General features: G+C 35.6%; 1 protein-coding gene and 2 pseudogenes across 2 annotated transcripts; 1 reads left to right on the top strand and 2 right to left on the bottom strand.

The window, feature by feature from the left end:
* Positions 1-3,617: 3,617 nt before the first annotated feature.
* Positions 3,618-4,841, bottom strand: LOC113183600 (heterogeneous nuclear ribonucleoprotein H2-like; annotated as a pseudogene).
* A 427,930-nt stretch (positions 4,842-432,771) lies between these two features.
* Positions 432,772-976,922, bottom strand: Unc13c (unc-13 homolog C). Of its 2 annotated transcripts, XM_026391056.2 has the most exons (32): positions 973,931-976,922; positions 865,869-865,891; positions 865,227-865,291; positions 795,250-795,328; positions 794,198-794,203; positions 792,966-793,037; positions 782,913-783,132; positions 771,169-771,396; positions 769,060-769,201; positions 735,815-735,984; positions 732,726-732,841; positions 731,157-731,320; positions 707,237-707,393; positions 695,993-696,061; positions 694,218-694,307; positions 687,196-687,324; positions 632,704-632,837; positions 614,070-614,155; positions 556,836-556,962; positions 550,067-550,163; positions 549,250-549,393; positions 540,561-540,638; positions 535,723-535,800; positions 517,462-517,550; positions 511,360-511,509; positions 508,760-508,883; positions 506,032-506,088; positions 501,684-501,764; positions 490,417-490,564; positions 438,419-438,511; positions 437,054-437,213; positions 432,772-434,461 (listed from the first exon to the last, which is right to left on the bottom strand). In XM_026391056.2, exons 1-32 carry the CDS (start codon positions 976,920-976,922, stop codon positions 434,176-434,178), a joined length of 6,654 nt encoding a protein of 2,217 aa, XP_026246841.1. In that variant the 3' UTR covers positions 432,772-434,175. The 2 variants fall into 2 exon arrangements, with proteins under 2 accessions (XP_026246841.1, XP_077655725.1); XM_077799599.1 differs by lacking the exon at positions 794,198-794,203.
* A 107,315-nt stretch (positions 976,923-1,084,237) lies between these two features.
* On the top strand, positions 1,084,238-1,085,247 carry LOC113183480 (interferon-stimulated 20 kDa exonuclease-like 2 pseudogene; annotated as a pseudogene).
* Positions 1,085,248-1,153,433: the final 68,186 nt, after the last annotated feature.

Below are 1,153,433 nucleotides of genomic sequence, written 5' to 3'. Positions count from 1 at the left end.
CTGTCACATAGTAAGTGTTCAATAAATGTTAACTGTTATAATTACTATTAGCAAAGGTATGGTCAGTTTTATGGAAATGTAGCAGCAAAACAAACAAACAATAATCAAACAAAATGTGTTAAAGAAATGAAGTAAAGCCAATGGCTTTTCAACATTGGGACTGAAGCTTATAGGGTTTCTCAACCTGAGCACTACTGACATTTTGGTCTGGGTAATTCTATGTTGTGGGATTGTCCCATGTATCATATGATAGTCAGGAGCATCCCTGGCCTCTACCCACCAGAGACCATAACACCTCTCATGGTTTTGGTGACCCAGAAACTTTCTAGATATTACCAAATGTCCCTGGGGGCAAAACTGTTCCCTGTTTTGAGAACTGCTGTTACAGGTCAACCTAGCAGAGGTTATAACTAATAATTGGTGACATAATCACCCTCTTCAATGTGGTCTTTAGACATGTGTGAAAAGCCTGGGGTGGTTAAAGAAGCACAGGCTTTGGAGAGAACCAAACCTGAGTTTGGATCCCCGGGCTCTAGCTATGTGCTGTGTGATCTTGGCTAAGTTATTAAATCTCTGTTTCCTCATCTGTAAAAAGGAGCAGCAGTGCCTGTCTGCTTACCTGAGTCATGTGAGAAATGTCCCCAGATGGTGCCAGTTCAGGCTGTATGTTTATCCCCATTCTTCTTCCCTGTCTTCTTCCCCTTCCCCTAGGTAGACTGTGAAAGAAAGAGAATCAGGGGTCTGAAAAAGTGGAACCTTCTGGTCCAGATGCTTACCCTTATCCAGAATAGAGTCTGTGGTCTCTACAAACCTTGAGAAGTGGAGCTTTTCAGATTTGGCCACAGGAGTACAGAAGAGTGAGCTTTGCAAATTGAGACCTTTAAGAATAAGAACATGTATATTAATATATATTTACAGTATGCTGCTGAAGCCATGTGAGATGGAGACTGTCACAAGAGAGGCAAGAACAAAAGGTACACATGCACACACGCACACACACACACAGAGCATGATTTTTCCTTCTACATATACTGATCTATTATCTCTATCAATCTATCTATCTATCTATCTATCTATCTATCTATCTATCTATCTAATCTATCTATCTATTATCTATTGGTGGGATAAAACCCAGGGCCTCATGTATGCTAGGCTAACAGTCTACCACTAAGATACATCCCAGCCCTTTTTAATTTAAATTTTGAGACAGAGTCTTACTAAGTTGCCCGGCTGGCCTCAAACTTGCTATCCTCTTGCCTCAGCCTCCCTAGCAGGTGGAGTTTTAGGTATGAACTACCATGCCAGGTGCCTTTGTACCATATTTCTAATGGCATCAATATAGAACTGAGGCAACAATAAACATATCTGCAGTCAGCTATTCTACAGATGTGTGGACTGATTGGCATGGTAGTCACACTTTAAGGGGCTGACCTTGCAAACATCTTGAAAACTCTCACTATCTGGACCATTATTGCCAACCCACTGCAAGTACACAGCTCTAAGCCCGGGCTTTGACTTCCCGGCTGACATAGGGCTTTTGCTGTACAAGATAGGTGTGGAGATGTGCTGCAGATGACCAAAGGAGAGACAGCTTGTTAGATAGTGTGCAGGAAGGTGTAAGGCTGTCACCATGAGAAGTGTGGGAAAAGAAACATGGCAATAGGACTTAGCACTACGAGGTTTGTTGAGGAGCTACACAAACAGGAAAAAACCATGTTACACAGGGAAACCAGAGACAGGATGAATAGCTGCCAGGTGGAGAGACAGTAAGAAATATAGGACTGGGAATCAGAGCTTGCCTTCTGAACTTTGGTGCTTAATAACTGTCTTCAGTCTTCAAATCACTTTGTCTCTCACACCTCAGTTTCTAGCTCTGTAAAACCATAAAGCTCTCTCTGCCCACTTCGCAGGGTATTGTCAAGATCAAAGGAGGTGGCACATGTGAGTGAAAAAGCAAAACCCTGAGTGTGGCAGGTGTTATCTTTCTAGTGAGGCCTAATGTAGCATTATAAACCAAAAAACAAGAAGTCAAGAGGCAGCAGGCCTCCTGAGTGACGGGTAACGGTAATAATGACTAAGGTATCGAATACCCATGTGCCTGGGGATTTACATGCATTATTGGTAATCTTTACCATTCCGGGAAACAGTGTTTTCATTCCTATTTTACCTCCAAAGTTAAGTGATTTGTTCAAAGAAGGAACTAAGCTCAGCCCAGACTATTTCTAGAAATTGTGCTCTTTTCACTAGCTCCCAGGCTTCCCCTAAATTCCTTTTAGATTCATAGGCAGTAAGTACAGGGAATCTGAAGTATGGTTTTACTTTTAATCTTTCCATTCTCTGTAACTTAGTTCTCAGCCCTGTAATTCCCCGTCTAAACGTCTGCTGGCTTTGATCTAGCAAATCTGTTGTAAAAAAGCGTTAGTCTCTCACTGGCTGTCCCACTTGCCTGCATACTGAGTCCTGACCATGCAGGATTCATACAGCATTGTTATGACCCTGGGGGTGGCAAGAAAGACCCCCTGGGCATGGATTTTTTTCATTCCCATGGAAAACCACTGCAACCACAACAAGGCTAAGTTGGGTTTATGTGGTTGTGTGTGTGTGTGTAGAATGTGATTTTTTTTCTAGGTTTCAAAAGGAAGATTTATCTGACAAGTTTCACTTAAATCACAATACAATGAAGATTTAAATCAAGACCTCAGAATTTCATATAAACAACAAGATCAAAACCTCGAGTATTGGTATTGTGTCTCAAATTTTTCCTATTAACTTAAAAAAACCCTTTAAACTTATGTGCATTACAGGTCATCAAATAAAACTAGAATTAACAAACATGCCAAATGTTTCACTTTCAATTGTGATAGACACAGCTCCTATATTGAGTTTTACAAAAAAAGCATTTCTTTCAACAGGCATCCAAATGGTGTTCAGTGTCATGTAGTATAAGTGCAACATTTAACATAACTCAACTTCTTTAATCTAAATGCTTGCTGTTTAAGTACATCCCACAGTATAACTAACTTGAGAAAAGCTGAAAATTGTTTATTTTATTTTATTTTTTTTTAAAGGAAGAAAGTAGAGAAGAGAGAAAGGAAGGAACACATTTTTTTTTTTTTTAGAGAGAGAGAGAGGAGAGAGAGAGAGAGGAGAGAATTTTAATATTTATTTTTCATTTTTTGGCAGACACAACATCGTTGTTTGTATGTGGTGCTGAGGATCGAACCCGGGCCGCACGCATGCCAGGCGAGCATGCTACCGCTTGAGCCACATCCCCAGCCCTGAAAATTGTTTAAAAGTTACAGTTTACTCAACACTGCTGTTACATCCTGGATGACTGCTGTGTTAAAAAAATACTGAATCTTAGTCTTTTAAATAATCTTGATTCCTGCTTATATAGATTAAGCGTAAGTCACAAGCTTGGATTGCAAAAACTGTTAAACTAAAGTTTTGTTTTTTTCTTTAAAAAAAAATTGACCAAGAGTCAGTGATCAGGATCAATTACATTTCTCATCCACCACTCATACTGGATATGCTAGACATCCACCCCATTTTATTCACATGCATAGATGCATAGCTTCTGCCACTGTAGTAGCTGCTGTTCATTACTGCTTGGCTACCTATGTAATGTTTGATTGCAAGTCACTGGAGTTTTCCTGTAAAACATGGTCATATCCACTCATGCTGCTCTGACCACGACAGTCACCTCCGTCACCACCACTCAGCTGATGTTAGCTGGGCCTCCATAACTGGATTGGATTGACAAGCCCATGACTCCCATCATTTGGCTATCATAAGCACTAATACTTGCTCCTCCTGTAGAATTCAGGAAGAGTGCTACATATCTGTGTTGTATCTTTGCTTTGTCTTTTGACATAGCTGCTGCGGCATCTTCATGAGTAGCAAACTCTGCCGTCAGGACCAGTCTCAATGTGTACTCTCACAGGATTGAATGGTGAAAAAAAAATTATGTTGTTCTCAGTAGCTCTGTAAGATAATTTGTGCATGTATACACAGTGCCTGTTGTGTTTTGGAAGGTAGAGCCACCATCCTCATATCTGTGATTAGACATTCCTGAAAAACAGTAATCGAGATCTCTTTCAAATCTATAGCCATCATTGTAGCCATTAGAATCATCATAGCCTTGATAGCCTCCACCCTAAGCACTGTGCCTCATCCTCTCAAAGCAAGCTCCTCTGCCAGTGCTCTCATACCTTCTGCCAGCTCCTGGTCTGTCACAGGGACTTGGCCACTGTGTGGCCACCAGCTTTTGTGACAGATCATAGTGAGTTCTAACTTCAGCTTGACTGCTCTTAAATATTTTGATATACCTGTGCCCTATTCTTTCCTTGTGTTTCTTTCGAGCCTTTTAAGCTATTTCCTATGAAGCAAACTGCATGAAGGGCGCCCCCCGCCCCATACTGCTCCCCTGGTAGTCCATTGGCAATGTTATCCCATTCGGCACAATTTCCAATCCTGAGAAGAATTCTTCCCTGCCACATCCATTGGGGAGCCTTCTAAGCCATCACTGGTCGTGCCAGGACTATTTGGACCAGTATGCTTCAACACCCAATCCATTTCAATGTTGTTTGACTTGAATTCTCCCTCGTATCTGTGTCCCATAGTTTCTCTTTTTTCAGGGCCAATTTGACTTCATCTTCTGATTCAAGTTCATCAAAAGCCTTGCCACTCAGTCTGCCTTCTCTGGTGTACATGAAATGAATACCTTGAGCCTGGTTCAGTGTCCTGGAGTGAGAACATGCAAAGAAATGACTGAGTGGGGATTTCCCACCTGACATAACTCCTTCTCCCAGGATGACACCCAGGTTTGTCATCCAAGTCATACCCAGCTCTCCTGAAGAGGGGTTCTCACATTATGTCTTATGGGAGGACAGAAACGGTGCATGGAAATGGAGCTTTAAATTAGGAGCATCCTGTTGTTATTGGTGGGAGAAAGTCTAGATTTCAGGTCATTTCTGCAGGGATTGTAGCATTCTGTTGCGATGGCTGGTTCTCATTTTCTCTCTGATTGGCTTAAAAGCAAGTTCAAGTTAATTGATGCGGCAGAAACTAGGAGAGCTAATTGCCCTACCAGAGCCACCAGGATTGCTGTGTGATGATGTGGTTGTATAATCCTTTCAGACATGGGATTGCTATTTCGGGTGATTTGCAATGATCAAGTAAGCCACCGAAAAATCTAATGTTCTCTTTCTCTTCAAATATGTTTAATGAAATAGACATGTGTCTTAGTATATTGGGGATGTTATCAGAATATTACCATAGACCTTGGCTTATAAATGGCAGAAATTTATTTCTCATAGTTCTGGAGGCAGAAAGTCCAAGATCAAGATGCCAGGAGATGCAGTGTCCAGTGGGGGCTTGCTTACTGGTTACAGAACACTGTCTTCTTGCTGTGTTCCCAAAGACTACAGGGCCAAAGGCACTCTCGGGGATCTCCTTTATAAGGGTACTAATTTTGTTCATAAGGGCTCCACCCTTGTGACCTCATCACTTCCCAAAGACCCCGTCTCTAAATGCCATGACTTTGGGGGTTAGGCTTCCAGATATGACTTGGCATCGCAGTGGGATACAAATATTCAGTCTATAGCACTGAACTCTCTATAAGTGGAATTAAATAATTCCTTTACAGTGTGCATTTACTTTGGTCAATTATTTCAAGATGATTGTTTCTGCCAGATTATTTTACTGTTGGTGTAAACTAACCCAGACTATTGTTCATAGGTCTGAGATGGACTATGGTTATGGTATATAGAACCTGGCACAGTCATAGATTTGTTATTAGATTTCAACAATTCTCCTACCATTTTTAAGCTAAATTTGGAGGTGGTCTAAACTAATTTTGGAAGTTCTTTAGAAATAGTGCAAGTGTGTTTTGTATGACCATACGGGGTGTTCTCTAATGAATGGTAAAGAAATCAATGGAACATACCATGTGGTTGTATTGCCACCCTTGGTCTCATTGTTATTCTCCTAAATTTATTCTATCAGATTGGCTAATGCTATTTGAACTTAGCCTTGTGGATTTTGATTTTTATGCATTCACAGAAAATTTTGGTCTCATGGTGGTTCTCAGTCAAGCAGTAGGAGAGGAATAAAAAATAGCTTTACCTTCTGCAATTTACTTTCTTAATCAACATTTATAAGTAAACAAGGTAGAAGAAATCATGAATGACTCCCTGTGATTTGTCCTGAGGCTTAATCTCTAAATCATTTGTAAAGGGCCAACTGTGAGAATTACCTGTAGCAGCAAAATCATAAAAAAGATGAGGTTGTTGGAATGCAATGAAGTATTCTTGCAAGAATTCTCTTGTTCTGTCAGAATATGTTTCAGAAATGAATAAGAGTCTCAGCTAACATAGATTCATATAGACTGGAAAAAAAAAGCATAGATTTATAATTACCCACTCATCAATTTGACCTGAAAAACAGCAGGTATCTGAAGATTAGATCTTCATTTCAGGAAGATAGAGGTGACAAATTTAAGGAGAGATGCAACTATAGCAAATTTAAATTTTCTTTTCAAGACAAGAAGTCAGCTGTCAGGAACTACTGCTGGGATAAGCAGTAATGGAGAGTTCCATGGGCCAGCTCCTCAGTAAAACAAGGACAACTACTGAAAATACATCCTATTTATTTATTTATGCTTTTTAAAAATTTTATTTATTTATTTATTTTTATTTAAAACTTTTTTTTTTTTTTTTTACTGATGACAGAATTTTTACTTACAAAATAAAAGGTGTTAACAAACAATAAAATAAATCTGGTGCTGTGTATCATATGATAAATGAGAGAATGAGCAATTGAAACAAAATCATCTTCTCTCTGAGCCTGACAGCAGGACTAGTCAACCTACTTTCCAGAAATATTTCATCATCAAACCTATCATTTACCCAATTTTCTACTGACCTTCATGTTAGGTGTTCTTTTCTTTTTTTTATTCAAATATGTTGATAATTAATTTAAATATAAATGAACTAGATAGTGTAACTAAAAAGCATAAATGTTCAACATATTTAAAAAACAAGTACTGATTCTATGCTGTATACATATGTCACACTTTAAATATCAATACATCAATAGGTTAAAAGCAAAAGATGGGGAAAGTAAGCATGAGAAATCTGAAGTAGAGCTATTAATATAAAATAAATTTCAAGAAAAAGTATTTTCAGAGATAAAGGGAAACATTTCATAATAGGGCAACTTCTTCAAGAAAGTGTAACAATCCTAATTGTGTGTGTACCTAATAACAAAATTTCAAAATACACAAAGTACAATTTAATAAAAGTACAAAGTCAAATCCACAATCATATTTGGAGATTTTAAACCCCCTCATTTTGCTGGAAGGAGTAATGATACAGAAGGCTTAACAACATTATCAGCCACCTTGGCCTACTTGTTATTTATACAGAACTATACACAAAAATAACAAGTAGAAAATTAGTAAGGCTAGACTATATTCTGTCATAAAATAAGCTTTGAGAAATTTTTTAAAACTTGAAATCATGCAGACTGTGTTTCCTGCATGATTTATTACATTAGAAAACAATAACTTTAAAATATACAGAACCCCACCACCATGTCTCAACTACTACAAAATTAAACAACACCCTTAGAAATATCTCATAGGTCAAAGAAGAAAGCACAAGAAATAAAATAATAATTGCTTTGAACTAAGTGATAATAAAAGCTTAAAATATCAGAATCTCTGAGACGAAACAGTACTCAGATAAACACTTATAACTTAAAGTACTTGAATCAGAAAGAAGCTAGATTAACAATCAAATTATTTTCAAATTAGGTAGTAGGAAGGAAAAAATAAGAGTAGGAGCAGAAATATATGAAATAGAAAAGAAATAATGCAGCTCAAAGTTGATAAAGATCTAACAAGTCTAATCAAGAAAAAAGCAAGAACACAAAAATTATTTTAGAGAAGGATCTATGTGTTGCTGAGAAGAAAGTGTATTCAGTCATTGATGGATTATTCTATATATGTCTGTTAAGTCTCAATTATCAATTGTATTTTAAAAATACATTTTTAAAGTCTGGGAATTGGCCTAAGTTCATACAGCAAATGAAGAAATATTTATTAAAAATTAAAAGAAAGAAAATCTATTAAAACATGGTGGGAATAGCAAGAGCCTATGGCACCTGAGCCCTCTCCAAGTTCCTTATTCCCTGATAGCAGATAGCTCAACTTGACAGACTGTCTGCTTCAGGTGAGTGTTGCCAAGAAGTGGGCTCTTCTCAATTTGCTCTTGTTCAAGGAGTATGATGTTTCACCAGGAAGCACAGGCTTTTAGCATTTTTCATCACCTCAAACTGAGTTGAGCCACCCTGATAGAGTAGAGGAGCTATCCCAGATGTGACAGGTAAGAACACTGGGGTCCCAATCATTCCTAGCTCATTTATTTGGCAGAGTTTTCAAGCCAGGGAGGGGAATCAAGACCAGAGTTTACCATACTTGTCTCTAGTGCTTGGAGACTTTGTCCATGGGGGAGGTAGTCCATTCAAAAATAGAGCTCTGAAATTTTCCCCCAAATTTATTTAAAACAGAATACGGGCAAGTTTAAAACTAAGGGTGCTATCAAAAGTAATGTGTTGGGGCTGGAATTATAGCTCAGTGGTAGAGTGCTTGCCTGGCATGTGTGAGGCACTGTGTTCGATCCTCAAAGGTATTGTGTCCATCTACAACTAAAAATATATTTTTAAAAAATGTGTCTTGCTGGGGCTCAGACCCTGGGAAACAGATTCAGGATCCTGGCAGGTGAAAGAAGATGTAAAATACAGTTGGGAGAGTAAACATGCTTTATTCCAGGTGGCAGCAGACCCCAAGTCTGCTTTTTTGTGTGCAGGGCACACAAAGAAGGTCCAGTGCCAAAAGGTTACATAAGTGAACACATGCTCACAAGCAGATAGTTATGACCTTGAGTAATATGCTGAATCAAGTTTATGACCTTGACTACATAACTAAAACAACCTGTTGGTATAAGCTAAGGAGTGGGATAGCTGGGTCATATGGTGGTTCCATTCAAAGTTTACTGAGGAATCTTCATACTGCTTTCCAGAGTGGTTGCACCAGTTTTCCGTCCCAATAGCAATATATGAGTGAGCCTTTTCCCCAATGTCTTCACCAACATTTATTGTTACTTGTATTCTTTTTTTTTTAGAGAGAGAGGGAGAGAGAGAGGGGGGGGAATTTTTTAATATTTATTTTTTAGTTTTTCGGCAGACACAACATCTTTATTTGTATGTGGTGCTGAGGATTGAACCCAGTGCCCCGGGCATGCCAGGCGAGTGTGCTACCGCTTGAGCCACATCCCCAGCCCTTGTATTCTTGATAGTTGCCATTCTGACTGGAGTAAGATGGAATCTCAGTGACATTTTAATTTGCATTTCTCTAATTGCTAGAGATGTTGAACATTTTTTCATACATTTGTTGACCATTTGTATTTCTTCTTCTGTAAAGTGCCTGTTCAGCTCCTTTACCCATTTATTGATTAGGTTATTTGGTTTTCTGGTGTTTTTTTTTTATTAGTTATAGGTGGACTCGATACCTTTATTTTATTATTTTATTTTTTTATGTGGTGCTGACAATCAAACTCAGTGCCTCACACATGCTAGGCAAGCACTCTACCACTGAGTCTCAACCCCAGCCCTGGAGTTAGGTTTTTTTGAGTTCTTTGTATATCCTGGAGATGAATGCTTTGTCTGAGGTGCAGATGGCAAAGATTTTTTCCCATTCTGTAGGCTCTCTCTTCATGTGCTTGATTGTTTCCTTTGCTGTGAAGAAACCTTTTAGTTTGATACCATCTCATTTATTGATTCTTGATTTTACTTCTTGTGCTTTAGGAGTCTTATTGAGGAAGTCTGTTTCTGAGCCGATATGATAGAGAGTTGGGCCTACATTTTCTTCGAGTGTGAGCAGGGTCTCTGGTCTAATGCCAAGGTCATTAATCCACTTTGAATTGAGTTTTGCGCAGGATGAAAATTAGGTTTCAGTTTCATTCTGCTACATATGAATTTCCAGTTTTCTGAGCACCATTTGTTGAAGAGGCTATCTTTTTTTCCAATATATGTTTTTGGCACCTTTGTCTAGTATGAGATAACTGCATTTAAGTGGGTATGTCTCTGTGTCTTCTATTCTGTTCCATTGTGGGCATTCAATTCTATTTTTGTGCCAATACAATGCTGTTTTTGTTACTATAGCGCTATCGATCATAAAATTTAAGGTCTGGTATTGTGATACCTTTGCATTGCTTTTCTCACTAAGGATTGCTTTGGCTACTCTGGGTCTCTTATTTTTCCAAATGAATTTCACAACTACTTTTTCTATGAAGAATACCCAAAGGACTTAAAATCACTTATACTATAGTGACTCAGCCATATCAGTATTTATAGCAGCTCAATTCACAATAGATAAACTATGGAACCAACCATAGGTGGCCTTCAACAGATTAATGGATAAAGAAGATCTTTTATATATACACAATGGAATATTATTCAGTTATAAAGAAGAATGAAAGTGTGGAATTTGCTAGTAGATGGATGGAACTGGAGAATATCATGCTTAGTGAAATAAGCCAGTCAAAAAACCCCAAAGATTTAATATTCTCTTTGATATGTGGATGCTAACCCACAACAAGGGAGGGTGTGGAGGGGAAGTATAGAAGTTTATTGGATTAGACAAAGGGGATAAAGGGACGGGAGAGGGGCTGGGAATAGGAAAGACAGTAGAATGAATCAGACATAACTTTTGTATGCTCATACATGAATACACGACCAGTTCATCACCACATCATGTTCAACCACAAGAATGGGATCAAAATTGCAATGGGTTGCACCCCATGTATATATAATATGTCAAAACACACCCTACTGTCATGTATATTTAAAAACAAAACAAAATAAAATAACTGGCTGGAAGTCTCAGTGAGGGAGCACAATGATATTTATCTTGGGTCTGCCCCACACAGTGGAAATTTTCTTGGTAATCAGATAAGTGGAGGCTGTTAACTCCTTTAACTTATGAGTAACAAGGTAAACCAAGGCCAGGTTTATTAGGGAGAACTGGAGAGAAACAGATAAGAAGAACTCTCTTCTGATCAGAACAAATCTCCAAGAGTGGTTTTAAAAACTATCGCCATCTAACTGATTAGAATAAAACAAAATAAAACAAAACAAAACTATCATAGCCTAAATTTAATCGAATAAGACTGTGGAACAATTTGTGCCCAAATTGAAAACAATGGAGCCACGACCTGGCAATTAGTGGAGCCCAACAGCTGAAAGTGACACAAAGTGAGGCAGAGATCAGGGAAAGAGAGATCAGGAGAGTCCTGCTAAAACCACTGTCCTCCCAGAGATTTCATCATGGTTAGGGAATTAGACTTCACTCAAACAGTCTATCCAAGTCACTAAGCAAAGAAGAAAGAGAACAATAATAAAAATAAGCCCCAGACAGGGCATTGGAATTAGGGGGAGAGAAATCACCAGTTAGAGTTGTGATAATGTTACCTAAAATACCCAATTTTCTATAAAAAGTTATGAGACATGCATAGAAACAGGACAGTTTTACTTCTCCATGGGTGTGGGGAGTAGGCAACAGAAATTGCCTGTGAGAGGGCCTAGGTGTCAGATTTAACAAAGACTTCGAAAACAAATATGTCTAAAGAGCTAAAGGAAACCATGCCTAAAGAAGGCATGATGACAATGTCTCATTAAATAAAGGCTATCAATAAAAAGAAATTATAGAAAGAACCAAATGGAAATTAGGGAGTTGAAAAGTATAATTGAATCAAAAAATTTACTAGAAGTGCTCAACAGTAGATAGGAACTGGCAGAGGGAAGATCAGTGGACTTGTAGACAGATTGGTAGAGAATATACAAATTGAAGAAAAAAGAATAAAGAAAAAATATAAATTAAAAATAAAAGTAAAGGATAGAAATAAAAATAAAAGAATAAAGAGTGTCAAGGAAATATGAGATACAAAAAAAGTACACTTCCACACATAATGACAAAAATAGTAGGAGAGAGAAAGGAGGAGAAAAATATTTTAGTAAATATGGATAAAAGCTTCTCAAGTTTGATGGAAATCAATTCATCTAAACATTCAGGAAATCCACAGAATGTCCAAGTAGGATACATTTGAAGAGGTCCAAATCCAGACATATCATTGTAAAAATGCTGAGATCAAAAGCCAAAGGGAAAACTTTGAGACAAGAGATAAATATTGGGAACAGTAAGGAGAAAAAGTACCATTGTTTACTATCGGTAAGAATGTAAATTGGTACAACCACTATGGAAAATAGTATGGAGGTTCCTTGGAACATTAAAAATAGAACTACCTTAAGATCCAGAAATTGCACTCCTGGATCTATACCCAAAGGAAATTAAATCCGTATGTTAAAACGAAACCTGTACTTCATGTCCATGGAAGCATTATTCACAATAGCCAAGATATGGACACAACCTAAGTAAGCGTCCATAGATGGACAAATGGATAAAGAATGTGTTTGTGTGTGTGTGTGTGTGTGTGTGTGTGTGTGTGTGTTTGGTGTATTGCAATATTAGTCATTAAAAAGAAGGAAATCTGCCATTTGTAATAACATGGATGAACCTCAAGGGCATTATGCTAGGTGATATAAGTCAGGCAGAAAAAGACAAATGCTCCATGATTGCGCTGGTTTATGACATCTACAGAAGCAGATGAAATTCAGAAATAGAGAGTAGAATAGTGGTTTCCAGAGGCTGGGTATGAGGAGGTGGAGAGAAGTTAGTTAAAGGACACAGACTTTCATTTAGGAAAGGAGTAGGTGCTGAAGATCTATAGAGCATAGTGACTACAGCTAATAGCTTTATATTGAATACTTGGAATTTTCTAAGAAAGTAGATCTTAGGTGTTCTTACCTCATATAAAAAAATGGTAACAGAGAGGTAAGGAATATGTTAATTAGCTTGATTGTGGTAACCATTTTACAAATGTGTATACATATGTACATATCCATTTAAAGTGAAAAACACGATGATAGCCAAGATATGGATACAACTCAAGTGTCCATAGATGAATGAATGAATGGATAAAGAATATATGGTGTGTGTGCGTGTGTGTGTGTGTGCACGTGCATGTGTGTTTGTGCACACACACATTGCAATATTACTCAGTCATTAAAAAGAAATATTCATTGTCCAAAATCATCAGATTGTCCACCTTAAATGTATGCAATTTTGGTCAATTATACCTCAATAAGACTGAAAAAAGGAGAAAATCTTGGAGAAAGATGATTGTGAGAAAAATGATCTGTTATGTTTGTGGGGTCATCAATAGGATCAACAGTGGACTTCTCACAGAAACAATGGAGGCCAAGAAACAAGCAATCCTGATTCAGTAATGCTAAAATCAGAGGCTTACAGATCTGCAGCCCCAGAGAGATACTTCCACATATGGTCAATTATGTGCCATTACTTCCTAATCCTGTGTGCATGGCAGATATCACTAATCAATCATGATCCTTCTTCCCTTTGAACACAGTCTCAGCCTCAGAATATTCATAAATGACCATCCATCCAGGAAGCCACTGCCAGTCAACCAGAGCATGCACATGATAGAAAGTACAACATTTGCCATTCCAGCCTCATTTCACAGGTGAGGAGGTCAAAGGCTGGATGTTGCAGAGTTGGAGGTAGACTCCCAGAAGTGTCCAATCCTCATGAAAACTGGTCCTGAGCACCGTGCTGCTTTTGTTCAGATCCAGCCAGTGTTACAGGTCCTTCTAGATTTCTACCTCAGGAGCTTTTTAAATTTTAATAACTTGCTGTATTCCACATGAACAGACAGCTGTAGGACTGCAGTGTTCATGCTTGAAAAGGTAATGATTAGTTCGAGAGAGCTTGTTATAATATTTCAGGTTTCCCTGGGATTTTGCTGGGATTTGAAGCTATACTCTGGGCAAAGGCCTCTCAGTCTTCTTGCAGGATTTGAACTCGGCTGAGGTGAGGAAGTAGCTTCCTGTCAATCCTGCCCTGTCCTAGGCGCAGGAGTATCTTGCTGGCAAAACTGAGTATCACTGGCACCCTGAAGGGGGTTCTAAATTTTCTTGGGTACAGCCTCTCATCTGTCTCTAGTTTAGAAGATGGTACTAGCCAGACCCGTAGCTGCCTCAGGTGAGTGAACCATAACAAGTGTGTATTTGGCTCCTACTGATTGCAATGGACAGCCAGGAGTTGACAACACAGTGTACCCTAACCCAGCCTTAGGGTTTTCAGTTATTTAGTTAGGATTTCCTTTTTGCACCCCCACCACTTTCCTCTTTTAGTAGAGCATCAGCTGTGAGAGCTCGACTGGCTTGGGAAATCGGTTCTATAACAGTCTCCTGCTCCTGCCCAAATCTGCTGGGAGATGTCTGCCATTGAGATAGTGTGAATCACAGCTTCCAAGGAAGATTCAACTGAGCCTCTTTCTCCTGTTCCCACTTTTTCTCTTTCCATACAGTTCTCTGTCCTCCGCAGGTCCATCCCTCTATCCTGAAATTGTCTCCTTTTCCAGCTCTGCCACTGGATGGGTGTAGTGTTGGCATTCAGAAAACTCCAAGTGCGACGGCTTTCTCTGGTTATACCAGGTACTGCTGCCGCTGCCTTCTACTCTCCAATCTCCTGTCTGTCTTACTGATTTTACTGAGACCAACTTACAATGAGAACTACTAAATACTGTCTGTCTCCAAGGATTGCCTGGAAGTACTCTGTAAAGTGCTGTATTTTATTCATTTTGCCTAAATCCACTCAGATTGTTCCTACGAACACATTTATGAGAAATCTGATAGAAATGTAGAAACCTCATCTGCTTGTTGCTTTTTGATGCCATTCTATTTTTTAGAACATCGCTCTTCAGGCTCGGGGAGAACTGCAGTGTGGTTTGGAGGAAGGAAGCAGGCACCAGGGGCTTCAGATGAGCCCAAGGATCCTTGCACTGAGACCTGGTTGCCTCGTCCAGCGCCCTGCACTGGCTGTAGTAGAGGTTGTTTTGGAGGCTGTTTGGCTTTACCAACTACAGAGTGCTGTAGCCATCTGTCACTTATCTTTTGTGAAACTTTTCTGTGGTGTAACTATAACATCATTATTTCATTCAGTGCATTGCTCTGGAATACTTTCGCCTTTTATTTTACTTATAAGTGGAAACATACATTATTTTGCACAATTCAGGGGATCATTCTTTGCTGACCTTGGGGTGGTTGTGGAAATTTAGCACGGGAACAAGTGTTTGCTTTATAGGAAACCTCTGCAAGTTTTTTGAGTTAATTCCTGACCCAATAGAGTCTCCTTTGAAGTTAAAGGAAGAGGTTCGTGACTTAGGTCTTTGTGAATGCTAAAGAATATTCATTGTGGCCTCAAGGTTCACTAGCCCAGTTTCAGTATTTTCATGACTAGGCTCTGGGTCAATCTAGATGCCAAACCCAAATTCTCTTTAGGGTCAATAGAAACAAAGGGATGAAATCTTTCTGATTGTATAAGATAATCAATGATTGAAGTAGAAAACTTTGAGGAAGGATAGGGGAGGGGAATTATAAACCCTATCACAAGCAACTTTAAAAAAATCCTCTTCAGACATGTTTGCCCTCTTTCAATGCCCTTTCTCAGTTACTTTGTCCCCAGGAGTTTCTTTTTTCTTCCATTTTCTGAGTAGCTTCGGGTCTCCTCTTTGTTGCAGCTCATTCAGATGTCCAGTCAAACAAAGGTTCTCCAGTAAACATGGGCCTGGGCTCTTTGATTACTTAAAATTGCTTGTTTTCACTCCAGATGATAAAAATACTTTCTCCAAATACAAGTTGCATTCTCCCTAAGAGGCAGTCTGGCAATCAAAGAGCTCTCCATCTTGTAATAATAAATCAAGGGAGCAAAGGACAGATGTTATCAAGACTTGAGACTAACAAGGCAGAGATTCTCAGCCTCTGCACCATTAGCAGTTTGGGCTGGAAGGCTTGGCTTGTGTACTGTAGGATGCTTAACATCATCTCTGATGTCTACCCACTAGATGCCCCTTACCTCCTATTTATGACAACTAAAATGTCTCTAGTTATTGCCAAAATGTCCCCAGGGGAATGAAATTGCCCTTGATTAAAAAACAATGATAATAAGGAATTCTAATAATTCATACAGGAGAACATAAATGAACTGTTAGAGGGTTGTTGGTGGTACCTCTGACTTTTCTGAATGACATCTCAGTGTTGGTTACTATGAATAACTGCATATTGGCACATTATGTATTTATAGCTCTATTTATTCCCAGATAATTGATTAGGTTATTTGTGTTATCACAAATCTTTCTGATAGGAGCCAGCTCTACTGATCAAATAAAGGAAAGCTGGGATCTTCAAAATTCAGCATTGAATTTATCAACTTGACATTTTTGCCTTGCTAATGGGAGGTATCAATTACTTGGATGGAAATGGAGATAATTGTAACTTTGGGACTTTTACAGTATTTGTAAAAGTTATTCTCTTTGGCTGAGGATGGCAGGTGAATTGTTGGACTTCAAAATATGGCAGATATCATGTAGACAATAAAATCTGATACTTTTCATTTACTCACTTATTCATCCAATCATCAAAGATTATTGAACTATTATGAGGCATATGGACAACCCAAATCAAATGGGCTGTGGTGGGTGTGGTGGCCAATGCCATGAAGCCAACCAGCACCTGTTTATACTCCATCATGAGAGAGGAGAGGACAATCAAGAGAGGGGTGCACAGCCTGGTATATGGGGCTGTTTATGTGCTGACCTTAAGAAGAATTTCCCCCTCAAGTCCTAGGATCTCATCCTTAGTTTTTGTTTCTCCATTGTCCTAAAAATGGCTTTACAAAGTGCATGGGATGGGGACATGTGAGCCTGTGCTCCTTGGGGCTTTACTTTCAGGAAGAGAGACCCAAGTGATCCTGATTTGGGTATAGCTTTGTTTGCTTTTTACTTTGGAGTTTGTTTTTCATTTTAGGTATATATGTCTGTCTCATTATAAACTAGATCAAGACTTCCCAATTGTTTCCTTGTCCTGGCACATATGGATAATAGATTAGAAGTGTGGATGAGGCACTAAGGGAAATAATTTTAAAATGTTCCCCTTCCCTGACAGTTAATCAGAAGCCATGAAATAAGTTTGAATTTTTTCATTCTTTCCTGCACTTAGGGCGGGAGCTCATGGACATAATGATATAAGCCAAACCGAACTGTCTTTGGAAAATCAGAACATCTGGTTGTTTATAAACCCAACATTTTCTGTACTTGCCTCGAAGCTCTTTTTTAATCATTCCCCCTTTTGTGAAATGGTGATATTTCTGCGCCAATTGTTGTCACTATCATGGCTACATACCATTAAGTGGGACCAGAAAGCCTGCTGATGGTGGCTGTGCTGGTGAAAGAAAATGCTCTCAGCTTTTCAGAACATCGGCAGAGAGAAGCATCTAAAGCTTTCAGTCTTCAAGTTTAGAGGCTAAAATACTTTATGATCCAGGGGTTAAAACGAAGCAGCAGATGGTTACAGGTATGATGGCAGGGACTCAGGAACCTGCACAGTGAAGGCCAGAGAAGCAGCTTAGATCTGCTGGGGAAAAGAAAAAAACAAAACAAAACAAAACAAAAAACCAAAACACTGCTTATTTGGAAGTTTTCTCTCTTCCCATATTTTGCTTTTTCCTTGATGATGCTGATAAATGAGTATCTTGCTTGATCTCAGTGAAGGTGACAAGTGGCATATAGCTACAGCAATATGGCTTTGAAAAGCCTAAGATTATTTAAAGATGAGGGACCATTTTTGTTACTTTTTTATTGGTGCATATTAATTATACAGAATAGTGGGTTTCACTGTGGCATATTCATACATGCAAATAATGGTTTGATCAGTTTGACCTCCCCTTGGTCTCCCCTCCTCTCTCTCCTCCTTCCCTTTCTCTATCCCAATGTCTGCCTTCTGTTTTCATGGGAACCCTTGTTTTGAGGGGCCACTTTTGGAAACATCAGAGTTGAGTTTTCCTTGGAGATAGCTGGTACACTGGTGTGAGCTCTAGGGGAGAGGATGGCATTTAGTGACTATTTAGAAGTCATCAGAAAATAGGCAGGAAATGAAGTTATAGACATGAGTATAATCATCCAGAGAAGGTGATCTATATGAGAGATCTGCAATGTCTGTCTTAGGTTGGGTTCCCCAGGAATAGTTCTAGAGAAAAGGTTTTATTCTGTAAAAATGAGTTAATTGCAAGACAAGTGAGGAAGGCGGAAAGTGGGTCAGGAAAAGGAAGTCTAAGAGTGTAATATTAACTAGGATTCCAAGGAGGTTCACCTTGCCTGGAACCCCAGGCAAGCTCTGGAGACAGTGTAGGTCCCACTTAACCATCTGCCTTGGTGCAGCCAAGGGACTGGAGTCTGTATGATCCTGCCCCTATCAACATTGGCCAAGGCCTGATTTTAGGAGATGTGAATTGCCAAGCACTTCCAGGTGTTACTACAGGCAATGCAAAGGGACTTGTGCCTTCAGCAGTCTCCTATCAAAGAGAAGCAGAGCACTTTCTGGGAGTGTGCACAGAAATAGCAGAGAGAATGTGGTAGGTCAACCAAGAGAACATCAGGAAGAGTCACCATTTAATGCAGGTCAGAGGCAGGGGAGTTGAGGCAGCAAATGAAATTGAAATAAGAATTAAGACTAAGAAATAATAAGACATAAGAATTGCAAGTAAAATGAGGTATCTAATGAGTGGTGTCACATGCAGCAAAGCAGTCCAGAATCTTAGCAGGGTCAGGAGATTTAACACTGAAGGCCTCCAGTGATCTTTGCTGAGTGATGTGGAAGTGTTGGTATTTGAAGTCTCAGTGCAGTGAGTTCAAGAGCAAATTGGTATAAGAAAGTAGAGATAATTTAATTCTCCTAATAAAGTTGGCAGTGAGAGGGTGGAGCCCTAGGAAGGAAGCCTGAGAGGGTTACATGGCTGAAGGAGGGGTTCCCCCCACTTAAGACTTTGAAGGAGATAAGAGGAAAGAGAGCTAAGAAAACGGAAAATGGAGGATAATTCATAAAGTCAGATTGCAGCCTTAGAGAAAAAGCAAAATATGGGAAGAGAGCAAACTTCCAAATAAGCAGTGTTTTTTTCCACCCCCAATTGTCTAACCAGTGAAAATACTTCTTTTAAAATCTGCATTATAGGATTGGGGGAAGCCTGGAGAATGGAGTGCAGATGCTGGTACCCTGAAGCTATGGGGACAAGAAGACAAAGGCACTCATGTCTTACATTTCAGTTTTTCTCTGGGTCTTCTGCTGGCATTTGAATTATGCTGCTTGGAGCTTTATTTTTTACACCAAGGATTTTTGTTGTACTTGAGTTGGGATTATGGTGTAGGAAACAGAGTATTTCCAAAGTTTTATTTCATGTAATGATCTTCTGGTAAAAATTCAATAAATGTCAGAAGGAGCATAGAGTTGTAACACTAAATTATTATTAACGGGGTTCATTATATAGTGCAAGATGGTTTTACTAAAACATTTTCATTTCAAGGCCGTTTTTATTTGATTTGTAAAGATATTCCTAAACTTGCAAAACTAAATGACAACCTGCAATATTATTTCAATATAAGTTTAAATTTTGAATCCTTGGTATTAAAAAACATCATAAATCAATGAAACTAATAGACTCTGATCATACAGCATTTACTGTGCTAAGTGTAGTGTGAGGTATTTTAGATAACTTGCCTAATTTTTCTCCTAAACTGTTTGTATGTCCCCTTTCCATTCCTGGGAAGAAAATTGCCTTAGATGGCATGCTAGTGAGGCTCAGAAAACAGATTTATCCATTTCTTTAGTGGTGCTGGGGACTGAACCCAGGGCTTCGCAATGTTAGGTAAGTGCTCTACCACTTAGCTACACCCAACCCTATAATGCAGATTTTAAAAGAAGTATTTTCATTGGTTAGAAAATTGAAAAACCAACCAAACCAAACCCAAACACTGCTTATTTTTTTTAAAAAGCAAAAAAATGCAAGCAATGAGGAATATACACAATTGAGGTGACTGTTATTAAGAGTTTCGTAAGGCTGGGTGCAGTGGGGCACACCTATAACCCTAATGGCTCAGGAGACTGAGGCTCAGATTCATGAGTTCAAAGCCAGCCTTAGCAATGCAACAAGGCCCTAAGCAACTCAGTGAGACCCTATCTCTAAATAAAATATCAAAAAGGTCTGGGGATGTGGCTTAGTGGTTAAATGTCCTTGGGTTTAATCCCAGTACCAAAATAATAATAATAATAATAATAATAATAATAATAATAATAATAATAAAGGGGTTTGGTAAGTATTCTTTCAGGCAATTATCGTTCTCTCTCTCTTTTAACACATGTGCACTTGGGCGTGCACACGTGCGCGCACACACACACACACAGATATATTTCTTTGAGGAGGTCAGGTTCAAGACATAGCCTGGTGCTGGTCATGGGGGGCATGGTCCAGGTGTGATTTACAGCTGAGGTGGCCTCCTGGGTGGATCTGGCGATGCTGCCAGGTGTGGTATTGTTGCTCAGCACAAGTGCCATGGCTGCTGCCTCTGCCTTCTACCCAGAACTCTTGGTGCCTGTTTCTGAAGAGCCTTTCAATTCCAGAGCGGAGATGGCCTGGTTAGCTGTGGGCAGCTGTGGGATTGAACCTAAGGGCACCTCCCTCTTCATCTCTGGCTTCTTGTACAGAGATCTTTCCTCTGTTGGTGTGGCCACTAGCATCTGCGTTCCCACCAATGGGCTCATGGCCTTCTGATGACAAGAGTTCAGCAGTGTTCTTTTCATTCTGTTCTGTGTCTTTGAAACCAAAGAAAGAATTTGGAATGAACCTCAGCCCATTTTAAGGGATGATGACAGCCCTTTTCTATGAGTGGCTGCCCCTTCTAGCTGGATTGGCTTAGGGATTTGAAGAATATATATATATATATATATATATATATATATATATATATATATATATTGCATGCATATTATATGTATGCATTATACTGTAACATTATACTATAACATTATAGCATAATGTATCCATATTATATATTGTTATATATAGTACATAGTATATACAGCAACATGTAATCAATATTTTAAAATGTGTATTGATTATCTATAATAATATATTGATTATATATAAACTTATTAAACAGTAATCATACTATATATACAATTTTGCAATTTGTTCACCCAGACAGTATTCATAATATTTTTCCCTTTTTTATGCTTGGACAATTTAAAATAGAAAATAATTTTACCTATTACTATTCCCTCCATCCAGCAACTTATTTTTTTGTTCAAATGTCAATTAACAAGATCAAGGACCAACTTCACAAAAAATTATAATCATAAACTGGTGTTTTGATAAACAGTATTTGTTACTGGGAGCAGTGAGGTTTTTGTCACCTTTTTGGAGTGCTGTTTCAAAGACGAGCTTGAGCCGTTAAGTAATCAGGTATGTCAAACTTGCCTTTGCCCAAATTGAAACCATAATGGAGAGGTGCTGGGAGATGATCTAAAAATAAAACAGTGTATATAGAAGTAGTCCCTGGGTTTTGTTCAGAAGGCCATAAATTTTCATAACTTCGTGCCTTTTACTGTTCATAGCTCCCTGTACTGTGATTTATACTCTGCTTAGTAGACAAGGTTAGGGTGGCCAGATGTCCCAGATTTAGATGTAGATAAATGGCAAGGTTTTGCCCATCATCATAACAAAGAACCACTCCATGATGTGTAAGATAATTATTGTGATCATGAGATTAGAATTTTTTCTGTTGTGCAGTCAGGACCATGTCTCTCCTACCTGCCATGTTGATTAGCCTCAGAGGTGTTATTTGTTGGGACACTGTCAACAGCCTTGAGCTAACATTTCCTTATGGATTATTTTTAATGGATAAGGAACAGCTGATAAATGTCAAACTGTGATCTAATGGTTAATTTGAATTTTAGGAGGAAATGATGACAAGTAGTCAGAATCTTCAGAATATCACAGTAGTTTGCTTATATTCCAGAACTGACAATTTACTTTTTAAAGATTTTTGCTTTTGTGTCTGTCTTATTTCTCTCCTTCCATTTAACATTCTGTAAGTTGATCTTTTTTACTCCTCTGGTTTTGACTCTCATGACTCTTGTGTCTTTGCCCTTTCTGTTCTCACCGTGGGATGTCATCCATGCTTTTCCCTCTGGTTTTGTGGCCTGGTGTAAAAAAATTTTCTCTCACTTTTTTTTTTTTTTAACCTGAAACCTTGGTCCTGGGAAAATGCCCTAATGCTTGATCATTTACCATGAAAGAACATTAGAGAATTTTCTCACTTTGGTACCTGAGGAGGAAAAAAGAAACAGGTTTTTCCCTGGAGCTTGTGGTGGAGCTCAATGTCTGGGGACCTTGGCCAAGTAGGAGACCATCTTTCTTTACCTGGGCTTGCTGTCCTCACTCCGTACCTTGTTTTGGCTCTGCTACTTCCTGTTATATCCATTTTCTATGTATTGACTCTTGTATCCATTTTCTGTGTATTGAAGTCGTACAAGAGACAGTTTAAATCCCTTTTTAACATCAAAAAGAAAGTGAGATTTAGAACTGAAACCTAGCTACCCTCCATAATATATTTATTTTTATTTTTATTTTTTAGGTGTAGATGGATACAACACAATGCCTTTATTTATTTTTTTTAATGTGGTGCTGAGGATCGAACCTGGGTCCCGCCCGCGCTAGGCAAGCGCTCTACTGCTGAGCCACAATCCCAGCCCCGTCCATAATATTTTAATAGCAATCATTTCCGTAATTTTTAGAAGTGAAGGAGAGTGTCAGTGTGAATTTTGAGGTTGGTATGTAACTGGTAAATTGAACTGGCATGATGTGTGGGATCCAGCCTGTGACTGACACATCTTTATTGTTGTCTCCCATTTTCCTTACAAGAGGTACCCAGTGGGAGTAATCTTTGCTGCCGCTGGATGAAAACTCTGGCCAACCCATGACTCTTCTGGTTATACACAGGTTATAACAGTGTCACAGTTGCTTTAAGTTGCAACCACAATCTCAATTCAGCAGCTAAAATGCTTAGTGCAAGGCAATAAATCACAACCATGACAAATTAAGATATAAAACAATTTCACCTAGAACCATTCGTGCTAGGGTATTACATTTTCTCTTCCCACTTGGTTACTTGTAGGGGAATAGTGGATATGGCTCTTCACTTTTCTTCTGCTTTGCATTTCCCCCTAACTTCAGCTTACTAAGCAAGTTTTTTTGATCTCTCCTAGATGAGGCTTGGAGGTGGGGTGGGGAGAGAATTAGAGACTCAGACTGAGGGACTGTAGAAATCATGGGCTGAACCCTCTGGTGGTGGGTGTTTAAACCCTGGGCTATTCTGAGGGCTCTCTCACTGGATCAGCCTTCTCTTTTTTTCAGCCCCTGGATCCATCCAGACATCTCTAGTCTGGATGTCACATGCACCTTCTTCTACTTCCTTTAAGAAGCCAGTGTGCATTCTGGCTTCTGGCTGCACAGTTTTCTCCATGATTCTTGGTGGCTTTGTCAGACATCACCCAAATGGAGCCATCTCTGCTCTCTTTTACCCATGAACTACCTCTGGCCCAGGGGAAATAGTCATTCATTTTTGTGCATATTCCATTAGCAAAGAAACTGTCTCTTGCCCACTAGTTTTCCAGGTAAGAACCAGACTCTTCTTTGTTCTGCTGGGCCTCAGCAAAGGACATGTGCAGCTTTTCAAGTGGATCTGTAGAACCTTCTGCTTTACCAGGACTGTGGTTAGCTGACCACTAACCCCTACTTCCTAGGGTAGAGGAAGGGGTTTTATAGAATAGTTTTCTCTTACTAAATCTTTACTTCTAATGCTACCTGTATTTTTAACCTCTCCTAAGGTGAGTATCAGAATTTTTGAATTGGATTTTCATCATTTTCTTTGGAAAAATCTGCCTTTTGGTATTTTCTTCTCCTTGCTGCATGTTGGTGCCTCTTTAGAAATGTAAACGTAAACTCTGATTACACACACCTTCAGATAGACTGGTGATTATCCATAGACCAGTTCCCAAAGTTCTTGCTTATTTGTGCTATTTCACTAGTGTCCAATATGTAAGTATTCCTGTAGTTGGATGTTTTAAAGTATATACTGCTATATGGTGTGATCTTCTTTAACTTCATGGTAAGACTGCAAAATAAAATAAACTAACAAACACAGCAGCTCAATCCCTAGCCCTACAAAGGCGAGTGATGTTGAACTTTATGGCTAGTGCCCTTTGTGGCTGAGACTCATGAAACAAGTCTATTTTTTGGGAAATCTATTTATTTCTTGCTCCTGGAGAGGTAGAATAGTTATAGTCTGGTTAAGACTATGGATGCCAGTGTTCCCTTTGGGATTAAGTTATTAATTTGGGGAAGTTTCCTTCTTCAAAAATGCAGTTTTTCATGTGTTAAATAGAAATAACATTAAATAAGATTAAATAAGTTATCAAGTGAGACCAGCTAAGTAGGGTATCTTGCAGATATTATTTGCTCAGAAAGTGTTCACTATATGGCATTTTCTGATGTGATACACATTTCTAATTCTTTCTCATATCTATTTCTCCTTTTCTTTTGGGTCTAGTAGCAATATATATATATATTTTTTCTGTTGACATTATTAATCTGGGAGGATGATTCCTTTCAGGCCTAAATTGGAGCAGGTGGCTAGAGGCAGACGCCATCAGGGCCTACCCATGTCCATTGGCATCTCTCATTTCCACGTGGTCCAGCCCAACTCTCAACCACCAACCCCACGACTCTTTGCTTGAAAACTTTCTCTGGCAGCTTTAGCCTGCTCTGCGTGTGCATGGTGTAAGCCAGCTGTGCAAAGAATTATGACTGTAATGGATCAACAGCTCTGCATTCTTTACCTTTGGTGTGGGATAATTCTGAGGCACATATTCTACCTGGTTTCTCAAAGCTAACTGGTGGAGCTGAGTGTCAGTTACTCATGGTGGTGAACTGCCTGATAACACCCTGTATTTGCTTCTTTTTCTTCCCTCTTGTTGCAGGGAGGGTTCACCAGGAGGCAGCATGCAGGATATTTATCAGGGTGTTCTCTTGGGATCCATATCTGTAGAAGGCAGGAAGAGGAAGCAGAATGGCAGCGGGAGAAGTTGGCCTGCTTGCAACGTGGTCCAAACAATGGCCTCGTCTGACTTGTCGAGGCTCCAGAGCTGAAGTGGTGCTTCAGAGTGGCCCTGAGCAGGGGTGAGAGTGATGGGTGTGTATAATCCCACAATGAGTAGTTGCTGCCTGTGGACTGTACCTGAATGGGGCCTTGACCTTGGGAGAGGCAGTTGTCTTCAGCCCAGGTGGTCTCCAAAGAAGGTTTACAGCTGAGGCTCTTTGTAACACTCCAGCCTTCCTTCCCACGGAGCCTGGGCAGATGGTCACAGCTTTTACCACACATCTGGGCTTCCCACTCTTCCACCAGTGTTTCTGAGATCATCCCCTAAAATTACTTGCTGTGGAGTATGTATCAACATCTGCTTCCAGGGGATAAAAGCTAAAGCCAAACTTTAACTGCCCAACTTTGGAGCTTGCTTTGTGCCCCCTGATCCTTCCAGGTGTAAGAAATAGGGATGTGACTCCTGCCAGGGAATCTGAAAGGAGACGGGAGGCAGCAGAGGGATTACTCATTGCCTAGAAATGAATCTGTACCTCAGAGTTTGTTGGGGAAAAGGAGAGGATGGGTCTTGGGTGAGAGAAGCCTCTGTGGGGTTTGCCCACCTGGCCACCCTTGCATCAAGAAACTGAGGATGGTCACCAAATTCCTGGGGGCTGTGGAAGGAGGCACATGTGAATACGCAGTGGAATGAATCGAAGATTTTTTTTTTAAAGGCTAAATCCAATTCTTTCTACCTACATTAATTATAGAAAATCTAATTTATTTGAACTTTCAACGAACAATGTCCAGGGGTTTATCTGGACTGCTAATCTTTTCACATTCATCACTCCAGCTATTTGCATTGTAGTAGCCAATCCAGACTCGTTATGGGGAGGATTAGCTATTCCATTTCAGAGTTATGCTTCCTAATTTTGCGTTCATTTGATTGAATCCACCAGAGAGAATAATAGGATAATCAAAGCTGTGCTACCTCTGGTCATGATTATACTATTATCCTAAATCAGGGCATCACAAAAGTACATATTAATGATTTATGTTCTCTACAGTCAATATCATCAAACAACAAATTTCCTAATAATTCAGTATCTCTAATTATATGATGTTCAATCAGATATTTGGCAGTCTATCATTTATCTAGCTTCGTCAAGTCAGGTTAATTGGAGCCCCAAAGTGTTTAATCCTGTGCACAAGTGTTCAACCTGGTTGGGATGCCATTTACCAAGAGCACAAATATTGTGTCAAGTTGGGACAGCAATTAAAACCAAATTCAGTCATGCCATGGAAAGAGTTCTTTTTTTTTTTAAATTAAGATTTATTCTCCAACTTTACAACTTTGGTAGTAACATTAATGATCTCTGGATATTTTAATTTCTATCTGAAGTTATAGTAACCTTAAAATGTTTTTTTTTTTTTTTTTTTTTTTAGAGAGAGGGAGAGGAAGAGAGAGAGAGAGAGAGAGAGAGAGAGAGAGAGAGAGAGAGAGAGAGAATCTTTTTTTGTAGATGGACAAACACAATGCCTTTATTTTTATGTGGTGCTGAGAATTGAACCCGGGTCCCGCCCGTGCTAGGCAAGTGCTCTACCGCTGAGCCACAATCCCAGCCCCAGAAATTTTTAAAGTGTTTAAAAAATCAGTTTAACCTCAATTTTCCATTATATTTTTAACAAGTGAATAAAATTTTGGTGAGTTATTAAGTAAATGAATTCAGATGTCTAATTATCCAATATCTTAAACACAAAACAAAAAGGGTAGAAGTGCTTCTCAAACTTGAGTGTGCCCATTATCTAGGGGTCTTTGATAGGGTTCTGATTCCATGGGGACAGGGATTCTGCATTACTAATGAGCTCCCAGGTGCTGCTGAAGCTGCAGATTTGTGAGCTGTATTAAGTAGCAAGAACCCAGAAGACTTTTTTGAAACTCATATGATTGCAAGAGAAACATTCACTTTAACTTGTCTTCATAAGCCAATTTGTATAAAGCCCGGCCATTTAGTTGCTTCAGAGTAGGGACTAACTCATTAACCTAAGGTGTCATTATTGTTAGATGAAGTACTGTTTTATGTGCTGCTAAGAGGGAAAATGCTGGCAAACTATGATGCATCCTGATTTCTGAAATGTTAAAATAAGAGTTTTAGAATGGAGAAATAAGGTGCTTTCTTAGATTTCTTCCCAGTTTCTATACAAAGTATTTACTCTATGTTAAATACTTTTTCTACAAGGCAGATGCTATGATTGTCCTATTTTACAGAAGCTTGGAGTGGCTGAACTTTGAACCCAGGTGTCTAAGACTGGAAAGGCCTATGGGAAGGGCTCTCACCCCTCAAGAGTATGCATCTCTGTGCTGTCTCTCCTGGTGCTCACTTAAACTAAGTGCATAGAATAGTCTCTGTGCTTGCTGTGTTTATTTTCCTTCAACACTTATCTTCTTTTAGCCGGGATTTTTTGTATTCATTACTGTATTGAAGTGGCTGTCTTGAACTCAGTGTGACCTTGCTCCTGCCAAATGCAGCCATCTCCTGGTCTGAATTTTCCTTGACCTCACCTCTATCGAACATATCTACTATGCTCTTTTTGAAATTCCCTTTGTGTTTCTGAATAGACATTTATATTCAATGATTGTTTGATTCTGAGTTAATCATACTTTTTTTTATCCTTGACAACCAAGTATCAGAAGTATATTAGAGGAATGCAGGCGGTATCTAAATCCCCACTGAATGAAAGTGAGGAATTTGGGAGTGCAATGCAAATGACAACTTTGAAATCACGGGTCTTGCTAGAATCTTTGTTGCTCCTACTCTGCATATTTTTATTGTTGAGTTTATAGTGTTATATCTAATTATGTTCACTAATCTTTGTATCCTATTAGACTGAGTGTCCTGTGGGAAGGGACTATGTTTTATTTATTTTTGTTCCTCCAACTCCTGTCCAATGCCTAGTATATGAATGATTCAGCACATCTGAGGCAAGACCACCAGTCACTATTTTGCTTGAGGAGACATTTTCTGATATCTGTCTTGTGTTATAGAGGACTCTTACTTACGAAGTCTCTAGCCCCGGAGTGGATCCATTGGAAAGAGGGGTGAGGAGGCTATGGTGATTGGTGATGCTCTTTGTTTTACATGGAGACCAACCTGGTCCCAGATTGAAGTTACTCTTGGATTATTTACTTTTTTTTTTCTTGCAGAAAATTTGTATATTCTGATTTTTCATGTGTTAGGTTTCTATTGCCAAGACAAAACTCTTGAGATTAAAAAAAAAACCTAAAAGGAGGAAATGCTTATTTTGGCTCAGGGTTTCAGAGGTTTCAGTCCTTGTCACATGTCCCTGTTGCCTCTGGGCCCATGGCAAGGCAGCAGACCCTGGTGAGAAGCATGTGGTAGAGGAGGCTGTTCACCTCATGGTGGCCCAGATACATGTATATACAGAGAGGACTGGGGGTCCCAACATCCCTTTTAAGGGTACATCCCTAAACCCCAACTTTCCTTCAACTAGGTCCCACTTACCCTAAAGGTTCTACCACCTACCAATAGTGCCATTGGCTGGTGACCATGCCTTCAACACATGGGCTGTTGGGGGACATTTAAAATCTGAATTATAACATCACATGGGGGGTAAAATGAACTTTTGTATGGAGGACTATGTCTTATATTGAAAAATATAAAATACCAACAAGGGTCATCCTATATTGTCATGTAAAATACAGTCCTCAGGGCCTAGGACTGAAGGGTTAGAGGTTCTCTAGGACTTGAATGAGTTGATCTCTGAAATGCCCTCTTGTTCTCCTTGAGAATCTCTCCCCTTTGCCCAGTGACTCCTCAGTCTATTCCCAGATCAGTCCACAGGGACATAAGCCTGGAGAGTTAGGTTTTCCCTCTTATTGGCTAGCGCGACTGTCTCTGATCCATCGTCTCCAGTCGTTGCCCTGGCTGCTGGAGCTGCTGGGTCATTTTGCTTAGGTTTGAGTCAGTTCACATTCTTCTTCTGAAAGAAGTCATGTAAAGTCATGGTTATTGGTAATTCAGCCATGTAGCCAAGCAGTTTTTAAGAAAAATCAAATTTAAAGAGCAAAATGACATAATCATTGACCCAGCCATAAATAATGTTACTGCTTGATTTTAGAGTCCATTATACCTATTTCTCCTTTTGTTTATCAAATGATTTGTGTTCAATGCAAACAGCACTTTTCTTAAGCCACTAATTTATCACTTTGGCAGAGCTGTGGTTGCAGAATGTTTGAAAGCACCGAGGTGGATGCAGAGGCCATTGGGAGGCAGTGTGACAGTATGGCCAGCAGAGGGCACTGGACTATTTGGGATAGATTTGACAGGGTTAGAGAAGCCTGTTTACCAGCTTTTGGGTGGAATAAATAAGTAAATAAAACTGCAAAAGAACACAGCATTATTTTTTATCTCACTAATTCCGTTAGAGGCACAATGAAATTTTAAAGAATGAAAATGGAAAAATTTATCAGCTTTCTCTTTAGGTCTGAATTCTATGCAAAGACAGTTTTCTGCCTTGGCTGTTGATCACTTACAAAGGGCTCACACAGCCTAATGCGCATGCACTCTCCATCTTCCTGATATATATCAGCTTGCCCCTGGGGGCGATGGGGAAAGTACTTAAATTATCCAAAGACTGGGTTTGAAAGTGATATGGCTTTTTTAACTTTGGGGAAGGCTTCAAAAATAAAGGAAATGCTGATGATACCAAATCTAGTTTCTAATGAAATTTTGTTTTTATTCCCCTCTGGATTTCTGATTCACTCGTTCCTTCCTTCATTCTTTTTATTTTTTATTTTTTTTATTGGTTGTTCAAAACATTACATAGATCATGACATATCATCTTTCATACATTTGATTCAAGTGGGTTATGAACTCCCATTTTTGCCCCAAATACAAGTTGCAGAATCACATCGGTAGGGGATAGGAAAGGTAGCAGAATACAACAGTCACTAATATGGCATTACGTAAAAATGTGGATGTGTAACCTTCCTTCATTTTTTACTCCCCATCTTCCTGCTCTCTCTTTACTTCCTACGTTTCTCCCTGCTAGGTGTTTAGTCTTCAGTCCGTGTTGTCTCCTGAAATTGTTTCAGCGTTATCTCTGCAGGTCGTGCCCCACTGTTACAGCTGGCTGTAAGAAGGTAATTTTCATTGCTATAGGTATAAACAATCTCATAAAAACAACTTATATTATTTAAAAGAAGCAAAAACTAGCAGTTATCTCAGGGCTTTCAAGTCTGTAATAGCAATGTAAAAGTACTCTTCAACACAGAGTGCTTAAACTTTTCCCTCTGAATTAATCTGTCTTTTATTTGTTAATTTTTTTAATTAAACCAAATCCACCTGTTTTTAAACAGTTAAAAGCATTTTAAACCCTTCACTGCAATGATTACTCCAGTGGATCTTGGACTTTTTAGGAATCATAATTTGTCTGTCATTTTGAAAAGGTTCACATGACTTAAAACAGGGAGGATGTTAATTTATTCATGTGAAACTGGTGGCAGAAATGTGGGCCAGGGCAAGCCAGAGGAAACAGAGGCAAAGGGCTTCAGTGAAGGAGAAGGTTGAGGAAGGTTAGTAAGACCCACCGAGGAATTGGAAGGAAAAAGGCACAAGAATGAGGAAAGCAAATAAAGCAGTCAGATTTGTTTGTTTTAAAGAATTTATCCTAGTGCATACCGAAATCTTTATAAGAGAGATAATTTGTGTAATATATAAATGAATACAAAAGGTCAAGGAAAGATGGTGATTTTTCCCTACTCCATATTAGTAAGAAAAGATAAAGGGTATAGGCCTCGTTGTAATTTCCTTCACTCCTAAAGCATACCTGCACATTGATATGAAAACCTAACATGTTTTCACTCTTTATGAATGCATTAATATATATTGTTTTATTATTATTATTTTTAAATTTTTTGGTACTGGGGATTGAACCCAGGGTTGATTAACCACTGAGCCACATCTCCAGCCCTTTCTAAATGTTTTATATTTTGAGACAGGGCCTCACCAACTCCATCAGGTCTTGCTAAATTGCTGAGGCTGGCTTTGAACTTGTGATTCTCCCGCCTCAGCCTCGTGAGTTGGTGGGATTACAGGTATGTGACACTGTCCCCAGCTAGACTGTTTTATTTTATTTTATTTTTTTTTTAAAGAGAGTGAGAGAGAGAGAGAGAGAATTTTTAATATTTATTTTTTAGTTCTCGGCAGACACAACATCTTTGTTGGTATGTGGTGCTGAGGATCGAACCCGGGCCGCACGCATGCCAGGCGAACGCGCTACCGCTGAGCCACATCTCCAGCCCCAGCTAGACTGTTTTAAAATGAATTTCCAAAAAGTTGCCCTTTACTGTGCTTCACAGAGTGCTGAATTCAATAGGCAATCAAATCATTGTTGGTTAAGGTTGACATACAGAAGAGACCTCTCTCTATGGATTACATATAATTGAGGTTTGGTATAAATTCTTACAGTATCTCTACTCTTCCATTTTGTGATCTTTGTACTACTAATCACTGGGTGCTGGTTGTGTGGGAGTTTGGTGGGCGATCTGGTCTATGCAGTAGAAGGACCACCATAGACAAGAGACAGGGAGCCTCAGGAATCCCTCTGCTGCATTATTACGGGGCCCCTATGCCTGTCTCAGACATGGTTCTTGAAGATGTTAGTGTCTTACAGATGGCAATGGAGGAGTATTGCCCTGTACATAGTGGCCCATGGTAAAAGCTGTGTCCTAGGATGTGTATGGTTCACCGAGAGCCACATCACTCTAGAGGCTTAGGAGAATGGGTCCAGTCAAAGCCATGGGAGTCACCATTGTTAAGCTGCATATTTTCTTCAGAAGGCTGAGATACTGAGAAGTAGTTGTAAGGAAGAGGCAGAGGAATGGTAATTATAAAGTCAGAGAGAAGGAATTTTCCTCCTGATAGAAGCTTGAAAGATTTGGAGGACATGGCAGATGCTTTAGTTTTAGAAATAAGGCCATTGGTGTAGTTAACATTGACTATAATCCTTCTATTATGAGAGTGGAGTTCTGAGGAGGGCTGGGTCATTTAACTGGTATTTTTGCAGGAGTGCAGGGAAAGGAAAGGCAGTAACACTAGTAATGTTATTCTTTAGCTCCTCCCTCCTCCTCAAGTTTAAGGAGGGATGGCTTCAGAGTGTGCCAAAAAATGGGTAGAGCCAAGAGTTCTTCTGCTACAGGTGGGAAGGAAGTCTTGCTGAGGAGTTCCCACCATTTCCAGGGAAGTCATGAGTGGCAGAATAATAGCTATGTTAGTAGGGCATCTCTAGAGAAACAGAATCAATAGAAAAAAATATATATATTTATTTATTTATAACAGGGAACTTATTAGGTTGGTTCACAGGATCAGAGGCTGATTAGTCCCACAGTAGCCATCAGTTTACTGGAGAGCTGGGAAAATTGGTAGCTGCTCCATCCAAGAAACTGGATCCTCAGAACAAATGCAAGATTGCATCTAAAAAAGAACCTGGATTCTAATGGCCACAGGTAACATGAACAGGAAAATGAACCTGCTGAAGAAGGGTTGAGCAAAGGAGAGCTAACTTCCCTCCCATGCTCTTTTGTTCCACTTGGGTCCCCAGTTTATTGGGTGACACCACCCACAAGCAGGGCAGGTCTTCTCCACACAGTGTGTAATATTTCCAGGAAACACCCTCACAGACACTCCCAGAAATATACTTTACCAATTTTCTATGCATCCCTCGATCCAGTCAGCTTGACAACCAAAGTTAACCATCACAATAGTGAAATGCATGAGAACAGACCTGCCAGAAGATGCCTGAAAACAGTGATGGATGTCTCTGGGGAAGGCTTGTCACTGGTAGTGGTGACCCCTACCCTTTGGCAGAGTGTGTCTGACTTTGGCTGGTTGCAGCCATGACTAGTGGACCGCGAAGAAGCCCTAGAAGCCCCCTGGGCAGCTGTGGTAGCAAAAAAAAAAAAACTTCTTTTTCTGCCAGAGACCCTGACCTTTAATTACTCGTGGGTGCTTGCTTAGCTTCCATCCAGATGGCGACGCCACTTTATGATGACCTCTGCGTAAGTGTGATACTATGGTGCATATTTTAAGGATTTCTAAGGGATTTAGTAATCAAAATACACAATCTATTTCTATCTGCTAAGTACTCAAACTTATTACTTTGGTATATGGAATGAAAGATAAATTTGACACAATCAAAAGAAATGCATATTTGATTTCAGATTAATTGAATGGAAGGTAGAAAAATGAAAATGCTCTAATAGTAGCTTTAAACAGAATAAACTATGGACTTTTCAAAGGCTTATGATTATCCTTAATCGTGCCAAAATGAAGCTTGAAGCAATTATGGGTAATACAGATGTATGATTAATACCAGCTGTACCCAGGTTTTGATTATATAAGAAAACAGGCTTAAACTTTTGGCAGATGGTGAACCTGAAAGTTCAAGTAAATCCAAGTTTTAAAATACTCAGGATGTAGGGAGCAGTTTTGTTTGGAGAATTTATACTTTCTCTCTCCACAGGGAATGCATTGAAACTGGTAATCTCCAATTGTGCCTTTGTTTTTTTCTGAATCCTCAAGCTTATCATTTTCCCAATGCATTGAGTTTGTCAAGAGAGACATTTTTTTCTTTTTTCTTTTGGTTTGACACGTGCAGACTTCCATTAGCCTCTCTTCACTTTCCTCAAGCTTTCTTGACTCTCCTGTGGGAAGGCTCTCTCTCAGTCGCTGTAGTGCAAATGGGCATCATGATTGTTGGGAGACTCCTTCTTACTACAGCAATGTGATCTCTCTCTTGATCTCTCTTCATCTGGGGCATGGAAGCAAGGGGCAAATTAAAATACTGTCATTTCCAGGTATAGTGGTGCACACCTGTATTCCCAGCTATCTGGGAGGTTGAAAGCTGGAGAATCGCAAGATTGAGGCCAGCCTCAGCAACTTAGTGAAACTCTGTCTCAAAATAAAAAATAAAAAGGACTAGGGGTATAGTGCCGCACTCCCAGTCCCAGGGGGTGTTGAAGGAGATGGAGCTGAGAGAATGGTGACTTATAGCTTCAATGAGGGCAAGAAAGAAACTGGCTTGTCAAACCCTCCCAGCAGGACTGCAGAAAGGGCCAAGGACATCAGCACTGCTGTCTCACCATCAGGCCCAGAGTTTTAGGGTGGGGTTCCACAGTGCTTGTTTACATTTCCTGATAAAAGCAGCAGATCCCTCCTCTTCAGGAGGTGGGTGGGGTAGATATCAGGGCCCTTACCTTGTTATCCTTCATTAGTTAGGCATTTGGGTTTTATGGGAGAATGTGATTTGAGTTTCATGTGATCACACCCAAACCAGTGGAAATGGTTGGGCTATAAATCTCCAATGTGACTTTTGGAGTAGGGGAAATGAAATCAGAGATGATAGCAAAGTGGAGAAAAAAAATAGAAACATAATGTTAGGGATCAGAATATTACCTGAAAACAACATGCAGGCGTACAACCCACCAGTCTTCTCTGATGGCGCCATCATGGAATGCTCTCCTTCAGAAAACGCTAAGTGGAGATTTCCAATCTAGGATGGATGGAATGGCTTGGAGGGAGTATACTTTTCAGACACTCTGTTACTTAAAATGAATCATTATTATGGAAAGTAAAGACATGGTTTCTTCCTTTAAGGGATTGCTCTTGTCAAAGGGTCAAAAAGGACAAATGCAGATAAGTCAGGAAAAATGTAACATTCATTAAACATATCATCTGCTAGGAATTATATCAAGTGCTTTGTATATGTCATATTCATTTCATCACTATGAGCTAGGTGTTATTATCCATATTTTTCTGATAAAAATGGAAACTGAAGAGATTAAATAGCATGGCCAAAGTCTCGCCAAAATAAAAAATCATATCCCAGATCTGAATCATGGGGTCTGACTTCAGATCACTTTAACCACTATTTGCTAGCTCATGGACACTCTCAGTGCCCCTCTGTTCAAGAGGCAGCAAACCATCTTCACAGGTACCTAACTAATGGTTGAACAGCTAGAACACAAAGGCTAGGCAGCATGGCTTGTCTGATAAGTCAGATGGGGCTGAAAAGGGATGGCTTTATGCTCAAAAGGTATTTTAAGAGGAGGGGAGAAAATATGCATTCATCCTATGCAAAGGCAGTTGAATAATTTCCTGGATTGATTCCGCTCTTTATTTCCTCTTTTAAAACAAGTAATTTTCTTAATTTGCTAGACCATCTCTAATTATGGGGCTCAAAGACGTTTATTTGTTATATTAAAAATGCAAGTTTTAATGGTTCACTCTTAAGAGGCTCAAACAACAAGAAACAATTAGCTCTGTGGCTCTTGGCCAAGCAGTGCTAAGGCCTAATTTCATCTAATATTTCATTTGGCCGGAATGTAGGCTGGAGTTCTCTTAGAGTAATTTTCCTTGCTTCTTGACTCTCAGCAGTAAATCGTTCTACCAAGGAAATGAGCAACTATCTGGGCCTCTTCTTCCTTGCACTGGTTGGTTTTAATGACACTTGCAGTCTTCCCATAATTTCCCAGGATGATGTGCTGCTTCTGTGGAGCCTGTTCATCTATCCACTCATTAGTCACTCAGTTTTTTCATCTTCCCTCCTTCCTCTCTCCTTTCCTTCCACTTATCTTTTTTCTTCCTCTTTCATTCTCTACTACTTCTTTCCCTATCCTCCCTTCAACAAATAATTGCTAGGTTCTCAAAAATTCCAGGCTCTGTACTAAGTACTGTGGGGATATATACACAGATGGATGAATAAATATTATAATTGATTTGTTCATTCATTCAATGAATATTTATTGAGTATTGTGCTCCAAGTTTTAATTTGCAAGATAGAAATAAAGCCTCTTTTCTCAAGAAATTGTATTCTTGGGTATGCATGGGAGAGGGATGGGGTGGGGGCAGCATAAAAAGAAAAAAACAATCCAAACAAATAAATATATCATATGTCAAGCAGTAGTAAGGGCTAGGAAAAAAACCTAAGCAGGGAATGGGAAGACAAGTGCTGTGGAGAGTGTCTTGCTTTTACAGAGGCTGGTTAGGGCAGGTCTCACTGGTATGATGACATTTGAGCAGAGAGACATTTATCTGAGGGATAAATGTATCGGGTATCAAGGGAACTCACTTCTAACAGAGAAAGTGAGGACAGATAAATAACTAAGGGTAGAAAGAGGCAAAATGTGGAAGTGAGGTAAATGAAAAGCTCTGGGTGAATTTAGAGGAATGATCTTTCCTTCTTCTGTCTCCCGGGGATGGGGTTCTATGCAGAGCAAGCTCCAATTCTTAGGGGGTAACTTGCATATTCTGATACCTCATAGCAAAGCCTGTCCCTTCAGGCCCTCTTTTGAAGAGGGACCAACCTCCTTGGTTATGAGATAGTTGGGCTGCATGCCTTAATCACGAGGCTGAGATTCTAACAGAGTGGAAAATAGTTCAGATCACTCACATATTTTTTTCTTCTGGTGTTAGACTCCTCTAAATCGTATTTTGTATTTAGAAGAAGACAAACCTTCTGTTCTTACCCAGTGTTGGGCACCAAAGACAGGGAGGCAAAGGGATTGCTCTTGTTACTAGGTAAGTGGGCCTCTGCTCAGATGTGGGATGCCTCCATTTGTATAGGTTTTGGTCAGTTTGTCAGGGCCCTTGCTCTTCCTCTAGAGGGAGGTACCCCAGGGAAAAAGGAAATGCCTCAACACAGTGTATGTTCACATTTGACTATGGCCAGAGAGAAAGCAAGGCACTATGAAGAGGAAACATAAAAGATCACACAATTATTTTTAAATGGGACAGTGACAGGAGGGGATATAAGACACTAACTGGGGAGGCAATGAATGGAAAGAGTACATACAGGGCAGGAGAAAGGATGAAAAAAAAAAGGATAATATTTTCACAGAACAAATGCATCCAAATCTTAAAATTGATCCAGTGGCGATCTCCTGAGATAACAGCTGTAGACATGTTTAGAAAGAGAAGAAATATGTGGATAGCTACTGGAAGCAGTGAGTGGTGCATGGGGGTCTGCAGGAGCCAAGGCAAGCTCATGATGGTGGAGCTAGGGTGCTCTGGAGACAAGCATGATTTTTAGGGGGGCTAAAGGTGGAAGGAGAGTCAAAACAGAAGAGGGAAAGAGGAGAGAGATGGGTGCCCAAGTAGAGGAAATGACCAAGGGAACTTTAGCTGTACAAATATTTGATGTTGAATTTTAAATTATTTAGGTTGCTGCAACATAGACTTTTCTTCTCAAAATCTTCAGTAATATTTTCTGTTCCTTGATATATCTTGATTGGAAGTTGTGTTGGATAGAAGTTAAAGACAAGAACAACCCAGGGAAGAGCAGGGTGGAGACAGATGGCAGTGGGTGGTGTGAGGACCCCCAATCTTAAGCATTTACTCAGCAGAGGCACAGAAGTAGAGGCATCCTCCAGGGAGCCAGAAATGGGCAGAAATCCTGAGGCTGCCACTGTTCTTTCCTACTATCCATAAAAGGGAGACTTTAATCTACCTCTACCTAGATACTAGGGGATAGGTCAATGCCAGCTAATATTTGAATTACATGTATTTAAAAAATTATTATAAATTTTCATTAGGATGTAGGTGAATCAGAACTTTAGAAGTGAGGATGAAAGCTAAAACTCCAGTGTTCAACATGAAGGGGAAGTCATTGTTTGAAGTACTGCGCTAAGCGGCTCATCCTTTTAATAGCTGGGAATAAAGGCTGTCCTTAGTTGAGAATCATCTAATTTGTCTGTATCTCAGGAGGGTCTTTTATAAAATTGGGTCTTTGTTATGGGGACTCTGGAAGTGGAGGGATTCTATGCTATTTTTTTTTTTTCTTTTCATAGCCTTGAGTGAACATCTGCCACCTTTAAATGTCCTTCTCAATTTCCCTGCTTTTGAAGCTATGGAAAACCCCAACGATCAACAGGAGAAAACTTGTGTGAGACTGAGCCAGGAGATGACTACTTTTTACAAGGCTTGCCCTTTGATTTTAATTCTGACTGACTAAGAACAGTGTGTGTTCCGAAACTCCCTCGTCTCATTTGGAGACTTCTGATTTTTGATAAGATGATGAACTGAGGTAGGTTAGCTGTTTCCTTCTCTCTAATCAACACTAAAATGCTGCAGAAGTGAGAGGAAAGCCAGTGGGGCTGGTAGATTACAAAAAACAAAAAAAAGGCAAACAAACAGGCAAATAAACTCTTAGGGCCCCAAGGCCAAGAGTAGGTCTGGGTTTCAGGGTGTGGGAAATGGCAGCCTGCTTTGGAAGAGGGCTGGATGCCAATATGTGCACTAGGGTTGCCAATAGCCTCAGAGGTTGATCATGCACTCACAGAGTGGCTAGTCCAAATTCAGATGTGCTGTCAGTGTGCCATACATTGCCCCATTTTGAAGACTCAGTCTAAAAAAGGAAGGTTAGATATCTCAATACATCTATATTGCTTACCTGTTGAAATGATGGTATTTTAGTTACACTGGCATAAATAAATAAAGCATATTATTTGTTTTAGTTCACTAGGGCTGTCATAACAAAGCACCATTAGTTTTCTCAGAATTTTGGAGGCCAGAAGTCCAAGATCAAGGTGTCAGGATGGTTGGTTTCTTCTGAGGCCTCTTTACTTGGCTTGTTGATGGCCATCTACTATCAGTCTTCACAGAGCCTTCCCTCTGTACACGTCTGTGTTCCAATTTCTTCTTATAAGGACACCAGTCATATTGGATGAAGGCCCATCCCAGTGACATCATTTTGACTTAATTACCTCCTTATATACCGTCCTTTCTACTTTCTTTTCTTCTCTTTTTCTTTTTGCAGTACTGGGGGTTGAACCAATGGGTACTCTATCACTGAGATATATCAGTCCTTAGAAAAAAAATTTTCTTTGAGACAGGGTCTGGCTAAGTTGCCAAGGCTTGCCTGGAACTTGTGATCCTTCTGTCTCAGCCTCTCAGGTAGCTGGGATTATAGGCATGTGTCATAGCATCTAATCTTAAAGACCCTATTTGTAAATATAGTTGTTCTTTCATACCCATGGGTCTGTATTCATGGATTCAACTAGATAAGGAAAGAAAATATTTGTAAAAAGTGTGTCTGTACTGAACATGTACATGCTTTTTTTGGGTAATTATTCCCTAAACCATACAGAATAACAACTATTTATGTAGCATTTGTATTATATTAGGTATTATAAGTAATTTAGAGATGAATTAAAATATAAGCAAGGATCATATGCAAATAATTACTAACATGACACTATGTTATAAAAGGGACTTAAGCATCTGTATGTTTTGGCATTTGGAGGGGATCATGGAGCCAATCCTCCACAGATATCAAGGGGCAACTATATAGTCATTTTGTGGGTTAGAACTTCAACCTATGAATTTTGGGGGAACATAATTTAGTTCATGGAATTATTAAATTAATTTCACCTGTATCTTTTTACTTTTTAGAATGTGATTACCAGTGGGTGCGATGGTGCACACCTGTAATCCCAGTGACTCGGGAGTCTGAGGCAGGAGGATTGCAAGTTCAAAGCCAGCTTCAGCAAAAGTGAGGCACTAAGCAACTCAGTGGGATCTTGTCTCTAAATAAAATACAAAATCGGGCTGGGGATGTGACTCAGTGGTCAAGTGCCCCTGAGTTCACTCCCCGGCCCCCCACCCCCTGCAAATGTAATTACCAGAAAATTTAAGATTACATGTGTGGCTTGCATTTTATTTCTGTTAGGGCTGCACTAGACCATAACTCCAAAAGGTCATGTTCCTTTGTATGTTGTTTACGGCTAGATTTTCTGGTACCCTGAACAGTGGCTGCCACAGATGCATGCTTAAAACTATTTGCTGAATGTAGAAGTATGGACACAATGGACTGTAGATATTCTAGAAGAGAATTTTAGCGTGAGTCTCTAGGTACTGTTCCTTGCCCTGGTGTTAACCCAAGTATCTCACTGTTGGCCCTGTTTCCACTATAAGTCAAAAATACAGTAGCTATCCTGGCACCTGCATAACATCTGTGGAAGTCAGTCTGGCCAAGCTTGGGGAGTTCACAATAGGTGGGGACATCCACTGGTCTTGGGACCCTCGCTCCCTCCCAGCATCTTTGCTATCTTGACTGGTAGGTGCTAGACAGGCAGGTCTTGAAGAAGATTCATGCCAAGAGGGGCATAGACAGTCATCTGAGGACTTCCGAAAGGTCCCTGGAAACCTGTAACTTAGTCGCTCTACAAAATGATTTTAAAAGATGATTAGGGAATATTTTTGAAAAAAACTAGATGAATTAGATTTCTTGAGATATACAAAATTAGAAAATTAGTGAAAGAAGAAAGATGGAATTTGAATTTGGAATGGTAATCAAAGATCCTCACTTCTATCCCAACTCCCCAAAAGCCCTGGACAAAGATGGCTTTATGGGAAAGTTCTACCACATTTTAAGAAAAGAAATTAACAATTTTTTGGGCTGGGGATGTGGCTCAAGCGTGCAGCCTGGGTTCAATCCTCAGCACCACATACAAATAAAGATGTTGTGTCCGCCGAAAACTAAAAAATAAATATTAAAATTCTCTCTCTCTCCTCTCTCACTCTCTCTTAAAAAAAGAAAATAACAATTATATGTAAATTTTAGAAATAAAGAAAGAGAGAAAGCTTCACAACTCATTTTATAAATAAGAATGACCTTAAAGCCAGATAAAGATGGCACAAGGAAAGGTAATTACAGGCTCATTTTACTTATGAACTGCATGTAAAAATCCTAAATAACATATTATATAACTCAATCCATTAGTGTATTACAAATAAGAATGATTTAGCTTCAGAATTTTATCAATGTAATTCACTATATTAATTAACTAAAAATGAACCTTCCATTGTCTTGATAAACTTAGTGAAAGCTTTTGATAAATTTCAACCTCTATTAATGATTAAAAAAATACTTCCTGTACTTGTTCCTACCAGTTGAGTTATATGCTTCCCAGGACTTGGCTGTGTTGTTCCCAGAGTTGTTGTTTTTTTTTTTTAATCAGTTGTACTTGCTATTGTGATTATGTAATTTAGTTAAATATTATGTGAATTAAAGAATTCTAAGCGTGAAAAGAGAATTATTTCCTTGAGAGTTCAATTGAACATTCTAAAAATACTTGCTAAAGGCAATCTACTAATAAATACTGCTATTGGTTTGGTAGAAATGCCCTTCATATTAAAAGCAAAGGCCTTTGTCCTATGTAAAAAGATTGGTGAATGATTACAGATTCATGTATTTTAAGTTAAAATAAGAATTTTAATGATTGCATCCCTTAATGTGATTCCCCTTTTTACTGTCTTTTGTGGTATTAATTGGTTCCAATTATGTCAGATAAGAAAGTTCCTACTATATTCTTTTGGAAAAAACAAGCAACACTGCCTGAATTCCCAGGATCACCCCTTTTATTATTTTTAACCTCTTGTTGGATTGTGAAGAGAGGACTTCTAAGTCCTACTCACAGCTGAATCACAGCTTGGATGAGAGATGAGCCGGGCTGCCTCTAGGAGGTCTTGGCCTCTGTTTCTCTTGCCCTTTTATTCTATCTGCCTCAATTTTGCTTCATCCCCCTTCTCTTTCCTTCAATTAACTAAACCTACAAAAGGTCATAGATTTAAGGATCCTAACTGGATTTACTTGTGGACACATATGTTGGAGTCCTTCTGCCTATCCATCACTTTTTTTTTAAATGTGAAAATTGTACATCTTCACCCCTCACAGTATAAATCAGAAATAGAAAGTTAAAATAGAAGATAGAGAAAATCAGAAATGGAGAGTTAAAGATGGTCATGGTACAAAGTTTCTTACAGGGTATTTCCTGTTTCCCCTTAAGAAAACATAAAAAAAAATTTATGCAGGGTTATTTTCATTTCAGAGTTGAGGCACAATACATGTACAACAAATATCACCATGCTTAATGTGTGGTTTAATGAATTTTACCAGATTCATGTTGTCATGTAACAATCACCATAATCAAATTAGAAAACACCTCCAAAGTTTTCTCTTGCACTTTTGCAGTCAAGCCTCCCTCTCTCCTTGTTCCCTTCAACTACTGATCGATGTCTGTCCCTCAAACTACACAGGTTTCTGTGTGAACAAATATTTTTCTTGTTTTAGTTTTTATGGATAACTAGTATTCCACTTTGTACATACACTATAATTTATAATCCATTCATCTGTTAGGGGTATGTGGATTGATTCTGTCTCTTCACTATTACAAAATAATGCCGCAATGAACAAGGGAGTCTAGATATCTCTGTAACATACAGATTTCAATTCCTTCAAATATAATACCCAGTAGTATAAATGCTGAATCATATGAAAACTCTGTTTTTAGTTTTTTTGAGAAAACTCCATGCTATATTTTATAATGGTGATACCAATTTATAAGACTTTTCCCCCTCTGTATCCTCATGAACACTTGCTAAATTTCACCTGTTTGGTAATGGCTATTTTAATACCTGTGAAGTGATATCTCATTGTGATTTTACTTTGCATTTTCTTTGCTAATTAGTGATGCTGATCACTTTTTTTTTTTTACATACCTTTCGGTTATTTGCACGCCTTCATTTGAGAAATTTTTATGCTGGTTATTCGCCCATTTTTAAATCAGGTTATTTATTTTCTTATAATTGAGTAGTGTTTTAATCATCCTTTTCACTGCTGTGACCAAAAGACCTGGCAAAACAATTAGAGGAGGAAAGGTTTTTGGGGGGCCTCATGGTTTTGGAGGTCTCAGTCCATAGGTGGCTGACTCCATTGTTCTGTGCCTGAGGTGAGGCAGAACATCATGGTGGAAGAGTGCAGTGGAGGAAAGTGGCTCAGGAAATCACACCAGGAAGGAGAGATTGAGAGAGATTGGGGGGAGGGGCGGGAGAGGGTGAGAGGGAGAGAGAAAGAGAGAGAGAGACAATAAGGTCAGCTCACCAAATATATATCCCCCAAAGTCATGCCTATCCCCAATGACCCACCTCCTCCAGCTACACCCTACCTGCCTATAAACAAATAGTTTTAGCGGTTCACATATTTGGAATATTAGTCCTTTCGTTGATGTATTTGCAAATATTTTCTCCCAGTCTTTGGGTTCTTTCTTCTCTCTTTTGTTTCCTTTGTTGCGCAGAAGCCTTTTATTTTGATGCTCTCCCTTTGTCTCTTCTGGCTTTTGTTGCCTATGTTTTGGGTCATATTCAAGAATAATCGCCTAGAACAATGTCATGGAGCTCTCCCCCTGTGTTTCCTGCTAGTAGTTTCACAGTTTTAGATCCTATGTTAAAGATTTTAATTCCTTTGAGTTAATTTTATATGTGGTATGAGATAATTTTGTTCTTCTGCATTTGGATCCAGTTTTCCTAGCACCATTTGTAGAAGAGACTGTTCTTTCCTTCTTGTGTGTTCTTGGCTCCTTTGTTGAAATTCAGCTGGCTGAGGGTGTGGCTTTGTTTATGGGTCTCTTTGCCGTCCCTTTGGTATATGAGTCTATTTCTGTGGTAGCACTGGGCTGTTTTGATTGACATAGGTCCATAGTGTGATGCCTGCACCTTTGTTCTGTTTGCTCAGGTGCTTTGGCTACTTGAGATTTCATATGAATCAGGATTTTTTTTTTTTCTATTTCTTCAAAGAATGTCCTGATAGGACTTACTTTGAATTTGTAGCTAGCTTTTCATAATATGGATGTTTTCCCAATACTAATTCTTCTGATCCATGAACACAAGATATATTTCCATTTATTTGTATCTTCTTCAATTTCTGACATCAGGGTTTTATTCTTTTCAGTACACAACTCTTCAATTCCTTTGGTTAATTTATTCCTAAGTGTTTTGCTTACTTATTGTACATATGGTAAATGGAATTATTTTCTTAATTTTTTTTCAGATGGTTCACTGTTAGTATATGAAAACGTTACTGATTTCTATATAATGATCCTGTATCCTGCAATTTTACTGAATTTGTTTATTAGTTTTTTGGTTGGGTTGGGTCTTTAGGGGTGATCATGTCATCTGAAAACAGGAAAAATTTAACTCCTTCCTTTCCGATTTGTATACCCTGTTTTTCTTTATTGTGTCTAATTACTCTAGCTAGAACTTTCAGTACTATGTTGAGTAGATGTAGTGAGATTGCGTATCCTTGTATTGCTTTTGATCTTAGAAGAAATCTTTCAATTCCCCACCTCCCTTGAATATGATGTTAGCTGTGGGTTTGTCCTATATGGTCATCATTGGGTTAAGGTTAATTGCTTCTATATATAATTCTTATAGATTTTTTTTAATCATGGAAAGGAGGTAAAACATTTGCTGCATCTACTAGGTGATCATATAGGTTTTGGTCCCAATTTTTGGTGTTTCCCATTTATAGATTTGTGTATGTTGAGCCATGCTTGTGTCTCTGGGATAAATCTCACTTGATCATCACGGCAAATGATCTTTTAAATGTGCTGTTGAGTTTAGTTTGATAGCATTTTGTTGAGGATTTTTGCATCTATACTGTGCTGAGACTGTCCTTTCTCCATTCTGTGTCCCAGGCATCTTTGTTTTGTTGAAAATTCGTTCAGCATGATAGATTTTGCATATCTCTGCAATTTTCTTTTTGTAATATCCTTGTCAGCTGTGGTATTAGGGTAATTATGGCTTCATAAAATGAGCTATGAAGTATTTCCTTTAATTGTTGGAGATTTTGAGAGGGATTAGTATTAGTTCTTCTTTAAATGTTTGGTAGAATTCCCCATGGAAGTGTTTTTTCCGTTTCTTGGTTAATATCCCAGAGTGGAATTTGCTGGGCTGTATGGTAAACATATATTTAGCTTTATAAGAACTACCAAATTATTTTCCAAAGTAGTTCTACCATCTTGTACTCTTGTCAGCAATGCATAAAAATTTTAAATTTGAGCTATTCTGATGCCTGTGTTCATGAGGGATATTTGTAGTTATTTTTTCTTATGATGTCATTGTCTGATTCTGCTATAATGGTAAAGCTGGGTTCATAAAATATTTTTTTAAATATTTATTTTTTTAAGTTGTAGTTGGACACAATACTTTTGTTTTATTTATTTATTTATTTGTTTAATGTGGTGCTGAGGATCGAACCCAGGATCTTGCACGTGCTAGGCGAGTGCTTTACCGCTGAGCCACAATCCCAGCCCTCATAAAATATTTTGCGAAGGAGTTTCTTCTATTTTATGAAAGAAAATTTTCTTTCTTTTTTTGGGTAAAATAATAAACTATGAATTGAACCAAAGGATTTAAGACTATTAAAATAATATTTGTTTTTGAGTGGGCTTAAGTATTTTGTGAGATTTTGTAAGATTTTGAGCATTTCATGAGTTTTTTCCCATTTTATTGAAGTTGTCAAATTTTTGGCACAAAGTTCTTCATTTCATCCTTCTATTTTCATTTTATTGTTTGTAGAATCTTTACTAGTGATCAAGATCCTGCAATTCTTGATATTGGTAGTTTGTGTCTTTCCTTTTGTTTTCTTAATTGGCCTGGTTTATAAAATTTATTGATCTGTTCATGTAACCAGTTATTTGTTTCACTAATTTTTTCTGTAGTATGAAAGCTGAAATAGGAAGGCCAAATGTCACATTAGTCATCCTCAGCTATGAAAGGGAACATTGGACAACTCCTTTTTTTTGGCACTCTGAGTATATACATGAATGAGTCTTATTGACTTTGGTGTTACTAGTAATTATTAGCAAGTAGTCAAATTTGCAAATATGGAATCTGCAAACGATGAGGATCAGTTGTGATTTGTTATACTATTTTTTTTTGCTTAATGCTGCACCTAGACTATTTTTAAAATTTTTTAAAAATTTGTTTTGTTTAGTTATACATGACAGTACAATGACTGATATATCATACATTTGAATCAGATACTATTGATAGAGAAGGATCTTGGCATGGAGTAACTTGGGGGAGAGACAGTGCTTTCCAGAATCCATAAAAAGTGAACAGAATGAGGTAGGTAGAAATAATAAATAGGTAGCAAGAAGACATAAAGAAAGGACAAGCCAAATAAACTTTTAATTCAGAAGTATAATATACTTTTTCTAGGCTTACTACTTCCTAAGTCAGTCTTTCTCCCAGGTGTGTCACTCCCAAATTTCTGAGAAATCTGTAAATCTACCTGTGAACTATTAATTAGCCCCCTCTCAATAAAAAGATTAAGTAGAGAGAACTGACATTTTAAGAAACATATAATTTATGAGGACTTTCCAGTGCTATCTATTGATTAGATAATGAAGAACGCATCAGTTTAAAGATCCTGAGAGGGCTGGGGATGTGGCTCAAGTGGTAACGTGCTCGCCTGGCATGTGCGGGGCACTGGGTTCGATCCTCAACACCACATAAAAATAAAATAAAGATGTTGTGTCCACCTAAAACTGAAAAATAAATATTAAAAAATTCTCTCTCTCACTCTCTCTCTCTCTCTTAAAAAAAAAAGATCCTGAGATTGACCAGACCACTATAAACCATTTTGCCATCACCACTCTGATGTCATTCCCACATCCCTTCTTTTATCTACCCTCTCCAAGTTTCCTCCACCCACCAGATGTCCTAAATTCTTCCTTGAATGTGTATTCCTCGCTTTACCGCCAAAGGCATCTCTCCCTTGAGATTGCCCGTATTCTCCCTTGAATGTGCACTTACTTTCCCAAGTAAACCTCTGTCCATATCTCTGGCTCTTGCTAAAATCGTTTCTTATCACATAAGCCAAGGTCCCCATTGGTCCTGAGTGGCATTTCCTCTTTTCTCTGGGAACTTCTTGGACCCTTCTCTAGAGACATCTCTTTTCCCATGAGAAGAATACTACCCATATCCTTCCCAGGTATGAGATGGGGGAAGAAATAACAATTGTAGCTCTTTTTCAGCAAGACCTTGGTTACATATTTTTGAATGAAGTGGAATTTTTGGCCTTGGTCTCATATGCATAAAGAGTTTCACATGTAGACTTTTTTTTTTTTTTTTGGTACTGGGGATTGAACTCAGGGGCACTCAACCACTGAGCCACATCACCAGCTCTATTTTGTATTTTATTTTAAAGACAGGGTCTCACTGGGTTGCTTAGTGCCTTGTTTTTGCTGAGGCTGGCTTTGAACTTGCAATCCTCCTGCTTCAGCCTCCGGAGCCTCTGGAATTACAGGTGTATGCCACCATGCCCAGCACATGTAGACTTTTGATGGTATTTTCAAATAAATTTATCCCTTTAGTTTCAAAATATTTAGAATTGAGCCAAAGTGCTCATTTGTGTGTGGCTTTAAACACATGCTTCCTTGTGGGATCGCACTTTGTATTATACACTACCAAGTGATCTTTAAAAAAGTTCTGTAACTCTGTTATGATTGCATTTTTGTCATTAATGCCTTCAGTTTAAACACTTAATATATGATGGTTTTTATAACTTGTTTTACAATTTATTTGTTTTGTAATAAATCTCAAAAATGTAAGTGGCCAGGCCTGACTTGATTTCTAAGAGCATCTCCTTTTCCTATTGTTTTCTGAGGAGGAAGAAAAGGGAGAGAGGAACAAATGTAAAGGAACTTCTTGCAGTGAATATTGGAGGGAGAAAGCTGTCAGCATAAAGTGACCTTGAACTCACAGAAGTGTACATCACAGCTGCTTCTGAAATCAGAGGCTGGCTAAGGGACCATGATGCTGATACCTGAGGTAGCCGCTATGGTATTAATACCTCCAAGGATTAGAGAGGCTAAGCATTTTGTCTAAGATCACACTGTAAATAAGGGTAGAGAATCTTTATATATTTTTGCTGGAAGTCAAAAAGCTTGGATGCAGTCCTAATTTGCTACTACTTAGCTATGTGACCCTGTGCAAGTCATTTAAGCCATGCAGACATTTATTTGTAAAATGTAAAGTGGTGATCTTCAGGGTCCTTTGCATGAGATACATGCATTTAATGTTAAAGCAGCAGAATTTAGAAAACTAAATAAGCAGATGAGGTGCTTATTTCTTACTTGAACAGAAAGAATATTTTCTCTTCTAGTGGAGTCCAAATGATTTTCCATTTTAAATGGAGAAAGTAGATCTTATTAAGTATTTATAGCAACTGCAAATTGCTTAGATACAATTCAATATCTCATTTGATTCTGGCAAGAAGCAAATGATGCCTCAAAATTTAACAAATGCTTCAGCCAGTTTAATGCACAAAGGGATATCTGATAGCAGTTCAAGTTTAAAGAAAGCTGAACATTTCTTAAATGATATAGCTTTGAGGTCTGCTTGAGAAAATTTGTACATTTTCCTGAAATATTCATAGTTAAGGTCTAAAGCATGCACCCTTCTAAAGTAATTTATCTTAGTCATCAGAGGTGCATCTTGGATCTATGACAACTACATAAGGAAGAGAAATGGTTATCTGGAAATTGTTGATGATACCCCTTGGTGAGGACACATGGTGACCATGGAGACCCATAATCTTGTTTTTGTTCCCATTTCTTTATTTTGAATAATTTCAAACACAGAAGAGTTGAAAGAAGAGTGAAGGGATATCTGTATGCCCTCCACCTGTATTCAACAATTATTTTTTGGGGGGTCATAGTTGTTTTATGTATCTAATATTTGGTAGAACTATTTGAAAGTAAGAGTCCTATATGCATTAGAATGTGTCACTTAAAGACCAAGAACATTCTTCTACACACATATAATACTCTTAACTAAATTAGCAGTAGGTCTCCAATTTGATGTTCACATTTGTCAATACCCATTCCATATCAAATTTCTCTAATTGTCCCCAAATAACTTTATATTCTTATCTTTGAATCAAAATGTAATCATGGTTTACACATTGCATTTAGCTGTTATAGATATTTAGTGTCTCTTAATCTAGAACATTAACCCCCCTCCACTCCCTGCATTGGCTTTGAAATGGTCCTAGGCAGTTGTCATGTAAAATGTCTCCAATTCTGGATTTTTCTGATTGCTTCCTCATGGTGTTATTGAACTTGTACTGCTATTTCCTTGATGTCTGTAAATCAAAAGTTAGGTTAAGGGCTGGGGATGTAGCTCACGCGGTAGCGTGCTGGCCTGGCATGCGTGCGGCCCGGGTTCGATCCTCAGCACCACATACAAAGATGTTGTGTCCGCCAAAAACTACAAAATAAATATTTAAAAAAAAAGTTAGGTTAAGAGGCTTGATTAGATTCAGGTTAAACCTTTTGGCAAAGACATTTTATACACAGTTGTTTATCATGTGTGAGAAACACAAGATTAGGTTGTCCTACTATTAGAACCTCAAGGTTGGACACTTGATTATTAAGATGGTGACTAGCACATTACTCCATTGTAAAGATATATTTTTTTTCTTTGTGAAGTAAGTATTCTGTGGCACCCAATGAGGAGAGAATGTTCTCCATTTCAACTGAGAGTACCACTACTTGAGTTCCTCAGGGACTGGACGGTTTGGACACACAATCAGCCAAGTTGGGTGGACTCTGCTCTTCTCCTGGGTCACTTCACAGAAGCTGATGTAGCTCAGATGGTTTCAGCATCCACTAAAGATCCTTGCCTAAATAGGTGTAAATAGTAAGGGTAGCTGTTTTAGTCAGCTTTTTCATTGCTGTGACTAAAAGATATGACCAGAACAATTGTAGAGGAGGAAAGGTTCATTTGGGGGCTCATAGTTTCAGAGGTCTTAATCCATGGACAGCAGGCTCCATTCCTCAGGGCTTGAGGTGAGGTAGAACATCATGGCAGAAGAGTGTGGTGGAGGGAAGCAGAAAGGAGAGAGAGAGAGAGAGAGAGAGAGAGAGAGAGAGAGAGAGAGAGAGAGAGAGATATCACTTTCCAGATACAAATATACACTTCGAAGCCACACACCAATTCCCACCTCCTCTGGCCACATCTTACTACTTCAGCCACCACTCAGTTAGTCCCTACCAGGGGACAAATTCACCAATTGGGTTAAGGCTCCCACAACCCGATCATTTCTCCTCTGAACCTTCTTGCATTGTCTCACATGTGAGCTTCTGGGGGACACCTCACATCTAAATCATAATAGTAGCAATGTGGTGATTTTATTTACTCATTTAGTTTTTATTACATGACAGTAGAATGTATTTTATATGCATGGAATATAACTTCCCATTCTTGTGATTGTACATGAAGTGAAGTTACACTGGTCGTGTATTCATATAAGAACATAGGAAACTTATGTCTGATTCATTCTACTCTTTCCCATTCCCATCCCCACTCCCTTGTATCCATTTCCCATCCCCCCTTCCAATCCAGTGACCCTCCACTCTTCCCCCACTGCCCCGCCTATTGTGTGTCAGCATCCACATATCAGATATTTTTGGGATTAGCTTATTTCACTTAGCACGATATTCTCCAGTTCCATCCATTCACTGGCAAATGCAATAATTGCATTCTTCTTCACAGCTGAGTAATATTCCATTGTATATATGTACCACATTTTCTTCATCCATTCATCTATTAAAGGATACCTAGGTTGGTTCCATAGCTTAGCTATTGTGAATTGAGCTGCTATGAACATTGATGAGGCCTCATCACCATAGTATGCTGATTTTTAAGTCCTTTGGGTATAAACCTAGGAGTGGGATAGCTGGGTCAAAAATGGTGATTCCATTCCAAGTTTTTTTTAGGAATCTCATACTGCTTTCCATAGTGGTTGCACCAATTTGCATTTCCACCAGCAGTGTATGAGTGTACCTTTTTTCTCACATCCTCACATTTATTGTTACTTGTATTCTTGAAAATTATCATTCTGACTGGAGTGAGATGGAATCTCAGTGAAGTTTTAATTTCCATTTCTCTAATTACTAGAGATATTTAACATTTTTTCATATATTTGTTGATCACACATATTTCTTCTTGAAGTGTCTGTTCAGTTCCTTTGCACATTTATTGATTGGGTCATTTGTTCTTTTTTTTAAGTTTTTTTTTTTTTAGTTGTAGATGGACACATTATCTTTATTTTTATGTGGTGCTGAGGATTGAACCCAGGGTCTCATGTGAGGTAAGTGCTCTACCATGAGCTACAACTCCAGCCTGGGTCATTTGTTCTTTTGGCGTTAAGTTTTTTGAGTTCTTCATGTATCCTGGAGATTAAAGCTCTATTTTAGCTGCAGGTAACAAGAATTTTCTCCTATTCTGTAGGCTCTCTCTTCATGTGCTTGATTGTTTCCTTTGCTGTGAAGAAGCTTTTTAGTTTGATTCCATTCCATTTATTGATTCTTGATTTTACTTCTTGTACTTTAGGAGTCTTGTTGAGAAATTTGTTCCTAAGCCAACATGGTCGAGATTTGGGTCGACTTTCTTCCAGTAGGCACAGTTCTCTGGTCTAATGCTTAGGTCCTTGATAGACTTTGAATTGATTTTTGTGCATGGTGAGAAATAGGGGTCTAATTTAATTTTATTACATCTGGATTTCCAGTTTTCCCAGCACCATTTATTAAAGAGGCTGTCTTTGCTCCAATGTATGTTTATTGCACCTTTGTCTAATATAACTGTATTTATGTGGGTTTGTTTCTGTGTCTTCTATTCTGTACCATTGGTCTTCATGTCTGTTTGGTGCCAATACCATGCTATTTTTGTTACTATAGCTCTGTATTTTATTTATATATATTTTTGGTGCTGGGGATTGAACCCAGGGCCTTGTGCATGTGAGGCAAGCACTCTACCAACCGAACTATATCCCCAGCCCTGTATCATAATCCCTGTATTATAATTTAAGGTCTGATTTTGCAATGTCTCCTGCTTCACTTTTCTTTCTGAGGATTGCTTTGGCTATTCTGGGCCTCTTATTTTTCCAAATGAATTTCATGACTGATTTTTCTATTTCTATGAAGAATGTCATTGGAATTTTAATAAGAATTGCATTAAATCTCTATAGTACTTTTGGTAGTATGACTATTTTGACAATATTTATTCTTCCTATCCAGGGACATGGGAGATCTTCCCACGGTCTAAGGTCTTCTTCAATTTCTTTCTTTAGTGTTCTGTAGTTTTTAATGTGGTTATTTTCTAATATCCATTATTACTTTTGCATTAAGTTTGAAATAAGAGTTGTTTCATTTTTCCTTCCTGTCCTGTTTATTTTTCTCTTTTGAATTTCATTGTGAGTTCATGGATGTTTGTTTGTTCAGTGCATTGCAATGATGATATTCATTATTTTTGGTGCTCACATTTGTTTCAAAGGCTAGTCAAAGCCCCTGCAATCTCACTTCTGGGTTTTTTGGATATGACCCTATTAGTTTTTGAGTGCTTTCTTGTTTTTGGCATGACAAAAATGTCCTTGGCTCATCTTGTACTTTTCCTAAAATCAACTATTTTTTTTTAAAAAATGAAACTCAGTATATTATTGGAGAGTTAGAAACCAGGAGCTGGGGACTAGCTGTCCTTATTCTTGCTGGATTGTCATTGCTTTTTGACCCTATTCAGTGGACAGCAATAAGAATATATGTATTTTAGAATCAAAAGTTCATGTTGATGTTTGTAATTAAAATGCAACATTATAGCATTTTTATTTCTTTTATCATGTTTTGTCTTACATTGAAAATCCTCCTTCCTAATAACATTAAAATTTTCTTATTTGTTTTACCCAAAATATATGACAAAAATAGTTTCAAGATTATAATTCAAATATATTTACTAGCAATGAATCTATGGAGTATATTTTCAAGATAATTGAAATAACTCTTTTCTCTGGGTGGAAATTTTATCAACTTGTAATAAAAGTCAGATAATTTGTTTCCACTTGGATTCTGTTTTAGAGAGTGCCTTCTTCTGTTTTTGTTTATTTTCTGAAATGCAAAACATTTATGTTTTTCCCCCTAGTTCTGGGGATTGAAACCAGGGCCTCATGCATACTATGCAAGTACTCTACCTTTGAACTACATCCCCAGACATTTATCTTTTAAAAGTAACAACTGTATAAGAATTATTATTCCCATTTCTCTTTTTTCTCCTCATTTTAATTTTATTTTTCTAAAAATAAAATTTATGGGCTGGAGTTGTGGCTCAGTGGTAGAGGGCTTGCCTAGCATATGTGAGGCACTGGGTTCAATCCTCAGCTCCACATAAAAATTAATATAAATAAAATAAAAAAAGGTATGTGTCCATTCACAACTAAAAATATTTTAAAAATTTGCGTTCCATATATATATTTTTTGTATTATAAGATCTTAATATGTAATATGTGCATATGCATATATATGTGTATATATGTACACATATTTATAAAATTTCCCTTTTTTATATAAAACACGGTACAGAGTAAGGATAGAATTTTCTTCGTTTCAGCTGAGGGCTCTGATACTTGGTTCTTTGAGGACTGAAAGGTTTGGACACACAATCACTGAACTTGGGTGGACTCTCTTGTTCTTCTGGGTCACTTCACAGAAGCTAATGTAGCTCAAAGTTGGACCCAAATGGTTCAGGAGCTGGAGCCCCAACTTGTCTGTGGTATCTTGAAGGGGAATATTATCTGGCCCTCAGGCCAGTGGTTAAACGCTACAGACAGAAACTCTGTTTTGTTTGCTTCTATATCCCAGTTCTCAGTCTGGAATGTCTGTCAAACGAATAAAAGAATAAAAACAGGCACATGGTATAATTTTGGGGATATAAAAAGAGAGTCTAATTTTATTTTGTGATCTATGAGCTACTGAGACCTGGAACATTCAGGGTACAACTATGTTAGGTCAGGTTCCCTAGAAGCTGATTCAGGAACAGGGTTTGCTTGCAAGGGAAGACTGACAAAAGAGTGGAGAAAGGACAGGGAAGGGGGGAGCCAAATACGGGCATGATTTTTGCAAAGCCCACAGAGGGAATCATCTGTTGATCCTGCAGAGGTCTCTGGAAGTTAAGTTAATCCTGAGGTGGGGGTGTCACCAGCACCTGCCCAGATGGCCAGGCAAGGGAGCTAGACTCTTATATACTATACTTGCCAGGTCAAGGGCTGAGCCAGGGAAAAGTAAATTTTTAGGTGCACCTGACTCTTCCTGAGTGCAAGGTAAGTGATATTGTCTGCTACAAATTATAATCTGGTTTAAATAGGAGTTATTTTATAACAAACATTTTATAAAAATGACCATAAATATTACTATCTATATTAAATAAAACTTTCTAAAGTGCGTTTAAACCAAAGTGCCAAGTAATCACATAACTGTGTATGTGATTTCGGGTGCCACCCATCATTGTGTGTAATACACAGTGCTCTTTTCTAATTCCTGCTTTATGTTTTACCATAACAAATCAAAATTCAATTTTGTTGAGATCATGATATTAATAAGAGGTTCTCTCTAAGGAGAATTTTGTTTTGTGACAGGGGTGGGGCTGATTTAGGACAATTTGGTGTGTTTTGAAAAACAGATTTAGAAATTTCTTTATTGTATTCTCATCTGATTTCCCTATAGAAGAGATGCAGCTAATGTCACTCACTGGCTCTTCCACGTGGCCCTGGAAATAGTCCCTGGATTTCCTTGAAATGCCTCATCAGTGATGGCAGCTTCACCTCTTTCCTTGACATGGTATAGGTGATCCATCCTCAATTTGCATGAGTCGAATGATTTGCATTGATTTTTCTCATTCTTTGCTCCTACCATATACTTAGGGAAAATTTAGCTCTTAAGTCTCTGAATCAAAACCTTCCTTTTTAGCTTCAAATTTCTGTCTGTTTTCCAAACAGAAGATTGGCATCGATTCTTTAAAAGACTAAAATGCATAACATATTGAAGTTGGCTTTTTTTTCCTTTCTCAAATGACATAAATGACTTCCTTATCTTAGTAAGCCATTTTCTTCAAAGCAGTTCTCTTGCAAGTCCATTTATTCAGAATGATTTAGGAATGGACTCTCCTAAGAATCATCCTATAAAATATCTTAGTTTTGGTTCTCTGTAAGCAGATGCTTCTGGCACAATTTGGGCAGCAGATGTTCATCAGGGCTCACCCGGGAAGCAGGGATGCAGGATTGGGCAAAGGGAGAAGCTGAACAGAGATGCAGTCCTGACAAAGCCTCCACCAACCTGGGGTGGGCAGCTGTGGGGAAATATTGTCTTTAGGAGCTCTGCTTCAGACCCCAGTGGCTGTGCCTGTCTAACCCTCTTTGCTCCTTCATGAGAAGTTTGCTGTCCCCGGAAGGACATGACCTTGGGTGAAGCAGCTCTCTGGAACCGGACTTGGAGCAGCTGACAGCTAGAAGCTGTCCTGCTGGTCACGGTTCCCAGGCTGGGCAGCAAGTCCTTGGATGAAAGGGAGTGTGGGTGGGGGATGTGTCCTCATGCCGCACCGAGAAAACCATCATGGCTATGTGGCGTGATCAGCTTTCCAGAGTGTTAAGATTGGGAGGTTTATAGAGATTTTCGTTCAACCTCCATGCCCTGGAAACATCTTTTACAGATGTCTGATCATTCCCACCTGAACCACTGCAGGGAAAGATAGAAGGTGGCTTGACGCTTTCCCTGTCTCCCTCTCCCACCAACCACTGCACCTCCTACTCACCTCCAAAGAACAGAAATGGCTTCACTGTCTCACAGGTGTCTCTCCTTGAGTCTGGAGTTAGAAAGGTCAGTAATTTGAAGGAAAGAAAGGAAGAGGAAGGTGAAAAATCTGGAAGAAAATCCTTCCTGAGAGTGATAACTATTGTGCAAGAACAATCCAGAAAAGCCTGACCAGCCCTGGAAAGCTGATGAGTAGAGGGAGGCCTCACTGAAAGGTCCTCTGTAATCTTCCCCTGGAGAAACTCTTGCAAGACTTACATAGAGACATGATTGGGAGCCTAAGGAAAGGATGTCTTCAAGGGCCTCCTTAACTGGTCTTTATGGCCACATGCGTGTGAGTAGACCATCTCCGGCACCATTCCCTCAAGAGTGTCTGTGCAATGACTCCTTCAATCATTCATTTATCATTTATTATCAATATTAAATATTTTGGGTATATGTTCAACCCCAGGACTGCCAAGGGCTGAGTGGACTGTTCCCAAAGGAAGAATCCCAAAGGAAGAACTTGGAGGACTCAATGAGAGGATTTGAACAATTTATTTCTCACTTGTGCCTTGGTGGTGGGCCAAGACAGAATGGAAGGTTGATCAGCTCCTATAAGCAGAGGAAATACACAGGATGGGTTGGATGCCTGCTGTAAATCTGGGTTTACTCAGATGTTTTATAAGTGTATATATTTTTTATAAGTATATTCTTTTACTTTACAAGCAAATTCACACTGCTTTGGTCTCTACCTAAAAACTGGAGATAAGGGAAATGGCCCGTTTCCTTCTTCCTTCCCTTCTTATCTCATTGCCAGGAACAAGACTTCCTAGGCACTGACTGGTGTTTTCCCCAGCTGGGTGCCTACTATGTGCCAGCACAGGGTGGGCAATAAAGAACTGTAACATGGCATGAAGTGCTTTACAGTAAAAGTTGGCTAAAGACTTCAGCCACTGCTCCTTCCTACTTCCCTTTGATTTTGACATTTCTTTCTAGGTGGTGCTGAAGTTATTAATTCACATGAAGGTGTTCTAAAGCCTAACATGGCAGTTGTATTTTCTTTTTAAACATTTTGCTTTTCCTACTCAACATCTCTCCTTCCTGGGTCTAAGGGAAGCTGAGGGCTGGCTGTCACTGTTGATTTCCTTCCCTGTCTGATTCTCTCTCCTTCCTTTGCTGTTTGGGCTCTTGAGCCAGGATTCTTAGGAGAGACTGAAGATTATGCGCTCTGGAGGGAGTGAGGGGTGGGAGAAGGAAGGGAGCCTTCCATTAGAGAGCCAGTGGACTGATGAATCCCATCAGGTCCATTCATGATAATTGCTAATGTTTGTCTAGCACCAACCACATGCCCAGCACTTATATCAAGCTCAGGCAAGCTTGCTGTCAGGAGAGGCAGTTAGGATGGGTTTGTGATGACACAGGCTGAGGGTTAACCATTTTGTTAATCATTTTGTTCTGATTGCTCAGTGGGATGAACAGTTCAGCTAATCGTTCTTTTTGAGGCAAAGGATGGAAATTTTGAATGTCTTTGTCTGGCCTTGTCATGGCTGGATTAGGGAGCACTCTTGAGTCTTATCTCAAGCATTTGGGGAAGGCTGTTTCATTGCAGTAAGATCTTTTCAGAACACAAAAAAGTGGGGAGATTTCCTTAATTGCCCCTGTTTTCTGGGACCACAGGGCTCAGGTAAAAAGCAGCATTACAATTTTGGTAGACATAGGAACTGTGTTATATAGTAACAGTATTTATTTAAATTAACAAATCCTTAGACAGGTCATGCACATTTAAAGTTTATTTCTCATGTATAAAGTCCAATTTGATGTCCTCCAAATGCTAATTAAGAAATTCATTCAGAAATTGAGGATTCTGATCTCTCTATCTCTTGTGGTGCTGGTGACTTAACTCACAGCATTACGTGGGCTAGGTGATCACTCTTCCACAGACTCATATTCCCTACCCAGGATTATGATATCTTGTGGTTCTTTCCTCTTCTGCATGGACTTTCTAAGCACATCCTGCTCATTTGCATCAAATTGGTAAAAGGGACAAGAGCACAAAAATCAGATGTTCATGGATCAGGCCTGGAAATGGCAGCTATCATTTCTATTCTCTTTTGGTCACTGGGAACCCAGTCCCATGGCTACACCTATGCGTTCAAAAACCTAAAATGAAGTCTATCTTTGTGACCAGGAAAAAGAAATAAGTTTGGTGAACAGAGGGCTGATTTAGCACACACCCTTAATGTCTATCATTTGTAGTACAAAGTTAACAGTTAAATAAAAATGATGAATGTGTAGCATTTAATTTTTTTGTACTGATATACAATAATTTCTAAGTGTTTTAAATGTGAAGAAAGTATCACAGTGTATATCCCTTAGGATCTGACTCCCCCCACCCCCCTAAAAAAGAAAAAGGTATTCCCAAGCATCTGCCCCATGCATAGGATATTCTTGGAAGCATCCTCTGAAACTTGCACCAGTTTTGCCTGTTCACTTGTGGATAGTTAAGTGTTCATTCTTCTGGAACCATTCCCTGTGTTCTTGCAAGAATGACTGGGCATATTTTCCATTATGAGTTCTTTTTAAATCTCTGTGATTTAGCCATGTGACCTCACATAGTTTTATATTAATACTTAGGTATTTTTTATTCTCCCTTCTGATTTTTAATAGCAAATGCTTTTAAAATCATGTTCTTAAGTTTTTTTGCCAAATGTTCTTCAGTCTTTGTGAGATGCCCTCTAGTAAACAGCATATAAATGAACAAAATAAGTACTCAAATTTCATTCTTTGGCATTAAATAGACTCTTCCTGACCACACAGCCTAAAATAGCTCTTACCACATTACCTTGTTTTGTTTTCATTATAGTACTTATCACTACCTGATATTTAAAGGTACATTTGATAATCTTCTCTCTCCCCCAGTGGAGTATAAGATACCTGTGCAAATGGCCACAGATTCCATCCATTCTTATGGTGTTTTGTGCTCAGGATAATGCCTTGCATCTAATGGAGGTCAATAAAAGTTTTCTGCATCTGTGTGAATCTTCATAGCTTGATGGTTATGCTATTTGATGTTTACCTTCCTTCTTTGCTAAACTCCTACCCCTTTGTATTACAAATTCTCTGGTTTCCTACCCAGAATTTCAAGGTACTTTGCTCACATTTGAACAATGGACAATGACCACATTGTACTGAAATTGCTAGCTGACACATCTGTCCCTTAGATATGAACATCTCAAGGGTGGAGATCTCTGATCAATCATTGTATCTCCAGTTCTTTGTGCCTACTAGACAAATGAAAATACTGAAGAAATATTCCAGATTTACTGGTAAAATTCTAAGAAAAGTGACCCTGAAGAATCTCCATCCTTCGTACAGTTCAAAAGACAATATTTATTGCCTGTTAATTTGTTATCAGCATTAAATCAAGGAACAAGAGTCATTCTTTAAGGCTACAGAGATAGTGAAGATGCAGATATGAACATTGACAAACCAGAGAGAAAGAAAAGCTTTCAGAGAACCAAGGAAGTAGGATTAAGGGGGAGTTTTTATTTATTGAACCAAAAAGAGGGAGTTCTAGTTTGTAACTGGAATCTAAGAAGAACATAAATCTAGTTGTTAAGTGGAAAACTTTTGAATAGGCCACAACAAATTCCAGTAATGAAAATCCATTGTCAGTTCCTTGGCCATAACAACATGAGAACCCAGGTGAACTCAGCTCTCCTGCTGCAATGTGAGACGACCGTCAGGATGAAACTCAAGAAGAATTTATAATGCTTTGGTCAAAAAACCCTATTCGTAGAGAAGGAAGATGTTTTTAGTTTAGTTTTTAGTCTGATCTTATCTCTAAAAGCTTAGCTGGGGAGTTCAAGTAAAAGCAACTCCAGCATTTCTTTGGAAAAAAAAACTTTTTTAAAAAAATTATTATTATTATTATTATTTTTAGCATTGCTGTTACCCTTGTGGCACTGAGGTTCTTTCCAAAAAAATTCTCAGTGATTCACTTAGGAGAAAGTATAGGTTTAATGATTATATTCTAGATTTGTAGCATTTCTCAGAATGATAGAACATGAGTTAATTTAATTTTATTGCCTTTAAATTTTATCCAATTAGGTAAGACAACAGAGGAGGATATTGATTTTGAAAACCCTCCATCAACTAGAAACTATGCTAAGGCCAGTGGCTTTTGTAATTATGATCACTGTTGTTCTACTGGTGAACTTAGGAAAGGCAGTAGTAGGGAGCCTGGAGAAACGAACTTTTCTTTAAAATTGAGTTGACTGACTTGTCTCAAGCTCATGTCTAACTAAAGCACCTGCTTGGTTGCTGGATTAGTGGAGCCTGGCCCTGAGATCACCCTCTGAAGAGACTCCTGCAGAGTCTCTGGACTGTCACACCATGGATGACAGCCAGGCTGCTGGATCCATTTCAAAGTGACGCAGCAGGTAGGGAACTATTAATACATTTGTCACCACAGGTTTTAGCTTTATGTCATTATTGAGAAACTGCTACAGAGCATTACTTTCTGTCCTTTTCTTTGTTTAATCATATATAACCTATTAAAATTTTATTTGTACTCATGGGTTTGTTTTGACCATAGGCATTTTTATATCTGAGAATCTTCCAAATTTGACAATTTGGAAAGTAGGTAGTAAGAAAAGATTCATTAGAAAGTAAGTGAAAGATACAAAGAAACATTTCACCAAAGTCGATACACAGGTGGAAAGTAAGCACATGAGATTTTCAACCTCATTAGTCCCAAAGGAAAAACAAATTAAAGCCATAGTGAGCTATTACTACACGCTTATTCAAGTGGTTAAAATAAAAAATAGTCACAACTCTAAAATGCAGCAGAAGATGCAGAGAAACTGGATCATTCATTGCTGGTAGGAATATAAAAGGAAACAGGAAATTGAACTCACAGTGATATAGAAATCTATATAATAGATAACCAACAGACATGAATGGTGGAAACAGAAGGTTAAAGGGATAATTCTATAAACTGAGCTCACTGTGATGACCCCCCACACACATGCTTTCTTTTGAAGGGCAATTAGCCTGAGGCTGCTCTGGTCTTGTTTGACTTAAGTCAATAGGATATATTATATTCCGGAGCAAACAACCTGTTATCTACAGGAGAAATGCAGGCCCAAAAGGCTTCTCCTTGTTACTAGGAATGGAAGTTACCTGGGGAGGGGGTGGGGTTTGTGACCTTTACACGGGCCAGATTCCAAAACTCAGGGATATAGGATAATTAGAAGCAAACCCCCCACAAAATCTGGAAGAACATGTTCCAATTAGAACTGGTCAGGATGGGCAAAGGTGACTCGGAATTGTCTTGGATCTTTATCATGTCATTATATAGCAAACTCTCCCCTACATGGGTAAGACCAAGTGTAGTAGCGACTTGGAAGCTTGATGCAATCTTACTGCCAGTCAAAAGTCAAGAGGTGGACCTGTGTGGGACTCCCTGGAAACTTCCCTGGGACCCCCAGGGCAGAAGAGAGATGCTTTCTCTCTCCTCTCTGAGAGGACCTACTCTTTCCCCTTTTCCCTTGAGAGTGTTCCCTTTTTCTCTTTTCCTATACCTTTTAATAAACTCATGCCTGCTACCATATGTGATTCATCTGAAATCCTTCTGGTGTGGTTGCAAGAGCTGGTGACTGAGGATATCTGTGGTTGCTTTAGCTCTGAAGATGGCCTTGCTTTGTGCCACACTATATATGAATGTTTGTGGCAACCATCAGTTAAAATAAAAAAATTATTTGTGGTAAAAATACACATAACATAGACTTTACATCTTAACCATTTTTAAATGTAAGGTTCACTAGTGTTAAGTATATTCATATTGTGCAAACTTCAGAATATTTTCACCTTGCAAAACTAGAGCTCTCTCCTTACTAAACAACAGCTCCCTATTTCCCCCTCCCCTCTTGTCCTGGAAACCATGATTCTACTTTATGTTTCTATGAGTTTGAATACTCTAGTTATCTCATATAAATGGAATTACATAGTATTTGTCTTTTTTGCAGTTGGCTTAATTCCCTTAGCTTAATGTCTTCAAGTTTCAGCCACATTGTAGTATGTGTCACACTTTCCTTCCTTCAAAAGTTTGAATAATATTCCATTGCATTTTGTTTATTCATCTGTAGGTGTACACTTGAGCTATTTCCACCTCTTGGCTATTGTGTACAATGCTCTTATGACCATAGTTATACAAATATCTTTTTGAGTTCAGAAGCGAAATTGGTAGATTGTATGATAATTCTATTTCTAATTTTTGAGGCTCCATTGAACTGTTTTTCATAGCAGCTGCAACATTTTACATTCCCACGAACAGTGCATAAGGGTTCCAATTTTTTCCACATACTTACCAATACTTGTTAGTTTCTACTTTTTTGGGGATACCGGGGATTGAATCCAGGGGTGCTTAACTAATGAGCCATATATTTTATTTAGAGACTGGGTCTTGCTAAATTGCTTAGAACCTAAATTGCTGAGTCAGGCTTTGAACTTGTGACCCTCCTGCCTCATCCTTCCAGGCTGCTGGGATTACAGGTGTGGCTTTCACACCTGTCTTATTTTCTGTTCTTTTGAAAGCTGCAATCCTAGTTTATATATTTTTTTAAATTTTGATTTGCATTTTCCTAATGATTAGTGATGCTCACATGATGATACATATGTATCTTTATGAAACTAACATCATAACATTGCTCACATCCATTACCCCAACTGTTTACTTATACATCTTAATCTTCTCCTCTTGTCTTTCGTCTCCACCTCCCCATACCCTGTCTCCTACATCCATTGATATGCTTTTAGTCACCATGGTTCAGTTTCCATTGTCTAGAACTTTATGTAAATGAGACCACAGAGTATGTACTCATATTTTTGGCCTGGCTTCCTTCACTCAGCATAATTATTTTGAGATTCATCCATGTTATTTTATTTATGAGTAGTTTATTCCTTTTTATACCTGAGAGCATCTCATTTCATGGGTAAGCCACAATTTAATTATCCATTCATTTGCTGATTGCCATGTGGATTGCTTATAATTTTTTTTTTGGCTGATACAAATATCACTGCTGTGAACAATCTTGCACAAGTTTTTGTGCAGGTATGTGCTTTGGTTTTTCTTGGGCAAAAACCTAAAAGTGGAATGACCCTTATATGGTAAGTATATATATAACTTCTAAAGAAACTACCAAATTATTTTTTTTCAAAGTGATAGTACCACTGATCTTTCTGCCAGTAGTGAAAGAGAATTCTATTGCCCCACTAGTTAGCTGATGCTTTATTCAGCTAACTGATTTGTTAATTTTAGATATCCTAACAAAAGTGTAGTGGTATCGCACCATGGTTTTAAAATTGTGCTTAATGAATGATGATGTTGAACATCTTTTAATGTGCTTGTCATCCAGATATCCTGTTTAGTGAAATGTTTGTTCAGATCTTTGTCCCCTTTAAAAAATGAGATGTTTTTCTCATTATTGAGTTTTGACTTCTTCATATATTGTAGACACGAGTCCTTTATTAGATATTTTATTGGCAAATATTTTCTTCTGTCTTCAATGTTTCCTTTTATTCTCTTACCAGAAGTTCTTAACTTCAATGTATTCCAGTTTGTCATTTTATTTTTTTTCTTTAGATTTTCTTTTCTTTTTTAAAAAAATTTTTATTGTTGGTTGTTCAAAACATTACATAGTTCTTGATATATCATATTTCACACTTTGATTCAAGTGGGTTATGAACTCCCATTTTTACCCCATATAAAGATTGCAAAATCACATCGGTTACACATCCACTGATTTACATATTGCCATACTACTGTCTATTGTATTCTGCTGCCCTTCCTATCCTCTACTATCCCCCCTCCCCTCCCCTCCCCTCCCCTCCCCTTCCCTCTTCTCTCTCTACCCCATCTACTGTAATTCATTTCTCCCCCTTGTTTTTTTCCCTTACCCCTCACTTCCTCTTGTATGTAATTTTGTATAACCCTGAGGGTCTCCTTCCATTTCCATGCAATTTCCCTTCTCTCTCCCTTTTCCTTCCACCTCTCATCCCTGTTTAATGTTAATCTTCTTCTCATGCTTTTCCTCCTTACTCTGTTCTTAGTTACTCTCCTTATATCAAAGAAGACATTTGGCATTTGTTTTTTAGGGATTGGCTAGCTTCACTTAGCATAATCTGCTCTAATGCCATCCATTTCCCTCCAAATTCTATGATTTTGTCACTTTTTAATGCAGAGTAATACTCCATTGTGTATAAATGCCACATTTTTTTTATCCATTCGTCTATTGAAGGGCATCTAGGTTGGTTTCACAGTCTTGCTATTGTGAATTGTGCTGCTATGAACATCGATGTAGCAGTGTCCCTGTAGCATGCTCTTTTTAGGTCTTTAGGGAATAGACCGAGAAGGGGAATAGCTGGGTCAAATGGTGGTACCATTCCCAGCTTTCCAAGAAATCTCCATACTGCTTTCCAAATTGGCTGCACCAATTTGCAGTCCCACCAGCAATGTACAAGTGTACCCTTTTCCCCACATCCTCACCAGCACTTGTTGTTGTTTGACTTCCTAATGGCTGCCAATCTTACTGGAGTGAGATGGTATCTTAGGGTGGTTTTGATTTGCATTTCTCTGACTGCTAGCGATGGTGAGCATTTTTTCATGTACTTGTTGATTGATTGTATGTCCTCCTCTGAGAAGTGTCTGTTCAGGTCCTTGGCCCATTTGTTGATTGGGTTATTTATTATCTTATTGTTTAATTTTTTGAGTTCTTTGTATACTCTGGATATTAGGGCTTTATCTGATGTGTGAGGAGTAAAGATTTGTTCCCAGGATGTAGGCTCCCTATTTACCTCTCTTATTGTTTCTTTTGCTGAGAAAAAACTTTTTAGTTTGAGTAAGTCCCATTTGTTGATTCTAGTTATTAACTCTTGTGCTATGGGTGTCCTATTGAGGAATCTGGAGCCCGACCCCACAGTATGTAGATCGTAGCCAACTTTTTCTTCTATCAGATGCCGTGTCTCTGATTTGATATCAAGCTCCTTGATCCATTTTGAGTAAACTTTTGTCCATGGCTAGAGAAAGGGATTCAGTTTCATTTTGTTGCATATGGATTTCCAGTTTTCCCAACACCATTTGTTGAAGATGCTATCCTTCCTCCATTGCATGCTTTTAGCCCCTTTATCAAATATAAGATAGCTGTAATTTTGTGGATTGGTCTCTGTGTCCTCTATTCTGTACCATTGGTCCACCCGCCTGTTTTGGTACCAGTACCATGCTGTTTTTGTTACTATTGCTCTGTAGTATAGTTTGAAGTCTGATATCCCTATACCGCCTGATTCACACTTCCTGCTTAGCATTGTTTTTGCTATTCTGGGTCTTTTATTTTTCCATATGAATTTCATGATTGCTTTATCTATTTCTACAAGAAATGCCCTTGGGATTTTGATTGGCATTGCATTAAACCTATAGAGAACTTTTGGTAATATGGCCATTTTGATGATGTTAGTTCTGCCTATCCATGAACAGGGTATATTTTTCCATCTTCTAAGATCTTCTTCTACTTCTCTCTTTAGGGTTCTGTAGTTTTCATTGTATAAGTCTTTCACCTCTTTTGTTAGGTTGATTCCCAAGTATTTTATTTTTTTTTTGAGGATATTGTGAATAGAGTGGTTGTCCTCATTTCCATTTCAGAGGATTTGTCGCTGATATACAGGAATGCCTTTGATTTATGCGTGTTGATTTTATATCCTGCCACTTTGCTGAATTCATTTATTAGCTCTAACAGTTTCTTTGTAGACCCTTTTGGGTCTGTTAGGTATAGAATCATGTCATCTGCAAATAATGACAATTTAAGTTCTTCTTTTCCTATTTTTATGCCTTTAATTTCTTTCGTCTAATTGCTCTGGCCAGTGTTTCGAGAACTATGTTGAACAGAAGTGGTGAGAGAGGGCATCCCTGTCTTGTTCCAGATTTGAGAGGGAATGCCTTCAATTTTTCTCTATTCAGAATGATGCTAGCCTGGTTTATTGCTTCCTGCATTTCTAGGATTTCTGTTTGTTTTTTATAACCTCTATCTCCCTGTATAGTTGATCTTTTGCTTCTTGGATTTGTTTATGTAATTCATTGTTGAAGTGATCTTTCATTGTCTGATTTTGCTGTCTAATGTCTTCCTTGAGACTCCAGATCATCTGAAGCATGCAAATCCTGAATTCTTTATCTGACATTCCATTTGCTGCAGCTATTACCTCTTCTAAAGTTGAGTTGACCTGCATTGCTTGTGGTCCTTTCTTTCCTTGTCTTTTCATACTGCTCGTGTTTCTTTCTGCTTGGTGAAACTGTTGTGTTATTGAATTCTCCCCTTATATATTTATATTGCTCTTGTATAGTTGCAAAGTCTCCCTTGCATGGGCGGGCGGCGGCTGTGCTCCTCCTCCAATTGGGGTGATCTGTCTATCATGCTGGCGGGCCGCTGGGCCCCTTCTCCAGGTCGCGTGGTCTGCCTACCTTGCAGGCGCGAGCGGCGGCTGTGCCCCTTCTCCAATTGGGGTGATCTTTCAACTAGGCCTGCTGGCCACTGGGCCCTTTCTCCGGGACGCACGGTCTGCCTACCTTGCGGGCGGCAGCTGGGCCCTTCCTCCAATTGGGGTGATGTGTCTACCACGTCGGCGGGCTCCTGGGCCTGTTCTCTCGGTAGGTTGCAGGTCTGCCTACCTTGCAGGTGCAGGCGGCGGCTCTGCTCTGCCCTTCCTCCAATTGGGGTGACATGTCTACCACACCGGCGGGCCGCTGGGCTTGTTCTACTGGTTCGTTGCAGGTCTGCCTACCTTGCAGGCGTGGGCGGAGGCTCTGCTCTGCCCCTCCTCCAATTCCAGTTTGTCATTTTAAATCACATATTGATTTTTTAATTAATTAATTAATTATAATTAGGTGTATATGACCTTGGAAAGCATTTTGATTCATTGTACAAAATTACAGCACAACTTTTCATTTCTCTGGTTGTACATGATGTAGCGTTGTACCATATGTGCAGTCATACATGTACCTAGGGTAATGATGCCTGTCTCATTCTAACATCTTTCCTGCCTCCATGCCCCTTCCCCACCCTTCCCTCACCTTTGCCCAATCATAGTTCCTCCATCCTCCTGCCCCCTTATGGATCAGCATCCACTTATCAGCGAGAACATTTGACCTTTGGGTTTTTGGGGATTGGCTTACTTTGCTTAGCATGATATTCTCCAACTGCATCCATTTATCTGCAAATGCCATAATTTTATTCTTTTTTAATGCTGAATGATATTCCATAGTGTATGTATACCACAGTTTCTTTATCCATTCATCTATTGAAGAGCATCTAGGTTAGTTCCACAGTTTAACTATTGTGAATTGAGGTGCTAAAAACATTGGCTGGCTGTATTACTATAGTAGGCTGATTTTAAGTCCATTGGGTATAGACCGAGGAGTGGGATAACTGGGTCAAATGGTAGTTCCATTCCAAGTTTTCTAAGGGATCTCTATACTGCTTTCTAAATTGGCTGTGCTAATTTACAGTCCTACCAGCAACGTATGAGTGTGCCTTTCTTCCCACATCTCCGCCAGCACTTATTGTTGCTTATATTCTTGATAACTGCCATTCTGACTGACATGAGATAAAATCTTGGAGTAGTTTTGGTTTGCATTTCTCTAATTACTAGAGATGTTGAACATTTTCTCATATATTTGTTGATTGAATGTACATCTTCTTCTGAGAAGTGTCTGTTCAGTTCCTTAGCCCATTTATTGATTGGGTTGTTTGTTTGTTTTTGGTATTAAGTTTTTTGAGTTTTTATATATCCCGGAGATTAGTGCTTTGATGTGCGTGTGGAAAAAATTTGTTCCCAAAATGTAGGCTCTCTGTTCACCTCATTGATTGTTTCTTTTCCTGAGAAGAAGCTTTTTAGTTTGAGTCCATCCCACTTATTAATTCTTGATTTTATTTCTTATGCTTTAGGAGTCTTGCTAAGGAAGTGGGGGCCTAATCTGATGTGATGAAGAAGTGTGCATCAAAGTTCATTTTTTTTTTTGCAAATAAATATCCAATTGTTCTAGTACCATTTGTTGAAACGATTCCCTTTCCCCTTTACATTACCTTTATACTATTGTGAAAAAATTAGTTTTCCATATATGTATGGATCTATTGTTTGCCTTTCTATTCTGTTTCATTGATCATTTTGTCTATCATGGCACTAATACCACACTGTCTTGATAATTCTAGTTCCATACTAAGTCTTGAAGACAAGTAATGGAAGTTTCCCAAATTTGTTCTTTTTCTACAGTAGCAATTAACAAGTTGATTTTAAAAATTGTATTATAATATAAAGGAGAGAATAGCAAAAATAATTGAAAATGAGCAGAGTTGGAGGATGTCAAAACAATATTACACTTTTTTATCCTGGATCACACAGTAACTTTTGGTTTATTTTGTTCTCTAGTTTCTCTTAGCAAAATTTTGTAATTTGTATGGGATTTATTCATGATTTTTCAAATTTGCCCTATTTCAGATTTTTAGTGCTATTTTAAATGGTATTGCTTTCTAAAATTTCAACATCTAATTTGTTAGTGGTATATAAAAATGTTATGTCATTAATTTTTTTTCATTTGTGTTCTTTAATAATGACAAACTCATTTTTAGTAACATTGATCTACAAATTCCTTCCTTCCTTCCTTCCTTCCTTCCTTCCTGCTGGGGATTTTACTCAGGGCCTCATACATGCTAAGCATGTTCTTTATCACTGAGCTACACCCCCAGTCCCTCTCTCCTTTTTCCTTCCTTCTTTCTTTTTTTTGTGTCTATCTTTTTTTTTATCAGAGTAAAAATCCTTCTGTTTTTCTAAAAATATTTTTATTTCACCTTCCCCTCTGAAAGATAATTTTGCCAAGCAAAGATTTCTAGGTTAATAATATCATTTACTTTAAATATGTTATTCCATTATCTTCTAGGTTGTAGCTATTGCAATGAGAATTCTGCTGTTAGGTTTCTTTGTTCCTCTGTACATATTTATCTTTTTTTGCTGGATTAAATCTTTCTATTTATGATAGAAATAAGCAATTTGATTAAGGCCTACCACATTACAATTTTCTTCATTTTTTTGTTTGTGTTTTATAGAACTTACTGAAGCTGTAGATGTTTATTTGTTTTCAAATTTGGAAAATTTGGCTATAATTTCTCTAAATATTCTGTTTATCTTCTCTCTTTTGTTGATTTTGGTTTTGATTTATTTGCCTGTATTCTCATTATAGGGGTATATTTTCCTCTTTCATTCTTTCTTTCGATTGGATGCCAGACATTATGAATGTTACCTTTTTAGTGCTGGATATTTTTGTACTCCTATAAATATCTATGTGCTTTATTTTCTATGGGGTGGTTCAGTTATTTGGAAATAGTTTGATATTCTTGGGACTTTTAAAAACGTTTTGCTAGGTAAGACTAGGGCTGCATTTAGTCTTGGATTAATATTCTTTTCACAGAAGTGAGACTTTCTTTGTATCCTGATTGATGCAATGTAGATTAGGAAATGGGCTCACTCTGGGTTTGTGAGCACACATTTTTCCTTCTCTCTCTGAATTCAAAGCACTGTTTTTTCTACTCCTTTCATGTTGCTCTTTGCCCAGTATTTCTTTCACCTGTAGTCTCATCAGTACTCAGGTGATATGTTAGATTCTCTTTTTCATGATAGTCTGTCCCATGAATCCTAGTTGCTCTGAGTTCCCCAGACTTCCAGCTTTGTCTCCTCAGTTCAAGGAGACCTCTGGGCTCTCAGTGAGTCTCCCCTCCCCATGCCATGGTGTGGAAACTTTCCCCAGGCAGTGAAGATGGGGCAATAATATGTCTCACCATGCTTATTTCCTGTCTTTCTGGGATCACTGTTTTTTGCTTTCTAATATCCAATGTCTTGAGAGTTGCTTTGTATATTTTTTCTCCTTTCTAGTTGTTCAGCAATAGAATAAATTCACTCCTGTTACTCCATCTTGGTTGGAACCAGACGTTCTTCTGTTTCATTTTTATGTAACCGTTTTATAAACTTTGCCTGGTAAACTGGGCACAGTGGTACATATCTGCAATCCCAGTTACTTGGGAGTTTGAGGCAGGAGTTGCCAGCCTAAACAACTTAGGGAGATCCTGTTTCAAAATAAAAATAAAAAGGGATAAGGAAGTATCCCAGTGATAGAGCAATAAATGTGCATCCTGTTGACATTATGCACTACTTTACTGATAAACTTTGAATACGTTGGTAATGCACATGCTTCATTCACATTTAATGTCTTACAGATTTTCCTGGAAGCCTTGTGCAGGCTGGTTGGGGCAAGTAGGGGTGACATTTTGATAGATGAGGAGACTGAGGCACAGCTAAGTTAATTGAATAGCTCAAAAATTTACAATTACTTTAAGAACTGAGATTAGGTCCTAAAAACCCCAAATCAGAATCTGTGGACTTTGTACTTTATCAGGCTGCTATAGTGATATTTTTAAGAATAGAGTTAGGCTCTGGGCCATTTAGTTATTTAAATTTCTATTTTATTTTAGTTATTTAAATCTTTTACTTCATTAGTGTATAGATCTTCTGTGGGTAGGGTTGAGTCATCAAGTGGAGACAATTGGTTCCATTATGTGGAGAATTCATTCATTCATTTTATAAATATACACAAATCACCATGATATGTAGCCATTTGAGAAACTGGCAGGCCTCACATGAGTTGGAGAAAACTTACTTCTGTTTTCATTTCTTATTTTCCTCTCCTAATTCTCACTCCATTCAGCTCTAGAAATAGTTTAAGTTTATATCTATTGGACATATATGACCTCTTGTTACTCTATTTAAATGTTGTAAGGAAATGCATTTCTGACCTGCATAAGGAAAGATATGAAACCTTAAAAATTCTTCTCTAAAGGTCTATGGAAACATTATTTGAGAATGATTTAGGTTCTGTCCTTCCCAGAGGGGATGTAAAACAGAAGGAATAGCAGCTTCTTTCTATATCTTGAATTCTATCTGTGTCAATTTTATAATCTATTTTTATGGCAACCATCCAATTTTTGCCTCTCTGTGGTTTAGGTTGTACCTAATAGTATCTTGGCTTTGAGTCAGGCAGGGTAGGAAGAGCTTGCTGTGGGATGAGTTGACCTGGCCAAGCACAGACTCTTATGCCACTTAAGACATTATAAGAAATGGATGAGGGCATATCCTGCACTGGTCTTGCATTCGCGGGGCCTACGTGTGCAACACACACAAACACAGAATAAATTCTAACTCATTAGTTGGAGCCCTGGGGCATGTAAACAGGCATAGGGAAATCTCCCATAGGTTTACAGGGTGGGGAGAGCGACCTGTCTCCCATGTATTAGCAGAAGTGGCAGATGGCAGCTTTCTCCCTTAATAATCACCAGATGGCATGAAGTTATGTCCTGTGGTGCAGGAAGGAGGAAACTGGGTTGATCATGTATTTTCTATACTTAAGCTCTTCTTACTTGATTGAAATTTGTCTGTGCTACTGGTCCTATATTTACATTAGAAGAACTTAAAGAAAGGGACTAGAACTTTACTGTGGCTGCAGAGAGCATTGATTTGAATTTCATGAAGTTTAGTACTTTTTACCAGCCTGTAAAGCAGACTCATAGATTTCTGTTCACTTGTCTCCTGGCCAATGAATGATCTGTTTGTACCCGGCTCTGATCCACTCTAAGCCTCCTTTTTCCATCATTTTTCAGGACCGATAAAACGTCTGAAGAATTGAAGTTTAATCTTTGGTGTAGCAGAAGCTTTATTGTAAAATTTAAAATAAACTATGCTAGCTGGGTGTGGTGGCTTTCTGTATTAGGCTGAGACAGGAGGATTACCTGGGCAATTTAGTGAGACCCTGTCCTTTGAAAACAAAACACCCCCAAATCCTTGTCTTATTAGAGACGAGAAAAGTTAGTTATGGTACAGGTGCAGTTGATATAGAAACAAATGAGATCAGAAGTAGAAAGGCTTTTAATTTTAGAGTTGTAGTTTGGATCTGAAATGTCCCCAATGTGTTGAAGGTTTGGACTCCCACTGTGCCACTATTGGGAGGTGGCAGGAACTTTAAGTGTGGCCTATTTGAAGTGTGGCCTATTTGAAGGAAGTAGGGCATTGGCAATGAGCCCTTGGAAGGGTATATTGAGACCCTGGCCCCTTCTCTTTTTTTGCATCCAAGCTTCCCAGAAACATGGACTAAAATCTCTGAAAACATGGCCAAAATAAATCTTTTCTCCTTTTAGTTGTTTTTCTTGGGTATTTCGTCACAGTGACAGAGAGCTAATAAGAGTTGTAATTCCATAACAAAAGTTCTCTGCAATTATTAAATAAGTTGTAAGTAGATGGTCTTTTAACTAACAGGTTATAATGATTTATTGGGAATGAGGCACTTAGCTTTATAACCAAAACCAAACTATAACAACTTTTATCTGATGTTTCAGTGGGTTCCAAAATCATCGAGGTCCTCAATGATAATTAGACATTAAGACACATTTTTTTCTTGTTTTTATTTGACTGGTGGGTTTAATTTCCTCTGACTAACATATAGTGCTTTTAATGTATAGAGATGAAATATGGGATACTGAGAGATCACTGTGTCACTGGCAAGCCTTTCTGAACTGCTTTTATGTAAAGACTGACCTTTTATTCTGTGGTTACATTTCCTGATTAGCATATTTGCCTTGTGGGCTGGCCTCAGCCTTTTCTTCTCATTAGGAACTCATTTGTCTTTTAATTGCATCATCTTGATTTTTGAATGGTTATGTATTTTAATGCACATCATCGTGCCTCTTATGTTTGTATGTCATGTAGGTTACATGGGCAAAAGATGACATGTAAGAAATACTGGAATGTTCAACAAATGGTGTTGGGAAAACTGGATACAAACATGCAAAAGAGTGAAGTTGGACCCTTAGCTTATACTACATGTAAACATTAACTGAAAATGAATCAAAGACCTAAACTATGAAAGTCTTGGAAGAAATCATAGGTCAAAAGTTTTATAACATTGGATTTGCAATTAATTCTTGGACATAACACCAATAGCAGAAGCATTAAAAGTAAAAATAGAAAATTGGATGTGTTAGTCATTCTGTCACTATGACAAAACCACTCAATTAAAAAGGAGTTGAATAGGCATTTCCTCAAAAATGATATGCACAGTCAACAAACACATGAAAAGATGCTCAGCAGCAGTCGTTGTTAGGGAAATGTAAATCAAAACCTCAGTGATCTCCTCATACATCTCCTTTAGGATGGGTGACCAGTACCCAAATAAATAAATACAACAAAGGAAAATAATAAGTGTTGGCAAAGATGTGGAGAAAAATGAGAGAGAAAGAACAATGAACCCCTAATTATTTTAGGTTGTGAAAGATAGAGGATGAATGAATCTGTGTATGTAAAGACTGTGCAACCCAGATGTTTACTTCTTGCTTTTTATATTGGTTAACTTTTCTCAACTCATTCCATCATCACCCTTTCATCAGTTGGTAGGGTGAGCTGTGATCCTTAAAACAGTCCCTGATTGTTCATAGTTTCTCCGGAACCCTTGGGACACAATCTCTGCCATGCCATGCAAGTATTTGAGGTGTTCTTATTGCTTGCCTTTATCTTACCACCCAGCTTTTAAAAAGAGGAATCACTTCTGGCCATTTCTGTTTTCCTAACTCCCATTCGACCTTCTGGGGAAAGCCGGCTCTTCTCTGGACCTGGTCCAGGCTCCTTATTTTTGAGATACTTTTCCCAGCTTTAAAATCCCATGATTCCTTTATCATGCAGCATCATGATGGGCTGATTCCCTCGAATCTCATTCTGTAATCAATTACATTTTTCCTAGCATCCTAAACAAAGCTGTCAGTCTAGTTATTATGTTGTGACAAATTTCATTTCAGAATTCAGCAAAACCTTTTTATTTTGCCATTGTAGAATTCCATTAAGAAACAATTTAAGCTGGGAATGAAGTCTGCCTCTGCATCCCTGGGGGGCTTCTCTCCCAATGCTTGACTGCATACCGATGCTCTTCCAACTAGAGGTTGCCCTATATTAATGGAATAAATGTTACCATGTCAGAATGCAAGGTTATAGGAACTTCAGAACAGATGTACCCATGACATGATGGCTTCTAAGAGTTTCAGGTTGTGAATAGCTTTCACTTTTAGTTGTGTATTTATGTATTTATTTTTCATATTGATTATCTTTTTTGGGCTGAAGAGAAACCACACATCATCTCACCAGGCAAAGCAAAACAGTTTCCCTTGGAGAAGACTTTATTAGCCTATTAAATATTTGAAATTACTTCATAAAATATTTCAGGCAAGATTTTCTGTAATTTAGTTTATAACAACCACTGAGGGGATCTGACTCTGGTAGATTGGGCTCCAAAAGCTTTCCTGATTATTCCAGAAAGACCTGATTATCTCCTGTTCTGTGGGAGAATGTCTAATGGAGGAATGCTAAAATAAGGTGTGATCAGGGAAGGGTTGCCTCAGGTCTTGTATTAACTGGTAATAAGTGAAGAGATAATACAACTTTATTCATTTCCACATTTCTCAATATTTTGTACCAGTGTCTGCCCTGAACTCTCAGTAGGGATATAAATTAAACACAACTTGGTTTTCAAAGGGCTTCAAGTCTGTTAGCATAGAAAGATGTGTAAACATCATGTAAATGAATAGTGTGTGTGTAACAGAGAGCCATGGATGCTGTCTGTCTAGTCTGTTTGTGCTACTGCAGCAGAATGATTGTGACTGGGTAATTTCTAAAGAAAAAAATATTTTTTCATAATACAGAGACTGATACATTCAAATTCAAGTTGCTGACATCTGGCAAGGGCCTTATGTGGCAGAAGACAGAGGTTAACAGATCTGAAAGCTGCATGAAATCTCTTTTATGAGGACTTTAATTCCACTCATGAGGGGAAGAGCCACAATGACCTAATAATCTCTTAAAGGCTCCACCTTCTAATATTATCCCATTCCTAACCCAAATTTGAAAGGAGATAGATTCAAACCATAGCAGATGCTACTGAAGTGCCTACCTGGTACACAGTGGGGGCAAATCCATGATTTCATCATGAAGGAGCATGACTTGTTGTCATTGTGTGATAGTAGGAGCAAATGTGACTCCATTTTGTTTTATGACTTCATCCTGTAAAACAACCATGCCAAGTAGAAGAGTCATGACTGGAGCAAGATGTTCTTTTCCATTTTCTATAGAAACCTTTAAGAACATGGAACTACCTAATGGGGTATTGTTTCTGAACTAGGGTAACGGGGCTCTGTTTCTGTAACTGGGGTGACTGGGCTAACTGTGATTGGTTAGGCTACCCTCCGCTTGACTACACTCTCCTGCTTCTGTAACCTGGTTTGCTTGCATTGGCTAGACCCCCTGAACATCCCTTTTGCGGTTTTCAGGCTTATAAGGAGTGCCCTTGCAATTGTTCGGGGCTGATCAGGGGAACAGCTTTATGTTCTGGTCAGCCGCCACTGGTGTGCTTCAATAAAGGCTTGATTCGATTATACGTGAGTGGTCTGGAAGTCAGTTTATGAAACCCTGGGACGAAGCTTTAACTATAACAATTGTAAGTTCTCACCCAGGGCAGGAGATGTATGGATGAAAGGCATTCTGAAGGAGGCCTTGTATTGTCCAGACTTCGGCTCAACAACCCCCAAAGTATTTATAGAGTAACTGTCATAAACTAAGAACTTCTTGATGGTCAAGAATCAATGATTGAATGATCAAACAAAGAAGAGAACAATTACAAGAAACCCGAAGAAGAGTTTTCTTTGCATAAGAAGAAAGAACAGGGATATAAAGAAGTAGTAAAAATTCAAGGGACTTTATTATTAAATATTACAGGTTGAAAGTTTTTCCATACTCTGGTCAGTCTTACCAAGTTTGAAACGGTAACCAAATAAATGCAAAAGTATGAGATACTTTTTGGTGGTCTTTCTGTGGTGTTAAAAATAGGATATGTGACTTTAATTTTTATAATATAGGCTTTATAAATCCATGGGGAAAAATTGGAATTCTCAAGTGGTTCCTGTATCTCCTGAAAAAGATTTTTTTTCTATTAGTCATTTCAAGCCAAAGTAGCACCAGATAATTTAATAAGGGAAAAACAATAACTCAGTAGAAATACAGCCAAAAGAATAGAAACAGTAGGTTCACAGAGAAAGAAATATAAGTGGATTATACAAATACAAAAAATATTCAGAATTATGTAAAGACTTGCAAATCCAAATAAGAAGATACCTATCAGATTTCCAGTATTTAGATGTCTTAGAATATCCAGTGTCAAAAGGTGAAGAAACTGTTAATCTCAAACATTATGAATGAGAGAAAAATGGTTGCAACTGCTTTGGAGAGGTGCTGGATGCTTTCTAAAAAAGCAAAAAATGTATGTGTCTCTTGACCTAGTTATTCCATATCTGGAAATTTATCCTAATATAAGTGATTAGAAAAGTCATATACAAGGATGTTTCTGAAACCTTATTTCAAAGAACAATAGCAAAATTTACCTATCAATTGGAGATTAATTAAGTTGTAGTGGATTCATAATTTCAATTATATGATTTAAATACAGCTTATTTTGTGGGATACTATGTTAATATTAAAGAGAAAGATAAAAACACATTTGTGCTAACTTAAAACTCTAATTAATAAGCAAGCTACACAGAGTGTGTATTATGCTTATAAATAAAAAAATGTTTTAAAAATGTATGTACACAAGAAACTACTAAGAGTGGTTTTCTGGGCAGTGAAACTGGGAGGATTTGGAGTAAGAAAGAAACTTAATTAATTTTTATTTTAGGAAAATTGGATTGTTTCACAAAGTACATATATTAATTTTTTCAATTAAAAACTGGAACTAGATAGCAAAACAGAGGAACTCAGAGACCTGGTAGCCACTTGGAATACAACATCAGAAGCCTCTTTGTAGTCCTGAAATAGTAAGAACAATTCTTAATTTGAGCAACTTCAGCTCCATCAATATTCTTAGTTCTTTTTCTGGAGCTGCCAGTGAATCAGGGAGAATTCACCAACATCTACCATATTCCAACCATGGCCAGGAAGGGAGAATGTTTTATTGAGTGACTAAATGAAAAGCTAGGATGGGGCTCCAAGATGGGGAGAGATAGGATTTGGATCACCTATTTAGTGATGGAGAATCCAATCATGAGGACACTATCATGCAAATCTGAATTTATGTTTACTCTGAGAAACAACAGACCTGGCCTCTTAAAAAAACACTGGTGTTGTGACAGTGAAAAAAAGACAAGAGGGGACATTACAATAGGACAACTAAATGTGGTGGGTGATGTTTGAGTGAATGTTGATTTGAAAAAGCTTTTTTTTTTTTTTTTGTGGTGCTGGGGGTTGAACCCAGGGCCTTGTGCATGTGAGGTAAGCATTCTACCAACTGAGCTATTGAACCTAGGGATGCTCTACCACTGAGTTACATACCCAGCCCTTTTTATTTTTATTCCAAGACAAAGTCTCACTGTGTTGCCCAGACTGGCCTTGAACTTGCAATTCTGCATTGTAAGCCTTCTAAGTACAGGTAGGTGCTACCAAGCCTGGCCAATTGAGTAAATATATGGATTGTATATGAGATAATCATGTTGTACTTATAAAAGTGTGACTGTTGAGTGTGACTGCTGTATTCTAGTTCTGTAGGAGAATGCTTTGTTCACAGGAGATACATGTTTAATTATTTATGGGTAAAAAATGAGGTCTACAATTTACTCTTAAGTGAGTTAACAAAAAATGAATAGGCATGTTCATCCATGTACATATCAAAAGGGAGAGCTGAAGGAAATATGGCAAAATGTTAGGAATAAGAGGATCTAGAATAGGGAAATGTGGATGTTCATTTTTTTTACAGTTTCTGTTGATTTGAGAAATTGTAAAATAAAAAGCAACCAGATGAATGTAAAATGTTTATGATTTAAATATCAGAAGAGTTAGAAACACACTTTTCATTAATTCCCTTAACACTGAATGAGATGAGCTTTTGGAAAACTTTGAGTGAAGTGTCACTTGATCTGAGGCTATAAAAGGATCATTCTGAATTGACCTTAGGTGGCCAATGCTGGATGGAGCAAGCCCAATTACAAGGTGACTACTTCTCAGCAAGAGATCAGCATAGTGGCTCACACCTAGGAAGTAGAAGTGGAGATGGTAGAAGTCACCTGATTCTGGAAATATCTTAAAGTTAGAACCAACAGAATTTGCTGACCAATCAAGGTTAAGGATAAGAAATAAAGAGAAGATTGAAAGATCACTGCAAATGTTTTTGTCCTGAGCAACCAGAAGGATAAAAATATCTTCAACTGAATTTGGAAATATTCTGGAAGCTTAGGGTTCAAAGGGTAGGGAAGCTTAGGAATCATTTTTGGATATGGTATATTTGAACTGTTAGACCTCTGAGCAGAGATGTAAAGTGGGCAATAGTTTGTATTGGTCTAGAATTCATTAGTATAGAGGTACAGGCTAGAGAGGTAAATTGAAGGTTGTCACTAAGGGAGTGAATCTAGTTAGGGAAGACAGCTGAGCTCTGGGGATTTCAGCACTAAGAAATCAAGGGGCTGAAGAGGAATCACCAAAGGAGACTGAAAATGAACAGCCACTGAGCTGGTGGGAAACCCAGAGAGTGTTTTCCCTCAGAAGCCAAGTGAAGAGAGTACTTCAAAGAGGAGGAAGTGTTTCACCATGTCAAATGCTGCTGTTGGGTCAATTAAGATAAGGCTTAAGAACTGACCATTGGATTGAGCAACATGGAAGTCATTGGTGACCTCATGTGTCTAACCAGAGTCACCATGTTTGGAAGATTTTGGCTGCAAATACAGAAACATTCACAAGGTCATAATAATGTTGATTTAAACAAAGAGGAATTTTTTTTTCCACATAAGAAGAAATCTAGGATGCTTGTTGCTGGAATTGTTTCAATCAGGTTAATGATGCCAGATCCATCCTTTCTAATTCTCTTGGCCTTTGCTCATGGTTTCAAAAGATTGCTTGCATTCCACTCAATATATTCACATTTGGGGAAGGAAGAGGGAAGAACAATATTATGAATAATGTAATTTTCTCAAACATATAAACAAACAAACAAAACAAAACCAAACTCCCAACCAAAAACTAGAAATGGAACTGCCATATGATTCAGCAATCCTACTATTAAATAAATATCCAAAGAAAATGAAATCAGTATGTCTAAGAGACATCTGTACTTACATACTAAATCATAATAGCCAAGATAAAGGAATCTACCCAAGTCCATTGATGGATGAATGGATAAAGAAAATGTGGCATATATATACAATAGAATATTTTCAGTCATAAGTAGAATGTCATTTGCAGAAATATGGATAGAACTGGAAAGCATTATGTTAGGTGAAATAAGACAGGTGCAAAAAGACAAACATTGTATGTTATCCTTTATATATAGAAGCTAAACGTTAATCTCATAGAAGTAGAGAATAGAATAGTGATTACCAGAGACTGGGAAGGGTCTGGGAGAGTCAGGAATGGAGAGTTTATGGTCAATGAATATAGGGATGCAACTAGATAGGGGGAATAACTTCTAATGTTTTATAGCACAGTAGACCAACTATGGTGGACAACAATTAATTAAATATTTCAAAATAGCTAGTTGAGAGGATTTTAAATGTTCCCAACACAAAGAAATGATAAAGGTCTGAGGTGATAGATGTGCCAATCTACCTGGTCAGATCATTACACATTGTACATGTTACAATGTACCTCATAAATGTACAATTACTAGGTATCAATCAAAAATATATTTAAAAAATATCGCCAGATCCATCCATTGCGCCTGCCTAACCTCTTACTCTGACATGTCTGTTCATGTCTTATTGGCTGAAATCATGTCACATGACCATCACAAACTTCAAGAGAGATCAGAAAGTAAGTTCATTTTGTATGGGAGTATCCTGAAGTCCTAAAGGAGTTAGAGTACCACACTGTAATAAACTGTAACTAGAGAGGTTACAATAACACACTGTTATAAAGCATGGCCAATACAAACTCTCTCCAAAGTCTGGATTCTTTCTGGTGTACAGTGAAATTTCAATTATCTAGAAAAATGATAACTAAGATCTAAATAAGAACAATTGCAGTGATTCAGGGTGATTTTGAGATTATATTAAAGGAAGAATCAAAATATTGCTGACCAATTAGGTATAGGAGTTAAAGTAAGAATGTCAAGGATCCCAGAAGGCAGGTAAAATTCTTAAAAGACAACAGGTTATTCAAGAAAATTGAATCTATTTGAACATTGGATCAAACTAAGGAATGTTTATGTAGTACCACTTCCTGAGTCTTACCTATGGTGATACAAAGAACAGATAGAAATAAATTCAAAGGTGGTTGGGGAGAAATTTTGTTTCCTTAGTCCTACAACACCATGAAGAATATTGAGATGAAAAGTGTAAAAGGGCCCATTATGTTTATGACATACATCAAAGTCTCAATAAATATTTCATTCTCATCTCTAATTGGTTTTGTGACTTAATATCTTCCTTGTCCTGTCTACTCTCTTTACTGCCACAGAGCTATCATACAGATCCAAATTTAATCTAGGGAATCCTTGTTTATAAAAACCATCAAATACTCCCCATTGCAAGATAGATAAACTCCAAAATTCATTGTTGGCCCTGACATCCCTACCTAGTTTCATGCCACTGAATTACTTATCCTGGAATATAGTGGGTTTCTATGTATCCTTTTTGCTTTTTTGTGTCTAGAAACTTCTGTTTCATTCTTCAAGACTTGCTTTATGCCATGTCAACTTGAAGTCTAATCCCATTTCCCCTGGCAGAGTTAGTTACTTCCTCAGTACTATAACACAGAGCTTTATGTTAGTTTTTATTTTGATATATTGCAATTGTTTGTGGGTTTGATTTCTACTAGATGAAGGTTTCTGATGTGAGGAGTTGCTTTTTATTTCTATTAAGACTCTTTGCCCAGCACCGTTACTGGCACACAGTAGTTTACTGGCAAATGAAAGAATGAAGAGGAGAATCAGGGATTCTAATCAGTGATTGCCCTGAGAAGCATAATCTCTGGTAGAGAGATCTGAAGCGAACCTGAGCTCTTTCTTTGGGTGGATGTGTCATTAATGGTGCAGAGTAATATCAAGTAAGCAAACATTTCTAATTAAAGTGACTTAGGCTGTGGCTTTAAGGCCATCACTAAATCAAAGTGGAAATAAAATTAGTCAGTCTAAATTGCCATAAGCCCTTTTAATAATGACAGGATTGGAGCTTCTGAGTATCTCAAGCGTGATTTGGCTGTATTTATGAGCCAGTCTCTTTCAAAGCAGCATAATTTTACTTTATTCCAATTAGCATAAAATTTAGAACAGAATTGGAATACTCAGTCACCTAGTCCTCCATTCCTCAAGTGGGGCCAGCTGACAGGAATCCTACGAGGTGTGTGAAATAAGTTCAAGGGTTGAACTCCATCTACAGGTCAGAACAAAGCATGGATATTTACTGGGGCTATCCTTGTGCTCACAACATGGGGAAGCCAGAGAAACACCATAGATGAGTTCAGAAGGGAGTTAGGAGGACCGACTTCGTTGACTTCTACAGTGCTCTGAATATAAGAATAATGGACTGAAGGTCAAAAGGAAGTTTTGGATGGGATGATTTTAAAAATCCAACCCAACATTGGCATTTTGTTTGTGAAGGAACATGAAAAGAATTTCCTGGAGGAACACACCATCTTTTTGTATCACTGCCAGTGGCTTTTTGGTTGTTTTGCTATAGGCAAAACATTGTATTTTTCTATCTATTAGCCCTTTTGATCTCAAGAATGTTTTGAGACAGATATTATCACCTCCATTTTGCAGATGAGGAAACTGAGCCTCAGAGAGATGAAATGATTTACACATGTTCCCATGTGGAAGAGCCAGCATTCAACACAGTTTGGTAAAACAAACACAATTTAGAAAAGAACCTGTTGGACATAGTTATTCATAGATTTCCATGGCATAGTATTAAAGTTTGGTAGTGATCCGAAGCAGTGACTGTAAAATGCTATGGCTGATGTGAAAATAGCTGCATTTATACCCTTGACCCAGCTATCAGAGCTGGTTCTCCCAGGAAACTAGTACTCTGCATCGAAATTTGTTTGCTGCAGTCACTCATCTGAATTTCTTTTTTCAGAATCCTAGTTTGAACCAAGGGTATCACACAGCTTGGAAGTGCTCTACCACTGAGCTACATCTCCAGCCCTGAAGGAAGATACTTGATTGTGAAATTGCTAAGCAGGTTGCTTGTTTTCTGCAGCATTGGAGAGCAAACCCGGGGTGCCTCAGTATATGATAGCTAAATGTTCTACCACTCAGCCTTCATCTGAGCCTTTTTGAGAAAACTGTGGATTCACCAAATACTTACGATTGATTAAATCTTGAATATCCAAGGCTCAGATTGCTTTTCTCTTTAATTAACTGACAAGACACTTTGTCAGTCTTCCTGGTACTCAATAGTTCTCTTGAGCTGGGGGAAGAATGTATTCACATGGAAGTTTAATCTCCGTGATTTAGGGACCTCTGTAACAGAAAAAGGACTTTCCTGACCCTCTGGGTATCTATGTATCTATCTTCTTATCATATGTTAGGCAGACAAATAAGTAAGTCTGAATGAATCAAACTTCTGAAGTGAATCTTCATTGACATGTGAATAACTAACCATCAAGTATAGACATCTGTGAGGCTAAAGAGATCACTGTCAGATGTGTCACAAAATTCATACAGGTACTGAGGAAATCAGAATGTTTTGGGAGGGGTGTTAAGGTCTGGATATAAAGTGACCTCCCAAAGCTCCTGTATCAATGCAGAATGTTCAGAAGAAAAGTGATTGGATTATAAGAGCCGTAACTTAATCAGTCCATCCTAGTTTGAATGGACAAATTGGGTGGTAACTGTAGGCAAGTGGGGTGTGGCTGGAGGAGGCAGGTCACTTGGGTTGTGTGCCCTGGAAGTGTTCATCTTCCCTGTGGCCCCTTCCCCTTCCTCTTTCTCTGCTTCCTAGTTGCCATGAGCTGAGCAGCCTTCCTCTGCCAGACTCTTCTGCCATAATTTTTTGTCTCACTTTGGGCCCAGAGCAAAAAAGTTAGATGGACGTGGACTTAACCTCTGAAACTATGGACCAAAATAAACATTTCTTCTTGTAAGTTGTTGGCTATTTTAGTCACAGCGACAAAAACCTAATTACCACAGTAATTGCTACAGAGAGTGGGGTTGTTGCTGTGACTACGCTGACCACGTGGTTCAAAGGCTTTTGGAACTGGCTTGCAGGAGGAATTTGTAAAAGTTTAGAGATTCAGGTGAGAGAGAGGCCATGTGGACTGCAACCAGCAAGGCCATAGGGGTTTGGGATGCCAAAGTACTTTGGAAAGCACATCTCATGAACAGTTCTCTGGATGTAAGATATGGAGTTACAGAACCTAATGTTTGCCCAGTTAAGTCCAGTCTTTCTTTGATCCAATCCCTTCTTTCTATGCCCCTACTCCACCCTTTTGGAATGGGACTGTTTACTCTGTTTCTGAAATTAAAACTTAACTAAGTGTATGTAATATGTAGTGATATTCACCTCATTAAAATGGGTATGTAGGGCTGGGGATGTGGCTCAAGCAGTAACGGCTCGCCTGGCATGCATGGGGCACTGGGTTCCATCCTCAGCACCACATAAAAATAAAGATGTTGTGTCCACTGAAAACTAAATGAAAAATGTCTCTCTCTCTCTCTCTCTCTCTCTCTCTCTCTCTCTTTAAAAAATGGGTATGTAGTGAGTTCTAGCATTTGGTGCTATCATAAAAGGAAAGCAGGTCAGAACCTGATGAGTAGTGGTGGACTTGTCTGGTTCACATTTGATGCGCAAGGCCTTTGGACTTTTCATTTGTGAAATAAATAGGAACCATTGAGAGTTTTAAAGTAAAACTGTGAGATGATATTTACAATAAAAATATTGCTTTGGTTGATGAGCTGAGAATATTTTGAAGGGTAACATAAGTGGAAATGCAGAGGCTAGTGAAAGCAATTGTAGTGGTCCAGGTAAGATATAATGATAGCTGCTGGCATCTGCTCATGAGAGAGGTAGCTAGAGGTAGATGAATTTGAAATATATTTTGGAGATGATATCATCAAGAAATGATGAAAAATTAGACAAAATACATATGCAGGTTATCAAGGGTAATTCCCAAATTTATGGTTTGAAAAGCCAGTGCCATTAACTGAGTTGGGGAAGAAAAGAGGGTAAGCAGATTTAGAATGCTTCCAATATATATATATATATATATATATATATATATATATATATATATATATATATATAGATCATTATAATCTTGTCCAAGAGTTACTTCCTTCTTAGAGCTCAGGAGAAAAAAATGTATTCTCTTGCTACTGCATGAATAACATAGGTAAACACCACTCCAGTTGCAGACATTCAGGATGATTCTGTTGAACTATGTAACATAATATATTGTACAGGCTAAATTAAATACACTTAATTACATTTGGTTTTGTGTTTCTTTTTGGTTGGACTGAGCTCTTTGAGGACTGTATCTCTTTATTACTTATCTTTGAAATCCTAATGCATAGTGTGGAATTTGATAATAAACACTTATGTGTTGAATAAATGCATGGAGAGGATATATAGTAAAATGTTAAAACTGCTATGTTGATATGGAAAAAGAAGAGGGAGAGAGAGAAAAACTTATGGGCAACAACTCAGAGATTCAGGGGGAGGATGGGATCTAAGCATAGGTCCACAGAATGGTGATATGCAAAAGAAGTAATCACTCTTCTTTGGAGGAAGAATAAAGGACTGCAAAGGTAGAAGGTAACATGGAATGTTCATGAAACTGAAATAAAGGACATAAGGGTTCTCGGAGATGGGTGAAGGCTTGTGGGTTGGATATGGAAGTTGTTACAGAAGGTGGTAGAACTTTGAGATGGAGGGATTTATTGGGAGAGCACAAATAATCATTCAACGGAAAGGTCAGTAGGCTTCCCAGTCCCAAGAATGGAAGGCCCTTTATGAGAAAGACCCTGTGCATATTTCAGCTCCATGTTTCACCAATTTCAGTTTCACGAACACTCCATGTTACCTTCTACTTCAGGTACTTATACATGCTATTCCCTTTGCCTGGGGTTCCTTTTTCATCTAGTCCTTTTAGAAAATTCTACTCATTGTTCAGGACTCGTCTCTGGTCTCATATCTATTTGGAAGCCTGTCTGTTCTGCAAACATAGCTTAATGTTCTTCCTGTGAGATCCGATGAATCCCAAATTTATCTTTATTATAGGCTCAGTCGACTTCTGCTGTATTTTCTTTCTATTGGATTCCATTTTCTTCTGTAGACTTTGATCTCTTTGAGGACAGGACCTCTGCTTTTCTTACCCCTCTACTTTTAGCACCTAACCTAACAGTAGGTGCTCAATGAATACTTGGTGAGTGTAGGCATCTACTCTTACACAAGAAATAGAACGTTTCCAAAATAGATAATGTGTGCATTGGTCATCTCCTTAGACCATCATTTGGATATACGACTCAGTGTTCCTTAGCTTTATAAGTGATTTTAATATTTCAGGAGAAGTAGGGGTAGTAAAAGATACACATTCTTTATTTAAAAGAACTAAGTACTGCCTATAGTTTAGTCTGGTTAAATTCCTTCAAAAAGAGCCACATACACAAAACACATCAGTCCTTTCCCATGTGAAGAGTAATTAGTATGTGGAGACACAACAAGCAAAAACATTCATCTTCAGTATTTCATTTTCGTTCATGTTTCCCCCTCTCCATCATGTACTCTATTTTTTTAAAAAAATTTATTTATTTATTTTTGTTGCTGTAGATGGACAGAATGCCTTTATTTTATTTGTTTATTTTTATGTGGTGCTAAAGCTCAAACCCAGTGCTTCACATGTGCTAGGCAAGTGCTCTGCCCATGAGCTACACTCCCAGCCCCTATCTTGTACTCTTAAGGGTGTATGTGACTTTGGAGGAAAAAGTGGCATGATTTTGATTTTGAACTCTGCTATGTAGGAACAGCTTTGTTACCCAGAAATCTTTTTATGGGATTTTATTAGTGTCTCTAAAATATTGATGAATGTATTAAAAATCATTTATAGCTCTAAACTACTTGGTAAGCCCTAACTGTGGGAGGCAGCATGAAGAGGGGGCCCCCAGTTTTGCCTCCAACTAGATCTGTGACTACAGGCAAGACTCTGAATCTGTTTCACTACCTATGAGTCATAAACCAAGTGGAGTGGATGCTCCCTAAGAGGCCCCAGCAGCGGAAGCCTGCGGTGACTGGCAAGGGCTATGTGCTTCTGTGTGTGATTCTGCAATAGAAAAATAGGTCTCTGTAAATGTCAAAGGGTTACATATCTGTACAAGCAAATTAGAGTTATAACTTATTGATTCAAGCTCCAGTTATTCAAATTCCCTATGCTATGACTGTGAATCAGTCTTCAGCAGAATAGCTATTCATTTGAGCTTCTAAACATGAAGAATAGGGGGCTCTGGAAACAGCCAGATCTGGTTTGAATCTAGGTTCTGCTACCTACTGTGCCATCTTGGGAAAATTTTCTAATCTCTTTGAGTCGGATTCCTCATCTACAAATGGGATCAATAATAGTTATCTGCCCCTATAGTGTTCAAGGGAATGAAATATTAATGAAATATTTAAAAATACTTAGCACAGTTCCTGGTCCATTGTAAGTGCTTAATAATGTGAATACTTTTATTTCAGTTTATGTAATTATACTGTATTGCCGTCATTTGTCCAGGAGGGAATCTTTTGAGGATGTATGAGGAAAGAAGAGCTAAGATGAGATTATATAAATTCAGATTAAGAATAATCTGAGTTTTTCATTATTCCAGATGAGGAAAGAATGTCCCAAAGTAGTTTTGACACATCCAAGGTCACACAGATAAAGTTACAACAAAAGTGCAATAGAAGATAAAAGCATGGCATGATGTTACACGAGGCCACTCCCGCCACATCATGGTGTCTCTGAGACGCTTATCCAGGTGGCTGAACTGGGTAACAGTGGGTGAGCTATGGAACTGGGTTCATTCCTATCCTGAGTTTGGGAATCTTAGTTGGAGAGTGGCAGCTGCTGAGAAGTTTCTGGATTGTGTTGTTTTTCAGAAGTGTGGTACTGAAGAGCCTACCCATCTCATGCTCTGGGGCAGCAACTACAAGAGGCTAAGACTCTCAACCTAGATGGGTCGGGATTGCCTGAGAAGGTTTAAAAAGTACCAAATTAATAGAGTTCATTAACAGAGTCTCTGATATTTAGGTTGGGAGAGAAGGTAGGGTGTCTCAGAATCATATTTTTTTTGTCTCACTCTTAATTTCATAAAAATATCCAGAAAATTAAAATTATACATGTGAAAAATAGGTTGAATAACAATTAGCATTTAAAAATGGTTTTATAAAATTTTAGGACTGGTCTTCAAACACTTCTGTATTACATTTTTTTTTGAATAATGACCATCTTTCAAGAGAATCACTGTGCTGTTAAAAATAAACAAAATAATTTTTATTAATTTGCAGAGAATATCTTTAGGATCAGAATTTTTATATGCAATGTAGTCCACTGTTTTTGTTGGATCTTTAAGGCTACCAAAATCTTAAAATTCTGTTAAAAATCTCCTCTGGTGGTGCTGTTGCCTACTGGGATTGAGACCCCAGGTTGTAGGTGATTAGTCTCAGGATTCAGTACCCATTTCTTAGGTTCATCAATTATAGATTCCTCATGATTTCTGTATTGTTGGTATTTAAGGGTTATTTCCCCTAGTTGGACAAGAGTACTTGATAAAAAAAGGACAAAACAAAACAACCCTTCCCCTACCCCGCCCCCCAAAAAAGAAAGAATATATTCTCATATCTTAAGAGACACTTATATGATGTCAATTCCCTAGCTCAGGAAATAAAATGCCTTCTATTTTATACCCTGTGGGTGACAATTGTGAGTGAATGACTGATTGTCCAGGGGAGGTGATGTGGCATCAAGGAAAGAGCATTAAACTTGGAGTCAGGAGGTCAGGAGCCCTGGGATCTGGTTCCAATCCTGATGCTCAATGGACTCTGTGATCTTTGCAGTTTATTTTACCTTCTTAGATTTTTTTCCCCTCATCTGCAAATTGAGGGGGAATTGAACTAGATTTTATCTCAGATTCTATCAATCTTAAAATTCTGTTTATTCAATGATACATTTTAGTAGGTGCAACGGAAAGCTAAGTTCTTATTTTGCATTCTAGAGTCAGGTTCCTGAATACTTGAGAGTAAAATGGTTGTAGAGATTGCTGTATTGTAAGAAGAAAGTCTGTTAACCATGTCATTCTCAGGACTGTTCATGCCCAGTGGGGTCTAGTCTGAGTAGGATAGGCTCTAAATCTAGATGGCTGTTACCTGGGAAAAACTGGAGGGTTCAAGGTAGTAGAGACTGTGGTACAGTTGAAAAATAAGTGTGATAGGGGAAAAGGTGATAGGCCATCAGAGTGGAGCAGACGTTTTGGTTACAGAATGGAATAATGGAGTCTGATTTCAGAAGTAGAACAATTATAAATTATGACTAGGAAGGCCCAGGGTTGGCCATAGGAATGGTGTAGAAATGAGGTCAAGATCTCTGGTACTGGGGAGAACAAGGAATTATGTGACTCAGACCTGCATAGGTTGTCCAAACCAATTTTGGGATATACTGGAATGGTGGCAGTATTAGAAATAGAGAACACAATTGTAAGCCAGGTGTCAAAATTCTCAGTGAAGGCAATGTCGTAATCAGAGGGTGGTGGGTAGCTGGTCTCTCAGTCCATTCAAACTGCTATAAGAAAGTGCAGTAGACCCTTTTCCCACAGTTTCACTTTCCATAGTTTTAGTTACCTATGGTCAGGAAGAGTACTACATATTTACTGAGAGCGACAGCAAGAAAGACCCTTTTACATAATTTTTATTACAGTATACTGTTATACTTATTTATTGTTATTATTATTATTAGTTATTGTTGCTATTTTCTTACTGTGCCTAATTTATAAATTAAACTTTATTATATGTATAAAAAATAATATATAGAAATTGATACTATCTGTGGTTTCAGGCAAAACTGTGGGTTTTGGAATGTATCCCCCATGGATACGGGGGGGGGGATTATTGTACCTTTGACTGGTGTTATGGTTTAAACATGAGATATTCCCCCAAAAGCTCATGTGTGAGATAAGGAAGAAACGTTCAGAGGTGAAATAATTAGGCTATGAAAGCCTTAATCTACTGGTATGGATTAACTTGGGTGGTAACTGTAGCAGGTAAGGTGTAGCTGCAGGAAGTAGGTCTCTGGGGATGTGCCTTTAAGGTGTAGGTTTTGTCCCTGTGAGTGGAGATCTCGCTCTGCTTCCTGGTTGCCCTTTCCTGAGCTGCTTTCCTCCCTCACACTCTTCTGCCATAATATTCTGCTTTACTTCAGGCCCAGAGATATGGAGTTGGCCAGCAGTGGACTGAACTTCTAAATTGTGAACCAAAATAATTTTTTTCTTCTTTACATTGTTCTTTTCAGGTCTTTTGGTCACAGTGGCAATAAAACTAACTAAAACAATTGGTTAATTATAAACAAATAGAAAGCTTTTTACTCACATTGGCTGGGTAGTCCAAGATCAAGGCACTGGCAAATTCAGTGTTTTTTTTTTTTTTTTTTTTTTAGAATTTTAATATTTATTTTTAAAAAATTTTTTGGTGGACACAACATCTTTGTTTGTATGTGGTGCTGAGGATGGAAGCTGGGCCGCACGCATACCAGGCAAGCATGCTACCGCTTGAGCCACATCCCCAGCCCCGAAATTCAGTGTTTGATGAGGGCTCTGTGCTTCATAGATGGTGGCCTTGTGGCTATATCCTCCATGGCATATGGGCAAAATCTGTAGGAGGCATTCTCAGACCTCTTTTATGAGAGTATCAATCTTGTCTATGAGGGTAGAGCCCTCATGGCCTAATTACCTTCTCAAGCTCACGTTTCTTAATATCATCACATTGGAGAATAAGTTTCAATGTATGGATTTTGTGGGGCACAGATATTCAGACAATAGAAGTAGGACAGTGATGTTTCTTAGGGGAAGAATGAGATAATCTGAAGGGTTTTTTATTTGTTTATTTTTTTTAAAGAGAGAGAGAGAATTTTTTTAATATTTATTTTTCAGTATTCGGCGGACACAACATCTTTGTTTGTATGAGGGGCTGAGGATTGAACCCGGGTCGCACGCATGCCATGCGAGCTTGCTAGCGCTTGAGCCACATCTCCAGCCCCATCTGCAGGATTTTTAAAAGAGAGTGGAAGAGTAAGTCTGGAAGTGAAAGTGGAAATGAGATGGTACTTATATTACATCCTCCCTGAGTAATACTTTGGGTAAAAAGCAGTTCCCATTTGAGAGCTGGTATCATACAGTTATTATTATTATTATATTAATGTTATATTATGTTGTTATTATTTTTATGATGATGCTGTTCTACCAGAGATCATCACTTCCACTTAGGGGTCTGCCAGTGCAGACAGAATTTACTTTGAACCTTTCAAAAACCTTGGTTGTCCCACCTTTAAAGAAAATTTTTTTTTCAACCTAATTTCCACAACATTGACTTCTTCTGAGACTTGCATAGCCTCTCCAGTCCTCAACTTTTGAAGAGTGGTAGATATTTGGTTCCTTAGTCTAAACAGAAGCTGATTTCTTTGAATGGGAAGTTCAGCAAATTATTGCAGTAATGTGTATTGATTCCTTCTGCTTCAGCAGCTAGATCAATGTGAGGAGTGAATGTCATTATATTCTATGCTGTCTACAGTCCAAGATGTATGAGAAGTCACTGGCAAAAACTCTCAAGTTTTCCTTGGAATAATTGTGAAAAATTCTGTATTATTTCTGGAAAACTCAGGGAAGTTATCTGGTTATGCCCATTTGAAACCAATATCAGAAAGTCTAGGGTCTTTGATTCTATTTGGGGAACCAGAATTGTTGGCTTTTGGGTTTTTTTTTTTCCTTAGTGTTGTGGGGATTACGGGCCAAGATACTAATATATGTAGTCCCCTTGAATTGTTTATCTGTGAATATGCAGAATCAATACCTATGTTTTCTGAAGAGAATATAACCATTTTACATTGGGATAGAGGTAAATATAAAAAAGTGCTTAGTTTTACGGTAAATAATATACTATAGAAACAAAGCAGTTAAGATCTTAGTTTAGCCTCAATGTTTTACAACAAAGTAAATAGCCAAGAGAAGAAGTAAAGAGGCTTCCCCTAAGTTATCATCCAGTTAGAACTCAGCCAAGCAGAGGACCCAGGAATACAAGCTTTGGTTGTTTGTGATTCTCAGTGGGGTGTATATCTGTCAGTGGAAACTGTGTAGTTAAAAAACCAAGTAGTGCTTTGTCCTATGTTTTAATCTTTCTTTAAACATGGTATTTGGTTTCTTCTGAATTTTAGATAATATTTAAGGCAGACTCAAAAATGTTCAGAAGACAGACTTATTTTGGTAAGGATGAAGGCATTGATAACAGGAGGCATTTCTCTGGGAGACAAAACAGACATGATCATTTACAACCCAGGGAAATGTAGTTGGAAGATGAAATTGAGAAACTAGGCTAAATTGAGAAATGGAGTGTAAAGGTAGGGTTTCCAAAGTGTCTTGGGCTTCTTTGACATGAAATGTCACAAAATTTCTGATTAAGCCTTAACAACTGTCATGGAATTTTTGCTTTCTTGTGTGTGCATTTTTTTTAAAGAGAAAATTACTGAGGAATTTAAAGAGATGGAGTGGAATAGCTAGAATTAACTTTCTGAGTATTTTCAAATGGTGTCACTAAAATGTGGTTTATTTTGCCCAAAGAGCAAATATGATGTTGACGGAAAGAAAGAGTCTTCAAATCACCCTCTCAGGGAAAAGTTTACTGTCCACAACTCTATATACTTTTCTCTATCATGGGGATAATACATTTTCAGTGAGCAAATATTTTTTAAGGAATATATCTTTTCTTAATGCTGGTTGAAAAAGAAAAATTTAATTGGAGGAACATATTGGTCATAAACTGTGGAATCGGTGAACTTATTTTTACTGATTTTTTCCCCCCATTGAATTTACTGATTTCAGAACAAAACTGGCTGGCTACTTTGGTACAATTCTTTCAGTCATAAGCTAGTCTTTCCAATTGTCTCAGTCCATTTTCTGTTGCTAATCACATAATACCACAGACTGGGTAAGTCATAAAGAAAAAAAGGTTCATTTTGGCTCCTGGTTCTGTTTCAAGGTTGAGGGTCCACATCTGGTGAAGCCCTGCCAGCAGAAAGGTGGTGCATGACATCACATGAGAGAGAGGGAGAGCTTGAGAGACCTAGTGATTCTCCATTAATCCATTAATCATATAAATGGATTAACTCATTCGGGAGGGCAGAGCTCTAGTCACTCCTTAAAGGTCCTTCCATTTAATATAATGATGAGGATTGAGTTTCAACATGAGTTTCCGAGGGGACAAACCATATTCAAACCATAGCACCAGCCAACACAAAGCAAATTAAAATAAATTCAAAAATTATTCAGGAATGCTATATTCGTGTGAACTAACAGTTATTACTAAGATAATAAATAGATATGCTCCTTTGAGGAAAAATCAGACATTGAAATTTACCCAGCATAAACCTTATGTTGACAGTAGTATATTTTTTCTAGGTTCAAGTACTGATTTGGTCCATCAAGGTGCTTAGAAGCATACACTGGAAGCTGAGGCTGACTAAGCAGAAAAATAATATTTAAAAAAGCTCATAGAATTATTGGCCTGAAGGGAGAAGCTGTACTGAGGTTAAGATCCTAGGAACTATGTATAAAACCATTCCTTTGTAGCATCATTGGTACTTGCTTGAGTACCAACCCTACTCATGCACCAGAAATTTGGCATGGCAATAGCTCCCAATGCTTAAATCTGGATACCTGCTGTGGTCCATGAAACAAGAAATAGGCTCCTCATGAAGTATCCTTTATATCAAATTTCTCACTTTTGAATCTTAATTTCACAGGAATCCAGGGCACATATCCACATGTTAGCTTCAAAGGACATTGGAGTAGTGCAGAAATCTAGAAAGATTCCACCTTGGGAGTTACAACTTGGAAGATTTTCTAAACACAGCAAAGGTGTTCAAAATGTGCTGGGCTTCTGGAAAGCATTAAAAATACTCACTACTTTGTATGTTCTTGAGCAGATCACATCTCATTAATCCTCAGTTTTTCCTTTGTAAACTGGAATTTATTGTTTTTCTACAAAGCAGGCATTTTAGCAAATGGACTCTTATGCAAATGAAATTCCAGGGTCCAAATTATATTCTTACTTCTGGGACCTAATGATTAGCCATGATAGGCCTGATTCTCATGTGGACTTCCAAACTATTTAGAAGTTAATGATAATATATGTGGGAAAATTTATAATGTATTCTGTGCCCTACTTATCACCAGGTTTCCCACTGTAGAGTAGTAGCCTACTAGAATAAAGGACATGGGTAGTTCTTCTTTGTTTATTATAGTGAGGTTCAGGCAAAAGAGTGTGTCTTCTCCAACTTAGGAGGATTTTGTAGATATGTGTCCCACTTCATGAATATTGGGAAGTGAAAGTTTTAGCTAATCACATCACAGAGCTTTATGTATAATAGATTATCCGAAACTGATCTGAGGGACATTTGGTTCTGAGTGTGGGGAAATATAACCAGTAAGGCTTGGGATATTTTATAGCTATATTGAGCATTTACTGTGTGATAGAAACTGTGTTTCACACGCATGGTCTCATTAAATTCTTACTATATAATTCCTTGATGTATACACTGTTGTTATCTCCATTTCATAGATGAGGAAATTGAAACTCATGAAGTAATTATTCAGAAGTGACAGGAATGTAAGGGCACATCCAGGACTTGAATTAAAGTCTATCTGAACCTGTCACTGGTACTTTTAACCATCATATCTGGTTTACTGTGAAGTCCTGTGTTCACACAAAGGGCTACTCTTCCCTGGAGTGCAAAGCACTCTACATTCCACTGACACCTCCAAACAGCATTTGGTTCCAGTAGCCTTGACCCCAATCTTTACTTTTTGGGGTTATCTGTTCTAAGGGTCATCTTTACTTCCCATTTGACTTTTTCTTATGACATAACTCAGACTTGGGCTTTCTCTTCTTCTGTCCTTCCTACCTTACATGACTCTTGTCTTGGTTGAGATTTTTTTCCTCACACCTCATTAACTTCTGACCATGAATCTCCTGGGACTTCACTCATGTACCTTCAGGAACTGGCCTGGTAGGAGTTGTTTGTAACTTACGTATGAATATGTAATGATAAATCCTATAAATTAAAAAAACAACACTAGGTCAGTGAAGCAGAACATTCCTCAGCCACGGGAAGCACTGTCTCCATTTCATCAGCATCATGATAACATGAGCTCCCCTTTCTCCACCTCCCCTCTGCATTCTCCATGGTCCAATTGAAGACCTCAAATACTTTATTTATAGTCTCTCATCTCTGAACAGGAAACACTATTCATTGTTAGGGTTTCAAGCAGATTCTATATTGAGGACTTGGTTTCAGTCTCTTTTGCAAACCCCATTTCTATACTTCCATTGCTAGTGGATATTTTCTTGTTTTTGTATTTTTTTATTGGTTCTTTTTAGTTGTACATGACAGTAGAATAATAAATAAAAGCATGGAATATATCATGTTTTTAGTTCAGACCCCAGGACCTGGATATTTTCAATTCTCTCCTGCAGCATGATAAAAGCAAAACTCTTCACCTTTTCTTCTTCCAGCTTGTTACCTCTTTTCCAATTCATTTTCAACTATCTTAACCCATTATCGGAACCTCTATTATTCCTATTAGCATGCTAGGTACAGATATTTTGAACTTGAATAGTTAAGTGTTTTTCACAAAAGGATAATAAATTCCTATCTAATAATTTCCATTTCTATCTTTTTCTTCTCAGTTTTAGTAAACAGGGAATTTATAGCCAAGGGCAGAGTTTATCTTGGCAATGTTGATAGGTGAAATCTGAAGGTTTCATCACATCCATGAAACACACCAGGTTGGAACAACCAGATAACAATGCAGAACATTATTAGTTTTATTTAAGGTGTGCTGCTGATATAATCCCCGGAACTGACTTTGGCCATGCATTTAGGTCACCCTTATCATCCCATGTGATTAAAGATCAGGCTTTTCTCCTGTCCCCCCAATTCTGTTTTCTTTCATTCTAATGTATTTTTCATTCTGAAAGTAAACACGTAGGGCCGTTCTGGTGGGAGCTGTGAGGTTATATCAACTTTGTTAGCTATAAAAACTACTGGATTGGCTGTTAGATTTTAAATGGATTTGTCATCCACCTTGACAGATCCAAAAGCAGATTTTATGACTTGCTTTAAAATAAAGTTAAACTTAATTCTTCCATCATATCCCAGGAGTCTTGTCCTTTTGAATTATTTAAGTCTTGCTAACAATCCCATGACATATTATCCCTTAGTTGTGATGGATTGAGATGGAATAGATCGACTCCTAGTGCCAAAGAATCCCCAAGACACTGCTTCAGATCAAGTTCATGAATTATTGTCTCCTCTTTGAGCCCATCGCAACATTAATTAGAATCAGAAATAATTTAGATGTCTAATCTGAAATCAAGAGTTGTATTCTTGGTGTTGAGAATTATACCATATTATGTGATATGGGGCCACGTGTCCATGGCAATAGAAATATTGCATTTGTAATGATTAGAGTTGTTGAAATCTCTAAGAGTCCTTACTAAGTGTGGAAAGGACATATTCTGTAATTCTAATGGGTGAAAATTAATAGGGGATGCTCAAAACTTACGTGTAACTTGAATATTCATGTCCTTATGTGATGACAAAATGAGATCATATTTGTATTTATATTGCATATGCATAATATATAATGTATAATATAATTTGTAATTATAATTAAATGCAATTGATATAAGTATACTCTTACATTAATTCCCAAATAACAATGATTTTTGAAAGTTTTCCTGACATTAACTTAAACCCTTAAAGTATTTCCATAGATATTTCTGAATCCCAAAGATATATCTCACATGCACACACCAACTGGTCCATCAAATGCAATGTCCAGCTGATAATTGCTCCAGTCTCCTCTACTGATTGTATACACAAAGCTGCTTGAAAAGAGCCTTGCCACTCTCCATGTTGCCAGTGCCACCATGAACAAACCATTGACCCCTCTTTATGTTCCCCAAAATATCATGCTCAGAGTACCATACTGTTTTCACCTCCTCCACACCGTCTCCAGGCTATTTTGTTTATGTGCCATCTCTCCAAGTACACTTGTTCCTGATAATCAGCTCTTGAACAGAGTACCATGAAGACCCCCATGAAAAGCAGTTGCATTAGCTATAGGGAATTTACCCTTGTAATTATGTGGTTCAAATTCAGCAGAAGTACTTTCCAGTAAGAAATATCCTGAGGTTGTGTGTGTGAGTATGTGTGTGTGTGTGTGTGTGTGTGTGTGTGTGTGTAAGACATACACCATAAACCTTAACCCCATTGGAGAGATTGCCTGTCTCATGGAATATGTTCAACCATAATAAATATGAATAAATATATATATATATTCCTTGAGTTGTGAATCTAAGTGGGGTTAGTTTATGGTAGAAACAGTGTGAGCTTCAGGAAGAGAGAGGGGTGGACATCTCTTATTTCTATGCAGCTTCTATCTAACTTGAATGGACCAGGAGATTTTGTGCAGCAGAGAAGGGGCCCAAGAAGGTTGGAAAATCCTCAGTGCTCTGGAGATCCAAAGTCTAAAAGTAATCAATTCAATGGATGCTAAGAGAGAGATTTTTCTTCTTGGCCAACATAATATTTTCTGATGTCTATGTATTGGGGATGTTTATTTGCAGGCTTTGCAGTCCTGGGCCTCCCTGACCTTCTCTGGGCATGTTGATTGCTGGGAAACAGGCAGGCTGCATGCCAGTGCCTAGATATGCTCCTCAAGGAGGCAATGGGAGCTCAGCAGAGTTTGGGAAGTGCCTATTTCTGAAAATAATGAAGGTAGATATGATTACTTTGCCAGCTTGCTGGCCTAGAGCATGCCATATCCCAATTCCTGCCCATTTGGGTATTAAGCCAGATTATTATTAGGGTATGAAATGCATATGTTTAATTTCTTTGAGAAGTGCCAAGTTATTCCCTCTTTGCCCTTCATGTAGGTATAGGAACATGCTTCTGGTTGGGAACCTGAATCAGGTTTATAATTCATCTAAATATGATTTGACTCTCTAGATGTGAAATGTTGAAAACATATTTTTCCTTCCAGAATAACTTTTCAAGACTAGTTCCCCAGAATTGAATTGAGAAAGGCAATACATTCACTGCAGCAGAAAATTGATGCAGTTGAGAGCGTGATATACTGGACATCTTAGGTCATAAACACGACTGGTATTGGGAAGAGAAATTCAATTCTTCCATAATTAAAAATAAGTCATTGTGGATATTGGTTCATGTAATTCATTTCTCCTACCATTTTCTTATGCACAATTGATTAGAAGAAAAAAGTGAAGTCACCACAAATATCCAGCAATTTTCCCACTGGAAATAAAACCACCAAACTATTGCATTTCAGTGGCAAAATATGTTCAGACATGCTAACAGAAAACTAATGGAAAATAAATGGTTTCTTTTCCAATTTAAGTTGAGTTTAGATAGAGTGTTTGGCATGCATTCCTCATATACCATATACTGGGTACATCTCAATTATTCCAGATGATTTCACTAGCAATGGCTATAGCACCCAGCTGACTATGACAGCTGAGAAGCAGAGCAATCAAAGATTTAGCTCAAAAAGAAAGGTCAAAAGTCTGCATCATGCTTTAGAAATGGTCATTCTCTCTGTCCTGATTAATCCAACGACTATTTTTTTGAGTTCCTATTGTATACCGCATCCTTGCCAGGCACTGGGGAAATGAAAACAAATGAGAATATTCTCAGAAAATAGTCCTTTGAGAAACTCCAAGTGTTAGCAGAGAAACACATACACGGATAGTAAAGATTGTATTAACAAGGGTAAACCATAATGCTAGGTAGTTGGCTTACCATATCTTAGCACCATTCTAAGAACTTCATGTGTATTAACTAATTTAAACAATCAACTTACATTCAGTGTGATAAATACAGAAATATATAAAGTATGGGGGGCAAAAATGAAGGGTCAATTACTTTTATCTGTGTGGATGAGAAGATGAGGAAAAACTACATAACATTTGAGCTAGGTTTTGATGAATGACTGAGTTCAACTGGTCGACAAAGGATGGAGTGGGAGGTGAGGGCCTTTGAAAGCAAGGTAGAACTCAAGAAAAGGCTTGAAGGTACACGGGGATTGAGGGGGGTTAGGACGTGGCGGAAATGTTGCTTGGTGTTGTAAATAATTGTTAGGAAACTTTCCAGGGAAGTATTGGAGTGGGTTGGGGAAGAGGATAAGGAAAGATATTTCTTTCCTACCATCCAGTAATACCATAAAGTCGGTAAGTTCTAGGATTCTGAGCATTTCAGAAAGTGAGTTCTCCTCCCCTCACATTAGCCACAGCATGAACAAATTCTTAGCAGAGAATTTAAAGCCCTTTTTCATTGGTGACACTTGTTCTTCATAAGCATCAGGTTCTCTTGGAGCTGTATTTCCTGAGTCATATAAACCTGCATTCCTCAGGTGAATATGGTTTTGGAGCACTCTCCTATTTTCATAATCCTGACTCAGACCACAGGATCCTGATATATGACACTGAAGAATATGACAGCAGAACAGAGAACATGCTATCAGGTGGCAAGAGTTTCCTCTGTGACACTACTCCTACTCTGCCGTTCCCTTGGTTTCTCTTAACGGACTCTGGGATTATCATCCTAACTTATTTATATTTCAAACATTACTCTCTGGGAAATAATGAGTTTTGTTAGTTTATCAGATATTCAAAAAGCTTATCAGAGGAATATATTATTAAATCCTTTTTCGTTGCTTAGGTATGGTTCCTTTTATTTTAAATTTTTAGCTTCCAATTTTTATTAACACATATTTTAATTGACACATAATAATTGCACCCAGCATAACATACACAATATACAATTTGTATTATAATTGTGTATATCTCCAAACGAAATGGTGACCTAACCACCATCATTTCAGTAATACAGTATTCTTTTTAAATTCAAATAATGATACTTAGAGTCCCCAAATTAAAACAAAAATATTACAATTTTAACTGTTTACCTTTGTGCTTTTAATTTCTTACTTTAAACATTTTTCAGAACTTTCATAAGATACAGAAATACACATAATAGTCTTGGTTCAGATGGTGTATTTTTGTGGATGGGGTATAATATTTTATTATTTTGAAGTCTTTCCCAATTTTTCTTAATATTTTCTTGGCCTTTTTATCAAGACAACTCTATTGAATTGCTGTCTTATAAATATTTTTTTTTGTCTGTAATGTTTCTTGGAATTTTTTTCTAATCTAGCCACGTCTTGGAGTTCATCAACTTATTATAGGCATATTTGGGTTCATTTTCTTTAAACAAATATCTTTAATACTGATCCATATTGAAGTTCACATGTCAATTTTCATCCGACTTACACAATTTATTGCGGTTGGCTTAGCATTTACTACCTGGAAGAACTTAATATCGTCCACAAATTTGTCTAAATTGCCTTTCTTGATTCCTTATAAAAATGCTAAATAATACAATTCCATGGGAACTCTATTGTTAATTTTCCTCTCTAGAGAAGTGTCTGTTTTTTATTTTTAATTTCCTTCTTCTTAATGTTCTGCTCACGTACAGTCTGCCTATCCTGCCTGGTCTCATGGTATATTTTGTTGTTGTTTTATGGAGTCTTAGCTATTGAACCCTTTCAGATTTATCTTTAAAACTAAATAAGGTAGACTCAGGAAACCAAAGGTTGAATATTTTCTCTGCTATGTGGAAGTTAGTCCAAAATAAGAAAAAGATGAAGAAGGAGAAGAAGAAGAAGGGGGAGGCGGAGGGAAGGAGGACAAAAAAAGAGGGGTTGTAGGGGGAGAGAGAAGGAGAGAGAGAGAGGAAAAGTGTGTGTGGGGAGTGGGCTTCCATTAAAATAGAAGGAAGACTGGTGGACTAGATGAAGGAGAATGAGGCAGGGGTCAGGATGTTGGGGGATAAAGGAAGAAGAGAAGAATCAATCTAACTTGACTTTGCTAGGTACACATATGAATATATATAGTGAATTTCACCATCATGTATATCCACAAGACACTAATCAAAAAGGGAATATGTCTATATAAAATAGCAGAAAGATCATTAGCATAGGGGGAAGGGAACAGAAAATATTGAGCAAATATTGAGCAAATTATATTAAACACTTTTTAAATTGTCAAAATGAATCCTAATATTTATGCATAACTAAGAAAACCCTTGTCTTATTAAAAAAAAAACTAAATAAGCTTCAGTTGTTGCTTTATTTGGGATTTGTGGGTATTTACGCACTCAAGGGAACTCTGGTAGTCATTTTAAAAATAACTGTGTCAGTTCTTAGTTCTCTCTATCCCCTTCTGTATAGTTTGCATTTGCCCAATAAATTGATGCTTCACTCTGTTTACCGTCAATTTAAGTTTCTTACTGATTTGCCTGTGAAAACAGTGCATTTTAAAGTCAGTGGTCACTTTCAGATTGTACCTTAGCCAGTGTATAAGTGTCATATGTCATCATGACTGTGTCTGTGCTGATTGGCCAGGGCCTAATCCCTGGGTTAATATTTCGAGTTTTGCCTGGGTATATAAAAACATATATTATCCTGTGAGTGAGGGAGACCAGCTGAAGAAGGAAAATTTAATGATGAAACGGATAATAGTATTAATAGTATTGAATACTTATTGAGTGAGATTTGCCAAGTGAGATATGCGCTTTAATACATACCATCTCCTTATGTCCTTAAAACAACACTATGAATAGAATAATCAGACAGGGAGGATGTGAGACTCACCCAGCTTCACATAACAGGTAAGGGGTGGGGAGCAGACGTGAACCTGTTTGGAGCCTGAGCCTAACTGCAGGCTGTACTGCCAGTTATCCCACATGTCCTGCTCCAGTTAAAGAAACAAAGGCACAAAGAGTTGGGAAGTGAATGTTCCCCAACACTCTCAGATCAGAACAGAAAAATTCTTTCCACTTTGGCTGACTGGGGAGTCCTGTTCTGATTTTTTCCAGAATGCAAACAAAGGAGAAGAGATCTAATCTTAACCTACATCTCACCTTAACCTCTATTTCAATCTATTTCCCACTTCCTACATACCCCATGTTGTTACCAAACTGATTTTTCATGTTCCACATCCACATTGTGTTTTAGCTTTTATGCACTGTTGCTCCTGCTTTTGCCTAGAATGACTTCCTGACCTATAAAAGTCCCTAATTCATCCCTCAAGGTCCAGGTGAAGTTGTTTCCCCCATGACAATTTTTCAGATTGCCCAACTAGAAGTAATCTCTTTCTTTCTCAAATGGCAGAAGAGATTTACCAGTACCTCTTTAAGCTTGCATGCTGTTTTCTTTGGATCATTGATACGTATGTTTAGTGCACAGGCAACGGAGCTTAACCATCTAGGTTCAAGTCCTGGCTTTGCTACTTGCTAACTAGACAAAGATACTTAGCCTTTAGGTACCTCAGTTTGCTTCTCTATAAAATTGGTACATACCTTACAGACCTGCTAGGAAGATTAAACAAGTTTAACAGATGGGTGTTTAAAGTGCTTAGAACAGTGCCTGGCACAATAAATGCTCTATGTGTTGGCTATAATTGTCAGCCTCCTCAGTTTATTGCTAGCATATTTTTCCTACTAAATTTTAAAAGACCTGTGACTGATCTATCTTTACATGTTTTAATTTGCTCCAAAAAGTGCTCAGCATGTGAGAGGCATTTAATAGGGTTTTGTTGCTGGAATGAAGAGGAACATGAAGGCAATAGAACACTTTGATTAAAAGTGTGGGTTTTCGAGCTGATTTTGAGATCTGGTGCTACTTTTACCACTTACTTAATGCCTCTAAGCCTCATCTTCCTAAGTAAGGAATATAAATAGAAATGATGATGAATATAAATAGAAATAATGATGAAAATAATAGCATCTCACAGGGTAGTTGAGAGGATTGATTGAGATAACGTGTGAAGTGCTTGGTCAACAATCATATGTGGTAAGTATTTAATGAAGTTTCCTCCTGCTTTTACTAAGCTTTTAGTCAAAAGGTGGCCGGCCTGAGGAGGGCGAATGAACCTTTGGACTGCCATCTAGGAGCAGTGGATTTGAGCTTGCATGGACATGGGTAGGACAGCCACCTGAAGGCTGACAGGGGATAAACAACGTCTTTGACTTGATGCCAAGATTCAGAGTGACTTATAAAGTTTAACATTCTCAATTTCTAAATATTAGATTTTGAAAAGTGAAGAAATCTGTGTTCTGGGCTTCACATTTTTCTTGCTTGTGAAGAAATCTGTGTGATGGGTCTTACATTTTACTCTGCTGTAATCTGTTTTGATATCCTTTTACATCTGACTATTTCCAGTGCAGTCTGTGCTGAAAGGAAGTTGCATTTCACTGGGGTCTTGAGGGAAGTGCATCCTCCTAGATCTGAGTGGAAGGGAAATCACATTTGTTAAGCACCTCCTTTGTGCTTTTCAGAATCCTCTCATTTAATCCTCAGAAGTCTCTTGTGCACATTTAATGGGCAAGGAAAGCAAACCTGGTCTAGCCCACAGGCCAGTGGGGACAGCAGGGATTTGAACAAGTTCTCAGTCTCTCTGCTTCACCACGTGCTTCCTGGAACCCTGCTCTACATGGCCTGGCTGTCCTTCCATCTCTCCTGACCCCATTTCAGGCTTTAGAATAACTTTGGGACCAGGATGAAGAAAACAGTGTCCTGTGCCCTGCTGGCCTCCTGCGGTGATAATGTGCTTGGGTGTTTCTTGCCAAGGCCTGAATTCAGGTTCTCTTTCTGCCTCCAACCCTGTCTGCCTTTTCCTTTTTCCTTGTTATAAACCTTTCACATGGGAAGATCATCACAACTATGCTGGGGAAGTGTCATTTCCCACAAGGAAATGATTGAAAAACATAAACTGGGTCTATCCCTGGCAGAAAAATGGATCTAGAAATTTCTAAATATTGGTGAATAGACAGGGGGCATGGACATCACATGAAGGGAGTTTCTTAAATACTGCATCCCTGTTCCTGCTCCTGAAGAGATTAATTCAGGAGGTCAGTGATGAGACCAGAGAATATGACCTTTAAAAGACCTAACCATGATAATTCTACCACACAACCAGGCGTATAAACTTGTGGTGTAGATAAAACTTACAGACTAGTATTAGGGAGGAATGGATTTCTCCACTGCAACTCCAGAGCACAGAAAGCCTTGCTCCTTCTTAGAATACGCACACCAGGATCCAGAGTGTAAGACTCCTCTGTGCCAACAATACCCACGACTGACTAATGAGACAGCAGGAAGTCTTCTGAGAGGCTCTTGGTGTGAGCTAGGTTTTGCCCTAGTTGATTAAAAAGGGAAATAAATCATGATTTGTGTCTTCAAGGAGTTTGTAATCTTGCTGAGAAAATATGCTCAGCACACAGGATAAGACTAGTGATTTGTAAATAATTTAAAGTTCAACATTACAAGGCCCAGACACTAAAAGTGGGAATTCAGGGACACAAAAGTAATTAAAATTAAATAGTGGGTGTTTTTATCTAGGGGGAGAGCAAAACCGGTTTTGACACACTGCAAGGTTTTGGGCACATCCTGGAGAGGGAGACAATCTCAAGGAGAATTGGGAAGTGAATTGGGAAGCCCTGTGGCTGGAATGTGTAGTTGGAAAGGTGACTGCTGTCGTGTGAAGAGGGATTTTCACTTGTCAGTGGACCCACAAAGCTGTGAACTAGGACCTGTAGGTGAAAGATGCAGGAAGCACATGCCTGGTTAAAAAGGGAAGGGGATTTTCAACTCCTCTGTCTGGAAAATCATTTGGAGGGAATGTTACAAAGAGGATTTAAAGATCTCATGGTGCTTTACATAGGTTCCAATTCTGTAGTGCCATGACTCTCTAAAGGAAGTGATGAGAAAGATGAAGTGTGTTAGTTACTTTTGTGTCGCTGTGACAACTAGCTGAGAAAAACAACTTTGAGGAGAAAAGATTTTTTTTTTTGCTCATGGTTTCAGAGATTTTATTCCCTGGTTGACCAGCTCCAAGGCAGAAATATCATGGTGGAAGTGGTGATATGGAAGAAAGCTGTCAGCTGATGGCAGCTAGGAAATTGAGAGTGAGAGGGGTCGGGGACAAGATACAGTCCCCATGGACATGCCCCCAGTGAACTACTGTCTCCAGCCACGCCCCACCTGCTTACAGTTCCCACCATCTCCTTGTAGTCTACTCAGCTGTCAGTAGATTAGTCCACGGATGAGATCTGAGCCCTCGTGATTCAACCACTTCCCAAAGGCCCTCTCCTGGACATTGCTGCAATAGAGATCAAGACTTCAGCACTTGAACCTTTGGGTTACTCTAGATCCCAATTACAACAGGAAGGAATGAGAGGGAGTGAGAGGGAGATAAAAGGAAGATGTACAGAACATGTGAGAGGAGACCATCAGAGGGGAGGCACCGAGGTTGAGAATGGATGTATCCAAAGGCAGCAAAGGGGGCAAGGTTAGGGTTTGGGAAGCTTTGTCGTAGCCTCTGGGGTTTAGGCTGAAGGTGGACTTATGACCAGGTGGGAATCTAGGCAACCAGAAATGGGTTCATGGACCAGGGAAGTGAGAGGTGTTCCTTCGTTGATATGGGGTTTTATCAGATTCCATTGAATTTCATCCTTTTGGTGAGTGTCAAATTATATGTTTTGGCTCAACCTTTCCTTAATATGTAATCACTACTGCTCTTTGTGTCAGGAAGGAACACGATTGCTGAATTTAAATTGACTGTTATAAAAAAAAGAAAAACCTAAGGAAGCACTTACCTAAAAGGAGAGAGAATAAGGAGAAAGATTTATAAGGAACTCGTCTTTTTACTGTCAACCTGTAACACTCTTAAGCAAAACTCTAGGGCATATGAATGTGAGAGGTTATTTCAAATGACTAGATGTTTATTTTAAATACAGTTTTTTTTTCTTTTAGCAGAAATGGTGAAAAGGGTAAAGCACATCCTTAAACCGTTGTAAGGTATTTGATTGTGAAAGAGCAGTGTGTGCGGTGCAGGGAATTAACTGCTCAGGGAATGGCTTTGGAGACTTTCTTCTTTAATTATAGATTAAAGCAGACCTTGACAGTGTCCTTTTGGATCAATATGAAATACAGCACATAAATCAATAGCATTACACAGCACAGTGTAAGAAATTCCTAAAAAGAAAATAGAACTTACAAATTGTCTTAGACAAAAAGTGATTTTTTTCCTTGAGAATGAATTCATTTCAACAAAATTAAAAGTCTTACCATATAGATGCATCTGAATTTGATTTTCTGGTTTGTTTAATACAATGTGCTCATTTTTCTCTTTGTTAAAATGGTCCAGGATTTGATATCAGAGTCCACTTCCAATTCTTCCATTAATTAGTAGGAAAATTATTTTAATTTTCTTACTTTTAAGTGAGTTGGACTAAATGATCAGAAAGACCCCCCCCCCCGTGTCTCAAATATGTTATGATTCTGTTCTGTTATGAAAAAAACTTTCAAAATTTACTGGGGCCAAAGAGTATGAAGAAATATTAGTATATATGAAATCTCTAGGCTGAGAAGAGGGAAATTTGGTAAAAAAGAATGAAGCTGTTTACTTGCCTACAACAGAGAAGAAAATTTGGAGTGTAGGAAAATACCATCTCAATTGGTGGAGACTCTGAACCTTCCCCATTTTGAATTCACACTTTGCAAAGATGTTTCTCAGAAAACTCTTGATAAGGAGCTTTCAATTCAAAAGGCAACTGGGAGCATCTTAGGTATCTCAGGAGGATGATGTGTTTGAAATGATGCTTGAGCAATTCTGTGACTTCTAAAGGTAGCATCTTGAAAGCACTTAGAATACTACCTGGCAGGTCTCAAGTATCTGTGAAATAAAGCAAAATGTGTGCCTTGGGAAGAAGAGGGAGGGCTGGCCAGGAAGAGAAAGCAAGTGAGACTTATTTTCTGAAGTTTGCCCTAGGGCTCTTCATTTCTTAGTTCCTCTCCCCAGGCTCTCTTTCCTCTTTTCGATTTTTATTAGTAGACTCTAGATATTATTTATTCCTTTGTAACCATGGATACAACTAACTGGATCCATCTAGCCATCTATTTTTTTCCTTGCCTGAATATCTTTTTTAACTATAAGGGAACTATAACTGAAAGTACAAAGACAGGCAAACTTTTGTTTTCAAATAAACTGACTTATTTTGAACAATTTTGGTTAGAAAAAGCATAGTTTGCAAAGTTTGGATAATAGGAAATATGACCATGAGTTAGGAGCCTTTGTGCTAGTCCTTGCTTTGCTGTCAAATGATTTTGTGTGATGTTGGGCAAATTCTGGGGTTTTTCTGAGTCTGGGTTAAGTCATCTGTGAAGAAGAGTTGATAATCCCTAGTCTCCTGTTACATGGGACTATTAGCACCACATGTTTAACATAGTCTAAATAACTGATAATGTGTGATTGTAAGTACTAATCTGTAAATAAAAGTTATTGTTAATGTAACAGATCCCTTATAACTTGGAGAGTCTGGAACCTCCTGCATGTGACAGTACCCTAGGTTTTTGTCATTTCATCCTACCCCTTTCCAGAACCTGATTTCAGGATGGCATGAGGCATTGACTTCTCTAAAACGCTGCCAGATGCCTTGAGCAATGTGGCAGTTACCGAGGACTTTTCTGGGACCAAGAGGAGACATTTAGCTTTGGAAGAAAAGGGCAGGACTCTTGGCTTACCCATCCTTCCTTGTTGTGGGACTTGAGGAAATTCCTTAAACTCACACGCTTGGGAGTTCTCATCTGTAAAAGGAGATTTTTAGTTAGCCCAAGACAAAGGGAAACTTTAAAGAGATAGAGGTAGACTTTGCTGTTGGCTGAATTCCAGAGAGTACAGTGAACTGCTCTCAGGAGTTGGGAAGAGCTGGAAAAGACAAAGAAATAGGGAGTGTGTAGAGTCTTAGATGATTAGAGTGTGGTCAATGAGGAGTGTTCTTGGATTCTGGAGGCTCTTTTTTCGGTGATTGATATAATCAAGGATAAAGAGTTTAATGAGATTAGTACTGGTCGATTAAGTAGACTATGAGAGTTGGAGAGTAGGGAAACGAATTATTGACATATTTTTGTTCATTTCGGTATACCCTCAGCCAAGTTAAACACAATCCAGTCTATGAGAAACAAATAAGCCTCACTTGCACAATTAAGACCCTAGTAGAAATGCCAGTTCCCCAGTGGAACATCACCAGAAGCTCAGGTCCCAAGCAAAATGTCAGATACTTGGTTTGTTTCTACCTAAGAAAAAAAGCAGAGAAATGGAGTTTCCTTTTGAATCATTTGTCTCTGGACAGGCTATTGAACCTCAGATTCAGGTAAGAGATGATCAGAGAGAAATAAGTCCTGTGGGTGTGAGTGACATTTCACTATGTAGAAGTGGGGGGTTGTCTCCCTGCTGTAAGGCCCAGCTAAGTCTGAGATGTTGCAATAAGCCCACATGGGTACATTTTTACTTTTCTGGGAAACCTTCTAATTTTAGCAGTTTCTGTTACTTCCATAAGAAACCTTGTCACAATCTTATATCAAAAACCATGGAAATTTTTCTTGAGTGTGACTACTCACAAAAATGTGGGTAGAAGCTCCAAATATGAGATCTGAGAAGGGCCTTGATGATAATTGCAGATCATATAGTTTGGCAGTTTCCAAAGTTTTACATTTTTCAGGGGGAAACGTTACCATATTTCATCTCATCTATCTATCTATCTATCTATCTATCTATCTATCTATATCTATTTATAGAAACATGGAAAGCCACAATGTACATAGAATAGAAATGAAAGGTCTTTGGATTTTTTGATGAATTCTCCTGCTTCTTTATTCTATTTTATGAGAGTTCCTGATCAACTTGTTGGAGGCTTGGGGGCTGCATAACACATGGTCTTCACAACTATTGATCCAAATGCCTTGTTTTGCTTGGGTTCTGCCCAAAAGCATGCTCTGTGATGAAGATTTTCATGTTAGTTCTGTTTGGCTGGTGGTCCCAGGGAGGAAATTGGAGAATGAGACAGAAAAGGGAAGAAGCCAATATTAGGTATACTAATGAGTAGGTTACCCTGGTGGGCAATAGAGAAGACATGCCTCACAGTTGCCTTACCTGAGACTACAGGAAACCAGGTATTTACCAACTACCCTGTGACATTAAGAACTGCCCTGGGGCACTAACTCCTGGGCACTTTTTGCCACTCTGTGTAGCAAAATCTCACCTCTGTGGCCAGGAAAAGACTTGAGGCAGAGTCTCAGGTGATTGAGTGAGAAGCCACGGGAGTGCACTGGATGTTATGAATGAACCATGGGTTTGTACCGAGTGTCAAGTGTGTGTGCATCCACAATGTCTGCAGCATCCATCTTCTGAAAAGTGGAAAAGGGAATGTCCTGAAGAGGTGGGAAACAATGAAAAAAGATCCAGGATGCTGTTTTTGACTGTGTGTGTGCCATAGGACTCTCAAAAAAGCACACATATCAAAAGATATGTGAAATTGTCTAACTAATATTTATTATGCACCTAGTATGTGCTAGGCACTATTTTAGGTACCTGAGAAATATCAGTGAGCAAAATAGGAAAAATTCCTGGTCATTATACATGTGCATTCTAGGAGGAAAAAACCAGGAAACAAATAATAAGTGTAAGAAATAAGTTAAAATAATAAGATGTTGTGAGGTAATGGTAAAGGAAAGAACAGAAATGCAAGGGTGGTTGCTAAGTGCGAGAGAACTAGATTCTGGATGTAGTTTAATGGTAGAGGTAACAAGGTATGGGAATGGTAGGTGGGTGAGGGAGGACTTAATTAGGGTTGGACAAAGAAAATCTCAGTAAGGGCCATCATTCATGAGGGATGAAGGAGGCAGCTGTGTGGGTATATGTGCTGTTCCAAGCAGAGGGAACAGCACAGAGAACGAGCTTGCTGGATCTGTTTCAGTAGCAGTAGGGAAAACGGAGTATCTACTTGGAGCAGTGAGAGGGCAGGCAGTATACAATGAGGTCTGAAAAGAGCAGGGAGGCCAGGTAATGTGAGGCTTTATAAGATTTTTAAGTTTGCTCTGAGTGGAGTGAGATGCATGAAAGACAAGTGACATTATTCAGCTTAAATTTTACAGGGATCACTCTGGTTTTATTTTGGGGGTACACTTTAGGGACCAAGGGTGAAAGCAAGGAAGATATATTAAGAGACTTCATTGTAATCCAGGTAAAAGATAAGTGTGCCTTGGACTAGGGTCACATGAGTGAAAGTGATGAGACGTGGAGAGATCTGGCACACATTTGATGGTAGAGCCAGTTATTGTAGATAGCTTTGGATATAGAATATGAGAGAAAGGAATTAATGATTATGCTAAGTTTTTTGGCCTGAACAAATATAGTCATTGAATGAGATGGTGAAGACTGTCAGTGGAGTAGTTTTCTGGAAGAGCATCAGGAATTTGGTTTTGAACTTTCTGAGTTTAAGATGTCAAGTAGACATCAAATAGACACATTGAGTAGTAAGTTGGATGCATGAATCTAGCATTCTGAAAGAGATGCCTTGGCTGTAGGCTCAAGTTGAGAGATGTTGGCATTATATATGCTCTGAAGAGCCCCAGACTGGATAAGATTCCCTGATGAACATGGAGAGCTAAGGAAGAGTTCTGAGGGCTCTACCAAATGAAAAGGACTGCAGTGAGGGGAGGAATGTACAAGGAATCTAAGGAAGAGGGACTTGTGAGGTAGGAGGAAACCCAGAGGTGTGCTATTAAAGCAGAAGGAAGACAATTTATCAAGAAAGAAGAGTGATCAACACTGTGAAATACCGATGACAGATCAAAAAGATGAAGACCAAGGCACACTTATATTTGAGTTAGCATCATGGGAGTCACCTGTAACCTTGGCCATTAACCTTGATCCACAGGACCAATTAACCTTGGGGTTGCACGGGACACATTTTATTTCAGTGGGTCTAATTGAAAGTGGGAAGAGAGATTTATGAAAAGAAGCAGAGACAACTCTTTTGGGGCACTTTTTGCTCCAAAAGAGAGCAGATAACCGGGCATAATCTATCAGGGGAAGTGAGTTCAACAGAGGAATCAATTTTCAAAGGTGGAAGAAATAAAACACATTTTTGATGGGAAAGATCCACTGGATTGGGAAAACTGGTAAAGGAGAGGATAGTGAAAACTGCTGGAATGATGTCTTCGAATGGACTTGGAAGGGCAGCATCTAGTGGATAAGGGGAAACACTGGCTTTTAAGACAGGATCATAGTTGAACTTAGGAACATACAAGAAGATGAACTATGTGAATAAAGATACTGCAGATGGGTAAAGTACCATCTAAATGAGATAAGAACAAAGATCAGTGGTTGATAATGAGGATAGCAAGTGTAGAGTTTGGTAGTTGAGAAAAGTAGATATGAAACAATCATGTAGGTTTATAATAGAACTGATTAAGAAAATAAAGTGTGATTGTTGGGCAGCATTGAGAGCCTATCTGAAGTTCGTGCTTATAGATTTTTTGGTGATTATGGAATGAATGTTTTTCTCTAATTATGTTTGGCTACACAGAAACAGGCCTTATGTAGGAGAAAGTTGGATTTAATTAGTATTGTGGTTTAGCCACAGCAAATATGGTGGAGCAAGAGAAGAGCAAGGAAGATGAGGAAATATGTGAGCAAATTAATTATGTTATTACCACAGAGTAAGATGAGTAAGGAGAGGTGATGTCAATGGATGAGGAGAAATTAAAAGTTTGTAGGGGCAATGAATTGGAGGTCTTGTTTAGCTCTTAGTATTGATACAGTCTGGGCAGCAGAGGATGTGAAGTGGAAATGTGGATGTCAGCCAGACAGAGGGATGCATGGAGAAGAATTCATGGAGGGGTTGCAGTTATTGGTACTGACAAGGTCATTGTGAATGTGGCTATGAGAGCAAGTGACTGAGGTAAGAGAGAGGAAAAGTTCATTGGAGAAGATGAGCCTTAGGGTCTCGAAACCATCTGCATTTATATTGCAATCATCATGAATTAGAATAGGAACAATCTTCTGTGGAAAGAGGGTAGAATAAAACGTATCACTATGTGTATGAAGTAATATCTGAGTGGTGTGTTGTAGTTGCTTTAAATTCATTTTTTATATTTCATGTATTACTTTTATAGTCTGAATCGATTATATGTATTACATAGTGATTATGATTAAAAAGAATAAATAGTTTCCATTGGGGTTCAGTCAGCAAAACAGGAATTTTATCTAATTTTTATATAATTTTGTGGAGAGATTTTGGGTGCTTACAGACCACTGTCAATCCAGGAAGAGTGACAGAGGATTAGCCATCAGTTTCCAGGTTTGTCACCCTCCTGTGGTCCAGGGTCAGAGTAGAGTCATCTGCAGGTCAGGAACCTGTAGAAAATTTCTGGTGACTTCACAGCTTCTTGGCATCCTGAGACCTGTGAATGGCAGGGGAATGCAGAGTGCTGAGAAAACTCGTTTGTGCAGAGCCCATCTATCTGGTGTCACTGATGGAGGGAGAAGAAAATGGCTTCTACTTCCTTTCAGATCTTATGTGTATGCACCTAAAAGACAGAAAGTCAATCACATCGAACACTTTGCAGTCAGGGGAATCTGGGAACTGTAGTTCTAGGCGTCTAGCCTCTGTCACACAGGGTAGAGGAATGGGAGTGGATGCTGATTAACAATCAGCAAAACCAAACCAAACCAAACCAAACCAAACCAAAAGGGACTAGCAAAACCCTGTCCAGCCTAGCAAACAGAGTCAAGCACTTTCCATACCTCAGTTGGTACTCTCCTATTTGGGATTATGCCTTTTTTTTTTTAAAGAGTTACATAGTTTTGCCAGGCATAAGCTATTTTTTTTGTTTTTTATTTATTTTTTTAAATACATGACAGCGGAATGCATTACAATTCTTATTACACATATAGAGCACAATTTTTCATATCTTTATATATAAAGTATGTTCATACCAATTCATGTCTTTATACATGTACTTTGTTTTTTGTTTTTTTGCATTACAATTCTTATTACACATATATACCACAATTTTTTATATCTCTGTTTGTATATAAAGTAGGTTGATACCCAATTTGTGTCTTCATACATGTGATTATGCCTTCTTAATTAAAAATTTCCCTCTTTTTTTGTGTTCTGAGTTCTAGAGAGAAGGATCTTTCTCTTTCCATGACCTTGTTTTGAGTCCAGCATTAGTGAAGAAAAAACTGCCCACATAGGAAAAAGGTGCACTCATACACTGCTGGTGGGACTGCAAATTGGTGCAGCCAATATGGAAAGCAGTATGGAGATTCCTAGGAAAACTGAGAATGGAACCACCATTTGACCCAGTTATCCCTCTCCTTGGTCTATACACAAAGAGCTTAAGCATTCCACAGGGACACAGCCACATCAATGTTTATAGCAGCACAATTCACAATAGCTAAACTGTGGAACCAACATAGATGCTCTTCAGTAGATGAATGGATTAAAAATGTGATGTATATATACACAATGGAATATTACTCAGCAATAAAAGAGAATAAAATCGTGGCATTTGCAGGTAAATGGATGGCGTTGGAGAAGATAATGCTAAGTGAAGTTAGCTAATCCCCAAAAAACAAATGCTGAATGTTTTCTCTAATATAAGGTAACTGACTCATAGGGGTTAAGGAGTGGGAGCATGGGAAAAATAGATGAACTCTAGATAGGGCAGAGGGGTGGGAGGGGAAGGGAGGGGGCAGGGGGTTAGCAATGATGGTGCAATGTGATGGACATCATTATCCAAAGTACATGTATGAAGACATGAATTGGTGTGAATGTACTTTATATACAACCAGAGATATGAAAAAGTGTGATCTATGTGTGTAATATGAATTGTAATGTATTCTGCTGTCATTTATTTAAAAATATCAATAAAATAAGAAACAAAAACAATAACAAAAAACTGCCCCACATATGTGTGTGTTCAGTGCACAGGTGTGTTCATAAATATTCCTTAGATCAAAAGGAAGGAAGAGGCTGAATTTCATTTGAGGGCAGTTGAGGTATCCAGATGGAGCTTAAAGAGAAGTGGAGTATATGGAGAGAGAAAAGTAGGCCAGGATAGTGAGAGCCAATTTCCAGAAGAAGCTGGAATCTTATGTAGTCTTTGAAGGATAGGGAAATAGAGAAACATATCAATAAGGTATTCTAATTTTGGCTCTGCCCTTAACTAGCTGTGACTAGATTTCTACTTTTGGCTCTGTTCTTAACTAGTTGTATGACTCTGGTTGTCATTAGCCCTGTTCGCAAACATTGATACTCTCTTCCTTTTGGCTAGGTACCAAGTTTGCACTTCTCTAACCTCTTGAAGTCAGCTGTGGCCGCATGACTTTCTTTGGCTGATGAAACGTGACTGGAAAATGCACGTGTCACTTGTGGGTAGAAGCATGGACTCCTCTGTGTCTGAGGCCAACTTTCCTTTTCTTTGCTGTGGAAACCATGCAAGTGTATTTTAAGATCTATCTGTCTCTGTCAGTCTGGGTCCCTCAGGGATTATGAGGAGATGCATTGGGTGTGTGGTGTGAGAAAGAAAGAAATCTTTGCTGGGTAAAGATGCTGGGGGCATTATTCTACTCATCTTCACTATTAGAGTGACTTTGCATGAGCCCCTTCATGTGAAGGTACCCCAGTTTCCCACAGGTAAAATTAAGAATCTAGAATAAACAGATCATTTACAAGAATTTTTCTTTTTCTGCAACTGATTCCAATCCATCAGGAAACCTAAAGTATAAATGGATGCAAAAAGATCTGGGGTCCACGGGGCCAAATCATTGACTAGAGACTGTTAATGTTTCTATCATTCCTAAAGCACTAGTTGTTTATCTGGTGACCCAGGTCTGACTAGTATGAATTTTGGTAGCAAAACCCCATTTTCCTGGGATTTTCACTGATAGGTTAGGTGAATGTTGGGATTCTGGATTTCAGAACAATCTATAGGCCTGACTTGAGTGGTGTCTGTTTCCCCTGGACATACAGTGATGAAGGCAGACAAAATGACTTACTTGTTTCTAGGAAACTAGGCATGTATGAGACTGGCAGGTGATGCTGGGGATCCACCACTGAATTTCATCCCTATAGCTAATATTGACTCAAGCGACATTAGCAGGGGAGAAAAATAGAGAGTTTTATATTGAGCATGATGATGTTTCATAAGCTGGGAAAAGAAGTGTTAAATCGTCATCATATGGCCATTGGAGTTATCATTGGTTTGACTAAGGGAAATGGACAATGAATTATGAACTTTTTGAAAAAGAAGGAACCTGTATGATTCCTAACATCTCTCTCCTTTTCTTCTCTTCCTCAGTGGTAAAATGATTACTGGATTCAGACCTGGATTTGAATCCCAATTTATCTATTAGTTGATCCTGAGCAAGTCCCCTAATAACTCTGTGCCTAAGTTTCTTCAGTTGTAAAATGGGACAGGAGTAACTACCTGGCTAGGTGGTTGTGGGAATTAAATGAGATGAGCTCCGTGTAACACTTGCTTACACTTTCACACGCCCAATCTCCTGTTCCCTTTTGTTTACATCTATTTGGCAATGCTTAAGATGTACCTTTCCTGCTTAATATACTGGCTATATCCTCAGAAGTGTTAAATGTTTATTTATTTGAAGTTTTTGCATAAAATTTGGTAATCATAGATTCAGAGGACTTTGGAAAGCTCTGTCTGGAGGGAATGTCCAGATTCAGTGGTGTTTTCCCTTCATTTGTTATGGGGGTAAAAATGTCACCAAGAGAGTGGGCCAGAGATGAGAGAGGGCCCTAAATTCATAATGACATGGGGAGATTACTTTAATTTAAAGAAATAGAGGCACATCTAATGGAAGGGCCTGATGATTTTAGGAATGGGATGGATGGAAATGCAATGAAACAGAGCAGGATTCAGAATTAGAGGACTTGGACTTGTTCCTTGACTTCAATACTGACCTGAAAGAAAAATGTCTTTGATCTTCATTTAACTCACCTGTAAAAAGGAAATGATATTATTTAAGAGCAACATTATGGGCATTAAGGAAGATAATGTATGTGGAAAATACTTTGTGCACTCTAAATTATTGTACAATAGTTAAGTGTGTGATCATCAGTCACAAGTCTGTTTCTGATTGAGTGGATATAAGACAATACCTCTCAGGAGGTCCAAGGTTCACATTAAACAATAGGTCCCAGGGATACTGTCTCTGAGGCATGGCTATTGCCTTTGGCTTTCCTCTTTGCCTGACATACTTGATGTAACTCCTGTTTGGTGGTTGTGGGGTCCAAAGTACAGTTGAAATGAGTAACTTGATGACTTTCTTGTAGAAAATTGGTGAGAATGCTTAGACTAGAATTTATACCAGGTGATTTGACTTTGGGCATTCCTATGTACTGGTTAGTCAGCTGGTGATAAGAGGGTGAATGAGGTTATATTTGGCATGGATACCTAATAGCTCTGTAGTAATGTAGATAGTGGCTGTGTTGATTAAAGGCAAATTCACTCACAATGGATATTGGTAAGATTTGGAGAAAGAATCAGAGCATCTCATTTTCCTCAGGTCTTGTCTTATATACCCATTGTTTAATCCTCTTGTAGACTCAATAGACACATCAGCTATTTATAATACAGCTCTTTCTGTCACTGGAAATTTTCAATCACACACTTGTGGTTTTAAACCAACAAACATGCATTGAGCCTCTTCTATGCTTAAACCAGAACATCACAGAAGAATTTTCCCCCCTAACCTTCTAGTATAAAATTTCACCCATTAAAGAAAAACCAAAAGAATTTTCTAGCCAGCAACTGGTTGATAGAATTCTGTATCTAAACATATTTATTTATTCTTCTGCCTATCCATCAATTCATCTTATTGTTTTGAGTAAATAAGTTTAACATGTGTATCAGTAACCATGGAAGGTGTTTGAGCAGAGTTATAATAGGAATGAAGTTGCACATTATGCAAATGTTTGCCAAGATACTATGTATGTGATAGTGTTATTTTTGATGTTTGTGCCTTTCTTATTGCATCTGTTCTTATTTTCAGAATCAGTCATTGACTAATACAGTGAGAAGGGCAGGAAGATTTTATAAAATGAATGGGAAAGACAAGGAAGGTTCTGATCTACGTATGCAGACTTTTGCACAGGTACTAGAAAGATGATATTGGGCTGTGGTCATGTGGTATAGGGCTAACTTAAAAGTTCTGGGTCTAATTCAACAGCTGAACTTTCTTTTTTTTTTTTTCCAGTGCTGGGGACTGAACCCAGGGCTTTGCTTTTGCTAGGTAAGAACTCTGTCACTGACCTATTTTCCCAGCCCCCAGATCAAAGTTTTCCAAGCTATGATTTATAGAATATTAGTCCAGGAGGATGTGGACTCACAAATGGAGGCTGTACCTAAAAAATCTTTAAGAAATGTTCTTTTTTGGAGAGATTTGCAATAAAAGATTTCATAATCTATGTTCAAGATATTTGTTTTACTATGTTTTAGAGGTTGATTTTTGATGAGGCATGGGGTTTGTATTTGTGTATGTATATTAATATTTCATGGGACTAACATTCATTGGGGCAAACATTCAGGGATATCTAAATGGAATAAAAAATGTGCCAGAGATGGCTATGGAGTGACAAGCTGGTGTTATTTTGATGCTTCATACTTTTACCAGCTGGACCATTTTCGGGGTTGTGGAGACCCAATATTTAATGAATGGGTGACTTCTCTGAGGAAGATGTTGTGATAAAAGTTTTATCCACATCTCTATGTTGTTTTTGTCTACAGGTATTACAATTCCCGTTTTTCTGATGTATCTATTGAGTCTCCGAAAGTTTAAGTCACTTTCTTGAATTACTCGGCCGGAAGATGACTCAACTGAATTTGGACTTTATAGGCAATGTTATTTACCATCATTGGCTGCTGCCCAAAGCTGGCACTTACTCTACCACTGGTCACAGTGCTTCAGAAGGAACAGTTATAAAAGCAAAGACAATTAGCAAAAATTATATCTCTTCTAATACACAAATTATAGGATTCCACAGTCCCATGGCAGCAATTCTCCAATGCTCCTTTCAGTCTGTGGACATTAATGAGGAAAGATTTCCCTCTTGGACAGCGTAGATTTGCTGTTGTTGACATGGGTGTGGATCTCTTTCCTGGCCTGGCCTATGCTATCTGATTGTCCCCCTTCTGTAATGATCCTTCCCCATCCATCTAAGATACTCACTGCCCCTCCTGACAAACCCACAGGAAGTCTTGGAGATTTTCCAACCTCATCAGGGATGACAGCTCTTTCTGAATGTTCATGTCCCAGTACTGTGATGTCACATTAGGAACCTGTTTCCTGAGGTCCATCCTCTCAACTTTTGGGTCAATTCTTCTTGTTTCATGTAGGAGATTGGAATAAATAAGGAGAGCTTGTTATTCTGAAGAGGTAGACATATGCCTCTTTTTTTTTGATATGATAAAAAACACCACATAAAACTATCTAAGCCATTTTTAAGTATACAGTTCCCCTAAGTTGTTCAGTAGTTCTCCAGAACTTTTTCATTTCGCAAATTGAAACACTACACCCATCGAACAGTAACTTTCTGTTTCCCCTTCCTTCAGCCTGTGGCAGCTTGTTTCTATGAATTTGAATGCTTTACATACCATATGTAAGTAAAAAGGTTCTGTATTTGTCTTTTTGTAACTGGCTTATTTCATAATGTCCTTAATGTTCAGCCATGTTGTAAAATTTCCTTCTTTTTAAAGGGTGGATAGTTTCTCATTTTGTTTATCCACTAGAGTACATTTTTGTTTATCCATTCATCTGCTGATGGACACTTGGATTATATCCATCTGTTACAGGCTATTGTAGATATAGTTGCTATGAACATAGGTATGCAAGTATCTCTTTGATACCCTGCTTTCAATTCTTTTGGAAATAATTTGAGAAGTTGGATTGTTGGATTTTATAATAATCCTATTTTTGATTTTATAAGGAGCCTCCTTACTGTTTTTACTGATGGTTCAACATACATTTTTTTTTACTTTATGAAGGTACAAAAGTTATATGAATTAAGTAGAAACTGAGCTTTGAATTTTGATCTTTTTCAGGGCTGGCAATACACAGTACTATACTCTCTGGAGATGCTGGGCAGTGGCAGTGAGTAGGAACTGTGTGTCAGCCATGTGATCATGAGAGTAAACAACCAGTATTTTACTGTGTACTATGATCTTAAGTAATCACATGCAGTAGATTAGGTATATTAAGTATGTTTTCTAATTGTAATAATTTTAATTTATGATGGGTTTATTGGAAACTATAACCCCATTGAAAGTCAAGGAGTATCTATATGCATTGTGGAATGATCAAATCAGGCTAGTTAGCACATATATTATTTCAAACATTTATCATTTCTTTGTAGTGAAAACATTTAAAATTTTCTTTTAGTAGTTTTGAAATTTACAATGCATTATTATCAACTCTAGAATGCCTGACCTTATTCTTCCTTTCTAACTGTACTTTTGCACCTCTTATTCAACTTTCCCCCTTTCCCTATTTACCTCTGTCACCACCACTGGTAACCATCATTCTACTCTCTATTTTCATGAATTTAATTTTTTTCTACAATACATGCCCATGATATCATGCCTTTGCTTATACTTAAAATATTTTTTATTGTTGAGTTGCAGGAATTGCTTATATCTTTGGAATAGTAACCCTTTATCAGCTATTATTTGCATTTTTAAAATTCTGTAGAGTGATTTTTAAAATGTCATTTATTGTGTCCTTTGATGCATACTTGCTTCTTTTTTGAACATCAACTTATGTGCTTAGCAATAGAAAAATCTCCTATTGCTCATTAACTACCTTTGGTATATATAGCACCTACTACATTTAGCTATTTATCATTGTTATGATTTCGATGTGAGGTGTCCCTTTGCATTGTGGGACAATGCAAGAAGGTTTGGGGGAGAAATGATTGTTTTATAGCCTTAACATAATCAGTGAATTAAACCCCTGATTGGTATTAACTGAGTGGTAACTGAAGTGGCAGGGTATGGCTGGAGGAGGTGGAAATTGGGGTGTGACTTTGGGGTAGATATTTGTATCTGTCCAGTGGAGTCTCTCTCTTTGCTTCATGAGCATCATGTGAGCTGGTCCATCTGCCACACTCTTCCACCATGATGTCCTGCCTCATCTTGAGCCCTAAGGAATGGAGCCTGCTGTTTATGTATTGAGATCTCTGAAAAAGTGAGCTTCCAAATAAACCTCTTCTCCTCTACAGTTATTCTGGTTGGATCTTTCAGTCTCAGCAGCAAAAAGCTGACTAAAACAATCATTTAATTAAGAGTTATAAAGGCAGGGTCTGTGTACTCTTTAACTCAGTCTTCCTAGTACCTAGGTCAATAAGAGAAAGAAAACAAAGTGAAATTAGTCTTCTTCTCTCCTCCTATTTATAGATGTGGCCTTCCTACCCCCAGAGACAACTCTCTGCTGAAGCTACCAGAGCTGCTCTTCAGTCCGACCTTGAGGGGAGGGTTTGGCAAGGAGGACTCTACTCACCATCCATGTCCATGGCGAAGCAGTTTCTAAAGCTTCCAGATTCTGATGATTTGACTTCAGTTCTCTGTGGGTAATAGCGAGGTCAAAGTTCAGAGTTATTTCTCTAAGAACGTCTATATTAGCAAGAGAGATCTACTAAACTCTTGGTTGGCCACCATTGGATTAAATTAATTTTTTCAGTTATTTATAGCACCCAGGCCTAGAGGGTGCCAAGGAAGTAGCAAGAAGTCAGAAGATTTGAATTAATTTGGGAGATGTCCCTTACTTCACTTGTGATCTTGGGCAGGTCATTTAACCTCTCACACAAATCATTTCCTTTTTTATAAAATAACAAGTGAACTCTAGGTCTCTTTCAATTTTCATGATTATTCCATGATTATCATAGGTGTTTTCTAATTGTTCACTATGGCTTTGCATTGTTTAATTGAATTGCTGACTTGCTTTTTTTTCTTTATTCACATTTGACATTCTAGGAGTTCCTGAACTTGTCTGTAATCTTTTATTATATTTCTAAAGAGGAAATAGCTAGAGTTGTTAGGGTGATATATTTTCTCTTAGTAATATTAGTATAATTTTTTCAAGTATAATACTTAATATTCTTAGTATATATATGTATGCATATCTTTCTGTCTATGATACAGCATTCCTTTATGAAGGAAATTGATATTGTTTAACTTATTTTATAGCTACCTGTCCTATACCTTTAAAATGGGCTTAGAGGCTAATAAATTCATTCCAACTACAGCACTATTTTTTTTATCTTTTTCTTATTGAGTCTGGAAAACACTAATCATGATTTGGTCTAGGCTGGCATTTGTTTACTTCGTTACCAGACTTTAAGGTGTCTGGAGAGACTGGCTAAAAAGTCCCCATGTAGAGTTAGTGTTGATATATTGAGTCATTTTTTTTCTTTTGCCCCTCAGATTCTGGAATATCATATGTAGTGTCTGAAATGTCTCAGAGGTCTAGAACTACTTCATTAGTCTTTCAAAAGGACTGTCAGATGGTGTGATCTGGACAGCAGAGAGTTCTTAGCTGTAGTTGCTGTTCTCCATGGGACCCTGCTGCTGTCGATTCTATTAGGGAAGAGTGCAAAGTCATGGTGCATCATTGCTAAAAATAGACCAGACAATGGATCAGCTCCAAGTCACTGCTGATGCTGCAGCTGCATACCCAGGCTTATTCTGTTTCATCTGAACCTAGGAAATCCTGAAGCCAGGAATTCGTCATGAGACCCCTTTCCCCACATACAGCGCGCGCACACACACACATACACAGTACAAACATTGCATCGCATGCCACACACACACACACACACACACACACACACACACACACACACACACAGAAATTGAAAAATGTGGTGTTCCATAGAACACCTGGGTGTGAGATAGGTGGCTGATGAGCAAAGACAGCTAATTAAGGCAGCCAAGTTGCTGCCAGGGATCTGTCGGTTACTCTCCCTGCCCTCCTCCCTCCATCTTTCTGTGTTCTTAAGGTCTTTGTCATTGTCTGACAACTTTGTCAGAGTCTGTAACTGAATTTCCTTTCAGAATTAAAGGGTCTTTGGGCTCTAAAACACTCCTCTGCAACCTGGTGTGAATTATGATGTGTGCAGGGGTCAGCAAAAAGCCAGCTGGGTCCAGTCTTCTATTATGCTCTGAACGCCACATCTGGCTACAGCAGGGCTGCCTGATAAACAATTTAGTTTTCCTTGAGTGACTGACACTCTTCCTAGGAGCTTCATCGGCAAGTCCTTTATTGTACTTAAGGGAAATGTTTTCTGAAGTCTTGAACAAGAGGATCCCTGCCGAGGAATTTCAACTCCCTGTCAATTTGGTCCAATCCCCTAGTAATCCAGTTTCATGGGTTTTTGGGCTGGTGGGGGTGGTGGTGGTGGGTGAGAACTTTCATGTCATCTAGGGCATGAAGACAGACCCATTCTGCATGCATTCACCTGTCAGATGGTGAGTGACGGGAGGTGGGACTGAGGCTTAGAGCACATCAAGCAAGTTTTATTTTTCAGTTACAACATTTTACACCTTAAGGTGGGTGTATGGGGGGAGAGTCCTGGGACGAGTGTGGCAAAAACAGCTTTGGCCGATTCTTCACAGTTTCTGCACAGATGGTGTATTTTGTAGGGCTGCCGTAACAAATCACCACAAACAGGGTTTCTTAAAACAATAGAAATTTATTCTCTCACAGCTGTGGAAGCCAGAAGTTGTTGGCAGGCTAATGTTCTCTCTGGAGGCTCAAGGGGGGAATCTGTGGTCTGATTTTCTCTTAGTTTCTGGTGTTGCTGGTAATTCTTGGCATTTCTTAGCTTGAAGATATGTTGCTTATCTTTGCCTCTGTCCTCACATGCACTTCTCCTTGTGTGTTTCTGTCTTCAACTTTCTTTTCTCTTACAAGGACACAGGTCATTAGATTCCACCCTGATTGAGTATGACTTCATTTTAGTTTGATCACATATGAAAGACCCTGTTTCCTAAAAAGGTCATATTCACAGGTACTCCATGTTGGATTTTTAATACATCTTTTAGAGGACTTGATTTAACCTACAATACATGGATTGGCAGGTGTGGCAGCCATATACAGTCTTGGCGCTTCTATCAATACCTAGACAGAAATAATTGCAGTTTCTTTATCTTGAGATTATCAGATTTATCGGATCTATGAGTTTATAGCTTTCATAGGAAAAATTTTGGCCTTTGTTTCTTAATATATTTTTCCATGCTTCCCTCTGTCTTCTCCAGGTTCTCCAATTACATGTTTATCAGGCCACTTGAAATTGTTCTATAGTTCGTTGATGCTTTGTTAGTAGCATCTTGCTAGTTGTGTATTTTATTTTTGGATACTTACCAATACATCTTCAAGTTTACTAATATTTTCTCCTTTGCAGTTGTCTATTTTGTTGTTAATTTCATTGGGTATTTTTCATCTTAAACATAGTTTTCTCTCATCTAGAAATTCTATTTGGGTCTTTTAAAAAATATATCTCCTGTGCCTTTGTTTAATACTCTCAATCTTTCTTCCAGCTTCTTCAATATATGGAATACAGTTATAATAACTTTTAATACCTTTCTCTACCAATTTATTCATTTTATTTCTTTTTTTTAGAGAGAGTGAGAGGGAGAGAGAGAGAGAGAGAGAGAGAGAGAGAGAGAGAGAGAGAGAGAGAGAGAGAATTTTTAATATTTATTTTTTAGTTTTCGGTGGACACAACCTCTTTGTTTGTATGTGGTGCTGAGGATCGAACCTGGGCTGCACGCATGCCAGGCAAGCTCGCTACCGCTTGAGCCATATCCCCAGCCCTCATTTTATTTCTTAATTGTTTTTGACTACTTAGATTTTTCAGATTCATTATGAGTTCTGTTTTTTAGCTTATTTGTATTCCTGAGATTATTTGATTAGATGTCAGACATTGTGAATTTTAAATTTGGGGTTGTTGTATATTTTTGTATTCCTACAAATGTTCTTGAGATTTGTTATGGAATGCAATTAAGTTATTTCAAAATGGTTTAATCCTTTTCAGTCTTGCTTTTAAATTTTTTAAAGGTGGAATTAGAAAAGCATTTAGTTTGAGGCAGAGCCCCTCAACCTTATCACTATTGACATGTTTGAGTTGGATAATTCTTAGTTGTCTGGAAGGGATATCTTGTCTATTTTGGGATGTTTAGCTGAATCTCCGTCCTCTACCCATAGATGCTAGTAGCATCTTGCTAGTTGTGATGACTGAAAATATCTCCATAGTCAAATGTCCTCTGGAGATAAAATGGCCCCTGACTAGGAAGAATTGGTCTAGGGCTATTTTTTTTTCCATTACCGAGGTAAACTAATTGAGAGAGCACTATACCAGATGCTTCAGTAAATACAAGGTTTTCCACTCTAGTTGCTGGGAACAGGACCTATTTCTGGCTCTGTATGAACCCAAACATTAAAAAAAATTTTATTTGTTATTTTTACTTATACGGGACAGTAGAGTATATATTTTAACATATTTATACAAACATGGAGTACACTTTATTCCAATTAGGGTCCCAGTCTTGTGGTTGTACATGATGTGGAGATTCACTATGGTGATATTTATATATGTACATAGGAGAGTTAAGTCAGATCCAGCCCACTGTCTTTCCTATTCCTGTCCCCCCTCCCTTCTCTTCATTCCCCTTTGTCTAATCTGCTGAACTTCTGTTCTTCTCTTCTTTCCTTTGTTGTGTGTTAACATCCACATATCAGACAGAACATATGACCTTAACTCACAAAATTGTTCCCTCTAACTTTTGCATTTTTTTTCTAGATCAGGAAGTTACTTTACGTGAGTGTGTGAATTAGTATTCAGCCTGAAACTCAAGGGAGATAGTCTGAAGATCTCCAGAGTGCTCTTGCTCTCTGTCTCTGTCTCTCTGGGACTCTGTAAATTTTGGATAGCCCCCTCTCCCAGTTGTGTCTCATAAATGAAGAACATCAACCAGGCTCATTACGTGTTTCCTTTTTTTCACCTGGAAACTTTCTGCAAGCAATAAGTTGGGTCTATCATGGAGTGCACTTTGTTTAATATCTTAGTGCCTGAGGTCCAATACCTTAAAAAATGTTAAAGTTGTTTTTAAAGTTGTTTCATGTGGGAGGGTATCATCAGAGAAATAGTCATCCTATTGGCTCTATATTATATATATAATTCTAGTATTTCCCAACCTTCATAATCATGTGAGCCAGTATCCTATAATAAATATCTTTATATATTTGTGTTTGTATATTCACAATTTACCATCTGAATGCTTAAGATCCAGGAGGGCTGGTGATGCAGTTTGAAAGCCAGAGCTGGAAAGATGATGACATAGATTCTAGTCTGAGTCTGAGGCCTGAGAACCAGGGGTGGGTAGAAATCAGTGTCTCAGCTCAAGAAGTCGAGCAGAATTAATTTATCTTTTTTTAAAAAAAATATTATTTTTTTAGTTGGCACAATATCTTTATTTATTTATTTATTTATTTTTATATGGTGCTGAGGATCGAACCCAGGGCCTCGCATGTGCTAGGCGAGTGCTCTACTGCTGAGCCACAACCCCAGCCCCCGTTAATTTATTTTTACTCCTTATTTTTGTTCTATTGAGCCCTCAGTGGATTGAATGATGCCTACCCATATGGGGGAGCATAATCTGCTTTACTCAGAACACAAATGTAAATGCTCATCTCTTCCAGAGTAACTCTTACAGATACAACCAGAAATAACTTAAACCAGGTAGATGGGTATCTTACAGGCCAGTCAAGTTGATGCATAATATTTATCATCACAGAGGGTGGTTCTGGTCTCTGTTACTCCATATAAGCTGAAAGCAGAAGTCAAAACTATTACATTTTAACAGATGTATTTACCGTGTAAATAGGCATATACCTGTACACATATGTAAAGTACAAGTGATAGTATTTCTTAAGGTTCCAATCAGAACTCATGCCTTTTTTCACTCAAGAGCCATGCTGTCCAATACAGTAGCCACTAGCAACATGTGGACATTTAAATTTAAGGAAGTCAAAATTAAATTAGATAGAAAATTCATTTCCTTGGTTGTCCTACTCTCATTCCAAATGCTCAAGAGCTACATGTGTCTGATGGCTATTGTCATGGACCAGGCAGGATGCAAAACATTTCTATCATCACAAATATTTCTATTGGTTAGTGATTTTTTTAAGAGTCTCTCTTTTAAAGAAATACTTTGAGCTATAACTATAGTTATTACTTATTTTCAAAATAACCGTGAATCTATATTTTAAGTGTAGGCTTTCCAGAGTTCCAGACTTGTACATTCAATTGCCTTTTATACATCTCTATGTGCCACCTCAAACACATCTCAAATTAAACTCACCAGGGTCCTTCTCCTGCCCAATTATGCTCCCATTCTTTCTCTCAGTGAATGGCACTGTCTACCTCCATCCAATTACTCGGGCCAGAAAACTGAACACAGTGTCTTATGCTATTAGTGCAAAGATCTATCATTTTACACTCTCCAGAAGCCACATGCTCTACTATATTACTCCTGTTTCTGCTTTAGTTAAAGTCCTCTTTTCTTCAGACTTTAATTTGTGCATATGCCTGTTGATTGGTTTCCTCCTTTCCAATTTCTTGTCTGTCACTAAAGTGCTGCATGTTTCCCACCATCCAAGATGTGGAGTAGTGCAGTCCCACCAAGCTCCTGGAGGAAAGAGAGCCAGACTTCTCCCTAAGTATGACTAATGACCTCCGAAGAGATCGAGAAGATACCTACTGGTTCTTTGATATCCTGGACTTTGAGTGGGTTTTATTTCTAGATCTAAGGAATGAATTGTCTTTGATTATTTCTTAGTTCTCCCAGTGTTTAATGTCACCCCTCCTTGGTTTGGCTTGCTGGTGTCTGCAATCAAATTGTCATCACTTTATTAAGTATGGTGGGGCATGTTATTCTATGAAAAGAAACAACTGATATTATTTGATTTTCAGTCCGATGCTCACAGGTGACACATCAGAGAAAAAGCACCCTTTCAAGAAGCTTGGAGCACATGGATGCTAATGGCTACAGCAACTTCACCTTTGTCATTATAATGAGAAAGTAGGCAACATGATATGTAGACAAAGGGGTGTACTCCCACAAAGCTCTACTTACAAAATCAGGCAGTTGGCTGGTTTTGGCTCACATGCCATCACTGATGGTTTACCAACCTCTCTTTTAAAGGAAGAGAGGATTGAGATAAAATTAGCCACAAACTAGGACTCCACCAATCAGGGCTGCCAGAAACAGAGACATCCTCTGCATTCAGGAGATCTCTGTGATGTGCTCTTAGCTCCATGTGATGTCTGCAGCATAGGAAACAACACCTGGGTATTTCCACAAGCCACAGAGGACCAGGCAGACCACTTTTTTGGGGATAAAAATGTGACTAATAAATTCAGCCAATTAAAGATCTCAACTGATACACCTGACTTTGGACATGTTAAACAGAGGTGAATTCAGTTGTTACCACCCACTCACACAGAGCTGATGAGGAGCTCAGGCCAGGCAAGGCCAGACCAGCATCAGTCTAGCTGCCTTGATGTTTATTTACTCTTCTGACATTTTCCTGTAGGTTTTGCAAGGAGTTTATAGCATTCCTCTGTAATTGCTTTGTGCCTGTGGTTTTGTCAAAATCCCTGCAAAACTCATTGTTTAGATTTGTTCTTTTCCTTTGGGAAGTTTCTGACCTGAGCTATGTTGGGTTCAGGGTCTCCCCTGCTCTCTTCCTTCTCCTTCCCACTATCATGACTTTATGTTGTTGGACTGTAAGTGATTCTTATGAGCTATATCCTTGATGCTATTTCTCTCATGGCTGCTTTCTCATGGCACTCATATCAGATAGTCTTTCTTTTTAACTTCTAGGGACTCTTAAGCATATAGAGGATGGCTCAAGAGCCACCTTCTTAACAAACTGCACAAAAAGCAATGGCCATTTATTTCCCTCAAAATAACCTGTAGGTTTGGAGTAAAATGTCTGAGCTCCTATTAATGTTCTGCAAGGGCAAAAGAAAGACTTTCCCCACTGTCCTAATTCTAAGACATTTCCTACTCTCTCTTTTTTTTTTTTTCATTTCCTACTCTCTTGATTTCAACCTTGAAAGATGAGAAAGATCAAAGAGTTTAACAGCCTCCTGGCTGTTAGCAGCTGTCGAAGAGCTGTTCTCTTGTAGTTCTTTATTGTGTTACTATAGCTGCTTCTACTCTTTTATAGGGTGGACTTAGGAAATGAAGATGTTCTGATGCTGTGATATTGAAGCCTAGTAAAGGACCCCTGGGTCTTGGCTGTTGCAGCCTGGAGAATACCAAGCTGTGAGTACACCTTTGTTAGTGTTCTGAAAGGGTCTAATAGAGGTTGAGGAAACTTTGTTCTCTGGAATGGCATGTCATAAGATCTTAAAAGTTTTTGCCTTCCAGGAAAATCTCCCATTGCCAATACTATTTATGTGGGTCTAAGTGTCATTGTATATACCTAAATTGTAGTGTTTTTCTAGCTTTCAATATAAACTGAGGAATAATAAAAAACACTGATCAGCTTTTTCAAGTTTATGTTCTAAAATGCTTTCTAAATGGGCAATGATTGGTAAGAGGTCCATTAGTATTGTGTCTTAGATCAACTTGGAGGAGAACCAATATTGTACCAATGTAAAGTGTCAGAAGGTTTATGAAATAGTCTCTCTGGGACTCATCCCAGGACATGACCAGAGAAGAATGGCATGGACTGAAACTCTTCACTCATCACAATGTTTAGAAGTGAGTTCTAGAGCACAAAGCCCTACAAGTCCTTCACTTCCTGAGGAGATGTGATTGGTCTGAGAAGAGTCTGTGAAATTCCCCAGAAGAACTTCCCTCAGTCTTGGGTAAGGAGTAAGGCTGCCCTGGGTTTCCAGTGTTGACCATGAAACTCGAAATTATAGGTTTTGACTTACAACTTGAGCTTGGTGTCATGAATATTTAGTCAACTTCATGAGAGTGACAAGGAAGCAGTGGTGAGTGGCCAGCATGAGGCTGGATGTCATATGGTTCATGTCAAGCTTTCCCCTACCTGGTGAGGAAGATGCTGGGCATGGTGCACTTAATCTACCTAGACAGACAGCCCTGTGAAACAGGGACGGGATAAAGTCTGACAACAGTTTGTGAAGAATGCCCACATCACAGACCCCCAGGATAGTAGACCTTCTCATCATCAAGGGAAAGATGAAACTGAAGGGAACCTAGTATGGAAGCAGTGGACACATGTTGTGTGGTTCCTCCATGAAACAGAAGCTTCCAGGCCAAAGGGTTTTCTGTTCAAGTTCTATGTTGGGCATGACCCATGAACCTACTCAATGGAAAGGTACATTTTGATGTTTAATTATTTTAGAGTGCAAATAAACTCTTATGATGTTAGCTTAAAAGAAAAAGAGTAAAGAAGAAACTGAATCATAATAGGTCATGAGAGTACTATATTTTCTCTATGTTCTGGAGCACTAGGGATAGAAGATGAGGACTCATGAGAGATTATATCTAAGATTCTGGAGAGCTTAAAGCCTAAAGGAATGGGGAGTTGGTCAGGCTTGGAGGGGGGAAACTACTGTTTTTGGGTTTGGCATCAAATGGCAGACATGGGGTGGAGCCTTTTCTCACAATGGGAGCCTTATCCAGCCTTCTGTTGGGACTATGGGTATCTATGAAGAGCAGGTACCTGGTTCTTATATGCATCATGGAACAGCCAGGCCTAGTGGCACATGTCTATAATCTCAATTTATTGGGAGGATGAGGCAGGAGGACCACAAGTTCCAGGTCAGTCTTACCACTTAGAGGGAACCTGTATTAAAGAAAGAAAGAAAGAAAGAAAGAAAGAAAGAAAGAAAGAAAGAAAGTGAGAGAGAGAGAGAGAGAGAGAGAGAGAGAGAGAGAGAGAGAGAGAAAGAAAGAAAGCACAAATAAATAAGTAAATAAATAAAATAAATAAATAAATTGCATGTTGTTTTCCTGTCCAAGCCAAGTCCTTCAAATATTAAACTTGGAGAACTATTGAAAAAAAAATGTCTCCTTTCCAGTCTTCTCAAAATTTGGCTTTGTGTTTGTTGGGTTCTTAGGGTGAAAACTTAGCATTCTGCATGCAATAGCCCATGTCAGTGTTTGACATCTAGCCAGTTACAGTCATTTCTTGGCTTTCTCTTGTAGACAAGGCAATCTATACTCTGTCAATAGGTCTAACCAAAGCATGACATATACAAGGAGCTTTTATATTAGGAAAAACAAATACAGGGCCTAGGGGCTGCTCTTCCCTGCTTCTATGCTCATGACATGACTTCAGAATCTTCCTCAACCCAGTGCTTCAATCACTCCCCCAAATGAAGCTGGCTTGTGACTTTAAACTCATGCACCATTTGTATTTTCTGACTTAACATTGAATGACATCTCTGATAACTCTTTCTTTATGTTAAAAACATACTGGTTATTGACCACAGGGAACTTAGCTTTCCATAACTCAGTAAGATTTCCTGTGTTTTCATTACCACATGGCCATTTTTGTTTTGCTATTGTGTATGTATCAGAATGATAACTAGCTATCCTCTAATATGATGGTTAGGCTATACCTCTCAGGGAGAAACATTACCTCTACCAACAAATAAATATCTGTCAAAGGACAATTACTATTGATTTGTAGTAGCTGAGGGAAGAAAATACATTGCCAAATAGTTTCCATGGTTTCAAATGAAATGTTTTGTTAAAAAGGATAATAATTTCAGTAGAGCACAGTGATTATTCTGTTATGAAGACTGCAACTGTTTAACATTCAGATATACCAATGAAAATACCTGAAATGATTTTTTTTTGTCCTTTTGGAAAAATTTCACATGTCATTCCAACACTATTAAAAACATCATAATCTTTTGCTTCCAAGGTAGAAACTCAACTTAAGGCCAATTCTGACCTTTACTTACTTGGAATCAAATAATAACAACAAAAAACCCTATTCTCAAAAATTTTAGTATATCAGTTTCAAATACAGCATTGAAATGTCAGCTGCTTAGATTTGATAACACAACACTCCCAAACTAAGTGCACTCAAAGTTTTCTTCTTTCCCAGTAGGCATAAGCTTGTCTGAAGCATTCTGCCACAAAGTGTCCTTTGTAGATGTTTTGAAGTTTGAAGATGTTAATTTCCAATGAGTCAGCAGGAAAGGAGTATTTGGCACCAGTTGGAGAAATATATTAAAAACAAAATCTTCTCCCAATCTAGCGATCTTCTCCCTAAAGGTGATAGAGAAAGAAAATGCTTTTGTTATTGAATAAATATTAAACCAGAATGTATTTTATATCACAAGCAATCTGCTAAGAGATTTCAAAGACAGAAAGAAATCCCAGTCTTATGTAGCCAAGCAAATACAACCCATTGCAAACATGTTTTCAAGATGAGCAATAGCTTGTCTTCCAGTACAAGGACTTGACAATACCATTTGTCACACACAGTTCTTCCAGATTTCACCTGCTAATAGGAGTGACTATATGTGTTAGCTAATTAATTTTATCTGGAGAATAAATAAACTCATCCTTTTATAGTAGGAGGTAGTTTTGTAACCTGGAGCGAGGAGCCCACTGACGTTAGCTTCCTACTCTGCAATAGAAACCGGGACATAGGGATGGTATTTCTCTTGATGCTTTCATTTCAGAGTTGACTCTCAGCTTCTTGAAAGACATTCCTGGGTCATAAATTAGATGAAGTGCAGTGGACAAGAGGCCAATCTAGTCTTCTAATGGATTTATATATATTTCAAAGAGAAAAGGTAGTATTTTGCAATCAATCTTTCTAAGATAAATGCTTTGAGAAAAAAGAGGGGAAGAAAATTATGCCCCTGTTTTCAACAGGCAGAGTTCAGCCTTAGTTAAATTTCTATTTGTCTTTCTGTACCTAAACATGTTAGAGGTAGAGGACTCTAAGAAGTTTGACAGAGTAATAGGAGCTGGGGTGGTATAAGAAAAATAATTCATCTAGGTAACAAGTCTTAGGAAGAAGGAGGTGTCCATGTATGTGAATCACTCACATACAGATCCAAATACACTCCCATAAAGAACTCTGCAGGATGGGAAAGGAAACTGAAACTCAGGGAATGAGTGGTGGCAGTGTCAGGGTGAGGCTTTCACTGAAACGGGCCTCCTACAGTTTCCACTCTTGCTCCCTTGTCTACAAGTGCCAGCTGATATTTTGTAATTGATGTCTCCCTTTTGATGTTGAAGACATTCCAATATGTGCCTTCCCTACATACTTTCTATATTTATTCTTCATACTTTTGCCCCAGTTTTTCTTCAATTCTTGGTTTTCTGCAAGACTTTGGCCAAACATGCCTTTCTTCCCTGCCCCCTAAATTGGAGACTTTCTATTTATACTTGAGTATGCATCTTATTTTCGACTTTTGCACATTTTAAACAATTCTGAGCTCAGTAGGTGACCTTCATGGAAGTCTCTATTGGTGTAGTCTTCTCTCCTACTTATTCATATTTCAAAAAAAATTTCATACAACACTTATTTGAACATATTTTCATCCTCTTAACCAAGATTTGATGTTATATAATAAAAATTATTTTTAAAATCTTCCAACTTGGTGAGTCACTTTCATTTATAAATACTGGAGTATGTCATCAATCTTTTCTTTCTTTATAATGTTTTGGAATTTGACTTCTGAGAGGGTCACATCTTGTCACATACTTGAAAGGGTCAGCTTTCCCTTTTCCCAGCTATTGCAAATGCAAGGTTATGTTGTTAGTTTTCCCCAAGATTTTCACATTTTAATTTAACCAATTCTTTATTTCCTATTAGAGTGGCAGTTTCCATAGACTACTTTTCATATTTTTTAAAGAGAAACTCATTGTGGAAGGAAAGTCCTGGGTTTCTATCCCGCTTGTGTAACTTGTGCCCATAAAGTTTATAATCTGTATCAAGATTCAATCATGCATTTACTCAATATGTCAATTGGTCTGTTAAGTAGATTTTTTCAATCAGTCAGTTAGTCTTCTTTCCCTTCCCCACCTCTTCCTAAAATCAAATATTCTGAAGCATCTCCTCACTCTTCAGTTTATGTGTTTTTCTTTGAAACATATTTGCTCAACAATAAAATTTACTGCATTCTCTTTCCTAATGAGCTATTTTTCTTGAATCTGGTCTCTGTTTCTTCTATTTTATTCCAGCTGTTTTTTTTTTCCAACAGCTATTGATAAAATTCATGGGGTAGCTATACCACTTTCTGTCTCATATGACATGTGTTTTAACACATTTGTTAATATGCTGCAAATGAAATAATGAATAGGAACTGTCTTCATTTTAAGTTTTCCCCGATTGTGACTCCTATAAGGTTTGATACATAGGTGTTTGAGAACTATAAATAAAGGAATGAGGCATATCTTGATAATCTTATTACAGATTAACACAAAACTAATATTTTAGGTTATTTCTTGACTTTCCTCTTAATAAGACTTAATAGAGCAATCAGATAAGAAACAATAATTAATTTAATAGCAAAAATGGGATAAACAGTCCTAAGTCATTTGACAAATCAGACAAAGATCATGTTAAAGAAATTAGGAACAAATAAAAATAGAAGTAAATTCAGGTCAGAGTGATTTAAAAACCAAAAAATAGTTTTGTAAGTCTTTTATAATTGGTTATTCTGTCTGTAAATTAATGCATGAATGATTATACAGAAATAGTGAGTGAGGTTAGCACCCTGCTCACTTATAATCCTGAATAGAATATCATGTGATAGTCCTGTGCTTTGGGCTTTCTAACTTCTAACCCCTCAATTACTTATTGTGGTTTAATAGGATGATAAATGGAATAGACAGTTGGTGCTTTTTTTTTTTCTTCTTCTTCTTCTTAGAGAAGGATGCTGGGAAAATACCCCCTGGGCTTTAAAAGGAATTTTTAAAAAAATAATTAAACAAAACAAAGTTCTTCCTTTGAATATTCAGCCAGTTTAAGGCCACAGCTAGCAAGCCCCATTTGTTTCAAACCTGTTGTGAACATGGTGTAGGTCACTTGAATGGGGAGGAGTTGGATATGCTCCTCTGGGATTTTGTGCCTGCCTCTATATTAAAACAATTATTGAAATATTTTAAATTAAAAAATGCACTAAAAGAAAGGACATGAACACCATGTAAAATGAGAAGTACTGACTTTTAAGGGGGTTGTGCTTTAGTAAGGGGAATTTAGTCATGGCCAGTGGCTGGGAGGCATTTGGGAAGAGACCTAAGAAATCAGCAAATTTGGGACTTGAATACAGTCATCAAAAATTTCAAAAACCCTTCAGATAATTCTGGTGTACACTCAATTTTTAAAAAACTTCAGTATACATTAAAAGCAGAAAAAAATGTATAAACTTGTGATTTCTATTGACAATAATGACAAAGCCCTAAGTTTGAAAATCAGAGAAAAGTGATCATCAGAACTTCTTGAGGTGAACATAGGTTGGAAAGCATCAGACCAATTTTACTATGTCTTCAGAGAGAAGGAGAGAGGAAAGAAGAGTTTTACTTAGACCTGGAGCTTTAAGCAGACTTAGTCTTAGTAGTTTATGGTGTAAATGGAAGCCACCTGAGATTTGGATGTGTGACTCCCATTTCAAGTCCTAGAATGGTCCAGTATCTTCTCAGTAATCCTGTAATTTCCTCATGGAGTTTGCCTTTATTATTTACATTTTTTTTACTTAAAAATAGATGTTTAAAGAATGTTTTTAGAGTTACAGAAACATTGAACAAAAGAGAGTTCTTCTGAACCATTCCTCTGAACCATTCCTCCAACTTCCCCTATTATTAACATTCTACATTATAATGCTACATTTGTTACAACTAATGAAACACTTTTGATATGTTTTTGATAGTCTATAGTATATTCATATTTTCTTTCCTCTACCCAATTTGTTCTTTCTGTTCCAGAATCCTATCCAGGATACCATATTATATGATAGTCAGGTCTCTTTAGGCTCCCCTTAGATGTGATAGTTTCTTAGATTTTCTTTTTCTTTTTTTTTTTTTTTTGAGGGGCAGGAGGAGTACTTGGGATTAAACTCAGGGGCACTTGACCATTGAGCCACATCCCCAGCCCTATTTTGTATTTTATTTAGAGACAGGGTCTCACTGAGTGCTTAGTGCCTCACTTTTGCTGAGGCTGGCTTTGAACTCCTGATCCTCCTGCCTCCTACCTCAGCCGTTGGGATTACAGATATCTGCTACTGTGCCCGGCAGATTTTCTTGTTTTGATAACAGTTTATTTTTATTTCTTGGTGATGCTGGGGATTGACACATGGGCCTCACACATGCTAAACACATGGTATACCACTGAGATAAACCCTAGCAATAGTTTTGAGGGGTAACTGTCAGGCATATTGTAGGATGCCCTGCTAGTAGAATTGTGCAACATTTTCCTAGTTATTAGGCTTGGGTTATGCATTCTATTGAGGAAGACCATAGATTGAAGGGCCACTATTATTAGAAGTATGTGTTATCACCATGATTTTTAACTGTTGATGATGACCTTGTTCACCTGGCTTAAGTAGTGTTTGTCAGATTTCTCCTTTCAGGCAGCATATCTACATCATTTACTTGGAATTCTTCTGAATGAGACATTTGTCTTTTTTTCTCATTTATTAACCTATGCAATCATTTATTTTTTATAATCAGTATGAACTTGTGGATTTTTTTACATTTTGGGTTATAGTCTAGCATTGCTTTATTTTGTTACTCAAATGACTCTAGATTTCGTCACTGGAAATTCTTTTAGTTGGCTCCTGTGCCAGGCTCATCTTGCATATTTCTTGTCCCAGTTATAGAAACAGCCACTTGACACGCAAGTTTGAGAACCATTAGTGTCATGTAATAGATACCCATATATACATACATGGGAGGAAAACATAAAGGTCACCACATTGGCAATGTAGGCAAAGTGGAGTTAGATGCTATTTCAAATATAATTAAATGCCATGGAAGTTTTAGTCAGGGGAGAGATATTCTTTGATCTATCTGTCTTTGATCTATTAACTGAATAGATAATAGATTGTAAGCAAAAGCAAGGCTGAAGGAAGAGGCAATCTAGGAGGCCATTATATTTAACCTAGAGAAAACTGACAGGGCTTTGGACTAAAGTGATAATAATGGAAATAATGATGACTGGTTTCTGTTCCAGAGCTAGAACCCAAAGTATCAGCTGATGGATTGATGAATGGCATATGTGAGAAGGAGATGAAGGGGTGAAGGAGATAAATCAAGGATAAAAATGAAGGACCAAAAGTCAAGGAATCAAGAGCAATGGTTAAGTGATGTAGGAAGCTATCAGAGGATCAAGAGTTCTGTTTTAGACATGTTACATTCGAGATGCCCATTAAATATACAAAAACATAATACATAGTTTCAGGTTTCTAAGTAGACATACAGGCTTGAATTTGGAGAGAAGTTAGGGGTAGAGATGTGGGTTTGGGAATGCTTATCACCTAGTTGACGTTGAGACTATATGGATTTTGGGGAGAGCATTTTAATAAAGTAGACAAATGTGTGAGGAATAACAGAATTAGGCAGAGGAGGAGAATCTAAGAACAGAGATTAGGAAGGAGAAGCCAATGAAGGAAAAATATGGAGTCTAATATCACAGAAGCCAAGGTAAGAATATGTTTCAGGAAGGAGGTAGTAATAACACTGTAGGACGCTGTGAGAGCTGGAGGAAGAGACAGCAGAGATTGCCCTTTGACCTCAGTAAGGAGGAAGTAGTTGGTAATTTTGAGGAGAGCTGTTTCAGTGGTGTAGTGGGGTAAAAGTTGATTTGGAGTGGTTCCTAAGTGATAGATGGTGAGTGGATAGAGAGCTATCAACAACTATTGACTCTTGACAACTCTTTAGATTAACTTTATTGTAAGGGGTGGACAAACAATAAGACAGACTAAAGGAAATATGGGCCAAAGGAAAAATTTTTAAATGTGGGCTAAAGGAAAACATTTTTAAAGATATGAAATATTGGAAAGTATTTGTGTGCCAGTGGAAATTAACAGCTAAAATGATAATGTAGAAAAGGGAGAAGAGTATTGTTATTTAGCAAAGAACAAAGGACTTAGTATGGGATGGTTACAATTTCATAGGGATGGAGGAAGAGGAAAAGGTCTCAATAGTGAGAGTCCTGGAGACTACAGAGAATAAGTGTAGCATGCCAAAGGCAAACTTCAGCTAATACTAAACTTACACGTAGCACTTGGACTTGTTATGATTCTGACTCTAATCATATCTATGCCTTGGTGCATATCTTCTCTATAAGTGTGTTAAGCTGAAGGATGGGTTGTTGAAGAAATGTAAAAAGGCACAAGTGAAATTTAGTTAAATTAAAAACCATCCTGGTTAATGAATTTATCAAGGGAGCTTACAGGAATTAACTACAACAAGATAGCAGAAGTAGTACAAACAAGAAAAGAGATACATCTGAGAAATCAAGTGACAATTGTAATTGGTTTCTGTAGGAGAGATAACTTGGATCAAATTGAAAGACAGGGAAGGTAGAGGAAGGTTAATTGGAAATGGTTATTTATAGGTTTCTATCTCTTACATTCTGTAGTCTATGAAAGCACAGACTATGTAATGCTTATGTAGGCGAGAATTGTACATAAAAAGTAAGTACATTCTGGAGACTTTTCAGAAATGCCTTGACAGTATCACCTTTGAAAAATTTTGTTGTGACTCTCTAGGACAGGACTGTGCCAGTTACAATTGACAACTTAGCCTGAGGGAAGAGAAAGAGCAGGATAACTCCTAGGATGACACAGCCATGTGCCATACCACATCACTAAAGACATTCTTCTCTCCCTCCCAGTGCCTCATTTCCACCTCATATATACTTTTGTCTTGAACGACAGGGAAGAAGGTAGCTATTTTAGAGAGGATGTCAAATAGGATGGTTAACAATTGGGGTTCAGGGTTGGATAACCTACGTTTGAATCTAAGCTTTGTTTCTCATTATTCAGCTGTAAAAAATGTTTCAGTTTTTTCCTCCATCAAATTGGATGATATCAAATTGCCTTATGGGATTGGTAGGAGGTTTAAGTCTGATAATACCCTAGTTAATACATTAGCCCATTTTTTTGGGTTGCTACAACTGAATACCACAGATTATTTAATTTATCAAGGATAAAGGCTTCTCTGCCTTGTAGGAACATAGTGCCAGTATCTGCTTGACTTCAGGAGAGGGTCTTTTTGATGCATCATGACATGGTGCAGAGCATCACACAAGAGACAGAGCAAGTGCACTAGCTCAGGTCTCTTCCTCTTATAAAGCTACTGATGCCATCATGGAGGTCCCACCCTCATGACCTCATCTCTTCCTAATTATGACTCAAAGGCTTCACCTCTGAATACATTAAAAAATATTAATTTGGAAATTTAAGTTTCTAACACATGAAATTTGAACACGTTCAAACCATAGCCTATACTTCCAAGCAAGCAAATAGCATTGCTTTCTACACTGTTCCTAGAGGAACCGTGTCTAAGGTACATTTGATCACCAACAACAATTTAGACACATGATAAAATTTATTATCCTTATAACCATTTGAGTTAGTTTTTATGGATTTTTATGAATGAGGAAACAGAAATTTATCAAGATTAGTATTTGCCCATGTGTCCATGTAGCCACTGAGTTAAAACTCAGGTCTGTCTGATTACAGACTTATACTTTTTTTTTTTTTTTTGGCTCGTATGATGCTTTGGTTCACCCAACTGAGTTTGGAATTGAGGCCCAAAATAAATAATAATGATTATAAAGCCAACATAGTTGCAACTTGTATTTGTTTGGGGATACTATTATTCTGACACGTCCACTGCTGTGTTCACCATTTATTTGGTGGCTGGATGTACATTAGAATCATCTGAGCCGATTAACACACCATTGCCCAGGTCTAGCACAGAGATTATCAATTAATTATTCACAGGACTTAGGCATTGAGGCTTTTAAAGCTCCCCAGATGATTCTAACATGTAACTAAGACTGAGAAGCATTATACTAAAGGATACTTCATTCCCTACAGTTTTTCTGAGTAGCAGTGGTTGTATTTGGGTCCTTGTCTTTCCCACACAATTTATTGGATTAGGATCAGTCAACCCATAGAATAAAGACCAAAGGAATTCCTTAATATAAAAAGATACAACAGGATAATAAAATTTTATTTTTGAAACTTGTGAAATACCAAGAAAGAAGATTGTAAGCTAGTAGTTCCCATTCTTTTTTTTTTTTTTTTTTTTTTTTGGCATTAGATCCACCTGGAAGATTTTAAGCCTTCTAATGGCCTAGTTTGCCTTATATACTTCAAATCAGAGTGTCTGGGGTGGGAGTGGCATTGGTATTTTTAAACCACCACAGGCAATTACAAAATGCATCAAAATCTGGGAAATTCTACCGTAAATAGTGATGGCTTAAGCCTAATGGGCACAATATAGAGCAGAATTTCTCAAACTTAAACACGAACTTTGATTCAGTAGGTCCAGGGTGGCACCCAAAGTTCTGCATTTCTGATGAGTTCTCAGGTGATGCTGATGATGCTTTCCACAGATCACATTATGAGTAGCAATGAGAGAGTTTGAGAAACCCTGGAAGGAGGCACAAACCATAATAAAGAACTAGACATTTGGAGATCACAACAAAAGTTATGGAATAGAGCAAGATCAGGCTGGTCTATGGGAAGAAAAGCGTGGAATAGATAACTGTTGAGTTAGCCTGATGGAGAAGCACTGCAGGAAAGATCCTAGAGCCTTGGAAGCTGAGATTCCTCGAACCTATTGAAGCTGTAGGTTCTTTGGATATAGACAGACCTTTCAGTTCATGCTATTCCTTAAAATTCAGTTTGGATTTCCTAAGTTCCTAGGCAAATGTATTCTTATACCAAAACTTCATTAACTGAGACAAGTGGCACCAGACACTGTTGATTACTCAAGATGTTTTCTCTCAATTTTGATCAGATATTGCATAATGCATAACAATTCACCCTCAAAATTTATTGTTTTAAAACAACAAACATTTATAACTTTGGGTGGTCAGGAATTCAGGAGCAGCTGAGTTGGGAGTTTCTGACTCAGTATCTCTCCCGAGTTTGCCACGAGGGTGATGGCGAGGAGTACAGGCATCTGATGACTGGTGCTGGAGGGTTTGCTTCGAAGAGGGCTTGCTCACCTGGCTGTTGCCTGGGGTTTCAGTTCTTTGCCATAGGGGATTCTCCCTAGAGTGTCCTTATAACGTGGCCATTGGTTCTTCCCTAGAGTGAGAGAGTCAAGAAAGAGAGGGCTAAGCTGGAAGCTACAGGGCCTCTCCTAGCCTACCGATCAAGTCATGCACCATCACTTTCACTTCATTCTATTTGTTAGAAATGAGCCATTAAGTCCAGCCTGCATTCAAGGCAAGGGGAATGAGGTCACATATTTTAAAAGAGTGTCAGAGAATTTGTAGGCATTTTTAGATGCTTACAGGTATTTCTCCCTTTTTTGCACAGTTATGTGCTTTAGAGAAAGCTGAACAAATTCTCAGCAGGTGAATCCTCACTGATTGAAATCAGTGGCTCTCAAAGTACATTGGTATCAACTGGGAGTTGAGTATGCAATTATCTGAGTCTTACTCCAGGTTTACTAAATAAGAAACAGGGGTGTAAGGCTCCGTGCCCTTTTAACATGCTTTCCTGGTAATTGTAGAACACGCTCACATTTGAGAACCACTAGTCTCAAATTGAATTGGTGATTCTATTACCTTTGCTTGCTTGGAACCCAGTTCTAGGCAATGAGCTGTGAGTGCATATTCACTGGGGTTTCTGGGAGAGTATTCATTGCTATAAAAGCAGCATTACTAGAGATGATCAGCTATGAGATGTTGAAGTGGCTTTAAGCTATCTTGTTACCAGCCTGAAGTTAAAGGCATCAGAGCCAAAGTATAAGAAGTTTGGTGACTTGGAGGAATCTGTATGGAAGCCACTCTGCACTGTGGACTTGTGATTAGGTGAGCTATTGAATTCTCTTATTGTTTATGCCAGTTTGAGGCAGTTTTCTGTTATTTGAAAACGACATCCTAACAACCCAAGTGAGTCCTTGGAGCCAAAGTGTTTAGCTCAGTGGTGTCCATGTCTGTCAGCACCTTTGGGAAATGTGTGAGATTTGATGATAAACTTGTGCTAACTCCTAGAAATTCATTCTGCTTTTAGTAGGCCACCATGGAGCTGTGACTTGGGAATTTTTCAATAGGTAATTCTAAGATGCAGATGGTGCTGAGAACTGTTGATGAATAAAACCACTGCCTTGTTCTCGAAGCATTGAAAATAGTTTTTCCCCCCACTTCTGATATCACTCTCCTAGAATGAGAACTATATAAAGTACAAGAAGCAGATGGGCAGTATACTGGGAAGTGGGGTAAAGCTAACCTTTTTCTTATACAGTTAATACTAAAATAGCATTTGTTAGGTCAACATGACTACTTCTCTATATCTATAAATGAATTCCTTCTAATTAATTTTCTGATATTTCTAGTTTCTTCTCAGTCTGAAGGTTCTGTGTGGGGCATACCTGTGAACATCACTTCCTACCAGTTTCTTGAGGGACTCACTTTTGTAGCTCTTTGCTTACATTGAGAGGGTGAGGTGATTCCAGCAACATTTTCTCTAACACCATTGAGATATGATTCATTTATGTGTAGGTTTCAATTTTTTGTTTTTTCTGTCTCCTTCCTACTGACACTTCTCATTGTATAATTTCAGCTGAAGTAACCCAGAAGACATGTATCATGATTTTCATTATAATCTTGGGCATCAATGATAACCTAAGAATCCATTGTTAGGGGAATAGAAAAACAATGGGGTGGATGCACTCCAAGGAATACCTTGTTATAGTTAGAAGCAATGGGTTAGAAGTGCATTAAATAGTTAGAACTTAAAGCACTGTTAGGTGAAAAACATAAGAAATAGGGAAAAGTTTGCAGCATGATGTTAATTTTGCAAATTAGAGCACATTGACCTCAAGATAGCATGAGTCCCTTTTTCAAAGGATTCTGTTGGTGTGTGTTACAACACGCATATACATTTGAATATATAAGCATATACATATGAATATATGCAAGTGTATGTGTATATCTGCACACAAACATGAACATGATCTATCCCTTGCCTTATAAAGCCCTCTAAAAACTTGAAATACACTGTGGGATTTGAATATGCATAATAGAGTCTGAGAATTGCATGTTATGTAACTTTAGGGTTAAGTTGAAGCTTAAACTAAAGGCTATTTAAACAGGAAATTCTCAGCATGACCATTTGTGTATGTTTACAATTACACAAGGGCCCAACCCAGGGTCAAAGAGGAGTCAAAAATCCTGCCAGTTTTCCACTTGTTTTATGGAAAAGTTTTGTAATTTACAAAAGGGCACATATGGACTCATATGTTGTTGGGACTGCAAATTGGTGCAACCACTCTGGAAAGCAGTATGGAGATTCCTCAGAAAACTTGGAATGGAATCATCATTTGACCCAGTTATCTCACTCTTAGGTTTATACCCAAAGGACTTAAAATCAACATATTACAGTGAAGCAACTGCATAAATGTTTATAGCTCAATACTAAATTGATATTTTTTTTAAGTTAAGGAACATTAAGTTTCAAGTTAATTTGTTTTGACTAATGAAAGCAGTGACTACCCATTAACATGATGTAAAACGAAAATCACCTCTCACTGCCACAAACCACAAACTTCTCTGAAGTGAAAATTTGTTTTTTTATGGATGTTCATGTATGTCTCAGTGTTGCTTATATTCCACACTGACTGTTGTATACCCCACCTAACTCCTTGAATAGTCAGTATTGACTTTGGAAACCAGCTGCTAACATTGAATAAATCAATTTTATTAACTGGTGTGCTATCATCGTTGGCCAACATAGGCCTCTTCTATTATTTTTCCTTTTATATCTTTCTCCAACCCTCTTCCACTCTTAGGCAACCATTCTAGTGTGTTTTATATATACTGTCTTTTTTTTGGTAACATTTATATCTTGTACACATTTATTTCAAAACATTATGCAAGAATTTGCATAGGAAAGTAGAGAAGATTATGAGAAACTTTCTCACACTTACTACTAACCTCAATAGTAATCATGGCCCAAGTTATTTTGTCTATAACTTATTCCAATTTCCCACTCACCTTTACCCAGATTATTTTGAAGCAACTTTCAGATATCTTATGCACCAACTTTAGAGCATTTTGCTTGTTTCATGGCTTAATACAAAAAAATTGGTGATCTACCTGTGGTGTGGGTGAATCTAGCCCATTACTTCTAACTGCCACATGGTTCCTATGGCTGTTTTACATATTGTACATCCACTTGCCTCGGAGATGGGGGTGTGATGCCTGGCTTGCCTTCATCTCTCCTGCCAAAACCAGAACTGCAATAGACATCTTTATATACACCCCCCTGATGGACTTGTGTGAAAATTTATTTGGCATGTATGCTCAGGTGCAGAATTTTGAAGTCAGATTATATTCCTGCTTTATTGAGTTCTGCCAGGTTGCTGTGGGTGGGCATTCTAGAGGGCATCCTACATGCTCGGCACAAATACCTGATGTTACCCAGATATTTTCTTCCCAGTTTATTAGACCTAGAACAATATCGCACTGTTGTCTTCATGCACATTTTCTGATTACTAACAAACACGACCATCTTTTCATGTTTATTAGCTTTTGGGTTCACTCTTTAAATTGTTGATAAACTCTGCTCATTTCTGTAAATTATTGATATCCTTTGCCATTGGGGCTTCTTAGTGATTTATAGAAAGATTATTATCTCATGTTATAAGATTTTTGGATATTGCTAATGTCTTCTTTAAATTCGTCATCTGTTTAACTCTTTCCAAAGTGCTTTTTTGTATAGAAATTCTTAATTTTGTTGCAAATTCATAGTGGCTTTTTTCCCCATTATGGTTTATGTTCCTGTTTTAAGAAATTCTTCTTCCCTTGTGCCTTTCATAATTTATCTTATTGATTTTATGGTTTACCTCTGATGTTTAAGTCTACTGTTTGGAGCCCACCCTCTGCATCTGGAATTAAATAGGAACCTTTATATATATATATATATATATATATATATATATGTGTGTGTGTGTGTGTGTGTGTGTGTGTGTGTGTGTAATATATATATATATATATAAAATATTTAAATTCAGTGAGGCAGTTTCCGCAGCTTTATCTAAATAACCATCCTTTCAACATTGATTTCTGGTGTTGTTTTTATTATACATGAAGTTCCCATTTGTAAATGAGCCCGTCTCTGAGCTCCCCACTCTCTTCCATTAGTTCTTTTGTCTGCTTTGATGCTAGTTTTAGTGTATCTTTGTGGTATCATTTTCTTAGTTTCTTTTTGAGGCTCAGTTTATTATTCATCTACCTTTATTTTCACATACATTTTAGAGTAAATGAATTGATTATGTTAGGGTTACATTAAATTCACTACTCTGAGGATGATAGTATTTCATAATGATTCTTTTCCTCTCACCTGAGATATAATCCATTTATTTATATTAATTATTTTTCTATATTCTTTATCTGGATTAAAGTTTACTCCACTGAGGACTTATTTCTTTAGTTAAAGCCTAGGTACTTTGTTTTCATGGATATGGAAAATGGTTATTTTAAAAACAGTTTCTAGATGATTGTTGCAATTTAGAGAAATTCTATTTATTTATTTTTGGCAACAGGGATTGAGTAGGGTGGGTGGTGGCTTAACCACTGAGTGACATCCCCAGCCCTTTTTATATTTTATTTAGAGACAGGGCTTTGTTTAGTTGCTTAGGGCCTTGCTAAGTTGCTGAGGCTGGCTTTGAACTTGCCTCATGAGCCACTGGGATTACAGGCATGTACAACCATGCCTGGCTCTTTTTTAATATTTTTAATAAATAGAAATTGTGCTTTTACAGCACACAATGATTTGATATATGCACACACTGTAGTATGGCTAAATAAAGCTAGTTAACTTATGTAATAGTATATATTTTTGTGGTGAGAACACTTAAAACTACTCTTAGCAATTTCAAGCATATAATCCATGGTAATTAACTGCAATCACATGTTGTCCAACAAATTTCTTGAACTCATTCTTTCTAACAGAAGTTTGGTGTCCTTTGCCAACATTTCCTTCTCCTCCTTACCCCAAAATCCATACTTGTATTTATTCAGCTTTTGCCATAATAGTTTCAAAATGTTCTGATTCATACAATGCCACCTATTTCTATTTTTTTCAATACTGGGGATTGAACCCATGGCCTCCCACATGTTAGGCAACTACTCTACCACTGAGCTATGCCACTCCCTCCTTTAAAAACCTCTAAAATTGTACTGTCATGTGTAACTAATTAAAACAAATAAAAATAAAAACCCCCAAACCTCTAAAATTTGATAAGAATACTCAACACAAGATGTACCCTATTGACAAAATTCTAAGTGCCCAAGATAGTATTGTTAATTTTAGGTTCAATGTTATACAGAAAATCTCTAGAACTTGTTACTCTTGGAACAGCACCTTTTCATTTTTCCTTTCCCTAAACCCCTGGCAATCACTGTTCTATTGTTCTCTTTGAGTTTGACTCTTTTCGATCCCTCATAAGTGATATGCAGTATTCTTTTCTGACTGGCTTATGTCACTTTAGCATATGTTCATCCATGCTGTCACATATGGCATAGCTTCCTTTTCTATATGGAATATTCCATTATATATGTGATGATTAATTTGATATGTCAATTTGACTGGGTTAAGGGATACCCAGACAGATGAGTATGTCTGTGAGTGTGTTTCCTGAAGAGATTAGCATTTGAATCGGTATCTGAGTTTAGTAGATCTGCCCTCATCAAAGCCAACAAGAATTCTCTAATCTGTTAAAGACCTAGATAGAACAAGAGGAGGAGGAAAGGTCAAATCTCTTGAGTTGGGATATTCATCTTTTCCAGCTCTCACATGTTGGAACTGTTGATTCAGGGTCCTTCAGATTCTGGGTCTTGTTTTACTGCTGTGCTCCCTTTTCGCACTCCAATTCTCAGGACTTCAGATTCGGACTGAATTACAGCATCATCTTTCCTGGTTCTCTTGTACAGAGAGTTATTATGGGATTTTTTGGCCTCCATAATTGACTGAGCCAAATATCATAATAAACCACCTCTTAGATTTTTGCATATATCATGTCAATTATGTTTTGTTGGAAAACTCTTTAAGTATATATACACACCACATTTTCTTTATGCATTCATCTGTCATTGAACAATTATTTTCTCTATCTCAGTGATTGTGAATAATGCTACAGTGAACGGGAATGTGCACAGTGCTTTGAGATCTTGAGTTCAATTCTTTTGGGTATATACCCAGAAGTTCAGTTGATAGATCATATAATAGTAATATTTTTAATTTTTTGAGGCACGTGCATTCCATTTTCGTGGTGGCTCTACCATTTTATACTTCTAACAATAGTTCCAGTTTCTCCACTTCCTGGCCAATACTGTTCTCTCTTTCTCTGGTATTAGCATACTGAGGTTATAATTTATGTCTTGTGGTTTTGAGTGACATTTCTGATTAGTGATGTTGGACATCCTTCACATACCCACTGGCCATTTGTATATCTTCTGAAAAATGTTTAATTTCTTTATTTTTATTTGATGGTGATGGAGCTTGAACCCAGGGCCTTTGTATGTGCTGAGCACATATTTTACAATAGTGATGAAGGGTATTGAAATGTGAAATGATCATTTTGGGGTTTTAGATAAGTAATAACCGATAAACAAATGCTTAAGGATGGCTGGCTTATTCCCTTTCTTCAGGAGGAGATAATTACTTACCTCAAGAGAGTGTTATGGTTTTATATTGTCTATAATGTCCCCTGTGACCTGATTATGATGTCTAGTTATATTCTGGCCACTTTGCCAAATTTTACATGGGTTATTTTTTTATTTACTATCGAGTTGTGTGAGTTCTTTATATCTTGGGTATTAATTTCCATAAGATATGTGATTTACAAATACTTTTTCTTTCTCTTTCTTTTTCAGTGCTAGGGATTGAACCCAGGGCCTCACACATGCTAGGCACATGCTCGACCACTGAGCTCCTCCCCCAGCTTTACAAATATTTGCCTTATGTTTAGGTCTCTAATACATTTTACATTGTGTGTGTGTGTGTGTGTGTGTGTGTGTGTGTGTGTGTGTATTCTGTAAGATAAGGGTCCAATTTTATTTTTTTCACATGTAAATGGCAAGTTTTCCCAGCATAATTTGTTCAGCAGACTATCCTTTTCCATTATGTATTCTTGGCCCTCTTATTGAAGATAAGTTCTCTATACAGGTGAGTTTACTGCTGGGCTCTTTGTTCGGTTCCATTAATCATATGTATGTTTTTATGCCAGTACTTTAATCTTTTAATTGCTGTAGCTTTGGAGTATATCTTTAAATTAGAAAGATTTATGCCTCCATTTGGCTTTGTTCAATATTTGTTCTTGGTGGTTTGGGATCTTTTGTGGTTCCAAATGACTTTGAGAATTTCTTCTAATTCTGTGGGAATTTCTATAGGGATTGCATCAAACTATAGATAACTTTGAGTAATGTGGCATCTTAACAATCTTGCTTCAGTTAGTTTCTTCCCCATTACCTTAACATATGTAACAGGCATATTAAAATAAATTATCAGTTCAGTTCTATTTCAGGTTAAGCATCGCTAATCTGAGAATCTGAAATCCAAAATTCTTAAAAACTTTCTGAGCAAGTTTATGATGCCCAAGTAGAATATTCCACACTATGAAACCTTGTTTCATGCATAAAATTAAAAATATTCTATAATCTTACCTTTATTTTGTGTCTAAAGTATATATGAAACATAAATGAATTTGGGTTTCATCATATACTTTTGTATATAAAACCATTCTAAAATCTGAAAAAAATTGAAATCCAAAACACATTCCAAGCATTTCAGGTAAGGGATAGTCAGCCTGTATTATTTGGTTTCTTTAATTTTTAAAGTCATCCTCTTCAGCTGTATTGTTATTTGCATTTATTTCACTAATCATGTTCCCCTGCAGGTACCTATTTTCCTAGGTAAATATTATTGAGGAAGGGCCAAAGTCCAAATTCTACTCTGCATTCCTTCCAATGAATTTCCCCCTGTGGTTCTGGGGATAGAGCTCAGGGCTTTGCACATGCTAGGCAAATGCTCTACCACTGAGCCATATCCCCTGCCTTCTTCCTGTGAGCTTAAAGGACACAGGAAGAAGGGGTCAGAGTCAAAGTACTTAAGCCAGTGTTTGCTTTCACTACCCTTCTATGCAAAGGTTGGTAAGGCTTTTGCTTGGAGACAGTGATGCAGGGTATTGGAATGTGACATACCCATTTTGGGGTCTTAGACAAGTAATAAGCAGTGAACAACTGCTTAAGGATGGCTGGCTTATTCCCTTTCTTCAGGAGGAGATAATTAATTACCCCAAGAGAGTGTTATGATTTTATATTGTCCACAGTGTCCCCTGTGACCTGATTATGATGTCTAGTAATAATTTTTCCAGTGCACTGTCGGGAGAGGGACAAGGAGAACTTAATTCCAATTTATCCTCCCACTTCCACCCTCATTTTGACACTCATCCTGCAGAGAATTTTATCCTGTGGGTGCATAGCCATGTGAGAGGAAAAAAAAAAAGTGAAGTTGATGGCAGTCCAAGAGTAATAATCTGTTTCATGATTCCAATAGTGAGAAATTCAGGGTGGCTATGAGTTAAGCTTAAAGAAGGAATCTGTTTTCTTTGGGAAATATAATATCAATCATGGGACTTAAGCATAATTTCTGTTTTTTGTGGATAAAAACTCAGGAACAATATATTCAGCAAATACTGCCGAATCTGATTATAATGTTCTGACTCAAAACACATTTTTTGGGTGACATGAGATTTGGTGGAATTGATTTTTGAGAGGGATTCATGAATGCAAAAGAGAATTGTCAGGGATGCTAAATCTAGGGGGACATTGAGGAGTTAGCACAGAAAATTGTAGGCTTGGGGGAGCAGTGTGTGGGAGCCTAAGAGCAGTGTGCAGCATACACACAGACTAACTAAACGTGGTGAGTGTGGCTGGGTAAGAAACAACATTGGGGAGTGAAATTGAAGTTGAATTAGGATGTGCTTATTGTAACAAGCTAGAGATTGGCTGATATTGATTAAAACATATAATAGAAAAGTGGAATTTATTAGGTTAGTATATATGGGTAATATACCTTGTAAATGGCTTGGACTTAAAACAGCATATAAATAATTGTCTTTATTTTTTTCTATAGGTAGTTATGTTTTTAGCAGGTAGGTGTGTTCCAAATATTACACGCCGTGTGTTCATACTACAATTATCAGATTCATATTTAGATATTTTTATTTGGCAACTCTAGTAGTAAAATATATGAAGTGAATGGAATCAGTTAAACCTGATCCAGTTAGAAAGCATGTCTTTATCAGTAAGATACCAGAGAGAGTTGTTTGAAGTGATGGTCCTTGATACTTTGGACTACAGAAGAGGGAGGGTCTGGCTTAGAGTTTGGAAAAAAATTTGTGCAGAAGACGGTGATCAGACTGGGGTGTAAGGGGAGGTAGAAGCCAGTGGGTAAATGTTCCCCCATTTCTTCCTCAGAGCAGCTGGTCTTGAGATACATTCTGTGAGTCTCACAGGGTGGAGCAGCCAGTCCCTCAGTGGTAGCCAGTTCTGCATGTCCTTGTCCTCCACTTTTACTGTTTGTTACCTGAGGATATTCGCAAATAAAGTGCTCACACATAAGAGAAGGTGAAATGAGGGGCAAAGACTCTCTTCAAATAGACCACAACGTAATATGGTAGGAATAAATTCAAATATTTAACCAGTAATATGTGTAAGTAGAGTGAATTCATATTAAAGAGATAGATGGTTAGACTAGGTTAAAACAAATCCCTATTCTGTCTAGGAGGGATAAGATACGCCAGCTATAGAACAATAAATCTATGGTAGCAATATATCAGACAAAAAGTGGGCCTAAGGATATACAGGATTCCTATAATTTTAAACTTGGGCAAACCCCGTAGCTCTACATATTAAATTTAAAAGAAGGTACACCCAACGAGACTGTGATCACCATCATCGTCAATTGGGTTGAGATGACATCAAAATGAACATGGCTTTATGTGGCTCTAACTGAATCTCATTCCTTAAGGCCAACAAGGAAGAGTGAGATCATCTGAAGTTTCAGGTAGAGAGGGCAGGTATCAATTGTCAAATGTTGAGGAGCATTCAAAATAGGATAAATGCTTAAAAATGAATAAAAATAGATTATTACAGACACTTGTAAAATTTATTCATTTATTTATTTTTTGCGCATTACTGGGGTTTGAGCCCAGGTGCTTACACATGCTAGGCAAGTACTCTGGCCTCAGCTCCTTCATGTAGTTTTAAAGAGCAAAACTCCAAGAGTAGAAAGGGCTGGATGTGGTGACACACTCCTGTAATCCCAGTGACTCAAAGTGCTGAAGCAGGAAGATCCCAAGTTCAAAGTCATCTTCAGGAACTTAGCAAGACCCTCAGCAACTTAGTGAAACTCTGTCTCAAAAAAAAAAAAAAGGAGTGGGGATTTAGCTCAGTAGAAAATTGCCCCTGGGTTTAATTCCTAGCACTCCCTCCATTAAAAAAAATTAAAAATTAAAGAGTAAATGGAAACACTGGCATTTTTTTTCATGTTGCTAGTTGCCACAAGAATCCAGGGACTGGTGATGTACCTCATGGGCCTGGATGTACCAGACTGCTATTACTGTTGCTTTCACCAGGCTCAGATGAGGTCTTGGCCCTGGGGAGCAGCTCGGGATTCCCAGCCATCAGTAAAGCACAAATCCACTTGGTTCTCAGATTTCCAAACTTGGAGGGCAATGTCTTTTTCTTTTAAATTATCTTCCCCCAGTCATCACTTGGGTAAGGACAGTAATTAAACAGAGGAATATATCAGTAAGGATCTATGCAGGAAAACAAAAATTCACACCAGAGAATTCAATGGAAGCAATTTAATATAGGAAATTGGCTATGTTGTCAACAAGAGTGGTAAAGGAGCAACCAGGGAATGGCATAGAAATTCAGGGCTGTCTTGGGCTATAGGGAGGTGGGCGGGGATGTCTAGAACCCTGTAGAACCATCTGAGAGCTGCCTCATGGGAACTGGGACTGCAGAGAGAACTAGCAGTCCAGTGGTGGTTGGAACCAAGGAGTAGGCAAAAATCACTGAAGCAGCACTGAGTTTGAAGAGGAGGCAGAAATAATCTAGCAGCATTCCTAACTCCTCTAGTCTTTCCATCAATGCTTTCCACTGACTGACAGTTGGTGAAGGCAGATGGCAAGGGAGAAGAGGCTGAAGGATGGGGAATGGATCTGGCAACAGACGGGCAAATGACCACCCCAGGAAGGAGTCCAGAGCATGTGCCTCTTGCCTTTCTTTCTTGCTTCTGCTTTAAGATCCCTCTTTTCCTCCCCAGATCACTAGAGCAGGAAAAAACACTTTCTCTCCTTATTTGTAAGATACAAATCCTCCCCATCTCCTACAGCCTTTCAAACTTTGGAGCTAGGAATGAAGCTTTTTTTTTTGTTGTTGTTGTTAGTTGATCCCATCCCACTAAACTGTTCCATTACTATCCCAGAGAGAATAAAAAAGTAGGGCTACCTAAGGACAATTTTGGTCTCAGAGCCTGGGCAGGGCTTGAAATCAAAGGTGGTGTTTTATGATTTTAAATCACAAGTCCAGCACCCAAAACTCCACAACTCTCTTGCCTGCTTATGGGTATCTGGCACTTCCATTAAAACCATCTTTCTGGAACTATAGTTCCATCAGAACATGATTATTTTGTTAAATTGGCTGGATTATACTAGTATTTTTAGGAGTTTCAACAGAGCTACTTTGAGTTTGTTTTTTTTTCTCCCCAGAACTAGGAAATAGTATCAAGCTTGATTTCATAATTCTTGAATATTTTATTGTTGGTTGTAAAAGCAAGTTTCTTTTAATTAACTATCTTTGAGAGATTGTTTTGAATCTTTCATATAATTAAGTGTTCCTCTGTGTCTGCAAAACTGATAAAATGTAGCTTCTTAAAAATATTTTTCTAGAATGTTGATAAAATATTGATGATATTTGATTTTCTAAATATCTCTTAATTAGCCAGCACTCTTTGGGCATAGTTTTTCAAACCTGTCCAATTACATTTATTGCCAATCCATATTTTTCCATCTTACCCAGGGATGAGATCTGCAACCTGTTTACAATCTATCAATGTCACAAACCTATTTGTTAGGTAAAGCCATTAGTTTGACAGAATTTCTTTTTAATGAATCCATACTGCTTTATAGTGACGACTACTTTCTGTAAGTACCCACAAATAATTTATTTCATAGCCTATTAATAGAACTTCATGAAAGAATGTAGTAAACATATGGTGTATTGCTTTCAGAAAACATATTAAGCATTTTCTCTAGTCTTTTAGAACCATTTTCATTCTCTATATTCCCCCCTATTAAAATTTTTCTGGAAACTCATAGATGGGGTCTTTTAAAATTTATTTTTTGGTAAATTTTGTTTCCCAAAATGCTATGTATGACTATAACATAATGAATCTGTGTGTGTGTGTGTAATGCACTAATATAATACAAGAGAGATCAGTAGATTAGAGAAAGCATATCAGGATGAAGGAGGAGGAGAGAAAGGGAAGGCACTAGGGAATATAATTGATCCAAATAAGTTATATGCATATACTAATTATGGCATAATTGATCTAACTATTATGTACAATTATAATGCACCAATAAAAATAAATTAAAAGTATTAGGGATTGAACCCAGAAGCACTCTGTCACTGAACTAAACCCCCAACCCTCTTTATTTTTTAAGAAAGTGTCTTGCTAAGTTGCCCAACTTGGCCTTGAACTTGTCTTCCTGCTGACTCAGGCTCCTGAAGAGCTGGGATTACAGGCATGCACCGCCACACCTGGCAAGGTCTTCAAGAATTATAAATTAATAATATAAAGTAGTAATATCAATTATCCAGGGGTGGAAATAAATGAATTACTCTTTACATATAGGGCTTTTTTAAATTTAGAAAAGTGGCAGACAAAGCAAATCACATTACTGGGTAGTGATCTCATTTAGTGGTAACAAAAACCTGAAAAATTATGAGTGAAATTTGGGTACTTAGAGGTTCTACTAAAAATAAGAACCTAAAGATGTGCAGCTGAGAGCTGATGTCACACCCATGATGCTGCCAGGGATCCAGGCTTGTTCTATTGTTCTGATCATTCATTTCATAGTGGCCAGATGGTCACTCCACTCTTAGCTTTGTGTGCCCTTCTCAGGCAAGAAAATAGGTATGTGCTCACTTTTCAGGCATACAGTGGAAATAAATAAATAATTGTAGTCTCATCTTATTCTAAGATTGTAGGCATTAGTACTCATGTAAAAATAAAATAAAATGGAGGTTCACCTTCCCAAGATACAAAGCTGATGAAGCGGGAAGTCTGACGTTCAATTTATATATTTCTCTAACTTCCAGGTCCATGCTCTAACATATTGGGTTTTTTTTTTTTTTTACCATTTTTACCATTTTGCTGGTAGTAAAGTTGTGTATGTGCTTTACTTTTAGATGATACCAAAGCTCTTGTTTTGTTTTCTTATTTTACCCAAAATTCAAATTTTGGTATCACATGTGATCCTCATATCTCATTCATGTCAGAATTGGCTCTTCCCTGGAAAGAGCTTCACATGATGTGGCCAGGAAACCACCTCCATCAGGTTTGCCTGGATTTGGTGATGATAAGGCTTGATAATAATTCCTGGACTCAACCTAGTAAATCTGGGTAGAAAATGTATTTTTAATCAGTCTGAAGAGAGAACTTCATGACCATTAAACATTCAGAACCACTGTCTTAGAGGGTAATTTTTCACTGAGAACAAATTTGTTTTCTGAGCTATTTCTGTTTCCAGGTCATATGGTATTTTGTGTGAAATTAAGCAAGCACCTCATCCTATCTTGCAGCAAAAGGTTTTGTTTTTTAACCCATTCATCAACTTTATTTTTTGTTTTTTTTAATTGCTTTTATTTTTTAAATATGACAGTGGAATGCATCACAATTTTTATTACACATATAGAACACAATTTTCATAGTTTTGTTTGTATATAGAGTATATTCACACCAACTCATGTCTTCATACATGTACTTTGGATAATGATGTCCATCACATTCCACCATCATTGCTAACCCCCTGACCTCTCCCTTCCCCTCCCAGCCCTCTGCCCTATCTAGAGTTTGTCTATTCCTCCCATGTTCCTTCTTCCTACCCCATTATGAGTCAGTCACCTTATATCAGAGAAAACATCCAGCATTTTTTTTGGGGGGGGGGATTGGCTAACTTCACTTAGCATTATCTTCTCTAACTCCATCCATTTACCTGCAAATGCCATGATTTTATTCTCTTTTATTGCTGAGTAATATTCCATTGTGTATTTATGCCACATTTTTTTTTATCCATTCATCTACTGAGGGGCATCTAGGTTGGTTCCACAGTTTAGCTATTGTGAATTGTGCTGCTATAAACATTGATGAGGCTGTGTCCCTGTAGTATGCTGTTTTTAAGTCCTTTGGGTATTAACCGAGGAGAGGGATAGCTGGGTCAAATGGTGGTTCCATTCCCAGATTTCCAAGAAATCTCCATACTGCTTTCCATATTGGCTGCACCAATTTGCAGTCCCACCAGCAGTGTATGAGTGTGCCTTTTTCCCCACATCCTTGCCAAAACTTATTGTTGTTTGTCTTCATAATAGCTGCCATTCTGACTGGAGTAAGATGGTTTCTTAGAGTAGTTTTGGTTTGCATTTCTCTAATTGCTAGAGATGATGAATATTTTTTTTAATATATTGTTGACTGATTGAATACCCTCTTCTGAGAAGTGTCTGTTCATGTCCTTGGCCCATTGATTCAAAAGGGTTTTTTATCACTCCTTTGGAAATCCCATTCCTCCTGGAAGTCATGAGAAAGCAATATGTGTTGGAAAATGTAGTTGGTGAGACTGTTTTGTTTTTTGAGATAGTACAGTGCCTTGGTTGAAATTGTGAACTCTGAAGTCAGAGTGACTAGGTTCAAATTCTAACTGCCCTACTGAACGAGCTAGAAAACCTTGAGCAAAGAACTTACCTCTCTGTATCTTATTCTCTTATCTATAAAATGGGAATAAAATCATGCCTACCTGCTATGATTGTGGTAGAGATTCATAGAATTGATACATGCAAAGCCCTTGGAATAGCATCTGGTATAAGTTCTCAGTAAATATTAGCCATATGCTCTTATTAGACATATGATGTTATGACGATCAGAATTTTAATACCTGTGTGGATACCGTGTCAACACCTTGTTGTAAGGTCACATATCATCCTTGTACCTGGTATTCTATTTTTTTTCCCTAATAAGATGTTTGTTTGGGGGGGGGGTGACAAAAAGATAGGCTAGATCTGCTTGATTATCTTTTACTACACAACAGCTTAGGCCAGAGATGCCTTTGAGGAACTGACATTCTTGTGCAGACTGCCCTTGTAGCAGAGCTCAGTTTAGAAGAGTTGGGTGATTCTTTAGCCGCCAACTCAGAGCAAGTGGGAGGTTGAAGGGTGGGGTCACAACTTTTCTGAATATAAACTCTTCATTGAGGAGTGCTTAGAGCATCTCCACCTATTTCAGAGGAAAGTCAAGGGAATACTTAAGCTCTTTCTATGTTCAGCATTTTAAGTTCTTAGGGGAATAAGCGAAAACATGACCACTGCAGCCTGTGGTTTATGTAAGTTCAATCCCTGGAACTCTTACTGCTTCCAGTTGGAACATGTACTATCATCCAAAATGCATAAAGGTGGGTTAATTGTCAGGTGGTGAGTTACTGTTATGCATGGGCAGAAGCAGTGCACTTGGCAATTTAGGTCTAAGGATTGGTTGAGCAGAAGGCAGAATTCTAGGGCTTAAATAGCCCTACTGCTAAACTAAATCCCCACCTGCGGGGGGGGGGTCCAGCCCAGTTGGGGGGAGGGTCCAGGGGTCCTGAAGTAGGAGTGGCGTCAGCGAAAGGAGAGATGGGACAACAGGTTGCAAGTTACGAGCTGCCTCCAGAAAGAATCTTTTGCCCCTAGAGGGACCTTTATTTTATACCTTTTTAACAGATGTTTTATACCTTTTTTTCAGGTAGTTAATGGATAGCTTCAAAGCCTGAAACTTCTTTGATTTACATAATTTTCAAGAGTTATAATCTTTTCTGACATATTGATTACTTAAGATATTGAGTGCATTGTTAAAAATATTTTCCTGTAACCTTAGCCAACCATGATTTAGCTTTTACGTTTTTCACCTCAATCACTAGGTGCTAGGTGAAGCAACTAGACTACATGTCTCCTGACCTATTATTCACATTAAACTTTAAAGCATATCTATAGTTATTTCATTAACCTTTAACTTTAAAGCATACCTATGATTATTGGAAGCTTTCTTACTTCTGAACTAAAATCCCAGTTAAAATAGTGAAAGTCTGTTACTTAAAAGCCTACTACTCTGAAGTACCTCTAAAATATATCTATATTAATTTTACATTATTCTATTTTTAATTTTCAAGGTAATTTCCTTTTTTCATATGGCCTGTTTAACTGCTTTCTTTTTTTTTTTTTTTTTACAGCAGAGATTGTGATTTATTTATTTATTTATTTATTTATTTTATTTTTTTTTTTTATTGGTCGTTCATAACATTACATAGTTCTTAATACATCATATTACACGGTTTGATTCAAGTGGATTATGAACTCCCGCTTTTACCCCGTATACAAATTGCTGTATCACATCAGTTACCCTTCCATTGATTGACATATTGCCTTTCTAGTGTCTGATGTATTCTGCTGTCTGTCCTATTGTCTACTATCCCCCCTCCCCTCCCCTCCCCTCCCCTCCCCTTTTCTCTCTCTACCCCTTCTACTGTAAATCATGTCTTCCATTTGTATTCTCTTGACTTACCCCTCCTTACCTCTTATATGACATTTTGTATAACCCTGAGGATCGCCTTCCATTTCCATGCAATTTCCCTTCTCACTCCCTTTCCCTCCCATCTCTCATCCCTGTTTACTGTACATATTCTTCTCAAGCTCTTCGTCCCTACCCTGTCCTTGTTTACACCCCTTATATCAAAGGAGTCATTTGGTATTTGTTTTTTAAAGATTGACTAGCTTCACTTAGCATAATCTGCTCTAATGCCATCCATTTCCCTCCAAATTCTATAATTTTGTCATTTTTTAATGCAGAGTAATACTCCATAGTGTATAAATGCCACATTTTTTTTATCCATTCATCTATTGAAGGGCATCTAGGCTGGTTCCACAGTCTTGCTATCGTGAATTGAGCTGCTATGAACATCGATGTAGCAGTGTCCCTGTAGCATGCTCTTGTTAGGGCTTTAGGGAATAGACCGAGAAGGGGAATAGCTGGGTCAAATGGTGGTTCCATTCCCAGCTTTCCGAGAAATCTCCATACTGCTTTCCAAATTGGCTGCACCAATTTGCAGTCCCACCAGCAATGAACAAGAGTGCCCTTTTCCCCGCATCCTCTCCAGCACTTATTGTTGTTTGACTTCCGAATGGCTGCCAGTCTTACTGGAGTGAGATGGTATCTTAGGGTAGTTTTGATTTGCATTTCTCTGACTGCTAGCGATGGTGAGCATTTTTTCATGTACTTGTTGATTGATTGTATGTCCTCCTCTGAGAAGTGTCTGTTCAGGTCCTTGGCCCATTTATTGATTGGGTTATTTGTTATCTTATTGTCTAATTTTTTGAGTTCTTTGTATATTCTGGTTATTAGGGCTCTATCTGAAGTGTGTGGAGTAAAGATTTGTTCCCAGGATGTAGGCTCCCTATTTATCTCTCTTATTGTTTCTTTTGCTGAGAAAAAACTTTTTAGTTTGAGTAAGTCCCATTTGTTGATTCTATTTGTTAACTCTAGCGCTATGGGTGTCCTATTGAGGAATTTGGAGCCCGATCCCACAGCGTGTAGATCATAACCAACTTTTTCTTCTATCAGATGCCGTGTCTCTGATTTAATATCAAGCTCCTTGATCCATTTTGAGTTAACTTTTGTGCACGGGGAGAGATAGGGATTCAGATTCATTTTGGTGCAAATGGATTTCCAGTTTTCCCAGCACCATTTGTTGAAGATGCTATCCTTCCTCCATTGCATGCTTTTAGCCCCTTTATCAAAAATAAGATAGTTGTAGTTTTGTGGATTAGTTACTGTGTCCTCTATTCTGTACCATTGGTCCACCCGCCTGTTTTGGTACCAGTACCATGCTGTTTTTGTTACTATTGCTCTGTAGTATAGCTTGAAGTCTGGTATCGCTATACCGCCTGATTCACACTTCCTGCTTAGTATTGTTTTTGCTATTCTGGGTCTTTTATTATTCCATATGAATTTCATGATTCTTTTATCTATTTCTACAAGATATGCTGTTGGGATTTTGATTGGCATTGCATTGAACTTATAGAGAACTTTTGGTAATATCGCCATTTTGATGATGTTAGTTCTGCCTATCCATGAGCAGGGTATGTTTTTCCATCTTCTAAGGTCTTCTTCTATGTCTTTCTTTAGGGTTCTGTAATTTTCATTGTATAAATCTTTCACCTCTTTTGTTAGGTTGATTCCCAAGTATTTTATTTTTTGGGGGGATATTGTGAATGGAGTAGTTGTCCTCATTTCCGTTTCAGAGGATTTGTCGCTCATATACAGGAACGCCTTTGATTTATGCGTGTTGATCTTATATCCTGCCACTTTGCTGAATTCATTTATTAGCTCTAATAGCTTCTTTGTAGACTCTTTTGGGTCTGCTAGGTATAGAATCATATCATCTGCAAATAGTGATAATTTAAGTTCTTCTTTTCCTATTTTTATGCCTTTAATTTCTTTTGACTGTCTAATTGCTCTGGCCAGTGTTTCGAGGACTATGTTGAACAGAAGTGGTGAGAGAGGGCATCCCTGTCTTGTACCAGATCTTAGAGGGAATGCCTTCAATTTTTCTCCATTCAGAATGATGCTGGCCTGTGGCTTATCATAGATTGCTTTTACAATGTTGAGGTATGATCCTGTTATCCCTAATTTTTCTAGCGTTTTGAACATAAAGGGATGCTGTACTTTGTCGAATGCTTTTTCTGCATCTATTGAGATGATCATATGGTTCTTATTTTTAAGTCTATTGATGTGGTGAATAACATTTATTGATTTCCGTATATTAAACCAGCCTTGCATCCCAGGGATGAATCCTACTTGATCATGATGTATAATTTTTTTGATATGTATTTGAATCCGATTCGCCAGAATTTTATTGAGGATTTTTGCGTCAAGGTTCATTAGAGATATTGGTCTGTAGTTTTCCTTCTTTGATGTGTCTTTGTCTGGTTTCGGAATCAGGGTGATGTTGGCGTCGTAGAATGAATTTGGAAGTTCTCCCTCTTTTTCTATTTACTGAAATAGCTTGAAAAGTATTGGTGTTAGTTCCTCTTTAAAGGTTTTGTAAAACTCTGCTGTATACCCATCCGGTCCTGGGCTTTTCTTAGTTGGTAGTCTTTTGATGGTTTCTTCTATTTCCTCTATTGTTATTGGTCTGTTTAGGTTGTCTATATCCTCCTGGCTCAATCTGGGCAGATCATAGGACTCAAGGAATTTATCTATGCCTTCACTATCTTCTATTTTATTGGAGTATAAGGATTCAAAGTAATTTCTGATTATCTTCTGTATTTCTGAAGTGTCTGTTGTGATATTGCCTTTTTCATCCCGTATGCTAGTAATTTGGGTTCTCTCTCTTCTTCTCTTCGTTAGCATGGCTAAGGGTCTGTCAATTTTATTTATTTTTTCAAAGAACCAGCTTTTAGTTTTGTCAATTTTTTCAATTGTTTCTTTTGTTTCAATTTCATTAATTTCAGCTCTGATTTTAATTATTTCTTGCCTTCTACTTCTTTTGCTGTTGTTTTGCTCTTCTTTTTCTAGGATTTTGAGATGAAGTATGAGATCATTTATTTGTTGGTTTTTTCTTTTTTTGAGGAATGAACTCCAAGCAATGAATTTTCCTCTTAGAACTGCTTTCAATGTGTCCCATAGATTCCGATATGTTGTGTCTGTGTTTTCATTTAACTCTAGGAATTTTTTAATTTCCTCCTTGATGTCTTCTAAAACCCATTGATCACTCAGCAACCTATTGTTCATTCTCCAGGTGATGCTTGCTTTTTCCTTTCTTCTTTTATCATTGATTTTCAGTTTCATTCCATTATGATCAGATAAGATGCATGGTATTATCTCTACCCCTTTGTATTGTCTAAGAGTTGCCCTGTGACATAGTATATGGTCTATTTTTGAGAAGGTTCCATGTGCTGCTGAGAAAAAAGTGTAGCTACTTGATGTTGGGTGGTATAGTCTATATATGTCAATTAAGTCTAGGTTGTTAATTGTGTTATTGAGTTCTATAGTTTCCTTATTTAACTTTTGTTTGGAAGATCTGTCCAGTGGTGAGAGAGGTGTGTTGAAGTCTCCCATGATTATTGTATGTTGGTCTATTAGACTCTTGAACTTGAGAAGAGTTTGCTTGATGAATACAGCTGCACCATTATTTGGGGCATATATATTTATGATTGTTATGTCTTGTTGGTGTATGGTTCCCTTGAGCAGTATGAAGTGTCCTTCTATATCCCTTTTGATTAGCTTTGGCTTGAAATCTATTTTATTAGATATGAGTATGGACACTCCTGCTTGTTTCCGCGGTCCATATGAGTGATATGATTTTTCCCAACCTTTCACCTTCAGTCTATGTATATCTTTTCCTATCAAATGCGTCTCCTGTAGACAGCATATTGTTGGGTCTTGTTTTTTGATCCATTCTACTAGCCTGTGTCTCTTAATTGGTGAGTTTAAGCCATTAACATTTAGGGTTATTATTGAGATATGGTTTGTTCTTCTATCCATATTTGTTTATTGATGTTACTAAACCTGATTTGTTATCCTCTATGACTACTTTCCCCCCTTTACTGTCCTACCTCCCATTGTTGGTTTTCAATGTTGTTTTCCATTTCCTCTTCCTGTAATGTTTTGCCAAGGATTTTTTGAAGAGATGGTTTTCTAGCTGCGAATTCTTTTAACTTTTGTTTATTGTGGAAGGTTTTAATTTCATCTTCTAACCTGAAGCTTAATTTCGCCGGATACACGATTCTTGGTTGGAGCCCATTGTCTTTCAGTGTTTGAAATATGTTATTCCAGGATCTTCTAGCTTTCAGAGTCTGTGTTGAGAGATCAGCTGTTATCCTGATTGGTTTACCCCTAAATGTAATCTGCTTTCTTTCTCTTGCAGCTTTTAAAATTCTCTCCTTATTCTGTATGTTGGACATCTTCATTATAATGTGTCTAGGTGTGGATCTCTTATGATTTTGCACATTCGGCGTCCTGTAGGCTTCTAGGATTTGGGATTCTGTCTCAATCTTCAATTCTGGGAAGTTTTCTCGTATTATTTCACTGAATAGACTGTTTGTTCCTTTGGAATGGAGCTCTGTGCCTTCCTGTATCCCAATGACTCTTAAATTTGGTCTTTTGATATTGTCCCATAATTCTTGGATGTTCTGCTCATGGTTTCTTAGCAGACTTGCTGAGCTGTCTATGTTCTTTTCCAGTTGAAATACTTTGTCTTCATTGTCTGATGTTCTCTCTTCTAAGTGATCTACTCTGCTGGTAGTATTCTCAATTGAGTTTTTAAGTTGGTTTATTGTTTCCTGCATTTCTAGAATTTCAATTTGTTTGTTTTTTATTACCTCTATCTCCCTGTGAAATTGATCTTTGACTTCCTGGATTTGTTTGTCAATGTGATCTTTCATTGTCTGATTTTGCTGTCTCATGTCTTCCTTGAGACTCCAGATCATCTGAAGCATATATATCCTGAACTCTTTATCTGATATTCCATCTGTTGCAGCTATTACCTCTTCTAAAGTTGAGTTGACCTGCATTGCTTGTGGTCCTTTCTTTCCTTGTCTTTTCATACTGCCCGCGTTTCTTTCTGCTTGGTGCAACTGTTGTGTTTTGAAATTTACCCCCTATTTATTTATGTTGCTCTTGTATACTTGAAAAGTCTCCCTTGCAGGTGCGGGCGGCGGCTGTGCCCCTACTCCAATTGGGGTGACGTGTCTATCACGCTGACGGCTCTCTGGGCCTGTTCCGGGAGTGGAAGGCGGCTCTGCTCTGTCCCTATTCCAATTGGGGTGTCGTGACTACAATGCTGGCAGATCACTGGGCCTCTTCCGGGCGTGGGCGGTGGGCTTGGCTGGTGGGATTCCACCTAATGGCAGTCCCTAACCTCCCTGCTTGCTAATTAATGGCTTCTCTGAGGCGCCACGCCTTCTGTAGCTGCGGGGCAGGCCGCGCGAATCAGTTGGCCTGGATCTCCGGGGTCCTGCTGCTGGCTGTTTTGATGCTACAAGCTGTTGGAGAGTGGTGGTGTATTCTTCAGCTTTCCCGGATGGTGGCCACTGACTGCCTGGATGGAGTGTCCGCTGTTTTGATGTTGCACTCTGAAGGAGAGTGGCGGTGTATCCTTCAGCTTTCCCGGATGGTGGCCGCTGACTGCCTCGGTGGAGTGTCCGCTGTGGGGGATGGGACTGTGCCGCTTTCTTCCCCTTCTGAGAACCCGAGCTCGGCCCAAGGGTCCGTGTGGGCTTGGCTGGTGGGATTCCACCTAATGGCCTTCCCTAACCTCCCTGCTTGCCAATTAATGGCTTCACTGAGGCGCCACGCCTTCTGTAGCCGCAGGGCAGGCCACGCGAATCAGTTGGCCTGGCTCTCCGGGCCCTGTTGCAGGCTGCTGGGATCCCTGGCACTCTATCACTTTGATTCTTTCTGCTTGCCCCTCCCCCAGCGCTGGCTAGCCAGGTTTCCTTTTGGCTGCTACTGGGAGGAGGGGTTGGAGGTCAGGTGTCTCTGGTTTCCCCCTAGCCTGTATGGAGGCTCAGCTTGATACTCCCTCTCCCGGCAAGCCTAGGAGAGATTTTATGCGAATTCCCGCTGTCTGGGGGGTGAGCTGAATGACACCGACCTGTTTTGATGTCGCACTCTGAAGGAGAGTGGCGGTGTATCCTTCAGCTTTCCCGGATGGTGGCCGCTGACTGGCTCGGCGGAGTGTCCGCTGTGGGGGATGGGACTGTACCGCTTCCTTCCCCTTCTGAGAACCCGTGCTCGGCCCAAGGGTCCGTGTGGGCTTGGCTGGTGGGATTCCACCTAATGGCCTTCCCTAACCTCCCTGCTTGCCAATTAATGGCTTCACTGAGGCGCCACGCCTTCTGTAGCCGCAGGGCAGGCCACGCGAATCAGTTGGCCTGGCTCTCCGGGCCCTGCTGCAGGCTGCTGGGATCCCTGGCACTCTATCACTTTGATTTTTTCTGCTTGCCCCTCTAACTGCTTTCTTAGAGTTTCCTTGATCCTTGGTCAAAGCACACCAATTCTTATGTCTTTGTAATCTTTAACTAAAGGGCAGGCTTTACACCTCAACCCATTTGTCATTTATATTAACTATGTGTTTCCCATTTTCATCATAAGTTTCTGTGTAAGGCAAAGGAGGGTGTGTTGGTGGGGAGAAGATATTTTTATTAGTCTCTTACCCTCCAGTGGGATACTACAAGCTACATATGGTGGTCCTTGTATTGTTGGCACAGCAATTGTTTTTCTGTAGCTAGGTGTTGTATGGGTAGTGGCTTTAGGATCAGGGTTGCAGGGGGGTAGTGTAAATTGTTAACCATGGGATAAATATTTCTTGTTGCTTAGGCTTGAGGAATAACACTGTTTATATCCTGAGAGAGACTGAAATGCACCTCATGACATGTCTTAATTGTATCCTTAGTCTCATTCCAGGAATTTTCCTGCAATCTCAGGCAATACGTACTTTTCTTATTGATTGATGTATGCCCTGATATCCATATCATGAGTATCATAAACAAAACACTTAACATTCCCAATGGTTCTGGTTTCCAGATGGTGCGGCCCTGCCACAGCATCCCCCACGCTGTGACCCTGTCAGACAGCCGGTGCAGGAACGCCTTCACCACCCAACCTCTTTATTTTTTAAGAAAGTGTCTTGCTAAGTTGCTCAAGTTGACCTTGAACTTGTCTTCCTCCTGACTCAGGCTCCTGAAGAGCTGGGCTTACAGGCATGAACCACCACACCTGGCAAGGTCTTCAAGAATCATGAATTAATAATATAAAGTAGTAATATCAATTACCCAGGGCTGGAAATTAATTTAGATGTGTTAAAAGAGAGACTTTGTTCTTGGTGTGATGCTGTGGACAGCTGAACACATGACGCTGTCAGGGACATAAGGGAGGAATGACAGGTGGATGCCCTGTTTGTGAGGGGGATGAGGCTTTTCAGGAATAACATGTCCCCCGCCCCACCACCATCTGTTTGATGCATTACTTCCATGACACCTTGACCTTCTGCATGGCTGCTGAACAACCCTAGGAGCTGCTCTGTGATGGCTATAGAAACTCTGTGCTACTCTGAAGGTTGGTGTAAGAAAGCACCACATGGCAATTGTTTCTACACTGCTCTCCAGTGGCTTCCTTTCATCTCCTCTCTCACCCCATGTTCTCCAAATTTTGGAATGTGGTCAGTGTTGTCCTTGTTCACTGATGCTGCTTCTCAACCATGGGTCATATTTCCTTCACATCCCCTCGTCCCAGGTCTTTTGAAGCACCTGGTTGCTCAACTCTCCTTGTAGTCATCTATAAATCGGTCATTTTTGCTGCTGTTTTGATTTTTAACATCTAGTTTACTGTCTCGCTCACCACTATATGTGCTATTCTTGAGCATTTCAACGTCCACCAGGGCAATTCATGCAGCATCTGGGCCTCTGAGTTCTTTGAATGCCTCACTTTTTTGCTTTTGTTCTCCATCCCACCTTAACACTCATCTTATTATCATATGAATTTGAAGTATCCACTTGGACCACCCTATCCTACTCTTGTGCTTTGTGGCCTAAGATGAGCCCCTAATAAACCTCACTACCCAGAGCATCCTACATCTGCTCTCACAGGGACTTGCTTCCCTTTCTGTGAAGTTCACATTCCATCCTCTATAATCTGTACTCAATTCCCTTGACTGTCCTTACACCTAACCAATTTCACACTTGTACCCAAATACCTAAAGCAGGCTGGAAGAGCAGCCCGTGACGAAGCTGACTCATGTGATGTTAAATTCATGTTTATCAAATAAATGTGCCAGGCAATCCTATTGCATTTCCTCTGCCAATCCACCATTGCATTGCTACACTTAGATTATCTCAGACCCTTTCTGTCTCCAATATCCCTTCCCTGTCCTCACTCTCAGCTGATGATCTTATTTCACTATACAAAGTACCCAAAGGGAATACTGTATCTTCCTAAGCACAAAATCTACCAGTATATATGCATTTACACCCTTGAATGTGCTTTCCACCCATCCTCCTGTCCAAAGCCAGCTTCTCAGCTTGCTGGATCTCATTCTTCTTATCTGAAGGATGGGATCTTGCATGTGTTCTATTGTGTGGTCTTCCCTTTAACATGAGCATAAGATATTTCCCATATTAAAATATCTCCTATTCGATCTCTGCACACTATTTGAGTAAACACCTCATTTCTCTGCTTGCTGTACAAAGGTTCCAAAGTGTTGTTTATAGTAGTGCATTTTATCTCCTATTATCTCTTGAGTACATCAGTTGAATTAGGTCTTAGCTGTACTAAAACTTTATTTCAAAGTTACTAATCATCTCTTCTCTTTATTATCAAATCAAGTTGTCATTTCTCAGTTCTCATTTTCAGCATTGTCAGAAACTGCTGATCATCTTCTTCTAGAATACAAAAGGAAACTTTCCTTCTTTTGGCTCCTTTCACTTCACCCTGTCTTAGAAATCCACCCTCCTCACTGGCTCAGTCACCATTTACTGAAGCCTCTTCATTTTTCCTAACCTCTAAATTAGAAATATCTTAGGTAGAAATGGTACAGCTATTAAGGAAAACAGTATATATGGTATATTTACTTCACATCCCCTTAGAAAAAATCAAACACAGAACTACGGTATAATCCAACAACCCAGTTAAGGAGCTATCTGTTCTCCCATATGCATTGCATTATGAATATTATTATATTCATAACAGCCAAGACACAGAAACAACCTAACAGTCCTTTGATGGATGAACAGGTAAAGAAAATGTAGATGTATGTACACAAAGGAATATTATTTGGCCTTGAAGAAGAAACTTTGTCATTTTTAACATGAATGAACCTGAAGTACATCATGCTAAGCAAAATGAGCCAGGACAGCAGAACAAATGAAGTATGATCCCACTTGCATGTAGAATATAAAAGAGTCAGACTCCTAGAAGTAGATAATGAAATGTTGGTGACCAGAATCAGGGAGGAGGAGAAAATGGAGAGAGATTGGTTAAAAGGTACAAAGTTTCAGTTATACACCAAAGTCCTTCAGTTCTAATGTGCAGCAATGTGACTAGAATTAACAATGCTGTATTTCATGCTTGAAATTTGCTAAGAAGGTAATCTTAAGTATTCTCACTGAATACACTAAAAATGGTAATTATGTGAGATAATGAACATTATTAACTTGATTGTGATTATTTCACAATGTATACATATGACAAAACACGAATTTGAATAACCTTAAATATATACTATTTTTGTCAATTATATCTCAATAAAGTTAGCAAAAATTTGAGTGTCCTTAGACCTCTTTTCTATTTATACACATGGATGATCTCAAGGTCTTAAAATTTTAAATATCATCTGTACGCTGATGAATTAAACATTTATAGCCCAACCTTCCCCCTCAACTCCAGAAGTTGGATGGCTAATTGTGCCTTGCTTATCATGGCTAAAATGGATTCCCACTATGCATAGCTCATTTTTCATTCTGTCTTTCTGCCTGCTTCAATGACAGCTCCATTTAGCCTTTTGCTCAGGTTAAAAAGCCTGTGGAGTTATCCTTACTCCTCTCCTCTCATACCCTCCTCACATCCTACCAGCTAACCCTGTTGGTCAACATTCAAAACAAGGGCCAAATCCAACCACTACTCCCACTTCTAATACCACTCCGCTAACAGGTCACTTGCATCCCTGCATGGATGACTACAAAGCCTTCGTAACTGGTCCTTTCGAGTCTGATCTTGTTCTAGGAGCAACTGCTCTTTCTAATTTTTTTCACTGTAGTGAGCAGAGTGAGCTTTAAAAAAGACTATTCTTTTGAGATAGTCACAGATTCACAGAAGAAATAAAGTTAATACAGAGAGGTCTTATGTATACTGTGGTTCCCTCAAGGTTACATATTCTATAATTACACTAAAATGTCAAAACCAGGAATTTGGCATTGTTGCAATGGGCATAGTTTTGTCATATCACCACCAGGTATAGATTCAAGCAACCACCGCTGCATTTAAGATGCAGAACCATTCCATCATCTGAGATCTCCTTCATACCACTTCCTCACAGCCAGACTTGCCGTCAGCAGGCCTAAGTCCTGGCAACTGCGAATCTGTTTTCCATCTCTATAATTTGATCATTTTAAGAATGACATATACACGGAATTGTGAGATGTCATCATGTGATAGTCTTTCCTTTTTTAGAAGAATGTTCTTGAGAGAAATCTGAAGTATCAATTACCAATTTCTTTTTATTGCTGACCAGTTTCATAGTGTGGATGGTACCCCCAATTGCCTATTGAGGGGAATTTTCTGCTGGTTTTAGCTGCTTTAAGTAAAGCTCCTCTCAACATTCATACACAGATTTATGTAAGGGCATAAATTTCTATTTCTAAGATAAATGCCCGAAAGCACAAGTACTGAGTTGCAGATAAGTGTGTGTTTAGGTTTTTTTTTTTAAATTTCTAAACCATTTTTTAATGTCCACCAGCAGTATACAGCATTCTAGTTTCTCTGTACCCTCATCAACATTTGATATTGTCCTTTTGAAATTTTCAGTCATTCTCATTGGTATATAATGTTAGTTCCTCATGGTCTTAATTTCTATTTCTCTGATGGCTAGTGGTGAACATCCTTTATGTGCTCATATGTATTTGTAAATCCTTTTCAGTAAAATATTTGCCTTTCCTCTGTAATTGCATTGTTTTCTTTTTTACTGTTAAATTTTAAGCATTCCACACTGTCTACCATAAATATGTACAATTATCATGTCCTAATAAAGCAAAAAAATTTTAAAACTTCAAGGGAAATACTTATTTTTCCTAAAGAACTGGTGTATTGGTCTGTTTCTTATGAAAAACTGATGATAATTTGAGAAGAGTTTAATATATGAATTATTAATAAAGATTTGGGCAGTTCTGAGAAACAGATACTGAGGAATGTGCCAAGATGCAGGTGAGAGACCTCTGAGAGCTACTGCATCTGGGCTTGAAGGCAGGGAAGAGGGTATGACCAGAGCTGCCATGACAGGAACTGTGATGTTGGGTGCAAGGGGTGTCATCAGCCTGCGATGAACCCCCAACAAGGGATCCAAGAGTGGCCTCACTGTTCTTCATGTCCCTGATCTGTCACCAACTCTTCAGGACTAAACTACCAGAAGATTGAAGGAAGTAAACCCACTGGTGGAGTGCACACAGGCCAGTCTCTAAGCACAGAGCAGGATGGAAAGTGGCAGAATTCTGGAGGGGCAAATGGAAGAGGTGCAGCTTAACTATGATGCTACTCTCTCTTGTGTCTCTGGCTGCAACTGCCATTAAGTGTGACACATTTATAATTGTATGACGAGTTTTAGTGTTCTGAGAAATCTCCCACTTGATTAACAAGAATCCAGTCTTATCTTCTACAGTCATTGGTGTGCACAGAATGTGACCTGAGCTGCTACCTGAGGGGTTGTCTTCCCTTTGCTCTATAATTTTTATGACTATTTTGTGGCCTTGGGCTGCACCAGGATCTTTACCTATGTGGCTTGTAAGCATATCTAGACATTAATCCCCAGTTCCACTTAGCAGCAAGGCAGGCTCGACTCTGTGGCCAGCTTTTTCTGAAGGGTGCTTCAGCAGAGATGGTGGATCCTGGTGGCATGGTCTCTCCTTTCCTATTTCTCTCTTCCTTTGGTTGAAAGTTGGTAAGGTTTAGCTGAAGGTTGGTTGAGGAGAGAGGGTTTTAGAGGTGGTCATGCATAGCCTCACCCTGGACCTGGAACTCTCATTTCCTGAATCTGCAGGTCTTTTTTCCCTGTGTCTTCCATCCAACCAGGCTTCATTTTTCATATTAGTTGTCTTTCTAGGGTTCAGTTGTCTTCCCTTTTCCCCAAGTATTCTCCAAATAACTTTTACTTGCTTTTACTCAGTATAGAGTGAGGTACAAAGGATAATATCTCTCAATGAGCTGAGATAAAACCTCTACAAAGAATGGGTGAGTGGGGCTAAACTAGGAGTATCCCATTTAATGTTTTTTGTTGTTGGTGGTGCATATTATACAGAATTGCATGTTTCATAGTGGCACATTTAGATATGTGTATGTCATTTGATCATTTTCTCTCCCCAGAACCTCCCCTTACCTTCCCCTCCTCCCCCCCTCAATCTCCTTCCTCTACCCTAAGGGTCACCATTCAACTTTCAGGACATATCTCTCTCTCTCTCTCTCTCTCTCTCTCTCTCTCTCTCTCCCTCCCTCCCTCCCTCCCTCCCCCCTTCCTCCCTCCCTCCCTCCCTCCCTCTTTTAGTTTCCACATATGAGAGAAAACAAGATACTTGTCTTTCTCAGTTTGGCTTATTTCACTAAACACAATGCTATCCCTAGTTCCATTCATTTTCTTGCAAATGACATAATTTTGTTCTTTATAGCTGAAAAAAAACTGTGCATGTGTGACATTTTCTTTATGCATCCATCTGTTGATGGACCCATAGGCTAATTCCATAACTTGGCTATTCTGAATTGTGCTGCAATAAACATTGGTTTGCATGTATCTCAGAAGTATGCTTACTTTAATTCTTTTGGATGAACACCAAGGATTGGTGTAGTTAGATGATATGGCAGTTCCAGTTTTTCTCTTTGAGGAAGCTCCATACTGATTTCCATAGTGGCTTTGCCAATTTACACTCCCCCAAACAGTGGCTAAAAGTTCTGCATCATTGCCAGAATTTATTATTTGTATTCTTGATTGCCATTCTGACTGGGGTGAGAAGAAATCTCAGTGTAGTTTTGATTTGCATTTCCCTGATGGTTAAGAATATAACCAAAATATTTTTCATATAATTGGCCACTTGAACTACGTCTTTTGAGAAATGTCTATTTGGCTCATTTCTCCATTTATTGCATGGGTTATTTATTTGGTGGTGAATTTTTAGTGCGTTGCATATTCTTGATATTAATCCTCTGTCAGAAAAGTAGCTGCCAAAGATTTTTCTCCTGTTTATAGGCTCTCTCTTCTTGCTCTTGTTTCCTCTGTTTTCTTCTAGTAGTTGCAAAGTTTCTGGCCTAATTCCTAGAACTTTGATCCATTTTGAGCTGACTTTGTGCAGGGTGAGAGACAAGGGTCTAGTTTCATTTCTCTGTAGGTGGTTATCCACATTTCCCAGCACCATTTGTTAAAGAGGCTCTTTTCTCCAGTATGTTTTTGGCACTTTTGTCAAGAATAAGATCACTGTGTCTGTGTGGGTTTGTCTCTGTACCTTTTATTCCATTGGTCTACATGACTGTTTTTATAACATGCTCTTTTTGTTGTTATAGCTCTGTAGTATAATTTGAGTTCAGGTATTGTGAAGCTTCCAGCATTGCTCTTTTTGCTCAGGACTGCCTTGGCTATTCTTTTTTTTTTTTTTCTTTTCTTCCATATACATTTTACTCTTTTTTTCCTGTTAGGAATATGATTGGTATTTTGGTATGGATTGTCTTGAACCTATGGATTGCTGCTTTGCTGAATTTGTTGATCAGCTCTAGAAGTCTTCTGTGGAACATTTAGGATCATCTAATATGCAACCATATGATCTTTAAATGGGGAAAATTTGACTTCTTTCTTTGCTATTTTTATCATTTTTCTTTTTCTTTTGCCTAATTGCTCTGGCTAAATTTTCAAGAACTATATTGAAAAAGCACTAAAAGTAGACATCCTTGTTTTATTTCTGATTTGAGGGGAAATGCTGTTTCCCACCATTTAATGATTTTTGGCTTTGGGTTTGTGTTATGCAGGCTTTATGATGCTGAGACAAGTTCCTTCTATCCCTAGTTTCCTCAGGTTTTTTTTTTTTTTGTTGTTGTTCTATCATGAAGTTGTTGAATTTTGTCAAAGACTTTTTTTCTGCATCTATTGATTGTGTAGCTTTTGTTTTTGGTTCTATTTATTTGGTATATGACGTTTACTGATTTGCAAAGTGCACTATCCTTGCATCCCTGGAATAAAACTACTTGATCATGGTGTATGATCTTTTTAATGTTGTTGAATTCAGTTTGCAAGAACATTACCAAATATTTTTGCATCTATGTCCATCAAGGTTATTGGTCTGTAATTTTTTTCCCCTGATGGTATCCTACTCTGGTTTTGGTATTAGGGTGATACTAGTCTCATAAAATGAGTTGGGAAGCTGTCACTCCTTTTCTATTTCATATTTCATAGAAAAATTACAGAATTTTTTGGTGTTAGGTTTTCTTTAAAGCCCTGGTAGGATTCAGTAGTGAATCTGTGTGTTCCTGGGCTTTTCCTTTTTTAAAGGCTTTTTATTACTGCTTCATTCTCATTGCTTGTTATCAGTCTGTTTATGTTTTCTATATCTTCTTGGTTCAGTTTTGGTAGGTTATATCTAGAAATTTGTCCATTTCTTTCTAGATTTTCAAATTTATTGGAATATAAATTTTTAATCTAGTTCCCCAATAATCCTCTGGATTTTCATGGTGTCTGCTGTAATATTTCTCTAATTTTATTGATAAGTTTTGCTAAGAGTTTATCAATCTTTATTTTTCAAAGAACCAACTTTTTGTTTCATTGACCCTTTGTATTCTATTTAATTGATTTTGGCTCTGATGTTTATTATTTCCTTCTATTAGTTGTGGGATTGGTTTGTTCTTGTTTTTATAAAGCCTTAAGATAGACCATTAAGCTATTTATTTGAGTTTTTAAACATGGTCAGCTATAAGCTTACCTCTTAGAACTATCTTTATCCTCCAAATGTGATGTTGTGATTCTAAAATTTTTTTATATTTCCCCACTTATTTCTGCAGTGCCTTATTCCTATTCAAAAGTATATTTCAATCTCCATGTACTTGAATAATTTCTATAGTTTTTCTTGCTGTTGATTTGTAGTTTCATTCCATTATATCTTAAAGGATGCAAGAGTTTAATTTTTTTTTTCTAACACTCACCTTATGGTGTAACATAGGACCAGTTTTGGAGAAAAGTTCATGAACAGCTGAAAAGAAAGTGTATTTAGCTGCTGTTGTGTAAAATATCCTCTAGATATCTTTTAAGTCCATTTGATCTGCAGCATAGTTTAAATTTGTTGTGTCTTTTATTTTCTGTCAGGGTGACCTATCTGTTAGTGATAGTAGAGGACTTCAATATTCCATTTTATTGGTGTTGGAATCTACCTGTTCCTTTATATTGAAGAATATTTGTTTTATAAAATTGGGTGCACCATTGTTTGGGGCATAAATATTTAGTTTATTTAATTTATCTCTATATCTCTATCTATCTATCTCTATATATATATCTGTGCTAGTTTGAACCTGAAGTTCTTTCTTGTTTTTTTGTTCCATTAACCAGAATTTCTGAGTCTCTCCAAGTCTCTGACAGTCTCGTAATAAGCCTCATTACATTTCTTCTATGATTTCTCCTCATTGAGTAGCTGTTCTCTTGCTGTTTTGATTCCAAACTGTGGAGGAGGTGGGGCGTGCATTCTATGCTGCTGCCTTGATTCCTGTCTAGGAGTATCCCTATGTAGATATATTCCAATATATAAGTTTCAGTCCACTTTGTGTTGCTAAAACAATACCTGAGACTTGATGTTTTGTGAAGAAAGAAGGTTTATTTGCCTCAGTTTCAAAAGTTGAAAGTCCGAGAGGTGGATATGGTGGTGGGCCATGTGAGAGTGATCACATGGTGAGAAAGGGAGCAAGAGTAAGCTGAGGAAGCCAAATTCACTTTATTAAAAAAAAATAACATTATCAAGGGAACAAATCCAGTTCCACAAGATGTGACCTGCTTCATCCATTTATGAAGGTGGAGACCTCATGACCTAATTTCACTTGATGAGGCCCACCACTCTGAGGACCAAGCTTCTAGTACATGAACTGTTAGGGTACAAGCCGTATTCAAACCATAACAATATGGAAATACCATTGTCTATGTTGAATAAACTATAAGACTAATTCTAATTCTGTCATTAAAATGATCCTATGAATATTCTTTTACACATATCTGTGCATATGTAAATACATTATAGAAAACTTATTGAAGGCGGTATTGCTGAGTCAATGATATGTGCGTTTGTACTTTTGATAGTCAAATTATTTTCCTATTTAATATATGTAAGGCTGTCCTAATCTTTACCCATTCCCTGGACTACTTAGCTTAATAATGTTAATGTTTACATGCCTTTCAGAGGCATTTGGTACCTCTAGATCTTGCTTCTAGTTGCTAGGACTATTGAGGGTTCTGGAATGTGAAGTGGTTTTCTAATGTTTGGATTTAACATTATTTAACTATCCACTTTTTAGTTTCTAAACTTTTGTTGGCAATTCTAGTTCTTGTACATTTTTTCCATGTGAGTAATACATTTTTATTCCTTTATAGTTATTTTACTTATTTTAGAGGATTCAAAATGAAATTTGACAAATGCGTTTAATACATCATGTTTAACTAGACGTGCACATACGTCTATTTATTCCTAAGCATTTTCTTTTTTCTTGTAAAAAAAAAAATTCAAATTTTCAAGTTGTCACTTTCATGTATAAAATATTTTTTATTCCTTATGACAGTACTTTTGAGATATTAAATTCTAATCTAATTTTCTAGTTGTCATTTGAAGGTTATGAGATCTAGTTTAAAAGAAGCTTTCCAGGTTATTATGAAAGATGTCCAGGTTGAAGACTATTGACTTACACATCCTTCTCCCTACACTTGGAAAAATTGAGGGTTCTTATTGTCAGTATGGATTATCTTAATGTAAGCTAAGAACTAAGGTCATATTTTATATTCCCGGTAAGTACCTAGTTTGATTTATCTACTCATCCATTTATCTGTATGACACATAAGGCCTCTGAAAGTAAATGAACAAAAGGGTTTCACACATTAAAGGACTACTAAAGGACTATTAAAATCAATAACATGTGCAAAGTAAACCTTATTATGCTAAGTAGTCCAGGGATATTTGTATTCAAGTATAACACTTAACAAATAGACACAAAGGAGGGACTTGTATCACAGGTATCTGGTCTTGTAACTGTTTATGCTGAACCCTTTAGATGTCCTCAAGTCACTCCATGTCCCTGGCCATGTGGACAGTAGATTTGGTAATCATTTCTGGACAGATGATCATTGGGCTCTGTTCATCGGCCCTTTATAGTGATGCTACTGCTGAGGAGCTGGCAATGGATGGAGCTTTGTCACGTGGTGGAGGAAGCACAGCCTCAGAAGTCGCATCTGGTTTAAATTGTACTTTCGCTAATTGCGGACAGTGGAAACTTAGGTCACTTGACCTCTGTAAAATTCACTTCTCCTGACAGCAAAATGGAGATTATAATTGTTGTGAGTTTAATTATGCCCCCAGAAAGACGAGTTGAAGTTGTAACCTCTGGTCCTATGAAAGTGGCCTTGTCTGGAAGAGTCTTTTTTTTTTTTTATTGGTTGTTCACAACATTACAAAGCTCTTGACATATCATATTTCATACATTAGATTGAAGTGGGTTATGAACTCCCAATTTTACCCCAAATGCAGATTGCAGAATCACGTCAGTTATACATCCCCAATTTTACATAATGCCCAATTAGTAATTGTTGTATTCTGCTACTTTTCCTATCCTCCTCCCCTCCCCTCCCATCTTCTCTCTCTACCCCATCTACTGTAATTCATTTCTCTCCTTGTTTATTTTCCCATTCCCCTCACAACCTCTTATATGTAATTTTGTATAGCAATGAGGGTCTCCTTCCATTTCCATGCAATTGCCCTTGTTCTCTCCCTTTCCCTCCCATCTCATGTCTCTGTTTAATGTTAATCTTTTCTTCCTGCTCTTCCTCCCTGCTCTGTTCATAGTTGCTCTCATTATATCAAAGAAGACATTTGGTATTTGTTTTTTAGGGATTGACTGGCTTAACTAAGCATAATCTGCTCTAGTGCCATCCATTTCCCTGCAAATTCTATGATTTTGTCATTTTTTATTGCTGCATAGTACTCCATTGTGTATAGATGCCACATTTTTTTATCCATTCATCTATTGAAGGGCATCTGGGTTGGTTCCACAGTCTAGCTATTGTGAATTGTGCTGCTATGAACATCGATGTGGCAGCATCCCTGTAGCATGCTCTTTTAAGGTCTTCAGGGAATAGTCCGAGAAGGGCAATAGCAGGGTCAAATGGTGGTTCCATTCCCAGCTTTCCCAGGAATCTCCAAACTGCTTTCCAAATTGGCCACACCAATTTGCAGTCCCACCAGCAATGTACAAGAGTACCCTTTTCTCCACATCCTCGCCAACACTTGTTGTTGTTTGACTTCATAATGGCTGCCAATCTAACTGGAGTGAGATGGTATCTTAGGGTGGTTTTGATTTGCATCTCTCTGACTGCTAGAGATGGTGAGCATTTTTTCATGTACTTGTTGATTGATTGTATATCCTCCTCTGAGAAGTGTCTGTTCAGGTCCTTGGCCCATTTGTTGATTGGGTTATTTGTTATCTTATTGTCTAATTTTTTGAGTTCTTTGTATACTCTGGATATTAGGGCTCTATCTGAAGTGTGAGGAGTAAAAATTTGTTCCCAGGATGTAGGCTCCCTATTTACCTCTCTTATTGTTTCTCTTGCTGAGAAAAAACTTTTCAGTTTAAGTAAGTCCCATTTGTTGATTCTTGTAATTAACTCTTGTGCTATGGGTGTCCTATTAAGGAATTTGGAGCCCGACCCCACAATATGTAGATCGGAGCCAACTTTTTCTTCTATCATACGCAGAGTCTCTGATTTGATATCAAGCTCCTTGATCCATTTTGAATTGACTTTTGTGCATGGCGAGAGAAAGGGATTCAGTTTCATTTTGTTGCATATGGATTTCCAGTTTTCCCAACACCATTTGTTGAAGATGCTATCCTTCCTCCATTGCATGCTTTTAGCCCCTTTATCAAATATAAGATAGTTGTAACTTTGTGGATTAGTCTCTGTGTCCTCTATTCTATACCATTGGTCCACCCGCCTGTTTTGGTACCAGTACCATGCTGTTTTTGTCACTATTGCTCTGTAATATAGTTTGAAATCCGGTATCGCTATACAGCCTGATTCACACTTCCTGCTTAGAATCGCTTTTGCTATTCTGGGTCTTTTATTTTTCCATATGAATTTCATGATTGCTTTATCTATTTCTACAAGAAATGCTGTTGGGATTTTGATTGGCATTGCATTAAACCTATAGAGAACTTTTGGTAATATCGCCATTTTGATAATGTTAGTTCTGCCTATCCATGAACAGGGTATATTTTTCTATCTTCTAAGATCTTCTTCTACTTCTCTCTTTAGGGTTCTGTAGTTTTCATTGTATAAATCTTTCACCTCTTAGGTTGATTCCCAAGTATTTTATTTTTTTTTTTTTGAGGATATTGTGAATGGAGTGTTTTTCCTCATTTCCGTTTCAGAAGTTTTGTTGCTGATATACAGAAATGCCTTTGATTTATGCGTGTTGATTTTATATCCTGCCACTTTGCTGAATTCATTTATTAGTTCTAGTAGTTTCTTTGTAGACCCTTTTGGGTCTTCTAGGTATAGAATCATGTCACCTGCAAATAGTGATAATTTAAGTTCTTCTTTTTCTATTTTTATGCCTTTAATTTCTTTCGTCTGTCTAATTGCTCTGGCCAGTGTTTTGAGAACTATATTGAATAGAAGTGGTGATAGAGGGCATCCCTGTCTTGTTCCAGATTTTAGAGGGAATGCCTTCAACTTTTGTCCATTCAGAATGATGCTAGCCTGAGACTTAGCATAGATTGCTTTTACAATGTTGAGGTATGCTCCTGTTATCCCTAGTTTTTCAAGTGTTTTGAACATAAAGGGATGCTGTACTTTGTCGAATGCTTTTTCTGCGTCTATCGAGATGATCATATGGTTCTTATCTTTAAGTCTATTGATGTGGTGAATAACATTTATTGATTTCTGTATATTGAACCATCCTTGCATCCCAGGGATGAATCCTACTTGATCATGGTGCACAATTTTTTTGATGTGTTTTTGTATTCGATTCGCCAGAATTTTATTGAGGATTTTTGCATCTAGGTTCATTAGAGATATTGGTCTGTAGTTTTCTTTCTTTGAGGTGTCTTTTTCTGGTTTCGGAATCAGGGTGATGTTGGCCTCATAGAAAAAGAGGGAGCTCTTCCAAATTCATTCTATTTCCTGAAATAACTTGAAAAGTATTGGTATTGATTCTTCTTTAAAGGTTTTGTAAAACTCTGCTGTATACCCATCCAGTCCTGGGCTTGTCTTGGTTGGTAGTCTTTTGATGGCTTCTTCAATTTCACCCATTGATATTGGTCTGTTCAAATTGTGTGTATCCTCCTGACTCAGTCTGGGCAAATCATATGACTTAAGAAATTTATTGATGTCTTCACTATCTTCTATTTTATTGGAATATAGGTTTTCAAAATAATTTCTAATTGTCTTCTGTATTTCTGTAGCATCTGTTGTGATATTGCTTTTTCATCCCGTATGTTAGAAATTTGAGTTCTCTCTCTTCTTCTCTTCGTTAGCATGGCTAAAGGTCTGTCAATCTTATTTATTTTTTCGAAGAACCAACTTTTAGTTTTGTTAATTTTTTCAATAGTTTCTTTTGTTTCAATTTCATTGATTTCCGCTCTGATTTTAATTATTTCTTGCCTTCTGCTACATTTGCTGTTTTGCTCTTCCTTTTCTAGGGCTTTGAGATGAAGTGTGAGCTCATTTATTTGTTGGTTTTTTCTTTTTTTGAGGAATGACCACTAGGCGATGAATTTTCCTCTTAAAACTGCTTTCATTGTGTCCCATAGATTCCGATATGTTGTGTCTGTATTTTCGTTTATCTCTAAGAATTTTTTGATTTCTTCCTTTATGTCTTCTGTAACTCATTGATCATTCAGTAACATATTGTTCATTTTCCATGTGATGTAGGATTTTTCCTTCCTTCCTTTTATCATTGATTTCCAGTTTCATTCCATTATGATCAGATAAAATGCATGGTATTATCTCCACCCCTTTATATTTACTGAGGGTTGCCCTATGGCATAATATATGGTCTATTTTTGAGAAGGATCCATGTGCTGCTGAGAAAAATATCCATTTCATGATGGTTGATATATTCTATATATGTCAGTTAAGTCTAGGTTATTGATTGTGGTATTGAGTTCTATAGTTTCTTTATTCAACTTTTGTTTGGAGGATCTGTCCAATGGTGAGAGAGGTGTGTTGAAGTCACCCATAATTATTGTGTTGTGGTCTATTTGATTCTTGAACTTAAGGAGAATTTGTTTTATGAATGTCGCAGCGCCATTATTTGGTGCATAAATATTGATAATTGTTATGTCTTGTTGGTGAATGGTTCCTTTTAACAGTATATAATGTCCTTCTTTATCCCTTTTGATTAACTTAGTCTTGAAGTCGATTTTATTCGATATGAGGATGGCCACCCCTGCTTGCTGACGAGGACCGTGTGCGTGGTATATTTTTTCCCATCCTTTCACCTTCAGCCTATGTATGTCTTTTCCAATCAGATGTGTCTCCTGGAGGCAGCATATTGTTGGATTTGTTTTTTTAATCCATGATACCAGCCTATGTCGCTTTATTGGAGAGTTTAAGCCATTAACATTCAGAGTTACTATTGATATATGGTTTGTACTTCCATCCATGTTTGATTATTTATCATTTTTTAAAAGAATTTAGTTTGTTTCTCCATGATTATCTTTCCCCTCACCCTCTGTCTTTATCGAGGCACTTCCCTCTGATGGTTTTGGTTATTGTTTTTCATTTCTTCCTCGTGTAGTGTTTTGCTCAAAATGCTTTGCAATGCTGGTTTTCTGGCTGCAAATTCTTTTAACTTTTGTTTATCATGAAAGATTTTTATTTCTTTGTCATACTTGAAGCTTAATTTTGCTGGATACAGAATTCTTGGTTGGCATCCATTGTCTTTCAGTGTTTGAAATACATTGTTCCATGACCTTCTTGCTTTCAGTATCTGTGATGAAAAATCCGTTGTTAACCTTATTGGTTTACCCCTGAATGTAATCTGTCTCCTTTCTCTTGTAGCTTTTAATATTTTCTCTTTGTTCTGTATATTGGATATCTTCATAACAATGTGTTTTGGCGTTGGTCTACTGTGATTTTGTGTTCCGTGTCCTGTATGCATCTTCAATTTGTATATCTGTTTCCTTTTTTATTTCTGGAAAGTTTTCTGTAATTATTTCATTCAGCAGGTTTCTCATTCCCTTGGTTTGAATCTCTGTACCTTCCTCTATCCCGATGACTCGTAAGTTTGGTTTTTTATGTTATCCCATAACTCTTGGATGTTTTTCTCATGATTTTTTACCAGCCTTTCTGAGTTGGCTAGACTCTTTTCAAGATGATATATTTTGTCTTCATTATCTGATGTTCTGACTTCTACTTGATCCACTCTGTTAGTGATACTCTCAATTGAGTTTTTAATTTGGTTTATAGTTTCCTTCACTTCTAGAATTATTGTTTGATTATTTTTTATAATCTCTATCTCCTGATAAAGATGCTTAACTTCTTCTTTTATCTGTTTATGTAATTCATTTTCAATGTGTTCTTTCACTGTTTGGATTTGCTGTCTCGTATCCTCTTTAAGGTTCCTTTCCATCTGTCTAAGGGGTTCCATGAGTTCTTTATATGACCATTTTTCTGATGACTCTAGGTCCTCCTGAATATTTAGGCTGTCCTGCATTGTTTGTACTCCTTTTCTTCCTTGCTTTTTGAAGTTGCTCATGTTACTTCTTGTTCTGTTTGACTGCTGAGTTACTGTTTACTCCTATAAATTTATTTTATGCTTGTGAGGAAAGGTATTAGAAGGGAAGGGAAGAAGTCACTAAAGAAAATGAGAGTAAGCAGGTAGAATTCAAGGAAGGGGGGATAAGATAATTGAAAAGAAATGAAAAGACAAAAGAAGAAAAAAATAGGAAATAAAAAAAAATAAATAAAAATAAAAAAAATTAAAATTAAAATTGGAAGAAAAAAAATTAAAAAAAATAAAAAAATTTAAAAAACAAGAAAGAAAAATGAAAAATGAAAGAAAAACCCAAATCAAAATAAAAAAAAAGAGAAAAGAAAAAAGAAAAAAACCTAATAAATGGAGTCTTAGAGTTTGATTAACTTCTCTTTCAGTAGGTGGCGCTGTGCCCACCAGGCCAAGTTTCTCCTGTCAATATGCGGGAACCAATCACTGTGCAGCAGCTCCTCCTCCCAGACTGGGCGAGTCTCCAATCCTGAGTGCCTAGGGCCTCCTCTTGTGTCTAGTCACTTCCCCACTTTTCCTCTAGCCAGGCCCCTCTCACGGGTGCCGCTCACCACAATACTGGGTACACGCCAGGTCTGCTGCTCCCGGGAGCCCTGTTTTCATGAACGACTGGGCACACTCTCCCAGATTGCCATTCCCTCAGACCCTAAGTTTGTAGAGCTTGGGGCTGAGAACCCTCAGCGAATTTTACTTGACCTCTGGTAGCCACGCCCCCGGTAGCTGGTGCAAGAGACTTCAGCTGTCAGCTCTGGTGGGAGCGGTAGTTCCGCGCCGCGGGTCCTGCGCCACCTCTAATTCCCTCGGTCTGGCTACCGCACTTACGGGAGAGCTGGGAGGGGCCCTTACGGGAGAGCTGGGAGGGGCCCTTAAGGTTTCCCGGATGTGTGGAGAGGGAAGGCTAGGGAATTACACACCTGTACCGCAGGTTTCAATGAGGGTATCTCCTCCGCAGCAGTCTGATGACGTCAGTTCTCTGCCATGGTGGTATCTCTTGCAAATGGCGACAGTTCGGTTCCCTTTTACGGTGACCAATGCAACGGGTGGGTCCTTACTGTCTCTCCCAAGCCCCATTTCAAACCTGTGGCCACTACCTATGAAGGCTCGGTTGGCATTACCTCCGTAGGATCAGAAGGGCCGACCAGTTGTTTCAACCAGATGGATTAGTGCTGAGTTGCAGCTGTTTGTCTGTGGGAAGCAGGCGAACGGGAGCTTGAAATCAGCCGATCCGGGCTCTGTGTGTGTTCTGAGAGGCCCAGACTGTTCCCCCCAGATCCACGTCAGCTCAGCATTGCCTAGTGATCCTGAGCAAACAGATTTAGGCTGTTTACGACTCCCTATGCCTGCACAGCTGAAGAGGTCAGAGACTTGATCTCTCTGCGCCCGCCACCATGTTGGAATCCCTGCTTAGGCTCTGGAAGAGTCTTTAGGTATATCAATATGAGGTTGTTGTGGTAAGCCCTAATCCAATATGATAGGTGCCTTTAGAAGAATAGAGCACCATGTGAGGCAGGGCCATGTAGAAGAACACAAGGCTATGAAGATGGCATCGGAGACTGAAGTGATACAGCCACAAGCCACGGGATACCTGGGGCTACCAGAAACTGGAAGAGGCAAGGAGGGCACCTAGAGATTTTGAGGGAACACGGCTCATGCTAACACCTCTTTATCAGATTGTTAGCTTCTAAATGTGTGAAAGAAAAAAAAATCTGTTGCTCTGAGCCATCCAGTTTGTAGTCATTTGTTATAGTAGCCCTGGGAAATAGATATGATGATCACTTGTGTTCACCATGTTTTTGCAAGGAATGAATAACAGTGTATGTGAAAGCTGTCACATACTATAAAGTTAAGAACAAGAATTTACTGTCATTCTCAGCAGGAAGATAGGGTTCACATTTCCAACTCTGCTCCGGTACATCTCATCATTGCCTCTCGTCTGCCTCCATTGTGTCATGTATATCTCCATCTCTGGCCATTCTGATGAACCCCTTCCTCTAGGTGCAGGTGAACCAAGAGAAGATTATGTCTGTTTAATTCTCACAACATTCTTGCCCTCTGATATTTACTCTGAACTAGTTTTTTTTTCCTCCAGTTAAGTGCATGCTGACATCTGTCTAGAGGAAATTTTTGCCTTCCATCTAATGCACTAAGGAATAAAAATAGCTTATTCAAAAGATAAGACCTGTGGGTGATTCCTATTTTGAATATTCCTGCAAAAGAACTTGTGTGAAGCGTTTCAAGGAAGTAGGATTAAACTGGGTTGATTTCAGTGATGCTGGTAAGTTCATCCCAGATCCTTTCTCTTGGAGGGTTCTTCCATGCTTGGCAAATTCTCTCAAGTCATCTTAGCTGATTGTGCTGTTAGAGAGCTTATAAAAAGGACACACATCTGCATGAGTATCTAGGCTATTTCAATAGAACTTTGTCAATCAGAAATTACCATCTTGTGCCATCTTGCTCTTGGTTGGCACATGGGTAATAGCTGGATGTCTAATTCTTTTTCCCAACTTCTACTATTAGGTGACTTCTCCTTAGTTTTCAGTGTTGTAGGCTACTAGCAAAGACAGTAAATGTAATGAGGGGAAAAATCTGTTTCATTCAGTTTTCAAGTGTATATGTAATTCTTACTGTCTGGCCATTGGGAGGAGCATTATGGAATGCTTAAGAAGGAAGTAGGGGCGCTGGGGTTGTGGCTCAGTGGTAGAGTGCTTGCCTAGCCTGCGTGAGGCACTGGGTCCGATCCTCAACACCACATAAAAATAAAGATATTGTGTCCACCTAAAACTAAAAAAAATATTTTAAAAAATATGAAGGAAGTGGGAAATGTAAAAGCAATGTCTGTTGTATTTGAAGGTGAAATATGTTGAGAGGAATGGTTAAAATGACTTTTCTTCAACTAGAGCTCTTTTTCTTGTTCTCTTTGTGGTGGAGGGTGTCCTTTGTTAAGAGCCTCCACCAAAGCCATTCAAAGCTGAGTTTCTTTTAAGGCTTAATGGGATACTGATAGGTAGAATAATTTTTTTTTTTTTTTAGATTTTCTTACCTATATTAGCTTAGAGTTCAGGAAACCAGACAGGAATATGGAGAAGAAGCTTAAATCATGAATAAAAATTGGTATGTGTACATATGAATCAGCTTTTGATACTAATGATTAATTACCAAAATTCATTGGTTTTACCAAAATTAGAATGTATTTCTCATTTATGGATTTGTAGGTCTTATTACAGCTTTCCTGAGAATGGCTTGAATAGACAGGGTTGGCTTTAAACAATGACTTGGATTCATGTCTTTCTCATGTATCTTTTTATTCTGGTCTCAGTGGTTACTTAAGGCATTTTCCCCCTTTATAGCAGATGGCAGAAGGTCTCAGAAGGCTTAAGAAACCCTGACAGGCCTCCTTAAACACTGAACTTGAAATTGGTGTACTGTCCCTTCTGTTCATGTCTCATTGGTTGAGGCCAGTTCATAGACAACTTGATTCAGGGGGTAAGAAAGTGTTTGCCATTTAAACTAATGGGAGGCACTTGTAAACTCATAACGCAAAGAACATGGATTATGTGTTTATGATTGGGAGGAACTGAAGAGTTGAGAACAGTGAATGTCTCGGGCTGTTTCTGAAGAACTTTAGGGGTGAGGTGTTGGTCCAGTGAAAGTAAAGGGCTTCAATCACTGGCTTTATAGCCACCTACGTCATAGTCCTAGGGATCCCCAATAAAGTACCATAAACTAGGTCAAATTGAACATAAAGATAACCATCACAGGTGTAATAAAGAATTTGGCTTCCAGAGAGTTCTGGCCTTCTCCCTGGTCCCTGGTTTGAGGTTACCTCTAGGTCCTCGGATTTTCTGAGTAATAATAGTATCTTTTGTTATCCATATCCATGATGAGACCCTTCAGAATATTTGATATCAGCCTGACCTCTTGGGGGAAAGAGGAGATTGAATTCATCCATGGGAACAATTAATCACTCCTGCCTGTGTAATGAAGCCCTACTAAAACTCTAGACCCTGAGCTCAAGTGAGCTTCCTGGCTTGGCTCTACTCCATGGGTATTGTCACAGACTGTGAGGATGACTTGTGCTGAGGACAATCAAAGCTTTGTTTGGAGTTCCCCTGACTTCTTCCTAGCTTTCTCTCTGCTGGTTCTAATTTGTGTCCTTTCTCAGTAATAAATGTAACCATGTGTCTAATAAGGATTATTCAGTTTTGTAAGTTTTCTTGGGAATTATTAAAACAGATGATTTTGGAGAAACTCCCAAATTTAGAGCTGGTATTAGAGGTGGGGGGTTTTGAGCGGCCTCTTCTCCCATACTTTGTGAGTTCATGGACCCCTAATACCTTGCTGTTGGAGATCAGAAATCTCAGGCCAATTTGTCAGTCTGGAGGATTCTGTTTTTCCCCTCGCAGTTTGGAGACCTCTGGATAGATGATGTAATAAAAGCTCTGTTAAGAAACATGGAAGTTTTAATATGGGAAAAGTAAGAATGAAGATAGGAGGGATTAAAGGCACATTTTAGGAATAGAAGCAAAAAAACCTCCAATCCTAATCCAGTAGATGTGTGATTATATGAGAACATTGGGGTGTAAAATATAGGGGAGTGAAATAGAAAGATACAGCCATGTTTTTACTCCTTAACAAACTGGCCTCTCTGTGCTTCGTAACTTTGCCTTTCTAAGAGTTCTTGATATTGTCACCTTCATTTTCCATTTTTAGTCATTCTTGAAATCTGTCCAGTCTGGAATTTACTCTTCACACTCCACCTAACTGCCTTTGCTAAAGTCAGAAGTGACCTCTGTTTGTCACATAGAGTGAATCATTTTGAGTCCTCATTTAAATGGCTGAGAATTTCTAAACTCTTTTCCCTTATTGAAATATTGGCCTCTTGTATTCTGCTTCTCCCATTCCCCACCCCCAGCCCCCACCTTTCTGGCTACTTCTTAATCTTACTTGTCAGCTCCTGTTCCACCACAATCTGACCGTTAGCATTCTTAAACTCTTAAACATTGTTTGTTTTTTTTTTTCATCTGCTTTTTTTTTTTTTTTTTGCAGTAGTGGGGATTAAACACAAGGGAGCTTTACCACTGAGCTATACCCCAGCTCTGCCCCTCCCCGCTTTTCTTTTAATACAGGGCCTAAGTTGCTGAGACTAGCCTTGAACTTGTGATCCTCCTGCCCCAGCTTCATCAATCAATGGAACTATAGGTGTGCATCACCAAGCCCAGGTATCTTCTCTTTACTTAAGATTATTTAATTCCAAATACCTATGATGGCTAAATTTATTTCTAAGCCATAATGTTAGCTTTAGACTCACATCCAATTTGTCATCTGATCCTCTTTTTTTGGATGTTCTATAGGTCTACCAAATATAACACGTCCTAAAGAGATCTATCTTCTACCAGTCTTTTCCCCTGCTCACTGTCTTTCTCATTAACTGCTTTGCTTCACAAGTTAGTCATTTGGTCACTTTTAGCTCTGTGCTTTCTTGCTGTCTTTGCATTCTACCAGTTATCAATTGCTAAGCCTGGAGCCCAGACCAATCCTATTTCCACTGTGATTTCCTTTTGCTTGCCATTGAGTTTTCTGTTAACTACTAAAATAGTCTCAGTGGGTCTGCTTGCTTCCATTCTTCATTTCTCAGCCCTCATCCATCTTCCCCCCAGAATCCAGAGGGATCAAACTGAAATATAAACACATTTCCACTGGATAACAGATTTCAAGAACATTCTGTTGCATTTAGAACATAATTCAAAGTATTGAACATAGTCTCTAAGGTCCTGAATAGTCTGACCCTGAAACTTCTTCACCTTCTCTTCAGTACTTTGTCCCTCGTTTGCTATGTCACATCCTCCTGGCTTGCTTTTCTAAAATGAATCAATGTCTTCACTGCTTCAAAGTTTTGGAATGTACTGTTCCTTCTGCCTGGAATACATTTCTTTTTTTTTTAACCTATGTCCTATTTATCTTTTGAATCTTTGCTTAAAAGTCCTTCTATATTCTATCAGGAGAAGCTAGATCATTCTGGGTTAACACTCTGAAATATCAGTAGCTTAAAACAACATAGGCTTTTTTTTTTTTTTTTTTTAACATTACACATCCATTGTAAATTGGCAGGGCGTTCTGCTCATCTGTCACCCAGGGATTCTGTCTGAAAGATTTCACCATTATGTGATGCTGTTTTAATGTGAGGCTTCTTGCTGCTGAAACAGGAAGAGCATGTGGAGGACTGTGAACTGATTCTTAAATGCCTCTTCCTAGAAATGATGCATCGTTTTGGCCTGCATTTCACTGGTCAAAGCACTGCCCATAGAATTGGTCACATGTAATTTTAAGTGGGCAGGGAAATACAATTGTCCTATAGGCCTGGAAGGGGAAGAGAACTGGCAATATTGATGATCTGAACCCTGGTGTTCTACTATACATGCTATGCCTGTTCTTCACTAGGTCTTGTAGCACTCTGTCCCTGGACATAATTTTTAGTACTACTTCTCACTACTTAAAATTATATATTTATCTGTGGGAATTTGTAACATCTTCCCATTGGACTCCGAACTCCTTGAGGGCAAGACCCACACCTACTTATTAACACTACTTATTGCCTAGCACAATGCCTAGAATTCAGTAGCTATTTAATGAATACTTGGTTGATGTTGAATGATTATTTTAGATATTTAGATAACTAAGCATAATCCTATTGAGCCCAACTTTTTTTTTTTTTGGTACTGGGGATTGAACTGGGGGGCACTTGACCACTGAGCTTATCCCCAGCCCTATTTTGTATTTTATTTAGAGACGGAGTCTCACTGAATTGCTTAGTGTGTCACTTTTGCTGAGGCTGGCTTTGAACTTGTGATTCTCCTGCCTCAGCCTCCTGAGCCACTGGGATTACAGGCGTGTTCCACAATGCCCGGCTGACCCCAACTTCTCATCCTTAGTTTTACTGTTATATATTTGACACTTTGACACTGTTTCATATCTAACATATAGTGAATTTATATTAGCAGTAATCAGGATGATGTAGCATTGGTGAAAAATAGACATGTGTATCAGTGGAATAGAGTAGAAAATCCAAAATGGATCCACACAAATATGGTCAGATTGAATTTTGACAGTGGCAACAAGGTAACTCGAAAGGGAAAGGATAATCTTTATTATAAATCGTATGAAAAGAGTTGGTCGTTTCATTTATAAAATAGTGAACCTGACCCATATTTCATAATATACAAAATTGACATTAAATATATAACAGTCGTGAACATGAAACCTAAAACTACTAGAGGTATTAAAAACATTGGAGAAAAATCTTTGATTTTGAGTTTGATAGTTTTTTTTTTTAGAAAGCATAAAAAGCATAAACAAAAATTAGAAATTTGAGTTTATCAAAATTAGACACTTTTGCTATAGTTTAAAAGTTGAATGTTCCCCAAAGGCCCATGTATTAAAAACTTTATCCCTAGGATGATTCTATTGGGGGATGGATAACTTACTTTCTAGCAGTTATTCTATTCTAGAATAGAATATTCTAAAATATTCGATTCCACTGATACACATGCAATTTTGAGAGTGGGCCTTGGTGGGAAGTCATTGGAGACATGCCCCAAAGGGAATTGTGGGATCCTGGCCTCTCTTCTTCTTCCTCTTCATCTGGTGCCCATGCAGTAAGCCTTGTTCCCCCCTCAGTCATGTGCTCCCACCATGATGTGCTGCCTAACCATGGTTTTAGAGGTTCCAGTCCACAATTATGGGGCAAATAGGTTATTGATTGGAACCTCTAAAATCATGAACCAAAACAAATCTTTTCTCTCTGTAAGTGCATTATCTCAGATATTTGTTATTAGTGAAGGAAAGAACTGCTACTTTTTGAAAAGCATTGGACAAACCAAACGCTGTAGACTGCAAGAAAAAATTTACAAAACATTTATCTAATAAAGGAGATGTGTCCAGAACATATACATAGAATTCACACAACTCAATAAAAAATTGCACAAATTTGAGCAACAAAGAGATGGAAGGCAAATTAACACATTAAATGAAGCCTAATATGACTAGTCATCAAGAACTTGAACCACAGTGAGTTGCACTACATTATTGATTACAGTGGCTTAAATTAAAACAATAAGTGTCAAGAGGATACAGAGCAACTAGAGGTCTTAGAGCTCTTTGATGCTGGGAATTTAAAATGGTACACCTACTCTGAAAAACAGTTTGGCAGTTGATTACAATATTGAATATATTGTTTTTTTAAAGAGAGAGAGGAGAGAGAGAGAATTTTTAATATTTATTTTTTAGTTCTTGGCGGACACAACATCTTTGTTGGTATGTGGTGCTGAGGATCGAACCCGGGCCGCACGCATGCCAGGTGAGCGCGCTACCGCTTGAGCCACATCCCCAGCCCCCTGAATATATTCTTATGTCATTTAATATTTCCACTTCTGGGTATTTGTCCAAGAGAAAAGAAAATGCTTGTCATCAGAGAAGCACTTGATAGATTTTCCCGGCAGCTTGATGAATAATTGCTAGAAAGTAAGTTATCCAAATTCTCATCAATGTGCAAACAGATAAACAAATTGATTCATCATACAGTGAAATACTGTTCAATAAAAGATTAATGATATATGTAACACACATGAATATTATATGTATTATGCCAAAAGAGAAACTGAATACAAGAGACTGCATAAAGTATACCATAGACAATGTTTATGTCTACCACAAATTGATATGTTGAAATCTAATTCCCACAGTATTGGAGGTGAGGATCCTTTAGGAGTCTCGGGTCATGAGCATGGAGCTTTCATGCATGGATTGGTGTCCTAAAAAAAGAAATAAGAGAACTCCCTTGCCTCTTCTACCTTATGAGCTAAGATGGGAAAAGATACTGATCTATAAGAAGAATGCCCTCACCAGACACCAAATCCTCCAGCATTTTGATCTTGGACTTCTTAGTTTCAGACAAAACTGAGAAATTTCCATTGTGTATAAGCCATCAAGTATGTGGTATTGTGTTTTACCAGCCTGAATGAACTAAGAACACTGTGATTCTACTTATATGACACTGTAAAGGCCAGACTGTAAGGACAGAAATCAGACCATGTTGCTCCATTCCTGATGGAGCTTCAGTGAGAGTGGTGATTGACTACAAGGGGGCATGTGGGATTGTATTTTGAGTGCAGTGGTGATTACTTCTCAACTCATCAAACTCTATACCTAATACAGGATGAACTTCACTCTATATAAATTATACCTGAGTATAATTTATATAATACTGAATAAGTCTGACTCTTAAAAACTGATTCTGTGCTGATATAAACATGCCATACACACCTGAGCATGCAAATATGTGTATATGTATTATTACTGTAATATTTTCCCATTTCTTCCCAGTCTTCTGACCTCCATTGTTTCTGATGAAAAATTTATTTTTATTCTCCAAATTGTCTGCCTTCATGTAAGAGTGTGTGTGTGTGTGTGTGTGTGTGTGTGTGTGTGTGTCCTCCCAACTCCCCAAATAGCTTTTGAGACTTTAATTTTTAGCAATTTGACTATGTTATCAGTGTGTTTTTCTTTGCATTTTTCTAGCTCGGAATTTTAGGCTTATGTAATTTTCAGCCAATGCTCTTCCATATATATTTTGGTTCTACTTTCCCCATTGCATTTGAGACTGATTGTGTATATGCTGCTTTCATAATTATCCCGTAGGTCTTTTTATCTCTCTCTGCTTCAGCTTGGCTAACTATTATTGATCTACAGTTAAGTTCACTGATCTTTTCTTTTGCAGTGTATTACTTACCTATTACTGCTACAAATCTTACCAAAACTTAATGATTTAAAACAGGTATGTTATTGTTTGTCATATTGTCATATTATTTGCTGTTGGCAGTTCAGCATTTGTGGGCTGACTGTACATATTTTTGCTGATTGCACCTAAGTTCACACATGCAGCTGTCTTTAGGAGGTAAGCTGATTGGAAGCTCATTGGAGACAGGTGAGATGGTTAAGCCACACTCTGCTCTGGGTTTAATCTCAGGCTTCTTTATGACACAAGTTTCAAGATATCATTACAAGAGGGGTCAAGCAAAAATTTCAGTCTCTTTAGGTCTAGGCTCAGATCAAGGCATAGCCTCAGACTAAAGGCTAACCTAACCATTGCTACAATTTCTTAGTCAAAAAAAAGATGCAAAACCAATTTATATGTAAGGATTGTTTGAATATGAGGCATTCCCCTGCAAAGATCCTGTATTAATTCAGGAATATTTAGAGGTGAAATGATTATGAGAGTTGGAACCTAATCAATCCATCCTAGTTTGAATAGACTGATGGGTGGTAACTATAGGCAGGTTTGGTATGGCTGGAGAAGATGGGTCACCAGGGGTGTGCCCTGGAAGGGTGTATCTTCCAAGGGTTCCCTTAACCTTTCTTTCTCTCTGCTCCCTTGCTGCCAGAGGGGAGCAGCTTCCTTCTGCTGCACCCTTACCCCATGATATTCTGTCTTGACTTTGGCCCAGAGCAATTCAGCTGATCATCTATGAACTTAGACCTATGATACCAGAAGCCCAAATAAGCTTTTCCTCCTCTAAGTTGTTCTTTAAGGTATTTTGGTTATGGTGTCAAAAAACTGACTAAAACAAGGGGTATAGAAGTAGTCATCACCTCTATATGAGCAGAATGGGAAGGTCATACTACAAAGGGTAGTGCCTACCAGATTGGGAATAATTTCTGACCGTTGTATAACCTTCTAGATGCAGTGTTCATGTGGCCTTTAAAGTATTGAATGAGGGTTTATTTCAGATTTTATTTTTTAGCTCTAGAATTTTATTTTTTCAGTTTCCATTTCTCTTCTAAAATACCCTAAGTGCACATATTACATTCACATTTTCCTATAAATTCTTCAGCATACTTATAGTTGATTTAAAGTTCTTAGCTTCTAGTTCCAATGACTGGGTCATCTATAAGTCAGTTTTTACTTCCTGTTTTTCTTTGATTATGGGTCACATTTTTTACTTTCCATATCACATACAATTTTATTGTGTATGAGAGATTGTGCATAATACAACAATAATTATTACACACACACACACACACACACAAATAGTTTTGTCTCTAGGGAATATAGGCCTTTATCCAGGATGTAGTCAGGGTAAATGGTGGATTCTTTCCACAGTCCAGTTGAACTGGAGCTGATAGCAGGTTTGAGTAATTTGCCTTTATCTCTGAACAAAATCCCAACCTCCTGTACCACTACTACTACTTTAATCTGAGCAGTAGTTAGACTGGGAAGGGATAATATTTTTATATCAAGTATTGTTGGTCTACTTTTATATGAGAATCTAGCAAAGTATAGAATCCAGGGTTTGTGAGATTATGCAAGATTATTTTGTTTCTTTCTACTTTATAACCTTTAAACCCATGTCTGTTTCTAGGATAGAAAAAGAAATTTGGTTAAGTGATTTCTTTTTCCCCCATTTTGGGTTATTCCAGATGCCAGTCAGTGTTGCCATATAGATGTATTTATCTGTGCAAAATCACCTAGGCTACAGCAGACCTGGATGAGATGTGTCCTCCCAGGTAAGGAAGCTGTTTCTGTTCCCTGCTCACTTAGGAAAACATCTTTTCTTTCTGGACTTTGGTTCATCAGTATTTCTTTGCTTCCATTCCTTTTTCGTAGTCCTGTAGAAAAACAGAACTCTGTTATTTGGGTTTATTCTGTTACTGCAGAAGCAAGGTTCTTATCTTCTACCATAACTGGAAGTGAACTGGTTGATTTTTAACATGACTTTATAGGTAGAAATAACTATAAAACTATAGATGTAATGATCAAAGTCCTGGAAGATCTGTAATTTCAATGTTAGTGATTATTGAATTTCTTTCTGTAGTTTAATACTGTAGCATGTTTGGGTGAAGTTAGCAAGAAGTTTTGAAGCAATAATAAATACACCTTTCCCTTTATGCAGCCTGTGGATTTCAAAAACAGTTTGAGAAAGTAAAAGAAAAATGGAGAAAATAAAGTAGAAATTATAAATACCTTTGGCTAGATGACATAGGAGCTAATATTATTTTTTGGTAAAATTTCCATGGATACAAAGCTAGAAGAATTGAACTGCAGCTATGTATTATAATGATAAGAAATGATCCGTAACATATTCAGAACAGTTTTTTTTTTCTGCCCTTGACCCTGAGAGGTAACTCTGGAAAACGTTCTTGTCTAATACATAAAGCTAGGACCTTTGTTTCACACCTGACATAGGCACTTGGCTGAAGGTTCTCATAATTATCCATGTGATTGTTGGAATGAGTTAGAGATCGAAAACTATAGGATACATCCAGAGGAGGGAGGCACTGGGCACCAGAGTGTATGGCAAGAGGATAGCCTTGTCATCAGAGTCGTCTTTGGAGAAAGATGCTGGTGATACCACAGGTTACTGGTGACAAGTCCTGCTTCCTTAGAGAAGCACGCCAAGGCAAGCATATAAAGCAAGGTAAATTTTAAAAAGGGGTAACATAGACTTCTCCTGGGAGGGAGAAGTGGGCCATAGTTGGTATCCTGTTATCCCCCAAGTGAGGGTGCTCTGCCTTTTTATATGTCCTAGGCTTTCTTTGTTTTCCTGCTCTCTTCCTCTTTATCTCTCTCCTTCCTGCATACCTGTCTAGGCCCAGGAAATGCTTGGTGGGATGGCCAAAAGGTGAGAAGCAGATGGGCTGGAGGGGTCAAGGTGTGGAGTGATCTGGGCAGGAAGGGAGTGTAATTAACAGCTCCCTATAGGGAGGAACAATTCCCTATGGACAGGTTACCTTAGCAACAGGTAGGAGCAGAGGCAGGTTATCTTGATAAGGGTGGAGAAAGGGCTCTGAAGGAATTAACATTTCTTTCAATTTCTCCATTCTCTGGATCTGACCCTTGCCTATCTGCCTAATTCTGGCTTCACTGGAATAAGTGATTTTAAATTGTGCAGAGATAGTCTTTTCAGAATACATGACAGTCCCACTGCTAATCTTGGGCTCTTTGAGATGTATTTAACACAAGACCTAAAAAAAAAAAAAAAAAAGGGCTAAGGTTGTTTACAAATACTCCTCCTTAAAGAGCATATGTGCTGGCACCTTGTACTTTCCAATTGCCTGCCATTACTTTTCATTTAAAAAAAAAATAAAATTGAGGCCTTAGTAATATGAATTACTCATCCCTCTCCTCTCCTGTCTGGAGGATTATATGGACTTTAGTTCTGGGAGGTCCTATTCCAGGCCTTCTTTTTCCCAGTCCTTGCTGACAATATCAGTTTTACTTGGGCCAGGGCCCCACCTTCTCTCTTCCCATTTCTTGCCACTCTTTTAATGGAAATTTCATCGTCTACCTGCCTGGTTATTGTCCTTTTGTTATGTCAGTCATGAAGATGGGTGGAAAGAGCTAGAAACTTGAAGCAAAGCAAGAAATTTCAAGCAGAGGAAAGAAAAGAATCCTAGAAGGTAGAAAGGGTCAGCAAGTCCATGTTCTGATAATATTTTATTTTGTTTGGGATTGAGAATTTTGGAGGAGAGTGGTAATGCCATTAAAAGGAGAGTGATAATAGCCAAAATGAACTAAATCATTTAATTTTTAAAATTATTTATTATAGAGGTAGTTATGCCTCTTGCTACAGAATAACTTTATTTTAATTTGTAAAAATTGTGGAAATGAAAATTTTATTTCTTCCAGTTGAAACCATTCCATATGTGGTCCCAGTTATATGCGACACTACCTTTGTGCTATAATTGATAAAAGTGACTTAAACTTTTCCTTTTACCTCTTTGTTAAAAAAAAAAATTCCACTTGTATGTACCCCTTTACCTAAGGACAACTGAATTTCCACTTTAAGAACTTAATCCATGTATTTTAAGCTGCATTTGCTTTATTTGAAAGTGTAGTCTTCGCAGGACTTTAAACTAGTGTGAGCTATTTATACTTCAGGGTAAAGGATGACTTTTAAAAAATTTACTTAATTATACATATTTATGGGATACAGTGTGATATTTCAATACATGCATATAATATGTACTACTTAAGTCAGGGTAATTAACATTTTCATCTTATCATTACTTTGTGCCTGAAGTCTGTGAGTTTCTCTCTTCTAGATCTTCATAAAATGATAGTTTCTTGTGAACTGTAGTCACCCCTCTGTACTATAGAACACTAAGATTTATTTAACTGTCTTCTGGTACCTTTTATCCAACTTCCTTCTATCCCTACCTTCCCCTTCTCAGTCTCCATTAATCACTATTCTAGGGTCTGATTGAGTATATTTAACGTCCATATCTATAAGAGAACATGTATTATATGTCTTTGTTGACTTACTTCACTCAACATCCTCCAATTTACCCATGTTTCTTCAAATGATAGACTATCATTCTTTTTTTATGCTGAATAATATTGTATGTATATATATATATAATCTATAACATTTTCTCTATCCATTAATCCATTGATGGGCATCTAGGCTGATTCCATCTTAACCATTATCAGTAGTTCAGCAATGAAACATGCGAGTGCAGGTATCTTATATGATCTCCTTTGGATATATATGCAGAAGTAGCATCTCTCTATCATACAGTAGTTTGATTTCTAATTGTTTTGGAGGAGCCTCTGTACTCTGCTCTGTAGTGAGGCATACCACTTTACATGCCCAGTGACAGTTCCCTTTTCTCCATATCCTAGCCAGCTTTTGTTACTTTTTATCTTTTTGATAATAGCCATTCTGAATGGGGTGAGAAGTTTCTTTATTGTGGGTTTATTTTTAAATGTTTTTCAGGTTTTTAAAATAGCTTGTATTTTTTAAAAGGTAATATGTGTATTATAGGAAAAATAAAAACACAAGCAAAGAACAAAGTCATCCAGTCACAAGCATGTGGTTTTAATTTGCATTTTCTTGATGGGTAATATATTGAGCATTTTTTAAAAAAGAATTTGCTGGTGTTTTGAATTCCTTCTGTTGAGAACTACTATCTATTCATGTCATTCACTCATTTTTTTTAAAAAAATATTTTTTAGTTGTAGATGGACACAATATCTTTATGTATTTTTATGTGATGATCGAACCCAGTGCCTCACACGTGAGAGGTGGACGCTCTACCACTGAGCTACAGTCCCAGCCCTCATTCACTCATTTTTATTTTTATTTTTTGAGTTTTTGAGTTACCTACATATTATCCTTTGTCAGGGGAATAGTTTGCAAACATTTTTCTCTCATTCTGTAGGGTGTCTCTTCCCTCATTGTTTGTTTCCTTTGTTGTGCAAAAGCTTCTTAGAATGATATAATGCCAATTGTTGATTCTTGCTTTGCTTTTCTGTGCTTTGGGGTCTTATAAAAATCATCCACTATCCTAATGTCTTGAATTGTTTCCCCCATGATTTCTTTTAGTAGTTTCTTAGTTTCAGCCTTATGTTTAGATCTTAAATGCATTTTGAATTGATTTTTGAATAGGGTGGAGATAGGGTCAAATTTTAGTCTTTTGCATGTGAATATCCAGTTTTCCTGGTATCTTTTATTGCAGAAGCTATCCTTTCTTCAACATATGTTTTTGGCACTTTTGTTGAAAGTAAAGTTAGCTATAAATGCATGGGGTTATTTTGGGGACTCTTTTCCATTGGTTTGGGTAACATCTATATAAAAAGTTACAAATCTGTGAAATAACACACACACAATGGAAAGACTTTCTATGTTCATTGATTAGAAAAATTAATATTGGTGAAATGTCTAAATTATCCAAAAGTAGTTTATAGATGCATTGCAACCCTCATTGAAATACAATGGCATTCTTTTTATTTTTCCACTATTTTGTTTCCTGCATGGCTTTTCTCCTTAGTCATAGTCCATAAGACTCTGAGAAGTAGTAAAAATATACAGGTGACAATAGCATTCTTCACAGTTTAAGAAAACCTAAAATTCACGTAGAAGCACAAAAAGACTCCAAAAAGACAAAGCAATCTTTAGCCAAAAAATAAATAAACAAGCTGGAGGCATCACATTACCTGACTTCAAAATATAGTACAAAGATATAGTAATCAAATCAGCATGGTGTTAGGATAAAAACAGAAATCTCTTTTATATGGTGGTGTAAAACAGAGTTCAAGACACACTATAAATGGGACTATACAGTGTAGGAGAGAAGAAAAAGGATGCCAGAGAAAAGAGGAGAAATCCTGCTGATCTCATGTTGTTGCCAAGAGCTGGTTATATTACCCATGTTTAGATTCTAAGACTCTGAAACAGCATTATGCATTTATTGTTTTGTAAAAGTTAGAGGGCATGTTGGAACAAAAAGGAAATGAGGAGGAAAGGAATGGGTAGGACAGCTTTTCCCACAGGGACAAGTTTAACCTCTATTTTGGGAGCCACTTAGAGAAGAAACTAACTTTAGGCTACAGTAACAAATAATTACAACAATAGCATAAACAGTAATCACTAGACCTTGAGTTTCTATGTGCCTTGCACTGCTAAGCATCAGGCTTCCTGCCAGGCTTTGAAATTCAGCAATTTAAATATGTATAAGTATGTGTTTCCCTGCAGTGACAGAGAATCCAAGTTAAAACAATACTCCTATTTTTACATTCCCTCTGTAATTTTTCTTTTGTAAGATTATTTAAACTTGCTATATTGTGCAACTCTTTGTAAACTGCCTTAAACCTTTTTTTTTGAACAAGTTAAGATATAAATAAATAAACTATATACAAACTAGGAAAGTTGCAGATGTGTGGGTATTGAGACTTGCTATTCTTCACAATTCTGCTTACCAACTCTTAAGTAGGAGAGTCTGATGTGTTCTCCGGGCAGTGTCCTCACACTCCTCCAAACCCCAAATCACCATTGCTCTCCTTTTCTGGAATGTTTCTTTGGTTATTGCTCATGACCTCTTAGTACCTGAGGTCTCTTGACTTTAAAATGCTATGCTACTCCTAATATTGGCACAAACTTTGGTGGTCAACTTCTTCCAAATACTTAGAAAGTGCCAAGAAAGTTACCAGGAAGACGCAGATGAAGTACAAAATAAAAACTGAGTCAAGCATAACTTCTTCTAATTCTCTACCCTGAATTTTTTAAATAATTGTTTTTTAGTTGCAGATGAATATAATACCTTTATTTTATTTGGTTTTTATTTCTATGTGGTGCTAGAGATTGAACCCAATGCCTCATGCATGCTAGGCAAATGCTCTGCCATTGAGCTGCAACTTTGGGCCTCATCTACCCTAAATTTTTAAAGGACTCCTCTAAATACTGTTATGTCCTTGGCTTTCTATTTATGTTTTTATAATACAAAATTTTCTTTGCTTCTACTTTTAAAATTAGCTGGTGGAAGGAGGCCATGAGTCACCAAGAAGCAGGAAAATTATTCATGGGGAACAAGGTGTTAGATATCATGGAAATTGTAGATGCACAAGATATAGCTAGAGTTGAACCAAATCTCTTTATTTATAATAAGTAGACTGAGGCACTCCGTGTGTCAATGGCTTTGAGCTGTGTGAGAGATGGGAAACTTTGGACTGGCCTTTGTTCTGAGCCTGTCCCTCCTATAGAGTGGCCTTAAAGGAGTCAGTTTCCTACACAGCAATATCACTGGAGGCAGCCTCATGGAGTGGTCGCTAGGTCACAAAATCAGTGAGAAAAAAGTTTGTGTCTGTCCGCCAGTGAGAATAAGCTCTGTGCAAGTACAAAATGTTATTATTGTGACTTGAGGTGCTTGAGAGCACATATGACTGTTCACAAATGAAACCCAAAAATACTCCAGTATGTGGGATGTAACTTTGTAGGTGTCTATGACTATAAACGCAGAGCCAGAAATAGAACTGGGGGTACATGGTGTTGCTTAGCAATGCAAATGGAGGTGGGATGAAAATAGAGTCCTTTGCAGAGAAAAAGTTGTTTACTAGAAGTGAAGACGCACTGGTAGCTGATTTTTTTAACTTGATCTGCAGTGAAGAGCAGGCACATTGTTCTCTGAAGATCTGGGTTTATTGTTGGCACTAGCAACATCTGTAGACATCTTTTATCCCTTTTTGATTTTTTTTTTTCCCGTGTGTGTGTGTGTGTGTGTGTGTGTGTGTGTGTGTGTGTGTGTGTGAGTGAGTGAATGGAGTTGGCCATAGGGACTTAGGAGATTTGGAGAGATGGTTTCTTTCTTAATGGACTTAGCATCTATTGGAACCACAACATGTAACACACAGCTTTTGAAGGTGCACACATCTCAGCATGAGGGAAAATGAATGGTTATAAAAATCTTTGTTGTGCTGGTTATTGAATGTGTTAGTTTATTTGTCTTAAAATAATTTTGTGTGACAAACAGTATCCTGGGGAGACAAGTTTTTCTGACAAAAAATTGTGTTCTGGAAAATTATTGTCTGAGTATCTCAATGAAATCTTTCATTATCATTCAGATTTCTCCCAGTTAACTAAATCATAAGCACGGTGGGTGCAATGATCTCTTCTCAAAAGTTACAAAGTGTTTTTCTGCCAGACACTCGTTATGTTTGACACAACTTGAGGCACAGCCTATAGATTTTTAGGGAAGGGCTGAATATGAGCATTTGCCATGGCCATCTTCTAGTCAGGGAATGAGCTTGACATAGAGTAGAGGTGACAGAAGTGGCCTTTTGCAATCCAGTTTGATTTGATGTGCAAATAGTAAAAAGGCACAGGTCAAAAAGCAAGAAGAAAAATTCCATTCCAGGAAAGAATGAGGCATCACACTGTGCAAGGGCATTCCTTTGTCATTGAAGACAATAACAATGTTCAAAACATAAGTAAAGTTGTCTATACTAAATCTTGCTCGAGACTGTAGCTTTCTCTATGGCTTAGCTATGGGTTTATCAAGACATTTGTTCATGCAACTGAGAAGTGACATTTGAGTGTCAAGCACTGGAACTAAGAGCAAGATAAATACCCCCTACTCTTAGGATACATGTCTTGTAAACAAGTAGGTATAGACAGTGTCGGGTGTTCAGTGGGGTATCACAAGTATGTAGTATGAAAAGTTAGTTGAAGTGTCCCAAAGGACCCTTGGAATGTCTTGGTAGAAAACAATGGTGATAAGAGAATGCTTCTCTGTGCCTTGCATGAGAAGCAAAACCCCAAATTAGCTGCCATCTGTATATGTATTTTCTGCCTTTGGAAAGTTCTCCGGAAGACATTTAAATACCTGTTCCCTTTTAAATAGCTACAAATGGAGCCCTTGAATGTTGGCTTTGGAGAAATTGTTCTAGTTTTGCTCTATTAGGTATTCTAAACAGCTTGACTCTTGAAAAAGGGAAAAAATATCAGCCCAGTAGAGGCTGAGGAACAGAGTGGGTAATAATTAGTTTTTATTATTTTAAGAAGGGAGAGAAGATGCTTTAGAAAGACTCTCTTGATTAATATCTGTTTCATGTACCTTAAAATATGTTTCATTTTATTTTGTACCAAAACCCAGATAGACCTCACAAAGAGAAGAAAGTCATTTATGCTCTTACAAAGATTCTGAAACAGCAGAGGTAGGAATGGTTTGAAGGATGAGGGTGAGGAGCATGGTTTTCAGAGAACCTATTTGGAAGGAGGTATTTTAAAGGTCAGGTAACTGTGCCTTCTTGGGTTTCATTAGTAACAAGTTTCAGGTATAATCAATAACTAAGTCATAAAATATGTAATCCTATTATTCTATAATGAAAGTAGAGCAAAACAAAAAAAAAAGGTTGCAAAATTGGTTTCCCAGGGCTGCTGTAATTGTACTGAAAAATTCAGTAGTTTAAAATAGATTTATTCTCAGATTTGAAGGTCAGACTTTTGAAATCAAGATTCAGCAGAATTATACACCCTCTGAAGGCTCTTCATCATATCTTTTTGGGGAACACAGTTCAACCTATATAGCAGGTGAACTGGGGTATTAAATAAGGGTATACCAGTGTCTTTGTCAGAGCAACTATGAGAGAATTCTTAAGAATATGAATATTTATGTTGTCAAGAATATCCCTACAGAAAGGAAGAGTGGTTCACCAGGCTGTTTCTGCTAGATGGAAGGATGTGTTATCCAGTGCCTTCTGCTATGTTGCCATATTTTCCAAGCAAATATTGATTATCTATGAGATTGATGTTTTTCAAACTCAGGCAGGGTATGTACTGCCCAGTGGTAACAAGCTTGCTAATTTTTAGACAAGTCACACACACTTTGGTTATAGCAGGTGACTGTAAGCATTTTTTTAAATTCTACTTAGTTATACATGACATCAGAATGCATTTTAATACACCATATATAAATGGAGTATAACTTCTCATTCTTCTGGTTGTATATGATATAGGATCACACAGGTCATGTAATCATATATGCACATGGCATATTAAGGTTCAATTTATTCTCCTATCCTTCCTGCTCCAAGACCCCCTCCCCTGCCTTCACTCCCCTCTGCTTAATTCAAAGTACTTGCATTCTTCCTTACTGGTTCCTCTTAATTGTGAATTACCATCTGCAGTGTGGCTTGGCCGTAGAGCACTTGCCTAACATGTGTGAGGCGTTAGGTTTAGTCCTCAGCACCACATAAAAATAAATTAAAAAAGGTATTGTGTCCATCTACAACTAATTATATATATAATATATAATATATATTATATATATATAATATACATACATACTGAATTTGACTATAAGCATTCTTTAAATTGATTTGGCTAAGCCTCTTGAAAAATTATAAGCTGGTGTAAATTATTTTGTTTGTATGAACTCAAATGATAGGAGTCTTCAGAGGGAATAGGGTCCTGCTGACATTTTGACTTCAAATGTCCAAAGGACTTACACTTGGAGAAGCTGATCATCATGATCAGATCCCCAGGACTATGAGAAGTCTTGAGTTCTTTTCAATTGTATTTTCTGGGGTGGTGTGAAAGGATTAATTGTCCACATAGGAAGTATATTGTGGTATCTACTATGTGTTAGGCTCTGAGAAGATAGGAGTAAATGAAATCCCTGTGGTTTCTGCCCTCAGTGGAGCTAGCAGGAGCCAGGAATGAATAGAACCCAGATCCTGGAAATAAGCATCAGGAACCCACAGCTTCCCTGAGCAAGTTTGTTATCTTCTAACTTATTTGCTTCTGAATATTTTAAGTTGATTCACTGACATCTTACAAGGTCACTTGGAATTTTGCAAGAAGGAAGTAACTTCAGGATGCATTGAGCATCAGCAAAGCGTGACTTACTATATAAGCACAATAAAGAATAAATGCAGCCAATGAGGTGCTGGGATACAATCAAACCTCCAGGATCTACCAAAGTTCTTAATTCAGGCAGCTTCTATTACAATAAAACAAGATCAAGTCAACTTTGGGGAGAAAAATGAGTTCACTTAATTAATCATCTCTAATTGTGCAATTAAAATTAATATGCATGATAAATTACTCCACAGAAATATTGAAGAGCTGTAAGTATTCAGGGGCTGCATTGCCTTATTTTGGGTAGTTTCTGTAACTAATATGCTTCAGAGTAAGGATCCCAAAACAGCATAGAATAACTGTTAGTTTTTTTTTATATATATAAACTACCCATTAAAAACATGGCAAGACCAAAAATGTTGTGGTGTTTAAAATGAGCAACAACAAAAATACCAAAGGAAAAAACCAAAAACCCAAACAAAACAAAAAGCCCATAAAAAGAAACTGCAGTCTCCATCTAGAGATAGACATTAATATATCCAATTAAGCTAAAATTGTTCAGATCCTTCATAATAACTTTACTTAAAAAGGAATTTGAATTTGAATTTATTTTGACTGAGAAAGTGATTCTAACAAAACCAATCGGTAGTTGTCTTTATTTTAAAAGGCAAAAATACTTAAATAATTTTGTGTACCCATGATAGAAGTTGCGATTTCCACTAATATATAAGACAAGATTTTAGCCATGCAAGTAAGTATAGATGTGTCTTGCAGAATCATACGTTTAACTAGTTTATGAAGTGTCACCTGTCATCCAGTGCTACTAATAGTAACAACTACTATGTTACTAGATTTATTAGATGATTCTGTTTTAGAAGTTCCTTTCATCACCACAAATTCAGAATATCCAGTTGGACATCACCATAGTACCTTATTATCAAGTTAGTTTCTATGTGTTATTTTAAGTGGTTTAAGACTAAGTAATCAATTACTGATTTTTACATAAAATATAAAACATTTCCGTCAATGAAAATGTATGCATTTGCATTATCTGCTTGCTTGTCCCTTCTCTTCCTCTTTTATTAATTTAAAAAATGAATGTCATGGAATATCTTGTCCAACCAGTCCTCACCAGGCTTGTTTTTTTTCCTGTGTTTTCTTCTGCCCAAATCCATGATAAGTGCACCAGAGAGATGGGAACAAACTGCAAGATCACCAGATTGGTTTGTTGTTGTTGGGTAATACTGAGTTTGAAACACAGTTCTCAGAAAATAGGTCCTTGCTTCTGGCAGATAAGAGGGAGTGCTCCTAAAAGCATATGTTCCTATAAACCTTTCGGGTGGTAAAATTTCACCTTGTGAGATGTGTTCTCACTCAAGACTTCCTGCAGAAGTTCCTTTCTCAGTAGTTCATCTTCTCTGTCCAATATGCATCCTCAGTTTATTTCCATGTCTTTGAATTGCAAATGACTTTAAAACTTCAGCCATGCTCCAGTTTTTCTGGATTTTGTCACAGCAGCTGGACCATCCTCTTTTTCTGGAGCTCTTTACCCTCCTCTGTAGCTACCACACAGGTAGTGTATCCCAGTAGTTATGGGGATGCATGAACTTGGGCTATACCATGGGCTGATGCTGAAAGAATTTCATAGTTCTCTTTGAAGTCCATTATTAGTGTCTAAACTGTTCTAAATAGTTAATTTCCTTTGAATAACCCCTTACTGCTTAAAAATCACATATCTCATTAATAAAAGAAGTTGAAAAAGAAATTAACTTGTTTCCTGAGTGGAGCTGCATTCTCAGGGACACTGAGGAAAGTACCAAGTTTCAAACATGAACTTGGTCTCTCATTTCACTGGAAGGCCAGAAAAATCAACAGGAAATGTCCCTGCAGGGAGTGCTTCTATTGCTAACATTGGTTGACCCATTGATATCTTAATGCTTCTACTACTCTCATAATCTGTTTCCCAGCATCACTATCCCGACAGGCACATCACTTACTCTGAGAGAAGGTGAAGGTCAGGTATTTGTCCAGTTTCTGTACTTTGTTTAGGCTTTTCTCCAGTGTTGCTATAACAGGTATGGAGCTATGAAGCCCTGAAACTTCATTATTTTCCTTTTTGGGGGAAAAAGTTTTTTTTTTTAAACAGTGACAGATTCAGAGCAACAGTAAAAAATGACTCCAATATTTTCATTATAGAATCCAAACTCTCCCAGTCACTTGGCTTTTGATCTTGCTGAAGGGCTATAGGCGATTCTTCGTGCCATTTTTCTTTCCCAGAGGTATCAAAAGAAGTTCACTTAGAAATTCAGTTTTTAGTCTTAGCATTGGACACTGCCGCTTCTCCTTTACTTGCGAGTGTGGTGTTTGTTGGGAGTCGCCCTGGCTCCAAAGACCAACTTTCCCATCCCCCAGAAGACCCGTCTAATGGTGAGCCCTGCTGACTCACATGATCCTTACCCACCAATCAGAAAGTACCCCATGCCAACTGTCAACCCGTTAAACTGTTAAACTATCATAACTGTCAAACCACCCCCGGCTCTATAACTATGCAGAGCTGTTCCTCAATAAATGGGCATTTTCTCTGACGAGCCTTGTTCGTTCTTTCAGTGTTTATTTTTGTAGCTGATTAGAAATATTTAGGTTATTTCAGTTTGTCATGTAAGGGGTTACATTTGAGTCACCTTTTGTTAAGTGAGATGATGACATCTGCCATGTGGATTGTAATCAAAGCAGTATTGTACATGTATTATTTTTTTAGATAGGAGATGTTCCCCTGAAAGCTCATGTTTGACACAGTGCAAGAAAACTTAGAGGTGAAATGATTGGGTTATGAGAACTTTAAACTAATCTGTGCATTAAACCTCTGATAGAGATTAACTGGGTATTAACTTTAGGCAGGTAGTGTGTGGCTGGAGGAGGTAGGTCATTGGGGGTGTGCCTTTGGGGTATATATATTGCCCTTGGTAAAAGGAGAACTCCCTTTGTTTTTTGATGCCAAGTTTCCTGCTGCTTTCCTTCATGACATTCTTCTTCCATGATGTTCTATCACACTTTGGGCCCAGAGCAATGGAGTCGGCCATCAATGGACTGAGACTTCTGAAACCATGAACCTGCAAATAAACTTGTCCTCCTCTAATTGTTCTTGTCAGGTCTTTGGTCATGCAGCTACAAAGCTCATTAAAACATCATGTCTTCTTGTTGAGTGGCTTTTCAGAGTAGCAGGATCTCTAAGGGGTTAATGGCTAGTAACATTTCGAAGACGGTAGTTGGGGTAATCTACTCATGCTTTAAGTTAATCTTACTATATCCTTCAAAACAGTAGGATTCACTGTTTTACTTACGGAATATTTTGCCTTGGTATTCTTCAAAGGAGCAACATTTTGGCACTTCAAGTACAAACTTAGGACAGTTCCCACAGAAGGCCTTTCTTTGGCCTTTATCTCAGTGTTGCTGAGTTTTGTCAGCTTTGATCTGAATCCTTGCATATCCATGCCAATCTTCCTTCAAAAATTAAAAGCATTTATCTTTTTTTTTTTTAAAGTTTTATTAAACCCATATTCTAGGTTGGCTACTTCACAAAAGCAGCAAGACAGAGCTCACATATCAAGCTTATGATTATAGGATTTATTTGGGAGCTCATGCAGAGAAAAAGGAAATGTTCATGGGTCTGGCCATGGTGAATTACTTACCACTGCATAATTGTCGGGCATCTTGCTTTGATGATGATCCTATTAAAATGACATTTTGAATTTCTAGTCATGGTGACTAGAGGGTGCTTCATTAAAACTGTAGGGCCATGGCTATAACAACACCACTACATCATGCCCCCTGATTACCTCATAAAAGTCATCCCTTCCGTTCCTTGATTTCTTTAAATAGATTTCCCTCACAGAAACCTACAATGAGATAGAATCTTGGTATTTAAAGCATGTCTAAGGACCAGTATTACCCAGAAGTCCATGCCCCACTCCAGACATTCTCATTTAGTATCTGTATGTAAATATTAAGGTTTGCACTGATTCAAGCAAAATATCTTATTTCCCCGGGTACTGCTTATACATAACAAAACTGATGGATTCAGCTAGGATCAGAGCTGAATTTTCTGTTCAGCAGCTGGGGCGCATTTCAAGGGTTCCATTTGTGTTCTGTTTTATGCTCTGTGCCTGAAAAGTGACCTTTTTCTTTAAAGATCTTAAATTGGTGGACCACGCAGCCCTATCATGGCATCTGCAACATGTATAGTTCTAAAAGGGGTCTTTATGCGATTTGAAGTAGAACAAGACTGAAATTCCTTCTGTTCAATTCTCTTAAAACCTGAAACTAAACTGGCTATGTTGGGCATTTGATTTACTTTCTCAAAATGTCTGGGGAAGCTTCATAAACGGTTTTGTTTTGGGAGATTTTCCAGTTTGGACGTTAGCACGGCTCTCATTGGACATCCTGTTCTGCTGAAGGGCTGCAGGCCAGCCTGACACCACCCTGCAGACCTGAGCACCTGGGGATCTGACTCAAACTGAGTCCTGATTAGGCATCCATTCTTATGATGCTGCTGGCTGCCTGGAGACAGCTGGGCTGCAGATGAGAAAGCTTTCCTGACTAGCAACTTTTCAAATGCACCTGTCTTCTTGCCCACTAATGTAGAACAGCAGGCAGAGTAGCAGCTTGCATGCTGGAGTTCTAGTTTAATACTATGTGTTCTGAGAGTTTGGGTAAGTCTGTAAACTCTCTGGGCTTCAGTATCTTGTTCTTTTAATGAGTGAATGGAGCTCTGTTGTTTTTATCTGAGATTCTCCAAGTCCAACACACCCTTGGGATACTACCTAGAGACATTAGAATTTGAAGCTGCTCTGTGCCTTAAATTAAAAAAAAAATCCTGTTCCTCAATAAGTTGTTGGACATGTTATCTCAGATGGTCACATCCGCAAGTTCAAATTGACCTGCAGAGAGTTTGCTTTCCCAAAGATATTCAATTGATTGATATAAGCATGATATCAGGGGACGATAGAAGTGTCAAGAGTAGGCAAGGTGAATGATAATGGAGAGAGGAATGGAACAAAGAGTCACCTAAACATAAGATTGGGCACTGATTCCACTGAAAAGGTCTTTTCAGAAATCGAAGAAGTGGTTTTAAGGAAAACCACACCTTTTCTATTGTACCCAAAGGAGCACCTCTCTGGCATAATGGGTAAATTGTGGAAAGCTGAAATGTTTTATGAGATAGTCAGATTATGGTTGCCTGCTTTTTTTTTTTTTGTTCCTGCTGTGCGTTACTGTGAGCCCCTATTTTTTAATTTCTTCTAATTAGTTATACATGACAGTAGAATGCATTTTGACACATCATATATAATTGAGTATAGTTCTGGTTGTACATGATGTAGAATCACACTGTTTGTGTAATCATATATGTACATAGGGTAATAATGTCTGATTCATCTACTATCCTTCCTACCTCCATACCCCCTCCCCCTCCCTTTACACCCTTCTGCCTAATCCAAAGTACCTCTATTTTTCCCTAGCCACCCCCTTTTTGTAAATTAGCATCTGCATATCAGAGAAAACATTTGGCCTTTGATTCTTTGGGATTGGCTTATTTAGTTTAGCATGCTATTCTCCAGTTCCAACCATTTACCTGGAAATGACATAATTTCATTCTTCTTTAAAGCTGATTAATATTCCATCGTGTGTGTGTGTGTGTGTGTGTGTGTGTGTATACATACATTTTTTTTTTAATCTGTTCATCTGTTGAAGGGCATCTAGGTTGGTTCCACGGTTTAGCTATTGTGAATTTAGCTGCTATAAACATTGATATGGCTGCATCACTGTAGTATGCTGGTTTTAAGTCCTTTGGATATAAACAGAGGAGTGGGATAACTGGGGCAAATGGCAGTTCTATTCCAAGTTTTCTGAGGAATCTCCATACGGTTTTCCTTAGTGGTTGCACCAATTTGCAGTACCACAAGCAATGTAAGAGTGTACCTTTTTCCCCACATTCTCGCCAACATTTATTGTTGTTTGTATTCATGATGATTGCTATTCTGACTGGGGTGAGATGAAATCTTAAAAGTATTTTTGATTTGCAATTCTCTAATTGCTAGAGATGTTGAACATTTTTTCATATATTTGTTGATTGTATTTCTTCTATGAAGTATCTGTTTAGTTACTTAGCTCATTTATTGATTGGATTATTATTATTATTATTATTATTATTATTATTATTATTATTATTTTTGGTGTTAGGTTTTTTGAGTTCTTTATATATCCTGGAGATTAATGCTCTGAGGTATGTGTGGTAAAGATTTACTCCCATTCTGTAGGCTCTCTCTTTACATTATTGTTTCCTTTGAACTAAGAAGTGGTTTTAAGGAAAACTACACCTTTTGTATTGTACCCAATAAAAAAGTATCTGAGAAGAAGCTTTTTAGTTTGATTCCATCCCATTTACTGATTCTTGATTTTACTTCTTGCACTTCAGGAGTCTTGTTAAGGAAGTTAGACCCTAAGCCAGCGTGGTGAAGATTTGGGCCTACTTTTTTTTTATCAGGCCTAGGGTCTCTCTTCTACTGTCAAAGGCTTTATTCTACTTTGAATTGAGTTTTGTGCAGAGTTAGGGGTTTAATTTCATTTTGCTACATATGGATTTCAAGTTTTCCCGGCATCATATGTTGAATAGGCTGTCTTGTCTCCAACGAATGTTTATGGTACTTTTGTCTAATATGAGATAACTGTATTTATGTGGGTTTGTCTTGTTGTCTTCTATTCAGTACCATTGGTCTATATGTCCATTTTGGTGCCAATATCATGCCGTTTTCATTTCTATGGCTCTGTAGGATAGTTTAAGGTCTGGTCTTATGATGCCTCCTGCTTCACTTTTCTTGCTAAGGATTGCTTTGGCTACTCTGGGTCTCTTATTTTTCCAAATGAATTTCATGATTGCCTTTTCTGTTTTTAAGAAGAATGCCATTGGATTTTTAATAGGAATTGCATTAAATCTGTATAATGCTTTTGGCCGTATGGCAATCTTGCCTACTTTTTATAATTGTTTTTGACATATGATTATACCTATTTATGGGGTACAGTGTGATGCCTCCATACTAAATATGAGGTGATGACTGCCTATTTCTAATAAAATCAGAAACTTTAAAAGTTCCCGATCCATGTTCCAAACTCATCAAAATAATGTTGATTGAGTTCTCTTTCTTGAAGGTCCATTTCGGGTGGAGAGCATTGGCCTGTGAGAACAGGTGTTGAAATAATCAACATAGGCTGATCTGTGTGTGGAGAAGGCTGGAGTAGGGAGTAAGAGGAGAATCGTCTACTATCCAGTTCCACCCGCTATCTTTCTATATCAGACCATCCTGTAAACAGAACACTGGGCGCAAAGGCAGAAAGCCTAGTTTGTGTGTGCTGGGTGGTGCTGATCATAAGAAAACCCCACTGTACCATGAGGTCAAAAAGATTTAGACTTAGAAGGTGATCAAACTGTGCAGAGAGAGACTCAGTCATTGGTAGCACCTGTAGGTCATATGACAATGATATGCTACTTTTGCTCCTCGGGCAGGTGAGCAGTAGAGTACTGTAATGCCCAGTGTCAGTGGTGGGTTCTCAGGACCCCTTTGTATCATGGGTTGTAATGATGCCTGGAGAGGGCACTCTGGAAAGAAATCTGGCAGCAAAACTTGGTGCATCAAAGCAGGTGTATTTGGCTTGAGGAAGGGGGAGGGCAAAGAACGTGAGACTGCATGGATTGATACCAAATGGCTCACCACTAAGGAGTCAAAGAATTTCAGAAGCAAAACATGGACTCGGTGGACTGGGAGCTAGATATTTCAGCAAAATATTGGGAGAACTCAGGTGAGATGAGGAGGGGCAGGATCACAAACGAAAATTAGAATCCAACCAAGAGGAACAGAGGCTTCACTGGACTGAACTGTGTGGGTGAATACTTCCAGAGGCCTCAGTTATCATGCCCTTTTCTCCTGCTGGTGATTTTAGAAAGTGACAAGCCACATGAATGTCCAATAAACACTAGTTAGGGAAGAGCATTAATTAGCTTCAACTTTGTCAAGATTGTGTACACCAGACAAAAAATGAGATGGATTCTGTAGACTTGCTGTCTCCCAGTTGTGGTGGCTACAGTGTAAACTGACCAAATGTTCAAGACTGTGCGGTACCTCACTTATTATGTTGCTGCGTGGAAGGATGCCCCAGGAATGGAGGGACCACATGTCTTATGTAGAGTTCCTTGGGAAACAATCAACTCTGGCTACCCTAGGCTGTCACCAAGCAGGCTTCATTCACCCAAAGAGGTTAGGATAGTGAGATGGGGGAATCAGGAGCTCTCTTATATATTTTCTTCATTATAAAACTCATACACAAAATTTTTGGTATTTAAATTTTATAAACCAATAACCATTTTACCTGTTGGTATTTGTTTTTGAGCGTTTTTTACATAGAAGAAAGTCTGATTTTTTTTTTTTACTTGATATTAAATCATCTGTGGTTTTAAATTTTCAACTGTTAATGGCATCAATATAAGTAGGAGCATATTGTTCCAGAGAGACTTGAGTTTTTGAGATCTAGAGCTGCTGCTTTACAATGGTGGGATCTTTGCATTCTCAGTACCTGGCTTTCCACATTTGCAAGACGAGAAAGTTGAACTAGAAGAAAGTGTCCGTTCAAACTAATATTCTGTCATAATCATTGTGAAGCTGGGATTAAACTCAAGTTTTCTCTTCTTTTATCACATAACCATAGCATGGAAAAAGATTTCAGAAACTATTAAATTCAAATGCCCTAGACATTTAGGAATTCCTTTGCCATATAATTGACAGGTGGTCCTTCCAGACTCTGCCTGAATATTATGCCAGGAGAATTTAAGCTTTATGAAGCAGTCCATTTCTTGGTATAGAAGCCCAAATCATGAGCATGTGCTTCCCTACTCTGAATTAAAATTGGCTTCCACGTAATTTCTTTCTCTGGCCCTACATTTGTCGTGGCAGCAGCAAAGTTGGACTAACTCATTTTACATTCAACCATATTTCAGATATGTCTCCTCCTCTCCAGGGAAAGCAACCTTGCTTCTCTGAAAAAAAAATCTCTAATGTTGTCTTATAGGGTTTCTTGATCATTCAGGATTTATTCTTTGCTTAGTCTCCAGTTGTGGTCAATCCTCTGAAACTCAACCCTGTAGAAAACATATGTGGTCTGATCAGCACAAGGCACATTGGAACCATTTCCTTTTTTCATCTGGATATCACAATTTCAATGATGTAGCCCAGCCACATAAAATTTTTCATAGCTGGATTATGTTGCCTCATGTGAAGCTTCCAGTCAAAACTTTCTCAATGCGACTCGTGTGCTCTTACACTCTCTCTCTCTAAACATGAACAGCTGTGCATAATATTTTTTAGCCCAGATAGAAAAAGGTACATACATCACTGCAAAATTTCCTGCTGTTCATTTTGATCCATGCTTTCAACCTAATGAGGGAGATTTTTGAATTTGGATTCTACTTTCAGCTGTGATATTTGCAACTAAATAGGCATACCATCCAAGCCTTTATTCCAAACTACTTGACAGTAGTAGTAAGTTGGGACCAAGGATACAGCCTTGTGATTTTTTTTCCCCCCATTAGAGAGGTCAGTACCATCATGAGATGATTTCCAGGTTGCGTTGTCCTATTAAAAGTGGTTCAAGAATCAGGAAGAAAAAGGGTGCATTTAAGCTAGGGATCCTCCAGGAAACTGATGGGTACCTCCCTATGAGGTTAACGCCAATTTGTTAGTAGTGTGGGGGGAGGGACGGAGAAAAGAATAGAAACTACCAAGTCAAGCCAGTGTGGCTTCAGGGTGTGTGTGTGTGTGTGTGTGTGTGTGTGTGTGTGTGTGCGCGCGCGTGTGCTGGGTACTAGTAATGTAGAAAATTGAAAGGAGAAAAATTTCCTAAAAATTCATGGAAAGAAACATTTTCCAAAGCCAAGAGAAAGAATTAATTCATCACAGTGATCCAGAACTTCATGTTTAGTGGAAGTGGAATTGGAAAAGTACTGGTTAATAAGGTTGTGCAGATCTTTCTTGGAGAATAATCTTTAGCTTTGCCAAGTAAGGTCTCCAATACATTTCTGTCAGAGGTGCTGTCTCTTCTGAGGAAAAAAAAAAAAAGAATTCATAGAGGTAGGGCTATGGTCTTCCAGGGAGGAGTAATCTTATCTGGAGAGTTTGAGAAGCGATACACTTTACTTGATAAGCAACCAGCTAGTTTTCCTGTACTTTTATCCTAACTATAACTTTAGTTCTGTAGAGACAAAGAGTCTTCATGTAGATTGAAAATATGTGTGTTGGGAGTATTTTATCCTGAGAAAAAGCCACAGGATCTCTGAGTGTTTAAGACTTTATGCCTTTTATGAAAGCTTTAGTGGAATTTGTACTGTAAGTTTTGTTAGTAGATATTTAGTTCCCCTAATGTTGGCAGTAAAAAATAAAGGATTTGGGGGGAGGTAGGGAATTCAATGAAAGTACTGGGTATGCTTTGTATTACCCTGTAGCCAGTTTTCATAATGATAATGGAAATAGGAAAGCTGCTGACCATCTGGGACCTTTAGGGAATGATAAATAGGGACTCTTCTTCATATAAAGAAGTGTCTTAGAGTTTGGAGGTTCTTAAAAATAAATTTGAGGTTGCCTTACTTTTTTTAACCACAGTAGTTCAACAAATATTAGATTTTAGTTATTATAAGCTTAATTCTTCTTATAGATCAGAGATTGAAACCTAAAGGGATGAAGTAACTTTGCCAAAGTCGTGAAAATGGTAGAATGTAGTCCAGAGCTGGATCTTCCCAGTTTCTAGGCTGGTCCTGTTCATACTAGCTACACTGTACCACACCATTTTCCATGTCTTTCTTTCTTGTTCCATGCTTATTGCTTCCTGTAAGCCATAGGCACAGAAGAAGAGAAAAGAATGGAATCTTTTTATGTGCTGGCGGGTGGCATCATATATAGACTTCAGCCTATGAGGTTCGCCATCTGATCACCCTATTCTCTTCAATTTTCACCCCAGCCAGCCCTGGGCTCCACTTACACAAGACTTGGGATGAATGACCAGAAGTTTAATATAGAAATTTTAAATTCCAAGGACTGTCCATCCCCCACCTTTTTTTTTTGCACATTTGAAAAGAATTTTCTATAAGTTTTTGAAATATGTAGCTGCACAGTCCTTAGAATATATAGGCTTTGTAGCAAAACCTGTAGCTGTGGGGAGAAATGTGAAACGATAGAGGACTGTGGGTTATTCTAGAATAAATGTTAAGCAGATGGCAGGTCAAGCAAAAAATCTACATGTTTACTGCTACTTGATTAACTTTATTGTGCAACACATCGCTTAGGTAATAAAGTACCTTCTGTGCTCTGTAATTTTCTTTTCAAATTAAAAAAAAAGTCTGAGTGTTTCTTCATTGGACAGTTTTGAGCTTCTCTCATTTTGGGCCATGTGACATCTGTCATGTGTTGCAGGATCAGTTCTGTCTGTACATACATTGGAAAGGGTGAACATTTTGGAAAGTGTCTTCTCATTGGTTCTCCATAGTTACGACTTCCCACCCTTTTGGACTTGGTCACCAAGAGTCTTCCTGGAGTCTATAACTGCAGGGTGCTTAGTGATTATCAAATTCCATACCTTCACCTTTACAGTTGGGAAAGGTAAAGTGGCCTCAAGTAATTTATGTTTATTGGTGTAAGGGAGACAACTTTTTCCCCCACAAAATTCTGATGAATTTCATCTTTTATTGCTAGGTTGTTCCCAGTTTATGGCCAACTAAGGGAGAGGTTCCTGAAAGGACTATTGTCATTTATAAGAAAGGCAGAGACCCCTAGGGATGATGTGTCTTGCTCATCTATTCAGGAGTGTGTTGTGGTTTCTAGTTCCATCACTTTCTATCAGTGGGTCCCTGAGAAAGCTTCTGAAATCACCAGGAAACCGATTCTTTGTGTGTGGATTGGACTAATAGTAATTTTGCAAGGTTGTTTTGACAAACTAAACAATAGAAGTGGAAAATCTTATGATCAACAGACATTTAATTCATGGCAGCTCTCCCTACAATTTTTATCCACCAGATGAATTGTGGTTATGCTGAAGGGCTGTGCTCTCCAGAAGCACCTTGTGTCAGAGCAGATGGCAGCAGGGTTTGATCCTCCAGAGGAGACTTCTAGACGTTTTGGCATCAAAGTTTCTTTTTTCAGTTGACCCAGTTTCTCTTATGGCTGGGAGAGAGTCTCTGAAGAGGATTCTTAGAAGGTAAATATTGTGGTTTGGTCTCACTGGATTATTACTTATTGCCTTTCACTTTGCTTTCAAGAAGTGGTGGCAAGAATACCCTTTATTAACTTTCAGTTTATTAGTGCCTCTCATATACAGGAGCTGGCTCCTACCTGTTGTTAATTTTTCTGTGCATGGATGTACTCTTGGCACTGCATTATTTATAATCTGTTCGCTTTTATGTAACATTATTAAGGCTTGATTTTTCAAGCTTTCTATGTGTTTCTTTTTTGAGCAAAATTTTAGAAAATAAATTTTATATTTAATTTCATATTTACCTTCCTCGAGGAAATAGACTATCATGATATCTAGATATCTAGAAAAAGACGCTGTGGGTTCCCCCCCCCCAAAAAAAAAAAAAAGCTAAGATTGTTCCTAGCAGTTAAAGAGCCCCATTTAAACTTTGGACTGAACTAGGTTCCTTTGAACACACTTGATGATGGAATTTTCTCCAGTAGGAGATGGAAAATGTAGTCATTGACATAGAGCAAATCAATGGCTAAGATTCCAAGACCAGAGAATGAAACCGTATGGCATGAACAAATGAGTATTTCTCATGTTTTCATTCTTTTAGGAATTTTGACACATTTACTTGCTCATTTTTTTTTTTTTTTTAGTGTTACTGAACCAGAACCAGGCCTGTATTTTCCTATTGCACAGCATGCTAATCACTGATACAGGGGTTACCAATACAGTTTTGCAAGGTGGCCAAGCATGGAGTTGGGAGACCCAAGTCCCAAAACTGCCTCCCTAAAGATGGTGTTTGAGATCTTTATTGGATAAAGAATCAGTAATTTAAAGCATGAGGAAAGGTGATTGAGGTGATCAGTTGTCTGCACAGGCTCCTCATGGGATGCATATTTAAAAAATGGCTGTTAGCATGATGTGAGGGGGCAGTCTTCAGCTTGTTGATGTCAAAAGGTCATCCCATTGGACCCCTGCACAGGCCCAAGTGAAGTTTCTAGTTCTGACAGAATCACTTTCAAGTCCCTGAAAAGTGACCTATGGCAACCATTATTATAATCTTCACATCAAAGGTGTCACCTGTAGTAAAGTTAGTGGGAGACTAATGATATATAGCTCAGCTATGTGACCTCCAGAATTAGTGATTTTTTTTTAAGGTCAATTAAAAGCAAATAACTAAAGGGGTCCTCAGAGGTTCAGTCAGAGAAGTAATGCATACAAAGAGTTGATGATTATAAATGGGAAGAGAGCAAATGTGTTGGCTGGTAATTATCAGTTAGGGTTCTGTCCTCCCAGGGAGTATTGGAGACAGAGGTCATGTTCTTTCGATGGTTACATTCTTGAGAATGGCTCTCAGGTTCTTGAGAGATGTTTTGAGCTACAAGCGATACATATTTATTAGTGTAAGTCCTTTTGTTAGTAAATGCCCAGCAGATGACAGAGGCCCATTGAGTAACGGCTTGGTTTTACTGTCTGAATGAAATATTCAAGGGCTTTTATATGAAAAACACCATGTGTGGGTACTCTGGAAAATAGGTGAATCAATTATGAATGTAGGGTTCCTTTAGAGGGGCCTGAGAGTCTGGCCATTTCTGTATTGTTGTTGGTTAAAAACAAACACAGTAGCTTATCCCTTGTGCTGGGAATACTGTTTCCACGCAGATGGGCTCAATAAAGGAAGAAGAACCTTTCCTGCCAATGGGTGGCTTACTCTCACTAAGAAGCAATTCATTCTATACATACACTTTTTCACAAGAAAATCCTTTATCCTTCCCCTGACATTATGCACTAGCTGTGTGTACTGGAAACTGTACTGGTAAACTGGCCACAGGTCATTGACTGGCAACATAGCAGTTGTAGTTCTGTTGGCCGGAAACACAAAGATAACATCAGCCGAAGGAATGGTTGATAAAGTTTACTATCAGTGTCTTAAAATGATTTTTAGCACTTGAATTTTGATGGTGGTAATTTAATATTTAGGTTTTCTTTTTGTAAAATGTGACAAAATGCAGAAGTAATACAAGACTAGTTGGAGAAAAATTAAAAATAGGCAAAAGCTAAAATCACTTATAATTCCATAACCTGGGAATCAGAAGAACTCTTTGGGTATAAACCCATACTATAAATACACATTTTTTCCACAAATATGCAGCACCATTATTCTATTTTTTATTAGAGCATCATAGTTATATACAGAGTAGTTGGGTGCCTTTTGCCAAAATCAGACATGCAAGGGATTTGATTCCCATCTCCATTTTCCCTCCTTTCATTTCCCTCCTCTCTAACCCTAATCTTCCTCTACCTTACTGATCTTCCTTTTGCTCCCTTATTTATACATAAAGGTGAAATTTCCTGTGGTACATTTATATATAAATATCACATGATTTTATTAAATCCATTCCATATTTCCTCTGCTTTCCCATCCCTCTTCCCTCCTTCTTGTTCTCTACTTTCTACTCCATTGACCTTCCAGTATGTTTATGATATCCAGTCCCTGCACCCCACACTTGCTTCTTTCCCTTACTTTGACCTGTCCTGCACATATGAGAAAACATATGACCCCCGATTTTGTCTGGCTTATTACACTGAGATACATGTTCTCCAGTTCTATCCATTTACCAGCAAATGCCCTTATTTCATTCTTTATGACTGAGTAATACTCCATTGTGAATGTGTATCACATTTTTGTTAGATAAGGTATCTATCTAGTTTGATTCCATAATTTGGCTACTGTGAATTGTGCTGCTATAAATACTGAATTGGGTGTATCACTACAGCATGCTGATTTTAGATCTTTTGGGTAAATACCAAGGTGTGGAATAGCTGGGTCATATGGTGATTCTATTCCTAGTTTTTTGAGGAATTTCCACATTGCAGTCCAGAGTGGTTGTACTATTTGCAGTACCACCAACAATGTTTCAGTGTATTTTCCCCTACTTCCTCACCAGCATTTATTAGTGTGTTCTTGATAATTGCCATTCTGACTGGAATGAGATGAAATCTTAGTGTAGTTTTGATTTGCATTTCCCTGATTGCTAGAGATATTGAACAGTTTTTCATATATTTGCTGACCATTCTTCTTTTGAGAAATGTTTAGTTCTTTTACCCATTTATTGGTTGGGTTATTTGTTTTTTGGTGTTGAGAATTCTTATAATTCTGGATATTAATCTGTCAGAGGAGAAGCTGGCAAAGATTTCTTTTCTTCTGTGGGTTCTTTCTTCATGCTCTTAGTTGCTTCCTTTGCTGTGCAAAATTTTAATTTGAAAGTATTCCATTTATTGATTTTTTTGGTCTTATTTCTTGAGCTTTAGGGGTCTTATTTAGAAGTAGATGCTAGCACCCATGTAATGGATGACTGACCCTATGTTTTCTTATGGCAGCTGCAAAGTTTCTGGTCTAATTCCTAAGTATTTGATCAATTTTGATTTGACTCTTTTGCAAGGTGAGAGATAGGGGATCTATTTAATTCTTCTACATGTGGATATTCAGTTTTCCTTATACCACTTGTTAAAAGGTTGTCTTTTCTCCAAAAAATATTTTTAGCACCTTTGTCAAGTATCAGATGGCCATAAGTATGTGGGTTTATGTCTTTTTCTTCTGTTCCATTGGTTTTCATGTCTACTTTGATGCCAATACCATGCTGGTTCTGCTACTATGTCTCTGTAGTATGATTTCAACTCGGGCATTGTGATACCTCCTGTATCAATCTTCTTGCTCAGAATTGTTTTGGCTCTTCCTGTTCTTACCAAATGAATATAAGGACTATTTTTTTTCTAGTTCTGTGAATAATGTCCTACATATTTTTATGGGGATTACATTGAATCTTTTTTGGTAGTATGGTCATTTGACAATATTCTGCTTGTCCAAGAACATGGGATGCCTTTTCATCTTTTAAAGTCTTCTTCAATTTCTTTCTTCAGTGTTATATAATTTTCATCATAGAGATCTTTCACTTCCTTACTTAGATTAATTCCCAAGGTAGGTAGGTAGGTAGGTAGGAGTGAGTGTGTTCGTGTGTGTGTGTGTATGTGTGTGTTATGTTTTGAAGTTAACTTTAAAAAAATGGTTTTCATGATTTGTTTCTCAGCAGAATTGCTGTCAGAACATAGGAAAGCTATTGATTTATGAGTGTTGATCGTATGTCATGCTTCTTTGCTCAATTCATTTATCAGCTCTAACAGCCTTCTGATAGAATTTTTTGGGTCTTCTAGAACATGACAACAACATCAGCAAATAGCTCATTTGACTTCTTTTCCTATTTGTATGTCTTTAATTTTCTCATCTTGCCTGATTTCTCTGCTAATGTTTCTAGAATTACATTGAATAGGGATCATGAGAATGGATATTCTTGTCTTGTTCCTGGTTTTAGAGGAAATGCTTTCAGTTTTTTCTCCATTTAGTATGATGTCAGCTTTGGGTTTGTTATAAACAGGCTTTATAGTGTTGAGGTAAGTTCCTTCTATCCCTAGTTTTTTTTTTTTTTTAGCTTTTAAACATGAGTGGGTAGCACCATTATTTTAAATGACTGTAAAAGTAATCTGAGCACATGACACAATTAAATGACATGAAATAAAAAAATTAATCTTTAGGCTAATACCACCTCATACTGCGAAAAGAAACTTAGCTCATATATTGTGATGTCCACCTATCAGCCAATCTCCAAATTTTCTTCAAATATTCTTCACTTGGTTTACTATTACAATTTTAAATGATAAATTTATGTCTCTTCTTGATATAATAACCTTAGAGATACAGTTTGACTTCCCATTAGGCAAAATGTACAACTGTGCTTCTTCAGCAATCCTTCCTCTTCTATTTTTTGGGGGGGTTAATTCACAAAGGGCCATTGTTTGTGGTTATGGAGGGAGATCCAGGGTTCACCATTCTTTCGCAGTATCCCAGAGTGTCAGGTTATTGTAGTGATGTGTCATGAGGATGGGGTACTATTTTATAATTCACACAAAGAATGTAGTTTGAACTAAGAAAAGACAAGATGGATAGGTTCTACACATACAATTCTGCAACTGTAATGAAGTGTTTTGTCTGTTTGTTTATTCTAAAACCTGAAATCCAATAATATGTGACAATTTGTATACTTATTCACCACAGAACTGTACAGTGTGATATGATCTTTCTGGAAATATAGATGCCCATGTGAATAAAGCTCTGCTGCTTGCAGAGGAATGTCCTAATGATGTAGGTCAAAAGCATTGTCTTTCTCATGTGCTTTTACTCAGTTCCAAATCAGGTAATGCTTCAATTTGCTTCACACATTTTTTTTTCACTTAAAATATTTTTCATAATGTATAATTTACGTACAGTAATATTCACCTTTTAAGTGTACTGTTCTGTGAGTTTCTACTAACTTATAATTCGTGTAATAATAACCCAAATCAAGATATGCTTCATTATTCTCCTACACAAAATCACTTATAGTTCTAACATTTAAAACTTCTCAGTGTTCCACAGGAAGGATACTTCCCTAACCCTGATATATGACCTGACCTAGCCATATATTTGTGCCTTTTCTAGACAGTCACATAAGTGAAATCATACAACATGTAGCTTCTTGACTCTGACCTATTTCCCTTGTATTACACATTTGAGATTCGCCCATTTTGTTAATAGTCAATAATTTTGCTTTTGTTGTTTTAGTGTCTCCAAGTGATATTTTATATTTTAGAGTACCACAGTTTATGCATTCACAAGTTGAAGGGTATTTGTGTTCTTCAAATTTTTTTTTAGTTATTCCAACTAAAGCTGTTAGGAGAATTCACGCACAAGTGTTTATGTGGACATATTCTTTAACTTCTCTTGGTAAATTAAGATTAATGGATTATATACATATTATTAACTTTACAGTAAATTTCCAGACTGTTGTCCAAAGTGGTTGTACCACTTGGCTTCTGCAGTAGAAATCCTCACAAGAACTGCAGTTGCTCTCTATCTTTCCTGACTGTTATTGTCCCTTAAAAATTTTAGGCATTCTAATAGGTGTGAGGTGGTAGGTCACCGTGGTTTTAATTTGTTTCCTCAATGACTAATGATGTTAATCATCTTTTTTATGTATTCAGCATTTTCTCATGAAGTCTTTGGTGAAGTGTCAAAATCTTTATCACCCACCCTTTGTGATAGAGGTTGTTTTCTTATTATTTAATGTGTTTTGAGTGGTCTTTGTGTATTCCAGATACAAGTCTTTTACTAGAAATGTGATTTGTAAATATTTATAAACATTTTCTTTCAGTTTGTAGCTTTTTTTCTTCTCTTAAAATGTCTTCTGAAGATCAGAAGTTCTTACTTTTGATGAAGTCCAGTTTATCCAGTTTTTTTTTCTTACGTGGATCATGTTTTTGTTGTTGGAAAAGTGAGTTTTGTACATGGTGCTAATATAGAATTGAAGTTTTAAAAAAGAACATGAAATTGTTTTAGCACTATTTATCGAAAAGACTAATCTTCCTTCGTTTGCCTTGTATATTAATTGAAAATAAACCATATATGTGTTGATCTATTTCTGCACTCTGTTTATAGGTCTATTTTTTCAGCCCTTATTCCCATATCACACTGCGCTATTATAAGTGACACTTAAAACATTCTCATTGTTCATTGATGGTACATAGGTATGACTAATCCAGGTAAGGTAAGGTATTCAGTTTTACATCATTAAGTAGATATTAGCTGCTAATTGGCTATTTAGAATTTCTGTTATACCTTTTATCATTTTGAGGAAATTCCCTTCTAGTTTTCTGAGTAGTTTTTTTTTTCCTGCACAATCTTAAATTTTGTCAAATGCATTTTCTGAATCTATGGAGATGATAATATTGTTTTCCTTCTTTAGCCTTTTGATACTCAGATAACATTTAAAAAACATTTAAACACCTTTGCATGGCATACCATGCTTGGTCAAGAAACTTTATAATTTTTATAAATTATTGGATTGATATGCTAAAATTTTTTTAAGCTAATGTTTATGATCATAGAGAGTGCTCTCTGTAGTTTCCTTGATTCCTTTTGTTATTAAAATGATGCATATTAGAATGAACTGGGAAGTATACCTTGTTTTCAATTTTGTGAGAGTTTGTGTAGATTTGGTAGGTCATATTTCTTCCCTCAATATTTGGTAGAGTCTGTTGATGAAACTGCATGGGCCTAGAGCTTTCTTTGTGGGAAAGTTTTAAAATATTTCAATTTTTTACATTAGATATAGGACTATTTAATTATTCAGTGTATTTTTGTAGTTTGCACCTTTGAATTAAATGTATCATTTAATCTAAGTTGTTGAACTTTTTGACATAATTTTCATAATAATCCACTTTGTTGTTGTGATGCCTGTGGACTGTATAGTAACCCTCTTCTAAATCCTGATATTGGTAATTTATGTTTCTTTTTCCTTACTATATTCATCTAGCTATAGTTTCATCAATTATTCTTAAAGAATAGTTTCTGGTTTCATTAATCTTCTATATATTTTTGTTCTATATCATTGATTTTCTTATATTTCCTTCTGCTTATCTTGCATTTATTTTAGCAATTAAGTTATTAAGTAATTACTAAATAATTTTGTTAGAAAATAGTTGGGCTTTAGTCTAACTTTGAAAATTATCTTAAAATTACAAACGACTTTGTTCTTCTTTCCCAATTTCTTTTGTTCCCCAGTTTTTTATTGATAGTAATGATAAAATTTACTATCTTAGTCATTTTTAGGGATACAGTTCAGTAATACTAAATACATTCAAAATGTTGGGCAACTATTACCACCGTCCACTTCCACATGTTTTCATCAATTCAGAATGAAACTCTACACATTAAATAATAGCTTCTCCTCCCCCTCATTCCCCAGCAACCATTATTCTACATTTTGTCTCTGATTTTGACTCTAATTACCTCATATAAGTGGAAAGATCTAGGATCTTCCTGTGACTTGTCTAGTTTCATCTGTGTTGTAACATATGTCAGTATTTCCTTTTTTTATTAAATTTGGACAATATTCCATTTATTATGGAACACCTTTTGCCTATTCACATTTGTCAGTAGACTTTTAGGTTGCTTCCATATTTTAGCTTTCATGAATAATGTTCCTGTGAATATGGTCAAACACATATTTCTTTGAAACCTGTTTTAATTTTTTGCCCAAATTTGAATTGCTCTATCATATGGTAGTTCGTTTTTTAATTTTTTAAGGAACCACCAACTTTTTTCACAGCAGTTGAACCATTTTATATTTCTGCCAATAGTGCATGAGGTTTACAGTTTTTCCATGTCCTTGTCAACACTTATTATTTTCTGATTTATTGATAGTTTACTTCAAATTTTGACCATAATCTTTGTGTCTGCTTTTGTAGAGTTTTTAATTTCAATTTTTGTGGTGGTTGAAAACTCATCACTAAATTTTAAACGAGATATTTGTTAACATGGCTTTCTTAAAAACTTCTTTCTTAGACACTTCTGACTTCTTGTTTACTCTGGACTGTTTGGATATAGATTTCTAGATCTACAGTTCAGTTTTTCCTATGATTTATGATGTTTCTGACCTTCTCCCCCACTTTGATTATGTCTGTATTTTCTTGGATAGCATGTGTCCTTGATTTTAAAACTCTTATTTTGTTTGCTAGAATATGTCCTTAAGTAGTTTTGTTAGAAAATGTGTATGAGAAGAAACTGGGTGGCACATACCTGTACTCCCAGCAACTCAGGAGGCTGAGGCAGGAGGATTGCAAGTTTAAGGCCAGACTTGGCAGCTTAAAAAATAAATAAATAAAGCTGCAGATAGACGTAGTGGTAGAGCACCCTTGGATTCAATACCTAGTGTACATGGGATAAGGGGTAGACAGGAAAATGTGCATAGGCGATAATGTTGAGTCCTTAGATAAGTTTTTCCTCTATTCTTACTCCAGTGATGTAAGCAGAAGCTCACTCTAGAGTGCTACTTAACCCATTTCAAAGGCCTAATTATTCTAGTGGTCAGCATATTTTTTAAAAGCACATTTTTTTTAGCCTGGGCATGACTACACTGCTGCTGCCTTCTTTAAGCAACATGGCCATGTGCATTATTTTTAGTGGTTTCCTAGTAGACTTGTTATTTATCTGATTAAATGATCAATGGGATTTAGATTTTATTAAAAATTTCTTCCTATCAGATACTGTGTTATGCTGAAACTTCTTATCCTAAATTATTTAACAACTAACTTTTCTATATGCCAGGACCCAGGTATTTGTATGAATTACCTTATTTATTCCTTTGAGAACCCTAGGATGTTGTTTACTGTTTCTATTGTCCATCTTATAGATGTGGAAACTGAAGCACAAGGAGGGTAAATGCCTTATACAAGAGAAAAGTTTGTAAATGGCGAAATTAGGGTATAAATTGAAGCTGTTTGGCTCCAGAGTCCCTGATATTAACACCTTTGCTGTTATTTATTTAACATAAATCCCTGTAAATGGAATTGAGGGGTCATAAAGATGAGGTCCTATTTTTATTTTTGCAATTATTATGTGTCAATTAAAAATAAAAAGGAAAGAAGAACTGGTAACTACTTGCTAGCACATAAACAATAGAACTTTAGTGATAAGGTCATCTGTAGTTTTGAGTTTTATAATGAAAAATCCAGAGATGGGCTCAAGGGTGGCTCAGAGGGATTCAAAGTGCTAAAAGTACCTAGCTCTGAGAGTTCAAGGAATCCTGTCCACTTACAATTCCATAGTGGAAATCTCTCTCGGTTAGCAAAAGTCGATTTGTCTTCTCTGATTGTGAGCTTTATGCTGTCCTGTCTATTTCCTAGAGAGGGAGGAAAAATAAGCAGAATGAAAAATGAGAACGATAGCCTTGCAATTGCACCATGTTCAAGAGTCATTAAAACACCTCATTGAGCTTATGCTTGTAGCTACCACTTTATAATGTATATATTATACTTTTAAATATATACCATATAATATATATTCACATATATAATATATTAATACACAATATATTATACGATTATATAATATTCATATATAACATATTTTATATATATTTGTATACTTTGTATACAAATATAATTTTTTTTAGTTGAAAAAAGTACTAATGTGTTTGTGGAAGTAGAACCCAGGGCGAAATGGTATTAACAAAGGTCTGTGAGAACATACCACTCAGTAATCTGATGTTTATATTGAGATTAAGTGGTCATTTAAAGAAAGTTTATAGCTGAATTGACCTTTTGTTTTTTGAGAGGTAATGAAGGAGGATTTGATGACTATTATTTATTGCAGTTTCTCCTGCCAGATTTCTCCATACTAAGAGATGAAACTTTCAGAGGCTGATGCTATAAGACTATGGCAATCATTGCATAATGTCTGCTGTTTCTATTTATTTGATATCAATCATTTGTTAGCAATGGAATGCTATTGAAGATGAAGGAAAAGGAACTCCCAGTATATTCCATCTAATTAAAAAGCCATTTGGTAGGGTTAGTGTTCAAAAATGTGAAAATTAAGATTCTCAAAGAAAGTGTTCCAGGGAAGCAGTCATGACCTGGAATACCATCACCAATCCCCACCTTTTCCTTTGTCACTGATTTGAAGCTAGATTTCAGTTATTGGTACTGAACCAAAGCAAGTTTTTTTTTTTTTTGAGAGAATATTCTGAGAGAGATGCACAGGAATATAGAGAGAAAAGAATCAACATGTTCTTGAAATATGGAAGGATGGGATGAGCTTTGTTTTGTTGGACCAGGCTCACCAATGGGATAACAGAGGAGAAAGAGCCCAGGGGTGGGGAATGTAATAATGGAGGAGAAAGGGCCTGGGGGTCAGGTGGGAGGTAGAGATTCTCTGTATCTGCTTCAAGCCCTCTGCCTTTTTTTTCCCCCTGTTTTGGAACTCCTATCTCTATTCTCACTTGTACACATAGTGCACTGTTGTCTGAATAATTTCTCCTGGAAGTGTGCTCCCCAAGTGGTAAAATAAAGCCTGGCATATTCTTTCTTTGGTATATTTTAGCTCCAATAAACAAGTATGAAGTTAAAAAAAAGAGTTGAAGTCAATAAAGTTTTGGAAAAATAGTTAAGAAATTTGACCTAACAAAAATATATTTAACATTTAAATGATTTCTATTTCCTTCTTCCTTCAGTTATCCTAAAAGTCAATGGTGTGGAAATTTTATTAGTAAAAGATATTATCTTTTCAAATATAATGTATTCTCTCTCTTCAAACTTCTGTCCTCATTTTAACTGAAACACTAATTAAAAGGTTAGCAGAATTTCTTAAAACTTTTTCCATAGCTAAATATTGACTTACAATAAATTAAATTATCGATTTTTTTCTACATAGTATATTTGCCTCAGAAAACTTATAGTTGATATATTTATAGAATAGTTAAAATATGATTTTATCAAAACACTAAAAAATTCTGTTTTCACCACTATAACCAAAAGACCTGACAAGAACAATTAGAGGAGGAAAAGTTTATTTGGGGGCTCAGTTTCAGAGGTCTCAATCCATAAATGGCCAACTCTATTCCCTGGGGCATAAGATGAGGCAGAACTTGGCAGATGGGCTTTGTGGAGGAAAGCACTAGGAAGCAGCACTCCCCTCACCATTGACAAAATATATACCCCAAAGGCATGCCCCCAGGAACCCACCTCCTGCAGCCAAGCTAACTGCCCATGGTTATCACCAAATTAATCCCTATCAGGGAATTAATGAACTGATTAGGTGAAGAGTCTCATTTTACCTCTAAGCTTTCTTGTGTTTTCTCACACATTAGCTTTTGGGGGACACCTAATATCTAAACCATACCAGTGTCTAAATGAATCAGTATTAAAATATTATAAAAATATAGGGAGAAGAGAGCATCTAGATAGGGCAGAAGGATGGGAGGGGAAGGGAGGGAGCAAGGGGTTAATAATGATGGTGGAATGTGATAGACATCATTATCCAAAGTACATGTATGAAGACATGAATTGGTGTAATCATACTTTATATACAAACAAGAGATATGAAAAATTGTGCTCTATATGTGTAATAAGAATTGTAATGCATTCCACTGTCATGTATTTAAAAAATAAAATTAATTAAAAATAAAAAATAATAAAATCTAATAAGGCAAAAAAAGTTATAATTTGTTTCACTAAAGTAAACAAATATTAAGACATTTGGGTATTGCAGTAGGTATAGACAACGAGATCAGAGGAATTGTATAAATCTATGAGCAGACATGCATATATATGGAAACTTGATATATAAAAATGGTATAAGGGAATATATGGCAGACATAAGAATTGATTGAAAGTTTAATTTGGAAAACAGAAATTAGAATAAAATAGAAGAATGTCTTTATGACTTTAGGATAGAGAAGAGGTTTGTTTTTAAACACAAAAATATAATTCAAAGGGAAAGTATTGATGACTTTAGGTAAATTAAAATGAAAAAGTGCCCTTTGTAAAAAAATAAATAAATAAATAAATAAATAAATAAAAATAATAATAATTAAAATCAAAAGACAAGAAATGTCTATATAATGCATAAAATTGATAAAAAATAGTATCCAGAGTATATTAAAGAATTCTTATTAATTATTAAGACTAATGACTCATTATAAAAGTGGGCAAAAGATATAAATAGGTGCTTCTCAGAACCAGAAAGCCAAAGGATGAATCTCCTCCGACCACGGCCTTAATGTTTTGCTCTGAATGACTAAACTTTGGGCCTGTTTCTTGCTGATCTTAAGCCCCAACCTCCCTTTCCTTGGAGCAATTACTTTAGAAAACACTTAAAATAAATCCTTCCTCTGCCCTTTTATGATATGCATCCTCAAGCCCTCTCACCAATTTTATAGTCTAGGAATATCTTTTTTAAGGGCCTGGGAGTCATTGCTTTGAAGTGTAACCATGAATGAAGATGGAGCTCCATCTCCCTGTCTTCCTGCAGGACAGGCACCTAAATTCTACAGGTACCAGTTAGCAAACCTAGTGATCTGGTCATAGAGAAAAATGTTTGCAAACTTGGGAATAAATCAGTTTCATTGACATGTCCCATCAATCAACCTCTCTAACGTCCTCAAGAACTCTTTCACTAGCTCACTCCATCATTTTAAAACCTGCTTGCCCTTTGTTTCATTGGAATTGAGTTCAGACTGCACTTTTTTTCTCTTTGCTATTCCAATAACCTTGAAAAATGTCTTCCTTAATTTAACTTTGCCCATTCAATTTTTGCTTTGACACTTCTGATAAGAAAAATTCAAAATAAAACTATACACACATTCTATTTCAAAGTCATCAGAATGGTAAATGTTAGAATGGAGAGCAATAATAGCTTTTCTGCAAACCTGATGCAAATATAAATTGTCATAATCCTTTTAGGGTGTAATCTGGCAGTGTCTAGAAAGACTGGAGCTGTGGCAATGCTGTAATGGAGCAACCTCATTTCTAGATACACATTCCAAATAAACTCCCATTTAGGTGCACAAGAAGATGCATAGGGTAGTATTTATAACAGCTATGTGTGTAATAAAAAAAAAAAACCCTGAAAACAACACATCAATCAGAATGTTCATTAACTAGAGAAATTATGGTGTGCCTATAGAAGAACAAATAACAGAGCAGTGGATAAAGTTCATACATAAGTAGTAGACCAAAAAAATGCATAAGAATGCATGTAGTATCATAGCACAAATATAGAATTTTAAAAGGTTAACATTGAATAGGGACCCAGACATATCACAATGTATTTGTTTATGTTTTTACTATATGTTAAACATCTAATTCTGAGAGTGGTTACCTCTTAGGACAAGGGTGGGGAGGGAGAGCCTGATCTACCAAGGAGAAACACAAGGAGAATTTCACATTGACTGATAATGCTTAATTTTTTGAGTGAATGGTAACAACATGGGTGTTTTAATATGCTTTAAATATTTTATGTATAAAATTTTATAATACATTACAAAATGATTCTTGAGGAAAAAGAGGTGAAGCACTTCTGTTTCATTATTTCAACATCTGGATGTCATTTGAATTTTTTCTTTTTTTGGGTACTGGAATTTAAGCATCCCAGGGGTGCTTAACCACGAACTATATCCCCAGCCCTTTTTAGTTTTTGTGACAGGGTCTTGCTAAATTGCTTAGGGTCTCACTAAGTTGGAAAGGCTGGCTATGAACTTGTGATCCTTTTGCCTCAGCCTCCCCTGCCACTAGGATTACAGGTGTTTGTCATTGCACCCAGCTCATTTGAATTTTTTACAGTGTCCTTGAAGTAGCACATCCTTACATCTGTGAATGGGATTCAACTATGTAAGCGCCAACAGTTGGATGTAATTCCTGTCCTTCCTCTGCTTCTGGAACACAGAATGATGTGAGTTACTTTCTGGACATCTGGGCTTCTTTCAGGGAAAAATGGAGATTCCAATACTTGGCACACCAATACTGGGAGTAATATTTGGTTCTGTGAGAAAAAAAATACCCTGAGAGGAGGTGGATGGAGGTTTGTTAGTGTTGGTGGGGGAATGCTGATGCACTCATTTCCTGCTCATTGTTAAACATTAAGACAAACCATGCAGAGTGATTTGGGATGAACAGAGAGGTGTAGCATCAATGCCTATTTTAGAAACCTATCATAAAAAGCTTTCAAAAATTATTAGAGTGAAGCATAAAATTAATAGGTATGAATAGAAATCCCTGCACTTGTTTGAAAACAAATACTATAATATATTGAGAAGACTGGCTCATCAACAGTCATAAAAAAGGATTTGATAGTTTTTGATTGATGAAAAAATCTCAAAGTAAACCAAGAAGGTAGCACTCCACCAAGGCTCCTTCTACTTTAGATAGCACTGATATGAGTGTGATGCATAAAGTGGGAGAGGTGATAGTCCTCACCAGACTGTGAGATATGCAGAAAATATGATATGGTCAGCTCCAGATAACATATTTTAGGATGTATATTAATAAATCAAGGAATCTCCAGAAAGGCATTTCCCAAGCTTGTCAAAGCAGTCGACTGCTTACATCCCAAATGAAATGTTACTGAGGATGGTAGAGGGGCAGAACAGTGGTTCCTGGTCCTGGTGGGCCAGGCCAGCTCTAGCCTGAGGCATGGTGGACCAGCACGCAGGTGAGCCAACCTGTTACCACATGGTGCCAGGCCTGGGCATGGTGTGGATGCCTGCTGCAGAAGCTCACTCTACAAAATGCTGCAACTCTGGAACCTTTAAGCATGCATGTTCTTCTGACCTGCAACCTCCAGCTTCCTGAGCAATGGGAAAACATTGGGACAGATCTGAATGGGGTCGCAGGACTAACCAATACTTTTGGTGCCTTTCTAAACCCTAATTAGCATAATTTTGCATCAATAACATTCGTAATTTTTTCAAACCCTGATTAGCATAAGTTTGGTTCAATGCAGTTGGGCCAAGGGCTACATAAACCCTTTTGACTAGCACACACTCAGACAGAAAAGCCACTATTGGGTCCCATTTTGCAGAGAGAGTTCTGTTCCTGTTTCTGTTCTCCAGTAAATCTTTCTCTTACACTCACTTAGCCTGTCTGTGGATTTCACTATGTAAATTTGTCAAAGAAGAACCCAGAAAGAAGAAATTGATGGCGAGCTGTTAGGGTTTGCTATAGCATTGGAGGGCATAGTACACCATTAAAAGCTAAAATACTTCTCAACTACAGAGGTCTACAGCTTGTGCAGACCCCACCTACTAGCAGAAGCAGAGAAACTTTGGTTTCACTATGACAAGAGACTATGTACTAAAACTTTTCCCTATATTAAGGGATTAATCTGGTTCTGCTTTTAAAAAGCTCATTTATTTGGTCCTACTTTAAAAACTCATTTGACTGTTAAGCTATCCAAATATTTTCTGAAAATAAAATCTTAAAAAGTGGTTTCAGATATTTAAGAATCTTAACATATTATAAGGATCCTCATTTCAGGGCAGTTGTATAAATCCCCAAAGAAGGGGAGAAGCAATGTGTGCAGAAGGCTCTGTACTTGGTCTTATCGTTTTTTTCTTTTAAATTTGTATTATAGAATGGCTTTTTATTATCAAGAGAAATTAAAGAAAGGCTTATCAAGTCCCTGTAGCTCACTCACAGTTTCAATTGAGCACACAGCAGATGCTAAATGAAAGAATAGAAAAAAATTAAGAGGTTTTATGTATACAGCAGGAAAATGTAAATGTGGCCCTGATCACACTTATTCCAGCCCTTGGACTCTTGGTCTATGATTCTGTTTGTCAGAAGGTGAATCTCCACGTAAACTATTCCTCACATCTTGTAGAAAAATTAAGATATGGATAAAGAAATCCCAGAAAAGCATCAATACAAGTAATGTAAGAGTAAAAACATAAACATCAAACATAAATATTTAGTTTCAAACCTACTAAACAGGGTAGAAGGGGATAATTGTCAATATTGGGCAATACTGATAAAGAAGATGTGATGGTCATGAAATGAAAGTACCCAACTCTGTAGTAGCTGAAAACACAAACTCTTAGTTATGTTGGAAGAACTTGATGAAACATTATAATGTAGGAGATTTTCCTATACTTTTTAAAGTATCAATACAGTAAAAAAGTACAGCAATGATTGATTAATATAAAACAATCTAATATTTTACATATATAGACGTGTGTATATACTTTTTATATATAGAACTTTGCAGCCTCTGAAAATATATGCTATTTTTTCTGTACACATGGAATATTTTAAAAAGTCCACACACTTGAACCAAATGACAATGTTAACTGCTAATTTCATGAAACAAATTGGGGTGTGTGTATGTGGTCTGTCCATCTTTTTCTATTTTCTGGTGTATGCATAAATCAATTAGAAAAAATGAGTATGATACACTTTTGGTATGATCAGAAATACACATGATGTCCTATTGAGGGAAAAAGGCATGGTACTGAGTAATAGGAAGAATATGTTTCTATTTTGGTTAAAACAAAGCAAAGAAACTTACCAAATTTTACAAATAAATATGCAAACATTTGTGCAAGGAGAGTGAGTGGAAGAATACAGATTGTTATTGATGACCTCAAAATGTGGGAAGGAGTAGTGGGAAGAGGATTAGCATTTTATTCACACATTTTCCCAATGTTTCATGTTATACTCATTTATTATAAATCAGAGTAAAAAACCTTAAAATTGCAAATGATATGATGGATGTAAAGTTTTAATACTTGATAGATAATACTTTAGTTGCTATTCTTTGTCCTTGGGTGAAACCTCTCCTTTGTCTCTTCCTATTCCCTACCAGAGTTCTATATAAATGGGAATGTTCTGTTACAAGGGAATTATAGACTTGTACACAGTCCTGAGCCTGAAATTTCAGATTAGATCCTTATTATAACACACACACATATCTTTTCCAGTCCTCACTTTATTCTATAAATGTCTGTGTGAATGCTACATTCTAGATGCTCTGCTAGACCCTCGAGATATAGTGGAGGAATAAAGTAGGTCCAGTTCCAATCTTTAATGGGGCTCTGTCCTGGTGGATATATAACCAGAGAGGACAGGAGGGGTTCCAAGAAGAGAGATTCAAGTCATTGCCTGAAAGGTAACCTGGGCTAATGCCCTATTCAAAGTTCTGAAAACATATCAGAATCTAATATTCAACAGAAGCCTTTATGCTAAGAAAAGAAGATTTTCAAGCTAAAAAAACTTCTTTCTCATACTAACTGAAGCGGAAGTCCCATTCAGTCTCATCAAGGAATTTAGTGCTTAGAATATTAACCTCATTCTCCAAATTAAATCTATCAATGGTAACAAATGGCAACCATCATTATTCAACATGAACACTTAATTAGAACTTGAAACACAAGGAGCTATGCATATGGGGCTTCTGCTTCAGCCGAGTGGGAGACCATGCAGCATATGCAGTCTCTCTGAGACCCTTGTAACCCACAAAGGAAATAACAGTTGCTTTATGAAATCTCCCTGTTCTCATCAAGTGCATTCTACTGCAAGAACTTCATTCAGCTCTATGTTAGAACTTCTTTGAGGTCAGCAGATGTCACTAGTCTTAAAATGCCCATTTTATGCTTCTATTCATAGTCTCTTGTGGCTACACACAGTAGTAACATCCAGATTACTAGAAATACCCCCAAAGGATGTGCAAACTTGGAACAAGTTGGGATGTTTAACTCAAATATCTGAAGTTACCCTGCTATCTCAGGGAACCTGAGAAAATAATCATTTGGCAGAAATCAAACAGTAGCCCAGAAAGAGATTTGAGGGGCTGAGGATATGGCTCAAGCAGTAGCGTGCTCACCTGGCATGCGTGGGGCACTGGGTTTGATCCTCAGCACCACATAAAAATAAAGACATTGTGCCCACCAAAACCTAAAATAAATAAAAGAGATTTGACTCATGTTAGTACTATGGATATATTGAAGAAAGTTGGATGGGAGACCCATATGCTTCATGTAAATAAGCTATTCGGAAAATAAGGTACCTAGTTGCACAGATTGTACAACTTGGAGATTGTTGGAGCTCTGCATTTAAGTTTTCCCAGATCCCCATTTGTGTTTTTGTTTTGTATCTTTAGATCAAACAAGTTTTGGACTTAAAAGAAACACTTATCAGGAAAAACTGTAAAAGATATTGAAGTAGGCAAAGAAAAGATTCATGAGTGCCTTGCCTATTTCATCTATCTGGTTATATTTGTCTCAAAACAATTTTGTCATTTTGAGTTGTTTTATGATTTCAAAAATTCTAGAAAGCTGATAATACAAAAAATTCTTGTATAGTGGAATGCAAAAGAGTTCAGTGAAATTCAATTTTTTAATTGCCTTCTGGATAGCCTATTTTGCAATATTTGTGAAATCATTTCAGAATTCTTTGTTTCTAAAACACGTGTCTGATTTTGTGCATTTTCTCTTTGAGTTATGACATCTTACTGTCTTCATTAATGAATGAAGAAAATAAAATGTGATATGTGTTCATGTTTACATGGAAATCATTGTTTTCTTTTTAAAAATACCCTTAACATGCTTCTGGGAAGGATAAATCATTAAGGTTCTACTGCATATCCCAGAGAATGTTCTACAAAATATTGGCATAGCTGTTACGAGAGATCAAATGTGGGAGAAAAGTGGCCAGACATATAATCAACGGTATTTGGAAACACAGGATTAAACAAAATTTTTACTGGGACCTTTTATGCTGATGTTCAATATCTCTGGGAAGAAGATGTAAAATTTGCAGTTTTACCAAATCTTTTGGTCAAGGAATGCTTTGTGAAAAGCACTTCCAGAAATACTGTTTTGGGGAAGTTGTCACAGGAGTTCACTGAGGGTGTGCTGATACCAGCTTGGCTTTGGTGGGTAAAGGCAGAAAAAGGTACAAAATTGAAAAGAAGGAACTAAATGGTGGAGAGTAGCCAAAATAATCTTTACCTTTGTGGAATTTTGTCTAGTATTGGCATTGATTAGTTATTGTCTGAAATGATGTGCTCAACCCTTGAACACTTGGAATCAGGGGAATGTGTGTCTCTTATCACGCAGTACCGGGTCTGTTATGGGTGTTCATAGAGTATCTGGGACCACTGAAGCAATTCCAGAGTTTGGATTCATTTAGGATAAAACCAGGATAATTTAGGATAATTGGGTGTAGGTGTTTGGAGGTATGATGAAACCTGGTGTGTCTTCTGCTCTGGGCCATTCCTAACGTCTGGCAGGTTCCCCTTCATCAGGTCATCATGCATCTGGGACTGGATGGAATTTTGTACCCAGAGTTGCTGGGGGTGGTGCTGGATGGAGGCTATGGATTAAGGAACACAAATTCAGGGATTACTATTTTCAGGAGTCCCTCAGGGACTTTCTTAGGCCCTGATGACATGATCATGTCATGAATCTAGTGTAGACTTTCTGGCCTGATAGACTTTTACACCTAAAGGTCTTCTAAGTTCCTTGACACTTCTCTCTGGGACTGGGATTGGGCTAAGAACACAGAAATCTAATTGCACAGCTCCAGTGTATTCTTCACTGGCAAATGAAAAATACCTTTCTGGTTCCCACCAATGGCATCTTGTGAGAGATGAATACCTATCTTCTCTACACTTTTGACTGTGTAAGTGGGTTGGTGTATTACCCTTGAAAATCTGTTATCTTCACCACCTTGGATTATTTTAGAAGACATAGCAGGATTGACACTGTAGGCATAGTGGTAGTCTCCTGCATAATTAATGGATTCCAAGAAGCTCTGGGTGCTAAGCCTGGAGAGCTGATGTACAGAGACCCAGGGAGAGCTCTGGGGGAAAGTGGTGATGACAGAAACAGCAGCACAGTCTTCTGTCTGGAGAGGTGTGAGGAATTACCTGCTCTTTGCCCAGCTTTTAGGTTTTCCTTTCAAATTCAAGCAGATACTCTGCTCCAGATATTAAATACTTGAATTTTGTGGAGAAAGCATGAGATTTGAGGCTTGAATTATTTTTTTTGACAGTCAAAAGTCATCTTTTCTTGCTTTAAATTTCTTTTCATTCACAATTAAAGTGTTCAACTCACTAAAAAATGTTTTTCTTCATTCAACATTTATTTAATGGGTATATATAATGTGCTAGTTATTAATCATGTTCATTTAAACTATTTAGGAAAATACTGAAAGAAAGCATAAAGACATAAATTAACATCACTGATCATTCCCACTATAAAAAGAAGTCAATACTAAACATTTTGTGCTCTTTTTCTATTTTCCTTATGCATATATGTTATATGTATTTTTTAAAAGAGCAACCATAGTATGTTAAATTTTGTTTGCTGATTTTTCAGTTGAATTATGAAAATATTTATAGTATTAAAATATTGGTCAGCAGTATATTTTTATGCTTAATATTTAATTTTGTGAATCTAGTATAATCCTCTATCAGAATTGTTTCTAAGTCTTTGTTCTCATAAATAATAATTCAACTAAGACCCTTTTACATAGGACTCTGATGATATCTCTGATTACCTGAGGATAAATTCTTTAATGCAGAGTTTCCATGTCAGAGCACACTCAGAGTTCTCATCTTTTTAAAAAGTTAGGCCAAATTATACTCTCAAAAATATAGGAAACCCTATTTCACTACTTCTGATATTTTCATGGCTTGGCTTTAAAAATATAAGATCACTGTGCTGGGAAAACTTTGAGCAAGAAAAGGGCCTAGAAATTGACTATTCTTTTCTTGCTCAATGTGGCTCAGGTCTTTGGGAAGAAAAATATGACTGTAAAGCCCCATTATGTCCTCCCTGTTCCCCTGCACTGTCTACCCCTTGACTGAGAGCCCACTGATTTGTGAGGGTACCTGGGGTTTTGGAGGTTAGGGGTTATGAGGACTCAGCCTGTGGATGCCCAAGGCTAGTTACTCTCTTGATGAGCCTTGAAGATGGGGCTCCTCCCCAGGCTGTCCCTGGATTCCTGCTTACCTTCTAGCTAGGGCAGATCCCCAGCTGCTCTGATATTCAGACTGGCTTCAGATTATCCCTGCCATACTCTTTGAGGGGTGCTGAGCTCTAAGGAAGGCCGGAGAAGTGAAGAACCCACACTTCACTAGCTGAGCAAAGAAAAATCATAGTGTATTAAGAGGGCCCAGGAACAGTGGTACCCAGGGGTTTTTGCATATTGGGTTTTGGTTTTCAGGTGTGAGGCTTGGGCTATGCATTTGCCACATCTCTGATTCTGATGTTCTCGAGAGAGCTATATTGTTACTTGTTCTCTGCATTCAAGTATTGGTAATTGGTGTCACTTGCATTATATTTCTTTGGTATGAATGCTGAAATAGGCATAAAATCTTGTGCAGTGTTCAGCGGTTAGTCAGCAGAAACCCATGAGAATCTTCTGGCAGATTTGATATAAAGTGTTTTTCTGCATTATTTTATTAGGCATCTTTTATAGGCCACTGTTTTGACAAGCTACGTTGCAAAGGTAATTTACCAGGAAAGTTCATTGTGTTATTGAAATTTTCCATATATAAGATTATTTTCTGTGCTCCTTTTTAAAGTTTTAAGCTCAACTTCAAAATATTTTCTGAAGCACAAGATGAAGTTTTGTTAGTTTTGAAAACTTACACATCATTGTGTGTATATAGATGTACATTTGTTTATTCAGTAACTTATGAAATGATCCACTAAGAAAATTTTTTAACACCCCAAACCATTCTCTCTGTAAATATAGCAAGAGCTTTCCTTTATCTTTCTTTTCTTCTCCCATCACCCTTCTGTCCCCAGTCCCCACTGAAATTATGGCTGTAGATATATTTGATATAAACAAAGACAAAATGAGCATTTTTGCCATTTTTTCTAAGATATGCCTAATACGTTTTTTAAAATTAGAAAAAAATACTTAAACTTGATTAACTTTTGTCTTTAACAGTAATTAAATTTATTTTTGGTTTTGATAACCTGAAAAATCAGAAAAAAAGAATAATGCACATGCAGAATCGTAGAACTCAAGGACATTTGAGAGTCCTTAGGAATTATCTAGTTTAAGAGCTCTTGTTTTTATAGATGTAGGAAACAAGTCCAATTCTTTGTATAATTTCATATGCAAAAACAAAGATGAAGTTTTCTATCAGATTCATTTTGACTCTCTCAAATTCTCCATGAAGCATTTTCAATATTTGCATAATAAACTTCAGATACTTTTTTGATTTAGTATTTCTGGACTGTCATTAACAAGCTCAATTGTATGCATTTGAAATACTGGACATTTGTTCTGCAATTGTTCTGGGACTGAAATACAGTATACACAATCGAATCAATATTCATTTTTTAAAAATATATTTTAAATATATGTATATATAGTATATTTTAAATATATATATATTTAAATATATGTTTTTATACCTTTTATTTTTAAAAAATTTTATGTGGTGCTGAAGATCAAACCCAGTGCCTGACACATTCTAGGTGAGAGCTCTACCACTGAGCTACAACCTCAGCCCCTAAATGTTTTTTATAAAAGTATTTTTATAAAAAAAGAAAAAAATATATATGTTAAGTATAGATATTAAAGGGAAGGTTTATAAAGGCCCTTACTCAGCACTTAACACAAAAATCTTACTGGTTCCTTGAATTTGTGCAATAGATTTTAGAGACTGGGCATTAATTTACCAAAGGACTCCTCTGAAATAAGAGCTTTACAGTGAACTTCCTCTGACAGGTGGTAGAAGTTGATCTCCCCACCCTCACTCCTTTATTCCAGGTCTAGCAGAGAGAAAATCATGAGTCAATTCAGGACAGTGCTTTTGCAGAAAATCTTGAGCTTCTATTAGATAATCACAGATACATAAATCCACTTTAGAGCAATTATTCCTGATACAAATATGAATTTTGTGCAAAAGAGAGTTGTGTTGTTAAGAGGCATATTAGTGTATTTTATCCCTAAAATCATGGTTTTAAAGACAGCTCATTACTTAGCTGTTTTTTAAAATTTAGAGTTATGCTTTGTGAAAAAGGAGTGCAGAACTTTTCAAGACATTATAGGTAAAGCTGTTTTTGAGTTAAGAACTATTAAGGAAAGTATTTTCAAAATGAAGAATTGATCATTAAGTAAGTAACCATGGAGATGTTATCAGTTGAAGGCAAAAATTGGCATTGAGAGTGTGAATTCTTAAGGATTATGTTCTGGTGCTGGGGTAGTAGACATATATTTGTAAATCCCGTAGGTGAGTCTAATATTTAACATATTTTAGGAACCACTTTCTATACTTGCCCATCATCTTCTTTTTCTTCTTATGGCATAAAAATATGCAGGACTTCTTTGAACTTTAAAAATTAGGGGGAAATTACCCCCACTCTTTTGGTAGTTCAAATCATGGCTTTCTCTAATGCCATCTTAAAAAAAAATCTGCTAAAGAGTTCAGGAAAATTTTATCTTCTTTTTTTTATGCAAAACAGGCCTAAAGCTCTGCATTTTTCTGTGAAGGTGTCTGAATGCAAAATATCCATTAAGAAATACTATTTAGGCTTGGAAGAAGAACTAAGAATATAGTTTTTAGTGTGCAGAGATTGATGGGTTCATTAAGTGAGAAAGAATAAATTATTTCCAGGTTTTCATATTTTAAACTTCTGTGTATTAGCTTTGGAAGGATGGTCATAAGTTTCATGTTTCTTGTTCAGTGAACCACACCTGATTTTTCTGACACAAGGCCATATCTGAGGTAGCTTTTCCTCTGCCCAGAAGGCTTCCTTCTCAGCACAAATTTTGCTGGTAGCAGCATCTTCATTTTAAAAATTATTATTATAGAAATTAGCCCTGTCAGTTTTGCCAATCACAACTAAACCTGTACCACTCTCTTCTCTCACCTACGAACACATGTTTCATGTCTGGCCAACTCCAGTCCTCTGTGGGGTTTCTCATGTGGAACTGGGTGGGATTTTCTTTTTCCCTTTAGATTGTGAGCTCTTAGCATGTGACTTCAGAGCCAATCAGCAGCTTTGTTCTCTGTGGAAGGGAAGCAGAGGAGCACCCAGGGAAGCTGAGAAGAGACAGGACAGGGCAGGGGTCCTAATGCTCTTTGAGTCCTGGGATACAACTGATCTTAAAGCCAACCTGACCTGTGTTCTTAGGGTTTGATTGCATGCACCTTTGTGGTCCCCTTTTTGCTTAAGAGAGTTTAAATGGCTTTTCATTCAATGCAAAAAGAATTCTGAATTCTATTTGAGAGCTTATTCCATTTACACAATCAGTACTGTAGATAAATACACCAACCTTAATCAACAAGCAGATGGCAGTGAGAAAAGGTAAATCCTACCCTGAAACTCTTGGAAGATGAAATTGGTGCTTCTCTCAGCCTTACTCGGTTCTTTTTTTAATTTTTAAAAATTTGTTTTAATTATTTGTACATGACAGCAGAACACACTTTGATACAGAACACACACATACACACACACACACACACATAATGGAGTATGATTTCTCATTCTTTTGGTTGTACATGATGTAGAATCATATCAGTTGCATAGTAATATATGTACACAGGGTAATAATGTCTGATTCATTTTACTATCCTTCTTACCCTCTAACTTCCTCCTTTCCCTTCATTCTCCTCTATCTAATCTAAAGTAACTCTATTCTTCCCCAGCTGCTCCCCCATTGTGAATTAGGATCTGCATATAAGAGAACATTTGGCTTTTGTTTTTTGGGATTGTCTTATTGCACTTAGCATGATATTCTCCAGCTCCATCCATTTACCTGCAAATACCATAATTTTATTCTTTAAGACTGAGTAATATTTCATTGTGTATATATACCACATTTTCTTTATTCATTAATCTGTTGCAGAACATCTAGTTTGGTTCCAGAGTTTAGCTATTGTGAATTGAGCTCCTATAAACATTGATGTGGCTGCATCATTGTAATATGCTGATTTTAAGTCCTTTGGTATAAACCAAGAAGTGAGATAGTTGGGTCAATGGTGGTTCCATTCCAAGTTTTCTGAGGAATCTCCTCACTGCTTTCCATAATGGTTGCACCAATTTGCATATCCTTTTCCCCACATCCTCACCAACATTTATTGTTATTTGTATTCTTGATAATTGCTATTCTGACTGGGGTGAGATGAAATTTTAGAGTAGTTTTGATTTGCATTTCTCTAATTGCTAAAGATGTCAAATGTTTTTTCATATATTTGTTGATGTATTGTATTTCTTCTTCTGTTAAGTGTCTGTTCAGTTCCTGAGCCCATTTTTTGATTGGGTTACTTGTTTTCTTGGTAAGTTTTTTGAGTTCTTTATATATCCTGGAGATTAATGCTGTACCTGAGCTACACGTGGTAAAGATTTTCTCACATTCTGTAGGTTCTCTCTTCATGTTATTGTTTCTTTGCTGAGAAGAAGCTTTTTAGTTTGAATCCATACCATTTTTTTGATTCTTGGTTTTACTTCTTATGCTTTAGGAGTCTTGTTAAGGAATTCAGACCCTAAGCCAACATGGTGTTTTGGGCCTACTTTTTCTTCTGTGAGGCGCAGGGTCTCTGGTCTAGTGCCTAAGTCTTTGATCCACTTTGAGTTGTTACTCGGTTCTATCTATGAACTCTTTGTTATGTATAGTTAGATTTTGGCAAATGCAATTTGACAAAGGTAGGTAGGAACCCTTGAAATGATGAGTCATGTTTTTCAGAAAGGTGCTGGATGAGGCAGGGAAATAGGATGTCAGTGAAAGACACACGTGCTCTTGAGTGTGTGAAGAACTCTCCTGAGGAAACGGACGACTTATCCGAGATCTCTTGTTCCTGTTATTTCAGTCAGTGGCTTAAACAGCTGGCCAGTGCAGCTCTGCCTCAGCTCGTCTTTTTCTGCCCTTAGAAGTAAAGAATGGATCTTTAGTTATTTTTGTTTAGATAAAATTTTAAGTAGAGGAAGATAAGATTAGATCAGTGGAAGAAAACCTTGAGTTTCCCAAGATAGTTATTGGTATCTAAGAGTTCTTTTCAATATTTCTAAAATCCTAAGGCTAATGCATAATAAAGTAGTGTGCCTGGTAGAAAAAATACTCTACAACTCCAGAGTGTTTGGGGGACACAATAAAAGGAGTTCAGAGAAAAGTTTGGAATTACAACCAGATGACCTCCAGTAACACATTCTTCTTCATTAAGCAGATTTAATTAAAGCCAGGAAATTTTCAGGAAGTCTTCACTGATTTACACAAGGAAGTTTTTAAAATAAAATTGTTCTTTTTGACTCAAACTATACTTTGTCAATGTTGATCTTCATGGGTCTGGGGAAACAGATTAATGAGTGAATGAAAATTAATCAGATGGATTCATTTTTTTTTGCTTCTAAAGCCATTTACGCAGGCTTGCACATTGACTCACTTTTGTGAAACAGGTTGGAAGGAATTGAGTTTGCTACATGGGTAGGAGAATGGGCCCAGATCTGCAAGTGCTGAGTAAACTTCTGAGCAAGATTGTGTAGTTGGTGGCCAGTAGCCCTGGGCAGCAGGGAAATTGTGTGGATACAGAGCAGGCCAAGAGCGAGGGATGCTTGACTGACAGGGAAACTAATTTGTATAATGAGGTTTGGGACATGTACAGAGTATGAGGGGAGATAACAGCTAAGATAATAGCTCTGAGAGACAGGCAGAGGTAGGTTGTTTCATGCAGGTATTTAGGGTTAATCCAATAGCTAGCCTCCTGAACATTAAAGAAGGAGCTGGAAGTCATGAGTGCAGATAATAACATTGCTTGGGGGTACCTGAATGATTTAGTTGTCAATCATCCTTTAAGCATTTGATTATATCTTTGGATCATACATTTAATAGGATAGATATTGTAAAGCAAACATGCTGTATCTTATTTTGTTCTGAATCTAATTGTTTTCAATCTCCACGGTCAAGTACAGTTCTATTTACTTCTGTAGTACAATCTGTGATGTTTTCTGGTCAAAATACAGTAGCAAGACACAGTCCTCTAGAAACTGAGATAACTTTAATGGTACCATGTCCAGGAAGATGTTATACCTATTCCAAGTCCAATTAGGGATGATGTGCATACGGAATACATAAACTGTTATGTTTCTCAAAGTGTGGCTTCCAACAGCCTACATTAGAATCACTTGTATATTCTTCTGACAAGTAATATTTTTTAGTCAGGAAGCTAAGGCAGGACGATCACAAGTTCTGTGCCACCCTGAGCAACTTGGTGAGAACTTGTTCCAAAATAAAAAATAGAAAGGACTGGGAATGTAGCTCATTGGTAAAGTGCCCCTGTGTTCAATCCATAGAAATCCCCCATTTCTCTTCAAATTCACCTTCTTGTACTTTCATCCAGATAATAATATATTGGGGAATGTAAATCTAAAAAAAAAAAAAAGAAAAAAAAAAAGAAAAAAAATCCACAAATGAATCTGAGTCATATTATGTTTTTTCTTTTTTGTCACTGTTACCAAAATGTCTGACAAGAACAACTTGGAGAAAAGAAAGTTTATTTTGGCTCATGATTTTATGATGCTCCAAGACAGAAATATTTAATGGAGGGAAGCTGCATAGCTCATGATAGCTAGGAAGAAAAGAGACAGAAAGGGACCAGGGATGGATATAGTCCAAGGCCACACCCCCACTGGCCCATTTCCTCCAGCCACACTCTACCTCTATAGAGTTACCACCCAGTAGTTCATTCAAATTATTAATTTATCAAACTGATTAACCCACTAATGAGATTACAGACCTCCTGTCCAATCATTGCTTCAATCCTTACTTCTAAACCTTGCTCCCTTGGAGGACCATGCTTTCAACACAAGAGCTTTTGGGGGCACTTTTCTGATCCTAATCATAACACATTACAATTTGAGAACCTCCATTCTGGAAAACCAGTACATTTTAAATAAAAGAGAGCTCTTTATTAAAATAAAAATACCATCCATGTCTACTTTTTTCTACCATGAAAATCCAGAATAAGAATGGTAAAATTGTACAGTTTTGGTGCCTGAGAAATGGGAATAAAATTTGTTTCCCAATATACCACTATATCTCAAGATTGGCATAAAATTATATTGAAATCCAAATTACCCTAAGCAATAATTCAGAGAATGTGACATGAAGATAGTTGATCCTCTTTCCCCTGTGTCTTAATTCTTGAGCTTTTGAATTCTCATCTCACAGCTTGTGATTCCGTGACTCTGAATTTGGATTATCCCTTCCAAGGAATACTCTTCTGCTACAAACTCCATCAGTGGTTTGGGTGGTGATGTGAAGAGGGTCCATCCTTGCTGGTGTGTGTACATTTTCTCTTCTTAAATTGGATTGCTTCAATAGATGGGCTAACCTTACCTCTAGACAAATTTTTCTCTTTGTCAAACCAGAAACTATGGACAATACATGCATTGACTTACTCTTAATTATCATCTCTGCTATTTTTATTCAAGGATGTTCTCCCTGAGTGTCCCCAGGAAGGAGGTTTCTCAAGCATCTTATGGGTCTTCACTTAGGAATCCTCAAAGTTGTCTCATGAAAACCTTCTCAGGGACTCTCCAGGTTACTTCCTGAATCATTTCTGCTTACAGTTCTTGTCTTTAATTATAAATAAACACAATTTTCAATGTTGTCTATGGAACTTGAGGGAAAGTCCTTGTACAGATGTGCAGGAGCTACCTCTCTGGTACTTGCCCCAGGTCTGTCTCAAACTCCTGTGAGAGTAGCTGAGCCTGCTTTGGCCTGATTACAGACCAACATCTTTTTAAATTGGTTTAAAAATCTAGTCTGGAGTCAAAAATTTTGTCTCCAGTAAAAGGAAACAAACCGCAGAACTTGCTTTCCCCAAGCACTTCAGCTGGGGGCTCAGTCGTGATTTGGAAACATCGATATCTTAGCAGCTCTCCGGTTTCTCCAGTGCATCATCAGCAGTTTTTCTCTTCTTTGATTTAAACAGCAGGCTTTGTTTAAACTTAGTAATGATCCCAGTTAAGGGAATTTTTAAAACATATTTTTGCAGTATGTTTTTAATTCACTTTAAATCTTCAAAACTTTTTTTTTTTCTTCTGTTCTTATACATGGGACCTACGCCAGGGGAAGCTTTTGTCCAATGCAAGAGGTGATTTTTTTTTCTCTTGGGCATAGAAAATAATTTCAGACCTTCTCTCATTTTATAAGTTTACTTTGTGGGAAAGGACAATGTCATGTATCACAGCTCCAGGAAGCTCCCCCAAAGTGCATGTTAAACATCTTTCAGAGTGCTGTCTGGACAGCCCTTAGTGCAGTTCTGAACAGAATTATTTTAATCAGAATAATTTAACTTCCATGAAATAGACATCTACAATTTTGAAGTCATGATTGTTTGCTCACGTAGCTTCTGAATTTGGTGAACAATTTTCCTGAGGAAGAGTAAAGAGGGAGTCATAATGATAGAAGTATCTCATTGCAAATTCTTAACAAATTCAACTTTAGAAAAGAAGTAGGTTATGCCAAACCTTTCCCTAAGATGTTCAGGAAAGAGGAGCAGTAGAAAATCCTTAAATAATTAGAACAGCGTTTATACTGATCTACTTCTAAAACAAGTCTAAACCTTATGATCTCCTCCATTAATACAGAACCTGAAATGGATCTCATATTTAGCTTTCCTAACTCATTTCTCTCATCATGAAATCCAACTATATATTGGGAAGGGTCATACATAGTCCCTGCCTGTTCTCTGTGGCTGAGAAGGAGCTTCAGCACAAAGGCAATCATGGGTCTGTTGAGTTATGCCACAATCTGAACAAAAGGCCCCAAACATTACCTGATATTTCAAGGATTGATTGAATGCTGCACCTCTCAAAATAAGGACCTTGAAATATGTTTTGATTCTACTAAGTTCTAGTCTTCCATGAAGGAATTTCACTGAGTTCTGGTCTCTTGGTATTAGAAGAGATTTGAAGCTTGGGTCCCTTCTCTATCTCAGTTAAGTGAACAACCATCCTCTATTGGAATATATTCCTTGTGCAATGGAAGTAATGTTTCATGGGTCATTGAAAGGTCTAGCTCAAGCTTGATGGGACTGTGCAAACATATTTTTTTTGCTTTTTGTTTGTAGAATATACCAATGAGGTCAATAGATGCAGAGCATCTGACCTTTCAGTGGATAAGTGATTCTGCAGGTGTCTTGAGCTGGAATACTTTCCTGCATATCATTGTTTTGCTCCCCCTTTCCCATTCCTACCCATATTCTTGATCTAATGAGAAGTCCTAGTACAAAGCATCTCATATTCTCCACTTGGTAGATGTAGCATCTGAAACTTGAGTGGCAGCATTATTTGTCTAAGGTCATGCAGATAAGCAGTGTTAAGGCTGGATATGTCTATATTCTTTAACCATCCAATAATTCTGTGAGAAAAAATACTTTTTATTCAGGTAACTTTTCAGGGAATTATTTGAGAGACACTGGGATGGTGACTGAGATATGGACAACCCTAGGAGAGGAAACAACTATGAAGATTAGTCAAAATAATAGATATACATTGACAATAGAGTGGGAAGTGTTGCTCTTTCCTATGTTAAGAGGATCCCAAGTAATACTATTTATTAGCACATATATAGTGCTTATAAGATGCCAGGCAGTGTCTGAATGCTTTGCCTATATTGTCTAATGTCAGTCTCGTATCAGTTCTATGTGGACACCACTATTAAGCTAAAAAGTAATTTTTAGCAAAAAGAGAAATAGAAAGGAAATTTTCTTGATCAGCGAGGGAAGGTATAGAGAAATGCTCCAGGTGGTGGGTCCATTAACGAGGATACCTGGCTGCTGATGAGATTAGATCAAAGTAATTTTGTTTTTCAAATAATTGGAACAAAAATATCTCCAAACTGAGAAACTGGTTGGTGAAAATGTTTCAGACATATTCAGTGAAGGAAAGGAATATGAACCAGTGGGTAGACAAGAACTCTTAGGGTGTGCAGCCACAAGACATCAGGACAGAACCGTAAATTGACTGCAAGTAAGTGGGGAAGGATTTAAAACCCAGCAGAGGAATAATTGAGAATCTGTTAGGGAATTGTCCTTCTTAACAGGCATTAGGGCAGAACCCACTGACATTAAAGAGACAGTAGAGCATCTATTTAATGCATTCCAGAATGAGAGGGAGACCTGTCTTGGGAGGGGTTGGAATAGAATGACCAGGGATGCTATTCTTCAGTTGAAACTCTATTAGTGTTTACTGAGTGTGTCAAAGTACAAAGAGGAGGAGTGGACACTTGTGGCTTAGAAATTCTATATGCCTGAGGTATTTTTTGTTAGCTATATGAGTTTTAAAAAATTTTGTTCTTAGCTGATACATAAGAATACAAAAAGTACACCTATTCTTGGAATGCCACGTTATGTTTTGATACATGTGTACATCACATAATATTTAAATCATATTAAACATATCTACGCAGGCATTTATCATTTCATTATGGTGAAAACTTCCCAAATCCTTTTTTAAAGGTGTTTGAAATGCAAAGTACATCATTGTCACCTATAGTTCACCTATTGTGCAACAGCACATCAGAATTTTTCCTCCTCTCTAACTATAACCCAGTATCCATTGGTCATCCTGTTCCCATGCCTCTCTGACCCTCAGCCTCTGGTAAATGCTGTTCTATTTTCAACTTCTATGAGATGAACTTAAAAGAATATTAATTTCTAAAACTGTGCTTGTTTTCCTCAACATCGTTGCCTTATGCTGTCTCTGTTCATTCTTGTCTCTATGAATGCTGTTAGTATAAAGCAATCTAGATTTTTTTGTCCCTCCCCCAGAGGATAAATTCATGACAAAGTATATATAACATAAAATTAAACAGTTTTACAACTTTCGGTGCATAGTTGAGTGGCATTATGTGCAGTCCTATTGTTGTACAACCTTCCCTACCATACCCCAATTTGGTTTTACAAATTGCCATTTCCCTAATAAGTGAAAACACTTGGGTGTTGTGCCAATTTGTTTTTACTTTAAGCTCTCCTATCACTTAGCCAACTACTTTGAAAAAGAAATGTAATTGTTTATTATGAATAAAGCTGTCATAACATTTGGGTACAAGCCTTTGTGTGGAAAAAATTTCCATTTCTCTTGGGTCCAAACCCAGCAGTGAAGTTACTGGCTTGTATGTTGTGTGTATTTTGCTTTTTTTTTTTTTTTTTTAGACAAAGGATTAAACCCAGGGGCACTTAACCATTAAGCCACATTCCCAACCCTTTTTATTTATTTATTTTTTATTTTGAGATCGGTCCTCACTAAGTTGCTGAGGCTGGTCTCAAACTTGTGATCCTCCTGCCTGAGTAACTGAAATTACAGGCATGCACCACTGTACCCTGGCATGTGTATTTCTCTTTTGAAGAACTTTCAGAATAGTTTACAAAGTGGTTGTACCATTCATATTTTTACCAACAGTGTGCATAAATTTCAGTTGCTTTTGCCACATCTTGATAATTGATCTGATGAATTTTAGCCATTCCTGAAGGTGTATAGTATGGTATCTCATCATATTTTAATTTAATTTCTCTGAGAAACAATTAAGTTTAAGCATCTTTCATGTGGTTATTGACTTGTTATAAATTTGAAGTCTAATGTTTTAATATATTTTTTAAAATTTATATATGACAGTGGAATGCATTACAATCCTTATTACATATATAGAGCACAATTTTTCATATCTCTGGTTGTATGCATAGTATATTCACATCAATTCATGTCTTCATACATGTACTTTGGATAGTAATGATCATCACATTTCACCATCATTAATTACCCCATATCCCCTCCCTTCCCCCCCACCCCTCTGCCCTATCTAGAGTTTGTCTATTCCTCCCATGCTCCCTCTCCCTATCCCACTATTAATCAGGCTCCTTATATCAGAGAAAACATTCCACATTTGTTTTTTTGGGATTGGCTAACTTCACTTAGAATAATCTTCTCTAACTCCATCCATTTTCCTGCAAATGCCATGATTTTATTCTCTTATTGCTGAGTAATATTTCATTGTGAATATATGCCACATTTTTTAATCCATTCATCTATTGAAGGGCATCTAGGTTGGTTCCACAGTTTAGCTATAGTGAATTGTGCTGCATAAACATTGATGTGGCTGTGTCCCTGTAGTATGCTGTTTTTCAGTCCTTTAGGTATAGTCTGAGGAGAGAAATAGCTGGGTCAAATGGTGGTTCCATTCCAAATTTTCCAAGAAATCTCCATACTGCCTTCCATATTGGCTGCACCAATTTGCAGTCCCACCAGCAGTGTATGAATGTACCTTTTCCCACACATCCTCACCAACACTTATGGTTGTTTGTATGGTAATTGCTGCCATTCTGACTGGAGTGAGATGAAATCTTAGAGTGGTTTTGATTTGCATTTCTCTAATTGCTAGTGTTGATGAATGTTTTTTCATGTATTTGTTGATCGATTGTACATCATCTTCTAAGAAGTGTCTGTTCAGGTCCTTAGTCCATTTATTGATTTGGTTATTTGTTTTTTTGGTGTTTAGCTTTTTGAGTTCTTTATATACCCTAGTGATTAGTGCTCTATCTGATGTGTGAGAGGTAAAGATTTGCTCCCAAGATGCAGGCTCTGTATTCACCTGACAGATTGTTTTGCTGCGAAGAAGCTTTTTAGTTTGAGTCCATCCCATTTATTGATTCTTGATTTTAATTCTTGGGCCACAGGAGTCTTATTAAGGAAGTTGGGGCCTAATCCCACATGATGGAGATTAGGGCCTACTTTTTCTTCTGTTAGATGCAGGATCTCTGGTTGTATTCCTAATTCCTTATCCATTTTGAGTTGAGTATTGTGCATGGTGAGAGATAGGGGTTTCATTTCATTTTGTTGCATATGTATTTCCAGTTTTCCCAGCACCATTTGTTGAAGAGGCTATCTTTTCTCCAATGTATGTTCTTGGCACCTTTGTCTAATATAAGATAATTGTAGTATTGTGGGTTAGTCTCTGTGTCCTCTATTCTGTATCATTAGTCTACCAGTCTGCTTTGGTGCAAATACCATGCTGTTTTTGTTACTATTGCTCGGTAGTAGAGTTTAAGGTCTGGTATTGTGATGCTATCTGCGTCACTCTTCCTGCTAAGGATTGCTTTAGTTATTCTGGGTCTCTTATTTTTCCAGATGAATTTCATGATTGCTTTTTCTATTTCTATGAGGAATGTCATTGGAATTTTGATTGGAATTGCATTAAATCTGTATAGTGCTTTTGGAAGTATGGTCATTTTGATAATATTAATTCTGACTATCCTAGAGAAAGATAGATCTTTCCATCTTCTAAGGTCTTCTTTGATTTCTTTCTTAAGGGTTCTGTAATTTTCATTATATAGATCTTTCACCTCTTTTGTTGATTCCCAAGTATTTTACTTTTTTTTGAGGCTATTGAGAATGGGGTAGTTTTCCTCATTTCCCTTTCTGAGGATTTGTCACTGATATACAGAAATGCCTTTGATTTATGGGTGTTGATTCTATATTCTGCTACTTTGCTGAATTCATTTACTAGTTCTAGGAGTTTTCTGGTGGAACTTTTAGGGTCTTTCAGGTATAGAATCATATCATCAGCAAATAGTGCCAGTTTGAGTTCTTCTTTTCCTAAGCGTATCCCTTTGATTCCTTTTGTCTAATTGCTCTAGTCAGTGTTTCAAGAACTATGTTAAATAGAAGTGGCAAAAGAGGGCATTCCTGTCTTGTTCTAGTTTTTAGAGGGAATGCCTTCAATTTTTCTCCATTTAGAATGATGTTGGCCTTGAAGTCTAATTTTTTAATGTATTTTAAATACAAGTTGTACATCAGGTATCTACATTGCAAATGTGTTCTCGTACTCTGACTTGCTTTTTCATTTTCCTACTGATGTCTTTCAAAGGGCAGAATATTTTAATTTTGATGAAGTCAAATTTATCAAATTTTAATTTATGGTTTCATGACATTGTTTCATCTAAGATATCTTTAACTTCTAAAATTTACAAAGGTTTTCTCCTAAGCTTCTTTCAGAAGTTTTATAGTTCTATGTCTTTTGTTTAGTCCTGTGAGCCACTTTGAGTTAGTCTTTTGTTGTTAATAGTACAGCTTTGAGGTTGAAGTTCTTTCTTTTGCCCCAATAAATGTCCAGGTGTTACTGCATTTTCAGTGAAAAAACTACTCATTTCTCATTGGAAATCAATTGACCATATATGTGTGGATCTTTTTTTGAAGTTTGTTCTGTTTCACTGATATACAACAAACCGACTTTGTCTTCCTGCTATAGCTTTGTAATGTTTTGAAATCGGGTAGTAGCATTTCAGCACTTACAAAATGTTTCATGGAGACTTGATCTTTTTATTTTATTTTATTGGTTCTTTTTAGTTATATATGACAGTATAATTTCATTTTGATATAATTATAAAAGCACGGGATATATCTTATTCTAATTAGGATTCATAGTTATGGATGTTCATGATGGTGGGATTCACTATGCTGTGTTCATATAAGAACAAAGGAAAATTATTTCAGATTCATTCTCCTGTCTTTCTTAGCAACATCTTAATGATGTTCAGGCTTCCAATTCATAAAGATGGTATTATATCTCCCTATTTATTTAGATCTTCATTAACTTCTTTCAACACTTTTATCATTTTCATTTTGTAGATGTCTTGCACATATTGTTATATTTTGAATCAACAATTTTTAAAGCTTATTGATGTTGTTATACAAGGTATTTAAAAATTATTCCTAATATTCATTGCTGGCATATAGAAAAATGATATATTTCTGATTAACTTTGATTTATGTATCCTTACTCACCTCTTACTTCTATTTATTATTGTTTGCATAGATTTTTTTAGAACTTTCTATGCAAATGTATGTCCTGTCATCTGAAAAATAGAATTGTTTTCTGCCTTTTTGTTTCCTTCCCTCCCTCCCTTTCTTTTGCTTCATTACATTGGTTATATCTCCTGTACAATGCTGCATTAAATAAAAATAGTGAGAATAGACATTCTTTTCCAATCTTTTAAGAAATAGTTATAACTATTGTGGCCATTAAGTATGAGAGGTAGAACTCATAATGTTAATCTGTAGGACTAGTATTGTAGGTGCTTTTTTTAAAAAAAAAAAAAAAGTTTGCTTTTTCTGTTCTTAATAATTAATTTTTTTTCTCCAGTGATCATGGTTAATTACATTAATTATTTTTTAAATGTTAAACTAATGCCACCTTTATGACATGAATCCTACTTATTATCATATTTAATATATTGCTTGATTGTATTTGCCAATTTGTTGAATTTTGTATCTACATGTCTGAGATATTACTATGCAAATATTTTCTTGATAATATTGACTTGTATTAAATTAGAATAATATTGGCCTGCTACATGTTACTCTTGGGAATATTATTTGGAGATTTTTCTTATATATTTTGTAATAATTTATGATTGGTAGAATTTATCAATGAAGTCATCTGGCCTGGTGTTAGACTCTTTTGGGGTGACAGGGGGAGGGTTTTAAATTATGAATTCAATTTATTCAGCTATAAGTGAATTCAAATTTTCTATATTTCAAGAAATTTATTCTATTTTATCTAATTTATTACATTTATTTACATGAAAATTTCAATGATATTCTCTCAATATCTTTTCAATTCCTGAAGTATCTATAGTGATATCTTCTCTTTAATTCCTAATATTAGCAATTTGTCCTCATATTCACTGAGTTTTAACTAAAAATTTGACATTTTGATCAATCTTTTCCAAAACCCACATTTTTGTTTAATTAATATACATTTAGTTCCTGCTTAGTGTTTTTTGTTATTTAGTGTCCCAATCATTTTACTTACCTTGGTTAATTTTGCTCTTGATTTTCTATCTCATTGGGATAGAGCTTAGTTTTCCTAGTTTGGATAAATTTTCCTTTTTAATGTAAGTATGTAAAGGCATAGATTTCATTTGAAACATTGATCTAATTGCATTTCAACATTTTAAAATATATTTTATACTTTCATTCAGTTTAGACTATTTTCTTTCTTTCTTTTTTTTTTTTTTGTACTGAAGATTGAACTCAGTGGCACTTGACCACTGAGTCACACCTCCAGCCCTATTTTGTATTTTATTTAGAGCCAGGGTCTCACTGAGTTGCTTAGGGCCTCACTAAGTTGCTGAGGCTGGCTTTGAACTCAAGATCCTCCTGTCTCAGCCTCCCAAGCCACTGGGGTTACAGATGTGTACCACCATACCCGGTGTTTTCTGACTCTGAATTTATTTTTTAACTCATGGGTTATTTGGAATGGTATTATTTAATTTCTAAATATTTTATGAATTTCCTAGATATCTTTTTAAAAGACTTTAAAAATCAACCCAATGTAAATGGATCTATAGAATAATTTCAGTCTCTTTAAATGTCTTGAGATTTGTTTCAGGTACCAAAATGTTTTCTGTTCTGTTGTATGTTTCATTTATATTCCATTCTTACTGCATGGAATGTTCTATAATTGTCATTTAGATCACCTTGTTTTATAATCTTAATGTTTTATTTTTCTGTACTGACTTTCTGTCCACTTTAGATTACTAAGAATAGTTATATCTATAATTATTGTGTATTTATCCTTTAGTTCTGCCAGTGTTTGATCATGTATTTTGAAGTTCTGTTAGTGAGTTACCCCATATTCATGATTACTATCTTTTTTGATGAATTGTGACCCCTTTGTCATTATAAAATGTCTCATTTTATCCTTAATATTTTTTGAACTGAAGTCTACTTTGTAGCTGGTCTAGCTTCTTAGGATCAATTTTTAAATGGAACATATTTTTCTATTTTGCTTTAAATGTTTTGTGTCATATTTGAATTGGGTTTCTTATAGTTAGCTGATAATTAGGTCATGCTTTTTCATGTATTCATACAATCTCTGTCTTTCAAGTGAATCGTTCATAATGTTTATATTTCATGTATACTCATTTTAGAGAAATTTTTTGGTAATTACTATTATTTTACTTAAGGTTTAATAACATGATAATTTGATATACCTAGTGAAATGACTATAGCTAAACCAAATAACATGGTCATCATCTCATTACCTTTTCTTTGTCTAGTAAGTGTACCTCAAATTTACCAACTTTCCAGTAGGCAGCAATATTATCAACCATAGTCTTCATAGGTGTGTTCATCCTAGGTAACTGCAACTTATGCCCTTTGACTTGCATTTCCCCTTTTTCCTCCCACCCTCCCCCACTGATCACTATTGTATCATTTCTGTGTTTTTTACTTTTAAGATTCCATTTATGTGAGGTATGCAGTATTTTTCTTTGTGTATGGTTGGGTTTACATCTACTAAATAATTTGTTTTTGGTTGAGGAAATTTGTTTTTTGTCTTCCTTTTTCTCTTTTCCTATCTTCTTTTATATTAACTGAGTATTTCATAGTATTCTAATTTACCTTCTATTGAATTATTAATCATATCTCATTGGACATTTTTAGTCATTGCCAAAGATTTAGAATATTCATCTTTAATTTTCACAGTCCACCCTCAGAAATAACCTGTCACCTCATGTATAAGTAACTTGCATGAGTATATTTAATTGACCTCTCTCATCTTTTGTTCTACTGTCATAACTATTCCTTCTACCTGTTATAAATGCCATAAGATATTGCTTTGAATAGGCATTCTCTTTTAAAGAAAGTTAAAAGGAGATAATGTGGTTCATACATAAGTAACATATTAATCATTTCTGATTCTGTTCTTTCTTTTTTGTAGGTCTATGTGTCCATTTTATATAATTTTATTTTCCTGGGGAAGTTTCTTTAATATTTCTTGTCCCACATGTATAGTGGTGGAAGGTTTGGCCTTCATATTTAAAGAATATTCTTGCTGGCTACATAAATATGAGTGTATGGTTGTGTATTTTTCTTTTAGCATGTTAACAATGTTTCCTGGTTTTCTTCCTTGACTAGCTTTGGTTTTAAAATGTATGTGTTTCTTATTTTTTAAAAATTTTTTAAAGATAGAAAAGAGAGAGAGAATTTTTTTAGTATTTATTTTTCAGTTTTCGGTGGACACAACATCTGTATTTTATTTTTATGTGGTGCTGAGGATCGAACCCAGTGCCCCACACATGCCAGGCAAGCGCCTTACCGCTTGAGCCACATCCCCAGCCCTGTTTCTTATTTTTTATCAGCATTCTCCATTCATCTACTTTTGTGATTTTTCTCTTTATTTTTGCTTTTCAACAATTTGATTGTGATATACTTTGGTATTTTTTTCCTTGTGCTTATTAAGATTAAGTCTCATTGATCTTAGATATACAGGTTTGTATATTTCATCAAATTTTGGGAAAAATGAATATTAATATTTTTGTTTCTCCTTTTCTTTCTGGAGCTCCAATTGCATACCAATTCGATGGCTTGATTGGTCCCACCAATCACCAAGGCTGTTATTTTTCAGTCTTCTCTCTGTCCCTACTCTTACATAATTTCTATTGCTCAAATTTTGTTGAAACTGATTCTGTTGTCTTCAGTTTGCTGAAATTACTAAATTTTTAATTTAGTAAAATTTTCATTTCAACTACTATAATTTTCATCTCTGAAAGTTCACTTCCATTCTTTGGAACATCTTCCATTTCTGTTTTCGCTATTTGTTTTCCTTTAAATCCTTGATCGTTTTTCTCTCCCATGTTCCCATGACACTTTGTACTTCTCTTTCTGTGATATCCAGGGCAACTTTTGATTCGATTAAAAAAATAACGTTCATTGGTTGTAGCATCATGAAGATGGTGACCAAGCCTCTCTTGTTCACCAAAACACACTTAGAATTTCTCAGTCTATAATACAGAGTAAAGCAAGTGTATATGCAGTATTAAAGACTTTAAAGAAGTCCTTTCTTTTCCCCCCTTATTTTCTGTTTCTAAACCCCTAGCCCTACTCATGGGGATTTTTAACTATAGCATAAAGCTGCCACACAGGCCAAGGATGGATAAATGATTCATCCTGATGATTAAATACAGTGAAAAACATTTCCTTACCTGGGACAGAAGATTGATACTGTTGGGGCACAGGTTAGCAGAGCTGCAAAGAAAAGGCAAATTTTGTTACGTAAGGAAGAAACTGGAATCTAGGGCTGTGGGGAGGGCAGAGGGAAATGAGGAAGGAGAAAAGACAACTGAACAACACTGCTGTGGTCTAGACTTGAAACACAAAAGGCCAAGAGACTTTTTAAATCATACATTTTATTGTGTATATTTGAGGTTTACAACATGATCTTATGGAGTACATATATATAGCAAAATAGTTACTATAGTGAAACAGATTAACATCTTATATAGTTATTTTTTTGGTGACTAGAACAGCTAAAATCCACTAATTTAATGGAAAAAAAAAACTATACAAAGTGATTTCATTAACATTAGTCTCCATGTTATATATTAGATCTCTACACTTGTTCGTCCTACTGGGAAGGATAGTGAATGTTTTAACAGCTGCTATTTGGTATGGGAAAGGAACCAATGAAAGATTGGTGCCGAGTAGCACTGAAAACCCAGATGAGGATGGAGATCATAAGTTGACAGTAGAGCAAATCAGTTTGTTAATGAAGTTTTCTCCAGTGGGGCTGTACAGGTGAGAAACAGAGCACAGTATGAGGACCATGGGAATGCTCCAAAGCTGGGGGATTAGCAGAGCAGCTGCTGTGGAAGAACCCAAGCCAACGGAATTAGCAGTTCCAAGATTCATAGTCATCATTACTTTTATTAATAACAACAACTGATATTCTTTGGTGTTTTACCTTCCAATACTTTTTAAAAGTATAATCTCATTTGATATACTTTTGCAAAGGGGGTTATTAATCCTACTTTACTTTATGAGGAAATGGAGACTCATGAAATTCACACAATCTCTTCAACCACTTATTATTGTCTCTCATTTTTTAAACTTAACATGCATTCGTATGCCTGATTCTACTCTAGGTGCTGAGGAGAAAACGGGGAGATAAGGCTGGAAATATAGGTATGAGCTAGACCATAGTCATGTGGAGGAGTCTGGATTTTATTCTAAAGAATACTGGATACTGCTGAAGCAGTTTAGGGAGAAGAGAGATATGATCATACTTTGCAAAATGTGAACAATGAAATGTGTGAAAGAAGATTTGGCAGCATTTTTATGCTTGAGATAGAGAAATGAATTAGAAGATCATATTACTCTTGGAAGAAGTGAGGAGTGTGGTTTAAGAGGAGGGGAGGACTTTGAGAACCATCTAAAAAGAACTGACTAAATTTGCTAATTGGGTGAGGGTAGCAAGAGAGGGAGTTGATATGACCTACATTATGAGGCAAATTGAAACACCAGCTACAATTCCAGTAACAGGAGTAATTTGGGAACTTAAAATTGGTGGCAAGTTCTTTCCTTGATACCAAACAAAATGATATGTTAAAGGCATCAGAAATGGAGAGAAGAATCAACTCAAAGCCTCATGTAAACGACACATTAATGTCAGTAACCCATCTGATCATGCAGGATTTTCTGTCCCTGAAAAGTCCCCTTGGGACTTCTGGGAATTCCTTCTAAAACAGACTGCCCTCCGTAATCTCATAGAGACCCTCAGTTTTCTTCTACAGTGCTCCAAATTTAAAAACAACTCCAAATAAAGAGGCTTCAAATATATTATCTCATGCAAAGATATTTCAAAGGGGTTTTTAGATCTCCAGCAGTGGAACAAAAATGCAAGTCCCATTTAGCTCTTCTGAAGCATCGTGGTACATTTCATTTTCCTGTTTCATCTCCAACACCACCTCTTCCACAAGTCTACCAACCCATCCACATCTTCCATTTCTGACTTCTCCTTTAGAACATACTTTCATACTGACAGCAGATACTCCCTGTGGGAGCATGCCTTCTCCACTGCAGATTCCCAGGGAAGAAAGGACTGCTGTGTCTCTTGTAGAAGTGTCTTCTACAGCCTCTGGGAATTATTCTCTAAAAATGCTGTGGCTATTTTTTGACTCTTGAGCAGCTGGTGGGAAGCTGTTGTAGTTCACTTGCAGCCCATAGAGTATTGGTGTTGTGAGAAGTTCCAGAGAGCACCCTAGTCTACCACACCCCTCTTTCCTCCCTCTATTTATAGATAAGAACTTCAAAGGAGGAAATGAAACAACCTTGAGACTAGCATCAATCCCCTTAACCCCCATACCAGTGCTGTCCCACTGCATAAGAATCCGATGAAGCAAATCAAGTTGGATCCTCACAGTAGCCTTGTGGACAAGGCTCCATTTACAAGGGAAAAAACTAGAGACTGAGATATTGCTTCTCCAAGTTCATATGGTGGGTTAGTGATGGAGCCACTCTAAGTCCATGCTCTTCACGATGGTTCTCTCTGACATTATGAAGACTGGAGAAGCTGATTTTAAATTAAATTCATAATCTGAAATCCACATATCCAAACAGATATAAGTACATTTTTTTTGGTCCAACATATTTCCTGAAATCTGGAGTGTTCTTATGAATTTGCTGAAAGAGAAACGACCTGTTAATTTATATTTAAGCCTTAAAAATGGCAGTGAAGAAAAACCTTAATAAAAATCTATCAACTTGGCAGGAGGAGGTTTTATTATTGCGAGCTCACCTGTCTGTGCTAGATGAACTTGGAGGCTAGAGACAGGATATTTAAAGTTTATTATTTGCATTTTTTTTTCACCAGAACTAGAATTCTTTTTTTCTGATTTGTTCTGGCTAGATTGTCTGTGACAGGCTGATTGACATACCTACTTATAAGAAAGAATTTTTGTATTTTTTCATTTTTGAGGAAAATTAGATCTGTTCCTCATAATATAGGAATGTTCAGACATTTCTATCAAACCTTCTGTGTAGTTAGGAATCTAACCAATAAAGTATCCTGCAAATTTAGTCTCCTGTGGTGGGATGAAGCACACTTTGACTTTATATAAATAATGAGTTAAAATAGAACTGACTTTTCCCTTTACCAGTGCAGCTGATGAGGTATTTTACCTTGGGAAAATCTGAGGCTTCTTGGGCCTCATTTTGTGTTCTCAGAAATTAGATAAAGTCTGAGCTCCCTTCTAGCTCAGGAAGGAGGAAGAGGAAGTAGAACTGAAAGTCCCCCAACCTTTCCTTTATATTTACCAGAGAAGTCACAGGTCCGTCTTGACCAGTTAGAAACTACAAAGTGGCTATAAAGAATAAATGAGGTAATGGATGTGAAACTGGTTGAAAAGTATGAAGCAATTGATATACATTATGGTCAAGTAGTCACATTATTTTCCCCCTTTTTCTTTTTCTCTAAAAGGAACTAGATGCTTAAGTAACACTTTTTCTAAGAAGACTTGATATAAAAAATGATTTTCTCTGCTTTTGGGAGACAAAGGATTAACAAAGGGTGGACTCTTGTGCAAAGTCTATAATACCTTCAGTTGTTATTTTACAAAACCTTAGAATGGATGGAAATGAATCCCACCTCCTGCCCATGAGGCTGTGTGGAGGACTGGGTTCTGGAGGCTTAGATGCATGCAACTAAGCACATTCTGGGCTCCTGAAGGGATTTAGAAACAGCTGTGCAGGGACAGTGTATGCGTGAAATGAAGACAAGGGTTCATAAAAGTTTCAGCAGAGGAACCCTACCAACCATCCGGTAAGGTTCATAGAGTCAGACACCTCTGGGAACAAATGAATCACGCCAGTGAGTAAGGTGAGCCAGGGAAGGGCTGTGTGCTGATGGGCTGGCTCTATCCCTTTGGACTGATTGACACTATGCTGAGGACATGGGACCAGTGTTGCTGGTATTTGGGGGTGACATTGCCTGATTTCTAAATGTTGGAAGATGTACTACTCAAGTGATGGCAAGATCTTGTCTATGGACTACTGATTGAAGACTTCTGATACAGACCATTGCTTTCACTTAAAATAATGTTTTATTCCTTACTAAGTGTTTGGAACTTTCCCTAGAGCTAGGTATATGATGAGTAGTGAAGTCCAGTTCTGTGAGAGATGGTCATGTAAATAAGTAAGGTTAATCATATAATATGGATGGGTCTACTATTAGAGGTGTGTCCCAGGTAGAGTGGGAGAGCATACTTGCATAGAATCTATTGTACTCTCAACCCAGTTTGGGTTAATATAAGTCTATCATTGCTGAAGCATTGTGTCAATGCTTCAATGAGCTTTATGCTCATTGTTACATGGTAAGTATAATGAGAGACAGCATCCCTGTTTCATCAGGCATGAATGTTGTTGAATATAACAGTATTTTGGATAGTGCCTCAGGGTACTTGACATATGGATGCTAATCTTAAAGCTGCAGTTACACTAAGACAGCTGCCACAACTTCTCTCCTGCCCTCCCACAGTGGATGTTTTCTGCCCAATAAGCTTCCTGACAGTACCTCAGAATTCCACTGTTGACAGTTATTCTCTCTCGAGAATGCCAGTGTGTCTTAAGGCTGCCGTCTCCTCCTCTTTCGTCACTACCACTCAGGTTTTAAAATACTATCTTTCAAGAAGAAACAGGGACAGGATCCCTGTTTCATCAACATGATGATTGCTAAGTAAAAATTAACTTCCATCTATCTTGAGAAAAAATACTTTTATCTATGGAAAAATAAAAGAAGAACCCAGAACACCAAGCCTCTCAAACCTTGGTAAAGAATTGTAGCAAATTCTTATGGTTTTATGTTTCCTGGCATTCACTTTGAATATAAGCTTAACTTTCCGTTCTAGAAGCAGGGCTTAGTTACCATTGACAATTTCCAGTTCTTTGCTCCTCTAGTTCTCTATTATGGTTTGCTTTATGCAAATACCTCCTGGTGACCACTTCTCTAAGGGACAACTAGATATAACCTATTTGACTTTCCTCACTGAGCCCACTTGCTGCATGGGCCTGCAGGAAAAACTCCATACCACCTCAGTCACAGTGTAACTCCATAGAACCCACCAATTAGAAGTCCCTATGTGGGCTGGGGATGTGGCTCATGCGGTAGTATGCTCATCTGGCATGCGTGCGGCCCAGGTTCAATCCTCGGCACCACATACAAACAAAGATGTTGTGTCTGCCAGAAAAAAAATATTAAAATTCCCCCCCCGCCCCCCGCAGGCTGAGTGTGTATGTCCTGTTGACACTAGGAGGCATCCTGTTCTTTGCTTTTGAGGGTCTGTAAGTAACAAACTGCTTCTTTTTTTTTCATGTTTTGTTGAGTTGCCTCCTCTGTCTCACCTCACTAACATACTTGAACCTAACTTCTTTCCTAGTCAGGGCTCTCCTAAATAATATCTTGGTAGGTCAGAAGAGAGCCACAGGATGCCTCCCAGTATAAATAAGTATCAGGAGAAGAAGACCTGATTGCAGTTGGATTAGATTGTCTGCTGCATAAGGAAATATTCTGTGAAAAGCTCCCAGCAATCATCTATGACCAAATCCCTGGAGCCCCATCAGGAAAGGGCGAGAGTTTATTGAAGGTACTTTAATGAGAGAGACCACATGACCAAATTAGGAAGAAAACACACACACACACAATCAAATCACAATAGTTGATATTTATAAAGTGCTTTGTAACATTTGTAAAGTACTGTCTTATTATTTATTTTTTAAAAAATAACAGTAGTGAAAACTAATTTGTAGTTGGCCACATTTTTGAAACGTTTGGAAACACTGGTAGCATGGCTGGCAGGTGGTACCAAGGGAGCTCCATGGGGTGACTGTATCTGATCTAATTCCAAGGAATATAAAGGAGATTTCTTTTTCTTTTGACAAAATTAGAGTATATTATGTTTCCCAGCTTCTGAAAAGCATGGGAATAGAGGGACCAATATGATCAACCCCATCAGCTTTTTATTTCTTATTTCACTGAATAAATATTCTAAACAAATTCGAGTAAATCAAGCCATTTTCTTTTTCTTTTTTCTCTAGTATATGGATACAACCCAGGGCCTTGGATTTGCTAGGTGTATGCTCTACTGCTGAGCTACATCCCCAGCATTCAAACCATTTTCTTGAAAGAACATTGGCTGTTGAGACTCAGGCAAGTTGTGTAGGCCCACCAAGAAACAAAACATGGCATGAAGTAAAATAGGAAACATTTTCTGCTGAGGGCCATTGCCAAGTAGGAATGACGCATCGATATTTCCTTGCCAGCGTACCCCATGTTAAATGGACTTGCCTTGGAAATTTGCTGTGACCTTGCATGTGTGTTTGAGAAAGGTGACCCTGCTCAAAGACCAGGGCGGATCCGGGTTTAGAGCTGATCAGGTTTGAGGAAGTTTCCCCACTCCTTGAGTTTAAGGCGTTCCCGGTTTAAGACAATAGGGGTTTTAGGGAAGTTGGAGGTTGAAGATTATTGCTGCTGGGATTAGGGTGTTCCTGCTGCTTGTTCCCGTTGAGTTCTCGTGAGATTCAAATGGGATTTGGAAAAAGCCTTGTGGAGTAGGTAAATTGGGCGGAGAGATTTTAGATTGCCCCTGAACCTGTGTGGAGGCGGTGTGAGTTCGGGAATAAAGAATTGCTGTTTGAATCTACAAGTGTATGGTGGCTCGTGATTCTGTGCCAAGCCGAGACCTTGGCAATTTTCCTGGTTTCTTCTAGACAGACCATACCTTGAAACCTGAGGAGCAGTGATGAAGGAGACATGGAGGAGACAGCAGCCTTGACACACATTGGCATTCTCTGGAGATGATGACTGTTAGCAGTGGAACTCTGAGTTACTGTCAGGAAGCTTAGTGGGCAGAGGACATCCACTGTGGAGGGCGGGAGAGAAGTTATAGGCAGCTGTCTTAGACTAACTGCATCTGTTAGATTAGCATATGTATGTTAAACAGCCTGAGGCACTTTTCAAAATACTGTGTATCAGCAAGGGGAGATTTTTGGAATGGAAATATTCTTCATAAACAGATGAAACAAGGTAGAAAGTTTCACTTGTACCTGTGAATATCACTTGATTTGTACTAATAAATGAAGTATAGCCTAGAGATATCTAGATCATGTTAAATTTATAGAGTATATTCCAGTTTTGGTCCCAGCATTGCTGTCAACACAGCACACCTAAGGTTCATGTACTTACAATAAAATATTACATAATTTCCACATCTTCTACTCTTTTCTAGATGCATAGAGCAGAAATCACCCATGATAAATGATGGTGAAAGACTGCCTTGACTCAACATTTGAAGAATTAGGCTGCCTGAATCACTCGGCTTCATTAGGGCGCTACATTTCTTAGTTGAGGTTTTAATAAATGATTTAGAATCTCTTGGGAAAAGGTTGGTGGACTGTGAACACTTGATAGCACCAAGTTAGCACAGTCTTCATCTCAAGAGGTGCTGTGGGGTCACTCCAGGCTTTTGCAGTTATAGTTCACATGGAAACGTTAACAGGTGGTTGCTTGACAGAGATTTATGAAAGCTATTAAATGCTGGCACATTTACCTGGAAGGAAGAGAAATTATTTGTGATGGTGTGAGTTTATTTTCTCTTGGAAATATGGTGAGGTTAACAAAATGTAGGTGTCCAGTCAGTCCTCAAGTGAGTTCTTCCCTTGGAGGCAGTGCATTTAAAACTTTCCTTTGTCTGAATGCAGTGCATTGCTTCTATCTCAGATGTTTCTTATTTACATATTTACTTCTTCCTTTTCTTCCCCCTCCTCCATTCCCATGGGATCCTAAATGTCTTAGGAGTAGACCTGGACCTTCCCTGTCTTGGTTATAATTGTATTCTCATCAGGTGATGCCTGGCAATGATGTCCAAAAATATGCATCCCAAAATACTTGTTAGAAAACTAATAATTTTGACCCACTTGGCAATATTTCAATAGGAAACTTGGTAAACAAAAGTGTTAGTTGCATTTTACCCTGATTTAAAGAAGTTTCTATTTTGAACTAATTTTAGAGCTTAGTAAAGTTGAAAATATTGTATTAGTCTCTGTAAACCTTCACCTATTGTCCTATTTCAATTTCTTACGTAAATATAGGTGTAATCCTGTTAACAAACCCATAGACCTTATTTAAAATTTTTCAGTTTTCTTACTAAAGTCCTGGGTTGGTTCAGGCACTAATTCTAAACTTATATGTAGTTATCAGGCCTGAGTCCTGAAAATCCTTGGATAGGTCCTTAGTCTTTTTGTTGTTGTTGTTGTTTTGTATTTCATGATTGTGATCCATTAGAAGAGTACTGGTCAACTATTTTGGAGATAGTCAAAAAATCAATTTGGAGGACAGTCTTTTTATAATTAGATTTAAGTTATACATTTTAGGCAAAAATGCCATGAAAGTGACTTCCTTATGTATTATTTTTTGGGGGACATGATGTTGACCAGCTTTTTAACTGTGATGTCACTTGGTTAAGGAGGTGACTGCAAACCTGGTTGTGGTTTAGTGTCCTGTGAAGAGATTGAAATTCTATGAATTTACTCTTTTTCATCACCTTTTTACATCCATTGATTGTTTTTACGTGCCTAGAAGAAATGAGGAAATGTTTTATCCTGGTGGTATTTGCCTAATGGTGGTGATTTTATTTCCTTTTTTTTTTTGGTACCAGGGATAGAACTCAGGGAGACTCAACCACTGAGCCACATCCCCAGTCCTTTTCTATATTTTATAGAGAGACAGTGTCTCACTGAGCTGCTTAGCACCTTGCTTTTGTTGAGGCTGGCTTTGAACTCATGATCCTTCTCCCTCAGCCTCCCGAGCTGCTGGGATTTCAGGCGTGCACCACTGTGCCTGGTTTGTGTTTTTATTTTTTATTTTTCATTCTTTCTAGTTGTATATGATAGTGGAATCCATTTTGATATAATTATATAAACATGGAATATATCTTATTCTAATTAGAGTCACATTCTTATGGATGTACATGGTGGTGGGATTCACTTTTTTTTTTTTTTTTTTTGTAAAAGTACATGGGAAAACTGTCAGATCCATTCCACTGTCTTTCTTTTGCTTATCTCCATTACCTTCCCTCTATTCCCCATTGTCTAGCTTACTACATGTCTATTTCCTCCCCCTACACTTACTGTGGGTTAGCTTCTACCTGTCAGAGAAAACATTTGAATTTTGCTTTTTGAGACTGGCTTATTTTAACTGAGCATGATAGTCTCTAGAGCCATCCATTTTCTGGGAAATTTCATATTATTTTATGGGTGATTAATACTCCATTGTGTATCCATTTATCCATTTATCTGTTGAAGAGCACCCAGTTTGGTTCTATAGTGAATTGATCTGCTATAAACATTAATGTGGCTGCATCACTGTTTTATGATGATTTTTAACCCTTTTGGATATATAATATATATATATATATATATATATATATATATATATATATATATATATATATATATATATATCAAGGAGTCAGATAACTGGGCCAAATTGTGGTTCCATTCCAAGTTTTCTGAGGAATCTCCATACTGCTTTCCAGAGTGGTTGAACCAATTTGTGGTTGCACCAATTTGCAGTCCCACCAGCAATGTATGAGTGTACATTTCCCCCCACATCCTTGCCAACATTTATTGTTACTTGTACTCTTGATAATTGCCATTCTGACTGGAGTGAGATGGAATCTCGGTATAGTTTTAATTTGCATTTCTTTAATTGCTGAAAATTGAACATTTTTTTATATACTTGTTGATCATATTTCTTCTGTGAAGTGTCTGTTCAGTACCTTAGCCCACTTATTGATTGGGTTATTTGGTTTTCTTTTAGTGTTAAGTTTTGAAAAAAAAATTGGTACTAGGGATTGAACGCAGAACCTTGTGCATGCAACAAGGCAAGTACTCACCTACTGAGCTAGCTCTTTTGAATTCTTTAAATATCCTGGAATTAAGGCTCTGAGGTGCATATGGCAAAGATTTCTCTCTAATTCTGTAGGTTCTCTGTTCATATTCTTGATTGTTTCCTTTGCTAAGAAAAGCTTTTTAGTTTGATGCTCACTTATTGCTTATTGATTTTACATCTTACACTTTAGGGGTCTTATTAAGGAAGTCAGTTCCTGTGCCAAAATGTTGGAGTGTTGGGCCTACCTTTTCTTCTGGTATGTGCAGGATTCTGGTCCAATACCTAGGTCCTTGACCCACTTTGAGCTGATTTTTGTGCAGGCTGAGAGATATGGACCTCCAGTTTTCACTGCACCATTTGTCAAAGAAGATATCTTTTCTCCAAAGGATGCTTTTGGTGCCTTTGTCTAGTATGAGATAAATGAATTTTTATGGATTTGTCTCTGTGTCTTCTATTCTTTTCCACTGGTATTCTTGGTTGTTTTGGTGCCAATACCATGCTGGTTTTGTTACTATAGCTCTATAGTATAATTTTAGGTCTGACTGGTATTGTGATGCCTCCTGCTTTAGTTTTCTTTTTCCCACTAAGGATTGCTTTGGCTATTCTGGGCCTCTTGTTTTTCCAGAAGAATGGCATGACTACTTTTTCTATTTCTATGAAGAATATCATTAGAATTTTGATGGGAATTACATTGAATCTCTATAGTGCTTTTGGTAGTATGGCCATTTTGATATATAAATTTTGTCTATCTTAGGACATGGGAGGTCTTTCCTAATGGTGATTTTCTATTTCTATTATTTCTCCTACGTGGAATCCTTCTGTAAGGAATCATTGTACATTCTCCCCCATTTGTTTACTTGTTCAATTATTTACTTATATTTTCTCAGTGGAATTACACATATTTGTTCTATGGGCTATGATCCAAAGTTGTTATTTATTGCTCAAATTGTCCCAAATGTTAGCATTAGGACCTTTGTGGGTTGGCTCTTGTTACCTATCAAAACGGGCCATTGAGTTTTGAGTGCTTCCTTACTTTGTAGTAGCACCAGATATTGCAAGCTTATTTTCTCAGCCTTAGTTATGGTTTCAACTATTTCCCCCAAGAACTTCTGGTTGTTTATAAACTGATATTTATAAACCCATGATCTGAGTTTGCTCATTGCTCTTGAGGTTTCACTGTTCTTAAGCCCTTTCAGTAGATAGAGCTGGCATACATCTGTACTTATTTGTCTATTCATAAAAAGACTGTGTTTCTTTCATTGAGGTAGTATTACAATATCTTCCAAAAGCTAATTTAAAAATGTATCTTTAAAATGCTGCAATCATTTCTAGTAACAGTTTTATTTTCTTCTATTTGTTCAATCCATTTTTGTGTATTTAATTGGTATTTAACAATTATCCTCATAGATTTTGTGTTTATTAAGTATGCACATTTAGTAAGCCTGCAGTTATTGTCCCTGTTGCAAATGGGATTTTCTCTACCATTAAGTCTGCTGTTCATTATGTGTGAAGGGGAAGGTTAAGATGCCCTTATTCTGGAGCTGGTTTTAGATCACCTACAGATCATCTTGCTAGCTTTCCTCCTGCATTCCTGGCAGTTTTTTTCTTCCTCCAAACTGTTCTTTCTGACCACAAAGTTTCAAAGGAAAGCAAGAGTGTGGCAGGAACATTAGGATTTGTGCACTAAATTTGGTGATATTTCTCTTTTATGTTAGTTTGAGATATTGGCATTCTGTCTTTAAGTAATGCTGACTGTGGTTTTTGTGTAGATTTGTTTTTCCCTTCTTGTGCTTCTGTATTGTTTTCTGTAAGAAATATTGAGAAACAAGTAGTTAGGTGGCTGCCATTTTTTTTAGCTACCCTGAAGTCATAGACTGAATTTACAGCTTAAAAATTATTTTGATTGACAAATCATAATTGTTTATGCTATGGGGCATGATTTGACTTTTGATATATGTCTACAACACAGAACAATTAAATCAAGCCTATTAACACATCCATCACCTTACTTGTCTATATGGTGATACATTTTAAATTTACTTTTAATATTTTGAAAAGTACAATACATTATTATGGTCTCCAGTCACCTTGCTGTACAATAGATCTCAAAGCCTATTATTCCTGTTTATCCAGAACTCTGCAACCTTTCATGAGCAAATCCCCATTCCCTCCTATCCCAGCCTCTAGTAACCATCATTCTACTCTTTTAATTTTGAGTTCAACTTGCATAATGTTCTCTGGACCCCCTTTTTAAAGTTAAATAGTGTTCCATTGTGTACACATACCACAACTTCTTTATTTGTGAATCCAGTGATGAATACTTGGGTTAATTCTGTATGCTTATGATTGTTGATAGTCCTGCAATGAACATGGTCCTGCAGACATGCCTGAGACATACTGATTTCATCTCCTTTGGATGTAGACCTAGTCATGGAATCACTGGATCATATGGAAGTTCTTTTGATTTTATTTGGCAGCAGGGGCAGGAGGAGAGTGTGATGCCATCTTCCATAATGGCTGTATGAATTTATGTTCTCACCAACAATGTATGAGAGTTCTCTTTTTTCATATTTAAATTTCATCCTTTAATAAAAGCATTTCTAACAGAGGTGAGGTGATAACTCATTGTGAGGTTTTAAAAACCAAGACAATATTTGTATATCTTTACGGGGTGCATTATGATAATTTGATACAGGCATGCAAGGTATAATAATAAAATCAGAAAAATAAGGAACTCCAACTCTTTAAACATTAATAATTTTAGTTATTTTAATTTTTTGTCATTTTGAAATATATATAATATATATTATATATATTATATATAAATATATATAGTTTAATCAATAGTTATCTTACCATGATACAGAAACACCAGAGATAATTTCTCCTGTCTGTTCTTTGGTGTCCCCATTGAATGTCTTTCCATTACTTCTCCCCATGCTCTTCCTAATTCTAGTGACTATTCCATTCCATTCTTCTACAATATTGACTCACAAATGAGTGAGGACATGTGGTATTTGTTTTTCTGTGTGTCTTATTTGACATAATGATTTCCAGTATTTTTGTATTGCTGCAAAGGACAGGATTTCAGTCCCTTTTATGGCTGAATAACATTCCATTGTATATGTGCCATATTTTCTTTATACACCCATCCACTGATGGGCATCTAAATTGATTCTATATTTTAGCTATTATAAATAGTACTTCAATAAGCATGGGAGTGCAAGCATCTTTTTGGTTTAAAGACTTCATCTCCTTTAGATATATACCCATAGGTGGAATTTCTGGATCATATGGAAGTTCTATTTCTAGTATTTTGAGTAATACTTCCATACCATTTTCCATAATGGCTGTATTAATTTACATTTTCCACAACAATGTATAAGAGTTCCCCTTTTTTCACATCTTCACTAGCATTTGTTTTTTTTTCCTTCTTGATGATATTTATTCTAACTGGAATGAGATGATATTGTGGTTTTTGATTTGTGTTTTCCTGATGGTTAGTAAGGTTGAACAATTTTTTTTCATTTACTTGTTGAATATTTATAAGTCTCCATTTGAGAAATGTTTATTTAGTTCTTTACCCCATTTTAAAATTAGATTATCTGTTCTTCTGGTGTTCCTCTTTTCAAGTTTCTTATGTGTTCTGGATATTAATCCATTGTCAGATGAATAGCTTGCAAATATTTTCCCATTCTGTAGGCTATCTCTTAATTCCATTGATTATCTCTTTTGCTGTGCAGAAACATCTTGATTTGACGTGTCCTCATTTGTCTATTTTTCCTTTTGTTGCTTGGGTTCTTGGGGTCCTATCTAAAAAGTTATTCCCTACACCAAAGTTTTGAAGTGTCTCCCATATGTTTACCTGTGGTGCTTTCATATTTTCAGGTTTTACATTAAGTTCTTGATCCATTTTGAGATGTATTTTATATACAGTGAGAGAAAGATATATAGTTTGATTCTTCTGCATGTGGATATCCAATTTTGCCAGTGCCACTTATTGAAGAGGCTGTCTTTTATTCACTGTATGTTCTTGGTGTTTTTATTTATTTTTTTTGGCAAATGTAAGTTGATTGTATAAATGTGAATTAATCCACGATTTCTCTATTTTGTTCCGTTGGCCTAGGTGTCTGTATTTTTTAAATGCTATTACTCATACTATTTTTGTTACTATAGCTTTGTAGTATGTTTCAGTGTGGTTTTAATTTGCAGTTCCCTAATGATTAGTCATGCTGAGAATTTTTCTAATACCCATTGGCCATTTGTATGCCTTCTATTAAGAAATGTCTACTGGGCTGGGGATGTGGCTCAAGCGGTAGTGCGTTTGCCTGGCATGCGTGTGGCCCAGGTTCGATCCTCAGCACCATATACAAACAAAGATGTTGTGTCCGCCAAAAACTAAAAAATAAATATTAAAATTCTCTCTCTCCCTCTCTCCCTCTCTCTCTCTCTCTTTCTCTCTCTCTCTCAAAAAAAGAAATGTCTACTAAGGTCTTTTGCCCACTTAAATAAATTAAAATATTTTAAAATGTCTTCTTGCAACTGAGTTTTGATTTCCTCTATAGCTTGGATATTAACCCTTATCAGATACATGGTTTGCAAATATTTTCTCCTGCTCTATGGGTTTTCTCTGTAATTTGTTAATTGTTTCCTCTGTTTGCCAAAGCTTTTTTGTTTTGTGCTATCCCATTTGTCTAATTCTGCTTTTTTGCTTGTGTTTTGAGGGTCATATCCAAGAAATTGCTGGCCAAACTCAGGTCATAACATTTTCTCCTGTTCTTTTTTTCTGATAGCTTTACAATTTCAGATTCTATAAGTCTTTAATCCATTCTGAGTTGGTTTTTGAATATCATGTAAGAGTCTAATTTCTTTGACATGTGGATATCCAGTTTTCCCAACACTATTATCAAAGAGACTGTCTTCCATTATGTGCTGTTGGTGCCTTTGTGGTTGAATGTTTGTCTCATTTGCAGAAACTAAAGCAAAACATGGGAAGAAGGTGGGGGGATTGGATATAATAAAGATAAAGGGAAGATTAGTGGAGTAGAAGGAGATAGAGTGGGAGGAGAAACAGGATAGGAGATGAATTTGACAAAATTACACGATGTGCATGTATAGATGTACAATAGTGAATTCACCTTTATGTATATTTATAAAGTACCATTAAAAAATAAATGAGTGAAAGGAACACAGTAGTGTAGAGGAAGAACAGGTGGAGGGAGAAGGGAAAAGAAAGCAGTGGGGGAGGGGTATAAAGAGGGCACCAGAGATTGAAATGGAGTAAATCAAATTCAATGCATGTATGGTTTTGTCAAAATGAACTCAACTATTATGTTAAACTAAAATGTACTAAAAAAAGAAAAAATCAGTTAACCATAAGTGCATGGGTTAACTTCTAGGTTTTCTATTTGTTGATTAATGTGTCTGTTTTTATGCCCGTACTAGGATGTTTTGATTATAATAGTTTTACAATATGTTTTGAAATCAGGGAGTATAATGTCTTCAGGTTTCTTATTTGCTAAATTTTTATTTTATTTTACTATTCAAGGTCTTTCACGGTCCTATAGAAATTTAAGGATTTTTTTTTTCTATTTCTGTGCAATAGAGTTTTGGTACAGATTACACTGAACCTTGGATTGCTCTGGGCAGTATGAAAATTTTACATCATTAGTTATTCCAATCCATGAACCTAGAATATCTCTCCATTTCTTTGTGTGTGTTCTTTAATTTCTTCTCTCGGTATTTTTGAGTTTTCAGCATACAGTTATTGTATCTCCTAGTTTGAATTTATAACTAAGTATTTGACTTTTTATTGACATTGCAAATGACATTTTTCTTAAGTTCTTTTTTTAGATAGTTCATTATTAGTATATAGAAATGCTTCTAACCTTTGTTGAATTTTGTAGTCTGAAATCTACTGAATTTATTTATTATTTGTGAAAATTATTCAGTGGAGTCTTTGTATAAGACTGTCACATCAGTAGAAAGAGACAGTTTAACCTCTTCCTTTCTATTGTGGGCACCTTTTATTTCTTTCTCTTGCCTAATTGCTCTGGCTGGGACTTAAATTGAAAAGAAGTGAGAGTGGGGGTCCTTGCCCTTGGCAGAATAGAATTCAGCTTTTCACCATGGAGAGTGATGTTAGCTATGGGTTTGCCAGGAGTGGCTTATTGTGTTGAGGTATTTTTCCTTCATACCCAACCTGTTGAGAGTTTTTATCATGAAAGGGTGGTAAGTTTTAATCAATGTATTTTCTGCATCTGTTGATATATCTACCTTTATAGATTTGTATATGTTGAACAGTGTTATACCCCAGGGATTAATCCTGTCTGGTTATGCTGAATGATTCTTGTACTGTATTGTTGAATTCAGTTTTCTAGTCTTTTGTTGACTATTTTCATGTCTATGTTCATCCCCTGATGTTGACCTGTATTATTCTATTCTTACAGTGTTCTCTGGCTTTGGTTTTATGACTATATACTGGCCTTATAAAATGATTTTGGAAATGTTCCCTGCATCTCAGTTTTTGGGAAAAGCTTGACAAGAATTGGTATTAGTTCTTTAAGTGGTTGATATAATTCAGCAGTGAAGCTCTTCCATCCTGGGCTTTTCTTTGATGGGAGACTTTTTATTACTGATTCAATTTTCTTACTCATTATTGGTCTGGTCAGATTTTTCAATTTGATTTTTTTTTTCTGAATCAGTCTAATGCTGTCTGTGTCCAGGAATTTGTTCATTTCTTTAAGGTTATCCAATTTGTTGGTATATAATTGTTTACCATATATGACTCTTTATATGTCCATTATAAGTTGTAAGGTACCCTCTTTTATTTCTGACCGTATTGACCTGATAGTCCTCAGTTTAATATTTAACTTTTAAAAAGTTTTTAACATTAGGCTTGGCAAGATTATGGTTTATTGTAACCTGTAGTGTTTCTGTGTCTCCTTTCTTGCATTCTTTTCATATGTGGGTAGAGTAAAATATAAATAGAATTCAGTTTGGGACCTAAAGCTTAAAATTCAAAACGTTTGACAGGGTTAGAGAATAAGAAAACAGTGACAGAGTTGTAGGAAGAGCTATTTAGACAAAATTGAGAATAGTCTGAAAATAGAATTTCAGAGCAGGAGGAAAAGGCTTGTGTAAGTTTGATGGGGAAAGGGAGGAAAGCACGGAGGGAGACAGGCAGCTGATGTGCTGTGCTCCTTCGTGTCCTCTTCGGGTGTTGACGCTCAGGGCTGTGTCCTCATCTGGCCTGGCATTGTCTTCTTCCCTGACCACCAGTTCCTTCACTAAGAACCAGGCTCTTGACTGTCACCCAGAGGAAGTCCTGCCGGATATTTGGCATTTATCCATCTCCATCGAAGAATTGCTTTTTCCCTAACACATGCTTCAATAATCCCAGGTCTATGCAACTCCCTTATTACTTGACTACCCCCTTCTTAAGTGGACCACCCCCTGGCATTATGTACCTTGTATTAATTTGTTAATAATCGATGAGTTCTCACAAGCCAATTAAATGTCAGGCTGTCTGCTAGTAGTACGATGAACATAGAAAAGAATTATGCCCAGTTTATACTTTCATATATATTATGAGACATAAAGCATAACCATTAAGAATATAGTACAAAAAATGTACAAAAAAGCCTTAATAGTCTCTCCTCTTTTATATTGCCTATGCCAAATTTTGGAAAGGGGAAAATGAAGATATGGGATAGTTTTGGGAAGGAGGTGTCAACTTTTCCATCTCTCCCCCGCCCCTGCCCAACCCCAATTAATCTTGAACTATAAGTTTCTTTCCTTTGACTATTTGACTAACTTCTCTAATTAACTGGCTGGGTCTTGAAATAATTAAGACCTAGCCTGCCAGCATTATTTGGGCCCCTTAAACTATTTTTATTAATGCTAGGGGAGGGGCAGAATCCTCAGCCCTCAAGCAGGGTATTAAATGGATGTCTAACAAAATGTTGGTTTCTCTGAGTTTGAAGTAATGGGTTAGAGACTGAAAGAATCTCATGAAATCAAAGAACATTCCCCATTTGACACTTAAAAAATAGTGTTTCAGATAGATTAGAAGATGTGACTTAGGTTTGAGGGTTTCTATATTCTTTTCACCTTTAAATTTAGATTGGTGGGGGTGGCAGGGGCCGTGCTAGGGGAAGCCCATGTGTGTAGAGCAGGCTCCAAGCATTTACTCCTAGCCACGTGAATTTACAGTCTGCTCCACTATGCAAGCATGAAAGTTGATGGGCCATTGGTTTTTCAATGCAGTAGCTTCCTACTTAGATAGTGGACTCCAAAACACATTTCTTTCTCATTGGTCTGCATTGTCTCTACAGTGCTGCCATTGGTTGGACAGTTGGATATGGAAGGGAGGACACACGTGGAAATACGGCTTCTTCTAGCCTAATGGAGCCCATGAAGCTCATCTTCCCTACTTGTGCACATACTGCTTCCCTGTATCTCTATTAAAAAAAAAAAAACTGAAGCCATACCTGTTAACTTTTCTTTCTGGGCCAATATACAACTTTATTTTTATTTTTCTTAACTCAGATATGAACTCTTTCAGTGGCTTACCTCGCAATAAATTATAGACTTGAATATAGCTGGCTTAATTATGAGACCAGCAGCAATGTGTAATATTGTTTTTCACAAAGAGTGATTTGGAATGTTTATGTATTTCAGAGGGGAATGAGTAGGTACCATATCTACTTTCACATTCATCATTCCTAGATGTGCCTTGTGGAACTTGATAACAATTGTATAGCTAGGATGTGCAGAATCTCATCTCCCAGGCCTTGATATTCTTTTTGTTCCCCCCTCTTTGGTATTGGGGTTTGAGCCTAGGGTTGCTTAACCACTGAGCCACATCTCCAGCCCTTTTTATTTTTTTATTTTGTGACAGGGTCTCACTAAGTTGCTGAAGCTCAGTTGCTGAAGCTGGCTTTGAACTTGCAATTCTCCTTCCTTAGCCTTCTGAGTTGTCGGGTTTATAGAAACGTACCACCATCCCCAGTTTATGCCTTGATATTCTGTGGAGTAAGGAATCAGGGAAAGCAGTTACAGTTTCTAATGGTTGTAGTCATTCTGGACTGAAGTTCTCTTTGCTACAGAGCCCCCAAGCGTGTCCTGTGTGGATGCTTGCTTCTTTCCAACTCTAATCCTTTGTATCTTAATTTATCTTTATATTCCTTCTTTGTCATCTTTTGCAATTTCTGATGACCTCAGCCCCCACTTCTTGACTTGATTTCCGTGTTTCTTTATGTGAACTTCTCTTCTCCATAGTCAAGGATGCAATCTAGTCCTCTCTCCCATCTAATGCCTTTGTAATCAGGTATTAAAGAGAGCTTTACTGTTTCCGGGCTTCTGCTAGTTTCCAAGTGGGAAGTGTGGTATTGTACTATAAATAATAAAGAAAATGGGCTTTGAGTTTAGCTCATTCTTCCTGCTGTAATTCCTAAGTTGCTTTGCTCATAAATTAGTAAGTTCTTTGAACCTAAAGAGACATTCACCTCTTCACCTGCTGCTGATTTCCCACTTTAACTGAAAGTGCCAGATTTCCCACTTTACATATAGGTTTAAGCTTTATAAGACAATTGGCATAATCCCTAAATAGATATCAGTTTATTCCCTATATTTCTTTGTTTGAAGGTGGTGTGTGTGTGTGTGTGTGTGTGTGTATGTGTAAGTCATGTGAGTGTGTAAGCTATCAATTCCAAGAATATATTGAAAGTACAAGGTTTTAGTTACAAAGGAAAAAAGATTCTTTATCTCTTAAAATTATAGTTTTGGTGGGGTCTTTCACACACACACACACATATATACATATATACACATACACACACACATATATATGTGTGTGTATGTATATATATATATATATTATCACCGTTAAGTGGCATTTACTGGGTTCTTGAAGATGAAGTCATATAACTTACTTCATCATCTTCAAGAACCCAGTAAATGCCACTTAACGGTGATAATCATGATTCAAAAGAACTGAATTACACATGTGAAATAAAATCACTACTAAAGATTCAATATAAAGTATCTAGGAAAATAGTTTTACTGGAACTGAGACTTTTATCTTTAGATTGCTTTCCTAGAAAACTATTTTAATCTATTGTTGAGAGTTATTCTTGCATTATGCAATCTTTTCACAAGGGATGTAAATTAATATATTGGATCCCTAGCCTATAGAAAGAAAATTTCTTGCTCATTTGGGAGCATTTTGAGTGATGGTTGAAACATTTAAAGGACTTTCAGTGCACGATTAATTCTATCCCTCTATGTAGATAGAGATAATAGAAATGGATCATTTGATAAACGTGAGGAGAGTTAAACTTATTCTTACTCCTCATTTACAAGCAAAGCAGTGTTGCATCAATACTAATTCAGATTGATATCTTGAGTACTAATTCTTGGTGCAAGAATCTTTCATATTTTTACACCAAATACAGTTTTATAATGTGTTGTAGAAGTTAGAATAACAGAATGTCCTTTTGCCATCCAGAGTTTGAAAGACTGACAGTTCCAGCTCATTATTCAAAATTGAAAAAAATGGAATATGTTTTTCCAACAGAGTTTTAAAATAAGGTTGTAAATAAAACAATAGTGTGCATGAAACAGTGTGATATCTATGATGAAATTCTTTTTTTCTGACCATGTACTTCAATATTTAAAAATTGTAACTTACCTCAGTATATTTTATTTGACTATTTATAAATTATATACATTAGCCCAGTTGTACCCAAAATAGAAGTGAAAATAATGACATAAAATCATCAGATAAAGAATTTCTAGTATTTTTTCTTTTCAATTCCCTGGTAGCTTACCTTCTGCATTTTCTGGGATGAGTAAAGTTTGTGTTTTGGACATATATTCAATATGTCACGTCCCAAAATTTCATGTTATATTGGATTTTCAGTAAACTTTCCCTAAATGTTATGAAATTTTTATGGGTAGAAGGTAAAAATGTTAAGAACATTTAAAATTTTTCATTTTAAGGATTATTCTTACATATCTTCTTTCTCTTAAAAATTATTTAGCATTCATTTGTTGTACAAAGTTGTGGGTTTCACTGTGACATTTTCATATGTGCACATATCATGCTTTGATCATGGTCATGTTTACCTTCTCTTCTATCCTCTTTTTCTCTTCTCCCAGTCCCCTTCCCTTTCTGTAATAGTTCCTCTAGTTCCTCTTCTACTTTAATATGTTTTTTTTTTTGTTAGTTTTCACATATGAGAGGAAACACATGATACTTGTTTTTCTGTGTTTGTCTTATTGTGCTTAATGATATCTTTTGTTCCTATCAATTTTGTTGTAAATGACATAATTTCATTCTTCATTATGGCTGAGTAATATTCCATTGTGTTTATGCACTACATTTTCTTTATTCAATTGTTGACAGGCACCTAAGCTTATCTGGGCTATTGTGGGTAGTACCATAGGAAACACAGGCATGTGGATGGATGCGTCTTTGTATGCTGACTTCATTTCTTCTTTTTTTTTTTTTAATGTCTGTGCACTTTATTTAGTATCACTGACTTCATTTCTTTCAGATAAATATCCAGAAACTCTATAGCTAGATCAGATCGTAGTTCTATTTTTAGTTTTTTAAGGAACCTTCATGCTGCTTCCAATAGTAGTTGCACTAATTTACATTTACACCAACAGTGAAAATAGGCTTCTTTTTCTTCCACAGCCTTGCCAGCACTTGTTGATATTTGTTTTCTTAAATAGTCATTCTGACTCTGGTGAAATGGAATTTCAATGTAGTTTTGATTTATATTATCCTAATGGCTAAAGGTATGGAGAATATTTTCATTTATTGAAATATTTGTACTTCTGAGAAATGTCTGTTCAGACTATTTGCCAATTCTTTAAATTGAGTTACTTGTTGGTTTGTTAATTGGAGTTCTATAAAGAATGGTCTGGGTTAATCCTTCTTGGATAAATAGTGGCAAATATTTTTTCCCGTTCTGTGGATTGTCTCTTCAAACTGTTGATTAATTTGCTGTTTAGAAACTTTTTAATTCAATGTAATCCCACTTGTCAATACTTTTGTTTCCTGAGTTATTTGGTGTCCTTTTCAGGAAATTGTTACTTGTGCCAAATCTTAAAGTACTTCCTTTATATTTTCCTCTAGTAGTTTCAAATTTTCAGGTCTTAATTGAGTTTATTTTCATAGAGTGAGAGCAATCTGGTTTTAGTCTTCTACATGTGGTTATTCACTTTCCCCAGCACAAGTGGTTAGGCTGTTTTTTTTCCCAATGTATGTTTTTGACAACTTTTTTTTTTTCAAAAATCAGATGACAGAGCTCTGTGGGTTGTTCTCTGGGTCCTCTATTCTATTCCATTGGACTATATGTCTGTTCTTACAGCACCAAGCTATTTTTGTTGCCATGACTCTGTAGTATACCTTAAAATCAGGTATTATGTTTTCAGGGTTGCTTTTTTTTGCCTGGAATTGTTTTGGCTATTTGGGGTATTTTGTGCATCCATTTGAATGTAAGGATTTTTTTCCACCTAGTTCTGTGAAGAATGTCATTAGGATTTTGATGGAATTACATTGAATCGTATAGATCATTTTGGGTAGTATGGTCATTTTAATAACATTCTCCCAGGGGTAGTCTTTTCATATTCTAAAATCTTCAATTTCTTTCTTTAATGTTCTAAAATTTCCATTGTAAAGGTCTTTCATCTTCTTAGTTAGGTTAATCCTAACTAAGTATTTGAAGTATATTATTCCTGCTTTCTTGGCCTTTGGAGTCTCTGCTGAGAATTCTAACATTCTAATGGGCTTGCTTTAAATATGACTTTGCAGTTCTCTCTTGAAGCTTTTAATATTTTTTCTTTGTTCTAACTTTTGCTATTTTGTTTTTCTTTTAGACAGTGGAATTACTTTCCAGATTTCTTTCTCTGAAAGTTCATTATTGTCATATAGAAAATCTGTTGATTTTTGTATGTTGATTTTTATCTCCTACTATTGTGCAGCACTTACCATTGCAAGAGTCTTTTGGTGAAATCTTTAGCTTTTCAATGTACATGATCATAATCTGCAAATAGGAGTGATTTGACTTTCTCCTTTTCCTTTCATTTCTTTCTCTTGTCTACATGCTCTGGCTTAAACTTCAAGTACTACATTGAATCTGAGTAGTGAGGGTGGATGTCCTTTTCTTGTTCCTGATTTTAGAGGATATGCTTTTAGTTTTCTCTGTTCATTATGATGCTGGCTCAGGGTTTGTCATACACAGCCTTTGTTATATTGAGGTATGATCCTTCTATATCTAATTTATTAAGGGCTTTAATCATGAAGGATGCTGACTTTTATCAAAGGTATTTTTCAGTGATGATCTTGTTTTTTTGTACTCAATTTGATTTAGGTGCTGTATTATACTTATTGATTTGAGTATGTTGAGCCATCATTCCATGCCAAGAATGAAATCAACCTACTTGTGGCATATAATCTTTTTAAGGTATTGTTGAATTTGATTTAGAATAATTTTATTAAGGATTTTTCATCTATATTCATCAAGGATATTGGTCCATAGTTTTTTCTCTGTTTCCTTAACAAACTTAGGATCAGGGTAATATGGACTTTGTAGAATGAGTTTGGAAGGGTTCCTTTCTATTTTATGAAAATTTGAGGAACATTAATGTTCTATATGTTGTTGGATATTCTTTAAAAAAATCCATCTAGGTAGTCTGCATCTTTTAATTGGAGAATTAAGACCATTCATACTCATGGTTATGATCAAAAGGTGTATACTCTTTCATGTTATTTCATTGTTTTTCTTCTGATTGTTTTGAATACTCTTTCTTTCTCTCGTTGTCTTAAAAGTTCTGTATTAATAATGTTTGATTTTTTTTTATTAGTTTTCATTGATTTACCTATTCTTCTAGGTGGATTTATTCTCATTCTTACAGTTCTCAAGTAGGGTTCCCTTAAGTATCTTCTTTAATGTGTATTTAGCAGTCACGAATTTCCTTTGCTAATGATTATCATCTTTATTTCACCTTCTATTTTGAATTATAACTTTTCTGGGTATAGTAATCTCAGTTAAATGTTGTTTTTGTTCAGTATTTGAGATATATCATTCCTGCTTCCTTGGTCTTTGGAATATCTACAGAGATTTTAACATTCTGATGGGTTTGCCTTTAAATATGACTTTGCAGTTCTCTCTTGAAGCTTTTAATACTCTCTTTGTTCTAACTTTGGCTGTTTAATTATAATGTATGTGAAAAAGTTCTTTTCAAATCATGTCTATTTTGGGTTCTATATGCATTAGAGGTTTTCATTTCCAAGATTTGTTTGGGTCTTTGTCAAAAGTCTCTCTTTATTGAATTGCTCATTCATATCTTGCATTGTCTTAATAACTTCAGCTATTTATTTATATACTCTTGGAACTCACCAAGCTTTTTAAAAATGATCCTCTTGAGTTCTTTGGCATTTCATCCACCTTGATATTTGTGGAATCGGTTATTGGAGTTATGAATTTTAGGAGCTGTCATGTTGCCTTGATTATTCACATTTTTTCATGTTCCTATGTTGAGATCTGCTCATCTGTTGGATGGCTATTTCTTCCACTTTAATGTGAGGGCCCTCTTTACTCTTACTTTAATGTAAACAGCCCTCTCTTGATAATATGCTCTGGGATATTAGGGTGTTTTGTAGTATTGACTTAATTTCCACCTGGACTTCATAGTGGAGTTTCCCTGTGGCTTCTTAGACTGTGATCAGTGGGTTTTGGCACATGTCATTCAGTGTTGAAGCCTGAAGGACCTATATTCTTTTGGTCTCAGAAGAGTGGTATTTCAGGCAGGAGTGGTGGAGACAGTGATTGTGTATATGGGTGTATCCTCTGTGGTTACTTCCATGGTGGGAATGGAAGCTTCTATCAGGTTTTTCCTCTGTTGGTCTTGTCTCTGTTACTTGAAAAGAAGTTGTACAACTGGCTATTCCAATGGTGTTGACAGGCCTGGAGATCTTATCCTGTCTTTGGACAACTGATGATGCTCCATTTGGTTCATGGAGAGAGGCAGGGACTAGGCACACAGCTCCCCTTCTGTGTCAGTAATGTGTTATCTGACAGGACATGTGAGTAACTCATACTGAGGTCCCTGATAGGTGTGATACACACTGCAGTTGTGTTATTTCTCTCTGTTGTTGCTATAGGAATGAATGTTTGTGGGAACAACTTCAGACTTCCCCTACTTACTGTAACTACTTGGGGAGGGGTCATTGGCTGGGAGATTTCTACCCCTATTCTTTAAGTTGATGTATCCACCAAGGTTTGAGTGGGACTAGTAGTGGTTAGAATAAGGTACAATTCCTGTCAGCTGGGCTGGGAGTATATTTCAGCAGCAGAGCACCAAACATGGTCAGTGTGCCAAACTCAATTCCCAGAACCACAAAGAAAGAAAAGAGAAAAAAAATAATAAAGTAAAAAACGACTAAAAGCAGCAACAGCAGTAAACCCATTAACAACCAAAAAGAAATGGAAAAAATAATAAATTAAAAGTTAAAAAATAATAAAGGAGAAAAAATAGAGAAAAGTGAAAAGGCCAGAAAAAACAAAAAAGAGAAAAAATACTAAAAAGGAGAAAATAGAAAATGTGAAACAGCAACTACAAAAATGTATTAATAAAAAAAACAATTTTCTCTCTATTGAAGTGCTTGAGTGGTCTGGCAAGAGTGGGAACGCCACCTTTGCTGATCTCAGCTTCTTTACTTGTCATCTTAGGCTATGCCTCTCTTGGACTGAGTAAAGGCTAGGGGATATTCACCCCCTTCTTTACTTTGTGGTGATAGTTCGATGATTAGTGGGAGTGATTTGTGACTGGAGTCAATTGGGATACCTCTCAGCTGCTTTACACACTGGAAAGAATTACAGTATAATATAGATATCCCTAGAAACAAACTATGTCTGGAACTTTTTGTGTTGTGCACTTGAGCAGAGTAGGCTCAATGCCTTGCCATGACAGAATGTGCAGCTCCCCAAAGGTGCTCTCCAGAGCTATGTACTTACAGGGCTCTCATACAGGTTCTGTGTATGACCTCCTCCCACAAAACCCCTGAGGGTGGAGAGAGGCTATGGCGTCTCACAGATATGGGTTGGGGTAATGGAAAAAGGCTACGTGTGGTCTACTGCTGATGTTTACTGGTGGTCCAATTTCTGCCTCTCTTGCACCATCATATGTAACTGCTCACTTCTCCAGACTCTGATAGCTGGCCTGGAAAACTGCAGATTCTGAAGGAAACACCTTTTGGTTTCCCACAGGCTGATTCCTGAACCAGTAAACTAAGATAGTAAAGACCTTCTCAAGAAGGCTCCCAGTTATTGTACCATGAGCATATGCTGGGAATTACAGAGAACTTTTTCAGAGCCAGTTCACCATGCAAATCTTGGACTGTGATTTGTTTAGACTGTATTTATCCAAGGTGCTGAATCCTGTGCTGGTGATGTTCACTAGGACACTCCTTTTTCCTCTACCCCTATCAAAGGAACACTCCCACTTTTCTACACTTTGGTATTGGTATGTTTTACTCTCTATTCCACTCTTTATTCTACTATTGTCTCTGGATTTCTCCAAGTCTCTGTCCATTATAATATCCCGTAATTCTCCCCATGATCACCCACCCCAATGAGCAGCTACATTCCAGCTGTTTTAATTCTATCTTGTGGAAATTCAGAAGACTGCTGGGTGTTCTAATCCTCCATCTTGGGAAGCTCACCTTTTTTTTTCTTTAAGAGATTAAAAATATGATAATAGTGGTATATTTATAATCCTAATTGAATTAAATGTTTGCAGCTCTATGCTTATGTCGAACTTGTTTTCTTTTAAACCTCATTCTGTTTCAATAAATTTAAAATAAATTAGAAATCCCTAGATTATAGGTTGTCTACAGGCTTTCCTTTAACCTCTAGCTTTCTATGATCATGAAACACAATGAAAGCAATTACTACAATTAATATGCCTGAAATTCAAGCATAAATTTTAGCAATAATTTCCAAATGTCAGTATAGGGATAGCAGAGGCAATGACAGTAGTTGGGTATCTGACACTCTTCACACAGGCTACCCCCACTCCTAGCCCAATTACTCTAATCTGAAAGAAGATAAAGTTAAATATATTGAATTTAGCATATGTACTTACAGATTATTATCTGAATAACAGCTGTGTTTTTTCCTTATCCTGCTTTACTTGATTATTGATCAGTTTCCAGTGGTTGTTAGAAAAGCAAGAATAAACCAGGTCAACATTTCATCTTGTATTTGCATAGTGGCCATCTGATATAAAAGGGTAATTTCAAATTTTATGTCTTCAACTAGGTTTTTTTGGGGGGAGGAGTGCATTGCTGGGGATTGAACCCAGGGTTTCACACACAATGGGCAAAATGCTCTACTAAGCTACATTCTTTGCCCTAAATATTATACTTTTAAGTGGTAGAAAGAAGATTAATATTTGTATCACTTTTGGCCAACATTTTAATTGTAACTTGTTTTTCTTTTCTCTCTCAAATTAGTCTTTAGGAAAATCATTATTGCATGAATACATGTTTTATTTGGCACATTTGTAAGGTGTTTTTTCTTTTCCATTTCAGTTCTTTATAGTCTAATAATTGTCTTTCCAGAAATATGTCTTTTGTAATTCCTTTAGTAATTTATTATTAAACTCATTTAACTTTTGTCTGGTGTCTTAATTTTGCTACTCTTCATTATATCAGTTAGGCAGTAATAGAATTTGTAGTTGATAGTACTTCTTTGGTTACCATCCTAAAGATATCTTTCTGTTTGTTTTCCAGCATGTTTATAACTTTCATGGTCCCACCAGAACTTCATGAGAGTTCCATTTTCTCCACAACTTTGCCAGCACTTAGTATTTTTATTTTAGCCACTCTTTTTGGTATATAACTCATTGTGATCTTAATTTGTCTTTCCATAAAAAGGATATGGAACACATTTGCATGTGCTTGTTTTTTTAATTTCATTTTAGTTATATATAACACTAGGATACATTTTGACATAATTACAAAAGCATGGAATATAATTTAATTTAGTCCCTAGCACTGCCCCTTCCCCTCCCCACTCCCTACACTCCTCTCTCTGCTCTACTAATCTTTCTGCAATTTATACTATTTTTAAATTAGTGTCTTGTGGAGATGCTTGATGTTGGGAATCATTTTGAATGAATGAACACACTGTCTGCTGTCCTCTTATATTTTATTTCTGTCAGCTTAATTATACATACTCTATAGGCCAACCATTTTAGTTTTAGGAAAATAAAGAGGAAGACAGATTTCCCATATGCCTCTTTGCCCTCATACATGCATAGCCTCCTCTATTATCAATAGCCCCCAAACCAAAGTAGTACATTTATTAGAATTGATTAGCTTACATTGATACATCATATTCATGCGAGGTCCATAATTTATATTAGGGTTCACTGTTGGTGTTGAATATTCTATGGATTTGTACAAATGTAAAATGATAGTTATCTGCCATTATAATATCACATAGAGTATTTTTACTGACCTAAAAATCCTCTGTGCTCTGATTGTTCAGCCCTCATACCCCCTACCCATGGCAACCAGTTATCTTTTTACTGTTTCCATAGTTTTGCCTTTTACAGAACATCATATAATTGGAATCATGGAGTATGAGCCTTTTCAGACTGATTTCTTTTGCTTAGTAATTTACATTTATGGTTCATCTATGTTTTTTCATGGCTTGGTAGCTAATTTCTTTCTAGTGCTGAATAGTATTTCATGGTATGTACCGCAGTTTTATCCATCCACTTACTGAAGGACACCTTGGTTGCTTCTAAGTTTTGGCAATTGTGAGTGAAGCTATAAATACGTTTGTAGGCTTTTTTGTGGACATAAGTTTTCAGCTCCATGGGGGAGATATCGATATGATTCCTGGATTGTATGGTAAGAGCACATACAGTTTTGTAAGAAATCATTGAACTGTCCTCTGAAATGACTGTTGTATCATTTTACATTCCTCCAGCAACAAATCCGAGTTCCTGTTGCTGCACATCTTGCCATCACTCAGTGGTGTTTGTGTTCTGGATTTTGACCATTCCTTGGGTGTGTAATGGGAGTTCATTGATGTGGAGCATCTTTTCATAGGCTTTCTTTGTGTCTCTTTTTTTAAATTTTATTTTTTAGTTTTAGGTGGACACAATATCTTTATTTTTATGTGGTGCTGAGGATTGAACCCAGTGCCCCGCACAAGCCAGGCAAGTGCGCTACCACTTGAGCCACATCTCCATCCCTCTTCGTGTCTCTTTTTGATGAGTGTTTGTCTGCAACATTAGCCCATTTTTAATTAGATTTTTAAAAAATTGATCAGCTATCTTTACCTCCACCTGCTTTAATGGTATTATCTTTGTACTTGGTGTTGTACATTTTCATTGTGATTTAGACAGGTGTAAGTTTTTAGATATTCATTTTGCTTAAGATTTGTGATTCATATTAGATTATTCATGTTTTACTAATTCTGGAAAATACCCAAAGCAATATCTCTTCAAATATCTCCTAATTATCATTTTATTCTTTTCAGAAACTTGGATTAGTGGTATGGTATTTCTCTTTCTGCTCACTGTTGTCCTTTATATTTCTTTTTATAGTTTCTATGTCTAGCTCTCTGAATTACATTCTGGGCAATTTATTCAGTTACGTGTAAACCAGATAATCAAAGCACTGTGAGTGGAACAGTGCTGGCTCCTGGGTTATTTGTCCATGAGATAAATACAGAAAACACAAGTAAGCATTTAGAAACCTTTATAATTTAACAAGGCTGTGAGATTTTCATCATCACTTCTTTAAAAATAAAATATCAGCCTGCAATGGATTGAATATTAAAGTTTGGTTCTTCATTACATTTTGAGGTGCACAGCTCGTGTGTGTGTGTGTGTGTGTGTGTGTGTGTGTGTGTTGAACAGTGATTACAATTTTATTCAGGGATTAAAATAGATATTTAATCTCCTTTTTTAAAAAATTTATTTTTTAGATGTAGTTGGACACAATACCTTTGTTTTATTTTTTATGTGGTGTTGAGGATCGAACACATGCTAGGCGAGCACTCTACCACTGAGCCACAACCTCAGCCCAATGTCCATTATTTTATCTGTTAGCATTTTAATGCTTTTTTCTTTGTTATTTCGGTTTTTCCTCAATTTTCTTGCCCTGATTTTAGTGGTGTTTACCCTGCCTGTGCTTTTTCCTAATGTGTCTTCATCTGTATAATCGTTTTAGTTTTCCCGCTTAGCTGGTTTCTGTACTTGGCATGTGCAGATTCTCCTGCTGTGTTTTTACCATATATTTCTATAGCAGTTATACATCTGTATTGCGCTATTTTAAGGAGGCACTAGTTTCAGTATTTTTAACTCACTTGCCAACTTTGATAATTTTCATTTTCTCTATGGCAGTGCTCTTATGATAATTTTTTTATATGGTTCATTTTTCTTATTCTGTACTCAGAACATTTAAAAAAGTTGTAACCTGCTTGTTCAGCTCTGGAGTGGTTCCTTTTATTATTCATCTTTGAGCCTGATGAATTCTGCCTGGCCTACTTATTTGTAGGAGAGGTTCATGCTGGGATAGAACTAAGATTGTATTTTAGGCTGGCCACCAGAGGCCTTATAGTTTACAAGAAGTTGCCATAATAAACCATGGGAGGGAAGTTTTGGGGTCTGGCAGACATGGCAAGGATTAGCTCTCCTTCAGTTTTAGTCAGTTTCCTCTCTTGAGCATCTACCCTGGTCTAGTGATGGTTCTGCCAATGACCTCTGGATTCTTTGCCTATTGCTAACCTCCAGGTGTTACTGGCACCACCTATAGGAGGTCTCGGACTTGCCAGCTTTGAGGTGGCAGTTTCAGGGGCTCTCTGGGTATCTTTTCATATACTTATTTGACAGAGGATCTTGGGAAGCTCTTTCATATATTTGTCTGATACTGACTTTTAATTTAGTTTCATCAAAGATGATTTCCATTTGCTTCTTGTAATACTTGTTTCAGGATGATTTCTGAAACAGTCTCTTATTTTGTAACTAGAAATCTCATATTTTCTTTTAAATGTGACTTTTATGATGCCTCAGGTAAATTATTAGTAAAAATAAAAGTAGGATTCAATTTGTAAAACTTTGGGTAGACTACAAATATTAATACCTCTGTTGCCTAGCACAACACAACTATTTATTTTTATTATATTTCTTTGGATAGCTACTTCCAGGTGGAAAACATCTTTATTGCTTTTTCAGGGACACTTTATTTCCTAGTCATCTAGAAAAGTGTGTCATTTATATTAACATGTGAATTATACTTGCCAGGGAATTTGTTGATAATGAAGAGGCATACAATTTGATTGGCTTGAATACATCACTAGTATTGTTAACCCAAATTTCTGTCAGCTTCCTTTGAATACTTTCATGTATTTCCTATATGCATCAAAATCTTGCTTGTCCTCTTAGAATTATGCTGACTAAGCCATGTGGAAATTATTAAGGAATGAAGAGTCGTTACCTAGTTTGACAATGGGTGTAATCATGATAGAGACCTGTGAGCCTTGTGAGATGTGGACAGGATGAAGAGTGGAGAGAATCTCTAAGAGGTTTGGCAAATTTCGGTGATGCCAATTTTTGATAGGAAAGTTGGGTGACTGGGCACTTGAACCACAGATTAAAACAGGGGGCTTAACAAAGACTGGTTTCAGATTCACAAACAGTGGTTGGATGTTTATTATATACTTGAAGTTTTCATAAAATCGTATTTAATCTATATAGCAATCTTTAGGCTCAATGCTGTTATTCCCACTCTACAGATAAAAAAAAAGTGAGATTCAGAGAAGTCATGATCTGTGTAGAGTCACATGGGCTGGTTCTTGGCAGGGCTGGGGTTGGATCCAGTTTTGAGACTTCCAGGCCTTTGCTCTTTCTAACTCTCATTCCTTGCCTGGGCAGCTTCCTGGTTCCCTGCTACAAGATTTTCACACCAAATGTACCCCTTTAACCTAGTTTAGTTTCCATTAATTTTACATCAAGCTTTGACTTTCTGACTCTGGGCTTTTGTCTGACCCCCAGCAATGATAGAGACCTAAACACCATGCTGAAGTTAAGTGATTGAACCTCTTCCAAAGAGGCTATATGGGGTCAGGAAATGACACTTTCCCTGTTCAATCTTGATGTGCCTGGGGCTGCCTCGATTATGATTCTTTTCTTGGGTCCCTTAATGTCTTAGAAATTGTGTGCATGAACAAAGATGCCTTTGAGGCACCATGGACATTTTTAGAAATAAAAGAAATGTGAAGCTATCACATTTTGAACAGGTAGCAAGCAGGACCCAAAGAAAGATAACTTGATACAGGGGCAGATGGAATGATTGTATGATTCTCTGTAATGAAGTCCAGGAAAGAAAACCCTGTTTAAGATTAAAACAAAAAAACAAAAAAATAAAAAAATCAATAACCAACTGCAAGTGAAAGAGCTTTAGCTTTGATGCCTTCTAGTTCTAGAAGCTCAGGTGCGGCTTGTTTTGATTGTGTTTTTAAGTAAGGGAGTTCTCATTTATCACTTTTCTCTGGTTATTAGCATGTGTGACTTGAAATAAAAGGTTTGAAAGACAATGTTAAATGAATGATAAGACCCAGTTTTCCTCTTCCAAATCCCTTCAGAGGGATCACTGCCTGGCCACAAGTCACCAGTTTTGGGGGAATACTGATGGGTACGTTTGTGTGTGTCGGCTGTGGAAAAGCAGGGAGAAAAAGCACATTACTCCTGTGATATTATTGCACTATACCCTATTCATTCCAAAAGGTTCTATTTCAGTTCGAAAAGCCAAATTCTTCTGCTGCTTCTCGGTAATCTAAGAGTTTAATGGTCTCTCCTGATTTTTATTGTTGTTGAGCTCTGAGTCACCAATAAGGGGACATATTTATAAACATGAGGATATGACCTTTGTATAACCTTCTGGTGTGAAAAAAGGAAGTTACTGGAGGAATTTGGGGAGTTATGAAGCTGATTTGACTTGCAACAAAGTTTTCTGAGCATCATAGGTGATGCTTTTTTGGTTCCAAACCTTGTATTTAGCCAGGCACCCTGCCTGTTCTTTCTTTACCATAAGCCCTTGGATTTTTAAGGCTGCTAAACTCTTTTTAGGGCATACTTTCTAGGGCACTAGGGTCATCTGTCTTTTTAGAATTTTTATTGAGGCATAGGGAAGATTACACTTTGAGACATTTATTCATCTTCCCACATTACCAGCCCTGCATTATTATGAGTGAAGTGTCATGATTATGAATGCTACATCTTCTATCTCCTCAGCAAAACACTATTGAGTGACTGTTTCATAGAGAACATTTTTGGTCACAGTATTAAGGCATCCTTGTTTTACAGATCTACAAATTCTCTTTAAAATAAACTTCATTTATCATTTTAAATCAAAGTTTACAGAAACCTATTTGAAAATAAATCCAGATTCTCAGGCCATGCAGGTCAAGAGTTGGTAAGATGGAGTGTTAATTTCCTGGCAAAGTGTTAACTTCCTGGAACTGTTAAGTTCTTCAGGCTGCTGGAATAGCTTTTTCCTGAAATATCTGAGTAGCCTGAGCTCTTATTCCATGTGGTAAAGGAAATACAGCTTCTTCACCAAGATCCCCAAGGAACTTAAGTGGCTTGTGTGCTTGCTGATCACTTCCTGTTCTTTGGTCTTTTTCATCAAAACAACTATTTTTAAAATATATTTATCATGTAAAACATGTTTTGAAATATGTATATATTTTGGAATGGCTAAATTGATAAAGTACATGCTCCATCTAATATTTTTTTGTGGTAAGAACACTTACTAAAATTTTATGGAATGGATTGCGATCACTGGTCAATGCACAACAGACAACAAGTTAAAATTGAGTACTAAAAATTGCCCTAAACCTTCATGTGTCACTATTCTGACAGAGAAAGATTCCTGTTTGGTTGTAGGTCCTCGGTGCTGCCATTATCTTCTATATCTTTTTCTTTCTCCCTTGAGATTTTTTTTTTCCTCTTGGCACTAGCTGCCAGTCCCATTCTCTCAAATTATTGTTATTTTCTTGTTTAGAGCAATTTAGGTCTCTACTCTCTCCAAACTATGTCCCTGATTTCCTTTGGTATACTCCCAAATTACTTCAGCTGCTTTGTATAACAAATAAAACTTTCTACTCTTACTAATGCAAAACTTTGATATTAAATTTTTTTCTTTACCGTATTTCAGAGAAAGTTCTTGGAGCTTGACTACTCTTAGCCAAGCAGTAAAGAGCTTGGGGATTTGTGGGTGTAACTGTGACTATCAATCATTAACTAACTTGGCATTTTACATGACATTTCATTTAAATCTTTTGAATTATTTTTTTGTAAAAGAAAATATCTACAAGGTGCACAAAATATAAATGCACAGTTGAATAAGTATCATAAAGCCAATACCTATGTAATCACTGTTCAGGTCAACAAATGAAACAGTGTTAGCTCTCCCTCAAGACCTGCCAGGCAACCATTTCTGATCATTGCCTCTTCCTTCCTCCATTATCTTGACAAGGATGTTCCACCCTAAATACTGCACATGAATTTTGACTGTTTTTGAAGTTCCTATCAATGGAATTATATAGTATACATTTTTTACATAGTTTTTTTGCTCAACATTTTTGTGAGATTCATCTATGTGGTTTGTTACATATAGCTACATCTTTTTTATTTTCTTGAGTCTAGAGCAGTCTAATGTGTGAACATACTGCAGCTTATCCATTCTATTGATAATGTAAATCATATTAATGGAACTAAGGTAATTATTAACATGATTCCAGGAACACATGTGCATGGAATCTTTATGATATATACTTTTGTGTAGAATTGCTGTATATCCAGTTATCCCTGTGGAGTGGTAGGAAATATTGAGGTGGGCACTGATTCGATAGGAGGTGGAATATAAATCTGAAATGTTAGGTTTATTCTTTTTATTCTCAGTTACTAATCCTTCAATAATTGTTTATGAGAACAATGTACTAGTAACTGAAAATTATTGAGAACAAAAATAGACACTCTTTGTTCTCCTGACTTTTACAAACCAATGAGTAAAGCTGGGTGTGATGGCATATGCCTGTAATCCCAATAGCTCAGGAGGCTGAGATGGAAGACTGCAAATTTAAGACCAGCCTCAGCAACAAAGTAAGATGCTGTCTCAAGGTAAAAATTCAAAAGGACTGGGGATGTAGCTTAGTAGTAAAGCACCCCTAGGTTCAACCCTTAATACCAAACAAAAACAAAAATGAAAAATAGTAAGCTATATATTAAAGAATCACATAAGTAAATGTATAATAATGTATACAAGTAAATATACAATTAAGACTATAATAAAGTCAATAAAAGAATAGGATGTGGTCTTCGGATTGGTACCCGAGGGAGGTGTTGAACTAGCCATGAGGTCATAGAAAGCTTTCATGAAAAGATCTGAGGAGAAGGTCTGAGTTAACTGAACAAGGGGAGCAGAGAGAAAGTTTCTTTGAAGTGGGAGGAGTGGTACAAAGGCCTTTTGGAAGAAGGAAGCCTGTGTGGTTGAGCTGAAGGCTAGAGTAGCAAGCATGAGGGGCGTGGTAGGAGGAGAGCCTGCAGAGGTAGGGATAGGCCTTAGGGTCTATCCCAGTGACAACCAGGAGTTGATGAAGACTTGTAGTCTGGCAGAGGCAGGGCTAGGTGGTGGTGATTTGAAGTATAATCTGTATTTAGAAGACAGTGCCTGTTATGGATAAACATTAGAATTTTACACCATGGAAGTAGATTAGATTTTGTTCACAGTGGTTTGTAGGGGTATCATCAGTTAGGTGGTTAGTGAAACCCTATAGAAAACTTACAAAAATAAGTGACAAAATAGACCCCAAAGGAAAGTTTCACTCATTTTTACTAGATCAATATAATACAGATTAGGTTGCATGACTATGAGTAATGAGACAAAATTAGAAGTGTGTTTGTGTGTGTGTGTGTGTTTATGTGTGTTTATGTGTGTGGTTCTGGAAGTTAAACCCAGGGATGCTCTACCACCGAGATACATTCCCAGCCCTTTTAAGTTTTTTCATTTAAGTTGCCGAGGCTGGCCTTGAACTTGTGATCTTCCTGCAAAACCTCCTGAGTTACAACAATTATAGGCATGTGCCACCATGCCCAGCAAATCCGAAATCATTTTTAAGAGCACATCCAAGGATTATATGTTTTAAAATTACATTTTATAAAATAAGCTTGGGTGTAAGAGAAATTTGAGTAGTACTTAGAACTAGTATATAATAATATTTACTATATGATAGTATTGCTAAGCACTCAATCAATAAATTAGAAGAACAAAACAGAACTAAAAGGCATAGGAAAGATGGAAATACAAAAAAACCTGGCTGAAACCTGTGAATTAGAGAACAACAATAATAAAAAGCTGATTCTTTGAAAGCAATTAGTATTATAGACAGACATCTCCCAAAATTGAACAAGGAGAAAACCTATAAAAATGCAAATAAACAATTACAAAGGGAAAATTGATGAAAATATCAAAAATAGAATTGTAATGATTTTTTTAAAGATTACATGAAATTGAAACTCTAGAGAAACAATTTATCATGTATGGAAGAGAAAATATGGAAGTTGAAATGAGCTATAAACTTAAAGTAATAATTGAAACTTCTCTCTGCTTCTAAACACCCAGCCAGCATGGTTTTCTAGATGATTTCTACCAGGATTACAAGGACCAGTCAATTCTTAGTTTATTACAGTTGTTATAGATTACAGAGAAAAGAAAAAGGCAACAACCCTATTCAAAAATATTTGGAGGGCTGGGGATGTGGCTCAAGCAGTAGCGCGCTCGCCTGGCATGCGTGCGGCCCGGGTTCGATCCTCAGCACCACATACAAACAAAGATGTTGTGTCCGCCGAGAACTAAAAAATAAATATTAAAAATTCTCTCTCTCCCTCCTCTCTCACTCTCTCTTTAAAAAAAAATATTTGGAGAAATGATGCTCCACACATAGCTATTTCTATGTTGGACTATTTTAGATGCCTCATGTAAGAAGAATCAAGTAGTCTTTGTCTTGTGACTGGTTTACTTAATTTATCTAACATTAGCTATTAAAAACAGACATTTAACATTAAGAAGTATGACCTGATTTTTTAAAAAGTGTGGTCCTTTGAATTCTTGCCTCGTCTATTAGTACCCAATGGCATATTGGGAAGAGAAATCCAATGTAACAATTAAATTAAAACCAAAGCTCTTGTTTTTAGATGACTAAATTTTAGAATCCTTACATACTTGACTACTTATAAGTCAGGAAGGAGGATTCTGTGTTCCATGTTTTCTTTCCCTGAAGACTTCAGCTAAAGTACTTCCATCAAGCAGAGCATTATTACTTTGTGAATAATGCATTATGCCTTTTCAGAGACAGAAAAGATGCAAAGGACCAAAAAGCAATCTTTTTCCCTCCTCAAAATAGGATTAGGTAAATAGGACTAGGAGCTCAATTAATTTTATTTTCTTCCTGTGGTATGTTTAGGGGGGACTTTGTCTCAACTAGCCCTTTTATATTAATTCCTTTGCAACTGGATAAGTAGAAAAATGTCAATACCCACGTCATATCCCCATTTTTTTTTTCTGCTAAGAGTCTGCACATTAAACCACTAGATTATTCTTGGTTTCCACTTAAAATGGTTTCACCTGTGTTATGGGTTGATTTGTGCTCCCCCAAACTCCTATGTTGAAGTCCTAATCCGTAGTACTTTAAAGTGTCACTGTCACCTTTTTTGGAGATAGGATCTTTACAGAGATAACAAATTAAAATGCTGTCATTAGGATGAGTTCTAATCCAGGATGGCTTGTTTCTAATGAAAGGGAAAGATGGATACATACACACAGAGAACACTCTGTGAGGTAAGTGTGATGCCTCTGCGAGCCAAGGAGTGCCAGCAAATCACCAAAGCTAGGGGAGAGGCATGGGACAGCTTCTTCCTCACAGTCCTCAGAAGGACCCAAACCTACTGACACCTTAACAGTGGGCTTCCAGCCTCTGTAGATTAGAGACAATAACTTTCTGTGGTTTAAGCTCCAACCATTTTATGGTACTTTGTTACAGCAGCCACAAGAAACTAATACAGCCTTTGTGTAGTCATCTGAGAAGTGGCATCTCAGCAGAAGCTCCAGACTTGTTTTTGTGTTCCAGTTCTGCTGTGTCCTAAGCTATGTGATCTCAAGCAACTAAGCAACTTTGGAAATCCATTTCCTTACATCTTTAGTGGCCTACACGGCAGTGGCAGCCATTCTTCATAATCCTTGGTTTTTCTTTGCTAGTAGTAACTCTGCTTGTGTATGAGAATCTAGGTACTTGCTTTCCCAGCCTCCTGTATGGTCTGAAGAACATAATGAAAGGTTTTCTTCCTCCTTAATATGAAAAGCACAAAGAGGAACAATCCCCTTATAAAAATTACATTTTGGTTAAATGCTATTTCTGCACGCGGTGCCTGGAACTCTGGCTGCCATCTTGTCATGTGAGACTGACAGCCCATGTGCTGAGGTTGTGGGGAGAGCAGCACAGAAAGCTCTTAGTCCTCACTTGGTGTTACAGAAGTAGCAAATCCTTCCTGGGCTCGCCTCGCTCCAGACTAGTGCGTGTTCGCCTCTCTTCTTTATCCTCACAGTAATTCTAGGATGAAATTACTGTTATTTTCCCATTTTATAAACAAGGAAGCCAGTGCATACAGCATTCTAAGTAAAGTGCCCCAAGTCACATGTACTAAATAGGAAAGCAAGGTTTTGAAAATAGGCATTCTGTCTAAAAATAGTTTGTGCTCCTAACCACTACACAAAAATTCCTTAAATCTCTGTCTGTTGGGGATTTTATGCTGTGTTGAAAAGATCCTAATGAAACCCCCCTCTAACATAAGAGCAAAACCCTACTCAGATTTGTGAGGATTTAATGAGAGAGCTTGCTAAATGCTTGTCAAAATACCTAGCACGCAGTAAGTACTCAGTAAATGTCTAACCGGTTTTATCTTCCATCCTGGGAGCAATTGAAGCTGTAGAAACTGGTGGAACTTCTGCTGCTCCCCTCTCCCAGGGTACAGAGCTCTTCAGTGAGGTGGGACTTCTGCTTTTGCATGGAAGTGCTTGACATTAACAGCTTCTCCTTTCAGATGTGGTCTTTGGCAGCCTCCTATTACTCCATGCCCAGGAAGTGACTAGGAGAATTGGCCTTTGAGTCTTTATTACTGTTGCAAGAGTTCTAGAGCAATCTGGAAATAAAGTGGCCTGGAATAGTTTGAGAACTTTCTGAAAAGAGGCTATTCAAAGGAGCCTGGAAAGGCCAAAGCATCCTGTCCTCATATCCCCAAATGCATTCCTTTTATTTTTCCTAATTTACAGGGCTCACATGTTGTTGAACTCCATACACAGGGTGAAAGGGAACACACAGACCCACCTTGATATGAGGACAGAGTCAGGTCTTAGGAAAACTGAAAGGGACATTACCTCCAGGGATTTCCTCTTCTTTGTGGTAGGAAATCTATCTGGCACCACAGGACTTATTCTGAAAACATAATGTAGCCCTTACATGTTGACATCTTTAGAATGTGATTTGAACCAGTTATTGATGAACATCTCTTATAAATGTGTTAAGTTAGTTATCTCAGATTGAGTACTTGGGAATAATTCCCTGTTCCTTGTGTTCTAATTGAAACTCTAGCCCCTTCCCAATTCAGATGGGAGAAGTCATGGTCTTGCCATTATTTCTACAAATCCCAGCCCCTGTACCTTTCAGTTTTAGAACCTCAAGCCTTTATCTGTTTCCAGAAGGAGTTCAACTAGGCAAACTGCTGTATAAAGTCTAGCAATTTCATTCCTTTATTCATTGAACAGACCCTACATTAGAGAACTTAGATTCAGATTCCTTGTCCTTGAAAATCTCTATTATTTTAGGAAAAAAAAGGATAAATCAATTCTAATATAAGCAATGGGTTATCATATTAGAGGAATAGACATAGTATTCTTCTGATAATGGATAAGTTAAGAAAGTATTTGTAAATTAATTTCCAAATGAGTGATCTATGGAGTTGAGCAGGAGTTTTCAGGGTACTGAGGGGGTAGAAAAGAATCAGATAAATACTTTCATATCTGGCAAAGATGGGAGTTTTGTGTTTTTGCTTTAATTTTTTTCTATAATATTTAGAAACCACTTTTAATTGCAAAGGTAATACACAACTACTATGCCACTGTAAAAATTACAACAGGAATAGACAAGATGAACATCCCCTCTTTATAAACCCTTCCTCCCAGTTCCCTAATCTGTTATTTACTCAGAATGAACCACTGTTATTAGTGCCATCAGTATCTTTTCTGCATTCATTTTAAAATATAAAATAGTTATTTTTCAATATGTGTGGTTCTGCAATTTGCCTTTTTTACTGTCTAATTTCTTTTTAATTCTACATAGTATGAGTACATAGGATGTGTGTATGATGATTTATTTAACCATTATGTATCTTTATTCAGCTATTACAGATATGAGGTGAATGTCTCTTTGTAAACAGGCGAAAGTATATAGATACCATCAAGTGGAATTTCTGGGTCAAAATGAGTATAACAAGTATACATTAAAATGCTAAGAGATGCTGACAAATTGCTTTCTTAAGTGTTCTCCATTATACTCCCTGAGCAAATAATGAAAATACTTATTTCTCTACATATTACTAAATGCTAGTGATATTAAACATAGTTTCACATTTTTTTTTGGTCATTTGGATTATTCTGTGAATTTCCTGTTCTCATTTTCATGCCCATTTTAGTATTTAGTCCTTTTCTATTTTTTTAATTGTAGAATTGTATAGAGACATTTGTTCCTAATAGAAACAGATTATTATGTTGCAAACATTGTTTTCCAATCTACCTTATCTCCCTTGATTTTTTTTTTTTTTTTTTTTTTTTACAGTGGACTTTGAAATTTTCAACTTCAGTGTAGTAAAATATCTTCCACTCTGGTTTTTGTGTTCTGGGATGTTTAAGAAACTTTTCTCTACCCCATGGCCATATTCCTCATTTTAGTTGTGAAGTGAAAACTGATATGGATAGTTCAACCTATTTTCCAAAGCTGCAGAATTCCCATTAGCTTATACAAAAATAAAATCGAATGTAAGGGAAGAGGATGTGGGGGAGTTAACAATGATATATTGTCCATCTGTTTCTAAGAACTAATTAAATAGTTTTAGTTAGTTGAATTGATGAATCTCAATGATGATTTGACCTACTTTTAAAACAATTCTCAAGTAAAAAAGAATTCCAGGGACAAATACAGGCATTTTATATCATTGTCAATATTGCTGACTGTGTGCAAACATAAATCTCACAGATTTGGCTTACAACTTTAGGTCCCACATTGAATTGGCTCTTGGCTCACATGGAAAGGTGCCTAATCACGGGAAATAAAATAAGTTTCATTTTCCACCTCTTTCTCTCATTGTGAATGGGAATAAAACTGAACTAGACTCTAGATAAACATTTAAAAACTGAATGAAAAGACTAAATCATCCAGGAAAATTTTCTAAATACATAATGCTGCCTTAAAATCCTCAAAAACTTCAGTCATTTAGTAGTAGACTTCAAATTGAGGCATTTGACCTCTCAGTGAGGTCCAGGAGCAGGAAGGAGCAATAGTGTGCGAGTATGTGGTGAAGATGAAAATATCTGGCCTTATTGACCAGAACAATCCAGTGGGTATATCATCTTATCTCCCTTGATTTATATTCCTGCAAGCACTTTTCGAAATGTAGAATGGCTTATTTTGCTGTACTAATTCCTCTTTAATTTGAAATGCCTGCCTGAGCCTTCAGTGACTCAGCTGTGTCTCTCTCTCCTCTCTCCCTCCTTCTCCCCCTCCCCAGTCTGAGGGTGTCAGTCAGTAAATTTCTTTCTTCTCTTCCTCTGACCCCAGCCATGGCTCTTCTCAACTTCCCAAGGATAAACTGTCTTGTCTGCAGCGAAAGTCCTCTAAGTTGAAGGGGTGAGAGAGGAAAGGACAAGCCATGAGGAAGTCTAGGTGGAGGCAGAAGGTGGTGAGAGTGTGGGAAGGGAAAAGGAAAAGAGCCAACCCCTCAAAGAAGCTCTCCTCATTTCTTCAACTCCTTAAATTCTTCTTAAATTGTTATGGCGAGATTGCAATAAAAAACTGAGTCCATCTTAAAGCAGGAGATGGAAACTTAATTCACCAGCTGGCCAGTCAAGGGGTAGGCTGAAAGTCTACACCCTTCAACCACCTCCTGAGGTTTGAGTACACCTTTTATAGTCCAAAACCACATTAATCATAAGTGGCTGTTGCTATGATTCATAAACCATAAACAAACATCATGAGATCTAAAATCATAAGCAGAAAAGAGGGGGGAGGCAAAATGTCCCTATCTGAGTACAAGTTAAAGAATGGTTACTAAAGTCTAGACAATCAATCTCTGACAGGGTACATTGTCCAAGAAAAATGGAAACCAAAGAACAATTTTACATTGTATAAGAATTGCCGTTTTGTATTGACAAACATGCTCTGCTAAGCAATGGTTGATGTGTTCAGAGGTGGGGCTTTGCCATGGGAGAATCAGTTTTTACATGATGTGGAGTGTCAGGGTAAGATGGAGTCTGTTTGGTCATTGCCCATATAGCCTGGCCCCAAACACTATTCCCATGTCTTATAATTTAGACTTGAGCAGAATGAAGGCAGAGAGAACTGTATTCTTTATCATGGTAGACTTTCTTTTACTTTTTGTCTTTCACAAAACGTAAGAGTGGTTTCTCATCACCCTTCAGCCTGTTTGGGGCTTCTGGGGAGGGAGGTGGTAGGGACCATAATCTTAATTTATGTAACATTTCTAGTCAATTTATATTACATGAGTTAATGTAATTTTCACATGCACTAGGCTTTAATATGTTTTATATTTGGTGTAAAGAAAACTATTAAAGAGTTTGGGAGAGTTTGAGAACTTATTTGAATTCCTATGATGAATAAAAGTGATCCAAGATTAGGGTTCAGAGCAACAGACTCCATCCAATTCTGTCAACCCTGAGCTCTTTGTTAATGAAAACATCCCTGGATTTGGAATCGGAGAGAATGCAGGACCAACAGCAAATTGGGAGGACTTCTCGTATATTTTCTGACATTTTTATGACTCTAGAAATATATTATAGATGACATTCCTGGAGTGCTCTGGTGAAGTACTTTGTCTATGGAATTAAACTGAATATTTAAAATTAATTAAAAAATCTAAAATAAAAGGTCACACATTACATTACATTAGCTATAATTTAATCTTTGACTTCAACATCTATTTAGGTCTAGCTGCATCTCATCATGAAGGTTCTTTTCAAAACTTCATTTTGCTAGAAGATAAATTAAAGGACTTATGGGAAAAATAGGGCAGTGATCAAACCATGAGTTTTAATTTGTGAAAAACCTTCTCAGTATGGCATTATGTGTTAACTAAATTAAAACAATTAATACAACAAACTAAATAAAAAAATATGGTTTCACACATCTTAGATTAGTGATAATGGGTTAAGCCCAATTAAATTCCTCCTACTCTTCCTTGCTTGGCAGAATATTATTTTTTTCTTTTAATATCATGTTTATAAATTCATTTAGTACTGCTTCAAACAATTTGCAGATTTTTTTTTTCAAAATGTTGCTTATTCTTTTGTTTATTTATTCAAAGATTTGTTTTGTGGCAGAGTTGTTGATCTGTCCCCTAGTCCTATACTGACCACAGAAATGAAAGCATTTTTGATGTTTGAGATGGGAAAAGCTTTGGACATGTTGATCTACTTGTTAGGGAGGAATGATTCTCAAATTATTTTTTCCAAATAAAAAACCTAAAATGCATTTATGCTACTCACTCTGTGCTACATACTGTTCCAAACATTCGTTTTGAACATATTAACAGATTTAATCCTTATAACAATATTTTGAGCTAATTGTACTTATCCCATCTTACAGATGAGGAAACGGGAACAGAGAGGTTACGTGGCTCATACAGGGCCACAGGTGAGCAAGGAGTCAAGTCCGGGATCCCACCCACTTTGCATTGTGCTCTAGCTGTAGTCCACAGAGCCTCCCTTAAGTTGCTGAGTCCAGGCATCTTTCTCCTCTCCTAGCAATGCTGGGGGGTCATTTAGGATGAACTTGACTGTCTTTTGGCTTTCGGTGCTTCTCTTAAAGTCTCACAGTTAAAATTCTCCCTTGGTTCTCTTTTGTAGTCCTAATTCCTGGTTTGTCTTTTTTTTTCCTAGCAACATGTTACAGAAAGGACTCCTAGATCCTCTACACTATTATGGAATGATACTTCATGTAAAGTTTTAGTGGTAAAACCTCTATAATAAACAATATGAGATAAGAAATATATCTAAAGTCAAAGGGGGTAACTGATTTGGTATTTTCTCAATCATTTATATTCTAAAAGTGCTCTTAGGTTCAAACTACTTAATTTTTAAATAAAAATGGATCTTTTTTTCTTCTGGGCTTGGTGGCACACACCTGTAATCCCAGCTACTTGGGTAGCTGGATCAACCTGAGCAATTTGGTGAGACTCTGTCTCAAAATAAAAATTGAAAAGGGGATGGGGAGAGCTGGGGCTGCATCTTGGTGTGAGAGCACTTAAGTGCAAAGTCTTGGGTTTAAATCCCAGTATTGCAAAATAAAATAAAACAACAATAACAAAAAGGCCCACAAAAACAAAACCCCAAACACCTTGTTCTAATTGTAAAAACAATACATAATTGTATTAAAGAAATTCAGGCCATTCATAAAAGTACACAGAGGATTGTTAAAAACTTATCCCACATTCCTACCCCCCAGTACACCCACTTTTAGCATCTGTTGGTGGAGTCACAGGAAGTACTAACAGTGACCCATTAGGCAGCTTCCCTTAATGTGTGCTTCCAGTGAAAGGGAAGCTGTCAGAGTTGCCCACATTCTGTCAGAACAGCTTTCATTGCTAGAATTCTCTATGGAAGATAAATAGAAATATCTGACACTTGTGCATTCATTCTTCCTCTCCACACCTTGGCAAACATCACGAATAGCTCATGATGCTTTATCACTGATCCTTTAGGCAACCACTACCAAGAGTTGGAGTTTGTACACAGGATGAAACTTTTTTGCCACCCTTGCTCCTTGCCGACACTGAGACATTAGTCTTTTTGGGGGAGTTTTATTCAACTTTTTGCCAACATTTCTGTGTTCTGAGTTATCACCCCTAGATATACTTATGTGCTTGGTGTCTTTTTGTAGGAATAGAGTGGTGACTTAAAGGATTTTTTTTAATAGCAAGAAAGTATTTAGATTTTTATCTTTAAGTGACCTTTTAGGACTTGAAAAGCAACAAATAATGTGACACTTGTGTATGATAAAGGGCTAGTTCACGCTCAGCTGTGACTTAGTTCTCTCAGATGTAGACCTCCTCTAGATGTGCTTCATATCTGTACAAGGGGGAAAATCTGGGCCTCTCTCAAGGCTGACAGGAAAGCCTGGTCAATATTGAGTTCTGCATAGAAGAAAGTGCCAATTGCAAAGAAATTCAGTCCTCTTCTAAGATAGACTGCTGACGAGTTTATTCCTTAGCTTCAATGCCAAGTTTATTTGGAAAATAATGAGTTTTTCTGTCTTGCTCACAAAGGAGAAGTTAGGAACCTTTGAGTGGCTTGCCTCGGGGCAAGTCATTCCAGGGGTATTTGCAGACACTATAAGGGGGCATTGGAGACTTGCCTCATCTTTTTTTTTGGGGGGGGATGCACCGGGGATTGAACTCAGGGGCACTTGATCACTGAACCACATCCCCAGCCCTATTTTATTTTTTTAAATTTTATTTAGAGACAGGGTCTCATTGAGTTGCTTAGCACCTCACTTTTAGCTGAGGCTGGCTTTCAATTCACCATCCTCCTGCCTCAGCCACCTGAGCCACTGGGATTACAGGCGTGTACCACCAGGCCCGGCTCATCTTTGATATCTCTTTCTCTCGTACTCCACAGCAAGTCCAATTAAATCTACCTCATATCTGAGCACTTTTCACTTAAGCCTTCCCAGTTCATTTCTTAGCTCCTCTTCTCACTAGCTTTGCAACCTGGGGAAAGTTCCTCAACCTTTTACCGCCTCCCTCATATGCAAAATGGGAGTAATAAAGTTCCAACCTCTTAGGATTGTATGAAGATTAAATGAGTTAATACAAATAAAGTAATTAAAAAGAGGGCCAGTATCTCCAAGTATAATTATGGGCACAATTTTTCAAGGCTTCACCAAGCCTACATGTCAAGTATGGAATGCAGAGTATAAACATGGGAAGGGACTGCAAGGAGGAGGTAGCTTAATATTCCTTATACTTCTATAAGTAATCTGAAGTAGAGAGACAGAAGAGAAATGTCTTTGGATTCACATCATAACTTCGGTAAGTTTAGAGTGGGATGGAGATTTTTGGCATGTATTGAAAAGGGCACTAGCTCAGAATTATGAGTTCTTTATCTCCAAGATTTCCTGGCTTGTCTAACAAACTTCTTGACCTTCAGTATTGGTAAGGAATTTTGAGCACTGCCTACCCCTTTCCTACTCCTTAAGAGCCTGCCCCATCCCTTTATCCATAGGATACCATAGGATACCTCTGGGCCTGTTAAACTCCTGATCTGATGGTCTCAATCCCAGCTGGCACCCACTCTGCATACTGCTTTGGTGACAGACCATATTTCCAGTTCCATATTTTTCTGCTTCCTGATTAGGAGGAGCCCTTGGACCCCTTCCTCCACTGCTTCAGTCTTTGAAGACCCTGTTCTTCAATGAGTGTTTCTAATTAACTTGTCCCAGATTTGCATGTGATACCCAGGCAACCTCGTAGGTGTGCCTGGCATGAGCTAGAGGCTGGCAGAGACAAAAGGCCCAGGAAACTCTAACACTACCTTCGAGTGGTTTCCTCACAGCAAAGTTCTAGCTTCTTACTATGATTTTCAGGGTTCTTTTTCATGAAATGAACAAGTCATGGTTTGGGCTGAACAAATGGTATTCCCTCCAATTTTAATTTTATGCTGTAGTTTATAGTCTAGACCTTCTTTCCATATTTATAACTCCTTCAGCAGGAAGAAATTTTGTTCCCCTTAATGATTTTTGAAAATTAACGTTGGGCTTTCACTGAATTTTACACATGCATCAAAGTTGTAGAGACAATACAGAGTTTCTCTACATCTCTCACCCAGTCTCCCTTCTTGTTATCATCTTGTATAGGTAGCTACGACATATTTGTCAGAAGCAAAAAATCAACATCAGTACTAAGACATTCTTATGTACCATTTTTTCCACTGAAGCTCTTTTTCTATTCCATGATCGGAACCAGGACTCTACATGGCTTTTAATCCTCAGTATTTTTTAAGGTGTTGTCCAAACAGTGTTGGTGCCACAGCTGAAAGGGAAGTCCTGAGCCAATTTCCAGTGTCCTTTTACATATGAAAAATCGAACCTTGTAGCCTTTATGAATAGAACTGAATTTTGATATCAGTTTGAAGCACAAGATATTTAGAAGTGTCAAAACACAGTGCAAAGAAAACACAATGTGAAACAGGTAATTTCTTTCTTATGCTTAATGAAACTTTAAGATCCCAATATTATTTTCATCACAAGAACATGAGCAATGTGAATGGTGCCTTTATTATCCCTGAGCATTTTGTTGGGCACATGTTTGAGTCAATTCGTGTTTTAAAATTCTAGACACGGAGAAAATCGACTTGGCTACAGCAGCCAAGGAGAACTCAGCTTCCTGCAAATTGTACTTTTTCTTTTCCCTAAATCAGCTAAGCATAGTACTAGAAATATTTATACACTTTAAAACCTGATATGGTTTTTTTCTTCAGTTTTGGAGATGGGAACATTTAGCTACAAAATATTTTTGAAAGTCTCTCAAAATTAAATAGCATGCCAGCTCCAGGAGAGGAGATGTTTACTCCAATTTCCCTGATTCCAAAACTGGACCTTTCCCATGTTGCCCGGCCACCCTAACCCTGGATAAACAAGAGTATTGTGTGTGTATGTGAAGGCACTTGTAATCTTCAAAGTGGCAGAAAATAGGATGATAATCATTGCAGATGTTAATAGTTCTTAATTTGTTCTAAAAATGTTTTTAATCCTGCATGTGTGGATTTCATGTAGGTAAACCCTACTTAGAAAAACATAATTTGAAGAGGTTTTGAGCAGATAACGTTGTCCTAAAACATAAACCTCATTGTCTTATGCATTAGCATAACAGAGGAGCCTCTATTTTTACATGTTGTGAGTTTCTACAAACTTATATAACACCCGAAAACTGAACAACAGAGTTAATATTATAAGAGGATTTCTTTTCACAGAATGCTAAAAATGTAAGATGCCCACTTGTGTTTTGACTTTCAGACATCATGTAAGAGGATTAATTATAATAATTTTTTTTTAAATCTGTACGTTCTTTTTCTTACCAGTGAGTGCACAATTAACTGCTTAAATCTGATGAGTCTCCAGTCGAAAATAAATACACTCAGCTTCCAGCACATCTAGTGGTTTATATCCTTCTTTGATTTATATGCCACCCCATTACCTTAAGGAAGATGTTTAACCTCTCTGGCCTCAATTTACTCATCTGTAAAATGAGATGCCACAATACCTACTGATAGTTACTGTGATGATTTAGTAGGATATTACCTGTAAAGCTCATTGACTAGTGCTTGGCACATAGTAAGCTACATAAATTGTTTGTTAAATCAGTATGACTTGAGCTTCATTATAACAACGACAAAGGTAATAAACCTTCATTGATTTCTTATTACATGACATTCTTTATTAGAGACCAGCAAAGGGAAACCACTTGTCTAAGTTATACTAATAGGTAGTGGTAAGAGAATTCACACCAGGCACCCTGAATCTGAAACCTAATATCCTTCACTCTTAACCTCCCACTTTCCTAATAAAATTAAGCAAATTTCTGGCTTCTCCAACTTCCCTCCTTGTAATGGCTAATCTGAATGCATTGCTCAATTTGATTGGATTAAGAGATGCCTAAGATTAAGACGTTTGTGGGTATCTCAGGGTATTTCTAGGAGGGAGTGACATGTGAGACAGTAAACTGAAGTGGAGATCTATCCTAAGTGTGGGCAACACTGTCCAATAGGTTGGAGGCTTGGATGGAACAAAAGTTGGAAGAACAAGGAAGCAATAGCACATCCAAATTCCATTTTTTGGAACAGGTTCTTGATTGTTACCAGGATTGCCGGAAGACATCAGACTCCAGCTCCTTCACTCTTCTAAAGCAGACTCTGTCCAGTAATTCTTAAGGGGGTTTCTAGGCCTTCAGTCCTAGACTGGGGCTCCGTCATCAATCTCTCTTGTTTGCAAATATCTTGTTTGTCTCTGAGGCTCCATCTTCTTAGACTGAGCAGCTACTGATTCCTCCAGCCTGCAGACGGTCACTGTGGAGCTATCTAGCTTCTGGTTGTGTAAGGCAATCTAATAAATCCTGTTTTAATTTCATATATAGATGAATGTATATATAAATATGTATATATAACTGTTGGTTCTGTTCCTCTAGAAAACTCTAGCACAGGAGTTAGAAGACTCAAGTTCTAATTCTAAGTCTGCTTCTATGTTCATTTTGACAAGCCACTTTGAATTTTTTGAGTTCAGCTTATTTAAAAATGCTGTAAGGGACTGGTAGGTCCTATTTTACTGCTGGAATTCTGGACAAGAGTCCCTCTCCCTGTATTCCCTGGAGGCTTGGGGTTGGGGGTACCTAGACTTGCGCTGATGTATATCTACGGACCCTGGCCTTGCTACCTTTTTGAGTCTCTCATGACAGTCAGTTTCACCTTCTCACCAAGATTTTCAAATCTTAGCAAAATGTTTCCAATTCATTGGTTATGTAGAGCAGTTTAACTTATTGTCTAAACCTTTTACATCTGAACGATGCCTAGAGGCAGTGGCTTCACCATTCATGACCAAACAGTTGTCTTCCTGTGACTGCTCAGATCCAGCAGGTTTTCTCCTCCTGAGATTATTCCACTGGCCTCCCTTCCAGCTGGTTCAGTCTGCAGCCATCCTTTCTCCAGCATCTTTTTTTCTCCCTACATCTTTTGGAGATGCAAACTATCATGGTTTGGTGCTTCAAAATGCACGTCAGAATACTGTTAGATTTTAGAAGACTGACAATAAGGAAGTATGTTCTACATTGTTCTGACTACCATTTTCTGAATATATTTGCCCACTGGATTTTTTTTTGCATTAAGCTAATTAATGTATTATGATTCACCAGAGAAACAGAAAAAAAGGGGGGCAGGGGAAGATACAGAGAGAAAGAGAAATGTATTGATTGGTTTTGATTGATTTTGATTGATTTAAGGGATTTATTTACACAATTGCTGATAAATCCAAAATCTGCAGAGTGGGATAGCATCCTCAAGAACTGGGGAAAAGCTGTTGTTACAGTTCAAGTCCAAGTGCAGTTTGCTGGCAGAATTACTACTTGCTTGGGGAAGTCAGTCTTTCTTTTTCAATCAATCAATCAATCAATCAATCTATCTATCTATCTATTTTAAAGCTTTCATTAAGGTCTCTGATTGGAGGGGGCCCACCCACAGTATGAAGAATCTCCTGCTTTACTCTAATCTGTTGATTTAAATGTTAATCTTATCCATCCAAATGATACTTTCATAGAAATATCTTATTTGACCAAATGCCTGGTCAAACCTATTATTTGGTCAAAACTTTGCCCTAATCAAATTGATGCATAACATTAACCATCACACTAATTAATGTAAAAATAATATTTTTATTCCCTTAATGCTGGGCTAAGGGAACTTGAACTTTATTTTATAGGTAAAGAAGAATTCTAAGTTTTGAGCAAAGGTGACTCGTGTACTCTGGGAAGATTGTTTTGAAGGTAGATATGTGTAAGATGGATGGAGAAAGGGGAGACTAAGCTGGTAGAAAAAGCAGGAACCTATTTTAAAGGTCTAGGCCAGATGTATTACAGGGTAAGTAGAGGGAGTGTTCATGGAAGTGAAGGAGGCAAAGTCAATTTCAAAAATACTGAATGTAATTATGAGAATGTGTCAAATGCCTCAGTGATGAGAGAATAGCAGTGACACTGGGAGTTAAGAACATTGGCAGACCAGAAGATTCTGTAGGTGCTGGTGGGTTCTCATACCTGGAGAAGTATGCATTTTGTGTCTTCCTAGTTTGACATTCAACAGTTTGTAAAGAAATTGAGACTGGAATTAATAACTTTACAGGAGCTCCATGAGGATAGGACAGCTGGGCATATCGCTTATCATTGTGTTAGACTGTTCTGGCTTTTTGTTTAGAAATGAGGAATAGAGTAGAAATGGGCAAGAAAGCCGAGTGTCCCACAGTCACTAGCTCTTTGTTCAACACTGATGAATGCTGACAAATGGACATTCCTAAAGCTAGCCCCGTCCCTTAGTTGTCAGGTAGGGCTGCTAGATTCATCACAGTAAACATTTCTGAGGCTGTGAGGATCAGGATCCAGAGGCTTATCAGGGTTTGATACAGAAAGCCAGTGGTCCATAGTCATAGTACTTCTATTTTTCTTTTCAATTTGTTTCACCTGTGTTGGTGTTCACTCTAGCTGCAATGAACAATTCCCTAAGCCTATTTTAACCCTCTAGCTCTAACAGAGAGAGTATTTTCATTTTCTACACATTTCTATGTTGTTTTCAGTTATATATATATTTTTTGCTTTTGAAAAGGTAACTTCCATCTGTGATAAATCCTATTAGCAAATTTGCTCAAAAGAAACTGTATCAACTCTAGAGTTTTAAGATGAGGATTATTTGCAATAGTGATCATGGGTTCAAAAAAGCCACAAAAGCCATCAATTAAGGGTCCTTGGGGTCCTCATGGCCACCCATCTTTTGCTGTGCAAGAGGGGGAAGAGGGCAGGGGAAGGTATCAGATTGTGGATAAGGCAGAGCCAGGGCTGGGAACAGGAAGTGTGTTGCATGACTACGAGTCCAGGGGTGTTTCACTGTCCTGCAATGACATGTGCCCCAAGCATTATGGGGAGGAAATGAGACAAGATCTTTGCCCTCTGAGAATTATATATTTGAACCAAAAGAAAAACAAATCTCTAACATCATAGAAGGCACTGGCCCTTGTCATTCTTTACGAGTTAGAAAAGCTATAGATTTATTTTTGCCAGATCATCTCACTCTGAATTTTTTCACAAGATGTACACAACATCATAACCATTTTACAATCCTTTTCCTTATCAAAACCCTAGATTAGGTCCAGAGTTATGACTACTGTTATTTAGTTTACAAAAGCAAAACAAAAACACGAGTTGCTTCATCATTTTGTTCTTTTCTTAATTTGTCACATAAATACTAGCAAAATCGTTTTATTTCTGTTCTGTACAGGATGTGTCATCAGTAATTACATCTGTCAGGCACTCATCACCGACATTCCTACATGCAAGTTGCTTCTGCACCATGGCATACTTTTGGTTCTAGGGGATGTTTGCAATTACGGACATCTGTTGACACCTACTGTTTAGCTGGAGGTTTTTTTTTTTTTTTCCAATTTTTTTTTATTACTAAAAACAACTATTGAAATGGGTTTATGGGCTGCAGAGTCATTGTGACCAATAATGTATAAATGATCTAGAAATAGGTTGGGATTTGCTTTGCCTATTTATATGGAAAGAATGCATCAAAAACATTTCATTATCTTTGGTTGGGACTTAAAATGTGAGCTATTTTCATGTGAAAACATGTTGAAGGACAAAAAATGAGAGAGGAACAGGTTAGCTTAAAAGCCTAATGTTTACATTTATTCATGAAAAGAATGTATAAAATATGAACATGGAGGGATACTGAATTCTTGGGCAAGTGTAGCATTTGGTGGTTTGGGTATCTGGGAAGCTAAGGAGGGAGAGGTGTGGTTTGATGTTGCCTGAATAGATTGCAAAAGGAGGGCTCAGGAGCCAAGGAGAACCTCTGAGATGTCCAAGTACAGACTGGATCAGCTGCGAAGGCGCTGCATTTAGGGTTAGCAAGGCCAAGAGAGCAGGTATAGGTCAGTGGACCAGCACAAAGCAGAGCTGGAAGGCGCCTTTCATACAGTACGTGTAACCATCCATGGGAGGCATGGAGGTGTGGGGCAGGACAGTAGGCATACCAAGCTTTTTGAAACAATGAGAATCAGGTTTGGGGTTTAAATTCTGTGACATGGAATTATAATTAAAAAAATTCATACAAAAGTCATGCCTTCTCTGAGTCTTGCTCTCCTGATTTGTGATATGAGTATAATGAAGTTATTCTGAATTAAGAGAATTAAATGATCATGTGAAAGCCCTTCGTGGCTTGTAACAGACTATAATATGAAAGGCATTTTTGATTTATTATAAATTAAATGTGAAATATGGCTTTCATTTATATGTGACCATTCAGTTCCAATAAAACTGTCAAAATAATTGTAAACTTTAAGTATGCTCATTGCAAGGTGGGGAAATGACCACGAGAGGCTGGTTTTTGTTCAAGGGCTTCCCTGATCAGAGAATAGTTCCTAAATTTTGAATAGCAGTACTTGTCTTAGATTCCTTTCATTCCTTAAAACAAGAGGGCATAAGTATATAATGATAATATGAGAAGCAGAATCTATGTATTTCTTTTGTAGAGAAATCATCATTATTACCCCACAGCATCAGTAGAATCTATCATCTCTGCAACTTTTATAGACTCATTTGGGAAATGTCACGGTTTATCGGACACACATAAATCAGTGTTTGCTGGATTTAAACCAATCTTCAAATGTCACCTGGAGATGAGGGATAATGTTGAGTCGACTCTTGTGTATGTGAGTCTAAATAAAAAAGCAAGTGGAGAAATTGACTAAAATTTGAGAGAGAAATGACCTGAGCTAGGAATAGATAGCACTGGATGTAAGGAATTAAAATTTTCTTAAAATGTCAGTTTACACACAGAGGGCACTTATTCTTTTATGTTTTAAGGAATATCAGTTTTGAACTATTGCTCTTCCTAAATGTAAGTTCTAGAATTCTCTCTATTCATCTGCACTATCTTCCATGTTACATATTCAAATTCTGCTGTATCAGCCAAGACAGGCTGAATTTTATGCCACAGTGGTGACACACCCTGCCTCTCAGAAACGTACATTGACACAGGTTTATTTCTCCAGTCATGTCACAGGCCCATCTTGGCCTCACCATTGTTTCCATTCAGGGAGGAGGAAGTCCCCTTGGCCTATGGTGAACTTGACAAGGCCAATCCTGACGGAAGGAAATGTTGGCAAATGTGGCCAGTGGATACTGCCTTCTAGTGAGGGCAATAAAAAATGAAGAAAAAAATAATTGCAATCTATAGCCTTGAGAGATCATCTTTTCCTGGGTTGATGGCCTTGGCAGGGCCTTAAAAATCAGTCAAGCTGATCGGGCAGCCCCTGTTCAGTCATTACTTGCATTCAGTGGCAAAAGCAAACCATGCAGAAATTTCTCCATTTAAGAGGGCAGGGATATGGGAAATTAAGTGTGTACCCTTTGATCTGTCCTTCAAGTATTATCTAGAGTGGCACCATATCCATGAAGTGGTCCCTCGTCCTCCAGAGACAAGTTGGGACACATGTATTTTCCTCCTCTTTTTCATGGCATGGCCTTCCTCTTGTTCTCTGGCTGTTTGTGGCTACTATGCTCTGAATATTTATAACTCATAAATGATGATATTGAGAGGTGATTAGATCATAAGGACAGTGCTCTCATGAAAGAGACCTCAGAGACATCTCTCATCCTTTTGCCAGATGAGGATACAAGGAAAAGTCAGCAACTTCAACCTGGAAGAGGGTCCTTACCAGAACCTGGCTAGGCTTGACACCCTGATCTTGGACATCGAGTCTGTGAGAAATAGATTTGTTTTTTCTTATAAGCTATCCAACCTATGATATTTTGTGTTAGCAGTGTGAGTGAACTAAGTCAGTGAATGTCATATTTCTCCTGATCAGTGGGAGATGAGTTTTGTGGAGGTATAGATCATATTTTATTCGTTGACCTATGTTTAGTAATAAGCATTTTGCTTGGAATGCAATAGCATTTAATACTTTTAATGAGTTAATGGGTCTGAATTTATGCTTTTAATAAATTCTGGGGGGAAAAGGCTTTTGTGTCTCTACACATGTATAATAGAAGGCATCTTATATCAGTTATGCCCAGGTATTCTGAATTACATGAAAGGACAGTGGTCCTAACAGGAGTGTAGAGGAATCTCCCCGTTACTCCATATTCTTGCCTTCAAATATTAAGTGGGGAACTAAGGAGTGGGTAAGAATATTGCAAATGTTGAGTCACCTTGGAGGAGATAAGAGGTGCTATATTTTATCATTTCTTATTTGGCTTTAGATTGGGAAAGATGCCTTCAGGGCTCTGTATTATAGCCAGATGGGTGCTGCTAATGACCACAGCTAGCAGAGAATCTTGTATCTCAGGTCTGAGCAAATGAGGTTCTCTTTATCTGCCAGTATATTCAAACCTTGCTACTTTAAATTCTATTATTATTAATTTTTGTTGCTGTTGTTTGAGAGCAATGTTAGTTTTATAGCAAAATTAACTGGAAAATATAGAGTTCCATGTAATCTTCCTCTCTGTTCCTATTAATTTTTAACTTATTTCTCCATGCTATTCAGTGAATAGGTTGATTTATAGGCAGCAGGTTGAGTTAGTCCTTCACTAGGCTTGCTAAGGTTTGGTAGGAGAAAAACAAGATTTAAAAAAATTGGCTACTTTTGAGATAATGAAAATGAGGAGACAAATGGCTATGTGGGGGTAGGGTGGGTAGGTAGAAGTTGCTGCTAAGCAGAGCCTTGGGGAAATTTGTTCACCCCAGTGAGTGGACTGGGTGATGGGTTTAGGGAGGTGGGAATGTGGGTTGAGTGTGGGCTGGGGAGAAGGTTTAAGAGACTGCAAGAAGACTAAAAGTTTTAAACACAATCCCGTAACCTTCTTTTCCCCAGTTACCTCTCTTCATCTTTGCCCTAATTCTTGCTATTTACCTTTCTTCCTTTCTTGCTTTTTTTCTTGGAAGCCAAAATCTCTCTCCACTGCACAGATACAAAGGCTGTGTTTGTCAGTATGAGACTTTTCTTCTACTCTTAGGCAGCATTTCCCTGGACTGACACCCCATCAGCAATGGTTAATACTACTTCAAATGCCAAATCCTCGTTGGTTCTGGAAGTTGTGCTTAAATACACATTTTATTTGAGTCAATGTAATTACACATGTTAAGGCTCAGAGTGTTGTGTTAAGCTTGGAACATGTATCAAAAAAGGATAACTTATATGTATTCTATCTGTAAATCTTAAACCATCCTATCAATAATGTGCCCAGATAGTATAGGACCATGTCTTGAAGTAGCACTTCTGTAATTTACTTTTTAAATTATTTTTAAAATACCCAGTATTTTGCTAGGATCTTAGGGACACATCATAATGAGACAGTGCTTAGCATTAGATCTCAAGAAACTTTTCTTTGGAGTCAGAGAATTAGAATTAGAAGCTGGCTAAACGGAGTGGAATGAATTTGTGCTTCCTCCCTTGTGGGTTTTGGATGGATGATAGAGGAAAGAGTACAATTTCTGTACCTATAGGTTTTATTTCTTATGGAATGCTGAAAGCATAACTATTTCCATTTAGGGTGAGATCATGATTTTTAAAAATTTTATTGAGACAGGGTCTTCCTAAGTTGCCCAGGTTGGCCTTGAACTTGTGATCCTCCTGCCTCAGCTTCTTAAGTAGGTAGGACTACAGGTGTGTATCACTGGGCCAGGCACAGATCATGATTATTTTCATGTTAAAGGGGGCTATTGGAAAACTTTAGCACAGAAAACAACACTTTTTTTTCAAGAAGAAAATTTAATAGGAGATCAGAAAAGAATGAGATCAAGGTACACTGAAGTCATGGAGGAAGTTTCACACAGAAGGCATTTGAATTGGGTCTGAAAGGTTGAGTAGGATTAGAAAGAGAAAAAGGAATGAGAAGTTACAGGTGGGGACTTCAATAGACAGACATAACCCTAGTCGTATTTATCTCATTCAGAATTTCTATCTTATCCAATTCCAGAAGATATTGAGGGAGATTTTTAAATGTACCTATTATTTCCACTTAAAATAGTATTAAATAATAGTGAGAAATTGGTCTTACATTAGCTGTTGACAAAGAAATACGAGAGTTCAGTAAGTGGAAGAATTCTAACTCTTCAGGTGATACATGATTTTGTCTTCTCCCAAATTACAAGACATGAGAGACACACTGGGAAGTGTAACGAACCATGTATTTAGTAGTAATTTTAGGAGAAAACAAAATTCAGCTTGTGGTTCTGTTTCCCTTTTGAAAAATTAATTGAATTTTGAATTGAAAAATAATAGTTGTATATATTTGTGGGGTATATTGTGATGTTATAGTCTAAGTGTACATCATGAGATGATTAAATCGAGCTAATTAACATATCCATTGCCTCAGGTACTTGTCATTTTTTCAAGTCATTTAAATCTACTTTTGAAAGTGCCTTTTTTATTTTTTAAATTGATCCTTGAATTCCTTTTAATTCAGTCAGTGAGTTAAGGGAATGATCATTTACAGAAGATTTTATGAGCCATACTGAATTTGATTCACAAATGAACATAGTTCATTGTTAAGCATTTGGTCCTGTGGCTAAAGATAACGTACAGGGAGTTTTGGAAATGCAGTCTGGTGGTGAGCCTCTGAAGATAGGGGAATGGGTTGGTGAATTGGATAGAAATTTAGAGGTAGTCGGCACAAGACATTTTGTGCCAGTGTTTGAGCTAGGTCCAGATACTTTTAATGTCAGATGTTTGTGTGAAAATGCTCTTCCTTTGCCACAGAGAGCCATTCCACTCTGATTAAGCTGGGTGGAGGTGAGGAGGTGGGTGTCTTTGTTAAGAACCAGCTTTTCTCTGCCTCAAATTTGTCTTTGTGCTTCTCTTCATTTCCTTTGTTATCCACAACCATCATTTGATAATAAGAATGGTGGGAGTGATGGGGGGTTCCAGAGAGTCTGGATTCATCCTGAATCTCTAGCATGCTGTCTCTTAACACCCTAATTTCCTCCCTGATGTGCAGGGGCCCCAGACAAACTTGCTCTGGTGCCCCTGGACACTAGGCCAGCTTGCAGATACAGGGCTGGGGGTCTCAGATTCAGTACCTTCCCCCCACCTCTTCCAACATCTTGGCCAACCTACATCTAGTTTCTTCTTTTCCTCTTGGCAGTGAATCCTGAATCTCTAATTTCTAGCATCAGTTTTTTTCCACAGAGACTGAAATCACTTAACATTATTATTTCAACTCTTTGTTTTTCTTCCTCTGCTATTTTTGTGTGTTATATTTTATTCTTTTTGAGAGTCTCAGCAAAGAATTTAAAGTATAGTTGATATAATAAGCCTATTATCTAGGGGCTGAAACAATTTACAAAGTACAAAAATAGGCATGAATGAATAAAATGGTAGAATTTGATTTAACAAATTATGGGAATCTTATGAATGATTTTCTGTGGGGAATGCAGTACTTTGGACAAGACTGTTCTGGAAAGAGTCTTATGAGATTTTGGGGTGAGTAATACCAGTTGTCATGACAATTTTCCTCTGACTGGAAAAGAAAGCATACTGGTGATATTTCAAGTGGTGTTTACATTTGGAGATGGAGCCCCTTCCATGTTGGATTGGCAGTAGCCCTGGGAGTGATTAAAAACGAGTGTGATATAAAAATTGCCAAGAGCTTTTAATATGTGACAACTGTAAAAAATTCTTCTTGTTATAAAACAACTAGTCTCTTGGTAGTCTGTGAATTTTCCCTTCCTCAAGTCTAGATTAGTGGTGCCTCCAGGATTTCTATGGGAGAAGACTTTTGGTTATCAAAAATGGTGGCACTGTCAGGGTGGGGTTCCAGGAAGGTTTGGGGGCTTGTTCAAAAGTTGTGTTTGTTGCTGAAGCAGATTCCTTTTAGAATGTTATTGATCAATAAAAATATTAGTTTGCTTAGTAGAGAAATGAGGAGACCTTAGTTATCTATATCTAATAATGTTATCAGGGTGTGTTGGGGACACTGCTATAGGAGATGAGAGGGGGCTGACCTCATCCTCATTGCTGCTGATGTGGGCTGAGACACGTTGCTAACACTGAAAATGTTGTCTTTGAGGATTTTTAAAAAATTTCTTGTTCCAAAATATTGGTTTGTTCCCCTCTTTTTGTTTTCTTCCTTCCACATTAAGAGACAAATAGGAAAGAATGGCAAGGGGTCTTGGAAATCTCCTGGTCCAACCTCTTCATCCTGTACTAACTAATGTGAAAAGTGATCGAGGGTGATTCTGATGACCTCTTTACTGCTCCTAATATGGATTCTCTAATTTTTATCTGTTGTTGGAACTCACTGGGAAATGCCCTATTACCTCTTGCCATTGATAAATGCCTCAGAGGGAGTGTTCATGTGATTGACTTCTAACTAAGAAGGCAAAGTGGTGTATAGTACTTCTGAGGTGCTTTCAAGAGGGGTCTGCCCTTCATCCTCATTTCCTGTTCTGCTGCTGGAATATCATAGAACCTTAAAGTAATGGCTGGAGCAACTGGCTTCCATTTTAAACGATGAAGATAAGAGCCACATCCTAGGGTTGGTGCATTGCAGCTGAGAGCTTGGAGGAGGTTGAGTCCTGATGACAATGACTGGAGAACTGCTTGCCTTATTGGCAATGGAGTCCCTAATGCTGGACTTTTGTCATAAAAGAGAAAAAACATTTCTAACTTGCTTGAGCCACAGTTACTTGTTTTTTTTTTCCATCACATGAGTCATTCTATACCTACTAGATTTTATTGACATGAATTCAATATTTTCTTATCTCTTATTTGATGTCACGCTCTATGCTATGTGCCAGCAGAGCAGAGACTGATAAGACATAATACACACCTCAGCAAGCTCCCAGACCAATAGGGGAGACCGATGTGTGAACAGACAACTGGAAGGTGGTCACAGCAGCACAGGCAGGTACAAGTGCTGTGGAGAGTGAAAAGGGAGCTGAACTGATTGGAGGGTTCACAGGGTGGGGTCCCTGGGCTGGCTCTTGGATGATGGGAATTCTCTAGGTAAGAATGGGGCAGATGGGGTAGGAGAAGTAAATTTCCTCTACAGAAAACTTGGATAAAGACCTGAAGAGGTACCGCACATTAGCGGAGCACTAAGGACTATAGGATTAGTAGAAATTAGAGTTGCTGGGGAGTGATAGGAGATCACGTGGTGAAGAGCCAAGATGATTATTTCTGGTAGACATATTTGTCATGTCTTAATTTACTTTGGTCCAGGGTGGAAAAGAGAACCTGTTGGAATCTGTGTATAAATTATAGGTTTGTTTGAGCTATCATAAGGTAGCAGCGAGGCTACTTTTCTGGGGATTCCTGGGTGAAATTCCTTGAGAAAGCCCTGATCCTGCTGGCTCCCTGCCCTGGCTCACAGCCCTAGGTTCACACACAGTCACATGGAGGTAAGGATCACCTGTCAAACCCCCAACAACTTGTTTTCCCCATTCTTATCCTGTTTTCCTCAAGAAGCCTGCCACGCTGAAACTTTGTATTTCCCCTTAAATAAAGGATTTGGGCTTTTCCCCTTTGTTCAGTTCCTGTTCCTCTCAGGGTTGGAAAACCCACTAGGGTCCCCGCTTTTAAAACCATTTTCTGTCTATTGTCTTCTGTTCCTTATTGATTATTTTCAGACTTTTTATTTTCCTAGCCAGTTCACACCTCCAAGCAGCAATCTGCTCTACCAGGGTGCTGGTAACCCTGGCAGGTACCACCTGTAAATTGAGCATCAGCACTTCCATAGAGATTTTGCATTTTGGAACACTTGATGCTTTTAATGAAAGGGTTAACATTTACTCAGCACTCATTATGTGCCAGAATTGTGTATTTAATATGCATTATCTCATTAAATGCAGCACCTTTCAGAAATGAGTACCATTGTACTCATTTACAGACGGAAATATAAAGGCTAAGAAACAAAGACTAATTTGTCCAACATTATATATTATATATATTTAGCAAGTAATTGTTATTGGGATTCCAATTAACATTTCTCCACTTTCAGAGGCCACCTTCTTATCTGCTAAGATTTAATCTATTTTTGTGTCTTTCTGTTGATCTACTTATCATCTCCCTATCAATGATAACTCCATTTCAACAAAAGAATATCACTTATTTAAACATCGGACACTTTCATTATGATTAATCCTGTTGAAGTTGTTATTTCAAGGGATTCAGTACTTGAGAAGTAGACCCCATCATTCAAACACTGATCATTAAGATGGCAACTCGAAATTACTATTAGACCAAACTTGAAAATTTGTAAAAGTATATCTACATTTATGAGTATCTCTGTTTATTTGTATGCCTCTATATCTGCCATCTAATCACAGGAATGTCAACCTAGAAGAAACTTATCTAGTAACTCTCTAAAGCTATAGGGGAAAAAAACCCTCGATGTTCTAAGACTAAGATGAATTTTTAAATCTTGGGCTTTTTTGGTAAATGGCTTGCTGTTAATGAATACCTAAGGAGAATGTATGAAGCTCAGGCATAATTTATTGATTTGCTGATACAGGTAACTCAGACACTTGGAAGAGGAGGAAGCATTTACAAAAGCATAAATAATGCAGATTAGTGGAGATGGTGACAGGATGAGGAGGCTAGATCTGTGGGATCCAGGGAGTTATTACCCATCAAGCAGTGTTTTGGTTCCTTCAGGAGAAGGCAGACTCCTAAATAAGATTGGAAATGTCCAAGCAGGCAGGCTGATTCTGGAAGATGTTAGAATCCTCTTATGACAGAGGTTGGTCTATGATAAAGAAGCAAACAACAGAAACTCTTGGTCTGTTATGGAATCCTAGATCTGTGCCTCTAGTCTTGCATCAGTATTGTGACAAAATATTTAATACTTCATTACATTCTGTCCTCTATTGTTTTGTGATTATGCTCTTGCAAAGCTTAAACTGCAAAAAGATTGGAACTCCCTTGAGGGTACTGATTGCATATTTGCTTTGTTCTATTTTTTTGGCTTTGGTTTTTTATATTTTCATGGTTTCTAGAACAAAACTCAGTCGTAACCATTTCTGTTTTTTAGTTTAACTCCCCAAAATTTGAGACAATTAGCCTGTATACCACATGAAAAAAAATTTACAAAGAGAAATTTTAAAAAACTATTGTTTTGATTCCTTTATTATTCAAGTTTTCATTTGTTCATTCCACAAATACATATAGAATCTGGTATATAAAGGACACATTTGCCTCCCTTGAAGTAGAAACAGACAGCCTCTCCAAGGGAGCAAGAGGTCTTGGTGGAAATGAGTGTATAGAGAACTGTTATCGGGTAGAAAGTGCTATATGATTCCTTGTTAGGGTGTTCGGGTTGGGGCTTTCATAATAGTGAACTCATTTCTGCCTCTCTTTCTTCTTGAAAACCATCCAAAGCAACAGGCAGAATAGACAACAGAAGTAAAAATATCATTATAATGAACATGAACTGATATTTATAATCTTGTGTTATATTACATCATGGCAGAAGTGAGAAAATCAAAATGTAAATTCCCCTTTGGTTGGTGTGATGGTTAGTTTTATTTAGTCAGCTTTGAAGGGGCAAGGGAGGCCTAGCTAACTGGCAAAACATTATTTTGGGGTGCGACTGTCCAGGTTTTTCTGGAGAGATGAGTATTTGAATTGGTAAACAGAGCCCTTTACTGTAAGCTGAGAATACCTATCTTTTCTTCCTTTGAACACTCGTGCTTCTGAATCTTAGCTCTCTGGACTTGGACTAAGACTTACACTATTGCACCTTTCTCCCCTCTTTCTCAGGGGTCTTAAACTTGAGCTGAATTGCTTCACTCACTTTCCTGGGCTCCAGTCTGAAAACAGTTTACCAGTCTCCATAATGGTGACACATTTTCCATGATAAATTTGTCTGTCTCTCTCCTCTTTCTGTATATGTACACACACACACACACACACACACCTCTGATATTCTGATTTGTGTATATGCATAGATAGATAGATTGATCCTATTATTTGTTTCTCTGAAGAACTGTAATACAATTGGGTGACACTTAACATTCTGACCAGAAATAAGACAGGCAATAAGCCCTGGAGATGCTTTGAAAATATGCATAAAAAGTGATTATAATCCCATGCTTCAACATATGCAGTTATCCATCCCTCTTCCCACTACCACAGAAGACTGGGGATTGAAAGGAGAGTCACAAAATGATTCTAATATTGGGAATATTAGAATAATATTCTAATATTATTAATAATGAATAAATGGAGGAGGAAGGGATTAGATGTCATTTTGAAAATGGGGGAATTAGGGATTAGGTCTGTCTGCTGAATGGAAAGCCCCGGGTCCATTTTTTTCAACCCATCTCCAGAATTCTAGCATCCATGTTATTTATGCCCTCCTCCTCCATTTATTCAGCAGAGGTTCACTGGTATGTTTCTGCTTCTTGCACCTCTACTGCCATGACCCATTTCTAGTCCCTATGCAACTAAAGTGGTAATAGCCAGCACAGCAGTTGACTATCCTAATAATGGCCATCTTCCTTGGTGGTTTCCGGAGCTGTGCCAGTTAAGTGTTTTGAATATTTTGCCCTCTGCTTTCACCATATCTCCCAGTGAATAGAGGGATTTTTTTCCCCTGGAGAGTCTTTTCCACAGAAAGACTTGTAGATACTGACATTTATATTTGCAGATAGAGTCCCAATAAGGATGCCAGGTGGTCACACCATCACCGTGTGATCCAGACTAGTTTAAAAGCTCTACCAATCACAATGTAGAACATTCAATCAATTCTTTAGTCCACAGAAAAACAATGACACTCAAAAAATATCTGATATGAAAAGAGGAAATCAAATATTAGAAAAAAAAAACCACCGAAGGGAAAAGAGGCAGAGCACAAAATATTTTAAAATCATAAAATCAGTATTCACTGAGACTAGAATGTATTTATTCCTTGAAACATGAACACTATTCTGAATGAAAATAGAGAATAAGCAAATGCTTAGAAATGAAAAATATAAGTTCTAATATGTAAAAATTCATCACACCTATTAGAAGAAAATACTTAGAATGTCTACTAGCTTGGTGAACTGAAAGAAAGGCATGAGAGATTAAAGAAAACATGAAAACTTCTAATAGGAAGAGTATGAGAAAAGAAGATTAAAGGAAATACTGGGAAGAAAGTTATCAAAGAAATTTTGTTTCCTACAGCAAAAGGACATGAGTTCTCAGAATGCAGAAGTCTAGAATCCTAGCTTAGTGACTGCCCGTGTTTGTGAAATTTGAAACACCCATAATAAAGAGACAATTTTTAAGATTCTTGAGAAAGGAAACCAGGAAATTCGTAAGTACCAATGACATCCCATTTGTTAATACCAACATTGGAAGCAACATCTTCAAAATCCTGAATAAAAATACCCTTCAACCTCTAATTCTAAATCCAGTTTCTTTACAAGTCACTTTGAGTCATGCAAATAATCTATAATTCTTAAGTGCCTTTTTCAAGAAGTTACTGGAAAAAAATGTCTCAGTGTCTGAGTTCAGGTTCCAATTTTACCACTCATAGCAGTGGGAAATGGAACAATTTGCTTACTCACCTAGCACTCCAGTTTCTTCATCTATGATATAGGGATAATATTAGTTTCTATATCATTGAGTTGATGTCAGAATTTAAATGATAAGTAAATGTCCAAAATAGTGTGTATCATATAGTTAAGCATTCAATATGTTATCAGTTGTTACTTGTCATTATGAATGCTCTTATAATGAAACAGTTTTTATTAGGTAGGAAATTGTGCCATGAGGCATACTTAAAAAGCTGTTAATAGGTCTGAGAGGGTCTGAACAAAACTGACTGAAAAAAGAGAGAGAATTATTGATAGGAAAAGCTCTACAAAAATAGAAATGTTAGTACATAGGGCTGCGGATATAACTCAGTGGTAAAGCACTTACCCAGCATGTGTGAGGTCTGTTTTCAATCCTTAACACTGAAAAAACACACAAAAAAGAAATGTTAGTTTACCAGTTGGCTCAGTAGGATGCAATACTACCACATTCATTATGAATAATAAATAAAAATAGTAAATGATTATGTTGGGAAGATGAGAATATGGGTTTAGATGATAAAAAATTCTTATGTACCATAAGAAATCAACAAAAAAATTGCAAAATTGAGTATAGAAAGAGCACTATAATAGTTTTATTGAAAACTATATAAAGATGTATGTGTGTGTGTTCAAGATGAGGTCCGACTATATTACCCAGACTGGCTTTGAATCCCCCATCTTAAGTGAGCCTTCCTCTTCAGCCTCTGAAATAGCTGGGCTATAGGCTCATCCCACTATATCCGACTTATATTGCTTATTTTTAAGAAGCTGCAAGTGAGGATTTTTTAAAAAAGAAAAGTGGTAATTTTATTATTAACTACTAATTCTAAATCCAGTTTCTTGACAAGTCACTTTGAAATATGCAAATAATCTATAATTCTTAAGTGCCTTTTTCAAGAAGTTACTGGAAAAAATGCCATAAAATTCATACATCTTCACTTCTTCCAATCTTTGCTTTTTTAAAAAATCTTTTTAGTTGTACATAAAAGTAGAATCTATTTTTATATATTTATACAAGTATGGAATATATCTTATTCTAATTAGGAGCTCAGTCTTGTGGTTGTACATGATGTGGATATTCACTGTAGTGTATTCATATATGTACATAGGAAAGTTAGATCAGTTCATTCCACTGTCTTCCCTATTCCTGACCCCCTCCCTTCCCTTTATTCCTCTTTGTCTAATGCACTGAACTTTGATTCTTCTCCTCTCCCCTTGTGAGTTAGCATCCACATATCAGAGAGCACATTCAGTCTTTGGTTTTATGGGATTGGATTATTTCACTTAGTATGATAATCTCCAGATCCATCCATTTACTGGCAAATGTCATAAAGTCATTCTTCTTTCTGACAGAGTAATATTCCATTGTGTATCTATATATCACAATTTCTTTATGATTTATCTGTTGAAGGGTATTTAGGTTGGTTCCATAGCTTACCTATTGTAAATTGAGCTGCTATAAACATTGATGTGGCTGTGTCACTGTAGTATGCTGATTGTAAGTCCTTTGGGTATAAATCGAGAAGTGAGATAACTGGGTCAAATTGTGGTTGCATTTCAAGTTTACTCAGGAATCCCCATACTCCTTTCCAGAATGGTTGCACCAATTTGTAGACCTACCAGTAATATATGAGTGTACCCTTTTCCACACTTTCTCACCAACATTTATTGTTACTTGTATTCTTGATAAATGCCATTCTGACTGGAGTGAGATGGAATCTCAGTGTAGTTTTAATTTGCATTTCTCTAATTGTTAGTGATGGTGAACATTTTTTTCATATAATTTTTGACTGTATATTTTCTTCTATGAAGTGCCTATTCAGATCTTGGCTCATTTATTGACTGAGTTACTTGTGGGTTTTTTTTTTTGGTGTTAACATATTAATTTCCAGAATACACAAGAACTCAAAATGTTATCTGAGGTGCAGGTGGCAAAGATTTTCTCCCATTCTCTAGGCTCTCTCTTCATGTTCTTAGTTGTTTCCTTTGCTGTGAAGAACCTTTTTAGTTTGATATCATCCCATTTATTGATTTTTGATTCTACTATTTGTACTTTAGGAATCTTATTGAGGAAGTAGGTTCCTAAGCTTACAAAGTGGAGTGTTGGACCTACATTTTCTTCTGGTAGGTGCAGGAGTTCTGGTCTAATATGTAGGTCTTTGATCCACTTTGAGTTGAGCTTTGTGCAGGGTGAGAGATGGGGGTTAAATTTCATTCTACTACATATGGATTTCCAGTTTTCCCAGCACCATCTGTGGAAGAGGCTATCTTTCTTCCAATGTATGTTTATGACACCTTTGTCTAATATGAGATAACACAGAGACAAACCCACATAAATATACAGTTTTCTATTCTGTACCATTGGTCTCCATGTCTGTTTTGGTGCCAATACCATGCTGTTTTTGTTACTATAGCTTTGTAGTATAATTTAAGGTCTAGTATTGTGATGCCTCCTGTTTCACTTTTCTTGCTGAGGATTGCTCTGACTATTCTGGATCTTTTCTCCAAAGTACGTTTTGGGTGCCTTTCTGTAGTATGAGGTAACTGTATTTATGTTAGTTTGTGTCTGTGTCTTCTATTCCATTGATCTTCATGCCTGCTTTAGTGTCAATACGATGTTCTTATTATTATAGCTCTGTAGTATAATTTAAGTTCTAGTATTGTGATGCCTCCTGATTCACCTTCATTGCTGAGGATTTCTTTGTCTCTTGTTTTTCCAAATGAATTTCATGACTGCCTTTTTTATTTCTATGAAGAATGTCATTGGAATTTTGATGGGAATTGCATTGAATATGTATAGTGCTTTTGGTAGTATGGATATTTTGATAATATTAATTCTTCCTATCCAAGATCATTGAAGATATTTCCAACTTCTAAGGTCTTCTACAATTTCTTTTTGTAGTGTTCTGTAGTTTACATTGTAGCAGTCTTTCACCTTTTTTTGTTAGATTGACTTTCAAACATTTTATTTTTATTTGAGACTATTGTGAATGGGATAGTTTTCCTAATTTATCTTTCAGCTGATTCATCATTGTTTTATGATCTATTTGATTCTTGATATTTAGAAGGGTTTATTTGATGTATGTAGGTGTTCCATTGTTTGGAGCATAAATATTCATGACTGTTATTTCTTGTTGTTGTAGAATTCCTTTAAGCAGTATGAAATGACCTTCTTTCTCTTCTGATTAACTTTGGCTTGAAGTATACTTTGTCTGATATGAAAATAGAAACACATGCTTGTTATGAGATACATGTGAATGATAAGTTTTCCCCATCCTTTCACCTTCAGTCTGTGAATGTCTTTATGAGGTGAGTCTCTTGGAGATAGCATATTGTTGGGTCTTGTTTTTTTAATCCAATTTGCTAACCTATGTCGTTTGATGAGTTTAGTTCATTTACATTCAATGTTATTATTGAGTGATTTTTATTCCCTGACATTTTGATTAATTTTAGTTTTAATTGACTTAGTTTCTCATTTGATTGACTATTCTATATACTTCCTCACTCTACTGATTTTCATTTTTATTTTTTATTTGTTCTTTGTGAAATATTTTTATATGTTTTATAGATCAGGCTTTCTGTTGTGAATTATTTTAAGTTTTGTTTATGGTGGAAGGTTTTTATTTTGTTTTCAATTCTGAAGCTTGATTTTTCTGGGTATAGTTCTCTTGGTTGGAAACCATTATCTGTCACAGCTTGGTAAATATTATTCAAGGCTACCTAACTTTTAGGGTCTGGGATAAGAAATCAGCAGAAATCCAGATTGGTTTACCTATCAATATGATCTGTCATTTTCTCCAGCAGTTTTTAAAATTCCATTCTTATTCTTTGTGTTTGGCATTTTCATAATAATGTGCGTTGGTATGAATCTCTTGTAATTTTGTATATTTAGAGTCCTGTAAGTCTCCTGTATTTGATTTTCCATTTAATTCTTAAGGCTTGAGAATTTTTCTGATATTATTTCATTGAAAATATTGTGTATTTCTTTAGTTTGTATTCCATAGCTTTCATCTATCCTGATAAATCTTTTTTAAAAAATATTTTTTAGTTGTATATGGACACAAAGTCTTTATTTTTATTTTTTATGTGGTGCTAAGGATTGAACCCAGTGCTTCACACATGCAAGGCAAACACTTTGCTGCTGAGCTATAGCTCCAGCCCCTATCCTGATAAATCTTAAATTTGGCCTTTTCACATTGTCCCATATTTCTTGAAAATATTGTTCATGATCTGTTAACATCTTTACTACATGGTCATCTTTATTTTTAAGATTTTGTATCTTTTCTCTATTGCCTGAAACTCTGTCTTTTGAGTAGTCTAGTCTATTGGTGATTCTTTCCTTTGAAATTTTAATTTGTTTTATTGATTTCCTCACTTTGAGGATGTTTGCTTCATTTTTTTCCTCTTTATTGAAGTGATCTTTCATGTCCTGTATTTCCTCTCTGATTTCAATGCTTACATTGCCTTTTATCTTGCACATCTATTTAACTATGAACTTTCTAAATTCCTTCGATGATATTCCTCCATTGTGATGTCAGTAGATCTCTGTTATTGAGGCATTTTGGTTTATTTTGAGATAATTTGTTTCCTTGCTTTTTCATGTTATTTGTATATGTACCTATTTATCAATATGAATATGAGGCAGCAAGAATTTCTACCCTATGAACTTATAATGTATCTGAAGATTTCTAGTAGCTCAGTTTAGGAGGAGACAAATAATAGCAACAACCAATGCAAACAATATACAGCATTAAATTAAATAATTAATCTATATTATGACATCTACCATATCAGTTGGCACAATAAACAGAAATGGTATGATAAGCAATTGCCAACAGTGAAAACAGTAAGTTTGCAAAAAGGGTTTGCAATTTCAAAAGGTGAACAGAGAGAATGCAGAGAGATGTAGAATGTGATTTTCAAGTAGAAGAGAAAAATAGAACTGAAAATTAAAGGAAGAGTGAAAGAACAATAAAACTTGGCCCTTAGCAAAAGAAGAGGGAGAATTGGAATCAAGAGAAACAGAGAAGATAAAAAACAAAACAAAACAAAATATACTAATAAAAAAATCTAGCCCACAAAAGACAGAGTCATGAGAACTATCTACCTTCAAAAAATGCTAGAAATGAGAAAAAAGAGAGACAAATATTTAGATGTATGAATGTCCATGAAGCACTGAGCACACAAACAATAACCAAAAAATAAATAAAAGAAATAAACATAAAAAAGAAAAGGAAAATAAAGAAGATAGAAAAAGAAAAGGTTTCTTTATGGAAAAAAAAGGAATTGTTTCTATTGCAGTGATTAAAATTGTCCATGAAGATATATGTTTGTTGTCGCCAAATGTCTTTTTTCCCATTTTTTTCCCTTGAGGTATGTACTGTGCATAAGAGTACCAGCTACAGACTGTCAAATTCTTCCTCTTTTTGTATTGCTCATCAAGTTGTCAGTAGGAGTTCCAAGGTTCTGACTTCCCTTCTTGGCAATAGGAGGTGGCCAGGTTGGTGGGTGTTGTCTGCTCCACTCTAGGGTGGGGTCACTGCAGAGTTCTGTGAGAGGAGCACCACCTGTATGTGGAGCTCCTGAAGGCAGGGTTTAGGTCTAGATGGGCTGTTGAGTGGCAATTGGTTTGAGGATTTTAAATCGGTGCACTTCCAGGGCCTAACAGCTTGCATCTATGCTGGGAGACTGTACTCCTGGAATCTCCCCTGGTTTCCATTCTTGTGGCAGAGGAGCCAATCCTCTGTCTCTTCTGCCACCTGTGGATCCCAGCCTTCCCACCCAACCGGGCTCAGTCCCTGAGCACAGAGTCACTCCTGCCCACCAGATTGAATGACCAACCTGCCCTAGCTGGTACTGCAAGCTGCCAGACTCAACAGGAGGGAGGAACCTGGGATCTCTTCAGTCTCAATGATTCATGTTCCCCTGACTGATATTCCTCTCTGCACCTGAATTTCTCCTGGACTCTTGTGGCGGGTGTTTGCCAGATCTGGTTTTTAGACCCAACTCAGATTTCCCAGCAAGCTCATGGACATCAGTTGCCAGCCATCTTAGCCTGGCAGAAAGATAGCTCTGCCATGGCTCACCATGGACAATCAGGAAATGCACAGTGTCTTTCCTGTGCAGGGATATAGTGTAGCTCTGGATCAGTCTGACAGTGTCCTTGATCTCTGAGTTATCTATACCAAAACACGCCAAGGTGCTACCTGAAATGTGGGTTCTCTTAGTCCCTCTCCCCACTTTGCCCATGGCAGATCAGCTCTGGCAGCTGCAAGCGCTGGTAGTAGGTTTTCTTCTTTCATATTATTGTATTCAATCTCCGAGTCTCCAAGCTGTTTGGAGATCCAGTGTTGAATCTCAGTAAAAACCTTCTTTCACCTACCTCACAGAGAAGCTATTTATCCCCTTTCTTGGTCTCATGACATGGAACCCCTTGGAAAGCAACCTCCTCTATTCCACCATCTTCCACCTTTTTTGTTTTTCCTTTCAAAGGAAGGGTTTTAAATGTTTTCACTTAAAGGAAAGGAGAAAGATATATTTAATGCGATTTTAGCATTATACCATAAATACATATATCAAAACATCACATAGTATTCCATGATTTGTATAGTTTTTAATCTATCAGCAAAAACATTAGTATAATTTAAAGTATGATTTAAATGTCAGGAAAAAAAAGTTAAATAAGTTAAAGATTACTCTGCTATAGACATGTTTGATTGACTTTACATAAACGAAAAATAAAATCCTCTCCAAATACGACCAAATTTTAACTTTTTTTAAGAGAAAAAGATTTCAATGATCTAAAAACTCTTATGTGTAGATTTAATTATCAAACAAGAAGCTGTTCTGTCCTTTAAGCGTCAATTATTTAATATTTATATTGGCATGGTCTTTCTGCTCATCTTTAAAGAAAGGTGCAGGATGCCCTCTGCCACCCTATGGCATGGGCAAAGAACTTACTGGAAAGGGAATGTGAGCTCAGTTTCCATGGTTGTTATTTTATCTTGCATGGCCCCTCTGTGTGGTTTAAGAACAAAACTAATAAACAGTTGAAAACTATTGCCTATTCTCCTCAGATACTAGGCATAAACTGGCTTTAGGGGACAGATTAATGTAAGAAGCAGGATTTTAGAATGTGAGGTTACTGTGCTAGCCTAGAGAAGAGAAGAGGTAATTTGAGAGTGCTGTGTGTTTTCTAAAACATGCTCTATAATTTATTGACAAATATTGTAGAAATCTGAATTTATTCAGAACATAAAGTTCCCTTTTTTCTTACTTCCTTTGTATTTTGCATCCAAATGCACTCATATCTTGTGTATAGCTAAGCGCTAACTCAGACTAAGTTTAATATACAATTTGAGTTCTAAAAGGGCTTATGGATCATCTTTCTCACCTGAAAGAATGCCTAACACCACTATAGCACTAAAATCAATTACAAAAATACAACTGTTCATTTTGATTTTAGAAGATTAGAATTGCAATGAAAGAATACTTATTGTTTTTAACAAATTTCAAAGTACTGATTTATGAAAAAAGGTATGCTCCTCGTGATGTGTCAAAGATTCAATCAGTATCACCACTTGCTGTCATGATTTCTATGATTGCCACCTGCCATTAATAGTGGCATAAGTGAACAGTCTCATTCACCCAGCAATACCACGTTTCAAGCTTCATGGAATTTCTAAAGCAAAACATTTAAAGTTACTGGCATTTAGTAAATAGTTCTACATTTATCCAAAATATATAATGGATTTTCCTTCTTGACATGTTACAGATAAGTAACATATTCAAGGGGCCCAACCAACTTCCCCCTGGTCACAGAACATGTAAGAATCAATTTAGTGATTTAAATTAACTCTTTCTGCAATAAACGATAGTAGCTCCATTAAGGACCTTGTCACACTGCATAGAAATTTCCCCATAGGTTATCCCAGGATTCCCTACCTCTTATGGGCTAGGCCATGATATTACCTCTGTATCTGTAGTAGACGACTAAGTGTTTGACATCTGAGAAGCACTTGATGCATTTCTGTGGAAAGAGTGGAAGTATGAAGGAATAAATGCAGTTACACACTTAGCCCCAGAGCATGCACTTGACCAATGTTTTCCGTTGGTGGAGTATATACTGTGTGCAGTTCTGTGTATATTCTAGGGCTTCAGAAATGACTACTTCCTTGTCTCTGAATTCTAGATGATCTTAGTTCACAGTAGAGACATTTAAAGAGATAAATATCTGAAGTGCCTGGTTATCTTCTTAGAAGATACAGCATTCAGGTTGAATCAAGAACATGGAGCTGTGATTTGTCAAGAAGAGAAAGGAAGACAGTCAGGTTAGGCAAAGGGAACAGGGAATGAAAAAAGCAAGTGTAGTTAGGATGAGGAATTGAGTATCGTTAATTCTTGAGAGTATACTGGAAAAACATTTTAGATGTTTTTGACAGAAAACATTTTATTTAAGACATCCTTTTTTATAGTTAATATTGGTGACTTTTTTGTCAAATGTAATCAGCACGTTTTTTTTTTTTTTAGCCTGGTTATCTGTGCATCCTTGTGTGAAAATAGAACACCTCAAAATTTTTTATTAAAACTATCCCCAAGTTCATGTTGGAAACATTAAAGTAAAGTGATAGCAGTATGACAGCATTAAAAAAAAACTTTTACAATTTGAATTAGCTCTGAATGCCAACAAGCTTATGCACTCTATTTTGCTCCTTCTAATTTCCATTTTAATTTCTAAGTCGAGTCTTAAAAATAACTGCCTGAAAGAAATCTCTGCTGTGTCAATTAACACCTTAAATTGTGATTAAACATTTAAAAATTAAATTTCTCTCCAGGGAGCCTTACATCTGGGGCTCCTGTCTTCTACAGACATCTGTTGCTATGTAAACGTGTCCAACATATTCAAATACAAGGCACAGAAGAACAATAACTCAGCCTATGTCACCATTCCAATCAGGTAGGGGTTGAACCCTGGCTACCTGGAACAGGACAGCAAAAATGCCCTATTCCCATGGATTTTACAGTCAAATGGGTCTCGGGGAAATGCAGAAAACCATAACGAAGTCAAGCATAAAAAGTAGTGTTTCAGTTGTGGTAAGCTGCAGGAAGGGGGCACAGTGCTAAGGGTGGCTATGGTTGAAAGACTTGAATTGGCTAAAGCAATATGAGGGCTGGCTGTTGCCCAAGTTGTGGAGAATGCATAGACATCAACTAGATAAAGTTGGGGTGAACAGTGTTTTAGGCAAAACCCCCACCATCTGCCAATGGCCTGTAGCAGAGAGGCACTTAGATGGTGTAGGAGGACAGGAGGAAAGCTATTGCAGCTAGATGAGAAGAAGAGAGGGGAGTTTAAGCCCAAATTGAGGCTGAAAAGAAGGTGGGAGTCAGGCCTCAAAGGGCACTGAGGATGTGTTAAAATTTCATATTTCCCTAAGAGTGATGGGCAAATTGTTTTTGAATATTATAAAATGTGTATATATTGAAATATCATATTGTATCAAGATGATACAGAGATGGCAAACACTCACATGAAAAGAGACTCGACAGCAGGTCATTAGGGATCTGCAAATAAAAGCAATGCAATATTACTATGCACATGTGAAATGAGTAGAATACAAAAAAGAATTAATAAAATTAAATTTTGGTGAATATATGGAACAGAAACTATGGTAGAAATTCAAGATGGTTCAATTCTTTTGTAAGACACTTTGTTAGCTGCTTTTAAATATAAACATAGGGCATAATTGTTGAATCACATGGTGAGATCAAGTATTTACCTGAGGTGAAAATTCATGTCCACTGAAAAACTTTCACACAATATTTAAGATTTACTTATAATCACCAAAATCTGGAAATAAGGGTGAATGAATAAATTATGGCATATACATAAAATGAAACATTACTCAGTGGATTAAAAAAATGAGCTGTCACCTTGGAAAAAGGAGGAAATGTGCATATTGCTAAAAAGTCATCTGACAATGCTGTATAGTGTCAATGCAATGATACATCATTCTGGAACAGGTAAAATTTATTTGATTAATTTTTAAAGAAAAATTTTAAATTTAAAAAAATTTAAAATTTTAAATACATGATGGTAATTCAATACAGGTATACATTGTACAATTATCAAATGGGGGTAATAAGCATTTCTGTTCCTTCAACATTCATCATCTTTACGTGGAAATTTCATACTTTTCTAGTTATTTTGAAATATAGGTTGTTTTGGCTGGCAGTTCCTCTGCTGTGCTAAAGAAGAATCACTCCTGTTTCCTCTGCTCTATTTTTGATGCCCATTATTGAATTACTTTCTGTCTCTCCTTACTCCTGCCCCTCCCAGGATCTAGTGACCACTACTATACAAGGTTGACTTGCTGGTTTCTGCAAATGAGTACAATCACTCAGTACTTGTCTTCCTGTGTCTGGCCTGCTTAATTTAACATAATGATCTCCAGCTCTATCTACATTGTTGCAAATGATAGAACTTCATTCTTTTTAGGACCAACCAGTGTTCCATTGTGTAAATGTACTACTACATCTTTCTTTATCTGGGTTGTTCCACAGTTTGGTTATTATGCACAGTGCTCCAATAAGCATGGGCGTGTAAGTATCTTTTGGTATAATGACTACATCTCCTTTACTGGTACACATAGCAGTGGAATTGCAGGATCACCTGGTCATTCTATTTAGTTTTTTTGAGAAATCTCTATACTGCTTTCCATAATGGCTGTATTGATTTAGATTGCCACCAACAGTGTATGAGAATTCCTTCTCTCCACATCCGTATATGGGCAATATTTTAAATCTAGAGTGACATGATCTGATTGATGTTCCCAATGATGGCTCTAATGGGAAAATAGATTGGAGAAAGGCAAGAGTGGAAGCCAAACACTGGGTGAGAGGGTACTGCAGGAGAACTGAGGCTTGACATTAGCAGCTTGAACCAGAGCAGCAATGGTAAGTGGTTAAGCGAGATGAACAGAAGTGTTTGAAAGGTATTTAGGAGGTTAGAAAAACAAAATAAGAGGCTGGGGTTGTAGCTCTGTGGTGGAGCACTTGCCTAGCATGAGTGAGGCACTGGGTTTAATTCTCAGCACCACAATAAGTAAGTAAAATAAAGATACATTGACAACTAAAAAATATTGAACAATACAAAAACAAACCCTTTTCTAATTAGGATGCTGGTAGGAGAAGGAAGCAGATTCAAAGGCCCCAATGTGTATTTATTTCTTTTGTCCTTTTCCTTTCCCATTCTTTCTGGGGTTCATTAGAATGTCCTTGAAGTCTTGTGTTTCTTAAGCTGGGCTCTTGATCCTGTCTATTTCTGTAGAGCTCCTGATTCAGGAGATCTGGCTTGAGGCTCTGGAATTTAGAAATTCAGATTTCTTTTTCTTTTGGTTGTTAAGTACCTCATTTCAACATTCTTATGCTCAAGCAAGTTTGGGGGAACTCGGATATAGAAAGTGTTAAATACTTAGTAGTTCTTAACACCTGCTGCACTTACAATCACCTGGGACTTTTTGGAAAATTTTTATGCAAGGGCCCTAACTGAGACAATTAAATGAGAATCCAATTTAATTGGTCCTGGGCATTGGTGTTTTAATAGGTGATTATAATATGCAGCCAGTATAAACCTCTAAATTGCTATTCTAGAGAGAGTGTCAGAAAAAAACCCCATAAAAACCTGGGGTAAAGATAGACATATGTCAGGTATATGCTAAAGATGATTTATAAATCCAAACAAAGACAAATTATTCAAAATAAAATTGGTAAAGTAGTAAAGGAACTGAATTATGCTACATCCACTGGGATGTTTTCAACCCTTTCCAAACAACTGCATAAAATTATCCTTGCTTCTTCCAGCAGTAATGATTAACTAGTGTATCAAGCACTGTACACCCGTGTTTTCTTTAAGACAGACATAAAACAAATATATTAAAATTTAAGGACCACTTCATAAAAAGAACCAAAGCATTCAAATGAAGGTAAAGCAACTTTGGACACAATCATTAGCATGATCTGAAGTTATTTTACACAATGAATTAGGCAGAACCATCATCTCTGTACTTGTAAATTTTATATTTTGACTTCTCAAAATAGTAAAGCACATTAAAACCTACAGTTTGTTATTAGATATCTGTGTTCATTGTTGAGAGGTTTTGTATTTAAAGCAAAGCATAAATAAGAATATAACTACAAAATTGAATTCTGTAATAATTATATTTAAAAATAAAAATACCAAAGGCCTAGTAATTTAAAGGGGACAACCTAGTTTTGTAAAGAATCAAAAATGCCACGCAAACTTTAAAGATGCAAAGACCTAGGGATCCTTGGTTTTCCATTCCTGCCTATATTACTCTGTTATATTTGATATATAAAAGCTTTATGTATTTAAAATGTGCAGTAAATGTTTACATTTAAAACTTATAGATTAATATAATTTTCATACTTATGAAACCCTCACACAAAGATTATAAACATATCCTTTACCTCCTGGTTTCCACATGTCTGTCTATAATTCTTTTCTCCTATATTTCCTTGTTCTCCATCTCCACATGTATAAAATGTACTCCTCTTCATCTGGCTTGTAAAGAAATGTTTGAAATTCATTCATGTTTTGCTTATACCAGGAATTCATTTCCTGCTGTTGCTGAGTAGTATTCCATTGTATAGAATCACCATAGTTTTTCTATTTACTGTGTGTGTGTGTGTGTGTGGTTGAGGATTGAACCCAGAGCTTCATGTATCTCATGCATGCTAAGCAAGCATTCTACCATGGAGTTACATGCCGAGCTCCCCCATCCCATTTTTTAAAAAATTTGAGACAGGGTCTCACTAAGTTGCCCAGAGTGGCCTTGAACTTCATCCTCCTGCCTCAGTTTCCTGAGTAGTAGCAATTATAGGTGTGCATTACCATGCTCAGCTTTTATTCACTTCTTGATGGACATTCACAATATTTCCAATTTGGGGCAATTGCAAACAATGCTGCTATGACATCATTAGTGCACATGTCTTTGTAAAGTGTTTGTATGGATATGCTGCTTTTCTTTTGGAACTTCAGAATAGAATGACTGGATAAAATGGTTAGCATGTGGGTAACTTTTAAAGAGACTGCCCAAATAGTTCACAAAGTAGTGGTATCATTTTACCTGGCGCCAATGTTTTCTCCTAAGACTAACCCTCCAAAGTCCTTCTTGGAGGTAAAAATCTGAATGTTTCAGAATGTGGATGGGGAAGGGGACTGGATCCTAGTACTTTCACTAAATCCTCCCTCTTTCTCTAATGGAACCTCACTTTGACTTTTATTGTTTCTCTCTGACCCAGATTCTGGGATAATTTGATTTAATTCATCCAGAGAACAAATCAATTATTTCCTGGGAATTGAAGAAAAGGGCAATCACTTGGTTGCACAGGGTCAGGGAAAAAGACATGAAGTCTAACTGCTCTTACAGATTTCCAGGCAACCTTTCAAGTCAGTGTCATCCCTTTTCCCCACATTCACAGAGACCTGGAATCTCCATTGTCTGAAAATGTCCAGGGTTCTGGAAGCTGTGGCAGTGCGTTGTTCATGGGCATTTTTCTTTAGCATCTACTTAGGCAACTCCTTTCTCCTCTATGTAAAGTTAACTGTTGCTTGCCTTGAAGACGTTAGAAGGAAGGAAAGGCAGGATGACATTCAGCCTGTGTGCATTGTTATAGCCATCGGCATTAGTATAAGCTACTTTGAATCAGGTTGGCTATTAGCAGCTACCCCGAACCTATTACCCCATGGAAACCCCTACACCTTCTGTGAGACTGTAAGTATCTGTCATGATTTAGCAGCTGATGAGGTAATGCCTATCGTTATCCTGAGCTCCCAGCATTTCTCTTGTTGTTTAGACAAGGGGCAGTGTTGACGTGTGTTCTGAGTGATCTTTCCTGATGAGTGACCATCTGACTCAGACTGATCAATGTCTATAACATATATGCTAAATAATTTTGATACCATCCTTGAATGAAGGAAGGAACTCTAACCCCACATATCTGAAAGAAATGAATTATTCTGTTTGAAGTAGAGAAGATTCAGGAAGGATGTTTTAATTAGTTTGAAATATAGGAGGGCTGATTGACTTGTTTTAGATAAACTGCAGGTTTAGATATAGGACAGATTTAATCTCAATACAAACATGAACCTTCTAAAGGTTAAACCTTGTAAATTCAAATGAGCACTTTTATTTATTCTCTAACATTGGGAATGATTTTATTATTTCTGTACCTATATTTTTCTATGATGTTATATATAACATAATTTTAAGATATGATTTATTTTGATTATAAAAGCAGGATGATGCATGCTAGAAAAGTTAAGTTGCTATAAACAAATAAGGAGACAGAAAATCCTACTTTGTAATCCAGAGGTAATTGTAACATAGTATTATTTCTGTGTAGTTTTTTCCTAAGTAAAGGAAATAAATTTGTCCTTGTTGTTCTTCCTGTCCTTTAAAGTTCACAGTTGATGGCTTCTTTTAAATATCTACATTATGTTAATTCAGACCAATCCTTGGATCCACTTTTGTATCCAAGAAAATTTTGGAAATCCCCCAAATATATGTATATACTAGGTAAACTAAGCACTGCAAATCTACCTTTTGGTTATATATATTGGGTGTTGTTTTAATGCATTGTGCCTACTTTTACTTTAAATCTCTGTAATTCTCAGGTCTCCTCATTATCTCCGGTGACTTCTTTAGATTATATTTCCCTTCTATCAATTCACTCACAAGATGAATACAAATCCCTTTTTTAATTTCCCCAGATTATATCTAGGATGAGTTTACAGTGAGTCATAAAACGTTTGTAGATACTTAGAGTATAATTAAAGGATGTATATTGCACTGCTATTAGCACTAGTTTCTCTTCGTGTGTAGACATGAAGACAATCAGCCTGGTCCTGGTAGGCCGCTGCTTGGACAGTTATATCTCAGCCCCGTCGCTGACTAATCTTAGCTGTCCGTGTCTTGGATACCAAGAAGCAAACTATCTGGATGCCAGAGGGAGATGCTGGTCCCCTCTCCTCTGGTCTGACGAGGTCTTGCTCACTTAATGACAGGGCTGATACCCACTCCTTTGTAGAAGCCTACCTCCCACCGACTGTGGTGTGGTTACTTTCCTGGCCCAGGAAACACATTCATGATATTTGCCCTTGCATTTGTCCAAAGGTGAACTATTTACTCTTCACATATAATTCCAACAGTTCAAACTAAGTATGTTTGTGGGGAAAATTGTTTTAACTTTCCAAAGGGAGATGATCCTGAAAATAAATATACAGAATTTAAATTTATGTTCACATGCAGAATAAATAATAATGCAACCTTCAGTTTCTGCATTGCAGTTTGTTGGGATTTCATGGGTTTCCTGAATTTAAAAGTATGTTCTTTCTTTATATTTGTGTAACTGAAGCACTGAGAGAAGAAACCAGAGAAAATTCCACATAAATGAGGGATGGGATTGGGTTTCAGGAGGCCTGTAGCCACGGAGTCTGTTTGAAAGGTAAATTAACATTGTTACCCAGGGAAAGATAACTGCTCCTAATGCAAGTGCTTTTTTTTTCTTTTAAAATTAGTTCTAATGAGCTATAATTCTCATACCATTCAATTTATTCATTTAAAATGCACAATTCAGTGGTGTTTAGTATAATCAATCATCGCCCCAGTCAATTTTAGTTTTCCTCCCCTTAAAAAGAAACACTATTCTTTAGTTATCCTTTATGCCTCCATCCCTCCCATCTCTAAGTGAATGCTCATATATTTTATCTCTATGGATTTGTCTATTCTGGGCAGATAATATAAATAAGGTCTTACATTATGGGATCTCCAATGACTGCTTTCTTTCTCACTTGACAAAATATTTTCAAAGTTCATTTATGTTGTAGTATGTCAGGGGCCGCCATGCGCAGGAGCTGAGCACTTACTCTTAGCCTTGAGTGATGAAGGTGTGGAGCTGGCTTCTGTTCACCATGTGAAAGCAGGTGGACCTCACTTTTTCCGCAAGGAATTACAGCTCTGGGAGTGGGCATCACCCAGTGGGTCTGGGCTACACCCCCCTGAAACCCAATCCATCCCTCATTTGTGTGGAATTTTTCCAGTGTCTTCTCCCCACAAAATAGGGTGGTTTCAGATGTGCGCTCTCTCTTTTGCCTGTATCTCTTACCTCTCTGTGGGAACTGGGGCAGAGGAGCCGTCACTGAATGTCAAGTAAAAGGTACTTTCTGTGTGATTATTTAGTGCCAGCCCAATTCACCTGGAGTGACCCTGTGTCCGGCAGTAGGATATACTTCTACTTCATTCCTCTTGATGGCTGACTAATATTTTACTGTATGGATACCACATATTGTTTACCCATCAGAGGAACATGTAATTGTTAATTACATGTTAGCTATTATTAATAATGGTGCTGCAACTGTATATGTGCAAGTTGTTGTGAAGGAATACATTTTTATTTCTCTTGAGAATATACCTAAGTGTATAGTTTCTGGGTTACACATTCTATAGTAACATAAGCCCCCTTTTTAAAAGTAAAGTTATGGTGATTACTCTGGTAAAAATTATAAGTATATATTTTGTGTATAAAGAGAAGATGCCCAAATCTTCATCATGTTGGATTAGGCCTTGACTTCCTTAATAAGACTCCTAAAGCACAAGAAATAAAATCAAGAATCAATAAATGGTATGGATTCAAACTACAAAGTTTCTTCTCTGCAAAAGAAACAATCATTGAAGTGAAGAGAGAGCCTACAGTATGGGAGCAAATTTTTACCACACACACATCATATAGAGCACTAATCTCTAGGATATATAAAGTACTCAAAAAACACCAAACACAAACAAAAACAAAAACAAACAACCTAATCAATATGAACTGACACTTTTCAGAAGATATATAATCAATCAACAAATATGTTGATTTCAACAAATATATGAAAAAATGTTCAGCATCTTTAGTAATTAGAGAAATGAAAATCAAAACTACCCTAAGATTTTATCTCACCCCAGACAGAATGGCAATTTTCAAGAAATCAAGCAATAATAAATGTTGGAGAAGATGAGAGGGAAAGGGTACACTCATGTTGGTAGGATTGCAAATTGGTGCAACCACTTTGGAAAGCAGTGTGGAGATTCCTCAGAAAACTTGGAATGGAAACCCATTTGACCCAGCTATCCGACTCCTCAGTCTATACCCAAAGGACTTAAAATCAGCAAACTATAGTGACACAGCCACGCCAATGTTTATAACAGCTAAAGTTACAACATCTAAACTGTGGAAGCAAGCTAGATACCCTTCAATAGATGAATGGATAAAAAAACTGTGATACACACACACACACACACACAAACATGTGTGTGTGTGTGTGTGTATTGAATATTACTCAACATTCAAAGAGAATAAAATTATGTCATTTGAAGGTAAATGGATGGAGTTGGAGAATATTATGCTAAGTGAAGTGAGCCAATCCCAAAAAACTAAAAGCCAGATGTTTGGGGGGGAGGAGCATAGGAAGAATGGAGGAACTTTGGATTGGGCAAAGGGGGTGTTGATGGGGGTAGGACAGATGGTGGAATAAGATGGACCTCTACCCTAGGTACATGTATGACTGCATGAATGATATGTCTCTGCATCGTGTAAAACCAGAGAAATGAAATGTTGTGCTCCATTTGTGTACAATGAATTTAAATGCATTCTGCTGGCATGTACAACTAAGTTGAACAAATTGAAAAAAAATAGGAGAAATTTTAAAAAATGAAGTATTAGTTTTATGGGCAGTATATTTAGGAGGATATATATACATATATACACACACACACACACATATACGATATATGCTGTTGATGATTAAAGATAATGAAGGATAAAAATAATAAACAGCAATAAGCTTACCACTCAGTGATAAATACTTTTAACCCCTTGGTATGCATGTTCACATATAAATGCATCTGTTTATATCTTGATGTGTATAGTTTTATGAGCTGCTTTTGATTCTTTTTTTAAAAATATTTTTTTTAGTTGTAGTTGGACACAATGCCTTTATTTTATTTATTGTTATATGGTGCTGAGGATCGAACCCAGCGCCTCACACGTGCTAGGCCAGTGCTCTACCGCTGAGCCATAACCCCAGCCCCTTCCTTTGATTCTTAACATTGCTTTGAGCATTGAAGGCATTACTCATCACATAAATGTATCCTAACTTATATAACCAATCTCCTATTACTAGACTTTGTGGTCCTTGGTTTTATGAATACCTATTTTATTATATAAAAACAACACATATTTTGATCCTTGGGATAAGTTATTAAGAGTAGAATTAATGGTTCAAAAATTATAAACATATTGCTCCCTATTGCCAAATTAAATTCCATGCATTTAAGGTCTTTTAAAAGGTAGTTTTGTGAGAATTAAACAAATCCATGAAAGATCGATATCAGAGTTGTCCTCATTTAGTGATTTTGAGTAATGGAACTTGTGTGGGGGGGTGGTGGGAGGTACTGTGATAGATATTAAACAACAACAACAAAAAAGATATTATGGGACTCAACCAAAGTAACTGGAAAACAACAAGAGACAACAGATGTTCAGCACTGTTAGACCTGGACCCAAAGGATGGTAGGAAATAAATGATGAGAACGTATGTGGAGTTGGCTGCAGTAATCTTTTTTTAATCTTGGTTTAGAAATATACAAAGGAAACATTTGTGTTCTTTTTAATATAACCCACATTTATTTGGGTGCATATGAGCATAAAAACTTATAACAATCATTCTTTGAGCACGTGACAGTGGTTCTTTGGGATTGTCCACAGAGGAAATGCTTACCCTTTCAGAATATAGGTAAAATGGAGTTGAAATATATCCTTAGGAACCAAGGTAATTGGCTAGGAAGTCAAACAGTGACAAAAACTTTTCCTTTGCAGAGACGGATGAAACAAAACAAAGGAAAACACTCTTGCAAGGGACATTAATTTAAAAACCAGCAAGCATTTGTTTAAGGGCCTCCCAAAGAAGCAAAATGGAAAAATTGGGGGAGCACATATCTTAGAAGACTGTAATTGTACTTTTATCAAAGATAAAAATAATAATTACTGGTGAGGATGTGGGGAAAAGGTACACTTACACATTTTTGGTGGGACAGCAAATTAGTCCAACTACTACAGAAAGCAGCATGGAGATTCCTCAAAATATTAGGGATGGATCCACCATATGACTCAGCTATCCTACTTTTTGGTATTCACCCAAAAGAAGTAAAATTGGTATACTTTAGTGATACAGCCACATCAATGTTTATAGCAGTACAACTCACAATAGCCAAGCTATGGAACCAGCCCAGGTGCCAATCAACAGATGGATAAAGAAAATGTGGTATTTATGCACAATGGAGCATTAATCAGCCATAAATAAGAATGAAATTATTTTATTTGTTGGTAAATAGATGGAGCTAAAAAGTGTTGTACTAAGTGAAATTGGCAAACCCAGAAAATCAAGGATTGAATATTTCCTCACAATTGCATAAGCTAGAGGGAAATAAGGAATAAAAAAGGATGGGGTACGAGGAAATCTCATGAAAATAGAAGGGAGAACAGTAGAGTGGAGAAATGGGGTTAAAATGGATAAAAGGTGGAAGAATGGAAAAAGGGAGGAATGGAAAAATGAGATTGACCAAATTATGTTATATCAATTTATCAAAATGAATTCTACTTTTATGTATAATGCACTCATTACAAAAAATATTGTATTTCTTAAAGGCCTGAAGAAGCTGATTTGGGAGACAGAATACAGCAGAGAAAAATCATTAAAGTCAGTCAATCTGTTTTGTTTTGACAGTAGATAGCCTTCAGTATTTTTATCTGCACTTCTGTACCTGTCTCACACATGCAAGTGCATGTATTTAGTGCCATTTTCATAACTTTTTCTCTAACCCTTATGTCATTAGAATTTGAATTTGTCAGTCACGGCTTTCACACATTTAGTCCATTTTAGAAATATAATCTCTGGGTTGGAAGAGCTGGTAGTTGAAAGAATTCTTCCCAGAGGAAGGAAGGATTCAGGTGCACCTTAAGGATGCATTTGTAGTGCCAGCCTGAAAATTGAACAGTACCCGAAACAAAATCCTCTTTGCAAATTTGGAACACAGCACTTCTGGGACTGCTTTGTGGCTGCCTCTGCAAATATACACAAGCACATATTGGGAAATTCTAGAAGTCAGTGGTCAGAAATGAGGCGGGGTGGAAGGTGATCTGATGGAGCTGATTACTGGAAAGTGCAGTGCTCGGGAAGACAGGAAAGGGGAAGTATTTCGCTGTGGGAGGTGACTCGAGGGGTATTCTGATCTCTCTTCTGTGTGCTTATTGTCTGGGAAGCTTTATGCCATCAGCTGGACAGCCACCATATGTCGGCAAGCAAGCATGGCTGAAGGGCTTTCTGGATGTCTCGGGGCATGTGATTGTCAAAGGGCTTATGATTTTTCCCCAATTCACGTCTCTTACTTGTCCCCAATCTGTTTTCTCTGACCATACCACTCCATTGCTTCCTTCCTCAGTGCATGCATTTATAGGCTTCCTACAAAAGGGTAGGAATAGGAATCTTTTTTTCTGTTAGATCACTGATTCCCAGGGAACAACATAGACCTGGTTAAAGGATCGTATTGAAAAGGAAGTTACTGGTTATTTTCTTAGCTACACTGATAACATATTTTGATGTTTCATCATACAAGCAAAGAATGTAGATCTTTAGCTCATAATTCACGGTCTGATCTCTGAATTGAAGGTATTTGACCAGATGTTCTATTGAATTCATGTTAGCTTTAAATTCTGATGGGCCTGTGTGACTTATTTTCCTAAAACAAGCATGGGTTTGTCCAGTTGAGCGTTGGACTCCCTTATCAAAAATGTTTAGTGACTTGCAATTGCCCCAGTTTTTAGCTTGTCTTCAGATACCTTGGACTAATGTGTCCCCAGTTTATGGCCTCAGCTTTCTTCCTAGCATTCTTCAATGCGAATCCTCCGCTGGCCTCATTAACCTCCCAGTTATACCACAAATGGGACTTGCCTGTTTTCTCCTCTTCCCAGCCCGTGTTTTCTCTTTTTTCTTGTAACTCCTTTTATTTTCTATTATCCGAAGGCTACTTAACACTATGATTTCAAGGCCACCTAGTCTCTATTTTATGGCTTGGAAAGACTGCTACTCTGGACTGATAGGAAACTGATACTTACTAGCATAGGGACCCTGGACCAGTTAATTTTAGTTTCATTTGTAAGATGGGGTTCATGAGTGCATGGCTCATAAAGGTTTTGTGAGGTTGCAAAGCACTAACCTGTTATTGGCACATAGGGAGAAGCTCAGCAGGCGATGCCGAGGAAGAGTGAGGAGCATTAGTTATTTGAATTGCATATACGGTCTTGGTCATGGTGGACCTCTCATGTTTTACTGCATATCAGGTTGAAAGACCTCTTGAGTTAGAACCTACTCTTTAAATTGTCGTGATTTCCTCCTTATATGTACCCTCTCTTTCTGAGTAAATCAAGCCAATTTCTGGGGGAGAGAACAGGCTCCTGGTGTCTGAGAGCCCAAGTGGCTTCATAGCTGGATCTCCTCTGGCCATTTGCCTTCGCTGAGCTTTGTTTCTCTGGGAGATTTTTGTCCGTTTTGCCTTCCCCTCCTCCCTAGCTCACGGTAGTAGATGGGAGAACACTTTATTGAAGTAAAAAGGAATAATTATATCATCCTTCTGATCTCCCAGCTTATGAGTTCTGACGCATGTCAGGAGGGATATATTAGAGGGGCAGGTGATTGGCAGTCAACCCACTCTGCCTCATTAGATGGCATTTAAATACACTCAAATCCACAGTAACTAGAGAAGAGACTTCTGGTGAATTATTGAGCATTTACTTCATATCAAAATTTAATGATTAGGTACACAGATAAATTCAGGAATGTTTTAATGAGATCCATGCTACTGAGTGCACGTTATGAGCACATAGAACTCATCCTAGTTTCTAAAAATTCCTACGGTTATTAGTGAACAAAGCAACACATCTGAATGGGAAGATTTTCTTTTCCAGGTTTGGATTGTCTAGTGGCTTATTTTTAGAAATTCCTAGGACACTAAAATGATAGATGATTCAGAGGCAGATTCTTTTATGCCTTAGTATTTATGTCCACCCAAATTAGTCCCCCCCCCCTTTAATTTTACCTGGACTTCCAGAATATAGTCCCTGCAGATTTTCCAGTAGAACAGAACAGGCGTTTTTTTTCTTTTCTTTTTATTTGTATTTGGCTTAACATGTGTTATGTTTATTTATATTCACCATATTAACAGTTAACATTCCTTATGGTAATAGTTAACTGTTTTAAAAAATTGTAAAGTAATTTAAAAATAATAATGTAAACATTACATGTTGGATCAATAAAAACTTTATGAAAAAATTTTATTTTCTAAACAAAAATACTTGATAAATATTTTTACTGTGTAAATTTAAAGTGTAAAAATGTTTTAATGTACATATATATCATATATTTTTTATTAGTTGCTCAAGACAATACAATGATCTTGACATATCATACATTTGATTCAAATAGGGTATGAATTCTCATTTTTCCACGTGTACAGATTGCAGGATCACCTTGGTTATACAGCCATGTGTATACATACAGCAATCCTAGTGTCAGTTGTATTCTGCTGCCCTCCCTATTCCCCCTTCCCTCCCCTCCCATCACTATTCTCTACCCATTCTACTGTGACACTTATTATCTTTCTCTTTTTTTTCTTCCCTTCCCCCTCACACCATCGTATATATATTTTGTGAACCCATGAGAGTCTCCTTCTGTCATCCATGCAATTCCCCTTCTCCCTTCCTTTCCCTCCCTTCTCTTTTTCTTGTTTCGTGGTAATCTTCTTATGCTCTTCCTTCCTATTCTGTTTTGAGTCACCTCCCTTATATCAGAGAAAACATTCTGCATTTGTTTTTTAGGGATTGGCTAACTTCACTTAGCATAATCTGCTCTAGTGCCATCCATTTCCCTGCAAATGCCATGATTTTGTTATTTTTTAATGCTGAGTGATATTCCTCTTGAAGTGATTGCTACAGTCATGCAAATTATATTAGTTATGTCCCCTAGCTACCATTTTATTTGTGGTGAAAGTACCTAGACTATATTCTTTTAATAAATTTGCCCTATACAATATGATTAATCATAGTCCTCATGCTGTGTATTAGATCTCTGTACTTAATCATCCTTTATAACTTTTTAACCCTTTGACCTACATCTCCTCAATTTCCCCATGACCCTACCAACAATTCTACTCTGTTGCTTATGTTTTCTAAAAGTAGGAGTGAGTTTATGCACATGTGAGTGAATTTATGCAATATTTTTTCTGTCTGGTTTATTTCACTTAGCATAATATCTTTTAGTTTCATCCATGCCAATGCCAATGGCAGGATCTCTTTTAAAGGCTGAATAATATTTCAATGCATATGTGTACCATTCATCCAACAACTGATGACTTAGCTTGTTTCCATATCTTTGCCAAAAGAAGAGAGATTGCTGGGTCAAATGTACTTCTATTTTATTTTCTTTAGAAACCTTCATACAGTTTTCCAGAATAGCTGCACCAATCTTCATTCCCACCAACAATGTGCAAAGCTGCCCTTTTCTCCGTACTCTCACCTCCATTTCTCTTTTAACTTTTTGATAATAGCTATCCAGCTGGTGTGAGATGATATCTCATTTGTGGTTTTGAATTACATTTCTCTGATGATTCATGATGTCACATACCTTTTAATTTACCTGTTGGCAATTTGGATATCTTCTTTGGAGAGATGTATATTTAGGTCCTTGCTCATTTGGTGTTCATTCTTTAATGATTTGATAGAATTCATTAGTGAAGCCATCTGGTCCTGGGTTTTTCTTTGATGGAATGTTTTTAGTTACTACTTTAAACTCTTGTTACTGGTCTCTGCAGGCTTTCTACTTCTTGATTCAAGGTTTTTTGTTTGTTTGTTTTGTACCAGGGATGCTTAACCACTGAGCCACATTCCAGCTCTTTTTATTTTATTTTTCTAGAAATTTATCCATTTCTAGGACATTATTGGTATCTGGTTGTTTATAACAGACCCTTATGATTCTCATTTATTCCTAAGGCATCCATTGTTGTGTTTATACTTTATAATTATAGTTATTTAAATACTCTGTTTCTCAGTCTAGTTAAAGGTTTGTCAATTTTATTATTTAATTCAGTTTATATTTTTATATGGTTTTTTAATTCTCCACTTGATTTATTTCTCCTCTGTTTTTTTTAAAATAACTTTTTAAATTTTTTTTAGTTGTAGTTGAACACAATATCTTTATTTTATCTATTTATTTTTGTGTGGTACTGAGGATTGAACCCAGTGTCTTGCATGCTAGGCAAGTGCTCTACTGCTGAGCCACAACCCCAGCCCTGCTCTGGTTTTTATTGTTTCCATTTTTTTTCCTTAAGTTGGGTTTAGTTTGTTCTTTTACTCAAAATGTAATGTTAGGTTATTTGAGATCTTTTTTGAAAAAAATGTGTTGTTTGTCCCTATAAATCTCCCTCTTATAACTGCATTTGCTCCATCTCACAGGTACACAATGTTTGCCTTTAATGTTTATCTCAAAAATTTTGAAAGTTTCTCTTTCAGTTTTTTCTTTGATTCATTTTATTCATCAGGAACATTTTCCTAATATACCTGTGTTTAGAATTTTCCAGTTTTCTTTCTGTTATTGATTACTAGTTTCATACCATTGTGGTTTGAAAAGGTACTTGATGTGATTTGTCTTCTTAAACTTAAGACTGGTTTTATGGCTCTAAATATGATCTATCTTGGAGAATGTTCCTTGTGAGATTGAGAGGAATGTGAATTCTACAACTGTGGATAGAATGTTCTATGGAGGTTTCTTAGGTCCATTGGTCTACAGTGTAATTCACACACTGTGTTTCCTTATTGATTTTCTCTGTAGATGAATTACCCATTGCTCAAAGTGGTATATTGAATTCACCTAACATTATTGTATTGCTATCTATTTTCCACTTCAGATCTATTAATATTATTTACTTTTTATATTTAGGTATTCCAATATCAGGTGCATGTATACTTATAATTGTTATATCCTCTTGAATTCTATTCTCATTAAATAAAGAACTTCTTTGTTTCTTTTGACAGTTTTTTAACTTGGTCTAATTTATCTGACAAGTATAGATACTCCTGATCTCTTTTGGTTTTTGTTTTAATAGGTGTCTTTTTAAAATTTTTTCACTTTCAGTCTATAAATGTTTATACCAGTGAAATAAGTCTCCTGTAGGCAGCATATAATTGGCTCTTTTTATTTTTCCCCTCTGTTCAGATATCCTATGTATCTTGACTAGTGAATTTAGACTGTTTACATTTAAAGTAATTATTAATAGGTGAAGATATACTTTTGACCTTTGTTGTTTTCTGTTTTGTTGACCCTGTTTTCCTTTCTTCTCTTGCTGTCTTCTTCTGTGAATGCATGATCTGCAGAGATATATTTTGATCCTTTCTCTTGTTTGTATATCTACTACTTTTTTCTTTTGTTGTTACCATGAGGCATATAAAAAGCATCTTAAAGTTGTACCAGACAATTTTAAGCTTAAAACAACTTCACTTGCATAGACAGGCATTTTTTAAAAAATTAAATTTACAACTGGGCCCTTAAGTGTTCATGTTTTAGGAATCATTTAGAGTTTACCAGATCTCTACAGTGCTGAGTATCATTGTGATGAGCTGAAAGGACCCATTCCTGTCTTAGGGTAGCTGTATCATCACTTACTTGTCATCTCTTACTCAGCTATTTCTCCAATCATTCATTCACCAAATATGCATTAAACTGCTGAGTGTCAGATGCAAGAGAGGATGATAAGTTTGGGTGTACACATAGTGAACAATGCCAATATAGTATTTGTTTAAAAACTGCAAAGGCCTGGTAGTCTGTTTGACTTCCAAATATTCTTCAAGTATCCAGCTTGGTAGAAAACCAGGGCAACTTTAGAATATGAGAAGGCTCAATCCATCTTGTGTATTTTAAAACTAGCCTCATCACTAGAACTGTTGCAAAAAAGCACATGAATAATATGGAACTTAGACCTTTCAGAAAACAAGTGATAGAAAAATATATCCTTTCAAATATTTGATGTTCCTATTATAAACTTTCTTTTATTTTCACAAAGGGAACATGATTTTGCATCTTCAACTTTATAACTCTGAAAATCATCCAGCAAGTTCTGAATTTAACATGCTTTGACTTTCTGAGCTACTTTTTACCTCTCCATTTGTTGCATCTTTGAATATGAAATTCATGAATACATGCTGTTTTCAGATACCCATTTGCTTACGGAGTAACTTGTTTTCTCATTGGTAACATATTGAATTAATATATTAAAACACTCACAGAGCTTGGTAAATTTATGAATTTGAATATATCTGACCCCAGGGATATTTTTTACAAATGTCCAATAGGATAGTAAGAAGTATACTGAAAAGAACTGATGCTAGCATAATGTATCTGGTTATAATTTATTAAAAACACTTTGCCCAGATTAATTACTGAGTAAATGAATTTTAAAATGTCACATAAGTAATGAACCTGTATAATTAAAATGTTTACCAATTTCTTTCTTCATGTTATAAATTATTGACATAGTGATTGAATTAGATCAACTGTGTTAATTCTCTCATGTTTAAAGTCTGCCCACAAGGGTAGATTTTCTTACAACATTAATGAGTCAAGAGAAGGGTAGTGAAACTTTGCTGCCAGGGTTGATTTGATTTGTAAAATGCTAATATATTTATGTGAATTCAGTATCACATTTATTTTTCTCTTCTATCTTATAATCCAGTAGCTACATTGAACTGCACATGCTTTTGGAGGTCAATACCCACACAAAATAGCCCTGCTGGATACCAGACATAGGCTATTAAGTTGGAGTAGGTTTAAATTTGTAGGTGGGTAGAACTGTTGTAAGTGGAAATATGTAAATAGAAATAGTCTGGAAGAACTGAAACAGTCATATGGAGTAAATGCAGAGACAGGGTTTCAGCAAGCTGTGTTTGCACAGGTCTTGCCACCTGCTAGGGTTAATTGATCTCATGGTTATCCTGTCCATGTCAAATTGACTAAATCAAATTATATGTATGCATTTCATTTGCAAGAATTAGATTATATTCCATGACCAATATAAATGAACCAACAAAGGAAAAACAATCAAGGAAAAATAAATGTTTAAATCATGTAGGTCAGTCAACCTGTGGTTTCTGTCATGGGCAAGAACAGCCTTTCCTTTAGTGGATCTGAATCTCTCATGCCTTTCATTGTGTCAGTACGTCACAAAACTAAGAGGAATGTCAGTATCTAAAGGCAGTACTGATTTGGACACTGTATTCCTTTAAGTGAAAACCAAACTATTCATAAAAATTGGTTGAAATGCCAAAGGAAAAATACAGCAATGCATTTATTGTGAGAAATGTATATTTTTCTATTCCTATGGGATTTTCAAGAGTAATATCAATGATATGATATTTTTCACCCTAGAGACGGATGTCAGAATTTAACTCAGGTGTAAGCTGTGCTAAAACTAAGAAGCAATAAAACAGTTATCCAAGCCAAGGAGTTTAAGGCAGTGTCCACCACTGGGTACTGCAGGACTAGGTAGTGCAGGACCAGGTATTTATATTTATATTATTAGGCAGTGGTTGCTTCAAGCCAGCTGATAGCTAGTAGAATGAGAGGCTGGCATGTTCAGGGTGCTAAGCAGGTTTCAGAAATGAACAACAGGTAACAGAGCAGAGAATCTCAGGCTTGAGAACAGTTCCCAGAGAGAGATAAATGAGAGGAAATTGGTAGAAAAGAAACAAGCAAAATACAACAGTAAATAGTATTACAATCTTATTGTAATATAGAAATCTCTTGATTTTTGATGTCTTGGATCAATTTGTTATGTGCCAATTAAGTACAATAAACATCTCTGCACTTTCTTTGCTAACGTATTCAGATATTCTACTCCATAAAAGATTGTCCTTGGCCTGGTTCTTGAGCAAGGGAACCAGCTGATAGGGACTGAAACCGTGAAACTGTGAGCCAAAATAAATCTTTTCTCCTTTAAGTTGTTCATGTCAGGTATTTTGGTCACAGCAACACCAGTTGTTCATTCATATGCCATTTCCACTTTTAAAAACAAGATGAACAAGCAAGCATCTTATTTTAGGAAGAGATTCAATATTAAATATTAATTCAGGTTCACATTTATTCTCAGCTTGATAATATTTATATAGAGAGAATTTTTTTTTTACATTGATAGATACCGAAGTCAGTGCCATTCAGAGTTTGTGTCCATTGCTCTGTGTATGTATAATCTAAATGGAAGAATGCCACATAAAGCTCCCAAGAGCATAAATATACAGAACCTGCCAGAGCATATAAAAAACTCTGTTGATGGATACAATTTCCCAGTGCAAACAATACACTTTATATGTTCTAAACTTTTCAATCTGGGTTTGTTCCACAGGAGAATTAGAATTGAAAATAGGTGTCTGCCAATTCAGGAAAGTTCAATTGTGAGTAGAATTTCTGCTTTTCTAAATTCTTAAATTTAAAAACAAAAGTGTCAGAAACTCCCTTGCAAAGGTGAGGGCAAAGAATGTTGCTTGGATGGTTCTGTTGAAAGAGTGCAGTCTGATGAAAGGTGACTGAGATAGGGAATGTGGATCTTAAGTTACTTTGATTTACAGGAAAATACAGTAAATCTTGATCAAACGAACCCTGGAACCTAAATGAATGCCTTCCCCCAGTTGCCTGAACATTTTTTGGTTTTCCTACATTTGAATTTCTTCACAAGGGTAGTAAGTAGTGGTGGTGGGTGGGGGGCAAAGCATATTAAAGAGATCATGCTTAAGATTTAGTTCCCTCAAGAAGTCACCTTCCAGGAATGCACAGGCTCTTTATAGATTTGGTTCCATGTTCACATCTCATGTTGACCTTCCCTGTCTGAGGTGATGATGTTTAAAATAATGACTTGGAATTATCACAGGAGAGAAAATGATCAAAGGAGGGTTTGGGAATATTTAGGAGACTTCTTATTTAGAAAGCAAAACTTGGTTGTGTATATATATATATATAAAGAAAACACACATCACTTTGAATAGTAAAGAGTGAGACTGAAGGTTTTCTATATTAACTCAAAGTTAATCAAGTAATCAATTTCCCAAGCATTCTGTTCACTTATAGTCTGCCTTTGAATTAATCCCTACTTCACTCACTTGATGGCTGACATTTCCTCAAAAGTTTAGGCAAAGTTTTCTTAAAGCCCCAATTCCATGGTTTTGGGGGGCATTTCTTCCTCAAGATTCACTCTTTTCCTATTGGTGGGGCCTTTTAAATTTCTATTGCTACCATATTAAAAATATGACTCCTTTTTAGAGTTTATATTAAAAAAAACCTATTAATATAATCCTACCAAATGCATAAAAATTTCTGAGCCTGTGGATAGAGAAGTCCCATCAGATGACAAGAAGTCAATGGAAATCTTGCTGATCCCATCTAACCCCCACACTTTCTCTGGTGCCATCTCTCATCCAGAATTTTCTAAGGTTGGCCCTCTGGCCAAGTGATATTGCTTACAAGGTGCCGCCCTCTAGTCTAAAAGGGAGTGATTCCATTAGGCTAATACATTTTATCTACCATCTGGTCTATTGCTTTCTTCATCCCATTGAATTCTAATTAATAATATCTATATCAAATTGAACTGCAAATTTAAATTTTTTTGTTTCTGTTTTTGGGTTCTGGGGATTGTACCCTGGGCACTCTATCACTGAGCAATGTCCCCAGTCCTTTTTGCTTTTTTATTTTGAGATAGGGGCTCTCTGAGTTGCTGATGCTGGCCTAGAACTTGCAAACCTCCTCCCTCTGTTTCCTGAGTCACTGGAGTTACCTGGGTATGCCACTATGGCCAGTTTTAATTTTAATTTTTCATAAAATTAAGTTATCATGTTGTCCCCCAGTTTTTGAAAAATGAATAGCTTTTGATTCTGCACTTCTAACTCTCTTAATTTAGTTTACCTGCTACATTTTACAGATGAGGAAACTAAAATAAGTGAAGGGGGTAATTACAAAAAACAATGGGCCATTTAAGAGCAGAGCTAAAAGCCAGTGTCTCTTCTTACACCTAACTTTTTGCTCCACTTTAGATTGAGGTGATTGTAATGGTCAGAAGTGACAGGGTTGCTTATGCACCATGTGTGCTTGTCTATTAGAACTATAAACCTGAGTGTATGTTTCCTGATATATTTAATCATGTAATAGAAAAATATAATGTGATTTCTTGTCCTGTAAATTATGAAAAAATACCTCCTGCATCTTCTTTTATTAATGTCTGACATATTCAGAGTATAAAAAATTTGCCTCAGTGTAATTGCCCATAAATTTCTGCCTGTTTGTTTCTTCCTGTTAATAAATGCTGACACAAGGCAATAATTGGTTTCTTTGCATTGGAAGAATGACAATTTATAAGAATATCACTTGCCAATAAGTAATTTTGGTGTTATTTTTCTTATACACTAGAAAAAAAAATTGGGGCTTTTGTGTTTGCCCTGATGGCTTATTTTCTTTTGTGGGTAGGGTTACTTTACTGGTAAGGCAATAGAGAGGCATGAAAGTAGTAAAGAACTACAGGAAGTCAAAAGCTAGCAAATAAATATGAAGATAATGCTCATTCTGAATAAATAAGTGCCTTTAATGTTTTCTAACTTTTAATTAAACTTTAAACCCACAGAAAAAGATGAAAAATAGTACAATAAAGATACATGCGTCCTTCACCTGTGGTCATCAATTGTTAACATTTTCTGCCATTTGCTCCTCCCCCTTTGCCCCACCCTCTCTGAGGACACACAAGTTTTGGGGAGAGGAAAAACTTGAAAATGAATTACAATTAAGAATTTTTGAGGGGAGGATCCAACATGGCGGCCGGTGAGGAAGCAGCGATTCCAATGTCTCCACTTTAACGGGATAAGAAAGACCCATCTGAACAGCTGCAGCCTACCTACGGAGGAACTTCTAGCATAATTCCCTTAAGAGGAGAGCAGCCGTGATCTGGTAGGTTTATTGGAAGTGACAGTTTGTCCCAGAGAAGTGGATCTTGGACGGCCACTCGGGCACAGAGGTCTAGTCCCGCAGCCATCAGCCACCCCGGCAAGGGGCTCCCCGGGAGGCCTAGCTCTCATTTTACGAGCAGCCACCTCACCTGCCCGGTTCCTAACCACGCGGCCGCAGCTACCTGGCTCCACAGGTGGCCCCACGGCGGGTACAAAAGTCAAGTCCCAGAGCCAGCAGCCGCTTTTGCAAGCGGTGGACACCCTGAGCGGCTTGGGCTGCCCCGCCCTAACAGGCAGTCGGCCTCCGCCATCCGGGCTCCCCCGGGAAGCCTAGCGCTCGCTCTGGGAACAGCCGCTTCTCCCGCCCGGTTCCTAACCACGAGGCCGCAGCTACCCGGCTCCACAGGTGGCCCCACGGCGGGTGCAGAAATCAAGTCCCGGAGCCAGCAGCCGCTTTTGCAAGCGGTGGACACCCAGAGCGGCTTGGGCGGCCCCGCCAGAACTGGCAGTCGGCCTCCGCCATCTGGGCTCCCCTGGGAGGCCTAGTGCTCTCTCTGGGAGCAGCCGCCTCTCCCGCCCGGTTCCTAACCACGCGGCCGCAGCTACCCAGATACCCGGCTCCACAGGTGGCCCCACGACGGGTGCAAAAGTCAAGTCCCGGAGCCAGCTGCGGCTTTTGCAAGCGGCGGACACCCTGAGCGGTTTGGGCCGCCCCGCCCGAACCGGCAGTCGGCCTCCGCCATCCGGGCTCCCCCGGGAAGCCTAGCGCTCGCTCTGGGAACAGCCGCCTCTCCCGCCCGGTTCCTAACCATGCGGCCATAGCTACCCGGCTCCACAGGTGGCCCCTCGGCGGGTGCAGAAGTCAAGTCCCGGAGCCAGCAGCCGCTTTTGCAAGTGGCGGACACCCAGAGCAGCTTGGGCCGCCCCGCCCGAACCAGCAGTCGGCCTCCGCCATCAGGGCTCCCCCGGGAGGCATAGCGCTCGCTCTGGGATCAGCCGCTTCTCCCGCCCAGTTTCTAACCACGCGGCCGCAGCTACCCGGCTCCACAGGTGGCCCCGCGGCGGGTGCAGAAGTCAAGTCCTGAGGAGGGAAGATGGCAGCGAAGGGAGTGCATCACCCCAGTGCGCCGCGTCACTGAGCGGGAGAAAGATGATGTGAATCGCCTGAAGGCTATGTTGTAGGGAATTTCCAGTGAAATTGAGGTGCTCCAGAATCTAGTGGACAGATTTCCATTGTGCGAAGTTCGACTAGGGAGCTCCATTTCTCCGCATGGAGGGTCGCATAGCCTGATAGGCAATCGCCCCGCGGCTGGAGTCTGTGGCGCGCGCTGGGGAGCGGCAAGGTTCCGGAGTGGGGGAACAACGATACCTGCGGCCCACTGGAAAGACAGGCCAGGTAGCTTGGCAACGTGGTGGACACGTAACACCGAGGCAGTCCCGTCACACTGGTTGGAGTGGGGGTGGAGCAGGGTTGCCGACCGGGTCCGGAGGGGGCTCAGCGACCCGTTGGAGAGGTAGTCAGGTACCCCCATTGGGAGTGGGGGCTGTGCAGAACAGCGACCCACCGGCCTAGAGGCCTGCCAGCGTGGTAGACGCGTCACACCAATTGGAGTGGGGACCCAGCAGAGCCACCACCCACATCCAGATCAGGACCAACGACCCCAGGGCGTGGTAGTTACGTTACCACAATTGGAGTGGGGGCAGAGTAGAGCCCCCACCCGTGCCCGCAGGGGGGGCAGACATGCGACCGATCAGCATGGTAGACAGATCACCCTAATTAGAGGAGGAGCACAGCCACTACCTGCCCTGCAAGGGAGACTCCCCAACTATACAAGAGCAATATAAATAAATAGGGGGTAAATTTCAAAAACACAACAGTTGCACCAAGCAGAAAGAAACGCCAGCAGTATGAAAAGACAAGGAAAGAAAGGACCACAAGCAATGCAGGTCAACTCAACATTAGAAGAGGTAATAGCTGCAACAGATGGAATATCAGATAAAGAGTTCAGGATATACATGCTTCAGATTATCTGGAGTCTCAAGGAAGACATGAGACAGCAAAATCAGACAATGAAAGATCACATTGACAAACAAATCCAGGAAGTAAAAGATCAATTTCACAGGGAGATAGAGGTAATAAAGAACAAATAGAAATCCTAGAAATGCAGGAAACAATAAACCAACTTAAAAACTCAATTGAGAATACTACCAGCAGAGTAGATCACTTAGAAGAGAGAACATCAGAGAATGAAGACAAAGTATTTCAACTGGAAAAGAACATAGACAGCTCAGCAAGTCTGCTAAGAAACCATGAGCAGAACATCCAAGAATTATGGGACAATATCAAAAGACCAAATTTAAGAGTCATTGAGATACAGGAAGGCACAGAGCTCCATACCAAAGGAATAAACAGTCTATTCAGTGAAATAATAAGAGAAAACTTCCCAGACTTGAAGAATGAGACAGAATCCCAAATCCTAGAAGCCTACAGGACGCCGAATGTACAAAATCATAAGAGATCCACACCTAGACACATTATAATGAAGATGTCCAACATACAGAATAAGGAGAGAATTTTAAAAGCTGCAAGAGAAAGAAAGCAGATTACATTTAGGGGTAAACCAATCAGGATAACAGCTGATCTCTCAACACAGACTCTGAAAGCTAGAAGATCCTGGAATAACATATTTCAAACACTGAAAGAAAATGGGTTCCAACCAAGAATCGTGTATCCAGCGAAATTAAGCTTCAGGATAGAAGATGAAATTAAAACCTTCCACGATAAACAAAAGTTAAAAGAATTCGCAGCTAGAAAACCATCTCTTCAAAAAATCCTTGGCAAAACATTGCAGGAAGAGGAAATGGAAAATAACATTGAAAACCAACAATGGGAGGTAGGACGGTAAAGGGGGGAAAGTAGTCAAAGAGGATAACAAATCAGGTTTAGTAACATCAATAAACAAATATGGATAGAAGAACAAACCATATCTCAATAATAACCCTAAATGTTAATGGCTTAAACTCACCAATCAAGAGACACAGGCTAGCAGAATGGATCACAAAACAAGACCCAACAATATGCTGCATACAGGAGACGCATTTGATAGGAAAAGATATACATAGACTGAAGGTGAAAGGTTGGGAAAAATCATACCACTCATATGGACTGCGGAAACAAGCAGGAGTGTCCATACTCATATCTAATAAAAGAGACTTCAAGCCAAAGTTAATCAAAAGGGATAAAGAAGGACACTTCATACTGCTCAAGGGAACCATACACCAACAAGACATAACAATCATAAATATATATGACCCAAATAATGGTGCAGCTGTGTTCATCAAGCAAACTCTTCTCAAGTTCAAGAGTCTAATAGACCACCATACAATAATCATGGGAGACTTCAACACACCTCTCTCACCACTGGACAGATCTTCCAAACAAAAGTTAAATAAGGAAACTATAGAACTCAATAACACAATTAACAACCTAGACCTAATTGACATATATAGACTATACCACCCAACATCAAGTAGTTACACTTTTTTCTCAGCAGCACATGGAACTTTCTCAAAAATAGACCATATATTATGTCACAGGGCAACTCTTAGACAATATAAAGGGGTAGAGATAATACCATGCATCTTATCTGACCACAATGGAATGAAACTGAAAATCAATGATAAAAGAAGGAAGGAAAAATCAAGCATCACTTGGAGAATGAACAATAGGTTGCTGAATGATCAATGGGTTTTAGAAGACATCAAGGAGGAAATTAAAAACTTCCTAGAGTTAAATGAAAACACAGACACAACATATCGGAATCTATGGGACACATTGAAAGCAGTTCTAAGAGGAAAATTCGTTGCTTGGAGTTCATTCCTCAAAAAAAGAAAAAACCAACAAATAAATGATCTCATACTTCATCTCAAAATCCTAGAAAAAGAAGAGCAAAACAACAGCAAAAGAAGTAGAAGGCAAGAAATAATTAAAATCAGAGCTGAAATTAATGAAATTGAAACAAAAGAAACAATTGAAAAAATTGACAAAACTAAAAGTTGGTTCTTTGAAAAAATAAATAAAATTGACAGACCCTTAGCCATGCTAACGAAGAGAAGAAGAGAGAGAACCCAAATAACTAGTATACAGGATGAAAAAGGCAATATCACAACAGATTCTTCAGAAATACAGAAGATAATCAGAAATTATTTTGAATCCTTATACTCCAATAAAATAGAAGATAGTGAAGGCATAGATAAATTCCTTAAGTCTTATGATCTGCCCAGATTGAGGCAGGAGGATATAGACAACCTAAACAGACCAATAACAATAGAGGAAATAGAAGAAACCATCAAAAGACTACCAACTAAGAAAAGCCCAGGACCGGATGGGTATACAGCAGAGTTTTACAAAACCTTTAAAGAGGAACTAACACCAATACTTTTCAAGCTATTTCAGGAAATAGAAAAAGAGGGAGAACTTCCAAATTCATTCTACGAGGCCAACATCACCCTGATTCCGAAACCAGACAAAGACACATCAAAGAAGGAAAACTACAGACCAATATCTCTAATGAACCTTGACGCAAAAATCCTCAATAAAATTCTGGCGAATCGGATTCAAATACATATCAAAAAAATTATACATCATGATCAAGTAGGATTCATCCCTGGGATGCAAGGCTGGTTTAATATACGGAAATCAATAAATGTTATTCACCACATCAATAGACTTAAAAATAAGAACCATATGATCATCTCAATAGATGCAGAAAAAGCATTCGACAAAGTACAGCATCCCTTTATGATCAAAACGCTAGAAAAATTAGCGATAACAGGATCATACCTCAACATTGTAAAAGCAATCTATGATAAGCCACAGGCCAGCATCATTCTGAATGGAGAAAAATTGAAGGCATTCCCTCTAAGATCTGGTACAAGACAGGGATGCCCTCTCTCACCACTTCTGTTCAACATAGTCCTCGAAACACTGGCCAGAGCAATTAGACAGTCAAAAGAAATTAAAGGCATAAAAATAGGAAAAGAAGAACTTAAATTATCACTATTTGCAGATGATATGATTCTATACCTAGCAGACCCAAAAGGGTCTACAAAGAAGCTATTAGAGCTAATAAATGAATTCAGCAAAGTGGCAGGATATAAGATCATCACGCATAAATCCAAGGCATTCCTGTATATCAGCGACAAATCCTCAAATCCTCTGAAACGGAAATGAGGACAACTACTCCATTCACAATATCCCCCCAAAAAATAAAATACTTGGGAATCAACCTAACAAAAGAGGTGAAAGATTTATACAATGAAAATTACAGAACCCTAAAGAAAGACATAGAAGAAGACCTTAGAAGATGGAAAAACATACCCTGCTCATGGATAGGCAGAACTAACATCATCAAAATGGCGATATTACCAAAAGTTCTCTATAAGTTCAATGCAATGCCAATCAAAATCCCAACAGCATATCTTGTAGAAATAGTTAAAAGAATCATGAAATTCATATGGAATAATAAAAGACCCAGAATAGCAAAAACAATGCTAAGCAGGAAGTGTGAATCAGGCGGTATAGCGATACCAGACTTCAAACTATACTACAGAGCAATAGTAACAAAAACAGCATGGTACTGGTACCAAAACAGGCGGGTGGACCAATGGTACAGAATAGAGGACACAGCAACCAATCCACAAAACTACAACTATCTTATATTTGATAAAGGGGCTAAAAGCATGCAATGGAGGAAGGATAGCATCTTCAACAAATGGTGCTGGGAAAACTGGAAATCCATTTGCATCAAAATGAATCTGAATCCCTATCTCTCACCATGCACAAAAGTTAACTCAAAATGGATCAAGGAGCTTGATATTAAATCAGAGACATGGCATCTGATAGAAGAAAAAGTTGGTTATGATCTACACGCTGTGGGATCGGGCTCCAAATTCCTCAATAGGACACCCATCGCGCTAGAGTTAACAACTAGAATCAACAAATGGGACTTACTCAAACTAAAAAGTTTTTTCTCAGCAAAAGAAACAATAAGAGAGATAAACAGGGAGCCTACATCCTGGGAACAAATCTTTACTCCACACACTTCAGATAGAGCCCTAATAACCAGAATATACAAAGAACTCAAAAAATTAGACAATAAGACAACAAATAACCCAATCAATAAATGGGCCAGGGACCTGAACAGACACTTCTCAGAGGAGTACATACAATCAATCAACAAGTACATGAAAAAATGCTCACCATCGCTAGCAGTCAGAGAAATGCAAATCAAAACTACCCTAAGATACCATCTCACTCCAGTAAGATTGGCAGCCATTAGGAAGTCAAACAACAATAAGTGCTGGAGAGGATGCGGGGAAAAGGGCACTCTTGTTCATTGCTGGTGGGACTGCAAATTGGTGCAGCCAATTTGGAAAGCAGTATGGAGATTTCTCAGAAAGCTGGGAATGGAACCACCATTTGACTCAGCTATTCCCCTTCTCGGTCTATTCCCTAAAGCCCTAATAAGAGCATGCTACAGGGACACTGCTACATCGATGTTCATAGCAGCTCAATTCACGATAGCAAGACTGTGGAACCAGCCTAGATGCCCTTCAATAGATGAATGGATAAAAATATGTGGCATTTATACACTATGGAGTATTACTCTGCATTAAAAAATGACAAAATCATAGAATTTGGAGGGAAATGGATGGCATTAGAGCAGATTATGCTAAGTGAAGCCAGTCAATCTTTAAAAAACAAATACCAAATGACTCCTTTGATATAAGGGGAGTAAACAACGACAGGGTAGGGACGAAGAGCTTGAGAAGAAGATTTACATTAAACAGGGATGAGAGGTGGGAGGGAAAGGGAGTGAGAAGGGAAATTGCATGGAAATGGAAGGCGATCCTCAGGGTTATACAAAATGACATATAAGAGGAAAGGAGGGGTAAGACAAGATAATACAAATGGAAGAAATGATTTACAGTAGAAGGGGTAGAGAGAGAAAAGGGGAGGGGAGGGGAGGGGAGGGGAGGGCGGATAGTAGAGAATAGGACAGACAGCAGAATACATCAGACACTAGAAAGGCAATATGTCAATCAATGGAAGGGAAACTGATGTGATACAGCAATCTGTATACAGGGTAAAAGCGGGAGTTCATAACCCACTTGAATCAAATTGTGAAATATGATGTATTAAGAACTATGTAATGTTATGAACGACCAATAAAAAAAAAAAGAAAAGAAAATGAATGACAGACGTGAAGATAATTCACCCAGGAACACTCGGGTTTTCCTAATGAGCACATTCTCCTGAAAAACCGACTATGATGAGAAGACATTTGCCACTGGTGATTAACTTTATGTAGTATGTAGTCTAAGTGTAAATATCTCCAACTGTTTCCAAATATTCTTTATTTCAGTGAGGGATCACTCATTGCATTTTCTTGATGTATTTCTTCTTTAATCTAGAACATTGCTCACCTCCGCCTTTCTCTCCCATTTTGCCAAAGTTGACCTCTTTTGATGTGCTGAGGCAATTGTCTTTTGCAGTGTTACTCAATCATTTGTCTCCTTGGACCCTTTGGGTTAGAGTATGGTTGAAATATTTTGGTTATTTACTACATACATTTCCAACTGTGTAAAATCAGAAGGTTTGCTACTTCAGTTATTGGTGTTGAGTCCTGCTTCTTACATGTTGAAGTATAACATTAGAGAAGCACGCTGAGGCAAGCAGGATTTATTTAAAAAGGGGTAGTAAAGACTTCCCCTGGGAGGGAGAAGTGAGCCATGGCTGATATCCTGGTATCCCAAGAAGTGAGAGTGTTCTGCCTTTTCTATATGTCCTAGGCTTCCTTTGTTCTCCAGCTCTTCCCCTTTTTTCTCTCCTTCCTACATATGTGACTAGGCACAAAGATGCTCTGGTGGGATGGCCAAAAGGTGAGAAGCAGACTGGCTGGAGGAGCCAAGGTGGAGTGATCCGGGCAGGAAGAGGGCCCAGGATGCATTAACAACTTTTATAACTCCCTCTAGGGAGGGACAGTCCCTGGGTCACCTTAGTAACAGGTTGGAGCAGGGGCAGGTTATCTTGATAAGGATGGAGGAAGGGCTCTGAAGGCATTAGCATTTCAAGCTTTCAGGGGCAGTCTCCAATTTCTCAGACTCAAATTGACCTCCTTGATCCAATCTGACCTGATTTACCTATCTATCCTGACTGCCTCTTTAATTTTAGCTTCAAGTTTATGACAGTCTGTCCCAGCATTGGTGATGCTGTTTGAGCTCTTCATTTTAACTAAGTTTCTGCCTTTGTGATTAATAAAAATAATAATAAAAGATGGTGTGATAATTAGAGAGTATATGAACATAATTTTTCTAATCTTTAGACCTATGAGTTTTAAGGTTAATTTCTTTCCTCTATTTCTCATTACATTGGTTGAAAAATGTGATTTTTAAAAATTTAATCAGTCTTCTAGCTCAGGGGACAGCAAACTTTTTCAGTAAGGAACCACATATTGAATATTTTAGGCTTCATAAGCCACATAAAGGCTCTGTTGCATATTCTTTTTTTCTTCTTTAAAAATTAAAAAAAAAATATTCTCAGTTCATAGACTACAAAAATAAGCAATGGCAAGATTTGGGCCCTGGGCAGTAATATGCTGACTCCTTAATTATGAACAGAGCTTTTCCTTCACTTGCAGCATTTCAAAGAGAGAGGGAGGGAAGCTGAGATCCTATGATAGCTTCCTCCATTTCTTATAGTTAGCCTAAGATTTTAAACAAAATAATTCACTGTGATAAATAGCAGTTTCTTTAGAATATGTCAATTTTACTTTGTTCTATGCCCTCTGGTCTGGTAACCATTAGCTGTAGAAGGATATTAAAATTTGAAATTTGGAGGTCCAAGATGGCAAATTAGCATGAGACAGCATTTTCTCTTAGCTCGGCTACCCAGAACTTAAGCAGTGGGAACACAATGTTTCCCTGAGGTTTAGAGTGAAAAATCCTGAGACTGGAGGGACAGTCTGTCCTAACTGAATTAGAGACTGTTTGACTCATTAATCGGATATTAGAAAAAAGTCTCCACTGGAGTTTATCAGTCATCTGTGGAGAGCCGATCCAGGAGCCATCTTGGGAAGCCAATGGAAAGTGGAAACCCATATCTGTGAGTTTGCAGCTCGGTCTGCATGGGCCTGTATAAGCCCAGCAAATCTGCAGAAAGTCAGAAACTAAGAGCAGTTCACCTAGGAGGAACACAAGTTAGAGAGTCTTGAGAGAGCCAGGATCTTCTCAGCTCAGTGAGTCCTGCGGCTGGCAGGGACTGATGGGACAGGCTGGAGTGGGTCCGAAGGTTGGAAGAGAGGGTATGTGGACAATTAGTTCTCAGCTCACCCAGCCACCCATTCTGGCACCCACTGGATTCCTGGGGCCCACCCAGCATTGGCTTGGGCCCAATACTAGTCTGATTTCCACCTCCCTCCCCAGTCTGGTATCTACTGGTCTCTGGGATCCTCCAGGTAGCCATCTATCTGGCACCCAACATGGCCCTCTGGTTCCCAACCTGGGCTATTGCTCCACCAACTAGGCCTGCAGATTACCTGCTGTCCCTAGCCCTGCATGACAGGCCACTGATTCATTGCCATACCCACTCAGTCCAGACAATGGCTTCACAGCCGACTTGCAGGTCCCAGCATCCAGCTCTGACCCACCTGGTGCAGACAGCTGGGTCCCTGACAAGGCAGGGCCCTACATGCAGCTTTGCTGCCAGACCCACCTGGTCTAGCACACAGTCTCACTGCTGGTCCCCAGATCCCGAACTAGGCCCTGAACTACTTGCCACCTGGACATGGCCAGCTACTTTGTTGCCTGCCTGCAACCCAATTTCCCCTGCACTCCCGGTCTGCAGCCTAGCCCACCCACACTAATCTCCCAAGAAGGGAAATTAGGAAGACTTAAATCCCAAACTTCAACTCAGTGAGCAACTCAATAAAAGAAAGGACACACAACCCATGGCCCATCCTTCTAAGCTTAGATCATACCTCAAGAAGAAGCAAAATGAGGACCAGGTGGGCACAGACAGTAAACATAAACACTCACTATTTTGTCCACCATAGTGGACATGACTCCTTAATTTCTTAGCATTTCACCATGATTTTTCTTTTCTTTTTCTTCTTTTTTTGGTGTTGCTTGTTTGTTGTGGTAGTAGTTCTGTTTTTCTTTTTGATTTTTGGTTTCCAAATTGGATTTTTGTTTTATTTGAATATGGAATGACTAATTCAAGGACTCCTACACATACTTATACTTTTTTCTCATTTGTAGCCTTTTAAATTTTTTTTCTTTTTTTTTTGGTTTCTTTTCCTTCCTTTCTTCATCTTTTTGTTATTTTTGTTTGTTTTTTTGAAGGTGTTATTTTCCTATATTTTGAGCGTTAGAGTTTCTGATTAGCTTATTTTGATTTTGTTTTGTAACATCTTTATTACTACTTTATCTCCCTTGTCTCAATCTCTCTCTTCTCTATTCCTGGCACCCAAACTCTATTCTATCTCTCTTTCTTTATGTTGTAGTTTTTGTTTCCTTTCAAACTAACAAGGTACCCTAAGTTACCACTCTGCATCTGTCCTATTCACGTTTTAACACTTTTCTTCTTCACACATACTCATCTCTATCCTTAACATTTGTTTTTTCTTTTCTTTTTAGAGAGAGAGAGAGAGAGAGAGAGAGAGAATTTTTTTGATATATAGTTTTTAGTTTTCGGCGGACACATCATCTTTGTATGTGGTGCTGAGGATCGAACCCAGGCTGCATGCATGCCAGGTGAGCATACTACCGCTTGAGCCACATCCCCAGCCCAACATTTCTTAATACTAATTGAAGTATACAATGTCCCCTCCTACTACGAATGTCACAGCAATAAATAATACAATAGAAGGCATGGACAACACCTATTTTTTTATTTTAAGCCAGATATAACACATGATTATGTACTGATCCTATTATCCCTGTGTATTCTATCATTTAACACTAGATCAAAATAGAAGCTAAGGACCTATTCTACTGCTATATATTTTTTCATACATTGTTGAAGGAGATGGAAAACCAAATTCAGGAGACTTACAGGACCCCAAATATAACAAAGTTACAAAAGATCCACACAAAGGAACATTATTATGAAAATGCCATAAAGAATAAGGATAGAATTTTAAAGGCTGCCAGAAAAAAAGCAACAGGTAACATTTAGAGGGAAACCAAATCAGATATTAGTTGATTTCTCAACCCAGACCCTCAAAGCTAGAAGGTCTTGGAATAATACTAAGCTCTGAAAAAAAAATGAATACTAGTCAAGAATACTATATCCAGCAGTATTAAGCTTCATAATTGATGATGAAATAAAAACCTTCCATGATAATCAATAGTTAAAAGAATTCACAACTAGAAAGCCAGGACTAAAAAACATTCAATAAAATATTTCATGGAGAAGAAAAGTTTTTTGAGTGTTATTCATACACAGAAAATTTAAACAAATTAATTTCAAGTAATGAAATTGAAGATACCATTAAAAGCCTACCAACAAAGAAAAGTCAAGGACCAGATGGATTCTCAGTTGAATTCTACCAGATCTTCAAAGAGTAAATTACACCAATACTCCTCAAATTATTCCATGAAATTGAAAAGGAGAAACTCTTCCAAACTCATTGTATGAAGCTAGTATCATCCTAATACCAAATCCAGACAAAGACACATCAAGAAAAGAAAACTTCAGACCAATATCCCTCATGAACATAGATGCAAAAATTCTTAATAAAATCCTGGCAAACTGCATGCAAAACATTAAAAAGATAGCGCACAATGACCATGTGGGGTTCATCCCAGGGATACAAGGTTGGTTCAGTGTACAGAAATCAATAAATGTAATTAATCACATCAACAGACATAAAGACAAGAACTACATGATTATCTCAATAGGTGCAAAAAAAGTGACAAAATTCAGCAGCGATTTGTGTTCAAAAAGCTAGAAAAACTAGGGATAGTAGGAACATACCCCAACATTGTAAAAGCTATGTATGCTAAACCCAAGGTCAACATCATTCTAAATGGAGAAAAATTGAAAGCATTCCTTCTAAAAGCTGGAACAAGATAGGAATGCACTCTTTCATCATGTCTATTCAACACAGTCCTTGAAACTCTAGCCAGGCAATTAGATAAAAGAAAGAAAAGCAATATGAATATGAAAAGAAGCCCTCAAACTGTCCCTATTTGCAAAGACATAATTCTATATTTAGAAGACACAAAGTCCACCAAAAAGCTTCTTGAACTCATAAACAAATCCAGCAAAGTTGCAGCATATAAAATTAACACCCATAAATCAATTGCATTTCTATACAACAATGATGAATCAGCTGAAATCGAAATCAGGAAAACTACTCCATTTACAATAGCTTCAAAAAAAAAAAAAACAAAAACTTGGGAATAAATCTAACAAAAGAGGTGAATGGCCTCTACCATGAAAACTACCGAACATTAAAGAAAGAAATTGAAAAAGACCTTAGAAAATAGAACGACCTCCCATGTTCTTGAAAAGGCAGAATTAATGTCGTCAAAATGGCCATACTACCAAAAGCACTATACAGATTAATATGGTTTCCATGAAAAGTCCAGTGATGGTCTTCATAGAAATAGAAAAAACAGTCATGAAATTCATTTAGAAAAAAATAAGAGGTCCATATGAGCCAAAGCAATCCTTAGTGAGAAAAGTAATTCAGGAGGCATCACATTACCAGACCTTAAGTTATACTGCAGAGTGATAATAACAAAAATGGCATAATATTGGCACAAAAATAGAAATGAAGATAAATGGAACAGAATAAAAGATACAGAGACAAACCCACATAAATATAGTTATCTAATACTAGGCAAAGGTGCCACAAACATACAAATGGTGCTGGAAAAACTGGAAATCCACATGTAGTAGTTTGAAATTTAACCTCTATATCTCATCCTGCACATAATTCAAAGTGGATCAAGGATCTTGGCATCAGATAGACCCTGCACATACTAGAAAAAAAAAGTAGGCTCAACTCTCCATCATATTGGCTCAGGAACAGATTTCTTCAATTAGACTCCTAAAGCACAAGAAGTGAAAAAAATCAAGAATCAATAAATGAGACAGTATCAAATAAAAAGCTTCTTTACATCAAAAGAATCAATTAAGAACATGAACAAAGAGCCTACAGAATGGGAGAAAATCATTACCACCTGCAACTCAGATAGAGCATTAATCTCCAGGACATACAAAGAAATCCAAAAACTTAACACCAAAATCCCCAAATAACTCAATCAGTAAATAGGCAAAGGAACTGAACAGGCATTTCACAGAAGAAGAAGTATGAATGGTCAAAAAATATATGGAAAAATGTTCCAAATTTCTAACAATTAGAGAAATGAAAATTAAAACTACACTGAGATTTTATCTCAGAATGGCAATTATCAAGAATACAAGTAACAATATATTTTGATGAGATTGTAGAGAAAAAAGTACACTCATACATTGCTGGTGGGACTGTAAATTAGTGCAACCACTCTGGAAAGCAGTATGGAGATTCTTTAGAAAATTTGGATAAAACCATCATTTGACACAGTTATCCCAGTTCTGATATGTGGATGCTAACCCATAAAAAGGAGAGTATAGAGGGGAAGTATAGAAGTTCATCAGATTAGACAAAAGGGAATGAAAGGAAGTGAGGGAGGATGGGATTAGGAAAGACAATAGAAAGAGACATAACTATCCAGTACTCATATACAGATACACAACCAGTGTAACTCTACATCATATTCAACTACAAAAATGGCATCAAAATTGTAATGGGTTTCATCCCATGTATGTGTAGTATGTCAAAATACACCCTATTGTCATTTATATTTAAAAGCAACAAATAAAAAAATTTCATTACAATGAAATAAAATAAAAAATTTTCTCAGTCAAACTAGTCATTTTAACTGTTCAAGTGCTTAATACACACATGTGGCTAGTAGCTATTATGCAGTTTTAGGACTATTCTGTCATTGCAGGAGTTCTATTGGACAGCTATAGACTGGGATTTTAAATTTGTTTGTATAGAGTTAACTATACAAAGTAGTCCCTTACAGTTAAAAGTGTAAATCATTATTTGCTTCCTGTCATTGCTTTTATGTTTTTCTATTATTATTTATTTTATATACTCCAGGAATCAATAATTCTATAATATCTACTATTTTCCAAGTATTTAAAATTGCACATTTTCTTTTTCTTATGTCTTTTATTTTAATTTTCTTCCTTACCACGTCTTTTCAGTTGATAATTTAACATTTTTATTCTTTCATTTTTATTCTGTAGGTATTTAGGCTTGACAGTTTTTCTTGACCAATGCTTATACTTTATCCCTTAGATGTGTAGAGTTTCCATTATCATTAATTCCAGAAGTTCTAAATTCTGTTATCTCCCTATTTAAGAAGTTGTTTTGACTTTGAGGTGGGAGAGGTTGTAAATTTTTATTTTCTATTTCTGTTGCAATGTGATAAGATAAATGTTTGTATTCTATTTTGTACTTGAGACTATTTTTGAATTCAGTTTTTATTATGTTTGGTTAAGAGCAAGTTCTGAAGATCTAATCAGTATTCTGATTATTAATCTGTTAATTTAATTGTAATAATTACATTATATTTGTATGTCAAATCATATTGTACACTTTGAATATATGCAATATTTGTCAATTGATTTTTAAAAATGTTTTTAATTTGAAGTTTATACACTTTTATAGATATTCATGACACATACCTTGTTGATACCATTTAAATCTTATATATTTATATTTCATCATTTGACTTGTGTCAGGCTGAGTTATGAGTCCATTTATGTCACTTTCTCTTTGCATGCCTATAGTTTCAGCTTTATAACTTCTCATATCTTTATTGTAAATTGTGGTGTTTGGCATTATAAAGCTTTCTATTTTGTTTCACTGAATCATTGTTGGTGTGAATCACACTTGTGTAGATGATAACAATATGGCAAATCCTGCTTTTTCAATGTTGCATTTATTTCATATACATCTATTTGTTGCCCTTATTCTTAGTCTTTCTTGTCATTTTGATTAAGGCATAGCTTCTGTATATAGTATAGATCTTCATTTGATTTTGAGAGCTATCCTGGAAATCTTTTTTTGTTTTGAGTTAAGCCCATTTACAGTTATTGTTATGGGTTGTAAGTGTGGTCTAAACTTCTTCATGCTATTTGTTATGTTTACTGCTTGTATTAATTTTTGCTAACTTTATTCGTAACCTTTACGAAGTATGTTCTTCTCTTTATTCTCTATTGAATTGACAGGTTTGAATATTTGTTGTAGTTGTTACTATTACACTGATACATTTTGCAGCATGTTCTGAACTCTTATTTGAGATTGATGTATTTTGGATCTTTGGCTTTTCAGTTTCAAAGGAATATATTGTGGTTTCCATCTTGTATCTTTGGGACAATCATTGTACCTATTTGCTTTTCCTCTTTTTCCTTTCTCTTGTTTTAATTGTTATTTCTACAGTGTCAGAATGTATGGCACTTACATTTGTTTTCCAGCTGTATGGCTAGCATTATCTTATGCTTACATTTCTTTATGAATCTTAATGATTGGTAGAATTAATGAGATTAAAACCTCATCAGCTTGGGGCTTGGGGTTGGGGTTGTGGCTCAGTGGTAGAGCACTTGACTAGTATGCGTGAGGCACTGGGTTCGATCCCATGCATCACATAAAAACAAACTAAGTAAATGTATTGTGTCCATCTAAAACTAAAAAATATTTAAAAACAAACAACAACAAAAACTCTTCAGCTTGTACTTTCTTTCCTCCAGTTGCTTGAAAATATTACTGCACTGTGGTCTTACTCTCTGTTGCTACTGAGATATGCGATGGAAAACTGATTTCCCCCCTTTTTATAGTCACCTGGTTTTTTAAAATTAATGTTTTAGTACAAAATGGCTATACAAAATACTGGGGTTCAGTTTGACATAATCATGCATGGAATATAATTTATTCCATTTAAGTTCCCCATGCTTCCTCTTTCTCCCCACTCTTCTCTCTTCTTTTCCCCCTCCGACTCCAGTGGTCTTCCATTTATTTGTTTTTTAAATTGGTGCTTTATAGATATACATAAAAATGAAATTCACTGTGGTATATTCATGTATGTACATAGCAGGATGTAAATCAATGGTAGAGCACTTGAGCATGCTCAAGGCCCTGGGTTCAATCCCCAGTACTGAAAAAAAGCAAACAAACAAATCAGTTTAAGTTCCATCTTAAGTTCTATGTCATCTCTGTCTTTTCTGTCTAGAGGCCAAAGGATTATCTTTGTTTTTTAATTATTTATTTATTTATTTATTTTGAGTGGAAACTCTGCCTGTCCTTTTTTTTTAATGTTTTTTTATTTGTTGTTCAAAACATTACAAAGCTCTTGACATATCATATTTCATACATTAGATTCAAGTGGGTTATGAACTCCCATTTTTACCCCGTATACAGATTGCAGAATCACATCAGTTACACATCCACATTTTTACATAATGCCATATTAGTAACTGTTGTATTCTGCTACCTTTCCTATCCTCTACTATCACCTCTCCCCTCCCCTCCCATCTTCTCTCTCTACCCCATCTACTGCAATTCATTTCTCTCCTTGTTTTTTTTTTTCCCATTCCCCTCACAACCTCTTATATGTAATTTTGTATAACAATGAGGGTCTCCTTCCATTTCCATGCAATTTCCCTTTTCTCTCCCTTTCCCTCCCACCTCATGTCTCTGTTTAATGTTAATCTTTTCCTCCTGCTCTTCCTCCCCGCTCTGTTCTTAGTTGCTCTCATTATATCAAAGAAGACAATTGGCATTTGTTTTTTAGGGATTGGCTAGCTTCACTTAGCATAATCTGCTCTAATGCCATCCATTTCCCACCAAATTCTATGATTTTTGTCACTTTTTAGTGCTGTGTAATACTCCGTGGTGTATAAATGCCACATTTTTTCTATCCATTCATCTATTGAAGGGCATCTAGGTTGGTTCCACAGTCTAGCTATTGTGAATTGTGCTGCTATGAACATCGATGTGGCAGTATCCCTGTAGTATGCTCTTTTAAGGTCTTCAGGGAATAGTCCGAGAAGGGCAATAGCTGGGTCAAATGGTGGTTCCATTCCCAGCTTTCCCAGGAATCTCCATACTGCTTTCCAAATTGGCCGCACCAATTTGCAGTCCCACCAGCAATGTACAAGTGTACCCTTTTCCCCACATCCTCGCCAGCACTTGTTGTTGTTTGACTTCCTAATGGCTGCCAATCTTACTGGAGTGAGATGGTATCTTAGGGTGGTTTTGATTTGCATTTCTCTGACTGCTAGCGATGGTGAGCATTTTTTCATGTACTTATTGATTGATTGTATGTACTCCTCTGAGAAGTGTCTGTTCAGGTCCTTGGCACATTTGTTGATTGGGCTATTTGTTATCTTATTGTCTAATTTTTTGATTTCTTTGTACACTCTGGAGATTAGGGCTCTATCTGAAGTGTGAGGAGTAAAGATTTGTTCCCAGGATCTAAAGGTCTTTTCAATATGTGGATTTGAATTTTCTACTATTCCTATGAAGTTTAATTGGATTATAGTTTTAAACAGTTCCTTCCTTTTTTTTTTCTTTTCTTCAGGGACTCTGATAATTTCTTAGATCGTTACTTATCTATTTGTGTCTCTTTCTCTCCATCATACCCTCCCCTTAACATCCTTATCTTGTTTTGGTTTTCTTAAGTGTTTCATTCTTGTTATCCCTCCTTACTATATTTTAAGTTGTATGTATTTTCTTGTACACATTGTAATTAAATTTAGCTTTCATTTCTGAGATGATTTTGTGTTGTTTTTCAATTTCCTTAGAGTTCAATTCATTCATTTCATAGCTTCTCTTTGTAGTCCATTTATATTTTGATATTTAAATATTTAATTCAGAACTTTAAAAAATGTCTTTGTGTGTGTAAAGACATTTAATTTAGGTTGGGATATTATGTTGCAGCTTTTCTCTGCTTTGAGGTTTTTTTTTTTTTAATGAGCTAAAATATTTTTAGTCTTCTTTCTGCCATAGTTCTGTAAGATGGCTTCTGCCATTTGTCACTTATTTTCAAAGTCTCATGTTTTCCTGGTCTAACAATAGCAGATGATTCTATCTGTTTTTTGAGGTTTTGATGGTTAACTAAAGCTTCTAGGGATAAAATCTTTCATTTTGGTGTATGAAAGTTTTCAGTGATTTTGAGGGGAAAGAGTGAGGAAAGAAGGGAATGGTATGTCTTCTGATTTTTCCTCCCCCGCTATTTCCACTGCTCACATCTGTTCCCTGAGAAGCCTTAAGAAATGTCCCTCCCCATGGAGGCTGCCATCAGTTCTACCAAGTTTTTAATCTCCTCCTTCCTTTCAGCTTCCCAGGATCTCATCCCCTAGCCCACAGTCTCAGACTTGTTTTTAATGGTTTCTTCCATTCAGTGTGCATTTCCCTCTGGTGTGAGTTTTATCTGGGTTCCTCCAGGTTTTAGCCCCCATTGCCCCTACCACCATGTGCTCCCTACCTGACTATCTACTCCTGAGTGGGATCCCAGGCTGCCCCACTAGTTTCAGATATTTATGGCATCGCTTACATGTCCATTGTATCATATTGTCCTGTGTTCTTTGTCTCTGAGTTTAGGCTTTGATGGGTAGTCTTACTTACCCTCTCTGCTTCTCTATGTGGTGATAAGATGGTAGGTAAAGAGATTCGATTTAGGAGGCTGCCATTATTCCATTGGAGTCCTGGATTCTTTTATGAGTTTTTTCTCTGCCCTTCAGCTATTGTGTACAAAGTTGGTTACCTCCTTGGTGTAGCAATGTCTTGGTGGCGAGGAAGATTGCAGAGTCTGCCTGGGAGGATAGGAAATTACAGTTGTTATGATCTTATAGATGCACAATGTGAATATTGTGTTTGGTTTTTTTTTATTTAAAAATTTCTGATGCCAAGAGAAACCAAATGACTTCACAGTCCTGAGCTTTACAGTAGCAGTTATTATCAAGGACTATTGATGGGTAACTAGTTCATTAAGCTCTCTGTAGTCAGGCAGTCAGGATGTTACATACCTAAACATAGCAGACACATTCCACCTTTATAAGTACCATATTAAAATGGTTAGTTAGTTGTAAACACACAGAATTTTCTCATCTTTTTCAGTATCATACAGTACTTTGAAGTATACATTAAAAAGATTCAGTATTAAAAATAGTAGCAGTTAAAAATTAAGTTCAGTGTTAGGAAGAATAATGCTAATGATGGCAATGACTCAAGTGATGGTCTGTTATGTTCAAAGTGAATAATATCACAATTATGAAACTTATTACCTAAGAATATATAATTTCACTATTAAACCCATAATAAATGATTTAGTTTTAACAAAGTATAACATTATGCTTTCAAGTAGTGAAGATATTTGGAATTCCGTTGGTCTTATATTTTTGGTTTCTGCTAATTCATAATTTTTATGATTTCTAGTTGTGTAAGATCCACATGTAAATAAAAGTAATTTAAGTTGATGCTAGGAGTTCATGAGAATTGTTTTCCTTTAAAGTGTGATTGCACCATTCAAATTTGAGGAACACTAATGTGCAAATAGTGGTGGCTTTCACATTCAATAGAGCTGAATTCAATTCACTGCCCTGTCATGGGCTTGGCAAATTGCATAAGCTTTCTGAGCTTCTGTTTCCTTCCTACATGAAGAGTGGAAAATGATTTCAACATCATAGAGCTATTGTAAGGTTTAAATGAAAAGACATGATGCATGTGCAGTGAGAGTAGGAGCTCACAGAATTGTTGCAGTTATTTTTAAATCTGTGAACAATTTAATTTGGAATGATTTTAATTGAGAATGACTATACTTCCAAATTCCACTGTGATTTTCAGGCAGGCTCTCTCTAATCTTCATTTCAAATCTTTCATGGCATCCCTTCACACATTTGTGGAGTCATTTCAACCATGAAGATGGAAGCCACCAGAGAAAGAAAAAGCCCTCTCTGATGTGTTTTCCCTCAGTTTTTCTCACCTCAGTAAATAGTCATCTACTCAGCTGCACAAGCCAGAAACTTGGTAGCAATAGTTTATTTCTACTTTTCTTTGCCTTTTGTAATCAATTACTTAAAAGGTTAGTTTTAAACTCTAATCTTTGTTTCACAGTCATCTCTTCTATTCCCACCACCACCATTTCATCCAAGCTTCCATTACTCTTCCTTTTGACAACTAAAATTGCCTCCTCATGAGTCTTTCCAGATGTGTTACTTTCTCCTGTGTGTGTTCTCCCATAGAAGTTGAGGTGAAGTTTTCAAAGCACAAGTTAGATTATGCTCCCTGGGCTGCGTCCCCATCTCATTGAGCAGTCCTAACTTTCCTGGGTAAGAGTAAGGACAAGGTGAAGAGGCTTAAGCAATAAGCCTTAAAATAGTTCTGATCCAAGGCCAACTTAAAAAAGCACAAATGTGAAAGACTTTTTCCACCTGAGGTTTCTTGCTGAAAAAAAAGTACCAGACTCATCTCTGTTTTTCCTTTCTTTCTTTCTTTTTTTCGTGTGTGTGTGTGTGTGTGTGTGTGTGTGTGTGTGTTGGGGTACTGGGGATTGAACCCAGAGGCACTTTACCATTGGGCCACATCCCCAGCCCTTTTTATATTTTACTTTGACACTATTATGTCTCTTTTTTAAAATTGTTGATAGGCCTTTATTTTATTTATTCATATGTGGTGCTGAGAATCAAACCCAGTGCCTCACACATGCCAGGCAAGTGTGCTACCACTGAGCCCCAGCCCCAGCCCCAGCCCACTATTATGTCTCTTTATTGCATACCTTTGACCACACGTTGAGAACCACCAGTAGAGATCATCAAACATCTGTTGAGTGGAAGTGCCATATTCTCTTCCTAGACAGGACTAAGGAGTTTAGGTGAGAACTCAGGCTGTAGGCATAGGTACCAGTTAAGAGAGCCAGATCCAGCCCAAGTGCTACCCCAACATATAGCATCACCCATGTCTATTTTGTTAAACTCCTATGGCTTTAATTTCTTCTTGTGTAACATGAATGTAGTTATACCTCTTGATTCCCTCTATGGTAGTAATGTAATGTAGCAGTAAAGTAGCTGGAAGATGAGTTAGCAGAGGCAGACAAATGCAAGAGAAGGAAGAAATATTGATTGGACTCAAGGAACCAGTGAAGGAAAAAGACAAAATTATTTAAGAAATAAAAGCTAAATTATAAACGTCCAAAGGAAAGAGGAAAAAAAAATCAAAGTGAATAACAATGAAATAAGGATAAAAAAAAATGGTTAGGAAAAAAAAGTTGTGAAACTATAAAACAAAGGAGGTCTATGTAAGTGGCCTCTCTGAAGAAGAAAAACTACACAATGGATTAAAGCCAATGTGAAAGCTTGTCCATGGCATACCAGTATAATAATCCCAGAGACTGGGAAGATCACAAGTTCAAGGTCAGCCTCCACAATTTTGTGAGACCTTGTCTCAAAAAATAAAAAGGATTGGGAATATAGCTCAGTGGCAGAGCAGCCTGGGTTCAATCCCCAGTACTGGGGGAGGGACCCTGCAAAAAGCTATAATCTAAATAAACTCCCTAGAATAAAAATAAACTGAATCTTACATTTGAATGTACTCAGAAAATTGATTTAAAATCATCAACTCCAGAACTCATCATAGTAAAATTGTTAAATATTGAATGTAAAGAAGTGATCAAGGTCTCCAGATGAAGAGACAAATAACACAAAGGTAGAAGAATTAGACTGGCATCAGACTTTCTCAAACTACATAAAGTACAAGGCAGCAGTGGAAAAGCATTTCAAGAAAACAAGGAAACCAAGAATAGTGTATGTGAATATTTGTGTGAACCAATAACTGTAAATTGAATGGGACGATGGCTATTAAGAACAAATATAGGGAGGCACGGGAATATCCTTGAGTTACTGCCTAGTGATCCAACCTCTAGGTCATAACTTATTGAATAGAGAAGAAAGGATTCAAGCCAAGTAGACCACCTAGTAGACGACCTGGTTTTTCCCCTTTGCTCCTATACCTTTAGCCCCATTTTCTAGAATCTTCTTCATGTTCCTACCTCCTCCTGCAGCCTTTTCTGCCCTGCTTTCTACTCATTTAGCTGGCCCTGTAGACCTCATTACTGGGGGTACCTTGCTATCTGGGTCCCAGTAGGTTTTGGAGAATGGGGTAGGGGTCAGAGAGTGGGTATTTCTTTTCTTAGTCTCTTTCTGTCTCATTACTACATCTTGACAGTGGTCATCTTATCTTGTTGGAAAATCTTCCCCCAGACTCCTTCAAGATTAGGGGTGCTGAAGGCCTCTTTCTGTTGCTAGATACAGGATCCCTCAACCTTCCTTATTGGTTCCTTTAATTTTTTGCCTCAATTTCTGAAACTACTCCCCTAATTAAATTCTACTGAAAAGTAAGAGACAAGGAAGCCTACTGTTTTCTTGTCCAGTGAGACACAGCAGCATCCTTCTTATAAAGTTAGCCCACTTTTTCCCTCAGTATAGTCTAACCTGGCTTTATTTTTAGTCGCCATGAAATTTTTTTTTTTTTGTGTGTGTGTGTGTGTGTGTGCTTGGATTTCTGCTTGCTGTTTAAAAATTTACAAGCTGTACTGAAATAGTTCTCAATGTTCTTCTATGAATGTTTTCAGTTAGAATAAAAATTTAAAATAAAGCAAAGTTATTTTTAAAAATAGCCTAGGAGGATATATAACCAACTATTAATAGTATGTTTTCCTCTGGGTATTGGAGTACACCAGGATTTATCTTTTCCCTCAATTTATTATAGATAATAATCATGTTGTTAGTATCAGAAAAATAATATATACTCATTTTAAAATTCAGCTAATTTCTACATGAAAACTATACTTTCAATTTTGTATGGAATGCTTATTAGAGGAAGTAATAGTAGATATAATTTTACTTAATCCACTTAATAGATAAGAACAAACTAACAAATATGAGCAAAAATAATCTATTTTGCATTTCAAAATGAATAATATATACATTAACCTATCATTTTATGTAATCTAGTATATATAAAATGGATATATTCCCTACCCAGTTAGAGTGTTACCATGGCTTCAAAATTTAAGGGAATTTCTTATTGCTAATTATGTGTATTTTAAAGCATTTTCTACCTAAATGGTTGGCCTACAACAGGTCTCATGAATCGTAACTTAGTGAGACAGGGGAGTAAATTTCATCTACTGTAATTATAGAAATAGAATTAAGCAAATGTATTTTTAAATTACAGGCACCTACATGGTGTCTTAATGGGTTGTTGTAAATCTACAAACAAGTACCTGTAAAAACTTCGTGGAAGTTCATGTGGTGGAGGGAGACTTGCACTCACTGTGCTAGGATTAGGCACTGGCCTCTCTGTGTGTCATCAGCTCATGAGCTTCAGTTTTTCCATCACTGCACAGAGTCTCCCTGCCTATTTCATCCAGTAATTTTGAGGCTGGACAGTGAGTGTATCAATCTGTGTTAACTTCCTTGCAGCCAAGTTGATCTTTGACATTCTCTTTTACTTGCATATACAAATCATCAATCAGGAAAGTTTAGTTCTATGCAGTCTATTTATATTTCATATTTATGTCAGACTCTACCATGCATGCTATAATTTTTATCCATAATATTACTTTTTCTTGCAAGAGCTCTGAGATATAGGTAGAAAGGAATCATTCTTCCTTTTCATATTGTGAAAATGAGGTACAGAGGTTGTTACAATAGAAGGACAAAGGAGAAGGCTATACTCTGACAGCAGGGACTGGTGATCATATCTGAAGAAGGAAGAGGTAGGAAAAGATAATCTCCCATTTGTGTCTATAGATCAGCATATAGATAGCAACCTTCAAAATTCTCATTGTGTACTCTGATAAATAAAACGTTTTGGCCATACCTCTCTATATTTCAGGTTTAAGCACCGGTTATGTATTTTCCCCCTCTATGTGTGTAGTATGTTTCCATCTTCTCCTCTATCTTTTGGTTACTTATTCTTGCAAAGTAATCAGAAACTGCTGCCTTTTTACATTTTTATGTTTGTTTGTTTTGTTTTTTTAACAAGTTATCCCAGGACCCATTGAAACTTTCTGAAATACTTTGAAATAAGATTTGTGTATTCACTTTCCAAATTTTTAAAGTGAGCATATATGACAAAATTTTAAATAGGTAGTGTACCTAGATTGTTTTTTGAGCCAAAAATGATTCTATGCTAGAAAAATTTCCAAATATAAGTTTCCAAAAATTTCTTCCCCTTTTTTTGAATGAAGAATTTTTCTCATTCACTATTAAAATATCATCTTTATTTTGAAAGATCCAATTAATTGTATATATATATATATATATATATATATATATATATATATATATATATATATATATATTTTAAAAATCTGCTTGGGACCCCTTTTAAAAATGAAAGATCAAGAACTATTTGAAAGAATGTGGAACTTATCTATATGTTCTTCAGCTCTTTTAAGTTCTTTGCCATGAGCAAAAATTCTGTGCGTATAAAGTTTTAATGTTTTCTCTTCATCTTGTTATCAGATATTTAAAAGTTCAACATTTTAAAATTCTAATTTTTACACAATTATCTATGACACCCTGTAGCACTTGGCATATTTGGGGTTGTAACCTTTTGCTGCACCTGCTTGACTATGTGGTAAAAGAATATAATATCACCTTGGGACAAATGAATGGATGAATAATAAATGAATGCAAATTAGCTATCCAGGTCATTATATGGATAAATGATAAAAGATTAATCATTAAAGATTCTAGTTAAAGTATATCTTCAATGGTTATACTTGCATTTTTATAAATCCTTGAATTTTTTAAAAAATTAAAGAATTTTATTTTTGAAAATGTTCAGCATATATGTACTCTTAGTGTTTCATGAGCAATAGTTCTTGATGTATTACTGAAACAATCTGGGAAATACTATATGCTGAGATGTTAGAGAAATTGTATAACTCATGCAATTCCATTCTCATGCAATTTAGTCTAATGCTTGTTTTTCCAAATTGTAGCAAAGTATCTTTGCATTATCTGGTAAAGAGTATCATTACCTGGAAAAAGAATGAATTTAGTGTGCTGATGTAGCCATGTAGCCATTGAATTTAGTGTACTGATGTAGCCATGTAGCTGTTTTTATTGCTTCAGATAGAACAAGTGCTTCTGTTAAAGCCAAGGTCTCTCTCTCTCTCTCTCTCTCTCTCTCTCTCTCTCTCTCTCTCTTTTTTTTTTTTTTTTGGCTTGTACTGTGAAATAAGAAATGCCAAAAGAGGTTTTTATCTTTTTATTGCATTTCATGAATTTTTGTTGTATCCTGGATTACATGACTTGTTGTAACATTGTGGAGATTTGTGTCTGGATTACGAATGATTACTTCTTCTGTGTTTTTAATCATGATGGCTTCATACATTTGTTAGCTACATCTCCAGGCACAAGTAAGTACATAGTGTGCAATTAGGGAAAAATTCATTCTTAACAATAGTGAATGTATGTGTAGATCATATTTCAAATAATCTTGATAAAACCAAGGTCTTCAAGCCTACTTCTTATTGTATGTGATTATATCATCAATTTTTACACTTCAGAGCTGACAAAGAGCTTTCATTCAGGATAGAAAAAGCATCAACTCTGCTTTTGTAGCTTTCTTGTGCTTTCATATTAGTATTATACACAAACTTTATTTATTATTATTTGCAGGGGTGGGCAGGGATTCTTTAAAGTCCTTATTCCTTTTTGTATTGTTCAGTTTGGTGAAAAATGGTTGGCATAAGCTGAAAATCCATCCAACCAGCCTTATATGTGATAAACTATGTTGCAGTATATTGAAAGTAATTAATGTTAGGATACTGCTATCATCTCCTCTGTGTGGGAGACTCTCTCCCTCTTGGTGGCATAGGCGAGAAATATGATGTCTGCAAAGCGATGTGGTGAAGATCCATATATTAAATATATTCCTGTGTTTATTTTTCATACAAATACATCTTTAAATAGAAGTACAATTCCAATGCTTTCTTAAGCTAAAAGGTGACATCTTGTCCAACACTAGGACATGAGATAGCCTGGTTTCAGACATGCCTACTCTAGACACCTTGCTATGGGAAAGAGCAACAGCAGCATGTACATTGAATTATCAACAATGAGGAGTTTGTTACCCTCCAGGTTCCTGGTCAGTTTTGTGATGCACCCACATATTTCTTTCTTTCTTTCTCTCTCTCTCTCTCTCTCTCTCTCTCTCTCTCTCTCTCTCTCTCTCTTTCTGGGAATTGAACCCAGGGACACTCAACCACTGAGCTACATCCCCAGCCCTTTATTAGATTTTTATATAGAGACAGTGTCTCACTGAGTTGCTTAGGGCCTTGCTAAGTTGCTGAAGCTGGCTTTGAACTTGAGATCCTTCTGCTTCAGCCACCTGAGCCACTGGGATTACAGGTGTGCACCACCACACCCAGTTATAGCTACATATTTCTTAAAGCACAGAACCTACAGAAGATATCCTTGGTAACAATTATGAATGTTACCCTAAAAGAGGATGTGTGATTTGTTGAAAATCCCTTGCCCCCAAATTTGCCACTCTAGGTTTAATTTTATACTCTTTCATGGCAGTAGTGACTCTCAGCACAGAGGAATCATCCCCTATGTAAAACTATCTTATTTTACTGATCCCACTCTACAATAATATTCATACATGAATATTTTCTATACATAATGTTTCCTATGTTAGGCCAGTCAGGCTATAAAAATTAGAACTACATAAAACCATATTTTTCCTGTTTAGGTTTATCTACTCAGTATCTAAGATTAGTCTTAAAAAGTTCTGGTAGGCTAGAACATCAAACATCATGGCTACCTCTTAATCCTCTCTCTTTTTGTTACTTACATAGTTCTTGGTTTTATTGATGACTACTTGTCCATGATGCCAGTGCCCTTCAAAGCCACTCCCTTCAAAGTCTGAGGTCTTGTCTCTGTTGTCTGCCAGCTTATTGCCCAGACCACAGTGGTTTCTGAAATGAAGGCACTAAATCTGCCTGTTGTCATCGCAGAGGGTACTGTGGCTTTTTCCAACAGTATTATCCTGGAGGCTGCAAAAGATTGATGAAGAGGGTGGGTGCTATGCCCAGGTCAAGCAGCTTCGCAGTTCACTTTGAGGTCTATCACAGCAGAGTGTCTAGACCAAGGAGATGCTCACAAAATATCTATTGACTAAATAAAGGATTTTTTAAAGAAAATATTGCATTAAAGGTTTTGGGGAGTAAAAGTTTGTTCCCAGGATGTAGGTTCCCTATTTACCTCTCTTATTGTTTCTCTTGCTGAGAAAAAACTTTTTAGTTTAAGTAAGTCCCATTTGTTTATTCTTGTATTTAACTCTTGGGCTATGGGCGTCCTATTAAGGAATTTGGAGCCCGACCCCACAGTATGTAGATCGGAGCCAACTTTTCAGCACTAAAATTATGGAATTTGCAGGGAAATGGATGGCATTAGAGCAGATTATGCTAAGTGAAGCTAGCCAATCCTTAAAAAACAAATGCCAAATGTCTTCTTTGATATAAAGAGAGCAACTAAGAACAGAACAGGGAGGAAGAGCATGAGGAAAAGACTAACATTAAACAGAGACGAGTGGTGGGAGGGAAAGGGAGAGAGAAGGGAAACTGTATGGAAATGGAAGGAGACCCTCATTGTTGCACATAATTACATATAAGAGATGATGAGGGAAAAGGGGGAAAAAGGGAGAGAATTGAACAACAGCTGATGGGGTAGAGAGGGAAGATGGGAGGGAAGGGGAGGGGGGATAGTAGGGGATAGGAAAGGTAGCAGAATACAACAGTCACTAATATGGCATTATGGAAAAATGTGGATGTGTAACCGATGTGATTCTGCAACTTGTATTTGGGGTAAAAATGGGAGTTCATAACCCACTTGAATCAAATGTATGAAAGATGATATGTCATGAGTTATGTAATGTTTTGAACAACCAATTAAAAAAAAAGGTTTTAAGGACCCCATGTTTTGCTTTTAGGATTTGCCAAAATTGTAATTCATTGGATTTATAAGTAATAGTTCATTTAATGCTAGCCACCTCTCCCTTAAAACGACTCCTCTTCCAAGTAAGCTGCTTGCGTCCAGAGACCCAAGTCTGTGGGACCAGAAGAGCTGATGCCCCTGACTCTAGATATCTTGAGGCTATTTTGCATTCAGCTTGCTCTTCTACCATAGGCCCTCAGAGAGGAGTTAAAGGAGACGGCCACTGAAACCTGTTTTGTAGAGACTTTCACTCCTGGAATGTAACTGACAAGTCTGCTCTCCCTGAAATCCAAGGCTATGTTTGCACTGAGGCCGTCCACACCAGTGACTTAGTTGCAAAGGCAAACCAGTTTTAGGGATATGCAGAACTCCCTGATAAACCACTTTGCAAAGGTTTACAGAGGTTTCTGACACTGCATGGTTTTCTGCAAGGTGTTCACCCAACTTTCTGTCTCTCTTTCACCCTGGATCATGGTGATTGGTGTGAAGGCTCTCCTGACCTTCTGTGGAAACTTTGCTATGTCCCTCAACATAGGCATTTCCCTTAATAAAATCATGCATGCTACATTCCATCTTTGTGTTTATTTCTTGGAAGAACCTGATCAAAAGAGTAGGGTAATTAGAATTTTTCTTCTGTCACTGGTCCACTGCATGTGATGAAATGTGTATGCTTCAGCTTTTGCTTTTTAGAGTAGGATTTTTCCCCCCATGAGGCTGTTGGTTCTTCATGTTCCTAAACCTGTGAAGTGCTTTCTTCCAAATTTTACTCTACTCGCCTAACATCCTATATCCATGGCCTGGGTATGCACGGTGACTATAAGTGTGGAAGCATTGACTTCTGATTACTGATGAGACAGTGAAAGAAGACAGAAGACGATTGATCTTGAACCATTGGGAGCAGAGAGAAGAAGGATGGGAACAGCTGTAGGAAATTTGAGAAATCACAATTTCATAAATTATTACTAGTAAAGAGGAAGTAGGGGTTTTTTGTAACACTTTTCATTTTTACATTGCTGAGAGCAGAGAGAGAAGATTTTGTAAGAAGAAAAGGGTAAAACAAATGCACGTTGTGAGCAGCAAAATAACAAAACATTAGTGGCCTAGATGAGAATGTATGGGAGAACCAACGGCACAGTTAACATGATGGAAAAATACAGAGCACCAAGGATTTGTACTGATAATTTTGCTCTGTGAAATTAGAACTCTGTGGGATAGCTTTCTAATTTACATCAAATACTGGCTTGTATTGGTCTATTACAGTTATCTTCTTATGTCACATAAATTAGATTTGACCAATCAGATCTTACTTAAAAATAAAACTATAGTGTAGTGAATTACAATTGTATTGGGAAGGCAAGGAACTACTTAGTGTAGAAGCCTTATAGAAAAAAATCAGCAGAATTTAGACAAGGTGAAAAACCAGCTTGCAAAACATGTCCATCACTCATTGCTAAAAGTACACAGGAAGCCTCACTTAAAGTGAGTGATCTGAGGTCAATGAATTTTCCAGTTAACTCATATTGCACCATATGAAATGAGCAACTTTTAACATTGTTGTTGTTTGGTGTGTGCTTAGGATGTATTTTCAAAACATAGTGAAACATTTAGACTCGATAAGAGAGGGGATGTTAGGAAAATATTCTCTTTGTAATGAGGACCAAAAGTCTGTGCTGTTGAGCAGGCATAAATCTCCTTGAGAATGATCTGAAGGAGCTGACTGACTTATACTCTCTCACAGTACCTCTGTTATCACTCTAAATCTAGAAGGGGGTCCTCTGAGTGGAAAATATGATATATGGGAAACCACAGCATCATGTCATGACTTACATATTTTAACAACCTGTTAATGAAGTGAAATGTGGGCTCTAATAGGGCATGTGGTGATACCCAAGACTTGAAATCAGAGAAAAATAGACAGGACCAGAAACTAAAACTCATGAGAAGATATAGTAATTGTGTAGCACTGAGCCATTTTTTGCTGCTCTTATTGTTTCCTATCAGACTATCAGGTGACTCTAGTTCCTTTCAGGTAAAGTTAGGCCTTCATTCTTGCAAAGTCTGAGTGAATGGTGTCAGGCTAACAGGGTGTCAAGACAATGGATTAAGTCAGCAGACATAAGACCTTTATGGAAGATTCTGTTTCTCATGACCATAAAATCTTTGATAAAAGTACCAACTTGCAAGTGAAAGTAACATTTGTTGTGATGTGTTTGATGTATTGCTGTGGTAAATATAGCAACGGCGACTGGACTGATGCTAGATTCAAGAGGACAGTTTCCTTCAGGGTCTGCCAGTGATTCAGAATGGATGGCTGATTTTTTTTAAGGTAGTAAAAAAGGTACAATGAAAGGAAAAAGGTAAGAATGGAAAGGAGAGAAGAATAAGAGAAAAGGAAGGAAAGAGAGCAAAGAAAGCACTATAATGAAAATAAAGGGAAAATAGGGTGGGGGAAAAGACAAAATCACACATTATCTTTTCCCCTTATTTTCCTAGAAAACTTCCAGATGTTGGAAAAATTTAATTATTTACTTTTTACTTTTCAGGATATTTTTTCGTGTTTCTCATGTTAGGAATCCATTTTGTGAAGGGTTTTGTCTTCTAAATACCCATTGTAATTTGAGACACTATTTCTGTTAGGTTTTTGAAATATTGAACATAGCTTGGGGATGATTTCTATTCAGAAACTCTCAATTGAGATCATTGCTTCTAACTTAAAGAAATTAATTCTGTAAACTGTAGAGCCACAGTGTGGCACAAAGCCCTGTCAGGAACCCTCTGCATCTGTGACAGCAGGCTTTGGACCTTGGGTACCACCTCAGTCTGTTGTTCACATGCAATTGCTGATTTGTCTTCTCCAAGGGTCCTTCTGGTCCCCATATACAAGAAGATCTGAGGCAATGACTCTTTCTCCTTCCCAGCCTTTGAGTCATGAGAGTCTAATGGTATTCTTTTTGGCTCCTAGATGATCTTCTTTAGCATTTGGTATTATAAATTTAGAAATTAAATTGTTAAAAGTTTGATAGCTATACTATTGTATTCTATTTTATGTAATTATTTTTGGTAATCCAGCCAAGGAAAATGGATATTTGACTCTTGAAATTACATTCTAAAATTGTATAGTCTTTGAAAAAACAATTTAATTTATGTTGTTTATCACTGCATGTCTATAAAATTATTCAGCATATCAATAGAAAGGTCTTGGGTGAAATTAGCCTGGAGGTGTAAATTGGATGCCACTGCATTGTGTCTTGGGTCTTTGAAATTAAAAGGGAAATGTTCCAAAATCATTTTTTTGTGAAGAGCCCAAATACCCTCTGCTCACTTACAACTTATTGGATTGTAGGCTAAACATTTCCTTGACTACTTTTCCACTGTATGGAATAATTAGTTGTACCTTAAAAATCATTAGCGCTTGCTTATAATTTTGAGTAAGAAAAAGGATGTTTTATTACCTTATGTTGACATTAAATTGTTTTCCATTTAAAACTGGTGAAACTGAGCTCACGTAACATTCGCATGAAGATTTTAAAAATTGGATTTCAGATATTTCCAAATATCTTGATGTTTTAATATTAATGGAAAAAGTATATGTGATAAAAAATTTTTAATCTTTTCTTTTTCTACAATATCTTAAAATACATAAGAATACAAGTCAAGAGTCTTTTGTTAACTATAATAATGGAGTTGTAAAAAGAACATAATGTTCTGACACCAACCCTCTTTGGAATATTTTGTTTACATTAATTTCCAGCTCAGCAAGCCTTCTTGATGGCAACACCAAATGTTTCATGTTAATTCAATGTGTGATTCATTTCAGTTTCATTAATCTTGTCATGCATAGTCTTAAAATAAAGCCAGATGCTGCAGAATTATTTTATTCAAAGTACAAAACAAACTTTTATAGGTGAAAAGTTTTAGTGGAAATGCAGGGGAATAATAGGTAACGATTGCTTACAATCATAATTCTTTATAATTTTACAAAGAACAAAATGGAAATTCACATCACAAAAGAACACAAACAGAAATAGAACTATGGGTAGGAAAGAGGAGAAGAAAACACAGTTGCTTGCTATTAGAACAAGTGTATCTGAACTCTAGGTGCTTGTCTGTGGGTCACTCATTCACTCCACAGGTAGGTAGGTGTCAGAGTGTAGCCTCCCTCTTGACCACATTATATATTCATCCATGGAGAAACACCATTCTATTTGGTATAAAAAGAGAAACAAACCTTCTTAATGTCATTCAAATTCATAATTTAATGAGTCCTCCAGGGTTAGAATAAAAAAAGTTTAGGACTTCAAGAGATCTTGGAGATGATGTGGTTTGACCATTTTACCTTGGAAGAAGTCAATCTCCAGAGTGTGACTCTTCTGATTATGTTGACTTCAGTCAGGAAGAATTGGGTTCTGACTCTGACAAAAATCCTTTGTTTTACTTACAGATGAACAAGTGTTCCACAGATACCAGAGTAACATCCCCCACTTCATGCATGTGTGAGGATTATTATTAACACAAAGCACTGAACTATAGTAACAATGAGCATTACTTACTGAGTGTCTTGTATATGCTATCCACTTAACCTAAATTATTTATAATTCCAATGACAACTTTGTGAGCTGGGAGTTATTGCTTCTTATTTTACTGATGGGCAAATTAAAGCTCAGAAAGGCAAATTATCTTCTTGAAATCCATACAAACAGCAAGTAGCTGAGTCAAGATGGGGTCTGATTCTGAAGGTTTCGGGAGAAGAGTTTGGGGGAAGAGCAAATAAGAGTTTGTTCATAAATGTATAAACTATCACTATGGTGGGGATCTGTATAAATAATAGAAGAGTTGGTGGGGATCGGACTTCTGGTGGTGGCAGATAAAGCATCAATGCCAGACACAAAGACATTAATTTTTAAAAGTCAAGTCTAAATTTAGGACATGAAATTGATTATATATCATTAATGATATGTAAAAATTAAAGCATATTTGTGGCTTTAGAATTTTATTTAAATGGAAATTTAAATAAAATTTAAAGTAATGCATATTATAGCTATAGTCAATTCACATTTTCAGCATTTCATTTGAATCTTTTTTCCATAGGTTTTTAATCTCTCTGATGAGATTTCCTAGCCGTTCTTATATATTGCCTGCCTTTTGTACTTACTGTTTAAGATATGAATCATATGATAATTACCTGATAATTCCAATATCTGGATCAGTTCTTCTGACTGATTTTTTTTACTTGACAATATCATTTTTTATTCTAGACTTTTCAGTGTCTTGTACTTTTCAGTTAAATGTCAGGCATTGTATAGAAGGATAGTAAAGGATAGAATGAATAATACTTAGGCCTGGGCATGTGCCTACCCTCTTCCAGTTCATTCATGTGGGAATTGAGTCAATAGTTTAGCTGGATTTGAGTTTTGTTGTGGTATTAATGCAACACAACCTTCAAATATTTCTCGCAGTGGGCTGCTCCTGCCTGTGCTTAGTTTAGGGCTTGGGCTATTCACAAAGTTTTTCTCAAGTTGCATGTTCCACTTGCATACCTGGACTCATACCTGGAGCTCTCTCTCCACATTTCTCTGCCTCCCTCAGCAGTGGCAGCTTTAACCTCTCTTGCTGCTAAGGGTGGTAGGATTTCCTAACTTTCTCCTTATGTTATCTCTTGATATATGGAAAGAATGGTTCAGAGATTGGTGCATTCTATGTTAGGGGACCTCTCTTGGATAGCCACTCTCTGGCCTCAGTCTCTGGGAAGCCATAATGGGGGCTTATGGAACCGTGCTTGTGAATTAATGTAGATAAACCTTTGGGTCAGCTCCCTGTCACAATAATCTCCAGTCAGCTTTTAAGAATTAGTTTGGTGATTTCTTTGTACTCTATTCATGGAAGTTACTCATTTCTCCTACATTTTGTCAGAAGAAAATGAAGTCTTTAAAACATCAGGGAGATAAGAGGAACATTTTAGGCTAGTGAACAGCAAAAATAATGCCCTGAGATGAAATGAGATTCATGTATTTTAGCAACAGATAACCAAGCTTGGGTGCAACTTAGTTGACAGAGTGAAATGGGATAGTTTGGAAAGGGAGGCAGGAGTCAGATTGTGTAGGATTTGTCAGATGAGGTTAAGATCTTACAACCCCAAGACTGTTAAAAAGTGAGTATCCAAGAGATGTCAGTTTCTTTACAATTTGGTCATCTCCATGGATCATGAGTGTATCTAACCTCAACAAAGAGCAAAGATGGGGTGGCGATACCCCATCTGTAACTGTGCAAATGAAAAAATTAACAAAATACAAAGTAAAATTTGGGATTCCTAAAATTTTTGTCCTCCAATTTGGACCTGATACACTCACTACTCATCTCTATATTGGCTGCAATTGGCATTCTAGACAAAATTGGAGAGCAGTCAGGAGTTTGTGTCTTGATGTCCTAACTCCTTCAATTACTCTTCTGCCCTGCCCTAAAGATATTAAGTGTCTTTCATATAACTCCATGTAAATGCTCATTCAAACCACCATTATATTAATTTGGAATTGAAATAAAACTGAAGCAAGCCAGGTGTGGTGGCTCATGCCTGTAATCTCAGCAACTCAGGAAGCTGTGGCAGGAGGATTGCAAGTTCGAAGACAGTCTCAGCAGCCTAGCAAGGCTCTAAGCAATTTAGTGAGATCCTGTCTCAAAATAAAAAATAAAACAAACTGAGGATGTGGTTCAGTGGTTAAGCACCCCTAGCTTCAGTCTCTGGTACCACTGCCTTATAAAAAACAACAAACATTAAAGTAGTAGACTTTTACACTGTGAAAACCTACTCTATGCAATACATTCTACACTGATGTCTGTGTTTCAGACTAAAAGATGTTAACCAAAAGGTAGTTATAACTGTTAGAAGATATGATAAAATATATTTTTGAGTAAAGTCATCTTGCATACTCACACTTATTCATTCGTATTCTGATTCTGGAAGCATATGAGGCATTTAGCATATTTAATATGTAGTCCCCTGCCCACTCTTCCTTTATTCCCTTTAAGAAATCTTAGCATTAAAACAGTAACAAAAGTTACTTATTGTTGTAGGTAGGGAAATTGGCCTAGCACACCAACCGCATTTCTTTTCTATTTTAATATTAATTTCATGCATACTGAGAATTGAGAATAAAATCCTAGAACCAAGACTGAAAGGTAACAGAGGTCATCTTGTCCTTCCATCCTCGAAGTCTTCTCCTCTCTGGTTCCTGCTGCAACACCCCAGCAAGACCACCCACTTACACCAGTAGGACACATTCCTCTAGTCACAGACATCTGGGAATCCAGTGTCTTAAGAAATGGCACATTTAATCTTGGATTCTTTAAAGCTCTTTATACACCTTTTATAATAAACATTGCAAATTGGATTCTGATAAACTCTGTGGTCCTAAAATACTGATGTTCATCCTTCCATTTTTTATCTTCCTCTTTTTTTATTATGTATCCCACTCTCATGAGTAAATGTTATGCATTTATCATTCTACATTTTTGCAAAATTGTCAATGTTGTGATTCCTTTGTTCTTAGTAAAAGAACATTTTTTTTTATATTATCAATTGTGCTGTCCCTAGAAAACATAAATTCATTCATTAAGTCCATCCATTTGTTTGTTCATTTATTCATTCAGTGCTCATAGCCAAGCATTCTTCTAAACCCCAATGTTACCAGAGTGAGCAAAGGGAAGTTTGTGACCCAAGCATTTTGACCCCTGACTATAGGTCCACCAATTTACTTTTTAAATAGTAGCCCCCAAAGTTTACACTAGTCCTCTGAACCTATATACATATTTAATCACTTGCAGGTTAAGAATGATAATATTATGGAGTTCTTTAATTCTTGGGTTTTTAATTATCATTATATTATAAATATCAACAAGATTAATGTATAGAACCTCTCTGTATAGACCTTTTTTTTCTTTTTTCTTTTTTTTTTTTTTACTGCTGAGAATTGGGTGCTTCCCCTCATCCTTCCAGGATCTCAGAAGATTCATCTTCAACTCTGAGATACAGAGTCCTAATGCTTAGTCCACCCCATCCTCACCCCATCCTATAATGATGCTGTCTCTTCCCATTTCAGAAAATCAGAACCTTATTCTGGTTTGAACTAGAATTTTCAAAGCAGGATTCTCCATGTGGCATCTTTGCCCTGAACTACCTCTTAAATTTCCTTACTGCTAAGAACATTCTAATCAATATCTATTTGATAAGCATTGAAGCCCTCTTTATTACTATTATTATTTGGTGTAATCCTTTGTGGTTTTTCTTTTAAATCTTGGGGTTCATTTCAAACACATCACTTTTTTCACTTTGTGTGTTGTCTGTTTGGAAAAACATTTCCTCTTTAGTGAAAAGTACTAGTTTTATGGAGCAAGACCTACAATTATTACCATCCTCAGCTTTTTAATGAGGAGCACTGAGCTCCACTACACTGATTTTATCCAGTATTGCTTCCTCTAGTTGCAGATACCTGATGGATATTCCGGTCAGTTGGATCCTGAATTTCCATAAAGTTATAAAAAATGATCCTGATGGCAGAAGTTGTCCAAAACTAAAATCACACAAGAATAAAAGTTGAGCACAAATATATTTACACTTTGTATTGGCTAGTAAATTCCCTATGAATATCACTTTTTTTTCCTGTTTCACTCATTTCCATTTCTTTTCTACCACAAGAGAAAAAAGAATCATTTTTGACTGGTCTACTGGTTTTGCTTCATTGATGCCATTGCGCTTCTTTTCCATTTTTTTTTTCTATTTTGTAGTTTTGAATTTTATCTTTGCATCTCTTGCCATGCCTCTAACATTCTTCTTTTGATTATGTCTAGAGAAACATGCATGGTCTGAGCCATTTTTGGACTGTCTGCACCTGGACACCTCCATTCAGTATGCATATTGGTGTTTGTCTCAATTTTAATAAACATGTTTTATGAAGTGATCTTGGAACTTCATGTGGACGTCAAGGGGTTACTAGAGCAACCTGTTTCCTTTCTCTTTAGTTTTCTTCACATTCAACCTAGAGAGGTCTGGGGATGCTGGTCATGTACCAACAGCTTTTCAGGCAAAGGTTATTTTGACAGACTTGAATAGGAAACCATCTGTTAGATCAATAGCTTTTAGACATTTTCTTCATATTTTGCTCCCCTGTCATGTTCTGTGATTTTACCAAAGTTCAAACAATCAGGTACTTTCTGCTCCTTTGTGACACCTAACACTCTGTGTGTCACTGAAAGGCTCTGTAAGGACAGCATTTATGAGTCCAGCCACTGTCTCCTTCAATCATTGTGACTCTGTTCATTAGGAATGGTCTCTCATCTAATCCACCACTTTAGTTCATTCTACACGTGTGAGTCTTATATAGGTTGAGGCTTGCAGTGTTTACTCTGCTCCATGAACTGTTGGGCTTTCTCCTTTAGTTTTTTTGTAGATTATTATTACTCTTCATCATTATAATTTCTCTCAAGTCATATAAATTTGTACTTTCTTTATACTATATCTTCCTGTAAAATGTATCATCTTTTGGAGACACAAAGCCATTATTACTGCCTGATCAGAAAGGCAATTTTTTTTCTGTTTTGTTTTTCCCTCACCTGTGCTTGCTACTTGTGTTTTGAGTCACTTTGCTTTGGAAAGTATGTTGTTTCTTTGAATTGATATAAACATTTGTATTATTTGGACCCTCATAAGGTTCTATACCAGACCCTCCCCCTTTAAATCCTTCTAACCTCAAATACAACTTTTTTGGGGGGGGGCAGTGCTAATAAAAACATCTTACATTCTTAGATCATTTTTCTTTGGGGGGGAACAAGTCACCATCTAACTTAGGATATCCTTGATTTTTTTTGTTTACTTATTGAAATCTAGACTGTGTGTTAAAAAGCAACACTGGATCCTGACTTTCTGTGGGTATGGCATGAAGTTCCCCACAGGCCTCAGTGTGTTTGCTGGCTGATAAGTAACAATGCCTGAATCTTAGGATAACGTGACATTCTTCATGGGAAAAATCATTCTATGTGAATATTTCCCCATTTTTAATGGTCTTAGTTCTTCAAAATTCGTTACAAGTGCTTTCTTCTCTTCCTGTTTGTGGTCCCTCATCTTCTAATATCTGTTTCTTAATTTCTTCCCCAGTCTTGTCTGAATATTGCAGTGTGGTGACAATGGCCCATTCTCACACTTTCAAGATCTTCTTTCTGAATACCCTCTGTCCATCTGCTTTCATTCCTAATTGATCAAATCAGCTTTCTTGGGGCATATAATTTATGTATATCAGAATTCTGTAATTTTAAATGGAGAACTTGATGCATTTTTACAACTATATAGTTATATAGCTACCACACCAATCTTGATAAAAAAGAAAAAAACATTTCCATTATACACACAAAGTTCCTTCATATGGTAATTGACTAAATAAGAGTTTCTTTTAAGGAAGTTTCCTCTGGCTCTTTTCTCGGAAACCTACCTACCTTTGGTGTCTCTTTACTGAATGACAATCTTTCAGATCCCCTGTTTAATGGTCTTTCTTATCCTCTCATTCCCATACCATAAATCCATCCTCAGTGTAATCCCTCCATCTCTTTCTAAAGCCCTCTTTTGAGATTTTCCTGTCTCACAGGAGACTCTCAAACTTTACCTGCTTTCTTGGTTCTTTTGCTTCTTTGTTCTGCATCCTGAACATGTGCATCTTGTGCCTGTTTTTATTATTTCATGGTCTTTGGCAATCTAACGCACAGAACTGTGTAAGATTTCACCCACTCCTTTCTTTACCAACAAGAACAGCGGTGAACTTGTTTTTAAAACAGCTAGGATGTTTTAAATTACTATTTGTTTAAAAATCAAATAGAAATAATAGAAAGCATGCTTTTCTAACCCTTAACTGGTCCTAAGTGAAAACCATCCAGTATTGATTAATCCTTCCTTGTCTTGCCACAGTTTGACTCCATCTTTATATTCCTCAATGGAAACCTGACAACTTTTACTTAAGCCATTATTGTGTGATTAATTGTTTTTTTACTAGTCATACAACAAGCTTTTTGTTTCAAAGAGGATTAAAAAGATCTTCTTGGGCTTTCTTGCCACAGCTCCCCAAATTACATGTATGCTTATTGCCAATCCAGTGTTGTTTTGAGTGTTTTAACCCATAAGCATACCTGAGGCTGGGGAAAGAACTTGGATATTGGGGACAGAGTGCAACTCCAAAAACAAAAATGTCCTGGGTTGTGATCACAAGGAATTGACATGAGGCTTCTTCAAATCTTGCTTTCTTCTTTTATAAAATGCAAATAATGACTTTCAGGACACCGTATTGATAAAAATTAGAGTATATATAAAGGATGATTGTAATATATATATATGTCCTAGAGATAATATACATAGAACATCTAATACAACATCTGGCTCATAGAAAGTGTCCTAATGATTGGTATTAATTTAGCAAATGAGAACTCTGGATGAATTCTGATTTTAAAGTAACCATGAGCAGATAATACCTTAAAAATAGTGTCACAACTGATTTTTTCCTCCTGTAGAAGTTTCTACAGATTTCTTTTTCTTTTTTAAAATAATTTAACCTTTATTTTTTATTTGATTTTTTATGTGGTGCTGAGAATCCAACCCAGTGCCTTACCTGTGCTAGGAAAGTGCTCTACCCCTGAGCTACAACCCTAGCCCTCTACAGATTTTCTTGATTTTGGTTTCTTGTATCCTTTCTTCATTACAAATTCCAGGATTCTAGAGACTAGAGCAGGCAAACCAGATCTTCACTCTGGGTTTTTTTTTCCTCCCTGCCTTCCTTGGTTTTGATTTTCTTTTTCCTCTTAATTAGGTTTCCAGCTTTGTTTTCTGTCTTTTGTGTTAGTCAGTGTCCATTTTCAAGTGACCCTGATCTTGCCTTTCACAATAAGGGTGGAAAAGGTAGGGTAAAGAAAAAGATAATCTGAAATCTTAGTGGACCAAATTTTCACCAATTTATGTTTTTTTTTACATGTTGTACTCTGAGATTAAACAGAAAATCCACAAATGTCACAATATAACCTCTGAATCTCCCTGTCAGGGAGGGAGATCACTTAGGTTTTTTTTCAGATAAAACTTACTGGTTTTTTAGACACACAACTATGTGCAAGTATGGCTATTACTGTCCTGTAAGTTAGAAAATTAGGATCCATACAAGTTATTTGCTGCTGACTAATAAAGCTGTCAAGTATATCGAAATCTCATCTGATTTCCATGGCAGGACTTTTCTACCTGACCAATAGGTCTCTCTAATAGAGTTTCTGAAAAATCTGGCTACTTATAAGAATAATCTGAGGAGGTTTAAACCACACTACATGCTTGAGTTATACCAGGCATAATTCAGAATCTCTGAGAGAAGAGCCCAGGCATCTGTATTTTTAAAAAGCTCTCCAAGATGTTTCCAGTATGTAGCCAGAGTTGAGAAGCACTGCAGCAATTAGGTATCTATTCTCCAATCTCACTTGTATTTTTAAATTTAATTTTAATGATCCTAAAGTCAATGAAATAATTTTCAAAGTAACATTTCTTTTTTCTGTTGTAATATTTTATGTAACAAAATGAGGAGCAGTAGAGTTGCTTTGGGTGAGAGTGTGGAGGTCTACTTAACTAGGGTCCCTCAGGCTGTCTCAAATCTTAGGGCTACTCACATTCTGTCTGACCATCCTTAGCCAAGCCAGGGTGTACAGCAGTGTAAGGTGTATAGTGAGTGCATTAGTGGGACATCTGGCAATTTAACCTGCAGTCTGTGGGTCAACTGTGCAGGACCAAGAAAACAGATTCTGGCCAATTGCCTCCAGTGGTTTAGTCTGGTATTGTAAAACATTACCACTTTCTACCTGTGCTATGGTAGGAAAAATGTTGAAATCACAGTTCTAAGAGATTGTGTTTGTGGTTGTTTTGGTTCCAAGGCACCTCATACATGGTTGGCAAATCCTCTACCACTGAGCTACATCCCCAGTCCTTCAGTTAGTTATAGATTTCACAGCCAAATCCTTCAACAATTAATAGTCTAAGGAACAATTTTTAGCATCTTCATGAAAAGTTTTCAAGCTTGTCTATTCACTACTTTTGCTTTGTCTTCTTTACACTGTTTCTTCAATATATTTTAAAAACAGTACATAAATAAAAATCAATACATAACTGGTTATAACAGGTGACACTCAACCAAGGAACCATCTGCCATTTTCCATCACAATTGCTCAGGATTTCTTAGTAGGTACTATCCTCATTTATGTTTTCTTTTTTAAACAATAGAAAACTTTCTAACCAGAATTATTTTCTTGCATCTGGCTTGCCACATACTTGCAGAGGATTCCCAGAAGACAAGCACACACTCTGGGTCATTGATTCTCATCTCATTTCATGCATATAATGAATTGCTGTTGGATATAGTTTTGGGGTATGAGTGAATTTCAGCTGTCATCTCCAGGGCAGCTTACCTCAAATTAGATCCTGCCATTTCAAATGCTATTTGTCTTCATTAATCTTCATTCTTGCTCCATTTGTCCTATACAGTCAACGTGACTTGAATAGTGTAATAGTGCTTGTGTGCTGGCAGGCAGGTTGTATTGACACACTCCAGACACTGATACCTGAAAATCTAACCAATATTAAATCTATTATTTTGTCATTTTGTTGTTAAATTAGTTCTGTTATTATTTTCTTGGTAAGTTTCTACCAAGATTACTTCTGTTTATACACACACACACACACACACACACACACACTTTTATGTGTGTGTGTGTGTGTGTGTGTATTTTAATAGCACAAGAAACCTGGGTGACAAAGGACCCGCTGGACAGTTTCCTGCATCTACAAATCAAAACATTCCTTTTTAATTCAACAACTGTCTTTTGGAGAGTTTTTCTTCCAAATTAAAAGTAATTTGAGGTCAAAGAGAATGTCTTCAGCATTTTGAGTGGAAGCATAGAGATTGATCCAGACCCTTGAATAGATAAAAATTTTACAATAAACTAATGAGCTAGAGAACACAAAAGAAGTACATTACAGGCTAATTGTCCTTAAGTACTACAAAAATCTCTTTGCAGAGGAGATAAGTCTATATACTAGAAACTTTATGTACATTGTCTCTTAATCCTCTTAGCATCACTATGAAGTAGCTATTTTAAATTATAGGTGGATAAGAAGGTTCAGAGTGGTGAAGAAACTTAGTCATAGTGTCTTAGTGGAAGAACTGATTAATCTGAAATACAGTTCATATGGAAAGGTAAGATCAACATTTAATTTATTCTTTTAGCTTGCAGAATTAATTTGTTGGCTTTAATTAATTAGCTTTCAGACTAAGTTCTAATATTCTGGAGACTTTCCAAGGAGACTAACAACTTTGGCCTCCTCAAAATTCTCATTATGACTTTATGGAGTGAAGTGATATTTAAATCAGTAAAAGACCTTATATTTTTATGTTTTGGATAAATGTCCCCCAAAGGTCCAAGTGTTAAAGGCTTGGTCACCAGGGTAGCACTATTAGAAGGTGGTAGAACTTTTAAAAGGCCAGGCCCAGTAGGAGGTCCTTAGGTCAGTGTGTGTGCCCTTGAAGGGGATTGTGGGACTCTGGCCTCTTCCTCGTCCCACTCTTTGCTCCCTGGATCATGATATAAGTGGGTTTGCTGTGTTGTGTGATCCTGCCATGACGTGCTTCCTGGCCATAAACCCAGAACAATGGGATCAATAGATCATGGTTGGAACTGCCAAGACTATGAGCCAAAATGAACCTTTTCTCTTTACAGCTAGTTATCTCAGAGATGTTGTTATTGTGGTAGAAAGCTGGCTAGAACATTATTCATTTTAATTTTTAACCTTTCCACTTTTTGCCACTGTTTCTTGAAGATGGATTTTTGAAGTCCTTTTAACAGTAGTGAAGTATTCTTTAATTTTTGTTTCTTACACAAAGATATACACCAGGTTTATTTTATATATTCCTTGTTCAATATCTGAAATTAGCTATTTCTTCAAAGAGCCCTGGTTCTAGTGGACTGATGTTTATAGGTCATAATCTCAGCAGATGTTATGCTCACAGCTTCTGGGTTTTTATTGCTTCTAGGCTATTTCAGTGAGCATGACTAGGAAGCACATTTTAAAGGAAGAAAGACATAAGTTAATATTGATGTTTACAAATTTAGATTTAAGAATGCAAGTTTTAAACTTGATTTAAAAACACTTATCTCCTCTTTAAATGAATATCTTATTTCCTAAGAGTGTTAGCATAATTATATATTTGTCTTATTCCACCATAAAAACTATTTTATATCTTATTTTCACTTACTATGTACTGAATGGAAATCCCTATATATTCAGCTACTCCTCATAACGTTTTTCTTAATGTAGCTGCAGACATTTCAGACTACATTATAGTCATGATAGCAGTACAAATGCCTCTCATTCTCCCATAATTCCTCTATGAAGTACTCTACTTGTTCCTGTTTTGCCAAATATGCTTCATCATCTGCCCTTTCCTTCTCTTTCTCTATAGAGGGTGTGGGGTGTGTGTGTGTGTGTGTGTGTGTGTGTGTGTGTGTGTGTGTGTGTTTATTGGTACTGGGGACTGAACTCAGGGACACCGTACCATTGAGCTACATCCCCAGCCCTTTTTATATTTTATTTTGAGACAGAGTCTCACTGAGTTTCTTAGGGCTTTGCTAATCAGCTGAGCTTGAACTTGTAAACCTCCTGCCTCAGGCTCCCAAGCTGCTGGGATTACAGATGTCTGCCCTGCTCCGGGGCCCTATAGTATATATTTATATGAATGTATATCTATTTTCATTGGGTTTTTTTTCCTGAACTGTTTGAAAACAAATTGCAATTATTCCTACAAATTATTTGCCTGTTTTTCCTCCCCCCCCATAAACTCAGTACAATTATCTCAAACAGGAAATCAACAGTAATACAGTACCACCCTCTAACTCACAGAACCCATTTAATCTCATCAACTGTCCTATCAGTGTATCTTATTTCTACCTGATCATTGGTTCAATACAGATCATGCATACATTGTAGTTGTCATGTTTATGTCTCTTTCAAACAGTTTCTTGGGCTTTCTCATGATTTGAAAATTATATAGAGGCCCTCTGAATCTGTCAGATGCCCCACCACCTGAGTTCCTCCATTGTTTGTTCATGAATGTATCCAAGTCATGTGTTCTTAGCAAGAATATGATAGACATCATGCCATGCCCAAGTCAGCAGAGACTGTTCACTGTTGGATATTGCCTATTTCCTTCGTTCTTTCTTCTTGCTTAGTTGGACCTCTAATGGAAAGAAGGACTCATCCATCTTCCCCTTACCCTTTCTTTCTGTTCTTTCTATTAGTCCTTTTTTCTCTTTTCCTTTCCATTTTTTTTTCTTATTTATACTTAAGTTGTCCCTCCTTCAGTCCTTGGGAAATCCTTCAAGATCAGCTGCTGCATCCTTAAAGGCCATCTTAAAATCCTTTTATTATTGTCTCTTATCCACTTTTTTTTATTGGGTTTTAAATTCTGTATTCCTCAAGTCTTAGCACCTCTTAATGTATGAGGGATATTTCCTTTTTTATCTCTAGTACATGATCCTAATATTTTATTGTTTGGGGAGCCGATTTTAGGTGCTCTTGCCACAAAAAAAGGGTAACTGTGAGCTGATGGAATGTTAATTTGACTGTACTAACAATTTCACTGTGTATTAAAACATTATGTTGTACACCTTAAATATATGCAATAAAAATATAAAGTAATAAAGGAAAAACTCATTTCTCAAAAGAAATAACATTTACAAGATAGAATATAATAGACTTTTAAAATGATGTAGGTAATGTGAATTTATCTAAGCTTACACGAGGGCTTGCTTTTGGAAGCAAATCTTCCTGGGAGTTTTTTTTTTTTTTTCTCTTTCACTTAATGCCCAGATGAAAACAGGCTATTTCTTTGCCATCTTTCTTTGTTATAGTTTTTTTCCCTGTCTTCCCTATTCTGAAGGGATGTCCCCTTTGGGTTTCTGCATAGATGAAAGTGTCTGTATTTAAATCCTGAATTGACCGCAGGCTTTTTCTTTGTCATGGTCACCATCTGTAGCATGGAGTACCCTTGATTGATCATGAGGCTGAGAGAGAGATGGAAGATCCCACATCAGGTCTTAAATTCCTTGGCCCAGGCACATAACACCTTCACTCATGTGCATCATTCAAAGCAAGTTAAAGAGCATCAATGAACTGTCAGAGGCTGGGAAGAGTGGGGCATCTCATGCGTATTCAGAAAGGAGAAGTTCTCTGCCCATGCCCATCCTTCAGATCAACATTTTGCTGCCTCCTTCCTACTATAGAGCACTAGATACCCCCACAAGTTGATTTTAAGCTGCAAAGGCAGAATTTTAGTATATAATTTGGCACATTAAGATATTAAAGAAAAAATGTGATGAACTCATATTTTAAGGGAAAATTTAAGATAATTATAATCATATTTATAAATTTATACTTATTATAAATGATTTATACTAATTATAAATAAGATAGCAATAAGCTCTTGTGTGGGGGTAGAGATATTGAACTTTATAGTAAAAAATAAGCATGCAAGAAAACTATGGTGGAAGCTAACATACCAGACACGAATACATAGTAGGAACACTATACACAGAGTGGATGGTACACTGTACATGGAATAGACAAATAGACCAATGGAATAAAATAGACAGCCCCAACATGGTGCATATATGAATTTAGTATATAATAAAAGATGCATTCCAAGTCCCCACAGATGGATTTCTTTAGATAAATGAATCTAGGGCAACTGAGTGTTATTTGGGAAAAAATAAAATTAGATTCATAGTTTACATCTTACATAAGAACAAACTTTCTTCATCTTCTGGTCACTAAAACTCAATAAAACTGCATAATTAGCAGTATGAAAACTTCAGATGAGACCTTCTTCTGAACTTCCCATTCAGGTAATGAATTACCTAGGTAGTGTCTTCACTGGGCTCTCTCAAAGTATCTGAGATTGAATGCTTCTGAAACTGAGCATTTGATTTGCTTGCCTATACTCAGTCTTCCTCCGTCTTCCTATTCTCAAGTTTACTGACACCATCCATTCAGTTACTTGACATAGCAACTGCTAATTACCCTTTACCCTTCATTTCCTTTCATGTATCTGATCTCTAGGTCAAGTATATACTTTGACATCTAAATGTATCCACAATACAATTCTGTCCATTGACTCTGGACTGGAATAACCACTTTTTTCCATAGACCATTTTAATAGCCCACAACAGGTTTTCCTTCCCCCTTCTGCTCTAGAGCTCTCTGGTCTGCAATCCACGGGGCACAGAGGCATTCAACAAGAGAAATTCCATCGCTACTCCCCTCTAAGGATTTTTCATCATACTTAAAGTATAATTTCTCTATTGTTTCCTAAAAAGGACTACATTACCAGCTTCCTGTGTGTGTGTGTGTGTGTGTGTGTGTGTGTGTGTGTGTGTGTGTAAACTGGATTCTTTCTCCTCCTCACCTCTTCAAACCACACCTTTCACCAATATGTCTTGAGCCCTTTGCTCCCAGCTGTTTCCACTAGAGAAAAATAATTCAAACAACTGCGTTAGGAAAGCCATGTATTCTTTGCTGTTCAGCATAAATGTCCTTTCTTTCTTTTTTTTAAATTTATTTATTTATTTATTTATTTTATTTTTTTTTATTGTTGGTCGTTCAAAACATTACATAGTTCTTAATACATCATATTTCACAATTTGATTCAAGTGGGTTATGAACTCCCAATTTTACCCCGTATACAGATTGCTGAATCACATCAGTTACCCTTCCATTGATAATACAAATCGAAGAAATGATTTACAGTAGAAGGGGTAGAGAGAGAAAAGGGGAGGGGAGGGGGGATAGTAGAGAATAGAACAGACAGCAGAATACATCAGACACTAAATGTCCTTTCTATAGAAATTTCTTCTCTCACCACCTTACCTAAATTAGATCTGAGTCTAACCCTCTTGCTTTGGTATTACTTTTCATCATATCTTGTTGGTTTTCTTTGTAATATTTGTGATATTTTGCACTTATGTGTTGTTTTAGGGATGTGTGTGTGTGTGTGTGTTTTTAGACATTTAGAACTTTTTCTTACACTTCACCAGTGTTAGAACTTGAGGGCTGGAACTGTCTAGTTTGCTCTTACATTCCCAGTACCTAGGATTGTACCTTGCTCATAGTAGATGCTCAGCAAATATTTGTTAAATAAATTAATGCTATTAATTTTGGCTGGAACATTAATTTCTACAAACATCACTAGACTTCTCTTTGGAAAGACACCGTTTATAAATTTGATTCAGAATTCAAAGTCAGAGAAATGAGTTTGGTTTCCTTCTCTCAGCACCACATCACTCACATCTCCGGTTCCCTGTTCCATGTGTAAACTGATTCTTAGGCACTCCAGGAGTCAGAATCATTCTCTCATTAACCAGTCACCCTTAGGACTTTGTAATTTTGTGCTGAAGAAAAATTAAAGTATCCTGTTTTCCTATGTGACCCCCCCACCCCCACCGCCCATGCCGTGGGAATGAGAGTGTGTTGGTCTAAATATGTCTTGCAGGAAGTTCCATGAAGATACATTTATAAGTGCAATAGTATTTCTCATTTTTCAGTTGGGTCCTTTTTCTATCTCCATGTTAACCCATACAACAACGACTAGGGAAAAATCCTGTTTGTCCTTAGAGAACTTTCTATTTGATATTCCATGATTTATGACTTTATTAAATAGGCCAAACATAAAAAATCACAACTGACTCAGATTTTACCTGTGATAGAGCCTTCTTCTATCCCTACTGCTGTTCATGGAGGACTAATTGGTTCCAAGAGAGGTTGGGTGGCCAGGGTAATCTCTAGCAATTAACAGGCACTACTAGAAAAACTTTCAGCAAATATATGCCCCTTCAAGTGTATAATGCCTTGAAGATATAAATTTTAAAAATAATCAGGAAGTAAGATAGGGTCAAACTCCAAGTTTTCCACTGGATTGCATTCCACTTCTATTTTAACACTTGAATTCATAATTAATATTTGTACATTCTAGTATCAGGCCTTTGACATTTACAATTTCAATATCTTAGTAATGTCTGACCCTAATATATTTTATTCTACTTGAAGTACACATAATGAATTTTTAGTAAAACTGACTTTTAAAAGTTATTTAAAATATAAAGCATGTGTTAATAACTTATATGTTGACACATCAGTTAAATCAGAGGTAAGTCAAATTAATGGCTTAATAAGAACTATAATACAATGCAAGGAACTCTTCAATCTTAAAGTATTATCATGTATGTTTTATAGTTTATTATAGTGGAAAGAAAATATACTATCAAAATAATAATTTACATTTGAATTTTATGTTTATAGTTTACTGGTTAAGTGTCCTATCTTGAAAGACCTGAGTGAAACATTGATTCTATCTACCAGAGTCTTACAGGGTTTCCTAGTTTACTTTTTTCTCAAAATAAGTACATTTAAAATCAGTATTAACAGCTTTTACAGTCCCATGTCTAGGAGTTAACAAATAGACTTGAATTGTTCCATTTATTGTTTAAATTACTTAACATATTTGTTATTTTGGAGGACTGACTTTTATTTCCATTTTACCCCATTCTGAACCCCATGTTTGCTCTGCAAAGCTCTGGTCAATCTCTCAGAAACCCACTTTTGTACTTGGTATTAATTATGTCTTAATATATTGAATGCATGTCTTGAAACAAGTTGTATAACCTCTCTAAAGTTCAGAGTTTTGTCTGACTAAAGATCATTGAGCTCTTTTTCTCATGCATGTGCCATGAGAATTAATAATATATAGTATCTAAAGGCTTACCATAGTTTCTGATATATGGTAGGTATTCTTTAACAGGAGCTATTATTATTAGAGGAAAAAAATAGCTCAGTCCTTTAAATCAAGATTCTCTAGGCTCTGTTTTAGAGTAGTTTATAAACAAATGAAAGAACCTCACACTAACATTGATGATAGTCATATCTCTAAAAACATATTTTTCAAATCCAAAATATTTATTTTTTCCAAAATTAACAGTCATTGAAAGTAGTAAATATTTTAAATGGAACCATCCCCAAATAGAACTAGATTTAACTTCCTGGTATACAAACTAATTCCCTTTCATCTTAAAAAAAAAGCCAGTGTTGATCAACACCCATTACAGGGGAAACTTGATTTATAGCAGCTGTAAGTAGACCTCATTACACAATTTCCCATTGGTTCTCTGAAAGGGCTGCATTTGAGGTGGTCAGAAGGGATTGTACGCAATGCTAGACCATTCGTTGGCTGAATGGTCCTAACAGCAGCGACATGACAGCCCACAGCCTATCATGTGTGCTGACGGGCTTCCTAGATTTCTTCTCTATTTGTGACATGCATAAAGCCACAGTGAGGGCAAAACAGATACATTCTATCATGGTTTCTCAATGCCTTGGAAAACACTTGGGTGTAGATACCCAGCTGTTTTTAGAAGTTGAGCTATGATTGTCTGGCATGGTACTGTTGAAAATCCAGGGAGAACTAACAGCTCTGCAGACTGAATTAAGCAGCTTTTAAAGGAAGAGTAAATGCAATTTAGTAATACATTTCAGATCCCTGTGTCAATCAGGCAGGCTTAACAGGAGCCTAAGAACTGAGTTGGGCAGGAAAAAATACATATTGTTAATACCAAGGGAAACAATATCTTTTGTTGGTTCCACCTTTATTCAAAAGAAGTGTCCACAGAAGTGATCTCATTCAGTTCCTTCAAAGCTGATGAATTCAACAGTAAGGATTGGAACCTGATTCATAGCATGTGGTTTTTGCTGGAGATTCTCTCCCTCTCTCTCCCTCCATTGCTCCCTCTCCTTCTCTCTCTCTCTCTCTCTCTCTCTCTCTCTCTCTCTCTCTCTCTCTCTCTCTCTCTCTGATTTATACCCCACCTTTGTCTTGTTCTGTGTTGTAGGAGTTTGACTTCTATGGATTCTATGCTCCTTTGCCAGTCAGCAGTTGGAATTAGCCCATGGGAAGAAGCATAGGGAAATTGGGGTATGGGAAGGAGAGGTGGGAGTGTTGTGCTTTGTCCCCTTGGTCACAGGCTGTACATATCCACCCATGGCCACAGCTCCTATTGGATGGTTTGGTGGTTTCTGAAAACTATTACCTCCACTTGCCTCCTGATGCTGCTTCTGCCAAGATGCTTTCATTCTTTGTGGTCTCCTTTACCCCTGCCTACATTGTTTTTTGTAAGTATTCCCTTTAGTCAACTCTCTTTGGAGTGGGCCATCTGTTTCTAAAGAAGCTGACATTGTTTCTAAAGAAGATGAATATGGAAGAGGGATGGCTCCATTTAATCATGGATTTCTATCAGCTCTCAACAAATATCTCTTAGAAATTAGAGCAGTTGGTAACCTCAGCCTTGTATATGTCTCTGGGGTCACAGGCTGAGAGGTATTGTACACTACAGTAATTAGCAGGATGGTGCAGTGAGCAAAAGACAGAATTGAGAAAATCACACGTTTATCAATGACTTAAGGAACAAAAAAGGCCTCATGAATGAAATTAGAAAATATTTTCAATTGAATCAAAATGAAAACCTTACATAATAAATTTTAATATTTTTGTAGGATGAAATTTACATTTAACATTTATTTAACAGTTATACTCAATAGAGTAGAAGAAAATCGGCAAAAAAATTTTTAAATTACAATTTACACTGGGCATGGTGGTGGATGCCTATAATCTCAGTGACTCCGGAGGTTGAGGCAAGAGGATCATAAGTTCAAGGTCAGCCTCAGCAAGTTAGTGAGTCCCTGTGTCAAAATATAAAGGACTAAGGATATAGCTCAATGGAAAAGTATCCTGGGTTCAATCCCCAGTACAAAAACAAAAACAACAAACAAAAATTACCATTTACAGGGGCATCAATAACCAAGATTTACTTCAGGATGCATTGAACTAAATATGCATTTAAGATAATATTTCTGAGAAAAATGCATAAATTTTTCTACAAAAATTTCATAGATCAGTTACATAAATATTCATAGATCACATAATTCAATATTGTTAATATGTCACTTGTACTAAAATATTCTGATTAATCACCACTACAGTTAGTACATGAATAGTCTTTTTGGCAGTTGCTTTTGGTGAAAATTGAGGAGCCATTTTAAAATATTTAAAAATATTTTTTAACACATATTCCATTAATATTTTATTGATACATATTAATGGAATTCAGTGTGATAGTTTCATATGTGTATGCAGCATGTGTTGATCCTATCTAAGTACATCTCCTACACCCTCATTTCTGACCCCCAGTGGCACCCTTCTAGTCCCTATTAACTATTCTCCTTTCAAGTCAACTTGTTTTACTTCCATGGACAAGAAATCACATGGGGTACTTGCCTGTGTCTGGCTTATTTCACTTAACATGATGTCTTCTAGCCCCATCCATTTTTCTGCAAATGACAAGATTCCATTCTTTGTGGATGGATGCTATTTAACTGTGGATATATATACCACATTTTCTTTATTCATACATCCATTTATTTATATATAAGTTGAATCTATCTTAGCTATTGTGAAGAGTACCACAATAAAAATGGGCATGTGGGTATAATTTTTATAGCTTGATTTCATTTCCTTTGGATATATACCTTGGAGTGGGATAACTGGATCATATGCTAGTTCTATTTTTAGTTTTTTTTTAAGAACCTCCATATTGTTCTCCATTAGTCATTGTACTAATTTATATTCCTACCATCAATGTATGAGAGTTTCTTTTTTTCTACCTCACTAGTATTTGTTATTTTCTGGTTTATTGATAATAGCCATTTTAACCAGGTTGAAATGGTATCTTATCATAGTTTTGGTTTGCATATTCCTAATAACTAATAATTCTGAATTTTTTTGTGTATTTGTTCATCATTTGTATTTCTTCCTTTGAGAAGTGTCCACTTAGATCATTTATCTATTTTTAAATTGGATTACTTGTTTTTAAAGTTATTTTTTCTTTATACATTCTGGATGCTAATATTTTGAATTAATGAATTGATCTCCTTACCTGTTATTAGTTTATTCAGATTTTTTAAAAAAATATTTACTGGTTTCAGTTTTTTTTTTCTGTACAGGGAATGTTTAAACCCAGGGGTGTTTAAACACTGAGCCACATTTCTAATCCTTTTTAAAAATAATTTATTTTGAGACAGGATCTCAGTAAATTGCTTATGGTCTCGATAAGTTATTAAGATTGGCTTTGAACTTGTGATTCTTCTGCCTTAGCTTCCTGGCCACTGGGATTATAGATGTGCACAACCATGGCTGGCTCTACGTGGTTCAATTTTGATAGGTTATTATATGTCTAGAAACCTGTCCATTTCTTCCATGTTTTCCAATTTGTTAGAATATAGTTTTTGAAAATGATTTCTAAAGAGTCTTTGACTTTCTTCATTTATTATTTATCAATTGCAATGACTTTTTTAAAAAAAATTTTATTTATTTTGACTTTCTTTTTTTGGTTAGTGTAGCTCAAGATTTTCAATTTTAATCTTTTCAAGAAGTTTTTTGTTTTGTTATTTTAGTCTAAAGATCTTTTGTTTTGCTATTTTAGTGTCAATTTCTGCTCTTATTATTTCTTTCTTTGTACTAATTCCTCATTTGGTTTGTTCTTGCTTTTCTATGATCTTGCATCATTGAGTTCTGTTTGAAGTCTTTCTAGTTTTTTTTAAAGGTATTCATTGCCATAAACTTTTCTATTAATACTGATTTTAATGTATAACAAAGATTTGGTAAGTTGTATTTCCATTTTCATTCACTTCGAGAAATATTTGAACTTCTCTTTTGACTTTCTCAGTGACAAACTGTGTATTTCAGAATGTGTTGTTCATTCTCAATGTATATGCATGATTTATAACATTTCTTTGGTTGTTCACTTGTAATTTCATTCCATTGTGATCAAGAGAGAGAGAGAGAGAGAGAGAGAGAGAGAGAGAGAGAGAGAGAGAGAATTATTCATTTGTTTAGACTTTTTTATGGCCTAATGGATAGTTTAGAAAAATTTTCATATACTGATAGAAAGTATTTGTATAATATAGCTGTAGAATGGAATGCTCTGCAAATATCTGTCAAATCCATTTCCTCTATGGTATAGTTTAGGTCTGATGTTTAACTATTGACTTCTTTTTGTCTAAATGATCTGTCCATTGATCAAAATAAGGTGTTAAAATCCCTATTATTGTATTGGAGCCTGTCTCTCCCTTTAAGTCCAATAGTATTTATTTTATAAAATTGAATATCTTGACATTAGGTACATATAGATTATAAACATTTATATCTTGTTGAATTGATCTCTTTATCATTATATAGTGACCTTCTTTGTCTCTTTGTACAGTTCTTGTCTTAAAGTCTCATTTGTCATATATAATATAGCTATTCCTGCTTGCTTCTTGATTCCATTTGCTTGGAATATCATTTTCCATCCTCTCACTTTCAGTCTGTGTGTCTTCACTGTTGAAGTGAGTTTCTTTTAGGCAACATATTGTTGGACCTTCTTTTTTTGACCATTCAGACAATGTGCATCTTTTAATTGGAGAATTATTTCATTTATATCCAAGGTTATTATTGATAGGGACTTCATCCTATAATTTTGTTGGTTTCCTTTTAGTTGCTTTTAATATTCTTTTTCCTTCTTCTCTTTGTCATCAGTGTGGTTTGATGTTTTACAACACTGATGACATTTAATTCTTTTCTACTTTTCTTTACTCTTTTCATGGGATTTATATTTTCACATGCTGTCATGATAATAGTTATCTTTCTTTAACTTCTGGATATAGAACTTACCTTATTTTGTAAGGCTGGTGTGGCAATCATAAATTTTCTAAAATTTTGTTTATAATGAAAGGAATATATTTTCCCTTTTTTCTGAAGGATGGCTACACTTGGAATTGTAATCCTGGTTGGTGGTTATTTTCCTTAAGGACTTGAAATACATCATTTTATTTCTTTAATTTTATCAGTAGGGTTTCTTCTGATAAAACTGCTGTTAGTTTAATGGGGTTGTACTTAAATGTCACTTGGCACTTTTGCTGATTTAAAAATATTTTTCCTTTTTCTTACACATTTGACAGTTTGAGTATAAAATGTTATTGTGAAGATTTTTTTTAGTCAAGTTTTTTGAAGTTCTATAGTCTGCTACACGTAGATGTCATGTCTTTCCCAAAATTAGGGAGATTTTCTCCTATTATTTTATTGAATAGGTTTTCTGTGCCCTTAATCTTATCTTAATTTCTATATCCTCAGATATTCAAATACTGTGATTAATTGACAGTTTAATGGAGCCCCAAAGATCTTAATGCTCTCACCTCTTTCCCTCCCTGCCTTCTATTTCCTTCTTTCCTTCCTTCCTTCCTTCTCTTTTTTCTGTCTCATTCTCCTCTCTTCCTTTTCCCCCTAACATTAATCTCCTTCTTTATTTTGTCTGAATGGAACATTTCAAAAGCCCTGTCTCTGAGCTCAGATGTCATTTCTTCTGTTTGTTTCAGTCTGATTTTTAGATTTTTCAACTGGTTTTTTATTTGCTCTATTGGTTGTCCTTTCCAAGATTTCTCCTTGGTTCTTTCTCCAAATCTTTTTGATAATGTTCTCATTATCTCATTGCCTTCCTAATTTTATTTAAATGTTTTCTATATTATGTTGAGTTTCATTTATTTTTTTAATAATCACTCTTGAATTATTTAGAGGCATTTCATACATTTTTTAATTTTTGGACTCTGTTTCTGTAGAGTTATGATTTTTAGGCATCTGGAATGTTCCACCACAGGGTCAGAATCAATGGAACCAAATTATCATGGACTAAAAACCTCTGAAACTGTGAGTCAAAATAAATATTTTTTCCTTTATGTTAAATTTTCTTAGGTACTTTTCCATAGCAAAAAAAAATTGACTAATTTTTTTTGTCATATTCTCTTGCATTTTCATGTTTCTTGTGTTCCTATGTTGATCTTGGTACATATAGTGGATCAGAGATCTCGACTACTTTTATGGGATTGCTTTCTTCTAAAGAGGTGTCTTGGGGTTTCAGTGTTGGCTTTATTTTCAGTTAGGCATTATGTGGTTTTCTTGTAGCTTCTTTGGGTGCGATTAGTGAGTTTGGATGCAGTACATACCTTGTTGGAGTCAGAGAGACCCTGACTCTGTAGGCCCTAACATTTTAGGCAGGTGTGGTATAGACAGTGGAGTATGAGGGGTATATACTGTATAGCTAGAGCTACAGTGGAAGTGATGGCCCCTGTCAGGTGAGTGGAGTTTCCTCAGGAGTTGTTGGTGTTGGCTCTGTTACTTGTAAAGCTCTTGCACTGGCTGTACCTGTAGCAGTGAGGAATGTGAAACACTTGTTCTTCAACCAGTTGTACAAGCTTAGGAACTTCACTAAAGCATGTAGTGGTGGGGTTTCTGTGGAATTCACACCAAGTCCTAATAGCAGTGCATGGTTAGTCCAGAGTTGGAACTGTGTAGTTGTGGTGGAAGCAGGAAATGTGTTATCTTCTGCTATACCTGCAGCAGTGCCTATTTAGGAGCAGGATCTTGGTTTCTTCTCTTCCCCATTCATGTATGCCTAGTGATGGGGAAATCACAGGTTTTTTCTCTCTCCGACTCTTTTAACTGTAATGCCTACCAGGGAACAATGGGGAGCTGGATGCATCCTGAGCTGGGCAAAATTCTTCTTGGCATCTCTTTGGTCGTGTGTTTCCAGGAATGGGGTGATAGCTGGGTCTTTTCTACCCTGGACAAGAGTCTGTGGGAGTGAATGTGAGTGGGACATGGCTATAATAGGACAAATTTCTCTTCAGACCTCCTTTGACCATGTGCCCTGGGGACACCGGCAAGGATGTGGAACAACTTGTATATGTTGCTTTTAAGAATGTGAAATAATACAACCATCTTGTAAAACACTCTGGAAAATTTTTATATGATTAAATAAATGTACATTTACTATAAACTTCAGCAATTCTACTTTTGCGAATTTATTCAAGAAAGACAAACACGTGACTACACTTAACACTGACCCTTATTAATAGAAGTATTATTTATATTATTTATAGCAGCCTAACACTGGGGTATAGCAACACCAAGGATTTTTGAATGTTGATTATTTTTCCCCACAGCTTTGCCAAATTCATTTTCTAAGTATTAATGTTTGTCTTTTTTTTGTGTGTGTATAGTTTGGATTTTCAGATGATCATCATTTGTAGATCATGTCATTTGTAAACAGTGTTGATTGAACTTCTCATTTTCCTATTTTGATGCCCTTTATTTCTTATTATGTCTTATTGCTCTGTCTAGAAGTTCTAGCACTGTTGAATAAAAGTGGTGAAAGTGATCATCATTGTCATGTTTCAGGTCTTAGAGAAAAAAACTTTCAATTTTCCCCAATTCAGTATAATGTTAGCTGTTGGCTTATTAAAAATGGCCTTTATATAGAGAGGTATGTTCCCTCTGCCTTTAATTTGTTCAACATTTTTTTATCATGAAACAATGCTGAATTCTATCAAATGCATCTTTGCATCTATTGAGATGATCATAATTTTTGTTCTTCATTCTGTTGATGTGGTGTATCATATTTACTCATTTGCATAAATATTGAACCATCTTTGAACCCCAGGATGAGTCTCATCTTATCATGGTGAATAATCTTTGTAATGTGCTATTGGTTTTTGTTTGCTAGTATTTGAATGAGGAACTTTGCATCTATGTTCATCATGTTGACTTCTAGTATTGTGTGTGTCCTTTCTTATCTGTTTTTAGTATCAGGGTAATGCTGGCCTTGTAGAATGTGTTTGGAAGCATTCCTTAATTTTCTATTGTAGAAATAACTTAAGGAGAATGAGTATTAGTTCTTTAAATATTTGGTAGAACTCAGCAGTCAAAACATCTGGTTCTGGGCTTTTTTTTATGAGATGCTTTTTATTACTGATTCAGTCTTGTTACCATTTGTTTAATTTTCTTTTCATGATTCAGGCTCAGAGGAATATGTTTAGCAATTGTCCATATCTTCCAGGTAATAAAATCTGTTTGCATATAATTGTTTATAATAATTTCTAATGATTCTTTGTATTTCTGTGATATCAGTTGAAATGTTTCACTTATTATCTCTGATTTAATTTACTTGAGTCTTCTCTCTCTCTTTTAGAATACTTAAGAGGTTGTCTATTTTGTTAGTCTTTTCAAAGAACAAGATCTTTAAAAAATCTGTTGGATTAAGTTTTTAGTCTCCATTTATTCCTGCTTTAATCTTTAATAATTCTTTTCTTCTACTAATTCTGGGCTTATTTTCCCCCCTCATTTTTCTAGTTACTTGAGAGGCATTAACAGGTGTTTGTAGGCTATTTGTGATGTTTGCACCTTTGGATATACACACTGGTTGCTATAATTTCCTTTTTCCAGCTGCTTTTTCTGTGTTTCCTAGGTTTTGTTATGTTTTGTTTCCATTTTCTCTTGTTTTAAGAAAGATTCTAATTTCCTTTTCAATATCTAACTTGATCTGTTCATTGTTCAAAGTAAGTTACATTTTCACATATTGTACATGTGGTCAGCAAAGATACTTGATAGGATTTCAGTTTTTTAAAAATTTGTTTGAAGTTTGGCATAAAAATTTGAAGTTTGACCTTTCCAGGTGAGTGTAGCATGAGATGATGAGAGGAACGTACTCAACAGCCATCGGATGGAGTGTTCTGTAAATGTTGGTTAGGTCCACTTGACCTGGGGTGCAATTTCACTCTGCTGTCTGTTGATGTTATGTCTGGATGATCTGTTGTTGAAAGTGGGTCTTAAAGCCCCCAAGTATTATTGTACTGGAGTCTCTCTTTCCCTTTATGTTTACGAATATTTGCTTTATATTTAGGTACACCAATTTGGGTGGATATATATTTAGAATTAGTATTTTATCTTGCTGAGTTGACCCCTTTATCATTGGATAATGACTTTACATTTTATTGCTTTTGATTTAATGTCTGTTTTATCTGATATAAGCACACCACTCTTGATTTCTTTTGGAATCCATTAGCAGGAACTCTCTTATTCCCGTCCTTTCCCTTTTAGTACTTTTGTATCTTTAGAGGTGAAGTGAGTTTCTTGTAAGCAATACAGAGTTGGTTCTTGTTTTCTATATCCAATCTGTCATGACACATTGTTTAATTGGAGAAATTAATTCATTTATATTCAAGGTAATTACTGACAGGTAAGGTCTTACTATAGTCTGGGTCGCTTTATTGTAGTTCTATTTTTTTTTCCTCACTCTTTCATAGTCTTACTTTGTGGTTAGGAGATTGCTCTTACAAAGTGTGTTTTGAATCCTGGATTATTTATTTTGGTTTGTATATTATAGATTTTTGTTGTTAACATGACACAAAAATCTTTTGATTATAATAAGCTGTTCTTTAATGAGAGCAATTTAACATGACCATGAAGATATCCCTCCCCTTCTCTAATATACTAATGTAGTCCATTCCTTCCCACATTTTGAATTTTTTTTATCTTATTTTTGTGTTTTCTTGCTGCTAGGGATTGACCCTAAAAGCCTATGCATGCCAGCTACACAATCTATTACAAAGTTATTCTCCAAGCCTCTCCATTGTACATCTTTCTATAGTGCTTATCTCTTTATATATTGATGTAGTTATTTTTATTTGTTTTGCTATTAGTCTTCATATTAAATATATATTTTAGTCAGGTTTCTTTTTTTCTGTTGTGACTAGAACACTCACCCAGAACAGTTGTAGGGAAGGAAAAATTTATTTGGGGGCTCATGGTTTTAAGAGGTCTCAGTCCATAGACAGCCAGCTCTATTCCTCAGGGCTTTTGGTAAAGCAGAACATCATGGTGGAAGACTGTGATGGAGGAAAATGGCTCACATGATGATTAGGAAGCAGAGAGAGAGAGATCCCACTTGCCAGATAACAAAATATATACTCCAAGGCCACACCCCCCCACGGACCCACCTCCTCCTGCCATGTTCTACCTGCCTTCAGTTACCCCTCAGTGAATCTCATCAGAAGATTCATTCATTGATTGGGTTAAAACTCTCATAACTCAATCATTTCTCCTCAAAACCTTCTTTCATTGTATCACACATGAGCTTTTTGGGGATATCTCACATCCAAACCATAGTAATATATGAACAGTTTCTTACCATATTTATAATATTAGAGCATTCTGAGTTTGTATAGTTGTTTTTACCATGAATTTTATACTTTCTCATATTTTCTTCTTACACATTCATATTCCTTTCATTCAGCTTAATGAATGTCATTTTATGCATGTATGTATGTATGTATGTATATATTTGATATGAGATCTTGCCATGTTGCCCAGACTGGTCTTAAACTACTGGGTTCATGTAATCCTCCTGTCTTACCCTCCCAAATAGCTTAGACTATAGGCATGTGTCACTGTGTCTGGCTGAGAACTTCCTTAATTTTTTTTTTAAACAGGTCTGATGGAGCTACATTCTCTCAGCTTTTATTTTTCCTGGATATCTTCATGTCTCCTTCATTCCTGGATAATACCCTGGGTACAGTAGTTTATTTAAAGTTTATTTTTTCTTCAGCACTGTGCAAAGCTCATGTTACTTTCTCCTAGTCTGTAAGGGCTCTGGTGAGTAGTTTGCTGTCGGGTAAATTGGGACATCTATAGATGATCTTTCTTCTTGAAGTCTTGAGTGTCTTCTCTTTCCTTTCATCTTTGAGAACTTGATTATTAGATAGATATCTTGGGGTGAACTTGAATTAAATATGACTCGTGGCATTTGAGCCTCCTGTACATGGATCTCTGTATCCTTCTCTAGGTTGGGAAGTTTTCTATTATTATTTCTTTGAATAAGCTTTCTATCCCCTTTGGCTTCCTCAAGTCCTCTTTAAACCCAATAACCAAATATTTACTATCTTAACACTGTCCCAAAATTCCTGTAAGATTCCTACTTTCTGTGTTGCGTTTTCTGTCCTATGATTTTCAGATAGTCTATTTTTTAAAAATATTTTTTTTTAGTTGTCAATAGGCCTTTATATTATTTATTTAAATGTTGTGCTGAGAGTATAAGTTCCACCAGGCAAGTAGTTTTTGTCTATTTAGTTCACTGGTGTGTCTGCAGAGCCTAGAGTCATGGCTAACACATCAAAGACACAATAAATGGCTGATATAGGAATAAATGAATGAATACATCTGTGAGTGAAGCCAATACCTGCTACGTAGGATAGCTTTAAGGTTTAAATACAATAATACATCTACTATCATTATATACTGCAAACACTCAGAAAACACGAACTTTCCCTTGAATTTTGAATCGCCATGTTACACAAATTTCAGCTACAATTCTAAGGATTGGAATTATATTGGAATTATATATTATATTGGAATAATATATATATATATATTATTGGAAACAATAATAATTATAATAGATCAAGAGAAATTAGTGTGACAGTTCAATGGCACAAACATGGTATGCTTTATTTTTAGTGGAAGGATTATCAAGATCCACCCACCCTGTGCTTTTTTCTTACCAAAGAATCCATCATCATGGAAGGACTAAGTTATTTAAGTTGCTGTGTGAACTGTGAAAAATGTGTGATAGAGCACTATACTAATACTATTTACTGTTATAAATCAGACTCTGTATGAGTAGAGTGGGTATTTATGAAGATGATGGGAGATATTTAGTTCTTAGAGTTATCATGTTAAAATTTCATAAGGACAAAAGTGATCTTCCCAGGCAAATCATACACATTGTTTATTTATGCAAAACTTAATTAATACATTTTTTCTGTCCAAACTGTCCACTCCTACCTTACCCTACCTTTGTTTGTTATGCAAATGAATTGGTTAGAGAAGTTGATAAAGCTTTGCAAAATTTTAAGTGTATTACATTATCAAATCCCATTTCTCATTAATATCAATCTATTTAATTGGGCATTTAACTTTATGTTCTGGGAGCTTTTGTGAAACAGTGTGGTCATTCAAAATGTAGTGGATTCAATTATTTTTCTGGAAAATCACTGGAATGTAAGTTCTCAAAATAGAAAGCTAAGATTTAGCCTGAAGAGCTTTGAAAGCAAGACAAACATAGAATTTCAGTGCACCAAGTAGGTATCAGATAACTGAATTTATATGGATTTGTGTCTGTGTCTTCTATTCTGTTCCATTGGTCTTTATGTTTGGTTTGGTGCCAGTGCCATGCTGTTTTTGTTACTATAGCTCTGTAGTGTAATTTGAAGTCAGGTATTTTGATGCCTCCAGCATTGTTCTTCCTATTCAAGATTGCTTTGGCTATTTTGATCTCTTATTTTTTCTAAATACATTTTAGTGTTGCTTTTTCTAGTTCTGTGAAGAATTTGGCTTGACTATCTCCTTTGCTGAAATATGGTAAAATCACATGATCAAAGGACTACGTGAATGGCTGACCCTGGAAGCTGCCCATCAGTCAGGAGAGACCCCTTCAGGTGGGCACTTTCGCCCATAGAGGAGGGCCTTCAGTTTCTATAATGTTCTACCTCTTCCCCAGTCACCATCATTATGAAAGCCATGTGCTCATTGGGTTTGTTCATGAATGAGCCAGACTGAACCATGTGGATGGGTACTCAATCTTGACAGTAGACATGATTTAGATGAGTAGAGAGGCCTGCCAAATAGATGAACACGTAAAAATTACACAAAGGCACAGAGGTAGGCTCAGCGGCACATGAGCTATGGGGAATGGGGAAGGAGTAAGAATAAGTGTATGAAAAGTAAGCTTATTACTGGTGGGGCATATTTCATTCAGAATTTAATTCTAGGTAGTAAATTTTAATAAAGAGTCTAGGTAGTCCCTCAGGATGTACTAGAAAAACTAAAAAGTAGAATATATAGAAAGACCAATATAGTACAATTATCATATTCCAGGCTAAAAACAATGAGAATATGACTTGAGGGAAAAAAAGAAAAATGTAAAAGTCTTTTTTTATTATTATTCAAGAATATAGCAAGAGTTAGTAGCTCACATATCACCAACTCGTAATCAATATGTACCATGCCCCTTATTGTATTTAAGATCAGAATTTTCCAGTAGGAGAGTTGTCATTGTGATTGAGGAACTAAAATCCAGTGTGCTAAATGGGATTCTGTTGGGGAAGTGGCCAGTGTGTGGAGGGTTTATTATTATTATATATGTAATGCAGACCAGAGAGAGGACAGTTTATGTGGAACTTTGGAAAAGGAGGGAAACAAAGCAGACATGTTTTTCTTGCTCTTCCAACTCACTTCTTTGCCCCCCTGGGCCACAGCTGCCCCAGGCCTCCTTAGCTTTCAGACTTCTCATCCTGGTGAGACAGAATCATCCTGAAGGACTGTAGGTCACTCACTTGGAATCAAAACTTTACTACATTGGCAGCTGGGAGTTTGAATGGACTAGAGTTGGCAAAAAACCCCATAGATATAATAAGGAAATAAAATTTCTGAAATGTATGACTCATATTAGTTTTATATAACTGAATGCCACAAATATGAGTCTTAGGACATTTCTCAGAGGACATTTGTCAGGTCACTGATAGATTCAGTGTTTGGATGAGAAAATGTGCAAACCTCTGGGGTTTCTTTGTCCTGTCCTCTGGGCAACTGCATCTAATGGAAGCTTCTGGCTTGTTATTTGGATGTTTGTTCGTACATTCAAGAAACTCTGAGAGCTATCCCAAGCCCTTCAGGTACAAAATAAAGGTTCAATGGGAGAAATAGGCAAGTAAATGGGTGTCTGTGCACATGTGTGGAGGCAGGGAAAATAGTAATGTTTCCTACAAAAATATAAACTTAAATGAAATACTTCTGGGCATAAATTAAGGGAAGATCAGTGAGAGACAGTTAGGCAAAGAAAAATGGATAAAGGCAAAGGAATTCTAGGCTCAGCACAGAGCTTGAAGCCAAATTGTACTTGGAAATTTTAGAGAGATGTCTACAATATCATCAGTACATAGGAAAGGCCCTTTGCTCCCTGAGAGCTTTCTTTATCTCTCACTCAAAAATAAGTGACTTATGGCCCCAAATGAAAGCTGACTATTTTAGACACTATCTGAAGGAGAAGGGCTCCTTGAAACACTTCGTGTGACAGGTAATAGGACTGTGCCCTCCGGAACGGTGGATGCATTGATGACTCTGCAGTTTTACTAGGTTCACTGCTAATGAAGGAAGCCTCTTGAAGGAGGAGGAAGGGCTTGGCATTCTCTGTGGACTCCTTAAGCCAGCCTGGCTTTCTCTGTTTTAAAGGTGATATTGTCTACTGGGTGAGGAGGTGTGAGGTCCCTCACCAAGGTTCAGCGAGAAGGCAGGAGCACTGAAACGGGGTTAGGTGTCCAGCGGGAAATCCATGTGACTCCATTGTCCAAACAAAATGTCACTAAGCATCAGAGTCCAGAAATATCAGTCTTCCATAAGAAGAACATCTATTCCAGGACCTTGCACCCTTTCCCTGACTTGGTGTGAGATTTTTATGTGGTCTTTCTACATAATAATTATGTATACGAAAAGTCAGAGTCTCACACCAGCATGAGGAGTCATTAAAAAAAAAAAGAATCAATAAAGAAAAACCTAATGTTTTCAGTATGAGGAAACAAAGTCTGTTTAGTGAATAACTTAACTAATTAGCTGATAGATAATTGCTACCATTCTGTTACAGTTTCATTAGGTTTTCTCTGTTCAGCAGTGAAAGACCCAAGAAATCCTTGATGGCAACTAGAAATATGATATTAAATTAAAAGCCATCTTCAGAGTGTTGTGTGACATTTTCCTTTGAGATGCCATTTGGCGATCCCAAGCTCTGCTCCCTGCAGACTGTGCTTCATCCTGTACCTCACATGTCAAGCTTCCTATGGTATTTGTGAAGTGTCTCCAAGCACATAATGTTCTTTAAACCATGCAGTTATTTTCGCTTTTTCCTGTTTTCTAACTTGCCATTCCATGTTTAACCAAATAATTTCTTCATAAGACAATAAACAGAGACTTATTCAAATCTCGATTTAAAAATTCCATAAATTCCTTAACATAGTTTTCTATAAAAGGGGAGGGGGATAATATTTAATGCATGCTTATTGGGTGCAGGGGGAACAACATGTATATTTCCAATAAATTCTCAGAAAAACTCATGACGTAGATATACTCAATTTATGAAAGGTGACATTAAAAACTGAAAGAGGTAAAATAATTGCTCAAGGTCATAGAGTTCCTGATGAGCAAGGATCTGAGCCTGGGTCTGCACAGTGACACAGTTCTTCCTCGTTCTCTTACACTTGCTATTTGTAAATAGGGAATTCCAAAATGGTAGGGTGCCATAGACCCTCTAACTACAAAGCAAGGTATTTTTATATTTGTCTTTTAATAAGCAACTTTGTAACTAGAATTTCAAAGTGACTTAAACAAATAACACCACAAAGTAAAGAAGCCACAAAACTCAGCCTAACAGAAGTTTTCATTCTGACAAAGTATGACATCTGAGATGTTAAGGGGAGATGGTTTTAAAATACCAACCAAAAGCAATGGGGCTTTAATTTCAGAAATAAAAAATAAAATGATTAAAACAAATAAATGATGATATTCATTCCCACACAATACTTAAAGAAGGGGAAATGTTGTTTGAATTAATTATTTTTCTCCACGAGGATTCGTAGAATTATTTGCATTTTGAAAACAGTTTTAGTAACTCATACCATGTTTAATAATAAGAATTGCAAATGCTAAAAATCCCCAAAGTAATTATAGACATGTAAGAAAACTACATAAGCACTCTTGTGGGATGTGCTTCCTCTATCATGGATGATTAAATATTATACTAACCAGCACTTAAAAATATGTTAAATACCCTGAGTTGATTATTATGCAATGTACACATGGATCAAAACATCATAATGTATCCCATAAATACATACAATTTTGTGTGTCAAAAAAACCTTAAAAATCATGCAACATTTTCCCATCACAAAAGGCATTTACTGAGTATTTAAGAGAGATGCATTTCATAGCAAGACTACTGTGAACTCAGTGAGAGGGAGGAGGTACAGAAAAGCAAAGCAGAGGTCAAAATCAGCAACAGAATCTTAGCTCAGGAGCCAGGAACTCCACATAGGGAAAAACAAACAAACAAAAAGAAACAAAACAAGCTATTTGACTTTACCTACACAGGAATATTTAGTGCAAAATAAGCAAGTTCCCTGGGAAAGCTTGAGGTAAGATAGCATTTAAACTACAAATATCAAGACAGGATCTCTTGAAATCTAAGTGCTATATCTTATTGAGTGCTATATTTTATCTTGAGTTCTTTTATTCTCAGGAGAGTCCTCTTCCCTCCTCTCCCTCTCCCCTCCTCTCCCTCTCCCCTCCTCTCCCTCTCCCCTCCTCTCCCTCTCCCCTCCTCTCCCTCTCCCCTCCTCTCCCTCTCCCCTCCTCTCCCTCTCCCCTCCTTTTCTTCCTTCTTAAGACATTGAGTGAAGATGGACTCATTTTACACACAGAGATCCTCGAGGTCTTGCTTTAAAAGAACTGGAGTTCTTATTTATAGCTCAAATATGGGCTAACATGTTCATTAGGCCAGAAAATGTCAGATTTTGTGTCCTTTTCTGGTCACTTGTTCATTTTTCTGTGGATTCCTTAGCTTTTGTAAAGGCTGCTATAATCAAGGGGTAAGAGAGAGCGCCATTGATTCAGTTAAAGTAAGTTCCTTGACAAAAATCTAGGTGTTTTGTGCTTTTCATGTTTTAAAAAAATATAGAAACTATTACTCTTATTATTTCCTATTTGTAGAAGTTTCAAAAGTTAGAAAAGCTAGAGAAGGCAAATATCCATGATCCTACCAAAGATAGTCTGTCCCTATTAATACACTGAAATATTTATGTATTTTTCATTTATTTTATCTATTATTTATATATAGATAGATACATGTAAATGTAAACATTTATTATATCTATTTCCACTGTCAACACTACTTTGTGCTAACTACTGCTTTGGAATATAGAGGCTGGGGATGTGGCTCAGTGGTACAGTGCTTGCCTGGCATGCATGAGGTCCCGGGTTCAATCCCCAGCACTACAAGGAAGGAAGGAAGGAGAAAAGAATTAGTATACTTTAATATAATAATGAACAAAACAGATATAATACATGCTCTCAGTTCCTAATATGTATTTTGGGTGAGAACACATGCAGATAGATATTGACCAAACATTCACACACGTAGCTAACTTACACTGTGATTTAGGACTGTGAAGAATTTATGACATGAGATACTATAAGAGAGAACTGCATCTTAGCAGATCACTGGGAATCAGATAGTTCCTCACTAAAGGGGATTTGTGATGAGATCTTGAATTTGAGTAGAAGGAAGGAAATGAAGAGAAAAATGTGGAGTTAAAAAGAGGAAACAAGAGAGTAAATTCCAGGCAGAGGAAGTGACCGATGTAGAGTCTCGATTGGGAAATGAAGACCATGTGATTGGCAAACAAGCAAGCATCTGAGATGCAGCAGCCCCCACCATGATGTCAAACAGGTACCAGATACCAGACCATAGTTTTTCTTTTAGATTGTATTATTGATTTTAGTTTTTATCATTAAGACAATAGGAAGCCATTGTATTATTTTAATCAAGGTACTTATGTGATGAGATTGGCTTTTTAAAAAGCCACACTTGGATGCAAAATTGTCTAGGAGATTGGAGGGGAGGCCAATGGATTCAGTGGAAAGATTCTGTGGTTTTGCTAGTACTTGAGAGCTAGAGCAATGGCATAGACCTGGCTGGTAGTGGAGAAATCAAAAGGTGGGCAGGCTTAAGAGATACCTAGAAGCTTAAGTAGACAATGCTTTCAATTGACTGACTGTGGGAAGTGAGGGAAGCATCCCAAGTGACCCTAAAGTTCTTGGCTTGTTTAACGCAACAGAAGGTAATTGCTGCTATAGGAGAGGTTTAAAGTAGTCAGGTTTGAAGAGAAGCTCAAACTGAGTTCAGTTTGGGGCATGCTTAATTTAATCCTTCAGACTTTTATGGTTGAAATATAGGTAAGCAGTTGAGTGTGGTAAATACATCTTGGGGTCCTGGGGGCTAGTGGAATTGAAGCTATAGGTTGAATAAAAGTATACTGCTGGGATCTCTTTGTTTCTCTCTCTTTTGTCAATTCCTCATGAAAGTGATGGTACCCAAAAAAGAATGTCTAATAAGCTTATGATCTGATGCAATTTAATTTTTCCATAGCTGTTTCAAGAGATATTGCTGTTCCTCAGGTAAGGAAGGTTGCATACAGGAGTAGGGTAATCAAAACTGTTTTAAATATTTTTGTCTCATGCTTATACTAAAGTTTGATCACCTTGTCTATGGTGTAGAGAAAATAGCACACATCAATTAGGATTAGGTCTCATTCATAAAACAGTGACCTGAACACACAAGGGGTTGTTTTTCTTCATGTGGATAGAATCTAACCATTGCCATCTGAGGTCAGTCAGTATGTTGGCTCCACAGTTATCAGGGTTCTAGGTTTAAAACATAGTTTAGGATATTAAGGTCATTTCATGATCCACAATGGCTGCTATAGTTTCAGCTGTCACATCTCTGTTCCTGGAAGCAAATATAAAATAGAAAAAGGGTACTGTCTACCCAAAACTACAAGAGAAGCTGAAACTATCCTTCAAGAAGACACTTTGCCACCTGAAATATCTACTTTCCTTTTCTGTCAGTGAGAAAAAAGAGTGTGTGTATGTGTGTGTGTGCGTGTATGTGATATATATGTATGTGAATGTGCACACACACACACACACACACACACACACACCTTGACCTCTCTGAACATGTGGAGACTAGGTTTAATTTTGGGATATGTTGTTAATGATCTTTGTTACCTTTACAAACCACTCTATGAAGAATAAATGGTATACTATGTGAAAAGGGCGTTTTATAAATATTAGTATAGTGTTACCTATCATCATTTACAGTATAATTGGCACTATAGACACTTGAAAAATAGTTCAATCTTTGTTATAAGAATTGAAAGCCTACCTGGATTTTAAAATTATGATTCTATAAATATTAGTTATTCTCTTAAATGGATGAGCATTGCTTTTCCATAGCTATACTAAAATACAATTTTGTGTCTTCCTTTCTTTGCCTTCTAAGCATTGTCTCATATATCTATGTAATATGCATAGCCATCAATTTAATAGCTGCATAATACAACAAGATTATTTTGTAAATATGCTATTTTAGTAATTTATCTGAGGGAAGCAGAGGCCCCATTTTCCTTTTTGATTCGTGCTTTATTGTGTTATTTTACTATTCCAAAAAAGTATGAAATATTACTGAAGGTAGGGAATTTTGTATTAATCCTGATTTTAAAGAGACCTATTGGTTTATCTCTTATTTTCTTTAAACTTTTATCTCAAATACTTGTTAAATTTCAATTTGTGGCATCTACTACTATGATTATTTAAATTTTATATGTCAGCATAATACATTTTGTTAATGGATTTTTTTATTAGATTTTTGTATTTCTGGTAGGACTTTATTATGTTTGGTAGATAATTTTCTTACTGTATTATCAAATACAGTATGAAATAAGTTTATTTACAATTTAAATTTTATTTAAAGTTGATGTTAGTCTGTTGACTTATGGCATGATAATAGTAACATATGTTACTCACCATGTGCTATTTACTTTTTAGTTTTTTCCCTAACTTCAACATTGGGAACAGAATATCCTGAAATTAAACCTGGTCTCTACATGTTCAGAGAGGTCAAGTTGCATGTATTCAACATTATGGAACTATAGAATATAGAAATGAACTGTTTCTTAAACACTTGAATGAACTCATCCCACAAAACCAGATCCCTCCAGAACTTTTTTTGGAGAAGATTCTTTTAAAATGCTTCAAGGTCACAGGTGGTATTAGCCTCTCCGGTTTATTGTTGCTTTCTTATGGTTCTATGTTGAGATGCTGACACTGGCTAAGATGCTCAAGGCTGCTGAGCTTACTTCACTTGCAAGGAGCCACAGCTGGGGGTCCTGCAGCTGAGCAGTGGAATGTGAGAGGAAATGATAGGCACCATTTCTGTGGCTGCTTTGCACTGATCCCTGTGACTTCCACAGTCATCTCTCTTGTCTGCCTGGCTGCAGATGGATGGATGCCCAAGTCACTGCCCAGAGAAAAGCTGCTCAGGAGTCAACCAGCCCACAAGGGGCTTGCTGTACATAAAAATAAACTTTTATTTAAGATTTTCACATTACTTGTTACAGCAGGTAATATTATTTACTCTAATATATTTGGTTAAAAAAATGTTTCCAAGAAAAGTAGACATTTTATCTATATTTTCAAATTTATTAACAGGTTGTAAGTTTCTTAAAATTTGAAGTCTTTGTATTGTTTTAGTTTTCTTTGTAAAAAACAAAAACAAAACACAAGACAATGCCTTTCCCATTCCTAACTTATTTTTTGCCAATATTTTTCTTTTCACTCTGCTACAGGGAAGTTAGTTTTAGTATTTTCATTATTACCTTTTAGTGTGGCTATAGCATAGCATGTGTGTTTCCTACCCCTTTCTCCTCTCCTCCCTCCTATTTAATGACATTTCCCTTGTGGCAGAATATTTGGTCAATATTTTTAAATTTTCTATATAGTGTTGAGAAATAAGTTCTTTATAATATTTGCCAGTTTCAATAGGAGCTTATCAAGTTGTTGCTGTTTTAGTGTATTATTCAAGTGTTATATATTTTTCCATTCTAATTCATTGTGAATATCTTAAAATTTCAATCAGTACTTGCTGGATTTACTAAGTTTATTCTTATGTCATGGTACCTATATTTAGGGAACATAGGGAGTTTTTGTTTTCACTAAACAAAAATAATTCTAAAAAAAAAAGTTAAAAATATATTTCTGCCAGGCACAGTGGGGCACACCTATAATCCCAGAGGCTCAGGAGGCTGAGGTAGGAGGATCATGAGTTGAAAGCCAGCCTCAGCAACTTATTGAGACCTTAAGCAACTTGTTACATACCTGTCTCAAAGTAGAAGGTAAAAAGGGCTGGTGATGTAGCTTAGCAGTTGAATGTCCTTGGGTTCAATCCCCATTAACCTCCCACCAAGAAAAAAAAAAAATGTGTGTGTGTGTGTGTGTGTGTGTGTGTAGATTGGTTTTATGAAGAAAAGGGTTACAAAATGAAGTTGAGCAAAAGGAGAGAGGTTTAATTATTTTTGTTATTCCAAAAATTTTATTCTTCCTTGAATGCACAAACAATTCTTTAACTTCTTTAATAACATTTGATTCAAAATTAAGTATAAAAGCAATGTAAGCTAATAACATTGATTACCACTGTGCTAACTCTAAAACCAGAGAACTGAGTAATAGTACAGATCTGATTTTTTTCCCGGACTTTCCTACAGTGCAAAGATGAGGTCCATTAGGGAGGAGCAGAGGAATCAATGTGAAGAAACTGTGAACTCTAATATTTTAGTGAAATCTGAAATTTTTTCCAAAATAATAAAACCATGGCTAAGAAATCCATTAACTTTTATGTAATTTAAAGTCAGTGAATGTTTGAGAGCCAAATAATTTGGAAATATAACAGAGCGTTTTTAGATTAACCTTTTTTTTTTTCAAGAGCATTTATCCTAAAATTAAAATACTGGTAGAGTTTTTCCTTTAATAGGGCAATCGAGTCTAGTAAACATGTTGTGAGTCAAAATGAAGTTGAGCAAAAGGAGAGAGGAAAGGATATTTTGTGTTCTTTCTAAAACATGTTTATATTCTAAAAGATTTTTAAATTTATTTTTTAACCTTCAGTCTCCATTCCCATTGTATACCCCAACCCCTGTCATCCCAAGGTATTGATTTTATATCTGCTATTTTAAAACAGGTAGTTTTGAGTACATGTTTTTGATTCTTTTGATTAAATAATATTATGCCCTAGATTATGTCATTCCATGCTTTTGAAAACCATCAGTGGGTAGCTCCACCCCTGCTGCCAACACCTTCAGGCTGTCTGTTCCTTTAATGCTCCACAGTGAGGTGTGCTTGGTGTCCACCTGTCATCTTGGTCCTCCCCAGTGATGGCCGCTGTTTCCTCACCTCTGGAAGCACTGCTCTTCCTTTCTCCACTGGGAACTGTGCAAGGACTTTGTTGACATATAAAGCCTAGAAGTGGATATGCTGAGTTAGTTAACTCCAAAGAAGTGCTACCATCTTGCTTTCCTGAGTGGCTGTGCCAGTTGACATACCCACAGACATTTTTGGGAGGTGGATTTTTTTTTTTTTTTTTTAAGAAACAGAGAGAGGGAGAGAGAGAATCTTAATATTTATTTTTTAGTATTTGGCGAACACAACATCTTAGTTTGTATGTGGTGCTGAGGATCGAACCCGGGCCACATGCATGCTAGGCGAGCGTGCTACCGCTTGAGCCACATCCCCAGCCCCAAGGGAGGTGGATTTTTAAAAATAAAATTAAAATATTTAAAAACAATGCTTAAGCATTTGTTTATATTTTATACGTTTTTCTGCCAATTTTGTCATTTTTATTCTTTCTAGGAACTTATTCATGTCATCTATTTTTAGAGTATATTTTATTTGTTCATCATTTCCTTTTTTTGCATCAGAAATTGAACCCAGAGGCACTTAAACACTGAGTCACATTATCAGCCCTTTTAAAATTTTTATTTAGAGACAGGGTCTCACTGGGTAACTTAGGGCCTCACTAAGTTGCTGAGGCCAGCTTTGATCGTGCAGCCTCCTGAGTCCCTGGGCATGTGCTACTGCGCCAGGACATCATTTCCTTTTATATTATATTTATCTTTAGTCCATCATTAGGTCCCCCTTTCTATCTGCATTTCATGTTGTAATGAAATGACTACATCACTATAGCATACTGATATTAGTATATTGGATAAATATTGAGGAGTGGCATTACTGTGCTTCCATTCCTAGTCTTTTGAAGACTCTCTATACTGCTTTCTAAAGTGGTTGTATCAATTTACAGTCACAGCAATAATGTATAAGGATACCTTCCCCCAGTCTTTGCCAACATTCATTATTATTTGTATTCTCAATAATCACTATTCTGACTGGAGTGAGATATAATCACAATCTAGTTTTGATTTTAATTTCTCTGATAGTTAGGGATGTTGAACATTTTTAAATATATTTGTTGACCATTTGTATTTCTTCTTTTGTAAACCTGTTTATTTCTTTTGCCCATTTATTGTTTGTTGGTTGGTTGGTGTTAAGTTTTTTGAGTTATTTATATATTCTGGTCACTATATTCCTGTTTGAGAAGCAAGAGGCAAAGATCTTTTCCCATTCTGTAGGCTCTCTTCGTGGTCTTTGTTATTTCTTCTTTGCAGAAGCATCTTAATTTTTTGTTGTCCCACTTATTGATTCTTGGTTCTATTTCTTTTGTTTTAGGAGGTTGGATAAGAAAGTTGACACCTCTACCAATATATTGCAGTGTTCAGTGTTGTTTTCTTGCAGTTGCAAAGTTTCTGGTCTAATTCCTAAATCTTTAATTTGTTTTGATTTGACTTTTGTGTGGAGTAAAAGACAGGAATCAAGTTTTACTATGTATGGATTTGTAGTTTTAGCAGCACCATTTGTTGAAGAAACTATCTTTTCTCCAATGTATGTTTTAGTACCTTTGTCTGATATCAGATAACTGTACTTATGTGGGTTTATCTCTGTGTCTTAAATTGAATTCCACTGGTCTTAAAGTCTGTTTTGGTGCATGGTGCACCATGCTGTTTCTGTTACTATAGCTCTGTAGTATAATTTCAGGTCTGGTATTGTGATGCCAGCATTGCTCTTCTTGCTCAGAATTGTTTTGTCTATTCTAGGTCTCTTATTCTTCTCAATAAGTTTAAGGATTGTTTTTTCTAGTTCTGTGAAAAATGTCATAGGTATTTTGATGGAGATTGCATAGAATCTGTACATTGCTTTTGGTAGTGTGGGCATTTTGAAAATATTAATTCTGCCTATCCAAGAACATGGGAAATCTTTCCTTCTTCTAAGGTGTTTTAGTCAGCTTTTATACTGCTGTGACTAAAAGATCTGACCAGAACAACTATACAGGAGGAAAGGTTTATTTAAGGGCTCACAGTTTCAGAAGTCTCCATCCATAGACAGGAAGCACCATTCCTCTGGGCGGAAGAGGGTGGCAGAGGGAAGCAGCTCACATCATGGTGATCAGTAGGCATAGGGAAACTTCACTCTCCAGATACAAATATATACCCAAAGCCATGCCCCAATTCCCACCTCCTCCAGTCATACCTTACCACTTCAATTAACACTCAGTTAATCCCTATTGGGATTAAATCATTGATTGGGTTAACTCTAACAACCCAATCATTTTTCCTTCTTGCATTGTCTCACACATAAACTTGGCGGACATCTCATAGCCAAACCATAACATAAGGTCTTTTTCAATTTCTTTCTTTAGTGTTCTGTAGTTTTCATTGTCTGTCTTTATTCATTTGACATTACATCCTCTAGGATCATCTTGTTGTCACAAATGACAGTGTTTTCTTTTTATGTATTCCATTATATACACACACACACACACACACACACTACATTTTCCCTATCCATACAATAATGGACACTTGCGTTGATTCCATATCTTGACTATTGTGAATATGCCATCTCTTCAACATACTGGTTTCATTTCCTTTGGATATATACCCCCTAATGGAATCACTGGGATCATATGGTAATTCTTTTTTAAATTTTTGAGAAACATTTTTCCTGTTTGCCATAGTTACTACAGTGGTTTACTGTTTTCTCATATCCTTAGAAATAGTTATCTTTCGTCTTTTTAGAAAACAACCATCCTTACAAGCATGAGGTATTATTATCTCATTATATTTTTTTCCTTTAAATTTATCAGTGTGATGTTGGCGGATGGAGAGGCTGGAGATTGAAATAGGCCTCACTCATGCTCTACCACTAAGCTATATCTCCAACCCTAATTTAAATTTATTTCTGAACTTATATATAAAAACATGAATTGGCTGGGCATGGTGATGAATGCCCTTAATCTCAGTGACTAGGGAGGCTAGGGCAGGAAGATTGTGAGTTCAAGGCCAGCTTTGGCAACTTCGTGAGACCCTGTCTCAAAATTAAAACAAATAAAACACAAAAAGACCTGGGAATGGAGCTGAGGAGTAAAGTGCCCCTGGGTTCAATCTCCAGTATAAAAACAAAAGTACATATTAAACCTTAATGGGGCACCATGTAATGTTTTGTACATGTATAGACTCTGACAGGTTAAACAAGTATCTCCTCTAACATAATTGGTTTTTGACCTCTTCATACACAGTGCTGCCACTGGGTCTGGATCTAAACTGTGAGTACTGGTGGGGCAGCTGCTGTTCAGGCTTCGGTATTCCTAGGGTGGAGAGAGGGGGCCACTCCTTTATAGAAGCAGCTCGATAACAGTGTCTTCTTATATGAATGAAGGTCATGGGACTCTCTTTCTCTTGGAAGTTTCCTGTCAGGAATGGCTACTGGATGCCTCAGTGGCAAAAGAAGCTCTTCCGTGGGCCAGCCTGCTGTGGGGAACATTTGTTCCTGTTATGTGGAAGGCAGCAATAGCCTCTGCCTTTCTTCTTTGTTCCTAGCTGTCTCCTGGTGTGTCAGGTATACCAGTCAAATTTTTCCAGGTGGGTAATTTAATTTTTTTTTCAATTATTTTGCTGTAGATTCTTTAGCTGGTGTTTGAGCCCTCTAAGAGCTGTTTTGGCTTGCATGACTGTCTATATTTCATTTTATTTTAGAGAATGTTAAGTCAGCTTTGCATTACTAAAGCAAAATGCCTAATAAAAACAACTTAGAAGAAAGATTTATTTTGGCTCCTGGTTTTAGAGATTTTAGTCCATGGTTAGCTGGCTCCATTTATTCTGGGCCTGGGCTGAGGTAGAACATGGTAGGAGTGTGTGGTGGAGCAGAGCTGCTTACCTCATGGCAGTTGGGAAGCAGAAACAGAGAGGAGAGAAGGGGGAGAATGGGGCCAGGGACAATATATATCTTTCTAGGGTGTACCTGCAGTGATCTACCTGTTTCAACTAGGCCCCACATCCTATAATTTCTACTACCTCCCAACAAAGTAATCACCCATGAATTAATCTATTGATGCAGTCACAACTCTCATGATCCTATTGCTTCCTACAGGATCTCACCTCTGGGCATTGCTCCACTGGGGATCAAACTTTCAATGCATGATACATTGGGGGACATTCCAGGTCCAATCCCTAAAAAGGAATGAGAGCTAATAACTCCAAGTCCCTCATCTTGGTGATGTTGACCTTTCAATCTAGCCATCATTTTAACTTGTGTCTCCCCATCCAATCTTATTTTTTAAAGTTTAAAAATATGGCTCTTAGTAAAAGAAATAACTTGGCTTTAATCTTGTATGAGTATAGAGAGATTTATCATCTATACATTTATCGTCTTAATTTTCACGCTCATAGTCTTCTCCTATGCTTAATGATTTTATTGTCTCCATATTACTATTCAATTTTCTTTTATTATTTGGATAGTTTGTTGGCTTTTCTTTTTTATTTATTGGAAATATATTCCATTTTTAATTCTATCAGTGATTAATAGTTTCCCACAAACATGCATATATAATCATTTTCAAATACCCATGCTGTGACACTTATTTCAAACAAAGTCAAGTAATGCAGCACATTTATTTCCTATCTTTAAAAAAATCTGATTTCCTAGCTTTCCCTGGATTTTATCAGTTTATTCTGGAGCAGAGAATTCCATCATTTGGAAATATGATCTTTAAGAATCAACTATCAATCAATCATGTTTTCATCATCACTTTTGTTTACCTTATCGGCCTTTCTCCCATGAGTGGTTATTTCTTTAATTTAGTTGTCCTTTGTTCAATTAGCTTAATAGTAAATTGATACCATTATTCAAGTACTTACCAATCACTATTCTAAATATTCCATGTGCTTTGGCCAGTATCACTCCCCTTATATTGTATGTATGTATGAATATGTACCTATGAATCCTACCATTATGTACCACTATAATGTACAGATAAAAACATGGAAACAATAAATATTGCATATGCATTATCTTATTTAAATGTCAGTACTGTTATGAGTGTGACACAATGATAAATTGTATAGATGAGAAAATTGTGGTTCAGGAGAGCTGAGCAACTTGTGTAATCGCATGAAGCTACTGATGACACCTAGGCATCAAGATTTCAACTCTGGCTAGTGTCAATCTAAAACTTGTGGCCTTAACCTCTACAGCAATGGCTTTAAGCTGTGCTAATTTTGCTCTTACAGGCAACAATTAGCAACGTCAGAAAAGAAGATAGTTTTGCTTGTTATCATTGAAGAACTGATGGTGTGTCTCTGGCATCTATTGGATAAAGTCAGTGATGCTGCTAATCATCCTGCAATGCACAGGACAGCCTCCACAACCAAGGGTCATTTGCCTGAAAGGTAACATTTTCCATCATTATTTCCTTCTCATTTCTGTCATCATTATAAAGCATGCTATCTCTTGCATCCAAAACATAATTTCTTTTAGCTTGGGCTGTTACATTATAGTTCACTGATGCAATGTCTTCTTGAATCTTGTTAATAACATTGAGGAAGATGGGCTCAAATATTATGTTATTTATTGAAGAAACTTTTAAATATTTTGCCAGTTTGAGTGTGAGATAGTTCTCATTCTCATTTTTCCCTTAAGAGTAATCTTCTCTAAATATATTTTTTACCATTTATGTTCTTCCTCTGAGAATTGCTCATTCATAATTTAATTTTTCTTTTCTGTTGTTGAATATTTATTTTATTAATACACATTAATTGTACATATTAATGGATTCACTGTGACATTTCCATACATGCATACAGGATGCATTCATAGTGTCCCTTCATCTTTGTTTCACCCCCACTCTCCATCCCCTCAGCATAGTTCCTGGTTCCTAATAATCACTGTTTGATTTTTAGGTTGACCTCCTCTCCCCTCCCCCACACATGAAAAGGAACATGCAATTCTTGCCTTTGTGTTTGGCTTATTTTACTTAACATGACATCCTTCAATTCCATCCAGATGCTACAAATGACAGAATGTTATTTTTCTTTGTGACTAAATAATACTTCATTGCTTTTATGTATATCATATTTTCTTTAACTGATTTTTCTGTTGATTGGCACCTAGGCATATTTCAGTTATTGTGAAGAGTGCTACAATAAGTATGGGTATGCAGGTATCCTTTTGTATGCTGACTTCATTACTTTTGAATCTATAATCCAGAAGAGTGATATATGGATTGTATGGTAGCTGGTTTTCTTATTTTTTATTTTTCAGAAACTTCCATAGTTTTCTCCATAGTGGCTGTAACTTTATCTCTATCTTTATCTCTAACTTTATTTCAGTCTTCTGTTAGTCTGGCTCAAAGCTTATCAATTTGGGTCATCTTTTCAAAGGTCCAACTTTTTGCTTCATAGATTTTTTTTGCATTGCTTTATTAGTCCCTATTTCACTTATTTCTGCTCTAATCTGTATTAATTTTGGATTTTGTTTCTTCTTAGTTTTATAAGTCCTTGAGATATATCATTAGGAGGCTTATTTGACATCTTCTGTTTTTTTTAAAAAATAGACATACTTCTATGAATGCACTATTGCATTTGTTATGTACTATAGGTTTTTGTATTTTGTGTTTCCATTATTGTCTATTTAAAGAAAATTTTAATTTTCCCTCTGTCATCCTCAATGACTCACAGGTTCATTAAAAAGTGTGTTGTTCAGTCTCTATATTTATATAATTTCTAAAAATTGTTACTTTTGATTTTATTCAGTTATGATCAGAAAAGATATAGAATATGATTTCAGGTTTGGTTTTTATTGATTTGCTAAGATTTAAGCATTTGTCTGGATGATTGATCCATTGACAAAAGTAAGATTGAAATCCTCCACAATTATTGTATTGGAGCCTGTCTCTTAGGTCTAATAGTGTTTGTTTCATAAAATTGGGTGCTCTAGTCTCAGGTACACATAGATGTAAAATCATTTTTCTTGTTGCATTAATCCCTCGTTCATCGTACAGTCACTTTTTTGTTTTTGTCTTAAAGTCCATTTTTTCATATAAAAGGATACCAACTCCTGTTTACTTTAGTTTTCATTTGCTTGGAATATCACTTTCCAACCTTTCACTTTCAGTCTCTGTGTGTCTTTACTGGTGAAGTGAGTTTCTTGTAGGAAGAATGTTGTTGGGTCATCTTTTTAATGCATTTGGTCAGGGTGCTTTTTTAAATTGGAGAACATAATTCATTTACATCCAAGATTATTATTGACTGGTAGGGACTTAGTCCTGTCATTTTTCTGGTTTTCTTCTAGTTGCTCTGAATAATCTTTATTCTTTTCTTTTCTCGTTTCTTGTTTTGGTTTGATGCTTTACTATATAGGTAATATCTGACCCTTTTCTAATTTCCTTTTGTACATCTGCTCTTTTAGTGGGAATTATGATCATGAAACCATGTAAAAGTATAATTATCTTTCACTTCTAAATGTAAAACTCAAGCAGTTTTTTTAAAAAGACTGATCTTGTGTGGCATTAATTCCCTGTTTTTGCTTACGTTGGAAGGTCTTGGTTCCTGAAGGACAGCTTGCTAGGTATAGTATTTTTGGCTGTTGGTTATTTTCTTGTAGGACTTAAACTATATCATTCTGCTGAAAATTTTTGTTAGTCTAATGAGGTTACCCTTAAATGTAACTTGGGCTTTTCTCATATTTTTAAGTTCTTTCTTGGTCCTGTATTTTAACATTTTGACTATAATATGCCACAGTGATGTTTTCTGATAATGTCTATTTGGGGTTCCTACTGGTCTCCTGTATATGGATGTCCTTCTCTTTTCCAAGATTAGGGAAGTTTTCTGTGCTCTTACCCTCTTGTTTCTCCCCTTTGGACATGCCAGTGATGTGGAGTTTGATCATTTAATGGTGTCTCAACTACCTTGAATCCTACCTTCATACTGTTTTTATTCAATGTGATATTTTGAAATATCTTCCTTCAGGTGTCAGTATTCTTTGTTCTTGATCTTGTTTGTTGCTGAGGGTTTCAACTGACATTTTGTTTTGATTTATAGAGCCCTTTATTTCCAAGTTGTTTGACTTTTTTTCAGAAACTTTATGAAATTTCTTATTCATATCTTACATTATTTTCTAATTTTATTTATCTGCATTATTATGGATCTCATCAAGCTTTTTTGTAATCATTCTTTTAAATTATTTTTTAGACATTTTATCCATATCTTTGGAAACTTACTATGGAGTTATTTATTGCGCCCCCCCCCCCTTTCTATCTCTCTTATGGGATGGCCTTCTTGGTGGCTTTCTTCTGAAGATGTATCTTAGGGGATCAGTTTCTTATGCAATGTTGAATTTATTTCCAGTTCAACATAATGCAACTGTTCTATAGTTTGAGTTTTTGTGAGTTTGGGCATAGTATATACTGTGTAAGAGAGCCACACTGTCTCTGTAGGTCATGCAAGAACGAGGCTCTTCTAGCAGTTCAGGCAGGTGTGGTGTAGATAATAGGGTACACCCTGTGTTGTTACTCCTGCAGTTGGAACGGTCACCACTATTAGGTAATAGAGGTTTCCTCAGGCACTGTTGATATTGAATCTATTACTTGTAAGGGTCTCTGGTACTGGAGGTGCCTGTAGTGGCGAGGTGTCTAAAACTCTTGTCCTCTGGCTAGATAGCATGTGTGTCCACACAGCTTCATGGGGAGTGATGGGGACAAGATTCACTGCATACCCTTTGTGGTATTTATACCAAGTCTTGTCAGCAGTGCAAGATCAGAGAAGTTGTGGCCAGTGGGTGGACCTGTGGCAGTAATTGTTGTTTTCCTCTCTGCTTTGACTGTTGGAATGTCCATGTAGGAGTGGGGCCTTAGCCCTCCTAAGTCATGCATGCCTAGGAATGGGTTGACAGCTAGGGGTTTTCTCCCCCCAACCCACCCAATTAATTCAGCTGTAGTGCCAGCCAGGGATTGAGTGGGAGAAGAATGTGGCTGTCATGAGAGAAATTTTCTAGACCTTCTTAGGCTACATGCCTTGGTGGGTAGGTTAGCGGTGGAGCCACAAAGTTCTTTCCCTACCTTATTAGTGACAGGTACCTGTGCTTACCTCTGTTGGTGGAGGTGAGGGCAAGAAACCATGGGAATCTCATGGATAATTGCCTCTGGTCTTGGAACTGGTGTGAACTCATATACTCACCTCGCCACACCCTTGTCCTCAGAAGGCAGGATCCTGGTCCTCTGGTTCTTAAAGGTGACGTCCTTCCCTTTCCCTCACCTGTTGCAATACTCATCCCCTATGGTGCGGCAATGTCAGTGGTTTTATGTCACTCACTCTACCTAGCCAACATGGTTCTTGAGGCAGAGTTTAAACACTGAGTACAGTGGGATGTCTGTGGCCTCCAAGATGTGAAAAGGCAGGATTTTCTGACCCCAAGACCAGCTCAAACTCAGATAATAAGTCCTTCTCAAGATGGCTCTTGCCTAAACATCCTGGGGGGTTGCTGGGATATGAATCCCTCTTCCAAAGCCAGGATACTACACCAATTTCAGATTACTTACCTGGTCAGACTGTTTACCTGTATGGGTTGTAAAGCCTTCCAGTAGCTGGGATCGCCAGGATTCATACTGATAGAATTTGCTGGGATTCTTTCATCTTGAGCCCTGCAGAGGGGAGACGCCCCCTTCCCCTGCTGGTGCTGCAGGTGCAGATCCTGTGTTTCTCTTCCTATGCTGCTGTCCCAGGCCTTTGGATATCACAAGGTTCCCCCTGATATCCAGTGCTCTCCTCTGACCACTCACATCAATATGCAGTTTTGATCCGATTGCTTTGGTTCTTTTTGTGAAAGAGCAGGAGAGGACTAGGTGCCTCTATTCAGCCATGCTTCCCACAGATTTCTATTAGATTTTTAAAATTATTTATAAAAATTTGTGCCATCTAGTCTAAATTTTTCTTCCAGTGGGGCTGTGCATATAATTTTCACTTGTCTTAGGAAAGTTTTAAATTTTAATTTGGTCAAATCGATTTCTTTGTAACTAAAAATTATTCTTTAATCCTAGATTGTGCAGACAGTTCTTCTGAACCATTGCATTTTGACTCAATTGTGAGGTATGAAATTCATCTAGATTTCATTTTTGTTATGCATTGAAATCTAGTTTTATATATTTCTATATAATGTAGAATGTATACTTTATTATATATTAATATGTACACTTAACTATTCAACCCCAAATGATACCAGTGTCTCAATATGAATAGCCATGTTTCTTAGGAACCTATTTAAATTCGTTGTCTGTTTATATATTTCTATGCAAATAGAAAGTCATTTCATCCCTCTCGGTCTCCAGTTCTTAAGGGAAACATTTAAATAAAATGATTTGACTCATGAAGTTTAAGAGCTAAAAGAAAATCTTATCTTTCTCAGGAAATATCAATGTAGATGCTGACAATATAGACCTGCATTAACTTGTCAAACTTGAATGCTTTTCCATAAAGGAGACAAAAATATCATGGGCTTTTCATTTTAGCCTTTTTGGGTTGGAATTTTGACAGTCAAGTAAAACCAATATAGTTAAATGATCTAAATACACACAAACCATGCAGAGATTGGCCTTAGGGTTTTTTTTTTTTTAAGATACTGTAATTGTAAAAATTATAGGTAACTCAAACCCAGGTTAAAAGAAAGCTATACCAGTAATGGGGTATGTTAGACATTAGAACAGCAAAACACTACTAAGAACAAGGAGCAATAATGCATGGAAGGGTCAAGTCGCCAAGAAGTTGTCATAATCTTAAATGTGTATATCTAATAACAGCTTCACAATTAAAAGAAAAACAACAGAAATAAATTCACAATTATGTTTGGAGACATCCACAATTTTTCTCAGTACTAGTGGAAAATCAGAATATTGAAGAACATTCTCTGTCAACCAACTTCACTTTGCTGTAGAACACTTCATCCAGCAAAGAATATATTCCTTTCTAGTGCATTTGAAACATTTAGACTGAAACCATACAAAGTGAATGCTTTAACCATGATGGAGTCAAACTGGAAATAAAATATATTTAGAAAACTCTCTACATATTTGGAAATTTTATCAGATACTTACATATAACCAATCCATCTAAGAAGTTACCTGGGAAATTACAAAGCACTTTTAAAAGAATGAACACTAAATCCAGCATAGCAATTTGTGGAATTTATTTAAGGTAGTGCTTTCAGGAAAATTTGTGATATTATGTCATTTATTTAAAAAGACAAAAGGAATAATCATCTAATGTCTCACTTTAATAAACCAGAAAGAAAATTAAACCCAAGTTAGGCAGGTGAAAGAAAATAGGACCATTAGTGTATATCATAAAGACAGGAGGACAAAAACAGTAACATGCCAACTGATTTTAAAATGTACTCTGATGCTGCGTGTGTGTATATGTATTTCATAGATTGGGATTTATCTAGCATCAGGAACCATGCCCTAGTTTGAGGTTCTGTAAAACTAACACTAGAAGCCTGTAGCAGTAATATCACTGACCTGGGAGATCCAGGAGTGCGAGGAGCAAAGGGGCCAGCTGTTTCAAAGACTGGGATGATCACAGAAGCAGGTAGTGCCAGGGGAGGGCAGTCTCTTCCCTGAGTGCCCAAGAAGTCTTCCAAATGAAGGGAGAATCAGACATGCATCCAGGGACATTCCCTGAGTCTTGGGTTAATATGATTATTTTCACTGTTTGTGGCAATCACAGGTGCTATATTGGGCTAGGTAGTATAATATCATCTTTATGTAGCTTAAGCAAATTAAGAGGAGAAAATAAACCTTACGTCAAACTTTTTTTTAAAAAAAAAAGACTCAATGAAAGATATTACACTAGGATTGTCATTCTTTGAGATAAATTCAATATATAAATTATAAAAATAAGTGAATTAGAGGTTCTTAAGGATATGTGATTACCTTAAATAATAATTCTTCAGAATTCCTTTGAATAGTAAATGCTCCATTAAGGTTTTAAATACTCTGGCCAAATTTGATTTCTGTGCATATCTTTAAGTACTTGTAATGTGAGGTTTAGATGTGCAGAGCTTTTATCTAGAATGAATAAACTGCCACATGTGTTAATGGAGCATTAAAGTTGACAGAGCTTACTGCCAACCTTAGAGGGATTTTGGAAGTAATACAAGAGGTATTGTCCTGACTACAGCAGAAAACACTTAGGCCTTTGGAGAAAAACAAATGACAGGATTTATAACCATTTGAAAATTACTATCATAAAATATAGGTACTAATGAGTAGACATATACTGTATATTTTGAAAAGAATAAATAAATTGATCCAATTAAATATATACTGCAAAAATCTCAAAGCAGTCCTGAACTGCCATTTATTCAAATGTTTCATGCTTTATAAAATTGATGTGCTCCTAAAGTGTTTGTCATATCCTGTAAAACAATAAATCATTTTAAGATAAATCTGACTTTTTCAATTAATTGATGAAAACTTTTATAATTTTTAATTGAAAGTGTTGCATTTTCTTCACAGGTTTAACAATGTTCTACAAGATATAGGTAAGTACACTAGTACTTCCTTATTTTCAGTGTCATGTTCATGGAAGCAGCTATACATTATAAGAAAATAATATCTGTTGAATGAAAATTAGAACTAAATAATGTGAAGAGTGTTATATAGGGTAAAAAGGGCATGGTGTTTTTATTAGTAAGTAATTATTTGCATAGATAAAATAAGAAGGCAAAAGTGTTGCAAATGCTTAGTATACATCCATTTATTAATGCATATGCCAGAGATCGCATCATACTATGCATTTGGAAAAGTCATTAACAAAGCAATTGCCTAAGAGTTTAACACAAATTAGTCAATCTCACTGGTCTGGGTGTTTTCACACCCAGTAGCAGAATGGTTCTGAGCAAGATGACACTACTCAATCTGTTCTTTAACATATTAGGCCAGCTTGTTTACAAAACAATCAATGTAATAGGTTCTTGTTTCTGCATGTGTAGGTAGTCCACTAACAGTTATGACCATAAATTACAATTACTATTCTGTAACCAAGGAGTTAGGCACAGATTCCAAAAAGGCAAATCCTAAAACTCCAGAAAATGCAATATTCATAAGCTATTTCATAATAAAAAAAATCAATGTTGGGATATCAATGTACTAAGCTGTGTTGTTTTCCTATTGAATATGATGCATTTTGGACTTATAAATAACAAACTGAAGAAACTGCTTACAATTTTGCATTTTGTCCTTTCACTAAATAGATGAATACGTGAATTTTGGCTCCAGTGCAATATATAGTAATGCTGCATTCAGTATAAATCACTGAGGTTTTTTTTAACAAAAGAAACATTTAACTGATTATAGTCATAACTGTCAGAGGGAAATTACTAACAGAACAGTTATTCCATAACATTTCTAAACCATTAAGCCTATGACTTTCCAAAGAATAATTATGGTAAAGCTGAGACATAATGCTATGTGGCAAATGCATCAACTTACCTTTTTTTTTTTTTTTAACAAATGTGATGTGACCTTGGCAGTTTTAAAGAACATAGGTTTGTCAATATATCAAATGTTAACAAACTATTTAGCATTGCTTTGTGTAAGTTTGCTTTAATAGCATTTCTTCACAGTGATATTTCAGAAAGGTTGGAAACTGGTCAGCATAAAATATTTCCCACCTTTTCTATTTTAATTTGTATGCAAAAATCATCACAATATCTGCAACTATAAAATTACAAATACTTTCTAGAAGTCACTGCATTTCTAGTTATGGTAGAAAAGGGTATTTACTCAGATGAATGAGGTAAGGCTAAAACAGAAGTTGAGTAATAAATGATTGCTGATGGTGCCATATAAACTAATGTAACAAAGATAACTAATGGACAAACTTAACTTTTCATTTGTTTCATGGCTAAGAAATTGGTAATGAGATGAAATAAACATTTAAAGAGAATCTTGATATTTCACTTTACATCATAATTTTGGCACTTCATGGAACATTGATTTCCCAAAGACCAGAATTGGTATAAAAGTTCAGCAGGTCTTGCACATACCTTGTAGACATTGTACTTGAGTACTGGCAAACAGTGAAACGTAGTGAAATAAACATTCCCATGTATTTGCACATGCATGCAGTAGTCAAACAATGAGAGTTTATGGATTCTCAAAGATATTTCAGTATTTGTTTCAAGCACTCTCTTCAGTAGATCTTGTTTCAGATTTAAGTCTTACAAATTCTTTAGCAACATCATCGTTGGTCCTCTGAGAGAGTATTCTGAGGATAGTCAAACCAGTTTCATCCATGGAGACATTTTTCAAAAGAGGATACCAAGCCCCGTAGCTTCCTTTTTCAGCTATGTTCTGTAGTTGAATTACTGTCATTCCAATAACTCGATCTTCTCGGGCAAAGCAGTAATCCTTAACTGACAGGTGAAGTTCATAAGCCCCTGGACGGTTTTCATTACCTAGAACGCTGTGTGAATTAGAAATACAAATTGAGCAGATTTTACTTAGAATTATAAAATACTAACATTGTGTACCTTGCTCAAAAAGGTTATGGTGGCAAATAGAGAAGCAATGTATTTTAACCATGACCCTTAAATTTTAATGGAAAATCTTAAGTAAAATTTAATGACAGTAACCTAACTTACTTGTGCTTTCTCTAGATAGAAAAAAAAATATGCTTTACTGCCTTAATGGTAAGCATAGTGATCAAAATGAGAAGTTAAATACTGTGTTGTTTAATTATTAAAATCAGGATTTCACATATCCTCATCGATAAAGACTGTGGCTAGGATGGGGAGCTAGTTTTGAAGGGTACTCTTTGAGGAATCTCTATGCTAATTCAACATCAGCAACTATTATATCTAAGTGCCTTTACTCAGGGGAATAACGATGCTACATTAGATACAAATCTCCAGCGTACATCAGTTCCAGCAGAGTCTGGTGTTTCAATGCCAATTCCTTCCTACAGTTAGGCCTGTCAAGTGTGTAGCTGAGGGTGGCCTCTACTAGCAACAGCCTACGACAACCTGTCAGTGTAGAACTGCATATTTTGAAGAAGGTTGAGTGGTGATATTCTGGGAATAGTCTTCTTCCACCCATTATTTTAATTCACTCACAGATGTTCTTGACTTTTTAATGAATGCACATATATCTGTCGGCAGTACCAGCTTCCAATATTTTTTCCAGGTGATATTTTTCAGAATCAAATTTTGTCACCAGATTACATTGATAACTAAACTGTGCACTTGTTTTAGAGACAATCTGAATGCAAAATAAATTGGTGGCTTGATAGGGAAGAACAGGAGAGCAAAATCTGATAGCAGTCATATGTGTACATTAAAATTCTGCCTTTCCAAGAGTAGTGGTTGTGGTAATTCAGTGTTGACATGTAGACTTTCACACAATCTAAGTGATTTTTTAGTACTTTAGAAAACTTGTGTAACTTGGAAGAGCAGACAGGTGGAATTCTATGAGCTGGTTTATTACTAGGAATTATTGTGAGTAATCTATTAGACTCTTGATACATACTGTAGAATAGTAAGAAAGTGAGATATTCAGAGAACAGAATTCTTAAAGGTGCATGAAAAACCAAGAGAACCAACCAGATCAGTAAGGAACTATTTGGGTATATGGAAATTTCTAAGGTTTTTGTCCTGGATCTCCTTCTCTATCTCTAGGTTAGCTCATTTAGATTTATGGAATTGCATAAGATCTATAGAAAGACAGTTCTAAAATTATACCCAACTGAGGATTTGACATCTCCTCTCAGGTGTCCAATAGGCATCTCCAAAACAAAATCCTTGATGTCCTTTCCCTGTTTTACCATTTAAATAAATCACAATTTGCCCAGGTTCTCATGCCAAAAACCTAGGGTGGTTCTTGTTTTCATCAGTGTCAGGTATCTTGGTCCCACCTGGATCCATTCTCCACCCTTCAGTCCTACAGGTCAGCATTCTATTGCAGTGATAGCAATTTTTTCTTGTTCAAGCCAGAACAAGAAAAAACCCTTTTGGACAAAATGAAGCCCCAGAAGCGTTCAGAAACACTGAAGTCAGAGTCTTTACTTGCTTGGTTTCTTGGATCTGAGGCTGCCTTGAGAGCTATTTCTGTCCATGGAAAGTTGCTGCTCCCAGCTGACGACACATGGAGCTTTTACTTTCCCAGTGTTACTAATGTCCTAATGGCTCTGTGTCTCCTCCCTTCAAGATGTGGAGAGAGCCCCAAATCCCATCACTGTAGTCTAAAGTCCCCCGTACGCACATGTTTGTAAATTCCTTTTTAAGTAAGCATATCCTGAATTATCTTAAATTGAATGTTCCCAGGACTATGACATGTCTTTCTACATCCAATTCATGCAAGAATATAATTCCAACATGTATCTAGAATTTTTCTATTTCTTTCCTACCATGAATTAGTCAATATTATAATGTTATCCTGGCAAGCAATAATAATCACAATAACCTTATTATTTATCTTTACCTGTTTGTTCTTAGTTCCTTGTAATCATTCCTTTATGCAACAGAATAATCATTTAAAGATTCAATATTCATCCCTTCATCTGAAAACCCTCCAAAGGGTTTTCTTATGGAGAGACAATTGCAAACCCTTAATACCTCTATAAACTCATCTTACTCTGAGCCACTCTACCCTACTAAATAAGCCATGCTTGCTTCTGTTTTAGACTCCTTGCATCAGCTCTTTCCCTTGGCCTGAAACACTCTGGACTCTCTTCCCTATAGGACTGTTATTTCAGGATTCAGTGAAGCTTTCCTGACTAGCAACTAGCCATAGTACTTATTGCAAAGTTCTCTGCATAGTATTTACTACCCTATGACAAAAATCTTAAACAAAAATATCGTGTTTTTTATCCATAGCTTACATGTAACAGAAGGTCTTTGTCATGTATCTCATAACTACACATTGCCTGATACACAGTCACTAAACCAAGGGAACCAGAATGGGCTTTCTTCATTGCAACCTACAGAATACTTACACCAAGAGGCTTTACTTTAGAATAGCCATTGGCTGGTTGAATAAATAAATAAGGTTTATGACTTACAACTGAAATGTTTCATTGTACTTTGGTGACCATGTGTTGCTTTTTGTCTTTGTGCCTTGTTTTCTCTTCTTGTCTCCAAGGTTGGGACCCAGTAGGCAAACTTCCACAAAGGGGCGGAACATTGCTGAGGTCTGCCAGTTTAGGTCATTAATAGCAATCACTAAAATCCAAAAAGGAAAAGGGAAGGGATTATGTTAGCAAATAAAGGTGTGGAAACTTAGCTTCCTCCGTGTGGTTATTATGCTGAATTTTTATTCTAAAAAAGTAATTTCATTTGATAGTGTCCTAATCCCATTAACAAGGAAGTGACTTTGAAGGAAAAACAATTTACTCTCCAAAATGCACTCCTGACACGAATTTCTAAGCTGTGTAGCACTGGCATGGTGAAAAATTAGGTACAACTGATATGGCTTCTGTTACATAACAAGGAATGCTGACTTGTCATTAGTAAGACCATGGTGTTTTTCACATCAAAATTAACATGTTCATCATGAAATATGTATAAAATATATAGGAAATATATGAAACTCCAATTTTAATTCTCAGACTGACAATATTTTAGTGTGCATATTTTCAACATTTAAGTACAAAAACATTAGCTTTATTTTAAAAAGTGAATCATGGACATTTACTTCATTATTTTTCAAGTGCAAATATATTCCACTGTATGGATATACCACCTATACTTAACCAGTCACTTTAAACATTTAGGTGTTTCCTAATTTCAAATGAATGTTCTTATTTGTTTGCTTATGCTTTGATAATATCATTAGGAAAATGTCTTGGAATTGCTAATGCAAAAGACACTTTATATGCATGCGCCTTTATCTGTATTCTTACCAGTTATCTATTATATTCTAAAAGAAACATAGCTACAGTCTATAAGATATTTTAAATTTGTTTTACATAATGTATCAGGATACCATGGTTTCGATCATGAGTATATTGAGTAAAATGCTAACTCAAATTTTACCTTTTAAATTATTATTGCAGTGAGACTGCTTTTACAATGTAAAACTAATAGATTGAGCCATATATTAGTTCAAAAAATTGTTGAAAATCAAAGAAATGTTGATAGGTTCTTACTATTCGCATAGACTTAACATTTAGCTTTGAGAAGTTATGAAGCCAACCATAGTACTAATTTCTAATTAAAATCATAATACCAACCATGGAATGTACCTAGTTTGGTTTAAATGCACAGGTATCTAAATTTCCATTCACATGTTTTAAATAATTGTTTTGGTTTTCTGAAGAAATTGAGCATGACCTATATATTAAAAATTAGATGAGAAAAATTATATTTTCATGTTACTGCTATGGCTGTTTAATAGGTTGTTTAATTTATCTGAACATGAACCATACCTTTTACAGTGACCTTATGCTCTCCAGTTCCTGGGGTTGCAGTGACATCCACGTGAACAGATATCTGACCCACTGCATCTTTGGAGGAGCGACCTGCGAGTAAGCAGAAGTTAACTGGCCTGGAATTTTAAATGTTCATTAAGTAGTCTATGTTCTGTGCATAAGTTACAATATGTTATTGGAAATAAATGGTTCTTTCCATTAGTAGATCATAAAAATTGTTTTCTATACAGGTTTGTGTATAATTATACTTAGCCTTTTGAGCTAAAATTTCATAGGGTCTACAAAAGTTATAAGATACATTATTTCTGTTACATGAACTTGCAGTTGATTTACTCTGAACTTAATAAAGTTGTAGTCACTGCATATATACAAGGATGCATCATTGCTTTCATTCTTTTAAAATTTTTTTCTGTGATTTGACAGACCAGCATAGTAGAGACCCAAAGATGATTCTGGAGAGCACTTGCTTTCATGAAGCTCACAGCAGTACAGGAAGACGAAATACAAAAGTGTTATTGGAATAGGGTAAATGTATGATAGATACATTTGCAATGTGTATATATGGCATAAATAAGAGTAGTCAACTCTGTGCTGGTGAAGATTAATTCAGAGTTAAACATGTTGTATTGGAAAGTACCTGTGATTTAGAGTCAGATAAAACTTGAATTCAAGACATAGTTATGTCACTACTGGTTCTGTGATCCTATATAATTTACTACATTCTTCAGTCTTAGTTTTCTCTTTAGAAAAAATGAGATCACCAGCCTTGAACATACACATTTTTTCCCCATGAATCAAGGCACATGCAGTAATAATTAATCTTACCTTTTATATTTTCACCTAAAATGATTTATGATGGTCATTCTATTCAGTATTATATAAAGTTGCCATATTCTTTTCTATAACCCAGAATGCTACAGCACTAACTACAAAGTAAATGTTCAATGGATATACATGCTTGAAAAAAATCAAAGAAGATTGCAAATATTTAATATTAAACACATGAATTACAAGTTAACCATTTTTCAATTGTTTCCAGTTTATCATGAATTAGTATACTATGAATCTTGTATAAGTGAAAGATACTGAGTGGGAAATCTTTGTCAAAGTTACAAAATTTTAGTTTGTAGCCCTTTACATTCTCATTTGTAATGTGTGAGATTAACAAGAATCTTATTTTCATAGAAAATATTCTCATAAAATGGTTAATTCCTAAAGCTGAAAACAAAATATTCTGAAAATCATCAGAATTTGGGCCAGAAACTTTCAAGAAGACCTGTGGAAGAGCCTGTTCACTTCTAGGGCCTCCTTTACCCATCATAGCCATTTGATAATAGATTGAAATTATAAAGTGGTCATTCTGGGCATAAGTAAAGGGACTGGCTATTCTCTGCTAGAAGGTGGGGAAAGAAAAGGGGAAAAGTTCCCTACCCCTGAAGGGGAGAAAACTGAAATTGCAGTCCAGACAGTCATTTTGTTACAGGACTGGTTGTCTACTTAGATATTTGACTTGAGCAGTCTCAAATGGGTGAAGAAAAAAAAAAAACCTGCATGTGCCCAGACTACCATCTAAAGTCCGTAATTCCCAAGTATGGGGGACGGTTCCTGAATGGGCTTTATGTGCTAGATCTGGACATGAGATATGGAAAAGGCCGTTGTGGGCTCTGTTCTTGTCAGGGATGGCCAGGCTGGGTGGAGCAGAGGCAGGTACCTTAGAGGACTGTGGATACTAACATTACAAGAGGCTGAAAAGGAATAAGTAGCCAAGTGTCCAGCCTTGTGAGAGCCCATTAAAGCCTATGGGAACTATTTGGAAGTGAGTCTCACACCAGCTGCTCTAGAGACATCTTTCCCAAAGTCAATGACCTAAGACAAATGGATAACAACCTTTGGCCACTAAAGGTTGCCATCAAAGTTAAAATACCATTTTCCATTGTCTTCCTTTTCCTTCCTTCCCAACACCAGGGAGACTACCCCAAGGAGGAGGAAAGGTATACACCAGAGAAGATCACACTTTACTCCTCTTCTCCTAGAGACACTGTTTTAGCTTGCATTTAGAACAGATGAGGAAGGTGGATGAAACTGATAAAACTCAAATTTTCTAGTATCACCAAAAACAGTTGCAATGGAGGAAGGATAGCATCTTCAACAAATGGTGCTGGGAAAACTGGAAATCCATTTGCATCAAAATGAATCTGAATCCCTATCTCTCGCCATGCACAAAAGTTAACTCAAAATGGATCAAGGAGCTTGACATTAAACCAGAGACACGGCATCTGATAGAAGAAAAAGTAGGGTATGATCTACATACTGTGGGATCAGGCTCCAAATTCCTCAATAGGACACCCATAGCGCAAAAGTTAACAACTAGAATCAACAAATGGGACTTACTCAAACTAAAAAGTTTTTTCTCAGCAAAAGAAACAATAAGAGATAAACAGGGAGCCAACATCCTGGGAACAAATCTTTACTCCACACACTTCAGATAGAGCCCTAATAACCAGAATATACAAAGAACTCAAAAAATTAGACAATAAGATAACAAACAACCCAATCAATAAATGGGCCAAGGACCTGAACAGACACTTCTCAGAGGAGGACATACAATCAATCAATAAGTACATGAAAAAATGCTCACCATCGCTAGCAGTCAGAGAAATGCAAATCAAAACTACCCTAAGATACCATCTCACCCCAGTAAGATTGGCAGCCATTAGAAAGTCAAACAACAATAAGTGCTGGAGAGGATGCGGGGGAAAAGGGCACTCTTGTTCATTGCTGGTGGGACTGCAAATTGGTGCAGCCAATTTGGAAAGCAGTATGGAGATTTCTTGGAAAGCTGGGAATGGAACCACCATTTGACCCAGCTATTCCCCTTCTCGGTCTATTCCCCAAAGACCTAATAAGAGCATGCTACAGGGACACTGCTACATCGATGTTCATAGCAGCACAATTCACGATAGCAAGATTGTGGAATCAGCCTAGATGCCCTTCAATAGATGAATGGATAAAAAAATGTGGCATTTATACACAATGGAGTATTACTCTGCATTAAGAAATGACAAAATCATAGAATTTGGAGGGAAATGGATGGCATTAGAGCAGATTATGCTAAGTGAAGCTAGTCAATCTTTAAAAAATAAATACCAAATGACCCCTTTGATATAAGGGGAGTAAACAAGGACAGGGTAGGGACGAAAGTTTGAGAAGAAGATTTACATTAAACAGGGATGAGAGGTGGGAGGGAAAGGGAGTGAGAAGGGAAACCGCATGGAAATGGAAGGCGATCCTCAGGGTTATACAAAATGACATATAAGAGGAAAGGAGGGGTAAGACAAGATAATACAAATCGAAGAAATGATTTACAGTAGAAGGGGTAGAGAGAGAAAAGGGGAGGGGAGGGGAGGGGAGGGGGGATAGTAGAGAATAGGACAGACAGCAGAATGCATCAGACACTAGAAAGGCAATTTGTCAATCAATGGAAGGGTAACTGATGTGATACAGCAATCTGTATACGGGGTAAAATTGGGAGTTCATAACCCACTTGAATCAAACTGTGAAATATGATGTATTAAGAACTATGTAATGTTTTGAACGACCAACAATAAAAAAAAAAAGTAGGAACCCCAACTATGATATTAGTAAGGAGGGTGTCTACTGTGTAAAAAGCAGGGTGCCTGAGAGAAAATTGATAGTAATCTTTGGAATTGTTCCACATTGCTGAATTGATGATATCCTTAGGAAATGGAGTCTTCCTATTCAAGAACACAATAAGTGTATCTTCCCATTATTCTAGTCTTTTTGCGTGTGTGTGTACATTGAAAACATTTTTTAATGTACCTATCATGCTTTAAAAAAAATCTAGTCCTAGGTATTTTATCCCATTTTAAATGGACTAGTTTTTTTTATAACATATAATAAAAAAGTGAATAATTTTCTACCTTAATTTTTTTTTTTACTCGAGGCAACTAAGTTTTTAATGAAAGATTTTCACTTAGTTCTTAAGGGTAAAATAAAAGAAACAATTAGCTGGTCTTGCTTGCTTTGGCTGATTTTATTGGCTTGTACTTCTATGGTTTTAATGCATGCTATTGTTAAAAGTGGGTAGGTTTGTTATCCTCCATTGGGCTCTCCACATTTGTTTTCTACCTCATCCATCCTGCTCTATGCCCTCAGACTAATCTGTATGAACAATCAGTGATGCCCTCTAGTCTAACATCCAGTTTTTTGGCCAGATGTGTAGTCTGTCAGTCCCCTTTTGCTGGCTGAATCCTGCAAACAAATTTTCCTCAAGCAGCTATTGTTAGGTGACAGTCTCTTTTCTGACCCTGGTAACTTCTTCCCTTCCCCTTTTACTTTTGTCATAGGGAGGTTAGTCTACTTTTCCTTCTGGCTGTCTAATATCCTGCCCATGCCTTTTACCTGGTTCCTTTATTAAATTCTCTTCCAATTGGGGTGTGCCAATTGAATCCTGTTGGGACAGGAGTTAATATCATTGATTTGCTCCTATCAGGACATTAACTCCAACAGAAATGCTTTTAGCATTTCCTCAATAGCCTTGTGTTTTGAGGATCAACGAGCTAATATTTGGTGGAGTAGGGAGGGCTTAAAATATGAACCTTCACTGCTTTGCCACAGTGGGGGACATGCCTAAGGAGGGTCTTGAAGGTTGAATTGGAATTCATCTTGTAGACAAAGGTAGCAGAAGAAATAGCAATATACACAAATGTAGATGCATAAAGCAGAAAGGTATGTCCTAGAAACTGCAAAGAATTTAGTATGGATGGAGCTTAGATTCAGGAATGACAAGTGGAAATGCTAGAAAGTTGAACTCATCCTAGAGCTGATGAAAATTTAGTTTCTAGTCATGAGATTAGAGGCAGGGATTTTAAGAAATCCTCTCACCTGTATAAAAGATGGATCTTTCTTTTCACCCCATTCTCTTCTGCAGAGCTTCACAGTTGCATTTCACTATACTGAGGATCAAACTTTAAAACCTAACCTTTGACTAGGATGCCTTTTATTCCATCCACACTGCTGGTACCTGCTGCTATCATTGAGCTAATTCTTCAGAACCTCCTACTTTAATTTAAAAAAACACTAAGTTTGGAACATTTTCCATATTCTATGAAACCCTGTCCAAATATCTGTATTATTAAATTCTTTTTACATTATAAATCTTTAATTACATTCTTGATTGCCTCATACTATGTAACATGGTACAAAGACTTGTGGCAATAGAACAAGACTGCCCTGAATGTTTTCTGTTGCTCATTAACAGTTAATTAAAACTCTGTGGACTTTCATTTTCTTATTTTTAAATGGTGAGAAAACCACATATATAGAAGCATTATTGTAAGGGTAAAAAATATTTTTTAAAAAATGTGGATTATATGCCCATAATAGCTGCCCAATAAATGGAATGTGTTTAATACTTTAATCCCTTAAAGTTTCATGAATAATGCCATATATGAAAATTATGTAAAACCCCCATGAATATTATAGTTATCTAAACCATAATATTATATCTTTGAAGGGACTCGAGTTTTCCCTCAATGACTTTGTAATTCTTTTATCTGTAAAATTTCCTTCGTTGAGTATAATAAAGATGTCAGTTTTTCAAGGACCTCCAAATGGGAAAAGCCCCTCCCCGCCACTGTCATAAAACATCAATCCTGTCAAATGTATTTTCTCAATAGTTTTTTAAAACTATTGTTGAAACCAGGGATAGCAAAAAAATTCCTTCAAACAGAAAATGCATACAGCTTGTGACTTTTAAGACAAAAGATAACAAGTACTGATGAAGACTTGAAGGGAATCTTTATGCACTTGGTAGAAATATAAATTAGGAGTCATTATGAAAAACAGTATGGAGTTTACTTAAAAACAGAGCTACAATACAATCTAGCAATTCCATTATTGGCCATACATCCAAAGGAAATGAAATTAACCCATCCAAAAGACATCAGAACAACCCTGTTCACTACAGCACTATTCACAATAGCCAGGAAATAGAGACAACCTAAGTGTTCAGCAGCTGAGTGGACAGAAAGTGCACATATACACCATGGAATAACATTCAGTCATAAAAAATGAAATCCTGCAATTTGCAACAACATGGATGGAATTGAGAGATCATTATGTTAGGTGAAATAAGCCAGGCACAGAAAGACAAGAGCTGCATGACTTCACTCATGTGGAATTTTATAATATTGATCTCTTATAAATTGAGAATGGTGCTTTCCAGGGACTGGGGAGTAGGGGAGAGGAAGACAGAAAGGTAGATCAATGGAGACAGAGATGGGAGCAAGATGTTATATAAAAAATGAAAATCAAGACTACAATGATTACCATCTGACCCCAGTCAGGATGGCTATTATCAAAAATTTTTTAAAAAGGCTGATGAGGATGAGGAGAAAAAATAACTCTTATACCCTGTTATAGGGAATGTAATTCAGTGTAGCCATTATGGAGAAAATTATGGAGGTTCTTCAAAAAACTAAATACACATCCACCATATGATCCAACTATCCCAGTTCTGGGTAGATATCCAAAGGAAATGAAATCATTATACAAATAGGCCACCTGCATGCCCATGCATATTGCAGCACATTTCACAATAGCTAAGGTGTGGAATCAGCCTAGGTGTGTATCAACAGATGAATGGATAAAAAAAAATGTGGCATACATACAAAATGGAGTTTTATCCAGCCATAAGAAAAAGTAAAACCTGTCACTTGCAGCAAAATGGATGGAGCTAAAGGACATTATTTTAAATGAAATAACCAGATACAGAAAGACAATTACCACATTCTCTCATATGTGCAATCCCAAAGGATTCTACCTCAAAACAGAATAGAGATTGTGAAGGGTATGTGGAGGGAAGGTAGGGTGGTTGAAATTGATAAGCATACTCTGTAAAAATGTATGGAAATATCACCCTGAACCCCTTTTATAGATTTAATCAACATATTTTAGTTAAAAAAAATCACAAAAATGAAACAATGAACAGCTAAATAAATGTGCCTAAAGGCCTGGGGATATATATAGCTCAGTGGTAAAGTTTGCCAGCACACACAAGGCCCTGGGGTCGATCCCCAGAACTGGAGGAAAAAATGTGACAAAACCCTTTTTAAAGTGTAGCCTTTAAATACAGAGAATGTTAAGTTTTCCCCAATTTGCTCCTTTGTAGCTTTTTACTTGTAAATTCTATGTATGCTGTATGCTTTTTTCTGAAGAGATACACAGAGCTGCATGGGGACTGGGATGGTAAATGTCTCACTTAGTACTCAGCAGAACCTGAACACTTCTGAAACGTCCTGGGTGGAAACATTTACTAGACTTCCAAAATACACAGTTCTTTTTCCAAAACAAAATTGTGAAGTTTACTGCTTAGTTAAAAGAAATATAGTGATGAGAAGTGGCTGCTTCCACTACCTGAAGAGTGGAATTAGGTCTGAGAGTTTTATGACAGTTATGAGTGTATCAACCAGTTAATGGGTCATCGTTCTTAACGTTAAGGATCATGCTGTTTGGAACTGCATTTTAGAACTATGTGTTCGTGCTTTCATGGCCTCTCTCTAGCACCCATCTTATGTCCAGTGTTGTAGATGATTGTGCACATTTTCCTCCCTGGCCATGTACTCTAGCATCAGGAAACTTCTATTACAAGCTCCAGTGAGTTCCCTGATCCATGGGTTCACTTTGCAGTTTCAGTCATCTGTGGTCTACAGTGATCCAAAAAATATTAGATCAACAATTCAAGAAAAAAAAAAACAGTTCATAAGGTTTAAATAATGAGTATACCATGCTATAATAACAGCTGTTCTATTTTGAATTATTAATACCTTACTATGCCCAATTTAAAAATTAAGCTTAATCATAGATATGTGTAGGAAGATATGGTATACATAGGATTCAATGCTGTCCAGATTCAGACATTCACCAGAAGGAGTTGAATGTATTCCCCATGAAGAAGGGGAGAGAGCACTGTAATAATCCATATTTCTTCTAAGACAATTAACTCTATATCCTATTAGTATATATTAAGTGGCCAATTAAATATTTGCTAATTTAATATGAAGAAATCTTCATTTTACAAGGTCTCTCTATATGCCTGAACTGCAGCTCTTACATTTTAAAATATCTTCCAACAAAAACTTTAAGTTTCAGTTACCAAAATATATTAATAAGGTACAAACTTCATAGCCTGGTTCTTTGGTCTAAAAATCACTATGTAAATCACAGGAGAGCATTTTCAGTGACCAATAACAATGATTAGTCACTGTAAGTCTATGCAGTTTATACAGACAAGATGTGTAGTTGTATTGACACCTTATTTCCCAGTTATAAACCCATATATTGGGACTGTGGTTGTGGCTCAGTGGTAACGTGTTTGCCTAGCATGCATGAGGCACTGGGTTTGATTCTCAGCACCACATACAAATAAAAAAGGGTCCATCAACAACTAAAAAAAATAATAAAAAAATAAACCCATATATTTTACAAACATGGATAATTGCAAGAGGGAAATGACTAGAAAAGATCAAAGTGCCACAAAGAAAGAATAATAATGTCAAGATGCAATTTGCATAGAATATCAATAGTTAATAGAAATTACTGACCCTGAAAAATTACTCGATTCTGTTATCCTTGCCGAGTGTCTAGATAGCAGCTAAAACTTAGTGGAATTGAGTCCACTGACATAAATGGGGACAATATGAAGATATTCTAATAGATATGTTGTCATAGAAAATCCTTACATTAAAAGTCCTTTCAGAACTATCATGCTAAGTGAAATAAGCCAATCCCAAAACACCAAAGGCAGAATGTTCCGATTGTGGATGCTGACTCAATAGGCTGTGGGGAGGGAGAAGGAGAGGTTCCCTGGATTGGACATGGCAAAGTGGTAATGGGGGGCGGGGATGGGAAAGACAGTAGAACGAATTGGATATAACTTTCCTATGTTCATATATGAATACATAACTAGTATAACTCCACATCATGTATAACCACAAAAATGGGAAATTATACTCTATGTATATGTATATGATATGTCAAAATGCATTCTACTGTCATGTATAACTAAAAAGAATTTAAAAATTAAAAAAATTCTCCTTTTGGAGAATGTGTTACAGATGAGAACATAGCTCAGTGGTAGAGCACTTGCTCAGTATGCACCAAGCCCGGAGTTTGATCTCCAGCACCACAAAAACAAAGCAAGAAACCTAAAGAGATAACACCAAAAGCAGAAAGGATAGAAAGTTACAAACTCAGGAAGTAATATGACAACCCACCAAGGCACAGAGAAGTTGCTTGTTCCTTATACAATAAGAAAAATAAGTGTCATTCAAAATACTCTTGGTAAAATTAAATCATTAGAAACATTAGGAATAAAAGTGTTTTAAGTTATAGTACACTGTGTATTAATTTTACTACATTTCAATTTCCCTGTGTACTTATAACTGACAGAAATTTGGTGTTTGTTTCTGACAAGATGTTTTTAAAAGTCATGATAGAATAATAATTTTTCCTTTTAGTTTATTAATATTGCTGTGCTGTTTCATCTGCAGTTTTTTTTACAGTCCTCCATTACTATGCAAACTGACAACTGTACATTTATTTTAGTGGGTTCATGTAATCCTTTTGCAGATGCTAAAACTTTAGAAGTTTAAATCGGTCAGACATGAGCAATGTGTGCTAGACTATGCAATACATTTTATCTCCCATCTGGAGAAGTATGATTATCCAGCATGTGTGTATGTTACAATGTGTCAACCATCCTAGGACAAAAATGAAATGGGACAAAGGAAATTTGAAGTATATATGCAGTTATTTGCTAGAATAAAAATTAATATGTAAGATTAATATCTAAGATTAATATTTCTCAAATTACTGAATATGAAAATCTATGGTGCTCTTTATTCGTGTATTTAACAATTTAATGAATACAGTAAAAACTTGGAAACTGCTTGTTATAATCTTTTCTATTTAAGCAGATAAAAATTAGACTAGTTATGTCTGAAATCACCACATGGGTATCTAGAATGTGTCCTTTGTCACAACATTACTGGATCATGAGTATTTCAAGAATGAGCAATGCTTATGTAAGTCAACATTGGCAAAGGGCAGGAAGCTGAAGGAACCAATTGTCTGCTTATTTGAAGTCCATTCAGGAGGGCATCTTTTGAAGATAAAAAGGTCCTGATTACTATCAGATTTTGATACAGCATAGAATAAGCTCCTTAACACAGTGAGTTTTTCACCTACCATAATTTTAGTATACTTTGTTAGGTAATTGATCCAGTAAATATTTTATAATAATTACCCATATAATACATTTGATAATTATCTCCAAGTTCTCAATCAGCATGTTTTAAAATATCAGTTTCTCAAATGACCTCTATAGGTTAACCACATTGCATAAGTGTGTGACAAAGAGGTTTCAATCTGTTCTCATGGACATTTTCTGGGCACCATAGAAGATGACTATTCTGATATCAGAGTCACTGAAATCTCTGCCCTACAGCTTCTCCAGATTTAGCTCCAGGACCCTGGGTATGAGTGATTCTGTGTCTAATTCTACAAGTCATTAGTTCTATAAATCAAAGATGGTGGAAGGTGAATAAGCCAGAAAGACTTACACTCTATTTCCTTTTATCCTTTGTTATGCTTTCCTACTAATTCTTCCCTGTTCTTTGCTCATTGTCTTCATTTTACCATACTTAAAGTATATTGGCAGGAATTCATGGGATAACCATGGCTACAGTATTTGACCACCTGTATGTAGCAGGCACTGTGCTAACTGCTTTTGATAGAAGGTCTTGCTTTGTTATTAAATGGTATTAAGCACATTTTACAGACAGTGAGACTGCAGTCCAGGTGTTTATTACCTGTTAAAGTTAATAAAGGGCAAAACAGATTTAATCTTGGAGCTATGACTTATATTGTGTATACTATGTTATGATCCTTATTGAATAACTTCATTTTTTTCTACATCAAGGGAAGAAAAAAAGCTGTGTGGATTTTCCTTTATTTAATTTAAAATCTTGAATTAATAGACAGAAATTAATAGACAAGAAATCAAAAATAAACTGCTTTAGACAGTGTCTAGATATCTTATATTTTTATGACATTTAGCTGACATTTACAATTATCACATTTTAACTCCCCGTTTTATATATTAAACTCCATAGCAATCATCCAAATATTTGAATTAACTTAGCCTCACTGGAATTTATATTTCATAGCTCTCCAAGCTTTATCCTTAAATACTTTTTTGATGCTTTAATATGAATGGGTCTCCCTGGCTATAGTATGTAGAAGCTTATTGCTGAAAAATTAATCAGTAGTTAATAAGACTGAAGTGTCAAATCTTTAAAGTAAGTCACTATGCTTGTTAGGTATCATTTTAGCATTCCTTTGAAAAGTTTATCTTTCCTGACTTGAAATATTTTAGGATTGAAAATACATTATTTTAGAATGTCATTTCCAAGGGAAACTTGGAAATGACATCTTGATCCAATCTCTTGTTTCAGACATAAGGAAGTTGAGGTTAAGCATGTTGAACAAGTCCCTCATCTAAGCAGAATTCAGTGACAGGTCTCATTTTAGTTTAAGGGTTTTTTTTTTTTTCCACTGACAGACTTAGCTGCTTCTTAAAAGGTCTTTTGAAATCCATACAGTGGGAGAGGCTGCCAAAAAACAGGATTCAGGAAGTAGGTAGCTTGTGGATTTGGTCAATCATTGGAAACTTGACAGTTACCAAAAAGAAAGAGAAAAAAATCTGAAAACCAAATTTTCAACCCTGCTAGTATCTGAAGAGTATTTCTAATGTATCTAGTATTATCTATTTTGTCTGACTCAGTTTCTCTTCCAAAAACCATGATCAGGGAGAAGTGGGATAAGAAGGGTTATGTCCACGTGGCAGTGTGCATTCCCATCAGGCTTTATAGGCAGGAGGAGACTTGGGGACGATGCATCTAGAAGGAAGAGAGCTTCAGGATATATTTTTTCTTCTTGCCAGTCACTGAAGCCAGTGTACAGCAGCAGGAGCAAACCAGTACAGATGAGTGGAGTCAGACTCTGTTAGTAAGAAAGAGTTAAGAAGCAGGCAGGGCAATCCAGGCTGCTTCTGTGCTGAAAAATCTATCAGAATAGATACTCTAATTTGAGGATGAAAAAAATGTAAAAAGAGGCTTCTGAAAAAATTTAAAACACAAGAAAAAGGTAACAGCATCTCTCTGGAAATGCTGTTCCTGAAGAAGCCAGCATTAAAAAATGGAATCATAATCAAAGCAAATTTCTTGTGTTAAAAATCTCGAATTTTTTTAAAAAAAATCAAATTGATTTCAGAAAAATTAATAAAGTACAGACTACACCAATGTACAAGTAGGTGAAATGATTAGTTTTCAAAGACAAATGGTAAAATGTGCTATCAAAATTTAATAAATTGGGCTGGGGATGTGGCTCAAGTGGTAGCGCGCTCGCCTGGCATGCGTGCGGCCCGGGTTCGATCCTCAGCACCACATACAGACAAAGATGCTGTGTCCGCCAAATACTGAAAAATAAATATTAAAGTTTAAAAAAAAATTTAATAAATACCAAGAAAATGGAGAGGATTCCAGCTAGCCTGCAATTTTCCTTACAAACAAAATTCAGAAGGAAATGGAGTGATGCCTACAGAGTTAAGGAGGAGAATTTTAAATCCAGCCAGTTTTTTTTTTATGTGTAAATGCAACAAAGTCATTTTCAAAGATTTAAGATCTCAGAAAATTTTTAGACATTTCCAGAGAAAATGACACATATTTCAACCAAAAGAACCTAAAACGGAAGATTTCATGTTACAAAAACTGATGGTGTGGGTATTGGTACCATTTAATGAGAGTATATGCTGTACTGTAACTTCCAGGGGCCTATCAGAGAGACATGTCTCACCTAGTGGACTCGAGCTTATGAGGGCAAGAACAGTCCTAGCTTTATATTCCAGGTGCCTAGCTCTTCACCTGGCACAATGAAGGAGCTCCATAAAAGAAGTGACCATACAGAGCTAATCTGTGGATTGAACAGAAGGGTAGGTGCCAAGGAGGGGTAAATTCTTTAATAGAAAAGTGTCTTTGAAAGGTTTGTTCTTTTGGTTTTAATAATGAATCTCATGAATATTTTCTCTGAGCGAGTATTGATCTTTGCCTAGTTTCTATTATACATGGTTATGTATTTCTCTCTTGAAATATAATAGCCACAGGAGTTAGGGTTATTATTATATTTGCAGAAAAAAATTGTGTATTCAAATATATATTTAAAAACAGTCCTTTGAATAAATTCTGAGGGAGTCTAAAATTTGTTTTGAAGCAGTTCAGAGATGCTCATGGAAACCCCTTGATTATGGAAGTTTGTGGTTATGGGTATTAGCTGAGCTCTATTCAATATGGTATCCAAAATAGGATGGATAATAGCAATAATGAGAGAAGAACAAAAAGAAATCCTGGGAAGAAAGTTTTTAAATGACAGAGAAGGTATACAAAATTGATCCAAAATCCACCTGAGGTATTGACACTATGTGATGTTTTGTGGGAGGAAATAGAAAAACATGAAAATTATTAAGTCTGATTAAGATTTAAAAGAAGAAAGCAATATGACAATTAACAATCATCATTCAGCAAGTCCCTCCAGGGAACTACTTTATTGTTAGAACAGCTGAAGCACCAGAAAATTGGGATGGAGGTTTTACCCCATTTTATTTTTCTTCAAGCACTTCTCTGATGTCACAATATCTATTTGCTTTTAGCTTTTCTCTCCCACCAAAACACAAGTTCTGTGGGGAAATGATTTTTGCTGTGATACAAATGTTTAATGAGCAGTTGAAAGAGGAGTGCCCAGTTCAATGTTTGTGCTCAATATTTATTTGCCAAATATACAAAGTTATGAAATTTTAAATAAATCTTGGGAACAATGTTTAAAAGTCTTAAATAACCAGAAACAATAAACTGAGTTTATAATTCTGGAATTTTATCGTTGTTTACATCTCTCTTTTGGCAACTATTAAAAGAGGTAAAAGATTATGAATACAATCAAGAACCCAAGAATACTCCTCCCTGGTCTCATTCTGTTATCATGGATTTAGAAATTATATTTGAACTTGTATTTTCAAGCCACACATATTATGTATTCATAAGTATCATAATTTTGGATTTTAAAATGTTTACAAATGGTATTATTCTACAGCTTGCTATATTTTGCTCAATTGGTTTAGAACTTCATCTGTTTTAAAGACACATTGCTTTAGTTCACTCATTTTAAACTATGTAGGATAACAATATGAATATTTGTTAAACACTGATTTCTAATAGTTTCTATAAAGAATTTTTTTTGCTTTTCTATGTAAATAATTTTGTTGCCAATTTTTTTTTATCTTTCAATTCTTGTTTTTTTGAGTAAAGATAAGAATCTCACTAATTTTGTGTGTTTGTAACCTTGAGATAAAACTGCCATGGGAACACAAAGGAGGCTAGTAAATAATTCATGAAACTTCAAATATCCTAAATAAAATACTGATAAAAATGGAACCCTTTGACCAAGCAGGGATTATAACAGTAAAAGGTTAAAATACGGCCCTAATAAATATCACCAGAATTTTTCTCACATTCTGATAAGTTCCAATGATAACCCATGATGAAAGTTTATATTATGTAGACTTGGAGGACAGTATCTAAATATGATAAAGGCCATTTAAAATAGCAACCAATATCATGCCCACATGTAAATCATTATAAATTTCCTTTTTAAATAGAGAAAATAAGACTATGAAAAATAATACTCTAGTATGCAAATGTATGTGAAAGTAGTGATTAAAACTTAGAAAATGGAGTATGAATCTTACAAATAACATTTGGTATCAATTCTTTTGCAGAATTTTGCAACAATATACTTGTATAAAAAACTAACAAGTGAAAAGTTTAACAAGGTTTCTCATTTTAAGAGAAACATGGTTCAATAATTTTGGGTAACTATATATTATTCTCAAAGATTATATATATGTATATACACACACACACACACACACACACACATACACACACACATTGCTTTAGTTCACTCATTTTAAACTATAGGATAACAATATGAATATATGTTAAACACTGATTTCTAATAGTTTCTATAAAGAATTTCTTTTGTTCTCTATGTAAATAATTATGTATATAATCATGTATATATTTCTTTTTTTTGTTAAGAATACCTTTATTTATTTATTTATTTATTTTTTGCAAACATCACATTCAACACTTCTATTTCAATACCAGGAACACAACAGAAAAAAATTAATAATCACCAAATCAATTCAACAATGATTAAAAAAACCAAAGCAGTAATAAAAGTACAAAAATATATAAACATTAAACATGGAAGCAACACTATCAGTCTTTGGAAAAATTATGATAGCCTTCAAAAAAAAAAGTAAAAGGAAAATCAGTAGAAAAATATTAGAATTACTGAGCTCTGAAAATTGTTAGATGTAAAATTAACATAAGATCCCTTCAACCTTAATAGCAGTATATATTTCTATGTAAATAATATATATATTGCTTTGAGAATTTATATATATTATTAAAAATGTGATAAACATTGCTTGAATCAATTTTCATGGTTTTATCTCTGAAGTTAAGATGAAAATATCTTTAGGATGTCACTTGTTCACATACTTAGTTATGGGATTACTGCAATTCCATCAGAACCTCCACATTTTGAAAATGGAGCAAGATGGTAACTAAAAGCAAGAGCCTCTAGTGATCATTTCTCCATAGGAAAATAAAGTTGAATGGCTATTAACACAACAGACCACCTTCACAAAAGCTAAATAAATCAGGTGAGAGACTAACGTGTTTGCTTTTATATTATAAAACCTACTGGAAAAGGCAGGGAAAAAAAAAAAAAGATGCTTCTATGAGGTCTCTCAACTCCAAGCCACCCAGCATGGAGAAAGATGCAATTAAATCCAGGCCCTGAACTTGAAACTCACTACCAAGCCTGTTGTCGTGAAAATTCATGAGGTCAGTGTCCCACAACCTGTACTGCCAGGTCAATACCTACAGATTGAGCCACTGGAACTGTGTTAGGCTAGGCAGCTGACAGCTTTTACCACCCCTCATTTCATTTTAGGTGACAGAGCCGGAACCAGGCATGAAAGCTAGTACATGGCTTTGTTTTAGAGCCCAGTGCCAGACTGTCTGCTGGCAGACCCAGCACCCACAGAAGTATATGCCATATTGTAACCTAAAGCACACAGGTTTAATGTGCTACAAGAATCTTTAGAGATGAATACAGCTGGAAAAGATCAAGTTCTTTACTTGAAAAATACACTTTGGGAAAATTAAAAATGTGATAGAAAATATCGCTAGCAGGATGCCAAACAGAAGAAAGAATGAGTAATCTTGAAGATGGGCTAATTGAAAATACACAGATGGGGAAAAAAATTAAAAGAATGAAGAAAGTTTATAGGTGATTTGGTAAAGTATTAAAAGAGTACATATTTGAGTTATTGAGGTTCTAGGACTAAGAATGTCAAAGGGGTAGAAAAGTCATTCAAAAATAACAGAAAACTTCACAATAAAGGATTAAACAGTCAGGTATAGCAAAGTCAAAAGTAACCAGTTAAATTTAATTCAACCAAATCTACCCCAGGACATATTATAATCAAGCTTCTAAAGGTGAAAGGAGATTTTCAAAGTTGCTAGAGAAAGGGTATAACATAAGGGTGTCCAAATTTGCCTGATCCTAGACTTTCTCAACAGAAATCAGTGGCATGAGATTTTCTAGAACTGAAAGAAAAGCCAACAAATAAACTATAGCCAGAAAAGACCATCCTTTACCAATGAGGGAGGGATAAAGACATTACCAGAAAAATGAAAATTGAGAGACTATATTTCCACAATATTTGTTCTAAAAACACTAAAAGAAAGTTTTTCAAACCAAAAGAAACATTAATAAGAAAACATAGAAAGATAGAGGTATACAATACAAAGTCAGAATGTTCTAATATTCTAAGTGTGGTGCATAAAACATTCATATCTGCATTCATTTTATTAAAATATATTAATATGTTAAAAGAAATCAGAATGATGTAAAAACAGGGTATCCAAAATCAAAATGGAAAAGAATGGAATGCCATTGGAGAGTTTTCTCATAAGTAGATTTTCTCTTGCTTTATTATTTGTATTCTTTATAATTATGTTAAGTTTCTATCATTTCAAAATAGCTTGCTATAATCAAAATATTTTTGTAAGCCTCATGGCAACTCCAAAGCAAAAATCTGTAATAGATAAACCAAAAAGAATAAGGAATCAGAACATAGTATCAGAGGAATTCACAGCCACCAAGGAAGATGGTCAGGGTAGGAGGAGCAAGAATTAGGATAAAATTATAAAACAAGCTATATAATGGTTGTAGTAAAACCTTATCTATCAATAACTATATTAAATAAATTAAATCCAATTATAAAATAGTCCCTGAATGGATTAAAAAAGAGGAACCATCTACATCTTAGTGAAAAAGAAATGAACATGTTAATATTAAAACACTTTACTAAACAAATAAATTAATCTTGGAATGTAAATGTTTAAGTAGACTAAACTAGCCAAGATCAGAGTTCTAACAGGTTATTATTGTAGAGAAAAAGTTTAACATCCTTACTATATATACCAAAAATTAACTTTTAATTTACTGTAATTTAAGTTGAAAAACAAAACTATGCAAACAAATGAATTTTCATTTGATATATTTATGTGGAAAAAATTTAACAGCAAATAAATCATAAATGGATTTTAAACTTGTATGTCAGTAGGCATTCTGTACAAAATTTAAAGTTAATTCATGAACTGGAAAAAGGTTAGCAACAGATTATTAAAGATAGAAGGCTACTGCCATTAATGGATGAAAAAGCTGAATACACTTGGAAAATAAACTCTGACAGTAAATAATCAAATTATAGATAATTCTCAAAAAGTAAACCAGTTAACAAATGTGGAAATTGTTTAGGTCTAACTTGTTTTGTAATCAAATTTATGTATATTGAAATAAGAGGCCTTAGTTTTGCCTATCATGTTATCCAACATTTTAAATAGATTTCATCTAATGCTAGAGTTTAGTGAAAAATCTAATACTTTAATCCACTATTGGAAAGGGAAACTGGAACAACTAGTTAGGTGATAAACAAGTTGGATATTATATAATTTCTGATCCTCATAACCTAGTCCCACTTATGAAATTCTATTAAAAATATAATTTTAGATACAGAAGATGGCTATATAAGGCAATGCATATGATTTAAATGCTCACTTTAAAATGGGAAGCCTAAGTACTATGAACATAAGAAATCAATAAATTATGAAATATCCGTGTGACTGGCAAGGGCACCTGCAAACAATGATTTTTGTCAATAATATGTGAAATCATTATGTCAAAATGTTACATGAAGGGCTATGTGATTATATATAAACCTTCTAAAATATTCAAAATATAAGATGAAATTGCAAGAAAAACAATTCCCGTGAGCATTCTTTTCCCTTTTTATACTCTTCTGAATTGGCTATTTTGTAATATGCATATATTACCTCTATAATAAAAACAAAATAAATGCAGTTCAAGCATTTTAAAACATTGTCAAGACCAGAATTTAATGCTGGTTAAAGCACAAAAGATTTTTTTAATTCAGCTATTTGTAACAATATATTCATACACTATTTCAGAATTATTGGGTCAAGTGATTAAAGTTCCTCTAGAGATCTTTTAAAAACTCAAATAGTCTACATATTCACCTTCTGAATTTAGATATTATTTATCATATTGCATCAGTTTTTAATGATTTTCCATATCTATATTTGGTCCTAAGTCTTCTGTTCCTCTCCTGTCATCTTGGAGCATGATTCTCCTGAAAATTTTTATCCATAAGCAATCGATTATTAAACCAATCTCTCTCCTTCTCCCTCTAGCCCCTTCTTTGAGCTCCTTGGTATTTGCTCTGCACTTGGCCTTGACGTAGCTGCTCACCTTCCTGTAATCCTTCCCTGAGCTTTCCTTTACTAGTGACTTCTCCAGGTTTCTCCTTTGTCTTTATTGCCTTCCCTTTAATACTTTAGCTTTTGTTAGATGATGCCTGCCAATTTTAGTTCTTAGCTCTCTATTCTCCTTTCTCTACCTTTTTTTTCCTTTGTAAACTCTCATTTATTCTCTTATGAAATTATATATTTCTGGCCTTGATCCTAATAATTCAACTAAACTACCATCTAATTGTCTGATGGTATCTTTGCTTGATGTTTTCATTTCAGCTTTAACTCAAGTTCAAAATTAATTTGTGTTCTCCAAACTCCTCCAGTTCTCAGTGTCTCCATTTCCAACCTTAATCATAATATTCTTCCCACTCTGCAAGCTCAACTCACTGAAACACCATGAAACTTATTTTCTGCTCTTACTTGCTGATCCTAACCAATAACTAAATTTATTTTCTTAACCTAGCTTTTTTTGATTCTCTCCCTTGCCATTCTATATTCTTCATTTAAGCCGTCCACATCTCAAATCTAAAGATTTATGTCACCTTTGACGACGTCACATTGCTTTCGGCAATGCAGCAGAACTAAACTTCCCAAAGACATTCTACCCAGCTACCCTTCCTGAAATCAAGGGCTACTGCTACTTTGAGGGGAAATTACAAATTCCCTAATTCTAGGCTTTAGAAGTTATTTTCCAATCAATCTTTTCCTCTCACTATGCCCACTAATGTCCTTTTCCACAAGTCTTCCATTAGTTCAATTACTATCCTATCTTCCAGTTGTGTTCTCTCCAGCTGCCCCAGTCCCTCCACTCTGCATTGTTCGTCACCACCCAGAGCCACTGTGTTCTTACCCACACCCCCCTTTTGTCAACGTTCTGCTTTGTTGTGTATTCCCATGTTATTTGTACAGACCAAATCTTCTTGTGCCATGAATTTACACTAAGATTAAAATAATTCCAATGTAAAAAGTACTATATTAAAATTTTAATAATCTCTATTATTCACCAAGTTGGTGGGATAATTAGTACAAAAATATTGTTAACTGGAAAACAAATTTTGGAGATACAACATAATCATGAAGCAGTGTGCCTAGAAAGTGAGGGCTCAGTCTCTCCATCATGCTGCCTGGGTCTGAACTCGGGCTCTGTCACAGCCAATAAGCTGGATAACCTTGGGAAAGTTACTTAATCTGTTTCAATTTCCTCATCTGTACAATAGGAATGAAAGTAATTGTCTTGTTCAATTGCTATAAAAATTATATCGCATATAGAAAGTCCTCCATAAATGTATTTTTATTATTATGGTGGTTTATTAAAGTTTAAACCATTCCTTCCCTTTGACAAAGCAATTTTCTTTCTATAAACCTGTATATTGAAAATTTGCACAAACACACACAGGCATATGCCTAACGTTTTTACAATGGTTAAAAAAATCAGACAACCTATATGTTAATAGGTAGTAAAATATGAGTACATCATGATATATCTTATGAAATACTATGAATACATACTAGAAGAGTGAAGTAAATCTAAGATAAAGCAATGTATTAAAAAATAACAAACAGGATGGGGTTGTGGCTCAGTGATAGAGCACTTGCCTAGTATGTGTGAGGCACTGGGTTCAATCCTCAGCACCATATAAAAGTAAATAAATAAAATAAAGTTATTGTGTCCATCTACAATTAAAAAATAGCTGCATGTACATTACCAATTTGGGAAGAAGGAATACCGTGTCAATTTTATACAAGCATGAATGAAGTTCTGGGAGAATAAATATGAATGTGTACAAAGACAGTTGACAATGGATCAGCTTTTGCCTCTCACACTTTTGTATTAGCCGAATTGTTTTCACTGACAGCTGTTTGTTAAATAAATGCTTGAATATACCAAGAAAGAAACAGATAATCAGAGCAAGGAAATGGAGATTACAAGTTCAGATCACCAATATTAATCCCTGTGCTTTTCCTATCTAGAAGGGTATCCAGTTCCCCCATGAAACTCACTCCCTTTGACCAAGATATTATCCACCCTGCCAAGCAGATACTGTGTTCAAATTGCTGAATGCAGCATGTGAGCAAGTAATTGAAGAGTGTTGTGAGGAAAATTGGTAATGTGCTTTGATGGGTGGATTGAGCGATGTCCAGAGTGATCTGATAATAGGTACCTAGGTGATGGCAGAAGCCAGAACCGACTTCCCTCCAGTAATCAATCAAAGGTGCTCACCCAGCAGAATGCCCAAGCAATAGCAGGGAAGAAAAAATATAAATCAGCTTTTTGTGACTGACCACCTTACCCTGGTTCAGAGCATATTGCCGAGACTTTACTTAATACACAGGGTTTTATTGAAGAAAAAAATCCTGAAAAAATTAGAAGTTTATGTTAAAATAGTCAAATGTAACTCTCACTAGCACTTTGAAGCTGCTACTCTGCAGGAGATGGGCATCTACAAATTCATTCCATTATAGACAAGGCAAATGGGGCTTGGTAATAAAGTGCTCTGACCTTTTTATCAGGAACTGGTATAATCCAACATAATTCATCAAGGACAATATAACAAGGGAATTGTAATGGACAGAAAAATAACATTTATCAGAAGAGAAATGGAGACTAGATATGGCTCTACTTCTTGCACACAGAGTGAACATAAAGAACATATTGTAAGAAATCCTCTGCCGTTTCCTTTTATTTTTTCCTTTATTAGTTTCTTTTGTCTATTGATCGTTAACACAGTACTAAGTGAGACTTTGGAATCTGGAGTATATAAAAATATAGAAGAAAAATAAATATAAGACACATGATTTCTTCCTGTGTTTGTTATGTTAAGCCTACCACATGAGTAGGTATTTTGGGAAATAAAAGGTACTAAATAAATACATTTCATGCCATTTCTCCAGAGAAACAGAATATATACACACATAACTATACCAGAAGATATTGCCTCATAAGACTTGGGTTTGAACCCTGGCTTCACCATTTACTAATTATTGCCTTCGGCAATCACTTTAGCATCTGAGACAGGTTCTTCGACTGTAAAACTTAGATATCACATTCCCTTTATGAGATGATGAGGGCAAAGTGAAGTAACCCTGGCTAAGCCATTAGGTGGTCATAAATGTTAATTCCTTTATATCTTTTTGTTTTGATTGGATAAAATAATAATTTTTAAAAAAACCTGTTCTATATTTACAGGAAACTCAAAAGCCTGTATATATTTTTTAAGGGAAACTATCTGGAATACATTGATTTCTTGACTTAAGTGTTGGATTTTATTAAACAGAATAATTTAATCATCTACTCATATGGTAAAACATTTTCTCCCTTAAATCTTGAACTTCATCAGATATGTAGAAAAAATGGCATTATTTTAAAGAATGCAAGGAGAACACATACCTTTTGAGACCTTAAGTCTTGAAGTAAAAATAAATACAAAAGCAACTGTCTGAAACCATTAGGAAAAAAGAAAAAAAAATTCTCAGAAATAACTTCCAAAGATCCATTCTTTACAACTACTGTTGCTAACAACTTCATAAATTCATATGATGCCGAGGGATGCCCAGATAGAAAATATTTTTAATGCTATTCCCTCTTTCTAAAGAAAATGTTGAAGTCAACTCTGAATACAGCTAACATGCACAGAGAAGAAAAGATAAGATGGTGTTCTGAAGAAGCAGTTTAAATGCTGGCTTCTAGTTATTTTTATGTCTCAGTACATCAGTACATTGATGTGTCTTATAGCTCGGTTCTAACTTGAGACTTGCCAGCATTCTTCCAATTCATTTTCCTCTTTGCTTAAACTTTGAAGAATTAGACCTCTGTCAGAGCCCACCAGTGGTTCCATTTATAATGCAGGATTTGCCACTAACTGGATACTATTCTACTTTAAAATTAGTGAAGCTTAATGTATAATTTTTTAAAATTTAAGAAAACCTGGGAATCAAAGTAGAGGTCAAATTCCATCTTCTCTGATCCCTCCATATAGAAACATAACTGATAGAACTTCAAATAAGTTTACAATGAAGTTGTAAATATTTTCTACTTTTATTTTAGTTATTTCTACAAAATACACTTTATGATTCAGTAAATTGTTAACTTCCCCAAAACAGGGTATCTAATAAAGTCATCTGTGTGATCCCTTTGCCTAACCCAGCATCTTGAACTCAAAGTGAGCTCAATGATGGAGCATGGTAGAGAGCTTAAGAAGAGTTAAGGTCAGAAGCCCAGGGTTGGAAGTTTAGCTCCATATCAGCATGTGACTTTGAACTGTTCCTGAATTTTCTTAACTCTTACTTTCTCACTTGAGAAATGGGATAAAAATAGTATTTACACATTATGGCAAGGATTGGACAATGTAAAGCACTTAGTATAAGGCCTGGCACATAGTAAGCACTAAAATAGTAATGGCTAACATTGTCTCTAAAGTACCTCCAATCAAAAAAAAAAAAAAAAAGATACATTCAGAATTCTGAGCTTGGGTAAGGCATTTGCATAGCTGAAATTTACTTTTTTTTCCCCCTTTAATTAAAGCTGACAGCATAACAAGTTTAATCCCCTAGGTTTTCAAAAATGATTTTCTGGGTTCAAATAAATTTATTTTTAGTGAAATAAAATCTTTGAAGTAGTCTACTGATCAAATATGTAGCACATACATTTTCAGGTTGTTTTTTAAATACATCTCTTCAAGTTGGAAATGTGTCTACAGAGTTTGTGAAACTTTACAAAAAACCAAGAAGGCGATTCAATACTATCAGAGATTTCATCTAGAGTCTAGAAAGGCTTCAATGACTTCTAATGACTCTACCAGTTACAACAGAATGTTTGCCTAATAAACGTGCTTCTCTTTTGTAATTTAACAAAATTCCAAAATATTAGCCAAAGACAGATTTTTGTTTTATTTACAACGTTCTTCTCACAAGAATAGTGAAATAGGGGGCCTGGTAATGCTGTGCAGTGTTTTTTGGTTTTTTTTTTTGTTTGTTTGTTTTTTACATACTTGATTTTTGCTTTCCAAAGAAAGTGGAGAGAGTCCTCTGCCCAGGGTATGACAGCCAGCTCTCATTTATTCTCCCTGTCTGCAAAGACCTGTTATCAATTCTTGCAGGCAGCACTGGCCCACTGTCCATGAATAATGCTTCTGCTTAGAGGCAATACTTATGAATTTTGTCTGTTAAGAGAGAAAAGGAGCACATTGCTTCCAAAGCATTTAAGCCATGAAGTAATGTAGGTTTGACTAGTTCCTGCTCTGTCATAGCAACATTCTAGTTGATGAAATCCAGGACTCAGTCGTTCATTTACTCATTAGACATACATCAAACATTTACTAGGCACCTAAATCTCTAGCACTAAAAATCATAGTGGTTGATGATTCATGACCCTTGCTGTATATTAGAAATGCCCAAAGAACTCTAAAATATGTGTGGATCCCATCCCAGCCAATTATATTAGAATATGTGGGGTGGAGCTCAATCATATTCAATTTTTACAAGTGGTATAAATAATACAGCTAAGACTATTATCTATAGGGAGAGCTCCCTGGGTTCAGGGCTTTCAAGCAATACATAAACATTTTTTCATGAGAGCCCTTATACTCAAAAGGGGCAGAGCTATAGGCAGGCAATTAGATTCAGTAGGAACAGTGCTATGATGGTAAACAGAGGGCTCCATAAGAGGAACACTTCACTTAGTCTGTGTACACGTGTGGGAGGTGAAGGGTGGATCAGAATGCTGGAGTAGGCGTCTCAGGGACTTGGCTCTGAAGCAGGAACTCTCAAACCAATTCCAATGGTCCCACTTTGCACTGTTGAAGATGACATCTCCCCAACACTCACCTTCTTGGATGTTATTCACACTAGGGCCAAGTGTGCTGTCTTGCTAAGAGGGATCAGTTTGGCCCTCCCCTGGTACTATATTCTGCTATATCCCGGTGGGCTTTCCATGGATTCCTTCTCTCCCAACTTTACCAACCAGCAAATGCTGGGTCTTGAGTCTCAGGCAGTGAATCCTAACTGGGGACAAACACCAAGATAAGTTCTCCTGATGATGCACTGTCCTTTGGAGATGAGGAAATTATTCAACAGAGAACAAAGCTGTTTTGATTTACGTAGACTTGAGTCCAAATGGCTTATTAAGCTTGTCAGTATGTGTATGCATGTATCAATCTTAGGAAGAACTCTTTTGCTCATGCAATTATAATGACATTCTTCTTCAATGGCCTCTCAACAACTGAATGGTCTCCAGGACATCACTGGCACAGTACTGCCCTGTTCTGGCACTAGAAGGAAGTGTTGAGATGGAAATATTATGCTACCAGAAATAACATGGTCTTAGGAAGAATTGCTAACTTCAAACATGGAAAGATTCAAGAAGTTTGCCCTCACAGGGGGGTAGCCTCTTTCTGAAAACCATGTTTGGGACTGGATCTTCTTTTGGGGAATCAGGGAATTCTCCAGGAAGGTGAACACCTTGAGGATGGAGATCCATGATTCCTACCAAAGTGTTTAAGTAATTCTGCACTTCAACTTAGGCGTTGCAGGTGTGACCTTTTCCTGATTTAATATTTGCATTTCCAAATTTTTATTTTTGTTAATTAAAAGTGACCTACATGTGTTAGATGCATAGCTTGATAAGTGTATTTTGGCTTATTTATATGATGGTAAACTATATACTCTAGCTTACATTTTTAAGTATTTTTAAGGAACATGTAAGCTCCTGTATTATGTAATTGGAAAAGAGTAGGCCACACTACGATATGATAAATACAATGCCAAGGCATGGATGAACATGGGAGCCATCAGGACAAGGGTATGACGACGAAAAGGCAGATTCCATAGGGAGATGGGCACCGGTTCAGGTCTCAGAGCCACAAGCTGATGCTTAAAGCATGAGACAGATCAAAGGTCTGGAAATCGAGATATTAGACACACATGTCCAGGAGAGATCAAAAGATCTATAAATTAGTGAGAGTGAACATTTAGATTTTGATAGTGAAGATACTGGAAAGGTTACATTTAGAAAGTCAGACAGATCCAATTAGAATAAGATATATTCCATGCTTGTATAATTATGTCAAAATGGATTTTACTGTTAGGTATAACTAAAAAGAACCAATAACCCAAAAGACTTAAAAACAGCATACTACAGGGACACAGCTACCTCAATGTTTATAGCAATGTTTATATAAATTGTGGAACCAACCTAGATGCCCTTCAGTAGATGAATGGATAAAAATAAGTGGCATATATACACAATGGAATACTCCCAATAAAAGAGAATAAAATCATGGCATTTTCAGGTAAATGGATGGAGTTAGAGAAGATAATACTAAGTGAAGCTAGCCAATCCCCAAAAACCAAATGCCAAACGTTTTCTTTGATATAAGGAGGCCGATTCATAGTGGGATAGGGAGAGGGAGCAAGTGAGGAACAGACAAACTCTAGATAGAGCAGAGGGGTGGGAGGGGACGGGAGCGGGGATGGGGTAACTAATGATGGTTGAATGTGATGATCATTATTATCCAAAGTACATGTATGAAGACACGAATTTATGTGAGTATATTATGTATGCAACCAGAGATATGAAAATCGTGCTTTATATATGTAATAAGAATCGTAATGCATTCCACTGTTATATATAAATAAATAAATTAACCAATAAAAAGTCAATTAAAAAATAAATCAATAAAAAAAAAGAGTCAGAAACCAGCTAAGTTCAAGAGTGAGTTTTGACAATGTCTATCCAGATAGAAGTTCTTCATCATCCTGTGAAGTGTCTTAAGGTGGTGGTGGTCATAAACCTGTACTGAAAATATTAGCTATATACAGAAAATCTTGTTGCTAAGAATTAATGTAAGGCTACAACTCATTCCTGGCAGCAATTTTTCACTCTTAGATGATAACCAGTTTAAGCATCTCTAACTATACAGAATAAACATGCTTTCTAAAAGTTGCCAGTAAAATGATTTTCTGAGTATAAAATATTTTTCTCATTGAAAATTTAAGAATCTCGGCCGAGTTGTGGCTTGCTGTTATGGCGCTTGCCTAGCATGTGTGAGGCACTGGGTTTGATCCTCAGTACCACATAAAAAATAATCAATAAATAAAATAGTTAAAAAGAAAATTCATGAATCTATTCCTTTAAAATGCATACAATATGATAGAGGAGAGTCACATTTAATAGAATTTTGGGAAGATGGCCCAGATGTGGCAGTCTGATTTTTGTTCTTCCCAAATCAATATGAAGACATAACTACTTAGTACAACTAAAAATTGAGGAAAACATTTGCCATTAAACAGGTGTTGAGGCAGCTGATTATGTTCAAATATGAAGGAGATACCACAAACAACTCTGAGGTCTGTATAACTGGTGTCCATGTGGAAGAGAAGCAAGAGGGACAGAGAAAGGACTGAGGGTCAGGGACTGGCTGATCCCTATGAAGTCTCCAAACTAATTACTCCCATTTTCTCACCTAAGGGATGGAACTTTAGTTGAGTCTCTGGACCCAACAGTCATTTTTCAGGAACACAGAAGGATTTTTTGAATCAAACACTTTCTACATTTAACATGTCATGTAGAGAAGAGCCATGCTCAATTACAAAAATCCAGGATACTGGAGACTATAATCCAGCAACCCATGTTCTTGAAAACGTAGGTTGTAAAGAAAAAGGGATGAGGAAGGAGCTTGTATGTTGAAAGGCTATGGACACCAAATTCAAAAGTGAACGGGAAGAAACTACAGTGTCGTGTCTAAGGATCCACTCCTGGCTATTAAACTATGAAGAAATGCAAGAAAGATGACCATAAAAGTCAGGATAGTGGTTGGAGAGCACATGGGGGTTATGGCTGAGATTGGGCATGTGGAGGAACTTCTGGAATGGCTGGCAAAGTTCCCTTTGTTAAGCTTTGGTGATCCTTACTTTTGTTTTATGTGGCTCTGTGTTCTATGCTATATTTTACAATGAAGTTAAAATGATAATACGCTCTCAGAAATGTCAAAATACTCTAAAGTATGCTTGTGTTTTATTTTATAAAATAAAGTTAAATACTTAAGAATAATACTTATTGACAATATACTCTCAAGATAAAAATATTATTCTACCTACTTGATGTGACACTGTGGTGGCCTCTTAACATATATGACTGTCTCATTTCCATGGAAGGATGGTGGGGGTTGAGGACTCTTCCTACTCCTAATTCTCTCTAACGCCATTTCACTTTCAGTTCAGTGAAATGAATCTATTGTTCTCATGGAAAACAAAAACAATTGTGTTTATTACCATGAGTAGTGTGTTAATGAGCTATTATGGTAATTAAAGTGTTTCAGGAATAAAGTTATCTCCTCTACCTCAGGGCTGGGAAACTCCATGGAAACCACCTACAGGTTTGCTTCCTTTGGATGCCTTCTTGGTCCTTGGAGGCCACTGAAGGGCTAATCTCTTCTCAACAGATGCTAATTGATGGAGAAAGAGTTGCCTGTTGAATTTAAGCCAGGATAAACCAGCCAGGAAAAGAGCTAGTAAGGGATGGGGGGGAGCTGGCTATGGAGTCACAAGGCAAAATGAAGCCAAGGGAGATTTTAATCCAATCCTTTCATTCTCCTCAGATGTGGCTGTGGGTGGGGAAAGCAAGAAGTCTATGCAACAGATTGCAGACATCAGGTGACTCTATCCCTATTTCTTTACTTTTGCTTACTTCTGTTCCCCCAATTTGAAATGGAACCGTGTATTAAGTGAATGGTGGTGACCCTGGGATGGTACCTGGAGGATTTTCCTTCCTTCTGCTTGTTGCTAATTCATTGACAACACACCTTGGTGAGTGTAGATAGAATTCTGTACCATCAGCCATGCACCAAAGTGAAAGAGCAGACTGGAAAGGAGCAGATGTTTTCCTCTATGATCACCAAAACTTTAATACTTTTTCTAGCTGACAGCCAGCAAAAGTCAATTTTTATTAGCTGCCTATGAAAAACATGAATATAAACAAGGCAATTGCTACACCACTTTGCCCACCTTCTACATCTTTCTTTTCTCTATGCTGATTACCATGTAAGTCTTACCAAAACTTGGTCTCTGCTCCCCTAGTATCTTCTCAATCCATTCCTACCATCAGGGACACTCTCCTTTCACTAGATATTCTTATCAGTCTGGCTTAAATTTAAGTAATCTTATTTGTGGCCCATTTTCCCAAGATACTTATCTTCTCGTTGACTAGAGACCATATTTTATTGTCCTCAGGATTCTCTGGTATAAAGACCCTCAAAACATGTTTATTGCTTATTTGACTAATTTTACTCATATTCATTGCATGATATAGCATGTATTCTTTGGAACCAAAATATTGCAAGGAAGAATGTAGTTCACTCTAATCTAATCTAACCCCTTAGACCATAAATTACCCAAGAGTAGGGGCTTAAGTATTGAATACTGTATCATCAATATCTAGAAGAGGGCTTGATCTATGATAACACCCAGCTAACATTGGTCTCATGAATGAATAAGTAATCTATGGAGTTATCATAAGGTATAAAAGAGGCGTTTTTTCCAAATCAAACCAAAGACAAGCAAACACTGATAAGGTGAGAATGATGTTCTGAAATTCAGAAATATTATCAGTAAACACCTGAAAAACAAGGCACCATAAAAGTGAATGACAAGTGTTCAGATGTTGCAGTGAGTGTGCATCCAGCAACACAGAAGCACCCAAGACAAATCCATCTGGAGGTATCCTTGAATCTTTCAATCTACCTGATCCCATCTTGTTCCAATATTGGAACTTTGTTCCACTGCCTCTGGGATTCTCCCTCATATTCTGAACACAGCATGATCATTCCTGCCTCTTGGACTTTGGTGATGCAATCTTATGTTCGTTCACAGAAGCTCCCCTCTCCCCAAGTCATGTGGCCAATTTAGAATCCCTCCCTAGATTGACCTTTTCCATACTGTGTTCCCTGGATAATGACTATTCTTTTGGAATTTAGGGATATCTCACTGTACTTGCTAAATAGAAAAATGAATAGTCCAGGGCCTGCCATGTTCTCAACAAATATGTGCTACCTTGATATTACCCTCTTCTTGCCCCACATTTATTCATTATGGCCTGATGGATTATGCATAAACTACTTTGAAGTAGGAATGGTGTTTAGTATTCTTTTTGTTCCAAAGCATCTCGTAGAATGAGGGTTTAATAAATAATCATATATTTCTGTTAAGTTATATCTAGGGAATTTTTCCTTAAAAACATAAATATATAAAAATTATCTCCAATGCAAGAGAAGGTAACTTTTCTAGGCCCTCTAATTTTAACAGAATAGATACTTATGGTACTCTTCAAGTTTACTTGCAACAATGATGGGAGCTGGGGTTGGGGAAGAGTAGGGATGAGAAGACCACCATATTTTTCTTCATTTTATAAGAAAAGAACCAGATGTTCTTCGTGTCCACAAAGGATAGAAACATGATAGCATAAGCTTAACAAGTACTCAGAAAAATTTTATAGATGTAAGGATGAGTTTTCAACTGGGTAAGTGACTAAACATGAAAATAGGTTACTTAAAAGAGATTGTTAAAAACTGTGCAAAAAAACATGTATTTTGAGTGGTTTAAGCCTTTAACTATGTAGGAACAATTACTCTCTTGAGGTTCATGCGGTGCCTGGATCCATTATGCTCAAATATCATTGGGGAATCTTATTCAAAACTTTAACAGTCATATTTAAGTTAGAGAAAAGATTCTTACCTTTTATGCTATTTGCAGATAAAAATAATGATTTCAAGCAGATATTGAGAAAACACAGATTAGATTGCAGGTTTTAGAAGATACTAAGTTAAATAAAAATCAAGGAAAAGGCACCAAAGGCAGAGGAAATTGTTCTGGCTTTATCTTTTAATGATTTGTAACCCTGAATCTGGCATAAACACTCAAGTTTAGCAGAAAATGTGCTGGATTTAGAATCTTAAAACAGGGATTCACATCCTAGTCACTAGTTTTTTAACTTTGATTAAAAGACCCAAACATTTTCTCTTTATAAACTGATTGTCTCAGGAATTTTGTCATAGAGATAGAAAGCTTACTAACAGGCCAACAAATATCCCTGCCATCATTTTTAAAGGAAAACAACTTCCTGTTTCAAATATATGCATATTTGTGTCTCAATATGGTCACCATTTACTGAGTGCCCAGTAAATGACATGCTGCATAAATGATTTTACATTTTAAGCTTTAGGGGCTTAAAGTAGTGTCTGATAATGGAACAGCCAGTTGTTCTAGAGCCAGAGGGACAAATTAGGATAGTAAAAATTACATAATCAAATCAATAGAAATGGATTCATGATTCAGGCAAGATGGCAGCCAAGTAGATTCCTCCATCAGTTGTCTCCTCACAAACACACCAATTTGACCAATTACTCAAACAAACTAGCTTCACAAGAGCTAAGTAAATCAAGTGAGAAACCAGAGTGCCTGCTTTTAAAATTTTTAAAAAATTAAGTGACACATTAAAGAAAGCAGGAAGGAAAGAAGTTTCTTGACTTACTTCTCCAACACCAAGCACCTAGCATGCAGAAAGACACACATATCTGGTGAAGGGGAGAGAATTAAATCTACGCCTTAGACTTGAAACATGGTACCAGACCCACCACAGTAAATCCAAGCGCTGGGAAAAATCCCCTTAATCTCTAATGCCAGGTCAATACAGTGGTCCAAGCCATTGGAACTGCCTAAGGCCAGATGGCCGACTGCTTCCCCAACCTCTATGCTAATCTTTGGTGGCTGAATAGGAAGCAAGACTTGACCTACTATAGGGAGCAGGGCAAAAAGCTTTCATAGGGCTTTGTCTTAGAGCTCAGACCCAGCCTGCTGCAGTGAACTTCAACATCTGGTAGAAACTGAAGGCCCTCTAAGCAGGCCGGATGGAGCCTTTAGATAGGACCTGACATCAGATGGAGACCTGTGCACTGGTGGGACACACTCAAGTTTGGTTTTCTACATTGGATATCATGATTCCAATATATGATATTTTCAGGGGGATACTTCATATTCAAACCATAACATCTGGCAAGGGGTTAATATCCAAGAGTGTATAAGGAACTCCAAACCCTAAGTCACATGAGGAAAAAAATACAAAAGCAAAATACCTCCCCAGCCAAAGGGGGGCGGGGACCACCAACCAACCAAACAAACAAAACCAAATAAGCAAGCAAAACAAGAAGCCAAAAACAAGCAAACAACCCTATTATAAACTGGGCAATAAACCTAAACATACATTTTTCAAAAGACATAAAAATGACGGGATAGTACCAAAAAAAGAAAATGCTCAACATTACTAATCATCAGGGGAATGTAATTAAAAGCCATCATGAGGTATCATCTCATCCCAGTAATAATATCTATTATCAAAAAAGTTAAAGATAATAAGTGCTGATGAGGATGTGGGGAAAAGGAAATGCTTGCCCACTGATGGTGTAAATGTAAACTAGTATGGCCAGTATGAAAAACTAGTATGGAGGTTCCTCAAAACTCAAAAAATAGAACTACTGTGTGATCCAGAAATTTCACCACTAGATGGTTACATCTCCAAAGGAAATGAAATCTGTCCAAGAGACACCCGAAATCCCACTTTCACTGCAGCACTTTTTTCAATAGTCAAGAAATGGAAACAACATAAATGTCCATTAAATGAAGAATGGATAAAGAAAATGTGGTAAAAATACTCAATGGAAAACTATCCCATTAGGAACACAAATGAAATTCTACTATTGTGACAACATAGATGGAACTAAAGGTAATTATATGAAATGAAATAAACCAGGCACAGAAAGACAAGCACCACATGATCTCATCCATGAGGGATCCAAAAACGTTGATCTCATAGCAGTTGAGAGTAGAATGGTGGTTACTAGAGACTGGTGAGAGTAGAGTATGTAGGGGACAAGAGAGTTTCAGCAATGTATACTGAGTTACAATTAGAAAGGAGTAAGAAGCTCTTGTGTCAGGGATGTGGTGGTCAGCTCAGGAGTTCAAAGCCAGAAACATAGAGAAGCCCTAAGCAACTTAGTGAGGCCCTGTATAAAAATAAAAAATAAAAAGGGCTGGGAATGTGGCTCAGTGGTTAAGTGCTCCCAAGTTCAACCCCTAGCATTGGGGAAAAAAAAAAAAAGAAAGAAAAAGTAGTTCTGGTGTGCTATTACACAATGGGTAACTATAGATAATAACGTACATTTCAAAAACTAGACATGATTTAAGTTTTTGTCATAAAGAAGTGAAAATTTTTGAGTAGATATATTTAATCTGATTTAAACATTGCACATGTGTTTATGTTTCAAAACATTATATGGCACAATTCTGATGTTTTATGTATCAGTTAAATTTTAAAAAATAGACTCAGTTCCTCAATTCACACTTTAAAGTATTTGAGCTAAATCAGTATAAATTAAATTCATGGAACTGTTAATGACTATCTCCCAGTGCTTTTTCCTTCAGCTTGAACAGAACTATATGCACCCACATCATATGTACTGTGCCTGGATGTGCCTCTGTACTCAGGTCCTGGTCAAGTGTTCCATCTAAATTTCTAAGATTCCCACACAATATCATAGAATCTTGGTATTAAAAAAAAAAATCTTAGAGGTTAAACTCTTCTTCTCATTACTGGAGTCCTTTGTATGGTATGCCTGGAAAATGTTAACCAGCCTTAGCTTGACTACTTTCCATCATGTGGATATTGCTATCCAGAAAGACATTCCATTCCTTTACTAGATGGGTCCACTGGTTCATACATTTTCCCCCTAATATTAAGACAAAATCTAATCATCAAATGCCTCATTTTTTTTTTTTGTACCAAGGATTGAACTCGGGGCACTCAACCACTGAGCCACATCCTCGGCCCTATTTTGTATTTTATTTAGAGACAGGGTCTCACTGAGTTGCTTAGTGCCTTGCTTTTACTGAGGCTGGCTTTGAACGCGTGATTCTCTTGTCTCAGCCTCCCAAGCCACTGGGCTAATGCCTCAATTTTTTAAAAAAGTCATCATTGTGTTTCATGAAAATTATATTCAACTGGAAAATGTTTTCTTTTTTTGATTCATACATTTTTATAATTCAAAATAAAAATTCCATATAATGTATTTGCTTTTCTAACACTGGAAATTTTCATGAATGTGGTCTGTGAAATCTCTCACACCACATGTTCATACATTATTTACTAATGTATTTGCTCAATATTTTGAGTTTTTAGTTTGTCAGGCAATAGATCAGATCATAGAATGATCAAATTCCTATTCTTTATTGTAGTGATTACATGTCAAACAGTGGGGTTTCTCTTGTACCCTTCTGCAGTGCCTTAGGAAATGAGATGATGCTCCAGGCCTGAAGATCTTCCATTCCCTTCCATGTCTTCCCCAGATACATCCCCAGACACATTCATAAGCAGAAGAACCAAATCCCTTGGCTAAGTATGATAACTCCTTTTTGTGTGCAGGAACTCTGGCCTGAAGTTGTGGGAAAGTGTCTGTCTACCAGAAAACCTTGGGTCCTAAAAAATAGATCTAAAAAGAAGGATTATTTTCAATGAGCTCCTAATAAACCTGTTGTGATTCCTCTGGTGTACTGGTACTGCCCTTGGCTCTTGCATGCCTGAGGACTGGGCTTCCTGATCCTGCTGTCCATGAAGCATCTCATGATGTGATCCTGTTCAACTCTGCTGGCTACTGTCATGTGGTCTCTCCAGCTGTTGTCTGTGTGTGCACATGCACAGCAGAGGGCATCTCCTGAGGGTAAGCCTGGGGCCTAAGGTCATTTAGGTTTGCATCATGGTCATGCTCTTTACTTATATTTCAGTTCATAGATGAAAACCCCCACAAAACTAAACACCAAAATTGGTTGGCTTCTGTAGTCAACCCGTTCATGGTGGATGAGTTATCTAAAATTCACAGGAAGGCCTGTTTGGCATATGATGTAGGAAACAACTGTAGTACTTCTGGTAGAAAAGATGCCCACAGTTGGAGATCGACACTAATTATATGCCATGAGAAATATGACTTTCTGACAAATATAATCTCTACACTGGAACTTGCACGTATTTCTGGTTTGAACTTTTGGATTTCACTTTAAACCCTGCCAATTCAGCTAGACTCAGTCATACTGAGTATTTGACCAAAATTACCAGTTTGTTCAGTTGAAAAACAGAAACCAAGCCCTAAGATGATTATAACTGCTACTGAAGTCATATATATCATTAAAGATTTCTAAGTCATTTTGAGGCTTAATATTTTTATGCTTTGAGTAAATATATTGACTACTTTATTTGAGAGAGTGAGTGATTAATAAAATGAATAGAAAATTATTTTTTCAATTTTGGGGGGGCAAAATTTTTACATAATATCAAGTGAAAGTCATTGGAAAATTGAATCTGTACAAAGAAGCGAGAGAATGAAAAATGACAGTTGCTTACGAATTTCAAATTATTTCTGGAGAAGATGTTATTCATTTGTATCATTAACACCACCCTTATAAGTAGTAAGAAATGTATTTCCGTATAGTTTGAATGACAAAGTTAGAGGTGAAGACACAATTGCCCCAGATAATTTAAACAAAACAGCATTACAAATTCCATAATTAAGAATCCACTTCTACAGTATGTTGTAGGCATTATTCTAGGAGCTCTAATAAATATTCACTCATCTAATCTCACTAACCACTCAGGGATACTAATATCCTCTTTGTACAGGTGAGGGAACTGAGGCACAGAGAAGTTAATGAAAATTATTACAGCTAAAAATGGCAAAGAAAGAACCTAAAAAAATAGAACCGTATTTGAAAAAAATGTTCAATATATTTGAGAAAGTAAATTTTAAGTCAATTAATATTTTCTTGGTATTTGAGCAGAGAATGTTTTGGGCCCTAGGGTCCCAAATGAAGCAAGGTGAAGCAGAGTTCCACACAAACCCAAAACATCACTGTGCCATTGGAGCCGGTGAGGGGGTTGTCTGCAGATCATAGATGTTAATGCCAGGAGTCAGAGAAGGGTATCCTAGCCTTCTTTACCTCTTTCCTAGGATTTTCTAATCCTCTCTTCAGACTATATCACACTACAAAACCCATCTTACTACTACTAGATTGATTCATCCATGCTGGATATCTAGGACCAATTTCATTTTGTCCTGAAAATTAGTAAAATAAATAAATAATGGATTATCATCATCTCATTTCTTTAAAAAAAAGTGACTCAATTACTCATTAACGCCTGTTCAAATTGACTCTGTCAAATATTTTATTATCAAATATATCAATATCTTGTATGAGGACATCTGCTCTTACCTGACTAAAGTAAAAAGACACTTGCCACTTTAGAGGGGTTGAATAGGATAGAGAACCAGAGGACAGGAAAGGGAACTGGATGGAGAGGCTCTTTATCATATGTTTCCTTACCTCCCCTCCAAGTTTGATTGCTTATGGAGAGGAACTGAGTCATAGCTATTTCTAGGGATGAACTCCCACCGGGCCAGAAATGCTTATAAACTGAGTAAATGGCAGAGGGTAGATAGCGGACTCAGGACAAGTCCTGATCTCCTTGTAAGGTTAGGTATGTGATGTACCCATCTGTTGACTCTTACAGTATTGTATAATCTATACTTTGTACTCTTCTATCAGTTATATTGAGTGAATCTTACTGTATGAATTAGTGTTGGTTGTTTCTAAGAAAAATAGAATTCCTCCTCACAATAGACTCTGAGCACACAGAAAGTTCCAGGTTTATATCATTTCATGAGATTTTTTTCAAACTATACTGATGGAAAAATTCTGCCATATAACAGAACATGTATTTGTTTACAATCAACATGACTTAAAGTCTCACACTGAAATATAAATTTCAATCCCAATCAATAGTTCCATAAAATCTATAGAAATAATAAATTATTGCTGGAAGGAAACAAATTATCTGGGGAGATTTTAGTCATATTGGTATGTAAAAACAAATCTACAAATGATTAAATGTTCATTGAATGAATAACTGAATTAGTAAGTGGCGTGCTAATAAATGATTTTTGATCGATGACCTTAATTTGTACAACTCAGTGACATCACTGAAGGCCTAGGTAATTCCATTCCCACAGGATTACCTTTTTAGTTTCTTTCTTCACAAATACTCAGAAACAATTTACTCCCTGGCTGACCAGGAGCTGACTGCTCTAATCCTTGAGCCAATGCCCTTTACCCATCATCATGCTTTATTGACTGTCATTTCTGATAAATAATCATAGTCACAGGATCATTTATGATTTATCTCCCTTGACAGAATACATACCCCACAATGATAAAGGCTTAGCCCAACTTATTACTCTCATAAAAGGAAATGCCAATTAAAAATAAGCTAATCTAAGTTATTAAGGAGCACACAATAAAAAAGCAACACAGTAAGGCAAGAATATGAATTGTGCTTGTGGGAGGGTAAATGTCTAGATCAAAGTTATCACTTTATAATAGTCTATTATAACAATAAAATTCCTCATGTAAGTTTCTTATACTCACAAACCATTAAAAATTAATAGCAGCAGATACATACATCAGAAAGGGAAAGGAAATAAGACTTAGTGCTACAGAAAAACCATTCAACCACAAAGTAAACAAGTAAAAAATAATCTAAAAAACAACAAGAAAACAATAAAATGGCAGAGGCCCTGAACTCTTAATAACGATCTTGAATAAAAATGGATTAAATGAATAAAAATGGATTAAATTCTCCAATTGAAAGATAGAGTGGCTCACATGCAGGGCAGACAGAGCACTAATCTCCAGGATATACAAAGAACTCAACAAACTTAACACCAATCCAGATGCCCTTCAACAGAGGAATGGATAAAGAACTGTGGTACATATACACAATGGAATATTACTCATCATTAAAAGAAAATAAAATTATGGCATTTGCAAGTAAAGGATGGAGTTGGAGAATATCATGCTAAGCAAAGTAATCCAATCCCCCCACAAAATAAATATCAAAGAATGAATGTTTTATCTGATAAGTGGATGCTGACTCATAATGAGGGCAGGGGGGAGGCATGGATAGAATGGAGGAACTTTGGGCAAAGGAGTGAGAGGGCAGGGGAGAGGGTGTGGTGGTAGGAAATGTGGTGGAATGAGGTGACTATCATTGCCCTAGGTACATGTATGACTGCACATGTGGTGCAACTCTACTTTGTGTACAGAGAAATGAAAATTTGTGCTCCATTTGTGTACAGTGAATCAAAATGCATCCTGCTTTCATGTATAACTAATTAGAACAACAACAAAGAAATAAGCCAATCCCCCAAAATCAAAATCCAAATGTTTTCTCTGATAAGCAGATGCTAATTCCTAATTGTGACGGGGCGGGGGGAGAGGCTAGGGAAAAACAGAGGTACTTTGAATTAGGCAAAAGGGAATGAAGGGAGGGGAAAGGGTATGCAGGTAATAAATATAGTACAATAAATTGAACATTATTACCCTATGTACATATATGATTACACAACTGGTGTGATTATACATCATGTATAACCAGAAGAGCAAGAAGTTATACTCCATTTATGTATGTGTCAAAATGCATTCTTCTATCATGTGTAACTAATTAGAACAGATTTAAAAAGAAAAAAAAAACTAGACAAAGGTAACAAGAAGTACAGACCCATATCACTGAGGAACACAGATGCAAAAATCATCAATAAAATCCTAGCCAACCAATTCCAACAGCACATCAAAAAGGTCATCCACCACCATGATCAAATGGAATTCATCTCAGGGAAGGAAGAATGGTTCAATATGCACAAATCAGTAAATAGGATACATTGCATTAACATAATTAATGACAAAGTCAAATGATAATATATTTAGATGTAGAAAATGTATTTTATAAAATCCAACATTTTGTCTTAAGGGAAAAAAATCAAATTAGGTGTAGAAGGGATGATCTCTACATTGAAAACTAAAACATTAATGAAAACATCTAAAGTGAAATAAATCAAAGACATCCTGTGTTCACAAATTGCAATAATATCATAGAAATATTCGTGCTATATCTTCTTTGGTGTAGACACCAAGGTGACCTAGAGATTCAATAAGATTTCTGTCAGAATACCAATAGGATTATTCACAGAAATTGAAAAAAATATCCAGGATTTTGTATAGAACCATACACACATACACAAATCTCAAAAAGACAAATCTTAAATAAAATGGACAAAGCCGGAGGAATCACAGTACTTCAAAATATACTACAAAGATGAATATGGAAAACAGTGATACCAGAGAGTGGGGAAGGTATTGGAGATGGGGAGACAGAGGTGGGTTAAGAAGTAGAATGTTACAATTAGGAATAAGTTTTGATGTTCTGCTGCACAGTATGGAGATGCTAGTTAACACCAATGATTATACAAAATACCTGAAAGGTAGTGTTCTGAATGCTCTCACCACAAAGATATGGTACATTTATTAGTACAGATATCCTAATCATTGATTTTTATCATTACATAATGCATACATGTATTGAAACATCATGTAGAACCCCAGATCTGTATATTTTATGTAAATTTATTTATACACATACACACATACATATAATTATGTGTTGATTAAAAAGAAAATAAAGATGCTTAATTCTTTGTTATAGACTGAATTCTCTCTCTCCCCGTCTCCAAATTCATATAGAAAAGCCCTAATTCCAATGTGACTGTATGTGGAGACAGGGCTTTTAAGGAGGCAGCTGAAGTTAAATGACATCATAATGGTGGACCCCTGATCTGACAGGACTGGTTTCCTTGTAAGAACAGGAGGAGACACTAATTGCAAAACTATTTCCTTTCATAAAGATATGAGAGGTTTATTCTTTGGACAAAGCCAATCTAACACATCTGGTTACCTCAATTTTTCAGTGAGTTTAGGATGGGCTCTGTGAAGATGGTGCTCAGTCCTCTTAAGGACAAGTTCATGTCCACCTTTAAAACATGTATGTAACGGGTCATGATTCCTTGGCTAGAGGGAAGGGTGAAATTATTTTTATGTCTTTGCAGTCTCTTAGTGGATTTCCTGTGATGCACATTACCTTCTGGTTTAATGCTTATTCAATAATAAAACTTTTTCTCTCCTATCTTTGTGCAGAAGTTTTCTGAGTTGGGAAGAAATTTTGTTTTTAATTATATTTCTCCAACACTTTCCAGTACCAAATTAAATAAAAGACAATATACAAACATCTGTTGAATTAATATCTATGGTTTCATATCTGTTATTACTGCAGCTACTCAAAAAGTAAGGGTTCTAATAGAGTTTATTAATTTTAATTCTGATGCTCACATTAACTAATGGTAGGCTAAGATAAATATTAAATATTTCAAAATAAAATGGTTTTACTCAGATGCTTATAGAATCATTTTAAATGTTTGGAGAAATTACATTTCTTTGGTTAGAGGAAAAAAGTCATATACCCTAAAGACCAGTCTCAGCTGAAAATGTCTCATGATCCTTATTGGGTCACTAGGGGGACCAAGGAGAATGTCACAGTTGTACCTTGTATTATGGAAATTTGGACCATAATGTTTACCTAGAATTTACTAACCTTGCCATCTAAATAAACTGTAATAGGTAAGCCAGTTTGGAAATTAGTGGGTATCACAAAACAAAAGAAACTGGAAATTCTTTTCCATTTCCAATTTAGTTGCCTATAGTCTACTATTAAATTTCTTCGTAGTGGCTTTTCTTTTGACACAATTTTATTTCTTTTTTAAATGATGGAGGACACGGTATTATTTGCTCTGTTTAATTTGGTTTTGCATTGGGGGTTATGGTTGCTAAGGGGGATATGCTATCAAGTTACTTTGTCTTTTCAGTAAAAGGGAATTCAAGGTGTTTACAAACCAAAAGAATGAAATGACTTCAAGTAGAAAATAAAATGAAATGAGGCATAACTGTATACTACAAGATAGCAATGCAATTTAGAGCTGGAATGGGTCTAGTATGTTCTCAATCTATCATAAACACATTTTACATTATAAACATGTATTGGAAGCAAACAGCCAAGCCTTTTGTTGAGATTTATATGTTTTGGATTTTTGTTTTTAATTTGTTATTGTGATCTCTCTGCAGCCACAGGCCACAACAATCACTCTCTAGGAGAGCCCTAGCCAGGGGAAAGTTAGGTGTGTTTCTCAGGGGAAGAACCATAAGGTGAAAGCAAAATGCACACAACAGAACAGGCATTACTCACAGGTCCTGGAGAGGTTCTGGTGCCAAAGAAAGCCTAGAGGTGACAAGATGTTCAGCCTGGGAGTGTGCAGGAGAAGATTTGCCCTTTTTAAAGGTCTGATGCTTTAATCCCTTAGGCTGTCTCACATGGGTGCATATTGGCTAGTTTAAAGGGAGCCTCGTGAAGAAGGGGAATGTGTTTATAGGACTCTGGTGTTGACTATTAGGTTTTACTGTGGTCAGCTGCTGCAGATTGTGTTGGGTTGGAATCTGTGGGATAAAGAACAGAGGGGCTGTATCCCAGATGGCCACTTAGAAAGGAAAATTTTAACTAGACCAAAGGTGATAGGTACAACTGGGTTTCTAGACAACTTGTATCAGGCCTAAAAATGGATGCCATGACAATAAATATAACGACACTTTCCCATAGAACCTGGCTTTTAAATTATTTACATGATATTGCACATGAATAGAAACTAAATTGAAAACAATCCCTTTGTTTTAGACTACTAGGCAAGAATCAAGTTTTTTTAGGTTCTTACATGTATAAAGGCAATGCCATTGAAGTGGGATACTGGGGACTGAACCCAGGGTGTTCTATCACTAAGCTACATCCCCAGCCTTAGGTCTGCACTGCCACACCCCCTCGCTAAGGTAATGTCATTGAAAGAAAAAGTTATGAGGAGAAATGTGAGGGCAATACATACAGGCCTGAACCTTGACTTTGGCAAGCATGGAAGTCTTTATAGTTTTCTTTCATAAAAGCCCTTTTTTATTCTAGCTTCACCTTTTGTTCTTCCTTGTTTTAGTGCGGTCTTCAGGAGGATCTTCTGAGGGTGTAAAACACACGCTTTCATTTGGAAAAGAACATTTTTATTGACTATGTTTTGCTGTTTTGATTTTGGAGTGCTTCTTTTTTTCTGGAGGTTTCAGTCTGTACACACATTGCTAAAAAAACCAATAGCCTGAGATTATAGTGTTGCAGCCAACGAATTAACCCTGTATTAACCACAGATGGCCCTCATTAGAGGAGTTTCTCTGTATAAGACTTAACAATAAGTTTCAAAATATGGCCCCTGGGCCTGCAGCATCAATGGCACCTGGGACTTGTTATAAATGTGAATTTCCAGACCTCGCCCAGCCCTTCTGAGTCAGAAACTAAGACTTAGGCCCAGCCCTCGGTGTTCCCCAAGGTAAGGTGATTCAAATGTGCATTGACATTAGAGAAGCACCAGTTCATTGTTATTGAAACCATAAAGGATGTAGTGCATTACTTAAATACATACAAATGGCCAACATCTATAAGTCTTTAGATGATGCTGAAGGCCATTACCCTGTTTAACACTGGGCCAAGCTAATTGTAGTGATGATCATAATTCACATTTTTGGCTAGTTGGTTCTGTTCATGAGTACAATGATTTACCCACAGGATTCAATTAGACACACACTTCTCCCTTCTGGAGTGCTCAGATTCAATTAGAGACCTTTGGAGGCATTAGCCCTGAAGGTACTTACATGGAATGAGCACTTATCCTTCCCTGATATTCACTTCTTTCTGGACTACCTTTTTTTTAAATGGTGGCTTGCTCTGTGACTTCTCATATTCTACCTTCCTGTGGTACTTTTTCAGAGTTTGCATTGACTCCCTGGCTTCCAATAATCACCTTACCAATGTAGTTTCAGAATCCACTGCTCTGTTAACTATATCTCCCACCTGTCCAGTGCACAAGGTCACTTAGACGAGAACAGTGAAAAGGAGTCTGTCTGCAGGCTAGAAGAGATTCTTCACTTGGCTGGCACTTGAATCTTGGATTTCCCAAACTGAAGAGCTGTGAGAGGTAGACTTCTGTGTTTAGGCCACCCAGTCTGGAGTTTTGTCATGGCAGCTGAAGCTGACTGCGTGGCTGCTCCTGTGACCACAATTTGAGAGTGCTTCTCTATTTCACTCTGATGAGTCTCCTGGAGCCTAGATCTCTGTCTTGCTGATATGCCTCACTTGTCCCTCAGACATCCTTTAAAGCCAATTTTGAGTTATATCCCTTCTCTGAAATTTTTTTTAACCTTTTTATTTATTTATTTTTTTTAATGGATCGAACCCAGTGCTTCTCACATGCTAGGCGAATGTTCTACCACTGAGCCACAATACTGGCCCCTGAAATCTTTTGACTCCCTTGATCATAACAATTTCTCTTTCTTCTGAAAACCTTCATCAGGTTGTCTTTAGACTCATCTGTTATCTAGCACAAATTATTTGGTATGATTCCTTTTCTCGTCACATGGTAGATTCATTTCCACTGTAAGCTCCTTGGAGCACAGAAGTCACTTCTTGTCTTTTGAATAGTGCTTCGCACACAGCAGGGATTTAATAAGTGTATGATTTTATCTAACAACCACGGCATGTTCATTGAGACTTCGAATGTGAGTCATGCTGGTGTCCAGGTTTCTCAATCACTCTGAAAGCCTCTTAGGAATGTACAGCTTACAGTGGAGCAAACAGCTATTGACTTTCTGGCTTAGGGCTGCATCCTGATGGGATCGCTTTTTAAAAATATTTTGTAGTGGAAAGACGTATTCTTAAGATAGAATACATATAGAGACGATGATAATACAAGAAGAATGAACATTTACTGAGAGATGTCTGTGTGCAAAGTGCTTTATAGGTATTACCACTTGTAGTTCTCCCAGCAACCCAACAGTTAAAAATTATGTCATCTATTTTAAAGATGGAGAAACTTTGGGGTATGGAGGTTGAATGACTTATGCCAAGGCCATCTAGCAAAGCAGAGGGAGGGCAGATGCGTGGGCCACGATGCAAACCTGCAAGGCCTCATTTCCTTGTTTAAACAACACACCCATTTCTTGCCTCTCCTCTATAAACAAGATACTTTAATGCCAGAGGTTTATACAAGTTTAACTCCCAACTTTTGAAGATGTAGATTTACTATTTATATGCCACTTAACACAGTTCATACTCCCTTTTCTAAGATAAATTAAACACTTAATAGCAAGGCTGAACTTTTAGTGTCAAAGGATAACTGAAGGAAAACATATCCTGTGTCTTCTCTTGGAAGTTAGTTGTAAAGGACATATTCAGGTTGTGAGGCAATAATCTGCAGTTTTCGATTAATGCCCTGACCCCATTACTCTATAAACCCGTTCTGAGTAAATTTTTTTTTAAAAAAAAGCATTTTATCTCATTTTGCTTTCTAGACTCAATGATTTGAAGAATGTTTTTTTGACAAGTCAGTAGTCCCATGAGATTTCCAAACAACTGACTCTAGTTTCTATTTTACTTTCCAATCAGACCTAAAACAAAGGTAACAACAATAACAAAAACATTGACAAGTATCACAGGTATTCTAAGAAAGAATTACACAATTTGAACACACCTACTTTATCTTCAGAATTGCTTCATCTTAATCAGTGCATCATAAAATCACTGGTAATTTTCCTCGCTAAGTTTCATAAGTTACTAGTACTAGCAATGCAGTTTTGAGATCCTTTGACATCTAAAGAGAAAATTTAATTGGGCAGTTTATGTAAAGCCACAGATGAAAATACAAAGCCCTGTATGACTTCAAAATCTATTGCTTTGAATTAATAACAGCTTTGTAATCAATTAATCTGATTTACCTTGTATAGCAAAGTGTTTTTCATATTTATTTTTAAAAGAAGTATGATTCATAAAAGCCTGGACATTTGGCGATAATTGAACATTTGGCAAATTATAAGCAGCAGGAAAAAAAATCTATCATAATTTACTGCACAGAAGTAATTTATTTTGGAATCCTGTAAAAGAAATTTTATACACCAATCTTAATTAATTTAATAACTTTCACCTATTCTATTGCTGAACTCTATCTCAGGTGTGCCCTTAACTCCACCCCTATTCCTGCCACTCAAGCCCACCACAACTCTCACCTGGGTATTTTTACAGCCTCTAGCTTGTCTGCCTGCTTCTGTCTCATCTCTGATCAGTCTGTTTTCTATACTGCATTCTTCCTCAAATCATGTAATGACATTCAATTGCTCTTGGGTGTGATGACTGTCTCTAAAGAGCACCCAGAAGCAAAGTGGAATACTAGACCAAGAATCTGAAGCTCTCTGACTCTGTAGAGTTGTTTTGGGGCTAAAGTCAGAACAAAATTATTCGAAGGCACTTATAAACTGTAATAAACTATAAGTATAGGTGGTTGTTAGATTGTCATTTCAAGTTTTTGTTTTGCTTTGTTTTTAAAATAGGATATACAGTATTCACTTTCATAATTATCTAGGCCAATCTTAGTTTTTGAAGGCAAGTAACAGAGAAAACCATAAGTCTGAAAACGGATTCCAATACCATTAATACTCACTATAACCTTGGAATGAGATCTGCCTTTCATCCAATAGAGAAATAAAGAAATGTACCCCCCTCCATACACAGCTGTTCATTTAATATGGGTAGTGCTATGATAAAAATGAAACTTCCAAATAATCATGCCATAAAAAGAATGAAGAAACAATGGAACTACACCTGTTTTGAGTTAGAAATATGGATAGCCAGTTACTAGTTCAGTAAAAATGATGATTTTTCCTGTTGCATGACAAACAACAAGCACCTGCTTATTCCATGTTGCAAAAACTCTTAAATTTTACAACGTTCTTACCAATGACTCCCAGTTGTTTCACTCTGATTTCAAATTTCCAAAAAAGATGAAATGCTGAGCAACATAAATTGCATTGTAAGGAATCGAATCTGGGATTTTGATGTCCTGCCCAGAATGTGATGGAAATATTCCTATGAAAAGCTCTTTTTTTTTTTCATTCTGGACAAGTCAGTCATCAAAATTCATTATTTTGTCTCACTCTGAAGAGATAGTCTGATGCTTACTTATTTAAACATGATAATCTTTGATGATCCAAATGACAAAGAGTTGTAATCAAAAAAAAAGAAAAAAAAAGAAACTAGCAAAAAAAAGAAACTTGTATGATATCTAATAAATAGTATCAGCCACAGAATTATAAAAAAAAAAAGAAACTAGCAAGGCCCTAGAGATTTGTATCATATCAGTCAGTATTAATGGAAACAAAATTCAAAGTAATGCTAGGGTAGTTTTAAAAAGTGTTTTCAAAGGGTGTGGGGAAACTACAAGGGATTATGGAGCTACTAACACCTCTCACCCATAAGGGGTGAGGGATGGAAATAGTTACTGGCATTTGGAAGGAGGGAGTTCTTGAGATAAGCTTGAGATAAGTTCAGGACATAGTCAGCCTGAGGGAACCATGTTCAGAGGGGAGATTGGAGAATGCATATTTGGCCTCACTTTTCCTCTTATAGGGTTTCGGAAGGAGTGCTTACTGTCTGACCCAAATAGGAAATAGAAGGAATCTGTAATCCATGCTGCTGCGCCTCCTGGGAAGAGAGTAGAGTGGATCAGGAGGAGCAAACAAATATTCAGCACAGCCTTTCCTTTTACTGTGTCTAGCACTTAGCACCAAGTCTGGCACAAGGTAAATGCTCCTAAAACTGAAGCAAATGAAAGGATACATGAATTTTTCAGTGACCTAAACTGAGCATAGTAGCACACTTCACTTTGTCCTAGTTGCTTTTGAGTTTTATTTAACAGACTTAATAAAATATCATCATTTTAAAAGTTTGATAAAAATAATCTTATTCTTTCTAACTTTATATACCCCTCCAGTGTCACTTACTATTTCTTCCCTTGTATGATAACTAATAAATAGTATCAGCCACAGAATTATAAGCTATTTTTTCCCTAAGGGTGCAACATATGCATATACACACTTTGGGTGCTCCAGATTTTAGCGCAAGGCCATGAATATACTTGCTTTTGATAAAGGCTTGTGGTCCCATAAATTAAAACTGAGAAACCACGTTATATCACACAATTAAAAATTTTTGACATTTTATTTAATAGTATTCGTTTGTCCTAAAATTTACTAAGCATTTACTTGTACCCTGCATTGTACTGAACACAGATTTCAAGGATGTATTAGCAAAGTGCCTCTTTTCTGTAAGAGGAGAGAATTATCAGTTACCAACCATGATATGACTCACTGTGCTCAGGGAGGTTACAATACGAACACTTGGGATGATGGAGATGAGGGTAGAGAAGAGTAGGACAAAGAGGGAAGACCAAAGTAGCAATATTTTGTAAACAACCACACTAGATGCCAGAGGAGTAGAATCAGGCTTTGTTTGAAGGGTTTACTGGAAGCAGGATGCATTTTCTTGCACTCAACTTGGATCACTACAATATAAATTCTTCTAATTAGAGTTCAAAAGTTTCATAGCTCTTAAGCATGTCTAGCAACTAGGGCTAGAATGATAGGACATTGGGAAACAAAGAAAGAAGTAAGAAGGATCTAGAAGGAGTTTGTTGTCTGCGTAAAAACAAAAGTATCAATTTGAAGAAAATCTGAATAGAGGAAGATTAGTCACATAAAAATGTAAAGTAAGGTGGGAGTTTGCCCAGTTTTCAAACCTAGGGAGAAGGAATCCTGGGCTGGGGTAAGCCAGACTAAGACACCATATTTCTTTGCTGATGAAAATGAGAGTGAGCTGGGAGTGGTGGCACATGCCTGTAATCCAGGTGGCTCTGGGTGCTTAGGCAGGAAGATCACAAGTTGGAGGCCAGCCTCAGAAATTTAGGGACACTCTAAGCAACTTAGTGAGATCCTGTCTCAAAATAAAAAAATAAAAAGGGCTGGGGATGTGGTTCAGTGATTAAGTGTGTGTGGGTTCAATCCCTGGTACCAAAAAAAGAAAAAAAGAAAATGAGAGTGAGATAGTGGTGTGTGTGTGTGATGGATGGATGGATGGAGAGGATTGTCTCTGCTACTTATTATCTATGTGACTCACACTCCAGTAAGTTTCTGAACCCATCTGTGACTTAATGCCCTCATCTGAGAGGTGCAATAATGCTACTGGTTTTGCAGGATGATTGGAGGAATAGCACAGAGGTAGACTGCTTGCTTGGTGCACAATAGATGTTTGCTCAGCATTACTGTTAACCTTATTCACTTGCCATTTCTACTTTGAAAAGGGCGTCAGCATTTTCAGAAGCATAACCCTTCCTATTCAAGTTGTTTGTGTACAGCTTTTTGACTGCACAGAGGATCTTCACCCAGATTTGTGATGTGAAAGTCATCAGACTGACTGCAATGTATGAAGAGCCAAACTTTACAAATTCTCCTTCTTTTTCCACTTCTGACTCAAAATAAAGGCTAACCCTTGGTCTTGAAAGGCTGTACTAGCTAGTCCAATAGTCCCCAGGGAAAGGACAGTGACAGATCGATTGGACAGGATTCCTGATCCCTGCTTATTTCTGAAAGACTTGCAAGCTAAAACAAGAAACCACTTTCTGACTAGGTTTTCAAATCAGCATTAAATTGAAAATGGCTGAGTGGATTTTAATATTGCTTCCCCAAATAAGCTGAAGACATTTCTCAGCATTTTCTTCCACAGGTAGCTAACCATTTAAAGTTTCAGTTAAGGCCAATGGCTCCAAATCTCAGTATTTAATTTTAATGTCAGTTTCTTTTGTCAACTAAATGTGATTAATATTTAGTTTCTCTATATTTCTGATTAAGAAAAGACCCTTACTACAGTGAACCATTTTATAGAATGGTTTCTTTTCCACTTTGAGGTATATACTTTTTATTTTGAGGAACACAATTAGAGACAATTAATACCTCTCTAGGTAAACTGACCCCAAAAGACTATATTTGAAGGATATTTCCAAATTTTACTATTGAGAATAAAAATTTCTTAGATATGTAATCTGGCATTTAAGCTTTCCATACTTTATGTTAGATGGTATCAGAAATAACACTTTTTCCACTTAAATTATAAAAATCATAAAAAAATAAGAGGGACCAATTCCCTCATTGTATTAAAGCATTATGATTGTACTGAAGTATATTAATAGATCCAAAAATGTGAATCTGTAGCCCTCTGCTTCCTGTTTTAAATTAAACTCAACTTCAGCAGGATACAGGTTATTAAAATGACCAAAATGGTGTGATTTAAATTTTAAGAAACTTCAGATAAGCAGTGACTCAAGGATTTTACTAATAAAAAGTAAAAAAAAGAGGATAGATAATAGAATAAAAACATTTCAGCTTGTATATTTTAATTAGTACAGTTATCAACTATAAAGTTTCATTTTCTTTATGAAAGTTATAACTTATAAACATCTCTTTTCTGTGAAAAGGTTTTATGATTCAGGTTTCTTATGCTTTAATAAAAACTCACATAAGGACAGATGGCTCAACAATTATTATTCTATGTTTCATTCCAAATTGTATTACCCATTGGAAAAAAAAGTGACTTAATATGTTAAAGTTTTACACATTTTTCACTGTCTAAAACTGCATGAAATATTAAGGGAGCCCTTGGTATAATGATATAACTGTTAGGAAAAACTTCTCTTTTCCTGATGAATATTGTAATAAAGATTCAAGAAATGCATTTTATACCAGTTTATAAAACTGTAAGTAACCAATCTTTGAGAAGCAACAACAAAAAGTATGAATTTTCAAGTTAACTAGCTAGTTTAAACCACTGAATCAACTTCTAACTGAGGAATATGTAAAAATTCTTACAAATAGTAAAATAATTTCTGCAAATGTTACCTAAAAACCTGGCACAGTATCTCTGTATATTTTAATGGTGCAGAGAAACCCAAGACTGATTTTAATATTTATTGAAAAAAAATATGTGGTGATGTGGTGAGTAGTTTTACTTTAAAAGCAAAATAACCTTTTTCCTCATAAGAATATATCATCAATGTGTGTGCTGCATTGGGATTCTGAAATAAAGAATGTAAGTTATACCTTCTTGGACAGCATCTGCATCCAGAACACCTTTCTCTTTTTATATTCTCATGGCCCAATCTACTCACTTGCTTCTCGGCCTTTCCTTTCTCTTCAAGCCAAAATTTCCATTCTTCTAATGTGATCTACTTTATATAACTTCTTTCTTTTTAGCTTATGTTAGATAAAGGTGTCCCAACCTCCACACTATTGCCATTTGGAGCCAGATATTTTGTTGTTGTGTTTTGGGGGCTTCTCTGTGCATTTTAGAATGCTTAACAGCATCCCTGGCCTCTACTTACTAGAGGCCAGAGGCCAGCAAGGCAACCTCTAGTCCCAGATGTGAAAATGAAAGCTCCCCAGATGTTACCAAAAGTCCCCTGGGAGACAAAAAACACCCCTGCTTGAGTATCATCATGTTACAGCCACTTGTATACAAAACTTCATCTTTACCTTTGAATATTCTTGTTTGTAAGAGACAGAGTTGAAAGGTGATGCTTAGTAAATATTTGTTAAATGAATGCAGAATAAGATGTTGTCTTAGTATTGGGGTATATTGGTAAAATAATAAACACATTACTCATATATTGAGCTCAGTTTCACTTATGTACTTCAGAAATTCTGCGTCTGTTTTGGATTTATGTTTTTTTTTTTTTTTCAGTGTATGGAATAGAGAAAGAAGAAAAGGTAGTATTTTTCCAATATGACAGATATCATTTGAACTCTGTGGTTCATAAATTTTTAATGAGATTTGAAGGACCTTGTACTTTTTAATTTCCTTCTTTTATTTTGTTTATTTACTTATTTGCTACTAGAGAAAGATGACATTCAACTCTTTTCCAAAAAGAGAACAAAGAAGGAAGAAGGCAGGGTAAAAATAGGAAAGAAAGGAGCAGGGAAAAATTAAGAGAAGAGGAAGAAAAAAAAGAATAAATGATCAAGCTACAGCAGGCTCCTCTATACTTATAAACACACCTATGAAATAGTTAAATTCAAATAAAAATATCTTTTTATCTTATTTTTATTTTTTGCCATGCTAGGAATTGAACCTAGGGTCTCTCGTATGTTGAGCAAGCATTCTACCACTGAGCTACATACCCAACCCTAAAAAATATTTTTAAAGGAACTTGTATTGTTTGACTTCAACACAGTCAAAAGAAGTAATTAATTAAAATGTCTTTTCCCCTGTATATACTACTACAGTTAATCTAACAGACAGACAAGGAAAAAAATAGAAAAGGATGAGGCAAAAAAATTTTTTAAAGAAAAGTTAATTTCATTCAATAATTCTGTATTCCCAAGTTAAGGAAATATGAGAAAAAGTACAAGTAATCGGGAAAAATTCATTCAAGGTATTTAGCCATGGTACTTATCATCAAGGACATGTGTACACAGTAGATGAGAACTTAGAACCTATATCTGGACTTGTTGAGTTTGTATCTGGCTCTCTATTCTTCAGCCATGTGACCTCAGGTTTGGATTGTCCCAGAAGCAGAACCTAAGACCAGCATTCAAAGGTAATGAGTCTACTTGGAAAGTATCTGGGAAACACTGGTAATAATAGCGAGAGATGTAAGAAAAGGAAAAGAAACAATAGTAAAGAAGGACATGCCATCAGGCCAGCCTACTGAGGGGAACTGGAACCCTCTCCCCAGGGGAACTCTGGACTGATGTGAGTATAGAATATACATCAGGGTTGTCCCAAATACAGGAGATGAAAGTTGTTTTCCTTTCTCTTTTTGTAACTGGCCAACTTCCTGTTCCTTTCAATTATAATTAATGAATGCTAAAATTCTGGTACTCTCTATTAACCATAATTCTCCATTCCTAATGATGCTTCAGTTTACTCTAGCAAAAATATTAACACTATAATAATTCTGAGGTTGAATTTTAGTTTAGTGTTCAGTTTACCTTATTCTCAGGTCGAATGTGTTAACTTACTCTGTGAGGTTTGAGTGTCTATGAATTTCTTTATCAAGGCATCAGTAGTTTGGGTATAAAGACTGAGAGCGTATCTCAGGGACTGAAGATCTGGGCTTTTCTCCAGGAAATTCTTTTTCAGGCCATTTCCTCCTGCATGAAAATATTGCTAAAAAGGGGGGAAAAAGTCATATAAGCAGAGGGAAGTAGTACTAGAAGATAATAAAATTACTTTATTACTGTAATAGAGAAACTCAAAATAATAATACAGTATGATAAGTGACAGGTAGGTACAATATATAATACTAACATTTGTACAGTGCTAACTCATCATCATCTAATTCAAGTTCCTAAGAAATAAGATTTTTGAAGGTCTATAGTTTTTCCTTTCATTCAAAACTTTAGTTAAACAAATAGGTTATGAAGTTATTATAGTGTTACAATTTTCCAATTGTTTATTCATTTCAAATTCTAGAGCATGAGAAAAATAGGGTTATTAAAATTTCACAGAGAAGGTAGCTCCTGGTCACCTAATTTGCAGATACTAATTTAAAATTCTAGGTTAAAGCCTACCACTCCATCTTTCCCAACCTCTAATCACACAATTGTTTAGACACAGACCAACCTGATGAAGCAGCATGGTACTTGGAAATTCAATAACCCCCAAACTATGTATATGATGACCATAAAAAAAATAGATTTTGGTGTTGTTGTTTGTTTGTTTGCTGTTGTCTTGTAAAAAGTTCAAAACATTTTAATATTTGTATATAAGAGGTGGCACACTCCTATAATCCCAGCAGCTCTGGAGGCTGAGACAGGAGGATTACAAGTTCAAAGCCAGCCTCAGAAATTTAGCAAGGCCCTAAATAACTCAGTGAAACCCTGTCTCTAAATAAAATACAAAACACACACACACACAAAAAACCCCAAGCAAACAAACAAACAAACAAACAAACAAAACGCCTAAGGATGTGGCTCAGCGGTGGTTGAGTATTCCTGGATTCAATCCCCAGTACCAAAATACAGCATTTCATGTTGTATTATACACAAACACCTTTTTGAAAGGCAGAATGTCTAGAAATAGGTGATAGAACTGTGGATGTTTTGTAAAGGTCAGGGAAAGGGTTCTCTTTTCCTGTACCAATAATACTAGAGGGAATTGAGTATTTACTAGTTATCTGTGGCTCACTATGATCTATAATTCTGACAGAATGAAATATTTTGAAGATGCTCAACAAATGATTCCTATACACCCACTTAAATGGATATGTGTCATCCTTTCGTCTCAGTCCTTAAGAAATTCTGAGGTGGAACAATTCAATGAACTAAAAAAAATCATAATTATCTCAGATTTCTCCCCTATTCAAAGGGAGATGCAAAAAATTATTCTGGGAATTTATAAGCATCTGCAGGTACTTTGAAAAAGTAGAATTAGAAGAGATTCAGGGTGTAGGGCAGAGGAAGTAGGCAATAGGGCTATAACCATAAGAAAGATTGCTACAATTGCAGTTCTTCTTCCCAAGAAGAAAAACTTATAATTGTGTAAAATTTGACTTAATGATGCTGAGTACACTATAAAATGCAAGCTGTAGCAAGAGCTGTGTGTGTCTCTGAAGAGAAAACAGAGAGAAATGGGAAAGGCCTTTTCTTCCTCTGTAAAAGAAGAAAAAATATGATATTTAAAATCGTTCTACACTTGGATCTTCTTATAAAAATGATAAAATATCCTCCCATGCAGACAATCCAGAATTGTTTCAAGAACCTCAATGGATGGAAAAAATATACTTCTTTTCATCAAGAAACATGGCAAAAATGATAAGGTGTATTGATGGGGAAGGTTTTGCTTGGTCCTGACTGTGTCACCTGGAAGAGGGGTGGGGTGTCTTTGGAGGTCTATTTACATAATGAACCAAGAAGCTACCAGAACTGATAGCTTATCTTAAGATAAGAAGAGAGAACTCTGGAAGGGAAGGCATTCTCTCTGCCAGTGTCTCTCAGGTAAGCCCCAGTCTTAACAAACCTGAGCATAACTGCTAGAAGATTATAATACGAGAGAGGAGGCGGGGAGACCAAGGTGACAAAGTAATATTTTGCCATTTGTCAGGAAAAAATGGACAAAAAAGAAACATGAATGTTCTCTCTACTGTACTCATCTGGATTATTTTTACTTTTTACTGTCTTTGAGCTATTTAAAAACTGTAAATTATAGAAAATTTCTAATAATGTAAATGACTTTTTTTATCCATAGAAATGTAAATAAACTATCTTCTGAGGTATGCAACTGATTATTGTTCTGTAGATAGACATGTTTTACATCTATTTGTAAAGTTATTTTAGTTCTCTTGTTGCTTATATATATGTGATTCTTGTAATTCCATTGAGCCAGCTGCAATATATTACTGCTTTCCTCATTAATTGATGAGTTAGAAAACATTTTGACCCATTTCATAATTGCACCATTATACTCTCTTTTAAAAACTATTCTTTAAGAGTGTTTAAAAGTCACATAGGTGACAAGATTCGTAAGGCTGACCATAATTCTTACCATCTAATTTGTGAGGATTGGGTCATGAAACTTTTTATTAAACTTGTGTCATGAGTCAGACCTTGTGCTGGAATCCAAAGAAATAAAACAGAAGTACAGTGATAGTTCTCAGAGGGATTATAATCTGGTAGGAAAATAAAACCAACATGTGAACAAATGACCCCAAAACCACATTGCAGGTGTAATAAAAGTTAGTTGAAAATACAGAGTATGTGGGGAGGCAAGTGTTTCTACTGAAGAACACTTTAGTTTTCTACTAAAGGCTTCCAAAGAAGTGATCTCTGTGGTATTTTTTCAGTACTGCTACTTTTAACTTCAGCAGCCACCAGTTAATTCACTGCAGTGAACCTGGCAGGGAGGATAATCCCATGAAGTAACCAGAGAAATCCTGGGAGTCTCAGCATCACCTAGATAGAGCAGAGGTACTTGTTGTTCTCACAATATATTCTGTTGATGAAGTTTTGAAAAAACACTGCTTGCTATTGTTATTCTATTCTCATCACTAAATTTGGGCTGCCTAGAAGCTACACGGTGCTTCTAGGCAGTAGAGGTCCTAGAAAAGAGATGACACAGTACTTTTGGAGATTCACCATGCTTATTAGTACAGTAAAGCCTAGTAAAGTGAGCCACAGTGGTAAAGCAATCTTTCTAACCTTTTATTAATATATCTGGGTTATTAAAATCAGTTGGTCAGAAGATACCTACATCACTGGATGTCTATCAACTATTTCGAGGAGGCAAGTGTTCCATAGAATATGATTTGGGAAAACCTAGGAAAGAAGAATGTGTTGAACTTCATATAATTGACATAGTTTTGAGGACCTAGAAGGCTATGTAAGAAAGAACAAGAGTTAAGGTGTAAAGGCATATGTAACACATTTACCCTTTTATCCATTTTTCTATAATAACTCTATAGGAAGAAGTGTTTTTCTACCAAGACATTATTTTGTAGGTGTTGGGACTTAGGGGACTAATCATGAATTAAAAAAAAATCACAAACTTTAAGGTGTAATTTTTTCCTGCGTAAAGCCCAGGGGCCTCCCTAGAGTTTTGGGGTTATGGTATTCACCTGACTTTTTCCTTTTTAGCCACAGAGTCTTATGAGTAATTCTGTTGAAAGCTGTAGCAGGATATCTGGTGAACAAAAGATCTCTAAGGGCAGAAACAGTGCCTTTGTCTTTTGAGGGTGTTTTATAATTGGAGATGTTGCAAAAAAGAAACCTAGGATAGAGGGTCATTATGTCAGGAGAGAAAACAAATTGCAATGGTGCTAAGAATGAAAGCTGCCTATTCAGCGGACACAGGAAAATAACACATGCCATAGACTCCTCAGTCAAACAGTAAAGGAAGTGATTTCTATGGCTATGCAAATGCAAGGTCTCTGAGAATGCTTTATGGAAGTCTTTCTCAGGGTGTTTAGATATCAGGTGACAGCACCCAAAGCACTGATAATCAGGAGAAAGAGGGCTGTGGTTAATGCATGGACTTTGGCCCTCAGAAATTTCACATTCAGTTTTGACTCTTTGAAACTGACCCTGAAGGAACAGGGAAGAGAAATTTTTATTTTGCTGAGGCTTGAATTTGAAGAACAGAAATGTGGGACTGATGTTTGGGGCTGGATGTCTTAAGTATTAAAATCCACCATCCACAGTTTAATACAGTTCAGTTGATTTCCACTCATTATAGTGAATTATATACTAGAAGAAAATTATATGCTAGAGGGGAATTATACACTAGAGGGAAATTTGTAAATGTGGGGTTTTGAAGCTTTCTGAATGTCTCCCTTATGCATGTGAAAGTGGATTACTTTCCATTGGTTCTAAACAAAAGATGGAGATTCAATTTCTTATTTTTCCTTTATGACCTGCGGCATAATCTAAAGACTCTCCAGTTTGATCTGCTGTTTCCTTCAATGTCTGAAAGACCATCATATAATAAAGGAATTAGAATTATTTTACAGTAGTTCAAAGGACAGGAAGAGGGCAAAGACATAACTAGAAGTAGTGGGGAAGTAGATTTTGGTTTGATATAAAGAAAACATTTCTAATTATAGTACATCTTAAAAATCAAAACTGTTACATGTGAGTTAGTGAAAGCCTACCACTGGTCATTAACTAGTGATGGCCAGTTGACCAAGGGCTAACAAGGGCTAACTACCCTATAAGATGACATCTCTCTATAGGTGATTGACAAGGTGTTGAGTCTTGGGTCTGAAATTTTGAGATTCTACAATTCTCTTTACTTTATTGGCCACTCATTACAATATCTCAGAAGATATAATTATTCTGACTTCTGTACAATGTGAGTTTTCATATAGGTTATTTAACCTCTCTAGAAGTTTGTTCATTTATAGACCAGTAGCAGAGATATCCATATTGCCTGTTGTGTTATAAATATGTAATTAAATACTTTATCTGGAAGACCTATTGAATGGTAGAGTTCTTTTCACTTGTCAAAAAAAAAAATATTTAGTTGGTGGAATAATCTCCAAATCTATAGTCTACCTTGGTCTCCTAAGCACCAGCTTATGTCTCAGGCAGATGGATATGTATTTCCATGTTCCTAAAACCATATCTAATTTCAACGTGGCAATGGGAAGGAAGTCCTTCTGCCTGATTTATTATTTTTCTTAGTAGAACTATGCTTTCCCAGTCACCGAAACCACTGAGTTCACCTAGGCTTCTTCTCCCTCTTGCCTCATATTGAATTGCCAAGTTCCAGTGACTCTGCTTTTATTTTTTCATCATATCCATCTTTTATTTTCTACTTCTGTAACCATCGTCTTGATGAAAGCCCTCATCATTTATGAATTAAATAATTGTGATCTCTGTGAGTATAATCTTGAACTATGAAATCTATTTTGCACATTTCTATAAGATTTTATTCTTATAGAAATGACATTTTTAGCATACAGTATTTTCAAAATCAGGAATGAGTTCTCTTTTGGAGAATATACTTGAGGCACAAAAGAAGCTTGGTATTTTCAACCCAGGCATTCTCCCTCAACCTCATTTTACACTGTTTCAATATGCAAACATTCAGTAAGTTCACTCCAGGCCACCCTGGGGTCTAGTCTTGACTTCCAGAACTTTCTTTTTGTGCCTTTCCATGGTAAATTTTTTTTTCCTGTTTATGATCCTGTCATGAATCCTCTGAAGAGAAATGTCCTATGCAGCAAGTGAATTCCCATGTGTCCTTGAAAACCATTCTAGCTTTCCCTGATCTCTTGAGTTCTACTGGTTGCTCACTTCCTGTAAATCCTTATCACTTTTTGTCTGTGCCCTTCAATCAACATTTGTAGCAACCTGTTGGCATCTCTCACACATTTGTCTTATAAATTAATACATTATTATTTAATATTCAATATGCCTCTATCATGTTTTAATCTTAAATGGAAACTTCTTGAGAGAAGGAACAGTGCTGCTTCCCAAAAGAGTGTCTCAGAATGCTGAAGAATCTTGGAGGGTTTGTGCCCTTGTATTATAGAGTGAGAAGGTGCTGTGCACAGTAAATAGAAAGGCAAGAAAGCAAGGTCATCGGAACTGAAACCAGTGCTTGTGGAAAGAGTAGATTCTAATGGTTAGCTTCCTGGAGAAAGAAAGTTTAATAAGAAAGAGAAAAAAACACTGGTTGCCAGTGGAATATTTGGGATCTTGCCTTTAAAGGTGGAAAAGGGTTCATCAAAATGAGCCTATTCTAAGATGAGATGAAGAGTTTTCTACATGATAGGGAATATTTTTATTATTTTATATGTGCTAACTCATTCATTTTTCTCATGATAATCCCAAGTAGTAGTAATATTCCCACAGGAGAGTCACCTGCATGCTTCTCTCTCTCAGTAACCTGCTATCTTGATACTTCTTGGTTCTATCAATGACATTTCCCACATAGTTTTAAACACTTTATTTACACGTGTCTATATCCACTTCTGCCATTTTTAAAGGTTTCCACCTGGACACACTGATAGCCTGGCTTCACTAATGTCAGGGTGTGGTAAGGAGCACTGTTATATCTGAATGGGGTTTGGAAAGAGCTGAGGATGAAATATCATTTTTTTTTCTGAAAAAGTAAATGAAGAAATTTTTTTTCCTGTTTCTTGGATTCTCCATAAGACTGCATAAAATAAAGCACTTCAGACCTGGCTGTGATTTGTGAGAAGAAAATAATACTGCCAGGTAAAAATATCAGGATAAATATTGTCTGAATGCTTAGCAAACCATTCTTTTTATAATTCCAATAAAATTCTCTAAATTCCTCACACCCTTCCTATTTGTCATATATTGTTGATCTTTCACAATCTTTTTTTTTTAACTGGCTTATGGGAACATGCTAATATTTTTCCACAAGATTGTAAGAAGAATTTCTTTTTTGGTAACATATACTATATTGGTAGCAAATTCCTAGCATCACATTTTTACTTCCAACACTCATATCATACTTCTGGCAAATCTGTGCAGATAATTCATTTTGCGAACTTAGATACAAGTAGAACCCAATTTTAACCATGAAGGCTTTTTTAAAAAGTCATTTGATAGATATTCAGAAATCATCATATACAACTGGAGATTAGAATATGTTGCTTCTCCACAGCATATCCCAATGTTTCCCTTTTGCTGACAAACTAAAATTGGGATTCTTTACCTTGGTATTTAACCTCCAGCATTTTGGCTCCAATCCAATATTTCTCTTTCAAATCCTGTGATACTCAGACAGTCATGACTTATTCCTCTACTAGAATATTTGAAGTGTTCAGAGTGACTAGCAACTTTCATATTGCTCATGTTTTTCTCTCTAGGCCTACCATCCTTTTCTTCCATAGTCTTATCTTTCTTTGTCTTCTAAATCCCAAATGTCCCTCCCTGGGGAGGTTTTACCCTAAACCCAGAGATAATTCATCATCTTCTCTGCATTCACTAGTACTTTGTCCAAAATTCATTTTATTGACTGTGGATGTTTTTCTTCTTAAGTCAAAGGCAAGACCTCACACTTTCACCTATTTCTTCATTATTCACTATATTATACATACAGTAAGCTCTCAAATAATGATTTTTGAAATGCAATACTGCAAGCTAGGTTCTTTCCATAAGCAGATGAATTTTAAATAATGCCAAACTATGCTTGTAATGATAAAAAAAGATGATACTGAGAAGCAGGCACAAAAATTGGATAAAGGAGAGTAGTATAAGACAGGACTTCTTTCAGGATAAGAAACTCAGAGGCATAAGATGTAGTTCAAAACCATATTCAGCTATTTGGAGTCTTACATTAAAAATGGTGTTATTTAGCATTGAGTGAGAAAGTAATAAACAGCTTTGAAAACTATATCTGAATTTAAATTAGTATTAATTCTGTCTTTTATACCAAGAAGTGCAGATTTCTAGAGGGCCCTGGCCCACATACATGTCTCTTATTTTTCAGGGAAAACTCTGTGTTGCCAAATACATGATATCAATGCATCTACAACATACATTATACTATGTTATGTTCAGATCCATATAACAAATGATCTGGTGAATTTGGAGGGTGGGAAAAATCAAACTAGCCAGCATTTTTCTTTATATTTCAAACTTTATCATGAAATAATTTTAGGGTTCTTCAGGATTTAAGAATTTTTTTCAGCCTTTGGATTCATGCTCAAGTCAGAATGGCTTAGAAAAATCTCTCCTGTTCCTTTTTGAAAGATAATCACATTTCAGGAACTCCCGTGGCAGTCCTGAGTTTTCATGAGATAGAGGATTAGAACTCAAAAGCCAAATCAGTACCCAGGCTAGGGATTGCCTATGGCCTCTCTTCTTGCACATATTAAATAGATTATTGGTTAACTGTCTCCTAGTAATCACCTTACTACTTTTACTTTCAAATATACCATGAATTTGGTTGTTTTGTCAGGTGGATATGTCAAAGTCCCTCTATCCTATCTATAGTAGGTCATCGCCATTTCTGCTATTTCTACCATATTTATATTCTTGACTTAATAACTGAAAACACTTATGACTGGTCTGAAAAAAAAATTAGTTGTAGCCCAATGAAAGTTTTAGTATTTAAGAGAATTAATATTTTCATCAATATTTATATAGAGGTTGAATGATTTTAAATTATTTTTTAATAACTGGGAAATAATTAAATGATTGAAATTGGCATTATAATATAGGAAGAAGCAAAATCTCTGCAGAAGTATTATCCATTTTAGTCTGCTACATATTACATTTCATAAACATTTAGTGAGATGTGTAACAGAATTAAGAACACTGACTTTATAGTTTGGAGCACTTTCTCAGCTTTGAAAATTACTAGCAGCACTGTGGCCTTAGATAAAACCTTAAATTCCTCTGCCTTCAATTTTCTCATCTGTAAAATGTAAGTGATAATTCTTAACCTATTTACCTTGCAAAATGTTTATAAGGATCAGATGATATGCTACAAACTCTATAGAATGCTCCTTCTTTATTTCTCTCTTTATCATTTCCAGTTTATTTGATTTAATTAAGCTAAATAAGAACTAAGAATTATCACCTTGGCAGCCACTGGGAATTAGACTGGGTGGCATCGGCAGCTTTGGTCTAAGAACTTTCTTGTGAGGTCTCTTCTTGCATCATACTGCTTTCTTTGTTGGGCTCCAGGCAGACACTGTGTCTTTAGTTCTTGGAGTTACAACTTTCTTAAATAGTGTCCCTCCTTTTCCTGAATTCCATTCTAGTAACATGGTAGTGATTGGTAGGATAGTCAGTCAGGCAAATCTCAAGAGGCAGGCAAGGTAAAGGGAGTCTCAGCTCTTGCAATCAGATGCCAGGGGCTCTGAAATGCCAAAATCAGTAAAAATCATGGCAAATGGGCAGACCATAGGGTCAACAGTCCTAACATGGAGGTCCCTAGAGTGGAATCACAGATTTAGGGATGAAGAGAAGTACGAACCTGATCTCAGGCTCAAGAGGACCAGAGTCAGACTCCAGTCCTGAAAGAACAAGACAATAATATGCACCCATTTACTGGATCTTGAACACCAGATAGTAGTTGTGTTTCCAAAGAATAAGGCCGACCGAATTAGAGGATTTTCACAGATGGCCTAATACAAAAATGGGATATTTGAACTATCAAGATGTGGATCAAAGGGATTTGCTTGGGGATTAAGACTGTCTCAGAGTTTGGGGAAAACTCAGCCTGCAGGTGGCAATTATGTGGTCCCACCAAGAAGAATTAGAGAAATGTTTGAGTTAAGAGAAATGAGCCAGGTCAGTCAACATATTTAATGCTGCTCCTATTTCTACAGAACACATTTCTTGACCTCTTCTAAAGTTATGAATTAGTCTAATAAAATCATAATGGGCTGAATTCAAATTCTAAAAATTTTATTTTATTTTATTTTTCAGAGTACACTCTAGAATTTTTTCTACTAGCAATATCCTATATGTGGTTATCAGTATTGTTATGACTCCAACAGTTAGTCAATTCGTATTCAAATATCTGAAAATAATTTTCAAAGAGAATTGAGTTTTAATTTTTTTTCTGAATTTTTATATTGTCTATTTTAATCTTAAAATTATTTTGCAAAGTTACTGCATTTCTATGCAAAATTATTGTTGTCTCTTTGAAATTCAACTTTTGTAATCTTACACCTAAACTGAATTCCTCAGTTGCCAGCAGGTTCTACAAAACTCTTATTTCATAACTTTCATTTTGTGGTTTTCGGTACTGAAACAACAAGAGAACCTCATATTAAATGATGAAGCAGTAAAACAAAATTTATGTAGTGACAGTTTTGTGAAGATATCAGTTTTTATTTGGGTAGAACTCTATTTTAATAAATACTATTGCAATGTCTGTTTCTACCCAGTGGGATTATGCCATGCTCTGTAAATGAGCCCTAGCTAACAGTTCTTTGTTATACTGTTCACACATCCTTGATGATAGATGTTTCTTCAGGTGAAGAATGGAAATGCTGAAAAAGTTTGGATTTAGAAGAAAAATTCCCTCATTACAACTCTAATAAACTTTCACATCTAGGCACAATGGTATAAGCCTGTAATCCAAGCAATTCAGGAGGCTGAGCCAGGAGGATCACAAGTTCAAAGCCAGTCTCAGCTATTTAGTGAGATCCTGTCTCAAAAAAAAAAATTTAAAAAGACCTGGGGATGTGGCTCAGTGGTTAAGTAACCCTGGGATTAATCCCTGGTATAAAAATAAAACAAAAAAACAACAACCCAAAAACAAAAACTTTCACACATAAAAAGTGTGTGTGCGTATGCACACATGCGTGCGTATGTGCTGCAACATTTAGCTCACACTAGAATAACTTTTGGTCAAGCTTTGTCTGTGAAAAATTAATGCATGCAACATAAGGCCTTTGCATTTTCAGCAGAAAATAAAATTAAATTATTGTATCACTTAGAGCAGAATGTTGATACTTTAAAACCCATTTCAACAAGCATAGATAAAAATAAATTCTGTTAATGCAAAACCCTCTTGAACCATCTCTTTAATTGGGTTGGGGAATATACATGTCTTTCTTTTAAAATATTTATAGAATATAAGTTTCATCCATGTCTTTCAGGAAGAGATGAAGGACGCAAGTATACAGTATCATATAAATGTAATAAGGAGACACCCAGGGCTTCATCTGGCATGCTTGGGAATGCATCTGTTGAACTATCTTGGCTGGCATAGCTCAACAGACATGCATGGGGATACCTAACTCTAGGGTGTTTGGTGGGCTTTCTGGGCACACTGCCAGGGGCATAAACCTTACCTTGATGGTAGCCAGGACCACATCCATTACAGCACATTGTCTTGGTGATAGACCCTTGGCGTCCTCTCTAATCATGTGCTCCTAGAAAACAGGTTAATGACTGCTTACACAATCATCAGTTCATTTACTTCACTACTTTCAAAAAATGCATAATCCCATAACAATTTGAAATATCTTTTTCATATGGGTGTATTCAAAATGATTGTTTTGTCATATAGTTAATAAATATCCATTCTACCAAAGGAAATGCTACCTGACTCCTTAAAAAGTGGTACTTGTACAGAGATGTGACTTTATTTTCACTGCAAGTTTATGTAGAAAAAAAAGAGAAAGAACGAAAGAAGCCTGAGAATTTTGAGAATTGTGTGTCAAAGCCTTTTCACCTTAATTCCTTGCTTTGCTTTCTGTCATACTGAGAAGTCTCAAAGACAGAAGGGACTTGAGGAGTAATTTTAACTTCTCTTAATTAATACTCATGTAGTCTACTTTAAATACAGGGGCCCTACTTTATTCTCTTTCACAGATCCCCTTAATTCTTACTCATTACTGAGAAAAGCCCCAAAGAACTAATTAAATTTGGCTGTGGAGGTGTTCAATCTTTTGTAATCACTTAAATATTTTGGAACTGATTTCGTTACTTAACAATGAATTTTTCTCATTGTCTCAACCCATCATTCAAAGCTTATTTAGGAAAACAATGGTGAAAATTTAGAGAAAATAATAAAGAAAATAGATATTTGTCTAGGAGAAAAATTTTAAAATTCCTGACACCTCCCTGCCCCTCCCCACCCAATGGATATAATCTTCCAGTACTGCTACTAATCTATTGAGTGCTTATGACAAGCCACACTCTTGTAGGTGATTGAGATATTATTCAATAAAAAGAAGACGTTTGTCTTCCTGAAGTTCAGGTTCCTTCCAGCTTATGTTTGTACCTCTGTGTGAATTAAAGTCCCATGTGTGGATACAACTCTGCGAATGCATGGTTTGATTAATGGATCAGTGCCTTTGCTGGAATAAAAAGAATCCCTTTTCCTATGAGTCAGCTCCAACTCAGCAGACAGGGCTTGGCAAGCGGAACATGGGCTTGGTTCCAGCCTTCACTTGCTCTGTTAGCTGGACACTTCTGTGCAATGTTCAAAGTGTGCAATCATACCTAGGGGCTTGTCCTGTTCTGTCCCTTTTCTTATTCTATTATTTAGTAGATGCTGTGAGTTCCTGGAGATAATCTCTATCCGTTTCACTTTCAGCTTTTCAGGGTCTACCTTGGCAACGATCACTTGCTGGGCACCGAACATATTCTTGATAATTGAATCGTAATTTCTTCAGTTTATCTCGTAGGGTTCAAAGTACTTGTTTCAAACAGAGTTATGCATGAAACATCTTTTTCTGATATAAAAAATTGAACTTAAATAACTGAGTTCATTTAACATTTTTAAAAGAGGAATAGTAAATATCCATTGAGATTCAAAGGCTAAGAGAAATTTTTGCTAAATTATAGGGGAAAATGCTTTATGACCTGTTAATAATAATATTTTATATTAAATAAAATTTTCTGATCTTGACTATTTTTATAATGCAATTATATTATTTTTAAATATTTACTAATAAATACTATATTTTGGTATTATAAAATGTAATTTTTGCAGCAATAACTTTCCGAGACTTATTATTTCATTCAAATAAAGGAGTCTTTGGGAGATGACAGCAAAGAATTATTGAGCAAGTGAAATATTTGTAGTAAATTCATAGTCTCAGGCATATTTACCAAGTAGTCTTTTTTTTTTTTTTGATTATATCAACAGCCCATTTATGCATATTTACTTTTATTTTTATGTCAAATAAATGGAATCCCATTAACCAGTAATGTCAGGCCTGCATAATATGCATACATACAGAGTATGAAGTAATAGAGCTTATGTCAATTATTAAAAAAATACTTGTTTAATGATTAATCCTAAATCCATAGTCAAGTATAGAAAAGTTCCCCACATTATTCATATTTCTGATCTTGTGTTCTTTTAAGTAAGGTCAGTTTATTAGCATTTATATTTATGAGTTCTCAAAGTATCCATCAGCACAATTATCTCAAATAGTGCCTTTTCAGCAGATCAAGTCTACTTTCAAATATATTGAAAGAGGAAAGTGGTTTAAAATTCTTTAAAAATAAAGTGGTAAAATAAAATAAAGTACTAAAACAAAAGTAATTGGCTTTATAAAATGTGAAGTTCTTTGTACCAGCTGGAGTTTCTGTAATTCACACAGAATTATAGAACATTTATAGATCTGTAATGCAAGTAACAATAATTATATGGACAAACTGAAAAATGATGATCAAGGGCCCAAAATAGAACTAAGCTAGCTTCTTATCACCTATGGTTAACAAGATTCTTGTTTTAGTCCTTCAGATTATTTCAACATAGATAAAATAACTTTTAAAGATCATTTCATCCACAGATTGCCTCGAGGAATTAAAAGGATATTACCAAAGTACAAAAAATTGGAGACCACAAAGTGTATGAGAGTGTCATGTTTTCTATGGATTCTAATTTTGGCTACCCAGAAGGCATATATCTCCAGGCATCCAGACTCTATGCTACACAGAGTTTCTAAGATTTGGACAGAGTTTACTTCATCCCTCAGTGCAGGGCCGGCTGTGAATTGAGACAACTGGCCCATGTCCTTTCCCAGGCTATTGTGATTATCTTAGGAATGGTGAAAACACTCCCTCAGAGCCAATGATTTACCAGGAGATTTTCCTCAGATTCCTGATACTAATATGAGTGATTTTTTTCCCCACAAGATTTGAAGTTCATAGGATGTAAGAGCAGAAACAACCATCTTACAACCAGGAAGGAAGGTTTGTAGTGGTAATACATCAAACAAGGAGAAGGGCAGAGTTGAGAGAAAATAACCCCATCTTGGAACATTGATAGAATCCCTAATCAAGCAGTCTTGGAAATCAATGTTAGCACTGAACTATAAAATTTCATGCAACAATAAATTCCCTCTTTGTTTATGTCAGCTTGGCTTCTATCACTTGAAATTGCAAACATTTTAGCTGATATACATTCAACTCAGGAAACTGAAGCCTGGGGAGAAGGAATGTTTCATAATATCACACAGATGCTAGACACGCAGTCAGGGTCATCTCTTTTATAATGAGACCTATGCTGCTTCACCTTCATGGTTCTATATGAGAAACTTTGACACTGTATAAATCCATTTTTCAAGCAGGGTCCAGAATCCCAGAGAGGTAATAAAAAGAATAAAGAGAAATACAAGAGGAAAAAAAAGTTTAGTAGTAATATCTACCTTCTATCTTCCTTCTTAACTATCAGTAGCCCTGGATGAGAAAAATTTTAGGTGTTGGTTATGTCTTCTCTAATGATTATTGATTTTAAGTTTTTTGTACTTTTCCTGAGGAAGGGAGATGATATTAATGATACAATTGGATACTGAAATTAGAAGTATAGATTTTACCTTGGTATATAATTATGTAAATGTATTACTCTCCCACTGTGTTGCAGATATAAAACAATACCAGTAATACATAACTATGTATTATATAAAATATAAAACAATACCAGTAATAAATAAGCTACCAACTGGGGACAAATGAAGTGGCATACTCCTTGCAGTTGCCAAGCAAAGATGATATATGCATTATCTTATTTATTTCTACAATCCTATGGACCAAATGTTAAGCTTCTCTGTGTTTTAAAATGACATATAAAAATTGGAAAGGTTAAATGCTTTGGCCCATGTCACAAATTTGGATAAATTTGAACCAAGGGAGTCTGTTTGTGCTACCCATTCTCTAGTGAGTAAAGAAAAAACAATATGCATTTTAACCAGCTAAGTTCCTATCCTAGGGAGATAGGGACTGAGTTTCCCCTGTATAAATTTCAAGTTTGGGGAATTCCAAGTGATAACGAAGGAAAGGTTATTTCATCAACAAATCCTCACTTAATTTAATAGGATTGAACATGTCCACAAGTTCATTTTTTGCTTTGATGAGTTTTGCTTTCTTATATTGTATTTTTTGGCTATAAGACTTCTCTAAGCTTCAGAGGATTTCTATGTAGTGTTCCATTTTGCTTTTATGCATACAAAGCAGTTTAATATATGAAAGAAAATATGTTCTCTAATAATTTGGTGCAAAAGCAATAATGCTAATGGCTATAATGCAAAGTTAGAAATTCTCGATGCAGATTGTGAGATCACAGACACACATATTTCTAATCCCACCATGCTAGATATCCTTATAAGCAGGAGGATGGTTTTTTGCAGAGCTATAGTTAGTTCATTACTTTTCATAGGAAACCAGTTTCTTTATTCTTATTACCTTCAGTTTGGATAACTGTCCAAGATCTTTAGCTGCGATGAAAATCATCTGAGGTCCCTAGAAACATACAAGAGAAAATGAAAGATGACTCAGTCTTCAGATTGTCAATGTTAGTCACAGCAGAAAAGTAGTAATTAGACTATTTTCTTTATTTCCCTTAGAATGTTTGTGGCTTCTATATCCAATGCCCTTAATTAGTCTATTTAGATGGGACAAAGATACCTAGTAACTTGCCAGCACAGCAGACCTCAGAGGTGCCCCACTTATGAGAGTCTTAGGTTTGGGTTACTGAATGGATTGCAGTAACAATCCTGAAACTAACACAGCCAGTTTAAGGTAGCACATGGACTGGACGTTTTTAGCTGTCACTCTCTTACTCCAATCCCCACAAATCAATCTATACAGGGCTGAAGAAGGTGGAGCTGAAATGCTGTCCAACCTATCAGAGACCTGCCTCTTGATCTCTTCCTCAGCTGGAGGCTTTCTCTAGAACCCTCAAAACTTGGGGAAGAGAATTTGTAAAACACTGGAATAAACAATCCAAAGCAGTGGAATGAAGCGGTGGAGGTATGTCCAGTGGCACATGTAACTACAAAAGTACCAAATTTTGTGAAGTTCTTCAGTGGTTTGGAATATTCTCACAGTAAAGAAAATCAGCTATTCTGGACCATTATTCTCTATGTTTTGCTTTCTCCCTCTCCCCTCTCCCCTCTCCCCTCTCCCCTCTCCCCTCTCCCCTCTCCCCTCTCCCCTCTCCCCTCTCCCCTCTCCCCTCTCCCCTCTCCCCCTCCTCCTCCTCCTCCTCCTCCTCCTCCTCCTCCTCCTCCTCCTCCTCTTCTTCTTCTTCTTCTTCTTCTTCTTCTTCTTCTTCTTCTCTCTCTCTCTCTCTCTCTCTCTCTCTCATATCATTGGGGAATTAAAGACTACAAGGTTCTTGAAAAGAGCAATCATGACCCAGTTTGCTCATATTTTATAATAAGTATGTAGCACAGTGCATAGTACATTCTAGAAGCTCACAGGATATTTATTAAATGTATCACTGAATAAATGAATAATATAGGTTCCCACTTGTAGATATCAATGCTAGGGAAAATTCACATGGTGATGAGCTTTTTAGGAAAGACCTAATATAGAGATTGAAATGTTATATAGAACATTTCTGCTGTAACATGACATACACATTCTTGAAAACTCTCATAAGCTTCAAAATTGGGCACTAAAAATAGTAAGGTTTATGTGCAAAATGGTAGTGGACAAAGCAATAAAGCTCATAAAATTTTGTTACCAAAAAACTATCAAAATAATAATTGATTCTTTAATAGATTGCTTGGACAGCTGGAAATGAGCTCAGTGAGGCTGATGGCCGCCTCAGGGACATTAAAAATGTAAAACAAAGAACAAGACAGTAGTATACAACTGTGGGCTGAGGTAATGCCCATGCAAGTAGGTATCAGAACGCAGGAGACCTTCTCGAGACTCTATGTGCAGAGAAGCTCCTCCCCCACCCACCCCCGCCCTTTTTTTCTTCTTCTTCTTTGAATAGGTCTGTGCAGTAGCTGAGATGGGAGCTCTTTCTTTTCTGTTAAAGTTATACTTCTTCTATTATATTTATGAGCCTCTGACCAAGGGAAATTTACATATAAAACAATCTAACTTTCAGATTATACTGATATCATTCCCCTATTGATTAGTTATATGAAAGTTAACTGGTGTTATGGTATTATAGAAATATATTTCATATTGCATCAAAATAAGATGTCTGTGTGTGTATGTATTTATATACATGATTTGGACACCCATAAATACAGGCTATAAATGTTTAAATGACACATTCATAGCATTAAGCAAAACTAAAAGTAATTTATATTTTATCACTCACTGGTAGTAAATCAATAAAAATATATTTATATTTGAATCATGATATACTTTATAAGAAAATATTTTCTGCACATATAATTCCACTTGAGATATGTGGACTGAGTGTACATGACTAATGGTGTCAATACGTATTTTAGTTTGGTTTATAATTACTCATTATGTGTATCCATTTATCTTCCTCAGTCACAGAAAAAAATCAATTACTCCATAACAAGTACTTGTTAGGTTATCTTTTTTCCCTTACTTTTATTAAGATATGTGACCTGAAATATCTGGCATACTGTGTAGCCACTTGACCATTGTCTAACTTTACTGCCAATTGATTCCTCAGGTTCTCTTTTATTTTACTGTGTTTAATACAATCACATTCTTCAAAACCAGTTAGAGCAGTCTATTCTATTAACCTCCAAGTCAGGAGGTAATAGATGAAAGCAGAAAGAGAAGGTGAAAAGATCCCATGTTGTAGTGTTGGAACGATCTTCTAAAGCTATAAAATTAAAGAAAGAAACACAGTGGCTACATTATTTCTCTGTGTGGTCACAGTAAAAATAAGCAAAAATCATATATGTAAACCAGACAACTGTACAAATGGAACTTGGATACACATTTTTAAAGAGAAGTTTTGAGTGACAAGCAAGTGTGGTGCTTGATTCCTATTACCACTATTTAAAACTTATTTGGCTAAAAAAAAATGCAATTTGATAAAAATTGTGATAAATTGCATACCAAACCCTCTTTCTCAAAAATGGATTTAAATAGTACATCATCTGGATCAAAAGCACTCATTTTTTTTTTTTTTTAAAAAGAAGACAATTAGATGTGTTTTTAAAACTACATTTTAAATACTTACTGTTTGGTCTGTCAGAGGAGGGAGAACAATTTGTTTTTCTATTTTGTTAAGAACTAGTTTCCATAGTTCTTTCAAAACTCGCTTCAGGACTGTTTTCTCACAGATTTTTGCGGAAAGACTTAATCTGAATAAAATAAAACACACACTCATAAATGTACCAACTTACTCTATGAATCAGAAATTCCCATTAAGTACAAAGATTCAAATACCTGAACAGGCCTTGATAATTTTCAAATGGTGAACTCCATTTACTTCAAAAGATTCATAATACCAAAGTATTTTAATCATACTGCACATTAGGTAATTCATTATATTTGGTAGAAAATGAAATCTGATAATTTGTTTCCTTAAATTGTTTCCTAAATTAACAGGCTTCAGACAGAAAAATACTGTTCCATGTACATCAATACACATTTAAAGACAAAAGATCCCTTTTATTTGTATATAAAATCAGTTCAGCCAAGAGCAATTTCTGAGATCAGTCACCAGGGTTTGGTGTGGGGCTGAGAAGAAGATAATAGAACCAATATTTTCCACCCACCACATGGCAGATCCCTGAGGGATATCCTTGGAACTTTATCTCTGCTACTTTGAATACCATTGTTCAAGAGGATCATTTCTAGTTTGCTGATGAAAATTTATAGTATAGACAAGGTAGAAACCAGCAGATATGTCATGGCAGAATGACAAATGTGATCTCCAGAGAGACTTAGGATGATGTGAGATAAAACAAATATGCCAATTTTGCTGCAGACCTGTCATTTCTACTTTCTAAAGGTCTGAATTTAAGAACTAATCTGTGTATGTATTCAGCAGGGTAAACAGCCCTGCTCAGGCTGGAACCAGAACAGAACTAAAATCAGTGGCATGTATGTGGCTCTTCATGGGGTTTCTGCTAATTGGAAATGGAGTTTACAGCTCATTTTATGTACTGGTGAGATCTTAATGGAGAAGGTGAAACCGTAAAGAAATAAGATGTTTTATTTACAGAGGCTGCACAAAGGCAGAGAAAGCCTATGCATTTATAATATAACGTGATTTCTAAGGGGATTTCCTCTAAACCACCCTAAAGACTCTCAGTCCCCTATTGTTTGTTTAGAAAATAATTGAAAATATAGGGGAAACCTAGTAACTGCTTCCTTAATGTAGTCAGAGTTAACTGATTTGATCACGCAAACCAGAAAGCTTGTATTTTATGACCTGAGCTACCTAGATTGGCTGAACACAGAGCCAATGAACCATATGTTTTTCAAATGCCGTATGTTTAACTGGTGTTATGGTACAGATGTGAGGTGTCCCCCAAAAGCTCATGTGTGAGACGTGCAAGAGTGTTTAGAGGTGAAATGATGGGGTTATGAGAATCTTAACCTCATCAGTGTGTTAATCTGATAGAGATTAACTGGGTGTAACTGTAGGTGGGTGGATTATACCTGGAGGAGGTGGGTCATTGGGGGCCTGACTTTGGGTCATATATTTTCTCCTTGTTGAGCAGAGCTCTTACTCTGTGTCCTGGTTGCCATGTTTTGAGCTACTTTCCTCCACTACTCTTTTACCATGATGTTCTGCCTCATCTCATACCCCAAGGAATGAAGCATAAACTTTTGTTCTCTCAAATTGCTCTTGTCAGGTCTTTTTTTTTTTTTTTTTTAATAACAGCAATGAAAAAGCTGACTGAACCAACTGGCAATAGAGTTGTTTCTTGTTATATAGTTGGTGATATTTGTGTAAAAACTTACCCAGATGTTTTCCCTCCACCTGGAATGCCTATCCCTCATTTCCATACATCCAGATCCTGTTCACCTTCAAATTAACCAACCCAAAGGACATTTCTACTTATTCTAAAGAGACTATCATTTTATCCCTTATTATGTTTATTTGTGTAACTTTTTTATTCCTCTTCCTAAACTATTAGCTCTTTGGAAACAAAATCAGTAGCTGACTTTTAAATATCTTCTCTAACCAGTGGCTTTAAACTTACACATTCTGAATTAGTTCTAAACATTTCTGGAACTTTCCATGTCTCATATATGTTTTTCAAAAAATTTTAAATCACTCACAAAATTTTAAAGCTCACAGATTCTTTTCTGTCTTTATACATTATCTATTTCCAATAAAAATTACAAAAAATGACATATATGATGATATAATAAAGTATAATTTAAAATACAAAATTAAGACTAAGTAAAATAAGCATCTAAATGCATGGAAAATAAGGGTCAATCCACTTTTTCAATTACCTCACTATACAGGTGGTGAAATGGACTCTGTCTTTCTCCATTTCCAGGAGTATGCAAAACCATATACCATTTGAGGAGCATAAAATTCGAAATCTCTGTGCCTCAGAACAACAAAACCTCTTAGCTACCAATATTTATTTCTTCTCATTTTTTCCCTTTCATGTACAAAGTTGTTATTTTTTTCTACCTAGTAATAAAATAAAGTGTTGCTCTTTAATGAACACATTTAGTTTTACAAATATCTTTTTAAAGCTGTTGTGCATAGGAGAAATAATATTTTGTAAGGCCTCATCAGTCAAGAAAATTAAGTAAAGATAATAAGTAAAGGCAATAAGTAAAGGTAAAAGTGGATAGAAAACTTACGTTTTGTCCAAGAAGTCCATAAGCGGTCTTAAAACAATCTCTGCATCCATTGCTGCACTATTCTTATTAGATGTGCTATTTCCATTTGCTCTCATTTGATTTAGTTCAAAACTCATCTGTTTTATGCATTCTTCAATTATAAGCTGGAAACTAAAGAAAAACAATATAAATTCTGGAATAAAAGTAAACATTTTTCTTGGGCTGTTTTAATTCTACCATGAGGATCTGTTTCAAATAGCATGAATTCTCTTGTTCATTAGTTCTGAAACTTAATTTCAACTGCAAAAAAAAAAAAATGGTTACAATGTAAGCTCACTTGGTACCATTATATGTGAATCAGACTAAAGTGAAACTTTTCAAGTTGAATTAATTTAAATAGGTTCTTTAGCCTCTATCTCTGACAGTAACAGCTATTATGATTTCCTGAGTGTTTTTTGGAAAAACGTTCCTCTAGACAGACTGTTGACGTTGGCATGCACCTTCTTCACTTGCTTTTGGTAACTCCACACTCTGGTGGCTTTCTACCACCATCACCGGCTGCTCCCTCTCAACTGCCTGACCTCTACCCACTGGAGTAGGATTGCCATATTAAATCAAATAAGTACATAGGGGACCTAATTAAATTTGAATTTCAAATAGTAAATATTTTTAGCATAAATCTGTCTATGTAATATTTGGGACAGACTACACTAAAAATTACTCACTGTTTATGTGAAATTCAAATTTCACTGCATTTTATCTGTTTACCCTACGTTGGGACGCTCCAGGCTTGATCCCTGGACCACTCTTCTCCCTCAACAATCACTCCCTTGACTATCCCATCTGGCTCCATGGCTTCCATACTACTTACATATGGTGATTCTCAAGTTCACATGTGCAGACCCAACTTATACCCCACACAGCAGGCACTTTTATTAAACTGGCTATGCAAACTTTCCACTTGGAAATCTGAGTTCCCTATACCCAGAAGCCAATCTGTCAACACACTGTGTCCTAAATCTAAAGACTTTTTCCTTCCAAACACTACTTACCCCCACACCTTTCACCTAAACTGTGTGGTGATTTTCTAAATCTCTTTCTGTTCAACCCGCTATAGTTATCTTTTTTAAAATAGACATGATTGTGCTCCCCCCTTGTTAAAAAATTGTCAATAGCTTCCAAACAAAATTGTAACCAAGTATAGAAACATTTCATAGACTATAAAGTCCAACATGACCTGGTGCTGGTGATCTCAACGATGTTGCTTATTGCCTCCTTTCTTTTAGCTTCACTGCAGTCCAGCCAAAGCCCTCTCTCTGGTGTCCAAAGAGCATGTTTACCATATGTCCACTGTTATGTGCCCTCTGCCAGGGACATTCTCATGCTATTTTTGGTCTTTCATTTGGGGCATAAGCCAAATGGTTCTTCGGAGAAGTCTTTTGTCAGTGCTCATACTAAAATGGCTTTCCCATCATTTTCATTCCTTAACTGTTTATTTTTCCTTAATTGTGTTGTCCATCATTTGACAGAATGCCTACTTTTAGTTTGTTTGCTGCCTATTGCCTCCACTAGGATAAAGTTCCACAGGACCAGGGACTTTGTTTTGTTCAGTATTATTTGCACATACCATTCACATATTCAGGAAATGCAGGAACAGTAGTTAATTTTTTTTTCAATATTGTATATTGAAAATTGCTAAGAGGATAGATTTTTCAATAAAATTTTCTCAATATACATACAACTGACAACTCTGTAAAGGTGATACATGTGTCCATTAGCTGGAATGTTGTGATCATTTCATAAGATTATTCATCTTAAATGTATACAATTTTTACATGTTGATGATATCTCAATAAAGCTATGTAAAAAATAAATATTGGCTAAATATACGAATGGATGATCTCCTTTCACCTGCCTTGACTGCTCACCACTCTCAGGATTTAAGCAAGTCTGTAAAGAGTAACCCTTTGTGCTGTTTTTCTTCTCTATGTCCTCAGTATCAATTTTGGTGGTTCTTACCTAAGCAGCAGCAAGTACTAAGAGATTTAAGTAGTGGAGACTCTTAGCCTCATTGTTAAGATATTTCCAACAATACTTCCATGTTTCTGATAATAGAAGTAATTATAAGTATATTCAGACACACACACAAACACACACACACACACACACACACACACACACAATTACTTAGGAGAATAGGAAAGTTTGGGAAATGGCCAAATCACTGCAATGATAATGAGAAGCAGGAATTTTAGTCAGTATTTTAAAGTACTGAAAGCAAGTCAGTCCCATTCTTCTTCCACATACAACGATTTTAATTTTATTTGAAAAGTATAAATTACCCAAATTTTATATAGAAATTTAGGCTTTTTCACTATATAATGTTTTCATTATGAATTAAACAAAAATGCATGTTTATTCATGTACACACATTTTGTAAATACTTATTAAATATCTACTGTGTGCCAATCACTATTTTATGTGCTGAGAGTACATCAATTAATGAAATAGGCAGAAGTACTTGTTCCTATAGCATATATGAGACCTTACTTTGTTTTTTAGTTCTTGCTTTTACCTAGTATGATGAATCTTTAATAGATTTTAAATTAAACAACTTGGATGTCTTTCTTGTTTCTAGTTCTTTAGTAGCAGATTTGTAAACACACTGGTCCATAATCTGGGGCATATATTCAAGATCTGATTCTACTTCTACCATTATGTTTGGCTTGTCTCCCATGTTTTTTTTTTTAATTGTTGTGGGGATTGAACCCAGGTGTATTTTATCACTGAGCTATGTCCCCAGCCTCCCCCTCCACCCCTTTTTTTGAACAGTTACTGTCTCACTAAGTGGCTAGAGTGGGCTTCCAATCTGTCATCTTCAGGACTCAGCCTCTCCAGTCTCTGGGATTACAGGTGTGCACCACCATGCCCGGCCAGTCTCCATCTTTGGATCCTGACTTCTCCTTGGTTTTCTGTACTGTTGAGAACATCATTCTTACCCCTCTAGACTTGCCATTTGTATTGGTTCCTTGATCTTTGGATCTCTGCTGAACCCTCTGGGTATGACTCATTTCTTATCTATCTTTATGGTTATCAGGTTTCAATGGAATAAGCTCTTCCAAGCTCTCATTCAGAGGAATTAATCCTGGCTATTTGGCTTTTATCTGGCTGCACCTGTGTCTGGCCTCTTATCAGGTAGCAGTTGCAAGGGAGGGAGGAAAAGGGAATGGTAGGGAAAGTGGGCAAGGTCTGGGTCTTTGTGATGGTATGCGTACTTAATGGGGCTAATGGAGTAGAGACTTGACAGGATAGAAACAAAAGGCAAACAATATTAGAAATTTCTAACTGGTTGATTTTCCACTAGGTCATCAATGATCCTGATGGCTTTAATAAGAATTATCTTTTAAATAACTACTTTCTTTTGTTTCAAATATGTGAAAAGTAGGTTCTTAAACAGATCTATATTGTAAACTCAATCATAAGCCAGCTCTGTGTGTGGGATCAAGCATATGGAAGAAGTATTCTCAGTATTTCATGGACAATACCATTACAAGAGACCAGGGTAAACAAACACCTGCATTTCACCTAAGAAGCCTTTGTCTCTATCAATTGTTTTAGTAAATTCACCAAAAAATTCTTTCACTCTCTCCCTCCCTCCCTCCCTCCCTTCCTTCCTTCCTGGTTGGAAAAGTTTTTATTAACTAGCTTGAATAGAAGTAGTGCCACTAAATAATAAAAGACTTTGCTAGCACCCAAGGAGTCAAATACTCTGAAGAATTCCTATGAAATATTCCCGAGTCCTCTGTATATTTAATCCAGCCAGCCTCTGGTACTAAAGGTATCAGTAAGAAAGACACAGCAAAGAAACAAACAAAAAATTGAAAAATATGCGTGAAAGCAGAAATCTAAGTGGCACAAGTTTTGAAAATTTTAAGAACATCTTTAATAAATCACTGAAGTGAACTCCTGTAGTCATGCATCAGGAACCCAGTTACCCATGTTTCAAATGTGTGGTTTGTCTCTTCTCTGGCTTTACGGCAATGTCATCCTAGCTGGTATATATAGTAGAATAATTGATTGTTTTTCTTAATATTATAAAATCAAACTGATTTTTGAGTTAATTATGTACTTATTTTTAAAGCTTTATATTGCTAATTTAGACCTGAAGAAGGATCAGTTGAGACTGAATTTATCTAGTTTGGCTTTGCAACAAATCACACTGATCACTGTGGACTTGCCATCCATTGCACGTGTGACGTATCATAGCAACGGGCATATAATAATTATTCTTTTTATAAGGAAAGTGTGACATATGGCCTGTTTACTCTAATAATCCAAATAGTCCTAAATGAATAAAATGCTAAATTATTTTCTATACTTAAAAAATAATGAAGGAATGGGTCATGGGTTGCCAAGGGTTTCAATATCTAGGCTAAAATATCCAAACTCATACAACTAAAACACTTCAGATACCCTTCTAATGGCCCCACTCCTTCTTTCAGAATTGACATCTGTCTTTTTTTTTTTTTTAATCTAAATTCATAGGTTAGCCTTTGCAAACAAAACATTCTTCCCTTTCAAAAAAAAAAATCAAAATACAAGAAAAAGCACTTTTACAAGGAGTAATTTAGTATGCTTTATTTATATTCTCGTTCTGTTTATTTCTTGTGAAGTTCTGAACACTTTTCTAGCTAATCTTGACTCGTTTTTTCTCACCCTAACTTTGCTAAACAATCCCTCCTATTGCTTGTAGCTGAAGGCAACATTATTTCTGTTAAGCACACATTAATGTACAACCAGATCAGAGGTAAGCCTGAAATGACTGAGCTAAAGCCCCATCACTAAGTGTCAGAGCCAGTGACACCCCACATTTGTGAACAACTGCTGCCTCTCCAATTCCAGGTACAACTACCTTCCTGTTGCCGATTAACATTCAGGCCAAATAGGCAAGGTCATGCAGATCAGCTAACAGAACTGAGCAGAGGCATCAACTACCCTAATCTCCCATTTGGCTTGAGTCTCCTGCTCAGCACCTGAGCTGTGAAGGTCGTCTCCATAAGGAGGACACCACTTGGCTAAAGGAGTTGTTCACACAACTCTGATTATCAAGAGAAGGATAAGTATGTTTTTTTTTTTTTAACTGTGTTTTATTCTTGTATTTGAGGGGAAAAAATGATGTTTTCAGTGTTGCTTCTGTTTAGTCTTTCTGATTAAAAAAGGCATTGGTAATGAACAAATGTGTCTCTCTACAACATGTTAAGTAATGAGTAGTGTTTAAAGAGATAGTCCCTGCCATTGAAGAAACCTTTATACTTTCATTGGAAAACTGAACACATAGTTTAAATTGGTAAGTCAACATGTATTGAACTAATATTTAAATCAAATTCTATAGTAAATTAATGAACTTCTTCAAAGATGTATTTGTTTCTATCTGTTTTAACATTTGATAATGAGATGCTTCTTGCACAGGACCAAAATCAAATTTGTTTATGGTGAACTTCTCTTGCTTTATAACCATACCATGTACAGATTAAGTTGACTTTTTTTTTTAATATGGAGAAAATGTAGATATGTCAGTAGTTTCCAAACTCCTGCCTATGGGAGAGTTGCAATCAGATTCCTAAGCCTTAAAATGGAGAATCTTGACTTCATTTGATACAGGGTTAGGGATTCAGGCATTCTGAAGCACAACCACATCGACATGTATGCCAGGAGCACAACCTGTATTTCTTTCATGTGTAAAATTTTTTCCTTCCTCCTTCCCTTTCTCCGTACTTTCAATAGCCAATTGCCAACCTCTACATGCTGGGATTGCAGACAGGTATAAGATATGATTCCAGCCCTTAAGGAGCACAGAAGAAAGTGATGGAAACTAGACCAGTAAATTGAAATGTAGAGCACAGTGTTGCAAGTGGTACCCAAATGAAAGATACCTAGAGTTCTGGGGATTATTCAGCATGGCATCACTATTAGAGGGAGGGGTCACAAAAGAGTTTTCAGAGGAGGCTATACTTATATCAGGTTTGGAAGCTAAAAGGATTTAGTCAGAGGAATATCACTGAAGGCATGGATATTACAAATTAAATCTAACACATTTAGATAATAACTACTCAGGCCACTTACCTTTCTCCATATGTGACACTGAGCTCATCCAGAACCCCACTGAGTTTAACTTGAAGTTCTTTTAGAATGGTACTAGCTTCGGGATCCAGCTGCAGAAAGATCATAAACAATGTTACTTTGGAGTTTTGAGAATTATGCCTTTGTTTCTATTAGAAGCATTTTCTTCTTATATTCAAACGACACATACATAATTTTCCCTCTCTTTTTGCCTTTGAAATCAAATCAAAAAGTTTAGGAAATTTTGAAGAATAGGGGAGGGAGTTCTTGCATATGAAAAATTTATTGAATCGCATGGCATGCTTACAAATAAGGCTAGATAGCAAAGTTTTGTTGATTACAGCAATGGGATTCAAGACAAGACCAAAACATCATCCAGAGTACTATATTTTCATAATTTAGAAAGCCTAACATGTTATACAGTAGTTAAATATATGTGTTGCTTCAAAATATATTTTAGTTTTCAATATCACTGTAAAGCAACAGACCCACTAGAAATATAAATTCAGTTAAAAGTTAACTTTTGAGAACATGTTGAGTATACCTGATCCAAAATGCTTGAGACCATAAATGTTTCAGATTTCAGAGTTTGTCATATTTTAGAATATTTGCTTAGACTTTACTGTGTTAGCATTTGTTATCCCAAAATTTGAAACTTGGAATGCTCCAAAATCTAAAACTTTTTGAGTACTGTCATGACACTCAAAAAATTTTGAGCTTGGAACATTTTGGATTAGGGATGCTAAACTTGTATTCATATTGCTCATTCTTGGAAAGTATATTTTCCCAACTTTAGAATTTTAAATTAATGGGAGAAACAAACTATCTACATACTTCCATGTTTTTCTGGAGTTAATAGGTCTGACTTCACTTCCATGGTGTCATTTGTAACTTGGAGTTCAAGATTCAAATCTTAACATTTTATTTTTCTTCAGGACCTCAATTATGTGGAATTTAGAGATAATCTCATAAGCAAATTTGGGGGTAAAAGAAAAATAACCAAATCAAGATAATTTAATTGTGATGCTCACTTATACAGTGCAAAGTTTAGAAGACCATTTTTCTTTTTATCTTATTGTTCTTAAAATATTGTTAGTAAATATTACCAAATAGCTTACTATAAGTAAACACAAACAATAGCCTACCAATCTTCTAGCTTGAATTTATTTTTACAATTAACGTGTAAGTTCAACACATACTTCACCAAGTACGTAGAAAATCATGTTTTTGTTTGTAAACAAAATGAAAACTTTATAATAGATGTATTGTATCAAGCAGAGAGAAATTCATGTGAAAGGCAACCTGGAATATTCTCTGAAATTAAAATGCAAGTCAATCTTCCTTCCTTCATCCTTCAGAAATTTAGTTTGCTACCATTAATATCTATAGTTCTTACACAAGCTGATCTACTGAAAAGAAATGGAAGGGATAAAGACAACTTTTGAAAGTAAAAAATTCAAGCATGGCTTACTGTAAATGAGACAATCTAAGAAGCATATCAAATAAATATAGGACCCAATGTCAGTTTAATCTCTTGGGACCTAGTCCAGGACCAAGAAGGTCCCCTGAGTTTACCTAAATTCTTGACCTAAATTCTATAATCCTCCAAGAGTACTTTATAATGCTAAGAAATGGTTAGGAGGAAGTATTATTCACATTCTTATCAGCTGGGTAGCTCTAGACTGTAGGAACATGACTAAAAACATTGAAATGAAAATCAAAAATTGCATTTGTCATCTGAGACTTTCTGATTATATCACATCAATCCTTGATGTCAGTTTCAACTCAACTCTAGGTAATTTTTAGGATTGCTCAATTTCTGCCCCTCTATCAGAGCCATCTGGATTTTTTTTTTGTTGTTGTTGTTGTTTTTTAGTATCAGATGTGCTCACTGCCCTTGCACACAGACACACAGGCTGCCATAGTATAAGACTCTTTTGGGAATGGGAAAATTACAACACCTGGAGTCTCCATACATTCCCGAGAGTTCTATTCAGGTATTATCAGCTGCAGGGCAGTGATGCTCAAAGGCAAATAGATGGTATGTACTTACTTAAAAAAACCTAAGACTGATAGCATTTAAACTCAATCAGCCTAACAAATCATGGCTTCTTAAACTTTAATGAAGAAAACATTTGTGAACTGCCTGCTCCAATCCTAGGGACCAATGCAAGCTGGAAATTTATTATTATATTTTCTTATTACTCCTCTAATTCCAAATTTAATTTGATTTCAATTGTATAAAAAGGTTGGAAAAATGGAATTAAGAAAGAGATTCCCATTTGGTGTTCTGCAGACTCTTTGCTCCCTGAAGTTATAAGTAGCAGTTCCCTGCTCACATTTCTGTACCTCAAAAGAATGGCTCTGAAAAAAGAGATGGTGGAGGTGGGGGGGGGGGGAGTGTGGGGGAGTTCTCATTTAAAAGATGTATTTAGAACAAAAGAAACAATTCAAAAAAAAAAAGACAAAACAAAAAGCTGGCTCTTTGAAAAAATAAATAAAATTGACAAACTCTTGGCCACCCTAAGGAAAAGAAGGAGAGAGAGAAAACTCAAATTACTAAAATTTGTGATGAAAAAGGAAATATCACAACAGACACTATTGAATAGAGAAGACAATTAGAAACTATTTTGAAAATTTATACTCCAGTAAAATAGAAAACCTTGAAGACACCAACAAATTTTTAGAGGCATATAATCAGCCCAAACTGAGTTAAGAGGACATACACAATTTAAACAGATCAATTTCAAGCAAGGAAATAGAAGATGCCATCAAAAGCCTACCACCCAAGAAAAGCCTAGGACCAGACAGATTCACGACTGAGTTCTACAAGGCCTACAAAGAAGAATTAATACCAACACTCCTCAAATTATTCCATGAAATAGAAAAGGAAGGAACCCTTCCAAACTCATTCTACAGAGTTAGTATCATCCTGGTACCAAAACATGGCAGAGACACATCAAGGAAAAAAAAAATTCAGACCAATATCACTGATGAACATTGATGCAAAAATTCTCAATAAAATTCTAGCAAACTGTGTACAAAAAATGTAAAAATATAGTGCATCATGATCAAGTGAGGTTCATTCCAGGGATGCATGTTTGGTTCAACAAATGGAAATCAGTAAATACAATTCATCACACCAATATATTTAAAGATAAGATTAATATGATTTTATCAATTGATGCAGAGAAAGCATTTGACAAAATACAGTACCCTTTAATGTTCAAAACACTATAAAAACTAGTGATAGTAGGAACATGCCTCAACATTGTGAAAGCTATCTATGCTAAGCCCAAGGCCAACTTCATTCTAAATGCACAAAAATTGGAAGCATTTCCTCTAAAAACTGGGACAAGACAGGGATGCCCTCTTTCACCACTTCTATTCAACATAGTCCTTGAAACTCTAGCCAGAGCAATCAGAGAGACAAAAGAAATTAAAGGGATAGGAATAGGAGAAGAACTCAAACTATCATTATTTGCTGACTACATGATTCTATACTTAGCAGATCCAAAAATCTCCACCAGAAAGCTTCTAGAATGAATAAATGAATTCAACAAAGTATCAGGATATGAAAACAATACCCGTAAATCAAGTGTATTTCTATACATCAGTGATGAATCCTCTGAAAGAGAAATTAGGAAAACTATCCCATTCAAAATAGCCTCAAAAAAAAAAATTTCTTGGGAATCAACATAACAAAAGTGAAAGCTCTCCATAATGAAAACTACAGAACACTAAAGAAAGAAATTGAAGAAGCCTTTAGAAGATGGAAAGATCTCCCACACTCTTGGATAGGCAATATTAACATTGTCAAAATGGCCATAGAAATTGCAATACAATTCCAATTTAAATCCCATAGTCATTTCTTACAGAAATAGAAAAAGCAATGAAATTCATTTGGAAAAATAAGAGGCCCAGAATAGACAAAGCAATCCTTAGCAAGAAAAGTGAAGCAGGAGGCATCACAATACCAGAATTTAAACTATACTACAAAGCTATAGTAAGAAAAATGGCATGGTATTGGCACCAAAATAGATATGTAGACCAATGGTGCAAAATATAAGACACAGAGACAAACCCACATCAATACAGTTATCTCATACTAGACAAAGGCTTCAAAAACATATATTGGAGAAAAGATAGCCTCCTCAACAAATGGTACTGGGAGAACTAGAAATCCCTAAGTAGCAAAATTAAAATAAACCCCTATCTCTCACATGCACAAAACTCAACTCAAAGTGGACCAAGGACCTAGGAATTTGAAAAGAGACCCTTTGCCTAAGAGAGGAAACCGTAGGCACAAATCTTTATCATGTCAGATTAGGCCTTGACTTCCTTAACAAGACAAATAAAGAGCAAGATATAAAATCAAGAATTAATAAATGGGATGGACTCAAACTAAAAAGCTTCTTCTCAGCAAAAGAAATAATCAATGAGGTGAAGAGAGAGCCCACATTTTGAGAGCAAGTTTTTGCTACATGCATGTCAGATAGAGCACTAATCTCCAGGAAAGGAACACTTCTATGTGTCTAATATACTAGAGCTGCAACTTTACCAGGCCACTTCCTCATCTTTGCATCTCCCAAATCTCCCTAGTGAGGGTGGTCATGGGACAATAGACAAAAAGAATGCCAGTGATCTCTCTAGATGACTGGATCTGATTTTGTTCTTGTCTGGGTAGTATGCATTTTATTTATGTATTTAGGTATTGAGAATTGAACCCAGGGGTGCTTTACCACTAAGCTAGACCCCTACTGTACTTTGGTTTCTAAGAAGTTAGCTGACTAAAACAATCGAGTTTTGACCAGCCCCTTTGCTAAAAAATAAAACGAACAAACAAAAACTTTTCTAACTACTAGTTTACTCCTTCTCATGGAATTGCTTACAAAATTATAAGAATTAGTTTGTAGTACTTTAAGCTTCATTTCTATCATACACTATGAACTGATATTTATTGCTGTCACTAGACAGAAACAGGAGACCTGTACCTGCTGTTCATGTTTACTAATTCAACAAATGAGCAATTGATATCTCTACAATTATATACAATCAATCAACAAATATAAGAAAAAATGTTCAATATCTCTAGTAATTAGAGAAATGCAAAACAAAACTACTCTAGGATGTCATCTCATGCCAGTCAGAATGGCAGTTATCAATAATACAGACAACAATAAATGTTGGCAAGAATGTAGGGGAAAAGGCATACTCATACATTGCTGGTAGGATTGCAAATTGTTGTAACCAATCTGGAAAGCAGTATGGAGATTCCTTAGAAAACTTGGACTAGAACCACCATTTGACCCAGCTATCCCACTCTTTGGTCTATACCCAAAGGACTTAAAATCAGCCTACTATAGTAATGCAGCCACATCGATATTTACAGCAGCTCAATTCACAATAGCTAAACTGTGGAAGCAATCTAGATGCCCTTCAATAGATGAATGGAAAAAGAAACTGTAGTATATATACACAATGGAATATTACTCAACATAAAAAGAGAATAAAATTATGGCATTTGCAGGTAAATGGATGGAGTTGGAAAATATCATGCTAAGTAAGCCAATCCCAAAAAACCAAAGGCCAAATGTTCCTCGGTAAGTGGATGATGATTCATAATGGATGGGGGACATGGGAAAAATGAAAGAACTTTGGTGGGGCAATGGGGAGAGAAGGGTGAAGAGGAGATATGGGGGTAGGAAAGATGGTGGAATGAGATGGACATGATTAACCTAGGTACACGTGTGAATGCACATATGGTGTGATACTACATCGTGTTCAACCAGATAAATGTAAAGTTGTGCTGCAGTTGTATACAATGAATCAAAATCAATCTGCTGTCATATATACCTAATTAAAATTAAAAATGTGTATTTAGTTTTCATATTAGTTTTATGTACACACTAAGGTGGTTTGTCTACCTGTTAGTATAATAGCTTTGAAATTATAGAAACAAAATTATGTAGGTGACTTGGATGAAATTGTTATTTTCCCATAAAACTATTGAATCTATCTTAGGTATTTAGTGACTCACAGTTCTTCTCAAATAACTGGTTATTACTTCAAAATCTGAAATTGTAAGATGACAGTAATTTGAACATTTGATGACAGCTTTAATGCTTTGTTTTAATTCATTTCTAAGTAGGTTCAAAGGGAACCTATTTGGTCATATAACCAGGTCAAATGAAAAACAAGCCAAAAGGGAAAATTTTAGTTTCAATTTCTGATCCAAATAATACCACTAAGATAGGCACAGCAATTCTAATGCCAATTGTATGACTCTTGAAAATTACATGTCTTTTGCAACAATGAGAAAAATGGCATGTATATCATATTTATCCAATTATAAGGTAATCTTGTTAGGCAACAAAATTACCAATACTCGAGTCTTTCTGCATTTCTATATGTGCCCAAATTACTCCTACAAACCTTCTAAAGTTTTAAGAAATAATAGAATGAGATTTAAGATTTTTTTGCCTAAATTACAAGTGGCATATTTTAAAAATTATTAGCTACTTTAAAAGAGTAAAAAGCTACATAATATTTTTCAGCAATTTTTGAAACATAGCCAACTTATGTGATAATAATAAAAATAAACTTGGGTTATTGTTTTATTACTTAAAGTTATTATTAAAAATAAAAGGAACAGAAAAAAATTTTAAGCATTTGAAAATCATTATAATCATTTATTCTATAGCATAGACAGAATTAGCTTGTGTAACTCAACAACATAATAAGCTGGCTAAATAAACCAAGTTTCCATGTAAAGGGGAATACAGTCAATGACAATTTAAAGGTACTGGGTAAAATTCTAATTTATAATTTAAGGTTTCATTCCCACTTTAGGAAAGGTTTGGGAATTCTAAAATCTAGGCCAGTGAAGTATAGTTCTCATGAGCAAAATAAAACATAGTCATATATAGGTAGTCACTGAGCTTTTACACATTGTGCTTTTACCACTTTGTGCTTTCGAATATAAATAACTTGTCTAGGAAAGAGAGCAACAGGCAAGTTGTCTATTAAGTTCTTTTTCCTTAAGCCTCACTTTTCCTTTAAAATGCAAATTACTTAGCGCTTTGTTTTGCAAATCTTCCCTCCAACATTCCTCCCTGTAATAGAAGCTTTAGCTTCTACATTAATGGTCCTTTTTTTCCCCTATTAATATGCATATAGTGCTCTCATAACTATTTTCTTACATGCCTATCTCTTCTATAGAATTTTACCTTACTTTTCTAGTATGGGTGTCTGTCCCAATGTCCTTCATGCTGAGGGATTTACCAAATGTTTGAGGAAGGAGTTGAGAGCAGACAGGAGCAGCTCTGTTCTCCAGAGGCTGCTTCTCCTGGGACAGATAACCTGGCATCAACTATTAACAGAATCCCATTGCCTTTGAAATCACTTATTTCCTTACAACACCATATCCTGTATTTACCAAGTTAGCGTTGATTTCAAATATTTATGTTATTATTGCCAGACCATGTTAGATTATGCCCTGAAATTTGTTTAGTTGAGGAAACATGATTACCAAACCAACTCTGTATGTGTTGTGTATGTATGGGTTTTCTTTTCCAGCACAGATTGTTTCCTTATGCATCTAAAGAAAATATACCTTCTTTCACTTTCTTTAAACAGCAATTGCTAAATCGACCACCAAGATCTTGCTAGGGTTATTGGCAGTGGGCTACAAAGTGGCATTGAGACTCTTCAGATACAGTGATACAAATTCTTATAAAACAGACTTTACATGGAAGAAGTTAAAAGATCTTTAGTGTGAGTTTTCTTTCTTTTCCACAGTTTTTACTACTATCTCATTTCCTTTCTTTTCTCTAAGTTACTAGGCTGCCTGGCCTTGTGTTCAGCTTATCAGTATTAGGATGCTATTATCTGCTCATCTAAAGAAGTACAGATCAGGAAAGAAGGTTATTGCCTGGCCCTCATTTCCCTAGAAAATGGGTCTGATGTTTATACATTAAAAAGGGTTCACTCTTTTTAATATTTTTAAATTAAATTCTTTAATTTTTTTGCATTAAATACTTTAATACTTTTGCATAAATTCCTTAATATTTTTGTATTAGATATTTTAACATTTTTAAATTAAATACTTTAATAAATGCAAATTTCATCCCTATTTCTATGAAGAAGAAAGCCTTATTTTTAAGAAAAATGTTTAATTTGAGCTCATGGTTCCTTCCAGGTTTTGTTCCATCCATTATCCCTTTCTCTTCATCTTCAATCCCTCTATTGTTTCCTTTATTGATGCCTCATCATATAAATATGCTCCAAAAACATTTATGTTAAAATAAAAAAACATTGAACAACTAATGACAGAATACTCAACTTATTTGGAACTTCTCCCTCATTGACATGTAGCTAATACCTTGACCTTCAAACTGCTTAGGATATTTAGCACAAAATGTGTTGACTCCACATCCTTCTCTCTGAAATATTCATTAATCCTCTATGACGTACTTTTGCTGTGAATACACTACTGATATCGTCACATATAGATCACCAATGATCTCTTAATTGCCGAATGCAGTGGCCTTATTTATCCTACTCAGGCTTAAGTCACACTGTACTTTACTCGATTTCTCAAGCTCTTATTTTCTTGCTTCTCTGAAGATTTGTGTCGCTTGTTGCCATAAGTCCTCTGTGTACTGCTGACATATTATTTTTCCTTTCTAGTCTTCTTTTGAATCTACATTTTCTCTTTGAGCAATAACATTCATGGCTATGGCTTCAACTACCTGCATGCTTATGACTCCCAGATTTATTATTCATAGTCTTAATATAATGCCTGAACATTAGGTCTGTATTCTTGAGTGCCTAAGATTTTTCCACTTTGGTAGTGCACACAAATCTCAGTCACAGCAGCATATCAAAAATGGAACTTATTACATGGCCATCTTTTAGTATTTCTCCTCTTGTTTTTGCTGATTTGGTTAATGACATGATTATTAAAGACACCTTCGACTTCTGTGTTCTTCCTTCCATATTTACTTGGATATTAAATATGACTGAAGAATATCTCTAGAATGTTTTCTCCATTTTTTCCTGTTCTTTTCACTTCCTGATTCAGACTTTTTCTAGTCTAGTATAGTACAATCATCTCTGAGTAAGTTGTGCTCTTGTTTCTTGTTTTCCCCTTCCAACTTCTAAATGTTGTTCCCAGAGTTGTTTAATAAATCCAAATCTGATCTCAGCACTTGCCAAACCCTCAAGCTGGCTTTCAATCTGGGAAGTGTTGCAAGACATTTCTCAAAATCTTCTCTGGGTTCTTGCTCTTTCTTTTATTTTGAAGAGTTCAATTTTCTCCAACCTTTCCACTTACCAGAATCTATTCACCTTATAAGGCCCGTCAAACTTAAAATATATAACTTGAGAAACACTGAAAAATTCCTTACTGAACCTAGCATTACAGTAAAGTCCCTGAATTCCCTAAATCACTTTGTAGAGCTATGGTGCTCACTTGGATAATCCACTGTGTTGTCAGAAATAAAACACATTGTCCTCTCTATTGCAGACAAATGTGCCCTAGCTCTAACAATGCTACTCTGCTTTTTTGTTTCTTTTTAAAAATTCCTCCTTAGAGAGATTCTCTTCAAGAACATGGATGACCATTTTCAGAGAGAGACTATGCCATCTTTCCTTATTCCATTTAGATGTGCAAGAATGTTATGCTAGAAGTGTCACTTGCAGTGTATAAATTGGTGTTTCTTACTTGGTTTCAAAAATTTGAAGAACATCAGTAACTGTCTCCCATCCTAATTAAAGAGTATGCAGTGAATCCCACTGTCATTGTGCTTCAAATCAACTAAATGCCTTTGAGATATGTTAGTTTCTTTAGCTTAGACAACTAAAGGGGGAAAGAAAAAAGAATGCCTCATCTTTTGAAATTCATTCAGTGTAGTTTTTAGTTAGTGAAGATGTAGCAAAGTTTGGATTTCTGTTTCTCTGTATTGTTTTACTTTAAATCACATCTCCAAGTCTCATATGAATGACATGTCATTCTTTTCTCTTAGACATTTTCTTCCCTTCTCGCTTACACGGCACACTATCCCTCAACTTTATGGATTGCTAACAAGGTCCTTGTCCTTCTAACTACAGAATTTTAGAACATAGTGCACCTTGTTTCTTTTCAAAGTGAGAAAAACCAGCACCTATATAATGTGTCATGGTTTTGGAGCAACATTGAGATTGAAGTGTAGCACTTTTAGAAGTTATTTTGTCTGAAGCAACTCCCTTCTGAAGATATTCATTTAAAAAAAGACAATTGTTAATAGACTAGGTAAGAAAAATTCTGAATCAAGAAGTGAAAAGGACAGGACAAATGGAGAAAACATTTAAAAGATATATCATAAATCATGTTTGACACCCCAAAAAATATGGAGGAAGAAGATGGAAGTCCAAGATGACTTTCACATTTCTGCCTTAAGCACCTGAATTCTATTAACCAAGTCAGAGAAAACAAGAGGAGAAATAACTTGTAAAGAAATCTGGAGCTTATTAACTTCATCTATGAGCTGCCTAACTGTACAACTGTACAAAGTAGGAATGTGTGGAGAATATAAGAAATGAGACAATCTATGTTCAGAACATTATTCTCTTAATACTGCCTTTTTACCCTGCCCCACTCTCTTTTCCTTTTGGCTGTTCACATGACCTCATTCATAGAGAACCACAGTTCACCACTATGAATACACATTCAATTAACTGAATTCAGTACCCATTGACCTCAAGTGATAGGAACAGAGCATCCTTAGTGAGACATGTGCAAGAGATGCCTGAGGAAGCCAAGCCAGACATGGTGGTGCACACTTGTAATCCCAGAGGCTGGAGGGATAAGACAGGAGGACTGCAAGTTCAAGGCTAGCTTCAGCAATTTGGCGAGGCCCTAAGCCACTTAGTGAGACCCTGTCTCAAGATTAAAAGACAACAAACAAAAAATGGCTGGGGATGTAGTGGTAAAGTGTCCTGGGTTTAATCCCTACTACACAACAACAACAAAATCAAGAGAAATGCTTGAGGACTCTGAGGACTACTCTGTCAATCTGTCAAGTAACAGATGAGGGAAGATGGTCTGGGTTTAAGAGGTTAGGTTTCCAGTATCAGGAAGAAGGAAAGGGGACAGGCTGGTTAAGGGCTACCATGTTACTTTTAAGAGGCATAAGTTCTGGTCCTAAAGCACATCGGGGTGTATATGACAATAGTGCATTGTGTATCTCAAAATAGCTGCAAGAGAGACTTTTGACTGCATTATAAAGAAATGATAAACTTGATAAGTATGCTAATTATCCTGAGTTGATCATTACAATGCATACATGAATCGAAACATCACATAGTACCACATAAATATGTACATTAGGTGTCAATCAAAAAAATGAGAATAATAAAGACCAAAAAGCAAGAAGAGTGGAAAAAGAAGTTTTCTAGTGACTACATTGAATTATGGTTTGTTATGACAGGTGTGAGCAAGTCAGAGTGATCACAACAAAATAATGACATGGCCTTATTATAGAGGATGGCAGTTTTAGTGAAACAATTTCTTTCCCTCCTGGCTGTGTCATGTATCTGTTCTTAAGTTTTCTCTAGGTTCAGAGAGAGGTTATTCTAAAAGGAGATTTGGCAGTATATGAGTGACCCTCTGATCTCTTTAATGCTCTCGGGAACAAAGTTAACAAGGAGCACCTGCTGGGACCCGTATTTCATTTTGACATGGATTGCCAGCCCAGAAACCTCTCAAAACCACCTTGATAGTTTCTTCCTTAATTTCACAAGCTCATCTGTTAGCCAGACTTTATGTGGTCGTAGTGCTGGATTCTTAATAATATTTATTAAATCACTTCAATACAAATTGCCCTTCTAGCCCTCCTTATTCTTTTAATTTTCTATTAAATCCAATTTGTTAACGCTAATTGCAGAGATGGTTAGGGAGAGAATCATGCAATATCTACATGCTGAAAATAAAGGGCTAGCACTTTAATCATTCAGTCATCTTTGTTATCTGGTACTCGAAAACTGGTTGCTTTTACTGAATTAAAATAAATTCAAATAAAAATCTTACTTTGGGGGCTGGGATTGTGGCTCAGCAGTAGAGCGCTCGCCTAGCATTAGCAGGACCCGGGTTCAATTCTCAGCACCACATAAAAATAAAGGCATTGTGTTGTGATGTTTACATCTAAAAATAAATAATTTAAAAAAATCTTACTTTTGAGCTTGATTTACACAATGAGAATCCAGAGATTGGAGTTTATTTGGACTACTGCAGATCAAGATATAATAATTACAACTTTCATTTAAAGAATATTTTTAAGTTTAAAAAGATTGTTATTTCTCTCCCGTGAGTCTTATCTCTTTAATCCCTTGAATTCTCCTAACAAAGTCCAAGGTTCTTTTTTTGGAGGGTGGAATGGGATAGTGCATCTTAGTAATTATTGTATTTTTAGTGCCTAGTAAAATTTACAGCATGTAATATGTGCTCAGCAAATAAATATTTGTTGAATGACAAATGAAGGTATAAATTCTGTTTTCATGTTCCACCTGTTCTGGCCTCTATTTTCCATAAAGCATTCAGCCTGCAGGGGAAGAAATGTTCAGAATGGTCCAGACAGACATGGAGCATTGGGATTCTGGGTATCTCTTTCATTAAAAGCTGAAAGGTATCTCTACTCTGTTTACAAGATCTTACTCCTTGTAACTCCTTGAGGCCAAAGACATCTTTTTAATGGTATTTCCTACTCCAATTCCTGACACAGCAGATGCAATGAATACAAGTAGGTAACAATGGATACTTAAATATTGCCAGTTACAAAGTTTTTAAATTCTTCAAGAAACAGTTTTAGAACTGAAAGTAAAATAATGGAATGAGTTGAAATTGACTATTTTGTTATTTAGCTATTTCCAGTATATACTGTATAATTTATTTGGTAGTTGCTGAAAAAGATAAAACAGCCAATTGACCCTCATTAATTTGTTTACTACTAAATTATATTTCTATGTATACTGAGGGGAGAAGTTGAGTTAAATCAGAAACCTGAATATTAAATTTAAATCTATCAAATCACTTTTTATAAGTTTATGTACAAAATGTAGAACGTTTTTGGGAAGTGCTGGACTTTTCTATATGATTGCTTCTTGGTCACCTATATTTTGGAGTTATTATATTCCTTGATACAAATATTTGCATGCAATATCATTTGCTGTCCCAATGACCATTCAAACACATCAAATCAAGATTCAATATATTGTACAAATTAGATTGTAGATGAAGGAAACATTAATAAGTCCTACCAGAAAGTAGGCTGGTAAAAGTGGAGCACAAATAAGAAAAAGGTATTCTGTGCTCTTTTCTAATTATATTTTCCCTGTTTTAAAATCATAGAGTAGTGATTCTCAAAATGTAGTCCCTATCCTAGTAGCATCAGTAACTCTAGAAATTTTTTATAAATAAAAATAATGGGGCTCCACTCTTGACCTACCGAAGCAAATACCCTGAGAGTAGAGTTTGCAATGTATTTTAATAAGCTTACTATATAATTTTTATGCATGTTAAAATTCAGTAACTATTGGCATGGAGGATTATTTCCTTTAAAGCAGTGGTCTTTAATCCTCTTGCACATATAATGAGAGGGTAGTGCCAGGTAGAAAATGACAGAGGTTAGTTTCTTTCCTCTTTGGTCTGGCGTTACTTAGCTAATGTTCAAGTCCATTTTACTAATAGGTTCTGCAATGAATTTCATTGAGCTACATACACACATACACTTTTGGGCAGGCAAATGTAATTTCTAATTGGCACTTTAAATTCACCAATAAAATTAAATACGATATAGATATGCATCTCTAAATCAAAAGAATATCTCAGTTGTTCCTCAAAATACACACATTTTAGGCTGGGCACAGTGGTGCATGCCTATAATCTCAGAAGTTCAGGAGGCTGAGGCAGGAGAATTGCAAGTTCAAAGTCAGCCTTAGTAACTTATTGAAGCCCTAAGCAACTTAGCAAGACCCTGTCTCAAGATTATAAATAAATAATTAAATAAAAAAGGCTGGCATGTGGCTCAATGTAAGCACCTCTGGGTTCAATACCTGGTAGCCTATCCACCACCCCTTAAAAATATACATTTTAGGATTGTGGGGTTTTGTCACAGATTTCTTGGCCCTATTCAGTTTGGATATATATGGAAGTCACTCTTATAGGATATTTACCACCATGAGATGAGAATGTTGCATGATCTTTGAGACATATCAATAAAGATAGCATTACCATTGTGCCAACTTATCTTCTTTGTGGTTAGAAGAATGAGAGAATTTAGCTGAAAAAACCAACCCCATATCTTCCTAAACATCTTAATTATGGCTAACTTCTAGAATTTGAAGGTCTGTCAAGCATTATCAGGCCTATAGAAAACTACAGATTCTTCTGTTTGAAAGGACTGTACCAATACAATATTGCAAAGAAGTAATTTACCTTTCACTTACACATAATCACAATTCTTCTAAATTACCATGTTTTACAGAGTTCTATAACCAATACTTATTAATTCCTGAAGAAAAATTAAATTTTTAATTATTTAATTTTCTTTTTCATATATTATACAAATTAGATTGTAGATGAAGGAAACATTGATAAGTCATTATCATGTGCTATAACCATATGCTTCTGTAACCAAATAAATGCAGACTAAGTATTTGTAACTGATATATGCTGAATTATATTCATGAAGTAATTAAGCTATTAAAATAATAAAAACAAAAAAATATGTTTTACTTTTGAGCTATTTGAGCTGTTAAAGATAATAAAATAAACATTCACCAGTGAACAACAATTATCACATGGCATTCTGATAATGATTTTTCTGTTCTAGTGTGATAATATGATAGGTAACACATTACGGGGATAGGGGTATAAATGATTAACTTCTCTGATTTCTGAAGTCAGTTCATAACTTGGGCTGGCTCTTTTATTTTAGTATAGTGATTCCTAAACTGTATGAACATAAAAAATATCACTTGATGTGCTTTATGAAAATAATCTGGTCCTCATTTCTAAAGTTACTTTTTCTGTGTAATTCACAAAACTTATTCTGTATTACCTAGAGAAGTCAAGTTACGATTGTAAAACATACTCTTATACACAGAGAAGCTTTTGGAAAGTCACTTTCTAGGAGAAGAAATTTCGTGGTTTGCTTTTCATTTTTGATTTTCTTATTAAACAGGGTACTGGAAAAGAACTCTGTGGACATGACCCATGGGACATCATGTGTGTACTTCCTAATGAAAACAGCTTAAGTGATTACTATTTGGAGCCATCTTGAACAACATAATCCCAATGTTGTTCAACAATATTTCCATCCTGGACTCCACACAGAGTGGATTTTTCCACCACAAAAGGGTTTTAAATAATCCTGTTTCCAGAGAGAAAAGAAGGTTAATCCTAAAAAACAAAGAGCAACTGCCCTCACACAATGATCAGGTTAAAGCAGCAGAGAGCTGCAGCATCATGCAGCCATGCCTGCAAGCGGCCAGCAGTTTGCAAAGTATAAGAGGCAAGCAACAGTGTTGTTAGAAGCCAACTAAGAAACATATGGCATTAAAAATATGTGGAGTAAATGCAATAACATATATTTACTCATTAGGTTTGTGTAGCAAGAACTGCACATTACAGCACAGATGGAAGGGGACAAAATTTAATAAACTCCTAAAAAATAAGATCAGGGGTAGAAAGTTTGCCTTTGGGTTTATAATCAGATTCACTGTGAGGAAATATCTGGGAATTAGCATTAGTTCCCATAATATAACCTTTAAAGGCTATATAAGTTTAAAGGCTATTTACACTTTTCATATTGAAGGGTGAATCCTGTCATTCTTGGTAGAATCCTTGTCATCTTTATAAAATCCTCATATTAAGAAACCCATTTAGATACCAGCATATGCAGGTAAGGGTGTTGTAATGAATCTGCCTTTTACTTTGAGGTTCTTGTGTCTAGTGGAAGGTTAACAACAAATGATTCTAACATATTTCTGTATTAATTCAGTTTATTTCTGCCTGGAAGGTTGTATGTCACACTCAGACTTGGATTCAGGTCTTGTTTTCTCCTGATGCTTTATCAATTCCTATGCCAATGCAGACGGGTCCTGCTTAAATTTTTTCCTTAGCAAAAAAAGACAAAAGTTGAAAAAGAATTATGCATGGAGAGACAGAGATAGAGAGAGAAAACATAGAGGAGAATACATATATAGTGAGGAAAGGGAAGAAAGGTATTTAAATGTAGGAGATGAAGGAAAATAAGGTCAATGTTATCCATCCAACAGGTTATATAGTTAGATGCTAGACATTCATTTCATTTATTAAATTAAAAATTCCTTTTAAATTATGTATGAGGAGTTTAACAAATAGATATTGCATGGCTATAAAAAGAGAACTCACCACACTCAGTATTTCTGTCTTCCTTATATTCTCCAGTAAAGAGTTCTCAAAATTAAATTTATAGTGTGAAACTTGGACATTTCAAACTGGTAATTTTATCTGAAATAAGAATCCATTTTTGACTGACAACTGAGCCACCTAACAACTTGTTTACTTAGCAGGTGGCTTAGCCCATACAGTTTCTACTAAGTACAGGTTTGATTAATCTGTTCGGTCTGTCTTTTCTGATTTTTCTGGTTAATATTCGGCTCAGCAATATATTAGTCATATTGGAGAGCACATACCGAATAAAAATGAAATAGTAATAACATGAAGAGAAATTTCTGGAAATATGACATTTTAAACATAAGCTCATTCTAAAATGATTCCTGGTTTTTACAATTCACTGAAAGGAGATGGGATTTCCCATAAGAAATCAGTAATTTATTTACTACTTTTCAAAATTGTAAATGGACTTAGAAGTCTGAATATAAAAGCATCACTAAAATTAAGAAGGGGATCTTAAGTTATGATCCTTGAGAGCTTGTGCTCAACCAGTTTAGCACATGAAGTTTGAAATGAGATTGATGCCCTCCAACCTTGCAACAGTCATTAACACACTTTGGGGAATTAAGCCTTATTTTGTGCAAATTAAACTGAGACTGCAAGGGAAACACAGCTCATAAAAGTTCATGTTAAAAAGTTTTGCACCATCACACACATATTCTGGTGCTTCTCATTTGTAGGATGTTAAGTAGCAACTTCATTTTTTTTAAGAGACTGAAAATGAAACAGACATAGTTGAGTGAGAGGCGTGTATAAATATCCTCTCAGGGTTAAAAGCAACTTCGTACATGAAGAAGCACCATCATAAAAAAGCATTTCCAGCAACACAGATTTAGAAATAAAAGAGATATGTGCTTTGAACTTCAACCTAGTTTTACATATGTCTACATTTTACCACAGTTAGGATAATGTATACTAACTTTGAACAGAAATATCCACACACTCAAAATGAGCTGTTCCTGGGATTGTTCTCAGGATTGTTTCATTATGGGGAGGGGACAGTGAGTGAGTAAGAAACCCTGCTTCAAGACTCTCCCCCTCAGCACTTTCTCCATTTCTCAATCCTCACACAGTCAAATGTTTGGGGGGGCCTGCTGGTAGGGCGTGGGGGAGGCACGAGGAGGACTGCCAGGCAGGAAGAGGCAAGTGCACAGCTAATGTTTCACTCCACCTGATCCAAACAAGCAAATGAGAGTTAAATAGGCAGTGCAATGGCCTTTTGGTGTAGTGTCAGAGAAACAGCCAGGCAAAGGATCAGATGCGTACTGTCACAAACCTCATAAAAGAATCTCTCTCCTTCCTTCTTCTGTTCATGGAATTGGAAGCCAAAGATGTTGGACAGAGACATGACACATTACAGACACAACACACAACACATTTTGACTTAGCTTTTTTGATGTGAAAAATAAACCACTGATATATCCAAAACCATTCATGCCACAGTGTGTATTTCATAACAAACATCAATATTAAACTGACATTGTACAATACAATAAATAAAAAAATCTATTATTTGTGGTGCTTTACAGATCATTAGCATATATGCATATATTTGTGTATATATGACTCTAAATACACAAGACAAAAGGCTTTCTCCCTCCTTCCATTCACACTTCTCTTCACTAAAGTACTCTGCTGTAGGTAAAAATTGACTTGATTGATAATGGGATTTTCGATTATCATCACTTTACATTTTTTGACAAGCCATGTAAAAATTTGATTAACGAGATATTCTGCTAATGATCTCTAAGTAGGTATTCAACAAGTGCAGGAATAAGAACACTTACCTCCTTCCCTCCCATAGATTCAAACATTTTTTCCAGCTGGACTCGTAATTGTTGAATATTGTTCATCAAGATACAGGGCTTTAAACAAGGAAAATAGAAGACTATTTTGAATATCATATAAATATATATATTGAATGAATTTCCCTTAAATGTGGCAGTATACAGCTTTCATTGCTGTCCTATTATATTTGGCAAATACAATCACTCAGCTACTTCAAAATATGGTTAACAGCTAAAGATGGAAAAGGAAACAATATAATGATCATTTTGGGAAATGAAATTTAATAACATACTACACAATAGACCATTGGAGACTTGCTCCTAGGATTTTTTATCCTGAATATAGTGGCATTTCATGCTTATAAATTAGCCACATTATTTTTGAATTTTTACTTTGGGAAAAACAGATTAGTTTAAATTCTGAAATTTCACTGTTTAAAGACAAAGCACCATCTGAAAATTTTAATATATACATATTAAACCCAGAATTGAACCCAGTGCCTCACACATGCTAGGCGAGTGCTCTATTGCTGAATCACTGAGCTACAACACCAACCCTCAAAATTTTAAATCCAAGAAAACTTTTAGAAAAGTAAGATCACCTTTAATGAATTTCTCTTGCTACTGATAAAGTGTACATGCTGATGCAATATTCAGGTCCCCTTGTTACCTACTTCTGATCCATATTTCCCTTTGCATTTTCCTCTGTGCCTATGAATCATATCTATCACTTGGGTTAGAGCTTTCTTTCCTAGATTTTATCTTTCTTTTTATCACTTATGTGGCATTTGCTTTATATTACTTTATATTTAAGTTGCCACAGCTAACCTTCAACACATTGTACTTGCTGAGTTGCTTTTTTTTCTATTTTTCTTACTTGCAGACTATTGCACATTACTTTAAACATAATATATGCCTTAAAAACATTGTTTTTGTTTCCAAAGTTTCATAGATATAATAATAAAAAAAGATGTGAAACTTTGTGACAAGACTAGATGTGATCTTAGAAGAGTGGAAATTAATTTATAATTGGAAAAGTAAAATTTGGAATAGTTACAGAATCATTTAATATTTCCTGCATATCAATTCTAAAGAGCCAGTAAGTACATCAATGGAGGAGACAACAAAGAAAGGAAAATGGATATATCTTTCAAGTTGCTGGGAAATGAGCCAATAATGAATCAGAGAGTCAAGCAAAGGACTCACAGGATGTCAGAGAGGTAGTAGCTCTTATCAGTGGAAAGATTTTATTATTGCCTTAACCACATTCCTGACCTTTGAAAAACTTTGTACTTGACTCTTAAAGTGACCACATCTTGACATTGATTTATGAAAACAATTTTAAACTTCTATTCTGATCCTTTGATTCTAGTCACTTAAATACTAATTGTTTTTAGCACAGATAACTGAGATTTATCTCTCATAGATTCCAGTTAGCTGAATCAGAATGTTCCATAAATGATTCTGACCCCAGCCAGGATCAGAACTACTTTACCTAGGTTTACTCTTATTTCTGAATTTTCAGGGAATTCAGCATCTTGCCCTGATGTCCACACACTGAGCCAATGTGCTATTTTCTTCCACTAGGAAATAGGGTCATTGTGATAATTTTTATTGCAGAAGGGGAAGATTTGGCATGAATTTGGTAATTGTACCAGGAAGAAACCCAAGGTCAAAATAAGACTATGTTTTATAATGAGAACCCTTCACATGGGTGAAGGATTTCATAGTTGGTCTGACTCTCGTGTGATTTTTCGACATTAGCACTGAAGCTTGTCTTTGTTGGCACACATAACAGGATCCCAGTACCAGCTTTATAAATGAAGACTAACCACCAAGCTTTTTTAACATGATCATTTCTGAGCTATTAAAAACAAAATAAAAATGGGTGGTTGGGCTCTCTTGGCATGGATTGCTACTGACCCTATGGATTGCTATGCAGAAAAAGAGATGCAATTATCCAGAGGAAGATAAAAATAAATATGAAATTCTCCTCTTTTAGTAAGCTTTTTGTGGCCTTGAAATGCCCAAAGTTCACTTTTATCATATCAGTATTTTAAATCAATTCATCAAATAACTGATGAGAACTAGATTACAAAAATCTACCTTAAATGTAATCATGAAATGGCTTTTAGTTTAAACATATCATAGTAAACAAACAAATAAACAAAAGAACATTAATCTAAATCAGAGGTATTGTTTGCTTAGGATTTTAGTAAGTTAAAATAACCCATGTTTGAAGTCAAATTGTATCTTTTTATTTGTTCATTTTGGCTTTCTTCCTAAAAATATAATCCATTTCATTTTTTTTTTAAATATTTATTTTTCAGTTCTCGGGGGACACAACATCTTTGTTTGTATGTGGTGCTGAGGATCGAACCCAGGACGCATGCATGCCAGGCGAGCACGCTACCGCTTGAGCCACATCCCCAGCCCCAATCCATTTCATTTGATCTTAATCTAAAACAGTTAGGAACCTGAAATATGATGAATTAAAAAATTAGTTTTGTTTAAACTAGGGCCATTTCTACATTGCTGAAGTATTTCTGAGTTGAAAATATTTTTTTTTAATTATCAAAAATAAAGCAATTATGATTTTGATAATTTTGATATCTTTTAGAATATGGGATCAAAAGGATAAAAGTGTTTTGACCCATCTGCAATTTAAAATGTCACAGTAGAACATTACTTATTCTGACATGGACACTGTAGTCTTTAACTTTGACCCCTAGCAAATCAAATGTATGGTCATATCTTAAATGATGTCTAACTTTAAATGTTTCTAGCTCAATTTGCAGATAAACTACTATATCACAACATATATACTGAGAAATTTACAATAAATTTCAATGGTGTTAATACTAAAATAAATTTATAATAATAGTTACATGTATTCATGAAAATGTACAAAAGCACTTATTCCCTTTGTTTCAAGTGAAAGTGTAAATCAGGTAACAAATTTATATTCTTTTATAAAAATTAGGAGTTAAAATAATACTAATAATAACAGAAAGGAGATCACTAGAGTAGAGCAAGAGGCTAGAAGGAGGGAGGGTGGGAGGGAAAGAGAAGGCACTAGAAAGGAGATTGATCAAATTACGTGCATGGACAATGATGGCATAATGAATCCCATTATTATGCATAATTATAATGTACTCACAAAATGTTAAAATGATTCTTTATATTTAAGCAATCATGTATAAGGCTGGTGAAGGTATCAGTAAGTAGGGAAGAACAACTGAGGAAGAAAAGTTCCTGTGCTAGAATATTTGCAAGGGCTTCTTTTTCTTTTTTCTTACTATAAAAAATTATTTCAAAAAGCATGACTAGGATTGTGGCTCAGAGGTAGAGTGCTCATTAGCACACATGAGGCCCTGGGTTTGATCCTTAGCACCACACAAAAATAAGTAAATAAAATAAAGGTATTGTGTTCAACCAATTCTAAAACAAATAAATAAATATGTATTTTTTAAAAAGCATGAAACAGAAAAATTACATAGAATAATACAAAAATACTAATTGATAATATTTATCTTATGGTTTTTATTATAAAATATAATGTAGAGTGCTATAAAACATCAAGTTTGGAAGTCTGTAGGAATCTTTAAAAGTGAATTTTCCTTTGTGAAAAAAAAGGAATTAACTTTAGTATTTCACAACCACTTTTGGACTCCTCATTTTGCTATCCTAATACAAACAGAATCCTTTTGAAATTATAAGGCATTGTTTAAAATTTTAATATAAACTTCAGATATGTTTATCTTCTATCCTTTAATTAGAAACAGATGCTTCCAATAAATAATACTCTATTTTACCTTTAAAATGTTCATAGTCAGTGTCAATTAGAAATCAATGCTGAGATTTGTGAGAGTTAAAATTTCTAGGCAGCATATTAATTTAAAGGAAAGAGGCATCTTCTGGAACCCTTAAGAATCATAAGGACTGACTTAATGAGCTGTCAGCAAGAGGTCAATGGGGTTTCAGCAGACTAGTAGCTTTCTTAGAATTCTCTTTTAAATAGCAAGGACTGATTTTTTTTTTTTTTTTTGGAGGGGGAAAAATTCCTTGTTTTCTTCTCTTAAAAAAAAAGATAAAACTCTTAAAAATTTAACTTAAAAATCCTGTCTTCATTTCTTAACCACTTTTTTCAATACTTTTTGTTTGAAACCTCTTAACTGTCAACATATTTTTCCTGTCAACATGTTTAGTGCTGTCAACGTATTTTTCCTAATAATACAAATGGTAAATAAGGAGTCTTTCACCTTTCATCATAAAACAGCCCTGATTATATTCCAAATAATCAGTTTATCTTGCTTTTCTTTATACATTTTCTTGAGAAAGGTGGAATAATAGTTTGAATTTTATACGTATTTCCTCAATCATCAAAAAATACATTAATAATTCATAGTAAGAACCAATTTATTCCATATACTAACCATTCTTCTCAATCTACTTGAAAATATAAAGAACAAATTATACTTATTTTAGCATTGGTGTTAAAGTGAAACTAGTTGTTGTCAATACTTATCTAATTTTAACTTCCTAATTCTCAGATCCCATTGTTTATAGAGTAAGTGAGTTTTCAATGATATTTGCTCATCTTGTTTCTTATCAACATGGAAAACCCAAAGGTTTTGAGACACTTTTCAACCTTCTTGTGAACCCTATATTGAAACCAATTTGAGACTACTAGAGATATTTTCAAACAATTTCTTGGGATCCCCATTACTTATTGTCCTGTATGAATAAAGAAATTAATAATTTCTCTTGCTTCCTCAAAACTGGAAGAAGTAAATCTCAATGAGAGATAACTTGAAAGTAAAAACAGTTTTACTTACCACATTTTCTTTATCACAATATGAACTGAAATCACTTGACACAATTGCCGCGTACTGGACCAGAACTTTATTGATAGTCTAAGAAAGAAAAACACTGTGAAATTTATTCCGGCAAGCATGCAGTTTTACATGTACTATATAGGCTAATTCAAGGTCAAACTTAAGTGTTTTCAGCTGAAAGGGAGCCATCAGCAGTAATTAAATCTAATTATTATAAAAAAACTTCAATCAAAGTATCATATTTACTTGATAATTTGTCATAATTCTGAGTACATTTGAAATATTCCACATGAATCCATCCTATTTTAATATAATTTGCTCCACTGTAAAATGCTTTATTTTCTATTACTCAGAATATACATTGGCCATCTCATGGCAACCTCCAACATGCTGTGTACTTACTATGTAGTGGTCTTTAATGGTCCCCCTTCCCATTTTTAAATAGATAATATTATGCTCTGTATCATCTTCCATACCTGTCATGCCAAATTTATCTGTAGTGGTCATTTTATCAACATTCTCCATTGTTTCTAAGTACCTGATTTATGTACACATTACTTAGTAGTGACTATTTCAGTGATAGTGAATCATACTGAGAGTATCAAAAACTATTCCTTAAAACCCAAATGTTAGGGCTGGGGTTGTGGCTCAGTGGTAGAGAACTTTCCCAGTGCGTGAGAGGCCCTGGGTTCAATCCTCAGCATCACATAAAAATAAATAAATAAAAACAAAGGCATTGTGTACAACTAAAAGAAATAAATATTTTTTAAAAACCCCACGTTAGCTTTTGTTATGTCATACTATCCTATATCTTGATACATTTACCAATTTTTACTATTATAATTTGGATATGAAGCGTTGCCAAAGGCTCTTGTGATGAAAATTTGGTCTCTGATGCAGCAATATTCAGAAGTGGAATTTTGGGGGAGTAATTTGATCATGAGGGCTGTAACCTCATCAGGGGATTAAACCACTGACAGATGAATGGACTGAGAGGTGGTGGAAACTGAGAGGTGGTAGACCTGGTTGAAGAAAGTAGTCACTGAGGTTGTGACTGGGAAGGGTGTTTGCTGTTATAGCCTCCTTTGTATTTCCCTTTTCTTCCTTTCTCTGTCTTTCTACCTCTCTCTTCTCTCTCTCTGCTTCTTGGCTTACTCTGTCATGCCCTTCCACCATGATATTTTTGTCTCACTCACCCTTAGACCTAAAAAAAATGGAGCTATCTAAGCATGGACTGAAATCTCAGAAAGCATGAGCCAAAATAAACTGTTCCTCCTTTGAGTTGTTTTTGTCAGGTATCTTGGTCACAGTGACAAAAAGCTGACTAACACGATTACAACATTATTTATAACCATTTCTGAGTCTAAGGATGCCCTCCGCTTCCATTAATTATGGAAAACAGAAAAATGAACAAACTAAGTTCATCAAACTTTATTGCAATTATGGAAATATGTATCAATAAGTTGGGATCCTACTACTTTAACATGTAGCTTAAAGTGTCATAAGCCAAATGTGGATGTGATTTTCTTAGAAAAGATGAAGCAAAAGTAACAGTAGACACATGTCATCTCTTTTTAGAAGAAAGTCTAAATAAAAACATTTTTATTTCCTTTTTTGTATAATATAAAATGCCTGAAGATGTTTTTGTTTTTAATTCAAAATCAACTATGAGAGATATTCCAAAGTCAAGCTAACAGAAAGTGTTTACTCTATAAACGTCAATGCACCAAATGTGACTATAAGTTTGTTTATAGTCTTTTAAAATCACAATGAGAATCTGGAATTGGGACAATATGTAGACAGGAAATTGATATTTTTTAGAAGTATGTGGTAATGTGACAATATGCATCAATTTAAATAGAAAGTTAGTCTTGAGACATATAATAGCTTATCAAGCAGCAGACCAACATATTTGGGAAAACAGATGGTTGATCAGATTGAAATATCTTCTAAACATATATCTTCAAATTTTACTTTAGACATAATGCTGAATTACTATGGGCTTTCTTAAGAAGTTCTCATTCCTTTGTACATATGAACATTACTCTCAAGTTATAATTTCTTAATGGCAGTGTCAACTGTAGGAATCATTTCACTATATTGCAAGAACAAACATAGGTCATATTCTTGACTTCAGGAGCTTGTTGCAAGTCAGACATTGTAACTTGCTCAGGATAAAGTTTGGGATACACAAAAATCCCCTGGGTGACTTGCTGAACAGGTCATTTTTGTTTATTTGCTCATTAATTTTTTCTGGAGAAAAAAGGAGAATCTAGACCTCAATTTACAATTATCCTCAGTGAATCCCCCATATTCTGCCACTTTGCTTTACATCATAGAAAAACCCTAGTCCCTTGAATTTATGTGTGGAATAAACAATCCTGGGATCTCACATTCACTAGCCTAAGAATGCCAATGGAAATAAGCCAGGATGGACTGGAGGTAAAGAAAAGTGCACAGTCTTTTGGGATATAGTTTAAGACAATGTGCCTGCAGAGTGGCAATTATAATGCTGTAATAGCTCCTTGGTATTCTTTACTAATATGCAAAGTATACTTGATTCAAAATGTGTAGTGCATATTTTAAGGGCAACTACAATTTCATTTTAATTTATTTAATGAAATAAAATCACTACCAGTTGTCTCCTAATACTAATACATATGTAATGCCTCTTAACTCATTGGTTTTCAGAGTGCAGCTCTGGGATCAGCAGCACCATAAGCATCACCTGGAAACAGCTGGTCCCATCCCATATCTGCAGTTAGCAATTTTGGAGTTGAGCCCCTGTAGTCTGGGTCTTAAACAAACCTTCAAGTGATTTTGACCATATTAGTTTGAGAACTACTGTCCTAACTAATACATGGGAAGGCAGGGGTAACTATGGAAGGGGTCCTAAGAAACACCTGTATATGAGTTTAGGTTATGATTACCTTTGGGGGACTGGGCTATAGAAGTGAGAACAGTGCAGAGGACCACACACAGCCTAGGGGGTATGTTTGAATCTTGTTCCATAATAAAATACAGTTTGTATGAATAAATGATCATGAGAAGTAGAGGGTTCTTTTACAGATGCAGACAAAAAAATTACTATTCCAAGAGCTCCATATTTAACAAAAAGATGAAATTCTAATAGGATTGTGGCAGTAGAAGCCAATGATTCTGCTGCATTTAAAGGATCAGACAGGCTGACTAAAATATCTCCCAGCCTCAATCAGTTCTGATCTGACATGCAGCTACTGGTGTAGCATCAAGTGGGATAGGCATCAATTATCCAGACAAAGGCTCTGTGGTTTTCTGAGCTAACACCACACTAGAAGGAGTGGGCGGAATATCTTGTTAACACTCCAGTAGTTCCATCTATTGCTTTGCTCTTATCAGTGAGTTAAGAATTCTGGATCAAAATGTATCTTTCATTCACATTTTATGCATGTAACAGTACAGTATTAGATCAATGAAAGGAGGACAGGAAAACTGTCACATCAATTCACCAACAGCAGAACTGTAACTTGGATGCCTTATGTTCTGTATTCTAACACATCCAAAATATGATAGGGCACCCCAATTTTTCCACCACAGATGCCCAGGTTTGGCCTTACAAGTAAAAATAGTGAGATTCTCTTCCCCAGCTCACCAATTTATTTCTGATCACTTCAGGATGAGGAGGGAATGCAGCGTAGTGGTTAAAAGCATTGCATGCATACCATTTTTAGGTGGGTGCTTTGTTTCTATAATTTAAATATTTTGAGCCTGTACCATCATTTGAAACTTAGGGAAGATAATAGTATCAATTTCACAGGGTTGTTGTGAAGAATAAGTGAGATACCCTATATACATTAGATTTATATAGTGAGACACCCTATATAAAATGTTAGCATTTTACAGACTTAATATATTGCTATTATTAATTTTGAAACTAGTATAAGATTCCAGAAAACCAGGAATAGGAATGCGTGTGCTTTGTTCACCATAATATCTCCATCTGGAAAATAGAAAAATTTATATGTAGGACAATCAGTTAATATGTGTTGTTTTTAAGTAATATTAATGGTATCATTATTTAATATCACCTTTTAAAATCAAACTCCCCGTACTTGTTAAGAGCAACAACATGATCACAGGAGTAGTCACCCACTTGGTGAGTCAGCTCAGCTTCTGAATGTCCCTTGTATGAAATTTGCAGCATCTTGTTTGGCATCTTAATCAGTCTTATAAACACTTTAGAAGAAATAATCATCCCTGAAACTCCCATTTTTTGAGGGCTAAATCTTCTAAAATATCTGCAGGCATCATTAATATGTCTTATTTCTCAGAGATGGTTTAAATCAGTATAAATCCCAAGAAGAGAATGAATGCATTTTCTGTGTATTTTGATATGAGTATTCCAATCCTAAGAGGGTAGAGTCTTTGAGACTAATAGTGACATCTTATGGAATTAAAACAAAAGAAAAAGCTCCAATGGTCTGCAGTTATTATAAAATAGCAAATTATATTAATCAAAAACTTTCATCTCTATCTAATTTTTACATAGATACAAATTATAGATAAAAAGGCTGACACTGGAAAAAAAGAATCCAAATGATGTTTATGTATCCTTTCATTTGTTTATTGATTTTTCTTTTTAAAATCTATTTTGCATTTTAAGACACTGTGAGAGTTAAAAAAATACTGACATGATTTTTTAAAATCATTCTCACAAAATAGAATCTCTATTTCAATGCAAAACACAAATTTCTTTCCAAGGAAGTGTTTTTCACTATTACATTATTTATCTGTGATAATGATTAGATATTGTTGAATTCCTATACATTAAAAATGTTTTACTTAATTGAAATTTTTATTGTGCCAAAAAACACACATTTTCTCAGTGGCACATACATGGAACTTAAATCTTTTCTTCTTGCTTCAGTGAATGTTTCTTAAGTGTGATTCTAATGGGATCAATGTGTCTATACCCTCCTATCCCAAAATGGCTGGATTGGGCTCAGCCTGGCAGCTTCAGAAAGCTGAGTTGTTCAGGGAAGTTGTTCAGGACCTTGGCCTGGTTAGCATTCCTCCTTTCTCACATTACTTCCATGTCTTCTGCCATTACCTGCTGCCTGGTTCCTCCAACAATGAATTTTCTGCTGTACTTGTCTGATGTGTACAACTACAATAGTATGTTACTAAATATATACACTCAGAGTTTTGAATTCTCATATGATCCTTCATCTGCTACAGGTTCTACAGTTCCAAGAATAGCATGTGACATACTTTCTCAAACACTATATTCCTAATGACCTCATTTCATTCTTTTTTTTTGTATTTACTCAACATTCAGCTTTTAGAATAATTCTTTTATAGATTTTATCCTATTAGGGGACTGTTATCATCTAATACCAAGAAAGTCCTCTCTAGGAATAATCCAAATAGATGTTTTTTTAGTTATTATCTTAAAGAGTAGAAGATTACTTGAGTCTTCCTAAATAATAGGTACAAGGATATGAGTTGAACGTATTTCATGGCAAAAAAATATTGTAATAGAGTTTATGCTGACAGTTTGCTTAACAGTCTTCATGACTGCACATTTTATGCTGGCTAGCCTTTTAGCCTGTTCTTTGAGGTTCTTTACAATGTGGACCTAGTTTTCCCATATTATTTTGTGAGCCTTCTGGGCTTGACTTACCCCATGGTTTCTCCTTGTGGGGACCTCTTGGGCTAAATTTCATTTGCCACAGAGTGGGGAAGATATCTTACAGGGTCATTCAAAAAAGGTTTGATGTTTTATTTCACAGAATTAAATCTTTGTGGTGTAAAACTATGGAATTTCTGGATTTAATTGTTACCTTAGCATAACTCTGTCTTATCACAGTTAATAAAGATGCTATCTCCTGCAAGACACCTTTCCTAATTATCTGTGAGAGAATCTGGTTAAACTTTTCTAAGAGTTAAGCCTATCTCTAACCTCACTGAACAGGTTCAGACCCAAACCTGCCATTTACAATGGACCTTAACTTTTCAATGATAATGTCAAATGAAGATATGTAATTTATATGTTTCTGGTTCAAAGCAGTTGCATGATCAATGTACACATCTGTTATGAGCTCAAATATGTTTCCTCAAGATTTTTCTGTTGAGGGGCTGGGGTTGTGGCTCAGTAGTAGACTGCTTGCTTAGCCTGTTTTAGGCACTGGGTTTGATTCTCAGTACTGCGTATAAACAAGTAAAATAAAGGTCCATTGACAACTAAAAAACAACAACAACAACAACAACAAAACCTTTTCTGTTGAACCCTGAATCCTTCTCTAATTCCCAGTACCTCAGAATGTGACAGTATTTGGAGAAAAGTTGTGGGTTTTTTTTTTTTTGTATCGGGAATTGAACCCAGGGGCACTTAACCACTGAATCACATTTCCAGCCCTATCTTTATTTTTTTATTTGAAGAGACAGGCTCTCACTAGGTTGCTCAGGGCACCTTTAAATTGCTAAGACTGGCCTCAAACTTACTATTCTCCTGCCTCAGCTTCCCAAACTGCTGGGATTATAGGCATGCGCCACCACACCCAACTGGAGAAAGATAATTAAGGTAAAATGACACCTCTATGATGGACTCTAATCCAATCTGTCATCCTTAATTTGAATACAAAGACATCAGCCACACTTTGTACACAGAGGAAAGATCATGTGAGGACATAGTGAAAAGGCAGGCCATCTACAAACTAGAGAGAGAGGCCTCAGAAGAAACCAGACTTGTGGATACCTGGATCTTAGGCTTCTAGCCTTCAGAACTGGGAGAAAATAAATTTCTGTTGTTTAAGATGCTTAGTATGTGGTATTTTGTTATAGCAGACTTGATATCTAAGAACTAATACATCTTAAAAAGTACAAAATTTAAACTGGGTTTTGTCATTTCCCTATTTTCTAACATGTCAAAATACACACACACACACACACACACATATTTCAACCTCTCTGATCCTCTGATTATAGCATTTGAATTTGTCACAGTTGTTTACAGTTTTGGTCTTCCTACTGTAAGTTTTCTTCAGATAGAGATTATGCTTATTCACTACTACCCCATTATAACATTAATAAGTGTTCAAGTAATCAGTGAGCTCTCACTGAATGAACATCCAAAACCTCAGTCATCATTCAACCCATGGAGCCAGACTTACATTTAGGTTGGTCAGACACAGGAATGTATAGATAGTTCCTCTAAATTCCTACCCTGCTCAACAATCCCCCAATGTTTAGTGTTCCCTAAATTAGCCAAAAGATTAAGTCTAAACCTCACCTGTATAACAGAAATCTTCTAGTGATGAACCCAGCCTAATTCCATTTTAAGATTGGGAGCCATCTCGTCACAAAGTCATGAAAAGTTAATTTCTATTTTACTATAAATTACTGCAGTTTCTAAACTTGCTTGGAATGCCAGCCTGTGACTTGAACTTACCCATGCCTGGCTTTCCCTGACCAAACAACAACCCTCTCTAAAACCTTAGCAGCACCTCATAAATTCTGGTGTTGGGATCTAAGTTTACTCCCTAACCTGAAATGTTGAACCATTTAGATCATTAACCTACTATCTGCCTTTGTATTGTGCTTGTCAAAATCCTGTTATCTGTAAGTTCTCAAGACACCCCACTTTGCAACTTTTTTTGCTATGAAACCATGCTCCTCGAGAGCTGGAGGACTGTCCTCTAACCCACAGATTTCAGGAGAGACAGTCCCGTTGGTCAGAATTACAAGCTTGCTTTAATTTGATTTAAAGTTGGAGTCCGAGGACTTTTTGTGGTTTAACAAAGATTAGAGCCTATCTTCATTCCCCCAACTTTTCCTTCTCCTGAAAAAAACCTTCTTCCTCTGCCCTTGCCCTCATGTTCAACTTTACCTCTTATTTTGTTCTTGCTGTTCCTCTGGGTTAGAATACTTTTCTAACCTTTAAGGCTTCCATAAGCCCTACTTTTACCATGAAGCTTCTATTTCAGCTGTCAGCAGATTTCCTTCCACTCGATTTAGGGTAGATCCCACCACGCTCAAGGCTGAATTGTGTCTCCTTTCTTGTCATCTTCCAATTATTTTATGGTATATGATTTTTTGGGGGGTAATATTTGATAGACAGAAGCTGCTTCTTTTCTTTCTTACATTTTCTTTGAAAATATTGGCAAACTTAAAAGCACACAGTAAGCTGCCTTACATTTTGAGAGGCAAAAAAGGCCTTAGGAGAAATTTGGTTGACCAAAATCAATCTGTCACATAAGAAAACTAAATTCATCAAATCAATTTTGTTCAGATTCACATGACACTTATTGGCTGATTTATAATCAGAACTCAGTTTTTATGACTCCAAGTTCACTATATCTTTCACTATGCAACAGGATCTGCTGAAATATATTTTCCATTTATATATAAAATGCCAAGGCTTACTTTCAGCTAGAAAGTACTATATTTGAAACAGAAATAATTTGACCATCTATGATAATCTCTTCATTTATAATGACTAAGTCATCCATGTGAATAATAAACAGGTTTTGTAACATGATAAATCTGCACTGAAGAAACAGGAAATGTTTGAGTTCAGAAGACAAATGTGGAAACAACTGAATCTGCTAGTAGACAATTACAAATTGAACTGGGGCAGTTGTGTCAAATAAGAGTGCCACATTTTTCAGGTTCAAACAGCCCTGGGAAAAATTCATTCCATTCAACCTACCTTTGCAAATCTTCTCATTAAGTGAGATAATGCCTCAGGATTAGGGCATTCCAGTTTCTTAATAATCTCGAAGCTCTGATTAAGCTGAGCAAAGACATCAACCACAGAGCAAGAGAAGAGTGCATGATCAGACGTCTGCTGGAACTGAAGAGGGAAGAGGTGAAATCATCATTAAGCATACTGGGATGTTATATCACACGAACAAATGAATCTCCCAAATTATGCACCAACATTTTCTAGGTATAAAATGCTTACTCACTTTCAAATAGTTTAACTAATTTTCTGGAAAGTACAATTGTATTAATTTCATGGGACAGGCTGCTGCTAATTGCTTTTTCCATCACAGAATTGAGGATGTGGTTCTTCCAAATATTTCCCTCTCAAGGGCCATTAGAATAGTTTTGTGAGCTGGTTGTCACTCAGGACATTTGAGAATTGTTGCAGAGGAATGGGAGGACATGTGTTTCTAATCTACAAATCCTGAAATGCTTCCCGGATGACAAGGAAGTTAAGTACAAGCCTGGGGAACTTGTAAAGTCTGACCTGTTTCAGAAGAAAAGAAGAATCTTTCGGTGTTGATTGGGTGTGGGGGAGAGGGAATAAGGGTGATGGAGTTTTTTGTTCCTTTGTTTTTAATTCAAGCAATTTCCTAGAATTCTGACCAGTCTCTTGAAATTGTTTTAAAATTATTTTATTCATTGGAGTATTAAAACGAAACTCAACTAATAACAATGAGCCTAACAATTCCTGTCGGCTTAAAGGTGAGCAATGTGATGGAATTATAGCAATAAGCAAACATAAAGTAATTTAAACTCACTCCATCTTTTTTATCTCTTCCCAGTGCTCCGTGAAGGAATTCCATTGACACATCTTCATTTTCATCTAGCCACTGCATAACAAAAGGTTCAAACCACCTAAAAAATATTAGCCATGTTACATACCACACATGTATGCATGTTGCATGTTCTTAACAGGAATGCTGTTTTTTTTTTTTCTGGTATGATAATACAGAATCAAAAACCTCCTGTCATTCTCCTTTTCCATTTTCTTCCTCAGATGTCTTTACCTTTATTTCATCAAATACATTCCTCTCTCTCTTTCCTTCAATTTCTATCTCTTTCATTGTTCTTCCCATGCTACCTCAAATCTGCTGAGTTCTCAAAACCTACCCTGCAATTCCCCTACAATTAATTCAGATTCCTATAAAGCATCCACCTTGTGTGCTACATCCCCTATCACGCCATTCCAATATTTCTTACTTCTATTTCATTGAGTATCTATGCACACCCACAAATATCCTGTACTATGTAATATTCTGACTTCTTACTTATGATTTAGAACCCATCTGCAATGGTTTTTGAGAACAGTTTAAGTTCCTTTTCTATATGGATGCCCTGTTGATCCAGCACCATTTAACACTCTCCATTCTACCACAATGAATTAATAACTTCGATGGAAATCGGGTGATGGCACATGTATGAGTCTATCTCTGAACTACCTTCTTCCTCTGGTTCATTGTCATTTGATAACACCACACTTAGTTTTACTGTATCTTTTTAATGAGCCTTGATAATCAAAGAGTAGTTTTCCAGCTTTTCAAACTTCCTCTTTCAGATGTCTGAGAATTCTTAGCCCTTTGCATTTTACATGCATTTTAATGAATTTATCAATTTGCACAAAAATAACTTTTAGAATTTTCATAGGATTACATTGAATCTGTCAATGTGGGAGAACTACCATTTTTATAATAATTGAACTATTTAGCAATATTGTAGATTTTATTCAGCACATCTTAAATTTCTCTTACTAACATGCTCTAGTAGCTTGAAAATAGGGCTTGCATAGTCTTCCTCACATTTATTTCTGGTGATTTCAATGTTCATTTAAGTGGTATGCTTTATATATAATTTTCTAATTGTGACCATAATACAGAAATTTTATCAAGTTTTACATAGACTACTACATTTACTAATTATATTAATTTTCTTATACTTTCCTTTGAATTTTCTAGGTGCACAACTATCTCATATGCAAATAAAATAGCATCATTATTTGTTGTTTACAGTTATAATTTCTATTCCTTTTTTTGGTGCTGGGGATTGAATCCAGGGCTTCCTGCAAGTGAGGCAAGCACTCTACCACTGAGCTATATCCCCAGCCCAGCAATCGCACTTTTCCATTCCTTTCTTGTCTTATTGTATTGCCTATGATTTCTAGTACAATGTTAAATAAGAACAATATTATAAGATATGTCTCTCTCTCTTTTCTTAGCCATACTGGGGATTGAGCCTACAGTGCTTCATGCATGCCAGGCAAACGCTACCATTGATCTATATCCATAGCCTTTTAAAATTTTATTTCAAGACAAGAAATTACTAAATTGCTGAAGCTGACCTGCAATTTGTGATCTCCAGTAGCTGAGATTACAGGCATGTGCCACCATGCCTGACCAGATATGTCTCATTCTGATCTTAAGGGGAAGCTTTCAAAATCTTATCAATAAACATCATGTTTCTGTGGTTGTTTTCTTACTGCTGTTATTTTGAGGAGGGTAGCTTTTTAATAGATTTAGATAGTTTCCTTCCATTATTAACTTGGTAAGATATATTTATAACCAATTAATTTTTATTTTATCAAATTATTATTCTATGTCTAGTGTAATGATTATAGGGATTTTCTCCTTTACTCTTTAAATCAAGGTGAGTTACACTGATTTCTCAATGCTTAACTGATCTCATATCCCAGGAAGAAATTTTCTTTGGTGATATTATATTAGCTTTTTATAAATTACTGGATTGTATTGGCTCACATCTCATTAAAGTTATTTTTAAAACTATATTCATGAAATAAACTGTACTCTTCTTATCCATATGTTTTGTGTTCTCATAGGTTTTAGTAGCAAAAATATGCTGGTTTCAAAAGAGAAAAATGACTTGTTTTCCTGTGTTCTCTGGAAATTTGTAATAGGGGTGATATTTCTTCCTTAAACATTTGTAAGAATGGCATTTGGACCTGAGATTTTATTTGTGAAACTATTTAGTTAAGTATTCAATTTTAAAAATAGTTATAGTCTTATTAGATTTTACATTTTTCTCATGTCAGTTTAATAAGATTTATTGTAAAAGAAATTTGTGCATTTTGTCTAAATTTCTAAATGTATGGAGAAAAATATTTTTTATTTTTCTTGTTTTAGGATCTTTATTGTGCCCTCTTCCAAAGCTAGTGATTTGTGACATTCTGTTTCTCTTTCCCATTGTCCTTGCTAAGGCTTTTTCAATTTTATTAGTCTTTAAAAACCATCTTTGGCTTAACTAATTTCTCCTATTTTTTATATTTCATTTTTACATCAGGTCATATTGACTATTTTCTTTCTTTTACTTTCTTTTGATTTAATTTTCTGTTTTTAAGATTTCTTCCAATGGTAAAACCATGTGATTGATTTTATTGTATAGTTTGTCTTTGTGAGCTATTAAATTTTATATAGGCATGTTTGTGAGTATGCAGGTGTGTATACAATAATGTCTACAAAAATCGTGGAATCTCTGGATAATTAGATATGGATACTCTGATATTGGTTCATAGCTTATAGCCTGACATCTCCAAGTAAGCTATTTTTTTTTTGTATTAGGAATTGAACCTAGAGTGCTTTACCACTTAGCCATATCCCCAGTCCTTTTTATTTTTTATTTTGAAACAGAGTCTGGATAAGTTGCTTAGGACCTCACTAAATTGCTGAAGTTGGCTTTGAACTTAACAATCCTCCTGTCTCAGCCTCCCAAATCTCTGGGATTACAGGTGTGTACCACTGTTCTCAGCTTGCTATTTTTATTGTTTAAGCTTTATTAATGATTTATTGGTCTGAATGTTCACTCCATTGCTGAAGAAACATAATATCCAAATAGAAGGGTGAATCTGCTGATATTTTTCTTTTACTTGTGGCAATTTTTTGCTTAATGTATTTTGCTAATGTTATATGATTCATGACAATTTAGAATTGATATACATGTTGTTGAACTGCCCCTTGGATCCTCATGAAATATTTTTTTCTCAAAGTATTTTTTTTAATCACCCCTTCCTCAGGGGCACTTTACCACTGAGCTACATGACCAGTTCCTTTTTTTCCTTCCTTTTTGTGAGATAGGGTTTCACCAAATTGCAGAGGGTCTTGCTACAATGTTCCTGAGGTTGGCCTTGAATCTGTGATCCTCCTGCCTCAGCCTATTGAGTCACTGGGATTACAGGCTTGTGCCACTACATCAATTCTTAAAGTACTTTTATTTTAAAGTATATTTTGTTCAATATTAGTATAGCTGCATTACCTTTCTTTCAATTATTGTTACTAACTTTTTTTAACCCTGGGAGCCTGGTACATTTTTAAGGGTTTTATCATACTTTTGGTTTCAAACACTTTTTAATAATGTACCTGTAGGCAGTTTTCTTTGCATCATCCTGTTTAGGATTTACATAACTTCTTGAATTTTGGCTTCATGTTTCTCATAAATTTTGTAAAATCCACACCTAGTATTTTTTAAACACTGCACTAGTACAGTCATGATTTGCTTAACAAGGAGGATATGTTCTGAGAAGTGCATCAGGCAATTTCTTCATTGTATGAGCATCCTAGTGTAGTTACTAGTTTGTAGTCCACTACAAACCTGGGTTGCATGACACACCACCATGTGTACAGTCCATCAATGGACAAAACAATTTTTTTGTGTTACATGATTTGTGGTCTCATGTCTTCTCTGTTCTTTTTGAGTATTTAATTCTTTGTATATTAGCCCTTTGTACTTTGTACCAGATAGCACTTGTTTCTTTTTTTTCCTATACTTTGAACTTCTTGTTTCTCTCTGTTTTCACATAGATATTTCCTTCAAACCTATCTTCTAATTATTTTTTGTCCTTTTCTGCTGTTTACAATCAGCTCATAACATCATATATTATATTTTTAATTTCATTTTACTTTAGTTCTATAATTTCTATTTTATTTTTCCTACACGTTCAATTTTTTTTCTGTTGAAATTTCAAATATTTTAGAAGTATAAATTAAAGATTAAAGTCTGTGTCTGGTACATCTAATTAATACCTGCATTTTCTCTTAGATCCTAGCCATTCAGGTCCTGTTGCCTTTAATTTTTTGTTGAATATCATATGTTGTCTATGAAATACTGTGGACCTTTTGTTGATCATTTACTCCAGAGAGGATTTTTTTTTTCCTTTTAGTCAGAATTCAGGGAGACTATCTTGATCTAGACAGGCTGGGTTTCGTGGTCTATTTCTAGTTTGCTCTTATTTCTAGGACAAAGCCCTCCAGGGATTTCACCTAGAGGCCCTGAGTGTTTAAAATATTCCTTGTTTTCTAATAAGGCTTGACCTCTAACTTTTGTCCCTATAGTGCTGTAAGACTGCCAGCATCTCCTTTTAGTTTTCAATCTCTCACTTTCTACTTGATTTTTTTTCTCCTAAATCTCTACACATAGGCAGGTGAGGATCAGAAAATACCTCAAGGGGAAACTACATGTACAATCCTATGTTCCTGTCTATGTAGTTCCCATTTCTTTCCGATCTTGACCCCATGAGTCCATGCAGCCTTTACATCCCTGTATGCCATTATATTTTTTTTTTCAGCCCAAGGAGATTGCTCCAAATTCTTTTTTTGGCCCAGAGATCTCTATTGCAAATTGGGAAATATATGTGGGTGGGGAGCTCAGGGGAAAAGCTGCACCATGCAGTTGCCTGCTTGGTGCACTTCTCTTTTCTCAGGGACCCCAATGTCTCCATCCTGAACTGCTTTGTGATGCTTTTTAATCGTATTCACATTTTACAGTTGGTCTTCAGTGAACGTTATTATTTAGCTTTTAGTTTAGTGTAGTATGTCTAGGCAGAGCCAGAAGCAGATGGCTCTGGAAAATAGCTCTTTTGTTTTACTCTCCTTTTCCCAGTGATACCACCAACTGCTTAGGTGCACATACTTCATGTTTAATTCCTCATTATTTTATCTCCATATGCATTTAGTTGACAAATTCTATAAATTCTATTATTAAAATTTCTATCCCACATATCTTTACCCTTTGCATTCTCACTTCAATCATTCTATATTATTAATATAATCTTTTAAAATATAAAGTATATGATTTTATTTTATGTTTGTATTTTTGATTGATGAAAATGTATATATTTACTATGTGAAAATGTTTTGAAATACGTGTGCATTTTGGAATGCTTAAATCAAGCTGATTAACATATGTGTTACCTCACATACTTAAGAATTTTTATGGTGAGAACACATAAAATTGATTCTTAGCAATTTTTAAGAATACAATATGCTGTTATTAACTGTAGTTGCCATGTTGTATAATAGATCTTTTAAACTTATTGCTCCTATCTAACTGAAATTTTGTGTCCTTTGACTTACATCTTCTCACCTCCCCTTCATAATTTTAGCTTTTAACCTTTCTTATTGCCCTACTCCACCTTATCCATGTCTGTTAGAGGTATATTAGAGGCTATTAATATGCCATCATTACATTGCTCTTTACCTTCTAAATCTCTTTTCTTCCCCCCCATTCTGTCTCTTCCAATTCCCACAGAGTTTAATGAATGCAATACAAGCTTCACAGAATCCATTTACAATGATCTTTTTTCAAAATTACTTTTCCTATATCACTTTCTACTGATTTCACTTCTACTGACAGAATTAGACCTCTAAGCATGGATAAAACATGATTCAAAACATTCAAAACATGAAATACCCTGTCTCACTAGAATAACACTATTTCCTATGAACCATAGCCAACATATTTCAAAATACATGACTATAATCACAAGTTTCATTTCTATCTAAATGTTTTTCTCCCTTTTCTTGCCATAACCTGACCAACTTTTCAAAGTCTACATTAAATGCTATCCCATTCACAAATATCATGCAAAGTTCCCCAACAAGGGTAAGTTCTCTCTTCTCTGAGACCCTATGATACTTTGTTTATGCTCCTTAAGTTAATACTTGTTTCATTTGCCTTGCTTTTTCATGATTTTTGTACTTATATCTCCTGAGTATCAGCCCCCTAGAGAGCAAGCTCTTCCTCTTTTGCATTATTGCCTTGTAGCACTTGGTACAGTGACATGGAAGAACCCTTAAATGAAATGATATAGATTTATAATGCATATAAAATTTACTGGCTAAATAATGGTTTCCAATTTAGAAATGTGAATTTCTAAGATAGATGCTCAAGTAAAAGAGAAAAATCTGATGATACAGATCAATATATAACCACCCTCATTAGGAAATATTGCATTCTAGCACTTTCATAGGAAGTAATGTCTTCATATAAACAATTTCTTAGTGTTTATTTCTTTCTCTCTCTGTATTGAATATCCAAATAAAAGATACTTAAAAAACGCAACACCATTCAATTAAATATGGCTCAAAGAGATACAAATCTTTTAATGTTAACTTTATGACAGAACTGTCTGTTTTCAAATGAAAACTATGTGAGGAGATTTTAGTGCTACACAATTCAGCTGTAATTTTACAGAACTGTGAATTGAGAACAAACTGGGGGGGTGTTGAAAAAATCAGTACTTACAAGGAGTATTCAGGAACAGCATCCTTGAAGGCAGGAAGTTCGCGCACATATTCATTATAAAACCATTTCACTTTGAAATGCAAATTCATATAATCGGTGCTCTTGCATAATCGCTGCTTCTCATGTTCTATAACAGATAACATCAAACAATTAATAAAGTTTGGTTTGACAACGGTGCTGCTGTACTCCAATATACCTTTAGAGGTAGATTAGTGGTATTTATAACAAGAAGAGTGTATTAGAGGTAAAGGCAAAGTAAATTGCTGAAGGCAGACCTGAAATTTCAAAATGCAAAAATAATGGCATCTCAAGCAACAATGTGAAATAACTTGAATGTTCTAATATGTCCTGCTAAAAAGGTGAGAATTTTGATAGGCTTAAAGAATAAGAGCATACTTAAGATTTTTCCATTTATCTGCAAACGTTCATATTTTGACTACTTTTAGCCAGATGCAAAGTGACAGAATAAGACCTCTAAGCATGGATAAAACATGATTCAAACTAGGCATCATATTCACTGATTAATACAGAACATGTGAATATGTAGATAACATTTCTGGCCTAATTATTTAATACTTAAAATATTAAGAAAGTTAAAAAGAAAAGATATCTCAATCAGCCATATAATTTTTTCTTAACCTTTTAAGTTCAACTAAAATTATTTTGCATCCTATAGCTTTTTTGATATTTTGTTAGGAGAGTTTTACTAATATGTGGCATTATTTTCCATCTTGCTTGAAAAGAATAGCTTAAAACTGTTTTTATGACCTGGACTTACAAAAACTAGGGAGGAGAGATATGTAATAATGCTACTGAACATGTTGATTCCCCCCTGCCCCATATTATCTTGGCCAATTCTGGCTAAATTATAAACACAACCAAACTCAAACCCAAAATATCCCTAGCTATATTTAGGTTGACAATATGCTCTGATAAGTTCTGGTGGAGATCTATGATTCTCCACTAAGCTCAAGGCTTTGATTCATAGTAAAAACATTCTATATTACATTCTGGGCAGAATTCTGAAAATACTAATTGAAGCAATTAAATTGTTATTAAAAGATTTAGGTTATCCCTGTTTTCTAAAACCTGTCTATAGAGGGTCTTAAAGTCCTATTGTATACAAAAGAAAGATTACAACCCCAAATCAAACGTTTTAAAATGCTCTCAACAAAGATTAATTTAAGACAATGTGTCAGGAGAAAGAGAGAGAAGCACAGATATATGTACTCACAAAGAAACAATAGTAATAAACTAGTACTTATAAGCCAACCACCAAGCAAAATTATGAACAAGATGTTTTGCTTCAGCTATCTCCAAATGTATTTCATTCTTTTTCACCTTATTTATTTACTTACATAGTTATAGGTGGACACAATATCTTTATTTTATATTTATATGGTGCTGAGGATCAAACCCAGTACCTCACGCATGCTATGGAAGCGCTCTACTTCTGAGCCACAGCCCAGCTCATCTTTTTCACCTTTTGATATTGGTTTTCTCCCAGCCTATCCTGTTAAATATCTAGTATCCCTTCATTTCTTAAAAGGAAAAATTCATAGGTAGGAACTTAACACAATACTACCCTACAACACAACATGGTGAGGTCCTTACCCTTTACCCACACATTTAGAGGTCTCAACATATCACAAATTAAGTGACTCATGGGCTCCACAATCATGTGGGATCCCATTCTTGGTGCTGTAGAAAGCAAGCTGGAATGCTAAATATCTTCTCTCATGACTAGCAACACCTGAATTTATGATTAATACTCTCCGAACCCCAGAAAAAAAAAAGCATTCTGGACCATCTTTTGCCCTAAGTTCTAAAACATAAAAGTTGACTGTGTCCAAATGCTACAAACTGTGGCAAGCTGTTCCAGTACTGACCAATAGAAACACTGCTTTGGAGTGTGGGGAGAAACTTGCACTGTGAAAGCACATAGGTGAGGTATATGGCAAACTAACATGCCAAGTTCTACCCTGGACAACTGAAATGTAATATATTGTTGCGTAATAAACTATGATTTTTAAGTTAATTAACACACATGTTTTACTTTTATTTAATTCCAACTAATGCTTGTGAAGGTATTCATGAATCAAAACGGATACACACAATAGATGGGGAATATTTTGAATAAAACATAATTCATATTACTTTTAGGTTTGTATATGTGTAGTTCCAGATGTAATATACATGAAATCTGATATTGATTTTCTGCCAATTAAATCGATATTGAATGTTAGAAGTGTAAATCGCTTTATATTTTAAAATTTAGATGCATGAACTTCAATTAAATTTTAACTCTAAAATATATTTTAAAGTTTACTTTAAATTACATCTATTTATAAAAATTCAGATCATGTTTATTTTTAATAAATATTGAGAATGCATGTAAAATGAGATTGTTTGAGATTCTTTGGAAAAAAACAAACAGTGCAATTGGAGTTTGAAAAAAAGACAAAAAAAAAAAGAAAAAGAAATGTCAAGGTGAAGGTATCTTTTATTTTTCAAAATTATGAATGGTGTGACAAGGCATAATGCAGGAAAGGCTGTGTTGTTTGGCATCACTGTTAATGTAATGCAAAATATTTGGAAAATTTTTATTATAACTGCATAGTGTTCTTTCTGAAATAGAAATGAAAAGGTGTATTTTCTACAAGAAAAATATGATTTCTGATTTATGGATATCCTTATTGAATAACCAAATATTATCAGTCCAAGAAGAAGACTCAAATAAGCATATTGAAAAATAAATTTTAACTTTGACATTTTTCCAACTTTCAAAATATTAAAACATAAGTGGTGTTATATACATTTTTTATCATGTCAATAAGAAATTATACTCATTAATGTAGAAAGAACATTTTACTTAACAATTTGGGAGCATGGTTTGTAAACTGTAAGTATTTAGGTATATTCTATGTGGGAGTCTATGTGTGCTCCTAGCTCTGCAAATGTTAGAAATGATCCTGATTTAATATATTAATTCTCTAAGAATATTTGCATAGTATCAGAATTGTGAATGGAAAGGCAGCTCAGTTTCATTTAATTCCAAAAGTATTTATTGAGGACCGTCTTGTGCAAGGCCATGCATGTATGAGGCATTGGATATCTAAAATGAGGCTGCACGTCCTTGATCTGAGTTCCCTGAGAATAGGGAAGAAGGGTGATATACTATCAGTCCATTCAACACAATAGCAAGTGTCCCTGATTTGCAGGTTGTACAGAATGTTATTGTCTCCTGGAGAAGATGGATTTACCAAATTTTTGCTTTAAGTGAACAATTAAATAGAGAAATTATCTGCTAATAGTGATAGTGCATGAAGAGGAATTAGTGTCAAAAGAAACATTACATGCAGTAGGACCTCAACTTATTTGAAAGGGATAATACTTTAGACAGATGCATGCCTTCTGTGAAATTATATGCCTATTTTTCAAAATAAAATCTTTGGATGTCTTCTTTTCTTTACTCAGGTTTGTAAATGTTTCAATAGTAAGTATGGCTAACCTTGAATGCATGTTGACCCTAAAAGGGACAGGTTTCACCAATCCCTTACATCACAGAATACCTTGGAAAAAGGTAAATGCCTATTTTAGAGGCAGGATTCTTAGTTTACTTGAATGGACCATGCATATTGCACTTTTCCAAAGCCATATATGTTGTTTATTTCTTTATTTGCGTACCCAAGATTACAAACTTTCCAAAATCCATCCTCCTGGATTCTGCAAACTCTCCTATGCTTCTACAGTTCTTTCATTCCTCTATTCACAAGGTTCCAGGAAAAGTACACTTATTATATATATATATGTATGTATATATATATATATATATATATATATATATATATATATATATATTCTAATTAGGTCTATATGACACCAGAATGCATTTGATTCTTTGTACACAACTGAAGCACAACTTTTCATTTCTCTGGTTGTACATGATGTAGATTTGCACCATATGTGCAGACATACATGTACCTAGGATAATGGTGTACATCTCATTCCATCATCTTTCCTACCCCAATGCCACCTCCCCTTTTGTTTTGGGGGATTGGCTTACTTCACGTAGCATGATATTCTCCAACTCCATTCATTTACCTGCAAATGCCATAAATTTATTTTCTTTTAATGCGGAGTAATATTCTATTGTGTATATATACCACAGATTTTAATCCATTCATCTATTGAAGGGCATCTAGATTGGTTCCACAGTTTAGCTATTGTGAATTGAACTGCTATAAACATTGATGTGGTTGAGTTACTATAGTAGGCTGATTTTAAATCCTTTGGGTATAGACTAAAGAGTGGGATAGCTGGGTCAAATAGTTGTTCCATTCCAAGTTTTCTAAGGAATCTCCATACTGCTTTCCAGATTGGTTGCAACAATTTGCAGTCCCACTAGCAATGTATGAGTGTGCCTTTCCCCCCACATCATTACCAACACTTATGTTGTTTGTATTATTTTTAATTTTATTTTTTAACTCTAATTTGTTATTTGTGACAGCAGAATGCATTACAATTCATATTACACATATAGAGCGCATTTTTTCATGTATCTGGTTGTATACAAAGTATATTCACACCATTTTTTCCTCATACATGTGCTTAAGGAGATGATATCCATCTCATTCCAACATCTTTTTTTACATCCCTTGCCCCCTCCTTTCCCCTCCCTACCCTTTACCTTGTCTAGAGTTCATCTAATCTTCACATTCTTCCCCTCCCAACCTCACTATGAATCAGCCTCCTAATATCAGAGAAAACATTCGGCATTTGTTTTTTGGGGATTGGCTAATTCACTTAGCATTATATTCTCCAATTTCATCCATTTACCTGCAAATGCCATGATTTTATTCACTTTTAATGCTGAGTAATGTTCCATTGCGTGTATATATACCAAATTTCCCAATCCATTCATCTACTGATGGGCATCTAGATTGATTCCACAGTTTAACTATTGTGAATTGTGCTGCAATAAACATTGATGTGGCTGTGTCCCTGTAGTATGCTGTTTTTAAGTCCTTTGGGTATAGACCAAGGAGTGGGATAGCTGGGTCAAATGGTGGTTACATTCCAATTTTTCCAAGGAATCTCCGTACAGCTTTCCAAACTGGCTGCACCATTTTGCAGTACCACGAGCAATGTATGAGTGTGCCTTTTCCCCCACATACTTGCCATCATTATTGATGTTTATATTCTTAATAGCTGCCATTCTGACTAGAGTGAGATGAAATATTAGAATAGTTTTGATTTGCATTTCTCTAATAGCTAGAAATGTTGAACATTTTTTCATATATTTGTTGATTGATTTTATATCACTTTCTGAGATGTGTCTGTTTAGTTCCTTGGCCAATTTATTGATTGGATTATTTGTTATTTTGGTGTTTTGCTTTTTGAGTTCTTTATACACTCTAGAGACTAGTTGTCTCTCTGATGTGCAAGTGGAAAAATTTGCTCCCAAGCTGTAGGCTCCCTATTCACCTCACTGATTGCTTCTTTTGCTGAGAAGAAGCTTTTTAGGTTGAGTCCATCCAATTTATTGATTCTTGATTTTAATTCTTGCACTATAGGAGTTTTATTAAGGAAGTAGGAGCCTAATCCAATATGATGGAAATTTGGGCCTACTTTTTCTTCTATTAGAAGCAGAGTCTCTGGTTTAATTCCTAGGTCCTCGATCCATTTTGACTTGAGTTTTGTGCATGGTGAGAGATAGGGGTTTAATTTCATTTTGTTGTGTATGGATTTCCAGTTCACAGCACCATTTGTTAAAGAGGCTGTCATTTCTCCAATGTATATTTTTAGTGCCTTTGTCTAATATAAGATAACTGTAATTTTGTGGGTTAGTCTCTTATGTCCTCTATTCTGTACCATTGGTCTACCAGTCTATTTTGGTGCCAGGATGACACTGTTCTGGGTTAGTGGCTGCTGGGGAGAGTGTGGAGTTAGAAACTGGATAAACCAGATACCTGGAAGATGGTGATGAAGGTGGCCCAAGATGGAGACTCCTGCTTTCAACGGTGGGGTGTCTGGTCAGGTGGGGCGAGCCTGGCAATGGTGTTGGATGATGAGTTCATTGGCTTGCAGTGTCAGCTGACTTTAGAGCCTGTGTGAAGTTCCTGGGTGCAGACAGGTTCTACATGTAGGGGATTCTGTAGGCTTCTGCAGAGTCCCAAGACGGTGGCAATCAGGGGATTCCCCACGTTGGTAGATGGGCATTCACACATGGGTAGTGGCTGGAGTTCTTACTCCTGGGAAGCTGCTGGGTGTTCTCCATGGGAGCAGCATCTCTAATTTCGGCTCAAGTGGGTGACCAAAAGTCCTTCACAGGTGCTGCTGGCACCACTGCTAGTCCTACTCAGATGCTGAGGCCTGGAGCCCTGGATGAGCAGGGTGCTTCCTGCACAGGGGGCAGGAATATTGCAGCAGAGAAGCCATATTCTTACAACTTGAACCCCAGGTCACAGAGCGACTCAGATGCTGCTTCCCTCTGGCCCGCCATTGTGGACTATCTCCTATTGTTTGTATTCTTGATAACTGCCATTCTGACTGCATGAGATGACATCTTAGAGTAGTTTGATTTGCATTTCTCTAATTACTAGAGATGTTAAACATTTTTTTATATATTTGTTGATTGATTGTATATCTTCTGAGAAGTGTCTGTTCAGCTTAGCCCATTTATTGATTGGTTATTTGTTTTTTTGGTGTTAAGTTTTTTGAGTTCTTTATATATCCGGTATTGGCACCAAAATAGACATGTAGACCAATGGTACAGAATAGAGGACACAGAGACAAATCCAAATAAATACAGTTGCCTCATACTAGACAAAGGTGCCAAAAACATACATTGGAGAAAAGACGGCCTCTTCAATAAATGGTGCTGGGAAAACTGGAAATCCATATGTAGCAAAATTAAACTAAACTCCTATCTCTCATGCACAAAACTCAACTCAAAGTGTATCAAAGAATTAAAACAGAGACTCTGTGCCTAAGAGAGAAAAAAGTAGGCCCATCATGTCTAATTAGGCCCCCGACTTTAAAAAACCCTTAAAAAGACTCCTAAAAAGACTCCTTAAAAAGACTCCTAAAGTACAAGAAATAAAATCAAGAATCAATAAATGGGATGGATTCAAACTAAAAAGCTTCTTCTCAGCAAAAGAAACAATCAATGAGGTGAAGAGAGAGCCTACATTTTAAGAGCAAATTTTTGCCACATAAACGTCAGATAGAGCACTGATCTCCAGGAAAGGAACACTTTCTATGTGTCTAATGTACTGTAGCTGCACCTTGACCAGGTCACTTCCTCAGATTTGCATCTCCCAAGTCTCCCCAGTGAGGATAAACATGGGACAGTAGGCAAAAAGAATGCCAGTGATCTCTCTAGATGACTGGATCTGGTTTTGTTTTTGTCTGGGGAGTATGCATTTTATCTATTTATTTAGGTATTGAGGATTGAACCCAGGGGTGCTTTACCACTAAGCTAGACCCCTATTGCACTTTGGTTTCTAAGAAGTTAGCTGATATAATGACTCAAACTATCAGGTTTTGACCAGTCCCTTTGCTAAACAAACAAACAAACTTTTCTAACTACAAGTTTACTCCTTCTCATGGAATTGCTTGCAAAATAATAAGAATTAGTTTATTATAGTCCTTTAAATTTCATTTCTGTCATACACTATGAACTGATATTTACTGTTGTTATTAGACAGAAATAGGAGACCTGTTCTACTAATTCAACAAATGAGTAATCAACATCTCTACAAGCCTTATTTTCTTCAGCAGTCTAACAAGAGATCTGTAGTATATTGCGTTAGTTGGTGATGGTGTTCTGTCTTGAAGAAAGTGCAAAAAAAAAAAAGTGGGAAGAAAGTGTCTACTCCAGTATTATGGTTTGGATTTGGAATATTCCCCCAAAGATTCATGTGTGAAAGGTTTGGTTCCCAGTGTAGAGGTGGTACCTTAGGGAGATGATTGGATCATGAGGGTTCTAACATTGATGACTATATCTGAATGGACTACTGGGAGGTGGTGGAAACCCTAAAATAGAACCTAGTTGAAGGAAGTGGGTCCATAGGGGATATGCCCTTGGGGACTATATCTTGTCCCTAACTTCTTCTTCTTTCTCACTCTGCTTCCCAGTCACACTGAGGTGGCCAGCTATGCCCTATCTTTGACCATGTGCTCTGCCTCACCACAGGCCCAGAAACAATGAAGCCAGCTGATCATGGACTCAAACTCCTGAAACCAAAAGTCAAAATAAATCTTTCCTCCTTTAATTTGTGTACTTAATTATTTTGTCACATCAACGAAAAGCTGACCAACATATCTAGATAATGAGGTACACCTCTGAAATTTGTGCTGCAGTAGCAAATGACAAATCCAAGCTTTTGTTTGTTTGTTTGTTTATTAAGCAGTGACTTAGAGTAATCACTATGAACTTCAGTGTTTGTGGCAGGTTTAACTGATTTGCTACCAAACCATAAACTTTTCATCCCAGGTACACAGATCAGGCTACATTTTCCAATCAACCTTGAATTTGAGATTGGAATGTATGCCAATTCTAGTCTTCTTCTAAACTCCTCTTGGGAAGTCCCTTGTACTCTCTTTCCTCTCAACTATTGGACAAAGGCAGAAGGTGCAGATGAAGATTCCAAGGCCCTAGGGGGTTAACAAAGTCTGGAATGGTGGAAGGCTGAGCCCTTGAGCCACCTGTCACAGGAGAACTGCCCAAAGTCAGACCTAGACAAATAGAGTGTACTGTGAAAAACTGTTTGTTTTAAAGTAAGTCCACATGATATTTTCTGTTGTATCACAACAGAGGTTTCCAAAAGTTAAGACTCACACATTAATTATCCTCTGCAGTACCTTACTTTCTAATTTCCTGTTTGTTTGTTTTTTTTCTTTTTAAAGGTAGATTCATACTGCTATGGTTTCAATGTAATTTGAGTGACCCCCGAGACTTCATGTGTTGATATTTAGTCCCCATTTTTGAGGTATTAAGAATATAGAAACATAATTAAACTATGGTATTTAGAGGTGGGGACTTTGGGAAAAGATTGGATAAGGTCAATTATTCTATAATTCAAACCTGGTGGCTTTATAAGGAGAGGGAGAAAGACCTCAGAGACACACAGACACACAGAACTGCCATGATGTGATACAGCTGAGAGGACTCTCACAAGCACCTGAACCATGGTGTTTTAGACTTTTAGCCTCTAAAATTATGAGTTAAATAAACTTCTTTCCTTTGTCATATTTGCCTATGTCAGGTATTTTTTATAATAATGAGAAACTGACTAATACACATAATATGCATGTATTTAGGCTGTCCCCTTATTTTATGGAACTCAATCAGTCTAAGTATCTCTATCTGATCATACTGTGCAATGATTCGCCATCATGTAAGAAAACAGCTAAGCAAACTTGTGAAAATGAAAACGTATAGGCTCTGAGTGAGAAATAATCATAGCAATAAAATATACAGGCTTTTTGGATGGATTGATACCACTTTTTATATCCTGAGAAACTTATTTCTTACTGTATGCTCTAAGTTATATTCTGAGCAGTTATTATTGCTTAAATGATTCTATGAAAAGTTAGCTCTTATTGTTCCAAAATCTGTGTATCTATTTTTTCTCACGTGTTTCTTTATTTTTCTCATAATGTATAATCACATATCAGACATATAAAGATGTTTCAAACTACAATTATATCCTATGAATTGCCTACCAAGTGTCAATGTAAGAGATTATAATATCAAATTCAAAAGTATACTTCAACTTAACTTAATATTTGCTGAAATTATTTCTGCTTAATGGTTTACATATACTAACAAATTTTTATCAAACTCATATGATAAGAATGACTCCTAGAATTTATTTACCCATCAATCCTCCTACATTTTAAATTTGGCAACAAAGATTCAACTAGCTCATTTTATTTATAATTAAAGATTTAATTAGTTTTTCAAACTGAAGCATCATAATTTTGTACAAAATTTAATATCTGAAATTCAATGAGAAATATGAATATTTTACTACTAAAACAATAATACTTCCTTAAAATTATACAAAGAAAATGCTTGGCAATTTAGAAACATGACTATTTCCCTTTAGATGGGGCTTATTAGCATTTACTTGGAGAGAGCGTTTTTTATTTCCCCCACAACGTTAATGTTTACACATGGGTATCATAATTTGTATAAGAGGCATCCCCTAAAGGCTCCTAACTAACACATATAGGGTTTTATGTATAGTGTAGAAATGTACAATGATGTATTTGTTTAAATGGTATAAATGGTATACACTCAACCCATTCTCATGCCCAAAGCAAATGTGTTGTCATTATCATAGTGTCACTTTTCATTCTTTAATTTGTGACATTATTTCATTTCATAAAAACTCTGCATTATCCTGTAGTCAAGAGCATACAATTTTGCAAGTACTATCTTAAATATTCCTCTTAGTGTTTGATAGCACACTCTATTTCTTTTAGGTGGTAATATGGAATGTTTGGAAGAAAAATCAAATAAAAAGCCAGTGCTCAGATTCAAGGTATGTGATGTTTTGTTATATAGTGCATGCTCACAAACACAAAAGCTTACCACCCAGAGACCTGAGTCCAAAAATAAGAGTATATCAGTGTATCAGTTCATTATAAACACACACATACCTCAATCCAAGGTACTATGCATTTGTATTAGTGTGTATAGATACATGATGGGTTCTCATTTATTCCTAGAATGCCAAGCCAAGTAAGTACAAGAAAAAAACAAGGTAGACAAAGAGTTTACCCTTTTCCATTTAGATAGGTTTTACCAAGGTTTTTTAACAGCATATCTTTGAAGATGAAATATTATCTAAAATTCTGGCCGCCAAAAGTTAACTGTGATATTAACAAGATATAAAGTTTGAAGAAATAAAATTTAAATATTTACCAATGATGTATAGCATGTTAGGAAAAACCAATTTGGATTAACGTAAATCTTTAATAAATGAAAATGGGCAAAGAGGAAAAATTAATCATAATAGTAAATTACAGTATTCAAATTTCTTAAGATCACTGACTACCGAGGAAAAAATATTATTAATTTTTTGTAGGGTAAGAAAGAACACAAAGAAGTTTCTTTCATGACACATTTCTAATAAGTAAGTCTTAGAAAAACACAAGGGAAAAAAAGCCAAGAAACAAAACCAAAGAAAACATTGCATTATTCCATGGCCACTGAAACTGATGCTATAAGAAGCCTTTTACTCAAGAGTAGTAGTTGACAGTCCTGCCCCTAGTCATAGTGAATCTCTTAGGAGAAATCCAGAATGAAACCAGATCTGGGTTAATTAAACTAAAAATGAAGGGGCTATATATACACCTCAGAGCTACGTATTCTAATACACCTACTTAAAATTCTGGTCTAGATCTTCAAACACAAAGTTAGATTGGTGAGTAAGCAATCACTCCATGGAAAATACTTGATGACATCTCTGAGCCACAGACTTTGGAAATTAGGAAGCAGTCAGAAGCAGGGCCATGTACCTGGGTGTTAAGAAATAGAGGTGGATAATTTCAAGGAAATAAATGAGATGGGGAGGAAAACTGTGTTCAAAACCAGAGATGGCAAATAGGCTGGAACATAATGGTAAAATTTAGGCATCCAAAGAATCTAGAGCCATTAATTGACAATTCACAAAGCAAGGAGGGGTATCAAGAAAAAAAATTGTTTATTTTGCATTTTTACTCAAAAATTTTGGAATAGATGCAGTATAGGTATTTTCATGAGAGTTAGAACTGGAGTTAGAATTGAAATGTGGATTTCATTCATTTATGCAACACATATTTATTGATTATCTACTATGAACCATCTACTATCCTATATATGGAAAATACAACAAAGAAGAAAACCGTGTTGCTGCTGTCAAGAGCTTTGACATCTTCATTGTAGTCTCAGCTCTAAACCTGTTAAGCATCCATCATCAATCCTTTGGTTTGTGTTCCCACAGTCATCTCTTGGTTATATGAAGCTCATTCACTAACAGATTCATAATGAACCCCTAAGGGCAGTAGTCCCTTAGTTCTTGAATTTCAAATACATTTTTGGTCCTATAGCTTTTGCTATAGGTTCACCACTTTTCATCTGAATGTTTTCAAAATACTGCTGTATTGATTATTGCCTTCTTTGCATGTTTTCCTTAAAATCTGATGGAAATCTAATTTTTATTTTATTTTTTATTGATTTTATTTTTAAATACATGACAGTGGAATGCATTATAATTCTTATTACACATATAGAGCACAATTTTTCATATCTCTATTTGTATATAAAGTATGTTCACACCAGTTCATATCTTCATACATGTTTTTTGGATAATGATGTCTATCACATCCCACCATCATTGCTAACCCACTGCCCTCTACCTTTCCCTTCCACCCCTATGCCCTATTTAGAGTTCGTCTATTCCTTCCATGTTCCCCCTCCCTACCCCATCATGGGTCAGTCACCTTATATCAGAGAAAATATTCAGCATTTATTTTTGGGGGGATTGGCTAACTTAGCATTATTTTCTCCAACACCATCCATTTACCTGCAAATGCCATGATTTTATTCTCTTTTATTGCTGAATAATATTTCACTGTGTATGTATGCCACATTTTTAAAATCCATTTATCTACCGAGGAGTATCTAGGTTGGTTCCACAGTTTAGCTATTGTGAATTTTGCTGATGTAAACATTGATGTGGCTGTGTCTCTGTAAAATGCTGTTTTTAAGTCCTTTGGGTGTAGACTGAGGAAAGAGATAGCTGGATCAAATGATGATTCCATTTCCAGTTTTCCAAGGAATCTCCATACTGCTTTCCAAACTGGCTGCACCAATTTGCAGTCCCACCAGCAATGTATGAATGTGCTGTTTCCCTCACATCCTTGCCAACATTTATTGTTGTTTGTCTTCATAATAGCTGCCATTCTGACTGAAGTGAAATGATATCTTAGAGTAGTTTTGATTTGCATTTCTCTGATAGCTACAGATGATGAGCATTTTTTATATATGTGTTAATTGGTTGTCCTCTTCTGAGAAGTGTCTGTTCAATTTTTGTTTTTAGATCTTATAAATTATTATTCAGTTGTGCCTAAAAATCCCAAGGATATCTGTAATAATTTGCTAGGATCATTTTCAGAGTTGCTCATTCCAGCTTGATTTTTCATTCATGACAGTATGTTGCCTTGAGATTTCTTTTTATTTGATTGCTTTCACAGAGTTTTGTTTTAGTTTAGAATGAAGTTTTATTCCTTTGTTTTGTTTCTTCAGAAATTCCAATTTTACATATTAGATACTCCTTAACTTTCTTCCCTTTCAACAATTGAAAAATATTGTTTTGTTCTGTTTATAAATTTTATTTTCATTCTTGTGGTTATTTTCCCATCTTTCTGCAAGGTACCATATTACATTTTTATTTGATCTTTTTTTGTTCTTTTTAATTTTTTTTAGTTGCAGATGAACACAATAACTTTATTTTATTTATTTATCTTTATGTGGTATTGAGGATTGAACCCAGGGCCTCACACATGCTAAGCAAGTGCTCTACCGCTGAGCCACAACCCCAGCCCCCTTTGGGTTCTTGGCAATTTAAATTTTATTTGTGAGGGGATTTTTTAATCCTTCCTTGAATTCAATTTTCATTCCCCCACTCCCCTTTCATTTACCTCCCTTTTCCCCTTCCTTCCTTTAATCCTTCTTTTTTGGGGTGTACTTCCTTTTTAAAAAGAAAAACCTGAATTTCTGATTCAGGATTTTTCATATCCCCAAGCACTTTTGCTTGAAGATCATGTCATTCAGTTTGCAGTGCTATGTTTGTTCTGATTCATGGGTTTTACTAAGGGGGATTGAGGGTGGCAATTTTTGTCATTTGAGATTTTTTTGTTCTCATTTGCTATTTGTTATTTTCTTCGGAGAGTGGCTTGGAACAGAGGAAGACTTGTCTATTGCTTTTCTGTAAGAACTGTAATTCATAACTTTATAAGCCTACTATTTACATGAGAATGAGTATAAAAAACTGTAGATTCTTTAATAGATGACATTTTTGATAGTGATAGGAGGGGTTGTATGTCTTCTTATATTTTGGTTCTTTCTTATCTTTCAGGATCCCAGCTCTCTCTACTCCTTTTACCTCTTAACCACCCAGAAAGGAGACTATTTCTTTTGAACTCTTCCAAGGAGTGATAGTTACAGACAACTTTACACGTCCAGTTCTGCCTCCTTTATGTGCTTATGATGGTCCTTACCCATCCTTTTCATATGTAGGTAGTCTTTCTCTTTAGGGAACTAAGCTCATCTTTTGGCCTTCCATTCCCTTCTTCCCCCTCTTATGTAGATTTTATCCAGACTCCTTTGCTCTCCCTTCATATAGGGAAAAGCTGTGGTGGAATATTTTGAGTCATTTAATTTGTAGGTGCTAATATCAGCACGATGGTAGAATGGAGGTTCCTGAGTCTCCCTCTAACCACGAATGCACAAATACACACCTACTAATGGATCATTTCCCTGTGAAAGTCAGAAACTGTTTTAGAGACTCCTATCCACTTGACAACTCCTATCCACTTGACAAATTGAAAACATTCACAGTGAACCAGTAAGAAAAGCTGAGACACACTGCAGCACAGATGTTTCCCCATGTATTTGACATGCAATGGAGAAATTAATCCCTGACACCTGCTTCTCCTCATGGAGAGTAGGGAGGGTTTGAGCCTCACATATAGCACCCCAACTTTAAGGTTCCCCGTGGTTTGGCTTTTAATTCACTAATTATAGAAGTAGAGGGTTCTAGACACATACAAATCTCTCTGACTATAGGAGAAAAATCAGAGGTTTAATATGTGTGCAACCATTTCCAGGTGCTTCATATCCTGAATGCAGTTCAGAGAAGGGGCTAACAAAAACAGCTCATGGTTCTCGTTGGAAGGAGTTTCTGATGCACTCTTTCAGTGGCTTCTTGGTGGCCTCACTTCTAACTAACTTGCATCATAGACTTAAAGGAGCATAATTATACTAATCCATTGGCAGCCTGAGAAGTACACCCATACCTCCAAAGACTTCTCTCCTGGCTTGCCCAGTAATAATTTCAAGGCTATTGTCTCCTGGAAGGACTGACTCTATTCTCATATTGGAGTGACCCAACTTTTGCAGCTTCCACCTGATACACTCTAAAAAACTCCTAGCTCTGAGAGTGGAAGGTACTAGGTTCAAATCTCCCTAGATTACAGAACAAAGTGATTTTACATGGTCTATACCCCTTGGGAGCACTGGAGAAGAGACTGGAACATGTAGCTCACATTTTTTTTTTTTTAAATCTGGAAAGGGTTTCCTGCATATTCTTCCAGTGGCAACTTGATGGCCTGTCTTCTAATGAATTTGCAGTGGGTAGCTAGCAGGACAGAAAAATAGGAGGCCTATGCCAGCCTGAGCTGATGTTTGACTCACTCCAGTGATAAATTCAGGTCTACTATTTTTTTTTTTTTTGATGGAGCCAGTCCATAACTAGTGCCACAACTTCTGTAAATCTCACCCAAGGGACTGTTTCCTTAATGACCTAGCTTTGGGTGTCAATGGGCTTTGCATTCTTGATTGGGCCTAGATCAGAGAAAATGAAAAGATCTGAAATACATCCAATCTCCCAACCTTTACAGATATATCTGGAAGATCTGACATCTACCTTAATATCTTGAGGAATACTGAGATGTGGTACATCTTAATTTTCAGAATGCCACTAAAATCCGAGATAGTGGTTTGGAAAAAAAAAATTGATAGATACCTTAAAAACATCCACATATATGAATTGGTGAGATATATTTCTTACATGAGGCCTATCTAAAATTAGAATTATCTAATGTGCAGAATCTAACAGAGACAGTCCAGGAAAATGAAAAACAAGGAAATATATTCCAAATAAAAGAACAAGATAAATCTACAGAAAACAATCCAAGTGAATTAGAGAGAGATATGATTTACCCAACAAGGAATTTAAAATAATGGCTACCAAGATGCTCACCTCAGTCAGGAGAGCAATGCAAGAACAAACTGATAATTTAAACAAAGAGATGTAAAGAATAAAAGAGTACCAAATGCATATTATAGAGCTGAAAAATATTATAATTTAACAGGAAAAATTCAAAATCTAAGGTGAGTTCAACAGAAAACTCACTCAAGCAGAGAAAAGCTTCAGTGAACTTAATAACAGGTCACTGGAAATCATCAATCTGAGGAGCAAAAGAAAAAAGAACAAAAAAGTGAAGGTAGCCTAAGAAACTTATGGCATACCATTAAGTGGAATAAATTAAGCATCAATGGTGTGCCACAAGGAAAATGAGAGAGGGAGAGAAAAAGAAAGGCATGCAAAACATATTCAAAGAAATAAAAGCAGAAAACTTCTCAATCTTGGGGAAAGAAATAGAAAACCCAATTCAGGAAGAATGAAGAACACAAAACTAATTCAGAGACTCAACATAAGAAATGTCATAATTGAATTGTCAAAATTTAAAGGTAAAGAGAGAATCTTGAAATGAACAAGGGGAAAGCAAATTTTTATGTACAATGGAAGTTCTATGACAGTATTGACATATCTTCAGTGGAAACCTTGTAGGCCAGAAAGGAGTATGATAATAAGTACAAAACCCTGAGACAAACAAACTGTGCCAACCGAGAGCCCCTGTACTCAGCAATCCAGTCTCTCAAAAATGAAATGATGATGAAGACTTTCTCAGACAAACAAAAGCTGAGACTTTATTACCAATAGACCTGCCTTATAAGAAATTCTATAAGAAGTTATTCAAGCTTAAGAAACAGAATGACAGTAACATGAAAGTCTAAAATCTTACACTGGTAAAAGAAAGTCAAATCCAATTCTAATAGTATAATGGCATGGGTAAGTCAATTATAGTTTCAGTATAAAGGTTAAAAGGCAAAACTATTAAAAACAACTAATGCTGCAATGATTTTTAACAGGCAGAAGCTTCAAAAAATAAGCCAAGAACACTCCTGAAATCCTAGCAACTCAGGGGGCAGGAGGATTGGAAGTTAGAGTCCAGTCTGGGTAACTTAGTGAGACCCCATTTCAAAATAAAAAGGATTAGGGATGTAGCTTAGTGGCAGAACCTCCTGGGTTCAATCTCTGGTGTGTGTGTGTGTGTGTGAGATAAATTTTAACATAAAAAAGGTAAAGCATGGTAAAATGATGATTAGATATACAGTTTGTGTATTCAATCAAAGTTAACTTGCTATCAGCTTAAAATAGCTTGTTACAAGTATGTTTTACATAAGCCTCAAAGTAACCACAAAGCAAAAGCCTATAATAGATATACAAACAATAAGATTCATACCACTAGAGAAAGCCATGAAACACAAAGAAAGCAAGCAAGAGATGTAGAAACAAAGGATGTATAAAACAATAGAAAACAATAAAATGGCATTAGTAATTTGATTCTTACCAATAATTATTTTAAATATAAATGAATAAAATTGTCTAACTAAAATGCTTAGAGTGGCTGACTAAAAAACAAGACCCAGACCCAGCCGTATGTTGTATATGAGAGACATACTTCACCTGTAAGGACTCATCACAGGCTAAAAGTGAAGGGATGAAAAAAGGTATTCTATGCAAGTGGAGGCAGAAAGAGAAATGAAATATCTTTAGTTATCTTGAGACCAAAAACTGTAAAAAGAGTAAACTAGCATCATAATATTGAAGTGAAAGAGTCAATTTGACAAAAGGATAGAATAATTACAAACATATACACCCAGTAGAAGAGCACCTAAATATGTAAAGAATATTAAAACATAGAAAGGGAGAGATAGACTATAACCCAATAGTAATAGCAGATTTTGATGATCTATTTTCAATAATAAACAAATCATCCAAAGAGAAAAATCAATAAAGAAACATTGGGTTATTTGCTTTTTTTGGTGTGAAGTTTCTTGAGTTCTTTGTGTATCCTGGAAATTAATGCCCTATCTGAGGTGCAAGTGGCAAAGATTTTCTCTCATTGTGTAGGCTCTCTCTTGAAGCTCTTGATTGTTTCCTTTGCTGTGAAGAAGCTTTCTAGTTTGATGCCATCCCATTTATTGATTTTTTATTTTATTTCTTGTGATTTAGGAGTCTTTTTAAGGAAGTCAGTTCCAGAACCAATATGTTGGAGTATTAGGCCTATATTTTCTTCTAGTATGTACAGGGTTTCTGATCTAATTCCTATGTCTTTGATCCACTTTGAGTTGATTTTTGTGCAGGATGAGAGATAGGAGTTAACTTTCATTTTATTACACATGGCTTTCCAGTTTCCCCAGTACCATTTGTTGAAGAGGATATCTTTTATCCAAGACAGTAAAATTAATCTTACATAGTTTTCCTATGTACATACATGAAAATACCTAAGTGAATCCCATCATCAGGTACATATACAAGAACGTGTTCCCTATTAGAATAAGATATAATCTATGCATATATAATTTTATCAAAATGTATTCTACTGTTACGTATAACTAAAAAGAACCAAAAGCAATCTCAAAATGAAAAAATACACAGAAAGAAACAATGGACTTGAAGTTTTTAGACCTTAGACCAAATGAACCTAATAGACATCCCACCTTGTATAGAACATCCCACCCAGCAACAAAGCACACCTTCTTCTCAAAGGCATACAGAACATCCTCTAGGATGGATCATACATTAACACACACACACACACACACACACACACACAAATGAACAAATTTAAGAAGACTCAATCATATGAAGTGTATTTTCTTACAACAATGGTGTAAAACTAGAAATCAGGGGCTGGGGGTATAGCTCAGTTGGTAGAGTGCTTGCCTCACATGCACAAAGCCAGGGTTCAATCTTCAGCACCACAAAAGAAAAAAAAAACAACTAGAAATCAATAATAGGAGGAATAGTGGAAAATCAGCAATTATGTAAAAACTTTAAAAAATACTCTTGAATTACTATTGAGTCAAAGAATAAAATTAAAAGAAAACTAAAACATATCTTGAAATAAGCAAAATGGAAACAGAATATTCCAGAACTTACAGGATGCAACAAAAGAAGTACTAAGAGGAAGTTTTTTATGTCTATATCAAAAAAGGGAAGAGATCATAAACAACCTAATGTTACACTCAACAAACCAGAAAAAGAACCAGCTAAACCCAAAGTTAGCAGAAGGAAGGAAATACCAAATATCAGGGAATGAAATATAGTGCAGATAATACATTAAAAGGTCAAAAATTAAGTCTCATTTTTTTGAAAATCAAAAACAATCGGCAAACAAAGTAAGAAATGAGTAAACTCAAATAAGAAATGAAGTATAGGATATTAAAATTACTAGCACGGAAATACAAAACATCATAATATGCAACTGTGAAGAACCATATGCCAACAAATTGAACAACCTAGAGAAATAGATAAATTATTAGAAACATATAACGTATCAAGACTAAATCATGAAGAAATAGGAAATCTGAAGACCAGTAATGAGTAAGGAGATTAAATTAGTAAATATAAGTTTCCCATCAAAGTGAAATCCAGCACCAAAGGCTACACTGCTGAATTCTGTCAAGCATTTAAGGGAGAACTAATACTAACCATTCTCAAACTCTTCAGAAAAATTTAAGCAGAGAGAATCCTTCCAAACTCTTTATGAAGACAATATTACCCTTCAGACTAAAGATACTTAAAAAAACTATAAGCCAATATACCTGATGAACATTAATGCAAAAATCATCAACAAAGTATTAATAAGCCATATTCAACAGTGCACTAAAAGAATTATTTATCATGATAAAGTGGTATTCATCCCTGGTTCAACATACAGAAGTCAATACATATGACTCATGAATGAAGAACAAAAGCCATCTCAATAGATTCTGAAAAGTATTTGACAAAATTCAACATCTTCTCCTGGCAGTCAGCCAATTTGGTACAGAAGGAATATACCCAATACAATGAAGACATATACAAGAAGTCCATAACCAACATTACACTCAGTGGTGAAAGGCTGGTGGCTTTTAAAATCTGAAACAAGACAAAGAAGCCCAGCATAGTAATAGAAATAGTACTACCCAAATAGAAAAGGAAGAAGAGAAATTGTCTTTGTTTGCTGACAATATGATCTTCTACATAGAATACTCTAAGACTCAACCCAAACACTTTCAGATCTTAGAAAGGATTTCAGTAAAGTTGTAGGATACAAAATCAACTTACAAAAATTAGTATCATTCCTATATACTAAGAACAAACTGAAAAAAAGAAAAAAAAACAATACTAATTGTAATAGTGTAAAAAATATTGAGAGGTAAATCCAACAAGCAGATAAAAAAATAGACAACATTGGAAATTTTTTCTATTAGGACCTCAAATTCAAAGTATATATTTTACATACCTGCTTCTATAATATTGTTTCTCCTTATAAGAGAATATTTGTATGAAGAATAACTAGGAAAACTTACAATAAAACTCAGTTTACAACCTAAAAAAGAAATCTGTGCACTGAAAATATAAAACATTGATAAAAGAAATTTAAAATGACACCAATAAATGGAAAGGTATCTTCTGTGCTTCCTGGATTGGAAGAATGGATATTGTGAAAATATTTATGCTACTCAAAGTTACCAATAGATTTGATGTAACCACTAACAAATACCAAAATCATTTTTTATAGAAGAAATGATTTCAAATGTAAATGGCACCACAAAAAACATTAATATACAAAAACCACTTGATCAAAAAAGAACGAAGTCCACTCCTCAGCATGTATCCTAAAGAATTAAAGTCATCATACTGCAGTGATACATACATACCCATGTTTACATCAGTACCATTCACAATAGCCAAACTATGGAGCTAGTCTAGGTGTTCATCAACAGATGAATGGATAAAGAAAATGTGGTATATGCACACAATGAAGTTTTATTTAGCCATTAAGAAAAATGAAATTATGTAATATACAGGGAAATGGATGGAACTTAAGAATATTATGTTAAATGAAATAAGCCAAATTCAGAAGGCCAAGGGTCATATATTTTCTCTAATATGCAAAAACCAGAGAGCAAAAATGAAAAGAAAGTTTGGGGGGTTCTCATGCAAATTGAAGGGAGCTCAGTAGAATAGAGGAAAAGGACCAGAGGAAGAAAAGGGGGAGGGAAAGGGGAAATATTGGGTAATGATATTGTCCAAATTATATTGTTGTATTATATGCAGGTATGAATATGTAACAAAAAATCCCACCATTACGTAAAACTATAATACACTAATAAAAATTGTGGAAAAATTTAAAAGTTCAAAGAAAAAAACAGAGCTGCAAGTATCACACCACTGGATTTCAAAATATATTATAAAACTATTGCAATCAAAACAGCATGGTATTGACATTAAGCAGACTCACTGACCAAAGGTAAAGAACAGAAAACCCAGAAATAAGTCTATTTCTGGTCAATTGACTCTTGACAAAGTTACCAAGAACATACAAATGGGAAAAGATAATCTCTTCAATAAATGATGCTGGACATCCACATGCAAAAGAATGGAAATGGACCCTTATCTTATCCCTTATACAAGAATCAACTCAAATTCCTAAGGCTTAAATGTAATACTTAAAGCTGTAAAACTACTAGAAGGAGACTTAATTGAAAGTCTTTACAACATTGGCCTGCACAATGGTTTCTTGGATAAGATCCCCAAAGCACAAGCAATGAAATCAAAACAGACAATGGATGGCATAACACTAATAAGTTTCTGTCAGTAAAGGAAACAATCATCAGAGTGAAGAGACAACCAATTTGGAGAAAATATTTGCAAATAGTACATCATATAAGGTAGGGTAATATCTAAAAAGTGAAAGAAAGTCAAACTATTCAGAACAAAGAAACAAAATAATCTATTTTTAAAAAAGGAAAAAGAGCTGAATGGACATTTCTCAAAAGAAGACACACAAATAGTGAACAAATACATTTTAAAAAGCTCTAATCAGAAGACAAATTCAAATTAGAGTCACAATGCTATTGCCACCTCATACCTGTTAGATTGGCTATTATCAAAGAGATGAAAAATAACAGGTGTTGGTGAATATATGGAGAGAAGGAACCCTTGTGTTTTAGTCAGGTTTTTCACTGATGTGACCAAAAGACCTGAGAAGAACAGTTTTAAGGAGAAAATTTTGGTTGGGTGCTCATGATTACAAAAGTGTCAATCCAGAGAGAACTGACTCCATTCCTTGGGGTTCCAGGTGAGGCAGAACATCATGGAAGAAGAGTGTGGTGGAGGAATGCAGCTGGGAAAATGGCACCATGAAGCAGAGAGAATTAGTTCCACTTAACAAGGAGAAATATATACTCCAAAAGAAAAACCTCAGGGACCCACTCCTCCAGCCACACCCTACTTGCCTACAGTTACACTCAGTTAATCCCCGATTGGTTAATTAATTTGTTGATTGGATCAAAGTGCCCATAATCCAATCATTCCACCTCTAACGCCTCTTGCATTGTCTCACAATGAGCTTGGGGGGGGACACCTAATATCTAAACTGTAATACCTTGTATGCTGTGGATGGTATTATCCTTTAGTGATCCACTTTGGAAAAGTAAAATGGAGTTTTCTCTAAAAACTGAGAACTACTATATGATCCAGCAATCTCATTTCTGGGTATATATCCAAAGAATTGACATCAGTATGTCAGAGATGTCTGTACTTCTATGTTCATTGCAACATTATACGCAATAGCCAAGACATGGAAATAACCAACGTATCCATCAAAGGACAAAAGAAAACTATTCATCTTCAGAAAGCAGGGTGTTTTTTCTCTTGCTACAATATGGGTGAACCTAGAAACATCATGCAGAGTGAAATAAGCAAAGAGACAAACACTGTATGATCTCATTTATATATGGAATGTAAAAAAGTTGAACTTAAAGAAGTAGAGTAAAATGGTGATTTTCAAAATGGGGTGGGGAGGAATTGGTGGGCAAAGAGGAAATGTTGGTCAAAGGGTCTAAGTTTTGCTTAGGAAGAAGAAGTTATTGTAATCTCTTGTATACTACAGGTAATTATAGTAAATGATACTATATTATATATTTCCAAATAGCTTAAAAAGAGGATTCAAATGTCATCACCATAAAGAAATGATAAAAGTTTGAGGTGATGGATATTTTAATTAATCTGATTTAATCATTTCAAAATGGATAAATCTAACAAAACATCACATCATACCCTGTGAAGATATGCAATTATTATTTTTTGAGAATTCTGTTTATTAGTTAGTTCCCAAATCTGATCCTCATTTCATATCTTGATCATGATAGCTGAAGTTCTGTAATATTTAAACTTTAAACAAGGAACATTGAAATAAAAATTTAAAAATAAAATTATTAAAAATTTAAAATCTTTATAAAAGGAAATTTATCATATTCTCTGTCTTCTAATTATGCTGAACATTAGGATTTGTACTTTCTTGCTTTTGTCTCAGGGATTTGGGACAAATATTTGATAAGATTTGGATTATTAAATAGCCATCATTATCATAGTTTCAACAAATAACTGAATTTTTAGAAAACAACTTCAACATACATTGTGAAATTCTTCTAGAGTTACTTGAATGTGTTGCCCTGTTAAAATTCAAGCTCAATATATTGGCGAGGATATGAGGGAAAAGGTTAACTTATACATTGCTGGTGGGACTGTAAATTGGTGCAACCACTCTGGAAAGCAGTACAGATATTCCTTAGAAAACAGAATGGAACCATCATTTGACCCAACTATACTACTTCTTGGTTCATACCCAAAGGACTTAAAATAAGCATACTACAGTGACACAGCCACATCAATATTTATAGCAGCTCAATTCACAATAGCCAAGCTATGGAACCAACCTAGGTGTCCTTCAATGGATGAATGGATAGAGAAAATGTGTTATAGCTATACAATGGAATATTACTCAGCCACACAGAAGAATGAAATTATGGCATTTGCTGGTAAATGGATATAACTGGAGACTATCATGCTAAGTGAAATAAGCCAGTCACCCCAAAAAACAAAGGCCAAATGTTCTTTCTATATGTGGATGCTAACCCACAACAAGGGTGAGTGAGGAGGACAAAAATAGAAGTCCATTGAATTAAACAAAGGGAAACAAAAGGGAAATGAGGGGAGGGAAGGGAACAGAAAGGAAAGAAGAATTAATCAGACATTACTTTCCTAGCCTTGTTTTCAAATACACAATCAGGGTAACTCCCCATCATGTACAACAACAAGAATAGGATCCTAATTAGAACAGGTTATATTTATTCTGTGTATGTATAATACTTCACAATATACGACCATGAACAATTTAAAAAAATAAATATAAAAAAGAAAAATGTGCCAAGGAAAGATTGTATGGAAACAAACAAACAAATTTTAAGCTTCGTGAATGAAGGACCATGTCTGTCTTGTTCACAGCTGTATTTCTAATGCTTATTAAATATAGATTATATGGTTTTGGACCCAGAAATTTTCATTTAGAAGCCCTGAAGTGGGGCCAGAAATCTGATTATTTTGACAAATGTCACAGCTGGTTCTAATGCACATTAAGGTTTGGAACTACTTCTCTATGATAATGCCATTAAATACAGTAACTCCAGAAATTCAGTAATCTCTTGATTACTTCAGGATCAAATAGCTCCCCAAATTATCATTTCAATACTTTTTATTAATTTGTTGTCATCTTTAAATACATATAATTTGCAGAACTACTAATATGTATTTTTAAATTTTTATTTTGTATTTCTCAAATTCATAAAGTGACACATGATTCTTGTAACAAATGGAAAGAACCATTTTCCCACTCCCTAAATACCCTCCATTGAATGGTCCTAGAACACTATATGCCTTTCTCCTGAGGAAGTATGTGAACACACACAATCTGTTTGCATCTGCCAAAACAGAATCACATATATAACTTTTTACCTGAGAAATACAACGTTCTGACTTGTTATTAACTTATCCAAATAATGACTGAATTTCATAGACAGATGCTGCCCTCGGTTGGTGTTTAACTTGCCCCTTTGTCATATGCATCAGTACTCAGAGTTCTAGAGAGTCGGTGTGTTTTCAACAAACTCCCAGATGATATTTTTAAATATTGAAGCTTGAAGGAATTTTTCCAGGCTTCAGGAAATTTCAGGGGGAAATAGTTAAATATGCAACACCACACTCCTTACAGTGCTTCTTGTACAGTTCTAATCTGATACATTTGTTCAGATGTTTCTGAGTTATTCCCCAAATACGATCCTCATTTTGTACCTCTGTTCTGCCAGATGAAGTTCTGTCATTTTGATGCGCCACACTTCCCCAACTTTCTGTAATCAGCCTTTTCTTCCTGCTTCTATGCATTCCTATTGGCTGTTTTCTCCCCAGCTTTTTTTTTTTTTTTTAATGAATTTCTGGTTCATCTAGCCTCAGCCAAGTAATCATTTTATTTAAATGTAGCTTCACATTCCAACAATTTACCAAGTTATCAGCAGCTAGTGCCACTCCATGTTGACCTTTTAGTCAAGAGCCTTGCTAAAACCTCCTTGTATTTTCTTATTAACCCTTCCCCTAAGCAGGACCCAGAATTTTTCATTTAGAAGCTCTGAAGTGAGGGCAGAAATCTGATTATTCTGACATATTTTGACATTATTTTTAATCATATCTTCCCTAGTGTTTATATGTGCATTTGCAAAGAAAAGGAGCTTGAAGATTTTAAATAAATGAATTAGAATTCACCATTCAAAGGCCAAAAGGAATGGCTAAATAAACTATGAATACTATAATATACAGTTAGTTTTCTTATATGTCTTCTTGACAAACTGAATATATATAGGATAATTGGAGGATGAGTGGAATCACAAAATAGCACAATTTATTTGAAATCTGGACTTTATTCTATTCTCTTTGCTGTCTCGTGGGTTGTCTCCTTTTGTTCATTTGCTGCTTCTTTCAAGTTATGATGTCTCCACAGGCACATCCCCAAAGCAGATAGCAATAGCTTCAATACATATTGAAATTGTATAACTCTGAGCACTACCAGTGAACACTATTACCAATTCAATAAAGAGAAACATTTAATGTATTATATAGTAAATCTGTTTCTATTATTCTTAGAACTAGACAGTGAATGAAAATTTTAGTGAAGCATGTTAGTTCTGAGATGCAGAGAAAAGCAATGCATGAATACCTTTGAAACTGTCCTTTAAAAGCATTCCACTTGTGAGTTATGAATACCTTTTCTTAGGAAAACAGTCAATAAATTCACAATACATGAGCTAAACCCAACATTAAATTAATTTAGTCTCATTTTCTACTGGACTATCTAAATTTATCTGGGACAGTATGACCTCTCATTGGTATATGGTTACTCCTCAGAATCTAAGGTTCTTATTTCTAAATTTATTCAAATAAACGTTTGGTTAAAATGTTATTAAATATGTTCTTGTGATTGACATCTCTATTTTACACACACCTACAATTACTTTTCTTTGTTTGTCATACTTATCTAGAAGATGCTTAATTTGGGTTCATCCTACTCCTCATTTATTCTGATGGTAGAGAGGGTGACATCAGACTCTAACAAAGGCCATTCATGGAACATTGTGTCCCACAAGCCCTGTGTCATTTAACCTTCTTAAAAGCAGAAGGGAAAGAGTAAGCCTACGACTCCCATCTTACAGATGAAAACATGAAGGGTAGAGAGTTAGGTAATTTCTCCAGGGTCAACATAGGAAGTACTCAAAACACTACCATGGTTTTTTACAAGAAGGCACCTCACCTCCCCATTTATTCTGAGCCAGTATCCCAGTGCTTCAGCATAACTGGAGAAACATAACCATGATGAAAGGTCTTCCCTCAAAGTGATAGCCCCAAAGCTCAACAGGGCCCTCCATAATGATAGTGCTCTCTACACTTTGCTGAACACCTTTGCTTGCTATTCTCTGAGGTTATTCCAGGCTCTTCACTTTCTCATCCATCCAACAAGCCCTTTCCTCTCCTCACTCTCAACTACATAATAAACCAGTCTGCTTTCTCCTGTAATCTCATACTTTGCCTCCTTCTGCTGAGCAACCCATATCACCATCTAAGGCTAACCACTCCATCTGCATCCTGGATTCAGTTGCTCTTACTCAAAGACTTGGCTTTAGAAATTGTGTGACTTTATCTTCTGAATTCTTACAGGATTCTGTTCTGTCCAGTTTTCTGTCCAGTGATTCTACTGAATCACTCCAATAATCATAAAAACCCATGATATCTCCCCATTATTGAATGAATCTTTAATGCTAAAACAAAGACCAGAAGGATTAAATAATTAATATTATACATACATAAATTGTAAACTAACAAAATATTTTTATGGATAACATTTAAGCTGAAAGAAACCACAAATGCAGAGATTTCATAATACAATAAATCCTTACAACAGAATGGAAAAATACTTTAAGAAAAATATATACAGCAATGTTTTAAAAATAAAATGTTTTATGAATAAGCTAAATGAATTAAAAATTAAAACAGTATTAACTTCATTAAAGACCAATATTTAGTAACCCAATCAATAAATGGGCAAAATAACTAAACAGAAACTTCTCAATAGAAGAAATACAAAAGGCCAATAAATACATGAGAAAATGTTTAACATAACTAGCAATTAGAAAATAAAAATTAAAACTACATTAAGCTTCCATATCACTTTAGTCAGAAAGGCAATGATCAAGAATATAAACAACGATAAATGCTGAGGAGGTTGTGGGGAGAAAGGAACATTTGTACGTTGTTTGTAAGACAGTAGATAGACTAGTACAACCACTCTGGAAAGCAGTTTGAAGATTCCTCAGAAAACTAGGGATTGAACCTCCATGTGACCCAGCTATCCCACTCCTCAGTATTTTTCCCAAAGATCTAAAATTGCTATATTACAATGACACAGCCACATCAATGTTTATAGTGGCACAATTCACAATAGCTAAATTACAGAATCAACCCAGATGTGTTGTAAAAAAGATGAATGGATTAAGAAATTGTTTTATATGTATATGTATATATATATATATATATATATATATATATGTATTATATATGGTATATAACACACACACACACACACACACACACACACACGCACCACAATGGAGTTCTACTCAGCCATTAAAAAGAAAGAAATTATGGCATTTGATGGTAAATAGATGTAAATGGAGAATTTCATGCTGAGTTAAACTAGCCAAACTCAGAAACTCAAAGGTTGAATGTTTTCTTATATGTGGAAGCTAGAGTACAATACAGGAAAGGGGAAGAGAAGGATCATATTATATTAAGATCCAATCAAATACAAATTAATAGATGAGTGAAAGAAAATCTAGTATAGTAGAGGAAGAAGGGTTGGGGAGGAGAAAGGGAAAAGGAAGTTTATGAACCGAAATCAATTTCTATGCATCCATGAGTTTATGAGTTTGTTGGGATGAACCCAACTACTATGTATGACCATAAAGCTCCAATAAAAAAAAAAGAGTTAAAAAAAAGGCCAGTATTGAAGGGCAAGAGTATGAATGAAATAAAAATAGCATGGAAAAAAATAAAACAGGTCAACAAGTAGATGAAAATGTTCAAGTGAAAATGACAGAAATGTAAAGTATAAAATCAGTGAGCTTTCACTTTATAACTATTATAACAGCAACCTATCATATTTTGTTCTGGCAAAGTTGTACTGACATGAGAATGCCCATTTATTTCTCATGGCAGAGTGGGAAATAATAGGGCAATACATTTCAAAAGGCATACAGTGTCACTCTTCTTGGACTCAAAATTCTACTCCTGATAATTTCCTCAAAAATATTTTAAAAAATGAGGAAAAAGCAAAATTCAAGAGTATTTTCATTATAGCATAATTTATAATACTTTAAAAATTACAAACAACCTAATTATTCCAAATAGGAAGTGGCATAAAAGGTAAGGTTTATGGATTTGGTGGAATATCACATAATTATTAAAATTACTGAGACTTTGTATCAATATGTCAAAAATTTTTAAATGTATAAAAGTACTGTTATTATCATTATATAAAATTCTATATGCATATATATCACCATAAAATGGGTAGTGGGATCATAGACTATTGGAAAATGTATTATGATAGTTGAGCAATAAAAATAAATAAAATAAATCTATTCAAAATCATTAATAAATGAATCAGTTTTCCTAATCCTTGAAGAATTTTTTTTTGTTTTATAGATTTTCATTTAAGCCTTGGATTACTATTTTAATGAAAATTGGCGAAGACATTGGATTTTTCTTGCTTTTTTTAGAAGTAATAATATACCTACATATAAGTGACACATATAAAGGATTAGGTAATTATTAATTTCAAAGATGCTGGACTTAATACTATTATTAGAGAGGTTCTAGTGAGGTGTTCTGCATTTAGGACCACTGCATACAGTAGAGAGGGGGAGAGTTTAGATAGCAGAAGAGAGGCAGTTTGGGAGGCCTAGAGCTTAAGAAGGGTTACATAGAAAAATTACGTTGTGCTGAACTGTGCAGTGATGTGGATATGAGAAGAAGGAAGGAAGAACTTGCTTACAGGGGAGAACTGGCAGAGCTTTGATTGTGCAATTGAGCAGCGAGAGGAAGGGAGGACCTAGTCTGACTGGGGATCTGACCCGGCTTACCTGGTGGTCAAAGTGTAGCCTTTAAGTACACAGGGAAATAGAATGAAGAAAAGTTTTGGAGAAAGGATAAATGCTTCTTGCCCCCCCCCCCATATTTTTATTAGTGCATTATAATTATACATAGTGATGGGATTCATTGCTGCATATTCATACATGCACACAACATAACAATATACTTTGGTTAATATTGTTCCTTAGTATTTCCTCTTTCCCTACCTCTGCCCTCCTCCTGGACCCTTTCCTTTACTCTAATGATCTCCCTTCACTTCCACCTTTCTTTTTCTTTTCCTCTCTTGCCTCCACATATGGGAGAAAGCTTATAACCCTTGACTTCTGAGTTTGGCTTATTTTGCTCAACATAATGGTTTCAATCTCCATCCATTTTCCTGCAAATGACATAATTTCGTTCTTTTTTATGGCTGAAAAAAAAACTCCCTTGTGTATGTATACCACATTTCCTTTATCTACTCATATAAAGGATGAATTTTTATGTGCTATTAAGATGGAGATTATTTCCCTACCATTAGCTCTCTAGAGAGGTTAATAACAACTCGTGTGTGTGTTTGGGGGGAGGCATAACCATTTTAAAAGATTGAGAAATTGTACTTAGATAATATTAAATCAGAAAATATATGTCTTTATGTCAAGGGTATAAACATCAAGATATGTTCTTAATCATTTTAGTGATGAAATTCCTGTCACACAAATCTCGGAACTTAAAGGACTCCTGTACCACTGAGAGTAGGGGAAGGGTCAACCTCAATTTAAATCTGTATTTTAAAAATGTACAGGTTTATATTTGATGAACACAACGCTTTAGCAATAAAGAAACACAATGTTTCAATCCCAACTCACTTGTAGACATGGTGGGTTTTAATAGAAGAAAGCAAATAGCATTTTTACATTGTGATTCCCTATCATTATACTTTAGTTAAATGAATCAGGGCCATTAGGAGACATGTGAGGAATTAATTGAGTTTAGAAGGATTTAGAAACAAACTTTGTGTAGTTCATATTTTTTTTTCTGTGGGATCGTGGCTGTCAGTTGGGTAATTTGGCCTTGAAAAACTGACCTGGACAGGGCCAGGCATATTTTTGTCTATTTTGAGGAGGGTCTATTGGCTTTCCTTAAGTGGAACCCCATCAAATACTTTTTTAAAGGGGCTAAACTTGTGATTATTTGAAACTTGTTTTCCCCTTTTGAACCTACCAATACCTGCTAATTAGAGAGAGGTGAGTTTTAGATAGTCAAAGAATACAACAGAAGTGAGGACCTAAGAGCAATATATTACTCTCATCATGTACCCCAAAATGTATTGATACCTTAAGCTGCTTGTAAGACACTTACGTAAAAACAGTTTTTAATTTCATGGGTTCTTTGAAGGTGATTTTAATCATGACCCTAAAAAATGTATAATAGAAGTGACACTAGACAGATCCTGAAAAAGAGGGCTCAGCTATGTCCTCACTACCTGTGTGACCTGAGATCACTGATGTTCTTTGTCACCAGTATTCTTGTTTGCAATAGGACTGATTTGGACTCACTGACCTCTTTCTGATGTCCTACGTGCTGCCCCCTCAAAACCTTCTCTAGTACTAAACCTCACCTGTGGCCTGACTTCCAGGAGAGTGGCCCCACCCAGAGGGAGGCCAGAGACTAAACAAACCAGAGAGATCTGAGGAAGGGAAAGGCTGCTATGTGAACAATCTAATCAATCATAGATGAGACTTAGATTTTATGGCAAAACACCAAGTGTTTTGAGAATTAAAAGTTTTATAAATTTTGGAGCATCTGTTGAATGAGTTTCTTTGCAGCTTATATAATAGATGCAACAACAATATTTAGATGCTACTGAATATGTATTTCGAGCTTGCCAGCTGGAAATGGTTTCATGACTAAAATATCATAAGCATAATCAAATAGCTAAAGATGGACATGAATTTCCTCTTCTGGAACTTTCTTGCGGCTTGCCAACACAAAAAATAGTTGAGGCTAAATGGCAACCAGTGAGAACAATTGTTCAAGGCAAAGCTAATTTTATAATGAGGAAGAACTAGGTTTGTTACCAGATTGGTGAACACAATTGCCAAATTGGTGAACGCATGTGAACCAAATAATCTCATCATAGGCGGCCAAATGAGAAATGTAAATCTCAGATTTCACAAGCTATGGATTTATAGGATCAGTGGTGAATATTTAAAATTGGTTTAAAAGAAAATATTTTGCTATGCATTTATTCTTTTAAAGATTTTTCATTAAAACAAAATTTCCCATCCCTTTTTAATGGTTAACCCTTAATTGTCCTTAAAATCTCAGCTCAAAAATAACTTCCATTGGGAATACTTCTTGAATCTCCTGAAAAAATAAAATATCCCTGTCAAATAGCCTTCTAGCAGGTGTCAGGGTTATGGTAACCTAAGTGAGTGTGAATATTTGATTAAGACTTGCCTCCAAGTCAAGATTATGAGCTACATACCCACAGAGGTTCTGTCTTTTTATTTCAGTTACTTAGCACAATACCTGACATAGACAAGAGGTTTAAATATCAGCTTCTTAAGTCACCATATAAGCAAGTAATTTTTTTGTGAATATTAGGAATGTATTTAATATAAACTGCAGAACACTTCACATCTTATGAATATCTGACAGTAGATATTCAAGCCTACATCTTACAGATTAATTGATGCTGACTAATATTACAGCTATGAAAATCTATGGCCTGGATTCCCTAACTGGTATCACACACACAAAAAGTTGCTCCTATTTCTATATATTGTTCCAGTTTATATAAAATTTCTCTTAGTTGTCAGGCCATGTGTCCTGTTACTATGTTTAAAAATATACAGTCACCATAACTACAGGATATTCTGAATTCTGGAAAATGCTACTTTACAAAAAAAGTAATTCACAGAATCCAAAAACAGTAGTCTTCAAAACTACTTTCCCAGTTGCAATCAACTCCTATTACATAGATAGCAGCACCTATCTTACTGTAAGTAAATCTGTTTTATAGAATAAGTATCTTACAAGAAGGGTAAAAAAAATTAAAAATTAATTTTATCAAATTTTAGAGTTTAAAATAAATAAAACCAGATAAATGTTTATATTAATAAACTGGAATGTACTGGCAAGATATGACATTGCATATAAGGTATTCTATTAGACACTCTATATGTTCAGTTATTATAGAAAGAGTCCTGAGAGCTCGTAGGAAGAGAGAAGGAAAGTACTGATCCTCAGGGAGGGGAAACAAAACACACAGCAACAACAACAACAAACCACTTATGATTATAAGAATTAAAGTTGGCCTTGGTGGCTCTCCTATATGGTGACTCAACGTTCAATATCTAAGATTTAAAAAATTTATTCATGTCAGAAAATTTGATTACGACATTAATCTGAATGTAATTTGATTTACATATTGTTTTCCTTGAGTACATAATTTAATAAAATTAAATATTCACCAAAATAAAGCTTGAATCCAGTTTGCAAAAGTATTGGAAGCAAAAAACATGAACGATACTGTCTTGAGTATTATCATACCCTACCTGGGTTTCTTCTAAGGGGAGTTTGCAATGGGATTCATGATGTCTAAAATTCCCAGTGAAAGACCTGGATTTCTAAGTAGATAAGATCTGTTCAAACCCACATGCCAACCATTCCCTCAGTTACATTAGCTATTTGAATTGGTTAACAAATGCCAGGACCTCTGGGGAAACTCAAAGGTTGAATGTAAGACGTCCAGCACCCAGTGGGATCATGCTACTTTTTGAAATTCTCGAGATGGTGGTGTAGTGATCAAGCTCATGGGCTCCCTCTTCCATGTCATGGAAAGCAAATGTGATTTAAATTCCCATGTAAACAGTTTTATGCAGTTAGTGCAAGTTTAAACAAGATAATTCCTTTAAAATCAATGATATAGGAAATGTGACTTGACAAGTCATTTACTCTCTGTGTACCTTCCTTTCTATTATAATGTTTAACACTGACTTACCTTATGGAATGTTGAGAAATTTAATAAGCCAATGAGTATAAGCAATTAGCACATTTAAAAACAGTCTAAACTTATAAATGGAAGGCAAAATCCAACAAGAAAAAGGTAGACAAAAATAGTAATACTAAAATAGTAAAGAGTTCTTTACATTTTACAAGTTATCTATCAATTTGCTAACTAATTCCAGTTGGAATTTGTTATTGAGCACTAACTAAAAGCTTAACACATCATAACATGAAAAGTGAAAAACTAAACATAATAATGCTTTATCAGCCTAAGTGGAATAAAAGCACATGACCAATATGATTCTGCAACATGTACACTCAGAAAAATGAGAAATTATATCCCATCTATGCATGATATATCAAAGTACATAAATGTATTCTACTGTCATGTATAACTAATTAAAACAAATTTTTAAAAAGTTAGCATCAGAAGAAAAAAAGTCGATAAACTATAACAGGAGAATGAACAGATATTTTGTTTTTCCTTATTTACAAAAATGTTAATTTTGAATCTGAGACTTTCACTTATAAAATATGTTGACATACTATTAGATCAGAGACTGTTTAATGGTTAAAAATATGCCTGAGAGTGAAGTATGTTTTAAAAAGGGAAGTGGTATCAGATAAACGCTCACTCCTATGTTTATTCTCTCAAATTGCCATATTATTTTGACAATGAAGTGTCTTAGTGACAATATACACTTCAGTGCCATTTTTAAACTATGAAAGATAAAGTACCATTGAATTTCAATTTTATTATCCAAATCAAAGCTCTTACATTCTGTCCAGAAATACTTTGCTTTTCACTTTTGATACTTACTTCTAAAGTGATTTCACATGTCTCTCCTTAGGCAAGTACATATAAATTTAAAAAATTGCCTTCAGAGTTTCAATATCAATTTCCCAAAGAGAAAAAGAATAAGAATTAGTACATGATAAAAATATAAAATTAATGAACTTGGGTATAATTCAATTAAAAACAAAACTAATTAAAATTATAAATAAATATTCATATATACCAATGCTTTTAAAATTGAAATTATTTATCTGTATTATGTTATACATGGATGAAATTGATAAAGAGAAATGATGGGGAAAATTATAGTTATAGTTAGTATATTAAGGCTAAATATTACTACAGATTTCCATATTTTGCTTACATGGAACTGCCTTTTATAGTTTGTGTGAAATAACTGTCTGCATGGTTGTAAAGAAATAATGAATAATATGATAAAGTAAGAAGTCATTATTACGTTGTAATAAAAGATAAGGACTTGTAAAAAAAATGGGCATTTGTAAAAGAATAATGCTTTAATCTGTTACTCTCAGAGGTTTATCATAATATTTATAAACATTTGTGTAATACTTTATTTATAAGGTACTTTTTATAACAGCTTTATTGGTCTATAACCTACTATCGAGAGGTTCACCTATTGAAAGTGTCCAATTTACTAGGGGTGGAGATAGAGGAAGTGACTGCTAATAGGTACAGGTTTCTTTTTGAAATGATAATAAGGTTCTAAGTTTAGATTATGGTAATAGGGTGGTGGACATACAGCCAAGATCATACTAAATGAAGGACAACTGAAAGCATTTCCTCTAAATTCAGAAACAAGACAAAATTGTCCTCTCTCACCACTTGTATTCATTATAGTTCTTGAAAATCTACCCGGAACAATCAGTTAAGAGAAGAAAACCATTCATTTGGAACAGAAGTCAAACCTTCTCTGTTTGCTGATGACATGCTCCAATATCTAGAAAACCCAAAAATTCTATCAGAAGACTTCTGGAGCTGGAAAGTGAATTCAGAAATGCAGCACAATGCAAGATCAACAGTCATAAACCAATAGCTTTCCTATTCTCCAAAGTGATTCTGTTGAAAAAGAAATCAGGAAAACCCTCCATTCATAATAACCCAAACCCCCTTAAAATAAAATACTTGGGAGTTAATTTAACCAAGGGGGTGAAAGATTGCTACAATGAAGACAAAGAGAAATCCCATGTTCCTGGATAGACAGAGTTAACATTGTCAAAATGGCCATGCTACCAAAAACAATATACAGATTCAATATAATCCCCATCAAAATAATAATGACATTCTTCACAGAACTAGAATCTACAGTTCTAAAATTCATTTGGAAAAATAAGATACCCAGAATAGCCAAAGCAAGGCTGGGCAAGAAGAGCAATGCAAGAGGTATCACAATACCTGACTTCAAATTATGCTACATAGCTATAGTAACAAAAGCAGCATGGTGTTGGCATCAAAATAGACATGAAGAAGACACAGACACAACCCCACATTCCTAGAGTCATCTAAACTTGACAAAGGTGTCAAAAATATATGTTGGAGAAAAGATAGCCTTTTTGACAAATGGTGCTAGAAAAACTAGATATCCATATGTAGAAAATGAAACGAGGTCTCTCTCTCTCACCCTGCACAAAGATGTAGTCCAAGTGGATCATAGTTTTAGATATTAGACCAGAAATTTTTCAACTACTGGAAGGAACCATAAGACCAACAATAATACATTATATTGGTGCAGGCACCAACTTTCTTAAGACCACTAAAGTTTAAGAAATAAAACCAAGGGGCTGGGGATGTGGCTCAAGCCGTAGTGATTCTCAGTACCACATACAAAGATGTTGTGTCCACCGAAAACCTAAAAAATAAATATTAAAATACTCTCTCTCTCTCTCTCTCTCTCTCTCTCTCTCTCTCTCTTTCTCTCTTAAAAAAAAAAAAAGAAATAAAACCAAGACTTAATAAGTGCGATGGCATCTAACTAAAAACCTTCTGCACAGCAAAGGAAAAAATTAAGAGCGCAAAGAGACAGCCTACAGAATGGAAGAAAATCTTTGCCAGCTACTCCCCAGAAAGTGGATTAATATTCAGAATATGTAAAGAAAAAGCTTAGTAACAAAAAACAAAAACCCAATTATTATGGTTTAGATATGAGGTGTCTCCCAAAAGTCTATGTTTGATAAAAGACAAGAAAGTTTAGAAGTGAAATGAAGGTTATGAGAGTTTTAACTCCTCTTGAATGGATTCACTGAGTGGTAACTGTAGGCAGGTAGGGGTGTGACTGGAGGAGGAAGGTCACTGGGAGTATGACTTTGGGGTTTAGACTTTTTCCATGGTGACTGGGGAGCGCTCTCCATTTCTCTGTCTCTCCCTCCTTTCTCCCCATCTCTCCTTACTCATTGTCATGTCCTAATCTATTTTCCTCCTGCACATCTTCCATCATGATGTTCTGTTTCACCTTGAGTCCAAAGCAATGGAGACAGCTGGCTATGGACTGAGACCTCTGAAATCATGCGCCTCAAATAATCCTTTTTTCTGCTAATTGTTTTTGTCAGTTGTTTTGGTCAAAGACAAAAAAGCTGACTAAAACAGAAGTTAGTACCAAGAGTAGGTAGGATCATTGCTGTGACTAACCCAACCATGTGGTTTAGAAGCCATTAGAGCAGCTTTGTGGGGGAGGAATTTTGAAAAGCTCAAATATGCAAGCTACAAGTGGAACTTAATGGGTGATTCTGGTGGGAATTTAGAAGACATACAGACAGGACTCAGGACAGTGAAGGACTGCTCATGGGGTTTCAGAGGAGGAGGACTCTATTGGAAATTGTTCTAGAGGCCATTTGTGTAACATTCTGGCAAAAAAAAAATTAACTACATTTTTCCCATGTCCTGAAAATTTCGGTGAGGCTGAATTTAAAGAGAAACTAATTATCTGGCAGAGGAAATTTCAGGGTAGCACAGCATCCACGAGTTGGCATGGATATTGCTAGTGGCTTTGCCAAGTTTACTGTGTTAATCAGGAACTAAAGCACAACAGAAAGGTTTGAAAAACTTTCATTTTGGTCAGAAAAATATGAGTAAAGCTGAGGCTAAGGAAGTTGTAGTTTAAAGACATGACAGACACTAAAGAAATTTAAATACTTTTCCCAGAAACAAAATGGAAGGGTGGCTTGAGGGCATCTCAGGAATTGGGAAGACCATACCCATCTTAGGCTTAAGGTTGTAAAAATAAAAATTTCTCTAGAGATGAGAACATGGGGGCACCCTGCTTGCCCAGGGGAGCCTAGGAAGCTTTTTCACCATACTCAGTCACCCAGGCACTCAAAGGCTGCTGAAGTCATGGTCCCAGGAGGCTTGGCTACTGCCCAGGATGGTGACAGACCTTGGTGTCAACTATGTGGTGCCAGTTTTGCAGAACTGCTAGATGCTTCAGTTAGGTGGTCATGGGGGCTTTTACTGAGATTCCAAAGGAAGGCCTGGGAGGCCACACAAAGTGTAGCAGGGTTGGAGTCCCTGCAGGTTGCCCCTGAGAGGGTACTGTAGGAAGATGTGAGAAGGAAACTGAAGCTGCTGTGCAGAGAACCAAGATTAAGAGATACCAGTACCATGGGATGTCTACTGAGGAAAACTGAGGAATTGAGCATTAACAAGTCAAGAGAGATCACATGATCTACAACCAGTAAGGTCAAAGGGGTAAAGCTATACAAGCCCTTTGAGTAGAACATCAGGATATCAGGTGCTTCAGAGGCTAGATGTGGAACTACAGGATTTATTTGCCCAGCTGATATTCAGTCTTGTTTTGCTCCCATCCCTTCTTCCTATGTCCCTATTCCTTTTTTTGTGGAATAGAAATGTTTGCTCTGTGCCATTACATATTGAATGTAACTTGCTTTTGATTTTTATAGGAGTTTTATTAAGAGCTTGCCTTCAGTCTCAGAGGAGACATTGGACTTGAACTTTTGGGTAATTTTAGAACTGTTAAGACTATGGAAATTCTTGAAAATGAAACAAATGTATTTTGCACTGTGAGATGGGCATGAGATTTGGGGGACCAGGGATTTAGATATAAGGTACCCCAAAAGTTTATTTGTGAGATAATGCAAGAAAGTTTATTGGTAAATGATTAGGTTATGAAAGCTTTAAATTAATCAGTATATTAATCTGCTTGAATGGATTCACTGGGTAGTTATTGTTCTTCAAGAGAATGGTTAGAGGTCTATGACTGGGTATATGACTTTGGGGTATATATTTTGGCCCTGGTGAGCAGATCTCTCTCTCTCTCTCTCTCTCTCTCTCTCTCTCTCTCTCTCTCTCTCTTCTCTCTCTCTCTCTCTCTCTCTCTCTCTCTCTCTCTCTCTCTCTGTCTCTCTCTCCTTCCTGATTGTCATCTTGTTTGGCCTTACCTCACGTCCAACTGTGGACTGAGACTTCTGAAACCATGAGTGTCAAATAAATTTTTCTTCTCTAATTGTTGTTGTCAGGTCTTTTGGTCACAGTGACAAAATAAGCTAACTAAAACACCAATCAATAAATGGGCAAAAAAACTAAACAGACATTTCTCAAAAGGTAAAACACAAGTGGCCAACAATGATATGGAAAAATGTTCAACATCTCTAGCAATTAGAGAAATGCAATAAAAAACTATGATAAGATTTCATCCCATTCCAGTCAGAATGGCAATTACCAAGAATACAAATAATAATAAATGCTGGCAAGAATGTGGGGAAAGAGGTAAATTCAAACATTGTTGATGGACTGAAAATAAGTACAACTACTCTGGAAAGCAGTATGGAGATTACTCAAAAATTTAGGAATGAAACCACTATATGGCCCAGCTATCCCACTCTTTGGCATTTATCCCAATGAAATAAAATTAGCATAGTATATTAAAGTAGCTACATCAACATTTACAGCAACACAATTCACAATAGGCAAATTATAGAACCTGCCCAGATGAAAGGATAAAGAAAATGTGGCATATATACACAAGAGTGAAATTATTGCGTTTGCTGATAAATAGATGACACTCGAGAATATTATGCTAAGTGAAATAAGTCAGACTTAGAAACTCAAGAGTCAAATATTTTCTCTCATATGCAGAAATTCAAACAAAATAAGAAGAAAAGGGGATTATCATGAAGATATAGGGAAGATCTGTCGAGTAGAAGAGAGGGACTGCAAAGGGGAAGAAATGCAGAATTAATTTAAGAAAATCATGCTATGTGCATATGCAAAAGTATCACAGGGAATTCCACTTTTATGTATACATGAAGCACCACTAAAAATTAAATGAGTAAAAGTAAAATCACTAGAGTAAAGGAAGGAGAAGAGAGGAAGGGAGGAAAGTAGGAAAACAGGGGACACCAGGGACTAAAATAGGGTCATCAAATTCTATGCATGCATGATTTTGTCAAAATGATCCCAACTATTAGCTATAGTCATAATGCTCTAATAAAATATTACTTGCAAAAGTTGCTGGACAAAAAAAACTAAATCATGAATGGGTATGAGTGAATAAAAATAAATGATAAAACAATAGATTACAATGAAATGCAAATTATGTAAAATTTGAAGTTATACATAAATTATATAAAATTTTAAAACACATAAAATTTTAGGATAGTCTGGGTGACATTAATGTTCTTTGTGCATCTTTTGTGTCTTCAATTTCCTATAACTATTTTTATCTTAAAAGTAATATCTACTTCTTTATAGAAAAAGAAGAAATCATCCAGTCATATTCTCTGGAGTTCAGTAAAATGTTGTTGCTTCACATATTTGATATATTCTAAGAGGATAATAAATTGAGTTTTTAGGTCATTAATGAAACATATAGATTATTATTCTACATAGGCCTTCAGAACAACAGGGAGTTGAATATTTTTCAGATGAATTTTTATCACTGAATCCTCATTTCAAGGGCATAGCAAAAGCTAGTGTTTATTGAGCACTTATTACTGGGCACCAAGAAATTCTATTTCCACATTAAATGTAGGATTTCATTTACTCCTCACAGCAATCTGATATTTCACAGGAGAAAATTGAGGCATAGAGTTGACATGACAACTGCTCAATGTTGCCAGCTGATAAGCAGTGAAGACAGATTTCATATTCATCCCAACTGACTAAAGCCACCCCACTGCGCAATAGCACTTCTTACTCCTATCTAACTTAATATCCTTGATCAACCTTTCCCTATTCCTGCCTTTCTCCTGCTCCCCCCAGCCTCTTCTCCCAGCTTCCCTGACACTAACTTCTTATATTACACATAAATGAGATCAGGTGGTATTTGTCTTTCTCACCATATTTCTTGATTTTATAACACGCACAGGCATTTTATCTATCAGACTTGAAAAGCTCTGATTTAAAGCATAAAGGGGTTTTAATCAGGTCCTTTCCCTTCACCTCAAGTTTTAACCAAGTTGTATTTATAACACACATACCTGAAAAATCACCCTAAGAAGACCAACAGGTTTCTTACTTCAGAGCCTTCCTGGGAGGACTCCAGAACAAAATAAGAAATCAAAACCAAAGTGGAACAAAAGATATGGTTTTCTGGGCTCTTTGTCAGGAGAAATTTCTGGAAAGCGGTGCCCTGGCCAACTGACATCTCCTTCCCAATTTTCCTTTGTTGCCAAAATATTTTTACTGGCTGGGTATTAGCAATCTCAAAACAAACGTTGTTTTCACCAAAGTATTACAAAAATAGTCATAGCTATTTTAAATCTCTGTCTGCATCTGCATAGACACATGCATTGCTGGGCTTGTGATTGCTTTGATTTATTGAGAAGATAACTAAATTTACAGGTTTCACATTTAGAGGTCAAATCGTTTAGATACTGTTCATTTGTTCATAATTTTGTGTTCTTTAATATTCACAAGGGACAGCAAGGTAGCAATTAGTATCTAAGACTATGGCATTTAAATATTTCAATTTCCTGTTTAAATTGAGTTTTTCTAAACTAATTTTAAAAATAACTTCCAAGTTGTTATTTCTTGAAATTTTTCCCCCCAAAGACCACTAATAAGGAAAATAAATGTAACTGAGATTTTATCACTTCTTTTAAATCTCTTCCTCCTTATTTTTCCCAAATGGAACATGTCTGAATAATTAGTAAGAGGGAAAATAATAGAGGGAAGATAAGAATTTAAATATGTACTTTTCACATAAATGACCATATATTATTATATTGACACACTGTAACAGTAGTTCACCTTTTGAATATAGCCCTCTTGATTTGAGATTTATTTTTTTAATATTTATTCTTTAGTTGTAGTTGGACACAATACCTTTATTTATTTTTATGTGGTGCTGAGGATCAAACCCAGGGCGTGCACATGCTACACGAGTGTTCTACCTCTGAGCCACAACCCCAGCCCGAGATTTATTTTAAAAGGATACTTTTTTTTTCTCTTTTCTCCTTTCTCCCCCTCCCTAACAGGATAAGGGAGACAGTGTTATCCTTGCACACACCCACCACAGGAAGGGACATTTATCAGAGGATCTAAGAAGTGAATATCTAACACACCATCAAGGTGCCTGGGACTCCCTCTCAGAGCACACCTGGAATACAACCCTTGAAGATCTTCTTTAAAAGCTCTGTTTTTCCTGATGGCAGAACCACAGCCTCTGGAATTGGAACCCCTGTGTTGTTTCTCCTTTCCTAGTAAAGCAATAAACCTTCTTTTTCCTTTTTTCTCAAAACCATGTCCTCATTATTAAATTGCATGAACTGGCATTGGGGACAAGGACCAAGCTTTTGGTAAGAATATGAAAACTGTGGTTACTTCTAGTGTCTTTCTTACAGCCAGTGACAACTTTATTTTCTTGATTATACTCTTATTACATTTTCCTTTTGGAAATTATGACCTATTACAGATTTTCAAAATGTTCCCTTCAAATACCTTGCCTAAGGGATAATTAGCCAAGAATATCTTAATTAGTCTTAAGAGAAAATTATTTTTAAATATAAATTTTCATTTTATATATATATATATTTTAAAAGATGCAAATACATAAGAGTCCCTAAGTTGTATCAATTTATCAAATATTGTTGAGAAAATTATATATATCGTCTATCATTTTTGCAAATTTATGAGTATGGAAATATGTATGATTATATATTTTGTTGGAGTTAAGGTTGTACTACATAGTATATTTTTGAATTATTCAGTAATTATTTTCTTAATAGGAGTAAGTACTCAACTGCAAATGGTATTGAAAGGGTTCTGATTTCGTGAAGCTTATTATTTTAAAAGCAATGCTTTTAAAATTATGGCTTTGACCCATCAGTGGGTCATGACATCAATTTAGAGCATTATGACTATAATTTAAATACATTCCTATAATTTGTATATATTTAACAACATATGCACATGCATGCGCACGTGCGCGCCCCCTCCCAACACACACAAAAAGCAATCAATCTTCAGAATTTATCACCCCATTGGCCAAGATGTTTCTTCATCCATATTTCATAAAATTTTTGCTTTGATTTAATTTGTATCTCTGTGTATGTACTGAATGACTATAAAAACATACTTTTCATTTTGGCTTGTAATCAAAGCATTTATAGTATTCTGGGAAAAAAAGAATTAGCAAATAATTGAACAAATCACTAGGCTAAATAATATGATTCAGATATAGTAAGAGTGGGGGGAAAGCGGTAGAGATGCATGAAAATATGAGGAGTAGGATGGTCAGGGTAGGGTCACTATAGAACATGATGTGAACTAAGTCCTGAAGGATTCTGAAGGAGCTTGCTACACAGAGGCAGGAAAGAGTTTCATAGGTGGAAGAAAAATCAAACATGAATGCTCCGTGTTTAAAAACAGTTGGAGTACTGGAGGAACATGCTGAGGGCAGTATGACTAGACAATGAGTGAGAGAGCAATTAGTGAGATGAAGTTCTAGGAATGGGTGAGGCCCAGACTTCAAGATGTAATGTAAACTGTGTTCAAAAAAAAAAAAAATCTGATTTTAAAAGAGGAAGCCTTTGGAAGCTTTTATCTTGTAGAGAGTGTCTTGATGTCATTCTGCATACTATGAGTTATTGATGTATAGCAGAGCAAGAGCAGAAGTATGCAAACTACTTAGTGGGCTTTTAGAGATATCAAAGTGAAGTGGGTATGTAGTCAGAGACAGTAAAGATGGAGAGAAAGATAAGAGTCAGACACATTTTAAAGGTAGAATAGTTATAATTTATGGATTTGTACATGTTGTGTGTTTGCAGATGGGCGTAGAATAAGATAAATAAATGAATCAAAAATAATTTCTGACACTACACAAATGGCAGCATACTTTTCTGCAACTGGAAAATCCAGGAAAGGAATAAGATTTGGGTGGGAGGTTTTAATTATAGAGGTGTATTTTTAACATGTAAGTTTGAGATGTCTAAGACAACTTTCATTCATATCCTGATTAAATTTTATAATTATGCATTTAACTGTATAATTATTAACTTATCATAAAGTAAAAAGGTCCTCAAGGCAGGGTCATGCTCATTTTGTTAGTTTTGTATGTTTCTCTGAGACTTGCTTTCATGATGCCTGATACAGAACAGGAAATACAGGTGTTTGTATTAATGAGAAGTTGAACAAATAGCTGCAATTGATTATCTTTTAATGATAATTTTTATGAAAGAAATCAAGTTTTAGCACAAGAGAATTTCTACTTGCATAACTGTGAGCTGAAAACAATGAGATGTCTGCAAAGCACCATGAAGCTGGGCTCATTCACCAGTTAAATCACTTGCTTTTATACAGAAGCCTCCCAAAACAGTTATTTTCATTAGCTTTCTTGTTGCTGTGACCAAAATACCCAACAATAACAACTTATGGGAGAAAAAGTTTATCTGAGGCTCATAGTTTCAGAGTCTCTATCCATAGATGGCTAAAGGAGGCTGACTCCATTGTCCTGGGCCCAAGGTGGGCAGCACATCATGGGGGAAGAGCCTAGCAGAGGAAAGCTATTCCAATTTATGGTGGGATCAGAAAGCAGAGAGAGAGGAAGAGGCCATAGGGAAGATGGACTCTTCTAGGGCACATAGCCAGTGACCCATCTCTTCCAGTTGTGCCCAGCCTGCCCACAGTCACCACTCAGTCATTCAAATGAGGATTGACTGATTAGGTTATAGCTCTCACAATTCAATCATTTCACTTTTGAACATTCCTGCATTAATAAGTGAGCTTTGGGTGACACCCCATATCCAAACATTAAGAATTGTTTATCAAAGTCAAGTGCAAATTAGATTCACTTTGAAGTTTTGTTAAAAGAGATTGCTGGACCTCACTTTCAGAGTTTCAGATTTAGTAAGTGTGAGATGAGATCTGAGAATTTGCATTTCTACCAGCTTCCCAGGTAACTCTGACTCTGCTGGTTCTGAGGGAATGATACTGTTTTAGCAAGCAAAGATTCTGATACTGAGGTTCATGGATCCTTGGAAGAATCTACAAATGGGTTTCAGGGCATTTGTGTATATAGTTTCTTGAGAGGATATATGCAACATTTTTATGTATTGTCTATATTCATTTTTCCTGGTAATACAGCCTGCATATTTCAAAATTAATTAACAGAGTAGTAGTACTCAATCATAGAATATATTAAAACTACCTGGAATCTTGGGCTTCTATTCAACTGCTATCTGGCATTGGCAGAATAACCTTTCTGTGCCTTAATTTCCTCATCTATAAGCAAAAGGAAAATGATATCTACTTCATAGTTTTGTTATAAGGTTTAAATGAGTTAATACTTGTAAATCATTAAGAACAGTGCCTAGCAAGTGTTAACTAAGTGATTTCTAAGTAAGTTTTAACTCTGGGAGCATTTTTTAAAAGCCTGGGTTCTATCTCTGGTGATTCTAACATACAGCCAGAGTTGAGAACCACTGTTTTGAAATGAAGAGAACCTGAGAGATGAATGAATGCCTTTCTGGAGATGGGAGCTAATTTCCTTGGTCAACCATCCTTCCCTTCCCAGAGGAGCGTAGCTAGAATAACTAGAGAGGCTAACAAGAGCCTTAGCATCCTGGAAGATAATTTATCTTTGTAAAATTTCAACTTGGTTCATGGCCACATCCTTTTATTGAGGTAATGGAAGGGACCAAGAGGAAGAAACAGAAGGAAGAAAATTGGTTTTACCATGTTGTTATTTTTGTTTAAAATCAGCATAAAAACAAAAACTTGTTCTAATGTAAGCATATGCTAATATTATAAAGAAGTGACCAGAGGGGCAAATAGTAGTACTTGTGCTAACCAGATTGCACAATGACACCAGTGAGTAACCTTTGGCTCTTGGAACTTGTGTCCTTGTTTACTCCCTCCCACACTGAACAGTGGAATATATAACCAACAAAGTATTGCAGCAGTGGTGGGAAGTGGCTTCCCAGTCTAGGCCACTAAAGACATGCAATTTGTCTTGTATTGCTCACTAGCTGCCCTGCCTTGGGGATAGTCACACTTCTCCTTTGTGGAGAGGTCTATACTGAGAACAACCGAGATCTCTCACAAACAGCCCACAACTTCTTGGCAGCTAAATATAAGAGACCCCAGAACACCCCATCCTACAGAAATGATGCAGATAATACATACTGATCTGTATTGTAAGCCACCATATTTTGGAGTTATTAGTTATATCAGGGTAGATAACTGATATAAAATACCTTATGTGTATGCTTTTTTAGATATCTGACTTAACAGTTTCCTACTATTTCGTGTTCTGTTACAGGTGATCTGTTCATTTTATTCTTTCCTGGCTCTTTAAGCCCACCTAAGATGATTAGGTACTAAAACGATTGTTCAGTAAGGTTGGCTTGCTGTACAAGGGACCGAGAACCAATCTCCTGCCTTGTTGTCTCCTAAGGCCTCACATGTGAGAGGAAGAAAAGAGAGTGACTCTTCAGTAGCACCCAGCTCAACAGTCAGAGGCCAGCTGTGCTCCTGATGGCATGGAATCTGAACTGAGTTAATAAGGGATTTAAATTCTAATATCATCTCAAATGGAAAACTACAAGAAGTTCAGTGTTTCTTAGCACACTGGTGAGGCAGGTTTGCATAACTAAACCCTTGAATTGTCAGTGTCCACTGTTTGTTATTTCAAAGCCAAATAAAAAAGCAGAATTGTATGAGATATAACTAGAATGTTCTTGTTAGAGCCTGAGTTCAGGCAGAGAGAAAATGTCCATCAAAACCTTTATTTACTATTTATATACTGACCCTGTAACAGTGAGCACTATCTGAGCAGGCAAAGCTGCAGCTCCCAGTTCTAATAAAGGAGGTCACTGGGCTTCTGGAAACTCACTTCCATCTGCCTGAAATTCTGCTAAAGTTTACAATTGTGGAAACACAGATTTAAAAAGCCTTTGAACTTAATTTCAGAACACACAAGGAGTGTGTTCACAAATGGATTTTCTTATACTGCTAGTGAGACCACATTCATAATCTGAGAAGTTAGCTTAGCCCTGTTTTTAACTGTTAATTATTTTTGGAATTGGACTCAGAATAAGTGGGTTAATTATATACTTATTCTAATGTCTATCAAAGGAACACAGTATATTACCCAGGTCAAAATATTTTAATTATCCTACTGAAATAGATAATAAGGTGAATTGGTAAATGATTAAAGGTTAAGATGAATAATAGCATTGTCAACACTCTGGATGTCTATTTTTCTTGCCTGCTATTTAGAAGCCAAATATTTATATCAGCATGTTTCTAGATCAATTACATACAATGCTTACCATCTCTAGCTACTCCCAGAATATAATACAAGTAGTTTCAGCTTAATTACCAGGTTGGGAGTGGAAGGGAGGTGGGACAAAGGAAATGGAACTGCCAGAGGAAGAGAGTGTGAAGAGGCTCAATGCCACCCAGGTTAGCTCGACTGAAGGAACACAGAGGCTTTTCTTTCAAATAAGGAGAAAAGGAGGCAAGAATCTCCTGAGTTTCTGAAAAAACGAGGGTAGTTCAATCTTAGTTATATTTCGTTGTCTCTGACTTTTATTCCCACGTGGTCACTTCCAATACACCAGGGCACATAGGATTTATTTGCACTTGCACCCTCCTAGTATTTTTTTTCTTTAATCTAGGTAAAGACTATATAGGTATTTATTGTACTATACTTTCATCCTTTGAAAGAGATAACCAGGATGTCCCAAACACCACAGAGCATGCAATTGGTTGAAAAGCCCTGAGTGTACCAGGTGTTCAGGATATGCACCTGGGCAGTGGAGCAAGTAGAGAATGAGAAAATAGAACAAAACAAACAAGAAACAAAACAAGCCAAGGAAAGTGGGGCTGAAATACATTTATCTAGCTTGGTTCTCAACATCCATTCTCACCAACCTCTATTTTTCTTGTTAAGTAACAGGGGATTTAATGGGATGTTTTTAGATTTTAGATGGGATAGGCTAACATTTATTTATTTATTTATTGGTATTGGGACTTGAACCCAGGGTGTTTAACAACTGAGCCACATTCCCAGTCCCTTTTATTTTTTTATTTTGATACAAGTTCTCATTAAGATGATTAGGGCCTTACTAAGTTGCTGAGGCAGGTCTTGAATTTGCAATTCTCCTGCCTCAGCCACCCCAGTTGCTGAGATTACAGTTGGTTTTTAGTAACCAGCTCACAAATCTTTTGATGGTTAAAATTTGAGTCTATCTCATATGTGTGTTGTATTTGCTAGTGTGTAATAGACTGTTATGTATTAGAAAGCCACTGGATAAGGAGTAAAGCTAATGCCTTCCACCCAATGGAAGACATTCTGATGAGCTGAGTGAAGCTTTATTGTGCTGTTGTCCAAATATCAATATGGACAATTAAAGTGAGCAGTAATGCACTTTGACCTAGAATGGACTGGAAAATATAGAAACTTACAATGATCAATCCTTGGCTCTGATCTAAAAGAAAATTATTCTTACATTACTTATCTATATATACACTTTTAGTGCACTTTAGATTTTTAGTTAAATGTTATTTATCAAATACTTCCTACATGTCAGGCTTGTGTTATGGAGCGAAACGTAGTCTATGTGGTCCTGTCCCCCAAAGAACTCATAATCTCACATGACATGAAATGGCACTATTAAGGCAATAAAACATCTTAATCTCCAAAACATGTATAGAGCATGCTGAAGTGTTAAGTATGGAAAACATATTTAGTGCATAATTCTACACACATCTCCAGTCAACTCCGTTCTTTAAAGATAAATAAAACATAATACTCAAGTTAATTATCTACTTTCTACAATATTTGGCTTATGCAGCAGTATGGTATAGAATAAAAGAATTAAGTGTTTCAGAAATCATGGAGTTTTGTTCCAGTCAAAATAATAAATAAAGACAAAGAAAGATGTAAACATCATAGGAAATTTATTTTCTTAGAATTTGACTCCAAGGCAAAACAATGAAAAATGAGTTGACGCCAGTGCACTATTTAGATCTATCTTCCCTTTAATAGAAGATTAATCAAAAAAAGAAAGCTTTATATTCTTCAGTAACAGAGGCTGGTTTTCCTGTTACCAAGGACTCTGTGGGATTTCCATAACATACGGGCCTTTGCCTTTGACCGAGTCAACATCTTCCTCTTCACTTTTCTCTCAGTTGGTTTCAGGCTTATGAACTTCTCCTAGGCCATTCCCTTCCTCCTTTGATTTCCTTAAGAAGTGTTTTTCATTTCTTCTCTCTCTCTCTCTTTTTTTTTTTTACTTATAAATTATTCTAAAATTTGTCATCTATCAATTTGCATCTTTAACTTGTCTCACTCCCATGATTTTCTTCCTTTCCCAGGTTGTTTAACATATTTATACCAGTTCTTCCATTTTAACACCAATTAATAGGGACATATTTCTTTTATCTCTTTTCATCTTTACTGAGGTATAAATAAGAGTTGTATATATTTAAGATACACAGTGTAATAGCATAATATACTTATAGAGTGTGAAATTATTACCACAATCAAGTTAATTAAAACATAGCATTTCATGAAGTTAAAATTGCATTTGTCTGTAGGTATGTATGGTGGGGACTCTTAAGACCACTCTCTTATAAAATTTTTAGCGTACAAATAATACTCTTAAATATGGTCACCATGTTGTACATTAGATGCAGAGAACTTTTTCACCTCATATCTGAAAGATTATACTCTTTAACCAACATTTCCATATTTCTCCCAACCTCAGTACTTGGTAAATACCAATCTATCCTCTGTCTATATGAATGTAAGTTTTCTAGATTTTTATGTGGACATAAAAGTGAGATCATATAAATATTTTTCTTTTTGAGTGTTGTTTATTTTACATAGTATAATGTCTTTCAATTTTATCCACATTGCAAATGATAGATTCTTCTTCTTTTGTGGTTAAATATTATTCCATTTGTATGTGTGTACACATTTTCTTATCCATTCATCTGTAGATGTACACTTTGGTTGTTTCTACATCTTGGTTTTTTCAAATAATGGTACAAAAATATAGCATCCAGGTATCTCTTTGAGATACTGATTCTATCTCCTCAAGATAGATACCCAGAAGTGGGCTTGCTGGGTCATATGATAATTCTACTTTCATTTTTTTTTTACAAGGCCTGGGCAAATAGCACACAAGGGTTCTTTCTCTTCACTCCACCAAAGTTTACCTAACGTCTTTTTGATAATAGCTTTCCTAATGGGTGTGAGGTGATAACTTATTATGGTTTTGATTTGGATTGTCCTTATGATTAGTGATGCTGAGCACCTTTTTACATGCCTCAAAGGGGATGTGTATGACTTCTTTAGAACAATCTCTGTTCAGGTACTTTGCCCTCTTTAAATCAGGGTATTGTTGCCATTGAGTTATATGAGTTTCCTATATATTTTGAATATTAACAACTTACTGTATTTGTAGTTTGAAAATATTTTCTCATATTCTCATATTATTTTGTTACTTGTTTTCTTTGCTGTGAAGAAAAATTTAAATTTCTTCTACCTGCTTATTATTGCTTTTCTTCCCTCTGCCTTTGAGGTCATATCCGGAAAAAAAAAATCATTGCCAAGACCAAAGACAAGGAATTTTTTTTTCCCTAGGAGTCTTAGAGTTTCAGGCTTCATGTTTAAGTCTTTAATCCATTTTGAGCTAATTCTTTATGTGATGCAAGATACGATAGGAGTCTAATTTCATTCTTTTTCATGTTAATATCCAGTTTTCCCAACACCATTTGTTGAGGAAACTATCTTTTCCTCATTATATATTCTTGGTGACCTTATCAGAGATTACCTGACCACATATGTGTTGATGTATTTCTGGGCTCTTTATTCTGTTCCAATGGTCTATGTGCCTTTTGAAAAATGTTAGTGCCACTTTTTTTATTGCTATAGTTTTGTAGATTTTGAAATCAGAATGTGTGGTGCTACCAGCTTTACTTATTTTTGCTCAACATTGCTGTGGCTCTTCAGGATCTTCTGTGGCTTCATATGAGTTTTAAGATTTTTTTTTCCTATTTTTGTGAAGCACACCATTAGAGTTTTGGTGGGGATTACATTAATTCTATAAATGTAATAAAAATGACATTTTAAAATGGTTAAATATAAATATTTAGAATGAAGATTTTAAGAATGTTTACTCTTCCAATCCATGAAAAAGGATATCTTCCCATTTAGTTGTGTCTTTTCACTTTCTTTCATGAGTGTTATACTTGTCAGTATATAAAAATAAGAAATGTCAGATGTTACCAGAGAGGTAATATTAACTGTAGAAAGTAATAATTTTTTCTACCAAAAGGTGAGGATCAAGATAAATTGGCAAACAGTGATTTGTGATGGTAGTCCTGAGGATCAGCATGTAAGCCAGAAAGATGTCACATATGAAATTACTAGTCTGCGGCAGACCAAGTATAAGGTTGACCAGAAAGATGTTAGGTCTGAGAATACTAACAGTGAGGCTAGAGAAGCTTAATTGGCGACAGGGTAGTTCATTTTTTATAACATTTTTTATAACTATTTTATAAGGTACCCAGCAAGACCAGGAGAGACAGATCATGCCTTTAAGGGGCCTATTATCTTTGTGGTGACATGGTCAAGAACAATATTCTTAAATTCAGTGGGTAATCTGGGACCTATATTTGAGTGAATAGCAATCAAAAGAGACCACAGTGATTTTAGAGAAGCCCCCCCAACATACATGTGACGGAAGGGAAGGACTTCCATGAGACATTGAGTACACAAACATTTGTAAGTCAAAAAAAGACTGCACATGAAGCAGTGAATACAACGTTCATGGCAACAGCTGTGCATGTTACAAGGGTGAGCTGCCAAAAACATTAAAGAGCCAGTCTGAGAATCATCACCATATGGTGAGGTCCAACAGGATACCTAAGCAACAGATGACAAAGATTAGTGATAAGAAGACAGAATTACCAGAATTTAGACATTCCATCTAACTACAGTGTTGAAGCCTTGATGCCACTCAGCCCATGGTGACCATTACTTCAAGATTTGTTGGAAATGGAGAAAAGCTTTCCCCCTCACTCCAAGTCTCCTCAGTCAGAAAATGCATTTTAATGATATTCCCGGGTGATCCTGAGCACAGTGAATTTTGAAGAGCATTGATCTGAGAGACTTTACTAATGCCAGGTGAAAGGTGATTTTGTTTTACAAATTGCAACCAATTCAATTTCTAAGTTACCTAAGTAAAAGTCGTTTTTAACTAATTTATTTTTCAGTGAGTTTTAATTGTTTTCTTTTACTTAAGGAGTCAGCTGAGAATTTGACAAGTATAATAGACACCCTTCCCTTGATGCAATTTCAGAATATGAGCTGAAGTTCAGCCAAAAACCCATTTAAGAACCAGTGTTTTAAGGAATCTCAAGCACTCTTACAGAATCGTTCATTAGAAACCACCTACCACATGTTGGGACCTTTCAGGACTTTATAAAGACTTTGAAGAAATATACATATGTTAGACAAATAGTGTGCTATACAGGAAGTGCCCAACTTAAGAATCACCAAGCAACCAAAATGACAAATATAATGTTTGCATGGCTCTGCAGTTATCAGTGAAACATTTTAGTCACTTACAAGCATCTAGATATTCTAACACTATTGTCAATTGTTTCCAAGTTCTTGTTTACAAAATTATAATCTTATTATCGTAATGACTAGCATTTGTTGAATATTTATTATGTGCTAGAAAATTAACTCTCCCTAACCCTCATATCTGTCTTTTTTACAACTCCTTTATAAATTATGTATTTTTGTCCCTAGTTTGCAAATGCAAAAACAGGATTAGTAAGTGGATGATATTGTCCAAAATCATCACTAATAAGTGAATGAAAAGTAGTAGAGCCTAAAGTAAAATCTTGGTCTAAATAACTGTAAGTCCCATGTTTTAGAAAATCTTTAGAAAGTCTGCATAACCAACAACTACATTTCAATATAAAATAAGACATTTTATAGGAAAATTTTCCTTCCTGTACTCTCTTTTCTAATGATGAGTAAATTTTTTTCTATTACATAATTTATCATATTTTCATTCAAAAAATTTAACTCCATAGTGATTATATCACTTATTGTTTATCAATTAATAAGGTGATTAAGGTCATGTATGAAAACAAAATAAGTTGGCTCACATAGGTTGAACAAAGTTTTGTGGGTAAAGACGTTTTGTATTTTAATTAAATTATTTCTTTTATAGCAGCTGATGAGTTCGTGAAGTAAAAGAAAGAGCTACACCCAGAAGCTGCAAGCCCAGGAATTCCAGCCAGCTCTGCTCTGTTGACCTGACTTCATCAGAGGTTGCTCACGAGTCAGGCTCAGATGCTTTAATCACAAGACGGATTATGTAGCCCAAATTATATAATCACAACACAGAGTCTTTCTAGGTCAGCAGCTTGAAGCACTGCTCTACAGTCAATTAATTTTACAGTGTTCTATAAGGCAAATTGGCAGAGTAAGAACAGTACTATCAATGCATTAAAAAAAAAAAACTTGCTAGAGGACTGTTTTTAAGTATATGCTTTCCACTTCCTGAGATACTGTTAGTTCTCATCTTTCTCTAATAATTACTGTTCATGCCACATTAAAATAAAGACACGTTTCTTAAAGTCACCTACCAGATCTAGATGGCAAAAGGGAAATTGACAATTGATCAGATTGTCATGTGTTTGTAAACTTCCTCCTGGAAGATAAAACCTTCAATGACTCCTACAGCGGGCATTTCAAGACTGACATGTCTTCTTCCCTTTGCATAACTGCAACATCACCCTCCATTAACACAGTGCTTCAGAGTTTGCAAAGTTCATTAAAATATCATTTGATCCTCATACCAACCTGGGAACTATTATCACCATTTTATAGATAAGAAAACTAATGTTTGGAAAGGTTATGCATGAATTGCCCAAGCTGTAGAGCAAGTTAAATGATAACACTTTCTGAATTGTGTTCCCTAGACTCTCAAATCTTTACACATATTCAGTTGGAACATGGTAAGTATATTGGCTTTGTCTGCAAGGTTCTCTGTACAGGGTTGTCCCAATTCCAGTTTGACTGAAATAAATAAATACATATTGAATTTCTATTAAGATTCAGTGAATATAAAGGTGACAGATATAATCTCAAAACAAACAAAAAAGGCCTTTTATTCTAATGGAAGAGGGATAAACTATTAACTGCATTCCAAGTGATTACCTCACATTACTTATTATGCATCCCTGAAAATAGGTATAAATATGCAAATGTAACAACTATTGAATTGTACAAATAGGTGACTTATATGATATGTTAGGAAATCAAACAAATAAAAATTCTTGTTCAGAAAGAGATTATTGTCTCCAAAAAGCCAATAAAATCACAACATCTTAATTATTCCTTGAAATTGTGCTACTCTTGATGATACAACCTCAGCATTTTTTTTGTATTGAGTAAAAAATTAACCCATAATCAATAATCAACCAATCAAAGTTGCAGGTATTTCACCTGTAGCATTCCTAATTTCATTATCTCAATTATATTAAAATCTTGAGGTTTATATTTCTTAACATAAATATTATACTTATCTAAAATTACTATTTTTAAAATGAAGATTACATAAAATAAAATAGTCAAGTAGTTGCACACATGTTTCTATGTAAGCAAAACAGGGACTCAGCCCAGCCAAATGTGTACTAGTAACTAATGCCTGCTAATTCCAAATATTTCAGGTACCTCTGTAATGTATATGTGGGGAGCCATCCACTACCCAGTCCTCTGATCCCACAGGCATCTTTCATTTTTCAGGTGAGGACAGTAAAACACATCACTTGAATGTTTCTAAGATCATGTAGCAAAAGGACTGGAATACATCTCCTTTATCACCCTTTCCACTACTTCATTGAGAAGGGACTACCTGGTACTCTTGTTTCAATGAGTAGTTAATGAGTAACTTTTACTTTCTAGGCATCACTCTAGGCAATATAGTTATAATGGTAAAAATCTAAGACAAGATTTAACAATATGATGAAGAAGAAACACAAGAAATAATCAAATGAACAATCATAAATAAACAAATGAAAGACAATACTATGTTGCCATAGAGAAGGTCAAAAGAAAAATATTTGGCAATTATAGATACTGCGTAACATCTGCTGAGTCCCACACAGCTGCTTGTGAAGGTTGGTGGGAAGAGAAAGCCAGGCAGTAGAACAGCTGGTGTAAAAGCCCTAATGGAGGAATGAACTGTGAATGTGGGGAGGACAAGACAGGAATTGATGACAATTCCCACACGATTGGCTTAAGTAACTGGATGAATGTTGTGCCCATAATTCCAACAAGAAGTAGGGGAGAGGAAGTAGGTTTTGACAGAGGAGATTAAGATTTCTGTGCTGATTCCATAAGGTTTGAAGTGTTTGATAGATAATCAAGGAGGGTGGAAGTATGCAGGAGATAGACCCAGAGGAATAAATGTTATCCTAAGGAACTTCCTTGCTTAGTTGGCTGGTGGTTCTTTCCTGATGTTTAGGAGACTTTCTGGATCCCCAAGAGACAGTTACAGATGAGTGGTATAAAAAGATGTGGATATTAGGAGGCAGAGGCAGAGAGGGCTGGGCCATCTATACACTGGAGAAGGAACACCTCATTGCACAAAAAGGAGATTGTGCCTCTGAGCAATACTGGTGCAATTTTAAAGATTAGATAAAATTCTCTATTTGTGGGTGGGATACCCTGACTTTCCCAGAAATTCAGTTTATAAACTATTGTGTATCTTATTTTTCAATTAAGAAACACTTTTGAATGTTCCCTTTGCATCTGCTAGCCTCAAGCTTCCATTTGGACAATGGTAAAAAGCAGTGGCACAGTGAGCATGAACTCCCAACCAGGCTTACCCTGCCAATCAAAATGATTTAAGTTGCAAATCTGAATAAGATACGCCCTTGCTGAAGACTGTTTATGGTCCTTCATTTCTCTTGGTGTGGAATTAAATTCCTCACCCTGGCCCACAAGGCCCTGTGTGCTGGTCCTTGCCATTTTTTTCCCAGACTCACTTCTTACTACCTCTTTCTAGCCAGATCTACTGCATTCTCTGTTCTCAAGTGCATCTTGTACTTGTACTAATTGTTACTGCTTGGTCCTCTACCAGGAGGTTTCTTGCTCCTACTTCTCATTTAGTTTTTTTTTCAAGATAATTTTTTCTGACGGGAAGTTCTTTTGGAAAGCCTGCCTTGCCTACTTCTCCAAAGTCTGATTTAGGTTCCTCTCCTCTAATCACTCCATCATCATTAACCTTGACTACTCCACATTGCAACTGTCTGCTTGTAGCAATACTTGAAACTTTCTCTGTAGTCTTGTTGAAGGCAGGGACTGTGGCTATCTTATTTACTCCTGAATCCCACACACTCAGTATACCCATGCTAATTTAGTATCTATGGGCTCAATATATGTTTGTTGAGTAAGGACATAGACATTTTTCTATATGATGTGAGTTCTTAGGAGACAGGAAGCTGGTTTACGATCCCATCACTAATTCTTTTTTTTTTTTTTTAAGAGAGAGTGAGAGAGGAGAGAGAGAGAGAGAGAGAGAGAGAGAGAGAGAGAGAGAGAGAGAGAGAATTTTTAATATTTATTTTTTTTAGTTCTCGGCGGACACAACATCTTTGTTGGTATGTGGTGCTGAGGATCGAACCCGGGCCGCACGCATGCCAGGTGAGCGCGCTACCGCTTGAGCCACATCCCCAGCCCCCATCACTAATTCTTAACTGTGTAGATGCTCAAACAATATTTATAAAAACGTTTGAACTTACAGCTGTATTTTTCTTGTTTTACATTGTATGACTTGGACTTGTGGAGAGTGGAATGTTTTGATGAAAACCCTTGGTATTTTCTTGTGTGAGCTTCAGTTAATACTTTCTCCTGCCACCCATGGATACTATTTCCAAGTCCATATAGATAAGTACCTGGTCCTGTACTATTCATCCACTTCTCAATATGGCAGCCTTAGTAAGTAAACTGCCATAAAATATTCCTGTCTGACTGTTATCTGACAGAGAATTATCCATTATGATCCTGCAATTTAGGCCACCTGATTAAAGCATGTAGTTACTTCTTTAGGACTTTCAAATGCTTTGAGTCCTTTATCTTCCTACCAGGTGAAAATACGTTTTTCAACTAAGATGATCACAATTGTCAATGTTTTTAATGAATTAATTCCTTACATTTAAAGTCAAGAACATAAATCACAATATAATTAAGGCAAATATTCTAATAAGTATAGATTTTGTACTTACCTTCTAGGGCATATTTCATATCTAGAGCAAAAAGAGTCCACATGATTTCAGCACTTATTTTCCCCATATTTAGTTCTTGAGGAAACCTAAAATGAAGTACATTTGATTAGTGTATCAAAAAGAGGAGTATGCCTGCAACAAAACCAACAAGCGTGAGCACACACGCACATACACACACACACACACACGATCTCAATTGGTATTTTAAAACTTAAATGCAGAAGTTTTTCATTGATCAAATATTTAACCTCTGAACTTCTCATGGTTAAAAATTAATAAAACTAAATGCATACAAATTAGTTTTTAGCATTACATTTTATTTTCTTTGTTTAAAAATAACATGCTGTGAAATACCTGTTGTGAGAAATTTCATAAGCAAAAGTATTTATGAACTGCTGTGAGGTACCTTACTTTTAAATACTTTTGCTTATGAACATTCATAAGTAGAGGAAGAGAAGGCACACACACATACACACACCAGAGTACTATGCTAAAAACTTTTTGGATGATGGGAAAGTAGACATTTTATATTAAGTTATGTTATTATGTTGGTGCGAAAGTCATGATACTCGGTCCTCTCTAAGAATTTCTTGTAATGAGTTTGTGCCTAAAGAGCCCCTTCAGTTTTATCAAACACTCCATCTTCCTATGTCTTGATTTTGAGGATAGGTCCAATGACCCTGAATAGCATTTTGTGGTCACCATGATTTTGTACATAGAAAATGGCCAAAATACTGCTAAAATATTGTCTTCTTTAAAAATGTCTAACAAAGTATTAAGAAAAGCTACTAAAAATAATTTCTCAGTATATAAATTTATATTAAATACAAAATTTATATATATATACAATGAACCTTAGAAATTGAAATTAAAATGGCAGTGTTATTTATAGTTGCAACAATACTTTTGAGTACTTTATACAAATATAAAAATACATACAAGATATATATGTGAAGAAAACTTCATCATATTGAGAATAGAAATCAAAGGAGACCTACATAGAGAAAATAATGTATTCATGGATTTCATGGATTGGTACTTCAATATTACTAGAATGTCAATTTTTCAAATTGATGTATAGATTCAATGTAACCATGATCAGAATTCCAGAGGAAATTTTTGTAGAAATGACAAGGTGATTCTAAAATTGACATGGTAAACGCAAAACTCTAGAAGAGCCAAGATAAAATTAAAAAAAAAAAGCTGATAGACTTACATTGCCTATCTTTAAAGCTTTTTATGAAACTAGAGTAATCAACCCATTACATCTCCAAATACAAACTCACCTTTCAACAAGGTGAAAAAGTAAGTCAATAGAGAAAATGCTCTCTTTTCAACAACTGATGCTGGAATAATTGGATATTACATGCCTAAAAGAAAAGTGAATCTCTGTCCCTACTTTATAACATATACAAATTAACGCAAAATGGATCACAGATCTAAATGCCACACTTAGGACTATGAAACTTCTAAAACAGAACATGCTAGAAATTCTTTGTGATCTTATATTAGACAATGTTTGCTTAGATGTGGCACAGAGAGTGCAATCTATAAATAAAATAGTGATAAATTGGACATCATAAATTAAATAAAATCAAATTTTCAAAAGATATTACTGAGAAAATGGAAAGATAAGACATAGATCAGGAGAAAAATGTTTTCAAAATGTGTCAACTTTTACATGGTTGGTAGGATTGCGGACTAGAACAACCACTTTGAAAAGAAGAATGGAAATTCCTCAAAAAACTAGGTTTGGAACCACCATATGATCCAGCTTTCCCACACCTTGCTATTTATCAAAAACAACAACAACAACAACAACAACAACCAAAAAAAACCAAACAAAAACTAAAATCAGCATGCTATAGCAATACAGCTACCTCCACGTTTATAGAATTTATGATAGCAAAATTATGAAATCAAACCAGGTGCCCATAAATGGTTGAATGGGTTAAGAAATTGTAGTACACACAAACACACACATACACGATGAAGTTCTACCCAGCCATAAACAAGAATGAAATTATGGCATTTTCCATAAATGGATGGAAATGGAGAACATCACACTAAGTGAAATAAGCCAAACTCAGAAAATCAAGGGTCAAATATACTTTCTTATATGCAAAAGCTAGAGCACAATAAAGGAAAGGGGAAGGGAAGAATAGAATAACATAAAGATAATGGGAATATCAGTAATGTAGAAGAAGGAGATGAAGAAGCAGAGTGGAGGGGTGGGTAAGGGAAGACAATGCAGAATAAATTTTTAAAAAATCATGTTCTGTACATAAATAAATATACCACAGGGTATTTCACCTTTATGCATAAGTAGAAAGAACCAACAATATATAAATTAATACATGAATAAAAGGAAATCTAGAAGAAGGAGAATGAGAGAGGAGAGGGAAAAGGGGAAGGAAAAGGGGGATCATGAACTGAAATCAAATTCCATACATGTACGAGTTTGTTGAGATGAACCCAACAACTATGTATAACTATAAGGCTCTAATAAAAAATGTGTCTGATGAATTTGCATCCAGAATATACAAATTACCTCAAGTCTCCACAAGAGGAAATTTTTTATTCAATTAAAACATGGGCATATGATTTGAATGACATTTCAGGAAAAAAAGAAAATTAGATGGGAAAAATACACATATAAATATGCTAGATATCATTAGTAATTAGGCACATGCCAGTTAAAATTACTATATAATCCATAGTTTGTCTATTAGAATAGTTAAAAAGTAAACAAAAACTAAAAGCAAAAACAAAAGTTTGACAATACAAAGCACTGGCAAAGATACAAAAGAATATAGAGGAGGTGGAACTAGCACATTTATGCTGAGAATGCCAAATGTTACAGTAATGTTGGAAAATAGTTTGACAATATTTTATATACATTTGTAGCAGTCCCACTCAGGGTACTTATCCAAAAGAAATGTGAATTTATGTTTATGCCAAAAGCTATATATGAATATTTCTAGTAGTTTATTTCACTATCATCAAAATTTGCAAATAATTAAAATATTTTAGCAATGAAAGAATAAACTGTGATAGATTCATAAAATGGAATGCTGCTAATCAATAAAAATAAATTACTGACACATGTGATACTGTGGATGGGGAAAAAATGAAGCATGCTAATTAAAAGATGCCAGATTCAAAACCTATGTATTAATTGATTCTCTTTATAGTTCATATTGAAAGGTAAAAATATAGGTTCAAAAAGCATATCACTGATTACTAAGGGTTTGAAATAGGGAGAGGAATATTAAAGAAATTTTGGAAGATAAGAATATTCTACATCTTAATTTTAGTGGCCATGTGACTAACTGTCTTATCAATTATAAATTTCATTTTTTACTACTTTCTTTGGGTTTAACATGTTATTCTTTTTCTATCTTCTTAAGAAATATAATTTATTTGGGGCACTTTGGACATTTTCGAATGTGCTAATACCCTTCCCTGAGACACTGAGGTGAATATAATGGAATTTAGAGGCTAAGGTATTATAAAACATGATTAATACATTTAAGCAATTAAGTAACAAAATAGAGAAACTCAGCAGTGATCTGGACACTAATGAAAGGATCAAATGGAAATTCTACCGCTGAAAACTATAACAAATTTGAATATATGAATTTAACAGTAGGTTTGTTAAAACTAAAGAGTGCATTAATAAACACAAAGATAGGCCAGAAGAAAACATTCACAGAAGACTTCAATGCAGCTAGGGACTAAGACCATTCAAAGCAAGACAACATTTTATTCAAATTGTTTTCTAGGATTCAGATTTTTAAAGCCCCAAAGGCTGTGGAATTTACCAAGACCCACTGCTTTGTAGGCTCTGTTTTCCCATTACTCTCCTTTCCCCTTATTCAGCTTCTTGGTTTTTCAGCTGCTGCTTCCTACATAGCTTCTCAGCCTCTCAGTCTCAGATTAGTCAGTTTCTCGAGAGAAAGAAAACATCCACCACGCTTTTCTAACAGACACATGCCATAAAGGTGTAGAGAAATTCATGAGTATAAAAAGAATATTAAAAACATGTTAGTAGTTGTGTTTGGGTGAGGATTAAAGGGAATTGAAGTCAAGGAGGCATGCATAATCTTTCAATCAAATTTTTCATATTTATTTTAGAAAATAATCTAGAAATTTTATAAATTTATAAGTAATAAAGTAAGATGTAATATAATGCAAATGACTGCTAATGCCATTTGTTCAACATCCCTATAACAAGTAGCTATTATCCAAAAGTCCAGCAAGTGCTGAGGGCCGATTACTTGCTACTAAATAAAATAGACAGGGTCTTTGGCTCTCTGAAGCTTACAATCTAATAGGACCGGAAATTTTTAAAAAATAAGTATGCACCCAAAAATAAAAAGTGGGATACGTGCTATCAAAGAAACTACAGGGTGAAAGGATACGAAAATTTGTGGGAAGCAGTGGTTTTATTATAAAGTTTTAGTGAAACAGTAACTACCATGATTGGTTCTCACCAGAAGTGGCAGCAGTTACACTGAGAATGATTCCTGTGACCTCTACAGAAATGGCCAGCAGTAAGAATAATTTTGGCAACAAGAGATTTTGAAGCTTTGTTTATCAGGCACCAGTAGGGATAGGAAATTTAGAGTATGCTCTAAGTGATGGTGCTCACGGTGATATGAAAGGGGATCAGAAAAAGACCTACACAGAGAATAGAAGCATGGAGAATAGAAAAGAATGAAGAATGTCCAAGGTAACCGAGGGACACTGAGGGGACAGCCCAGAGAGCACAAGCTATGAGAGCCAAAGATATTCTATGAGGCTGCTTTTGCATTCTGTTTTTTACCCTTGAGTGGATGTGATACTAAGAAACATGGTTTACAACTGAAAAGGATGTAATACAGCAGTAAGTGGAAACTACTGAGTAAGATAAAGCCAAAAATATAAGATGCAGAAGGACATACTGGTATGGGCATTCACAGAAGTTAGTTGAAGAAAGTGAGATTGGTGTGGATTTTTGAAGAAGGATAAATAAAATTAACTGTGCAATCGAATTAATGACTGTAATTATTATATGAAAAGACTCTCCATGTGACTTCTAAAATATTTTTTTTCTTTAATCTAGAAGCTTCCACGGAATAATTTTAAAACAGAACCTAAAAATAAGAAGTTAGTCTCAGGGTTTTCTCAGTTACATAAGCACCATCAAGTTTGATTTTTATTCTTGAAAAACTGTGGTTGAATGTTCTCATCACTGCTGTTAAATCCTTAAAAGGGCAAAACCTAAACCAAAATCAAAACACCACTTAAAATAAAAACAACACTCTGGAAAAATACACACAGTCCTTAAAAAAAGTAATGGGATCATAATATTCATATGAAAAGAACTGTTACAAGTCTATAGGAAGAAGATGAATGTTTAAAAAGTGGCTGATGAGATGAATGGGTAATTAAAAAAGAAAAAACCCATAAAAATCTAATAAACATAGGAAAAGAGATGTTCACCTACTCTAATATCAGACATTTCAATGAAATGACAGTGAAAAATATTTACTTATCTAACTAAAAGCCATTAAAAAAAACCCTGATGAACATTTAGGCCTTTTTTAAAATTTAGTTTTTAGGTGTAGATGGGCATAACATAATGCCTTTATTTTTATGTGGTGCTGAGGATCGAACCCGGGTCCTGCCCATGCTAGGCGAGAGCTCTACCGCTGAGCCACAATCCCAGCCCATTTAGGCCTTTTTTGAACCTGATTTTCTCATAGGTATCTGATGATTATCCATAGGCCTCCAGTTCTTGTGCCATACCCTCTTTGAATTTAAATTTCAAGATGTAATTTTTGCTAGATACACTTTAATAGAGAAAAATTTTTCATGTCTGAGATATCTGGGTGCATTTGGAAATATTTCTGACGCTTTCTAACATAGTTTAATAAAAGGCATCACTATTTATCCTGTGATGTAGATAACCTTGTCATCATCAACCTCTGCCACACTCCACAGCTTCTCTTCTTTCTACTGTCCTGTGGATTCTTCTTTGGCATGTCTATGGCATTTGCCTCTGTCTTTCTATTAATACTCTCACATCCCTAACTCCAGATATTGTTCTTACATACTCAAGAATTGCCTCAGACTGTTAGTTCATCTCTTGGTCTCCATGTCTTCTATATCCCATATATGGTACCCTCTATACTACCACCTAATTAACCATTTATAAACAAAGACCATAATATTTCAAACCACTTTTGTAAAATCGTCAACTGTTTATTTTGGGTAATAAGCCCAATTAAAGTATGAAATACATAAAAATGCCCATTTTCTAAGGGATTAGCTGGACATTTCACAATTAGCTTGGTAAATATGGTGAATCAAGAACACCAGTGTACCCACAGACAGGATCATGATACAGAATATCACCTCTTCCCAGAAGCACCCCTGCTCATGAGTACTTTTTGTCACTACTTCCTTCCCCAAATGAATGATGATCCTGACTTCTCACACATAGCTTGGTTTGTTTATATATTGTCATCATAAGGCATATTCTCAATTGTGCCTGTCTTTTGTGTAGGATCTCTGGCTTAATTCCGTTGCTATATACTATTTATGAAAATGGGTTATCTCATTGTTTTATGTTTAATAGACATTTGTAAATAGACATTGTTTTATGTATAATAGACTGTTAGGTCATCTCTTTGCCTCCATGTTTCCTATTTCCAATATATGGAAAGCTCTATGTTACCACCTGATTAGCCTCTTATAAACAAAGATCATAATATTTCAAACCATCTTGTAAAAACCATCAATTGCTTATAACATTTCTTAACATGACTATCCAGGCTCCTGGCCATCTGATTCCAAATCTCACTTCTTTCATCTCCATTCTCCAACTAACTGTGGTCTAATTTTCCACATTACTTACTGTTTATTGATATATTTGATGTTGATATCTTCTGGTCATTTCCCCCTTCCTATTTTCTCTCCTCTTTAATTTCTACATAATCTTAAATACTACTTCTCTCTTCAAAACACAGCCCAGGTATCACCTCCCTCTAAAGTTGTCGGAAGTACTCAAAGAGGATTAACAATGATTAAATTATTGGCACAGATAAGGACATCAAAAAGTGCATAGTCCCTATAAACTGGATCATAACTCACTGAATATTAAATTTGTGACTGTATTACATATTATGTAAATTTATAATTTACTCTTGGCACAGGATTTAACTTACCTAGCAGGATTTTATTAATGTTTGCTTAAAGTTTAGAACAGATCAAAACTATATTTTTTCTCTTTAGCCATTTTTTCCCTAGCATTATAAAATATTTCTTTTGACAGGGCTCAGAATATTCTACCCCAAAATATGACACCTTCAAATACTGAATATTTTAAGTTGAAGCAATTTGAGAAATGGCATGTGCAGGGAAGACTTTTGGATTTTCCCCTGAAGCAAGTCTGCAGGTCTTCCCTCACATGAAAGGTGAGAGGAGCCATCCCTATACCCAGAGGAAAGGAGACTCCTTATCTTTGAGGACACAGGGAGTCCAAAAGGAATCTGAGTGAACAGGTCTTCCTGTTTTCCCCAGTGAATACACTTATCTCATACTTACTGTATTTATTTTTTCCTGAAACAGCTGTTTTCAGTTGTACTCTTCATCAAATCTAGCACAAAATCACTCAGATTTAACCAATTCTTGGCTCTTCATGTTCTTGTAAAAGCTCCTATGACTCATAAAACTGACAGTAAATAAATCTGTATGCTTTTCTTTTGTTAATCTGTCTTTTGTTATTGGGACCTTGGCTAAGAACTAAGAAAATTAGAAGGAAAAGATATTTTCCTTTCCCTGAACTTCTTTCACCTAGTGTCCTTGCACCACCAACATTTTATATGTATATTTTATATATATTACATATATAACTTATGTATTATATACACATTTTATATACATACATATGCACACTCATATATATAAGAATATACACACACATGTTTCCTATCCAAATAGTTTAAGTAACCCCCAAAGCCAGAGCATAACCTGGTAATATTTACAAATTTTATAATTTTATAATACAAATATTTTATAATGCTGAATATTTTAAGTTGAAGCAATTTGAGAAATGGCATGTGCAGGGAAGACTTTTGGATTTTCCAAATAAACACATGAATATATATTGGATTTGGAAACCAAGTTTCCAAAACAATACCTTTACTCCGTTCCATCTATGGAAAAAATGGAGAAAAAAATCAAAATTGTGAACAAAATACAACAGATCAAAAATAAAAGAAAATTGTTGCTTGAAGAGGAAAGACATCCTATTTTTCTCTCAATATATATTTTGTCAAGTACCCAGTAGACTGCTAGTTAGGCTTTAAGTTTCCAATTTTTTTGTTTAACTTTTTAAAAATAACTTTATTTATTTATTTATTTTTTATGTGGTGCTGAGGATTGAATTCAGTGCCTTACACTTTCAAGGCAAGTACTTCACCACTGAGCTACAGCCCCAGCCCTAAGTTTCCAATTTTTAAGAGACAAAAAATAATTATATTTTCATAATAGTGTTTTTTGCACTGTATTCAAACTTTCTTCATAGATTTGTAAATAATGTGGTTTCAGTTTGGCACCAAAATTTATGTGCTTAATTTATGCTTCATTCCCAGTTCCAAAGCATGCTTTTAAAAGCAAAGTTGTTTTCCTCCAACACCCTCCATTGTTGATTACTGTTGCCTTTTCTTTGGGTAGCTAAGAAGTCTACACCATCTACATATTTATGCTAAGGGATAATTTTCCATAATTTAACACATTTCCGGCTATTTCTTCTATATAATCCACAGCAGTAAGAGCCTGAGGCTAAACCTCAATGAAGTTCAGAAGACAGAGATCTGATTTTCCCTCTCCTACCTACCTAATTTACCCAATAGAGCAGTTGGTAGTCTCTTTAAATATTAATTATCTCTTCCGCAAATGGGATGATAATAATTGTATTATTATTATTATTATTAGTTTTACATGCTGTTATTTGAATGAAATGAGATTTTATAGGTAAATATTTTGTATACTCACATAATGAACATTCAATAAATTTTTGCTGCTGTTGATAATAAAATTCTAATTATAAGTGAGATATAAAGGAAAGTATTATTCAGATTCCATTGATTTCTAATGGAAAAATAATTATCACACAAAATGAATGGAAGTTTATATTTGTGTTTTCTAGTTTTTAGTCACCAGGAAAAAATGTTAATAGAATTAATAGCAATAAACTTGATTGCAGAGAAAATTTTTTTTATGTACTCACAGGAATAAACTAGTATTATAGTTTAAGAAATCCTAACTGACACACTAGCAGTTCATATGCTAATCAGAAATAAATTCCAAACTTATAGAAGAAGAACTGAAAAACCTATTAGCTTTCTGCAACCATTTCCTGTTTGCTATTCAGAGGAATAATATATATTTAAAAGTTTAAAAAGTATACATAAAATGGTATATTAATGCTACTATTCCATTAAAATGTATTTATCTTTCTCATATTGAAATAGGATAGAAGAAAGGATAAAAGATAGGTAGAAATGAGACAAAAAGAAGAAAGAGGAAACTAAAACTTTAATCTGAAAGTCTTGTGTTGAAGTTTCTCATGTTTTTCTCACAAGGCCAGTATTTCTCCCAGGCCTATTACTACCAAACTTGAGAAATCTGTTTATCTTAATGTGACTACAAATTCACTCATTTATGAAAATTGCTTTCTGTACTGTTAATGAGCCTACACAATGCACTAACACATTCACTTTTAGAAAGGCTGAACAAAAGGTAATGTAATGTTCTTTTTTCCTTTTTTTTTAAAGGTAAGCTATTTTAAGAACCTATAATATAGGTACATTCACAATGTTACCTATGAACCAGGTAGAGGGGACAACATAGACCTAAGAATCCAGAGACAAGCTGAACATAATAAAATATCTTGTGTCATCAGGTTGATTCCATCCCCACCTATCTCCCTATGTCCACCCCTTCTTACAAGTTTTCTTTAAAAGAAGAGCCTGTGATCACCAAAACATTACTTCACACTCTTCAGATAGCTGGTATTCTGCTTGGAGAATGTAGATTTTCACCTTTTACTTTCTGATATGGTTCCTCTGATAAAACCTGGTGCATTCTTAAATTCTTTTCTGTCTTAAGAGCTTGCAAGGTTCAGGTAGAGATATCCTCTGCCTAGGGACCCCCTTGAACCCCTTTCCGGTACAACACTAATCTGAATTTGTTACATTTTCTATATACAAATTAAACTCTCTAGTGTAAAGTCCACTTCTTCATTCTCCATGCAGTCATAGCTTAACTTAACCTATAATTTATCAAGAGGCGGTTTAATGAAATAACTGCTCCATTCTACCATTATAAGAATATCTCCTGTTTTTAATTTGCAGCAATTAATACAAAACATAAATATTTTAAACCTTGAGTCTTATGAGATTCAACAATTTAATAAACCAATTTATTATCTTGCAAATCTCTTAGTGAAATAAGGAAAACATAATCTACTGCTGCCAAACTTGATCATTCTGATTCATTAGTCACAACAGATAAAATTAGAATCCATTAAATGTGAAGTATTATTGTGATGTGCAAAGATGTCTTTGAAGAAGTATGTTCATTGTAATAAATGAGTAAGCAATGGCTCTGTGCTAATGCCTCTGTGCTACACAACGGAAACTTTATGATAGCTAGAACTCAGGAGACATTTAGTTTGTTGTGCTCTTTCAGCTTATTATTTTAAAAAGGTTCTGTTAGGATGTTCTGCATTTAAGAACACTTGACATACATGAATGCAACTAACTGTCATTATCATAAACAGACAGAACAACTGAGAAGGATAAATTTTATAGAGCAGGACTTTATTGATTTATTATAAACTACTCTTATAAGTGAAAGGTGTATTAAAGAGAAACTGAAACCATAACACTGCATTTAAAGCTGAAAATCTAATTGAATACTTCCTGTATTGACAAGTTTTCCTTTTGTAGTTAGGTTTTCTCTTTTTATAAAATCAGTCAATTGCAAATGCTATTTAAAACTAATCACCCTTTTATCTTTTTGTTTTCCCTTTATTTGCATTTATAACTTAAGGTATTATTTTAATGAACTTGAATCTTCAAGCACATACTTAATTTTAATGTGAAAAATAAAATTGGGGATGAATTTAGTTTAACTACTGAGATTAACATTGCATAAAACAACAGAAATGCCTTCCAGAAATGGGAAAGGGGGTGGAGATAGACAAGGACAGCCTAAATAACTGGTTATTTATTCCTGTGATAACACATATCTTACTTTTTTTCTATTAGTTTACATTCTATTGAAACTGGTGCCATATAAAATCCTGAATTTTTAACTTTTTGTAAGTAGTTATGTTGCAAATAATCATAATCAGATCCAGATTAATCATTAAAACATCAGAAGATGTTTGGGTTGGACTGAAGGATTGATGTCCATCATCTTACTCCTGGAATCATTTTCCTTATAATCAATATCTTTGTTAATTCAAAGGGTTGTTTAGATTCTGAATCTGCCTCTTACTAGATATGTGGTCTTGAGAAAGAGAAAGTCATTTAATCACCTCTGTGCTTCAGATTCAGCATCTGAAAGTCAGAGAAAATGATGGTACCGATGTTATGAGAATTAAATTATGTAAACTACGAAAATGCTTAGTGCAATGCCTGATCCCATTCAATTTTCATAGTTCCCTATATGAAAATGATGATGTATGTAACATATATCTACTTGTATCAAAATTTTCTAGCAAGCAAATCAAAACCTTAAAAAAAATCCAGGATCAACTTGTTTGTTCCTCTGTGATGTGTAATTAGGGAAGTGAAAAATTGAAAATTTCATAAAGAGTTTAATTCTTGTTCTTTTCATATGATGTATTGTTTGGGTAATTTGCAGAGAAACAATTGATCTACTTTTAAATGGCTATAATTTACATGAGTCAAAACTTTCAAAATTGGGTATGTTTTCTTTTATACTGTTAATGTCAAAAAAACCTTTTTGGCACAAATGTTTGAATTTTTTTGGCTATCCTTTACCCTCAGTTGAGTCCTGATTGCAACAAGTCAAATATAAAAAAGGCATTTTTTACAAAAATCAGGGACATTTGATTACCAATTAGGAAATAGTTCCATGGGGCATTTAACTGTGGAATAGGGATTACCCAATACCAACTTTATTATTATCAGTTGTGATCTGATATTGGGACGTCCAAAAATAAGCTATGATTTTTAGAAATAAATTCTGAAGCATGAAGGAATTAAATAGAATGTGCCTTGAGTTTTGTTTAAATATTTCAGAGAAAACAAAAATCAAGTATATTTGAAAAAGTTGAGAAAATTTGGTAACTATTGAATTTAAGAGATGGATATATGATGTTGTATTGTACATTTCCCTGTACTTTTTTAATATGATGAACACTTTTATAACATTTTAATATAAAAAATAATTTAGAAAAGCCATAGGGCAAAAAAAAAAAGAAATTAACAGCTTTACTACTTTGAACATTATTTCCAGAACAGAAAGAACAAGATAAAAGTCCATGATCAAAGTAATTTATACCCAGTCTCCCTCACCACAACAAATGAAATACATTACCTTTTAAAATATACAATTTGAAAATCATATATCTTATGGGTTTTCTCATAACCCCAATGAAATAAAAACAGCATACTTCTTTGCAAATGAAATGGTAAATTTTTAAAAATTTGTCCATTTTCTACTCAACACATTGGATACTATGATATATATTTTTAATGCAGAGTAAAAATAAGCTGCAATTTCAGTGTATGTATACTTTTGAAGAAAGCTAAAAGGAAACCAAAGATAATACAATGGGCACAGTAAAGGGATAACTTTTTGTAAGTAGTTGTGTTACAAATAGAAGGGATGAAATATGTTTTGGCTTTTATTTTGATAAGGATTATAAAAACAAAGGAAAAATAATAACATCTTAAATGAAATAAGTAAAATTTTATGAGTATATACAAAGAAATATGATTTCTTTAGGCATATACAGTAAACTTCCCTTATATATTTAATTGACATCAATCTAAAACAATTTCATATCTAAGTATACAATTGCTTCCTGCATATAACACTTAAATATCACATAGGTAATCAAATCTCTATAATTTTCTTATATTGGTATGTCCTTCTGTATTCATTACCTTAAAAAATATATGTCTATAAATATAGCAAGCACTTCATTATTTTCTACCTTCTTCCTTAACATTCCCATCAATGTAGTAAAAAAATATTACTTGATTTATCTTCTTAATACTTCATAAACTTGACCCAAATACTCCATCGTTATGTACAAGGCCCTCATATTTTTTCAATGAGTTTCTGCTGTAGTTGCTTAATAGTTATCTCCACTAACAAAGACAGTAATAAAGAAAACAAATAAATCTAATAGCAAAAATAATTAGGAAATTTAATAAAACCCAAAACTGTTTTTTCTAAAAATATCAACAAAATCCATGTCTACCCAGTTGACACAGTTGAACAAGAAAAAGAGAGAAGATATAAAATATCAATATTAAGGATGAGAAAGAGGAAAGCATTTCAGATTTTATAGACATGAAGAAGATAATAAGAGAATGTCATGAGCAATTATATGATAGGAAATTTGAAGACTAAAATGTAGTGAAATAATCATTTGAAAGACACAAATTACAAAATATTAATGAAGAACAAATGAGTAATCTGATTATCCCTACATCTAATAAAGAAATTGTAGTTTTAGTCAAAAAAACCTCTACAAAGAAAACTTTAGTCCCAGATGACATTCCTGGTAAATCCTACAAAATCTCAAAAAACAAATTTTCAATTTTATAAATACTTTTCTGGAAAATAATCAAAACAAAGACAATACTTTCCAACTCATTATATAAAGCCATAATTATATTGATATAAACATCATAAAAAGATATTATAAGCAAAGATGGGAGTATAGCTTATGGGTAGAGCACTTGCCCAGCATGTATGAGGACTTGGTTGGATACCAAGCATGGGGCAGAGGATATAAAAAGAAACACACTAATATCTTCATAAAAATAGAAGCAAAAATTAAATCTAATATATAAGAAGGATTACATATCAAGATTATGGGAACTACATCCCAGAAACATAAGCTCAGTTTAAATTTAAAAATCAGTTAAGTACAATCGTCATGCTAGTAGACTTGAATAAAAAATTATATAATTATTCTAATAAAAGTAGAAATGATTTTTGACAAAATAAAATAGCTATTCATAATAAAAACTCTCAGAATAATAGGAATAGGACTAAACTTCATCAATTTCATAAAGAATATCTGTAAAAATTCCTCAGTTAACATCATATATATTGGTGAAAGATTCCAAGCTTTCCCCATAAGATTGGAATTACAACAAGGATATTTTATCTGCTCTTATTAGTTTTAGTCAATATTGTACTAGAGATATTATTGTACTAGAGGAATAAGGCAAGAAAAATAACAAATGACATCCATATTGGAAAGAAATGAGTTGGGCTATCTTTATTGTTGACAAGATCATTAGAAATCTACAAAAATAGAAGTAAATTTAGAAAGGCTGACAATGGCCTTTCTAAACATAGAGGAATACATACAATAACTGTATTTTACCAACAAAGAGAATTGAAGGAAAAGATATAATTTTCAATAGCAATCAAGATATATTTTAAAAGATTTGGAAAATAATTTGCAAAACCTATTCACTAAGAATGACAAACATTGCCTTGAGAAATGAAAGATCTTAATGAATGGAGATATATACTATGCTTATAGACCATAAGAACTGATCTGTTTATGGTTTCAGTTTTCCCCAAATTGATTCATATATTCAACATAATTACAATCAAAAGTTCACCAGGCTTTTTTTCTTTCAGAAATTGACAAATTCAAAATTTAAGTGGAATTGCAAAGGAACTAGATTAATGAAAAAGCTTTTTAAAATACAAAGTTGACAAGCTTATGATATTTGAGAATACGTCATAAAACCACCTTTACCAAGAAGAGTGGTACTAATGTAATGATTATACACACACACACACACACACACACAGAACAGAATAGAAAGAAAGAACAGAATTAGACTCTTTATATATAGTCAATTGCTTTTTGACAAAGGTGCCAAAACAATTCAATTAAGAAAGGATAATTGTACAACAAGTGGAGCTGAAAATTTTAGATAAATATATGCAAGCAAACCAATGAACCTTAACATCTCATGTATAAAATAGTTAACTGGAAATGAATGATAGATCTCAATGTGAGATATCTAGAATAAAACCATGATGTTGCAAGTTGATCCTGGGTGTTGCAAGAATTTCTTAAATAGCATATGAAAAGCCTGAACGATAAAAGAATCTGGTCAATAAATTTGATTACTCAAATCAGAATTAAAAAAAAACACACAAAACCTTTGCTCTTTAAAAGATACTAATTAAAAATGACAACGAAAGTTACAAACTAGGACAATATATTATAAAATTTTTGTCTGATAACAGACCTTCTAGAATACATAAATCAGTAAAACAATACAATAACAAGGTAACACTCCAATTTGGAAATGGGAAAATGATGTGAACGCAAACCATCAAAAATATGAATTGCAAATAAATACATGAAAAGAAGGTCTACTACATTAGGATCCAAGAAATTTGAAATACTGCTATAAAATTTTTAAAAGGGTAAAATTAGAAGACTAATAGTCCCAAGTATTAGAAAGGTACAGTCACTTTGGAAAATGATCAAACAGAAATGAAATACGTTTATAGAAGACTTGTAAACAAATATCCACAACAACTTCATCTTAAAAAAATCCAAAAAATGATTAACAGATGAATAGATAAATATATTGTGGTATAGTCATACAATAGAATATTACTCAAAAAGAAAAACTCAAAACAACATGAATGAGTCTTGAAATAGTTAAATTGAAGTAAAGAAGACAGATCTGAGAGTGCATGTAATAATAACCTTTCCAAACCAATTTATAGCATCAGAAAGCAAATGAGTGACTGCCTGGGGACAGTGGAGGGGCTGGGTAGGACAGATTTAAAAAGGCACATGACAACTTACAAAAGAGAGAGATTTCTTCATTATCTCAATAGAGACTATGGTTTTGTGGCTAAATGCATATATCAAAACTAATCAACTTACATGCTTTAAAATGTGCAGTTTTATTATATTTAATAGTAGCTTGATAAACCTGTTAGAGAGAGAAAACCTATACCTAATTCTGAAATATTCTGCTTAATATTTTTCAGTGTCAGTGAAATTTGTATAAGCCTCTAGAAAGCAACCTCATAAAAAAGTTTAAAATTGAGAGAATGTTGCTTAAATAATGAATCAATTAATCAATCAATGAAGCAGAAACAGAGAAAACAGATATTGACTCACACATAAGGATTTACTTTATTCATTCCTTCAATAAGTATATATGCCTGAATATATATAGTGATCAAAATAGAAGAAATCTTTTTCTTCATGTTTACACTCTACAATTACTATAAATATTATATAATTTAAACTAACAAAAGCTTACAATCATTTCTCAGTCATAAAAGCAATAAAAAATTCATTCAATAAATTATTTATATCAATAATCCTAGATTACACAGAAGGAGATTTTAAAATGTCCTGTATTTTTTAATCATTTACTAGCCATGTCTTCCAAAATAAAACCCAAACCTGTTTTAGCTTGACATATCTTTCACAAATTGGTTTGGGCCTCATCTGTTAGTACACACAGGGCACATGAGAGACTCTTCATAAATATTGCAGACTTCAGTGCCATTGCAGATTTTCTGACTCCAAATTTAGGAGAGGGCTCAGAATCTGCAAAGTCAACTCGTAGCTCCTGTGATCCAGACCAGTGGTCTGTATTTCTTACTCTGTGAAACACAGCCCAAGTAGCCAATGGGATGAGTAATGAAACTTGATGTGACCATGCATTATGTAAATAAAGCAGATGTGCACAAAAATTTCATCAAATTATACAAATGCTACATTGGCCACCAAGACCACATCTCAATATCCACTTGAGTTCACTGTAAGGCATTGATTAAAATGAGTAAGAAACAAAATTGAATGATCTCAGTTAAGCAAAAAAGCTTTAGAATATCCTTAAAATCTGAATAAATACAATCATATCACTTTAATATGTTTTATGCTATATAACATTTATATTATGATCGAATCAAATATAATCAAGTAACTTAATTTGTGTTTCTCAGAAAATGTTTGTTTTTACATTATTGGTCTCCCAATCTTTAGAAAAACCAGTTACTCTGTCCTCAAGAAAGATCCAAAGAATGAATGAGAAAGTAAATTTATTCCAAGAAACTGGCAGATATCAAGTAGACAAAATACTTCCCAGGACCCATGATGTGAAAAGGACATGCCTCGAATTAAGAGAGGTCACCTAGTCCTAACAAAGGAGAATAAAATAGTGAGGTTTCTACAGGTGGTGATCAGGAGACATTGTGACTAGCAGGAAGCAAACATGGGTACAAGGATTAGGTCTGGAGAAAAGCAGGGAAAAAAGTGAAAAGATAAATGGGAAGCTGTAGTGGTTGCAGACAGAAGATAGGACATATCCTCCACAATTAGGGGGAAACTGAGGCAGGAGACAATGGATGATTGAGAGGCAGAAAGGGTAAAAATTGGGATACTTTATTCCTTCTGCAATTGGAATTTTAATTTAATCCATCAAAAATTTTAACTCTATAAAACTGGTTCTCTGTTGAGCTACTTCATTGTTCTACTTCATAGTTTGCCTACTTCTGCTGTCCTAACTGCCCACATCATTTCATGTCTTACCAGCTAACTACTCCAGTTAACATAATTGTTAAGTTCCTGGTTTGTAATCTGTTACTTTTCACCCTCAATATGTGTAACATTAAATGAAATTGGATCTTGGAAATTATCTAGTAGTATGTCTTTATTTCACATAGAAGAAAACCGAGACCCAGGAAAATTACACAATTTGCCAAAGGTCTCATAGATAGTGGCATTTTGAGAAGATGATTATTTTAAATTTCTAGAATAGTCATGAATTTAACCTATCTACCCTTTCTTGAGGAATAGAACCTCAGGTTATAGGTTGCAAAAGTGGACTTGTTCTACTAAATATTGCATTAACTTGATTAAAAATCCAACGTGCACAACTACTTTGGAGGCATTTTTTTTGGACAAGGTCTTTATTATTAAACGCCACAGTGGAATATGTTTAATACTAGCTCTATAACATTTTTTTTAAAATTTGGGGGAGCAGAGTACTTTTTATCTTTGGAAATAAAGGAATGGTTATGAAAAGAACCACAGGAAAGAGGAACTTTTCTAGATGAAATAAAAATAAAGTCTTGAGAAATATGTCTCCATGTCCAAACAACCATACTCGACAAGGTTGAAACTGAAAAATTCATAGTATTGCTGAATTGATATTTACTGATAAAAATAGAAAAAATATTGTTTTCTGAAGCTTAATTTTAGAAAAGTTTTTTACTGGCATCATAATACAGGCTGTGCATAAAATGTACATTTTTTTTTAACTTTAGTGGAATGAAACCCATTAATTTCTAAAAACAGAATACTTACTGATTTAGCACGGGTGTGTAGGCGGTTTTATCCTCATCAATGATGGTGACCATCAATGTAATCAGTTGGGGCCAAAAATCCAAATTCTTGGTGGTGGGTCCCTGATCTTCCCGAGGAATGTCCTGTTTCTTATTCTGCTCACAAGGTACACAACATGCAAAAGAAAAGGTTAAATTTTAGATGTCACCGTCAAATAGGAGGATCAGATAAAAATGTTATGAGAAACTCTTAAATCATCTGAGACAAAGCTGTTAAACTCAGGTTTCCTTTCTTTGTTGAATGGCATTCCACAGGATAAATTCTGAGAGGCCAGGCCTGTATTTCTAATCACTCCTTTGTTTTGTTTTACCTTCCAGTGCTCTTTTATTTGGATCTAGAATAAATGTTTCTCTTCCCTCTACTGCAATTTATGCCCACAGAGAATTGCAGAAATTATCCACTCAATGTGGCTTCTTTCACAAATAGAGATTGAACTTTGTGTATGTAAAGTTGGGTGTGTGTGTGTGTGTGTGTGTGTGTGTGTGTGTGTATGTGTGTGTGTAACTTATGTGTAAATGTTTTAGTCAAAGTCACAAAGTGTGCAGAATTCAAAACTGCCTCATTACAAAATCATACTGTGAAATTCTACAATGTTATATGAACTGTCTGGAATTTTCCCTGTATGTCCACAAATTCATTCAGCTAACTAAAATTTTATAAATCTATCCTCTTCTCTTTTCCTGTTTATTTAAATAATCGTTGAATGCTCAATTTACTACACTTTCTGAATTTTTTTAACCCTCACCTCTAGAAAGGAGAGTGTGGCCTGAAATGATCTGAATTTACTTCAACCTATATACTTCTTTTCAACATATAGATAAGTTACTCTGGTTATTTATTTTGGTGGGTATTCTTACAGCAATTTTTTCATATATACTTTTAAAGTTAGGTGAAAAAATATAGGCAGAGGTAATTTCCACTCAAGTATGCAAATAAGTGGGAAACATATGGCTCATATGACTATTTTTGCTAAATCATCTACAAGCTTATAGGTCTAGGATATCTGAAAACTTCAATTTGTGGCTCAGGAAACACAAAAACTCTGATGAAAATGGTATATTCAGTTTTATATGGCCCAATTTATTGTCATATTTAATTGCCATGTCTTTTGCCATGATTGAATCAGCTACCTGTGCTGAATGGATGTATATCTTCCAATGTCAGCCAAGACATATATGTGAATAAATTGTCACCCTATTATTGTTCTCATTTGAGTTAAAATATGGCCTCATAGTTCATTCACTTATTACTAGAGACCTGTACACATTCACTTATTACTAGAGACCCATACACATTACTAGAGACCTTAATTTTATTTAAGTACCCTAAGGAAATATGTGTCCTAAGGGACACATATTTCCTTAGGGTACTTCCAAAAGCTATCTATTTATCTTTATGTTGAAAACATAAAGGATGTAGAGCGAAATGGTCAAAAAAATTAGTGATTGACATAAATTACTTCAAATAGCCAGAACAAACTATAAGCAATCTTCAGAATCTAAAGAATTTTATATATATCTGATCCCTGAGAACCACTTGAAACTCCTTGTTGGCAGACTTCCTCCTTCAATACCCGAGGTATATTGAATTCTGTCAGTGGATCCTTAGGAAGAACAAGGCAGGCTTACAAATACCCAGCTTGTCTGACTTTTAAGTTAGATTTTTTTAATTGAAATTTATCTTAGTTTTGTGAATACAACTTTAGTATTGCCACAATAATGTAATTATTGACTCGTTTTATTAAACCCAATCTCTCTCTCTCTTTGGTGCATTTAGAAATTTGAACAACCTGGTGAATTGTGAAGGCTGTAAATAAAATTAGTTCTGATGGCCACAGTGGGCTATATTAGGATACTATCATTAATCACCATGATGTGTACATGGCTAAACAACATGTCTTACATATTTTAAGTAGTGTGATTAAATAAAAGGAAATTATTATAAATGATATGTCTAACATCACACTACTTATCATCAACTGCAAAGACTGATAAGGAAAAGTGTAAAGACAGAGTAATTGAATATGCATTAATTCTGAATTCCCTTAGGTGTCACATATTGTATTTCCATCGGTCTTTTCTATGACACCAGAGGATTATTAATGGTGCATTTTTTTGCATCAAATTCCATATATATTATATCAGAATAAACCAAACTGGATGCTGAATCATTAATTTTATACACAGCACACTGCAGCAACATAAATCAGGCTTTCTCCATTTTAATAGACTGCATGTTTAAAAATATGAGATACAATCAGGTGTATTATAAAGTTTACCGAGTTTATTAAGACTTAAATTTTCAAAGTAACTTATTGATATAGCCTAGAAACCTACTAAATATTTTTCCTTATCATTGGAAAAATTAAGGTAATAGATGATAAGAAAATTTTGGAAAGTTAATAAGTATCCATATTTACTGAAATTTTTCTGTATTAATATTTATCATAATGAGAATATATAACCATTATAGACACTTTAATTACAACAAAAATTTATAACATGTTCACAAAATATAGCTTATTAGATCAATTGAAGTTAAAGTGATTATTGTAATAGTGGCTAAAAATTATTTTGTTGAAGAATTCTTATAATAAGAGATTTGAAAGAAAGTTTGTGAGGGTGCAATGGGGAGAGAATTTTTTGAAGCAGAATGTTGATAGGCTTTAGAATTGGCAGAAGAAAGCATCTAATGATTGTTTCCAAAGGATATTTCACTACTGAAAAGTATATGCAGACAAGCCGATAAGATGTACACTACACTTTCATGATCCCAAATACGAAAATACAAGCTTATCCCATCAAGAGAAGACCAATATAGAGAACATGATAGAAAAAAAAAAGTTTTTTTTTTTTTTTCAAATTTTTCTTCTTTTTTCTGATCTGTAAACAAAATTGTCAGAGCAGTTCCTTAAATAGTTTCTCATGATTCAAAACATGCTAGAGTGCAGTTTAAACATGCACATTAATTTGGGGCTATATTTTATCTAGTTCAAGACAGATGATTTTTATGGAATTATGCACATTAAATTTAGAGTGGCATTTACAATTAATCTGATTATTCATTTAAAAATGAAGTAATTTCAAATGAGAGTAGTGTATATCTCTCTTAGAGTTATAAAACAGGTTTGCAATTAATTTAGAGTATTCAGCAAACCCATTCATATATTTTTTAAATTTTTTATTAGTTGCTCAAAACATTACAATGATCTTGACATATCATACATTTGATTCAAATGGGGTACGTAATCTTAATCTTATTTTTCCACGTGTACAGATTGCAGGATCACATAGGTTATACAGACACATTTATACATAGGGCCATACTAGTTGGGCCATACATATTTTGCATAACAATGAGGGTCTCCTACCATCTTCCATGCAGTTCCCCTTCTCTCTCCCATTCCCATGCACCTCTAGTCCCTATTTAATGGTAATCTTCTTCTCATGCTCTTCCTCCCTGCTCTGTTTTGAGTTGCCCCCCTTATATCAAAGAAGACATTCTGCATTTGTTTTTTAGGGATTGGCTAGCTTCACTTAGCATAATCTGCTCTAATGCCATCCATTTCCCTGCAAATGCCATGATTTTATTGTTTTTTAGTGCTGAGTAATATTCCATTGTTTATAAATGCCACATTTTTTTTTTTATCCATTCATCTATTGAAGGGCATCTGGGTTGGTTCCACAGTCTAGCTATTGTGAATTGTGCTGCTATGAACATTGATGTAGCTGTGTCCCTGTAGTATGCTCTTTTTAGGTCTTTTGGGTATAGTCCCAGAAGGGTAATAGCTAGGTCAAATGGTGGTTCCATTCCGAGCTTTCCAAGGAATCTCCATACTGCTTTCCAAATTGGCTGAACCAATTCACAGTCCCACCAGCAATGTACAAGTGAACCCTTTTCCCCACATCCTCGCCAGCACTTGTTGTTGTTTGACTTCATAATGGCCGCCATTCTTACTGGAGTGAGATGGTATCTTAGAGTGGTTTTAATTTGCATTTCTCTGATTGCTAGAGATGGTGAGCATTTTTTCATGTATTTGTTGATTGATTGTACGTCCTCCTCTGAGAAGTGTCTGTTCAAATCCTTGGCCCATTTGTTGATTGGGTTATTTGTTTTCTTGTTGTTTAATTTTTTGAGTTCTGTGTATACTCTGGAGATTAGAGCTCTATCTGAAGTGTGAGGGGTAAATATTTGTTCCCAGGATGTTCTGTTCAACATAGTTCTCAAAACACTGTCCAGAGCAATTAGACAGACAAAATAAATTAAAGGCATAAAGATAGGAAAAGAAGAACTTAAATTATCACTATTTGTGGGTGACATGATCCTATACTTAGAAGACCCAAAAAGTTCTACCAAGAAACTTCTAGAGCTAGTAAATGAATTCTGCAAAGTGGCATGATATAAAATCAACACACATAAATCAAAGGCATTCCTGTATATCAGTGACAAATCCTCTGAAATGGTAATGAGAACAATCACCTCATTCACAATATCCTCAAAAAAATAAAATAAAATACTTGGGAATCAACCTAACAAAAGAGGTGAAAGAACTATACAATGAAAACTACATAACCCTAAAGAGAGAAATAGAAGAAGACCTTAGAAGGTGGAAAGATATACCTTGTTCATGGATAGGCAGAACTAATATCATTAAAATGGCCATATTACCAAAAGTACTCTATAGGTTTAATGCAATGCCAATCAAAATCCCAGCTGCATTCCTCGCAGAAATAGAAAAAGCAATCATGAAATTCATCTGGAAAAATAAAAGACCCAGAATAGCAAAAGCAATTCTAAACAGAAAGAGTGAAACTGGCGGTATAGCGATACCAGATTTTAAACTATACTGCAGAGCAATAGTAACAAAAACAGCATGGTACTGGTACCAAAACAGGCAGGTAGACCAATGGTACAGAATAGAGGACACAGAGACCAATCCACAAAGTTACAACTACCTTATATTAGACAAAGGTGCCAAAAGCATGCAATGGAGAAAGGATAGCATCTTCAACAAATGGTTCTGGGAGAACTGGAAATCCATATGCAACAAAATGAAATTGAATCCCTTTCTTTCACCTTGCACAAAAGTAAACTCAAAATGGATCAAGGAGCTAGGAATCAAACCAGAAACTTTGCGTCTAATAGAAGAAAAAGTTGACCCTAATCTCCATCTTGTGGGGTCAGGCTCCAAATTCCTTAATAGGACACCTATAGCACAAGAGTTAAAATCAAGAATCAACAAATGGGACTTACTCAAACTAAAAAGTTTTTTCTCAGCAAGAGAAACAATAAGAGAGGTAAATACGGAGCCTACATCCTGGGAACAAAAAAAAAAAGTATTTTAGTAACAGATGATGTCTTCACTTTAATTGGATTTAATCAACACTGTGAGAATTGGTATGAAATATTTCTGTCCATTTATTTAATAAGCATATAATCATGAAATACTTACTCTTGGGAGTTGATTGGAAAATGGTTAAGGTGAAAGAAATGCAAAGATGCATAATTTAAATGCAAAAACACATGTCAGGTGTGTATTTGAAGAATTACTAGTAAGAAGGATAAAAACAGCTTTTGACAAAGTGTGTTTCTCTAACTTTAGTCTAATTGGATGCTAGTATTTTCTCTCTCTTCCTCATTAACACACACACACACACACACACACTCACACACCAAACACACACATAATCCATGCTCAAATAACTTCAGAAAACATTTGTTTAAACAAAGTTAGTTACTCCCGACTTCTTGAATCCTTCAATAATGTATCATACATTGTAATTCCGTAAGACCATCTTTCTCAAACTTTGCTTTGTATAATCATTTCTTGGAAAGCCTGTTAACATAAATTGCTAGTCCCCACCCCACTCTCAAAGTTCTTGATCCAGATCTACCATGAAGTCTGAGAATCTGCATGTATAATCTACCTTTCAAGTAATGCCTGTGTGGCTGGTCCAGGGATCAACACAAGAACTACTTCTCAAAGAGCTAATACTAGAACATTGTTTCTCAAATGTATTTGAATTTGTTAAGGTCCTCCACTCTTACCTATTCCCAACTTTATCTTGCAAAACTTTCCACAAAATAAGTATTCCTCTGAACATACTTTGGGAAATGAAAGACTGGGGAGAGAAACTCAGGGGTAAAATCTTGAAGAAACTTGTGTCATGTCAAGGAGGTTTCATTTTAACCAAACTTGATAGGGACCATTAAACATGGGAGTATTTGGGTACATTTAGGTTTTATATGACATAGCAGTAGCAGAAGTTTAATGGAAGCGAAGAGAAACACTTTGGAAAGAATTATTAAATAAAATTGGAAGAACAAGGTGATTAGTTGGTAAGGAAAAAGAATTGAAGGAATCGAGTGGAGCTATCCAAAAGGTAATTAGGTAGGCAAGTCTGAAGTTTCAAAAGTATTCTGGACTGTTTCTGTAGAAAGAATTCCAGGAGGAATTCATGAAACTGCTAAAATTTTGAAGTAAACAAGATTACTCAAAGAGAGAGAAGAGAACACACAGGCATGGAAAAAAACTTTGGGGTAAAATCTTAAAATGAAAAAGAACAAAATTTTATAAAAGAGATGAATAAGTAAAGAAGAAATTCTTCTGTGGAAATAGAAGGGAATGTGACTCAGAGTACATGAAGGAGAATTAACCTCAAGAGTAAATGAAGAATCTGGCTTCTTCTCTGAGTCAGAAGACAAAGCCCTGCAGGTAAATCTTGTTGATGAAAGACAGCTAGGAACTCCATCTGAGAGAAGTGGTGGTAAGACAGGGTTCTGGAGGTATAGCACCTGAAAGGAATAAAAGTGAGTCTTGATTTGGACCCATAGTGGCCCTGCCAGGTGCCTTGCAAACTCTGGTGAGGGTGGGTCTCTGAACTTACAGTGATACCACTCTGGACCATCATGGATTTTCTTGAGTACTGAATCTAGAAACCATAAAACAGAGTGTTGGAGTTGGTACTGTAGTGCACAGGGAAAGGAGGAAAGGAGGAAAAGATGTGAGTGTTTGATGAAAATAGTTGGAGGCCTAGAACAAGTGTGTGTGTGTGTGTGTGAAGGGAGGAAGATGGGAATTGGAAAGAAGGGGGAGAAACAGATCCAGAAGGAGTAAGGCATGAGAAGTGCAAGTGGGCCGGTGGGCAGGTGGGCAGGTGGGCAGGTGATTGCGGTCAGTAGTTCATTTGTGTTTAGGCATTCAGTCCTGGAGAGTGGGAGGCAAGGAGAGGTTAGGTGAAGGGCTGTATAGTTAAAGTCTAGGAGAGCAGAGGGAAGTGACCCTTGAGGTAAGGTAAATGTATAATGTCTCTGAAGAGGATGTGTGTGTGTGTGTGTGTACACACGTGTGCACGCATGTGTAGGTGATGGCTGCCATGTGAATAATCAGATGGCTTTAGAAAGCAACGATGATGAAAGACCCTGGTAACAATGTTTATTGATGCTAAGAATTTGAAAAATCAGCACAGCATGGATACAAAGGAAATACAATGGGTTAATAGCTGACCCTGAACATTTACAAAGAAATAAACTTTAAGTATAATTAAAATATGACAAGATACATTAATGTTAAATAATGAACTATATAGTTCTATATATGATGTGTTTTGTAACCTCCTCTGACTCTGAGTTGGTGGTTTACCTCCTCATATTTCTGAGAAGAAGAAATCTTAGCCCTAGAACTTCCTAGGTTAGAGAAAAGGAACTCTGTCACTGCTTTAAGAGGCAAACAAAGTTTTAGATGCTCAGGGGACCTTAGATCCTTGCAAAGGTTGATAAGGACAGTTTATCAGTGAGGAAAAGGGAGAGCATTTATCCTACTCTACATTTAGACAGGTTTGAGGGAGAGAATTTTCCTAAGTGCCCTTTATTACTTCAAGGCAATCTGGGGGACATTCTTGACATCAGAGGAATCACCTTCTTGCTTTAGCCTTCCAGAGACTGCTACTTTTCTCTTACTGCCCAATCATATTCCTCTTACCTCCAAAAAGCATGTTTTTAACTGATAACAAAACACGTAAACCATATTTAAAATATATAGCCTTGTTTTCTTTCTTTATAGCCTCAATGCCAAGACTTAATTATATGCTTTATAGACCCAGATGAAACTATTCCTGCACACTAATAACACTAAGCATTTTTTTTCTTGGAGTCATATATCTTGCACGAGAAGGAAATCTTTCATTAAACAAAATTACCCAGGTTTATGTGAAATCCCTATGCACTTCTTATGCTCCTGACTGCCAGAATCATAAAGCACTCATTTGCAGTTTGAGACTTATAGGTACAAACAGGTCTACTTCTAAACTCATTTCCATTTGATTTCCACCCAGTTTTAAAGCATTCTTAATTGTCACTGTTTTACCTTCAGTTCCCTGTTATCCCAAAATCTCATACTAAATTATTAAACTTTATCGTTCATATCAACACATATGTTTCATCTGCTTTTCCCAACTAGTGTTGCTTTAATTCCGCTTGGTTTGAGACACAATGAATAGCCAGACATGGACACAATGGGATAACCCAGGGAGTCTAGATCTCAACTCTTCACAAACTCCCACCAAACAGAAAGCCATCAAGATGATAGGATGGCTTCTAGAGTAATCATGTGAAGATTGCTCATCTTGGAAATCCTAGAAGACTAAAGCTCAATTGTTTGATTACACTTAAGCACAATGACATGAATCTGCTTGCAGGGTGAAGTGTGGACAGGATATCAAAAAAGCAGAGTACGAAAGCGCTTATGGAGGCTTCTACCTAGCAGAAGAAAAAGATGTATTAACTTTATGTGAGAACCTTGGTACCACACCCGTTATACAACCCCTGCTCTCAGTCCACTCAGAAAAAGACTAGATCCCAGGACCTTGCATCTGAAGTGACTCAAGGACACTGTTAATGGACAAGAAAGGAAGAGAAAATATCAACACAATAAGTAAATGCAAACATTTTTTTTCCTCCCCCTTCTCAACTTTTGCCAACAGCTTTTAGCTTCACCCACAGCATTGTACCTCTTTCTTCATTCTTAATCACACTAAGATTAAAAAGACTACAGACAACAACACCTCTTGTAATTTTTGTATGCTACACATAAGGAAACTAAGACTGAGATAAAGTAGTCCATTCAAGGTCATACAAGGTCAGAATACCAAACATAAAAAACTTAATGTGCTTTAGTGTCTATTTACTCTATCTTTCTTGTTCTAGAGTTAAAGATACTGAAGTTTGATAGCCGAAAATATAGTCATATTTTGTTTGTCAACAGATAAAGAAGGAAATGAAGGTATTGCTCAGTAGGGTTTATGACCCTCTCCACATACACACACACCAATTAAGTTTGAGTACCACTGCTGAGTGGAAGTGATAATATTTTTTAATTGATGGCTAAAGAAGTTTCCCTATGTACTATATAACCTAAAATAAATGGGGCATCCTTTAAAGATCATGCCAATATTTTCTTTGCCTTTGGCAAGGTTCACTCATCTCTTACTTAAACCATTTGCAACTTCATCACCTTTGATCTACTCACATCAAAGGTTGCTTCTACTATTAATCTTTAATGCCACTGTCAAAGTTGCTTTTCTTACCCACTGAATTTTACTGACACACAGTAAGTCACTTCAGTGGTGCCCATGCATGGGAGGGATTTAGCAAGCTAGGATGAATGAAGTTAGGAGCCTGGATTCTAGAATTGGCTGGATCTTTATCATATACACTAGTGGATAGCACGTCATATTCTGGTCCTGCAGATAAATCTTGATTTACTTTTACCATAGATAAAGCAGTGGCACCTTCATTTTTCTGGAAGAGTTTGGGCAGAGTAAATGTTCTGATTGCTGATCTATTGTATACTTGACTTTGAGAATCTATTTCGAGCATGCCTTGGGAAAATATGAATTGCAACTTATACAGAGAATCTAAAAGAAAAATACTATGGACTGATATTTGAGACTGTTTTCAAAACTGCTAATTATCAATATTTGTGTAAGTCTGGTGCGTGGATTGTCTACATCAGACTCACTTGTTAGAAATAGCATTGATCTTAGGTCCCCTATTCCAGACCAACTTAAATCAGGATGACTGGAAGCATCATCTGGTAATCTCTGCTCTGCTTTTATGAAATCCTCATGCTCTAGCAAGAATCACTACTAATCTGTAATTAAATCAGGTCAAAATGGCCTCAAGTTTTAGGAAGAAGAGTGATCTAATTTTTTCTGGATGCCAATGTAAATAATGGGTTTACTAGATTTTGCATTCTATCATGATAACAAAGGTTTTGGTTTCATCGTTATATCTGACAAATTTTCAATTATATACAGATTCTTAATTTTAAGAGGAGGTGGAATCTCCTACTGGATATTTTACATGGTATCCCTTCCAGCTGTTTACAGACACCATTGCCATATCATTTTGGGAAACATTAATTTTTAAATGAACATTCACAAGGAAATTCCCGATATTCTCAAATAATATACTAATTGGGAACAACAAAAATATTAAGCAAACAGCATGTTTAAAAAAGAGTAACTATTCAAAACCAAAAATCTGGTTAGAAAAAAAGAAGAATGTTCATATGTTAGAATATTTCACATCAGCAAAATATTCAAAGAATCTTTACTGGGTCTTTTCAGTTTCTATAAGTCACAGGTATCCTGACATTTAAATTGCCAAAACTGCTTTTCAAAGTGTTTGGACACTGTAAGTGGTTTTTAATAGCTCTAAATGGTTCTTGAATTTGAATAGGCTATACCGGAGTAAGTAATCTTTATCTAACTATAAAATATCAAAATTCTGAACATGGAATTTAGAAATACAAATTATGTAACAGCATGGTATATCATAAAAAATAATACTTGGACATGGGATCAGAAACTTATATTCTCAGCTTACCATTGATTTATTATATAAATTTAAGCACTGAATTAATCTCTTCAAATTTAGTAATTCTAATACTAAAATTAATATAATAAGTATGTATATACTTCTTTATTTCTTTTTAAAATTTATTTATTTATTCTAATTCATTCTATATGTCAGCAGAATGTGTTTCAGTTCATAGTACACATATGGAGCACAATTTTTTATGTCTCTGGTTGTACACAAAGTAGAGTCACACCATTTGTGTATTCATACATGTAATTAGAGTAATGATGTTGATCTCATTCCACTGTCTTTTCTACCCCATACCCTCTCATTCTTCCTCTCTACCTTTTGCCCTATCTAAAGTTCCTTAAAATTGTAGCAAATATATATAATAAAATATTGAATAAGATATTTAATACCATAGTAGATGAATAGATGAATACTAACCACATTACAAAATTATGGCATATGCTCTACCTAATTGACAAGTTTGTTTGTTTGTTTTGGTACCAGGGATTGAACCCAAGGTGCTCGATTACTAAGCCACATTCCCAGCCCTTTTTACATTTTATTTTGAGACAGGGTCACACTAAATTACTTGGGGGCTTGCTAGTTGAGACTAGCTTTGAACTCATGATCTTCCTGCCTTACCTTCCCAAGTACTGGGATTATAGGCATGTGCCACCACACCTGGTGGCACAGTTCTTATTAGTATCTCAGGAAAGATGCATATGAAAGTTTCTTGAATATAAAACACTACTATTTTAAAGAATAAACTAATTGTTTGATCTTTCTCTTTAAATAGCACAAACTAAGATTTAAAAAGAAAGATGCAATAGCTCACATCTGGCTGGCATTTATTTTCCATCTGAGATACTACAGCTTTAAAAGAACTAGACCAAAGATAGGAAACACAAGACTAACATGGTAGCTGACTTCAAATACATGATGGGCTGTTATGTAGAAAATGATTAAAAGATAAATTGGATTTGTCTTGTGTGGTCGAGAAATTAATACTTACAAAATTTTCAACTAGGAAAGATTTTAGTACAACATAAAAAACTTTTAAAAACATCATAAATCTCTAAAAGTTATAACCACCCCACCTGAGGCACTTAGAGATAAAACAACATAGAGACAACCCATGCATGGTCAGGAAGTGCTAAACAAATATCTCTTCTCTATATTGTATCTAAACATTGACTACATGCTTTCTGAATTTCTTTTTAATACATATTTCCATGATTTTATGCCTGAAAGTAAATAATCCACAAGTGCTATTGTCTGAATGTTTGTGTCAGGCTGCCCTCAAACACTGCCATTTATATGTTGATACCTAATTGTCAATGCAATAGGATTAAGAGGGAGGTGCTTGGGAGGTGACTATAACAAGATCCCTCATGGATGGGATTAGTGTCCTTATGAAAGAGGTCTGAGAGAGCTTGTTCCCCTTCTACCATGTGAGGATTCAGCAAGAAGGTGCTGCCTACAAGCACAGTCACTTATTAACATCAAATCTTCAGGAACCTTGATTTTACAATTCCCAAACTCCAGAACTGTGAGTTTACATATTACTCAGTATAAGGTACTTTTTTTTTTTTTTAGCAGCCCAAACATACTGAAACAATAAATTTTGAGCACTTGATAGCATGTTGATAAAATTATTTGGTTACTGTTTGAAAGTATAAACAAGTTTGAAAGGCACTGTGGCAGAGAATGGATAGCTGTTCACCAAATCTGTTCCCTTTTTCTTGGATACATAACTACATTACTGTAGGCGGCTAATGATGGTTGCGAATTATTTGACAGACCTTTTGTTGCAATGTATGCTTATTTCCTTCCCTTGAATATGGCTGACATGCATCATCAGAATACAGCAGAAGTAACATATATATCTGTTTCCAGGCTAAAACCTTAAGAAAATAGTAACTCTCAATTTCTGTCTCTTGGAATATCTGACCTTACAATATAGCCATTGTGCTGTGAGGATGCACAAGTAGCCCTGGTAAGGGGTCATGTAGAGAATTCAGATCTGGTAGACTTCCCAGTCAGCATCCAGTTCTACTTGCTAGCCAACTGAGCAAGCCATATTGGAAGTATATCTTACATAAGGCACCAGTCCAGGCCTACCAGCTAAAGCCACACAGAGCACAGATGACTCTTACCATTCAGGCTTTCCCAAATTGAAGATTTATAAGCCAAGTAAGCTACTGTTACTATTTTAAAACAGTACGTTTTGAAGTTGTTTGTTGCTTGATAGATAACTGAGCCAGAATTTGATCCTGGAGGTGCATTAATGTATTGAAAACCTAAAACATTGATTAGGGACTAATCAATACTGTGTAGAAGCTCAAAGAATTTCCAGGAGATTATTAATGAAATAAAAACACTTGTGGTGGGAATTTGAAGTACAGTGAAGAAATTGTTTCCTTAAGCCAAATAAAGGATAATACCTGTTATTTATGGGGAAAATATGGCATTGGCATAAAGTGTGGAAAGCAGAAAATGTAATGTGAGTTTGGCAAAATGCTAAAAGGGCCACCTGTTTCTACATAGTTAAGTAGAATAAGATACAGTTGTAGGTAGAGATCAACTAAAAAACAAAAGGATCATTTTCCAAGCAGAATTCAGAAGACTATGAAAGTATCAGAATTTCTTGGATTCCAAAGTTATTTTTCTTGTCCTCAGTCTCTCCTGAAGATTCTCCAGGAAGCATATCAAATTCAAGGTGTTTTACTTAAGTAGTTGTAAAATGTCTAGGTCCAAAGGAAGGTTTCAGAGAGGTTCATGAATGTCTAGGATGTATCTTGTAGAGTGAATTATAATCTTCAGTGCATATTCCTATGACTTATAATGTTCAATAGTAGTCCATCTCAGAAAGAAATATGGGTGTCACTTTAATTTAGTGAAATTTCCACAGAAAGTTGAAATTAAAAAATCAAGTTTGGATTAAAAGGGATTAAGTCAATATAAAATGAAAAGGGACAGTTAACTCTCCAATCATCTATGGGCAATGAAGAGAATAGCAGACTACTTAGTTATAATCATGAGACTTTTTTCTTTTTCTTTTCTTTCTTTCTTTTCTCTCTCTTTTTTTTTTTTTTTGTGGAATAGGAGGATGACTCTAGATCAGAAGCTCAGAGAACTGAACCAAGAGTCAAGAAGAATCATCTACAGACACAGGACTGGCATCATGTTCCTAGTTAGAGTTCAGAATTTCTATGGAAAAGAACTGTTATACATCTCCTATTCTCTCTCTCTCTCTCTCTCTCTCTCTCTCTCTCTCTCTCTCTCTCAAGAAAATACTTACTACAGTTGTCCTTTTTGTCACATCACTTGATGCTGAATTTGTTGGGACAACTTGGCTTTAAATGTTTCAGATATTCAGATAGAAGGAGCCATGTTTGAGACATTGTACACAAAAAGACTCATCTCTATTTGGATCTGTTTATAGCAATTCTGAACCTCAAGTATGAGCTTAATGCTGTAATACGTTGAGAATTTAGTGAAGCATTGGGGGTAAGTGAGTGCTTTTTGCACTTCATAGAAACCTGAAGAGTCTATGGAGAGGCCTACATAGAAATGAACTAAAGCCTCTAGCTATCAACTTCAACTGAGCCTCTAGACCACAGTTACCAATTTTCAAGCCATGTCATACAAGCCAACTTAGAAGTCCCATCTAGACTTTAGCTAGTGCTGCATGGAACAAATACAAGCCATCCCAGCATGGCCCTGCCCAAATTGCAACTGCAGATTTGTGTATAAAATGAATTATTGATTTTTTGAGTCTTTGAGATTTGGTGTTACTTCTGAATCAGCAATAGATAATCAGAACTGTTCTTCCTAGCTCCTTTGCAGGTAGCTGCTGAAATGTGGTAAGTACCAGCCAATAGAATGTGAGCAGAAGTGCTCCAGATTTTAAACAATTATATAATTGTCCATACCTTTGTTCCTTCTTCAAGTTTGATATGTGAAAACACTGCCATCTTGGTACTATGTTTAAGATGACAGAACCACAGATAAAAGGGAACTGGAACTGTAAATGGTTATCACCTCCATGAAGCAACGTGATGTCTGGGCACATTGCCCATGCATCTTGTCACAGTCCCATGTCAAACATTGGCTATAACTGCTCTTTGTTCTGCTACATGGGACTTTTAAATATAAAGTCTTAGACAGTCATGATGTCACATTCAAGTGGGATTTGGAGGAGCTGAAGAGTCAGCAGCTTGGGACTCTTTTATTAGTTTCCTAGTGTATGCCATCAATGAACATTACTACACAGTTGGTGACTTGCAACAACATAAACCTATTAAAAAATTATGGAGGTGAAAAATCTAAAAATTCAGATGTTGAAGGTTGGTTCTTTCTGTAGGCTCTGAGGGAGAATTCAGGCTATACCTCTTCAAACTTCTAATTGCTGGTAACAAACCTGGATATTCTTCAAAGTGTGGCTGACCAAATCAATCCTTGCCTCTACCTTCATATGGCTGTCTTCTGTTATCCACGTGTCTAATACTTTTCCGGCTCTTTTAGGAACAGTTGCAAGTGCATTTGAGACCTGCTCTTAAATAGAATGACCTCACTGCAAGATGCTTAACTTAATTGCACCCACAAAGAGCTGTATTCCATTTTAGAACACGTTTTGTGGTTCTGGATAAACAAGTTTTGGGAAAGACAGTATTAAACCCACTACTTTCCCAATACTCCATTGGGAAAATTCTGAGGTACATTCTGTATGGTTTCCCAGCAGGTTCTTAAGAACAGTGAATGCTTCAGTTGGTATGGAAGTAATTAGCTCATTAAAAAAAATCTGTTGTAGATTTCCCCTCTTCCTTATCTCTTTTTCACTATATATTCAACTCCTGTTTTCTGGGATTGTATTTCAAATAAACTGTCTATAAGTCTTTTTCTACGGGCTCTCCTTTCAGAAAACTCAAACTATGAAAGGAAGATCATCTGAATAGCAGGCATACTGATTTTTATAGGCTTTACGTGAGTGAGAAAAAAATTAACTCTCACACTTGAGTTTAGGTTTATTTGTTTTGGCAGATAGTGTAATCTGTAACAATGCCATCCCATTGTTCTTTATAAACTTTAACTCTTATAGGCTTTTTCTGGCTATGCTTTGGGTGTCAGCTTTTCATATGATTCTGTCACCATTATCTGCTGAAAACTAACCCTTACTTTTTCTCTTCATAAGCTTAGGTAATCTTAAATACTTCAGAAAAGTCATTTTTAGGTATTTTTCCTTGAAATTGACATGAAAAATTTCTTTCTAAGCCTTGAGTTTCTACAGATACACTCATCCATGTAAAGGGAATGAAGTTTCTTTGAAAGGACACGGTCACTAGTACTTGATACTATGATATAGCTATTTGAATGATATTCTGCTTCTTTTCAAGGAATTAATAATTCTCTTAAATAAGATAGAAATTATAACTCTTTCACTCCAAAATAAAAAAAAATCAAGGAATTGAAATAGTCATATGACAAAAATGAAATATGTCACTGGAAAAAAAATGAGAATTTAGCTGCGGATAGATGCATTTTGTTCTCTATTTCTGCATAAAAAATTCCACAGTTTTAGCAGCAATACATGTACGTTGTTACAGTTTTCATGGGTCAGGATTCCAGGCACAGACTTACTACGTACGTTCTTTACTTTGTGATCCAGAAATCTGCAACCAAAGCACTGGCTGAGATTGGAATTTCATCTGTGGCTCAGGATTCTCATGTAACTCGCATGATTATTGGCAGAATCACTTTCCTTGTGGTTATAGCTCTCGTGGAAGCTTTATCCCTTAAAGTCAACAGAATATTCTTCCTAACTTTAAAAAAGTCTGGAGCCTTCTTTTAAAGGGCTTACTGATTAGTTCAACCCCTCCAAGTATTGTGTTTTTATCAGTTTACACTGTGTCAGGACCTTAATTCCATCTATAAAACTCCTTTGCCTTTAACATGTAATCTAACTGTGAGTTCTGGTTTGTTTTGTTTTATGATTTGACCATGTCCTGTTGGCTAGAGGCAAGTCACAGGTTCTGTCCACACTCAAGGGAAGAATATTACACAAGAACATGACTCACTAGGCATTATTTAAGAATTCTTCAGATAGTTGTAGGGTACAACTTATTTTAAAACTTTATTCAGGTCTCTCCAGACACAGCTGCTACCTATGATGCTGCTGTTGTTGCCCGGAGGTCGACACTTCCCTGACACTGATGCTGATGCTGCTGCTGTGGCCCAGTTCTCATGGTGCCACTACCACTGTGATCCACTGCCAGATTGTCTACAGGTTTGGTTGCATGTGGCTGCCTCCATCTTAGGATGCCAGACAGCACCTTGGGGGTTGGGGGATGGCTGGTTTGCGGCCACTGCCATCTCAGGTACAGCCACTTCTGTCTGGGGACACCGACCAGGAACTGGAGGTCAAGTTTTGGGGTGCCTGTGGGTTTGGCTGCACCTGAGGTCTTCCTGCTGGGAGTTCTGGTGGCTGCCATCTTGCTCCCTCTTCTCAGAGTTGCTCCTCTGTGTGAGTGCATCCCTGGTGGTCTCTCTGCAAGTTGGACCAGAATTGAGATCTTGGGACTGCTGTGTGGCCACCCTGGAGTGTCTGAGGGCCAGATCAGTGGGATGGTGACTGGGTCTGTGTGGTCTGGTCTGGGCCTCACAATCCCATGAAAAGTTGGAGACAGGGCTGAGAAACGTTTGAATGCTGAGGGAAATAGTTGTTAATCTTCCATCCAGGTTCACCCCCCTAAACACACCTTTGTATTATCTCTATCATATTTGAAACCAGGTATTTTTCATGAGTCAATTTATCAAAGACTGTGGTATGTGTATGGTATTTTGTAGTTTTCTTGTGTATTCTTATATTTTTAATTTTTTCTTTTGTTAATGGCTAATCTCTTTTAATTCCTCTTCCATCTTCCTATATATTTTTTTCTTCTGGCTTCTTCCCTCCTCCCTCATGGACATTGTATGCTACACCACTTCTGTTTTCTCCTTGTCCACCATTTGAAATTGTAAGCCCTTTTAGCAAACTCCCAGCAAGAATATTGTAGACAATAATTGAATTCATTATCTGAATTTACTGTGATAAATCTGAACATCTTAATAGGAACTAGTGGGTTTGAGGCTGTATGTTGATTGCATTGGGTGTTGTTGATATTGGTCTCCCGCTTAAAGGCATCTGGACACCTTCAGGGACTCTATAAGCCTGCAGGGTAGAATCTGTGCTGACTCAAATCCATGCTGCTAGATGGGAAAACACATGAACAACATGAAAAAACAAAGGAACAAATCACCCAAATAAACCAAGATGCTCCAATAACAGAATCCACTGACAACACAGTAGAAAAAAAAATGTTATAGAAGGAGTTTAGAACATACATAGCTAAAATGATCTGCAATATGAAGGCTAGCATAAAGAGTGAAATCAAAGAGAAAATACAGGAAGTGAAAAATCACTTCAATAAATAGTTAGAAACTGTGCAAAACAGAACAACAACAACAACAATAATAAAAAGCAGAAATCCTCAAAATAAAGAAATGAATAAATTATAAATTCAATGGAAAGCATCATCAACACCCTAGACAATTTAGAAGATAGAACCTCAGGCAATGAAGACAAAAATATATAATTTTGAAAATAAAGTTGACCATATAGAGAAGATGGTAAGAAACCATGAACAGAAATTTCAAGAATTATGGGATAAAATTTTAAAAAGACCAAATTTAAGAGGTATCAGGATAGATGAAGGAGCAGAGATACAAACCAAAGGAATGCACAATCTTTTCAATGACAAAATATCAGAAAAATTCACAAGCCTAAAGAATGAAATGGAAAATGAACTACAAGATGTCTACAGTACCCCAAACGTACAAAATTACAGCAGACCCAACCAAGACATGATATAATGAGAATGACTAACACTGAGAATAAGATTAAAATAGAGGCCCTGAGAAAGAAAAAAATAAGTTATGTATAGGGGGAAACCAATTCAAATCTCAACTAATTTGTCAATTGAGACCCTCAATGGCAGGAGGTCCTGGAATTACATATATCAAGCTCTCAAAGAAAATGGATACCATCAGGGAATTTTATATCTAGCAAAATTTAGCTTCATCAATAAAACATTACAATTGTAAATATTTATTCCCCAAACAATGGAGCATCTATGTATATCAAATAAACCTTTCTCAATTTCAAGAATCAAATAGACCACAGCACAATACTACTGGGTGACATTAACACACCTCTCTTACTATTAGACAGATCTTCCAAACAAAGACTATACAAAGAAACTATAGAACTATATAATATAACAAATATTTGGACTTAACAGACATATATAGAATATTTCATTCATCAATGAGTGAATACACTTTCTTTTCAATAGCAGATGGATCCTTCTCTAAAATAGACAATATCTTAAGTCACAAATCAACTCTTTGTAAATACAAAAAAAAAAACCCAGAAATAATACCCTGCATTCTATCAGATCATAATGGAATGAAATTAGAAATCAACGATAAAATAAAAAATAGAAGGTATCTAACTCCTGGAGAATAAATAATACACTATTGAATAATAAATGGATAGCAGAAAAAAATCAATGATGAAATAAAAAAATACTTGCAGGTAAATGAGAATACCAATGCAACATATCAAAATCTCTGGGGCACTATTAAAGCAGTACTAAGAGGAAAGTTCATTGCATTGAGCTCATTCATTAAAAGCAGAAAAATCAACAAATAAATAACCTAACATTACATCACAAGACAAGTAAAGCAGGAGACATCACAATACCAGACCTTAAATCATATTACAAAGCTAAAGTAACAAAAATGGCAGGGTATTGGCACCAAAACATACATGTAGACTTATGGTAGAGAATAGAGGACACAGAAACACACCCACATAAATACAGTTGTCTAATACTAGAGGAAGGCACCAAAAACATTCACTGGAGAAAAGATAGCCTCTTCAACAAATGGTGCTGGGAAAATTAGAAATCCACATGTAACAAAATTAAATTAAACCCCTCTCTCACCCTGCATAAAACTCAACTCAAAGTGGATCAAAGACTTAGGCACCAGAAAAGAGACCTTGTACCTAATAGAAAAAAAAAAGTAGGCCCAAATCTTCACCATGTCCGCCTAGAATGTAACTTCTTTAACAAGACTCCTAAAGCACAAGAACTAGTGTCAAGAATCAATAAATGGGACGAATTCAAACTAAAAAGCTTCCTCTCAGAAAAGACAGTAATCAATAATGTGAAGAGAGAGCCTACGGAATGGGAGAAAATCTTTACCTCATGCACCTAAGATAGAGCATTAATCTCCAGGATATATAAAGAACTCAAAATACTTTACAGCAAAAAACACCAAATAACTCAATCAATAAATGGGCAAAGAAACTAAACAAACACTTATTAAAAGAAGAAATAGGAACAGCCAACAAATATATGAAAAAAAAAAGTTCAACATCTCTAGCAATTAGAGAAATGCAAATCAAGACTACTCTTAAGATTTTTCCCATTAGAATGGCTATTATCAAGAATATAAACATCAATAAATGTTGGAAAGGATGTGGGGAAAAAGTACACTCATAAATTGCTGGTGGGACTGCAAATTGGTGTAACCACTATGGAAAGCAGTATGGAGATTCCTCAGAAAACTTAGAATGGAACCACCATTTGACCCAGCTATCCCACTCCTCAGTTTATATCCAAAAGAATTACAATCAGCATACTACAGTATTGCAGCCACATCAATATTTATAGCAGCTCAACTCACAATAGCTAAACTATGGACCCAACCTAGATGCCCTTCAACAGATGAATGGATAAAGAAAATGTGGCATACATATATATATGATGGAATATTACTCAGCCATAAATAAGAAAAAATTATGATATTTGCTGATAAATGGATGGAGCTAGAGAATATCATGCTAAGTAAAATAAGCCAATCTCAAAATATCAAAGGGTGAATGTATTTTCTGATATGGATGCTGATTCACAATAAGGTGGTGGGGGGTGGCTAGGACCATCCCAGCTCCAGACCTCCCTGTATGATTGGATGAATCAGTGGTTGGGGGTGGTTAGGGAAGAATAGAGTTACTATAGATTAGGTAGAAGTGAGTAAAGGTAGGGGAAGGGGTAAAGAGGTAGGAAGGATACTAGAATCAATCAGACATTATTGCCCTATGAACATATATAACTATTTGGCCAGTGGGATTCCATATCATATACAACTAGAAGAATGAGAAATTACACTCCATGTATATATGATGTATCAAAATGCATTCTACTGTCATGTAGAATGACAGAACAAATTTTTTTAAATGGCAAAAAAGAAAAAAAAATCAATGACTTAAGAAAACAAAAAAAAAAACTTTATTCAGGGAGCTGGGAATGTACCTCAGTGGTACAGTACTTGCTCAGCACATGTGAGGCCCTGGGTTCAATTCTTAGTTACACACACACACACACACACACATTCTTCAGGGAAATTTGATATCAAAAACTTCAAATTTATAGTTTATTTTCTGCATGCTAGATTAGAAATTCTGACTAAAATCTCAATTGACACAACTGAGATATTGATAAATGACTGTAATCTATAAAATAGGAAATCTTTGTTTAGAACAGTTTAATATTATCGAGTGAAGTAAATTATGCACACATTCTAACTTTTTGTAATTCCATTTACATGCATATACTCTAGAATAACTTTTGTATGTATCTACCAGGAAAGATGTGTAGGACTATTTAGAGAAATATTGTTTACCATACCCTCCCAAAGTGGAAATAACCCAACTCTTCATCATCTATAGAGGGATAAATTGTGTTTTATTTATATAATGGGATCCCTACAGTGAAGTAAAAGTGAATGACCAACTATGCAGTCGACTCTGTGGTCAGATTGCCTCCCTGGGCACAGGCCCAAATCCTTGCTGCTGGGACCAGTGGCTGTTGATGGCTTACAGTGTGTTCAGAGGTATGGAACTGACTCACCAATAACCAATAACTGGCTGGTGGTATGATGCTAAAGTTCAATTGCTTTGCCTCTGGTGGGGACAGCTTTGAAGGACCATCCCAGCTCCAGACCTTCCTGTAGGATGGGATGAATCAGCTTCTCCCTCTGTCAGATTCTGCTCTTCCACTTCCTTTCAGATGCATCTTTCTAGAGCTCTGTTGCCGAATACCATCGTTCACTGGCTACATGTAGATATTTAAATTTGCCTTTTCATTGAGTTAATTCAAGTGACAGTCACATTCAGCTAGTAGCTAAGTAACCTTAGGCAGAGTCCATTAGGCAGAGTGGGTATAGAATACTTGCATCGCTGTGCACAGTTCTACTGGACAATACTGCCTTAAAGCATGCTAGGATACAATTGCCCACTTCAGAATCTGGCTTTAGGGAATTCAAACTAAAACAAACTGTTATAATCATGGAAAAATCTCATATAATGCTGAAGTCAAATAACATAATGCAGAAGAATATATTCAACATGATCCCATTCATATCAATCTAAAAACAAAATTAAACAATAAACTATATAGAAAAATATTTATATGGGATAGAACTATAATAAAGATCACAGGAATCGTTAAGTAGCTATTTCTGGGGACTACATGCTCTCAGGGTAATCTCTTTCTAAACCTGTTTACAAATATTTATGAGTTCATTTCAAAACCATTTTTTAAAACAAAAATATTCTGTATATCTACTTAAGACTTTTTTGCAATATAAAGAATTAAAAATAATCTGTATTTTAAGGAAACTAATTTGATTCATTTTTATTGGTAGAGAATAGTTATATATAAATAAGACAGAGAGTATACTTATATAACATTATTATCATTTTTAATTTTTAAAAATTGAATAAGTAAAAATTATATATATTTACAATGCACAATGTGTTATATTTATGCACTGTGGAATTGTTAAGTGGTGTGTGTGTGTGTGTGTGTGTGTGTGTGTGTGTGTGAGTGTATAACCACTATTGATATGTTTGTTTATACATGAAAAAATGATTAGATTAAAAAACAGAATTGAAAGGACTTTCTAATTATGCCATTCTAAAACCTTTTTAAAAAGGTAGTAAAGTTTCTTATCCAAAATATACTTTAGACACACACACACACACACATACACACACACACACACACACACACACACACACACACACGCCTATTGAGCCTTTAAAAATAAGAAAATTCAAGTGTTGTAACAGCTTGGATAAACCCAGATGACATTGTTGTAGCTGAAATAAGCCAGACATAGAAGGATGGGATTGTAGAATATCATGCTAAAATAAGCTAGTCACAAAAAACCAAAGGCCAAATGTTCTCTCTGATATGTGGATGCTAATCCACAACAAGGGAGGGTGGGCAGGGGAAGAATAGAAGTCCATTGGATTAGACAAAGGGAAAAAAAGAAAGGGAGGGAGGAAGGGAGGGGAATAGGAAGGACAGTAGAATTAATAAGATATAACCTTCCTAGCCTTGTACTCAAATACACAACCAGGGTAACTGTGTATCATGTACAACCATAGGAATCTAATCCTAATTAGAATAAGTTATGCTCCATGTATATATAATATGCCAAAATTCATTCTACTATCATGTATAACTAAAAATAACAAATAAAAAAAGACTTCCTTTAACACGAAAGAAGGATAAACAATAGTCTCTCAAGTCAAAGTGACCTCCTGGGATGTCTCCTGGGATGTCTTCTCTAGGTTCTATGAAATGGGAAGGAATAATATTTCTCCAAATGAACATTCCCTACATCAGGAGCAAACCAGACTTTGAGGAGGTTAGAAGGAATTTCATACAGTTCTGTCCTGGGCAGTTCTCAGTTCTGACACATGCTGCTGAGAAGCCATTTGATATCTAGTGTTGAGAGCCATCCTTGGACTGTATGTGGACTAAATTGGGCATCACAGCCTAGTGAATAAGATAATCCAGTGTCTGGGAACTAGTGGACATTCCTCTGTGTAAGACTGCCCAGATACATTGTGAGCCCTATTCTGCTCTGCTTGGAGATGGGGTGACCCGCTACAACCACTTAGCCGCTCAGTCCCTCTGAGATGCGTGTGACCTGCTAACCTGCCCCACCCCTCTAACATTACCCCCACCCCCCGCCTTTGATGGTGCACCCCCTTAAATAAACCACTGGAGCTATTTTCTAATTGTCTAACTCTAGCTCCTGTGTGGACTGGATCTATCAGGCTCTGTACCCTTTAAACCTAATTTTGTCTTTGTCTTTTGTTCTTTGCTAATTATTCTGGACTCTAATTTCTTAGGAGATTTATCCCTCTGAGCAGGCAAGAATTCCCTGGCCAGGTGCTTGCCACCCAGCAATAATCTAGAAGCCTGTGTTTCCTCACCTCGACAATTGGATGTTGTAAGAGGACTCAGTTGGATAATGGCCTCATGGTGACTATTGATATAAGTAGGTGTCGTGGCTCCACAGCTGACAAACACTTTGAAGTTACTGTGTAGGTGCTGCTCAACCATTATCTGACACCCACCTCAATTTTCTTTCAAAAGCTTATAACCTTTTCTTCATGGGAACTCAAGTCATGCACACACCCAAATATAATATGTCAACTCTACCTTGTGCAAAATCTAGATTCTAATTCTCTGATGATTCATGATACTGCCAATACTTATATGTCCCCCCTGGCCTCCTTTTACTCTGTGCCCTCAATAAAAAAAAAAAAAAATTCTTGGAATAAAAAGAAGTGAAGTTTGAAAAAAATCATAAATATGAGAGGTAATACATGAGCTAGTTAACCTGATTTTGTTATTACATGACATAAAAAAGTAAAATAAAAATCATAGCTATGAGAGGTAATGCAGATGCTAATTAGCTAGATTTTTGTCATTATGCAATGTACATATAATCCAAAACATCTTGTACATGATAAGTACACACAACTCTGTCCACTAAAGTTTTCAAACAATTTAAAAAGTGATCAGTGAAAATTTACATTATAATAAAGAATCATTTTAATTTTTAGAGTTATAGTTCAGTTGGAATTTTTTAAATTTTATTTTTCTTATAACAATGAGAAATTTAGACATTTATACTCTGTTCAAATAGTATCTGAAGGTGATATTTACTGAAGGTCAAAAGGCCAGGAAAATGTACATAATTGGAATGCTCGCTTGAAATCTATAAATAAAAACATGACAAGATGTTAGGTTAGAAATCAGACTGATCCACTATAAAACACTACATTCTTATTTCATCAAAAGTAGATTGAAGACAAAGGTGTAGGCAGAAGTAATTGGATGTGAATTAGCACCAGCAGAGTGGCAGACATTATCATATCTTGATATCACAGATTGTTCATGGCCAATTTTAGAATTGAAAAGCGCCTTAAAAATTTTAAGTCCTAAACATGGTGGTGCATACTGATAATGCCAGCTATTCAAAAGGTCCATCCTTAGCAACATAACAAGCACCCCCTCCAAAACAAGATGTCAAGTTCTTTTTTGTTTGTGTTTTTAGACTTAAAGACAAGTGAGCTTTATCTGTATGCCTAAATGTTGGTATTTCATTATGAGATATTTCTTGATTTTATATAGTGAACTAAATCATTGAAGTTTCCAGAATTTATGTCAGAATTAGCAAAGACCACAGTCACTAGGCCTTTGTTTTTCTAACCTGTTTCTCAATGCTTCCTAGACTACATGCTAAATAGTGTCAGTCAACAGAATGGATATCAGCTCACTTCTGACACTTACTGAGTAGTTATAACAAATCAACATATTGGAATTTCTTTTCCATCTGCAGAGAGAGAGAGAGAGAGAGAGAGAGAGATGAAAGAGAGCTAATTTGAAAGCCTTAAGAAAATATTGTGTTGTAGAAATGCCAAGTGTTAACTTTCCAGCAGTATCACAATACATCAGTAGCAATGATACAGACAGACTCAACAAATGAAATCAGGTAAGTTCAATGAGCTCATAAGAAACAACTATCACCTATTATTTCTTTTCTTATGACCCTTAAAAGCACAAGGAGGGTATATAGTCAATACTAACAGAGGATCCCTGACTGGCCGGAGATTTCCTTAAATGTAATGAAAAAAAGTAAGAGTGACTAGAAGAGCACAGACAGGCCCTGGCTCCTCCTTATCTCATGCTCGACAATACTTCAAGCTCCTTATAGACTGAACTGTCACTTTTCCTTATTGTTTGTCCATCCACAAGTGAAAACAAATCAGTGAAATTGTGATAGAAAAGAAGGGAAACTAAAGACTTTTGAAACTTGGAAAGTCATCTGTAAATAACCAAAAAGATGTTATGTTTCTTAATAACATGGCTTTAATTTTATAACTTATAACATCCATCTAGATCTTTCTTTTGGATCTGTCAATTCATTGGGTAGGCATAAAATTTGTGGTGCATTTTTGGAGTTGTATGGCTTCTTATCAATGTTTCAATCATTGCTTGTGAGCTTAGTGTTTTATGGGGGACAATAATCTAAATAGTCAGTTACCAATGTAATTGTAAATGTGACTGTTGTTCTGGATTGCAATACACAAGCAAGAAAAGGAGAGGGCTTCAGCAAACTAGACATTTCAGTTGAGAAAGAAAATTTCCAAGCTAACGATACCCCAAATAATTGCAGCTCAATATTAAAATGGATACTCTATCTTTTAACTGGTGTCTGTCAGTATTCAAATTTCAGTGTTTCTTTGGCCAACAATCCTTTACCACACAAAAGCTATCTCTGTAATCTATATGTGGATATAAAAGCACTGGGGTGTTCAATTTTCTTGATTGTGGAAATTGGAGAAAATTCATTTTTCCCTTTATGCATAATTTCCTGGAGCAGGTGATTCTAGGGTTTCTCCCTGTATCAACAAACTATGGTGAAATGAATCTACAAACTGTATAACACAGATAACGCCATACTAATTTATTCTTTAGATTTTATGAAATGAATTCCTACTATAATAATAATAGGAGGGACATAGCTAATATTATCACGTAATGAGCAACAACTCTGTTTCAGTTACTAAAACAAGAACTTTGCAGTAATGACAGATACTTATTTGCATTGCTTATTCAGTTATTTATCTGGGCATATTATGTGAAACAAAGAGTGAATCTCCCTTGCTGAATGGAATATCTACATTTAGTGCAAACACCAGGAAAAGAACAAGCACTCTTTAAATAGTCCTTAAGAAAATTAGCATGAATTAGATGTTAGTATCACCATATTAGGAGGGAGAGACTCAGAAAAGTCAATAACTTGTTTGGGTCACTGCTTATGCACTATTTAAACTCAGTTTTGTCAGAAGTGAATATACAGAGCTCCAAAAGTTACTTCACACAGGAGATGATATTTGATTTGACCCATATAAAAAAGGATGGGGTTTTTAAGATGCTACTAGGGAAAGGAAGGGATAAAAGGACACATGTTTTGATTCCCACAGTAGCAGTGAGATATTAGATCTGTGAACAATCTATTTTATTGATAATGTGGTTCTGAAGTAGTCAGTCATGGTGCCCCAGTGCCATCTGTGGCTTAACATGGATCCCAATCATAAGGCAAATTATCAGCGGTAAGAAACTTTCTAGTCATTAATCACTGAAACACAAGCCTGAAATTAGGATGAGATAAGCCAGCTGGCCTTCATTGTAGATTTAAGACTACATGCACTTGAATGGCTCTGAGAGCTTCACACTAGTAGACCTTGATCCTGGCCCAGCAGAAGTTTTTTAGCCCAGTGTGAATGTCAAATGTTGCTCTGAGTTCCAATACAGTAGCCACTAGCCAAACGTGGCTTATTAAATTTAAACTTCATTTAAATAAAATAAAAATTCATTTCTTCAATTTCTCTTGCATCAGTACAAGTGCTATCAGCTACAGGTGGCTAGTGGATATGATACTGGATAATGCAGACATAAAATATTTCCATCATCACAGAAAACTCTATTGTGTAGAGTTAAAGTGGCTCAGTCCACTATCTGAGCACAAGTCCTTAGTTCTATTTGAAAATAGGTGCTGGAATGGGTTCCAAAATGGAGATGATAAAAGAAGCTCTTATGCTATAATTTGTTGAGCCATTTGCATATTCACTTTAGAAATTGTTAAAAGTTTATTTTTAATTCATTCATTCGATCTAGTATTGATTGAGAAGACACTATGTGCAAGGTACTGTGTGTGAGCCGGGGAAAGAAAGGGATTCTCAGAGATGAATCAGACTCAAATCCTCCCTCCAAAGGGGCTGAAGCATAACAGATGAACCAATAAGGCTTATAATAATAAATGTAATAATATGAAAATATAATAAGAAGTAAAAGAATAAATATGAAGTAGAACATATTTCCAAACAGCAATTTAGAATTGGAAGAACTTATTTACTGTTAACATCTATCACAAAGTCTTTAGAGAAAAGATGGAATAGAAGTTTTGCTTTATGGATAGGTAGGATTGGGAAATGTGAATACAGTAGCAGGGAGAGCTCTGTAGAGAGAGATGAAGTGAGAGGAAAATGTGAGCCAAGCATGTGAAGAACTGTCTGAATTTCTTGAAAAAGTTTGTGTGTGTGAAGAGTGGTTAGTATATCTCATGTTTTCTTACTAACTCCTTTTCTGAAAGCTTATGAGAAACTATTTTTATTATAAATAGACTTTAATACAAATATATTTTTAATACAAATATATTTAAATTAATAATTATCATATCACTAATATCTGAATTTATGCATAATTAAATTCCACAAATTGTAATGTCACTTTTGTATCCTGTGTGTTCTTGATAGCTAGCCAGGTTTTCTGAGAAGAATGTGATGTTAGGAGCCAATAATTCCTGATGTAATTGGTGATCAGGGATAGTACACAGATCTGGTGTAACTAGAACATAGTACTATCCAGCCACTACCTGACTGGATGGATTCTATGTTTACAAATAAGAGCTGTCCAAATATACTTCAAAGACTGGTTAGAAATTTTTCAGGAAAAAAAATGTCTTCTATGTATTTTCTGTAAAATATCTGTGAACAGTCAGGAGCACTACGATAATAAAACACCATCCATTGCTAAGATGCTGTTTAACAGAAATATTGAGAATATTCTCTTCCCATCAATGTATCATATTTGTTTTTTCTAGCAAACCCTAATTTTTCTCAATTACAGCTAGTTTCCTGATTCAATGGTTATTTAAAAAATGATTTAATAAATAATACCAATTTAGCACACAAACTTTTAAACTGAAGATGTCAAAATATAATATTGAAAAAACTACAGTGGTTAAATTCACCAGGCATGGGTGCACATGTGCATGAGTACACTTATATCTGTGTGTGCGAGTGTTCATGTGCTCAAAAGTAAATATAATCAAATGCTTGTGCATGAGGATTTTTTTTTTATCCTGGGGATTTGAAATTGGGCTAGAAAATGAATCTCAGGCAAAATACAAAGCAGGATTAAAATCCACATCTGTAAAGCCATAGGAAAATCTCAAAGGCCTGAACATAAGTACCATAAGCTGACGGCTTCTAACATTTTGCCATGTTATGGAACAAAATCTGTTGTATAACAGGTAAAAATACATCATCAAAATATTATGCTGATGAAATATCAGCAAGTAGTTCTGAATAACAGATAAACAGATGCTTTTAAAATAAAGGCTTTGTATCTAAGGAAGATATGTTTAATTTTAAAGGGAGTCATTAATAAAACAGGATATAAAATAACACAGTAGGCAATATACCACATTGTACTGCTTCTCTGGAAAAATGAATAAATCACAAAATCTCCTAGACCATGTCTGTCTAAAGTGGTGCAAAGATCAGAAAAGTTAATACAAAATATCACCAAGATGGGAAACTGAAAATTTTATATTTCATTCTTTTTTTCCTTTTTCCTATTAAAAGCTAATAATGTTTTGACAGTTAAATAAGATGAATGGTCCAGGTTCTGAGGCTCCAAGAAGACAGTGTAACATAAGAAGTTCTAAAGAATGTTTCTGTAATGCTCACACGATGGAATTTTTTTTTTCTGGGGCTGGATATTTTGAGAGGGATAAGAACAAGGCAGGTGGGAGCCTAGAAAATTGTCATATAAGGACCGATCAGGATAACTCAACCTCTTCTATCATAAAGCTTGAGTCTCTGAGAACTCACAGGTAACATACAAAATCATAAATCAACCTTTATCTCTGTACTATCCCTGATTCCTAGATAATGCAGACAATGTTTTGTAAATACAAGAGAAATAGATTTGGATATATAAAAAGAAAACTTTGTAAAGTGGAGAATATGTTTATGGTCTTGTTGGTGATGATAGATTCACAGGTATATACTTATTCCCAAATCCATTGCATTATATGTGTTAAATATGTACAGTTTTTTTTAAAAAAAATATATCAATCATACCTTAATAAAAGGGTTTAAAAAAAAGAAGGCTATTTTAGTACCAACTAATGGGCAGTAATCAGATAAACCCTTTTCCCCAAGATACTATGAAGATCAGGGAAGATTTCCAGTGGATAAAATGTGAAGAGGACCAGCTGGCCAGAAGCAAGAGGGTGATATGGAGGGAAGGTTCTTCAGTTTTACGCATCTGGAAGAGCAGTTTAATTCTGAATCGAAAGTTCTCTGCAGGGCAAAGAGGAAAAACTATCAAAAATTAGAATAGTGGTGGGGCTGTGCCATCTCTGGGGCTGGATTCTTTGCAATTCAATCAGAGTTACTGCCCCAAGCATAGTGCTAAAATCAGCATCAGTATCAACATATGAAAATATATGCATAGTGGTTATGATCTGGTTTGTTTACATTTATGTCCACCCTATAGTGGCTCTAGCATGCCTCAATTAGACTCATTCATAGTTTTCTAATTCAGACCACTACTGATCACTGAGAATACAATCACCAAATAAATGTGTTTCCAGCACTTTTTAGACATCAATTATATTGACTGAGGTCCATTATATTACTTAATGGGGACACAATAAGTATAATCAGTGCTGAAGCACCCTTTTAGTGGCCTGAGGAGAGCCTTAAATTTGCCAAAAGGTTTTGGACTTTTATTTAGATCCATATGAGTTTGTTTCCATTTTTTTTTAAAAGTGTTACAAAACTGAAAAAAAGTGTTACAAAACTGAAGTCTTACTGTTCCTCACTAAAAATATGAACTGTCATCAGCTCACTCAAATTACAAAAGATCCTGCCATTCAGAAGATGATACTGAATTGAATTTGAATGTGTATGAAATGGAATTAAACTTCAGTAGGTCCCCTCTGCCTTCCAAAAATGAACACTGAATTGAGATTCTGCTCAATTCTGAGGGCAAGGGGCTGTTTTAGCAAGCTAATGCTTTTGCTCTCATAGCAGCTCTGAGTATAATTACTTACAAATAAAGCATGACTTTACCTCAAAAACTGGACTAGTTTCATGCAATTTAATTTTTCTTTTCATTTCAGATCATTTTTCTGCCTAACACATGAGTGATCACCTAATTCACTTGGGTCCAGCTATATCATATAATAGATAACATGCCACAGTTTGTAATCTTTAACTACAGATACATGTACTTATTTTACTTCTATTCAATCTGATTTTTTTTCTTTCATACCGCATCAGTTAAGCAAAAATCTCATTTTCTCATTTTTTTTTTTTGTTCTTTGGTGATATGTGAAGGTCAGGTTGGAATTTCTAATCAGCATTAAATGACCATTGTGCCTATGCCAGGTTGATATAATTTCAGTCAAATGAAAGAAACATCAATTTCTAACTTGTTTTTACTGAAATGTATAATACTGTAATTTTTAATATACTAAACATATCTGATTTCTCTTGACTTTTTATAAACACCTATAGTTGCCCAGGATCTCCAAATTGGAAAATATCACTTAAGAGATAAGATGTTAATCTTTTTGTATGTGTTATTCATATTCAATATACACCAAAGAGTTAGGTAATATTTTTTGTAAATGAATTCTTTGAGCATGAAAAAATCAGGTTCTATTATAAATGTAATGAAGTCAGATTACCCCAATAGCCTGTTAGCTACTTTCCTTTCTTCCATCCTCACCTGCTGAGAGCCATTGCCAAGTAGGAATGAAGCATGGCAATTTCTTTGTCAGCCTACTCTATGTTGCTTAGAGGAAGGACTCTCCATTGTGGTAATGGGCTTGCCTTTGGACCCAGGTCATTTGCAGTGACATTGCATATATGCTTGAGTAAGGTGACCTTGCTCAAGGACCAGGGCGGATCCAGGTTTAGGGTGTATCCTGCTGGGATTAGGGAATATCCTGCTGCCTCAGGCACACCTGCTCCTTGAGTTCCCATTGAGTTGAGCGGGATTCAGAGAGTATTTGGGATTCAGAGCCTGGTGTAGTACATGAATTTTGCCCAGAACGTGGATTTCCCCAGAATGTGTGTGGAGTGCCGGTGTGAGTTCGGGAATAAAGAATTGCTGTTTGAATCTACAAGGCTGTGAGTGGCTCGTGATTTTGTGCCCAGCCAGACTGCGGCACTCACCCCTCCAATTAATTCTCTATTTTGCAGTAGATCCATTTTTATAAACACAAATCTGATCCTGATTCTACTTAAAATTCTCTGGGGCTCTACATTTCTTTCAGGACAAAACCAAATTCCTTAACTTCTTTTCCAAAACGTCTACTTTCCTTTTCATCCTTCTCTCTCACCAGTAAAAGGAAAACACTGGTAGTCCCTACTACTTTCACAATTTTTGATATCAAAGGCCTTGTGACACCCTCATCCTTGATGGCACCTCATGATTAGCTATGCACTGCAATTGGTAACTGGTGCTCCAGTCCTTGGTTTTGGGAAAGGACTGTGCCTTCTCTTGCCTCAGGGATTTTGAGTATGGGGGTTGGCTTCCTTTTGTGATACCTCTGGCCCTTTGACCTTTGCCTTGCCCAGGCACTCTTTTCTGTAACATGCCCTCCTTACTTAACTCACTTATCCTTGATGTATCTTCTTGGGAGTTGATTTACCCTTTCACAATTTCCCTCCCAGTGGGGCATCATGAGTCACTATGTGCTCACAGAACTGTCATCTTTTCCCTCATAGAGCATTTTCTATCTTTTAATATAAACTGCCTCTTTCACTTGTTGAGTCTATGATTTTTACCTACAGGGCTTCCCAAGCACAGATTGTTGGGCATCATCTCGAAAAATAGAGTTTCTGATTCAGGAGCTCCTGGTGGGGCCTGGGAATGTGCATTTCTCTAAAGTTCCCAGGGGATGATGATACTATGGGTCAGTGGCTCCATTTTGTGATTCCTGCAACAGAAAATAAACTTTGAAGGCAAGGCTTTGTATTCATCCATAGCTAGCATCTAGCCTAAGGCCTCATATACAATAGATAAGACCTAACTATTTATTCCATGAATTCACAAATTTTAGGGAGTGGGGTTAAATGTCACTTTATGTATAAAGATAATGGTGAAGTAGGCAAAAATTTATGTTTATAGCCTTCCTATCTCAATATCGACTGACTGTATTTCCTGATATGTATTTTTTTTTTAGTTGTAGTTGGACACTATCTTTATTTTTATGTGGTGCTGAGGATTGAACTCAGTGCCTCATACATGCTATGCAAGTGCTTTACCCCTGAGCTACAACCCCAGCCCCTTTTGGTATTTTAATACCTACCACTATCACCTTTATATCTTTACATGGTCAAATTTCCAACATTTAAGATAATCATGAGACTAATCTATATTTTTAATGGAATAAATACAAAATCATCTTGATCACTTTATTACCCCCTTTAAAACTGAAAACTGTATCTTTGGGCAGACTATGATTACCACAGCCAAGTCTACACGATTTTTTAAAAGAAAATCAAGGAAAAATTAGCATTTGGTATGTGGGGGAGGGGGTAACTGGGATTAAACCCAGGGGCACTCAACCATTTAGTCACATCTCCAGCCCTATTTTATATTTTGTTTAGAAACAGGGCCTCACTGAGCTGCTTAGTGTCTCGATTTTGCTGAGGCTGGCTTTGGACTTTCCATCCTCTTGCCTCAGCCTCCTGCGCTGCTGGGATTACAGACGTGTGCCTCAGCACCCAAGTAATATTATTTTTTTTTTAAGGAAAAATGTGTTTTGTAAGAAGGAGTAAGAGAAAATGTATGGAAACCAAAGAATAGTTTACTGCAATGGTGAAAGACCTATTTTTTTTTTCATATTTTCCCCTTGTTTTTCTCAGTAACTATGTTATCAAATTACTTTCTCCTAAAAGGTTTACACTTGTTAATTTTTATGCTAACTTTAGAGACTTAAAGTTTTTTTTTAATAAGTGAGTTTTTAAAAATTGTCTTAATTCCTGCTTTACTTTTTAAAATATCAATGTTACAAAAAGTATGTTGAAATGCATAATACTAAAACTTAGCTTTTACTTTATTAGAATTTCAAGTAGTAAGTTTAGAATGGAAAAATAAATCATTTTATTCCTAAAGCTGAGCTTGACAACTACTTTCAAATTTAATATTTCATGAAAACAATTTACAGAAGGGCCTGTTGGATAGTGAAAGAAAAGAGGAAAGTCTTTTTATAATACCCCAGGCTATATTTTAGGATGGTTGAAATACAAAGCAAAATTATTTATTGATTGGATTCTTCTCTATTATTCATCATTAACTTTTATTTCCAAAGTCTCAGTAACATATTAATACAATATTTCCATTGTATCATACATCAAAATAAATTCCAGGTGGTTTATGTTTAAACATAAAAACTATAAAAATTCTAGATAGAAAATTGGGATAAGATTTTTAAAATAATCTCAAATTAAGGGCTCTCATTCTCAATATGACATAAATCCTCTAAGATGTAAGTTGATACTTTTGACAGTATAAAATTTTAAAAAAGGAAAAACTGCCATAAGGATAATCTAAAGAAATTACATTTCTAGCACCTTTCAAGACAAAAATTGAGTCTCCTTAATATAATTAACATCCTACTTAACAACGTACCGTTAACCAATAACAATCTAAACAAAATTTTAACCAAGAATTGGATTTTTAGTTTATGAAAAATATTTAAACATATCAATGATAGAAATGTACATTGAAATTTGTAAGCAATTATAGCTATATCTAATTAAGAAAATAATTTTTTAAAATGCAATGCCCTGAATATTAGGGTCTGCTAAAATTCACATGTTGGAATCTAATACCCAGTAAGATAGCATTAGAGGTAGAGTCTTTAGGTACGAGTAAGACAAGAGAACTGGGCCCTCATAAGTGAGATTAGTGTGTTTATGGTGGGTGGGGTGAAGGGAGCTGCTTTGCCCCTCTGCCAAGGGAGGACACAGCAAGAAGGTGCCATTTTGGAAGCAGACAGCAAGCCTCACCAGGTACCTAATATGCTAGAATTGTAATCTGGTTCTTCTCATTCTCCAGAACTGTGAGAAATAAATCACCTTTTCTTATTAATTGCCTAGTCTAAGGCATTTTTTAAAAATCAGTAGTCTAAATGTACTAAAAACAACAACTTTAGTAGAAAATATACGAATGAGATGTCAAGAAAAGACACTTTTGTAGAATACTGGAGTGACTGAAAATTTATACCTCTTGGGAGGATAATTTACTACAGTCTGTTAAAATTACAAATCTATAATGTCTTTTGTTCCAATCGCCTCTTACATTCTATCTAGCAGATATGGTTTAACAAGTTACAAAATTGTATCTATGTTCGTTTCCTGCAGTGGTTATAATAACCTAACATTACAATGACTTGAATTTCCATTAATAAATGCAGGCTAAACAAATTGTGAAATATCTAGTGGCATATAATGCAAGCATAAAAATGGAATATTTTTATGTATTAAGAAACTATATCAGAGCTATGTTAAGCAACTCAAACTTCAGTACAATATATATAGTATGCTACCCTTTGAATTAAAAGTAATGCATATGGGCTGGGGATGTGGCTCAAGCGGTAGCGCGCTCGCCTGGCATGCGTGTGGCCAGGGGTTGGATCCTCAGCATCACGTACAAACAAAGATGTTGTGTCCATCAATAACTAAAAAGAAATCAATATTTAAAAAATTCTCTCTCTCTCTCTCCTCTCTCTTAAAAAAAAAGTAATGCATGTATCTGTGTATTTGCTCGTATATGTACACAACTTATTTGTATATACATCTATAAGACAAGTGTACCTGGGAAGCATATAAATTTGATTCTATGCAGTGTCCTTGGAAAGATACACAGTAAATTCATAGTTTTGTAATGTAATGCAAAATTTGGCGTCCCTGATATTTAAGTTGTTTTCCTGGAGGTCGAGCAGAGCTAAGATTTTCCTTTATTTGAGAATGATGCTTTGGCTTGTAAAACTTTGTTGCTGTTACTAGTTATGAGAGAAACTTAAGCCATAAACTAAGCCACCAAAAAAAAAAGGAAGGGTCAGTAAAGTATATTTCTAGCAGTAGCGATTCTGATAGGGCTTTGGTGCCAAGTTTAATTACAGAATACATTTCAGTGCTTTCGAATACCTGAAAGTTGCTTTGCAAGCAGATGGAAAGTAACAGCATATGCATTTCAAAGCCTTATGGGTACAGCAAACTGTGTATTTTTTGTGTTAAAATCTCCTTCCTTATAAGGGTAACAGAATCAGTAAAAAAAGCATTGAACCAAATACTGTTTCACAGTGTGTGTTGCTGTAGCATCTACTCCCAGCCCATCTGTGATTGTAGCACAAGAACAAGGCAAGTATTGATGGAATTAAAGAAAAAGGAAAGGACTACCTCTTGAATATCTATGACTAAGATGATTCATAAATACTCTTTCATTTAATCTTCACAGAAATCCTATTATGTAACTGTTACTATACCCTTTTTCCAAATGAAGACACTGAGACTGAAAGGAATTGAACAAAGTGTCCAAGACTCAATAGCTTCCCTACGGATGGTTCTTCATGTAGGAAGAACCAATCTTACTATACAATCGATGTATACGAATCCAAGTAGGTCTTATATCAAAGCTTCATCTCCTCCTAAGACATTCCTAGTCCAACCAAAATGAAACAAAATTCTTTGTTGATACAAGGCAGGCAGGACAACCCACTTTTCTGCAGGACCCACGAGAGCTACCTCCAAAATTAAAGAAATACTTTTATCCAGCTCCTTCAACCCAGATCACATATAATCCCTGTTCTCGAAAAGGTTGCTATCTCGAGGTTTTATTTTGTTTCGTTGGTTGGTTGGATGGTTGATTTTAAGGGAATGTCTTATTTTGAAGCACTGGCCTGAATCACTAAGTGTAGCTAGATTAAGAGCCAAGGACAAAACCCTGGGAATTCTAACAGTCTAGAAAAGAAGGGGACTTGGGGAAAAAAATTCAAAAGAGAATAGCCAGTGAGATCAAAAGAAAATAAGTAAGGATGGGGAGTGGACACTGATGATTCAAAAGAGTTTTAGGAAGGATGGAGTGAGCAACTGTAACAAAGCTACTGATGAGTAATGAAGCCCCAGGTTTAGGAAAGTATGGGTGATTGGTGACCCCACAGAGATAGCTTTAATAGGGGTAGAAAACTCAAGCCCAATCTTTGTTGAGGTGAAAAACAGAACTGCTCATATATCCCAGGTACTACTTACCACACTATGGTTTCAAATAAAGGTAAGATGATGTTTTATTTAGTGTTTTATAAGATTTCCCTTGACTTTCTGGAGACACAAGCTCCAGAAGAAACCTTATGATTTGAAGTTCTACTTTTCCCCACATTCCAGATTAGGGTGGCTCTTTTCATGTACTTTAATACTGCATTGTAGTTTCCCCTGCTGGCATCTGACACGGTTTGAATCATTGGTGTAATTATTGTTTTAATGTCTCTCTCTCTCTCTGGCTAGACTGTAATCCTCTTGAGGATGGTGACTAAAGTTGCTTTGTTTATTTAACTTTCCCTTATTCTAACAGTGTCTGGTGTAGAACAAGAACTCAACAAATTTTAATATTGTATAGCCATGAATGAACTAACAAATCCTTTTACGTATATGGGTAGAGAACTTAAAACCAATCTTCTTTATGATTTTGAATGTTTCTTGTTGCCATTTTTACCATTGCCAGAAAGAAAGAAAGAAAGAAAGAAAGAAAGAAAGAAAGAAAGAAAGAAAGAAAGAAAGAAAGAAAGAAAGAAAGGAAGGAAGGAAGGAAGGAAAGAATAAAGAAAGAATGAACCTGAGATAATTTTACACTAGATGAAATTTTAAAAACAATGAAGCAGGATACACAAACTGCATTTTTTAAAGAATGGTAAGGAAACTAAACACCTCTATGGAGAGTCATGTAGCATATTTGAGGCAAACGAACTCAGCAAAGAAACAGAAAAAGGTCAATTTATTTATTTGTGAGATTCTATTAGTCTTCAATTTGCTCTGGAAACAGCATGGGGAAATTGAATTACTGGATATTGCAATCTACTCTGCCTTTAAAATCACCAATTAGAGAATATGTATAGACACTACTTATGCGTGATAGCAAATATATATATATATGTTCTGAAAGCTAGTAGAACTGATAAATTGTTGTACTTTTGTTTTATGTCTTTTATCTGACATTGTTGTAAAGAATTAGGATCGTTAGAACAAAACTGCTAGTAAAGACTCTGGGGCTATATAAGAGTCTTCTAATAAAAGTGACTATGTCCAATCAAAACATTAAATCTGATTTTATTAGCGCAGTACTATATTATTCATATGATTTTGTTGTTGCTGCTGGTGATTAAAACAATTAATTATAGCCAAGAACATTCTTAGGAAAGTATATCCTACCTCTAAAATTATATGTGTTTATATGTTCCTACAGACAAAATAAAATCAATGAATATAAGAACATTATCAGTATTTCCTGGAGGGTTGTAAATAGTCATTTTTAAAATACATATCAAATATAACCAAATAGGGTTTCTTTTAGATGCTTCAGAGTTCCTGACTTCCTTTAAAATTTCATATTAGCCTTTCAACCCAAGGTCTGAGATCCCTGAGTAAGTTATATTTTAACTTAAATTCTATCTTCCTTATACTTCTCTCTTCTGATTACTTATACTTCTAAATTTGTAATTTACTAGGTACTTTCATACATATCTCTTTCTGACTTTAGGACCCACTAATTTTGAAGTAGATAGGAAAGGTTTTATAATTATTCTAGAGATAGAAAACCTTGCTGAATTATTTCTTTGCCATTTTTTTTTCAAATTAGTAACAGAACCTCAAATTGAAATAAGCCTGTGGTTTTGATTTACACATAAATGCAAATCACTAGTACTATCTCCATATAAAGAATTCTTTGGTGAGGCAGAGAGGCAAAATTCCTGGTATGGTATGGGTCACAGTTTGGTCTTCCATATTGTCTACCCTGGATCCTAACTTCTGTATTATTTGATCAAGGCTTTAAAAATATCAACGATAGCAACTACCTCTTTTTATTTTGGAAAAGAATTAAATCAAAAATTTTGTAACTTCTGTGAAGCTGGGAAATAGGAGCCCAAGCCTTAGAAAATAACACAGATTGATAGGCCAAAATGGTCCTCAAACAGGTTTTTCATATACTATAAAAAATTGCTATTGAACAACTGAACTTTCAGTAGAAGTTTCTATATTTCTTTCTTATAGCTACTTAAAAGAAAAAAAAGCATAGAAATGACAAAATTCTATTTAATGTAATATTTGCATAATATTGAATATCATTTGAAGAACTTACTAAAAATACAATTTCCTAGGACTTTTTATTGGACATCCTGTTTTGTGGCGTCTGAAGTGTCTAAGAATTTGTATTTCAAACACCTCAGTTTCACTAACAATAATATACTGAATATCTTAGTAAATAGTATCTTATGAAACTCTGAGAAATTCTCTAAGAATTGCTCCTAGTTGCATGCCACTAAAAGAGCATAATGGCTCTGATCTCCATGTCCCCAAGAAAATTAGCATTATCTAGTTTACTAATTTTTGCCAACTTGATGGATATAAACTAATAGCTTAAGGATGTTTTATGTATATTTAAGAATAAATCTGATAGGGTGCGTGAGCATGGGAGGAATAGATGAACTCTAGATAGGACAGAGGGGTTGGAGGGGAAGGGAGGGGGCACAGGGTAATTAATGATGGTGCAATGTGATGATAATTACTAACTAAAGTACAGGTATGAAGACACGAATTGGTGTGAGTATACTATGTATACAACCAGAGATATGAAAAATTGTGCCCTATATATGTAAAAAGAATTGTAATGCATTCTGCTGTCATACATAAATTAAAAAATTTTTAAAAAACAAGTTTGAGAAACTTCTCATAAGATTGTTAGAATTTTTGGAGTTACCTCTTTTGTATATAGCCTGTTCATATCATATCCTTATTTTTCAAATAAAATCTCTGTGTTTTTCTGGTTGATACTTGAGTTTCTTAGTCCCTTGTCAGCTTTTGATGTGGCAAAGATTTATCACAATGTGTCATCTTCCTTTACTTTAGTCACATTTTATATTTATGAGAAATTCTCAAATTTTATTTAATCAAATGTGTCAATTTTTCTATTTAAAATTTATATTGTGAAATTTTATCTATTCCACATCAGAAAGCTATTATTCTACACTATCATTATAATTAATACTCACATTTGGCTCTTTACTTCACATTGTAAGTGGTGTTTGTAAGAATTCAGTCAGTATTTTTCTTTTCCATATGGTGAGACAATTTTCCTAACGTTGTATACTGAACATTTTCCTAATGTTATATACTGAATTATGTACAACATTTTATACTGAACAGTCTGTTCTTTTCTCTAGTAATATGTATGACACGATTTCTGGTGTAAAGAAAACCTGTTCTCTTATAGTTGTTAAATGAGATTGCTTCTTTTGTGGAAAAAAAGCGCTTGCTTTTGTACATTTTATAGATTTCTTAAAAGAATGAATTAAACTTTATTAAATGTTAATGACAGCTATGTTTTTTGTAAAAAATAATCTTACCCAAATTCTATTGCTACTTTGTTGATTTTTAAAGGTAATATATGGAAATTCTAGCATGTAGTGAGCATTCTTAAAAGTTAGGTTCTTTATTTTTTATTATCATGTACCAATCAATTATATATATCCAAGGACTTCATTGAAATATTTCCATACATGGATACAGTGTGCACTGACTGATCAAAGGCAACCTCTGTTTTTGAAAACCCCCATATCCTTTCCAATCTCTAATAATTTCTATTCTACTTTTAGTTAGACTTGTTTTAGTTTCCACATACAAGGGAGAACTTGTGATGTTTCTCTTTTGATGTCTGGCTTATTTCATTAACACAATATCCTCAACTTCCAGCCATTTTGCTGCTAATGACAGGATTTCATTTTGGAAGCTGAATAATATTCCATTATATTATATGTGCATATATACACATTTTCCTAATTCACACATGTGTTGATAGGCACTTTGGCTGATTCCATATATTTGCAGTTGTGAACACTGCCACAATAAACATGGGCATGCAGATATCTCTTTATTATGCTTATTTAATTTGTTTTGGACATAAACCTAGAAGTGGGATAGCTGGATCATATGGTACATTTATTTTTGGATGAAAATCAAAGCTACAATGAAATACCATCTCACCGTAGTTATAATAATGCCTGTTGCAAAATATAAAAAAAGTAAAATAAAATAAGATGACAAATGTTGGCCGGAAATGTGTGGAAATAGGAACTCATATATTTGTGAGAATGTAAATTAGTATAGCCATTACAGAGAATAGCATAGAGGGGGCTTTTCAAATTTTTGTTTTTGTTTCCTTTACTTTTGGAGTCCTATCTAGAACATTATTACCTATGGTCAATGTCTTGAGGTGTGACCCTGTGTTTTGTTTGACTAGTTTCAGAGTTTCAAGTCTAGGTCTTTGACCATGCACTTGAGTTGATTTTTATGCAGGGTGAAAGACAGTTGTCAAATTTCATTTGTCTGAATGTGGATACCTAGTTTTCCCATCATCATTTGATTGAAGAGGCTATTCTTTCTCCAAAATGTTTCTGGGGCCTTTTTCTTGAATCAATTAGCTATAAATATATGGGTGTATTTCTGGAATCTATCATGTTTCATAGGTGTCTGTGTCTGTTTTTATGCCAATATCATGTTTTGGTTCCTGTCGCTCGGTAATGTTTGTAAAGCAGGCATCATGATACTTAAAATTTTGTTGTTTTTCTCAAGATTATTTTGGCTATTCATGTTGTTTATTGCTTCCATATGAATTTTAGGATTTTTTTTCTAGTTCTGTGAAAAAAATCATCAGTCTTTTAATAGGGATTGCACCGAATCTGTAGATTGCTTTGAGTAGGGTGGGTGTTTTAACAATATTAATTCTTCCTATTCATAAAAATGGGAAGACTTTCTGTTTGCGTATGTATGTCTTCAGTACCTTTCATGTGTTTTGTCATTAGAGAAGTCTTATTTCTTTGCTTAAGTTTATTCTTTTATCAATACCTGCTGTGAATGGTATTGTTTTGATGATTTTTTTCAACAAATTCTTTATTAGTGTAAATGCTACTGATTAGTGTAAAAGCTACTGATTATGTTGATTTTGTATCCTGCTACTTTACTAAATTAATTAATCAAATCTCAATGTTTTTGTGTAGTCTTCAGATTTTTCTCTATACAAAATCACAGTATCTGCAATGAGAGATAGTTTGACACCCTTCCTTTCTATTTGTATGCCTTTCATTTCTTTCTTTTGCCGAACTGCTGTGGTTAAAACGTCTAGATCTATACTAAATAAGAACAGTGAAAATAGATACCCTGGTCTTATTTTTAATCATAGAGGAAATACTTGAGCTCTACGCTGTGGATTTGTCCTTTTACAATCTTTACATTTCTTCATTATCTATTTGTTCATTTATAAAGGGATGCTGAATATTATCAAATGCATTTTATGCATCTATTAGATGGTCAAAATATTTTTATCCTTCAGTTTATTGATATGATCCATTACATTTATTGATTTGTATATGTTGATTTACCATTGCATCCCTGGGACAAACCAACTTTATCATAATGAGTAATCATTTTGATGTTCATTGAATTTGATTTGATAGTATTTCCTTGGGATTTCTTTTTTTTTAAATCTATATTCATCAGCAATATTGGTCTATACTGTGTGTGTGTGTGTGTGTGTGTGTGTGTGTGTGTGTGTGTTCCTGTCCAGTTTGGATAACAAGGTACTATTGGTCATGTATATTGAGTTTGAAAGAGTTCATGACAATTTGTAGTAGTTTGAGAAGAATTGTTAGTTCTTTCAAATTTTTGTAGAATTCAGTGGTGATGTAATTCAGTCCTGTGTTTACATTTATTGGGAGATCTTTTATTACTGATATTCTTATTACTCATTGTTTGTATAGTCAGGTTTTTATATTCTTAAGGTTCAATTTGGTAGTTAATATGTGTCCAAAAATTTGTCCACATACATCTTCTAGAGTTTTAAATTTGCTAGCATATAGTTTTTTGAATATATTGCCTAATGATCCTTTGTATTTCTGTGATGTCAGTTGCATTATCTACTTTTTCATCTCTGTTTTTATTTGAGTCTTTTCTTTTTCTTCATTAATATATATATAAAGTTTTTTTTTGCTTAACTTTTAAAAAAACAAACTCTTTGTTTTATTGATTTTTTTGGGGTGGGGGGTGGCATGCATATCAAAGATTGAGCTCAGGAGCACTCAACCACTAAGCCACATCCCCGGCCCTATTTTGTATTTTATTTAGAGAAAGGGTCTCACTGAGTTGCTTAGGGGCATTGATAAGTTGCTCAGGCTGACTTTGAACTTGCAATTCTCCTGTCTCAGCCTCCTGAGCTTCTGGGATTACAGGTGTGTGCCACTGTGCCTGGCATGTTTTATTGATATTGTATATTGCCAATTTAGTCTCCATTTCATTTATTTCTGCTCTAAACTTTGTAATTTCCTTCCATCTATTAATTTTAGGTTTAGTTTGTTTTTGCTTTTCTAAGTCCTTGTGATACATTGGTATGTTGTTTCTTTGAAATCTTTTTACTTTTTCTTTTTGACATGGGTACTCACTGCTGTAAATTTCCCTCTACTTATGTTATATCCAATGTATTTTGGTATGTTGTTTTCATAGTCACATGTTTTTACAACTTTTTAAAATTTATTCTTTGATTTCTCAAGAACCCATTAGTTTTTCAAAAGTGTTGTTCAGTCTTCATGTATTGATACGAAATCTAAAATTTTTGTTGTTTCCGACCTTTAGTTTTAAACCTTTGTGATCAGAAAAGGTAAAGGTATGATTTTAATTTTTTAATCTTATTTAGACTTTTTTTTCTGACTTGACATATAATCTCTCCTAGAAAATGCTACATGTGCTGATAAGAAGAATATGTATTCTATAGTTATCAGATAAAATGCTCTCTCTATATCTATCAGGTTCAATTGACCCATAACATAACTCAGTTCTGATGTCAAGTGTTGAGGTTTTTGTCTGGATGATCTATTGATGAAAATGAAAAATTGCAGTATTCAATTATTTCTCTCTTTAAGTCTAATATTATATGTTTTATAAAATTGGATGTGCTGAGATTTGTTGCTTATAAATTTACAATAGTTGTATCTTATTATTTAATTGATCCCTTGATAATTATTTAGTAACCTTCGTCTCTTATAGCTTTTGTTTTAGTGACTCTTGTTAGATGTAAGTATGCCCACTCCTGTTCACTTTAGGTTTCCATTTCTCCATTTGCTTGGAATATCATTTTCTGCTCTTTCACTTTCAGTTTATTCATTTTTACTGATGAAGTGAGCTTCTTGTAGGCAGCGTATCAAATCTTGTTTCTTTATCCATTTACTCTGTATCTTTTAATTGGAGAATTTAGTCCATTTACATTCAAGGCTGTTATTGATTGGTAAGAACCTAACCTTTCCATTTTATTGATTTTCTTGTTTCCAATATTCATTGATCTTTTCTTCTTCTCTACCACATGCTTTCATAATGGTAGTTATCTTTCTTTCACTTCTGAACATAGAACTCCTTTATGCATCTTTTGTAAGGCTGCATACTGGTCACACATTCCTTCAGTTTTTGCTTGTCTGGGAAGGATTTAGTTTTTCCTTGTTTCTAAAGGATAGTTTTGCTAGATATAGTATTCTTGGTTAATCATAATTTTCTTTCAGGGCATGGATTGAGTCATTGCATTTCCTTCTTGTCTATAGGTTTATTTATAAGGAATCTTTATATTAGTCTAATGAGGATACCCTTAAATGTGACTTGATGCTTTTCTTTTGCAGCTTTTAGAATTATGTGTCTTGTTCTTTGGACAGTTTGACTGTCCATATTATATATGACATGGTGAAAATCCTTTCTGATCATGTCTATTTGGAGTCACAGAGACTCCTAGACATGGATGGCCACCTGTTTCCCAAGATTGGTTGAATTTTTTTTGTATTTTATTGAATAGGTTTTCCAAGTCTTTACCTTCCTTCCTTCTCAACTTCAGGTATTATGTGGATATTTTGTTCATTTAATGGTGTTTCAATGGCCTTGAATGCTCTCATTCTTTCTTTGTTTCTTTTTGTCTGACTGGGACATTTCAAAAGATCTGCATTCAAGTTTAGATATTCTTTATTCTGTCATTGAGTCTGTTTTTTTAGGCTTTCAACTGTGTTTTTCTATTGACTCATTGACCTCTTCTTTTCTAAAATTTCTGTTTCATTCTTTTTCAGATTTGCTTTTTGTTGAATTTCTCATTCATATTCTATATTGTATCCTAGTTACATTTAACTGTTTACCTGTATTTTCTTAGGTCTTGCTGATATTTTAAATAAATTCTTTATCATTCTTTCAGATTCTTTTATCAGCCATTCTATCCACAATAATTGCTGTAGGATCTGTTGCTAGAGAGTTCCTATTGTTCTTTTGGAGACATCATATTACCTTGTGTTTCATATTTCTCATGCTCCTACATTGAGATTTGCACATATGATGGACCATTATTCCTTACCAATTTTATACAGTAGCTTTCTTAGTGGCATTTTTCCAGAAGACATATCCTGGGGTCCTGGTTTGTTATGCAATGTTGACTTCATTTCTAACTGGGCACAATAATGAAGCTTCCTTGTAGATTTTTTTGGTGTGAATAATGAATTTTGGTAAAATTACTATAGTATAACTGCAGCAATCCAGTGTCTCTGCAAGCTGTGGAAGAATGGAGACATTCTAGGCAGGTATAGCACAGACAGTAGTGGGTGTGTGGTACCACAGTGTAGCCAGTCCTACTATGTGAGTGGTGCTCTCTATTGGTTGGTAGGGTTTTTCTCAGGCACTGTTGATGCTAGTTCTGCTACTAGCAAGTGTTTCCGGCATTGGCAGCCCCAGCAGTGGTGAGGGCCTTAAGTACTTGCTCTATGATTAGTCAATGGTTCAGGTCCAGACACTGCACAGGAAGAGGTGGTAAAGGAATCACAGCACCCCTTCTGTGGCACTCAGACCAATCCTGTTAGAGCTACTTAGTTAAAACGGTATGGGGCATGGCAGTAGCAGGAACTGTGTAGGTGGAGTGGTAGTGGGATCTCTAGTGGTTCTCTCTGTTGCTCTGGTGGCAATGCATGCCCACAGCAGTACTATGGCTTGTTATGGGCCAAGCATCTCTCAGACCCCCATTGACTATGTGCCCTGGGTTTAGGGTGACAGCTAGAGGCAAGGCTTCCCCTGGCATTTTTTTGACTACAGTTTATGCCCAAGAGTGACAGTTGTTTTTTTTTTAATTATAAAGAATGATCAAATTTTATTATATATTCCTTCTACATTTTGGGCAAAAAAATACATACTGTTTCTTCCATAGTTGACAGCTATGGTGAATTATATTGAAAAATGTTTTTCTAATGCTGAAACATCCTTGCATTTATGGGATAAAATTATTTGACAAGAGTATATTCTTAAGTATATTATTTTATTTTATTTGAATATTTTTCATCAACATTTAGTAACAAAATTATTTTATAAAATTTTTTCATTTATGTCATTGCCAATTTTAGAACAAAAATTGCATTGATTTCACAATGTGTTCACTATGTAATTGATTCTTTTAGAATTTATTAAGGTTTTATTTGTGGCTTGATTTACTGATTTAAATGGTAAGAAAAATTAAAAATATGTCCTAGTGGAAACAACTTGTGGGCTTTGAATTTTCATATTTCTTTCTTTTCCACAACATATAAGATATGACAATACCCAATCATTTTGGGCAATTTCTTTTTGCAATATTTTATATTTAAGAGGAAATTTCCCATTCATAAACTTTTTTCAATACATTTTATAAAGATCTAATTATAAAATCAAATTAACTCTAAAATGTGTTTACAATTACTCATCTCTAGTTTCTAAACAATAATAATATGAAGTCATGGAAATGTACTTGCCTTTCAGGAAGAACAACATTCCCTAATTAATCTAACGACTACACAAAATAGTAAATTTTTTGGGAAAATGTCTAGGGAAAGTGGGAACTTTTGTAGCCAGTTTTCAAATGATTACTATTTAATCTTTTATGTTAAGAATTACATAGGTAGATTTTTCTTTTTCTTTTTATTTCACGTGCACGTTTTATTTAACTTCATTTTATTACCAAATTGTTTAGACTTTGACTAGAACAACAAAAGCACCAAAAATCAAAATGTAGAAATAAAAGATCAGCAACCCACGTTTTTGGTTCAAGTAACTAAAATGTCAGGACATGGCTCAGTGGTAGAGCAAGTATATGGCATACATGAGGCTCAGGACCAGAACATTGAAAAAAAAAATCTACAAACCAAACAGATTTTCTAAAATTTTGCACATTTAAATTTATGTAAATTGCCAGTTTAAAATATTCTGAGTATTTTCTTTTTTTTTTCAAGAAATTTTCATAAAATACCCAAAATTTATATAGTGGTATACATATCACATGGTAAATAGTATGAAGAAATGTTTTTGGAGAGAAGTGCCATTAAGTAAGCATTTACTGATATCTGCTACTCTTTGAGGCACAGTGTTTGAACCATGAGTTCAATAAAAAGACACATGGAATTCTGTCCTCACTAACATGAATGTTTACTGTGAGAATCAGATAGTAAAATGTAGAGGCTGCTCTTGTTCATATGATATAGAATGGCTCAAAGTCAAGTACACATTCTTCCAGTAGAGAGGGAAAAGCAGAGGAAAGGAGGACATTCTCCTGTCCTTAGAGAAAAGACTGGAGGTTATGCTCATCACTTCTCCACACAGAAATCCATTACACCTTTATTCATGAAAAATTTCAACTGATGTCAAAATTGAGGTTTGTTTTACTATAGGCAGCTATAACATATATTATGCTTTGATATATCAGATGAGAAATAAAAAAGCAGCTGGGCATGTAGTAATCCCAGTGGCTTAAAGGAGGCTGAAGTAGGAGGATTACAAGTTCAAAGCCAACCTCAGCAACTTAGACCCTGACTCAAAATAAAAAATAAAAAGTACTGGGGATGTGGCTCAGTGGTTAAGCATCCCTGGTTTCAATCCTTGGTACAAAATAAAGAATTGAATAAATAAGCAAAAATACTTTAAAAATTAATAAATTATACCTATATGTATTAGTCTAAATAGCTGTCACACTCAAAAAGTTACACTAAACTTTAAAAATTATAAAGAAATCCGTACAAAGAATGACATCTGAACATTCTGGTTCTGGAATTAATATACACCACCATACTACTGTGCCACTATATTGCCTAGTTCTATTGGCAGTACATCACAGTTTGATCATGATAAAGACTATATCACAAATGGATAATAGACACGTATAATAAGTGTACACAAAGATGAATCATAAAGGTAAAATCAAATTTATAGTAGAGATTGCTTCTGAGGTAAGAGTTGAAGGGATAGGATTTGGAAGGGAACAGAGATGAAAGAGACTAAGTTTGTCTACGTAATTGTTCACAGACACACACACACACACAGTTTAATAGTGTAATAAATTTGTTCCTACTTATTTTAACATTTGTGTCTCTCTGTTAGGTAAAACATTTTCCTCCGTATTCTTACATTCATGCCTCCTATAACAAAATAGTCATTTAGGAAAATGAGTCTCAAAAGAAATCATCACTGGAATAATCAAGTACTCTGATTATTTTTTGTTTGATATTTAGCCAATTCTTTCAACCAAATTAAAAATCAGGTGAAGGGAAAAATGTCCCTAGATGTGCTTTAAAATTAAAAGTGTAGATAAGTTTTAGTAAAAATATACTTCAGTACAATTTCTGTATGCATTCAAAGAACCACATAAATTTAACAAAACATTAGAAATTAATAGATCAATATTTTTAGACAAAAAGAGGGTATTGGTTTCTGATGTCTTCCTTTGGATTAGCTGGGCATAAACAGGTTTCCAGGACAGGATCGGGGAGTGGGGAAAGCAAAGATCAGTTAACAAACCTTTTCTTTGGTCTACAGAATAAGTTCTTTCATCAACTGTTTTCCATGGAGCTGAGTTGCTGCTGTGACAATTAGCTTAGCACCATTGTCTTAGATGTGTATTAAAAAAATGTTCTACATCCTCTGCATTCCACAGCTGAGGGTCTCCTTACATAGAATCTTAGTAAAACAGATGAGTTCCAATTGGTGGTAATCACTGTTTAGATTATTCAACTAATTTCTTTTGCTCATGTTTCATGTTCCTAAAGCAGCCTTCAAATTACAGGTTTTCTTTTCATATAAATGTTCTTCTGGGAGAGGATAAGCTGAAACATTTTCAATTCTGTTTGAAATGTCCATTACTCTTATTTATATTTATTTATTTATTTATTTTACTTATATACAAGCAGAGATATGGAAAATTGTGGTATATATGTGTATTAAGAATTGTAATGCAAAAAAACAGTACATGTATAATGGCATAATTTGGCATGAACATATTCTTATTTCTTTAAAGCATTTATCATTTGTTCCTTGAGGCATCCTCAGAACCTACAACCAGTGCCTGGCATAAAACAGTGCTGAATGTATGTTGGCTGATTGAATACTAAACTAGTTTATATCTTGGTCTCTCACCTCTCTTTGTGCAGAAGACCAATTGCCTTTGTTCATGTTGACACACTGAGTTCTCAGTTATGCTAAACTGAAGGACAAACATGAAGCCACACAGTTCAGCCAGAGTGTGAGCCATCTATCCAGAATGCAATCAGTCTGTGGAGACCACATTGATACCTCACTCTTCTGACTGCAACTATTTCAACTTTTTCTATTAAGTATGTTTCATTTTTTTTTATTTCAAGCACTTTATTTTTTCATGGTTCTTCAAAATCCCTTTGTAGAGAGAAAGTAGGCTTTACATTTAAATAATCAGAATTGTACTGTATCTAATAGCCCTGGAATTCTTAATTTTTGGTTACAGGCTGTGTACCATCTAGAGAGAACACAGATCAAGAGAAGTAGTATGAATATAAAATACATGTGCTAATGAAGAAACTGAGCCATGAAAAGATTAAACAGCTAATCAAAGCCTCACAACTAAGCAGTAATGCTGAGATTTGAACTCAGGGGTTTTGATGTTAGAGATCATGTTCTTGATCAAAGATTTTTTTTTCTCTCTAAAGGAGACTATAAATAATCAAGTAAGATAATACTGCTTTTATTTATTTTTTTTAGATTATTACTTTATCAACCCACCACTGTACACTGGGGATACAAAGAGGGAACACTCCATCTAATGAAGAATATAGGTGACATGAATATCACATATGTACCTAATTCAGCAGGTATGTACATGAATCGTGACCTGCCATAGTGTTATGAGAACAGAAATCAGAAACACCTCATCTAGCTAGGAGAAGTTGCAAAGGTCAGATGTGTTGGAGTTAGCTATAAGAAAGGCCATATGGGAAAGTGAGGTACTTTTTAGGCAGGTAAATATAATGCAGGCAAAGGCATTATAGAGTGTGGAGTGCTGAAGCAAAGAATGTAAGGTGTAAATGATGTAAAGGTAAGGAAAGATGGTCAGGGCTGAGACATTGCAGATCACTTTGATAATGGCAGAACTGGACTTAATCTCATGAGTGAATGAGGAACCAGTCAAGTGTTTTAAATAGGAGTCACATAATGATACTATGAGTGGCAGGTTAGAAATGTATTTGAAGGGTTTATTCATTGAAATAAGCCAGTTTGTGCCATGGTAACAAATAAATCTCTAAATATCAGTGACTTGATGAAATACAGGATTATGTTTTAAACATCTAAAGTCTGAAGCTGGCTATGCAACCCTTCTCCATCTGGTAGCTAATCCTTCTGGAATATGTTTCCTTCTGTGTTACTCCAGCTGAAAAGAGAATTAGAGGATACTGCAGGATAGTTCAACAGTTTGGGACTAGAAGTGGCTTTCATGGGTTCTTCTCACTTCTCACTGACGAAGACCTTGCCACATGTCTCAGGGTCACCACTGCAGGAGGCATCAGGCAAGCATGAAGCATCCGCCACAGAAAAGGGCACTTCTTTCAGTCTTGTTTGTAAAGGATGCACACACCAATAACTACTTATGCATTGTTTGAACAAATCATTATTTATTCATTTTTTTAATCTTTCAACAAACAGTTTTTTGAGCACCTACAAAGCACTGCCATAAATGTGGTCATGCGTACCAGGGGTACAGCACTATACCAAAATTCCCTATGGGAAAATTCTCCATTAGCTTGTTAGTCACTGGTGATAAGTTCAAAAGGGAGGGATTTAGAGTAAGCAGGTAGACAGTGTAAACATGAACCACATCACATGGCGGATGGTAGGCCATCACAAAAAAATTTGAATCTGGTGTAAGTGAAAGGCACTTAGAGCAATCTATGAAGAATGAAATGATTCTTTTAAAGCATCACTCCAGCTTCTCTATTGAGAACATATGAAAGGTGGTAGGGTAAAAGGACTGAATTTTCTTCGAGGGTTACATAGTGATTAAGTGAGCAATGCTGGTGGCTTGGAGAAGGGTGGAACATGTAGCTGGTAAACAGGGTTAGGCTCTGGATACATCTTGGTCAGATGTATCATATGAGACAAAGAGATTTTGAGTTCCCAGGAGATCGTGATGAAATCCACTGAGGGGAGATGATTTTGATCATTTGAATTATACCTAGATGGCTTCAGAAGGGCTCTGGGGAGTATCATTCTTCTAAATTATTCAGATCCAATGGGGTCTTCCTCTAGAATTTTGAATGATAATAATGTTTGTGGAAAAGTCTTTTCCTCAAATTTATAGCTTAGTTCTAAACATTCTCTACATTGAAAGATTTCATATAAAATCCACAGAGCAATCTACCTAAAAACTATCCATAAAATTATGTAAGCATCTTTTTGAAGGTCAGTTTTTAAAATATTAAGCTATTTTAATTTATTTTTATATGATGCTGTTTATTTTTTGTAAAGGGCATGTTTGCTTTATAGGAACTGTCCATAAGAATTCCTTACAGAGAGAAACTGCTTTGTTAGTTTATTGTTATAATTATTTATGTATTAGAAAGGCACTAATTTAGGTATACCAGTTGATTTAGGCAGTTTGATTTAACCAGTCTGTGTGAAGTAATTGATAAGGAAGAGGTGACAAAGATTCTTTGACCAAATTTTATCTAGACTTTATGAGCTTTCTTTCAACTTTGGGGCTTCCATGTAGTTTCTTCATTATCAAATTTTAGCAATAATTCTGCTAAATCTGGTTAGCCAGAATACCCTATTCTCGAATATTTTGATTACCCTCTAATATCTGATCAAATTTCCTTTCTCTATGCCCCCATAGGTGATATCTGATCACCATAGTCTGTCTTCACCAAAAATTGTCAGATCCCTTTACATTTTAGTTATTTCTATCCAGCAATCCAAGATTTCTCCAAAAACCTCCTGCCTCAGTTCCTGTTTGAATTTAGATATAATAAGGACAGTGACATTAAAAATGTAGAATAATTGAAAAAGCTTCCATGCACAGTGATGCATGCCTGTAATCCCAGAGATTCAGGATGCTGAGGGAGGAAGATCACAGTTCAAGGCCAGCCTCAGCAATTTGGCAAGATTCCTAGCAATTCAGTGAGACTCTGGCTGGGGATGTAGCTCAGTGGTAAAACCTCCCTAGGTTCAACGCTTAGTACACCCGGCAAATAATAATAATAATAATAATAGATAACATATAGTGAAGGGAAAAGAGAGAGAGAGAGAGAGAGAGAGAGAGAGAGAGAAAGGTAAGCCATTAGGATGCAAGCCACAGGGCAAGTAAAAGTGAGAGCCACTCTAATTTGTAGGAATCAAAGACAATCAAGTTTCTAGACTACAGAAAAATTTTTCACAGTTGGTAATAAATTCTGAACAAGTATGTGGTTATATATTGCTTTGTTTATTTAAAGCCAGACCCCAGCTTTAATGGTTTTCTCTTATTAGGCAAAGTAATCAGTGATCCCAGAATGTTGCAATACTATATGAAATCTAACTTGAAATTCAGTTTGGAGGAGTCCCTCTTGCTTTCATCTACCCTTTGCTTTCTAGAAGTTGTCTTACTTAAGTAACCAGAAAATTTCACGGGTAATCACAAGGTTTTCAACACATTGACAAACAACTGTGTTCTTCAGAAAAGAAAGAAGGCATTAAACAAATTATGAAAAGCCAACCACAAATGCCAGTTTTATAGAAATAATACCAATATATTTTTAAAATTCCAGTGGAAATAAAAACCTCATAGAGGGAGAAATAATACATGAAATCCACATAACATACAAAGAAGTACTCAGAATATATTTTAGAATTTTCTACAAGTTAATGGGTGAAAGACAAGTAAGTCAAAAGAAAAAAAAGCAAAATATTAGCAGGCAATTCACAGAAAGTAAAATTCAAGTTCACTGAGCATGTATGAAAGGATGTTCAAACTTATGAGTATTACAACTATATTCATCTCTGAAAAATGAAGGCACAGATAGAATTTCAAAGAGGTACAAGTGAAATACTACTTTTCATCTAATGTTCAGTGTCTTTAAGCAATTAAGAGAATAGAAAACATTACTAAGTGTTCACATTTGGTAATGTAGATGAAAATTACATGTCATGTTCACATTTGGTAATAGTAATTACATGTGTGCTTGATTTACCTTTTACTTTCTTTTGTATTTTTGAAATGTTTCTTAATAAGAAATTAACATGAAAGTTATTTTACTATCTTGTTCTATAAAACTTTTTCTACCTATCACTTTTATGAGATCAAATGATAAAGGAGGCAGTATAAGTTAGGGTAAGAAAATAGGAACAGTATTTGGCAACCTAATATCCCAAATCTACCATTTACCCACAATATGACCTTGATAAATTCATTGGATTCTTCTAAAACTGCTTCCTTACCTGAAAAATCTGAACAATATCATCTTCCTTCACTACATAGTTATTGTGAGGAGTAAATTAGTTCATGTTTATAAAATGATGTATGTGAAGAAATAGTAAGGAAATTTTTAACCCTTCAGTTAATGTAAAATTAGATGAGCATACTTTCCCATCTACTATCAATCTAAATTTATTGAAACAGACATTAGAAACAGAAAAGTGGAGAAATTAAAGACACACATTTTTCTTACCGGATCTATTAGCTGGGAATAGAGTTCATGGCAATTGTCGAAAATATATTTGTATGTAGAATCCAGGCATGCCCTGACACAGTCCTTCACTACTGTGCTGGCCTTTGGGGGGCTCTGAAGCTCCAGAACCTAAAGATAAAGTTATTTTTCTTAAAAAAGTAGAATATCATAATCCAATAAAACAACTTAAACAACACTCAACAAATGTTTTTATTGATTTGTCTATGTTCAAGAAAATATAGTCTTAGAAATGTTTTAAATGTATAAATATTCATTTTTACTTTCTGATGATAAAAACTCATTGCAAATCTTCCTTGTTATAAACATTCAAATAGTAATACTAAATGTAACCAGTAGCAACATCATTCATTTAATTATTTAAAAAATATTTGCCACTTATATGACAGGCAATAGTGATACTAAAATGAACAAAAGAAACAAAAATCCCTTTGTCACTGACTTAGACTCCAATGGATAATACATAAAATAAGTGAGCAAAATAAATTATATGATAATGCAAACCAAAAATAAAGTAATGGATATGGGATAGGATATGTTTCCATGAAACAGAATAAACATAGGGGATAGTGATACGAGAGGAAATGAGAGGAATAAAAAGATGGTAATAGTAATGGGAAAAATCACATATAGACCATTGCATAAACCTGGCTTTGATTAAGGTGAGAAAGAATTGAACACTTAGAATATAAGAGCAAAGTGAACTAACCTAATTATCTTTTTGAAATTTCCTAATTTTATCACCACTTGATTAGTCTTATAAAAGATGCTTAAGGGATTGCTTCATTTAGAAGGGAAGAAAGATAACTACCATCATCAAAACACAAATATAACTCCCTAGATCAAATACAGAAAAGAGAAAGAAAATAATCGGCCAGGTGCATTGGCACACACCTGTAATACCAGTAGCATGGGAGCCTGAGGCAAGCGAATCACAAGTTCAAAGCCAGCCTCAGCAACAGTGAGGCACTAAGCAACTCAGTGAGACCCTGTTTCTAAATAAAATACAAAATAGGGCTGGGGGTGTGGCTCAGTGTTTGAGTGCCCCTGTGTTCAATCCCTGGTAGCAAAATGAATGAATGAATGAATGAATGAATCAGAAATTATCAAAGCAAAAAGTCAACTAAACATCAGGAAAACAATAGAGAAAGAAAAAAATGAAAGCTAGTCAAAATAATTAGAAGAAAATTAATAAAAAGACTAGAGTAAATATTTACATATCAATAAAAACACCAAATAGAAAGGGATTAACTCCCTCAATTAAAAGACTGTATTAATGGATTGACAAAACAAACACACACAAAGACCCAAGATGTGCTTCCTACAGGAAACTTACTTCACCAGAAAAGATACACAGACTAAAAGTGAAGGGATAGAAAAGAATATCCCACATAAGTGGAAACCCCAAACAGGCAGAACTAGCTATTCTTACATCAGATAAAATGGGCATTGTGTCTAAAACTAGTAAAAGAGACAAAGAAGGCTACTATATAATTATCCAGAGACCAGTTCAACAAGAAGATATAATAATTGCAAATTCTCATATACTTGATGTTGTAGCACCCAATTTTATAAAATAAATATTATTAGATCTAAAGGGAGAGATTTCTTTAATATAATAATAAAGGGGGACTTTAACACCTAACTTTCATCAGTGGATAGATTCAGAGAGAAAATCAACACAAAATCATCAGAATTGAGCTACCACAATAGATCAAATGGAACTAACAGACATTTATAGAACATTTCATCTAATAGTTACAGAATATACACTCTTCTCATCACTACATGTATCATTTTCTATAAGACAAATACAAAGCAATAAGACAACTCTTAATAAGTGTTTTAAAATCAAAATTTTTTATACACATTCTCTGATCACAAGGGAATTAACTAGAATTCAATGAACAAGAAATTTTACGAATTGTACAAATACAATGTTTCACAGCGCACAATGAAAGACACAATGAGTCACCAAAGAAATTAGAAGGGAAATTAAAAATGTTTTAAACAAATGAAAATTTATACATAACGTTACAAAGATTTATGGAATACAGCAAAAATTGCTAACGGAGAAATTTTCAGCAGTAAACACATACATCAAATACAAAACAGAAAGATGTTAAACAAACAACCTAGCAATGGATCTCAAGAGGATAGCAAATAAAAACAAGTCAAACTCCAAATTAATAGAAGGAAAGAAAGTACAAAGATCTGAGCAGAAGTAAACAAAATACTCTAGAAGACACAGATCAATGAAAGAGTTGTTTTTCCAAAAAAGATAAACAAAATGAACAAACTTTACCTAGGTTAATGAAGAAGGAAAAGAAAAACAATAAAATAAAACTAGAGATGAAAAAAGGACATTCCATATACCACAGTAATACAAAGAGCCATTAGGGGGTACTATGAACATGTATAAGCCAACACTTGAAAACTTAGAAGAAATGAATAAATTTCAAGACACATATAACCTATCAAAATGAAAACACAAAAACACAGAAAAACTGAATGGACTACTGACTAGTAATGAGACTGAGTTAGTTGTAGAAAGTCTCTCAACAAAGAAAAGCCTAGAACCAGATGGTTTCACTGCTAAGTCCTACAAAACTTTTTAAAAAGAACTAACACCAAAGCTTCTCAAAGTTTTCCAAAAAATTAAAAGGAAGGGAATTCTTCAAAACTTCATCTACATGGTCAGCATTATTCTGTACTAAACCCAAAGAAAAAAAACTACAGACCCACCTCCCAAGGAGCATAAATGCAAAAATTCTCAACAAAATAACAGCACACAGAATCCAACAACACATCAGAAAGGTCATTCACCACGATCAAGTGGGATTTGTCCTAGGGATGCAAGGCTGATTAAACAAATACAAATCAGTAAATATATTACATTACACCAACAGAATGAAGGATACAAATTTATGATCATCTCAACAGATGCTAAAAAGTATTGAATAAATTTCTGAATTCCTTCATGGATGAAACTCTGAACACATTAGATATAAAAGGAAGATACTTATTTATGATAAAAGCTATGCATGAGAAGTATACACTCTGATATTGAGTGGGGAAAAGATGAATGAGTTTTCTCTAAGATATGGAAGAAGATGAGGAGGTCAAATCTATCTGCATATGACTAAAAATTTGAGCCAGAGCAATTAGGGAATAAAAATGAAAAAAAAAGCTTATAAATATGAAGGGAGGAAGTCACAATGTTCTTTTTGCAGATGTCTAAATACAAAAAACCTAAAGATTCAACAAAAAGACAATTGGTACTGATAAGTTAATTCAATAAAGTAGCAGGACCAAAATAATCACAAAAAGATCAGTAGACTTTTTTAAAATCAATAATGAAATTGCTGAGAAAAAAATTATAAAAGCAATCCATTCACAAAAATATAAAATACGTAGTAATAAATTTAGCCAAGAAAGTAAAAGAACTCTACAGCTACAATGACAAAACACAGATAAAATAAATTTAAGACACAAAAAAATATGCGAAGCCTTCCTGTTTTTATAAATTGGAAGAAATAATATTATTAAAATTTTCATATCATCCAATGCAATTTCTAGATTTGATGCAGTCCTCCTAAAATATCAAGAAGTCTTCATAGAACAAGAAAATAAACTCCAAAATTCATATGGATGCACAACCCCACCACCACCACCAAAGTCACACCCTCTTTAAGCAAAAAGAACAGAGCTGGAGACATCACAATACCTGGATCTCAAGATATATGACAGAGATAAAGCAACCAAGACAGCATAGTATTAACATGAAAATAGATACACATACCAATGGAAAAGAATAGAGGTAACAGAAATAAATCCACACACTCACAACCAACTCACCCTTATCAAGGGCACGAAAAACATTCACTAGAGAAAGGACAGCCTCTTCAAAAAGTGGTGCTGGGAAAACTGAATACCACAGACAGAAAAATGAAACCTGTGAAGCAGGTGATTCTAATCTTATGGTACTTGGCAAATGAGAGAGAACAAACATGTAGAGACCAGAAGAATCAGCAATTGAAATACAAGTGAAGTCAAACAAGATGGGTGTCTTGAAAATCTAGAGAGAAGAGGATGTCTTGGAAAAAAAAGTGGACAAAATGTGGCAAATTGCTGAACATTGTAAGCTGAGAATTCATAACTGACCACTAGAGTTAGTAAAGTGTTGGCCTTTGGTGACTTTCTAAAAAATTTTTGATAAAGAGATAGGATAAAAGTCTTATTATATTGAGTTTAAAAACATGAGGCTGGATTTGAAATTTTAATATTGTTAAAAATATCAGCCCAGGGCTGGGGTTGTGGCTCAGTGGCAGAGTGCTTGCTTAGCATTAATAATATGTGTGAGACACTGGGTTCTATCCCAGCATTGTATAAAACAAAATAAACAAAATAAAGGTATTGTGCCCATCTACAACTAAAAATAGTTTTAAAAATATCAAACTTCTTTAGATTGATCTGTAAATTTAATGCAATAACAGAAAAAATCTCAGCAAAAACTAAAATCACCTAAACGATTTTGAAAGTGAAGAAAAAAGTGAAGGATCCAAACTTTATGATTTTAAGATTTGCTATAAAGCTACAGAAATCAAGACAGTATGGTGGTGGTAGAACTCGGAGTCTGATCTATTCTGAACAATATAAAGTTCAGAAAAAGACTCAAAAACACATGGTCATTTTTAAAAATTTTATGATAGTACAAAAGTAATTTAATGGAGAGTAGAAAATTATTTCAATAAATGACATTGGAGCTATTAAAATATACATATCCAAAATTTTATCCTCACATTTTATGTTAATTTATTTTTTTCTAAAATAAAAATTTTAGAAGCAGCATAGGAAAAACTCTCTGATTTTGATTTCTCCAAGAAATGATGCTCAACATTATTCATTTTAAAGAGAAATTTAGGGCTATAATACAATGTAATTTTACTCATAAGAAAAAATAGGTGATCAATAGATAAATGATTTAAGAAAGTACTAAAAGCTTCTCTAGAAGATGGAGAACAGATGGAACTATCATACTTTTTGACTGGGGATTTTACCCAAGAAAAGTGAAAACTTATGTTTACACCATAAACTTGAACATGAATATTTATGACAGTTCTTTTTAATAACCCCAAACTGGAAACAACCCAAATGTCTATCAATTAGTGACTATACAAACAGTGCATACATAATAAAGCAGGGCATACATAACAAAGAATTACCACTCACAAACAAGAAAGAGTGAACTGTTGATACACTCAACAATGTGGATGGATCTCCAATATGTTATGCTACCTAGTGTGTATGATGTTCTGGAAACAGCAAATCTAGTCAGAGAACATCACTGGTTGACAGGTAGTAGAAAGTGTTGACTATAAAGAGGCAGCACAAAAGAATTTTATAGGCTCATGGAACTGTTCTGTATCTTATCATGATAGGTATACAACTATGCATTTGTCATATTAATGTAATCATACAACAAAAAGTTAGTTTATTAGCTATAATGAGGGAAAATATGAAGGGATGAGAGCAATTTTTTACAAGATAATGCAGGGAAAGAAAATGTGTAAATTACTATTTTGAGAAGTTTTGCTATCAAAGGAAAACAGGAACTGTGGTAGTAGCTATAGAAGAAAGTGAAGTCAAGCAGTATTTTGAAGACGGAGAAATTACAGCATGTTTGGTAATGGAAATATTCAGTAGAGAAGAGAAAATTTATAATTCAGGAGATTCAGAAGGATTGCTGCACCAATGCTGCTAATACATAGAGGAGATGAAAACAATTCCAAAGGTGGAAGAGACAGCCATTTCTCAGATAATGGATGGATGATCGATGGTAATAAAAAGGAAGGATGAATATATGGAAACAGGAAGTAGCAAGATGGAATAGGTGGTGGGCTTATGTGCTAGGAACTTGAGGATGCTCCCTTCTTTTTGTTCCTCTCTTTTTCAGTGATGTAAGAAACAATCATCAGCTGCTGGTGAGGGTGTGGGAGGAAAACTGGCAGGTTTAGGACACGATGTATTCTAACACTGAAAGGCTTGTGACCAAAGCACTGTGGATGCACAGCACTGTGTTGGTACTCTTCAACCCTCACTCCCATTTCCTCACCCCTCAATTCAGTGGCAGGTATTGCGTGTCAATCTGAGTCAACTTTCCCACTGACCCTTAACTGGCTCTCAATATCATCCTCTACACACTGCTCCAACAGCTACTGCCAGTGGATCAGAATGGACATCAGTCACTCAATATAGCCTGATTGTAAGTCAAATGATTTTAATTGAACTTAAAAGAATATAAATGACCACTATTACAGTATGATTTTGTTTTCTGTCTCTTCCAAAATGCCATTTTTAGTGCTTTAAGTGGAAAAAACATCATGGACAACTTCCATCCAGGAGGCTTCTGAATAACCATCACAATGCTGTCTCTCAGAGTAAAAATGTTTAGCCCACAGCCTAGCAAACTATTTTTGGAAAGCCTAAGTCAAATTGCTGGGCAAAATTATGATTGCAATATCTTGCTAGTAAAGCAGAGGAGATATGTCTGAAAAGAAATGCCTGGATAGTTTGATGGATTAGGTGATCAAATATATTCCAACATAAACATTGCCACAGCTAAAAACAGAAGTTGCCACATTGGGGTAAACAAGAGTCAGTTACTCTCTTGCAGTAAAAAGTCAGAAAAACATTTGAGTTAAAATTAAAACAAATGAACTCCATTTCCATTTAATAATCTTTGGAGTTTTTTCTTAAGTGCCATGTCCACTTACTAGAGAGCTTTGTTTAAAATAAGTATAACTTAAGACTAAATTTGAACCAAATGGATCAGTATATGTTGTGTCTAGAATAATCCCTTCTTAAATTACACCTCACACTGGAAGATTCATTTAGCTCAGACTTAATTGCTGATGTTGAACAGTACTAATCAAGAGAATTTACCAGGGAATATATGTGTTCTTATGTCACACCAAGACATTGACAGAAATAAAATGAGATACCTTCATCCTAAAAAAGGTGATGCTTGTCAGCAGGTCAACAGTTGATTTCAGGTCTTGTAGTCTTTCACTATTGCTGGCAGGAAAGTTTTCCTGGAGAAATAGGAAACAGAAAAGAGTAAAGTTGCCAGCATTAAGCCTCCATTGGGAAAATAAACTAAAACTAGCTTACTGTGAAAGAAAATGGGAAGTAAATTGCATAAAAATTTGAAAAGATCCCTGAAGTATTCTCAAAATATTTTTATCATACAATGTTGTGGAAAATGGAAGATGTGGAAATAATTTATTCTTCATATTAGAAAGCCATATCCTTTTATTTATACTCACAATTCAATCAAAAAGTACAAAACAATATCCTTATGGCAATGTTATTATGTCAATCCTTGCTCATAAAATTATTATGCTACTAAAAGAAGGGAGATTGGTATATATTTGAAAATCTTCTCATTATTTTCTAAATATAGGTACATTTTTGCAAAAATACTTTGAGCGCTGTACATCTAATATATTTTTATCACAAAGAAACTTTTAAAAGTTTAAGGAATAAGACTGCACTCTATTGTCTCTCCTTTTAAAAAAAAACCTAAGTATCATTTAAAAAAGTTAAAATAAAGTTTTAATGAAGTTTGGTGAGAAGTATCATTAAAAACACAGATGTTCAGAATTTTGAAGTAAAAGAGATATACATGCATGAAAATGTTTAGAGAAAGAGTTTATTTAAACATTGAGAAAATTTTCATCTTGCTCTCAGACTGGTTTTCTAAAGAGCCACAGGAAAACCTCAACTAACTTCCAGATTTTACTCATGAACTTAAGTACAGCTGGCGTGCGTAAAGGATGGTTGAATGGGGGTACTCCTAAGGCCCTTCTTGCCCCCAAATATATTTTTTCATGGCTGTCATGGTAATTCTTTTCACATCATTTCATCCCAAGTTCCAACATGAACTATGAGCTTGATAGAATTTGGTTTGTATAATTTCTAGAAATATACAATTAAGAATACTGTCAGTAAGAGATTAATTAAAAATGGATGCAGAAGAGAAGCATATGTGTAAATATGAAAAGAAGATTTAGGATAAATTGTTAGAGAAGGCAAGATGGTAAAGCATTTGCCTAGCATATACAAAGTCTTGATAATGATCCCTAGCCGTACTCACAAACAAAAAGAATATATGAGGTACAAGAACATCTATAGTTATGACTATATTTTTGAAACTGAAATTTGTAACTCGACTTTGTAAGGCATTTTAAAACTAAAATTGTGTGTGTGTGTGTGTGTGTGTGTGTGTGTGTGTTTATATGCATGTGTGTATCCATTTCACCTAGAAGTAGAATAATAGAATTGTTGACAATGAACTCTGGACAGTGTTGAACAAGTACACTGATCCAGGAAGACAGAATTGAGCAGTAAATTCCAACAGATATCTCAGACTTTGGGGCAATATCAAGCAAACTATCTCAGTAACAAGGAGTGAATTTTCAAATATGAGGACTGGGCCATACTCATAAGTTAGCATATCTGATATTTATTTTGAAAATTATACAATGAAAGCTGAACATACATACAGAGTATTATGACTGCTGTAGGTTTAAGTGGGGCAAAGCATCTAAAGCACCTTTCCAAATAAAGAAAATCTGTAGGTTACTTCTAGTGTAATGACACCTGAAATCAAAATGTTTCACTTTTCTTTTACACAATGGATAAATTTACAATATGGCAAGAATTCATTTGGAACAAACACCACTGTTTACCTTTAGGGAAATAATTTTGTACATACCCTATATTTTGACAGGTCAATCCTTAAAGAGTTATGCAACTGGTCCAGTAGTTTTATGAATTTTTCCCTCTGTGCCAAGAAAACACAAAATAGTAGAATGGAAATAAATGGTCACTCTAAAAGTTCTTGCAATAATTCTATGTAAGGTATTTTTCCCTTTTGGTAGAAAGGAAGGATCAAAGACTTGTCCAAGACCTTCAGAGCTAGTATGCAGCATTGCAGTGATTTGAACAAAAGTCTCTTTCACATCAAATCCATGTTCTTCCCTAAAAATCACACTGCCTTCTCTAATGAATGAAAGAAAACAGAAAGTAAATGTTCTAACAAAAGCATCTAGAGAGCTGTGTTCCATACAAAGAGCTCATACAAATGAATTGCAGCTATATTTCTCTATATGTAATGACTCACAGCAATATAATGTGTCAGCAAGAGAAAACACAATCCACCCCCATTCTACTCCAGTATACCATCTCAGCCCTCCAGAAAACGAATTAGATTTCCAAACTTCTCCTGCTTATGAAACGGGGAACAGCTGTTGTTTTGTGTTAAAAACAGTTTCAAAAACCATTTTCTTTTTGGAAGCAAATACAGACTTAATCTGAAAGATCAATTACTTTTAAAGGATGTTTATGATTTAGTGCTAAAAGTAGTATAAAAATTAAGCCTGCAAGATTGCTGCTGCCAACTTTCAATACAGTATCATTGTTGTACTGTCCTCTTGCTATAAGTACTTGAAGACTGAGAATAAAGAGTATAAGATTGAAATTGTGTGAATTACAGACAAACAGGGAAAAACATTAAAGTCAAACAGATACCCTATAGGTTGACCCTCCAGTATTCTAGTTTTTTAATTGAAACTAAAAATCCATGGGTGGGGGATTGAGAGAAAAGTTCTCTGCACACATTAATACTCTGTAGACACCAAATTTCATTTTGTAAGATATGAAGAAAAATGGGATATTTTCCAAGTAGGTTTACACAGAAGGTGGGTTAATAGGATATAGAACTCTTATTCCTTGATGTTACTGACATTAATGGAGTGGACTATTAACAGGAGGTGATGAATTATTCCTTAATTGAAACTTCATTTTTCTAAAGTTAAGTGCCTTTATGAGATTCACACATCTCTGAACAAAATTGGAACATGCCTCTGTGCTAATAACCATAGAGAACATAAAGAAGCTGGAGGGATAAACTTTGCCTTTCAGAGTTTACAATCTCCCTAGGAAGGTTAAAACTCTCTCACCCAACAAGGTACCAGAAATATATGGATGTGTTAAATGTCTGGAATTTTTCTTTTCCACTCTCCACCATACCTTGCCAGGGGAGTGGGCAACTTATGTTACCCTTTGTTAACTCCCCAGCTTCCATCCATGTGGGCAAGTGGCTCTCCATCAAAATGAAAAAAAAAAAAAAAAAAAAAAGAGCCACAACAATAATCTGTTAGGACTAAGTAAAGTTAATCATTCAGATGACTATAAAAGTCAGTCTGATTCATGTCATGTCTTGGATGCTTTACCTGACCTCTGTGATTGGCACAAATCATCCAGACAGCTGAGTAACTCTGATCAACCATGCCATGACCCAAATCACTGACCCTGTTATGCCCACTGGGGCCAACTGCTCTGGCTGGATGCCCAGTATCCACTCTTCCATGGTTCCTTATAATAGAGCCTCATGTGCCTAGTTAGAAATGCTTACCTTCCCAGATCTTTGTTCTTCCAGGCATGGCCACGAAGCCATGTTTTTGGGCAATGAGATATATATAATATATATATCTTATAAAACAGGAAGGACTCAATTCTGATTTTAAAAGATCCTGAAAGAATTCTTGGCAGATACTTTGTTTTATTAGTGTTTGCTATGGAATTACTTGTTTAATAGAGCTTTCAGGCTTTTTTCCTTTTGCCCTTTGTGAATCTTCCTTTTTCTCACCTTCAATTCAAACAGAGGGCAGAGTCTATTATGCCTAAAATGTGAAAAGCTAAACAAATGGTAAGAATGGTGAGGCTTTAAGCTACAAGGACCTCCCACCCTGCCCTAGTCCCTTTTACCCACCCTTATTAAAAATTACAGTCCTGAGCAGCTGTACTAGTCCTGAATTCCTTACCTCTGGACTTCAGTTATATTGGAGGGGTGGGGGAGTGGAGTATTTAGCTACGTTCATTTGCTTTTCTGTTTTATGCAGATGAACAAAATTCTGACTGATACAGATCTCTCATTTTGTCTCCCCACCTAGGTCTTCAGGGCCCAGCTGGAAAATTTACATTCAAGGAAAACTGAAAGCTGTGGAGAAGACTGCTGGGCTTGTTGTCAAAGAATTCCAAACAATATCAGATGATATGAAATTAAAAGTGTGGTGCTGATGGAATTTTCAAAGAGATTCTTTAACAGCAGGGACAGCTTGAGATGTAATTTTATTTACCATATTTCTATTTAACTAGAGTGAGATTGCCTTTGCAGGAACAGAGGAGGCCTACTGTCTGCATGGCATGATTTGAGGAGTAAAGAAGACTGAGTGATTAAAACATGTTTCCCCTGGGGGACATGTCACCATATTGGAAACTGTCACATTATTCAGTTCTTTGTATTAGGTAGAGGCCACATATGTCTAGTAGGAGGCAAATCAATTATAATACTAAATATTATCAGTTATCAAAAATGTATGTTTTATTTGCTGATCAGACTAAGTAGGCCAGGGGTCAGCAAACTGTCTACAAAAGGCTAGAAAGAAAATGTTTTTTTTTTTACTTTGGGGACTGTCATAATTATGTTCCTGAAAGCTCGGTCCTTGTACTGGATGCCAATTCATGCCAATTCAATCATGAGGGCACAGTTTTGAGAAAAAGCAAAATGAAGGTTTATTGCTTTGCTAGCAAAGGAGAAACACAGGGAACTCCAGTCCCAGAGGCTGTGGTTCTGTCAGTAAGGAAAACAGAGGGCTTTTAAAGAAGCTATTCAAAGGCCTCATTCCAGGTGTGCCATGGCAGGGGCTCCCAGGTGCACTCTGAGGGAGTGTTGAAATTCACTCATGCAAGAGAGATAGTGACTTCCTAGATCTTCTAGAGACATCTCCTTCCTGTGTAGAGCAGATAATGCAAGGTAATCTTGTTCTCAGCCCCCAGATTAGAGAACAGGGGGAAGAGAGAGAAGAAGAAAAAAAATGTCCCTTTTAAAGTAAGCAGTAAGGGCTATATTCAAAAGGTAACATGGACCCCTGTTAAAATCACTCAGCCCCGATACTGCAAGATAAGCTGCTATAGAAAATACATAAATAATTGGGTATGATACTTTATTCATGACACTAAAATGGAAATTTTATATAATGTTCACATGTCACCAAATAATAATAATCTTTTAATTTTTTTCAATATTTAAAGATGTAAAAACCATTCTTATTTAATGGGCCACACAAAGCCCCCCAGATTGGGCTCAAGGATAGAGGGAGGATTTTTACCTGAGGAAAGACAGTTGCTACTGGACAAAATGCTCAGGAAATTTTCCCCAGGATCCTGGGAACTGTAGAAAGAAAAGCTCTAGAAAGGAAGAGGTATGAAAACCTCTGCACTACAACAACTTCTCCCTTCACCCTCTTTCTCTCTTTCTCCAACAACAGGGGTTAACTGAGGCAGAAATCAATGATGCTCAAGCTCTGAGCCCTCACCTGCTTCAGTGTCCCTGGGAAAATCCCTACCCATTTTATTCATCAGATCTTAGGTTTTTGTGAAATTTTTAGGAATAAGTTAAACAGTATTCTTTGATTAGCAAATTTTAACATTTTTTTCCAGATCACACCAAAAATAAACTCATCACAAAGAGACATATTTCAAATAGAAGTCATTCATGGGCTATTTTAATAAATTTTGATAATTCAATTAATGTTGAGCATATGAACATAGTGGAAATTGCATTTCTTGCTGAGTTGAGATTAACACTGATATCAACAGATACTTCAAAATGATTAAATGGCACTACAAGGATGTTTGAAATTTCAAACTAATTAGTAAATTTCATCAATTCAGTGTGTTTAGAGTTCCTTCACAGGAAAACCTGAAATCACTAATTTGTTACCATTCACTTACTTAAGGTTCCCCTCAGCTTGGCTAGACTTTGCATAGGCTTCTTCTTAAATCTAGGCCCTGACCAACTTCTTCTTAGAGAATTTTCTTTAGAAAACTTGTAAGTATATGTTCCTTCTTTGTCCCTTTGATATGTAAACCTTTTTAAAAAGCCTCTTATAAACTTTTTAATCCATGAATATCTTTCTGAAAGAATAGCAGCCATCTCTTTGAAATGTAATCATCAAGGAGTGAGCACTCCTATCTCCTTGTCTCCTTGGGAGGGTATGAGCCTAACTTTGATGCATGTGCATTAGCAAACACAAAGGCTCATCATGAAAAATCTATCAAGCCTCTCGCCTCAGAGCCTGAATAATATCCCCTCTAACTTTTCCCATTCCTTAAAACCCTCTCACCTTTCTTTCAGTGGAGTTGATATAGACTGAGGTCTGGTCTCTCAATTCTATTGCAACTTCCTTGAATAAAGTCATCCTTACCTGTGTAACTTTTTTGTGGGCTGTTTTTCTTTAACATCAGGTATAAAAAAATATAATAATGCTTTCCCAAATTTGAGAAAAGGCATTGAATTGCCTATGCCATTATTAATGTATGGTGAAGCTAAAACAAAATTTTCTAAGCTATCAATCAACTCTGCTAAATAAAATACTGAATTATATTTCTTTTCTTTCTGTACAAGTTCTTAGAAATTTTGTAATATGTAAAAATGATAAAGAAAAATCAATACCGCTAAACTATAGAAAAAATTTAAAAAGATGTATATCTGGAAGTTAATGAAAATATTATGTTGTATTCTTACATCTTGTAATTTCTTATGGTGTTTGCCCTAAATACTAATTTTAACCAAAATTTCCAATGGAAAGTTTGCATTCTTCTTAAAGAGCATCCTCTCAAAATGTAGAAGGTTCAGGTAACACTGCCTCTACCCACACTAATCCTTTGGAAAGTCACAAAAAAAAAACAATGTGTTCCAAAATGTTTCCCATATCCATTCTCTCTTTTGCAATACTACATTTTTCCTGTAAACTATTTTCTAGATTCAGCAGCACAATGCCATGTTAGGACTAGCACATCATCCTTCTCCCTAGCTTCCATTTAGTCCTCCTGTGTTCAATTCCAAAGACTCTTTACTCATTCCTCTTTACTGCTCTGTGTGTGGTTCCCTATGGCTAAAACACTATATGCCATTCTCTCACACTTTAGTATTAGTTTGTCCTAATTACCTTAGTTTCTGCCTACTGGATGCATGTGCATTGACAACTCTATTTAGGAAGCAAGTCTGAGATGGGGACCCACTGCCTACAGTTTGGCTTATTTTTTGCTACTAAGTCAAGTTATGGAGACTTTTGTTTTCCAGTCTTTTGTCACCAGCTTTGTGGTTTTGAAAAGTTGGTTGCATTGATAATAGAGGCAGTCTCCTGGTTCCCTACATTCCTGTTTGTGAGTGTGTCTTGAAAAAAAACTTACCCCCATAATTATTTCCTCAAATTTTAGAAAAGAGTTCATCCTGTCTTGTTCTAAAGGACAGTCTTGAAAATCTGCAAATTCTGCAAATTATTATGAAGCGACCCTCCTGCAGTCCTTCATATAACGTTTTAAACATCTAATTCTCTTTGTTAAGTTCTTTTCTACTTACTTTGGCTAGGATGCCTTCTATTACTGCAACTGAACCCTGTCTCATACATGTCCTATTTTCTCTACAGAGTGATCACTCTCAATTAGAAATTTTATATGATCATATCCCCTATATTTTAAGAATAAAGACCACTCTAGTGAGTAGTAAAGTCCTCAATAATTTCATGCCAATTCAATAACAAAGCTTCCTATTCAACTTCCATCTCTTACTCTATCTGTCCTACTCAATAGGTAGGTTGCATCCCACACATTTTGAACTTATTTTGTGTTTCTATTTCTACTGGTCTACTAAAATAAGTTCCTAAAAATATGGAAACTACATCTTTGATTTTGAAAATAGTATCCATCATTCCTCTGTCAAGCTTCCCTGAGTTCCTGGAGAGAACCAGTCATCTGTTCCTCTTTAATCTCAAAGCATTTGTGAGTAGTGTATAAACTCCTTTGAGACTTATTACATTTTGAGAGTGATTTATGATTGTTTTTACCTGTTTATGTGATTACCTTATTAGAGCATAAGCTCCAAAGAGTAAACGTTTGTCTTTCAGTATTTCTATTACCTGCCATAGTAGTGTTCATGAAGTACCACATAAATGTGCCTTGAAAGAATAAGTGGACATAGAAAGAACATGTATAATACAAATAAATATTTATTAGTAAATTGTATTTGCCTAGTACTGGCTATGTCAAAGAGAGAGTATACACTCAGGGAAAAAACAGAACTAGATAAACATTAATTTTACTATTTTTTTATTATTTATATAATAACTCACTAAAAGAATTTCCTAAGGATATCTGAAAAATTAAAATATTGATGAACCATCACCACCTCAAGGAATTTTCTCACTTTCCAACCTGTGATCTACCCAGGAGTTTCTTTCATGCTCATGAAAACATTTTCTCCAATAACATTCTTTGATCATTACTCAAAACAGTATTTATACTCAATGGTGAATGGGTGAACTGGTTCTCTGAAAGCCAAAGGCTTTGATTTTATCATTTGTCAATTTCTATGCTGTAAATATTCTCAATTTCAATGATACCTGTATTTAACAGCCAGTTTTCAACATTCCTGAAGACTGAGCAGTCAGTTCTTGTGGGCAGGAATGGTCCAGTGGTATACCATTCTTCACATTCACTTTTCAACAATTCAACTTGTTTTAAGAAATAATACTTGGACTCCAGATTTCCCCTTTGAAATGTTAACTGAAAAGCATGATGTTCCTTCCAAACATACCCCACCCCCTCATTCTTCTCCTGCTTCCACTTACCAAATCTAGACCCTATGGTGAATCGCTTTTCTCCTCACAGCACTGTCAACCTAAGAATTCCTTTACCCTTCCACTGCCTCTCTTCTGCAAAACTTCAGCCTATCCATCAGGATGCTTACAAACTTTGACAAATCCTTGCAACACATGAATTGTTGTGACAACAAATTTGTAGTGCCCAACAGCAAATGCTACCTTTACTACAAAGTCTTCTTCCATGCCTATGAAACATTCCTCTTTGTATTCCCATCAATAGCACACCAAAACTTTTACCTCCCTCCCTCACTTCAGCATCTGCAATATAGCCCTAGTTTTATAGGTGAGCTTTCCTTGTCCTTGCAGTCAACTTCAAGGAAGATTAAAAAATTTGCACTCCTCTATCAAAAGCTTACTGTTCCTTGCAAGGACCCCCATACTATTTCCTCAAAGTTTAGAAAAGAGTTCATCCTGTCTTGTTCTAAAGGACAGCCTCTGCCTCTGACCTCTTGACCACTTCCTTATTTCTCCTCTGTGATATTACCTTACCACTCATTCTCCCTCATGGTAAATGTGAACCACGCTCTATCTAGCTCCTTTCCTAGCAGTCCCCAAATATGTCCAAATCTATCTCATTAAAGAATTTAAAAAACCCAACTTTGCCAGAAAGTAGAAACAAAATCTGTTTTTATAAGACAAACATCTTCTTGTTCTTGCCCAATTTCTCATTTTTCCTTCATTTCTAATTTCCTTGGAAGAAAGAATAGTTTTATTTCTTTTCTCTCATTTACTGGCTTTTCACATTATTATAAAATTAATACAAATTCAATAAAGAAAAATTTCAAATTCAAATGTAAAAATGGTTTCAAAACAATACCAACAAAATACCAGTATTAATTCTAACTGATGGATGTATCATTGGCATTTTATACATTTCGTTTCAGTCTAATTCTGGGTATGACTTTAATGTTGGAATTAAATTGTCGAGTTTTGTAGCATTTTTTCCATTTTTTTATTATTATATATGGGTATTGTTCAATTACATAAACTCTCCTTATATTTTGGTGAATAAGTGAGTCCTCTTTCATTCACTCAGCAACCCATGAGACCAGCCTTCAGCCTTAACTGCTTTGCCAGTGACTTACTTGCTGAAGCCAATGCATTCATTTCTTTTCCCAACTTAGTTAAACTACCTAAATTGACAGTTAGCAGTGGCCTCCCCTTTTCCTCAATTCATCTCCACTGTCATAAGGTCACATTTTTGTCATCCCTCTCATCATTCTCTCTAGCCACTTTTCTCAGGAAGCTTTGCTTGCCCTTCCTCTGTACACTCAAGGTTCTGTCCTTTTTCTTTTGTTCTTGAGAATTTTCATCCACACCACAACTTAAGTAACATTTATATGCAAAAAGTCTAAATTTCTGAAAGAAACGGATTGCTTAAGGATTTGTTTGTTTCAACAATTATCTTAAGAAAGATTTTTCTACTAGTTTTTTTTTATTGGTTGTTCAAAACATTACAGAGCTCATGATATATTATCTTTCATACATTTGACTCAATTGGGTTATGAACTCCCATTTTTACCCCAAATACAAATTGCAGAATCACATCGGTTACACACTCACGTTTTTACATAATGGCATATTAGTGACTGTTGTATTCTGCTACCTTTCCTATCCCCTACTATCCCCCCTCTCCTCCCCTCCCATCTTTTCTCTCTACCTCATCTGCTGTTGTTCAATTCTCTCCCTTGTTTTCCCCCCTTTCTTCTCACAACCTCTTGTATGTAATTTTGTGTAACATTGAGGGTCTCCTACCATTTCCATATGCTTTCCCTTCTCTCTCCCTTTCTCTCCCCCCACTCGTCTCTGTTTAATGTTAATCTTTTCCTCATGCTCTTCCTCCCTGTTCTATTCTTAGTTGCTCTCTTTATATCAAAGTTTTTTTTTTTTTTCAGAAGATTTAACATGTCTGGGTTACAGCTTTGAGAAAAGTAAAGAAAGGACCACGTGGTTGTCGCTGGGCCCCAAGTCATGTATTAGATTCAGTAGTGAGGCGGAATAAAAATCTGGGTCTCCAAAGTGGAGGTGGGAATTACTATATGTAATATATTTAACTCAGCAAATAGCATTATTTTCAATATTAGAGACAAATAAAAATTTACATGCCAAATCACCAATTTATCAAGCTATAGTTTGATCAAAATGTCTTTTTATATCCCTATTCTATAAGAAGTTATTTGATTTACAAAATGAAGTTTGTTATAACTATGTTGTCACCGAAACCTGAAATATACTGAAATCAATCTGCTTTCTCTTCTGTGAGTCAGCATGGAGAAAAAGAACATGTTATCTAATTTCCCTCCAGGTAGCTTCTATGGCAGGTATTAAGCATATCACCACATCTTTTATTCTCAGAGGTAAAAAGGCTCCGTGTTCTACATGGTTGGCTCATTCCCCACAATGCACACCAGCAGAATGTCAGAAGCAAAATAATTTCATAACACAAAATGCTTTATGTTATAGGTGAAATCCCAAGACAAGGAGTTCTGTTACCAAAGATGAGGGTTTAACAGCAAAAGTGTTCTGTGATCTGGTATTTAGTCATAATACTATTTTGATGAACTGGATGCATTTTGGTCCAGGTCCTACAAGAGTCATCTGTCTAACAAAGTTAGCCTGTGGTCTGTTTATATTAGAGGTAGGGTAGGAAGGACAAAATCCTCATACTTTATTTAATTCTTTCACTTTCAAATTCGACACACTAGGTTACCAGTTTTAAATCTTTTAATTTTTATGTTAAATTTGAGAAACGTGTTAGAGCAAGAACTATTATATTCATTGAGCAGATGGAGAAATTCAGGTTTAGATGAATTGACTTGGTATATTACAATAAAATCTCAAGTTTTATGACTCCTAGCCTGAAAAGTGTTCTCTGGTATTAGTATTTCTGTTAGCTTGTTATTAAATGGCAATACTCTCTTTGATGAAAAGCACAGAACAAGAGTAAACACAGCAGCACATTTTCCTTCTGATAGGGTTTTCATCTTTCACTTTCTGTGCCTGAGTTGGTTCTATTCTGTGAAACATATTCCAAAACTTGATTTCTAACAATATTATTCAATAAAAATATATTCAGTGAACCAAACTGGAAGTGCAGTGGTATATCAACTATGATATCTTGGAAATCATTTTCCCACAATGGATCTTAGTTTCCTATATGAAAACAAAATCAGGAAGTTACTGAAAATATTATGTTGTTTTCTTACATTTTGTAATTTCTTATGGTGTTTGCCCTAAATACTAATTTTAAGAATAATGTGTCTCACAGAACTACTAACCAGCACTACTGCCTACCCAGTGGCCCTTGCCAGAAACCCTGGAATCTTAAAAGGCACATTTTTTCATTCCCTTACTGGCTACAACCCAAAGACATCAGGTGCTCTTGATGTTGCTGGTTTTATGCCCTGAAAACCTCAGAATCTGTCCTTTGTTCTCAGTCTCCACCAATTCTGTCTTAGTTTAGATTCTTAGCACCTTATTGGGATTACTCTTAGCTTACATCCTATTTCCAGACTGTCAATTTCAATTTTTATTATATTCATAAAGAATGAGTTTCAGCAATGGGTGTAACCTAGACTTCTTAGTATTCCTGCATTTCTGCTTTTCATGTGTTGTTGATGCTTTTCAATACTTCAGGCAGACCATTTTAATTAGGTACAGGTAATTCTCTTGGGTTATTTATACAGCTACTATTTTCTTACTTATCATTGCCTAGCAGTACTAATAGTATCAGTAGGAAGTACAAATGGAGCTTTCCAGGCTCCAGAGAAGGCAGCCAAACTCATACTTACCAGAGAACCGTATCTAAAGATGGCAAATCCTACATTTGCTTACATGGAAAATTACCTACAGAATTCCAGTATGTTTTTTCTTACAGAATGTATGTCTTCCTCACTGGAAAAGATCATTCCAGATATGGAGATTCAATCTAATGAAGATTCCTATTGACTGTCAAATAAAGTTACTTTACTAAAAGTGTTTCAAATGAACCTTGAGCTATAGTCCATTATCCTAGAGACATTTCCTAAGTTATCCTTTATGCAATATATTTGAAGAATATTTTGAGTCCACAGTCCCTTTAAAATGTAACTCACATAGGTTACTTAGAATTTTAAAGTTTAAAGATATTACACTGGACTGGAGATGCAGCTAAGTGGGAGAGTACTTGCCTATCATGTATGAGGTCCTGGGATTGAGCCCCAGCACTTGAGAAAAAAAGAAATAATACTTACACCAAAGTTGGTAGCAGCAAATCGATCTGAGGCGGAAACCTGTACATTTGTTGAAACCGTTGTGTGAGCATAGAAAGCATTTATATTAGCCAACAAGGTGCTCATGACAGCAGGAACACCAGGGCACATGTATTTAGAAGACAGACAGGAAAAGTGCCTGCAAGATGAAAAAATATAAAGTGCTTTTAAAACACACTAATTCACATAACAGCATCTCTTCTATTGTCAGCAATTAAAATCATTCCTCAACTGTATCTATAAAAAGAAACTCCTACCATGTCTAATTGAAGGAGAAAACAATTTCAAACTTTTTAAAATTTCTCATTCAAAAATATGAAGTTGCTTAATCAGAATGTGATTTGACACAGGGTTGTGTACGATTCCTTTCAACTCTAAGAATGTTGTGTGTTTACCCCTAAAGTGCTTCCATGGAATTTAGCCCTCCTGGAAAGAAATGCCAAAGAAATCTCTCTCTCTCTCACTTAATGCTCCCCCTTTATTTCAGCTCCTGAAATCCCATATTCCAGCTAAATTTTGCCTTTGTATTTCCCTCTCATCGAAATAGCAAGAGGCCCTCCTCTTACTACACATTGATTCAATTACGTATCTGACTTGAGTCTAGTCTGTGAGCTTTTCCAGAAAGGCCTATCTTCTATAAGCAGTTCTGTTTTCTGAGCACTTTTTTTTTTTTAAAGACGGGAGATAGTTAGATAAATAGATGAATAGTGAGAACACATTGAATTATGCCAGCTTTCTGCTTAAAAACCATTTATTTAAAATCCTGAATAATAGTACCATTTATAATCATCAAAAGCATCAAATGTTCAATTCTGTTACTTCTCTCAAGGAAACCTGTTTCATTTGAACTATAGCAAAAGATTTGGAAATTGAAAGCAGAGCTTATGATAAAAGTAGAAAAGTAGATCAAATATTCATGGAGAAAAGAAAATTTCAGTATATAATCTGATCCTATTTTGTTCTCATATCTTAGTAATTTATCCTCCACCTAGCCATCTCTCATTTTAACTACTGAAAAACAACACCGAATATAAATACACAAGTAAGTGGATAGTACTCCTAAAAACTATGGTTCGTGGAACTCAGCCAGGTTATCTTGCCACCCAGTTTTTTTCTGATACTAGCTAATGAAAATTAAAACATTAAACATGGATCTTTGAGAGGCAGAAATAATATTTATACCACAAAAATACATGACATGTAAATTAACCTTGGATTGAGATCATTAATGATTGCTTACCTTCTTAATATAAATGATATAGAACGCAATTTCATTATATACTGAACTTTTTTATAATAAATATTTAAGATTATCACAATAATATAAAATAATTTTTGAGAAGAAAATCTAAAACTCTAGGCCTATGCCATCGTATTTCATATTTTTTCAATAAATCATGTTATTAAAATTGTTAGACTTAAATCATTGTTGTGTAATATGCAATGCTTAAATACAATTGTATAGAAGATTGTGAAAGGAAAATGCCAAAGGAAGAGAAATACAGAGAAAAATGGAATATAACAACATCAAAGGATATTGTCAAACTGTTAGGATACACAAAGGGTGGTATTAATTACCCAGAACCTGCACGGTTTTCTCATGTTGGTTAAGACAAATTTTCTGTAAGTGTTAATAGGTCACTTTTGTAAGCTGACAGATAAAATTGCATGTATTATCATGCACAACATGGTATTTTAAAGCATAAATAAATTCATGATGAAAGTACCCTAAGAAATTATGATTTTGGTGTTCCAGAGCAATGTTTTACAACTAAAACGGGAGGTTTAACAAATAATTTATAGGTTACATATGAAAATTTGTGGATGATAGACTGCCCGGTAAATGTATGCAGTGTTACTTAGTTGAACACAATCTCTGCTATGCACTTATCATTACTGTTAATGTATACTATCCATAGAAAATAAATTGAGAAAACAATGAAGCCAAACTTTGGTTTACAAGTTAAAGTTTTCTTATAAAAAAAACTTTGATTTAGAAGCAGTTATGATTTTTTTCTTATTAAAATTGATTAAAATTAGAATTTTTTTCTAGAGGTTTGCAACAATTTTAGTGTTTACCTTAGTCTTCACAGAGGGTATTAGTATTAGAGAATGAATAGTGAAATTGTCTCTGAAATTGGTATATAGAAGGATTGAGATGAGTAGGTATTGGAAGCAGAAAAACAATTTAGGAAGTAAAGTGAAAATTGACACTCCTGCTCTGCTCCCAACATGGATAAACTCTTCTCATAAAGAAGGGTGGGGGGGAGCAAAAAATTTATAGCTCCAGATGATCCAAATGTCATAGAACTATGATGTTTACTTCTGATCTCCAAAAACCTTGAATAGACTTTCCTTATGAAATAGTTTTAAATTTCATTTTAATCATGTTATAAATGAAGATCTATTATGATCTCAAAATGTGAAAAGCAGGTGGGAAAGTTGCTGTTTTCAAAGGAACAGCATGAAAACACCATGCTAAATAAATGACCACAGGAATCACAGTTTTTTTTTTCCTTTAAATACTTGGTTGGTTTTTCTTGTTGCTGTTGTTATTTTTAATATTATTGTCATTATAACTTTTATTGTTGTTTCTGAAGTCTGACAGTCTTTCCTGTATTTGTTGTAATTAAACATATTCTTTCCTTTCCTAACTTGCTTCCCTCAAGATCTTAAAGCTAGTGGAGTGCTCAAGGAATAAAGCTGAGGCAATATCAAGTTAAGAACCATTTCTTCTAACCACTAAGTAAACCTTCTTAAATTTATACTCCTCCTTGTCTTCTATTTTTTTAATTTAAATTTACTTAAATAAGTTTTAAGATTTTGCATATTGGTTGTATGCCATGTGATATTTAGATACACATATACAGTGTGTAATGTATAAGTCAGCTTAAACATATCATAGTCCACAAACACGTATTATTTCTTTATGGTAAAAATGTTAAAAATCCTTTAGCTTTCTGAAATAAACAGTAGATTATTATTTTAGCCATCCTATTGCACAACAGCACACAGAAACTTTCTATTCCCACCTAATAGCACCTACAGATCAACCTCTCCCCATCCCTCCTTCCTCACTCTGCCCAGCTTCTAGTAACCACCATTCTTTCAATGTTTATGAAGTCAACATGTTTATTTACTATATTCATAGGAGATTATGTGGCACTTGCCTTTCTGTGGCTGGTTTATTTCCATCCATATTGTCACAAATGACAGGTTTTCACCAATTTTTAAACAACTGAGCAGTAAGTAGTAAGTAATCCAATGGGGTACAAGTACATTTCCTTGACTCATTCTTCCACTGTTGTACACAGCTTGTTTCACATTTTTTCGGCTATCATAACTAGTACTCCAACTCCAACAAAAGGGAGTGTGTATATCCCTTGAGCAGAAATTACATTTCTTTTGGTTACATATATGTAGTAGTGGGATTGCTGGATCATATGTGACAATATTTTTAATTTTTTTGAGGAACCTCTACACTATTTTTCATAGTGGCTATGCTAATTTGCATTACTTCTTTACATTCAATCAACAAATTGAAATTATATATATATATATGTATATTTATGGTGATATATATATATATGTATATATATTCACACATTATAGAATGATTGATTCAAGATATGTTCACTGCTTTACACATGTATCATTTCTATGTGATGAGAATACTTAAAATTACTCTTCTAGCTATTTTCAAGAACACAATACATTGTTATTTACTATAGTTGTACCATAGATCTCTTGAATACATTCCTGTGATCTAACTGAAATTTTGTATCCTCTGGTCAACTTCTTCACAACCCTCCCATTCCCAGTAGCCCCTTATAACCACAATTGTATTCTCCACTTTCATGAGTTTGACTTTTTGAGAGTTCACAAATGAATGAGATCATGCAGTATTTGTCTTACTCTGTCTGGCTTCTTTCATTTAACACAGTCTCTTCCAGGGTCAACTGTATTGTCATTAATGACAGGATTTTTTCTTTTTTAAAGGGTTAGTGATATTATATTTTAAATATATACCATATTTTCTTCATCTGTTGATGGACACAGGTTGACTCTTTATCTTGATCATTTTGAATAATGCAGTAATTAACATGGGAATACAGACATCTTTTCAGCAAACTCATTTCATCTCCTTTGAATCAACTCCCTCTCTTTTCAAGGTTGCATATTATGAATGTACCTGCTTCTTCTGAAATAGTTTGGCCATGCTTTATTGTTCTTTTATCCAGTGCATATTTAGTACAGGTATTTCCTGTACCCAGGAATTGAATAATTTTTTTCTTAATGAAAACAAAGCAATATGAGCCAAAGGTATTTATCTAGAGTTAAATAGTACAGGACATACACTTGGTTACCTTGAATATGACAGAATATTACCGCATCCAATTACTTTGTGAATATTTGGCCAAAGTACCTAGCAGGTAATGCTATAACAATGATGACTACTTGAAGGTTAATAGTATTACACTTAACATCAGTATGCTGAGAGCAGTACTTTAAATTTTCCAGAGCATTAGGCATGTATTTGTCTTAGAGAACTGATAGAAATATTTTACTTTCTGATTAAAATATAATTGAGGTGTTTTCAGGGATATGATGGGTGGTGGCAAGCTGCACAGGTCATCCATCTAAACCTCCCATGGAAACTTCCAAGAAAAGCAAATATGATGTATAATCACTACACCTTTGGAAATAAAGGCTACCAATCAAAAGATTTCTTGGTACATGCAAGGGCTTTTCCATAATTTTAGAGCAGCTGGCTAGACTGAGAAATACCCAGTGGCTAACTAATGTATAAAATTCTAAAACATTTACCAGAAAAGAGAAATGGGAGGATATTTCTAGGAACCATTCACTATAGGCCTCTACATTGGAGGTATGTGGCCAAGGCTGATGCCCAGCAAGGCTGTCAATCAATTCCTATTCCATAGTAATGGCCTCCAGAGGCAGTAAAGCTATTTTTCATTTCCCACACCTTCTCATTCTGTATCCACTAGAGAGTATACAATTCCCAAAGTTGCAATGCAGCTTATGCAATGGGGTAATGGGCAATGGAATATGGAACTAGTTAGCGGAAAGGACTGGAAGAACACTGGGAACAGTGTACCCTGTGGATTATATTATTACTGTTTATGTTCTACAAGAAAAAACTCAAGGTTGTTTACATTCTTCTCTCTACTTTAAGTCCTCTAAGTATGAGATAACCTACTCAAAAGGAACAGGTGAATGAATATCTTTCCCCAGTCTAAAGGAGAGCTTCATTTGAATAAGGATACAGCAAAGAGTGGAAAATGTTTAGGGGTTTGTCTTTTCATTTTAAGGTTGAAGGTAGATGCTGACAACCCTTGGATGGTCAGCAAATATGGACTCAAAGGTACCCTGCAAGTTGCCAAAATAAGCAAATATAAACATTTTTGTGTTATTAGCTCAAAACACATACACATGCATGTGCACAGCACATACAATATAGCAAAAACAATACCTAACAGGAAATACTACTAACTTAAATGGTCATGTTGTTATTGCTAGATGGATATATAAATTTTTGTAGTATAGAGTGCAAGTAACAGAAACAGTATGGTACTGGCATCAAAACAGACATGAGAATCAGTAGAACAGAATAGAAGACAGAGACAAATCCACATAGATATATCATCTGATACTCAACAAAGATAACAAAAACACACTTTGTTGAACACAGCCTGGGAAAACTGACTCCATATATAAAGGAAACTAGATCCCTGCCTTTTACCCTGCATAAAAGTAAACTCAAAGTGGATCAAAGACTTAGTAATTAAACCAAAAACTTTGCAATTGCTAGAAGAAAACAGGCTCACCATGTGTGGTGGTGCATGCATGTATTCCCAGTAGCTTGGAGGCTGAGGCAGGAGGATTGTGAGCTCAAAGCCAGCCTCAGCAAAAGTGAGGTGCTAAGCAACTCAGAGACAACTTGTCTTTAAATAAAATACAAAATAGGGCTGGGAATGTGTGGCTCAGTGGTCAAGTGCCCCTGAGTTCAATCCTTGGCACCCCCCTCCCAAAAAAGGAAACAGTCTCAACACTTCTACATATTGGCCTAGGCACCAACTTCCTAACAAGAATTTTAAAGCATAAAACATAAAAGCAAGATCAATAAGTGGGATAGCATCAAATTTTTAAAAATCTCTTGCACAGAAAATGAAATAATTAAAAGCATGAAGAAAGTGCTACAGAATGGGAAAAGATCTTTGCTACCAAAAGCATCTGTTTAATAAGTGGGAAAATGAACCAACAGATAATTCTCAAAAGAAGAAATATAAATGGCCAACAAATGTATGAAAAAAATATTCATCATCTCCAGAAATCAGGGAAATGCAAATCAAAACTACATTTAGATCTCATCACACTTTAGTCAGAATGGCAATTATCAAGAATACAAATAATAATAAGAGTTGGTGAGGATGTGGGGATAAAGGTGGAACTGAAAATTAGTTCAACCACTCTGGAAAATGGATATTCCTCAAAAAATTGGGAATGGAACCAACTCCTAGCTATTCCACTCCTCTACATTTATCCAAAACCAAAATCAGCATATTATAGTGAAATAGCCACATCTGTGTTTATGTGAGGGCAATTCACAATAGCCAAGTGATGGAGATAGCTCAGGTGCCCAACAGCAGATGAATGGATAAACAAAATATGGTATACAACACAATGGAGATTTATTCAGCCATTAAAAAGAATGAAATTATGGCATTTTCCAGTAAATGAATGGAACTGGAGAACATCATGCTAAGTGAAATAAACCAGACTTGGAAAGCCAAGGATTGAATGTCATCTCTCATATTTGGAAGCAAGACCAAAATAAGAAAATGATGCGGGGGAGGAAGTCCATGAAAATAGAAAGGATATCAGTGGAGAAGAGGAAAGGGACTGAAAGAGAGGGAAGAGAGACAGGAAAGATAATGTAATGAAATTAACCAAATTATGGTGAATTTCACCTTTATATGTACATATAGAGAGAGAGCATTAATTTTAAAAACCGTAAATAAATAGAAGGAAGATCAGTAGAGAAATGGGAGTGGGGGAGGTAGGCAGGGGAGGAATGGGGAAGCACTGGCAACTGAAGTGGAACAAACTGTATTCCATGCTTGAGTGATTCTGTCAAAAGGAATTCCAACATTGTGTATAGCTATAATGTGCTACTAAAGTATTAAAAATGTGCACTATGCTATTAGCATGTTTTATTATCCTAATCAGAAAATACAAAATAAGTATTTTAAGCTTTGCTAAATCAACTTTTGACCTATTACTGATTTTGCCTGTTGTTTATTATTGTTGCTAAAACCTTCTGTAAACTTAGGTACTAATGAATCAAAGATAATTCAACTTTATTAAATTCTTGTTTGAGTAACTGAAGTAAAAATTCCTTTACATGTATGTTAGTTAAGATTTCTGTTGCTCTGACAAAATACCTGAGAAAAACAACCTATAGGAGCAAAGGTTTATTTTGGCTCACCATTTCAGAGGTTTCAGTCCATGACTGTTTGACCCTGTTGCTTTGGTTCTGCGGTAAGGCAGAATATCATGGTGGAAGCATTTGGCAAAGCAAAAGCTCCTCACCTCTTGGCAGCCAGGAAACAAAGACAGAGAGAGGTGTGGACAGACTCCAATATCTCCTTCAAGGGCTTTCTATCAATTACCTATTTCTTTCCATTAGGCTCACTTACTATAAAGTTCCACCACCTCATGATAGCACCACAGGGTTGCCACTAAGCGAAGACTTCCACACGTGGCCTTTGGGACCATTTAAGATGCCAAACTATAACAATATATTCTCCATTTTTAATGAAAACTATATAACCTTTAAAGTGTATAATGCAGAATTATATAGCCTGTAGAGATACTTTAAAGTATAATTTAAAAAGAGTTTTGTGGGAAAAGGCAAACAAATCATCCATAAAATGATTCATTTTTTTCATAGATCTTAGTAATTTTGAGTTAATATATCCTCCAAATATTATAAAATTTTTGAAAAGTAAATGCCAGTTTAATTTTGAAAATGAAAACATATCAAGAATATATTTTAAAGATACTAACAGGATGATCTTTGTATGTAAATTCCTAAGATAAAATATAGGTATGAGAATGGTGAAGATGTGCCAGGGGCAGTGGCACACACCTATCCTCTCAAAAACTAAGGAGGCTGAGGCAGGAAAATAGCAAGTTCAAGAACCCCTTAACAACTTAGTGAGACCTGTCTCAAAATGTAAAAATAAGGGTTTGGGACATAGCTCATCTGTAGAGCAACCCTAAGTTCTATCCCAGAACCAATAAACAGAGGAAGAGAAGGAGGGAGGGAGGTGGGAAGGAAAGAGAGAGAGGGAGAAAGAGAGAGAGAGAGAGAGAGAGAGAGAGAGAGAGAGAGAGAGAGAGAGAAATATGAATGGTGAAGATATGAAAATCAAGGCCAAAAAGAAAACTCAATATTTCACTTACTGCTAACTTTCTTCCCATTAAATTTTTACATTGATTTCAATATTGATTTAACAATATCATTCTATTTTTCCTTGGTGCTGATTAAACAGCAAAACCTTTGTTATTTTGTAAAAGAAAAAAAAAAACTAAATAGATCAAAATCCTCCAAAATTTTGTTCAAACTATGTTGAGCATATTCAGTATACCTAAAGATCACAATCATGATACTTAAGAGGTAGCTGCTATCTCTTGGAATTCAATACAAAAATGTTCTTGGAAATAACATGCAATTTGAGATTTAAAATCCTTATAAACTCTCCCATGTTATCAATTTCTGAGTATAGATAACATGTTGGATGTGTCCAGCTATATGCACCACTTCTTACTATCACTAACAATTGTGTTGTAATCTGGGGTTTGAAAGGATAATAAAAAAGCACTGGACAAGGGGAATCAGCCTGAGGCAATCCTTGCTTTTTATAGAGCTCTCAGTTAAGGAGTTTCTACACAGTATGCAATTTGGCAAAATCTTTACTTCTGAGTTTATATGTGTACTCTCTTTATGTGCAGTGATAGCCAAGGCAAACTTCTTCTTTCTAATCATTAAAAATAATTTGCTTTTAAAGGCTACAGTTCCAATATTTAAAGTATTTTAAAGGTGGGAACTGGATTAAAGGTACAATCAGCAATTTAAAACTACTAAGTAGATCTCTGATGCAAACCATCCCTTTGAAAAGTACCCGTTCAAAAATCTATGTCAAAAAGTTACTACAGCACTCCCTGGAAATGTTTAACATTCTCCCCTCAAGAAAAGATTAAAAACAGTGGGTTAATAATGCTAAGAGCACTTGACTTTACTTTTGCAAGTAAATGGGGTTAGTGTCAAAACAATTTAACAAATGGAATTTCAGTTTCATTGGAAAAGCTAGAACAACAAAGCCCCACAAATAATGCTTAAATTGTGAACAATGAAGCATGGTAGTGGCATAAAAACAAACACAACAATGGAACAGAACAGAAACTTCACAGATAAATCTGCACATTTATAGCTAACTGATTTCCCACAAAAGTGTCAAAAACACACAATTGCAGAAAGATAGTCTTTTCAATAAATGTGCAGGGAAAACTGGAAATCCACATGAAAAACAATAAACTTAGACTCTTATCTCACACTACATCCAAAATCAAATGGATTAATGACTTAATTAAGACCCTAAACTATAAACCTACTGAAAGAAAATGCAAAGGAAAGCTCTAGGACATTGGTCTGGCCAGTGATTTATTTTGTTTTGCTTTTGGAAATGAACCCAAAAGAACAGGCAACAAAAGCAAGACACACAAATGACATACAGACATTTGGTATTGAATAAATGCTTAATATCACTAATCTGTCAAGAAAATGCAAATTAAAACCACTATGAGATATCATCTCATACATGTTAGAATGGTTATTATTGAAAAGACAAACATGACAAGTGTAGAGGATACAGAGAAAAGGCAGCCTTTGCAGGCTGTTGTGTAAATTATTGAGGCCATTATGGAAAATAGTATGGGAGTTCCTCAAAATTAGAATTAACATAAGATCCGCCAATCCCAGTATTAAATATATATAGAGACATCCACCCTCCCATGTTTGTTGAAGAGCTATTCACAATAGCCAAGATATTAAATCAACCTATGCATTGATAAAAAGATCAAAAATTAAAAGTTCACACTAGTATGGCAGTATGTAAAAAAGTGGATGTATAACCGATGTGATTCTGCAATCTGTATACGGGGTAAAAATGGGAGTTCATAATCCATTTGAATCAAATGTATGAAATATGATATGTCAAGAGCTTTGTAATGTTTTGAACAACTAATAATAAAAAAATAAAAGTTCAAGAAAAATATGGCACATATATACAATGGAATGGTACTCAGCCAAAAAATAGAATCCCCCATAATTTGTGACAACATATTAAACCTGGAGGGCATGATGTTAAGTGAAATAAGGCAGACATAGAAAGATAAATGCCACATTATCTCACTTATGTGTAGAATCTAAGGAAGTTGATCATGAATCACTAAGAGAAGAATGGAAGGGTGGCTGGTATCCAGAATAGTTGGTGAGGGGTGGGGTGTTGGGGAGATGTTGGTTAAAGGAGATAAAATTTTAGTTAGAAGGAAAAATTTCAAGAAATCTATTGCACAATATGAAGACTATGTACAAATTATTCTTAAAAGATGTCAAATGTTTTTACTACAAAATGATAATTATTTGAGGTAATATATGTATTAAGTAGCTAAATTTAGTTGTTCCTCAATGTATACACTTCAAAACATCTTGTTGTACACTACAAATACACACAATTTTATTTGTTAATTAAAAATATAATAAAAAAATAAAAATTGAAATTGCTGGGGTATTTTCAGCTGAAGCAACCACTAAAATGTTTATTGATCATTAAATCTCAAAACAAAATATTGGTAACTATTGGGAATTCATATGCATATCAAGCTATATATTTGGATTCACCTCAGTTGCTATTGTTTGATAGGCATCATGGTAGGAAAAAAAATAATCATCTAACTTACATGCATGGTTGTAGAAACTTGTTCATAATCATACTAACTTGCAGTTTTTAAGGGATAGACACGCTTTTGTTTCAAAGATTTAAAAAATCAATTATTTTTAATGAATAGAAGAGCAAAATGATTGAAAAAAAGCAACGAGAAGATAATTATTCTTAGATCTATGGAAGAGATTTCAGTGAAAAAAAAAAAGATGAAAGGGAAGAGTACCTGCATTCCTGATATTAAAAATACTCTAAAAAAATTGCTCCCCCAAATTCAGATCACTGGTGTATTTCAGTAACAAATAAAAGAGGGACTTGTCATTAAAGCTTGGAGATTTAAGGATCGCTTTCCTTAGGCCCAAGCATAACAGCTTCTCATAGATGTTATGGATTGTTGGAACTCAATTATGGAGACTGACTGCAGAGAGCAGGGGTGTGGAACATGAAGAGTCCAGAAAGCATCTGCTTTTTAGTGAGATCTCAGGTTGCCCTTCCAATTTCTCTCACACCTCTCCTCCTCTGTGTCTGGCTGGGGTCTAGCCATTTCTATGCTTATAAAATAATCCCCAAATATATATTACACTGTCTTATTAATATTTAATTTTTTCTTCCTCTTCCCTCTAAATTAGGAACCGATTGGAAGCAAGAACTGTCCTTTATTGCTATATTCTGAATTTTTGTGTCCCCACAAAATTACCAAATTGAAAGTTTACCCTGAAGTTGATAGTAATGGGGGAGGGCCTATGGGAAGCGAATAGGTTCTGAAGGTAGAATTCTCAGGATTGAGATTTGAGAGCCCTTTATAAAAGAGGCCCCATAGATTTCTCACCCTGTCAGCTATATGAGGGCACAGTAAAAAGATAGCTGTCTATGAACCAGGAAAAGGTCCCTCACAGCTACTAAATCTGTAGGCACTTGGATTTTGGGTTCCCTTGCTTCTGTAACAAGAGAAAAATTTTTGTAGCTGATAAACCATCCAGCTCATTGTATTTGGTTATAGCAGCATTTATAGACTAAGACTCCCTGTGTAAGCCCTCATATTTATACAGTAGAAATACCTACTTAATAAATACATTTCACCATCTAGAATGTGGGCTCCATGGTGTCTAAACTTTGACTTTCAGTTCACTGCTATATCCTCCATTCCTAGAAATGCTTGTGTACATGGCAGATCCTAAATAAATATTTCTTAAATTAATAAATAATACAATTAAACAGGACTCTCCTATGAAAGCAGACTTGTGGTTCAAGTAGCTGAACTATACTGGGTTCAAAATAAACAGTATCCCAACATTTTTGGTTCAAAGACAAACTTGATTAAGGTAGCCAGTGCCAAAGTGGTTTATTTGTTAAGCACACCGAAGTGAAAAACATTAACTTACTGCTTTTCTCTCATTTGGTATGTTAAAGGCAAGACCACTGTCTAACAGAATTTTGCATTTTGTAAGACAGTTTGAGCTTCAATTAATAAAACTATAATGACTACTTAAACACTCAATTAAAATTATTTGTTGGATAAAAGTCACCTCTGGAAGACAAGTTAATCCTTAATGCCTGCCATAAAATTTCCTGTATGTGTTCGGAGGTAAACAGTTGGTCTATTATAATGTTGTTAGTAAAATATGTGCTAGCATGAATAGATGAAAATTATCATCAACTCCCCAAATGCGCATGATGGAGACAATTTCTATGTCTAATCCCATGACACAAAATATATGAAATATCATGCTCTTTGCTAAAAGGAAACAGACTCTCATTCTTACTATCATAAATTAGCAAGTTTTTGTTTTAAATGGTTGATGTCATTCACCATGTGGGTATAAACTGATCTTGATCAATCATTTGTATAAACAGGAAACTATAATCCCTACCTTTCTCATGGATGCTCCAGAGGTAAGAATACACTTTATGGAACAAATAGAACTAATAAATTGTGCCCCCAGAAAATAGTCTGTGGTGGAAGGGAAATGCATTTATAGTAAGCAGGGGCATCTTGCAGCACTGGGATGTTGAGTCTTAATGTTCGGGTTATTTACCAGCAAAATAGATTCAGCTTCCTTTCTGTGATAAGAAATACACAAGAGAAAACTGTAATAATGCACTGTCAGACACTCTATCTTAATACACACTTCCCTGTGTTCATTTCTTCTCCAAGTCCATCTTCAAAGAAATGGGAATTATGCTTTAAAAAATCAATCTCTAATAATAAAAAAATTATGAAGGTACCTGGGGATTTGACTAAGCATATGAGGTATTTAAATATGAAAAGAAACTGCAATTTGAGTTTTCTTTTTGTCTCAATGTTGTTATCTAGAAAAATCCACAAGAACTAAGCATGTCTGTCCTTTCCCAGACTTGTGTCTATACTAAACAGAAAGGGCATGCTTTCCTCCTTGAAGCAGAGTCCCCCCATTTCATGTTTTTCAAAATTAAGAGGAAGTAATTCTGAGATAAGCTTGAAATGCTTAGTTCTACATTTTGGTTGTTGGTTGATTTTCTGGTTTTTGTTTTTGGTTCCCTGAAGCAAGGTTTCAAAACAACAGAAAAATACTGAGTTACAGGGCAACAAATTCAAAGTTAAGAGAGCTTTATTCATAAACTTCCCTTTTCCAGTTCTGTTATTGTTGGCTAAAATCAGGTTAGGAATCAAGCTACAATTCAGTTACAGAAGTATCACTTTTCAAGTCTGGTTAAACTCTCTGTGAAAAATGTGTTTCAACATCTACCCCCAAACTGCTAGTATTTGAACTTCTTCAGATTATTAGAAATGATCAATGTGATATGTTCCAAAACACAGAAATGCAACATAAATGATAAAATGGGTACTGATATCAGCTTAATTAAACCTTTCATATCTACTTTTTTTTCTCTGGGCAACTGAAGATATCTGACATCCAAAGACACAGAAGGAGAAGTTGAGATAAATATAATTCTGATAAACAATTTCTGATTCATTCAATTACCAATATGTATTGAGTTTATATCTTGCACCCAAAACTTCTTAACAGCAGAAATGAAAGTTACAACTCTTCAAGATTTCAATTGGGAATCCTTGAATAGAATTTAAATGTACCTCTAAGGTATTCTATTACATTTTCTCTCTTAAACGTAGAGATAAAATCATATTAACATATGTATATAAAATGGGTGCACATACAGTTTTCTATAAAAGCACCAATTTCTGACAACTAGTGATTATCAATAAACAAAAAATGAAGGTTGGGATCCAACATGGCGGCCAGCGAGCAAGCAGCATTTCCTATACCTCCGCAGTAACAGGATCAGAGAGACACATAAATACACTTGCATGGGACCTGCTGAAGATCTTCTAACAATATTCCACGGGAAGGAGACCTGCCGATAACTAGTAAGTCTGTGTGAGGGGTCAGTTTGTCCCAGGCGACTGAATCTCGGCAACGCGGATCAGGGACAGATTCCTGCCGGTCACGGCGGCGGCTGATCTGGGCCCTGCAGGACTGAGTTTGGGATCGGCCTCAGGCGGTTCAGCGCTAGGATCCACACTCCTACCACCCCACCCCCCTCCAGCCGGTTCGGAGCAACTCGGATCAGGAACACAATCCTGCCGGTCACGGCGTTGGCTGATCTGGGCCCTGCAGGGCTGAGTTTGGGATCGGCCTCAGGCGGTTCAGCGCTAGGATCCACACTCCTACCACCCCACCCCCCTCCAGCCGGTTCGGAGCAACCCGGATCAGGAACACAATCCTGCCGGTCACGGCGGCGGCTGATCTGGGCCCTGCAGGGCTGAGTCTGGGATCGGCCTCAGGCGGTTCAGCGCTAGGACCCACACTCCTACCACCCCACCCCCCTCCAGCCGGTTCGGAGCGACGCGGATCAGGTTCACAATCCGGCCGGTCACGGCGGCGGCTGATCTGGGCCCTGCAGGGCTGAGTCTGGGATCGGCCTCAGGTGGTTCAGTGCTAGGATCCACACTCCTACCACCCCACCCCCCTCCAGCCGGTTCGGAGCAACTCGGATCAGGAACACAATCCTGCCGGTCACGGCGGCGGCTGATCTGGGCCCTGCAGGGCTGAGTCTGTGAACGGCCTCTAGCGGTTTGGCGCTAGGACTTTGGCAGCGCTTAGGGCGGAGTTTCAGCTTTGAGACAGAGGAGAGAAGTGGTCCAGTTTGGTTCCAGACACTGGTCGGACCACAGAGGAGGACAGCAGCCGCCATTTCAAAGAGATGATGTAATCATCCCCATGTTCTACTGATCACAGCTCATTCAGTTACGGAAGAGGTGATTTCAGGCTAGTAAATTTCAAAAACACAACAGTTGCACCAAGCAGAAAGAAGCGCGTGCAGTATGAAAAGACAAGGAAAGAAAGGATCACAAGCAATGCAGGTCAACTCAACTTTAGAAGAGGTAATAGCTGCAACAGATGGAATATCAGATAAAGAGTTCAGGATATATATGCTTCAGATGATCTGGAGTCTCAAGGAAGACATGAGACAGCAAAATCAGACAATGAAAGATCACATTGACAAACAAATCCAGGAAGTAAAAGATCAATTTCACAGGGAGATAGAGGTAATAAAAAACAAACAAATAGAAATACTAGAAATGCAGGAAACAATAAACCAACTTAAAAACTCAATTGAGAATACTACCAGCAGAGTGGATCACTTAGAAGATAGAACATCAGACAATGAAGACAGAGTATTTCAACTTGAAAAGAACATAGATAGCTCAGCAAGTCTACTAAGAAACCATGAGCAGAACATTCAAGAGCTATGGGATAATATCAAAAGACCAAACTTAAGAGTCATTGGGATACAGGAAGGCACAGAGCTCCAAACCAAAGGATTAAGCAATCTATTCAGTGAAATAATACAAGAAAACTTCCCAGACATGAAGAATGTGACAGAATCCCAAATCCTAGAAGCCTACAGTGCAAAATCATAAGAGATCCACACCTAGACACATTATAATGAAGATGTCCAACATACAGAATAAGGAGAGAATTTTAAAAGCTGCAAGAGAAAGAAAGCAGATTACATTTAGGGGTAAACCAATCAGGATAACAGCTGATCTCTCGACACAGACTCTGAAAGCTAGAAGATCCTGGAATAACATATTTCAAACACTGAAAGAAAATGGGTTCCAACCAAGAATCGTGTATCCGGCGAAATTAAGCTTCAGGATAGAAGATGAATTTAAAACCTTCCATGATAAACAAAAGTTAAAAGAATTCGCAGCTAGAAAACCATCTCTTCAAAAAATCCTTGGCAAAACATTACAGGAAGAAGAAATGGAAAATAACATTGAAAACCAACAATGGGAGGTAGGACAGTAAAGGGGGGAAAGTAGTCAAAGAGGATAACAAACCAGGTTTAGTAACATCAATAAACAAATATGGCTGGAAGAACAAATCATATCTCAATAATAACCTTAAATGTTAATGGCTTAAACTCACCAATTAAGAGACACAGGCTAGCAGAATGGATCACAAAACAAGACCCAACAATATGCTGCCTACAGGAGACGCATCTGATAGGAAAAGATATTCATAGACTGAAGGTGAAAGGGTGGGAAAAATCATACCACTCATATGGACTGCGGAAACAAGCAGGAGTGTCCATACTCATATCTAATAAAATAGATTTCAAGCCAAAGTTAATCAAAAGGGATAAAGAAGGACACTTCATACTGCTCAAGGGAACCATACACCAACAAGACATAACAATCATAAATATATATGCCCCAAACAACGGTGCTGCTATGTTCATCAAGCAAACGCTTCTCAAGTTCAAGAGTCTAATAGACCACCATACAATAATCATGGGAGACTTTAATACACCTCTCTCACCACTGGACAGATCTTCCAAACAAAAGTTAAATAAGGAAACTATAGAACTCAATAACATAATTAATAACCTAGACTTAATTGACATATATAGACTATACCACCCAACATCAAGTAATTACACTTTTTTCTCAGCAGCACATGGAACCTTCTCAAAAATAGACCATATATTATGTCACAGGGCAACTCTTAGACAATATAAAGGGGTGGAGATAATACCATGCATCTTATCTGATCATAATGGAATGAAACTGAAAATCAATGATAAAAGAAGGAAGGAAAAATCAAGCATCACCTGGAGAATGAACAATAGGTTGCTTAATGATCAATGGGTTCTAGAAGACATTAAGGAGGAAATTAAAAAATTCCTAGAGTCAAATGAAAACACAGACACAACTTATCGGAATCTATGGGACACATTGAAAGCAGTTCTAAGAGGAAAATTCATTGCTTGGAGTTCATTCCTCAAAAAAAGAAAAAACCAACAAATAAATGATCTCATACTTCATCTCAAAATCCTAGAAAAAGAAGAGCAAATCAACAGCAAAAGAAGTAGAAGGCAAGAAATAATTAAAATCAGAGCTGAAATTAATGAAATTGAAACAAAAGAAACAATTGAAAAAATCGACAAAACTAAAAGTTGGTTTTTTGAAAAAATAAATAAAATTGACAGACCCTTAGCCATGCTAACGAAGAGAAGAAGAGAGAGAACCCAAATTACTAGCATACGGGATGAAAAAGGCAATATCACAACAGACACTTCAGAAATACAGATGATAATCAGAAATTATTTTGAATCCTTATACTCCAATAAAATAGAAGATAGTGAAGGCATAGATAAATTCCTTAAGTCTTATGATCTGCCAAGACTGAGTCAGGAGGACGTAGACAACCTAAACAGACCAATAACAATAGAGGAAATAGAAGAAACCATCAAAAGACTACCAACTAAGAAAAGCCCAGGACCGGATGGGTATACAGCAGAGTTTTACAAAACCTTTAAAGAGGAACTAACACCAATACTTTTCAAGCTATTTCAGGAAATAGAAAAGGAGGGAGAACTTCCAAATTCGTTCTACGAGGCCAACATCACCCTGATTCCGAAACCAGACAAAGACACTTCAAAGAAAGAAAACTACAGACCAATATCTCTAATGAACCTTGATGCAAAAATCCTCAATAAAATTCTGGCGAATCGGATTCAAATACATATCAAAAAAATTATACACCATGATCAAGTAGGATTCATCCCTGGTATGCAAGGTTGGTTCAATATACGGAAATCAATAAATGTTATCCACCACATCAATAGACTTAAAAATAAGAACCATATGATCATCTCGATAGATGCAGAAAAAGCTTTCGACAAAGTACAGCATCCCTTTATGTTCAAAACTCTAGAAAAATTAGGGATAACTGGATCATACCTCAACATTGTAAAAGCAATCTATGATAAGCCACAGGCCAGCATCATTCTGAATGGAGAAAAATTGAAGGCATTCCCTCTAAGATCTGGTACAAGACAGGGATGCCCTCTCTCACCACTTCTGTTCAACATAGTCCTCGAAACACTGGCCAGAGCAATTAGGCAGACGAAAGAAATTAAAGGCATAAAAATAGGAAAAGAAGAACTTAAATTATCACTATTTGCAGATGATATGATTCTATACCTAGCAGACCCAAAAGGGTCTACAAAGAAGCTATTAGAGCTAATAAATGAATTCAGCAAAGTGGCAGGATATAAGATCAACACGCATAAATCAAAGGCATTCCTGTATATCAGCGACAAATCCTCTGAAACGGAAATGAGGACAACTACTCCATTCACAATATCCCCCCAAAAAATAAAATACTTGGGAATCAACCTAACAAAAGAGGTGAAAGATTTATACAATGAAAATTACAGAACCCTAAAGAAAGACATAGAAGAAGACCTTAGAAGATGGAAAAATATACCCTGCTCATGGATAGGCAGAACCAACATCATCAAAATGGCGATATTACCAAAAGTCCTATATAAGTTCAATGCAATGCCAATCAAAATCCCAACAGCATATCTTGTAGAAATCGATAAAAGAATCATGAAATTCATATGGAATAATAAAAGACCCAGAATAGCAAAAACAATACTAAGCAGGAAGTGTGAATCAGGCGGTATAGAGATACCAGACTTCAAACTATACTACAGAGCAATAGTAACAAAAACAGCATGGTACTGGTACCAAAACAGGCGGGTGGACCAATGGTACAGAATAGAGGACACAGTAAGCAATCCACAAAACTACAACTATCTTATTTTTGATAAAGGGGCTAAAAGCATGCAATGGAGGAAGGATAGCATCTTCAACAAATGGTGCTGGGAAAACTGGAAATCCATTTGCACCAAAATGAATCTGAATCCCTATCTCTCGCCGTGCACAAAAGTTAACTCAAAATGGATCAAGGAGCTTGATATTAAATCAGAGACATGGCATCTGATAGAAGAAAAAGTTGGTTATGATCTACATGCTGTGGGATCGGGCTCCAAATTCCTCAATAGGACACCCATAGCGCTAGAGTTAACAAATAGAATCAACAAATGGGACTTACTCAAACTAAAAAGTTTTTTCTCAGCAAAAGAAACAATAAGAGAGATAAACAGGGAGCCTACATCCTGGGAACAAATCTTTACTCCACACACTTCAGATAGAGCCCTAATAACCAGAATATACAAAGAACTCAAAAAATTAGACAATAAGATAACAAATAACCCAATCAATAAATGGGCAAAGGACCTGAACAGACACTTCTCAGAGGAGGACATACAATCAATCAATAAGTACATGAAAAAATGCTCACCATCGCTAGCAGTCAGAGAAATGCAAATCAAAACTACCCTAAGATACCATCTCACTCCAGTAAGACTGGCAGCCATTAGGAAGTCAAACAACAATAAGTGCTGGAGAGGATGCGGGGAAAAGGGCACTCTTGTTCATTGCTGGTGGGACTGCAAATTGGTGCAGCCAATTTGGAAAGCAGTATGGAGATTTCTTGGAAAGCTGGGAATGGAACCACCATTTGACCCAGCTATTCCCCTTCTCGGTCTATTCCCTAAAGCCCTAACAAGAGCATGCTACAGGGACACTGCTACATCGATGTTCATAGCAGCTCAATTCACGATAGCAAGACTGTGGAACCAGCCTAGATGCCCTTCAATAGATGAATGGATAAAAAAAATGTGGCATTTATATACTATGGAGTATTACTCTGCATTAAGAAACGACAAAATCATAGAATTTGGAGGGAAATGGATGGCATTAGAGCAGATTATGCTAAGTGAAGCTAGTCAATCTTTAAAAAACAAATACCAAATGACTCCTTTGATATAAGGGGAGTAAACAAGGACAGGGCAGGGACGAAGAGCTTGAGAATAAGATTTACATTAAATAGGGATGAGAGGTGGGAGGGAAAGGGAGTGAGAAGGGAAATTGCATGGAAATGGAAGGCGATCCTCAGGGTTATACAAAATGTCATATAAGAGGAAAGGAGGGGCAAGACAAGATAATACAAATGGAAGAAATGATTTACAGTAGAAGGGGTAGAGAGAGAAAAGGGGAGGGGAGGGGAGGGGAGGGGAAGGGAGGGGGGATAGTAGAGAATTGGACAGACAGCAGAATACATCAGAAACTAGAAAGGCAATATGTCAATCAATGGAAGGGAAACTGATGTGATACAGCAATTTGTATACGGGGTAAAAGCGGGAGTTCATAATCCACGTGAATCAACCGTGTAATATGATGTATTAAGAACTATGTAATGTTATGAACGTCCAATAAAAAAAAAAAAAAATGAAGACATTGTCTGTATGTTGGTAGAAATTTTAATAAATGTGTTATCAGATTATCAAATAACAGAAAATCTTTTTCTTCTGGCAAGGTAATGGCAAACTTAGTACTATCAAAAGAAAAATTGATCTGGACAAAGTTCATTGGGCAAGGGGAATTTTTTAAAGGACTATGGCAATAGGCAGCATCTTTTTCAAAAAATTAGCATCTCAAAGGAGGCGAGAAAGGATTCATAATTACAAGTTTTCTAAAATAAATGCTCTAAGGAAAGGGGGTCAGGGACTCCTATGGTTAGGCCATCTGGAATCTGCAAGGGCCAGGATAAGGAGGAGGTCAGGAGCCTAGAGGCAAAAGAAGCCTATCTAAAGCTTTGTGAAGCTTGGGGAAATATTATGGATGTCTTGATCAGCATTCAATGGTAAAATATGTAATATATAAAATATCAACATAAAATAAAATGTATAACAACAAGTAGGTATAATTTACTGTATCATGGTATCATTGAAGTGTATTTGTCAATCTATCATTTAAAAAAAATACATTCTTTTTCCTTTTGTCTCTGCCTTGCTTTCACTGCTTATGTTATGAAGTCAGGCAGAGAGGCCTGACTCTGGGGATTGAACAAATTGGGTCTAGCAACTCACCTCAAAAAAGAAACAAAAAAGGTAATGGTGAAAAGCATGAAAGGAACTTTAATCAGTGCAGCTACACTGGAAGACAAGGGGACCCATGTCCTTAACCCTGTCTTGGAGGCACTGACAATGCCTTTCAAGTCTTATAGAATGGAGACAGAAGGTAAGGATTGGGGGATTGCATAACTAGAGCATTTTCATAGCAACAAAACAGGTGATCTTGATCAGTGTGGTCTCTCCATTACCATCCCAACACTGGTCAGGTGAGGCTTTATCCCAGATTACAAAAATTGCTGTTGCCTAGGCTTGGGGAGGGGTAGAAGTGCCCATTCAGGATATTTATCTGACAAGTCCCTTGTTCTTGGAATCCAAGGGGGTTCAGAGCAAAGGAGATAGATGCAAATGGAGGTAGAGAGGCCAAATCTTTAATTCTGATTTTAGCTACCCACTGGATATTTATTTTCAGGAAAAAGTGAGGAGTCTAAGCCCTTGTTATACATAGACCATTGAGTGGCAATCCAAGGTCATTAGGTCAAATCCTGACACACTCTCTCTCTTTCTTTCTCTCTCTCTCTCTCTCTCTCTCTCTCACACACACACACACACACACACACACATATATATATGTACACATACACATCTCTCTCTCTCTCTCTCTCTCTATATATATATATATATATATATATATATATATATATTTTTTTTTTTTTTTTTTTTTTAAGAAAAAGTTTCATCAGAACACAGCCATGCCTATTTGTTTGCTTATATTTAAGTTGTTTTGGAGTAGACTTCAGAGTGGAACAATTGTGACAGAGACAATAGGCAGTAGAGTCCACAAAGTATTTACTATCTGGTCACAGAAAAATGTTTATTTTCATAGAAAAAAATATTTATTGCCAATCTGTTTTAGATTATTACATAGTATGATCAGGGGCATTGTCAAACCTGAGTTGACTAAATTCACCTGCAGGTGACTTAAAATCAAATAAGTATACTGAATATTTTTTATTCTTATTATTTGGTCAGATTCAGAGGCAAGAAAAAAAATGAATGAGGTCTGATTCCCTTTTCAACTATCATGTATTTACAATTTTTCTATATTAACATGACTGTGCTTCTAGGAATATGAAAAAACAACAGAAATTAAGGAATCTGACATTAGCACACAGAAATATTTTGTAATAAATTCAGCATGATATTTTCTTTTATTGGGATTATTTCCAGATGCAGGTTGCTTTGATTGTTTTAACCTCAATTTCCTTGGACAGAACAGCTCATTTACTTTATATTGTTAATCACAGTTGAATTTTAATTCCACTCAAAATTTATACTAGGTATTCTGCTGAGTTACAGCCTTTGGCATGGGACAAACCAGATGGCAAAGTCATCGATTCCCTTGTAGCTGCCCCATTACAAGGCAGATTGCATGGAAAGAGAGCCCTTGTTACTGGATATGGGCAAGCTGATGGACGATGACCATCAGTTAGAGATCTAATAACAGAGTTTCCAGATTTGGACTAGAGGTTAAATTCTTCACATCTAAAAAAAAATCTGTTTATCTTTACTATTTAATATCAGGGCATTCTAAAAACTGTAAAAGCACTCAGTTTCTCTATCACTACTTTTAAAAACTCATTTATTCTTAAGTTTTGCTATTCAGGAATTATAAATAGTGATTAAGTGTCACAAATAATAAACTTTAAGGAGGAACACTGATTTTGGTTCTACTCACATCTCATTAAAATTAATTATATTGATTATCTGAGCCAACATCTATTCAATTCACATGCAAGTATGACCCTGTCATCAATATAAAAGAAAAATCATCTAATATATACATATAGTTTATATATTATACATGATACATGTGTACCAAATCATTTACAAACTTGGACCAGATCTTAGAATATAAGCTACAAGAAGTAATGACCCAGTTCTGGATCCTGACTGAGCTCCTCAGTAAGGGTTAGGAGTCTCAAAGTCAATTCTGTTGTACTGTATTTAACTGAAGTGTTTGGCTTCTATCAGGACCCAATAGATCTTTGTCTTACTGAAATAGGGGCACTGATCTAAATCACAAAGGAAGGATTGATTACTCTAATATTTGGTACAAGACATTAAAATGTTTCTGGATATATCACTGACATTAACCTCCTGTCTAACTTTGGACACTTCAGGGCTTTAGTTTCCTCAAATATCAAATAAGGTATTATTTCTTGAACATTAAAGTTGTCAGAAGCAACTAAAAGGATTGTTAAAACAGGTTTCTGGGCTCCACCCTCAGAATTTCTGATTCAGGTAGAGAATTTACATTTTGAGGTTCTGAGTGCTATGGATACCATCAAGGGACCACACTGTGAAAACAGAACAAAGGTAAAGGAGGATGATAGAGCGTTACTGAATCCCCAATAGCGTTACAGTTATAGGAGCAGGTAGTCAGTATCAATCATTCACAATAAACTGTGACCATCTTCTTAAGCAAAGTTTTCTTTGAATTAGAAGTAAGATGAATGCTCTCTTTCTCTCTCTCTCTTTTCTTTTTCTTTAGAATTCCACAGGGATTGCTGACCATGTAGGTATTAGATAGTACTTACGTCATGGCTTGATAAATGGATTCAATCCCGTAGCGCATGGCAAATTCATCAACTATTTCTTGGGATGCATCATCAAAAAAAACCTTCCAGGCTTCATCCCCTTTGACCTCTGGGATTTTCACTCCACCATTAGATTTCACTTCAGTTAAGTAATGGAACAGATTCTAAAAGCAAGTGGTTTTCAATTGTTCAGTGACGCCTCAGAATAAGCTAGAAATATTTAACTATAACTTTCAGTAAAATACACTTGCAATGCCATCTCTTCTAATGTTTTATCAGCATCTAAAAGTAGAGAAATAGCTTAGATTTTTATTCTAACTCACTTCACTTACTATTCAAAAGATGCCTTTACTTCTGGTTAGAACTATACAGAATCAATTATTCACATGTTTTGTATATACCCAAATACTTTCATTAGAAAATAAAAATGTTTGTATGTAAATATAGCTGCATGATAGGACATATTTTACATTCATGGACTCTGAATCAATTATAGTGCCCTGGAAGAATGTGATTTTGGCTACATTATTACAGATTGTAGTTACATAATGATTACCAATGGGGCAATGAAATGAGGTTGAAAATGAATGCTTGAAAATTTAATAATGGAAAAAATATCACTATCCCCGGATTCTTTTTGCTAATAACAATTTGGGAACTGCTGTATGGATGCAGTGTGAATCAACTGAAGAAACTTCTCTTAGATTTCAGTTCTTTCTGGTCCTTGAATCACCAGAAAAGATTTTAAAAAGTTAAGCATAATGCTGTTTCTCTAAACCCAAATATTCTCTGCCTATAACGTAAGTCCAGACTCCTCCCATCATGCTAGTTAAAGGGATTTCTTTTTATTGGTATGAAAAGTAAATGACTCTTTTTGAAGGAAAGAGATCACTAATGGATTGTAGTAAAGAAGTTTAGGCCCTATGGCTGATTACTGTATAATAGGTAAATGAATTAAAGGCAGTTTCTCATTTTTACTTTAGTAAAATTGGGTGCAAATGTTTATATGTATTGACTATTTAATGGTATAAATGTTCATAGATATATTTAGGAAATATAATGTACAAAAAAAATCAAAGCAGTTTTTCAATTTCAAACGTTTTTTTTTTTTTTGGTCACTGGAAGAGTACTTGATCTTTTTGAATATGTGAAATGATACATTCCTCAGTTTTACCATACCTTTTTTGTTATATAGGACAAGTATCATTTGCATCTAAGAAAGTCTTCAGTGTCGCCACAATCTACTCCAATGCAAAGCATCCAATAGAAGCCCCAAATTATTGGTCTATTTATTTGTTCAGAGGCACATAAGAAACTCATGAGTAGGCCCTTTAAAAATATCTGTCTCATAAGCTTGTTCTGAACCCTTGTTAGAAGAAAAGTTCTTTGGGGTCAATACCTGGGATTTATAACACCTCACATCACCTGTTATAGTACAGAGTCATAACTCTAGGAACTCTACAAATTTAATTCCATGGTTTCTTTTTAAATGTAATACTATTTTATGATCCATTATCAAAACTATTTTCTTTTCTAGGTTTTATTCTTAATAAAATATAACTTACTTACCTCATGTAAACATGTATATTGTATATGGTATGGAGCAACCTTCTCCTCTCCTTTAATTTCCACATTGATTTTCAATCGAATGGCTCCAGATACAGCTGACTTATCTGTCCGTTTCTCTGATAAAGCAAAAAATATACTATCTCTTATTCAAGTTTTCAAAAGCTTAAAAAAGGCTTATGTGGCTAAAATCTATTTTTATAAATTATATTTGATTAAATAGCCATGATTTCCCTAAATACAACTTAAAAGATTTGTTTATTGTATCATTGTGCTTGTTAAACTGCCTTATAGAAAAAGTTAATCAGAAGATACTACTTTTCTGATAGAAATTTTGTGTAATTTATCATTTTATACAATGAAATTAAATATAATATTTGGTGATCAAAAGCAAGATGGCTATAGTATTATTTTTTCTTTTTTTTCTTTTTAGGCATACATTTCAGTAGAGTATATTTTGACATATTATACATACATGGAGTATAAATCATTCTAATTAGGATTCCATTCTTGTGGTTGTACACGATGTGGAGTTTCACTGGCTATGTATTATTATATGAACACAGGAAAGTTATATCTGAAAGTTATATATATATATATATATATATATATATATATATATATATATTCATTCATTCTACATTCTACTCTTTCCTGTTCCCATCACCCCTTCCCTTCATTTCCCTTTGTCTAATTCACTGATTGAATATTAGATAGGAAATTATTTTACTTAAAAGCTCTTCTCAGTTTCTTATCTTTCTTTCTGGGTTTGAAAAGATAGACAAAGTTTTGGTTAAAAACAACAAAAATCAGTTATGAATTTCCACTATCAGTGATTCATAGGACCTACAGTCTGTCTATAGCCTTTGTTTATTTATAATATAATATTGGGTTAATTACTTATTTGAATAGGATCAATATATAATGAATTGTTAAATAGTGTATGTATATGAGCACTTATAAGTGGTAGCTTTGAAAAAAAAGTGTCTTAGTCACAAAATTTCTAATATGTGAATTTAGGTGGGTACCAAAGTACGATACCCATTTCATAAATAAAATATGAAAAGGAATGTCTACTCATTTCATAAACCAATTATGAAAAGGCAGGCCAACCCATTTCACAGTGAGAAATAAGATCTAAGGAAGGTGGCACCAAGTCAGTGGTGAAGACTTCTTTACTTGGCCCTCTTTTTTTAGCCATGTAAAATAGAGTTAAATCACGAGAGCTACTCTGTCCTGTAGAATGCCTCCTGATTTCTCATCCTTACTATTTAAGAGTCCTTGTGTTTTGAAGATCCTTTTTAGTATGAGGATCATGAGAGTTTTTCCTACTTGCTGAGAAATGGTTGATTCTCAATGAATATTAAAGTTCTCTGCTGGTGTTTAGAAAAATGCAAGGCCTAGGATCTTCTTGCCACCCACCTCTTTCCAGAGCTCCAGGGGAGATAACTGGGTCTTTAATTTTTAACTATCATTATCCCAACAGACCCATGGGAAGCCCTTGGGCACCCAGGGCTTTTGGCCAAGTCTTACTTTGTGTGGTGAAATGAGTTCTAAGTCATGAGGAAGGAAGAAAGGTGAACAAAGAATGAAAGGATGGAACATACTGAGAGATTTTACAAAATGCTCAGAAAGATAAAACCTGTTTTTCTCTCTTTATGAGGTTAAACATCAACAATAAGGGGAAAAAAGAACTTACTGAGGGTGACTGGGCAGAGGAGAATGTATTGAGTGACATAATCCTCACATAGACTAAAGAACAATTTGAGCATGAAAACTGGACATTTGATTTCAGTAACGGCACATTCATAGTCCTTAGCAAATTGAACATATTCTCATGTTTTGTCAAAAGAACAAACTAGGGACTTTTAGTCTGATTATCACTTCACTGCCTCAACTCAAGGACATGCTGGGGGGGGGAAGTCCATGCACATGTAAACCTCTTAAAATAAAATATAAATTATGAATATTCTACCCAATTAATGGCCTAAAATTTACCCTTACATAACATCTGTTTTCATACATAAAGTTATTTAATAATTTAAACAAGATGTAGGAGGATGTCACGATAATGTAGATTTAAAATTTTACCCCAATGATGTAGACGTACCAATTTCTTTAAGGACGATTTGGAAAATATTTTTGGTAATGGATTCTTAGTATAGCTTGAATCATTTGTATCCAGATAAGTTCAATCTCTTTAAATTATTATGTAATTTAGAGTTTTGTTAATTCTGTGACATTCTTCTTTTAGTTTGTCAACTATTATGTTGCTCAGAGTTAGCAGGCTTTAAAAAAAGCTAAAAAGCACATTTTAATTTGCTAAAGTATATTTATTTCCTGGGTGGTAACTTTTTTGTAACCCTGGAACTGTGTCAACTCTCCATTGACTCATGACCATCCAGCCTTCAAAAAGTGAGAAATCAGAGGATTTCAGTAAGAGATCTTTGTATCATGTCTTTTGTAGAAACTGGGGTAACCAATGTATTTTTACTTCTATTAAAACATCGATGAAGATTATAGGGTATTATTCAAGTCTAGTAAAAGTCATATTAAAACTTGTCTTTATTGATATAATAAAATTTAATTTAAAAATCATAAAATGAACATTCTCTCAATATCTTAATCCTCAGAGTCATTGCTGAATCCACATGCATAATGGTTTTATCAACTAAAATGTGCTTTTACGTTATGATTTTATAGAAATCCAAGATGTATTTTCATTGCCAAAATTCCATTAATAGACCAGAAGGAAATCAATCAAACAGCACTAAGTCAGAACTTGATTATTTTTCCCAAAAAAATTGGGCAAAGGTTTTTGAAGCCATATGTTATGAATTAAAAATGAAGAATTTTCTCTGAAGACATTCAGTTAGTTCCTTGAGTTTTCTCTTTTCATCTCCCATTTACAAATCTCTTTCAGTAATACTAAATTTGAACAGTTACTTTTAATTGCCAATGAAACTACTCCACCTAAAAGTCCAACAGAATGATCTTTAGACATTGGTTATTTGTACCAATATGTGAATATAATAGATGACATTCTGGAATATTTTTAAAACTTGTTTTCAAGTAGATGTAAAGATAATCACCTAAGTTATACCAGACATCCATTTCTCCACTCAGTGTTCTTACTTCTACAATTGTTTGTCCCAGAAAATCATCTGACTCCTTTTTGAAATGTTGCTTGACTCTGGATTTAATGTCATCATCTTCATCCCACACTCTGACTTTGATTCGATCTGTGGAGTTATGGCACTCACTGAAAATAAATGTATATAAGTTAGTAACCATTGAAAACAGTTCTAAGGGGCATCTGATGTTAGCACCTAATTGTAAATTTATCTAATCCAGAAAGAAATAAAATATCACATGATAAATGACATTTCTCACTGACCAATTCCAACCATGAGAAGTTGTAGGTATCCAATGGAGGTGTAGTGAAGAAAAGTTTGATTAATTAAGTCATGTTATAAAAAAAAATCCTGTCTCATATTGCCCTATTTATTTTAACTGAACTAGATACAGTCAAATGTAGGACAGAGAACTTTGCTTGTTATATTTTCAATTATACCATATTTCCTATTTGCAATAGTTTTCTTGGACAGCATAGTCATGCTCAGAAAATTCTCCATCAAAAAATATTAACTAGATTTTATTGCAATGGGCTCTGATAAAATGGACTTCACAGAATATAAAATGATGATATAGTATGTGCAGGTGTTTGATGAAATAAAAATCCCAGTATGTACACAGGTAAGGATAAGTAGAATTAGAGTAACATATTTATGATTTTAGGAATGAATCAAGAAAAAATAAGAAGGAACTGTACATTCTAGTCCAAACCTCATTTTCAGGTTTCTTCCACCTTCATTTGTTGAAGCAAATTACTTTTTTTTGTTTATACATATTGTGGTCTTTCCTGACCCTGTGATTTTTATATATATTCTTCCCTATGCTTCTCTACTTGATAACTAATCATTCTTTAAGAATCAGCTAGTCACATGCTCTCTTCTCACTGTTTTTTGAACCAGTTAGTCATGTTCAGTTGTGTGCTTCCACTATATTGTACACATGCATCCCATATAGAAGAGGAGTCTTTAACTTGGAGTTTATGGATGGTCCTGGGCATTCCTAAACTTGGATTAAAAAAAAGCAAACAAACCCATCTTAATGTTTTTTTCAACTTGAAGAAAGGCAACAAATCATTGCAGTATTTTGTTATCAATGAAATCATAATAATTTACATATAACATTACACATGTTAGGAGACTATATATATATATGTATATATATATACATATATATATAATTTCAATATAATTGATTTTGTTTTCAAATCTTTATTTTATTTTATGCATTAAGAAGCACAATTTTGTAAAGAAATCCACAGCATTCACTAAACTGCAAAATGGGTTCAAGGAACAAAAATTATTTAAAAACTCCTTACAGTAAAATAACTCTCCTATTAAACTTTGAAGCAAGATTATGAAGACATGTAAGAATTAAATTTGGAATATAAATGCCTATGTAGTGATTTGTAGTCCCAATAATCATTTCAATGATTTCTGGAAATTTCTTGATTGATAAAAACTTTGAGGGCACTATTGGCATTCAGTGAGCTAAGCCAGAGATTTAGATACCCTGTCATATGCAGGTGAAACTTTGTGAATTAAAATGGCTCACTAGGCATTAATGAAGATATATTACCCATTAATAATTATCTCAGCTCAGGAACTAACTATTTTTTACATAAAAACATCAAGTGTTTGCATTTTTTACTAGACACTGAAATTTCTTGAAAAGCAAAAGAGGATTTTTTTCTTCTTTTTGTAGTTACTGTTCAGAACTTTACCAAAGAAACTTTATGCTCCATTTTCAGCAATTATATTTTCAATCTCAAAACTACTCAAGTATTTGAATCAAAGAATATGTATCAGTGTGCTTTTAAAATGGTCTTATTCTTGCTAATTCTATCAATGGGTAAAAGTCTGTATCTAAAAGATCAACACCCATAAATCAATAGCTTTCCTATACTCCAACAGTAATTCAGTTGAGGAAGCAATCAGGAAAACTATTCCATTCAAAATAACCTAAGAAAAACAATACTTGGGAATTAATCTAACCAAGGAGCTAAAAGAACCTTACAGTGAAAATTATAGAACACTGAAAAAAGAAAATGAAGAGCACCTTAGAAGATAGAAAGACAGCCCATGTTTTTGGAGAGGCAGAATTAATGTTGTCAAAAATGGCCATACTACCAAAAGCAATATACAGATTTAATTCAATACCCATCAAAATGCCAAGGGCATTTTTCACAGAATTAGAAAAAATAATAATTCTTAATTCGGAAAAATAAGAAACACAGAATAGCCAAAATAATATTAAGCAAGAAAAGTGAAGCAGGAGGCATCACAATATCTGAACTGAAATTATACAACAGAGCTGTAGTAACAGAAATACCATGGTATTGGTATGAAAACAGACATGAAGACCAAGGTAGTAGAATAGAAGACACAGAAACAAACCTAAAAGTCTATAGCAGTCTAATACTTGATAAAGGTGCCAAAAATATATCTTGAAGTAAAGACAGCCTTTGTAATAAATGGTGCTGAAAAAACCAGGATAGCTATTTGTAGAAAAATGAAAATAGACCCTATTCTTTCATCCTGCACAAAACTCAAATCAAAATGGATCAAAACTTAGCAGCTAGACTGGAAACCATACAATTGTTAGGAGAAAACATAGGGTCAACACTCCATCATATAGGTGCTGACACAGACTTTCTTAATAAGACCTCCAAAGTACAAGAAATAAAGCCACAATCAACAGTGGGATGCCATTAAACCAAAAAGCTTCTGCACAGGTAAGGAAACCATTAAGAACATGAAGAGAGAGACTATAGAATGGGAGAAAATCTTGGCCAGCTACTCTTCTGATAGGGGATTAATATCCAGAATATACAAAAAACTCAAAAACCTTAGCACTGAAAAAACAAATAACCCAGTAAATAAATGGGCAAAGGGACTAAACAGAAACTTCTCAATAGAAGAAATATAAAAGGACAATAAATACATGAAAAAAAATGGTCAACATCTTTAGCAATCAGGGAAATGCAAATCAAAACTACACTGAAATTCTATTTCACTCCAGTCAGAATGGCAAAGATCAAGAATACAAGTAACAAGTTGGGTGCGGTGGTGCATGCCTGTAATCCCAGCAGCTTGGGAGGCTGAGGCAAGAGGATCACGAGTTCAAAGGCAGCCTCAGCAAAAGCGAGGCACTACGCAACTCAGTGAGACCTTGTCTCTAAATAAAATACAAAATAGGGCTGGGGATGTGGCTCAGTGATTGAGTGCCCCTGAGTTCAATCTCAGTTACCCCCCACCCCAAAATACAAATAACAATAAATACTAGAGAGGTTTTTGGGGAAAAGGACCACTTGTATATTATTGGTGGGACTGTAGACTAGTACAACCACTCTGGAAAGCAGTTTGTGAATTTCTCAAAACACAGGTATGAAACCACCAAGTGACCCAGCTATCCCACTCCTAGGAATTTTCCCCAAATATCTAAAATCAGTTAGCCAATCCCCAAAACCCAAGTGCCAAATGTTCTCTCTGATATAAGGCAGCTGATTCAAAATTGGGTTGGGAGGGGGAGCATGGGAAGATGAACTCTAGATAGGGTAAAGGGGTGGGAGGGGAAGGAAGGGGGCATGGGGGTAGAAAATAAGATGGAATGAAATGGACATCATTATCTTAAGTACATGTATGAAGACACAAATGGTGAATATACTTTGTATACAACCAGAGATATGAAAAATTGTGTTCTATATGTGTAATATGAATTGTAATGCATTCTGCTGTTATATATACAAATTAGAATAAAAACATTAACAAGATTTGTTTTTTTAAAAAAGAAGCCTATATCAGGATTGGGGTTGTGACTCAGTAATAGAGCACTCACCCAGCATGTGCGAGGCTCTGGGTTCCATCCTCAGCATCACATAAAAATAAATAAATAAAATAAAGGTATTGTATCCAACTACAACTAAAAAATAAATGTTAAAGAAAGTAAAGAAGCAGCCTATATCAACCAGTCTATGTATCCTAGGGTAGTTGTCTCAGAGTCCTTACATATTAAAATACATATAAAATACTTTTACTTCTCCTTTACATAAAAATTGGAACATTTTACTGATTTTTCAAATTACATATATGTGTGTATATAAATATGATAAATAATGATTTTTTAGCATAAAATGGGTCATTATGAACTATTTTATATAAAATGATTCATTGGGTTAAACAGGGTTGAAAATTAATAATTACTTTCTATCTGTTTTAACTACAACAAATCTCAGTTTTTTTCTATAAAATGGGGGTAATGATATGTATTTTATAAACTGACTATAGGAAGAAATTAAGATAAATATAATAGCATGGTGATGTCAGCTCCACCCCAGAAGAAGTCTGCCTTGGTTCCTGATCTGATCACCATGGTCTGAATGAGTGTGCATCTGCTGGACTTAGAGCCTAAGACTTGAGACTTTTGATTTGATACTTGAGCTTAACATGCAAAAGGAATGTCTGTCATAAGCCTGTCATGATTAAGTGTGTTTGCAGTGCTTAGAATTAATTTAGAATTGTTTGCTGTGAATTGATTATGTCTAGTGTAGTGCCTACCATTAAGGATTGTCATTTTCGTGATTAAGAACCTATAGAGTGAAATTGTATTGAGTGATTTGAGTGAATAAAGCATTGAAAAGGGCAGAAGCACATGGACATTCTTTATTTCTCCCCCTGAACTGCACCTTTTGCCCATCGCAACATGAATGTATTACTATTTGCTCATATACATTTAACAATTATTTTTCTCATAAAAACTGGCCAGATCCTACATTCTTTGTTTCCCATAGAGCTATTCTGAGGACTATTTAAACAAAGTTTGCTGTCATGTTTTAGGCTTAACTGTCAGAAACCTGTATTTTCACCTCAATAGGGTAAAGACAATAGTGGGGCTGCTTGCTTCAAGTACTAGGAATTATATGAGGGTTTTGTGATTAAGACCAGAGGTTTAGTTTAAGATGATGTGAAGAGTCACCACATAGCGATGCCTATCATCTCTGAGCATTCTGCTTCCTATTTGGTTACATATCCCCTCAAGCTTCTCTTTCTCAACATTAAAATTAGATAACGCACCTTCCTAGATTTCTTATAGAATCCACACATTTGCTTTGTAGTCCAACAAGATGTGGACTCACATTGCTAAAGTGACACAATGGCTATATTCTAAGGACCTACTCTTTTTGAAACATTGGTATAGAAGCTTTGGCACTTTGATATAGAATTTCTTGTATTTAGTCCTGGAGGGCAAAAGTATTGAGGAATGGTGGTCATGGTATTTCTCCCAAAGAAACATCATGATATAACTGAACATTTTTCCTACATAGTAGCTTCAGCAATTGGCACTTTGACCTTTCTAACAATTCTTGATCTATGTAATTGTCTATGAAATAATCTTTTTGTGCATAAAGTAACCAGGGTAGACTGCTGTTTGCAGCTAAGAATAGTGACTATGATAATAATTTTTAAAGCATGAAGAAAGGTACAAGTAAAACAACCTGAAATGTGAGGAGATAATTAGACAGATAGGAAAGATTTAATTACTACAGGTTGGAAAGACAATGCATTTTGATATGCCAGAGCAGAAGATCTGGTCAAGCTGTTGCTTGCTATATCTATGATCTCTAACCACAGGCCAACTCAGCATTTTCTTTAGTGAGAATGGTGGGAATAAAATCCAGAATGTTGGCATGTGCTTGTTAAATCTTGCTACTTTCAAATACATACAGCAATAGAGATAAAAACTAGAGTCACAGTCTGTAAGTAGAGAAGCAAAGGAGCACAACTATACCAAAAAAGGTTCACTCTGCTGGCATCCTGCAATGTAAATTGACTGAGAATATAATAATTTGGAACCCTGCAGGTTGAGCAAAAGCCTGTTTTTGTTTTTTCTGTATCCAAAAATATGCCTTTATAGGCAGAGGCTACCAAATGCAAATAGAGAAAATTGTTGCCCCAGGACTTTTGTAGCACCTTCCTTTCCTAGGTCTCTAAATGACCAGAGGGCAGAGTTTGGTAGCAAAGACAGGATTAAAGGTGTCTTCACCCTGGCCTATTATTTCGCAGGGCCTGAGGCTACAACCATTAGGTTAAGGGAGAGGAATTTCAGAAGAGGTGCTAATAGCTTAGAGTTAAAATTTCCAGGTTTATGTGTCTATTCACTCATAAAACTGTTTTAAAGCCCATTTCATGGAAGCCTGGAAATTTTTCTGGGAAACATTATTGTCAAGTGTTTGGCTACAGCTGAACTTAAATTCCTGAGTTCCTGAACTCATAGCAATGGGAAGTGGGCTCCAAATAGACTTAGGAAGATTATATGCCTAGATTTACTAGGAAGGTCTCAATTTATGGGTATCATAGAAAATGTAATGTTTTCTGGTTACTTTCAGAGCCTTTTTAAATTTACTTTCACGTACACAATACCCACCTTGAATGTAGGCACTAACAAAATACATATGGAAAATCTACACAGGTGTAGATACAAGGATCTGGAGGAAAATCAATAAAAGAAGTTCACCCAGAAAGAAGTACCAGGGCCTGCCAGATTAGTTATCCAAATAACCATTTCTGCTACTGGGATCAAGAAGTACTAAGTATACCTGTTCAAGAGTACTCTTTATTTACAGCAATAACTGTCCTGTATTTTCCATTTTCCCTTTTACTAAATGAGAAATTGCCATTGTCCTATCTTCTTTCTGTACAATAACATATTGAGAGTGTTAGAGGAGGATGATTTGTTTTAAATTCATAGGTCACAGACTCAACAAAGAACCAAATCCAGAGTTTATGGGTAAAATACCTAGATACCCTGGATTTCAAGTTAGTTATAGCACACTAGATATACTTTTGAGATCACTTATCTTGGAAAGGTATTTATTTTACTTAAAGTAAACGGAGGAGTATAAAAGTTGTATATCAATACTGAGTGGTCAAAGAGGTGAAAGGTGGCAGACACTATGTGCCTGCTCATACAATAATCTTTTAAGATGCATCCCTTTTCTTTCCTAATTATACGTAATTTCCCAATTGCTCTTGCAAAAAGGGATGGGCAAAGATCTGCCAATGAAATATAAGCAAAAGTCTTGTGTTGAATGAAGTCTATTCTCTTTTCTTCTTTACTAGTGGGGGTGGGGGGCAAAGGGCAGTCAGTGTAGGTGACGAGTGAATGATTGGGTCAGGAAGGGAGGGGCTGATTCAAGAGGAAATAAAAGGCTAATACCTCCACAGCACCTCCCTCTCCTCCAATCTGTTGCCAAGGTTACCTGCCTTCTGAGAATTGTTCCTCCCCACCAGGAGTAGTTAATGAATACCCCATGGGCTGCTCCTTTCTGCTAGTAGCCCCTGGGTAGTTTTATTGCCCTTGGATCACTTCACCTTTTGGTCAGGCAGGCAAGATAAGCGGGAAGAGGGAGGCATGAGAACAAAGGAAATCTAAAATCTATAAATGGGGCAGGACACCACCACTTCCTCTCCCTCAGCACCAACTTGGACCCCCTCCTCTGTGGAGGAGTCTCTTTCTGTTTTATCCTTTAAATAAGACTTTTTTGCTCTTGCATCAGCATTTCTCCAGTAGTCAGTGTTCAATATCAGGGGAATGAGACTTGATCCTGATTCTCAACAACAGTATCACTACCCTAGAAACTGGTGTGAACAGCTTTCAGTAAAGTTGTGAAATCAGGAAGATGGGATAAACTTACAGAAACATTGAACCACCAGAAAATATCAGAAATACTTATACTGGATATTATTCTTGAATGAAATCAATGAATCTTTTTTCGATTAAGTTACAATTGTGGTTTAATATGAAACTGAATAAAATTCTAGTTGACTAAAGTCTGAAAAGCATAAAAACCTAGTATGTTATTTTGTTTTATAATATCTGAAATGATTTAAAATAAATTTAAATTATGAACTGTTATCATTTCTTATTCTTGATGTGTTCTATGGAGTTCCTTAACTGTTTAAAATATGTTATACAAACCATGACTTTAATGAAAATACAAATGTTGCATTTCAGGGAAATGAAGCTTTTATAGTCAGCAGAATTTGATAGCAAGAGGTACATCACCGATATTAGAGAAAAAAATCTACCATATACACTAGAGATAGAAAACACCTTCTTACAAAATCTTCCTCTATTAGACTTTTTCCATCTGATTAATCAGCTAGCCATGACTTCTGGATTACTTTACCAGTTTGAGAATTTGGCTCTTTAATCAATAAGAAAATAAAATATTTTACAGCACAAATGATTGATTAAAAAATATGTATTGCTAGAGCCAAGTGATTTGCTTTCTAGTTTTCCTTTAATTAAAAATAATTCTTGTCATCAACAGGTATTCATGAATCTAGTCTTATATATTTTCATTGTTAAAGAGAGGCCTAGTTCATATCAATGTTTATAGCAGCACAATTTATAATAGCTAAATTATGGAACCAACCTAGATGCCCTTCAGTGGTAGATGAATGAATACGAAAACTTTGGTATATATACACAATGGAACATTACTCAGCATTAAAAGAGAATAAAATATGGCATTTGCAGGTAAATGGATGAAGTTGGAGAATATAATGCTAAGTGAAACAAGCCAATCCCCAAAAACCAAAGGCTGAATGTTTTCTTTTATATGAGAATAATGACTCATAATGGGGACTGGGGAATGGGGAGCATAGGAGGAATGGAGGAACTTGAGATAGGGCAAAGGGAGGGAGGGGAAAGGAGAAGGCAAGGGGGTAGGAATGATGGTGGAATGAGTTAGACATCATTATCCTAAGTACATGTGGTGTGAAAATACTTTGTGTACAATCAGAGTCTTGAAAAATTGTGCTCTGTATGTGTAATATGGAATGAATTGCATTCTGCCATCGTGTATAACAAATTAGAATAAATAAAAAATATAGATATATTCAATATCCTAAAAATAACAAAAAAACAAAGAGTTGCTCCTATGGAATTAAGATATTTTATTTCTTCTCAAACTAAAAGAAAACACTTTTCCTTTCTGATTCGGGATTTGTGTGTGAGTGTGTATGTGTTTTGGTTTGGTTTTTAATTCACAGGTGCCATATTTCTTTAAAGAGATAGTTGGTCAGTTTTCTTTTGTGAATCATCCACTTAACTAATTTTTAATAATTATTTATTCCAAGTTTTTAAATGATCTCACTGCAAATATTTTTAGAATTAGTTTCCTAAATGTAGCCCAAATATGTATCTGTTATTATTAAAGCAATTTTTTCCTTACTCATGCTCTTGTTGAACCCGTGATACAAAGAAAAGATCACCAACTCCAATTTTAAACCAGATTAAAGCAAGCTTACATTGTGTACACGAGAGAGCTGGCCAGCAGCTCTCTCACCCAAAGCCCAGCTAGAGAACAGCCCAGCTTTCAGGGAAAGAAAGGTTTTTATAGCACAGAAAGTTACAAAGAGGGTGTCTTGGGAAATTATAGCTAACAGGACTCTGGCAAACAAAGGCAGAGAGCAGGTTAATGATATACATGGTTTAACATTTCAAAATAGAGAGTAAATCAAGATGCCAACATCAGAATTTATGAGGCGCCACTGAGGGAAGGTTTATCTGGTCAAGGAGAGCCAGGCATGGGTGAGTTCAGAGCACAGGCAGGAATTCCAAACAAGTTTAAACATCAGATAGTCAGGCCAAACAGAAATCTTAGTATTTTATAGTAAAACAGAAATGAACTTTTCATAACTTTGTGACAAGATGATTCCCAATCTTAAAATGGAATTTGGCTGGGTTCATCACTATCAGACTTTAACCCATTCTGAGATGGATTGTTTTTAGAAAGATGCCTATAGATAACACAAAGTCACAAAGCCTGATTGCCTAGTTTCCATTGACAAAAATAAGGCCCTGCTCAAGTAACCATTTCCAAAGCAATATCATTGGTGAAGTAGTGCAACAGCAATAAATTCTTCAAATGGAAAGTGGAGCCTGCACTTACACTAGAGGTAGATATAATGTAGCAATTAAAGTGTCTCATATAGTAACTATATCAGAAAAAAATAGTAAAGTCACCATTTAAAATCATGCTCCTTAAGAATATGTAAAATTTCTAGTTACATATTTTGAGTGTATCAAATAAGATTCTGTAATATTTTAACTTGTATTGTACCAGGTTTTATTAAAAGACACATTGATGACTGAAATATTAAACATATTTGAATATTTGTATCTATGTATATGCACTGGAATTAGCTATATTAGTATATGCCAAAATGTAAGTGATAGAATTAGTAAAAATCTGTATTGTATTCTTTATAGTTTTCTGTAACAATAAGAAAATGATCCCTTAAAATATATTCTAGTAATTGTAAATAATCTCATTTCAGCTTAGGCTGGAGGGCAGGGCATTGATTCAGAAAACCATCAGCTAGAAACCTCCTCTAAAAGCCATTCTAAGGCAGCCTTTCAAACAGTAATTAAATTCTCTAGTTACAACTTAATTCCTTAAACTCTGACCCACTAAATGGAAATACAATGGGATGTTCAACTTTCACACTTCCTCTTAATGATTTATTATGAATTATGTAACCTGCTTCCCTTGCAATATTGGTGTCTCACTTGTTATTGAATCAGGATCTCTAACCCTGTTACCTCTGAATTCTATTACAGTAGATGGAAACACTCAACGATGATGCAGAGAAAGTTTTCTCATTTGCATTTAACAAGGACATTTATATGACTGTTAGGATAAATAGTTTTCAACACTTCACTGTTGTTTATGTTGTGTCAAGTTTTAAGTTTGATAATTATTAAAATAAATATTAAAAATTAAATACTACAAAATAGTTATAATAAAAACAATGTTTAGTAATATAAAATAATTACTAAAATATTAAAACAATATCATAAAATTGTAATGTGAAATATAAAATTACATAAATTTATAAAAATTAATATTTAAAGATTAAAAATCTCATTTGTTTAAGAAAATACCTTATTGCCCATTTTTCTGTGAAAAGTTAGTTCTTAAGCAGTGTAACAATGCCAGTTTCCCTGTCAAGACAAGGACCTATATGCATGTGGAAATGGTTGAATTTGAAAAATTTAAAATTATGGCAAAATAGATCATGTATAGTTTTGTTATTGCTGTTAATATCCTTCTCTTTTTGACTTTTTGACTTATGTTGTTCAATGTTAAGGAACTATGCAACAAAAAAACTTGTACACAAATATTGAAACCAGAATTACACAGACAAAAATTGGAAACAGCCCAAATGTCCACTAACCAATGTCTAGATAAACAAATGGTGTCTGTTCATACAGTCAGCTATTACAAAAAGAAATGAAGTCCTGGGCTGGGGTTGTGGCTCAGAGGTAGAGCATTTGTCTGGTATGTGTGGGGCACTGGGTTCCATCCTCAGCACCACATTAAAATAAAATAAAGATATTGTGTCCACTTACAACTAAAAAATAAATGTTTAATAAAAAAGGAAAGAAATGAAGTCCAGATATCTGCTAAAGCACAAGGAACCTTGAATATACCAGGCTGAATGAAAGAAGCCCGTCACAAAAGACCATATGTTATATAGACATTAAAGGGAATGTCCAGGGTAAATAAATAGAGACAGAAATAGAGGTTTCCCAAGAGTGGAATTTTTGTTTAGTAGATAATGGGGATTGACTGCTAATGGGTACAGAATTTCCTTTGGGTTTTAGGAAAATGTTCTAAAGTGATTGAATTGTGATGGTGGTGGTATAACTCTGAGTAAACTAAAAAATTGTTGAGTTATGTAATTTATAGAGATGAATTATTGGATATGTGAATTATATCTCAATAAAGTTATTAATAAAAAAGACAATAAAGGAAAAGGGTATCAGAAAATAGGAGGATCAAATTGTTCTCTGAAGAAAATAGGACAGAGAGAGAGGGAGTGTGCATTTGTGTGTGTGTGTGCCTGCCCATGAGTGTGTGTGCACATAGTGAGGGTGTGGGGTGGTTTCTAGTCACCACTGCTTTTGGTTCACCATATATTTTCTCAGCTGAGACTCTATATTAACCATGTTTCTTAAAATAAGGTTGTCTTTTCCTATTCTTCTATGTGGTGAACACTTACCTATCAAGACCCAGAAAAAATTTTCATTTCTGATTCATGCCCAAAGTTCCCTGGGAGCTCTTGATTTTTTTTTTCATTTCCTAATACCTGTGGCCAATGTTATTTGTTTACTAAATAATTAAGAGAAATATCACAGGTAAGAGGAATCATGCCCTTCATTTTTGCTCCCTTTTAAATGTTACAAATATGCATGTTCCAACTAGGGGAATAAATATTGTAGTTGAAATAGGATTATTTGTTTGAAGTTGGAAATAAGGTCAATTTTGAATATATATTTGTCATTTAATAAACATTGTAATAAAGGGTTTATCATCCAAAATCTGAGTTTTCTTTTAATAGTGATATGTATTCTTTGCTAACTAGTTTATCTAAGAAATGAAGAATTATACATCATTGATCTCTAAAATTCCTGGCTGTAATGAGGGGCAAAAGATAATATAACTCTGATGGGTCCAGAACAGTGTATGCTGATATTGTTCTGTGGTTATCCTATTCTAGCTTTAATATTTTAACATCTGTGATTCATACTATAAGCTACATACACCATTTTGCATTTTACTTTTTTTTTTCTGTCTGTCTATCATCCATCTATCTATCTTTGTACTGGGAATTGAACCCAGAGGTTCTTTTTCATTAAGCAAAATCCCCAGACCTTTTTATTTTTTATTTTGAGACAGGGTTTCACAAGTTGCTTAGGGCCTCAATAAGTTGATGAGACTGGCCTGAAATTTGTAATTCCCTGCCTCAGCCTCTCATGTGACTGGAATTATAGGGGTGTGCCTCTATACCTGGCTGCATTTTACTTTCAAAGTCAATATGTATCAGACATGATGGAATAATAAAACAAGCTTGAAAAAAAATACTTGGTAAAATGCTTGTAAAAATTCATTTGAGTTACTTACTAGCAATATGACCTTGGGCAAGTTACTCATTTATACAGAGCCTCTATGCCAAATCAATAAAATTAGAATATAAACAATTAGCTTTAAAAGGAGTAAAGATAGTATATATAATATACTTACAACTGTATTAGGCACTTAGCAGACTTTTAATTATAACTAACTAAATTGTAGCTAATTATATATTTTGAATGTCTAAATATCCTCTGCTTTTAACAGCAAAGAATGAGTTGACACAGGTATGTAAGGAAAATTTTAAGTAGCCTAATTATCCAAACACAGGATATTGATTAAATAATTGATATAAACTAATAAAAATATTTTATGTAACTATTAATAATGCTGTTTTAGGAATATATTTTACAATGTAGGAATTTTTACTAGAGATCATTAAAAGAAAGATATAATGCAGTAAGTATAGTAGTAACAATTCTAATTTAAAAATTTTACATACTATAATATATGGTCATACAGCACATAATAATGTTTTGGGCAACAATAATCCCATGTATGACAGTGGTCTTATACGACTGTATTGCCTAGAGACATTGTAGTCATATTAGTTTGCATAAGTCCATTCTATAGTATTCACACAATAACAACATCACCTATGGATGCATTTCTCAAAGGATATCCCTATTGTTAAGCAATGCATGATTGTATATTCATACATATTTGTGTATACATATGAATGCATTCATACATATACACATATGGTGAGATATATGAGTGTGCCTATAGATATATGATGTTACACATTTAGTTACCTATATGATTAGAGAGATAGGAACATCAAGATTTCTTACAGTGGTTATCCTTATGGTGGTTATATAAAATGACATGAATATATTATGGAGAAGTAATTCAGAACACTGACTAAGATTGAGAGTTCATTCCACATTATCATAATGTCAAAAATGTGGAATCAATCCAAGTCCACCAAATGGGAAATAGATAAACAAAATGTGGTATAACCACACAATGGAATATTATTTATCAATAAAAGAAATAACCTAGTGAGACATGCCATAAAATGGATAAAATTCAACATCATGGTGTTAAATGAACAAAGCTAGATTTTTACACTTAGAATATGTGACTAGTATCCTATGTAAATTATACCACAATAATAGTGCTACATAAACAAGAACTCAATTCTGGTTCTATAATTTAGTAACTATTATATTGCTTAACATCTCCATGTATTAGTTTTGTCTTTCTACTTAATGATGACTATAACAATTGTACCTTTGTCATGATACTTCCATAATAAGTAAATGAATTAATATGTGTATGTGTGTCACTTGGAATAGCACTCAGGAAAGTACAGACACTATATATATTACTTGTAAGTATCTGTTGAACTCATTCTTTCAATCTCATATTTGACTGATGGAACTCTGTGTTTTTAGACTTTCCTCCATTGTTGCATTCTTTGAAGTATGTGAAATATGTGAAAGAAGTTAACTTCCAAGAGAGAAATACAGTTTTTAAGAAAATGTAATTTGTAAACTGGGCATAGTGGCACCCGCCTGTAATCCCAGCAACTCAAGAGGCTGAGGAAGGAGGATCACAAGTTCAAGGCAAGCCTGAACAATTTATCCAGGCCCTATTGCTAAATAAAATTTTAAAAAGACTGGGGATATAGTTTACTGGTTAGAATGCATGTTTAGCACACATGAGGCTCTGATTTCAATCTCCAGTATTGTTTTTTTTAATTATATATTCAGTTTGTCTTAATTGATAAATTTTGTCTACTGTAACAGCTATTTTTTAAAAAATTAATTCATCCTTGTTAAAGTGGGAAATCAAGTGAGAAAAATACTATAAGCTTATTTGGAGAATATGGAAATTTTCACCATTTTTTGCAAACTCAGAATGCATTGTGGCCAGGAAGGTAAGGAATCTCATCAAGGGAATGAAAGCCCAAGCTTTCTACTTTGATGGACAATCATTCTAGATTTGTGATCCTGATTAGCAGATTCAGAGTTTGAGATAAGTGCTGATTTCTAAATGGGAAGATTCTTATTACTGCTTGACCATTCACTGCATATATATGTAAAAATGGATTAAGACAACACTATTTGAGCAGTACCCAATTGCTCATTTCTATACCCCTCATTTCTGTACCCCATATTTGAAGGGTATATAAATGAGTGAATGCCTACCACTAAAGATGCCAGATGCACAGGACAAGTAAATATAGTTGAAAAAACACAATCTAAGCAGCTTAGTCACATAATTATTTCAGATCACTATAGTATTTTTATGGATCTGTATTAAGTGAAACACAACTAACACAGGAAGATGTATCTTAGTGCTTCTTTGTGGCTACAAACATGAGGAATTGATGAAACAGACATTGCCTTTGCCTGATTATGTGACCCTGATTAAAGTACAAAAAGTACCCTTGTATAAATATATCAGAATATATTAATACAGTCAAAATTCAGCCAATATCAGAAAACATCCCAGGAAATTGAATACAGGAAATGCTTACACTATGATAAAATAGCTGAGAAGTCAAAGGATAGAATAAAGGACCCCAGAAATTTGTGCCAATAAAAAACTGACACCAAGCCTGTGTTGGAAGAATGCTGGGAAGAAGTAGGGTTACAAGAGCTAGGATGCAGGGGATGGAAACATGAGGAGGAACTGAAAGATGGGGATGGCCCCACAGAGGCAGGCCACGTAATGGGAGCTGGAGTCATGGAGGAGAGCCAGACATTGCTGGTGGTGTCCTCCAAGGCAGAATGGGCAGGGAAGAAATGACCTTGGCTTATCTCCTCCTTCCAATTTTAATCTCACTGCAGTTTTTCATGGCTGAACCTAGCAGGCTGGAAGTCTGGAAAAGGTAGGCTGCTGAGATATGGAAAAAATTAAAGGAACTTAAGAGAATAAATAGAAGAGCTAACAGGGAAATGACCAGGACATAGGCCAGAATCATATAGAAATTACCATGGAGAGATACATAAAGGTATACAATTACATAGAACTTTTCAATATTTATTTGTTCTTCCTTAGAAGGTCTTAGTGTTTGAATATTTTTAAAATATTTTATTAGGGCATTACAATTATACATAATAGTGGGGTTCATTTTGACATATTCATAAATGCATATAACAGTTAGCTCCATTTCAAGCCCCAGAAAGCATTTGCATCTTTCTTTTTTTTTAGGCGGTAGGGGAGGTACCTGGGGATTGAACTCAGGGATACTCAACCACTGAGCAACATCCCCAGCCCTTTTTTGTATTTTATTTAGAGACAGGGCTTTACTGAGTTACCTAGTGCCTCACAATTGCTGAAGCTGGCTTTGAGCTCTCAATTCTCCTGCATCAGCCTCCCGACCTGCTGAGATTACAGGTATATGCCACAGCACCAAGCAGCATTTGCATCTTGATAGATAAAATTCCCATATGCCAAAAGCATTTTTTAAAGAGCCTATCATACAAATCTCTTATTTTAAGAAAGAACACTGTTAAAGATTTAAAACTCTGTGGTACCAGATAATACATAAAACTGCTTTGGGAAAATAATAGTGATTTATAATCCATTTTATTATTATTATTTTGTACTTATATTGTCACTTTGAATAAGCACATGGATACTTTAAAAACTTTGAAAAATATTGAATGTTTTCCAGAAAAAAAAGCACACTTTCTCAATTTCTCTTTGTAGTGAGCGCTATTATTGTTGTGGTATCTGTGTTCAATAATTACTGAACTCACTGAAAATCATTGTCAATATTTTAGCAGAAATGTCTGGTTTTATTATTTATGTTTTAGAGGTTGGAACATTGTTTTCAAAATAGTTACACGTATCTGCTTTAAATGAGACAAATATGGAATCATATTTTACATACCATTTGGCACTTTGACTTCTTAAATTTAATACATCGAATACATTCTGAATAATACATTCACAACACTCTGTTTTAATTTATATAATACTTCATTATATGACTGCATCTTAACTTATTTCATTCATTCCATATAGAAAATAATTGGCATTTAGATGGTTTCCAGTTGCTTACTATAACAAACAGTACTACACAGATTATCTTGTACATATCATCCTGTATGTGTATATTAATGGATATCTGAAAATATTTTAGACAAATTGATACAAGTGGATTTTTTAGGTTGAATGGTGTTATAGTTATTATATGTATATGTGCATACAGATACACACATATGCTACTAAATAATAGTCTCTAAGAAAGCATGTGTAGTTTACCCTTGTAACTGATTTTCTATATTCTCATTAATAATAAGAATTATTGAAATTTAATCTTTTCTAATCAGGCAAAATGAAACACCTACCTTTTCATATTATATTGACTCTTTAAGAAGCATATTATGCATGAATTGATATAAGTGCATGCAGTATTTATGTAATGAGTTGCTCTTTGTAATATCAGAACATTTGAAAAGAAAAGATACTAATAAGAAGGCTCACCCCACATCTAAGAGACTTCCAAAGAGTCTCTGAATATTTCTTGCTACAGAAAAATAGTTACACTAAAATAATAGACAAAATTTATCTTTGGCAAGAAAATAATACCAATCAACATTGATTTCTATACTCACCAACCTGTCTTTCTCTTAGATTTTCCTCCTCATTCTTTGGTAGAAAAGGAAATGTGCATATGTATATATGTGACTACATGACCAATATGATTCTGCAACATGTATACATAGAAAAATGATGTTATATCCCATATATGTATGATATATCAAAGTGCATAAATGAATTCTACTGTTATGTATAACTAATTAAAACAAATTTAAAAATTAAAAAAAGAAAAGGATGTGCCATTTTCCCAAGAAACTGACGCATTAACAGAAGTGTTAGTGGCCAGATTACAGTTGTATCAACTTTCTGACTAGAATTTATCTGACCCCCAAAATTACATCTAGAGAGATAATGTTAGAGGTAAACACTATTAACAAGCATCCCTCTTGTCCCAAATATCATCAGTAAAGCAACACAGAAAGAAGCTCATAGAAAACATGAGTACTAATCATCAAGGAATTGCTATTCCAATTAACTTTTTCACTTAAATCTAAACTTTTATCAATTATCGGGATTAGAGCAACTGTGCTTAAGAATTCATAAATAATATTGTTGGTTATACTTTACTCTTTTCTAGAATTCTTGCTGTATATTATATAAAATCCAAACAGATGGAATACAAAAAGAAAACAAAAAGCCAAGTCACTGCACAGATATGACAAAATACATGATAAAACCTGTGATATTTTGGTGGTGGTATCTATTTGCTAGAATAGTTATCATTTATCATCAAAATGCAAACTTAAGTGGCATAAGAACAAATTGAATATATATAATTATGAACATCTGGATAAAAAGTTTACTAAACATCTATCTAAATGTATTTAATAATTTCAAAAGTTTATATAATGAAAATAACAATTTGATCAAATATAAACAGCTTAACTTTTAAAATGTACAGAATTACTGTGATTTAGATGATAAAAATATAGGATTGATGATTCAGGAATAATTCATTTTAATAAAAGATATTACCTTGGATTGGACTATTTGAAACTGCCATTTTTGTACATCAAAAGAGACAAATATCAGCAATGTCATATGATCCCTCTTCCATGAATAGAAAGTCTTCTCAGGGGACTTGTTCTTTCTGACTGTTAGTACTGACAACCACCTAGACTTAAAGACCTCACTTTAGTAGTGTTCAATCTCTGAAAACTGCTGGAGAGCCAGTACATAAAGATTATCAGCACCTTAATTTTCTAAAAACATACCATTTACTCCTGTATTACAAGTAGTTTGGTTCAAATCATTTACTTTCATTACAATCCTGACAACTGAATATACAACTAAAAAATAAAAGTAGTTGTTTCAAATCCTCTTTGGAGCAAAAAAATTATAAATTAGCATTAACTTTAAATTAAGTATGGAATAAAACATGCTTTACAACGATTTGAAATATTACCTGTATGTCTCTTTTATGATGAATTTTACTAACAGATATACTTATCTCTCAATACCAGTGTTTCATAAATTCAACCTATGAAGTCAGTGAGGGCCTTAGAAATAAATCATCCTGAGATGAAAGGACGTGCCAGACGTCTCCCCGGAGGTGGTTAGTTTTATACTGTATGTTTTCTAAGTCTTAGTTCTGAGAGAACAGAGTGGAAAAGAATGATGGATCTAGTCATAGAAAAAGCTCAAAAGGTTACTTCTTACCACTTATTTCAGTGCTTTAACTAATTCAGAATAAGTTTCATCCTTTCTATTGTCCCTCCAAGTCCAATTTTAGTCAAAAACACCATCAAAGTTTACTGGATAGAGACATAACTGAAAGAAATCAACAAACATGTCGTGAAGACTAAAGGCACTGTTAAGATATCAGCAGGCAAGAGAACATTCTAGGACTACTAATTAAAAGTTAATATATGATTTCCCCAAAGTAATGTTCAGGTAGTATGCACAGAGAAGAAAGACATGACTTTGGAATTTCTCAGTAGAACATTGTAGAAAAAAAAAAAAAGAAGAGTGAAGCAAGTAAATGAAGTAAATGAAGACTTTCATTGGTTAGAAATAATCATGAAGTAGACTATTAGGTTTACTTTGTACCTGACATTATTTCAGGAGGTTGCTATCCCAAAACTTAGGTGAGAAAGTAACACTAACACATATGAAAACATGAAAATCTATATAAAACTATATAAAAATGCTCAAAATGTTGTAAGACTAATAGGAAGAATGGTAGATGCAGGAAGAATGTATGATATATCAAAGTGCATAAATGTTACGTATAACTAATTAAAACAAATTTAAAAATTAAAAAAAAACGTATGTGCCATTTTACCAAGAAACTGAAGCACTAACATAAGTTAATGCTTCATACTAAGCACTAGTGCTTATTATGTTAGTGCTGCATACTAAGATGGCACATTCTTTTGGGTAATGTCTTTTTATACACAAATCAATAAGTAAGATGTGAAAAATTTACCATATTGTTATGTATCAATTAAACCCTTCAGGAACCGTTAGTGAGAATCAAGTATTTGGAAGAAGTAGGCAAAAGTTGGAGTTTTGGCTTTCCACCTGTATTTTCAGGAAAGTCTGAGACTACTTTTTCACATACATAAATGTGAGGATAGAAATGTCCATAATATTTTGATTCTTCTAAGTGTTAAGTAGTTTTAGATAAGTAGAAGAATGTTGGAAATCATAAACTGCCAGAACACAAAGGTTGTTGTTGGTGGGAATCATTGATGCCATTGTTGTGGTGGTTGTTGTCATCATCGATACCATCTTAAATTTATGGAATATGAAAAAGTAATGAAACACTGACTCTGCTAACACTTAATGAAATTAATTTTTCTATGACTTTTTAAAAATTTAACAGTTTTTTTGAATTATAACTGACATACGCTTGAGTGTACATGTATAAAATATACAGTTTGTTATGTCTTGGCATATATGTTCACCCATGGAACCATCACCATGATTGATATAATTTACACATTCCATCTATTCCAAAAGTTTCCTTGGATTTCTTTGTAATCATGTCCTCTTATCCATTCTACTCTTCACTTCCCAGATGTCTACTGATCTGATTTCCTACAATATATATGAGTCCACATTTTGTATTTTCTATAATTTTATGAATTCCATTATCATAATTATTTTGATATTTATCTACCTTATTATGTAAATCAATAATTCCTTCAGTTTAATTATTGAGTAGTAGTATAGTTTATGAATATATCAAAACTTATTTATCTGTCTATTCACCTATTGAACATTTGGGGTTATTTTTAATTTTTAGTTATTACAAAGAAAAAGGTTATGGATATTTATGTATGTCTTTCTGTGGACATTTGCTTTCTTTCTAAGAAAGTAATGATCTGTTTCCCAAGTTGTTCTCCCTTTTCATATTCCAGAATACAGTAAGTAATACTCTAAGTAAGTAATACTGTAAATAAGTAATGAGTTAGATAACCAACAATTCAGATCAATAGCATATCTTTGCCAACAATATACATCACTACCACAAAGGTCTACAGGAGACAATAGGAAGTTGTTTCTACTGTGTGATAAGTGGTAAAATATCACTGTTAGATTAACTGTAATACTTAAAGATACATACTGTAAACCATAAAGTACTCCCTGAATTAACAAAATAATGATATATGTAAGTAATAACTCAACAAAGAGGACCAAATTAAATCATAAAAATGATCAAATGGTCCAAAAGTGACAGAAACAGAATAATAATTATAAGCCCTGACATTTGTGTGACCATTTCCTCAAATCTTATCACATCTATCAAAATTCACAACAAACTTGTGAAAAATTATGATGCTAATGGGTTTTAGAAATTTCTTCATAGCCAATAATAGTCTTTCAACAAGTTGCTTACAGATCTAGATCTTCTTTTGCCCAGCCTTCAAGAATTACCTTGCTATTAACACTGCTTGTTTAGACTAAATGCCTATTCAATTGATAATTCATCCAAGAGGGCAGCACCAAGCAGAACTGCCTACTTCTCCCCCAACTTCCTGGGATTGGCTCTCTCTAGCTGCTGGTATTATTCTCAGTATCATCTCTACTTCAATTAGAATGAAAGCTTTGAAAGAGAAGGCACTTGTATTTTATATTTACCTGAGTGTCTATAGCATGTAGGAGAATGCCTCATGTATTTATATGTTCAATAAATTATTTCTCTGAATAATAGGGGAACAATTGCCCAGGAGGCTAGATTTACATTCTGTGCATCTGAGTTGATAGAAACCTTCAGACTTTCAGTTTGGCTAGGAGTAGTGGTAGCATTTTGATCTTATCCTTCTGACAAATGATTGGTCTGCACATGGGGTACATAGAAGTGGTGGAAGAATAAGTCATATAGAGATCAATTGGCAGTGTAGTGTTTGGGTCCTGAAAATGCTTACTAGATCAGGTTTGTTGTAGTGATCTGAAAGAACATATTAAACTCAAGGGAAATTATTTTAATCCACAAATGAATGACTATCATTCCTATTTTTTTCTCCACGCACAAATTTATAGTAAAATTAATCTCCTCTCAATCCCCTTTTCATGAACTAGTTCAAGTATGGCAGATTCTTTTTCTTCTGATCTTGACAGTTCCTTATAAATAATCCCCAGTGCTCCAAGAATTACTATTTGTAATTCAACTGCTCCCTAAATACTTGCAGCTTGCAGGATTTGGGTATCTTTTTTAAAATTCCATTTGGTTTTCAACATAAAATTAAGTTTATGGCACCTTGTAGCTCTGCCTATCAAATATTACAGTGCTATCTTTAGCATTCTGATCTGATATTTTATGGCTTGTTGACTGTGAATTAATTTTCTTTGGTGACCCTAAGTTCATACCTCATGATATTCACTGCAGACATTCTATACACACTTCCTTTCTTTAAAAAGCCCTTAGGTTCTAGTGTGAAGCCATAATAAAGTCAAATCTTATTCTATGGACTCAACCTAATTTAGTAAGTATTGCTTTTATATCTCTTATTGTTAATTATTTATAATATAGACAACAATTGGAACAAACATAAAAGATTCTGGGGGCTATGGCTATGACTCAGTGGTAAAGCACTTACCTAGCATGTGTGAGGCACTGAGTTGGATCCTCAGCACCACATAAAAATAAATAAATAAAATAAAGGTATTAAGTCCATCTACGACTAAAAAAATTTAATTAATTAATTTTAAAAAAGATTCTAATCCCATAAAGTATTTTGTTTAAACATCTCTTTGATTTCAACAATTTTTTGACCATTTTCTATGACAAACAACTTGCTGACACTGATACAATCACTGTAATCCAGCTCAGGCAACTGAGGAAATGCTTTTGTTACGGGCCAGGCTATATGGGCAAGGACTAAACAGACTCCATTTTACCCTGAGAGTCCATATCACGTAAGAAATGCTTCTCCTATGGGAAAGCCCTGCCTCTGTACCCATTAATAGTTACCTAGCATAACACATTTGGCAACACAAAATAGAAATTCTTATAAGATGTAAAATTGTTCTCTTTGGTTTCCATTTTTCTTGGGCAATATACCCTGTCAGAGATTGGTTGTTTAGACATTACTAACCATTCTCTAACTTGTACTGAACTAGGGTCATTTTGACCCACTTCCCTTCTGCTTGCTTGCTGCTATCCAACCTGGAAAGTCCCATGGAAAATACCAATGTACCTATTGCATTGTCTCGCTAACTGCTCAATTCAGCTTCTGTGCCTGCTTGCTTGCAGCTTTGTCAACCCAGATGTGGTTTTTGCCTTTAAATGTCCTGAAATGTGGAAAGGGTAAAGATTTGTTCCCAAGATGTAGGCTCTCTATTCACCTCACAGATTGTTTCTTTTGCTGAGAAGAAACTTTTTTAGTTTGAGTCTATCCCATTTATTGATTCTTGATTTTAATTCTTGAGCCACAGGAGTCTTATTAAGGAAGTTGGGGCCTAATCCCACATGAGGGAGATTAGGGCCTACTTTTTCTTCTATTAGACACAGGGTCTCTGGTTGTATTCCTAAATCCTTGATCCATTTTGAGTTGAGTTTTGTGCCTGGTGAGAGATAGGTGCTTACTCTCATTTTTTTTTTTTTTTTTTGCATATGGATTTCCAGTTTTCCTGGCACCATTTGTTGAAGAGGCTATCTTTTCTCCAATTCATGTTCTTGGCACCTTTGTCTAATATAAGATAATTGTAGTTTTGTGGGTTAGTCTCTGTATCCTGTATTCGGTACCATTGGTCTACCATTGGTCTGTTTTTGTGCCAATACCATGCTGTTTTTGTTACTATTGCTCTGTAGTATAGTTTAAGTTCTGGTATAATGATGCCACCTGATTCATTCTTCCTGGGATAGAGCACTAATCACTAGGGTATATAAACTAGACACCAAAAACAAACAAACAAACAAATAACCCAATCAATAAATGGGCCAAGGAACTGAAAAGACACTTCTAAGAAGATAATGTACAATCAATCAACAAACACATGAAAAAATGTTCATCATCACTAGGAATTATAGAAATGCAAATCAAAACCACTCTTAAGATTTCATCTCACTCCAGTCAGAATGGCAGCTATTATGCATACAAACAACAATAAGTGTTGGCGAGGATGTGGGGAAAAATGTACACTCATACACTGCTGGTGGGACTGCAAATTGGTGCAGTCAATATGTAAAGCAGTATGGAGATTTCTTGGAAAATTGGTAATGCAAACACCATTTGACCCAGCTATTCCTCTCCTCGGTCTATACTCAAAGGACTTAAAAACAGAATACTACAGGAACACAGCCACATCAATGTTTATAGCTGCACAATTAACAATAGCTAAATTGTGGAACCAATCTAGATGCCCTTCAATAGATAAACTGATAAAAAATGTGGCATATATACACAATGGAATATTACTCAGCAATAAAAGAGAATAAAATCATGGCATTTGCAGGTAAATGGATGGAATTAGAGAAGATAATGCTAAGTGAAGTTAGCCAATCCCCCAAAAATAAATGCCAAATGTTTTCTTTGATATAAGGAGGCTGATTCGTAGTGGGATAGGGAGAGTAAGTATGGGAGGAATAGATTAACTCTAGATAGGGCAGAGGGGTTGGAGGGGGCAGGAGAGGGCTTGGGATAATTAATGATAGTTGAATGTTATGATCATTATTATCCAAAGTACAGGTATGAAGACACTAATAGGTGTGAATACACTATGTATACAACCAGAGATATGAAAAATTGTGCTCTATATATGTAATAAGAATTGTAATGCATTCCACTGTTATATATAAATAAAAATAAATAAATATCCTAAAATATTGAGGCTCAGGGCTGTTTCTTGTAGAGACAGTTATGGGTTTTGCAGAGAGTGGGGGGCCATCACCTGACACCTGGCTAAATAAAGACTCTTCAATTTGGACAAAATTGGGACTTGGTGTGTTTTCTGAGCGACCTACTCCACAACTTCCTTCCCATGTATCCCAGGAAGTAACTATGCCAATGAGTTAGGCAATAAATCAAATCCTTGATTATGTTCAGGCTGATATTTTTAAATATTAGCCTGCTGTGCTATGCAGATATTTTATTTAATTGTAGTGTTAAGTAAACTATCTCTTATAGTGCTTAGTTTATGTTTAATTCATGCTCATCCTTGACTCATCCCAAGTACATGGCAGAGTGGAAAGTCATGGCCTGAGGTACTTTCTGCCACCACAGTTGGGCACCAAGGATCTAATATAGAGTCCTCAGGAAACACAGCTGACAGACTCCTCAAAGGGGCCAAGGCAATTGTGTCTCCAAAGAGCAGTATGAGTTTATGGTACCTTTGTTTTGCACTGCGTTTTACGATAACTTTATCGAAGTAAGATGGGAAATAATTTTTTTGTACAGTCCCATTATGAAACTGAGATTCAAAGAGCCTAAAGGGTTTCCTAGAAGTAAAGAAGCATGTTTGATCCAGAACAGTTCTGGAATTTATATTTATAAATTTGTAGGTCAGACAGCTTTCTAGTATAATATGTGGTCAGTTATTTCACTTACACCAAGTAGAGTGTTTTGCATACAATGGTCACTTGGGCAAAGCAGTTGGAGTCTAACCAATACTCCATGGAGAAAGTGGAACTGTCTAGTCATCTACACAAACAATGTTTAAACACTGGTGCCTTGCTTATTCAATACCATAAGTGAGGTCATGTTTGTACTCCTATCACAGGTATTGACTAGATTTATGTTAATATAGTTCTCTATTTCAATGATTAATACCAATGGAAAACATATTAATTAACACACCCCTACTATCACCTTTATGACATCTAGGAGAGAGTCAGCACAGTATTTTGATTTTATTTCAGAAACTGGGCAAAAAATAGGCACCAAGGATCTAATATAGAGTCCTCAGGAAACACAGCATCAACATATACATAAAATGTAGGTTTCTCAACTCTCAAATTTTCTTTATATAACCCACTGTGAGAAACTCACTCCTTTTCCTCCTGAGGGAAAGGTTTATAATAAGCATAAAACATTTCATTGGTGATAACATAGGAAATCGAAATAAAACGTCATAATTAATCATGAAATGATCATCCATACAGTGTATTAGGATCAAAAAGCAAAGATAATGAGCACTTTAGATTTATATAATGCTTTATCATCTTCAAAGCTCTTTAACAGACATTATCTGAACTAATCTCCATGTGGTGTTTTAGAAATTAGAGGTGTGTTTATATTCTTCCCATCCCCAACTCCTGCAAGGGCTGAGTGAATCATGCTTCTGTTCTCTGCGGATGCTCTCTAGAGTGCCCCGTTCTGGAGTCACACAACATCCACAGTCTTTTGAGGATTAAAATTTCAGAATTCTTGTTTTGACCTATGGTAAGAGAAATCTAAAATTGAAATTACTTATTATTAAATCTCTGAAGGGCATCAAATTGCCTTTAGTAAAGGGACAATTACATTTTTAAACTAATTTCAAAACTTGAAAAAATTTTAAATTGCATTTTCATTTTACCAGCTTTATGTCTGCTTGTCTTATTCGGGTTAAGAGCACTTTTTCAAGTGAAGAATTTGGATATAGGAAAAAGCACATTTCCTAGTTGCTTTTTGTCTTATGTGTGGGGGCTGCTTTGTGGAGTTGATGCTACTGTAACTCCTCCAGCTTCAGGTCTCTCCTCAGACAAATGAGAGAGCAGCAAAGCAATCTTTCAGATCCTTTGCCCAATCTCAGTTCACTAATTCTATTTTTACCACTACTTTCTTTTTCTTTGTACAGCACCTTGATTGATCGTTGATTCTCTTTTGGCCTCATTAAATCAGATTAGAATTCTTCTGACATTAGAATATCACTGTCATGTTTACTGTAAAGTCCTGAAGCTCAAAAAAAGGATGTGGTCTAATAGCTAAATTATGGAATCAACCCAGATTCCTATCAATAGCTGAATGGATTAATAAATTATATATTCTACTAAACCATAAAAAAGAAAGAAATTATGGCATTTGCTGGTAAATGGATGGAAGTGGGAAAAAATATCATGCTTAGGGAAATAAGCCAAACTCAAAAACTCCAAAATTGAATATCTTCTCTCATATGTGAAAGCTAGAGTAAGGTAAAGGAAAAGGGGGAGGGAAGGATAGGATAATATAAATAACCAATCAAATATAAATTAATATACAAGTGAAAGAAGGTCCAGTAGAGGAAGGAGAATGGGAGAGGGGAGGGAAGACAGGGCAGAAAATGTAGAGGGAAAAGGAGGGAGATCAGGAATTGAAATGGATTTCCACGCATATATAAATTTGTTGGGATAAACCTAAGTATTATATATAACTATAAAGCTTTAATAAAAATAAACAAATAAATAAGAATGTGATTACTTTATTATATTAATAATATAAATTACACAAGTGTTAGGAAATTTATGTATATTATTAAAACAAATATTACAATTCTGTGATATGTGAATTATTATCCTAATTTTTCATATTAGAAAAAAATGTAAATAAATTGTCCCAAAGGAAACAAAAGCCATATTATTATTAAGACTTTCTAGTTTTAGAATGGTAGGACACATTTTTTACACCACAGTTCTTAGGGCAGAACTGTTAGGGAAGGGATAGAGATGGGTGAATTAACCTATGATATGTATGAACATAAATTTATAATGAACTGATTTCCTCTGACAAAAGAGAATCATTTATAAAAGAAAGATAATTTTTCTATTATCCTATCATTTTCAAGGCCAAATGAAAACATACACCTTTAGCTTCAACATGATAGTTCTGAACCAGTGATTCCACACCTCTAAAATAAGAATGGAATTTCAGAGTTCAAGATACTGATGACTAAAAGAATTACTATCAAAGAAAATCTTGGGATTCATTTTTGATGTTATAGAAAGAAGAAAAATGAAAGTATTTGTGAGTGTAGCCTCACTTAAAGTTCATAAGTATTCTGCCAATAAAGTGAAAAATATTGTGAAAAAATTGTGAGCTATATATATTTCATGCATGCCAGGGTACAATGGATTTATATTTGAATTTACTTTTCATTGAAAAAAATGTTATTTTAAAAATGTATGTGCGGTTATTGCCAGTACAGATGGTACCTCCTATCAAAAGAAAAACAAAGGCATATGGCATAAAAATATTTTTAAAAGCTGCCAATTAGAACATAGATAATTCATATTTCAGTGGTCCACTCCAAGGCACTCTGGGTACTTGTCCTGTGAACTGTGATGCTCTCTAGCTCTCAGACAAACACTGATCACTGTCACATTTAGGCCTTTCTTTAGTTTTGGGTAGCTTCCTCACATACTGCATTTATTACTCTGTGATTCCCCAAAGATTAAAATACTCAGCAACTATGTTCACTATTGTGTTTCTCTGGATGGATGTTTTAGTTCATAGTTTGACACAGAAGTGTTCTGGGTTAGCATTTATACTATTTTGTTTTATTTTGGCTTATCAATTAAATTCAGATTGCCAGAATTTCTATTCCATGTAAGGGTAAGTAACAGGGGTGACAGTATCCTCACATGTGAAAAATAAAAAAAAAATAACAGTATATGAAATATTTGTTTTAAATATAATGGAGATCTGTTGGTGAAGAACAGAGATTCTTGAGAGACAGAAAACCATGTGAAATCTACAATACCTTCACAATGATCAGTGAAAGCATGTGGTGAAACTACCCAAGGCTAGCTGGAGAGCATCTAAATTTTTTTTTTTTTTTGTGGTGCTAGGGATTGAGCCCAGGGCTTTGTGCATGCAAGGCAAATACTCTACCAAACTGAGCTATATCCCCAGCCTGCATCTAACAAATTTGATGTAATAGTGTCCAGCATTCATACAAGACCAGAAATACTAAGCACATTAGAAAGCTTAATAATTCAAGAGTCAGTAGGCAGAGTATATTGAATCTTACCTTAATAGTGAGGCATAATTAGCTGAGATTGAGCACAGTTTTATTCATATTTAACAGATTTTAAAAACAAGATCCGAGGAACCATTGTTTACCTGTAACATTCTATCCAGAAAGATTAAAAATATTTATAGAACACCAAATTATCCAGTGATCAGCACAGTACTATTTGCAATCTCTGACACCCAAATAAAAATTACCAGGCATGGGCTGGGGTTGTGCTTAGTGGTAGCATGCTTGCCTTGCATGTGTGGAACACTAGGTTTGATCCTCAGCACCAGGTAAAAAAAAATAAAATAAAATAAAAATACTGCATTCCAAGTAAAAAAGTAAAAAAAAAAATTACCAGGATATGAAGTAGCATAAAAATATATTGTACAATGAGGAGAAAATTTACTTGTCAAAGCTGACCAAGGATAGGCACAGATGTTCAAATTGGTAGTCGAGAGCACCAAAACATTTACTATTAAGAATTGTATGGGTTTAAAAAGTTAACTTTAGATATAAAGTTAAAAGATTCAGTTTGAGTTTCCAGAGATGGAAAGTCTAATATAAAAAATAAAATGGCTTAGATTTATAGATATTAGACATTACAAAAGAAAAGTGAATTTTAAGCTCATATGAATAGAAATAATCCAAAGTAAAGAGAAAGAGAAAAAAAATAACAAGAACAACAAAGAAACCCAGAACATTAGTGAGCTGTGGAGCCTAATGTACATGTTAAGTAGAGTTTCCAAAGGGGTTGGAGGGAGCAGAAAGGCTACTTTAAGAAATAATGACTGAAATTTTTCCAAATTTGAAAATAAAAGCCTATGGTCTCAAGTAGCTCAACAAACCCTTAAAATCAGAAACACAAAGAAAATTATAACATGTCATATCCTAATAAGTTTGTGTAAATAAAGAGAGAAAATAAAAATCTTAAAAGCAGCTGTGAGGAGAAAGACATGTCATGTGCACGGGAACAAAAATAAGAAAAACAGCAGACTTCTCATAGAAAACAAAAAAGCAAAGACAATGGAGCAAGATCTTTAATATTTTTAAAAAATAATAATCAAAATCATATGATCATCTCAGTAGATGCAGAAAAAAAAGTGACTAAATCCAATATCCATTCCTCTTCAAAACTCTATTCACTGGAAATAGAAGATGGCTTTCTACTTTAATAAAGGGCAACTTAAGTAATGCTACAGATTATACCATTGTCAATCAAGACAGGAATGTTTTACATTTAAGGCTGGAGACAATACTAAATGTTTGATCTGATCAATCCTATTTGATTTTATACTGGAAATCTTAGCCAGTACTAGAGGGCAGTCAAAATTCTATTAGGTATTTTTTCTTTATTTTTGTTTTGTAAAAAATGACAAGTCACTCATGTATTGCTGGTGGGACTGCAAAATGGTATAAGCATTATGGAAAGCAGTATGGAGATTCCTCAGAAAAGTTAGAATGGAACCACCATTTGAACCAGCTATCCTATTCCCTGGTTTATACCCAAAGGACTTACAACAATGACACAGCCACATCAACGTTTATAGCAGGTCAACTCATAATAGCTAAACTATGGAACCAATCTAGGTGCCCTTCAGCAGATGAATGATAAAGAAAATGTGTTATCTATACACAGTAGAGTATTACTCAGCCTTAAAGAAGAATGAAATTATGGCATTTGTAGTTAAATGGAACAAGCTGGAGAATATCTTGCTAAGTGAAATAATCCACTCCCCCCCAAACCAATGACCAAATGTTTTCTCTGATATGTGGATGCTAATTCACAATAGGAGCCGGGAGTGAGAGAAAAATCAAGGTACTTTGGATTAGGCAGAGAGCAGTGAAGGGAAGGTAGGGGTTATGGGAATAATAGAATGGAATCAGACATTATTACCCTATAGACATGAATTATTACACAACCAGTATGGCTCTAAAACATGTACAACCAGAAGAATAAGAAGTTATACACCATTTATATATGATGTGTCAAAATGCATTCTACTGTCATGTATAACTAACTAGAACAAATAAAAAAAGTTTTAAAATGACAAGCTAATTTTAATTTAGTGTGGAAATAATTGAAAAATACTAAAATAGTGAAAATAATTTTGATAAAAAAGAAGGAAGTTGGAAGATGAATACTACCTTATTTTAAGACTCATAAGAATATGATAATAAATACTATGAGGTATTAGAATACAGATAAATAGATTGATAGAATAAAATAAAGAACCCAGAAATATAGCCATACATATATAGAGAAATAAATTTTATCAAGGATACAAAAGCAATTTATCAAAGGAAGGAATTTAGTTTTTAAAACAATGACACAGAAATAATTGTATGCTCATATGCATAAAATGAGCTTATAACATATACTACATTTTAAATTATTTCAAAATGTTTTATAGGCCTAATGTAAAACTTACAACTCATGCAAATATAAAATAAAAATATTTTAAAATAGTCAAAATGCTAGAACAGACACTTAATCAAAGAAGATACATAGCACATTGAAAAAAAAGATGCTTAAAATTATTAGGGAAATGCAAATTAAAACCTTACATGATACCAGTGCACACCAAATAGAAAGGCTAATATGAAAAAGACTAGCCTTAGGGCTGGGGATATAGTTGGTAGAGTGCTTGCCTTGCATGCGCAAGGCCCTGGGTTCAATCCCCAGTACCACACACACACACACACACACACACACACACGCACACAGGACTAGCCTTATCAAATATTAGAAGGTTGTGTTAGATCTGTAACTTGCACACATTTGTGGTATAACTATACACACTTGGGATGCTACACAGTATGAAAAGGAATGAACTACTGATATACCCTACAACTTGAACTAATCTCCAAGAAATTACACTGAGGGAATGGAAGCACACAAAAGAGCACATATGTCATAATTGCATTTATAAAAATGTTAGAAAATGCAAAAGGAAAAGTATTCTACAGCATCAGAAAGCATATCAATGACTGCCTTGGCACAAGGGAAGTCAGAAGGGGAGACTTCCAGTGCTCATAAATCTTATCTGTGGTGAAGATATGATCATGAGTTATACATACATCAAAACTTAACAAATTGTATATTCATGTGTAGAATTTACATTATGTCAATTATACCTCAATAAGCTATTTCTAAATTATTGAATTTCCATCTTCTCCTAAGAATCTGGGACTTTTCACTGCATGGTGTCTGCATCATCACATGGCAACACAAGCCCTGTCTTTTCTCAGAGTTGTGTTCCCTGATTTGCCATGGTTTCCATCCCTCCACCTTTCTGCCCTTACCCTGCTTTACTCATTTATTAGACTCCTATAGGAATCTGAATTTACAAGTACCAATTGATTTCCTGTCTTGTATTTAAAAACAAAGGAATATTAAAGTAGTCTCTTCCATCACTCTAAAGGGAGAAACTATCCAAATTCCTTAACTCATTCTATTGTTATCTGGTCCCAACTAATTTTCCCCACCTATTTCTTAACACTTTCATTCATCAGTCCATATACACAAGAGACTCCACTTCTTACCCACTTTGCCCACATTCCCAAATAAGCCTGTGTTTTGGGTTTGTTTACTTAGCATGTTAATGAGATTCCTGTTTAAACCATTTGTAAAGAGAGGACAAAATGAAAAGAACTACCTTTAAATCCACTTAGAGCTTCCTATTTCTACTAAATGGTAATTAGGAGATTTTTTTTTTAGCTCCCAAAAGTATAGTGATAGAAAGAAAGAAACCCTTGAGAGAAAAATTTATATCTTGCTATTTGGATGCAAGACATAAGAGGTTTAAAAATAAATGTGATTATAGAAAACAAGAGGTCATAAAAGTTCTCATCAGCCATTTCATCAGTACAGGTTACTGTAGGTATGGTTCTGTCCCAACTGACAAGCCAGGTGATGTCCAGAGCATTTTTACTGTCACTGGTCATAAACCTTCACTGTTAAAATACTGCTAAAAGAAGCCTATAAATTTCTAGCTAAGTTGGGTCATTCCCAGGTTATAGCTCATGTTGCGAATCTTGTGCTTTCCCTCTACAAAGTCATCCTAACTATGTTTCTTCTTTTTGCCTGAAGTATTCCTTTTATTCTTGTTTTTCTAAAAATAAAGAATAAATAGTAAGGGTTTTGAGAATATTAGGTAGGCTTATAACATCAGTTTTACTTTTTGTAATTTCCTCATAAGAGATTATTAAAATATAATTATTTACATTCTTTTATAGCTTGTCTTAAATTTTTCTCAGAGTTTAATATGTGTATAAGCTTTACATTTATATACTCACAAATAAAACTTCTCATCCCATACTGGATTCAAGTTTCCAAAAATGGTTTTAGTCCTTCTTTTGTTTTTTCCAACTTGAACTGTAACATATGGGTCACTGGACCCTGTTTTGTCTTTTGCCTGCAAGCCTTGTGCAGAAACCACTGAAATAAACCAAAATAAACATTTTAATATAATGATGATTTTCAAAACAAAGTTAAGGAAATTATTTTCTATCATTTTGTTCCCTGGGTTTGCAGATACATCCCATTGCTTTCATTCTCACAACCAACAGGACTAATAAAGAATATGTATATTAAACATTAAAATCTTTCCTGTGACATTTGCTATGACTGACTACTGTTCTGACATGTATATGATCACATTTTCTTTATTCATTGGTCTGTTGATGGCCACTTGGGTTGATTCCACATCTCAGCTATTGTGACTAGCACCATAATACACATGGGGATGTAGGTGGCTCTTTGACATATGAACTTAATTCCCTTGCGATATGTACCCAGTAGTGGGACTGTTGGATAATTTGTACCTCTATTTCATTTCTTCTCTTTGGAATTTCCATATAGTTTTTTATTGTGGCTATGTTAATTTATATTCCACGGACAGTGTACAGCTATACCCTTTTCTTCATATTATTGTCAACACTTATCTTTCTCTTTTTGGCAAATAGCCATTCTAATATCTATGAGGTTATAACACTTTGTGATTTCAAATTGCATTTTCCTGATAATTAGTAATACTGAGCATTTTTTTATATACTTGTTGGTCAGTGTAATTTTTCTTTTGAGAAATGTTAATTTAGGTCTTTTGCTCAGTTTAAATAGAAATTTGAAAAGATCAAACTCAGCCATTTGTGAGAATGTTGATAAATTTGGAGGACATTTGTTAGGTGAAAACAATCCAGACACCAAAAGATAAATATCACATGAAGTCATGTATATGTAAAATCTAAAACAGTTGGTCTCACAGAAGAAAATAAGTGTAGTGGTTGCTAGAACCTGGGTGGCTTGGGGAAGATGAGATGGGAAATGTGTCAGGATACATACTTATAGTGAGATAGGAGGAAGGCATTTCAAGAGGTATACTGAAATATATCAAAAAGGTGACTCTACACACAGTAATGTGACTCTAGTTAATGACAATACACTATATTCTTAAAACATGTAAAGACAATATATATGCTCTCACCACAGCAGTGATAACAATGTGACATAATTCATTTAACTAACTAGAGTTAACTAGTGCACAACATATATAATGTGTGTGTATGTACATATATATGTATATTTATATTTAAAAAATATCATGTTGTACATAGTTAAAAACATACATTACCTGTAAATTAAAAAAAATAAAAATTTTCCTTTGACCAATATTTGATTCTGCCTCTAAAGAACAATAGCTACATATAATTAATATAATAATAGCTATTACAAAAATTGCTTGCTGATGCATATGTGTTTTTATTCTATACTCATATGTACATTATTATATAAATATATAGAAAGATGATGAGACTTGAATAATATGTGAAAAGTTACATAGTATGACTCAAAGGCCTTTGATTTACAAATTTTTATGAGTTTGCTGTCAGTAATGATCAACTCAATCCAGTAAACGAAGGATTTTTATTTTACCCTATAAGTACAAGTAAGTCAAGAAATTTTTTAAATGTTAACATCATACATAGGCACTTGCTGTTAACATCACAAGCAACTTCAGATGTTCTAATTACTAGATATCACTAAATGCAAATGACCTTTACTCAAGTATCAAATGGATATGTGAGTAGTAACTAAAATGATTTCTCAATTAAAAAAACTCACTAAAGAGGTTATTACACTTGTAATTTGTTAGTTGCAAGCAGTAACAAAGCTAATTTCTTGAAATTTTCAGGGTATAGATTAAATATATTAGAAAAAGACAGACTGAAGTTACTCCAATTATCTAGTATATACTTTAGAAATACAAAATCACTGCTAGAATTGTCAATATTGACAAGATTGAAAAAAATATACTTACTTTACCTATAATTATTTTTAGTGGTGATTTTTGAGACACAAAGAAATCTCAATATAGAATAAAACTTTTGAGGAAGACATATTTTTACCTGTAATGGTTATTTTTGCTGACCACTTAGATGTTCCATCCAATACACTCTGCTTGGCGGCCTTTGTGTACTGAACAAAATCTTCTTTAGAAATCTGAAACATTTCCTGAATTACTTCAAATACCTCTGGCCTGTTTTTCTCCCTGATCTTCATTCTTTCCTTCATGGCTGTAATAATGGTCTGCGTCTTGTCTTCAGCGCCATGCTTAGAACTCTTTTCTGCTGCTCCTATAGTGGAGACATCAAGGGTGGTGTGAATGCTCAGGAGTTACTTTTTGATGGTTCAAATGAGGGAGAGAATGAAGAAGAAATATAGGAATGAGTGAATGCTTTCATTCTGAGGACTGGGCGGGGGGGGGCACTATTTTAAAGAAAATATCAGAAGAATAAATCACTATATTGAGAGACAGAACAATTAAACTTCACTGATAAATGGGCCTCTGTGATTCCTGTTTTTTTTTTCCATAAGTAATATTGGAATAAATTAGGGGATATACAAATATTTGGTCTGAATTTCCCAAAACTAAAATTCAAAAAAACAATAGTTCTCACAAACATGTTATGTAACATGTATTTACTTGATGAGTATTCAAAACAAAATTGAGAAATAGATCAAATATAAATGGTAAATATTGCTCATAAATTGACAGTTTGAAAACTTGCATTCATCCAACTATCTAATTTTTTTTGGATAAGACTTCCCCCAAATAAACAGCATAAAATTTTAATTTTAAAATTTTCTCTTCTGCATGTTATACATTGAAAGAAGGTAATATTTCACTTAAAATGAAAGCACCGTTGCTCTTGTTGAAAAAATATATGGAAACAAGTGGGCTCAATGACCCATGTAGTGCCTGACAGACCACAGTCCTGAACTCTCTTTTACAAATCCATAGTTTTAAACATGCTGACTTTTTACCTTCTACTCAAAACACCTTTCTTGATTTCTAGGACATTGTTTTTGTGATGGTTCTCAACTTTCTGGGTATTTATTTGCAAAACATATTTTTCTGACAGTGAAGCCTTTCCAAAATTTGATTTCTCGGTCTTCCCTAACCTTCTCTACCTATCAGCCAGCCAGCTTTCTCACCTCTGTGTGTGATATCCTTGGTTACATAATATTATACAAGTGAATAGTGAAATACAGTTCTGATTCTCACAACTGCTGTGTGTGTTTGAAGTGAGAAAACAAAAGCTCATGTACCAGCATTTGCAGGAACTTCCACTGCTAAAACCTAACATTTTTGGAAAAGAAGCAACTTAGATATAGTGAAAAGAATCCAAAGACTAGTGCAAATAGTGTTGTTGCTCAGTTTGTACTATATTTTTTTCTAACATACTATATTTATGAAATAGGCATCTATCTTAGAAAATATGTGAATATTATCTGGAATAATTTTTTGCATAATTCCTACCACAGAAGATATCTTCCTTAAGAATATTTGAGCCTAATTCTGTGATTATTGAGATCAATTGAAATATAAAAATATAAAAACTAACACAGAAGGGAAGATTCAGTATTAATTTTCATCTTGATAAACTCATATACAATTTAATAGCTCTAATTTAGTGAAAATATTCACTTATTTGACAATATAACATTTATTTCCTGAAGTGAAATAATATGGTCATATTATTGTGGATAGCAGAAGGTAAAAGAGAAGAAAGATTATTCCAGTGGTAGAAAGAGCAGATGACTTGTCTTTATTATTTTTTAACTTGAAAGATCTAAACCATATTTAAGTGAAAGAAATAAAAAAAGGAATGAATTCTATGTAAGGCAATGCCCTACTCATCTGTTCAAAAGATGCACTATTACAGCTACAGATTTGTAAATTATATATGCTTCAGTAAGTATGCATGTTTGCTTGGTTTAACTACATCATTCATAATTCTTTATAAAATTTGCTTAAGCTGTACTAAATAATTACAGCTACTCAATGGGCATATTTTGCTTGAAGTATTGGAATATTCATTATATATAAATGGCAATTTGTGTCTAGAAGATATTAACTCCAGGATTTTAAATGCCCCCAAAGTTTGAGTTTTTGACAGATATGCTAAAGATATTAAAATGGTTAGACATATCAGAAAATTGTTGACTCTCCCCCAAATTTCTAAACAGTTATAATAGTATTATTGTGGTTATTAGAATCCAAATGGCCCTAGGAAAGAGTGCTACACTCCTACAGAATTATATATACTTTGGATTATTTTTCTAAATTCAGGAAGTATCCAGCTACCCCCACAATAGATACTGATACAAGCAATAACTACCAAATTCAAAGCTCAACTATCAAGATTTTTTTATCCAAATGAATAAAATCTCTAACCTTAATGAGTGCCTCTTGAATCATTTAAAATTAATTAGGGGGCTGGGGTTGTAGCTCAGTGGTGGAGTGCTTGCCTCACATACGTGAGGCACTGGGTTCGATTCTCAGCACCACTTATAAATAAATAAAATGAAGGTCCCTCCACAAGTAAAAAAAATATTTAAGAAAAAATCAATTAGGAAATCTTAACAATTAAGTTTGGAACCTTTCACCTTTTCTCTGGATGTTGCAGCAGAGCATGTATTCCAGTAAGCAGACAACAGAAAGATCCATGAGCTGAAATTGCCAATTTAGGAAGAGCAGATTGACAAGGATTTACGTTTAAGCCTTTGTCTGTCATTGCTAGAGAAGATATTTGGTGCCTCAAAAAATATTTATTTTATATTTTTATTCTGAAGAAAATAAAATGACTTGACTTAGAATTATTTAGCTCAGAGATACAGACACAAATTCTTAATTTTTGTCACTAATTTACAAGTACTTTCCATTGTTTATTAAACCCACATAACACATCTGATTTTTTTTTAATTAAACTATTTCTTAAGTAACTGAAATTTTTCATGAGTTTTCAGTCCTCTGGGTTTATTGTTTTCCTTCAGGCCTATTCATGTTATTTCAAAGCAATGAAAGATAACTTTAAGTTTGCATTTATTTAAATCTTCCTTGAAAATGTATGTGGATGGTCTAATATTGCCAATTGGAGAACAACAACAAATGAGATGAAAAGAGATAATGTACAGTGAAAGCACTTTGTAAAGTATAACACATTACCTAAATGACCTGTATCATTGTTACTTTTAAAAGCACTTAACTGACAGATCAAATAATGTAATCATGAACGATAAAAGTGCAAGATAATTCAGCCTTAAAGAGAAGAAAACTTATTACAGGAAGGGCAAATCAGTTCCCTTCTATAGAATTTAATGGGATAATCAAGTAATCAGACCTACCATTTTCTTCATTTTTATTGTATATTAGTCATAACATCCAAATTTCACATGAAATTCATAATTTTACCATATTTCCATGACCATTTATAATTTTTATAATTTTAGTGTTTTTTTCCAAAAAAGTATCTATACATACATAAAAATTTCAATATTCTCCTTTGTTCCCACTCTTTTTTCTTCTGATTTTTCTCATTAGCTGTTCCAAAACACTTCTATTCTGTTCAATTCATCTATCCCAGCCATATTACCCTCCTTCTCAGCATATGATTATATCTTCTCCTTAGCAAAAAGCAGAGGCCTTATAAATTCAATGGTCCCATTTTCTCTGTGTTACAGATAAGAAAAGAAGAAGGAAAAAATTCAATACCATGACAAATTGTAGTACTAGGAGATTTCTATGATGTAAATACTCCAAAGTTACTGATTTTAAGCAATTGTCTCACAAAATTCTTGTGTATTTAATAATCACCAATGATATGCATGAACTTCTCTCAAGCTAGACTACAAGGTAAACCTTTATTAAATGTAGATCCCAAGGATCCCATAAACTATTTTGATAACAGCATACACTCAATATATATAGAATTCAAATTATTTCTTGGGGGAATATAAGATAAAATGATTAACATAACTGAGTGTTTAATTTGTCTCTGTGTTTAACTTAACTTGTTCTATACTCATTGTAAACTTTGACTCTAAGGCCACAATTCTGGAAGAAACAAGGGTACATCAATTTAAAAGTATAATTAAGCTGTGGAATAAATCTCATGAAGATACAAAATATATTTGGCTCTTGGAGTTCTGAGAGAACAAATGCTGTGTGGCTGTCATTAGAAAGCAGAATTTGGTTGACCTACATACTACATGAATTTCATAGTCAGCATGAAGCAAATATAAATTGAAGAAACACTTTAAGAATATAATTTTTAAATAAGGCAAAAGTGCATAGTAGTTAATGATGCTTTGGTGTAGGAGAAGACAACCCTGAATGTAAATTTATCTATCACTTACTGATATGATCTGAATCTTTGTGATTCCTAAAATTCATATATGGAAACCTATCTCCAAGGTGACAGTATTAGGAGGTGAAACCTTCAGAATGTAGGAATGACACGAGGGAAGAATCCTCAAGAATAGTAATAGTGCCCTAATAAAATTGGCCCAAGAGAGCTCTTCTCCCCTTCTACCATGTGAGGACAGCAAGAAGCCAGTAGTGTGTACTCTGCAGAATCTACTATGCTGAGACTCTAATCTGTGTGTCCCACCTTCAGAACTGAGACATAAATTTTTGTTGTTCATTTGCCCAGATTATGGTAACTTGTTACAACATTCTAGATGGAGTAAGATACTAGCCAGTTGGACTTGGGCTAGCTCTCATCTCTCTAAGCATCATCTGAAAAACAAAAAGAAACAACAGTAATGTCTCCCTTAATAATAGCATTGTGTGGAGATGGAATGACATAGTTCATCTGGGTATAATGAAAATAATCAAGTGTAATGATTTCAGAAGGTTAAAAAGTGAAGACAGAAGCATTCATTAAAGAATTTCTCCTTAATTAGTAATTTTAGAATGTTGAACTTCATAATCACTGTGGAACAACTCCTTGAGACTCCCAAGGACCTTACTATGCCCAGTGCATCACTTGCTAAATGCTCTATAATTATTTGCCAGATGAGGGTCAATGAAATGCTTAAGACAAAAGAAATTAGAGTTTAAAGAAACTGAAAATAGTTTTTCTTTCTTCTTCTTTTTAAAAATATCCTTCAACATTCATCTGCATTTGAGATTAATGAAATCAAAGAAGGCAGGTGAGAAACACCCATAGAAATCAGGCAGAGGGTCTGATGCTTTTTCTCTCTAGGAGTCTCAAGCATAGAAATGGGTTCTTTTCCCTTCTTTTTCACTAAAATCATGTAGGTGGGCCTGCTTTGGGTGGCTGCTTTTCTTTCCCATGCAATCATGTAGGAGGGCATAGAGTTGGTATTTTGTACCCTTTTCCATTAGTGGCTTTATATCCAAGATAACCTCAACCCTCCTCTTTTAACATGCCTTCAATCTTTTCAAGGAACCTGCAACTCCCCCAGGCTTCAAGTCAACCGCCTCCTTTTTCTCATACAATCAAAGCCACACACTCTACATTTCTTGCAAACAACAAAGGACTGACATTTAGCAGGAGGGTAATTGGAAGAGCACAGATCTAAGGTAGCATCATCTCCCACTTCTGTAGGTGGCTCGTGATTATAGTGGGGGAGTATGGGCAGGGAGCCCCCTCCAGTGAACCACCATCTTCTCTAAAGTGACTTCACTGTGAGTGAGCCTGCCACCACCACCACCACCAACTTTCCTGCCCCTCTGCCTATACCATCCCCACGGTCTTCAATCAGACCATTAGTGGTAAATGTAAACTTTTAGAATGAGTTTTTGAACATGTGTATATTTTTAAAATATAAAAACTGAAATGCACTCTTATAATTGTATGCTAAAGATATTGTATCTCATCATTATATCCTACAGATTTCTCAGTCATAAAGGATTGAGGGAGCAAATTGATAATAAAAGTATGTGCTTAATTTTTGAAGTACTTTTACTAAGCAAGGAAAACAAGAAAGCAAGGAAGAGATGGTAGGAGGAAAGATAATTATGTTCTTATCACATATTGCTACATAGATTACTTCACTTATTAAAAAAATAAACAAAAGAAAATAACACACACAAAATTTAAACACAAGATTTCTTTCCATTATGTTTTTTTAAAGTAGCATCTGGCAACATAGCTGACATAACTGTTTTTCATTACTATTGGAAGCTGGCCTGGCATTTGAACCAAGACCATGTTGTCCTCCTGTGGGACATAAACCACCTCACAGAACACCAACCTCAGTCGGGTCACTCTGACAACGCTGAAGTAATACAGGCAGGTCACTTAATTATTTTTTATAAACATAAAAACAAAATTGCGTTGCCAACCAGCAAATACCAAACATTCCCTCCATAAGAACAGTGGCCATTGTTTCTTCAACAAGTGCACAAATCTTCTCTATAGCCTGCTTTCTTTCTAGATAAGTTTTGTTGTTACTGTTTTCTTTTGTTTAAAAGACAGTGTCTTGCTCTATTGCTCAGGCTGGCCCTGAACTCCTGGACTCAAGTGATCCTCTGGCCTCATCCTCCCAAGTAGCTGGAACTAAAATGGTGTCCATTGTGCCCTGAGTTTTGAAGATGTGCAGTCATAGACTTGTCCTTACTTCCAGAGGGCATCCTATCAGAGTGAACTTTGCTTTCTCATACTATCTTGCTGAGATACCCTACAGTTCGCTTCACAGTAATAAGCAGTAAAGAGAACTTGTAAAACTGCAGGTCTGCTCCTGGTGGCCTTCAGCTGGAGGACATAAACAAGTATAATTAACTCTCTTCATAGATGAGGCAAACGATGTCAGCAAAGTTTTTTTTTAAAAAGTCTGATAAAAACAGAAAAGTTAGACTTTTTAAGAATAGCTCAAGACTGTGAATATGTGTACATTTATAAACATTGCATGTGTGTCTAGAATACCTCCAGGGCATTATGTAAAGCCATACTCTTTGTCCTGGTCCCTCTTTCAGTGGCTGGCTTTAACACCTGAGAATGCTCCATTATTAGTCTATTCCTTTGGGTTACAGAACTGATTATTGTTTTGAAAAAACTAGTTCCATTTTATACACATTTATGTGTCAGTTTATTACTCTCAGTACTGTCAAAAAGTCAATGCTCACACCAAGACAGGTTGGTGGAGTGGGGTATGTTGGGGGTGGCTATGGATGGCAGGTCCTGAGAAGTCATGATGGGGATCTCTGAAAAGTCAAATCTGGGGACAGAATGTCTAAACAGGGAACATATGAGAAAGTGTGAAATCACTGAAAATAAAACTAAACAATTTCATTTTGTGTTAGGACCAATCTAACTTATTTATTTGTAAATTAGGAAAGAACACCAGGCTAGGAGTTCAGAGATCTGGGCGCTGATCCTGACTGTACTATTTATTTGATTCTTCTTGACAAGATACTAGATCTTCTGAACTCAATAAAATCAGTCCACTGGGTTCTCCAATGCACTAATCTGAAGCTCCCTAATAGGAGATGCTCATATAGACAGATGATCTTCCACCAACAGCAGATTCCTTTTACTCATATGCCTTCATTCATTGTATACCCACATTTTAAGCAGCTCCAGTGCTTCAATGTGTGCTAACTTATGGGAAAATAATCTGGTTTCCACCCTGTAGCAATGCCTGAACAGAACCCTATGTAGAAGCTTGCTGATCTCATTACATGAACACATTTTGTATATTCTTTTTGAAAGAATATCTATGGTTTCCAAGATAGGTGTTCATATCTATTCATCAGTTAGTTTTAGAAAAAAAATGCATACTTTCTTCCTAGTTCTAAAGGCCTGGAATAAAGCTCCCAGCCACAGAAGGTATTTGATAAATACAAATATTTAACTGCTTTAAAACATCATGATTGCAAAATGTGCTAATAGGACAAGAAAGAGGGACAAATACTCAATTTGCAAATAAGAGTACTCTAGCCAGATTTTATTAATGTTATGAATTTGTGATAGCTTGTACTAGGACACATAAACTTGATATAATACCAGTGGGAGAGACACATAAGATATTGCTTTGCTGTGCTCTAGGAACAAGAACTCTCTGGCCTTATGCAGTTACTTGAACTTTTTAAGTAGGAATAAAAATTAGGCAAAACGCTTATTCCATGGGACGCTGGGATTCTTTCTTGGACATATGTAAGGAAGTATAGCCCAGCTGAGTTAGGTGCCACTACTATTTGCATATTTTCTAAGTTTCTCTGGTTGTCTCTTTTCTATATTGAAAAGGTAATCAAGGGAAATATTTTACATGTAATCTCTCTTTTATGTATGCCTCACTCTGCACACAATCCCCATCCCACATTAACCTCATTCAGGGTCACAACCTGTTCCTCAATTTTCTATAATTCAGTTCTTCCAACACTAAATACTTTTTTTTCCAGAAAAGAATAGAATATATTTTTAAAGGAAAAGTAGGTGGACTCTGACTAGCCACTGACTTGGGAATTGAAGGAGAAGAACAAATCAATTCTCTTTTCTCTGTTTCCTTTTGACCTCCTCTGTTCTACCCACCACCTCATGTCTGTCAGCCTGGAGTGAAGAAGAGATCAAAGTGTAGGAACCACCAAGAAGCACAACCAGCTAGACAGAAACTGAGAGTACTAGACCTTTCCATGTGTCTCTGAACCTGTGAGGAGGCACTGAACTAGTGAGCACCACCATCTTGTCTAATTACACTTGATGGAAAGTATGTAAGTCACAAACACAAGACTCCAGGAACATGAAATGCCAAACTCAAGTCAATTTGAAGCAACCATAAGAATCTCTCTTTTGAATGTCTCCTTAAAGCTTCTTTTCTTCTGTTTTAGTGAATGTGTGTTGATAGACTGCAATGATTTCAGAAAAGGATTACTAGAATAATGAGGGTTCCAAAGAATAGATCTTTATTTTCAAGTACTTGAAAAATTGTTATATACAATGGGGAAGCCAATTGATTAAATATTTTATCCAGAGGTAAGATATGGCTTATTGAGTAGAAGACATAAGGAAGCCAACTTTGGTTCAGATTTTAATTTATGAATTAAAATGTTCTAGTAAGGTGTTAAGCTGCATACCACAGTGTTCAAAAAAAGTGTTCAGAAAGAAGCTAACCAAGGTGCCCTTCAAAAGATGTATAAAGAAATGTGGTATACATACACAATGAAGTATTACTCAGCCATAAAGAAGAATGACATTATAGCATTGATGGTAAATGGATAAAACTGAATACTATCATGCTATGTGAAATGAGCCAGTGCCAAAAAGTCAGAGGTTGAATGTTTTCTCTAATATGCTGAAGCTAATCCAAACTAGGAGGGGTTAGAAAACAGAAGAAAGGTCAATGGAGTAGATAAAAGGGAATGAAGGGAAAGGGAGGAGGAATAGGATAGGAAAAGGGTGAAATGAATCTGACATAACTTTCCTATGTACATATATGAATATACCACAGTGAGTCTCACCATCATGTATCTCCACAAGATATTAATTAAAAAGAAAAACTATAAATAAATACCAGAAAGATCAATAGAGTAGAGGGAAGAGAAGCAAGAGAGGCAAGAGAGGAGGGAAAAGGGATGTACTGGGCACTGAATTAGAACAAATTATATTCCATGTGTTTATAATTATGTCAAAATGAATTCTAATATTATATATAATTAAAAAGAAATAATAAAACATAAAAAGACAATAATATAAACTCTTATTAAATTTACTGGTGGTTTCATTTGTATACCTTCCACTCTGATTTCTCTTTTTTTATTCTTTCCTCTTCTTCACTGTTGGTCTGTATAGACACATGTCACACACCATGTCACTATTTCAAATTTCTTGCTTAGATCAATGAAGAGAAATTTCTTAAGGAAAGGTCACTGGTTCTATAGGGAGAATTTCAAATTTTATTGAAAGTTCTTGTGAAAAGTTGTGTTGTTAAATACATATATTTGCAGAACTCCTTTCACATTAATGTGAGAGTGTTGCTTTCACTTAAAAAATAAGGAAGGATAATTAAAGAAAATGCCTACATATCCACCCTCATTGTTCTGAACTATTTTTGATTCTTCCAATATCCATGTGCATTTTATTGAATGAGCTCAATGAAAATGTTGGATAATATAATTGACTGTCAAATAATAACTGCTGTTTAAAAAATGGAAATAGATTATAAAAATATTTCTAAAATTTAATGGATGGGTTGCATCACTCCTTTTAGGAAGCTGAAAAGAGGAATGATTTCATTTCTTAGCTAAAATCTACATCATTTTTTTCTTTAAGGAATGTAAGCCATTTGTTTTTAGATTACAATATTTTCTCTATCTGCTTCTCAAATGTCACCGCCTAATATGCTCATTTTTTAACATACCTGTTTACAATTCACTTTTTAAACACATGGATTAAATTTTAATTGGATTTTGTAATTAAGTTTGATAAGTAATATTGCCAATCCTTGTACTTTTTAAGCAATCATTCTTAAATAAACTTTAAAAGTTTTTTGGGGAGCTGGGGATGTGGCTCAAGCGGTAGCGCGCTCGCCTGGCATGCGTGCGGCCCGGGTTCGATTCTCAGCACCACATACCAACAAAGATGTTGCGTCCACCGAGAACTAAAAAATAAATATTAAAAATTCTCTCTCTCTCTCTCCTCTCTCACTCTCTCTTTTTAAAAATAAATAAATAAATAAATAAAAGTTTTTTTTTTTTTAAAGAAGGGATACCACTTCTTTTACTAACTTTTTTTTAAAGCATTTATTACCTTTAACGTAGTTTAATGTTGTGATTGTGTTGGAAGTTTGCTAATCATCAAAGAAAGCTTGAGACTGTTACTGTGTCTTCAACAAGCCAGCTGTGGCAGCATTTCTGACCATGTTTATTGTGACATTTTCTTCTACCCTACTCAGTTTCCAGCAATCCATGCACCTTACATTGTCGGCATTCATATCAGCAACAAAAAGAGGAGACAATATTTGGATACAGAAAAAACACATTATTTGCAAGTGAATATACATGCTTGAATAGATTTCTCTGGCAATGGCTTTTTAGGAACACTTAGAAGATAAGTAGTGAAAATTCAATTATACATATTTTAGAGTATAATGTTTTGGCATTTGTGAATCTAAAGGATTTTTTGGAAATAGAAAATTTAAGACAAATTGTAATTAAAAAAACCACAGTGGGATGTATCTATGCAGAAGTGAGAAAGAATGGAGAGGCCATTAATATTAGAGCATCTACTATATTTCAGACTCTAAGCACAGAGTGTTTCATTTAGCCTTCCTAATGATTCTTACATAAATTTTATTATCTATTTTTACTGAGTAGAGGAAAATAGAGGCCTGAGAACTTAAAAAAACATTTACCAGAGTGACATTTTTGTTAAATTACATTTTTCTTCAACATTCAAAACCAAGACCCCCAATTCCAAGGCCCAGGCAGGGTCTGTAGAAGGATGCTCGTGTCAGGCTGGCATCAAAAGGGCTAAGGAAGAATTTCAGTTGCTGTCATTACAGGGGTGTGCTTGGCTCTAGTTAGAGCATTATGTATTCCTGCTTATTGCATTGGGCTTTTAGGAGATATGAGTAAGAAAATAGGTCAGTCGCTATGAAGGTTTTATACTTGATGAGAGGGCACTTTCCCTCCAGGTACTCCCTCTTGATGAGTCTGACACAGGAGAAATGCATTATCAATGATACAACCTGATGAGCAAAATGGTATCTTTTGTGTAACTGGTAGTAAGAAGGCAGCTAGGACATGCTGAAAACAAGAGCTGAGGAAATCCCACCAGAACATACAGGGCACAAGGCAGAGAGAGGTGGCATACCATTTTTTTTAGCCTAACCAACTACTCACTCTGCAGGCAGTCGGCGTTCAGGAGGTCCTGACACTTTTCATGGCACTTCACTCCACACTCCAGGCACTTCATGCCCTGCCGAGCAATGCCCCACAGGAGCCCTTCACACTCATAGCAGTAGGTGGGTGTTGTAGCAGTCCAGACCTCGAAGTTGTGTGGGGTGGTGGAAGACATGGGGTAGATCAGAGCCTGCAAGGTCTTCTTGAAGACATGCATTTTCTGTGAGGATGAGAAAAGTGAACCATGCAAACCACATCAGTAGATTTGGAGAGGAATTTCAATACAAAACAAACTATTTTATCATTTGTCCTTGAAAATGCTATCTTGAGAGAGCCCGAATATTCTTCTCTCAGTACTCTAGAGCCCTATTCAGTTATTTGTACACAAAAAACTCCCTTAGGTTCCAAACTGGATTGGGCTCTGCTGTCACACACCTTCTTTCATGGCAGCCAGCAGTCTGAATTACTTGATAAAACCCCTTTCCCTGCTACATTGCAAACTCCTCAAGGGGAAGGGTGATGAACATCTTACTCCTTACTACACCAACTCTTAGAGCCTAACCTAGCTTCTGACTAAATATGGGTATTTAGGAAATATTAATTTTAAAAAACATCAATTTATATTACTATTCTTAATCTTAGTAGACTTTATTAAAATTGTGAGGTTTAAGGAAAGCATTCTTATTTTTAAAAAAGTTATTTTATTTATTCTTATTAGTTATATATGACAGCAGAAAAAACAATTCAATTCATATTACACAAATAGAGCATAATTTTTTATGTCTCTGATTGAACACAGAGTCACACCATTTGTGTTTTCATACATGTACTTAGGGTAATGATTTCCATTTCATTTCACTGTCTTTCTCACCCCATGTCCCCTCCTTTCCCTCCCTCTCCTTTGCCCTATCTAAAGTTGTCTGCTGAGCAATGAATTCCTCCTATGCTACCCACCCCAAAGCATTCTTATGTTGACTCCAAACCTTTAGACACAATCCCCACATCTCTTTTGTATCCTACCCAGGCCTCTCTGACTGTTGCTCTCCATGACACTTTACCTCTCTTTAGCCCCAAACATGCTTCTTTTGTAATCCATTCTGCAGGGAATTCTTTTCAACACCTATCATTTAGAAAGTTTCTCATCAACTAATTAAGAAGAAAGCACTTGTAAAAAAGTTAAATGTGGCATTCTCTCATGCTGATATATTTTAAAGGAGATCATTTTTAATAGTACATGGAAGGATTTTCTAATTACAAGTCATTGTTGAGTTGGAAAAAACACTAAATGATACTCAGGGGACTACAGTTCCTTTGTATGAGTCTAATCTATGATCTTTAAAATGGGCTACTTTTGGCAAGAACTAACACTATCTTTCATCTTTCTTTGCTTAGTGCCTACACAGTACCTACCATTGTCCCTTGGATATAGAAGAGATTTATGTTTTTTTGTTTTGTTTCATAAAATGAATAAATGTCCTGCCATTTAGAGTCTAGAATTTTAGTCTAGAGTGAGAAACAAAGTTGTTAAGACTCACTGTTCTCATGCACCCTGCCTTTCACATGGTCTTATTTTGAAGATCAAATTATATACTGATAACAAAAGTATTTTCCAGATTTCAAAACATTAAATAAAAATACTAAGTATTAGTATTGATGGGAGATTTTCAAAAACAAATAAACATAGGTGATAAAAGAGAAGTGATTGGACGAGTCCTACTATACTCTTCTCACAGCTCATTATGCGAATGACTTCTTGAGAGACACACCAGTACTCTTCATGATTATATTTATTGATAATTTCCCATAATTCTCTGTTGCCAAATGAATGCCTATTTACATAATCCCAGAGGATCCTAACAGATAAGGAAGAACTTATATTTTTGCATTAATCATCCTTAAGTCTCATTTCAGAATATTTTCCTACTGTGTTAAAATGACCAACTGTGCATTATTTTTCAATTTCAAAGTATGGTAACAGCATTATTTCCCTTTATAAGTCCATTCTCCTCACTGTGTTTTCCCAGAATATGTTTGATAATGGTATTGGGAGGTCCTCTACCAGGGAATTAAGCTTTGCTTCAAATTTTTCCTTGAATGACTAGGTCCATTCTTACTATTACATGAGGGTCTGGTCAGTCCAAAGCTCTTTATGTTTCCAATGAATCTACAGAACAGCAGCATGGAATATTAATATGGGAATTAATTAAGTGGGAGGCCCCAGTGTCAGGATTTATACAACTAGAACTGGATCCATCCCTTTTCAATGATGATAACCTGAGCCAAGTAAATCTTTTAGCTTCATGTCAGAATGAAGATGTTTTACAGAAAACTATTGAGAATCCTTTGAGAATTAGAAGTTTGTATTATTCATCTTTGTCTCCCCTTTACTGCCCAGGAGAGTATCTGCAATATCATTAAAGTGAATTGAATTATCTTTGGCATAACAGATTCACAGTCTCCTGTTCTAGTGGTTTGAGGAACAAGGGTGTGTGTGTGTGTGTGTGTGTGTGTGTGTGTGTGTGTGTATGTGTGTGTGGGAGGGAGGGAGAGGGAGAGAGAGAGACTTAATATAGAATCCCAGGTTTAGCTTAAAAACTAAGAAGAAAATCCAATAATCCTGAAATAAGTGCATCAAGAATTTTGTTGTTTGTTTTAATTGGGGAAAAAGAACATTTATTCTAATTTGGTATAATGCTAGGTGGGGATAGAGTAGTTTGCTACTGAGCTCAAGAAAAACAAGAAATATAAATTTTAAAAGGGGAGCTGATCAATGGGTTGTTTTTGAACATGAGATTATGCACACACGTTTCAAATTTAAATAAATGACTAATCTATTTTATCTAATACTCTATATCTATTTTCTTTTCCTGAATTCAAGTAATGTCACTCCCATAAATCTTATGTTACAGTAGAAACAATAAGTATTAATTCTTGTAGAAAAATTAAACATGTTAGAAGAAAAAAATAAAAGCTCTGAATAGATATTTGAGAAAGTTCATTGACATGTTTTGTTTGCTTTGGTTTTGTTAAAGAGCAAAGTGTTACTTGATCTTTTTTTCACTTCATGAAAAGGGAGAATGAAGCTAGTTTCAAAAAACTAAGAAATATGAAAAATTTAATAGCATATTCAAAACCAATTGAATGGGGCATGAAAACAAATTTCAATACTTAACAGTTATAGATGCTAAAGAAAAACATCAGATAACTCATTTGAGTCCCAGATAAATGATAATATTTTTTTTATTCTGGACTTTTGGGATACGGGGATGTGAAAATTACTCTAAGATAAATGGCATATTATTTCAGCAAAGGGGAAGGGAAAATGATTATAAGATAAAAAGATCATTGGTTTTATAACTGAGGAAAGCATATAAGATATAATTTCATTTAATTTATAAAAACAGTATTTAAAAAGCTACTTGATAGATTCTGACATCTCAGAATACTGCATCTCATGGAAAAAAGGTACTTTCTCAGCAGCAAAATCAGATCAAATTCAAACAAAATTATAAGAAAGATAGAGAATGTGGGAATTTCTTAGAATAAAGAAAAAAGATCAAGTAACACTGAATAAAAGCCTAGCAGAAAGAAGCAAGGGATCACAGCAAATGGAAGTCTGCTGTTCATCAGTAAAAACTGGATACAGATTTTTCTTTTAATGTAGAAGTTATAGTTGGCAAATAGGTAATTTGCTACAGATAGTAGAGTACTTGGTGAAGGGAAAGAATTGGATTGGGGTGTTATCCAGAGCAGGTCTTGGACCTTGATGCACAACTGGAAGAAACAGACAACCTTCCATAGTGCAAAGCTCTGCAATGATAGATTCAACCAGCCACAGAGTAAAAGTATCTGGAAAAATACTGCATCTGTACTGAACATGTACATTTTTTTGGTCATAATTCTCTTACTGAACCTGTATAAGAACTTTTTATGCAGTACTTAATATTGTTCTAGCTATTGTAAATAATCTTGAGATGACTTAAATTATATGGGAGGGTATATGTGGATTCTATGCCATGTTATATAAGGGATTTGAGCATCTTAGGATTTTGGCATAAGGAAGTTTCAAAACCAATTCAATGCCCCATGGACACAACAGGATAACTGTATGTATAAGCGGCTGTCAGAAGAATAACTAGATGCTAGGAGCCACTGCAAAAGTATTACATTCATATGGTAAATGGACTCCTGCTGTTCACCTAGGCCCATTTGGGAACTCAAGTTACTGGACTCCCGGAGAGTTCCCATTGGTTGGGGAAGGATGGTAAGAGGGTGTTCCGGGGGAAGTGGAGCCCCCGGCTCAGGTAGACACACACGTGTGGACTGGCTTGTTAGGGGACGCACACGGCCTCTCACAAAATAAAACTTTGTTTCAGTTTGACTGGCTTGTGTTTTTGTGCCCAACCGATTTGCAAGATTGCAAGCCGGTGTGCACTGACATCCCAGCAGGAAGGCCCCCAGCAGGAAGGCAGCAGGCGTGCTGGGCGACAGCAGCGGCAGGAGCGGAGCTCCGGAGAGCCCACGCAGGCCGGCCGGGCAGCCTGCAGCAACTAGAGCCCTAATAACTGTGATTAGAACTCAAAGACTAAAGGATTTGGCAACATGAGTGACTTGCTGCCTACCTAATTTAAATGTTTTTAAACTTTCTAAATCTTTTATAATAAACTATTTTCTAAAAGATATGTATTTTCTGATTACAATAAAACACATGTTTGCTGAAAAAATAAATTATCAAATAGAAGTATATTAAAATAAAAAATGAATATAAAATTTATATGATTTAATGTTTCAAAGTTAAGTAGGGTTTGATGAATATCCTTTCAGTATTTCTTCTAGGAATAAACAGGACATAAAAACTTTTGCAATTAGGAAAATCAAGAGCAATATTAATTTTACATTGCTTGGATGATTTCAACAAATAAAAATTTTTAGTATATGTCGACACTGCTTTAAACTGTTGAGATGAGAGTGAGGGATGTTTGATTTTCTGACAAGCTTTTATAGGCAAGGGTAAACTATAGAGTACAAAGGGGAGGATGCTCATATCCCAGGAAAATATTTTTTTAATTATTGTTTCAAGAAATGAATTTAAGTTGACTTTCACTGGTATATCACTTTTTGAACAATTAGGACCCTGGAAGGAAATAAATTGACTTTTCTATTCACAACTGTCTGAGGAAACTAAAGTGAGTCTGAAAATTAAAGCAATCAGGCTTTCTGCCAAAAGCAATGACTAGTGTTTTTAGACCATTGAAATTCTAATGCTGTATTAATAATAATGCTAATAATTATATTACCAGCACAGTTTGTCTGCCTCCATTTGCCATACCCATTCTTTTTCTCCTACCATGTTAACCAGTGATCATTCCAATGAAGGTCTATTTCCCCTGACATCCTGTGTGTTCCCATCATGAGACTATGTAAACCAACTACTTCCCATACCCTAGACAATTACATTTAGATAGTTTAAACAAAAAATGTGATTCTGGTTTTGAAGCATTTTCCATATTCATGATGCATAATTTTAGGGAAGAAATATATTCACTGTTCTCTAGGTATACATTTTACTATTTCTGAACAAAAGCATCAGAGAGATTTACAGAGCAAACATTAGGTACAGTGTGACCTTTGAAATTTGTTTTAACATGAAGACAAAAATATGGAAAAGTTCCTGAGTATAAAAACAGATATAATTTCAGTGTTGATTTAGTTTTCATAATAATCATTATGTAAGACCAATTTTAAAAGCTAAAGTTATTCAGGTACATTTTTCTAACAGCAGAAAGTACAAACCAAAACTGAAGGTTATATGCCTATTCATGAAAGAGTGTAAGTAATTTGATTTTACTTTTATTGTTTCATAATAAATGCTAATTATCATTTTTCTAATGGGGTGAGTCCAAACAAAGAGGGCAGAAACATGATAAAGTGGCTAACTCATCAATTCAAAGACAGAACAACAGTTTATGCCATCTGTTTTGACATGGTACATGATCTGAAAGCAGACTATTATAGATTTTTCATGTACTATAAATGTCACTTTTTCCTTCAATTCAGACATCTAATGAAAATTTATATATAAATGATGGAGCTGGTATGAGATAATTCATTTGTTAAATATAAGAAACCAAAAATTATGTGAATTTCTCCACCAGGGGAAACTTTAGCCATCTTAATAGCATGAGTAGTATAGTCAATTATAGAGTTGGGAAATTGAACAGTGAAAAACAGTTAATCATGAAAGTAACATTTTTACTATGTAGTTATCATGTGTCCACAATGGATACATTGAGTATCATTTCTATTATTTATCCTTTTCACTTATGTGGTAAATATCCTTTATATATACTTCATGAGAACAATTAAAATACAAATTTATATATTCAAGTCTATAAGTTAGAAAATTTAGGGTGAACACAGGAAAGTAAAGAGCGAATCTAAATAGACAAAAGAGAAATACAGGGCTGAGGATGTGGCTCAAGTGGTAGCGCGCTCGCCTGGCATGCGTGCGGCCTGGGTTCGATCCTCAGCACCACATACAAACGAAGATGTTGTGTCCGCCGAAAACTAGAAAATAAATATTGAAAATTTCTCTCTCTCTCTCTCTCTCTCTCTCTCTCTCTTTCTCTCTCTCTCTCTCTCTAACTCTCTCTTTAAAAAAAAAAGAGAAACTCTTAAAAAAAAAGAGAGAAATACATATGACAAAAAATGGAGAAACAATCTGGAGTCAACAAAGTAAATACAAGAAAAGTTTCTTGTAGCACTGATTTTGCAGAAAAAGAAAGAAAATTCAAATAAATAAAACTAGAATTAAAATGGCACAAGAATTTTAGAAATTGCATTGATAAGGTCAATTTGGTGGTACTAAATTTGAAAGTTTAGAAAAAGGGACATGGGAATACAGGTAAGTAGTAAAATGCTTCCTAGCATGCATGAGGGATAGATTCAATTCCCAGCAACACACACACACACACACACACACACACGCACACACACACCACATGTGCACAAACATGTACACACACAAGGAAAAAAAGATGGCTTTCTGGGACAAATATAAATGATCAAAATTAATTCACTAACTCAAGAACAAATGTTTAAAAAACATGGTTATAATCACGATATTAAATAAGTTGATTCAGTAGTCAAATAATCACCCTCAAATTAAGCATCAAATAAGCAACAAGTCCAGATGGTTTCAGAAGCAAGTTGTGCCAGTCCTTCAAGGTACAGCAATTTATTTATGAAAACCATCCCAGTGAATCTCAAAAAAGGGAAGCTTCCCAGCTTATTTTGCAAAACTAGTTTAATACTGATGTCAAAGTTGTTCAAAGATACAGCAAACCATAAGCTCATTTAACTCATGTGCATAGATTTAAAAAACTGAATTGTTAGTAAAGATAGAACAAATCAAAACTAAGAAAATTTCCATAACTTGCCTGAGGCCTCACTGCTAGTAAATGGTATAACTCAACCAACATGAACCTCAAGCCAAAGACTGCTCAGGAAGAAAGATAGAATTAGGACCAATAACAATATTTATAAGCAAGACATAATATTTACACTGGGCATCATTACTGCTGGTTTCCATGTCAGCACTCCCTGGACAGGAATCTAAGCCTCAACTGCAAAGAACAGAGTGAGGCATTAGCATTCTTGGAGGTAATGCTGGCCCACATTTGGCACAAGATACAAGAGCTTTTTCTTTCCTTGAAAAAAATGACTGAGCTTTCTATCGTCTCTTTCTTTAATTAAAATTGAGCTGCCATCATTTGATATTTCTCACACGGCCAAGCCGTTTTCCTTCACTTAAAGGCAAATATTCCACGCTTTCACTTCCAGGATGCCTAACAAGACTTTCAGCACTGAAGTGTGGAAACTGTTCCCTTCAGCGTTTACATTAACTGCCTATATAATGACTGAAGATGACAGCTTGTCAAGAGTGACATTTCATATGCCTGTTGTACAGAAGTCATAGTTCATGTACTTTTTGAGACATGAGCCCCAGGGAAATGAGCTTTGTGAATCTGAGAGGGAGCTAATGGACTCTATTCATCCAACCAGCACCCACAGAGATGTTGTTTAGTTAGGCCTTCTGAAACTAAGCAAGTAAAGCGATGTTTTTAAGTTGCTATAAAGTAGATCAGTAGCAAATTTACCCATAATGTGAGGATATATTCCCTGTTCAGGGACTCAGAAAAAGTATCGCCTTCCATTAACTTATATTGGTTTCCTGTTAACTTTTCATAGAGATAAAATTCATAGTTCTAATGTCATATTTCAAAATATAAGAGAGAAAGTGTACAGGCATTTATCAATAAAATACTTAAATTCTGATTATTTCCTCAAAAACACAAGAACCTCATGATTCCGCAACTAAGATGGGGTTTTCTCCTACAACAGAGGATGCGTCATTGTCTTGTACTCAAACTATACTCAAAATATTTCAAGGCATCATAAATATCATGCCTAAGACTGAGACACTGGAAATGCAGTCACCTTTTTTTAATCTTGTGCATAATAGAACATGTATCAACTTGCTGTAGACTCTGAATATTCAAATGAACATATTCAATGAACATAAAGGGCCTCCCCATCCTTTCATGCTTTTTTTTTTTTTGTACCAAGGATTAAACCCAGAGGCACTTTACCACTGAACCTTAACCCCAGCCCTTTATTTTTTTATTTTGAGACAGGATCTCCCTAAGTTGCCTAGGATCTCACTAAGTTGATGAGGCTGGCCTCAAACTTGTGACTCTCTTGTATCATCCTCCCAAGTTACTGGGAATAAAGGTGTGTGCCACCACACCCAGAGTCCTTTCCTACTTCTGAAGGAGTATGTGTGTATTGGGGTAGGGAGAGCTTGTTGACAGAAAGAACTAGGAGAGGTTGACTTTGGGATGGTGGATAACACTGTCAGGAAGAGGAGCATAAGAAATACAGATGTAAATAATTATCTTTACTTGGCAAGTATATAGAAAGGTAAAACAAGAAATGCACTATTGGCAGAATTTTTTATTCTATAAAAATGACAAAGTTGCTAAAATTGGGAGAGGTAGGAGATATTAGTTCCCATAAGGCAGTTCACAGATATATTGTCTTGAGTAAATTCCCAGGTGAGTGTGAAGGATGGTGCTACCACTGCACAACACCCAAGGCACAAACACTGGGAGTTTTAAAAACATCACTCACACTCAGGCTGTACCTGGAGCCAATTAAATCAGAATTGCTGGGAGTGAGACCCAGGCATTGGTATGTTTTAAAGCTCCCTGAGGTGTTCTAATGAGCCAAATTTAAGAACCGCTGACCTGGATATTTGCAGCCTATTTTATCTTCTAATCAGGCTGTTCTTTCATTCAGTAAGAATTTACAAAGCATCTACCTCATGCCTGACAGTGTACTAAGCAACAATGATGAAAAAATTTAATAAGAGCAATAAACAAGGTTCAGTGCCACCCTATGATATCAGAGTTTATGAAAGTTTATGCAAAACAATCAAATTAAATGTAATAAAAATAAAGACGGTAGCTCATAGGTATTGTTCACTGTGCCCTATACTACGCCAAACATTAAGCATCCCTCCCTAATCCTCTCAGTTTTATTATCACCTCACTTTATAGGTGAGGTAACTCAGACTCAGAACTTGCAAACTTGTAACAATGTTAAGTGGCACTGGGGGACATATACATAGCAGCCTTCACTGTAACCATACAATGCTATCAAGGTCATGACTAAATGCTATCAAAGCCCATAGGTAGAAACTAATAATTCAACTAGGAGGGGAGGTGGGTATTTGGAGAAAGCCTCAAAAAAGAAGTAAAATTTAAACTTAATGTGATGCTATTAGGGGTTCATATATACATATATGAAGAGCAGAGGAGAATTGGCATGATAGTAAAGCTGAAGCCCTAAGGAAGTATTTTGGGTTCAGGATTTCCAAGCTCCCATTTATTGCTGAAACACTGGAATAAACATTACAAATGAGAGGAGCAGAATGGGTTTTGCTCCTGTGAGCATGATCAATATATAATTAGTAATTGACACTGCACCTACCAGTTCCTCGTTGTTGAGTGATGTCCTAATTACCATAGCCAAGGAGAGACCAGATTTCCTGGCAGCCAGGGTCTAAAATAAACAGAATTATGACTTATTAATATATGGGGAGGTTGTCCTGAACATGATGCTCAGCAGAATGTAAAAATGTAAGGATAGTTGGTATCACTGTTCACATTTTAGTCAACAAGGACCTGCCTGCTCAGTGGTTGATTAGTTCATTCAGAACATGCACTCAGAGGACACTGAAGCTGGAAAGAAATCTGTAGATCATCAAACCCAACCTCTACTTGGTACATGTGGTGAAACTCAGGACTAATAAGGCAAGGTGATCTGCCCAAAGTTTCCAGGCTAGCAAGAGGCTTCTAAAACTGTGTTATTCCCCAATGTTTTCATGGTCTCATTTCTTCATAAAACATGACCATGGATACTGAGCCAGCCTGACTTGTGGAATGGGCCTGAATCATAGTTGATTCTGGGTGATTCTTTGAGTTCGACACAGATTTCTAGAATATTTCTCCATTTATAGCCAGGATATTTTTTCCAGTTGTCCATTTTATTTACCAAGAATTATTATACCCAGATTCATAGTCTTCACTTAATGCTGGTAATGTAAGTAATCCTAAACAAGTCAAGTTCCTTTAGTTTTTCCCCACCTTTAAAATAGAGCCATCATTACCTGCTCCTACCCAAAATATTGGTGATATATTAACTCAGCAATGCTATAGAGAACTTTGAAAATCAGAAGTTCCAAGTGGAAATATTAAATCTGCTATCTCTTTAGGAGCAAAGGGAAATAACAGTGGAATGACACATTCCTGAGCATACCTATAGACCCATCTAGTCATCAATATATCTTCTAGGGGTTATGAAGCCAAGTCCTAAAGTTCTACACACACCCAATTAAGTAAGTCACTCTCCATCTCTACTGCGTCAACCTAAACAATGCTTATTTCCAAGAGTTTACTCAAGATAATACTCATCTCTGATCAGTAATTGCCCCTAAATTTATGTCTGTAAATCTATTTTAGTCTGCTTGCCTTAGTCGTATGCATAATTGAGTTTCTCAGAATTGAACTAGAGGTTAAATTCTTGGAGAACCCACACTTTTTATTCTTGTATGTTTCTGTCTTTTATTTTCCCATCTTTCCCTCTTTTACCTCTAGTAAGGGAAGAGTATATGTGAGAGGGGTGTCAAATAATAATAATAAAATCAATTGAAAAGCACTTACCATGGCCTGAAGATTCCGGGAGTGAAAGAAAGAAAAGTTTAAATAATTAAACATAGGAAAGGTAGGAATATTATAACCATGTTAAATTAGTCTAACTTCATAAAATTATATCTACACTATAATGACAGGAATCTGAGATAATTGTACTGACACATCATGCTTTCCAATATAAGAGCTTTCCAGGCAGGATCTTATTTTAGAAATCAAAGTAATGGCTTTCAGATAAAGGTATTTTTAGCAAAATTAAAAACTGCTGGTACAAAAAAATTATTCATATTATTGCCTAATTGTATATTCATGTTTCTTTATGGGAAAATACATTTTTCATGTCATAAGCTGTGTATAGTCATATAGCATATGACCATAGAATGTGACATTTTGAAGGATAGAAAAGAAATACTTTTTTTCCATGTTGATGGGCTTTTTTCTTCATACTCTAATACAGACCACTATCCCACTATCAGTTTTTTGCATTTCTACTTGTTCCCCAGAATATTTCAATAAAGAAGAGTAAGTTATTCAGAATCATGTTCAGAACTAATAAAAATGTTAATGACTTGGGGACCCTCGTTTTCTTGGCATAGAAGAAGAGCTTATTAATTTGGCTAGAATTGGCTCTAATTTAATAGAAAAAAGAATTGATTAATATTATCTGCTTCCTTTACAAAGTATTCAAGTTCTGAGTTAAGATGAAGAAGCTCAAATCAACCATTAAACTTAGCCTATTAAACTTGTAGTCATTCATAGCATTGAACACATCAAAGTCCAGAAGCTCATTTGGCATGCTGTGTGTTTTCTTGGGGCTCAATTATAGAGTCATTTTAACTCAATTTGTAATTCCAACTAATATCAAAAGTGGTCGAAAGGTTAGAGATATTTTTCCCATCAAATATGTTTTAAAGAAACACTAAATGAAAGACTTAGTAGAATCTGACATCATATGTTTTATTCCATGAAGTATTGACAGGCTAGGTAGTTAATGAAAATGACAACATTATATTTTAATAAAGAAAAAGTCAATACATGCAATCAGAAAAACAGGAGTAACTTACCACATCTCGTACAATAGGCAAAGTTTTTTTCCTTCGAAGATCTGGCATACTGTCAATACCATAAAGGCCCCGCCCAGCCCTGAAAGGGGTTACAAAAGAAATGATTTTTTATGAGTAAAATGACTTCCTATGAGAAAAAAATCCACTGTTATTTGTACAAAGGCAAAAAAAAAAGATAAAGTGGATACCATGGTTTTCAACTAATTTCTAAAATAACATAGATTCAAGACTCTAGGGCTTTGACCAGTGTCTGAGAGAAACTCTAGCTACCATAGGAGCTGCACTTGCTTGCTTAGGGAGCTCAGTGTGTTGGAATTTTAAGATGTACATAGTCTGGTTAGACACACTGTTGTTTTTTTTTTCTTCAGTATCACAGAGGCAAATCAAAATTGTCAGGTATATGGAAGTCTATACCTCCAGAACAAAGTAGAATCAAAGCATTCTTTACAACTTTGGTCTGTCTGCAATGGTAAAGAATTACTTTTATTATAAAAATACCATTTTTCTGTGTGCTGCATCTTCACAGATTCAATTCTAAAATGGCAGCTCAAGAAGCCATGGGCAAATTTAAAATGTTAGTGACTAAATTGGAAGGTCCACTTACCTGAATTTATCGCATGGATAAATGCATGGGATTAAGATAATTTACTGTATCAGAATGTTCACTGAAGTATTTTTTTGTTACAGCAACGAAAGCTTATATTCATCAATAATACATTGATTAAATAAATATATGGAAGAATGCAATAATTAAAGTGAATGAGGTAAATGTTTATGTGTGTATATGAAAAATAATGCTAAAATTGAAAACAATAAGTTTGCATTTTAATCATTTTAGTAAGATCTTTTTTCAACACCCATCTTTGTGGAAAGATTCAATCCAGCTAAATGACACATCCTTAACCTCATCAACTAATCATCTTTTTGTGGTGAGAACATTATGTGTGTATGGTTATATAAATGCAAAATATGTAAAAGGATGTTGTCAAACTTAAAATTGTACTTACCTCTGTGAAATTAAATAGGGTGAGAAAAAAAGAGAAGACTCTTGCTATGTTATACATGTGGAATAATATGTCATTTTGCAAATAAAATGATTTTAAAAGATGAATCTTTATGTTTCTTGAGAAGAGAATCTGATGCAATGTTTGTTTTTTACTGCATCAATCTAGCCATCTTGTACAATCAAGAAGTTGTTAAAATAATTGATAGTTTCTCTTTATTCCACTTGACACAAAAACCTCTTGCAGATCTCTTGCTAAGTACCTGCTTATTTGTGTCTTGAGGTGGCAACTGGGCAGTTCTGCATTTGTAATGGGATATAACTATCAATAATAGCTTATCAGTAGTTTAGACTCCATTTTTCCATAGATGGTCTCTATGTTGTTGCTGCTTATCTTAATAAAGGGCAATATTTTGTCTTACTGGATTTTTTCTTAGTAGCTAGAGCCTTAACTCCATTACTTTTTCTGGTCTCAAATACTAGCTTGGTAATTTTGGAGAAATCACTAACTTCATCATACAAATCATATAAAATAATAATGTAATAAAAACAATCATAATGAAGAAAATGGTAATGCATGAGTAGCAACAGTGTCATAACTTATATGCAATAACTAACACAAAATATTCAAACTATTGCAGATGTGTAAGGAGGATGTCAATGATGAACAAGTTATTCCTACACTGATGCACTTCAATGTAAAGCAGGCTTTGGATCACAGGATAAAGGAGAGGAGCAAATGTGGAGCAGAGATTATGAACTATCAAAGAAGAGAGAGAAAGAAGAAAAGAAGGGAAGAGAATATGTGTACTGAGGAGAGATGATATTTTAGAAACACTCCATTATTGTATACTAAAGAAGTTAATGCTTAAGCTAGGCTGGTGCCTATAGTCCTAGGCAGGAAAATTGCCTGAGGCTAGGAGTTAGAGGCTGGCCTGGGAAACCTAGACCTTGTCTCAAAAACTAAAGAGAAAATAAACTTAATATTTTTTTATATCATTTCCTACAATAATGCCAATATACCAAGTGCTGTTAAAAATCACAGTGTGTCAAAGCTTGAGAATTTGGGTTACAAAAGAATCTTTTCTTTTATTCCCCATTTTAAAAAATTTCTTTTGATAATAGCTCTGTGTTTTCATATTTTTTGTGTTATCATTATTTCATGTTTAGTTGACAAATAATAATTGTGTCTATTTATGAGGTGGAATGTGATGTTTTAATCTATGTATGCATTGTGGAAAGATTCAATCAAGCTAAATGACACATCCTTAACCTCATCAAGTAATCATCTTTTTGTGGTGAGAACATTAAAAGCTCTTTTGAATTTTAAGAAACTGTCAGATTGAGAAAGGGCAAAAGAGCAATGACCTATCTTTTTTCAATACCCATCTTCAGAAAGCATACCCACTACCCATTAGTGTAAATTCTTCCTTCCCTCCTGTCCTCTTTCCATTTTTGCGCCTTCCACACCAATTCAGGCTTCTTCCTCTCACATCTGAAACATTAAGCATGTGGGAAGACAGCTATGCGAATCTGTTTAAGGAACGATTCTTCCAATATTATTTGCTTTAATCTTAGTCTGTGATTCCAAGTAATTTCTCTTTCTCCCATCTGTGAATAGTACTAATAATGACATAAGTATACATTAAGAAATATCCTTTCACTACACTGCATATCAATTATAATTTGCTGTCAAGTGTTTTGAAATGTTTTGACTCTTGAAGAATGTAACTTTTGTAGCTATGTAAAGAAACACAATCAATTCAGATTATGATTGAGAAAGTGATTTTATGAACTGTAAAGTATTATATAAACAGATTGTTTCCTTCCTATTGATATTTTTTTCTTTTATTTATTGTTTCCTTCTTTTCATGGAACTTAATTCAAATTCTCAAAGTATACCCTGAATATTAAGCCAGTCCTACATATACAATTGAACATGTGTGTTTGCATGGGGCCTGACATATCACTCCTTTGCTTGCCTCATCAGAGTGCTGATATTCAAGGACCATGGCTAAATTTGAGCTGAATGTGATAAGGATCCCAAGATGGAAGACATGCATCCAAAATTCAGCTCTGCCTCTTTTGACCTTACCATTTAATTTCACTTAAATTTTGTAACTTGGAAAGTTGAGACACAATAAAAATGTTCTCTTAAGTGTCACAGGCTCAAAGATGCTCTTTTTAAAAACATTAGGTTGTGTTCCATCTTAATTTTACTTTTTTTATTACTATAAAAAGTTGAAATAAGCAAACATTTTCTTGAGACTAAGCATCAAATAATAATAAAGCTTTTCTTGCAAACCTAGACCTTAAGAAAAGTCTTCCCTATTTACCTCACCTCAGGAGTAGAGAAGCACTGATAAGTATAGTGAAGCTCTCCAAAAATGCAAAAATATTTTTTGTAATATTTATTGAGATACCTTTTAATCAGGAGAGATATGGGAAAGATTAAGTAAAAATTGATGAAGACCAGAAACATCAGCTTATAAATCAATCATTGACTTTGTAAGCAAGAGGTCAGATTCATGCACAAGAGTTAAATCCAGAAGAATCTATGTAGGATTAATGATGAGGGGGTCAGAGGTAGTCATAAAAACCAGCCATCATAGAAAAGTAACTTTGAAGGTGAGGTCTGTTTCTGGGAAGAATTAGTTTTATTTCAGCCCTTTTTTGTATAGATTATATACTGTAGGCTATAGACAACAAACTAGCTGAAAATAGCTAATATTTATGTGGTATTACCATATACCAGAGATAATGCTAACAATCATAGTTAACATTGACCCAATACTTATTGTTTTAAGCACTCTATTAGTATTACCTCATTTTATTCTATAAAATTCCAATGAAATGTAGGGACAATTATTCCCTTCATTTTATAAATGAGGAGATGGAGACACAGAATCCTTCAGAATCATCTATAAGGCACTACCTAGAAATGGCAGTGGCAGGATTTGAACCTGTATTCTATAGCTCACCATGCTTCACTGCTTAAGTGATTGGATTATCCCATATCTATATTAGTGGTATGAATTGGGGATGACAATCCTATTTTACATTTAATGAAAGTCAAGTGAAACAACATATCTAGGCCTGGATCAAACAGCCAGAATATGGCAGAGCTTGATTTCCACTTAGGATTATATTGCCTTAAACCTAATGTTCTTAAAAGCAAATAAATCTAAAAGGAGTCTTTCAGATTACAGGCATTATAGGTGGGGTAAAAAGGTGAGGAGATGTATGGAAGTATTTGGAAAGTCAATAATCACATAAAATTGAAAAAATGGGTATTATTTTATAGATAAATAAAGATAAATTATAATTCAATATTTACTCTAATCAATAGCTTTTAGAAATTAATATTTTAATGAATCAAAATTTTACATTTATGGAGTACAATGATATTTTGGTTCATACACAATAAGGAATGATTAAATCAAGCTAATAAATATGTCTATCATTTCATTTACTTATTATTTCTGTGGTGAGACCTTTAAAATTTACTCTTATCCAATTTTAGTTTTTCCAGTTTTTTAAAAAAATTTCTTTCTTCTTTTACAATATTAAGAATAACTTATTGAATTCAATAAAATATAATGCTCCTTGACTTAGATTGTTAGTCATCTTGTTACAAATAAACATAATGCAAATTCTTTAAATATATTATCTATTTTTTAAAAAATGTGACACTTCCATAACAAAAGGGTTATTTTACTGATTAAAGCACATATTAATTATTTTAATCAAAATTGATCTGATAACATATTGAATGTTTATAGATTGTAAAAGAACTTCAAGAAGGCACCAGGAGAGTATCACATAAAAACTGATAGGTATAAAAAAAAAGGTAGTATGTAGAAAAATCCATATCACTAATCATCAGGAATTAGTGAGATGCACAATGAGATACCATTTCAGACCTGGTGGAATGGCTATTTTGAAAAGGAAAAAAGATAATTGTTGGTGAGAATATGGAGAAAAAGGAGCCCTTGCATGCAGATAGGAATATAAAATAGTGTAGTCATTATGAAAAATATGGAGTTTCCTCAGAAAGTTAAAAATACAACTGTGATATGATCCAGCAGTCCACTACTGGGTGTATATCCAAAGGAAGTGAAATCAATATGTCAGAGAGACGCCTGCCCTCAACACTTCAACATATTGGCATAGGCACTGGCTTCCTTAACAAGAATCCAAAAGTGCAAGGAAAAAAAAACCCAAGAATCAATAAGTGGGATGGCATCAAGTTAATAAGCTTCTGCACGGCAAAGGAAACAAGACTGTGAAGAGAGAGCTTACAGAATGGAAAAGATCTTTGCCACATGCCCCCTCAAACAAAGGATTAATATCTATAAATGTAAAGGACTCAAAAAAACACCAAAGCAAACAAACAAATAATCCAATTTATAAATGGGCAAAAGAACTAAACAGGCTCTTCTCCAAAGAAGAAATACAAATGGCCAACAAATACATGAAAAAATGTTTAACATTTTTTATTATTAATTAAGTAAATTAAAATCAAAGTTACTTGAGATTTTATCTCACTCTAGTCAGAATGCCAATTATCAAGAATACAAATAATAATAAGTGTGGTGAAAATGTGGGGGCAAAGGTACTCTCATGTGTTATTGTTGAGACTGAAAATTAGTGCAACCACTCTGGAGATGCCCCCAAAACCTAGAAATGACCCAGCTATCCCATTCCCCAGTATTTATCTCAAAGAACTAAAGTCACCATACTATAGTGATACAGCCACATCACTGTTTATTGCAGCACAATTCACAATAGCCAAATTGTGGAACCATAATTATGGTTTATAAATTATGCCCATTAACATGAATGGATTAAGAAATATGGTATAAACACAATGGAGTTTTACTTAGCCATAAAAAATAATGAAATTATGGCACTTGCTGGTAAATGTATGGAAATGGAGAACAACATACTGAGTGAAGTAACTCAAACTCAGAAATTCAAATGTTTTCTCTCATATGCAGAAACTGGACCAAACTAAGCAGGGGAAAGAGGGAGGGATAATTGTATGAAAATAGAAAAGAAATCAGTGGAACAATGGAAGAAAATTGAGGGGAAGGGAGGAGGAACAGGAAATGGGAGAATTGGTGGAATGAAATTAATGAAACTATCCTATGGACATGTATGAACATACCACGGTGAATTTCACGTTTATGTATAACTATAAATCACTGCTTTAAAAAAAAGCTATAAATAAATAGAAGAGTAAAAACAAAACAAGAAGAGGGAGAAGGGGAGGGAAAGGGAAATACTGGGTACTGAGTTAGAGTGAATTATATCCATACATATACAATTATGTCAAAACAAACCCCAATATTATGTACAGCTATAATGTACTAATACAAATCATGTTTAAATCTTCAAAGGCAGTGCCTATTAGGAATGTTTCAAGTCAGAAAAGTTATGGGAAAAGATGTATTGTTTTTCCGAATAAACTGAAATAAGTTCTCAACTACAGAAAGAGAGAAAGAGAGAGAGAGAGAGAGAGAGAGAGAGAGAGAGAGAAGCCTGTCTGTTTCTGCTATGTGTATTATGGTATTATTCACAACACCAAAATATGGTATCAAACTAAGTATTCACACATAGATGAGTGGACAAAGAACATGTATTTAGTTACAGATCAATACTATCCAGCCTTTTAAAAGAAGATAACCCTGCCATTTGTGACACCATGGGTGAACTGAACTGGAAGGAAATTATGTTAAATAAATTAAGCAAGACAGAGATAGACAAATAGCGCACGCTCTCACTCAGGTACAGAATCTTAAAAAGTTAATTAATCTCACAGAACTAGAAGGTAAAAATTGTGGTTATCAGAACCTAGGTCAGTGGCAGGGATGGAGAGAGTGGAGAGATGTCTATCAAAGGATATAAAATTTCAGTTAGGAAGAACACATTTAAGAGATCTATTGTACAACACAAAATACGAATATTACATTGTTTTCTTAAAAAAATATTAAGTGGGCATTGTGTTCTCACAACACAAACAATAACTAAGTGAGGTAAGGCGTATGCTGATCATCAGATTTTTGTCATCCACAATGTATGTGCACTTGAAAACATGATGCTGCACGCTATAAATACGTACAATCTTCTGTCAACTTAAGAAACAATAATAATGAACCAAAGCTGAGATGATTTTTAAAAGGAAAAAACCAAGCAGGGTTTTCAAAGGTAAATCTTTCTGAGTATGAAACAAAGGTATTTTATTTTTGGAAATAGATGGTTGATGGTGAAATAACTAATATTCATAGACAGCTAAATTCCATTGGAAATCAGAAAATTGGTAGATTCAGTTTATGTCAAAATTGTTGTTAAACTAGTTGAAGAATATAGTTCTGAAAAAGCAAATATATAGTGCTTCTGTTATTTCTGTTACAGGCCAATACTCAGATAGGGCTGTGCAATTAATCTTTTTAGCTTTATGGAACATTAGGGCATTGTAAAAGATTAATAATGAATCATTCTAAATCCCTTTCCCTTCATAAGCTATATTCTATTTCAGACTTTTGAAAACAACCCTTTTTATACAGCTATTCTATTCTATTAAAGACAAACCATTGTATGTATTTAGTTATTTAGTGCTAAACACATGATAACCCTTTTTGCTTAACGTTATATATTTTACCAAAATTAGGCAAGATTTTCCTGATGATTTTTATATACTTTATTTAATTATTCACCTGCCAAATATTAGCTATCCAAGATGTTTTCTTCCCACCCACCCCACTTTTTCTATTATTATCAAAACTGAATAAATATTTGTGTCTGTATAATTGATGCTTCACCCACACAACGTAGGATTAATCACTAATTCCTAAAGTTTTTTATTCCATTTTCATCAAAGCTAAGACACCATCTGTTGTACAATACAGCATTTGTTTATATACTATTATGAAAAAATCCAATTAAATTATAACACCAGGCTTTCTTAGCAATTTGAATTCAAATTTAGAGCACTTTTAAAGTCACCTAATCTATGAAACAGATTTTTATCTTTTATTAATCATTTTTCTTACTTATGTAAAGCAAAGTATAAACAAAATAAATTTTTGTATCTTCAATTTCTCATTCAGAATCCAATCTTTTGGAATAACTCTTCAAATTAGGTTTTTTAATGTGTGGGACATTTTCTAACTTATTGTCTTCTAAGTCATCAAAATCATCCTTCATTGGACATTATGTAAAATCATGCCCCTGTCCTCCTTGCTTCAAGCAGCAGATAGCTAAGCTGATGGTTATGATGCTGGAAGTTTCAATCTTACTAAGAGCACCTCCCATTATTCTTTTTTAAATTTTTTTTTAAACTGAAACATTAGGATGCTGGAGTTGCCTGGGTGACCATGCCACCAGTAAATAGATTTTCCCAAGACATTTTAAACTGAGTTTGCAGATGTGCAGGCAATGAATCTCTGAAAACTCTTGCTTGGTTGTTGGTAATTTTAAGATACCATCAGTTACTAAGGTGCATCTCATTTTGTTATAATATATAAGAATGTATGTTGCAGAATTGTTAAAATATAGTATTTGAGCATCTGTCCCCTCCTGAACCTTATTAGTGCCCTATCCCAGGTATTATGTAATCTCTGAGCTTTGCCAGCCAACCTCCTTCTTTTTGCCAGACCTTTTTTTGGATTGTCATCAAAAAGAATTTTTCTATAACATAAATATAAATGTATATTTTTCATATTTAATATGTGTTATTTCTTGCATGATATAGAACAAATCCCTGTACATGCCAGTGAGGTATGGTTGCCTCTATAATTTCATATCCTCCAATTTCTACTCCCTGTTCCAGCTATCCTGAACTCCTTGCAGATTCTCTGAGGAATCATACTGTTCTATCTGGCTATTTTTACTCCAGTGTCCCCTCTATTGATACTAGCATAGGCCAATGTCCATTTAACTCTCAAACAAAACCTGACTATAACACTCATTGATCCATGTTGTAGATGTCAGTGCCTTCTCCCCATCACAACTAAGTATCCTTTGTAACCTGAAATCACACATTCTCAGTAGGAAGGAACGGGATGAGGGGAAGGAGAAATCATGGCTCCTGGCTCTCCAAAGTGCTCTCAGCTCCGCATGGGTTGAATTATGAGCATCTGTTATTGACAGGAGGATGTCCTACATTTTAGTTAAACTGAGGGCCCAAATGCCTAAGAACAATTGTCCTAAGTCTTCTGTAATAGCCTCTGTAATACTGCACTCTATTTGTTTAGAAAAAAAAGTCCCCACTAGAATAGATAATTCAAAAAGTTAAGAAATATGTTTTGCTCATTTCTACTTCCCTAGAACCAACTCTGGCTTGTAGAGGGATGAATGAAAATTGATAGGGCAAATGAATAGGCCTTGACCCCAGAGAGAGTTCACATTAAGTAAACCACGGTCTTTGTTCCAAAAGTAGGATTTTTCTTTCTGAAATAATATCTGGAAAGAGCAGGAAGGAAGCTTGAAGATCAGGAATGAATTCAGGGGCCTCACGCTAAAGAGGGGTTGTTAGCAAGGGCTTAGTCACAGGGAAAAAGATAAGGGCCTAGGATGGACTAGGCCAGTAAATTATTTTTAAGCCTCATTGAATCTCAGTTATCTCCTATGGAAAATGGAAACAATACCTGCTTTACAGCATTGTTGTAAGTACATTGAGATAATACACGTAAGTAGTACTATAATATTGGGAGCAATTATTTTATTACAGGATTATGTAGACAAGAATAATACTCAACTTGATTGAATTGCTCTTCAGCCCTAGGGTTAGTCATGTCCCTCCAAATTAAGAATCAAATTGGCAATGGAGTCTCTGGAAGACATGAAATTGTAGGCAGCTACTTGCATAGAAAAGAAAGAAAAGAGAGGTGCCAAAAGCCAAGGTTATGACAGTGCCCTACATTGTATTCTGAGCTGTTAACTTCCTCTTTGACTCAGCTTTGATCCAGACTTCTTTCTCTGCTGGTCTTTGGCTAGCACCTTCGCCTGAAGATGCTGCATCCATGGTTCAGCTTATTGCTTACAAAATCCTTGTCTATCATCTAGTCAGTCATTTAATTTTCATCAAGTGAGAGTTTCATGGATGACCCAGATAAGTTCATTTTTCTGTTAATTTTAATCTCTGAAAAACACTTCTTTTATCCATCAAATATTTTTCTGAGATTGATATCAAAGTAGAAATAAAGGGGTTGGGATTGTGGCTCAGTGGTAGAGCACCCGCCTAGCACGGACAGGACCTGGGTTCGATCCTCAGCACCACATAAAAAAATAAAGGCATGGTGTTGTGTCCCTCTACACCTAAAAAATAAATATTAAAAAAATAGAAATAAACTTCAAAGAACAAAGTTTCTTTCTGGCCTTAACCATTCCAGATTCCCTTTTTTCTCCCCAGTAGCTCCCAGATTCTCTTGACTGTGGCCATAACATAGCATTTTTTTTTCCATTGTAAATCACACACAGTACTCTAAAGTAATCTTGATTAGAGACCAATGTAACATCTCTCAATAAACCAGCATAGTCATAGTTCCTCTTTCCATAATCACTAGTTCCTTTGTTGAACACAAGGTGAATTAATTGGCATGAATTTAGAGGCCATGGTTATATGGAAAATATATAATAAGATTATCCTCAGTTGAACAGCATTGTTCATGCCTGAGGAACAAGAGAAAATTGAAATTTAAATAGAGTACAGCATCTCCATATCTTTTATTCTCACGCATTCTGGGGATGGCCCATCATTCAAAACTGTTTTCTTTTCTCTCACTCTGTCTTGTTTTCCCTCTTTTGCCCTTTCTCTAATTCATATAGCAGATTTGTACATGAAGTGATTCCATTGCAGTAGGCAAGGAGCACATCTATTCGGCTGAGTGCCAGGAATACACCAAACATCAATAATTAGTTTTTTAAATGTTTTAAAATATTTCCACAAACCCACCAGCACTTTCAAGACACTGCATCAATTTTAGAACCAATTATTTTCCCTGCATGCTTTAAAATGTCTCCTTTTGATTTCACTGTTTTGTATTTCACTGCCATTTGAACAAAGAGTTCTAAAATACTAAATAACAGTTAATCTGTGTCATAAAATGAAGCAACCTAGGGAATTATATATTCCAAATTCTTGTATTAGTGATGTGGAAACTGAGCAACAGTGAATCTAAAAAGTTTATGTAAGATACCTGGATTGTTGTCAACAAGTTAGAAACACTCAGGGCTCCAGACAACTACTGCAGTTCTGACCTTTTCTTTGTCCCTAATATCTAAGAGGAATTGAGCATTATCTATGTTACTTCATGATCTCAATATCTCAATCTCTCACTTGTGTCATCTTTTATTTTTGGATCATCACATATATTAGTTGTGAATTTTATGGAGCTATGCCCAGAATTATTTTCATTGACTTTCTACCAACCAATTCCTTCATTTCTACTTAATCAGTTTTGGTTCATCTTAAACAAAACTTCTGCACCCATCTTCCCATAGGTTTTTAGCCATGAGACTAACATGATGAAAGCAATGTTTTCAGAAGCCCTGTCTGGCGGCACTGTTCATGATGGATTGGAGGGCGAATAAAGGAGACAGAGAGATGGTCTCAAAGACTGTTGAAGTAATCCTGGATTCCTTAATGGGTTTCTAATGAGGGTCTTGACTGGGATGGCTTTACCACTTTCTTTTTCAACCTCTTCATTCCACTTTTTGAACCCTAGTAAAATTCCCAATTCAAGCTGCTATAATATTTTAAAGAGTAAATGGCCTTGTTGTCAAAGAGAGGCTTTGTATTCTACTAAATTACTTTCTCCTTTCTTGGGCATTTGACCTCTTAAAGCTCCATAATGCTCTTAACACTCTAAGCAGGCAGGCTGACTGGCTTGCTTGCTTGCTTTTCTTTTCTTTTCTTTTTTCTTTTTCCCAACTGCTTGTTTCTTTGAAACAAGGTTTCAGAAGTACTGACTACCTTATTATTCAACTTTATTTTTAAAAAGCTAAATTCCATTGAAGCTTTTAAATAGACAAGGGGGATGTGAAGGATACACTATTCTGGTGGAAGAGGAGATTGCAAATTATATTTCTAATGATTAAAAATATTTTTCATAGTGAAAAAAATAATCAAATGACCACAGGTTTTTCTTATGAATTAAGGAAGTAGAAACAAATGCAGTTTTTAACACTGTCCTGAAGTTTTTCTCAATATTATGCTTGGGGACAATGTCAGATGTCAGGGATTGACTTTCAACAATATAATTACAACATGTACCTGCAAGAGTCTTTTCCTTAACAAATTATTTACCAAGTAGACAATATAGCCTTTTTAGGCTTGCAATGCCCAAAATCTTTGTTATTCCTCCCATATAGGTACCATGCATATATAGCCATTATCATAAGCTACAGAAAAAAAAATGCAGTCCCCAAGCTTTCTCATAATTAAGAACCAATTATTATTTGAAAAAAAATCTCTTTAATCAAAATTCACGCTGTGTAGGATCTTGATTTAGGATGCTAGTTAAAAAACCTTCTGAAGTCAATATTAAATTTTATGTATGAATATTCCTTGGGTCAAAGCTAATTTTCTTAGTGATCTCTAGAAAATTTCACCATTCATTTACATGTAGTTTATAAAGCATAATCACTCATAATTAACCAAAGACCAACTTCTTAACAGGCTCTACTTAAATGTCAATAAGTACAGCCAAATATCCAAGAGCAAAGAAACTATATTTCTCAAAGCTAAAACCTTAGTGTCCTTATAGTTATGCTGTTATTTAGAAGTTGGCTACATACCCAAACTCCTGAAGTTTTTAACAATGCCTCGCCTACCAGTAAGGGAAATTATCAGCACCTGATGGCAGAGACTAATGCCATTAGGCAGTTCACAGATTTTCACAACCCAAGTCCCTTTGATTATCAGACAATGTTTCTTGCACCCATTCTTTCATTCACTTTTTTTTTTTTTTTTTTTTTTTAGTTTCCCAGTTCCATGCTGACAGGAACACAAAACATAAACCATGCTTTAATACAGACTCAAGTCACATCTGACCAGTGGTTCTAGCACCACTAGATAGGACCAAAAAAGGCCTTTCAGGCACTCCTCACCTCAAAACATAAAGAGTGAAGAAGAGTAAAGATAACTCACGATCCATATCCTTCTGTAAGTGATGCATTTGCCACTAAGACAACCAAGTCATGTCTTGGTTGTATGCTAGCCCATGATTGCTCCTTAGTAAAAGGGAAATTACAGGGATTCTTCTACAAAAGCAACACACATACCAGATACTGCCATAATCAATTGCCATATGATGGATGGATATTATAGGGATTCTAAATGTTTCAAACATTCAAGAATAGAGTATTATAATGTTGCAGTGTCAATTATATTTTTTAAAAATCCTCTGACTACTGATTCCCATTCTGTAATTTTGCCCCCTCAGTAGTTCAACCTGTGCCTTTGCTTCCCTGGATATGTGATCTCAACTCCTATGACTGATAGCCTTCTGGCACCTTTTAAAGAGAACATTCACCTCTCAAAGTGTCAAGCATGGCTACCTGTTAGGCTTGGAAAGTTACAAAATAATTACCTGCTACAAAATAATTTGACTGTAGACCACGAAGGTACTCAAGGGAGTGATTACCCAGAATTGTGCAAATGAGCTTACAAAGTTAACAAGATTCAACTGCATGCTCTTAAATAACTTTATTTAAGTGCCAAGGACCAATTCAACCATGCTATCACTAAACTCAATTTATTCCTTTTATAACATCCAGGCAGCTAAAGTTATTTTCTCATATATGACTTCCCCAGATTATGGACTTTGCAAAAACAGAAAACATATACAATATGCTTTTTATCTCTACTATTTAGCATAGTACTTTACACATATTACCTATTAAATAAATAATAAAATTAATGAATAGAATCCCTTTCTTTCATTAAAGACTCTTTACTAAAACACACACACATACGGAAATCTTGAGTAATTAGAAATTAAAGACTGTCCCAATTTTTTGCCTCATGATTCAGAATGAAGATTATTGTTCTAATAGGTATGATTCTCTACAAACTGGAAAATAAACAAATCCATTATTTCTAAAATGCAAATGTTGTTTCGACTGTTCTTAGTATAGGAGCACTTCGCTTTCTTGAGGTAATCAGGAGTTAAACAGAATGAGTACTGATTGCTCCTAGTGGATGTGCCTTGCATTCCAGGTCTGGCTGCTGGAACTGAAATGATGCTTTATTAAACATGCACACACAACCATAAAGTAATTATAGCTATTAACAAACAAACAAACCAACCCATCTCTGTTGAGCTTAATGTGTAATCAACTCTCCTGGCAGACTGTCAAACTAGTATTCTACGAAACATTTGTTAAAGACGGTATTTAAAACAAACCTAGATCTAATTAGGGTGGAGGATCAAAGAAGAGAACCAAACTATATAGATTTGGAGGATTTAGCTGTTCTAACTTATGAAGCAGAAAGAGAGAAGACCTCATTTACTCTGCTCAGCTCCTGTAAGGGTCACCTTATCATGTACATCATGTATGTTTACTTGAAAACCGACATATTTCTGAACATGATCAGTAATACAAAATGAGGCAAATATATATGTGTACACACACACACACATACACACACACACACATATATATATATATATATATATGTACATGCATAAATGTTTCCCTTAGGTGCACACCTGTATGATTTGTCTACAACATCTATCACATGGGTCTTCTTTTATCTATTTATTTATTTATTCATTCATTCATTCATTTATTTATTTTTCTTACATACATGAAAACAGTGGAGTCTTTTTTTCCCCACATGGGTCTTCTTGAGCAGTTTGACATTATGAAAGATTACCTACTTACCTTTTTGTGATTAATTCACCTTGGGAAACAAGGTAAAGAGACAAAATATCAACTTTTAAAAAATAAACTGCGAGCAATATATAAGGGAACAAAAGTAGCAAACTTCCACCAGTTTGCCAGTGTTGGTCACAGAATATGAAAGTAATCGTTTTGTCTCTCAGTGCAAGCTAAAGCTTTTGAGCCAATGACAATTAAGATCTCACATAAAATAAATGGTTCCTAAGAGCAAATGAGCCAATAAGAAGTAATCTCCTGCTTCTGATTATAATAGTGTTGTTGGGGATGAAAACTAAGGTTTCATCTAATACAAGTCCTGCTCAGAGGCTAGACAGCTGTGATGCAAATTCACTCCCATTGATCATTTTATAGAAAAAGCAACTGCAATGAGATCTGCCAAATATGATCTATTCCTAGAAGCACCAATAGCATTGTACCCACTATTTTTTCAAGCTGAGGAAGAACACTGGGGAAAAGTGTGAGACATTGAGGTGAATTATCTGTCAGTGTTATCACTTCTATTTTGTACAAAACAGATATTTTTGAACAAAATAGTGCATTGGTCCCCTGTAGTAGAGCTGGCCCCATGACTCTTGAGAGCAGATTGCACGCATATTTCCTCATTTCCACATTCAGAGATGCTACATTGATAGCTTGCAATTGGCCATGGTTGGATAATTTAGACCAGAAAACTAGGTCTTTTATTTTTAGGGTCCCCTATTCCTTTATTTTTAACTAGACAGCCAGTTATGAAGTATTTACCAGCACAGTACTAACCACAACTCTTGCTAATCACAATAAAAACTCCTGTAATTTATAATTTCACTAAAAGAACTAAGTCCTTTGTTCCCCTTCATCTCTACCTTTGATTGACATGAGCCCTTAGCATCTTTCTAATCATCTTTGTACAAATGATTTAATTCTTAAAAATAGGCATCTTTCTCAGAAACTCAATTGGAAGTCATAATATATATATATATATATATATCCAGAAATAGTTATATAATTTACAGTGATGACTTCAATTCACTGCTCTTTTGGGTTGATTCTCTGGTCAAATTAATTCACTTCAATATTAACCAAATTACTACTATATATCTAGAGTAAGTGTTGTATTAAAAGACAATTATTCCTAAAGGTCTTTTGTGTTTCTGTACATCTTGATCGTGGGATCACTGCCTGACTTTTGTAGTGCCTACTCTAGATTTATTTGTTAATCAGTATAAAAAATGTAATGTCTCTCTATGAGTCAAAGTCTGGCTTCATTTGCTTTTAAGAATGTAGTATATCAGGCTTAGAAACTGATGCAAATACATCATCTACATGTCAACCTAGTTCACCTCCTTGTCACACTGTGGGACTTAGGGGACAAGAAAAATTGATGCAAACATGAAGTTCATGCTGCCTGCTGTGGCATGAGTAATCAAATCCTTGTCTCAGACCCAAGAGCGTACTATCTTCTGCCAGCTATGCAATTTAATAGGCCAACTTCTTAGTCTGCAAGTGGGTGAAGTATCAATGTCATTCACATTCATTGACAGGAAGAGCTCCAAACAAGTTATTTCTTGACCTTCAGGACATGTGAACTTAAAATATTTTATGATACATGTAATTATAAAGCATTGAATTGTATGAAACCAAAATATATAAAGCTCTACACCATTGCCTTTCAGTATAAACATAAATATCTTATGCCCCAGAATTCTTATTCATGATCATATTTCTTTGATGAAACTGTTAATCATCTAATTAATATAAAACCAACAAATTTAAGAACCAAGATGGAAATAATCAAATAAAATCACTAATTAGAAAAATTATCACATTTTTCCTAGTCTAAACAACATAGAGTTTCACAAGTTTTTCTTGGCCTAATATTATTAAGTTACAATAAGTATTTCTTCCATTAACTGAATATCAAGTATGTCAGGCACTGTACAAGGCTCTTTATATTCTTGTAATTCTTATACTGACCTTTCAAGTAGGAATTATTATTTTTAGTTCATAGAAGAGGAAACTGGCTCAAAGATGACAGTGCGTTAATGTTAATTTAGCTATAAAATGGCATAAAATTGGTGAAAACAACAGTCAAGAGTGTCTTACAGATATTTTAAATGAAATACACATATTGATTAACATTTGCCAAGCAACTTTATCCACATTGACTCATTTTATTGTATTTAATTAAATTTAATGTGTAAGTTGGATGTCTAATTCTACATTAATTACACACATTTGTCTGATCACCCTGAAAGCAAAATGCCAAGCATGTAACACATGTTTAATCAATAATAGCCAGTGGTAGGACCTTTCGGATATCTGTACACATAAAATATTTAACATAAAGGTCAATTGAGGACCTGTTTCAGTCTATAATTGGAGTACAGAATTGTGGCCTCAGGTTGCCTATAATTACTCAATTGAAATTAATAAGAACTTTATATGGGAGAGTTAGCAAATACCTTTTCTCTCTTCAGGGTTTCTTGGAGTTCTGTCCAACACTCCTTCGGTTCTCCCCTATAGCTCTCTCTGGCACTTAAATCACTATGTACCCAAACAGAGTAGAATGGAATGAGAAGCAGAGTACCCCAGAGACACCTGCTTTCAATACAGGAGCCCTGAACCTTAGGAAGGTCAAGGCAAGGTTGCTCAAGGTTAACACAAATTGCCTTGTTAACACAAATTGACATTGCAGAAAAAGAGTTGCTGCTCTTTTGGTGGAAATGAATCACACAGGGCAAGGGGTCCTTGCTTTATTTTGTTTAACTGTATAGACAAACACTGATAAGTGTGAATGTATTTGAAGCAAAATAACACATAAGTGTTATTGTTCTTAATCCCTTTATTCTGCTTTACCTGTTTTATTTCTGCAATTCCTATGACCATCTTTCACATTACCTAATTTACTTATTTTTATCTGTCACTCTATTAGAATTCAAGTTCTATGAGGGAGGGATCTTTGTTTTATTCTCAGGTGCTTTGAACAACAACTAACACATAACAGTTGCTCAATAAATGTCAAAAGTCTGAATGGATGAATAAACAATCTTAAACTCTTCAATAATAATAAATTGTTAAACACATTATGAGGCAGTACTATTACTAATGTATATGTTTATTAACTCATTGAGTCCAAACAGAAAATTTAAGTGACAAAGCTTTTTATTTTCTTTATTTTATAGGTTAGCATACTGAATTACTAGATATTAAAAACATACAACTGGCAAATACAGAGTTGAGTTTGATTTCAGAGCACATTTCTTGACTACCATAGTACTGATTGTATTCATAATGGTGACTGGGTCATTTTTAGAAAATATACAACTTATATTTTAAATATCTCATATAAGAAGACAAGATCCATGCAGTACACTTCAGAAAGAAATATGATTAAAATTGCCCTGATAATATATTAATTATTATATGTCTTTAATGGGCACTTATCTGGATAGTTAGCTTGCATAGACTATCCTATACCCCTGAAAATGTAATTATAGAATGTAGCAAGCATAGTTCTATTTCCATAGTTTCTTCTCCTTCTTTCCCTTCCCTAATCATTCTCTCTTTCCAGCTTCACTCCTGTCCTGCCGCTTCTCTCATTTCCTTCATCATCATTGTGACCTCCATGTCAACATTGTGCCAGTGCAACATTATCCTCGCACAGTGAACTGCATAAAGATGCTTCCTTTCTGAGACTGTGAGGTATAAACTTTTATTTAGGATCCAAGAAATTCTCCCTAAGTCAGATACCTTGGGTTTTATTTTTCCATTAGGAGTGGGTTATATAACAATCCCAGCACAATGCTTTTTTATTAGGAGTTGTAAACACAACTGGAGGTCACCACGTTACCGACTTCTGACATTCAAGAATTGTGATCTTGCCAGAGCAATTTCATAAGCCAAGAGCCCTTGCCTTGCGGTTTCACTTTGCTGTAATTTCCGGATTATGATTGTTTTGACAACACCCAGAGTTGACTCTTTATATTGACTGTAAATATATCTATTAGAAGCACCATAAGACTTCCATTCTCACAACACACTTCCTGAGAAGTGCCACAAATACCTTAACCCAATTTATTGTCTGGTCTAGACAGAATCATATCTCACAGGAATTTTCTTCACTTGATCCTAGTTTACTGCCCAACTGTGAGGATGATCTGCTTTGTCTGAGGGAGTAGAAACAAGGTGAGAGTTTTTAAATACCGTGGACATTAATTTGTCGTCCACCTTGTGGTAACCATCAGCCATTTAAATTTTAAAAGAGGAAAGATTTATTATTCCAATTGTTAAACACTTTCTCTTAGGTCTTCTTGAACTGCTTGAAGAAGATGTAGCCAAGTTTGAAACAATTCAATAAAAAACAAATCCTGAATCTTTGTTATTATAGAAAATAATTTCTACTCATGTAAATGATCATTTAATTAGAGGATAGAGATTAGAGCCTTACAAAGCTGTTTAGGCAGGGAAAATGGGTGGTAAGTGAGCAGTGCAGATGGGAGGGAGAGGCATTCTTATGGGGGGAAACAGAACAAGTTATCAGTAAATATTTTTAGGAGGTAATTTTTGAGTTTAGGGGATGTGACATCAAGAAGTTGGTACTCTCATAGAATTCAATATTTACTGCAAATCTACAATTTGTTATGCACTTATAAAATAATTGATTTCATTATACTCTGTCCAAAATTAGCAATTTATTGTTTAAAATTTAATTTTGTCCTGACTCTTCAAAGAAACAGCTTAATCGTGCAAGTAGGCAAAGTTGTGTTAGCTAAACCCAGTTTAATCTTAATGCCATCATTAACTCTCAGAAACACAGATAACATTTCAATTCACTGCATTTCTTCCTTGTCACCTCACTAGTGACTAATTTTGAAGAATATGACGGTTGTACCCTATAGTACACTCTGACAAGCTGCTCTGAAAAGTGAAATGTTTGCATTTCAAATCATACTCTGAGAATATGTCAGAAAGAATAAAGCATATTTTCAGATTAAAATCATTGAATGTGTCACCCAGCTCTTTTACTCTGAAACGATTTACCTGTAATTATGTAGGTGACATATATATGGAATAAATTGAAATAACTCATATATTTACTATTCAGCTCAAAAAATAGTTGGCTCTCTTCAGTCTTTCCTCTTCTCCTTTCCTATAATCATCATCCTGAATTTTGTGATAATAATTGCCTTGTTTTACTCAAAATTGCTCCATTTTAATTATTATCTTTAAGATATGATATTTATCTGATAAGGTATCTCTAACTTGTTTCTTTTCTAAAGGGCTGTGTTAGTTAATCTACCCTCTTTTTTTACATAAAATGTTTAGATCATTATTCAAGTTTAAAAAAAAAACCTTATTGAAGTAATAAATGCCATTGCATTGAACTTGTAGATAAACAGTGAAAATAGAATATCTTTGCATTTTCTCATTGTATCTATGAACACGGTATGTTTCTGCATTTATTTGTGTTTTCTTAAGTGAGTTCACTTGTTTTATATTGTTTTTCATAAAAGGCATAAGTAACCACAAATTCACTTTATCCCTAAAACCTTTATACTCTTGTTAAAACTATGAATTCTTCCTTCTCACTGAATTACATTCTCTTTGCTGCTAGTATATGGAAATACAATTAAATTTTGTGTATTGAACCTATGTAGCATTCTTTCTAAACATGCTTATTAAAAGTAATTACTTGTCTGAAATTTCTTTTGAGTGTTCTATGTAGATCATAATATCATATTGAAATAATAAAAGTTTTGTTTCCTACTTTCCAAATAGTATACGTTTGATATATTCTCTTTTTAAAATGGTGTTGCTTAGAATCTCCAAAATAGTGAGGAATGAAAATGATGATATAATAGACACCTTTTCATATTTCTGGTCTTAAATATTTTAGCCCTTTACCATTAAGCATGGCATTTACTAAAGGCCTTTGTTATATAAATCCATCAAGTTAAGATAACTTTTCTCTAGTTTGTTAGGATTTATTTCTTCTAAATCAAAAATGGTTTTCAATCTGAATGATTTTTATCATCTATTTCAATGATTCATAATTTTCATACTTTAATCATCTAATGTAGATTAACATATTTTCTACTGTTAAATCAAAGTTGCAATCCTGAAATAAATAACTTGATCATAATATATTTTAATATATTTGTGGATGCCTTTTAATATTGTATTTAATAATTTTCTATCTACACTCATAAATGAGCATATGTTACAACTTTCCTGCTTCTTATTTTCCTTTTTAAGATAAGCATAAAGGACACATAAGTTTAATGATTATGTTAGGTAATATTTATGTGTGTGTATGTGCGCACACACATGTATATATGTGTAAAAAAATGAGTGTAGGATGGATCTGTTTAGAATCCTGTCTTCCTCAGAGATTTTGAGTACAAAGTCTCATTTTTAGAGACCTCATTGTTTTTTCTCCTTTGACCTCAATGCTGCTAAAGCAGAAGATCTGGGCTTTAGAGATCATAATTTTCCCCCAGGGGAGATGACAGCTCTCTGCTTTCTGGTCTCTCAGTATTTACATTTCCCACTTCCTATTTGACCAATGAGAATTACTATTATTTTCTTGAGAGTTCAGCCAGTCATTTAAGGAATGATTTCTATATTTTATTTAGGAAATGAGAGTGTGTCTATACTTTTTGTAGGGAGAAAAATAAGCCTCATCTTCTATTTGTGGGTGAGTTTTCCCACAAGATGGGATATCATGCATTTGAATGAATACAGAGATGTACTCCTAGCATTAGTGAGTTTAGGATTTGAGTAAGATGACCATGACCATGAGACACTGTGAGAAAGGGGGAGACTTTGTATATGTACAAGGTGGGAGTCATTGGACAAAATAAGACACAGCTGTAATAAAGTAAGCTGGGTGGCTCATTTTAAATAAACTCACTTTCAATATACTATGAAGCAATAGGTTAATTGAACAATTTTAACTACTTACAACAAGATTCTCTCTCTGCAGCCAGCAGCAAACTGTTTTTGTTGTTGCTTTGTTTTACTTACCTGGAACCTCATATTGTAGAACTTACAACTAACAAACAATACTGATCATCATTGCTGAAAAGGATGTACAAATAGAAGGATAATAAGAGACTGATTTGCTGAGTATGAAAATCGAAGAACAGTAGAGAATAGTATAATGTACAAAGGAGGAATTTAGGTAATGTTAAGTTTGACTTACCTTTCACCTGAAAAATTTCAAGGTATTTGTTATGGTTGGATATGAGGTGTTCGCCCAAAGCTCCTGTGCTAATGCAGGAGTATTCAGAGGTGGAAGGATTACATTATGATAGCTATCATATAATCAGTCCATCCTACTTTGAACTGTCTAAGTGGGTGGTAACTGTAGACAGGTGAGGTGTGGCTGGAGAAGGGTGGGTGACTGAGAGCCTGTCCTGGAATGATACACGTGCCCTGTAGCCCTTTCTCCTGTCTCTTCTTCCTGGTGGCCCTGAAGTGAGCAGTTCCCTTCTGCTCCTGCCCTTTCACCATAACGTTCTGCTTCACACGAGGCCCAAAGAGAGAGAGAGTCTGTTGATCATATGCTGAATCTCTGAAACTGTGAGCCCTCTATGAAGAACCTGTAAGTTGTTCTTAGGTGTTTTGGTTACAGTGATGAAAACCTAACTAATACAGTATTAATGCTATTTTTCTTGATCCCTCTGTTGTCTCTGTTGTACATTAGGAGGCTTCTCCTGTCTTCCTGCCACTACACCACCTCTCTGGTCAAAAGGACAGAGGTGGTACAATACTATTTACCGAATGAGTAAAGGATCATCGTACCCATGATGTTCTTCATTCACTGTTATAACTTGGTTCCCTAGTATTTAAATCATTAAATTTTCAAGTTACTATTTTTCCTACCTATATTTTGTCTGCCAGCCAGGCTTCTACTTAGAGCTGTAGAGCATAAACCTGCTTCCTACTATAACAACAAACTTTTTCACTCTTGTAGTAGAGTTGTTTATGGAGTGGTTATCAACTAGAGAATAATGAGGATTGTAAATTTACATTTCTTTTCTGTACAATATCAGAGATTATGGTAAAGAACCAAAAAAAAAAAATTGCAAATGCATGCACACAAGACTCCTTTTTCCAAAAAGCTAACTGAACTCAATGTTCTACTCCTAGAAGGTCAATAGGGAAATGTATTTTTTTAATTAGAGATGCCAAATTATATGAATAGGGACTTTAAATTATAGATTCTGTCATCTTTTCCTGCTTGTGTTTCACTGAGGATTTTTGTTTTCTGGTTTATTTTTTCTCACTAATCATGTTTAATATTGCTTTCAAAATTTCATATTATTTAAAAGCCTTTATATCTAATCTTAAGAACATAACTCCAATAGGCATTCAACACTGTTTATGACAACAAGCCACCTGTGTGGCTGACTTGGTGCTAAGAAGGTAGTGTCATTTTTTCAACATGTGGGAACATATCAATGCCCTATGTTCCTATGCAATATTTGGTTAATTTCCCTTCCACACCATCTCCCTCTAAATGCAGTTCATGGTAATTTACCTAGACTCATTTTTAAATATTACAAACTAGCTTTGAAGTTATTTCAATTCAAGGGAGAGTTTTGAGCCATTTGTTTTCATCTATAGAATCAACCAATGTTTTCAAAATCTTCCATGGAAGTTGATACAGAAAACTACTTTTTAAATTAATTTTTTTAAATTTATATATGACAGCAGAATGCATTACAATTCATATTACACACATAGAGCACAATTTTTCATATCTCTGGTTGTATACAAAGTATATTCACACTAATTCGTGTCTTCATACATGTACTTTGGATAGTAATGATCATCACATTCCACCATTATTAATTACCCCATGCCCCTTCCTTTTGATGCCCTTCAGTAGATGAATGGAAACAAAATTCGCATTTATACACAATGGACTATTACTTAGCAATAAAAGAGAATAAAATCATGGCGTTTGCAGGCAAATGGATAGATTTGGAGGAGATAATGCTAAGTGAAGTTAGCCAAACCCAAAAAATCAAATGCTGAATGTTTTCTCTGATATAAGGAGGCTGTTTTATAGTGGGGTATGGAGGGGGAGCATGGGAGGAATAGAAAGCTGCTTTTAAAGGCTTATTCTTCATTACAAAAGTTGATCCAAGAGTGCCAATCTTAAAACTTCTTTTAACACTTTTAACTCTAAAAGCATTTCATGATTGAAATATGGATCAATGTTTTTGCCATGGAAGGTATGAAAGAACTTTGAAGTATGAAAAAAACATGCTACAAATGGAAGATGTTATTATCACTACATACAATAATTTACCCCACCATGTGAGAAGAGTTTTAGGAGCATGTAGAGGGAAATCAGGAAATGAGATTGATAAAGCAGGATTTGGCTAAATATCTTGAAGGGCCTTCAGAATATGACTCGCTATATCTGTCACTGCTCTAGTGTCAATCTGCATTCCTTCCAGGCCAGATTATTGCTAGTCTCCTAACAGGTTTACACAGAGCAACCAGAGTGATCTCTATGCCAAATTCCCCAAATACTCCTCCTTGCTTTCTACTTACTTAGAATGAAGTCCACACCCTGCATAAAGTCCTATCTGGCCCTGATCTTACCTGTGTCCCTCTACAAATTCAATTTCAGCTACTCTTCCCCTGGGTCACTGATTTGGACTATACCAGCCTTCTTTTTTTTTCCTACTTGGATATACTTATTCCCAAGTCTGTCTTCTTTGCTAGGGCCTTATTGGCTCCAGATCTCATTGTCCAGATATTTATTCCAACATCATCTTGAAAAGCATTCCAAAAAGCTATCCTGGCACTCTCTGCTATTGTCTAATTTCCTCCATGGCATTTAGCTCTATCTGATAAATTTCTTGTTTGTTTTTTTCTCTCAATGTATTAGAATTTAAGTTCCTTGAGAATGAGATCTTATTTATCTTATTTGACAGCTTTACCAGGGACTAAAAAAGTTCCTGAAACATTGTAGGAGGTTAATAACTATTTGTTGAATGTAATTTTAAAAAATATCCTCTAATAATCGTGGAGAAATAACCTACGCTTCTTGAGGAAGGGATGATACATTGTTCATATACACTGAGCAGTGAGTAAAAATGTGTTTAGACTAGAAAGAGATGAACACTAAGAGGCTAACAGAAATCCTGGTTTGCATTATTAAAGTGAATTTAAATGAAAAGTGTTCACTCAGAGAATCTATATTGTCATGGAGCAATTTGAAAGTAAGGTCTTAACCTCTAGGAAACTGGTTAAAAAAGGTTGTACCTGAGAGAGAAAGGGTAAGACTATAAAAAAATTATTTTCTGTGCATGAAAGTAGAGAAATGACTATTTCAAAATAGCTACTCTTTGTGGGAAAACTAATTATTAATTCATTAAAAATAAAGCAGATTTAAGTGGGAATGTGGAATCAAATTCACTATATCATCTTGAAAAGATTCGTACATTCACCCATCAGTGCTACCCAAACAACAGGGACACTTTTACAGGCAGATTTTCCCTGAGGAACTTTCATTAAGGTAAGGCCAGGATCCCTTAACCTCATACTGCCTCAAATCCTGATCACTAACTGGAGCTAATGGGAGCAGATTGCCTGTTTTTACATACTTTCAATAGAGTTTAACTGAGTGGCAGAGTATACTGCAGGACCAGCAAATGCAGGTGAGGGGCTTTGGTGAATGGTACAAGAGGGAACATTGACAAGCAGTAAAGCTGACAGGTGCCTCAATCTAGAGGCTTTGAGGCCAGAAGTGGATGGGGAACGTGGAGAATGAATAAGAAGGCTATGGGAGAGACAGGGTTTAGGGGCAAAAATGAAAAAGGCTATGGTTTTGAAAACAAGGAGCCAATTCAATGCAGAGAGGCTGTGGATGGGCACTGGATACACAGAGGAAACACAGGTTTTGTATCCTCAGCTTCCTAGAGAAGTGAATCACGACTTTGGGAGCAAGCCACATGGTCTTCAGTAGCTAGGGGTAGCTGAGGCTAAATTTCTGATTTATAAGGAGATATGGGAAGACCTTGAACTTTGAACAGTGTCCTAAAGGCACAAAGCTTTTGCTTCTTTCTCACTTACATATTTAGCACCATCTCACTTAGACTTTGTAGAGTAGAACTAAAGCCATAGGGTAAGGTGGGGGCCGGGGACTTGTTTTAGGAAAAAACAGAAGATATCTGTAATCCAGTCCACATGAGAAAGGACTGCCAAATGCAGAAGATAAAAAGACATAGCAAGAAGCTGTCTCACATCTACACATCTCAGATGAAGCTGATAGAACAGTTTCCTAGATCAAACATTCCACTCGGAGTAATAAAACCAGTAACTCTTGGGAATGATGAAATACATGCTGTGGACACAATATGATGATAGAATGAATCAAGGAAGAACTCACACATAGTGGAATTACCCAAACATAATAATTTGAGGAATAATGTGTTAGATTTGGGGTGAAGAAAAAAGACTGCATTTTGATGACACTGGCAGCTTTCAACCTCAGTTATCTGGGGAGAGGTAAAGGGAAAAGAATTAATGCACACACAGTCCTGTATCATCAGATACCACTAGTGGATCGTGATGAATCCATTCTTGCCAGGGACAGTCCTTGACTAGTAGATCATACAAGAATAACTTGTCTCTTTAAAAAACAAGACCAAATAATAATGACAATGATAACAGACTAATAAAACATAGGCACAAAGACACTGTAAAAATAAAGGAGAAAACGAACAAGAAAAACAAGTAACAAGAAAGAATTTTAACAAAATATAAAGTTTCCCATGAAGAAGTGAAAATTGTTAAAGGTACATTATCTTCAAGAAATAATTTGAGAAATACAATAAAGCATTCCCCATTATAAAACAAGACCTCAGGTGAAACATACATGAGCTTAGAGAATACGTAATGTGTTAACTTGTATAGATAAATCATTGGCAGACAGAAGGAAAGAAAAGAGGAAGAAGAGGGCAAAACCCCTCATAGAAATGAACTAGAACAAAAAGGAGCAGATACTGCCGAAAATAAAGAGAGAAGTAGACTGGTTTGAGGATAGTGAGCAAAGAGGAAATAAGTTTAGAAGATTAAAGAATTACAAATAAAAGTATATAATAAAGAGCAATGAATAGAGACCCTATCTATGCATATTCAATTCTCAAAGGTAAAGGAATAATCATAATAAACATAAATTTAATTTTCGTGGAGCAAATGAAATTTAAACATGTTGAAAATGCACTATACTTCAAAATTAAAAAGACAAAGAGAGATTAATATCAAGATAAAGCTTACTAAAACTATTTAAACTTAATGTATGCTTTGAGTATAATGATGCAGGTATCAATGTACACCTATTTGAAGAAAGGAGACTATTAGCTTCAGGTTCCTTCACTTTAACACTGGGAATATGTGATTGCTTCTAAGTTCTTTGAAAAATGAAAATATGACCTCAAAATTGTATACCCAGATTTTGAATACTGTTAGTTGGCTTATCTAATTTCATATTCCTTTTGCATTTATCCCAATAGTATAAATGTGGTAAAGGTGAACTATAGTTCCCAGACTCATCGGCAGATATGGTTCTAATATCAAATGAAGATTCACTAGTTAAGCATTGTCATGTAAAATTTGGCAGGCAGAGGTGCTGTGGAGCTCATCATTCTGCTTTTTTAGCAAGCACCATCACATGCGTTCTGAAACAGCATAGCAAGAGTTTTGTACCATTCAAGAAACATTTCTGAAGATTCCACATAGTAATTAGAGTGGCTTTTGTTATCTTGTTTTGAACTCTGATTACAGTTTTGTTCAAGTATAAAAATAATAAATGTTTTTTTTTTTTTTAAAGATGGGGATACAGTTACATGAGTCCTTCATGAAAATTGCAGTAGAGGATGAAATCTCAACTAATTAAAAGGTCAATGTAAAGCTTATCTAAAAAACAGAAAAGACTAGAAGAGAATCATTTTAATGTTAGGCAAAGAACAAAACAGTATTAATGAGTGTTAACGCTAAGATTGAAGAAAGAATGAATGACCACTGAAAAGTAATGTAGCTGACAAAAGTTGGGAGGGGAAGGGAAATAGAAAGTGAGAAGTGGTTTAAGTATGCTGACTTTCTTATTATTTTTATAGTCAGGATGAAATCTACTATTTAAAGCTAAGTAAAAGCACAGAAGAATATTTGAAAAGTAACATAATATAAAACATTTGGGTGGTGGAGAAGAGAAATTGTGGGACCAAAGTGATTCAGGATACATTAATTTTATCATTGCTTATCATGGGAAAAATACAGGTAAGATCTCAGAAACTGAGAATAAGTATTTTGTATATTTTTAAAATTAACTTTCCAAATTGCTAAAATAAATTACACAGAGACAACAGCAACAGGGAAAATAGACCATAAAAGTGGAAACATAAAATGAATAAAAATTATAGAATAAGGCCTGTTATTTTAAACCACGTATAAGTGGTTTAAACAATGTATCATCAAGTTAAAAAGAAAATTGCTAGAACAGGCTCAGAATTCAAACACGGGTAATCCCAGCTATTTGGGAGGCTGAGGCAGGAGTATCTCAAATTAAAGGCCATCCTCAGAAATTAAAAAAAAAAAAAGATATAAAGGACTGGGATTGTGGCTTAGTGGTAGTTTGCCTAGCAAGGCTGGTACTGGAAAGACAGAGAGAGAGAGAGAGAGAGAGAGAGAGAGAGAGAGAGAGAGAGAGAGAACGCAGTGAAGGAAAGAAAGAAAGAGAAAAGCAAATCACAATTATGAACTATACACAATTACTAAATGGAATACATAAAATAATAGCTTTTGCAGCAAAATTAATAACAAAACATGAAGGAAACAACTTAAATGTCCCTCATGGATATATATTATGATATAAAATGAAATATTATATAGCTTCTAAAAAGGTTAGCTCTCTATTAATATTGAAGAAGCTCTATGTTACATTAAGTTAAATTTTTGAAAAAGAATTCAGAATTGTTTATATGAAATTCTATCATTTGTTATTTTACATACATTCTAGCAAACTTAAAAATATCTACCATGATAGACTATCATTAGCAAGATAGGTTAGTAAGTGGGAATGACTTTATGGAAATGGAATGGGTGGTGGAAGTAGAAGTGAAAGGGAGATATTTTTATTTTACTCCTCCCTCAGAATACATGGGGGATTGTTTCAGGATCTACCCCACCCCCAATGTGAATACATAAACCCATAGATGCTAAAATTGCCTCTGTAAAATCTCATAGTATTTGTAAATAACCAATACACTTCCTCCTGTATATGTTAAATCCTCTCCAGGTTACTTATAATACCTGATGTAAATAATGTAAACAGAATTTAAATACATTTTAGACTCTTTTGTTTAGGGAGTGATGACAGGAAAAAAAAAAGTCTAAACAGGTTCAATGCAGATGCAGTTTCTCCAGGATATTTCCAATCCATGATTGAATCTGTGGATTCAGAACCCAACTATACTATATGCTCTTTTTACCTTTTTATTTTTTGTTGTAAATATGAATTACCTGTTTAATTAAATATTTTTTTTTCTTCTTAAGCAGTAGTTATAAAGTTGGTAAAGTTCTGGGATTTGATCCTTCTGTGTGCCAATTACTGGTTGTGCAAATTTGAGTCAGTTTCCTTTTTACATGAATGGGGGCATGAATACTAACCAATGCATAGGGTTAAGTCACATGAAGGGGCCAAGATGCTAGAAAGACTGACCTTAATCATTACCCATAAAACTCTCCTAAATGTAAAGCATCAATCACCTCAGTAGACAATTTTGTAGAATCCGTTCAGTCCCTGAAGCCTTCTTACAAATGCAAAAACATTAGCTAAAATAGCACTATCTACCAGAACTATTATTACAAAATGTTTTTCTATTTTTCCAAATTATTTAAATTGATTCCTTCCTTTTCAGTAGCATTCTTTTCAAAATAGGATTTTAACTAAAATGGGGATTAAGAGGCATCAAAGAATAAAGATGCCAAATGAAACAGCCATCGGTGGCATTTCTCCCCTTTGTAAAAACTTGATCTGAATCTGTCCTGTGAAGATTGCCACAACTAACATTGACTCATGACTAGTAAATCTCACACCCAGGTGGGAGGGGTCTCTTTCCTCATGAGTTAAAATATAATCCATGTTGATCAAGTGATCTTAATTATATTGTTTGCATTTATGCAACATATCTAGAAAATGTTTTCAATTGTCTCTTTCATTTTGTCTCTGCAGACACAGCTCCACAGCCCAATATACTCTTAAAAGTTTCCTAATAACTTCTCCTGAACTATTTACTACTTATGGAGCTCATTTTCCTAATAGTTATTAAAGATTCAGTAGGCAACTGGTGCTGTGAAGGTGCTGCTTCTCTTGAAAGTGCTATTAAAATAAATTGAATTTTTAAAAATGGTAACATCAAGGGGCTCACATTATAAGAAATTCTAAATAGAATATGAACAGGCAAACTGAACACCCACATCCTCCAACTCGTCTCTCCCTTGTGTGCACAGGGAATGTTTATTTTCTGGTTGAGAAGATAGAATCTCCTGAGATACATTTATACATCCCACACTGATCCGGACACTGACTTTAGAGACAAAGAAAACAAGTTTCCCAGATTTTCTCATATGAGGACAGATGATCTATACTTATAATAGCCAATGGCATAGCCTTGCTATCTTATTATTATTATTATTATTATTATTATTATTATTATTTGGATCTCAACTTACTAGTAACAGTTGACTTTTTTTGGAACACCATTTAGCCAAAACAATACGAAGAGTAATGGCTTTAATTTTTAATGCAATTTTACCAAAATAGTATTATGAAGACATGTGCTTTGTTGCTGGGGAATTGGGAAGTTTTAACAATGAACTTCCAGTTCTTCCTGAGAAAAGTTCCTATTTGGAGAAGGCAAAATCTGAGTATTGGTGATTTTTCCCTATCTGTAATCATTAATTTTAAATGTTTAATAAATGCAATTACCCAAAGAGGGTTTCTAATAAATAGAATAGTGATACCTACCTATCCATCTATGAAAGCTAAGTGGTATCATGTATAGAAAGCCTTTAGTAGCATCTGACAGAAGAAGTTACTTTACAAATGAGAGCTAACACTGTGCACATAAAATTCCCAAGGCAAAGCAGTAGTATAATTATCAAGAGCTTAGGCTCTGGGTCAGACAATCTTGTTTTGAATCCCATTCAAGGTTTCTCTTAAGTAGATTAAATAAGATCATGTTTGCAAGTTGTTTAGCAGAGTCCCAACCATTTCATGAATCTGAAGTAGTATGTAGTCTTCTATACTCAGTTACCATTACCATAAAATATTTTTATGCAATTCTACTAAAATTGCATAATTCTGACAGTAAAAATATAATTTAAGATAATTATCATTATCTGGTATCATCATATTGAGTTCCACATGTAGTTTACTTTTCTACACTTTAATGAAATCATAACTGGAAAACCATCTAATAAAGTTTTAGTTTATTTAAGACAAGGTCAGTCTGGGCTTCCTTAGACTATTTAAATGAACTGTAAATATGAAGACTTTCAACTTAGTTTAAATGATATAAGAAGATGAAATAACTGTGTTATAAGCATCAATCTAATTCTGCTAGATCATTGAGAGTCAGCAGACAAAAACCAAAAACAAACAAACAAACAAAGCCCACACTCCAATTTCAGATCTTGGCAAACCTCAGCTAGTGGAGAGAGAAGATTGACTCATTACACTGAGAGGCCTGCTGTGTATAGCCAACTAAGAGCTGTGAAGAAGATACACGTGAAGCCTGGAGAACTTCTTATAAAAGAAGCTCATTGTTCCAATGGTCAGGAAAGCATTTCCTGGGGTTGTTCTGACTGAGATTTAATGGATGAACAGAAATCAACGTGTAGAGAAAAGTAGGACTACTGAGAACAGAGGAGCAATCAGAGACAAAAGGCTGGTGGTAGAGAAAACTAGACACAGTTTAGGAACTGAAAATCCAGGGGACTGGAATGCAAACCGCAGGACTAAGGAGATATGGAGCAGTGTCAAGACATTTGTGGATTGTACTGACCTTTATATTAAGAGCAATAGAAAGTCATTAAAGTCTTTTAAATACTAGGATAGTATGCTCACAATTGCATTTTTGAAATAGCCCATTTCTGGCCATGGTATATAGAACATCTTGGTGTGGACAAGGAACAGATGCAGGACTGCCATTTTGGAGACTCAGTAAAAGTTCAAGGCAGGGTAGGGAAGCAGTGGTGGAGAAAAGCAGGGGCCTAGGAGGCATTTAAAATTGTGTTTTAGTTTTTTTTTAATTTATTTATTCTTTTTAGTTATACATAACAGTAGAAAGTATTTTGACATCATATATACATTGAGTATAACTACCCATTTTTGTGGTTATGCATGGTGTGGAGTTCCACTGGTCATGTATTCATATATGAACATAGGAAAGTTATGTCCGATTCATTCTACCGTGTTTCCCATTTCCATCCCTCTTCTCTTACCCCAACTCCCATGTCCAACCTGGAGAACCTCTACTCCCGCCAGCCCCTTGCCTTTTGTGAGTCAGCATCTACAAATCAGAGAGAACATTTGGCCTTCGGTTTACTTTGAAAAATCACTCTTAGAAACAACTCATACAAACTTTTATTTGTAAAAATGATACCAACTGTGGTGTGTGTGTGTGTATCAAACCTAATAGTTTGGTGACTAAGGGCAATGTGCAACAAATAATGTGTAAGCCAAAAGCACATTCTTATTTCTCAATGAAATTAATGAAATTTTGACTCAAAACTTAAAGGTATTAAGTTGCACTTATGTGGAGAGGGCATTGATCTGAACTTACTACAATCCATCATTAATTTTTTCCCATAGTGAGGGTGAATTTATTTTCAGTTATAACATAAAATGATAATGTACCTTATTTGTCTTGAGAAACATGATATTGTGTGACAATAAATTAAGAGATCAATTTTTTTTAGAATCCAAAAATGTACTATATAACATATTGAGGAGGATATATTTTAAAGACATAGGTTCTCAAGTGCTAAGTGTATGTCAGAATTTCTCTTCTCCATAGACTCAGTGAAAGAAATTTAAACTAAAGCATAAATAAGTAACAAGTCAAATAAATACCAGAAATGTAAACATAAGAAAGCATTTGAATTTACTTTATTTTTAACTTTCTATTAGTACCAGTTAATAAGAAACACTCAGGAAAAAAAAATAATCCTGAAAAACAAACTAAACCAGACAAAACTTCATGTGATAGAAAGGTACAGTATGCATTACACAGATTATAACTCTTAAAAGTTGAATCATCCATTTTCAGATAATTTTATATGTTTTACAAGTTAGGCTTCCACTCCCAATTTTTCAGTTACATTTATTTCTATATAACCTAAAAATATGAACATTTTGCCTATTAATGGAGGACCACATAATGTTTTAGAAGGCATATGTATTTTTGTAATGTTTAAATTATGTTAGACGTATCACCCCAACATTTATTATTTCTTTCTAGTAAAAATTTTTAATAATTTTTTTTTTCTTCTAGCTTTCTAAAATGTACAATATGTTATTGTTACCTATGGTCACCATACTGTGCTGTAGCACCCAAGAATTTCTTTTTTCTATCTAACTGCAGAATCCATTGATGAGTCTTTTCCCATCACTCCCCCCATCCACTGTGGTGACACCATTTTACTCTCAACTTCTTGAGATCAACTTTTTCGTATTCCATACTCATTATCACATGAGTGTGATCATGTAGTACTTGTCTTTTTTGTGTCTAGCTTATTTCATTAAATATGATGATCTTCAGTGCCATCCATCTGGCACAAGTAACAGAATTTCATTCTTTTTATGGCTGAATAGTATTTCACTATATATAATTAGGTGTTCTCTTTATCTACTCACCAGTTAAGGTGGACAATTAAGTTGTTTCTATTGCTTGGCAATTGTGAATAGTGAAGCAATAAACATGGGAGTGTAGATGTCTTGGCCGACTGATTTCATTTCCTTTGGAAATACACCCAGGAGTGGAATTTCTGGATTTTATGGATAGTTCTGTTTGTAGTTTTTCAAGACATCTCCATACTATTTTCCACAATGGCTAGATGGTCTAGAGATAAAATGTTTGGGTTATGAGAACCTTAACCTAATCAGTGCATTAATCCCTGGTAGGGATTAACTAACTAAATGGTAATTTTAGGCAGGTAGGGTGTGGGTCCCTCAGGGTGTGCCTTGGGATATATATTTTGTCATCTTTGAGAAGAGCGCTCTCTATCTCTCTCTCTCTACTTCCTGGTGCCATGTCTCCAGCTGATTTCCTCTGCTTCACTCTTCTGTCATGATGTTCTGCCTCACCTGAAGCCTGGCAGGATGGAGCTGGCTGCATATGGACTAAGACCTTCAAAACTGTGAGCCCTCAAATAATCTTTTCTCCTCTATAATTGTTCTTGTCAAGTCTTTTAGTCACAGCTATAAAAAAGTTGACTAAAACAGAAACACTGCTTTACATTCTCGCCAATAATTTAATTGTATGTAAACTTGAATTTCTCACTGTAGCTAACTTATGCATTCTTTCTAAAATTATTATTCTTTTATTTTTCCAGAGTTTTAGAAAGATTGTTTTTATTGGTCTACCTTTAAGTACAATTATAATATCGTCTTGTCTCTGTGTCTGTTCTCTTGTTTATCTAGTAAGATGAGGTTTTACATGTTTATATTTTTCAACTTGAGAATGTCAATTTGCTTCATGTGTTTCAATTCTCTGGTGAAATTCTTTTCATATCCAAATATTCAGTGAACCTGTACTTCTGTTCTCTAATATATGAATGATAGTTTTCATTTAAAGTCTCCACCCTCTAACTTCGATATTGAGCTATCTGTTGGTCTGCTTATTTGTTTCTTTTGTTTATTAACCACAGTTTTCTGCCTATTCACAAGCCTAAGGATGATGATGATGATGATGATGATGATGATGATTATTATTATTATTATATGTGTATCATGTACTAAGGAAACATAAAGTCTTTGGTTGATCATTTTTCTGGCTAGGTAAGTCCTTTTTTCTGTAAGTAGGTGGGGACAATGTAAATCATTTCTATTCAGTTGTGGATTGCAATGGTCATTAGCTGGGTTTGTGTTTTAGTAGAAATTTTTTTTTCTGTTTGTTTCTTGTTTCTTTCTTGTTCTTCAGACATGCCCCAGCTTTTGCCTGAGAGATTAACAGGTTTCTTCCTCCTTGTCCCTAAATGACTACAGAAGTTCCATCAGCCTTCATAGGTTTTGTGCTTAGCACTTTGGCCTCCCATTCATGATTCTTACAAATCTGGTAAATGTCTTCAACAGAGACAAGCTGAGTGTTTGAAGGAAATCTGTTCCTCAAATGGGATTGTATTTTCTTAATTCTGTGAAAGCAGAGAATGATGATTTCCCTATTAAGCCAAATGGACTTCAGCATGGCCCCCAAACAGTAGGATTTTGGGCTCTTAGAGATTCTACTATATTGTGAAAACCCTGCACAGAAATTTTGTTAATTTCATTTCTCCTCTGTGGGAGCAAAGCCTGACCCTTAATTTGTATTGATAACTGGTAATTACTCCCAGGGAGAAAAACAATAGATGCTCAACTTTGCAACTTCAAAAGTCTTGTCCCTCTTGGAATTTCTGTTCATTAAATTCTTCTATTTCTCCAACTATCTTTTTTTTTTTTTCAGGGACTGCTTATTAAACACAGGTTATTTAAGATTACAAAAGTTATTCTTCTGTATATTTTCTGATATATTTTATTTTGGAATTGGAATAACTTATGAATAGCTTAAAAAGTCATTAAAAGTTCCTGGGAGGCTTATGAAGGCTATCCTGACTTAGATAAAGACTGTGTGGAGAGAAGAGATGGGGAGAAAGCTGAAACTACCTCCTTAAATTCTACTTCAAACAAAATAGTTCTGCTTTAAATGGTTTTACATATTCAATTTATAGCCAGTGGGCCACTCAATATAGGATTCAACAGCTTGAAAACCATGCTTGGTGTTCAAACATTTGGATTTCTGGAGTTGAAACAGGTGCTTTATTTATTTTATTTTTTTTTTTGGTTCAAAGGAAAAATATCCTGGTGAAAGTTAAAGGATGAGATTGAGGAAACTTTAATACTGCTATTTTTAAAAAAATAAAAACATCAGGCAAAAAGAAACTTTACACAGGAAAAAAATTCAGACTAATTATTATAGGATCACAGGCTAGAAACTACTGAGAAAATATTTTTTATTAAAAAAAAAAGGATAGAAAGAATGTTGAATACTACCAATATACAATTAAAAAAACAAGATTCTGTCTTTTATAATAGAAAATCACTTTCTTGGGAATGAAATAACAACTGTTATACTTTACTAACTCTAAAAAGAGGATGAATATATAATAATAAGTATAGTTACATTGTGATAACTATATATTAAATTATAATAACTGGGATAGAGAGCACACCAATTATGTTTTATTTAAAAATTTATGAAGCCTGAAATTATACATAGCATGTTTTCATTTAAAAAAAAAAACAACCTCGTTTTGAAGTTAATTATCAGAAAACAAACCCATAGAAGATTGTACACAGCAGTGAAAGTAAAAAAATAAGAGTCTGCTTATATTCTGCTTTTCCTGAGTAGGTCTATGGCCTCCTTTTTGCCTCTTGCTGAGGACAGACTGGCACATTGTTCTAAAACTATAGTGCGCAGTCATCTGTTTGGATTTGGATCTAGGACAACCACAGATGCAAAAATATTGGCACATAATTTATGCATATCTTTCCATATATTTTTATTTATCTCTACATTACTTATAATACCTAATACTACATAATGCTATTGAAATACTTGTTACACTGTATTGTTTAGGGAAGAACAAGAAAAAAGTCTGTACATGTTTAGTACAAGTACAATATATTTTCCCAAATGTTTCTGATTTGCAGTTGTTTGAATCCATGGATGCAGAACTTACAGACACAGAGGAATGACTGTAGTGATATTCATATTGTACTTGATGATCACATATATATTTCTATTTATGTAGTAAGTGGAATGTAGTCTTTCCCAGAAAATGGGATTTTTGAGTGTAAGTGCTTAAAAATAATCCTAAGCCATAAAGAACCTCTTTGGGTATTTTTAAAGGAGAACTAAATGGACTTACGTATTCATTACCTGAGTCTAGACGACAGCCATCACCATCATTGTTTATTACTGTTGGTGATAGAGATAGACATGGTTTATAGAACTGTACCTGCATGGGATTAATTTTCTTTATGTTACCCCTTCCAAATGTGCATAGTGGAGTAATAAAATGTGTGTATATACTGTTAAATATAGCTACTTTAAAAAATGTTCTTTATTATGCTTTTGGAACATTTTAGGTTCTCAGACTTTAATAAGAGAAAAGTGTTCATTTGGGAAGTTAGAGTTAGGCAACCCATTCACATTTGCAGCCTGCCTGTTTAAAAACCAGTATGGTAATATCATTCTCAATGATACTGGTGTTCATTTGGTGAAGAATATCGAACTCTCTTCACCTTAATTTGGTGATTCATCATTGGTAGCATTTTCATGCTTCCTTTATAGCATTTAAGTTGTGTCCCATAAATGATTAGTCTTTTTTCTCCACAGAGTAGGGTGGAAATCATGACTCATTGTGAAAAAAACCAATATAATTTAAGATCTAATTTAAGATCTATAAGTCCTCATATATTAAGCCCATATCATATTTGGGCATTTAAGGTTCTATCTGGTAATATTAAATTTATTCTTCAATGCCAGACTTTCATGAAATATAGTTTTATAGGCTATGATTTTTTTTCACTCTCTCTGGTCTTACTGTGAATATGATTTATTAGAATTATAACTTCGTCTTGAAGAACTTTTTGATAAAAAGCTCAAGTCTTTAGATAATGTTTCAACCTTACTTTTGATATATGATATTTTTATAAACATTATAAGAGGAGAACAGGGGTTAAAGGAGTCATTAGAAACAATGACTGTAGATTGTAAAACCAAGGTAAACCACCTTACAAAACTCAAAAACATGCAAATCCAGTGCCTTCATCAGAATTGACTTTTAACTTCTAGAAGCCACAGGCCCACAATGTGCCCAAGAGATGCTAATAAAAAGTGGGAAACAACCACTATAAATATTCAACAGAGGAACAAAAATCTATACCTTGAAGACTGTGGCAAAAGGAATAGCAGACTGTAGTCCTTCCAGATTCATTTCAGGATATTTCAATTTATGATTCCATGAGGTCAAAATGAAAGAGTATGTCTTCAAAATATAAACAACACATTTTTATAGGGATAAACATACTATAAGTTCTTTCTTTTTATATTAAACTCAGGGGAACTTTACATCATCAGCCCCTTTTATCTTTTATTTGCAGACAAGGTTTCACTAAGTGGCTGAGGGGCTCACAAAATTGTTGAGACTGACCTGAAGCTTGCAATCCTCCTGCCTCAGCCTCCCCTGTTGCTTAATGTTTGTGTAGGTGTGTACCACCATACCCAGCTATACTAAATCTTAAAGGCCCCAAATTTGTCTAGGGATGGGAAAAAATAAATTCTATATATGACAGACATATTATTTTTGTCACTAAAAATTTATTCTATATTAATGCTTCTCAAACAAACTATGGTAAAGGGTGAGGGTTCCCCCCCTAGCCTTTGGTGGTAGTTGTTGTTCCTATCCTTGGTAGATCAGTATGTTGTTATACTATGAATTATTATATGACATTTGTATCACATGAAGCACACCCTTATTTAATCAGATGAATCAACTAGCTGACCATGGGTTTGAATGTCAAAGCAGTTTGAAATCACTATAAAAGTCTCTATATTTTAATCTTAGTTTCCACATATTTCCTTGTAGAGAGTTTCTTGGATTAAAATAACGTTTTGGGGGATACTCTTCCTCTGACCTTTTCTTGGTTCAATAGTATCTTCATTTCTTTATAAAAGAAATTCTGTCCCAATCAGTCAAGTTCAAGGTGTAAGGTCAACTATATTCATAGTAGCTTAGGATTATTTTGGACTAGAAATCATGGCTTCTCTGGTTGTGTTTTTCCCCCTTTTCATTCTACCTCTCCCTCTTCCTTTTACTCTATCCCCAATTTCTACTCCATGAAAGTCGGTGGATTCAAGTTCTACACAACTTATCAGCTTCTATCTCTTTGAACACCATTTGTGATGGTCCACTGAAGCCAAGAAAATAATGGTATGATTCCAATATTAATACTCAGGCTTTATAGAAGAGGTGGAAAAACAGATATCTGGCCTAACAGCTGTGTTCTATTTCAGCTTGGCCCAAGAATTCTACATTATAGTAGTATCAAACACTGATCTGGGTATTAAGAAAACAATAGTTGTTTGCAATAGCAACTTGGAATTCCACATAAAGAGATGCTGACATACTAGATCTAGGAATTTCAATAACTACTGGCTATTATGCCATCAATTACTATTCAAAAATAAATAACAAAGGGAGAGCTTTGAGAGCTTAGTTGATGAACTGTCTTTGATAACAAAGGGCCTGACTGAAACACCAAGTCTTTGACTTAAAAAATCTAACAAGTACATCTCATATCAATAGTACCATGGGAGACTCAACTCAAAATTGAAGGTCTTCAAATATAAGAGCCAAAACTTTGAAAGTGCCAGAAGAAAACTGGAGAAACACTTTGAGACATAGACACAGGCAATGACTTCCTGAATAGGACTTCAATAACTCAGGAAATAATAGCAAGAATCCGCAAATGAGATTGCATCAAACTAAAGAGCTGCACAGCTAAAAAACACAGAGTGAATAGACAGCCAACAGAATAAGAAAAAATCTTTGTTAGCTACTCTTCTAACATAGAATTAATAGCCAAAATATCTAAAAAAAAACCTCAACAATAATAACAACATCAAAAACAGTCAATAAGTGGGCAAATGAACTGAACAGTCATTTCTATAAAGAAGTACTACAGAGTAGTACACATCTGTGTAATCACAGCTGAGGCAGGAGGATTGCAATTTCGAGGCTAGCCTCAGCAGTTTAGCTAGAACTTATAAAAAATTTGAAATTGGGGTTCAGGGAGAGGAGACTTGGGGTATAGCTTGCTAGTAGAGTGCCTCCAGGATAAATATTGAGTGCCAAAAGATAAAAGAAATATGAATGGTCAATAATTATATGAAAAAAGTGTTCAATATGCAAATTAAAACTACACTGGAGACAGAATGGCTATCATGAAGAACACAAAAAACAATAAATATTGCTGATGATGCGGGAGAAAAAAGGAAGCCTTATACACTGTTGGTGGTAATGTAAATCAGTACAGAGGTAAACACGCTGTCATCAGCACAACCTTTTACTTAGAGACACTGTTGTTTCAGAGGAAATAACTCTTGTAGTCAGATGGAATTATTGCATAGTTCAGGCATCATTAGAATTTAGGACTAAGTGAATCATATTAATAGTGTTTGAAGCAGGAGGAATGTTCTAAATACAAATTGACTTCTATGTACTCATTTCATAGTTTTATTTTTTGATGTCACTCTAAGATATAGCTGAGAACACAATGCTTAATGCTAATGAACCAAACCACTTGGCAAATTTTCTTGATATGAGTTAAAAGAGCAACTTTATCATTAAAAAGTCCAAGGAATATTTTCTATGAATATTTTCTTCACAAATAGTTGACCAAACAAATGAGCCAAGTCACTAGTGTCAGAAATGCTTATATTTTGCTTTGCAATCACTTAAAAAGGAAATAACACTACTCATCCTGTAAATGAAGAAAGAATATATCATTACTTATTTTGTGAGGATAGCATAGTCCCAGCATTAAACCCCAATATAGATTTTAGTTGAAAGAAAAATTATTTTCATGAACATAGACACAAAAATCTAGAGAAAATTACCAAGTTGACTTCAGTAACACATAAAAAGGAAAATATGGCATGACTGTGTGAAATTCATATTAGGGATGTGAAATTGATGACATGTTTGGTAATCTGTCAATTAAATTCACCATATAAACAAATCAAAGGGAAAACCTGCATGATAATCTTTAGAGGTTTATAAATGGCATTTGACAAAACTCAACACACATTTATGATTAAAAAAACTCTTAGGAATAGAAGTGAATTTAATAAAGGACAACTGTGAAAAACCTACTGCTAGCATATTTCAAAGATAAAGCTTCCCTTTAAAATAGGAACAGGTAAGGATGTTCATTCTCATTTCTGCTTAGCATTTTACTAGAGATCCTAGCCAGTCCATTTAGACAAGAAAAGTAAACCCATATGCATTGGAAATAAAGTAATGAAGTTATATATACTCAAAAGATCCTAAGCAATTTGCAAAAAGTATTTAACAATTGTAGTTTGAGGAAGGTTACATAATATAAGATCAATATTTCAAAAATAAATTTAAACTCTATGAGAAAAGATTAAATAAAAATTAAACAACTATAATAATATTTCCAAACCATAAAATTCTTATAGATGAATTTAACAGATGAATGCAAAATGGTACACTTTAACTGAGAGAGAGAAATACCAAGATAAATTGAAGAAATCCTAAATAAACGAGAGTTACTCCAAGGCCTTTGGTCAGATCGGTCATTATTTTTAAGATGGCGCCTTACCTGCAATTAATCAAAGGGGTAATGTATTCCTGATTATAATTTCAGCAGGCATTTTTTGTAGGACATACAAAATTTATATAGAAATTTGAAAAATTTAGAATATCTTAAAATGATCTTGAAATATCAAAACAAAATTGGAAAAATACATTACTTATTTTCCAGGCTTATTATAAAGCCATAGAAACCATAATGATATGCTATGGACATAAAGGAATACAAATAGATCAGTGAATAGTATAAGGCCAAAAAAATGACTCATCAATTCATGCTCAACAGAATTCCCAAGGTAATTCCACTGAGAAATGCTAATATTTTCCACAAACTATCCTGGAAGTACTGCATATTCATATGAACATAAGTAAATTTAACTTATATCTTTGTAAGATACACCAAAATTAGATATAAAAAGATCTCAGGTCTCATTATAAAAGCTAAACTATATTTAGTATGAAGGACATCATAGGAGAAAGTGTTCACAAGCTTAGGGTGGGGAATATAAAACTTAATCTGACACCTTCCAGGTGTGTTTCAGTAGAAGATTCATAATCTATGGTATATTTGGATGGGAGCATACTTCTCAGCAATGCAAAGCAACCAGTTACTACTGAGATCAAAAGCATTGGGCTGAGCTGAAGAAGCTGTAGTTGAGGAATATTTATTGTATTTATTGTATTATTCAAGAATAGGCAAAATTAATCTATAGTAAGTCCCAATTTGTCAGTGATTGCCTGGAGCCTAAGGTATGGGGTTGACTATAAAGGAACACACAGTTTCACGAGAATGAAATTGTATGAATTTTTATTGGGTGGGTTGTGGATTATGCAAGTATGCACAAATGTCTGATAATTCATTAACTTGTACACTTAAAATGGTTTTGTATTACTGTATACAATGTGCTGTGCTCTGTCCTTGTGACTTTATTGTCCTCACACTTTGTGTAAATACTCCCTTCTTAAATCTCACTTCTACTTCGTGGATACCATCTGTTTTTGGTTTAGACCCTGAGGGAAACGTATCAGGTATTTAAGTTTTAAGACAATTTATTCATTCAATATTTGAGGGGAAATAAGAATTCTTGAAAGGAAGTGTCTTTACTATTAAAAAATAAATTAAAAGAAAGAACTCACTGAAAAGAAATCACTTGTGAAATATTCCCTGTAGATTCCTCTGTAGCAGACTATTGTGTTTGCCAAGCTCCATCTCTAATTTAATGCAGTTTAAGGCGCAGCTTGCATATTACGACCAAAAAAAAAAAAAAAAGAAGAAGAAGAAGAAAGAAAGAAAGAAAAAACTCCTTGTAAGCCATTCAAATTAAATGTCTTTCTTTTTCTCATAAATATAAAACATTTTTATAAAAAAAATTAAAAAGAAAAACTGTTTTAAATTTAAAAACAGATACAAAATTACATAGAAGAGGTTGTGAGGGGGAAGGGAAAAAACAAGGGAAAGAATTAAATTACAACAGATGGGGTAGAGAGAGAAGATGGGAGGGGAGGGGAGGGGGGATAGTAGAGGATAGGAAAGGTAGCAGAATACAACAGTTACTAATACGGCATTATGTAAAAATGTGGATGTGTAATCGATGTGATTCTGCAATCAGTATTTGGGGTAAAAAATGGGAGTTCATAACCCACTTGAATCTAATGTATGAAATATGATATGTCAAGAGCTTTGTAATGTTTTGAACAACCAATAAAAAAATTTAAAAACAGAAAATCCGACAGTATTATCAGTACTACGTATAATATAATGTTTGAAATTCCCTGAATATGTATCATTTTTTTTCAATTTATTTATACTCCCTCTGTACTGTTTCTGTACTAGATGTTTGTCTTTAACCAAATGTAGAACTTGAAATTGATAATTCCCTGTGTACCATGAGATAAATGATTTAGGTGTCCCTATTTTTCTCTTAAGTATCCTGTAGTTTTATGCCTAAGAATTCCATCAAGATAAAGAAAGACTTTCTAGCTCATTAACACGCTGTATATTTTTCACATACATATGCTAGTCAAATAGAAATCTATTAAGTTACTCTCAGACATGAATAGCATGATAGAGACAAGTACTTCTTTCTAAACAGATATGCGGGACAAAATCTTATCTGAAAGAAAAAGGAACACATTTTGATAGCATTCAATCTTCTAAAAATGCTTATGGATTTCACACTATATACCATGTACCATAATAGCTGTAGGAATATAGTGATTTAAGAAAAATTTATTGTCCTTGCCGACATGAACTTATGACCTCTTTAAACATTATATGGTCTTCTAAAAACTTTCTTGGCTTTTTAATTTTAAGGACATAGATATCAAACACATTTTCACATAAAAGATATAGACACAAATAATGAAATATTCCCTGCAGAAAAAGCACCAGCTGCTATGAGAACAAGTAGAGGAACTTAATATAAACTACAAGGTCAAGAAGGACACTTGGAAGAAGGGTTTCATAAGCAGAGACCCAAAGTGTAGACAGATGTTGGTAAGGAATGTGATAAGCATGCCAAAATTCATTCAGGCAGCAGAAAGAGCAAGTTCAAAGTCCTGATGCTACAGAGTGCAATTGTTATGTTCAAGAAAACAAAACAGGCCTGAATGGAAGGTAGTGCTGGGAAGGAAGGAAGGAAGGAAGGAAGGAAGGAAGGAAGGAGAGAAGAAAATAGAAGAGGAAGGAAGGAAGGAAGGAAGGAAGGAAAGAAGGAAGGAAGGAAGGAAGGAAGGAAGGAAGGAAGGAAGGAAGGAAGGAAGGAAGGAAGGAAGGGTGGGAATGAGATGAGGTTGTAGAGATAACCTAGGTTTTTCAGGCCAGCTAATTTCTAGGTGCCATGAGGTGCCATTGTGTACAAAGAACTCCTGAAAATACCAACAGTCAAAAACTATTGAAATCCACAATAGAGCTTAGTAACATGGGCAGCAAACAAGAAAGGAAAAATGGAAAAAAAAAATAGCTATTATATTCTCCATGGAGAAAATCCCACACTTAGGAAGAATGTAGGTTCTACAAAATGTTAATTCCATTAGTTTATAAATTCAAAATTGCTAAGAGAATTTAAACTAGTACTCATTAGATGCATTTGTACCAAACAAGGTTGTAAATTAGTCAAACTCTTTAAACATTATATGGTCTTCTAAAAACTTTCTTGGCTTTTTAATTTTAATTTTCATCTATATTGAAAATTTTTTCATTAATGCTTACCCTCTTTGATGGTGTCCATCAGATTCTATTTCTTTAATATCTGGGTTAACTAGAATAGTTCACTTGGTTTTTGTTTGATATTCCATCTATTTGGTAGGGACTTTAGCTTATTCAGGCTGTTTCAAAGTTTGCATTAGTCACTTTTATCAATTCTTGGTTATCATCATGGGTTTCATAGACATAGAATTCGCTATGTTTCAAGATTCATCATGTTCTTCCAAATCTTTACCTCATCAAAAATTATTCCATATGCATTTATAATCATTATATCTTTAAAAAGATTTCTATGATTTTTTCCATTTAATTTTTAACTTAATCCTAGAACTTTGCTTTCTCGTGTTCTTAATTTTTTGATTCTCTCACTATTATTGAATTTAAAAAGCCTGTTGGGGTTATAATATTCATGAACTACCTCAAATATAATCAAACATGAGAACAAATCCACCCCTAAACTGTCCAAGGAGATAATGACTGTGGACAAAAATCTCCCTCCATCTGAGTTAATGAGCAGAGAGGCCCACTTTTGGAGCAATAAAGCCTACAATTTGAAAATTTATGCTATGGGCATAAAGGAATACAAATAGATCACTGAATGGTATAATGTCTATATTAGGAAGAAACAATTATGATAAAAATGAGCATGAATTCCAAAAAAGGAAAGTATTCAGTACATAGCAACAAGCTTAACAGTAAATTACAGATCTCAACTTTTAACATTTGAGGAAACTGTCACAGTAATCTGAATAAACAAAAGTCTAAATGATATTTTTTGAGAATGGTAATATAAACAAGTAACTGACAGTACATTAAAATGTGTTTAAAGCTATACTTTTCTGATATTTGATTATAAACATTTCAAACTTTTAGTAAAGATGAAAAAAGTGTAAGAAAATATACTGTGTTCACCACTGAGATTCCACTATTATCATTTTATGGATAAAATGAACTTGCTTGATCTAATATCTATCCAGTTGTCCATCTTACTATCCATGGAACAATGCTCAGATTGCTGGTTGTTCCACATCTTTGTCAAAATTTGGTGCTGTGAGTTGTTTTATTTCTATCAGTTTTAGTGAGTATCTGGTAATATTTTAGGCCATTATCTGGTAGTATTTTAATTTGCATTATTTCATGTTTATTCAAATGACATGTTTATACATATACACAAATACTGCTATTTTTTGAATATTCAAAAATTATAAACAGTGGTTTAATTGTGGGAAGTAATAAAGAGGATGCTGAAAATAGAGGGAAGAGAAGGTTTAACTTATTTCACTCCTGAGGCTCTTCAAAAATTTTAAGTGAGCACATATTATTTGAATATAACTGCCAACACACATCCCAAACTGTTCACTCCAGTTTGGATGACAGGATTTTTACACGTGATTCTGATTAAAGCTTATTAATACTTTAAATTTTAAAAAATTATTTTATAGTATGATGAGATGTACCAAAACCTAAATATAAACCAATTGCTACTTTATCCATTATAAGACATGATGGTGAAATTATTCCCAAACTAGAACTGCATATTATTTTTTTATGCTTGAAAACCATAGAATTTTCAATTTTTCACTAGCTCTTCAGTTTCAACCAAATCATTCTAAGTTAATCCCACTTAGTTGCCATCAATCCAGAGCATTTGACAATGAACTTCAAATTTGATAACAAGCATACATTCCATAATCATTTACTGAAAGCAGCCTCCCAAGGGGCTAATAGCTGTAGAAGCCCAGAGGTATTGATAGAACGGGTTTCAGCCATTTGTAATACCTGTTTTTATTTAGATGCTAGATCCATGATCACTGCAGTTTTAATACTAAACCACTGATAACTTGTTTATTTTTTGATTTCTCATTTATTGTATCCACATACGACTTGACTTGGCTATACCACATTTTCTAAGAAAAAGACATTATTTTTAATGTAGTTTAAGTCAGCATAGCAATGCTATTTGCCATAATTAAAAACCAGTTATCTGTGATTTATCACATTTAATTAAAACTATATGTGCCTTGGTACAGTGGTGCATATCTGTAAACCCAGTGACTTGAGAGGCTGAGGCAGGAAAATTGCAAGTTTGAAACCACTTTCAGAAACTTAGCAAGGTCCTAAGTAACTTAGGGAGATCATATGTCAAAATAAAAAAAAAATAATAAAAAGGGTTGAGGAGGTGGCTTAGTGGTAAATTGCATTTGGGTTCAATTCCTGGTACCAAGAAAAACAGAACAAAACAACAATAAAAAACTGTATCCATACATTGTTACTCCAGTGCTTTTTATAAATAGGGTATAGACATATTTTACAGTGTACTTATACTGTTAAGATGCATGTTTATCTATTAGATGTAAATTAAACTTTAAATATACATAAAGACTAACTTTTTAAGTATAATTACCATTAGCCTTCCTTCCTGCCTGCTTTCCTTCCTAGCTCCCCTTTTTTTAGTCTATATATTTAAAGTGTACAACATGCTTTAATATACATAGTAAAATTACTACATGCAAGCAAAATAATATATCAATCAACTCACAATTACTGGTTTTGGTGGTAAGAATATCTAAAATCAGCAAAGCAGCAGGATATAAAATCAATACCCATAAATCAAAGGCATTTCTGAATATCAGTGATAAATCCTCAGAAATGGAAACGAGGAAATCTACCCCATTTACAATAGCCTCAAAAAAAAAAAAAAGAAAGAAAAAGAAAAAGAAATACTTGGGAATCAACTTAACAAAAGAGGTGAAAGGTCTATACAATGAAAATTATAGAACCCAAAATAAAGAAGTCAAAGAAGACCTTAGAAGATGGAAAGGTCTACCTTGCTCTTGGATAGGCAGAATTAATATTATCAAAATGACCAAAAGCACTATACCAATTTAATGTAATTCCGATCAAAATCCCAATTACATTCCTCATAGAAATAGAAAAAGCAATCATGAAATTCATCTGGAAAAATAAGAGACCCAGAATTGCTAAAGCAATCCTTAGCAGGAAGAGTGAAGCAGGTGGCATAACTATACCAAATTTTAAAGTATACTGCAGAGCAATAGTAACAAAAACAGCTTGGTATTGGCACCAAAACAGACTGGTAGACCAATGATACAGAATAGAGGACACAGAGACTAACCAACAAAATTACAATTACCTTATATTAAACAAAGGTGCCAAAAACATGCATTGGAGAAAAACAGCCTCTTCAAAAAATGATGCTGTTAAAACTGTAAATCCATATGCAAGAAAATGAAATTAAATCCCTATCTCTCACCATGCACAAAACTCAACTCAACATGGATCAATGACTTAGGAATAAAACCAGAGACTCTGTGTCTAATAGAAGAAAAAGTAGGTCCTAATCTCCATCATATTGGAGTAGACCCCAGCTTCCTTAATAAGACTCATTTGGCACAAGAATTAAAATCAAGAATCAATAAATGGGATGGACTCAAACTAAAAAGTTTATTCTCAGCAAAAGAAACAATCTGTGAGGTGCATAGAAAGCAAACAACTTGGGAGCAGACTTTTACCCCTTACACATCAGATACAGCACAAATCTCCAGGGTATATAAAGAACTCAAGAAGTTAAACACCAAAAAAAACCCCAAATAATGCAATCAATAAATGGGCCAAGGACCTGAAAAGAGACTTCTCAGATGATGATATACAATCAATCAACAAAAATATGAAAAATGTTTATCATCGTTAGTAATTAGAGAAATGTAAATCAAAACCACTCTAAGATTTCTTCTCACTCCAGTCAGAATGGCAGCTATTATGATGACAAACAACAATTAGTGCTGGCGAGGATGGAGGGGAAAAGGTACACTCATACATTGCTGGTGGGACTGTAAGCTGGTACAGCCAATATGGAAAGCAGTATGGAGATTTCTTAGAAAATTGGGAATGGAACTACCACTTGACCCAACTGTTCCTCTCCTTGATCTATCCCCAAAGGACTTAAAAACAGCATACTACAGGGACACAGCCACATCAATGTTTATAGCAGCACAATTCACAATAGCTAAACTGTGGAACCAACCTAGATGTCCTTCAATAGATGAATGGATTAAAAAATGCGGCATATATAAACACAATGGAATATTACTCCACAATAAAAGAGAATAAAATCATGGAATTTGCAGGTAAATGGATGGAGTTAGAGAGGATAATGCTAAGTGAAGTAGCCAATCTCAAATAACCAAATACCGAATGTTTTCTTAGATATAAGGAGGCTGATTCATAATGGGATAGGGAGAGGGAGCATGGGAGAAATAGACAAACTCTAGGTAGGGCATAGGGGTTGGAGGGGAAGGGAGGAGGTATGGGGTTATAAATGATGGTGGAATGTGATGATCATTATTATCCAAAGTACATGTATGAAGACATGAATTGGTGTGAATATACTTTGTATACAACCAGAGATATGAAAAATTGTGCTCTATATGTATAATAATAATTTTAATGCATTCCACTGTCATGTATAAATTTTAAAAAAGAATATCTAAAATCTATTATCCTAGCAAATTTACAGTATATAATAAAATATTATAGCTATATTCATCATATTGAACATTTGATCTCTAGGTTTATTCATTCTACAACTTTCAAAATAAAGCAGGCTTGTAATTTACATTCTGAGAATATAATTCTCCTGCTAGAAATAAATTTGCATGTGAGGTAGCTGAAAAGACAATAATTTTTTTTTTCAGATTCCAAGAAATTTCGCTCAGCAACTTTATTCCTCAACTCTTGATTTAAAAAGAGATTGTTAACCTCTTAGAGTAATGGATATATTAAAATGATACAGCACAACATTAAGCATCTGGTAGATACTGGGTAAATAACTTCTGCTAGATTGATCATAGAAACAATTCTCATCTTCAAGATAAGGTGCTCAGGAATTTACAAGATTCTGAGTAAAATATAAAACATACTGAATAGGAAAGAAGACAGGGAGGGAGGGAGAGGGAGGAGGAGGAGGAGGAGGAGGAGGAGGAGGAGGAGGAGGAGGAGGAGGAGGAGGAGGAGGAGGAGGAGGAGGAGGGATACAGAGAGAAAGAGAGAAACAGAAAAATCCTAAAACACAGCATATTTTATCTATCTTTTTCTTGTCTCACCTATTCATTGACCATAGGTGAAAAAGTTAAATTCAGTGACCTTAATTTGTTCAATATCTGTTGATCTCTTGATTTCTTCCTCATGCTCAATCTTGAGTTTTAAAAAGAATTATTTAGGGGACTACTTTAATCTATATTAGAATTATTAAAAGTATATTTGTGTAAGAGATTAGATAATTAATTAAATGCAAATTTCAATAAATATTAACCAAAGAATAAACTAGTTTTTTTGGATGCAATGAAAGAAGATGGTGGAAAATCTGGTAACCTTTCTCACCAGTATCTGAGAAACTAATTACTGGAACTGGTCTCAAAGGACAGAACACTTAGTAATAGAAATTGATTTAATAACCAGAAACTGTTTTGACAAAAAGAGTCTTCATCAGTGAAGATGATAAAATATGAGAATATTTTGAGAGGGAGATAGTTTTAAAATCTTATTACTAGGAGATCGTCCAGAACAGTATTTCAAATATTCTCTCTCTGATTGCAAAGTCTGGCCCAGGTAATCTCTTTGGATATCTTCTAGTTATCCACCCATAATTCACAAGGGATAAGCCAAAGTACTCAGGTCTCTAGATTTCTGCAACCACAGGGAATAAACCCAGAAGTGAAACAAAGAGAAAAATAGATGAGTTTCTGCCTTTTATTGGAATTACTGGGAATTATATGCTAGTTGCTTGCCTTAATCCTTTTGGAATTAGTTATTATTTATTTTTATTAATACATTTATGTGAAAATAATTAGATTTATAAATCCACTATATAGGATTCCCAATATATGTGTATATATACATATGTATACAGTGTATACATACAACTATATATATTTATATTTATAAATATGTGTATATTTATAGATAACTGTATATGAATAGTTATCTGCTATAAAAACAACAAATCTTGGACATTAGACACTTTTCACACACACATACACACAAGTATCCATACACACAGACATACAAGCAATAGCAACAATATGGCCCTATCATCTGTAACTTCCTAATTACAAGAGATCAAGAAAGCATGGAATTGAGAATTTTGGATAACCAACATAAAATTTGAGCTTCAGCAAAATCACAAATCTTTCCATAATGCAAAAGTTTAATTACTTGGAAAATGTCAATCATTTAATGATAACTGACAAAAGGCTTATTGTATCTAATATAAAATAAAACATGAAAGTAGAAAAAAAGAACTCTGAATTTATAAAATTAATAATAAAATGTTTATTTCCACTATAAAATAAACTGTAGTGTTATTAGTAGAAAGCAGATTAAATTAATAAAAATTTAACTTTCGTAACTACAGTTTAGCTGGAGAAAATTATCAGCCTCCGGAGGTTTTCTACAAGTGGCAAACTGGGTACATGTGCCTGGCAGTAAGTCACAGACCTATGACTAACATGCAAATACAGGAAGTCTACTTTCTGTGCCCAGACCAACCAATTTGTTGCTCTTGTTTATTACTGAATTTGTGGAATGCTATGGAGATGAAATACAGATCAAGTAGTTTTTCATGACAAGCTACTGGAAATGAATTGGTGGGGCTATCTCGTATAGTTGAGGGGTTTATTGTCCTCATTGACTTTTTTTTCCTGTCACAGTAGGTATGAGCACTTAAGTTCTTATTAAAATATAGCTTGATCTTTAAAATTTGAACTTATTATCAGAAATTTATCAGTGATAATAGATACTGAAATATATTTAAAGACACAGGTACATAGTAAATGGCTGAGGTCATCACTTATTCTGACACAGTAGCCCCTGTGTTCTCTTTTTGTCAAAAATATTCCAAATTTTCTCAAGAAAGGACAGCATATGCAGATGATATAACATCTAAAGGAAGAGGAAGGTACATGTGACTCTTCTGCCTCCCCACAATTCTTGTACTTTCTCTAGGGCACCACTGCCACAATGGAGAATCAAAATATTCCTAAAGTATTTAGAGCTTAAAAAACTACAAGGTGGGGGCGGGGGAGTCCTACAGACGAAACTCCATGCTTTTTTAAGGCCTTTCATAATTGGCATGAGCTTAACTTGAAAGTCTTTTTTTTTTTTTTTTCAGTATTCTCCTGATAAGCCCAATGCTTCTACCAAACTGGACAACTAACTCATGTGTCCAAGTGAATGTTGAGATCTGAAGTAGGGCTTTCAATGCCAGGATCTCATTAAAGCACATTCTACCCACAGGCCACTTGGTTTTTCTTTTTGGTTCCTATGGTCCCTTGTCTGTCTCATCTTCTCAACTATCTTAGCTGAAAATAAAATACTCAAGAAGAGATAGGGCTTGATGCTTTGTACCCTCTACTCTAATCAAAAAAGACCCACAGAATGAACAGTGCTTTCACACCTGGTGTACCCTTAATAAATGTGTTGACTTGGTTTGAAACAATACAGGCCTCTGTATTCAGCTTTCCTTTCTGTTTAAATCCATTGATATTAATATTGTGTCAGACTTTTACTCTGTTCATTCTGTATGGACCACTGGTTTAAATAGAATTTGAATGCTAGAGAGACTGAGAAATTATTATATCAGCATGTTTACTAGACAGTTCTATTGTGGCCTATTCAACAGTGAACATAAAATAGCTAGAGTATAATAAGAAAGACACATCGCCAGTAGGGAAATGTTTAATGGTGTGATGCAGTAAGTGTCAAGCTTCTAGGCAGTAAGATGTTTCCAGCTTTGAAAGCAACAAAAAGTAGGGCCTCCTGCCAAAAATAGTGAATTAGAACTTTGCTGATGCTCCTGTTTGGAGTAATAGGAAGAAAAATGCTGTAACAAAGGGGCAAACTATTACACTAATGAAGTTATGCCAAGAAGGGGACTGGAACAGGCAATTTCTTTTTCAAGTTTGAATCCATGCATCTTGTAGGCAGAAGCCCAGAGAAGTAGAGCTGTGTAAACACTGCTCAATTGAATTCTCTAAATGAGAGATTCTAGGGAGCTTTATCCATGCTGCAGGTATACTGATCTCAGAGGAACTCTTCCACTAGTCATCTGGAGCTGGTAGAGTTTCCTAGATCCCTTAGGGTGACCAAATCATCTCAGTTTGCCCAGTTTAATCACTGGAAGTTCAGCAGCCAGGGAAAAACACTTTCTGTATCCAGAAAACCCTTCCTCTGATCATGATGAGCAAAGCTGCTTTTTTCTATAACGTATTGAAACTACTATTTTCTATAATGGGTGCTACATAAAAAAGTTGAGACACCCTAAATGATCCTGTGACTATATTATAATGTAAAGTGATGATTATTGTTATCCACCTTTTTCTCAGGAGACTTTTAAGACCCAAGAGAGACTGTAGTTATCACTCTGTGAATCTGAAACAACTTATATGTAAAGATTGTATCACAGATGTGGGTCACCTTGTGTGAAAAGATGTGTACTCGGATCATTCTGAAGACAGAGACCTGTATTGTTTCAAACCAAGTCAACACATGGTCTCTATGGATCTCAGGCTTTGGCGTTTCCAACCTGGCACCTTAAAGTCGAAACATCAATGTAAGAAACAGGAGTTACAGTGATGTTTATCATGGTTGACAGAGTTGTGTAAAAGTCCTCAAAGCAAAAGAGATGCCTGCTGTGCCTAAGTGTGCTTGCTTCTGAGACTAGTGTCTTTCCAAAATTAAGTTTCTTACGCTCTTAACAGATGATTCTGCCCCAGCTAATGAAAACTATGTAATCTGGTAAATACAAGTCCATCAGCTTCTTCCTTCTCATGTCATCGCCACCTGGTAGGGACTGCTCAATCACTGTGCTCCCAGAACACCTGAGTTGTTTTTCACAAGATGCATGTATTCCAAGTATTAGGTATATTATTCAAAGATTGATATGCTCACTTAATACTGCTAGCCGGGCATTCAGACTTTCAGCTTACCTCTCCAAACCCATCTTCTTCTTCTCTGTTCTACGTGTCCTGACACATAACGTATCGAAACGTATCGTATTGTTCAACACATTTTCTTGCTTATGATGCTACACATGATTTTGTGCTGATTATTATCTTGGTTTGAATTTTCTTTTGTTTATCTACATGTCAAAATTGCATCCACAGTTCTTTTCAATAAAGTCTGCCCTAATAATGCCAAATTTAAAATATCTCCTTTGTTACATCTGCAGAGTACTTATCTATTCATATAGAAAGTAATTGCTTTCAGTGCTGCATTGTAACTGAGATAATTGGATAAATACCTAAAATAAAACTCTTATTTTTTTTAGCAATCACCATTTTTATTATTCTAAACATAAAAAAATGTTATTCTGTAAGTAGGAGTAAATATATTAAATAATGTCTTTTTTTCAAATTATAGAAATATATAATTTGAAGAATACTTTTTCATAGCCATGATTATGTTAGATCACAAAAATATCGTATAGTTATTTACTTCTCTCATGGAGAGAAAGTCTACTTTCACATTCCTTGAGTCCCAGATAAATTTAGGATTAGTTTTGCACAATAGAACACATCAAGAGTGACAGGCATCAGTTCTAGCCTTAGATTCAAATGACTTTGTTGTGCTTCCCCTAATTGTCTAAGAATACAAACAAGCTTGTTCTGGCCAGCTGGAGGATGAGTGACACATATTTCAATTTCTCCCTGTTGCCTCAGGCAACAGTCAGACAACCACAATGCATATGAAAACTGGCCCCTCTTTAGCTGACCATACAATACATGCATGAGTGAATGTGTAACAGTGGTCCACTTCACCTTTTGAATACAGTTTTAAGGCTTATTTTCAAAAGGAACATTTTTTACCTTTTCCTTTTCTCCCTCTCCCCCTACCTAAACTGGGCATAGAACCTGGAATTATCTGTGCTCCACAGGAAGGAGATGTCTGCCAGAGGATCTAGGAGGTGACAAATAAACAGTGAATCCTAACACACCATCAAAGCACCCTGAACCCCCTTTCAGGGCACATCTGCAATGTAGCCTTTGAAGAGCTCCTTTAAATTCCCCCTGTTCCTCCTGATGGGGAGAGTCACAGCCTTTGGGAACAAGAGTCTCCTGTGTTTCTCCTTTGTCAGCAAAGCAATAAACCTTCTTTTTCCTTTTTCTCAAAACCGTGTCCTCATTATTAAATTGGCATTAATTGGAATTGGGGACAGGAATCTAGCTTTTGGTTAAAAGTTTGGCAACCCAGATGGGAACTGAGAGCAGCCCCCACTCTGGCTTTCTTGGGCAGGCCTGGCACTCCAAGCAACTGTACTTCTATGCTGAGGATGAAAGGCGAACTTTTTGAGAGCTGAATACTGGAAAGTTAGGAGATGGGTGAGTGTGCTTGGGGTCAAACCAGAGGAGCTCTTCTTGCAAGTAAAGGAAGGGACTGAGGTTCTCCCAGCAGATGCCAAAGCCCCCTTTGCTTCAGGGAACTCCTGCCTTCCTTCCCCCCACTGTAAGTATTGCTTCATCTTGGTCTACTTTGAGGAAAAGGAAACAATGCAGTAAAGTTGCAACACCTTGGCCATTTGGTAAGCTCCCCCAGTATGCACACTGAGACCCTGGATTCTACACTTCTGATTCCCCTTTGTGGGAACATCTGGTCTCTTTGTGGGGACATCTGTGGTGCTGCTGGTATAGGAGTCATGGTTAAGTGGGAGCTGGGAACTGGGGGAATTTTCCCTATCTGATTTGTCTGTTTTAAAGGTTCCTGTCTGTTGGTCATGGTTTGGGGATCCTGTCTATCTGCCTGTCTTTTTCTTATTTGTATCTATTTCTGGCCCTTTAAGACATGGGCAATACTGTGTTGATTCTATAGATTGTTTCTTGGGAAAGATCTTGGCTAATGGGCCACCTATAGATATAAATCTGAATAATAAAAAGATGATGTTTTACTGTAACAATCTGATCTTTGAATAGTTTTCTATATTATTGTACAATCTTGCAGTTGTGAGTTGTTCTGTCAGAGATAGAATAAGTATTCTATGTATACATGTATGCAATTATATAATGAGAAGTCTAACCAGTCAAAAACTAAGTTGGATGCAAAAAGGTGCTGCCTATAATGTGCAAGCATAGAATGACACCAAAGGAGGATTTTTTAAAAGGGTTTTATTTTTTGTTTTCCTTTCAACCCAGTTCTCACAGTCTGAGCACTGCTTCTCACCTGGTCCCAGGCAGCTGGAAATCATCCTGCAATGGGTCAGGGACACAAGTCCTGGTATAAAGGAGAAAAAAAATCTCAGAAAAGCTGCCTGGTATATATAGAGAGGGGCAAAGGGGATCTGGCCTCTACTCTGTTTTTCAGCTACTCTTTGCCCAGGGGAATAAAAGCAGAGTTTGAGAACAGGGCTCATTCACTTCTGCAGACAAATGAAATCCATGTGGGCTGTAGGCTCACTGATTTTCTTTCTGTGTTCTTGTCTCATAGTTTCAAAGAATGAAATCCATGGATGGTGGCAGAGGACAAAAGTTAAAAAAAAAATAATAAAGTTAGTTTTGAATGAAAGAGAGAGAAAAAAAGATGGAACTCCCCATCCTGTAAGGAGGAAACTGGAAAAGATTTTCTACTTGAGTACAGTAGTTGGAATCTATGCTGTACAGATATTGGAAATGTACCAAGGCTATTGGCTTGGCCCATGACTTTGTATGTGGCTGTGTGCTTTTAGTTCTTAAGTCTAAATTTTTGGTAACCTCCACTTGAGTCCATTCCTGTCCCTATTTTCCCACAACTCTGAGACAGAGGAATGGACTGGAATGCTTAACCTCATAGGGTTGCCTATACATTTTTTTTAAAAAAAGACCCTTATCTGGGACCCATTACACTCATGTTCTGATGATTAACTAGCCTATCTTAATGGGGGATGGAAGATGAAAGCTGCCAGTCATAAGGGTTCCAGTACTATTAAATTATAATCCAGGGAAAAAAATTCATATCCTCTTTTTAAGATCTAACAGGATGCTCTATTTGACCAGAAGATACTTCTGGGTACAGACCTGCCTGTTGCATACAGAGCTAAAATAAAAGGGGCCTCTTAAGTCCCCATAAATTCAAGCACCTGTGTGTTGGCTCTGCTGATTTTTGTGGTGAGGTCCCTAACAATCTTTGTATTTTCAATGTGACCTTCATTTGGCAGAGTGCCCCAAATATAAACATATAAAGAGAGTCTCTGAGTACAATTGACAGTGGGGAACTCACTTAAAGTTGATGGTATTATGATGATGACAAGGGAGACTAGTCAAACAATAATAACCTGTGTTCCAGCCCCCTTGAATGCAAACTGGAAAGAAAAAAACAGATTTAAGGCTCAGTTTTTTCTTTTTGTCTTTTTTTTTTTTAATATGCCAGACTGTCTGATGTCCTGGGATCAAATTTGTTGTATAAATTAAATATACAGATAACATGCTCACCCCAAAAGTAGCAACTTGATTTGCAAGTGTCTTCCAGAAAACAAAACAAAACAACAACAACAACAACAAACCTGTTCTGCTGGAGGTCTTCTAGAAGTGAGTAAAAACTTTTAGGTCAAAGGGGCCCTGAAAAAAGTGATCAGTGTTATCTTAACCAAGATTTTGTGTTTGGAGGAAATAAATTCCCTGGGCAATAGGGTATAACCCCTTAAGAAAGAGGCATTCATTCTTTTCTGGACAGTTGTTTAAAATGTGAGTTGAGTCAGATTTGCTGGATATCCAACTCTGCCTATTCTGCCTGTCCAAAAACCTCACACTGATAACTACCAAGTTATGAAAGACTTGAGAGCTATAAAATATTAAAACGTGATGTTCATTGCTTTTAGGATTTTTCTTTGTCAGAGTAATAGATGACTCAAGATCTTGACCAGGCTTGATTTTCATGAATAACCTAAATACACATGACTATAGATATGTACACATCTGGAACTAAATTATGTTTGTCTGGGCCTTATCTAAATGTTCTGTAAAAGTTTATGAAATGGAAGTTCATATAGGTTTAACCAATAAGTGTTATCTTTTATACATTGCATCTGGCATTAAAGAGCCACATTGCCATTTGAAAAATTGGTTTATATCTGTCTGCTTTAACTAAGTCTAGTTCTGATCATTAACACTATTCCCTAAATATGTAAGAGCTTTAAGGCTATCCTTGAGTTTTGCTAGTACTGCTAAATTCTTCAAGCCTATAAATTATCTGTGGATTCTGAATTTTACTGTATAAATTAAATAGTTAGCATCACCATTACACAGATGTCCTTATAACTATTAGTTCTTTGTATATTCAGTATATTCATGTTCTTCTAATGTACAATTTTTAAAATATAAAGCTTGGAAGAGCACTTTTTCAAGTTGTGTGTATTCTAAACTAACATTGTCTGTAATGGTAATTTGAGACTTATAGAAATAGCAAATTTAAGTGGGGATTTATTTATGTCATTTTATGTTCTGTAACTGGACCTGTTATCAATAAGTTGTATGTAAAATTTTGTTACTTTTTACATGGGTTAGAAATGTAAATATACTTTTAAATGATAATGAGAGGCTAATCTGTTTAAAGATGAGTATTATAAAACATGAAAACATTTTGCCACTGTCCTACAAAAAAGGTTAAAAGCTCTCTTAACTTTTCTTTGATTCATATTTCAGATATAATGTTGCATTGTGTTATTTGTGAAGAACCCCACCTTCCCTAAGATAAGGCTCTGCCTCCCATCTTACTCCATATTAGAATGGCTCCAAAATAGGCTAGACTTTAGCACATTTAAATTGTGTTTAAAATAATGATTTTTGATGTAAAGATTATTGGGATCACAAATAAGGGATATAATGTATAATTAAGTAAAGGTTCAAGATTATAAAAACATTTTTCTTAATTCATAGCTATTCCACAAATTGAATATGTTTTTGCTCTGTTAATTTCATGTTATATTTTCTTTGTGAATTTTATAACTGTTGCCTGTTAGTTTTTTGCAGAGGTACTGCTTCCAAGAGGAAACAAAAACAAAAACAAAAACCAACCTGAGTTAATTTGAGATAATAGGCCATCATCTATAGGTAGACAGAATGTAAGGCTTCCTTCCAGTACTAATACACACCCCAATACAATGAAAGCATAGCTGTAAAAGTATAGCTATTGAAGTTATAACCTGTTACTCCTTCTTTAAGATTGGTGAAACTGGCTTTTTGGATGTTTAAAACCAAAACGTGGAGACCAAAGTCAAGGAAGTAAATGCGCCAAGGAAAAAGCAGTCACTATTTGGATCTTGCCCTCTGAGGTAAGCACCCAGAGAATCATGGGAGCCCTGTAAGGGCTCTAAAACTGGTAAACCACCCAATCTGCCAATCAGGAAGATTGAGAGGACCCTAGAGAACCGGAAGCCAACTGGTGCACATTCTACAAAGGGGAGGGTCATTGGAGAGTGATATTGTATGATGCTTCCAAGAGAAGCCACGTATGTGGTCATCAAGATCCTAGCCTGACTCATCCTGGTACATGGCACCACTAGTAGAGGAAAGCTAAAGGAGATGGGAGGCTTTATCATGTCCCCAAGAATGATCTCTGAGGAATCTCAGCTGACTCTTAAGAATAGATAGGAACAAGTTCAGTTTTAACCAACTTGGTCTTAAACACCTGGCAGGAGAGTATAGCCTGAGCACAGTTCTACATGGAAAAACAATGATTTTTTTTTTTTAAATGTAACTTAAGATGTACACTTGCCTTACCAAAAGTAAGTAAAGCTTGAGGCTGTAAAGAAAATGTTCTTATGGGAATGCCTAATGACACAAGAATTAAAGACAGGCAGTCAGTGTAGATAGGTAGTTGGATTGAATCACAAAGATGGAAGCCAGTTTGGGTCTGGAAAGTCAAAGGCCACCTCTGGGAGATTAAATGTTAAAGCTTCCAGAGCCCTTCCTTCACCCTTACTAAGATAATCTGCTCCTGCTCCAAACTGTTGCTAGGGTAACCTGTCTCAGGAATTGTTCCTCCCTGCAAGGAGTTATAAAAGTTGTTAGTTAATGCCTCCTGGGCTGCTACCTGCCTGTATCACTCCATTCGGCCCTTCAACCTGCCCATCTGCTTCTCACTCTTTGGCCATCCCACCATCATCTCCTGGGCCTAGTCACCATATGCTGGAAGGAGTGAGATAGTGGAGAAGAGGGCAGGAGAATGAAGAAAGTCTAAAATGTGTATTAAGGGCAGGATGCTCCCACTTCTTGGGATACCAGGATACCCGTCTGCTCCCCTTCTCCTTCCTGGGAGAATTCTGTGTTACTCTTTTTAAATAAAACCTTTTCTCTGCACTTGCCTCAGCACACTTCTCTAACATCCAAACTTCAACATTTGAAGAAGCAGAATCTGTCACTGATAACCAGTGGTATCATTAATATTTAACTATCACAAAGGACTCTAGAAACATGAGCTTGTCCTGAATTCCAGAGACTGGCTGAAATACTAATTAGTTTTGTATTAACTGCTTACCAATAAAAGTTATGCTTTCACTGTCTTCTTTATTGTTGTCCTAGCATAAACCTTGCCCTATGTATGCCTTGTTCAATCATCTACTGACTGCCACCACCTCTGGACTGCTGTGATGCTGAATACCCTTAACATTTTCTACCTGACAGAAAACAAGGACTTTGGGTCATTTCCCTCCAAATTTACCCTCTCAGCAGGAAACAGCTTGGAGATGTCATCTCCATTTTCCATAGATATGGAATGTAGAAATTGACAGTGGGGAAATGTAACAGTGGTCCACTTCACCTTTTGTATATAGTTCTGAGGCTTTTTTTTTTTTTAAAAAAAAGGACATTTTTTTTTTCCTTTTCCTTTTCCTTTTATCCCTATCTCCCTACCTAATTTGGGGGCAGAGAACAAGATTACCCTGAATAATCTGTGCTCCACAGGAAGGAGATGTCTGCCAGAGGATCTAGGAAGTGACAAATTAACAAGTGAATCCTCACTCACCATCAAAGCACACTGGATTTAGCCCTGTCGGGGCACAGCTGCAATTAGCCCTTGAAGAGCACCTTTAAATTCTCCCTGGTCCTCCTGATGGGGAGAATCACAGCCTTTGTTTATTGCTAGCAAAGCAATAAACCTTCTTTTTCCTTTTTCTCAAAACCATGTCCTCATTAAATTGGCATTAATTGGCATTGGGGACAGGGGTTGAGCTTTCAGTTACAAATGCCGATGAGATCAAAAGAGTCATTGGTTTAAGACACAAAATTTGGAGTGGTTCCTTACACAATAACAACTAAATGATACAGCAATTATATTATGATAGGATAGTATATTAGGATATGATGTACTAGATGCCTTAGCATTTAGAAAAAGCAAGAAATATAATAGGGGATAAATATAAAGAGGTATTTTGGATGCTATTTAAAAATAAAATTGTGTCAAAATTTATAATTATGATGGCATAACTAATACTTGTTAAAATATCATAATAATCTCATATCTAAGCAGCATGCATTAATTTCTTTAATCCTCAAAACAACTTGATTATGGTTTTAATTTACTACTCCTTGAACTCAGGATATCTATAAAGCATTATAAGGTTAAACTTGATTCTGTGTGATGTACTTCAGATTCATTAATTTCCTAATAAAATTAAACCAAAGCAGAAATGTAAAAATCATGATTAAGAATCTGAAAGAACTGAAAATGTATAGTCATATGTAAATGTCCAATGAGCAAGCTGAACACAGAGAAGGCTTTAGAAAAATGTTGCATTTCTACAAATATACTTTCCTCAGGTTTCTCAATTAGAAATTTCATTTTTCTGGGGTCGCATTGTCCCTTGTGGCTGTTCCTCCCCATTCAATTAGTGAACTTTCACTCCTCACCTCTCCCCTGCCTACAGAGTCGGTGGGTGTCTATATATCAGAGAGAACATTCAGCCTTTTGTTTTTAAGGATTGGCTTATTTCACTTAGCATGATAGTCTCCTGTTCTTTCCATTTACCAGCAAATGCCATAATTTCATTCTTCTTATGGCTGAGTAATATTCCCTTGTGTACCATATATATATACCATATAAGAAAATAAAACTTGATTGAGGGTCATGAGGATGGGGAGGTAAATAAAAGTAATATCGTACTTAGGCTTTATGTTGGTAGCCTTAATGTTCAGATGAAAGTTTAGCCTTAAGAACTCGATGTATAATATAACTTAAATCACTAAAACTGTTGGCCTTAACAAATGGTAGTTTTTTTAAAAGTAAATGATTTAGTATTCCTTTATAGTATATAAGAGGTGGAATTAGTAACTGATAGAAATAAATAATGGCAACTTATGATAGGTTGTGCTTTATAAAAATTTTAAATTTTTAATTGTTTTCTCATTTTTATTGGTGGTTATACAAAATGTTGGTATGCTGTTACATATTAGTGCATGCACACAATATAACATAATTTGGCCAGTTTTTCTCCCCAGCACTTCTCCTCTCCCTCCCCATATTCCACACCTTGGTCCTTTCCCCTATTCTATTGATCCACCATTGATTTTTTTAAGAGATCCTCCTACTTTCTTTTCCCCTTTCTTCTCTATTTTCCACATATGAGAGAAAACATATGTTGGGTGTGCTTTTGATTGGCAGCCAAAATAAAGCAGCTGCTTCAGAGGTGCTAAACAGGGCTGTTCATCCATCATGGAAGTCTTCAGTGCCAGCAGTGACTAGAAACGATTTTTAGAATTGATGGTGGCTGTGATTTCCTTCCTTGAAAGGAAGCCATTATCTGAATCCCAGGTTGATGTGATATGGGGTCATGTGCATTCTCAGGATCTAAGAAGTGAAACATATTTTCCTTAGGAGTCAAGAGGGGCTTTGACGATACCCTTGCCCACAAGGCAGAACTACCTGAGGTTTCATATTCTTATGTATTATCAAATAATAAAAGTAAGAATGTGATTGGCATTTAGAATATAATATTTCTGCTCTGTGGGAAGACTGCAAGGAAGATGCTCAGGATTAATATACAGGTCTGGTATCATCAGAAGTCCGGGAGAGTGTTGAGGCTTTCCCTTCACTCATGGGAAGCTTCTTTTAGTGGCTGTCATTACTCTGGCTTGGCTGTGCCTGACACTACCTAGGAGATGATAGGGGTTGTTTTCCCTCTAATGGTTTAAGCAATATCACAAGAGATTAAAATTAAGTTGAAGAACAAGAATCTTTAAGTTTGTGCAGCTTAAGAAATGAATATCATCTAGAAATGGCAGAAGCCACACAGAAGAGGGAGATAATGCTTATCCATCAAAAAATAAAGAGAAGTGGAAACTGAGAAAGATGTTCAAATTTGTATGGAAATATCTATATTTTATCCTGCAGAAAAAGAAGAGCTTATGTCAAATACATTTAAATAGGAAAGATTGGATTTTAAGGAGACTAATCTTTAAGAATATAGAGAGTGGATTTAACATGGAGGAAGAAATTAAAGGAAGATTAGTCAGAATATCAGTTTGCAATTGCCTGGGTAAAAGTTACTGAGGACTAAAACTAAGTTTTAGTTGAAGTTGATGGGAATGTGAACATAATTTAGTAAAAAAATATACTGTGACTAGATTACTATGCAATAAAAGTGGGTCCTCTTTGTATCTGATAATCTTCCTATGAATGAACAATCTCTAGTTCACTCTTCATGTTAATCAGTAGTGAACTTCTCTGTATCAAATTGTTGGGAGGGAAAGGGAGCTCTCTTGTAAGACAACTAACTGAGAAGTCAAAGACAAAGGCTCCCATTTTCCCCTAGAGTGAGCTGCTGTTGTGATGAATACAAACTGTGGTATTGCTGTTATTTTTTCAATACTTGGCAATACTTGGTTTAGAGAATGCAATGATGTTGGTGTAGGGTCAACTCTTGACCTTTGGGGAAGTGACTATAGCAGTGGAAACAGCCGTTTTCTAGGCTGAGGAAGTTTTCTAATAGTTCAAAGGAGGAAAGTTAACTAAGGGGACTGGGAAATATCATATTTGAGAATTAGGTTAAGAGAACTGAAATAAAAAGTTCTCTGAAACTAGAGAGAAGACCAACACCATGAGAAAAAGTAGGTTAAGAGACTGTAGAAAGTAAGAGCAACCTTAGCCTCTATGTTACATGAATTATTTTAGGCCCTAGCTAAACACAGTCAAGACTAGGAGTGAGGAAGAGGGCATGAAGATAGTATGCAACCTTCTAAACTTTTTAGAGGAATATAAAAGCAATGTCAGAAATATTGAATAAAGTAAGCTGGCTACGTTGATGCCTATGCAACTTAACCCCTTTTAGATTCTACAACAATAAGAAATGTGCTGTTTTGTAAGACAACTGAGAAGTCAAAGACAAAGGCCTATGCAACTTACCCCTTTTTAGATTGTACAACAATAACAAATGTGCTGTTTCAATCAAGATCAACTATAAAACAAAGAAATTGCAAAGAACTTTTTGGCTGATAATTGGCTTTTTCATATTCACTACATTATTTTTCATGGCAATAACTGAATAACCTTGGAATTTTTTGTATGTGTTTTTGGCAATTATTCCTATTTGAAAATGAAGTCAAAACAGTTTTTGTCTTTGTCCTCAGGGTCCTGCCTTCCTCTCTCCATTTTTCTCTATTTCTGCTTTTGCTTTTCCCCTCTTATCATTGACTCTTTCCTGACAAGGTTCAATCGTCCTGCTAGTAGTTAATCGGGAGTTATCCAGTTCCTGGGGTTAAGAAAAGCAGCCACAGCCTAGCACAGAATCATAGACAAGGGGTAAACCCTCCTTCACCTAGGCCAAAGAGAGTTGGTGCCCTTGACAACCATTGTGCAGGGAGAAGCTTGGACTAGCAGAGAAAAGGAGAAAAAAAAAAAAAAAAACGAGAAACCCCATTCCCACAAATGCCTTTCTCTAACTCCAACACTGTTTTATAGACCTTTCTTAATTCTGGTGCAGATAAGAACTATACTTTGGCATTAGAAAGAGAATAAAATACATGGAAGCTTTGCAATGTTCTTTATAATACAACCAGTGGAATTCTGACTACAAATGTCTAGGGAAGGGTAAACTTATATGCAATCAAAGCCTCAAAAGGTGTCATTCTCATGTAAAAGATGATTCTTGTACGTTACTTATTATCACCTCATTCACTATCATTTATCAAAGTGGTTTCATCGAGTTGATGCAGTTAGCCATGCACATGTAAGACTCACATATCCTTTTAGAGAGCCTCTACTGAGAGCAGGATAACATGATGATAGACTCCAACTGCTACCTTCCAGAATTCACAATGGCTTTCCTCCCAGGGCCCCATTCTCCACAAGTTCCCAACCATGATTGAACATGGTGGGGGTAATAAAACTAGCCCCCTTCTACCCAATTCAGGACTCCTTTGGGCTTTTCTCTAGGACTTCCCAGTGGTCTGCCTGACACTTTTTTCTTGCATTCATTTTAAGGCTTTTATACCCAATCCTCCTTCCTTCCATCTATTCTTTCACAGATGTTAGATCCCTATCATGGGTTCCTCTTGCTGCTCCCTCTGCATTCTACCTTTAAGTTATTCCCCACAATCAATCTCCTATATATTAGTAATCTCTTTATGTGTGCTTCTTTGTTAACACATAGGACAAAAGTTAACAAAATCTTATAAAAATCATCAAATACTATAAAATGTTAATTGTTATAGATTTCACTGAAATATATAATTCTTTCAGTCTTCTTTAACATATTTTTTTCTCTTCACCTTTTCTCTCCCTCTCCATTTTTTCCCAAAGCCTGTCTGATTTTTTATGGTGTCAGATAGTAAAAATACAATGAAAATAGCATGTGTTTTCCAGCAATACTTATAGAAACCATACAGAGAGTCAATCGAAAGCTGGAAAGCAGAATCATTGATTCCACAATCTAATTTCCATGTGTATAAGTTTTTCTTTTATTGATACCTGAGGAAGAGGAGGGAGGTATGAATGCTGTTTGACTTTGCAGTGGTTAGGGATGATGAAGGTAGAAAAATGAAAGATAAGATCATACTGCCACAAAGTAGAAATGTTGCTCTGTTTTTAAATTTTTCTCCCATCTCAGTTTTCTAGAACAATACTGATTTTTGAGAGGAATGACTGTAATACTTATTTATAAAGAAAGATATTTAAAGTGTTATTTTTTAAAAATAATGATTTTAATAATATTTAAACATTATTTAATATACTAAAATATTAATAGGAAAAGTATAATAAGCAAATGATTCTTTTTTCTTTTTTTGGCACTGGGGATTGAACCCAGTGGTGCTTTACTACTGATCCACATTCCCAGCCCTTTTTACTTTTTATTTTGAGATAGGGTCTCAATAAGTTGCTTAGGATCCTGCTGAATTGATGTTGCTGGCCTCAAATTTGCAATCCTTCTGCCTCACTCAGCCTGCTGAGCTACTGGGATTATAGGCATGTGCCACTGTGCCCAGTCATAAGCAAATATTTCCAAAAGTTTGTGATCCAAAGTTCATATGCACATGTTTTCTTCATGTTCTTCAAGAGAAAATAAGCATTCATGCAATGATAAATTATCTGTTTTAAACAAAATTAGTAAGCATTTTTATTTCAAATCTCTTTTAATCCTTCTCCTAAAAGACATGAGTCAGTAGCATTTATAAAAGGAAGATACAGAGGAGATACTTGACAAGAATCTTGTCAACTATCTCCACACTGACCTCCAAAAAAGCAGGAGTTGTACCTGGGTTTTCCAAACAGGACCTACAAGTGGCTATTAATGTTTTTTAAAGAGTCAAATATGCTAGACACTCCATTCTGTAACTAACCAACAGGGACATTTCAATACACACTTCTCTAATCCTAGAACAGTACCAAAACATACCCATAGTGTATTTGTTTTGTTTATATCAAACCATCATTCCCTTTCCATTCCCCACCCAGGACCCTCCCTCACCTCATTTAAGATTGGCTTGCAAATCTATTTTAACCACTTAATAAATTTTTGTAGTTTATGAAAACAAATTATGCAGCAACTATTTTACTAAATTAGGCACAAAAAGAGAGTAATGAAGAAAAATTAAATGTGAAGACAAAACCGGTCTTGCTTTGTCTTGGAGGAAGGCAGAGTGGGTGAAAAGGACAGAGTGGTTGCAGAGGAGTGTGGTTTCCTTCTAGTGAAGAACTTACAATGACCTGGAACCCAGAATGATACCCCTCTCCATTAAGTTGCTTTAAAATAACCAAAATTATATAGCAGTGACTATGCCCCAAATAGCACCAGTATGTTCATCCCAACAACCTTCCTACCTCCAGAGCAAAGCCTGGGTCAAATCTTTCCCTCAAGGGAGCACCAGGGATGAAATAGTCAGACTGGCCCTCAAGTTACACTTGAACTGGTCAGAAAACTAAGGACACAGTTCTGAAGGGACTACGTGGTCCATGGTTATCCTGAATTTTGATGAAGAATGTCCTATGCTTTCTTTAAATTCTATTTGCTGGAGCAATAATTATTGCAATCCAGCTGAGACCAGATATTCATGTTTCCTTCCATGGGTGTCTGCTTTTTTGACTGACCCCTTGATGCCCCTTAGCACTGTAGTTGTGGATATCCGAGAGGGGAGGGGATCTATTCCAGGTACCCGCTAAACCCCTCTAAAGATGAAATGAGAGTGAAATTATGTCATAAATTCAGTATGTGAAATAGGTTCCCCAGGATGTAGATGAGAACAGGAAAGAATGGGAGAAGGCTAGAAAAGATAGGAAGAAACTGGGTGACACCTACCAACAAGGTCAAGAAGCAATGAAAATGACAAAAACAATATGAAATCTGCATGTAAAGAAAGGTCTCTGTCTTCCAGACTAAAGAATCAGTATTATAAAAGCAACTCATTGTTCTATTTTTTAACCTCAGTATCTGATTAACCAAGACCTGTATCTTTGATCCAACCCCGATCTCACTCATCTCTCACACTTTTCCATGTCTCATGTCATTTTGTTCTGAGCATGAAGCCTCCAACGTCAAAACGTGTGTATTATGACAAATTCTCTAAGATTAAAAATTATCATCCCTTTCTCAAACAATCACAACTCCAAAATCGCTGGGAGAGTCCTTTAAATAGGCAGTTTCTGGAAAAAGAAGGATATGGAAAGTATCTATTGGAAATGCAAAAATGACCCAGATTTAGCAGAAAGTTACCCACAGTGCATTTGAGAAACACATGGATGTATATTAATTCTGTTGCTTTAGCAATGATAAAAGTCCATATTTAGACATGAGTTAGGAAATCAAGTCATTTTGAAGTGATGGATGCCATGGTGGAAGACGCAGGGTCTACAAGATCATAAACTCAGACAAACCTTCAGCATCATGAAATTATGTCTCAATATTTCTTCATCATTAAATTGGAATTCAACTCAATTATTTTCTAAGATAGCCACCTTATTCAATTTGTTGATTTACAATTTTTAGTAAACTGGAAGAATATGTGTGGGGTAGCATAAAAATAGTTTATTTATTATATAAATTTTCTGTGGATAAGTCATAGTAATTTTTCAATAGGTCTGTTTTTATAGCTATTTGAATTGTTATGACATTATAATAGAAATGAGGGGAATTCTTCACATGTTTATTTAAAAAATATTGACATACCTCTTAATCACTTCTATATGGGAAATAAGAATAAAAATGATGTGTGCATGTGTATAATTTTGCAAGAGTTTTAAATTTGAAACTTTAAACCTTACCAATGTTTTATTTAAAATAAGAAATGTGAATATATATATATATATATATATATCAAAAGATTCATTTTAAAAGAGTGACAAATGACAGTATCATAAGACAGAATTGCAAAACATTTTTTTGCCAAAAAACCCTAAAGTATGTATATAACCCATTTCTACTTATATTGTAGACAAATATATTCAAATTCCAACACTTAAATATCACCTAATATAGATCTCTCTCTCTCTTTCTCTCTCTCTCTCTCTCTCTCTCTCTCTCTCTCTCTCTCTCTCTCTCTCCATATATACTACAAGGTTTACTATAGTATCATTACAATAATGGCACCTAGAAACAATTTACTAATAAATGTTGCATAAATATTGTGAAACATTTGGATTACTTAGATATAATGAACAGGAATTTTTGCTAGGCATACTGTTAAATGAAAAAGTAAAGAAAAAAAGCAAGTTGCAAAAGCAATATACTACAGCAATTAAGATAATAGACTTTTGAATTAGATTATCTGAACTGAATTATTGACTTTGCCACTTACTAGCTGTATTATGGGAGAATTTTCTAAGTGCTTTGTGCATTGATTTTCTCATTTGTAAAATGAATGTCAAAATAGTACTTACCTCATAGGCTGTTATAAAGATCAAATGAGTCATTATATATGAAACAGTTACAATTGCTGGTATAAAATCGGCAATGTTAGTGCTTACTTATTTGCATATAGAAAGAAATTTAGACTAGTTTATGTTAAAATGCTCAGAGATTACAAAACTACTGATTTTATATGAACATAGATATGAATGCAAGCACACAGAAAGAGGCCTATGAACATACTTGCCAAAGTGATACCAGTCTGTTATTTTAGGCCTTAAAGAGGATGCTTCTTGTTTCAACATTTTACATGGAGAATACAATTCATATATTATTTTTGTGACTAAATGTTACATATTTTGATAATTAAATGTAATAATATGCAAGTATGAGAAACAATGCTATAAATTACATTCATTGAGTTGTTGACAGAAAGATGTACATGCACATATCACTAAGTGCAAATAAGCAAATCAAAACAGCATTGTGTTAATATAAATTTACTTATATACAATTGTGTGGTTCCATTTGTATATGTTAAATGCTAACTGATTAGAAGATTTCAACTTTCTTCATGTATATACATATATGTATATGTATATACACACATCTGTTTATATATAAATATGTATGTATATATATTATATTATCTATATTATATTCATATACATTCAGATTAGTATCTTTTGTCATGAACATGTGTCTCATGCTTATTTTTTTTTTAAGAAAACAGGACAAAAGCTACTTTACTCTGAAAAAATAAAGCAACAATGAGGCTAATTACACTGCCATGCGATATCTGGCATTCAAAATGTGTGTTAAAAGCACAGTCAAGTGCTATTGAGGAATGGAATGAATCATAAAGGTTATGAACTACTTACCCACCAAACACCTGGAGTGCAGAGAATTTGGAAGCATCCAAATCATTGCCACTTACTATTCGAGCCTTAAATGAAGAATAAGAAAAAACAAAACAAAACAAACAGTATTTTAGCATACTATAGTGTATGTAAGTGACATTGGGACACAGGTCAACTGCACTACACACGTAACACCTAATATGACAGATGCTAAGCAGGGTCAGCTCCAAGTCAAAGCTGTGTTTTGTGAGTGGAGGTTTTGAAATTAGCTGTCAGCATTTAAACAAAAGCACTGGTAGAGTCCAGGATAATACATCATATTCCAAATACCATTGCCCTTAAAACTTGGTATGTGTAGTGAAGTTCATGAATCAGTCAGGAAGGTCATGACTTAGCCAGACTTAAGAACAGATGCTGTGTTTGACCGAAGCAGACCCCTAGGGTTGGCAAGGTAAGCTAAAGTAAGCGCAGCTGGCAAGGTGTAACCTCTTCATAATGCAACAGATTAGGGCACACTTAAAGGACAACCAAAGAATGGAAAGCTGGGATGACATGCACATTTCACAACTAAAACAGAGAAATCAAACAGGTCTAATATGTAAACAAACAAACATGTACAAAGACAAGATCCCTCAGAAGGGAAGAAAAAGTATGATTTAAAACCTTTTCATCCACAGAACTGCTATCTGAAAGAGAATCAGGAAAAGAAGGGATAAATGTTAGATGGATTACTTTTCAAGAAACCATTTAAACATATACATGAACAAGTGTTATCGTTACATTGTTAAAAATCACAAATGAACAGTTGCAAGGCTGAACCCCAAAGGAACAGGGAAAGTAATTCCTTATAATTTAAAGAGCTGCAAAGATGTGAGAGAATGCTTGAAAAGTATTGCTAGGTTTAATGAATGAAAATGTGTCATATTAAAAACAACAACAACAATTAAAAAAAAAACAACACAGTTGAAGACTTAGAAGTTCTGGGCTCCAGCTGGGGTGCTGCCACTTACTGAGCACACTGGGCAAACTACCAAATTCTCTAGAGTCTACACTCAACTCTGAAATAAGGTCAGAAATATTTTCCCCAATTACTTCAGAACATTGTTGAGATCAACTAACTGAATATTTTTTAAAGTAAACCTCAACTGTCTATAAAATTATTTTTTAAGAAGATTACTTGTTTATGGTTCCTCATATGAAGAACTAAGACTAAAAAATAATATAAATGATTCCATATTAAAAAATAATGATGCCTTAAAGGGTTATGTGCCTTGATTAAGATCACAAATCTAGAAAGTGGCAGAAATGAGACAGGAACCCAGGGTTCCTAATGCTCCACTTGGTGCTTTTAGATCCAATGTTTTATGTGAATCGCACAAAACAGCAATGGGTGGTTGGCCCACAGTCTGACAATGATTTAAGATAAACCACAGGAGCAATAGTTTTCAATTTTGACTGTGTATGGGCCCAGGTGGATGGACAATGAATTGCTGTGTGCTTGTAGTGGTGTTGGTTGTTATTGTAGCTGTTTTCAAACTCCCATCTAAATCTGCCAGGTCACAAGATATGGTCTATATTTACTTTATGCAGGACTATTTTTACTTTATAAATAGAACTATTGTTCTTAAATATATTCAGCTTTGCTTATTAGTTTAATGCTGGAGGGACATCTCTATGGATACGAATAGGCAGGACAGTAGAGTTCGAATGACTCTCTCTTGTTTTTTTAAATATAGATGAGCCTCAGAATGATAATTTGCCCAAGGTCATGTAGCTCAACCAAGACCCTTACTGACTCACTAAGTATAGAATGATTAATTTTCATAACTAAATATCTTTGTGCAGATTTCACAATATTTCAAATTAAATCTTCAAATATAAAACATGGCAAGCTGTGTTATAAAGTAATGAAAGATGAATCTTACTTATGGACAGAAACACTTTAAATACTGTATAAAATATAGCAAATACAATTCAGTATTATTTTGGAAGAAAAACAGGCTATGTCCAAGAAGATTTTGCCCTAAGAATCATTTAAAATTATGAAATGACCAATTATGAATTTAATATGACATATCAATTGGTCACACATCAATTGGTCAGAAAATATATACCCGAATTTCAATGGTACCAAAACATTATTTGATAAAATTTCAAGCCTTCAAAGTAATTATTAAAAATGTCTTTAAGATGGGTTTGAATGGGTCTGTCTTACATTTAATATATTTTTAAAAATCTTAATTTCATAGTCACCAACTTAAGTGTGACAAATTAGCACATTTTTACTATCAAGGACAAAACAAAACATTCCACTATCATAATTTAACTTTTTAAAGGGAGAATTATATATCTGGAAGTTATGGCCAGTATATTAAAGCATTAACAGAAAGAAAGAACATAAATGTTAGAAGTTAGGATACGAAGTTGTTATTTTCAGTAATGACAATTTTACATCCAGAAAACAAAACAAAATCACCTTGAATATTAAAAGGGCTAATTAAATGACTAACAAAGCAACTATCTAATTGTAACAGATTAATAACTAATTTAATAATATATTTTATAGCAATAAAATATTATTTCCTATATATTAACAATAACTAGTTTTTAAAACAATGAAATAGATCTGATTTCAGATATTCAATATTTCACAGGGGCAATTTGTATTCATTGTTTTTATAGGTATCTGTCTTCTATTTCAAGCATTCCACCAAATAAAAGTAGTTTTACAAAGGTCATCAATTATCATTAAGCTGCTTAATATGTCAATACATTGATTCATTCACTGTTCCATTCATTCAATCAACACATAATTTATTATCAATGAACCCTTTTTGTTCACTTTGACTTCTTTCTTATCTCCCTGTTATATTCTACCCCTAAAACTTTCTAAAATACAGATATCAGTCACTCCCCTTTTTATAACAGACCAATAATACTCAATGCCTTCACGAAAGAAAATCAGATTACTGATTTCAGGGTTACTGTAGTCTCATGGCTCATCATTCCCTTTCCACATCCTAAACTTGAGTCAGAACTAAATTAGTTCTGTGTCACACTTATTGAAATCTGTGACTCTGCATTTGTTGTTTCCATTCTCTGTAACAGTTGTTCCCTCTTCTCACCTAGTGAGCTGCTGTAAACCTCCAAAAAACACCTAAATCATAAGCCCTCCTCCTGGAAACTGGTCATTTATCAAGGATCCATGGTCACTGCACACCGAGCTTTCCTCTCTGCTAATCCTCATATCTGCCAGTGTCCTCATCTGCAATCCTAAAATCTGAGCTCCTCAATATTAGTAGCTTTTTAATCTCATTTTCTTAATTTCTGCCACATTCCTGAAATAGAGTAGATGTCCAATAAATGTTTTCTGACAATAAAAAGAACAGGTTTAATAAGCTGTACCACTTTATGGAATATCTAAAAATATTAATAAAGAAAATATTATTTCATTTTTCCTATATAGGAAATATAGATTATTATGCAATAAGTATAATAGTCAGAATCCTAGTGGCAGTCATTTATGCTAATTTCAAGTATAATTGGATTACATATATGTGAAACATCTGGGACTTTTTAAAGGGAGCATTATGAGGACAAACCATTAAAACATATGGCCCCAGAAAAATAGTAGGTGAGGATACGAGTGAGACATAAATAAAACTAATATACTACACTTAATTTTAGACTATTTATCAGAGACACAGAGAATCACTAGTCAGTGAATGGTGCATCTATAATATCCGTTTGCATACTCATCTCATACATATGTCTCAAAGTTTCATGTGTATTAAAAATTAAATGTGTAATAATTAAAGAAAAAAATAAATGAAGAGGAGGGAATATTTATTAAACCTATGGAATGAGAAGAAATTTTCAAATTTAAAGAAATAATTAATCTATAAATTAAAATTCAACAATGGTAATTAAGTATAAAAAATATCCAACTGATTAAAACTATGTCTAATTATTATAAAATTAACAAAGAACAAATATATTAACTTTAATAGTAAAAATAATTCTCAAGGCTGTTGAGGGTATCATAAATCAAATGCTATCATGAATAGTTGAAAAGAATGAAAATTAGAACAAAAGTTTCAAAATTTTAGTGTTGACTTGAGGGGGAAATTCTAGTTTTGAACATGGATACCACGGAAATTATTTTTGTGACAGGTTAATTTGTGTCTTCCCAAAATTAATGTGGTGAAGTCCTAATCTTTAATATCTTGGGAGGTGGCCTTGTTTGCAAATTGGGTCATTATAGGTATAATTAATTAAAATGATTATTCAAGAAGAATAGTATTAATCTAATAAAAATAGTATTTTTATTAAAAGGGAAAATATGAAGAAAGATGTACACACAGAAATAACATCATGAGAAGCTTGGAGTTATGTTGCCACAAACCAAACAACCACTATAATTTGGAGAGAGGTCTAGGCAGATTCTTCCCTAGGGCTTCAGGGTACGGCTGTGCCAACATCTTGATCTTAGGCTGTCGACCTCCAGAACTCTGAGACAATAAATTTTCACCATCCTAAGCCACTCAGTCTTTGGCACTATGTTATGATGTTACTATAGCCTTTACAAACCTATACAATTTTAAATACTAAAAAATAATTCACGACAAAGATGAGCACTGCTTCATTAATTACAACAAAAAAAATGGAAAAACATACATGATTAAAATAGAAATATAGGTTGAAAATTATGTTCCCTGACCTTAATTCAAGAATTTGTGAGGATTAAGACCAGTGCATTGAAAGACTATATAAAATATAAGAAATGTTTATAGCACATAAAATAAACCTTAATGAAGTAATGTGGTAATTATAATAATTTTGTTTCATCTATGTGAACAAAAATTTTCCATAGATAAAAGCTTGAAATAAACATTACCAGAATGTTAACAATTGTTCACCTTTGGTAGTAGGTTAAAATATTCTTTTCTACTGTATTTTGCATTTTATAAGCTTGATTTATTTAGTAATATTATTTAAAAACATAAAAATGACATAACATTGCATCCAGAAGCAATATAATGCATATACTTCTAAAGTACACATGGAACATTCCAAGATAGGTCATATTGGGCCACATACGTAAAAAAAATCTTAACAAATCTAAAGATTGAATTATATTAAGTATCTTCTCCAACTACAAAGTATGACACTAGAAATAAGTAGTAAGAGGAAGTAATTTAGAAAATTTAAGACTATATGGAAACTAAACAACTACACTCTACAACAACCAATGTGTCAAAGCAAAGATCAGAAGGAAGGTAAAAAAAATATCTTGAAACAAAAAGAAGTATAAATGTAACATATCAAAACTTGTAAGATTCTGCAGAAGCAGTTCTAAGAGGGAAATTTATAGTGCTAAATGCCTACATTAATTATGCATTAAGCCAGGTGTAGTAGTGAACTCCTGTAATCCCAGCAGCTCCGGAGGCTGAGACAGGAGGATCACAAGTTCAAAACCAGCCTCAGCAACATCCAGGCACTAAGCAACTCAGTGAGACCTGCAATACACTGCCTGCAAGAAACTCATTTCACCAGTAAACACACATAAAAAGACTGAAAATAAATCGATGGAAAATGATAATCCAAAAAATGGAAATCTAAAATGAGCAGGAATAGCTGTATTTATATTGGAAAATAGAACCTTTAAGAGCAAAATGGTAAGAAAAGACAAATAAAGTCACTATATAATGATTAAGGGATCAGTTCAAAAAGAAGGTATAAGGATTTAAAAATCTGTGTATACCAACCAAATGTCAGAACACCCAATTTTATAAAATAGACATTATTAGACCTAAATGAAGAGATAGGTTGCAATATAATAGTGGATAATTACTGGTTTACTCTCAGTGGACAGATTATCCATATAAAAAAAATCAACAAAGAAATATGGAGAATAAAACTATTCTACAGTCCAATGGACTTAACAGATGTATACAGATAATTCTATCCAACAGCTACAAATTACGCATTCTTTTCATCAATGGATGGAACTTTCTCTGGAATTCATCATATATGTTAGAATACAAAAGAGGGTTTACCAAAAAGAAAAAAAAACAACAGCAACAAAAAACCCTGAAGTCATATCCTATATTTTTCCTGAAAATAATGGAATAAAATTGGAAGTAAAAAACAAAAGAAATTTTAGAAATTATATGAAAATATTGAGATTACATAACATACTGTTGAAACAATAGGTCATCCAAAAAAAATCAAAAGGGAAACTAAGAAAAAATTACTGAAACAAATTAAATGCAAACACAACCTACCCAAACTGATGAAATACTCAAAAAGCAGTACTGAGAGGGAAGTTATAGTAACGTGACTGATTGCTTAAAACATAAATACTTTAAAATACAACCTAAGACTTTATGTCAGTGATTTAGAAAAGCAAGAAACAAAGAGGTTCAAAATAACAAATATCAGAGAAGACATAAATAAAATAAAATAGAGATTAAAAACATTTTCATAAGATCTATGAAACAATGATTTGTTTGTTTTGAAAAGACAAACACAAAATACAAACCTTTGGCTACACTAAAGAACATAAAAAGAGAGATGTCTAAATAAAAATCCAAGGTGAAAAAGGAGTTCTTAATGTTAGAGCAGGTAGGCAGACAAGGGAAGTGGGTGGGGAAAGTGAAAAGAGGGCTCACTCCATCTTGAATGACAAAAGCTCATTCCTTCTAAGCTGATAAAAACAAACAAACAAACAACAACAACAACAACAACAAAAACACATAAATCTGCCTCCTACTTGGCCACATATTACCTTCTTAAAATGGCAAAGAAATTAGTGTAACCAGTTTCAGGAACTTTTCAGTTTTGGAGCATGTGTAGGGCAGTATACTAAGTCAGTGTGGGGAACCAAGACTATAATACATAAGGAGGGAGGTTTCCAGGCCAAACATAAAAACCTGCCATGTGTAAATTCCCATGGTGCTGCCTTTCTTGGGACAGCACCAAGTTCTTTCTTGGGAACCACACCAGGTTCATTTCACTAAATAAATGCTTTATGTTTTTTTCTATCTGTGTTCTCAACTGAAATCCATCTTTTAAGAAGACAACAACCAAGGAAAATATATTCCTTGGTAACATGACAACTGATACCATAGAAATACAAATGTTCACTAGGAATTATTATGAAAAACAACGTGGTAAACAAATTGGAAAACCTAGAAAACATAGAAGACTTTTGGGCACACATGACCTATGATAATTGGACCCTGAGGACATAAAAAAATCCAAATACCAAGTAATGAAATTAAATCAATAACAAAAAGTTTCCAACAAGTAATGCCCATGACTGAATGGCTTTATTGCTGAATTTTACTAAACTTTCAAAGAATAATTATAGCTAATTCTTCTCAAACTATTCCAAAGAATTTTTAGGTAGGGTACATCTAAATTCATATGAGGCCAGCATTACCCCTTACCAAATCCAATCAAGGGTACAACAACAACTACAAAAGAAAACCATGCACCAATATCCCTGATGAACATAAATGCAGAACTATTCAACAAAATACTGGCAAGTTGAATTCAGCAGCAAGTAAAAATATCACTCACCATAGTCAAGTTGGTTTTACTTAGGGATGCAGGGATGGTTCAACATATGCAAATAAACATCATGCATCACATCAAGAGAATGAAGGGTAAAAGAATCATATGAACATCTCAATAGATGCAGAAAAATAATTTGATAAAATTCAGAATCTCTTCATGATAAAAATTCTGAGTTAGATATAGGATTATACCTCAATATAATAAAGACTTACAACAATACATAACAAACTCACAACCAACATGATATGGAAAGGGTAAAAGCTGAAAGCACTTCCTCTAAGAATAAAAGAAAATGACAAGTTTGTCCATTTCCACCACTCTTACTTGATGTAGTACTAGAAATTTTAGCCAGAGGCATTGGCAAGAGAAAGAAATTAAAACCATGCAAACAGGAAGAGAGGAAATCAAATTACTCCTGTTTGTAGATGATATTATTCTGTACATAGAAAATTCCAATAATTCCACCAAAAGACTAGGAGAACTGATGAATCAACTCAGTAAGGTAGCAGGATACAAAATGAAAATACCCAAATCAATACCATTTCTATATATCAACAACAAATGTGCTGAGAAGAAATCATGAAAGCAATTCCACTTGTAATAGCTACAAAATATGAAATACATAGAAATAAATTTAATCAAAGACATGAAAGGCTTATACAACAAAAATTACAAAAACATTGGTAAGAAAAATTGGAGAAGACAGAGAAATATGGTTAGATTCCCCATATTCATAATTAGATTTAGAATTAATATTGTTAAAAGTTATCTGTAGATTCAATGCAATTAACATCAAAATAACAATGACATTCTTCACAGATCTAGAAAACAGTAATCTTAAAATTCAAATTGGAAGCACAAAAGACCCCAAACAATCAAAGCAATCTTGAGCAAAAATAACAATGCTGCAGGCATCACAATATTTGACTTCACAACATACAAAAAAGCTACAGTAAGTAAGGCACCCTGGTGTTGGCACAAAACAAAAAACACAGATCAATGGAACAGAACAGAAATCGAAGAAATAAACACACAGCCAAATGATTCTCAACAAAGTGCCAAAAACATAACTGGAGAACAGACAACCTCTTCAGCAAATGGTATAGGGAAAACTGGATATAGAAGACTGAAACTTGACCCCTATCTCTCACCCTGTACAAATCCAGTATGGAACAGAGACCTAAATATGAGACCAGAAACTCTGAAACTAATGAAAGAAAACATTTCAAACCTTTGGTAAAGGTCATAATTTTCTGAGAGGACCACAAAAGCATAGGAAACAAAAGCAAATGCAGACAAATGGGTTACCTCAAACTAAAAAGCTTCTGCATAGCAAAGGAAAACCATCAGCAGAGCAAAGATATAGTCTTCAGAAAAGGAGAAAATATTTGCCAGCTATTCATCTGACAGAGGGTTAATGTCCACACATATATAAATAACTAAAAAAAAAACACAAATGATCTGAATAGACATTTTTTTTTCAAAAGAAGAAATACAAATGGCCAACAAATATATGACAAAAAATATTCAAAATCATTAGACATCAGCAAATACAAACCACAACTGCAACAAGATTCTATCTCACTCCAGTTAGAGTGGCTAGTATCGAGACAAATACATATTTAAATAAATACTGATAATGATGTGGAGAAAAGGGGACTTTTCTATATTGCTAGAGAAATGTAAACTTGTATAGTCATTATGGAGAAAAATATGGAGCTTCCTCAAAATAGTTAAAAATAGGTATACCATGAGATTGAATTACTCCACTTCTGGGTATAGAAAAGAAATCTGCTAACATAGAGTTACTTGAGGCCCCTGTTTATTGTGACACTATTCACAAGAGCTAAGATATGGAATCAGCCTAGAGACCCATCAATAGGTGAATGAATAAAGAAAACATATAGTTCTCAATGAAGTATTATTGAGACAAAGAAAAATGAAATCCTGTCATTTGTAGCAAAATGGATGGAACTGTAGGACAGTATATTAAAGCAAATTTGCCAGACACAGAAAGACAAGTACCATTTTTTAATGTGGAAGCTAAAACAAAGTGACCAAAAAGTAGAAGAGAAATTACTAAAATGATTGAGAAGGGTATGTAGGAATTGGGTGGGCAAAGGAAGGGTTGGATTTAATCAGTGGATGTTGCATGCCTGGAAAGGAATATCAGACTGAACTCCATTAATATGTAGAATTGATACATATTAACTTAAAATGTTTGAATAAATAAGTAAATAAATAAAAAGAATTATGTCAAAAAATTTTAAAAAGTATTCCAGACAATGAAAGACAAATTCAATATGATCTAACTTATATGGAAACTCTAATGAAACCAGTTGAACTTATAGAAGCTGAGAGTAAAACAGTGTTTTTTTTCCTAGGTAGGAAAAATGGGGAATTTGGGAGCAAAGTGTACAAGCTTCCATTTATAAATTGAACAAGTTCTGGGGAGCTAATGAATAGCATGGGGACTACAGTTTATAATACTCTGTTGTTTTCTTGAAATTTGCTAAGACAGTAAATCTTCTGTGTTCTCATCACCCATAGAAAATGGTAACTCAGTGTGCTGATGGATGTGTTAATTTTATTGTGGTAATCACTCCACAATGTATACATGTATCAAATCAACATGTTTTAAGACAAGACTCTCTGAGAAGAAAATATAAAACTAATCCTCAGTTTTCCTTCATTTATAAGAAAATTCACAATGTTTGACTAGCTTCTAAAGCTATAAAGTCTATGACTTTATTTTGTTATGTATAGTGAAGTTTCACTATAACAAGAAATATTTACTTACCTATTGTCACCAAATGTTAAACAGTAAAAACTAATCTCTAAATTTCATATATAAATATGTATAATTCATTTTTAATCTTATAAGATGAATGTTAGAAATGTATTTCCTCTCTGGATATTTTACCCCTATTGTATTTTTTTTGAAAGGGATTTGAATAGATTTCTAAGTTTGTAAATAATTTGATTTCAATCCAGTTTAAGAACTTCTTTTAACTTCCTTGCATTTAAGTTCTTTCAATGATAACCTAAATGTCTCACTGATATAATATTGCTCACTGAGGACATCGTTTGCTTTATTTACCAACATGTAATTTAAACATGCCTTTTAGAACTTGTGCAGTATGCCTGAAAGTCATCTCCTGGGCACTGAAAACAGCCAAGAGAAAAACCATTCATTTTTTCAGAGGATTGTTGAGTTGCTGTAGCCTTTATAGAGTGTCTATTGTGGGCTAGATAGTCTGCAAATCATCTTATTAAAGTATTTTCAATTGTCTTGTGAGGTTATCAATATTCATTACAAGCTGCTAGAACAGAGGAAGCAGTTTGGCATGGTAAATATTTCAGTCATGATTAAGGAGGCAATGGGTAGGCACTGAGTGAGATTAATGCTGATGTAAGTGGTGTCTTACATACAAGACTGCTCACTTATGGCTTGGGGGTTGGGTGGGAAGTGAACAGAAAAACTCAGTTCACAATGACAATATTTTATGAAAAGAATTTTTGAAAGATACAAACAAAGTGATATGAGAGCTCAGAGAAGAGATTCCTTAACTCTTCAGTGAGAGAGGACATTAGACTTGGAAAGAACTCTTGAGAGGGTTGATGTGTGAGTAGGTGCTTCTCAGTTTGGGAAGGTATTCTGGGTCTGGGGAAAAGGATTTGAAAAGACATTGAAGCTTAGAAGGCTGTAGAATGGTAGGAACTGAAACATGGGAGCCACAATGATGATTACAAGAAATGGACAGTAAATGAATAGGGTTCATAACTTGAAAGTCCTTGTAATCCTATTAAGGCATTTAAATTACACCTTAAGTGCCATGTGTAATGAAGATTGCTTTCAAGCAAGAGAATTACATCTAACATGATGAGAATTTTATTTTCTATCTATAAACATCCATTTCATTCTTCTGGAAAATAAGGCAGAATAAGATGATAGAGAAAGCTTCTGCCTTCTGGTCCATATATAACATAATTCCATAAAAACACACAAATCCTAAGCATCATACTTTCTTTAAATTTTAAAATATTTCTAAGCTCCAAAAGATATATAAATATATATTCATGATCTCCCTCCAAATCACTTCAAAATTAAAAGAAAGTAGAGAAAAAGCCGAATTGCTTACATGGATGTTGGAACATTTAATTCATTGATTCATCATCCATATGTCTCCTGAGTGGTAGGCACTGTGCTAAGGACTGGGAATGAAACTCTGAGAAACAAGGATAAGTGCCACTGTTCCCTGAGAAACTTTTATATTGAAGGTAAACCCACATGACAGAATCTATGTACAAGAAAAGCTTGAACTTTCTTGATAAAGCAGAAATTTATGAATTCAGTGTAACTGTATGAGGTTTAAAAGTAGCAATATGAAAACAGAGAAGAAACTAGGAAATTTTGCATCCATTTAGGTTCATAAATGGAAAATATTTACCAATGAAGAATAGGAACCTCTAGTTTATGCTAAGTACACAATTACATGTCTGGTTCAGAATTCATAAACAGAAACACATTTATGATTTTTCACCTAAAATACTATCCAAAATGAAGGATGCACCTGGCCATAAAAGAAGTCTCAAAATATTCCATGTAAGTGATACCCAAACCACCATTTAAATAAGAAGTCAACAATGGATGAACAAATTAAAAGATAACGAAAACAAATACTTAAAAACTACATTTGGAAACATAAATGTTCCTTAATATAATTTACAGAGAAAATCATTAATGTTTATAATTAATTTAAAGTTAAATAACATGAACATCACATGTATACATGTGTGAGTAGGTGAAAGCTAATGTGACAGAAGGAAGAGAATAGCCTTCAATACATTTATAAATATTATAAAACATTAGACTAAGTTAAAATACAATTCAAGAAATTAAACCATAATCATAGTATAAAGGCAAAGTAAGTAAAAATCAGTGTAGTAAAGAAGAGATGGAAAATAATTTAAAATTATGAGGTGGCAAAACAAAGAATGGTTCCTTAAAACTTTAATAAAATCTAAAATCTTTAACAAAATTGATTAAGACGATAGAATGCATATTTCAACAATATTATTATTAAAAGGATATAATTAAAGTTGCAGTGGAGATTTTGAAAAATTCTAAGTTCATGACAATTTCTACTTAAACTTAAAAGGAATGGGAAATTTTCTAAGACCATTAAATATTCAAAAAATAAATTTTCTTAGAGATATGGATTTCCAAGACTTACTAAAAAAATTACTAAGGAAGTAGACTCAGTAGAATAGGACCCACAAGAAAGATAATGAATGGTTTAAAAAATAAATTTTATCAAGTATATATAAGATGAATAATTCCAATGTTTTATAAATTTGACTTAAAAATAGGATGGGCACAGAATAGAAAGAGGATAAAATGGGCCAATTAACTTTCTAAGGCTAGTATAAGCATGATATAGAAATCAGAAATGGATAATACATGTTAAGTTATGCATCCATATCATAGAGGAGCAAAATCCTAAATAAAATGTTTGCAGTTAATTTATTAGTGTGCAATTGTATACATATTTAGCCAAGTTATGTTGTTCTAAAAGATAAAATAGTGCTTCAACAATATAAAATCTATTAGTGAGACTTCTGTTTTCAGTAAAAATGGATATACCTATTTTTCCTATTATTCTCACTAAATGCAAGTCCTGTCATTACAAATAAAATAAACATAAGAAACTCTGAATATTAGAGGCAAGAAGGCAGATTAGCTAAAGATCTTGGGATCTAAAACTTGAACTTCCACCTTATTTTCTTTGCAGAATACTGTTAAGAAATGCTTCACTGAGGACTTTCACCACTTCTCAGTGGAAAGGGGGTCACCTCCATATTATTGAACTTTCTGGATAAAGCAGAAATTTATGAATTCACTGTAATTGTATGAGATTAAAACAAAGTAAAATGAGAGCTCAGAGAAGAGATCCTTTAACTCTTCAGTGACAGAGGACATTAGGCTTGGAAAGGACTCTTGAGAGGGTTGATATGTGAGTAGGTGCTTTTCAGTTTGGGAAGGTATTCTGGGTCCATCTTATGCAGTGGAAGCCATATGGGAATCAGCAGTCAGACATCGCTATACACACCAACTAGGTTGGTATAAGCAGATAAACTGTGGAAAACCTTAACTCCCAGCTCTGTCAAATAGTAATAAATAGGCCCTCCTCTTTGATATATCTATGGAGGGAGAGTAGAGAAATCAGACTTTCAACCCACCTTCCAAAAATGGGTCAGAACTCTTCTTCAACCATTAGATTAGTGTCAGAAAAGGCCTACAAGAATCTAAGATTTAAATATAATGCAAAGACTTAAATACCTAAAATATTCATGTTTACATAAAAACTTATTTGTTTTACCAAGACATGTATAAATTGTAAACTGGGAAAAGTTAATCAATAGATGCCAATATGACCAGACAGATATTAGAATTATCTAACAAGGATTTTAAGGAAGCTTCAATAATACAAAGTAGTTACATTTTTTAATTGTTATGAATCATGTTTAAAACTAAATTTATCTTCCCTGCTTATACAATCATATCAAAACTAATTCTAAAAACTTTCTTAAAAATAAATTTATATATATATTTCTAGTATAGCCTAATATTTTAATAAGCAATAGTCTGTAACTCATAGCTTTCCCTGTAAACATACTGTGTGGAAGTTTTTCCAGGACCTAGCCAGCTTTTAATAATGCTTATTTCCTCCTAGAGCCACAGATATCTGACTTGACTTCCCTCTTTATTCCAGGTGCTACTCTCTGATATCTCTTCTCTTTTCCAACTAGGTGGTAAAGCGCATAGATTTGCACACAATTTATCTTCTTAATATCTCTAACTATGCCTAGGTTTGGGAGATCACAAATGCAAAAGAAACAGAGGAGAGCTGCACAACACTCATTCATTCATTATTTATTCATTCATTCATTTAATCCGCATTCATTGAGTCTACATGTGAAATAGTCCTTCCTCCAAAGGACTTCAAAATTTGCAGTTTCATGGGTAGGGGTATACATTAGTATGAAGGATTAGTGTGAAGGAGTGGTGGCAAAAAGCAAGAGAACATGATAAAGTATAAAATAAGAAAACATTTATCCAGAAAATAAAACCATTCACTTTAGTTTAATTTGAAGAACACTATTCACTGCACACTTGGAAAACTATTCCTTCATACTTTGGTTTCCATCCACTATTAAGTTCAAGTCATGCATGTTCTATCAAGTCGTGACTTTTTTTTTCAGGAGAAATTTCATTATAATTTTCATTTTTGGGAGTGAGGAAAAGCCACATTTAAGTATGGCAATGTCCATCTGCTTCTACTTATAACAAAGCTAGTCCTGAGCAGAGAGATCTAGTTTGTGAGACTCAGTGTGTAAATAGTAACTCTTCATCACTCTGGTAGAAAGTAGGTCTTTAAGATAGAATTTTCATATCTAAGTTCCTTAATAACAACTCTGCTGCTGGTTTTAGGCAAATAGCTTTATTTTACAGCGTTTTAAGTGCAAAACTGTAAAAGCGTGTTAATGCTTTGTACCGTCACTGCTACCCCAACCCCTATCTCAACCTCTGAAGCAAAAGTGATACCACCACTTCTATAAATCAAAGATTGCCATTTTTTTAATGGATGATGATTCTTGTTTTAAGTTCTAAGAAAGAATAATATCTCGTTTCATGTCTCACATTGTTCAATGCTAGAAACAATACTATTATTTGACTCCTAGAAAAGGTCCCTGAATACCCTCAAGTATTTTTGACTTTCTGTTTGCCCAAATCATGCCATATGCCATTCTTTGATGACAGGGAGCTCTTCAATCAATTACTAATGAGTTACATAGCACAGCACAGTGCTAATAACATGGAACATTCAGTGACTACTTGTGGAAATCATAGTATCTCAGAATCAAAAGTCTTTTAGAGATTATACTGCCCAGTGGTTTTCATATTGTCTTCTGAGGAGACTTAGAAACCCCAGAGAGATTAGATAGGTAAGGCAGGGTCCTGGCAGCTAGTGCTCTGCATTCATTACTTCTTGCAGAGATCTAAGTATAATAGTTCTACTATTTGCTTTGCAATTTAGGGTTCCAAATAAGACTTTGTTTATAGAAACAGTACTTCTCTAAAAAGGGAGGACATAACCATTGAGTTTAAGCATTAATTTTATTTTTAAAGAGGAAATGAAAATTAAATGAATCATCTTATTAAAAGGTCAGATAGCTCTTTATGTTGAACCCATTTGATATCCACAGAAGTATTCTCTGCACTGTGGGAAGCTATTAAGGAAGATGTGAGGGAGAATTATGTTTCTGTCATCCATATTGTAATACCATTTTAACATAAGGCTGTTCCTCCAAGTGTCAAGACAGAAGTGAAAGGATAATTATGTTTAATTTCCCAGTACATGAATTCTGGAATAAAGTCAGGGATCAAGGAAAGTTAGAATTCACTCCCACATATTTTTAGTGGGCATCAATTTCTGCTGTAAGTCAGAAGAATGAGAATCATTATCAACTGTATGGAGATACCTTTCCAATCATAGAGCCTCAGCATAAACTAGAAAACTGGCGTTGTTCATTGAAAGAATTACAATATAATGCATTCAAGCTTTTAGAAGGTAATTGTTTACCTAGTCTGTACCAGTAGGAAGAAGAACTAAGTCTTCAAGTTACCATTCCTTCTTCTATCAGACCTCTTATAGAGGACATGCATGAAGCTGTCAATTCTATACAAGGAAATCACTGAAAAGGAGGGAAATTATATTAGGCTCTGTAGCTAGTAAGGAAGAAAATCACTAAAACCACCTTTGATCTCCACTTCTGGACTGGCTTAGTGGTGTAGAAAACTCATAACCATTAATTGGTACAAAAAGATGTTATATAGCTAGAGCTATAATGTTCAAACAACATGCAATTTTATACTTTTCTAATGAGTGGAGCTTCTTTTAATAGTTTTGAAGCCAACTATCAAAAAATTTCATTGTTTTATTCCTGTGATATCCTCACTATAAGCCTTTTAGACACAGGAAGCAATCTCACTCCCAAGGTTATAAACTATAGACGAGAACTGGATTGTACATTCAGGTCTTATTCCACCTCACAAATGGATGATAACAACATTCTTCTTAGTATAGAATTCTTCTTAGTATAAAATCTTTGAAAATACTGCTTGTCTCCTGAAGAACTTTCTAGGTTAGGTTAGGAGTTATCTATTAATATTCATACTATAAACAGAAGGTCCTGCAACCATACTTGAAGATGATATTTAAAATGGTCATCTCTTTCTTCAGAGTGGATGTGATGGATGGAAGGGACATCACAGAGTCTGTTCTGTCTGCAGGTGTGTTTAGGTGTAGTAGCTGCATTCTCAATCCCAGAAACTCACCACACACACACACACACACACACACACACAATGTTATAATGATTCTACCTCTTATCAAGGGAGATTATACACATATGATTTATGCAGTGTGAATTATTCTGGATGAAGTAAAAAAAGTTATTTATATTAGAAAATATAGCTTGTAAAAAGTTAAGCTCTGATGGCAGAGAGTTGCTAGGAATTTTTTGCTTTCAGTTTTGTAAGGCATTAGTTGGAGGGTAAGCCACAGATGAAAAATATCTATGATCCTAAGTAGGGAACAATGCTTGGGCGATGAAGAGAAAGAAGGAATCATCCCCATGAGGAGGAGGATATTGTAGGAATCCCACACTAGGTGAGAGCACTGAAGCCTTGCTTCTTTCTAGGCTCTGACTCTCATACCCTTATATGGAAGGGTATGAGGAAGTTTCCTACTCCAGCAAACCACTCTAAGCAACAAGAAATGTTTTGCCTCTGAATTTGCTGAAGAGTGCTTATATCTAAGGAGCAGCTTGAATCTGCAGTTGCTTTTTTTTCTTTTTAATAACAAAATTCTCCTGATTATCACTAAATCAAACAATGGAGAGAAATCCAGCTCACTATGTATCTTCACCTCTTTTTAATCTATTTTCCAAGAAAAATAATAGGAATGGAATGAAAATGTCAAATTATAGCTTAGAGTAAATGAGCCTTTCTTTGATGGCCATTAGTCATTGTTTAGCCCTAGAAGTAATGTATATGCTTTAGGTAAATAAATAAATATTAAAGGAATTTGCTGAAGGATATGGAAAATAGGCCCAAGGAACTTCCCTTATCTACAACTGTTCTCCTATACACCCTCCTGCATTGTGTGTGGGGAGATGTCTGTGGCAAATTGGAGCTTTTGTCATTGCAGTGGGATGCAATAGAAGCCCAGGCCTCAGCCAGAGAGAGAAGGGAAGAGAAGGAAAAATGGGGAGAGCACAGAACAGACTTGCACATGGCCCCCACCAATAAAAGAACACTAGGCCCCTTGCTCTCCAAGTCCACTATAGCTTAATGGCAGCTGGTACACCACCCAAAATCAACCCCAGTCCTGGGCTAGATTTTTACTATCTTACTGCCACATGGATGGAGCAAGGACCTGTATTGGGTCCTTTGTTGGTGTGGGAGGCATCTTCCTTCTAACCCTATCTGCTCCAATTCCTTTCTTCTCTTATGTATTCAGATCTCCAGATCAGAGGCCAATTTTTGCCATTTTGTTCTCACAAGCAACACCAGACTTCTCATTCTGTGGAGAGGTAAGATCCCTTCTGGTATCTCACAGAGGCACCCTGCCAAAGACCCTCATCTTTTGACTCATCTGGACCCTGGGAGTTCTCCACCAATGGGATTATAGGAGGGAATGCCCTCTTAGTTTCTGTGGGAGAAATGTGGTGCATGGGACAGAGGAAGGCTTGAGATAACTGAAGGCCACTGGCTAGGGCTACTTTCTGGTGCTGCACGACACTCTCATGTCCCAAATCTGACATGAGTCCTCAGAGGTACCAAATATTAGTCACTATCTGTCCCTATTTCTGATTGACATAGCCTAATGGTGGAGGGCATCCTCACCCAATGAATCTTGGATCCTGAAATGAAATCTCAGTCTGATCTGAAGTCTTTGGGAACGAGGTGACCAATTAATCCCAAGAGCATGAGCCAAGCAATCTCTCCCTCTTCAGAAATGTTTCTACCCGAATTCTGTCCACACTATCTGCTTCTTAAATAGGTACCCATCATGAGAGATTTGCAAGATAGAGCTCCCCTGGCTTTAAAATGAGACTACATTCTCTAGATTTTCATAAGAGACATTTTCTTTTATATTCTCTTTATCTGGCAGGAAAAAAAAACAAAAACAAAAACAAAAAAACAGAAAATCTGTCTTAGTTAATTAGAGTAAAACTACTCTTCATTTGTCCAGTTCAGGAATCCTCTAGAGGAGATAACACCAGAGGACTAACAGGCTTGCCTCCAACTTCAAATTGAGGAGTACTGTATGAAATCATAGTGATTTCAGTTGAATTTAAATTAAAGTACTATAAAAACATAAATTATCCCATCTTACTAAAGTGATGTAATTTAACTAAATTCAGAAATTTTTAAGGTTTCAGAATGTGACTTTTAAAAAGGGATCACAGCTAGGAAAGAGATAATAAGGTCCTAGGTATGGAAATATATTTTAGTATGAAAAGTAGATGAAAAAGAAATGTTTCTGGATGAAAAAGTCTTTGTAGTAAAGCGAAAAGTTATAAAATGTCTAAGTAAGTTGCAGAAGGTTTTTGGAGGGCAAATGTCAAAAAGTTTATGTGTAACTTATTTGGTTATATATAAGTAGCAAAATCAGTTAAAGTTATTCAAGGTTTTTCCCTAAGGTCAAATATTAATGTACTGGTATAAACCAAAGTTTAGTTCTCTATGGGCTGAAATAACAAAAACTTTTCTTTAAATGCTAAACTTGGTTAATATGAGAATTTCAATGTAACCATGAGACTGTTACTGGCTTCTTTGTCATATCTTCTAAGTACATATGTTTTTAAGGTATAAAAGACATTTTACCAAGCAGGTATTCTTCAAACTAAAGTTTAAAATGAAGGTTTGGGATTATAACATTTTATTTCTTGGTTCATAGTTATTATACAAACTCAATGTTTTCCTCTTGTTAATATCATTTTGTATTTTCCTTGTAAACTTTAACTGTTATCTGTTAGTGCCTTATATGAGTATTAGGGATTAAAAGAGGCAGAAAGCAGTCCACAATTTTAGGTCTCCCAGTGAGGTCCACCAGGAATCAGCTAGTTCTCTTCTCTGCTGTTCCAATTGTTCTTTTTCCAGTCCTGATTGATTGGAATTATAACCTTCAATACATATAGAATGTAAGGCTAACTTCCAGTACTAATACAGACCCCAATTAAATAAAAGGGATAAATAACTGTAAAGTTATAGACATTAAAGTTAAAACTCAGTACTCTTAAAGACTGGTGAAACTGTCTTACTGGATGTTTAAGACTATAGCTTAGAGATTAAAGTTAATACAATTTTAAAAAGCCAAAAAAAAAAAGAGAGAGAAAGTAGCCAATCTATGGCTTTTGTTCTCCAAGCTTGAACCCAGGGAACAAGGGAACTTATGTAAGGGCTCTGTGACTCTGGGCTACATAATCTCCCAATTAGGGAGATCAATGAGACCCTGGAGAACAGAAAGCCACCCAGTGCACATGCTGCAAAGATGAGGGTCAATGGATAAGGAGACATCCCTGATGCTTCCAAGGGAAGCCACATGGTAAAGAAGTCCCTGACCCAACTTGGCAGATGGCACTAAAGGAGCCAAGAGGCTGCTCACAAGTTCCCAAGAGTAACCTCCTAAGAGAAGTGAGTTGACTATAAATAATAGACAGGAACAAGATAAATTTAACCACCTAGAAAAAAACAGTTATAACTAAAGTAGAGCCATAGCTGAGCATTTAAAAGAAAATACAATAATTCTTTTAATAGAACTTAAAAGGTACACTTGTGTCAGTCCCATAGCCCTAGTATCCCACAAATTCTGAGTCATTTTTTCCCTTTTGAGGCTCATATTTACCCCTGCCTACCAAAAATTAGACTGGCCCTGTACTTTGGTCTTCCTTACTCCTAAAATTAATGTTTTAACTAACAACCAAAGTTTGTTTCTCCCAATAATGGTGTATACCAGACACAAGATAGCCCTTCAGTTTATTCCCTTACTCGTAGAGCTAAAAGTATCTATAAAGATTGGCATAGAAGAAGCAAGATTATGAACCTCTATTCACTATTATAAAAAAATGTCAGTACAGGTTATTAAAGATATCCAACAGGTCACCCATTCAGTCTGACTTTACAAAATCAATTGGATTCCCTGGTGTGTGTCATCCTGCAGAATCATCAGAGGCTAAATCTCCTTACCGCCAAATGAGATGACCTATGCCTCTTCCTCAGAGAAGAAAGTTGCTTCAATGTCAATCAATCAAGAATGGAAAAGGACCTATTGGAACAGCAGAGAAGAGAACTATCTGATTCCTGGTGGGCCTCATTGGGGGACCTAAAATTGTGGACTGCTTTTTCCCTCTTTTAATCCCTAATACTCATTTTTTCTTGTAATAACCTCTTTTACCTGTTTTGTTAACTTTATATAGAAGCAACTTTTTGACAAGGTGATGCATCTAGCCCAGACCACCTCCCAAGAGATGCAATAGCCATTCTTCTCTTACACTCATAGTGTTACTCTCCTGAGCCCCATAAGGAAGGAATCACCCAGAAGGTTATCCAAGTTCCCTCCCTCTATGGCCCCCTGATGCCACAACTGCCAGGACTCTATAGGAGCCTAAAATATCCCCTACCTACTTATCCTCTTCCATATTTCTGACAGAGGATCCCCTACTCTGCCCCTCTTCAGCAGGAAGTAGTCAAATATTATAAATTACCCCCAACTCATTATATCACTTTTTTGAGACTGGAATAAATAACATGGAAAATAGGCCCAAGGAACTTCCCTTATCTACAACTGTTCCCTTATCCACCCTCCTGCCATGTGTGTGGGGAGCTGTCTGTGGTAAACTGCAGCTTTTGTCATTGCAGTAGGTTGCAATAGAAGCCCAGGCCTCAGCCAGAGAGAAGAAGGGAAGGGAAGTTTTTTACTTAGTAAAATAGGGAGAGCACAGAAGAGACTCACACTTGGCCCCCACCTATAAAAGGAGAACAATAGGCCCTTGGAAACCTCCTTTATCTACAACTGTTCCCCTACCCACCCACCCCCATCCCACCCTAAATGAGCCCACCACCACCAGGCCAAAAATATTCCTCCTGTGACCTGACCCTACTACATTTTGTAAAACTCAGACCCTAGTTGTAGCCCATCTCCATTTTCCCTTGAAAATGTGCTCTTCTGTTGTTTAATAAATTGTTGCTGATCCATTGAAGTTTGTCTCTGATTCTTTATCTTTTTGTATTCTCATTCATTTGCTTTCACTTGCTATGATATTTTGATATTCCAAACTACTATAATACCATAATTATTCTATCAATTGTTTTACCTACATTGTTTAGTGATTTTAAGGTATTACTTAGTAAAATATATTTTACTGAAATAATAACAGAAAAACATCATCATCAAGCCATTATCTTCAAATACTTACAACAGTTCCTAAACAAGTCACTCCTACAAAACAGAATAAAACCCTGATATTCCTTATACTTTGTTGGCCTCTTGAAGAATTTTCTCTCTGAAGTTTGTTTTTTTCATATTTTATAAACTCTGGTCTCAGAGTTATAGAAACCATCACATTCTTGCTTTTGCTCAGACCAGTCTTCAAGACTCAACTCTAATCTTTTAATTGGTGGTGGTGGGGGGTCATTCCAATAGATTCTTTCCCCTTGTTTATGTAATCCTATTATGAAAATAAAGGATCCCTGAAAGATGATCGTATCTATTTCCCTGTTTCCTTAAAGGTAGGTAGCAAAACTATGCCAAGGTAATGGGAATGATTCTATTTAACATGAAACTTGAGAGAAGACTCATTTTACCTTCAGTATTACATATCACACTAATTCTCTTTAAACTAAAGCTGAGTTCTCATTTTGTAAAAAATAATATATATATATATATATATATATATATATATATATATCACCACTTAAAATCAGTTCTGTTTCTGTTCTCAGCTTGGTTGCAAAGTTGTATCTCAAATTGTAAAGACTGCGTTTTTTCACTGCTTCTCCTTTTGCAAGCTCCTTGAATGATGGACACCAGGTTTCTCTTCATATCAGACTCCAAATTCTAATTAATTGCTTGGCACATATTTGTGTTCATCAAGCAGCATAAAAACATACTTTGCATGTGTCAAAACCTAAATTAAGATACTGACTTGGAAACATTTGCATTGGTAGTTGAATGATTATCATTTAAAATACAAATAAAAGTCCTGTTTATTGTACTCTTTTATTCTCCCTTACAATTCAACAGTTCTTAATTTTCATCTGTATTCTAATCAATTATTGGCATATTAAAATTAAGATAAATTAAGAACTATATAATGTTTTGAACGACCAACAATAAAAAAAAAGAAAAAAAAATTAAGATAAAGACCAAAGGATAATTGCATTATGGGACTAAGTATTGAAATAAAACTGTCAACAATGTTAGTCACAATTTTAATTTAATTCCAACAAAAATAAGTATTGTAAGAAAGTATTTGTCAACTTTCTGATGTTGTTCTATATAAAAATACATTTAATTTCAATACGGTTGTGTAATGCCTACTGCATACTAACCTATGAAATAATCTAATTTAGAGAATTTATGTTTTCAGGAATGCAACTTTAACTTAAAAAATCCTTCACTATATACATAAAAGGGGCATACAAGAGCAAGTGTTTCCCACAAGACATTATTTTGCAAAGTGGATTTTATTATGAAAAATCAGAAACAGGAAAATACTTTTTTCTGACTTGCCTGACTGCCAGCTGCCAGCTGTCAGTGTTACCCTCGATTCAACTTTACTATAATCCAATTACCATTTACCACATGGGTTTATTTATTTATTTATTGCCAGTTTAAATCTAAGTCCTATGGCAGGTATTTATTAAATGTCTTTTTACAGGTGAAATGGAAGAAAAGAATGACTATGGAAAGAGAAACTGGTGGAAAGACATTAAAAAGAGATACCACATGAAACAGAAAGGACTAAATTTATTTGAAGAAATGAATTTTCTGCTGAAACCAAAGAAGAAAGGTAAGATAACAGAAATATGTGTGAAATGATGCTTATATGCTAATTTTATTCTGAGCAAGTTCACTGAATGTCATTCTGTGTAAACTCAAATGTGAATCACTTTTAAATAGCAAACCTGAAAATATTCTTACTTGATGTGTTTTTTCAAGGTTTAGAGGAGTTTGGGTAGTCACTGGGGTATTTACAGTTCTGGTTTCAGTATTTATCCTCTTCAAGATGACTTGAGCATCAGTAATAATTTATTTTTATGAGAAAGAAAATTATCCATTCCTACACACTCAAACTCTAGGTTTCAGAGCCTGCTCTTCATATATTATTTCCTGCTTCTATAAACATGACTCTCAGAGGTCTTATAAAAGTTTCTCATTTCAAATAAAGGTATATGTTGCTGAATTGTAATCAGTACATCCCTCAGATCTGCTTAATGAATTAAGGGATCTAGAAAGACAGTTGCACCAACAAATAGAATTATAGGGCCAAAGGTTTATCTGTGAGACAGTGCAAGAAAATTTAGAGGTAAAATAATTGAATAATTAGAGCCTTAACTTAATCAGTGTATTAATCCACTTGAATGAATTAACTGGGTAATTGTAAGTAGGTAGGTTGTAGCTGGAGGAGGAGGGTCACTGGGGTTCTGCCTTTGGGGTTTATATTTTGTCCTGGCAAGTAAGATCTCTCTCTGCTTCCTGGTGCTGTGACCTGAGCTGCTTTCCTCTACCACACCCTTCCAAGATGGTGTTCTGCCTCCCCCCAGGTCCAGAACAATGGAGTTGACCATCTATGGATGAGACCTCTGAAACTGTGAGCACCAAACTTTTTCTCCTCTACACTGTTCTTATAAGTGCTTTTGGTCACAGTGTTTTAAAAATACATTTCTACTTCAGGGAGCCCCAGGCATCTCAAACTCAGTAAGTTTTAACTGGAACTGACTGGATCCTTGTCAGTCTTCTCCTTCATTCTCTTTGATGTTTGATAATGGTGATGTTTCCACACAGTTCTCAAGTCAAAAGCCAAGATCTTAAACTTTTTATTCCAAATACTCCATCCACCCCCATATTTTACTAGTCTGGCTAAAACCACCTCTTGAATAGTCTCATACTCTTCTGTTTACTCTTCTGTCACTGCCATTGAAGGGGGTTTATAACTCTCTATTTGTTGGTCACCTGGGGATTTCACATGCAACAGGGGGCTTCCGTTTAAACTATATGAGTTGGCCACATACATATATTTCTTATGTTTTTTGTGACTTCACTAAAATGATAATTAAAGATTAAAATACACAAAAAGATAAAGGAATGTAGGAAGCTATAAGAAAAAGCCAGTAGTGGGCAGTTACTTCAAGAAATGTGTTTATTCATAACAAAAGAATCCTGTCAGCCTCCACACTAGGAGGTACCAGAGACCAAAAATGTGGACAAGATAAAGGGGCTGAAAGTAGAACGACTGATGATCAAAATGTTTTGCTTGGACCCCAGGTCCACTATGCATAGTTGCCATGGCCTCAGGAAAGATACCCAAGGTTAATTCTCATGAGAAATTGAATCTAAGAAGCTATGGACCCATAAACTCTAGAAATGTTGAGAATGAGAAAAAAATTTAAAAGTTACATAGGATTACTGAGTTGAACTAGGAGTTCCTCTTGTCCTCTTTCCTACTAGAACCACAGAGGCCCCTCAGTTAGGGTAACTGGGGCTTTTCCTCTGGCAAAGGGAAGAGCTTCAGAAACAAGAGTCCAGAAAATGACATCTGAATGCTTTTGTACACACACTTACCCAGCAATAAAACTCAGGCTTGCCATCATATAAGCCTATAGTGCAACCCACCAATTATCAACCCTCACCCACATGCACGGGGCTTCTAGTACCTTCCCAGTGCCTCATTATTACCTAGGAACCAAGAGACAAGGATTGGAAGACAACAAAGAACAAACTGCTAATATGACAGGTGGACATAACTGAATTAGAAAGAAATCCAGGCGAACCAGGATCCATATATGGAATGGTCAGGACATAGAATTTAACAATAAAAGCAATAAATATAATTCTTTAGAGAGATTAAAAATAATATCACATCAAAAAATAAGAATAAGGTACAATTAAAATGAACCTTTCTGAAAATAAGAGAGAATTCTTGGATATTAAAAATCTGATAGCTGAAATAAAACTCTAAATTACTGAAAAACATTTCAGAGAATTTTCTACCAGTCATAACACATAATTTAAAAAATCATGGGAAATAAAACAGATAAGAAAACTAGAGGTTAGTCTTGAAATTTGAAACTCAAATTATAGGAAATTCAGAGAAATAGAAGAAATTTGGGGTTGGGGGAGCAAAGATAACGTGGACTTGCAAAAGAAAAAAAAACAGACACCATAGACATTCTACATAATTGCTATTTTATATCCTTGAACTTTTTCTTATAAACCTCAAATATACACAATAACATTTACTTTTTAAAAAATGTAACCATAGATAAAAACTTTTCCAACTTAAAAAGAGGAAACATAAAATAATAAGCTTAACATAGATTCTTTCTCAGGAAGTTGCTAACCTCCATGAAAACAAAGAGACAAATCCAAGAGATAGAATCCAGGTATCCTATGAGGATGGTGAAGGGCATTCCCAGAATGGCTGCCAATAACCCCCAGAAAAAAAATGTTGTGTGAACAGTAGGTTTTCTGAGTGATGAGCAATTGTTGATTCATGAGGCCTGAGGACTCTAAGAATTTGACAACAATGTCCCAAAGGTCTATATGTTTGGAAAATAATATTAAGAGTCACCTGATAATTCTGATGATACATGAAGAAATAGGTATAGAAAATTTAACAAATGAAGGAACAAAGAAATCAATAGTTCTAAGGAAAATAAAAAGTATTCAAGTAAGTAAGCTTAATAAAAGGATTCTCTTGGGGTGGCAGCTAAAAATATAAACATGATAATGAACATAAGCAAGAACTAGTTTAATAAAAATGTAAAATATAGAGTAATGGGATGGATGAGTAGAGGAGAAAGATGGTGAATATTATGTACTACAAAAATTGATATGAATAAATTTGAGAATTAAGGAATGGCACTATGAGCACATTATTTTGATACATGGAAATAAATTGGAGAAGGTGATGTATTTTCAAGAGGTTGCTATGAAGTAAACTTCTGAAAAGAAGAGAGAAAGTAAGGCCTACTATATTTCATTAAAAAAAAATTTAGGTTATATCATGCTTTACATGTGAAGTATTCCCCAAAAGCTCATGTGTGAGATAATGCAATAGTTTTAGAGGTGAATTGATTGGGTTATGAGCATCTTAATGTAATCCATGACTTAATCCCTTGATGGGGATTGACTAGGTGGTAACTGTAGGGGAGTAGGTGTGCCTTTAAGGTATGTATTTTATCTGTGGTGAGGGGAGTCTCTCTGCTTCCTGGTGCCATGGCCCCTGCTGCTTTCCTCCTGCCGTGATGTTCTGCCTCATCACAGGACCCGAGGAATGAAATCATCCATGTGTGGACTGACATCTCTGAAACTGTAAGCTCCAAATACGCTTTTCCTCTTCTCTGTTGTGATTTTATTTTGGGGGGGTGGGGTGGGGTGGGGTTTGGTAACCAGAGTTTTACAGGACATTCAACCACTGAGCTACATGCCCACCCCTATCTTGTATTTTATTTAGAGATAGGGTCTCACTGAATTGCTTAGCACCTTGCTTTTGCTGAGGCTGGCTTTGAACTCAGGATCCTCCTGCCTCAGCCTCCTGAGCTGCTGGGATTACAGGCATGGCCACCATGCTCAGCTTTTTCTCTCTTGTTTTTATAGTCTTTTGGCCACAACAATGAAAAGCTGACTAAAACAGGCTATTGATTAAAAATATACCTTCAGTTAAAATATAAATTTTAATAACAATAAAGCTTTGTTGAATGGTAGCATTCAACACAGTGTTTTACTCCCCTAATTGGTTTGAACACATTGTGAGCAAGGACATTATCTTATGTTTTCCACGTACTTTGCATTTCTGGTGCTCTTTATTTCTTTGTGTTAATCTATATTTCTAACTAGTATAATTTTTTGTTGTTGTTTCTTGAAAGACTTCTGTTAACATTTCTTGAAGGGTTAGTCTTTTTACCTGCCAAATCCATTTGTTCTTAAAAACTGGGTTGAGCAGTATGCTTGTATTGCACCTTGCTGAAGCTTTTCTTTTCTGTTTGTGTTCTGCAAAAAGTAGGAAAATCCCATGCTATTTTTTTTTATTTTAAATCTCTTTTTTTCTTTTCCATGGAAGAGGTTATAAAAATGTGCCCATGTCTCCTTTCTGAATTCCTGCTGATGATTCATTATCAATTAGAATGTTCCTGCAATGAGAAGTCCAAAATCTCTTCTCCTTTATTTCCTACTGTAGGAATCCCAGAGGTCCAAATATTATATCAATGATGCATATACTAATCTCTGCAGGTATGCTGAAGAGACTGTAGTTTAGTAACTAGTGTATACCTGATAATAACTGGGTAAACAATCATCTACTTTCCATTATCCCACTTATCCTATGTGCACTTGTTCAATGATGACTGTGAAAGATACTATGAAAATTTCAGGGCTCCATTTATTAATGAGAAAAAATGAGTTATTATTCACTAGCATTTATCTCAGTGAGATTGTTCTCAAGCAGGTAAGAAGATTTAGAAGTTCCTCTTCCAATTATGCCAATGCATTTGAAAACTTAATCCTATGAAATGGTAAAAATAGTAGTTACTAATTATTAAATACTTAATTTGATAGCAGGCAATGCAGGGTGAGATTTGAGTCTACTAACTCCCATATTCATTATGATCTTAAAGGAATCATTTCCATATTGCCAATAAGAAAACTGACTTCTCCAATTCACTTCTAGTTAAATATATAGTAAAGTAAGGATTCTAAGAAAGGTAAATTTGATTCCAAAGCGTAACTTATTTTTTAAAAATTTGATATACTAAAAAAGAAAATTTATTAAAAAATAATGTAGCCATTAATAATTAATTGAGCCCCTACGGTTGGTATTTCAATAGTTAAATCATTTTCAAAGAACATTTCTTTCAATGCAGCAAATATTTGGGCAACGCATTCTGAAAGTAGTTTTTCTAAAGAGGAATGAAATTCATACATAATTAAAAATCTATAGCACTTTAGATAGTATATTATTCATATTTATTATCTACATTATTATTCTCAATTACAGATGATAATATTCAAGCTTAGATAAGTGGTAATTTCCCCATCTACTAAATAAAGGATTGCAACATCACTGTTCTTTCAACTTTGTCCTACTATTATTGTGGCAAGGAAAGAGCTTGTACCATGTTAAAAAGATTAACAGTCCTTAGTGTGTATCACATCAGGAGTGTCTCCTAATGATAATCAATTAAAGTGATGTTCTTTGTTTCTTAGTTAATTTTAATTCTGATGGGAATAATGGTTTTAGTTATCTAAACTTGCAAATCAATATCCTAGAGGTTCAGGCCTTAGTACTTCCTAAGTAGATTAAAAAGCAAATCCAAGATGCCAAATGGGCCACACTGAAGAGATCAAAATCATATAGTCATATGTCTAAGAAAAAACTGATGAAAAGAATGATTTTTATTGCACCAAAAAAGCAGTATAGAGTGGTGTAAATAATATAAAGATCAAAATATCCAGTTTTTTATAACTATTCTTGATCAGATTGTTAAATATTTATGACCTATAAAATAATTTGTACATATCACCAGATATGGTTTTTTCTTGGAAGAAATACTATTCATATTGTTTCAGGAAATAGAATGGGTTTGGATCTAAGGTGATAAATTTTCAGCTATCCTAATTAAAACAAATTATAATAGTAGAAATATCGGTAGAGTAGAGGGAGGGAACAGAGTAGGAAGGACAGGAGCAGAAGCAGAAGTACTGGTAACTGAATTAGAACAAATTATATTCCTTGCTTTTATAATTATGTCAAAGTGAATTCTATTGTCATATATAACTAAAAACAACCAATAAAAATATTCAGTTCTCAAAATCCTGGATGTTAAAGTAATGAAGCCTGTGCTCAATTATCCTGGCATATTCCTAAGAAAAAGTGTGATAATACACATAGGTGTGTGTGAGTGTGAGTGTGTGTGTGTGTGTGTGTGTGTGTGTGAAGGAGGGAGGGAGAAGAGAAAATGTATTGTAAGGATGTATTGTGAGTGTATGTCTGTGAGTGTGTGAGTAATCATTAAATAGCTGTAATGGATGGACTACAATGAGCAAAAAACAACTATTTTTCTGTGCAATAAGCTATGGAAAGGAGGGCTTTCTTGGTTTGATCTGCCCATGAAAATTTGCCAAACCATGAACTTTAGCCACAGACTACATTTTCATTCCAGGATAAAAAATGACATGGCCAGGAGTATTAATCTGCTAAAGCTAACAACAGGCTTCCAGCAAGAGACACCATACTGGATTTAGACAATGGATCACTTATTTTTGACTGTTGGCCAGTATGATGGCAACAACAGTTTCAGAGAATGCTGCTCTCCAAGAGGACCAATCTTATCTTTTTTTTTTTTCCCCATGAGGCATGAATTACCAGGACTGAGTGGCTACCCTTGGAGTTCATGTTCTTAGTATATGACAGAAGTCCAGGTAAGGAAAGGCACAGAGGAGGAAAGACAAGCATTTTCTAAACAGTAGAATATACACTCCAAAACATTTAATTTAAACATTTAACAAGAGATAGCTTTTCAAAAATTAATGTTGAGAAAGTAGAAAATATTGTATATAAACTGAAAATATTTACCAAAACAATTTTTATTTTGCACCTGCAATCTCCAAAAATGCATGATAAAGAATCTCATTTATAGTTTTGCAGACCTGCTTCAAGAGGTAAGGGACAGAGGTGGGTAGGTAATGGTTCTGTATCCTAGGAGTGAAGCACATGAGCAAACTCTATAGCAGAAAGAAAGCTTTCACTTGAAAATCCTTCAGCCAGGACATGAGGCCCTTCAGGTAACTTCTGAATAGTTTTTGACATCTTCTTGGAAACTTTTAAAACTGGATGTTATTAAAAATACTGTAAAGTAATACAAATATTCTCAGGTTAGACAGTGCCTCTAGCACTGTATTAATTATATTACTAATTATATGGTAAAAATTTCTATGCATGCACTTAAATGTGGAAAAAAATAAACTGGATTCTAAGCTGTAATACTTTGGTTTCACTTCTTTCATTTCTTTATTTTTAAAATGCACAGAAATTGTTTGAGTCTTAGTTTTCTCACCTATATCATGGGTTATTCAAATTCTTTGTCTTAGATACCTCACATAGGATGCATTAGGAATCAAATGATATATGCACAAGTACTTAGTAATGCAAGGACAAGGGGCTTACTAATTTAAACTGATTCAATATAGCATTTGTTTTTTAAATTCTATTCTTTAGTTCTGTAGGTTACCAAGGAGAAGTATAAAAACGGTAGTGGTCAGGGGTGGTGAATGAGGAGGAGCAAATATAAAGGACTTTTGTATCTTATTCACACATGACCTGAAGGAATTCCACTTTTGTCTATATATTAGATATTTGGGAAACTTTTTATTTAGAAAAGGACATAGGTTCTTCTGCTTTAAAAATATAAAGTATAGCCATTAACAATGGGGAAAGGATTGAGGACTCTCACTCAGAAAACAATTTGGCAGCAAAAGAGAGAGACAAAAAATAGTAATAGAGATACAGTAAAAATAGTAATGATCTGTAAGCCAGGAAACTTGGATTTTATTCCTGACTTGTTCTATCAGTCAAATAACTAAAAACAAAAATGAAAAAGAGAACTAGAGGTTAACCAGTTTTCTAGATATTAGATTTAAAACTATGATATGTTGAAAGAAACACATGGTAAGATGGAGGATTTCACTGAAAAAAAATAAACTTTTAAATTAATTGAGTCCAATGAAATTGTAAAATTAAAAATAATAAAAAATGAAATGGATTTAACAAAAGATATTAATCTGGATACTGATTATTTGAGTGTACATGTATTATACACTTTACTATATGTCTATTATACATAGTACCTCAATAAGTGTGCTTTTAAATTTATTCCTCCTACTTTGTGGAAAACGAACTGTGGAATGAGAAGAGAGATGGGCAAGAGTGAAGCAAGATGAGTTAAGAACCCATGTCATGAAAGAGATGACAGGATGAATCCATCCTGGTAGAAGTGACAGAGAAAATGACAAGTGGCAAGGTTTTGAAATAACATTAATTAGATTGCTTATTTGTAAGCTCTGAGAGTTCTTTTATTTTTTTTTTTTGGAAAAATTAAGTTTGATTTTTCTGTGAAACATCTGCCACATAGGCAACTGGACATGTAGGCATTAAGCTCAGAGTGGAGATGTGGACTGATAATATAAACCAAGGTCTCAACATGAAAATGATAAAGCCACAAAACATGGTGAAGTCATGCAGGGAGAGAATATAAATGGAGAAGAGAAAGGGACCCAGGTCTAAGTCCTGAAGTATGCCAACATTTAGAAGTTGGAGGCAAGAGCTAGATGCACTTCTGAAAAGGAGTGACCAATGAGAAGGAGAAAAGCCAGGGGAGCACTGTGTCAGTGGAGCCCAGGAATGGAAAATGTATTAATAAGGGGTGTTAGGGAGCAAAATTACCCAGGAAATACAGCAGAGTTGTTGGAGAGAGCCTCTCTGAGAGGCATGGCCATAGGTTTACAGTGAGACCACCCATAAAATTTGCCATTTTATCAAGCAAATTTCAGCAGCATGGTATGAAACAGAATATGGGAACAAGAAGAAAGTTAAATGTAACCACAGCCTGGCTTTTTTTAATGGGAAAAAGATGGAAAGACGGCAAGGTATTTCATTCATCTTACATGCTACATACAGCCTCTTACCCTGAGGTACCCTGGAAAGTTTTGTCACCTCAAGACAAAGGGAAGCTGGGGATGAGAAATCTGGATTTGCTATCAATTTTCATCATTTTACTCTGACAAAACTGCCCTTTATTAAGTATAAAACTCTACAAGTTCATCAAGTGGTATCAAAATTTTTTATTTAAAGGCAAAAGGGACTGCTGAGCCTTTGATAAATCTTCTCTCAGAAGAATTATTTAGATCGATAAAATACATAAAACAGTGACAAACTGCAAAATGACAATCCATTTTCTGGCCCTCTTAAAGAGGCAGCTGTGGTGAGACCTTCTATCCCTGACTGTCTCAAACTCAGCTGACCCACTTCAGCAGGGTATTAAAGAATAAAAATGTTCTTTAGAGATTCACTGACATTTGATAAAGTTGGAAATACCTATAACGATCATTTGCAAATTATCAAAATATAAAACATTAAATACTTTGGTTAAATATTTTCCTGGTAAATATTTTTTAAGTGGACCCGTGGAAAGTTTTAATAGCAGACATTTTTCTGCTGCATTATGATTTGGAGACATGTAATTCATTGTGACAAATATACCTTATGCTACTGTGCTTTTCTTTATAATCCATTGGCAGGAACAAATCCGTATAAGGTGAATTTTAATGCCTTTTTCTTTGGAAATTATATGGAGGCATGTGCATAAAAGTAGAATGGGGATCTGATACTTCTAGCAGTTCCTAGAAATTTGGAGGGAGGGAGGGAAACTGTAGAGAGACAGAGGGTGGCATGCATTATCTCTAGGAGGACATGCGCTGGCCAGGCTGTCCTGCTGAATCCCCTGAGTTCTCCATGACTCCTTATGGACCTCTGCACTGGCAAAAGTGTATTCAAGTGTATTCTTCTCTAATAGTCTGTGAAAATTTAAACAGAGTTGGAACAAAAACTTTCATTGTCATTATCATATGTGAAATGTGACTTACAGGAGGGAGATAATTTTGTTCTTAAAATCACAGTTCACACATAAATTTGTGTTCATAATACTTACCTTTAAAGCAAGTTATCCTAACAATAATCTAAACGATATTTTGATGCATTTTTTAAAAATAGTATACAGGGCTGGAGATGTGGCTCAGCGGTAGCGCGCTCGCCTGGCATGCGTGCGGCCCGGGTTCGATCCTCAGCACCACATACCAACAAAGATGTTGTGTCCGCCGAGAACTAAAAAATAAATATTAAAAAAATTCTCTCTCTCTCTCTCTCTCTCTCTCTCTCTCCTCTCTCACTCTCTCTTTAAAAAAAAATAGTATACAAATCATTTAAGAATATAAATCTTATAACCAGGCACAATAACCATTTTAAATCCTTTGTGGACCAAGGAGGATAGACAGGCTAACAGATAAACGATGAGTGACTCACCACTAGATGAGTTACAGATAGACCTGAGGCCACCCCTTCTTTTGGGTTCATTCCTAGAAGATGCCAAGAAGATGAGAGTGTTGTTTAAACTTCTATGCCTCGGAATATTTCCTTCCTAGAAAATATTCCATTTTGCTAGGGCTCAGATTCCTTCACAAGTTAAATAATGAATAAGTGAAAAAGTGTCTGAGAATCCTTAAGCTATACAAAATACCAGTTACTGCAATTTATAAGCATCTCATAGTCTTCTTACAAAGAGCTATCTAAAGTTCTCCATTAAAACAATTAATTTTCTCCTGCATTGGTGAGAATGAAAAAGACCTCTGAGACATGTTGCTAAAATAAAGAAAAACAGATTAATAAATAGCACATGTGGTAAAACAGATAATAATTTTAAAGGAGAACTGAACATTAAAATAATTATGCAAAGTAAGCTCCATGAAAAATGAGCAGGGACTATCTTAACAAAGTATGCATATACTGGGTATTTCATGAAAATCTGGGGACTAACACAATGTTGGAAAACAACCACACTACCTTGATAACTCAGAAATAAATGACGGAATTATCTTTACTTGGGGACATTTGGAGAAGGAAAAGGCTTTATCCTAGCAGTCTCTTTTAATCACTGACTTTAAAAACGCATTCACCAATATATGAACATATTTTTCTTTCAGAAAATTGGAATCAAATATTATAGGTAAAAATTCAACATTTTAATCTCAATATCTTCTCCCCTACCCAACATAACCATAATTATAAATCATTCTATATGCTTCTGAATATTATATATTTATATACATATGTATGCAGAGAAAGTGACAGGATTTTCTTTTTGCCTAGATCTCTCTTTCCTCTTGCTATACTTTTCCTGCCTCTGGCCAGGAGACAGTGGATGACAGGACAGTGGATGAGGGGTGCAAGAGAATAAGGGAAGGTTGGACAGAACGGTAGGAGTCAGACCATGCTAAACCTCAGGCAGTAGTGAGTAAGTTAGTTGTTGTTAAATGCGTAAAGCAGGGAATTGCCATAATCTAAATATGTCTAAAGACACTCTGGCAGCAGACTGGAGACCGTATCTGAATGGGTATATTCCAGATAAAAGACTGCCCAAGAGTTGAAGAACTAGAGATAATAACCTTAAAGCAACGAGAAAAGTGTTTCTGTAAAAGACAGCAGATGCATAGGTACTTCCCCCAAACAGTGATTCAGTAGGTCTGTAATGGAGCCTGAAATTTAGCATTTCTTTAAGCTCCCAGGTGAAGATGCTGCTGATACTTGGACTATATTCCAATTACCAATATTTTGAAGAAGTGCCAATTATTCTCATGTTCCAAAGTTTGGACAGAAAAGCAGAGAAGGGTACTTAAAACCTCACTAGTTTAGTGACACAGACACAGAGGGGAAAACGCATCTCCAGCTTATAAGAAAAGTTGGAGTGACCAAGAGGCAGGGAGTTTAGAGGAATTTTCAAGAGAATATTAAATAAAGAAGACACTCACCACCTTAAGCTATGTGGATGATAGAGAGTTGCTGCTTTTTCACCCTTCAAATTTAGAGAAAAGATCTTGAATGAGTCTGATACACAGCTTGATTTGTATCTCTTAGAGTTCAAGAGGAACAATTCTTGAGAAACATAAGGGGGAAAATGACCTGCCTGCTGGGGAGATGGTTATTTGCAGAGAGTTTGCTGTGTTGGGGCAGCCACATGCCCGGAGTTCACTGGACAAAGGATATGTGAGCGTATGAAGAATGTATGAGGGCCACACCCATGAGTAAGTCTTTGTAGGGTTTTCTTAGAATCTGCCCAAGAGGGTCATCAGAATGGACTTGAATACCTCATCAGAAAGATGTTAAACCTATTGGGGTATATCCTTCAGGCAGAGGGAGAATTTACTTCAATAGCCATCATTACTTTGTATTTAACTGTTTCATTGAAACAAAAATGAAGGGGCTGCAGCAAAGACAGTTTTTCTTAAACCCAACAGAGAAGGGCTCAGCTTCAAACACTTACAAATGCAAGATAGCTTCATAGGACTGTAATGGAAGGGAGAAATATTTTGGCAAAACTTTAATATACCTTTTGATTATTACTCAGAATGAGCCCTTGAACTGATGAACTGAGACTCTTTAGTAAACTCAAGTTCCAAGGACTTTTGTTATCTGAGAATAACATCAAAGACAATGGAATCTGCCCAACTTTCATTTGAGATGGTTACAAAAACAAACCGCAAAAATGAAGTTTGAAATGAAAGAAGACAAAAATAAATTTGTCTTAAAAGTTTTTCCCTATGAGTCTGGCTTATTTAAAGACATAATTCTATAGTTACCTCAAAGCACAACACAAAATGCACAAATCTGTGAGTCTCAATTGGTCTGAAAATTAAGATTTTCTTGATTTAAAAGCTGGGAGTGCTAGATCTGGTCCTCCAAGAGGCAGATGTCAACATGGGATTAGCTGCACAGAGATTAATAAGTGGTAACATCTGTAAGGGAAAATAAAAAGGGAGCCAGGAGAGTGGAAGAGCTGTCAAAATACCATACAAAAGTGGTAACTAACTCTGACCCTGGGTGAAGGAGAAAGGAAAGGAAGTTTCCGTACAAGTGTCTTTCTTATTAGTGCAGTTCTAGGAGTTTGGAAATTTCTTTGGAGAGTTCTGATGCCAATGCTGCCTTTCAGAGAAGTTCACTGCCACCCAGCACAGCCTGCCTTTACATCTCTGCCCTGCTCAGTGACTGGTGAGCACAATCCATGGAAGCAGATTCTCAGCAGAAAAGCAGTAATGCATTCAAAGTTTAGCAGTTGGATATACAGGTCCATTGCATTCCCTACATATTAGAGGTGCATTCTCATCATTGCCACAGTAATATGCTTTTACTTTACTTACTCAATTTTGCCTTGAAACCTTGAACTGAAAAAATAGCATGGTTAGGATGAATCATGGATCATGTTGTCATACTTTTTGGGTGTTATGAAATCACTATTGGACAATAGGCATACATTGCCATTAATCAATACAATGCCATAAGCCTTACCCCACTAGCATGTGCCCTATATGACCTAGGGGCATTCCCATCCACATTCTGTGGCTCCATGACCAAAGATATCAAAACCACAAGCCCTACCCCATGTATACTTAACCCAAGGGACCTAGAGAAGGTCTCTTCCATGTTCCACACCTCAAGGAACATGAATACTAGCACTGTAAAATCAAACATTACTTGGGCATTCTACAGAAGACCTAATGAAAGTATCCATCAGAGCCTATAGACTTCAGACCACAGATGCTGGTGAAAAAAGCACTCATACCACTTGTGCTTGCACCTTGGGATCTGAAGAAGATACTATCTGAATTCTGAGGCTGCAATACACTCATGGGACCTAGGGAAGGTCATCTTTGTGCTTCCAAACCTTAAGTTCATAGTTACTGGTACAACAGACCCTAGTTTCACTTGTTTTTATCCCATCCCTTCCTGTGGCTCCAAAAATGTGACTGCTTGTACCAGGCTTATCATCTCTCACATTCATCTAGAGGGTTCTAGGGAAGGTCTCCTTCACCTCCTGTGTTTCAGGTATGGTGGCTGCTGGGGCCACAGCCTTTGTGTCAACTCTTTCCCTGAAGGAGCTGGGAGAAGTCCTCTTTACATCCTGCAACACAAAGACTGTGGCAGCTGTCACAAGCCCCAGTGCCATCAGGGCTCAGCTCTGCAAAGCCTAAAGTCACACACCTTTGGAAGCCTATATCCACTGTAAAATCATGCAACTACCTTCATGAACTGCCTAAGTCTAAGCTATTGTGGCACTCCAAGACCCTGCTAACATCAACCACAGATGAAGGAATCACACCCTGTAACTAAACCCAAAATATGTCTACAACTGAGATCCTGAATCCCATTTAAATACAAATATATATATATATACATATATATATATATATGTATATATATATATATATTTTTAAATAAAAGATAACCCTCTGTCAAAATTTTCACAAGGCCAGCATTGCCCTGATACAAAAACAGGACAAAGAACAACAAGAAAGCTACATATCCTTATCCCTGATGAACATACATGTAAAAATGATCAATAAAATGTAACAAAATTGTATTCAATAGGACATCAAAAAGGTCATACACTACTATCAAGTAGGATTCATCTCAGGGATGCAGGGATGGTTCAATATATGCAAATCAGTCAATGAACATGATACTGCATATCAACAGGGTGAAAGACAAAACCATGTGATCATTTGCAAAAAACATTCAATACAATATATCCCTTTGTGCTTAAAGCTCTCAACCAATTAGGCAGAGAGCCTAATTAAGAAATTAACTCAAAATACTAAAGGCCAAATGTGAAAAACTCACAGTCAATATCATACTAAATTGGGAAAAGCTGAAAGTTTTTCCTTTAAGATCAGGAATAAGACAACAAAGCCCCACTGTCAACACTCTAATATATTTTTTGAAATCTTGAGAAAAAAATTAAAAACATCCAAATTGGAAAGCAAGAAATTAAATTATCCATGTTTGAAGTTGACATGATTTTATACATAGCAAAACCTTAAATACTCTATAAAATTATTTAAATTTATAAATAAATTCAGTAAATTTGAAGGATCAAAGACACAAAAAAGGTAGTATTTTTACATAAAAATAATGAACTTGCTGAAAATTTAAGAAAGCAATCCCATTCAAAATAACTAGAAAAAATAAGATATTTAGAAATAAATGTAAGAAAGTAAAAGGTTGATAGAATGACAATTATAAAAATACTGGTGGAAGAAATTATAGAGGATAAACAAAATAGGAAAGATAGTGATTTTAATGGACTACAAGAATTAATCTAATTAAAATGATGATAATGTCCAAAGTAACTTCTAGATTCAATGCAATTCCCATCAAAATATCGATGGCTTTTTTCACAGAAATAGAAAAAAATCCTGAATTTTATACAGAACCACAATACTCAGAATAACCAAAGGAATTCTGAGGGTGGGGAGACTCAAAATACTGGAGATATCACAGTATCCAATGTTGAAATATACTACAAAGCTAAAATTTAAAAAAAACAGCATCATACTGCCATAAAATCAGACACACAGACCCAGATCAACGGAATAGAATAGAAAAACCAGAAATTAATTCACTTTTACTCAACAAACTGATTGTTTGACAAAAGCACCAAGAACATACAGTGGAGAAAAGGTTAAAAATCTAAATAAAATGATGTTAAAAATCTAGATATCTATATGCAAAATAATTAATCTAGAATCCTTCCTCTCACTATACATAAAAATCAGCTCAAAATGGATCAAAGTCCTAAATATTAAATATGAAACTATGAAATTACTGTAAGGAAACACCTTGTAGTCAATAATTATTTTTATTGTGGAATTAAAAGTATACAAAATATTGAGATTCATTGTATATACTCATATATACACATAATATAATTTAGTCAATTTCATTGTCTGGTACCACTTCCCCTATTCCTTGCTTCCTCTTCATCGAGCCCCAATCCCTATCCTCTACTCTACTGGTCTCCTCTATTTTCTTGAGATATTGCCCTCCCGTTTTTCCTCTCTAGCTTCCATATCTGAAAGAAAATGTACAAACCTAGACTTTCTGAGTCTGGTATATTTCTGATATTCTTCAGTTCCATTCATTTATCTTACCTCAAAAGCAAAGGCATCAAGACAGAAAATAAATAAATGGGATTATATCAATCTCAGAAGCTCTATAGAGCAACGGGAAAAAAAATCAATAGAATTAAGAGACAACCTTCAGATTGGAAGAAAAAAATCTGCAAACTGTTCATCTAACTATGCATAGATCAAAAACATACATGAATTCAGAACCTGAACACCAAAAAGCAAATACTTCAATTTTTAAAAATGAGCTAAAGAATTAAATAGACACTTCTCAAAAGAAGACCTATAAATGGACCATAAGGCTATGAAAGAAAAATGCTCAGTCTCACTAATCATTAGAGAAATGCAAATCAAAACCACAATGAGATATTATCTCACTCCAGTTAGAATGACTATCATCAAAAAGACAATAACAAGTGCTGGTAAGGATGTACAAAAAGGAGAAATCTTATGTACTATTGGTTGGAATGCAAATTAGTATAGCCACTATGAAAAACAATATGTAGACCCTCATTAGACTACAAATAGAACTACAATATGATCTAGTGTTATGGTTTGAATATGAGATATCCTCCCTAAGCTCATAAGTGAGACAATGCAAAAAGTTTAAGGTAGAATAATTGGGTTATGACAGCCATAATCTATTCAGTGTGTTATTACACTTGAATGGATTAACTGGGTGTTAACTGTAGATAGGTAGGGTTTGAGTGAAGGGCTCTGGGGTTCAGAACCCACTGGGGTTCTGCCTTTGGAGTTTATATTTGTCCTTGATGGACAAGAGCTTTCTCTGATGCCATGTTCCCAGCTGTCTTCCTCTACCACACCCTTCTGCCATGTTGTTCTGCCCTACCTCTGGCCCAGAGCAATGGAGTTTGCCATCTACAGACTAAGACCTCTGAAACTATGAACACCAAATAAACTTTCCTCCTCTAAAATTGTTCTTCTCAGGTCTTTTGGTCACAGTGGCAAAAAAGCTAACTAAAGCCTTCAGCAACTTCACTGCTAGCTATATAGCCAAAGAAAACAAAATCAGTATACAAAAAAATTTAAAAAAAACCCACAATAACTTACTCTTTCATGTTTATTGTAGCACTATTCACAATAGCTAAAATATAGCTGCATATGTGTGTGTTTGTGTGTGTGTGTATATATATACATTTGTATATATATATATGTTTTTATAGATGTATATGTAACATATACATATTTGTATCTCCCATTTTATACACATACACACAGTGGGGTATTATTTAACCATAAAAAATAAAATCTTATCATTTTGGCAACAAGGATGAAACTGGAACTCATTACATTAAACAAAATAAGACAGAAAAAGACAAATAATATATATTGTCACTCATTTATAGAAACTAAAAAAATCAATCTTCTAAAATTAAAAAAATGGAATAGTGATCACTAGATACTGGGATGCACAGGAGGGCAGGGGGAATTGAAGGAATCTCAATAAGAGCACAAACACAGAAAGTAGTTCTTCTTTCTCACAGTAGAGTAACTACTGGTTAAAACAACCTATCATATTTTACCAAATAACTAAAAGTGCACAAAATTCCCAGCACATATAATTGATTAATGTTCAAATAGATGAAATGTTCACTACTGTGACTTGATTACTATACGTTGTATACATGTATCAAATTACCATAATGTACTCCATAATGATGATATTATAGCTCCATAAAATAAATATGGGCCTTAACTCAACAACAGCAAGAGGTAGTCACACTAGGTCCTGAAGATACTTTAATTACAGCAGGAAGAATCTGCGTATGGCTCTCTATGGGATCTCAGTCATGTTAATTCCATGGTAATTGCAACTCCTATATAGCATTTAAAAAATTATCTATTGATATGAATATTTTAAAATAAATGCTCATTTAAAAATAAAAGATTCTAAGCTGGCACGGTGGCACATGCCTATAATCACAGTGGCTTGGGAGGCTGAGGCAGGAGGATTGCAAGTTCAAAGCCAGCTACAACAAAAGTGAGGCACTAAGCAACTCAGTGAGACCTTGTCTCTAAATAAAATACAAATATGGCTGGGGATGTGGCTCAGTGGTTGAGTGCTCCTGAGTTCAAACCCTGGTACCTCCAGCCCCTCAAATAGAAAAAGATTCTCATTAAATTATTCAAGAGAGCAGCATTAATAATATTCAGTTCTACCAAATTCTAATTCACGTTTTTTATTAAGTTGCTAATCATCAAACTACATCTTGCCTAAAAGCAAAGAACAATTTAAGGAGCAAGAGTGATGCAAACACAGTTTAATTCTTTTGGTCAATTCTGCATAAATCTGAATAAAACTGAAGGACCCTTGAAAAGAAAAAGAGATAATCCTATCAGTTATTTTATCCATGCAATAAGGAACAAGTAGGACAAACACATTTAACTGACTCAAATTTTGTTTGGAATCAGCCTTCAATTGTATTACCAAAATAGACAAGATTCACACAGCTTTAGGGAAGAATGAGAGAAGCTTAAGTATAAATTGAAGAACAGATAATCAAGAATAAATGCCAAAACAGGAAGGACCCCAGGGAACCTAGATTCCCAGGGTAAGAACAAGTGGAGGCAAAGGGAACAGGGACACTTCAATCTTAAAAGCAAGGAGATTCTTACTAAATTATGTTACTTCATCTTCCTCTGAGAGGATGACATTGTCAGATACTTAATCTTTAGGCAAAGAAACCTTTTCACCTCTTTTTCATAGAATTAATGAAAATTTAAAAAATGTTTTGGGTTCAGGTATCCAATGAGGCAATATAAAAATTCACATTCAAGTACAAATATATGGTGATGGCACAGTCATCTATGCCCTAATAGTCCGAGTTCATCTTATATATACTTATATTTATAGTACATGTATAGTTTTCATATTATATATTGTTTTAGTCAGCTTTTTCACTCTGTGACCAAAATACCTGTTCAAAACAATTTAGAGGAGGAAAAGTTTATTTGGTGCTCATGGTTTTAGAAATCTTAGTCCATAGATGACTGACTGCATTGATCTGGGCTCAAGGTGAGGCAGAACATCATGGAGGAAGAGGAAAATAGCTCAGGACATGACAATCAGGAAGGAGAAAGGGAGGGAGAGAGAATGAGGGGGAGAGAGAGAGAGAGAGAGAGAGAGAAACTATTTACCAGGGACAAAATATAATCTTCAAAAGCATACTCCCTAATGATCTACCTCCTCCTGCCACACCCTGCCTATAGTTACCATCCAGGTAATCAACTCAAGTTGATTAATGCATTGATTATTTTAAGACTCTCATAATCCAATCATTCACCTCCAAACTTTCTTGCATTGTTTCACACATGAGCTTTGGGGCGATGCTTCATATCTAAATCATAACATTTTATTTGAATGTCTATCTCCCCAATACACTTCAAACATATTGAAGGTTTTAAGTACTTCTTGACATTTTTTTTCTGTAACTGGTGAGAGTAATGTTCTTGGTGATTAAGAGGAAAGATTTTGCCCAATTCATATCTTTTCTCCAACATGAAAATGTGCTTCCTTGAGCAAGTTAGTATGCTTTCTCAAGATACAGTTTAAAGCAGGGGTTACAACATTTATCTAAATGTGTCATTGTGAGGATAAATGGAATAATGTATGTAAAGACTTAGTACCAGATAGAGTGCTGGTCCTAAGCAATGCTCTGAAAAGTCTATAAACTAAAAAACTGCAAGAACTAACAAGAGTTTTCAGAAATAGAACTGGTTAAAAAATAAATATTCACACATTGATAGTTTCTCTACATGCAAATAGTATTCAGTTAAAAAGGACAATGAAAAAATATTCAATTCAAAGGAACGATAGAAACAAAATCTATAGAAATGTATCAACAAATATATAGGAGCTACATTTAAATATATATTAAAATACAGAGAGATATAAAATAAAAAGGAAATAAATATAAAGTATAGAATAGCAAGGATAATAGGATTCATCATTATAAACATATCAAATATTCCCAAATCAATTCATAAACATAAATTACAATACAAATTTCAATTGATGGTTTAGAATCTCTGAATAAATTATAAAGTCATCCTGGAAGAGTAAATAGAAAAATGCTGTCTAAAAAAAATGGAATTGAAGCTTTATAAGGGCAGAATGAGGGAGAGGTTTTACCTGAGACAATACAAGATAAGAAAGCAGGAGTATGTCAAAAGAAGGTCATTTAGGAAAACAGGAGGTCCTAAGCACAGAGGACTAAGAATAAATCCTAAGCTAAAATGATAGAGGCAAAATCAAACTAGCTAGCATCATAAAGAAGTTCAGCAGGAGCCAGATAAGATCATTAGAGGAGACCAACTGAGAAGGGCCACAGAGGGCTACAGGGGCAACACGTATTTGGGGATAGATTTTAGAGCTTATAGAAACTGAGGCTAAGTTGACATATTATGCATTCTCATCTTTCTACACAAACTTTAAATCCTTCTTAGTGTTCTTCAATCACATCATCAGGTCCCCCACTGACATGTGCCGGTCCCACTAAGCATTCTCAGTCATGGAGAGGCAGAATCAAGATGATACTTCCCAGAGGAGATGCACTTGCCTAAATCTCAGACATTTTAGCCCCATAAGAGGGGCTGCAAGGCTGAGAGCCCCTGTACAAAGAGCCATCATATGCTGTGTTATCCAATATCTTCATAGAAGGTCAACATCCTGATGGGAAAAGGAGATGGGTAACTCCAAGCCTTCATTTATTTTCAAATATATCACTGTTTAGCAGTATTCAGGATAAACCTCTTGATAACTGGCTAAATTTAATATAATTGGTTAACAGGACAAACCTGAGCCAGAATGTATGGGTTTGAATCCTGACTTTACCACTTTCTAAATGAGAATTGTCACTTAACTTCTTGTCCTATCTCTGGGAAATTCAGGGTCAATCTCTTATAAGATTGCTGTGAGAATTACAAGAAAAAGTATAAAGCATTCAGAAGCATGCTTATATAGCACTATAAAGCATTTGCTCTTATTCTTATTTTAAATTTGGCTTCTGGTATTGGGTAGACAGGACTTATCCCTTATCCATAAGCTTTTTGTCAACACATTCTGTTTTCAATAGAAATGACAAAATCATAACTGACAGATATGTTCTCAAACAGTACCTGAAAAAAACCCTTCAGCGCAGCTTAAAAGACCCCCAAGAGAAGGCACATACAGAATAAATCCTCCCAAAGATTCCTGAAGTCGTTCCAGTTCCAGTGAGCTGATTCCCTTTGGCTAGCTCAAAATAATCACTTGACATTTATAGGTGATGCACATCTTCAGAGAAAGAAATTTAACCAATGTCAGAGTTCTTTTGTAAGTTGGCAAAGGAAACACATGTAAGCTCCAGGCTATTTGGATGAGTACAAAGTCCTTCCCAATAATATGGGTCAGCTGTGATGCAACTCACATTCTGTGTCATACATTACCCTGAGGATTGAAGCAGCACATTTAGAAGTCCCATTGGTTGTCCTGGTCCCACTCCCACAGTCAGTCTGGGAAACATGGGACCAAATCTCATTTTCATGTATTTTATTTATAACTTTATAATATCTCTAATATGAATTGGATTTCTGAGTGGCCTTAGAGGTATATTTTATATTAATTTCTGCAGGCAGCAGAAATTAATGTTCTACTTCAAATTCATATTTGGAGTACATCAAACTCACAACTAAATTAGGTATTTAGATTGGGGAAAAAATGTAGAAATCAATAACCTGAAGTCCTTCCCTTGAACTAATTCAAAATTCAGTAATTAGAAGTAATGTGGAAAGACTATACATATTTTCCACCACACAGTTCAGCACCTCCTCCAAAGTGGACACACATACATATACCAGGACACACATACTTACACACTTAATCCTCTAGCCTCAGAGAGGGAACAATCAGAAAAGTGCTACAATCTAACATCTGCACATGATGAATTTGAAATCTAGCTTCCCTCTTTTATATCACAACTTAAACCCAGGAAACCTAATGATATACCAGGTCCTTTATCCTCTTTAAACTATCAGAGGAAATGATAAATACAGACACATTCTTTCAAATGACAAATTGCAGTTTGTAGAATGAGCTTTTTGTTGCTGTTGTTCTAAGGCAGTATGCTGTTAGTAGGCATGCCTCACCTTTAATTTTTCACAAGAGCTGGGCAAAGTACACATTGTTAGCCCCATCTTGCTCACCTGGGAGAGATAAGTGGTTTGCCCTACATCAGACGCTTGGCAGGTCCATGAACCATATGGAAAAGGAGTTGTGAAACAGAAGCAGAAAAGAGGCAGGAAAGAGAGGCATAGGAATGCAACATAGGAAAAAATGGTGCAAACAAGGCTGCTGAGAGTGTTCAGGGCCATGGGTGTGTGGGATATGATGGGACCACGATGCTGCTAAGCCCAGCATTAAGTTTCTGGAATTTTTTTGTGATATTTCCTTCCCTAATTCTAGGCCCCAAAGCCAGGGGTGACCAATCCCAAGTTTTCTTTTGTTTCACTAATGTGAAATTAGTTTTCCCTTTCCTCTAAACCCCTTTCTTCACTGGAAGAAAAAAATATGTACAAGGAAAAGCAGAAAATGTTTAAATCTCCATTTACTAAATTACACATGACATGGTCTCCACCCTCTATAAAATTAGAGATAAAAGGACATACAAAGGGCAGTCACTTTCTCCTTAACCTATGATTTCAACTCCCACATCAATTCTAACCTTAAGAAAATATTTAGAGGAAGGAAGTACCAGGCGCTGATAAGAGCTGCAGTCTGGGAGTAAATAAACTTGTCTATAGTCGAGCTGTACTTCAAACACCACCACCAACACACAGCAACGATAATAGAGTGTTTGTAGGAAAAGATAAAAATTCCTATCAATTGGTACCATAACCTACCCACTTAAAAACATCTTTTGTTTGGAATTATATCTACAGTGACATTTTGGCCAATGCTGACTAAAATTGTTGCTTTTTCCTCAGTCAAAATAACATGTCCTCCTTCTGCCAGTTTTTCCTGAGAGTGAATGACTTGCCTTAAACTGGACATGAAGGATGTAAGCAGGAGTGTGCATGTGCTGATGCCTGAGGCCAGCATCCTGAAAAATTAGGACTGTGAAATGCAAGGAATCAGGTGATTGGATGAGGAAAAAGAAGAAAGAGTGTTCTTACGTCCGCTTCTACATTTTTGTCTAATGTATTAGGAAAAGAGAAGATGTGTGTGTGTGTGTGTGTCTGTGTGTGTGTGTGTGTCTGTGTTACATGCAGGACATTTCGTAAATGAATAAACTGTGGGAGCCCATTTAAACAGAGTATTTTAAGACTTTTAAAATCAAGGGACACATCCATTATTTTAGAGTGCTATATTATATAGCTGCTATTTGTATACATTTAAGTGTATACAATGTATTTAGAACATATAAATATGTTGTTACATATAGGATGTAATTATAAGTAAATAAAATTACATTTGTTTCACTTGGGTCTACATATGACAAGTTCATTCTAAATAACACTAGAGATTGTCTTTAATTTTTTTTCTTTCTAATATCCAAGTTAAACAGGTAGAGCTGTAAATTATTTGATAATTTCCTCAGTCAAGGAAGCCCCTGGCAGAGATAAAAGTTTGATCACTAGAGAAAATGTCCTGAAAGAGTATGAAACAGAAAGCCACTTTTAATCCAGCTTTTTAGCTCATCTATTATAATTCTCCTTTGTAACATAGACAAGGCTATGTCTAAAGCAACTGCTCTCTAAGAATCTCTCAGAGGCACCAAGAGGGTTATGGCACAGGAAATCTACCTGTAGTAGAAACATACATCAAACTAATTTATTCCTGTAACCTGTACAGCTGTGGACATCAGTGAATCCTTGGCAGTTTATACACGAATTAGCATATGCTTACTACTGAAAAAGGAAACAAAAATGATCACATCATGATACTGATAAAATGAAGTGGGTAAGAATGAGTTGGAAATATAGGATTTTACACTACAATTTTACAGAAAAGAATTTTATTTTTTTTATAAACAAAGCTTTGGAAAAATTCAGAGAGCTGCTCTGTCAGGTAATGAGTTCCCTGACTCCAGTTATATCCAAGTGCAGGCTGGAAACCCAGCTGCCACATATGATGTGATGGAAAGAGACCTACAGTGATGAACTAGTAATTTTTAAGGGTTGTTTTAATCTAAAGATTCTTTTTTGATTTTATAAAGAAATTAAATTTATATCTTGCCTTCTCCCCAAAGCATGGAATGCAAAACAATAAATTAAACATATCCAGAATTGAGATTTAGACTTATATATAATACAGAGACAACCAAACTTAAATCTGGTTCCACTTTCTGAAGTGGAGTTCATTTAAAAAAAAAAAGAGTGCTTAAAGTAGTAATAATTAGAAAAATACATAATAGGAGGCAAATGACACTTGTCCGAATCAGGTAAGTTCAATTTACTTTGCTAAGAGAAGAGGAAAACATCACTTCCAGCAACTGGTAAGCACTGAGGTAGAAAATTAGCAGCATACACGGTACATGTGAGTTGAATAGTGATATTTCATATCTACAAAAAATAAGACCATTTCTATGGCAGTACATTGCTACAACAGATTTAAGGTTCTTTTTTTTTAACCACTACACTCTCCTTCTTTTGAATTCTCATCTTAAAGAGATTACAAAACAAACACAACAGCTGAAAAGACATTTATTCTTTGTTACCAGAGTATCAAACCCATTTTCTGTGTTCCAGGCCCTTTGGGGATCATTTTATTCTGAGACACCGAACAGCCTTGATTTTATGATGCTTTACTGAAAAAATTCTAGTCATAGCATGTGACCATTAAGGAGACAGGGAACACAATTTCTGATCATCTTAAAAACACCTGTGTTTTACAGGAGGTTTCACTACTATCTACATATCTGTCTCCATTCGGTCTCTTAAACCATGTCTTCCCATTTGGGATGGAGAAAAAGGACAGGCTAAGCATATCCCCAGAGTTTACTAACAATAATTTCATCATGGTTTCTTATTTTTAAATCATTTTTAATTGTACACACAGAAAAGTGCATCACTCAAAATAGTTTTTGAAAAGCTCCATATTTATCCCAGAATGAACATCCCTGTAATCCCCTAATAGGTCAGCAAGTAGATTATTGCTAGCAGGCCTAAAACTCACCTTGTGCCTCATCCAGATTTCCTCTCACCTCCTGCCCCAAAGGTAACTACAATCCTGACATCTATATTAATCACTTCTTTGCTTTTATTTTTAGTTTCACTACATCAGCCCTATAATTTATATTAGTTTTTGAACTTATATAAATGGAATCATACAGCATTCACTTTTCAGAGATTGCCTTCCTCCTCAAAATTACATTTGTGAGAATTATCCAAATTGCTTGTACTATTGCTTTTCATTCATTCCAGTTAGTATATAACAAGTGTTTTCAGCCTTGACACTGTTGAGATTTGAGGTCAGATAATTCTCTGTTATGGTAGTTATCCTGAGCATTGTAGGATGGTTAGCAGTACCCCTTACTTCCACCTACTAGATGCCAGTAATCAACTGCCTCAGGCATAACAACAGAAAGGTTTCTCCAGACATTGCCAAATGTCCTCTGGAGGATCAGACTGTCACCTGCTAGGAATTTCTGCTGTAGAATATTTCCTGTTTGACTATGCCATAATTTATCCAATCTACTGATCATGGATATTGGGTTGTTTCCAGTTTAACTATTAAAATAAAACTACTATGAATATCCTTACCCATTTTATGACTAAGAATGTTCTTATGCACATCTAGAAAAATTAGGTCATAAAGTATGAGTGTAAAGATACTGGAAAAAAACAAACTTTCTTCTACTATTTTCTTATACACAACCAACACATGATACTTCTGTGACCTCTGATCACAAAAAGTGTGTGGGGAGTTTTCCCAACCAGGAATCAGTCAGTTCTGTGGCAGATTCTCCAGTGGACATCATCTGGGTATCCTCTAATGAAATTTGATTATGGTAATATTTGGTGGTAGTGTAAGATCCCACAGATTGAGGGCTCAGTACCACAAGACTACTGCCCACTTCAGATGTCACCCACAAGTCTAGGTTTTGGAAATATATGACCAACAAGCTATTAATTGGGGTTCCTATGACCCCCATTCCCAGGTTTAATAAACTTCTTAGAATGGCTTACTGAACTTTGTTACGGGAGCACATACTTAAGTTTAATGGTATTTTACAAATGATATAAAAAAGGGTACAGATGAACAGTCATATGGAAGAGATTAATTGGGCAAGGTATAGGCTTAAGGGCACAGAGCTTCCATTCCTTCTTTGGGTGTTCCACCCTCCAGGCACCTAAAAGTGTTCATCTATCTGGAAGTTCTATGAAACCTATGATTTTGGGGTTTATGGAGGCATCCTTAGGTATGATCAATTACATCATTGGCCATTGTTGATCAACAATCTTCAGTCTCCCTTCCTTCCCAGGAGATTGGGGTTGGGTGGGATTGAAAGTACCAATCTTCTTCTCGGTCTTTTCTGCTTCCCACCCAGTTCAGCCCCATTCAGATGCTTCTTAGGGGCTATCAGACTTCAGCCATCTCATTACCATACAAGACACTGAGATACAAAAGATCACTGCTGAAATTCCCCAAATAGCAAGAACGATATGTCAGAATTAGGGACACAAAGCAACTTTATATTTTCACAACATCACAGGGTCTCTTTAGTTTTGACTCATAAAGACCAGTTAAAACTATTGGCATGCCTGTCATCAGTGCATGAGGGCCTCTGCTGCTTCAATCCCTCACCAACATTTGCTACTGGTAATTGCTTTCATTCTAACTTTCCAGGCAGTATAAAAATAGTTTTGTATGCTGTAGTTAAAACTAGTACATTACTGATTGCTAGCAAGGTTGTATACCTTCTTTGGTAAGTTTATGGATGAAGACACTATCCTTTCTGTGTAGTGCCTATTCATATATCTTCCCATTTTGGGTTATCTGTCTTGTAGAAATTCATTATCTAGTTTGAATACAGATTCTTTGTTAATTATATACTGTGTCAGTTTATGGAGACTGTCATACAAATTATCACAGGCTCAGTAAATTTCTTAAGTCACAAAAATTTACTCTTCTACAGTCCTGGAGGCTGGAAATCCAAGATGAAGAACAGAGTATTGGTGTCAGGTGAAGTCTCTCTCCCTGTCTTGAGAAGCATGCCTTCTCACTGCATCCTTAGCTAGCATTTTCTTTATGTATGTGCACTCCTGTTTTCTCCTTTTCTTCTTATAAGGACAGTTCTTTGGGCTTAGGATTCTGCTCTTACTACCTTATTTAATGTCAATTCCTCCTTAATTTTGAAATACAGTCACATGGGGATTAAAGATTCAACATAATGGATTTTAGAGGAATACAATTCAGTCCACATCACATGCATTGCAAATATTTTGTCACTTTGTGGCTTCCCTTTTCACTCTCTAAATGCTATCTTTTGATGAAAAGAATATCTTCATTTTAATGGTAGTCCCATATATCATTATGTTCTCTCTCTCTCTCTCTCTCTCTCTCTCTCTCTCTCTCTCTCTCTCTCTCTCTCTCTTTCTCTTCATTTATTTATTATTTTGTGGTGCTGGGGATCGAACCCAGGGCCTTGTGCATGCAAGGCAAGCACTCTACCAACCTGAGTTCTATCCCCAGCCCCAGTATTCTTCTTGATAATCAATGCTTCTTTGTGTTTTAAGAATTCTTTTTATATCCCAAAGTTGTAAAGATAATTTTCTATATTATGTTTCAGGATTTTATTATTTTACCTTTTTTTTCCTTAAATTAATCTGAATTGGTGCATTATAATTATACAGAATACTGGGACTCATTGTGACATATTTGAACATGCACATAGCATTATTTTACCTCTTAAATTTGTATATATAATAAGTCGATTAACTTTTGTGAGGGATGTGAGGATAGAATTGAGGCTTATTTTCCCCACACAGATAAGCAGGTTAACCATTCCCATTATGGAAAATATCATCCTTTTCCCATAGTTCTGCAGGACTTGCTTTGTTATCAAGAATTCTTATTCAGTGGTTAATTTCTGGGATCTTGAGTCTCTCCCATTGACATATATTTTAATTCTGGGATCAATAACACTCTAACTTAATACTATAACCATACTATATGTCTGAGTTAGAAACAAATCCACCTTTATTCTCCTACATAAACATTGTTTTGGAAGTCCTAATCTGAAAGAAGTACCAATTAATGTTTCAAGGTGAAGTTGTCGGATGGCTGAGATGTTAAAAAAAATTAGCAAAATTATATAGGGTAGGCGGACAATAAAAATAAATTGGCAAAGTGTTAAAATAATTGTTGAGTCTAGGAAATATATAAATATGCCATTATATATTTTTAACTTTTGTACATTCTTGAAAGTTTTATAATAATAGTTAAAATAAAAATGTTATCTTATAAATAACCAAATTGATATGTTGAAAAGTGTTTAAAAGACCTTGCATTTAAAAAGAGCTTATTAACTAAGAATCATTGAATTGTCCATTTAAAGTGGGTAAGATGTAAATTATATCTCAATAAAGGTGTTTGAAAGAAAGAAAAAGCATGTCAAGGTCCATAAACAAACATGTTGATATTTGAATTTGATTGCATCACATTAAATCTACAGATCATCTTGGAGAAAATTAATATCTTAACAATATTGAGTCTTCTAAATTATATTATGTAGCTATAGTTAATTAGGTAATCTTTCACTTCTCCTAATAATACATTATAGTTTTCTGTGTCCAGGTCGTATACAATATTTCTTGAAGTTATTTCTAGGTGGTTGTTTTAATGTTCATAAATGGCATTGTATTTTCACTTTATTTATTATAGATAGCTGGAATAAGGAAATAGTGCCTTTATGCCTGTATATTGGTCTTGTATTCAGTAATTTTGCTAAATTCAGATTTTTATTTTTTTATTTTTATTTTATTGTAATGCTGGGAATTAAACCCAGGGCCTTGAGAATGCTAAGCAAGTGCTTATCCCTAAGCTATACACCCAATTTAGTCTTAAATTATGGAAATTTAATGTGTAGTATTTTACATTCTCTACAAATATAGCTCTATGAATAACAAAATTGTTTTAATTTATTTTTGGATGTACAATTGCCCTCTGTGTCTTCAGCATCCACAAATATGACCAAAGATGGATCAAAACTATTTTAAAATATTGCATATGTTCTGAAAATGTGTAGACACTTATTTTGTCATTATTCTCTAAGTAATAAAGCATTTGTGCTGCGTTTACCCTGTATAATGTAATACAAGTAATCTAGAGATAAATTAAAAAGTGTTAAGGTTATATGCAAATTGTATTCCCTTTCATATAAGGGAATTGAGCATCTGTGCATTTTGGAATTCTTGGGTACCCTGGAACCACTCCCCCATAGATATTGAAGGATAATTATCTATTTTTTTTCTTGCTTTACTTCATTGTCCTGGAATGTGTAATAGAAGCAGCAATAACAGACATACTTGTCTTGTTCCTGATCTAGGAAATTTTCAGCATTTTACCTGTAAAGATGACACTTATCTCATTTTATAGATACCCTGAAGAAGTTATTTTTACCAGTCAGTAGACATTTATAAGCATAAATGAATGATTATATTTATCTCATACTTTTTCTGTAATAAGATTATTATATAACCTTCTTTCTTCATTTTGGTAATGAGGAGTTCCATGACTTAGTATTAGAACAACCACCAAATTTGTATTCTTAGAAGAAACTCAACTTGTGTATGATATTATCCTTTCTATATTTTGCAACATTTGATTTGCTAATACCTAGAATAAAACAGAATACTTGCATTTATATTCATAGATTTTTTATAGTTTCTTTTTTATTTCTTTGTTCTTTTTAGTTATACACGACAGTATTCATCTTGACATAATTATGAAAGCGTGGAATATATCTTGTTTTAATCTAATCCCCAGTACCTCTCCTTCCTCTTTCCTCTCCCGACCCCACATTCTCTTCCCTCTACTCTACTGATATGTCATTTACCCATGGTTATTCTTTTAATTAATTTCTTGTGGATGCACATGGTGGTGACATTCACTGTGGTATATTCATGTTCATGGGTTTTTATTATCGTATTTGATTCTTATATTGCCTTTTCAGGTTTTTGTATCAAAGATGTGCTGTCCTCATAAAATTAGTTGGTGTGTTTCCTCTTTTTTAAGACCCTGGAAGAGTTTGTGAAAATTAGTATTACTGTTTAAAACTTGGGTAGAATTTTCTAGTGATGGATGCTATCTGACACTGGAGTTTCACTTTTGAAATGTTTTAAATTGTAGATTTAATTGCTTTCTTTGTTGCTGTGCTATTTAGATTTATTATTGTGCCCGTTAGAGTAATTGTGTTTTTTAAATGTTTGTCTATTTCATTTAACTTTTTTTTACTGACCTAGTGTATATAATACACTGCTATCATCTTTTTAAAAATTTTAATGACACATAATTGTACATATGAACAGTCCTTTAAATGTCTGAAAAACTTGTGAAAATTATTTTGATTATCTTTTTCTCTTTTTTACTCTTGTTCAGTTTCACCAGGTTTTAGAACTTTTATTAGTCTCTTTTAAAAGTCAGCTTTTGGCATTTTAAATCCTGTTTTTATATTTGCTTTCTAGCTATTAATTTCTCCTCTTTATTTCCTTTTCTCATTTTCTCATTGTGAACTTTTTCCCCAATATTTTGAGATTCTTATATCAGTAATTTTCAGTCCTCCTTCTTCTTTAATATATCCATTAAAGATTATAAATTTCTCTCTAAATCTGGCTTTATTTACATTCTGTGGTTTAAAATACATGTTAATTTTCACTGAAATTTATTCTTTGATTCAAGAGTTACTTCTAAATGCATTAATTTCAAATTTTTAATCATGAAAAATTTCAAGTCAAAACTAAACAACAATAACAACAACAACAAACCATATAAACATTCAAAGAGTAGCTTAACAAATCCACCTTGGACTAAATACAGACACCGTGATTTATACCTCATGGGCATATTGTTTTTCATATTTATACTCATCTATATCTTTCCCTTAATAATTAGATTAAAGTAAATCATTTGTACATACTTCATTGTAAATAACTTAAGATATAAGGATTCTTTAAAATACATAACCACAATAATTCTTTACTATAACCCCATATCAAACCTATTTACATATTCTCAATTTTCATGACTTAATTTTTAAAGTTTATTTATGCAGATAAGCTGTGATATCCTTATTTCACAACTATTTGTATATCAGAATTGTATTTCTTTATTTCCAATATTATTTATTGCTTAATTGTATTAGAGAACATTCTATGATTTTATTACTCTGTAATTTGTTAATATTTGCCCTATGTTCAGTCAGCTTTTGGAAATATGCCATGTGTTGAGAAGAATTTCTATGTGTATTATGAATTTTGAGAGTACGGTAGTCTAAAGGTATGCATTAGACCTATAATACTTTTCAAATTTTCATTGTACTTCCTAATTGTTTTCTGCTAGTTCTATAACTTATTGAAAGAAATGTATTCAGTATCTACCATTCTGACTATAACTTTGTATATTTATTCTTATATTTCTATCAGATTTTACTTTGTATATTTTGAAGCTAAAATTATCAATTACATACAAATTTAGTATTATTTACCTGGCGAACAGAATGTTTTGTCATTATGGACTATCATCCTTTCTCTTTAATGATCCTTTTTGCTTGGATGACTATTCATTTTGATATTAATGCAACCATGCCATCTTTTCTTTGAGTAGTATTTGCACAATACTGCTTTTTCCAACACTTGACTTTTAAACTGTACAAGTCTTGTTTTAGATGTGCTTCTTTCGTAGTGCTTGTTTTTTTTTTTTTAATAAAGGGTAACAATTTTGCCTTTTGATTTTGTCATTATACTGTCATATATTTGGGTTTTATCTATTGGGTTACTTTTTATCTTTAAGGTGCTCTGGCTGATCTATCTTTTTTCTTTCCTCTTTTTCTTGTTTATTTGTAAATAGGCTAAAATTTGCAAGGTATGAAAATACACTGATGTTTTTACTCTTCTTTCAGACAGTTGCTACAGTACTAGAGATTCTTTACCATGGCAGATTATATTTACACAAAATGGACTCAATAATATCTTCCATTTCATGTGCTCTTCTAGAATCTTGCTAATTAATTAGCAGGAGACAGAGTCTAAATCCCATCACCTTGAACATGGGCAAGCTTTCGTGACTGAATAATATAGTTTGTGGAAATGATTTTATGGGACTTTTGAGGTTAGTAGTAAAAATACCATGTATTTCTGCTTTAATCACTTGAGATACTAGCTCTTTGAACCCAAATGCCAGACTTTGAGAAAGTGTGGGAAGAGACTTGTGGGAACAGAAAACTGACCTTTAACCTGTAGCCCTAGCTGATCTGCATCTAACATTCAATACCATTTTGTCAGATGTATGAGTGAGACATCTTGAAAAGGGTCACCAGCCGGGTGCAGTGGCTCAGGCCTGTAATCCCAGCTACTTGTGAGGTTGATGCAGGAGGATTACAAGTTCAAAGTTAGCCTCAGCAATTTCACAAGGCTCTAAGCAACTTAGGGAAACCCTGTCTCAAAGTAAAAAAAAAAAGAAAAGTATGGGATGTTTCTTAGTGGTTAGGTTGCCCCTGGGTTCAATCCACAGTACCAAAAAGAAAGAACGAAAACAGTCCCAGATGACATCCCTCCAAACAAAGATGAACTAGAATTCCTCATTTTTGGAATATGTGGGCATAAGAAAATGGTTATTATATTTCATTTAATTTTTGGAATATTATATTTTGTAGCAATCCCAATTAGAAAATTAAGTTATCCAGGTCTGCATTATTATTTTTACCGTCTTTCTAAAATTCTGAGAAACTACAAATAATTTAACTTCATTGACAATCTCCAGTCACCCAACTTAAGTATTACTGTTGTAACATGTAACAAAATATAATATCTACTTTTAATGTACAATTTTAATCCCTTAAAAATCCCATAATATTAGTAAGATTTACAGATCAATATTGATTATAATTCAGCCATATATTTCATATTTTGTTTACCATTATTCCCTTCATCTCTGTGCTTCTAGTTGGATTTTTTGTTGTTTGTTTGAAAAACTTTATATAGATATTCATTTCTCTTAATCGTAATGAATTCTATTTGCTTTTATTTGTCTATAATTATCTATGCATCTTTCCTTCCTTAAGAATATTTCCATTGGTTAATGGTTCTACATTGGAAGATTTTGCTTTGTTTTGTGGAAGATTTTGCTTTGTTTTGTTGTACATTAAAGGTACATTTGTGTTTGGGAACTTCTATTATTTGTGTTGAGGAGGTCAGATGTTAGTCTACTGCTTATTTGAATATAATCTTATTCAATAGTTCCTTCTTTTATTTTATCTTAGCAGTGTTACTATGCTACGCCTAAGTTGGAATTAATTTTATATGTACTATTAGGGATTTAAAAGACTTTTGAAAATTGAACTTAATAACTTTATCAGTTCTGAAATTTCTCAGTCATTACCTTTTTAAATATTACTTCTGTCACATTCCTTCTTCTTATGATACTCCTAACATCTGTTTGTCTTGCTCATTGAATTTTAATATCATATATTGTAAAAGTTCTGAATTTCACATATTTTTATCCATTTACTGTGCTTCATTTTGGTTACTTCTTTTAGCTAAAAATCTAATATCTACCTTTCAATATACAAATTTTCCTTCAAACCCTGTCTAATCTTCTTAGAAACCATCCATTAGTATCATTAATTTCGTATACAGAGGCTCCTTGACTTATTTTGATTTAAGCACTATCATAGTTAAAAAAACTTGTAAGGAAAAACTATTTGTATTATATTTTTCAACTGTAGAATTTCCATTTGATCCTTTTTCCAATCTCATTTTTCATTTTTACATTTCTAAGTCATCAATCTTGATTTTTATTTTTATGAGCATCAAACCATATTGAAGTTTATGTTAAACCTATAGTAAGTGGTAAATATCACAAGTTAAAATTGCATTTAATCGAGGCATGGTAGCATATGCCTGTAGTCCCAGCTCCTTCTACTTGAACAGCTGTGGCAGAAAGATCACCAAGTTCATGAGTTCAAGACCAGCCTAAAAAATACAGTAAGGCCCCATCTCAAAAAAAAAATGCTTTTAATACACCTAACCTACTAAACATCATAACTTAGCAACACAGTACTCTGTAAAGTACCTGTTGTTTAGCCCCATAGCTGCATGGCTGAGTGAGAGCTGAAGCTTGTTGCCAATGCTTGGCATTCCAGGAACATACCATATTACATATTAGTAGCCTGGGAAGAGTTTGAAGTTCAAAATTTGAAATATGGTTTCTACTGAATTTATATCAAATTCACACCATCATAAAGATAAAATACTCATAAGTCAAAAACTATTTGTATTATATTTTTCAACTCTAGAATTTCCATTTGATTCTTTTTCCAATCTCATTTTTCATTTTTATACTTCCCAGGTCTCAATCTTGTCTTTTATTTTTATGAGCATCAAACCATATTGAAGTTTATTTTTAATAACTCCAATATTTAAAATCTCCACAGATGTTTTATTGTTGACTTTTTCCCCTCTTATTTATACTATCATTTTTCTTCATCTGTCTAGTCTTTTTTTCACTGTGTGAAAAATATTGCATTTGAAAAAAAGTTGTAGAAATAATTTGAGGCCAAGGATGGTATGTCTTCTTTAAGAGAAGATTTATATTTGTGTCGGGTTTGCATTTTGGTACTGGCAATCCGGAATCCCCTTAATCCAAATTCAGCAACTGAAATAACTGAAAGCATGGGCAGAGTCTTTTGAAAGCCAAATTCTAAGGGATCCCAAACTACAATGCTGGAATCCCTCCTTGTAACAGTTGTGTATATCTCCTGCCATAGGAATGTGTAAAAATTGCACCTAAACCTCAAGTTGACTTTCCTTGAATCAATAAACATACCCAGAGAAAGTGACTCAAATTCTGAGCACACCTTTGTGGATTTCTGTCTCCTACAGGATCTTAGTTCTGGATTTCTTTAATGACTTGTTAATTTCTGGTGTTTTTATTTTGTCTTAAGTTTTTTATCTGTCCTCACAGGAGAGTTAGTCCAAATTTCTAACCCACCAATAATATCAGCAGAAATCTCCATAACTCACACTAAAAAGTCTACTTAAAATAATTATAATTCAGATGAATTAAATCACTTACTTTTATAAATAATAAATTATTTTTATAAATTTTCTAAAATAGGTACATACCTACCAAACACTAAAATTACTTATAAGTAATAATTATAATGCACTTGTTCAGACACACTGCTATTTTATAATGTAAAACAAAACATGATTTTTCTTAATACTTCCAACTATGGTATTGAAGCTCAGGGTCCTCATTATAAGTAATAAATAGTAACTGGATGGCATTATAAGCTCATCTGCAGTAGAGAAGAGAATTTCTTTTGATAGAGAAGATAATTTTTTCAAGTTACTCAACTATTAATAAAATTTGTGGTTTCCTTATGATCTAAATGTGCTACTTGTTTTATATATACTTTCATGTTTAATATATATATATATATATATATATATATATATTACATGTGAACTAATATTATTCCTCTTTTATTAGTTTGAAAGGAAAATATCAGATCTAAGTCACCACACAAGGATATAGAACCCCAAATGGCAATGTCAGTAGAGAGAACAGATACAGACCAAGGACTCCTGATTTTAGAAAAGTAGGTACAAATAATTCAGAAATGAGCCTAAGAATTTGTAAAGCCAGAAATCAATAGTTTAAATGAAACTTATCTAAGAAGGAAGGAAGCTAGATATCCCCCAACATCTCTGACCTCTAAGTTATAATGATAATCTATAAACCCATAAGATTCAGTTGCTGAAAGGGATCTTTTAAAGAATACTACTTTATGCACGCTTTTACAAAGAATGAAATAAAACCAACTGACTAAAAGAAATAGAGTCAGAAGAGAACAACAATAACAAAGGTCATGGGTAACGAAACAAAGAAAACAATCAAGCACATGAACAGAGAACCTACAGAACAGGATAAAATCTTTACCACCTGTACCTCAGATACAGCACTAATCTCCAGGATATACAAAACCTCAAAAAAAACCTAATACCCCCCCCCAAAAAAAAAAAACAACAACAAACAACCCAACCAGTAAATGGGCAGAGGAACTGAACACATACTTCACAGAAGATGAAATTCAAAAGGTCAAAAAATATATGAAAAAAAGTGCTCAACATCACTAGTTATTAGAGAAATGCAAATGAAAACTATAATGAGATTCCATCTCACTCCAATCAGAATGGCAATTATCAAGAATAAAGTAACAATAAATGCTGGTAAGGATGTGGGTAAAAAGGTTCACTTATACATTGCTGGTCAGCTTGCAAATTGGTGCAACCACTCTGGAAAGCAGTATGGAGACTCCTTAGAAAAATTGGAATGGAACCACCATTTGACCCAATTATCCCACTCCTTGGCCTATACCTGAAGGACTTTAAATTGGCAACCTACAGTGACACAGCCAAATCAATGTGTATAGCAGCTCAATTCACAATAGCTAAGCTATGCAACCAACCTAGATGCGATTCAACAGGTAAATAAATAAAGAAAATGTGGTGGAGCTATAAAGAATGAAATTGTGGCATTTGCCAGTAAATGGATGGAGCTGGAGAATATCATGCTAAGTCAAAGAAGCAAGTCCCAGAAAGCCAAAGGTTAAATATTCTCTCTGGTATGTGAATGTTAACAAGGGAGGGGAAATACAGATGTTCATTGGATTAGACAAAGGGGAATGAAGGGAAGGAGAAGTGACAGCAATAGGAAAGACAGTAGAATGAACTGGACAAAACTTTCCTATGTTCATATATGAATACACAACCAGTGCAACTCTACGTCATGTTTGACCACAAGAATGGGATCAAAATTGTAATAGATTTCACCCCCAAGTATTTAAAAATATATCAAAATATACTCTACTGTCATGTATATCTAAAAACAACAAAAAGAAAGAAAATTAAATAGACTTATTTGTTTAATAATCTATATTAAGAATGCATCTTTAGAATTTCCTAAGCAAGCTATGCAGTGAGAAATAGTCTATTCACAATGGGCAGTCTTTCCCCTTTTTTCCTTCCCTTTGCCTCCAAGGCTCTCAGAATCATGAGTGCAGGGAAATGAAGAACCCTGCACTTGTGGCCTAAAGGTGGGAACCCAAGATTCAGTTTAACCATTGAGGAGCCATGTGACCTTGACAAAGCACTCTTCTCTCAGACACTGCTTTTTTAATCCTAAAACTTGAAGATAAAATGTTCATTCTATGGATGAGAAAAATACACTCAAATAATTTGTAAGTCACCATACAAAGTGAGTTTTTATGATTATTTATCTAAATCACTTTAATAAAGTTCAACTCTCAAGGAAAGAAAGTGAGTAGATATATTGGTTCAGCTTTCTATCTTTCTCCTTTATTCCTATTCCATAGCAAAGATCATTCCCACAGGGATTGGACCAAAAACAGAACATGGGAGTGATGTTAAAAGTTGTATTTGTGTGTGTGTATGTGTGTGTGTGTGTGTGTGTGTGTGTGTGTGTGTGTGTGGTTGTGGAATATAAGGGATGGGAGCTAATGGCAGAAATTTCAATCTCTAGTGTCCTTACATTGAAGTAAACTCATTATGAAGTGGAACTAACCACCTGTACTTCACCAGCAGCTTCCTATAGTTTCTACCATTAACAAATGATGTGTTTTCCAGGGAACTTCAAGCACTTAAAAATTTATTTACCTGAATGCTTCTATGGTACAAATAAGAGTGGGAGGTAGGAGTGGGGAGTATTTAAATGGGAATTAAACTAGACGTAACACTACAAATCCTTAGGGAGTGGAAAGAGGGGTCCTAGAACTCTAAAAGACCCTGTGTTGAACTGGACCCTGTAATGTACTAACAAATTACTAAGCACCCCCATCTATCAAATGAAGGCAATTATCTAGTTGATCTTTAAAGACCATTTGAGCTTTCGTGTTTTTAAAAAAACTTCTCATTAGCATTTTATTACCCAAAATTTGAAAGTAGTTTTCAGGCACTAATCTGGAGATAGTAGTGACACAAGATTTTTTTAAAATATGTGCACACATCAATACACTGATGAAATACATATGGAGGCTTATTTTAATTTATCCAGATTACCCATGAGTTATCTTATAGTAATTTGTAACATGGTGGAATATACTGATATTCCATATTAGAAGTCTAATACTTTCAACAGTGCTAACAGCCATCTTTCATGGAGAGTTCAAAAAGCCTTAGATGCTGGACAAAATAGTTTATATATACTTTCTTCCTTAACTCTGTTATTATTCTCTGAATATTAAGATATTTTACATATACAGAAAATGAAGCTCAAATGACTAACAAGTGTTGGAACACAGGTCTGGGATCAAGCTACACTATATTGATGGCAGGCCTTTAATGTGATCACTTCTTAAAAGAACTGGGAGTAAGAAGAGACTGAGGATCTACTGCAGTTTAAACTGTTGGCAAGGTCAAGGTTTAGCTAGTAAATCCATTATTCACATATAATTACACCCACAAATAGTAAAATGTTCTCTTTGTATAGATCATTCTGAAAGATTCAAAAGTGCATATTACCCAAGAGAAATGAGGACAAAGCCCTCTTTTTAAGAGTTCCTAGATAATTTAAATCCCTTTCTCAATTTACCTCCACCTACCCCAAGCTGAACTTTCAATTAAAATCACTGCAGTTTGAAAAAAAGAAAATGTAGTGGCTTGGAAAAAAGAAGAAACAAAAAGGCCTTGTGTTGCCTATGTAAATCAAGACCCATGTAATAATAACGTGGCAAACTCCCAAACTCTTTGGTGATATGCATACTTTTTCCCTTCTCATACTCTATTGCCTGTATTTAAGTAAAAAAAAAATGAATATAAAGGACAGCCTCAGCAGTTAACAAGACCTTTGCTAGGCTCTCTGATGGAGAATTCAGATGCCATATATTTGGGTTTATCACCAATTGCATCTACTTACAGGTAACCTTCAGGACAAAATGCCTATAGTGTGAAAATATATATATATAATCTAGAAGAATTATTTGGGACTGAGCTTTGGCATCTTGGACATGCTTAAAATAACAATTGATATTGCAGACTGCATGCATTACTTCACAGGAAATATACCCCAGCTTCCTAGCCCTTTCTTCCACAGATTAATATTATAGATATGTTATATATCAAGTTCCTGGTTTCCACCCCTGGAATTGGGAAAGCTAGGAGATATAAAGTCTCTGGAAGAAGAAAGGAGGAAATACAGAGAGACTCAAATTCTGCAACGGAGAAGGAGGGATACCGTGATGGTAACAGAAACAAATCCAATTTTGTCTTAGGAAATTTGGAGTGAAATGGTTTCCTTGGCACAGCCCCACATGGAAGGTGAAGGGCAAATAAGTCAGGAGTCACAAACACTGAGAACAGCAGGGAACAGGTGACCAAGAATAGATTGGGACAGCAGGTTGCTAACTTTTTATATGAAGGGCAAGACAATAAGTATTTTATGCTTTGCAGGATAAGTAGTCTCTGTTGAAACTATTCACCTCTGCCATTATAAGGGCATAACAACATGAAAATGGGTGTGGCTGTGTCTTAAACTATATTTGTGGACCCCAAAATATAATTTTCATGATATGTTCTTTTTTTAAATAATATTAAAATGTAAAGATCATTGCTAGCTTCTTGCCCTTATAAAGAAGTGGTAGGCCATATTTGGCCCACACATAATTATTTTCTGACCGCTAGTTCAGGGTAAGTCATTCAGAATGGACTGTATAAAGCTCACTCCTTTCTTTCCTTTCCTCTCTTCTTCCTTTTCTTCTTCCCTCCATTCTTCCCTCTTCTCTACTTCCCATCTTTCCTTGTTTTGTGGTGCTTCTGTATGCTTAAAAGTAGAGGTTTATGAAGTGGTGACAGAAAAATAGGTCAAGGATCTGATTCATGAAATGCACATTTTACACAAAAATACCAATAATAGAAAATTATACTAACAATGACCATTAGATGATATTAAGTTCTGAACACTATTTATTTATTTATTTTTAGTACCAGGGATTTAACTCAGGATTACTTAACCACTGAGTAATATCCCCATCCCTTTTTAATTTTTATTTTGAGATAGGGTCTTGCTAAATTGCTTAGGGCCTCCCTAAGTCCCTAAGGCTGAATTTGAAGTTTCCATACTCCTATTTTGACCTCCTGAGCTGCTGGAATTTCAGGCATGTGCCACTGCACCGGCCTGAGTACTGGTTTTTAAACATATTAAATCTTTGTGGAAATTATTATTACTCCATTTATAGATAAGGAAACTAAGAAATAGACATAACATTAAGATCTGTAGCTATCTACAATTTATCTGTAATTTTGAAATTCTAGAAGTTTACCAACAGAAAATAATACTGAAAAGTTCTGAGTTTGTGGCTATGTATATACTATTTACTTTTCCCAATTGGGGGAATTTTTCATATATTCCATTGCATAAATAAATATTAATTTATTTTAGTCTCAAATGTAACTTTAGACCCTGCCATACTTCTTCATAATAGTCAATATGTTAATAGTATTACTTGTCAAAGTTTTAAACCACTCTGATTTTCCAAACACATCTGCCCCTATTAATATTGGTCAATATAATGTACTTTGTTTTAACTCAATATTCTCTAACAAATTTTGAATTTATCCTCATGAATGATAGTGTGGTTTGTGAAAGAAGAGGAGGGAGGACTGCAGGTTTGAGGCTACACTCAGCAGCTTAGAGAGACCCTCAGTAACTTAGGAAGAACCTATCTCAAAATAAAAGCAATTGGTAGTATAGCTCATTGATAAATCACTTCTGGGCTCAATCCTTAGTACCCCCAACAAAAACAAAACAAAAAATAAAAATTAGAACAAAACCAAAAAGATTGGATTAATAATTATGAATCCTTGAGTCTAATTCAGTCTGTTAACTTATCAATTGGGGCTTTGAAACTTTCACTTCTACCTCTCTGAACCTCGGGTTCTTTATTTTGAGATTATTGTTTCAAATACTCATAGGGTCAGGCAAGAAGTCTAAACAAAGAAGGAGAGAAACTGTGGACCCTGGGAAGACAAGAGGCTGCCACAAGCTGGAAAACACAGGTCCTGACATTTGTCACATGGATATTCATGTTTCAAATATAAAATGTATTTGAGAAAAATAAAACATCTTATTTTCATGTGAATATACTTAAATATTTTTAAAAAACATATAAACAAATGAAATCCTATACAGTCTAACAAAACAAGTCTGTAGGCTACATGTGATTATGTATAGCTATAGCCCTCAACTGACTGATGGTATATAATATCATCTTACATATATTCAGACTCAAATTCCTTTCCCACAGAGGTTTATGCAGTAACTTGCCCTTCTTCATAGACTGCCTTCCATGTTCAGTTATTTTTTTTCATTTATCAGGTCCTGTATTCATAATTAGATTGCAAGATCCTTGAGGAAGATGAAATATCTCTCAATTTCCATAACAATTGACTCAATGCCTTCAACACAGGGCTTAATGAAATCATTCAGATTGATGTAGAAATATGTTATAAATAGCCTTAGATAAATCAGAAAGCCCAATTTTGGGTTACTTTGATTCTTCATTGATAGTGGTACACACTGATATAACTGCCCAAATGGGGGCTTTGGAGTACATCAAATCTAAGCTAGACAAGGGAAGGAAATAAAACAGATACAAATCAGAAAGAAAGAAATAGAACTATCACTGTTTACAGATGATGAAGCTCCAAAAACCTACACAAGAAATTTTCTCAAGCTGATTTAAAATTCATCAAAGTAGTAGGAAACAAAATAAACATGCAAAATCAATAACTTTTTTGTTTTTTGAAAATTTTTGCTAGAGCTTTCTGGTTATATATAGTAGATGGGTTCATCCTGACAAAAGTCATACATGCATGGAAATCAATTTCATCTCATGACCCCGCAATAACTTTTTATGTACCAATAATGAATTATCTGAAAAATAAATTAGGAAAACAATTTCATTCATGACAGACTTAAAAAAATACGGAGGAATAAATCTAACCAAAAGGTGAAAGCCCTCTACAATAAAAACCATAGAGTACTGAAGAAAGAAACTTAAGAAAATACTAGAAAAAGAAAAGAGCTCCATGTTCATGGATAAGCAAAGCTAGTATTGTTAAAGTGGCTATATTACCAAAAGCAATCTATAGATTTAGTGCAATCACTATGAAAATATAAATGACATTCTTCACAGAACTAGAAAAAATGGTCCTAAAATTAATATGAAAAAATAAAAAGCCCAGAATAATCAAAACAATTGTGAGCCAAATGAGCAATGCAGGAGGCATTATGATACCCTATTTCCAATCAAACTGCACTGTTGTAGTAATAAAAGTAGCACAATACAGGCATAAAAACAGACATGTAGACCAATGGAATGCAACTGAAGGCATAGAGACAAATTTACATGTATAGTCATCTGATCCTTAGCAAAGGCACCAAAAACATACATTGGAGAAAAGACAGGTTTTTTAAAAAATGTTACTTGGAAAACTATATAGCTATATATAGAAGAACATAATTAGATCCCCATCTCTGACCCTACACAAAAGATAACCCAAAAGGGATCAAAGACCTAGGAATTTGACCAGACACTTTGCAACTGCTAGAAGAGAACATAAGGCCAATACTTGAACATACAGGTGCTGACAATGACTTTCATAATTAGGAGTCCTAAAGCTCAGGAAATAATACCAAGAATTAGTAAACAGGATAGCATTCAATTAAAAAGTTTCTGCACAGAAAGTAAACTTAAGAGTATGAAAAGAGAGCCTACAGAATGGGAGAGAATATTTGCCAGATATCTTCCACCAGAGGATCAATATTTAGGATGTATAAAGAACTCAGAAAACTTAACAAAAGCTAATAACCCAATCAATAAATGAACTAAGCAGACACGTCTTAAAAGAAGAAATAGAAATAGCAAATAAGTAGTTAAAACATCACTGAAAATCTTTTTCAATCAGGGAAATGCAAATCAAACCTATACTGAGATTTCATCTCACTACAGTTAAAATATCAGCCACCAAAAATATAAACAATAAATGCTAGAGAAAATGTAGGGGAAAAGAATATTCATATACTGCTGGCAGAATTGTAAATCAGTAGAACCACAATAGTAATCCTTATGAAGGTTCCTTATGAATGGAACCATCATATGACCTAGATATACCACTACTTAGTATTTACTCAAAAGAATAAAATTCAGCATACTACACTAATACAGGCATACACAAGTTTATAGCAGTGCAATTCACAATAGCCAAGATACAAAACCAGCTTAAGTGTCTTTTGAAAGATGAGTCTATTAAGAAAATGTGGTTTATCTAAAAGACGAACTTTACTCAACCATAAAGAACAAAATCATGTCATTTGAAAAAAATGGATAGAATTAGAGAATAAAATGCTAAGTAGTATAAGCCAGACTCAGAAAATCAATGGTTTAATGTTTGTCTTGTATGTAGAAGCTAGAGAATAAAAGGGAGAAACAGTGGGGGAGGGGAATATGAGGAATAAAATTGAACAAATTATGTTACGTGTATGTATCACAATGAATTCCATTATTATGTATAATTATAATGCATCAATAAAAAAATTTAAAACCTAAGCAAGAATGCCAGCACTTCAAGCTATATGACCTTGGTATAACTGACCAAGAATCAACTAGCTCATTTGTATAACAAAGTGTTAACAACATTCAACTAATTTGGTAAATTAAATAAAATGATGTTTAAGGTGTATAGCATAAAGGATATGTCAATAACCACTGATTCCTTTCCTTGATTCTCTGGCTAAGGAAAGAAAAGTGTTCTTTTCTTTAATTTTAAGAAAAGATTACTTAAGATTACTCCTCATATTACTCTTCATCATCCATAGAAAATCAAGTGCAATAACTGCTGTGAAACACCCAGGGATCAAGCACACCAATGTCACCATAGCCCGAGACACTGGCTTTACACTGTAACTTTTGTGATTTCAAGTCAAGTATGGTTTTCTGTGTTGACTTGAAAGATAAATCTCCTTTGAAGCAATCAAAATACCTCATCAAATGCATAGCCAGAACATGTTTGTAGCTTTGAAAAAAAAGAAGAAAAGTTTGAGAGAAGCTATATGGTCCCCAAGATTATTTTATGAAAAATATAATAGATATTTAAAATAAAAGGACCTTTAAGAAAGCATACACAATGTTTCAGTATCACAGGTGTACTCCAAGCTGATGGTTGTCTATGAGCTGTATGAGCCCAAGACTGCCAGTGACTGATTAAAAGAAGGCTTATGAACAGAGCTTCCAAAATGTCAGAGATGTTCCATCACAGAATGCCTCAAAGTTATTGGGGTCTGAATTGGAGCAAATTATATTCCATACATTTATAATTATACCAAATTTAATCCTAATGTAATATGTAGCTAATATGAACCAATAAAAATATGAAAAAAGAGGACTTTAACTGCCAGCCACGTGGTCCAGCCTTTATCCTGACAACTTCCTGATGGCTATCCTGGAGCTACTTACTCATTTTTAACCCCAGGGGGAACTCAGTCCTTCTCTACAGTATTTGCCATGCTGAGAGAATGGATTGCAATTCAGACAAAACCTTAAAGCTGTTTCCTATTGTCTTTCAAGCCTGATCTCTGTAAACATGCAGAATAACTTATATGTACAAATACTGAATGTCCTATTGTGTTTCTGGAATTATTTGAAAATTACAGATAAAACAGGATAAGTGTAATGCACTTTTTTATATAATTTGTCATGTTGATGACAAAACACATGCATTGTGCTTCATCAGAGAACACCTAAAATAGACATAATGTCCTTTGTTCAACCAACTCTATTTTCCTTTAATTATAGTCTCCCTCCTTATTGGATCAATATGTAAAAAGAAAAAAAATGACATTTCTAGTGCACTTTCTTGAAATTCAGTGACCACTATATTTTTAATAGTCTATGTAGTCATTCATGGTGATTCATTGTCATTTTTGAAAAGAAAATTGTACATTTAGTATGGTTCTGCCAGTGACAATTAGAAAGGCAAACCCAGTGATATGCTTACAAACATAAGGAAAACAACCCTTTCTCCTTCAGCAGAAATTCACAGACCATTTTTTTTAAAATAAATAGTCAGAAAATAAATATATGCTTTGTCAGTCATATAGTCCCTATTGCCACTACTCAACTCTGCCACTGGAGAGTTACAACAGTCATAGGCAATATGTAAACAAATGGGCATGACTGTTTTCTAAATAAAAATGTATTTACCAAAGCAGGTAGCTGCCTGGATTTAGCTCCCAGACACAGCATAGGAGAGTGGCAAGAACATTGTCTTGGAAGTTAGGAAAACAAAGTTCTCATTGTGGTCCTTCCTTTAGCTACCATTATCATGGCAAACAATCATTTCACAACTTTAGGCTTGACTCTTTGTCTACATGGAGCAAGTTAGATGATCTTTAATAGATCTTCAATTTTAGCATATCTCTGAATTAGTAACTTAAATCTCTCAGAGTTGCAGCTGAGTTGTTCAGATTGTACTACAACTGTGTTTGAAACTGTTGATTGAGGCTTTTAAAAGATGGGCTAAAGGGGTTTCCAAAAGGCCCCCTGGTAACTGTCACCAACATAGGAAACAGAACAGGAAGTTTTGTTTACCTTGGGAAAGTGATGGAAACTGCTTCTCAATAACTCCAATCTTAGCATCCCAGATTTGCCAAATACAAACTTTTTGTTGTTCATCTGAAATTTAAATTTAATTGAGCATCCTGTATTTTACCTGGCAATAAATATTACTCCAATGTTTTTATATGGGAAAGAAGTCAGACAGTATACATTTCTACTTAAGTATTTTCACCAGTATTGACCTCATTATGTCTCTTAGCATTCCACCTGTCAGGCACTGAGAACATTATCTTCATTCTAATCAGGTAAGAGCTGAGGTGCCAGGATTTATGAATTATGCAGGCTTAGAGGTTAGTGACAAATAAGTCTAAGTATTCACTATAACTTCACAGAGATACAAATAACTAGTTCATTAAGGAATTGCTGTCTACTTTGTACAACAGGCATTCATACAGCTATGCCTGTCAAGAGTGTAAACTTCCCCTTATCCTTCTGTTTCATTTATGCAGCATAACATTTGCCACTATTTCCTAAATCAATATTTAAATGACTCATCATAAGGGCATCTTTTCCTTGTCACAGTTTTGACTTATGGACTGAAAAAATGAAGTCTCCTTTTCTGCAGAAAACAGGTTTTTTTAAGCAATTAAAGAAAGTCAAACATTTAATAACTTTATAAAGACATTAATTAAATATGAGAATGGAAAATACAGAGCTAGGTGTGTATTATGTTGCCCTAAAAGACAACCTAACAGTCACAGTTGTTCTTTCAAAAGATTTTAAGTATGGCATTGATCTAAATAAATATTCAATGATGTCTATGTGAAGATAGGCCAGTTTTCCTTGAAGTAAATGTACTTACTTTAGGCAATGTTACTTTCAGGAAGACTTGACCATGATTAAGATAATAGTCATTAAATTGAAGTAAATAGGGATATGGGAAAGAATTGCTGTTATTAATAATCTAAGGAACTTATTCATCTTGAAAAATATCAACATCAACAAGGGATTTAGGCTAAAAGACTGTCAAACAAGCCAAGCAGTAGACAGAGTGAGTGTGGTTAACACCCTTCATGAACTGGCATGGCAAAATCTAGTCTGCCTAGATTTAAAACAAATATAAGTTTCTGTTTTCCTTCAACACTGAACTTAAAATCTAGGCATTAAATTTGGATATTTTGCCTCCTAGAATACTGTACTGGACAAAATCAGATAGACATCTTGACACTAACGCACCTAGGACTCTCTCTCCGAGTTTTTCAAGTTTGAATGCTCACATATACCACTGGCCTCATTTCTGACTTCTACTACTCATAACAGAGAAATGGCCTGTCAGTTTGATCCTCAACTTCCCGAAATCATCCTAAGTATAATGTGTGACTTCCTCTGAGCATCACAAGTCCCAAGGAAATTGGTGGGCCTCAATTTCCTCAAGTGGGGAGTTCTCTGAGGAAAGCTTGTGGCCACCTGAAGATAGGGCTCAGACTTGGAGCTGAATGAAATTCCTGGCTTACAGCACCTCTCTCTGTGTCTGTTTTACTTAACTGTGCAGATGACATTGAATTTGAACATGGACCTCCAAGCCTAGAAAAAAAAAAAAAAACGTTTGAAAATAGTTGGCACAAGATGTCTTGACTATAAACAAACATCAGTACTGAATTTATCAATAAATGATTTCAAAAGCCTATCCTCAGCTTGACTTGAGAAGTTACACATAAGAACAGGGCCAAAGACATATTCAGTATTTATTGTGTACTAGATTACTTACTATCATGATAGGAAGCAGAAAAAGCCCTAGATATAATCTTAACTTACAATTACTTAATCTACAATTACTTAATGCCATCATGGAAGTCCACCCTTATGATCTCATCTAGCTTTAATTACCTCTGAAAGAATCCCACCTCCAAATACAATCAGCATATGACATATGAATTTGGGGAAGGGGGTCAAACTATAATTATAGTATAATTAAGTATTATAATTACTTAATATTAAGTACTATGATTACTTAATATTAGTCCCTTTATTGGAGGTCAATAAGTCATTAGTGATAGGCTCAATAGTCAGAGTTCACAAATACCATTTCCTCTTCCTATACATATAGGAAGAGTACATGTCCCAGTCTCATTTGTAGTTAGGTTTGGGCCATAGGACTAGCTCTAACCAATGGAATGGCCTAGTCCTCAAAAGTTCCAGTCAGGTCATTGACTCTTTCCCACTAAGTAGAAGTGAAGAACACCAAGATGACAAAACCATCCTGAACGAAAAGCCCAAATACTTGCATCTTCACATCCTCACTTGGATGACAGCCTCCTATATCTATCTGAGATTTGATGTGGGCAAGAAATAATTCCTTGTTGTATTAAGCCACTATGATTTTGGAGTTGTTTGCTAAAGGAGCTTACCAGCATTGCTTTTACATCAAGGAAGAGGCTCAGGCTCAATATTCTGTTTCACCTTAGCATGGTTCATTATCAAGGGAAAGTGGTCTCAGATCCAAAAAGGAACAATGAGGGAAATGGTGACTAGTATGGATTGGTAGTAGAGATCATGCAATGCAGAAAAAGCAAAACAGAGAATTGAATTGGAAACCTTAAGAACCTGAGACTTGGCAATTATAGGCAGAAATAGCAGAAATCAAGGCAGAGCTGTAAAACATTACCTGGAGCTGACTTCTTTGTTAAGAATGGCAAAACAGGCAAGGCAGAGCCCCTGAGGACTCTACAGACTACCTAGTACTTTTTTCTCAGGTCCAGGCTAGAAGATAAACTCCTGAGTAGCCAAACCTGTTGGAATGTAAACTGATGAAGAGACCTCTGAGAAAAACAGTGTGATTTGCATATCTCATTTGGAGGCCTAGATATTAGCTGAGAATTCTAAGAGTACCATAAAATTAGAGTGAATGAATCTTAAATCCAGGCAGTTTTCTATAGCAAAAGCAATAACAGCTAGAAATATTTATACAGTGCTTTTTCCCCCCACATATTTTACTTTTCAAGTACATTTACTCTTTTCCAATTTTGAGAACTTAATAGAAGACTTTCTTCAAAAGTCTTGATGATGGTCAGCAATGACAAACTAAAACCTCTAAGATTTTAGCAAGTATATCTAAAGAGATGGGAAATCTTCAATTAAGCTCTACTTCATGAAGGCAAATTAAACAGTGTGTCTGGTTGTTCCTACCTAACTGCTCTTGACAAGATTTTAGGTGGTGGTTCCTACTAATAGATTGAGTGCAAAGGAGTGAGAAGGACCGGAAATGGTAAGGGAAGTGACGGATATGAATAAATATGTATTTGGAAGATTTCCATTTAATTCTTTTGAATGAGCTTCTGTTTCACATTAGCAGCGTCTCTTGGGAAATCAGCCACACTGCATTTGTTTCACTGCTCCCACCTGCATATTGAATGAAACTGTGCAGACTCATTATGAACGTATTCTCTGCTGATCCTAACTGAGGGAAACAGGGAAAACTTCAGGCACTGGCCTGCCAGCCCTGTACTGTGAAGAAAGTCCTCACATAGTCTCCCCGTCTTAAGGGAACTACAACATTGTTTTTTTTCAGACTTCAAGGTTGTAATCATTTCTTTAAAAGCTTTTTAGTAAAAACTTGACTACATGTGTGTGGAGACAGTAAGTCTATTTGTGGGCAAAAATAATAAAAGAAATGAAATCATAGCAAGATGATGGAGTCATGGATCTCTGTTTCATAAAATAAACCATAAGACCTTGAGTTAATATCTTCAAATAATTCTCTGTACCTTTATAGGGTAAACATCCTTTGTGAGAGTGATTTCACCAACGGTTGCACACAAAACATCTTATCTTAAGAATATAAAGAAGCCAGACACAGTGGCGCACACCTGTAATCACAGTATCTTTGGAGGTTGAGTCAGAAGGTCACAAGTTCAAAGCCAGCCTCAGCAACTTAGAGAGGACCTAAGCAACTTAGCAAGACTCTGTCTCAAAAATAAAATGAAAAGGGCTGGGGATGTGGCTCAGGAGTTAAGCACCTGCGTTCAATCACTGGTACCAAGAAAAAAATATATGTATATATTTTTTTCTCCTACTTCATATATATATGAAGAAATTAGATCCAAAGTGATACAAGAAGGTCTTCTCCATCTAGTTCCTTTTTTTTAAAACATGACAAACCTCAGAAATTCATGGGTGGCCACAAACATGTGTTTCCATGAAACACTTAGTGACCTTTGTGCCAATGAAATCCCTTATTTCCATAATTACATCTTTTGTCTACTGGTCTTCTCCCTTCCTCGTCAAAGACCTATGCTCCAGGGTAGCACTTACATCTCTTGCCTTAGAGTAGCTGTGCTGCATCCCACTGTGATTTTTCTGCATATACCTCCTCCCCACAAAATTTGTAGAACTCAATGGAAGCATAGTATTTCTTCCACACACCTAACACATAAATCTGATCATCTTTATCGAGGTTAAGCTATTCTCGTAGTATTTATTGGATGTCTAGAATTTATCCATAATAGAGTCTTCGTTAATGTTTTCCTTCTGTGTTATTGCCAAAAATGAAATGTTATTTTGCTTCCATATACTTAAAAGTCTGAATCTAGGGAATGAAAATGAATGAGGTAGAAGTAAACGGGGATATTAAAAAATGATCAAGTGATCACTATCCTTGACTGAGAGCCAATGGCTTCTAACAAGGGATGTAAAATAAAAGCAATAAAGAGATGATATTTGCTCTGGCATACCTTCAGGACTTTCCTTCCTCTGGGTGCCCTCTCCAAGCCCACTAAAGACTCTAGCTGCCTAAATCTGTTCCCAGTACGCCTTCCCCACTACAAACACTCTTAAGAAGTTCCACATACCTCCTACTCAACCTCACTTTCTTTGTCATTCTTATTTCCTGAAATGTTAACTATCATTAGGTATTTCAGCCAGGTTAGATAGAAAGTTAATTAGGCTACTTGCCATTAATTTTTATGACTAATCATCTTCCCACATTGCCTTATCCTACTCAGGAATGTTTTCTTATTAATTCTAATTGGTAAAATTTCAATTGGTATGTAGGAGAAATTTGGGGATAGGAAGTCATCTGCTGTCTTTCAGGAAGAAGAAAACCAAAACAAGTTTTGGACTTATTCTCTTCCCACCAAATTTCCCCAGGCCTATTCTGATGGGAACTATGAGCCTTTTCTTCTCCTTTTAGTAACTTAAGTTAAGGTCAATGAGCTTCCCTAATTACAATTTGTCTCTCAGTAAGAGATTGGGGTAGAACACTTGGGTTGCCTACTTAAAAAGAAGGAAAAAAAAATTGTTTTGAGGTGCTGGGGATCTAATCCCAGGCCTTGCACATGCTAGGCAAGCACTCTGCCACTAAGCTACACCCCTAGCCTGGGGACAGCCTACTCTTATACCAAGCTAGAGTAACTACCAACAGGATCTCCTTGTAACTACCAACAATTATATGGTAGTTCTTAAAGCTTAAGGTGGATCATAATCACCTATAGGGCTTAATAATGGACTCAACCCCACAGAGCTTCAAAGTAGGTCTGTTTGGGTGAGTTCAAGATTTTACATGACTAAAACCCTCCCCATGATGCTGATTTTAGGGAAACACATTAAAAACCATTTCCTTACACTAAATTTCCCTTCCATGTAGAATGGAAAGAATATTCCAAAGAGACAAAAGGCATACAAAGCAATCCTCTGAAAAAGAGTTTTCTGTTTAGTACTAGTGGCATTTTTCTTTCCCCAGAGATTTATGAAAATAAGGATAAGGAACATGGAGTTTGAGGGAACAAGTGGAGAAAGCTTGCCAGTTAGAACATGGAGCTGAAGTTTTCTTCTAGAGAAAACCATGACCTCTGTGGTATTAGAGGAATAAAACATTCAGGAAATCATCTTAAGTCACTTTGCATCTTGGCATAAATTAAGAATAAGTTACTGGTAAATAATACAGGCTTCTCAATTCTGAGATTACCTTTAAAATGTACACAGAGATTTGACTTGCATACCTATGGTAAGAAGGAAAGGGTGAGAAACCTCTCTGCCCATGCACTTTCTACTCACTTTGTCCTTGATTCTTCCAAATAATAAGACATTGTGGAACCTTTATCAGGCATTTATACTGAGCATGTATACTGAGCAATCTCACTGCACATGAAGGATTTTGTAGAAGGGATCTCGTTCCTCTATGTTCTCTCATCTCTGTGTTAAAAGGCTCGCATCCTTTTTTCTCCACTATCTTGCCACCTTTGCTCTCTCCCACTTCAGCATGCATAAAATGGATTGCTGTACCATTTTTCTAATAAAGGAGGTAATATTCCAAGATCTGGACATGGATATAGGGGACTACATACTTCCTGACAGACTTAATGTGGTCTTTGTGTTCCAAACTTGCTTTCAGACAGAAAGATCAGGTATGAAGGAAAACTGGACAGTGATCCAATTAGTAAAAAAATAAAAAAAAAAAAAAAAAACACTCATCCAAGGGAAAAGACAGGCAAGATTTCAGTAGCAAAGCAAAGATGTTTCTTTATTTGTACAAGTAAAATGTACTGAATAGAGCACAGTCCTTGGTCACAGTCTTAGATTGGGTTCTTCACTAGGAGGTAACTGTTGTTAATTTAAATCAAAGAACATATTGGCAGAGGAGTGGAAAGCAGGAAAGGGAAAAGAAGGAAACCAACAAAGGAAAGTTAACTCCATGAGGAACTGGGGCTCATCTCTGGACAATGGTATAAGACATGCCTTGAGTTTCTTGACCTAAGTGCAAGGAAACATATCTATCAATTCCCTCTAGTTGTTAGTTAAGGCTTGCTCCACAGGTGTTAATTTTACTGATTTTTCTGACCCATTCTGAAAAGGGCCTTGCATGTTCTTATAGTCAGAGAAATTATGCAAAGAGTCACAGCAGCTAAGTGAATGTGTCTGATTGATATACAGAGAGTACTCACAGATTTCCTACAGTCCTTTGGGGATTTCTCCATTTCTATCATTCAATTCACCTAAATATCTTAGGTGTCAGTAATAAATTGCACCCACTGGAAGTTAGACATGTTTCAGTTTCATTTTCTTTCACTTTCTACTAGTGCCAGCTTACTTGTGTTTATCCTGTTAATAAATTATATCAATATCTTCTTAAGATTGTATGCAGGAACAAATTCATTCTAAAAACTAAAACACCATTTATTAAGGTTTAGATATGTCCCCTAAAAGCTCATGTATAAGACAATGCAAGAAAGTTTAGAGGTGAAATGATTGTTGTGAACCTTAATTAATTAGAGGATTAATTCACTTGAAAGGATTAGCTGGGTGGTAACTGTAGGCACATAGGATATAGCTGAAGGGGGTAGGTTACTGAGGGCATGCCATTGGGGTATACATTTTGTTTCCAGTGAGCAGAGCTCTCTCTGCTTCCTTTTTGCCATGTCCTAAGCTGCTTTCCTCCTCCACTATGATGTTCAACCTCCCCCATGGCCCAAAGCAATGGAGTCAGCCTTCTATGGATTGAAACCTCTGAAAGTGTGAGTCCCAAATAAACTTTTTCTCCTCTAATCGTTCTTTTAAGGTCTTTTGATCACAGCAACAAAAAAGCTGACTAAAATACCGTCTATGTAAAGATGTTTAAAAGCCTTCATAATTTATTCTTTAAACAACTGAGAAAAATATGCTCAAAATTTTTCAAATGCATACTGATACTGACAGTAAGAAAAAAATCAAATTCCCACATTTGCATTTAGTCTAGACACGATTACAGACAAAAATCCTTCAGTTGATCAGCTTCAAGCTATATCTCTGACATCAGTACAATAGCACTTAGTTGTTTGCTTTTACCAGCACATATCATAAAAGAATATCAAAATTAAAAAAAATAGAATCTCAAGAAACATATTTTCCCCAAATAAATAATTACCAACTTTTAATTGAATGGTTAGTTTAGTAAAACTTCATCAGGGAAATGATAGAACATAGGACAAAGATATGATGATCAAGTTGGCAAAGACCAGCTTCTAAGCAGCTAAATTAGTATTTGAGGAAATCCAAATATGCAGAAGCATTACTTTGAGTTGTTTTAACAATTGAGAAGTCAAACATGATGATTTCATTGTAATAAATAAATTATTTGTATTGCCTCTTTGTGAATTTAATCAAATTAATTTGCCTTTGGAGACAGAGTGGTTCTTGCAATGTAATATGTAGCATAACCAAATTCAATTTTTCAGACAATGTCTCACTGGATGTGGTGGTACACACCTATAATACTTGCTAACTCAGGAAATTTAAGCAGGAAGTTTTCAAGTTCAAGGCCAGCTTGGGCAACTTAGTAATATCACGAATCAAAACATAAAAATAAAATAATATACAAAGGACTGGGGATGTAGCTCAGGATAGATAGAGCATTTTCCTAGAATGCATGAGGCCCAGGATTTGATCCCTAGTATCACACACATATAAAAAGTCTATTTATCTTTAGACTATAATTAAAAAGAAAAATGAAGAAACAATGCAATCTAACACCTGAATCAAACAACATAAGCCACAAAGAATACTCAACAAAAATAGAAATAAGCCATTGAAAGTCAATTCTGTGCATGCCTACTGTTCATCAAGACTAAATAGGAAAAATAAGAAAAAAAAAAACATGCAAAAAAACCAAATATCTAATGGTATGGTTTAGTTATGAGATGTTCCCCAAAATTTCATGTGTAAGGCATTGAAAACAAGTTTAAAGGTGAAATTACTGGGTTATGAGAGTTTTAACCTAATCAGTGCATCAAACCCCTGATAGGTTAATTGGTGGTAACTGTAGACAGGTGGGATGTGGCTAGGAGAGGTAGGTCACTGGGGCTTGCCTTCAGGATATATATTTTGTACTTGGTGTATATATAACCAAATTTGAAATGCAAGTAAAAGTCAGTATCACTGACTTTTATGTATTCAAACTGCCTATATACCAGTTATTTAAATAAGAATCCAAACAACCAAGTGGGCAATACTACCTTGGTGAATCTAAACATTACATTAACTTATAGTTCTTTCCTGATAAGAAACAACATTTGTTTAAGGATTTTCACCTTTTCTCTTTGTTTATACAATCTTTTTGTAAATAGTCTTAATATTAAAGAAAAGTTCTAATATAAAGAACCTTTTCCTCTGAACCATTTGAGAGTAAATTGATGATATTTGCCTTCATTCATAATTACTTTAATATTTCCTCCAAGTCAGAACATTCTACATAACTAGAATGCAATTTTCACAATTGAAAAGTTAATACTAATACATTCTACCACTTAATTATCAGATTATTTCCAGGTTCTGTTACTTGCCTAATATTGTCTTTCATATCAACAGTGTCTCATTCAGATCTCTGAAATGTACTTAATTGTATTTTGTAGTCTTCTTCAGACTCAAATATTTCTCAGTCTTTCCTTGACCTTCATGACCTTTAATCTTTTAAGGAGAAGGCTTGTACAATATGCCTCAAATGGATTTTTCTCATTTCTTTATGACTGGAAGCAGATTACATGTTTTGTGGAAAATGTATCATAAAAGTGATTCTTGAATTTTCTCTTTGAAAATCATCATGTGGCCTATAATTTTAATTTCCCATTATTGATATTAACATCGATTCCTAAAAGTGGATCTGCTGGGTTTCTGTTCTGTGATATTGTCTTTTTCTTTTGTAATTATTTAGTGTTCTGTGGGGAGATAATTTGAGACTATATAAATTTCTCTGTTCCTCATAGAACTTCCAATTTATTCATTCAATTGTATCTTTAATGGATCTATGTCTTATTTTATAGAGGGACTGTTATTTGTTAGTATTATTTTTAAAATTCATTTTTTCAGAAATGTTCTAATTTTTTAATTTCAGACTTTTAGAACATTTGTAACAATAGTAAAAGAACTCTTAGGAAATATTCCCCAAATTTTAACAATTTACTATCTTTGCTTTATCCCTTCTCCTCTTCTTTTTCTAGATAATATATAAAAATAGATAGAGAACAAAGTTTTTTTTTCCTCTGAACTATTTGTGAGTTGTAAACATGAAACCTACTAATTGATAAATACTTATATTTCTTAAAAACAAGGAATTATATAACTATAGTGTAATGATCAAAATTAGGAAACTGAATTTAGCTCAATATTAAGATCTAATCTACAAACCTTATTCAGAAGTTACCAGCTATTTTTTTTTTTTTAAGCAACAAAGAGGTGTTTATTGCGAGCTAGCTCGGTTCTCTGCGCGCATACAGCAACTGGTGACGCTGAGAGGCCCTGAGCCCAGGGTTTGAGGGTTTGCAGCAATTTTATACACTCTTTGGGGAAGGCAGGGACTTCACATACATCATAGCATCTCTTAGTAAATCATCACACACCATGGGAAAATCATAAAACAACTCTAAAACATGATTAGCACATTCACTGGCGGGAACATTTGGATAATGGTGATTGGTTAGTACAAGAGGGGAATTCGTTTGAACTAATTGGTTTAAGCCACTAGGGGAGTACATGCTGAACTACATGGTTTCCCAACATGTTATCAACCACCATAAACTACTGGGAGGATCATCTGGCATCCCAGGTATTTTCCCTGTTTCATGCTGATTGCTGGTTGCTAGGGGGTTGCTATGGGTCCCCACCTAGCCTGACTGCGTCAGGGACACCTGGCTCCACAGATCTCTCCTGTTATTTGTGATAAACAACTCAGCAGGGTGGGTATGTGCCTAGGAGTGCAGTTACCAGCTATTTCTATAGTGTCATTTATAACCAAAATAAATACATTCCTGGAGGATTTAAATTAGGGGAAAAAAAAAAAAAACAGAGCTATGGAGCAGAGAGAAAGAATTTCCTGCCACCTTGAAACAGTATGAAGCTGGAGACCAAGTCTTCAACCCTTAGGGGGAAATAAAAGACCCAATCTATAGCAAAACAATTGTCCTAGATAGCAAGGGAAAAGCACAGCCTTTACAGTTCAGGAAGGCAAACAACCTATAAAATAGATTTCAACGTAAAAATTTAAATACCAAATATTTAAGATGGAGTTTAACAAATGGAAAGTCACTCTTTCTTCTTGGAGAGTGTACCCCAACACCATAAAAATGTTATTTATAATTCAATTCATTTATGCTTATTCCAATCTACATAAAAATACCACCAGGAGTTTTTTAAGTCAAAAAGTCTATACAATGGTTTTTAAAAAGGAAGTTAAAAGAGTAAGGAGAAAAGAAGCTCTTTTTTTACAGAAGAATGCTCATTAATAAAGGTAAAAGACAGAATTAGAAAATTCATCATTTTGTAATCACTATAGTAATTATAAACTCAAGGAAGAATTATTAATGAGTGCTAAAACTACTTTGTAGAAGATTGTAAAATATTCCCTAAATCTCAGAAATATTTCCCCAGAGATTATTTACTATAATAATTTACCTTATGTGAGATAATAGATAAGTTCATTTACTTCACTATATAATAATTTCCACTATCTATGTGTATCCCCAAAACACACTGTAAGTCTCATATATACCCAATACAATTTATTTGTTTAAAAACACAATGAGATGCTACTTCTCTCTCAACAGTATGCCTATAATGAGGCAATCAGATAACAATAAGGGTTGGTGATAATGTGAATAAGTGAGAATTCTTACACATTGCCAGCAGAATTTGAAAACTGTGTATTCATTTTGCAAAATGATTTGGCAATTCCTCAGAAAGTTAAATACAAAGTTCCATATGACCAAGCAATTCTACTCTTAGACATATACCCAAGAGAATATTAAACCTGTGTCCACATACAAACCTATCTATGAATGTTCATAATAGAAGTATTAACAATAGCCAACTTTTTTCCCATCAGTCTGTCAACTAATGAATAAACAAATTTGGTGTAGCCATACAATGGAATATTATTCATCCACAAAAAGAAATGTAGTACAGACATATGCTTCAATATGGATTAACACGAAATGTCCAAAATAGTCAACTCCATAGAGACAAAAATGGTGAATAGTAGTTTCCAGAGGCTTAGAGGAGGGGCCAATGAGAAGTAACTGCTAATACATACAGTGTTTTAGGGTGAAGAAATTTCTAAAATTTGGTGATAGCACAACTCTGAAATACAAAATCTACTGAACTATACACTTTAAAAGAATGGATTCTATAATATGTGAATTATATTTCAATAAAGCTGCAATTTTTAAAAAAAAGTATTCAGAAATTGAGGACCTAGTTGTAGGTGATATAAGCCCAAAAGAGAGAAGAAAATATTAGAACCCTCAACTGAGAGAGAAAATATTTTTGGAAAAAAAAAAAAAAAACAGGATAGGGCAACTCCAGTGACAGCATTCACACCCAAGTTCTGCAGGTCTACACTAGTTAACTAAAGAACCCAGAGCTGTACAGACCGTGTAGCACCAATAGGAACCTAATTCCCTTTACAAGAACGAATTGAGTATGTTTAGATTCCTCCCCATGCTATTCCCCAAGAGAGAAGCTAGAAGAGGAAAGAAGCTCAAACTTGCTTAGAGAAGACAAAATTCTTTAGCCCCCATTTTGTGATTTAATCTCCAAATCAGCCTCAGAGTGAAAATAAACTGATACCAAAAAACTATCAGTGATAAATTCTTTTCATTTGATACTTTATGTAAAAAAAAAAGAAGTTTAGAAAATAAGAAAAGTGTTTTGGCAATTATTTGAATTTAGGCTCCAACATTTGACTCTGCAGGTTTGTGATTTCTTGTAACACCAAGCACAACTCCATCATGCTAAATTGAGATGTACAGGACCCAGTTTCGAAACAGTAGGCTTCCATAAATCTTACTAGCTAATCCTCTTCACCACTGACAGCACTATACCCTCCAGAACAGACACACTTCATCAGGAAAAAGTGTTAGAAATATTCCCTTATCCAGAACTGTGCCCAGTGATGGCCTTCTTCAACAGATGACAATCAAATTATTCATATGGAGCCAGATGTATCATGTGCATTTGAGAACAGTTATTTCATAGCTTTCTCAGAACTTGCCCTCAAGTTAAAACTATTTGGTACCACTGTCTCAACTGTCAAGGACATAGAATTAGTCCTCCTGCCAATTAGAAATGTCATGAGAGTCTTCACATCTCAACTCTGAGAAATGTCATGGAATTCTGGCAAAATTTTTGAAAGATTCAAGTTACCATAGCTTCTGGTGCCTGAATTAGAGAATTAGTCTGAATTCTTCTCTGATCTTAATCAAGTTTTCCTCAGGAATCATAGGCTAATTTGTAATAGACACTAATTAAGTCAAGTTAGGATTTAGCTCTTAAAATATATTAAAATGCATCTTAGGGAGATAAAAGAAGCAAAAAGTAAAACTATAACAATAAAGAAAAATCTAAATTATAGGTAAACATCTCTCTGATTATCTGAATGAAGAAAATCTTTCAAATTTAAAAAATGAAGATATCATGTAGGGGAACTTACCACATGATATATATAAAATCTATGAATAGTGATGATGAATAAATATTAGGAAAATTTTTGTTCCAAATATGCAAGTTTAATATTTTACTATGTGTAAAATTCTCAAAAGAGAAAACATAAGCAGGGCATGGTGGCACATGCCTATAATCCCAGTGGCTCTGGAGGCTGAGGCAGGAGGATTGAAAGTTCAAAGCTAGCTTCAGCAGTGGAGAGGCATTAAACAACTCAGTGAGACTCTGTCTCTAAATAAAATTAAAAATAGGGCTGGAGATGTGGCTCAGTGGTTGAATGCCTCTGAGTTCAATCCCTGGTACCTCCCCAACACACACATACACACAAAAAGAGAAAGTACATATTAAAGTATCAAATTTTCAACTTCTCTAAGTTACGATTTCAAAATGCAAATAAAGTCAAACCAAAGTACCATTTATTCCTTTATCAATTGAAAAAGGCCTCAGTATCATAACAGTGTCATAACAACTCTATAGTGATTACAATGTACCAATTATTCATCTTAGTTCTCTTTCTTTATTTACAAATTTAATCCTCAAAATAATCCTATGGGTAAGCAATATTATTTTCATCATTACAATTGAACAAAGTGAGGTACAGATAAATTAAGTAACTTAAAGTTGATATTTAAGGTGGTTCATTTCCAATATTCTCTTAACCACTAAACTCCATTGCCTTCAGTTGATAGAAAGGGTATGACATTTCAGTCATACTCATTCATTACTGCTTAGAACATAATTTCTAAAATATGTTTTCTGTGTATCTATCAAGAATCTTGACAGTAATTTTTAGCCTCCGTTTCCATATTTTACTTCTAGGAATCTATCTTAAAATAATATTTAAAATGCAACAGGTTTATGCACAGAGAAGCTCATGACAATATTTATAATAACAGAAAGAAAATAAAAAATAATCTAACTGCCAAATGCTGTGAGAATTTTTATGTTAATTATAATTTGTAGAAACAAAGAAACATCTGGCAGCAAATGAGCATAACATGAGTTTTCATGAAATGGAAAATGAGGCAGGATAGATTAGGAAACTTTGTCCCAGGTCCCATGCCACCTCAATCCACAGAACTGATGTGGGGCTAATGACCTCCTTTTCATCCTGCCCCACTGCTGAAATCCAAGGAGCTAACTTTCCCAAAGTGTAAATAAGATTCTCTTCTCAAAATGATTGCCTTCCCATCCCAAGGAATATGCTCAGAGAACCCCAAGTTTGACCTATAATAACCTAGGAAGGGAGAATTCCCTACCTAAAACTTCATACATATTATTTGCATCTCATGCATTTAATGTAAAACTTGGGAAAAAGCATTTGGTGCATGTGCAATAGGCACTTTGGGCAAGGCACAGGAATCTGTCAGTCAACTCTTGTTTAGCATAGACCACTCCTAGCAAAAAGCATCCCAAAGGAAAACAAAGAACTCAGAAATGTATATAAGCCCAGACCCTCTCTGAGTCTGCTGCTGATGTCTTTGTCATTGTCCCTGCTGTGAGGGTGCAGGGTATCTTATTCCAATAAACTCTACTAACTGCTGCTTCTCTTTGTTTTCATGAATACTTTTTACCACTCAGGCCATCACCCAAATTCCATGACAGGAAACATTTATAATGCTAAACTTTTATGCATACTACTCACTTTTTTAAAGACAGAAATTTACTTATTCAGCACATATTAAAAAGCTGCTCTATGGTATCTATAAACAAAGTCCTCTGCTCTGGTGAAACTAACTTTCCAATGGAGCAAGCAAACAACATATTAAATAAATGAACTGCATCTGAATTAGAAAGCTAAGTACAATTGAAAAGAGAATTTAAAGAGCAGAGTAATGGGAATTGTAAATGGTAGGTTGGCACATGCAGATACATCACTGAGATACTATGAGACAAGCATCCCTGAGATACTATGATTTGAGCAAGGACTTTGAGGAGATAGGGAGTTTAGCTAAGTGAATATTTGAGGGAAGAGCATTTTAGGGTGAGGGAAGAGCTGCAGGAAAGGCTCAGTAACAGATGCTATTGGTACTGGATGCTTCCCTAGGAACACACTTGAGACAGTTTACTACAAACACCTGTGGTTGTCTTCCTGCAGGCCTTTATATCCAGGTTGTAGAACATGCTAAGCCAATACATGAGGCAAGCTGAAAATTAATGGCTTTGGAAGCAGGACTTGACCCATCAGCTAAGGTATTGAGGAAAACACCCCCATTTCCCTGCCTTTGTGTAGGATAACTTAAAGATTATGTTCAACACTGTCACTTAGAGCAATATTTCTTAAATATTAATCAGTGTATAGGAAGTCTCTAAAGTCCTTTCTGAGTGGGGCCTGCAATTCCTGGGAGTCTCATTTCAACAAACTCCTAGGCAAAGCCAATGCTGCAGTCTCCAAGCTACACCTTAAGTAGCAAGGTCATGCGGATATTTAGTGGGATTGGGCCCACCTGCATATAGCATAAACAAATTTCTTATCAGCTTCCTTCCCATCCCCAACTTATCTCCTCTCTCCCATAAAGTGTTACCTTGACATCACCTTCAAAATAAACTAGTTGCATTCACTTCGTCTTAGGTGCTGTTTCTGGGAAAGCCCTAAGGATAGGAATGTCCCTGGTCAGCTAGAGGAACATAAGCAAGAACTGGAGCTGAATGAGTAGGTTAAGTAATGAGATAAGGAAAAGAATGTGTGGAGGTAATAAGAGAAAATTATACAAGACAACTATAAGGGTTGGGGATTGCTTCAGTACAATGAGAAGCTATTATAGAGTTTTGAGCAGAGGATGAAACAATAATATGCTCTGACATTAATATGCTCACCCTAGCTACCAGTGGGGTCAAGGGCAGAAACAGACATCAGTTCAGAGGTTATTGCAGAAACACAAGATGGAGATGATGGAGGAACATGAGGAACTGAGAAGAAAACTGAATCAAGTAATTGACTCAGTAATTGACACACAAGTAATCAGATTCTGAAAATCCAAATGAAACAGTTAAGCAAACAGCTGTATTGTAACAGAATTTAGGAAAGGTCTATACTAGGAAATATGAAGGTGGTCAACATCAGCATGTTAGTGCCTTTTAAAGTCATAGGACCATGAAATCAGTTAGAAAGTAAGTGTAAATAGAAGAAAAATAAGAAGTCTAAGAACTGAGTCCTCATCTTTAGTCTTAGGAACTGGAGGTCAGTTATGCTCCAAGTCAACAGTGGCAATATCTGTGTGCAGAGATTCTTGGTAGTTGTTGTTGTTATTATTATTTTTACTGCCATTAACTTGCCTTCAGTGTTATGTCTGTGGGGCCAAAGACCCAAGGGAAATGCAGCATCCAATGATTTGTCATTCTGTCTCACTGTGGCCCTGCCAGTTGGGTACCATATGAAAGGAATAAAGAAATTTGACAATTCAAAACAGGCAATAAAATTAAATGAGATTTCAAAAGTATTACATAAGTGAAATATCTGATGGAATGAAAATAAAATGTGTTTTGAGCCATATAAAGAAAACATTAAATTGTATGAAGAAAATCAAATAAATGCAAAACCTGATCAAGCAGAGGAACACATACAACATCAATGGAGTGGACAGAAATGACACCTAACAATAACCTGAACTCAGGAGAGGGTGATGACTTCTACAAGGCATGAGGACTCCATTATTACAGAAACCATAAAAAGCAGGTTTCCACGTAGGTAAGGACATGGGGAGTACCAAATTCTGTGCCTAGACCCCAAACCTTTCTTGATACAACCTCCACAGGCCTGAGATAGAACAATTGTCCTTTAAACAGCAAGGCTGAGATGTTATCATAGGATATATAGATCCATACCATACTTAAAATACATGTTAGTTTCAGAAAATGTTTTTTTGTGAAATTGGAAAGCACCTATATTTAGTAGTTGTTAAGGCTTAGATGTGAGGTGTCCTCCAAAAGCTCAGGTGTAAGACAATACAAGAGGGTTGGAGGAGAAATAATTGCATTATACCCTTGACCCAATCAGTGAATAAAGCCCTGATGGCTGAAGTGGTAGGGTGTGGCTGGAGGAGGTGGGAATTGGGATGTGCCTTGGGTATGTATTTATATCTGGCAAGAGAAGTCTGTCTCTGTCTCTGCTTTCTGATCATATGTGAACTGTTTCCTTCTGCCATACTCTTCCACCATCATGTCCTGACTTATCTTGATCCCTGGGGAATGGAGTCCACCTTTTATGGACCAAGACTTCTGAAACTGTGAGCCCTCAAATTAAACTTTCCTCCTCTACAGTTGTTCTGGTCAGGTCCTTTAGTCACAGCAGCGAAAGAGCTAACTAAAATAGTAGTTAAAGTATTAGAAATATTTTGAATGATTTGATTTATTAAACTAACATGGGTTTAGAACTATAAATTAAGCTGTAAAAAAATTAATTTTAGAATTGTGATGTCGTTCAAAGAGAGTTTAATTATGTTTTTAAACAGTGTCAAGATACTCAAAAAAATCTGGTATCCACCTAAATATTTATAAGTTTAACTTCTAATTATTTTAAAAATTCTTAATTACTTAGGAAAGTTTTGCTTATCGGTCATTTATAATTCTTAAAAAGAAAACCAAGTGGTTTTATGTATAATTGTAGTTTTTAAACTTCAAAATTGTTTTACTAATTTAATTTATAAATGGGATATAACATTAATTTAGAGTCTTCTTGATTCTAACAAGTGATTGTTAAAAAAACACTGCATCTAAAATAGAGTAAGATATACATGTTAACTTAGAAATATAAGGAAGTCTGTTTTTTAAATGCTTGTAACTATAATAAAGTGAATATTAATTTTAAAATATTATATCTAAATGGAATGCCTTTGTTCAAAAGTTCCATTCAAAGACAAAAATTTTAAAAATCAATCCTTGTTTTTATACTTCTCAGTTTTTGAAAATGAACATAGATTCTTATATTGATTAAACTTTACACAGTACACAGATATAGTTTTATTTGGGAAAAAAAATTGTCTTTAATAGGCTACAAAAATGAATTCCATGAAATGAATAAATTCGTCAGTACTTCTACAAGTGGTAAACCTAACCATTTTCCCTCTAAATGCTAATAAGATAGTATTAGAACACATAGAGGCAAATTCTTAGGACTCTCTTGTATAAATCAGACAACTATTTTCTAATGTGACCACCACGTCCATGAACAGGCCAAACTTATATCTTCCTGTTAGAAGTCAGTTTAGTGGTTACTTTATGAAAGCAGTATCTGTAACTATATATCAAATGTATACATCTGGTATAGTATAATAAAAATGTATATTCATTTTAAAGTATAAAGAAATTCAAAAATTTTTCCTATAATCAATAGATACTAAAATAGTTATTGATATATTCTGATTATTTTCCAAATGATAAGCTTGATGTAAGCCTATATATATAAATATATATATACATATATATAAATATATATATATACATTATATTTTACATGATAATCTAATGATAAAAATATTTTATTGGGGGCAGGTCAGGCCCAGCAACCTGCCAAGTGACAGAGCAGCTACATGCGCCTGCAGGGAACGCGGACCGGACCCACTAGGACAGGTCCGGCGGCCTGCTGAGGGGCAGGCCCGTCCCTTCCCCCAGTGTCTGCAAGGTAGGCGGGACTGTGACCACCGGCAGATCGGGCCCAGCGGCCTGCTGAGGGGCGGAGCCAGCCCCTCCCCCAGTGCCTGCAAGCTAGGGGAACCTGCGACCCATCGGGAGGTTAGGCCCAGCAACCTGCGGAGTGACACAGGTGCCCCTCGCATCTGCTCGGTAGGCGGACTTTTGACCGACCAGCAGAGCAGACCTAGGGCCTGCCAGCTTGGTAGACGGATCACACCAATTGGAGGAGGATCACAGCCACTACCTGCCCTGCAAGGGTGATTTTTCAACTATACAAGAGCAATATAAATAAATAGAGGGAAAATTTCAAAAACACAACAGTTTCACCAAGCAGAAAGAAACGCCAGCAGTATGAAAAGACAAGGAAAGAAAGGACAACAGGCAATGCAGGTCAACTCAACTTTAGAAGAGGTAATAGCTGCAACAGATGGAATGTCAGATAGAGAGGTCAGGATATACATGCTTCAGATGATATGGAGTCTCAAGGAAGACATGAGACAGCAAAATCAGACAATGAAAGATCACATTGACAAACAAATCCAGGAAGTAAAAGATCAATTTCACAGGGAGATAGAGGTAATAAAAAACAAACAAATAGAAATCCTAGAAATGCAGGAAACAATAAACCAACTTAAAAACTCAATTGAGAATACTACCAGCAGAGTGGATCACTTAGAAGATAGAACATCAGACAATGAAGACAGAGTATTTCAACTTGAAAAGAACAGACAGCTCAGCAAGTCTGCTAAGAAACCATGAGCAGAACATCCTAGAACTATGGGATAATATCAAAAGACCAAACTTAAGAGTCATTGGGATACAGGAAGGCACAGAGCTCCAAACCAAAGAAATAAACAATCTATTCAGTGAAATAATACGAGAAAACTTCCCAGACTTGAAGAATGAGACAGAATCCCAAATCCTAGAAGCCTACAGGACGCCGAATGTGCAAAATCATAAGAGATCCACACCTAGACACATTATAATGAAGATGTCCAACATACAGAATAAGGAGAGAATTTTAAAAGCTACAAGAGAAAGGAAGCAGATTACATTTAGGGGTAAACCAATCAGGATAACAGCTGATCTCTCAACACAGACTCTAAAAGCTAGAAGATCCTGGAATAACATATTTCAAACGCTAAAAGAAAATGGGTTCCAACCAAGAATCGTGTATCCGGCCAAATTAAGCTTCAGTATGGAAGATGAAATTAAAACATTCCACGACAAACAAAAGTTAAAAGAATTTGCAGCTAGAAAACCATCTCTTCAAAAAATCCTTGGCAAAACACTACAGGAAGAGGAAATGGAAAACAACAATGAAAACCAACAGTGGGAGGTAGGACAGTAAAGGGGGGAAAATAATCAAAGAGGAAAACAAATCAGGTTTAATAGCATTAATAAACAAATTATGGCTGGAAGAACAAACCATATCTCAATAATAACCCTAAATGTTAATGGCTTAAACTCACCAATTAAGAGACACAGGCTAGTTGAATGGATCACAAAACAAGACCCAACAATATGCTGCCTGCAGGAGACGCATTTGATAGGAAAAGATATACATAGACTGAAGGTGAAAGGTTGGGAAAAACCATATCACTCATATGGACTGCGGAAACAAGCAGGAGTGTCCATACTCATATCAAATAAAATAGATTTCAAGCCAAAGTTAATCAAAAGGGATAAAGAGGGACACTACATACTGCTCAAGGGAACCATACACCAACAAGACATAACAATCATAAATATATATGCCCCAAACAATGGTGCTGCTATGTTCATCAAGCAAACTCTTCTCAAGTTCAAGAGTCTAATAGACCACCATACAATAATCATGGGAGACTTCAACACACCTCTCTCACCACTGGACAGATCTTCCAAACAAAAGTTGAATAAGGAAACTATAGAACTCAATAATACAATTAACAACCTAGACTTAATTGACATATATAGAATATACCACCCAACATCAAGCAGCTACACTTTTTTCTCAGCAGCACATGGATCCTTCTCAAAAATAGATCATATATTATATCACAGGGCAACTCTTAGACAATATAAAGGAGTAGAGATAATACCATGCATCTTATCTGATCATAATGGAATGAAACTGAAAATCAACAATAAAAGAAGGAAGGAAAAATCATGCATCACTTGGAGAATGAACAATAGGTTACTGAATGATCAATGGGTTTTAGAAGACATCAAGGAGGAAATTAAAAAATTCCTAGAGTTAAATGAAAACACAGACACAACATATCGGAATCTATGGGACACATTGAAAGCAGTTCTAAGAGGAAAATTCATTGCTTGGAGTGCATTCCTTAAAAAAAGAAAAAACCAACAAATAAATGATCTCATACTTCATCTCAAAATCCTAGAAAAAGAAGAGCAAAACAACAGCAAAAGAAGTAGAAGGCAAGAAATAATTAAAATCAGAGCTGAAATTAGTGAAATCGAAACAAAAGAAACAATTGAAAAAATTGACAAAACTAAAAGTTGGTTCTTGGAAAAAATAAATAAAATTGACAGACCCTTAGCCATGCTAACGAAGAGAAGAAGAGAGAGAACTCAAATTACTAGCATACGGGATGAAAGAGGCAATATCACAACAGACACTTCAGAAATACAGAAGATAATCAGAAATTATTTTGAATCCTTATACTCCAATAAAATAGAAGATAGTGAAGGCATCAATAAATTTCTTAAGTCATATAATCTGCCCAGATTGAGTCAGGAGGATATAGACAACCTAAACAGACCAATATCAATTGAGGAAATAGAAGAAGCCATCAAAAGATTACCATCTATGAAAAGCCCAGGACCGGATGGGTATACAGCAGAGTTTTACAAAACCTTTAAAGAGGAACTAATACCAATACTTTTCAAGCTATTTCAGGAAACAGAAAAAGAGGGAGAACTACCAAATTCATTCTACGAGGCTAACATCACCCTGATTCCGAAACCAGACAAAGACACTTCAAAGAAAGAAAACTACAGACCAATATCTCTAATGAACCTAGATGCAAAAATCCTCAATAAAATTCTGGCGAATCGGATACCAAAACATATCAAAAAAATTATGCACCATGATGAAGTAGGATTCATCCCTGGTATGCAAGGCTGGTTCAATATACGGAAATCAATAAATGTTATTCACCACATCAATAGACTTAAAAATAAGAACCATATGATCATCTCGATAGATGCGGAAAAAGCATTCGACAAAGTACAGCATCCCTTTATGTTCAAAACTCTCGAAAAACTAGGGATAACAGGAACATACCTCAACATTGTAAAAGCAATTTATGCTAAGCCTCAGGCTAGCATCATTCTGAATGGAGAAAAATTGAAGGCATTCCCTCTAAGATCTGGAACAAGACAGGGATGCCCTCTTTCACCACTTCTGTTCAACATAGTTCTCGAAACACTGGCCAGAGCAATTAGACGAAAGAAATTAAAGGCATAAAAATAGGAAAAGAAGAACTTAAATTATCACTATTTGCAGGTGACATGATTCTATACCTAGCAGACCCAAAAGGGTCTACAAAGAAACTATTAGAGCTAATAAATGAATTCAGCAAAGTGGCAGGTTATAAAATCAACACGCATAAATCAAAGGCATTCCTGTATATCAGCGAAAAATCCTCTGAAATGGAAAGGAGGACAACCACTCCGTTCACAATATCCTCAAAAAGAATAAAATACTTGGGAATCAACCTAACAAAAGAGGTGAAAGACTTATACAATGAAAACTACAGAACCCTAAAAAGAGAAATTGAAGATGACCTTAGAAGATGGAAAAATATACCCTGTTCATGGATAGGCAGAACTAACATCATCAAAATGGCGATATTACCAAAAGTTCTCTATAGGTTTAATGCAATGCCAATCAAAATCCCAACGGCATTTCTTGTAGAAATAGAGAAAGCAATCATGAAATTCATATGGAAGAATAAAAGACCCAGAATAGCAAAAACAATACTAAGCAGGAAGTGTGAATCAGGTGGTATAGTGATTCCAGATTTCAAACTATACTACAGAGCAATAGTAACAAAAACAGCATGGTACTGGTACCAAAACAGGCGGGTGGACCAATGGTACAGAATAGAGGACACAGAAACCAACCCACAAAACTACAACTTTCTTATATTTGATTAAGGGGCTAAAAGCATGCAATGGAGGAAGGATAGCATCTTCAACAAATGGTGCTGGGAAAACTGGAAATCCATATGCAACAAAATGAAACTGAATCCCTTTCTCTCGCCAAGCACAAAAGTTAACTCAAAATGGATCAAGGAGCTTGATATCAAATCAGAGACACGGCATCTGATAGAAGGAAAAGTTGGCTACGACCTACATGCTGTGGGGTCGGGCTCCAAATTCCTCAATAGGACACCCATAGCACAAGAGTTAACATCTAGAATCAACAAATGGGACTTACTCAAACTAAAAAGTTTTTTCTCAGCAAAAGAAACAATAAGAGAGGTAAATAGGGAGCCTACATCATGGGAACAAATCTTTACTCCTCACACTTCAGATAGAGCCCTAATATCCAGAATATATAAAGAACTCTAAAATTCTATTAGACAATAAGATAACAAATAACCCAATCAACAAATGGGCCAAGGACTTGAATAGACACTTCTCAGAGGAGGACATACAATCAATCAATAAGTACATGAAAAAATGCTCACCATCTCTAGCAGTCAGAGAAATGCAAATCAAAACCACCCTAAGATACCATCTCACTCCAGTAAGATTGGCAGCCATTATGAAGTCAAACAACAATAAGTGCTGGCGAGGTTGTGGGGAAAAGGGTAAACTTGTACATTGTTGGTGGGACTGCAAATTGGTGCAGCCAATTTGGAAAGCAATATGGAGATTTCTTGGAAAGCTGGGAATGGAACCACCATTTGACCCAGCTATTCCCCTTCTCAGTCTATTCCCTAAAGACCTAAAAAGAGCATGCTACAGGGACACTGCTACATCGATGTTCATAGCAGCACAATTCACAATAGCAAGACTGTGGAACCAACCTAGATGCCCTTCAATAGACGAATGGATAAAAAAAATGTGGCATTTATACACAATGGAGTATTACTCTGCATTAAAAAATGACAAAATCATAGAATTTGGTGGGAAATGGATGGCATTAGAGCAGATTATGCTAAGCGAAGCTAGCCAAGCCCTAAAAAACAAATGCCAAATGTCTTCTTTGATATAAGGAGAGTAACTAAGAACAGACTAGGGAAGAAGAGCACGAGAAGAAGACCAACATTAAACAAGGATGAGAGGTGGGAGGGAAAGGGAGAGAGAAGGGAAATTGCATGGAAATGGAAGGAGACCCTCAGGGTTATACAAAATTACATACAAGAGTAAGTGAGGGGAAAGGGAAAAACAATACAAGGGGGAGGAATGAATTACAGTAGTGGGGGTAGAGAGAGAAGAGGGGAGGGGAGGGGAGGGGAGGGGGGATAGTAGAGGATAGGAAAGGCAGCAGAATACAACAGACATGAGTATATCAATATGTAAAGCAATGAAGTGTAACTGATGTGATTCTGCAAGCTGTATACGGGGTAAAATGGGAGTTCATAACCCGCTTGAATCAAAATGTGAAATATGATATATCAAGAACTATGTAATGTTTTGAACAACCAACAATTAAAAAAAATATTTTATTGTTCCAATTTTACATCTGAGAGAGTCAGGGAATAGAAAGTTTACACCACTTTTCCAGGGCCCACAGTGGAGTTCAAAGAGCAACAACTCTATCTTTTTTTTTTTTTTTTTTTTTTTTTTAAAGAGAGAGTGAGAGAGGAGGGAGAGAGAGAGAGAGAGAGAATTTTTAATATTTATTTCTTAGTTCTCGGCGGACACAACATCTTTGTTGGTATGTGGTGCTGAGGATCGAACCCGGGCCGCACGCATGCCAGGCGAGCGCGCTACCACTTGAGCCACATCCCCAGCCCAACTCTATCTTTTTTGACTATTACAAAGCACCTGCTTTTAATCACATCAATGCAGTATGTAAAAGTGCAACTTTTGTTAAACAGGATACCTGAAAAATTATGTGAATACTAAGTAGTGGGGCTGGTAATTAAAATAGGCAGCAGATGTGGCTCTAGATTCAAGACAGGTATTTGTTTTCAAGAGTTAGGAATGTGGTTTTAACAAGAAAGAAGAGTATCCAGGATAGATCTCCCCAGTCTTGTCCTTTGGTAGCCCAACCAAGATAAAATAAATTACATTTAGTTTTCAGATGAAACTCAATGTCTTGGAGGTTCTGCCCTCTATGTGGGCAGAGTGGCCTACTTCTGGCAACTTAGTAAAGACAATATTTCATTAGCCTAAGTAGAGTGAGTCATTATTTATTTGAACATTTACCTGGACAGCTTCACATTAAGGCAAGAAATTTATTTAGGTTCCATCTCTCCCCTCTTTTTATGTCTGTTGAAACCAAAGTCTAGAGTGGATTCCTGGCTGAGCAACATATTAACCAGCACATTGAAATGTGCTCCCCAAAGAAGCACCTGAAGAACTGAAACATAACAACTTCTGAATGTTAACAAATAAGAGAGACAATCATGAATGTCTTTAGGAAATGTAGACTTCCCTGAGGCTCATTTCTCTCTCCATCATTTGAAGGATTTGAAATAGAAGAGGACTTTTCCATCAGAGCCAGATAATTATTTTCTAGGGTGTCTGTCCTATGTTCTCTGGAAAGCATCTCTGGCCTCTATTCAGGAGCAATAGTAGCATTCACAGATGAGAATCGCTGAATGAGACCAACACTGAGGCCCTTTCAGTTTTGAAATATTCATATTCTGGGAAATCTTTTGGTTAGTTGTTCGAATTCTTAAATGCTAATCCTCTTTAGGAAGAAACACAGAAGAACAAAATTAGATAGAGATAAGCCAGTGTCCCTAGAAAGGAAAGGGATTATGTTTTAGGGAAATCTCTCAAGTTAGCATGCAATAATAATTCTTTATAACCGTAAGCCTCAGAGGCCACACTACAAAGTATCACCGAAGTATTATTTTAGGACCTGTTTCTTAAGACAGAGGAATTTATGACTCCATCTTCATTTTTCCTACTTCGTTCTGACATCCAATGGCTTCATCTAAGAATATAAATCCTCCTGTCTTTGATTTAATACCTTTTTCCTGTATGAAACCTCTCTGTGAGTGGCTTGGCTTTTTGGAAACTTGTCTCTGCTTCCTAGTATCATGCTCTCATTCATTCTCATTTGTGTTGCTGCCATCTTGGATGATGAAAAGCTTCTCATCACCTGTGGAAATTGGCTCCCACCTTCCCCTCTGAGTGATGGAGCTGTGGCAAAGGCATTTTTTTGTACATAAAGTCAGAGCTCCAGTCACTTCCCAAGTAACAAAGATGTGGATGCCCAGCATTGGGCTTTAGATTTAACATGAATGGAATAAGGTCGGTTGAACTTGAAGAGAGCTTCCCATACAGAGGAGTATCTCTGTAGGAGATAATGAGCTTTTATGGAGTTAGTCAGTAAATTAGCAATTAGTATTTACTTAATACTTCTAAATTCTCATCACCATCACTAAGACATTTTGGTTTGTTTTATTACTTAAATAATACATTCCTGTGAGTTTTCAAAATAAAAACACAGAGGATATAAAGTAAAATCTATATGTATGTGTACACAGCACACACACACATACACACAGAGTCACAGAACCTGAGGTTCTGCACCTTGGATTTTTCTCAACCTAATATAGCTCAAGCAGCTGGACATTCCTCATCTTTATGATGAAAGTGGAGTAATCCCTTGTCCAGACACATTATGCACTTTTAACAAGTACTATTTATGTATGTTTAAGTTTTGTATTTCACATGATAATGCCATGATGAATAAATAGCCTTTTGCATGTATATCTGATGAATCATTCATATGAAAGAAAGGATATGTTCCTTTAAAAACTAGTAATTACTGTTAAATCATCCTTGAAAGTGGTTGCACCAATGTCTACTCTTCTGGGGGCCTTTTGAGGCAGTCATGAGAAGAAAAGTTTCAGATTTCTACACCATAACAAATTTCAGATTATAAGAATTCGATAAACTGGGTTCTTTCTACTCTTGTCCTCTTGCTCTATGGTCTCCCTCCTATCTTTAAAATGTTTGATACATACAGCAAATGGTTAAATTATATCTAGCCTTTGGAGAAGGTTTCGAAGCAGTTTCTAAGGAGAAAAGACCATGTAGTCAAAATTATCTTACAAAATGTCTTAAAATAGCTCACAAGTACATTGTGCATAATTTTGTATCAACAAATTTGACATTAGTATGTATGCAGAAATGACAAAATTTATAGTAATGTACAATGTAAATTAAGTAAACATACAAAGTAGAATATCACATCACTGTATTCTTAAAGATTAATTATTATAAGTTCAAGGAGATACTAGCACTTTAAAAGTGCTCAAGAATTTATAATTACTAAGGAAAACAAATAATTACATTTCGCATCTTATATTTACCTAAATGCTTGAAGGAAACAGAATTAATAGTTAAAATGACTTTCCTATGAAAGAGACGAATTACAGAGGTGTGAGCTGATTTATAATTACTAAGGGAATTATAATACTGGGTGTTCTCCAACTTGACTAATTTCAGAAACTTAGGGGAGCCTACAAACAATACATATCCCTAAGTCCTTTTCCAGGCCCACTGAATTTGAATCCTCAGATGGGAAAACACAGAACCTTAGTACATAAAATCTTATCTAGGTGATGTTGCCATGCATCCAGACTTGAGCCCAAGTAGTCAATGATCTCCAAGAACATTCCAGTTCCCAAATTCCAATACTATTGATAAATTTAGAAACATAAACTAAATAATCACTTTTCTTATCACCTAGCAGAGAAAACTAGGAGCTAAGAAATAAAGAAATGACATTTCTCTTAACATTTTTCAAAAATTTTTAACTTGTCCTTTTTTAAATTGTTTGCATTTCAGACTTTCATCCATTATTGATAAATAGAAAGACACTGGTTATTTTGCATTTGTGTTTCTTTCTATAAATTAGGAGATGAGCTCTGAGGTATTTAGCCATATTATTAATGTATTTATGCTATCATTAAGGAAGCAATTATTTTAATAGAAGCTTCCTTTCATTGCAATTAAAAATTTACTTTTACAGTTGACTGCTTGAGGAAAACCAGTTTCTAGTAAGTTCTCTAACACCTGTATAATCTTGACCAACATATTTACCCTCCAGAATTTCACTTCCCTCAAGTCGTAAATGACAGCACTGGCCTAAATGATTTATAAGGTGCCACACAACCTAAAAACCCATGAGTCTACATGTCTTCCCTTGTCTGATGTTGCACTTTAAAAGAGTCTTCAAAACCCAATACCTTGTGCTAAGCAGAGTATGACAAGTAAACAACACTCAATAGTTATTTACATGTCAAGTGTGGGTTTCAATTCCACAATACAATGAAGAATCTCAAGGTGAAAAAAGTTTCATCCAGAAGCTAGTGCCCAGCATGTCCAAGCATTCCTTACGTTCACTCAGGCCTATAATCAAAGGAGTGTTTTCCCATCAAATAACTTGATTTTTCTTGACATGGAAATGACTGCCTTCCACACAAACTGCTTTTCTTTCTAAATCATTCATGCAGAAAATGAACAATAGAGGGAGGAGGAAAGGAAAAGTGGAAATATTAGGAAATGATATTGGTCAAATTATTTAGTTAGTATTGTGTGCATGTATGAATATCTAACAATGAATCCCACCATTATGTACAACTGTAATCCTCCAATAAAAATATGGAAAAAATTAAGAAATAAAATTCAAAATACCAAAGCTGGCAAAACTACCAATAAAATTCAATCACTATCATGACTTAAACTCAGGACATAGCAACTATCTGACTTGAACTAGAATGTAGATGTATTTTCTCCTTCTATACTCATCTAAGTCTTTACACACATGGAGTCATATCTTTGCCATAAGAAAGGGAAATCTTTCTAATTAATACTCCCAATGATTGCATGATGGAAAGAAAAACAAGTTGCTTAAGCAGCAGATCATAAGAATCGAGTGCCTATATAAAGAGTCAGTGTGGTAACAAACAAAATTGACATCAAATTTCATTAGTGATGGGATGAGGCTGTCATGTGTGAGGCATTGGTTTAAACCTTAGCACCACATAAAAATAAACAAACAAAGGCATTCTGCCTATCTACAACTACAATTTTTATTTTAAATTCACCAGTGATATTCAAAAAATTGGTTTTGTGTAATAATTGGTTTTAACAATAATGTAAGTTTGTAAAATAGATAATACTTGGCCATGATTATGGTGCATTTTATGCAACCATATAAAAATTTTACAGTATCTGATCTTTATTAATGTTGTATCTATAAAAGGCATCAGTGAAAATCATTTGCCCAGCTATCAGTAAGTACAATTAGGTCATTATGCATGCATGCAGTGAACACAGGGAAACACACAAACTTTAATAAGAGCACGCCATCTCCTTCATGAGGAGCCCTTATGATTTCAAACACCTCCCAAAGACTATACTTCCTAATACTGCTGCATTGGTGATTGAGTTTCACATGAACTTTAGAGGGCATGAAAACATTCGAACCATGGTACCTCCCTTTTCTCAGCCTCCTTCCCCACTCAATATTTGCCCCTTCCCAAACATTTGGTACAGAACTAATGTTCTATTTTTTTCCATGTCCTTTGATCAGTACTAACTCTACCTCAAAATGTTGAGGCTTCAAATTGTTTAAAGATTATTTCTTCCAATCCAAATCTTATATGTGTTCAGTTGCTAAAATGATGTGATTTCAGGATATCTGTACAAACTCTTAAATCCATAAACTGTATCCTACAGGCTTTTCAATGGCTGAATTGCCTTTATCAGCAGGAAAGTCTTTGTCTTTCATTATGTAAGGGAAGAGAAAAGGCAAAAAAAAATTGCAAACATCCCCAGGTGATACAGCTTATTAGCTGAAAATCAATTACAATAAACATTAGAGTCATTTCACAAAGTAATAATATAAGATGGGGGGATACAGTAGAGAGTAACTGGCTCACCAGATGCTGGAAGACCCACAGCATTGCTGTGGAGAAGATGGGACTGAGAGGGAAGGGAAAATGGAAACACCATGGTTTGAATGCTTTTAATCCCCTCTAAATTTCATGTTGAAACTTAATCCCAATGAAACAGTATGTGGGGTAAAAATCTTCGGAGGTGATTGAGTCATCAGGGCAGAGCCCTCGTGAATCAGATTAGATGCCTTTATTAAAGGTTGATGGAGGGAGTCTATTCCTTTTTATGTTTTTTTCCCCTTTATGCCATGTGAAGACCCAATGTTCCTATACTTTGGAGAACAAAGTGTTCAAGACATTATCTTGGAGGCAGAGAGCAGCCCTCAATGGACAATTGCACTTGCTGTTGACTTGATCTTAGGATTCCCTGCCTGTAGAACTGTGAAAAAAAAAATTGTTCCTTATGGATTACACGTACTTGGTATTTTTTTTAATAGCAGTACCATCAAAATAAGAAAAAGAGGAAAAAAGATGATGGACATCAAAATTTTTTCCACTCAATTTTACCCTAATGCCTTTTCACATATACAAATGTGGTTTTGTTCACTTACTACTGAAACAAAAAAATAATTTCTAACACAATTGGTCTTACTAACTGAAATTATCTCTAAATGCTCTCGAATCTGGGTATCTGGATTGCAATTAATTAGGCCTTTTCACAATTTGCTTCATATGTTTATAAGAGGTTGTATAACAATTAACAGAAAGGGCTGATATCTGAACCTCGTTTTGGTGCATCAACAAGGTAAGTGACATTCAGTTTAATGGCCTGTGGCTCTGTATTCTCATCATCAAAATGAACATATTAATAGTCATGACTTCAGGTCTTAACCTGGGTCCTGCTAAAAGTAAGACCTGGGATAAGGGCATAATGATAGTTAGGTTTGGGGGGAAGTAGTCCCTGGAATAAGGAATGAGGATCTAGAATGAGGCAGAGAAAGAAAAAAGGCCAACATAAGGGTGCATTAATGAGGTGACTACTGCAGACAATAAGGGGTTGACTAGGCTACCCTCTCCAGAGGTGTGTTCAGTGGGGAGCACTGAAGGTAGGACCTTGGAAGGATGAAAAAGTACAGGTTTTGTGCAGCATCTGCTGTCTTCTACTGGTTGAGGTTTGCTACAGGGAATCCCTCAACATCAGGGAAGATTCTGAAGCCGAAATCTGAACGAAGGAAGGTGCCCATTTTAGAGAAAGATGGAGTTGAACATGATTGATGCTATGGTCTATCACAGCTGCTGCTCAAATCAGAGGAAGGTTGAATAGGACCACATGGGGTTCTGGAGACATCTGCTGTACCTCCTGAAGTCTTAGGGAGATGTCAGTGGAAAATTTCAGGCAAAGTACTCACTTCTGTACTCACTCAGTTTAGGCTGACTAAATGTTAGTTATTTTATGACTTAATTTATTTCTAAGATTATTATTAATAATCAATAGCAAATAAATAACAATTAAATTGTAATACCATTAGTCATCCAGTTATTTAATTATTTTTCTGTCTTCTCTTCTAACTATAACCATATGTCTTTCACACTATAGATTCAGGTAAATGCTAATAAATATTTTAATAAATATATGAATTATAATATATAATTATCCACATGTCTCTCAACAGTCAGCTAAAGAAGTAATTTTGAACTAACTTGAACCAGACTGTAATGGTATGAAGGAAAGAATCCAAATTATTTTTATCATGAGTTTTCTCCATTCCCATACCCTAATCCAGAGTTCATCACACTACTGGGCACTTGATAAATCTTGATGGACTTATTTGGATCTCTGCATTGATACTGCCCTTGGAAAGCATTTAACAAGCAAGAGTGTTCAGGCAATTGCATAGTTTTATGAAAACATCAATAAAGTGATGATTAATGCTATGTCCAGTTCCGCCAAGCTGCCTGTGCCCAGTCTTTCAAGGATTGAAACCATAGAAATAATAACATAATTGATCACTTCCCAGAATGCATTCTGGATGGCTATTTTAGTTCAGCTAAAAAATAGGAAGATAATTACAGCATTTGGCTTCTGGATCATATTTCTCAGAAATAGTTTAATTTCAACAGAAAAAGTCACTGTGCCTTTTAGATAGGTTGGCTCCCCACTGATTTACTGGTTTGGCTGAAATCTTATCATATTTTTATATATTTATTTTATTTTTATATATTTATTTTATTTTAATCACATGGAGGTATATTATTGTCTGCATTTTTTAAATGAGGTAACTGAGCCACAGAGAAGTTAATTAACTTGCCAATGATCACGACTCTAGAGGGCATGCTCTTAACCACTCAGTGCCTTGATCCTTGTTAACTCTAGGTACACATTGGGAAAGATGCCTGTGGTCCAAGGTACTGCACCTGCCTTGCAGGGACTTGCATCCAGTGATGGATGCAAGAAGGAAAGAGACCTTTTCAGTACCATGGTCTCACTGCTTGCTTGAAACCCTTCCTTAAAGTAATACTAAGACATTTTTATGGTTTTGTAGATTTTTATTTACCTATGGATACAGCAAAATCAAAGATTGGGAGAGGGGAGGCATAGAGACAGGAAGACTAATTAGAAGAATTTAGTTAGAACTATTTAGAGATGGTGGTTGCTAGAACTGGTGGAGAATCAATGCAGGTTAAGAATTTCCTGTTTTTAACTTTCTTTAGCAAGGGTGAACTATGTAGAGGATACACTTCGGACTTGAACTGTAGCATAGACTCTTGCCTGGCTCTTCAGCATGTGGGTCACTGTGCAGATTTTGGACTTGATAGATTCCATAATGATCTGAGTCAGCTCATTAAAATAAGCATCTCTCTAGGCATACAAACACACACAAAAAAAGAGAATTTGCTGTTTTTGAAAGATAATTAGAGGTAAAATGCCAGCACATCTGAAGTGATGTGTGCCTCCCTCACACAGCAAAATTCATTTTTGCTAATAAATGGTCTTTGAGTAGATCATAGAGAGGATAAACTGTAAGGTTGAAGAACTCCATTTGAGATATTGGCATCAAAGGACACAGAAACTAGCCAAAGCAAACTATAGTTGGTTTCCCACTATTGACACCTAAGCAACGTGTGACTGCAACCCTGGCCTGGACACATGGCTCCATGTACACACTAAAGAATAATTCCTAATTTGCCCTATTTCCCATTACACCCTCCAAATTCAGAGTTCTAGGCTGGTGCTTTCAGTAAGCTGAATTTGCCATGTGCTCAAGGCTACCAAGGGATAGGAAAAGATATCTAGCTCCCTTGGTTTTGTAAAAGAACACACTAATTCCCTCCGATTAACTACTAAGGGGAAGGCAAAAAGGAATGCAGACTCAAGGCAGCCAAAAATAAATACGGCAAATGTCCACACTGCTTGGCAAGGAAAGAGCCAAGGAGGATGATTCATGAGCAAACAGAGTGATAGTAGTGCCATTTGTCAATGTAGATATTTTATGAGGATTCAACATATATAATAGTGAACTTTTTAAAGTAGTCAATTAATGTTAAGTGCATTTTGGTCAATTTCAGAATTTCCTATTCAGTTCTTTAAGATTGTAAAATACCACTATATTAAGCACTAAGTAAATTTCCATTTTGTGTTTGCATGTGTGGGTACTATCCACTTTTGTTCCTCCTAAAACTGAGAAACAAATATATAAAACCTAAAACCATAGGCTATCCTCAATACTGCATAAGCATCAGAAAAGGCACTAAGAAAATGGAACACTAGTTAACCTACATCTTTGGAAAATAAGACTAACATTCAGTCTGTCATTTCTTGTTGCCACTATGACATATAGTAAACAATTTCTCTTATTTCAGGTTGCATAGAAATGATACCTGAATAATCAATCATGTTGCCTGTGGTATCATGTAAAGTGGTAGAATGGTCTGATGGCTTGAGTACTGGCTTATGATTTGGAAGAACAGTTTGTAATTGTAGCTCTGCTGACAAATCTGCTGTCAGGTAAATCAATTTGTTGCTACATAGTACCACATTTTCTTTATCCATACATTAGCTCATAGATTCTTAGGTTGTTTCTGTTTCTTGACTATCATGAATAATGCTGCAATGAACATGGAAGTATAAATGTCTCTCCTATATACTGTACTTTTTACTTAAATGTTCTTTATTATGTTTTTAATTGTGCATTGTGTTATAGTGGTGGTTTTATTATAATGGCATATATATTCCATAAATAATACATACATTTTTTTTCTTTTTTGGGTGGGGTATTGGGGCATGAACTGAGTGGCACCACATCTTCAGCCCTATTTTGTATTTTATGTAGAGATAGGGTCTCACTGAATTGCTTTGTACCTTGCTTTTGCTGAAACTGGCTTTGAACTCTAGATTCTCCTGCCTCAGTCTCCCAAGCTGCTGGGATTACAGGCATGCACCACTGAACCTAGCAATTCACACAATTTTGAATACATATCTCTGACTCTACTATAGGATCACCAAATCATAATGGTCAGTGATTTGGTAAATTTAAAACACCACCACAGGAACAACTACCATAAAAGCTCCCCAGATGATTTTAACAACCAGTCAGACTGAGATACACTAGGTTCAACATAATAAAGAATCAATCTTGGGAAATTATTCTGTATTTAATGTCTTATTCTTATGTGGAACCAGAATATTATCACAAAGTCCTATAGCCACTTAGAAAACAAAATATGCACCATGAAATATATTAGTAATTGTGATAATTATAATGTCACAGCCTCGTTAAGAACAAAATTTTTGTTTTTCTGCTAGGAAAATTACTTCTAACTGACTTAAGGCTTTAAATCCAGGTAAAGAATTCTCAGACTTGAACTATATCATCCATTAAAAAGGATGTTCTATGCCAGGTTCAGGACACATGCCTGTAATTCCAGGGACTTGGGAAGCTGAAGCAGGAGGATCACATGTTCAGAGCCAGCCTCAGCAAAACCAAGGTGCTAAGCAACTATGTGAGACTCTTCTTTAAATAAAATACAAAATAGGGCTGGGGATGTGGCTCAGTGGTAGAGCACCCCTGAGTGTTTGTGACCAGTACCCTTCCCCTGCAACAAAAGAAAGATGTTCTATAATATTTATTGAGTACTTCAAACTTTTGTTTATAAAATGAACCAAATATTTGAAGTAGACAAACAGAATGAGCTATTTTATATCAATACCTCAGTGTGCCAGAGAATTTAGTGCCTTTCATATTAGTACTGGCTACTCATGAAAATCCTAAATTGAAATAAACATAGTGGCAGACACTTTTCTCTAGCTTTAATTATGTTTTTCCAACTAAACCATGAGTAAAATGGAACCTTGGAAGTGAGGAAGCATATAGCTGCTCTAAATGTCCAAAATACCCATCCATTTGATTCTGGATGTACCACTTATTAGTTGTATGATGTTGAGTGGGTTATGTAAGTTTTTAGCATCTCAGTTTTCTGACCTGTAAAGTGGGATAAGAACAGAATCGAATTCACGGTGGTGGTAGAAGAAGTGAAAGAATGAAAACAGGCAAACTGCCTGAAGAGTGCTAGTACATTGTAATGCTGCTGATTAACAAGTTTTTTTCAGCATTCTTCTGAGCTCTCCGAACACCTTCATAGCCTTAGCAATGAAAGGCCACAGTTTGAATTTGGATTTGACTTGGAAGTTGGTGCTTTTCATTTAGTATCCTTCCAACCTCCATTCAGGTATTCATTCAACATATATTAACTCACTGTAATCTCAGCATATAGTACAAATAAAAAGATGAAAAAGAAAAGACTCCCCTGCCTCTGGTTAAAAGTTTAGAAGATAAAATGAGAAATGTACATAAATATAAGGTGGAATCCAGGGCCATAGGAAGCAGGGACATAGGAATTCAGAGACAAGAGTAAATTCCATATGGTAGGTGGTAAAAGGCTGGAAGTAAGGATAAGAAAGTCCCTATTGTGGTATTTATTTTAGGTCAGCTGGTGCCATTCAGCAAGGCTCAGCAGCAAGGGAAGAATTTTACTTCATGGATAAGTATCCGGCCATAAACACTTTAAAATCCCTTACCTTATTAGAATGATGCTCAAAGTGAAGGTCCTCAAGAACACTATCACTAACTATCCACATCTACAAAAAATTAGAGTTTTCTTGTCTTCCAGACCCTCAAACAAGAGTTGAAATTAATAATTCAAATACCTAGCCATAAGTTCATAAATCTATGTGAAGGGAATAGCATCTCACAGAGAACCTTAGAGCAAGATCTTTATGGTCCAATCTGGCCAGGTTAGAAATGAAGAAAAGACAGCACTGCTACCTAATGACCACTGGGTAGCCATGGAGAGAAATATCTGTTGGCATCTGCTCAACACTCTACAAGCAGATGGCCATGGGCACAGAAAACATCATGACAATTGGCATCTCATTGGAATGCTCTGGGCAGGGAAAGGGCCTGGAAAATGTCCTTCTTTGGCCGCCCTTCCTTCTGAAGCATATTGGTAGCACAGGATGGGAAAACTGCCTGACTGTTGCCAAGGGAAGCAGCAATGGCCTTTAAAATCTAGGCTACTGCAGCCTCCTGGGTAGTCAATCTGGTGCCTTTCACTAACCAGAGAGCATCTTAAAGATGTGTGTGCTGATCCTCTAGGACAGAAGATATCCAACAGATTCCATTCAAAGTTGGCACATAGGATGACAACAATCCAAGTTCCAAGATGGTGGAGGGGTCTAAGTTCTCTCTTGCCAGGCCTATTGAGTCAGATCAATGGCAGAAGATTATTTTCTCTGTCTTAGAACCCTTACATTGGTGACACATAGTTAACAAGTACATTTATGTTTTCAAGAGCTGCCACTATATGACTAGGTTTGTTAGCTAGTAGAAGGTCATTACCAGTAATGATCTACTTTGTAGAGACTCGCTAATTTGGAAATTTTATTTTTCAATTTTTAATACATTTTACTGTGTATATTTAAAGCTTACAACATGATGAGAATTGCGGTTATTATTTTGAAGCAAATTAACATATCTATCATCTCATATCTTTGTCCTGTGTGTGTGTGTGTGTATAAAACAGTGACAACTGACTCATATAACATGGCTATAGTAACTATTATCAATTATAGTCCTCATGTTATATATCAGATTCCTAAACCTGGTTCATCCTACCTATCTGCTATTTTGTATTCTCTCACATGTATCAACCATTTCTTCCTCCATCTATCCCACTCATTGTATTATTCTCTACCTCTATATATTTAAACTTTTTAAAAAGATTCCACATATACGTGAGAGCATGCAATATTTATTTCTGTTTCTGGCTTATTTTACTTAACATAATGTTCTCCAGTTTCACCCTTGCTGTAATAAATGGCAGGATCTTCTCATTTTTAAAATTTGGACAGTGATCCATTGTTTAATCATGGTTTTCTTCTTAAAATTTGAAAATTTATTTATTTTTTAAAAATTAATGTCTGGTCCTATTTATGATATTGATTAACATTTTGAACAGATACCTTAGCCAGTGGATATTAAAACATTCATCTATTACATCATAACACACACACACACACAAAATCACAGAAAGTTTAGCCTTAATTTATCCTTGAGTAGACTCCTCTCAATCAATAATGAATAAGCAACAATGTCAAACTAACTTCTGGCTTCTATCCTCAGAAATTATCAACTTAGTTTCAGCAATAAGGACAGCTAACCACCAAAAATCACTCTAATGTGAGATAGATATTCTTTTGATATAAGTTGTTTTTACATAAAATTTAATTTGCATTTTCAAATCAGCTTTAAATATAGTTAAATACTGCCTCTCTGAAAAAAAAAAAAACAAACTAACTAACCGTCACAGCCAATGCACCCAAGATTCCCTTGACTTACATTGTTCTTTAAATTACCTAAGCTGTCTTGTGTCACACAGATAGATTTTTAGAACAGAGAAGCCTAATTGTTATTTCAATTTTCTTAGGGCTTGAAACAGTTTAACAACAATGGTGTTTGATTATTCAGTAATTCATCCATGTTAACCAGAAAATAGCCAGTTTAGAGGAGTGTCTGATCACAGCTTTGGTTAAGGCAAAGAAGCTGCAATCAGCTACAAAGTAAGTAAAATATTATGGCATTATTGCTTAAAAGCAAGTAAACCTGATCACAAAAATACATGCCTTCATAAAATATTATATGCAATAAATATTTGAGATAAAGTGATAAGCATGCAAACAAAGGTTGTGAATACTGATGAAGTTTGACAAAAAAAAATCACTAAACTCATATTTTTATATACAGCTACCAAGTATATAATCCAAAATTGTTCCCTCAGGAAATTAAGAAAAAGTGCTAGATAAAGTCCTTTTCTCATTTCCATAATGGGGAAGAGACTTTTACTCCTCTCTCAAAGAGGAAGCTTCACTGTTCTATTCCCTTACTAATTTGTCTTTAAAGTATGACTTGTGGCCACTCATCAGGCATTGTCTAAGGGTTTGGCTTTATTGTTCTCCCTCAGCTACATCAGTAGGTGGTAAGGAAGTTTCTGGTTGGGCTGGCTAGGATTGGCTGTGCAAACCCAACTCTTACCTACCATCATCATTGTAAGTTGGATGGGAGGAGTAGTTAAAATTCCAACTTCTCATTTTTTTTTAAGATTAACTGAACCTTTCTCTGCATCCCTATGAACCTAATGAAACCAAGGAGCAGACAGCCAGCTGTTGTCTTAAAGGGTTGTCCTTTGATTTCACTCCTCATTTTCTTGACAACTGATGCCACAGTTGGTTCATATGAAATGAGGTTTGTGTCTAGCAGAAGAATCCTATTCCAATGAGTAGGGTTAAATTTGGAGCCCATTTAAAATAACCTATTTGAAATATATTTTTATTTTAGATTATCAAGCCAAACTTGCTGGGAGAGCTAGCTGCACAAAATAAAATCCTCTAAAAAGACATGCAAATTCATCACAAGTACACTCTTTATCCAGGTAAACAGATCATGCTCTAAGCAGCAATAGTTAAAGTCAAAACATGATTAATTCATAATGTAGCATTTAAACGTGAGTACCTCCAGCCAGGATCTTCTCTTCCAACTCTGCCATTTGTTTCTTATAGGCCCTTAAAGCTGCCTCTTTGAAAGAGGGACGGATTCTTTTTGGCTTTGTGATTTCCACTGGAGGCTCAGGTATGTTTTGGTTTTCATCTTCTCTTATTTCCATTTCAGATGCTGGTTCATGTAAGGGTTCCAATTCTCCTTCACTAACTACATCATCTGCCTGGCCATCATAACCCTCATCTTGTGGGGTTTCATAAGGTGTTTCATACGAAGGGTGATCATATTCCTGCATTTGTTCATCTGTTTCAGTAATACTAGTCCTGTTTTCTAGCTTAGCAAGGACTTGTTCCATGACTTCAACATAATCTGTTTCATTATCAGCCACTGGTTCACTGTAGTCCTCCTCATCCTCTGCTTTGTAGTAATAAGGCTCTGTATAGACATCAGAGTCAAGGGTGGTACTAGATTCATTGGCAGTTGATTGAGATAATGTACGAAATCTTCCCATTAAAGAAGAGCCACTGTCCTCATACCCACTAAGACTCTGTGTGCTTTTGTTCCATACTACTTCCAAGGCTGATTTAGCTCTCTGTAGTGTAGATCCAAACTTTGGGAAGCTGAAAGTCTTATCAGAAAGGTCAATGCTTAATCGACTATGCCAAGATTTGGATGGGGCATCCTCTGAATCATCACTTTGCAGTTCACTTTGGCTTCGATACATCATGGGCAACTGGCTTTGGTTTTGGTACAGCTCATTAGAATTAGTTTCCTGATAAGAATCATATTGGCCAACCCACTGGCCTTGTGGTTCATTATCTAAGCCAGGGCATGGAGAAGAGTTGTCATCTTGGGTTAAATCATAGCTTTCAGAGTCATCTTGTAGGTCACTGTGGCATTTTCCCAAGTCTTCTAGGTCTTTATTGAAGACATCCAGCTGCTGGTCAGATAAACTGTTTGTGTCATAATCAAACACTTCCTGGGTGGATGAGTCTAAACCTAAATCAGTTCCTTGCTCTCCTTGATTCCATTCCTTCCATGGGGAAAGATCCTCATGTAAAGAGAGCTGAGAATCACTGTAATGACTTGGGTCTCCAGATGGACACACCATGCTATTACTCATTCCACTATCCACAGTTTCTGTGTTCTCAATTTCACTGTGCACTTGGACACCCTGAGTACTCTCAACGAAACGCTGGTCCTGAGGACTGTCATACAAGGTGGGTATACCCTCCTGTTTCCTCTGCCAAAGCTCCCGGTCAGAAGATGACAGGAGGGAGCTCCCATTAGTTCTAGTGAAATACTGATTTTCTGAAAAATCTTCAGAGTAAGACTGACACAATTTGGAAAAATCTGATTCAGAACGACTAAGTTTAGCAGTGAAAAAATCACTCTGTGAATGCCAGAGAGGCATTGCATCTGCATATTGGGTTGTGGTTGGTTTTTCCAAGTTATTTGATTCTGGCAATCGTGAAGAAATTTTATCATAATCTGATTTATTTGAAATTTTGCTGCTGTTAGCAGTTTTATTCTTAGATCTGGCACTGTGTGATTTGGAACTTGACTTGGAAGTACTTCCTTTTGTTGGAAACTCTGGCTTAGAAAGCACAGCATAACTGTTTCTATTGAAGTCAGATTCCAGCTCTCCATCGCTGTCATCAGGTAACTGCCAATTGTTCTTTTTGGTTTTGGGCTCTGGAGTAGATAACTTCATATCCATGCTCTCATATGTCTGGGAAGATGGAATTCCTTTCTCTTTTCTTTCTCTGATATCATAAGTCAGAATATCTGTTGAGATTCCAATACCTGTTCCCTTGAGTTTATATGATTTTTTTAAGACAGAATCCCTTTGCTGAGGGGTTTCAAAGTATACAAGTATGGGTCGAGGTTTTGCATTTGGGCAGTCCCTTTGGTGTCCTATCCTCTGAGCAAATTCAATTTTAATAGCATTTGGTGCATCTGAGAAACCCATTTTATCTATTAGAATTTGGTACACCACACTCTCAATATATTCAAATCTTTCTTCAGGAACATTTAAAAATCTCAGGCTTGCTTTGCTACCCATATGACCTAAGTGTTTAATATAATCATGGATGTCTCTGGTTTCCCTCCGAGACTGGACAAACCCTGTACGTAGCTGTTCGATTTCACTTTGCACAACCTCCACACTGCTAGAGATCTCATCAATGGAGTGCTTGAGAGCATTGACGTGCCCTCGTAGTTCAGAGAGTTCTGTTTCAATCTGACTTATTCCCTGAAGCTCCTTAAAGATCATTTCCATGACATCATGTGTTTGGCTAATGCAGCCAGAGGAACTGAATCCTGGTTCTAGAACATTTGTCTTTGGGTTCCGGGCAGTTCTGTCTAAAGATTTGCTTCTTATTCCCCAGGTCTTCTTCATGGTGCTCAACTCTGAATCGGAGGAGACACATTCTTGACTCTTTTTCCACTTCCTCAGCTTTCGTAAAGCTCCCAGTTTTAAGCTATGCAGAGTGCGCTCCCCATCAGAACTGCCCTCAGAGGGTGCAAGGCTGCTGGAGCTCTTCCTGTTGCGTCTAACTGGCATGGTGTGTGCAGATTGTACCTGGTTTTCTGTACTACTCCTTAGTTCATTTAATGATTCTGAGTAAGAGCTCTCAACTGAAGATAGCTCTTGAAACAGATCCTCATTATCAACTTCGGTTACATTAATATTCCTTTGCAGGCCATTGGCAATAGCTACTCGGTAACTGAATGTTGGTGAGAGGGAAAAGTCTTTATTAGTCTCGTCTTCTTCAGTAGATAAGTTGCGAGTGGACGAACACTTTGCAATCTTCTTTACAGTGCTTTTTAAGGTATTAGAAAATTTGGGGGGTTTGGTGTGGCCAGCAGTATGAAAATCTTGATTCTTTTTTTGCTGATGATTCTCTTTTTTTTTTGTTGTATTCCCCAGTTTCTTTGTAAACATTCCTTTGCAAAGCTTATGTATATAAGGTAAAATCAAGCTCTTGATAAGATTAGCCACCATGGAGAGAAATTAGTGCAAGCTTTTCTGCCCCAACAAAGTAAACAAGGTATTGGGATGAAAATCGGTAAAGCCAAGGCAAGCATCACTATTCAAATGTTCTGTGAATCATTGAAAATAGCAGGAAAGGCAGTTGTGGCTCTGCCACAAGGTCAATGTCCAGTGAAAACCAGTAGTGAAGCTCCATTTGTGAAAGACATTCCTGGAGGAAGGGATTCACGAATCTTATTTCCACATATCTTCATGTCCTGTCTGAAAAGAAAAGAATGTTAAAATGAATATAAGGATTCAATCCTTAATTCATCCCACTTCTGAAATTTTCCAAAAGTATTTGTGACACATCATGCATGAAAAATTTCAGAGAGGTCAAGGGAATATCTGAATTTAAATACAAATTTTCCTAGAAATTTTTATGTCTTTTCCTAAATCACTTATGGGTGGACATAATTAAAGTGGTAATAAAAGATAATAAAGACTATTTTTTAAAATGTGCTAATAGAATGACAATTCATACCTAAAAAGAACAAATAAGAAGAAAAAAATTAAAATGACAATTCAAGTCATATTAACTTCATAATGCCATTTCTACTTTATTTCCTTTCCTAAAATTGTTTTTGTTCACGGAAACAAAGAGACTTAAGTTTAAGTATATTCTCCCTCCCCTAGATTTTTTAAATTAACAAAATTTATATGATTCATGTATGAAAGATTTTTTCTTATACAAATAAACTCCACATTTCTAGCTATTTAATGATTGGTAATTTCTTAAGTAATGATTAAAGTAATCCAAATTACTTCATATGCTAAATAAGTACCAAGAAAAAAATAGTTCTTACATAGGTACCAAACTTGTCAATGGAATATCATGACTTGAAAATGAATTAAGGATACATCAGATTAGGCATTGTAAAAATAGTAAATAAACAATAGTAAAATATATTTGAAACTTCAGGTGATATCTACAAATTTGAAAATCTGTGGCTTGAGGCAGCAGAACCAGGCTGATCAACCAATGCAAACTCCTTGTGGATGGCTGAAAACCCATCCTGGGCTTGGGACCATGACAGGAGATAGGGTTCCAAATCACACACATTAAAAAATTGTGCCATGGATAAAATAAGCACACAGATAATCAACACAACTGTGTTGTGTTGAAATGCAAGTGACCATACAACTACATAATCTTTATAATGGCCATTTTCTTGAATTACATGAAAAAAAATTCAGATTTTTTTACTAGTTTTACTGGTTTACTAATACAGTATCTTTTATGCACTTGAGTTTTGTTGACTTGAATTGAATATTTTATCACTGAGATGAATTCCAGAATAAAAGTAACAGCCAAAAGCCTTGCTGGTATTGAAGCATGAATTTGGATGAGTAAATAATCTGCCCAATTCACCAAAGCATAAATCATAAACTGCAAATTGTTTTAGGAATCTACTGACCCTTTTTTTAATCAATGATTAAAAACTGTATAGAATAGTGGGAGTCATTAGGCATATTTCTATATGCACATAATATAACTTCTTTATCAGCTCCTTGCACTTGGAAATCTGCCAATTTCACTTCAATCAGATTCTGCAGGGACTTGGGGAACACATGCTCTGGCCAAGAGCCAAGCTTCTCAAGAGACAGGGAGTATAAATGAGAAAGGGAGGGGGAAATATGGGGAAGGGAAAGAGGCTGATAATAAAAGCCTGTGTCTTTCTGGATTTTATAAGTTTGTCAGAAAATTAAAACAACTTGGTATTCATTCACAATTACAAACTAGGACCTGTTTTCTACTAATAAAAATGTCATTAAATTGACTCCCAAATTAAGTTTCAAGGGCATTATATTATACTCCTTTGTGACCTCTGCTTATAAAGAAAAGGTTTGGAATGTCAGACAGCACTGGGGTAAATACATTGTTTTAAAGACAGTTTTGGTAGAAAAGCATTCCACCAATCACTCAGTCAAAAATCCTGGGTTTTCCAAACCTGGAAAAACATACCAGCTTTTTTTTGTTTAAATGAAATTAACAATCCTGTTAAAGCCTCTGATATGTTCATGATATTTCCTGACCTGAATTACTAGTTTAGAGTTATTGTGCTAGGCAATAATTGTTAGAAAAAGTTTGAGCCGGAGAGTTGAATCGAAGTTAAAGTTGAAGTCCTGCTATAACAAACACAAACTCAAGAGCATCTATTCACAACTGCATGTTTTTGAACTCACTCACTCTACATCTCAGCCATAGAATGACCTCCCTGAGGGCCCTACATTTTCTCACACATCAGTAATTTTTATGTTCCAACAACTAGAATAGCATTCATATTCAGCCTTCTCTATATGTAAAAATTGTGTTTGAACTCTAAAATCATTTGCCCTGTGCACACTTCATCCACCACCCAAACTCAGCTATCCTCTTAGCCACATGATCCAAAGACCTGGTTAATTGGTCACTATAATTCTTCTATATTACTATCTAATTTCCACCTCCCTCCACGGGGCTATGTACTCTTTAAGGGTAAAAGTTATGTCTTAGACAATTTTAAACCTCCAAAATTCAGCACACATAATAAACACTCAAATTTTCATTGAATAATTAGCACATTTCTTCTACTTGCAAAGTATTTCTCCTTGGTTGCCCTAAATTAAACTCTATCTAAAACTTGTTCATTTTCCTGTATTACTGATTTCAATTAGTATTACCACAATCATACACTTATCCAGGACATATGCCCAAGGGTCATTTCCGATTCCACAGGATCCATCCAGATCTGCAGCTGAGGTAACTGTGTCACATCTCATTACTGAAACAATTTCAAACTCCATAATTTCTTATCTGGACTGCTGTTTGTGTATCCTAAATAGACTTCCTAACACTAATTTGACCCTTGTTTCAAATTTCCCTAGAACTAATACATTAAAAAATACATGAACCCTCCTACTTAAAATACTATCTTAGAAGTTTGTTTCCTGTCATGCTCAGAAGCACACCTGTCCCCATCAGATTCAAGTAATAGCAGCTCTCTGATTATCATATTTTTGTTTCACCTGTATACCTTTTCCCCATGGTTTTCCTTCTGCCTCAAATTAATTTCCCCTTCCCCTTTCCTCACACATATCTCTATAATGAATATCTATATAATACCTGTGCATCTTGGAATCAGCAATGGGTCAGCATCAGATCTCTTCAAATTCCAGCACTTCTGTGCTCCTACAATACCCTGAATGTACCTTGGTTAAAGTAACTCCCACAATAATTATTCACATGAAATATTTTTTTAGAGAGAGTGAGAGAGGAGAGAGAGAGTGAGAGAGAGAGAGAAAGAATTTTTAATATTTATTTTTTAGTTCTTGGCGGACACAACATCTTTGTTGGTATGTGGTGCTGAGTATCGAACCCGGGCCGCACGCATGCCAGTCGAGCGCTTCACTGCTTGAGCCACATCCCCAGCCCCACACATGAAATATTTTACCTGTGCATCTGCCTTCCCAATCTGACTTAATTCTTGATGAGCAGGGGCCATGTTTCATATTGCTTGATACACAATACTCTCATAGGGTTTGTTGAATAAATGAATTAGTGTAGAAACAAATGAATTAATGTATAAATAGCAAATCCAACAATTAATAGGTAAACAATAAAGGTTCCAAGAAGCCTGAATTAGCTGAACTGGGCCTTAAGAAACCCAAGAGTAGAAACTATGTGAGCAAAAGGCAAGTAACAAAGATGTTCATGTTTGTCCACAGATAGAGCAGACTTCTACTTTGGCCAAAAAATACCTATGATGAAGACTAGAGAATGGGAAAATGTAAACAGAATATAGAAAACTTTAAATTTAAGTTAAGGATTTCCATTTGATGAGAAAACACTAATGGTTATTGGCTTTCAGCATAGACCCTAAATCCATATTACCTGCTTTGGGATTCTAAATAAGACACCCCAGATAATGATCTTGAGAAAGTTACTTGAATTCTACACTGCCTTAGCTTGTGCATTTATTATGTCATAACAGAAATAGTATCTCCTCATAGGGTATTTGTTTAAATGAATTAACACTTGTGAAGTTCTTAGAACAGCAACTAGAACATAGCATAGCCCCAAAATATTCATTATCATTGTTACTAATAATAATAATGAAATGATACAAGAAGAAATCACATATGAATTGGGTGATATTTTATGTGAAAAGCAAGAGTCAGTTTAGGAAACTTTCTTGGTTAAAAGATTAATAATAAATACATTCTAGAGAAGCAGGTGGGAAAAAAAGAAGGATGCCTTATCTCTGTAGTTTAATGAATGACAAATTTCTGATGCTAAAATCTCACCTTCCCAGTTATTGGTTGTATTTTGTTGCTGGGACCAAAATATTTGACAAAAACAATTTAGAGGAGGGAAAGTTTATTTGGGGCTCACAGTTTTAGAGAGTCTATGATTGGTCAATTCCATTGCTGTGGACCGAAGGTAAGGCAGAACATCATGGCAGAAAGCTATGGTGGAGGAAAACTTCTCAGCTCATGGAAGACAGGAAACAGAGAAAGAGTGTATGTGTGAGGGAGGAGTCAGGGGTACAAGAGTTAATCTCCAAGGACATGCCTCCAGTGACCTCATTTCTCTAGCTATGCCCCATTTACCTATAGTTATCACCCAGTTAGTCCATTTGAATTATTAAGTCATCAAATTGATTTTCTGATGATTAGGTTATAGCTCTCATAACCTAATCATTTCACCTCTGATCTTTCCTCCTTTAACACAGAAACTTTGGGAAAAACCTCATATCCAAATGACAACACTGGGTGGGTTGTGTGTGTGTGTGTGTGTGTGTGTGTGTGTGAGAGAGAGAGAGAGAGAGAGAGAGAGAGAGAGAGAGAGAGAAATCCAATCATTAAATGCAGCTGCCTTAGGAAAAGGGGCAGTGAATGCAATGTCCCAACCATGGGACCTCTTTCAGACAACTGACTGGGATAGGGAAGGAATCTGACATTTAATGAGCACCTCTTATGCTCCAGAAACAAATTATCCCAATAATCCTCATGGAAACCCTAAAGGACACATTATTATGCCTATTATTGGGATGAGAAGACAAGAGATTCAAAGAGATAAAGAGATATGGCCCAAAGAGATATGGCCCTAAGCAAAAACACAGCTTGGTCCTTAGTCCTGGAGTCTCTAAAATGTTTCACTTTGCATATAAAGTGAATATTACCAGTGATAATTGACATATATTCTTACACTCACCCATATAAACCCATATATTTGCACCTTTCTCTGTAGATCAAGTTTTTTTTTCCTTTTTAAAGGAAACAGCTTGTATTACAGCAAAATTAATAAGGGTGGTATGGCTAGCAGGCAAGGAGAGGACCAGTACAGCAGGATAACAACATCTACTTAGCAACCACTGCACAAGTCATTCTCACTCCCCAGTTGTGTTAACTTTAATTAAACAACCACACATTGTATTCAGTATTCAGTAATGAAATTACAGGGTAAGAATTAAGGTTTTTAGAATAAAATCTTTGAAGGAGATTAAAACATGTTGTTGTGGGTAGCCTTAGCAATAACATTTACTTATTACTAACTTTGTGCCAAACATCGTTAATGTAATTTTCTGAAATTTACCTCATTTTATTTCCATAATAATTAGATCAAAAAAGTATTTTCATTTTCCAGAAAAAGAAGCTGAGGTTTTGAGATATGGGCAACTTGTCTTATATCATGCAATTAAAAAGCAACATCTCCTTGACTCTGAGCCCCACATTTGGACTACAAGTATGTGAGCTCTGAAAATAGTATTAGCATTTAATAGTAAATTAATATTTATTTTTCTGTTTTTGTTATCAAGTCCATTTGTAAAAGAACTATTTAATGGGTCTAAAACTGGGTGTCCTGGTGGACTAAAGATGCTAATTAACCTTTAATTAGTCAGCAATTTATTTCGAAATCATTACCAGAATTCAGTTAAAGCATTTTCAGATTCAATAAACAATTCCACACTCCTTATCAAATGAATTGAAATAGGTGGTAAAAGTAATTAGAGGTTAACTTTCAAGACAAAGAGATAAGACCTGCTATGATGCAGTCCAGCTAGTTCACCTTCCCAAGTCCTGCCCTCTGTACTTGAGTGTGATGCTTGTCTCAACAGCCCTGACTCTGAACTCCTGGGTTTCAGTCCTTGGCACAGGAACCTTATGCTTATCACCTGAGTTTCTTTTTCTATTATCTGCTTAATCCTAGCATAACAGTATTCCATTATGGTAGGGTAACCTCATTCTTAATTTCTCCTTCATTTGCATTGAGTTTGTGTTAAGCATCCTGGACTGTGTTTAGGATTAGGAAATATGCATTTTATGCATTTCCCATGTAACACAGCAATAAAGCCCTGGTTTCTTACTTCTTTCTGTAACAGCTCATCAGTAGAAAATGTCTTAAACTATATATTGTGACTGCTGACTTAAAAAAAATTTCTTTCAAAAATAAATATGAGTGCTACATAAATATGTTTCACCAAATATATGTTCAATAGTAAATTCTTGGTGATTTAGAAAACAGTTGACTCAAAGACATTTTCATCTGATGGGAAGGCAGAGTTGTTGCAACAGAGAAGAAACAAACTTGACCATGCAGAGAAGATGCCTGTGAGCAAGAAAGGCCCTGGGAGAAAGCAGTACTGACCATCATGTTGGCCAGATAACTTTATCAGCAGGGTCCTTCAAACACAGCAAAGGTGAAAAATAGGGTAGCTGGAGATGGAAGAGGAAGCCAGCCATACCTATATCCATTGCCAAAAACCACAAGCATTGATGAGAGACAACAAATTGAGACAAGTCAGGTGATGAGGAAATTGATATCAAAGATCAAGTTTTAAAAAGAAACTTCTAAAATGTCTTTACTAGATAACAGAAGGATAAATGAAGATTTATACCTGTTTTCTGTATCTTTTCCATAGAAAAGGGTAAAAAGAGTATTATATAATGTGACTGATGATCACAGGGATGATTGTGACAATGAAAATTAATAAAGCTAAGGTTTGTATAAAGCATCCCCCAAAGGCTTATGAGTTATAGGTTTGGTCACCAGAGTGGTGCCACTGGGAAGTGGTGGGACCTTTGATAGGTGGAGTCGACAGGGATGGTCTTTATATTCTTAGGGACATGCCCTTGATGAGGATTGGGACCCTGATTTCTTCCTCTTTCTTTGCTTCCCAGCCATCAGGTGAACAGTTTGTTCTACCACATGCTCCTGTCATAATATGCTTCCTCATCAGAGGCCCAAAGCAAAGAGGTCACCCAATCAGACTAGAACCTCCAAACCAAACAGCCCAGACTGTTTATAAATTAATTAGTCAGATATTTTGTTACCATAATAGAAAGCTGGCTAACACACACAAAAAAAAGTCTCAGGGAAACTATTAGTTGTTGTTGTTTTTTTTTTTGTCTTATTTTAAAGAAAGACACTAGGTAAACACCTATTAAAATATTTCAACAAACATGATCTAACTAAGATGTTTTAAAAGACTTTTCCTAAGCTAACAGATTTCTTAGGAAAGATCCATTTAATGTAGAATCAGGGCCAAATTATTCTCCATTCTTGCTAATCAGGTAGTTTCTGAAATTTTTAAACTACAACCTACATATAGTCTTACTTGCTTCTAATGCTGCTACTCTGGTTTAAGAGTAAACACAGCAATAATGCTTCTATAACATGTTAGAATCTACAAAATCCTCTTGCATTCATCACTTCATATGAGCTTCATGGTAGCACACATGAGGCACTGGGTTCGATCCTCAGCACCACATAAAAATGAAATAAAGATTGTCCACCTACAACTAAAAAATAAATATTTTTTAAAAATCAATATACAACCATTGTCGCCTGCAAGAAACACATCTCACCAGCAAATCATAGGTGGACTTAAAGTGAAAGTATTGAAAATTATATTCTATGCAAATGGAATCCCAAAATAAGCATGAATAGCTACTCTTATATCTGCCAAAGAGAACTTAAAGTGAAAATTAATAAAGAAGGTTGCTACATATTAATAAGGAAACAATCCACCAAGAAAATATGGCAGCTGTAAATACATATGCACCGAACATCAGTACACTCAATTCCACAAAACAAACACTACTTAACATGAAGGGACAGGTAAGCCTCAGTACAATAATAGAAGGTGATTTCAGTACTCCACTCTCACAAATAGATCTGCCAAAAAAAAATATCAACATAAAATTAACATAAAAAAATCAGATTTAAAGTACAACATAGATGAAATGGACTTAACAGACATCTACAGAAAATTCCATCCAACAACAGCAGGATACATATTTTCATAACTCATGAACATTCTCCAAAATAGATCACAAAGCAATATAAAAATTTAAAAGACTTTTAAAAAATATCTTATCAGATCATTATGTAAAGGAACTAGAAATCAACAAAAGAAACTATAGAAAGTATATAAACACATGGAGATTGAACAATATGTTTCAAATCATCAGTAGTTCATTGAAGAAGTCGGGGAAACCCAATGTTCTTGATTAACAGAGACATAAATATCCTCAATAAAATACTTGCAAACTGAAATTCAGTAACACAGTAAAAAGATTATATACCACAATACACTTGGTTTCAATCTAGGAATGCAAGGATGGTTCACATAAACATAATACACCACATAAATAAACCAAGAATAAAAATAATGTGATCATCTCAAAAGATGCAGGGGAAAAAAAAGTTAACAAAATTCAACATCCCTTCATAATAAAAGTCCTGAGAAAATTAGGTAAATAAACATCTTTTCACAACATGATAAAGACTGCATATGAAAAACACAAAGGGACAAAAATAGCAAAGAAAAGGAAGAAGTCAGATTATCCCTATTTTCAGATAATATGATCCTATACATAGAAGACCTTAAGGCACAGATGAAGACTTTTAGATTTGACATTGGTGGCAAAATAGCAGGATGTAAAATCAATGAAAAAATATCAATAACTTTTCTATGTACTAATAATGAGCCCACTGAGAAATAAATCAGAAAAACAATTCCATTCACAATAGCTCAAAAAGACCTTAGGAATAAACTAAGAAAGTGAAAGATCTCTACAGTGAAAATTAGAAAACATTAAGAAGACACCAGAATATGGGAAGATCTGCCATCTTCATGGGTCAGAATAGAATGTCCATATTACTAAAAGCATTCTGCAGATTTAGTGCATTCCACATCAAAATACCAACGGTATTCTTCACAGAATTAAAAAAGGCAATCCTCAAATTCATATAGAGGCAAAGAAAGACCCAAAATAGAAAAAAAATAATTCTGAGCAAAAATAACAATGCAAGAGATTTTATAAACACTGATTTCAAAATATTCTAGAGAGCCATGGTAACAAAAACCAGCATGGTACTAACATAAAAATGGGCATGTTCACCAATGGAATGGAATAAAGGCCATAGAGACAAACCCTCATAATTACAGCCATTTTATTCTTGATAAAGGTGCCAAAAACAGACATTGGTGAAAAGACAGACTTTTTAACAAATGGTGCTGGGAAAACTGGATATCCATATATAAAATCTTAAAACTTGATTTGTATCTCTCAGTACAAAAGTAAATTCAAAATGAACAAAGATTTAAACATAAGACTCAAAATTTTGAAACTCCTAGAAGGAAACATAGGTGAAAAGCTTTAAGACATAGCACAGGCAATGACTTCCTGAATAGACTCTAATAGCTCAAGAAAGAGCAAGAATCAATAATTAAAAGGTATCCAGTTAAAAAGCTTCTGCAGGGCAAAGAAAACAACATGGTGAAGAGACAGCTTACAGAATAGGAGGAAAACCTTTGCCAGCTACTACTCTTCTGACAGAGGATTAACATCCAGAGCATATAGATATAAAGAACTCAAATAACACCAAGAGATAAAAAATTGAAAAAGCAAACCAACCCAATCAGGAAGTGGCAAAGAAACTAAACAAATAATTCTCAAAAGAAGAAGTACAAGTATAAAAATAAATGTTTAAGAACTCTAGTCATAAGGGACATGTAAATCAAAATTACATTGATATCCTATCTTACCCCAGTCAGAATAGCAATCATCAGAAACATTAAAAAACAATAAATGGCTGGGTATGGTGGCACATGCCTGTAATCTTAGTGACTCTGGAGGCTGAGGCAGGAGGATAGTGAATTCAAAGCCAGCCTCAGCCAAAGTGAGGTGCTAAACAACTCAGTGAGATCGGGTCTCTAAATAAAATACAAAATAGGGCTGGGGATATAGCTCAGTGGTAAAGTACCCCTGACTTCAATCCCAGGTACCAAAAACAAAAAAACAAAACAAAACAAAAATAAATGCTGATGAGGAAGTATGGAAAAGGAACTCTTATACCCTGTTGGTGGAAATGTAAATTAGTACAGCTACTATAGAAATCAGTATAAAGGTTCCTCAGAAAGCTAAAAATAACTACCATATGATCAAGTAGTAGCACTCCTGGGGATATCCTTTAATAAGATTAAAGTCCGTATATCTTCAGATGCCAGTATATCCATGTTTATCATGGCACAACTCACAATAGCTAAGTTATGTAACTAGTGTAGATGCCTATCTACCGATGAATAAACAAAGAATATGGTGAATATACAAAGCATAGTATAATTCATACATTTGTAAAAAGTGAAATTGTGTCAATTTTAGGAAAATGGATGGAACTAGAGAAAGTAATGTTAAGCAAAATGAGCCATGTTCAGAAAGCCAAGTTATCACATCCCCCTTTATATATAGACTCTGGTCTCTGAGTGTAGGGTGTGTGTGTGTGTGTGATATGAAAGTAACAGGGAGAATATGATAGACAGGAAGGAGTGGGTAAGAGGGGATAGGAAGGGTAATAGGGGGATATAATCAATGTATTTTATTTGCATGTACAAATATACCACAATGAAACTCATTATTCTCTATAACTAATATGCAAAAGAGAAAAAGAATCTATAGATTTTTACTCCTTTCATTTAAAGTTTTGGTCCTGGTTGAAATGCAAGTCTCACTATGGAGCCCTCATGTTTTAAGGATTATAATAAAATTTTATACCTTGGTGTAAGTGGTGAGACTAGAAGGAAGAATGGAGAGTACATAAAGGAAAAATAGGTAGAGACCACCATTAAAAGACATATAGGTAAGAAGATAGTCCAGGAGTGAGAGATTAAGGAGCCTAGAATAAGATTTGTCCACTTTCTTGTAGTAGAATGACCAGTTCCCAGCCACCAGCACACTTCCTGATGATAAGCCCTATGTTTATTTTTGTTTGTTTGTTTTTGTTTTTGTTTGTCTTTGGAACTTCTGCCCATTCACATGCACAGAAAGCAGAGCATGAGTATCACAGTTTACAGATGAGCAATTTAGAATGACATCCTTGCAGACCCAAATTGTTTGTTATGATTTTCTTTGTTTATACCCTCTGAGCCACCAATGACATTTTCCCTCCTCCTCATTTCTCAACAAATTCAGATGTGGAAACTCAGTACAAATGATTGATAAAAGCAGAACTTCCTTATGTATGTTTAATTAAGGGAGCAGGGGTGGAATCCCACTTTATTCTGATGCTCCACATGAAGTACAGCCTGTCTAACCCTTGACAAAGTCCTGGGGGTTGAGGAGTACAATTTTAATAACACTAATCCTCAAATTGTGCACAGCATGAAAGGTAAACTAAGAAATACCAAAACACTTCTTGAGTTCATATGGCAGAGTTGGAACAGAAATGCAGGTCTCCCTATCTCACTGTTCTTTTATGGTCTGAGCTGCCTTCTTTCTAGAGCAATCACATCCGGGGGTTGGCACATACTCTGACTGTGCCCAGTATTCGTTAATAGGGAAATCTTAACTCTATTCTTAAATAATTTGACTTTTACTTTGAATCTCTGCAGTCAGTGTCTGTAATTTTCTGGAATTGGAAAGTCCTTTGAGATTAAAAGAGATTTGAAAGGAAATCCTGTAGCAATTTTGCATCTATTGTAAGTATTACTAGAGAGTTAACTGCATAAAGGAAAGACACTGAGGAATACCACTAATCTGGAGCAAAAGTTTCTACTAGTTATGTTTCCTATGTTCTCTGTCCCTCCAGGATAAACATACTACCACTTCAATGTTCTGTGCCAAGACAGAGGTCCCTGATTTCTGTAAGAATAATTAGTCCTTCCTGTGTGCGTCTTCATACTATCTTCATCCATATAAGTGCATACTGTGTCTTCAGTATGTTACGAGGGTTAATCTATACATTTAAAACAATCCCACAAAGCAAACTTTACTTTCAACTTACATACAAGGAGAAAATGTACACTCAGATACCCTAAGCACATATTCAAGTGATAGAGCTAGGATTTGAACAATTTCTGTGTGGTTACCAAACCATACTATATCATATTATTTAAGTGGAATAATATCAATTAAATCAAGCAGCATTTCCATCCTTGTGAGTAAACAGCATATGCCATTTGGAGCCCAGTTTGGCTCCAAGATACACCATTCTTCAGTTGAGGGGAGGAGGCACGGGGGAGAATTAAGCCAGACTGCTTGATTTAAATCATGGCCCTGCCATGCACCAGCTGTACACATGGAGAAAATTATTTAATCTTTTTATTCCTAAATTTCCTTATCTGACAAATGAGATAATAATGGTACCAAATTCCAAAGGTTGTGTTAAGGATTAAGTAAAAGAAAACTAAGACAGAGCAGATAACATATGAGTTATTATCATAATTATTATTAATAAATAATATTTTCATGTGAGCCGACCTTCCCCTACTTCCAGTTCTTTTCTAACTGCAGGGTAAGCCAAGAAAACCTCACAATGAAACAGCCTCTGTTTTGTGTTTATTTATTTAGACTAATACAAATTGTTCAATATCTTTCTGAAGTTAATTGTGAAAGTTTGGAGGAAGATAAAAACTGGGGTGTGACATGTAATTAAAAGTTGTATCTTTCAAATGTTACATCCTCCAAAGGTATAGATATACTCATGCAAGGATTTTATTTGTATTTTATTGACTCTAAAATACATACTAGCTCATTTGATCATTTCAAAAACTGGGATTTCAGAAACAGAAATTTTTCTTCCCTTCTACATAAACCAGGAACCACGTGATCTGTGTCATGGGGTATTCATGAGGTATGTCAGATGATGAGGTAATGGGAGTGAACATACTATCACATTTCTTGGTGAATCACATTGTTTGGTGTCATTAATATTTCTTTTCTTCCTTCTTTCTCCATCTTCTACCCTGAAAAAAATGTTATTTATATCAAAACTCACTAAGACCACCCAAGTGTCTTGAATTCCTTACTTGACTAGCTGGATTTGCTAGATCCAGATCAAGCAATTCCTCCCTGCAAAAATCTAGTTGATAACCTAGACAGGAGGTAACACATTCATTCCATCTGTGTCCAGGGTTCATTTGAACATCATGACACCTCTGCAGCACACACACACCTTTACATACTGCACTGACTATATTATTTTTATATAATGTGAGGTAATATAATCCTTCACTTTTGCATCTGTTTTTCCTAATGGGATGTATCAAGATATTTTGTAACTTAATAAATGTTCAATTATTTTCCACTTTGGAAAACAAGTAATAAATAAATGTATCAAAACCTATCATTAACTATCATTAACTTGCTCAACTATAAATGGAACTTGAGCTTTTCTGTTAGAAGGATGGAAGAGGAAAAGAGTAGCCCTGTTCCTAATGCAAATCTATTACCCCACTAGTTGTAAGAATTATCATACATTCTGAAAGAGTAAAGTTCACATTTACAAGATTTACTATATTTTTACAAGACTTGCCTATACAATAAAATACTTCAGCCAAAAATCTCTTATGCTAATACTAGACTAAACATATCTATAACAAGAAATTATGAATATTGCTGAAAATTTGATACATTGATTTGATGTCCGCATGTCCAATTAATGAAGTCTGAAGAGCTCAGCACTTTGGGTGTCTCAGTAAAACATCTGACCACAAGGTATTCTTCATAGATGATTAGGTGATGCTTGCTCATTTGGGCAACTTTTATTACTTTTGATCTGTCTATAAATTCACTGTAATGACAAGAGGATTCCCTTAAAAGCAATACACTGATTTAGTTATTATTGGCAATTTCAGACTGATTTCTAAATGTGGTTTTCTAAGACTGGTGAAGGACAAGATTCTGACTTAAGAATTCTTTCAATGTTAAAAACACTTGATGGACAATCTGAAATTGATTTGACTGAAACTAGCTATATTATGGTATAATAATATCACCATCTGCATTTTATATGGCAAAGCTTTCAAAGTGTGTTCATATACATTCTCTTATTGATTCTAAGAATAGTTAGAATGCTTAGTCCAGGAATTGGGGGCGGGGCCAGAGGAGCATTATCCCCAAAGATCAAAAATCAAAGTTTGGAGGAATTAGTGGACTTGGCCAATTACAGAGCTAACTAAAATCATGGACTGTTCTTCACCCCTGAGAGCTATATAGCATTTTTGAGTCTTTGAATCATACTTTGGAGCTCAATTTGAGGAAACTTCACCATTTTAGCTCATAATTTCTCCCTCAAGATTATTATCTCAATCAATTTACCTTTCTCTGAAATTAGAAATATATAGAAATCATCTAATTTTTCTGTCAAAATATCATGTAGTCACTACCTACAAAAAAAAAATGAGATCCACACTTTCTTTTCACGTGTAAATAGGTAACTAAACAAGATAGACTGTATACTGGGTCTTGAAACAACTAGCATTTTCAAAAGACTGGAATTTTGTAGAATATATATCACGACCATAATAAAAGAAAAGTAAAAATAAATACAAAAATATACCTAAAATCAATCCCCATGATATTTTGAAGTCAAGCAGCATTCCTTTAAAGAACCTATGAGTCAAAAAAGAAATAATAAGGGAAAATGAAAATGTTTTGAATTGATTGGTACTTTAAAAAACATCAAAACTTATGGTAAATAGTTAGAACAGTGCTAAAATCCAATTTAAGTATCCTGAAAATCTTTCATTTAAGTTTTACACTTAGAAGCTAGCAAGACTAAATTAAATATACAGCAAGTAAAATCAAGAAAATAATAAAAGTGAGAGAAAAAAGTCAATAAAAATAGATAAACCCATAGGAAAAACAATGGGGAAAAAAGGAGAAACACAAATCTGGAATATCAAAAACGAAAGAGGGTTTATAACTACAAATCATATAGGCATAAAAAGACAAGGAGACTATTGTACAGTCTCAATGTCGATAAATTCAATAGTGGAAAAAGTGCACCAATTTACTGAAAACTATAAATTATACACAATCAGGAAGAATTTCTCTAGAGAGAGAGGGAAAGAGAGGGAGAGAGAGAATCTAGATCTAGACTATTGAGAGAACAGATAAAATATACGTCTATCTATCTACCGATATAAGTCTATATCGTAGATAGATTCATGTATATTTTTTCAAACACTTTCCATAAAGGAAGCTTCAGAAATTCTAGCAAACATTTTTTTTAATGTAATTTAAATAAACTTTCAGAAAATAAAGCAAGGAACAGTGTTCAGCTTGCTTCAACTGACCACAAATCCATGATCCCCAAATCTGACAAAAATGGTACAAAAGAGTAAAAGTCAGATTAGCATTATGATTATAGGTGAATTATCCTTAACAAAATATTAACAAATAAAATCGAGAAATATGTAGAAATGCTGTTACATAATAATCAAGTAATGTTTATTCCAGGAATGTAAGGCTAATTTAAGTTTTGAAAATCACTTGTAAAATTAAACATATTTTAAAAATTACAGAAGGGAAATCACATCTAATCATCTTCATACAGGTAAAGAAAAAAATTTTTGTATAGACAAAAATCAAACATCTATTTATGTCATAAAAGTTTCTTAGCACAATAGAAGAAAACAACCATTTTGGACAAGATGAAATCTACAACTAAGACTTGGACAAAGATGATAACTAGTGGTAAGATACTTAATGGTCTCTCCCAGGTTGATATCTAGCTTAGTGTATTCATTATTACTACTTGTTTTCAACATTTAAATAAAAGATTTAGATAGTTCAAGGAGTTAAGATAATAAAACAAAAGCAGTAAGCATTGGAAAAGAAAAAGTTAAAGTGCTTTCTTTCAAGCTGACATAATTTCTGAGAAATTCACAAGGAATTTTCAAAATAGCTATTAGAGATAAAATATAAATTTAGCAAATTCACAGAACATAAGTGCAATATAGATAGATCTGTTTCTTGCTACAAGTAACAAAACCTAACAAAACATAGTTTTTTAAATAATTCAATTATAATACCATCAAAATAACAAAATTCTCAGAAAGAAATTTACCAAAATGTGTACAAGATCTCCATACTGAAAACTGTAATGTATGGTGAAAGAACTTAAAGAAGAATGAGCTACATGAAAAGATAATATATATTCATAAATTGAAAAATTCAACATTAACATTATGTTGATTATAAATTAATCTATAGATTTAATACAATCTCAACCAAACTACAAGAATATTTGCATTTCAGGATTTGGGAAAAAAATACTAAACACTGCATAAAAATTGAAAGAATCTAAGATAGTTAAAACATCATTAAAATTACAACTGTGGAGTATTAATATTTAATTTCAGATTTACTAATAGCTGCAGTAATTGTGGTATTCATATAAGTGGAGACAAATTTTCAAATTTATTTTCATCCATGAGCTACATTGTCCTCTAACAAAACCAACATTCTGATAATTATACATACTGGAACTCCAGTTTTATCCTTGATTCCTTCATTTTTTGCCCCACGCATCTAACCAGTTTCTCAATCTCATGGTCCTTAACTTTACTATTTCTCTCATTCCCCACACCTCCTTTCCATTCCCAGATATACATTGATTCAGTCCCTCATCAAAGTTCACTCAATGTTATGATCTTCTTTTAGCAAACAAAATCCACAAAAATAAAACATTTTATGTAGGTTCTAAAATATTCTACACGTTGTACTATACATGTTTGAAAAACACCAATTCACTTAACCCTCACCACAGACTTTTACAGTTGACTACTGTCTTGGCTTCCTAATTGTTCTTCTTACCTCACTGCAAATCTCTAGATGTGTCCTTGTTCTGTAGTAAAAGTGAGAATTTTAAATTTTAATGAATGTTGTACAGCATGGCAACAGCCCAGAACTTAAATGCTTGCATAATTATATCCTCCCTTTCTCCCTTCCCCTTTAGACTATTAGACCTGGTGCAGTTCTCTTCACACAATGAAACTGCATTTGATTCTAATTCTTGGATGAAAGTCAATTACTTATACTTCAAGGCACTCAAGCAAAATGGGTGTGGCATTTCTAACTAAAATTTAAATTAGTGTCACTAAACAGAGCTGCAATTTCATCCTTTTTCCTTTATCACTGGGTACTTTTAAAGTAAATGCAACAGAAAATTATTTCAAAATACCAAATGGACATCTTTTAAATTTTTCAGGAAAAAAAGCCTGATCCATATAATGATAGGTAATACATAACCCCCAATAAAAAGTTTAAATATCCAGTTCAGTTTTTTAATAATTTCTAATATTTTAATTATGGAATACTAAATAATAAATGTGAAGTATCTTCAGTATAAAACATTCTTGGCATTCAGCCAACTTTTATCTCAAAGAATACCTGGGAATAAATAATCACAACAAGAGCAGCTAATAGCTTTATCTATGTCAAGTCTAGGTGCTCAGATAATTGAGATAAGAAAATAGAAAGAAATTAAGTAATATAAGATTTTTAGATCTATAATTACCACAAAGGTAACAATATACAATGTTTACCTATCTGAAGCCCTTCTCACAAAAAAGATAAACTCTCTGTTTCATGACACTGCTTTAAGTTTAAGCTCTGATTGTACCTGTGCATTTCTGGTCCTCTTGTTCTACCTAGAACCTTCTTCACCTAGGCCTTATTTATAGCTATAAAGAAAAAGACCCAGAAGAAGGCTATGAGAAATTAGAGAGACTATCTTTCATATCCAAGGACCACAATCTGCTAATTTTCTAAATCAGAACACATTTTTTAAAAATAATGAGGAGATCCTCTGGGTAAATGTTTGTGCCTTTGAAGGAAGAAGGTCAAGGAAGGGGTTGCTCCAAGGGTGCAGACTTTCTGAACACAATTGAATTAAAATAAGTATAATGTCAATCATAATATTTGTATTCCATTATCCCATCCAAGTCTACCCTTAGAATGAATGCAAATGTATCATGTGGCACAGTTGTGGTGTGCCACACAAATAATCCATTGAAGATTAAGTTACTCATTGCTTTGACTTCTGAGACAGTTGCCTTGTTTACTAAAGGTTCATAGCTAAGTTGCTCTCTGAGAATGGTCCTTGATCAAGAGGTCATTCTCCCTCCTCTGGGACAAACCACAATCTAATGACACATTGATGTGAGCGACTCAAATGCCTGGCCTCTTGCTTTAGCATAGGGACCTCTCCAGCTTCCTACAAGATTGGAAGAGACTTCTACAGCAAATGCATTGCACCTCAGCTTCTTTCTCTATATATTAACCAAAAGTCTGCTTCTCAAGAAACCTGACCTAAGAAAGTTGGTACCAAGAGAGCACTGAGAAAATGGCATTAAATGAGCTTTATCTGTATCTTTATACTTTATCTGTATAAAGAGCTAACCACTGATGCTATGTAGAAAACTGATGTCAGTGGCATATTATAACAATGTAATTGTTAGTACTTTCACTGGTATAGACTAGGATGGGTTACCAGGAGAAGGAAATGAACTGATGTATACATATCTCAGGTATCTGAGAATTTCATGAGAAGGAGTGATGGGAACTGTGAAATAGAATAATGGCTGCTAAAGTCTCTCAGTGCACTCAAGAAAGATAATGAAAGGCTAAGAGTAACTAATCATTAATTAGGGGTAAATGTAAAGATGACAGACTACCGTGTCACCATATAAATGGACTATCACTTCTTATAATAGGTACAGGAAAAGCTGAGCCCAGGATTTAACTCCAGAGAAGGATTAATTCTCAATTCATACAGGTTGGCTATGCTGAGGTTGGGCCCTAAATGGGAAAAATAAGACTGTGCATCATTGAATGAGACATCTGGGTTAATTAATTTGGAACTCTGGAATCCCTATATTTCTCTGAATCCTCTGAAACAAAAGTGATCTTCTCCTCCTTTATAGAGGCTAGAAAACCATCCTTGTTTGAAGACTTTAGAAAGATCTCTTATTTGAAAGGAAATCTGTTACCTGGACCTCCAGACTAATAGCTAGGACAAAGTCATAGCATAATCCTATTGATGAATCACAGAGTCTATTAGGAAAGAGACAACATCTTGAAGAAAGTGTAGGATCTCATCAACAAGTGGGAACTGAGAGAGTATTGATGCACTAGATTATTTTTACTATTTGATCAAATAGGAGCTATATAAATTTAAATAGGGGAGAATTTGTCCATATATCCACAGATATTGTTTTATTTATAGTAGTGAAAGAAATAATGGATGAATGATCAGGAATTTGAGGACAGCCTCCCTAATAAGATTTATAAGGCTGATTTAGGTGGCAATGCTGCCAAATATACAGGCTGCCAGCAACTGAGATCAATGCTGAACAATTGATACAATACTTTCCAAGAAGACTTTTGGTAGCAATTGATTTCACTGGACTTCTTCAATTCTGAAAAATAGAATGGCTTGTTTAAATTGAAATCAACACAATTCCAGAAGAGAATTTGTTTCCCATCCACAACATTTTACTTTAGAGATAGGGTTCTGCTGAACATTAGTAGAGGTGCAGCATTGATTCATGAGTTCTGTCACATCAAAGCCCAGAAGACTCCAGCCTGTGAAGAAGTAGCCTTTGCAAGCATATTTGAAGTACTAACTTATTAATGATACCTTGATTATGAGTCCCATAATTCAGATGCAGTATATACTCTAAATCTGTGAATATCAGATACCTACAAGATAGAATACATAGATTTAGGAACCACAACTTTGTTTTCTGTGATTATAGAGGGCCTGGATCCCAGAAGAAGACCGTGTCTTTCAGGAGACATGAGGAAAATATACACCATCTTCAGATGTGGTTGTCACTAGGTGACTATAAACTTATGGCAGGAGGAATTGACTCGGATCATTAGGAGAATGGAGGGCTAAAATTGCACAATTATGACACGGATTGATCCATTTGACACCCAGATAAGCCATTGAGGAAACTCTCTAGTACCCCTTCCCGCATTTGAGTATAAATGGACAAGAATGGTAAGAATTACCAAAGTCTCAGATGTTTTAGGGATCATAATCTGCTCACCCCATCAAGTAGGCCATCTAGATCAACAGAGACACTAGCCATAGGTATGTATGTATCTAGAATTGAAAGTATAATGAGTTGTGGCCTTGAGATCATCTGAAATTAGAGGGGACATTATTTTATTTCAATACCCATTTTCATGTAAATTTCCCCAGGAAAAGAAACCAGCCAGAATCTTGGAAGAGAGAAGCAAGTGGGTTTGAGAATCACCCAGGGTTGATGGAATAAATGCCAGATGTAATGCCTCTAGGATGGAGGTGCTCATTCCTCTGAGAGTCAATCTCTAGGAATAGCCTTCAAATTAAGGGAACAGGCACAGATACCAGTTCACAGTTTATATATATATATATATATATATATATATATATATATATATATGTATATTTTTTTTTTTTAAATGTGGTGTTGAGGATTGAACCCAATGCCCCGTGCATGCCAGGCGAGCGCACTACATCCCCAGCCCCACAGTGTTTTTATTCTTGTTCTTGAATATGCCCTGTTTGGGGTTTCAAGGTTATGTGACACCACATCTACACAATATATTTTATTTTTACAGCATATCATAAGTAGCATACATAGTTTAAAGAGTAATGAAGAATAGTGATAGTTGTCCTGTTATATTTCCTTGCTCTGTTTCAGGTACATCCTAAACATTTAAAATGTTTATCTTTTAATTATGACAAACAATCTACAAAATTCATTCTTATTGTAGAGAGGAAACAAACTTTAGCCTGGCACAAGAAGGCAAGTCTATGTGTGGTTCAGCAGAGATACAGTTATCATGACCTGTTGACCTGTCAGATAAGCTAGCCTGAATTTCATTACTAGTTCTTCCCCAATCAAGTTACCCTGGCCTCCTTTTTCCTGCTTAGGGCTAATGGCCAAACAGAAAGAAACATGTCACAGAGCATCAGTAGACTTCTCATGCCAGTTTTTCTTCTCATTTCCTTACTGTGACAGTATGAGAAATCTTTGCAAAACTCAGTTGCAACACTATGGTAGTGCTACATGTCAGCACCTGGTTCAACTCTTTTAAAGCTAACCGGATAAGTAGGCACACTTCCTGCTCTTTTTTTTTTTAAGTCCAGATTAATACAAGCAACTTCATACTTTAAAAAAATAAGTAAATCAACACCTGGGTACTCATTTACAGACATGTTTAGCACAATTTTCCCAAAAAACAAAAAGTCAGTTTTCTAGGGAATTTAACATTGATATTAACTTGCACATATTTTGGAAATCCATATAGTGTATAAATAAGAAACACCCAAACAAAAAATAAGAAATAACCCTCCCTTTGGTGTGTATTTGGCTATTTTTGTATCTAATAGTAAAACAAAAGAATAGGTCTTACATGATACAATAAACCAAGCAAAAACATCTTATGTCTGCTAAAAACTAAATCTATATACTTAATGGCAAAATAAGTGAAGCATGAGTAATGATAGTTTAAATTTAAGGCCATTGCCCTGCTGTGTTGTTTCAGGAACTGTTTGTACTGAGGTACTTTTTTTTTTCTATTTTTATCCCTGAATTTCCTACCATGCTATTGTTTCAGGCAGAAACCAAGAAAGATTGCCTAAATTTTAAAAAAGCAATTAGATAGTGTTCATTAATCAGATTTTTGTTGATAGTTTTCCAAGATTATAATTGAGGTTGCAGAACCTTGTCTTCATTGATAAATGCAAATTGAGCCAGTATTCAATACCTGATCACGATCTGAGAGTAGGTATTTAAAAGATTTCTAAAATATTAAATGTATGTTACATTACAGAAACAGCTCACTTTGCCTGGTAATATTTTCCTCAGACCATATATGGCATCATTGTCTTCCTCTCCCCATAAGTCTGTGAATACCCCATTTAAAAGATAATCCTTTATAACCCCAGTACCTGCATGGTGGTTAATGCACAGTAGGTTACTAGTGATGACAAAGGTAGAATCAAAAGATCTAAAACCTGAACTTGAATTCAAAAGCTCACTTTATTCATTCAAGTGATAAATATTTATTGGGTATCATCTATGTATTGTAAACTATCGTAGAATTGGGGGATACATGGTAAGCAGAATAGCAACAGCTCCTGCCCTTCGCAATATCAAGACAAACAGAGTTATTTAAAGAAACAATTTCAATAAATAATTCTATTTTCTCTCCATGAACAGGTGGCTCATTGATGTCTGCTCCATGAACTTCAGACCTACTAATAGCCCTAACTCCTTATATTCTTTATTCTAATATAACCATATATTCTTTATTCTAATCTGAGACATCTCTTTACTGATCTGCTGGGATAGAAGGTATTTTCATTTCCTCCTCACTGGACCTAACTGTTGCAACATGGAATCTTATAATTCAGTACTTCCATGTTCATGCTTCCCTTCGACAACAGATCTAAGAATTTTTGAAGGTAGGTTTCCTTTTATTCCTCTCCACACTCCTTCTGTAGAGCCTTAAAAAGTGTCCAAAGGTTCTTACATATTGACAAAAATGATCTCCAGTGTTCCACATGCAACTTCTGCCCCACAAGCATTTCCTCTGTCTGGAATATTCTCTCTGCCCAAAAATTATAATAGAGGCTACCCTCTCTTATTTAAAAGATATATTTAAAAAAACTCTCCTAAGAACTATTTTTCTTATTAATGTCAAACACAGGAAATTTTCTATATTGTATCCCCTTAGAAACATTTTACTTCAATCACCCATCCTCATAGCTAACACATGTAAACATTCTACAAGTTTCACAATAAAAGGAGACATAGCACAAGACTGTGCTTTCTAGAATCTCATAATCTAGTGCAGAGTAAAGGAGAAGTCATGGAAAGGTTGGAGAAATTCAGACCACACTGGATGGTGAGGGAGAATACTAGGAAAATCACACCTTTGAGCCTCTGCATAGGTGACTATACATTAAACCCACACAGACACATCTGATCTGAAATTGAACTTCATTTTGTCCAAAGTTGCTCATGGCTCTGTAATTAACCTAGAAGGAACCCACTAGTGTTTTATAAATAGTCTTAATTAAGACAAAAGCTGCAGCTCAAGGGGCTGAATGATGCATTTCTCAATCAAAAAGGTAGAAAGATGTCCCTTAGATAGCAAGGACAGAAAATGTAAACAGTTAACCCTGGTAAGCTACAGTTTGAACTTTGTGGTCATGTTTCTGATCCAAGCTGGACTTTCTCCTGATGTCCGTGACACTCTTGTCCACCTTCTTCCATGACTAACTGCTGAGTCTTCAGGAGCCACAGACTCATTTCAGTACTAACTTCAGCAAAATGCAGTTAACATAAACCTGTTAGAACTCAGGAATATGAAAAATGCACTGTCTTTCAGCTATAGTTTTCCTTTGGTAGGATGCTGCCTTTGAGTTACTTTTCTGAGAAAATTAATGAATTTTGAATAATTTTATTCTTTTTCTTATTCCTTTTTAAGGATGTTTGGATCCAGGTATGTGATATTAGGACAGAATATTTACCTCAAGGCTGATAATCAATACATGCAGGAATTAACTTACTTTCCAAAGGATAATTTCTACTACTTCCCAAATTAAATAAAATAGTCTTATAATTATTCACTCACCATTTTTTATCATTAGCATTTACTATTTAACTGAATAGAAAATGCCTACTTATCCAAAATACTTGCTTATGAATTACAAATAATCAGAAGTGTTAAATTGAAAACCAATCATGATAAATATAATTTAATATTTTATAATATAGAAAGTGTTAATGGGAAGTATTGAAAAGTATTCATGATATCATAATGAATATGTCATTGTCAATATTGCAGACAAAAGATGACAAGTCTTAATGAAATCTATCCTCATGTATAACTATCCAGTGCATTTATCTTTCTTCCAAAACTAAGTAGTTTGGGCTGGGGATGTGGCTCAAGCGGTGGCGTGCTCTCCTGGCATGCGTACGGCCTGGGTTCGATCCTCGGCACCACATACAAACAAAGATGTTGTGTCCGCCGAAAACTAAAGAATAAATATTAAAAAAAATTCTCTCTCTCTTTAAAAATAAATAAATAAATAAATAAAACTAAGTAGTTAAATGTTCACTAGTATTTGAATTCCTGAAAAATAGGAGTCCACGATGGCTATTAGATTTCTAATTAGTTGTCTTTAGCACTAATTTTCACAGGCATATAGTAGCAAATTTCTTTGTGTTAGAATGTGAACAGGCATTGATTTTTGGTCCATTTTCATTTGGTATTAAATATTACAGTAAATCATCTCTCTTCTATGAGTCTTAGATAATTGAACTAAGAGACTCTGTTCACAATGGAAAATGAGACAACCTATACATTAATTGAAAAGCAACTAAAATACAGACATCCAGGATCGTAATGACTTTGACAAAAACTTTCTTAGAGTTCTATAATTTTTAAAAGCCATATCTGGTATTTTAAAATTCTAACTCAATTTGAAATTTGGAATTTGTGTCACACCTTGTAGCTTTTCAAATTTTCTTCATTTTAAGAAATATCTTCTTCATTCTCATAGAAAGATATTTTATATCATGTACACAGCAATCGGCAAATAATATCTTACACACATGGCCTGAACGACAGACAACTAGAACCAACTGTAAAAGAAATTCACCAAGGCTTATCAGAAGGAATTCAATGTTTATTTTCCTTAGACTCCTCTTCACCATTTTTTGACAAATGTCCCTCCAGCATGAAATCTCACAGTTGAATGAACCTATCTATAATCAGGTACATTGCCTTTCATTTTGAAATAAACAGATGCTCCAAGAATTCCTTCCAGAAAACTAAAAGATCACTGGATGCTCCCTGGATTTTTTTCTGTAACTATGAATATTGGCGAATCCATTTGGGAGCTGGATGCCATAGAATAGGTGCCCTGGTGGTAGAGACCAGTGACGGGGGCATGTTGAATGTACTGTAGGAGTGAATAAAACAGGAGAGAGTTAGACTACAATTTCGATTATCAGCTAAAGTCAAAATGAAAGATTTAGATCAGAGGAAGTGAGGAAGGATATGGAACATGGAATCATTTAGGTAAACATTGTTACTACACTGTTACTACTACCAAACTGAGAAAAAAAGAGAAATATATTGCACTTAGATTTAGACCAAGAAGAGAGAAGTTGACATGGACCTCTACTGTGACATAGTTCCCATCTAGATAACATAGAGGTACACAGCTCTCTTATTTTTAAATGTCAATTTCCACTTCTCTTTAGCTCTACCTATTCTGCCTTTCAATGATTGTGTTCATGAGCTGAATGGGCATTCGCCATAGTTACTCAGTGTCTCCTGAGATCAGGAGCTCTGAACAGGGAGAATAAATCAAGGCTGCTGGTCAACTCCAATTCTCTCTGTTCTCAGAAGCATTTGGCAGTGGTAGATTCTTAATGAAGCTCACATCAGCTGTAATATAAGAAATCATTAAGATTTGCTGCCATAATACTGTGGAAAGAAGCACATATAAGCTTATACCGGGATCTCAGGGCACTTGATTTCATCAAAAAAACAGGCTGTTAAAAGCTATTTTAATGTGTCCTAAATATAGGGTCTGAGAGCATTACTATTTCAGGACATAGTAAAGGGTTAAGTTTTTCCTCTGAATTTAATGATTTTTTTTTCTTCTTGTTATTTTCTACTTGATATACCAGACTCTCTCCTTCCCTAACCACTCTTTTCCTCTAATTACAGGTAATAGTACAGAATGAAAATCCAATATAAAATCCAACACATATTTACTGAGTAACCACCTTTTACATGTCAAAACTTAGAAATACAAATATAACTACAATTAATTCTAGCTGATATTCATTGAACACTCGCCCCAAGTTATTTCTTAATTCTCATGAAAACCCTGTGAGGCAATGATCTATATAGTGTCATTATTTTTCTGGTTGAGAATTCAGATTTAAAATAATTAAAACATGAGGAAGTTTACACAGACACTGTACTGAAGTGGTTTCAAGTTTAACTAGTTTTTAAAAGTAGCATGCAACAATAAAGATTTTAAGTGAAGGTTAATACCATGAAAGAAATTTCATGAGAAAGTATACAATGTATTAGGAAATAAATTAGGAAATCCATTTAGTACTTTGGAATTGTATAAAGTGAATATTTGGAGTCTCTAAGTGTTTAGTCAGCTTTTTCGCTGCTGTCACTAAAGGATCTGACCAAAACAACTGTAAGAAGGAAAAGTTTATTTGAGGGCTCACGGTTTCAGAGATCTTAGTCCACAGGCAGCAGGCTCCGTTTCTTGGGGCTCAAGGTAAGGCTGAATGTCGGACTATATGGCAGAGGGAACAGCTCACATCATGGTGATCAAGAATCAGAGAGAGAGAGAGAGACTCTGCTTTCTGGATACAAATGTATACACCAAAGTCATGGCCTAATTCCTACTTCCTCTAGCTACACCCTACCACTTCAGTTACCACTCAGTTAATCCCTATCAGGGGATTAAAGAATCACAGGACCCAATCATTTCCCCTCTGAACCTTCTTGTATTGTCTCACATGTGAATTTTTGGGGGTCATCTCACATGTGAGTTTTGGGGGGTCATCTCACATCCAAACCATAACAACAAGTAATCTGGGTAACTGGGGCAGAGATTGGATAAAGAACTACAGGGGGAAAAAACCTGTAAAGCTGAAAAGACAGTCTGGGATCTGCTTGTAAAAGGTGTTTCTTGCTGCACACAGGAATTTAGGCTCTATACATAATATGCTGTTCTTGAAAGTTTCAGAGCATGTGTCATGACATTTTTTAGGACAATGGGTCTGGCAGTAACATGCTCAGAGAAGTTCATAACAAGTACAGTGTTTGGGAGTTTCAAGCAGTATTCTAGGCAAAATGTGATACAAAAGTCAATTATTGTGGTGACAATAGGAAGAGAAGGGAAGGCATGGCTGAAGATGATATATAAAAGAGAAGCTAAGAGTTGGTGAGTAACTGGACACAAGCCATGAGGAAGAATAGGACAGTGAAGATGCCTTGAGGTTAGAGACTAAGAGAATCAGAAAAAGGGGCTGTTTGCAGGGAAACTGCTGGAGCTGAATCTTTTGACTTGATGAGACATATTAGTTGAAAGCCCTCCAAAGAGGTAGTTGCTGACAAAATTCAGGTCACCAAGACAGCAGATAGAAACAAGGAATGCTCGAGTAGGATCCAAAGCTAAACAGAGCAAGAGAGCAGTGCATTTATGCATCTGTTGTAATTTCTGTATTTATTTACTAAGCATTCCATTTCTTATCATTTATTAGTTTTAAAACTATGGTCTGCAATTATTCTCCAATAATGTTGTGGCTCCCTCTCTTTTCTAGCATGTTCTTATTGAGTGTGAATATCCAGAGAGGAAGAAAGCTGGAGGAAGAGAGAGGAAATTAGAGTAATGACTAAGTACAGTATGTGGATACACTTTAATTTTAAAAACACTGCAATATGCATGGCTCTAAAATTGGGAGCAGCTAAGTACCCTAACACCATTTGTTTCTTGTTAGCCAAACAGCAGCATTTCAACATCTATCAAAACTGTGGCAAATATTTTATGACTCACCAGATAAAGGGCCTTCTACAAAATATAGTTGGCCCTCAATATCGACAGGTCCTGCTTCCATAGATTCAACCAATCGTATATCAAAACTATCTTTTAAAAATTTGCCTGTAGTGAATGTGTACAAATTTTCTTGTCATTATTCCCTAAACAATCTAGTATAGCAGCTATCTGTGTAGCATTTTTAAGGCATTAGTTATTATTAGTAACCTAGATATAATTTGAAGTATACAGGAGCATGTGCTTAGGCTATATAAAATACACCATTTTAAATAAGGAAACTGAGGATCTGTGTATTTCTGGTGTCTGCATGGGGGGTGGGGTTGGGGGTATTCTGAAACAACCCCCACTTAGAAACTGAGGAATGATGGTATGCTGTTACATGGAATATGATTAAGCTGATATTTCTGTGTAGTTGTCTGAAGGAAAAAAATTATCTAAAAGAGTGAATACTATTTCTTCAGTTTATCAGGCAAGCAAGTGCTATTTACACCCTTATAGCCTCTCAGGAGAGGCTAATCGAGCCAAATAATTTTGTAGCTACATTTCAAATGAAGTCCATCCTACAGAGTCTGCATCATGTAGATTTTATAAAATCCTTGAGTCAAAGAATTAGAAAGGGTCTATCTGCATAAGCATCTAGATAAACTTACAGATGAGAAAACCAAGGCTTCCAGGGAAAGCAACAGCCCAAGTTTACCTAGCAATATGGATACTGAGCCAGAATTTTATACATGTTGGTGTTTTCTAATAGATAGCAAAAGCACTGGCCTCTTGGACTGTGTGTTTTCATTCTCTAGATTTAAGTCACTCCCAAATTTAACTTAAGATTTCTCATTGATAAAGAAATCTTTTCTAATTTTTCAGTCACATTACACTTAACAATTTATGATTCAAAGCATGTTCATACTTCCAGTTGTTCTAGGATCAACAGCATCCTACCCAGGAACATGCCTCAGTGATTACACCTAAGTCATCCATTCTACCCCTGTGAAATAGGAAAGGTGACCGTTTCCATCAGTTATTCTTTTTCTTTCTCTTTTTTAATTGAAAGTTTTAGGTTGTATATGCCTAGAAAAGCTATTTCTAGAGTATGTTATTTCTAGTTATAAAACTCATGAAGCAAAATATTTCTGGGAGAAACATTTTTTCTCTATCAAAGAGACATTGCAGGGCCAGAGTTGTAGCTCAGTGGTAGAGTGCTTGCCTAGCACGTGTAAGACACTAGGTTCTATCCTCAGCACAACATAAAAATAGATAAATAACAAAAAAAAGACATATTGCACCCAGATTCTCAAGAGCCAGAATGCTCAGAATCAAAGTATATTTTATCCTAAAGACAAGACTTGGACCAATGAAGACTTACTGTTGGGAGTAGAGATAGGCTGAAGGCGGGATAGCAAAAGCCTAAGGGAGAAAAGAAAATATTTGAAGGGAAGCCTATCTCTTACAACTATCCTTTGAACATACTTTGAAAACCATGAGTATAATTTATAACATTGAATTTATATTCCTATCCAACATTTATTCCTACAAAATATTTTTCTAACTCTGTAGGAAGAGCAATATAAATTCCTGTATCAAAACTATAACAAATTCTGTAGGCATAAAATGTATAATATAACTAGGGCATACAAGAGATAGTAAACACATATATCTCTTGGATCAGAACCAGATTTTCAAGTGAAGGAGCTTTGACACGGTGTGTCTTCATGTCCATTTTCCTCTGCAGGACTCATGCTCTGGAAGTTAAAATACTTACTCCTTTCTTCCTAACTGTTTCTTAAAAGACCACAAGTGAAGTGAACGCTGCTGTAGCATCCATTATCTCTGCGGAGATTTCAAAACTAGGTGCTCAGTCTTCTGCATGCTCAAAGCTGCAGGCTGAGAGAGCTATTAATAAATCCTTTATCTTTTTTTAAGTTAGAAAGGAACTGCAGCCTTGCATATCAAATACAGACAACTTAATATCTAGAAGTAATTTGTAACAACAACAAAAAGATGCAAATGTAATTCTTTAAATTTACGATTACAGTTTTGAATCTTGTTATCCTAAAACCAAGTAAGTTCCTATTAGGTATAAGTTATAATACAGTTAGATAGTAGCTTTATTTTTTTTTGTATATTTCAGAAACAAATTTAGTATGCATTTGAAATTCCTAAAATTTCTCACTGAAAAGTAGGTGGCAAGGTGATTTCAATATCTTCAAAAATTCTGGAAAAAGTCCTTACGTAGTTAAAAAAAAAATAAGGGATGGAAAGAATGAGTAACATAAGTTGATGGTGTTAAAATCAGAAGTCAAGATACATGTGGCATAATGCCTCAAAGAGCTCATGATAGGGTATATGCGTTGTATTAGCTGAGAAGGTCAACTGAAATGAAAGTGCTCAAAGCATCTCATGGGAGAAAAGATATTTTCGTACCAAAAGTGTGCTGATATTCAAAGACACAGGTTTACCCTAAATGATGAAGACATCAAAGTACGTTCTCTTCTCCACTGACTCCACTACCACCACAACACACACACACACACATACTTCGAATAATTTTTCTTTGAAAGAAGAATTATTGCACTTTCATCCTTCTGCAATGATCTATGAACTCTTAAGCAGCTAGTTCTGTGCTTCACATACTTCATTGTTTGATATTTAAAGACTAGCAGTGATATAAGCTATTGTACAGTCTAGAAAGGAAAATAGTCTACATTGTTAATAAGAAGCACATGAAAAGTGACTTCTCTAGGCTTATCTAACGTGTTGACTTCCTATTTCACCTGGGCATTGATTTACCAACCACATAGTTATGATGATCTATAGAAAAGTTACCAAATCCATATGATGAGATCCCAAAACCCAATAATTGAATGCTTAGGAAATAAACCTCTATTTATCCACCCTCATGTTCAAGTCCACAATTCTACTGAAATTACTTTCTCAACAAAATGTTATAATAGTTTGGAAAGATAAACTTTTGTAGTTTAAAAAAAAAAAACAACTCTCATTTGTAAATGAGAGTTTCAAATATTCTTTTAGATTATCTTACATCAGTTTCTTAGTTTCAAAAACAATCCTTTATGGGAGTCTATGAAATTATTGTTGCATTATTGCTGTAGTATTTCATTTACAGTTATTATAACCTTTCCCATACAAGATGTCAACATAGAAGTAAGAAAAATACAATGTTTTTCACTTTCTACTAATAAATGCAAATTTACAATCTGTCTATCTTCTATCATTATTATGGTCCAAAAGTTGCCTGTAATGACCTACCATATTTTGACATTGTTATTATTATTATTCTAATGTGTAAAATTTTGGAACAATTGATTATCTCATTGTAAAGCCTAACTCAATGCTCCAGATTGCTACCATTTGGCAAAACTGAGATTTTAGTTTTAAAAGAGCAAGGTGGTAATTTATTTTATAGTAAACATATGATTATTTAAATCCCATTTATCTCTGCTCCATGTGGACTTTTAAATCATAAAAAAGTAGGACCAACAATAATTAACAGTCAGGATCCTAGAGTTTTAGTATTAAATCTTTTTGTTAAAAAGCACTAAAATCTATAAAGTATTTATATATTTATTTATATATATATATATATATATATATATAAATATGTAACAAACTTTTTATATTCTTATTTCTCCTCTTCAGAAAAGTTCATTTAACTTAAGTACTTGAACATATAATTTATTACCAATTTAATCCACTTTAATGAGAATAAAGTATTAAAGAGTAAAAGATGGCAAGATTATCTTTGAAAAATCCATTACATTGATTATTAATTATGAAATCACATAATTTCTTAATTTTTTAATAAAATTCAGAGGTTTTTTTTTTAAAGAACTCATTTTTATGTGAGTTACCCACCCACTTCTTTCATTTTTCTCTTTAAAAGCCTAATAAGGAATATTGACTTTAAGCTTTGTCATCTCAGCCAAGGTAGTAAAGGCAGCCAACATTACTATTGTTACCATATCAGTCTTTCTCTTTATTATACAAGTATATTGATGATGTAATTGCAGAAGTTTGGGTTTACTCATGCTGCTGGATTAAAAGGATTTTTTTAGACTTCCTGCTTCAGCCCCATAGAACACTTGTAAAACAGAACCACGCACATAATTTAAGCAATTCATCTCCTGAAAGTAAATCTGCAGGATCTTCATCCTGAAGGACTGATCAAGAGCTAGAAATGCAGAACCACTGTAAAGCTCAATTTGCTCCAGACTGATGTTCAGCTGGAAAAACACCTGGGTCACATAACACTAGTCTATGACATCCTGGCTTTTAACCCTTTTCTAGAAGCCATCAACTTTTCTTCTCTATTTGGCTCTAATTTCCCCTGGAAAACTCTGAGATTGGGGAATATCTCAGCCTTCTATGCCAGCCCTTTTTATTCCTATGCAGATATTCTCTTGAAAGTTGACTGGGAACTAAGCAAGCATTTGTCATTCTGCATTTAAAATAAAGGAAATGACTGAGGAAACCGTGGTGATCCTCAATACAGTCATATTATAAACACCGGACAGCTGAGCTTTTACAAATGCATCTACTACTCTAAGAAAAATCCCAAAATTGTAGTTGAAAGTGCAAACAAAAAGAATCAACAAGAAAAGACAGAAGCAAAATCACATGCAGATGAGGCAGCGCATACAGTGGGGCTAGAGAACATACCTGAGGGATTCTCCTTTAAAAAAAAAAAAAAAATGTACACGCCAGCTGGGTTGTTCCTCTTCTCCTGTTGGGGTATATGTGTTTTCCTTTCAGAAATATCACTTGCAATTTTGTTTCTAGTCTCCTTTCCTTTCTTCAGCCACAAAGAGTTAGAGCAGGAGCAGAGGCTGCGTCCCAGGGACCGGACTCATGTGCAATCAGGCATGCCTTTGGTCTGCAACGGTGTCTGTTCTTTTCTTGTCAATTCTTTCGTGCTCCCTGGGTAGCCTCCAAAGCAATTTTACAACTTAGCTGCTGGCACAAAACTGCCTTTCACTCTTCCCATTGCCAAATTCCTTGGGAAGCTCATTTCTCATCCCTTTCTCTAAGAAAGCAAAATGAGATCTCTCCGGAGCACCCAGGCTCATCAACAATTGAGGGTGAAGAGCAGCCTGGCTCAGTGCATCCTAGGAACTTCACACATCGCAGAGACCACTGCTTTTCAGAATGCAGCAGCGATGCTGAGAGATTCCCAGCCTCCTGCATGGAGAGCGTCTCGGCTCCCTCTGCTGCCGCTGTAGCTGTAGAGAGCGGCTCTGCGAGGGTGAGCCACAGCCCTTGCTCACAGGAGATTCACAGTGGACGCTGCCAGGTGTGGCCATCATCACCGCACTGACAACTAACTATGTGGGGTACAGCATCATCTTTGGGGAAATGCATGAATGCCTAATCTTTCCTTTATTAGCTGACCTAAGAGACAATCATATACCCAATTCTGATAGCTGCGTTAGAATAACAAGTACAATTATTAAATTAACTATGTTATTTAGTAATCACTGTTTTAGATTTAGTTGGCTATGTCTGGAATCATGAAAAGTACTCAACCTTCAGTATAATTTCCAATTAGATACAAGAAGCTACTAAAGAACCCGTTATTTGAATGAAGGAGATACTGAAATCCCATCCCAGGTTGTTTTTCATTTTCTTGTGAAATTACATTTGAAGGTGATTCCTCAGCAATGTGAATTAAAAACACATGTACATATTAAAGTAGGAAAGGGTGGAGACATATTGATATAAAGGTTTTGCTTCTCACTTAGGAATAATGTCTTCCTATTTGATGTTAACATTTTAAAGATCTAGCTAGGAATTGAATGGGTTTTCTTTATTTTTTACTTTTGCTGAGTAGAGGAGGTGGGGGAGTAACAGCTCCTGCTTCCATCAATTAAGCACTTTCAATCCTCTAACCTTCCTGTTGAAACAAATATAAAAAGCACTGGATCTTAAAATAGAGCCTTAAAGAAGCTCAAGTCCTGGAATAATTTGTAGGTTTTAAGCTGCATCTGGTCTACTGGCTTAGTTCTTTCTTCTTTGCTTTGTAAAAAATGGGAGGATATTTCCAGGACTGAAGAACAATCAACTAGTAACTGAGATTAAACAGTATAAAAAGCATGTTTTCAGATTTGTATGACATTTTTCAGTACATGTAAGGATGAATGTGTTTAGATCAATTTTAGAATTGACTCTCTTTTCCCATGAACTTTTAATATAAAATAAACTGCCAGTAAAAAAAAAAAAAAAAAAAAGAGCATTTTGGGGCAAAACTTGTGGCAAAACATATTCTGCCTACCATACTTACCATAAATTTAAAAAAATAATGATTTAAAAAAGAATGTTCCCAAGTTTTATAAAATATTTGCTCTAGGTACTGACAGCCGAGCACTCTCTATCCCTAGCTTTCAGCCCCAACTTTGGTTCATAGCAGCACAGCTTTTCCAACCTGCTGCTTAAGTGACTGTTAAGGACTTGAGCAGCTGCTCAGTCTAATGATCTGCATCAGGGGGCAAACACTGGGGCAGTGTGATCCCTGCCTTCAGTACTCACCAGAGGGGCAGGCTGGACAAAGCTCTACTGCTCCCGGCTGTAAGCACTTGAGAGTCACAAAGGAAAACTCTTTAGACCTTAAAGTACAACATAGGGCAAAATTTGACATTTTTATACAGAAAAAGTCATGGTAGCTAATGCATTGTTTTGAAAAAATGTCTGATACATAGAGGAAGGAGTATGCATTCATGAGTTTGTTTTTGGTTTTCAATAACAAACCAAAGTGCTGAAGCTGGGGCCAAGAGCCCCAGGATCCAATATTGTGCAATGTACGTAAGTCTTCAGCATGGTGGGATATGGTATCAGTGATTTTAGGTTTTAAGCTTATAGAAGGAATATAAGTAAGATGTTTCTAAATATGTAGTCTATAGAATGTGTCTGTAATATATGAAAAGTTGTGAAAATATTGCTGTACTTCAAATACTTGCATAAAGGAAATAACACCAGAGGTCGTGGCCATCATTTTTGCTGATAAGAAGAAATGCTTCATGAAGCCTGCAACGCCAGCCTGTGTGTTCTGATTAGTATACTTCTTAGCTCTCATGATCAGGATTCTGGTCATATACTTAAAACTGGAAAGTTTTTACATCTCTTAACGTGGTAGGAATCATGTATCTGAGGTATACTGGCTACTGTTAAAATTTCACTTCTAGAAAAAGTGACATGGATTTATGGCCTTATTGACCTCGAGGTACACCGAAATTCCTAACAGAACTTCCTTAATTCTTGATGGGTAGTTTTCACCTCCTGAGTATCTGAGTTGAATGATATATAATTACAGAGATGTGAATACAAGTTAAGAGTCCTGCATATTCTTATCAATAAGATGCATTCGATTTCTTCAAAGAGCTTTCTTTTCAAATACTCAGATTAGTAACACCAAACAACACAGTATAGGAAATGAGTAATTTCCACTTACATACATTTCACTCTACAGGTACATGCCTCAAAACTTACTCAAAGATTGATTAAATAATAAAATCATCTATCCTCCAAATCCTTCAATAGTAATTTCAGGAAGAACAAAACCTCAGGGCATCATTCACTTCTCATATCCCAAGGCATAAACTGGGCCTTATCATTTGTCTCATTTATGGTTTGGGGGGAAAAACAGAAATGTCTAGATCATTGATCATTTTTTTATTAGTAAAACTACTAAGTCAAAAGGATAAAAGAAATTCTGGTAGAATTCTGTTACTTCCTGTGTACCTGAATTTAAACAACCAAGGAATTCTTGAAAAAGCATAAATCAACCTGTGTGCACTGAATTAGATTTTCACCTTTCCAGAAGACCTCTCTTTCTTTTGGAGAACTGATAATCAATCATTGGAGCTTACTATTTAAACAAAATCCCCCCTCTGACTAACCATTGTTTTTCTGTATGTATGCAAATAAATTGGCAAAATAGGTCATTTTCAAGATGATTGAGAACAAAAACCACAATTACTTTTAAAGTAGCAAGCAGGAATTGCCAGATCTATAGATAATTTATTTGGGAATAAGTCATCTAACACATTTGAAAGATTTAATTAATGAGAATTGCATGATGCAATGCACACATTAAATTTTGTTACTAAAGCTTTCCATTAAATTATGAGTCTTTAAAGATTTCACCCTTGAGCAGAAGTGAGAGTGTGTAACTGCAGAGATAAGGTGGTACAAGGCAGTGCAGTTTCCTCTTTGCCACACTGGCACTCTCAGTTTGTTCACTCTGGGGAAGTCAGCTCTCATGTCATGGGATACTCATGGAACTAAGATTTCCTAAGACTAGCAAGAAACAGAAACCTCCTATACACAGTCATGTGAATGAGCCATTTTGAAAAATGACCCTGAAAATACATTCAAACTTTGAAATGACCAAAGTCATTGCTAACATGCTAGATGGAAATGTACAAGGAACTCTAACGTAGAGATACTCAATTAAGCCATTGATGACCAAGAGAAACTGTGAAATAATAAATGTTCATTGTTGAAGTAAAAAAATAAAATACCTTTGAAATTTCCAAAAGAGGAATTAGATTGCCTATTATTTAACTGTGGGATTTCAATGCACCTAAGTGTTAAATAAATCTCAGGTTCAACAAATTTACTCACAAGATGACAGTGTCATACTTCTCTAATTATTCTTGGCAGTACTTTTGTGTGTGTATTCTTAGCAGTTTTATAAATCTCTATTTTAGCATTGGTTTATTATCAAGTATGTTAAAATATTAATTTACTCGTCTGTCTTTCCTTGCTAGACAAGTGGGCTCCTTGAGGGCAGAAACCATGGTCCACTCATCTTTATATCCCCAATGCCCAGCTGAAGACCAGACTCATTAAAGGTAGTTTAAATGAGTAACAGTGTGCTTATGAAAGCACAAAGTTAATGAGGCTTAATACATGGGTTGAATTTCTATATAGCCTATTAGCTTTCTTCTATTTATTGGTCCAAATGACACCCTTAGTTCTCACCAGCTGCCTCACACATATATGTGAACAAACTTTCTAACTACATATTCCAATAGTCATCTGTATCATAATAATAATGCCTAAAGTTCAACATCCTTACCAATGCTTTTATGTTTATTTTAATTAGATACTGATCTTTAAAAATGTATAAAATATTACAGTGACATTTCCATTGTCCCCTCACAATATGGATAAAATAGACAAAGGTTGTATAGTGTGTCTGATTGTACGAAACTAGTGAATGTTAGAGACTGGATAAAAAACTTCTACTTCAAAACTGGTTTCACTGCAAATGTGACATTATGATAGATGGCACAATTTGTAAGTTTTGTTAAAAAAATTTAATTATTAAAGGGAGTGAAATTATTCAAGAAGACACTCTTGTAAAATATTTCTGCTTGGGTAATGATCATTAGACTTTGGGTAATGATCATTAGATGTTGAATGCTGTTGAGTGTAAAAGCATCTATAATTTTATTCAGTTTTTTTCCTTTAGTAAAATTAGTTTCAGTACTGTATTCCAGCAAATCATCATATGAAGGCATTTTAAAAGAATATCTAAATTTTTAAAACGATACAACATTTGGACAATAATAAGTTGAATTTTTCCCATTTTATTATTCTTTTCACTTGTGTTGGTCCAGGTAACCACGATTAGCAATATAGCATAACATCAGAGAGAACATACTCTATATCAGGGTTCCTGCTTTCTAAGTTGGGCTCTCGCAAGTACTTTATTTCTGACTTTGGTCAAATTTCTTTACCTCTCTAAATTTAGTTAAAATGAAAAAAGTTTTGAAAGAGAAGTCATGGAAAAAATGAACCCACCTATTCTAGAACAAAATCTTCACAGGATCTATGGGCAGATTTAAAGTCTGTCTATGGTGTTTCACATTTTACTAACTTGTGAAACCACAAACCAATTTCAACAAATTGGCTTTTGTCAAATATTCTTATTAATATCCAAGAAAGGCAAATGCTTCGTTAAAGAAAAGCAGCTCCATGTAATTTATGCTTCTCCTTACTTACCTGCCCCCACCACCTTGATCTGTATGATGAGTTATCTTTAATAGAGTTCAAGGAAGCATGTCTTAAAGTTAGATAGAGTAACTAGGAAAGCAAAACAACCCATAGATAACAAGTAAAAGTACTTGACAAGAGATCCTCACCAATCCTAAACATAAGCAGATTGGGGACAAAAAAACGTTATATGAACCTTATGTCCACTTCGGTAAAGAGATAGGAAGAAGCAATAAGGAATGTGAAAGATTTGAGAACAGAAAACCCAAAGTCAAAAAAGGTTAAACAAAGGTGCTCTCTTGAAAGTAGGTGGCCATTTGAGAAAAGCAGCTGTACATACTTTAGCTTAGTGTTGTGGGCAAAGTGTATCCTACAAAATTAATTTTACATAAAAGTGGGAAATAGAAAAGGATCACATTCAAATCCTACACAACACTGTTAGAAGAAAGAAAATGAGTTTATGGAAGTACATATAATCCTCCACAAAATGAAAACATAATATATAACAAGCCCATTAAACAGATTAAAAATTGCAAAATATTAGAAATAAGCATTAAAAACTTAAGGAAATCAATAGAAAATAAAATATAAAGGAATAGCATAAATTAGAACTAGAAAAACCATAAATAAAGTGATAGGAGTCAGAAAAAGAATGAGAAACAAAACTATTTCAGAAATTGGAGAAGGCAAAGTTTATAGGTACAACTGATATTAAAAAATAAGTAAAATGCTTAAGTAAGAGATATGTAAAATAGTAAAAAATATTTATGGCAAAATGACAATTATGGAAGTTAGGCAGAAAATGTAACATACATATATATATAATGGGAACCCTCAAAGAAGAAAAAATAGTAAAACTTTAATTAAATCAAAGGACATTTACCAAAATTTAAAACAAAAAGGTAATTGGACTATGTTATTGTGAAAGAACACACTACATGCCTGAAAAAAAAAAATCAATCAATAAAGAGCAATTCCACAATAACTCTAGCAAGTTATCTGGACTTCCAGACAAAAAGACCAAGTTACTTATGAAGAAAAAAGTCAGAATGTCTTCAGATCCAGAAAGCATCAGACTTACAAAAACAAGGTACTTACGCAAAGAAAATGAGTCATAAATTTGATATTCAGACCAACTGACTTTGAAGGATAAAGAGTACAATCTGCAATAAACATAGAGAAACTAAAGGAATGTTATTCCTGTGATCTCCTCCTGAGGAATACACTATAAAAAGAACTTCAGACAACCAATACAAATTAGGACATGTTGGTATAAAAAAAAAAAAAAAAAAAAAAAAACTGGTTACCTTGAGCACTGATGGTTGTTAAGGAAAAAGAGAAACAGCCAGATGTCATGTGCCTTTTTTTGCAGAATAATTTACAGCTACCTATGAAATAATCCCGCCAAAGAAAATAGAACTTGAACCTAATCAAACTAGCAGATTTGACTACTGATTCATAGAAAATTTAAATAATAGAAGAATATGTTAGCAATTCCACAGGAATCTGATCAGCCAAACTTAGAATGTTTTATTATAAATAACCAACTCTTCAAGTTTCTTCAACAAATACTTTGCAGAAGAAAAAAAAATAAGGAAAATAAGAGATAGAGGGAAGGGGGAACCTAAAGATAAAAGTGCATTTAAAAAACAAAACAAAACAAAAAATTGCTTAGTTACATATTTTCTGTAATTCTGATTTAAAAGGAGAAAAAGAGAATTTGGGGGAGATAATTATAAATTTAAACATTCAAATGAATGTTTGATGATTAGATAATTATTGCTAATAATTAAGTGATTGTATAAAACGTGTTAAAAATAGCTGAAATATTGAATATGTATACTAAAATATATACAGGTGAAATGGTATAATATTTGAGATGATTTTTAAATTAATATAGGCTAAGGAGAAGGGTTGAGGTATATAGATGAATGATTGGTTGGTCATAGGTTAATAATCACTGACATCAGCTGATAAACATGCAGGAGTTCATTTGAATAATCTGCATACTTTTTTATTTTAAAATTTTATATAATAAAATATAGTTAAAGTCATGACAAGTAATCATGCTATAAAGGAACCAGTTTATTTTGTGTTATGTTGCCCATGTGAGTGTAACGTACCAAGTATTTCTCAATCACTATAAATAAAAATAATCTGGATTTATCAGCATACTCAGAGAAGAAAATTTAAAATGTTGTTAGTGGTTTTTTTTCCTGCAAAATTGGGTGTTCTTACCCATAAGGTGTACATCTTGGGGGCAGAACATAGCCAAAACTATTTCAGCCTTCAAAAGATCAGAAACTATTTCTCAATGCTGATGAGATGTGACTAGGGGGGTCTCGTGAAATATTTAACAAGCTTCACATAGACAAATCTTGATGACAACTCTGTTGTGACAGCTACACTGTAAATAACAAATGCACCTACACAATTGGGGAAAATGTCTTTTCCAAGGTGCTGCCTCCACAAAGAGCATGGCAAATCAGAAATCATCTTGGCTCCTGAGATCTGTGAATGACTGTGCCTGATCATGTGGCTCATAGCTGTGCTATCATGTCCTACCATTGATATTGGCTGATATTAGAGCCTCTAGATGCCGAAGAATTGTAAGTTGTCTTAAAGCTTGTCATATCGTCACCCAATTCTACATGAGATGCTATTTCAAAAAACATGGAGTTAACAAAAAAAGGGGACATGTACTTTCATACATCATATTTAATAATGAACATGAGGTCTGTTGTTAATGCAATAGATAACTCAGATAAGTATTCATACCTGTTTTATTTAGATGTGGACTTATATATCTCAGTAGAATATCTGAGCATAACTGTAGAATTTATTTTACCTTGTTGAAATGCATTACATATCCCTGGAGTATAAAGAAATATGGGCTACTCAGTAATTATTTGAAAAAAGACCATTTTTATCTTCTTTCCATAGATCCTACAGGGATTGTCTGTACAAAAAGCTGTAAAAATATAGTGTTTATACTAAGTGCCATTCTGAGACTTAAAATACTACCTACACAGGGTATTTAGGATTTAGGGAGACAGATCAGCCATATTGACTCTTTCCAGTAAGTAGACTGCATCCTAGCAAAATTGTTAATTTGCTTTCAAAATCTTTTCATCATGTTCTTAGATTTAGTAGTCCCCAGTACAAAGTTCTGCATGAACAGTACAGACTTCCTCAGGCGATTTCTCAATGTTCATTCTACTCTATAAACAGGTTGGTCCTTTCTGATTTTACTTTCAGAAATTGCAATTCATTTTTTGGCTCCACCAAGGTCATATCTTTCATCTGCCAACCTAAAGCTGTAAATGAACAACAGGTAAAGACCATTCCTCTACAGACAGATGGACCTGCTTGTTTTTTGTCAAACTCCAGAAGATATGTTCTTCCCTGAATCCTGGCAGGAAGGACTTGAGCACTAAAATAGATGCAGCAAATCCCTCTGTCCTGACACAATTGCTTGATTGTACATTATGTTTCTGGATATAAAACCATCCGGCCTATTTTATTTTCATTCCCAAGTGTAACATTCAATTCCCCTGACAATTTCTTAGTCATTTTAGGCTTGTGAACTGTAAACTTTAGTCATTGGCTCCTTGCTCTAGAAGATTCACTTCTGCTACCTGAAATGTGCATCTTTCTTCCTTGAGCATCTCATCCTTTTGTTCTGGAGACTCATCCTGTAATAAGATTTCCCAAATCTATTCTGAGCAGGGGTTCTGTTAATAGGTAGTATTATTTTTTGAGTGTACACACTTTCCTAGGATTTGTACTAAAATCTAGTGATATGTAATACCTATCAGGAGTTTATCACATGGCTGTTACTGAACTAAATCTTTCCCATGTTATCTCATATAGGTGTACAACACAATAACATTGGTACCCTTCTCAACCACACTTCACTCATGAAGAAAAAAGCTCAGAAAAGCCAACAAATTTGCTGCAGTTCACTTATTGCTTGATTTATTTCAAAGCGTAGTGCATTACATTGTGCCAGGCTGTCCTTCCCAAGTCTAAAAGTCATTGTTTTTTTTCAGCTTGAGCCAGGGCATGATCTTGATGAACTGCGAAGACAGCAGTTGGTCTTCTTATTGCAAAAGAAACATAATAATTTTATTTTATTTTTTAGCCTTTTCAAATAAAGTCCCCAAAAGAATTAAATATAAAAGTGTGAGTGCACATGAGGTGTGTGCTTGCCTCTGTAAACCCTGATGGAAACCCCAGCCTTTTCTCATGGCTGATGCTTGCCCCCTGCTGGCGTATTTAATTTGTGCTACACAATGAAATTCTGTTATCTGCAACAAGGCACCTGAAATACATGATGTTAAATGAAATAAGCCAGGCACAGACAAATCCTGCATGATTTCACTCATATGTAGAAACTATAAAAAATGATCTCTTAGATCTAGAGAGTAAAATGGTTGTCACCAGAAGCTGGGAATGTTGGTGGGGGTCAGACTGGGAATTTTGGGGTCAGAGAATACAAAATGACATAACTAAGTTCAAGAGATTTATTATACAGCATGGTGACTATACCAAGAAATATGTTGTATTCTTGATAAAAGCTAAGAGAATAGATGCTAAATATTTTTTATTGGTGCATATTAATCATACAGAATGGGGGATTTTTGTTGTGGAATATTCATACATGCCGATAACATGGTTTGATCAAATTTATTCCCCATTGCCCCCCACCTCCCACCTCCTCCTTCTAGTCCCCTTCTTCTATACTAATAGTCTCCCTTAAATGTTCTTATCACAGAAAGTTATAACTATGTGAGGTGATGAATATGCTAATAAACTAGATGTAATCATTTCACAATGTGTGTATAGCCATCCCCTGAGGATCTGGTATTTAAGAGGGATTGGTTCCAGGACTCCCAAAGACACCAAAATCTGTGGATGCCCAAGTTCCTTAAATAAAATGACCCAGTGTATCATAAACTATGCACATATTGAGTGCTTTAAATAATCTCTAGATTACTTATGATACCTAGTGCAATGTAAATTCTATGTAAATAGTTGTTATACTGCATTGCTAAGCAATTAGTGGAAAGATAAATGAATATATGTTCAGTACAGATGCGGGTTTTCCCCAAATATTTGAAATCAGCTGACTTCAGGGATGAGGAACCTATGGGATACAGAGTGCCAACTGGACTTCGAAGTTTTCTGTTGTATATGATAGATACATACAATTCTGTGTGAAGTGAATAAGTAAGCAAGCATTCTCTGCAAGGCCAGAACCCGACTGTAGGGTCATTAAAACATAACCTACTTCCGTAGTTTTAGAAAATCCACTTGCTGATCTCTACAAGCCAATGTGACCTGGTGTGGGGACATGCCATAGAGAGAATGACATGAGTATATTCTATTGTAATTTCTTTGCAGTGTATAACTTGCTACCTTTGATTTCAAAGGAGTTGGAATTTTCTCATGTACAAAAGGTGGCAGATGAACTCTTATTAGTTATTCCCTTCAGGTGATGAGGCAGTGAAGAAAGCTGACATTCTAACTGAGGAAAGAATTAATTAGAGCAGAGGCTCACCTCTGTGATTCCATTTTGTGTCTGAGGAAAAAGAAATCTTGGCATTTACTCCAATCCATTCCCCTCTGGTCTTTAATGATGCAATATTCTTTTTGCATCCAGCTACCTGCTAAGTACTGCAACACTGAAATGGCACAGTCAGCATCATATAGTTCTGGGTGCTGCTTGAGATAGATGACTCACTAATTTTGCTGTAGTATCCACTAGAACTTAGGTATCATAAGTAATTTTCTTTTGACATGATCATAAAATCAGACCTGTGCTCTATAAGAAACAGGTGGTTCTGGAATACAATAAGAATACACTCAAACACATAAATAGACATACACACTTGAAAATAATTTCAAAGAGACTAGAAGGAAACTGTAACTTTATATTTCAATAGTGAATATGTTAATTTACTCAAATATTGCTAGTTTTTAAAAATATCAATGTTTAGAAATTATTAGCAATGCATTATCTTTAAATCTTTGCTGCCTGTTATATTTCTCATATAATGATTCATTTATTTGTCTTATATCCTCATTAAAGTCATTAGTGTGAAAAATTATATTCCTTCAGTCAGCAAAATGCTTAGTATTGTCAGATATTATCTAGATACTAGAGTTTAAAGAAAATATAAGCAGTGATCATGGATTATTAATGTCATTAATGTCAGAGATTAAAAATGCAAATAATCTAATAGTAAACAAGCTTCAATATTCATAAGTTACTTGAAGAAGAAAGGAAGAGTTATCATTCAGAGTAAACTTATAACTCCTAAAATGTGATAATATAAACAGAAATGAAAGGAAAGCATTAAAGAAAGATAAATGAACAGGAGAAAAAAATGTTTGCAACTCCTATGCCTTCTCCTTTCCCCAAACTTCTTGACATTGTGAGGTTGGTTTGTGGATTTCTCAGGCTGATATACCATTGGAAACGTAGTTTGTTCTGCTATAGTGTTTGTCCAAGAGAATTATCTTACATGTGTGGCAGAGAGGAACTAGTCACAAGGTTTTTCAAGGATGCCTATTTTATTATAGCAATAATATTATCTGATGATAAAAACAACCTTTTATTCCAGGCACTTATGTGCATTAACCGATTTAATATTCTCTCAACAACCTCATTTTTCTCTATTTTACTCATACAAAAATGAAGGCTTAGCAGTGTCACACCGTAACAAAATCAAGATTCAAAGAGTTTTTGAACTCTTAACTAAAATGTGCTGCTCTTTCTGATTCTAAACTTGCTCTAAACCACTGTGTACCATAACTCTAAGGTAGCGGTGGTAAGGGCATTGTAATGATAACTTATACTGTGATCCTTCATCATGAAGACAAGGGCAGTATATATCAGATGAGAGATCTCAAATCCTAGCTTCTATATTCTGTAGCCTTCTTTTAAAACAGAGCAATTTCCTCTCATTTTTTGACCTTTTGGCTAAAATCAATTGAAAACAGGATAATTTCCTGAGTGGTAAAAACAATTCAGGTAGGAGGGCAGCCAGAGCAGAGTTCTCTAGGGAAGGAACAAGTGTTAAACTCTTGAGGGATTTATAGCTGGGTGCCAGGCAAACAGGCAAGATGTAGGAGGAGCAGACATCCCTCTGCAGAGTGGTATTGTGGTATCTCGAGTGCCCCCAGGGAGTTCTAGAGAATTGGTCACTGACTATTGGCTGCAGTAAATCCTTAGAGATTAAGGATAGGAGACCTGGGGACCATCAAAAAGTAGGCAGTTACTCAAAAGGTAATTTTGCTTATATATACATTATAGATAAAAGAATACAAATATATACAGTAAACAATTTAAAATTTTGTAATTTTATAATTTACTCATCACCTAAGAGTTATTTATAATACCTGCATTATATTTTTTTTCCTTTTTCCCATAATATATAAAACTAGGGAAGATATGTGGGGGAAGTAATTCAGTAATTCAGTAAGTGCAAATTCAATAAGTGCAAATTTGGGAAAATGGTGACACATTGGCTACAGAGAAGAAAAAAGTATCCATCAAATGTAATTTGATGAAAAACTTGGTACGTTAGGATTGGCTGAAATGAATATGAAAGTATTAAAACTATGAAAATGATTATACTGAGCAAATTATGTTCTACCCTCCAAAATAGTTTACTTTAGGATCCAGGTCGTCAGAGTGGTTGTTTACTAGTCAACTAGTAACTTGAATCATTTCCAGACCACATCCTTATTTCATCTTGTATCAACCCACATTCATAGTAGTTGCAAATAAGAAGGTGTATTTTTGTCAGTTTATGTGTATATTCCAAGATAGAGCTCTTGGCTTCTTATTTTACAAATGTTTCATTAAATGGCACACTGGTGGCCTGAAAGGTCAATTAAACTTTAGACAAGACAAATAATACATATTATCTCCCAAATAATAGGGACACTCTGATTCTATTCCTAAGATCCCATAAAACTCAAGCTACCATCTAGAGTAGAGAGTGTGGGTGGACTACAAACTTGATTAATCAACCACAGGATCATGTACAGTTCTTTCAGCAACCCTCTAAGGCAGGCACGGACCCATTACACAGTAACACAGGGGTTATTTATTTGCCCCAGGTGATAATGGCAGAATGGAGATCCAAAGTCAGATTTGGTTTTACTCATATGGAAATGACCCTTTAGTGACTGCGTGGAAGGGAGAAAATGGAACAACAACTTGTAAGCAGTACACTTCCAGAGTGCCTGCAGTAAGCCAGGGTAAAAGAGTGATCCCATTGTTCTATGTAAGTATGTAAAGACTGCAATGTTTTTAAATGAGAAAAAATAATACTTATTCAGAGAGTCCTAAAAGTGGCCTTCTAGACACTTCACTACATTTATTAAAATTTCACACTATTTTCTTTTCTAAGATATAACTGGAGAATATTTCCTTCTTCAATTTAATTTTATTACAGTGATACTCAGCACAAAAATTATAATAAAGTACATGAAAAACTGTAAATAGAAATTCATTTAATGAAAAACTTGGCTGTAAGATTTATTCTGCTCAACATGGTTCATCTATATCAACCGGAGTATCCCACTTTACTATCATAGCTTGAATCTGTTTTCTGTTGTGAAACTTAATACACATACATGAAATCTCTATCTAATAACACAAGCTAGTGGGTGAGGGAGGAAAATCAGTGACTGGGGGTTAAACTGAGATTGCCACCAGCATGAACAACAGCAAAGGTAACAAGGAGATAGGAAGCAGAGGCAGCAGGAGGAGCCTGGGATGGATATTGGAACGTGAGCGTTATCATTCATGACTCCACCGTCAAAGGATGGGTTAACTCTTGTCAAGTCAAGACTTGACAAGTCTTAACACTTGGTAATCTCCCTCATAGTATCAACTCTCTATCCTTGAAAGTAAGGTATCACAAAGGCTTCAAGAACAACTAAAAAGGCTGCAATGCTTAGAACAGCTAAGCATTGCACTCTGATTTTGGCAGTGGAAGTAACAAAGAGAAAAATATTCTAAAAACATTCTAAATTGATGCTGGCCTTGGATTTAGCAATGTTGATGTAAGGGCCTACTGTCTCTAGTCTTTCTCATGTTTCGAACATGAAGATGTGCTGTATTTTGTCAAATGCTTTTTCCGCATCTATTGATATGATCATATGGTTTTTGTTTTTAAGTCTATTAATATGACGAATTACGTTTATTGATTTCCGTATGTTGAACCAACCCTGCATCCCTGGGATGAATCCCACTCAATTGTGGTGCACTTTCTTTTTAATATGTTTTTTGTATGCAATTTGCCAGAATTTTATTGAGAATTTTTGCATCTATGTTCATCAGGGATATTGGTCTAAACTTTTCTCTCCTTGATGTGTCTTTGTCTGGTTTTGGTATCAGGGTAATATTAGCTTCATAGAATGAGTTTGGAAGGGTTCCCTTCTTTTCTATTTCATGGAATACTTTGAGGAGTATTGGTGTTAATTCTTCTTTGAAAGTCTTGTAGAACTCAGTTGAGAATCCATCTAGTCCTGGGCTTTTCTTGGTTGGTAGGCTTTTGATGGTGTTTTCTATTTCATTACTTGAAATTGATCTGTTTAAAGCATGTATGACCTCCTCTTTCAGTTCGGGTAAGTCATATGTCTCTAGAGATTTGTTGATGTCTTTGATATTTTCTATTTTATTAGAGTATAAATTTATAAAATAGTTTTTAATTATCTTCTGTATTTCAGAAGTGTCCACTGTGATATTTCCTTCTTCATCTTGTATTATACTAATTTGAGTATTTTCTCTTTGTTAGCATGGCCAGGGGTTTATCTATTATATTTATTTTTTCAAAGAACCAAATTTTTGTTTTGTCAATTGTTTCTTTGGTTTGGATTTAATTAATTTCAGCTTTGATTTTGATTATTTTCTGTCTTCTACTGCTTTTGGTGTTGATTTGTTCTTTTTCTAGGGCTTTTCAATGTAGTGTTAGGTCATTTATTTGTTGACTTTTTATTCTTTCAATGAATACACTCAATGCAATAAACTTTCCTATTAGTACTGACTTCATAGTGTCCCAAAGATTTTGATATGTTGTATCAGTGTTCTCATTTATCTCTAAGAATTTTTTTTATTTCACCCTTTATTTCTTCTACTATCCATTCATCCATTCAATTGTGTATTATTTAGTCTCCATTTGTTATAGTAGCTTCTATTTTTTATTTTATCATTGATTTCTAATTTCATTCCATTGAGGTCTAATAGAATGCAGGGTATTATCTCTGTTTTTTTTGGAATTTATTAAAAGTTGCTTTGTGGAATAAGATATGGTCTTTCTTTAAAGAGAGAGAGAATTTTTTAATATTTATTTTTTAGTTTTCAGCAGACACAACATCTTTATGTGTATGTGGTGCTGAGGATCGAATCCAGTGCCCTGCGCATGCCAGGCAAGCCTGCCACCACTTGAGCCACATCCCCAGCCCAAGATATGGTCTATTTTAGAGAAGGAGCCATGTGCTGCTAAGAAGAAAGTATATTTGCTTGTTGATGGATGAAATATTCTATATATGTCTATTAAGTCTAAATTATTGATTGTATTATTTAGTTCTATAGTTTCCTTATTTAGTTTTTGTTTGGAAGATCTGTCCAGTAGTGCAAGAAGTGTGTTAAAGTCACCCAGTGTTATTGTGTTGTGGTCTTTTTGACTCTTGAAATTGGGAAGGGTTTGTTTGATGTACATAGATGCTCCATTGTTTAAATGTTTTTAATTTTTATGTCCTGCTTATACATACTTCCTTTAAGAAGTATGAAATGTCCTTCTTTGTCTCTTCTGATTAAATTTGGTTTGAAGTCTACTTTATCTGAAATGAGAATGGAAACCCCTTTTGTTAAACAAGGCCAACATCATTCTAAATGAAGAAAAATTAAAAGCATTCTAGCTAAAAACTGGAACAAGGATGTCCTCTTTCACCTTCTATTCAACATCATCTTTGAAACTCTAGCCAGAGCAATTAAACAAAAGAAAGAAATTAAAGGGATAGAAATAGGTAAAGAAGAACTCAAACTATCACTATTTGCTGATGACATGATTTTATATCTAGAAGATCCAAAAAATTCCACCAGAAAATTTGTAGAACAAATAAATGAATTCAGCAAAGTAGCAGAATATAAAATCAACACCCATAAATCAAATGCATTTCTATACATCAGGCATTGAATCCACTAAAAGTTAAATTAGGAAAGCTACTCCATTCACAATAGTCTCAAAAAAATAAAATACCTGGGAATCAATCTAACAAAAGAGGTGAAAGACTTCTACAATGAAAACTACAGAACATTAAAGAAAGAAATTGAAGAAACCCCTATAAGATAGAAAGATCTCCCATGCTCCTGGATAGGTAGAATAGAATTAATATTGTCAAAATAGCCATGCTACCAAAAGCATTATACAAATTTAATGCAATTCCTATTAAAATCCTAACAACATTCTTCATAGAAATAGAAAAAGCAATCATGAAATTTATTTTAAAAAATAAGAGACCCAGAATAGCCAAAGCAATCCTTATCAAGAAAAGTGAAGCAGAAGGCATCACAATACCAGAGCTTAAACTATACTACAGAGTTATAGTAACAAAAATGGCATGGTATTGGCACCAAAATAAACTTATAGACAATGGTACAAAATAGAGGACACAGAGACAAACCCATATAAATATGGTTATCTCATACTAGATGAGGGTTCCAAAAACATTCACTGGAGATAAGATAGACTATTCAACAAATGGTGCTGGCAAAACTGGAAACCCATATGCAGCAAAATGAAATTAAACCTTTCTCTCTCATGCTGTACAAAAATTAACTCAAAGTGGATCAAAGACTTAGATTCTAGAACAGAGACCCTGCACCTAACAGAAGAAAAAACAGGCCCAAATCTTCACCACATTAGCCTAGGATCTGACTTACTTAACAAGATTCCTAAAGCACAAGAAGTAAAATCAAGAATCAATAAGTGGGATGGATTCAAATCAAAAGCTTCTTCTTAGCAAAGGAAACAATAACATGAGGAGAGAGACTACAGATTGGGAGAAAATCTTTACCACCTGCACCTCCGATAAAGCATTAATTTCTAGGATATATAAAGAACTCAAAAAACTTAACACAAAAAAAAAACCCAAATAACCTAATCAATAAATGGGCTAAGGAACTGAACAGACACTTCACAGAAGAAGAAATACAATCAATCAACAAATATGAAAAAGTGTTCAACATCTCTATCAATTAGAGAAATGCAAATCAAAACTACTCTAAGATTTCATCTCACACCTGTCAGAATGGCAATCATCAAGAATACAGGCAACAATAAATGTTGGAAAGGATGTGGTGAAAAGGATACACTTATACATTGCTGGTGGTACTGCAAATTGGTAAAACTACTATGAAAAGTAGTATGGAGATTCCTCATAAAATTGATGATGGAACCACTATTTGACCCAGGACATAAAATCAACATACTATAGTGATGCAGCCATATCAATGTTTATAGCAACTCAATTCACAATAGCTAGACTATGGAACCAACATACGTGTCCCCCAATAGATGAATGGATAAAGAAAATGTGGTATATATACTCAATGGAATAAAGAAGAGTAAAATTATGGCATTTACCAGTAAATGATTGGAGTTGGAGAATATAATACTAAGCAAAATAAGCCAATGCCACAAAACCAAAGGCTGAATGTTTTCTCTAATATGTTGATGCTAATTCACAAGAAGGTGGGGGCACTAAGGAAGAATAGTGTTATCTTAGATTAGGTAGAAGGAAGTTATGGGAGGGGAGGGGAGGAGATGTGGGGATAGTAAAGATAGTAGAATGGAACAGACATTATTACTGTATGTGTATGTGTGACTACATGACCAATATGATTCTGCAATATGTATACTCAGAAAAATGAAAGATTATGTCCCATCCATGTGTGATATATCAAAGTGTATAAATGCAATCTATTGTCATATATAACAAATTAAAACAAATAAAAAATTTAAAAAATATTCTAAATCGAGAAGTCATTTGGAACCCTGAAGCTGGGTACATTTGAAGTTTAGAGAATGAAATTTTGGGGAGAGAGGATGTGAAATGTATCTCTAGAGCTGTCCAAAGGTGAAGCTGTTCTAATTCTAATTGATCCCAATTATTTAAACTTTGTTATGGCTATGGATTGGGAGATGAACTAAAATTCTCTGAAGATCATCAGCTTTCGTTAGGCAGTATCTCCATAGATTTTGATGCACCCATTAATTTATATAGGAAACATGGCTCTTACTACTTCTTTAAAAAGCTCTGGAAATCAGGAACAAGATTATCCTCAGACTCCTCTTTCTTCCCCCAGAAAAACAGTTTGAAACCAAGAAGCAATCATTAGCATCAGTTTGTTTTGTAAGAGAGCAATTAATTTACTGATGCTTCTTTGCTTCCCACTAGACATATTTCTTAGGAGGTGGGTCTGCTTTCTGTGTGTCAAATTTGCAAATTCAATAAGCTAACCCATCCCTACAAGCCTCTCAACTTCCCCAAATCCACATTTTTCACCTGTCAACATATGCATCTTATGTTTGTCAGTTTTTGATGCAGTTTTGATCAAAATATCTTACCAGAACCACTTATAAGAGCAAATGTTTATTTTGAGCTTACAGTTTCAGAGGGTCAAACCATGATTGGCTGACTCCATTGCTCTGGGCCCAAGGTGAGGCAGAATATTAAGACAGAAAAGCATGGTGGAGGAAAGCTGCTCACTTCATGGTATTCAGGAAGCAGAGATAGAATGGGAGGACCCAAGGACAAAGCATATAATCCCCAAGGCATGCAACAGTGACACACCTCCTCCAGCCATGCTCCACCTATCTATAATTATCACTCAGTAGTCCTCTCATGTCATTAATCCATCAAATGGGTTAATTCATCAATTAGGTTATAGATCTCATAATCTAATCATTCTACTGCCTGCATTAATACAGGAGCTCTTGGAGGACACCTCATCGCCAAACCATAACACAACTTAAATTCCAAAACTCATCATCTCATTAACATCCTTGTTGATACCCTATTCTTCTTTGTCTCTCTGTTTTGCAGACAAACCCCACCTAAGATGTTGTCACATAATAGTTAAGAACAGGAGTTTGGATCAAGATGGTGCATATCTGTTTTTGATCACTGAATATTCTAAGTACCTAGCAGAGTACTTCCATGTTGTAGGTTGCAAATACATATTTGCTGTGTGAATAACCCATCTATAGTATACTTAAATGAGAAGATCTAGTGAAAATTATCAGCATGAGGAGACATTAGGATGGGGAAGATAACTAGCTGAGTCATTGCTAGACCATTAACAAATCCTCTGGATTTTTAGAACCAACTCTGTCTCTGTGCACTCTACCACTTTCTATGTATTCTTAGCTATTGCCACCATCCATTTACACTCCACCACATCAGGACTGCCCCAAATTTCTATAGAGAATACTCTAAATGTATTTAAGCATTTGGGAGATGGGATTTCAATAGTCCTGTCTCTTTGATTGTGTTTTGACCAAATGTAGAATGCTCTAATAACCCACATCATTTTTGCCGGAGCTGTTTCAATTTTTCTTATTTTCTACTTCCTTTCATTCTAATGAGATAATAGGAATACAGCAGCTAGAAAATCATGACTTTTACCAATGCTGTCTCTTATAATTTTGTATTCCTTAATTCATCATGTTTGATATTAAAAATATTTCTAGGTTGCTCTTTTCCCATTATGACATTTTTCCTAGTTTGTGTGTGTGTGTATGTATGTGTGTGTGTAAAAATTCATATCAATGATATAAAATAAAAAGAGGCAGAAATATTCACAAAGCAGTTGGATCTTTGTCTATGTAAGGGAAATACCATAGACATAGATAATTGAAAATAATATCTAGAAACTTACACTGAAAATACATATTTGTTTGAAATTGCTTTGCACTTAATGGCACTGATATTTTGGTGTTATATTCTCTCATCAAATGCATTCTAATTCTTTTCTTATATTCCCCAAAATATCGTAAGTTAAATCATGAGATGAATTTTAGGTATCTGAGCCAGCTCATCTGGCTGTGAATATGCTACAATTTTAGTCATTTTGATCTTAAGCATTGACTTTTAATCTTGACTTTGATATCACCATGAATTATGAAAGCCTTCAGGTAGCAGGATCAGTATATTGACTAGAAAAATATAGCTTGCTCATTATAAGTTTTTTAAATATAATCATAGCATTTTATATGTATTCATATAAAATTCAACCCTTAAGTTTGAGAGAGTGAGAATGCCCTCTCTCTTAAACATAAACAAAAACACTGAGGAGAAATCTTACTGTTCTTTCCTAAGCTTGTCCTGGGAACTAAGTTTTTAGTTCTATAAGACAAATTAGATTCATAAATTTCATTTGAAGCTTATAGTTAGAAGATAAAACCTGGACCACTCACTCAGTAGCAAATTGTAAAATTCAATGCTGACATATGATTTGGAATATCATTTTAATCATCAAAGGAGACCATGTGCTAGCAGGAAGAGCCCTGTCACTAAAGCTGTAGCTTTAGGGTTGGAATCCCAACTTGACCAATTTGTAACTCTATATACCTAGTGCAAACTATTTTTGAACTCACTGGATTTTAGTTTCCTTTAGTCACTCAATATTTACTTCCTTGGCAAATGTCAAGCACTGAACTTATAAATAAATTTATAATCATGCTTAGCACCTATAATAAAGTGAAAATGTGTGCTAAGCAATAATAAGTTCAAAGAGAAAAATGGCCTTGAGAAGCACACAATCTAGGAGGACAAAGAGATAAAATTGTTGGGTTATTGTAAATTTTGACATGGAGCATGCTACAAGAAGACAGCAGGGAAAAATGTAGTCCAGATTTTAGCTGTGGAAGTGATAATGATAGTTTCTGATAGGTTGGATTAAATGAGATGGTTCATGGAAAGCAAATGTGTGCATAGCAGTCATTCCTCCCACAGTCCATGGCTATAAGAAACCCAGGTTTTTAAAGGGTGACAAAGAAAGAAGAAAGGGATTGAGGATAAGAAGAGCTCTGCTGCCCTGCTACACATGCATCCTTCCCTGTCTGCTGTGTGTCTCTGTCTGCTGTGTGTCCCTCAGAGTCACAGTACCTGTCTGTTCATGCCCAACTGCACACAGCATCTTAACAAGCAGTTCTGGATTCTGCTCTGATAACTGCTTCTAGGGGTTGTAATAGGAAAGAGTGATTGCTGACGAGGAAAGCTATAGACCCTATGTGACTCAGAGGCAATTTATCAGGAAACCAGAGAGAGCTACCATCTTTCCATATCCTTCTCAGTCTTAAAACTTCACAGGCAAAGTTAGTGTCTAATATGGTGGCATCTCTAATGACAAACGAGACTGGACATGAAGATCATATCTAAATGTGCATTCTGCTGATGGGTACTTGCCTCCAGTCACTGCCACAGATCAACTACCACCCGTTTGTAAGTCATCCATTTTTAGAGCAAATTTGTTCACGCTTTAGCAAAGTCCATAAAGGAAAATCTTTATTTTGTTTCTCATGTAATCCTTGGGTGATGCCTTAATATTGCTATTCCAGAAACATCCCTGGGTCTAAAGATTCCTTAGGGTTGAGTTGGACTGGAGCTGGAGACTCATCGCTAATGTGCCTTGATTTTTGGAGTACTCCTGAAGAGAGATATGGGGAGTATCATTCAGCAAATGCATGTTGGCACAGCCTAACTTCCTGCTTACCCCTCATGTGTGTTTAAGGAAAGCCATCAATTTATTTCCCTTGGGATTCAAAAGTATCTGATTTGCATCAAATTAATGGAGGTTCTCCATATGGAAATAAAATGTTATCTCTTATTAACTATGTGAATCTGAGGAAAAAGAAGAATTCTTAAGATGCGTTTTAAAAAACTTTCATCATATTAAAGTCTGAAACACAATATAAAAGGATGCTTAAGTTACCCCCTGAAAACAGCTATTGTGAGTGCTCATTCAGTAACAATTTGGTCTACTCATCTCTAGTACTTAATGTTTTGAACATAGAGGGGATATACATTTCACATTTTGTACTTCAGAGAAATGCAAAACACTGCAGAAATATTATTTACATTTGCTATGTTCTTACCCAAACTTCTCAGAAAAAAATTAGATACTGTAAAAGACTGTAAATTTCAGCAACCTTTTTCAGTTCTTTGAATATTATAAGCATTGTAGGTTCCTGTGCTTAAATGTTTTCTCTATATACTTTGAGTAATAGAATGGGCTTTGAATCTCCAATTTCATTTAAATTTTTAAAGGCCATCAGTTTGCCTTGGTCATCTAGCTCCTAACAAAATGACAGCACACTGAAGTACTAATTTGGCTATATGTTAAAATCATCTGGGAAGCTTTCTTAAAAATAATTCTGAAAACCAGATCACAACCCATGCCATTTGAATCAGAATATCTAGTCTGGAAGCCAGGCAGAAATCAGTATTTCTGAAAGATTCCACGGTTTTTCAAAATGGGCATAAACATTTGGAAACCACTGGTCAAGCCAAATGTGGTACTCAGATGTTTGATAATAACTGGCAACACAAGTTAATTGAAGAGTGAGATGATGGTCTGATGAAAGAAGAAAAATGGATGAGAGAATAATTTATACTTTGAAGTCGTAGTTCAAAATCTAGTTTATTTCTGTGCATCACTGAGCAAGCAAGTCAAAAGCTGTATGCATCTTTTTCCTCTGATGTGCAATTTGAGAAGATGAGAATATCCTATCAAATAACACCATAATCTTAACCACCAGTACTACATTTATTTCTTAACCATCCTGTTTTGCTCCATATCTGCATATTGTTAGAGTAATGACCATACATCCCCAAGCCATGTTCAAGGTCTTTAGAATCTCTACTCTTTGTGAAAAATTATTTTCTTGTCAAGACAATGACTGCTTAAGGAATAATGTGTCATTTACCTGAAGAATATCACCTTAACCCACCATTACAAGCCTAAATGTTGCCCCAAACCTCACATCATCCTATGGTAGATGCATAAACAAAGAAGCATATCATCCTATATAACCTCTATCTTTTGTTCTTTGCAAAGTTTCCCATTTATGGAGGCTTAGGGGTAAGTGCACTTTGGACAAAGATAAAATCCTCGTGACCAGCTGGTCTGTAGCTCTGCTGGTACACAGCCAAAGGAGTCACTTGAACTTGCAATAAGATAAATCTGTGCTTAACATAGGAATGTCCTGGGAATGAAGGTTATTTGCATTTAAAAATAAAGGATGTAATGCCCATTTTTGTACTATGTTGCAAGTAACTTTTTCTCACACTTGCTAGGAAAAAAATATCCTTTAAGGGTGATCATTAAGACCAGGAGTTTTAGCATCAAATGAAACTGGGTTTTCATTTTTTCTCTGCCACTTGCTAGCTTAAGCAAGTCACTTAACCCATCATAGGAAGCTACCATTTCTTATTTGTGGGATTAGAAGCCAATACATATTTAATAAGATTTTGTGAAGAATAAGGTGACCACACATAATTTATTCAAACTAGGACAATTTTGAGAGTCATTACAGTAATTAACAGGTTGTAATTATTCTGTGATAGAGTTCAACTAGATCTGCCCCTGGCAAACCTAAGCCAGGTGGGCATCCAAAAAAATAAAAAATAAAAAAATTTGGTTATTCACATTACTGTGACAAATAACATAAAAAGCTCTTTTGGACTCAACAGATGCAATGTCAGGGTTAAATATAAAAATTACAGTTCAGTATCCCCAACTTAGCAGGTAAGTTGACTCTTCTACAAGTTGAATCAGGATTGAGACGAGTTATAATTTTTTTCACTTGTTATAGACATATATAAATAACGATTAAAGGAAATTTGGCAAAAGAGACCTTAGAAATCATTTCAGTCTGCCAGCACAATAGCACACGCCTGTAATCCCAGCTGCTCGGGAGACTGAGGCAGAAGAATTGAGGGTTCAAATACAGCCTCAGCAACTTAATGAGACCCTGTCTCAAGATAAAATATAAAAAAAGGACTGAGGATGTGGCTCTGTGGTTAAGTGCCCCTGGGTTCAAACTCCAAAGGAAAAAAAAAAAAGAAAAGAAATCATTCAGTCTACTACTTCTCTTTTGCAGTTCAAGAAATAGCTTCAGAGAAAAGGCATTATCTCCCCATCTCCCCATGTTCCCCCCACCAACATGAGCATCAGAGAACATAGTATATAACTCCAGGGCTCTTTCCACCAGCTTATTACATCAAACTTCTCTGAAATATATTTAAAATGTTATTACATAAAGACCTATAACTTTTGGAAATATTTATGAAGGAATGCACTTGCCTTGCCTTAGCTGATTTCCTAAAAGCCTTCTGAACACAAATGTGTCTTACTTCAGTATAACAGAGCTGGAGCCTAATGCTAACTCTGAGCTTGTTCTCCCTAATGAGAAGAAAATGCATAATCATTGTATGCTACCCTGTTTCTATCTTCAGTACTGAATTCAGAATCAAATATGACTTTCTATATTGCATGTCTTACAGTGCAGATATATGCTAGAGGTGGACCTATTGGATGTGACCCAAAATTAAATATAAAAACCCTGGAATGTCTGTTGGCACCTTTGAATCCCCAATCATTGTCTTTAGTTATTAAGATGAAAAATTACTAAAAAATTACAGTACTGAAGAATTATACTCATTAAATCAGCTGCTAAACATTAAATAAACATGAAAACATTCTATAGAAGCAAAAATCTTAGCTTTTGTTTTTGTTGCTGCTGATACTATTTTGAACAAAGGAAAATGTAAAAATAACAACTTATTTAACAAAAAGGAAAAAAATCAAAGAGACCTCTGGGCAAATTGCTTGACCTCTCCAAGCCTTGATTTAATGCAGGAATTAAATTATACACTACACATACCTATTGTGAAGATTAAACAAATTCATAAATATAAGGAGTACACCACATGACAGGTCTCAATAATTGATCAGTATCCAGCACCACTCCTTGTGTTTTAAGTTTTAAAAGTTGCCATAGAGATGACTTTGAATTGTCTAGCTGAGCTTAATGTGGATTTTTCCACCAATGTGTTCTGATATAATGTACTAAAGCAAGAGTGTCGGAAATGTTTCTTTAGATACTTTCTGTGTATTGACATTTTCTTCCTGCTTGTGTTTCTGACATTGAGGATTGTGGTTCCAAAAATATTAAAATAGATAGTGGAGATTTTTAAGGTCAAATATGATGTTAGTTAAACCTTATTATAAGATGTCTTCTCCACTCAAAAAGAATTAAGTTCTTAAATATCAGTTCAACAGACAACATCATATTGAGTCTTCTCAGACTAAAGTGTACAGGAAAATCTTTTTGAGAAATATATTTAAATGTAAATTCCCAAGCCCTATGAATAAAATCTGATTTAATATATTTGGAATAGAGCTACAGGAATCTTCACTTTTGCAAGCCCCTCTAGTGCCCTCGGAAGATGCTATGAGAAAAATTTCTGATGTGCCAAGTCTGCTTCTTAGGATTCAGCTCACAGTCCTCCAAACTTGGGTTGTATAACTGGATAATTACCACACAGAAATAAGTACTGGTGAAGGTATAGAGAAGGTGCTATGGAGAAATGGGTGGGGGAGATGACGAAGTGTCATAATTAGCAATATTTGAAAAACTGTTTCAATCAGCTATTTTGCTGCTGTGATCAGAAGACCTGACAAGAACAATTAGAGGAGGAAAAGTTTATTTGGGGGGTCATGGTTTCAGAGTTCTGATCCATACACAGCTGACTCTATTCCTCAAGGCCCAAGGTGAGGCTAACATCATGGAGAAGAGTGTGGTGGAAGTAAAAGGCTCACATGATGATCAGGAAGCAGAGAGACTACACTCGTTAGATACAAAATATGTACCCCAAAGGCATATCCCTAAAACCCACCTCATCCAGCCACACCTTACCTGTCTACAGTTATCATGCAGTTAATCTCCATCAGGGGATTAATCATCTGATTAGGTTACCCAATCATTTGCCTCTAAGCCTTTTTGTATTGTCTTACACATGAGCTTTTGTGGGAAATATCTCACATTTAAACCATAATAGAAATTATTCTGTGCAAAGTATTTTATATAACATGCAACTTACTTTCTTACTTTTCTCTCAAAACAACAAACATCACACAAATACAAATGAAACTTCCACAGGTTTCTGGTTACTTCAATCACTAATTCCCAAATAGGTGCTAAATTTTTTAAAACATCCACCAATCTCCCTGCCAACAAGTGGAAAGTGATCCATAATTCAGAAAGACGACTAAATATCTGCTAAGTAGAAGGCACTTTACCTGGTGGCCTGTGGCCATCCTCCAAGCTGAATCATGAAAGAGCACCAAGATATTGATAAACATTTAATATGACATCAAACTTCTCCACTGCAGACTACAGTAAGCATTTGTTATACTCCAACCACCTGTCCATTTCTGTCTCACTGACTACCACATGAGTCCCTGCAGGGAAGGCACTTTGTCCTGCCAGCTGCTCTATCTCCAATACCTAAAATATAGCCCAGCACAAAATCAGTTATGAATGAATTAATGGGAAATATCTTTAATGGTTTATCCTAAAAAAAGAATAAATTTCAAGCTCTGTAGGCACATTATGACCACGAATCTGAATTCTTCTCTCTAGCTGCAAGTTTTACCATTCCCACCCCCCTTTCTTTTCAGCCTCTAGTCCCTCCACATCGCTCTCTGTATCATCTGTGTACCTTCATTCTACTTTCCTCTGATTGAAGGACTATCACCTTCACAGGATGATTTCTATGCATTTTTCTAGGGTCAATTCAGTTACCAACACATGTTTTTCATTAATATAAGAGCTCAGAAAATAAAAAGGATAGACTTAGGTTAATAGAGTATAATAAATATCTGTTGTTTTTAAATTCCTCACAAAGTTTAAACAATGGATGATTTTTATTCAGAAGTAATTGACCACCTCTTCTGGAAAATGTTATAAAATACTTCTAAAGACAAAGTCATTGTGATAGCACACTGAAGTTTTTGTTCCAGATATTTTCTGCCCATCTGTTTTTCTGCAGTGAAGCCTAAAAGATCATCTTCTAATCTTGACAACTCTCCACCAGCATATGTAAGAACTCCCAGATAATAGCCACAACTACCTCCTGTAGTCATGCTTCTGCAGTAGACATGTAAGAGTCTCCAGTGAGTATAACAACTATGTAAGGGCAGGAGTGATCTCATTAAAGGAACACAGACGTAGGGTCCCTCTTAAGAAATAAAGAGGGCACACATTATGGCGAAACATGTGAATAAATTTCTTCAACAAGAGGTAGAAAGTGATCAGAGACATGAAGAAGGACAGTAAGATTTCAGGGAAGAAGAGGCCACTTCAAGTTGGAAGGGAGTATAAAAATCTATAAAGGAGTTGGATTCTAAACTGTGCCTTGGAGGATGGTGATTGGGTATGGATAGAGGATGCAAGAAAGGTCTCCTGATTGAACTGAGAGCTGAGAGCCTATAAATCAGTTTTCTACCTCATTTGCTTATTCATTAATTTAAGAAATACTAATCAAATGTCTTTATGTTCTACACCATGTTATGCTTTAAACACACAGTGGTGAACAGAAGAGACATGACCTCTAATTTGGAAATAGAATTCTGATATCCTCTATCCACTCTTCTTCATACAGAAGTCTGTTAGGAGTATACATTTCTGGAATTCACCAAAGCCTAGATTTGAGAGTGTGAGTAGTAATATGGATTGGTTGATTGCACATAAGTCATCACTGTAGGTTGAAGACCAATTTTTATACTTATATTTGGAAAAATAGAAAAAAAACAAAAAAAATTCATTTGTTTGCTCACATACCAAGCACAATAAGGTGAAATCTTCATTTAATTGCTTAGGTTCAGTGTTAATGATTTTTCAAAAAGCAAGCCAAACAAATTAATATATCAAAATAATCAAATAACTAATTCATTTCTTTCTGAAATTTTAAAACAACAAATTTTTAGACTGGAGCCATCTTAGAATGGCAGACACAAGTTGCTTTATATTAAATGTAAATAGTGATATTAAATGTAAATCATCCAATTAAACAGAGACTGATAAAATGGATTTTAAAACATGACCCAATTATACAAGAAATTAACTTCAAATATAACCAGTTATACACAGGTGAAAGTAAAATGATTTAAAAAGGATACATTATATGAACATTAATCTAGAGAAAGCAATTTTATGGCTATAGGTCAGGATGTAGAAAATAAAAAACAATTTATAGCCTTTTAAAAAGAAAATTCACTTGATATTTCCTAGATAAATGAACAGAGGGGAATATAGTTAATGACTGAATGCTATTCTCCATTCACTATGATTTCTCCACAATGGTGGAGGTAAAATAAAAGGAAGGAAAAATAGTAAAAACAAGAAAAATTCTAACAATGACTATCACCAGTAATAGGTGTAGTTAGACTTCTTGGAGGATGTTGAGGATGCTCAAGCTATTAATTCATCTCAATTCCAGTTCCTTAATATATAGCATGGAAATGAGAATATATATTGTTATGGACAGAGAGTTTGTGATACCCCCTCCCAAGTTTATATGTTCAATTTCTAACCTCTAATATGATGGTATTTGGAGATGGGACCAGATGTTGAGAGCCACAGCGGAAGGGGCCCCAGTAAACTTTCAGACTGCCAGCTGATGATTGGCTCACAGTGGCCCCAGCAACTTCTAGCTGATTGGCTCCTCTGCGGTGATGCTCATTGGGCTGTTTCCCCGCCCTTTCAGACTATGGAGCTGCTCATTGGGGGACTTTTTTTGGCTCCGCCCATGAGACCCAGCCAATCGGCCTCAAGAGCAGGAGGAGTGGGGGAGGTTGAGAGGCTTGTGGGAAGCCTGTGGTGGCAGTTGGGCTCTGAAGGTTTTCCTGAGGAGCTGTTTTGTTTGGCATGTGTGGTTCTAAAAATAAAGTTTGTTTCTTTTGACAAGTGGCTCCTGAATTGTGCCCAGCCAGACTGCGGCAACCAGAGAGAGGAAATGTGGCTATGAGGATTGACCTTTATAAATGGAATTAGTGTTCTCATAAAAAAAGCCACAAAAAGATCCTTCACCCCTTTTCTCATGAGAAGATATGGTAGGAAGATGGCCTTTCATGAAAGAGGAAGTAGGCCCTCATCAGACACTGAATCTAATGGTGCCCAATCTTGGATTTTTCATCCCCTGAGCTATGGGAAATAATTTTCTGTTGTTTATAAGCCATCTAGTTTCTGGAATTCTCTGATAGTTGCCCAAATGAATAAAGATACATATTTTCTGTAGTATGCTCTTTTTACAATTCACAATAGCAAGACTGTGGAACCAACCTAGATACCCTTCAATAGACGAATGGATAAAAAAAAATGTGGCATTTATACACAATGGAGTATTACTCTGCATTAAAAAATGACAAAATCATGGAATTTGCAGGTAAATGGATGGCATTAGAGCAGATTATGCTAAGTGAAGCTAGCCAAGCCCTAAAAAACAAATGCCAAATGTCTTCTTTGATATAAGGAGAGTAACTAAGAACAGAGTAGGGAGAAAGAGCATAAGAAGAAGATTAACATTAAACAGGGACGAGAGGTGGGAGGGAAAGGGAGAGAGAAAGGAAATTGCATGGAAATGGAAGGAGACCCTCATGGTTATACAAAATTACATACAAGAGGAAGTGAGGGGAAAGGGAAAAAAAACAAGGGGGAGAAATGAATTACAGTAGATGGGGTAGAGAGAGAAGAGGGGAGGGGAGGGGAGGAGAGGGGGGATAGTAGAGGATAGGAAAGGCAGCAGAATACAACAGACACTAGTATGGCAATATGTAAATCAGTGGATGTGTAACCCATGTGATTCTGCAATCTGTATACGGGGTAAAAATGGGAGTTCATAACCCACTTGAATCAAAGTGTGAAATATGATATGCCAAGAACTATGTAATGTTTTGAACAAACAAAAATAAAAATTTTAAAAAAAATAAAAATAAACTAAAAAAGATACATATTTTCTAAGACAATTAAAGAAATTGGAGATAATGTCAATTAAAGACATTACAGATCTCAAAGATAACTTAATGGAATAGCCCAACACTCCTGCAATCCTCCACAAAGAAGCAAAAGAACAGCTAGATAGCTACATTTTGAAATGAGTGACTATGGAACTTAACAAATAAAAGACTAAAACCTTATAACACTTAGCGATCTGGGAAAACAGTCAAGAAAGGGGAACAAGTGCTCAGGCAACTTCCAGCTCAGCTCACAAAAAAGGAGGGATGGAGACTCCACTTTGCAGAGGAAAAGTGAACAGGTAAATCCAAGCAAACTCCACGAGAATGAATCCTGGCAATCCTAGCCAACAGAAAGCTTTAAAACCTACCTAATGCTTGCAAGACAGTTAGAGGAACAACTTGGATTCACCACTCCTGAATCAGTTTTACAAAAGATGCTTAAGAGAGTCCTACATTCAGAAGCATAAGATAGATGACTGTCATCATGAAAACATGAAAGTATGAAAGCACATACATACTAGAGAGAAAAAAATACAAAAGAATCAAACCTGATCAATACAGTAAAGAAATAAAACACTTTTTCCAAATTTAAAAAAAACAAGATTTCAACTTTTATGTTAATTTGCATGACGTCTTCATAAGAGAATTCATTATAATCAAAGATTTTGAAAAAAACTTAATTTGTTGGGTTTCTTCATTAATTTGAGACATTTTAGGTATCTCAGATAACAATTTTTAAATTGTGGATTTTTGTCATGATAATATAATATCAAATTAGTCTGATAATTTTACAAAGTAAATTTTGACTAATTTGTTGTACCAATCAACTGTTGGATTTCTAAATAAAGAATGAAATATTTTGGTTAAAAAATAAATTATCATAAAAATGAAGAAGAGAGGATAACTAGCACAAAGAATATTCAAAAATCATAAATCAACAAATTACCAAAGTCCCAGTATATCCATAATAAGATTGAATGTAAACAGATTAAATTCTTCAATTAAAAGGAACAGACTGGCTAAATGAATATAATGACAAGACTCAATAATATGTTGCCTATTAAATACTGAAAATCGCTTTACCAGTAAAGACATGTACCAACTGAAGGTGAGTGGTTGGAATAAGTTAGTCCATGCAAATGGAACCCAAAAGTGAGCAGGAGTAGCCACTCATTATATCAGAGAAAACACACTTTAAGACAAAAACTATAGGACTAGAAATGTCATTCAATATTGAGCATATGCCTAGCATGCACAATGCCCTGGGTTCCATGCCCAGCAAAACATGCACACACACAAAGACTGTAAAAAGAGACAAATTTTATTTTGTAATTATCAAGGGATCAATTCAACAAGACTAATAATAACTGTAAATGTAAATGCACTAATGCCAGAAAGCCTAACAGAAATATTATCAGATTTAGAGGGAATAATAAGATTCAGCACAATAACAGTGGGAGATTTCAAACTGCACTTTCATCAATAGACATATAATTAAGATAGAAAATCAAGATTAAATGGACTTAAATTTTGTAGAACCTTTCATCCAACAATTACAGAAAACACATTTTTTTCTTTAGCACATGTAACATTCACTTCAATGTTCAGATAATAAACCACAAAACAAGTCAACAAATTTTTTTAAAAAAATCTAATTCATATTATGTATCTTCACTGACCACAGTGGAATAAAATTATAAATTAATAACAAAAATCAACAATTTTTGGAGATATAACATGCTACTGAATGAACAATGGGTTATTGAAGAAATCTAAAGAGAAGTTTAAAACTTCTATGGAACCAGATGAAAATGTAAACAAAACATACTAAGACTTAAGCAGTATAATAAAAACATTACTGAGGGGAAAATTAATAGCAGTAAATACCTACACTGAAAAGCCAGGAAGATTTAAAATAAAAATATAACTATTCATTTTAAAGGCCTAGAAAAATTGAAGAAGAAAGGAAATGATAAGGATCAAGCTGAAAGTAAATGAAATATATGGTATGAGTTATATTATCTTATTTTTCAACACTACTGCTATTTATTTTTGTTTTCTATCTTTTTTTGGTGAATGTATTTAAAGAATTGTCAGTTCTGTTTATCATTCCAAAATCCCACTTTGTTTTATTAGTTTTTTGTATTGTTTTAGTCTCTGTTACAGGGATATTTGTAGATTTCTTCTTCTCCTCCTCCTCCTCCTCCTCCTCCTCCTCCTCCTCTTCCTCCTAACTAGTTTTGGTATCAGTGTAATGCTGCCCTCAAGGAATAAGTTTGGAAGAGTTTCTACCCTCTCAATACTCTAGAAAAGTTGAGAAGAATTCTTCTCAATATTCTTCATGAGTATATATGCAAGATTTCTTGACAACATATAAGCAAATCAAATACAAAATAGCACATCAAAAAGATCATTCACCATGGTCAAGTTGGACTTATTCCATGGAAGGGTGGATCAACATGTGGAAATCAATAAATGTAATATATCACACCAACAGAATGAAAGATAAAACTCAGGTGATCATCTCAATAGATGCAGAAAAAGCAATTAATATAATTAAACATCCTTCATGATAAAAGGCTTAAACAAATGAAGTATATAAGAATTGTACCTCAACATAAATTAAAACTATATATTAAAAAAACACAGCCAACATCATACTAAATGGGGAAATACTGAAAATATTTCCTTTAAGACAAGGATGCTGACTCACACCATTCTTACTAAATACAGTTCTGGAAGATTTAGCCAAAGCAATTAGGTGAAAGAAATAAAAGATATGCAAACAGGAAAAGAGAAAGCCCAATTATCTGTTTGCAGATGATATAATACTATTTATGAGAATCCTAAAGAGTCCACCAAAATACAATTAAAATTGATAAATTTAATAAAGTTGCATGGTAGAAATTAACATACAAAACTCAGTGACTTTTCTACAATGAATAATAAATTTTCTGAGAAATAAATCATGAAAGCAATCCCACCAACAATAGTTACAAAAACAAAATAAATAGTAATGAATTTAACCAAGGAAGTTAAAGAATCCTACAATGAAAATTATAGAACACTAAGGGAAAAAATGAATAAGTTGCAAAAATTAGAAAGAGCTCATAACCCCAAAATATACAAGATTCAATGCAATCCCCAATCAAAATACCAATGACATTGTTTACATATATTAAAAATTCTAGAATTAATGTTGTAGCACAAAAGACTGTGAACATCCAAAGAAATATTAAACAAAAATAGAAGAATCACAGCATCTAATGTCAAGATATACTAAAGGGCTACAGTAGAGAAATAGCATGGTACTAAAATAAAAACACACATACACAAATAGAACAAAATAGATATCCCAAAAGTAAACTCATGCATCTGCAACCAACTGATTCTTAACAAATACACCCAAAATATACATTAGAGGCTAGACAGTCTCTTTAATAAATAGTGCTGGGAAAACTGGATATCCAAATGCAGAAAACTGAAACTTGACCCCCTCTCTTACCTGTTAAAAAAATCAACTCAAAAAAGGATCAAAGACCTAAATATAAGACCTATAAATATCAAACTATTACCAAAAAACCTCAAGAAATTGATATAAGCAATATTTTTTTGTGTATGACTTCAAAAGCCAATGAAACAAAAGCAAAAGTAGACAAATAAAATTATGCCAAACTAAGCTCTGAAAAGCAAAGGAAACAGGTAAAAGAGACAACCTACAGAATAGGATCAAATATTTACAAACTGTTAACCTGAGAAATAAATAATATCCAGAGTATTCAAGGAACTCAATAAACATAACAGAAAATTAAGTAATCCAATTAGAAAATGGGAATTATTTTCCAATGAAGAAATATAAATGGTCAACAAATATGTGTAAAAAATGTACAATATAATTAGTCCTCAGGGATATGCAAGTCAAAATCCCAATGAGATATCATCTCACCCCAGTTAGAGTGGCTATTATAAAAGCAAAACAAAACAAATGTTGGTGAAGATGTGGAAATACAAAGAAATCTGTACACTGTTGGTAGGACTTTACAAGCTTTTGAGAAAAAGTGTAGAGTTTCATTCAAACACTAACTAGAGATCTACTATATGATTCAACCATTTTTCTGCTGGGTATATATCCAAAGCAAGTTAAATTAGCATACTAAATACATATTTGAACATCTATGTTTATTGTGGCAGTATTCATAATAGCTAAGATATGGAACCCAGCTAGATGCCAATCAATGGAAGAATGAATAATAAATATGTGGTGTGTGTGTATTTGCAAATGTTGCACACACAATGAAATATTTTTCAGCCATAAAAAAGAATAAAATTCAGACATCTGAAGTATATTGGATGGGACTGGGGTACGTTATATTAAGTGAAATAAGCCAAATACAAAATGACAAGTACCCTATATTCTCTCTCATACTTGAATATTTAAAAAAACAACAATGGATGTCTAACATCAAAGGGACATACAACATACCAGAACCTATGTGGTTCAAATAACTCTTAATAGAGATCTTTATAGCAGTCAACCCCACAAAAAAATTAGAAAGTTCTCTAATAAGTAACCTATCAGTGCATCTCAAGGAAATAGGAAAAAACAAAAACAAAACACACCAAACCCAAAGTAGAAAGATATAACAATAGTATAAAAAATTACTAAAAATTCTCAGAATTCAGTAGTATAAATAACTAGTAGGAAGAAAGAAATAATAAGGATCAGAACATAATTTTGTAAAATTTATGCTAAAAATACACAAAGATAAAGGAAACAAAGAGTTGATTCTTTGGAAAAATAAACACAGACTACATGTGGCATTAGGTATACTTACTACTAAAAAATTATAGGGAATGGTTTTAGCCAAAAGATAACTCAATTATTTTCTTTTTAAAAATCATTTTATTCCTCTTTCTCTTTTTTTAGATTTTTAGATTTATTTTTATTTTTTGTTTTAATTAGCTACACATTAAATATGACCTTGACATATCATACATTTGAATCAGATAGGATATAATTTCTCATTTTTCTGAGTGTACAGGTTTCAGAATCCTATTGGTCATGCAGTCACAGTAATAATAATGTCTGTTTCATTCAACTATCCTTCCTATCCCCCCAACCCCTCCCCTCCCTTCTCATCACTTCTCTCTACCTAATCTAAGGTAGCACTATTTATTTTTTTTCTTTTTTACTCACATCTTCATACATGTATTTTCTATAACGATGAGAGTCTCCTTCCACCATCCATGCAATTAACTCAATCATTTTCATTCTCCTAAGAGAAAAATCACAGACTCTCTCAAAACTCACTTGAGTATTTGCCTTGATTTATGTACCTTAATAATGTGTTTTATAACTTAGGCTAGATTCATAAGCCAGAAGTCAAGGGCCCTCTAAATCAAACCCTTACCCTGAGTCACCCAGGAAAGCATGTTTGATAAGGAACATGTATGATTAGAATCAAATAATTTACATAAACACACACACACACACACACACACAGTTTGTAATGCAAACTTCATAATTAAAAAGAAAACAATAAGAAAAATAAACGTCCTACTGAAATGGTGTCATTGAATAGAGTTAAAACAGTTGACACCTAATGTTTTTCCCCTGAAAAATCTCTTAACTATCCTTTTCAATTAAGAACATTCAATTTAGGAAGAACCCATTAGATAATAACTACAGAGCATTTTTCATTTGACAGGACTAAGTGTTATCTGTAGTGTATAACAATAACTTTATTTGGGTTTAAATCTTGCTTTCATTTCCTTACTCTAGAAATTTGAACACTGGAAAAGTATCCTAAGAGCTTCGTATTAAAATGCATGAGAGAAGAAAATTGATCTTCATTGTTCATGACTATTTCCCCAATATGCATCTAACATTTAGTAGGCCCTTAATAATTTCTAAATGAAAAACCAAAGTTTTTAAAAAATGTACATTTTAATGATTTTGTCACATAATGAATATAACCCAGGTATAAAGAGGAAAGAAACATAAAATTCAACAAAGACTACTTAGAAATAATTTTCTCAAGCACAGGCAGATCAGTATGATTCTTTGTGTGTATATGTTTATACATATATATGTATATACACACTGACATACACACATATTTAGTTGTAATGGGCACAATATCTTTATTTTGCTTATTTTATTTAGTTTTATGTGGTTCTGAGAATCAAACCCAGTGCCTCACACATGCTCATCAAGCTCTCTACTACTGGGCTACAATACCAGCACCCCAGCCCAGAATGGTTCTTCTCAAGTCTCAGTGTCCCATATTTAGTCTGTCATTGCCCTAGAAGGAGCAAAAACAGCTGTCTTCCCAGAAAATCCACTTTCAAAGATGTACCTGATTATCTCCCAAAGTGGCCAACAACAATTCTAAATGAAAAACCAAAGTCTTGGCAAGTAGTCACAGGCCACTTGCCATCCAGAGGTTGGAATAATTTCCCCTTCCCTTGAATCAGAGCTAGGCTTGTGGTTTTCTGTGGCCAAAATAATGCAGTGACAGGACTTGCATGAGTTCAGGGCTGATACAGTGAGAGGGCATACACTCCTGTTGTCTTGGCTCTCAATCACTATGCTTAAGGAAATCCATGCTTTCCCACCAGAGAGTGGTAATGGGAGAGAATTTGTGAGACCCTGGAGGAGAACAGAATTGACTAGCTAATAGTCAGCTTCAAGGCCACAGACATTGGCGAAAGGCCATCTTGGATGTCCCAGCCCAGCCCCAGTTGACAGCTGAGTCCTATGAGTCATTGACCCTACATGGAGCAGAAAGACCCCAAGAACACCACAGAAAAGTGAGAAGTAAAAAGCCATTGTTGTGTGAAGCCATTATGTTTTAAATACCTCATTACATAGTAATAGATAACTAAAACAAGTGACATTACAGTCCTGCCCTTCTATATCACCATTATCTTTTTAAAAATATGTTTTTCTCAAAGAAATCCTACCCTGTTTACTTTCACTGTAGTGTTGAAGCCAGTTTCTTGAATAAACAGCTAGACTTGGAAAAGGATGATTTCTAAAACTTTCCAATGGATATAGTGCCAGACAACATGACTTTTATTATAGAGATAGTCTGTCTCTAAAGTGTTTATAATCAAATTTGCTGTATTTGAAACATTCAAATGAACAGAAAGTTTTACTCTTAATTTTTCTGCTAATATTCAAGTACTGACCAAAAGCAATGACCAAATATAATATAGCCTTCCCTACCACCTGCACTTTAAAACCTGTTCAGTTCTGATTCAATATGCAATTAACTACATGTCTAAATATTAAACTGTTTTCCTAATCAGAAATGGCTTCTTCCCATATCATTCTAAACTTTAGTACTAGGTGCTTTAGTGTTACCAAGGTAGATATCGTCATCAAAATGTTATCTAGTAACATTTTACTTACTGGCATTTCAAAATAACAAGGCACAATTAGGTGGACTTCCTATGAAACCTCCTAGCAAACAAGATGCTTCATTTGTTCAATGATTCCTATCATGATAAAGTCCTCATCTGTTTCTTCAGGTCAAAATTTCAATCTGGTGGTTTCCCAAAGGGAACATACAGAGCATGACCTACTCCTGAAAATGTTTGTTCTTCCATGGACTTAAAGAAACATTTTCACATTAATATTACTTGGACACAATGGTGATGTAGTAAGCCAGACCTCCAGTACTTGGTGAGAGTGCAGTGCCCTGGGAACACAACCTATACTGCCCCTAGGAAGCAATTCACTGTGAACCAAACTGTTCTATAAATCCCAGCTAAAAGAGTCACAGCAATACTTTCTCATAATATAACTGAAAGCAGATATGATCAAGTGTCCTCCCAGGAGATTAAGTAGAATTTTATTCTTGAATACCCAGATATTGCATCTCTATGCTGAATGCTCAACATGTAGACATGCTTTATTACTTCCTTTTGTAAATTATGATTTCTGAAGTTAGAGTTATCATACTTGTGCATTTCAAATAACTGTGAACAGAATATATAGATGTGATTTTACTAATTCTATCATTTTTTAATACTTCTACTATTAAAGGTGCCATGATAGCTGGTCTCTCTAGAGTTCTCTTCCAAGCCTTCTGCTCTTCTCACATTGTGCCAAATGAAGCAAAATCAAATACCTACATTTGCAAACTGGATCAAACCAACATGAATCTGTTTCTAAAACTTTGTTGGGCAATCACATACACACTCACGGCTTTTAATGCTACTCCCAAATCTGAAAGTCAGGCTCCGACCCTTTGAATTCTAGCTTCATAATATAATCATCTCTCTTCAGTACGTGACCACTGACACATTCCAAAGCTGCTTCAAAATTCACATGACCATTCTCACACTTCCTGTCTCATTGGGAGAATCATCTCCTACCTGATCATCTCCTACCCTTAAATCGTTCTCTTTAACCATCCATACTTAGTGCATACTAATCCCTAGAAACTCTATCTCCAAACATCTACTTTATATTTTCTTTTAAGAACTGGTGATTGAATACAGGGCCTTTCACTTTCTAGGAAAATAGTCTACCACTGAGTTACATCCCCAGTCCTCTGAACATATCCTTTGAATGTATCCATTCCCTCTCTCTTACCTCTCTGATATATCTTTTCTCATCTGGACTCCTGCACCCACTTCCTCACTGTTCTCCTGTCTATAGTTATGCTTTCTCTCCAATCCATCACCTGCATAAGATCCAAGGTAATCTTTTTGAAACATGGGACTAGTTTTGACTGGCAGCATAGTAGCATGATTAAGAATGTAGACTCCATAGTTAGGTAAAATCCTGGTTCCATCACTTTCTAGCTGTGTCACCTTGGATATGTTACTTAACCTCTCTATGCCTTGCTTTCCTCTAAAGTCAAATGGGAATAAAAATAATATCTAATTCACCTGGTTGTTATGAAAATAAAGTAAATTAACATTTATAGCACTCTTGGGAATGTGCCTAGACCATAGAAAGCACAATAGAAGCATATGTTAAGTAAAGGGATACCATTTATCTGCTTAAAACATTTCTCTAGAGGAAAAGTTCTTACTCAGAGAAGGTGGCCCTCCATAATAAGGAAGCTGTTAGCTGTCTAGCTTTGCACAATTTTTTCCCACATAGGAGTAAAGCTCTACATGTAGAAAACCATTGGCAGATTTCCCAACGTGTCTTTATATTCTGTTCCTCCTTGTCCTGGAATGCAGGTTGAACGCCCATGAATCCTTAAAGCATGAAAGAATTGGACATCTGCTTCCTTAAAAAGCACTCTAGATTCACTAAAGCCAAATTACTCACTTCTTTTTTGATACTGTTGCAGGATTGAGTAGATATCTCTATTAAGCTACTTGCCATGCTGCCTTTCAATCATGTTTATTACAAACAGGCTCTTTGGTGTTAGGACTTATTTCCTATGTTTCTATATTTTCAGTGCACAGTGTAATACCTAATGTGGAACAGAGGATACAACAAATGTTTGTTTGCTTTTCATTTCAGTGCCAGGGATCAAAGCCAAGGCCTTCCACATGCAAGTGGAGCTAACTCCCAGCAATACAAATCAAATATTTTATTTAATTATTTTTTTATGTTCAGTTTTTCCTCTCTCCATAGGATTAGTAGTAATAATATCATACTATCTTTGTATACATAAAATACTAATGAAACACATAATTGTATTTTGATGTATAGAATAAAAGCCACAAAAAAATTAATATATTTTCTTGGTGATAAAATGGGTCTCAGGAGTTGAGTGGTTTCCTTAGGATCATATATCCACTATTAAACTCCAAAATTTTCAGTTAAAAATTCTGTGCTTTTTTTTATCCATACCCATAGACCCTCCCTTGAAGATGAGCATTTCATATTGAACTCTAGAAAATTAATGACACTGTTCCCTATACCACCTCATACAATATACCTTTGCTTTAATATGTCTGCAAGATTCACACTTTCCTTATATAGTAAAAAAAGTAAATCAACAAATCACACACAACTAAACAAACATCTCGTTTTAATCAACAAGAATACTACTTACAAATATGTCTCGTAAACTCCCAGACAGATGTCTTTTAAAAACATGTTGTACTCCCATCGGAGTGTGACCCAAATGCTTGCTATTCAAGGGTACCAAGTCCTTGGAGTCAGATAAGGAAATCTCACCTGAGATGTTACATTTTACAGACCTAGCCAGAACGGTCACAAAAACAAAGTATCTGGCCAGGCATGAAGATTTTTCATAAGAACTAAATAAGGAAAATCTTTAAAAACAAAACAAAAAAACAGTTTTTGGAGACACTTGAAGATTAGGCTCAAAGCTAGTGTCACAGGTAAATAATGGTCTGGTGTTTACATTTTCACCAGGGATTGTTTCTCCCCGACATCACAAATTAAATGAGGCAGCCAGACTCTCAGAACCTGCAATTTAACTGGCTGGGAGAGCTCTGTGTTTAAAATCTAAACAAAAGGACTAGCTTGTCTTTCCAGGGAATTTAAGAAAAGCCAGAATTTAACATGCAAAAACATTTCTATCTTGGTTGACTAAAGGGCTTTATATCAAAGCTCTAAAATGAGGTTTCTCTCACCTCTGAAGTCCTTCCAAATTCAGGTGTATTGAAAATGTTCATTGCCACAGAGAAAACAAGCCTCTCCCTTGGGAAGAGGCTGTGTTGCCAAACAAACCTTTTGGGGTTTGAAATGTTGACAGGCCCAAACAAAAGTGTCTTGTGGTTTTTTCTTCTTTATAGATTGCAGCATTTAACTTTTGTAACATGAGAAGATACAAAATGATGTACATTACGCTTTGTTGGAGAGATGCATACCCTATAGGAAACTATCTGAAATAAAGTCTAATGTAATCACTGTAAAAGTCCATGAATACCCAATCAAATCACCCAGTGACATTTATTCCCTCCACTGAAAAAGAAGAATAATGCAAACAAATTCCTTCTGTTCTGGGACATTCCCCATAAAACTAAGTGCTGCTCTCTTTATAAAAACTATTGACTGAAACAATATTCTGACTCAATATTTGGCTCAGAACAGCTGTGAAAGCACAATTTTCTATTGATAGCTTAATTTTCCTCTCACCTTGGGATTCTTACAGGCAGTCCCAAAAGCACATAAAGCCACACATTCTTGACACACAGTTTGTAAAAAACATTCAACTTGAAGAGGAGATCTTTTTGTAATTAACAGAATTTGTTTATTTTTCCTTAAATAAATTTTGATTGTGATAATAATTAGATGACCTAGTATTCAAAAGTCTGTGATGTCAATCAAAATGTAGGCTTTCTTTGGGATTAGAAAAGAATGTCTGTTGCTTTTTAATCTTCTAACTAAAGGGCAGCACATATGGCCCATCAAATCTACTAAATTTGCAGTGAAAATTAAATATTTGTTGAGCACAAGACATAAAACAGTATTATTGCCTAAATTATTATCCCAAACTAATTTCTTCTTATATACAAATTAAAAATATAATGCATCCTGTCAGTAATTTCTTTACTCATGAAAATAAAAAAATAAATAGGAGAAGTTACTAATAATATCTTATATCTTACAAACATTTATCTATTTTCTAAATTGAGCCTAATGACAATTCTATGAAAGGGATGGGAAGGGGATCTTTCCTCTCATTTTACAAATTCGGAGCTTAGTCTCAGAGAATTAGCTAGATTCTGCAAAGTCACATAATTAGTAAACAGCAGAACTGGAAACAAATCTAGCCTGTGGCCCATGAACTGTCCCATGTTGCCTCTCTGGCATAAGCTTGCCCTTATCTAGAGAAATCAATTTAAAACCCAAAGTGCTGCAGGTTGCCCATCTGCTGTAAATTAACCCTAGCAATAGCTTAACAAGTTTTTTAAGCCTTGGTGAAGAGTTTCCATGAAGCAGCTGAGGAGCACTTATAAACTGAGAGATGATTCTCAGGCTCATAGTTCCATTCAAAGGAAGAACAATACTCTCCCCCAATATGTCTGATGCTCTCTGTACACTCTTCTCTTTCCAACTGAATCCAAATCTCTGCAGACCTCCATTAACAATTTCCACCAGAGAAACAAAAACAATGTAATCTCTGTAGTGATAGCTGATCTAAAAGGCAGATGCAATGTATAAGATTGCAGAATGGTTTTCTAAGAATGAGTCAAGGGCCATAGGAGCAACTGACTGCAAATCACCAAACTGTTGCTTATTCAGGTTGTCACATTAGTAGTCACTATTTTTTTCTACTATGAATGTAACAGTGTCAAACATGCAATGAAGACATCCTAGAAAAATTTGAAAATTATTCTGTCAGGTACATTCACTAACATACACAGGGAGACTTACTTATTTTTCTACTCTTTTTTTTCATGCAATTAATAATTCTTGGGCATCTATTATATGCCAGGCTCTACACTACATCTTGCGTGCACAATTCTCTTGCACAGGAGTAAACAAATGTACATTCATGTTCCTTTTCAGTGGACAGTGTAACCAAGTGCTCTGGATGTGATATTTTTGCCACTTAAGTGAGGGCGAAAGCTTCACAGAACACATATCATTTAATCTGGTAGTAGTTTAATCATAAGGAATGGAAAGGACAGTTTTATTCCTGCTGCAGTTCACAAACATAAACACAAATGAACACATCAATTCCCATGTGAAGTTTCTACCAATTTAAGGCCAAAGTACTCTAACAGAAAGACAAAACCTCCAGAACAATGACTTATTAAATAATGACTGAAAATCACAATATGCATTTTACTGTTGATAACTGCTTCTGATAAGTAACAGGTAACTTATCAAATCCATGAATAGATTCTCAAAATATTAAGGGTAGAAATCTTCTTAGCAAAAGCCTAGTCCAATATCACTTTTTTACAAGGCATAGAAAGACAGTCTTATTTAAAAATCAACAATCACTGAAATTAAAAAGATTCCTATTCTGATATCTAGTTTAGATGCTTCTTCAACATTGCATGCTGTTTTAAGTTAATAGTGTACAGTGAAGGATGTCCTAAATAAGACATAAGAGTGATAGCCTGCAGTCAGAGGGTAAGGTGAATGAAACCCACAGGTTAGTTTTCTGCTTACTATAAAAAGAAATATAAGTCCCTGAAGAGGAGAATTGAAGGCAGAAAAAGAAATTCCAAAGGGAAGAGACAGGAATAGAGGTTAATATAAAATATCAAGAGTCAAGAGATTTGGATTTGTTGAGAGTCATTCTTATTAGTGACCTTGAACAAGTTTAATCACATGTAAAATTAAGTCTACTAAACCTGGCCATATCCTTGTATATCTTCCTATCCCTCTGTTTATGAACCTGTGCTGCATTTCTAAAAAGATTTATATAGATTAGACATCTCTTGGGAAGCTTTTTCATACATGCCCTCCATTGTTACTCAAGCCAAATTGATGCCTTTGGTATTAGTCTGTTTAGAAATGAGGGACTGTACTTCAGGGAGTTTATGTGACTTTCTCAAAGGCAGCTGGCCCATAGGTCGCAGAACTGCAGTTTGAAGCCCATTGCTTTAAACAACAACAACAACAACAAAAATCAATAATACCATTTATTTCCTTATCATGGCATTTTATTTTTCAAGCTTGGCCAAATAATCACATACATGTTTATGAACATAAACTCTACTGAAAGATAGAGTCTCAGAAAGATATATTATTCTTACTGCACTCTGATATAGTCTAATCTATTCTTTATAATGATAATTACAACCCAGCAAATTGATTTTGTGACCAACAAATTTCATGACATACAGTTATCAAATGCTCTCTTATGTTAAATGGTACTCACGATTTTTCCATTAAATGAACTTCTAAACCAAATGACCCTTAAAGTCTACTATGTATCTAAAACTAGACTTCTAATACAATAAGAAACATGAAAGTGCTTTAAATAAATTTAAAGTGCCATGAAAATGTGAGGTAGCCATAACACAGCTATTAATCATGTATGTCTGTCTGTATGGACCCACAACAGTAAAAATGTCACCTATCACTAGCACCAGAGTGAGAGGGCAGGCATTTTGAGTCCTTTATAGTCCATGGAAGATTAAATCATAAGTATCTGTAATTTGTCCTGACATTTAGAAAGTTGATATCTCACTGAAAGAAGATTTTAGGTTAAATAGCTCTGAGAATAATTGATGCTTAAGCAAGCTTATTATTTTCAGTATGCAGTATATAGTCTCTACAGAGATTTGTTCAGCTTTAATATCAACTAGAATATTTATATTTGCCTAGGTTGGCTCAAAAGTTATCTTGAAAATGAAATGACTTTTTCTGACTTAAAAGATATGAATTTCCTACCTAGAAAAGTTACATAAATAATATACCAACTCATTTTTTCTTATTGACTATAAATTGAATATTATTTCCAATAAGCATAAATAGATCACCAAGCAAATAGAAGGCTTTTACCAATATAAGAACCCAGTTATACTAACACTGAAAATCAAACAGAGTAACAAGAAATAAAAACATTGACCATTCACATTTGGACTAAGTGTTCTAGAGCCATGTGCCTTTTTTGCCTATTACCAAAAAAATAAAGAAATTAATATCTGTACTGTGTATACTTGCTATGTCTTCCTTATTGCCAATGAGATTTTCCACTACTGCCACAGTATTATTTCAGGTGCTCTCTCAATGCCTATATAACACCCAACCCTTCTAATTTAATTACTATTTAACCTTCAAAATTCAACTCAAATATTTTTCCTCAGAGAATTTTGCTGAGCCTCTTGTCTTGGTAACTCCCCATAGTTAACCCCTACTGGTGTATGCATATTTTATTATTTCAGCTATTATTAGAAGGCGATTTATTATTTATTTGCATAATTATCTGATTTAAAATAATTGCCTCGCTATATTCACTCTAAAAGGATTAAAACCATGTATTTTTGCTCAATATCCTATGTTGAGGGACTACCAGAGGGCCTGAATATGCATAATACTGTTAAATTTTTTTAAGAAAATAAATGGCTTTCTGTGGCAAAGACTCAACCTGCTCCTAGTTGCCATACTTCATAGATACTCTCTTCCAAACTCTATTTCTGGAGTTATTTTTTCTAAAGTACCAATATTCAGTAGAATTTATCTAAGAATTGAAAAAAATAAATACTATGATTGTCTTATGAAAAAGAAAATATACAAAATAAGGCTAAGTGAATAAGGACAAAAATTAAAAATCATAAAACTATCTTCTAATATACAAAGTTGATCTATAAATACGGATTGGAAAGGAACATGGAAAAGAGAACTTGATATGGCACCGTGGTAAGATTATAATAAATATTTTTTCTACTGTTGCTGTAATATCATTTTACAGTTTGAAAATATGTAAAATAAACACTCAGAGGCTGAATGCAGGATATTTTGATCCAACACTTTAGATACCTATCTTGAGAATGCTCTATCATGGTACACTCAGCATATTTTCCAGTGTAAAGACTACTGAGTTATGCTTTTGAATGAAGAATGTACTAACAGACTCCTAGTATTACTCTTGGAAACTCTGTGATTTATAACTATTGAGTATACCAGGCTACAATCTAAAATTAGAAAAAGATGGTTGGCAGCTTTTTAAATTCTGGAGTATGCCTCCAGTTGAAGAGGGACGTGTTTCGCCTGCTGCCTGGACTGTAAATGAGCTCAGTTGTGTTCTATTGAGAAATAAGCATCCAAGCAGCTTCAAGAATCTGTTCTCTGAGCTCTAAGAACTCTTCCCGGGTTCTAATCAAGGATTCAATTCACTCTACCAGAAGTTCTACCCTTAGAGCATGATTCACTGAGGCACAAAGGGTCTCCTAGGAAACAAATAGGCTTTCCTAATCTCCATGCCCATGACTGATATGTTCATTGATGATGTGCCAAGCACATCTCTGAGCACACCAAACATGCTAATCCATTTTATCCTCCACTTTATTTTACATTATTCTGGTACTGGGAATTGAACTCAGGAGTGTTCTATCACTGAGCTACATCCCAGCCCGTTGTTTAAATTCAGTTTTTAGATTTTGAGACAGGTCTCACTATGTTGCCAGACTGGCCTGAAACTTGCGATCCTCCTGATTCAGCATCCTAAATTTCTGGGATTACACATGTACTCCACAGCAGCTGGTCTAACCCCCACTTTTTAATTAGAAGCTTGAGACATCATAGTTATTATGCAACATGCATAATGCCACATAGCCAGTAAGTATGAAAGTAAAGGAATTAAAAATCCACATATTTAACCACTACACTGTGCTACAAGAATGTGAGATTGGCAAAACTTCAGAAAAAGGTTGGTAAGTCAAAAAAGCACTTGCTCAGATTCTATATTGTTAAATCCACATAATTATAGAACTTCCTATGCCTCCATATATCATAACAAAGATGGGAAAGAAAAGAAAATCCCATTGTTCACTTCTCCCTGCTGTATAGCCAGGTAAGCACATATGATGTGTCAATAGAAAAATTGTTCCTGCCCTCCTCATCTTTATAAAAACTCTCTAAAGTTCCATACAATGCTGACCAAATTCACAAATCCATGAAGTATACTATCAGACAAATTTCATGGTAGATGGAACAGAGACTCTTGGAATAACAGGCATTTTCAGGAAAAAGTACCTTGCTTCACAATCCATATTTCACCACTAATAATGCCTTGGAAAATAGCCAATTATTGTAAGTCTCTGCAGGATCCAGAAAGCACAAGGCCATGGAAATGCACAGTTCTCCACTAGCCCCAGTCACTATGTAACATCAACTGCAGGGACTCAGGTAGTTCCTGTGCTTAGCTCTGACCTGGCTATCACAGCAGGAGATGAACATAAAAAGACTCACCAACCAGGGACAAAAATGGACCAATGCTCCTCTAAAGAAGAGGGAGAATTTGCAAACTATGAAAGCCTAAAGATTGTGATAATAGTTTCATTTCTGCTTTAACCAAAAAGACTGTTAACAAGCTGTTAATAACTTTTAATGAAATGGTGAAAAATACAGAAAGAATCTGAGTAGGGAAATAAACAGTGGGAAGAAGATAACTGGGCCTGAAGCCAAATACCTACTCATCTCCCTGGAGCTGCAGCTTAGCCTGTGAGAGCAAGCACTAACAGGGCCTCATTACTCCACTGTCTCTGAGTCCCTGTTGCTTCTGCAGTTAAGTGGCTTTCATAAGTAAAAGCAAGCCTGTCCTGTTGCATGCTGACATTTGTTGGTTCTCAAACTTTTCTACAGTGTATTAAAATCACTTTGAGAAGATGTTTAAAATGCACATTCTTAGCTTCCACATGTCAGAGAAAACATTTGACCTTTGGTTTGGGGGGACTGCCTTATTTTACTTAGCATACTAGTCTCCAGATCCATCCATTTACTGGCAATTGTCATAAAGTCATTCTTCCTATGGTCAAGTTACCCTCCATTGTGTATATATACCACATTTTCTTTACTCATTGTCTGTTGAAGGGCATATAGGTTGGTTCCATAGCTTAGCTACTGTGAATTAAGCTGCTATAAATATTGATGTGGCTGTGTCACTGCAGTATGCTGATTTTAAATCCTTTAGATATATAGTAAGGAGTGAGATAACTGGGTCAAATGGTGGTTCCATTCCTAGCCTTTTGAGAAATCCATACTACTTACCAGAGGGATTACATCAATTTGCAGTCCCACCAACAATGTATGAGAATTCCCTTTTCCCTACATCCTCTCCAACATTTATAGTTACTTATATTCTTGAATATTGCCTTTTTGACTGGAGTGAGATGAAATCTCAGTGTAGTTGTTTTTTTGTACTTGTTATTTATTTATTTATTTAAGTTGTAGATGAACAAACACCTTTATTTTACTTATTTTATGTGGTGCTGAGGATCAAGCCCAGTGCCTCATATGTGCTAGGCAATTGCTCTACCACTGAGCTATCACTGCAGCCCCTCAGTATAGTTTTGATTTGCATTTCTCTAATTGCTAGGGATGTTGAACATTTTTTCATATATTTGTTGACTATTTTAATTTCTTCTTTTGAGAAGGGTCTGTTCAGTTCCTTTCCTCATTTATTGATTGGGTTATTTGTTTTTTGGTGTTAAGTTTTTTTTTGAGTTCTTTGTATATCCTGGAAATTAATGCCTTATCTGAGGTGCAGGTGGAAAAAATTTTCTCTCATTCTGTAGGCATTCTGTTCACATTATTGATGGTTTCCTTTGCTGTGAAGAAGCATTTTAGTTTGATGCCATCCCATTTATTTATTATTGATTTTACTTCTTGCACTTAGCAGGTGGTAGAGAGAAGGGGAAGGAGAATTACTGGGGACTGAATTAGAACAAGATATACTCCATGCTTTTATAATTATGTCAAAAGGGTTCTGCTCTCAAGTATAACTAAAAAGAGCCATTATAAAAAATGGAAAGGGAAAAAAATACACATTCCCAGGAACTAGGTTTCAGCAGTTCTGCATTAAGCAGAAAGCAACTTTTAGAAAGCAACTTTTGAAAGTTCTGTATTAGGAATACATTTTTTATTTCACTACATAGAGCTTCTATACACTTGAGAAGGTCAGAAGCTTTACTTCCCAGGTCTTTGATAACTGAGGAGTCCTAGTTTTCTTATATTTTGTAAATTCTGGCCTTTCCAAATCTTTCTTGGACTCCTTCCTCGGAGTTATTTCCATGCCTCCATCCTTTCCATTCTGGGCCTGGTTACTCTTTAGATTCAATTGTAGAGATTGAATGTTTCAGAAAATATGCTACTGTAAAGATAAACTACAAAAGAATTCTCATTGTTCAGGATATTCTTTTCAAATGGAATACTCCATGAACCTTACTTCAAATTCTAGAAGATTAAATATTAATTAAATAATATAGCAATTATGATCAACTATGGATATTAAAATATTAATTGTTCATTGTTCAGAGTGTCCTTCTCAAATGAAGGAAGGTTCATGGAGTACTATGCTGACCTGGGGGCCTTGCCACCAGACCCTGGCACTTGGATTAAAATTAGACCCAGCTCCCTCTCGTCTGCCTTCCACACTCAAATATAGCTAATAACAAATTGAACTATAAGCCCCTGCCCTAGGATCACAGCTATCATTTTAAACCCATTCCTTTATTGTATCTAGTCTCTCATCTACCACTATAGTCAATGTCCAATTTACCAAGTTTTTATAAAGTTCTATTTCATAGAGTTTCATGTCAAAAATTTAATGAATATAACACAGTAAGAGAAATTTTGGGGAAAAAAGGACTTTGGAAAATAAATTAAAGAATTTTAAGTAATGCATTGTTTTTTCTTCATTGTACAGATAACAAAACTGAGATAAAGAACAATGAATATTGTTCCATTAATATTATTCATATTTATATTCCTAGATTTTTAACAATGGTGTGACAATTTGTTTCAATTACTTGGTAAATTTTTCCTAATATTTATCAACTCATCTCTCCATTTATTTATTCAACAAACATTTACTAGTCTACTAGAGTATGAATCAATTATTTTTTTGAAATTTTTTCTTAACACTACAGCTTTAATTTTTTAAGTTTTTTTATGTTTTAATTGGCACATAATAATTATACGTACACATTTTGGGGGGTAAAATGTGATATTTCAATTCATGTATACAATTCTTTTAAAACTGTTGATGTAAAAGCAAAATTTGATACAATCTTGTTCATCTTTCTTTTCCTGGTAGTAAATATGACCATGTTTTTCAAATACTTGTCTATTGGCTATATTCCTTCACTTGTAAAATACCCACTCAAATCCTTTGTGTATTTTTCATTTGTCTTATGAGGTCTTTGAGTTTTAGTTAGTATGGATACTTTACATAGTTGCTATGTTAATTAACTAATATTTAATCTATTAGAATTTAAAGTAAGGTTTATATCTGTTTTACATTTTCTCTTTAGGTTTCTATAGTATCTGAGATACTGCCTTCTCTAGAGCCTGGTTATTTTATTCCCCTTTGAAAACTCAAAAGTCATAGTGATAATTCAAGCTTGCCTTCTCTGTGTTATAGCTACTCGTGCATTGATTGGACTTCTTGCTTTGAGTGTGAGCTCCTTGAGGCAGAAACTATATTACACTGATCATTCACCCTACCCAACCATGCTGCCTAAATGTAGTAAACTGAACACAGATTATTGTGGTGGGCAGGAAGCAACACCACTGTACAGTCTGAGAGCACAAATAGGGCAGAGGATAGAAGTAGAAGAGCTGGAACCCCAGAATGGAGATTTCCAGAACATACCTCACTTGTTATATATAATAAGTATGGGCTCAAATGCATATTTACAAAATTGAAACAGATGTAAGTATTCATTATCTTTATTAAATATTATCAAGTTTTAATTTCTAATTCTAGTAAACTGTAGTACACCATAAAATTTTGTACCTAAAAATTCATATTAATATGCAAATTTAAATGGTAAGATTCTAAAGATAGCTCAGAAAAACGAGATCTTGTAAGTTTGCCTTTTCTGTGGGAAACAGATGCACTTCCAGAACTTACATACCATGGGTGAGTTCATTTGGCTTAAAAGAAAAATGAGGTGTTAAAAAATAATAGAGAATGGTTGTCTCTCAATGTGTTTAATAAAGCAGCATCTCCAGAGATTGTTGGCTTACAAGATATCTTACCTAATTTTTAGAGTATGCCTATGAAAAGAGTCCCTGAAGTTCCAACTGGTGAACTGGGTGATCTGGGACCCATTGTTCAGACCAGAACTCAGCAACCCTTAATAGAATCAGCCTAGAATCTCCATTTTCCAGTGAAGGTCCTTTGACCAACTTCTGTATAAGGTAGGCACATCCAAGCAGAGGGACAGCTGTGGGACTAAGAGGAACAGGGAGTTCCTCTCCTTTTAGCTAGATGGTCTTTGAGTAATAAACAGATAGTAAATGCAGCATCATTTCATTTCACTCAGACCCAAACCATAGAAAAACTGCAGGGTCTCTAAATATCTGCCCCAGGTTTTTATCAGTAACTGAGTCAGAAATACATGCCACTCCAGACAAAATTTTAGCAAAGGACCACTGAACTTTTCTTAATTTAACAGTGTAAATGGTTCAACGTAATATCACACTATCATTATCACCCTCATGAATTTCTTCCTCTTTTTTAAAAAAATATTTTTCCCTCCGGATGCAAACCTTCTAGGATTTCTGTGAACATAATTCAGGGTATAATGCAAATTCACAAGAATGAGAACCAGAATACCTGTGTTCTAGTCCCTGCTCTGCTACTATCTCACTTTAACATTACCTCTGTAATCTATGACTATAAACCAGGGAGTTAGAACTGTATCTGTGTGAGAATCATGCCTTGGTGTTTCAAGGGTTCTACTGATTTTTTGTTCATATTATACACCACTTATATCAAGCATTTGCTTGGAACTAGTCTAACAATGGCTAAGAAAATAACCATGGACCTGATTTCTGGTAAAGGATAAAAACATAAATAATTAATTAGAACATAATAAGTGACTATCATTATTTAAGTGTTTGATATGAGTTTATCAGGCATTTTCATAAGCATCAGCAGAATTGATAAGTACAATAACTTTTCCACAGATGTATTCTATTGTTATCTCTTTGTTACAGACAAGAAAAGTGGTATAAAGAAGGTTAAATGACTTGGTCAAGATCCTCTACAAAAAATGAATAGAGGAAAGTTCCATGTTTGAATCAAAATTGAAGAAGCACTATTCCCCTCTTTCTCCTTGTTTCAAACATCATCTACTCTGTCAGGCTATTCAATGCTGATCTTTCGTTGTAAATATTTGTTTGCATCACAAGTATTTGTTAGAAAAATGTATTTTATTGTATTTTATTTAAAACAGAAATATGCTCTAAGTTAAAAATAATGACATGATTGAAAGGATATTGGGTAGCTCATTTACTTAAAAGAAAATTCTCAGGAAGAGACTTTGGAAAAAGCACAAAGCAGAACAACTCCAGGGTTCTTAATGTCAAACAAACAAACAAACAAATAACACACACACACACCCTCTTCTGGGTTCTGCCTACTACTATCTGGAAGAATCAGTAAGAAATATTTTAGTCCTTAGTCAGTCTACTCAGAAAATATTCTGAAAGGAAAGTTCAGTTGCCTTGGTTAATCTCCTGGCTAGAAAACAAAGGGACATCTTAATTGATGGTTCCCTTTGCATATTATGAAAAGGGAAAGAGCAGAGCATTAAAAAAAAAAAGAATACCCGCCACATAAAATCATCAGATGCTACTTAAGCAGATGTTTCTAAAGAGGATGTTGAACATCAAATTTTGTGAACATTCAAAGGCAGTGGTATAATAGCCTGTTGAATCGAAAGACCTGGAGCAGCAGTATGGCTATTCATTTAACTATTGCAGAAACTTTTCAGGATCTCCCAGGTTTCCCTTGATCTCTAGTCACCTCACTCTAGCAAGATCTTGGGACAGTGGATATTTACATGTTTGTATTGTGGTGTACTCTCAATCTATTCAATATGCTAAGGTTGGGGCTGGGGATGTGGCTCAAGTGGTATGGTGCTCACCTGGCATGCGCCCTGGCACTGGGTTCTATCCTCAGCACCACATAAAAATAAAATAAAGATGTTGTGTCCACCAAAAATTGAAAAAGAAATATTAAAAAATTCTCTCTCTCTCTCTCTCTCTTAAAAAAATATTAAGGTCGCAACCTTCCTCCTATTATTTTAAGGTATAAAACTTGATGTTTTTATATGTGAATAAATTGTGAAATGATTACCACGATTCAAACTAATTGACATGTCCATCACTTCACTTAGTTACCTTTGTTTTGTGTGGTGAGAACTTTTAAGATACACTCTTAGTAAATTTCTAGTATAAAATACAGTCAACTATAGTCACCATGATAATTGTTATATCTCAAGAACTTATTCATCCTATATAACTAAAACTTTGAAACCTGGACCTTAACTCCCCTTTTTCTTCACCCCCTCACCCCAACATAGACCATTTTACTCTGCTTCTGAGTTATAGACCTTTTTAGGTCTTACAAGGTATCTTGTCTTATTAGAGTATAAGTAAAAGCATGCAATATTTGTTTTTCTGTATCTGGCTTATTTCATTTCGTATAATGTATTGTTGCAAATGACTGGATTTCCTTCTCTTTTTAGGTTGAACAATAGTAATAGAGTGTGTGTGTGTCTGTGTGTGTGTGTGTGTCTGTGTGTGTGTGTGTGTGAACTCTTTTCTTTATACATTTAAATGTCAGTGAACATTTAGGTTGTTTCCATATCTTTACTATTGTTAACAATACTGCAGTAAACTTGGGAGTTCAGATATCTCTAGGAGATAACTAATTTCATTTTCTTTTAGTATATATCTGTAATGGATTGTTGAATCATTTGGTAGTTCTATTTTTGATTTTTAAAGGAAACTTCATACTGTTTTCCATAATGGCTATACCACATGTCTTCTACTTTTAGTACTTACCCTAAAACATGTAGTTCTATGTGTAATACATTTATCGCTAGTGGTTTTCTCTCTATGAATGCTTCAGTTACAAGGCTCTTAGAATTTTTATCTCCCTTAAGGAGATTTTTAAAGAAATATCTAATAATTATCACATACAGTTACTGTTTTTATTCACTTATCTCACTAATCTCCACAACACTGATAGGTTGTATCTATTGTTATAATTACTCACAGATGAACAAAATAAGTCATCATAAAGTTCAAGTAACTTGCCCAAAGTATAATAACTAGAAAGTGGAATAAATCCAGAAGTTTATTGCAAAGCTCATGATCATGAAATGTAGTCTTTTCTCAATTATATGAGTAGAGGTTTGTGAAAAGAACATATTTAAGAATAAGAAACTGAGATATCAACATTTTGTGATTTCACTATGAAGTTCAAAATAACCAATTTTGCAAATATATTTTGAATTCTTCAAAATAGAATATTACCTTCTGAAAGTAATGTGGTGACATTCATCATTACCTGAAGGCAAACAAAATAGTTAATCCAGCAAACATTGAAATGATTTTGTTCATTTTATTGAAATTATTTACTCGATGATATCTTTTTTGCATTTATACATTGCAAAAGCATATTGCATATGGATAAAAATAAAAGTGATCCATTGTAATATTTCTATTTCAAATTATTATGCTTTTTAATGTACATTTATTTTACAGAACCTGTTTGGACGTATTAAGTGTTCCATCACTTATAAATGAGAAAAGCCATGATCCCATAAATTCCTGAAATGCTAATTAAAGTAATTAATTGATAAATGTTAAGCTATTCTAAAATGAAAAAAAAAGCTAATACCCATCTCAACCAGAGAAGTTCAGTTCCCCAAAACCAAAAGCTAATAGCCATATATCAACATAACCTGTTTTAATTTTTAATGAAGATTTTATCCCCTATGTTAGAGAACACTATTTAGAAAAATAATTGCTTTGGCTTCTTTTTATTTCAAACATAATCAAGATTCAGATTGACTATGGGATCATCGTTGGCTTCTTCCTGTGATACTTTCATCAGGACCTCTGTCCCAGTTTGGCAGTCTCACTATTATTTATGTCCACACTTTGAAATTTCTACTGCTTCTGAATTTTCCCTCCATCTCTCCTATCATCCATTATTATATCATATCCTTACTTTAGACGTTATATTATTTGAAAACAAATTTCAGTGGCCTTCTCTGCTGCTTATGATGTCAGCATCCATTTGACACTATAGTTACTATGAATGTTCACCCCCTGAACTTCCTAAAAACACTTTACCAATCTGTTTTATCACTGGCTTCTATTATTATGAATACTAATAGAAGCTTCTGCTGATAGGAACAGTTATCTATCCTTTTAAAACACTACAGCCTCTGTTCCTAGTATGTAGGAAGCATTTAATATGTTAATTAAAAAATAATGAACAAAACAGATTTTCTAGTCTCAACTATTTTCTGGTGTCCATCTATCATCACCATTGCCTTTTTTCCCTAATTACTTTTCCTTGTACCATGTTAGGTTTCTGCTGCCACAAACTACTTATGTGAGGCCCTCATATTCCATGATCATTAGCTGATAGGATATTCCTTTCTTTGGTACACTTATTTTTTGTACCAGGGATTGAACCCAGGATTGCAAACTCCCCAGCAATTTTTAAAAATATATTTTATTTAAAGACATGGTCTCACTGAGTTGCTTAGAGCCTTGCTAAGTTGACGAGTCTGGCTTTGAACATGGGATCTTTCTGCCTCACCCTCCAGAGCCACTGGGATTACAAGCAAGCCCCCAGTCTTTGGTGCATTTTTTTGACCAATCAGTCTTCTTTCTCTTCTGCTATGGTCAATTTTTACTCACAACTGGCAATTGAGGTAGAAAGTTGGCTGCAACCTCCTTCATTCTAAATGACTCCAGTCTCTTGAAAAGTACAGTTAAGTGTGATTAGGGGTAGAGGGCATTAAAGGATTGTAAGTGACAAGTGAGATGAGTCTTAAAAAGATCCCAATTGATTTACAAGTAATATACCACTAAGAAAAAAATTTTTCCAGAGAAATAATACATTGGTGCCCAGGAATATGTTGAAAGTAGAAAAGTAAAAGTAGTGAATTAAGACTGCTCATTCAACAACAACAACAACAAAAAAATGGCCATAAAAGAAAGAAGAGCAAAGGGTGTGAATAGAAGGTAAAAATAGAAGAAAGAAAGCATTTTGAGCAGAAAATATAAGAACATTGTTATAAGCTATTAGGAAAGTACCAGAGGATTGGGAGATATTTAAAATATTGAAGACAAATGGAATGACTGGGAAAGCATAATCTTGGATGATGGGGAAAGAAATGAAAGCTTAAGTGCAGGTGGTAGTAGCAGTCACTGAGGTCAGTGCAAAGGAATGAGGATGGATGCAGGTGGCTGTGAATAAAATGAAAATCCTGAATTTCCACTTTTATGTAGGAGTAAAGGTCAACTGCTGAGACAGAGATAAAGACAAAGACTTAGCAAAAGAGGAAGACAATCAATTAGCTTTAATTTTTTTCCCAAATATTATGTATGCACTTTCAAATTGTGGGCAAAAATTTTAAATTGGCAAAAAGTCTTTGGAAATAAATGTGTCCTCAAAAGCATTCATATTTTTTTAAACCCATTGACTCTATTTCTAAAGAAATCATTTAAATTACAGACAGAAGTTTATGCATTAAAATATTCATTATGATATTCTTCATTATGAGAAAAAAATTGGAAACAAGCTAATTGTCCAATAATAGAAAAGTGTCTAAATAAGTGGCTAATAGTAATACAAATTTATGCAAATATTCTAATGATGCCTTCAAAGATTTCTTAATTTCATGGAAAAATTCTTCTGATAAAAAAAAAGAAAGAAAGTATTTTTATTATGCTAAGTAAACATATTATTTACTAAATATAAAAAAGAAAGTTACAGCAATGTATACAAGTTTTCTTATAAACACTTTTTAGCTGTTTTCAAATTTTCTAGAAGTATACATTACTTTTGTCATCGGAAAACATATGAATCCTTTCAAACAATCATTGGTAATTTATCAAGACTAATGTTGGAAAGAGGTAAAAAAAGAAATATTTGCTAAGCACTTAGGGAAAGTGTCACGACCCCTCGCCGGCAAGGGAAACACAACACAGGATTCTTCTTTCAGCAGTTTACTCAGGACCTTTGAATCATGATGAGAAAACAGGAACAAGAGAAGAAAGCGCGTGCGCGAGTGGTCAGTCTGCCCTAGCTTAAGTACCCAGCCTTGCCAATGAACCAGCACTACGTGGAGGAGTCTAATAGGTGCAGCGCAGCGGAAGCAGGCCAGAGCCCAGCCCACAGCCTTACAAGGAGTTGTTTACTTCTAACAGCTCCAACCGCTAATTAAGCAGAAGCAGGAAACCAGCGCCATTTTCAGGGTGCGGTCCCCGGCTCCCAACAGGAAAGTGGCGATAAAAAGGAGAGAATGAAGTGCATATTCCTTCAGCTTAATTAATTAATAACATAGAATGTATACTCAGTCTGCATTGTGAAAGTTCAAAATCAAGGCTGATTTGGGACCAGATAAGTTGAACAATTTAAAAATTGTCACTTAGCATAGAAAATATACATTTCTAACCTATGCTAGGAAAAAAAGGAAAAAGAAGCAGCTCAATGAACACTGGTCTTCTGATCTTGTACAGTAATGATCCCCTGGACATGTGCTGTGGCTGCCTTTCTTAGATGAATTGGATAACTGTAGTTACCCATAATCTCCCTGTGTTCTCCTGCTTTTTTACAATGAGACTAAATATTCATTGCCATCAATAATACCAAATGTCAGTTGGTAAATGTCATCACCTTTGCTTTCTTAATATTGTTTACAGCAAATAATTTTTTGTTCCCATTTCTAATAACACTAAAAAAATTAAAAGTAACCTGAAAGGTCATATATTTTAAGAAAAGTAAAGAGCATGTTTATCTGTGGAGATTTAGAATACTTATAAATATCTGATATTTACACACCAAGCTCTCTTCACTAACTTATATAATTTCAATAGATAAACTAAGAGCTTGTGCCTGCATTACTGAACTAAATATGAGGATACATTGCTGTTAATAGCATAAATGCTTATTTTATTATAATATTAAAATTATAATTCTTTATTGAATCCATAAGTTATAATTTCTAGCTCATCATTAATTATGAATTAAATAGATATACTATCTATGGAAGCATTGTGCTGGAAAATAAGGAGGGCATTTTAATATTAGGATTTAGTCTTTATTTTCAGGGGATTACCTACACTCAGAGGAAGTAGGATAGGAATAGATTATATCAACCTGAAAACAATATCAAGCATAAGATACATACAGCAGAAAAGGAAAAGCTTCTAGAGGGTGGAGGAGGAGGCGGGACGTAAACCCTGTGAAATTTGGTAAGACTTCCTAGTGGAAAGGATGATAACAAAGTAAGAATCTAGAAAGGGATTTTTATCAAGAAGAAGGAAATTAGTCTTCTAGCGAAAGGTTCATTAGGAAATAATACCTAAAAATTCATATAAGAAGAATAAGTTAAGAAAATTAGTATCTAAATGTTTAGAAAGAGGAACCTGGAACTTGACTGTCTTAGGAAATTGCTGTATGTTCTTGAATGCAAGAAACTGATGTTTGAAGAAGTCTAATTTGGAAGAAGAATTGGTTTGAAGGAAAATATCAGAGACAAAGAGGACAATGAAGTATGTTGTAACAGTTTATATTTATTCAGACAATAAACAGATTCACACAGAGCACCTGTTATGAAAGGCTGTGTATTAGGCACTAAGGTGCAGGCAGATGGTGAAGGTGCACATAATCAAGGACAGCAGTGCTGGAGCACGGCCATCTCCATGCACAGGACAGAGTGCAGAGTCCCACTGGAATTGACGTGATCAGAGAGGACCTGTGGGAGAAATGACACTGATCTGAGTCTTTGGTGATGAAATCAAGACTGCTATATGAAAACACATCAGCCTGAGAGGATAAGCACAAAAGCCCTAGGAAGAAAGAGCATGCTATATTTAAGGAATCAAAAAAGAAAGAAAGAAAGAAAAACAAGCTTTCAGCACCATTATTAGAAAGGAAATGTGGTCAGAGTGGTATAAAGTCTTGCAGGCCAGGGCAAGGAATTGGATTTTCTTCTAATGGACCTGTGAAGCCACTGGAAAGTTTTAAGAAAGAGTGATAAAAGGTGAGATAGGCTTCATAGTAGCATTATTCATATTAGGCAAAAAAATGAAAACTACAGTGTCTATCAGTGGATAAATGTATAAAGACAATGTGGTACACACAAATGTGCACGTGCATAACACACACACATACATACACACACACACCCACAGAGGAATATGATTTTAATTTTATCAAAATAAAAAAAGGAAATTTTGCCATTTGAAACAATATGGATAAACCCGGAAGACATTTTTTAAGTGAAATAGATAAGACACAGAAAGATAAATGCACAGTCTTACTTATTTAAAGAATCTTTAAAAAGCTAAACTCTTAGAAGCAGAGAGTTGAACAAGCAGTTACCAGGGGTGATGGTATGGGGATGGGGAGATGTTGATAAAACAATACAAACCTTCAGTTATAAGATAAATAAGTTATATAAAGTAAAACAAGGCAACTAAAGTTAACAATACCATTTTGTTTATTGGAAATTTGCTTATGAGAATACTGTTTTCACCATTAGAAGGTAACTATATAAAGTAATAGATGTGCTAATTAGCTTCATTGTGGCAATCCTTTGACAATGTATACATATATCAAATTATCATGTTATAACCATAAATATATACATTTTTATTCTTCAATTGTACACTAGCAAAGTTGGAAAAAACCTCTATTAGCTTTAAAATGTAGCAATCAATAGTGTTCTCCCTCAGGGAAGAGATGGCTCTTGACTCTTTCCCTGTGTTTAGTAGGGAATCAGAAGAGGCCAAGGTGAATTCCCTCTTTAGGCTAAGGGTTAGGGAAATTTTGATTATATATACATGTATATATATATTATCATATTTATATATGGCTATTAGAGCAAAAATAATGTGTGTGAATGTTGCTAAGACAGAGAGAGAGAGAGAGAGAGAGAGAGAGAGAGAGAGAGAGAGAGAGAGAGAGAGAGAATGTGTGTGTGTGTGTTTATGGAGGAGAATTTAAATATACTTTCAAAATTTCTTAGGTTAAAAATAAGAAAAAACCCTTCATGCCTATAATCCCAGTAACTCCAGAAGTTGGGGCAAGAGGACCCCAAGTTCAAGACCAACCTCAGTAAATTAGCAAGAACCTGTCTGAAAGTAAAAGATAAAAAAGGTTAGGGAAGTGGCTCAGTGGTTATACACCCCTGGGTTCAATCCCCAGTGCCAAAAAACTGTACTCAGTAATTTCACAATAGCATCCTTCATTTAAAATAATTTTATTAACACCATATTTAAAACATAAGCATGACTAGTTGGAAAATAAGTGTCTAGTCCTAACTTTAGCACTAGAAGAAGGAGGAGGGCTGGGGAGAAGGAAGAGGTGATGATGATGTTGAGATGGTGAGGACAATGTGATCATTATCTTAGTTTTAAAGGAGAATTGGCTACATTTGCAGGACAGTATACTCCAGCAGGAGGGAATGGTATTGAAACTCTTATATTGAACTGACCAGCATAAGTCTCACAGCTGGAAGAGTTAACTCAGCAAGAGAACATTTGTTTTATCATTAGACTCAATGCTCAGTCAGGATTTTATTATACCTAACTACTAATTATAATGGTGTAATAAAAAATAAATAGAAATAGAAGGACTTAAGATACTGAGAACTATGGTGATGAAGACCTGAGATATTTTTTCAAAGTATATTAATCCCATATTTATAGCAGCACAACTCACAATAGCTAAATTGTAGAACCAACCTAGATGCCCTTCAATAGATGAATTCATAAAGAAACTGTGGTATATATACACAATGGAATATTACTCAGCATTAAAAGAGAATAAAATCATGGCATTTGCAGGTAAATGGATGGAGTTGGAGAATATCATGCTAAATTAAGTAAGCCAATCCCCAAAATCCAAAGGCTGGATGTGTTCTCTGATAAGTGGATACTGATCCATAATGGAGATGGGGGGGGCATGGGAAGAATGCAGGAACTTTGAATAGGGCAAAGGGGAAGGAGGAGAAAGGAGAGGGCACAGAGGTAGAAAAAATGGTGGAATGAGATGGACATCATTACCCTAGGTACATGTATGAAGACATGAATAGTGTGACTCTACTTTCTGTACATCCAGAGATATGAAAAATTGTGCTCCATTTGTATACTATGAATCAAAATGCATTCTGCTATCACCTATAACAAATTAGAACAAATAAATATATTAATATAAAAATAATAATAACCTCTTGAATTTTTAATAGGGATTAGAGAGAAAAATGAAGGCTGGATGGGAATTCTGAGGGAAAAAAACAAATTTGGAAAGTGTAACAACATAAAGTCAAATGAATTTTTTATTTTAGGCATATCAGAACCTTTAGTATGCTGATGTGCCGTGTAAAATTCCAAGGAAGGAATCCAAGTATAAAGCCATTTAATGGAGAGCTTCTGATCATGACAATTCAGGGAAAATGGCAAAAAATGGTATTGTGTAAGGGACAAGCCTGAGTAGGTGATACCATAAAAGCATGACAACCTTGTGAGCAGATTCACTTGAATCATAATAGGTTGCTATTTAAATGTCTGTATAAATTTACCATTGCTCTCTAAGGAATTTAAAAATTCCCCAAAAGCATCAAGTAGTGTAATTAAACACTACTGAGTGGGCAATCAGGAGACCAGATCTCAATCCCTACTGTACCATTCCCTTGTTCTAGTCCTCAGAAGCACTTAGTGATCAATGACTAGTCAGTCAGTCAATGAACATCAATTATCTTTTCAATGTGAGTCAGTCTACATTCTAGGGATATAGTAATGGACAAGAAAGACCAAGTCCTTAACCTCATGGAGTTCACATTCTGTGGAATACAGAGAGTTATCAAATGAACAAATATTCAATTTCATCTGATGATGGGCACCAGAAAGAAAATAAAGTTGGATGAGGTGTTATTAAAAGGAGGAAAATAGAATGCAGTTTCCATCTCTGAAAGTTGAGGAGGCTGAACATTTTTAATTTTTAAGTAATTACGTGTAACAGAATACCCCAACATCTTATACAGTAAACCTATACGAGTTTATTTTTCTCATTTGACAAGAAGTTAGAAGGTATGTAATGTAGGACTGGTAGGTGGTTTCATGATGCCATCAGATGTCATCAGTACCTTTGATGCTTCTACTGGTGATTCTTGAATAAACTAAACTGAACCAGAAGTGCAGAGAAGCACTCAAAGTGCTAACATCATAATGAAAGATTACAGCATAAACCATCATTAGATCTAGCCTTACTGTCACTGTTTTGTGTTTGGCACATACGAGATAAAAGAGTGTATTTTCATATTTGTCACAAGTAAATTAAAAATAAAACATCAGATGAAACAATGATAGTTACATGCTTTTTTATTATTTTTCTTTTTTTAAATTTTTATTATTGGTTGTTCAAAACAATACAAAGCTCTTGACATATCATATTTCATACATTTGATTCAAGTGGGTTATGAACTCCCATTTTTACCCTGTATACAGATTGCAGAATCACATCAATTACACATTCACTGTTTTACATATTGCCATACTAGTGTCTGATGTGTTCTACTGCCTTTCCTATCCTCTACTATCCCCCCTCCCCTCTCCTCTCCTCCCATCTTCTCTCTCTACCCCATCTACTGTAATTCATTTCTCCCCCTTGTTTTTTTTTCCCTTTCCCCTCACTTCCTCTTATATGTAATTTTGTATAACAGTGAGGGTCTCCTTCCATATCCATGCAATTTCCCTTCTCTCTCCCTTTCCCTCCCACCTCTCATCCCTGTTTAATGTTAATCTTCTTCTCATGCTCTTCCTCCCTGCTCTGTTCTTCGTTGTTCTCCTTATATCAAAGAAGACATTTGGCATTTGTTTTTAGGGATTGGCTAGCTTCACTTAGCATAATCTGCTCTAATGCCATCCATTTCCCTGCAAATGCCATGATTTTGTCATTTTTTAGTGCATAGTAATACTCCATTGTTTATAAATGCCACATTTTTAAATCCATTCATCTATTGAAGGGCATCTGGGTTGGTTCCACAGTCTAGATATTGTGAATTGTGCTGCTATGAACATCATGTAGCAGTATCCCTGTAGTATGCTCTTTTTAGGTCTTTAGGGAATAGTCCAAGAAGGGGAATAGCAAGGTCAAATGGCGGTTCCATTCCCAGCTTTCCCAGGAATCTGCATACTGCTTTCCAAATTGGCAGCACCAATTTTCAGTCCCACCAGGAATGTACAAGAGTACCCTTTTCCCCACATCCTCCCCAGCACTTGTTGTTTGATTTCATAATGGCTGCCAATCTTACTGGAGTGAGATGGTATCTTAGGGTGGTTTTGATTTGCATTTCTCTGACTGCTAGAGATGGTGAGCATTTTTTCATGTACTTGTTGATTGATTGTATGTCCTCCTCTGAGAAATGACTGTTCAGGTCTTTGGCCCATTTGTTGATTGGGTTATTTGTTTTCTTATTGTTTAATTTTTTTGAGTTCTTTATATACTCTGGATATTAGGGCTCTATCTGAAGTGTGAGGAGTAAAAACTTGTTCCCAGGATGTAGGCTGCCTATTTACCTCCCTTATTATTTCTCTTGCTGAGAAAAAACTTTTTAGTTTGAGTAAGTCCCATTTGTTGATTCTTGTTATTAACTCTTGTGCTATGGGTGTCCTATTAAGGAATTTGGAGCCAGACCCTACAATATGTAGATGGGAGCCAACTTTTTCTTCTATCAGACACAGAGTCTCTGATTTGATATCAAGCTCCTTGATCCATTTTGAGTTAACTTTTGTGCATGGTGAGAGAAAGGGATTCAGTTTCATTTTGTTGCATATGGATTTCCAGTTTTCCCAGCACCATTTGTTGAAGATGCTATCCTTCCTCCATTGCATGCTTTTAGCACCTTTATCAAATATAAGATAGTTGTAATTTTGTGGATTGGTCCCTGTGTCCTCTATTCTGTAACATTGGTCCACCGGCTGTTTTGGTACCAGTACCATGCTGTTTTTGTTACTATTGCTCTGTAGTATAGTTTGAAGTCTGGTATCACTATACTGCCTGATTCACCCTTCCTGCTTAGAATTGTTTTTGCTTTTCTGGGTCTTTTATTTTTCCATATGAATTTCATGATTGCTTTATCTATTTCTACAAGAAATGTAGTTGGGATTTTGATTAGCATTGCATTAAACCTTTGGTAATATTGCCATTTTGATGATGTTAGTTCTGCCTATCCATGAACAGGATATATTTTTCCATCTTCTAAGATCTTCTTCTATTTCTCTCTTTAGGGTTCTGTAGTTTTCATTGTATAAGTCTTTCACCTCTTTTGTTAGGTTGATTCCCAAGTACTTTATTTTTTTTTTTTTTGAGGATATTGTGAATGGGGTGGTTGTCCTCATTTCCATTTCAGAAGATTTGTTGCTGATATACAGGAATGCCTTTGATTTATGCATGTTGATTTTATATCCTGCCATTTTGCTGAATTCATTTATTAGCTCTAGTAGTTTCTTTGTAGACCCTTTTGGGTTTGCTAGGTATAGAATCATGTCTTCTGCAAATAGAGATAATTTAAGTTCTTCTTTTCCTATTTTTATGCTTTTAATTTCTTTCGTCTATCTAATTGCTCTGGCCAGTGTTTCGAGAACTATGTTGAACAGAAGTGGTGAGAGAGGGCCTCCCTGTCTTTTTCCAGATTTTAGAGGGAATGCCTTCAATTTTTCTCCATTCAGAATGATGCTAGCCTGAGGCTTAGCATAGATAGCTTTTACAATATTGAAGTATGTTCCTGTTATCCCTAGTTTTTCTAGAGTTTTGAACATAAAGGGATGCTGTACTTTGTTGAATGCTTTTTCTGCATGTATTGAGATGATCATATGGTTCTTATCTTTAAGTCTATTGGTGTGGTGAATAACATTTATTGATTTCCGTATATTGAACCAGCCTTGCATCCAAGGGATGAATCCTACTTGATCATGATGCATGATCTTTTTGATATGTTTCTGTATCCGATTTGCTAGAATTTTATTGAGAATTTTTGCATCTATGTTCATTAAAGATATTGGTCTGTAGTTTCCATTCTTTGAAGTGTCTTTGTCTGGTTTCGGAATCAGGGTGATGTTGGCCTCGTAGAATGAATTTGGAAGTTCTACCTCTTTTCCTATTTCCTGAAATAGCTTGAAAAGTATTGGTATTAGTTCTTCTTTAAAGGTTTTGTAAAACTCTGCTGTATACCCATCTGGCCCTGGGCTTTTCTTAGTTGGTAGTCTTTTGATGGCTTCTTCTATTTCCTCAATTGATATTGGTTTGTTTAGGTTGTGTATATCCTCCTGACTCAATCTGGGTAGATCATATGACTTAAGAAATTTATTGATGCCTTCACTATCTTCTATTTTATTGGAGTATAAGGATTCAAAAGAATTTCTAATTATTTTCTGTATTTCTGAAGTGTCTGTTGTGATATTGCCTTTTTCATCCCGTATGCTAGTAATCTGAGTTCTCTCTCTTCTTCTCTTCCTTAGCATGGCTAAGGGTCTGTCAATCTTATTTATTTTTTCAATGAACCAACTTTTAGTTTTGTCAATTTTTTCAATTGTTTCTTTTGTTTCAATTTCATTGATTTCAGCTCTGATTTTAATTATTTCTTGCCTTCTACTTCTTTTGCTGTTGTTTTGCTCTTCTTTTTCTAGGGTTTTGAGATGAAGTGTGAGATCATTATTTGTTGTTTTTTTCTTTTTTTAAGGAATTAACTCCAAGCAATGAGTTTTCCTCTTAGAACTGCTTTCATTGTGTCCCATAGATTCCAATATGTTGTGTCTGTGTTTTCAATTATCTCTAAGAATTTTTTAATTTCTTCCTTGATGTCTTCTGTAACCCATTGATCATTCTGTAACATGTTGTTCATTCTCCAAGTGATGCAGGATTTTTCCTTCCTTCTTTTGTCATTGATTTCCAGTTTCATTCCATTATGATCAGATAGGATGCATGGTATTATCTACTCCTTTATATTTTCTAAGAGTTACCCTGTGACATAATGTATGGTCTATTTTTTGAGAAAGATCCATGTGCTGCTGAGAAAAAAGTGTAACTGCTTTATGTTTGGTGGTATATTCTATATATGTCATTTAAATCTAGGTTATTAATTGTATTATTGAGTTCTAGAGTTTCTTTATTCAACTTTTGTTTGGAAGAGCTGCCCAGTGGTGAGAGAGGTGTGTTGAAATCTCTCATAATTATTGTATTGTGGTCTATTTGACTCTTGAACTTGAGAAGAGTTTGTTTGATGAACATAGCTGCACCATTGTTCGGGGCATATATATTATGATTGTTATGTCTTGTTGGTGTATGGTTCCCTTGAGCAGTATGTAGTGACCTTTTTTATCCCTTTTGGTTAACTTTGGCTTGAAGTCTATTTTATTTGATACGAGTATGGACACTCCTGCTTGTCTCCAAGGTCCATATGAGTGATATGATTTTTCCCAACCTTTCACCTTCAGTCTGTGTATGTCTTTTCCTATCAAATGCATCTCCTGTAGGCAGCATATTGTTGGGTCTTTTTTTTTTTTTTTTTGATCCATTCTACTAGCCTGTGTCTCTTGATTGGTGAGTTTAAGCCATTAATATTTAGATTTATTATTGAGATATGGTTTGTACTTCCAGCCATATTTGTTTATTTATGTTACTTAACATGATTTGTTTTTCCTCTTTGATTATTTTTTCCCTTTACTGTACTACCTCCCACTGTTGGTTTTCATTGTTATATTCCATTTCCTCTTCCTGTAGTGTTTTGCCAAGGATGTTTTGAAGAGCTGGTTTTATAGCTGCAAATTCTTTTAACTTTTGTTTATCATGGAAGGTTTTAATTTCATTTTCCATCCTGAAGATTAATTTCGCTGGATACATGATTCTTGGTTGGAACCCATTTTCTTTCAGCATTTGAAATATGTTGTTCCAGGATCTTCTAGCTTTCAGGGTCTCTGTTGAAAGATCAGCTGATATCCTGATTGGTTTACCCCTAAATGTAATCTGCTTCTTTTCTATTGTAGCTCTTAAAATTCTTTCCTTATTCTGTATGTTGGGCATCTTCATTATAATGTGTCTATGTGTAAATCTCTTATGATTTTGGACATTCAGCGTCCTGTAGGTTTCTAGGATTTGGGATTCTGTTTTATTCTTCAAGTCAGGGAAGTTTTCTCGTATTATTTTGTTGAACAGATTGCTCATTCTTTTGGTTTGGACCTCTATACCTTCCTGTATCCCAATAACCCTTAAGTTTGGTCTCTTTATGTTATTCCATATTTCTTGGATGTTCTGCTCATGGTTTCTTAACAGTATCACTGAGCTGTCTATGTTCTTTTCAAGTTGAAATACTATGTCTTCATTGTCTGATTCTCTATCTTCTAAGTGTTCTACTCTGCTGGTAGTACTCTCATTTGAGTTTTTAATTTGGTTTATTGCTTCCTGCATTTCTAGGATTTCTGTTTGTTTGTTTTTTATAACCTCTATCTCCCTGTATAGTTGATCTTTTGCTTCTTGGATTTGTTTATGTAATACATTGTCAAAGTGATCTTTCATTGTCTGATTTTGCTGTCTAATGTCTTCCTTGAGACTCCAGATCATCTGAAGCATGTATATCCTGAATTCTTTATCTTACATTCCATCTGCTGCAGATATTACCTCTTCTAAATTTGAGTTGACCTGCATTGCTTGTGGTCCTTTCTTTCCTTGTCTTTTCATACTGCTCATGTTTCTTTCTGCTTTGTGAAACTGTTGTGTTATTGAATTTTCCCCCTATATATTTATATTGCTCTTGTATAGTTGCAAAGTCTCCCTTTTGTGGAGAAAGGCAATGTTAACAGTTCTCAATATCAATAGTACATCATCTAAGCACACGTTTTTCTTATTACTACATTTATAGCTAGACTCTATGTCTACAAATGTTGGTTTTGATTATTATTTACAAATATAGTCATTAGTTTCATGAAAGGCTTACTGTTTCTGGTAGCTTGAATAAAACTGAACTTCAGGTGTAGGATGTTATGTTTAGGGGGAAAGGAGTGAGGGTATGGGGTTAATGTAACTTAGTAACTTTGGAAAGCTCTAACCAATAGATGGGTAATTTATGGAAGAATGTATAGATTCAAATTCCTATCTGTATTTATAAGATTACCCTACTTATGAATAGTAAAATTTAGGGGGTTTCAAGTGGGATAGAAGGAGTAAGAGGGAGGAAAACAAATAACAAGGAAAGGAAGAGAAAAAAGAGAGCGGGAAAAAGAAAATAAGAGAAAAAAGAAAAGAAATAAAAAGGGGGGAGGGAGGTGGGGCATATGCAATTCCTCTGTAGTATATTATTTTGGTGATGCAGTTGTTAAAGACTTTTTTCATGCATAATTTTTGGTTTCACATATGTTGAGGTTTCGAGGACCAGAGGGGGAAGGGTAGAGGAGACTGGATGAATGGATGAAAAGAGAGATAGAAGAGAAAAAAAGAAAGAAAAAAAAATGTCTCTCAGAACTCTGTTTTCATTTCTTCCAGTTGGTGGCATTGTCTATTCCTAGCTTGAGTCTTTGGGTTCAGGTTGGTGGTGAAATTCAGTGTGAGAGGACTTGCACTTCCACCCGTGGCCACTCTACTCTTATTCTCTGAGATGTAAACCAGGTGCCTGATCCGCTGCAGAACCTCGCTGGTAGCCATGCCAACCGGTTGGTGGGTTTTAAGGGTTGGTGGGATTTTCCAAGATGAGTTCCATCAGTTTTTCTCATAAGGTGTTTGATGAGGTAGGGATGTTAGGGAAACCTTATGTTTGTCAAGAGCTCGGTCAGGTGACTGCACGGGTGGGTGGCAGGGCCTCTCCTCCAGTTGGGGTGGTCTGTCTACCGCACAGGTGAGAGGCTGGGCTCCTCCAACTGGGAGGTCTGTCTACGGCTCAGGCGGGCTACTGAGTCCCTTCTCCGGGTCACGTGATCTGCCTACTGTGCAGGCAGGAGGCAGGAGGCTGGGCTCCTCCTCCAGCTGGGGTGGTCTGTCTACTGTGCTGGCAGGCACTGGGCCCCTTCTCCAGGTCGAGTGGTCTGCCTTCCGTGCAAGTGGGAGGCTGGGCTCCTCCTCAAGCTGGGGTGGTGTGTCTACCCTAGTTACATGCTTTTCAACCCAAAAACATATTTATAAAATTTTAAATATAGTAACAGAGATGACTGAGAAGTTTTGTTCTAGGGGCTTCACAAAAGTATATTATGTTGGCAACTGAAGTCAAATTGATAATGGTCACTTTGTGTCATATTTCACACCAGCATGTTCAAGGCCATGTACTCCTTTTATCTACTAATTATAATTTTAGTTTACTTGAGGAGCATTCTTAAGAAAAGTCAAATAAAATACTTTCAGAGTTCTGAAGAAACTCAGAGAAATGAGAAAGTTAAAGAAAAATTCTGGACTGAAGTGTCTCAATCTCACCTACTGATTCAGAAATGCTTAAATTTTTGCATTTTTAGGAGCTCTATTTTTGTTAAAGACATTAAGAAATGTATTAATGTTAGCCTTAATTCATGATTTTAATATTCATCAAAGAGAACTGATATATCAGACTTGAATGATTTGATACTGACATTATACCACTGGTGAAAATATTAATAACATAATGAATTCAGAGATGGGTCAATCCTTCCCATATGTAATTCATAAGAAACACAAAAAGCACTATTCATTCTTAAGCTATCAGTACACACTATAATCTCTCAGGCAGCTGGAGTATACAAAACTCATCTACAAGGGATTACATGCATTATCAGTTGGATTTACAGCTTACTTATGCTGTAATATATTTTAATTATGTTTATAAAAGCATTCTGAAATATGCTATAGAAATTATGTTTGTGTTTTGTCATTATATGGATAGTTAATGATCTTATATAAGATTTAAGCCATATCAGACCATGGCTGAGTCTTTTACCACCCACTTTCCAAAACAAAAAGAACATTACATATTGACCCAATGATTTCATATATAAGGAATAATTCTAATTGCAGCAAAAGCTTTATTCATAAAACAATTTTACATCAGATTTAAATTTGGAATCACTGTAATTATTTGTATAATACTTTGTGCAGCAAAATGTGAGGGGGAATACTTAAATAAGGTAAACCCTGAGTGTATATTATCAGTGGACTGGTAATGGGTTCACAGGAATTAGTTTATATTAGTCTCTATTGCAGTAAATATTAGGAGTTTTCTACAATAAAATTTCTACAAAATATCAAAATAAGTAATAATTATTATAGAAATTAATATTTTCAGGACAAAATAAAACCCAACCAAAGTGACCTAAATGGGAGTTTATTTCTGTAATAGCAAGAGGATCTGAAAACCTTCAGATCTCAATGATTTTCTTCATTATTGTTTCAAACTCCTGCTCTTATTTCAACATTATGTCTCCATTGAAGGAATAGGAAGGGAAAGTGGTGGTACTTACAAGCCCAGGCCAGCTGAATGAACACTCCTCACTTCAAGGAAAGCTGGGACCCTGCATATTTGGATTTTGCATTCTCTATAGTATCAGGAGAGGGAGAACAAGGTTGAGTTTGAATGCTGAGTAAGTCAAACCTATAGTGTCAAATTATATGGACAAACATTTGGTATATGCATTAAAATGATTATTATTAAATGATTAAAAATGAAACAAGGAAAGAAAAAGAACAAGAAAAACAAAAAATATCATGCAATAACAGGGGGAAAAATGCCAATAGCCTAATGTTAACTTTATATCTAATAATACGATAGCTAGTTAAAAACAAAAACAATAAATCCTATGCATAGGAGAAAAAAGAGGATATGCATTAAAATGTTAAAAGAGTTGTTATTATAATGATTGGGAGTATAATTTCATCTTTAATTTACATTATTTATTCACATTTCTGATAGTGAAATTAATTATTTTAGATTTTTAAAAATGAGGCTAGGGCTTCAACATATGTATTTGAGCTGGAAATAGTTCAGTCCATAGCTAAGAGTAATAACCTATCAAGGCAGAGATATGCCTACTTAGATATACTTAGGAATTTCCAATGCCTTGTTTATTTCATATATGCCATTATATTTTCTGTTTCTGGAATCACTGTAGGAACTTGAAAGTAAAAGTCAAAAAATCTACTCCATTGCTTTTGAAATGAATGCCAGATTCAGGAGACAAAACCCACATAAATTCAACCAAACCTAAATAATTTATATCATTGAAACTTGTGGGAGTAAAGTCCTAAAATAGTTTCTTTAAACCAGAAATGGCATATTATCCCTTACTTCTAATTAAAGATGAAGAAACTATAATTAACTTTCTCTTTATTTAATAAGATGCCGGTGTGGTATTATTTTAGTGAACAAATATATTAATAAATCCTTTCATAGTTTACAAATAGCATCAGTCACTGTCACTTAATTCTATTTTTCCTATAATTCATCAAGTTCCTTAAGCATGAAATGGAGTTTCAAAATTTTAATCCTCATGATAAGGATTTAAAAACAACAACGTAGAACACTGAAAACTAAAAAGCATAATGACTTTGAAAAGAACAAAGAAAATTGTTATTTAGATGCCAGTTCCCTGTCTGGGAAGGGACTCCAACACTGCCAGATAAAGATAACAGAAAAGTGTTAGGAACCTATCAGAGCAGCAGACTAGTATTCCTAATTGCAGGAGGTTCTACAGTATTAGTAGGCATTAAATCCAGATTTGGGGGCGCTATTTGGTCTAAGAGGAACTGAATTGCTCCAAAGAAGGAACTTACTTTGATTGACCTCCTGCCCTCCAACATAAGTTACTACAACAACAACTGCTAGATACCATCATGCCTTAGGGGTCGAAGTCTTCAGCTGGTGCACACTTCAGTGGAGAGAAGAGAGCTCTTCTCAGTACCCTGCAGCTTTAGGAGCAGTGCCTGCTAGAGCCACAAGCTTTGTCTCATGAGAATTAGGGAAAGTCCCTCCCTGTCAAAGCCCATATCCCTCAGTCTATAATAGTACAAAGTCCTGGCTTCACCTCTACCTGTCCATTGGGAGATGGTAAAAGACCTAAGTACTTTACATAACTCCAGGAATGTGGCTACCAATCTCTGGCACCATCTGCATTCATCCAGCAGGATGTGGAGAAGGTCTCATTCCTAAACCACTGCCTCAGGACTCCAGCTGCTGATGCAAAAAGTCTTGGCATCACCCAAGTTAATTATTTGGCATCATAGGAAGGTACCATCCATGTCCTCTGAGTTCTGTACCATAGATTCCAATGCTACCAGCCTCATCACCACCAGAGCTTGCCCTGTAGTGACCTCTCCATCCATGTTCCACAGATCCAGGATTATAGACACCAAAACCATGAACCCTAGGACCACCTGTGCTTAACCCACAGGACCCAGGAGTGGGTCTCCTCCACAGACCATGGACTTCATACCACAGCTGCTAAGCCAAAAAGGCCAGGGACCACATGGAATTGTCTCTTGGAACCTAGAGAAGGTATCATCTGGGTCTCCAAGATCAGGTATATTCCTGATGGCCAGGAAACAGAAAAAGCAACAGAAAGGGGTCACGAGAAAGATAAACACTTCCAGTGCACATCCCCAGTGACCCACCCCTTGCAGCCATGTCCCACCTGCCTTCAGTTACCACCCGGTTAGTTCATTTAAACTACAATGGAATGATTAGGTTATATTTTTCAGACTCCAAAAATTTGACCTCCAAACATTCTTGCATTAACACAGGGGCTACTTCATATCCAGTCCATAACACTCTACCCCCGACCTCCAAATGCTAAGTCCATCTCACAATGTAAAGTGCATTTAGATCATCTTCAAGAATTTCCATAGTCTTAACAGGTCCAGCACTGCACAAAAGTCCAAGTCTAAAGTCTTCTCTAAGATTCAAGGCAAATACTTGGCTGTGATATCTCCAGTATATACTGGATATATACCCAATATATAGTGGCACAGAGCAAACACTCCTATTCCAAAATAGGGGAATAGGGGAAGACAAAGAAAGGATGGAACTAAAACAAACCAAAACCCAGTCTGGCAAACAGGTCTTATAACTCAGTGTATGGCATTTATGACACATGATGGCAAGATGTACTCTCTAATGTATTTGGCAAGTCTCACACCTTTGGCCTTGCTTGTTAGAGCCCCCATAATCTTTCTCAGCCTGACTCTTCATAACCAGCAATTTTCTCCAGCATTCAGTACACATAACTGGCATATCTTAATTCCTGGGCCTACTTGGATCATGGCTGTAGCAGCCTCTGAGTACCTAGATGGCTGAGTATGCTGAAACAACTTCCTAAGCACAGTCTTCTCAGTGGAATTTTTATCTTTACAACCTTAAGCCTGCTATGCTTGTGATCTTGCCAAAGAATGAGATGACCATAAAGCATTTTTCTTACTGTCTCTGTATAAAGCACTTTTCATAACTTTAGTGACTATAATCTCTTTAACAATCATACCTGCCTTGTCCCAAGTTTACAGACATTTTTCTGACCCAACTGCAAGTTTTTAAAATCGTTCGTTATTCTCTTCTTCTGCTCTTCATTATCCCAGTAAACCTGGCTAAAAGCTGATAGCAGTATCCATGCCACCACATAAATGCTGAGCTACCTTGAAATTTCCTCTGCCAAATAATTTAGTGTATCACCTTTAAATTCCTATGTCCTCAGAAGAGGTAGACAAGTTCTTTGTCAGAATATATCACAAAGGGCATCTATTCCAACTCCTGATCAAACTCCTGTTTCACTCTGAAACCTTGTGATCAGTCTTTATTTTCTTCATCCTTATTGGCATTCTGGTCTTCTGGGCTCCCACTAGAATTGTCTTTTAAGATCAGTTTACTGTTCCTAGTGGGGCCCATCTTGGAGATATGCATGTGGGCATGTGGGGACAGTCCTTACCTGGAGTAGGTCAAAATATGCTTGCTGAGGTAGGCTGTCTTGATTGTTAATTCCCTGCTACCCAGCACCTCTGGCATGTGGTATCAAAGGTCTTGCCTGGGAGGACTTGAGTGACATACATGTAGAGATTACCTGCCAACCAAGTGGATCTAAGGGAGAGGAGTGCTTGGATTTGTGTCTCTATTCATCAGTCCATGACTCAGTTGTCACCTGTGCCATACTCCTCACCGCTTTCGAGCATATTAGACATTCTCTTTCTAGTCAGTTTACAAAGCTCACCTTTCTAGCTTCTTGGATGTTGGGCTTCAAACTTGACAGGCTCTTTGGGTCCTTCTTTTTCTTTGATGCTGGAGATGGAACCTAGGGCCTTCATCATGCTAAGCACTGCCCTCTACCACTGAGCCTACCCCTTTCATTTTACAAATGAGATTGAGACCTAAAGAGGTGAATCACATTACTAAGATCACGCAGGTGATGAATTGTGGGCCTTCCTGGCTCATACCAGTACTCTTTCCATCATTTAATGGTAAAGTTTTATTTCCCCTCTGAGAAGCTGTTTTGATGTCTTCCCTCTCTTAAATCCCCAGTGATTGGTCTTATCTCATTTTCCCCCTAGGCCAATGCGTACAGTTACCACTTTCTTCCCCAGGATTTCTGATGACCTTTTCATGTTGGACAATGTGTTTCATCATCATCATCTTCCTATCCATGAGCCTCTCTTCCCTACTTTTCTCCCACCATCCACTGACCTCATGTCTTCCATACTCCTGAATCTGGATTTTGGGGAATCTCCACCCAAAAAGGCTTTAGAAGGAAATATCAAGCATCAAAATTTTTTTGTTAAGAAGTGGTGGTTCTTGAAACAGGGGAACATTATCAATAAAAAGAAGCAGACCTCTAGCAAGGTGCCTAAGTTGCACTCAGAACATGCAAAAAAAAAAGGGGGGGAATGTGAGAGTGGATGGCACTTGGAAGATCCCTTCCCTTTCAAAAAAGAAGACAGCTTCACCCCGGAATGCACCAGGGTTGTCTCTAGACAAGAAAGCTGCAGCGTCTCGACTGACCCCTGCCCCTTCAAAGAAGGCTAATTCTGCTGCAGCTTAAGTAGATTTGCTGGGGGAGGTCTAGAGTGCCCTTCCAAAGATTAAGAGCCACTCAACTTGCTCCCAGAAGAACACTCCTTAGAACAATTGCTACATAGAATTCCACCAGAGCTCACTCAGAGGACAAGTGTTCTGGAGCATCCCAGAATTTGCCAGGGAAGATGGTGGCAACCGACTCTGAAATGACAGGGACAGGACCCAAAGGGAGTGTTAGTTCCTTGCCTCGATGTAGCACAATGGAGATGTGCTTTATGACAAGTACATCCTTCTCCCTGCCACATTGTGGACTACCAGACCAAACGGAGCAGTATCTGTTAGAAGTACATGGTGAATGCTACACTGTTCAGGATTGCTTGGAGCCAGATTTTGAAGACACTCTTGGGAAAGATAATGGTGGGGCATGCCATCCACAAAGACTTCAAAGCCCTGTAGTACTTTCACACCAAATTCCTCACCTGGGACACTTCCCAAATGCCCACCCCAACTAAAAGGCCAGCTACCTGGAGAATGCCACCATGTCTCTGAAGCAGCTCACCAAGCAGCTGCTACACCAGGACATACAGATCAGGGAAAGCAGATATTCCACTGTGGAAGATACCCAGGCCACCATGGAGCTGTAAAAATTGGTTGAAGTTGAGTGGGAGCAATATCTGGCCTAGAATACCCTGAAAAACAAGCAGCTGTGGGGAGACAGAGGAAGTACCCAGGAGAAACAGGGCAGTTGACCAAAGGATGGCTCTACCAGCTTCACACCTGTGGAAACTAGACTTGTTGGGGAGATAGACTCTATGCCAGACCCAATATCCATTGAAATTTCACCTCAGTTCTTGTGTCCTGTATCTGGATAAGTGTCACATGGAAGGGGGATGCCTTCATGTCAGAATACAGGCCTAGATCCCTTATCTTAAATTGTGCTAGCCACGGATCCCAGGGTGCTTTGTGCCAGACAAATGTTTTTGATTTCCAGGGCAGGGCATACTGGGAAATGTAGTTTCCCACACTGCCTTACCAGTAAGGTGGTCATACATCTCTTGTTTTTTTGGAGACAGGTGTGTGGAGTTGTTACCCAGGTTGGCCTCAACCTCATTCACTTAAGCAATTCTCCTACTTGAGCTTCCTGAGTAACTGGGACTCAGCATTTTTTAATTCTCAAGTAAATAACAGCATCCTTTCACTTTCAAAAGTGTCTTGATTGGACACTGAATTGTATGGTCATGTTACTTATCCCATAGTCTGCTTTTGGCTCAGAATCTGCATCTAGCCTGCCAGTATACAACCTGCCAACTTCAGAGGAGCCACTATTAGTGAAGTTTTATTCTTAAGATTATAAGGCAGTGAGGTAAGAGTGTAGCTTAGAAATCAACTTTTCTGATTTAGAAAAGCAGTTTCTTGCCTAGAATAATAGAGGCTTTATTTAATTTAGGTTCTACTTGGGAGGTTTAAAATGAATTTACATGGTTTTATTTATTTATTTATTTTGATTGGGGAGGTGGTTTGTTTGTTTTAATTTTTTACCTTGCTAAAACAAGCCTCTAAAACTTAAATTTTTATAATGGAAAAAAAAAAGATCAGTTTACAACCTTCTACAACTTCTCCAGCTTGTACCTCCAAACATTTCCAAACCAATTTCAAAGGATTTTGAAATACATAGTCATGTTAGTCACAGCAAAAACCTCACTTCTTGATACTAGTTCCTGTGTTAATATCAGACTTTTTAAAAAATATTTTTAAGTTCTCAATGGATTTTTTATTTTATTTATACATGGTGCTGAGGATCAAACCCAGCGTCTCACACATGCCAGGCCAAGTGCTCTACCACTTAACCACAACTTCAGCCCCCTGTGTTAGACTTTTGTCACTGTGAACAAAATACCTTTCAAGGAAAACAGAACAGAGAAAGTTTATTTTGGTGCATGGTTTCAGAGGCTAAGTTCATCATGAAGAAGAAGGGCCACAAGAAGATGAACCCTTCCAGGGCACACCCCTAGTGAATCACTCCCTTCAACCACACCCCACCTGTTTATGGTTACCACTCAGTTATCTATTCAATCTAGGATGAATGGATGAGTTTACAGTTCTCATAGTCCAACCTTTTCACCTCCAAACATCCCTGCATTAACATAAGAGCTTTTGAAGGACACCTTGTATCCAAATCACAACAATCCCCAATGCAGCAAGGTTCAGAGGTGAGCTTTTAGGCAATGATTGGATCATGAGGGCATGATGTTCAGAAGATGAAACCAACTGATAGAGTAGTCCACTGATGGTTGAATGAATAACTGCAGGATGGGTCCTAGTTAAAAATATATCACTGGGGGTGTTCCCTGGAAGGGTTTATCTTCTCCCCAGCCCCTTCTCTCTTTCTGTCCACTTCCTAGCTGCCATAACACAAGCAAATTTTCTTTGCCATGCCTTTCACCTTGACATTCTGCCTTACCTCAGGGCCAGATCAATGGAGTTGTTTACCATGGACTGAGACATTTGAATCCACAAACCAAAATAAATCTTTATGCATCTCAGTTGTTATTGTCACATAAGATGGCCACAGTGATACAAAGCTAAGTAATGTACAACTTCATTAGAGATCTTATTGACATTAAATAAATGGGAAAATATATTATGAACAAACATATACCAATAGATTTGAGAACTGAAAAGTTATTGACAAAGAAAATCTATAAAAGCTTATCAAGAATAAAATAAAATTTGAACAATTTATAGTCTATAGAATGTGTAAATATCTTACCACCAAGAAATTGAAGAAGGTCCGCATAGCTTTGAGATCCAAGTAAACATTTAAGAAATAAATTGTGTCATCTTAAATATCTCTTCAAAAAAATTGTTTGAAAAGAGTGAATCCTCTAAAAATACTTTTCTTTTTCTCAGCATAGTTTTGATATAAAATCCTGACACAGGCATAATAATAACAAAGTGTGTATACACACATGCACACACACACACACACACATAAACTTTAAAAAAATCATAGAATAACTTAATAAGCTGGCCAAAACAAAACAAAACAAACAACAACAAAACTGTTTCTTAAGAAACAAAGAACTGGGGAGATCCAACATGGCGGCCGGCGAGGAAGCAGCGATTCCAATGTCTCCACTTTAACGGGATAAGAAAGACCCATCTGAACAGCTGCAGCCTACCTAAGGAGGAACTTCTAGCATAATTCCCTTAAGAGGAGAGCAGCCGTGATCTGGTAGGTTTATTGGAAGTGACAGTTTGTCCCAGAGAAGTGGATCTGGGACGGCCACCCGGGCACAGAGGTCTAGTCCCGCAGCCATCAGCCACTCCGGCAAGTGGCTCCCCTGGGAGGCCTAGCGCTAGCTCTGGGAGCAGCCGCCTCACCCGCCCGGTTCCTAACCACGCAGCCACAGCTACCCGGCTCCACAGGTGGCCCCGCGGCGGGTGCAGAAGTCAAGTCCCGGAGCCGCTTTTGCAAGCGGCGGACACCCGGAGCAGCTTGGGCCGCCCCGCCCAAACCGGCAGTCGGCCTCCGCCATCCGGGCTCCCCTGGGAGGCCTAGCGCTAGCTCTGGGAGCAGCCGCCTCACCAGCCCGGTTCCTAACCACGCGGCCGCAGCTACCCGGCTCCACAGGTGGCCCCGCGGCAGGTGCAGAAGTCAAGGCCTGAGGAGGGAAGATGGCGGCAAAGGGAGTCCATCACCCCAGTGCGCCGAGTCACTGAGCGGGAGAAAGACGATGTGAATCGCCTGAAGGCTATCTTGTTGGGAATTTCCAGTGAAATTGAGGTGCTCCAGAATCTAGTGGACAGATTTCCATCGTGCGAAGTTCGACTGCGGGAGCTCCATTTCTTCGCATGGAGGGTCACATAGCCTAATAGGCAATCGCCCCGCTGCTGGAGTCTGTGGCGCGCGCTGGGGAGCGGCAAGGTGCCGGAGCGGGGGAGCAGCGTTACGGATTCGGGGGGCTCCCGCCAGTGGTACATTGGCAGCGCTGAGTGCTGAGTTCCGGCTTTGAGACAGAGGAGAGAAGCGGGCCAATTTGGTTCCAGACACTGGTCGGACCACAGAGGAGGACAGCAGCCACCATTTCGGATAGATGATGTAATCATCCCCATGTTCTACTGATCTCAGCCCATTCAGCTACTGAATAGGTGATTTCAGGCTGGTATTTGCCTGCGTCTAGCAGACAGATTTCTTGCTCAGGCTCGGGACTGGGGATCTTGTGGAGAATACTCCTAGAGGCTCGTGCCTGGCAAGGCGTGCGCCGGGCACTGAGCAGCTGGATTCTCAGGTGGACCAGTGGTACAGAATAGAGGACACAGTAACCAATCCACAAAACTACAACTATCTTATATTTGATAAAGTGGCTAAAAGCATGCAATGGAGGAAGGATAGCATCTTCAACAAATGGTGCTGGGAAAACTGGAAATCCATTTGCATCAAAATGAATCTGAATCCCTATCTCTCGCCATGCACAAAAGTTAACTCAAAATGGATCAAGGAGCTTGATATTAAATCAGAGACACGGCATCTGATAGAAGAAAAAGTTGGTTATGATCTACATGCTGTGGGATCGGGCTCCAAATTCCTCAATAGGACACCCATAGCACAAGAGTTAACAACTAGAATCAACAAATGGGACTTACTCAAGCTAAAAAGTTTTTTTCTCAGCAAAAGAAACAATAAGAGAGATAAACAGGGAGCCTACATCCTGGGAACAAATCTTTACTCCACACACTTCAGATAGAGCCCTAATAACCAGAATATACAAAGAACTCAAAAAATTAGACAATAAGATAACAAACAACCCAATCAATAAATGGGCCAAGGACCTGAACAGACACTTCTCAGAGGAGGACATACAATCAATCAATAAGTACATGAAAAAATGCTCACCATCGCTAGCAGTCAGAGAAATGCAAATCAAAACTACCCTAAGATACCATCTCACTCCAGTAATATTGGCAGCCATTAGGAAGTCAAACAACAATAAGTGCTGGAGAGGATGCAGGGAAAAGGGCACTCTTGTTCATTGCTGGTGGGACTGCAAATTGGTGCAGCCAATTTGGAAAGCAGTATGGAGATTTCTTGGAAAGCTGGGAATGGAACCACCATTTGACCCAGCTATTCCCCTTCTCGGTCTATTCCCTAAAGACCTAATAAGAGCATGCTACAGGGACACTGCTACATCGATGTTCATAGCAGCTCAATTCACGATAGCAAGACTGTGGAATCAGCCTAGATGCCCTTCAATAGATGAATGGATAAAAAAAATGTGGCATTTATACACTATGGAGTATTACTCTGCATTAAAAAATGACAAAATCATAGAATTTGGAGGGAAATGGATGGCATTAGAGCAGATTATGCTAAGTGAAGCTAGTCAATCTTTAAAAAACAAATACCAAATGACTCCTTTGATATAAGGGGAGGAAACAAGGACAGGGTAGGGACGAAGAGCTTGAGAAGAAGATTTACATTAAACAGGGATGAGAGGTGGGAGGGAAAGGGAGGGAGAAGGGAAATCGCAGGGAAATGGAAGGCGATCCTCAGGGTTATACAAAATGACATATAAGAGGAAAGGAGGGGTAAGACAAGACAATACAAATGGAAGAAATGATTTACAGTAGAAGGGGTAGAGAGAGAAAAGGGGAGGGGAGGGGAGGGGAGGGGGGATAGTAGAGAATAGGACAGACAGCAGAAAACATCAGACACTAGAAAGGCAATATGTCAGTCAATGGAAGGGTAACTGATGTGATACAGCAATCTGTATACGGGGTAAAAGTGGGAGTTCATAACCCACTTGAATCAAACCGTGTAATATGATGTATTAAGAACTATGTAATGTTTTGAACGACCAATAATAAAAAAAAAAAGAGAAAAGAAAAAAAATTAAAAAATAAATAAATAAATAAAAGAAACAAAGAACTGAGGAGGTCCCCGTCCAACCCGCCACCAGCAGACACCCACAGGAGCCCAGCCTCTGCCATGGACTGCCCTTTCGACCATCAACTACTGTGGGATCTCAGACCCAGACGAGATCTGCCCTCAGTGACTGGCCTGGGACCCAGGTCCGGGATCCACACTGCAAGAAAGGAAGACACATAGAAAAAACAAGGGAGGAAAATGCCGCAAACAAACCAGGACACTATAATAACAGAACCCATGGACAGCGAACTTGATGAAATTTCAGAGAAGGAGTTCAGAAGGTTCATAATTAAAATGATCTGTGAAATAAATAATGAACTAAATGAGCAAATACATTGCCAGGCAAAAATTGATCATTCCAACAAGGAGATAAGAGAGCAAATACAGGTAGCAAAAGATAACGTCAAGAAACAGAGACTCTGAAAAAAAAATAAAAAACAGGAAAAATTCCTTAAAATGAGGGATACAATAAAGCAAATAAAAATCTCAATAGAAAGCATAAATAACAGAATAGATCACTTGGAAGAAAGAACATCAGATAATGAAGACAAAATATACAATCTGGAAAACAAAGTTGATCACACAGTGAAGATAGTAAGAAACCATGAACAGAACATCCAAGACTTATGGGACAGCATCAAAAGACCAAATCCAAGAGTTATGGAATAGAGGAAGGCACAGAATTTCAAACCAAAGGAATGTACAATCTCTTCAATGTGATAATATCAGAAAATTTCCCAAGCATGAAGAATGAATTGGAAAACCAAATACAAGAGGCTTACAGGACACCAAATGTACAAAATTACAACAGATGTACACCAGGGCACATTATAATGAAAAGGCCTAGCATACAGAATAAGGATAGAATCTTAAAAGCTGCAAGAGAGAGAAATCAGATCACATATAGGGGGAGACCAATTTGTGTATCAGCAGATTTTTCAACCCAGACCCTCAAAGCCAGGAGATCATGGAACAACATATACCAAGCTCTGAAAGAAAATGGATGACAATCAAAAATATTATATCCAGCAAAGTTAAGCTTTAGATTTTATGATGAAATAAAAACCTTCCATGATAAACAAAAGTTAAAAGAATTTACAACTAGAAAGGCTTCACTAGAGAACTTCCTCAACAACATATGCCACAAAGAGGAAATGAAAAACAGCAATGAGAATCAGTAAAGGGAGGTATTATGCTAAAGAAAAATCTAATCAGAGGAGAAACCAAGTCATGTTAAATACCAAAAATAAACAAAAATGCTGGGAATACAAATCATGTCTCAATAATAACCCTGAATGCTAATGGCCAAAACTCACCAATCAAAAGACACAGACTAGCAGATTGGATATTTAAAAAAAAAAAAAAGGACCCAACAATATGCTGCCTCCAAGAGACTCATCTCATAGGAAAAGATATCCACAGACTGAAGGTGAAGGATTGGGAAATACCACCACTCACATGGACTGCGGAAACAAGCAGGGGTTTCCATCCTCATATCAAATAAAGTAGAATTCTAGCTAAATTCAATCAAACAGGATCGAGAAGGACACTACATACTTCTTAAGGGACATATACCAATAAGACTTAACAATTATAAATATATATGCCCCAAACAATGGGGCTTCTATGTTCATCAAACAAACTCTTCTCGAGTTCAGGAGTCAAATAGACCACAACACAATAATTCTGGGTGACTTTAACACACCTCTTTCATTACTAGATAGGTCTTCCAAACAAAAGCTGAACAAAGAAACTATAGAATTCAATAATATAATCAATAACAGATTTAACTGACATATATAGAATATTTCTTCTTCAACAAGCAAATATACTTTCTTCTCAGCACATGGATCTGTCTCTGAAATAGACCATATATTATGCCACAAAGCAATTCTTAGCAAATATAAAAAAAATCAAAAATCCAAAAACCTAATCAATAAATAGGCAAATTAAGCAGACATTCCTGAAAAGAATAAATACAAATGGCCAAAATATGTGGGAAATGTTCCAGAGCATTAGTGGTCTGGGATATGCAAATCAAAACTACACTGAGATTTCATCTCACTCTGCTTATTATGGCAACTATCAAGAATATAAACAATAATAAATACTGATGAGGATATGGAGAGAAAGGAATGATTACACATTGTTGGTGGGACTGCAAATCAGGACAACCACTATGGAAGTCATTCTGGATCTAGGAATGGCCAGATGTGGTAGCACCCACCTGTAATCCTAAAGGCTTAGGAAACTCAGGCAGGAGGATCTCAAGTTCAAAGCCAGTCTCAGCAACTTAGTGAGATCCTAAGCAATTTAGTGAGAGCCTACATCAAAATAAAATAAAACAAAACAAAAAAAGAGGGCTGGAGATGTGACTCAATTGTTAAGTGCCCCTGGGTTCAATCTCTTGTACCAAAAAAAAAAATACTAGGAATGTAACCACCATATGATATAGATATGCCATCCCTTGATATTTATCCAAAAGAACTGAAATCAGCAATCAGCATAATATACTGATACATGCATACCAACGTTTATAGCAGCAAAATTCACAATAGTCAAGTTATGGAACCAGCCTAGATGTCTGCCAACAGATGAATGGATAGAGAAAATGTGAGGTATATACACAATGGATTTCTGCTCAGTCATACAGAGGTAAATGGATGAAACTAGAGACCATCATGCTTAGTGAAAAGCAAGACTCAGAAAATCAAGGGTCAAATGTTTTCCTCTCACATGTGGAAGATAGAAAAAAGAATAAAAGAGAACTCACAAAAATAGAAGAGAAATCAGTAGAGATAGAGCATCAAGGGGAAGAAGAGGATGGGAAGGAATGAAAAAGAACTGAGGGATAAAATTGACCAAATTACCTATAATTCACCAGTGAAGTGTGTGTGTGTGTTTATTTATTTATTTAGATGAAAAGAGGGAAGACCAGAGAGTATAGAAAAGGGAAAGGGGGGAAGCAAAAGGGAAATACTAGGGAACAAAACGGAACAATTTATGTCCTGCGCATATATGAATATGTTACAATGAACCCCACTGTTATCTATAACATATATAATGCACAAATAGATACATTTAAAAAAAAGTGACACTACAGAGAAAATAATGTTAAATTGAAAAACTGGTAAATTGAACTATATATATAAAATAAGTACTTCTCTTCATCAAAAATAAAAATATCTTTAACAAATTGAAAAGGTGAGCAACAGAAGCAATTTGCAGGACATATAACTAGAAAATGGCTCATAGCCAGAATAGTTAAATGCTCCCAGGTAATAAGAAAAATACAGACAATCCAATATCCAAAAAGAGGAAAGCACTTGAATGAGCAACTGCAAAGGTGATCAATATACTTCACAGGTATTATCATTATGCATCCCCAAAGGGATTAAAGATAAAGCCTATTCACCATGCCCGTGATGTGCAAAATGATAAAACAGGGAATCTTTCCTATACAACTTTTGAGTACACACATTGATACAGCTGCTTTGAAGGACTGTGTATCAGTTAGTTTATCCTGGAATTGTACATAATTATATGTGGCAACCCAGTAATTCTACACATCAGTATGTTTTTAACAAAAATGTTAAAATGCATGCATGTACCAAGACATATACACAAAATTGTTCATTGGTGAATTATTCTTAGTAGTCAAGCATTGTAAAGAACCTAAATGTTAGTCATCCGTGCAATGGAGCACTTATTATTGAATATTTGGAGGAAAAAATGATAGCTACATGAAACAATTTAAATAATCTCAAAATCTTGGGTAAAATATCCTAGTCACAAAAGAATTACAATTTTATGATTCAATTTATTTCAAGTCATAAGCAGGTAAACTCTATTTTGAGGTTTAGTGGCAGCTATTTCTTTTAGAAGAGCAGTAAGGGTTAGTGATGGGGAGAAGACACAGAGGCCCTCTAGGTGTTAAAATATTTGATTTAATGACCAGCTCTTGCTTATAAGTGAGTTTCCTTTGTGGTATTCACTGAGCTGTGTGGTCAGGATTTTTTACCCTTTTTTTTTGCCTGCTATGTTTCAAACAAGGCTAAAAAATAAAATGGCTTTTGCTATAGACTTAAAAAATTTGTAAAAAATATATACAAATAGATTATTTTCTTATATGGAAGTATTTAACTATGTAAAGTAACCCATGACATATATTTTTTTCTTAAGATTTATGTAACATAGAAAATATTTTATTTTCAATCATATTTTATTTGGATATTGAGAAAAATATAAAGGTTCTTTAAAAGAGGAGAAGAATCCAGCTTTTCCTTCTATAAAATTTCCCCTTTGGTGGGTTTGGGCCCCTGGAATGGAAACAGCAGCCATCACAGGCTTGCACACAGTCAGCACTAAACAAATAACCATGAACTGCTTATGGTCTAGGGAGATTTATAAAGAGTCTGGACAGCACTAGCCTTAATCAGGGATTTGGGGAAAAGTTTGGGGCAGACCCTCTGCTCAATTAGCCCTGAGGGTAGAGGAAGAATTACCTGGTGACCAACAAATAAGGAGAGTGTAGGGAGAACAGCATGTTTGTGAAGAGCGAACAGAAAGGAGGCTTTGCACAAACTGAAAATAAATAAACTATTTTAGTAAATAAATAAATAAACAAAAAAACACCCTGTCATTTATTATGCAATATTCCTATCCCACATCCTGAACACAGAGCAGGACAGAACAGCAAATACTCAAACCGTAAGAGCAGAAAGCTGCAGGGAGCCATCCAGGAAAACCACATGAGAATCTTCTCTAGGTGTGTAGCCAGGGAGATTTCAACTTTCACCTTGGGAACTATCCATGACTCTCCCAAGAAATAGACTGCTCAAGGCACTGCTCTTCAGGGAAGATCTCTCGTGGTCGCTCTGGAGTAACCTGTTGGGAATTGGACAGCCCACCTTTGACCATGTTTGGAGAACATTCTATGGAAAGTCTTTGATGTCCCCCTGATATAAATAAAGCAGACAAGGGCTCCATTTTGCCATAGTATAGAAGCTTGATCTGTATGATCAGCTTGCTCATCCCACCTCCACTTATTGAAATTATTTTCTGTGTCCTGTGATCCCTTCGCTGTTCTATTTTTCCTAGCTTTTATTTCTCAGCCAGCCTATTATACCCAGTGGATCTCCATTTCCATTGCTTGTGCAGAAGTGGGCAAGAGAAAGCTGAGACTTTTTAGTATTATACAAGCTAAAAAAGGAAAACCTCATTTATCAATGCATACTAAAAGAACTTTGCAGAGCAGATAAGTAGAAACCATCATCCCCTAATCATTCAATTGGCAATGATTTGTTACTTAAAACCTGAGCTTTAATAAGCAGTTCAAACAGGGATTGAAGGCATCATAGAAAGAGAATGGGCTTTGGACATCCCTGAGTGTTAATATTATATACACCACTTTGCACTATAAAATGATGGGGGACATTGTTTAACATCTCTGAGCTTTAATTTCATTGACTGTAAACTGTAAGCAGGAGATGAAAATCTTTACATTTCAAAAGTTTTTCTATGAAGTAAATTAGTTTGATTTTATAAAATGCTAAGCACAGTGCCTAACAGAAAATTTAAATGAATCAATTGTGGTGGCAACAGCTATAACAGCAAAGTAAAAGAAAACAGGGTATGAGTTAGAGGAGTCATTTTCCAGGTAGTCAAGAACCAAGCCCCCAAAGGAGTAAGTTCAACCCAAAACTTGTGCAAATTTGGAGATGGGAAAAATTCTACTAGTCAATAAACCCAATGATCAGAATTGATGACAAAGCAGTAGTGTGGTCTAGATTTCAAGCCAGTTGGAATGGGAAGAAAAGGAATGGAATGGAATGGAATGGAATGGAATGGAATGGAATGGAATGGAATGGAATGGAAAGGAAAGGAAGCAAGTCAAGAGTGGAGTAAAATGGATCCTGGAGAATCATTGAGCAAAGTGTTCTATGTAGGGCCCATCAGTCTGAATCACAACTGTGACACCAGCTAATCATATGACACTGACAAATCCTGCCATCTCTCTGCACCTCAGTTTTCCATTTGAAAAGTGACAGGACTGTGTAGTTGACTGGACTATCCACTTCAGCATTAAGCACTTCTGTGACTCTCTTTTATTAACCACCATAATAACTATGATGATCTTGATGGTCCAATAGACAGCCCGATTTAGCTGAGCACCAGACCAGATTCTGTTACCAAAACAACTAAGAAAAACTACAAATAGTAGAGAAAATACGAAAAAGACTTACCCTCAGACTTTACCCAGGAATGTTTGCTGAGAATTATAAGGAAAGAAAAATATGAGTGCCCTGAAATATCTTATATACTTATTCCAAATATTAGAATTCTTTGAGGAAGTCTGAGGTTTTCAAAGTCAAAAGAAAAATCCATTTTAGGAGAAAAAAAAACCTCACTGTTTAGGCTTATGTAAGTCCTAAAAGTAAAATGGAACCAGGAACTTTTTCCTCTGAGATTTCTGCAACAGCCAAAAACAAACAGAACTTCCTTGACAAATAACAGATCTGCATGATATTATGACTAAAAAGAATCTTGTCATAAAAATCTAATCTTGGAAAAAATGCTTATGCTGCCAGCATTAAATAGCAATAATGGAACCAACATCTATCATTTCTGTCATTTAGGTATTTAATTGCTTCAGCAACAATTCTATGAAAGGACATGTGATAGACCTGAATTAGCACTGACTCTAGGTTAAGGAAATTAAAGTAGCTCTTGAACATGATACAAAAAGACAGTTATCATTAAGATTTTCACTTGTAACTCCACCCCAAACCCTAAGAAATGTGCTCTCCCTGTCAACATTTGCAGAGCCATGACTGATACCATGAGGAAATCTTTCAAGCAAACAGCAATGTTTGTTGTCATAAGGGAAAACAAATTTCTCATTTTTGAGGTCCCAAACCTACAACCTGCAATCTAGAGGAAAATACCATTTATACTCATTTTAAAGAGGGTGATTTTCCCCAATGCTATATATTCTGAATGTCCTCAAATCTTAAGTTCCTAACCATACATCCTGGTCTTTGTTTTCTTTCAAAATTGATCAATGCTGACTTTTCTGTCAAGGCTTGCAGAGACTGCTGCTTCCACAGCAGAAAGATCATTTACATGCTAAGATGATCATGAGGGTTAAAGCTGTAATGTTTAGTTCTTCTTGAAAATATCTGTATTTTAACAATATCCTTATTGGCGTTATGTAACTAATGTAATGATAGTCCACTTTTTGGAATGTCACTGAGAGATTTTTGAGGGCATAAATGCTCCAAATAACCCACACACATTAAATGTGTTGGTCAGGACTCTAGAAGGGGCAAAGTTCAACTTTCAGATCTTACAATTTCCATGACGAGAGAAAAATGGCTTAAGCACTCCCTTATCAGGTACTTAAAGTCTCCAACTGCTGGCTGAAATCAAATGCCTGCCCCTGGATGATTAAACAGTGACCAAGGAAGAGGGTTGAGGTGGAATTGTCAACCCTGAGTCACTCTCTGAAGCACCCTCTTCACGTATTCCTCATGCATGTCAATCTGGTTTAAAGTGGGTGAAAATGAGGTGTGGTTGTACAGAAAGTCTTTAAAACGCTCATGAATTTGATTTCAAAATTTCCTCAAACCAGAAGTTATGATTCTAATGCAGAACAAAGTGCTTACATTTAAGATATTTTAAAGGACTACTTTGACAATATGGGATAGAGTACCATTTCACAGACTTAGACGCAATTTTCAGCTCTAAAAACTTCCTAACCATGAAAACTTGGGTAAGCAACAATCTCTTTAAATGTCATAGCTAGTTTGGGGCTCTGAATAAAGAACTTATACACTTCGTAAGTTCAATTTCTCCCCTTTCAACAGTACAAATAACAAAAGCAATTAGATTTCAATTTACACACATACATACACATCTCCAAATTCTTCAAGAAGCTTAGAGGCATTAATGCAGTCCTTCAATGATGAGCCAATTTTCTTGCTATGCCTCTGTCACAGCTGAAAACTTAACTCAAGCTGTGATCCCTTTGACAAGGCCAACATTACTTCAGGCAATACTGCAAAAGAATTGCTTCTTCTCTATTCCCCTCCACTCAGCCCAAATTCCACCTCTCTCTCTCTCTCCCCCCCACTCTAAATTTTTAAAAAATATTTTAGATGTTGATGGAATTTCATTTTATTCACTTAGTTATACGTGGTGCTTAGAATCGAACCCAGTGTCTCACACATATGAGGCAAGCACTCTACCACTGAGCCACAACTTCAGCCCCCTTTTCTCCCTTGATGTTTCTTCATTGCTTTCCACATTCATACAGTCAGGGGTTCTTTTATTCATGAATGTGAAAACCAACCCAGTGCTCCCTGAACTCACTTTAATATTCTCTAAGGGGAAAAAGAGGCAACAGCATTGGAGGGAGGGAGGAAAGACCCACCATCTTATTTCATCTATTAATTGCTGCAATTTCTTTTTTTTTAGAGAGAGAGAGAGAGAGAGAGAGAGAGAGAGAGAGAGAGAGAATTTTTTAATATTTATTTTTTAGTTTTCGGCGGACACAATATCTTTGTTTGTATGTGGTGCTGAGGATCGAACCCTGGCCGCAAGCATGCCAGGCAAGCGCGCTACTGCTTGAGCCACATCCCCAGCCCAATTGTTGCAATTTCATAAGCAGGACAAACTTTCAAATTCTCCTTTTGTGGTAATTTCAATGGGGGAAAAAAAACAATAAAACACTTTTTTTAAAAAAAAAATAGAAGAAAAGAGGAATTCCTGTTGGAAATCCACTCATTTCCAGAGCAGAGTAGGTAATCCAGATCATAGATCAGAACTTGGTCTTATGTGAGACCCCAGGTGATCTCACAGGAAGCTTCTAGAAGCTGAGCCTTTCTTTCTATCACCAAAATGTTGACCCATGTTTATATTCTAATGTACTGCACACAGTCCTCTCTGACAACTTAACACACAGTTCAGACACTATTGGGCTATTTCTTCAGCTCTAAAGGAAAATATCTGCAAAGCTGCTGCAACACAAATTAACTTCTTTGAAATTGGAGTAATTGGTCATTACAGTTTACTCTGTGTGAGTATTGATTTACTATCTAGTTTTTTTAAATCTTTATAATACAGTTTTTCCATCCAATTTTCTATTTCTCAGGTCTGAGTAAAATTAGTGTTCATCAAGAGCTCTCATCCTGCCACTTGAAAACTCTCTCTGTAGCAGGGAGAGTACTGGAAAATACCTCTCAGAAGGCCTGTATTTTAATTCCAGCCTCATATCTTTCTAGCCATTAAATAGGGAAGGATCATCATCCCATATTTGTAAAATGGGCACAATACTTGCCTTGCTCATTTCAGTTTTATAGAGTAAATACATGTTTTAAACCCAAACTAGTCATCCTGGATAAACTGTATTGACTAAAAAGAAAAACAAAAAAAAATTATATGTATAAAATACATATTTTAATTATATATAAACAGATAATTAAATTATGTATAAACATCTGTGAAAGTACACATACATATGCACAAACATGCACACATATATATGAAACATGAGAAATCTATTTAAATGTTTTCATTATATTTTACTATTTAGATTATGTTCCATGATTTGCATCTATTTTTATTTTTACTTTAAAAATAGAGTCAGCATTTACTTTTGGAAGCCTTAATTATAACTAAAATGGCTATAAGCACAAAGTTCATTTCATTCACATGGAGTCTCTATACGTTAACATAAATGCTATTTCTACACATACATTTGATATAAAAATTAAAGAACACTATTGAATACATTTAAAAACCTTATGAGATTACTTTCTTTGCTAAAAAGGAAGATCTTACTCCTCAAAGATGTTCTTTCTACCAAGAAATCAAAATGTGTACAGGCATATCTTCTTTATAATGAGAATTTGGAGCTGTCTCTTTTAAGGGACTCATGCCCAGATTCAACTTAATTGTTCAAGCAAAAATTGTTTAACAGCTGAAATCAAAGAGAACATAATGCAATACAGTAAAATTCTTAAAGTTTGCCATTTCAGATATCAAAAGGCATACATGTGTATATTCATTGCTTCAGATGCTCATTTTCAGCTGGTTTCATTTAAAAAAAATAGAAATCCTTCAGCAATGCAATAGGGCACTCATTATAAATGTTGTTTTCTCCTTGAGTGATTTCAAAACTAAGGTGAATTAAAAATCTTTTGATTTTTAAAGCAACTGGCTCTTTTATGTATTTTTTAAGAAAAGTTTCTAAATATTCATTACTGTTAAAATATTGTGCAAAGTCCAAGATTAGGCCAAGAGAGGTCTAGACAAGAACCACATGGTTGCAAACAGGAACTCTTCACTATACATTAGGATTAGCTGCACTGAAACCCCAGCCAGACCTCATGGCCATACAGGGAATTGATAATTCCTATGATGAGTCCAAAGACATCTGACAGAGCATCACCTCACACAATTAGAACTGTGGGGGAGAAAGACCCACAGGCCTGATTCTTTATTTCAAAATCTAGTACCTGGAAACTCTTCCTCTCTCAAGATAAAGGAAAGTGTGTATGAGAATGCACCATCAGCTGTAGAGTCCTGCATGAATATGAAGCATTATTCCAAGTAGGTCAGGCTCTGATGGCACTGCTTTAGTTTAAATTTTGGTAGTGGGGAGACAATGGTAGTTGGTACAGATGAAGTTGCCAAGTTGATTGTGAATTTTAGTGATTATTCATTTCCAAATGGTCACTGTGAACTCAGTTATGTTCAGTTCAAATACTGAAATTGCAGCAACCAGAAAACAAAATGAGACAAATAAGATAAGATATTTAAAAAGGTCAAATTTCATGATCAATAACTGTAATATATTCAGAAAGAAGAGTCACACTTCACACTGAAAAAGGAAATAAGTATGACATGAAGAACATAGATCAATCTAAATAGCTTAATATTGAACAAAACAAAACCTAAGTCACAAAAGAGAACATACCATGTGATTTAATTTGCATGAAGCTCAAGAACAGCCAAACAAATTAATTATAGAGATTGAAAATAGAATAGTTGCAGGAGGGTTGTGCTGACAATTGGAAGGAGGCTGGAGAAATTCTGTCTCTATTAGGTACAGTTTACATGGGTGTACACCTGTGCCAAACTCCTCCAATTCTACATTTCAGATCAGTACTTTTAATTTTTTTTAAATATTTATTTCTTAGTTGTAGTTGGACAGAATACCTTTATTTTACTTATAGATGTACCTTTTACCTCAATATATTCTTATGAAGTAAAAAGATGAGCTTTCCCTTTTTTATCCCCCATCACCTTTCTTAGTCCCTGAGGAAGCAAAGTTCTTCTTCTTTAATTTCTATGAATATTGACCTAGATTTTAGGCTGCATTAGTGCCACATAGCCCTTTGAAACTCACAGCAGAAACTTCCCTGAACTAGGATCTGTCTTCCCTGAGCCCATGATCCAAGAGCTTCTGCTCACTCCAAAAGCAACAGGGCATTGAAGAGACTGATGGGGCAGGGGAGGTAAGAGGAAGAGGGTAAGAAAGAGACTAAGAGGCTTTTCTAGCTGTACTAAAAATTTTCTGTGGAGCACTGGTAAGCTAAAAACAATCATGAATAATTCAGAGCAAGTCATTATGTCAGACTAGAAAAGGGAAGATTTTTATCTTGAACAGGAAAGATTATTTTGCATAAATGGTCATTGAGACCAAAGCCAAGTAAGAGCACTTTAAAACACATGCCCTGTGCTCAGATATCTGATAGATAGTCTAATTTAAATTGGCATGACACATGAATTAATGTCACTTCTATGACACTTTCTGTTCCAGGAAATTAGCACTGACTCTCCAGCACCAGCCAAACAACTCTCCAAGGACAGTCTGCCATGCATCAGCACTAAGTAACATACAAAAGGTATGACCCCAGAGAGCTTATGTCTGAGTAAAGAATGCCACAACAGAAAATCTGGAGAACACAGGATGGTGCTAATTGTGTGTTGCAGACCACAATGACCACTGAAGAAGTATAGCTACAGGGCCATAATCAGATAAGGAACAAAGGAAGCATTGCTTTCTTGATTTCTACTTCTCTGCTCAATCTTACACACCATTGTCAGATCTATCATCCCAAAATGCAGGCCCTACCACATTATTCTTTAGGTCAAGCTTGAGCCACTTCCCAATGACTTGTTTGGTAATCTTTATCCTAAAACAACACTGACCTCCTGGACACCTTGTCACCAACCTCCTCTCTTCACTAAAGCACCTGCAGTTCTAGACAGGCAAGATAAAATGTGCAGCAGCTTGCTGTAAAAATATAGAGAATATAAATACCAAGCAGGAAAAGTACAAAAGCATTTGAATTACAATTGGGAAAAAAAATATATGTTGGTTAAAAAAAAAAAAAGCATGTGGTCCAGTCTATCTGGTGAGATACAACACAACATCACAGAGAGACAGAGGTCTCGCCCTCATTGCTGTTTTTCTTTCCCCTCATTATTTCTTGCTTTTCTCTTTGAGGCTAATCTTGAATCTACTGCCTCTGAGAATCCTGCCAAATCCCCTCAAATCAATGTATTCTGTCTTTTCAAGTTCCATAGTTATGGCAATTACATAATTCATTCTTTTAAAAATAATATTTGTGCATAAAAATTTACTATTAAGTAGAAAGTTCCTTAAAATTGGATTTTTAAAATTCTGTGCATATGGTATTAAAATTAGTAGGTGCTTAGTACATTTTTTCCATACTGAATTGAAATTGCCCCAGGATATAAGATTTTAAAGTATTCCATAGGGCATTTATAATAAATGTGAGGGAAGAAAGACATGCACACATGAAATTTTTAAAAAAATTAGTTACATGACAATTAAAAAATGCCAAGACAGTATATGTGGAATTGTCTGCTGAGTGGTATCATAGTAAATGGTATCGATAAGATTCAGATGAATATGAGACCATGGAGAATCAAGCTAGACAGGGAAGACTGGGTGAAAGGGGACCTGAACCAGGAATTGAGTCTAGATACATAGGATGTTAAAGGAGCTATTTTAGGAAAGATCTGATGTGTGATCTTGTCATTCACCTTCCCTCTCTAGGTGAAGTTTCTCTCATGTATGTGATGGAAATATCTAACTGGATAATCTCTGAAACTCAATTTCAATAATGTAAGTAAAGACAATACATGGTGTGTTTGAAGAAAATATGTCATAGAGGTTGAGAGTGCAGACATAGAGGTCAGACAGCCATAGTCTCGGAAACGTCTACAACTTCTTTAAACCACAATTCCTTTCATCTATGAAATGGGCATAGAACTAATGATGTATACCTCATTGGATTATCAGAAGAATTAAATTAGACAGTGCCTGAAAGTACCTTGTATGGGATCTAACAGAGTAAATGTTCATTAAAATTTAGCTATCTTTTATTATTGAAAATTCTTAGAAGATCAGAAACCCCTTTAAGGATGTTTAGAGGGGACTACGTGAAAGCCATCTGATTTACAAAATTGTCAGCAACTCATCCCAACTCTCCCATCCAATCTACACAAGGAGAGAAATGTATGATGGCAGTGAGGGGTGAAAAGGGATGAGAAAATGTCAGAAATACAAGTGATCTACTACAATAATATTGTTCCCACTCTTCCCCATGGAAGGGAGTGTGCTCACTCCCCCAACCTACCCAAAGCCAAATGAGTGGGCCTCCAAGAGATTTAGTGAGTACATAAAGGTAACTGATATCTCATCTCATGATTGAAAGTAAATTTATATAGACTATTAGATTATTTGCCTTCCAAATCTCTTTGAGCTGAGGAAAAAAAAAAAAAGTGGCGGGGAGGAAGGTAACAAGGGGCATAGTTTTGCTCAATTGAAAAGTCCACCACAATTTGCCAAAACAAGGTTGCTGCATGAGTTACTATGGGTCTTCATCACTGAAGAGGAATTGCAGGCAAAAAAAGGAAGAATAATCCAGAAGCAGGAAGCTATGGGGACACTATTTGGTAAGAGACCAAAGAGATGGGTCCAGAACACATCTTCTACAAGAATCCAAGCCTCTACTGGACACCCCCAAAATTCACAACTTTCCCTCTAGAACTGGGAGCCTTGAACTCAGAATGTATTGACAGTGAATTAGAGTTACACAGAGGAACAGGGACATCCTCAGAGAGAAGACTACAATACTGACCACTAAAGAAAAGGAGACTGCTCCCTGTTCTTCTTGTTCCTTAACACATCAAAAGATCTAGAACCACAGGGGAAGGGAAAAGGAAGACAACAGGAGGCAATACTCTACCATCCTAAAGATCTTCTAGGGCATGAAGTCCATGGAAGGGGATGAAAGAGATGAGAGTTTAAAGTATTTTAAGAACTTAGAGCAACCAAATAGCCAAAAAGACATGGAACTTGATGAAGTTATCATTTAGAGATTTTTAACTTGTTAAATAAAGTGATTAGAGAAAAGAAGATGATTTTCTGTACATGCCAACAGTTTTAGTTATAGTCAGCATTGAGGAATAATGAGAGATAATGCTGAAAATGTAATTGAGTCTAAATTTTCAGAACCCTGAATTATTGGCACTTGATATGTATTCTGAAGGTAATGGGCAATATTTAAGTTTTGAGGCCAGGTTGATATACACCTTTAAAAGGATTAATCAAACAGTTATGTGTAGGACAGATTAGATCATGCAGAGCCTAGAGCTATGAAGACCAGCAAGGAAGTTGTCACAATAATTTTGATGACTTATAGTCACTGGAGCCTACACCAGATTGATGACTATTGAAATGGAATATAAGGGACAGATAGCAGTGATTCTTAGTCTGCAGGATTTAAAGATCCTGACAGCTATCCAAATATAGGAAGTAAGAATAAAAGATAACTATAACTTGCTTTTTAGTTCTTAAAGCTACATCATGATTACCATTGACTACTACCTCCCCAATCCTCCAACTCCTTTCCCAAAAGAAAATAATATATACTATATGATATGAACAGATTGGTCATTTATACTTTTCAACTCATTGAAAACTTCTGCACTCCCTATCAACATCTTCTTCCCAGAGGTGCTCTTAGTATCTGCACTAATTTTCCCTTTCCACAAGAAGAGATCTGGTGCATTGTGGTAGAAATTACTAAATATGAGGCAAAGGAGGCTCAGAAGGCACATGACTGACTGGGAGATTGAGTTCCAGAGACATGAACCATGAGCCAGATTTCCTGGATCTTAGATCAGAGTTCATCACAACACATCACAGTAGTTATTATTCTTTATGGCTTCTCCCTAGAAGGAAGATTTTTTGGCCCCATCTACTCTATACATTCTCTGCAAGAACATTCTCCAATGCCTTCATCTGTAGCAACTAGAAACAAAGGAATTTTTTCCCACATAACATTTTTTAGGGGGAGGCAGCAGAGTGCATAATTATGAATTGAACAGTTAAAATTCAAATACCCATCTGCACAATAATCCTCTGTACTCCTTCCCACTGGTAGCACTTGGTGTTAGGATGGGCCATTCTAAGTACTTGCTTGAATCAAGGTGGTAGGTGAGCTTGAAGAAGACATGAGAAACCAATGTTTTCATTTTCTAGGGTTCACAATTTAAAAGCTGTACCACAACCACAGGATCAAGTTCAGAGAAACATGGTTATCTGCTGTCCCCTCCCCATTTCATTCATTTATTTGCTCGTTCAAAATATATTAATAAAGGGCTACAATGTGCCAGTCTTGCTATTTTCTCAACTGACATACAGAAATAAGCAAAACAGACCTCGTTTGATTATTAGGCCTGTATTGTTTAATATATCAAGCTGCTCACCGTGTCATAATGAAGATGTCAAAGATCTGATATAAATGAGTAGAAGTTGCTATGGAAGTGGTCAGCCAGTCTAAAGAAGGCCAGGCAATGTTTCCCAGAAATCAGATGCAAGCTGAACCTGAAGGAGAAAGGATGAGCCAGCCAAGTGGAATCAAAAAGTGATAAAACATTCCAGACCCTTACAAAAGCCCGAAGGCAAGAATCAATATAAACATGGCAGAACAAGGTGTGAGCATGTAAGGTCAATTAGTATCCCTGGAGCCTAGAGAATGGGAGATAGAGAAGCTTGACAGAAAAAAGAGCTGTGAGAATAAGAAGGTCATATAGACATCCTTAAAAAAAAAAAAACAAATAAAGATCATTGTAAGTGAATTTGAGAAAGAAATCAGGGACAACACACATAAATCAAATTTATTGGGGGTGGGCAGATATTTTAGAGGCTAAATGAGAAAAAAATTAGAAGAGAATGCAGTGAGCAGCTAGGAAACCAATAAGAGGGAATGAAGAGCTCTCATAATAGTAGAGCTGAGAAGAAAGGAAGAAATTTCAACACTGTTTTCAGGAGTGATTCTCAGGGCTTGGTCTTGATTATGCAGATAAAAAGTGAAGGAATTGAAGGAGTCATCCTTGAGTAGAGATAAAGTGTGGGTCATCGAAAATGCTCCAAGTAACTGTTGTGTCACCTTGGTCAAATTTCTTAAACCTCTGTCTTTCATTTTATTCATTTGTAAAATGGAAATAATTATCAGACCCACTGAACAGTGGAACTGTGGATATTAAATGTGATAAAGCACACTGAAGTGCTGAACCATTGCTTGAAAAAATTTAGATGCTTGTATTAGTTAGGACATAGTCACATTTGCTGTAATATGAGCCTCAAATTCTAGTGGATTACATAATATATAAATGTGTGTGTATGTGTGTGTGTGTGTGTGTGTATAGGGGGGTGTGGGTGTATGTATGTGTGTGTGTGTGTAAGCAGTACTTAGAAGGCAATCTGGGTGGCTCAGGACTTTCAACCTTGCCATTCTGTCATCATCGGGATGATATACTCATCTACATGACCCAGGACAACTCAATTTCACCTGGTGAGCAACAGAAAAAATAAAATGAAAAGGCATAGTATTGCCACCTAAAATTCAGGTGTTGCGTCCTTTATTATGGAAAGGGGGAGAATACATATCACGGGAATGCTTTATCCATTAAGCTATACTCAAAATATATTGATATTTTGTGAAGATAGATACTAACTACTCCTAAGAGAAAAGTAAGAACAATGTATTCCTGATGAATGAAACTGGCAAACTAAAAACAAAAGAATGCTTTAAATGTAATATGTTTCTAATTTTTATATAAAGGAAACTTATTTGGAAAAAAATGATATTATATAAGATAATAAGAAACCCAAAGGATTTATTTTCATAAAACAAGAAAAATTGGGAGAATTAGTTCAAGTACTCAGATAAAAGCTACAGGAATCCCTTGATTTAATAAGGAACTGTTTCAAGGAGAGGGAATATATATCTCCTAATATTGAAAGAAAATAAATTAACCCCCAAGGGAGTATCTATGAATTCCCTTTTTTATTGATATCATGGAGGGGAATATTAATGATTTTCTTCTACCATGAAAGGTCTTCAAAAGAAAACAAAATTGTGCATATTTATGCTAGTTTATGAACAATTGTTATTAGGTAGTTCATGAGTTATATTGTTCATGAGTAATGACCCTTTTCTGAATCATTCAACTGTTGAATTGACACTGGACACTTCATGATTTTAAGGGTTTGCCGCCCCCATGTGGTAGTCTATTTAGCTGCAGGTCAACCACTACCCTAAACTTTATTCCTTTAAATCCAAGACTGATACAAGGTTTCTGTCTCTGACTTCCAAAATGGCAAGTTATCAGTTTGATTTCCATCCTGATAACTATTGTTCTCAAACATGGATTCAAGCGATAACTTTATAGAAAACTTCAAATAGTACTTTCACATCCATGAATGATGAAATCTCTGGCTCAGAATTCACTTATTCTCATTCCTTTAGACCCATCCAGGTAATTTTTACTCTTTAAGGATTAACAAAAAGCAAAATTAACCATCCAAGCTGCCTATGGCTTAAAAAAGAAGAGATATATGACTGTGCATACAGAACACATTCCTAAGCAGAAAAGCCTTGTACATTAAGTAATAATAAGGACCCTGCTGTCCTTATCATTATTAAGCAATAATAAGGATCCTGCTGGGAGACAGGATGCAAAGGCTGTCAGGTCCCCCAGGGTACCTCTCTGCTGACCCTTCTGTTAAGTAATACAAGCCAAGTGTTCATCTCCAGATCTAGGAAAGATAACAAAGGGAATGATTATATAAAGTAACATAGACTACCATTCCAAGTGGCCCCTGGCTGTGCTTTTGGTTGACCAGTCTTAGAATATATTTCAATTGCTCTTCCACTTGCTATAATGTCAGAGTGCATTACATTGTCTTCCACTGACTGCATGCATGCCTGAGAATCGAGCCAGGCAGTTATTGGAGATATATTGGCATTAGAGAACTGTACCTTGGCCATTTTCTCTTCATAGGTAGCTAAATGTAGCACAGGTTTGAAATAGAATCATAAAGAAAACAGGCAAAAGCAACCCTTGGCAAAAAATACACAAAGGTAATTATATTATAGGAAATGAGGCCTTAAAGAAAAAAATATAGCCACCACCCATAGGATCAGAGGTTCTGCCCATCATACTCTCTCCTTCTTTCATTTACTCAGAACTTTCCCACTTGCAGAGTGTTTTCCAGAAAGTCAATTGATTTTTTAATGAATGCCTTGAGGCTCCAAAATTAATAAAGACCCAGTTATAAGATGACTTTCATTAATCCATAGAGAAGCTAGGTTCAAGAGAGGGGGACAGAATGTGCCTCCTAAGACGTGAGAAGGTTTTAAGTAGTGAGAGCAATTTTATCAAAACTGAACATTGCTAATGTCTCATCTGGAAAAAAAATAGGTAAAAATTTCTATTTGAGGTAAAAATTGCATTTCAATGTAGTTTTAGTTTTTGTTCCTATTATTAGTACAGATGAGCAAGTTTTATTTCATGTTTATTGTTTATTTATATTTCTTCTTCTGCACCTGCTCTTTTGTATCTTTTGATTGTCAGTACAAAATTAAACAATAGTAATGAGAGTGAGCATCCTGGACTTTCCAAGAATTTCTTGGGAATTCATCTATTGTTTCTCCATGAACTATAATTTCTACCATTAGTTGCTGAGAAAATATCCCTTTAAAATTGAGCATATTACCTTTGATTTCCAAGTTACTAAAATGTTCCTCAAAAATAGGTTGAGGGCTGGGGCTGTAGCTCAGTGTTAAAGCACTTGCCTCACCTGTGTGAGGCCCTGGGTTTGATCCTCAGCACCACATAAAAATAAATAAAGATATCGTGTGTCTATCTACAACTAAAAAATATTTTAAAACAAATAGAAGTTGAATTTTATCAAATGGTTTGTTTAACATATATCATATATTTTCCCTCCTAAATTACTAAGTAGTGAATTTCCTCAATAGGTTTGTGAACGTTAAACCATCCTTGCAATTCTGAAATATAGCATAGTGTTGTTTTACTATTCTGTTAGATTATGTTAGATGGATATTTTAATATTTTTATTTCTATGTTCATATGTGACATACATTTCTTTTTGATGCTCTCCCTCAACACTTTTGGAAATCATAACAGACTACTTTCATTGCTAAGTCATGAGTTGATTAAATTGTGAATACCTTTAGCTTTGTAATTGCTGACAGGTCTCAAATATTTTGTGCATTGAAATTGGATTGGATTCACAGCCCAAATATTTGGATCTGGTATCCATGGTCGGGGTTGAAGTGAAGTAGAGAACTTTATAGTTTCTAATCTTTAATCCAAATTATACTTTTTTAGGAAAATTATGTATCTATTTCTTCAAATTTGTTAGTATAAATATATAGTTAGTATTCATTTGAAATGGTTAAATATTTTCATTATCTGCATAAATGTCTCTTCATTACTGATGTTATATATTTGTGTGGTCTACATGGTCTTTTCAAGGAAAAAGTTCTGAAGACAATATTTTTGTTTTCCATTTCATTATTTTCTGCTCTGATTGCCACTAATTCCTATATTTTTATTTCTTTAGCATTGTACTTTATGTTTTCTGAAATAGAATGTATAGCTCATTTTTATCTTGTTTTTCTTTTAAAAAATAAACTTTAATGCCTGAAAGTTGTATTTGTTAATTTATTGTTATAAATGTGATACATCATAAGTAATCTAAGTACTGAAAAAAATAGCAGCTTAAAGGTTCTCTTTACTATCTCTATCCACCATATGGGTTTTGCTCACCTCTTTAACCTGAATCATCAAGAGTTTTTGTTTAAAAAAAATGATTTTTTGCAGTTACTTTCTTCTTCTTTTGCTTTATTTTGTTTTAACCATCTTTTACTAATATATCCCTGCACTATTGCACTGTAGGTTCAGAATTTTTACTATGCAGAATTTAGTGACATTTTTTTCTTTTTGCCTATTGCATAGTAAATAATTTCTTTATGTGAACATCTCACAATCAATTTACTACTAAGTTAAGAGATAATTTTTAGCGAACTTCTCTACTTACAATTGAAAAGAAAACAAAAGTTTAATAGAAACATAATTTTATAATTATTTTCAAAGCTATATTAAAAAAAGAAAGAAAGAAAATGAAACCTGTGATTCAAATTAGACTATTATTGACATTGGCTCATGGAGTTCAGTGGATCTCATTACTTCAGTCTTCAGGATTTGTCCACCTTTCAGCTAATGACACTGTTTGAACTGAGCTGTATTGCCCCCAAATTTACAAAAATTTGAGCCCCAGCCCTCAACCTATTTTTTTTTAAAGAGAGAGAGAGAGAGAATTTTTTTAATATTTATTTTTTAGTTTTCGGCAGACACAACATTTTTGTATGTGGTGCTGAGGATCAAACCTGGGCTGCACGCATGCCAGGCGAGTGCGCTACCGCTTGAGCCACATCCCCAGCCCCCTCAACCTATTTTTGAGGAACATTTTAAAGGGATATTTTCTCAGCAACTAATGTACCTCAAAAATATTACCCTTTGGGGGATTAGGGTCTTTAAACAGGTGATTAATTTAAAATGAGGCCTTTAGCCTGAGTTCTTAACCTAATACTATGTTCTTATGAGAAAAGGTAGAGACATCAGAGACTCATGCCCACCCACATAGAGAAAAGACTAGTGAGAAGGTGGCCATTAGCAAGAAAAGGGGAGCAGTCTAGAAGAAACTAAACCTGCAGACATCTTGATCTTAGATTTTCAGTTTCCAGAACTGTAAGAAAACAAGGTTTTGTTTGCTTAACCCACCCAGTTTGTGGTATGTTATCACACATGGAGAGACGTTCCCACCACACCATTACATCTGAGGTCAAGTGCATTTACTCTTCTTCAGACACACCTGCACTGTTGATCTTCTTAGGCTGAAGAACTATTTCTTAATATCCAAGTCTTCATCAAAAGTTGAAAAACAAAAGATGATTCAAGTTAGATCACTTACTTATGTAACTTTTCTGATGTCAACAAATACTCTTTGCTTTAATTTGCTCATTTCTTGTCTTTCTGCCTACAATTTATCACCCTATAGCTAAACACACTGAAGTCAGTAGCATTTCCAGGATAAATTTTAGGCCTCAAACTCCTGGTTATCATTTTTGCCTGCTCAATACACTATTCATTATTTAGACTCAAAGTTTTGTCTAGAAAATGTACTTTTCTATTACCACAGAAGAATTACATGATACTCAAACAATTGTCTTTCGAGCTTTTGTGAAATAAGTATTTCTGAAGTCCATCATCGGGTTTGATGCCATTTTATCTAGAAGGAATTGAGGTTACTCTATAATAAATAACAAAATCTAGTAAGAGGATGCCTCTTCATACATCTATACCTACAATTCTGCAAACAATATAGTTTCTACAAGTCAATCCTCTTCTGGTGAAAATAAATGATTTCTTAGGTCTGAAATATTTAAGGAGGTGGCCAAGGCAGAGAGAATAATGAAAGTTTAAAATTGAAATTCACTTGATACAGGAACTGCTTGAGGCCTGTATTTCCTTTAATGTTCCTTTGACTGAAAGTCATTATGTAATTATGCAATATATTTTTGCAATATAAATCAATGGAATTCATATTAAGTAGCTTTCTTTTGAAGAGGTTGAAAAAAAGTATGGATTGAGAAAGATTGAACAAAGTAAAGGAACTGCTTGATTTTTCCTGTTTGAAACAACTTGTGTTATTTTTCCTGTCTATCATGTTCATTAAAGATAATGCAGATAAGCAAAAGGGAAGAAAATAAGCACCTATAAGCCCATTATTCCTGTAATAACTAATCACATTAATTCAATATTCCTACTTCTAGTCAGTTTTATATAAGTATAGTTTTAAAATAAAATTCTATTCAAATTGGTGTTTTAGCTTGTGTTTCTCTGGAAGATCTTGAGATAAGGATTCAAGTGCTAATAGTTCATTTAGGTGCCAGTAAGACATGGAAAGAGAGATAAAAGGGAAAATAACTATGGAAATGACTGCTGTGGGTAACAGAAGCAGCTCAATGAGGATTTCTGGAAGCCAATATCGAACCTGGACTTAGAAGTTCTCTTAACAAACAGGACACTAACTTTGGTGTTTAGACATGAACTTCATTAATCACTGAATAGGTGCTCACCCAGGGCAGAACTCTTCAGCATTTCTAGCCTGCTAAATGCACAGGCAAAGAACATTTAGATGAAGAGAATTGGATGCTGGCATTTGGAAGTAAAGCAAGCACATGATGCAGTAAGTGTGGAGACATGGGTGTGGCTCACAACATTTATTATAAGGGCATTGTTGTTTGGGAACTTGCTTATTTCATTCATTTTTTAATTTATATCTTTAATAAGTTGCATCATTATGATGCCCCAGCTAGTCCTGAATTCCTGGGTCCTGAGCTCAAGTGATTCTCCTACTTCAGCCTCTCAAATAGCTGGGACTACAGGCATACCCAGAGCCTAGCTAAATTTGTGATTTATTGTATCTTGAATCTTTCACTTGACATTAAATCATCCGAGTATGATATTAATTATCACTTCTTTTGGCTACATGCTAGTTCACTGAATGACTATATAAATCTATAATTATTGACATTTGGAGTTTCGACCTTTTTTTACCATAATGTACAAAATGTGAAAAGCATTCTTGTATTGAAATATTTTATGTGTATATAGCAATATTATTGTGATAAACAGCTAGCATTAGAAATATTGTATCAAAGGATGTGCAAAACTTTATGGCTTTTAATTTGCATTGCAAAATCAATCTCCAGATAGATTATACTAATTTACATATTTAGCATATGTATCATTCTTATTGTTTCCTGCCCAATTTTGAGCAAAAGGGACAGGGCCACCCTGCAGAGAGTTGAATCTATCAGTGCTATCCCAGAGGGCCTAGAATGCAGAGCAGAGAAAAAGAAGAATATTCTTGAGCCATAAGGTCTGATGGAATTTGCCTTGCTAGATTTTGAACTTAGGACTTATCTTCCCTTTCTTCTGACTTCTTGGCAATGGGAATATCAACTCCAGGGCTGTCCACCATTGTATTTGGAAGCACATAACCTGTCTGGTTTCAAAGGTTAACAGCTGAGGATTTCATCTCAGGATAAATCATACCTCCAGTTTTATTCATACCCGATGATGGCCTTATAAGAAGAGATGTCAGAGTATTCTCTCTGTCTCTCTTTTCTCTCATTCTCTCCCCTTTCCTTTCCTTCCCTTCTTTCCCTCATGTAGGGACACAGAAAGATTGTCATCTGCAAGCTAGGAAGAGAGCCCTCACTGGAATCTGACCATGTTACCACCCTGATTTCAGGTTTTTCAACTTCTATAACTTGACAGATTAATTTCTATTGTTTAAACCTCCCAGTCTATGGCATTTTGTTATAGCAACCCAAGAAAACCAGTACACCTGGTATAATTCCATAATGGAGATTTGATGCCTCCTAACAGTATAAAAACTGGTATAAATATACAAAGGAAGGACTAAGTTGCAAGCACAAGTTAGTGGAAATGATGGGACTCCAAGAAGTTAGTGTAAGCTAACCTTGACTATTATAAAAAAGAGATAAGACAAGTGAGCAAAAGTACTTCTCCCTGTGAATTAATCTGAGGTATGACTCCTTTTTACTGTCCTTCTGGAGAAGTTCTAAGTGCCAAGAAAACATACCATTGAAAAAAACTGCTGGATTTGTTTCCTTCTCTTGGGTTTCATGTCTGTCTTTGCTTCACTCCTCATTTTTCCTCTATATTAACATGCATATATTTGTAGCTCTTCAGGCAGCAACACTAATTGTTGCCTAAGGCTCTGCTTTCTAGAAGACTATGCCAAAAAACACATTTTTGTGAAAATAATATATTTTTATCATAACAGAAAAAATCCAATAACTGTGAAAAACAAAAGTGACATGTAAAAATTATCAAGTTGGGTCATTTTTTATGTTTGATATGGCTATTCAGATACTATTACCTTTTAGAAAGCAAATGGTAAAGTTTCCAATAATATCCCTGTACAAAATCATAAGCTGAATAATAAAACATACTTGATGGAATTCATGGTTTTTAGACAACTATATCCAAATAATGTGATTTAGTGACAAAGTTTAACTTGTTGGGAGGTCTCAAACAGAATCCTTCAACATATTCATTTTGCAGTTTATCATTGACATAGATTGTTTTAAAAATGAAAGTTGTATAAATAATAATTAATGGATATAAATATAAATAAAATTAAAATTCTGAATAATCTCATATAATTTGATGAATCTCTATTTTAAGTGAATGTTTAAAAATGTATTGACAAACTAGGTTCAGTAGTATACACTTGTAATTCCAGTGGCTTCAGAGGCTAAGGCAGAAGGATCCCAAGTTCAAAGCCAGCCTTAACAACTTAGCAAGGCTTTGAGCAATTTACCAAGATCCTGTCTCAAAATAAAAATAAAAATAAATAAACAAAACAGTCAGTGTTTTGTGACTCAGTGGTTAAATGCCCCTGGGGTAAATCCTAGGTTAAAAAAAAAAAAAGTACTGACAAGTTTTCTTTTATCAATAATAAATCCAAAGCCTTGCTCTCTGCTTCCTGAGCCACTTTTTCTACCACATTCTTCTACCCTGATGTTCTGTTTCACCTTGAGCCAAGAGGAACGGAACTGACTGTCTCTGAAACCATAGCCCCCAAATTATCCTCCTCCAAAATTGTTCTGGTCAGGTCTTTTGGTCATGGTAGCTTAAAAAAAAAAAAAAGCTGACTAAAACACAGAGGAGAACTCTGACTAGTATATGTGTCATTTGGAATGGGGCTGGAGGTTCTGTGGGTACAAGTGGGTTAGTAGGGGAGACTTTAGAAAATTGCTGCCATGTATGTTGTGACATTTAGGTGGCACATGCTTGAGATAACTATACATGGTAAGAGATACTCACACAAGCCAGACCTGTGCTATTGTTTGAATGACAGTGTCCCCCCTAAAATTCATGTTGAAATTTGATCACCATTGTGATACTATTAAGAAGTGAGGCTTTTCAAAGGTGCTTAAGGGGTACAGATGCAGCTCAGTGGTAGAGAACTTGTCTAGCATGTGTGAGGCCCTGGGTCCCATCCCCAGCACTGTAAAAAAAAAAAAAAAAAAAAAAAAAAAGGTAATTAGGTTATGAGCCCTCATGACAGGATCAGGGCCTTTGATATCATAATCTATCCTTTGTAGTTTTCATCCATGTTTCCTGGTTCATCACCCTCTGCCCATTGCAGTCATGGAAACTAGAATTTCTCTTCCCTAAGGCAGGTCTTCCTTTGCCTTTATCCAGCCATAAAAAAAAAAAATTTCCAGACCAACCTCATCTGCTAGTAGCCATAAGACCCTCCTCATCGCCCAGTGCCTGGGAGGAAGGGATGCTGAAGGCCATGGGTCCTGCTGGCTTCCCCTTCCCCTCTACTGGCATCAGATGTGTTGTGAGGACTCCATGAGCTTCAGGAAAACTGAACATGGGAGGTTTCTCTCCATACCAACCCCTATACTTCCTTCTATACATCTCTTCATCCATATCCTTTGTAATATGCTTTAAAATAAAGTGGTAAACAGAAAAAAATAAATAAATCCAAATTTATTGATTCAAATTACAAGTACTGGGCAGAAAGAAACTATTTCATCAGCAAATATTGAATCATGGGATTTTAGTTGATCACAAAATTCATGTGAACATATTCTTTAAGAAATATATTAATATAAACATGTTGTCCAGATGACACAAGAGTAATGGTCTATCATGCTCAGCTTTATATATCTTATTTATTTATTTATTTTTACCATTTAGTTCATATGTGATTGTCTTGCACTGTGTCTGTGACAGTGGACCAATGACTTCTGTGGCCTCCTTCAATCCTAAACTATCTGCTGGGTAATCCTCAAAACAGCCTTCTTTAATTTTAAGAGTTTGAAATTTTCAGGTCATAAAAACAACCCCTATGTCATTTAAAAGTATATCATCATGTGAATCTCATTTTAATAAAAAATTTTAAATTAATTATTTTGTTTGTTTGTTTTGTGATGGCAGGCACTGAACATAGGGCCTTACACAAAATAGATGGGCCTTTACATCTCCCATAAGGATTTTTTAAGTTAAAAAAATTCGCATGTATCCTCAAAACTTTAGACAAATATTATTTAACCGAATGAAATGCATGCTTATAAATGTCAGTGGACACAAGGAAACATTAACATCCAGGGAAAAAGTTGCAAGGTGCTGATACAACTAGCAGAAATAAAATTTAATTCATATGGAGAAAAACATGTCTGAATTCTCTATTAAAATTGGGGCCATCATAACTATAGTGAAGATTCCAAGAGGAAAACATTCACAAAGAGATTTCTCTAAAGCAGCAGACAAGAACAAAATCAAGGGAATGTGCACAGCCCGAAGGCCTTACACAAGACATAGGTCTCCCAAGCCAGGAGTGGAATTGGAAAAATTGAGCAATGAGAAGACAACATGAATGGGTGTGGGAAACAAGATGCAGAGCCTAGAATTAGTTCGTAAAAGTTAAAAATCTGAAGACAATTGGCTCAGAACATCCATTTGTGTTTACAACCTGCTTTTGCATGGCAGTCAGGATAAAGTTTAGAAAGAATTATTCATCTTTCAACTGCAATATCAATATCTATAAAAGTCATTAACATTTAAATGTTCTAATTTTTAAATAAAACTTTATTAACACTTAAATATTAAAAGTTTTAAATTTTGTATTAAAATTAAAGACTGCATAAGATTTTATTCATTTATTTTTATTACTATTTATAACTGCTTTGATGAATGCCAGCTATCTTTTATGTTCTGTGAGTTGTACATGCTCATTTACAACATGCCAATAAGAAAGATGAAAAAAAAATCAGAGTTAATAATTTTCAATATTTAAATTTAGCAGACTTCAAGTATTAAATACCATTTCTCATAGATATTTTAAATCCATGCAAGAACTCTTAATATTTCAGTCTCAAATAAAATGTGCTTTTGGAATAAAATGTTAGCTGAAATCATACAACTATGATTGCACCCTGCTGGTAGTTAAATCTAACCCATGTGCCAATTCTTTTGAGGATTACAATAAATCATGAGTATTAATAATATGCATATTTTCACTTGTAACATTTAAAAGGCAGTATGTTAGCCATTAGGCCACAGACAACGATATATTTTTGGCCTGCTTTTAGATCTCATTATGGGAAAAAAATGATATAAATTGTAAGTTATTTTGATCATTGAAAATTATATCTGTCATGTCAAAATACTAAATGAAGCCAAGCATAATTTAATAATATTCCTAAGTGAGTAATTCAAGTGCATATCAAAATCTTAATGTTTTACATTACTATCTTCAATTTTCATTGTGTATAAAAATGCATAGGATAGTTCCAATTAATAGAATTCTAGATAATATATTGCCTGTGCTCATTTCTATCTAGCTACCACCATTATAGAGGTACATATCAAAAATAAAGAAATTAAATATGACATATGGAATTCATACAGAGTATAAAAATTCCATTTCTGCAAGAGCTATATTGAAAGCTCCAAAATAATGTGTCATTTTCTTATACTCACATTTTCCAAATTAAGAAAGCAGCATGTTAAGCATAAATCTTAATGTATGAACTGCCTTTGGGAATAAAATAAATTCTGGGTGACTAAGTTGTTTTAAAAATAACTTTGCCTTCATTATTTTAAATAATATTCAAAAAAGCTTAACTCTAGCTCACCAGAGTACTTTGAGCCTAATAAATTCAAGTGTCACTGAAGAGAAGTTAGGTTATCACATAACATTTATATTAAACCATTTCATTTTTTTAGATAATTTTCTTGCTAATCCTCTGCCAAAATCTAAGTGAAAAAAAATGGAATCTTTTCTCTGCATAATTTTCCCCCAGCAGAGACTGCCATTGCCAGCAGCATTAGGTTAATAATAGATGTTCTGTGACTCTGAAAATGTTACTAGTATTAGGCAGCAGAGAGCCTGGGGTTAACAGAGGTCATTTAGTGTGATTCTGCTCAACAGATCTATAATCTTTTGCTAAATCTCTATTCCTTGGAGTTTGAAAAATTTAATCTTCCTTAAGACTTCTGAAAATTCCCAGTGGATTACATTCCCAAATCTGACTCTGAGCTCCTACTGTAATACTAGCTCATGATAGGTTAGCCTTTTCATCTTATGTGTGTTACTTCTGTTCTCCCTTGTGCTGATTCAAATGGGCAAATCGACTCAATTCCTTAATTTCTATAAGAGTCACTCACCTATTTATGCTTGTCTCTAGCAAATTCTATTAAAGATTTGAGATATTAGAAATATTTATGTCACAGAAACATAAACAGTGTAAAATTTAATATTAAGCCTTGTCAAATACTTCCTCATTCCTTATTCCTCTCCTCTTCTCCTTCTACTACTTATTTTCTAATTGTAGAAATCAATAACTTGAGCTCCAGTCTCCCACCATGCTGTTTTATCTTCTATTTTGCTTTTCTCTTCTTTTTATCTGTGCTATGTTCCTGTCACATTTGTCTCTCAAGGGAACAAAATATAAATGGCCTACATCTTTTTTAAAAAATGAACTCAAGTTCCTCTTAACAGTGCTGCCTTCCACAGTGTCTAACAAAACCAACATCAAAGAGGCATTTCTTTAAGATTTAATGGTGTTTGTTAGTTTAAAGTCTCCCATTAAAATTCAAAATTACTTATTATGATAAAACCTAAAGTTATTATAGTCTAAATATTCTCTGTGGAAAGAGTATGGTGGGGAATAAATCCTCTGGAGATGGTTTCAGGCAATTAGGTCCTATGAAAGAATGATAGTACCCTAGGAAGCTGGAGACATTAGCCAAGGAAGTATGTAGATAGAAGTCAAGGTTTACTAACTCTGGATGTGCCTGGTATATGCATCCATCTGAGTTAAATATTCCTACCTCTCCTTTATATGCCCAAACATCCTAGGGAAAACTAGTCATTAAAATTGTCCTTTAATGTTCTAATGAGCTATATGAAAATTTACTCAGATACATAATATATTTTTTACATTTACAGTTAGGTACCCTCCAAAAGTAGATAAGTTGATTTTCACTTTCAATCATGAAATTGTACAAGACCCCAGAATTAGTCTACTTCCATAAACAACAGAAAAGTAGAAAAACTGTAGAAAAAAAATTATTATTTTCAGATATTAGACTATGGGTAGTAAGTACAGTGCTGTGATGACATAGAAAGAGAAAACAAGTAAGATAGGCCCTATAATTGTCTATATTTTTATCTTGAGGTGATTATCAGACAGAGGCATAGGCAGAGAGAATCCAAAAAAGCCTCAAGAAAGAACTCACACTTCAGACTAAATTTCCAGGGCAGATGAGAGAGAGAGAGAGAGAGAGAGAGAGAGAGAGAGAGAGAGAAGAGAGAGAATACAGAGAAAAAGTTCTAGAAATTCATCTTGAGGAAACATTAAATCTGCAGCTGAACAAGTAATATGTGCATACGTGAGGGGAAATCCCATGATGCCAAACTAAAAAAACTTCAAGGGAAGGAGCAATTTGCAGAAAGCTGTAAATGAAAAATTCAAGAGTCACATATGGCATGGAGTCTTTCAAGTTCCCATCAGCCAGGGTAAAAAGCCTCAGTAAACACAAACAGTATTAATTAGAAATTATATAAAAGCCAGATATTAGAATTGGGGCTAATAAGTTACTCTATGTGTATCCTAAAGGTAACAAATTTCAAAATGATCAAAATGATGATCAGTTAACCTTACTGTCTTTCAGAACAAAGTCCAGTACTCTTTACAGGGAAAGCAACAAAATATAGTCATTTTTAAAAAAAGATTTAAAATGTCTGGCATTCAACCAGAAAAAAAAAACACCTAGAAAACCTATATACATAAAGAAGTAAAAATCTGTGGCCAACAACCAGGAAAAAAGAAGAAGAAGAATAACAAAAGAAAGAAAACAGTAGAACCACACTTGAGCCATGACAGAGATAATTGAACAAACAGATAAGGATGTTTAAAAGTTTACTTAAAAATGCCACATATATTCAACAAGTAAGAAAATGAAAGAAATAGAAGATATTAAAAGAGAGCATTAAAAGATAAAATTTTCAAACTAAAACATCACAGGATATTAGCAGCAGATTAGGCACTGAAGAAGCAAAGAGCTGTCCAACTGAAGACTTAGTAATAGTACTTTCCAAAATGAAACACACAGAGAAAAGAAGAGTTGGTAAAACAACCAGAGCCAATGTGAGATGTGAAAAAAATATGAAAAGATTAAATGCAGAAGGAATTGAAACTGCCAAAAGAAAAAAGGATAACACAAAATGAAGAACAAGAAATAATTGTCAAGGGCTGGGGTTGTAGCTCAGTAGTAAAGAGCTAGCCTAGCATGTGTGAGGCACTGGGTTCCATCATCAGCACCATATAAAAATAAGTGAATAAAATAAAGGTATTGTAGCCATCTACAACTAAAACAAAATTTTAAAGAAATTATGGTCAAAAATTATTCAAATTTGGTAAATGATAAATCCATAGATGAAATACATTGAATTAATTTCAAGTAGAATAAAGGTAATTGCAACCATACCAATGGTAATCATAATCAAATTGCTAAAAACCAGTAATATAAAAAAATTTAAAAAGAGAAAGTAAACAAAAAAGACAAATCATTTCAGTGCAACAAGGAATGATTGCAAATTTACATCAGAAACTATATGGTATAAATGACACTTAAATAGTAATCTTTAAAGAACCTGAAGTAACTTGAAGGATGTTACTCAACTATATATCATGTTGCTCAATTCTATGTCGAGAAAAAAAAATCTTTCAAAAACAAAGGCAAGTAGAAATCTAAGACAGACCTTAACTACAAGAAATGACAAAAAAAGCTTTTCATGAAAAAGGATAATGACACTAAGAAAAATTATATCTACAAAAAGGATGAAGAATCTTATGACTTGTAAGTATGTGGGCAAATATTAATGCTTATATTTTATTCATTATTTAATCTCTTTAAAAGTGCAGAATACTTTCTTTGTTGTCCCCATGTAGCTACAGTATATACAGCACAGGTGTGTATATATCACACACTGCTCATTCTTCTTGGCCTCTGATGCTGGTTTTCATTGCCCTCAGAGTCTCTTGTTACCAGTATCTCAGAAGTCCTTGAAATAGCATCTCCTGGAAGCACCAGGTATGCCCTTCAATGAGAATAGGTGGTTGATGCCAGAGTCATCTTGTAGAATAAATATGAATCTTTTGAACCATCATCCATTGGCTTATTTGGATTCATTAGGAATTAAAATATGAAGATTATAATCAGTGAAAATTTAAAATAAATGACAATATTTTTTAAAGATAGGGTGGAGAAGACAGGCACAGTGACACATACCTATAATCCAGGAGAACCAGGAGACTGAGTCAGGGTCACAAGTTCAAGGCCATTCTCAGAAATTTATCAAGACTCTCTGCAACTTAGTGAATGACCCTGTCTCAAAAATGTTCAGAAGATTAGGAATATAGGTTCAATCCTAGGTTCAATCCTCAGTGTCAAAAATAAAAAATAAAATTAAAATTAAAGTAGGGTGAATATCAAAATTTATGGTTGTAAGATTCATATTTTATATAAATTATAACATTTGAAAGTAGACCATGAAAGTTAAAAGTTTCTATTGTAAACACTATAGTAACCACTAATAAAAACAAAATATTATTAGTAGTATACGAATAGTGGGGATAAATGCAATAATAAAAATGTACACTTCCCCAAAGATGAAAAATAAAGAAAAAGTTCACAAAACAAATGCTGCAAATAAAAAATTAACAACACAGTAGAATTAACTCTAAGTCATATATAATCATTTTAATTGTAGGTGTTCAAAATACATCCAAAGGCAGAACACATCAGATTGAATGAAAGATCAAGACTTACCTACATGTTATGTATTAGTGCATATTCTGTTACTATAACAAAATACTTCAGCCGGGAAATATATAAAGAAAAAGTTTTATTTAGCTCACAGTTTGGGGGGGGGGGCAAAAGTTCAAAAAGTATAGTGCCAGGTCTAGTGAGAATCCCTTTAGCTGTGTCTAATCATGACAGATGGCATCAGTATGGGAGCCATTATGAGAGTAAGGAATCACATGGTTAACATAGAAAGCCAAAGAAAGAGACTGAGATAGGATTGTTCTCTTATCATAACCCTCTCACAAGAATAGAGGTCTCCTAAAAAATATATTAATTCCTTCCAAAGGCATTGCCCACTATGACCTAGTTGGTTCCCTCTAGGCCACACCTCTTAAATAATCCACCACCTCCCACCACTGCCACTCTGGAGACCAAGCATCCAATACACAAATTACTAGGGGATACCTTCAATATACAAACCTTAACATGTTAATTACAAGAAATTCACCTTTAATATATAAGCATAGGTTAAAAATAATGGGAAAAGTCAATAATATAAACACTAATTATATGAAAGCTGGAGTTTCTTCTTAATATGAGACAAGACAGACTTCATAACATAAATACTACTAGGAGTAGAGAGAAATTCTCTATAATGTTTTTAAAGTAGATTATTTAAGAGTATAGAAAAATATTAAAAGTACAAAATAGCAGTTTCAAAACACATGAAATAAAATATGAAAGAACAACTGAAGAGATATATATAACAACAATTATGTTAAAACCATGATTGTGCTTGAATATGTCTATACTTGATGTTCTTTACCAGATTGGTAAAGCAAAGAGCAAAAATATGGTTAGAAATGTACAAGTCCTACAAAGCATCAAGAATCAACTTGGCCTAATTGACCGAAAGAACATTCATTTTGTCCAACTGAACAATATAATATCTTTTCAAATGCATGTGGAATTTTCATCAGTATAGACCATATGTTGATCCATGAAACAAGTTTCAATAAATTTAAAAGGAACAAAATCACCCAAAGTATGTTCTCTGACCATATGCAATTAAATTGACCAATAAAACAGAATCTTGTCAAGAAAATCCCCCAATTCTGGAGTTGCTTAACACTCTTCTGAATAATAAAATGCACATAAAATTATGAAATATTTTGAACTATATTAAAATGAAAACACAACATAGTACTTAGGAGATAAAGTTATATACTAATCTTCTATACGAAGATGCTATTTTAAACAAGCAAAATTAAACTCAATTAGAAGAAAAAATATAATAAAAATAAAAGCATCAATCAGTGAAATCTAAAACACCAAAGTAATAGAGAAAATCAATCCAAAATCTAGTTTTTTGAAAAGATCAATTAGCCAAGCACAGTAGCATTGTATTCCAAGTAACTTTTGAGGCTAAAGTAGGATTACAAGTTCAAGGCCAGCCTCAGCAATTTAGTGAGCCGTTAAGCAACTTAGTGAGTTCCTGTCTCAAAATAAAAGAAAAACAAAAATATCTAGGGATGTAGCTCAATGGTAAAACACCTCTGGGTTAAATCTCCAGAACCAAAGAGAGAGAGAGAGAGAGAGAGAGAGAGAGAAGATCAACTAAATTTGTAAACAACAAAGTAGACTGATCAAGACAAGACAGTGAGCATTAGGAGAAGCAGTAACAATTTACCAATGTCAGAAACAAAAGCAGGGGCATCACTAGAAATCCTACAGACATAATATTCTTTAAGGGAATATTATGAACAACTTTATGAACATTAACAAGGCAATTGAGATGAAATGCCATGTGCTCCTCTTCAACTAATCAAATTAAGATTTTAGAGTGTTTTGAATACACATTGACCTTTGCATTGACGGTTCAAATTCACCCAAATCATATTCACTATTAATGAGAGAGAGGTGCAGAGTAAGCAGAGAAAGGACATGCCTACTGTGGTCCACGTTTAACCTCACCACTCCGTCTTTGATATTTGTGCATTACCTACTTCCTGTTCTGTAGTTGATTTTCCTGTATCTGAAGGTCATATTCTTTATGTCTAGGCAGGATGTAGAAAATTAGCTTATGAAACGCCTTGCCTGGAACATACCCCATTTTTTTCTTTTTGCTAGCAAACGTTATTTGACACCTTCCACGGTTCTCAATGCTCAAATTGATAAATGGTGAAAGTTAAAAACCTGCAAATTCAGCTCTATCTCAAATTCTAGGATCCATCCTAAATTTTGTCAGTAGAAAGTTAAAAAAACAGAAATTTTAGCATGCAATCTCTTCATTGGTTTGTCTTTATTTGACCTTAGATCCAGATTCATCTTCCTTTTTAAAAATTTTTTTATTTGTTCTTTTTAGATATAAATGACAGTAGAATATATTTTGACTATATATACATATATATATATATATATATATATATATATATATATATATATAACTTCCCATTCTTGTGGTTGAACAAGATGTGGAGTTACACTGGTTGTGTATTCACATGTGAACATAGGAAAGTTATGTCTGCTTCATTCTACTGTCTTTCCCATTTCCACCCCTCCTCCCTTACCTTCATTCCCCTTTGTAATACAATGAACTTCTATTCTTTCCCTCCACCCCCTAATTGTGTGTTAGCATCTGCATATCAGAGAGAACATTCAGCCTTTGGTTTTTTGGGATTGGCTTATTTCACTTAGCATGATAGTTTCCAGTTCCATCCATTTACCAGCAAGTGCCATAATTTCATTCTTCTTTATGGCTGAATAATATCTCATCCTATATGTATACCACATTTTTATTGTTCCTGATATGGACTAGTACTGCACTCAAGTTCCTGTAGACCAGAACAATGGTTCTGCCTAGGGCTCTTCAGAAGCCCTGAGGTCCCTATCTGAGCCCAACCCTGTGAGGTCTGACTCCATTGAAGCCAGTTTTGGTCTTCAGAGTCACTGAGTTTTGCTCTCCCACTAGGAGGCTCTGGGACATTCTGGTTCTTCCTCGCAGTCTGCACATTATACATCACCATGATATAACTAAAGACTTTTCCTAAAGGACCTTTAAATTTTAATTTTAAATTTCCAAGAAATATTATTTCTAAAAATAAATTGGCTTATGATGAAGTATCTCTTTTATATAGTACAATCGGGGGGGAAAATAAATGTGCCAACTTCAATTTTAAAATGTTTTAAAGCAAAAAGATATCACCATATTAATACATTAATATTCTCAGCTTTGACTGACTTAGGAATCTAAAACAATCTTTCACTGAACAGACATACAAATCTGATAGTAAACACTCAAACTTTTTATAAATTTGGAAACTAAGTAACTTGCCTAGATTCATATACTGCTGAAATTTAAGCCGACATTTGTGGCATCACTATTCCCATGGACACATTAGTGATAAAAAAAAAAAACTAAGTGAAATGTATGTAAACAAACTAAAACAGAGTCAATAGTAAAAACCAAATTTTATTTATCAAATGAAGAGCATACCTAATCTCATACATTCATTAGTTATATGTTCCAAACCTCACATTACTCAATGTTACATGAACACAAAAGTCTGATCAAACAATTTCAGTATAGGGATTTTGCCCAATAAAGGAAAGAGGGTTCTTCCTACAAATATCAGCTGTGTTAGTCCCTGTTCAAATCTGTCTCACTAATAATACCTATAAGCACTCAGAATTCAGGACATTATGGGAAAGAAAAAGATTCATTAACAGAATAATACACTTCATGGACTGAATCACATCACAGTTAAATTAAGCATAAATGTACATAGTACCCAATAAATCATCACAATTATATTGAGCTTTGCATCTCTAGGCCAGTACTTAGCATATAGTATGCATTCAGTAAATTCTATGAATGATTGAAACATTGAATGCACTATAAAGTAATGTGCTGTGGTGTTGAAGCCAACTCCCTATCACAAGACATGGTATTGAAGGCCAGAGGATGAGTGGGAGGATTTTGCCTGTCCTCCACCTCTGCTCCAGATGTCTGCTTTTATGATTCATAAAGCTTGAATCATAAATTGTGGTTTTCTTTTTTACTTACTTGTCTTAACAGTTTTTCACACTGCTCTAAACTGAACCTTCTGTTATCAAATTTTCATGACTAGTTTAGAGAATTTTCTCTGAGGTTGTTTAAACTTCAGTGTCTATATTAAGCTTACCGTTCATCACTTGTATCATCAGTATAATCTTGAGAAAGTTGAACTCCAGCTGGTGACAAACACTCTCTCCTTGGAAAACTCTGCCACTCAAGGCTATACCCCTCGGAGGACAGCCCCATACTCCTTAACATGCCTGCCTGAGAAAGTTCACTGTTATTTACTGCTTGTTTCAATGAAGATGAACTACAGGCCCCTGACCTTCCTTAGAAGACTCCCTTTTCTGCTTCAGAAAACTTAACAATTGTAAAATCTTTCTTTGTAACTTTGAGATGTAGTCCTCAGGGAAGAAATCCTTCTGTCTCCCAGTCTCTGTGCAAGGGAAGGAACACAGGGCTAGGAAGCACCAGTTGGCAAACAGATGACCCAATCACATTTCCAACCTCCTCACCACACTCTCCCCAAGCTTTCTGATTCCCAACCAACAAGCTTGTCCACATTGATACTCACCTTTGCTTTCTCCCCAGTGATTTCAGAAGTGAAATTTCTCCTGCTCAAGACCAACACATTTGCATCACTCTTATTCATTTCATTTGCCCTTGGCTGGGGCCTACTTTTATCAATTCCCCCTTTCTGATATCATATCTCCTTTAAACTGGCTCCTTAGCCTATAAATATACTCAGATTCATTCTGAAAAGATTTTAAACTCTCCCCCAATCCTATACTCTTCTCCTATTTCCATTTGATTTATCTCTTTCTCTTCTTATTCTGATTATTCAAAGAGTTGTCTCTACAACTCCCAGTTTTTACTATCCACCTGTTTTCCTCTCCATTGAAATAAAGCCTCTCACCAAATATAATGGAATTTCTCTCATTAATTATCATGGCTTCCTTAAAGCTGATCCTAAGGGCAACTTTTCATTCCTATCTTATTGGTTCTCGGTGCTGCATTTTAATGTGCCAACCATTGGTGTATTTCTAATGTGTTCATTTACCTCTTGACCTTGTTCCACACTCTTGGATTTCATTTTCCATCTCCTTGATGAATTTCTCTTTCTCCACATACACATATTATTGTCTTCAGGCTTCTAATTTGGCTCTGTTCTCACATACAGATCCTTCCATCACTGATCTCATGGATCCATTGCTTATTGTAAAAAATAAGTGAAACACATTCAAATAAAAAAGATCCCACCCTAAAGAGTGAATTATATCTACCAAATAACTGACCCAGTTCATTTTTTAGAAAAAGAAATATTAAGATGACAGGGGAAAAATACTCAATTGAAAAACATCTAAAGGGCATGGGACATCAAAGTCAGAAAATTTCTTCACACCATTGACTGAGTTTGTGACACAGAATAGGTTGATAAGATTCTCTCTACTAGGCAATGCTTCCCATTCATCTGCTCAATGGGAATGAGACCCTGCAGTTTTCACAGTGTCAAAGAAAAGCACTTTATTGAAAGCTTCGCATTTTGCAAATGCAAGTGTGTAGTTTGATACTCACTCATGTTCAGAATATTAGAATGGACATTGAAATAAAAAGAGGTATTAACACAGTCAGAGTCAGTATCTTAACTGACACTCTACCCTTATTCTAATATACGAAGATCTTCCCCTTATGGTCCAGAAATCCTTCTTACTCAGCTCTTATCACAGTGAACAGGCAGGGAGCAGTATCCCTCTGTGCAAAACCTGATGTCATAATATCACCATGGCAACAATAACCCTGAAGAAAGGAGATGTAAATTTTGTCCTAAATATTAATCAGTTACAGTGACAATCTTTTTTACTATCTCTGGCAAGTAGTACAAATCCCAATAAGACCCCTGACAATCTTCCACTCCATTTTCAGTAAATAAAACCACTGGTCTATGTTAAGAAAACCCAAACTAAAATCACAAACTTTATTCCTAGGCCACTTTGTGGGAAGGATTCATTTATCAAATAGTTTTTATTTAATTGCATAAAGTAGGTAATCTTTTTACATTTTTGTTCTAAGCTAATGTATCTTATTTTTGACTGGACTCCTTTGTCTATTAGTTGCCTATTGTGCTTAGTAAAGAGGTACCTTAAGAAAGAGAATGTAAAATAAGAGTGCAAAAGAAAATCCACTAAACTTACATTTTAAAAAGGAAAAATGTGTATTTTTCAGCTTCACCAGTGGTTGGAGCTCTCAAAACCCAACTGGAAGAAAGAGGAGTTCATTTAATTGAGAGATGGCAGGTAATAGAGGAAAAAGCACAGACTATGGAGTCAAATAAACTGGTACTTCAATCCTTGTTGCACAGATTGATGATTATAAGATGGTTGAGTCTTTTAACACATTATAGTTTCATTTCATAAATGTAAAATAGGAATCAATAATATCCCAATTTTTCAGTATTCTTGGGAATGTTAGAGATAATGTCTATGAACTGTTTGCCCCACAGCATGTGGTCAAAAGAGGCAAATGAAAGCAAACCATCACTGTTTATGAGACCCTCTGTCATTATTTACAATTCTGTGGCTCCTGGACTTTGCAGTATTCACTCCTGACAATTTTGAACTGGACTACCCCACTAGGCATTTGCTTACACTTAGCACTCTGGATCCTGATACACAAGATCATGTTTACCTGAGCATGTGAATGTATGCTCCATACTTCCACTCTTCCCTCATCAGAAAATTACCAAGACTTTTAAGAGTTACTGACAATTTATATTAATATGTAAATGGTTTTTTTTGTTGTTATTGTCTATGGGTGTGTGTGTGTGTGTGCATTCACATAAATGTGTGTATTTGTGTGCATTTTGAAATAGGATCTCTCTATGTTGCCCAAGCTGGCCTCAAACCCTCAATCCTCCTAGCTCAGCCTCCTGAATAGTTGGGATTACAGGCAAGTGCCAGTAATCCCTGCTCCATGCCCATTAATGTGTAAATGTTTTTAAAAATTCTTCCAAAGAACAGAAAGTGGAAAATTTGCATTAACTATTTTATGAGGGTAGCAAAATGACCAAAAATTAGAAACAAAAACACTATGAGAATGGAAAATTATAGGTCAATCTCCCTTTAAAAATACAACACATATCCTAAAAAGAGGTTATCAAGTCAAATTTAAATATATTAAAATATAGTTCATCATTATCAAGTCGAATGTAGGGTAAGGAATTTAAGAACATTTACTATCAAGTCCCACATGATGGTGCCTACCTGTAATCTCAGTGGCTCAGGAGGCTGAGGCAAGAAAATTATAAATTTGAGGCCTGCCTCAGCAACTTACTGAGACCCTATCTCAAAATAAAAATTAAAAAGAGCTGGGGGTGTAGCTCATTGGAAAGCACTCATGGGTTAAATCCCTAGTAGCACACACATGAACACCAAAGAATATTTAATGACAGAAACTTAATTGGTATAATTTCCACATTAAATCTGAAGAAGAAAACCATACAGCCCCCTCAACAGATGAGTTAAAGTATTCGGTAGAGTTGCACATCTATTCATATTAAAAATTAAGTCTAAAAATAAATTTACTCAATCTGACAAAAACACACTTATAAAAACTTGAGTGACCATCAGAATAATTTTTAAAATTTTCTTTAAAAGTCAGTAATGAGACAAATACTCTATCAAAAAATTTTCTAATTTGAGTTAGTTTCCTAATAAAATAATAAAGAAGTAAATGAGGTGCTGCCCACCTCTGCACCGCCTCCTACCACTGCCCCATCTCTGAGCACGGCTGCCTCCATCTTGGGACACCATCCAGGGCCTGGAAGTCCATAATCAAGGTGTCCGCAGGTTTGGTTGCACTTGGGGTATTTTTGCTCAGTGTGCTGGTGGCTACTATCTTGCTGCAGGTGCAGGAGATAGCTGGGCCTTCCCAAGCCCTTAGAGTCCTGAAGCACGGAGGGATGATGGGGTGGCTGCAGTGGATCAAAAGGTTGGAAGAGGATGTGAGGGCATCTTGCTCTCAGTTTGCCCTGCCAGATGGTCTGGTACCCACCAGGTTCCTGTGGTCCACTTAGGCAGGCAATCGCTGGGTTGCAGCCCCAGCCCAGTCCCCACTTCCTCCCCCAGCATCCATGGATCCTCTAGGTCCAGCTTTAGTTCAGCACCAGCAGGGCCCTCTGGCTCCCCAATCTCCAGTCTCCCAACCCCTCCCTAGCCACCAACCTGGCCCAGTGCTCACAGCTACATGATTGGCACACTTCTCTCAGAGCCTGGTCCTGATCCACCTGATACAGAATAGCTCTCCACAACAGGCACATAGGTCCCATCATTCAGCCCTCAGGACAGCCTGGGAGAGGAGTGCCTGACATCTTCATAGGAGCTATTAGGCTTAAGGCTGTATATTGTTTGCATCAACTGCTGTTAATATTAATCTCCCCCTTAATAGTAAGGTACAGGAAACCTTCAGGGACTCTATAAGTCTAAAGGGTAGAAACAGTACTACCTGAGATCTACACAGATAGATGGGAAGATATAGGAACAACATGAAAAAACACAGGAACAAATCACCACAAACAAACCAAGATGCTCCAATAATAGAATCCATTGACAACACAGTAGAAGAAATGTCAGAGAAGGAGTTCAGAATGTCCATAGTTAAACTGATATGCAACATAAAGAATGATATAAGGAGTGAAATCAGAGAAAAATTTCAGGAGGTAAAACATCACTTCAATAGAGATAGAGATTATGAAATCAGGCAGAAATCCTCACAACAAAAGAACCCATAAACAAAATTAAAAATTCAATGGAAAGTATCACCAAAAGACTAGATCACTTGGAAGGCAAAACCTCAGGCAATGAAGACAAAACCTATAATCTTGAAAATGAAGCTGACCACACAGAGAATATGGTAAGAAATTATAAACAGAACTTCCAAGAATTATGGGATGAGATGAAAAGACCAAATTTAAGATTTATTGGGATAGAGGAAGGTGAAGAGATACCAACCAAAAGAATGCACAGTATTTCAAAAAAATAATATCAGAAAATTTTTCAAACCTGAGGAATGAAATGGAAAATTAAATAGAAGAGGTTTACAGGACCCAAATGTCCAAAATTACAACAGACCCACACCAAGGTGCATTATAATAAACATGCTTAGCATACGCAATAAGAACAGAATTTTTTTAGATGTCTGCTTTTATTTTATTTTCTCATTTGTTCTAATTAGTTATACATGACAGCAGAATGCATCTAGATTCATTGTACACATATGGAGCATGACTTTCCACTGGTCTAGTTGTACATGATATAGACTCGCACCACATATGCAGTCATACATATATATACCTAGGGTAATGATTGATGTTCATCTCATTCTACCATTTTTCCTGCCTCCATGCCCCATCCCTTCCCTTTCCTCCCCTTTGCCCAATCAAATTTCCTCCATTCTCTCCATGCCCCCACCCCCATTATGGATCAGCATCCACTTATCAGAGAGAATATTTGGCCTTTGATTTTTTAGAATTGGCTTGTTTCGCTTAGCATGATATTCCCCAAATTCATCCATTTACCTGCAAATGTCATAATTTTATCCTCTTTTAATGCTGAGTAATATTCCGTAGTGTATAATATATATAACAAAGTTTCTTTATCCATTCATCTGTTGAAGGACAACTAGGTTTGTTCCACAGTTTAGCTATTATGAATTGAGCTGCTATAAACATTGATGTGACTGTGTGTCACTGTAATATGCTGATTTCAAGTCCTATGGGTATAGACTGAGGAAATGGATAGCTGGATCGAATGGTGGTTCCATTGCAAATTTTTCTAAAGAATTTCCACACTGCTTTTCATATTGGTCACCAATATGCAGTCCCACCATCAATGTATGAGTGTGCCTTTTCCCCTATATTCTTGCCAATACTTACTGTTGCTTGTATTCTTGATAATTGCCATTCTGACTGGAGTGAAATGTGAGATGAAAGATTAGAGTAGTTCTGATTTGCACTTCTCTAATTACTAGTGGAAGTTGTACATATTTTTACATATTTGTTGATCGATTATATATCTTTTTCTGAGAAATGTCTGTTCAGTTACTTAACCCATTTTTTTGGTGTTAAGTTTTTGAGTTGTTTATATATCCTGTATATTAGTGCTCTATTCAATGTGTATGTAGTAAAGATGTTTTCCCATTCTGTGGGCTCTTTATTCACGTTATTGATTGTTTTCTTTGCTTAGAAGAAGCTTAGTTTGAATACATCCCATTTATTAATTCTTGACTTTATTTCTTGTACTTTAGAAGTCTGGTTAAGAAAGTCAGGACCTAATCTGACATGATGAAGATTTGGGCCTACTTTTTCTTATACTAAGTGCAGGGTTTCTGGTATAATTCATAGGTGCTTGATCCACTTTGAGATGAGTTTTGTGCATGGTGAGAGATAGAGGTTTAGTTTTATTTTTCTGCATATGGATTTCCAGTTTTCCCAGCACCATTTGTTTCTTAAAGAGGCTATCTTTTCACAAATGAATGTTTTTGGTGCCTTTATCTAGTATGAGATAACTTTATTTATTTGGGTTTGTCTCTGTGTCTTATATTCTGTGACATTGATCTACAAGTCTATTTTGGTGCCAATACCAAGCCATTTTTGTTACTAAAGCTCTGTAGTATAGCTTAAAGTTTAGTATTGTGATGCCACCTGCTTCACTCTTCTTGCTAAGAATTGCTTTGGCTATTCTGGGTCTCTTATTTTTCCAAATAAATTTCATCATTGCTTTTTCAATTTTTATGAAGAATGTTGTTAGGATTTTAATAGGAATTGCATTAAATTTGTATAACCCATTGGATAGTATGGCCATATTGAGAATATTAATTCTTCCTATGCAAGAACGTGGGAGATCTTTCCATCTAAGAGCTTCCTCAATTTCTTTCTTTAGTGTTCTGTAGTTTTGATTGTATAGGTCTTTCACTTCTTTTGTTAGGATGATCCCCAAGTATTTTATTTTTTTGAGGCTACTGTGAATAGGGCAGTTTCCTAATTTCTCTTTCTGAGGGTTCATCACTGATGTATACAAATGCATTTAATTTTTGCCTCCTGATTCGCTCTTCTTGTTAAGAATTGCTTTGGCTATTCCAGGTCTCTTATTTTTCCAAATGAATTTCATGATTCTTTTTCTATTTCTATGAGGAACATTGTGGGGATTTTAATTGGAATTTCATTCAATCTGTTTAATGTTTTTGATACTATAGCGATTTTGACAATATTAATTCTTCCTAACATATGGGTGTTGATTTTATATCTTGCTGTTTTGCTGAATTCATTTATTAGTTCTAGAAGTTTTCTGGTAGAGTTTTTTGGATCCTCTCAGTATAGAATCATGTCATCATGATTTTTTCCTGTCTGTATCATTTAATTTCTTTCATCTGTCTAATTGCTGTAGCTAGAGTTTCAAGAACTATGTTGAATAAGAGTGCTGAGAGAGAGCATTCATGTCTTGTTCCAGTTTTTAGAGGAAATGCTTTCAATTTTTCTCCATTCAGAATAATGTTGGCCTTGAGCTTAGCATAGATAGCTTTTACAATGTTGAGATATGTTCCTACTATTCCTAGTTTTTCTAGAGTTCTGAAAATGAAAGGGTATTGTATTATATCAAATGCTTTTTCTACATCTATTGAGATTATAATATGATTTTTATCTTTAAGTCTATTAATGTGATGAATTACATTTATTGATTTCTTTATTGTGAACCAATCTTGCATCCCTGGGATGAACCCCATTTGATCATGGTGCACTATCATTTTAATATGTTTTTGTATGAAATTTGACAGAATTTTATTGAGAATTTTTGCATCTATGTTCATCAAAGATATTGGTTTAAGGTTTTCTTTCCTTGATATGTCTTTCTCTGGCTTAGGTATCAGGATGATACTAGTCTCATAGAATGAGGCTTTTTTGTTTGTTTGTTTGTTTTAATTAGTTACACATGACAGTACTTAGAAGGAGGCTTTTCTGTTTCATGAAATAATTTGAGAAGTATTGGTACTAATTCTTGTTTGAAGGTCTTTTAGAACTCAGCTGAGAACCCCTCTGGTCCTGGGCTTATCTTTGTTGGTAGGTTTTTGATGCTGTCTTCTATTTCATTGCTCAAAATTGATCTGTTTAAATTGTATATGTCCTCCCAATTCAGGTTGGGCAGATAATATTTCTCTAGAAATCTGTCCATGTCATTGACATTTTCTATTGTATTGGAGTATAAATTTTCAAAATAGTTTCTAATTATCTTCTTTATTCAGTAGCATCTATTGCAGAATGGTAGGGTGTTCCTGGGCCTGGGCTGAGGCTCTGTGTGAGTCAGCGGGGTGTTCCTTGGTCCTGGGCTCCACATGGAGAGTATAAGAATAGAATTTTAAAGGCCAAAGAGAAAAGTATCAGATTACATAGGGGTGAAACCAATTCTGATTTCAGCTGATTTCTCAAAACAGATCCTCAAAGCTAGGAGGTCCTAGAACATATACCAGCTCTGAAAGAAAATAAATGCCAATCAAGAATTTGATATCCAGCAAAATTAAGCTTCTGATTTGAATATGAAATAAAAATCTTCCATAATAAACAAAAGTTAAAAGAATTCCCAACTAAAAAGCCTACACTACAGAACATTCTCAGCAAATATTCCATGAATAGAAAATTTAAAAAAAAACAGTGAAATACAGCAGAGGGAGGAACTACATTAAAAGAAAAGACAATCAAAAAAAAAGTGAGCTATGGAAGCTTATGGAAAAAGGTCTTGGGAAGGGCTAGGAAGATATAGTGACAGAACAGAAGTTACTGAGTGTTAAGGGTTACTATGAACTGGTTACTGTGAACTTATTTGGAAAAAGAGTGTTTGCAGATGTAAACAAGTTAAGATGTCATTATAATGGACTCTAATCTAATGTGACTGGTGACCTTAATCAATAGAAGACAAAACACACCGAGAGCACAGTGCCATTTGACCACAAGAGACAGAGATTGAAGTGCTAAAGCAGCTAACCAGAGAATACCAAAGATTAGCAGCCACAACAAGATGGCAGGAAGAGGCAAGGAAAGAGTCCCCTAAGATTTCAGAGGAAGTATGGCCTTGCCAACACAATGATTTTGGATTCCTGACTTCCCAAACTGTGAACAAATAAAATTTTGTTGCTTTAAAAAAAAAAAGAAAGAAAGAAAGAACTAAATCAAATTAAAAACCAGAAAAACCCAAATTTAACAGGAATACAACTCATATCTCAAAAATAAACCAGAATGTTAATGGCCTAAACTCATCAATCAAAAGACATAGACTGGAAGATTGATTTAAGAAACAAGACCCAACAGTATGCTGTCTCCAATAGAATCACCTCATAGACAAAGACATGCACAGACTGAAGGTGAAAGGATAGGAAAAAACATATCACTATCATGGACTGCATAAACAAGCAAGAGTTTCCATTCTAATGTCAGAAAAGTGGACTTCAAGCCAAATTCAGTCAGAAGACACAAATAAGACGTTTGATATTTCTTAAGGGAATTGTACATCAACAAGAATAACAACATAAATATTTATACCCCAAACAATGGAGCATCTTCATATATGAAACAAACCCTTCTCAATTTCAAGAATCAAATAGACCACAATACAATAATACTGGGTGATTTTAACAAATCTTTCTAATTATTGATAGATCTTCCAAACAAAAACTAAAAAAAAAGAAGACAGAGAACTAAGTCTTACAATCAATAATTTGGATTTTGTGGACATATATAGAATATTTCATCCATCAATGAGCAAATACACTTTTTTCTCAGCAGTACATGGGTCCTTTTGTAAAACACCATAAAACAACTCATAGAAATACAAAAAAAATAGGGATTCTACCCTGCTTTCTATTAGATTATAATGGAATGAGATTAGAAATCAATGATAAAATAAAAACATAAAAGCTACTCCAATACCTGGAGTCTAAATAATACACTATTGAATGACAAAGGGATAGCAGAAGAAATCAGGGATGAAAAAAACTACTTAGAGGTAAGTGAAAACACCAATACAACATACCAAAATCTCTGGGACACTATGAAGGCAGTACTAAGAGGAATGTTTATTGGCTAGAGCTCATTCATTGAAAGAAGAGAAAGTCAATGAAGAAATGCACTAATATCATATCTCAAAGCCCAAGAAAAAGAAGAACAAATCAACACCCAAAACAGTAGGAAACAATAAATAATAAAAATCAGAGCTGAGATTAATGAAATTGAAACAAATGAAAAAATTCAAACAATTTACAAAACAAAAAGTTTGTTCTTTGAAAAAAATAAATAAAGTTGACGAGCGTTTAGCCATGCTAATGAAGAAAAACAGAGAAAAAATCCAAATAAATAAATTCACGATGAAGAGGGAAATATCATAACAGACATTAGTGAAATATAGATAATTAGAAATTATTTTGAAAATTTATATTCCAATAAAAGAAAATCTGGAAGACATCCACAAATTTCATAGAGGCATATGACCTACCTGAACTGAATCAGAAGGATATATACAATTTAAGCAGATCAATTTCAAGCAATGAAATAGAAGAAACTATCAAAAGCCTACCAAACATGAAAATCCTAGGACCAGACAGATTCTTAGCCAGGTTCTAGAGACCACCAAAGAAGATTTGGTGCCAATACTCCTCAAAATATTTCTATTTCATGAAATAGAAAAAGAGGGAACCTTTCCAATTCATATCTATGAGACTAGTATCACCCTGATTCCAAAACTAGACAAAGACACATCAAAGAAAGAAAACTTCAGACCAATATCCTTGATGAGCACAGATGCAAAAATTCTTAATAAAATTCTGGCAAATTACATAAAAAACATATTTAAAAGATTGTGCACCATGATAAACCAGGGTTTAATCCAGGGATGCAAGGTTGGTTCAACATATGGAAATCAATTAATATAATCCATAACACCAATAGAAATAAATATAAGAATAATATGCTTATCTCAATAGATGCAGAAAACGAATTTGACAAAATACAGCACCCCTTCATGTTTAAAACACTAGAAAAACTAGGGATAATAGAAACATATCTCAATATTGTAAAAGCTATCTATGCTAAACCTAAGGCCAACATTATTTTTATTTTCTATTATTAGTTGTTCAAAACATTACAAAGCTCTTGACATATCATATTTCATACATTTGATTCAAGTGGATTATGAACTCCCATTTTTACCCCATATACAGATTGCAGCATCACATCGGTTACACATCCACTTTTTTACATACTGCCATACTAGTGTCTGTTGTATTCTGCTGCCCTTCCTAATCCTCTACTATCCCCCCTCCCCTCTCCTCCCCTCCCATCTTCTCTCTCTACCTTATCTACTATAATTCATTTCTCTCCCTTGTTTTTTTCCATTTCCCCTCACTTCCTCTTATATGTAATTTTGTATAACAATGAGGGTCTCCCTCCATTTACATACAATTTCCCTTCTCTCTCCCTTTCCCTCCCACCTCTCATCCCTGTTTAATGTTAATCTTCTTCTCATGCTCTTCCTCCCTGCTCTGTTCTTAGTTGCTCTCCTTATATCAAACAAGACATTTGGAATTTGATTTTTAGGGATTGGCTAGCTTCACTTAGCATAATCTGCTCTAATGCCATCCGTTTCCCTGCAAATGCCATGATTTTGTCATTTTTTAGTGCTGAGTAATACTCCACTGTGTATAAATGCCACATTTTTTTTATCCATTCATCTATTGAAGGGCATCTAGGTTGGTTCCAAAGTCTAGCTATTGTGAATTGTGCTACTATGAACATCGATGTAGCAGTATCCCTATAGTATGCTCTTTTAAGGTCTTTAGAGAATAGTCCAAGAAGGGGAATAGCTGGGTCAAATGGTGGTTCCATTCCCAGCTTTACAAGGAACCAACATTATTCTGAATGGAGAAAAATTGAAAGCATTTCCTCTAAAAACTGGAACACAATAAGGATGTCCTCTACCACCACTTCTATTCAACATAGTACTTTAAACTCTAGACAGAGCAATTAACAGATGAAAGAAATTAAAGAGATACAGATAGAAAAAGAAGAATTCAAATTATCATTATTTGCCAATGACATGATTACATTTAGAAGAGCCAAAAAAAATTTCACCAGAAAATTTCTAGAATTAATAAATGAATTCAGCAAAGTAGCAAGGTATAAAACAAAAACCCATAAATCAAATGCATTAGTGATAAACCCTCAGGAATAGAAATTAGAAAAACTACCCCATTCACAATAGCCTCAACAAAATAAAATACTTGGGAATCAATCTAACAAAAGAGGTGAAAGACCTATACAATCAAAACTACGGAACACTAAAGAAAGAAAGTGAAGAAGCCCTTAGAAGATGGAAAGATCTCCTATGCTCTTGGATAGGCAGAATAAATATCATCAAAATGGCCATACTGCCAAAAGTATTTTATAGATTTGATGCAATCTTATTAAAATCCCAGCATCATTCTTCATAGAAATAGAAAAAAACAATGATGAAATTCATTTGGAAAAATAAGAGACCCAGAATAGCCAAAGCAACACTTAGCAAGAAGAGTGAAGCAGGAGGTATCACAATACTAGACCTTAAGCTATACTACAGAACTATAGTAACATGGTATTGGCACAAAAACAGTGCATGGTATTGGCACAAAAACAGACATGTAGACCAATGGTACAGAATATAAGACACAGAGACAAACCCACATAAATTCAGTTATCTCATACTAGATAAAGGCACCAAAAACATTCATTAGAGAAAACATAGCATCTTCAACAAATTGTGCTGGGAAAACTGGAAATCCATGTGTAACAAAATGAAATTAAACCTCTATCTCTCACCCTGCACAAAACTCAAACCCACGTGGATGAAAGACTTAGGCTTTAGGGCTGAGTGGAGTGCTCGGTGGTGCATGCTTGTAATCCCATGGGTGCTAGTCAACTCAATGAGACTCTGTTTCTAAATAAAATACAAAATAAAGCTGGGGTGTGGCTCAGTGGTTGAGGCCCCGAGTTCAACTCCCAGTACCGGAAAAAAAAAAAAGACTTAGGCACTAAAACAGAGACTCTGAATACCTAATAGAAGGAAAATAGAAGCCTAAATTTTCACCATGTCAGCTTAGGAACTCACTTCCCTAATAAGACTCCTAAAGCACAAAAAGTAAAACCAAGAATCAATAAATGGGCTGGTCACAGTGGTGCACGCCTATAATGTCAGTGTCTCAGGAGGCTGAGGCAAGAGGATCGTGAGTTCAAAGCCAGCATCAGCAAAAGCGAGGCCCTAAGCAACTCAGTGAGTGAGACTGTCTCTAAATAAAATACAAAATAGGGCTGGGGATGTGGCTCAGTGGTCAACTGCCCCTGAGTTCAATCTCTGGTTCCTCTCCCCAGCCCCCAATCAATCAATGGGATGCATTCAAACAAAAAACTTCTTATCAGCAAAGGAAATAATCAATAATGTGAACAGAGAGACTACCGAATGGGAGAAAATCTTTACCACATGCACCTCAGATAGACCATTAATTTCCAGGATATATAAAGAACTCAAAAAAGTCAACACCAAAAAATAAATAACCCAGGGATTTAAGATGGCAGGCTAGAGGGAGGCTGCATTCTATGTCACTCTAGGACCTGGAATTCAAGTAGTGGGAATACTGTTCCTCTGTGAGGAATTAGAGGACCCCCAAAAGCTGCTCCCAGGAAGGATTCAGAGCCCCCAGGCCACGCTGGTCTCCAGGCTTCAGTGTCAGTGCAGGACTCCCAGCCACTCTTTCATGCAGAATTGCTGGGTACCCAAGTAAGTCCATCAGCATTAGCACCCACGCAGGGCTCCTGGCCATATAACCACACAAGAATATCAGCCACCGCTCCCACACAGGACACTCAGCTGCAGCCCAAGCACAAGAACTCTGGCTGACACTCCCATGAGGACTCCTATCTACCAACATGGTGCTTCCCTGGTCACTGAAACCTCTGCCATAGTCCCCTACACATGATATCCTGCACCTGGGAATGGCGTACTGGGTCTGCAGACAGTCACCAGCCACAATACTGCACACCACAGAGCTGCATCTCTGAACACACCACTCAACACCAACCCCTGAAACCCCACCATTGAAAGCAGCCACCTCCATCTTGGGTCACCTTCATGGCCATCTCTAGTTGGGATGACTCCCAGCTTGGGACATCAGATGGGGCTTAGAAGCAATATCAAGGTACTGAAAGTCACCAAACCCCACCCTCCTTCTTGGCAACCACTAACCCAGCACAGTGCCTGCAGCTATGTGATGGTGCCCAGATGCAAAACCGGGTCCTGAAATGCCCAATAGGAAACAGCTCTCCACGACAGGCACGCGGCCCCAAGAGCACAGCCAACCATGACCTCCAGAGAGAAAGTTTCCTGACTTGGAACTAGAAAGAGAGGAGGTGAGTTATATAAAATTTAGAGACTAAATTAGAGACAAGGAGTTAACATAAGGAGATATGACCAGGCACCCATATCACACGATCAGGTCCCAAAGGAGATTCTTAGGGTGCAGTCTCCCATCAGGGACTAGTAGGTGTTATACCCCACTTCCAGGAGCCCTTCACTCAAGACCAACCCTCCTACCCTGGAATCTTCACCATCATGAGGGTGGAGATACCAACAAACAACAGACAGCCCCACCTATTGGACAAGAAGGGGAGCAGGAAAGACACCGATCTCCAACAAAAACAACCCTTGTATCTTCCTTCAAGTTTTCTTTTTTTATTCTTCCTCTCTCTTCTTCCACCTTCACATCCCCAACATTGTGAAACCAAGTACTTGGCATGATTTAGGCTACTGAGGACAGGGATGTATGAATTGTATATTACAGTTGTGATGCATATTCATTTATCTCCTATTTTTTATTATTTTTTATTTTTTGTTGATTTTTGTTTGTTTGGTTTTAGAACTCTATTGTTTTCTCACTTACTTGTCTCCCCAAAATCACTTTCTCTCTCTTCTCCTGCTACCAACCAACTTCTTTAGACTCCCCTATCACAGTTTCTAAGATCTAATAACTCTATACCCTCACCTCCTTCCCCCTCAATATCTTATCCTACACCTCACCCCCAGTTCTTTGTCCACCATCAGAAACTGTAGACCCTTTTGTAAGCCTACTGTTTATATTGTAATACTGTAATAATTGAACTTCATTTTTCTGTATATTGTGACAAAAATGTAAATGTCTTAATAGCAGCTTTTTGGTTTAAGGTTGTATATTGTTTATATTGGGATCTGTTCACCTTGTTCTTCCCCTCAAAGGAGGGGATTTGGGACCCTGCAGGAGCACTATGTGCTTATAGGGTAAAAACAATAACACATTGGATCTGCAGTGCTAGAAAGAAAGACACAAGAACATGAAAAACAAGGGAAGAAAGTGTACCAAACAAACCAAGATACTACATTATTAGAATCCATGACCAGTACAACAGAAGAAATTACAGATAAGGAGTTCATGATGTACATAATTAAAATGTTCTGTGAATTAAAGAATGGTTATAAGAGAGAAAATACAGGCAGCAAAAGATCATTTGATAAATAGCTACATAATCAAATTCAGGAAGCAAAACATTACTTCAATAAAGAGATAGAGGTTCTGAAAAACAATCAAACAAACAGAAAGCCTTGAAATGAAGGAAACAATAAACCAAATTAAAAGCTCTGTAGAAAACATCACTAACAGATTTAATCACTTGGAAGACAAGACTTCAGACAATGAAAACAAAATATATAATGTTGAAAAGAATGTAGACCACACAGTGAAGATGGTAAGAAACCATGAGCAAAGCATTCAAGAAATATGGGATAACATAAAAAGACCAAATTTAAGAGTTATTGGGATAGAGGAAGGCATAGCAATCCAAACCAAAGAAATGAGCAATCTATTCAATAAAATAACATCAGAAAATTTTCCAAACATGTAGAATGAATTGGAAAACGAAATACAAGAGGCTTACAGGACACCAAATGTACAAAATCACAACAGAACCACACCAAAGAACATTATAATGAAAATGCCTAACATACAGAATGAGAAGCTATTTTAAAATTTTAAAAGCCACAAGAGAAAGTAATCAGATTACAATAGGGGGAAACCAATAAGAATATCTGCAGAATTTTTAACCCAGACCCTGAAAGCTAGAAAATCCTGCAACAACATATACCAAGCTCTGAAAGAAAATGGGTTCTAACCAAGAATCTTATATCCAACAAAACTAAGCATTAGATTTGTTGAAGAAATAAAAACCTTCCATGATAAACAAAAATTTAAAAATTTTACTTCTAGAAATCCTGCACTACTGAACAATCTTGGCAAAATATTCCATGAGGAATAAATAAGAAACACCAATGAAAATCAGCAGAGGGAGGTATTACACTAAAGGAAAAACCAATCAAAGGAGATACCAAGTCAAGGTAAATTTCAAAAATAAACAAAAATCACTGGAAATACAAATCATATCACAATAATAACTCTGAATGTTAATGGCCTAAACTCACCAGTCAGAAGACATAGATAGGCAGACTGGATTTTTAAAAATACCCAACAATATGCTGCCTTCAAGAGACTCATCCATAGGAAAAGACATTCAAAGACTGAAGGTGAAAGTTTGGGGGAAAAAAAATACCACTCACATAGACTGCGGAAACAAGCAGGGATTTCTATCCTCATATCAAATAAAGTAGACTTACAGCCAAAGTTAATCAAAAGGGATAAAGAAGGACATTTCATACTGCTCAAGGGAAACATACATCAAAAAGACATAACAATTATAAATATGTATGCCCCAAACAATGATGCAGCTATGTTCATCAAACAAACTCTTGTCAAGTACAAGAGTCAAATAGGCCAGAGCACAATAATTCTGGGTGATTTTAACATACCTCTTTCACCACTGGATAGATCTCCCAAACAAAAGCTGAACAAAGAAACTGTGGAACTCAATAATATAATCAATAACTTAGACCTAACTGACATATATAGAATATTTCATCAATTAAAAATGAATTACACTTTCTTTTCAACAAAGCATGAATCCTTCTCTAAAATAGACCACATATTATGCCACTAAGCAACTCTTAGCAAATACAAAAAAGTAGAGACACTACCCTGCATTCTGTCAGATCATAATGGAATTAAATTAGAAATCAGTGATAAGATTAAAAACTAAAAGCTACTCCAACACCTAAAAACTAAATAATATGCTACTGAATGAACAATGGATTGCAAAAGACTTCAAAAAAGAGATTAAAAACTTATCAGAGGTAAATGAGAATACTGATACACCATATTAAAACCTCTGGGATGCTATGAAGGTAGTACTAAGAGGAAATTTCATTGTGTAAAATTCATCCCTTAAAATAAGAAAAAAATCAACAAATAAATGACCTAACATTACATCCCAAAGCCCTAGAAAAAGAAGATCAATCAATACTAAAAGCAGTAGAAGAAGGAAATAATTAAAAATCAGAGCTGAAATCAATGAAACTGAAACAAAAGAAACAATCTTAAAAATTGACAAAACAAAAATGTTGGTTCTTTGAAAAAATGAATAAAATTGATAAACCCTTAACCATTCTAATGAAGAGGAGAGAGAAAACTCAAATTACTAACATCCATAATGAAAAAGCTAATATCACAGTGGAAACTACAGAAAATAATTAGAAATTACTTTGAAAATTTTACTCCAATAAAATAGAAAATATTGAAGGCATTGACAAATTTCTAGAGTCATATGATTTGCCCACACTGAATCAGGATGATATACACAATTTAAACATATCATTTTCAAGCAATGAAATAGAAGATGTCATCAGAAACTTACCAACCAAGAAAAGCCCAGGACTGAATAGATACATAGCTGAGTTCTACAAGACCTTTAAAGAAGAACTAATACTAATACTCCACAAATTCTTTCATGAAATAGAAAAAGAGGGAACACTTCCAAATTCATTCTATGAGGCCAATATCACCCTGATTCCAAAACCAGACAAAGACACATCAAAGAAAAAAATTTCAGACCAATATCTCTAATGAGCATAGATACGAAAATTCTAAATAAAATTCTGGTAAATCAAATACAAAAGCATAGTGCATTGTGATCTAGTGGGATTCATCCCAGGGATGCAAGTTTGGTTCAACATATGGGAATCAATAAATGTAATTCATCACATCAATAGACTTAAAAATAAAAATCATATGATCATCTCAATAGATGCAGAAAGAGCATCCAACAAAATATAGCATCCCTTCATGTTCAAAACACTAGAAAAACTAGGGATAACAGGAACATATCTCAACATTGCAAAAGATGTCTATGTTAAGTCCCAGGCCAACATCATTCTAAATGGATAAAAATTGAAAGCATTCCTTTTAAAACCTAAAACAAGACAGGGATGCCCTCTTTCACCACTTCTATTTAACATAGTTCTTGAAACACTAGCCAGAGCAATTAGACAGATGAAAGAAATTAAGGGAATATGGATAGGAAAAGAAGAACTCAAATTAGCACTACTTGCCAAAACATGATTCTATACATAGAAGATCCAAAAAAAATTTCACCAGAAAATTTCTAGAACTAATAAATGAATTCAGTAAAGTAGCAGGATATAAAATCAATACCCATAAATCAAAGGCATTTCTGTATATCAGTGTCAATCCTCTGAAAGAACAACTAGGAAAACTACCCCATTCACAATAGCCTCGAAAAATAAAATAAAATACTTGGGAATCAACTTAATGAAAGAGGTGAAAATGTATACAATGATAATTACAGAACACTAAAGAAAGAAGTTAAAGAGGACCTTAGAAGATGATCACCCTTGTTCTTCGATAGGCAGAATTAATATTGTCAAAATGGCCATATTACCAAAACCACTATACAGTTTTAATGCAATTCTAAACAAAATCCAAATGACATTGCTCATAGAAATAGAAAAAGCAATCATGAAATTCATCTGGCAAAATAGGAGACCCAGAATAGTCAAAGCAATCCTTAGCAACACAAGTAAAGCAGGTAGCATCACAATACCAGACCTTAAACTATACTACAAAGCAATAGTAACAAAAAATGGCACGGTATTGGCACCACAATAGACTTGTAGACCAATGGTACAGAATAGAGGACAAAGGGACAAACCCACATAAATATGGTTACCTCATATTAAAAAAAAGACACCAAAAACATTCACTGGTGAAAAGATAGTCTCTTCACCAAATGGTACTGGGAAAACTGGAAATCCATATGCAACAAAATGAATTAAGCCCCTATCTCTCACCCATGCACAAAACTCAGAGTATATCAAGGACCTAGGAATTAAACCAGATACCCCGCACCTAATAGAAGAAAAAGTAGGCCCAAATCTTTATCATGTTCGGTGAGGCCCTGTCTTCCTTAATAAGACTCCTATAGCGCAGGAAATAAAATCAACAATCAATAAATGTGATGGATTGAAACTAAAAAAGCTTCTTCTCAGCAAAAGAAACAATCAGTGAGGTGAATAGAGAGCCTACAAAATGGGAGCAAATTTTTACCATAGGTACATCAGATAGAGGACTAATCCCTAGGATATATGAAGAACTCAATAATCTTAACACCAAAAACCTAAAAAACCCAATCAATAAGTGGGTCAGGGAGCTGAATAGATATTTCTCAGAAGATGATACACAATCAATCAACAAATACATAAAAAAGCTCAACATCTCTAGCAATCAGAATTACTCTAAGATTTCATCTCACTCCAGTCAGAATGGAAGCTATTAAGAATACAAACAACAATAAGTGTTGACGAGGATGTGGGGGAAAAGGCACACTCATACATTACTGGTGGGACTGCAAATTGGTGCAACCAGTCTGGAAAGCAGTATGGAGATTCCTCAGAAAACTTGGAATGGAACCACCATTTGGTCCAGCTACCCTACTGCTCAGTTTATACCCAAGGGACTTAAAAACAGCATACTATACGGACACAGCCACATCAATGTTTATAGCAGCACAATTCACAATAATGAAACTGGAACCAATTTAGATGCCCATAAGTAGATGAATGGATAAAGAAACTGTGGTGTATATACACAATAGGATGTTACTCAGCATTGAAAGAGAATAAAATCATGGCATTTGCAGGTAAGTGGATGGAGCTGAAGAATATTATGCTAAGTGAAGTTAGCCAATCCCAAAAAAACAAATGTCAAATGTTTTCTCTGATATGAGGATGCTAATCCATAATGGGACGGGATTAGGAGGAGAATGGGAGGAAACTTTAGATAGGGCAAAAGGGAGGGAGAGGAAGGGATGATTCAGGGGGATAGGAAAGATGGTATAATGAGATGGACATCATTACCCTAAGTACATGTATGAAGAAATGAATTGTGTGACTCTACTTTGTCTACATCCAGACAAGAAAAACTGTGCTCTCTGTGTGTACTATGAATTGAAATGCATTCTGATGTCCTATATAACAAATTATAATAAATAAATAATTTTTAAAGGTAAAAAACAATCAATAAATGGGCTAAGGAAATGAACAGACACTTCACAGAGCAGAAATATAATTGATCAACAAATACATGAAAAAAATGTTAAACATCTGCAGCAATAAGAGAAAAACAAATCAAAACTACTCTAAGATTTCATCTCACTCCAGTAGCAATGACAATTACAAAGAATACAAACTACAATAAATGTTGAGGAGGATGTGAGTAGAAAGGTACACACATACATTGCTGGTGGGATTGCAAATTGGTACAATCATTATGGAAAGCAGTTCGGAGAGCCCTCAGAAAACTTGAATGGAACTACTATTTGAACCAGCTATTCCACTCCTAGGTTTATACCAAAGGACTTAAAATCAGCATATTACAGTGATGCAGCCACATCAATGTTGATAGCATCTCAATTCACAATAGCTAAACTATGGAACCAACCCAGATGCCCTTCAACAGATGAATGGACAAAGAATGTGGTATATATACACAATGGAATATTACTCAGCCTTAAAGAAGAATGAGATTATAGCATTTGCAGGTAAATGTATGGGGCTATTATTGAATTTTAAGCTAAGTGAAATAAGCCAATCCCAAAAAATGAAAGGCCATATATTTTCTTTAATATGTAGATGCTAATTCCCCATAAAGGGTGAGCTAGGGAAAAATAGAGGTACTTTGCATTAGGCAAAGGGGAGTGAAGAGAGTGGGGCATGGGGGTTGGCAGGAAAGTAGAATGAATCAGACATTATTACCCTATGTACATATATGATTACACAACCAGTGTGATTCTACATCTTGTACAAGAATAAGAAGAATAAGAACTTATACTCCATTTGTCTACAATGTGTCAAAATGCATTCTACAGTCATAGGTAACTAACTAGAACAAGAAAAAAAAAGAAGTTAATGAGTGGATAAAGTAAAATATGTGTGCTATATGGAAAATCATGAAATTTTTAGAAGCATTAAAGACATAAATAATGGATAAATACATTAAATTTCTATATAGGAAGAAAATCAAGACATCATTTCTTCCAAGATTGACCTACAAATTTATCTCATTACAATAAAAATTCTAACAAGTTTTTTTCATGGAAAATTATAAACTAATTTTATGAAACAGCAAAATTTTTAAGTGAAAAAAACTGATTAAGACAAGAAATGTTATCAAACAGTTAGATTTATTTAGCCAAAATAGTTTAGAGTTGAGAGTGATGCATAGATTTAAAAGTAATGCATTGGGTTTTTTTTCAAAATAGATAAATAAAATACAGTTTTTTAAATATGACCAACATATAAATATATGTGATACCTGACATTTGTGGTGTTGTAAATCTGTAGAGAAACAATGAGAGATTAAGAAATGGTACTGAAATATAGTATTCCTTGTGCAGTTAAAGAGGTTTATAACACTGAGTTCACTACTGAAACCAATGTGGAATCATGGGGCTTTTCAATAAGGGAGATCACCTCCTGATTTGTTGGGAAGCTATCAATATGCAGAGCTGGAAAAGGAGAGTGACATATGGTATGCTCCAACAGCAGATGGATATTTACTCAATCAAAAAAATAAGAAACTTGCTGTTTTCCATTTGGACTCTGTTCCCACGGAATATGATGTATTCTAAAATAGAAAACTATGATTTGGTGTTTGTGGTGTAGCTTCATGGTATGGTATATATATATATATATATATATATATATATATATATATATATATATATATATATATATATATAGTGTTTGCCTGAGACCCTACGTTTAGTCCCCAGTAATAAAAAAGGAAAGAAAAAATAAAGATGTGATTTGTAGTCAACAGGTCAACATACATACTCTTACTGTCATAATAGATTTTCTTTAGTTCTATTTTCCCTTTCCTTGATGCATTTTAGTTGCATATAAAGTAACTGATATAACATGCAGGTACATTGCATTTTAATTTCTAAATAAACAATGATGCTTTTAAAAAGCCAAAATTATAACAAGTTTAGTTTAGAGATCTAATTGGCTTTATTTGTGACTCCAGAATAGAGCAACATCTTGTTCTATAAAACAGAATGAGTGTTCCAGATGAACTGAGAAGCAGAGATTGGATTTAGAGATGTTAAAGGGCTAAGAAATGCTTTTATGCCTATAAACCATACATCAATTACTTTATGTACAAGTAAAATGAATGAATAAATGGTAAAATAAATGCTAAAGAAAATATATAATAGCAGAGTATTGTGATCACAAAGCACAGTTTTATTTCTTCTTTCCTTTTTTTTTCCAGGAAGAAACAGAGAAAAATAAAATAAAAACAGTTTGGTCATCTCAAAGTTACTGTTCATATAGGGATAAAATGGAAGGAACTCCCTTATTGAACAAAAAAAAAAAAAAAAAGGCCCACCTCAAAGTTGGCATGGCATTTAACATGAATTATAAGCCTATTTTTCCTGGGCATGCTATTAAATCGAAATATTTGGTGGCAAAATCTACATAAAGAGTTCACAAATTGGTGTAATCTGTCTACCTGAAGTCTGAAATTTTGAATTCTCAGAGAAAGGAAGAATTAGATAGCTGGCAGTCTCACAGTCCAGCCAGTATGAATCCCTAAATGTGTTCCCAGAATTGGAGTGAAAGGTAATGAAGACAGATCTTAGGGAAGACTGTTCCACACACAGGAATGTGTTCACGTAAAGCTACCTGTGAACAGGCATATTAAGCTCCTGTTTAATCCAGTAACAGATTTCTTGCTTTCTTGTATTAACTTCATAGTGAATACAATAAAATTTTTAGTCTGTTCAAATATGAATAACTTTGTTAATAATAAAGAAAACTTACTCATGAAGTAAGTTTCCAAAATCTTATTGTTAGTATATATTTTAAAACAAAAATATGAAAACTAACCAGATTTTAGAAAAACTAAGATGCCCAAACCAGTAGAAGACAGGAAATAATTAAGATCAGAACCAAGATCAATGCAATAGACAATAAAATACACAATAAAAAGAACCAATGTTGTTTTAAAATAAACAACAGGGCTGGGGATGTGGCTCAATCGGTAGCGCGTTCGCCTGGCATGCGCAGGGCGCTGTGTTCGATCCTCAGCACCACATAAAAATAAAATAAAGATGTTGTATCCACTGAAAACTAAAAAATAAGTATTAAAAAATTTCTCTCTCTCTTAAAAAAAAGATCAAAAGTTTGATTCTTTGAAAAGATAAAAAAGATTGATAGACATTTATACAAACTAACCAAAAAAGAGAGAAGACCCATATCAACATCATTAGAAAGGAAAAGGAGCCATAACCACAGACAGACATTTCTAAAAACTAGAGGCTAATTTGGGACTACTTAAAACTTATATTCCATGGGCTTGGGTTGTGGCTCAGTGGTAGAGCACTTGCCTAGCACATGTGAGGCACTGGGCTTAATCCCCAGCACCACATTAAAAAAAAACTAAATAAATAAAACTTATATTCCAAGATATATATATTTAAAAAAATGTTCAACACCCCTAGCAACCAGGGAAATGCAAATCAAAATTCTACTAACTTCATCTCACTCCAGGCAGAATGGCAGCCATCAATACAAATAACATTAATTGCTGGTGAAGAATGGAAGATAAAGGCACATTTTTACGTTGTTGTTGCAGTATGGAGATTCCTCAGGACTAGGGCCACTATATGACCCAGCTATCTCATTCCTTGGTATTTTAAAATCAGAGTAGGTGCAATGGCACATGCCCGTAATCCAAGTGGTTCAGGAGCATGAGGCATGAGATAGATAGATATATAGATGTGTGTGTGTGTGTATGTGTATGTATGTGAGTGTATGTATGTGTGTATATATGTGTGTGTGTTTATATTCAAGTTAAAAGCCAGCCTCAGCAACTTAGCAAAGCACTAACCAAATAAGCAAGACCCTGTTTCAAAATACAAAATGAAAAAGGGCTGGGAATGTGAGTCAGCTGTTAAGCACCCCTGGGTTCAATCCAGTACAAAAAAAGAATTAAAGTCATCATACTGTAGTGAAACAGGCATACCAGTGTTTATACGAACACAATTTATAATGACTAAGTTATGAAACCAGCCCAAGTGCCTGTTAACAAATAAAGAAAATGTTTATATATATATATATATATATATATATATAATGTACATATATATATACACACACACATACATACACAATGGAATATATACTCATCTATAAATAACATCAAAATTACATCATGTGCTGGTAAATGGATAGCACTGGAGAACATCATGCTAAGTAAAATAAACCAGACTCAGAAACTTAAGTGTTGGTTACTTTCTCTCATGTGTGAAAGTTAGAAGGGAAAAAGGAATAAAAATTAGGAATCTCATAATAATAGAAGGGGACCAATAGAGCAGAGGAAGAAGATCTAGAGGGAGGGGGAGGGAAGAGCATGGAGAAATATGGAGAACGAAATCTACCAAATTATGCAATATCTACGTATGAATACACCACAATGACTCCTGACTGTCTCTCCCTCCCCGTTCCCCATCTCTCTCTCTCTCTCTCTCTCTCTCTCTCTCTCTCTCTCTATATATATATATATATATATATATATATATATATATATATATATACATATATATGTATTTATAATTTATATGTATAAAATTATAATGCAGTAATTAAGATAATAATATGAGATCAGTAGAGTAGAGCAAATGGATCAGGGAGAGATTACTGGTAATGAGACTGATCAAATTATGTTATGGCATAAAGAATCCCACTGCTATATATAATTATAATGCACCAATAAAAACAAAACAACAACAAAGTGCTATGTTTTACTGGTACAAAGGACTGTCTACTTTCAGTCAGTGGAGACGGTGTTAACTCCATGATCACAAGGGCAGGAGAAAGGATACCGGCTCACAGAGGTATCCTCAGAGTAAAATTTGAGATCCTAAAGCATGCTTATCCAGTTGGGAAGATTTGTTTTAGTATCTGTATTTAGCTTTCTACACTGTAAAATATTACCAAATTTTTATACTGTCAAATTTTATTTTGTGAAGCACGGTGCTCTTCTCCAGACTGTGTTTTACATTTGTTTCTAATATTAAAACTCCAATATTATGGACAGAAGTCATGTTATGACTCTGCCCCAGCTTCTTCCCCAGTGTCAAGTCCTATTCAGCCATTTCCTCTCCCTCCTGCTGCTCCTGGAACATCCACATCTTGATACTCTGAATTGTAGGTGATGTCCTTCTTCTTGACTTTCCTGTGGACAGATACTTCCTCTATCTAGAATGTCTTTTCCCTTCTCGGAGACATTTAAAAATATTTTATATTCTCACAAAGTGATTCATCAAACTTCCTAGCAACTACCCCTTGATATTTTCTTTCCACTCTTTTTCACACGGAATTGTCTTATGTGTCTGGTATATTCAGGGACCAGAAGTCCCTTTCTTCCTCCCTACATCTTCTAGGACAAGTATAGGCTGCCTTGCCCTGGAGTAGTTAATTGGCTTCTCTAAGCCAACTGGTTTTGCACATTGTGAGAACCACTGTGCTATGTAGCCTCCTACTCCCTGGCAATACAAGGGTGATATAGTAAAGAGGGTTGGAGACAATAGATGCTTAGGGAAATAGGCATATTGCAGTAGTCTGTCCTGGAGGCATGAACCAAAGGCTTAGAGAACACAGATCCTACAAACAAGAAAGGTAATCTCCAGCCTTACACCACTGCCAGGAAACAGTTACGGACTTTCCTTGCTGGTGCTATATTTGTATAAAAATTTGGTGCTAGTTTTCCACATTTTATCGCAGTCATATTCATACACGTTATGTTCATTCAGGAAAAAAAGACACATATGATCATAGAGCCAGTAGTATGTTTTCTGGTAGATAATTATGTTCCTGAAGCCCTCTTAGCTTGCCTATAATAAAAGGCAAAGTTACATGTTCCCTATGAAATGCAAAACACCCTCCATAATACATGCAATCAGTTCCTACAAG

Source organism: Urocitellus parryii, chromosome 6 (assembly GCF_045843805.1).
Source record: "Urocitellus parryii isolate mUroPar1 chromosome 6, mUroPar1.hap1, whole genome shotgun sequence".
Taxonomy (NCBI): Eukaryota; Metazoa; Chordata; class Mammalia; order Rodentia; family Sciuridae; genus Urocitellus; species Urocitellus parryii.
Note: the sequence above shows the minus strand (reverse complement) of the source record. Positions and strands in the feature narration are given on the sequence as shown.

Excerpts from the sequence above, each read along its gene's own strand:
- Unc13c (XM_026391056.2), bottom strand. The coding sequence starts at position 976,922 with ATGGTGGCTAATCTTATCAAGAGCTTGATTTTACCTTATATACATAAG. Across the intron at positions 511,510-517,461 it reads AGTGTCACATATGGAGAAAG|TTTCCAGCTTATAATTGAAG; the intron begins GTAAGTGGCCTG and ends GTTTTTCTTTAG. Across the intron at positions 508,884-511,359 it reads ATGGACTTCTTGGACAAAAC|ATTAAGTCTTTCCGCAAAAA; the intron begins GTAAGTTTTCTA and ends TATTTTATTCAG.